General features: G+C 46.2%; 13 protein-coding genes, 2 long non-coding RNA genes, 8 other non-coding genes and 1 pseudogene across 45 annotated transcripts; 13 read left to right on the top strand and 11 right to left on the bottom strand.

Moving 5' to 3' along the window:
• The first annotated feature begins 77,384 nt into the window (after positions 1-77,384).
• On the top strand, positions 77,385-204,574 carry LOC148143011 (uncharacterized). Its single transcript, XM_087975772.1, has 5 exons — positions 77,385-78,972; positions 109,828-109,937; positions 153,691-154,404; positions 173,600-173,827; positions 199,115-204,574. The coding sequence occupies exons 1-5, from the start codon at positions 77,970-77,972 to the stop codon at positions 200,210-200,212; spliced, it is 3,153 nt and encodes a 1,050-aa protein (XP_087831898.1). The 5' UTR covers positions 77,385-77,969; the 3' UTR covers positions 200,213-204,574.
• Positions 84,620-112,208, bottom strand: LOC148143012 (uncharacterized). The gene is made up of 3 exons (XR_015751091.1): positions 111,945-112,208; positions 104,080-104,184; positions 84,620-84,704 (listed from the first exon to the last, which is right to left on the bottom strand). It is a non-coding gene; the product is annotated as an uncharacterized LOC148143012 (long non-coding RNA).
• An 8,969-nt stretch (positions 204,575-213,543) lies between the features above and the next one.
• Positions 213,544-255,049, bottom strand: LOC148143010 (uncharacterized). Of its 4 annotated transcripts, none has more exons than XR_015751077.1 (4): positions 254,925-255,049; positions 223,794-225,157; positions 215,605-215,802; positions 213,544-215,460 (listed from the first exon to the last, which is right to left on the bottom strand). XR_015751077.1 is itself a non-coding variant. In XM_087973935.1 (3 exons), exons 2-3 carry the CDS (start codon positions 224,773-224,775, stop codon positions 215,444-215,446), a joined length of 999 nt encoding a protein of 332 aa, XP_087830061.1. In that variant the 5' UTR covers positions 224,776-225,157; positions 238,393-238,522; the 3' UTR covers positions 213,545-215,443. The 4 variants fall into 4 exon arrangements, 1 of the variants encoding a protein (XP_087830061.1); XR_015751076.1 differs by lacking the exon at positions 254,925-255,049 and adding an exon at positions 254,782-254,912; XR_015751075.1 differs by lacking the exon at positions 254,925-255,049 and adding an exon at positions 238,393-238,522.
• A 5,079-nt stretch (positions 255,050-260,128) lies between these two features.
• On the bottom strand, positions 260,129-276,298 carry LOC148143009 (uncharacterized). Of its 4 annotated transcripts, none has more exons than XM_087973982.1 (3): positions 276,033-276,298; positions 262,978-263,058; positions 260,129-262,293 (listed from the first exon to the last, which is right to left on the bottom strand). In XM_087973982.1, exon 3 carries the CDS (start codon positions 261,917-261,919, stop codon positions 261,287-261,289), a length of 633 nt encoding a protein of 210 aa, XP_087830108.1. In that variant the 5' UTR covers positions 261,920-262,293; positions 262,978-263,058; positions 276,033-276,298; the 3' UTR covers positions 260,129-261,286. The 4 variants fall into 4 exon arrangements, with proteins under 4 accessions (XP_087830108.1, XP_087830111.1, XP_087830109.1 ...); XM_087973985.1 differs by having other exon boundaries at positions 276,176-276,277; XM_087973983.1 differs by lacking the exon at positions 262,978-263,058.
• Positions 276,299-279,903: 3,605 nt separating this feature from the next.
• Positions 279,904-603,615, bottom strand: LOC148143001 (uncharacterized). 5 transcript variants are annotated; one of them, XR_015751072.1, is made up of 3 exons: positions 603,367-603,603; positions 595,375-595,479; positions 572,066-575,816 (listed from the first exon to the last, which is right to left on the bottom strand). XR_015751072.1 is itself a non-coding variant. In XM_087973931.1 (2 exons), exon 2 carries the CDS (start codon positions 281,729-281,731, stop codon positions 280,511-280,513), a length of 1,221 nt encoding a protein of 406 aa, XP_087830057.1. In that variant the 5' UTR covers positions 281,732-282,118; positions 603,367-603,603; the 3' UTR covers positions 279,904-280,510. The 5 variants fall into 5 exon arrangements, 1 of the variants encoding a protein (XP_087830057.1); XR_015751074.1 differs by lacking the exon at positions 572,066-575,816 and adding an exon at positions 592,100-592,525 and having other exon boundaries at positions 603,510-603,615; XR_015751071.1 differs by lacking the exon at positions 572,066-575,816 and adding an exon at positions 592,100-592,525.
• LOC148143008 (uncharacterized) lies at positions 337,934-346,659 on the top strand. Its single transcript, XM_087973979.1, has 2 exons — positions 337,934-338,047; positions 344,035-346,659. Exon 2 carries the CDS (start codon positions 344,444-344,446, stop codon positions 345,077-345,079), a length of 636 nt encoding a protein of 211 aa, XP_087830105.1. The 5' UTR covers positions 337,934-338,047; positions 344,035-344,443; the 3' UTR covers positions 345,080-346,659.
• On the top strand, positions 348,353-359,340 carry LOC148143007 (uncharacterized). Of its 2 annotated transcripts, none has more exons than XR_015751088.1 (3): positions 348,353-348,652; positions 354,260-354,364; positions 357,936-359,340. It is a non-coding gene; the product is annotated as an uncharacterized LOC148143007 (long non-coding RNA). The 2 variants fall into 2 exon arrangements; XR_015751089.1 differs by having other exon boundaries at positions 348,361-348,509.
• LOC148143006 (uncharacterized) lies at positions 372,352-379,011 on the bottom strand. The gene is made up of 2 exons (XM_087973928.1): positions 378,956-379,011; positions 372,352-374,252 (listed from the first exon to the last, which is right to left on the bottom strand). The coding sequence occupies exon 2, from the start codon at positions 373,843-373,845 to the stop codon at positions 372,457-372,459; it is 1,389 nt and encodes a 462-aa protein (XP_087830054.1). The 5' UTR covers positions 373,846-374,252; positions 378,956-379,011; the 3' UTR covers positions 372,352-372,456.
• Positions 410,524-923,460, bottom strand: LOC148142996 (endogenous retrovirus group 3 member 1 Env polyprotein-like). 9 transcript variants are annotated; one of them, XM_087973920.1, is made up of 4 exons: positions 923,189-923,460; positions 889,137-889,241; positions 646,643-646,749; positions 410,524-413,409 (listed from the first exon to the last, which is right to left on the bottom strand). In XM_087973920.1, exon 4 carries the CDS (start codon positions 413,166-413,168, stop codon positions 411,267-411,269), a length of 1,902 nt encoding a protein of 633 aa, XP_087830046.1. In that variant the 5' UTR covers positions 413,169-413,409; positions 646,643-646,749; positions 889,137-889,241; positions 923,189-923,460; the 3' UTR covers positions 410,524-411,266. The 9 variants fall into 9 exon arrangements, 6 of the variants coding, with proteins under 6 accessions (XP_087830046.1, XP_087830044.1, XP_087830045.1 ...); XM_087973918.1 differs by lacking the exon at positions 923,189-923,460 and adding an exon at positions 896,772-897,080; XM_087973919.1 differs by lacking the exon at positions 923,189-923,460 and adding an exon at positions 896,915-897,080.
• trnaw-cca (transfer RNA tryptophan (anticodon CCA)) lies at positions 481,027-481,098 on the bottom strand. Its single transcript has one exon. It is a non-coding gene; the product is annotated as a tRNA-Trp (tRNA).
• LOC148143002 (uncharacterized) lies at positions 485,083-571,611 on the top strand. The gene is made up of 4 exons (XM_087975771.1): positions 485,083-485,311; positions 509,422-510,213; positions 523,831-523,835; positions 568,637-571,611. The coding sequence occupies exons 1-4, from the start codon at positions 485,083-485,085 to the stop codon at positions 570,086-570,088; spliced, it is 2,478 nt and encodes an 825-aa protein (XP_087831897.1). The 3' UTR covers positions 570,089-571,611.
• trnan-auu (transfer RNA asparagine (anticodon AUU)) lies at positions 523,900-523,973 on the top strand. Its single transcript has one exon. It is a non-coding gene; the product is annotated as a tRNA-Asn (tRNA).
• trnae-cuc (transfer RNA glutamic acid (anticodon CUC)) lies at positions 530,562-530,633 on the top strand. The gene has a single exon. It is a non-coding gene; the product is annotated as a tRNA-Glu (tRNA).
• Positions 644,165-653,288, top strand: LOC148143000 (uncharacterized). Its single transcript, XM_087973971.1, has 2 exons — positions 644,165-644,274; positions 651,629-653,288. Exon 2 carries the CDS (start codon positions 652,039-652,041, stop codon positions 652,753-652,755), a length of 717 nt encoding a protein of 238 aa, XP_087830097.1. The 5' UTR covers positions 644,165-644,274; positions 651,629-652,038; the 3' UTR covers positions 652,756-653,288.
• LOC148142999 (uncharacterized) lies at positions 690,374-768,622 on the bottom strand. Its single transcript, XM_087975770.1, has 4 exons — positions 768,606-768,622; positions 766,478-766,534; positions 761,767-763,976; positions 690,374-692,826 (listed from the first exon to the last, which is right to left on the bottom strand). Exons 3-4 carry the CDS (start codon positions 763,567-763,569, stop codon positions 691,036-691,038), a joined length of 3,594 nt encoding a protein of 1,197 aa, XP_087831896.1. The 5' UTR covers positions 763,570-763,976; positions 766,478-766,534; positions 768,606-768,622; the 3' UTR covers positions 690,374-691,035.
• Positions 773,895-843,131, bottom strand: LOC148142998 (uncharacterized; annotated as a pseudogene). Its single transcript, XR_015751078.1, has 2 exons — positions 842,994-843,131; positions 773,895-776,184 (listed from the first exon to the last, which is right to left on the bottom strand). The product of XR_015751078.1 is annotated as an uncharacterized LOC148142998 (transcript).
• On the top strand, positions 862,804-871,750 carry LOC148142997 (uncharacterized). The gene is made up of 2 exons (XM_087973929.1): positions 862,804-862,870; positions 868,354-871,750. Exon 2 carries the CDS (start codon positions 868,753-868,755, stop codon positions 870,055-870,057), a length of 1,305 nt encoding a protein of 434 aa, XP_087830055.1. The 5' UTR covers positions 862,804-862,870; positions 868,354-868,752; the 3' UTR covers positions 870,058-871,750.
• Positions 899,868-1,020,349, bottom strand: LOC148142994 (uncharacterized). Its single transcript, XM_087973924.1, has 4 exons — positions 1,020,136-1,020,349; positions 1,002,962-1,004,379; positions 926,820-927,155; positions 899,868-901,223 (listed from the first exon to the last, which is right to left on the bottom strand). The coding sequence occupies exons 2-4, from the start codon at positions 1,004,002-1,004,004 to the stop codon at positions 900,707-900,709; spliced, it is 1,896 nt and encodes a 631-aa protein (XP_087830050.1). The 5' UTR covers positions 1,004,005-1,004,379; positions 1,020,136-1,020,349; the 3' UTR covers positions 899,868-900,706.
• On the top strand, positions 968,620-999,176 carry LOC148142995 (uncharacterized). 3 transcript variants are annotated; one of them, XM_087973990.1, is made up of 3 exons: positions 968,620-968,743; positions 976,755-976,857; positions 996,708-999,176. In XM_087973990.1, the coding sequence occupies exons 1-3, from the start codon at positions 968,635-968,637 to the stop codon at positions 996,844-996,846; spliced, it is 351 nt and encodes a 116-aa protein (XP_087830116.1). In that variant the 5' UTR covers positions 968,620-968,634; the 3' UTR covers positions 996,847-999,176. The 3 variants fall into 3 exon arrangements, with proteins under 3 accessions (XP_087830116.1, XP_087830118.1, XP_087830117.1); XM_087973992.1 differs by lacking the exon at positions 996,708-999,176 and adding an exon at positions 993,326-994,303; XM_087973991.1 differs by lacking the exon at positions 996,708-999,176 and adding an exon at positions 980,019-980,262.
• Positions 1,020,350-1,076,025: 55,676 nt separating the features above from the next.
• trnaw-cca (transfer RNA tryptophan (anticodon CCA)) lies at positions 1,076,026-1,076,097 on the bottom strand. The gene has a single exon. It is a non-coding gene; the product is annotated as a tRNA-Trp (tRNA).
• A 36,757-nt stretch (positions 1,076,098-1,112,854) lies between these two features.
• trnan-auu (transfer RNA asparagine (anticodon AUU)) lies at positions 1,112,855-1,112,928 on the top strand. The gene has a single exon. It is a non-coding gene; the product is annotated as a tRNA-Asn (tRNA).
• Positions 1,112,929-1,116,224: 3,296 nt separating this feature from the next.
• trnan-guu (transfer RNA asparagine (anticodon GUU)) lies at positions 1,116,225-1,116,298 on the top strand. Its single transcript has one exon. It is a non-coding gene; the product is annotated as a tRNA-Asn (tRNA).
• Positions 1,116,299-1,119,621: 3,323 nt separating this feature from the next.
• trnae-cuc (transfer RNA glutamic acid (anticodon CUC)) lies at positions 1,119,622-1,119,693 on the top strand. Its single transcript has one exon. It is a non-coding gene; the product is annotated as a tRNA-Glu (tRNA).
• A 21,973-nt stretch (positions 1,119,694-1,141,666) lies between these two features.
• trnam-cau (transfer RNA methionine (anticodon CAU)) lies at positions 1,141,667-1,141,738 on the top strand. The gene has a single exon. It is a non-coding gene; the product is annotated as a tRNA-Met (tRNA).
• The last annotated feature ends 10,875 nt before the right edge of the window (positions 1,141,739-1,152,613 follow it).

Raw genomic sequence — 1,152,613 nt, 5'->3', positions numbered from 1 at the left:
TCTGACACCGGAGTGACCAGTGACAAGCATTGCCCTCCTCAACATAGGGTACAGAGAACAGGAGAAGACCCCGCAGACCTCCACGAGTGTATCATCTCAACTGTGCACATTGGGCCAGTATATCAATGTGAAATATTTACGTCGAAGTTTTTTGGGAAGCAGATGAGAAGGCGAGATGCACAACAGTGCGCCGTTATACGGGAAAGCTGCTAAAGACGACATTGAGTGAATAGGAAAGATGGTTTCCCTTCTGGGTTATGCTCCCATCACGCACCGGCAGACATATCGCCGACAAGCAAATATTAACTCTGTCTGAATTGCCACATTCTGTTTTTAAGAACCGTGACTTCACTCAGAAGCACAATTTACCCGCTCCCTCCTGAATATCCTTCCAGGCTCGAACATACCTTCCAGGTGAATCAGCACTTCACCTGCACATTTGCCGCAACCTAGTCTCCTGCATTCGCTGCTCATAGTGTCGTTTCCCCAACAGAACATGAAGTATAAACTGGGTGACTGCTTCGCAGAACATCTCGGTTCTGCCCGCAAATAAAGGTCCTGAGCTTCTGCTTTTCTGCCACTTTAACACGACACCCTGTTCCCTGGCCAACATCTCTGTCTCAGGCTTGTAGCAGTGTTCCAGCAAAGCTCAGCTCCAGATGGAAGAACAACGCCTCATATTCCACTTCAAAACCCTACAGCCCTCCGGTCTTCAAGATCGAGTTGCATGACTTTACGGCCTGAAATCCCCCATGTCCTTGACCCCTACCACACACATACGAGCCCTTGTTATCACATAGTCTGCTACGACACACTACTTATTGTTAGCCACTAACGGTCTCCATTAACAGTTATTCACCCTCCCACACTGATCGTTATTCACTCCTTTGTCCCTCCTATTGTTCTCTCTCTCTGAGTTGGCGGGAAAGAGAGCAATGTACACTGGAGACTCTGAACCAGCTGAAACTTGCTCAGTGTGAAATACATTCCACTTTGCTCCAAGAATTGCAAGCAGCAAAGAGTTTCCAGAACATCTGCTTGTCATTCTGTCCCCGGGATGCGGTTTCTGACATGCGGATCGTCTTGTCATACACGTCGGAACCGGCGTGGTGCACTACTGCAGGGAAGGCACGAAACCACAAGGTATGCGTTTCAACTTTATCAGCTCATTGGCATCTCAGAGAAGTGGGTTTGCGATTCAGTTCATAGGAAACCGACGAAGAACAGGAGAAGACCACTCAGACCTCCAAAAGCACGTTACTTGAACGGTGTGAGTTTCGCGACAGAATCGGTATGATATGGGGCATTCAGACACTCAGGAAGTCTGAATGCCGAACAGAGTGACATCACAAAGGAAAGTCGCTCAAGGAGACAGTGAACAATAGCAGAGGATGGTTTCGATCCATCGACCTCTGGGTTATGGGCCCAGCACGCTCCCGCTGCACCACTCTGTTCCGACGCCAGGCGGCCTCTTCCACAGGTCCTTTCAGCCTTTCGTCGGGCGCGTGGCATGCACGTTCGAGACTGATGTCAAAGATCTCCACTGCTGTCGTCTTATATAGTGTTGCGCAGACGTATGGAGGCTGTGTAAATATAAACTTTTTCTAACTTCCCACATTCTGTTGGTCGAACTGTGATTTCACTCGGAATAGATGCCATGCGGCCCAGCTTCGCTCTGCTGGGTCGACACAGTAAGTGAACGTGGGTCTCTATTCGTATCATTCTCTTGTCTTCTCCATGTAATTCTGCACATTGTTACTTTAAACATGACCACCGAATTCCCGTTTGCGTCTAATGAATCTGCCTCTTTGTCAGTGTCAGTTAGGGATTTACTGACCCCAACCACCACTCCCTGTACGAAAGCATTCTTCCTAATGTCACTTTTGGTTCTTTTCCTCATGACTTTAAAACACTGCCGAATCGTTGCCGATCCTTTCAGGCGTGGGAGCATTTTGACGACATTACTTTCTCTGTCTCGACGTCGCATGACTTGGAAAGCTTCAATCGGGCCAGATTTTGAAACTTCTGTTCTCCGAAGAGAGCTGTCCCAAATTTCCAATCGGCCCTCATCGCTGACAGCCCTCAAATACCGCACCACTGACGTCAACCTATTCAACGGTATCGCCAATCATTTCACTTCGCTGCTTTCTGTCCCATTGGTACACCAGGGAGCACAACCTCGTTTAACGAAGGTGCTTTTTGAGAAAATTAAGCAGCCACTTTTGCACGAGCCACGAAACGCGGGCTCGTCCGGGATTTCTCGCATGTCTACGTCGACGAAGACCCAAAGCGAGAATCATACCCCTAGACCAACGAGCCACACCGCCGGGCTGCCTGCGGCCCCGCTCTACCTCTTGAACCAGCTGAGTCTTGCTCAGAGTGAAGTATAGTTGACATTGAACAGGCTGGAGATGTTTTCTCTGGAACGTCGGAGGCTGAAGGGTGACTTTATGGAGGTTTACAAAATTATGAGGGGCATGGATAGGATAAATAGGCAAAGTCTTTTCCCTGGAGTCGGAGAGTCAAGAACTAAAGGGCATCGATTTCGGGTGAGAGGGAAAAGATATAAAAGAGACCTCAGGGGCAACTTTTTCACGCAGAGGGTGGTGCGTGCATGGAATGAGCTGCCAGAGAACGTGGCGGAGGCTGGTACAATTGCAACATTTAAGAGGCGTTTGGATGGATATATGAATAGGAAGGGTTTGGAGGGATATGGGCCAGGTGCTGGCTGGCGGGACTAGATTGGGGTGGGATATCTGATCGGCATGGATGGGTTGGACCGCAGACGTATGGAGGCTGTGTAAATATAAACTATTTCTAACTTCCCACATTCTGTTCGTCTAACTGTGATTTCACTCTGAATAGACGCCATGCAGCCCACCTTCGCTCTGCTGGCTCGACACCATTTCACTTGCCTGTTTTCTGCCCCATTCGTTCTCCAGGCAGCCCAACCTCGTTTCACGACGGTGCTTTTTGAGAAAATAAATGGGGCATTTTTGCACAAATCAAGTTCAGAGACGCAGCTTTTTTGGGAAGCGGATGAGAAGGCGAGGTGCAGAACAGAGCGCCGTTATACGGGAAAGCTACTCAAGACGACGTTGAATGAATAGGGGAGAATGTTTTTTCTTTTGGGTTATGGTCCCAACACGCACGCGTTGTGTCATTCTCCTGCATTGCTCGGCAGTTTTTCCAGAGAAGTATTCAGCTTTTCATCTGGCGTGTGGCAGGCACGTTTGAGAATGACGTCAAAAGATCTTCACTGCTGTCGTGTCATATGCTGTTGTGCAGACATATCGTCGATGTGCAAAAATAAACTCTGTCTAAATTCCCACATTCTGTTTTTCGAACTGTGATTTCGCTCAGAATCACTAATTTTCAAAACTCGCAATATTCAAACTTTAACAAAGTGCTCATAGAAATGGTTAGTGAACACCTGGAAGAAATTCTTCCAACCTTACCTGGGGAATTTCGCTTTGAGGGGTCTTGAACTTTAAGTGGAAGGAAAGGGAAGTTTGCCTCGAGGCTGCTTAATGTGGAGATGTGTTCTCCATGTAAACTGGTCGTAGTTGACCATCCCAGTGCTTCCCGATGCAGGGCTGCCTGACCCCCAGGGAGGTTTACTTGTAGCAACTGGAGTGAATCCAGAGAGGGAGCAGATTCTGCAAAGATGCTCAAATACTTTCTATCTCTCTTTTAGGTATTTTCCTTGTGTATTCCCTCAGTTTGGCACGTATGCAGTTTGCACCCTGGAAAATGATTGCTTTTTTCCTCATGTTCACAATTAAAAGTGTAGTTTCTCATGGAACTGAGCCGCAATGAAAGGATTGGCATATTGATATATATATGTACACGCATTTAGTTGAAGATTAGATTAGATTCGATTTGAATGAAGTTTTCCTCTAAACACTCCTCAGCCTATCTGGTTGCATGAGGGATTTCAGGTTTCTGTGTGCTGGGTATTATGTGATCAGCAGGCATCTGGCAAACTACGGGAACTGCCACCTATGTTATGTTCGTTCAAGTGTACTGCCAATGATCACTTATTGTGTATTTTTTTTTTGCAGGAAGACGTGCTGAAAGAATTCTGAAAACAAATGATACACCAACTTCTGACAGAGCCATTTGATTCACTGGGACTTGAATATCAGCGTTGAAACTTTATTGCTGGAACAGCACAGCAGGTCAGGCAGCATCCAGGGAACAGGAGATTCGACGTTTCGGGCACAGGACCTTCTTCAGGAATGCATTCCTGAAGAAGGGCCTGTGCCCGAAACGTCGAATCTCCTATTCCCTGGATGCTGCCTGACCTGCTGTGCTGTTCCAGCAATAAAGTTTCAACTTTGATCTCCAGCATCTGCAGACCTCACTTTCTCCTTGAATATCAGCAGCCATTCCAATCAAGAAGACATGGTTGCTTTTGTTTGCTTGAAAGATATTGGACACTGGTGCGGCAGGAAGAATACTGAGACACCGAGTGAGGGAGATTCAGTGCGCTGACTGTGAAAAGTGCTTCACACCATTTACTCAGCTTGGGGGAATCAAAGTCTCATCCCTCACGGTGGGGATAGACTATGTCCCCGTTCTGATTGTAATTTCAAACCCAGACCAACACAAGGACAGCTCCCCCAATGGGGAAACTGGGGAAATGTGGGGACTGAAGGAAAGGATTCCCTTCCCCATCCCTGCTGGAAACCCACAGACGTATTCACAGCGGGAAGACGCCATTCACCTGCTCGGTGTGCAGGAAGGGATTCAGTCGGATCAGCCATCTGGAGACGCACGAGTGGGTCCACAAGGGAGAGACGCCATTCACGTGTCCCATGTACGGGAGGGGGTTCACTCAGTCAGCTGCACTGCTGACCCACCAGTTGGTCCACACCGGAGAGAGGCCGTTCACCTGCTGTCAGTGCCGGAAGGGCTTCACCTGCTCCTCCCATCTGGGGAGGCACCAGCGCGTTCACGTGCCATCACAGGGGGATGGAAGGAGCGATGGCCGAGCGCCGCTAACAACCCCGCTCTGGGGACTCTCAGGTTCGAATCCCGTCGCGGCAGATGGCAGAATTGGGATTCGGTCAGTAGTCTGGACTTCAGAATCTAAGGATGAAACCATTTTCAGAGGGCAAAAACCCATCTGATTCTCTCATGTCCTTTTCAGTGATGGAAACTGCCGTTGCGGGAAAGGATTCACTCAGTCGTCCCAGCTGCATGCTTTACCCGGCTGTACGAAGGATCCAGTTACAAAGGGACAGCTCAACTGACCAATAATAAAGAAAGTGTGGTGGGGGGAGTGGGGGTGAGTGCGTGCACTTTGAGCTTGAGGTGCTTTTTTTAAAGAAAAGCTACTTTTTGTACGCCTTGCGATGTGGAGATCTGAAGCTGTAACAAAGTTGGGTCGCAGTAAAGGTTACCTGAACTTACTGTCAGGCTTAAACTCTCATTGAAAGCTGTGAGATCCAACAGCTTCTCATTTCTTTCAGCCACCAGCACCGAGTTTCCAATGTCGTGTCTCAGAAGGAGCAGTGAATGAGTAGCTAGTATTGTTCGAAATTGTAAATTTTTCAGGACTGCAGGTTTATTGTTTCATTGGCATTGCAAAGTTTACTGGCAACAGTGGGAGGTGTGGGCTGTACTCACTGGAAACAAAGTTTTAAAATGACACAAACACCAGGGTATAGTCCAACAGGTTTATTTAGAAGCACTAGGTTTTGGAGCGCTGTTCCTTCATCAGGTAGCTGTTGAGTAGGATGGTAAGACACAGAATATATAGCAATAAATTATCGTGTCATGCAACATAAATGATATATTGAAGAAACCTGTTAAGTCTTTCATCTTTTAAAATGGGTTGCAGATTTCGGTTCATTAATCTGTAAATCCCAGAACTTCTTTTTAGTAACATTCTCCAGGTAACTTAATGTTTTATAAAGGGAGGTGACGCCTCAGGTCAGATAACGCATGAGAGCTGTGAGGTTAGTCTTTCTGTATCCCAGTCTTGAGTCAGACTGGTTTTATTTCCAAAAATATAATCCTGCAAATGCAATTCACCCCAAAGACTTCTATGTGTGAGTGCATGCATGAGACAGCGCGTCTGTGTGTGTGCGTGTGCATGCTGGGTAAAGTGCGCGTGTGATGGAGTATAATTGTGTGAGAAGGTGTGTGCATGGATGCGAGTGTGAGGAGTGTATCAATGTGTGTCTGAGAGAGAGCCTGTCTATCAGAGAGGGTCTGCACGACCGTGTGAGTGCTTGTGTGTGTGTGTGTATGTGTGTGTGTGTGTGCGTGAGAGAGAGAGAGCGAGAGAGGGTTTGTGTGTGTATTGTGTAGCTGGGTCTCCTGTAGTGAGACATGAATCCAAGGTCTCAGCTGAGGTCATTCTCGTGTGTTCCAAACTTGTTATCAGCCTCTGCTCGGCCACTAGAATTGAATAAGCAGTTAAGCAGTTTCACAACACACACTGGAGAGGGCAAGGTTAAGGGCTTATGTCTGAAACGTTGATTCTCCTGCTCCTTGGATGCTGCCTGACCTGCTGTGCTTTTTCAACACCACACTCTCGACTCTGATCTCTAGCATCTGCAGTTCTTACTTTCTCCTCATGGGCGAGGTGGGACTTGTCTTTTATTCACTCATTCATTCTTACAGCCTGTCCTTGGTTGTGGCCTAACTGTGCATATATCAATGCAAGTTTCGGAAAGATTTCTACAGCTTGTTTTTTTTTAGAAGAACATTCTTCCAGACTTTAACAACGTTTCTGAATATATGATTTTAACTATTCTCAATTTTAAAAATCAGTCAATTCTCGCACACCCTGTTTCCCAGGTAGAATCGTCACCACCTATTCTCTCTCTCTCCTTAAAAGGGCTTGATAAAGCGATCAAAGAGGGCTGAGGCACCAGAAAGGACGGGGAGGGGCGCTGGTGGGGGTGGAGAAGGGAGACAAATGGAGAGGGGGACAGAAGTTGGGAGGTAGAGAAGGACTGGGCTTCAGAGGGTTATGGGGAGAGAATGGGGGAGCAGTGTAAGGAGAGAGAATGGGCAGGGGGCAGTGGGTGGGGAGAAAATGGACGAGGTGGGGGGCAGTGTGTGAAGAGAGAGACAGCACAATCCTACCTTCCACAGAACTGGTATCAGTGTCCCACGGACGAACCCACTCATCCCACAGCAGACTTGGGGCAATCATTTCTCAATATACGCGTGGCTAAGGCAGTGGAATCATATCATCCCTACAGGCCATTCAGACCGACCTTCCCAACAGCATCCCATCCAGACCCACTCGATTGTGCTACAGCTCTGCAATTCCACATAGCTATTTCCTGATGAAGGGGTTTGCCGGAAACGTCGATTCTCCTGCTCCTCGCACGCTGCCTGACCTGCTGTCCTTTTTCAGCACACACTCTCGACCCTAATCTCCAGCATCTGAAAGTCGTCACTTTCGCCCTGTAGGGGGTGAATGTTCTATGCCGAGTCTTTTGAATCTCTTCAAATCTTTCCTCCTCATCCTAAACCTGTACCCTCTAGTTTTGGAATACCTCTACCCTGGCGTAAAGGCAGGAACGTTGAGCAGCCAGACAAAATGCAAAAGGAATAAAACGTCGAGGCACAGGGGTAAAAAAACTTTTCGGTAAAAAAAATGGCGTTGGCATTTTTCTCTCGTAGTCGCATTTGGACACTTGAAATTTGTCATGATCTGGAGGTGCCCGTGTTGGACTGGGGTGTACAAAGTTAAAAATCACACAACACCAGGTTACAGTCCAATCGGCTTGTTTAGAAACACTTTGCTTTCGGAGCGTGGCTCCTTCATCAGGCGGTTGTTGAGTGTAAGATCAGAAGATCATAAATTCTGTGTTACCATGTTATACTCCACAACCACCTGATGAAGGAGCAGCGCTCCAAAAACCCGTGCTTCCAAATAAGCCTGTTGGACTATAACCAGATGTTTTGTGATTTTTAACTCTAAAATTTGTCAGTCATACCAGCATCGTGACAGAGCATACTGAGCATGCTCCACGGTGTCAGTAAGCACTGCGCATGTCTGCCGGTGTCAGCACTGAACTGCGCATACTCCTGGGTGTCCGCAGAAAAGGAGCACGAGCTCCTAACCATGGACCAATGGAGAACCTTGGAGGATCCGAAGGAGGCTGGTCCTCCTGCCAATCAGAGTCGGCCGTTGTCGAAATGCGGAAGTTGGACCGTGAGCTCTGAAGTCGCTGATGGTACTCTTTTGTCACTGAAAGAAGATTAAACCTCACCCCAGACTATAAATTCCTTCCTCTGTCTAAAATTTGTGAGTATAATAGTGTTTTTGTCACCACGTTTTCCATTATCTTTTCATTCTGGGGTTCAATTATTGATTTGTAGCAACTGAAAGGAAAGAGTGAATCGAGGGAGGGGACAGACTCTGGAAAAGTTGATCCAGGTCTGTGTCTCACTTTGCAAACGGAGTGCCACAATGTGAAGGTATTGCCTTTGATGTATGTAAAATAAAAAGCAGAAAGGAGGTGCATTGTTTATGTAGTGATATATTGAGATCTGGCGAAAGTGAGATGCTGGAGAATAGAGTTCAAAAGTGTGGCGCTGGCAAACCACAGCAGGTAAGGCAGCAACTGAGGAGGAGAGTCGACGTTTCGGCACGAGCTCTTCATCGGGAAAGATGTGTGGATGGACAAAGGGGCCTCGGCGTCCTTCGAAACCAGTTACTGCCAGTTGTCAGACAGGTGCAGCAAGCAATGAGCAAAGCAAGTGATATATTAGCAAGAGGAATTGAGTTCAGAAGTGTGGATGTCTTTCAGCAGTTAGGCCGGTCATTGAATGTATTTAAGGCTGAGTTCATTTGACTTTGAACAAAGAAGTGGATGGTTTTGGGGGAAGGCAAGAAAATGGTTTTAAGACCAGTATAGAACAGTTACAGAGTCGTACAGCACAGAAACAGACCCGTCAGTCCAACTTGTCCATGCTGAATATATTCACAAACTAAACTAGTCCCACCTGTCAATGTTTGGCCCATATCCTTCTGAAACTTTTCTATTCGTGCCCTTATTCAAATTTATTTTAAATGTTGTTACTGTACCTGCATTCACTACTTCCTCTGGGCATTCATTTGACACACACTCCACGCTCTTAAACGAAAAATGTGCTCCTCATGTCTTTTTAAAATTTTTCTCCTCTCGCCTGAAAAAGACTGCTCCCTATTCTTGAAACAACAGCTGATATTGACCTCATCTATGCCCCTCGTGATTTTATAAGCCTCAATAAGGTCACCTCTCAACCTCCTAAGTTCCAGTGAAAACGTTCCAGCCTATTCACCTGGATGTAAGGAGATCCATATTCAGTTATGATCTGTTCAATGCTTGTGCAGGCTCGAAAGACCAAATGGCCAACTCCTGCTCCCAATTCTCTCACTGTGGCCAGGACAGCAAGAGACCATAAGACATAGGAGCAGAAATTAGGCCATTCAGCCCATCAGGTCTGTTCATACCATTCAATCGTGGCTGATAGGTTTCTCAACCCCATTCTCCCGCGCTCTCCCTGGAACTCTCCATCCCCATGATACTCAGGAACCTATCTACCTCAGTCTTAAATATCCTCAGTGACCTGGCCTCTACAACCTTCTGTAGAAATGAATTCCACAGATTCACCACTCTTTCACTGAAGAAGTATCTCCTTATCTGCGTTCTAAAACGCCTTCCCTTTTCTCGAAGGCTGTGCCCTCCGGTCCTAGTCTCTCCTACCAATGGAAACATCCTCTGAAAGTCTACTCTGTCCAGGCCATTCAGTATTCTGTATGTTTCCATTAGATCCCCCTCAGTGTGGGCCTATGAATCAGCATGAAACAGACACTTCAGGATGAGGTACAGCAGGGATGAGGTTCAGTAATGAGAGAATGGAGGGAGAGTATGTGGGACAAAGATTTTCAGCTTCGAGGGAATAAGAGAGGAAAGAGAGTTTAGCATAAATTAGAATTGATCGGATGGGCCAAGGAGTGGCAGATGGGGTTTAATTCAGAGAAATGTGAGATGTTGCATTTTGGTTTAGCAATCCAGGCAGGACTGACACAGTTAAGGGGAGTGTCGCAGAACAAAGAGACCGTGGAGTCCAGGTTCATAGTTCCTTGAAGGTGGAGTCTTCATAGATAGTATAGTGAACAAGGTGTTTGGTATGCTTTCCTTTATTGGTCAGAGCATTCAGTATAGGAACTGGGAGATCATTTTCCGGCTGTACAGGACATTGGTTAGGCCACTTTTGGAATACTGCATTCAATTCTGGTCTCTCTGACGTAGGAAAGATGTTATGAAACTTTGAGAGGGGTCAGAAAATATTTAGAAGGCTGTTGCCAGATTTGGAGGGTTTGAGCTGCAGGAAGAGGCTGAAAAGGCCAGGGAGATGTTTTCTTTGGAGCATCAGAGGCTGAGTGGTAATCTTTAAAGACGTTTATAAGGGGCATGGATAGGGTGAATACCCAAGGTCTTTTCTCCATGGTCAGGGAGTCCAGAACTAAAGAGGCAGAAGTTTAAGGTGAGTAGGGAAAGGGACCTGAGGGGCAACATATTTTCAGACAGAGGGTGGAACGTGTATAGAACGAACTGCCAAAGGAAGTGGCAAGGCTGGTACAATGACAACATTTAAAAGCCAGTGGATGGGTACTTGAATAGGAAGGATTTAGAGGGATGAGTCAAATGCTGGCAAATGGGACTAGATTAGTTTGTGATATATAGTTGGCACAGATGAGTTGGGCCAAAGGGTCTGTTTCTGTGGTGTATGACTTTAATCATCTTCAGCGAAAGCAGAAGTGTTGTTGTGAAGACTGGACTTTCAGAGCAGCTCTCAAAAATGTTTTGCCCTTACTCAGAGCTGAAGAAGTTACAATGAAATCTTTCATTTGTGAGACAGCAACTGAGTGAGTGAGTGAGTACATCTGGGATTTGGTGGAAAGTGGGAATTCATTGCACTGTGGGGATGAAACCCTACCCTATCCAGTCATTTCTGCTGGTAGATGAGACTAGGCCCCAAGATTAGGGGAAGTAGATTTAGGACAGAGATGATGAGGAACTGCTTTTCCTGGAGAGTAGTGAAACTATGGAAGTCTCTGCCCAAGGAAGCAGAGAAGGCAGCTTCGTTAAGTATATTCAAGACACAATTAGATGGGTTTCTGCATGATTGGGGAATTAAGGATGGTTGGGACACAGCAGGGAGGAGGAGCTGAGATGATGGATAGATCAGCCATAATCTTAATGAATGGCAGAGCAGGCAGGACAGGCCAAATGGCTGACTCCTGCTTCGATTACTATGAACCTATAACCCTGCATTTCCCAAGGCTAACCCAAATAACCCACACATCCCTGGACACTCTGGGCAATTTAGCCTGGCAAATCCAAATCAAGGCTGGTGAGCAATGTCGTGATGTGGAAATGAGCATCAGGGAATGATAGAAAGGGACAAGAAGAGATCACAAAAACTGAAACTAAAAACTGAATGTGAGCTGCATTGTAATAGAAGTGAATGAAATCACTGAACACATTGAAGAGAATAATTATGATCTGAGACTCCTTACAGGGACATGGCTTCAGGATGGCAAGAACTGGATCCTGAATATTGAAGGGGAAGTCAAATGGGAAGCTCAATAAAGGTAGAGGGTTGGTGCTGTTCATCAAAGCACTGATCACAGGGTAGTCTGGTGTCAGCTTTGATTTCAGGTCCGGATTTCTCTGTCCTCTGTTGATCTCCCTGTTCCCACAGAGTAAGATGTTGGTCTGTTCTCAGCTCTGCTGGATTTCTGCTGAAGCTTGTATGCCCCCTTTTACACGTTCGGGAAAAATAAAATATTTAGTCAATCGAGATCCAATCCATCATCTCCCAGACTGTCAACCAGTCCAAGTAAATCTGAAGTAGGGGTCTCCCAGGATTCTGATAGTGCTCTACCTGAGGAATTCTCTCTCCCTTACATCTAACTATTAATATCCAGCTATGATTTACAACCATACTTGCACCAACAGAAATAAAGCATCTGTTATCAAATAGACATATAGATATACAGCATGGAAACAGGGTTTCTCTATTACACACATAGAACCACACTCTCCATGGGGATGAATTTGTATTTGCAGCATTACATTTGCAGATACATTCTATTTTGCTTAAAAATTCTAAATTGGAGGAAGGACACATTTGACGGTATTAGGCAAGAACTTTGAAAAGCTGATTGTGCGCCAATGTTTGCAGGTAAAGGGACGGCTGGAAAATGGGAAGCCTTCAAGACTGTGATAACTAGAATCCAGAGAAAGTATATTATTGTTAGGGTGAAAGGAAATGCTGGTAGGTATAGGGAATGCTGGATGACTGGAGAAATTGAGGCTTTGGTTCAGAAAATGAAGGAAGCATATGTCAGGTACAGACAGGATAGATCGAGTGAAGCCTTACAGTATAAAGGCATCAGGAGTATACTTAAGAGAGAAATCAAGAGGGAAAAACAGGGGACATGAGATAGCTTTGGCAACTAGAGTTAAGGAGAATCCAAAGGGTTTTTACAAATACATTAAGGACAAAAGAATAAGTAGGGAGAGAATAGGGTCCCTCAAAGATCAGCTAGGTGGCCTTTGTGTGGAACCGCTGGAGATGGGGGAGATACTAAACAGGTATTTTGCATCAGAGTTTACTGTGGAAAAGGACATGGAAGATATAGAATGTACGGAAATAGATAGTGACATCTTGAAAAATGTCCATATTACAGAGGAGCAAGTGCTGGCTGCATTGTAATGAATAGAAGTGGATAAACCCCCAGGACCTGATCAAGTGTACCCTAGAACTCTGTGGGAATCTAGAGAAGTGATTGCTGGGCCTCTTGCTGAGATATTTGTATCATTGATAGTCCCAGGTGAGGTGTCGGAAGACTGGAGGTTGATAAACGTTGTATCACTGTCAAAGAAAGGTGGTAAAGACAAGCCACGGAACTATAGACCAGTGAGCCAGACGTCGGTGTCGTTGGAGGGAATCCAACTGAGGGACAAGATGTACCTATATTGGAAAGGCAAGGACTAATTAGGGATAGTCAACATGGCTTTACGTGTGGGAAATCATGTCTCACAAACGTGAATGAGTTTTTTTGAAGAACTAACGAAGGGAACTGATGAGGGCAGAGAATACATATGATCTATATGGACTTCAGTAAGGTGTTCGACAAGGTTCCCCATGGGAGACTGGTGAGCAAGGTTAGATCTCATGGAATACAGGGAGAACTTGCCATTTGGATACAGAACTGGCTCAAAGATAGAAGGTGGTGGTGGAGGGTTGTTTTTCTGACAGGAGGCCTGTGACCAGTGGAGTGCCACAAGGATCTGTGCTGAGTCCACTACTTTTCATCATTTATATAAATGATTTGGATGTGAGCACAAGAGGTATAGCTATAAGTTTGCTGATGACACTAAAATTGGAGGTGTAGTGGACAGCGAAGAAGGTTACCTCAGATTACAACGAGATCTTGATCAGATGGGCCAATGGGCTGAGAAGTGGCAGATGGAATTTAATACAAATAAATGTGAGGTGCTGCATTTTGGGAAAGCAAATCTTAGCAGTACTTGTACACTTAATGGTAAGGTCCTAGAGAGTGTTGCTGAATAAAGAGGTCTTGGAGTGCAGTTTCATAGCTACTTGAAAGTGGAGTCGCAGGTAGTGAAGAAAAGGATAGTGATTGGATAGTGAAGAAGGCATTTGGTCTGCTTTCCTTTAATGGTCAGAGTATTGAGTACAGGAATTGGGAGGTCATGTTGTGGCTGCACAGGACATTGGTTAGGCCAATGTTGGAATATTACGTGCAATTCTGGTCTCCTTCCTATCGGAAAGATGTTGTGAAACCTGACAGGGTTCAGAAAATATTTACAAGGATGTTGGTAGGATTGGAAGATTTGAGCTATAGGGAGAGGTTGAATAGGCTGGAGCTGTTTTCCCTGGAGCGTCAGAGGCTAAGGGGTGATCTTACAGAGATTTATAAAATCATGAGGGGCTTGGATAGGATAAATGGACAAAGTCTTTCCCCTGGGGTGGGGGAGTCCAGAATTGAGGGCATTGGTTTAGGGTGAAAGGGACCTAACGAGGCAAATTCTTCACTCAGGGGGTGGTATGTGGTATGGAATGAACCGCCAGAGGAAGTGGTGGAGGCTAGTCTGGATGGGCATATGAGTAGGAAGAGTTTGGAGGGATATGGGCAAGTTGCTGGCAGGAGGGACTTGATTGGGTTGGGATATCTGGTCGTCATGGATGAGTTGGACTGAAGGGTCTGTTTCCATGCTGTCCATCTATGACTGTATAACTCTAAATGCACAATGTGCTGGCAGTCAATGCAGGCAGCCAATACATGTAATATTTTGTAAATTCCACTTTGCAAATCGAAGCGGGCTGACTCAAGATTGGGATACAGACAGACTCTGACCTCACTCCTTTCATGCATTATCTGAGCTGAGATGTCACCTTTTCTTATAAAACCTGAAGTTATCTCGAGAAGGAGCCTGACAGGAAGTTCTGGGACTTGCATATTATTGATACATGCAACCCTTTCTAAAAGATGAAAGACTTAACAATCCAGGTTTGTTCAGTATATAATTTCAGTGGCAGGACACTGTAATGTTTTTCCATAAATTCTGTGTCTTATGATCTTGTACTCCACAACCAACTGAATAAGATGCAGCACTCCGAAAGCCGGTGCTTCGAAATAAACTTGTTGGACTATAACCTGGTATTGTGTTATTTGTAACTTTGTCCATGTTGGGGTGGATTTGCCATGTTAAATGACCCATAGTGTTCTGTTTTGGACGGGTTCAGGTGGATTGGCAGTGTTCTGTTCCCCATATCATCGAGGGATGTGCAGGTTAGAGTGGATTGGCTGTGCTAACTTAACCTACACACCCCTGGGCACTATGGGTAAGATGGATACACTGTGGGAAATTCACTCTGTCATTAAGAGAGTGGTGCGTGTAAGGAATGAGCTGCCAGAGGAAATGGTGGATGCTTGTACAATTATGACATTTGAAAGGCATCTGGATGGAAATATAAAATGGAAGGGTTTAGAGGGATGTGGGCCAAATGCTGGCAAATGGGTCTAGATTAATTTAGAATATCTGGTTGGCATCGACGAGTTGGACTGTTTCCATGCTGTATATCTCTGACTCTGGCTTGCCACATCTGTATGTTCAGTTTCTTCCTGGTGTCGGTGTTAATGCCTTTGATGTCTCATTTTGCTCTCTCCTTTCCAGGGATGTTAACCACTTCATGTCTGGTTGTTCCTCAAGAACTTGCATTGCAGGTTCACCCTGAACTGACACTATTTTTTGAGCTTCCCAAAATCAGACCTGCTCACTCTCAGCAGTGGAGTTATCCAAAATTCAGAAAGATGTCAGTCTTGAAGTTTTTGCTGTTCTGCCCCTGTAAGATACTGAATCAACACCTTGAGGAAAATTAGTTAGAGCGGTGTGAGAACAGAGGGGCAGAGAGAGTGGGATGGTGCTTTCAATTTTCAGTGTGGAATAACAAAAGAAAAGAATGTTCTACAGAAAGTAGAATTGCTTGTTCTGAATTTCTACCTTGCACTGACAGTCATGACTTTTGTAATCTCTTTTTACAAAGCATTTGATGATCTGAAGACGGAAGTTTCAAAATCAACAGATGAAGGGCTGATGCCCGAAACATCAACTTTCCTGCTCCTCGGATGCTGCCGGACCTGTTGTACTTTTCCAGCGCTGCACTGTTCAACTCTGACTCTCCAGCTTCTGCTGTCCTCACTTCGACGTCAATGTCCGACAGTCACTCAATCCATCAGGACTGCAACAATTTTTGACTGTGATTCTGTGAGAAGGAGCAAAGCCTTTTGGTTCCTGTTGGAGCACGTCCTCAGCATCAATGGGACTGGATGAGAGACCCTACTGTAGCAGCGCACTGATTGTGGAACCTGAAGTAGTTATACGGCCTGGAAAGAGGAACTCACGGCAGAGAGGGGCTGTACATGTGTTTGTGTGCAGCTGAAGCTTTGGCGATGGAGAAACCCAATGGATCCTGCCCCGTGCAGAAACCGTGGAAGTGTGGCGACTGTGGAAAAGGCTTCCGTGTCCCTTCTATCCTGGAGACTCATCAGCGCAGTCATACTGGGGAGAGGCCATTCACCTGCCCCGAGTGCGGAAAGGGCTTCAGCTATGCCTCCGACCTGGTGAGGCACCAGCGGGTCCACACCAGGGAGAGGCCCTTTAGCTGCCCCGAGTGTGGGAAGGGCGTTAACCAGGCCTCCACCCTGTTGGCTCACAGGCAGGGGCACACCGGAGAGAGGCCGTTCTTCTGCACTGAGTGTGGGAAGACCTTCAGCAATTCCTCCATCCTGCTGGCCCACCGGCAGGTGCACACTGGGGAGAGGCAGTTCACCTGCTCTCAGTGTGAGAAGGGCTTTACCTGCGCTTCCCATCTGCGGAGGCACCAGCGAGTTCATGAGCCATCGCAGGGGGATTAAAGGAGGGATAGCCAACTGCCTGATTGACTGGACCATCAACCCAGTTCCGCGGACTGCCAGGTTTGAATCCCGCCGTGACAGATGGTGGAATTGGATTTTGGTCAGAAATCTGGAGTTCAGAACCTCATGAAGAAATGATTGTTTGGGGGACATCACCCATCTGATTCACTCACATCCCTTTTTAGGGAAGGACACTGCTGTTGTGGGGAAGGATTCACTCAGTTGTCCCAGCCGCATCCTTTACCCGGTCTGGCCTACATGTAACTCCAGACCCACAACAGCATGGTTGACTCTTCATTGCCCACCACTGCCACCGGTCATTGAGTGGGGAAAGACTTACTTGTTTACAGGGTATGGGTTGAAATTGCTGAGTGAGGCAATACTTCCTATAGTTAAGGCTGTACCAAGGATCCAATTACAAACTGACAAGTCGGTGGTGACCATAGTAATGAAGGTGAGGTGGTGTGGGGTGGGGGTGCACGCTTTGACCTTGAGCTATTTAAAAAGCAGCTACTTTTTCTACACCTGTATGCTGGGGAGGGGTCTGCAGTTGTAACAACATTGGGACACAATAAAGGTTACCTGAACGTATCGCCGGGCTCAGACTCTCATTGAAGGCTTTGAGCTCCAAGAGGTTTTTGTTTTAAAGCTGCTCATTTCATTTCAGCCTCCTGCACTAAGTTTCCAATGCCATGTATCAGATGGAGCAGTGAATGAGTAGCTAGTATCGTTAGAAATTGTCAATTTTTCAGAAGTGCAGGTACTGCACCGTTTCATCAGCATTGTATAGTTTACTGGCAGCAGCAGGAGATGTGGGCTGCGTTCACTGGAAACGGTGTGGAGGTGCTGGTGTTGGACTGGGGTAGATAAAGTTAAAAATCACACAACACCAGGTTATAATCCAACAGGTTTGTTTGGAAGCACTAGCTTTCAGAGTGCTGTTCCTTCATCGGGTAGCTGTTGGTCGGGGAATAACACACCGATTGTACAGCAAAAGATCACAGTGTCATGCGACTGATAGGATATATTGAACAAACCTAGATTGTTGTTATGTCCTTCATCTTTTAGAATGGGTTGCAGGTTTTGGTTCATTAATATGTAAATCCCAGAACATCTTTAAAGTCACGTTCTTGAGATGACTTAATGTTTTATTAAAAAGAGTGACATCTCAGCTCAGACAATACATTAAAGATGTGAGGTTCGAGTCTGTCGGTATTCCAATCTTGAATCAGACTGGTTCTATTTCCAAAGTATTTATAAAATATTGCATGGATTGACTGCCTGCAGATTGTATGCTTTTTGAGCAAAATTGAAAGTATCTGCAAAGATAATTTTGCCAATACAGATTCACACCATAGAGTTTTGTGTGTGTGTGTGTGTGTGTGTGTGTGTGTGTTAGAGTGAAGTGTGAGTGTGATGGAGTTTAAGACTGTGAGTGCGTTGTGAGGTGTATGTGTGTGTTTTTGAGAGAGGTATGAATAAAAGTGAGAGGTTGCATTTTGCTAAACAAGGAAGGGCTAGACATAGTGAGTTTTGAGAAGATTTGGAGCTCAGGTTGAGGTTTTGGATGTAGGTTTGCTTGCTGAGCTGCAAGGTTCATTTCCAGACGTTTCGTTACCTACTGGGTAACGTCTTCAGTAAGCTTCAGGCGAGGAATGCAGGAATTTTCAGCATTGCTATGTACAGATAATGGTAGGTCCCTGGGTCGTGTTGTAGAACAGAGACACTTTGGCGGTGGGGGGGAGGGATTTAGAGGGTTCAGGTATATAGTTCTTTGAAAGTTGCATCAATGGTAGACAGGTGGTAAAGAAGGCATTTCGCACCATTCCCTTCACTGTCCACCCCATTGAGTACAGAAGTTGGGACATCACGTTGAGGTTGTACAGGATGTTGGTGAGGCCACTTTCTGGGTACTGAGTACAGTTTTGGTGGCTCTGTGATAGGAAGAATACTATTAGAGAGGGTTCCGTAAAGATTTACCAGGATGTTGCCAGGACTGGAGGGATTGAGTTATAAGGAAAGGTTGGGACTGTCTTCATTGGAGTGTAAGGGGTTGAGGGGTGACCTTACTAAGATTTATAAAATCATTAGGAGTGGAGGTAAAGTCAATAGCAAAGAGCTCTTCCTCAAAACCATAAGACACAGGAGTGGAAGTAAGGTCATAAGTCCACTCCGCCATTTAATCATGGCTGATGGGCATTTCAACTCCACTTATCATACTCTCCGCATAGAGATACCAAGAATTTATCAATCTCTGCCTTGAAGACATTTAATGACCCGGTCTCCACTGCGCTCCATGGCAATGAATTCCACAGACCCACCACTCTCTGGCTGAAGAAATGTCTCCTCATTTCCATTCTAAATTGACCCCCTCTAATTATCAGGCTGTGCCCATGGGTCCTAGTCTCCCTGCCTAATGGAAAAAAACTTACCAGCATCCACGCTTTTTAAGCCATGCACTATCTTGTAAGTTTCTATTATATCTCCCCTCAACTTTCTAAACTCTAATGAATATAATTCAAGGATCCTCAGCTGTTCATCGTCTGTTAGGCCTATGATACCAGCGATCATCGTGTGAATCTCTACTGGACACGCTCCAGTGCCACTATGTCCTTACTGAGGTGTAGGGCCCAAACTTGGACACAGTATTCTAAATGGAGCCTAACCAGAGCTTTATAATGTCTAAGTAGTACATCGCTGCTTTTACATTCCAACTCTCTTGAGATAAATGACAACATTATATTTGCTTTCTTAAGCATGGACTCAACCCGCAAGTCAACCTTTAGAGAATCCTGGACTAGCAGTCCCAGATCCCTTTGTACTTTGGCTTTATGAATGTTCTGACTGTTTAGAAAGTAGTCCATGCCTGTATTCTTTTTTCTGAAGTGCAAGACCTCACATTTGCTTACATTAAATTTCATCAGCCATTTCCTGCACCACACTTCTAAACTGTCCAAATCTTTCTGCAGCCTCCCCACCTCCTCAGAACTACCTGCCTGTCTGCCTAACTTTGTATCATCAGCGAACTTCGTGGGAATGCCCCCAGTCCCTTTATCCAGATCATTAATATATAAAGTGAACAGCTGCAGCCCCAACACTGAGCCCTGTGGGACACCACTTGTCACCAGCTGCCATTCCGAAAAAGAACCTTTTATCCCAACTCTCTGCCTTCTCTCAGGCAGCCTATCCTCAATCCATGCCAGTAGTCAACTCCAATACCATGGACCCTCACTTAACTCAGCAGCCCCCTATGAGGCACCTTATCAAAGGCCTTTTGGAAATCTAGGTAGATAACAGCCTCTGGCTTTCCCCAAGTATAACCTACTTGTTAACTCTTCAAGTTTGTCAGGCACGACCTCCCCTTACTAAATCCATGCTGACTTATTTTAATTCAACCATGCACTTCCAAGAATTTAGAAATCTCATCCTTAACGATAGATTTTAGAATTTTATCTACAATTGAGGTTAGGCTAATCGGCATATAATTTTCCAGCTTTTGTCTTGATCCTTTCTTGAACAAAGGACTTACAACAGTGATTTTCCAATCATCTGGGACTTTCCCTGACTCCAGTGATTTTTGAAAGATTACAACCAACGTCTCCGCTAATTCTTCAACCACCTCCCTCAGAACGCGAGGCTGTAACCATCAGGGCCAGGAGATTTCTCAATTTTTAGACCTATTAACTTTTCTAGCACTTTCTTTTTTGTAATGGCTAGCATACTCAACTCTGCACCTTAACTCTCCTTGTTAGGATATTACTCATGTCTTCCACTGTGAAAACTGACACAAAGTATTTATTAAGTTCTTCAGCTATTTTCTTATCTCCCATCACTAACCTTCCTGCATCAATTTGGAGCAGCCCAATTTCTACTTTTGCCTCTTGTTTGTTTCTTATGTATTGCAAAAAACTTTTACCATCATTTCTAACATTACTGGTCCGCTTACCTTCATATTTGATCCTCTCCTTCCTTATTTCTCTCTTTGTTATCTTCTGTTTGTTTTTGTAGTCTTCCCAAGTTTCTGATTTCCCAATGGTCTTGGCCACTTTATAGGCTCTCTTTTTCGTTGATACATTTCCTGACTTCCTTTGTCAGCCATGGCAGTCTTCTTCCCCCCCACCCTGCCCGATAATCTTTATTTTTTGATGGATGAACCGCTGTACTGTGTCCTCAATTACACCCAGAAATTCCTGCCATTGTTGCTTTACTGTCTTCCCCACTAGGCTCTGCTTCCAGTCAATTTTTGACAGTTCCTCTCTTATTGCCCTTTATTTAACTGTAACACCATTACATCTAATTTTGCCTTGTCTCTTTCAAACTGCACACTGATCTCTACCATATTACAATCGCTGCCTCCTAAGTGTTCATTTGCTTTAAGATTTTTAATAAAGTCTGGCTCATTACATAGCACTAAGAATTGAAATATGCTCATTTAGGCCACAGTTGAGGACAGTGTGTAAGGAGCGAATGGCCTATTCCTAGCCTTTTGAAATTGGTTCTGGCTCTGTGGAAATAGAACCATTGAGTTGAAGAGCACAAAAAACAATCTTTCAGTCTGTGCCGACCAGATAGCCTAAATTAATCTCTTCCCATTTGCCAGCACTTTGTCCATATCCCTCTAAAACTTCCTATTCATGTACCTATTCAGATGCCTTTTAAATGTTGTATTTGTACCAGCCTCCACCATTTTTCCTGGCACACCAACCTATATGTGAAAACGTTGCCCCTTGGGGTCGTTTTAAATCTTTCTCCTCTCACTCAAAAACTAATGCCCTCTTGTACTGGACTCCCCCGCCCCAGGGAACACCTTATCTTTTTCTCATATCCATACCTGTCAAGTTCTTATAAACCTCCATAAGGTCACCCCTCAGCCTCCAATGCTCCAGGGAAAATAGCCCCAGCCAATTCAGCCTCTCCCTGTAGCTCAAACACTCCAACCCGAGCAACATTCTTCTAAATAATTTCTGAACTCTTTTAAGTTTCACAACATCCTTCTTGTTTGGTGAGTAATAGGCTGTGAGCAATCTGTTTTGTTCAGGTTGTAAGAGGGGGCTTTTTCTTGAGGCGAATTAACTTGCACACTTTTTTTAAAATCCTTGGGTTCCTTTTAAATCTTTCCCCTCTCACCCTAAACCTGTGCCCTCTAGTTTGGGATTCCCCCTCCCCTGCGGGAGAGACAGGCAAAAGGAATGAGATGTGAAGTCACAGGGGAAAAAATTTGTGACTCCCGCCTTTTTTATCACAAATTGGCAATTGGACACAAACTTTGTCAGTAACAACCAGCGCCGGTCGCCATTGGCCAGATGGAATAAAGAGCGCTCTGATTGGGCGGGACGTGGATGACGCGCGTCACTGAAGGAGGAGACAGAAAGAAGAGAAAAACAAAGATGGCGGCGCGTGGCTGCGGTTTTCTCATCGACTCAGCGGGCGGTTTCTGACGGAGGGAGGGGGCAGACAGGCATCGTTTACCTCAGAAAATACCTTTAAAATACATTTCAAATTAAAGCCGGAACTTTTCAAACAAAAGTTGTGAAGAAAAGGAGACAGTCCCCGGTGGGGTTTATTGTTTATTTGTGTATAATTCCCGGGGCCCGGGAAGGGGGAGGTGACGGTTACCGGGTGAACGAGAAAACAAATTAAAAATGTCGGCGGTGGAGGAGAGAGAGCCGGCGCCCGCGGCTTCTTCGGCGGCGGGTAAAGTCCGGCGGAACACAAGCTGGAGGAGAGGCTGCACTCGGTGCTGTGCTGGACCGTGAGCCTGGAGCTACCCGCGGCTTCACTCAACCAGGTACCGGGCTGGGCTGAGGGGGAACCCGGGGGATAAGGCGGATCGCCATTAGCCTGGAGCCACAATCACTCCCATTCCTCAAACAAACATAATTTCTATAAGGCAAGGGACATACACACCCCAAATTCAATTAATACACAACATTTATATAATTTGATTTCTTTTGTTTTACATTGCTCCTCCCCTGTTTACATCTTCCACTTCCCTAAGACTGACCCCATTTTAAACCCCTGTTTATCTCTTGCCTTATCCGGCCTTGTCTGTGACAAAATGCTTATTTATGGCCTCACAAGGCCGTTTGACTTCATCCCGCTGTAGGTCATTGTTAGGCATGTTCTTTCTTCACCATTATCTACTCCCTTCATCTGTACCTTCCCCTGATCCTTATGACCCTTTTAATTGGGGTTTGTTCCTGTCTTTCTGTAAAAGTGGGAAACAGATGTTTATACCTACTGTTTTTACAGGCGTATCCAGCTTAACTTTCTCCCCTCACAGCATCTTATCTATTCGCCTGTAATATCTACCATTGTTTTGCAGTCACGTTTCATTCTGGCATACAATTTTAGCTAATACAAAAACAATTATGTATTTCCTCCACATAGTTTCCATTCTTGTTGACTCAGCTCTTGGCCAAAACAATTACACACTGGTGTGAGTTCATTTACTTTGTACAAGTAAATGGAATTGCAGAAGTAACACTATTTTTCCCACATCCCACAGTTTCCCCTTTTTCTTTAATTAACATTTGTTATCTTCTGCAATTTTTCTTTTAAGCATCATCCCCGAAATTCGCAAGCATCTTTCCGGAGATTTCATCCATCTTGGTCTCACTCATCCCCTCATTATTTAGTCGATAAAGTTCCTCTGCCTGAATCCCTTTTAGGGGCATCTGTTTCATCAAGGCTGTTTTTGGGTGAGCCCTTGTATACAGGGTATGATACAACAGCCAATGGCCACCAGTACCCCGACTACTACTATCAAGGAAGTAAGAATAGAAACCACCACCACCTTCCATTTTCCAAACCATGATTCAAGCCATCCCGTGAGAGATGTGTCTCCTCCTGAATTCTCAGCCAGTTCCTCTGCTAAGGTAGTCAATCCCCTTAAGGCCTGAGTAATTGAACCATCAGGTGCAGTGTTATTGGGAATAAAATTACAACAGCTTCCTCCTAACATCACACACACACACATCCTTTTTCTGCTAAAATCATATCAAAGGCCATTCTGTTTTCCCATGCCATCCTACTTGTCGCATCAAGCTGTTCTGATATTCCTTTAACCGCATTTCTTGTATAATTTATAAATCGCTGTTGACTATAGAAAATGTAATTTATCCAATCTACATTTTTATTAATTGTTACCCACCAAAAGAGAGTGACTCAAAGCCTGCTGCAATCTGGTTACGACCCTTGAATTCATCAGGTACTTCCCTAGGGACTCCTACCGAATCGAGATAAATCCTGTCATCGAAAGAAGTGTCGAACAGTAATCTCTTACCCCTTCCCTTTTTCCCCACTATCTTTTCCTTCTCAAATGCCAGGGTAAATGGAATTGCCAATTATACAATTGCACATATCCCTCTCCAATCCGGAGGTAGCGTGGGTCTCACTATTTTGCCTCCACAGTAACACCACAGATCCGCTCAGGGAACCTTTAGTGCTGAGTAGTTCCTTCCCTTCTCCGTTTCGGTAACATTCTTAATCTCTGTACATAATTTCAGCTCCCCCAAATCTCTCGACCGACTTGTACCTCATCTACGCACACACGACGTGTGATTTCCAACTGCGGCGGAAAATGTGGGGGGGACTTTCTTCACCAAGGGAGGGAACATCAGAGATAGGGAGGTACAATTCCTATCATTCCATGCAGTCTCATCCTGATACAGGGCTATCATACATTTCATGTCCTTCCTGTCTCACTTGCACCTGAGCGGAAAGGGAACCACCTGGGCCACTGGCCTACCGGAGGCACATGCATAGCAATTGCTCTTGTTCAGACTCTTACAGTATACTTTACCCATTCAACCCAGGCATTTGCATTCCCATACCCAGTTTCTATTTTGATAGTCTGTTTCAAGTCCTATACCTCTATAATTTATACTACTTTAGGATCATCGGGAGGGGTGAAAGATTGTATCTTATCACCCAGTAGCTCTACCCGTTTTCCCTGTCCTACGCTAATTCCAAAACAACAGCCCAAGAAATCCTTCCCATTTGCTTTCATTTCTATCCCAAATGTTTCATTTAATTGTATCTCATAGGTGCCCCCCCCCCCCCCCCCCCCCCCCCCGCCCCAGAATTGCTTCGTGCCATGTGGTTTTCTTTATTGTTAGGTATATTGGGTTACACTTTTTATCGGGACAATCGCGAGCTGGTCGGAAGGGGGCCCGGTGTACTGTGACGAGACCATTATACCAAGTACCGTCCCCGAGGCCATCCCCACAGGACTTAAGATGTATCTCAGAGCTGCGGTACTGTCTCTGATTATCTACATCCCCACAATTTACTAAGCTGCATGCATCAGCATCTATTACTTGTGGATTATCAGACTCAGGAACCGCTAATAATACATATGAAAACGATATTTGACCAAATCCCAATACTAAGAGGGCTAGCATCATAACTCTAAGCATTCCCAGTATTCTAAGCATCATGCTGAAGCACAAAAAGACTTAATATACAATCTTGCAGAATTAATCCCGCGCTCGCGTCGCCACTGTATAATCAGTTACTCAAAGTCTCTTTAGTCTGAGTTTCAGCGGGTCTTGCGTTGATTCGGCTGTCCAGACTTCTTCCTCAACTGGAGGGTCCACTGGCCCTTTGATCCGAGTGTAATGAGTCCAGCCTTTCTCCGCCGTCCTTATTGCTGTTTCGATAGTCAAAAGAGCCTGGTATGGCTCTTCCCAGTCCGGCTGCAATTTAGTCTCTATCCATGATTTTACTAAGATCCAATCGCTCGGTCGGATGGAATGAACGGTGAATTCAAGGGGTGGAGTCTGTGCCAATAAACCCTGTTACCTGAGGAAAGACAAAGAGGAGGACAAGCCCAGTATATACTTTTTAAAAAACAAATCTTTAGTTTCGGGAATTGGCAATTCTCCATTCATTCCCAGGTAAGGTAATCCAAATAAGATTTCATAGGGGGATAGTCCCAAATCTTTCCTTGGGACTGTTCGTACTCGCAAGAGAGCTATAGGTAAATATTTGGTCCAAGGAGTCTATTATCAATTTAGAGAGCTGTCGTTTGAGTGTTTGGTTCATTCTCTCAACCCTTCCCGATGATGGCGGGTGCCATGGAGTATGGAACTCCCAGGAAATTCCCAACCCTTTCATTACCCCCTGTAACACTTCAGAGGTAAAATGAGTTCCTTGGTCGGAATCTATACGGTTCACTAGCCCATATCGGGGAATTATGTGCTCTAATATTGTTTTAGACACCCCACTCGCAGTGGCAGTAGTTAAGGGGTATGCCTCAACCCAACCGGATAAATGATCTACTATGACCAACTTTTGTCTTCCTACTCTGGGTAGTTCAGTATAATCTACTTGTATACTCTGGAAGGGTCTCAATCCTGGGTCTCTTCCTCCCGGGGTCTGTTTTCTCAAGACTTTCTGATTTACCTTTCTACATATTATACATCCCTCACATATTTGTTTAGCAATTGTATATATTCCTTAACATCCATATTCCCTAAGAACTAAATCACACATTGCTTGTACTCCCCAATGACTGCCTTGGTGTAGGACGGCCATAATCTCTCGCATCATCATTTTGTTTAACATTTCCCTTCCATCAGGTAACCTCCAATGCTCATCTGCTGTTTTTACAGCCCCTAAATCTCTCAATTCTTTTTCTTCGCTTTCAGTAAATATAGGAGCTTCCCTAGGACCTGGGAGAGTAGGTATTAGGGAATGAATCACCACTTCTTGTGGGTTCAGGGCGGCTTCCCTAGCCACTTCATTGGCTAATATATTTCCCCTAACTTCTGGTTCATTTCCTTTCTGATGACCATTTACGTGCACCACTGCTATTTCTCGGGGGAGTAATAGGGATTCCAAGACCCGTTTAATCAATTCTTCATGTACTAATTCCTTCCCCCGGCTATTGATCAGTCCCCTTTCCTGCCATATCTTTCCGAAAGTGTGCACAACACCAAATGCATATTTAGAGTCAGTGTATACTGTTCCCTCTTTATTTTCTAATGCCTCAAGGGCTCTTTCCAATGCATAGAGTTTGCAGGTCTGAGCTGACCACCCATTTGGCAACCTTCCTACCTCCACCACACTACCTTTTGTCCCATCTATGACTGCATACCCATTATGTCTTTTCCCTTCAGTCACCCAGGATGATCTGTCTACAAAAAGTCTAGCCCCTGCATGAAGTGCAATATCTCTCAGGTCCATGCGGACCTTAGTTTGGTATTCTATAATGTCAAGGCAGTCGTGCTCTGGATTCTGAGGAGAACCTCCTTCCCTTTCCAAAGAAAGGCAGCTGGATTTAAACAATTGTCCGTGACCAACACTAGATCATCCTTTTCTATTAATATTGCCTCATATTTCAGAATCCGCGAGTCTGTCAACCATCGCCTAGCTTTTTGGTTTAGGATCATTCTCACTTGGTGTGGGGTGCTTACTATTAGGGCTCCCCCAAATGTAAGATTTCTGCTTTCCTCCACCAACAGTGCAGTGGCAGCCTCAGCCTGCACACACTCAGGCCATCCCCGGGATACTGGGGATGCTACTGGCTACTAGCTGTCTCATTCCTCCCCACCTCTGGGTTAATACTCCCAAAGCCGCTCCCTTATCTACAGTAACAAAGAAGTGGAAAAGTTTATCTAGGGAAGGTAAGGCTAACACGGGGGCATGGATCAGATCTCTTTTGAGTTCCTCAACTAGTTCTTTTTCCTCATCATCCCAACTTAGACATTTTGGTTCCCCCTCTAATAGTTTGAGATATAATTTCTTAGTCTTCTGAGCATAGGAATCAATCCACAATCTGCAATATCCCGTTAGACCCAAAACTTTGCGTAACTCCCATTTAGTGCTGGGCACTGGCATCTCCACTATTCCCTCTATCCGTTCCGGGATTATCTTTCGCTTTCCCTTACTAACTAAATGTCCCAAGTATTTCACTTCTTGCTCCACATATTGTAGTTTGTTTTTAGATACTCGCAGTCCTTGCTGGCCCAGGAAATTCAATAATTTGTTAGTGGCTTCTACTGCTCTTTCTCTTCTTTTTCCTGTTACTAAGAGGTCGTCTACATACTGCAACAGGGTAGTCCCCTTGGGGCTGCTAAATTTCTCCAATATTTGTTCTAACATCTGTCCAAATAAATTCGGGGATTCCGTAAACCCCTGGGGGAAGCACAGTCCACCAGTATTGCTGTTTCCGTCCTGTATTGGGTTCTTCCCATTCAAAGGCGAACAAATTCCTACTTTCCTCAGCCAAGGGACAAGCCCAAAAGGCATCCTTTAAATCTATAACACTAAACCATTTGTGGTCATGGGGGATCTTACTTAATCTCTAATCAGTCCTTCAATTACTGGCTGCAGTCCTCGTTTACCTTCTATGGAAATGGGATATTGTCGCTCACAGACAACGTCCATTTTCCTTTTTAAATTTATTAGAAGGGGAGGGATCTGTAGTTTTCCACGATTCCCTTCTCTAGCCCATAAAATAGGGTCTATCTCTCTCTCCACATCCTCTAACAACATTGCCATTTGTACAACTAATTATTTTTCCTGAATTCCAATCTCCAGTCCTAAGAGGATAATTAAGTCTCTCCCTAATAAGTTACTTCCTCGATCAGGGATATACAGCAGTTCCCCTGTGACCCTATCCTTAGGACCTTCTATTATCATAGGTTCAAATACTGGAACAGTAAATCCTTCCCCTTTTATCCCCGAAACAGTAATTGACCGTGTTGACATTTCTACTTTCTTTGGTTTAAAATTCAGCGATGACCGTGCTGCCCCCTTATCTACTGGGAAGACTACCTCTTCCCTATAGGGTCCCACCTTCAAGTTTATCAAGGGTTCCTGGTGGGCCTCGGAGGGCAGGAACCCCTGACACCCCTATTCTTCATCAAAATTCATAAGCGGAATTGCCCTTTCTTCTCTTTGTAGATCAGGACAGTCTTGCTTAAAATGCCCTATCTTTCCGCAATAATAGCATCATGCCTGTGGAGCCCTCCATCTCTGCCCCTGTCGCTCGAACCCTCTATCAAATGCTCCCCCTTGTCCTCTCCCTCTTCCTCTCTGTCCTACATGCTGCCACCCGCCGCTCCGGTTGCTCACTATTGGTTCCATTTTTTTCTTAACTACCTCATCAACCGTAGCTACCATCATTTTCACCTTCTGTTTTTGTCTCTCATCCTCTCTCTTTACAAACACTTTCTGTGCCTCTCTTAACAATTCATCTAATGGTTTTTCACTCCACCCTTCTATCTTCTGTATCTTTCTCTGTATGTCTGGCCATGCCTTTATCACAAAATGTACTTTCAAAAGACCCTGTGCCACTGGGTCCTCAGGGTTCATTCCAGAAATTTCCACATTGAGTCTCTTAATCTTTGCAAGAAAGCTGAGGGAGTCTCATCTTTCTCCTGTCTAACTTCAAAGACTTTAGTCAAATTCTGTGACTTCAGAACTGCCTCTCTTGTTCCTTTTAGAATCAGATCTTTCAATTCCCTCATTTCTTCTCTATTCTCCGGGTTTTGGTTTTCCCACTGGGGGTCTCTGAGGGGAAACTTCACCTCTCCCTGTCCAGCATCCCCATCTCCAATCGGATGTTCCCTGTCCCATATTTTAATGGCTGCTCCTCGTATAAGTCCCCTTTCTTCCCCAATAAATAGTATATTCAAAGTAGACATTAACTCAGCCCAGGTATAAAGACTGAGCCCCAAAAATTGATCAATTTGTTCAGACAACCCACCGGATCCTCATTTCCTTTTTAAATGTTCTGACCTCCCCACTGGTGAGGGGGGCACTTACAAACCCAATCTCTTTGTCCCCTATTGGTACCTCCCGAAGGGGATAAGTCGTTACGTTCTTCCCTTTTTTTTTGTTTTCCCCCTTAAGCTTTGATTTAGATCCTCCGGAGGCCTCCTCTACATCTACTGTAGATTTCCGTTCTTTTGCTGAGGATTGAGGGTCAGGAACAACAACATCCCCGTCCACCGCCCCTTCGTCCTCCTCTTGTGAGTCATCTGTTCCCTGTCCCTGCCTGCCTGTCTCTCCTCCTCCCCCATGTTCACCTAACCTGAGTTTATGGTACGGGGGTTTGGGGGGGTCAAACAGCCAAGAGGATCCCAGGGACTAGGTGGGGCAGAGGGGGAATCCTTTGTCTTTACTACCATCATTCCCAAACTGCCCTTCCAACAGAACGCATAGTCCATCTCCTCTTGACTAAAAGGTTGTTTTTTTATTCACATACAAATCTAAATACTGACAGACCCAATCCTCGTCCGAACCATACTTTGGCCAAAAGACAGCCGGACGAAGGATTGGGTCTTTGGTCCATACTAAACAACAATATTTAATCATTTTCTTTTTATCTTTTGCCCTTGAACAAATATTGCTTGTCCATTCCCGCAACATCCTCCCCAACGGACTTTCAGGAGGAATGTTACCAGGGACATTTTCTTCTTCCTTTCCTCCGTGACAGCTACTCTGCCTACCCCCCATTTCGCGGGGCCCTCGCCAGTCCCTTCGCGAGTAAATACCCCTTTTCCTGGCCACCAAGGCAATACTTAAAAGTCAGGTTTCTTACCTTGGTCTGTGCACAGAGTTGCCTGGCCCCTTTACGCCGTATTTTCTATCAAGCTCCTATCACTGTCTGATTCAGATGTTTCTCTTGTGAGATCCGTACCAGTCGCCCAAGGGAACGGACCAAACCAGGACGAGACCGCTCCTCAATTGGGAACGGGACGCATCTTCCCAGTGTCCAAGGCCAGCCACTCCCCCCGGCAATAAAGAATATCCCGCACAGCCCCCAATTGTGAGAAACAAAGCTCACACACTTCAATAATTGCAGTCCGAGGCAAAATCTGAATCAGTAGTGTCCTTTATTTTACTCTTGCAAGAGGGTGTGATGTCCAGTGTCTATAAGGCAAGGAACATACACACCCCAAATTCAATTAATACACAACATTTATATAATTTGATTTCTTTTGTTTTACATTGCTCCTCCCCTGTTTACATCTTCCACTTCCCTAAGACCGGCACCCATTACTCCTGTTTATCTCTTGCCTTATCCGGCCTTGTCTGTGACAAAATGCTTATTTATGGCCTCACAAGGCCGTTTGACTTCATCCCGCTGTAGGTCATTGTTAGGCATGTTCTTTCTTCACCATTATCTACTCTCTCCACCTGTACCTTCTCCTGATCCTTATGACCCTTTTAATTGGGGTTTGTTCCTGTGTTTCTGTAAAAGTGGGAAACAGATGTTTATACCTACTGTTTGTACTGGCGTATCCAGCTTAACTTTCTCCCCTCACAGCATCTTATCTATTCGCCTGTAATATTAACCATTGTTTTGCAGTCACGTTTCATTCTGGCATACAATTTTAGCTAATACAAAAACAATTATGTATTTCCTCCACATAGTTTCCATTCTTGTTGACTCAGCTCTTGGCTAAAACAATTACACACTGGTGTGAGTTCATTTACTTTGTATTAGTAAATGGAATTGCAGAAGTAACACTATTTTTCCCACATCCCACATTCATGTTTTATAATTGTGATTTGAGATAATTGCACGTAAAATGGGTAGGATTGTGTGTGTGTGTGTGTGTGTGTGTGTGTGTGTAGGTATGTTATTTCGATCCTGGAGTTTTGTCTTGCCCAGTGATGATTTGGCTGTGGAGGGAGGAGAGTGAGCATACTAATTAATCTTTCTACCAAATCCAGCATTTTGTTGAAGAGCTTCATTTCTTTGCTATTGTCATTTTCCAAAGAATCAACCTACCCAGTATTTAAATGGACATGTGCATATATATAATTGTGTATGAATGCTGGAAATCTCTTTTTAAAAAAAAAATCCTTTAGTATATTTCCTGTTCTCCATGCATGGCGCATTGGACGTGTTTGATTTCTTTTTCTTGCAAGTGCTGTGAAACGTAGTCTGATCATGTAAAAGTGGACCCTAGTTCTTCATAGACAACAGACCAATGTTTGTGAGACAGTATGATGGCCGTCATGTTCCACTCCAGCTTTGCAGTCTGTCGGTCGTTTGGCTCTGTTCCTGTCTTCCAGTCCGTTGTCTGCATGTTCCACTCAGTTTTCAGAATTACCATAATTGTTTATTTTTTTGCTTTATTCATCAGTTGAGCTTCTGCTTATGATACGGTATGAATCTTGACAGGCATGAATTTCAGCCCCTCAAGTAGTATCCAAGTAACAGTCGACCCCCTAAATTTAACCTCAAGTAATAGTCAAATTTTTGACTACTTTTTGAGTATATACGATATAAATGAATTAATGTTCATTGCTTCTTCGCTTTACGCTATTTTGCCTTACGAAAGGTTTCATAGGAACGCTCCACTTTTGGATAGTGGGGAAAATCTGTATCAGTACAATACAACACAGTCACAAGCCCTTCTTATTTGGTTTAGGTACCCCCTTCAAGCCTGTGCAAATTCTTAATCCTCACTTGGACCTGCTATTTATTGCCCATGTGCGGTTTCTATCCTTCAGTTCATCTCGCGTTTGTGTCTATCAAGATACACCTTAAACGTTGCTAAGGTGCCTCCTTCCACCACCCATCACCCCTCTGTATGAAAAACCTTCCCCTCCACATCTCCTGTAGACTGCCCTCCTCTTGCCTTGAACATGTGCCCTTTTGTTGTTGATCTTTTCACCCTGGGGAATAAAAAAACCTCTGAGAAACATAGAATCCCTGGTGTGGAAAAGACCATTCGGCGCAACATGTGCACACTGACCCTCTGAAGAGTAACTGACACAGACTTATTCACCTACTCCTATTACGCAACATTAGCTCTTGACTAAAGCATCCTCTCCCAGAGCATCCACGTCCTTCTGATAGCGTGGTGACCAGAACTGCATACAATATTCCGAATGTGGTTGAAATAAATAGCTGTAACGTAACTTGCTAACTCTTACACCCAGGAAAGGCAAGCGTCCTGTGTGCCTTCTTGACCACCATATCCACCTCTGTTTCCACTTTCAGGGAACTATATGCCCAAATCCCTCTGCATGCCAATGCTCCGAAGAGTTCTGTCATTTATTGTACAGTTCTTGTATTTCTTTCTCCCTTGTGGCTGTATCCAGCTTCCCCTTAATTCTACTCCCCCTTCATCTCTTTGCCCACTCATCACCCCTCCACACCAGCATATCATAAGACCATAGGAGCTGAAATTAGGCCATTCATCCCATTGCGTCTACTCCACCATTCAATAATGGCTGTTAACTTTCTCAAGCCCATTCGTCGCAGAACCCTTGATCCCCTTGATACTCAAGAACATTTCTGTCTCCATCTTAAATATGCTCAATGACCTGGCCTCCACAGCCTTCTGTGGCTGTGAATTCCATAGATACACCACTCTCTGGCTAAAGAAGTTTCTCCTTATTTCCCAACTAAAGGGTCTTCCTTTTCCTCTAAGGCTGTACTCTCGGGTCCTAGTTTGTCCTAACAATGGAAACATCTTCCCAACATCCACTCTGTCCAGGCCGTTCAATATCCTGTAGGTTTCAATTGTAACCTCCCCTCATCCTTCTAAACTCCATATAGTCCCAGAGTCCTCAAAAGTTCCTCATATGTTAAACGTTTCATTCCTGGGACCATTCTCGTGAACCTCCTCTGAACACTCTCCTGGGCCAATACATCCTTGCTAATAGGCAGTCCAAAACTGCGCACAATGCTTCAAATGTGGCCTGACCAGAGCCTTATAGAGTCTCAGAAGTACATCCCTGCTTTTGTATTCAAGTCCTGTCAAAATAAACGCCATCATTGCATTTGCCTTCCTAATTACTGACTCAATCTGCAAGTTTACTTTGAGAAAATCCTGGACTTGAACTCCCAAGTCTCTTTGCATTTCGGATTTCTGTATTTTCTTCCCATAATCCTTCTGTTCCAACAGTGTCAGGGCAGCACTAGTGATTTCCTGACATGTGGATTGTATTTGGGGATACCAAGGGAAATCAGGAACTGCGAGTATCTCAGGAGCAATCGTTATTCCTGGAGGAAGCACGAGGAATGTGGTGTGGTCCTGTAAACTCCAGAACTTTGATAACTTCATGAGTCAGCAATAACGCTTTCTGGACCAAGAAACGAAAGGGCCAATGAGAAACTGCTACAAGGGAGTTAACAACTAACATACATTAACCATCGCTGGGAAGAAGGAGGCAAAACAATGAGCTGTTTATTTGGACAGATGAGATAATGAGATTCCTGATGAAGGGCTTTTTGCCCGAAACGTCGATTTTTCCTGCTCCTTGAATGCTGTCTGAACTGCTGTGCTTTTCCAGCACCACTCTAATCTAGACTCTGGTTTCCAGCATCTGCAGTAATTGTTTTTACCTTGGCGTAAAGGGGTTAATTGTAGGACAGGCTGTTTCAAACAGGTGGAAAACCATCAAGGATAAGAAGGTAAACTACAGACCGGAGGTCTCCAGAAGTGTGGGGAGATGGTGTTAGAATCTAAAGAAACATAGTGACGGAACTCCACCAGAATTCAACTCCAGAAAATTTCAGCTGCAGTGCTTGGAAGAACAACACTGCATCAAACCCCTGTAAACTTCCAGAGATGGGCACTGTTGGTAGAAACAATGTTAAATTCCGCCATCATTTGGGTGATAGCCAAGATTTGGGGGGTGAGGGTGAACTTGCTTACTTGAGGGGTTTTACATTTTGGTTCCTACCTACAATAAAGTGTAAATTATGGTTCAATATTTAGTTGTCTGTGCAGTTTCTGAGTCAGTATTCAAATTAAAGCGATCCACCCACAATCAGAGTGAGAGGCTGGGATTAATAATGACTCCTTTGCATTCAGCAGGACGGCACGTCAATACTGTTATAAAGCGAATGCTGTACGCCCTCCCCTCTGAGATCTTAAACCGAAACACCAAAAGGGGAGCGCGTTGCCCTATAATCTATTAAATTAGTGTGAAAAGTGGTGTCATCTGCTCTAGTTTTAAAAACAAAAATAAATCCCTGACACTTTAAAATCAACAAAAAGCAATTTACGTATCCAACTTGAATGGTGAACAACTGAACTAAACTATTAACAAACCGAATAAATCCCTTCGAACTACTGACAATTCTGGCATAAAACAGGATTTTTGTCATATGCTGTTCCAATAAATACAAGACCCACTAAAACAACAAGAAATAGAATTTAGTCTCTCAGATTACAGCCAGGTTACATGTTTTCCAGTGGTTATTCTAAGCATCCTTCTGTTGAATCTTTTGTCAGGAATGTTTCCTCCAATTCCTGCTCTTCTGTTTTTTTTTGTAAATGATGCTCTCTCATTCACAGATGACTGTAAGGGCTGATGTCTCTCTCTAGTGCTGAGGACTCTTAGCTCTAGCAATGGGGGAGTTAGCACTGGGGCTCTGTCCAACTGTCCCCTTCTTTTATACCCTTGATGCCATATTGAGTTTTTACAATAGGATTGGTCCTCTGTTGTCAAAACCATCAGATTTAAATTTAATAGGTATTGGTAGCCAAAGGACCTGACTTAAATTGATTGGCTAAATTGAAAACTCATTATCTTGGCCTGTTAACTGTACAACCTTGTGATAGAAATGTTTCTGTTTGTGTGCTCTCTGTTGTGATGATGTTACTCCTTTAAGAAGACTGTCGTCTTGATTTTTTTTCCCCAAGAGGGGTTGTAAAAGGCAGAGGGTCCGATTCGACTGGGCTAAGGGACTTCACTAATGGGCAACAGATGTTGGGAAAGGCAACAATCGGAAAAAGGTTTGAGATTTTTTTTTCTGAAACACTTCTACAGCGAAACAGTCTGTAAGGTCACCCCTCAGCCTCTGACCCTCCAGGGAAAATAGCCCCAGTCTATTTCCGCCTCTTGCAACAGCTCAAACCCTCCAACCCTGGCAGTATCTTTGTAAGTCTTTTCAGAACCCTTTCATGTTTCACAACTTGTTACAAACATGTCGACTAATTCAAAGAAGCCTCTCAGTTACAGCTGTAAATAGAGAAAGTGTGTTTAATAATGAGTCATGAATAAAGGCTGTATTAATCTTTTATTGTGAAGTTTTACTCCTTCATCTCCAAACAGAGCATACAAACCTGGTCAGAAGCAGCCTAAGGGATTTAAGACACTATTGGCTGTTTTCCAATGAGGACTGACTTTGCATAGAAACCATAGAATCAGGTAAACTTAAGGGGCACTGAATTGGCTCAGAAATGAGAGATCCTTGACACAGACACAGCTGAAATTATCACTGTGCCATTATTAGCAAATTGGAATTAAGGCTGGGATGTTTTCCCCCTGGAGCAGAGGAGGATGAGAGGCGAAGTTTATAAAACCGTGAGGGTTATAGATAGGGTTAAGGATTGTTGCCTCTTACCTAGGATGTGGGAATTTCAAGACTGGGAACACATTTGTACGGTGAGAGGGGAGAGATTGAAAAAATATGTGGGGCAAAAAATTTGAGTGTGGTTTGTGTATGGAATGAGTTGCCAATGGAAGTGGTTGAGGTAGGTACATTAACAACATTTAAAAGGCATTTGGTCAAACACATGGAGAGGATAGTGGCCAAGTGCAGGGAAATGGGGTTACTGTTGATGGACGTTTTGGTCAGCATGGACCAGTTTGGGCCGATGGGCCTGTCTCCCTGCTGTAGGACTGACTCGTGTTTCTTTGTCGCTCCAACAGTTTGAGTTTTCAGATGAGCATCTCACTTAATCACACTGAATAAAATCCGATCTCATTAGTCAACTCTGATTTGGAAGTGCTGGTGTTGGATTGGGCTGGACAAGGTCAGAAGTCAAATGGCACCAGGTTAGAGTCCAACAGGTTTATTTGAACTCAAGATTTCAGAGCACTGCTCCTTTGTCAGTGAAGTGACGAAGAAGCAGCATTGAAGAAGGAGCAATGCTCCTAAAGCTTGTAATTTCAAATAAACCTGTTGGTCTGTAACCTGGTGTTGTGTGATTTCTGATATCTTCAGCTGTGGGTTTGTGTCGACCTTAATGGGATATTTTGTCCAACTCGGCATTTTTAAACAGTATCACTTGGAGGGATTCATTTGAAACCTTTCAAGAGGTGAGTTCAACAAGACTGAACTATTTAAAGTTACTTGGACTCAATTTTAAAACTTACATCAGGGCAGGTAGACATCGAGATGTGCAGCAGGGGAACAGACCCTTCGGTCCAACTCATCGATGCTGACAAGACATCCTAAATTAATTTGGTCCCATTATCTTTCTGAACCCTTCCTGTTCATGTCTGAAACCAGATGCCTTCTAAGTGGTATAATTGTACCAGCCTCCATTTTCTCTGGAAACCCATTTCATACATGCACTACCCTCTGAATGAAAACATTGCCCCTTACGTCCCTTTTAAATCTCTCACCCAGCCAAATAACCTCTCCCTGCAGCTCAAACCCTCCAACCCCCGGCAACATCCTGGTAAATTGTTTCTGATACAGAAGTCAATGTTTTGGGAAGAACACTTCTTCAGTCCTGAAGGAGGGTTAATACCTGAAATGCTAACTTCACCTCCTAATGCTACCTGGCTTGCTGCGTTCTCCCAGCCTCCTGCTTGCCTACTTTGGATTCCAGCAACCGCAATTATTTTTTGTTTCTAACAAATGGTGGAGCAGACTCAATGGGCTGAATGGCCTCATGTCTGCTCCAGTGGTCTTGGGTTTCTACGGATTGTTTCAGTGGGAACGTGCAGTCCCAGACTCAGTAGTGTCGCCCACTGGAAGCAAAGTTTATGGAATCACAGAATCCCTACAGAATGTAAACAGGCCATTTGGCCCAACAAGGCAACACCAACCCTCCGTACAGTTACCCACCCAGAGCTATTCTCTTAACCCTATTACTTTACATTTACTTGGAGAAAGTGAGAACTGCAGACGCTGGAGATCAGAGTCAAGAGTGTGGTGCTGGAAAAACACAGCAGATCAGGCAGCATCCTAAGAGCAGGAGAATCAATTTTTCAGGCATCATTCCTGATGAAGGACTTATGCCCAAATCATAGATTCTCCTGTGCCTCAGATGCTGCCTGACCTGCTATGCTTTTCCAGCACCACACTTTTGACCAGTCTACATTTACCCCTGACTACTGCACCACACTTGCACATCCCTGAACACTATGGACAATTTAGCTAGGCTAACTCACCCTAACTTGTACATCTTTGTATTGTGGGAGCAAAACCGGAACACCCGAAGGAAACCCATGCAGACACGGGAGAATTCAAATAGTAGAATCAAACCCGGGTCCATGGCTCTGAGGCAGCTGTGCTAACCACTGAGCCACCATGTCGCCCCGAACCACTTTAGAGAGTTCAACTTGGGGGTGTGAGGCAGTGTGCAGTCCAGAAATTTTTTGAAAAGCCCACCAACTTTCCCACTGCACCCATTGTCATAACGGGGCAGAAGATTTAGTCCACAGTAGCGTCACTGGCGGTATCTGATTGTTGGGGGCACTGGTGCCCCCGCTGGTGTCTTCGCAAGTTGCTGGAAAATGTGAATCTCTTGCCACACTCAGGGCAGCTGAATGGCCTCTCCCCAGTGTGGACCCGCCGGTGGATCAGCAGGTTTGAGGAATCGCTAAAGCCCTGTTCGCACTCAGGGCAGCTGAATGGCCTCTCCCCTCCATGGACCCGCCGGTGGGTCAGCAGAGCAGAAGAATTGCTGACGCCCTTCCTGCACTCAGGGCAGGAGAATGGCCACACTCCTGTGTGCACCCGCCAGTGGGTCAGTAGGTGGGAGGATCGGTTAAAGCGTTTCTCGCACTCTGGGCAGGAAAACGGCTTCTCCCCAGTGTGGACCCGCTGGTGCCTCAGCAGGTGGGAGGAATTGCTGAAAGCCTTCCCGCACTCGCAACAGCTGAAGGGCCTCTCCCCCGTGTGGACCCGCTAGTGGGCCACGAGGTTGGAGGAGACCGCAAAGCCCTTCCCGCACACTGAGCAGGAGAATAGCTTCTCCCGGTGTGGACCTGCCGGGGGGTCAGCAGTTAGGAGGGCTGGGTAAAGTCCTTCCCACATTCAGGGCATGCAAACGGCCTCTCCCCAGTGTGGACCCGCTGGTGTGTCAGCAGGGAGGAGGAACTGCTGAAGCCCTTCCCACATTCAGGGCAGGGGAACGGCTTCTTGCCTGTGTGGACCCAATGGTGCCTCAGCAGCGCAGAGGAATCACTAAAGGCCTTCCTGCACTCGGGGCAACAGAATGGCCTCTCCCCCGTGTGGACCCGTTGGTGCTTCAGCAGGTCAGAGGATTTGCTGAAGGCCTTCCCACAATCAGAGCAAGGGAAGGGCCTCTCCCTGGTGTGGACACATTGGTGCGCCAGCAAGTGAGAGGAGTGGGTGAAGCTGTTCCCGCCCTCGGGGCAGGAGAACGGCCTCTCCCTGGTGTGACTGCGCTGATGAATTTCCAGGGCAGATGGGACACTGAAGCCTTTCGCTCAGTCACCACACTTCCACGGTTTCTCCATGGGGCGAGATTCCTCTGGTTTCTCCATGGCCAAAGCTTCAGCTGCACACCAACGCATGTACAACCCCTCCCTGCCGTGAATTCGTCTTTCCAGGCTGTATAATTGTTACAGGCTGCACATTCAATGCGCTGCCACAGTAGCGTCTCTCATCCAGCTCCACTGATGCTGAAAGCGTACTGAATCAGAAACCAAAGAGTTTTGCTCCTTCTCACAGAATCATCGTCGAAAATCGTTGCAGTCCCAATGGAGTGATTGACTGTCTGTCATTGACGTGAAAATGAGGTCTTCAGACACTGGAGAGTCAGTCAAAATGTGTGGTGCTGGAAATACACAACAGGTCAGGCAGCATCCAAGGAGCAGGAGAGTTGCTGTTTCGGCCATAATCCCTTCAACTCCTGAATTTGAAATTTCAGTCTTCAAATCTTCAAATGCACTGGAAAAAAAGATTATGAAAGTCATCACTGTCAGTCAGGGGAGAAATTCAGAACAAGCAATTCTACTTTATGCGGAACATTCTTTTCTTTTGTAATTCCATGAAATTGAAAGCACCATTACCCTACTCTGATTGCTCTACATTTACACCTGATTAATGCCTCTAACCTACACTGTGCAAACTCCACACATACAGTCACCTGAAGCTGGAGTCAAATCCTTGTCCTTGGTGCTGTGAGGCAGCAGTGCTAACCACTGAGCCACGTGCTGCCCGTGTGTGCTGAAAGAGATGCAATGTGGAACTTTATTGACTATACCGCACAGTGGATTGTTGAGTAAGGTCAAGTCTCGAAGGATCTGGAAAGAGGTAGCCAACATTTAGGAGCGCATTGCTACAGATGCTGGAATCCGTCCTGAAAACAACAAATGCTGGAGATCACAGCTGGTCAGGCAGCGTCCACATAGAGAGAGCAAGCTAACATTTCAGGTCTTCTTTGAGATTTATAAAATCTTGCTGGATACAGAGAAGATGAATGTCAGGAGTCATTTCCCTGGAATGAGGGATTTCAAGACTAGCGGACATATTTTTATGCTGAGAACAGAAAGACTTAAAAACAAAATAAGGGGCAACATTTTTACACAGAGTACTTCACGTGTGGAATGAATTTCCAGAGGAAGTGGTAGATGCGCTTACCGTCACAACATTTAAATGACATTTGGAATAGTACATGAATAAGAAATGTTCAGAGGGATATTGGGCCAAGCACATGTAGGTGGGACTAGTTTAGTTTGGGATTATGGTCGACATGGACTGGTTGGACCGAAGGTTCTGTTTCTATGCTGCGTGACTCTGACTGGATACAGTGGATGTGGGGAAGATGTTTCCACCAGTAGGAGAAACGAGGACCAGAGGACACAGGCTCAGGGTGAAGGAATGCCTTCAGAACTGAGATGAGGAGGAATTTCTGCAGTCAGAGGGTGGTGAATCTGTGGATCTCATTGCTGCAGAGGGTTGTGGATGCCAAGTCATTGAGGGCATTTAGATAGGTCTTTGATAAGTAAGGGGATCAAGGGTTACGCGGAGAAGGCAACAGGGTTGAGAAACATATCGGCCATGATCGACTGGTGGAGCAGGCTCAATGGGCCAAATGGCCTCATTCTGCTCCTGTATATTGTAGTCTTAAAACTGGGCAGATTACTGAAGTGGTTTTCATGAACAATTTCAGAGTCCTGAAGTAAAGTCGTAGAGGTGTACAGCACGGAAACAGACCCTTTAGTCCAACTCGTCCATGCCGACCAGTTATCCTAACCTAATCTCGTCCCATTTGCCAGGACTTGGCCACTATCGCTCTAAACCCTTCCTATTCTTATACCCATCCAGATGCCTTTTAAATGCCGTAATTGTACCATCCTCCATCACTTACTCTGACACTCATTCCATACATGCACCACCCTCTGCATGAAACACTTGTCCCTGAGGTCCCTTTTAAAATCTTTCCCCTCTCACTCTAAACCTAGTTCTGGACTCCACAACCCAGGGAAAAGACCTTGTCTGTTTATAAAATCATGAGGATTATGGAGAGAATAAACGTGTGGAAGGTCACCCCCCACCCAAAAGCTTCTGACGCTCCAGGAAAACAGCCCGAGTCTATTCTGCCTCTCCAGATAACTAAAATCCTCCAAACCTGGCAACGTTCTTGGAAATCTTTTTTGAACCCTTTCAAGTTTCACAGCATCCTCCTGTTAGGAAGGAGACCAGAATTGCACACAATATTCGGAAAGTGGCCTGACCAGTGTCCTATACAGCTGCAACGTGACCTCTCAACTTTACTACCCAATGCTCTGACCGATAAAGGAAGGCATACCAAATGCCTTCCTCACTGTTCTATCTACCTGCGACTCTACTGTCAAGAAGCTATGAACCTCACTCCAAGGTCTCTTTGTTCAGCAACACTCCCTCGGACCTTACCCGATTTGCTTTTCCAAATGTAGTACCTCACATTTATCTAAATTAAACTCCATCTGCCATTCCTTAGCCCATTGGCCCGTCCGATCAAGATCCCGTTGTCATCTGAGGTAACCTTATTTGCTGTCCACTACACCTCCAATTTTGGTGTCATCTGCAAAATTACTAACTCTACCTCTTATGCTCACATCCAAATCATTCATATGAATGATGAAAAGTAGTGGGACCAGCACCAATGCTTGTGGCAAAACACTGGTCGCAGGCCTCCAGTCTGAAAATCAACCCTTCACCACCACCCTCTGTCTTCTACCTTCAAGCCAGATCTGTATCCAAATGGTTAGTTCTCCCTGTATTTCTCGAGATCTAACCTTGCTAACTAGTCTCTCATGAGGAACCTTATTGAATTCCTTTCTGAAGTCCATGGAGATCATGTCTACTGCTCTGCCCTAATTTCTGCTCCTATGTCTTATGGTCTCTTGCTGTCCTGGACACAGTGAGAGAAACTTGAGAGCAGGAGTAGGCCATTCGGTCTTTCAAGCCTGCACCAGCATTCAACAGATCATGGCTGGATATGAATCTACCTACAATTAGGTGGATAAACTGGGATTTTTTTTCACTTGAGCCATAGGATGTTGAGTGGTGACTTTACAGAGGATTATAAAATCACGAAGGATAGAGATGTCCTTTCCCTCAGATGTGAGCTTCAAGATTAGGGAGCACAGTTTTAAGGCGAGAGGTGAAAGATTTTAAAAAGACATCAGAAGCACCCTTTTTTAAGAGAGTAGTTTGTGTGTGGAATGAATGTCCAGAGAAAGCCCAGAGGTCAGATCAGTTTTCCTTCGTGTGAATCCAAGGAAAGCGATGGGACCAGACGTAGGACCAGGCCGTGCACTCAGAGCATATGCAGCCCAACTGGCAGAGGTCTTCTCGTACACCTTCAACCTCTCCCTGCAGCAGGCCATTGTCCCTGCCTGTTTCAAGAGGGCCAACATCATCCCTGTGCCTCAGAAGACTCATGCAGCACGTCTCAATGACTACCGCCCAGTTGCCCTAACTTTGATGGTCATGAATTGCTTTGAAAGGCTGGTCATGGCATTAATCAATCGGCAAATTGGTATCCACATCAGATACCATATCATTTGCCCTTCCCTCCTCCCTAGAACATCTTGACACCAAGAAAAGATACGTAAGAATCCTACTTATTGACTACAGTACAGCCTTCAACACTATTATCCCCTCGAGACTGATTACTAAACTTAGTGATCTCGGACTAAGCCCCACTCTCTGCAACTGGATCCTCAGTTTCCTGACCCACAGGCCACAATCAGTGAAGACCGGGGACAATATTTGATCCTCACTAACACTCAACACTGGAGCCCTCCAGGGGTGCATACTCAGCTCCCTACTGTACTCAATGTGTACCCATGACTGCGTCACCAAATACCAGACTAATGCCATTTACAAGTTCACTGGCACCATCACAGTCAGTCAAATCTCAGATGGCAACAAAACAGACTACAGATGGGAGGTGGAAAACCTGGAAAAATGATGCACTGAAAACAAACTAGATCCCAATGCTAGCAAAACCAAGAAACTCGTTATTGACTTTTGGCGGGATGTTACTCATGCACCCATACACATTAACAGCACAGAGGTGGAACGAGAGAAGAGTGTCAAGCTCCTGGGAGTGGTCATCCACAACAAGCTGTCTTGGATTTATCACTACCTGGTATGGCAACTGTACCATTCAAGATTGGAGACGGTTACAGAGAGTGGTGAACTCAGCCCAGACAATCACAAACGCCAACCTCCCAGCTATTGAATCCATCTACCAGGCCTGCTGTCAAGGGAATGCCGCCAGCATTCTTAAAGATCCATCCCACTCTGGCAATGTTTGTCTACAACCTCTACCATCAGGGAGAAGGTACAGAAGTCTGAACACACGCACCAGCCCGTTTTGTAACAGTTTCTACCCTACTATTGTTAGAACACTGAATAGATTCTCAAACTCTCAGCATTTGCCTGAACCTATGTTTCTGTTTTTGCCGCTGTTTACCTATTATTTACTATCTATGCTACTTACTGTGATCTACCTTTTTGATCGCAAGACAACGCTTTTCACTGTGCCTCAGTACATGTGACAATAAATAAATTCAAGTCAGTTCAAGTGGTGGATGTCGGTCCAGTTAAAAGGGTTAAAAGGCATTTGGATCAGCACATGAATAGGAATGGTTCAGAGGGATATTGGCCAAACACTGGCAGGTGCAACTAGTTTAGTTTGAGAACTCAGCCCAGACTAGTCAGCATGGACTAGTTGGACAGAACAGTCTGTTTCTGCACTGTCTGACTGTCTAACTGATCAATACTGGTCTTAAACCCATTTTCTTGCCTCCCCCCATAACCATCCACTTCCTTGTTGTCGAAAACTCAAATGAACGCAGCATTGAATATATTCAGTGACCCCCCCCCCCGCGCCCCCAAACTGCAGGAAGACATCTCCACCTCTGAACTCAATTCCTCTTGCTAATGTACCACTTGCCTTGCTCATTGCTTGCTGGTATAGAAGGACGCTGAGGCCTGTTTGTACATCTGTTAGAATACAGTGATAGTTTCACTTCTTTCATGTGTAAATCACAAAACCCTTTTTTTAAAGTTGTATTCTCAGGTTAGCTGTTAACAATGGTGATAGCTCGACAATATGTTGAAGGTGTTAGCCCCCTGTGTTCTCTGTCTATGACCTGATGTTTAGATTGATTCCAATCTTTTTAGAAAATTGAACCCCAGAATGAAAAAAAATGGAAGAGGGTGAGAAAAGAAAGTGCCGTACTCACAGATGTTGGACAAAGGAAAGAAGTTGCAGTCTGGGGTGAAGCTCAATCTTCATTCAGAGAGGAACAACAGCAGCAGCAGCTTCAGAAGCTCATGGTCAAACTTCCGTATTCAGACAAAAGTGGGGCTCTGATTGACAAAAGAACCAGGCTCCTTCCGGTCATCCAGAGCTCCCCATTGGCCCATCAAAAGAAGGTCGCGGTCCGTAATTGCGGACAGCGAGGAGCATGCGCAATTCTTGTTGACACCGCTGAACATGCGCAGTGTGGTCGGTGGAGATGCCGGTGTGGCTGACAAGATTTTGTACCTGAATGTCAAATGTTAACAGGAGTTTTAAAAAAAGCTGAAGCCACATTTTTTTTTTACCTGTAGCTCGACATTTTATTGCGTTTGCATTTTGTGTGACTCCTCGACTTTTGAATGTCTTTTCCCCAGGGTAGGGGAATCCCAAGCGAGAGGGCAGAGATTTCGGTTGAGAGGGAAAACATTTAAAAGGGACCTCAGGGTCAGAAAAAAAGTTTGAAAGTTAATTCACCTCAACAAATGCCCCCTCTTATGCCCTGAACAAGATAGATTGTTCACAGCCTATTAATCATGAGTAGCAATGATGTTGTGAAACTTAGAAGGGTTCTAAAACGATTTATAAATATGTTGCAAGGGTTGGAGGGGTTCAGCTGCAGGGAGACACTGAATACGCTGGGGCTGTTTTACATACAGCATTGGATGCTGAGGGTTTATAAAGCCTTATAAAATCATGAGGGGCATTGATAGGTTAAATACACAAGGTCTTTTCGCTGGGGTGGGAGAGTCCAGAACTAGAGGGCATTCATTTTGGGTGAGAGGGAAAAGATATAAAAAGGACCTAAGGGGCAAATCTTTCACGCAAAGGGTGGTGGATGTATTGACTTAGCTGCCAGAAGAAGTGGTAGAGGCTGGTACAATTACAAAATTTGAAAGGCATTTGGGTGGGTACATATGGACCAAGATTAATTTAGGATACCTGGTCAGCATGGACCAAAGGGTTTGTTTCCATACTTTACAACTCTACGGTTCTATTTCTGCATAGTCAGAATCAATTTCACAAGACTAGGAATAGGCCATCCTCAACTTATAGCCTGTCCTCAACTGTGGGCTAACTGGACATATTTGAATGCAAGTTTCAGAAAGATGTCTGCAGCTTTTCTATAAAGTTGAACATGCTTTCATGATGTTTCTGAATATATCATTTTACCTAATCTCAATTTTAAAGATCAGTCATTTCTCTTGAAGCCGTGTCTACCAGGAAGAGTCATCAACATCCATTCTCTTTCTCTCTTCCTAGAAGGGTTTGATACAGCGATCAAAGATGGTTTGAGGCATCCACAAGGACAGGGAGTGGGTGGAAGAGAAGGAGAGAGAATGGACAGAGGGGCAGAGTGTCAGGGGGTGAGAGAGATAATTGACAGGGGGACAGAGGGTGGGAGGATGAGAACACTGGGGGGAAACAGAGGGTGATAGGAATGGAGAAGATTGTGGGGACCGATGGTGAGGGAAAGAGAAAGACTGGTGGGCAGAGGTGGGGAAGAAGAGAATGCAGGGCAGAGGGATGAGGGTTGAGAGAGAATGGAAGGGGGACAGTGGGTGGGTAGAGATTGGACAGGGGAGCAGAGGGTGGTGGAGAGAAACTGCCCAAATCCCACTTTCCCTTGGACCGGTGTTGATATCTCATGAACTGGAACCCACTCCTCCCACAGCAGACATGGGTCAATCATTTCTCAATATATACGTGGCGAAGGCAGTAGAATCATATAATTCTGACAGGCCATTCGGCCCATCGAATTCACACCGACCTTCCAAACAGCATCCCACCCAGACCGACCTGCTGACCCTACAGCACTGCAGTTCCTCATGGCTAACCCACTCTAATCTGCACACTTCAGCATGGCCAATCCACCTTAAACTGCAGATCTTTGGACTGTGGGAGGAAACCAGATCACTCGCAGGTAACCCACAGAGACACAAGGAGGAGGACGCACCAAAGTCCACACAGACAGTTGCCCAAGGATGGAATCAAACATGGACCCCTGGCACTGTGAGGCTGTGGTACTAACCACTGAGCCACTGTGCTGTCCAGAGTTAGCTTCTAACTTTTCACGCACCCTCAGCAGAGGCTCTCTCCTGACATTTGTGGACCATGCCTGCTGTAACCTCCCTTTCCCACATCTTCAGCCCTGAGCACATTGGTTCCCAAATCCTGGCATCAGATAGACACCGATGTCATCTGGCCTCTTGCAACCAACTGCGGAGACCGGAGACAATCCCTGTCACTATTCTGTCCCCTACCACCACCTCCCCAATGTTGATCTTACTCCCAGCACCCAGCCAGTTCGCTCCTCCACCCCCTTGCAGCCCTCTCTCAGATCCCCTTTACCTGCCTGATCCACGCTCACACCTCCTGACCCTGTCCACTGACTCAATCAGAAGGGTGTGTCCGGAGAGAAATGACCAACTCCTGGAATAAAATGTATGGTTATCTTTATCCCCAAAGGTCTGCAGCCTGGCTTCCAGCTCCATCTCTCTGAGCCGAATGCCCACCAACATGTGTTTGCCCTGGATCACAGCATCCAGAGCATCCCACCTTCTGCAAATCAAAAGACAAGTCCCACCTTACATGCTCCAAAGTGTGTTGTGTAACTGCTTAATCATTTCTGGTGGCCGAGCAGAGGCCAAGTTCAACTTGGCTATTGATACCCAAGTTTGGAATCCATGAGGATGGCTTCAAATGGACCTTGGGTTGATGTCAGTGACTCCACTACACTATACAGTCTGTCTCTCTGTCTCTCTCTCTGTCTCTCTCTCTCACACACACACACTTATACACACACACATACACGTAAGTCAATAGGGTGAATTTGCGGAATTATATTTGCAGATACATTCTATTTTGCTCAAAAAGTGCACAATCTGCAGGCAGTCAATGCATGTAATATTTTATGAAATTCTACTTTGGAAATAGAACGAGTCTGACTCAAGATGGGATACTGACAGACTCAAACCTCACACCTTCCATACATTGTCTGAGCTGTTGCCTCTTTTTATAAAATAGAGTCATAGAATCTTAGAGATGTACAGCATGGAAACAGACCCTACGGTCCAATCCGTGTATGCCGACCAGACATCCCAACCCAATCTAATCCCACCTGCCAACACCCAGCACATATCCCTCCAAACCCTTCCTATTTACATACCCATCCAAATGCCTCTTAAATGTTACAATTGTACCAGCCTCCACCACATCCTCTGGCAGCTCATTCCATACACGTACCACCCTCTGCATGAAAAAGTTGCCGCTTATGTCTCTTTTATATCTTTCCCCTCTCACCCAAAATGAATGCCCTCTAGTTCTGGACTCCCCAATCCCAGGGAAAAGACTTTGTCTATTTATCCTATCCATGCCCCTCATAATTTTGTAAACTTCGAGAAGGTCACCCCTCAGCCTCCAACGCTCCAGGGAAAACAGCCCATCCTGTTCAGCCTCTCCCTATAGCTCAAATCCTCCAACCTGGCAACATCCTTGTAAAGGAGAAAGTGAGGTCTGCAGATGGTGGAGATCAGAGCTGAAAATGTGTTGCTGGAAAAGCGCAGCAGGTCAGGCAGCATCCAGGGAACAGGAGAATCGACGTTTCGGGCATAGGCCCTTCTTCAGGAATGAGGAAAGTTTGTCCAGCAGGCTAAGATAAAAGGTAGAGAGGAGGGACTTGCGGGAGGGGTGTCGGAAATGCGATAGGTGGAAAGAGGTCAAAGTGAGGGTGATAGGTCAGACTGGGGTGTAGGCGGAGAGGTCAGGAAGAAGATTGCAGGTTAGGAAGGCGGTGCTGAGTTCGATGGATTTGACTGAGACAAGGTGGGGGGAGGGGAAATGAGGAAACTGGTGAAATCCGAGTTCATCCCTTGTGGTTGGAGGGTTCCTAGACGGAAGATGAGGCGCTCTTCCTCCAACCGTCGTGTTGTTGTGGTCTGGCGATGGAGGAGTCCAAAGACCTGCATATCCTTGGTGTTGTGGGAGGGGGAGTTGAAGTGTTGAGCCACAGGGTGGTTGGGTTGGTTGGTCCGGGTGTCCCAGAGGTGTTCTCTGAAACGCTCCGCAAGTAGGCGGCCTGCCTCCCCAATATAGAGGAGGCCACATCGGGTGCAGAGGATGCAATAGATGATATGTGTGCAGGTGCAGGTGAATCTGTGGCGGATATGGAAGTTTCCTTTGGGGCCTTGGAGGGAGGTGAGGGGGGAGGAGTGGGCGCAAGTCTTGCACCTCCGGCGGTTGCAGAGGAAGGTGCCGGGAGTGGAGGTTGGGTTGGTGGGGGGTGTGGATCTGACGAGGGAGTCACGGAGGGAGTGGTCTTTACGGAATGCTGATAGGGGAGGGGAGGGAAATATATCCTTGGTGGTGGGGTCCGTTTGGAGGTGGCGGAAATGATGGCGGATGATGCGCTGTACATGGAGATTGGTGGGGTGGTAGGTGAGGACCAGTGGGGTTCTGTCCTGGTGGCGGGTGGAGGGGCGGGGATCAAGGGCGGAGGAGCGGGAAGTGGAAGAGATGCGGTGGAGGGCATCGTCGACTACGTCGGGGGGGAAGAATTGCGGTCCTTGAAGAAGGAGGCCATCTGGGTTGTACGTTTTTGGAACTGGTCCTCCTGGGAGCAGATGCGGCGGAGACGAAGGAATTGGGAGAATGGGATGGCGTTTTTACAGGGGGCAGGGTGGGAGGAGGTGTAGTCCAGGTAGCTGTGGGAGTCGGTCGGTTTGTAGTAGATGTCCGTGTTGATTCGGTCACCTGAGATAGAAATAGAAAGGTCGAGGAAGGGGAGGGAGGAATCTGAGACTGTCCAGATGAATTTGAGGTCGGGGTGGAAGGTGTTAGTGAAGTGGATGAACTGTTCAACCTCCTCGTGGGAGCACGAGGCAGTGCCGATACAGTCATCGATGTAGCGGAGGAAAAGGGTGGGGGGTGGGGCCAGTGTAGTTGCAGAAGATGGACTGTTCCACATAACCTAAGAAGAGGCAGGCATAGCTGGGGCCCATGCGGGTGCCCATGGCTACTCCTTTCGTTTGGAGGAAGTGGGAGGATTGGAAAGAGAAGTTGTTCAGGGTGAGGAACAGTTCAGTCAGTCGAAGGAGGGTGTCAGTGGAAGGGTACTGGTTGGTACAGCGGGAAAGGAAGAAGCGGAGGGCTTTGAGTCCTTCGTGATGGGGGATGGAGGTGGACAGGGACTGGTTGTCCATGGTGAAGATAAGGCATTGGGGACCGGGGAAGTGAAAATCATGGAGGAGGTGGAGGGCATGGGTGGTGTCCCGAATGTAGGTGGGGAGTTCTTGGACTAAGGGGGACAGGACCGTGTCGAGGTGTGCGGAGACGAGTTCGGAGGGGCAGGAGCAGGCAGACACAATGGGTCGGTCGGGGCAGTCAGGTTTGTGGATTTTGGGCAGGAGGTAGAAGCGGGCGGTGCGGGGTTGTGGGACTCTGAAGTTGGAGGCGGTGGATGGGAGATCCCCCGAGGTGATGAGGTTATGGATGGTCTGGGAGATGATGGTTTGGTGGGGGGGGGTGGGGTCATGGTCAAGGGGGCAGTAGGAGGAGGTATCTGCGAGCTGGCGTTTGGCCTCAGCAGTATAAAGGTTGGTGCGCCAAACTACTACCGCGCCTCCCTTGTCTGCTGGTTTGATAGTGAGGTTGAGGTTGCAACGGAGGGAGTGGAGGGCTGCACGTTCTGAGGGTGAGAGGTTGGAGTGGGTGAGAGGGCTCGGGGAGTTCAGGTGGCGGTTAATATCGCAGCGGCGGTTGGCTATGAAGAGGTTGAGGGCAGGTAGGAGGCCAGCACGGGGTGTCCAGGTGGATGGGGTGTGTTGGAGGCGTGAGAACATACTTGTAAATCTTTTCTGAACCCTTTCAAGTTTCACATCTTTCCGATAGGAAGGACACCAGAATTGCACGCAATATTCCAACAGTGGGCTAACCAATGTCCTGAACAGCTGCAACATGACCTCCTAACTCCTGTACTCAATACTCTGACCAATAAAGGTAAGTATACCAAACGCCTTCTTCACTATCCTATCTACCTTAAATTATCTCGAGGATGTGACTTAAAAGAAGTTCTGGGATTTGCATATTAATGAACCGAAACCTGCAACCCATTATAAAATGTGAAAGACTTAACAGCAATCTTGGTTTGTTCAATATATCATTTCAGTTGCATGACACTAATCTTTTGCTATAAATTCTGTATCTTACGACCCTGCTCCACAGCAGCGCTCTGAAAGCTAGTGCTTCCAAATAAACCTGTTGGACTATATCTTGGTGTTATGTGATTTTTAACGTTGTTTCTCATGAACACAGCCACAACACTTCCGGCTGCTGCCAGTAAACATTAGAATGCTGATGAAACGATGCAGTACCTGCAGAGATGAAAATCTTAACAGTTTCTAACGATACTTGCTACTGATTCACTGCTCCTTCTGATACACGACTTTGGTAACTTAGTGCTGGAAGCTGAGTGAGCAGCTTTAAAACAGAAACCTGTTGGATTTTATATCTTTCAATGTCTGAGTCCTAATTTAGGTAACCTTTATTGCGACCCAACTTTGATACAGCTTCATGATCTCCCCAGCAAAAAAATTACAAAAAGTAGCTTTCCTTTTCTTCAACAGCTGAATTTCAAAGCACACACACACACACCTGACCTCCCCTACCACCCCAGTTGCTTTACTATTGGTAAGCACTGAGGTGTTCCTTTGTAACTGGATCCTTGGTACAGTCTTAATCCGGCGGAAGTAATGCCTCACTCAGCAATTTAAGCCCATATACTGTATCCAAGTAAGTTTCTCCCCACTCATTTTCTGGGGGCAGGAGTGGGGACAGGGGATTTAAACTCGACCACATTACTGAGAGTTTGCAGTCATGTGTAGGCCAGACCGGGTAAAGGATGCATCTGGGACGACTGAGTGAATCCTTTCCCACAACAGCAGTTTCCTTCCCTAAAAAAATCATGAGTGAATCAGATGAGGATGTTTTCCCGGTGAAAATGGTTTCGTCATTAGATTCTGATCTCCAGATTTCTGACCAAATTCCAATCTCCCATCTGCCGCGGTGGTGTTCAATCCTGGGAGTTCTCAGAGTGGAGTCGGTAATCCCATTGATAATACCACTCTGCCATTGCTCCTTCGATCCCAGTGATGGCACATGAACTCATGAACCCCTTCCTGCAGTGACAGTAGGTGAACGGCCTCTCCCCAGTGTGGACCCAAGGATGTTTCAGCAGGCCAGGAGAATTGATGAATGTATTCCTGCACTTGGAGCAAGTGAATGGCTTCTTTCTGGTGTGAACATGCCAGTGCATCAGCTGGTTGCACAGCCAACTGAATCCCTTCCCACACACAGAGCAGGAGAATGGCCTCTCCCCTGGGTGAATGCTTCGATGAGTCTCTAGCACTGATGGGGAAGAGAACCCTTTCCCACAATCCCCACATTTCCAAAGTTTCCCCATGGGGAGAGCTTTCCTTGTGTCGCTCTGGGTTTGAAATTACCAACAGAATGGGTACACAGTCTCTCTCCAGTGTGAGGGGTGAGACTTTGATTCCCCAAACTGAGTAACTGGTTTCAAGGTGACTGCTTACCCAGTCTGCTAAACCTCTCCTCATAAGACAATCCTCTTCATGCCAGGAAGAGTTGAGTGAACCTTCTCTGAACTGCTTCCAATACAGGTACATCCCTCCTGAAGGAAATGACCCAGAAATGCACAGAATATTTGAGCAGTGGTCTCACCAATACCATGAGCAGCTGGAACAAGCCCTCTCATTCTATAAACTCTACCCCACTTACATCTCCTGCAAAGTCAACAAGTTAACCTCAGAATGAGAAAATAAATGGAAAAGGAGCGTGAGAAAGAAGTGTGTGGTACTCACAGATATCATACAGAGGAAGGAAGTAGCAGTCCAGGGTGAAGCTCAATCTTCATTCAGAGAGAGATTCGCAGCAGCAGCACCTTCAGGAACTCATGGTCCAACTTCTGCAATCAGACAATAGGGGGTTCTGATTGACAGGAAGACCTAACAGCCTTCCGGTACTCCAGGAATTCCAATTGGTCAATCTCCAGGCACAGCTCACAATGGTCTTTATGATGCGAGGGCGGTTGACCAATGCGAGACAGGCAGTTTAAAATACATGGACATCACTGGCTGGCACTGCGGCTGCAAGGCCTTCAAATTGCTTCCTCTCCTGGGGTCCCGACAGGTACCCCTCCAGTGACATACTCATTCATTTGGCTGAACTGGTTCTCACCCTCAATAATTTCGCCTTTGAGTCCTCCCACTTTCGCCAGACCAAAGGGGTAGCCACGGGCACAGGCGTGGGCACCAACTATGCCTGTCTCTTCGTCGGGTACACAGAAAAGTCAGTCTTCCGCAGCTACACCGGGACCATTCCCCACCTTTTCATCCGCTACATTGACGACTGTATCAGTGCCACCTCGTCCTCGCACGAGGAGGTTGAACACTTCATCAATTTCAACAACACATTCCACATTTCGGTCAGCTTCAATTAAACTTCGTTACTTTTCGGTTTAAAAAAAAATTCCAATTGCTTAAGATTCGTTTATTTTGGGGTCGCGACATTCAAACTTCGTGACTTTTCGGTTTAAAGAAACTCCGATTGCCTTCGTATATTTTCGGGTTCGCGTCGTTAAACTTCGTTACTTTTCGGGTTTTAAAAGAACTCCGATTGCCTTAACTTCGTTTATTTTCGGATTCGTGTCATTTATACTGAGCAAGTCTCAGGTGGCTCAAGAGGATTGGGACGGGAGGCGAATGCCTGCTCTCTGCCTTGTTGGTCCTAGCGTATGAGAACAGACCCTTGGAGAAAGTTCACAATCAAAGTTGTTCATGTTCGCCCCATTAATGTAACTAACGCCTCTCACCCCAAGGGTTTCAGAGAGAGAGAGAGAGAGAGATAAATAAGTTTATATTTACACAGCCTCCATACGTCTGCGAAACAGTATATTACACCAGTGGAGGTCTTTGACATCAGGCTCGAACGTGCCTGCCGCGTGCCAGACGAAAACCTGAAGTGTTCTGTGGAAGGGGCGCTGTGTGTGGCAGCAGAGTGGCGCAGCGGGAGCGTGCTGGGCCCATAAACCAGAGGTCGATGGATCAAAACCATCCTCTGCTATTGTTCAATGTCGCCTCGTGCTGCTCTCTTCTACAAGCCGCCTTTGCATCTACTTAATGGCATTTAGCATATCGATGCACTCGCCAAATCCACTCAATTCAAGTGGCATGATTTTAGAGGTCTCAATGGTTTTCTGTCCTTCGTCTGTTTCCTCTGAACTGAATCGCAAACCCAGTTCTCTGCGATGCCAATCAGCTGGTAAAGTTGAAACACATGCCTTGCGGTTTCGTCCATTCCTTGCAGTAATTCGCCACCCTGGTCCAGACGAGAATGACAAGTATGTCAGAAACCGCATCACGACTCAGACATAGTCCCCTACTATTAGGACGGATACCACCGATTGTGAATAACCTCAGAGAGAGAGACAAGTGACAGACAGTCGCCGTGGACTCGATGGGCTGAACGGCTTCTGTCTGCGCGAGAATGATGCTACGTGTTTATGCCGTCCCACTGCCTGTCTCTGGGACAGAGAGGCTGAGGGAGCAAAACTGCTTCATTTTTAACCGTCCCTTCCGTGTTGGATGCCTGCAGTCCCTCAGCTCAGGGCCGTGGGGATGACTCTCAGTGAGTGAAGGTTTCACTCGGATTCTCTTCATCTGGGACACTTGGGGCTCAGATGTTAACTGCTGCGCGGTCGCAGCAAAGAAAGCGATGCCCACTTTGCAATAGACTTTCCGTAAGATTGCTGGGTGAAGACGATTTCTGAACACCAAGAAGGCTGCACAATAATGTGAATTTACCTGGGCGAAGAGTTCTCGGGTGTCCATTTCTTTCTGTCCTGCCAGCACAGCATCTTTCTATCTCTCCGATAACAGACCCTTGGACAAAGTTCACAATCAAAGTTGTTCATGTTCCCCGCATTAATGTAACTGACACCTCTCACCCCAAGGGTTTCAGAGAGAGACAGAGAGAGAGCAGAAGATCGAATGGACTCTACCCGCCCCCCACCCTACACCCCGTCCCACCCCCCAGAACAACGTCCAAGTAGAAATAAAATGGTTTAATTATCCACCAGTGGAGGTAGTCCAGTTCCTGGGGATGAGACAAATATCAGCGCCCCGGGGACAGAATGACAAGCAGATGTTCTGGAAACGCTTTGCTGCTTGCAATTCTTGCAGCAACGTGGTATGTACTTCATACTGAGCAAGTTTCAGCTGGCTCAGAGTCTCCGATGTACATTGCTGTGTTTGCCGCCAGCTCAGAGAGAGAACAATAGGAAGGACGTGGGAGTGAATAACGATCCGCGTGAGAGGGCGAATAACTGTTAATGGAGACTGTTAGCGGCTAACAATACGTAGTGTGTCATAGCAGACGAGGTGATAACAAGGAGTCGTTTGTGTGGTAGGGGTCAAGGACATGGGGGAGTTCAGGCCCTAAAGTTATGGAACTCGATATTGAAGACCGGAGGGCTGTAAGGTCTCCAAGTGGAAAATGAGGTGTTGTTCTTTCATCTGGAGCGAGAACACTGCTGCAAGCCTGAGACAGAGATGTTGGCCAGGGAACAGGGTGATGTGTTAAAGTGGCAGGCAACCGCAAGGCCAGGGCCTTTTTCCTGCGGGCAGAACCGGGATGTTCTGCGAAGCAGTCACCCAGTTTATGCTTCATGCTACATTGGGGAAACGACACTGTGAGCAGCGAATGCAGCGGACTAGGTTGTGGCAAAAGTGCTGCTTCACCTGGCAGGTATGTTTGAGCCCTTGGATATTCAGGAGGGAGCAGGTAAATGGGCAGGTGTTACACATTCGGCGGTTGCAGGGGAAAGTGCCTTGGCACTATGGGAGGTGGGTGTGGGGTGTTGCGAGTGAAGGAAGAGTGGAACCGAGGTGGAACCCCTGGCACAACGGGTGCGTGTTGGGACCATAACCCAGCTGAGAACGCATTCTCTCCTATTCATTCAATGTCGTCTTTAGCAGCTTTCCGGTATAACAGCGGTCTGTTCTGCACCTCGCCTTCTCATCTGCTTCCGAAAACAGCTTGGACATAAATATTTCCCAGTGATATACTGGCCCAATGTGCACAGTCGCGTTGATACACTCGTGGAGGTTTGCGTGGTCTTCTCCTGTTCTCTGTATCCTATGTTGAGGAGGGCAATGCTTGTCACTGGCCACTCGGGTGTCAGAGAAAAGTTTCGAAGCAAAATGGTTGAATTATCTGCCAGTGGAGAGAGCCCGGTTCCTGGGGACGGGGCAAACAGCAGCAGGGAGACTGAATGAGAAGCAGCTGTTCGGGAAACTCTTTGCCGCTTGCAATTCTCAGAGCAATCTCAAATGTATTTTATACTGAGCAAGTCTCAGGTCACGCAAGCGGCGTGGCTTGTCAGTAGCGCTCTGGCTCGTTGGTCTAGGCGTATGATTCTCGCTTCGGGTCCTTTCCAGTGCCGAGTTGCGAGAGGTCCCGGGTTCAAATCCCGGACGAGCCCGCGTTTTTTAACTTGACTTGTGCAAAACTGCCTGATTAATTTTCTCAAAAAACGCCTTCGTGAAACGAGGTTGGGCTGTCTGGTGTACGAATGAGGCAGAAGACAGGGAAGTGAAATGGTTGGAGATAGTGTTCAACAGGTTGACGTGAGTGGTGCGGTGTTTGAGGAATGTCAGCAATCAAGGTAGATTGGAAAATTGGGACAGCTCTCCTCGGAGAACCGAACTTTTCCAAGTCATGAGGGGCCTAGAAACAGGAAATAATGTTGTGAAAATGCTCCCACACCTGAAAGGATCCACAACGATTCGGCAGAATTTTAAAGTCACGAGGTAAAGAAGGAAAAGTGACATGAGGAAGAACGTTTTCGTTACAGGGAGTGGTTAGGGTCAGTAAGTCCCTGTCTGACACTGACAAAGAGGAAGATTCAATGGACACAAAAGGGAATTCGGTGGTCACGTTCAGATGTGCAGATTGACGCTGAGAAGGCGAGAGAATGAAACGAATAGAGACACACGTTTACTTAAGTGTAGAACCAGCAGAGCGAAGGTGGGCCGCATGGCCTCCGTCTGCGCTGTGACACATGTTGTGATTCAGTGTGAAATCACAGTTCGACCAACAGAATGTGGGAATTTAGAAATAAGTTTATATTTACACAGCCTCCATACGTCTGCGAAACAGCATATTACACGACAGCAGTGGAGGTCTTTGACATCAGGCTCGAAGGTGCCTGCCGCGTGCCAGACGAAAACCTGAAGTGTTCTGTGGAAGGTGCGCCGCGTGCGGCAGCAGAGTGGCGCAGCGGGAGCGTGCTGGGCCCATAACCCAGAGGTCGATGGATCGAAACCATCCTCGGCTATTGTTCAATGTCGCCTCGTGCTGCTCTCTTCTACAAGCCGCCTTTGCATCTACTTAATGGCATTTAGCATATCGATGCACTCGCCAAATCCACTCAATTCAAGTGGCATGATTTTAGAGGTCTCAATGGTTTTCTGTCCTTCGTCTGTTTCCTCTGAACTGAATCGCAAACCCAGTTCTCTGCGATGCCAATCAGCTGGTAAAGTTGAAACACATGCCTTGCGGTTTTGTCCATTCCTTGCACTAATTCGCCACCCTGGTCCAGACGAGAATGACAAGCATGTCAGAAACCGCATCACGACTCAGACATAGTCCCCTACTATTAGGACGGATACCACCGATTGTGAATAACCTCAGAGAGAGAGACAAGTGACAGACAGTCGCCGTGGACTCGATGGGCTGAACGGCTTCTGTCTGCGCGAGAATGATGCTACGTGTTTATGCCGTCCCACCGCCTGTCTCTGGGACAGAGAGGCTGAGGGAGCAAAACTGCTTCATTTTTAACCGTCCCTTCCGTGTTGGATGCCTGCAGTCCCTCAGCTCAGGGCCGTGGGGATGACTCTCAGTGAGTGAAGGTTTCACTCGGATTCTCTTCATCTGGGACACTTGGGGCTCAGATGTTAACTGCTGCGCGATCGCAGCAAAGAAAGCGATGCCCACTTTGCAATAGACTTTCCGTAAGATTGCTGGGTGAAGACGATTTCTGAACACCAAGAAGGCTGCACAACAATGTGAATTTACCTGGGCGAAGAGTTCTCGGTGTCCATTTCTTTCTGTCCTGCCAGCACAGCATCTTTCTATCTCTCCGATAACAGACCCTTGGACAAAGTTCACAATCAAAGTTGTTCATGTTCTCCGCATTAATGTAACTGACACCTCTCACCCCAAGGGTTTCAGAGAGAGAGAGAGAGAGAGCAGAAGATCGAATGGACTCTACCCGCCCCCACCCTACACCCCGTCCCACCCCCCAGAACAACGTGCAAGTAGAAATAAAATGGTTTAATTATCCACCAGTGGAGGTAGTCCAGTTCCTGGGGATGAGACAAATATCTGCGCCCCGGGGACAGAATGACAAGCAGATATTCTGGAAACGCTTTGCTGCTTGCAATGCTTGGAGCAATGTGGAATGTACTTCACACTGAGTAAGTTTCAGCAGGCTTATAGTCTCGATGTACCTTGCTGTGTTTGCCGCCAGCTCAGAGAGAGGGTTCAAATCCCGGACGAGCCCGCGTTTTTTAACTTGACTTGTGCAAAACTGCCTGATTAATTTTCTCAAAAAACGCCTTCGTGAAACGAGGTTGGGCTGTCTGGAGTACGAATGAGGTGGAAAACAGGGAAGTGTAATGGTTGGATATAGTGTTCAACAGGTTGACGTGTGTGGTGCGGTGTTTGAGGAATGTCAGCAATCAAGGTAGATTGGAAAATTGGGACAGCTCTCCTCGGAGAACCGAACTTTTCCAAGTCATGAGGGGCCTAGAAACAGGAAATAATGTTGTGAAAATGCTCCCACACCTGAAAGGATCCACAACGATTCGGCAAGTGGAAAATGAGGTGTTGTTCTTTCACCTGGAGCTAGAACATTGCTCCAAGCCTGAGACAGAGATGTTGGCCAGGGAACAGGGTGATGTGTTGAAGTGTCAGGCAACCGCAAGGTCAGTGCCTTTTTAGTGAAACTGACACCTCTCAACGAAATGATTCAGAGAGAGGGAGACAGCAGAAGAGCAGGTGATTGGAGACAGCGCTGAACAGGTTGTCGTGAATTGTGCCGTGTATGAGGAATGTCAATAATGAAGGCAGATTGGAAAGTTGGGACAGCTCTCCTTGGAGACAGAAGTTTGAAATCTGGCCCAGTTGACATTTTCCAAGACATGAGGGGTTTAGACAGAGAAAATAATATAGTGAAAATGGTACCACGCCTGAAAGGATCGCTAACAATTAGGCAGAGTCTTGAGGAGAGGAAGTAAAAATAACATTATGAAGAACGTTTTCGTGCAGAGAGTGGTTAGGGTCAGATTTACACAGTTGCGCTGGCACCCTTGTGGAGCTCTGAGTTGTCTCGTCCTGTTCTGTCGGTGTGTTCTGATCTCAAGTGTGAAACCTCTTCCCTCAGATGGTAATGAACTGGTGAAGTTGAAACACATGACTTGCTTTTCTTTGTCCATTTCCTGCGGTAAAGACACAGACGCCCGTGTAACAAAAGACTTTCTGCAGGATTGCTGTGTCAAGGCAAATTCTGAACACCAAACAGGCTGCACAAGAAGGCACTTATATCAATTTACCTGAGGGAAGAGTCTCCGGTGTCCATTTCTGTCTGTCCCGATAGCACATCACCTTGCCATTTCTCCGATAACAGACCTTTGGAACAAGTTCAAAGTTGCCATTTGATGCATTCGTGTCAATGACGGCTCCTACCCCAAGTGATAGTGAGAGAGAGCAGAAGAGCGAATGGGCTCTGCCTTCCACCAGCACAGCTTGCAAGCAGAAACAAAATGGTTCAATTATCCGCTCGTGCAGAGAGCCCGGTCCCTGGGGACAGGACAAACAGCAGTGTTCTGGGAGCAGGAGACAGACTGAGAAGCAGATGTTCTTGAAACTCGTTGCGGCTTGAAATTCTGGGAGCAATGTACAATGTATTTCGTACTGAGCAAGTCTCAGCTGCTTCTGGAGCTGGCTACGCCCACGGAATGTGGCTCGTTGGTCTCAGGGTAGGAACAGGTTGACGTGAATGGTGCCGTGCCTGAGGAGTGTCAGTTCTGAAGGTAGATTGGAAAGTTGGGACAGTTCTCCTTGGAGCTGTAGTTGCTGTGGAGGAGGATCATAAGACACGGAATATAGAATAAAAGATTATAGTGTCATGTAACATAAATGATATATTGAAGAAACCTAGATTGCTGTTGAGTCTTTCATGTTTTAAAACGGGTTGTAGATTTCGGTTCATTAATCTGTAAATCCCAGAACTTTTTAAAAATCACATTCTCCAGGTAACTTAAGGTTCTATAAAAGGAGGTGACACCTCAGGTCAGACAATGCATGAAAGCTGTGAGGGTAGGGTCTATCTGTATCCTAATCTTGAGTGAGACTGGTTCTATTTCCAAGTATATAATTCTGCAAACGCAGATTCACCCCAAAGACTTCTATATGTGAGTGCATGCATGAGAGAGAGCGTGTGTGTGCGTGTGCATGCTGGGTACAGTGTGTGTGTGTGTGATGGAGTATTAGTATGTGAGATGGTGTATGCGTCGGGTTGAGTGTGGGGATGTATTACTGTGTGTCTGAGAGAGAGCATGTCTATCAGAGAGGGTCTGCACGAGCGTGTGAGTATGTAAGAGAGTGTGCTTGTGTGTGTGAGAGTGTATTGTGTAGCTGGGTCTCCTGTAGTGTGATGTGAACCCAGGGTCTCGGCTGAGGCCATTATCATGTGTTCTAAACTTGGCTATCAGCCTCTGCTCGGCCACTAGATCAAAGAGGGCTGAGGCACGAGAAAGGACGGGCGGGGGCACTGGTGGTGGTGAAGAAGGGAGAGAAATGGAGAGGGGACAGAGGTTGGGGAGTAGAGAATGACTGGGGTTCAGAGGGTTGGGGATAGAATCGGGGTGCAGTGTGAAGAAGGGAGAAAGGGCGGGGCAGTGGGTGGGGAGAAAATGGACTAGGGGCAGAATGGGAAGCGAAAGACAGCACAAATCCCACCTTCCCCAGGACTGGTGTCAGTGTCCCACGAACTGGAACCCACTCGTCCCACAGCAGATTTGGGGTAACCATTTCTCAATATAAGCATGGCTAAGGCATATCATCCCTGCAGACCATTCACACTGACCTTCCCAACAGCATCCCACCCAGACCCACTCGATTACGCTACAGCCCTGCAGTTCCCCATGGCTATTTTCTGATGAAGGGTTTTGCCCAAAACGTCGATTCTCCTGCTCCTCAGATGCTGCCTGACCTGCTGTGCTTTTCCAGCACACACTCTCGACCCTAATTTCCAGCATCTGCAGTCCTCACTTTCGCCCTGTAAGGGGTGAATGTTATATTCCGAGTCTTTTAAATCTTTTAAAATCTTTTCCCCTCACCCTAAACCTATACCCTGTAGTTTTGCAATACCTCTACCCTGGGGAAACGACAGAAACGTTGAGCAGCCAGACAAAATGCAAAAGGAATAACATGTCTAGGCACAGGGGAAAACATTTCGACAAAATTTGCTTCGGCATTTTTCTCTCGTCTTCGCATTTGGACACTTAAGATTTGTCATGATGTGGAGGTGCCCGTGTTGGACTGGGGTGTACGAAGTTAAAAATCACACAACACCAGGTTACAGTCCAATCGGCTTGTTTGGAAGCACTAGTTTTCGGAGCGCCGCTCCTTCATCAGGCGGTTGTGGAGTATACGAACATAAATTCTGTGTCTTACGATCTTATACACCATAACCACCTGATGGAGGAGCAGCGCTGTGAAAGCTAGTGCTTCTAAATAAGTCTGTTGGACTATAACCAGGTGTATTGTGATTTTTAACTTTAAAATTTGTAACAAATTCCTGCACACTGAGCATGCTCCGCGGTGTCAGCAAGCACTGCGCACGACCGCCAGTGTCAGCAAAGCACTGCGCATATTCCTTGGTGTCCGCAGAAACTTCGCGTTAGCTCCTTTCCATGGACCAATGAGAACCTTGGAGGACCGGAAGGAGACTGGTCCTCCTGCCAACCAGAGCCGGCCATTGTTGGACCGTGAGCTCTGAAGCTGCTGCTGCTCCTTTCTCTGTGAACTTCACCCCAGACTTTAACTTCCTTCCTTTGTCTAACTTTTGTGAGTACAACAGTCTGTTTCTCACCACTTTTTCCATTTTTTGTTTCATTCTGGGGTTCAATTGTTAACTTGCAGCAACTGAAAGGAAAGAGTGAATCGAGGGAGGGGTCAGACTCCGGAAAAGTTGATCCAGGTCTGTCTCAATTTACAAACACATGGCAAATGCAGTGACACAATCTATAGCCTTTGATGTTAAAAAAAGCGCAGAGAGGAGGCGCATTGTTTAAATGGTGATCTGTTGAGATGTGGTGAAATTGAGATGATGGAGATCAGAGTTGAAAAGTGTGGCGCTGGAAAAGCATAGCAGGTTAGGCAGCAACGGAGGAGGAGAGTTAATGTTTTAGGCACGAACCCTTCATCAGGAATGATGTGTGAATGTACAAAGGGGCCTCAGCGTCCTTCTACACCAGTCACTGCCAGTTGTCAGACAGGAGCAGCAAGCCAAGTGGTATATTAGCAAGAGAAGTTGAGGTCAGAAGTGGGGATGTCTTCCTGCAGTTAGGTCAGTCATTGAATGTATTCAAAGCTGAGTTCATTTGACTTTGAAGAACAAAGAAGTGATGGGTATTGTGGGGAGGGGGGGGGGGCGGGTAAGAAAATGGTTTTAAGACCAGTATAGAACAGTTACAGTCATACAGCACAGAAACAGACCATTAAATCCAACTAGTCCATGCTGACTGTGTTCTGAAACTAAACTAGTCCCACCTGCCAGTATTTGGTCCAGACTCTCTGAACCTTTCCTATTACAATTGCAACATTTAAGAGGCATTTGGATGGGTATATGAATAGGAAGGGTTTGGAGGGATATGGGCCGGGTGCTGGCAGGTGGGATTAGCTTGGGTTGGGATATCTGGTCGGCATGGATGGGTTGGACCGAAGGGTCTGTTTCCATGCTGTACATCTCTATGACTCTATGTACTTATCCAAATGTCTTTTAAACACTGTAACTGTACCTGCATCCACCACCTCCTCTGGACATTGATACCACATGAGAACCATTCTCTGTCTTAAAATAAAAAGGTGCCCCTCATGTCTTTTTAAAATATTTCTCCTCTCATCTTCAAAGTTTGCTCCCGAACCTTGAAACACCCATCCCAGGGAAAGAATACCTGCTGTTCACCTCATCGATACCCCTGAAGATTTTATAATCCTCTCTAAGGTCATCTCTCAACCTCCGATGCTGCAGTGAAAAAAATCCCACCCTGACCACCTAGATGCCGGTATATTTATATCCAGTTATGAACTGTTCAATGCTGGTGCCGACTGGAAAGACCAAATGACCTATTCCTGCTCCCAATTCTCTCACTCTGTGTCCAGGACAGCAAGAGACCATTTGACATAGGTGCAGAAATTAGGCCATTCAGCCCATCAGATCTACTCCACCATTCAATCACAACTGATACGTTTCTCAACCCCATTTTGAAATTTTGATTTTGGAAAGGCAGATCAGGGCAGGATCTGCAAAGTTAATGGGGAGTGTTGTTGACCAAAGATACCTTGGAGTGCCGGTTCATAGTTTCTTGAAAGTGGAGTCGCAGGTAGACAGGACAGTGAAGGAGGTGTTTGGTATGCTTTCCTTTATAGGTCAGTGCATTTCAGTACAGATGTTGGGAGGTCATGTTGCCCCTGTACTGGACATTGATTAGGCTACTTTTGGAATACTGTGTTCAGTTCTGGTTATCCTGCTACAGGAAAAGTGTTGTGAAAGTTTGAAAGGGTTTGGCAAAGATTTACAAGGCTATTGCCAGAGTTGGAGGGTTTGAGCTAAAGGGAGAGGCTGAATAGGCCGGGGCTGTTTTCCCTGGAGCATTGGAGGCTGAGGGGTGACTTTATAGAAGTTCATATGGAGCATGGATAGGGTGAATATCCAAAAACATTTCCACATAGTAGGGGAGTCCAAAACTAGAGGGCATAGATTGGAGGTGAGAGGGGAAAGATTTAAAAGGAACCTTATGGACAACTTTCTCACACAGAGAGTGATGCAAGCATGGAATGAGCTGCCAGAGGAAGTGGTGGAGGCTGGTATAATTACAGCATTTTAAATGGCATCTGGTAACAGGGTGAATTGAGAGGGATATAGGCTAAGTGCTGACAAATGGGACTATGTTAATTTGGGATATCTGGTCAGCACAGACAATTTGGACTGAAGGAAAGCAGAAGTATTGTTGTGAAGACTGGAATTTCAGAGCAGCTTTCAAAGATATTTTGTCCTTACTGGGAGCAGAAGCTACAATGAAATCTTTCATTTGAGAGACAGCAACTGAGTAAGTGAGGACTTCCAGGATTTTGATGGAACGTGGGAATTTGTTGCAATGTGGGGTTGAAGTGTTTTAAGTAAAGTGTCCTGAGTGGGAAGCCTAGAGAAGGGTTTCGGTGGGTTTTTGTTTTAAACTGCTCATTTCTTTCAGCCCCCAACAATGTACTTCCAATGCTGTGCATCAGAAGGAGCGGTGAATCAGTAACTGGTATCATCAGAAGCCTTACGGTTTTCAGTATTGCAGGTATTGCATTGTTGCATCAGCATTGTAAAGGTTATCGGCAGTAATGGGAGGTGTGGGCTGTATTCACTGGAAGCGATGAAGCAATTAGATAACACACATATGAGAGGGCAGGGTGGGACTTGTCTTTCAATTTGCAGAAGTTGGGAGGTCCTGGGAGTCGTGGTTCTGGGCAAACACAACTGCAGTAAATCATATAAGCCCTACAGTGTGGAAGGAGGCCATTCAACCCATCAAGTCCACACTGACCCGTCGAACAGCATGCCACCCAGACCCACCCTATCTCGTCGTTTCTGCTTGTGGGTTAGACTAGGTAACAAGATTATATGGCTAGGTTTAAGGCAGAGGAGGAGGGACTACGTTTCCTGGAGAGTGGTGAATCTATGGAATTCTTTGCCCAAGGAAGCAATAGAAGCAGGCATATTCAAGACACAGTTCGATGGGATTTTGGATGGTAGGTGAATTTAGTGTAGTCAGGATAATGCAGGTAAGTGGAGCTGAGATGATGGATAGATCAGCCATGATCTTAAAGAATGGCGGAGTAGGCTCGATGGGCTAAATGGCCTCTTTCTGCACTGCAGGGATTTTATGATTGCTTCATATGGTGTATATCTGATATTCGCTGTTGTACAAGCTGCATGGCTATGATTTTTCACCTTCTAATATAGTAATGGAATTACATCCTGTATTTCTTGTATTCATTTTTATTTAACAGGTCAGCAGGAAGTCTTTCGGCAACTTTACTGGCTTTCTTTCCTGAAGCAGCCTTGACATTTCATTTTCATATCCTTCATTCAGCTCCATTTCCAGCACCTTTGTAGGAAGGTTGTTCCAGGTCATTGTCACCTAAATGAAGTTTTCCTCTTTATATACTTAATGCTATCTGACTGAATGAGGGTTTTCAGGTTTCTGTGTCATGAATAATATATGATCAGCAGGTATCTGGCAATCTAAGGAATTGTCACCGATGTTATGTTCATTTGACTGTACTGACCGTGACTTATTTCATGGTTTCTTTTGCAGGAAGACATGGGGAAAGAAATCTGAAACCAAAAGATACATCAGCTTCTGACAGAGCCACTTGATTCATTGGGACTTGAATATCAGCAGCCATTCCAGTCGAGAAGAAATGTTTGCTTCTGTCTGCTTGGACACTGGTGTGGCAGGAAGAATACTGATACACCCGAATGAGGGAGATTCATTGCGGTGACTGTGAAAAGTACAGTACTTCACACTATTTACTCAGCTTGGAGGATCAAAGAGGCCGTTCACTTGCTCTCTGTACGGGAAGGGCTTCACCTGCTCCTCCCACCTGCAGAGACATCAGTGAGTTCACCTCCATCGCAGGGGGATTGAAGGAGCTTCGGCCGAGTGCCATTATCGACTGCATTAATAACCCAGTTCTGGGGGCTCCCGGGTTTGAATCTCACCATAGCAGATGGCAGATTTGGAGTTCAGTCAGAAATCTGGAGTTCAGAATCTCATTATGAAACCATTTTCGGGGAACAAACACCCCAATCTGATTCACTCATGCTTTAGGGAAGGAACCTGCCGTTGTGGGAAAGGATTCACTCAGTCGTCCCAGCTGCATCCTTTCCCTGGTCTGGCCTATATGTGACTCCAGACCACAGCAGTGTGGTTGACTCTTGACAGCCCCTCTGCAAATGCGCGGGGGGAATCTTACTTGCATACAGGCTATGGGTTGCAATTGCTGAGTGAAGCAATACTTCCTCCAGGCTGAGGCTGCACCAAGGATCGAATTACAAAGGGACAACTCAGCTGACCAATAGTGAAGAAAGTGGGATGCAGGGAAGTGTGTGTATGTGTGTATGTGTGTGTTTAAAAAAAATCTACTTTTTGTGCACCTTTTTGCTGGGACGATCTGAAGCTGCAACAAAGTTGGGTCCCAACAAAAGTTACCTGAACTTACCATCGGACTCAGACATTGAAGGCTATGAGATCAAGCAGGTTTTTCTTTTAAAGCTGCTAATTTCTTTCAATCTCCGGCGCGAGGTTTCCAATGTCTTATATCAGAAGGACCAGTCAATGTGTAGCTTGTATTATTAGATTTGTACATTTTTCAGGACTGACGGTTCATTGTTTCCTCAGCTTTGTAAAGTTTACTGGCAGCAGTGGGAGGGGTGGGCTGTTTTCACTGGAAATAAAGTTAAAATCCAGTTATAGTCCAACACGTTTATTTGGAAGCACTCGCTTTCGGAGTGTTGCTCCTTCGTGCAGCAGGATCATAAGACACAGAATTTGTAGCAAAATGATATATTGAACAAACCTCGACTGCTTTTAAGTGTTTCATCTTTAGAATGGGTTGCAGGTTTCAGTTCATTAGTATGTAAATCCCAAAACTTATTTTAAGTCACAGTCTCGAGATAACTTCAGGTTTTACAAAGAGGTGCCATCTCAGCTCAGACAATGCATGAAAGATGTGAAGTTCGAGTCTGTCTTGAGTCATACTGGTTCTGTTTCCAAAGTAGGAATTTATAAAATATTACATGGATTGACTGTCTGCAGATTGTGCACTTTTTGAGCAAAATAGAATGAATCTACAAACATAATTCTGCAAATGCAAATTCATCCCATGGTCTTATCTATGTGTGAATGCATGAGAGTGAGTGAGTGTGTGCATACACGTGAGTCTGGCTGAGAGAGTGTGTGTTTGCGTGTGTGCATGCTTGGTAAAGTGAGAGTGTGCAGGAGGATGTGTGTGTGGGTGAGAGTGTGGGTGGGTACATGTGTGTGCATCTGAGAGAGCGCGTATATCTGAGAGAGTGCCTGCCTTAGTATGTGAGAATGTATGGCTGTGTGTGAGAGACAGAGAGACAGAATGTGTACAGTGTAGTGGGGTCACCTGTAATGTAACATGAAACCAAGATCCTAGTGGAGGCCATCTTCATGGGTTCCAAACTTGGCTATCAGTCTCTGCTCGGCCACAAGAAATGATTAAGCAGTTACACAATAGACACTGGAGAGGGCAGGGTGAGACTTGTCTTTTAATTTGCAAAAGGTGGAAGGCTCTGGATGATGTGATCTAGGGCAAACATAACTTGGAGGGCCTTCGGATCAGAGAGGTGGAACTGGAAGCCAGGTTGCTGACATGCTGGGAAGGCAAGGTGGAAAGTTAATCAGATGTTTTTTTTATTCCGGGAGATGGTCTTTCCCTCCGTAGAGAGCCTTCTGATGGGGTCAGTGGACAGGGTCAGGAGGGTGTGAGCCCGGTCAGGCAGGTAAAGGGGATCTGAGAGAGGGCTGCAGGGGGGAGGAGCTAACTGTGGGGTGGTGGGAGTAAGAACAACGTTGGGGAGGGGGAGGTAAGGGACAGAATAGTGACGGGGATTGCCTCCGTTCTCTGCAGTTGGCAGCAGGAGCACAGATGGTATCGGAATCTGGTGCCAAGATTCAGGAACCGATGCGTTCAGGGCTGGAGAAGTGGGAAAGGGAGGTGCAATGGGTGTGGTCCAACGATGTCAGCAGGACACAACCTCTGCTGAGGGCGCATGAGAAGTTAAAAGCTGCAAAGACAAAGCAGAACCTCAAAGCACTGGGTGGGATGGTGGCTCAGTGGTTAGCAATGCTGCTTAATAACGCCAGGAGCCTGGGTTTGATTCCATCCTTGGGTGACTGTCTGTGTGAAGCTTGGCATGTTCTCCCCCTTGTGTCTGTGTTGGTTACCTCTGGGTGTTCTGGCTTCCTCCCACAGTCCAAAGATCTGCACTTTAGGGTGGATCAGCTGTGCTAAAGTGTGCAGGTGAGCTTGCATCTTTTAGGATGACCATGTTAGTTTCGATTTCTTCATTTGTAAATCCCAGAACTTTTTTAAACTTACATTCTCAAGATAGCTTTTAACAATAGGTGTCACCTCAGCTCAGATAATGCATTGAAGGTGAGACATTAAAGTCTGTCTGTGTCCCAATGTTAGGTCAGACTGATTCTACTTCTAAAGTGGGAGCTACAGAATCTTACATGGATTTATGCAGTTTTTGAGTAATTCGGAATAGAATGGACTTCTGCAAGGAAGTGTACAAACAACTGACCAGGAACACAACAGGCAACTACCAGCTGATCTGACCAAAGAGCACAACCGTGAACTGACAGCATTCATCAAGACTTCTGATCCAATCCTTCCAGAAGTTCAGCATCCACGGATTAGTTGCATCCGTGGACATGTCAGTACTCTACACCAGCATTCCTCACGATGATGGCATCACGGTAACAGCCTCAGTACTCAATACCAACAACTGCCAATCTCTGAGCACTGTCCTACAACTCATCCGCTTCATTCTCAACCACAACATTTTCACCTTTGGCAACCAGTTCTTCATCCAGACACATGGAACAGCCATGGGGACCAAACTTCCACCCCAGTATGCCGACATTTTCATGCACAGGTTCGAACAAGGCTTCTTTTCTGCACAGGACCTCCAACCAACACTATACACCAGATATATTGATGACATTTCTTCCTCTGGACCCATGGTGAGGAGTCACTGAAACAACAATACTCTTTAGTATCTGTCTCATTTTTGAACACATGCAGCTCTATCAAGGATGCGTATATCAGCACTTCCCTGGACCGCAAACCCACGGATAACCTGACAGTGCTACACTTCTCTCGTGAAACATATTAAAACAGCCATCCCCTCTGGACAAGCCCTTTGCATACATCGGATCTGTTCAGGTGAGGAGGAACATGGCAGACACTTGGAAGTACACAAGCATGCTCTCATAAGAACGGGGTACAATGTTCAACTCATCAACTGCCAGTTCCAATGTGTCACAGCAAGAAACTGTAATGACTTCCTTTAGGAGACAGACACGAGCTGCAACCAAAATGGTACCCTTTGTTGTCCAATACTTCTCAGGAGCCGAAACACTACGCCATGTTCTTCACAGCCGGCAACACATTATTGATGAGGATGAGCACCTCGCCAAGACCTTCCCCACGCCTCCACTTCTCGCCTTCAAACAACCGCCAAACTTTAAACAGATAATTGTTCTCAGAAAACTGCCTGGCCTTCAGGACAACACGATACAACTCTGTCACGGCAGATGATGAAAAACGTATCAGAATGTTGACACGATTATGACCATTACACGTGAGGACACCACCCACCCTGAGTGCAGCAGGTACTCATGTGACTCAGCCAACATTGTTTATCTCATACGCTGCAGGCAACGATGCTCTGAGTCTTGGTATATTGGTGAGACCAAGCAGAGGCTACAGCAACAGATGAATGGACACTGCACAACAATCAGCAGCCAGGAGTGTTCCCTCCCAGTCGGGGAACACTACAGCGGTCTGGGACATTCAGCCTTGGACCTTCGGGTGACCATCCTCCAAGGTAGACTTCAGGACAGGCAAAAATGCAAATTGGCCAAGCAGGGGCTGATAGCCAAGTTCGGTACCCATGGAAATGGCCTCAACCAGGACCTTGGGTTCATGTCACACTACAGGTGACCCCACTGTACTATGCATTCTCTCTCTCTCTCACACACACACACACACAAGCATGCATTCACACAAATACATGCTCCTCCAAACCAAAACTCACACAGACTCTCTCTCATACACATACGCTCTCTCAAATGCTCTCTCTCTTTCACACACACCCTCTCACAGACTTATACCCCATTACACTCTCTCTCTCTCACTCACACACACATACACACCCTATCACAGACTTATACCCCATTACACTCTCTCACACACACACATGATCACTCGGTTTCTCCTGCACACACACACACACACATAAAAGTTTGTGGGTTGAATTTGTACTTGCAGAATCGCATTTTATTTTGTTCAAAAACCCATACACATAAGATTCTGTAATACCACGATAGAAATAGAATCCGTCTGACCTAACATTGGGACACAGACAGACTTTAACTTAACACCTTCAATGCATGATCTGATTCAGATGACACCTATTGTTAAAAGCTATCTTGAGAACGTAAGTTTTGAAAAGTTCTGGGATTTACATGTGAAGGAATCAAAACTAACATGGTCATTCTAAAAAATGGTAGAGGTAAGCTAAAGTTGATTAATGTTACATCCCATGACACTGCAATCCTGTTGCCATAAAGTCTGTGTGTTATGATTCTGCTCCACAACCAACGATGAAGGAGCAGCGCTTCGAAAACTAGTGATTCTAAATAAACCTGTTGGGCTATAACCTAGCATTGTGTGATTTTTAACTTTGAAAATCTGCAGTAATACCAACATCTCCATACTGCGCATGCTACTCGGTGTCAGCAACGCACTACGCATGTTCCACAGTGTCAGCAAGATATTACGCATGCTCACACAACAAGCGGAAACACTCCGTGACCTTGTTTTGATGGACCAATGAGAAGTTCTGGAGGGCCGGATGGAGACTGGTCCTCCTGCCAATCACAGCAAACCCATCGTCTGGATGCGGAAGTAGGACAATGAACTTTTGAAGTTGTTGCTTCTGCTCCTCTCTCTATGAACGAAGATTGAGCTTCACTCCAGACTGCAACTTCCTTCCTCTTTCCAACATCTGTGAGTACAGCACACTCTTTTCTCACCCCTTTTCCATTCCGGGGTTGAGCTGTTGACTTGCAGGAACTGAAGGGAAACGAAGTGAATCCAGGGAGGGGACAGACTCTGGGACAGTTAGTCCAGGTCTTTTTTCAATGGCAAATACAGGAGAATTGACATTTCAGGCTCGAGCCTTTCATCAGAAATGATGTGTGGATGAACAAAGGGGCCTCTGCGTCCTTCTAATCCAGTCAATGCAAGTTGTCAGACAGGTGCAGCAAGTAGTGAGCAAGGCAAGTGGTATATTAGCAAGAGGAATTGAGTTCAGAAGTGGGGACCCCTTCCTGCAGTTTGGGCGTAATTGAATATATCCAAGGCTGAGTTCATCTGATTTTTGAACAACAAAGATGTGATGGTTATGGGGGAGGCAAGACCAGTACAGATCAGTTACAGAAACAGACCCTTCAGTCCAACTAGTCCATGCTGACTATGTTCTCAAACTAAACTGGACCCACCTGCCTGTGTTTAACCTATATCCCTCTGAACCTTTTATATTGGAGTCATAGAGATGTACAGCACAGAAACAGACCCTTCGGTCCAATTTGTCCATGCCTATCAGTTATCCTAATCTCGTCTGCTTGCCAGCCCTGGGGCCATAATCCCTCGAACCCCTTCTATTATAGACCAATCCAAATGCCTTTTAAATTCTGTAATTATACCAGTCTCCGCCACTTCCTCTGGCTGGTCATTTCATATATGCACTACTCTGTGTGAAAAGGCTCCCCTTAGAGCTCTTTTATGTCTTTCCCCGTTCGCCCAAAACCTTTAGTTCTGCACTCCCCCACCCCAGGGAGAAGACTTTGTTTATTTACCCTATCCTTGCCTCTCATGATTTTATAAACCTCTAAGGTCATCCCTCAGCCTCCGATGCTCCAGTGAAAACAGCCCCAGCCTATTCAGCCTCTCCCGAGAGCTAATTTTTTTCAAACCTGGCAACATGCTGGTAAATCTTTTCTGAACCCTTTCAAGTTTCACACCGTCCTTCTGATGGGCAGGAGACCAGAGTTGCACACAATATTCCAAATGTGGCCTCACCAATGTCCTGTAGAGCTGCAACATCACCTACCTCCCAACTCCTTTACTGTAACCGATAAAGGAAAGCATACCAAATGCTGCCTTCACTATCATATCTACCTGGGACTCTACCTTTAAGGAACTATGAACCTGCACTCCAGGTTTTGATCTGGGATTCCTTACAGAGACATGGCTTCAGGATGACAAGGATTGGATCCTAAATATTGAGGGGAGATGTGGCATTCAAGTCGAATGGGAAGCGAGGTAAAGGTAGAGGGTTGACACTGCTAATCAAAGCACTGATCACAGGGTAGTCTAGTGTCAGCTCGGATTTCAGGTCCTGGTTTCTTTGTCCTCTATTGATCTCCCTGTTCCCACAGTTGTTGTCTGTTCTCAGCTCTGCTTCATTTCTGCTGAAGCTTTAACCTCCTTTGACACCTTCTGGAACAATAAATCATTCAGTCAATCAAAGTCCAATCTACAATCTCCCAGCCTGTAAACCATCCAGACACAGAGTATCATACCAGAAAATATAACAAAATAAGTGAAAAGTTAGAATTAAATAGGTGCTTGTGTCTGTTCATTGGCAAGTAAACTAGAAATAGGGGTCTGCCAGGATTCTTATAGTGCCCTGATTGAAGAATTCTCTCTCCCTTACATCTAAGTATTAGTACCCTGCTATGATTTATAACAATATTTACATCAACAGAAATAAAGCATCTGTTATGCAATAGACATAGAGATATACAGTATGGAACTAGACTTTTTCTCTCTCTCATGTGTGTGCGCACACACACACACCGAGGTCTATGGGGTGAATTTGTATTTGCAGATACCATCTATTTTGCTCAAAAAATGCACAATCTGCAGGCAGACAATACATGGAATATTTTATAAATTCCACTTTGGAAATAGAACCAGTCTGACTCAAAAACTGGGATACAGACAGACTCTGGCCTCACACCTTTAATGCATTGTCTGAGCTGAGTTGTCATCTTTTCTTATAAAACCTTAAGTTATCTTGAGCCTTAGAAGAAGTTCTGGGATTTACATATTAATGACACCAGCAACTCATTCTAAAAGATGAAAGACTTTACAATCCAGGTTTCTTCAATGTATCATTTCAGTGGCATGACTCTGTAATGTTTTGCTGTAAACTCAGTGTCTTATGATCTTATACTCCACAACCACCGAATGAAGGAGCAGTGCTCCGAAAGCTAGTGCTTCCAAATAAACCTGTTGGACTGGCGTCATGTGATTTTTATCTTTGCCCAGGTTAGGGTGGGTTGGCCCTGCTAAATTACCCATAGTGCTCAGGGTTTTGCAGGTGTGGGAGAATTGTTAGAAGCGATTTGATTCTACCTTCTCATGACTGTCTGTGTGAACTTTGGTATGTTTTCCCTCTTCTGTCTGCGCGGGTTACCTCTGGGTGCTCCGGTTTCCTCCCACAGTCCATGGATCTGCAGTTTCGGATGGATCGGCTGTGCTAAAGTGTCCAGGAATGTGCAGGTTAGAGTGGGTTAGCCATGGGGAACTGCAGGGCTGTAGGGTAAGTGGATGAGTCTGGGTGGGATGCTGTGTGGAAGGTCGGTGTGAATTTGATAGGTGAAATGGCCTGCAGGGATTATATAAGTCTTCCGCTTTAGCCATATGTGGATTGAGAAATGACTGCTGTGGGAGGAGTAGGTTCCAGTTGATGGGACACTGCCCCAGTCCTGGGGAAGGTGGGAATTGTGCTGTCCCTCTCCCCACCCACTGCCCCCAACCATTCTCTCTCATCCCGCAACTCTCTGCCCCCATTTTCTCTCTCTCCCCCTCATTCTATTCCTCCACCCTTTGACCCCCAAGTCTTTCCTTTCCGCCCCCACCACCCTCTGTTCCCCCCAGTCTCTCAATGGCCCCACACTCTGTCACCCTGTCCATTCTGTATCTCTTCCAACTCCCACTAAACTTTCTCATGCCTCGAGCTCTCTTTGATCGCTGTATCAAGCTCTTCTCAGAAGAGAGAGAGAAAATGGTTGGTGATGACACTGCCTGGGAGATGGGGGTGCACGAGAAATGGCTGATCTTTCAAAGAGAATAGCTAAAATAATATATTCAGAAATAGCATTAAAGTTTGAACGCATGTTCAATTTTATATTAAGACAAAGCTGCAGCCATCTTTCTCAAACTTGCTTTGAACTATGTGCAGTTGAGGACAGGCTGTTCGGGGTGAATGAGGCTTTTGCCTAAAATGTCAATTTTCCTGCTCCTCGGATGTTGCCTGACCTGCTGTGCTTTTCCAGCACCACATTCTTGACTCTAATCTCCAGCATCTGCAGTACTCACTTTCTCCTGTTAGGGGTGAATGGCCGATTCCTCGTCTTGAAAAATTGGTTCTGTTAGAAGGTGTAGAGGTGTATTCTACCTTCAAGAGAATTGAAAAGCGAGCAGAACCACCTGACAGAGCACCAAACGTTGTGAACAAGGTAACAATTTAACATTTAGTCAAACAGCTCAGTAGCTGGGTTGCCTGGAGACAAAAACATACTCAATTTTGGCCAATCGATTTAAATCTTGCCCCAAAATACTGATTTCCAATCAAATTTGAATTTAGTATTTTGATAATATTGTTAGCACTGCTGCCTCACACCACCAGGGTCAATTCCAGCCTTGGGTGACTGTGTGGAGTTTGCACATTCTCCCCGTGTCTGCGTGGGTTTGCTCTGGGTGCTCCAGTTTCCTCCCACAGTCCAAAGATGTGCAGGTCAGGTGAAGTGGCTATGCTATATTGCCCGTAGTGTTAGGTGCATTCGTCAGAGGGAAATGGGTCTGGGTGAGTTACTCTTCGGAGGCTCGGTGTGGACTGGTTGGGCCGAAGGGCCTGGTTCCGCACTTTAGGGAATTTAATCTAATCTAATATTAACACCAATGAAACGATTTGATGCTTTGGAGTCCAAAATAAAAAAAAAACGTTGAACAGTTACAGGAGAACTGTCAAAAGACCAAAAGGCTGCTAGTGAGAACTCTGAGAGGTACCTGTCCAGAGAAGGAGTCTGCACAGAGAAAAAACATCGACACCGACCTGGAGAGCAAATCTACAGAGGAAGGTACAAAGAGAAGATTTAACAGCTGGCTGGTCTTGAAGTTTGAATCTTTCGGTCAATCTTAATCAGGGGTTTTTATTGGACTGGTATCATACAGGGGAAGGTAGAAGATAGGTTAGAGAAAGGAGTTGTAAATTGTTGTTAATTAATTATTCTCCATTAGACGTTAATAAATAAAGTTGTTAATTTTAACTTTAAATACTGACCTTTGGGAATAGTTTCTTGCTTCTTGAATTTTCACAGATTACCACATGGGTTAAACCTTCTCTATGTTGCTGGTTTAAATTAGGTGGGGGAGGTTGCACCCAGTGTTGTAAAATTTGGGGGCTTTCGTCCGAGATTTGAACTAGTTTAGACAGATTTGAATAGATTTGGCGGTACGAAAAATCCCAGCAGATTTAAACACTTGCAAGTTAGTGTCCTAGATCATTAAATAAAACTTTAAATAGTGACTTTTAGAAACAGTTCCTTACCTCTTGAATTTTCACATTATCACATGGGGTAAATCTTTTTTGGGTTTAAATTAGTGGGGGGTGCAGTCCGTGTCATAACAGTTCTGACTATATAGAAATAGAGTAGTGGAACATGGAAACAAACTGTTTGTTCCGTGCCAGTCGGATATCCTAAATTAACCTTGGCCCATTTGCCAGCTCTTGGCCCATATCCCTCCAAACCTTCCTGTTCATATACCCATCCAGATGCCTTTTGAATATTGTAATTGTACCAGCCTCCACCACTTCCTCTGGGAGCTCATTCAATCCACGCACCACCCGCTGCGTAAAATAGTTGCCCTTTAGGTCCCTTTTTATCCTTTCCCCTCCCACCCTAATATAAATCAATTGCTGCTTTTTCTGAACAGGCTCAGTAGTTAGCACTGCTGCCTTATAGCGCTAGGCACCCGGGTTTGATCCCAGTCTCGGGCAACTGTCTGAGTGGAGTTTGCACCTTCTCCCCATGTCTGCGTGGGATTCCTTTGGTGCTCCGGTTTCTCCCCACAATCCAAAGATGTGCAGGTTTGGAGAGGGCACTTGTGGGGAATTAACTTTCACACTTTTTTTCTACTCCTTCGGTCCCTTTTAAATCTTTCCCCTCTCACCTTCAATCTATGCCCTCCAGTTTGGGAATCCCCTACCCTGAGGAAAAGATGAGTCGTCAAATAAAATGCAAAAGGAATAAAATGTGGAGCCGCAGGATAAATATAAAATGTTGCTCCAGCCTTTCTTGTCTCCGAGTGTCATTTGGGCACAAAACCTGTCGGTAACACCAGCAACGTCACAGAGCATCTTGCGCATGCTCCTCGGTGACAACACACACTGCGCATGTTCGCCGGTGTCAGCAAAACCTGTGCGTGCTCCTGGCTGTCCGCGGAAACTGCGCGTGATCTTCTTTTGTTGGGCCAATAGGAAGCCCTGGAGGACCGGAAGGAGCGTGGTCCTCCTACTAATCAGAGACACCTTTATTGTGTGTGTCTCTCAATCTCAATTTATGGAGGGGACAGATTCTGGAAAAGTTGGGCCAGGTCTGTGTCTCAGTTGGCAAGCTCATGGAAAATGCAGTACCACGATGTGAAGTGATAGCATTCCCGGGGGGGGGGAGCAGAAAGGAGATGCATTGTTTAAATGGTGATATATTGGGATGTGGAGAAAGTGAGGACTGCAAATGTTGGAGATCAGAGTCAAAAAGTGTGGTGCTCGAAAAGCACAGCAGATGAGGCAGCATCCGAGGAGCAGGAGAATCAGCGTTACAGGCACGAGCCCTTCATCAGGAATGTGTATAAAGGGGCCTCAGCGTCCTTCCATACCAGTTAATGACAGTTGTCAGATAGATGCAGCAAGCAATGAGCAAAGCAGGTGTTATCTTAGCAAGAGGAATTGAGTTCAGAAGTGGGGATGTCTTCCTGCAGTTATGGGATCATTGAATATATTCAAGGCTGAGTTCATCTGATTTTGGAACAACAAAGAAGTGGATGTTTATGGGGGAAGGCAAGAAAATGGTTTTCACACCATTGCAGAACAGTTACCGAGTCAAACAGCACAGAAACAGTCCCTTCAGTCCAACTACTCCATGCTATGTTCTGAAACTAATCTAATCCCATCTGCCAGTGTTTGGCCTATATCCCTCTGTCACAAAGCTGGTCCTTTTTTCTAAAAGCTGGTCCTTCTTCTCAAGGATGCTGTGTCCTTGGTTTTTTTTCAGAGGGGTGGTAAAAAGACCCAAGCTCCGAAGCAACTGGTTTAGTACAGAGATGAAAAACGGTATTGGGAGGCATTTTTGGTAATGTGTGAACAGATGAGACTTGAGGCCAAAGCTTTTATGTTTTAGAAGTGACCTGTACAATGAAAGGGGAGTGGTCAGTCCTGAAAGCTGAAGTCTTGTTTGGGTGAGTTAAGCAGTGGGCTGTGTGGAGAAAGGCTGCTAATACTGTCTCCTTCTGCCCTTCTAACTTCAACTGTAAGCCTCTGTTTCAGTTTTACTTTGTTTAAGGGGTTTGTTTTTTTGGTACTGTTGTGTTCAAGCATTGCGAAGAGTGTTAAGAGTTTCTCCACAGCTTGTACTGTACTTAATAAAGTTTGGTTGTTCACAGAAGTTGGCGTATTGCAGTGTAAGAAGCTCAAGCAAAAGAACTTAACAAAGGAACCTAAGGGATAAGTCTTTCATGCAGAAAGTGGCGTGTTTAAGGAAAGAGCTGTCAGAAGAAGTGGTGGGTGCTGGCACAATTATGACATTAAAAGGCATCTGGATGGGTATACGATTAGGAAGGGTTTAGATGATATGGGCCAGATGCTGGCAAATCAGCCGAGATTAGGTTAGGTTATCTAGTTGGCACGGATGAATTAGACCAAAGGGTCTGTTTCTGTGCTACATATCTTTATCACTCTGGCTTGCCACTAACATTTGCCACATCTATATGTACAGTTTCTCTCTGGTGTCAGTGTCAATGCCTTGATGTCTCATTCTTAACCGGACTGGCAGTGATGATTTTTGTAATCTTTTCTTACAGACTATCTGAAGACAGAAGTTTCAAAGTCAACAGATAAAGGGCTCAAGTCCAAAATGTTGATTTTCCTGCTTATCTGATGCTGCTTGCCATGCTGCGCTTTTCCAGCAACGCATTTTTGAATCTGACTCTCCAGCGTCTCCATTCCTCACTTTCACGTCAATGTCTGACAGTCACTCAATCCACCAGGACCGCAACAATTTTCAACTATGATTCTGTGAGAAGGAGCAAAGCTTTCTTTTTGCTTCCTGTTTGAGTACGGGGGGACTGGTTGAAAGACGCTACTGTTGCAGCGCACTGAGTGTGGAGCCTGAAATAACTCTACTGCCTGGAAAGAAGAATTCACGGCGGGTTTGTACACGTGTGTGTGTGTGTGTGTGTGTGCAGCTGAAGCTTCGGCTATGGAGAAACCTGAGGCAACACTCCCCGTTGAGAAACCATGGAAGTGTGGCAACTGCGGGAAGGGCTTCCATGTCCCATCTGTCCTGGCGGCTCATCAGTGCAATCACACCGGGAAGAGGCCGTTCTCCTGCCCCAAGCGGGTGAAGGGCTTTACTTGCTCCTGTGTCCTGCTGGCCCACCAGCATATACAGACTGGTGAGAGGACGTTTTACTGCTCCGTGTGCGGGAAAGGGTTCACTTGTGTGGACAACCTCCAGACCCACCAGCGAATCCATGCAGGAGAGAGGCTTTTCAGTTGCCACGAGTGCGGGAAAGCCTTTGGCAATTCCTCCGACCTGCTGAAGCACCGGCGAGTCCACACGGGGGAGAGGCCATTCAGCTGCCCAGAGTGCGGGAAGGCCTTCAGCGACTCCTCCAACCTGCTGAGGCACCGACGGGTCCACACAGGGGAGAGGCCCTTCAGCTGCCCAGAGTGCAGGAAGGCCTTCAGCAATTCCTCCAACCTGCTGGCCCATCAGCAGGTCCACACGGGGGAGAGGCCCTTCAGCTGCCCAGAGTGCGGGAAGGCCTTCAGTAAATCCTCCAACCTGCTGGCCCATCAGCGGGTCCACACGGGGGAGAGGCCCTTCAGCTGCCCAGAGTGCAGGAAGGCCTTCAGCAATTCCTCCGACCTACTGAGACACCGGAGAATCCACACGGGGGAGAGGCCTTTCGCCTGCTCTGAGTGTGGTAAGGCCTTCAGCAATTCCTCTGACCTGTTGTCCCACCGGCGGGTCCACACCAGGGAAAGGCCATTCAGCTGCCCCGAGTGTGGAAAGGGGTTCACCCGCTCCTCCAAACTGCTGGCCCATCAATGGGTCCACACCGGGGAGAGACCGTTTGCCTGCCCCGACTGCGGGCAGAGGTTCACATTGTCCTGCAACTTGCGGAGGCACCAGCGGGGGCACCAGTGCACCCAACAATCAGATTCCACCAGTGACGCTGCAGTGGGTCACCCCCAAGGCTGAACCTCTTGCCCATTCTGACAGTGGGTGCAGTGGGCTTTTTTTGTTTTGTGCTGGACTCACCATCCCCTCCCCGCCCCCACCCCCCCAAGCCCACCTACGTGGCTCAGGGGTGGTATGGTGACTCAGTGGTTAGTACCACTGCCTCACGATGCTGACCTGGGTTCAATTCCACCCTCGGGATGACAGTCTGTGTGTATCTTTCACGATGTCCCCCCCACATCTCTATGGGTTACTTCTGAGTGCTCCGGTTTCCTTCCCCTGGTCTAAAGGTGTACAGGTTAGGATGGATTGGCCCATCTAAATTGTCCCATAGTGTTCTGGGATGTGTAGGTGTGGTGCATTAGTCAGGGGTAAATGTAGAGGAATAGGAATAGGGGAATGGGTCTGGCTGGGTTACTCTGCGGAGGGCCAGTGTGGACTTGTTGGGCTAAAGGACCTGTTTCCATACTGTTGGGAATCTAATCTTTAAAAAAAAGAATTCCTCCAAGCGATACTGATAAAACATGCCGAGTTGGACAAAGTATCCCGTCAAGTTTGAGACAAACCCAGAGTTGAAGAAGTCGGAAGTCACACAACACCATGTTACAGTGCAATAAGTTTATTTGAAATCACAAACTTTAGGAGCATTGCTCTTTTATGAGTGCTGCTCCTTCATCACTTCATCTGGTGCCATGTGACTTCTGACCTTGTCCACCCCAATTCAATACCAGCACCTCCGCATCAGAGTTGATGAATGAGATTGGAGTTTATTCGGCCTGATTTAGTAAGATGTTCATTTGGAAACTCAAAACTGTCGGACCGACAAAGAGACATGAATCATAGAGTCCCACAGCAGGAGACAGGCCCTTCGGCCCAACATGGTCCATGCCAACCAAACTGTCCATCAACACTAAGCCCATTTCCTTGCACTTGGCCCATTTCCTTCCATACCTTTCCTATCCACTTATTTGTCCAAATGCCTTATAAATATTGTTAATGTACCCACCTCAACCACTTCCGCTGGCATTTCATTCCATATGTGTACCACCGTCTGCATAAAAAAAAAGTACCCCCTCACATTCCCTTTTATTCTTTTTCCTCTAACCTTAAACTGATGCCCTCTAGCTCTCACTTCCCCAACCCCGGGGTAAACGTCTGAGTGCATTCACCCTCTCCATGCCTCTCACGATCACTTCACTTCTCTAAGGGCCCCTGTCAGTCTCTAATGCTCTAAATAAAAATATCTTAGCTTGTCCAACCTCTCCCTTTTACACAGACCCTTGAGTCCTGGCAACATCCTTGTATAGGTCTTCAGCACGCTTCCAAGTTTAAAAACATATTTGTTATAGACACTGCCCTGTCTACCTATTTTGTTGGAAATATAGGACCTAATCCAAACTGGATAATCTGGCTGATGGGGCAGGAAACCACTTCCTTTCTTAAGAGAGAAGTCTCCTGGAGAGAACTGGCTGGCTGACTGATCTACTGACCCTCAGTGTCCCACTGCCCTCAGTTATCTGGAGGGGTGTCCACACATTTGCCTAAGGTGGTGCTTGAAACCTTTATCATCTTTGGGATGGATCCCCATTCATTCCGTGCTATGGAGTCATGCAGCCTGGAAACAGACACTTCAGACCAACCAGTCCATGATCCCTAACTAAACTAGTGCCACCCATCTGCTCCTGGCCTGTATCCAGTTTGTTAATAGTTTTGTTCATTTGTTCACCATGAGAGTTGGATAAATAAATTGCTGATTGTTGATTTTAAAGTGTTGGGGATTTATTTTTCTCACTAGAGCAGGTTACACCACTTTTCATGCTAATTTTATAGATTATTGGGCGACACTCTCCTCTGTTTGAGAAAGGTGGTGCTGTCAGCCTTCGCTTTATAAGAGTATTGACGTGATGTACTGCTGAATGCAATGGAGTCAACATGAATCCCAGCCTCTCACTGTGGTTGTGGGTGAATCGCTTTAATTTGGCTCTTAACTCAGAAACTGCACACAATTAACTGCTGAAACAATGATTTACACTTGATTGTATGCAGCAACCAAAAATAAAACTCAAGTAACCAAGTTCAACCTCACTCACAACTTGGCTATCACCCAATTGATGGCAGAATTTAACTGAGTTTCCACCAACAGTTTGTCTCTGGAAGTATCCAGGGATTCAGTGCAGCATTCTTCTTCCAAGTACTGCTGCTGCATCTTTCTGGAGTTGCATTCTGGTGGAGATTCCTCGCTTTCAAATCTGTGGTGTGATGCTTCTTTAGATTCTAACACCATCTCCCCACACTTCTGGAGATCTCCGGTCTGTAGCTTACCTTCTTATCCTCGAGGGTTAGTGGTTTGTTTGATACAGCCTTTCCTGCAAAAAACCCCTTTACGTCAGTGCCTTCCTTCCACAGACAAACTTAATTGTCCTTTTGTCATGAGGTTATTAAACGCTTAGCTCATCGGTCCCAGGAAACAACTTGTTGTTTTGCGTCCTTCTACCCAGGGATGACTAACTACCAGAAATTAGGCCATTCAGCCCATTGGGTCTGCTCCACTATTCAATCATGGCTGATATGTTTCTCAACCCAATTCTCCCCGTAACCCTTGATACGTAAGAATGATTGAATGGTGGAGCAGACTCAATGAGCTGAATGGCCTCATTTCTGCTTCTGAGGTCTTCTGATGTAGCAGTTTCTCAGTGGCCCTTTTGTTTCTTGGTCCAGAAAGAGTTACTGCTGACTCAGGGAGTTTGGAAAGTTCTGGAGTTTACAGGACCACACCACATTCCTCTCTGCCTCCTCCCGAGATACTGGCAATTCCCAAGATCCCTTGGTATCCCTGAAAACAATCGAGGTATCTGTAAATCTCTGCTGCTACTCAGGAACAGAAAGATTATGGGGACAGACTATGGAATTCTACTCCAGGATTCTCTCAAGGTAAACTTATAGGTTGAGTCAGTGGTTAGGAAGGCAAATGCAATGCAGGCATTTATTTTGATCAGACTTGAATATAAAAGCAGGGATGTACTTCTGAGGCTCCGGTCAGGCCACAATTAGAGTACTGTATGTAGATTTGGGCCCCATATCTCAGGAAGGATGTACTGGACCTGGAACATGTTCAGAGGAGGTTCACAAGAATGGTCCAGGAATGAAAAATTTAACATATGAAGAACATTAGAGGACTCTAGGTTTATACTTCATGGAGTTCAGAAGGATGAGAGGGGATCTAATTGAAACCTACAGAATAATAAACGGCGTGGATGTTGGGAAGGTGTTTCCATTTGTAGGACAGACTAGAACCTGAGTGCTCAGCTTTCGTGTCAAGGGAAGACCCTTTAGAACAGAGGGGAGAGAAACTTCTTCAACCAGAGTGTGGTGAATCTATGGAATTCACTGCCACAGAAGGCTGCGGAGGCCAAGTTAATGAGTATATTTAAGACTGAGATAGATAGGTTCTTGAGTATCAAGGGGGTTAAGGGTTACGGGGAGAATGGGGTTGAGAAACGTATCAGCCATGATTGAATGGCGAAGCAGACTCAATGGGCTGAATGGCCTAATTTCTGCTCCTATGGTCTTATGATATGCTGATGTGTGGAGGGGTGAGGAGGGGGGAAAAAGAGATGAAGAGAGAAAGACAGTTAAAGTGAACCTCGATAGTGATGAAGGAAATATAAGAATTGTATGATAAATGGCAGAACACATAGGAGCACTGGCATACAGAGGGATCTGGGCATATAGATCCGTGGAAGTGGTAATGCAGGTGGGCACGGTGGTCAAGAAGGCACACAGCACGGTTCCTTGAGTGTAAGAGTTACGTTACAGCTGTTTATTCTGACCACATTCGGAATATTGTGTGCAGTTCTGGTCACTGTGCTACTGGAAGGTTGTGGGTGCTCTGGCAGAGGGTACAGACAAGGTTCACCAGGACATTGCCTAGTCTGGAGGGCTCTCATTACGAGCAGAGGAGGCATAAACCTGGATTGTTTTCTTTGGAAAAACAGAGGCTGAGAGGAGACCTCGACAAAATGATGAGACACACAGATTGGCTGGACAGGGGTGGCAAGGTAGCTCAGTGGTTCGCACTGACGCCTCACAGTGCCAGGCACCTGCATTCGATTTTAGTCTCAGGCAACTATCTGTGTGGAGTTGGCACATTGTCCCTGCACCCCACCTCCCGTGTCTGTGTGGGCTTCCTCCGGGTGCTCCGGCTTCCTCCTACAATCCAAACGTGTATAGGTTAGGGTGGATTAGCGAAGCTAAATTACCCATAGTGTCCAGGGAGAGGCAGGTTAAGTTGGATTGTCTGTATGTAAATTGCCCCAATGTTCAGGGATGTGTAAGTTTGGTGCATTAGTCAGGAGTAAATGTAGATAATAGGGGTAAGGGAACGGGTCTCTATGTGTTAATCTTTGGAGGGCCGGTGTTGACTTGTTGGGCTGAATGGTCTGTTTCCACGCTGGAGGGATTCTGTGATAGTCAGAGGCGTTTTTTCCCTCCAGGGTGGAAAAGTCAACTAAAAGAGGGCACAGGTTCAAGGTGAAAGGGGGACTGTTTGGGGGAGAAGTGGTGGGGGTGGGGAATTTACACAGAGGGGTGGTGGGTTTCTGGAACGCACTGCCAGTGGAGGTAGTGGAAGCAGGCATCTTAACAATGTTTAAGGTGTATCTTGATAGACACATGAAGGGGAGGTGAACAGAGGAACAGAAACCACACATGGGCAATAAATAGCAGGTCTAAGTAAGGATTAAGAATTAGCACAGGCTTGAGGGGGTGTGTATGCCTAAACCAAGTGAGAAGAGCCTGTGACTGTGCTGTATTGATACAGCTTTCCCCCACTATTTGAAAGTAGAGTGTTCCTTTCATAAGCTGAAATGGGCCTAAAGCGAAGAAGCAATTACCATGAATTAATTTATATTATGCCTTTCTTTGTAAAAGCGACAATCCTCTTCCGATTTCTTTCGGTTTGTGAGAACAGGTATTAATGTAGGTCTTTTGTAAAAGTGAAGTAGTGTAAAGTGAACTTTCGAAAAGTGGGGGATACCCTTATGCTGATGGAGGGGAGATGGGAGAGCAATGAAGAGGGGTGGATGGAGGCTCATGTGGAGAATAAACACAGAGACCAATTGTGCCTGGCCATGTGCTGGAGACTCAATGGGACAGAGACAAATGTATCTATTTCAGGTATACCTGCAGTATGCTCCATCCAGGATAAAAAAAAATGTCCTTCATCTGCTTCAGCATACAGGGCAGATGAGCAGTTTCTCCACAATGTGGACCAGGAGGTGATGCGACTGAGTGAAGCCTTTCCTGTGCTGAATGCAGGTGATTGGCCGCTGCCCGGTATATAAATGCTGATGAATATCGGGCAGGCGGGGAAGGGAAACCGTTCCTACACTCCCTGCATTTTCATGATTTCTCCATGGTACAGGTGTCCTCGTATTTCTCCAGGTTCAACAATCAGTTGAAACTCGCTCACACTTACAGCATAGGTGTGGTGTTACTGGTGAACTGGTAATTGGAGGACTCTCATTCAGTCTGTAAAGCATGTTCCAGTCACTACTCTGGTGTGTGGGTATGTGAGACTCTGAGTTTCCAGTCACACTGACATTTAAAACCTAACTAAGCAGACAGACCTTCTCCCCTTTGTTTTCAAGGCCATCAATATCCAAGTCCTGGTGAATCAAGCGACTGTCAGACTTCGATGTGATGTTTGGTCTGAGATTTCTGCCTCCAAATTCTTCTCTTGTAATATTCCTGTGGAAAGAGGTTGCAAAGGTCATCGCTGTCAGTCCACAATAGAAAATCAAAACACACAATTCTAGTTTCTGTGGAACATTCTTTCCTCTCTTAATACCCAAGATCTTTGTGCTGATCTTTATGTAAATGTATATAGCAGGGTAATGTGGTGGATTGCATACTCCATGAAGAGTCCACTCAAGTTGCTGAATGGACATCTATCATGCGGTATTGACATTCTTACTGAAGATACACAATATTCTGCTGTACAATATTACGAGCCCAGCAACAACTGCAAATCAGGCTTTGAGAGCTATAAACATTCCATCAAATATGTAACATATACCCCAGACTTATCTGTCTTATATTAACGCACGGTTGTCTTAAATCTGAGTCTTCTGGAAATGTAAGTTTTAAGTGTGACTTTTTGTAAAAGAAGCCATCGTTTTGGACTCCTTCCATGCCATACTGACTCTATTACTGGAAATACATCCATACTACACCAGGATTCATGGATCAATGATGTGAGGCTAATCTTTACCCTCTTATAATTTTCTGTTACATAAATGTTTCGACGAATGCCAACGCTTTTCACCAGTCATACAGTCAGAGACATAAAGCACAGAAACAGATCCTTCAATCTAACTTGTCCATGCCAATCGGATATCCAAAATTAGTCTAGTTCCATTTGCCATCACTTGGTCCATATCCCTCTAAACCCTTCCTTTTCATATATCCATTCAGATGCCTCCACCACTTCCTCTGGCAGCTCATTCCATACACGCATCACCCGCTGCAAAAAATGGTTGACTGCAAGGTCCCTTTTAAATTTTTCCCCTCTCGCCCTAAACCTATGCCCTCTAGTTCTGCACTCCCCCTATCCCAGGGAAAAGACCTTGCCTATTCACCCTATCCACACCCTTCAAGTTTTTATAAACCTCTTTAAAAAACACACACTCAGCCTGAGATGCTCTAGGGAAAACAGCCCCATCCTATTCAGCCTCTCCTTGTGGTTCAAACCCTCCTACTCTGGCAACAGCCTTGTGAATCTTTTCTGAATCCTTTCAAGTATCACAACATCCTTCCTATAGAAGGGAGACCAGAATTGCACACAATATTCCAGAAGAAGCCGACTGAAACTGACTTTTGCAGAGTTTGCTTCCTGCTTGGATTCATACTCTCTGTCTCCCGTTGCTGCAAGTGAACAGTGCTTCCCCCTTTCTCTCTCCCTCCCAGGATAAGGAATGGAAAGGAGGAGACATTGCTTCACTCCCAGATTTTACCCAGAAGAGTCCCCCTATTGTCTGAATGCGCAAGTTGGACCTTGAGCTTCTGAAGCTACTGCTGCTCCTCTCTTTCTCTGAATGAAGATTGAGCTTCACCCCAGACTGCAACTCCCTTCCTCTGTCCAAACATCTGTGAGCACAGCACATTTTTGTTGAAGTAAGGCATCTTTCCTGAATGTTACAATTAAAGGGGTGTCTTCCCCCTGATATTCAAAGGGACGGTAAGTCAGAGACGGGCCACACCTTGTGTTGTGTGGCATGTGTGACAATTGCAACAGGATGTCCCAACTTCAATGCTCAATTCAAAATTTGTGAGAAGGTTTGTAGCTCGGGTGCTCGTTGTGGTTCTGTTCGCCGAGCTGGGAATTTTTGTTGCAGACGTTTCATTCCCTGTCTAGGTGACATCCTTAGTGCTTGGGAGCCTCTTGTGAAGCGCTTCTGTGATGTTTCCTCCAGCATTTATAGTGGTTTGTCTCTGCCGCTTCCGGTTGTCAGTTCCAACTGTCCGCTGCATTGGCCGGTATATTGGGTCCAGGTCAATGTGTTTGTTGATAGAATCTGTGGGTGAGTGCCATGCCAGAGAACAGCCAGGGAATTCCTAAAGGCATGGCCTCTAGGCATTTTTACAGCGCCACATTTTTCAACTCTGGATCTGGGACAAGGTGTGTAGTGTGGGGGTGGGGGTGGGGGGATGGGAAATAAAGAAACTGGTGAAATCTACATTGATCCTATGTAGTTAGTGGGTCCCAAAGCAGAAGATGAGGTGTTCTTCCTACAAGCGGCAGGTAGCTAGAGCTTGGAGGGAGAGGCAGCCGAGGACTTGCATGTCCTTGACGGATTGGGAGGGGGGAGTTAAAGTGTTCAGCCACAAGGTGGTGGGGTCGTTTAGTTTTGGCGTCTCAGAGCTGTTCCCTGAAATGTTCTGCAAGTTGGCGTCCAGTCTCCCCAATATGGCAGAGACCACATCGAGAGCAATGGACTTATAAATAAATCTTATAAACAAATTGTACAAATCTTAGCCTGCTAGAGTTATTTTCTTTAATTAAGTTAAAGAAAATTTTAATTAAATTGGGTGACTACATGAAACGATTTGTTGGTCAGACTCAAATCATCCTCCTCAAATGAGACAATGCCATTAATATCAGTGAACTGTTTTTTTTGTTCGAACCACAAGTTCTTGATTTATTTTCACAACTTATTGGTATTCACATCTGCACATTCAATGTCAAACTCTGACATCAGAAATGACATGACATCATTAATTTTTTCTTACAATAATCCAACAAACAAATTAATAACACAGTGAATACCAAGTCTCATTAATATGAAATGAAATTTGACCAAATAAAATGTAAAATCAAATGGGAGATAACAAATGGGGGAAGGGCAGAAGGCAAGAAATGCAGCATCATAGAAGGTGCTCCTCCAGGGAGTGTATTTTACCAACTACAACTGCTCAATATAAACAAACACTCTGACATGCCCCTCCGGTTTTAATGTAAACCATAGCCCCATACAGTAGGTACCATTTAAATAAGTTAATAGATACAAGCCTTGAGCAAATCCAGCCTCCAGCCGGACCCCCCGCTTCTTGGAGCTCGGACCTTCCTCCAGCTCCGGGGGGTTGTTGAGCTCCTGGGCTCCGGCCGCCGCCGAAGAAGCCGCGGGCGCCGGCTCTCTCTCCTCCAACGCCGACATTTTTAATGTGTTTTCTCGTTCACCCGGTAACCGTCACCTCCCCCTTCCCGGGCCCCGGGAATTATACACAAATAAACAATAAACCCCACCGGGGACTGTCTCCTTTTCTTCACAACTTTTGTTTGAAAAGTTCCGGCTTTAATTTGAAATGTATTTTAAAGGTATTTTCTGAGGTAAACGATGCCTGTCTGCCCCCCTCCCTCCGTCAGAAACCGCCCGCTGAGTCGATGAGAAAACCGCAGCCTCGCGCCGCCATCTTTGTTTTTCTTCTTCTTTCCGTCTCCTCCTTCTGTGACGCGCGTCATCTGCGCCTCCTCCAATCAGAGCGCACCTTACTCCACCTGACCAATGGCAGCTGGCATTCCGTGTCGTGTTGGTCCCACCGTCTGCAATATCTCTCTCCGATTAGTCGGTACCGACCACAAGCTTTGGGATTGGTTGGGAATTTCACAATCACGTCAGTGTATCCGCCCTTTTCATTCCTTCAACAGCAGATGACCCAATTTACTGCAACGGGCTCTGCAGCTATAGCGGTAGTGTCACATATTCAGGGAGAAGATGTGATTTTTAACGTTATCAACCAATTCAACTGTGGCACCTCCACATCCATTCAATCAACTGAAGAGGGCTCAATTAAGTGTAAAGGGCTCTGAGGGTATAATATTTGTATCCCATGTTGAGAAGAAACCTCTCCCCATTCATTCACTAGAAGAGGGCCTATTTGCTGCAGAGGTTTTTTAAGGCGCAGTGGTAGTGTCCCTATCTTCGAGCCCTGAAATCCCACTGCTATGAGGATGCGTAATAACAAATTTTTTAGTCATAAGTCACATGACACCAGGTTATAGTCCAGCAGGTTTGTTTGGAGGGGATCTTACAGAAATATATTACATTATGAAAGAAATAGAAGTAGGATGTTGCATTGGTAGGTGAGACTAGGATAAGAGCACATGGCCTCAAGATTAGAGGAAGCAGGTTTAAAACTGAACTGAGAAGAAACTTCTTCACCCAGAGGGTTGTTAATCTATGGAATTCCTTGCCCAGGAAGTATTTGACATTACTTCAGCAATCACTAGAAGCAGTAGATACGTTTTTGAAAAATAAAAGAATTAAGGATATGGTGAAAACGCAGATAAGTGCAGCATAGTCCACGAAAAGATTAGTCATGATCTTATTGAGTGGTGGAGCAGACTCGAAGGGCCAGAAGGCCGACTCTTGCTCCTAGTTCTTATGCTCTTATGTTGAAATCACAAGCTTTTGGAGTGTAGTCACTTCAGCAGATGAAGTCATGAAAAAACAAGTGCAGGAAAGAGAATTTAGATAAATGAAAGACAGAGCATCTCAACGGTCAATTACTTACTCCCATTCCTATTTCTGATTATCTTACTACATAGCAAGTTGTGTTTTCCAAACATTAATTTTATTTCCATTGTTTAAAATCAAATATTTAAGATGAACAGTTTGTTTTTCCTCACTTGGACACACTGTGACCCACAACACTGTAAATATCATAAACCCGCTCATGAGATATCATAGGAACAATTCAAACTAGATTTGTCACTGAGATACTAGAAAGGAGAAAAATTCCCAGCATGTGCAGGATGCTAACGAAAAGTTAGCAACCTGAAATGGTAACAGGAACAAGTGAACAGCCCCAGTCAGGAAACTCATATTCTGACATCCACTATAGTACCTTGCTTTCCTTTTCAGTTTAATGATCCATAATTGAATCTGACTCCAACACACTCTCTGGCAGACAGTTCCAGAGGTCAAAGTAATTTCAATCATTAACGAAGTAAGTTTTGGATCCATCCCAAAGACATTGAACATGGAAAAATACAGCGCAGTACAGGCCCTATGGTCCTCGATGTTGCGCCGATCCAAGCCCACCTAACCTACACTAGCCCACTATCCTCCATATGCCTATCCAATGCCCGTTTAAATGCCCATAAAGGGGGAGAGTCAGGGCAGGGCATTCCATGAACTCACGACTCGCTGAGTAAAGAGTCTACCCCTAACATCTGTCCTATACCTACCACCCCTTAATCTAAAGCTATGCTCCCTCGTAATAGCTGACTCCATACGTGGAAAAAGGTTCTCATGGTCAACCCTATCTAAACCCCTAATCATCTTGTACACCTCTATCAAGTCACCCCTAAACCTTCTTTTCTCCAATGAAAACAGCCCCAAGTGCCTCAGCCTTTCCTCATACGAACTTCCTACCATACCAGGCAACATCCTGGTAAACCTCCTTTGCACCCGTTCCAGTGCCTCCACATCCTTCCTATAGTATGGCGACCAAAACTGCACACAATACTCCAGATGCGGCCGCACCAGAGTCTTATACATCTGCAACATGACCTCAGGACTCCGGAACTCAATTCCTCTACCAATAAAAGCCAGTACGCCATATGCCTTCTTCACAGCACTATTTACCTGGATGGCAACTTTCAGAGATCTGTGTACATGGACACCAAGATCCCTCTGCTCATCCACACTACCAAGTATCCAACCATTAGCCCAGTACCCCATCTTCTTGTTACTCTTACCAAAGTGAATCACTTCACACTTACCTACATTGAACTCCATTTGCCACTTTTCTTCCCAGCTCTGCAGCTTATCGATATCACGCTGTAACCTGCCACATCCTTCCTCACTGTCAACAACTCCACCGACTTTCGTATCATCCGCAAACTTGCTCACCCAACCTTCTAGCCCCTCCTCCAGGTCATTTATAAAAATGACAAACAGCAATGGTCCCAAAACAGATCCTTGCGGAACACCGCTAGTAACTGCACTCCAAGATGAACCTTTTCCATCAACAACTACCCTCTGTCTTCTTCCAGCCAGCCAATTCCTAATTCAAACCTCCAACTCACCCTCAATGCCATACCTCCGTATTTTTTGCAGTAGCCTAGCATGGGGAACCTTATCAAACGCCTTACTAAAATCCACATACACCACATCTACTGCTTTAGCCTCGTCCACCTCCTTAGTCACCTTCTCAAAGAATTCAATAAGGTTTGTGAGGCACGACCTACCCTTCACAAAACCATGCTGACTATCCTTGATCACATTATTCCTATCCAGATGTTCATAAATCCTATCCCTTACAATTCTCTCTAAGACTTTTGCCCACAACAGAAGTGAGACTCGCCGGCCTATAGTTACTAGGGTTATCCCTACTCCCCTTCTTGAACAAGGGAACCACATTTGCTATCCTCCAGTCTTCTGGCACTATTCCTGTAGACACTGAGGACATAAAAATCAAGGCCAATGGCTCTGCAATCTCGTCCCTTGCTTCCCAGAGAATCCTAGGATAAATGCCATCAGGCCCAGGGGACTTATCTATTTTCACCCTTTCCAGGATTTCCAACACCTCTTCCCTACATACCTCAAAGCCATTCATTCTAATTAATTGTGACTCAGTATTCACATCGGCAATAATGTCCTATTCCTGAGTGAATACTGACGAAAAGTATTCATTCAGTGTCTTCCCCAATCTCTTCAGCCTCCACACGCAACTTCCCACTACTATCCTTGACTGGACCTATTCCTACCCTAGTCATTCTTTTATTCCTGACATACCTATAGAAAGCCTTTGGGTTTTCCCTAATCCTACCAACTAAGAACTTTTCATGTCCCCTCCTTGCTGCTTTTAGCTCTCTCTTCAGATCCTTCCTGGCTACCTTATAACTATCAATTGCCCCAATTGAACCTTCACACCTCATCTTTACATAGGCCGCCCTCTCCCCTTTAACAAGGGATTCCAATTCCTTATTAAACCACGGTTCCCTCACACGACCCTTTCCTCCCTGCCTGACAGGTACATACTTATCAAGAACACTCAATAGTTGCTCCTTGAACAAGCTCCACATATCAATTGCGCCCTTCCCTTGAAGCCTACTTTTCCAAGCCACGCATCCTAAGTCGTGCCTCACCATATCATAATTTCCCTGTCCTCAGCAAGAACTCTTGCCCTGCAGTGCACACTTATCCCTCTCCATCACTAGAGTAAAAGTCACCGAATTGTGGTCACTGTCCCCAAAGTGCTCACCTACCTCCAATTCTAACACCTGGCCTGGTTCGTTACCCAGAACCAAATCCAGTATGGCCTCACCTCTTGTTGGCCTGTCTACATATTGTGTCAGGAAACCCTCCTGCACACATTGGACAAACACTGACCCATCTAACGAACTCGAGCTATAGCTTTCACAGTCAATATCTGGAAAGTTAAAGTCCCCCATAACAACCACCCTATTACTTTCACTCTTCTCCTGAATCAATCCTTTCTTCTACGTCTCTAGGACTATTAGGAGGCCTGTAGAAAACTCCTAACAGGGTGGCCTCACCTTTCCTATTCCTAACCTCAGCCCAAACTACCTCAGATGGCGAGTCTTCATCCATCGTCCTTTCCACTGCTGTAATACTATCTTTGACAAGCAATGCCACACCTCCCCCTCTTTTACCCCCACCTCTGACCCTACTAAAACATTTAAACCCTGGAACCTGCAACAGCCAATCCTGTCCATGTTCTACCCATGTCTCCGTAATAGCCACAACATCGAAATCCCAGGTACCAATCCATGCTGCAAGTTCACCTACCTTATTTCATATACTTCTTGCATTGAAGTATACACACTTCAAGCCACTTTCCTGTTTACAGGCACCCTCCTTTGAGATTGATGCCATGTTCCTAACCTCCCTATACTCCAGGTCCTGCACCCTAAAGCTACAGTCTAGGTTCCCATGTCCCTGTAGAATTAGTTTAAATCCCCCCGAAGAGCACTAGCAAACCTTCCCCCAAGGATACTGGTGCCCCTCAGGTCCAGGTGTAGACCATCCTGTTTCTCGAAGTCCCACCTTCCCCAGAAAGAACCCCAGTTATCCAGATACCGGAATCCCTCCCTCATGCACCATCCCTGTAGCCACGCATTTAACTGTTCTCTCTCCTTATTCCTCGACTCTCTATCACGTGGCATGGGTAACAAACCAGAAACAACAACTCTGTTTGTTCTAACTCTGAGCTTCCAACCGAGCTCCCTGAAAGCCTGCCTAACATCCTCAACCCTCTTCCTACCTATGTCGTTTGTGCCAATGTGGACCACGACTTCAGGCTGCTCCCCTTCCCCCTTAAGGATCCGGAAAACACGATCAGAGACGTCACGTACCCTTGCACCTGGGAGGCAACATACCAAACGTGAGTCTCTCTCGCCCCCACAGAACCTATCTGTGCCCCGAACTATTGCTCTGCTCTTCTCCACCCTTCCCTTCTGAGCAACGGGGACAGGCTCCGTGCCAGAGGCCTGAACCCCATTGCTTACCCCTGGTAAGTCGTCCCCCCCCACAAGTATCCAAAATGGTATACTTGTTCTTGAGGGGAACGGCCGCAGGGGTCCCTGCACTGGCTGCTTCTTCCCAGTCCCCCTCACTGTCACCCATCTATCTGCCATCTTTGGAGTTACTACTTCCCTAAAGCTCCGATCTATGACCCCCTCTGCCTCCCGAATGATCCTAAGTTCATCCAACTCCAGCTCCAGTTCCCTAACATGGTCTTGGAGGAGCTGGAGATGGGTGCACTTCCTGCACGACCATGGCATCCCTCACCTCAAACATGTTGCAAGAGGAACATTGCACTGCCTTCACTGCCATCCCTCTAAAAGTAACCTTTTAAAAACAAACTAGGTCCAAGAATAGAACAAGCAAAATGCAGCACTTACCTACTTACCACAACGGGTCTTATTATTAGGTTAGGCACCTCTGTAGTGCCTCGGGTTCCTCTCCTGCATGCTTTTATAGGGAAAGAAACCTACCCAGGTAAGCTTACGCTACACCACCTTCCAGATCCGCTTCGCGCTTTTTAAAAAAAAACTTTCAAATTTAAACCGTTAAACAAACGTCACCGAGCCTTCAAGCAGCCACTGCCAAACAGCCCTTACTGCTCCGCTGACACTTCTATAAGAGGTGTTGGCTGGACCCAGACACTTCGGCGGGCAGTGTTCATTACTCATGTGTATTCTCTCCCCCACCCGCCTTCAACTAATCACCTGGGTTGTGAGTCGATTGTGCTGGCATTCTGGTGGCCCCAGGCAGTGTCTGTATCTGCTCTGCTGTTTCTCTCCATATTGTGATCCAGCGGCCATCTTGTGTGTCAAGTTGGCCAACTGATGGCTCAGTAGCCATCTTGTGTATCTGTGTGCCTAGTAACACCCTGCCCTTCCCCACCTCTCCGCCATGCCCACTCTCTCTCCCCCACTCAATCTCTCTATCAACCCCACTCATTCTCTCTCTCTACCCCCACCCTCTGACCGCCATTTTCTCTCTCTCTCTGTCCCCCATCCTTTTGGTCTCTATTCTCCCCAGCCCCCACCACACCCGTCCTTTCTCAAGCCTCGAACCATCTTTGACCGCTGTATCAAGCCCTTCAAAGGACAGAGAGAGAGAGAGAGAGAGATAATGGATAGTAATGACTCTACCTGGGAGTTGGGAGGGGTGAGAAATGGCTGATCTTCAAAATTGAGAATACCTAAAATGAATTTTGCAAGGTTTGTAGCTCAGGTTGAGGTTTAGGGTGTAGGTTTGCTCGCTAGGCTGTAGGTTTGATATCCAGACGTTTCATCACCTGGCTAGGTAACATCATCAGTGGCGACCTCCCAGTGAACCGAAGCTGTGTCTCCTGCTTTCTATTTATATCTTTCGCCTGGATGGGGTTCCTGGGGTATGTGGTGATGTCATTTCCTGTTCGTTTTCTGAGGGGTTGATAGATGGCATCTAGATCTATGTATTTGTTTATGGTGTTGTGCTTGGAGTGCCAGGCCTCGTAGCCCTACACATGGATGAAAAAAAAACACCATTTCGACTGGGACAACACATCTATCCTGGGGCAGGCTAAGCAAAGACTTGCCAGAGAATTCCTAGAGGCCTGGCACTCCAACCTCAACGCCATAAACAAACACATAGACTGAGATACCATCTATCAGCCTCTCAGAAAACGAACAGGAAATGACATCACCACAAACCCCAGGAACCCCATCCAGGAGAAAGAAATAAATAGAAAGCAGGAGACAATAGCTTCGCTTCACTTGGCGTCGCCACTGAAGATGTTACCTAGCCAGGTGATGAAACGTCTGGATATCAAACCTACACCCTAAACCTAAAATGATATCTTCAGAAACATCGTTCAAGCCAGAAAGCGTGTTCAAGTTTTTTAAAAGAGCTGCTGAAATCTATCTGATTCTTTCACTGAAATAAACGCAGTCAGGCCACCGCTCAGGACAGGCTGGAAGGGGTGAATGGGCGAAAATGAGCACTGCAGATGCAGGAGATTAGAGTCAAGATTAGAGTGGTGTGGAAAAGCACAGCCGGTCAAGCAGCATTCGAGGCTTTTGCCTGAAACATCGATTTTCCTGCTCCTTGGATGCTGCCTGACCTGCTGTGATTTCCAACACCACTCTGATCTTGAATGTAAGGGGTGAATGGCCTAGTCCTAGTCTTGTGAAGTTGGTTCCAACTATCTAGAAATAGCGTCACAGAGCACAGAAACATACCCTTCGGTCTATGCCGACCAGATATCCTAAATTAATCTAGTGACCCATTTGCCAGCATTTGGCCCCTTATCCCTCTGAATCTGTCCTATTCATATCCCCATCCAGATGCATTTTAAATATTATCATTGTACTGGCCTCCACCACTTCCTCTGGCTGACACGCACCAGCGTTCTGTGCAAAAAGGTTGCCCCTCAGAAATCTTTCCCCTCTCACCCTAAACCCATGCCCTCCAGTTCTGGACTCGCGCAAAGTGGGGAAAAGACATACAAAAGTTGAGCAGCCAGACAGAATGCAAAAACAATACAATGTCGAATCACAGGGAAAAACAAATTGTAGCTCGACCCCTTTTTTGTCGTATTGGCATTTGGACTCTTAAAATCTGACAGGAACACCAGCATCCCTAGTGAGCATACTGCGCATGTTTCCCGGTGTCAGTAACGCAGTGCACATGCCCACCGGTGTCAGCTAAACACTGGGCATGCTCATCGCTTTCCGCAAAAAATGGCGCGCGACCTTCCTTTGATGGTCCAATAGGAAACCGTGGAGGACCAAAACAAAACTGGTCCTCCTGCCAATCAGAGCCACCCCATTGTCTGAATGCAGAAGTTGGACCATGAATTTCTGAAGCTGCTACTCCTGCTCCTCTTTCTGAATCAACATTGAGCTTCACCCAGACTGCAAATTCTTTTCTCTGTCTAAGATCTGTGAGTACAGCACTCTCTTTTCTCGCCCCCTTTGCCATTTCTATTTCTTTCCGGAGTTCAATTGTTGACTTACAGCAACTGAAAGGAAAGGGATTGAACCCAGGGAGGGGACGGACTATGGAAAAGTGATCGAGGTCTGTGTCTCAATTGGCAAAATAGACAGACAGGAGGCTGGAAGGACACAGCAAATCAGGCAGCATCACGAGGTGTAGAAGTCGATATTTCGGGTGTAACCCTTCTTCAGGACTGGGGATGGGTGCCGGGACCGGGGGCTAAAGTGGGGATAGGTGAAGAATCGGTCAGATTAATCATTGGGTGGAAGAAATCAGGTTGGTGGCAGGAAGGAGTGGTAGTGAGGGGCATGGGGCTGAGAAGGGAGTCGGGTGATGGAAAGGGAAGTTATTTGAAATTGGAGAACTCGATGTTGGGTCCTGCAGGCTGTAGTCTGCCCGGGCGGAAGATGGGGTGTTGTTCCCTAATTTGCGGTTTGGTTCGTTGCGGCAATAGAGGAAGCCTATGATGTTCTTGTCAGAACGGGAGTGGGAAGGGGAATTAAAATCGATGGTGACTGGGAGGTCTGGTCAGCCTCTGCGGACCCAGCTGTGATGCTCGCCAATCCGTTCCCCAAGTTTATGCTCAGTCTCCCCGAAGTCGAGAAGACCACAATTTACAAACACGTGGCAAATGCAGTATCTCAATGTGAAGTTATAGCCTTTGCTATGAAGCAAAAAAGCAGGAAGGAGATTATTGTTTAAATGGTGATACTGTGAGATGTGGAGAAAGTGAGAACTGCAGATGTTGGAGATGAGAGTCAAAGTGTGGTGCTGAAAAAGGTGGTAAGTCAGGCAGCATCTGAGGACCAGGAGAGTCGACATTTCGGTCCCGAGCACTTCATCAGGAATGATGTGTGGATGGACAAAGGGTCTGATTCGGTTCTATATAACTCTAATCATCTTCAGTGAGAGCAGAAGTGTGATTGTGAAGGCTGGAGTTTCAGAGCAGCTTTCAAAGATGCTTTGCCCTTAATGTGGATGGACAAAGGGTCTGTTTCTGTGCTGTATGACTCTAATCATCTTCGGTGAGAGCAGAAGTGTTTCTGAGGACTTTTCAAAGATGTTTTGCCCTTAATGGGAGTAGAAGGTACAATGAAATCTTGCATTTGTGAGACAGCAACTGAGTGAGTGAGTAAATCCGAGGTTTTGGTGCAAAGTGGGAATTCATTGCACTGTGAGGATGAAACTCTACTTATTGAGTCATTTCTGCTGGTGAATGAAACCAGGCTCAAGATTAGGAGGAGTAAATTTAGGACAGAGATGAGGAGGAACTGCTTTTCATGGAGTGTAGTGTATCTATGGAATTCTCTGCCCCAGGAAGCAGTAGAGGCAGCTTCATTAAGTATATTCAAGACACAATTGGATGGGTTTTTGCAAAGGTAGGGGAATTAAGGGTAGTTGGGACAATGCAGGGAGGAGGATCTCAGATGGTGAATAGATTAGCCATGATCTTAATTGGATTTTTGAACAAGAGGAAGGCATGAAAATGGTTTCAAGACCAGTTTAGAACAGTTACAGAGCCAGAGAGCACAAACAGACCCTTCAATCCAACTAGACCATGCTGACTGTGTTCACAAACTAAACTAGTCCCACCTGCCCCATTCTCCCCGTAACCTTTGATCCCCTTGATACTCAAGAACCTATCTGTCTCAGTTTTAAATATCCTCAGTGACCTGGCCTACACAGCCTTCTGTGGAAATAGATTCCACAGATTCACCGCTCTCTGGCTGAAGAAGTTTCTCTGTTCTAAAAGGTCTTCCCTTTACTCTAAGGCTGTGCCCTCTGGCCCGAGTCTGTCCTACCAATGGAAACATCTTTGCAATGTCCACTCTGTCCGGGCTTTGAAGATTATGTATGTTTCAATTAGAACCCCCCCCCCCCACCTCCTCCTCCTCCCCCCCTCCTCCTCCTCCTCCTCCCCCCCCTCCTCCTCCTCCTCCTCCCCCCCCTCCTCCCCCCCCTCCTCCCCCCTCCTCCTCCTCCTCCTCCTCCCCCCCCTCCTCCTCCTCCTCCTCCTCCCCCCTCCTCCTCCTCCCCCTCCTCCCCCCTCCTCCTCCTCCTCCTCCTCCTCCCCCCCCTCCTCCTCCTCCTCCTCCTCCCCCCTCCTCCTCCTCCTCCCCCCTCCTCCTCCTCCTCCCCCCCCTCCTCCTCCTCCCCCCCCCCCCGAGTGTGCGCCTGTTAATCAGCATGAACCAGACCCTTCAGGATGAGGTACAGCAGGGATTAGGGTCAGCAAAGTGAGAATGAAGGGAGTGTGTGTGTGGGATGGAGATTTTCAGCTTCTAGGGAATGAGAGAGAAAAGTGAGTTCGCTATAAATTAGAATTGATCGGATGAGCCAAAGAGTGGTAGATGGAATTTAATTTGGAGAAATGTGAGTTGTTGCATTTTGGTCAAGCAATCCAGGCAGGACTGACACAGTTAAGAGGAGTGTTGCAGAACAAAGAGTCCTTGGAGTGCAGGTTCCATAGTTCTCAGGTAGACAGGATAGCCTTTGTTGGTCAGAGCATTGAGTAGATGAGTTGGCTGTCCAGGATGTTGGTTAAGCCACTTTTGGAATACTGCAGTTAGTTCTGGTCTCCCTGCTGTAGGAAAGATGTTATGAAACTTTGAAAGGGGTCAGAAAAGAATAGGCCAGGGGCATTTTCCATGGAGCATCAGAGGCTGAGGGGTAAACTTATAGACCTTTGTAAGGGCCATGGATAGAGGGGAAACCCTAAGGTCTTTTCCCCAGGGTATGGCAGTCCAAAACTAGAAGGCATATGTTTGAGGTGAGAGTGGAATGATTTAAGAGATTGGAGGGGCAACCACTTCAGAGGGTGGTGCATGTATGGAATGAACTGCCAGAGGAAGTGGTGGAGGCTGGCACAATTACAACATTTAAAAGGCACGTGGATGTCTGTCTGTTCTCAGCTCTGCTGGATGTCTGTTGAAGCTCTGAACCCCCCCTTCTACACCTTCTGGGACAAACAAACATTTAGTCAATCAAGCCTCAATCCACAATCTCCCAGCCAGTCAACAATCCAGGCACAGTGTAGTCACAGCAGGGAATCAGCTGCCCTGAGTGCGGGAAGGACTTTATCCAGGCCTCTGCCCTGCTGAGGCACCGGTGGGTCCACACGGGGGAGAGACCCTTCAGCTGCCCCAAGTGCAGAAGGACATTCCGTGAATCCTCCAACCTGTTGAGGCACCAACGGGTCCACACAGATGGTGGAATTCGAATTTGGTCAGAAATCTAGAGTTCAGAATCTAACGGTGAAACCATTGTTGGTGGGGTGGGGGTGGAAGAAAACCCCCATCTGATTCACTCAGTTCTTTTTTAGGGAAGACTTGAGCAGTTATTAGAGCAGTCGTCCCAGCTGCATCCTTTACCCGGTCTGGCCTACACGTGACTGCAGCCCCACAACAGTCTGGTGGACTCTACGCTGCTCATCCAACTTGATTGGAATACAGGTTGAAATTGCTGAGTGAGGCAATACTTCCTCCAGGTTAAGGCTGTACCAAGGATGCAGTTACAAAGGGACGACTCAGTGGTGACCAATAATGAAGAAAGTGAGGGGTTGCACTTTGACCTTGAGCTATTTTTTAAAAATTGCTACTTTTTCTACGCCTTTCTGCTGGGAGATTCTGAAGCTGTAACAAAGTTGGGTCACAATAAAGATTACCTGAACTTCACACTGAGCTCAGACTCTCACTGAGAGCTTTAAACTGCAACAGGTTTTTGTTTTAAAACTGCTCATTTTACATGTGAAAGTGAGAACTGCTGATGCTGGAGATCAGAGTCAAGATTAGAGTGGTGCTGGCAAAGCACTGCAGGTCAGGCAGCGTGCGAGGAGCAGGGAAATTGACATTTCGGGCAAAAGCCCTTCCTCAGGTTTTTGCCAGAAACGTTGATGTTCCTGCACCTCAGATGCTGCCTGACCTGCTGTGCTCATTTCTGACAGTCTCCTGTACTATGTTTCCAATGTTGTGTATCGGTTGCAGCAGTGAATGAGTAGCCAGCATTGTTAGAAATTGTAAAATTTTCAGGAGTGCAATGTCATCAGCATTGTAGTTTCCTGGTAGCACTGAAAAGTGTGTGCTTGGTTCACTAGACATGATGTGGAGGTGCCGGGGTTGGACTGGGGTGGATAAAGTTAAAACTCAACACCAGGTTATCGTCCAACTGGCTTATTTGGAAGCACGAGCTTCTTCATTGGGTGTTTGTGGAACAGGATCATAAGACACAACCACCTGATGAAAGAGCAATGCTCCAAATGCTAGTGCTTACAAATGAGCCTGTTAGAGTATCACCTGGTATTGTGTGAAATTTAACTTCGCACACCCCAGTCCAACACCGGCATCTCCAAATCAGGTACATAGTTCTTTGAAAGTTGCATCATTGGGAGACAGGGTAGTGAAAGAGGCCAGTCAGGAGCCCTGGAGGACCGGAAGGTGACTGGTCCTTCTGTCAATCAGAGCCTTCCTATTGTCTGAATGCAGACGTTGGAACATGAGCTTCGGAAGCTGCTGCTGCTCTCTCCGAATGAAGATTGAGTTTGCTCCAGACTGTAACCTCCTTATTCTGTCAACCATCTGAGTGTATGGTACTCTCTTCACAACTCCTTTTCCATGTTTTTCATTCTGGGCTTCAATTTACGACTTGCAGCAACCGAAAGAAAAGGGAATGAACTCACGGAGTGGACAGAATCAGGAAAAGTTTGTTTATAAACAGAGTGGTTCACGTGTGGAGTGAATGTAAAGAGGAAGTGGTGGATGCACATTCAGATGCAACGTTTAAAAGACATTTGGATAAGTATATGAAGAGGCACGGTGCGGAGGGATATGGGCCAAACACTGGCAAGTGGCACCAGTTTAGTTTGAGAACATAGACAGCATGGAATAGTTGGACTGAAGGGTCCGTTTCTGTGCTGTCTAACGTAACTGTTCTGTAGTGGTCTTAAAACCATTTTCTTGCCTTCCACTTTCAATGTGGATACTGTACCTGCATCCAACACATAAACCATTCAAAATAAAAAAAAACACCTCCTGCGCACAAAGAAATCCACACTTTATTGTTCAAAAATCAGATGAACTCAGCCTTGAATATATTCAATGACCCCCTAACTGCAGGAAGACATCCCCACTTCTAATCTCAGTTCAGCTTGCCAATATACCACTTGCCTTGCTGCACCTGTCTGACAACTGGCATTGACTGATGTAGAAGGATGCTGCTAATCAAAGCACTGGATCACAGGATGGTCTGGTGTCAGCTCGGGTTTGAGGCCCTGATTTCTCTGTCCCGTGTTGATCCTCCTGTTCCCACAGACTAAGATGTCGGTCTGTTCTCAGCTCTGCTGGATTTCTGTTAAAGCTTTGACCCCGCCTTTTATAACTTCTGGAACGATAAAATATTCAATCAAGACCCAACCCACAATCTCCCAGCCTGTCAACCATCCTGATACAAGGTGCAGTCATAGCAGGGAATCATACTTGAGGAATTCTGTCACCCTTACATCTATTAGTACCCAGCTATGAATTACAACAACATTTACACCAACAGAAATAAAGCATCTGTTATCAAATAGACAGAGATATACAGCACGGACATAGACTTTTTCTCTATCTCATGCACACATGATAGATCATCCATGGTGGGAGTTTGTCTTTGTAGCATGATGTTTGCAAATACATTCTACTTTGCTCAAAGACTGCACAGTCTGCAGGCAGTCAATACATGTAATATATTGTAAATTCCACTTTGAAAATAGATAATGGGCCCACTACCTTTTGGATGTGAGCATAAGTGGTATAGTAAGTAAGTTTGCTGATGACACCAAAATTGGAGGTGTAGTGGACAACGAAGGAGGTTACCTCAGATTACAATGGGATCTTGATCAGATGGGCCAATGGGCTGAGAAGTGACAAGTGGAATCTAATTTAGGTAAATGTGAGGTGCTGCATTTTGGGAAAGCAAATCTTAGAAGGACTTGTACACTTAATGGTAAGGTCCGAGGGAGTGTTGCTGAACAAAACGACCTTGCAGTGCAGGTTCACAGCTCTATGAAAGTGGAGTCGCAGGTCAATAGGATAGTGCAGATGGCATTTGGTATGCTTTCCTTTATTGGTTGGGAGTTGGGAGGTCATGTTACAGCTGTACAGTTGGAATATTGCATGCAATTCTGGTTTCCTTCCTATCAGAAAGCCCTATGCAATGTTTGTTTTTGTTTAGTGGGCGGCACCGTGGCTAGCACTGCTGCCTCACAGCTCCAGAGACCTGGGTTCAATTCCCGCCTCAGGCGACTGACTGTGTGGGTTTCCTCCGGGTGCTCTGGTTTCCTCCCACAGTCCAAAGATATGCAGGTCAGGTGAATTGGCCATGCTAAATTGCCCGTAGTGTTAGGTAAAGGGTAAATGTAGGGGGTATGGGTGGGTTGCGCTTCAGCGGGGCGGTGTGGACTTGTTGGACCGAAGGGCCTGTTTCCACACTGTAAGTAATCTAATTAATGATGGCTGCAACCTATTCTAAAATATGAAAGACTTAACAATCCAGGTTTGTTCAATATATCAGTCCAGTGGCAGGGCACTGTAATGTTTTCCTATAAATTCTGTGCCATATGATCTTATTGTCCACAATCACCTGATGAAGAAGCAGTGCTCCGAAGCTCGTGTTTCCAAATAAACTGTCGGACTTAGCCTGGTGTTGTGAGATTTTTAACTTTGTCCAGGTTCAGATAGTGCCCAGGGATGTGCAGGTTAGGTGCATTAGTCAGGGGTAAATGTTGAGCAATAGGGGAATTGTGTGGGTGGGTTACGTTTCGGAGGATCGGTGTGTAGTCTTTGGGCCAGTTGGCCTGCTCCCACACTGTGGGGAGTCTCTGAAGGGGAAGGGATTTTTGTAAACTGTGCAAGGCAATGCAGGCGTAGTGTGGGGGCCTGCTGTTGGCCTTGCCCCGCCCTTTGCTCCTTTCCCCTGTTGTGGAGTTGTCTAAAAAACAGCTACTCTTTCTCTGCCCTTTTTGCAGGGGGGGGGGGGGGGGGGAGATCTGAAGCTGTAACCATGTTGGGACACAAAATAAAAGGTAACCAGAACGTACTGCTGGGCTCAGGCTCTCATCGAAAGCTCCAAGCGGTTTTTGTTTTAAAGCTGCTCATTTCTTGCAGCCTTCTGCACTAAGTTTCCAATGTTGTGTATTAGATGGAGCAGTGAATGAGTAGCTGGTTTCGTTAGATACTATAAATTTTTCAGGAGTGCATCGTTTCATCGGCAGTTTACTGGCAGCACTGGGAAGTATGGGCTGTGTTCACTAGAAATGAGGTGGAGGTGCTGCTGTTGGACTAGGTTGGACACGGTTTAAAAATCACAACACCAGGTTATAGTCCAACAGGTTTATTTGAAAGCACCAGCTTTCGGAGTGCTGCTCCTTCATCGGGTAACTGTGGAGCAGGATCATAAGACACAGAGTTAAGAGCAAAAGATCAATGTCATGCAACTGATGATATATTGACAAACGTAGATTGTTGTTAAATCTTTCATCTTTTAGAATGGGTTGCAGGTTTTAGTTCATTCATGTGTACATCGCAGTACTACTATTAAATCATATTCTCAAGATCACTTAAGGTCTTTTTAAAAAACAGGTGACATCTCAGTCCAGACAATGCATGAAAGGTGTGAGAGTATCCCAATCTTAAATCGGACTGGTTCTATTTCCAAACTAGGAATTTATAAAATATTACATGGATTGACTACCTGCATATTGTGCGTTTTGTGCAAAATTGAATATATCTGCAAATATAATTCTGCAAATGCACCACATTGTTATATGTATGTGTGCAGCATGAGAGTGCGTGTAAGAGAGTATGTGTGCACATGCTTGGTAAAGTGAGTGTGATGGAGGAGAAGCCTGTGAAAGGGTGTGTGTGTTTGGGGGGGGGGGGCGTGTATGTGTGTATGTCTGAGAGAGAACATGTGTATAGATAAAAGGTGAGGGGTTGCATTTTGCCAAAATAAGGAAGGGCCGGGCTTGTACAGAGGGATATGGTGGGGGGCGGGGGGGTTCAGATATATACTTCTTTGAAAGTTGCATCACTGGTTGGAAGGAAGCTTCAGAAGGCATTCAACACACTTACCTTAATTGTTCACACCATTGAATAAAGGAGCTGGGACATAATGTTGAAGTTGTACAGGATGTTGGTGAAGCCACTTGTAGAGTACTGAGAACGCTTCTGGTGGCCCTGTAATAGGAAGAATTCTATTAGAAAGGGTTCAGTAAAGATTTACCAGGATGTTGCCAGGACTGGAGGGTTTGAGTTGTAAGGAGAGGCTGAGACACTCTTCACTGGAGCACAGGAGGTTGAGGGGTGACCTCATTTGAGATTTATAAAATCATGAGGGTGAAAGGGAAGATGAACATCAAACACAGAAAGGAGCATGCGCGGTTATGTCGAGTGACGGGGGAAGAAATTGTGGCATTTGGACACTTTAAATCTGCTAGGAGAGAACACTGCGCATGCCGGAAGACTGGAGGTTGGCTAATGTGGTGCCACTGTTTAAGAAGGGTGGTAAGGACAAGCCAGGGAACGAGAGACCAGTGAGCCTGACATCGGTGGCGGGCACGTTGTTGGAGGGAGTCCTGAGGGACAGGATGTACATGTGTTTGGAAAGGCAAGGACTGATTAGGGATAGTCAACATGGCTTTTTGTGTGGGAAATCATATCTCAAATTTTGAGTTTTTGAGGAAGTGAAGAGGATTGAGGAGGGCAGAGCGGTAGATGTGATCCATTTAGACTTCAGTAAGGCGTTCGACAAGGTTCCCCATGGGAGACTGATTAGCAAGATTAGATCTCATGGAATACAGGGAGAACTAGCCATTTGGATACAGAACTGGCTGAAAGGTAGAAGACAGAGGGTGGTGATGGAGGGTTGTTTTTCAGACTGGAGGCCTGTGACCAGTGGAGTGCCAGAAGGATCGGTGCTGGGCCCTCTACATTTTGTCATTTACATTAATGATTTGGATGTGAGCATAAGAGGTACAGTTAGTAAGTTTGCAGATGATACCAAAATTGGAGGTGCAGTGGACAGTGAAGAGGGTTACCTCAGATTACAACAGGATCTTGACCAGATTGGCCAATGGGCTGAGAAGTGGCAGATGGAGTTTAATTCAGATAAATGTGAGGTGCTGCATTTTGGGAAAGCAAATCTTAGCAGGACTTATACACTTAATGGTAAGGTCCTAGGGAGTGTTGCTGAACGAAGACACCTCAGAGTGCAGGTTCATATCTCCTTGAAACTGGCGTCGCAGATAGATAGAACTGTAAAGGTGGTGTTTGGTATGCTTTCCTTTATTGGTCAGAGGATTGAGTACAGAAGTTGGGAGGTCATGTGGCTGTTGTACAGGACATTGTTTAGGCCACTGTTGCAATATTGTGTGCAATTCTGGTCTCCTTCCTATTGGAAAGATTTTGTGAAACTTGAAAGAGTTCAGAAAAGATTCACAAGGATGTTGCCAGAGTTGGAGGATTTGAGGTATAGGGAGAGGCTAAACAGGTTGGGGCTATTTTCCCTGGAGCGTCGGAAGCTGAGGTTTACAAAAGGGGCATGGATAGGATAGATAGACAAAGTCTTTTCCCTGGGGTGGGGGAGTCCAGAAGTCAAGGGTATAGGTTTAGGGTGAGAGGGGAAAGATATAAAAGAGACCTACTGGGAAACTTTTTCACACAGAAAGTGGTACGTGTATGGAATGAGCTGCCAGAGGAAGTGGTGGAGGCTGGTACAATTGTAACATTTAAGAGGCATTTGGATGGGTACATGAATAGGAAGGGTTTGGAGGGATATGGGCCAAATGCTGGCAGGTGGGACTAGATTGGGATGGGATATCTGGTCGGCATGGACGGGTTGGACCGAAGGGTCTGTTTCCATGCTGGTTCAGCAAAAGCCATTCACGCTCTTTGCTGTCTGCAAAAATGGCGCAAATCCTTCTTCAAATGAACCAATGAGAAGCCAATTGTTGACTTGCAGCAACTGAAGAAAGTGAGTGAATCCAGGGAGGGGACAGAGTCGGGAAACGTTGGTCCAGGTCTGTATCTCAATTGGCAAACACATGGCAAATGCAGTCCCACAGCGTGAAATTATAGCCTCAGTTACGAACAAATAACTGCTGAAAGGAGGTGCGTTGTTTAAATGGTGACATATTGGGATGCGGAGAAAGTGAGGACTGCAGATGCTGGAGATGACAGTTGAAAAGTGTGGCACTGGAAAAGCACAGCAGATCAGACAGCATCCGAGAAGCAGGAGAATCAACGTTTCAGGCATGAGCCCTTCCTCAGGAATGATGTGTGGATGTAAAAAGTGGCCTCAGCATCCTTCCACACCAGTCACTGCCAGTTGTCAGACAGGTGCAGCAAGCAATCAGCAAGGCAAGTGGTATATTAGCAAGAGGAAATGAGTTCAGAAGTCTCTGCAGTTAGGGGGTCATTGAATATATTCAAGGCTGAGTTCGTCTGATTTTAGAACAAGAAAGAAGTGGATGTTTCTGGGGGAAGGCAAGTAAAATGATTTTAAGACCAGTACAGAACAGTTAAAGGGTCATACAGCACAGAAACAGACCCTTCAGCCCAACTAGTCCATGCTGACTATATTCACAAACTAAACTAGTCCCACCTATCTGTATTTGGCCCATATCCCCCTGAACCTTTCCTATTCATGTACTTATCCAAATGTCTTTTAAACGTTGTTACACAACCAGCATCCACTATTTCCTCTGGACATTTATTCCACACACAAACCACTCTGTTTACAAAAAAGGTGCTCCTCATCTCTTATTAAAATCTTTCTCCTCTCACCTTAATTTGCAGCCTAATCTTGAAATGACACATGCCGTTCACCTTATCTATGCCCCTCATGGTTTTGGAAACCTCTATAAAGAGAACAAAGAACCTTACAGCACAGGAACAGGCCCTTCAGCCCTCCAAGGCTATGCTGATCGAGATTCTCTATCTAAACCTGCCGCCTATTTTCTAAGGATCTGTATCCCTTTGCTCCCTGCCGATTCATGTATCTGTCTAGATACATCTTAAATGACGCTATCGATCCCAGCCCTACTGCCTCCACTGCATGAGGCACCCACCACCCTCTGCGTAAAGAACTTTCCATGTAGATCTCCCTCAAACCTTTCCCCTCTCACTTTGAACTCGTGACTCCTAGTAATTAAGTCTTCCCCTATGGGGGAAAAAAAAATTCTTCCTATCCACCCCGGTCTACATGCCTCATGGTTTTATAGGCCTCAATCAAGACCCCTCCTCAACCTCCTTATTTCCAATGAAAATACTCCTAATCTACTCAACCTCTCCTCATAGTTAGCGCTCTCCATAACAGGCAACATCCTGGTGAACCTCCTCTGCACCCTCTCCAAAGCATCCACATCCTTTGGGAAATCTGGCGACCGGAATTGTACAGCAGTATTCCAAATGTGGCCGAACCAAAATCTTATATAACTTCAACATGGCCTGCCAACTCTTGTACTCAATACTCCGTCCGATGATGGAAAGCATGTTGTATGCTGCCTTAACCACTCTACTGACAGACATTGTTCTCTGAAGATGGCAATAGATCTGAACACCCAGATCTCTCTGTACATCAATTTCCCCCCAGGACCTTCCCATTTAATGTATAGTTTGCTCTCGAATTGCACCTTCCAAAATGCATCACCTCGCATTTGTCTGGATTAAACTCCATTTCTCTGGATTAAACTCCATTTCTCTTCCCAACTCTCCAATCTATATTCTGCAGTATCATCTGACAGTCCCCTTCACTATCTGATATTCCATCAATCTGAGTGCCATCTGCAAACTTGCTAACGAGGCACCCGACACCTTCACCTTTCAACCTCCTGTGCTCCAATGAAAAAAGTCCCAGCCTACCCTTCAATCGATGTGAATTCTGTCTGGGTCCCAATGTCGAGTCAACCTGACATTTTGGATAGAAAAGCTCTGCATTTAAATTACGTTCTTGAGAAAGTTACTGAAAACAGGTTCTGGGATTAACATACCAAAGAACAGAACCCCATTCTAAAAGATGGAAGATTTAATCTAAATTGTTTCATGTATCACATCTCCATGACACTGGACTCCTTTGGCTATAAATTCTGTGATCATGATCTTATTCTCCACAACCACCTGATAAAAGAGCAGAACTCCAAAAGCTAGTGCTTTCATGTTATGGCAGTAGCGGGAGGTGTGGGCTGTATTCACTAGAAACAATGAAGCAGTTAGATACCACACCTTTGAGGGGGAAGGGTGTATTACATGACCTCCCAACTCCTATACTGAATGCTCTGAGCAATGAAGGAAAGCAAACCAAATGCCTTCATTATTCTATCCACCTGAGACTCCACTTTCAAGGAACTATGAACCTGCACTCCAAGGTCTCTTTATTTTGCAACATTCCCCTAACTGCATCAGTCCTGCCTGGATTGCTTGACCAAAATGCAAACCTCAGACTTCTCTAAATTAAACTCCAACTGACACTCCTCGGCTCATCAGCCGATCCCAAAAATTCTAATTTATAGTGAACTCTCTTTCCTCTATTATTCCCTAGAAGCGGAAAATCTCCATCCCACACTCTCTCCGTCCGTTTTCACTTTGTTGAAAGTGGAAGAATGGGATTGAGAAACTGATCAGCGATGATTGAATGGAATGAGCAGACCTGGTGGTCTAATTTCTGCTCCTATGTCTTGTGGTCTCTTGCTGTCCTGGACACCGTGAGAGAGAATTGGGACCAGCATTGAACCGATCATGACTGGATATGGATCTACCTGCATCTAGGTGGATGGGCTGGGACTTTTTCACTGGAGCATAGGAGGTGGAGATGTGACCTTATCAAGGTTTATAAAATCATGAGGGGAGAGATGAGGTGAATGACAGGTGTCCTTCCCCTAGGCTGGGGGTTTCAAGATGAGGGAGCAAATTTTGAATGTGAGAGGAGAAAGAGATTTTAAAAAGACTTGAAGGGCACAATATTTTTTCTAAACAGAGTGTGGTTCATGTGTGGACTGAATGTCCAGAGGAAGTGGTGGGTGCAGGTACAGTTACAAGGTTTAAAAGACATTTGGATAATTACATGATTAGGAAATGTTCAGAAGGGTATGGACCAAAACACTGGCAGGTGGGACTGGTTTAGCTGGTGAACATAGTCAGCATGGACTAGTTGGACTGAAGGGTCTGTTTCTGTGCTGTATGGTTCTGTAACTCGGTTCTGTACTTGTCTCAAGATCATTTTCTTGCCTTCCCCATAAACATCCACATAAAAATCAGATGAACTCAACCTTGAATATATTCAATGACCTGAAAATGTGTTGCTGGAACAGCGCAGCAGGTCAGGCAGCATCCTGGGAACAGGAGAATCGACGTTTCGGGCATTAGCCCTTCTTTAGGAATCAAACGTCAATTCTCCTGTTCCCTGGATGCTGCCTGACCTGCTGCGCTGTTCCAGCAACACATTTTCAGCTCTGATCTCCAGCATCGGCAGACCTCACTTTCTCCTCGAATATTCAATGACTCCCCAACTGCAGGAAGACATCCCCGCTTCTGAACTTAATTCCTCTTGCTAATACACCACTTGCCTTGCTCATTGCCTGCTGCACCTGTCTGACAACTGGCACAGAAGGACACTGATGCCCCTCTGAACATCCACGCATCATTCTTGATGAAGGGCTTGCGCCCAAAACCTTGACTGTCCTACTGCTCGGATGCTGCTTGACCTATTGTGCTTTTCCAGCACCACACTTTTTGACTCTAATCTCCAGCATTTCCAGTCCTCACTTTCTCCACATCCCAATATATCACCATTTAAACAATATACCTTTCTACTTTTTTTCACAGCAAAGGCTGTAACTTTACATTGGGGTACTGTATTTGCCAACTGTGGCCTTCTCTACGTCGGGGAGCACGAGCATAAACTTGGGGAACGGTTCGCCGAGCATCGCAGCAAGGTCTGCAGAGGCCGACCGGACCTCCCAGTCACCACCCATTTTCATTCCCCTTCCCACTCCCTTTCTGACATGACCATTTTTGGCCCCATCCATTGCCACAACAAACCACAGTGCAAATTGGAGGAACAACATCTCATCTTCCACCTGAGCAGTCCACAGCCCGAAGGACTCAACAGTGAGTTCTCCAATTTCAAATCACCTCCCTTCCGAGCCCCTGCCCCTCCACCTCCCTGCCACCAACTAGGTTCCTTCCTCACATTCACCAACCAGGTCGTACCCTCTACCTATTTACACCTATCCCCAGTTCATCACCCTGCCCTCAGCATACCCTTGTTCTGCAGCTCTCCCTATACTCACCCTCAGTCCTGAACAAGGGTTACACCCGAAACGTCGACTTCTCCACCTCCTGATACTGCCTGGCTTGCTGCATTCTTACAGACTCCTGCCTGTCTGTATTGCCAATTGAGACACAGGCATGGACTAACTTTTCCAGAGTCTATCCCCTCGGTGGATTCATTCCCATTCCTTTCAGTTGCTCCAAGTCAACAATTGAACCCCAGAATGAAACGTAAATGGAAAAGGGGGTGAGAAAAGAGAGTGCTGTACTCACAGATGTTGGACAGAGGAAGGAAGTTGCAGTCTGAGGTGAAGCTCAATCTTCATTCAGTGTGAGAGGAGGAGCAGGACCTTAAGAAGCTCATGGTCCACCTTCCGCATTCAGACAATAGGGGAGCTCCAATTGGCATGAGGACAACTCTCCTTCTGGTCCTCCAGTGCTCCTTATTTGTCCATCAAAAGTAGGTCTCGCCCCTTTTCTGCCAACAGCAAGGAACATGCCCAATGTTTTGGTGACACCGGCAAACATGTGCCCTGCTTGTTGACACTGAGGAGTGTACACAATATGCTCTGTAGCAATGTTGATGTTATTGACAGATTAAGTGTCCATATGCCTCAGAGAACAAAAAGGATTAGAGCCATAATTTGTTTTACACTATGTGTCTCGATATTTTATTGCTTTTGCATTTGTCTGGCTGCTCAATGTTTTTATGTCTTTTCCTCAGTGTTGGGTTGAAGTTAACAACTAGAGGGCACAGGTTTAGGGCGAGAGCAGAAAGATATAAAAGGTACCTAAGGGGCAACGTTTCCATGCAGAGGGTGGTGCATGTATGGAATGAACTGCCAGAGGAAGTAGTGGAAGCCGGTATAATTACAGCATTTAAAAGGCATCTGGATGGGTCTATGAATAGGAAGGGTTTAGAGGGATATGAGCCAAGTGCTGACAAATGTGACTAGATTAATTTAGGATATTTGGCTGGCATGGACAGGTTGGACCAAATGGGTCTGTTTCCGTGCTGTACATCTCTATGACTTTAAATAATAAAAAGTATATTTTCCAAGTAACAAACTATACCCAGTTAAAAATCACAACACCAGGTTATAGTCCAACAGGTTTAATTGGAAGCACACTAGCTTTCGGAGTGATGCTACTTCATCAGCTGATTAAACCTGTTGGACTATAACCTGGTGTTGTGTGATTTTTAACTTTGTACATCCTTGTCCAACACTGGCATCTCCAAATCATAACTATACCCATATTAACAAGGTTTAGTACACCACACACTTGACCAACCATTCTCAACAGATCCTGCCCCTTCAATGGTGCATAATCTCCTTCACTAGTATTTACACACTACCCTCAGCAATTGCACAAGTAACAGCAAAGGGTAAACAGCACAAGGATTAAACACAGTGAGGGGCAAACAGCACAAGGATTAAACACACAGTGAGGGGCAAACAGCACAAGGATTAAACACACAGTGAGGGGCAAACAGCACAAGGATTAAACACACAGTGAGGGGCAAACAGCACAAGGATTAAACACACAGTGAGGGGGAAACAGCACAAACGCCAGTAAAAGCAGATGGAAAGTGAGTGTAAAATGTCACTATGACAGGACAGGACAGGCCCCACATTCCTTCCCCTCCGTCCCCCCACAACCTGCCTCACCTTTCACCTCCCGGGCCCAGTACCTTCCAGGTGGCCCCATAGTTGACACAGGGGCCGCCCCACGACCAGTAGAACTCCACCACCCAGGCGGCCGACGAGTTCCCAAGCAGGCCCTTAACCCCATCCGCCTCCAGAATGCTCACCGGCTCCTGCCTGCTGTACAGCCGGCCGGTGTGGCCGTGACACAGCAGCTGCACCAGGAAGGCGGCGGTGCCCAGTGACGGGTGTCTGCCCCGGGCCGCACGGCGCCATTTTCCTAACGGCCGCCCTCCCGCCGCTTCCCCGCTCGAGCGACTTCTCCTCCCAACCGCCTTCGCCCCCGCGTGACGTCTGCACGGGGGGATGGGCGGGGCCGGGGGAGCCTCACCGTCACCAAGCAACAGCCACCTCGCGCTACAACTGCTCATTCACAAAAACAAACTCTCCTGTCTCGCTCTGCAGCTGCAGGGGGGACACTGCCACGTTTCCAGGAGCCCTGTCTACATTGGGAAAGCTCACGGCTCAATTTAAACAGATATTCCGACATCTAACGGAACGGCGTCATATCTAAAGGGGGCAATCTGCATTTTAAAGGGACACGGACATTTTAACGGGTATTTCTGCAAATAAAGAGGTTTAAATGGACGAGATTACATTTCAAAGGGATGTGGGCACATTCAAAGGGATACCTTAATATGTAAAGTGACGCAGTTATATCTAAGTGAATCTACATTTCGAAGAGACGTTGCCCTATTTATAAGTAGAGACAATAGGTGTGAATTCTGTCTGTGTCCCAATGTTGAGTCAGACTGACATTTTTCTTAGAAAAGCTCTGCATTTAAATTACATTCTTGAGAAGGTAAGTTATAGATTAGGGTGTAGAGGTTAGGGAGAATTGGCCGTACTAAGTTACCCATAGTGACCAGGGATGTACAGGTTAGGGTGGCTTGGTCATGGGAAATACGCAGTAAGGGGTTGGGTATGGTTGGGGTACTGTTCAGAGGGCCAGAGTGAAACAGATGGGCTGAACGGTCTGCTTCCACATTGTCGGAATTCGATGACCCTGCCCACCAAAGGAGCATTTTATCTGCATCTATCCTGTCAAGCCCCTTTCAGAATTCGACTGGTTTCAATAAAGGTATACAGCACAGAAACAGACACTTCGGTCCAATTCGTCCATGCCGACCAGGATTCCAAACTAAACCAGTCCCACTTGCCTGCATTTGGCCCATATCCCTCTAAACCTTTCTATTCATGTACCCATCCAAATGCTTTTTCAATGTTGTCACTGTACCTGCAGCTACCATATCCTCAGCAAGTTCATTCCACATGCAAATCACCCTCTTTCAAACTTTTGCCCCTCCGGTTCCTTTTAAATCTCTCTCCTCACATTAAAACAAAATGGCCCCTAGTTTTGAGCACGCCGATGCTAAGCAAGAACCCTTTGTTATTCACCTTACCTCCAATCCTCATGATTTTATCAATCTCAATGAGGTCACCCCCCCCCAACGTCCTGTGCTCCAGTGAATACAGACCCAGCCTCTCCTTATAACTCAAACCCTCCAGTCCTTACAACATCCTGGTAAATCTTTATTAAACTCTCTCTAATAGTATTCTTCCTATTACAGGGCCAACAGAACTGTACTGAGTACTCTGAAAGTGGCATCACCAACATCCTGTACAACCTCAACATGATGTCCCAACCCCTTTACTCAATGGTGTGAACAATGAAGGCAATGTTGCGAAATGCCACCTTAACCACCCTGTCTCGCAGTGATGCAACTTCCAAAGAACTATGTACCTGAACACCTCCCCCCCATGTCTGCCTGTTCTATAGCACGACTCATGGCCCGACCATTATTTGTACAACCCCTTGCTTTTATTAAGCCTCTCTCTCTCACACATACTCGATCTCTCAGACACACCCCTCAACACTCTATCACACTCACAGGCTCATACTCCATCACACTCTCACTTTCCCAAGCATGCACACACACACACATGCACAAACTCACATGCACACAGATACACACACACAACTCTTTGGGGTGAAATTGTATTGGCAGAATTATATTTGCAGATACATTCAATTTTGCTCAAAAAGCACACAATCTACAGGCAGTCAATGCATCTAATATTTTACAAATTCCGACTTTGGAAACAGAACCTGTCTGATTCAAGATTGGAATACCAACAGACTCAAATCTCACACCTTTAATTCATTGTATGAGCAGAGGTGTCTTTTTTTAATAAAACCTTCAGTCATCTCAAGAACATTGTTACGTATTACTGAACCAAAGCCCGCACCCATTCTAAGAGATGAAGACTATCTAAGTTTGATCAATATATTCTATCAGTTGCATGACACTGATCTTTTGATATAAGTTCTGTGTCTTATGATGCTGTTCCATGAGGCTTATGTGTTGATGAGGCAAGATGGTACAGATGAGGCGATGGAGAATTACAGATCACCGAGGAAGGATTTAAAGAGAGAGTTAAGAAGAGCAAAGAGAGGACACGAGCAGTCTTTAGCAAATAGAATAAAGGAGAACGCTCAAGCTTTCTATAGGTATGTGAGGAATAAAAGGATGATTAGGTTAGGAATAGGGCCAGTCAAAGACAGAAGTGAGAAGTTGAGCATGGACCCTGTAGAGTTCGGAGAGGTGCGAAATTAACATTTCTTATCGGAGTTCACTCAAGAAAAGAATGAGGTACGAGATATTAGACTCGAAAGGATCGAGGTTAGTTACACACAGGTGTTATCAATTTGAGAAGGAGTGAAAGTAGACAAGTCCCCTGGGCAGGATGGGATTTATCCGAGGATTCTCTGGGAAGCTAGGGAGGAGATAGCAGAGCCTTTGGCTTTGATATTTGAGTCGTCATTGTCTACGGGTTTAATACCCGAGGACTGGAGGATTGCAAATATTGTGCCCTTGTTCAAGTAGGGCAGCAGAGATGACCCAGGTAATTATAGACCAGTGAGCCTTACATCTATTGTAGAAAAGATTTTGGAAAGGATTATAAGAGAAGATTTAAAATCATCTAGTAAGCAACAATTTGATTTCAGATAGTCAACATGGTTTCGTCGAGGGTAGGTCACGTTTCACAAACCTCATTGAGTTCTTTGAGAAGGTGACCAAGCATGCAGATGAGGGTAGGACAGTTGATATGGTATACTTGGACTTCAGTAAAGCCTTTGAAAAGGTTCCACATGGGAGGCTGATGGAGAAAATGCAGAGGCATTGAATTGAGGGTGATTTAGTAGTTTGGATTAGAAACTGGAAGAAGGCAGCGAGTGGTGGTTGATGGAAAATACTCAGCCTGGAGTCCGATTACTAGTTTCGGGACCACTACTGTTAGTCATTTTTATAACTGACTTAGACACAGGCATAGGTGGATGGATTAGTAAATTTGCAGACGACACTAAAGTCGGTGGAGTACTGGACAGTTTGGAAGAATGTTACAGGTTGCAGGGGGATTTGGATAAACTGCAGAATTGGGCTGAGAGGTGGCAAATGGAGTTCAATACAGCTAAATGCGAGGTGAAGCACTTTGGGAAGAATAACAGGATGGCAGAGTACTTGGTCAATGTAAAGATTCTTGGTAGTGTGGATGTGCAGAGGGATCTTGGAGTCCATGTGCGTAGATCCCTGAAAGTTGCCACCCAGGTGGATAGTGCTGTGAAGAAGGCATACAGTGTGTTAGGTTTCATTGGTAGAGGGATCGAGTTCCGGAACCGCAATATCATGCTGCAACTATACAAAACGCTGGTGCAGCCACACTTGGAATATTGTGTACAGTTCTGGTCACCCAATTACAGAAAGGATGTGGAAGCATTGGAAAAGCAGAGGAGATTTACCAGTATGTTGCCTGGTCTGGAGGGAAGGTCTTATGATGAAAGGCTGAGAGACTTGGGCCTTTTCTCATTGGAAAGAAGGTGGCTAAGGGGGGAGGATTTGATAGGGACATACAAGATGATCAGAGGATTAGATAGGGTAGACAGAGAAAGACTTTTTCCTAGGATGATCACGTCAACGTGTACGAGGGGGCATAACTATAAATTGAGGGGTGACAGCTTTAAGACAGATGTCAGAGACAAGTTCTTTACACAGAGTGGTAAGGGAGCGGAATGCCCTACCTGCTAAGGTAGTCAACTCAGCCACATTAGGGAGATTTAAACAATCCTTAGATAAGTGCATGGATGATTTTGGGATAGTATCAGGGAACGAGCTGAGAATAGTTCACAGGTCGACGCAACATCGAGGGCCGAACGGACTGTTCTGCGCTGGATTGTTCTATGTTCTAAACTTAGTGCAGGAGGCTGAAAGAAATGAGCAGCTTTAAAACAAAAACCTCTTGGAGCTCAAAGCTTTCAATGAGAGTCTGAGCCCGGTAGTAAGTTCAAGTAACCTTTATTGCAACACAACTTTGTTACAGCTTCAGATCCCCCCAGCAAAAAGGCAGAGAAAAAGCAGTTGCTTTGTGAGCACCTCAAGGTCAAAGTGCACACACCACACACCCCCTGTCCCACCCCCTTCACTGTCTTTACTGTTGGCCAGCAGCAAGTTGTCCCTTTGTAATCGGATCCTTGGTACAGCCATAACCCGGAGGAAGTATTGCCTCACTCAGCAATTTTAACCCAGACCCTGTCTCCAAGTAAGTTTCTCCCCGCTCATTTGTCAGGAAGGGGCAGTGTCGAGTCAACCAGACTGCTGTGGGTCTGGAGTCATGTGTAGGCCAGACCGGGTAAAGGATGCAGCTGGAACGACTGAGTGAATCCTTTCCCACAATGGCGGTTCTCTTCCCTAACAAGGGAGAGAGTGAATCAGATGGGGACTTTCTCCCCTGCACCACTCCCTCCCTGAAACGGTCTCATCGTTAGATTCCGAACTCCACATTTCTGACCGAATACCAATTCTGCCATCTGTCGTGGTGGAATTCGAACCAGGGAGTCCCTGGAAGTGGGTTGATGGCCCAATTGATATTGGCACTCAGCCGTCACTCCTTCAATCCCCCTGCGATGGCACGTGAACTCGCTGGTGGCTCCGCAGGTGGGAGGAGCGGGAGAAGCCCTTCCCGCACTGAGAGCAGATGAACGGCCTCTCCCCGGTGTGGATCCGCTGGTGTCTCATCAGGGTGGAGACGTCGGTAAAAGCCTTCCCGCACTCGGGGCAGCTGAAGGGCCTCTCCCCCGTGTGGATCCGCTGGTGTCTCATCAGGGAGGAGACGTCGGCAAAGGCCTTCCCGCACTCGGGGCAGCTGAAGGGCCTCTGCCCTGTGTGGACATGCTGGTGTCTCAGCAGGGTGGAGGAATACCTGTAGGCGTTCCCACAATCTGGGCAGCTGAAGGGCCTCTGCCCTGTGTGGACACGCTGGTGTCTCAGCAGATGCGAGGAATGTTTGAAGGCCTTCCCGCAGTCGGTGCAAGGGAATAGCCTCTCCCCGGTGTGACTGCGCCGATGGGTCTCCAGGGCAGACGGGACACAGAAGCCTTTCCCACAGTCGCCACACTTCCACGGTTTCTCCACGGGGTGGGATTCCTCAGGTTTCTCCATGGCCACAGCTTCAGCTGCTCACAAACGCGTGGGGAGCCCCTCCCTGCTGTGAAATCCCCTTTCCAGGCCGTATAACTGTTTCAGGCTCCACACACAGGGCGCTGTCACAATTGGGTCTCTCATCCAGTCCCACTGATGCTGAAAACGTCCTCAAACAGGAACGAAAAAGCGTTGATCCCTCTCACAGAAATCACAGTCAAACAAGGTTGTGGTCCCGATGGATTGAGTGACTGTCAGACATTGACAGCAAAGTAAGGACTGCAGACGCTGGACAGACAGTCGAAAAGCACAGCAGGTCAGGCAGCATCCGGGGAGCAGGAGAGTCAATGTTTTGGGCGTAAGCCCTTCATTCGTTGATTTTGAAACCTCAGTCTTCAGATTTTCAAATACTCTGCAAAAAGGGATTACAAAAGGGATTATCAGTGCAGGGTAGAAATTTAGAACAAGCAATTCTACTTTCTGTGGAATATTCTTTTGTTGTTCCACAAAATTGAAAGTACCATCCCACTTTCTCTCCCCCTCAGCTCTAACTAATTCCCCTGAAGGTGCTGATTCAGGATCTTACAGGGGCAGATGAGCAAAAACATCAAGACTGACATCTCTCTGAATTTTGGATACCTCCACCTGAAAGTTAATATCTTTCACAACACTGGGATCCTGCGGAGAGTGAGCAGATCTGATTTTGGGAAGCAAAAGAAAGTGTGTCAATTCAGGGCGAACCTGCAACGCAGCTTCTTGAGGTAGGACCAGACACAAAATGGTTAACGACCCCGGGAAGGTGGGAGCAAAATGAGACATCAAGGCATTAACACCGACACACTTCAGTAACTATACTCATCTCCATGTACACACCCAGAACGGAACTATTCCCTTGCGCATTTATAGGTCTTTTCTCATTTCAGAATGTGATACTGTCGCCAAGACCATGTGCAATAGAGTTAAGAGTGAGCCTAATGGGAACAGAATTCTGAGGACCATTGTCTACCAGATGTACAGCACAGAAATAGTCCCTTCGGTCCAACTCATCCATGCCGATCAGATATCCTCAATCACTAGTCCCATTTGACAGCACTTGGCCCATATCCCTCTAAACCCTTTCTATTCATATACCCAGCGAGATGCCTTTTAAATGCTGGAATTGTACCAGCCTTCACCACTTCCTCCGGCAGCTCATTCCTTAAATGCACCGCCCTCTGAATATAAGAGTAGCCCCTTAGGGCCCTTTTAAATCTCCCCCCAACCCTAAACCTATTACCCTCTAGTTCTGGATTCCCATTCCAGGGAAACACCTTGTCTATTTATCCTATCTCTGCCCCTCATGATTTTATAGAAATCTGTAGGGTCACCCCTCAGCCTCTGGTACTCAAGGGAAAACAGCCCCATCCTGTTCAGCTCAAACCCTGACAACATCCTTGCCAATCTTTTCTTAACCCTTTCAAGTTTCACAACATCCATGACTCTATGACATCCTTCCTACAGCAGAGAGACCAGTACTGCACACAATATTCCAAATGTGGCCGAACCAATGTCCTGGACAGCTACAACACAATCTCGCAAATCCTGTACCCAGACGATTGGGAAAGTTTTCAAAGCCCACAAAAGACAACCGGGAAAACATTGAGGTATGAACACCGGGCAGGTGGAGGGGGGGGGGGGAGGGATAGAAAGCCAAAAAAGTGCTGGAGCCAAGGCAGAGGAAGAACAGAGGATGCACAGCCGGCTTGAAGCTGCATGTGCTGTAGTTGTTCCTGCTGCATTTACTTGTGGAAATCGGGTGCATTTTGAAAAGGAAAACAGAAAAGGTATCTACTCCTCCCAATCTCTGTCCTCCTCACCTGGTAACTAACTCCCATACCTGAGTTGACAGGGTCTGCTCCCTCCCTGGAATCACTCCCGTTGCTACAAGTGAACAGATTTTCCCGCCCCAGGATTAGCCCAGACGGAGGGATTTTCATTCATTCAGTGTCACTTCCGCGTTGTGACGTCACGAAAGGAGCGGATGGGCGGGGCCAATCGGGCGCACGCACTGCGCCTGCGCTGTCCTGCACCGTTTGTAAATATTCCATCGCTTCAGAGAATCCCCACAGTGTGGGAGCAGGCCACTCGGCCCAACGAGTCCACACCGACCCTCTGAAGGGGAACCCACCCAGACCCATTCCCCTACCGCTCTACATTACCCCGACAAATACACCTAACCTGCACATCCCTGGGCACTATGGCCAATCCCAATCAAGGCCAGTGAGCAATGTAGTGATGTGGGAAATGAACCTCACAGAATGATGGAGACAAGGAGAGTAAATGTACCAGCAATTAAAACTGGATTGCAAAGATCATAAAAAATGTAAACCGAAAACAGTGTGTCTGCATGTGTGCTGCACTGTTACAAAAGTGAATGAACTGACTGCACACATTGAAGAGAATAATTATATTCTGAGACTCCCTACCGAGACATGGCTTCAGGACGACAAGGATTGGATCTTGAATATCGAGGGGATAGTCAAACGGGAAGCTAGGTGAAGGTAGAGGATTGGCATTGCTAATGAAAACACTGATCACAGTAATCCGGTGTCAGGTCGGATTTCAGGTCCTGGTTTCTCTGTCCTCTGTTGATCTCCCTGTTCCCACAGAGGAAGATGTTGATCTGTTCTCAGCTCTGCTGAAGTTTTGATTCCCCAACACTCCCCCCCCCCCCCCCCACACCTTCCAGAACAATACAACATTCAGTCAATCGAAACCCTATCCACTATCTCCCAGCCTGACAACCGACCAGACACAGAGTACAGTCGTACCAGGGAATCAAACAAGAAAAGGTGAAACAAAAAAATAGAAATAAATAGGTGCTCATGCTTAATGTTTGTCAATAGGAAGTAAACCAGAAATAGGGGTCTCCCAGGATTCTGATAGTGCCCTATTTGAGGAATTCTCTTTGCTTTATATCTAACTATTAGTACCCAACTATGACTTACAACAATATTTATGCCAACAGAAATAAAGCATCTGTTACCAAATAGACAAAGATACACAGCACGGAAATAAACTTTTTAGCTGTAAGCACACAAGTCCATGGGGGTGAATTTGCATTTGCAGAATTATATTTTCAGATAAATTCTATTTTGCTCAAAAATGCACAATCTGCAAGCTGTCAGAACGTTGTATTTTATAAATTCCTACTTTAGAAACAGAACTAGTCAGATTCAAGTGGGGATAAAGACAGATTCTGACTTTTAACGCAATGTCTGAGCTGAGATTGGATTCAATTCCCTACAGTACGGAAACAGGCCCAACAGGTCCACACCAACCCTCCAAACAGTAACCCACCAGGCCCCATTCCCCATATTTACCCCTGACCAGTGCATATAACACACTGGGCAATTTAAGCACGGCCAATTCACCTAATCTGCATACTTTTGGATTGTGGGAGGAAACCGGAGCACCTGGAGAAATCTCATGCAGACACGGGGAGAATGTGCAAACTCCACACTGACTGTGGCCAGTGGCTGGAATTGAACCTGGGTCCCAAGCGCTGTGAGGCAGAATTAAGAACCACTGAGCCACCATGCCACCCAGATGTTGTTACCTTTTGTTATAAAACCTTATGTTATCGAGATTTACATATGAATGATAGTTGCAACCCACTGTAAAAGATGAAAGAGGTAACAATCCAGGTTTGTTCAATATATCATTTCAGTGGCAGGACACTTTAATCTTCTTCCATAAATTCTGTGCCTTATGACCTTATACGCCACAACCACCTGATGATGGAGCAGTGCTCCGAAAGCTAGTACTTCCAAATAAACCCATTGGGCTATAATCTGGTGTTGTGATGTTTAACTTTGTCCAGGTTCGGGTGGATTGACCATGTTAAATTACCCAGTGTTCAGTGTTGCGTAATTTCGGTTGGATTGGCTGTGCTAAATTACCCATGGTGTGCAGGTAGGTGCAGGTTAGAGTGGATTCGCTATGCTAAATTACCCACAGTGCTCAGTGATGTGCAGATGAGGTGGGTTAGCTATGGGAAATAGTTTCACAGTAATAAAAGCAGGAGTCAGCCATTTTGCCTATCTAGCCTGCCCCATTCTTCATTGCGATCACGGCCGATCTATCCATCGTCTCAGCTCCTTCTAGCAGCATTGCCCCAACTACCCTTAATTCCCCAACCATGCAAAAACCCATTTTGAATATACTTAATGAAGAGAATTCCATAGATTCACTACACTCCAGGAAAAGCAGTAGTCCTCACTGTCTCCTCCTCATCTCTGTCCTAAATCTACTCCCCCTAGTCTTGAGGTCTGGTCTCACCCACCAGCAGAAGTGACTGGATAGGGTTCGGCTTCATCCCCACAGTGCAATGAATTCCCATTTTTTGCCAAAATCGCAGATGTACTTCCTTTACTCAGTCGCTGTCTCACAAATGCAAGATTTCATTGTTACAACTTCTGCTCCCAGTAAGGACAAAGCATCTTTGAAAGCTGCTCTGAAAGTCCAGTCTTCACAACTACACTTCTGCTTTCACCAAAGATGATTAGTGTCATACAGCACAGAAACAGACCCTTTGGTCCAATTCATCTGATCAGATCTCCAAAACTAATCTAGCCTCATTTGTCTGCATATGGCCCATATCCCTCTGAACCCTTCCCATTCATATTCCCATCCAGATGCTTTTTAAAATGTTGTAATTGTACCAGCCACAACCACTCCCTCTGGCAGCTCATTCCATACATGCATCACTCTCTGCATGAAGTTGCCCCTCAGATCCCTTTGAAATCATTCCCCTCTCACCTCAAACAGGGTAGGACTCCCCTACCCTGGGGAAAAGACCTTGGGTCTTCACCATATCCATGCCTCTTACAAACGTCTATAAGGTCACCCCTCAGACTCTGATGCTTCAGGTGAAGATCGAAAATTTGAATTTAGGTTGTCAGACAACAAGTATATGCAGATTTTTACTAACCACAAAATGTCTTTTCAATTTAAAACAATACAACAAAATGGCTGAGAATAATGATTGAACTCTGAACTTGTCCTGCTGTTTTGCAGAATTAAGCTAAAATCCAAAGATAAGAGGACAATGGAGTCTGCTTAAAATGAATACTGACACATTAATTGACCATTTGAACTAACCTTGAGCTGCTACCATGGCATGATGATTTACATAATTAAGACTCCTTTCCCAGGAAATATCATTGGATTAACCTGCTGTAAATCATGTCACCTTATTATATTTGATTGGTATTTTCTTGTTATTAAGGCTGTACTGTGTCTTAAAAAACTTAAATAAATAATGTGTAATTTTTGAATGTACTTGTACAACTTCACCATGGAACACAGAAGCTTTAACCGCTGTGTTGCTGGACAGAATTGTGTCAAGATGCCTTATTAAACTGATAGCCTTGCTTTGTACAGACCGCATTCCATTGATTCTTTAGACCAATCTCGAACCAAAAGGCCCCTTAAGAGGGGTCTAGATCTTCACTCTGGATAAGTTAGCCTGGCCAATTAACCCTAACCTGCACATTCCTGGGCACTACAGGTAATTTAGCATGACCAATCCATTCCTGGACACGATGTGTAATTTAGCACAGCCAATTCACACAAACCCGCACCTCCCTGGACACAGTGAGCACTTTAGCATGGTCAATCCACCCTAACCTGTACAAAGTTAAAAAAAAATTACACACATCCAGGTTATCGTCCAACAGGTTTATTTGGAAGGACCAGCATTTGGAGTGCTGCTCCTTCATCAGGTGGTTGTGGAGAATAACATCATAAGGCATAGAATTTATAGAAAAACATTAGTGTCCTGCCACTGAAATGATATATTGAACAAACTTGGATCGTTAAGCCTTTCAGCTTTCAGAGTGGTCTGCAGGTATCATTAATATTTAAATCCCAGAACTTCCTGAAAGACACTTTATTGAAATAACTTAAGGTTTTATAACAAAAGGTATCATCTCAGCTCAGACCATGCATTAAAGGTGTGAGATCAGTCTGTCTGTATCCCAATCTGGAATAAGACTGGTTCTATTTCCAAAGCAGGAATTTATAAAATATTACCTGGATTGACTGCCTGCATGAACTGCCGAGTCTCACCCATGAGCTGAAATAACTGGATAGGATTGAGCTTCATCCCACAGTGCAAAGAATTCCCATTTTCCACCAAAATCCCAGATGTACTCCCTTACTCAGTTGCTCTCTCACAAATGCAAGACTTCATTGTATTCTTCTGCTCCCAGTAAGGGCAAAACACTGGGCGCCTCCTAGCAGAGCGCTTTAGGGAACATCTCCGGGACACCCGCACCAATCAACCACACCGCCCCGTGGCCCAACATTTCAACTCCCCCTCCCACTCTGCCGAGGACATGGAGGTCCTGGGCCTCCTCCACCGCCGCTCCCTCACCACCAGACGCCTGGAGGAAGAACGCCTCATCTTCCGCCTCGGAACATTTCAACCCCAGGGCATCAATGTGGACTTCAACAGTTTCCTCATTTCCCCTTCCCCCACCTCACCCTAGTTCCAAACTTCCAGCTCAGCACTGTCTCCATGACTTGTCCGGACTTGTCCTACCTGCCTATCTCTTTTTCCACCTGTCCACTCCGCCCGCTTCTCCCTGACCTATCACCTTCATCCCCTCCCCCACTCACCCACTCACCCATTGTACTCCATGCTACTTTCTCCCCACCCCCACCCACCTCTAGCTTTTCTCTCCATGCTTCAGGCTCTCTGCCTTTATTCCTGAAGAGCTTTTGCCCAAAACGTTGATTTCGCTGCTCCTTGGATGCTGCCTGAACTGCTGTGTTCTTCCAGCACCACTAATCCAGAATCTGGTTTCCAGCATCTGTAGTCATTGTTTTTACATCTTTGAAAGCTGCTCAGAATGTCCAGTCTTCACAGCCACACTTCTGCTTTCACAGCATGGAAACAGACTTTACGGCCCAACTTGTCTGTGCCGACCACATATCTGAAATGAATCTAGTCCCGTTTGCCAGCACGTGACCCACACGACTCCAAACCATCCCGTTTCATGTACCCAGCCAGATGCATTTTAAACATAATCGTACCAGCCTCCACCAGCTCTTCTAGCAGTTCGTTTCATACATGCACAACCGTCTATGTGAAAAAGTTGTCCTTCACGTCTCTTTTAAATCATTCCCCTCTCACCTCAAACATACGCCCTCCAGCTTTGGACTCCCCTAATCTGGGGAAATTCCTGATGAAGGGCTTTTGCCCGAAACGTCGATATTCATGCTCCTCGGATGCTGCCTGACCTGCTGTGCTTTTCCAGTACCATTCTGATCTAAACTCTGGTTTCCAGCATCTGCAGTCCTCACTTTTGCCTAGGTCGAACCCTCTACCTGTCTACCCCTATGCCCACTTCACCACCCAGCACACCCTTTATTTGCATCGCCCCCTACGTTCATCCCCAATCCTGAAAAAGGGTTACACTGGAAACATTGACTTCTCCACCCCCTGACACTGCCTGGCTTGCTGTGTTCTTCCAGCCTCCCGCGGCTGTGCTTTTCCAGCACCACTCTAATCTTGAATCTAATTTCCAGCATCCTCACTTACGCCCATTCACACCTCCCAGCCTCTCCTGAGCTACGGCCTGACTGCGCTTATTTCAGTGAAAGTTTCAGAAAGGTTTCAGCAGCTCTTTTAAAAAACGTCAACGTGCTTTCTGGCGTTAACGATGTTTCCGAAGATATCATTTTCGGTATTCTCAATTTTGAAGATCAGCCATTTCTCACCCCTCCCGACTCCCAAGTAGAGTCATTACTATCCATTATCTTTCTCTCTCTGTCCTTTGAAGGGTTTGATACAGCGGTCAAAGCTGGTTCGAGGCTCGAGAAAGGACGGTGTGGTGGGGGCTGGGGAGAAAAGAGGCAGAATGGATGGGGGACAGAGAGAGAGAAAATGGCGGTCAGAGGGTGGGTGAAGAGACAGAGAATGAGTGGGGTTGATCGAGAGATTGAGCGGGGGAGAGAGAATGGGGTGGCGGAGAAGTGGGAGATGGCACAGGGCAGGGTAACACTAGGCACACAGATACACAAGATGGTCACTGAGCCATCAGTTGGCCAACTTGACATACAAGATGGCCGCCGGATCTCAATACGGGGAGAAACAGCAGAGCTGATACAGACACTGCCTGGGCCACCAGAATGCCAGCACAATGGACTCACAACCCAGTTGATTAGTTTAAGGCGGGTGGGGAGAGCGCCATAGATAAAGAGGAGGGCATTTCCTCCCAACCAGGAAACAACGGACCCCTCGAAGTCCACCCTCCACCCAGTGAGACCCAAGGGGTACCCACTGCCCCAAAACTGCAGGCAACTGAGAGCTTGATCCTCTGACAGTCCCATTGTCAGACACAGAACTGGACGGTGCGGACCCTTGCCTTGGCTCAATGACTCCAGAGCAGGTAAATGACCCCAGTGAGGGCCTGGATAGCTACCTCAGCCCAGCGAGGGTCCAGCAGTTCATGCTCACCATGGGGATGCAGACAGCTACCCCAGAGTCAGGACAGTCAAATGGACAATGGTAACCCCATAAACTGGGGGTTAAAGAAGGTTCATTTACTATCGTATAACAGGGCACCCACTCAGTAGGTGGGTTCTACTGAAGCCACAGCTAAATACCAAGAGACTGGATGGTTAATAAAGGGAACTGTAAATAGGATAACTGTAAATTCGATTAATTCAATCTGTTCTTTGTAATGTTAAGACATGCAATGTATATATCTATGAACGACATGACGAATTGTATAAGTACCAAAGATTTATTTCTATGAATAAAGTATATTTTGAAATAATAAAAAAAGGTGGGGGAGAGAATACACATGAGTAATGAACACTGCCCGCCGAAGTGTCTGGCTCCAGCCAACACCCATTATAGAAGTGCTAACAGCTTGATACAGACTCAATACCAAATGCTAATAGCCAGGGCTGCAGGAATCCCCCTTCTCAGGAAGAGCAATTAGCGCCCATTACTACAACAATGGATTTCCATGCAGACATTGAAATGGACAATGTCTGCACTGAAACTGACAACGACTGTGCGGAAATTAACAAAGGTTGTGTTGGAACTGACAATGATTGTATCAACTATCAACGATTCTGCAAGGATTACCATAAACAAATCATGTTACAAAGACAATAATCTCATCCCTGACCGATTGTATCACAAGATGTATAAAAGTTTCTTGACGTGTGTTCCGGGTAAAGAGAAGTCTCGCAGCTGACACTGTGCTGTTGGTGTCTTTCTCTCCCCGGAGCCGCGGTATTACCTTGTGCAATAAACTCTGTCATTGAACCTCAATTCTGACTCCGAGCCTGGTGTTGTTGCCCACAACAGGGGAGAGAGAATGGGAGTGGGGGGGTGGGGAGAGAGAATGGGAGTGGGGTGTGGGGAGATAGAATGGGTGGGGGGGGGGTGGGGAGAGAGAATGGGGGGGTTGGGGGAGAGAGAATGGGGGGGTTGGGGGAGAGAGAATGGGGGGGTTGGGGGAGAGAGAATGGGGGTTGGGGAGAGAAAATGGGGGGGTTGGGGGAGAGAGAATGGGGGGTTGGGGGAGAGAGAATGGGGGAAAGGGGAGAGAGAATGGGGGAAAGGGGAGGGGGAAAGGAGAGAGAGAATGGGGGAAAGGGGAGAGAGAATGGGGAAAGGGGAGAGAGAATGGGGAGGGGAGAGAGAATGGGATGGGGAGAGAGAATGGGGTGGGGGAGAGAGAATGGGGTGGGGGAGAGAGAATGGGGTGGGGGAGAGAGAATGGGGGTGGGGGAGAGAGAATGGGGTGGGGGAGAGAATGGGGGTGGGGAGAGAATGGGGGTGGGGAGAGAATGGGGTGGGGGAGAGAATGGGGGTGGGGGAGAGAATGGGGTGGGGGAGAGAATGGGGGTGGGGGGAGAGAATGGGGGTGGGGGGGAGAAAATGGGGGTGGGGAGAGAATGGGGGTGGGGGAGAGAGAATGGGGTGGGGGAGAGAGAATGGAGGGAGGGGGAGGGGGAGAGGGATTGGGGAGGGGAGAGAGAATGGGGTGTAGGGGAGGGGAGAGAGAATGGGGTGTGGGGGAGAGAGAATGGGGAGGGGAGAGAGAATGAGGGAAAGGGGAGAGAGATTGGAGGAAGGGGAGAGAGAATGGGGAGGGGAGAGAGAATGGGGAAGGGGAGAGAGAATGGGGAGGGGAGAGAGAATGGGGGAAGTGGAGAGAGAGAATGGGGGAAAGGGGAGAGAGAATGGCGGATGGGAGAGAGAATGGAGGAGGGGAGAGAGAATGGGGAGGGGGAGAGAATGGGGAGGGGGAGAGAATGGGGGAGGGGAGAGAGAATGGGGAGGGGAGAGAATGGGGGAGGGGAGAGAGAATGGGGAGAGGGAGAGAATGGGGAGGGGAGAGAGAATGGGGAGAGAGAGAGAATGGGGAGACAGAGAATGGGGGAGAATGGACATGGGACAGAGGGTGTGGTGAGAGAGAATAGTGGGGGGCAGACGGTGGGGAGAGAATAGATGGAGGGGACAGAGGACGGGGAAAGAAACGTCAGGGATGCAGAGGGTTGCATGAGAGAGAATAGACAGGGTGTCCAGAGGAAAGAGAGAGAATGGACAAGAAGCTGGGACTGGAGAGAGAATGGACAGGGGGCGCTGCACTTGGCAGGGACAATGGACAGTGAGCGCTCAGGGCGGCGGGCAGAATAGACGGGGGCTGTGAGTGCGGTGGAGAATGGATAGGGGGCACTGTGAGTGGCGGGGAGAATGGATAGAGGGTGCTGGAGTGGTGGGGGTGAATGGACAGGGGGCACTTTGAGTGGCGGGGGCTAAAGGACAGGGGGCACTCGGGGTAATGGGGGTAATGGATAGGGGGCGCTTGAGTGGCGGGGGAGAATGGATGGGGGTGCTGTGGGTGGCAGGGGAGAAATGGACAGGAGGTGCTCTGTATGGCCAAGATCAAAGGGGTTAATGACAGTCAACACTTATCAGATTGTTCCTGGAACAGAAAAACTTGCACTGGAGGCTCCCAGAAGAGGGGTGTCTCGTATGTATTCCTTCAATTAGTTTTGAAATATTATTGTGTATCTTAAGTGTGAAGGTATACCTGGCACATAGAGAGATGGCTATGGTTGTTGGAGGTCAGTTATCTCAGTTCTAGGACAACTCTACACGAATTCATAGGGTAGTGTCTTAGGCTCAACCATCTTCATCAGTGACCTTCCTCCATCATAAGGTCAGAGGTGGTGATATTCACCAATAATTGCACAATGTTCAGCACGATTCACAACTCCTCATAAACTGAAGCAGTTCAGTTTGAAATGCAACAAGATATTAACAATATCCAATGGCTGATGAGTGGCAAGTAACATGTATGCCATGCCAATGCCAAACAATGACTCATCCCCAAAAGAGATAATCTGACCACTGCCTCGTGATATTCAATATTGTTACTATCACTAAACACCCCACTATCAACATCATTGCGGTTTACCATTGACCAGAAACTCAACGAGACTAATCACAGACACAATGGCAACAACAGCAGGCAACAGGTCAGGAATACTGTGGCGAGTGACTCACCTTCTGACTCCCCAAACCCTGTCCATCTTCGACAAGGCACAGGTCAGCAGTGTAATGGAATACTCTCCCACCAGCTTGGATGGGTGCAGCTTCAACAACATTCAAAAAGCTTGATACCATCCAGGACAAAGTCGCCTGCTTGATTGGCACCATCTCCACATACATCCACTCCCTCTGCCCACTGTTAAGAAGCAGGAATGTGTGTGGTGTACAAGATGTACCACAGAAATTCACCAAAGATCCTTAGAAAATCACTTCCGTTTAGAAGGACCAGGGCAACAGATACTTGGGAACACAACCTCTTGCAAGTACCCCTCCAATCCACTGCCCATCTTGACTTGGAAACATATTGCTGTTCCTTAAGTGTCCCTGGGTCTAAATCCTGGAATTCCCACCCAAAGGACATTGTGGGTCACCGTACCATTATGGATCACAGAAGTTGAAGAAGGCGGGTCACCATCACTTTCTCAAGGGGAACTAAATGCTGCACATGTACCATGAGTAATTTTTAATAAATAATTGAAACAGAGGGCTGGAACCCGCAAACTAAACAAAAATCGAGGTTCAGTTGGAACGGACATCGGGCTTTGATTCTGTCCTGATGTGAGGACAAATAAAGAGTGATGTACTGACACTGAATTGAAAATAGTGTTTAGAGTTGAATGCCTGCAGTGTTTCACTCAGTGTATCAATCTAATATCGATTAAAGATTAGTTCCTGACGTAAACGTCACCAACATACAAAAAATGACGGTTAAGAAAGCATATGGAACACTGGATTTCATCTCTTTAATGGCTGTTGCAGAACCCACAATCCCATGCGATCAATAAACCGTTCTATCGGCCGTGAGCAGTGCTGATGGTGCGCATGTGTGAAATCGATTTGGGGCCGCCCCTCATCGCTCTGATGGACGGGGAGACGAACCTTTGGGAAACCCTGAAGGACCGGAAGGAGCCTGGTCCTACTGCCAATCAGAGCCCTCCTATTGTCTGAATGCGGATGGTTTTGACCATGAGCTTCTGAAGCTGCTGCTACACCTCTCTCTGAATGAAGGTTGACCTTTATCCCAGGTTGCAACTTCTTTCCTCTGTTTAACATCTGGGAGTACCGCACTCTCTTTTCTCGCCCCTTTCCCATTTCTTTTCACATCCTTGGGTTCAGCTGTTGGTTTGTAGGAGCTGAGGGAAAAAGAAAGTCAATCGAGGTGAAGGAACAGACTCTGGAAAATGTTGGTCTAGATCTGTGCCTGTTAATGTTTGACAGGCTTTGTTTCCTGAGCTTGATACATTTACTTGTCTGGCAAAAAAGGATGGCCCCTTGATCCATGTTGGGGATGGCAGTGGATTATGCTGTGGGTGACTTGTTCGTAGTAGTCCAATAAGTATTGGATAAGTAATCATGACACACAAACCTTGAGTTATTGACTGTTTATTTGGGAGCTCACAGTGAGAGCCAAGACGACCTAATAATCAGAAGTCACTCCGACGACAAACAAAAGTTGTGTGATAATATAGGTTACAATCATTTAACAATTAGCAATCTGTTAATTGCAGGATAATGAGTAAACAGAGGCACTTTACCCAGTCACATAGTGTCTGGACAGTTTTGTTTAGAATCTGATAAGTATACAATAGGTCCTTGCAAAGAGAAGGATATTCCCATGCAAGGAAAGAATTTGTTTATCAGGTAGCAGTACAGCTGCAAGGCCGACTCTCTCTATTGAGCCTGGGAAACACAATGTTAGTCTGGGAAACATAAGCTTTGGCAAGCAGGCACTAAGCTGAGATTGAAAGTGGTTTCCAGGTTTTTAATATGTGGCAAAATGGCTGACCAGAATATATTAATTCTCCCACAATTCCTTTCTTCTTTCCTTTTACCAAATCAGGAGGTCAGTTCAGAGGAACCGGCAAAAGGAGGGATGTAGTGAACCCAGTGGGGTTTGTTGGTGATGGGGGTTTAGAGTCGCCAAGGTAACTGTCATAGTCCAGGTCACCAGGATCAGGAGAGAGAGTGTCAGTGAAACCATCTATTGGTGCAGAAATGTCAGAAATGAGAAGCGGCACAAGTTGGGAAGATGCTGGGATATTCGGCATCAGAAGGCAGCTGAAATGGGCACAGAACTGTTTCTGGAAAATAATGCTATGTGCTCGCAGAACAAAACCAGCAATGAGAAGCACAAGGCCCTGGAAGAGAGCAGAAGCCCAAAAGCCAAGCCAGCCACCCAATGGGGAGTAGTGTTATGGAGGGAGGAGGCCACCTTACCCAATGTGGGCGGTAATGTTAGTAATGTTCTCACTGGAGTCAGGGATGTAGATACAGCAGTCAGAGGCGATAAGGGCACAAGTGCCTCCTTTCTCGGCTAACAGGGAGTCGAGGGCCATGTGACTTTGGAGAGCAATGGTGTGGACAGTGACCATCCCTGCATTGAGCAGATCAAAGGCTGAAGATGTGGCATTGGCAATCTCTTCCATAGTGGTAGCAATTCACTAACCCTCAACCTCAAGGTGCAGGGTAGCATAGGGAGGGAAGAAGGTAGAGAAAAGGTGCTGAAAAGTTGTGAGCACTCTCTTGATGTGTGGTTTGGAATTCTCAAAAGGCAAAGTGTGGGAGTGGTAAAGGAAAGGGACAACATAACCTAAATACCAGCTGCCAGTCCAGGAGGTAGGCAGCCAGGAGTAGGCCGTATGGCCACAAATGAAATCAGAACCGTTGAAGGGCAACAAATTAGGTTCCAATCCAAAAGGTGGGAAGTGAGGAATTGATGGTGGTCTTGTTGGGAACCCTGAGGTTAAGTATGCTCCTGTCTGCAGTGGGCTAGTAAGCAGTTGAAGTAAGGAGTAGGGAGTGCAGACACTTACTGAAACAAGCCTGCCATCCTGAGGGATGCTTATTCTTGATGCAAATACTTCCTAGAGGTGGAGTCGTGGCTGTGAGATTGGTGAGGAACAGGGACGGGGGTGTTCGGGCAGGTTTGTATTTTTTTTCTCTCCTCTACCCCCACACTACCACCTTACTGCAGGAGTGCTTATATTTCCCCCTGCACCTATGTTGTGTGTGCAGGTGTGCGACACAGTGAAAGACAACAAGTGCACAAATCTTTATTCAACTTCCACCACCAGGAAGAAAGGAAACACCTGAGTGGCCAGTGACAAGCAGTGCCCTTCTCAGAGGACAATGCTGCATGATCAAATAGTGAGGGGGAGGGCAGCGATCAAATCAAAATAGAGTTGGAGGGGGAAATAATACACAAAGGTGTTAGTGGGCACCGCGTGCTCCTTCTCCAGAGACACCCCGGCTCTGACATACCTACAGAGGAGGGGCAGGCAGTCGGCCCTAATGATCCCCTCCATGGCCTGCTGCCTGGACCTGTTTATAGCCAGTTTGGCCAGCCCCAGGAGCAGACCCATGAGGAGGTCCTGTGACCTGTCCTCCCTACTTTGCACCGGGTGCCCGAAGATCACAGGAGAGGTAATATTGAGGCTGGAACCAACCCTTGAATGTATCCATTGTATATCCCACTGATTGCCAGTGGAGGTGGGTATTATCCCCGTCAGAGTTTGGGGTGCTCACCCACTTCGGAAACCAGGGGGATGTGAAAAGTTGTGACAGCAGCAGAATGACCCTGATGCAGCCCCCATTCGGCAGGGTCATTGAAAGGTATGGATCTCAGGGGGATCCCTCCCTTGGAGTGGATGGGAATATGGGCACAAACCCAGCAGCTAGAGCGGCTGTGCTTTTCTGCATAAAGGTAATGTCCTGTAAAGAAAAGTATTACACTGTAATTCCTGTTTACTACAGATTATCAGGCTATCCATTGTGTCCCAATCAAACATAGTCAGTGAAAGAAAGATAAGAAAGAGTTCAGTAAAAGGCAGAATGATCAGGCTGAGCCATTCACGGATGAAGGCTGAAGATGTGTTTCTGACGGGACGTCTGGTGTTCCTCCAGGGGGTGGCGCTCGTTTGCATTGTGTTGTGTGTGTCCATGCGGCCTCCCCATGACCTTGACTGCTGACCGGGTAACCCAGCAGGACTAGGAACGGGCCTGTCCATCTCAGCTCCAATATGTCCCGGTCCTAATGCTGAGGCTTGGCATACCCATGAATGTAAACTCTGAAGAGTTTTGGTTAACTGATGCAAATATTTCCCAGTTGTCCAACACTAGACAGTCAGCTGTTTCAGTCATTGGGATGGTTTTGATTCACCTACAAAATACATCTGCTATTATTAGACAATATCGTTAACAATGTACGCGACATAATTCTATGAAAGCAAGTTGTAGACAAGTAAAAAGGCTGACGAGGCAAGGAGGTAGTTAACAACCTCAGGGCATCCCTCTTACAGCATGCATCTTGTTTGTTTACAAATTAAACACGCTTCAGCTCTTTTCCTCGCTGTTTTCTGGAAATCTGGGTGTCACCAAGTTTGTAATAAGTATTACCATTTCCTTCTTGCCCAAGTGTGTACAATAATGCACATAATCAACTGAAGGAAGCAGCAGCAAAGAAGGAACACAAACCAATCCATCAGGGATCACCCACATTTCGGTTTGAGTATCAAACGAGTACCCTATTTGAGGCCATAGTTTGTGCTGTTCAGCAGGGGGCCTCCCCTGTGATTTCAGTCCCATACCCAGGCCTGGCATTCCTATCCCCATATTGTCTCTATCCGGGTTTTGCTGGGGACCCAATGGGACCAGAAGTTTGGGGTGGAAGGCTGCCTGCTCGGCAGCAGCATCCATCTGCTCATTCCTTTGGAGACTGTATCCATTGCCTCAGCGTGAGCTGAATATCTTGATAGCTGCCAGATTGATGGGACAAAATGGCATTACTATTAGTCTGCCCCGTGGGGGTTAAAAATCCTCTATGTTCCCACAAGTCTGTGTAATCATGGGTCACACCAAAAGCACAGTGAGAGTTGAAGACCTCAACCCCCAGGAGGGGGTGTCTCAGTTCCGCGATCGATCAACTGAACTCTAGGAGGTTCAGCAAGGTTTCACACTTTAATTAGTAACAGCCGGGTAAAGATTTGTCCAGCAACACAGATAGTAAAATATTCTGTGTTCCTTGGAGAAATTGCGTGATTAACTTGGAACAAAAAGCAATTTTCATATGTTTCTTAGGAGACAGTACAGCATGAAATTACATAATGGACAACAGGTTAACCCTGGGAAACAATGTTGTTTCACATGCATTATCTCCTCATACTTGTGCTTCAAGGTTAGCTAGGATGGTCAGTAATGTCCTATCTAGCTTAATTAGATCCATACTATGAAGAAGGCATTGTTTGCTTAATCTGTAATTCAGTTAGCTCAGGAATGCAGAAATGCAGCTTTTAGCCATTTTAAACACAGTGTTAATGTGTAGCCTGAAGCCATGTTGTTCTATTACTTTATATTGAGATGCCATTTTGTGTTTAATAAAAGGTCCTGACAACAGCCTAAATCCAGGTATTAGATCCTCATCTGGTGTGGATCCGTCACTCAAAAGAAAACTGGATTTGCAATTTAAAGCCATACGTGCTATTCTGCTAAATTAATCCAGTTGATTTTTTTTGTTTAGAAATGTGGAAACCTCGTGAACAGTTCTTCCAGTCAATCACTGGATATTCAAATTTCTCTTCAAAATTAATGATCATAACAAAACTGGGTGTCATTGTGGGATTTTGAATCTGGAAGATGTGCTTGGTAAAGTTTGGAAGAACAATATTTCAAAGTGAATGTTATCGTGTTAAGTACTAAGACTTTCTGGAGATGAAAAATTTGCCCCTGTTTGTTTTGCAACACTTAACCAAGGTCAGTTCTTTAGAATACGCAGACAGGTTGATGCGAGAGTTGAGAGCTGGGGAAAATTATCAGAAATAATACAGGCAGAAGCACAGCAATTAGAGTTAGAAAGTAAGCCAAAAATATTTTAAAAAAAGATTGGAATGTTTTATCAGCTTTTTTTTTTAAAGTTAACAAAGTAAGTGTTGGTTCTGTAGAAAATGAGTCTGGGGATTCAATAACAGAGGATAAAGAGATGGTCGGAGAATTGAAAAGAGCTTGAATCTGTCTTCAGTAGAGAGGATAAAAGTAACACTTTAGCTGGAAATCAGGAATTGAAAGGGAAGGAGGAACTGAAGACAATTACAATTACCAGGGAAGTCGTACTGAGTAAACTGTTGGAACTATGAGTTCACAAGTCTCAGGTGCCCAAAAGATTTCATCATGGACTCTTAAAGAAAAACTAGCTCGTGAAATAGTTAATGCATTGGTTTTAATTTTCCAAACCTCACTAGTTTCAGGGAAGATTTCTTTAGATTGGAAAACTCCTTTCTTCAAAAAGGGTGACTGAGAACAGGAAACTGCAGACCATTTACCTTAACATATGTCATAGGGAAAATGTTCAAAGCTATGATTAAAGATGTTATGACAGGGCACTTGTATAAGTTCAAGGTAATCAGGCAGCGTGGATGTGTTTTTGTCAATAGGAAATAATGTTTTGAAGAACGGCCTCTCCCCACTGCGACTGAGCTGATGAATCTCATGTACCGATAGGGAATGGAATCCCTTCCCACATTCCCCACTTTTCCACGACTTCTCTGCAGTTCTGGTGTCCTTTTGGCTCCCTGTTTCTGATGAACAATTGAAAGTGTGATCACATTCGGAAAACATGGACAGTCACTCCCTACTGCGAATAGTGTAATGTTTTTTCATCTGTGTAACTGGTTACAGCTCCTTCCCACAGACAGCTCATTGGGGCACACTCTCTCCCAACAAGGAGAAAATACATACAAAAGTTGAGCAGCAGACAAAATGCAAAAGCAATGAAATGTCGACCCACGGGGAAAAAAAATTGTGCCTTTATCTTTTTTCTCCCCTATTGGCATTTGGATTTTTAATTTGTCACTGACACCAACATCCCCAAAGAGCATATTGCACATGTGTGCCGGTGTCAGCAACGCAGCGCGCATGCCCGTCGGTGTCAGCAAAACATTGCGCATGTTCATCCGTCCGCCAGAAAAAGGCGCAAGCCGTTCTCCTGATGGCCCAATAGGGAGACCTGGAGGACCGGAAAGAGATAGGTCCTCCTACCAATCAGAGCTACTCTATTGTCTAAATGCGGAAGTTGGACCATGAGCTTCACCCAGACGGTAAATTCCTTCCTCTGTCCAAGATCTGTGAGTACGGCACTCTTTTTTTTTCTTGCCCCCTTTTCCATTTCTTTTTCACTCTGGTGTTCAATTGTTGACTTGCAGCAACTGAAAGCAAAGGGAGTGAATCCAGGGAGGAGACAGACTCTGGAAACGTTGGTCTGAGTCTGTGTCTCAACTGGCGAAATAGACAGGCAGGAGGCTGGAAGAACACAGCAAGCCAGGCAGCATCAGGAGGTGGAGAAGTCGACGTTTCGGGTATAACCCTTCTGCAGGACTGGGAATGAGTGTAGGGGGAGATGCAGATAAAGGGGGTGCAAGGGGCAGTGTGGTGAAGTGGGGATAGGTGAAGGCAAGCTGAGGGTACGACCTGGTTGGTCAAGGGGAGGAAGGAAACTGGTTGGTGGCAGGGAGGAGTGGAAATGAGGGGTCGGGGCTGGGAAGGGAGTTGGGGATGGGAAGTGAGGTTATTTGAAATTGGAGAACTCAATGTTGAGTTCTCCGAGCCGTAGGCTGCACAGGCGGGAGATGAGGTGTTGTTCCTCCAAGTTGTGGTTTGGTGTGGCATGGCAACGGAGGAGGCCAAAGATGGTCATGTCAGGAATGGAGTGGGAAGGGGAATTAAAATGGATGGTGACTGGGAGGGTCCGGTTGACCTCTGTGGACCCAGCTGCGATGCTCGGCGAACCGTTCCCCAAGTTTATGCTCGGTCTCCCCAATGTAGAGAAGACCACCATTGGTAAACACATGGCAAATGCAGTACCACAATGTGAAGTTAGAGCCTTTCTGTGGCAATAAAAGCAGAAAGGAGGTGTGTTGTTTAAATGGTGATGGATTGGGATGTGAAGAAAGTGAGAACTGCAGATGGTGGAGATCAGAGTCAAAGTGTGGTACTGGAAAAGCACAGTAGGTCAGGTAGCATTCAAGGAGCGGCAGAGTTGACATTTTGGGCACGAGCCCTTTATTAGGAATGATGTGTGAACATCCTAAGGGGCCTCAGCGTCCTCCTACACCAGTCACTGCCAGTTGTCAGACAGGTGCAGCAAGCAATCAGCAAGGCAAGTGTTATATTAGCAAAAGGAATTGAGTTCAGAATTGAGAATGTCTCTCTGTAGTTAGGGGATCATTGAATATGTTCAAGGCTGAGCTCATCTGATTTTAGAACAACAAAGAAGTGGATGTTTATGGAGGAAGGCAAGAAAATGATTTTAAGATCAGTACAGAACAGTTACAGGGTCATACAGCACAGAAACAGACCCTTCAGCCCAACTAGTCCATGCTGACCATATTCGCAAACTAAACTAGTCCCACCTAGATTGGCCCAATTCCGTCTGAACTTTTCCTATTCATGTACTTATCAAAATGTCTTTTAAATATTGTTACTGTACCTGCATCCATCACTTCCTTTGGACATTTATTCCACACACAAACTACTCTGTGTTTGAAAAAAAGGTGCCCCTCCTGCCTTTTTGAAATCTTTCTCCTCTCGCCTTCAAATTTGCTGCCTAATCTTGAACCAATACCTGGCAGTCACCTCATCTATCCCCCTCATGATTTTATAAACCTCTGTATGGTCACCTTTCAACCTCCTGTGGTCCATTGAACAAGTCCCAACCTATTCATCTAGATGTCAGCAGAATCACAACCAATCCATTGAATGTTGGTGCAGGTTTGTAAGACCAGGTGGCCTACTGCTTCCAATTCTCTCTCACTGTCCAGGACAGCAAGAGAACATAAGACATCAGAGCAGAAATTTAGGCCATTCAGCCAATCAGGTCTGCTCCATCATTCAATCGTGACTGATAAGTTTCACCACTCTCTGGCTGAAGAAGTTTCTCCTTACCTCCATTCTGAAAGGTCTTCCCTTTACTCTAAGGCTGTTCCCACTGGTTCTAGTCCCTCCAACCAATGGAAACACATTCCCAACGTCCACTCTGTTCAGGCTGTTCAGTATTCTGTATGTTTCAATTAGACCCTCCCCCCTCCCGAGTATGGGCCTGTTAATCAGCATGAACCAGACCCTTCAGGATGAGGTACAGCAGGGATTAGGATCAGCAAAGTGAGAATAGACGGAGTGTGTGTGGGATGGAGATTTTCAGCATCTAGGGAATAAGAGAGGAAACAAAATTCACTATAAATTAGAATTGACCGGATGGGCTGATGGGCCAATGCATGACAGATGGAGTTGAATTTGGAGAAATGTTAGGTTTGCATTTTGGTCAAGTAATCCAGGCAGGACTGACATAGTTAAGGGAAGTGTTGCAGAACAAAGAGACCTTGGAGTGCAGGTTCATAGTTCCTTGAGAGTGGAGTCACAGGTAGACAGGATAATGAAGAAGGCATTTGGGATGCTTTCTTTTATTGGTCAAAGCATTGAGTAGATGAGTTGGGAGGTTATGTTGCGGCTGTACTGGACATTGTTTGGACCATCTTTAGAATACTGCGTTCAGTTCTGGTCACCCTGCTACAGGAAATGTGTTGTGAAACTTTGAAAAGGATTGGTAAAGATTTGCGAAGTGTTGCCAGAGTAGGAGGGTTTGAGCTACAGGGAGAGTCTGAATAGACCAGGATATATTCTTGGCGCATCGGAGGCTGAGTGGTGACCTAACATGTTTATAAGGGGCATGCATAGGGTGAATACCCAAGGTCTTTTCCCCAGGGTATGGGAGTCCAGAACTAAGAGGGGCATAGGTTTAAGGTGAATGGGGAAAGGGAAGTGAGGGGCAACTTCTTCACACAAAGGGTGGTGAATGTATGGAACAAGCTGCCAGAGGAAGTGGTGGAGGCTGGTGCAGTGACATCATTTAAAAGGCACCTGGCTGGGTCCATGAATAGGAAGGGTTGAGAGGGATGTGGGCCAAATGCTGGCAAATGGGACGCGATTAATTTAGGATATCTGGTCAAGTTGAGATGACTGGTCTGTTTCTGTGCTGTAAGACTCTAATCGTCTTCGGTGAAAGCAGAAATGTGGTTGTGAAGACTGGACTTGCAGAGCAGCTTTCAAGGATATTTTGCCCTTAATGGGATCAGAAGAAGTTAAAATGAAATCTTTCATTTGTGACCCAGCAACTGAGTGAGTGAGGACATCTGGGATTTTGTTGGAAAGTGGGAATTGATTGCACTGTTGGGATGAAGCCCTACCGTATTCAGTCATTTCTGCTGGTGGGTGAGACTAGGCCTCAAGGTTAGGGGGAGTGGATTTCGGACAGAGATGAGAACAAATTGCTTATCCCGGAGAGTAGTGAATCTATGGAATTCTCTGGTCAAGGAAGCAGTAGAGGCAGCTTCATTAAATATATTCAAGACACAGTTGGATGGGTGTTTGCATGGTACGGGAATTAAGGGTAGTTGGGATAATGCAGGGAGGCGGAGCTCAGACAATGGATAGATCAACCATGATCTTAATGAATGGTGGAGCAGGCTGGAAGGGCCAAATGGCCTATTCCTGCTTCTATTACTATGAAACTATAATCCTGCATTTCCCATGGCTAACCCACCTAACCTGCACATCCCTGGACGCTCTGGTCAATTTAGCATGGCCAATCCAAATCAGGCCTGCTGAGCGGTGAGGTGAGGTGGAAAATGAACATTAGAGAATGATAGAAAGGGACAAGGAGAGTAAATATACCAGCGATCAAAACTGGATTTTAAAGATCACAAAAATTGAAACTAAAAACATTGTTTCTCAATGTTTGCTGCATTGTAGCAAAAGTGAATGAATTGACTGCACACATTGAAGGGAATAATTATGACCTGAGACTCCTTACAGAGACATGGCTTCAGGATGGCAAGGATTGGATCCTCAATAGCGAGGGGGTAATCAAATGGGAAGCTAGGTAAAGGTAGAGGGTTGGCCCTGCTAATCCAAACACTAATCATAGGGTAGTCTGGTGTCAGCTCAGGTTTCAGGTCCTGATTTCTCTGTCCTCTGTTGATCTCCCTGTTCCCCCGGAGTGTGATGTCAGTCTGTTCTCAGCTCTGCTGAAGTTTTGACCCCCCTTTTACACCTTCCGGAAGAGTAAAACATTCAGTTTTACCCAACCCACAATCTCCCAGCCTGTCAACTACCCAGACACAGAGTGTAGTCATAGCAGGGAATCAAACAAGAAAAATGAAACAAAATTCAAAATAAATAGGTGCTCGTGTTTAATGTTTGTTCATGAGGAAGTAAACCAGAAATAGGACTCTCCCAGGATTCTTATGGTGCCCTACTTGAGGAATTCTCTCTCCCTTCCATCTAACTATTAGTACCCAGCTAAGATTTACAACAATATTTACATCAACAGAAATAAACCATCTGTTACAAAATAGTTATAGAAATATACAGCACGGAAATAGACTTTTTCTCTCTCTCATGCACAAACGAGTCCATGGGGATGAATTTGTATTTGCAGATTTATATTTGCAAATACATTCTATTTTGCTCAAAAAATGCACAATCTGCAGGCAGTCAATCCATGTAATATTTTGTAAATTCCACTTTGATAATAGAACCAGTCTGACTAAAGATTAGGATACAGACAGACCCTGACCTCACACCTTTAATGCATTGTCTGAGCGGAGATGTCACCTTTTGTTATAAAACTTTTAAGTTCTCTCGAGAAGGTGCCTTACAAGAAGTTCTGGGATTTGCATATTAATGATACCTGCAACCCATTCTGAAAGATGAAAGCCTTAACAAGCCAGGTTAGTTCAATATATCATTTCAGTGGCAGGACATTGTCATGTTTTTCCATAAATTCTGTGTGTTCTGATCTTATACTCCGCAATCACCTGATGATGGAGCAGTGCTCCGAAAGCAAGTACTTGCAAATCAATCTGTTGGACTATAACCTGGTGTTATGTGGTGTTTAACTTTGTCCAGGTTAGGGTGGACTGACCATGCTAAATTACCCATAGTGCCCAGGGATGTGCAGGTTAGGGTGGATTGGCCGTGCTAAATTACCCATAGTGCCCAGGGATGTGCAGGTTAGGGTGGATTGGCCGTGCTAAATTACCCATAGTGCCCAGGAATGTGCAGGTTAGGGTGGATTGGCCGTGCTAAATTACCCATAGTGCCCAGGAATGTGCAGGTAAAGTGCATTACTCAGGGTTAAATGTAGAGCAATAGGGGAATGGGTTTGGGTGGGTTACCCTTCGGAGGATCGGTGTGGACTCGTTGGGCCGAGTGGCCTGCTTCCACACTTTGGGGGATTCTCTGAAGAGAACGGGTTTGTCCAAACTGTACAATGCAGTGCAGCGCAGGCGCAGCGTCGGGCGGGCCTGAGAGCCGGCCGAAGCAGGCGCAGTGTGGTGTGACCTGTTGTCGACTTCGCTCCGCCCCTTCGCACGCCCCCTTGACCCGCTCCGCCCCTTTGCACGCCCCCTTGACCCGCTCCGCCCCTTCGCACGCCTCCTTGACACGCCCCGCCCCTTTGCACGCCCCCGTGACTTGCTCCACCCCCTCGCGCCTTTAACGTCATGACGGGGAAGTGTCCCTGTCAGGTTTGAGTGGAACTCCCTCCCTCTGGGCAGCTCTTCACCCTGAGAGGGATGGGGGAGGGGGGGGAAATCTGTTCACTTGTAGCAACTGGAGTGAATCCAGGGAGGGAGGAGACTCTGCAAACTCAGGTTTGTGTCTTAGTTACTCGGGTGAGGTTGGGGGGGGAAAGATAGAGATTGGGAAATGGGTGGGATAGATATCTTTTATGTTTTACTTTATCTTTTCTTTTCTACCCTGGACTGATAGTGGTGACCTTTAAAATCCCTTTTTACAGGGTATTTGAAGATCTGAAGACTGAAGTTTCAAAATCAACAAATGAAGGGCTTTTGCCCAAAACGTCGACTCTCCTGCTCCTGACCTGCTGTGCTTTACCATCACTGCACGTTCCGACTCTGACTCTCCAGCGTCTGAAGTTCTCACTTTGACGTCAATGTGACAGTCACTCAATCCATCGGGACCGCAACGGTTTTCAACTCTGATTCTGTGAGAAGGAGCAAAGCTTTTTGGTTCCTGTTTGAGTATGTTTTCAGCATCAGTGGGACTGGATGATAGACCCTGTCGTTGCAGTGCACTGAGAGTGGAGCCTGAAACAGTTATACGGCCTGGGAAGAGGAAGTCAGGGTGGGGAGGGGCTCCACATGTTTGTGTGTGGCTGAAGCTTCCACCATGAAGAAACCCGAGGAATCACGCCCCGTAGAAAAACCATGGAAGTGTGGCGACTGCAGGAAAGGCTTCTGTTTCCCATCTGCCCTGGAGACTCATAGGTGCAATCACACCGGGGAGAGGCTGTTCCCCTGCCCTGAGTGTGGGAAGGGCTTCATCAATTCCTCCCACCTGCTGACATAGCAGCAGGTTCACACTGGGGAGAGGCCATTCACCTGCCCCGTATGTGGGAAGCATTCAGTCAGATGGGCAACTTGCGGAAAAACCAGCGGGTCTGCACCAGAGAGAAGCCCTTCAGCTGCCCTGAGTGAGGGAAGAGCTTCACGTGCCATCGCAGGGTGATTGAAGGAACAACGGTTGAGTGCAATATTGGATTGGACTATCAAACCGGTTCCAGGGACTACCGGGTTTGAATCCCGCTGTGGCAGATGGTGGAATTGGAATTCGGTCAGAAATCTGGAATTCAGAATCTAACAATGAAACCACTTTCGGGAGGTGGGGGGTGGAGAAACCCCCATCTGATTCAGTCACGTCCTTTTTTTTGGGAAGGAAACTGTCATTGTGGGAAAGAATTCACTCAGTCGTCCCAGCTGCATCCTTGAGCAGGTCTGGCCCACACATGACTCCAGACCCACAGCAGTCTGGTTGACTCAACACTCCCACCTCCTGGAGAATGAGTGGGGAGAAAATTACTTGGAAACAGGGTATGGGTTGAAATTGGTGAGTGAGGCAGCACTTCCCACAGGTTAAGGCTGTACCAAGGATCCAATTACAAAGGGACAACTTGGTGGTGACTAATAGTAAAGGAGGGAGTGTGTGCACTTTGAGCTTGAGCTGTTTAAAAAATATAACCTACTTTTTCTACACCTTTTTGCTGGGGGGATCTGAAGCTGTAACTTACCGCTGGGCTCAGACTCTTAATGAAAGACTCTTATTGAGCTCCAGGAGGTTTTTGTTTTAAAGCTGCTTACTTCTTATAGCCTCCTGCACTACGTTTCCAGTGTAGTGTATCAGACGGAGCAGTGAATGAGAAGCTATTATTGTTAGAAATGGTAATTTTTTTGTGAGTACAGGTACTGCATTATTTCATTAGCATTGTAAAGTTTCCTGACAGCACCAGGAGGTGTGGGCTGTGTTCACTAGAAACGATGTGGAAGTGCTGGTGTTGGACTGGGGTGAATAAAGTTAAAAATCTTTCAACACCAGGTTATAGTCCAACAGGTTTGTTTGGAAGCACAAGTTTTTCAGAGTGCTGCTCCTTCATTCGGTGGTTGTGGAGAATAAGATCATGATCATAGAATTTATAGTCAAAGCAGTCGAGTGTCATGGAGATGTGATTCATTAAACAATTTTAGATTAAATATTTCATCGTTTAGAATTGGCTTCTGTTCTTTGATATGTTAATCCCAGAATGTAATTTAACTGCAGAGCTTTTCTAACAAGCGTGTCAGTCTGATTCGACATTGGGACCCAGACAGAATTCACACCTATTGTCAGAAAACCTCTGTATTTAAATGACATTCTGAAAGGGCTGATTTTAAACATTTGAGAATAGCTACAATGATATATTCAGAAACATAGTTGAAGTCTGAAAGCATGTTCAATTTTTTTTACAAGAGCTGCTGAAATCTTTCTGAAACTTGAACTAAACAATGTGCAGTGAGGCCACAGCTCAGGACAGGCTGGAAGGGGTGTATGGCTTATTCCTTGTTTTGTGAAATTGGTTCCAACTATGTAAAAATAGTCACAGAGCGGGAAACAAACCCTTCAGTTCATGCCGACCAGATATCCTAAATTAATGTAGTGATGCATTTGCCCCATACCCCATAAATTCTTCTTTTCATATACCCATCCCGATGCCTTTTAAATGTTGTAATTGTACCAGTCATCACCACTTCCTTTGGCAGCTCATTCCATACACACACCACTCTCTGTGTTAAAAGGTTGCCCCTTAGGTCCCTCATAAATCTTTCTGGTCTCACCCTAAATCTATGCCCTCTAGTTCTGAACTCTCCCTACCCTGGGGAAAAGACATACAAAAGTTGAATAGCCATTAAAATGCAAAAAGAATACAATGTTGAACCACAGGGGGAATAAAAAATTGACTTTTGAACTCCTATTGGCATTTGGACACTTAAAATCTGTCAGGAACAGTAGCATCTCCACAGGGAATACTGAGCATGACCTTCGGTGTCAGCAAGCACTGCACGTGCTTGAAAGGGCACGCGACCTTCTTTTGAAGAACCAATAGGATGCCCTGGAGGACCGAAAGGGGGCGGGTCCTCCTGCCAATCAGAGCCGCCGTATTGTCGGAATGCGGAAGTTGGACCTTGAGCTTCTGCTTCTGCTCCTCTCTCTCTCTGAATGAAGATTGAACTTTACTCCCAGACTGCAACATTTTTCCTCCATTCAATATCTGTGAGTATGGCCCTTTTTTCTCGCCCAATGCTTCCATTTCTTTTTCATGCTGGGGTTCAATTGTTGACTTGCAGAAACTGAAAGGAAAGAGCGAATTCAGAGAGGGGATACTTGTGCAATGTTGGTCTGTGTCTCAATTGGCAAACATATGGCAACTGCAGTACCACCGTGTGAAGTTATAGCCTTTGTTGTGATACAAAAAAATGCCCAAAGGAGGTGCATTATTTAAATGGTGATACATTGGAATGTGGAGAAAGTGAGGACTGCAGATCAGTCGAAAAGTGTGGTGCTGGAAAAGCACAGCAGGTCAGGCAGCATCTGAGGAGCAAGAGAGTTGATGTTTCAGGCACGAGCCCTTCTTCAAGAATGATGTGTGGATAGACAAATGGGTCTCAGCGTCCTTCTACACCAGTCACTGCCAGTTGTCAGACGGGTGCAGCAAGCGATCAGCAAGGCAAGTGGTATATTAGGAGGAGAAAGTGAGGTCTGCAGATGCTGGAGATCAGAGCTGGAAATGTGTTGCTGGAAAAGTGCAGCAGGTCAGGCAGCATCCAGGGAACAGGAGAATCGACGTTTCGGGCATAAGCCCTTCTTCAGGAATGAATGAATCGTGGTATATTAGCAAGTGGAATTGAGTTCAGAAGTGGGGATGCCTTCCTGCAGTTAGATTAGATTACTTACAGTGTGGAAACAGGCCCTTCAGCCCAATAAGTCCACACTGACCCGCTGAAGCGCAACCCACCCAGACCCATTCCCCTACATTTACCCCTTCACCTAACACTATGGGCAATTTAGCATAGCCAATTCACCTAACCAGCACATTTTTGGATTGTGGGAGGAAACCCACGCAGACACCGGGAGAACATGCAAACTCCACACAGTCACCTGAGGCGGGAATTGAACCCGGGTCTCTGAAGTGGATGGTTATGGGGGAAGGCAAGAAAATGGTTTTAAGACGAGAACAGAACTGTTCAAGTCAGACAGCACAGGAACACGATTAGAGTGGTGCTGGAAAAGCACAGCAGGTCAAGCAGCATCCGAGGAGCAGGAAAATCGACGCTTTGGGCAGGAGCCCCTCCTGCCCGAAATGTTGATTTTCCTGCTCCTTGGATGCTGCCTGACCTGCTGTGCCTTTCCAGCACCACACTAATCGTGGCTCTGATCTCCAGCATCTGCAGTTCTCACTTTCACCGAGCACAGAAACAGACCCTTCAGCCCAACTAGTCCATGCTGACTATGTTTGCAAACTAAACTAGTCCAACCTGCCTGTGTTTGGCCCGTATCCCTCCAAACCTTTCCTATTCATGTACATCTCCAAATGTATTTTAAATCTTCACCTCACCTATACCCCTCATGATTTTATAAACCTCTGTAAGGTCACCCGTGCTCAAGTGAAAGTAGTCCCAGCCTCTGCACCGCTATGTAGGGAGAACCATATCCATTTATGATCTGTTCAATGCTGGTGCAGGCACGAAAGACCAAATAGTCTACTCCTGCTCCCAATTCTCACTCTGTGTCCAGGACAGCAAGAGACCATCAGATGGAGGAGCAGAAACACAACCTCCCAACTCCTGTACTCCTGGAGGGCAAAAAGACATGGCTTTGGCGACGAGAGTTAAGGAGAATCCAAAGGGTTTTTACAAATACATTAAGGGCAAAACGGTAACTAGGGGGAGAATAGGGCCCCTCCAAGATGAGCAAGGTGGCCTTTCTGTGGATCCGCAGGAGATGGGGGAGATACTAAACAAGTATTTTGCATCAGTGTTTACTGTGGAGAAGGACATGGAAGATATAGAATGTAGTCAAATAGATGGTGACACCTTGAAAAATGTTCATATTACAGAGAATGTGGTGCTGGATGTCTTGAAATGCATAAATCCCCAGGACCTGATCATGTGTTTCCTAGAACTCTGTGGGAAGCGAGTGAAGTTGCTGAGATATTTGTATCATTGATAGTTTTCTGGCACCTCACCTGTGACTGAGGTTGGCTAACGTGGTGCCACTGTTTAAGAAGGGCAGTAAGGACAAGCCATGGAACTATAGACCTGATGTCGGTGGTGGGCAAGTTGTTGGAAGGAATCCTGAGGGACAGTATTTATACATTTGGAAAGGCAAGGACTGATTAGGGATAGTCAACATGGCTTTGCGCATGGGAAATCATGTCTCACAAACTTGATTGAGTTTTTTGAAGAAGTAACAAAGAGGATTGATGAGGATAGAGCAGTGGGCGTGGTTTATGTGGACTTCAGTAAGGTGTTCGAGTTTAGATCTCATGGAACACAAGGAGGACTTGCTCAAAGATAGATGGCGGTGGAAGGTAGATTTTCAGACTTGAGGACTGTGACCAGTGGAGTGCCACAAGGATCGGTGCTGGGTTCACTACTTTTCATAATTTATGTAAATTATTTTGATGTGAACATAGGAGGTATAGTTAGTGAGTTTGCAGATGACACCAAATTGGAGGTGTAGTGGACAGCGAGCAAGGTTACCTCAGATTTACAACGGGATCTTGATCAGATGGGCCAATGGCTGAGGAGTGGCAGATGGAGTTCAATTTAGATAAATGTGAGGGGCTGCATTCTGGAAAAGCAAATCAGAGCAGGATTTATAGATTTAATGGTAAGGTCCAGGGGAGTGTTGCTGAACAAAGAGACCTTGGAGTGCAGGTTCATAGCTCCTTTAAAAGTGGAGTTGCAGGTAGATAGGATAGTGAAGAAGGTATCCTTCCTTTATTGGTCAGAGCATTGAGTACAGGAGTTGGGAGGTCATTTTTCAGCTGTATCACACTTGTGGAATATTGCGTGCAATTCTGGTCTCCTTCCTTTTGGAAGGATGTTGTGAAACATGAAAGGGTTCAGAAAAGATTAACAAGGATGTTGCCAGAGTTGGAGAGTTTGAGTTATAGGGAGAGGCTGAAGAGGATAGAGCTGTCTTCTCTGGAGCATCAGAGGCTAAGGGGTAACTTTGTAGAAGTTTATAAAATCATGGACAGGGTAAATTAGACAAAGTCTTTTCCTGGGGCGGGGGAGTCGAGAACTAGAGGACATTAGTTTAGTGTGAGGGGGCAAAGATGTAAAGTCCCCCACCATAACCACCATATTATTCTTACTGATAACTGAAATCTCCTTACAAATCTGTTTCTCAATTTCCTGCTGCTTCTTGGGAGGGGGGTGATTATCCCTTTCTTATTTCTCAGTTCCACCCAAATAACTTTCCTGGATGTATTCCCAAGAATATCCTACTTAAATACAGCTGTAATACCAACCCTTATCAAAAACCACTCCCCACCTCGCTTGCCCCCTTTTCTATCCTTCCTATAACATTTGTAGTGTGGAACATTAAGCTGCCAGTCCTGTCCATCCCTGAGCCACGTTTCTGTGATTACTATGATATCCCATGCCCTGACTTCATCTGCATTCCATGTTAGGCCTCTTGCATTGAAGTAAATACAATTTAATTTATCAATCCTAACTTGTTCTCTGCTTTGTCCTTGCCTACCCTGACTGCTTGACTCACTCCTTTTCCCAATTGTACCAGTCTCAGATTGATCTCTTTCCTCACTATTCCCACCTTACTAGTTTAAAGCCTCCTGAGCAGCTCTCGCAAATCTCCCTGTCAGTATATTAGTCCCCTTCCAATTTAGGTGCAATCCGTCCTTCTTGTACAGGTCACTTCTACCCCAGAAGAGATTCCAACAATCCAAAAATGTGAGCCCTTCTCCCCTGCACAAGCTCCTCACTCATACATTCATCTTCTCTATCCTCCTATTCCTACCCTCACTAGCTCATAGCACTGAGAGTAACCCAGATATTAAGACCCTCTAGGACCACCTTATTTAAATTCCTGCCTAATTTTCTTTGACCCTTCAGAATCTCATCCTTTTCCCTTCCGCTGTCATTGGTTCCAGTGTGTACAATGACCATCTGCTTGTCCCCCTCCCCTTTCAGAACATTCTCCACCCTCTCTGAGACATCCTTGATCCTGGTACCAGGGAGGCAACACATCATTCTGATTATTCGCTGCTGGCTGCAGAAATGTCTCTCTGTGATGATGTCCCCTGTCACAATCATCGCTTGGACCCCAGCATACCCCTCATTACATTAGACCCTGTCTCAGTACCAGAAACTTGGCTGTTCATGCTACATTCCCCAGTCCATTACCCCCTAAATTTTCCAAAACTGCATATTTGTTTGAAACGGGGATAGCCACAGAAGATTTCTGCACTATCTGTTTACCTCTCCTACCTTTCCTGGTGTTACTTCATCTATCTGACTGTATCTGCAGCTTTTCTCCCTTCCTATAACTATCTATCACTCCCCCTAGCTCTTGTAAATTCCTCATTGCCTCGAACTGTCGCTCCAACAGATCCAGTCGATCTGATAGGATTCGTGACCAAGGACACTTGCTGCAGGCAATCGTCAGTAACGTGGAAATTCTCCCTAATCTCCCATTTCCGACAGGAAGGGCATATCACTATACTAAAGGCCATCTTTACTCATCCAAAATCTACACACCCAGAAGATAACAATGTCTTTTTGCTCTTAAAAAGAAGTGCTCCAGGCTAAGTTAGCATTTATCACTTATACTTTTAAAATTTAATCAAGAGACATTTTAATAAAACATTATAATCAAGAAAGAACCCATTCAGCTCACTTCTGAACATTGAATAAAAAAACTACGTTCGAACCCAAAAGAAACCCAACCTTCAGGGGGCTGGGGCGAGCAAAACTATCGCCCCGCCCCCATTGTTTCCGAATTCGTGGAGGACTCTCCCAACCACGCCCCCTGAACGGAAGATGACATCACTCATCATGTCCCCGCCCCTATACGAGCTGGCGCATGCGCAGTGTAGCTCCCGCAGCGGGACGGCGGCAGTGTTGCTGATGGCGCCAGGGGCCTAAGGGACCAGGACAAAAACCGCTGGGAAAGGCTGAGCAGGTCCAGCAGCGCGTTTCGGCTCCGGGGATCCTTCTTCCGAACACGGACAGGTCTCAGAAACATCCCGGAGGAGGTCGCCAGCCCCGATCGCCAAGACCTGGCACCTGCCCCCGGGGAGAGGAGACAGTGAGACAGGGTAGGATTGGGAACCGCGGGAGGAGGGAGACTGGGAGTTTATAAACTCCTAGGGGGAGGCCTCAGGCCTCCAATAGAAGCCCCGCAGGCTCAGTGCTTACTTCACCGGCGAAGGAGCATTCGGGTTGCCCGGGCAACCGGCGGCCATCTTTGTGAGGGTCAGGCGGAAGTTGTCTTTGGGCCTGGAGCGCCCGGCGGCCATCTTTGTGAAGGTCGGGCGGAGGTTGTCTTTGGGCCGTCATCGCGGGCGGCCATCTTGGTGAAGGCACCGTCCGCTGTCATTTCCGGGAGAGAATTCCAACTTCGGGGCAGCCTTTGTGTCAATTAGAATTTCCTCATTTCACTCTGAGAGACCTGGCCCTGAGCTTGGTCTGTGTGGCCTTAAAACAGGAAAAGGGAATGGGAGAGAGGTCCAGAAAAAAAAACACTTAGATGGGCTGTGAATTTGAGATGAAATAATGTGATAATCTGTGGCACTGGAACAGAATGTGGGTGCTTCCAAGATGGCAGTGACCAGGAAAGCATTGACGTGTTGATGTTAGTTTCAGTTTGTAGACAAGAGAAAAGGGCGAACACCAGGAGTGGAGGAAAGACATGAGGATGGATTTGAACTTCAATGCAGGGGGAGGGATCATGTGTAGGATTCAAACTTAATACATTCAGCGAGTAGATAGGAAAAGTGTTCTGTAGAAAGTCGAACTGTCCCCTAATTTTTTAAAATCTGTGCTCACAGTGATGTCTTTTGTACGTTTCTTTTCAGGATGATGCAAGTTTCAGATGGGAAACTCAAGACAAACATCATAGCATGGAAACAGACCCTTCAGTCCAACTCATCCATGCTGACCAGATATCCCAACCGAATCTAAATCCACTTGCCAGCAGCTAGCCCATATCCCTCTGAACCCTTCCTATTCATATGCCCATCCAGATGCCTTTTACATGTTGCAATTGTACTAGCCTGTACCACTTTCTCTGGCAGCTCATTCCACACACGCACCATCCTTTGAGTGAAAAAGTTGTTCTTTGGGTCTCTTTTATATCTTTCCCCTCTCACCCTAAGCCTATGCCCTTCAGTTCTGGATGTCCCCCAGCCCAGGGAAAAGACTTTTGTCTATTTATCCTATCCATGATTATGATTTTATAAATCTCTATAAGGTCAGCCTCCAACGCTTCAGGGAAAACAGCCCCAGCCTATTCAACTTCTCCCTATAGCTCAAATCCTCCAACCCTGGCAACATCCTTGTAAATCTTTTCTGAACCCTTTCAAGTTTCACAACATCCTTCCGATAGGAAGGAGACCAGAATTGCATGCAATATTCCAAAAGTGGCCTAACCAATGTCCTGTACAGCCACAACATGACGTCCTAACTCCATTAATTAATACTCCGACTAATAAAGGAAAGCATACCAAACACCTTCACTGTCCTATCTACCTGTAACATCACTTTCAACGAGCTATGCACCTGCACTCCAAGGTCACTTTGTTCAGCAACACTCCCTGGGACCTCACCATTAACTGTAAAAGTCCTGCTAAGGTCAGCTCAAGATTTGACAATTGGATGACTTGGGCTGGGGTTTGGATCACCAGGTGCTGGGGATTTGTAAACTTTTAATCCCATCAATTTCCCCAACATCATTTCTACACAACTGCTCATTTCCTTCAGTTCTGTCCTGAATGGACCATGTGTTCCCCAACATTTTGGGGATGTTTCTTGTGTCCTCCTTTGTGAGGATCAAAGCAACGTATGTGGTGAATTGGTCTGCCATCTCTTTTTTCCACATGAGACCTTTGCCTGTTTCTAAGTGTAATTGTTTTCACTAATGCTTTTTTTGCCTCTTCACATACCCCATTTCCCCTTTTCATCAATCCTTTTGTTGAAACCTGAACTGCTCCCAGTCTTCAGATCTGCTGCTTTAGTTTTAGTCAATTTGTACGCCACTTCTTTGGATCCACTGCTATAGAAAGAGGCTGAACAGGCTGGGGCTGTTTTCCGCGGAGAATCGGAGGCTGAAGTGTGACCTTATAGAGGTTTATAAAATCATGAAGAGCATGGATAGGGTAAATAGGCAAGGTCTTTTCCCTGGGGTGGGGAAGTCCAGAATGGGTGGGTAATTGGTTCAGGGTGGGGGAGAGGGGCAGGTGTAAAACTGACCAAAAGGGCAATGTATTCACCCAGAGGATGGTACGTGTAAGGAATTAGCTTCCAGAGGAAGTGGTGGAGGCTGGTACAATTACAACATTTAAAAAGGCATCTGAATGGATATATATGAATAGGAAGGGTTTAAAAGAATATGGGCTAATGCTGGCAAATGGGATTTGATTGGAATATCGACAATAGGTGCAGGAGTAGGCCATTCTGCCCTTCGAGCCTGCACCGCCATTCATTATGATCATTGCTGATCATCCTTAATCAGTATCCTGTTCCTGCCTTATCTCCATAACCCTTGATTCCACTGTCACTGAGAGCTCTATCCAACTCTTACTTAAATGAATCCAGAGACTGGACCTCCACTGCCCTCTGGGGCAGAGCATTCCACACAGCCACCACTCTCTTGGTGAAGAAGTTTCTCCTCATCTCTGTCCTAAATGGTCTACCCGTATTTTTAAGCTGTGTCCTCTGGTTCGGCACTCATCCATCAGCGGAAACATGTTTCCTGCTTCCAGAGTGTCCAATCCTTTAATAATCTTATGTCTCAATCAGATCCCCTCTCAGTCTTCTAAACTCAAGGGTATACAAGCCCAGTCGCTCCAGTCTTTCAGCGTAAGGTAGTCCTGACATTCCAGGAATTGACCTCATGAACCTACGCTGCACGCCCTCAATAGCCAGAATGTCTTTTCTCAAATTTGGAGACCAGAACTGCACACAATACTCCAGGTGTGGTCTCACCAGGGCCCTTTTCAGCTGCAAAAGGACCTCTTTGCGTCTATACTCAATCCCTCTTGTTATGAAGGCCAGCATGCTATTAGCCTTCTTCACTACCTGCTGTACCTGCATGCTTACCTTCATTAGCTGGTGTACAAGAACACCAAGATCTCTTTGTACTGTTTGGTACAAGCGTGTTGGACCAAAGGGTGTTTCTGTGCTGTATGTCTCTATGACCCTGGCTTTCCAACGATGTTTGCCATGTCTGTATGTTCAGTTTTTCTCTGGTGTCGGTGTTAATGCCTCGATGTCTCATTTTGCTCCCCCCTTCCCGGGTCGTTAACCATTTTGCGTCTGGTTCTTCCTCAAGAAGCTGATTGCAGGTTCACCCTGAATTGGCACTTTTCTTTTTTTGCTTCCCAAAATCAGACCTGCTCACTCTCAGCAGGATCCCAGTGTTGTGAAAGCTATTCACTTCCAGGTGGAATTATCCAAAATGCACAGAGATGTCAGTCTTGATGTTTTTCAGCCCCTGGAAGATCCTTCAGGAGAATTAGTTAGAGCGGAGTGAGATGGTGCTTTTAGTTTTATGGAATAAAGAAAAGTATTCCGTAGAAAGTAGAATTCCTTGTTCAGAATTTCCACCCTGGACTGACAGTGATGACCTTTGTAATCTCTTTTTACAGAGTATTTGAAGATCTGAAGACGGAAGTTTCAAGATCAACAGATGAAGGGCTTATGCCCAAAACGTTGACTTTCCTGTACCTCGGATGCTGCCTGACCTGCTGTGCTTTTTCAGCGCCGCACTTCTCGATTCTGACTCTCCAGCGTCTACAGTCTTCACTTTGATGTCAATGTCTGACAGTAACTCAGTCCATCGGGAACGCAACAGTTTTCAACTATGAGTCTATGAGAAGGAGGAAAGCTTTTTGGTTCCCGTTTGAGTACATTTTCAGCATCAGTGGGACTGGATGAGAGACCCAACTGTTGCAGCGCACTGAATGAGGAGCGTGTAGCAGCTATACAGCCTGGAAAGAGGAATTCACGACGTGGAGAGCGTCTACACGTGTTTGTGCGCGACTGAAGCTTCGGCCATGGAGAAAGCCGAGGAATCCTGCCCCGTGGAGAAACCATGGAAGTGTGGTGACTGTAGGAAAGGCTTCCGTGCTCCATCTGCCCTGGAGATTCATCGGCGCAGTCACACCGGAGAGAGGCCGTTCTCCTGCCCTGAGTGCAGGAAGGCCTTCAGCAATTTCTCCGCCCTGCAGGCCCACCAGCAGGTCCACACAGGGGATAGGCCGTTCCCCTGCACTGAGTGCGGGAAGATCTTTAGCAATTCCTCCATCCTGCTGACCCACCGGCGGGTCCACACGGGGGAGAAGCCCTTCAGCTGCCCTGAATGTGGGAAGGCCTTCAGCTATTCCTCGGACCTGCTGAAGCATCAGCGGGTCCACACCGGGGAGAGGCCCTTCAGCTGCCCCGAGTGCGGGAAGGCCTTCAGCAATTCCTCCAACCTGCTGAAGCATCAGCGGGTCCACACCGGGGAGAGGCCCTTCAGCTGCCCCGAGTGTGGGAAGGCCTTCAGCGATCCCTCTGCCCTGGTGAAGCACCGACGAGCCCACAAGGGGGAGAGGCCCTTCAGCTGCCCCGAATGCGCGAAGGGCTTCATCCACTCCTCCCACCTCCTGAGCCACCAGCGAGTTCACGTGCCATCTCAGGGGGAATTGAAGGAGTGACGGCCGAGTGCCATTATCGACTGGACTATCAACGGAGTTGCAGGGAGTCCCGGGTTCATTTCCCTCCGCGACGGATGGTGGAATTTGAATTTGGTCAGAAATCTGGAGTTCAGAATCTAACGGTGAAACCATTTTAGGGGTGTGGGGGTGGAAGAAACCCCCATTTGATTCACTCAGTCGTCCCAGCTGCATCCTTTATCCGGTCTGGCCTGTACGTGACTCCAGACGCACAGCAGTGTGGCTGATTTCCATCCCCCCCCCCCCCCCCCCCCACTCAAAAAGCCCCTGGCAAATGGGTGAGGAGGAACTTACTTGGATACAGAGTATGGGTTGAAATTGCTGAGTGAGGCAATACTCCCTCTGGGTTACGGTTATACCAAGGATCCAATTACAAAGAGACGACTCCGTGCTGACCAATATTAAAGAAGGGGGGCGGGGGGTGTGGTGTCTGTGTGCACTTTGACCTTGAGGTGTTTTTTAAAAAAATCTGCTATGTTTTCTCTGCTTGTTTGCTGGGGAGAATCTGAAGCAGTAACAAAGTTGGGTCACAATAAAGGTTACTTAAACTTACCCCCGGCTCAGACTCTCATTGAAGGCTTTGAGCTCCAAGAGGTTTTTGTTTTAAAGCTGCTCATTTCTTTCAGCCTTCTGCACTAAGTTTCCAATGTTGTGTATCAGATGGAGCAGTGAATGAGTAGCTAGTATCGTTAGAATTTTTTCAGGAGTGCAGAGTGCGCCATGTCATCGGCATTGTAAAGTTTCCTGGCAGCACCAGGAGCTGTGGGCTGTGTTCACTGGAAACGATGTGGAAGTGCCGGTGTTGGACTGGAATGGATAAAGTGAAAAAAATTACAGCACCAGGTTATCATCCAACAGATTTATTTGGAAGCACTAGCTTTCGGAGTGCTGCTCCTTCATCGGGTAGCTATGGAGCAGGAACATATAGCAACCGATCAAAGTGTCATACTACTGATAGGATATATAGAACAAATCAAGATTGTGGTTTAGTCTTTCATCTTCTAGAATGGGATGCGGGTTTTGGTTCATTAATATGTAAAGCTCAGAAGTACTTTTGAGTCGCATTCTTGAGATGACTTAAGGTTTTATAGAAATCAGTGACATCTCAGCTCAGTACATGAAGGATGTGAGGTTTGACTCTGTCTGTATCCCAATCTTGAATCAGACTGGTTCCATTTCCAAAGTAGGAATTTATAAAATATTACATGGATTGACTGCCTGCTGATTGTGTGCTTTTTTGATCAAAATTGAATGTATCTGCAAATGCAAATTCACCCCATAAACCTGTGTGTGTGTGTGCGCGCGCGCGCGTGAGAGTTTGCCTAAGAGTATATGTTTGCCTGTGTGCATGCTTGGTAATGTATGAGTGTGATGGAGTATAAGCCTGTGAGAGTGTTGGGTGGTGTGTATCTGTGTCTGAGACAGAGCGTGTGTACGAGAGAGGTATAGATAAAAGTGAGGAATTGCATTTTGCTTAAAAAATGGGGAGGACTTGTAGCAGTTACTGGCAGGGCCCTGGGTTATGTTGTAGGACAGAGACATGGGGGTGTGGTTCAGGTACATAGGTCTTTGAAATTTGCATCACTGGTAGTCAAAGTGGTTAAGAGTTGTTTAGCCCACTTGCCTTCATTGTTCACACTGTTGAATGTTGGAGTTGGGACATCATTTTGAAATTGTACAGGATGTTGGTGAGGCCACTTTTAGAACATTGAGTACAGTTCTGGTCGCCCTGTTATAGGAAGAATACTATTAGAGAAGGTTCGGTAAAGATTTACCAGGATGTTGTCGGGACTGAAGGGTTTGAGTTATAAGGAGAGGCTGAGACTTTATTCACTGGAGTGGAGGTTGAGGGGTGATCTTATTGAGATTTGTAAAATCATGAGGGGTGTAGGCAAGGTGACTAGCAAAAATAGTGAGGAGCATGTTTGGTTATGTCGAGTCACGGGGAAAAATAAATATTGGCTCAACCGTTTCTTTTTCTCCTATTGGCATTTGGACACTTAAATTTGTCAGTAATCGCAGCATTGCCACAGAGTGTACAGCGCATGCTCCTCGGTGTCCGCTGCAATGGGGTGCGATCTTCTTTAGAAGCTAATGGGGAGCCTTGGAGGACCGGAAGTAGGAAGTCCTCCTGCCAATGAGAACATCCACTATTGTCTGAATGCGGAAGTTGTCCCATGAGCTTCTGAAGCTGATGCTGCACCTCTCTCTCTCTGAATGAAGATTGAGCTTCACTCCATGATGCAACTTCCTTCCTCTGTTTGACATTGTGAGTACGGCACTCTCTTTTCCATTTCTTTATTTCATTGTGGGCTTTAATTGTTGACTCGCAGTAACTGAATGTAAAGACTGAATCCAGGGAGGAGCAGACTCAGGAAATGTTGATCCAGATCGGTGTCTCAATTGGCAAAAACAGTCCCACAGTGTGAAGTTATAGCCTTTGCTGTGGGGGGAAAAAACAGCAGAAAGGAAGTGCATTGTTTAAATGGTGATATATTGGGATGTGGGGAAAGTGAGGACTGCAGGTGTTGAAGATCAGAGTCAAAAAGTATGGCACTGGAAAAGCACAGCAAGTCAGGCAGCTTCCAAGGAGCAGGAGAGTCGAAGCTAGAGGAATTGAGTTCAGAAGTGGGGATGCCTTCCTGCAGTTAGGGGGTCATTGAATATATTCAAGGCTGAGTTCATCTGATTTTTGAACAACAAAGAGGTGGATGTTTCTGGGGGAAGGCAAGAAACAGACCCTTCAGCCCAACTAGTCCGTGCTGACTATGTTCACAAACTAAACTCATTCCACCTGCCTGTGTTTGGCCCATATCTCTTAGAACCTTTCCTATTCATGTCCTTATCCAAACATCTTTTAAACGTTGTTACTGTACCTGCATCCACCATTTCCTCTGGACATTCATTCCACACACAAACCACTCTCTCAAAGGAAAAAGGTGCTCCTCATATCTTTTTTAAAATCTTTCTCCTCGCACCTTAAAAATTTGCTCCTAATCTTGAAACAACACCTGCCATTCACCTCATCTATGCCCCTCATGATTTCATAATTCTCTATAATGTCGCATCTCAACCTCCTGTGTTCCATTGAAAACATCCCAGCCTATCCACCTAGATGTAGGTCGATTAATATCCAGTTATGATCTGTTCAAAGCTGGTGCAGGCTCGAAAGACCAACTGACCTACTCCTGCTCCCAACTCTCACTATGTCCAGGACAGTAAGGGACTATAAGACAGGACACCACATCAGGTCTGCTCATACCATTCAATTGTGGCTGATCAGTTTGTCAACCCCATTCACCTGCTTTCTCCCAATACCTCTTGATCCCCTTGATACTCAAGAACCTATCTATTTCAGTTTTAAATATCCTCAGTGACCTGGCCTCCACAGCCTTCTGTGTCAAGGAATTCCATAGATTCACCACTCTCTGGCTGAAGTTTTTCCTTTTCTCCATTCTAAAAGGTCCTCTGTTCCTAGTCTCTCTCTTACCAATTAAAACATCTTCCCAATGTCCAGGTCGTTCAGTATTATGTATGTTTCAATTAGATCCCCCCCCCCCCCCCCCCCGCCCCGGTGAGTGTGGGCCTGTTAATCAGCATGAACCAGACCTTTAGGATGAGGTACAGCAGGGATTAGGTTCAGCAAACTGAGAATGGAGGGAGAGTGTGTGGGGTGGAGATTTTCAGCTTCTCTGGAATAAGGGAGGAAAGAGATATAAATCAGAATTGATCGGATGGGCTGATCGGCCAAAGAGTGGCAGGTGGAGTTTAATTTAGAGAAATGTGAGGTTTGCATTTTGGTCAAGCAATCCAGACAGGACCTACACAGTTAAGGGGAGTGTTGCAGAACAAAGAGACCTTGGTATGCTTTCCTTTATTGGTCAGAGCATTGAGTACAGGATTTGGCAAGTACTGTTGTGGCTGTGCAGGACATGTGGTTAGTCCACTTTTGGAATACTACATTCAGTTCTGGTCTCCCTGCAATAGGAAAAATGTTGTGAAACTTTGAAAGGGGTGGGAAAACTTTTATAAGGCTTGTTGGCAGAGTTGGAATGTTTGAGGTACAGGGAGAGGCTGATAGGCCAGGGATATTTTCCCTGGAGCATCAGAGGCTGAGGGGTGACCTTATAAAAGGATATAAGGGGCATGGATCAGAGCAAGGTCTTTTCCCCAGGGTAGGGGAGTCCAGAACTAGAAGAACATAGGTTTAAGGTGAATGGGGAAAGGGAAGTGAGTAGAAACTTTTTCACGCAGAGGGTGGTGGATATATGGAACCTGCTGCCAGAGGAAGTCGTGGAGGCTGGAATAATGACACAATATAAAAGGCATCTGGGTATATGAAGAGCAAGGGTTTAGAGGGATTTGGGCCAAATGCTGGCAAATGGAACTACATTAATTTAGGATGTCTGTCTAGGTTAGGGTGGATTAGCCATAGGATGTGCAGGTTAGGTGCATTCGTAAGGGTTAAATGCAGAGCAATGGCGGGGGGGAATGGGTGTGGGTGGGTTACCCTTCGGAGGGTCGGTGTGGACTCCCTGGAGAGAAAATGAGGTCTGCAGATGCTGGAGATCAGAGATGGAAATGTGTTGCTGGAGAAGCGCAGCAGGTCAGGCAGCATCTAGGGAACAGGAGAATCGACGTTTCGGGCATTAGCCCTTCTTCAGGAATTCCCTGGACCGAGTGGCCTGCTTCCACAATATGGAACTTCTCCGAAGGAAAGCTGTTTTGCAAACGGCGCAGGCGCACTGCGGACCAGACGGCCGCCGTCCGGAGCAGGCGCAGTGTGGGGGTCCCCGCTGCCGGCCTCGCTCCGTTGGTGACGTCACAACGCGGAAGTGGCCATGTCAGTTTCAGAGTGCAACTCCTTCCCTAAGGGGAACCCTTCATCAAGGGAGGGAGGGGAATATGTTCACTTGTAGCAACTGGAGTGAATCCAGGAGGGAGCAGACTCTGCAAACTCAAGGTGAGGAGAGACGGATAGATGGGGTGGGGGGGGGGGTGACCTGAAAGACTTTTATAAAATGAAGAGGTGAGGGGAGAGAGGGTAATTAGACAAGATCTTTTCCTTGGGATGGGGGAGTCCAGAACTGGAGGTTAATAAGTTAAGGGTGAGGATGGGGGTGGGGGCGGTGGTGATTTAAGCGACCTAAAGGGGTATTGTTTTCACGCAGAGGGTGGTGCATGTATGGAATGAGCTGCCAGAGGAAGTGGCTCAGGCTGGTACAATTGCAGTATTTTAAAAGTCATCTGGTTGGGGATATGAATAGGAAGGGCTCAGAGGGATATGGGTCAAGTGCTGGCAAATGGGACTAGATTAATTTCGGATATCTGGTCAGCACCAAAGAGTTTGATCCAAGTGTCTGTTTCTATGCTGTATATCTGTGACTCTGGCTTTCCACAAACATTTGCCACATCTTTACGTTCAGTTTCTCTCTGGTGTCTATGTTAATACCTTGATGTCTCACTTTGCTCCCCCGCTTCCCGGGGACGTTAACCATTTTGAGTCTAGTTCTTCTTCAAGAAGCTGCATTGCAGGTTCACACTGAATTGACACTCTTCCCAAATCAGACCTACTCACTCTTAGCAGTATCCCACAGATATTAACTTTCAGGTGGAGGTATCCAAAATTCAGAGAGATGTCGGTTTTGACGTTATTGCTTTTCTGCCCCTGTAAGATCCTGAATCAGTACCTTCAGGAAAATTAGAGTGGAGTGAAAACAGAGGGGGAGGGAGAGTGGGATGGTGCTTTCAATTTTGTGGAATAACAAAAGAAAAGAATATTCCACAGAAAGTAGAATTCCTTGTTCAGAATTTTTAACCTGCACTGACAGTGATGGCTTTTGTAATCTCTTTTTACATTTGAGGATCTGAAGACGGAAGTTTCAAAATCAACAGATGAAGGCCTTATGCCCAAAACGTTGACTCTCCTGCTCCTCGGATGCTGCCTGACCTCCTGCGCTTTTCAACACTGACTCTCCAGTGTCTTCAGTCCTCACTTTGACATCAATGTCTGACAGTCACTCAATCCATCGGGAACGCAACGGTTTTCAACTCTGATTCTGTGAGAAGGAGCAAAGCGTTTTGGTTTCTGTTTGAGTACGTTTTCAGCATCAGTGGGACTGGATGAGAGACCCTACCGTTGCAGTGCACTCAGTGAGGAGAGTGTAATAGCTATACGGCCTGGGAAGAGGAATTCAAGTTGGGGACAGTCTCCACACATGTGCAGCTAAAGCTTCGGCCATGGAGAAACCCAAGGAATCCCGCGCTGTGGAGAAACGGTGGAAGTGTGGCGACTGCGGGAAAAGCTTCCGTGCTCCGTCTGCCCTGGAGGTTCATCGGCACATCCATACGGGGGAGAGGCCGTTCTCCTGCCCCGAATGCGGTAAGGGCTTTAGCCAGGACTCTACCATGCTGACCCACTGGCGTATCCACACAGGGGAGCGGCCCTTCAACTGCCCCGAGTGTGGGAAAGCCTTCAGGAATTCCTCGAACCTGCTCAGGCACCAGCGGCTCCACACTGGGGAAAGGCCCTTCAACTGCCCCGAGTGCGGGAAGGCCTTTGTCCGGGCCTCCCACCTCCTGACCCACCAGCGGGTCCACACGGGGCAGAAGCCCTTCAGCTGTCCTGAGTGTGGGAAGAGATTTACCCAGGCCTCCAACTTGCTGACTCACCAGCGGGTCCACACAGACGAAAGGCCCTTCAGCTGCCCCGAATGCTGGAAAGGCTTCACCTGCTCCTCCCACCTGCGGAGGCACCAGCGAGTTCACGTGCCACCGCAGGGGGATTGAAGGAGTGACGGCCAAGTGCCATTATCGACTGGACTATCAACCCACTTCCGGGGGCTCCCGGGTTTGAATTCCACCGCGACAGATGGTGGAATTGGAATTTGGTCAGAAATCTGGAGTTCAGAATCTAACGGTGAAACCATTTTCGGGGGTTGGGGGTGGTGAAACCCCCATCTGATTCACTCACGTCCTTTTTAGGGAAGGAAACTCGTTGTGGGAGAGGATTCACTCAGTCGTTCCAGCTGTCTCCTTTTACCCGGTCTGGCCTACACGTGACTCCAGACCCACAACAGTCTGGTTGACTCTCCACTGCCCTCCCCTCACTGGCAAATGCGTGGAGAGAAACTTACTTGGAGACCAGATATGGGTTGAAATTGGTGAGTGAGGCAGTATTTCCTATGGGTTACGGCTGTAGCAAGGACCCAATTACAAAGGGACAACTCGGTGCTGACCAATAGTAAAGGAGAGAGGTGGAGGGGGGTGGCAGTGTGTGCGCTTTGACCTTGAGCTGCTTATTTAAAAAAAAACAGCAACTTTTTCGACCCCTTTTTGGTGAGGGGGGTGCGGGGGTGGAATCTGAAGCTGTAACAAAGTTGGGTCACAATAAAGGTTACCTGAACTTACTTACTGCCAGGCTCAGACTCTCATTGAAAGTTTTGAGCTCCAAGAGGTTTTTGTTTTAAAGCAGCCTCCTGCATTTTTTGCAGCCTCCTGCACTGAGTTTCCAATGTCGTGTATCAGATGGAGCAGTGAATGAGGAGCTAGTATCGTTAGAAATTGTAATTTTTTCATGAGTGCAGGTACTGCATCATTTCATCAGCATTGTAAAGTTTACTGGCAGCACCCGGAGGTGTGGGCTGTGTTCACTAGATACGTGTATCTTTACAATTAAGAATACCTAAAATGATATATTCAGAAACATAGTTGAAGTCTGAAAGCATGTTAAATTTTTTAAAAGAGCTGTTGAAACCTTTCTGAAACTTGCACTGAATTATATGCAGTTTAACCACAGCTCAGGACAGGTTGGAAGGGGTGAATGGCCTGTTCATAGTCTTGTGAAATTGGTTCTGAGTATGTAGAAATGAAGTCATAGAGGTGTACAGCATGGAAACAAACCCTTCAGTCCACGCCAACCAGATATTCTAACTTAAACTAGTGACCCATTTGCCAGAATTTGGCCAATGTCCCTCTAAACCCTTCCTATTCATATTCCCCATCCAGATGCCTTTTAAATGCTGTAATTATATCGGCCTTCACCACTTCCTTTGGCAGCTCATTCCATGAACTCCCCACCCTCTGCGTGAAAAGGTTGCCCCTTAGGTCCCTCACAAATCTTCCACTCCCCCCACCCTAAATCTATGCCCTCTAGTTCTGGACTCCCCCCGAACCCCAAACCTGGGGAAAAGAGATACAAAAGTTCATTTACTCCTCCCCACCCCCACCCCACCCCCCCCCACCCCCCCACCCCACCCCACCCCCACCCCACCCCACCCCCACCCCCCCTACCCCCCCCACCCCACCCCACACCCCCCACACCCCCCACACCCCCCACCTTGTCTATTTACCCTATCCATGCCTCTCATGATTTTATAAACGTTTGTAGGGTCACCCTCAGCCTTTGGCGCTCGACAGAAAACAGCTCCACTCTGTTCAGCTCAAACCCTGACAACATCCTTATCAATCTTATCTGAATCCTTTCAGGTTTCACAATATCCTTCCTCCAGCAGAGAGACAAACACTGCACACAATACTCCAAAAGTAGCCAAACAAATGTCCTGGAGAGTGCACAACGTAACCTTCCAGCTCCAATACTCAGAACTGGGAAAGTTTTCAAAACCCACAAAAGACAACCGCGAAAGAATGGAGGTATAAACCGATCTTTTGCGGGTCAGCTTGTACATCAGGGCGGGGGGCGGGGGGGGGGGGGGGGGGGGGGGGGGGGGATGGGAAGGAAGCTGAATGTGCTGGAGCCAAGGTGGAGGAAGAACAGAGGATGCAAAACCGGCTTGAAGCTGCAATGAGGAATATTGAATGTGCTGTACTTGCACCTGCTGCAGTTACTTGTGGGAATTGGGTGCATTTTAAACATCAAAACAGAAAAGATATCTACTCCTCCCGCCTTCCCAACGTTGATCCTTCCGTCCCTCCTCACCCGGGTAACTAAGACGCATACCTGAGTTTGTGGAGTCTCCTCCCTCCCTGCATTCACTCCAGTTGCTACAAGTGAATAGATTTCCCCTCCTCCCATCTCTGTCTCCCTCCCAGGATGAAGAGTTGCCCTGACAGTGAGATTCACTCAAACGGACAGGGCCACTTCCCTGCTGTGACATCAACATATCAAGAGGCGTGTCACAGTTTGCAAAACCCCTTCCCTTCAGAGAATCCTCACAGTGTGGAAGCAGGCCACTGGGCCCAAAGACTCCATACCGACCCTCTGAAGGTTAACCCACCCACACCCATTCCCCTACACCTGTTGCTGTACATTTACCCCGACTAACCTGCACATCCCTGGGCACTAAGTAATTCAGCATGGCCAATCCACCCTAACCTGCACATCCCTGGGCACTGTGGGTAATTTGGCATAGCCAACCCCCCCGCCCCCGAACCTGCACATACAAATTCACCCCCATGGACGTGTGTGTGTGTTTGCATGAAAGAGAAAAAAAAATCTACATCAGTATATCTCTGCCTATTTGATAACAGATGCTTTATTTCTGTTGGTGTAAATATTGTTGTAAATCATAGCTGGGTGCTAATAGTTAGATGGAAGGGAGACAAAATTCCCCAAGTAGGGCGCCATGAGAATCCTGGGAGAGCCCTATTTCTGGTTTACTTCCGAATGAACAAACATGAAGCATAAGCACCTATTTATTTCTAATTTTGTTTCATTTTTCTTGTTTAATTCCCTGTTATGACTACACTCTGTGCCTGGATGGTTGACAGGCTGGGAGATTGTGCGTTGATTACTGAATGTTTTATTGTTCCAGAAGGTGTAATAGGGAACAGGGAGATCAACAGAGGACAGAAGAATCAGGACCTGAAACCCGACCTGACACCAGACTACCCTGTGCTCAGTGCTTTGATTAATAGTGCCAACCCTCTACCTTTACCTCGCTTCCCATCTGACTATCCCCTCGATATTCAGGATCCAATCCCTGTCATCCTGAAGCCATGTCTCTGTAAGGAGTCTCAGATCATAATTATTCTCAGTGTGCAGTCAATTCATTCACTTTTGTTACATTGCAGCACACATTCAGACACACTGTTTTTAGTTTCAATTTTTGTGACCTTTAAAATCCAGTTTTGATTGCTGGTACGTTTACTCCCCTTGTCCCTTTCTATCGTTCTCTGATGTTCATTTTCCACATCACTATACTGCTCACTGGCCTTGATTTGGATTGGCCATGCTAAATTGCCCAGAATGTCCAGGGATGTGCAGGTTAGGTGGGTTAGCCATGGGAAATGAAAGGTTAAAGTTTCATAGTAATAGAAGCAGGAGTCGGCCATTTGGCCCATCCAGCCTGCTCCACCATTCATTAAGATCATGGCTGATCTATCCATCAACTCAGCTCCTCCTCCCTGCATTGTCCCAACTACCCTTCATTCCCCTACCATTGCAAATACCCATTCAACTGTGTATTTGAGTTTAGAGTCATAGCGATGTACAGCATGGAAACAGACCCTTTGGTCCAACCCGTCCCATGCCGACCAGATATCCCAACCCAATCTTGTCCCACCTGCCAGCACCCAAACGATAGTTCTCCAAACCCTTCCTATTCATATACCCATCCAAATGCCTCTTAAATGTTGCAATTGCACCAGTCTCCACAACTTCCTCTGGCAGGTCATTCCATACACACACCAGCCTCTGTGAAAAAGTTGCCCCTTTGGTCTCTTTCATATATTTCCCTTCTCACCCTAAACCTATGCCCTCTAGTTCTGGACTCCCCCACTCCAGGGAGAAGATTTTGTCTATTTATCCTATCCATGTCCCTTTATGATTTTATAAACCACTATACGGTCACCCTTCAGCCTCTGACACTCCAGCGAAAACAGCCCCAGCGTGTTCAGTGTCTCCTTATAGCTCAAATCTTCCAACCCTGGCAACATCCTTGTACATCTTTTCTGAACCCTTTCAAGTTTCACAACATCTTTCCGATATGAAGGAGACCAGAATTGCACGCAATATTCCAACAGTGGTCTAACCAATGTCCTGTGCAGCCACAACATGACTCCTGTACTCAATACTCTGACCAATAAAAGAAAGCATACCAAACGCCATCTTCACTATCCTATCGACCTGTGACTCCACTTTCAAGGAGCTACGAACCTGCACTCCAAGGTCTCTTGAGTGAAAATGTCTCTACTGCTTCTCTGGGCAGAGAATTCCATAGATTCACTACTCTCTGGGAAAAGCAGTTCCTCCTCATCTCGGTCCTAAATCTGCTCCTCCTAATCTTGAGGCCTGGTCTCATCCAGCAGCAGAAATGACTGTATAGGGTAGGGCTTCATCCCCACAGTGCAACAAATTCCCACCTTCCATCAAAATCCCGGATGTAGTTACTCACTCAGTTGCTGTCTCACAAATGCAATACTTCATTGTAACTTCTTCTGCTCCCATTCAGGGCAAAACATCTTTGAAAGCTGCTCTGAAACTCCAGCCTTCACAATCACACTTCTGCTTTCACCGAAGAAGATTCGAGTCATATAGCACGGAAACAGACCCTTTGGTACAACTCGTCCATGCCGACCAGATATCCAAAATTAATCTTGTCCCATCTGCTAACATTTGGCCCACATCCCTCTGCATCGAGATGGGTACATGAATAGGAAGGATTTTAAGGAATATGGGCCACATGCTGGCAAATGGAATAGATTGATTTCGGATATATGGTTGGCATAGACGAGTTGGGCTGAAGGATCTCTTTGTGTGGTGTATGACTCTAACTGTCTTTGGTGAAAACAGAAATGTGGTTGTGAAGACTGGGTTTTCAGAGCAACTTTCAAAGATGTTTTGCCCTTCCTGGGACCGGAAGAAGTTACAATGAAATCTTTCATTTGTGAGACAGCAAGCAACTAAGTGAGTACATCCGGGATTTTGGTGGAAAGTGGGAATTCATTGCACTGAGAGGATGAAGCCCGACCCTATCCAGTCATTTCTGCTGGTGGCTGAGACGAGGCCCCAAGCTTTGGGGGAGTAGGTTTAGGACAGAGATGAGGAGGAGGAAGTGAGGGCTGCTGCTTTTCCCAGAGAGTAGTGTATGTGTGGAACTCTCTGCCCGAGGAAGCAGGCTCCAATATGCCCCGCTCCTAATTCTTCGACTTGACGTATCCGTGACTGTAAATTTTGAAGTGCTTTGGTTAACTGATGCAAATATTTCCCATTTGTCCAACAATCCAGTGTCAGCTGTTTCAGTCATTGAGATGGTTTTGATTCATCTACTAAATACATCTACTCTTATTAGACAATATTCATAACAATGTACACGAGGTGATTCTATATAAGCAAGCTGTAGACAATTAAAAAAGGCCGACCAAGCAAGGAGGTGGTGAACAAACACAGGGCATCCCTCTTCGAGTATGCATCTTGTTTGTTTACAAATTAAACACATTTCAGATCTTTTCCTAGCTGCTTTCTGAAAATCTGGGTGCCACCAGGTTTGTGTGTGTTAACAATAATGTACATCATCAACTGAAATAGGCAGCAGCAAAGAATGAACACAAACCAGTCCAGCAGGGGGCACCCATGTTTTGGTTTGAGTATTGAGGGAGTCCCCTATTTGAGGCCCCTGTGATATCAGTACCATACCCAGGCTAATGTGCATTGAAACCAAATTATGAAGTGTTAACTTTCCTGCAAACTTCTGCCTGTGTGTGTCTCTCTGTAACATTTTCCAACTTTCTTCATATCTCAGTTTGTCAGCTTTTGTTTATTCCTTCCTTCCTTCCAAGGCTAATGAGGCACTCACATTCCAGAGCAGCCCAAGTTAGGGAGTTGAGCCTCATAAATCCTGGCTGTGACACATTGCTGCTTAACCAAGTGTGCAAACTCTAAATCCCTCTCAGCTGTTCCATTTGCAAATCGAACACTGTTTTCAACACAAGTTGTTTGTGTCTCTGCATGAGTCCACAACCCGGGGAAATACAGTGGAGTCTTTAATGGTTGCCCAATGTGTCCTGTATGTCGAATTCACTCAAGTCTGGACATCCTGAAGCGAGCAATTATACTTCAGATTTCTACTCGCCAATTAAAACTATTGTTGGGCACTCAAACAGATCGGGGGCATCTTGAAGCATGCCACGGACCTCAGTGTGTGTCCAGGGCTTATCAAATAGGGTTTCATCTCTCAAAACCTTGGGGTAAGCAAATTCATTATTATTAACTTTGTAAAGCGCAAGTGCTCTCAGCAGTATTACGTCCAGACGCTAGGACCCTGTTGAGTTCTCTCACTAGTATCTTGTGGCTGAGTAGGGAGAATTGTATCAACATTTCTAATAGCACTTTTGTCCCTGGCCAGCATTCCTCTTTATTTTGGATACAACAAAAGCAGCAACCACCCTCTATATTTCATCTCTCAAAGGATATTGGCCGGTGACCTGAGAGGACCAGGGAATTAACTGTCTGACTCGCCAACTGTGGGGGATGGAAATAAAGCCCCATGTCGGGAAAGAATTTGTTTATCGGGAAGCAGTACAGCTGCAAGGCCAACCGTCTCCGCTGAGCCTGGGAAACACAAGCTTTAGCAAGCAGGCACTAAGCTGAGATTCAAAATGGTTTCCAGGCTTTAATATGTGACAAAATGGCTGACCCAAATCTAACAATTCTCCCACATCATCGCAGGGAATAAAACAAGAAAAATGAAACAACATTAGAAATAAATAGGGGATCGTGCTTAATGTTTGTTCATTACGAAGTAAATAAGAAATAGCAGTCTCCCAGGATTCTTATGGTGCCCTACTTGAGGAATTCTGTCCAACAAGTTTAATTGGAAGCAGTAGCTTTCGGAGTGCAGCTCCTTCATCAGGGGATTGTGGAATATAAAATTGTAAGACACAGAATTTATAGCAACAGTTTATAGTGTGATGTAACTGAAATTATATATTGAAAAAGACCTGGATTGTTTGTTAAGTCTCTCATCTGTTCGAATGACCATGATAGTTTCAGTTCTTTCAAATGTAAATCACAAAACCTTTTAAAATAGTTAAATCCTCAAGTGAACTTTACCAATTGGTGTCGCGTCAGCCCAGATAATGTATTGAAGGTGTGAGCTCCCCTGTGTGAGACTGTCTGTGCCACAATGGTTAAAAACTGATTTACAGAATCTTACATGGATTTTTGCAGTTTTTGAGCAAAGTGAGGTAATTCTGCAAGTACAAATTCACCCAACAAACTTGTTTGTGTGTGTGTGTGTGTGTGTGTGGGGGGGGGGGGGGGGGAGGAATGTATATTTACAGATTCATTCTATGTGCATTTTTCAAAGCAAAAATCTGCAGGCAGTCCATACATATCATAGTTTGTAAATTTGACTTTGGAAGTAGAACCAGTCTGACTCAAGTTTGGGATACAGGCAGACTCTGACCTCACACATTTAATGCATTGTCTGAGCTGAGATGTGAGCTTTTGCTATAAAACCTTGTTATCTCAAAGGTGACAACAAGAAATTCTGGGGTTTATGTTGTAATGAGACCTGCAACGTATTGAAAAGGTGGAAGACTTAACAATCCAGGTTTGTTCAATATACCATTTCAGTGGCAGGACGCTGGAATGCTTTGCTCTAAATTGTGCCTTAGCATCTTATCCACAACCACCTGATGAAGAGGCAACACTCCAAAAGTGACTGCTTCCAAAGAAGCTTGTTGGACTACAGCTGGAGTTGTGTGATTCTCGAATCTGGTTTCTAGTATCTGCAGTCCTTGTTTTTACCTAGTTGATTTTAACCCTACTGCGAATCCTCTTGCAAGGATACCTGCCTTGAAGAAGTTTTCCTCCTCTCTCTACAAGAATCTCAGGGAGTCCCTCTCCCACTGCAACTTCCGGGTCATTTCCTCTGCCCTGAAGCTCTTCAACCATGTCCAGAAACAGACTCGCTACCATAGCCACATTTGCTTCCTCAGCGCCTGCCTCTGTAACCAACTCATCCTGCACTGACTCCGGACCACCTTTAACCAAGCAGAGTTCGGATCCGAACAGGCCACTCTACCCTCCTGTCTGACCTATCACCTTCATCCCCACCCCCATTCACCCATTGTACTCTATATTACTTTCCCCCCACACCACCCCCCTCTCATTTATCTCACCACCCTGCAGGCACACTGCCTCTATTGCTGATGAAGGGCTTTTGCCCGAAATATCGATTTTCCTGCTCCTCGGATGCTGCCTGAACTGCTGTGCTTTTCCAGTACCTAATCTAAAGTGGATTGGCCATGCTGAATTACCCACAGTGTCTGGGGATGTGCAGGTTAGGGTGGATTGGCTATGTTAAATTCCCCATCCTGCCCAGGGATGTGCAGGTTAGGGTGGATCGGCCATGCTAAATTAGGCATAACATGCAGGTAAGGTGCATGACTCAGGGATAAATGTAGAGCAATGGGGACAGGGGAATGGGTGTTGGTGGGTGACCCTTAGGAGGGTCGGTGAGGCCGAGTGGCCTGCTTCCATACTGTGGGGATTCTCTGAAAGGAGGGATTTGGAAAGTGAGCTGTCCTCCCCGTCTGCCGCTGGGGCAGCGCATGCGCAGTGAGGCGGCCCGCTGAAAGACTCGCCCCGCCCTCTGTACCGTCACGTTTCCTCGCCCCGTCCCTCGTTCATGTATGACGCCACAACGCGGAAGTGGCCCTGTCAGTTTCAAAGTGAATCTCCCGCCCTCTGGACGACTCTTCATCCTGGGAGGGAGACAGAGATGGGAGGAGGGGAAATTGGTCGCTTGTAGCAACTGGAGTGAATCCAGGGAGGGAGCAGACTCCGCAAACTCAGGTATGTGTCTTAGTTACTCGGGTGAGGAGGGACGGAAGGATAGAGATTGGGAAGGGGGAGGGCTGGATATCTTTTCTGTTTTGATGTTTAAAATGCACCCGATTCTCACCAGGAACTGCAACAGGTACAAGTACAGCACATGCAATATTCCTCATTGCAGCTTCAAACCGGTTTTGCATCCTCTGTTCTTCCTCCACTTTGGCTCCAGCACATTCAGCTTCTTTCCCTCATTCACATTCCCCCCACCCTGATGTTCCAAGCTGACCCTCAAAAGATCGGTTTGTCCCTCCATTTTTTTCCCGGTGGCGCCCATTACTCTTATCTATTTCTTGCCTTATCCGGCCTTGTGCGTGAACAAAGTGTTAGCGTATATCCTCTTTCACTGCCAGCTGCTTCCTTGTTTGCGAAAGCAACATTTCCTCCCATTTTTCGCCGACATTGAGCCTTCTGACCTCCTTGATTGTGTTTTTTTTGTTTTTGCAGAAGCAGGAAACAGATGCTTATAACTGTTTGTACGAGCATATCTAGTTTAACCTACACCCCCTCCCCTCACAGCACCTTATCTGTTTGTCTGTAACATCTACCAGTGTTTGCAGGCACATTTCATGTATGCACATTTTAGCTGTTTCTGTGCTGTACATCTGTGATTCTGGCTTGCCACTAATGTTTGTCACGCCTGTATGTTCAGTTTCTCCCTGGTGTTGGTGTTAATGCCTTGGTGTCTTATTTGTTCCCCACATCCTGGGGACATTAACCATTTCCTGCCTGGCTGTTCGGACTGCTAGTCCGGATCTTCGGATTTCTAGGATTGGTCAATAAACACACCTGGAAATGACTCTTTGTCAATCACACAAGCAATAGTTTATTCTTTGATACAGCCGGGTTGCTAGACTCTGATCAGACCAGAAGGATTAGATTAGATTAGATTCCCAACAGTGTGGAAACGGGCCCTTCGGCCCAACCAGTCCACACCGATCCTCTGAAGAGTAGCCCACCCAGACCCATCTCCCTCTAACTAATGCACCTAACATTATGGGCAGTTTAGCATGGCCAATTCACCAAACCTGCACATCTTTGTGATTGTGGGAGGAAACCCACGCAGACACTGGGAGAATTTGCAAACTCCACACAGACAGCCCCCTGAGGCTGGAATCGAGCCTGGGACCTTGGTGCTGTGAGGCAGCAGTGCTAACCACTGGGCCACTGATGAGTACTCCTAGAGTGCCAAAAGAATCCGCCAACTTATACAGAGTTTGGATAGAACTTATGTACATTGTTTAGAGTCAGACATTGAGCATGATCACATAGTAACAACCAATCAGATCCCGCAAGGTCCTCGTGCATTTTTGACTTAGTCTATCATAATTTCTTGTAGACAACCTGTTCTTGGAATCGTATTTATCTGGATTTACGTCAGTCTGTGGTTTCTTGTTTGCTCTGAGTCACGAGTATCTGCCTGACTCAGTTCCGACCGAGTTAGCCAAGCAGAAGCCATTTTGTCCTACCTCCCATGTTAAAGTGGAGATTTGAGGCGGCCCAGGGAATCCCTCGTGGACTCAGACCTGTAAAGCCTCTCTCTTGGTTTGTCCTGGAGATCGTACTCTTTGGAAACCTGGAATAAAACCCTCTTACAGTTTAGTTTCATTTTAGTCATCCCCTTTATTCACTGATAGCATCACTGTTGCAGCATAACACTGACACCTATAAGCTGAACTAACCAGGTTCTAATAACTCGGAAAATCGAGTACCAGCTCTTCCAGTGCCCCAGCAGGCTACTCTGATGTATTGATACAAAGTGGCTTCCTTCATACAAAAGTTTGCAAAAACATTGCATGTTTTTAATTAGACAGATAACAGGAAAGACAATAATTTGTAAGGAAGAAAAGTTAATTAATAGATCTGTGATCGCTCGTACAGACTTTGAACTATCCATCAGGTGGGAAAAACCTACCCAGCTTGCTAGCAAGATAAACTCCTATCATTAATGAGATACCAGTCTGAGCTAATTGGAGAGTTCATAAAGTAACCTTGCACAACTCGCATGTCTGATATTTTTTATTACAAAAATATACTTTATTCATAAAATAATTTGATGGTCTGTACAGTTGGTCATGCCATACATACGTAACCATTTACATACAGAGATCAGAATTTATAATTTTTATATACAGGTCTGTACATTTATCAATCATATGTCCATATATTTAGCTGAGCCATCAGCAGAGCCCAAATGACTGCGTGGGCCCCCTGTTCTTCTTTAGGCAGGCAGATGTTACATGGTGGTCTTTCCCCACCGCGCCTTGGCGGCAGCTGCCCCAAGCTTCAGTACGTCCCTCAACACGTAGTCCTGGACCTTGGAATGTGCCAGTCTGCAACACTCAGTCGGGGTCAACTCCTTCAGCTGGAAGATCAACAAGTTTTGGACCGCCCAGAGAGCGTCCTTCACCGAGTCGATGATCCTCCAGGCACAGGTGATGTTCGTCTCGGTGTGCGTCCCGGGGAACAGACCGTAGAGCACGGAGTCCCGTGTCACGGCGCTGCTCGGGACGAACCTTGACAAACACCACTGCATTCCTCTCCTGACTTCTTCTGCGTAGGCACATTCCAGAAGGAGGTGTGTGACAGTCTCGCCCCCCACTGCAGCCACTTCGAGGGCAGCGTGTGGTGCGGCTGAGAGTCCGGGCATGCATAAAGGATCTCTCAGGCAGAGGCCTTCTCACCACCAGCCAAGCCATGTCTTGGTGCTTGTTGGAAAGTTCTGGCAATGAGGCATTCTGCCAAATGGCTTTGACAGTCTGCTCAGGGAGCCGCTCGATAGGATCCGCCCTCTCCTTTTCCTGAAGGGTCTCAAGACCACTACGTGCTGATCACTTCCTGATGTACTTGTGGTCAAAGTTGTTTTTCTTCATAAACTTCTCCACGAAGGACAGGTGATCCGGAATGGTCCAACTACTTGGACCGTTCCGCGGCAGCGAGACCAGGCCCATCCTTTGCAACACCGGGGACACATACCTCAGTACGTAGTGACACTTGGTGTTTGCGTACCGGGGATCCACGCACAGCTTGATGCCGCCACACACAGAGGTGGCCATCAGAGTGAGGGTGGCATTGGGTGTATTTTTTCCCCCGTTGCCCAGATCTTTGTACAGCGAGTTCCTTCGGACCCAATCCATCTCTGACCTCCATATAAATTGGAAGATGGCCCGGGTGACTGCAGTGGCGCAGGTTCTGGGAAGAGGCCAGACCTGTGCCACGAATAACAGCGATGACAGTGCCTCACACCTGATGACCAGGTTTTTTCCCGTGATGGAGAGCGACTGGAGCTTCCATCTGCCCAGTTTCTGCCTCACTTTGCTGATACGCTCCTCCCAAGACTTGGCCCATGCCCCCCCCCCCAATACCCAACAACTTCAGGTGGTCAGTTCTGATGGTGAAGGAGACCGAGGATTGGTCTGCCCAGTTCCTGAAGAGCATGGCCTCGCTCTTGCCTCGGTTTCACTTGGCTCCCGAGGCCCGTTCGAACTGGTCACATATGCACATGAGTTTGCGCACGGACAGTGGATCTTAGCAAAAAACGACGATGTCATCCATGTACAGGGAGGCCTTGACATGCAGGCCCCCGCTGGTGTAGCTAAGTATTTGGTCAGTGTTTGTTGGTTTTCTGTATACGCCGGTTTGTAGTTCTCCGTTGTCCTTTCTTTCGACACCAGCAACCATCCCAACACACCCAAACAAAGCTGTATCAGAAGACGATTCCGACGAGCCACCATGAACTTTGGAAAACAGAGGAGAGCCACCTATACAATGTCTTCAAGAAGAACGGATACTCAAATAATACAGTGCACAGATTCCTCAAGAATAAACTACGACAAGCAGACCAAACACAGCCAGAAACCCTCACCACCTTATCATACATCAAAGAAGTTTCAGAAATGACAGCCAGACTACTAAGACCCCTCGGAATCCTCGTAGCACATAAACCCACCAACACTCTGAAACAGAAACTAACAAACTTTAAAAGATCCAGTACAACCCATGGACAAAACCAACATCATCTACAAAATTCCATGCAAGGACTGCCACGAACACTATGTAGAACAAACAGGAAGAAAGTTAGCCACCAGGGTACACGAACACCAGCTAGCCACAAAAAGACACAACCCTCTCTCCCTCGTAGCCCTACACACGGATGAAAACAAAACACCATTTCGACTGGGACAACACATGTATCCTGGGACAGGCTAAGCAAAGACATGCCAGAGAATTCCTAGAGGCCTGGCAAGCCAACCACAATGCCATAAACAAACGCATAGATCGAGATGCCATCTATCAACCCCTCAGAAAACGAACAGGAAATGACATCACCACAAACCCCAGGAACCCCATCCAGGAGAAAGATATAAATAGAAAGCAGGAGACAACAGCTTTGCTTCACTTGGAGGTCACCACTGATGTTGTTACCTAACGAGGTAATGAAACGTCTGGATATCAAACCTGCAGCTCATCGAGCAAACCTACACCCTAAAGTGATATTTCTCTTCGGAGGGTTGGCAGTAGGAAGTCTGATTTAATAGATTGGAATCGGGGACTGGGGACGGGGCAAGTTAGTCATCTACCGATAGAGAGGAGTAACATACTACTCCTACCTCTGGGGTGAAGAGGGTTCTGTGGGCCTGTATAAATAAGTTGTTTGTGGACTGAGGAGTTTCCCCTGTCAGGTTTCCCTTTTCTCGAATAGGCCCATCCTGTAACATTCTTCCAAACTGTCCAGTACTCCATCGACTTTACTGTGGCCCATCCACCTATGCCTGCGTCTCAGTCAGTTATAAAAATGACACAGCAGTGGTCCCAAAACATCCTTGTGGAACACCACTAGTAACTGGACTCCAGACTGAATATTTTCCATCAACCACCACTCACTGCCTTCTTCCAGTTTCTAATCCAAACTACTAAATCACCCTCAATTCCATGCCTCTGCATTTTCTCCACCAGCCTACCATGTGGAACCTTATCGAATGCTTTACTAAAGTCCAAGTATACCACGTCAACTGCCCTACCCTCATCTACATGCTTGGTCACCTTCTCAAAAAACTCAGTGAGGTTTGTGAGACACGACCTGCATTTCACAAAACCCTATTGACTATCTGAAATCAAATTGTTGCTTGCTAGATGATAAATCTTATAATCCTTTCCAAAGTCTTTCCTACAAAAGAAGTAAGGCTCACTGGTCTATAATTACCTGGGTCATCTCTGCTGCCCTACTTGAACAAGGGCACAACATTTGCAATCCTCCAGTCCTCAGGTACTAAACCCGTAGACAATGACGACTCAAAGCCAAAGGCTCGGCTGTCTCCTTCCTAGCTTCCCAGAGAATCCTCGGATAAATCCCATCCTGCCCAGGGGACTTGTCCACTTTCACTCCTCGAATTGATAACACCTGTGTGTAACTAACCTCGATCCTTTCGAGTCTAATATCTCGTACCTCATTCTTTTCCTGAGTGAACACCGATGAGAAATGTTCCTTTAGCTCCTCTCAGATCTCTGCAGGGTCCACACTCCACTTCCCACTTCTGTCTTTGACTGGCTCTATTCCTACCCTAATCATCCTTTATTCCTCACATACCTACAGAAAGCTTTAGGGTTCTCCTTTATTCTATTTGCTAAAGACTGCTCGTGTCCTCTCTTTGTTCTTCTTGACTCCCTCTTTAAATCCTTCCTACGTGATTTGTAATTCTCCATCGCCTCATCTGTACCATCTTGCCTCATCGACACATAAGCCTCATGGAACAGCATCATAAGACACAGAACTTATATCAAAAGATCAGTGTGATGCAACTGATAGAATATATTGAACAAACTTAGATAGTCTTCATCTCTTAGAATGGGTGCGGGCTTTGGTTCATTATTATGTAACAATGTTCTTGAGATGACTTAAAGTTTTATATTAAAAAAAACTCCACTCCGACAATGCATTAAAGGTGTGAGATTTGAATCTGTTGGTATTCCAATCTTGAATCCGACAGGTTCTGTTTCCAAAGTCGAAATTTGTAAAATATTAGATGCATTGACTGCCTGCAGATTGTGTGCTTTTTGAACAAAATTGAATGTATCTGCAAATATAATTCTGCCAATACAATTTCACCCCAAAGAGTAATGTGTGTGCGTGCATGAGAGAGTGAGAGTGTGCACGTGAGTTTGTGCGTGAGAGTGCGCAGAAGTGTGTGTGTGCATGCTTGGAAAAGTGTGTGTGATGGAGTATGAGCCTGCGAGTGTGAGAGTGTGTGTGTGTGTGTGTGAGAGAGAGAGAGAGAGGCTTAATAAAAGAAAGGGGTTGTACAGATGATGGTCGGGCCATGAGTCGTGTTTTAGAAAATAGTTCTTTGGAAGTTGCGTCACTGGGAGACAGGGTGGTTAAGAAGGCATTTCGCAACCTTGCCTTCATTGTTCACACCATTGAGTATAGGGGTTGGGACATCATGTTGAGGTTGTACAGGGTGTTGGTGAGGCCACTTTCAGAGTATGGAGTACAGTTCTGGTGGCCCTGTAATAGGAAGGATACTATTAGAGAGGGATTAATAAAGATTTACCAGGATATTGTAAAGACTGAGACTTTATTCACTGGAGCACAGGAGGTTGGGGGGGGGGGGGGTGACCTCATTGCGATTGATAAAATCATGAGGATTGGAGGTAAGGTGAATAGCAAATGGCTCTTGCTTAGCATAGGGGAACTCAAAACTAGGGGGGCATTTTTTTGTAAATGTAAGGAGAGAGATTTAAAAGGAACCGGAGGGGCATTTTGAAAGAGGGTGATTTGCATGTGGAATGAACTTGCTGAGGATGTGGTAGATGCAGGTACAGTGACAACATTGAAACAGCATTTGGATGGGGACACGAATAGAAAGGTTTAGAGGGATATAGGCCAAATGCAGGCAAGTGGGACTGGTTTAGTTTGGAATCCTGGTCGGCATGGACCGAAGGGTCTGTTTCTGTGCTGTATACCTTTATTGAAACCAGTAGAATTCTGAAAGGGGCTTGACAGGATAGATGCAGATAAAATGCTCCTTTGGTGGGGAGGGTCATCGAATTCCGACAATGTGGAAGCAGACCATTCAGCCCATCTGTTTCACTCTGGCCCTCTGAACAGTATCCCACCCATACCCAACCCCTTACTCCGTATTTCCCATGGCCAAGCCACCCTAACCTGTACATCCCTGGTCACTATGGGTAACTTAGCACGGCCAATTCTCCCTAACCTACACCCGAATCAATAAATTACCTTCTCAAGAATGTAATTTAAATGCAGAGCTTTTCTAAGTAAAATGTCAGTCTGACTCAACATTGGGACACAGACAGAATTCACACCTATTGTCTCTACTTATAAATAGGGCAACATCTCTTCGAAATGTAGATTCATTTAGATACAACTGCGTCACTTTACATATTAAGATATCCCTTTGAATGAACCCACATGCCTTTGAAATATAATCTCGTCCATTTACATCTCTTTATTTGCAGAAATACCCGTTAAAATGTCCATGTTCCTTTAAAATGCAGATTGCCCCCTTAAGATATGACGCCGTTCCGTTAGATGTCGGAATATCTGTTTAAATTGAGCCGTGAGCTTTCCCAATGTAGACAGGGCTCCTGGAAACGTGGCAGTGTCCCCCCTGCAGCTGCAGAGCGAGACAGGAGAGTTTGTTTTTGTGAATGAGCAGTTGTAGCGCGAGGTGGCTGTTGCTTGGTGACGGTGAGGCTCCCCCGGCCCCGCCCATCCCCCGTGCAGACGTCACGTGGGGGCGAAGGCGGTTGGGAGGAGAAGTCGCTCGAGCGGGGAAGCGGCGGGAGGGCGGCCGTTAGGAAAATGGCGCCGTGCGGCCCGGGGCAGACACCCGTCACTGGGCACCGCCGCCTTCCTGGCGCAGCTGCTGTGTCACGGCCACATCGGCCGGCTGTACAGCAGGCAGGAGCCGGTGAGCATTCTGGAGGCGGATGGGGTTAAGGGCCTGCTTGGGAACTCGTCGGCCGCCTGGGTGGTGGAGTTCTACTGGTCGTGGGGCGGCCCCTGTGTCAACTATGGGGCCACCTGGAAGGTACTGGGCCCGGGAGGTGAAAGGTGAGGCAGGTTGTGGGGGTGACGGAGGGGAAGGAATGTGGGGCCTGTCCTGTCATAGTGACATTTTACACTCACTTTCCATCTGCTTTTACTGGCGCTTGTGCTGTTTCCCCCTCACTGTGTGTTTAATCCTTGTGCTGTTTACCCCTCACTGTTTGTTTATTCTTTGTGCTGTTTGCTCTTTGCTGTTACTTGTGCAATTGCTGAGGGTAGTGTGTAAATACTAGTGAAGGATACTATGCACCAGCATGTTTATGTTCCTCAGTCATTCAGAGGGCAGGACCTGTTGAAAATGGTTAGTAAAGCATATGGTGCACTAAGCCTTGTTAACATGGATATAGTTTGTTATTTGGAAAAATATACTTTTTATTTAGAGTCATAGATGTGCAGCACGGAAACGGACCCATTCGGTCCAACCTGTCCATGCCAACCAGATATCCTAAATTAATCTAGTCCCATTTGCCAGCACTTGGCTCATATCCTACTAATCCCTTCCTGTTCATATATCCATTCAGATGTGTTTTAAATGCTGTAATTGTACCAGCCTCCACTACTTCCACTGGCAGTTCATTTCATATGTGCACCATCCTCTGCATGGAAAAGTTGCCCTTTAGGTACCTTTAATATCTTTCTCCTCTCACCCTAAACCTATGCCCTCTTGTTGTGAACCTCATCCCTATACTGATGAAAAGACATTTTTTAAAAAAAAAAGTGAGCAGCCAGACAAAATGCAAAAGCTATAAAATGTTGAACCACATGGGGAAAAAGAACTGTGGCTCTATCCTTTGTTTCTCCTCTTGGCATTTGAACACTTAAAAATCTGTTAATAACACCAGCATCGCCACAGAGCACATTGTGTCTGTTCTGTGGTGTGAACAACAGCGCACCTGCTCGCTGGTGTCACCAACACATTATCCATGCTCCTCACTGTCAGCAGAAAAAGCGACATCGCTTATCTCTGTTCCTAAAGGTCTTCCCTTTATTCTTAAAGCTGTGCCCTGTGGTCCTAGTCTCCTACCAATGGAAACATCTTTCCAATGTCATTGCAATTGGGGATGAAGCCCTACCCTGTCCAGTAATTTCTGCTGATGGGTGAGACTAGGCCTCAAGGTTAGAGGGAGTAGCTTTCAGACAGAGATGAGGAGGAACTGCTTTTCCCAGAGAGTCGTGAATCTATGGAATAGTCTAGATTAGAGTGGTGCTGGAAAAGCACAGCTAGTCAGGCAGCATCCGAGGAGCAGGAAAATAGATGTTTTGGGCAAAAGGCCTTCACCAAAATCTATGGAATACTCTCTGGCCAAGGAAGCAATAGAGGCAGCTTCATTAAGTATATTCAAGACACAGTTAGGTGGGTTTTTGCCTGATAGGGGAATGAAGGGGTTCCTTGTGACAGTGCAGGGAGGAGGAAATGAGACGATGGATAGATCAGCCATGATCTTAATGATTGTGGAGCAGGCTCACTTGTAGCAACTGGAGTGAATCCAGGGAGGGAGCAGACTTTGTGACCTCAGGTATGCGTCTTGGCTACCCGGGTGAGGAGAGACATGAGGACAGACTGGGACTGTTTTCCGTAGCGTGCCAGAGTCTGATGAGTGACCTTATACGCTTTTATATCGTCACGAGGGACATGCATAAGGTAAATAGACATGCATAAGGTAAATAGACATGGTATTTTCCTTTGGATGGGGGAGCCCAGAACTAGAGGGTAATAAGTTTAGGATCAAGAATGTGGTATTGCAGCAAGTCAGGCAGCATCCGCGGAGCAGGAAAATCAACGTTTCGGGGAAAAGCCCTTCATCAGGAAAGTGTGTGTAGTGTGTTTGTGTATAAGACTGTGTGCGTCGGTGAGTGTGTATTTGCATGTGTGCATGCTTGATAAAGTGTGATTGTGATGGAGAATGACCCTGCGCAAGGGTGAGTGTGTTGAGAGGGTGGTGTATGTGTGTGTCTGAGAGAGAGCCTGTGTATGAGAGAGGTATGGATATGTGCGGGGTTGCATTTTGCTAAATTAGAGGGCAAGACTTGTACAGATAATATTAAGGCCTGGGTCGTGTTGTAGAACAGAGACCCGAGGGTGGTCGTTTTCATTGTTCTTGAAAGTTCCATCACTGGTAGACGGGGGTGACTAAGGTGTTTTGCACGCTTGCCTTCATTGTTCACATACTGAGTACAGGAATTGGGACATCATGTTGGAGATGCACACAGAAAGTACTTTACTCATAGGGTGATAGATGTCTGGAATGCATTGCCAGCAGAAGTAGAGGCAGGGACGGTAGATTTATTGAAGGTGCATCTGGGCGGGGAAAATTCAAGATGGCGGCAACCCAGCAAGTCTGAGTCTGTAGTGCTCTGCTGTGGTTCTGTTCGCCGAGCTGGAAGCTTTTGTTGCAAACGTTTCGTCCCCTGTCTAGGTGACATCCTCAGTGCTTGGGAGCCTCCTGTGAAGTGCTTCTGTGGTGTTTCCTCTGGCATTTATAGTGGCCTGTCCCTGCCGCTTCCGGTTGTCAGTTTCAGCTGTCCGCTGAAGTGTATTGGGTCCAGGTCTATGTGTTTGTTGATAGAGTTTGTGGATGAGTGCCAAGCTTCTAGGAATTCTCTGGCTGTTCTTTGTTTCGCTTGCCCTATAATGGTAGTGTTGTCCCAGTCAAATTCATGTTGCTTGTCGTCTGCGTGTGTGGCTACTAGGGATAGCTAGTCGTGTCATTTCGTGGCTAGTTGATGTTCGTGGATGCGGATCGTTAGCTGTCTTCCTGTTTGTCCTATATAGTGTTTTGTGCAGTCCTTGCATGGGATTTTGTACACTACGTTAGTTTTGCTCATGCTGGGTATCGGGTCCTTCGTTTTGGTGAGTTGTCTGAGAGTGGCTGTTGGTTTGTGTGCTGTTATAAGTGTGTATTAACATCACCATATATCTAGGTGTTGGGGTGGGTGGGGAGGAGGGAGGGTACTCACTGTTAACTTTAGCTTGGTCATACACTTCAATTTTATTCACTCTTATGGGGTGCCTGGGTCAAGGGTGGGGCACTGGTCGGGAGAGGATATGATGGGTTTTTGGAAAGGAAGTGATTCCCCTGGAAACCAGGGGGAAAATGTCCGTTTAAATATGTTTTTGGAAAGGAAGTGATTCCCCTGGAAACCAGGGGGAAAATGTCCGTTTAAATATGTTTTTGTTTTTTTTATTTAGAAATAGTTTTTTATTATAATAGTGTGAGTGTAATAAAGAATCACTTTTTGTGAATTTTCTATGGTCTATGCTCGAGGTGTTTTGGATGGTGTTTCTCCTCCCAGGGGGTCTCGGACTTGCCTGGATGGTTATGGTTAGTCATTCGATTAAATGGTGCACCTGGAATATCAAGGGGAGTAATTCTCCAATCAAAAGGAAGAAAATATTATCAAACCTACGAAGAAAATATTATCAAACCTTGAAAGAATGGGTTGATATAGCTCTTCTGCAGGAGACGCATTTATTGAATAAAGAACATTTGAAATTACAACAGGGTGGATTTGATCAGGCCTTCTTTTCTTCCTCCAGCTCAAAGTAGGGGGGGGGTAGTCATTCTTATTTGGAAGAATCTCCCTTTCAAAATCCTAAGTCAGATAAAAGATGAATCTGGACGATATATACCAATTAAAGCCCTTATAAATGGAGAGGAATATGGGATTTTAAACCAGTATTGTCCCCCGGCGCATCCTTTCAAATTTATAACGGAAGCCTTCTCCAAACTGATGGCTCTCGGTGCTCATCATACAATTATAGGGAGAGACTCGAATTGCATTATGGAGCCGGAAATAGACAGGATACCCAAGAGTACTGCGGGTGTATCCCCCAGATCTAGACAATTGGCAGATTTGAATCAAGAATTAGGATTAATAGATGTGTGGAGGTGCCTCCACCCACAAGGCAGAGATTTCTCTTTTTACTCTAATCCACATAAATGTCACACTAGAATTGACATGTTTTTTGCCCCCTCGACTTTTTAAAATTCCATATCATCCTGTAAAATAGATGATATAATTTCTGAACACGCTGTTGTGTACATGGAAATCAAGTCTATGAACAATGAGACATCTCCCCCCCCCCCCCCCACCCCCACCCCCGACATTGGCGTATGGATTCCTTACAAAATATTTTTCTCAAGAATTTAAAGCTTTCTTGGAAATTAATTCAGGTACGGCTAGTAACCCGTCAATGATGTGGGAGACTATTGAAGCTTATGCGAGAGTTGTGATCATTTCATACTCGGTGACCCGGAAAAAATTAAAGGGAAAACAACAGCGTCCACTTGAGTTTCGCTTAAAAGCAGCTGAAACAGCATACGCTGACAGACCTTCTATTGCCAAATTACTAAAGGATTATGACCCTTTGGACAGCTCTGAATACCGCCTTCACCTAACGGCAAAGAGGGAAATATTATTTGCAAAACAAAGATTATATGAATTTGGCGATAAACCTCGTAGATGCTTCGCATTTCTCGCAAGGATAAAATGGGGCCACTCAAGCTATCAGGGAAAGTGCTGGTACTCTGACTCACGATCCTAAAAGGATCAACACAATCTTCAGAAAGTTTTATTCTGATCGCAGGATTGTGAAGATAGAGCCAGGAGGATGCAGTCCTTTTTTAAAAGCCTGGCCTTTCCGGACTTAATCCCAGAACAGGTATCATTCCTGAATGCTCCCCCAACAACGCAGGAAATACTTGACATAATCAGGCAACTTCAGAGCAGTGAGGCACCTGGCCCAGAGGGCTTTCAGGTTGAATTTTACAAAGAGTTCACAGGAGTATTAGCTGGCCCACTTATGGACATGTACAACCACTCATATAAGTCAGGGCTGCCTCCCACCTTCACTGAATGAGGTGAATATCTCCCTTATTCTCAAACAAGGAAAGGATCCAGAAGATTGTGCATCATACAGACCAATATCCTTGCTAACTGTAGATTTTTAAAATTCTCTGTAAATCATTAGCATTGAGGCTAGAGGGGATACTGCCATATATCATAAAAGAGGAGCAGACTGGGTTTATTAAGGGCCGTAGATCATCTGATAATATTAGAAGGGTCTTGAATGTGAATCAAGTCTGTCATCAGGAAAAAATACCAGGAATAGTAGTCTCATTGGATGCGGAGAAGGCATTTGACAGGGTTGAATGGTCATACCTGTTCTATACATTGGAAAGGTTTGGCGTTGGAAACATATTTGCCAAATGGATCTCAACACTGTATAATGATCCCAAAACAGTTGTGATCACCAATGGATTAGGCTTCGATAGCTTCAGTGTGGGTAGGGGCTGCCGTCAGGGATGTCGTCTCTCACCGTTGCTATTCACGCGAATAATTGAGCAAATGGCGGAAGCTATATGGGCTGACTCTAATATAACAGCCCCGAGGGTTGGTACAGGTAAACATATAAAATTACCCTATAAGCAGATGATGATCTCCTTTTTCTTAGTAATCCTCTGATGTCCGTGCCTCGCTTAATCCAAGCTATTAATGCATTTAGTGCATTTTCAGGCTACAAAATTAATTTTTCAAAATCGGAGGCCATGCCGATGGGTGGCCTCACTAGTATGTCCCACTTCCCCTTTCAGTGGTCTCTGAGGGTTTCTTTATACTTAGGCATTTTTATCGCCCCAGTATTTGGCCAGCTATACAAGGCCAATTTTGTGCATCTATTGGAAAGGGTAAGACAGGACCTTCAACGCTGGGGAGACCTTCCAATTTCCTGACTAGGTAGAATAGCCCTAATTAAAATGAATGTCTTGCCCCGTCTCTTATACCCTATGAGAATGCTTCCGGTGATGCTGCCGAGGCTGGCACTGTGCAAATTGTATGGTTGACTGGGTTCTTTCATCTGGAACCATAGACTGCTCCTCATTAAGCTAAGGAAGCTACAAGTTCCACTGGCAAGGGGAGGACTGGATTTTCCAGACTTTAGAAAGTATCAGTTAAGCTACACAGCCGATTGGGTCACGTCAGGCCCGCAATCAATCTGGATGGACATCGAGACTTCTCAAGTACAGTGCCCTCTGATTAACCTCTTATTTTTCGATAAGATGAAAATCATTACGGACCATTATAGAAACCCTATAGTACTAAACACAATTAAAGCTTGGAATATAATGCGGCAAACGAGGGTAATTCACATAAAACATCCTCCTATACTCCTATAGTGGGGGCATGGTGTTTTCAGCCGGGGCTTACAGATGCCACATTCAAATCCTGGAGATCCAGGGGTATCTCCTGTTTAGGGGATCTGTTTGAGAAGGGGGTCCTGATGACTTTTGAACAGCTGCATCAGGAATTTGGATTACCTAATGGAGACCTCTTTCGATAATTCTACATTCGAGACTACATACAGAAGACGACTGCGTTCTTAGATGTTCTCTATAAATCAGATAGAGAACGTAGAGTGTTGTGGCCAGTGGGTGTACCCTCAGTCAGCACTCTTTATCATTTATTACGTGATGAAGCGTCGGAAGATATGGACCGTCTGCTTAGAACATGGGATCAGCATTTGGGGCTGGAAATTTCTACAGAAATGTGGAATTACATCTGGGAAAATGCCAAAAAAATCTCCATTTGTAACAGAACCCAGACCATTCAGTTAATGATACTTCATAGGGCCCATATGGCACCAGAACGATTGGCAAAGTTTAGGGCAGGAGCATCTGCAATGTGTCCCAAATGTAAAACAGAGGTGGGCATTCCTACACACCGCTTATGGACATGCCATAAGATCCTCAAATACTGGACCAAAGTAGTAAACGCCCTGACAGAAATCATGGGAACGGAAATTACAGTAGATCCAGTATCTCCTCTTCTGGGCTTCTCGAGCTTACCTTCTCTGGATGTGCACGGGAGGAAATTATTTTCCATTCTCTCCTTCTATGCAAGGAGAAATATCTTAGTAAACTGGGTGGCTGAGGGCCCTCTAGGACTTCCGAATTGGCACAGATTAATCATGGAATGTATTCCCCTTGACTTCCTTACAAATATGGTGCACCAAAAAACTGAATTATTCTATAAAATATGGCAGCCCTTTTTGAATTACATAGATACAGATATTTCGGCCATTCATTCAAGGGCTTTCATTTAGTTGAGGTAACAGTTCTGGCTCGGGTTTTATTACGACTTGATGTTAACTCATTCCGAGCATGTACTTCACTACTTCATTACTATGTTATCCTTTTTTCTTTTGAATAATGTAAGATATTTGATCATACACTCTGGTTAGTTATAGGTTAGATTAGTAATTGAGTTTTGTCTTTTTCTTCTCTGTATCTCTTCTTTTTGTTTGACAGGTTTTGGCTATTTATTTAAGATTTAATTGTATATTAGTGTTTGTACTTGGTTTTTTTAAATTTGTAAACTTGTAAGAACATGTTAAATTTTCAGTAAAAATATCTACAAAAAGAAAAGGTACATTTGTACAGATGGAGGAGAAAGTGAGGTCTGCAGATGCTGGAGATCAGAGCTGAAAATGTGTTGCTGGAACAGCGCAGCAGGTCAGGCAGCATCCAGGGAACAGGAGAATCGACGTTTCGGGCCTGAAGAAAGGCTTGTGCCCGAAACGTCGATTCTCCTGTTCCCTGGATGCTGCCTGACCTGCTGCGCTGTTCCAACAACACATTTTCAGCGTCTGTACAGATGCATGAGTAGGGGGAGAGCAGAGAGATACAGATTCAGGAATTACGCGATAGGTTTAGACAGGGGATTTGGATCGGCTTAGGCTTGAAGGGCCTGTTCCTGGGTTGTAAATTTTTTTTGTTCTATGTTGAGGTTGTACAGGATGTTGGTGAGGCCATTTTGTTTAGAGTACTGAGTACAGTTCTGGTCATCCTGTAATAGGAAGAATACTATTGGAGAGGGATTTACTTGGACTTTGCCAGGACTGTTGGGTTTGAGTTATAGGGAGAGGCTGGGCCATTTTCACTGGAACGGAGGAGGTTGAGGAATGACCTTATTGAGATTTGAAAAATCATGAGGGGTGAGGGTAAGGAGAAAAGCAAAGAACATGCGCGGTTATGTAGAGCCGGGGCTGGGAAGGTGAAACAAAATTGTGGCTCTACCTTTTTTCCTCCTATTGACATTTGGACAGTTGAATCTGTCAGTTACACCAGCATATCTACAGAGCCTACTGCACGTGCTCCTCGGTGTCAGCAAGCGCTGCGCATGTTCGCCGGTGTCTGCAAAAAACTGCACATGCTTCTATCTGTCTGTAAAAATGGTGCATGACTTACATTTACCGGCCCAATGAGGAGCCTGGTCCTCCTACCATTCAGAACAGCCCTATTGTCTGAATCGGAGACGTCGATTTTCCTGCTCCTCGGATGCTGCCTGACGTGTGCTTTTCCAGCACCACTCTAATCTTGACCCACGAGCTTCTGAAGCTGCTGCTGCTCCTCTCTCTCTCTCTCTCTCTCTCTCTCTCTCTCTCTCTCTCTGAATGAAGATTGAGATTCATCCAAGACTGTAATTCCCTTCCTCTGTCCAACAGCACTCTCTTCTCTCACTCCCTTTTCTATTTCTTTTATTTTCATGCTGGGATCCAATTGTTGACTTGCAGCAACTGAAAAGAAAGGGAGTGAATCCAGAAAGAGGACAGACTCTGGAAAAGCTGGTCCAGGTCTGTGCCTCAAACACATGGTAAATGCAGTACCAGAGGGTTCCTGGGTTGTAACTTTTGCTGTGGGGAAAAAAAAAGCAGAAATGAGGTGTATTGTTTAAATGGTGATATATTGGGAAGTGGAGAAAGTGAGGACTGCAGATGCTGGAGATCAGAGTCAAAATGTGTGGCGCTGGAAAAGCACAGTAGGTCAGACAGCATCCGAGGAGTAGGAAAGTTGACGTTTCTGGTAAGAGCCCTTCATCAGGAATGATGTGTGGATGGACAAAGAGGCCTCAGCGTCCTTCTACACCAGTCACTGCCAGTTGTCAGACAGGTGCAGCAAGCAATCAGCAAGGCAAGTGGGATATGAGCAAGAGGAATTGAGTTTAGAAGTGGGGATGCTTTCCTGCAGTTAGCCTTGAATATATTCCATGATCCCCTGAGTTCATATCATTTTTGAACAACAGAGAAGTGGATGGTTCTTGGGGAAGGCAAGAAAATAGTTTTAAGGCTAGTACAGAACAGTGACAGTCATACAGCGTAGAAACACACCCTTCAGGTCAACTAATCCATGCTGACTATATTCACAAACTAATCCCATCTGCCTGTGTTTGGCCCATAATCCCTCCGAACCTTTCCTATTCACGTACTTATCAAAATGTATTTTAAGCATTGTAACTGTACCTGCATCCACCACTTCCTCTAGACATTCATTCCACACACCAACCACTTTTTTTTAAAAAAAAAACATGTGCTCCTCATGTCTTTAGACTCGTTCTACTCTCGCTTTAAAAGTTTGCTCCCTAATCTTGAAATGACACCTGCCATTCACCTCACCTATACCCCTCATGATTTTTTAACCCTCTCTAAGGACACCTCTTAACCTCCGATGCTCCAGTGAAAAAAGTCCCAGCCTCTGCATCTCAATGTAGGGAGATCCATATCCATTTGTGATCTGTTCAATGCTGGTGCAGACTTAAAAGACCAAATGGCCGACTCCTGCTCCCAATTCTCAGTGTCCTGGACCGCAAGAGGCTATAAGACATCGGAGCAGAAAGTAGGTTATTCAGCCCATCAGGTCTGCTCATACAATTCAATCGTGGCTGATCAGTTTCTGAGCGCCATTTTGCTGCTTTCTCCCTGTCACCCTCGATCCCCTCAATACTCAAGAACCTAGCTATCTAAGTCTAAATATCCTCAGTGACCTGGCCTCTGCAGTCTTCTATGCCAATGTATTCCATAGATTCACCACTCTGACTGAAGAGGTTTCTCCTTATCTCCATTCTAGAATGTCTTCCCTTTACTCTAAAGCTGTGCCCTCGGGTCAATGGAAACATCTTCCCAACAACCACTCTGTCCAGGCCATTCAGTATTCTGTATGTTTCAATTAGATCTCCCCTGAGTATGGCCCTGCTAATCAGCATGAACCAGACCCTTCAGGATGAGGTACAGCAGGGATTAGGTTCAGCAAATTGAAAATTGAGGGAGAATGCGATGGAGATCTTCAGCTTCTAAGGAATAAGAGAGGAAAGAGAGTTCACTATAAATTAGAATTGATTGGATGGGGTGATAGGCTAAGGAGGGGCAGATGGAGTTGAACTTGGAGAAATGTGATGTGTTGCATTTTGGTCAAGCAATGCAGGCAGGATTTACACAGGGGGAGTGTTGCAGAAGAAAGAGACCTTGGCGTGCATGTTCATAGTTCCTTGTAAGTGGAGTCGCAGATAGACAGGATAGTGAAGATGATGTTTGGTATGCTTTTCTCTATTGGTCAGAGCATTGAGTGAAGGAGTTGGGAGGTCATGTTGCGGCTGCACTGGACAATGGTTAGGCCACTTTTGGAATATTGTGTGTAATTCTGGTCTCCATCCTATGGAAGGATGTTGTGAAACTTGAAAGGGTTTGGAAAAGGTTTATAAGGCTGGTGTCAGAGTTGGAGGGTTTGAGCGAGAGGGAGAGGCTGAATAGGCTGAGGCTGTTTTCCCTGTAGTGTCGGAGGCTGAGGGTTGACATTATAGAAGTTTATAAGGGGCATGGATAGGTTGAATAGCCAAGGTCTTTTCCTCTGGGTAGGGGAGTCCAAAATTAGAAGGCAGTGGTTTGAGCTGAGAGGGCAAAGATTTAAAAGGGACCTGAGGGGCCACTTTTTCTCAGAGGGTGCTGCATGTATGGAACGAGCTGACAGGAAGTGGTGGAGGCTGGTACAATTATAACATCTGGATGGGTACATGAATAGGAAGGGTTTTGAGGACTATGGGCCACATGCTGGCAAATGGAATAGATTGATTTTGGATATATGGTTGGCATAGACGTGTGGGCGGAAGGATCTGTTTCTGTGGTGTATGACTAACTGTTTTCGGTGAAAGCAGAAGTGTGGTTGCAAAGACAGGGCTTTCAGAGCAGCTTTCAAAGATGTTTTGCCCTTACTGGGACCGGAAGAAGGTACAATGAAATCTTTCATTTGTGAGACAGCAAGCAATTAAGTGAGTACATCTGGGAATTTGGGAGAAAGTGGGAATTTGTTGCAATTTGCGGATGAAGCCCTACCCTATCCAGTCATTTCTGCAGGTGGATGAGACTAGGCCTCAAGCTTTGGGGGAGTAGGTTTAGGACAGAGTTGAGGAGGAGGAAGTGAGGGCTGCTGGTTTTCCCAGAGAGTAGTGTATCTGCGGAATTCTCTGCCCAAGGAAGCAGGCTGCAAAATGCCCCGGTCCTAATTCTTCAGCTTGCCGTACCCGTGACTGTAAACTTTGAAGAGTTTTGGTTAACTGATGCAAATATTTCCCACTTGTCCAACAATCTAGTGTCAGCTGTTTCAGTCATTGAGATGGTTTTGATTCATCTACTAAATACATCTACTCTTATTAGACAATATTCATGACGAAGTACGCGAGGTGATACTATATACGCCAGTTGTAAACCAGTAAAAAAGGCCGACCAGGCAAGGAAGTGGTTAACAAACAAAGGGCATCCCTCTTCGAGTATGCATCTTGTTTGTTTACAAATTAAACACGCTTCAGATCTTTTCCTAGCTGCTTTCCCAAAATCTGGGTGCCACCAGATTTGTGAGTGTTAACAATAATGTACATTAGCAACTGAAATAGGCAGCAGCAAAGAATGAACACAAACCAGTCCAGCAGGGGTCACCCACATTTTGGTTTGAGTATTGAGGGAGTACCCTTTTTGAGGCCCCTGTGATATCAGTACCATACCCAGGCTAATGTGCATTGAAATCAGATTATGAAGTGTTAACTTTTCTGCAAACTTCTGCCTGTGTGTATCTCTCTGTAACATTTTCCAACTTTCCTCATATCTGTTTGTCAGCTTTTGTTTATTCATTCCTTCCTTCCAAGGCTAACGAAGCACACACTTTCCAGAACAGTCCAAATTAGGGATTTGAGCCTCCTAAATCCTGGCTATGGCATGTAGCTGCTTAACCAAGTGTGCAAACTCTTAATATCTGTCAGCCGTTCCATTTGCAAATCGAACACTTATCAAAGTAAGTTGTTCGTGTCTCTGCATGAGTCCACAACCCGGTGAAATACAACGGATTCTTTAATGGTTGCCCAATGTGTCCTGTGTCAAATTCATTCACGTCTGGATGTCCTGAAGCGAGCAATTATACTTCAGATTTCTACTACCCAATTAAAACTAATGTTGGGCACACTAATGGATCGGGGGCATTTTATATAAATAATTATTCCCTCCGGTGTGGAAACGGGCCCTTCAGCCCAAAAAGTCCACACCGACGCTGGGAAGAGCAACCCACCCAGACCCATTCCCCTACATTCACCCCTGACGAATGCACCTAACACTACGGGGCAATTAAGCATGGCAAATTCACCTAACCTACACATCTTTGGACTGTGGGAGGACACCCGCTCAGACACTGGGAGAATGTGCAAATGCCACACAGACAGTTGTCCGAAGCGGGGATTGACCCAAATCACTCCAAAAGTTACTGCTTCCAAAAATAGACAAAGTCTTTTCCCTGGGGTCGGGGAGTCCAGAACTAGAGGGCATAGGTTTAGGGTGAGAGGGGAAAGATATAAAAGAGACCTAAGGGGCAGCTTTTTCATGCAGAGGGTGGTACGTGTATGGAATGAGCTACCAGAGGAAGTGGCGGAGGCTGGTACAATTGCAACACTTAAAAGGCATTTGGACGAGTATATGAATAGGAAGGGTTTGGAGGGATATGGGCCGGGTGCTGGCAGGTGGGATTGGGTTGGGATATCTGTTCGGCATAGACAGGTTGGACCGAAGGGTCTGTTTCCATGCTTATGTCTCATATCACTCCAAAGGTTACTGCTTCCAGAGAAGCCTGTTGGACTACAACCTGGAGTTGTAATTTTAACCTTTATCCAAGTTCAGGTGGATTGGCTATGCTAAATTCCCCATAGTGCCCAGGGATGTGCAGGTTAGGGTGGATTGGCTATGCTAAATTCCTCATAGTGTGCAGGTAAGGTGCATGACTCAGGGTTAAATGTAGAGCAATGGGGATAGGGGAGTGGGTGTGGATCGGGGGCCTGTGTGGATCACTGCCCCGTGGCCCAGCATTTCAACTCCCCCTCCCACTCTGCTGAGGACATGGAGGCCCTGGGCCTCCTTCACAGCTGCTCCCTCATCACCAGACGCCTGGAGGAAGAACGCCTCCTCTTCCACCTCGGAACACTTCAACCCCAGGGCATCAATGTGGACTTCAACAGTTTCCTCATTTCCCCTTCCCCCACCTCATCCTAGTTCTAAACTTCCAGCTCAGCGCTGTCCCCATTACTTATCCGGACTTGTCCTAGCTGCCTATCTCCTTTTCCACCTATCCACTCCACCCTCTCCTGTCTGACCTATCGCCTTCATCCCCTCCCCCACTCACCCATTGAATTCTATGCTACTTTCTCCCCACCCCCACCCTCCTTTAGCTTATCTCTCCACGCTTCAGGCTCACTGCCTTTATTCCTGATGAAGGGCTTTTGCCTGAAACATCGATTTCGAAGCTCCTTGGATGCTGCCTGAACTGTTGTGCTCTTCCAGCACCACTAATCCAGAATCAGGTTATAGCACTAGCTAGTGCTTCCAATTAAACCTGTTGGGCTGTAACCTGGTGTTGTGATTTTTAACTTTGTACATCCCAGTCCAACACCGGCATCTCCAAATCATTCCGTAGAAAAGGCGCGCAACTTTATTTTGATAGACCAATAGGGAGCCCTGTATCTCGCTCTCTCTCGGGCTCTCTCACTCTCTCTGGCACTGGAAAAGCATACCAGGTTAGGCAGCATCCGAGGAGCAGGAGAGTTGACGTTTCATCTCGAATGATAGTGGATGTAGGAAGGGGTCTCAGCATCTTTCTACACCAGTCACTGCCAGTTGTCAGACAGGTGCAGCAAGCAATCAGCAAGACAAGTGGTATATTAGGAATTGAGCTCAGAAGTGGGGATGCCTTCCTGCAGTTAGGGGGTCATTGAATATATTCAAGGCTGAGTTCATCTGATTTTTGAACAACAATGAAGTGGATGTTTATGGGGGTTGGCATGAAAATGATTTTAAGACCAGTACAGAACAGTTGCAGAGTTATACAGCACATAATAGCATATATGATCTTTTTGAATGCTGATGCAGGCTTGACCAGCCAGATGGCCTACTCCTGCTTCCAATTCTCGCCCCCTCTGTCCAGGATAGCAAGAGACCGTAAGACACAGGAGCAGAAATTAAGGCCATTTAGCCCATCGGGTCTGCTCCGCCATTCAATTATGGCTGATAGGTTTATCAAACCTGTTCTCCCACTTTGTCCCCATAATCCTCGATCCCCTTGATGCTCAAGAACGTCTCTATCTCAGAATGATCAAAGAAAGAGTAGAGTCGATCAGGGATAGCATAGGGAACTTGTGTATAGAGTCAGAGGAGGTAGGGGAAGCCCCAAATGAGTTTTTTGCTTCTGTCTTTACTAAAGGAAAAGACCTTGTAGTGAATGAAACCATTGAGGAGCAGTTAAGCATGCTGGAACAGATAGAGATTGAGGAAGCCGATGTATTGAAAATTTTGACAAACATTAAGATTGACAAGTCGCCAGGGCCAGACCAGATTTGTCCTCTGCCGCTTTGGGAAGCGAGAAATGTGATTGCTTCACCGCTTGCGAAGATCTTTGCATCCTCGCTCTCCACCAGAGTCATACCTGAGGACTGGGGGAGGCAAATGTAATTCCTCTCTTCAAGAAAGGAAATAGGGAAATCCCTGGCAATTACAGACCAGTCAGTCTCCCGTCTGTTGTCTGCAAGGTGTTAGAAAGGATTCTGAGGGATAGGATTTATGACCATCTGGAAGAGCATGGCTTGATTAAAGGCAGTCAGCACGACTTTGTGAGGGGCAGGTCATGCCTCACAAATCTTATTGAGTTCTTTGAGGATGTTACTTGACAAGTTGATGAGGGTCGAGCGGTGGATGTGGTGTATATGGACTTCAGTAAGGCATTTGATAAGGTTCCCCATGGTAGGCTCGTTCAGCAGGTCAGGAGGAATGGGATACTGGGAAATTTAGCTGTCTGGATACAGAATTGGCTGGTCGACAGAAGACAGCGAGTGGTAGCGGAAGGAAAATATTCTACCTTGAAGTCAGTGGTGAGTGGTGTTCCACAGGGCTCTGTTCTTGGGCCTCTACTCTTTGTAATTTTTATTAATGACTTGGATGAGGAGATTGAAGGATGGGTTCGCAAGTTTGCAGACGACACAACGGTTGGAGGTGTCGTTGACAGTATAGAGGACTGTTGTAGGCTGCAGCGTGACATTGACAGGATGCAGAGATGGGCTGAGAGGTGGGAGATGGAGTTCAACCTGGATAAATGCGAAGTGATGCATTTTGGAAGGTCGAACTTGAAAGTTGAGTACAGGATTAAAGACAGGATTCTTGGCAGTGTGGAGGAACAGTGGGATCTTGGTGTGCAGGTACGTAGATCCCTTAAAATTGCCACCCAGGTGGACAGGGTTGTTAAGAAAGCATATGGTGTTTTGGCTCCCATTAACAGGGGGATTGAGTTTAAGAGCCGTGAGATCTTGTTGCAGCTCCATAAAACTTTGGTTGGACAGCACTTGGAATACTGTGTCCAGTTCTGGTCGCCCTATTATAGGAAAGATGTGGATGCTTTGGAGAGGGTTCAGAGGAGGTTTACCAGGATGCTGCCTGGAATGGAGGGCTTATCTTACGAAGAGAGATTGATTGAGCTCGAACCTTTTTCATTGGAAAAAGGAAGGAAGAGAGGGGACCTAATTGAGGTGTACAGGATAATGAGAGGCATAGATCGAGTTGATAGCCAGAAACTTTTTCCCAGGGCATAAATTGTTAACACGAGGGGTCATAGTTTTAAGCTGTTTGGTGGAAAGTATAGAGGGGATGTCTGAGGCGGGTTCTTTATGCAGAGAGTTGAGAGAGCTTGGAATGCATTGCCAGCAGCAGTTGTGGAGGCAAGGTCATTGGGGATATTTAAGAGACTGCTGGACATGCATATGGTCACAGAAATTTGAGGGTTTGTACATTAGGTTTACCTCACATGAGGATCAATGGTCGGCACAACATCGTGGGCTGAAGGGCCTGTTCTGTGCTGTGCTGTACTGTTCTACGTTCTAATTATCCTCAGTGACCTGGCCTCCACAGCGTTCTGTGGCAGTGAATTCCATAGATTCACCACTCTCTGGCTGAAGAAGTTTCTCCTTACCTCCATTCTGAAAGGTCTTCCCTTTACTCTAAGGCTGTGCCCACTGGTTCTAATCCCACCAACCAATGGAAACATCTTCCTAACTTCCACTCTTTCCAGGCCGTTCAGTATTCTTTGTTTCAGTTAGAACCCCCCTGCTTGTGGGCCTATTAACCAGCGTCAACTGCATCCTTCAGGATGAGTTACAGCAGGGATTAGGTTCAGCAAACTGAGAATGGAGGGAGAGTGTGTGGGAAAGAGATTTTCAACTTCTAAAGAATAAGCGAGGAAAGAGAGTTCACTATAAATTAGAACTGATCAGGTGGGCTGATTGGCCAAAGTGTGGTAGATGGAGTTTAATTCAGAGAAATATGTGGTTTGCATTTTGGTCAAGCAATCCAGGCAGGACTGACACCGTTAAGGGGAGTGTTGCAGAACAAAGAGACCTTGGAGTGCAGGTTCATAGTTCCTTGAGAGTGGAGTTACCAGTAGACAGGATAGTGAAGGAGGCATTTCCTTTATTGGTCAGTGCATTGAGTATAGTTGGGAGGTCATGTTATGGCTGTGTAGGACATTTGTTAGTCCACGTTTGGAAGACTGCATTCATTTCTGGTCACCCGTTTACAGGAAAGATGTTGTGAAACTTTGAAAGATGTCGGAAAAGATTTACAAGGCTGCTGTCAGAGTTGGAGGGTTCGAGCTACAGGGAGAGGCTCATTCGGCCGGGGATATTTTCCTGAGAGCATTGGAGGCTGAGGGGTGACCTTATAGGCGTTCATAAGAGGCATGGATAGGGTGAATATCCAAGGTCTTTTCCCCAAGGTAGGAGAGTCCAAAACTAGAAGGCATATGTTTGAGAATTTTTAAAGGCATCTGGATGCGTACATGAATAGGAAGGGTTTAGAGGGATATGGGCCACATGCAGGCAAATTGGACGAGATTAATTTAGGATATTTGTTTGGCCGGGCAAGTTGGACCAAAAGGCCTGTTTCCGTGCTGTATGACTCTAATTTTCTTTGGTGAAAGCAGAAGTGTGATTGTGAAGGCTGGAGTTTCAGAGCAGCTTTCAAAGATGCTTTGCCCTTAATGGGAGCAGAATAAGTTACAATGAAATCCTGCATTTGTGAGACAGCAACTGAGTGAGTGAGTACATCCGGGATTTTGGTGGAAAGTGGGAATTCATTGCACTGTGGAGATGAAGCCCTACCTATTGAGTCATTTCTGCTGGTGAATGAAACCAGGTCTCAAGATTAGGAGGAGTAGATTCAGGACACAGATGAGGAGGAATTGCTTTTCCTGGAGTGTAGTGAATCTATGGAATTCTCTGTCCAAGGAAGCAGTAGAGGCAGCTTTGTTAAGTATGTTCAAGACACAGTTGGATGGGTTTTTGCAATGGTAGGGGAATTAAGGGTAGTTGGGACAATGCAGGGTGGGGAGGATCTGAGACAATGGATAGATCAGCCATGATCTTAATGAATGGCAGAGCAGGCTGGATATGAAACTACAACCCTGCATTTCCCATGGCTAACCCACCTAACCTCGATATTATGGACAATTTAGCATGAACAATCCAAAACAAGGCCAGTGAGCAGTGTAGTGATGTGGGAAATGAACTTTAGAGAATGATAGGGACAAGGAGAGTAAATATGCCAGCAATCAAAACTGGATTCTAAAGATCACAAAAATTGAAACCAGAAACAGTATCCGAATGTGTGCTGCATTGTAACAAAAGTGAATGAGTTGACTGCACACATTGAAGAGAATAATTATGATCGGAGACTCCTTACAGAGACATGGCTTCAGGATGGCAAGGATTGGATCCTGAATATCGAGGGTTTGGTCAAATGGGAAGTGAGGTAAAGGTATAGGGTTGGTGCTGCTAATGAAAGCACTGATCACAGGGTGTCAGCTCGGATTTCAGGTCCTGATTTCTCTGTCCTGTGCTGATCTCCCTGTTCCCACAGCGTAAGATGTCGGTCTGTTCTCTGCTTTGCTGGATTTTTGCTGAAGATTTGCCCCCCCCCCCACCCCCCCGCTGCTTCTTTTTTTCACTTTCCGGAACAATACAGCATTCAGCCAATCAAGCCCCAATCCACAATTTCCCAGCCTGTCAACCATCCACACACATAGTATCATCATAGCAGGGAATCACACGAAAAATGAAATCAAATTTGAAACAAATAGGTGCTCATGTTTAATGTTTGTTCATTCGGAAGTAAACCAGAAATGGGGGTCTCCCAGGATTCTGATTCTGTCCTACTTGAGGAATTCTCTCTCTCTTACATCTATCTATGAGAACCCAGCTATGATTTACAACAATATTTACACCAACAGAAGTAAAGCACCTGTTCTCAAATAGACATTTTATCTCTCATGCGTGCACGCACACAAGTCCACAGGAGTGAATGTATATTTGCAGAGCTGAGCAGAAATGTCACTTTGTTATTAAAATTATATGCACACCCCAGGAAGACTGGGGTGTGCATATTAATGATACCTGCAACCCATTTGAAAAGATGAAAGACTTAACAATCCAGGTTTGTTAAATGTATCATTTCAGTGGCAGGACACTGTCATGTTTTTCTATAAATTCTGTGTCTTATGATCTTATTCTCCACAATCACCTGATGAAGGAACAGCGTTCCAAAAGCTAGAGCTTCTAAATAAACCTGTTGGGCTATAACATGGTATTGTGATTGTTAACTTTGTCTTGGTTAGGGGGGATTGGCTATGCTAAGTTATCCATTGTACCCAGGGACGTGCAGATTAGGTGTGATAGTCAGGGAGTAGAGCAACAGGTCTAGGGGAATCGGTGTGGGTGGGTTACCCTTCGAGGGTTGGTTTGGACTCGTTGGGCTGAGTGGCTTGCTTCCACGCTGTGGGGATTCTGTGAAGGGAAGGGATTCCTGCAAACTGTGCACCTTGCCCTGACCCTTTTGTTTCGTCCCTTCTCCCTCCCCCTCCCTCACCCATTGGCGTCACAACACGGAAATGGCCCTGTCAGTTTGAGTGAAACTCCCTCTCTTTGGGCAACTCTTCATCCTGGGAGGGACAGAGAGGGGAGGGGGGAAATCTATTCACTTGTGGCAATTGGAGTGAATCCAGGGAGGGAGCAGACGCTGCAAACTCAGGTATGTGTCTTAATTACCTGGGTGAGGAGGGATAGAAGGATGGGGAGGGGCTGTTTTCCCCATTGCGCCACAGCCTGAGAGGTGACATTATAGACTTTTATAAAATCATGAGCATGGATAGGATAAATAGTCAAGGTCTTTCCCTTGGGATGGGGGAGTCCCGAACTGGAGGGTCATAGGTTCAGGGTGAGGGCAGTGGGGAGATGTAAAAGAGACCTCAGGGGCAACGTTTTCATGAAGAGGGTGATGTGTATATGGAATGAGCTGCCAGAGAAAGTGGTGGGGGCTGGTACAATTCCTACAGTTAAAAGGCATCTGGATGGGCGGATGAATACAAAGGGTTCAGATGGAGAGCGGCCACGTGGTGGCATATGCAACTGGCGTCATAGAGATGTACAGTACGGAAACAGACCTTTCGATCCAACTCGTCCTTGTCGACCAGACAGCCAACCCAATTTAGTCCCAGCTGCCAGCACCCGGCCCATATAGGGGCCAAGTGATGGCAAATGTGACTAGATTAATTTAGGAAATCTGGTCAGCTCGGACAGGTTGGGCCCAAGGGTCTGTTTCCGTGCTGTGTGACTCTAATCGTCTTCGGTGAAAGCAGAAGTGTGGTTGTGATGACTGGACTTTAAGGATGTTTTGCTCTGACAGGAAGCAGCAGAGCTTGGCTGAAGTGTGTAGGTGTTAATGCCTTGATGTCTCCGTTTGCTCCCACCTTCCTGGGGTCGTTAACCATTTTGTGTCTGGTCCTTCCTCAAGAAGCTGCATTGCAGGTTCACCCTGAATTGACACTTTTTTGTTTGCTTCCCAAAAGCAGACCTGCTCACTCTCAGCAGTATCCCAGTGTTGTGAAAGATATTAACTTTCAGGTGGAATTATCCAAAATTTGGAGAGATGTCAGTCTTGATGTTTTTGCTTTTTCTGCCCCTGTAAGATCCTGAATCAGCACCTTCAGGGGAATTAGTTATATCAGAGTGAGAACAGAGTGGGATGGTGCTTTCAATTTTGTGGAGTAACAAAAGACCAGAATATTCCGCAGAAAGTAGAATTGCTTGTTTTGAATTTTTACCCTGCACTGACAGTGATGACTTTTGTAATCTCTTTTAAACAGTGGATTTGAAGATAGAAGCTTCAAAATCAACGCATGAAGTTCTTATGCCCGAAACATTGACTCTCCTGCTCCTCGGATGCTGCCTGACCTGCTGCGCTTTTCCAGTACCACACATTTCGACACTGACTCTCCAGCGTCTGCAGTCCTCACTTTGATGTCAATGTCTGACAGTCACTCAATCCATCGGGACCGGAAACAATTTTCAACTATGATTCTGTGAGAAGGAGCAAAGCATTTTGGTTCCTGTTTGAGTACGTTTTCAGCATCAGTGGGACTGGATGAGAGACCCTACTGTTGCAGCGCATTGAGTGTGGGGTGTATAGCAGCATCTACAGCCTGGAAAGAGGAATTGACGACAGGGAGGGGCTGGAAGTGTGTGTGTGTGTGTGTGTGTGTGTGTGTGCGCGCGCAGCTGAAGCTTCGGCCATGGAGAACCCTGAGGAATCCCGCCCCGTGGAGAAATGGTGGAAGTGTGGTGATGGCGGAAAAAGCTTCCATTTCCCGTCTGCCCTGGAGACTCATCGGCGCATCCACACAGGGGAGGGGCCGTTCTCCTGCCCAGAGTGTGGGAAGGCCTTCAGCAAATGCTCCGACCTGCTGAGGCACCAGCGGTCCCACACGGAGGAGAGGCCCTTCAACTGCCCCAAGTGCGGGAAGAGATTTACCCGGGCCTCCCACCTGCTGAGGCATCTGCGGGCCCACACAGGGGAGAGGCCGTTCTCCTGCCCTGAGTGTGGGAAGAGATTTGCCCAGGTCTCCAACCTGCTGACCCACCGGCGGACCCACACCGGGGAGAGGCCCTTCAGCTGCCCAGAGTGTGGGAAGGCCTTCAGCAGTTCCCCCAACCTGCTGAGGCACCGGCGGGTGCACACGGGGGAGAGGCCCTTCAGCTGCCCTGAGTGTGGGAAGGCCTTCAGCGATTTCTCTTCCCTGCTGACCCATCGGCGGGTCCACACTGGGGAGAGGCCCTTCAGCTGCCCCGAGTGTGGGAAGGCCTTCAACAATTCCTCTTCTCTGCTGATCCACCAGCGGATCCACACTGGGGAGAGGCCCTTCAGCTGCCCCGAGTGTGGGAAGGCCTTCCGCCATTCCCCCAACCTGCTGAGGCACCGGCGAATCCACAATGGAGAGAAGCCTTTCAGCTGCCCTGAGTGCGGGAAGGCCTTCAGCAATTCCTCCAACCTGCTGACCCACCAGCGGGTCCACACCGGGGAGAGGCCCTTCAGCTGCCCCGAGTGTGGGAAGGCCTTCAGCAATTCCTTCAACCTGCTGACCCACCGGCGGGTCCACACAGGGGAGAGGCCCTTTAGCTGCCCCGAGTGCGGAAAGGACTTCACGCGCTCCTCCCTCCTCCAGAGGCACCAGCGAGTTCACATAGGGTGATTGAAGGAATGACGGCTGGACTATTAACCCAGTTCCAGGGGGTCCCGGGTTTGAATCCCACTGCAGCAGATGGCGCTATACAGGGTATGGGTTGAAATTGCTGAGTGAGTCAATGCTTCCTCCATGTTAAGGCTGTACCGAGGATCCAATTACAAAGGGACATCTTGGTGCCTGACCAATAGTAAAGAAAGTGATGGGGGGGGGTGCGGGGAGTGTGTGCGCTTTGACTTTGAGCTGTTTAAAAAGCAGCTACTTTTTTCTCTGCCATTTTGCTGAGCGGATCTGAAGCTGTAACAAAGTTGGGTCGCAATAAAGGTTATTTGAACTTGCTGCAGGGCTCAGACTGTCATTGAAAGCTTTGAGCTCCAAGAGTTTTTGTTTTAAAGCTGTCATTTCTTTCAGCCTCCTGCACTAACCTTCCAATGTTGCGTATCAGATGGAGTCGTGAATGAGCAGCCAGTATCGTGAGAACTTGTCAATTTTTCAGGAGTGCAGAGTGTGTCATTTCATCGGCGTTATAAAGTTTCCTGGCAGCATCAGGAGGTGTGGGCTGCGTTCGCGAGAAATTATATGGAGGAGCCGATGTTGGACTGGGCTGGATAAAGTTAAAAATCACACAACACCAGGTTATAGTCTAACAGGTTTACTTGGAAGTATGAGCTTTTGGAGCACTGCTCCTTCATCGGTTAACTGTGGAACAGGATCATAAGACACAGATTTTATAGCAAAAGATCACAGTGTCATGCAACTGAAATGACATATTGAACAAACCAAATTGCTGTTAAGTCTTTCACCTTTTAGAATGAGTTGCAGGTTTCAGTTCATTAATCTGTAAATCCCAGAACTACTATTAATTCACATTCTCGAGATGACTTAAGGTTTTTTTTTAAAATAAGTGACATCTCAGCCCAGACAATGCATTAAAAGTGTGCGGTTCGAGTCTGTCTGTATCCCAATCTTGAATCAGACTGGTTCTAGTTCCCAAGTAGGAAATTATAAAATATTACACGGATTGACTGCCTACAGTTTCTGCACTTTTTGAGCAAAGTAGAATGTATCTGCAAACATAATTCTGCCAATACAAGTTTGCCCAAAAAGTGATGTGTGAATGCGTGCATGTGAGTTTGTGCATGAGAGTGCACGTAAAGTGTGTGCATGTTTGGTAAAGTGACTGTGTGATGGAGTATAAGCCTGAGAGAGTGTTGGGGGCGTGTATGTGTGGGTGTCTCAGAGAAAGCGTGTATGAGTGAGCTATTAAAAGCGAGGGCTTGTGTTTTGCTAAAACAAGGAAGGGCAGGACTTGTACAGATAATGCTAGGGCCCTGTGTCGTGCTGTAAAAGAGAGACATGGTGGGGTTCAGGTACATAGTTCTTTGAAAGTTGCATCGTTGCTAGACAGGGTGGTCAAGAAGGCATTTAGCATACTTTGTACTCAATGTAGCATACTCAATGTTCACCCCATTGAGTATAGGGGTTGGGACATCATGTTGAGGTTGTACAGGATGTTGGTGAGGCCACTTGTAGAGTACTAAGTACGATCTGGTGAACCTGTAATATGAAGAATTCTATGAGAGAGGGTTCGGTAAAGATTTACCAGGATGTTGCCAAGACTGGAGGGTTTGAGTTATAAGAAGAGATTGGGACTTTATTTATTGGAGCACAGGAGGTTGAGGAGTGACATTATTGAGATTGATAAAATCATGAGGAGTGGAGGTAAGGTGAATAGCAAAGGGCTCTTCCTTAGCATAGGGGAGCTCAAGACTCAGGGGCATATTTCTTTAAAGTGAGAGGAGAGAAATTTAAAAGGAACGTGAGGGGCAACGTTTTGACAGAGGGTGGTTTGCATGTGGAATTTGGATGAGTACATGCATAGAAAGGTTTAGAGGGATATGGGCCAAACACAGGCAAGTGGGACTAGTTTAGTTTTGGAATCCTGATTGGCATGGATGAATTGAACCAAAGGGCCTGTTTCTGTGCTGTATACCTCTCTGAACCAGAAGTGATCTTATTGAAACCAGTAGAATTCTGAAAGGGGCTTGACAGGTTAGATGCAGACAAAATTCTCCTTTGTTGGGATTCTATGACTCCCCCGACAATGTGGAAGCAGGCCATTCAGCCCATTTATTTTACTCTGGCCCTCCGAAGAGTTTCACCCATATCCATTTCCATCCTCCGTATTTCCCATGGACAATCCACCCTAAATTGCACATCCCTGGTCATTATGGGTAATTCAGCACAGCCAATCCACCCTAACCTCTACACCCTAATCTATAAATTACCTCCTCAAAAATGAAATTTAAATGCAGAGTTTTTCTCTAAGAAAAATGTCACTCTGACTCAATATTCGGATGCAGACAGAATTCACACCTATTGTTAGAAAAGCTCTGCATTTGAATGATATTCTTGAGAAGGTAATTAAAATCAAATTCTGGGATGAACATACCAAAGAACAGAAACCCATTCGAAAGGTGAAAGATTTAATCTAAAATTGTTTGATGTATTACATTTCCATGACACTGGACTCCATTGGCTCTAAATTCCATAATCATGATCTCATTCTCCACAACCACCTGATGAAGGAGCGGCGCTCCGAAAGCTAGTGCTTCCAAACAAACCTGTTGGATTATAACCTGGTGGTGTGTGATGTTTAACTTTGTCCGTGGGAAGCACATGAGTTGTGGGACTGGAAACAGTTCTTATTTTGTGATTTATTCCAAGTGAAATTTCTCCTGTGCGCAGGCACGGGTGAACAGTTTGGCTTTTGTGCTTTGTGCGAGATCGGGCTAGCAGCTTTTAAATCCTTATGTTAAACAGTTCAAGTAAACTGTTGATCAGCAATTGTATTCCAAGAGTAGTGCTTCCAGCTCTGGTAATCCTGTTGCATCAACGGAGAGAGGGAGAGGATGTCACATCTGAAGAGCAGACAGAAAAGTTATTTCGCTTGTTCAGTCAGTTGAGTTGGTTCCGCACTCAGATGAGACTGGATACTGCTTTTAATGGATCATAATTAAATGCTACAATGGAACACCTTAAATTCGAGGAATTTTGAAAGGGCAAATGGAACAGTAACTTTGAAGAGAGATGTTCTTCCATTTCTAACCTTGGGTGAACCATATGAGGCATTTTTATTGATAGCTCCATAATCATCATCCTGCTGGATTTTTTTCAGGGCAAACAATTTCTGGTGGGAGAAATTCTGTATCCTGAGAAGGTGGGGAAATTTTAAAAAAAAAGGCTGTTAAAAGCATTTGAACTGTGGGCCCACAAGCTCTTGTGGGAGCAGTGCATTTGCCAAAAACATTTCGGAGGAATTCTGTCTAACTGTTGGACTGAAAGTAGTTTCCCACTGAACGTTAAACAGGTATTGAGAACGTTGTGCATTATAGAGTGTGTTCCAGAGGACCGGAGGAGGATTGAACTTGCCAACGTGAACAACACTTTGCAGAGAGAGGAAATTTCTCGGGAGGTTGATGGAAGTCAACAATTGTCAGATTATTTCATGAAAATAACAGCTTATATGGGGATCCCAGAAGAGGGGTATCTGTAATGAGCACACAGAAACAAACCCTTCAGTCCAGGCCAGCCAGATATGCTAAATTAATCTAGTAACCCATTTGCCAGCATTTGGCCCATATCCCTCTGAATACTTCCTATTCATGTCCCCATCCAGATGTATGTTTTTCTTCGGAGAATACGTAGGTGAGAGCCTAGATATGCTATTACTCAGCCTTTCCCCACTGAGCTTCACCTTTCCTTCATGCTAATTGTAGGTGGAGAAGCCCGAAAGTTGAAAAGGATTTCCTGGGGGAAAAAAACGTTTATTCAAGATCGGGCTCAGTGATGGATTTTCTAAAGCTTGGCTATTATAGATTTCAATCAGACAAAAAAAAACTTTCAGTTGTTCTTGTCCAAGGCAGAGTAGATATTCTTTTAAGGTATAATTGAGATATCTATATTCTTTACAATGTTTTTCCATCATTACCAGTGATTGTCCATCATTTGGTTTATTGAGCATCATCTTTTTGTGATTCACCAGAGATGATTTGAAGTGAATTCTGTAAGATGCTTTTCTATTTTATTTAACTTTACCTGGCTCTTTAAGGCAACCATTTTCTTTTCATGTGATTGGTATTAAAATATCTGTGTATAATAATGAAGCAGCTCATTTATTCTGAAATTATTTCAATTAGTTGGTCAATTGCCAAATAATTGCTGCACAACTGTTGTCAATATTGATACCCAGGAAAGCTATTTTGTTTATTTTGTTTAATATATTTCCTTTCTAAAGATCTTATCCAAATTATAAAATGATTGTATTTTCATTTGAAATAAAGTTTGCAGTGTCTTATTAAATAGTTGAAAGTAACTTTGTACTTAATTGCTCCGTTTGGGATTAAACATTGTGACTTTGATAAAAGTGATCTTTCACAATTTATGGTGAATCTATTAACAAACGAATGTTGCCATTTGCTCTTGAATTACCACAAATTCAATTTGAAATTCTTGAATGAGTTGAACAAGGGGTAAAAAGTGAATATTTATTGCACTTTTTCTGAAATTCTCTGCACTGCCATTGTATTTGGTTAAATGTATGTAACCCTCTTCATACCTTTGTATTTCTTTGATATTTCATTTGTCAGTGCTACTGCCCAAATAGCCTAAAAAAATGTTTTGGCAGTTGGTGAAGTTGTGAATTTTTAGTCTAGTAACATTGTTTCACAATTGAATAATCTGAAGATTAATTTAGGCACATACAAGAACGTCAAAGAGATTGTGATGATAGAAAGTCAACATGCAGAATTGCCAATGAAATGTAAACTGGCTGCTCTTAATTTGGTACAGACTAAGTAGAAATAATGGCATTGTACACAAACTGTGTGTAGTGTGAGTTCAGAATTGTTCTGATCCTTTTAATTCTGGTACATGCAGTGATAGCAGCACCATAATCTGTTTTATTTGTTCGTGGAATGTGAGCATCACTGGCAGAGCCAGTATTTGACTGCTAAGAACACAGATATGAATATTCGGTGAGGTTGAGTTGCAAGGTTTACTGTGGCATAACAAATTGTACTGGCTTGCACTGTACTCTGACAAGACAGAGACTTTGGGAGGAGAACAAAAATAGGAATTTCTTCTTCAATATTGATGCTCCCATTTATATCTCTCAAAAGGAGATTGTTTGGTCCATCAAATTAATAATGGCTCTTTTGTTGAATTATTTCCCTGCATCCGCATATATCTGGAATCGTTTTCTTTTCAAGAATTTTGCAATTACCTTTGCCATTTACTGGTTACATTACCCCTTCAAGATCATTTCAAATCGTAATAACTTGCTTATTTCCTTAAAAATTAACCATCTCACGGCAACCCCAAACCCCTTTTTCAAAGTGGCTGCACTATTTCCAATATGGTCATGCTTTGTAAATATTACCATATACCATTAATTATGTCCAAGTCTCTTTAGATTTCAATGTATCGTTTTAAATATAAAAATGCCCCGTACTTGTAGCTCAGCCCTTTAAATGTGTTCTGCTCCTCTAAGCGCAATGTATATTTACCCCTTTAGATATGAATATGTCTCTTAAAGGGATATTTCTGCTTACAAATAGGCAACATCTCTTCGAAATGTAGATTCATTTAGATATAACTGCGTCACTTTACATATTAAGATATCCCTTTGAATGTGCCCCATACCTTTGAATGGTAATCTTGTCCATTTAACCCTCTTTATTTGCAGAAATAGCCCGTTAAAATGTTCACGTCCCTTTAAAATGCAGATTGCCCACTTTATATGTGACGCCGTTCCGTTAGATGTCGGAATCTCTGTTTAAATTGAGCCGTGAGCTTTCCCAATGTAGACAGGGCTCCTGGAAACGTGGCAGTGTCCCCCCTGCAGCTGCAGAGTGAGACAGGAGAGTTTGTTTTTGTGAATGAGCAGTTGTAGCGCGAGGTGGCTGTTGCTTGGTGACGGTGAGGCTCCCCCGGCCCCGCCCATTCCCCCCGTGCAGACGTCACGCGGGGGCGAAGGCGGTTGGGAGGAGAAGTCGCTCGAGCGGGGAAGCGGCGGGAGGGCGGCCGTTAGGAAAATGGCGCCGTGCGGCCCGGGGCAGACACCCGTCACTGGGCACCGCCGCCTTCCTGGCGCAGCTGCTGGGTCACGGCCACACCGGCCGGCTGTACAGCAGGCAGGAGCCGGTGAGCATTCTGGAGGCGGATGGGGTTAAGGGCCTGCTTGGGAACTCGTCGGCCGCCTGGGTGGTGGAGTTCTACTGGTCGTGGGGCGGCCCCTGTGTCAACTATGGGGCCACCTTTTTTTTAATTTCAAAAATATACTTTATTCATAAAATAATTTGATGGTCTGTACAGTTGGTCATGCCATTCATATGTAAACATGTACATACAGAGATCACAATTTATCATTTTTATATACAGGTCTGTACATTTTTCAATCATATGCCCATATAATTAGCTGAGGTGTCAGCAGAGCCCAAATGACTGCATGGACCTTGGAATGTGCCAGTCTGCAACACTCAGTCGGGGTCAACTCCTTCAGCTGGAAGATCAGCAGGTTTCGGACCACCCAGAGAGCGTCCTTCACCGAGTTGATGATCCTCCAGGCACAGTTGATGTTTGTCTCGGTGTGCGTCCCGGGGAACAGGCCGTAAAGCACGGAGTCCCGTGTCACAGTGCTGCTCGGGACGAACATCGACAAACCTCTCCAGACTTCCTCTGCATAGGCACATTCCAGAAGGAGGTGTGTGACGGTCTCGTCCCCCCGCAGCCGCTTCGAGGGCAGCGCGCGGTGTGGCTGAGAGTGGGCGTGCATAAAGGATCTCACAGGCAGAGCCCTTTTCACCACCAGCCAAGCCATGTCTTGGTGCTTGTTGGAAAGTTCTGGTGATGAGGCATTCTGCCAAATGGCTTTGACAGTCTGCTCAGGGAACCGCTCGATAGGATCCGCCCTCTCCTTTTCCTGAAGGGTCTCAAGGACACTATGTGCTGACCACTTCCTGATGGACTTGTGGTCAAAGGTGTTTTTCTTCATAAACTTCTCCACGAAGGACAGGTGATACGGAACGGTCCAACTACTCGGAGCGTTCCGCGGCAGCGAGGCCAGGCCCTTCCTTCGCAACACCGGGGACAGGTAGAACCTCAGTACGTAGTGACACTTGGTGTTTGCATACCGGGACGCACAGCTTGATGCAGCCACACACACAGGTGGCCATCAGGGTGAGGGTGGCATTGGGTGTATTTTTTCCCCCATTGCCAAGATCTTTGTACAGCAAGTCCCTTCGGACCCGGTCCATCTTTGACCTCCATATGAACTGGAAGATGGCCCAGGTGCCTGCAGCAGCACAGGTTCTGGGAATAGGCCAGACCTGTGCCACGTATAATAGCAAAGACAGTGCCTCACACCTGATGACCAGGTTTTTTCCCGCGATGGAGAGCGACCGTAGCGTCCATCTGCCCAGTTTCTGCCTCACTTTGCTGATACGCTCCTCCCAAGACTTGGCGCACGCCCTAGCCCCCCCCGAACCAAATACCCAGCACTTTCAGGTGGTCGGTCCTGACGGTGAAGGGGATCGAGGATTGGTCGGCCCAGCTCCCAAAGAGCATGGCCTCACTCTTGCATCGGTTTACTTGGCCCCCGAGACCCGTTCGAACTGGTCACATATGCACATGAGTCTGTGCACGGACAGCGGATCCGAGCAGAAAACGGCGACGTCATCCATGTAGAGGGAGGCCTTAACCTGCAGGCCCCCGCTGCCAGGAATAGTCACCCCTCTCAGACTCGCATCCTTCCTGATGGACTTGGCAAATGGCTCTATGCAGCACACAAACAAGGCAGGAGAGAGAGGGCAGCCCTGCCTGACTCCAGATCTGACTGGGAAGCTATCTGATTCCCACTCATTGATTGAGACTGCACTGACAATGTTGGTGTAGAGCAGTCTGATCCAATTGCAGATTCCCTCCCCAAAGCCCATTTTGGAGAGAACATCTCTCATATACCTGTGTGATATCCTGTCGAAGGCTTTCTCCTGGTCCAGGCTGATCAGGCAGGTGTCCAACCCTCTGTCCTGCACGTAGGCGATCGTATCCCTGAGGAGTGTGAGACTCTCAGCAATCTTCCTGCCCGGCACAGCACAGGTTTGGTCAGGGTGAATCACCGACCCCAGAGCAGACCTGACCCGGTTGGTGATTACCTTTGACAGAATTTTGTAATCCGCATTCAACAGTGAGATTGGTCTCCAATTTTTGAGTTCCTCCCACTCCCCCTTCCGCTTGTAGATGAGGGTGATAATGCCTTTCAGTGCAACACTTAACAATCCAAGTTTTCAAAATATCGTTTCTGTGGCAGGACACTGATACTTTTGTAGAAATTCTGTGCCTTATGATCTTATTCTCCACAATGTGGAGCAATAGGGGTAGTGAAATGGGTGTGGCTTTGGAGGGTCGGTGTAGACTTGTTGGGCTGAGTGGCCTCTTCCATACTGTGGGGATTGTCTGAAGGGAAGGGGTTATTGCAAACTCATTGTTTTTTTTTTTGCTTCCAAAAATCAGACCTGCTCACTCAGCAGTATCTCAATGTTGTGAAAGATATTAACTTTCAGATGGAGGTATCCAAGATGTAGAGAGATGTTTTTGCTTTTCTGCCCTTGTAAGATCCTGAATCAGCACCTTCAGGAGAATTAGTTAGAGTGAAGTAAGAACAGAGGGGGAGAGAGGCTGGGATGGTGCTTCAATTTTGTGAAATAACAAAAGAATATTCCACAGAAAGTAGAATTGCTTGTTCTGAATTCCTACCATGTACTGACAGTGATGACTTTTGTGATCTCTTTTTACTGATTATTTGAAGATCTGAAGATGGAAGTTTCAAAATTAACAGATCGATCTCCTGCTCCTCAGATGCTGCCTGACCTGTGCTTTTCCACCGCCGGACTTTCCTACACTGACTATCCAGTAACCACTGTCCTCACTTTGACGTCAATGTCTGACAGTCACTCAATCCATTGGGACCAGCCCGATTTTTGACTGTGATTCTGTGAGAAGGAGCAAAGCTTTTTGGTTCCTATTTGAGTGCGTTTTCAGCATCAGTGGGATTGGATGAGAGACCCGCCTTTGCAGCCTACTGAGCGTGGAGCCTGAAACAGCTTTATGGCCTGGAAAGAGGAATTCATAGCAGGGAGGGACTCTATATGTGTTTGTGTGCAGCTAAAGGTTTGGCCATGGAGAAACCGGAGGAATTCTGCCCCATGGAGAAACCATGGCAGTATGGCGACTGTGGGAAAGGCTTTTATGCCCCGTCTGACCTTGAGACTCATTGGCAGTCACACCAGGGAGAGGCTCTCCACTGCCCAGAGTGCGGGAAGACCTTTACCCAGGCCTCCCACCTGCTGACCCACTGGCACATCCACACGGGCGAGAGGACCTCCAGCTGCCCCGAGTGCGGGAAGGCCTTCAGTAATTCCTCCGCCCTGCCGATCCACCGGTGGATCCACACAGGCGAAAGGCCCTTCAGCTGCTTCGAGTGAGGGAAGGCCTTCAGTTATTCCTCTGCCCTGCTGAGGTACTGACAGGTTCAGTGCGGGAAGGGCTTTACCCACACCTTCCACCTGCAGAGCCATCGCAAGAGGTTTGAAGGAGCGACGGCCGAGTGCCATTATCGACTGGACTATCAACCCAGTTCCGGGGACTCCCAGGTTTGAATTTCACCACGGCAGATGGTGGAATTGGAAATCAGTCAGAAATCTGGAGTTCAGAATCTAACGATGAAACCATTTTTGGGGAGTGGGGGTGGAGAAATTCCTATCTGATTCACTCACTTCCTTTTTAGGGAAAAGATTCACTCAGTCGTCCCAGCTGCATCCTTTATCCGGTCTGACCTGCACATGACTCCAGACCCACAGCCATGAAAAACTTAGTTGGAGACAGGGTATAGGTTGAAATTGCTGAGTGAGGCAATACTTCCTATGGGTTCAGGCTTTACCAAGGATCCAATTACAAAGGGACAACTCAGTACTGACCAATAGTAAAGAAAGGCAGGGGGATGGGAGTGTGTGGGCTTTGACCTTGAGCTGTTTTTTTAGAAAAGCTACTTTTTGTACACTTGTTTGCTGGGGGGGATCTGAAGTTGTAACAAGGTTGGGTCACAATAAAGGTTACCTGAACTTACCCTGGGCTCAGGCTCTCATTGAAGGCTTTGAGCTTCAAGAGGTTTTTTTTAAAGCTGCTCATTTCTTTCAGCCTTCTGCACTAAGTTTCCAATGTTGTGTATCAGATGGAGCAGTGAATGAGGAGCTAGTATCGTTAGAAATTGTAAATTTTTCACGACTGCAGGTACTGCGTCATTTCATCAGCATTGTAAAGTTTACTGGCAGTTCTGGGAGGTGTGGGCTGTGTTCATGAGAAACTATGTGGAGGTGCTGGTATTGTACTGAGGTTGATAAAGTTAAAGATCACACAACACCAGGTTATAGTCCTACTGGTTTATTTGGAACTACCAACTTTAGTGTCAACTGCAAACTTACCCATCCACCTATGTCTACGTCCAAGTCATCTATAAAAATGACAAATAGCAGTGGTCATAAAACAGATCTTTGTGGCACACCACTAGTAACGGGACTCCAGGCTGATTATTCTCCATAAATCACCACTCACTGTCTTCTTTCAGCAAGCCAGTTTCTGATCCAAACTGCTAAATCACCCCCCGTCCCATGCCTCTGCATTTTCTCCAACACCTACAATGTGGAACCCTATCAAAGGCTTTACTAAGGTCCATGTACACCACGTCAACTGCCATAACCTCATCCACATGCTTGGTCACCTTCTCAAAAAACTCAATGGGGTTTGTGAGAGATGCCCTGCCCTTGATGAAACCATGTTGACTATCTGAAATCAACTTGTTACTTGCTCGATGATTATAAATCCGATCTCTTATACTCCTTTTCAAAAGCTTCCCTGCAACAGACGTAGGGTCACTGGTCTATAATTACCTGGGTCATCTCTACTGCCCTTCTTGAACAAGGGCATAACATTTGTACCCCTCCACTCCTCTGGTACTAAACCTGTAGACAATGATGAATCAAAGATCAAAGCCAAAGGCTCCACCATATCCTCCCTAGCTTCCCAGAGAATCCTCGGATAAATCCCATCCGGCCCAGGGGACTTGTCTACTTTCACTCCTTCTAGAATTGATAGCACCTCCTCCTTACTAACTTTGATCCTTTCTAGTCTAATATCTCGTATCTCATTCTTCTCCCCTACAATAGTCTCCTTTTCCTGAGTGAAGACCGATGAGAAATATTCATTAACAGCTCTTGGATCTCCACAGGGCCCACACACAACTTCCTAATTCTGTCTTTGGCTCTATTCCTACCTTAGTCATCCTTTTATTCCTCATATACCTATAGAAAGCTTTAGGGTTCTCTTTTATTCTACCTGCTAAAGACTGCTCATGTCCTCTGTTTGCTCTTAACTCTCTCTTTAAATCCTTCCTAACTAATCTGTAGCTCTCCATGGCCTCATCTGAACCGTCTCATCTCATTGTCACAAAAGTCTCCTTCTCCTGCTTAACAAGAGATGCAATTTCTGTAGAAAACCATGGTTCCCTTACCTATCACTTCCTCCCTATCTGACAGGGACATACCAACCCAGGACACACAATATGTTTCTTAAACCAGCTCCACATTTCAATTGTCCCCATCCCCTGCATTTTGCTACCTCATTCTATGCATCCTAAGTCTTGCCTCATTGCATTAGAATTGCCCTTGCCCCATCAATAATTCTTGCCCTGCGGCACATTCCTATCCTTTTCCATCGCTAAATGAAACCTAACTGAATTATGGTCACTCTCTCCAAAGTGCTCACCTACCATTAAATCAAACACCTGGCCTGGTTCATTACCAAGTACCAGATCCAGTGTGGCCTTCCTTCTTGTCAGCCTTCGACATACTGTGCCAGAAAACCCTCCTGCACACACTGGACAAAACCGATCCATAAGACGTACCAGAGTGAAAGCATTTCCAGTTAATGTTGGGCAAGTTACAGTCCCCCATAATGATCACCTATAATGACCCCCCCAATGAATCAGACTGGTTCTACTTCCAAAGTAGGAATTCATAAAATATTACATGGATTGACTGCCTGCAGATTGTGCACTTTTTGAGCAAAATTGAATGTATCTGTAAATATAGTTCTGCCAATACAAATTCACCCCATTGACATGTGTGCACGCATGAATGAGAGAGAGGGTGTGCGTAAGTGTGTGTGGGTCTGAAAGAGACCATGTGTATGAGAGAGTATGGATCAAATCGAGGGATTGCATCTTGCTAAAAGAAGGAAGGGCAGGACTTGTACAGTAAATGGTAGGGCCCAGGGTCGTGTTGTAAGACAGAGAGACATGGGGTTTTCAGGGACATAATTCTTTGAAAGTTGCATCATTGGTAGACAGGGTGGTTAAGAGGTGTTTCGCATGCTTGCCTTCATTGTTCACACTGTCATGGATCGGAGTTGGGACATCATGTTGAGATTGTCCAGGATGTTGATGAGGCCACTTTGAGTACTGAGTACATTTCTGGTTGCCCTGTTGTAGGAAGATTATTATTAAAGGGCATTTGGACAAGATTTACCAGGATGTTACCAGGACTGGAGGGTTTGAGATAGGAGAGGCTGGAACATTTTTCACTGGAGCGTAGGAGATTGAGGGGTGACCTTACTGAGATTTATAAAATCATGAGGGGAGGAGGGAAGGTGAATAGCAAAGGGCTCTTCCTTTACGTAGGGGAACACAAAACGAATGGCAATTTCTTTAAGGCGAGAGCAAAGAGATTTAAAGGGAGCCTGAGGGGCAGTGACTCAGAGGGTGGTTTTTTTGGGGAATGAACTTGCTGAGGAAGTGGGAGATGCAGATACAGTTACAATGTTTAAAAGACATTTGGATGGGTTCATGAATAGAAATATTTAGAGGGATATGGGCCAAATGCAGGCAAGTGGGACTGGTTTAGTTTGGGAATCCTGGTCGACATGGACCAGTTGGACTGAAGGGTCTGTTTCTGTGCTGTATGCCTCTATGACTCTAAGAACCAGAAGTGATATTATTGAAACCAGTAACATTTTGAAAGGGGCTTAACGGGGTACACGCAGATAAAATGCTCCGTTGTGGGGGTAAGTTATAGACAATGTGGACGCAGTCCATTGGGCCCATTGAGTCCACCACACCCATACCCACCCCCTACCCTGTCTTTCCCATGGCGAATCCACCTTAACCTGCACGTCCCTGAACACTATGGATAATTTAGCAAATCCAGTCCACCCTATCCTGGACAAAGTTAAAAACCACACAACACCAGGTTATCATCCGACAGGTTTATTTGGATGCATTCATGTTCATAGCACTGCTCCTTCAGCAGTGGTTGTGGCGAATAAGATCACGATCACAAAATGTATAGGCAAACAAGTCCAGTGTCATGGAGATGTCATACATGAAACAATTTTAGATTAAATCTTTTAGAATGGGTTTCTGTTCCTTGGAATGTTAATCCCAGAACTTCTGTTAAATATCAAATCTCAAGAATGTAATTTAAAGGCAGAGCTTTTCTTCATTGTATGAAAAGGTTGCCCCTTGGTATATCTTTCCCCTCTCACCTGAAACGTCTGCCATCTGATTCTGGACTCGCCCCACCCGTCTACCTTAAATAAAAATTGATTTCGCCCTCTCCTCCCTCTCCCTCCCACTTCCCCTCCCCCTCCCAGGATGAAGAGCTGCCCAGAGGGAGGGAGTTCCACTCAAACCTGACAGGGACACTTCCGCCTTGTGACATCATCAGTGGAGTGAGGCCCAAAAACATGCTGCCGCACTGCGCTTACTCCGGACGGCCGCTTGCACACACTGCGCCAGTGCTGCCCTGTACAGTTTCCAAAAATCCTTTCCCTTCAGCGAGGACATTCGGCCTAACGAGTCCACGCCAACTCTCCAAAGGGTAACCCACCCACACCTATTCCCCTACATTTCCCTAGTGCTCTACATTTACCCCCCCTGACTAATACACCTAACCTGCACATCCCTGGGCACTATGGGTCAATCCACCCTAACCTGCACAACCCCTGACCCTACATGAACACACTGGTGCCTCTACAGTTGGGTGCAGTGTGTGAAGCCCTTCCTGAACTGAAAGCGGGTGAATGGCCACTACCCCCACCAGTGGGTCAGCAGCTTTACCGAGCAGGTGAACCCCTTCCCGAAGGGCCTGTCCCTCTCGTGGAGCTGCTCATGCCTCCACAGGTCGCTCAGCTGACTGAACCCCTTCCCACACTGAGCAAGTGAACAGCCTCTCCCCTGTATGGACCCGCTGATGTTGCGGAGGAATCGCTGAAGGCCTTCCTGCACTCGGGGCAGCTGAAGGGTCTCTCCCCTTTAGCAGGGTAGAGGAAGCACTGAAGGCCTTCCAGCAGACTGGGCAAGTGAATGGCCTCTCCCCAGTGTGGATCCGTCAGTGGGTCAGCAGAGTGGAGGCCCAGGTAAATCCCTTCCCGCACTCGGTGCAGCTGAAGGGCCTCTCCCCTGTGTGGACCCGCTGATGCTTCAGCAGGGTGGTGGAATAGCTGAAGGTCTTCCTGCACTCTGGGCAGCTGAAGGGCCTCTTCCCCCGTGTGACCTGCTGGTGGGTCAGTAGGTTGCAGGCCCGGGTAAAGCTCTTCCTGCACTCGGTGCAGGGGAACGGCCTCTCCCCGGTGTGACTGTGCCGATCAGTATCCAGGACAGGCGGGAAACGGAAGCTTTTCCCGCAGTCGCCACACTTCCATGGTTTCTCCACGGGGCGGGAGTCCTTGGGTTTCTCTATGGCTGAAGCTTCAGTTACACACAAACAGGTGTAGAGCCCCTCCCTGCCGTGAATTCCTCTTCCCAGGCCGTATCCCTGTTTCAGGCTCCACACTCAGTGCACTGCAACGGTAGAACCTCTCATCTAGTCCCACTGATGCTGAAAATTTACTCAAACAGGAACCAAAAAGCTTTGCTCCTTGGCACAGAACCATAGTCAAAAATTGTTGTGGTCCTGATGGATCGAGTGACTGTCAGACTTTGATGTCAACGTGAGGACTGCAGACACTGGAGAGTTAGAGACAGAAAGTGTGGCGTTGGAAAAGCACAGCAGGTTAGGCTGCATCCGAGGAGCAGGAGAGTCAATGTTTCAGGCCTAAGCCTTCCATCTGTTGACTTTGATACTTTCGTCTTCACAACTTCAAATATTCTGTGAAAAGAGATTACAAAGGTCATCAGTGTCAGTCCCTGATAGAAAAGAAAAGATAAAGTAAAAACAGAAAAGACATCTATCCCATCCCCTTTAAATCTTTTATCCTTCTGTCCCTCCTCACTGTGTAATTAAGACACATACCTGAGTTTGCAAGTGAAAATCAGACCCCTGGTGGGGTCACTCGGTTCCGCGATCAATGAACCCTCACCATCGGTGTGACTGTTTTAGACTTCACTCTTTATTTCTTCATATGGCTGGATACAGTGTGTCCGGAAACATTTCTGTATTCCTCAGAGGAACTGCACACATGGCTTAATACAGAGGCACTTGTACACTTTTCTTAAAGGAAAACATGGGCCGTGATCGCATTGTATATTCAGACAATTACCAATCAATACATGATATCACTTCATTGACAGATAAGTTGATCCACTGATATTAACTGGTAAATAACTGAGGTCATAACGTTGAGGTCACTTTTATCTTGTGATTCAGTGCCACTTCACCTGCATCGAGAGCCAACAGTGTGGTTAACATTTCCTTATCGTATCAAGCTCCTTCTGTATTCTAGTGGATGCATTAGTTATGCTACTCCCTGTGACCTTATTTCAGGTGCGATCCACGTCTGTAGGTGAGACATGACTGTCTCCAGCTGAGATTCCCTGCAGTTGCCCGCTCCGTACCCCTCGGAACAATTCGGCTCCCTCCTCAGTCCACTTCCACCACATGACCGAAGCAATGATTGGCTAAGTTCTTGCTCTAACTAACGTTGTGCGTGCGGCCTACGGCAATGTTCCCTCCCTTTCAGCCTTGTCATGGATAGAGCCTGGTTCATTGGTGCTCGTTAAGATGGGATGGCTCCTTCTAGGTTTTACTTCCCACCCCTATGGTGGTCAAAGTCGCTGGGCGCACGGTTTGGGTCCACCTGGACCATTGTAAATTGACTGGCCGCACCAATCAAAAGGGGGGAAGAGGAGGAGAAAATACTGGAATCCCAAGACAAGGAGTGGACCCTGTCCATTTGGGTTTTTGAATTTTGCTGTTGTTCTAATGCTATTCTTAGTTCAAGTATCTGTAATAAGAGGAGGGACATGTGGGAGATTGCACATCTACTGACCTGTTTGATCACATACAACATCCTGATGGAGAAAGCCACTAAATATGGATGCGACCAGGAATGATCAGAGATTATCCACCACCCGTGCTGAGGAGATGTCGTCCAGTGCACTGGACCAGACGCCTTTGACGTGTGGAACGTGATGAAGATTGATTATTGCAATGGACTCTTACATCAGAAAGACCAGATGGTCCATCTGGACAGTAGAAATCATGTCGTTACCGAACCTGTCTTTTTGATTTTACCTGCAGACGCAAGCCGAGTGAGGATAAAACTGATCCATTCCGTTATTATGGTAAATATTTTAAGGACGCCTGGGAACACCATCCCTTTTTGCAGGACAGGCCTGCTTGAGAAAAGGGAAGCCTGCTGGGGAAACTCCTAAGTCTACAAACAACTTATTTATACAGGTCCACAGAACGCTGCTCACCCCAGAGGCAGTAGTACGTTACTCTTCTCTATCGGTAGATGACTTTCTTGACCCATCCCCAGTCCTCTGATCCCAATCTATTTGTCAGACTCCCTACTGCCGACTCTCTGAAAGAAATACAGTATCACTTTCCAATACTATATGAGCCCTCCTGCTACCTGTTTACAGACACCTTTTAACTCCACTGTCGTATGAGAATTTCTTTAATGGTACCAGCTATGGGTGTGCAATTGTTCATGTTCCACATAACATCTCCTGCCTAATTGAGACTTGTCTCACCCACTTGCGTAAGGCAAATGAGCCTCAGACCTCCTCACTGTGTACATCAACGGCTTGCGTTCTATTGGCTGGGGGACAACAGGCCTTTTGCGGCATAAGTAACTACACCCATATCCATGTATGGACCCGGAACAGAACCCCTCCCTTGCACATATTTTAGGTCTTTTCTCATTTCAGAATCTGATGCTGTCGCCAAGGCCATGTGCAACAGAGCTAAGCGCCAGCCTAATAGGAACAGAACTCTGAGGACCATTGTCTACCAGCTATACAGCACAGGATTAGTCCCTTCGGTTCAACTCATCCATGCCGATCAGATAACCTTAATCAATCTGGTCCCGTTTGGCAACACTTAGCCCATATCCCTCCACACTTCCTATTCATATACCCATCAAGACGCCTTTTAAATGTGGAATGGAGTGGGGATGGGAAAGGAAGCCAAATGTGCTGGAACCAAGGCAGAGGAATATCAGAGGATGCACAGCCGGCTTGAAACTGCATGTGCTGTACTTATACCTGTTGCAGTTACTTGTGGAAATTGGGTGCATTTCGCAAAGGAAAACAGAAAAGATATCTAACCCTCCATCTTCCCAATCTCTACCCTTCTGCCCCTCCTCACCTGGTAATTAAGTCCCATACCCGAGTTGACAGGGTCTCCTCTCTCCTTGGATTCACTCCCGTTGCTACAAGTGAACAGATTTCCCCGCCCCTCCCACCCCAGGATGAAGAGTTGCCCAGACGGAGAGATTTTCACTCAATCTGTTTGTCACTTCCATGTTGTGACGTCATAAAAGGAACGGGTGGGCGTGGTGAAGCAGCAGGCAGCTGTCCCACACTGCGCCTGCGCTGTCCTGCACCGTTTGCAAACATCCCTTCGCTTCAGAGAATCCCCACAGTGTGGGAGCAGGCCACTCGGCCCGAGTCCTCACCGACCCTCTGAAGGGGAACCCACCCATACCCATTCCCCTACCGCTCTACATTACCCTGACAAATACACCTAACCTGCACATCCCTGGGCACTATGGGTAATTTCTCACGGCCAATCCCAATCAAAGCTGAAAAATGTGTTGCTGGAAAAGTACAGCAGGTCAGGCAGCATCCAAGGAACAGGGGGTGGGGGCAGAGAGGTCAGGAAGAAGATTGCAGGTCAAGAAGAAGGCGGTGCTGAGTCCAGGGTTGGGAATGAGATAAGGTGGGGGGAGGGGGAAAATGAGGAAGCTGAAGAAATCTGTATTCATCCCTAAGCAGAAGATGAGGCGCTTTTCCTCCAGGCGTCGTGTTGCCATGGTCTGGCAATGGAGGCGGGCAAGGACCTGCATGTCCTTGGCGGAGTGGGAGGGGGAGTTAAAGTGTTCCGCTATGGGGCGGGTGTCCCAGAGGTGTTCTCTGAAACGTTCTGCAAGTAGGCGGCCAGTCTCCCCAATGTAGAGGAGGCCACATCGGGTGCAGCGGCTGCAATAAATGATGTGTGTGGAGGTGCAGGTGAATTTGTGACAGATATGGAAGGATCCCTTGGGGCTTTGGAGGGAAGTGAGGGGGGTAGTGTGGGCGCACATTTTGCATTTCTTGCGGTTGCAGGGGAAGATGCCGGTAGCGGAGGTTGGACCTGACGAGGGAGTCACGGAGGGAGTGGTTTTTCCGGAATGCTGATAGGGGAGGGGAGGGAAATATAGCCTTGGTGGTGGGATCTGTTTGGAGGTGGCAGAAATGACGAAGGAAGCTGAAAAATGTGTTGCTGGAGAAGTGCAGCAGGTCAGGCAGCATCCAAGGAACAGGAGAATCGATGTTTCGGGGACAAGCCCTTCTTCAGGAATGAGGAAGGTGTGCCAAGCTGGCTAAGATAAAAGGTAGGGAGGAGGGACTTGAGGGAGGGGCGTTGGGAATGCGATAGGTGGAAGGAGGTTAAGGTGAGGGTGATAGGCCGGAGAGGGGGTGTGGGCAGAGAGGTCAGGAAGAAGATTGCAGGTCAAAAATGCAGTGCTGAGTCCGAGGGTTGGGACTGAGATAAGGTGGGGGGGACCCAATCAAGGCCAGTGAGCAATGTAGTGACATGGGAAATGAACATCAGAGAAACGATGGAGACAAGGAGAGTAAATGTATTTGGATTCAAAACTGGATTTTAACGATCATAAAAATTGAAACTAAAAACAGGGTATCTGCACGTGTGCTGCATTGTTACAAAAGTGAATGAATTGACTGCACACATTGAAGAGAATAATTATGACATGGCTTCAGGATGACAAGGATTGGATCCTGAATATCAAGAGAGTAGTCAAATGGGAAGCTAGGTAAAGTCAGAGGATTGGCACTGCTAATCAAAGCACTGATCACAGGGTCGTCGGTGTCAGCTCGGATTTCAGGTCCTGATTTCTGTCCTCTGTTGATCTCCCTGTTCCTACAGAGTATGATGTTGGTCTGTTCTCGGCTCTGCGGGATTTCTGCTGAAGTTTTGACCCCTCCCCGCTTTACATCTTCCAGAACAATAAAACATCCAGTCAATCGCAACCTAACCCACCATCTCCCAGCCTGACAACCAACCAAACACAAAATGTAATCATACCAGGGAATCAAACAAGAAAAATGAAACAAAAATTAGAAATAAATAGGTGCTGATGCTCAATGTTTGTTCATTAGGAAGTAAACCAGAAATAGGGGTCTCCCAGGATTCTGATAGTGCCATACTTGAGGAATTCTCTTTCCCTTACATGATTTACAACAATAATAAAGCACCTGTTATCAAATAGACAGATATACAGCACGGAAATAGACGTTTTTGTTGTCTCATGCATGTAAGCACACACAAGTCCTTGGGGGTGAATTTGCAATTGCAGAATTATATTTTCAGATACATTGCTCAAAAATGTACAATCTGCAAGCAGTCAGAACATATTGTATTTTATAAATTCCTACTTTAGAAACAGAACTAGTCTGATTCAAGATTGGGATATAGACAAACTCTGACCTCATACTTTTAATGCATTGTTTGAGCCGAGATTAGGTTAGGTTCCTACAGTATCAAAATAGGCCCTTTGGCCCAACAAGTCCACACCGACACTCCGAAGAGTAATCCACCAGGATTCATTCCCTGTATTTACTTCTGACTAATGCATGTAACACAATAGGCAATTTAGCATGGCCAATTTACCTAACCTGCACATTTTTGGATTGTGGGAAGAAACCGGAGCACCCAGAAAAAACCCACGCAGACACGGGGAGAATGTGCAAACTCCACCCAGACTGTCGCCAGAGGCTGGAATCGAACCCAGGTCCTGGGGCTGTGAGGCAGCAGTGCGAACCAGTGAGCCCAGATGTCACCTTTTGTGATAAAACCTTATGTTATCACAATTTGCATACGAATAATAGTTGCAACCCACTGTACAAGATGAGAGAGGTAACAATCCAGGTTTGTTCAATAAATCATTTTAGTGGCAGGACACTGTGCCTTATGATCTTATACTCCACAACCACCAGTGCTCTGAAAGCTAGTAATTCCAAATAAACCTGTTGGGCTATAACCTGGTGTTGTGTGATGTTTAACTTTGTCCAGGTTTGGGTGGATTGACCATGCTAAATTACCCAGTGTTCAGTGTTGTGCGGATTCGGTTGGATTGGCTGTGCTAAATTACCCATGGTGTCCAGGTAGGTGCAGGTTAGAGTGAATTCATCATGTTAATTACCCATAGTGCCCAGTGAAGTGCACATTAAGTAGGTTAGCTATGGGAAATAGTTTCGTAGAAATAAAAGCAGGAGTTGGCCATTTGGCCCTTCTAGCCTGCTCCATTATTCATTGCGATCATGGTCAACCTATCCATCATCTCAGCTCCTCCTACCTGCATTGCCCCAACTAACCTCAGTTCCCCTACCATGCAAAAACCCATTCAACTGTGTCTTGAATATACTTCATGAAGACAATTCCCTAGATTCACTACACTCCAGGAAAAGCATCAGTCCTCACTGTCTCCTCCTCATCTCTGTTCTAAATCTACTCCCCCTAATCTTGAGGCCTGGTCTTACCCACCAGCAGAAATGACTGGATAGGACACGGCTTCATCCCCACAGTGCAATGAATTCCCACTTTCCACCAAAATCCCAGATGTACTCACTCACTCAGTTGTTGTCTCACACATGAAAGACTTCATTGTAACAACTTCTGCTCCCAGTAAGGGCAAAACATCTTTGAAAGCTGCTCTGAAAGTCCCGTCTTCACAACCACACTTCTGCTTTCTCCAAAGACAATTAATGCTAGTGTCATATAGCACGGAATCAGACCCTTGGTCCAATTCGTCCAATCAGATATCCTAAACTAATCTAGTCTCATTTGTCTGCATGTAGCCCATATCCCTCTGAACCCTTCCTATTCATATTCCCATCCAGATGCTTTTTAAAATGTTGTAATTGTACCAGCCACCACCACTCCCTCTGGCAGCTCATTCCATACATGTACCACTCTCTGCCTGAAGTTGCCCCTCAGATCCCTTTGAAATCATTCCCATCTCACCTCAAACAGGGTAGGACTCCCCTACCCTGGGGAAAAGACCTTGGGTATTCACCATATCCATGCCTCTTACAAACGTCTATAAGGTCACCCCTCAGACTCTGATGCTTCAGGTGAGGATCTAAAATTTGAATTTAGGTTATTGTCAGACGCAACAAGTATATGTAGATTTTTACTAACCACAAAATGGCTTTTCAATTTAAAATAATACAACAAAATGGCTGAGAATAATGATTGAACTCTGAACTTGTCCTGCTGTTTTGCAGAATTAAGCTAAAATCCAAAGATAAGAGGACAATGGACTTTTCTTAAAATGAACACTGACATTAATTGACCATTTGAACTAACCTTGAACTCTACCATGGCATGATGATTTACGTACTTATGACCCCTTTCCCAGGAAATATCATTGGATTAACCTGCTGTAAATCATGTCACCTTATTACATTTGATTGGTCTTTTGTAATTAAGACTGTACTGTTTGTTTAAAAAAAACACAAATAAATAATGTGTAATTTTCTAATGTAATTACGCAACATTGCCATGGAACACAGAAGCTTTAATCACTGTGTTGCTGGACAGAATTGCGTCAAGCTGCCTTATTAAACTGATAACCTTGCTTTGTACAGACTGCATTTAATTGATTCTTTTGACCAATCTCCAACCAAAAGGCCCTTTAAGAGAGGTCAAGATCTTCACTATGGGTAACTTAGCCTTGCCAGTTCACCATAACCTGCACACCCCTGAACACTGTAATTTAGCACAGCCAATCCACACAAACCTGCACCTCTTTGGGCACTATGGGTACTTTAGCACGGTCAATCCACCCTAAACTGGACAAAGTTAAAAATCACACAAACCCGGGTTATCGTCCAACAGGTTTATTTGGAAGGACCAGCATTTGGAGTGCTGCTCCTTCATCAGGTGGTTGTGGAGAATAGGCACAGAATTTATAGAAAAAACATTACAGTGTCTTGCCACTGAAATGATATATTGAACAAACCTGGATTGTTAAGCCTTTCAACTTTCAGAATGGGTTGCAGATATTTCTACTTTGCTCAAAAAGTGCACAAACTGCAGGCAGTCAATCAGTGTAATATTTTATAAATTCCTACTTTGAATTAGACTGGTTTTAGTTTCAAGATTGGGATACTGACAGACTCGAACCTCACACTTTTAATGCATTGTCTGGGCTGAGATGTCACTTATTTTAAAAAAAACCTTAAGTCATCTCGAGAACGTGAATTAATAGTAGTTCTGGGATTTACAGATTAATGAACTGAAACCTGTAACTCATTCTAAAAGGTGAAAGACTTAACAGCAATCTTGGTTTGTTCAATATGTCATTTCAGTTGCATGACACTGTGATCTTTTGCTATAAAATCTGTGTCTTATGATCCTGTTCCACAGTTACCCGATGAAGGAGCAGTGCTCCAAAAGCTCATGCTTCCAAATAAACCTGTTGGACTATAACCTGGTGTTGTGTGATTTTTAACTTTATCCAGCCCAGTCCAACATCGGCTCCTCCACATAATTTCTCGTGAACACAGCCCACATCTCCTGATGCTGCCAGGAAACTTTACAACGCCGATAAAATGACACACTCTGCACTCCTGAAAAATTGACAAGTTCTCACGATACTGGCTGCTCATTCACGACTCCATCTGATACGCGACATTGGAAGGTTAGTGCAGGAGGCTGAAAGAAATGACAGCTTTAAAACAAAAACCCCTTGGCGCTCAAAGCTTTCAATGAGAGTCTGAGCCCAGCAGCAAGCTCAGGCAACCTTTATTGCGACCCAACTTTATTACAGCTTCAGATCCCCTCAGCAAAAAGGCCGAGAGAAAGTAGCTTTTTAAACAGCTCAAAGTCAAAGCGCGCACACTCCCCACCCCACCCCCAACCACTTTCTTTACTATTGGTCACCACTGAGTTGTCCCTTTGTAATTGGATCCTTGGTACAGCCTTAACCTGGAGGAAGTATTGACTCACTCAGCAATTTCAACCCATACCCTGTATAGCGCCATCTGCTGCAGTGGGATTCAAACCCGGGATCTCTGGAACTGGGTTGACAGTCCAGTCGATAATGGCACTCGGCCGTCGCTCCTTCAATCCCCCCTGCAATGGTATGTGAACTCGCTGGTGCCTCCGGAGATGGGAGGAGCGAGTAAAGTCCTTTCCGCACTCGGGGCAGTTGAACGGCCTCTCCCCCATGTGGACCCGCCGGTGGGTCAGCAGGTTGGAGGCCTGGGTAAATCTCTTCCCACACTCGAGGCAGGAGAACGGCCTCTCCCCTGTGTGAATCTGCTGGTGGGTCAGCAGGTGGGAGGAATCGCTGAAGGCCTTCCCGCACTCGGGGCAGGGGAATGGTCTCTCCCCAGTGTGGACCCGCCTGTGCTTCAGCAGGGTTGAAGAATTGCTGAAGGCCTTCCCACAGTCGGGGCAGCTGAAGGGCCTCTCCGCCGTGTGGACCTGCTGGTGCCTCAGCAGGCGGTAGGAATTGCTGAAGGCCTTCCCACACTCAGGGCAGCTGAAAGGCCTCTCCCTGGTGTGGACCTGCCGGTGCCTCAGCAGGTTGGAGGAATTGCTGAAGGCCTTCCCACACTTGGGGCAGCTGAAGGGCCTCTCCCCCGTGTGGACCCGCCGGTGGGTCAGCAGGTCGGAGCAATTGCTGAAGGCCTTCCCGCACTCGGGGCAGGGGAACGGTCTCTCCCCTGTGTGGATCCGCTGGTGCCTCCGCAGGTCGGAGCAATTGCTGAAGGCCTTCCCGCACTCGGGACAGGGGAATGGCCTCTCCCCGGTGTGGGCCCGCTGGTGCCTCAGCAGGGCGGAGGCCTGTGCAAAGCCCTTCCCGCACTCTGGGCAGGAGAATGGTCTCTCCCCTGTGTGGATGCGCCGATGAATCTGCAGGGCAGACGGGAAACAGAAGCCTTTCCTGCCATCACTACACTTCCACCGTTTCTCCACGGGGCAGGATTCCTCGGGTTTCTCCATGGCCAAAGCTTCAGCTGCACACAAACACGTTTCCAGTCCCTCCCTGCGTCAATTCCTGCTGCTACACACCCCACACTCAATGCGCTGCAACAGTAGGGTTTCTCATCCAGTCCCACTGATGCTGAAAATGTACTCAAACAGGAACTAAAACGCTTTGCTCCTTCTCACAGACTCAGTTGAAAATTGTTTCCGGTCCCGATGGATTGAGTGACTGTCAGACATTGACGTCAAAGTGAGGACTGCAGACGCTGGAGAGTCAGTGTCGAAATGTGTGGTACTGGAAAAGCGCAGCAGGTCAGGCAGCATCCAAGGAGCAGGAGAGTCAATGTTTCGGGCATAAGGACTTCACGCGTCGATTTTGAAACTTCTATCTTCAAATACACTGTTAAAAAGAGATTACAAAAGTCATCACTGTCAGTGCAGGGTAGAAATTCTGCACAAGCAATTCTACTTTCTGTGGAATATTCTTGTCTTTTGTTATTCCACAAAATTGAAAGCACCATCCCACTCTCCCTTCCCCTCTGTTCTCACTCTGATCTAACTAATTCCCCTGAAGGTGCTGATTCAGGATCTTACAGGGGCAGATGAGCAAAAACATCAAGACTGACATCTCTCTGAATTTTGGATACTCCACCTGAAAGTTAATATCTTTCACAACACTGGGATCCTGCTGAGAGTGAGCAGATCTGATTTTGGGAAGCAAAAAAAGTGTCAATTCAGGGTGAACCTGCAATGCAGCTTCTTGAGGAAGGACCAGACAAAATGGTTATCGACCCCGGGAAGGTGGGAGCAAAATGAGACATCAAGGCATTAACACCGACACACTTCAGTCAAACGCTTCTGCTCCCAGTCAGGGCAAAACATACTCTGAAAGTCCAGCCTTCACAACCACACTTCTGCTTTCACTGAAGACAATTAGAGTCACACAGCACAGAAACAGACTCTTTGGCCCAACCTGCCCAGATATCCTAAATTAATCTAGTCACGTTTGCCATCATTTGGCCCCGATATGGGCCGGGTGCCGGCAGCTGGGACTAAATTGGGTTGGCTATCTTGTCAGCAAGGACGAGTTGGATCGAAGGGTCTGTTTCCGTGCTGTACATCTCTGACTCCAGTCGCATTTGCCACCACTTGGCCACTCTCCATCTGATCCCTATCTATTCATATGCCCATCCAGATGCCTTTTAACTGCAGGAATTGTACCAGCCTCCACCACTTCCTCTGGCAGCTCATTGCATATACGCATCACCCTTTTCATGAAAACGTTGCCCCTGAGGTCTCTTTTACATTTCCCCACTGCCCTCACCCTGAACCCATGACCCTCCAGTTCGGGACTCCCCCATCCCAAGGGAAAGACCTTGACTATTTATCCTATCCATGCTCAAGATTTTATAAAAGTCTATAATGTCACCTCTCAGGCTGTGGCGCAATGGGGAAAACAGCCCCTCCCCATCCTTCTGTCCCTCCTCACCCAGGTAATTAAGACACATACCTGAGTTTGCAGCGTCTGCTCCCTCCCTGGATTCACTCCAATTGCCACAAGTGAATAGATTTCCCCCCTCCCTTCTCTGTCCCTCCCAGGATGAAGAGTTGCCCAAAGAGAGGGAGTTTCACTCAAACTGACAGGGCCACTTCCGTGTTGTGACGCCAATGGGTGAGGGAGGGGGAGGGAGAAGGGACGAAACAAAAGGGTCAGGGCAAGGTGCACAGTTTGCAGGAATCCCTTCCCTTCACAGAATCCCCACAGCGTAGGATAGGATAGGAAGCAGGCCACTCAGCCCAACGAGTCCAAACCAACCCTCAAAGGGTAACCCACCCACACCCATTCCCCTACACCTGATGCTCTACTCACTGACTATCACACCTAATCTGCACGTCCCTGGGTACAATGGATAACTTAGCATAGCCAATCCCCCCGAACCTAGACAAAGTTAAAAATCACAATACCATGTTATAGCCCAACAGGTTTATTTAGAAGCTCTAGCTTTTGGAACGCTGTTCCTTCATCAGGTGATTGTGGAGAATAAGATCATAAGACACAGAATTTTTAGAAAAACAGGACAGTGTCCTACCACTGAAATGATACATTTAACAAACCTGGATTGTTAATCTTTCATCTTTTCAAATGGGTTGCAGGTATCATTAATATGCACACCCCAGTCTTCCTGGAAGGCACCTTCTCCATATAATTTTAATAACAAAGTGACATTTCTGCTCAGCTCTGCAAATATACATTCACTCCTGTGGACTTGTGTGTGTGCACGCATGAGAGATAAAATGTCTATTTGAGAACAGGTGCTTTACTTCTGTTGGTGTAAATATTGTTGTAAATCATAGCTGGGTTCTCATAGATAGATGTAAGAGAGAGAGAATTCCTCAAGTAGGACAGAATCAGAATCCTGGGAGACCCCCATTTCTGAATGAACAAACATTAAACATGAGCACCTATTTGTTTCAAATTTGGTTTCATTTTTCATGTGATTCCCTGCTATGATTACACTATGTGGCTGGATGGTTGACAGGCTGGGAGATTGTGGGTTGAGGCTTGATTGGCTGAATGCTTTATTGTTCCGGAAAGTGAAACAAAAAAGGGGAGGACAAAGCTTCAGCAGAAATCCAGCAAAGCGGAGATCAGAACAATATCTTACTCTGTGGGAACAGGGAGATCAGCACAGGACCAAGAAATCAGGACCTGAAATCCGAGCTGACACCAGACTACCCTGTGATCAGTGCTTTCATTAGCAGCACCAACCCTATACCTTTACCTCGCTTCCCATTTGACCAAACCCTCGATATTCAGGATCCAATCCTTGCCATCCTGAAGCCATGTCTCTGTAAGGAGTCTCGGATCACAATTATTCTCTTCAATGTGTGCAGTCAACTCATTCACTTTTGTTACAATGCAGCACACATTCAAATACCGTTTCTGGTTTCAATTTTTGTGATCTTTAGAATCCAGTTTTGATTGCTGATATATTTACTCTCCTTGTCCCTATCATTCTCTAAAGTTCATTTCCCACATCACTACACTGCTCACTGGCCTTGATTTGGACTGTTCATGCTAAATTGCCCATAATGTCGAGGTTAGGTGGGTTAGCCATGGGAAATGCAGGGTTGTAGTTTCATATCCAGCCTGCTCTGCCATTCATTAAGATCATGGCTGATCTATCCATTGTCTCAGATCCTCCCCTCCCTGCATCGTCCCAACTACCCTTAATTCCCCTATCATTGCAAAAACCCATCCAACTGTGTCTTGAACATACTTAACGAAGCTGCTCTACTGCTTCCTTGGGCAGAGAATTCCAAAGATTCACTAAACTCCAGCAAAAACAGTTCCTCCTCATCTCTGTCCTGAATCTACTCCTAATCTTGAGACTTGGTTTCACTCACCAGCAGAAATGACTCAATAAGTTGAGCTTCATCCCCACCGTGCAATGAATTCCCACTTTCCACCAAAATCCTGGATGTACTCACTCACTCAGTTGCTGTCTCACAAATGCAGGGTTTCATTGTAACTTCTGCTCCCATTAAGGGCAAAACATCTTTGAAAGCTGCTCTGAAACTCCAGCCTTCACAATCACACTTCTGCTTTCACCAAAGAAGATTTGAGTAATACAGTACGGAAACAGACCCTTTGGTCCAACTTGTCCGGCCAAACAGATATCCTAAATTAATCTACTTCCAATTTGCCTGCATGTGGCTCATATCCCTCTAAACCCTTCCTATTCATGTACCCATCCAGATGCCTTTAAAAATTCCCACTCACCTCAAACATATGCCTTCTAGTTTTGGACTCTCCTACCTTGGGGAAAAGACCTTGGATATTCACCCTATCCATGCCTCTTATGAACGTCTATAAGGTCACCCCTCAGCCTCCAATGCTCTCAGGAAAATATCCCCAGCTGAATGAGCCTCTCCCTGTAGCTCGAACCCTCCAATTCTGACAGCAGCCTTGTAAATCTTTTCCGACACCTTTCAAAGTTTCACAACATCTTTCCTGTAAAAGGGTGACCAGAAATGAATGCAGTCTTCCAAACGTGGACTAACCAATGTCCTACACAGCCATAACATGACCTCCCAACTATACTCAATGCACTGACCAATAAAGGAAATGCCTCCTTCACTATCCTGTCTACTGGTAACTCCACTTTCAAGGAACTATGAACCTGCACTCCAAGGTCTCTTTGTTCTGCAACACTCCCCTTAACGGTGTCAGTCCTGTCTGGATTGCTTGACCAAAATGCAAACCACACATTTCTCTGATTTAAACTCCATCTACCAGACTTTGGCCAATCAGCCCACCTGATCAGTTCTAATTTATAGTGAACTCTCTTTCCTTGCTTATTCCTTAGAAGTTGAAAATCTCTATCCCACACACTCTCCCTCCATTCTCAGTTTGCTGAACCTAATCCCTGCTGTAACTCATCCTGAAGGATGCAGTTGACACTGGTTAATCGACCCACAAGCAGCGGGGTTCTAACTGAAACGTAATGAATACTGAATGGCCTGGAAAGAATGGAAGTTGGGAAAAAGTTTCCATTGACTCGAGAGACTAGAACTAGTGGGCACAGCCTCAGAGTAAAGGGAATGGAGGCAAGGAGAAACTTCTGGCATTTTGGAAATAGAACCAGTCTGACTCAAGATTGGGATACACACAGACTCTGACCTCACTCTTTTAATGAATTGTCTGAGTTAAGATGTCACATTTTGTTATAAAGCCTTATGTTTTCTCGAAGGTGCCTTACAGGAAGTTCTGAGATTTACATTAATGATACCTGTAACCCATTCTAAAAGATGAAAGACTCAACAATCCAGGTTTGTCAAGATATCATTTCAGTGGCAGGACTCTATAATATTTTTCCATAAATTCTGTGCCTTATGACCTTATTCTCCACAACCATCTGATGAAGGAGCAGCGCTCCAAATAGGAGCCCTTCCAAATAAACCTGCTTAACTCTAACCCGGTGTTAGTCCAGGTGAAGGGTGTATTGACCATGCTAAATTACCCATAGTACCCCGGGATGTGCAGGTTAGGGTGGATTGGCTGCGCTAAATTACCCATACTGCCCAGTTCGGTGTATTAGTTGGGGGTAAATGTCGAGCAATCGGGATAGGGGAACGGGTGTCGGTGAGTTACCCTTCGGTGAGTCAGTGTGGACCCGTTGGGCAGAGTGACCTGCTTCCACAATGTGAGGATTCTCTGAAGGGAAGGGATTTTTGCAAACTCTGCAAGGCAGCGCGGACCATCCGGCCAGCCATGTGCAGCAGGTGCAGTGTGGGGGCCCAGCTTCAGCTTGGCCCTGCCCCTTCCCCAGCACATTACCCAGACACCTCGCCCCAACCTCTTGCTCCATTGTTGATGTCACTGTGTGGAAATGATCTTCTGAGTTTCAGAGTGAAACCTCCTCCCTCTGGGCAACTCTTCATCTTGGGAGGGAGAGAGGGAAGGTGGGGGTTGGGGGAACCTTATCAAGCAGAGGATGGTGCGTGTATGGAATAAGCTGCCAGAGGAAGTGGAGGAGGCTGGTACAATTACAACATTTAAAAGGCATCTCGATGGGGATATGAATAGGAAGGGTTTAAGAGGGACATGGATCAAATTCTGGCGAATGGGTCACTAGGTTAATTTAGGATATCTGGTCGGCGTGGACTGAAGGGTTTGTTTCCATGCTATACAACGCTATGACTATTTCTGCATCGTCAGAACCAATATCACAAGACTAGGAACAGGCCATTCACCCCTTCCAGCCTATCCTGAGCTGTGGCCTAACTGCACATATTTCAGTGCAAGTTTCAGAAAGATTCCAGCAGCTCTTAAAAAATTGAACATGCTTTCAGACTTTAATAATGTTTCTGAATGTATAATTTTACCTGTTCTCAATTTTAAATATAACCTATTTCTGGCCCCTCCTGTCTCCCAGCATCCATTCTCTCTCTTCATCAGCTCGATACACAGCGATCAAAGAGGGCTGCAGGAGGGCACACAGCAGGGAAAGACAATGGACGGGGGTGAGCTGAGGGAGGGGGACAAGAGAGAGAAAATGGACAAGGGTGCAGAGGGTGGCATGACAGAGAGAATGGAGGTGTTGGGCGAGAGATGGAATGGACACAATGCTGTGGAACATGGAGGGCAGTGGATTGGGGGCACAGTGGGTGGCAGGCGAGAATGCACAGGGGCACCGTGGGTGGTGGTGATATATTTCATTTCAATGCAGAACTTTTCTAACAATAGTTGTGAATTCTGTCTGGGTCCCAATATCGAGTCAGACTTGACATTGTTAGAAAAGCTCTGCATTTAAATTACATTCTTGAGAATGCTATTTAAAACACGTTCTGGGATTAACAAACCAAAGAGCAGAAATCTATTCTAAAAGATTTAAATCTAGAATTGTTTAATGTATCACATCTCTGTGACACTAGACTCCTTTGGATAGAAATTGTGATCATGATCTTATTCTCCACAACCACCTGACGAAGGAGCAGCGCTCCGAAAGCTAGTATTTCCAAATAAACCTGTTGGACTATAACCTTGTATTGCGTGATTTTTAATTTTACCCACCCGAGTCCAACACCGGCTCCTCCACATTATTTCTACTGAACACAGCACACAGCTCCCGGTGCTGCCAGTAAACTTTACAATGCGATGAAATGACAAACTCTGCACTCCTGAAAAATTTACATCTGATACACAACATTCGAAACTTAGTGCAGGAGGCAGAAACAAATGAACAGCTTTAAAATAAAAAGCTTTGCAGCTCAACTGAGAGTCTGAGCCCAGCAGTAAGTACAGGTAACCTTTATTGCGATCCAACTTTGTTACAGCTTCAGATCCCCTCAGCAAAAAGGCAGAGAAAATGTAGCTGCTTTTTAAATAGCTCAAGGTCAAACACTCCTTCTCCACCTCCTTCCCCTCACCGAGTACCGGGGGGCTGGAAGGATCGGCTGGGGTGATAAGTCAAAAGAACCACAATTCCCTCTGTTACAGCCTGACTATTCTCGGGAATAAGACTAAAGAGGCTCTGGAACAGAATAAACTGGGATTATCAGATCTGCATCTTTACTCTATGCAGAATCGGTATGCCTTAGACTATATACTCGCCCAGGAAGGTGCGGTCTGCACCATTGTCCAAGATAAATGCATTATGAGCATTCCTGATCGCACTATTACTAAGACACAAGACGAGATCCAGGTATTCCTTGAAGGTACCAGTTGGGGAAAATGGGGATCGGGCTCTTGGTACAATTGGCTTATCAATTTAGCTACGTATGTCAGAATAATTTTCTTCTGTTTGTCGGTATTGTTAGGTATTTAATTGCTAGGCTTATGAGGTCCCTTAGTGATATAGATTTGCCCCAGAAGATGCTCCTTTTGCAATCCCATGGCTCACCCACATGTTGATGGCCATGATAAATATGACCAGATGAGCTGCAAAGATGGTGGTGCCACTCTACAGGATGTTGATGGCTGGTCCACCTTGAAGGGCATTTAGAGTCACAGATGTACAGCATGGAAACAGACCCTTCGGTCCAACCTGTCCATGCCGACCAGATATCCCAACCCAATCTAGTCCCACCTGCCAGCAGCCGGCCCATATCCCTCCAAACCCTTCCTATTCATGTACCCATCCAAATGCCTCTTAAATGTTGCAATTGCACCAGCCTTCACCACATCCTCTGGCAGCTCATTCCATATACGTACTACCCTCTGCGTGAAAAGGTTGCCCCTTAGGTCTATTTTATATCTTTCCCCTCTCACGCTAAACCTATGCCCTCTAGTTCTGGACTCCCCAACCCCAGGGAAAAGACTTGGTCCATTTATCCTACCCATGCCCCTCAATTTTATAAACCCCTATAAGGTCACCCCTCAGCCTCCGACTCAGCTCCAGGGAAAACAGCCCCAGCCTGTTCAGCCTCTCCCTGCAGCTCAGATCCTCCAACCCTGGCAACATCCTTGTAAATCTTTTCTGAACCCTTTCAAGTTTCACAACATCCTTCCGATAGGAAGGAGACCAGAATTGTATGCAATATTCCAACAGTGGCCTAACCAACATTCTGTACAGCCGCAACATGACCTCCCAACTCCTGTACTCAATACTCTGACCAATAAAGGAAAGCATACCAAACTATCCTATCTACCTGCGACTCCACTTTCAAGGAGCTATGAACCTGCACTCCAAGGTCTCTTTGTTCAGCAGCACTCCCTAGGACCTTACCATTAAGTGTATAAGTCCTGCTAAGATTTGCTTTCCCAAAATGCACACCTTGCATTTATCGGAATTAAACTCCATCTGTCACTTCTCAGCCCATTGGCCCATCTGGTCAAGATCCTGTTGTAATCTGAGGTAACCCTCTTCGCTGTCCATGACACCTCCAATTTTGGTGTCATCTGCAAACTTACTAACTGTACCTCTAATGCTTGCATCCAAATCATTTATGTAAATGACAAAAAGTAGGAGGGCCCAGCACCGATCCTTGTAGCACTCCACTGGTCACAGGCCTCCAGTCTGAAAAACAACCCTCCACCACCACCCACGGTCTTCTACCTTTGAGCCAGTTCTGTATCCAAATGGCTAGTTCTCCCTGTATTCCATGAGATCTAACCTTGCTAAACAGTCTCCCATGGGGAACCTTGTCGAACGCCTTACTGAAGTCCATATACATCACATCTACTGCTCTGCCCTCATCAATCTTCTTTGTTACTTCTTCAAAAAAACTCAATCAAGCTTGTAAGACATGATTTCCCATGCACAAAGCCATGTTGACTATCCATAATCAGTCCTTGCCTTTCCAAATACATGTACATCCTGTCCCTCAGGATTCCCTCCAACAACTTGCCCACCACCGAGCTCAGGCTCACTGGTCTATAGTTCCCTGGTTTATCCTTACCACCCTTCTTAAACAGTGGCACCACGTTTGCCAACCTCCAGTCTTCCGGCACCTCACCTGTGACTATCAATGATACAATTATCTCAGCAAGAGCCCAGCCATCACTTCTCTAGCTTCCCACAGAGTTCTCGGGTACACCTGATCAGATCCTGGGGATTTATCCACCTTTAACCGTTTCAAGACATCCAGCACTTCCTCCTCTGTAACCTGGACATTTTGCAAGATGTCACCATCTATTTTCCTACAATCTATATCTTCCATATCCTTTTCCACAGTAAATACTGATGCAAAATATTCATTTAGTATCTCCCCCATTTTCTGTGGCTCCACACAAAGGCCGCCTTGCTGATCTTCGAGGGGCCCTATTCTCTCCCTAGTTACCCTTTTGTCCTTAATATATTTGCAAAACCCCTTTGGATTCTCCTTAATTCTATTTGCCAAAGCTCTCTCATGTCCCCGTTTTGCCCTCCTGATTTCCCTCTTAAGTATACTCCTACTTTCTTTATACTTTTCTAAGGATTCACTCCATCTATCCTGTCTATACCTGACATATGCTTCCTTCTTTTTCTTAACCAAACCCTCAATTTCTTTAGTCATCCAGCATTCCTTATAGTTACCAGCTTTGCCTTTCACCCTGACAGGAATATACTTTCTCTGGATTTTTGTTATCTCATTTCTGAAGACTTCCCATTTTCCAGCTGTCCCTTTACCTGCGAACATCTGCCTCCAATCAGCTTTTGAAAGGTCTTGCCGAATACCGTCAAAATTGGCCTTTCTCCAATTTAGAACTTCAACTCTTAGATCTGGTCTATCCTTTTCCATCACTATTTTAAAACGAATAGAATAATGGTCACTGGCCCCAAAGTGCTCCCCCACTGACACCTCAGTCACCTACCCTGCCTTATTTCCCAAGAGTAGGTCAAGTTTTGCACCTTCTCTAGTAGGTACATCCACATACTGAATCAGAAAATTGTCTTGTACACACTTAAGAAATTCCTCTCCATCTAAACCTTTAACACTATGGCAGCCCCAGTTGATGTTTGGAAAGTTAAAATCCCCTACCATAACCACCCTATTATTCTTACAGATAGCTGAGATCTCCTTACAAGTTTGTTTCTCAATTTCCCTCTGACTATTGAGGGGGGTCTATAATATAATCACAATAAGGTGATCATCCCTTTCTTATGTCTCAGTTCTACCCAAATAGCTTCCCTGGATATATTTCCAAGAATATCCTCCCTTAGCACAGCTGTAATGCTATCCCTTATCAAAAATGCTATTCCCCCTCCTCTTTTGCCTCCCTTTCTATCCTTCCTGTAGCATTTGTATCCTGGAACATTAAGCTGCCAGTCCCCTGAGCCATGTTTCCGTAATTGCTATGATATCCCAGTCCCATGTTCCTAACCATGCCTTGAGTTCATCTGCCTTCCCTGTTAGGCCCCTTGCATTGCTACGTTCCCCTGAGAATCCATCACCCCCTACATTTTCCAAAACAGCATACCTGTTTGGAGTCTTTTGTGGATATACCCATTTCAAACAGTTTTGCTGCTTTGGAAAATGTAGAGGGTGATGGATTCTCAGGGGACGTAGCACAAACAGCCAAGTTTCTGGTATTGAGACTGGCTCTAATGCAACGAGGGGTACGTCGGCTTCCAAGAGATCAATTGTGTTAGGGGATTCTGTAGTCCGAGGTACAGACAGACGTTTCTGTGGCCAGCAGAGAAAAAGCAGAATGGTGTGTTGCTTCCCTGGTGCCAGGATCAAGGATGTCTCAGAGAGGGTGCAGAATATTCTCACGGGGGAGGGGGGCCAGCAGGAGGTCATTGTCCACATTGGAACCAACGACATTGGAAGGGAAATGGTTGAGACTTTGAAGGGAGATTAGAGAGAGAGTTAGGTAGAATTTTAAAAAGGAGGTCCTCAAGGGTGGTAACATCTGGATTACTCCCAGTGCTACGAGCTAGTGAGGGCAGGAATAGGAGGATAGAGCAGATGAATGCATGGCTGAGGAGCTGGTGTATGGGAGAAGGATTCACATTTTTGGATCATTGGAATCTCTTTTGGGGTAGAAGTGACCTGTACAAGGAGGATGGATTGCACCTAAATTGGAAGGGGACTAATATACTGGCAGGGAAATTTGCTAGAACTGCTTGGGAGGATTTAAACTAGTAAGGTGGAGGGGTGGGACCCAGGGAGATAGTGAGGAAAGAGATCGAACTGAGACGGGTACAGTTGAGAACAGAAGTGAGTCGAACAGTCAGGGCAGGCAGGGACAAGGTAGGACTAATAAATTAAACGCATTTATTTCAATGCAAGGGGCCTAACAGGGAAGGCAGATGAACTCAGGGTATGGTTAGGAACATGGGACTGGGATATCATAGCAATTACTGAAACATGGCTCAGGGATGGCAGCTTAATGTTCCAGGATACAAATGCCATAGGAAGGATAGAAAGGGAGGCAAAAGAGGAGGGGGAGTGGCATTTTTGATAAGGGATAGCATTGCAGCTGTGCTAAGGGAGGATATTCCTGGAAATACATCCAGGGAAGTTATTTGGGTGGAACTGAGAAATAAGAAAGGGATGATCACCTTATTGGGATTGTATTATAGATTTGTTTGGATTAGCCTTCCCTTTCCATTATCGTGGTGCGATCAAAGGGAGGAATGAGGGTGTGGGCATCTGGGAGGTAGGACAAAATGGTTTCTGCTTGGCTAACTCGGTTGGAACTGAGTCAGGCAGATACTCATGACTCAGAACAAATGTGAAACCATAGACTGACGTAAATCCGGTGAAAAAAATTGCAAATGCCGAAGTAACAATGTGAACCTAACCATTAATTGCAGAAGTAACAGCTTAGCCCTAATCACCAGAGAGGACAAATACAATTCCAAGAACAGGTTGTTTACAAGAAATTATGATAGGCTTAGTCAAAAGTGGACAAGGACTTTGTGGGATCTGATTGGTTGTTAATATGTGGTCATGCTGCATGTCTGACTATAAACAATGTACATAAGCTCTCTGCAAACTCTGTAAAAGTCGGCGAATTCTTTTGGCGGTCAAGGAGTACTCATCCTTCTGGGCTGATCAGAGTCTACCGACCTGGCCGTATCAAAGAACAGACAATTGCTTGTGTGATTGACAGAGTCATTTCCAGGTGTACCTATTGACAGGACGTGGGGAGCAAAATGAGACATCATGGTGTGGAAAATAAGAAATGTAGTTTGCTGCAGGCGATATAGAAAGGTAGTTGTTGTAAGAGCTAGTGGAGTGTCATTTCTGTAGATGGGGAGGGGTGGGACATTATACAAACGGTCATGGAATTCTTGTTGCATGTAATATACTTAAGGCTAAGACTTTAATGAATATAGGGGTCTTTTAAAGAAGTAGTTTTAAAGAAAATAGTTTTAAGCTCGGAAATAACTATGGAGTGTTGTAGCTGACCACAAAAAGAAGAAGTAAGGGCATTTTCACAATAAAGCTTATAGTAACAAGACAAAGAATGCAGTCATCCAAGGGCAGCCTGGTACAGAGATAAGGAAAGAGAAAAACAAGTGAAGTAATTATCTTAAGGTTTGTCCAAATAAGGGAATGAAATGAAATAAATGATTATGATAGGGTAAGAATAGGGAAAGGGATGTGAGCCTGCAACACACAAACCGTATAAAAATGATTGCATAACTTTGCACTCTTTGCCAGGCTGGCGGGGTGCCCGGACTTGCAAGTTTGTAATAAATTGTCCTTGTTTCCACGGCTTAGTCTCCGATTTATAAGTGAGTTTTGATTCTAACAATGGCATTTACATTAACAGCAGAGAGAAACTGAGCATACAGATATGGCAAACATTAGTGGCAAGCCAGAATCACAAACGTACAGCACAGACACAGTCACTTCAGTCCAACTTGTTCATGCCGACCAGATATCCTAAATCAATCTAGTCCCATTTGCCAGCACTTGGCCCATGTCCCTCTATCCCTTCCTCTTCAAATAGCCATCCAGATGCCTTTCAAATGTTGTAATTGTACCAACCATCACCACTTCCTCTGGCAGCTCATTCCTTGCACGCACCAACTGCTGAATATAGGAGTTGCCCCTTTTAAATCTCACCCTCACCCTGAACCTATGACCCATCCAGGGAAAAGATCTTGTCTATTTACCCTATCCATGCCCCTCCTGATTTTATAAAAGTTTGTAGGGTCACCCCTCAGCCTCTGGCGCTCGAGAGAAAACAGCCCCAGCCTGTTCAGCTCAAGCCCTGACAACATCCCTGTCAATCTTTTCCGAACACTTTCAAGTTTCACAACATCTTTCCTCTAGCAGAGAGACCAGAACTGCACACAACATTCCAAAAGTGGCCTAACCAATGTCTGGTGCAGCTACAACATAACTTCCCAACTCTTATAATTAGAGGATTGGGAAAGCTTTCAAAACCCACAAAAAAAGAATGGAGACACAAACCGATCTTTTGAGGGTCAGCTTGGAACATCAGGGCGGGGGGATGGGAATGAGGGAAGGAAGCTGAATGTGCTGGAGCCAAGGTGGAGGAAGAACAGAGGATGCCAAACCGGCTTGAAGCTGCAATGAGGAATATTGCATGTGCTGTACTTGTACCTGTTGCAGTTATTGGTGGGAATCGGGTGCATTTTAAACATAAAAACAGAAAAGCTATCTACCCCTCCGCCATCCCAACTCGATTCTTCAGTTCCTCCTCACCCGGGTAACTAAGACACATACCTGAGTTTGCAGAGTCTGCTCCCTCCCTGCATTCACTCCAGTTGCTACAAGTGACCAATTTCCCCTCCTCCCATCTCTCCCTCCCTCCCAGGATGCAGAGTTGCCCAGAGGGAGGGAGACTCACTTTGACAGGGCGACTTCCGCGTTGTGACGTCAATAAAGGAACCAGGGGCCGGGCGAGAATAGTGACGGAAAGAGGACTGGGCGAGACCGTCAGCGGGCCACTGCGCATGCGCTGCGCTGCGCTGCAGCAGGGGAAGGACAACACTTTCCATAAACCCCTCCTTCAGAGAATTCCCAGAGTGTGGAAACAAGCCTCTCGGCCTCACCGACCCGACCCTCCCAAGGGTCACACCCACACCCACTCCCCTATCCCCACTGCTCGACATTTCACCCTGAGTCATGCACATTATGCCTAATTTGCATAGCCAATCCACCCTAACCTGCACATCCCTGGGCACTATGGGGAATTTAGCATGGCTAATCCACTTATTAACCTGGATAAAGGTTAAAATTACACAACTACAGGTTGGAGTCCAACAGGCTTCTTTGGAAGCAGTAACTTTTGGAATGTCAGAGACGTACAGCAAGGAAACAGACCTTTCGGTCCAACCTGTCCATGCCAACCAGATATCCCAACCCAATCCAGTCCCACCTGCCAGCACCCGGCCCATATCCCTGCAAACCCTTCCTATTCATATACCCATCCAAATGCCTCTTAAATGTTGCAATTGTACCAGCCTCCACCACATCCTCTGGCAGCTCATTCCATACATGTACTACCCTCTGCGTGAAAAGGTTGCCCCTTAGGTCTCTTTTATATCTTTCCCCTCTCACCCTAAACCTATGCCCTCTCGTTCTGGACTCCCCGATCCCAGGGAAAATAATTTGTCTATTTTTGGAAGCAGTAACTTTTGGAGTGATTTGGGTCAATTCCCGCTTCGGGCAACTGTCTGTGTGGCATTTGCACATTCTCCCAGTGTCTGAGCGGATTTCCTCCCACAGCCCAAAGATGTGCAGGTGAGGTGAATTTGCTATGCTTAATTGCCCCATAGTGTTAGGTGCATTCGTCAGGGGTGAATGTAGGGGAATGGGTCTGGGTGGGTTGCTCTTCGCAGCATCGGTGTGGACTTTTTGGGCTGAAGGGCCCGTTTCCACACCGGAGGGAATAATTATTTATATAAAATGCCCCCGATCCATTAGAGTGCTCAACATTAGTTTTAATTGGGTCGTAGAAATCTGAAGTATAATTGTTTGCTTCAGGACATCCAGACTTGAATGAATTTGGCACAGGACACATTGGGCAACCATTAAAGACTCCGTTGTATTTCACCGGGTTGTGGACTCATGCAGAGACACGAACAACTTACTTTGAAAAGAGTGTTCGAGTTGCAAATGGAACGGCTTACAGATATTGAGAGTTTGCATACTTGGTTAGGCAGCTATGTGTCATAGCCAGGACTTGTGGGCGGCACGGTGGCACAGTGGTTAGCACTACTGCCTCACAGCGCTAGAGACCCGGGTTCAATTCCCACCTCAAACGACTGACTGTGTGGAGTTTGCACGTTCTCCCCGTATCTGCGTGGGTTTCCTCTGGGTGCTCCGGTTTCCTCCCACAGTCCAAAGATGTGCAGATCAGGTGAATTGGCCATGCTAAATTGCCCGTAGTGTTAGGTAAGGGGTAAATGTAGGGGAATGGGTGGGTTGTGCTTCGGCGGGGCGGTGTGGACTTGTTTGGCCGAAGGGCCTGTTTCCACATTGTAAGTAATCTAATCTTTACGAGGCTCAACTCCCTAATTTGGACTGTTCTGGAAAGCGTGTGCTTCATTAGCCTTGGGAGGAAGGAATAAACAAGAGCTGACAAACTGAGATATGAAGAAAGTTGGAAAATGTTACAGAGAGACACACACAGGCAGAAGTTTGCAGAAAAGTTAACACTTCATAATCTGGTTTCAATGCACATTAGCCTGGGTATGGTACTGATATCACAGGGGCCTCAAAAAGGGTAATCCCTCAATACTCAAACCAAAATGTGGGTGACCCCTGCTGGACTGGTTTGTGTTCATTTTTTGTTGCTGCCTATTTCAGTTGATGATGTACATTATTGTTAACATACTCAAACCTGGTGGCACCCAGATTTTCGGAAAGCAGCTAGGAAAAGATCTGAAGCGTGTTTAATTTGTAAACATACTCGAAGAGGGATGCCCTGTGTTTGTTAACCACTTCCTTGCCTGGTCGGCCTTTTTTACTTGTCTACAGCTTGCATATATAGTATCACCTCGCATACATTGTCATGAATATTGTCTAATAAGAGTATTTAGTAGATGAATCAAAACCATCTCAATGACTGAAACAGCTGATATTGGATTGTTGGACAAGTGGAAAATATTTGTATCAGTTAACCAAAACCCTTTTCTTTTCACAGCAGAAAGCGGCGGGAGCTGGGCGGAAGTTCAGGCGGAGCGCAAAGCCGGTCGGGAAGGTAAGTGATTGCTATTAGAGTGGGTGAGTTCTAAACCCCAGGTCCACAGACTTGCCACAAAAAGAGGGTCTAAGGAAGTTTGGATCGAAGAGTGAGGCTTCAGCTCAGGAATCTTTGACAAGAAGTTTGAGTGAAGTGATTACACCACAGTTGAAGAGGGTGAAGACATGACTGCCCAGCTGGTTCAGTGCACTACGTGCTTGATGTGGGAGGTCAACGACTCTGGTGTGTCTGGCTCGTATATGTGTGGAAAGTGTGTGCACATTCAGCTATTGACCGAGCATATTGCAGCGCTGATGAAAGAACTCGAGGACCTTAGGCTCATCCGAGAGAACGAGATCTTTCTGGATAAGACCTTCAGTGAGGTTATTACACTGACCATACCAGAAGAGAGCAGACGATGAGGAAGGCAGAGAGGAGACAGGTGCAAGAGACCCCGGGAGAAGTACCTGTCAGGAACAAGTTGAAGCTTTTGGAAACATTAGAGACTGATGACACTGCCAGTTCGCAAGGCGGCCAGGTCTGTCAATCAAAAGTTGGCGCAGAGGCAGAGCGGAAGAGTTGGACATCGCACAGAGCCGTGGTAATAGGGGACTCCATCGTGAGAGGAACTGACCGGGATTTTTGTGGCAGCAGATGGGATTTAAGGATTGTGTGTTGCCTTCCTGGTGCCAGGGTGAAAGACATCGTGTACAGAGTGCAGGAAATCCTCAAGGACGAGGGTGAAGAGCCAGAGGTGGTGGTACATGTCGGCACAAATGATGTCGGGAAGAACAGGAGGAACATACTACAGCGGGACTTCGGAGAACTAGGAAGAAGGCTGAAAAGCAGGACGTCCAAAGTGGTTATCTCTGGTTTGCTTCCAGTTCCTCGTGCTGGTGTGGCCAGAAACAGGGAGATAATGGACTTGAACGTGTGGTTGGGGAACTGGTGCAGGAAGCAAGGATTTCAGTTCTTGGATCACTGGGGTATATTTTGTGGTAAACATAAATTCTACAAGAGAGACGGTTTGCACCTTAATAGGTTAGGGACCAGCATTCTGGCAGGCAGGTTTTCTACTGCAGCACCGCTACATTTAAACTAAGTAACGGGGTAGAGGGGACAAACTAGATGGTTAAAAAGGAAATTGAGGGGAAAGTTAGAACAAGAGAAGTCCAGAAAGACAACTGTACCAATGAGGCAGAAAACTCACAAAGGGATCATGCTGTAAGGTTGAGTGAAATAGGGGTTGATGGGAAGGGTGAGAGCAGTAACAAATTAAAAATACTATACATGAATGCACGAAGCATTAGACATAAGATGGATGAGCTTGAGGCTCTTTTGGAAATTGGCAGATACGATATTGTGGGGATAACTGAGACGTGGCTTCAAGTGGACAGGCCCTGGGAAATGAATATTCAAGGCTACATGTGCTATCGTAAGGACAGACCGGCAGGCAGACGGGGTGGGGTGGCCTTGTTAGTAAGGGCGGATATTCAGTCCCTTGTGCGGGGGGACCCAGAGTCAGGGGATGTAGAGTCAGTGTGGATAGAGCTGCGAAATACTAAGGGTAAAAAAACCCTCTTGGGAGTCATCTACAGGCCCCCAAACAGTAGTCTGGATGTCGGATGCAAGTTGAATCAGGAGCTGAAATTGACCTGTCTTAAAGATGTTACTACAGTTGTTATGGGGGATTTTAACATGCAGGTAGACTGGGAGAATCAGGATGGTATTGGACCTCAAGAAAAAGACTTTGTGGAGTGCCTCAGAGATGGATTCTTAGAGCAGCTGGTGCTGGAGCCGACCAGGGAGAAGGCAATTCTGGATCGGGTATTGTGTAACGAACCAGAATTGGTCAGAGACCTCGAAGTGAAGGAGCCATTGGGAAGTAGTGACCATAATACATTAAGCTTCAATCTGCAATTTGAGAGGGAGAGGGTACAGTCGGAAGTGACAGTACTTCTGTTGAATAAAGGGAAATATGGAGCTATGAGGAAGGAGCTGGCCAAAGTTCAATGGTGCAATACCTTAGCAGGGATGGCCGTGGAGGAACAATGGCGGATATTTCTGCATATAATGCAGAAGTTGCAGGATCAGTTCATTCCTAAAAGGAAGAAAGATCCCAGGAGGCGACATGGGTGGCCGTGGCTGACGAGGGAAGTTAAGAAACATATAAAGTTAAAAGAGAAAAAGTATAACATAGCAAAGATAAGTGGGAAAACTGAGGACTGGGAAGCTTTTAAAGAGCAACAGAGGATTACTAAGAAGGAAATATGCAGAGGAAAAATGAGGTACGAAGGTAAATTGGCCAATAATATAAAGGAGGATAGTAAAAGCGTTTTTAGGTATGTGCAAGGCAAAAAATGGTTAGGACTAAAATTGGGCCCTTGAAGACAGAAACAGGGGAATATATTACGGGGAACAAAGATGGCAGAGGAATTAAATGGGTACTTCAGATCTGTGTTCACTGGGGAAGACACAAGCAATCTCCCTGAGGTAACAGTGGCTGAAGGACCTGAACTTAAGGGAATTTATATTTGCCAGGATTTGGTGTTGGAGAGACTGTTAGGTCTGAAGGTTTATAAGTCTCCGGGGCCTGATGGTTTGCATCCCAGGGTACTGATGGAGGTGGCTCGGGAAATCGTGGATGCGTTGGTGATTATTTTCCAGAGTTCGATAGATTCGTGGTCGGTTCCTGAGGATTGGAGGGTGGATAATGTTATACCACTTTTTAAGAAAGGTGGGAGAGAGAAAGCAGGAAATTATAGACCAGTTAGTCTGACCTCAGTGGTTGGAAAGATGCTGGAGTCTATTATAAAGGATGAAATTACGGCACATCTGGATAGTAGTAATAGGATAGGACAGAGTCAGCATGGATTTATGAAGGGAAATCATGCTTGACTAATCATCTTGAATTTTTTGAGGATGTAACTCTGAAGATGGACAAGGGAGATCCAGTAGATGTAGTGTATCAAAAGCTTTCTGAAAGTCCAGATAAAGTCCCACATAGGAGGTTAGTGAGTAAAATTAGGGCACATGGTATTGGGGGCAAAGTACTACATTGGATTGAAAATTGGTTGGCTGATAGGAAACAAAGTGTAGTGATAAACGGCTCCATTTCGGAATGGCAGGCAGTGACCAGTGGGATACCGCAGGGATCCGTGCTGGGACCGCAGCTTTTTACAATATATGTTAATGATATAGAAGATGGTATCAGCAATAACATTAGCAAATTTGCTGATGATACAAAGCTGGGTGGCAGGGTGAAATGTGATGAGGATGTTAGGAGATTACAGGGTGACCTGGACAAGTTAGGTGAGTGGGCAGATGTATGGCAGATGCAGCTTAATGTGGATAAATGTATGGTTATCCACTTTGGTGGCAAGAACAGGAAGGCAGATTACTACCTCAATGGAATCAATTTAGGTAAAGGGGCAGTACAGAGAGATCTGGGTGTTCTTGTACACCAGTCAATGAAGGCCAGCATGCAGGTACAGCAGGTAGTGAAGAAGGCTAATAGCATGCTGGCCTTCATAACAAGAGGAATTGAGTATAGAAGCAAAGAGGTGCTTCTGCAGCTGTACAGGGCCCTGGAGAGACCACACCTGGAGTAATGCATGCAGTTCTGGTCTGCAAATTTGAGGAAAGACATTCTGGCTATTGAGGGAGTGCAGCGTAGATTCACGAGGTCAATTCCTGGAATGGCGGGATTACCTTCCACTGAAAGACTGAAGCGACTGGGCTTGTATGCCCTTGAGTTTAGAAGACTGAGAGGGGATCTGATTGAGACAGCTCAAACCACTGCCTTCTAGTTTTGGACTCCCCTACTCAGAGGAAAAGACCTTGGCTATTCACCCCTATCCATGCCCCTTATAAACTTTTATGATGTCACCCCTCAGCCTCCGACACCAAGGGAAAACAGCCCCAGCCTATTCAGCCTCTCCCTCTCGCTCAAACCCTCCAACTCTGACACCAGCCTTATAAACCTTTTCCAAACGCTTTCAAGTTTCACAACATCCTTCCATAGGATGGAGATCAGAATTACACACAATATTCCAAAAGTGGCCTAACCAATGTCCTGTACAGCCGCAATATATCCTCCCAACTCCTTCACTCAATGCTCTGACCAATAGAGAAAAGCATACCAAACATCATCTTCACTATCCTGTCTATCTGCGACTCCACTTACAAGGAACTATGAACATGCACTCCAAGGTCTCTTTCTTCTGCAACACTCCCCCTGTCTAAGTCCTGCCTGCATTGCTTGACCAAAATGCAACACATCACATTTCTCCAAGTTCAACTCCATCTGCCCCTCCTTAGCCTATCAGCCCATCCAATCAATTCTAATTTATAGTGAACTCTCTTTCCTCTCTTATTCCTTAGAAGCTGAAGATCTCCATCCCACACACTCTCCCTCAATTTTCAATTTGATGAACCTAATCCCCTGCTGTACCTCATCCTGAAGGGTCTGGTTCATGCTGATTAGCAGGGCCAAAGTCAGGGGAGATCTAATTGAAACATACAGAATACTGAACAGCCTAGACAGAGTGGATGTTGGGAAGATGTTTCCATTGATAGGAGAAACTAAGATCCGAGGGCACAGCTTTAGAGTAAAGGGAAGACTTTTTAGAATGGAGATAAGGAGAAACTTCTTCAGAGTGGTGAATCTATGGAATTCATTGGCATAGAAGACTGCAGAGGCCAGGTCACTGAGGATATTTAGACAGCTAGGTTCTTGAGTATTGAGGGGATCGAGGATGACAGGGAGAAAGCAGCAGAATGGTGCTCAGAAACTGATCAGCGACGATTGAATAGTATGAGCAGACCCGATGGGCTGAATAGCCTACTTTCTGCTCCGATGTCTTATAGTCTCTTGCTGTCCAGGACACTGAGAATTGGGAGCAGGAGTCGGCCATTTGGTCTTTTAAGCCTGCACGAGTATTGAACAGATGACAAATGGATATGGATCTCCCTACATCGAGATGCAGAGGCTGGGACTTTTTTCACTGGAGCATCGGAGGTTAAGAGGTGTCCTTAGAGAGGTTTAAAAATGATTTAAAAATCATGAGGGGTATAGGTGACGTGAATGGCAGGTGTCATTTCAAGATTAGGGAGCAAATGTTTAAAGTGAGAGTAGAACAAGTCGAAAGACATGAGGAGCACTTTATTTTTAAAAAAAAATGGTTTGTGTGTGGAATGAATGTCTAGAGGAAGTGGTGGATGCAGGTACAGTTACAATGTTTAAAATACATTTTGATAAGTACATGAACAGGAAAGGTTCGGAAGGATATGGGCCAAACACAGACAGGTGGGATTAGTTTAATTTGTGAATATAGTCAGCATGAATAGAAGGGTGTGTTTCTATGCTGTATGACTGTCACTGTTCTGTACTAGCCTTAAAACTATTTTCTTGCCTTCCCCAAGAACCATCCACTTCTCTGTTGTTCAAAAGTGATATGAACTCAGCCTTGAATATATTCCATGACCCCCTAACTGCAGGAAGACACTCCCACTTCTAAACTCAATTCCTTGCTCATATACCACTTGCCTTGCTGATTGCTTGCTGCACCTGTCTGACAACTGGCAGTGACTGGTGTAGGAGGACGCTGAGGCCCCTTTGCACATCCACACATCATTACTGATGAAGGGCTCGTATCTGAAACGTCAACTTTTCTACTCCTTGGATGCTGTCTGACCTGCTGTGCTTTTCCAAAGCCACACACATTTTTTTTTGATTAGATTAGACAAGATTACTTTACATTACAGTGTGGAAACAGGCCCTTCGGGCCAACAAGTCGACACCGACCCATACCCCTACATTTACCCCTTACCTAACACTACGGGCAATTCAGCATGGCCAATTCACCTGACCTGCACATCTTTGTGACTGTGGGAGGAAACCGGAGCACCCGGAGGAAACCCACGCAGACACAGGGAGAACGTGCAAACTCCACACAGTCAGTCGCCTGAGGCGGGAATTGAACCCGGGTCTCTGACGCTGCGAGGCAGCAGTGCTAACCACTGTGCCACCGTGCCGCCCACAACTGATCTCCAGCATTTGCAGTCCTCACTTTCTCCACTTCCCAATATATCACCATTTAAACAATACACCTCATTTCTGCTTTTTTTTTCCACAGCAAAGGCTATAACTTCACACTGTGGTACTGCATTTGCCATGTGTTTGAGGCACAGACCTAGACCAGCTTTTCCACAGTCTGTCCTCTTTCTGGATTCACTCCCTTTCTTTTCAGTTGCTGCAAGTCAACAATTGGATCCCAGCATGAAAATAAAAGAAATAGAAAAGGCAGTGAGAGAAGAGAGTGCTGTTGGACAGAGGAAGGAAATTACAGTCTTGGATGAATCTCAATCTTCATTCAGAGAGAGAGAGAGAGAGAGAGAGGAGCAGCAGCAGCTTCAGAAGCTCATGGGTCAAGATTAGAGTGGTGTTGGAAAAGCACACGTCAGGCAGCATCCGAGGAGCAGGAAAATCGACGTCTCCGATTCAGACAATAGGGCTGTTCTGAATGGTAGGAGGACCAGGCTCTTTCCGGTGTTCCAGTGCTCCTCATTGGGCCGGCAAATGAAATTCATGCACCATTTTTACAGACAGATAGAAGCATGTGCAATCTTTTGCTGACACCGAGGGGCACGCGCAGTAGGCTCTGTAGATATGCTGGTGTAACTGACAGATTCAACTGGCCAAATGCCAATAGGAGGAAAAAAGGGTAGAGCCACAATTTTGTTTCACTTCCCCACCCCCAGCTCGACATAACCGCGCATGCTCCTCGCTATTCTCCTTACCCTCACCCCTCATGATTTTTCAAATCTCAATAAGGTCATCCCTCAACCTCCTCCACTCCAGTGAAAAAGTCCCAGCCTCTCCCTATAACTCAAACCCTCCATTCCTGGCAACGTAAATCAAAGTAAATCTTTACCGAACCCCCTCTAATACAGGATGACCAGAACTGTACTCAGTACTCTAAACAAAATGGCCTCACCAACATCCTGTACAACCTCAACATAGAACAAAGAAAATTTACAACCCAGGAACAGGCCCTTCAGCCCTTCAAGCCTAAGCCGATCCAAATCCCCTGTCTAAACCTATCGCGCAATTACTGAATCTGTATCCCTCTGCTCTCCACCTACTCATGCATCTGTACAGATGAACCTTTTTCTTTTTATAGATATTTTTATTGAAAATTTAACATGTTTTTACAAGTTTACAAATAAAAAAAACCAAGTACAAACACTAATATACAATTAAATCTTAAATAAATAGCCAAAACCTGTCAAACAAAAAGAAGAGATACAGAGAAGAAAAAGACAAAACTCAACTACTAATCTAACCTATAACTAACCAGAGTGTATGATCAAATATCTTACATTATTCAAAAGAAAAAAGGATAACATAGTAATGAAGTAGTGAAGTACATGCTCGGAATGAATTAACATCAAGTCGTAATAAAACCCGTATTCATGCGGGATTCCTCTCCCAAGGGACCCCGGACCAGCCAGAACTGTTACCTCAACTAAATGAAAGCCCTTGAAAGAATGGCCGAAATATCTGTATCTATGAAATTCAAAAAGGGCTGCCATATTTTATAGAATAATTCAGTTTTTTGGTGCACCATATTTATAAGGAAGTCGAGGGGAATACATTCCATGATTAATCTGTGCCAATTCAGTTTACTAAGATTTTTTCTTGCATAGAAGGAGAGAATGGAAAATAATTTCCTCCCGTGCACATCCAGAGAAGGTAAGCTCGAGTAGCCCAGAAGAGGAGATACTGGATCTACTGTAATTTCCATTCCCAAGATTTCTGTCAGGGCGTTTACTACTTTGGTCCAGTATTTGCAGATCTTATGGCATGTCCATAAGCGGTGTGTAAGAATGCCCACCTCTGCTTTACATTTGGGACACATTGGCAAAATTTAGGGCAGGAGCATCTCCAATCTTTCCGGTGCCATATTGCCCCTATGAAGTATCTTTAACTGAATGGCCTGGGTTCTGCTACAAATGGAGATTTTTTTTGGCATTTTCCCAGATGTCATTCCACATTTCTGTAGAAATTTCCAGCCCCAAATCCTGATCCCATGTTCTAAGCAGATGGTCCATATCTTCCGACACTTTATCATTTATTACGTGATGAAGAGTGCTGACCGAGGGTACACCCATTGGCCACAACAATCTACCTTCTCTATCTGATTTATAGAGAACATCTAATAACGCAGTCATCTTCTGTATGTAGTCTCGAATGTAGAAGTATCGAAAGAGGTCTCCATTAGGTAATCCAAATTCCTGATGCAGCTGTTCAAAAGACATCAGGACACCCTTCTCAAACAGATCCCCTAAACAGGAGATACTGCTGCATCTCCAGGATTTGAATATGGCATCTGTAAGCCCTGGTTGAAAACCCCATGCCCCCACTATAGGAGTATAGGGGGATGTTTTATGTGAATTACCTCATTTTGCCACATTATATTCCAAGCTTTAATTGTGTTTAGTACTGTAGGGTTTCTACAATGGTCCGTAATGATTTTCATCTAATCTAAAAATAAGAGTTTAATAAGAGGGCACTGTACTTGAGAAGCCTCGATGTCCATCTAGATTGATTGCGGGTCAGACGTGACCCAATCGGCTATGTAGCTTAACAAGGAACTTAACTGATACTTCCTAAAGTCTGGAAAGTCCAGCCCTACCTCCTTGCCTGTGGAAGCTGTAGCTTCCTTAACTTAATGAGGGGCCGTCTAGGATTCCAGATGAAAGAACCCAGCCAACCATACAATCTGCGCAGTGCCGGCCTCGGCAGCATCACCGGAAGCATTCTCATAGGGTATAAGAGACGGGGCAAGACATTCATTTTAATTAGGGCTATTCTACCGAGCCAGGAAATTGGAAGGTTTCCCCAGCGTTGAAGGCCCTGTCTTACCCTTTTCAATAGATGCACAAAATTGACCTTGTATAGCTGGCCAAATACTGGGGTGATAAAAACGCCTAAGTATAAGAAATCCTTCGTCCAATAAGTGGACATACTAGTGAGGCATGGCCTCTGATTTTGAAAAATGAATTTTGTAGCCTGAAAATGCACTACATGTATTAATAACTTGGATTAAGTGAGGCACGGACATCAGAGGATTACTAAGAAAAAGGAGGTCATAATCTGCATATAGGGTAACTTTATGTTTAACCTGTACCAACCCTCGGGGCCGTTATATTAGAGTCAGCCTGTATAGCTTCCGCCATTTGCTCAATTATTAGCGCAAATAGCAACGGTGAGAGAGGACATACCTGACGGCAGCCCCTACCCACACTGAAGCTATCCAAACCTAATTCATTGGTGATCACAACTGCTTTGGGATCATTATACAGTGTTGAGACCCATATCTCTCGCCTCAATGCTTATGTTTTAGAGAGAATTTTAAAATCTACAGTTAGCAAGACACACAATCATCTGGATCATTTCCTTTTTTGAGAATAAGGGAGATATTCACCTCTTTCAGTGAAGGCAGGAGGCAGCCCTGACTTATATGAGTAGTTATACATGTCCATAAGTGGGCCAGCTAATAGTCCTGTGAACTCTTTGTAAAATTAAACCTGAAAGCCCTCTGGGCCAGGTGCCTTACTGCTCTGAACTTACCTGATCGCGTCAAGTATTTCCTGGGTTGTTAGGGGAGCATTCAGGACCGATACCTGTTCCGGGGTTAAGTCCGGAAAGGCTTTTAAAAAAGGACTGCATCCTCCTGGCTCTATCTTCACAATCCTGCGATCAGAATAAAACTTTCTGAAGATTGTGTTGATCCTTTTAGGATCGTGAGTCAGAGTACCAGCACTTTCCCTGATAGCCGTGATAGCTTGAGGGGCCCTTTTTTTCCCTTGCGAGAAATGCTAAGCATCTACGAGGTTTATTGCCAAAATCATATAATCTTTGTTTTGCAAATAATATTTCCCTCTTTGCCGTTTGGGTGAGCGCGGTATTCAGAGCTGTCCTAAGGACCGTAATCCTTTGTAATTTGGCAATAGAAGGTCTGTCAGCGTATGCTGTTTCAGCTGCTTTTAAGCGAGCAGCAAGTAGAAGCTGTTGTTCTCCCTTTAATGTTTTCTGGGTCACCGAGTATGAAATGATCAGATCTCGCGCATAAGCTTCAATAGTCTCCCACATCATTGACGGGTTACTAGCCGTACCTAAATTAATTTCCAAGAAAGCTTTAAATTCTTGAGAAAAATATTTTGCAAATTTACTATCCTTCATTAAGAAGGAATCCATACGCCAATGTCAGGGGGATGCCTCATTGTTCCTAGCCTTGATTTCCATGTACACAACAGCGTGATCAGAAATTTTCATATCACCTATTTTACAGGATGATATGGAATTTATAAAAGTCGAGGGGGCAAAAAACATGTCAATTCTCGTGTGACATTTATGTGGATTAGAGTAAAAACAGAAATCTCTGCCTTGCGGGTGGAGGCACCTCCACACATCCATTAATCCTAATTCTTGATTCAAATCCGACAATTGTCTAGATCTGGGGGATACACCCGCAGTACTCTTGGGTATCCTGTCTATTTCCGGCTCCATAATGCAATTCGAGTCTCTCCCTATAATTGTATGACGAGCACCGAGAGCCATCAGTTTGGAGAAGACTTCCGTTATAAATTTGAAAGGATGCGCCAGGGGACAATACTGGTTTAAAATCCCATATTCGTCTCCATTTATAAGGGCTTTAATTAGTATATATCGCCCAGATTCATCTTTTATCTGACTTAGGATTTTGAAAGGGAGATTCTTCCAAATAAGAATGACTACTCCCCTACTTTTTGAGCTGAAGGAAGAATAGAAGGCCTGATCAAATCCACCCTGTTGTAATTTCAAATGTCCTTTATCCAATAAAGGAGTCTCCTGTAGAAGAGCTATATCAACCCTTTCTTTTTTGAGGTTTGGTAATATTTTCTTCCCTTGGATTGGAGAATTACTCCCCTTGATATTCCAGGTGCACCATTTAATCGAATGACTAACCATAATCATCCAGGCAAGTCCGAGACCCCCCGAGGAGAAACACCATCCAAAACACCTCGAGAATAGACCATAGAAAATTCACAAAAATAGAGATTCTTTAATTCATTCACAGTATAATAAAAAACTATTTCTAAATAAAAAAACAAAAACATATTTAAACGGAGATTTTCCCCCTCGTTTCCGGGGGAATCACTTCCTTTCCGAAAACCCATCATATCCTCTCCCGACCAGTGCCCCACCCTCGACCCAGGCACCCCATAATAAAGTGAAGAAAATTCAAGTGTACGACCAAGCTAAAGTTAACAGTAAGTTAACGGATACAATAAATTATATTAGTGGATGTGCAGGTAAAACTTTGATCAATGTGGAAGGCTCCTTTGGGGCCTTGGATGGAGGTGAGGGAGGAGGTGTGGGCGCAGGTTTTGCAGTTCCTGCGGTGGCAGGGGAAGGTGCCAGGATGGGAGGGTGGGTTGTAGGTCGTCACGGAGGGAACGGAAGGTGGAAAGGGGTGGGGAGGGAAATATATCCCTGGTGGTGGGGTCTTTTTGGAGGTGGCGGAAATGTCAGCAGATGATTTGGTTTATGCGAAGGTGGTAGGGTGGAAGGTGAGCACCAGGGGAGTTCTGTCCTTCTTACGGTTGGAGAGGTGGGGTCTGAGGGCAGAGGTGCGTTGGAGGGCATCTTTCACCACGTGGAAAGGGAAATTGCGGTCTCTAAAGGAGGAAGACATCTGGTGTGTTCTGTGGTGGAACTGGTCCTCCTGGGAGCAGATACGGCGGAGGAATTGGGAATACAGAATGGCATTTTTGCAAGAGGTAGGTTTTACCTATGTGAACAATGAAGGCAAGTGTGCGAAACACCTTCTTGACCCCCGTCTACCAGTGATGGAACTTTCAAGAACAATGAACCCGAACACCCCCAGGTCTCTGTTCTACAACACGACCCAGGCCCTAACATTACCTGTACAAGTCCTGCCCTCCTGTATTTTAGTAAACTGCAAACCCTCACTTATATCCATACCTCTCTCATACACACACTCACTCTCAGACGTACACATACACCATCCTCTCATTCTCCATCACAATCACACTTTATCAAGCATGCACACATGCAAATACACACTCACTGACGCACAGTCTTATACACAAACTCACATACACACACACACTTTCCTGATGAAAGGCTTTTCCCCGAAACGTTGATTTTCCTGCTCCTGCGATGCTGCCTGACTTGCTGCAACACCACATTCTTGATCCTAAACTTATTACCCTTTAGTTCTGGGCTCCCCCATCCAAAGGAAAATACCATGTCTAGTTACCCTATCCATGTCTCTCATGACGATATAAAAGCATATAAGGTCACTCCTCAGACTCTGGCAAGCTACGGAAAACAGTCCCAGTCTGTCCTTATGTCTCTCCTCACCCGGGTAGCCAAGACACATACCTGAGGTCGTAAAGTCTGCTCCCTCCCTGGAATCAATCCAGTTGCTACAAGTGAGCCTGCTCCGCAATCATTAAGATCACGGCTGACCTGTCCATCGTCTCATCTCCTCTTCCCTGCACTGTCACAAGGAACCCCTTGATTCCCCTACCAGGCAAAAACCCACCGAACTGTGTCTTGAATATACTTAATGAAGCTGCCTCTATTGCTTCCTTGGCCAGAGAGTATTCCATAGATTTTGATGAAGGCTTTTTGCCCAAAACATCTATTTTCCTGCTCCTCGGATGCTGCCTGACTTGCTGTGCTTTTCCAGCACCACTCTAATCTATACTATTCCATAGATTCATGACCCTCTGGGAAAAGCAGTTCCTCCTCATCTCTGTCTGAAAGCTACTCCCTCTAACCTTGAGGCCTAGTCTCACCTACCAGCAGAAGTTACTGGACAGGGTAGGGCTTCATCCCCACAGTGCAATGACATTAGGAAGATGTTTCCATTGGTAGGAGAGACTAGGACCAGAGGGCACAGCTTTAAGAATAAAGGGAAGACCTTTAGAAACAGAGACAAGCGATGTCGCCTTTTCTGCTGACAGCGAGGAGTATGGACAATGTGTTGGTGACACCAGCGAGCAGGTGCGCTGTTGTTCACACGGAGGAGCAGACACAATGTGCTCTGTGGCGAAGCTGATGTTATTGACAGATGTTAAGTGTTCAAATGCCAAGAGAAGAAATAAAGGGTAGAGCCACAGTTCTTTTTTCCAATGTGGCTCAACATTTTATAGCTTTTGCATTTTGTCTGGTTGCTCAACACTTTTTTTAAGTGTCTTTTCGTCAGTGTAGGGGTGAGGTTCACAACTAGAGTGGATAGGTTTAGGGTGAGAGCAGAAAGATATTAAAGGTACCTAACGGGCAACTTTTCCATGCAGAGGGTGGTGCACATATGAAATGAACTGCCAGAGGAAGTAGAGGAGGCCGGTACAATTACAGCATTTAAAACACATCTGAATGGATATATGAACAGGAAGTGCTGGCAAATGGGACTAGATTAATTTAGGATATCTGGTTGGCATGGACAGGTTGGACCGAATGGGTCTGTGACTTTAAATAATAAAGTCTACTTTTCCAAATAACAAACTATATCCATGTTAACAAGGCTTAGTGCACCACATGATTTACTAACCATTCTCAACAGGTCCTGCCCCTTCAATGACTGAGGAACATATACATGCTGATGCATAATCTCCTTCACTAGTATTTACACACTACCCTCAGCAATTGCACAAGTAACAGCAAAGAGCAAACAGCACAAGGACTAAACAAACAGTGAGGGGTAAACAGCACAAGGATTAAACACACAGTGAGGGGGAAACAGCACAAGCGCCAGTAAAAGCAGATGGAAAGTGAGTGTAAAATGTCACTATGACAGGACAGGCCCCACATTCCTTCCCCTCCGTCCCCCCACAACCTGCCTCACCTTTCACCTCCCGGGCCCAGTACCTTCCAGGTGGCCCCATAGTTGACACAGGAGCCGCCCCACGACCAGTAGAACTCCACCACCCAGGCGGCCGACGAGTTCCCAAGCAGGCCCTTAATCCCATCCGCCTCCAGAATGCTCACCGGCTCCTGCCTGCTGTACAGCCGGCCGGTGTGGCCGTGACCCAGCAGCTGCGCCAGGAAGGCGGCGGTGCCCAGTGACGGGTGTCTGCCCCGGGCCGCACGGCGCCATTTTCCTAACGGCCGCCCTCCCGCCGCTTCCCCGCTCGAGCGACTTCTCCTCCCAACCGCCTTCGCCCCCGCGTGACGTCTGCACGGGGGGATGGGCGGGGCCGGGAGCCTCACCGTCACCAAGCAACAGCCACCTCGCGCTACAACTGCTCATTCACAAAAAACAAACTCTCCTGTCTCGCTCTGCAGCTGCTGGGGGGACACTGCCACGTTTCCAGGAGCCCTGTCTACATTGGGAAAGCTGACGGCTCAATTTAAACAGATATTCCGACAACTAACGGAACGGTGTCATATGTAAAGGGGCAATCTGCATTTTAAAGTGACGTGGACATTTTAACGGGCTATTTTTGCAAATAAACAGATTTAAATGGAGAAGATTATATTTCAAAGGGATATCTTAATATGTAAAGTGACGCAGTTATATCTAAATGATTCTACATTTCAAAGAGACGTTGCCCTATTTCTAAGCAGAAATATCCCTTTAAGAGACATATTCATATCTAAAGGGGTAAATATACATTATCGAGGGGCAAGATTGCGCTGAGAGGAACATAACACATTTAAAGGGCTGAGCTACATGTAAAGGGGCATTTTTATGTTTAAAAGATACGTTGAAATCTGAAGACTTGTTCATAAAAAGAAGTCCATGGTAATATTTAGAAAGCATAACCATATTGGAAATAGTGCAGCCATTTTTAAAAAGGGGGTGGGGGTGGCCGTGAGATGGTTTAATTTTTAAGAAAATAAGCAAGTTGTTACGATTTGGAATGGTCTTGAAGGGGTGATGGAACCAGTAAATGGCAAAGGTAATTGCAAAATTCTTGAAAATAAACCGATTCCAGATATATGTGGATGCAGAGAAATAATTCAACAAAAGAGCCATTGCAGAATTGATGGACCAAACAATCTCCTTCTGAGAGATCTAAATGGGAGCATCAATATTTAAGTAGAAATTCCTATTTTGTTCTCCTCCCAAAGTCTCTGTCTTGTCAGGGTACAGTGGAAGCCAGTACAATTTGTTACGCTACAGTAGACCTTGCAACTCAACCTCATCTTATCCTCACCCAATATTCATATCTGTGTTCCTTGCAGTCAAATACTGGCTCTGCAAGTGATGCTCACATTCCATAAACAAACAAAACAGATCATGGTGTTGCCGTCACTGCATGTGTCGGAATTAAATGATCAGAAAAATTCTGACCTCACGCTACATACAGTTTGTGCACAGTGCCATTACTGCTATTTATTCTTACCATTTCAATTGATATTCAGTCTGCACCAAATTAAGAGCAGCCAGTTTACATTTCACATTTCATTGGTAATTCTACATGTTGATGTTCATATATGTATTTAATTTAATCATCAGATTGTTTCACAATTGAATGATGTTGCCCGACTGAAAACTCACAACTTCGCCAAATGCCAAAAATGTTTTAAGGCTATTTGGGCAATACCACTGATAAATAAAATATCAAAGAAACAAGATATCTTTGGTTAAACAAGATATGTGTCAAACATCTTGGTTAAACAAGACACATATCTTGTTTAACCAAATACAATGGCAGTGCAGAGAATTTCTGAAAAGTGCAATAAATATTTACTTTTTACCCCTAATTCAACTCAGTCAAGAATTTCAAATTGAATTTGTGGTAATTCAAAAGCAAATGGCAACATTCGTTTGTTAATAGATTCACCATAAATTGTGAAAGATCACTTTTATCAAAGTCACAATGTTTAATCCCAAACAGAGCAATTAAGTGCAAAGTTATTTTCAACCATTTAATAAAACACTGCAAATTTTATTTCAAATGAAAATACAATCATTTTATAATTTGGATAAGACAAAGGAAATATACTAAACAAAATAGCTTTCCTGGGTATCAATTTTGACAACAGTTATGCAGCTATTTTGCAATTGACCAACGAATTGAAATAATTTCAGAATAACTGAGCTGTTTCATTATTATACATTGAAACATTTTAATACCAATGACATGAAAAGTAAATCTTTAAGGCAAAGAACCAAGTAAAGTTAAATAAAATACAAAAGCATCTTACAGAATTCACTCAAGTCATATCTGTTGAATCACAAAAAGATGATGCTCAATATACCAAATGATGGACAATCACTGGTAATGATAGAAAAACACTAAAGAATGTAGATACCTCAAATTATACCTTAAAAGAATATCTGCTCTGCCTTGGACAACAACAACTGAAAGTTTTTTCTGTCAGCTTGAAAACTGCAATAGCCAAGCTGACAGAAAATCCATCACTGAGCCCAATCTTGAATTAACCTTTTTTTTTCAGGAAATCCTTTTCAGATTTCAGGCGTCTCCAGCTACAATTAGCATGAAGGAAAGGTTTTGCACAGTGGGGAAAGGCTGAGTAATAGCATATCTTGTCTCTCACCCAAGTATTCTGCGAAGAAAAAAAATTCATCTGGATGGGGACATGAATAGGAAGGATTCAGAGGGATATGGGCCAAATGCTGGCAAATGGGTCACTAGATTAATTTAGGATATCTGGCTGGCCTGAACTGAAAGGTTTGTTTCTGTGTGCTCATTACAGACGCCCCTCTTCTGGGATCCCCATACCAGCTGTTATTTTCATGAAATAATCTGACAATTGTGGACTTCCATCAACCTCTTTCATCCGGAGAAATTTCCTCTCTCTGCAAAGTGTGGTTCACGTTGGCAAGTTCAATCCTCCTCCAGTCCTCAAGAATACAATCTATACTGCGCAACGTTCTCAATACCTGTTTAAAGTTCAGTGAGGAAACTATTTTCAGTGTTAACTGTTAACAGAATTCCTCCGAAATGTTTTTGGCAAATGCACTGCTCCCATGAGAGCTCATCGGCCCACAATTCAAATGCTTTTAACAGCCCGTTTGTATTTTTATTTCCCTGCCTTCCCAGGATACAGAATTTCTTTCACCAGAAATTGTTTGCCCCGAAAAAAAATCCAGCAGGAAGATGATTATGGAGCTCTCAATAAAAATGCCTCATATGGGTCAACTAAGGTTAGAAATGAAAGAACATCTCTATTCAAAGTTACTATTCATTTGCCCTTTCAAAATTCCTTGAATTTAAGGTGTTCCATTGTAGCATTTAATTATGATCCATTATAAGCAGTATCCAGTCTCATCGGAGTGCAGAACCGACTCAACAAGCAAAATAACTTTTTTGTCTGTTCATTAGATATGACATCCTGTTGATGCAACAGGATTACCAGAGCTGGAAGTACCACTCTCGGAATACAATTGCTGTTCGACAGTTTGTTTCTGCTGCTTGACATAAGATTTAAAAGCTGCTAGCCTGATCTCGCACAAAGCACAAAAACAAACTGTTCACCCGTGCCTGCGCAGAGGAGAAATTTCACTTGGAATAGATCACAAAATAAGAACTGTTACCGGTCCCACAACTCATGTGTTTCCCATGGATAAAATTAAAAATCACACAACACCAGGTTATAATCCAGCAGGTTTGTTTGGAAGCACTAGCTTTCGGAGCGCTGCTGCTTCATCAGGTGGTTGTGGAGAATGAGATCATGATGACAATTTATATCCAATGGAGTCCAGTGTCATGGAAATGTGACACATCAAACAATTTTAGATTAAATCCTTCATCTTTTAGAATAGGTTTCTGCTCTTTGGTTTGTTAATCCCAGAACTTCTTTTTTGTTACCTTCTCAAGAATGTCATTCAAATGCAGAGCTTTTCTAACAATAATTGAGAATTCTGTCTGTGCCCGAATGTGGAGTCAGACAAACATTTTTCTTAGAGAAAAACTCTACATTTAAATTACATTTTTGAGAAGGTAATTTACAGATTAGGGTGTAGAGGTTGGGGTGGATAGGCTGTGCTAAATTACCCATAGTGACCAGGGATGTGGAACTTAGGGTGGATTGGCCATGGGAAATATGGAGTAAGGGGGTGGGTATGGGTGGGATGCTGTTCAGAGGGCCAGTGTGGAATAGATGGGCTGAATGGCCTGTTTCCACATTGTCAGGATTCTATGACTCCCACCACAAAGGAGCATTTTATCTGCATCTATCCTGTCAAGCCCCTTTCAGAATTCTACTGGTTTCAATAAGATCACTTCTGGTTCAGAGAGGGAAACTGCACAGAAACAGACCCTTCGGTCTAACTCATCCATGGCAACCAGAGTTCCCAAACTAAGTTAGTCCCACTTGCCTGCGTTTGGCCCATATCCCTCTAAACCTTTCTATTCATGTACCCATCCAAATGTTATTTAAACTTTTTAAATATACCTGCATCTACCACACCCTCAGCAAGTTCATTCCACACACAAAGCACCCTGCCAAAACCTTGACCCTCAGGTTCCTTTTAAATCTCTCTCCTCTCACTTTAAAGAAGTATGCCCCCGAGTCTTGAGCTCCCCTACGCTAAGGAAGAGCCCTTTGCTATTCACCTTACCTCCACTCCTCATGATTTTATCAATCTCAATGATGTCACCCCTCAATTTCCTGTGCTCCAGTGAAAAAAGTCCCAGCCTCTCATTATAACTCAAACCCTCCAATCCTGGCAACATCCTGGTAAATCTTTACCAAACCCTCTCTAATAGTTTCCTTCCTATTACAGGGCACCAGAACCATACTCAGTACTCTGAAAGTGGCCTCACCAACATCCCTGTACAACCTCAACATGATGCCCCAACTCCTACACGCAGTGGGGGGAACAATGAAGGAGGAGAAAGTGAGGTCTGCAGATGCTGGAGATCAGAGCTGGAAATGTGTTGCTGGAAAAGCGCAGCAGGTCAGGCAGCATCCAGGGAACAGGAGAATCGAAGTTTCGGGCATAAGCCCTTCTTCAGGATAATGAAGGCAAGTATGCTAAATGCCTTCTTGACCACCCTGTCTAGCAGCGATGCAACTTTCAAAGAACTGTTTACCTGAACCCCACCATGTCTCTCTTTTACAGCATGACACAGGGCCCTACCATTAACTGTACAAATCCCGCCCTTCCTTGTTTTAGCAAAACGCAAGCCCTCACTTTTATTCATACCTCACTCATACACACGTGTTCTCTCAGACACCTACACATACGCCCCCCAACACACTCACAGGCATATACTCCATCATACACTCTTACGTGCACTCTCAAGCACAAACTCACATTCACAAATCACTTTTTGGGCAAATTTGTATTGGCAGAATTATGTTTGCAGATACATTCAATTTAGCTCAAAAAGTGCACAGTCTGCAGACAGTCAATCCATGTAATATTTTATAAATTCCTACTTTGGAAATAGTACCAGTTTGATTCAAAATTGGGACATTGACAGACTTGAACCTCACACCTTTATCGAGGCTGAGTTGTCACTTTTTTTTAAAAAAGCTTAAGTCATCTTGAGTACGTGAATTATAAGATGTACTGGGATTTACATATTAATGAACTGAAACCTGCAACACATTCTAAAAGGTGAAAGACTTAACAGCAATCTTGGTTCGTTCAATACATCCTATCAGTTGCATGACACTGTGATTTTCTGCTATAAAATCTGTGTCTTATGATCATGCTCCACAGCTACCCGATGAAGGAGCAGTGCTCTGAAAGCTAGTGCTTCCAAATAAACCTGTTGAACTATAACCTGGTGTTGTGCGATTTTTAACTTCATACAGGCCAGTCCACCACCAGCTCCTCCACATCATTTCTAGTGAACACAGCCCACACCTCCCGATGCTGCCAGTAAACTTTACAATGCTAATGAAATGACACACTCTGCACTCCTGAAAAATTCACAATTTCTAACAAAACAGGCTGCTCATTCACCACTCCACCTGATACACGACATTGGAAGCTTAGTGCAGGAGGCTGAAAGAAATGAGCAGCATTTAAAGAAAAACCTCTTGGAGCTCAAAGCTTTCAATAAGAGTCTGAGCCAAGGGGTAAATTCAGGTAACCTTTATTGAGATCCAACTTTGTTACAGCTTCAAACCCCCTCAGCAAAAAGGCAGAGAAAACGTAGCTGCTTTTTAAACAGCTCAAGGTCAAAACGCACACGCTACCCCACCACACCCCAACCCACCTCACTTTCTTTACTATTGGTCACCACCAAGTTGTCCATTTGTAATTGGATCCTTGGTACAACCTTAACCTGGAGGAAGTACTGCCTCACTCGGCAATTTCAACCCATACCCCGTATCCCATCTGCTGCAGTGGGATTCAAACCCGGGAGCCCCCGGAACTGGGTTGACAGTCCAGTTGATAACGGCACTCAGCCGTCGCTCCTTCAATCCCCCTGCGATGGTATGTGAACTCGCTGGTGCCTCCGGAGGTTGGTAGAGCGTGTGAAGCCCTTCCCGCACAGGGGGCAGCTGAAGGGCCTCTCCCCCGTGTGGCTCCGCAGATGGGTCAGCAAGTTGGAGGCCTGGGTAAATCTCTTCCCACATTCGGGACAGCTGAAGGGCCTCTCCCCCGTGTGGACCCGCTGGTGCCTCAGCAGGGTGGAGGAATCGCTGAAGGCCTTCCTGCACACTGAGCAGCTGAAGGGCCTCTCCCCAGTGTGGACCCGCTGGTGTTTCAGCCTGTTGGAGGAATTGCTGAAGGCCTTCCCACACTTGGGGCAGCTGAAGGGCCTCTCTCCCATGTGGATCCACTGGTGGGTTAGCAGGACAGAGGCCTGGGTAAAAGAATTCCCACACTCGGGGCAGCTGAAGGGCCTCTCCCCCGTGTGGATCCGCTGGTGGGTTAGCAGAGTGGAGGAAGTGCTGAAGCCCTTCCCGCAGACGGGACAGGGGAACGGGCTCTCCCCAGTGTGACTGCGCCGATGAGTCTCTAGGACAGATGGGACACGGAAGCTTTTCCCACAGTCGCCACACTTCCATGGATTCTCCACAGGGTGGGATTCCTCTGGTTTCTCCATGGCCGAAGCTTCAGTTACACACAAATACGTGTGGAGCCCCTCCCCACCCTGAATTCCTCTTCCCAGGCCGTATAACTTTCAGGCTCCACACTCAGTGCGCTGCAACAGTAGGGTCTCTCATCCAGTCCCACTGATGCTGAAAACGTACTCAAACAGGAACCAAAAAGCTTTGCTCCTTCTCACAGAATCATAGTTGAAAACTGTTGCAGTCCCGATGGATTGACTGACTGTCAGACATTGACGTCAAAGTGAGAACTGTAGATGCTGGACAGTCAGAGTCGAAAAGTGTGGCGCTGGAAAAGCACAACAGGTCAGGCAGCATCCGAGGAGCAGGAGAGTCAACGTTAGCTTCAGTCTTCAGATCTTCAAATACACTGTTAAAAACAAATTACAAAGGTCATCACTGTCAGTGCAGGGTAGAAATTCAGAAGAAGCAATTCTACTTTGTGGAATATTCCTTTCTTTTGTTGTTGCACAAAATTGAAAGCACCATCTCTCCCTCTCCTCGACTAATTCTCCTGAAGGTGCTGATTCAGGACCTTACAGGGGCAGAAAAGCAAAAACATCAAGACCGACATCTCTCTGAATTTTGGATAACTCCACCTGAAAGTTAATATCTTTCCTAACACTGGGATACTGCTGAGAGTGAGCAGGTCTGATTTTGTAAAGCAAAAAAAAGTGTGTTTGCAAAAATCTCCTCCCTTCAGACAATCCCCACAGTGTGGAAGCAGGCCACTCGGCCCAACAAGTCCAAACCGATCCTCTGAAGGGTAACCCACCCACAGCCATTCCCTTACCCCTATTGCTCTACATTTAACCCTGACTACTACACCTAACCTGCACATCCCTCGGCACCGTGGGTAATTTAGCATGGTCCATCCACCCACATCTGGTCAAAGTTGAAAAAACACACACCACCAGGTTATAGTCCAACACATTTATTTGGAAGGACTAGCTTTCGGAGCACTGATCCTTCATCAGGTGGTTGCGGAAAATAAAATCATAAGACACATATAGAAAAAAAGTGCCCTGCCACTGAAATGATATATTGAACAAACCTGGATTGTCAAGTCTTTCATCTTCTAGAATGGGTTGCAGCCATCATTAACATGTAAATCCCAGAACTTCCTGCAAGGCACCTTATCAAGATAACAAGGATTTATAACAAGAGGTGACATCTCAGCTCAGACAATGCATTAAAGGTGTGAGGTCAGAGTCTGTCTGTACCCCAATCTTGAGTCAGACTGGTTCTATTTCCAAACAGGAATTTACAATATATTACATGGGTTGACTGCCTGCAGATTGTGTATTTTTTGAGCAAAATAGAATGTATCTGCAAATATCATTCTGCAAATATAAATTCACCCCCATGGACATGTGCGTGCGTGTGTGCATGAGAGAGAGAAAAACTCTATTTCCGTGCTGTACATCACTGCCAATTTGATAACAGATGCTTTAGTCCTGTTGATGTAACTATTGTTGTAAATCAGAGCTGCATACTAACAGTTCGATGTAAGAGAGAAAGAATTCCTCAAATAGGGGACCACACGAATCCTGGGAGAGCCCTATTTCTGGTTTATTTCCTAATGAATAAACATTAAACACGAGCACCAATTTATTTCTAATGTTGTTTCATTTTTCTTGTTCGATTCCCTGCTGTGACTACACAGTCCCTGGATGGTTGACAGGCTGGGAGATTGTGGGTTGGGTGTAGATTGACTGAATGTTTTATTGTCCCAGAAGGTGTAAAAGGGGGGGGGGGGTTAAAGCTTCAACAGAAATTCAGCAGAGCTGAGAACAGACAGATGTCCACATGCCTCTTAAATGTTGTAATTGTGCCAATCTCCACCACTTCCTCTGGCAGTTCGTGCCATACATGCACCACCCTCTGTGTGAACAGGTTGCCCCTCAGACCCCTGTTAAATCATTCTGCTCTCACCTCAAACATATGCCTTCTAGTTTTCTTGAACTCCCCTACCCTGGGGGAAAAGACCTTAGGTTTTCCCTCCTCTCCATGCCCATTACAAAGGTCTATATGTTTACCCCTCAGCCTCTGATGCTCCATGGAAAATGTCCCTGGACTATTCAGCCTCTCCCTATAGCTCATATTTTCTGACCCCTTTCAAAGTTTCATAACGTCTTTCCTGCAGAAGGGAGATCAGAACTGAATGCAGTATTCCAAAATTGGCTGAACCAACATCCTGAACAGCCACAACATGACCTCCCAACTCATCTACTCAATGCTCTGACCAATAAAGGCCATCCTACCAAATGCCTCATTCACTATCTTGTCTACCTGAGACTCCACTTTCAAGGAACTATGGAACCTGCACTCCAAGGTCTCTTTGTTCTGCAACACTCCTCTTAACTGTGTCAGTCCTGCCTGGATTGCTTGACCAAAATGCAACAACTCACATTTCTCCAAATTAAATTCCATCTACCACTCTTTGGCCCATCCGATCAATTCTAATTTATAGCGAACTCACTTTTCTCTCTCATTCCCTAGAAGCTGAAAATCTCCATCCCACACACACTCCCTCCATTCTCACTTTGCTGACCCTAATCCCTGCTGTACCTCATCCTGAAGGGTCTGGTTCATGCTGATTAACAGGCCTACACTCAGTGGGGGATGTCTAATTGAAACATACATAATCTTGAACAGCCCGGACAGAGTGGACATTGCGAAGATGGTTCCATTGGTAGGACAGACTCGGGCCAGAGGACACAGCCTTAGAGTAAAGGGAAGACCTTTTAGAATGGACAAACTTCTTCAGCCAGAGAGCGGTGAATCTGTGGAATCTATTTCCACAGTAGGCTGTGCAGGCCAGGTCACTGAGGATATTTAAAACGGAGACAGATAGGTTCTTGAGTCTCAAGGGGAACGAGGGTTACAGGGAGAATGGGGTCGAGAAACCTAGCAGCCACGATTGAATGGGGTGATTAGACCGGATGGGCTGAATGGCCTAATTTCTGCTCCTATGACTTAGGGCCTCTTGCTGTCCTGGACAGAGTGAGAGAGTTGGGAGCAGGACTAGGCCATTCAGTCTTTCGAGTCTGCACCAGCATTGAACAATTCATAACTGGATATGATTATACCTACATCTAAGTGGATAGGCTGGGACTTTTTTCACTGGAACACATGAGGTTGACAGGTGACCTTAAAAGAGGTTCATAAAATCATGAGGAGGGTAGATGAGGTGAACCGCAGGTGTCCTTTTCCTAGGGTGGGGATTTCAAGATTAGGGAGCAAATGAGGAAGATGAGTGGAGAAAGATTTTCAAAAGACTGGAGTAGCACCTTTGTTTTTGAGAGTAGTTTGTGCGTGGAATCAATGTCCAGACACGGTGGTGGATGCAGGTACAGTAACAAGGTTTAAAAGTACATGAATAGGAAAGGTTCAGAGGGATATGGGCCAAACACACACAGGTGGGACTAGTTTTGTTTGTGAACACAGTCAGCATGGTGGAGTTGGACTGAAGGGTCTGTTTCTGTGTTGTCTGACTCTGGAACTGTTCTAAACTGGTCTTAAAACCATTTTCTTGCCTTCCTCCATAAACGCCCACTTCTTTCTTGTTCAAATATCAGATTAACTCAGCCTTGAATTTATTCAATGACCCCCTAACTGCAGGAAGACATCCCCACTTCTGAATTCAATTCCTTTTGCTAACACACCACTTGCCTTGCTCATTGCCTGCTGCACCTGTCTGACAACTGGCACAGAAGGATGCTGATGCCCCTCTGAACATCCACGCATCATTCCTGAAGGGCTCATGCCCGAAACTTTGACTGTCCTACTGCTCGGATGCTGCTTGACCTGCTGTGCTTTTCATTGCCAGACTTTCCGACTCTGATCTCCAGTTCTCACTTTCTCCACATTCCAATACATCACCATTTAAACAACACACCTTTCTGCTTTTTTTTCCCCACAGCAAAGGCTATAACTTCATATTATGGCACTGCACTTGCCATGTGTTTGCCAATTGTGGTCTTCTCTACATCGTGGAGACCGAGTGTAAACTTGGGAAATGGTTCGCTGAGCATCACAGCCGGGTCTGCAGAGGCCGACTGGACCTCCCAGTCACCATCCATTTTAATTTCCTTTCCCACGCCCTTTCTGATGTGACCATCTTAGGCCTTCACCATTACCACAATGAAGCAAACCGCAAATTGGAGGAACACCACCTCATCTTCTGCCTGGGTAGCCTACAGCTCAGAGGACTCAACATTGAGTTCTCCAATTTCAAGTAACCTCCCTTCCCGTCCCCCAATTCCTGTCCCAGCTCCTCCCCCTCCCTTCCACTCCTCCCTGCCAACCAGATTCCTTCCTCCCATTGATCAACTAGGTCCTACCCTCTACCTGTCTTCACCTATCCCCACTTCACTATCCTGCCCCAGCACCCCCTTAGGGAGAGCCCTTGACCCCAACATTAAAAATAAGTGGAAAACGGTGGTGGGAAAAGAGAGTGCCGCACAGAGGAAAGAAGTTGCAGTCCGGCGTGAAGGTGAATCTTCATTCAGAGGCAGAGAATCAGCAGCAGGTTCTGAAATTCATGGCGCACCTTCCGCATTCAGACAACATGGGGGCTCTGATTGGCAGGAGTACCGGTCTTCTTCCGGTCCTCCTTGGCATTCTATTGGTTCATCAAAGTAGGTCGCGCGCCTTTTCGGCGGACAGCAAAGAACATGTGCTGTGATTTGCTGACATCGGCAAATATGTGTTGCGCCTTACTGACACCGATGAGCATGCGCAGTATGCTCTGGGGCGATGCCGTTATTACTGACCGCTTTTAAGGGTCCAAATGCAAATCGAAAAAAAAAGGGTAGAATCACATTTTTTCCTGTGGCTTCAGATTTTATTCCTTTTGCATTCTGGCTGGCTATTCAACTTTTTTATGCCTTTTCCCCAGGGTAGTGGGAGCGAGTCCAGAACTTGAGGGCATAGATTTAGGATGAGTGGGAAAAGATTTATTAGGGAGCTAAGGGGCAACTTTTTCACAGAGGGTGGTGTGTGTTTGGAATGAGGATTCCTGAAGAAGGGCTTATGCCCGAACGTCGATTCTCCTGTTCCTTTGATGCTGCCTGACCTGCTGCGCTTTTCCAGCAACACATTTTTAAGCTCTGATCTCCAGCATATGAAAAGGAAGGGTTTAGAAGGATATGGGCCAAATGCTTGCAAATGGGTCACTAGATTAAATTAGGATATCTGGTCAGCCTGGACTGAAAGTCTTTGTGTACGTGCTCGACAACTCTATTTCTACATTGTTGGAACCAATTTCACGAGACTAAGTATAGGCCATTCAACCCTTATAGGGGCTGTAGCCTAATTGCGCAGACTTCAACAAAAGTTTCAGAAAGATTTCAGCAGCTCTTTTTAAAAAAAGTAGTATGTGCTTTCAGATGTTTCTAAATATGGTTTAAAATCACACAACACCAGGTTATAGTCCATGGGAGAATGGACGGGGGTACGGTGGGTGGCGGGGGGAATGGACAGGGGGCACTGAGGCTGTCGGGATGAATGGACAAGGGGTGCTCTGGGTGGCAGGGGGAATGGATGGGGTGAAGCTGTGGATGATGGAGGGAAATGGACAGGGGGTACTATGGGTGGCAGTGTGGGTTTGACAGCCAGTGCTGTGGGTGGCGAGGGGGACTGGGCAGGGCGTGCAGTGTGTGGCGGGGAGAATGGACAGGGGTACTGTGGATGGGGGGGGGTGGAAAGGAGTGGACGGGGCACTGTGGGTGGCCGGTGTGGAATGCAGAGGGAGCACTGCGGGTGGCCAGAGGAAATTGACAACAGACACTGCAGGTGGTGGTGGTGGGGGGGGGGGAAGAATGGATAGGGGGTTCTGTGGCTGGTTGGAGGAATGGACAGGGGCTGATGTGGGTGATGAAGGGGATGGACAAGGGGTGCTGTTGGTGTCAGGGGCCACTGTGGGTGGTGGGGGGAATGGACAGGGGGCAAAGTGCATGGTCAGGGGGAATGGACAGGGGGCACTGTGGGTGGCCGGAGGAAATGGACAAGAGACACTGAGGGTCGCAGGGGGAAATGGACAGGGGGCATTGAGGCTGGTTGGAGGAATGGACAGGGGCTGATGGAGGGGATTGGACAGGAGAAAAGAGAGAATGTTGGGGGGGGGGGGGGAGGGAGAGAGAGAGTGAAAGTGAGAGAGAAAATGGACAAGGGGCAGAGGGTGTGGGGTAGAGAAAGACTGGCGGAACAGGGACAGAATGTGATGGGGGCCAGGGGGAGAGAATGGGGGTATAGTGTGTTGTGGAGGAGTGAGTGAGAATGGGGTGGGGTCCAGAGTATGAGCAGAGACCGAATGGGGGAACTGCAGAGTGTGGGGAGAGAGAGAGAATGGATGGGGGCAATTGGTGGGAAGAGAAAGGACAAGAAGCAGAAGGTGGGGGGGGTGGTGGGGGTGAGAGAGAGAATGAATGGCGAGAGGGTGGGGTGATGAACTGGACAGGGGTCAGAGGTGGGGTGGCGAGAGAGAGAGAATGGACATTCTTCATCCCCACAGTGCAACAAATTCCCAGTTTCCACCAACATCTCAGATGTACTCACTTTGATCCTTGCTGTCTCCCAAATGAAAGATTTCATTGTAACTTCTTCCGGTCCCAGTAAGGGCAAAACATTTTTGAAAGCTGCTCTGAAAGTCCCATCTTCACAACCACTCTTCTGCTTTCACCGAAGACAACTAGAGTCAGACACCACAGAAACAGACCCTTCCGCCCAACTTGTCCATGCAAACCATATATCCGAAATTAATCTATTTCCATTTGCCAGCATTTGGCCCATATCCCTCGAAACGCTGCCTCTTCATGTACCCATCCAGATGCTTGTTAAATATTGTAATGGTACCAGGCTCCACCACTTCCTCTGGCAGCTCGTTCCATACATGCAAAACGCTCTACGTGAAAAAGTGGCCCCTCAGGTCCCTTTTAAATCTTTGCCCTCTCACTTCAAACATCTGCCCTCTCGATTTGGACTCCCCTACCCTAAGGAAAAGACCTTGGCTATTCACCCCTATCCATGCCCCTTATAAAATGTCACCCCACAGCCTCCGACACGACAGGGAAAACAGCCCCAGCCTATTCAGTATCTCCCTCAAACCCTTCAACTCTGGCACCAGCTTTATAAACCTTTTCCAAACCCTTTCAAGTTTCACAACATCCTTCCATAGGATGGAGACCAGAATTACACACAATATTCCAAAAGTGGCCTAACCAAGGTCCTGTGCAGCCGCAACATGACCTCCCAACTCGTTCACTCAATGCTCTGACCAATAGAGGAAAGCATACCAAACATCATCTTCACTATCCTGTCTACCTGCGTCTCCACTTACCTGTACTTCAAGGTCTCTTTGTTCTGCAACACTCCCCTTCACTGTGTTAAGTCCTGCCTGCATTTCTTGACCAAAATACAACACATCACATTTCTGCAAATTCAACTCTATCTGCCACTGCTTAGCCCTTCAGCCCATCCGATCAATTCTAATTTAATTCCTCTCTCATTCTCTAGAAACTGAATATCTCCATCCCACACGCTCTCCCTCCATTTTCAATTTGCTGAACCTAATCCTTGCTGTACCTCATCCTGAAGGGTCTGGCTTATGCTGATTAATAGGCCCACACACAGGAGAGATCTAAACATACATAATACTGAACAGCCTGGACAGAGTGGATGTTGGGTAGATGTTTCCATTGGTAGGAGAAACTAAAACCTGAGGGCACAGCTTTAGAGTAAAGGGATGACCTTTCAGAATGGAGATAAGGAGAAACCTCTTCAGTCAGAGAGTGGTGAATCTATGGAATTCATTGGCACAGAAGGCTGCGAAGGCCAGGTCACGGAGGATATCTAAGACCGAGATAGTTAGGTTCTTGAGTATCAAGGGTTACATGGAGAAAGTAGCAAAATGAGGCTCAGAAACTTATCAGCCACGATTGAATTGTATGAGCAGACCTGATAGCCTACTTTCTGCTCCTACATCTTATGTCCAGGACAGAGAATTGGGAACAGGAGTCGACCATTTGGTCTTTTAAGCCTGCACCACCATTAAACAGATCACAAATGGATATGGATCTCCCGACATCGAGCAGAGGCTGGGACTTTGTTCACTGGAGCATTGGACGTTAAAAGGTGACCTTAGAGAGGTTTAAAAGATCATGAGGGGTATAGGGGAGGTGAATGGCAGGTGTCATTTCAAGATTGGGGAGCAAACGTTTAAGGAGAGAGTAGAACGATTTTAAAGACCTGAGGAGCACATTTTCTTTTAAAAAAAAAGAGTGGTTTGTGTGTGGAATGAATGTCTAGAGAAGTGATAGATGCAGGTACAGTAACATTTAAAAGATGTTTGGATAAGTACATGAATAGGAAAGGTACGGAGGGATGTGGGCCAAACACAGACAGGTGGGATTACTTTAATTTGTGAATATAGTCAGCATGGATAGAAGGGTGTGTTTCTATGCTGTATGACTGTCACTGTTCTGTACTGGCCTTAAAACTATTTTGCCTTCCCCAAGAACCATCCACTTCTCTGTTGTTCAAAAATGATATGAACTCAGCCTTGAATATATTCCATGACCCCGAACTGCAGGAAGACACCCCCACTTCTAAATTCAATTCCTCTTGCTCATATACCACTTGCCTTGCTGATCGCTTGCTGCACCTGTCTGACAACTGTCATTGACTGGTGTAGGAGGACGCTGATGCTCCTTTGTCCATCCATACATCGTTCCTGATGAAGGGCTCTTACCCGAAACGTCAACTATCCTACTCCTCGGATGCTGTCTGACCTGCTGTGCTTTTCCAGCACCACACATTTTGACTCTGATCTCCAGCATTTGCAGTCTTCACTTTCTCCACTTCCCAATATATCACCATTTAAACAATACACCTCATTTCTGCTTTGTTTTTTCCACAGCAAAGGCGATAACTTCACACGGTGGTACTTCAGTTTTGAGGTGTTTGAGGCACAGACCTGGACCAGTTTTTCCCGAGTCTGTCCTCTTTCTGGATTCACTCCGTTTCTTTTCAGTTGCTGCAAGTCAACAATTGGATCCCAGCATGAAAATAAAAGAAATAGAAAAGGGAGTGAGAGAAGAGAGTGCTGTTGGACAGAGGAAGGAAATTACAGTCTTGGATGAATCTCAATCTTCATACAGAGAGACAGAGAGACAGAGAGACAGAGAGACAGAGAGACAGAGAGACAGAGAGACAGAGAGACAGAGAGACAGAGAGACAGAGAGACAGAGAGACAGAGAGACAGAGAGACAGAGAGACAGAGAGACAGAGAGACAGAGAGACAGAGAGACAGAGAGACAGAGAGACAGAGAGACAGAGAGACAGAGAGACAGAGAGACAGAGAGACAGAGAGACAGAGAGACAGAGAGACAGAGAGACAGAGAGACAGAGAGACAGAGAGACAGAGAGACAGAGAGACAGAGAGACAGAGAGACAGAGAGACAGAGAGACAGAGAGACAGAGAGACAGAGAGACAGACAGACAGACAGACAGACAGACAGACAGACAGACAGACAGACAGACAGACAGACAGACAGACAGACAGACAGACAGACAGACAGACAGACAGACAGACACAGACAGAGAGAGACAGAGAGAGACAGAGAGAGACAGAGAGAGAGAGAGGCAGCAGCAGCTTCAGAAGCTCATGGGTCAAGATTAGAGTGGTGCTAGAAAAGCACAGCAGGTCAGGCAGCATCCGAGGAGCAGGAAAATCGAAGTCTCGGATTCAGACAATAGGGCTGTTCTGAATGGCAGGAGGACCAGGCTCCTCCTTCCGGTGTTCCAGTGCTCCTCATTGGGCTGGCAAATGAAATTCATGTATCATTTGTACTGACAGATAGAAACGTGCAGTTTTTTGCAGACACCGGCGAACATGCGCACTGCTTGCTGACACCGAGGAGCACGTGCAGTAGGCTCTGTAGATATGCTGGCGTAACTGACAGATTCAACTGTCCAAATGTCAATAGAAGGAAAAAAGGGTAGAGCCACAATTTTGTTTCACCTCCCCATCCCTGGCTCGACATAACCACACATGCTCCTCGCTATTCTCCTCACCCCTTATGATTTTTCAAATCTCAATAAGGTCATCCCTCAACCTCCTCCATTCCAGTGAAAAAGTCCCAGCCTCTCTCTATAACTCAAACCCTCCAGTCCTGGCAACATCCAGGTAAATCTTTGCTGAACCCTCTCCAATAGTATTCTTCCTATTACAGGGGGAACAGAACTGTACGCAGTACTCCAAAATCAAAATGGCCTCAACAACATCCTGTACAACCTCAACATAGAACAAAGAAAATTTACAACCCAGGAACAGGCCCTTCGGCTCTTCAAGCCTAAGTTGATCCAATTAGTTTAATTTGTGAATATAGTCAGCATGGACGAGTTGGACTGAAGGATCTGTTTCTATGCTGTATGACTGTCACTGTTCTATACTGGTGTTAAAACTATTTTCTTGCCTTCCCCACTAACCATCCACTTCTCTGTTGGTCAAAACTCAGATGAACTCAGCCTTGAATATATTCAATGACCCCCGAACTGAAGGCATTTGCCTTGCTGATTGCTTGCTGCACCTGTCTGACAACTGGCAGTGACTGGTGTAGGAAGACACTGAGGCCCCTTTGGACATCCACACAGAGTCTTCGAGTCATAGAGATGTACAGCATGGAAACAGACCCTTCAGTCCAACCCGTCCATGTCGACTAGATATCCCAACCCAATCTAGTCCCACCTGCCACCACCCGGCCCATATCCCTCCAAACCCTTCCTATTCATATACCCATCCAAATGCCTCTTAAATGTTGCAATTGTACCAGCCTCCACCACTTCCTCTGGCAGCTCCCTCTGCATGAAAAGGTTGCCCCTTAGGTCTCTTTTATATCTTTCCCCTCTCACCCTAAACCACATCATTCCAGATGAAGGGCTTGTGCCCGATACGTCAACTTTCCTACTCCTTGGATGCTGCCTGACTTGCTGTGCTTTTCCAGCACGGCACTTTTTGACTCTGATCTCCAGCATTTGCAGTCCTCGCTTTCTCTACTTCCCAATATATCACCATTTAAACAATACACCTCATTTCTGCTTTGTTTTTCACAGCAAAGACAATAACTTCACACTGTGATATTGCACTTGCCATGTGTTTGAGGCACAGACCTGGACTAGCTTTTCCACAGTCTGTCCTCTTTCTGGATTCACTCCGTTTCTTTTCAGTTGCTGCAAGTCAACAATTGGATCCCAGCATGAAAATAAAAGAAATAGAAAAGGGAGTGAGAGAAGAGAGTGCTGTTGAACAGAGGAAGGAAATTACAGTCTTGGATGAATCTCAATCTTCATTCAGAGAGAGAGAGAGGAGTAGCAGCTTCAGAAGTTCATGGGTCAAGATTAGAAAAGCACAGCAGGTCAGGCAGCATCCGAGGAGCAGGAAAATCGATGTCTCGGATTCAGACAATAGGGCTGCTCTCAATGGCAGGAGGACCAGACTCGTTCCGGAGTTCCAGTGCTCCTCATTGGTCCGGCCTCTAATAGTCTTCTTCCTATTACAGGGCGACCAGAACTGTACTCAGTACTCCAGAAAAATGGCCTCACCAACATCCTGTACAACCTCAAATGTAGAACAAAGAAAATTTACAACCCAGGAACAGGCCCGACAGTCCTCCAAGTCTAAGCTGATCCAAATCCCCTGTCTAAACCTAATCGCCCAACTCCTGAATCTGTATCCCTCAGTTCTCCAACGACACATGCATCTGTCCAGGTGCACTTTAAATGAATCTACCGTCCCTGCCTCTACTGGTAATGTGTTCCAGGCACCTATCACCCTCTGAGTAACGTACTTTCTGTGTGCATCTCCAACATGATGTCCCAACTCCTGTACTTAGCAAGTGAACAATGAAGGCAAGTGTGCGAAACACCTTCTTCACTCCCCTATTTACCAGTGATGTAGTTTTCAAGAACAATGAACCTGAACACCACCAGGTCTCTGTTCTACAACACGACCCAGGGCCCTACCATTACCTGTTCAAGTCTTGCTGCCCTCTATTTTAGCAAAATGCAAACCCTCACTTATATCCATACCTCTCTCAGACATATGCATACACCACCCCCTCAAAACTCTCACCCTCTCGCAGGCTCATACTCCATCACAATCACACTTTATCAAGCAGGCACTCATGCAAATACACACTCTCCTACGTGCAGTCTTACACACAAACTCTCACACACACTTCTCTGATGAAGGGCCTTTCCCTGAAACGTCGATGTTCCTGCTCCTCGAATGCTGTCTGACTTGCTGCAGCACCACATTCTCGATCCTAAACCTATTACCCTCTAGTTCTGGACTGCCCCATCCAAAGGAAAATACCATGTCTATTTATCCTATCCATGCCCCTCATGATGATATAAAAGTGTATAAGGTCACTCCTCAGACTCTGGCAAGCTATGGAAAACAGTCGCAACCAGAACTTGTGTCTTTCCTCACCAAGACACATACCTGAGGTCGTAAAGTCTGCTCCCTCTCTGGATTCACTCCAGTTGCTACAAATGAGCCTGTTCCGTCATTCATTAAGATCATGGCTGATCTATCCATTGTCTCATCTCCTCCTCCCTGCACGGTCACAAGCAACCCCTTAATTCCCCAATCAGGCCAAATCCCACCTAACTGTGTCTTGAATATACTTAATGAAGTTGCCTCTATTGCTTCCTTGGCCAGAGTATTCCACAGATTTTCATGATTGGCTTTTGCCCGAAACATCGATTTTCCTGCTCTCCGGATGCTGCCTGACCTGCTGTGCTTTTCCAGCACCACTCTAATCTAGACTATTCCATACATTCACGACCCTCTGGGAAAAGCAGTTCCTCCTCATCTCGGTCTAAAAGCTACTTCCTCTAACCTTGAGGCCTCGTCTCACCGACCACCAGAAATGACCGGATAGGGTAGGGCTTCATCCCCACTGTGCAATGACATTGGGAAGATGTTTCCATTGGTAGGAGAGACTAGGACCAGAGGACATAGCTTTAAGAATAAAGGGAAGACCTTTAGGAACAGAGATAAGCGATGTCTCCTTTTCTACCGACAGTGAGGAGCATGGACAATGTGTTGGTGACACCAGTGAGCAGGCGCGCTGTTGTTCACACCGAGGAGCATACACAATATGCTCTGTGGCGATGCTGGTGTTATTGACAGATGTTAAGTGTTCAAATGCCAAGAGAAGAAATATGGGGTTGAGCCACATTTTTCCCCCTCCCCCCATGAGGCTCAACATTTTATAGCTTTCGCATTTTGTCTGGTTGCTCAACTTTTTTTTTTAAGTGTCTTTTCCCCAGAATAGGGGTGAGGTTCTCAACAAGAGGGCATAGGTTTAGGGTGAGAGCAGAAAGATATAAAAGGTACCGAAGGGGCAACGTTTCCATGCAGAGGGTGGTGCACGTATGGAATGAGCTGCGAGAGGAAGTAGTGGAGGCTGGTATAATTACAGCATTTAAAAGGCATCTGGATGGGAATATGAATAGGAAGGGTTTAGTGGGATATGAACCAAGTGCTGACAAATGGGACTAGATTAATTTAGGATATCTAGTTGGCATTGACAGGTTGGACGAATGGGTCTGTTTCCGTGCTGTACATCTCTATGACTCCAAATAATAAAAAGTATATTTTTCCAAATAACAAACTATCTCCATGTTAACAAGGCTTAGTGCACCACATACTTTACTAACCATTCTCAACAGGTCCTGCCCCTTCAGTGAGGGGCAAACAGCACAAGGATTAAACACACAGTGAGGGGCAAACAGCACAAGGATTAAACACACAGTGAGGGGCAAACAGCACAAGGATTAAACACACAGTGAGGGGCAAACAGCACAAGGATTAAACACACAGTGAGGGGGAAACAGCACAAGGATTAAACACACAGTGAGGGGGAAACAGCACAAGGATTAAACACACAGTGAGGGGTAAACAGCACAAGGATTAAACACACAGTGAGGGGTAAACAGCACAAGCGCCAGTAAAAGCAGATGGAAAGTGAGTGTAAAATGTCACTATGACAGGACAGGCCCCACATTCCTTCCCCTCCGTCCCCCCACAACCTGCCTCACCTTTCACCTCCCGGGCCCAGTACCTTCCAGGTGGCCCCATAGTTGACACAGGGGCCGCCCCACGACCAGTAGAACTCCACCACCCAGGCGGCCGACGAGTTCCCAAGCAGGCCCTTAACCCCATCCGCCTCCAGAATGCTCACCGGCTCCTGGCTGCTGTACAGCCGGCCGGTGTGGCCGTGACACAGCAGCTGCACCAGGAAGGCGGCGGTGCCCAGTGACGGGTGTCTGCCCCGGGCCGCACGGCGCCATTTTCCTAACGGCCGCCCTCCCGCCGCTTCCCCGCTCGAGCGACTTCTCCTCCCAACCGCCTTCGCCCCCGCGTGACGTCTGCACGGGGGGGATGGGCGGGGCCGGGGGAGCCTCACCGTCACCAAGCAACAGCCACCTCGCGCTACAACTGCTCATTCACAAAAACAAACTCTCCTGTCTCGCTCTGCAGCTGCAGGGGGGACACTGCCACGTTTCCAGGAGCCCTGTCTACATTGGGAAAGCTCACGGCTCAATTTAAACAGATATTCCCACATCTAACGGAACGGCGTCATATCTAAAGGGGGCAATCTGCATTTTAAAGGGACACGGACATTTTAACGGGTATTTCTGCAAATAAAGAGGTTTAAATGGACGAGATTACATTTCAAAGGGATGTGGGCACATTCAAAGGGATATCTTCATATGTAAAATGACGCAGTTATATCTAAATGAATCTACATTTCGAAGAGACATTGCCCTATTTATAAGTAGAGACAATAAGTGTGAATTCTGTCTGTGTCCCAATGTTGAGTCAGACTGACATTTTTCTTAGAAAAGCTCTGCATTTAAATTACATTCTTGAGAAGGTAAGTTATAGATTCGGGTGTAGGTTAGGGAGGATTGGCCGTGCTAAGTTACCCATAGTGACCAGGGATGTACAGGTTAGGGTGGCTTGGTCATGGGAAATACGCAGTAAGGGGTTGGGTATGGTTGGGGTACTGTTCAGAGGGCCAGAGTGAAACAGATGGGCTGAACGGTCTGCTTCCACATTGTCGGAATTCGATGACCCTCCCCACCAAAGGAGCATTTTATCTGCATCTACCCTGTCAAGCCCCTTTCAGAATTCTACTGGTTGCAATAAAGGTATACAGCACAGAAACAGACACTTCGGTCCAATTCGTCCATGCCGACCAGGATTCCAAACTAAACCAGTCCCACTTGCCTGCATTTGGCCCATATCCCTCTAAACCTTTCTATTCATGTACCCATCCAAATGCTTCTTCAATGTTGTCACTGTACCTGCATCTACCACATCCTCAGCAAGTTCATTCCACATGCAAATCACCCTCTTTCAAACTTTTGCCCCTCCGGTTCATTTTAAATCTCTCTCCTCACATTAAAACAAAATGGCCCCTAGTTTTGAGCACGCCGATGCTAAGCAAGAGCCCTTTGTTATTCACCTTACCTCCACTCCTCATGATTTTATCAATCTCAATGAGGTCACCCCCCCAACGTCCTGTGCTCCAGTGAACAAAGACCCAGCCTCTCCTAACGCAAACCCTCCAGTCCTTACAACATCCTGGTAAATCTTTATTAAACCCTCTCTAATAGTATTCTTCCTATCACAGGGCCAACAGAACTGTACTGAGTACTCTGAAAGTGGCCTCACCAGCATCCCTGTACAACCTCAACATGATGTCCCAACCCCGATACTCGATGGTGTGAACAATGAAGGCAATGTTGCGAAATGCCGCCTTAACCACCCTGTCTAGCAGTGATGCAACTTCCAAAGAACTATGTACCTGAACACCGCGCCCCCCCCCCCCCCCCCCATGTCTGCCTGTTCTATAGCACGACTCATGGCCTGACCATCATTTGTACAACCCCTTGCTTTTATTAAGCCTCTCTCTCACACACACATACTCTATCTCTCAGACAGACAGATACACACCCCTCAACACTCTCTCACACTCACAGGCTCATACTCTCACTTTCCCAACCATGCACACACACACATGCACAAACTCACATGCACCCAGATACACACACACTACTCTTTGGGGTGAAATTGTATTGGCAGATTTATATTTGCAGATACATTCAATTTTGTTCAAAAAGCACACAATCTGCAGGCAGTCAATGCATCTAATATTTTACAAATTCCGACTTTGGAAACAGAACCTGTCTGATTCAAGATTGGAATACCAACAGACTCAAATCTCACACCTTTAATTCATTGTCTGAGCGGAGATGTCTTTTTTTAAAAAAACCTTAAGTCATCTCAAGAACATTGTTACACATTAATGAACCAAAGCCCGCACCCATTCTAAGAGATGAAGACTATCTAAGTTTGTTCAATATATTCTATCAGTTGCATGACACTGATCTTTTGATACAAGTTCTGTGTCTTATGATGCTGTTCCATGAGGCTTTTGTGTTGATGAGGCAAGATGGTACAGATGAGGTGATAGAGAATTACAGATCACCTCGGAAGGATTTAAAGAGAGAGTTAAGAAGAGCAAAGAGAGGACACGAGCAGTCTTTAGCAAATAGAATAAAGGAGAACGCTCAAGCTTTCTATCGATATGTGAGGAATAAAAGGATGATTAGGGTAGGAATAGGGCCAGTCAAAGGCAGAAGTGAGAAGTTGAGCATGCACCCTGTAGAGTTTGGAGAGGGGCGGCATGGTGGCACAGTGGTTAGCACTGCTGCCTCACAGCGCCTGAGACCCGGGTTCAATTCCCGCCTCAGGCGACTGACTGTGTGGAGTTTGCACGTTCTCCCCGTGTCTGCGTGGGTTTCCTCCGGGTGCTCCGGTTTCCTCCCACAGTCCAAAAGATGTGCAGGGTCAGGTGAATTGGCCATGCTAAATTGCCCGTAGCGTTAGGTAAGGGGTAAATGTAGGGGTATGGGTGGGTTTCGCTTCGGCGGGTCGGTGTGGACTTGTTGGGCCGAAGGGTCTGTTTCCACACTGTAATGTAATCTAATGTAATCTAAATGAACATTTCTTATCGGAGTTAACTCAGGAAAAGAATGAGGTACGAGATATTAGACTCGAAAGGATCGAGTTAGTTACACACAGGTGTTATCAATTTGAGAAGGAGTGAAAGTAGACAAGTCCCCTGGACTGGATGGGATTTATCTGAGAATTATCTGGGAAGCTAGGGAGGAGATAGCAGAACCTTTGGCTTGGATCTTTGAGTCGTCATTGTCTACAGGTTTAGTACCAGAGGACTGGAGGATTGCAAATATTGTGCCCTTGTTCAAGTAGGGCAGCAGAGATGACCCAGGTAATTATAGACCAGTGAGCCTTACATCTATTGTGGAAGCATTGGAAAAGCAGAGGAGATTTACCAGGATGTTGCCTGGTCTGGAGGGAAGGTCTTATGACGAAAGGCTGAGAGACTTGGGCCTTTTCTCATTGGAAAGAAGGCGGCTAAGTGGGGGGGATTTGATAGAGACATAAAAGATGATCAGAGGATTAGATAGGGTAGACAGAGAAAGACGTTTTCCTAGGATGATCACGTCAGCGTGTACAAGGGGGCAAACTACAAATTGAGGGGTGATAGCTTTAAGACAGATGTCAGAGACAAGTTCTTTACACAGAGTGGTAAGGGAGCGGAATGCCCTACCTGCTAAGGTAGTCAACTCAGCCACATTAGGGAGATTTAAACAATCCTTACATAAGTGCATGGATGATTTTGGGATAGTGTAGGGGGACGAGAATAGTTCACAGGTCGACGCAACATTGAGGGCCGAAGGGCCTGTTCTGCGCTCAATTGTTCTATGTTCTTTGTTCTAAACTTAGTGCAGGTGGCTGAAAGAAATGAGCAGCTTTAAAACAAAAACTTCTTGGAGCTCAAAGCTTTCAATGAGAGTCTGAGCCCGGTGGTAAGTTCAGGTAACCTTTATTGCAACCCAACTTTGTTACAGCTTCAGATCCCCCCAGCAAAAAGGCAGAGAAAAAAGTAGTTGCTTTTTGAACAGCTCAAGGTCAAAGTGCACACACCACACCTCCCCTTGTCCGACCCCCCTCTCACTGTCTTTACTATTGGCCAGCACCAAGTTGTCCCTTTGTAATTGGATCCTTGGTAAAGCCGTAACCTGGAGGAAGTATTGCCTCACTCAGCAATTTCAACCCATACCTTGTCTCCAAGTAAGTTTCCCCCCACTCCTTTGCCAGGAAGGGACAGTGTAGAGTCAACCAGACTGCTGTGGGTCTGGAGTCACGTGTAGGCCAGACCGGGTAAAGGATGCAGCTGGAACGACTGAGTGAATCCTTTCCCACAATGGCGGTTCCCTTCCATAACAAGGGAGAGTGTGAATCAGATGGGGGCTTTCTCCCTCGCACCACCCCCTCCCTGAAACACTCTCATCGTTAGATTCCCAACTCCACATTTCTGACCGAATACCAATTCTGCCATCTGACGTGGGGGGATTCAAACCCGGAGTCCCTGGAACTGGGTTGATGGTCCAATCGATAATAGCACTCGGCTGTTAATCCCTCAATCCCCCTGCGATGGCACGTGAACTCGCTGGTGGCTCCGCAGGTGGGAGGAGCGGATGAAGCCATTCCCGCACTGAGAGCAGATGAACGGCCTCTCCCCGGTGTGGATCCGCTGGTGGGTCAGCAGGTTGGAGGAATCGCTAAAGGCCTTCCCACACTCGGGGCAGCTGAAGGGTCTCTCCCCCGTGTGGATCCGCTGGTGGCTCCGCAGGTTGGAGGAGCAGGTGAAGCCCTTCCCGCACTGAGAGCAGGTGAACGGCCTCTCCCCCATGTGGACACGCTGGTGGGTCAGCAGGGAGGAGGAATTGCTGAAGGCCTTCCCACACTCGGGGCAGCTGAAGGGCCTCTCCCCTGTGTGGATCCGCTGGTGCCTCATCAGGGAGGATACGTGGGTAAAGGCCTTCCCGCACTCGGGGCAGCTAAAGGGCCTCTCCCCCGTGTGGGCCCGCTGGTGCCTCATCAGGGAGGAGATGTCGGTAAAGGCCTTCCCACACTCGGGGCAGCTAAAGGGCCTCTCCCCGGTGTGGACACGCTGGTGCCTCAGCAGGGCGGAGGAGCAGGTGAAGCCCTTCCCACACTGAGAGCAGGTGAACGGCCTCTCCCCAGTGTGGACACGCTGGTGGGTCAGCAGGGAGGAGGAATTGCTGAAGGCCTTCCCACACTCGGGGCAGCTGAAGGGCCTCTCCCCTGTGTGGATCCGCTGGTGCCTCATCAGGGAGGATACGTGGGTAAAGGCCTTCCCGCACTCGGGGCAGCTAAAGGGCCTCTCCCCCGTGTGGGCCCGCTGGTGCCTCATCAGGGAGGAGATGTCGGTAAAGGCCTTCCCACACTCGGGGCAGCTAAAGGGCCTCTCCCCGGTGTGGACACGCCGGTGGCTCCGCAGGGCAGAGACGTGGGTAAAGGCCTTCCCACACTCAGGGCAGCTGAAGGGCCTCTCCCCTGTGTGGATCCGCTGGTGGCTCAGCAGGGTGGAAGAATACCTGAAGGCCTTCCCACAATCTGGGCAGCTGAAGGGCCTCTCCCCTGTGTGGTCCTGCTGGTGGGCCAACAGGTGGGAGTAATGTCTGAAGGCCTTCCCGCAGTCGGTGCAAGGGAATGGCCTCTCCCCGGTGTGACTGCGCCGATGAGTCTCCAGGGCAGACGGGAAACAGAAGCCTTTCCCACAGTCGCCACACTTCCACGGTTTCTCCACGGGGTGGGATTCCTCAGGTTTCTCCATGGCCACAGCTTCAGCTGCACACAAACACGTGAGGAGCCCCTCCCTGCTGTGAAATCCCCTTTTCAGGCCGTATAACTGTTTCAGGCTCCACACACAGTGCGCTGCAACAGTTGGGTCTCTCGTCCAGTACCACTGATGCTGAAAATGTCCTCAAACAGGAACCAAAAAGCATTGATCCCTCTCACAGAAATCACAGTCAAAAATAGTTGCTGTCCCGATGGATTGAATGACTGTCAGACATTGACATCAAAGTAAGGACTGCAGACGCTGGACAGTCAGTCGAAAAGCACAGCAGGTCAGCATCCGGGGAGCAGGAGAGTCAATGTTTCGGGCGTAAGCCCTTCATTCATTGATTTTGAAACTTCAGTCTTCAGATTTTCAAATACTCTGCAAAAAGGGATAACAAAAGGGATCATCAGTACACGGTAGAAATTCAGAACAAGCAATTCTACTTTCTGTGGAATATTCTTTTCTTTTATTATTCCACAAAATTGAAAGCACCATCCCACTCTCTCTCCCCCTCTGTTCTCACTCCGCTCTAACTAATTCCCCTGAAGGTGCTAATTCAGGATCTTACAGGGGCAGAAAAAGCAAAAACATCAAGACTGAAATCTCTCTGAATTTTGGATACCTCCACCTGAAAGTTAATATCTTTCATAACACTGGGATCCTGCTGAGAGTGAGCAGGTCTGATTTTGGGAAGCAAAAAAAAAGTGTGTCAATTCAGGGTGAACCTGCAATGCAGCTTCTCGAGGAAGGACCAGATACAAAATGGTTAATGACCCCAGGAAGGTGCGAGCAAAATGAGACATCAAGGCATTAACACTGACACACTTCAGTCAAACTCTTCTCCTGCTTCCAGTCAGGAAAAAGTGAGGACTGCAGATGCTGGAGATCAGAGCTGAAAATGTGTTGCTGGAAAAGCGCAGAAGGGCTCAAGCCCGAAACGTCGATTCTCCTGCTCCTTGGATGCTGCCTGACCTGCTGCGCTTTTCCAACAACACATTTTCAGCTGCTTCCAGTCAGAGCAAAACATGCTCTGAAAGTCCAGCCTTCACAACCACACTTCTGCGTTCAGTGAAGACAATTAGAGTTACACAGCACAGAAACAGACCCATGGCCCAATCTGTCCGAGTTGGCTATCTGGTCAGCAAGGACGAGTTGGACCGAAGGGTCTGTTTCTGTGCTGTACATCTCTGTGACTCCAGTCACATTTGCCATCACTTGGCCCTGACCCATCTGAACCCTTCATATTCAGATGCCCGTCCAGGAGCCTTTTAACTTGTCATCGTACCAGCACCCACCACTTTCTCTGGCAGCTCACGCCATCGCTCAAGCGACTCCACGTTGAAAGCGTCGGGTCTGGTGCACCAGATGACATCAGGATAATCTCAGATCATTCCAGATCGCATCGATACTCAGTCAGTGGCTTTCCCGATCAGGATGTTGTACGTGGTCAAACAGGTTAGTGGGTAGGCGATCCCCCACCTGTTAGTTCAAGTATCTCTACGAGAACTCCCTTGCTGGAGGGTCCCTTGGAGACACTTCAACTGGACTTCATTGAGTTGGAGAAATGTGTTGAGTTATTATAAATATGTTTTGCTTATTGTTGATGTCTTTCCTTAGTGGATTGAAGCCTACCCTCCTCCTAACACTACTGCTGAGACTGTGGTGAAGATTTTGTTTAAGGAAATAATTCCCCACTTCAGTGTACCTGCGTACATTAGCTCGGACAATGGACCACACTTTGTAGGTAATATTAACGGAGAACTCTGTTCCCAGCTTTGTATTTGTCGGCAACCGCATGGTGCTTATCCTCAGGCGGCCGGCCTTGTTGAATGTTTTAACCAGACTCAAACCTAAACTTGCCAAATTAATGGCCAAGTCTGGCCTCTCCTGGTTATGCTAATCCCTGTGGCCTTATTCCAGATGTGATCCATGTCTGCAGGCAAGATGCTACTGTCTCCAGCTGAGAGTCTCTCTGGTCACCCCCTCCGTACCCCTTGGAATGATTCAGCTCCCTTCTCAGTCCACTTCCAGCACATGACCGAAGCAATGATTGGTTATGTTCTTGCTCTAACTAGTGTTATGCGTGCCTTTCACTCCCAGGAGCGTGCAGCCTACAGCAATGTTCCCTCCCTTTCAGCCTTGTCACAGGTAGAGCCTGGTTCGTTGGTGCTCATCAAGAACTGGACTGGCAAAGGTCTCCAACCTCGTTGGAATGGCCGCTTCCAGGTTTTACTTCCCACCCCTACGGCGGTCCCAGTCGCTGGGCGCTCAGCTTGGGTCCAACTGCACCGTTGTAAATTGATTGACCGCACCAATCAAAAGGGGGGGGGCGAAGAGGAGGAGAGAATCCTGGAATCCCAACAAAAGGAGTGGACCCTGTCCAGTTGGGTTTTTGAATTTTGCTGTTGTTCTAATGTTAATCTTATTACAGATACTTGAACTAAGAGGAGGGACATGTGGGGGATCGCTATCTCCTCACCTTTCTGGTCACGTACAACATCCTGATGGGGAACGCCACTAAGCATCGATGTGATCAGGAATGATCAGAGATTATCCACCACCCATGCTGAGGAGATGTCGTCCAGTGCACCGGACCAGACGCCTTTGACGTGTGGAACGTGATGAAGATTGATTATTGCAATGGACTCTTACATCAGAAAGACCAGATGGTCCATCTGGACAGTAGAAATCATATCGTAACCGAACCTGTTTATTTGATTTTACCTGCAGACGCAAGCCTAGTGAGGATAAAACTGATCCATTCCGTTATTATGGTAAATATTTTAAGGCCGCCCAGGAACACCATCCCTTTTTGCAGGACGGACCGACTCGAGAAAAGGGAAGCCTGATAAGGGAAACTCTTCAATCCACAAACAACTTATGTATACAGGCCCACAGAACACTCTTCACCCCAGAGGCAGTAGTATGTTACTCCTCTCTATCGGGAGATGACTTACTTGCCCCGTCCCCAGTCCCCGATTCCATTCTATTCATCAGACTCCCTACTGCCGACCCTCCGCAGAGAAATACAGTATCACTTTCCAACACCATATGAGCCTCCTGTTACCTGTTTGCTGACATCTTTTCACTCTACTGCATGGTTGTATGAGAATTACTTTAATGGAACCGGCTATGGGTGTGCAATTGTTCATGTTCCACATAACATCACCTGCCTACTTGAGACCTGTCACGCCCACTCGTGTAAGACAAAAGGAGCCTTATACCTCCTGCCCATGTACAAAGATGGCTTGCATTCCACCGGCTGGGGAACAACAGGCCTTATGCGTCATAAGTAACTATACCCATCTCCATGTACACACCCAGAACGGAACTCTTCCCTTGCGCATTTATAGGTCTTTTGTCATTTCAGAATGTGATACTGTCACCACGACCATGTGCAATAGAGTTAAGAGTGAGCCTAATGGGAACAGAATTCTGAGGACCATTGTCTACCAGATGTACAGCACAGAAATAGTCCCTTCGGTCCAACTCATCCATGCCGATCAGATATCCTCAATCACGAGTCCCATTTGACAGCACTTGGCCCATATCCCTCTCAACACTTTCTATTCATATACCCAGCGAGATGCCTTTCAAAAGGCATCCACCACTTCCTCTGGCAGCTCATTCCTTACATGCACCGCCCTCTGAATACAAGAGTAGTCCCTTAGGGCCCTTTTAAATCTCCCCCCAACCCTAAACCTATTACCCTCTAGTTCTCGACTCCCCCATTCCAGGGAAACACCTTGTCTATTTATCCTATCCATGCCACTCATGATTTTATAGAAATCTGTAGGGTCACCCCTCAGCCTCTGGTACTCAAGGGAAAACAGCCCCATCCTGATCAGCTCAAACCCTGACAACATCCTTGCCAATCTTTTCTTAACCCTTTCAAGTTTCACAACATCCATGACTCTATGACATCCTTCCTAAAGCAGAGAGACCAGTACGGCACACAGTATTCCAAATGTGGCCTAACCAATGTCCTGTACAGCTGCAACATAATCTCCCAAATCCTGTACTCAGACGATTGGGAAAGTTTTCAAAGCCCACAAAAGACAACCGGAAAAACATTGAGGTATCAACACCCGGCGGGGAGGGGGGGTGGAGAAGGCAAAGGAAGCCAAAAGTGCTGGAGCCAAGGCAGAGGAAGAACAGAGGATGCACAGCCGGCTTGAAGCTGCATGTGCTGTACTTATACCTGTTGCATTTACTTGTGGAAATCGGGTGCATTTTGAAAAGGAAAACAGAAAAGATATCTACTCCTCCCAATCTCTGTCCTCCTTACCTGGTAACTAACTCCCATACCTGAGTTGACAGGGTCTGCTCCCTCCCTGGATTCACTCCCGTTGCTACAAGTGAACAGATTTTCCCGCCCCAGGATGAGCCCAGACGGAGGGATTTTCATTCATTCAGTGTCACTTCAGCGTTGTGACGTCACGAAAGGAGCGGATGGGCGGGGCCAAGCCGGGCGCACGCACTGCGCCTGCGCTGTCCTGCGCCATTTGCAAATATCCCTTCGCTTCAGAGAATCCCCACAGTGTGGGAGCAGGCCACTCGGCCCAACGAGTCCACACCGACCCTCTGAAGGGGAACCCACCCAGACCCATTCCCCTACCGCTCTACATTACCCTGACAAATACACCTAACCTGCACATCCCTGGGCACTATGGCCAATCCCAATCAAGGCCAGTGAGCAATGTAGTGATGTGGGAAATGAACATCACAGAATGATGGAGACAGGGAGAGGAAATGGACCAGCAATTAAAACTGGATTGCAAAGATCAGAAAAATGTAAACCGAAAACAGTGTGTCTGCATGTGTGCTGCTCTGTTACAAAAGTGAATGAATTGACTGCACACATTGAAGAGAATAATTATGATCTGAGACTCCCTACAGAGACATGGCTTCAGGATGACAAGGATTGGATCTTGAATATCGAGGGGGTAGTCAAACGGGAAGCTAGGTGAAGGTAGAGGGTTGGCATTGCTAATGAAAACACTGATCACAGTAATCCGGTGTCAGGTCGGATTTCAGGTCCTGGTTTCTCTGTCCTCTGTTGATCTCCCTGTTCCCACAGAGTAAGATGTTGGTCTGTTCTCAGCTCTGCTGAAGTTTTGATTCTCCAACACCCCACCCCCACCCCCTTTACACCTTCCAGAACAATACAACATTCAGTCAATCGAAACCCAATCCACTATCTCCCAGCCTGACAACCGACCAGACACAGAGTGTAGTCGTACCAGGGAATCAGACAAGAAAAGTGAAACAAAAAAAAGAAATAAATAGGTGCTCATGCTTAATGTTTGTCAATAGGAAGTAAACCAGAAATAGGGGTCTCCCAGGATTCTGATAGTGCCCTACTTGAGGAATTCTCTTTGCTTTATATCTTACTATTAGTACCCAGCTATGACTTACAACAATAGTTATGCCAACAGAAATAAAGCATCTGTTACCAAATAGACAGAGATACACAGCACGGAAATAAACTTTTTAGCTGTAAGCACACACAAGTCCATGGGGGTGAATTTGCATTTGCAGAATTATATTTTCAAATAAATTCTATTTTGCTCAAAAATACACAATCTGCAAGCTGTCAGAACATGTTGTATTTTATAAATTCCTACTTTAGAAACAGAACTAGTCAGATTCAAGGTGGGGATAAAGACAGACTCTGACTTTTAACGCAATGTCTGAGCTGAGATTGGATTCAATTCCCTACAGGAGAAAGTGAGGTCTGCAGATGCTGGAGATCAGAGATGGAAATGTGTTGCTGGAAAAGCGTACAGGTCAGGCAGCATCTAGGGAACAGGAGAATCGACGTTTCGGGCATTAGCCCTTCTTCAGGAATGAGGAAGGGCTAATGCCCGAAACGTCGATTCTCCTGTTCCCTAGATGCTGCCTGACCTGCTGCGCTTTTCCAGCAACACATTTCCATCTTCAATTCCCTACAGTACAGAAACAGGCCCAACAGGTCCACACCAACCCTCCAAAGAGTAACCCACCAGGCCCCATTCCCCATATTTACCCCTGACCAGTGCATGTAACACACTGGGCAATTTAAGCATGGCCAATTCACCTAACCTGCATACTTTTGGATTGTGGGAGGAAACCGGAGCACCTGGAGAAATCTCATGCAGACACGGGGAGTATGTGCAAACTCCACACAGACTGTGGCCAGTGGCTGGAATTGAACCTGGGTCCCAAGCGCTGTGAGGCAGAATTAAGAACCTCTGAGCCACCATGCCACCCAGATGTTGTTACCTTTTGTGATAAAACCTTATGTTATCGAGATTTACATATGAATGATAGTTGCAACCCACTGTACAAGATGAGAGGTGTAACCATCCAGGTTTGTTCAATATATCAATTCCGTGGCAGGACACTTTAATCTTCTTCCATAAATTCTGTGCCTTATGATCTTGTACTCCACAACCACCTGATGATGGAGCAGTGCTCCGAAAGCTAGTACTTCTTGGTGTTGTGTGATGTTTAACTTTGTCCAGGTTCGGGTGGATTGACCATGCTAAATTACCCAGTGTTCAGTGTTGTGCGGATTCGGTTGGATTGGCTGTGCTAAATTACCCATGGTGTCCAGGTAGGGTGCAGGTTAGAGTGGATTCGCTATGTTAAACTACCCATAGTGCCCAGTGATGGGTTAGCTGTGGGAAATAGTTTCACAGTAATAAAAGCAGGAGGAGAGAGTGAGGTCTGCAGATGCCGGAGATCAGAGCCGAAAATGTGTTGCTGGAACAGCGCAGCAGGTCAGGAGAATCGACGTTTCGGGCATAAGCCCTTCTTCAGGAATAAAAGCAGGAGTCAGCCATTTTGCCCATCTAGCCTGCCCTGTTCTTCATTGCGATCATGGCCGGTCTATCCATCGTCTCAGCTCCTCCTAGCAGCATTGCCCCAACTACCCTTAATTCCCCAACCATGCAAAAACCCATTTTGAATATACTTAATGAAGAGCATTCCATAGATTCACTACACTCCAGGAAAAGCAGTAGTCCTCACTTTCTCCTCCTCATCTCTGTCCTAAATCTACTCCCCCTAGTCTTGAGGTCTGGTCTCACCCACCAGCAGAAGTGACTGGATAGGGTTCGGCTTCATCCCCACAGTGCAATGAATTCCCATTTTTTGCCAAAATCGCAGATGTACTCCCTTTACTCAGTCGCTGTCTCACAAATGCAAGATTTCATTGGAACTTCTTCTGCTCCCAGGAAGGACAAAACATCTTTGAAAGCTGCTCTGAAAGCCCAGTCTTCACAACTACACTTCTGCTTTCTCCAAAGACGATTAGTGTCATACAGCACTGAAACAAACCCTTGGTCCAATTCATCTGATCAGATATCCAAAACTAATCTCGTCTCATTTGTCTGCATGTGGCCCATATCCCTCTGAACCCTTCCTATTCATATCCCCATCCAGATGCTTTTCAAATGTTGTAATTTTACCAGCCGCCACCACTCCCTCTGGCAGCTCGTTCCATACATGCACCACTCTCTGCGTGAAGTTGCCCCTCAGGTCCCTTTGAAATCATTCCCCTCTCACCTCAAACAGGGTAGGACTCCCTTACCCTGGGCAAAAGACCTTGGGTATTCACCATATCCATGCCTCTTACAAACATCTATAAGGTCACCCTTCAGACTCTGATCCTTCAGGTGAGGATCTAAAATTTGAATTTAGGTTATTGTCACATGCAACAAGTATATGTAGATTTTTACTAACCACAAAATGGCTTTTCAATTTAAAATAATAGAACAAAATGGCCGAGAATAATGATTGAACTCTGTGAACTTGTCCTGCTGTTTTGCAGAATTAAGCTAAAATCCAAAGATAAGAGGACAATGGAGTTTGTTTAAAATGAACACTGACACATTAATTGACCAATTGAACTAACCTTGAGCTGCTACCATGGCATGATGATTTACGTAATTAAGACTCCTTTCCCAGGAAATATCATTGGATTAACCTGCTGTGAATCATGTCACCTTATTATATTTGATTGGTATTTTCTTGAAATTAAGGCTGTACTGTCTCTTAAAAAAACTTAAATAAATAATGTGTAATTTTCAAATGTAATTGCACAACTTCACCATGGAACACATTAGCTTTAACCGCTGTGTTGCTGGACAGAATTGTGTCAAGATGCCTTATTAAACTGATATTCTTGCTTTGTACAGACTGCATTCCATTGATTCTTTAGATCAATCGTGAACCAAAAGGCCCCTTAAGAGGGGTTTAGATCTTCACTCTGGATAAGTTAGTCTGGCCAATTAACCCTAACTTGCACATTCCTGGGTACTACAGGTAATTTAGCATGACTAATCCGTTCCTGGACACGATGTGTAATTTAGCACAGCCAATTCACACAAACCTGCACCTCCCTGGTCACAGTGAGCACTTTAGCATGGTCAATCCACCCTAACCTGTACAAAGTTAAAAAAAATCTCACACACCCAGGTTACCGTCCAAAAGGTTTATTTGGAAGGACCAGCATTTGGAGTGCTACTCCTTCATCAGGTGGTTGTGGAGAATAACATCATAAGGCACAGAATTTATAGAAAAACATTAGTGTCCTGCCACTGAAATGATATATTGAACAAACTTGGATCGTTAAGCCTTTCAGCTTTCAGAGTGGTCTGCAGGTATCATTAATATGTAAATCCCAGAACTTCCTGAAAGACATTTTATTGAAATAACTTAAGGTTTTATAACAAAAGATATCATCTCAGCTCAGACCATGCATTAAAGGTGTGAGATCAGAGGTTGTCTGTATCCCAATCTGGAATCAGACTGGTTCTATTTCCAAAGCAGGAATTTATAAAATATTACCTGGATTGACTGCCTGCATGAACTGCCGAGTCTCACCCACGAGCTGAAATAACTGGATAGGGTTGAGCTTCATCCCACAGTGCATAGAATTCCCATTTTCCACCAAAATCCCAGATGTACTCCCTTACTCAGTTGCTCTCTCACAAATGCAAGACTTCATTGTATTCTTCTGCTCCCAGTAAGGGCAAAACACTGGGCGCCTCCTAGCAGAGCGCTTGAGGGAACATCTCCGGGACACCCGCACCAATCAACCACACCGCCCCGTGGCCCAACATTTTAACTCCCCCTCCCACTCTGCTGTGGACATGGAGGTCCTGGGCCTCCTTCACCGCCGCTCCCTCACCACCAGACGCCTGGAGGAAGAACGCCTCATCTTCCGCCTCGGAACACTTCAACCCCAGGGCATCAATGTGGACTTCAACAGCTTCCTCATTTCCCCTTCCCCCAGCTCATCTTAGTTTCAAACTTCCAGTCCCCTTGACTTGTCCGGACATGTCCGACCTGCCTCGCTCCTTTTCCACCTATCCACTCCACCCTCTCCTCCCTGACCTATCACCTTCATCTCCTCCCCCATTGACCTATTGTACTCTATGCTACTCTCTCCCCACCCCCACCCTCCCCTAGCTTATCTCTCCACTCTTCAGGCTCTCTGCCTTTATTCCTGATGAAGGGCTTTTGCCCGAAATGTCGATTTTGCTGAAGCTCCTCAGATGCTGCCTGAACTGCTGTGCTCTTCCAGCACCATTGATCCAGGAAAAGGAGATAGGCAGGTCGGACAAGTCATGGGGACAGTGCTGAGCTGGAAGTTTGAAACGAGGATGAGATTCATCAGCTCAGTCGCCGTGCGGAGAGGCAGTTCTTCAAAACATTATTACCACATTATTTCCCAATGACAAAAACAGATTCACGCTGCCTGAACTTATACAAGTGCCCTGTCATCACATCTTTAATCATAGCTCTGAACATTTTCCCTCTGACATATGTTAAGGTAAATGGTGTGCAGTTTCCATTTCTCGGTCTGCCTTTTTGAAGGAAGGAGTTTTCCAATCTAAAGAAACCTTCCCTGAAACTAATAAGGTTTGGAAAATTAAAACCAATGCATTAACTATTTCACTATCTAGTTTTTCTTTAAGGGTCTAGAATGAAATCCTTTGGGCACCTGGGACTTGAGCTTGTAGTTCCAACAGTTTACTCAATACTACTTCCCTGGTAATTGTAATTGTCTTTAGTTCCTCCTTCCCATTCAGTTCCTGATTTCCAGCTAGTTCTAGGGTGTTACTTGTATCCTCTCTAGTGAAGACAGATTCAAGCTCTTTTCAATTCATCTACCATCTCTTTATCCTCTGTTATTGAATTCCCAGACTCATTTTCTACAGAACCAACACTTTCTTTTCTTAACTTTTTTTAAGAAAAGCTGATGAAACTTTCCTTCCTGTTTTTATATTTTTGGCTAACTTTCTAACTCTAATTGCTGTGCTCCTGCCTCCATGATTTCTGATGTTTGCCCCAGCTCTTAACTCTCGGATCAACCTGTATGCATATTCTATAGAACTGACCTTGGTTAAGTGTTGCAAAACACACAAGGGCAAATTTTTCATCTCCAGAAAGTCTTAGTACTGAACACGATAACATTCACTTTGAAATATTGTTCATTCAAGCTTCACAAGCACACCCTCCAGGTTCAAAATCCCACAATAACACCCAGTTCTGTTATGATCTTTAATTTGAAGAGAAATTTGAATATCCAGTGATTAACTGGAAGAACTGTTCACGAGATTTTCACGTTTTTAAACAAAAACAAATCAACTGGATTAATTTAGCAGAATAGCACGTATGGCTTTAAATTGTAAATCTAGTTTTCTTTTGAGTGACGGAGCAAGTCTACACCAGATGAGGATCGAATACCTGGATTTAGGCTGTTGTCAGGAGCTTTTATTAACCACAAAATAGCATCTCAATATAAAGTAATAGAACAACATGGCTTCAGGCTACACATTAACACTGTGTTTAAAATGGCTAAAAGCTGCATTTCTGCATTCCTGAGCTAACTGAATCACAGATTAAGCAAACAATGCCTTCTTCATAGTATGGATCTAATTCAGCTAGATAGGATATTACTGACCATCCTAGCTAACCTTGAAGCACAAGTATGAGGAGATAATGCGTGTGAAAAAACATTGTTTCCCAGGAAATATCATTGGGTTAACCTGTTGTCCATTATGTAATTTTATTGGATTTACTCTGTAATTAAGACTGTACTGTCTCTTAAGAAACATATGAAAATTGATATTTTATTCCAAGTTAATCATGCAGTTTCTCCAAGGAACACAGAATCTTTTAATATCTGTGTTGCTGGACAAATCTTTGCCCGGCCGTTACAAATTAAAGTGTGAAACCTTGCTGAAGCAAACCATAATCCTAGTGTTCTTTTGACCGATCTTGGAACTGAGAGACCCCTCCCAGTGTTGAGATCTTCAACTCTCACTGTGCTTTTGGTGTGTCCCATGATTACAGAGACTTGTGGGAACATAGAGGATTTGTAACCCCCAGGGGGCAGATCAATAGTAATGCTGTTTGTCCAAGCAATCTGGCAGCTATCAAGATGTTCAGCTCAGGCTGAGGCAATGGATACAGTCTCCAAAGGAATGAGCAGATGGATGCTGCTGCCAAGCAGGCAGCCTGACACCCCAAACTTCTGGTCCCATTGGGTCCCCAGCAAAACCCAGATAGAGACAATATGGGGACAGGTACGCCAGGCCTGGGTATGGGACTGAAATCACAGGGGAGGCCCCCTGCTGAGCAGCACAAACTATGGCCTCAAATAGGATTCTCCCTCAATTCTCAAACCGAAATGTGGGTGACCCCTGATGGACTACTTTGTGTTCCTTCTTTGCTGCTGCCTTTTTCAATTGATTATGTGCATTATGTGCAAGGAGGGAATGGTTAGTACTGTATTACAAACCTGGTGTCACCCAGATTTCCAGAAAGCAGATAGGAAAAGAGCTGGAGCATGTTTAATTTGTAAACAAACAGGATGCATGGTTTAAGAGGGATGCCCTGAGGTTGTTAATCACCTCCTTGCCTGGTCAGCCTTTTTTACTTGTCAACAAATTGCTTTTAGAGTCATAGAGATGTACAGCATGGAAACAGACCCTTTGGTCCAACCTGTCCATGCCGACCAGATATCCCAATCCAATCAAGTCCCACCTGCCAGCACCTAGCCCATATCCTTCCTATTCATATACCCATCTAAATGCCTCTTAAATGTTGCAATTGTACCAGCCTCCACCACATTCTCTGGCAGCTCATTTCATACACGTACCACCCTCTGCATGAAAATATTGCCCCTTAGGTCTATTTTATATCTTTCCCCTCTCACCATAAACCTATGCCCTCTAGTTCTGGACTCCCCGACCCCAGGGAAAAGACTTGGTCTATTTATACTATCCATGCCCCTCATAATTTTGTAAACCTCTATAAGGTCACCCTTCAGCCTCCGACGCTCCAGGGAAAACAGCCCCAGCCTGTTCAGCCTCTCCCTATAACTCAAATCCTCCAACCCTGGCAACATCCTAGTAAATCTTTTCTGAACCCTTTCAAGTTTCACAACATCTTTCTGATAGGAAGGAGACCAGAATTGCATGCAATATTCCAACAGTGGCCCAACCAATGTCCTGTACAGCCGCAACATGACCTCCCAACTTCTGTACTCAATACTCTGACCAATAAAGGAAAGCATACCAAACACTTTCTTCACTATCCTATCTACCTACAACTCCACTTTCAAGGAGCTATGAACCTGCACTCCAAGGTCTCTTTGTTCAGCAACACTCCCTAGGACCTTACTATTAAGTAAATAAATCCTGCTAAGATTTGCTTTCCCAAAATGCAGCACCTCGCATTTATCTGAATTAAACTTCATTTGTCATTTCTCAGCCCATCGGGTCCAGATCCTGTTGTAATCTGAAGTAACCCTCTTCACTGTCCACTACACCTCCAATTTTGGTGTCATCTGCAAACTTACTAACTGTACCTCTTATGCTCACATCCAAATCATTTATGTAAATGACAAAAAGTAGAGGGCCCAGTACCGATCCTTGTGGCACTCCACTGGTCACAGGCCTCCAGTCCGAAAAACAACCCTCCACCACCACCCTCTGTCTTCTACCTTTGAGCCCGTTCTGTATCCAAATGGCTAGTTCTCCCTGTATTCTGTGAAATCTAACCTTGCTAATCAGTGTCCCATGGGGAACTTTGTTGAATGCCTTACTGAAGTCCATATAGATCACATCTACTGCTCTGCCCTCATCTATCCTCTTTGTTACTTCTTCAGAAAAACTCAATCAAGTTTGTGAGACATGATTTCCCATGCACAAAGTCATGTTGACTATCCCTAATCAGTCCTTGCCTTTCCAAATACATGTACATCCTGTCCCTCAGGACTCCCTCCAACAACTTGCCCACCAATGACATCAGGCTTACTGGTCTACCACCCTTCTTAAACAGTAGAACCATGTTAGCCAAGCTCCAGTCTTCCGGCACCTCACCTGTGACTATTGATGATAATATCTCAGCAACAGGCCCAGCAATCACTTCTCTAGCTTCCCACGGAGTTCTAGGCTACAGCGGATCAGGTCCTGGGGATTTATCCACCTTTATGTTTCAAGACATCCAACACTTCCTCTTCTGTATTTTAGGGTGTAGGTTAGGGTGGATTAGCCATGGGAAATATGGAGAAAGGGGTTAGGTATGGGTGGGATGCTCTTCAGAGGGCCAGTGTGTAATAGATGGGCTGAATGGCCTGCTTCCACATTGTTGGCATTCTATGACCCTCCCCACAAAGGAGCATTTTATTGGCATCTATCCTGTCAAGCCCCTTTCAGAATTCTACTGGTTTCAATAAGATCACTTCTGGTTCATAGAGGTAGACAGCACAGAAACAGACCCTTCGGTCCAACCCGTCCATGCCGACCAGGATTCCCAAAATAACTAGTCCCACTTACTTACATTTGGCCCATATCCCTCTAAACCTTTCTATTCATGTACCCATCTGAATTTCGCTTAAATGTTGTAACTGTACCTGCATCTACCACTTCCTCAGCAAGTTCATTCCATATGCAAACCACCCTGTACCAAAACGTTGTCCCTCAGGCTCCTTTTAAATTTCTCTCCCCTCACTTTTAAAAATATGCCTCCTAGTTTTGAGCACCTCTACACTAAGGAAGAGCCCTTTGCTATTCACCTTACCTCCACTCCTCATGGTTTTATAAATCTCAATGACATCACCACTCAACCTCTTGCACTTCAGTGAAAAATGTCCCAGTCTCTCCTTATAACTCAAACTCTCCAGTCCTTACAACCTTCTGGTAAATCTTTATTAAACCCTCTCTAATAGTATTCTTCCTATTACAGGGCCACCAGAACTGTACTGAGCACTCTGAAAGTGGCCTCACCAACATCCTGTACAACCTCAACATGATGTCCCAACCCCAATACTCAATGGTGTGAACAATGAAGGCAAGTGTGCTAAACACCTTCTTAACCACCCTGTCTCCCAGTGATGCAGCTATGCACCTGAATCCTCCCATGTCTCTGTTCTCCAACAAGGCTCAAGGCCCTACCATCACCTGTATAGGTCCATCCTTCCTTGTTTCAGCAAAATGCAACCCCCTGCTTTTATTCATACTTCTCTCATACATATACACACACACATACACCCCCCAACACTCTCACAGGCTTATACTCTATACCAAGCATGCACACAAACTCACATGCACACACACAAATAACTCCAAGAAGTGAATTTGAATTGGCAGAATTATTTGCAGGTACATTCTACTTTGCTCAAAAAAGTGCAGAAACTGCAGGCAGTCAATCCATGTAATATTTTATAAATTCCTACTTTGGAACTAGAACCAGTCTGATCCAAGATTGGGGTGTGACAGGCTCGAACCTCACACCTTTAATGCATTGTCTGAGCTGTAAGCATTTTTAAAAATAAAACCTTAAGTCATCTCAAGAACGGAACTTAAAAGATGTTCTGGGATTTACAGATTAATGAACCAAAACCCGCAATCCATTCTCAAAGATGGAAGACTGAACAGCAATCTAGGTTTGTTCAGTATATCCTATTAGTTGCATGACACTGTGAGCTTTTGCTATCAATTCTGTGTCTTTTGATCCGGCTCCACAGCTACCCGGTGAAGGAGCAGTGCTCCGAAAGCTAGTGCTTCCAAATAAACCTGTTGGACTATAACCTGGTGTTGTGCGATGTTTCACTTTACCCAGGCCAGTCCACCACCGGCTCCTCCACATTGTTTCCACTGAACACAGCCCACACCTCCCGATGCTGCCAGTAAACTTTACAATGCCGATGAAATGATGCACTCTACAATCCTGAAAAACTTACAATTTCTAATGATACTGGCACCTCATTCACTGCTCCATTTGATAGACAACATTGGAAGCTTAGTGCAGGAGGCTGAAAGAAATGAGCAGCTTTAAAACAAAACCTCTTGGAGATCAAAGCTTTCAATGAGAGTCTGAGCCAGGGGGTTAGTTCAGGTAACTTTTATTGCAACCCAACTTTGTTACAGCTTCAGATCCCCCTGCAAAAAGGCAGAGAAAAAGTTGCTGCTTTTTAAACAGCTCAAGGTCAAAGTACATACATTCCCCCCCCCCCCCACCACCTCACATTCTTTACTATTGGTTAGCACCCAGTCGTCCCTTTGTAATTGGATCCTTGGTACAGCTGTAACCCAGAGGAAGTGTTGCCTCACTCAATAATTTCAACCCATATTCTGTCTCCAAGTAAGTTTCTCCCCTCTCATTTGCCGAGTGAGGAGGGGTGGGGCAGTGTAGAGTCAACCACACTGCTGTGAACCTGGAGTCATGTGTAGGCCAGACCAGGTAAAGGATGCAACTTGGCCATCACTGTTTCAATTCCCCTACAGGTGAACTCGCTGGTGCCTCCGCAGGGCGGAGGAGCAGGTGTAAGCCTTCCTGCACTGACAGCAGGTGAATGGCCTCTCACCTGTGTGGACCCGCCGGTGGGTCAGCAGGGTGGACGAATTGTTGAAGGCCTTCCCACACTTGGGGAAGGGAACGGCCTCTCCCCGGTGTGGCTGCGCCGATGAGAGTCCACGGTAGATGGGAAACAGAAGCTTTTCCCGCAGTCATCACACTTCCATCGTTTCTCCAAAAGGTGGGATTCCTCGGGTTTCTCTATGGCCGACGCTTCAGTTACACACAAACACGCATACAAGCCCCTCCCTGGCATCAATTCCTCTTTCCAGGCTGTATAGCAGTTACACGCTCCACACTCAGTGCGCTGTAGGGTCTCTCATCCAGTCCCACTGATGCTGAAAACGTACCCAAACAGGAACCAAAAAGCTTTGCTCCTTCTCGCAGTATTACAGTTGAAAATTGTTGTGGTCCGAATGTCTGTCAGACATTGATGTCAAAGTGAGGACTGCAGATGCTGGAGAGTCAGTGTCGAAATGTGTGGCATTGGAAAATCACAGCAGGTCAGGCAGCATCCAAGGAGCAGGAGAGTCAATGTTTCAGGCATAAGCCCTTCATCTGTTGACTTTGAATCTTCTGACTTCAGATTTTCAAATACTCTGCAAAAAGAGATTACAAAAGTCATCACCATCAGTACAGGGTAGAAATTCAGAACAAGCAATTCTACTTTCTGTGGAATATTCTTTTGTTATTCCACAAAATTGAAAGCACCATCCCACTCTCCCTTCCCCTCTGTTCTCACTCAGCTCTAACTAATTCCCCTGAAGGTGCTGATTCAGGATCTTACATGGGCAGAAAAAGCAAAAACATCAAGACTGACATCTCTCTGAATTTTGGATACCTCCACCTGAAAGTTAATATCTTTCACAACACTGGGATCCTGCTGAGAGTGAGCAGGTCTGATTTTGGGAAGTAAACAAAAAGTGTCAATTCAGGGTGAACCTGCAATGCAGCTTCTTGAGGAAGGACCAGATACAAAATGGTCAATGACCCCGAGAAGGTGGGAGCAAACGGAGACATCAAGGCATTAACACTGACACACTTCAGTCAAACTCTTCTGCTCCCAGTCAGGGCAAAACATGCTCTGAAAGTCCAGCCTTCACAACCACAATTCTGCTTTCACCGAGGACAATTAGAGTCACACAGCACGGAAACAGACTCATTGGCCCAATCTGCCCGAGCTGCCCAGATTTCCTAAATTAATCTAGTCACGTTTGCCATCACTTGGCCCCTATATGGGCCGGGTGCTGACAGCTGGGACTAAATTGAGTTGGCTATCTTGTCAGCAAGGACGAGTTGGACCGAAGGGTCTGTTTCTGTGCTGTACATCTCTATGACTCCAGTCACATTTGCCATCACTTGGCCCCGATCCACTGAACACTTTGTATTCATACACCCATCCAGATGCCTTTTAACTGTTGGAATTCGAGCAGTCCCCACAACTTCCTCTGGCAGCTCATTCCATAAAAGCACCACCCTTTTCATGAAAAAGTTGCCACTGAGGTCTCTTTTACATTTCCCCACTGCCCTCACCCTGAACCTATGACCCTCCAGTTTGGGACTTTCCCATCCCAAGGGAAAGACCTTGTCTATTTACCCTATCCATACCCCTCATGATTTTATAAAAGTCTCAGACTCTGGCGCGATGGGGAAAACAGCCCCACCCCATCCTTCTGTCCCTCCTCGCCTGGGTAATTAAGACACATACCTGAGTTTGCAGAGTCTGCTGCCTCCAGTTGCCACACGTGAACAGATTCCCCCCCACACACTCCCAGGATGAAGAATTGCCGAGATGGAGGGAGTTTCATGCAAACTGACAGGGCCACTTCCGCGTTGTGACGCCTTCAATGGGTCAGGGGTGGGGTAGGAAATGGGAAAAGGGACGAGAGGAAGGGGTGGGTCGCGGCCGACCGGCTGGCTAGCCCGCACTGCCCTGCATAGTTTGCAGGAATTCCTTCCCTTCACAGAATCCCCACAGTGTGGAAGCAGGCCACTCGGCCCGACGAGTCCACACCGACCCACCCACATCCCTGCACCTGTTGCTCTACTCCCTGACCTGCACATCCCTGGGCACTATGGATAATTTAGCATAGCAATTCCCCCCTAACCTGGACAAAGTTAAAAATCACACAACACCAGGTTATAGTCCAACAGGTTTATTTAGAAGCACTAGCTTTTGGAGCGCTGTTCCTTCATCAAGTGGTTGTGGAGAATAAAATAATAAGACACAGAATTTATAGAAAAACATGACAGTGTCCTGCCACTGAAATGATACATTGAACAAACCTGGATTGTTAAGTCTTTCATCTTTTCAAAAGGGTTGCAGGTATCATTAATATGCAAATCCCAGAACTTCCTGGAAAGCACCTTATCAAGCGAACTTAAAGTTTTAGAACAAAAAGTGACATTTGAGCTCAGCTCTGCAAATGTGCATTTATTCCCGTGAACTTGTGTGTGTGTGTGCGCGTGCATGAGAGAGAAAATGTCTATTTCCATCCTGTATGTCTCTGTCTATTTGAGAACAGGTGCCTTACTTCTGTTGGTGTAAATATTGTTGTAAATCATAGCTGGGTTCTCATACTTAGATGTAAGGGAGAGAGAATTCCTCAAGTAGGATAGTATAAGAATCCTGGGAGAGCCCCATTTGTGGTCCACTTTCTCATGAACAAACATTAAACACGAGCACCTAGTCATTTCTAATTTGGTTTCATTTTTCTTGTGAGATCCCCTGCTGTGATTACACTGTGCCTGGATGGTTGACAGGCTGGGAGATTGTAGGTTGGGGCTCGGTTGACTGAATGCTTTATTGTTCCAGAAGGTGAAAAAGGGGACAAAGCTTCAGCAGAAATCCAGCAGAGCTGAGCACAGACCGACATACTCCTTGGGAACAGGGAGATCAACAGTGGACAGACAAACCAGGCCCTGAAACCCGAGCTGACATCAGACTACCATGCGATCAGTGCTTTGATTAGCAGTGCCAACCCTCTACCTTTACCAAGCTTCCCATTAGACAACACCCTCAATATACAGAATCTAATCCTTGCCATCCTAAAGCCATGTCTCTGTAAGGAGTCTCAGACCATAATTATTCACTTCAATGTGTGCAGTCAATTCATTCAATTTTGTTACAATGCAGCACACGTTGAGACTCACCGTTTCAATTTTTGTGATCTTTAGAATCCTGGTACGTTTTGCTGGTACATTTACTCTCCTTGTCCCTTTCTCTAATGTTCATTTCCCACATCACCTTGATTTGATTTGAATTGGCCATGCTAAATTGCCTATAATGATGACGGATGTGCAGGTTAGGTGGGTTAGCCATGGGAAATGCAGGGTTACACAGTTACCTAGTAATAGAAGCAGGAGAAGGCCATTTGGCCCATCCAACCTGCTCCGCCATTCATTAAGATCATGGCTGATCTATTCATCATCTGAGATCCCAACTACCCTTAATTCCCCTACCATTGCAAAAATCCATCCAACTGTGTCTTGAACATACTTAATGAAGCTGTCTCTACTGCTTCCTGGGGCAGAGAATTCCATAGATTCACTACACTCCAGGAAAAGCAGTTCCTCCTCAACTCTGTCCTAAATCTACTCCTCCTAATCTTGAGCCTGGTTTCATTCACCAGTAGAAATGACTGATTAAGTAGAGCTTCATCCTCACAGTGCAATGAATTCCCACTTTGCACCAAAACCTCGGATTTACTCACTCACTCAGTTGCTGTCTCACAAATGCAAGATTTCATTGTAACTTCTTCTGCTCCCATTAAGGGCAAACATCTTTGAAAGCTCCTCTTAAACTCCAGCCTTCACAATCACACTTCTGCTATCACCGAAGATGATTAGAGTCATACAGCACCGAATCAGACCCTTTGTCCATTCACACATCATTCCTGATGAAGTGCGCGGGACCGAAATGTCGACTCTCATGGTCCTCAGATGCTGCCTGACCTACTGCCTTTTTCTAGCACCACACTTTGCCTCTGATCTCCAGCATCTGCAGTTCTCACTTTCTCCACATCCCAAAGTATCACCATTTAAATAATACACTGTCTTTCTGCTTTTTTTTCCATAGCAAAAGCTATAACTTCACATTGTGGGACTGCATTTGCCACGTGTTTGCAAATTGTGGTCTTCTCTACTTCGGGGAGACCGAGCGTAAACTTGGGGAACGGATTGGCGAGCATCACAGCTGGGTCCGCAGAGGCTGACCAGACCTCCCAGTCACCATCGATTTTAATTCCCCTTCCCACTCCCTTTCTGACAAGAACATCTTAGGCTTCCTCTATTGCCACAACGAACCAAACCGCAAATTAGGGAACAACACCCCATCTTCCGCCCAGGCAGCCTACAGCCTGCAGGACCCAACATCGAGTTCTCCAATTTCAAATAACCTCCCTTTCCATCCCCCGACTCCCTTCTCAGCCCCGTGCCCCTCACTACCACTCCTTCCTGCCACCAACCTGATTTCTTCCACCCAATGACTAATCAGGCTGTACCCTCTCCCTATTTTCACCTATCCCCACTTTAGCTTTAGCCTTAGCCCCAGCCCCAGCCCCAGCCCCAGCCCCATCCCCAGTCCTGAGGAAGGGTTACACCCGAAACATCGACTTCTCCACCTCCTGATGCTGCCTGGTTTGCTGTGTTCTTCCAGCCTCCTGCCTGTCTATTTTGCCAATTGAGACACAGACCTGGACCACGTTTCCAGAGTCTGTTCCCTCCCTGGGTTCACCCCCTTTCCTTTCAGTTGCTGCAAGCCAACAATTGAACTCCGGAAAGAAATAGAAATGGAAAAGGAGGCGAGAAAAAAAAGTGCCGTACTCACAGATCTCAGACAGAGGAAGGAGTTTGCAGTCTGGGTGAAGCTCAATGTTGATTCGGAAAGAGAGGAGCAGGAGTAGCAGCTTCAGAAACTCATGGTCCAACTTCCGCATTCAGACAATGGGGTGGCTCTGATTGGCAGGAGGACCAGTTTTGTTTTGGTCCTCCACGGTTCCCTATTGGACCATCAAAGGAAGGTCGCGCACCATTTTTTGCGGAAAGCGATGAGGATGCCCAGTGTTTAGCTAACACCGGTGGGTATGTGCACTGCGTTACTGACACCGGAAAACATGCGCAGTATGTTCACTGGGGATGCTGGTGTTTCTTGGAGAAAGTGAGGACTGCAGGTGCTGGAGACCAGAGTTGAAAAGTGTGGTGCTGGAAAAAGACAGCAGGCCAGGCAGCATCCGAGGAGCAGGAGAATCGACGTTTCGGGCATAAGATTCCTGAAGAAGGGCTTATGCCCGAAACGTTGATTCTCCTGCTCCTCGGATGCTGCCTGGTCTGCTGTGTTTTTCCAGCACCACACTTTTCAATGCTGGTGTTTCGGTCAGATGTTAAGAGTCCAAATGCCAATAGGAAAAAAGGGGTAGAGCCACAATTTGTTTTTCCCTGTGATTCGACATTGTATTACTTTTGCATTCTGTCTGGCTGCTCAACTTTGGTATGTCTTTTCCCCAGGTTTACCCCGAGTCCAGAAGTGGAGGGCATCGGTTTAGGGTGAGAGGGGAAAGATTTCTGAGGGGTAACCTTTTTGCACAGACGCTGGTGGGGATCAGCCAGAGGAAGTGGTGGAGGCCAGTACAATGATAATATTTAAAATGCATCTGGATGGGGATATGAATAGGACAGATTCAGAGGGATAAGGGGCCAAATACTGGCAAATGGGTCACTAGATTAATTTAGGATATCTGGTCGGCATAGACCGAAGGGTATGTTTCTGTGCTCTGTTTCGCTATTTCTAGATAGTTGGAACCAACTTCACAAGACGAGGACTAGGCCATTCACCCCTTACAGTCAAGATCAGAGTGGTGCTGGAAATGCACAGCAGGTCAGGCAGCATCCAAGGAGCAGGAACATCAACGTTTCAGGCAAAAGCCTCAAATGCTGCCTGACCGGCTGTGCTTTTCCAGCACCACTCTAATCTTGACTCTAATCTCCAGCATCCGCAATGCTCACCTTCGCCCATTCACCCCTTCCAGCCTCTCCTGAGCAGTGGCCTGACTGCGCTTATTTCAGTGAAAGTTTCAGAAAGATTTCAGCAGCTCTTTTAAAAAACTTGAACGTGCTTTCTCACTTTAATGATGTTTCTGAATATATTTTAGGTATTCTCAATTTTGAAGATCAGCCATTTCTCACCCCTCCCGACTCCCAGGCAGAGTCATTACTATCCATTATCTCCCTCGCTCTGTCCTTTGAAGGGTTTGATACAGTGGTCAAAGATGGTTCGAGGCTCGAGAAAGGACGGGTATGGTGGGGGCTGGGGAGAAAAGAGACCGAATGGATGGGGGACAGAGAGAGAGAAAATGGACGGGGGGCAGAGGGTGGGGGTAGAGAGAGACTAGGGGGTACAGAGAGAGAATGAGTGGGGTTGATAGAGAGATTGGGCGGGGGAGAAAGAATGGGCGTGGCGGAGAAGTGGGAGATGGCACAGGGCAGGGTGACACTAGGCACACGGATACACAAGATGATCACTGAGCCATCAGTTGGCCAACTTGACACACAAGATGGCCGCCGGATCACAATATGGAGAGAAACACAGAGCTGATACAACACTGCCTGGGGCCACCAGAATACCAGCACAATGGACTCACAACCCAGGTGATTAGTTTAAGGTGGGTTGGGGAGAGAATACACATGAGTAACGAACACTGCCCGCCGAAGTGTCTGGGTCCAGCCAACACCTCTTATAGAAGTGCTAACAGCATGATACAGACTCAATACCAAATGCTAATAGCCAGGGCTGCAGGAATCCCCCTTCTCAGGAAGAGCAATTAGCGCCCATTACTACAACAATGGATTTCCATGCAGACATTGAAATGGACAATGTCTGCACTGAAACTGACAACGACGGTGCGGAAATTAACAAAGGCTGTGCTGGAACTGACAAAGACTGTACCGAAACGGTCAACGATTCTAGAATGATTACCATAAACAAATCATGTTACAAAGACAATAATCTCATCCCTGACCGATTGTATCATAAGATGTATAAAGGTTTCTTGACGTGTGCTCTGGGTTGAGAGAAGTCTCGCAGCTGACACTGTGCTGTTGGTGTGTTTCTCTCCCCTCACCCTGATGGCCACCTTTGTGTGTGGCTGCATCAAGCTGTGCGTGGATCCCCGGTACGCAAACACCAAGTGTCACTACGTACTGAGGTTCTACCTGTCCCCGGTGTTGCGAAGGATGGTCCTGGCCTCGCTGCCACGGAACACTCCGAGTAGTTGGACCGTTCCGTATCACCTGTCCTTCGTGGAGAAGTTTGTGAAGAAAAACACCTTTGACCACAAGTCCATCAGGAAGTGGTCAGCACGTAGTGTCCTTGAGACCCTTTGGGAAAAGGAGAGGGCGGATTCTATCGAGCGGTTCCCTGAGCAGACTGTCAAAGCCATTTGGCAGAATGCCTCATCGCCAGAACTTTCCAACAAGCACCAGGACATGGCTTGGCTGGTGGTGAGAAGGGCTCTGCCTGTGAGATCCTTTATGCACGCCCAGACTCTCAGCCACACCGCACGCTGCCCTCAAAGCGGCTGCGGGGGGGACGAGACTGTCACACACCTCCTTCTGGAATGTGCCTATGCAGAAGAAGTCTGGAGAGGAATGCAGTGGTGTTTGTCGAGGTTCGTCCCGAGCAGCGCCATGACGCGGGATTCCGTGCTGTACGGCCTGTTCCCAGGGACACACACCGAGACGAACATCAACTGTGCCTGGAGGATCATCAACTCGGTGAAGGACGCTCTCTGGGCGGTCCGAAACCTGTTGATCTTCCAGCTGAAGGAGTTGACCCTGTCTGAGTGTTGCAGACTGGCACATTCCAAGGTCCAGGAATATGTGTTGAGGGACGCGCTGAAGCTTGGGGCAGCTGCCGCCAAGGCGCAGTGGGGAAAGACCACCGTGTAACATCTGCCTGCCTAAAGAAGAACAGGGGGCCCATGCAGTCATTTGGGCTCTGCTGACGCCTCAGCTAAAAATGTAATCGTACAGACCTGTAAACAGGAATGATTACTCTGTTTTCGGAATGCAAACAAATGGAATGTTTACATATGTATGGCATGTCCAGTTGTACAGATCACCAAAGTATTTTATGAACAAAGTATATTTTTGAAATAAAAAAAAATTCTGTTCTTAACAGGGCACCCACTCAGTAGGTGGGTCCTGCTGAAGCCACAGCTAAATAATAAGAGACTGGATGGTTAATAAAGGGAACTGTAAATAGGATAACTGTAAATTCGATTAATTTAATCTGTTCTTTGTAATGTGAAGACATGCAATGTATATATCTATGAACGACAAGACAAATTGTACAAGTACCAAAGATTTATTTCTATGAATAAAGTATATTTTGAAATTAAAAAAAGTGTTTCTCTCCCCGGAGCCCCGGTATTTCCTTGTGCAATAAACTCTGTCATTGAACCCCAATTCTGACTCCGAGCCTGGTGTATTTCAGGGGAGAGAGAATGGGTGGGGTGGCAGATGGTGGGGGGAGCGAGAGAGCGAGAATGGATGGTGGGGGCTGGAAGAATGGACATGGACAGAGGGTGGGATGAGAGAGAATAGATGGGTGTAGAAGGTGGGGAGATGGACTGGACAGGGGCTGAGGAATGAAACGACAGGGGTACAGAGAGTTGCATGAGAGAGAATGGACAGGGTGTTTGTAGTATAGAGGGAGAATGGGCAAGAACCTGGGGATGGAGAGAGAATGGACAAGGGGCGCTGTGGTTGGCAGTGGGAATGGACAGGGGGAGCTGTGGGTGGTGGGAGGAAAGAACGGGGGTGCTGTGAGTGGTGAGGGAGAATGGATAGGGGGCGCTGGAGTGGCGGGGAAGAAATGGACAGGGAGCGCTGTGTGTGGCGGGGGCGAATGGACAGGGGGCGCTGTGTGTGGCCAAGATCAAAAAGGTTGATGACAGTCAACACTTATCAGATTGTTTCCCGAACAAAAAAACTTGCACTGGAGACTCCCAGAAGAGGGGTGTTGCATCTGTATTCCTTCAATTAGTTTTGAAATATTGTTGTGTATCTGAATTGTTCAGGGATACCTGGTACATAGAGAGATGGCTTTGGTTGTTGGAGGTCAGTCATCTCAGTTCCAGAACGTCTCTGCAGGAATTCATAGGGTAGTGTCTTCTTAGGCTCAACCATCTTCATCAATGACCGTCCTCCATCATAAGGTCAGAGGTGGAGATATTCGCCAATAATTGCACAATGTTCAGCACGATTCACAACTCCTCACAAACTGAAGCAGTTCAGTTTGAAATGCAACAAGATCTTAACAATATCCAATGGGCTCAGGAGTGGCAAGTAACATGTATGCCATGCCAATGCCAAACAATGACTCATCCCCAAAAGAGAGAATCTGACAACTGCCCCGTGATATTCAACAGTGTTACTGTCACTAAACACCCCACTATCAACATCCTTGGGGTTTACCATTGACCAGAAACTCAACTAGACTAATCACAGACACAATGACAACAAGAGCAGGCAACAGGTCAGGCATACCGTGACTCCCCAAACCCTGCCCATCTTCTACAAATCACAAGTCTGCAGTGTAATAGACTACTCTCCCACCAGCTTGGATGGGTGCAGCTTCAACAAAATTCAAAAAGCTTGATACCATCCAGGACAAATGCTTGATTGGCACCATCTCCACATACATCCACTCCCTCTGCCCCACTGTTCAGAAGCAGGAGTGTGTACGATCTACAAGACACAACACTGAAATTCACTAAAGATCCTTAGAAAATGCCTTCCAAACCAACAACCACTTCCTCTAGAACGACCAGGGCAACAGATACTTGGGAACACAAGCTCTTGCAAGTACCCCTCCAAGCCACTCACCATCTTGACTTGGAAATATATTGCTGCTCCTTCAGTGTTTCTGGGTCTAAATCCTGGAATACCCTCCATAAGGACATTATGGGTCACCGTACAGCGTGTGGACCACAGCAGTTGAAGAAGGCAGGTCACCATTACCTTTTCAAGCGGAACTAAATGCTGGCCAGCCAGCAATGCTCATGTACCACGAGTAACTTTTAATAAATGATTGAAACGGAGGATTGGAAACTGCAAACTAAAAAAAACAACCTTCAGCTGGAGCAGACGTCGGGCTTTGATTCGGTCCTTATTTGAGGACAGATAAAGAGTGTTATACTGACACTGAACTGGAAATAGAGAGTTAAACACCTGCAGTGTTTCACTCAGTGTATCAATCGAAAATCGATTAAAGATTAGCTCTTGACGTGTTCGTCATTAACACATAAAAAAGGACGGTTAAGAAGGCATATGGGACTCTTGATTTTATCTCTTTAATGGCTGTTGTAGGACCCACAATCCCATGCGATCAAGAAACCGCACTTTGGGCCGTGAGGAGTGTTCATGGTGCGCATGTGTGAGATCGAAATGGGGCCCCGCCCCTCGTCGTTCTGATGGACGGGGAGACCAATCTTTGGGAAACCCTATAGGACCGGAAGGGGCCTGGTCCTCCTGCCAATCAGAACCCCCGCCACTGTCTGAATGCGGAAGTTCGACCATGAGCTTCTGAAGTTGTTGTTGCTCCTCTCTCTCTGAATGAAGATTGAGCTTCAGCCCAGACTGGAACTTCCTTCCTCTGTTTAACATCTGGGAGTACCGCACTCTCTTTTCTCGCCCTCTTTCCCATTTCTTTTCTCATCCTTGGGTTCAGCTGTTGGTTTGTAGGAGCTGCGGGTAAAAGAAAGTCAATCAAGGTGAAGGGACAGACTCTGGAAAAGGTTGGTTTCGATCTGTGTCTATTAATGTTTGACAGGCTTTGTTTCCTGAGCTTGACACATTCACTTGTCTGGCAAAAAAGGATGGCGTCTTGATCCATGTTGGGGATGGAAGTGGATTATGCTGTGGGTGACTTACTCGTAGTAGACCAATAAGTATTAGATAAGTAATCATGACACAAACCTTGGGTTATTGACTGTCTATTTGGGAGCTCACAAGTCACTCCGACGAGTAACAGAGAGTTGTATGATTATATAGGTTACAATCATTTAACAATTAGCAAACTGTTAATTGCAGGATATTGAGCAACCTAAGTCACTTTGCCCAGCGACACAGTGTCTGGATAGTGTTGGTTAGTAGCTGATAAGTGTACAATAGGTCCTTGCAAAGAGAAGGATATTCCCACGCAAGGAAATAATTTGTTTATCAGGTAGCAGTACAGCTGCAAGGCTTAGTGTCTCTGTTAAGTCAGGGAATTAAGGGTAGTTGGGACAATGCAGGGAAAAGGAGCTTAGACAATGGATGCATCAGCCCTGATCTTAATGTAGGCTGGAAGGGCAAAATGGCCTACTCCTGCTTCTATTACTATGAAACTATAACCCTGCATTTCCCATGGTTAACCCATTAACCGGCATATCCCTGGGCACTGTGGGCAATTTAGCATGGCCAATCCAAATCAAGGCCGGTGAGTAATGTAGTGATGTGGGAAATGAATATCAGAGAACAATAGAAAGGGACAAGGAGAGTAAATATACCAGCAATGAAAACTGGATACTAATGTCACAAAAACTGAAATGATACATGTTGAGTCTGAACGTGTGCCACATTGTAACAAAAGTGATTGAATTAATTGCACTCATTGAAATGAATAATTATGGTCTGAGACTCCTTACAGACACATGGCTTCAGGATGGCAAGGATTGGATCCTGAAAATTGAGGGGGGAGTCAGATGGGAAGCTAGGTAAAGGCATAGGGTTGGCACTGCTCACCAAAGCACTGAGCATACGGTAGTCTGGTGTCAGCTCGGGTTTCACGACCTGATTTCTCTGTCCTCTGATCTCCCTGTTCCCACTGAGTAAGTCCACTCTTGGCTGAAACAATTATACCCTGGCGTTAGTTCATTTACCTTGCAGAAGCAATTATGGTTGCAGAAGTAACACTGCTTTACCTATATCCCACAGGGGTGACCCTACAGCTTTGTATAAAATAATGTGGGGCATGGCGAGGGTAAATAGACAAGATCTTTGATCTGGGATTGCTCAAAGGTTTAGGGTGAGGCTGAGATTTAAAAGAAACCTCAGGGGCAACTCCTATATACAGAGGGTGGTGTGTGTAAAGAATGAGCTGCCAGAGGAAGTGGTGACTGCTGGTACAATTACAACCTTTAAAAGGTATCTGGATGGGCATATGTTGGGAAACATTTAGAGGGACATGGGCCAAGTGCTGACAAATGGGACTAGATTGATTTAGGATATCTGGTCAGCATGGACTGAAGGGACTGTTTGTGCTGTACATCTGTGATTCTGGCTAGCCACAAATGTTTGTCACGTCTGTATGTTCAGTTTCTCCCTGGTGTTGGTGTTAATGCCTTGGTGTCTTATTTTGCTCCCCACATTCTGGGGACATTAACCGTTTCCTATCTGGTTGTTCTGATGATCTGGACTGCTGTCCGGATCTTCGGATTTCTGGGATTCGTCGATAAACACACCTGGAAATGACTCTTTTGTCAATCATGCAAGCAATAGTTTATTCTTTGATACAGCCGGGTCAGTAGACTCTGATCAGCCCAGAAGGATTAGATTAGATTCCCAACAGTGTGGAAACAGGCCCAAGGCCCAACCAGTCCACACCGACCTCTGAAGAGTAGCTCACCAGACCCATCTCCCTCTAACTAATGTACCTAACATTATGGGCAATTTAGCATGGCCAATTCACCAAACTGTACATCTTTGGATTGTGGGAGGAAACCAGAGCACCTGGAGGAAACCCATGCAGACATGGGGAGAATGTGCAAACTCCACACAGCCAGCCCCCGGAGGCTGGAATTGAACCTGGGACCCCTGGTGCTATGAGGCAGCAGTGCTAACCACTGGGCCACCGATGAGTACTCCTAGAGTGCCAAAAGAATCCGCCAACCTTTGCAGAGTTTGTATAGAACTTATGTACATTGTGTCGAGTCAGACATTGAGCATGATCACATAGATTAGATTAGATATAGTGTGGAAACAGGTCCTTCGGCCCAACAAGTCCACACCGACCCGCCGAAGCGTAACCCACCCATTCCCGTACATTTACCCCTTTACCTAACACTACGGGCAATTTTAGCATGGCCAATTCACCTGACGTGCATATCTTTGGACTGTGGGAGGAAACCGGAGCACCCGGAGGAAACCCACGCAGACACGGGGAGAACGTGCAAACTCCACACAGTCAGTCACCTGAGGTGGGAATTGAACCCGGATCTCTGGCGCTGTGAGGCAGCAGTGCTAACCACTGTGCCACCATGCCGCCCAAACATAGTAACAACCAATCAGATCCCGCAAGGTCCTCGTGCATTTTTGACTTGGCCTAGGGCGGCACGGTGGCTCAGTGGTTAGCACTGCTGCCTCACAGCCCCAGGGTCCCAGGTTCGATTCCAGCGTTGGGTGACCATCTGTGTGGAGTTTGCACGTTCTCCCCGTGTCTGCGTGGGTTTCCTCCGGGTGCTCCGGTTTCCTCCCACAGTCCAAAGATGTGCAGGTCAGGTGGATTGGCCATGCTAAATTGCCCATGGTGTTAGGTGCATTAGTCAGACGAAAAATGGTTCTGGGTGGATTACTCTTCAGAGGGTCAGTGTGGACTGGTTGGGCCAAAGGGCCTGTTTCCAAACTGTAGAGAATATAATCTAATCTATCATAATTTCTTGTAGACAACCTGTTCTTGGAATTGTATTTGTCCTGTCTGGTGGTTAGGATTAAACCGTTACTTCTGCGATTGATGGTTAGGTTCACATTTGTTACTTCTGCATTTGCAGTTTTTTTCACTGGATTGACATCAGTCTGTGGTTTCTTGTTTGTTCTGAGTCATGAGTATCTGCCTGACTCAGTCCCACTGAGTTAGCCAAGCAGAAGCCATTTTGTCCTACCTCCCATGTTAAAGTGGAGATTTGAGGTGGCCCAGGGAATCCTTTGAGAATTCAGACCTGTAAAGCCTCTCTCTTGGTTTGCCCTGGAGATCATACTCTTTGGAAACCTGGAATAAAAACCTCTCATCATAAAGTCCCAAAATGCAATTCAATTCAATCCATAACAGAAAAGCACTAAGAGTTAATTTTCTATGGGATTCAACAGCCTCAGCAATAAAATGGTCTCTCTCTCTCTCTCTCGTGTCCTTTTGAACTCTCAAGACAGCGAAGATTTATTTTGTGAATGCCCCACTTGCAAAGGGTCGTAAGAATCCATTATAATGGACAAGCTCCACCCATTAATTACAAAGCTATGGATAGTACCGAGTCTTGTTTCAGGGTCAGATTCAAAGACTATCATTAACTTCACAAGGGAACGGCTGTGAATGTTATCACTTGGTGTCCTGTTCACACAGATTCACCGATGCTGAGGCAAACGTTCTTAATTGCCTCACAGCATCCTGTTATCACTTGGTGAGCCCAGGTGTCCCTATCTTTAAGTTCTCTCCTCTTTCTGAGCCTTCCTGCCTGTTTATTTTCTAGTGCAGTAAATGTATTCAATAATTCAGCATTACATTTTAGTCTGAATGTTTAAAGACAAGTTTTAAGGCTATAGACTTTCTCACCCAGATGCCCACACCCTCATTCCTCCCTTTGATTGCACTGCGATCACTGAAAGAGAAGGCTAGTCCAAACGAATGCCCTTCAAGGTGGTCCAGCCATCAACATCCTGCAGAGCGGCACCACCATCTTCGCAGCTCATCTGGTCATATTTATCATCACCATCGACACGTGTGGGTGAGCCATCGGATCGCAAAAGGAGCATCTTCTGGGGCAAATCTATATCACTAAGGGACCTCATAAGCCTAGCAATTAAATACCTAACAATACCAATACCGACAAACAGACATAGCTAAATTGATAAGCCAATTGTACCATGAGCCCGATCTGCAGTTTTCCCCAACTGGTCCCTTCAGTCATTCTGTCAAGGAATGCCTGGATCTCTTCTTGTATCTTAGTTAAAATTGCCAGTGAGATTGGGAATGGCCATAGTGCATTTATCTTGGACAATGGTGCAGACCTCACCCTCCTGGGCAAGTATATAGTCTAAGGCTTACCGATTCTGCACAGAGTAAAGACACAGGTCTGATAATCCCAGTTTACTCTGTTTCAGAGCCTCTTTAGTCTTATTTCCTCAAAAGGTCAGGCCGCAAAAGAGGGAATTGCAGTTCTGTTGACTTGTCACCCCTGCTGATCCTTCCAACCTCAGGGTACTCTGGATTCTCCAGGCTATCGGGTGCCCTGTATTGTCACCCAGTCCCTTGGGATCCTTCCAGTTGGAGCAAGGTTGGCTGAGACTGACCTCTGCATCCTCCTCAGATGTAGGTTTCATCAACTTGTCCACTGGCCAGGACAAGGCACTGTTGTGGGAACAAGGGCTCCGATAGTGACCTTATGAGGGACATCTTTGCCATCCAGGACAAGGAAATTGGTAGCTTTACCTTAGCTGAAGAAATAATAGTCTGGTTTGGTGTATATTAGGGAGAGTTTGTCAAAATAGGTTACTGAAATGTTACAGCAGGGCGTCTAGTCAGGTCGACAGGAGGAAAGGGTCGACTTTTTGCAAGAGGAGTTGCTTGAGCTCTGTAAAAAAACAAATGGGCCAAGTGACTCGAGCACTCGCACTGTATGGGAGACAATGGTCCTCAGAATGCTGTTCCCATTGGGCTCTCCCTTAGCTCTGTTGTACATGGTCTTGGTGACAGTATCAGATTCTGAAAAGAGAAAAGGCCTATAAATGTGCAAGGGAAGGGTTCCGTTCCAGGTCCATGTGCCGCATAAGGCCTGCTGTACCCCAGCCAGTGTTACACCGACGGTTTGTATACACAGACCGGAGGTATTGGAAAGTGATATTTCTCTTCGCAGGGTCGGCAGGAGGAAGTCTGATGAATAGAATGGAATCGGGGACTGGAGACGGGGCAAGTAAGTCATCTCCCGATAGAGAGGAGTAACATACTACTGCCTCTGGGGTGAAGAGCGTTCTGTGGGTCTGTATAAATAAGTTGTTTGGATTGAGGAGTTTCCCCTATCAGGCTTCCCTTTTCTCAAGTTGGCCCGACCTGCAAAAAGGGATGGTGTTCCTGAGTTGATCATTTTTATCCTCACTAGGCAGGTAAAATCAAAAAAAAAAGTTAACGACATGGTAACTCCCGCTGATTTCTACTGTCCAGATGGACCATCTGGTCTTTCTGATGTAAGAGTCCATTGCAATAATCAATCTTCATCATGTTCCACACGTCAAAGGCGTCTGGTCCGCACTGGATGACATCTCCTCAGCATGGGTGGTGGATAATCTCTGATCATTCCTGGTTGCATCCATACTTAGTGGCGTTCCCCGTCAGGATGTTGTATGTGATCAGAAAGGTGAGGAGATAAGCGATCCCCCACATGTCCCTCCTCTTAGTTCAAGTATCTGTAATAAGATTAACATTAGAACAACAGCAAGATTCAAAAACCCAACTGGACAGGGTCCACTCCTTTTGTTGGGATTCCAGGATTCTCTCCTCCTCTTCCCCCCCCTTTTTGATTGGTGCGGTCAATCAATTTACAATGGTGTAGTTGGATCCAAGCTGAGCGCCCAGCGACTGGGACCACTGTAGGGGTGGGAAGTAAAACCTGGAAGGGGCCATCCCAACGAGGTTGGAGACCTTTGCCAGTCCAGTTCTTGACGAGCACCAACGAACCAGGTTCTAACCGTGATGAGGCTGAAAGGGAGGGAACATCGCTGTAGGCCGCACGCTCCTGGGAGTGAAAGGCACGCATAACATTAGTTAGAGCAAGAACATAACCAATCATTGCTTCGGTCATGTGGTGGACATGGACTGAGAAGGGAGTCGAATCGTTCCAAGGTGTACGGAGGCGGTGACCAGAGAGACACTCAGCTGGAGTCAGTCGTGTCTTGCCTGCAGATATGGATCGCATCTGGAATAAGGCCACAGGGATTAGCATAACCAGAACCAGCACAGATACAGACCCTTCGGTCCAACTCATCCATGCCGACCAGATATTCCAATCCAATCTAATTCCCCCTGGCAGCACCCAGGCCATATCCCTCCAAAACCTTCCTATTCATATACCCAACCAAATGCCTCTTAAACATTGCAATTGTACCCACCTCCACCACTTCCTCTGGCAGTTCATTCCATACATGCACAACCCTCTGCATGAAAAGTTGTCCCTTAGGTCCCTTTCAAATCTTTCCCTTCTCACCTTAAACCGATGCCTTCTAGTTTTCGACTCCCCCACCCTGGGGGGAAAAGACCTAGGCTATTTGCCCTATCTATGCCCCTCATGATTTTATAACCCTCTCTACGGTCAACCCTCAGGCTCTGATGCTCCAGGGGTAAAATAAATGCCCCAGCCCCTCTCTGTCTGTGTAACTGGTTAAAGCTCCTTCCCATTGTCAGTTCACTGGGACACATACACTCATTCTGTGTTACCAGTTAAAGCTCAGTTCACTGTTAGTTCCTCTTTGAAGCAGGTCGAATGGATTTCTCTTTCCAGATTCAACCCCCCAATGATATTGAGTGACCCTGTCAGATCTTGTTATGGAATTTCTTCCAAGATTTCTGTCTGCAGATCCTCCCCTTCTGATACCCTGTTAGCAAGTTGAAATAAATCATCACTGTCTCTACCGAGTAGAAACTCTGATTATATTGACTGTGTCTGTGTTTTTAAAGTACTAACCCAGGAACATACAAATGGTATTTTTGATTTAAAATACATAGGAGACATGAGGAAGGAGATGTCAGGACCTGGCACTCTCTGAACCCTAACAGGATGTTCCAAGTGGTAGTGCAAACATTTCAAAATGAAGTGGATGGCCATAGAGCTGTACAGCACAGAAACAATCCATCTCGTCCATGCTGACTAGATATCTGAAATTAATCTATCTTATTTACCAGCACTTGGCCCATATCCCTTTAAACCCTACCTATTCACATACCCATCCAGCTGCCTTCCTCATTCCCCGTTTTACTTGTACTGATACCTTTGGGGATCTCTGAACTTGGACAGTAAGGTCCCTTTTTTCCTCAGCACTCTGTAGGGGTCTATTATTTATTGCTTACTTCCTTCTCTATTAAAATGTTGTCCCTCCAGTTTGCGGTTTGATTCGTTGTGGCAATAGAGGAGGCCAAAGATGGTAATGTCAGAAAGGGGTGGCAAGGAGAATTGAAATGGGTGGTGACTGGGAACGCTGGTCGGCTCTGTGGACCCAGATATGATGCTCAGTGAACCATTCCCCAAGTTTGCGCTCGCTCTCCCTGATATAGAGAAGACCACAACTGGCAAACACATGGCAAATGCAGTACCACAATATGAAGTTATAGCCTTTGCTGTGGGAAACAAAAAGTAGAAAGGAAGTGCATTGTTTAAATGGAGATGTAATTGGATGTGGAGAAAGTGAGAACTGCAGATGCTGGAGATCAGGGTCAAAAAGTGTGGGACTGGAAGAGCAGTAGGTTAGGCAGCATCTGAGGAGCAGGACAGTTGGCTTTTTGGGCACGAGCCCTTCATCAGGAATGATGTGTGGATGGACAAAGGAGCCCCAGCGTCCTCCTACACCAGTCACTGCCAGTTGTCAGACAGATGCAGCAGCAGCAATCAGCAAGGCAAGTGGTATATGAGCAAGAGGAATTGAGTTCAGAAGTAGGGATGCCTTTCTGCAATTAGGGGGTCATTGAATATATTCAAGGCTGAGTTCATCTGATTTTTGAACAACAAAGAAATGAATGTTTGTGGGGGAAGGCAAGAACATGATTTTAAGACCAGTACAGAACAGTTCCAGAGTCATACAGCACAGAAACAGACCCTTAAGTCCAACTAGTCATGGAGATATACAGCATGGAAACAGACCCTTCGGTCCAACTTGTCCATGCCGACCAGATATCCCATCGCAATCTAGTCCCATCTGCCAGCACCTAGCCCATATTCCTCCAAACTCTTCCCATTCATATATACCCATCCAGATGCCTTTTAAATGTTGCAATTGTACCAGCCTCCACCACTTTCTTCTGCAGCTCATTCTATACATTTACTACCCTCTGTGTGAAAAGGTTGCCCCTCAGATCTCTTTTGTTTCTTTCCCCCCTCACCTTAAACCTCTGCCCTCTTGTTCTGGACCTCCCCTTCCCCCCACCGCAGGGAAAAGATTTTGCCTATTTATCCTATCCATGCCCTTCATGATTTTATAAACCTTTAAAAGGTCACCCTTTAGCCTCCAACGCTCCAGGGAAAACAGCCCTAGCCTCCCTTTAGCTCAAATCCTCCAACCCTGGCAATATCCTTGTAAATGTTTCTGAGCCCTTTCAAGTTTCACAACATCTTACTGATAGGAAGGAAACCAGAATTGTGCACAATGTTCCAAATGTGGCCTAACCAAAGTCCTGTACTGCGACAACATAACTTCCCAAATCCTATACTCAGAGGATTGGGAAAGTTTTCAAAACTGACAAAAGACAACCGGGAAAGAATGGAGGGAAAAACCAAACCTTTGAAGGTCAGCTTGGAGGCATCAAGGTCTCAGGACAGGGGGGTGGGGATGACCCCAGCTATGGGCCACATGTGAGCAAACGGTTCCAGATTGATTTACGATATCTGGTCGGTACAGATGAGTTGGACCGAAGGGTCTGTTTCTGTACTGTATACCTCTATGACTCTGGCTTTCCACTAATGTTTGCCGTGTCAGTATATTCAATTTCTCTCTGGTGTCAGTGTTAAGACCTTGATGTCTCATTTTGCTTCCCCTTCCCAGGGATGTTAACCATTTTGTGTCTGGTTGTTCCTCAAGAAGCTGCGTGGCAAGTTCACCCTGAATTGACACACATTGTATTTGCTTCCCAAAATCAGACCTGCTCACTCTCAGCAGGATCCCAATGTTGTGAAAGATATTAACTTTCAGGTGGTGGTATCAAAATTCAGAGTGATGTCAGTCTTGATGTTTTTGCTTTTTCTGCCCCTGTAAGATCCTGAATCAGCGCCTGCAGGGGAATTAGTTAGAGCGGAGTGAGAACAGAGGGGGAGAGAGCGTGGGATGGTGCTTTCAATTTTGTGGAATAATAAAAGAAAAGAATATTCCACAGAAAGTAGAATTGCTTGTTCAGAATTTCTACCCTGCACTGACAGTGATGGCTTTTGTAATCTCTTTTTACAGCGTATTTGAAGATCTGATGGCGGAAGTTTCTCAATCAACAGATGAAGGGCTTATGCCCAAAACATTGACCCTCCTGCTCCTCGGATGCTGTCTGACATCCCTGTGCTTTTCCAGTGCCACATTTTTCGACTGACTCTCCAGCATTTGCGATCCTCACTTCGCCGTCAATGTCTGACAGTCACTCAGTCCACCAGGACCGCAACGATTTTCGACTGATTTCTCTGAGAGGGATTAAAGCTTTTTGGTTCCTGACTGAGTGAGTATGTTTTCAGCATCACTGGGACTGGACAAGAGACCCCACTGTTGCAGCGCACTGTGCGTGGAGCGTGTAGCAGCTATACGACCTGGAAAGAGGAATTTACGATAGGAAGGGGCTGGAAGTTCGATTGTGTGTGGCTGAAGCTTCATCCATGGAGAAACCTGAGGAATCCCGCCCCGTGGAGAAACCGTGGAAGTTGATACGAAAGTCGGAGGAGTATGATACGAAACTCGGAGGAGTTGTTGACAGTGAGGAAGGATGTGGCAGGTTACAGCAGGATATAGAGAAGCTGCAGAGCTGGGCAGAAAGGTGGCAAATGGAATTCAATGTAGCTAAGTGTGAGGTGATTCACTTTGGGAAGAATAACAAAAAGATGGGGTACTGGGCTAATGGTCGGATACTTGGTAGTGTGGATGAGCAGAGGGATCTTGGTGTCCATGTACACAGATCTCTGAAAGTTGCCACCCAGGTAAATAGTGCGGTGAGGAAGGCATATGGCGTACTGGCTTTTATTGGTAGAGGAATTGAGTTCCGGAGTCCTGAGGTCATGATGCAGTTGTATAAGACTCTGGTGCGGCCGAATCTGGAATATTGTGTGCAGTTTTGGTCGCCATACTATAGGAAGGATGTGGAGGCACTGGAACGGGTGCAGAGGAGGTTTACCAGGATGTTGCCTGGTATGGAAGGAAGATTGTATGAGGAAAGACTGAGACACTTGGGGCTGTTTTCATTAGAGAAAAGAAGGTTTAGGGGTGACTTGATTGAGGTGTACAAGATGATTAGGGGGTTAGATAGGGTTGACAGTGTGAACCTTTTCCCGCGTATGGAGTCGGGTATTACAAGGGGGCATAGCTTTAAATTAAGGGGGGGTAGATATAGGACTGAAGTTAGGGGTAGGTTCTTCACTCAGCGAGTCATAAGTTCATGGAATGCCCTGCCAGTAGCAGTGGTGGACTCTCCCTCTTTATGGGCATTTAAGCGGGCATTGGATAGGTATATGGAGGATAGTGGGTTAGTATAGGTTAGGTGGGCTTGGATCGGCGCAACATCGAGGGCCAAAGGGCCTGTACTGCGCTGTATTCTTCTATGTTCTATGTTCTAAGTGTGGCGACTGTGGGAAAGGCTTCCGTTTCCCGTCTGCCCTGGAGACTCATCGGCGCAGTCACACCGGGGAGAGGCCATTCCCCTGCACCGACTGCGGGAAGGCCTTCAGACATTACTCCCACCTGCTGGCCCACCAGCGGGACCACACTGGGGAAAGGCCCTTCAGCTGCCCAGACTGTGGGAAGGGCTTCATGTTTTTCTCTGCCCTGTTGGCCCACCGGCGGGTCCACACGGGGGAGAGGCCGTTCATCTGCCCTGAGTGCGGGAAGGCCTTCAGCACTTCCTCCACACTGCTGATCCACCAGCGCATCCACACGAGGGAGAGGCCATTCACCTGCTCTCAGTGCGGGAAGGGCTTCATCTGCTCCTCCCACCTGCGGAGCCACGAGCGGGTCCACACGGGGGAGAGGCCCTTCAGCTGCCCCGAGTGCGGGAAGGCCTTCAGCATATCTTTCACCCTGTTGGCTCACCAGCGGGTCCACACGGGGGAGAGGCCCTTCAGCTGCCCCGAGTGTGGGAAGGCCTTCAGCACATCTTTCACCCTGCTGAGGCACCAGCGGATCCACACCGGGGAGAGGCCGTTCACCTGCTCTCAGTGCGGGAAGGGCTTCGCCCGCTCCTCCCACCTGCGGAAGCACCAGCGAGTTCACGTGCCATCGCAGGGGGATTGAAGCAGTGACGGTCAAGTGCCATTATTGATTGACTATCAATCCGGTTCCGGGGACTCCCGGATTTGAATCCCACCACGACAGATGGCAGAGGGAGTGGGTGGTGCGGGGGAGAAAGCCCCCATCTGATTCACTCTCTCCCTTGTTAGGAAAGGGAACCGCCATTGTGGGAGAGTATTCATTCAGTCGTTCCATCTGCATCCTTCACTCGGTCTGGCCTACACATGACTCCAGACCCACAGCAGTCTGGTTGACTCTACACTACCCTCTCCCCACTGGCAAATGAGCAGGGAGAAACTTACCAGGATACAGGGTATGGGTTGAAATTGCTGAGTGAGGCAATACTTCCTCCGGATTACGGCTGTAACAAGGATCCAATTACAACCTGGTGCTGCCCAATAGTAAAGACAGTGGGGTGTGTGTGGGCTTTGATCTTGAGCTGTTTAAAAAGCAGCTACTTTGTCTATGCCTTTTTGCAGGGGGGAATCTGAAGATGTAACTAAGTTGAGTCACAATAAAGGTTACATGAACTTACCGCCGGGCTCAGACTCTCATTGAAAGCTTTGAGCTCCAAGAGGTTTTTAGTTTAAAGCTGCTCCTTCGTTTCAGCCTCCTGCACTGAGTTTCCAATGTCATGTATCAGATGGAGCAGTGAATGAGAAGCTAGTATCGTGAGAAATTGTAAATCTTTCAGGTACTGCGTTGTTTCATCAGCATTGTAAAGTTTACTGACAGCACCAGGAGGTGTAGGTTGTGTTCACTAGAAATGATGTGGAGGTGTCGCTATTAGTCTGGGTTGATAAAGTTAAAAAGAAATCACCCAATACCAGGTTGTTGTCCAACAGGTTTATTTGGAAGCACTAGCTTTCTGAGTGCTGCTCCTTCATCGGGTAGCTGTGGAGCCGCATTGTAAGACACAGAATGTATATCAAAAGATCAGTATCATGCAACTGATGGAATATATTGAACAAGCCCAGATTGCTGTCAAGTCTTTCATCTCTTCGAATGGGTGTAGGTTTTGGTTCATTAATGTGTAACTGCCAGAACATCTTTTAAGTCACATTCTTGAGATGACTTAAGGTTTTATAAAAAAGATGACATCTCAGCTCAGACAATGCATTTAAAGGTGTGAGAATTGAGTCTGAAAATGTGTTGCTGGAAAAGCACAGCAGGTCAGGCAGCATCCAAGGAGCAGGAGAATCGATGTTTCGGGCATGAGCCCTTCTTCAGGAAAGGGCTGAAGAAGGGCTCATGCCCGAAACGTCGATTCTACTGCTACTTGGATGCTGTCTGACCTGCTGTGCTTTTCCAGCAACACCTTTTCAACTCTGATCTCCAGCATCTGCAGTCCTCACTTTCTTCCTGAGAATTGAATCTGACAGTATTCCAATCTTGAGTCAGACTGGTTCTATTTCCAAATTCATAAAATATTACATGGATTGACTGCCTGGAAATTGTGTGCTGTTTGAGCAAAATTGAATACATCTGCAAATATAATTCTGCCAATACAAATTCACCCCATAGAATTGTGTGTGGGTGCATGTGAGTTTGTGCGTGAGAGTGTGTACATGCTTGGTAAAGTGTGAGTGTGATGGAGTATAAGCCTGAGAGAGTATTGGGGGGTATACGTGTGTGTGTGTGTGTGTGTCTGAGGGGGTGCATGTGTGAGAGAGGTATTAATACAAGCAAGGGGTTGCATTTTGCTAAAACACGAAAGGGCAGGACTTATACAGATAATGGTAGGGCCCTGGGTCATGTTATAGAACAGACAGACATGGGGGAGTGGTGTTCAGGTACATAGTTCGTTAGAAGTTGCATCACTGATAGACAGGGTAGTTAAGAAGGCATTTAGCAGTATAGCATTCATTGTTCACACCATTGAGTACAGGGGTTGGGACATCATGTTGAGGTTGTATGGGATGTTGGTGAGGCCACTTTCAGAGTACTGAGTACAGTTCTGATGGCCCTGTAATCGGAAGTATTCTTATCACAGAGGGTTCGGTAAAGATTTACCAGGAAGTTGCCAGGACTGGAGGGTTTGAGTTATAAGGAGAGGCTGGGCCTTTATTCACTGGAGGAGAGGAGTTGAGGGGGTGACATCATTGAGATTGATAAAATGAGGAGTGGAGGTAAGCTGAATAGCAAAGGGCTCTTGCTTAGCATCGGGGAGCTCAAAACTTGAGGGCATATTACTTAAGGTGAGGAGAGAGATTTAAAAGGAACCGGAGGGGCAACATTTTGAAAGAGGGTGGCTTTGTATGTGGAATGAAGTTACTGACGATGTGGTAGTTGCCGGTACATTTACAACGTTTAAACAGCATTTGATGGGTACATGAATAGAAAGGTTTAGAGGGATATGGGCCAAATGCAGGCAAGTGGGACTGGTTTAGTTTGGAATCCTGGTCGGCATGGACGAATTGGACCGAAGTGTCTGTTTCTGTGCTGCATACGTTGACTGAAACCAGTAGAATTCTGAAAGGGGCTTGACAGGATAGATGTAGATAAAATGGATACTTTATGGGGAGTGTCATACAAGCCCAACAATGTGGATGCAGGCCATTCAGCCCATCTATTCCTCTCTGGCCCTCTGAACAGTATCCCAGCCATACCCAACCCCTTACTGCGTATTTCCCATGGCCAAGCCACCCTAACCTGTACATCCCTGGTCACTATGGGTAATTTAGCACGGCCAATTTTCCCTAACCTACACCCGAATCTATAAGTTACCTTCTCAAGATTGTAATTTAAATGCAGAGCTTTTCTAAAAAAAAGTCAGTCTGACTCAACATTGGGACACAGACAGAATTCACACCTATTGTCTCTACTTATAAATAGGGCAACGTCTCTTCGAAATGTAGATTCATTTAGATATAACTGCGTCACTTTACATATGAAGATATCCCTTTGAATGTGCCACATCCCTTTGAAATGTAATCTCGTCCACCTACATCTCTTCATTTTAACGGGGTATTTCCGCAAATATTCATGTCCCTTTAAAATGCAGATTTCCCCCTTTGGATATGTTGTCGGAATATCTGTTTAAATTGAGCCGTGAGCTTTCCCAATGTAGACAGGGCTCCTGGAAACGTGGCAGTGTCCCCCCTGCAGCTGCAGAGCGAGACAGGAGAGTTTGTTTTTGTGAATGAGCAGTTGTAGCGCGAGGTGGCTGTTGCTTGGTGACGGTGAGGCTCCCCGGCCCCGCCCATCCCCCCCGTGCAGACGTCACGCGGGGGCGAAGGCGGTTGGGAGGAGAAGTCGCTCGAGCAGGGAAGCGGCGGGAGGCGGCCGTTAGGAAAATGGCGCCATGCGGCCCGGGGCAGACACCCGTCACTGGGCACCGCCGCCTTCCTGGTGCAGCTGCTGTGTCACGGCCACACCGGCCGGCTGTACAGCAGGCAGGAGCCGGTGAGCATTCTGGAGGCGGATGGGGTTAAGGGCCTGCTTGGGAACTCGTCGGCCGCCTGGGTGGTGGAGTTCTACTGGTCGTGGGGCGACCCCTGTGTCAACTATGGGGCCACCTGGAAGGTACTGGGCCCGGGAGGTGAAAGGTGAGGCAGGTTGTGGGGGGACGGAGGGGACGGAATGTGGGGCCTGTCCTGTCATAGTGACATTTTACACTTACTTTCCATCCGCTTTTACTGGCGCTTGTGCTGTTTCCCCCTCACTGTCTGTTTAATCCTTGTGCTGTTTCCCCCTCACTGTCTGTTTAATCCTTGTGCTGTTTCCCCCTCACTGTGTGTTTAATCCTTGTGCTGTTTCCCCCTCACTGTCTGTTTAATCCTTGTGCTGTTTCCCCCTCACTGTCTGTTTAATCCTTGTGCTGTTTCCCCCTCACTGTCTGTTTAATCCTTGTGCTGTTTCCCCCTCACTGTCTGTTTAATCCTTGTGCTGTTTCCCCCTCACTGTCTGTTTAATCCTTGTGCTGTTTCCCCCTCACTGTCTGTTTGGTTTAATCCTTTTGCTGTTTGCCCTTTACTGTTACTTGTGCAATTGCTGAGGTTAGTGTGTAAATACTAGTGAAGGAGATTATACACCAGCATGTATATGTTCCTCAGTCATAGACGGGGCAGGACCTGTTGAGAATGGTTCGTAAAGCATGTTGTGCACTAAGCCTTGTTAACATGGATATAGTTTGTTAGTTGGAAAAGTAGACTTTATTATTTAAAGTCACAGATGTACAGCACGAAACAGACCCATTCGGTCCAACCTGTCCATGCCAACCAGATATCCTAAATTGATCTAGTCCCATTTGCCAACACTTGGCTCATATCCCTCTAAATCCTTCCTATTCATATACCCATCCAGATGTGTTTTAAGTGCTGTAATTATACCGGCTCCCACTACTTCCTCTGGCAGTTCATTCCATACGTGCACCACCCTCTGCATGGAAAAGTTGCAACTTGGATACCTTTAATATCGTTCTGCTCTCACCCTATAACCTATGCCCGCTTGTTGTGAACCTCAACCCTACACTGACGAAAAGACATTTAAAAAATAGTTGAGCAGACAGACAAAATGCAAAAGCTATAAAGTGTTGAACCACATGAGGAAAAAGAACTGTGGCTCTACTCTTTATTTCTCCCCTTGGCATTTGAACACTTAAAATCTGTCAATAACACCAGCATCGCCACAGAGCATATTGTGTCTGCTCCTCGGTGTGAACAACAGCACGCATGCCCGCTGGTGTCCATGCTCCTCGCTGTTGGCAGAAAAGGCGACATCGCTTATCTCTGTTCCTAAAGGTCTTCCCTTTATTCTTAAAGCTATGCCTTCTGGTCCTAGTCTCTCCTACATCTTCCCAATGCCATTGCACTACCCTGTCCGGTCATTTCTGCTGGTGGGTGAGACTAGGCCTCCAGGTTAGAGGGAGTAGCTTTCAGACAGAGATGCGGAGGAACTGCTTTTCCCCGAGGGTCATGAATCTATGGAACAGTCTAGATTAGAGTGGTAATGGAAAAGCACAGCAAGTCAGGCAGCATCCGAGGAGCAGGAAAATCTCCTCGGGGCAAAAGGTCTTCCATCAAAATCTATGGAATACTCTGGCCAAGGAAGCAATAGAGGCAGCTTCATTAAGTATATTCAAGACACAGTTAGGTGGGTTTTTGCCTGGTAGGGGAATTAAGGGGTTCCTTGTGACTGCAGGGAGGAGGAGATGAGACGATGGACAGATCAGCCGTGATCTTAATGATTGTGGAGCAGGCTCACTTGTGGCAACTGGAGTGAATCCAGGGAGGGAGCAGACTTTACGACCTCAGGTATGTGTCATGGTTACCCGGGTGAGGAGAGACATAAGGATAGGCTGGGACTGTTTTCCGTAGTGTGCCAGAGTCTGAGGAGTGACCTTATACACTTTTATATCATCATGAGGGACATGGATAGGGTAAATAGACATGGTATTTTCCTTTGGATGGGGGAGCCCAGAACTAAAGGGTAATAAGTTTAGGATCAAGAATGTGGTGTTGTAGCAAGTCAGGCAGCATCCGAGGAGCAGGAAAATCAACGTTTCGGGGAAAAGACTTTCATCAGGAAAGTGTGTTTGTATGTGAGTTTGTGTATAAGACTGTGCATCAGTGAGTGTGTCTTTGCATGTGTGCATGCTTGATAAAGTGTGATTGTGATGGAGAATGAGCTTGCGAGAGGGTGAGTGTGTTGAGAGGGTGGTGTATGTGTGTGTCTGAGAGAGAGCGTGTGTATGAGAGAGGTATGGATATAAGTGAGGGTTTGCATTTTACTAAAATAAAGGAGGGCAGGACTTGTACAGGTAATATTAGGGCCTGGGTCGTGTTGTAGAACAGAGACCTGGGGGTGTTCGGGTTCATTGTTCTTGAAAGTTACATCACTGGTAGACGGGGGTGAAGAAGGTGTTTTGCACACTTGCCTTCATTGTTCACATGCTGAGTACAGGAGTTGGGATATCATGTTGGAGATGCACACAGAAAGTACTTTACTCAGAGGGTGATAGATGTCTGGAATGCATTGCCAGCAGAAGTAGGGGCAGGGACGGTAGATTCATTTAAGGTGCATCTGGGTGGAGGAAATCCAAGATGGCGGCGACCCAGCAAGTCTGAGTCTGTAGTGCTCTGCCCAAGACTCAGGCAAAGTAGGCTGCCTGCCTCCACCACACCTTCCAAATCATTTAAATAGGTTTTATTTAAATACAGCTAGTTATTTTGCACCAAACTTGAGCAGTTTAGTGCCCCGTTAAAATGACTAAAGGAAAGAATGCCCGCAGCTCGCAGCACATAGGAACCCCTCCCCAGCTGCAGCAGAGGCGTCCACAGCTGCCCCAGGGTACTTAACTATGGTAGCGAGCCTTGTTGCAGTGATTTCTAAGCTTGAAGAGAAGATCGCCACCTTCATAGAAGAGTCCAGGAGCAGGTGGGAGTTGCTCTCGGTCGCGCTGCAGAAGCACGACCAAGATATTGAAAGAATCGAACATCGAGTCGGAGGGGCGGAGCTAAAGGCTGCGACCTCCGAGGCTGCTGCAGAATCAGCCGTGGGTCGGGTCTGGACTCTCGACCAGCGAGTCCGGGCCTTGGAAGATCACATTAACGACCTCAAAAATCAAGGTCGTCGAAAATATTTGTTTGCTGGGCCTTCCCGAATGGGAAGAGGAAGGCCAGTTTACAACGTTTCTGGAGCAGTGGCTTCCACAGTTATTGAATCTGGAGGCTGGATCAGGCCAGGTCTGGGTAGAATGGGCCCACCGGGTTGCAATACACAGGCCCGGCTTGGACCAGCGCCCCCACCCAGTCCTGTTCCGGCTGCAGTGCTTTTAGGAGAAGCAGATGCTCCTGGAAGCTTCCAGAAATCTTGGGAAAGATCCCCAAGCCATGATTTACAAAGGATCCAAGATTATGCTGATTGAGGACTTTTCCATATCTCTGGTCCAAAAGAGGAGGGCGTTTCAGGGATTTAAACATTCAGTACTCCCTGCGCTACCCAGCGACGTTACGTTTTAGCCACGAAGGGTCAGTGTATGACTTCGGATCGCCGGAGAAGGCCACGGAATTTTTGGCCTCTTGGATAAATCGTAAGAGTTAACTCGTGTGGTGAATGATGTTGTTCTGCCCTCCCCCTTCTCTGGTTCACCCTTTTTTTTTCTCTTATTACTTTATTGCTTAATATTATCTCCGGGGAGTAGGGAGAGGGGGCTTATTTGTTCTTCACTCTGCGATTTTCCCCTTTTTTTTGTAAATATATATATATTTATATATATTATATTATATATAGGCTGGGTGGCCTAGTAGATTTAGGTGAGGAGGGGTCTCTGCTTTTTCTTATTTTTTCTGTTTCTTTTAAAGCTGGGTTGTTTTCCCCCTGTTATTTTGTATTATCATAATTAATTATTATCTGCTGAGACTGTAATTTTATAGTTTTATATGTTTATACGTGGTATTAACATCACCAAATATATCTAAGTGTTGGTGTGGGCGGGTAGGGAGGGTACTCATTGTTAACTTTAGCTTGGGCATACACTTGAATTTTCTTCACTTTATTATGGGGTTCCTGGGTCGAGGGTGGGGCACTGGTTGGGAGAGGATATGTGGGTTTTCGGAAAGGAAATGAGAGGGAAAATCTCCATTTAAATATGTTTTTGTTTTTTTTATTTAGAAATAGTTTTTTATTATGTTAGTGTGAGTGTAATAAAGAATCTCTTTGTGAATTTTCTATGGTCTATGCTCGTGGTGTTTTGGATGGTGTTTCTCCTCCCGGGGGGTCTCGGACCTTCCTGGACGATTATGGTGAATCATTCAATTAAATGTTGCACCTGGAATGTCAAGGGGAGTAATTCTCCAATCAAAAAGAAGAAAATATTATCAAACGTCAAAAAAGAAAGGGTTGATATAGCTCTCCTACAGGAGACCCATTTATTGGATAAAGAACACTTGAAATTACAACAGGGTGGATTTGATCAGGCCTTCTTTCCTTCCTTCAGCTCAAAAAGTAGGGGAGTAGTTATTCTTATTTGGAAGAATCTCCCTTTCAAAATCCTAAGTCAGATAAAAGATGAATCTGGGCGATATATACTAATTAAAGCCCTTATAAATGGAGAGGAATATGGGATTTTAAAGCAGTATTGTCCCCCGGCGCATCCTTTCAAATTTATAAAGGAAGCCTTCTCCAAATTGATGGCACTCTGTGCTCGTCATACAATTATAGGGGGAGACTCTAATTGCATTATGGAGCCGGAAATAGGCAGCTGACCCAAGAGTACTGCGGGTGTATCCCCCAGATCTAGACAATTGGCGGATTTGAATCAAGAATTAGGATTAGTAGATGTGTGGAGGTGCCTCCACCCGCAAGGCAGAGATTTCTCTTTTTACTCTAATCCACATAAATGTCACACGAGAATTGACATGTTTTTTGACCCCTCGAGTTTTTTAAATTCCATATCATCCTGTAAAATAGGTGATATGATAATTTCTGATCACGCTGTTGTGTATATGGAAATCAAGGCTAGGAACAATGAGGCATCCCCCTGACATTGGCGTATGGGTTCCTTCTTAATGAAGGATAGTAAATTTGCAAAATATTTTTCTCAAGAATTTAAAGCTTTCTTGGAAATTAATTCAGGTACGGCCAGTAACCCGTCAATGATGTGGGAGACTATTGAAGCTTATGCACGAGGTCTGATCATTTCATACTTGGTGACCCAGAAAAAATTAAAGGGAAACCAACAGCGTCTACTTGAGACTCGCTGAATAGCAGCTGAAACAGCATACGCTGACAGACCTTCTATTGCCAAATTACAAAGGATTACGGCCCTTAGGACAGCTCTGAATACCGTTTTCACCCTAACGGCAAAGAAGGAAATATTATTTGCAAAACAAAGATTATATGAATTTAGTGATAAACCTGGTATTTTTCTTGCAAGTAAAAAAAAGGGCCTCTCAAGCTATCACAGCTATCAGGGAAAATGCTGGTACTCTGACTCACAATCCTACAAGGATCAACGCAATCTTCAGAAAGTTTTATTCTGATCGCAGGATTGTGAAGGTAGAGCCAGGAGGATGCAGTCCTTTTTTAAAAGCCTGGCATTTCCGGACTTAACCCCGAAACAGGTATCGGTCCTGAATGCTTCCCTAACAACCCAGGAAATACTTGATGCAATTAGGCAATTTCAGAGCGGTAAGGCACCTGGCCCAGAGGGCTTTCAGGTTGGATTTTACAAAGAGTTCACAGGAGTATTAGCTGGCCCACTTATGAACATGTAAAACTACAGAAATCGTCAGGGCTGCCTCCTGCCTTCACTGAATGAGGTGAATATCTCCCTTATTCTCAAAAAAGGAAAAGATCCAGAAGATTGTGCATGATACAGACCGATATCCTTGCTAACTGTAGATTTTAACATTCTCTCTAAAACATGAGCATTGAGGCTGGAGAGGGTACTGCCATATATCATAAAAGAGGAGCAGACTTGGTTTATTAAGGGCCATAGATAATTTAATGATATTAGAAGGGTCTTGAATGTGAATCAAGTCTGTCATCAGGAAAAAATACCAGGAATAGTAGTCTCTTTGGACGCGGAGAAGGCATTTAACAGGGTTGAATGGTCATATCTGTTCTATACATTAGAAAGGTTTGGTGTTGGAAACGTATTTGCCAAATGAGTCTCAACACTGTATAATGATCCCAAAGCAGTTGTGATCACCAATGGATTAGGCTCAGGTAGCTTCCGTGTGGGTAGGGGCTGCTGTCAGGGATGTCCTCTCTCACCGTTGCTATTCATGCTAATAATTGAGCCACTGGTGGAAGCGATACGGGCCGACTCTAATATAACGGCCCTGAGGGTTGGGATAGGTAAACATAAAATTACCCTTTCTGCAGATGATGATCTCCTTTTTCTTAGTAATCCTCTGATGTCCGTGCGTCCCTTAATCCAAATTATTAATACATTTAGTGCATTTTCAGGCTACAAAATTAATTTTTCAAAATCGGAGGCCACGCCTCACTAGTATGTCCCACTTATTGGACCGATCCCACTTCCCCTTTCGGTGGTCTCTGGAGGGTTTCCTATACTTAGGCATTTTTATGGACCGTCTGCTTAGAACATGGAATGACATCTGGGAAAATGCCAAAAAAATCTCCATTTGTAACAGAACTCAGGCCATTCAGTTAAAGATACTTCATAGGGCCCATATGGCACCGGAAAGATTGGCAACATTTAGGGCAGGAGTATCTCCAATGTGTCCCAAATTAAAACAGAGGTGGGCACTCTTACACACCGCTTATGGACATGCCATAAGATCCACAAATACTGGACCGAAGTAGTAAACGCCCTGACAGACATCTTGGGAACGGAAATTACAATAGATCCAGTATCTCCTCTTCTGGGCTTCTCGAGCTTACCTTCTCTGGATGTGCATGGGAGGAAATTATTTTCCATTCTCTCCTTCTATGCAAGGAAAAATATCTTAGTAAACTAGGTGGCTGAGGGCCCTCTAGGACTTCAGAATTGGCACAGATTAATCATGGAATATGTTCCCCTTGACTTCCTTACAAATATGTGCACCGAAAAACTGAATTATTCTATAAAATATGGCAGCCCTTTTTGAATTACATGGATACAGATATTTCGCCATTCATTCAAGGGCTTTCATCTAGTTGAGGTAACGGTTCTGGCTGGTCCGGTGCCCCTTGGGAGAGGAATCCCACATGAATACGGGTTTTATTACAACTTGATGTTAACTCATTACGAGTGTGTACTTCACTACTTAATTACTATGTTATCCTGTTTTCTTTTGAATAATGTAAGATATTTGATCATACACTCTGGTTAGTTATCGGTTAGATCTGGTTTCCAGCATCTGCAGTTATTGTTTTTACCTTAGTTATAGGTTAGATTAGTAGCTAGATGAGTTTTGTCTTTTTCTTTTTCTTCTCTGTATCTCTTTTTGTTTGACAGGTTTTGGCTATTTATTTAAAATTTAATTGTATATTAATGTTTGTACTTGTCTTTTTTTAATTTGTAAACTTGTAAAAATGTTAAATTTTCAATAAAAATATCTATAAAAAGAAAAGGTACATCTGTACAGATGCATGAGTAGGGGGAGAGCAGAGGGATACAGATTCAGGAATTGCGCGATAGGTTTAGACAGGGGATTTGGATCGGCTTCGGCTTGAAGGGCTGAAGGGTCTGTTCCTGGGTTGTAAATTTTCTTTGTTCTGTGTTGAGGTTGTACAGGATGTTGGTGAGGCCATTTTGTTTAGAGTACTGAGTACAGTTCTGGTCACCCTGTAATAGGAAGAATATTATTAGAGGGGGTTCGGTAAAGATTTACTTGGACGTTGCCAGGACTGGAGGGTTTGAGTTATCGGGAGAGGCTGGGACTTTTTCACTGGAACGGAGGAGGTTGAGGGATGACCTTATTGAGATTTGAAAAATCATGAGGGGTGAGGGTAAGGAGAAAAGCGAGGAACATGTGCGGTTATGTAGAGCCAGAGGTGGGAAGGTGAAACAAAATTGTGGCTCTACCCTTTTTTCCTCCTATTGACATTTGGCCAGTTGAATCTGGCAGTTACACCAACATATCTACAGAGCCTACTGCACGTGCTCCTCGGTGTCAGCAAGCGCTGCGCATGTTCGCCGGTGTCTGCAAAAAACTGCACATGCTTCTATCTGTCTAAAAATGGTGCATGAATTTCTTTTGCCGTTCCCCTGCTCCTCGGATGCTGCCTGACCTGTTGTGCTTTTCCAGCACCACTCTAATCTTGACCCATGAGCTTCTGAAGCTGTTGCTGCTCCTCTCTCTCTGAATGAAGATTGAGATTCATCCAAGACTGTAATTTCCTTCCTCTGTCCAACAGCACACTCTTCTCTCACTGCCTTTTCTATTTCTTTTATTTTCATGCTGGGATCCAATTGTTGAATTGCAGCAACTGAGAAGAACGGGAGTGAATCCAGAAAGAGGACAGACTCTGGAAAAACTGGTCCAGGTCTGTGCCTCAAACACCTGGCAAGTGCAATACCACAGGGTGAAGTTATAGTCTTTGCTGTGGAAAAAACAAAGCAGAAATGAGATGTATTGTTTAAATGGTGATATATTGGGAAGTGGAGAAAGTGAGGACTGCAATGCTGGAGATCAAAGTCAAAATGTGTGGCGCTGGAAAAGCACAGCAGGTCAGACAGCATCCAAGGAGTAGGAAAGTTGACGTTTCGGGTAAGAGCCCTTCATCAGGAATGATGTGTGGATGGACAAAGGAGCCTCAGCGTCCTCCTACACCGGTCAATTCCAGTTGTCAGACAGGTGCAGCAAGCATTCAGCAAGGCAAGTGGTATATGAGCAAGAGGAATTGAGTTCAGAAGTGGGGGTGCCTTCCTGCAGTTAGGGAGTCATTGAATATATTCAAGGCTGAGTTCATATCATTTTTGAACAACAGAGAAGTAGATGGTTATTGGGGAAGGCAAGAAAATAGTTTTAAGGCCAGTACAGAACAGTGACAGTCATACAGCATAGAAACACACCCTTCAGGTCAACTAATCCATGCTGACTATATTCACAAACTAATCCCATCTGCCTGTGTTTGGCCCATATCCCTCCGAACCTTTCCTATTCACGTACTTATCAAAATGTATTTTAAACATTGTAACTGTACTTGCATCCACCACTTCCTCTAGACATTCATTCCACAAACAACCACACTCTTTCTTTAAAAAAAAAGTGCTCCTCATGTCTTTAGACTCGTTCTACTCTCACTTTAAAAGTTTGCTCCCTAATCTTGAAATGACACCTGCCATTCATCTCACCTATACCCCTCATGATTTTTTAACCCTCTCTAAGGACACCTCTTAACCTCTGCTCCAGTGAAAAAAGTTCCAGCCTCTGCATCTCGATATAGGGAGGTCCATATCCATTTGTGATCTGTTCAATGCTGGTGCAGGCTTAAAAGACCAAATGGCCGACTCCTGCTCCCAATTCTCAGTGTCCTGGACAGCAAGAGACAATAAGGCAAAGGAGTAGAAAGTAGGCTATTCAGCCCATCAGGTCTGCTCATACCATTCAATTGTGGCTGATCAGTTTCTGAGCGCCATTCTGCTGCTTTCTCCCTGTCACCTTCGATCCCCTCAATACTCAAGAACCTAGCTATCTCAGTCCAAATATCCTCAGTGACCTGGCCTCTGCAGTCTTCTGTACCAATGAATTCCATAGATTCGCCACTCTCTGGCTGAAGAAGTTTCTCCTTAGCTCAATTCTAAAAAGTCTTCCCTTTCCTCTAAAGCTGTGCCCTTAGGTCTTAGTTTCTCCTATCAAGGGGAACATCTTCCCAACAACCACTCTGTCCAGACTGTTCAGTATTCTGTATGCTTCAATTAGATCTCCCCTGAGTATGGCCCTGTTAATCAGCATGAACCAGACCCTTCAGGATGAGGTACAGCAGGGATTAGGTTCAGCAAATTGGAAATGGAGGGAGAATGTGTGGGATGGAGATCTTCAGCTTCTAAGGAATAAGAGAGGAAAGAGAGTTCACGATAAATTAGAATTGATTGGATGGGCTGATAGGCTAAGGAGGGGCAGATGGAGTTGAACTTGGAGAAATGTGATGTGTTGCATTTTGGTCAAGCAATGCAGGCAGGACTTAGACAGGGGGAGTGTTGCAGAAGAAAGAGACCTTGGAGTGCATGCTCATAGTTCCTTGTAAGTGGAGTCGCAGGTAGACAGGATAGTGAAGATGATGTTTGGAATGCTTTTCTCTATTGGTCAAAGTATTGAGTGAAGGAGTTGGGAGGACATATTGCGGCTGTAGAGGACATTGGTTAGGCCACTTTTGGAATATTGTGTGTAATTCTGATCTCCATCCTATGGAAGGATGTTGTGAAACTTGAAAGGGTTTGGAAAAGGTTTATAAGGCTGGTGTCAGAGTTGGAGGGTTTGAGCGAGAGGGAGAGGCTGAATAGGCTGGGGCTGTTTTCCCTTCGTGTCGGAGGCTCAGGGGTGACATTATAGAAGTTTATAAGGGGCATGGATAGGGGTAAATAGCCAAGGTCTTTTCCTCCGGGTCGGGGAGTGCAAAATTAGAAGGCAGAGGTTTGAGCTCAGATGGCAAAGATTTAAAAGGGACCCAAGGGGCCACTTTTTCTCAGAGGGTTTTGCATTTATGGAACGAGCTGACAGGAAGTGGTGGAGGCTGGTACAATTACAACAATTAAGAAGCATCTGGATGGGTACATGAAGAGGAAGGTTTTTGAGGAATATGGGCCACATGCTGGCAAATGGAATAGATTGATTTTGGATATATGGTTGACATGGACTAGTTGGGTGGAAGGATCTGTTTCTGTGGTGTATGACTCTTACTGTCTTCGGTGAAAGCAGGAGTGTGGTTGTGAAGACAGGGCTTTCAGAGCAGCTTTCAAAGATGTTTTGCCCTACTGGGACCGGAAGAAGTTAAAACAAAATCTTTCATTTGTGAGACAGCAAGCAACTCCGGGATTTTGCTGGAAAGTGGGAATTCTTTGCAGTGAGAGGATGAAGCCCTACCCTATCCAGTCATTTCTGCTGGTGGCTGAGACTAGGCCCCTAGCTTTGGGGGAGTAGGTTTAGGACAGAGATGAAGAGGAGGAAGTGAGGGCTGCTGGTTTTCCTAGAGAGTAGTGTATCTGCGGAATTCTCTGCCCAAGGAAGCAGGCTCCAATATGCCCCGCTCCTAATTCTTCAGCTTGACGTACCTGTGACTGTAAACTTTGAAGAGTTTTCATTAACTGATGCAAATATTTCCCATTTGACCAACAATGCAGTGTCAGCTGTTTCAGTCATTGAGATGGTTTTGATTCATCTACTAAATACATCTACTCATAATAGACAATATTCATGGCAATGTTCGCGAGGTGATTCTATATACACAAGTTGTAAACCAGTAAAGGCTGACCAGGCAAGGAAGTGGTTAACAAACACAGGGCATCCCTTAGAGTATGCATCTTGTTTGTTTACAAATTAAATATGCTTCAGATCTTTTCCTAGCTGCTTTCCGAAAATCTGGGTGCCACAATAATGGACATCATCAACTGAAATAGGCAGCAGCAAAGAATGAACACAAACCAGTCCAGCAGGGGGCACCCATGTTTTGGTTTGAGTATTGAGGGAGTCCCCTATTTGAGGCCCCTGTGATATCAGTACCATACCCAGGCTAATGTGCATTGAAACCAGATTATGAAGTGTTAACTTTCCTGCAAACTTCTGCCTGTGTGTGTCTCTCTGTAACATTTTCCAACTTTCTTCATATCTCAGTTTGTCAGCTTTTGTTTATTCCTTCCTTCCTTCCAAGGCTAATGAGGCACTCACATTCCAGAACAGCCCAAGTTAGGGAGTTGAGCCTCATAAATCCTGGCTGTGACACATTGCTGCTTAACCAAGTGTGCAAACTCTAAATACCTCTCAGCTGTTCCATTTGCAAATCAAACACTGTTTTCAACACAAGTTGTTTGTGTCTCTGCATGAGTCCATAACCCAGGGAAATACAACAGAGTCTTTAATGGTTGCCCAATGTTTCCTGTATGCCAAATTCATTCAAGTCTGGACATCCTGAAGTGAGCAATTATACTTCAGATTTCTACTCGCCAATTAAAACTAATGTTGGGCACTCGAACAGATTGAGGGCATCTTGAAGCATGCCACGGACCTCAGTGTGGGTCCAGGGCTTATCAAATAGGGTTTCACCTCTCATAACCCTGCAGTACGCAAATTATTTATGACTAATTTTGTAAAGCACAAGTGCTCTCAGCAGTATTATGTCCAGATGCTAGGACCCTGTTTAGTTCTCTCACTAGTATCTTGTGGCTGAGTAGGGAGAATTGTATCAATATTTCTATCAGCACTTTTGTCCCTGGCCAGCTTTCCTCTTTATTTTGGACACAACAAAAGCAGCAACCAGATATTTCATCTCTCAAAGGATATCGGCTGGTGACCTGGCAGGACCAGGGTATCTCCTGCCTGACTCACCAACTGTGGGGGATGGAAATAAAGCCCCATGTCAGGAAAGAATTTGTTTATCAGAAGCAGTACAGCTGCAAGGCCAACCGTCTCCACTGAGCCTGGGAAACACAAACTTTAACAAGCAGGCACTAAGCTGAGATTCAAAATGGTTTCCAGGCTTTAATATGTGACCAAATGGCTGACCCAAATCTAACAATTCTCCCACATCATCGAAGAGAATTAAATAAGAAAAATGAAACAAAATTAGAAATAAATTGGCGACCGTGCTTAATGTTTGTTCATTATGAAGTAAACAAGAAATAACAGTCTCCCAGGATTCGTATGGTGCCCTACTTGAGAAATTCTGTCCAACAAGTTTAATTGGAAGCAGTAGCTTTCGGAGTGCAGCTCCTTCATCAGGGGATTGTGGAATATAAAATTGTAAGACACAGAATTTATAGCAACAGTTTATAGTGTGATGTAACTGAAACTATATATTGAAAAAGACCAGGATTGTTTAAGTCTCTCATCTGTTCGAATGACCATGATAGTTTCAGTTCTTTCAAATGTAAATCAGAAAACCTTTTAAAATAGTTAAATCCTCAAGTGAACTTTACCAATTGGTGTCGCGTCAGCCCAGATAATGTATTGAAGGTGTGAGCTCCCCTGTGTGAGACTCTGTGCCACAATGGTTAAACTAACCAACAGAATCTTACATGGATTCATGCAGTTTTTGAGCAAAGTAAGACATAATTCTGCAAGTACGAATTCACCCAACAAACTTGTGCGTGTGTGTGTGTGTGTGGGGGGGGGATGTATATTTGCAGATACATTCTATGTGCATTTTTTAAGGAAAAATCTGCAGGCAGTCAATACATGTAATAGTTTGTAAATTCGACTTTGGAAACAGAACCAGTCTGACTCAAGATTGGGATACAGGCAGACTCTGACCTCTCACCTTTAATGCATTGTCTGGGCTGAGATGTGAGCTTTTGCTACAAAGCCTTGTTATCTCGAGAAGGTGACAACAAGAAGTTCTGGGATTTACATTGTAATGAGACCTACAACCTATTTGAAAAGGTGGAAGACTTAACAATCCAGGTTTGTTCAATATACCATTTCAGTGGCAGGACGCTGGAATGTTTTGCTCTAAATTGTGTCTTAGGATCTTATCCTCCACAACCACCTGATGAAGAGGCAGAACTCCAAAAGTTACTGCTTCCAAAGAAGCTTGTTGGACTACAGCCTGGAGTTGTGTGATTCGAGAATCTGGTTTCTAGTATCTGCAGTCCTTGTTTTTACCTAGTTGATTTTAACCCTACAGTGAATCCTCTTGCAAGGATGCCTGCATTGAAGAAGTTTTCCTCCTCTCTCTACAAGAATCTCAAGGAATCCCTCTCCCACTGCAACTCCCAGGTCATTTCCTCTGCCCTGAAGCTTTTCAACCATGTCCTGAAACAGACTCGCTACCACAGCCACATTTGCTTCCTCATTACCTGCCTCCGTAACCAACTCATCCTACACTGACTCCGGACCACCTTTAAACCAGCAGAGTTCAGATCCAAACAGGCCACTCCACCCTCCTGTCTGACCTATCCCCTCCATCCCCACCCCCATTCACCTATTGTACTCAATGCTACTTTCTCCCCACCCCCACGTCCTCTCATTTATCTCTCCACCCTGCAGCCTCTATTCCTGGTGAAGGGCTTTTGCCCGAAACGTCAATTTTCCTGCTCCTCGGATGCTGTCTGAACTGCTGTGCTTTTCCAGTACCACTCTAATCTAAAGTGGATTGGCCATGCTGAAATACCCATAGTGCCCAGGGATATGCAGGTGAGGGTGAATTGGCCATGCTAACTTACCCATAGTGCCCAGGGATGTGCAGGTAGGGGTAAATTGGCTATGCGAAATTAGGCATAATGTGCAGGTAAGGTGCATTACTCAGGGTTAAATGTAGGAGATTCGGTGTAGGTGGGTGACCCTTGGGAGGTTCGGTGAGGCCGAGTGGCCTGCTTCCACACTGGGGATTCTCTGAAGGGAGGGTTTTTTTGGAAAGTGTTTTCTCGTCCGCATCTGCTGCAGGCGCAGCGCACGCGCAGTGCGGCGTCCCGCAGTTGGCCATGCCCCGCCCCCTCAACCGTCACTTTTCCGCGGCCCGCCCCTAGTTCCTTTGTGACGTCACAAGGCGGAAGTGGCTCTGTCAGTTTCAAAGTGAATCTCCCGCCCTCTGGGCAACTCTTCATCCCGGGAGGGAGACAGAGATGGGAGGAGGGGAAATTGTTCACTTGTAGCAACTGGAGTGAATGCAGGGACGGAGCAGACTCTGCAAACTCAGGTATGTGTCTTAGTTAGCCAGGTGAGGAGGGACTGAAGGATAGAGATTGGGAAGGGGGAGGGCTGGATATCTTTTCTGTTTTTATTTTTAAAATGCACCCGATTCCCACCATTAACTGCCACAGGTACAAGTACAGCACATGCAATATTCCTCATTGCAGCTTCAAGCCGGTTTTGCATCCTCTGTTCTTCCTCCACTTTGGCTCCAGCACATTCAGCTTCTTTCCCTCATTCACATTCCTCCGCCCCCGCCCTGATGTTCCAAGCTGATCCTCAAAAGATCGGTTTGTCCCTCCATTCTTTCCCGGTGGCGTCCATTACTCTTGTCTATTTCTTGCCTTATCCGGCCTTGTGCGTGAACAAAGTGTTAGCGTATATCCTCTTTCACTGCCAGCTACTTCCTTGTTTGCGAAAGCAACATTTCCTCCCATTTTTCGCCGACACTGAGCCTTCTGACCTCCTTGATTGTGTTTTTTTTGTTTTTGCAGAAGCAGGAAACAGATGCTTATAACTGTTTGTACGAGCATATCTAGCTTAACCTACACCCCCTCCCCTCACAGCATCTTATCTGTTTGTCTGTAACATCTACCATTGTTTGCAGGCACATTTCATGTATGCACATTTTAGCCAATACAAAAGCAATTATATATTTCCTTCACATAGCTTTCATTCTTAACTCCACTCTTGGCTGAAACAATTATACCCTGGCGTTAGTTCATTTACCTTGCAGAAGCAATTATGGTTGCAGAAGTAACACTGCTTTACCTATATCCCACAGGGGTGACCCTACAACCTTGTATAAAATAATGTGGGGCATGGCGAGGGTAAATAGACAAGATCTTTGATCTGGGATTGCTCATAGGTTTAGGGTAAGATTTAAAAGAAACCTAAGGGGAAACTCCTATATACAGAGGGTGGTGTGTGTAAAGAATGAGCTGCCAGAGGAAGTGGTGGCTGCTAGTACAATTACAACCTTTAAAAGGTATCTGGATGGGTATATATTGGGAAGCATTTAGAGGGACATGGGCCAAGTGCTGGCAAATGGGACTGGATTGATTAAGGATATCTGGTCAGCGTGGACTGAAGGGACTGTTTCTGTGCTGTACATCTGTGATTCTGGCTTGCTACGAATGTTTGTTACGTCTCTATGTTCAGTTTTTCCCTGGTGTTGGTGTTAACGCCTTGGTGTCTTATTTTGCTCCCCACATCGTGGGGACATTAACCATTTCCTATCTGGTTGTTCTGATCTGGACTGCTGTCTGGATCGGATTTCTGGGATTGGTCAATAAACATACCTGGAAGTGACTTTGTCAATCACACAAGCAATAGTTTATTCTTTGATATGGCCGGGTCGGTAGACTTTGATCAGCCCAGAAGGATTAGATTAGATTCCCAACAATGTGGAAACAGGCCCTTTGGCCCAACCAGTCCACACCTATCCTCTGAAGAGTAGCCCAACCAGACCCATCTCCCTCTGACTAATGCACTAACATTATGGGCAGTTTAGCATGGCCAATTCACCAAACCTGCACATCTTTGGATTGTGGGAGGAAACCCACGCAGACATGGGGAGAATGTGCAAAGTCCACACAGCCAGCCCCCGGAGGCAGGAATCGAACCTGGGACCCCTGGTGCTGTGAGGCAGCAGTGCTAACCACTGGGCCATCGATGAGTACTCCCAGAGTGCTAAAAGAATCCGCCAACTTTTACAGAGTGTGGATAGAACTTATGTACATTGTTTAGAGTCAGACATTGAGCAAGATCACATAGTAACAACCAATCAGATCCCGCGAGGTCCTCATGCATTTTTGACTTAGCCTAGGGTGGTATGGTGGCTCAGTGGTTAGCACTGCTGCCTCACAACACCAGGGTCCCAGGTTCGATTCCAGCCTTGGGTGACCGTCTGTGTGGAGTTGGCACATTTTCCCCGTGTCTGCGTGGGTTTCCTCCGGGTGCTCCGGTTTCCTCCCAGAGTCCAAAGATGTGCAGGTCAGGTGTATTGGCCATGCTAAATTGCCCGTAGTGTTAGGTACATTAGTCAGAGGGAAAATGGTTCTGGGTGGGTTACTCTTTGGAGGGTCAGTGTGGACTGGAAGGGCCTGTTTCCAAACTGTAGGGAATATAATCTAATCTATCATAATTTCTTGTAGACAACCTGTTCTTGGAATCGTATTTGTCCTGTCTGGTGGTTAGGATTAAACCGTTACTACTGCGATTGATGGTTAGGTTCACATTTGTTACTTCTGCATTTGCAGTTTTTTCACTGGATTTATATCAGTCTGTGGTTTCTTGTTTGTTCTGAGTTGTGAGTATCTGCCTGACTCAGTCCCACCGAGTTAGCCAAGCAGAAGCCATTTTGTCCTACCTCCCATGTTAAAGTGGAGATTTGAGGTGGCCCAGGGAATCCTTTGAGAACTCAGACCTGTAAAGCCCCTCTCTTGGTTTGTCCTGGAGATCATACTCTTTGGAAGCCTGGAATAAAAACCTTTCATCATAAAGTCCCAAAATGCAATTCAATTCAATCCATAGCAGATAAGCACTAAGAGTTAATTCTCTACGGGATTCAACAGCCTCTGCAATAAAATGGTCTCTCTCTCGCGTGTCCTTTTGAACTCTCAAGACAGCAAAGATTTATTTTGTGAATGCCCCGCTTGCAAGGGGGAGTAAGAATCCATTATAATGGACAAGATCCAACCATTAATTACAAAGCTATGGATAGTACCGAGTCTTGTTTCAGGGTCAGATTCAAAGACTATCATTCATTTCACAAGGGAACGGCTGTGAATGTTATCACTTGGTGTCCTGTTCACACAGATTCACCGATGATAAAGTAAACGTTCTTAATTGCCTTACAGCATCCTGTTAGCACTTGGTGAGCCCAGGTGTCACTATCTTTAAGTTCTCTCCTCTTTCTGAGCCTTCCTGCCTGTTTATTTTCTAGTGCAGTAAATGTATTCAATAATTCAGCATTACATTTTAGTCTGAATGTTTAAAGACAAGTTTTAAGGCTATAGACGTTCTCACCCAGATGCCCATACCCTCATTCCTCCCTTTGATTGCACCGCGATCACTGAAAGAGAAGGCTAGTCCAAACGAATGCCCTTCAAGGTGGTCCAGCCATCAACATCCTGCAGAGCGGCACCACCATCTTCGCAGCTCATCTGGTCATATTTATCATCGCCATCGACATGTGTGGGTGAGCCATTGGATCGCAAAAGGAGCATCTTCTGGGGCAAATCTATATCACTAAGGGACCTCAAGCCTAGCAATTAAATACCTAACAATACCAATACCGACAAACAGACATAGCTAAATTGATAAGCCAATTGTACCATCAGCCCGATCTGCAGTTTCTCCAACTGGTCCCTTCAGTCATTCTGTCAAGGAATGCCTGGATCTCTTCTTGTATCTTAGTTAATATTGCCAGTGAGATTGGGAATGGCCATAGTGCATTTATCTTGGACAATGGTGCCGACCTCACCCTCCTGGGCAGGTATATAGTCTAAGGCATACCGATTCTGCATAGAGTAAAGACACAGGTCTGATAATCCCCGTTTACTCTGTTTCAGAGCCTCTTTAGTCTTATTTCCTCGAATGGTCAGGCTGTAAAAGAGGGAATTGCGGTTCTGTTGACTTGTCACCCCTGCCGATCCTTCCAACCTCAGGGTATTCTTGATTCCCCAGCCTATCGGGTGTCCTGTATTGTCACCCAGTCCCTTGGGATCCTTCCAGTTGGAGCAAGGTTGGCTGAGACCGACCGCTGCATCCTCCTCAGATGGAGGTTCCATCGACCTGTCCACTGGCCAGGACAAGGTACTGTTGTGGGAACAAGGGCTCCGATGGTGACCTTATGAGGGACATCTTTGCCATCCAGGACAAGGAAATTGGTAGCTTTACCTTAGCTGAAGAAATAATAGTCTGGTTTGGTTTATATTCGGGAGAGTTTGTCAAAATCGGTTACTGAAATGTTACAGCAGGGGGTCTGGTCAGGTCTACAGGAGTAAAGGGTTGGCGTTTTGCAAGAGGAGTCGCTTGAGCGCTGTAAAAAATGGGCCAAGTGACTCGAGTACTCGCCCTGTATGGGAGACAATGGTCTTCAGAATGCTATTCCCATTGAGCTCTCCCTTAGCTCTATTGTACATGGTCTTGGTGACAGTATCAGATTCTGAAAAGAGAAAAGGCCTATAAATGTGCAAGGAAAGGGTTCCATTCCAGGTCCATGTGCAGCATAAGGCCTACTGTACGCCAGCCAGTGTTACACCAGCTGTTTGTATACACAGACCGGAGCTATTGGAAAGTGATATTTCTCTTCACAGGGTCGGCAGTAGGAATTCTGACGAATAGAATGGAATCGGGGACTGGGCACGTAAGTCATCTCCCGATAGAGAGGAGTAACCTACTACTGCCTCTGGGGTGAAGAGCGTTTGTGGGCCTGTATAAATAAGTTGTTTGTGGATTGAGGAGTTTCCCCTATCAGGCTTCCCCTTTTTCTCGAGTAAGCCTGTCCTGCAAAAAGGGATGGTGTTCCTGGGCGTCCATAAAATATTTACCATAATAACGGGGTTGATCATTTTTATCCTCACTAGGCATGCGTCTGCAGGTAAAATCAAAAAAACATGGTAACGACATGATAACTCCCACTGATTTCTACTGTCCAGATGGACCATCTGGTCTTTCTGATGTAAGAGTCCATTGCAATAATCAATCTTCATCACGTTCCACACGTCAAAGGCGTCTGGTCCGGTGCACTGGACGACATCTCCTCAGCATGGGTGGTGGATAATCTCTGATCATTCCTGGTCGCATCCATAGTTAGTGGCTTTCCCCATCAGGATGTTGTACGTGATCAGAAAGGTGAGGAGATAAGCGATCCCCCACATGTCCCTCCTCTTAGTTCAAGTATCTGTAATAAGATTAACATTAGAACAACAGCAAGATTCAAAACCCAACTGGACAGGGTCCACTCCTTTTGTTGAGATTCCAGGATTCTCTCCTCCTCTTCCCCCCCTTTTGATTGGTGCGGTCAATCAATTTACTATGGTGCAGTTGGACCCAAGCTGAGCGCCCAGCGACTGGGACCGCCGTAGGGGTGGGAAGTAAAACCTGGAAGGGGCCATCCCAACGAGGTTGGAGATCATTGCCAGTCCAGTTCTTGACGAGCACCAACGAACCAGGTTCTGCCCGTGACAAGGCTGAAAGGGAGGGAACATCGCTGTAGGCTGCACGCTCCTGGGAGTGAAAGGCACGCATAACATTGGTTAGAGCAAGAACATAACCAATAATTGCTTCGGTCATGTGGTGGAAGTGGACTCAGAAGGGAGCCGAATCGTTCCAAGGGGTACGGAGAGGGTGACCAGAGAGAATCTCAGCTGGAGACAGTCGTGTCTTGCCGGGAGACATGGATCGCATCTGGAATAAGGCCACAGGGATTAGCATAACCAGGAGAGGCCGGACTCTGCCACTAATTTGGCAAGTTTAGTCTTGAGTCTGGTTAAAACATTCAACAAGGCCGGCCGCCTTAGGATAAGCTCCATGCAGTTGCCGACAAATACAAAGCTGGGAACAGAGTTCTCCGTTAATATTACCTACAAAGTTGGTCCATTGTCCGAGCTAATGCACGCAGGTATACTGAAGCAGGGAATTATTTCCTTAAACAAAATCTTCACCACAGTCTCAGCAGTAGCGTTAGGAGGAGGGTAGGCTTCAATCCACTTCAAAAAGACATCAACAATAAGCAAAACATATTTATAGCAACTCAACTCATTTCTTCAACTCAATGAAGTCCATTTGAAGTGTCTCCAAGGGACCCTCCAGCAAGGGAGTTCTTGTAGTTAGAATGGAGTGAGAACAGAGGGGGGTGGGAAGAGTGGGATGATGCTTTCAATTTTGTGGAACAACAAAAGAATATTCCACAGAAAGTAGAATTACTTGTTCTCAGTTTCTACCCTGCACTGATACTGATGGCTTTTGTAATCTCTTTTTTTGCAGAGTATTTGAAGATCTGAAGACTGAAGTTTCAAAATCAACAGACGAAGGGCTTATGCCCGAAACATTGACTCTCCTGCTTCTCGGATGCTGCCTGACTCCCCTGTGCTTTTACAGCGCCACATTTTTTGACTGACTCTCCAGCGTCTGCAGTCCTTACTTTGATGTCAATGTCTGACAGTCATTCAATCCATCGGGACAGCAACTATTTTTGACTGTGATTTCTGTGAGAGGGATCAACGCTTTTTGGTTCCTGTTTGCGGATGTTTTCAGCATCAGTTGGGACTGGACGAGAGACCCCACTGTTGCAGCGCACTGTGTGTGGTGCCTGAAACAGTTATACGGCCTGGGAAGGGGATTTCACGGCAGGGAGGGGCTCCCCACGCGTTTGTGTGCAGCTGACGCTGTGGCCATGGAGAAACCCGAGGAATCCCACCCTGTGAAGAAACTGTGGAAGTGTGGCGACTGTGGGAAAGGCTTCCGTTTCCCGTCTGCCCTGGAGTCTCATCGGCACTGTCACACCGGGGAGAGGCCATTCCCCTGCACCGACTGCGGGAAGGCCTTCAGACATTCCTCCCACCTGCTGAGGCACCAGCGGGTCCACACGGGGGAGAGGCCCTTCAGCTGCCGTGAGTGCGGGAAAGCCTTCAGCAATTCTTCCACCCTGCTGACCCACCAGCGGGTCCACACGGGCGAGAGACCCTTCAGCTGCCGCGAGTGCGGGAAAGCCTTCATCACTTCTTCCACCCTGCTGAGGCACCAGCGTGTCCACACCGGGGAGAGGCCCTTCAGCTGCCGCGAGTGTGGGAAGGCCTTCAGCAATTCCTCCTCCCTGCTGACCCACCAGCGGGTCCACACGGGGGAGAGGCCATTCACCTGCTCTCAGTGCGGGAAGGGCTTCACCTACTCCTCCAACCTGCTGAGGCACCAGCGGATCCACACGGGGGAGAGACCCTTCAGCTGCCCCGAGTGCGGGAAGGCTTTCAGCACATCCTACACCCTGCTGAGGCACCAGCGGATCCACACGGGGGAGAGGCCGTTCACCTGATCTCAGTGCGGGAAGGGCTTCAGGTATTCCTCCCACCTGCACAAGCACCAGCGGGTCCACATGGGGGAAAGACCCTTCAGCTGCCCTGAGTGCAGGAAGGCCTTCAGCAATTCTTGCAAACTGCTGACCCACCAGCATGTCCACACAGGGGAGAGGCCGTTCACCTGATCTCAGTGCGGGGAGGACTTCACCTACTCCTCCCACCTGCGGAGGCACCAGCGAGTTCACGTACCATTGCAGGGGGATTGAAGGAGTGACGGCCGAGTGCCATTATCGATTGGACTATCAACCCGGTTCCGGGGACTCCTGGGTTCGAATCCTGCCACGACAGATGGCAGAATTGGTATTCGGTCAGAAATGTGGAGTTCGGAATCTAACGATGAGACCGTTTCAGGGAGGGGGTGGTACGGGGGAGAAAGACCCCATCTGATTCACTCTCTCCCTTGTTAGAGAATGGAACCGCCATTGTGGGAAAGGATTCACTCAGTCGTTCCAGCTGCATTCTTTACCCGGACTGGCCTACATGTGACCCCAGACCCACAGCAGTCTGGTTGACTCTCCACTGCCCTTCCCCCACTGGCAAATGAGCAGGGAGAAACTTACCAGGATACAGGGTATGGGTTGAAATTGCTGAGTGAGGCAATACTTCCTCCGGGTTACGGCTGTGCCAAGGATCTAATTACAACCTGGTGCTGCCCAATGGTAAAGACAGTGGGGTTTGTGTGGGCTTTGATCTTGAGCTGTTTAAAAAGCAGCTACTTTGTCTATACCTTTTTGCAGGGGGGGGGGAGTCTGAGCTGTAACAAAGTTGGATCACAATAAAGGTTACCTGAACTTTGCACCAGGCTCAGACTCTCAATGAAAGCTTTGAGCTCCAAGAGGTTTTTTGTTTAAAGCTGCTCCTCTCTTTCAGCCTCCTGCATTGAGTTTCCAATGTCGTGTATCAGATGGAGCAGCTAGTGTCATTAGAAATTGTAAATCTTTCAGGTACTGTGTTGTTTCATCAGCGTTGTAAAGTTTACTGGCAGCACCAGGAGGTGTGGGTTGTGTTCACTGGAAATGATGTGGAGGTGTCGGTATTAAACTGGGTTGATAAAGTTAAAAAGAAATCACCCAATACCAGGTTATTGTCCAACAGGTTTATTTGGAAGCACTAGCTTTGAGTGCTGCTCCTTCATCGGGTCGCTGTGGAGCAGCATCGTAAGACACAGAATGTATATCAAAAGGTCAGTATCATGCAACTGATGGAATATATTGAACAAGTCTAGATTGCTGTCAAGTCTTTCATCTCTTCGAATGGGTGTAGGTGTTGGTTCATTAATGTGTAACTGCCAGAACATCTCTTAAGTCACATTCTTGAGATGACTTAAGGTTTTATAAAAAAGATAACATCTCAGCTCAGACAATGCATTAAAGGTGTGAGATTTGAGTCTGTCAGGATTTCAATCTTGAATCAGACTGGTTCTATTTCCAAAGGAGGAATTCATAAAATATTACATGGATTGACTGTCTGGAAATTGTATGCTTTTTGAGCAAAATTGAATGTATCTGCAAATATAATTCTGCCAATACAAATTCACTCCAAAGAATTGTGGGTGCGTGCATGTGAGTTTGTGCGTGAGAGTGTGTACATGCTTGGTAAAGTGAGTGTGTGATGGAGTATAAGCCTGTGAGAGCATTGGGGAGGGAAATGTTTGTGTGTGTGAGAGGTATTAATACAAGCAAGGGGTTGCATTTTGCTAAAACAAGGAAGGGCAGCACTTGTCCAGATAATGGTAAGGCCCTGGGTCATGTTATAGAACAGACAGGGAGGGGGGGTGTTCAGGTACATAGTTCTTTGGAAGTTGCATCACAGGTAGACAGGGCGGTTAAGAAGGCATTTAGCAGCATAGCATTCACTGTTCACACCATTGAGTATAGGGGTTGGGACATCATGTTGAGGTTGTACAGGGTGTTGGTGAGGCCACTTTCAGAGTACTGAGTACCGTTCTGGTGGCCCTGTTATAGGAAGAATACTATTAGAGAGGGTTTGGTAAAGATTTACCAGGATGTTGCCAGGACTGGAAGGGGGTTTGAGTTATAAGGAGAAACTGGGACTTTATTCATTCGAGTGCAGGAGATTGATAAAATCATGAGGAATGGAGGTAAGGTGAATAGCAAAGGGCTCTTGCTTAGCGTCGGGGAGCTCAAAACTTGGGGGCATATTGCTTGGAGTAGAAAGATTTAAAAGGAACCTGAGGAGCAACATTTTGAAAGAGGGTGGCTTTGTATGTGGAATGAACTTGCTGAGGATGTGGTCGATGCAGGTACAGTTACAACATTGAAACAGCATTTGGATGGGTACATGAATAGAAAGGTTGCGAGGGATTATGGGCCAAATGCAGGCAAGTGGGACTGGTTTAGTTTGGAATCCTGGTCGGCATGGACGAATTGGACCGAAGGGTCTGTTTCTGTGCTGCATATCTTTATTGAAACCAGTAGAATTCTGAAAGGGGCTTGACAGGATAGATGCAGATAAAATGCTCCTTTGTGGGGAGGGTCATCGAATTCCGACAATGTGGAAGCAGACCATTCAGCCTATCTGTTTCACTCTGGCCCTACTGAACACTATCCCACTCATACCCAACCCCTTACTGCGTATTTCCCATGGCCAAGCCACCCTAACCTGTACATCCCTGGTCACTATGGGTAACTTAGCACGGCCAATTCTCCCTAACCTACACCCGAATCTATAAATTACCTTCTCAAGAATGTAATTTAAATGCAGAGCTTTTCTAAGAAAAATGTCAGTCTGACTCAACATTGGGAAACAGACAGAATTCACACCTATTGTCTCTACTTATAAATAGGGCAACGTCTCTTCGAAATGTAGATTCATTTAGATATAACTGCGTCACTTTACATATGAAGATATCCCTTTGAATGTGCCACATCCCTTTGAAATGTAATCTTGTCCATTTAAACCTCTTTATTTGCAGAAATACCCGTTAAAATGTCCACGTCCCTTTAAAATGCAGATTGCCCCCTTTAGATAGGACGCCGTTCCGTTAGTTGTCGGAATATCTGTTTAAATTGAGCCGTGAGCTTTCCCAATGTAGACAGGGCTCCTGGAAACGTGGCAGTGTCCCCCCTGCAGCTGCAGAGCGAGACAGGAGAGTTTGTTTTTGTGAATGAGCAGTTGGAGCGCGAGGTGGCTGTTGCTTGCTGACGGTGAGGCCCGGCCCCGCCCATCCCCCCGTGCAGACGTCACGCGGGGGCGAAGGCGGTTGGGAGGAGAAGTCGCTCGAGCGGGGAAGCGGCGGGAGGGCGGCCGTTAGGAAAATGGCGCCGTGCGGCCCGGGGCAGACACCCGTCACTGGGCACCGCCGCCTTCCTGGCGCAGCTGCTGTGTCACGGCCACACCGGCCGGCTGTACAGCAGGCAGGAGCCGGTGAGCATTCTGGAGGCGGATGGGGTTAAGGGCCTGCTTGGGAACTCGTCGGCCGCCTGGGTGGTGGAGTTCTACTGGTCGTGGGGCGGCCCCTGTGTCAACTATGGGGCCACCTGGAAGGTACTGGGCCCGGGAGGTGAAAGGTGAGGCAGGTTGGGGGGGACGGAGGGGAAGGAATGTGGGGCCTGTCCTGTCCTGTCATAGTGACATTTTACACTCACTTTCCATCGGCTTTTACTGGCGCTTGTGCTGTTTACCCCTCACTGTTTGTTTAATCCTTGTGCTGTTTACCCCTCACTGTTTGTTTAATCCTTGTGCTGTTTCCCCCTCACTGTTTGTTTAATCCTTGTGCTGTTTCCCCCTCACTGTTTGTTTAATCCTTGTGCTGTTTCCCCCTCACTGTTTGTTTAATCCTTGTGCTGTTTCCCCCTCACTGTTTGGTTTAATCCTTGTGCTGTTTGCCCTCAACCACACTGCTGTGGGTCTGGAGAACTCAGTGTTGAGTCCTCCGGGCTGTTGACTGCTCAGACAGAAGATGAGGTTTTGTTCCTCCAATTTGTGGTTTGGTTTGTTGTGGTAATGGAGGAAGCCAAAGATAGTCATGTCAGAAGGGGAGTGGGAAGGGGCATTAAAATGGGAAGTCTGCTCAGCCTCTGCGGACCCAGCTGGGATGCTCAGTTCCCCAAGTTTACGCTCGCTTTCCCCGATGTAGAGAAGACCACAATTGGCAAAGCACAGCAGGTCAAGCAGCATCCGAGCAGTAGGACAGTCGAAGTTTTGGGCACGAGCCCTTCATCAGGAATGATGCGTGGATGTTCAGAGGGGCATCAGTGTCCTTCTGTGCCAGTTGTCAGACAGGTGCAGCAGGCAATGAGCAAGGCAAGTGGTGTATTAGCAAGAGGAATTAAGTTCAGAAGTGGGGATTTCTTCCTTCAGTTAGGGGGTCATTGAATATATTCAAGGCTGAGTTCATCTGATTTTTATGTGAATGTTTATGGGGAAGGCAAGAAAATGGTTTTAAGACTAGTATAGGACCGAGTTACAGATCCTTCAGTCCAACTAGTCCATGCTGACTATGTTCTCAAACTAAACCAGTCCCACCTGCCAGTGTTTTGGCCCATATCCCTCCAAACCTTTCATATTCATGAACTTATCCAAATGTCTTTTAAACGTCGTTACTGTACCTGCATCCATCACTTCCTCTAGACATTTAGTCCGCATGTGCACCACTTTGTATAAAACAAATTGTGCCCTTCAAGTCTTTTTAAAATCTTTCTCCTGTCACCATCAAAATTTGCTCCCTAATCTTGAAACCCCAACCCTAGGGGAAGGACACCCGTCGTTCACCTCATCTCTCCCCTCATGATTTTATAAACCTTGATAAGGTCACATCTCCACCTCCTATGCGCCAGTGAAAAAGTTCCAGCCCATCCACCTAGATGCAGGTAGATCCATATCCAGTCATGATCGGTTCAATGCTGGTCCCAATTCTCTCGGTGTCCAGGACAGCAAGAGACCACAAGACATAGGAGCAGAAATTAGGCCACCAGGTCTGCTCATTCCATTCAATCGTGGCTGATAAGTTTCTCAGTTACATTCTTCTGCTATAAGCAAAGTGAAAATGGAGGGAGTGAGTGTGGGATGGAGATTTTTAGCTTCCAGGGAATAAGAGAGGAAAGAGTTCACTATAAATTGGAATTTATGGAATCGGCTGATGAACCGAGGAGTGTCAGTTGGAGTTTAATTTAGAGAAATCAGAGATTTGCATTTTGGTCAAGCGATCCAGGCAGGACTGACACAGTTAAGGGGAATGTTGCAGAATAAAGAGACCTTGGAGTGCTGGAGTCTCAGGTGGACAGAGTAGTGAAGGCGGCATTTGGTTTGCTTTCCTTCATTGCTCATAGCATTGAGTATAGGAGTTGTGAGATCATGTTATACACACTTCCCACTCGAACGTGTTATCTAACTGCTTAACTGTTTTTAGTGAATATAATGCACACCTCCCGCCGCTGCCATAACGTGGTTTGTTTGGAAGCCCTAGCTTTCGGAGCGATTAGATTTATTTTAGATTTTATTACTTAGTGTGGAAACAGGCCCTTCAGCCCAAACCGACCCTTCGAAGAGCAACCCACCCAGACCCATTCCCCAACATTTACCCCTTCACCTAACACTACAGGCAAATTAGCGTGGCCACGTCACCTAACCTGCACATCTTTGGACTGTGGGAGGAAACCCACGCAGACACTGGGAAAATGTGCAAACTCCACACTGACAGTTGCCCGAGGTGGGAATTGAACCTGGATCTCTGGCACTCTGAAGTGCTGCTGCTGCTGCTTCAGGTGGTTGTGGGGAATAAGATCATGATTAGACTATTTATAGCCAATAGAGTCCAGTTCATGGAGATGTGATACATTAAACAATTTAGATTAAATCTTTCATCTTTTAGAATGGGGTTCTGTTCTTTGGTATGTTAATCCCAGAACCTGTTTTCAGTAACTTTCTCAAGAACGTAATTTAAATGCAGAGCTTTTCTATCAAAAAATGTCAGGCTGACTCGACATTGGGACCCAGACAGAATTCACACCTATTGGTGGGTAGGCTGGGACTTTTTTCACTGGAGCACAGGAGGTTGAAAGGTGAAGGTATTGGGTGCCTCATTAGCAAGTTTGCAGATGACATTCAGATTGATGGAATATGAGATAGTGAAGGGGACTGTCAGACGATACAGCAGAATGTAGATTGGAGTATTGGGAAGAGAAATGGCAGATGGAGTTCAATCCAGACAAATGCAAGGTGATGCATTTTGGAAGATGCAATTCAAGAGCGAGCTGTACAGTAAATGGAAAGGTCCTAGGGGAAATTGATGTACAGAGAGATCTGTGTGTTCAGGTCTATTGTTCTCTGAAGTGGCAACGCATGTCAGTAGAGTGGTCAAGGCAGTATACAACACGTGTTCCATCATCGGACGGATTGAGTAAAAGAGCTGGCAGGTCATGTTAAAGTTATATAAGATTTTGGTTTGCGCATTTGGAATACTGCGTACAATTCCGGTCGCCAGATTTCCAAAAGGATGTGGATACTTTTGAAGAGAGTGCAGAGGAGGTTCACCAGGATGCTGCCTGTTATGGAGAGCGCGAGCTATAAGGAGAGATTGAGTAGATTAGGATTATTTTCATTGGAAATAAGGAGGTTGATGGGGGGGTCATGATTGAGGCCTAAAAACCATGAGGGGTGTAAACAGGTGTGGATAGTAAGAATTATTTTCCCAGAGGGGAAGATTTAATTACTCAGGGTCACGAGTTCAAAGTGAGGGGGGAAAGGTTTGAGGGAGATATAAATGGAAAGTTCTTTACACAGGGTGGTGGGCGCCTCGAATGCATCGCCAGTGGAGGCAGTAGGGGTGGGATCCTACTGTCCAGAGGAAATAGTGGATGCTGGTTGTGTAACAACGTTTAAAAGACATTTGGATAAGTACACGAATAGGAAAGGTTCAGAGGAATATGGGCCAAACACAGGCAGGTGGGACTAGTTTAGTTTGTGAATATAGTCAGCATGGACTAGTTGGGCTAAAGGGTCTGTTCTGTGCTGTATGACTCTAACTGTTCTGTACTGGTCTTAAAACCATTTTACTTGCCTTCCCCCATAAACATCCACTTCATGGTTGTTCCAAAATCAGATGAACTCAGCCTTGAATATATTCAATGACCCCCTAACTGCAGGAAGACATCCCTACTTCTGAAATCAATTCCTCTTGCTAATATACCTCTTGCCTTGCTGATTGCTTGCTGCATCCGTCTGACAACTGGCAGTGACTGGTGTGGAAGGATGCTGAGGCCACTTTTTACATCCACACATCATTCCTGAGGAAGGGCTCGTGCCTGAAATGTCGATTCTCCTGCTCCTCGGATGCTGTCTGACCTCCTGTGCTTTTCCAGTGCCACACTTTTCGACTCTCATCTCCAGCATCTGCAGTCCTCACTTTCTCCACATCCCAATATGTCACCATTTGAACAACGTACCTCCTTTTGGCAGTTATTTTTTCATAACCGAGGTTATAACTTCACACTGTGGGACTGCATTTGCTGTGTGTTTGCCAATTGAGACACAGACCTGGACCAACGTTTCCCGACTCTGTCCCCTCCCTGGATTCACTCGCTTTCTTTTCAGTTGCTGCAAGTCAACAATTTAACCCCAGAATGAAAAAATGAAATGGTAAAGACAGTGCCGTACTCACAGATGGCGGATAGAGGAAGGAAGTTGCAGTCTGAGGTGAAGCTCGATCTTCATTTGGAGAGAAGCAGCAGCTTCAGAACCTGATGGTCCATCTTCCGCATTCAGACAATTGGGGAGTTCTGATTGGCAGGAGGACCAGGCTCCTTGTCTGGCTTCTCATTGGTCCATTTGAAGAAGGGTTTGCACTGTTTCTGCAGACAGAGCATGCGTGGCTTTTGCTGAACCAGCAAAGAGTCAGAAGTGTACAGCATGGAAACAGACCCTTCGGTCCAACCCGTCCATGCTGACCAGATATCCCAACCCAATCTAGTCCCGCCCCTCAACACCTGGCCCACATCCCTCCAAACCTTTCCTATTCATATACCCATTCAAATGCCTCTTAATTGTTGCATTCGTACCAGCCTCCACCACTTCCTCTGGCAGCTCATTGCATACACGTACCACCCTCTGTGTGAAAACATTGCCCTGTAGGTCTCTTTTATATCTTTCCCCTCTCACCCTAAACCTATGCCCTCTAGTTCTGGACTCCCCAACCCAAGGGAAAAAACTTTGTCTATTTATCTTGTCCATGCCCCTCATAATTTTGTAAATCTTTATAAGGTCACCCCTCAGCCTCTGACACTCCAGGGAAAACAGCCCCAGCCTGTTCAGCCTCTCCCTCTAACTGTACCTCTTATGCTCGCATCCAAATCATTTATGTAAATGACAAAAATAGAGGACCGAGCACCGATCCTTGTGGCACTCCACTGGTCGCAGACCTCCAGTCTGAAAAACAACCCTCCACCACCACCCTCTGTCTTCTACCTTTGAGCCAGTTCTGTATCCAAATGGCTAGTGTTCTCTGTATTCCTTGAGATCTCACCTTGCTAATCAGTTTCCCATGGGGAACCATGTCAAACGCCTTACTGAAGTCCATATAGATCACATTACTGCTCTGCCTTCCTCAATCCTCTTTGTTACTTCCTCAAAAAACTCAATCAAGTTTGTGAGACATGATTTCCCACACAAAAAGCCATGTTGACTATCCCTAATCAGTCCTTGCCTTTTCAAATACATGTACATCCTGTCCCTCAGGATTCCCTCCAACAATGTGCCCACCACTGATGTCAGGCTCACTGGTCTAACGTTCCCTGGCTTGTCCTTACCACCCTTCTTAAACAGTGGCACCACATTAGCCAACCTCCAGTCTTCTGGCACCTCACCTGACATGCACAGTATGCTCTATGGAGATGCTGTTCCTGATGGATTTAAAATGTCCAAATGCCACAATTTCAACCCCCCCCCCCCCCCCCCCCCCCCAGTCACTTAACATAACCGTGCAGGGTCCTCGCTATTTTTGATGCTCATGTTACCTAGAACCCTCATGATTAGATCAATCTCAATGAGGTCACCCCTCAACCTCCTGTGCTCCAGTGAAGAGAGTCTCAGCCTCTCCTTATAACTCAAACCCTCCAGTCCTGGCAACATCCTGGTAAATCTTTACAGAACCCTCTGTAATAGTATTCTTCCTATTACAGGGCCACCGGAAGCATTCTCAGTACTCTACAAGTGGCTTCACCAACATACTGTATAACTTCTAAATGATGTCCCAACTCCTTTATTCAATGGTGTGAACAAATAAGGTAAGTGGGCTGAATGCCTTGTGAAGCACCCTTCCAACCAGTGATGCAACTTTCAATGAAGTATGTACCTGAACCCCTCCCTCTCTTTCCCCCCCCCCCCCCCCCCATCCCTCTGTACAAGTCCTGCCCTTATTTTAGGGAAATGCAACCCCTCACTTTTATCTATACCTCTCTCATACGTACGCTCTCTCTCAGATGTGTACACACCCTCTCACAGGCTTCTCCTCCATCACACTCCATTTACAAAGCATGTGCACACACACACATATAACGATGGGGTGCATTTGCAGAATAATATTTACAGATATATTCAATTTTGCACAAAAAGCGCACAACATGCAGGTAGTCAGTCCATATAATATTTTATAAATTCCTAGTTTGGAAATAGAACCAGTCTGATTTAAGATTGGGATACTGACTCACCTTTCATGCATTGTCTGGGCTGAGCTGTCACCTGTTTTTAAAAAAAACCTTAAGTGATCTTGAGAATACGACTTAATAATAGTTCTGCGATGTACACATTAATGAAATAAAACCTGCAACCCATTCTAAAAGATGATGAAAGACTTAACAGCAATCTACATTTGTCAATATATCATATCAGTTGCATGACACTGATCTTTTGCTCTTAACTCTGTGTCTTATGATCCTGCTCCACAGCTACCCAATGAAGGAGCAGCACTCCGAAAGCTAGTGCTTCCAAATAAACCTGTTGGACTATAACCCGGTGTTGTGATTTTTAAACCTTGTCCCACCTAGTCTAACAGCAGCATCTCCACCTCCTTTCTAATGAACACAACCCATACTTCCCAGTGCTGCCAGTAAACTGCCGATGAAACGATGCAGTGCCTGCACTCCCGAAAAATTTAAACTTCTAACGAAACCAGCTACTCAGTCACTGCTCCATCTGATACACAACATTGGAAACTTAGTACAGGAGGCTGCAAGAAATGAGCAGCTTTAAAACAAAAACCACTTGGAGCTCTAAGCTTTCAATGAGAGTCTGAGTCAGGCAGAACGTTCAGGTAACCTTTATTGTGTCCCAACATTGTTACAGCTTCAGATGCCCCCAGCAAAGATCACTTTTATCTAAGTCACAATGTTTAAACCCAAATGGAGCAATTAAGTGCAAAGTTACTTTCAACCATTGAATAAAACACTGCAAATTTTATTTCATATGAAAATACATTCATTTTATAATTTGGATAAGATCTTTACAAAGGAAATATACTAAACAAAATAGCTTTCCTGGGTATCAATATTGACGACAGTTATGCAGCTATTATTTGGCAATTGACCAACTAATTGAAATAATTTCAGAATAAATGAGCTGCTTCATTATTATACATTGAGATATTGCATATCTTGACTCTCACCCAAGTATTCTCTGAAGAAAAAAATGCATCTGGATGGGGACATGAATAGGAAGAATTCAGAGGGATATGGGCCAAATGCTGGCAAATGGGTCACTAGATTAATTTAGGATATCTGGTTGGCCTGGACTGAAGGGTTTGTTTCTGTGTGCTCATTACAGACGCCCCTCTTCTGGGATCCCCATACCAGCTGTTATTTTCATGAAATAATCTGACAATTGTTGACTTCCATCAACCTATTCCATCCAGAGAAATTTCCTCTCCCTGCAAAGTGTGGTTCACGTTGGCAAGTTCAATCCTCCTCCAGTCCTCAGGAACACACTCTATAATGCACAATGTTCTCAATACCTGTTTAACGTTCAGTGGGGAAACTATTTTCAGTCCAACAGGTAAACAGAATTCCTCCGAAATGTTTTTGGCAAATGCACTGCTCCCACGAGAGCTCATGGGCCCACAGTTCAAAGCTTTCAACAGCTTTTTTTCTCATTTCCCCGCCTTCCCAGGATGCAGAATTTCTCCCACCAGAAATTGTTTGCCCTGAAAAGAATCCAGCAGGAACATGATTATGGAGCTATCAGTAAAAATGCTTCATTTGGCTCACCAAGGTTGGAAATGGAAGAACATTTCTGTTCAAAGTTACTGTTCGTTTGCCCTTTCAAAATTCCTTGAATTTAAGGTGTTCCATTGTAGCATTTATTTATGATCCAATAAAAGCAGTATCCAGTCTCATCTGAGTGAGGAACCGACTCAACAAGCGAAATAACTTTTCTGTCTGCTCTTTAGATGTGACATCCTCTCCCTCTCTGTTGATGCAACAGGATTACCAGAGCTGGAAGTACCACTCTTGGAATATAATTGCTGATTGACAGTTTACTTGAACTGTTTAACATAAGGATTTAAAAGCTGCTAGCCCGATCTCGCACAAAGCACTAAAACAAACTGTTCACCCGTGCCTGTGCAGAGGAGAAATTTCACTTGGAATAGATCACAAAATAAGAACTCTTACCAGACCCACAACTCATGTGTTTCCCACGGACAAAGTTAAACATCACACAACACCAGGTTATAATCCAGCAGGTTTGTTTGGAAGCACTAGCTTTTGGAGCGCCGCTCCTTCATTAGGTAATTGTGGAGAATGAGATCATGATCATAATTTATATCCAAAGGAGTCTAGGGTCATGGAAATGTGACACATCAAACAATTTTAGATTAAATCCTTCATCTTTTAGAATAGGTTTCTGCTCTTTGGTTTGTTAATCCCAGAACTTCTTTTTTGTTACCTTCTCAAGAATGTCATTCAAATGCAGAGCTTTTCTAACAATAAGTGTGAATTCTGTCTGCACCCGAATGTTGTCAGACTAACATTTTTCTTAGAGAAAAACTCTACATTTAAATTACATTTTTGAGAAGTTAATTTATAGATTAGGGTGTAGAGGTCAGGGTGGATAGGCTGTGCTAAATTACCCATAGTGACCAGGGATGTGAAACTGAGGGTGGATTGGCCATGGGAAATATGGAGTAAGGGGGTGGGTATGTGTGGGATGCTGTTCAGAGGGCCAGTGTGGAATAGATGGGCTGAATGGCCTGTTTCCACATTGTTGGGATTCTATGACTCCCACCACAAAGGAGTGTTTTATCTGCATCTATCCTGTCAAGCCCCTTTCAGAATTCTACTGGTTTCAATAAGATCACTTCTGGTTCAGAGAGGTAGACAGCACAGAAATAGACCCTTTGGTCCAACTCATCCATGGCGACCAGGGTTCCCAAACTAAACTAGCCTCACTTGCCTGCGTTTGGCCCAAATCCCTCTAAACCTTTCTTTTCATGTACCCATCCAAATGTCGTTTAGACTTTGTAAACGTACCTGCATTGACCACATCCTCAACAAGTTCATTCCACGTGTAAACCGCCCTCTGTCAAAACGTTGCCCCTCGGGTTCCTTTTAAATCTCTCTCCTCTCACTTTAAAGAAATATCCCCCCTAGTCTTGAGCTCCCCAACGCTAAGGAAGAGCCTTTGCTATTCACCTTACCTCCACTCCTCATGATTTTATCAATCTCAATAATGTCACCCCCCCCAACCTCCTGTGCTCCAGTGAAAAAAGTCCCAGCCTCTCATTTTTACTCAAACCCTCCAGTCCTGGCAACATCCTGGTAAATCTTTACCGAACCCTCTCTAATAGTATTCTTCCTATTACAGGGACACGAGAACCATACTCAGTACTCTGAAAGTGGCCTCACCAACATCCTGTACAACCTCAACATGATGTCCCAACTCCTTTACTCAATGTGGTGAACAATGAAGGCAAGTATGCCAAATGCCTTCTTAACCACCCTGTCTCGCAGTGAAGCAACTTTGAAAGAACTGTGTACCTGAACCCCACCATGTCTCTCTCTTACAGCATGACACAGGGCCCTACCATTAACTGTACAAGTCCTGACTGTCCTTGCTTTAGCAAAATGCAAGCCCTTGCTTTTATTCATACCTCACTCATACACACGTGCTCTCTCAGACACCCACACATACACTCCCAACACACTCACAGGCATATACTCCATCACACTCTTATGTGCACTCATGCATAAACTCACATATCACTTTTTGGGCAAATTTGTATTGGCAGAATTATGTTTGCAGATACATTCAATTTTGCTCAAAAAGTGCACAGTCTGCAGGCAGTCAATCCATGTAATATTTTATAAATTCCTACTTTGGAAATAGAACCAGTCTGATTCAAAATTGGGACATTGACAGACTCGAACCTCACACCTTTATCGGGGCTGTCTGGGCTGAGTTGTCACTTTTTTTTTAAAAAAAACTTCAGTCATCTTGAGAATGTGAATCAAAAGATGTTCTGGGATTTACATATTAATGAACTGAAACCTGCAACGCATTCTAAAAGGTGAAAGACTTAACAGGATATATTGAACAAACCAAGATTGCTATCAGTTGCATGACACTGTGATCTTTTGCTATAAAATCTGTGTCTTATGATCCTCCTCTACAGCTACCCGATGAAGCAGCAGTGCTCCAAAAGCTCACATTTCCAAATAAACCTGTTGGACTATAACCTGGTGTTGTGTGATTTTTAACTTCATCCAGGCGAGTCCACCACCGGCTCCTCCACATCATTTCTAGTGAGCACAGCCCACACCTCCCAATGCTGCCAGTAAACTTTACAACGCCGATGAAATGACACACTATGCACTCCTGAAAAATTCACAATTTCTAACGAAACTGGCTGCTCATTCACTGATCCATCTGATACGCCACATTGGAAGCTTAGTGCAGGAAGCTGAAAGAAATGAGCAGCTTTAAAACAAAAACCTTGGAGCTCAAAACTTTCAATGAGAGTCTGAGCCGGGGGTAATTTCAGGTAACTTTTATTGAGATCCAACTTTGTTACAGCTTCAAACCCCCTCAGCAAAAAGGCAGAGAAAAAGTAGCTGCTTTTTAAACAGTTCAAGGTCAAAACGCACACGCTACCCCACCACCCCCCTACCTCACTTCTTTACTATTGGTCACCACCAAGTTGTCCCTTTGTAATTGGATCCTTGGTACAGCCTTAACCTGGAGGAAGTGTTGTCTCACTCGGCAATTTCAACCCATACCCTGTATCGCACCATCTGCTGCAGTGGGATTCAAACCCGGGAGCCCCTGGAACTGGGTTAGTAGTCCAGTCGATACTGGCACTCAACCATCGTGCCTTCAATCCCCCTGCGATGGTACATGAACTCCCTGGTGCCTCTGGAGGTTGGTAGAGCTGGTGAAGCCCTTCCCGCACCCAGGGCAACTGAAGGGCCTCTCCCCCGTGTGGACCCGCTGGTGCCTCAGCAGGGTGGAGGAATCGCTGAAGGCCTTCCTGCACACTGGGCAGCTGAAGGGCGTCTCCCCAGTGTGGATCCGCTGGTGGGTTAGCAGGGTGGAGGAAGTGCTGAAGCCCTTCCCGCAGATGGGACAGGGGAACGGGCTCTCCCTGGTGTGGCTGCACCGATGAGTCTCCAGGACAGATGGGACACAGAAGCTTTTCCTGCAGTCGCCACACTTCCATCGTTTCTCCACAGGGCTGGATTCCTCGGGTTTCTCCATGGCCGAAGCTTCAGTTACACACAAATGCCTGTGGAGCCCCTCCCCACCGTGAATTCCTCTTCCCAGGCCGTATAACTGTTTCAGGCTCAACACTCAGTGCGCTGCAACAGTAGGGTCTCTCATTCAGTCCCACTGATGCTGAAAACGTACTCAAACAGGAAACAAAACGCTTTGCTCCTTCTCACAGAATCATAGTTGAAAATCAGTGCGGTCCTGATGGATTGAGTGACTGTCAGACATTGACGTCAAAGTGAGGACTGCAGATGCTGGAGAGTCAGTGTCGAAAAGTGTGCCGCTGGAAAAGCACAACAGGTCAGGCAGCATCTGAGGAGCAGGAGAGTCAATGTTTCGGGCATCAGCCCTTCATCTGTTGATTTTGAAGCTTCAGTCTTCAGATCTTCAAATACACTGTTAAAAACAGATTACAAAAGTCATCACTATCAGTGCAGGGTAGAAATTCAGAACAAGCAATTCTATTTTGTGGAATATTCTTTTCTTTTGTTGTTCCACAAAATTGAAAGCACTCCCACACCCTCTTCCCCCTCTGTTCTCACTCTGCTCTATCTAATTCTCCTGAAGGTGCTGATTCAGGATCTTACAGGGGCAGAAAAGCAAAAACGTCAAGACTGACATCTCTCTGAATTTTGGATACCTCCACCTGAAAGTTAATATCTTTCACAACACTGGGATCCTGCTGAGAGTGAGCAGGTCTGATTGAGGGAAGCAAAAAAAAAGTGTCAATTCAGGGTGAACCTGCAACGCAGCTTCTTGAGGAAGGACCAGACACAAAATGGTTAACGACCCTGGGAAGGTGGGAGTAAAATGAGACATCAAGGCATTAACACCGACACACTTCAGTCAAACTCTTATGCTCCCAGTCAGGGCAAAACATGCTCTGAAAGTCCAGCCTTCACAACCACACTTCTGCTTCCACTGAAGACAATTAGAGTCACACAGCACGGAAACTGACCCTTTGGCCCAACCTGCCCAGATATCCTAAATTAATCTAGTTACGTTTGCCATCACTTGGCACCTATATGGGCCGGGTGCTGGCAGCTGGGACTAAATTGGGTTGGCTATCATGTCAGCAAGGACGGGTTGGACCGAAGGGTCTGTTTCTGTGCTGTACATCTCTATGACTCCAGTCGCATTTGCCATCACTTGGCCCTGACCCAACTGAACCCTTCATATTCATATGCCCATCCAGGGGCCTTTTAACTTGTCATCGTACCAGCACCCACCACTTCCTCTGGCAGCTCACGCCATCGCTCAAGCGACTCCATGTTGAAAGCGTCTGATCTGGTGCACCAAATGACACCAGGATAATCTCAGATCATTCCAGATCGCATCGATACTCAGTCAGTGGCTTTCCCGATCAGGATGTTGTACGTGATCAAACAGGTCCATGGGTAGACGATCCCCCACCTCTTAGTTCAAGTATCTCTACGAGACCTCCCTTGCTGGAGGTCCCTTGGAGACACTTCAACTGGACTTCATTGAGTTGGAGAAATGAGTTGAGTTGCTATAAATGTGTTTTACTTATTGTTGATGTCTTTTGTAAGTGGATTGAAACCTTCCCTCCTCTTCATGCTACTGCTGAGACTGTGGTGAAGATTTTGTTGAAGGAAATAATTCCCTGCTTCAGTGTACCTGCGTACATTAGCTCGGACAATGGACCACACTTTGTAGGTAATATTAACGGAGAACTCTGTTCCAGCTTTGTATTTGTCAGCAACTGCATGGAGCTTATCATCCTCAGGCTGCCGGCCTTGTTGAATGTTTTAACCAGACTCAAGACTAAACTTGCCAAATTAATGGCCGAGTCTGGCCTCTCCTGGTTATGCTAATCCCTGTGGCCTTATTCCAGATGCGATCCATATCTGCGGGCAAGACATGACTGTCTCCAGCTGACAGTCTCTCTGGTCACCGCCTCCGTACCCTTGGAACGATTCGGCTCCCTTCTCAGTCCACTTCCACCACATGACCGAAGCAATGATTGGTTATGTTTTTGCTCTAACTAATGTTATGCGTGCCTTTCACTCCCAGGAGCGTGCGGCCTACAGCGATGTTCCCTCCCTTTCAGCCTTGTCACGGGTAGAACCTGGTTCGTTGGTGCTCGTCAAGAACTGGACTGGCAAAGGTCTCCAACCTCGTTGATGGCCCCTTCCATGTTTTACTTTCCACCCCTACGGCGGTCACAGTCGCTGGGCGCTCAGCTTGGGTCCAACTGCACCATTGTAAATTGATTGACCGCACCAATCAAAAGGGGGGAAGAGGAGGAGAGAATCCTGGATCTCAACAAAAGGAGTGGACCCTGTCCAGTTGGGTTTTGAATTTTGCTGTTGTTCTAATGTTAATCTTATTACAGATACTTGAACTAAGAGGAGGGACATTTGGGGATCGCTTATCTCCTCACCTTTCTGATCACGCACAACATCCTGATGGGGAAAGCCACTAACTATGGATGCGACCAGGAATGATCAGAGATTATCCACCACCCATGCTGAGGAGATGTCGTCCAGTGCACCGGACCAGACGCCCTTGACGTGTGGAACGTGATGAAGATTGATTATTGCAATGGACTCTTACATCAGAAAGACCAGATGGTCCATCTGGACAGTAGAAATCAGTGGGAGTTATCATGTCGTTACCATGTTTTTTTAATTTTACCTGCAGACGCAAGCCTCATGAAGATAAAAATGATCAACCCTGTTATTATGGTAAATATGGCCAGGAACATTATCCCTTTTTGTAGGACGGGCCGACTCGAGAAAAGGGAAGCCTGATAGGGGAAACTCCTCAATCCACAAACAACTTATTTATACAGGCCCACAGAACGCTCTTCACCCCAGAGGCAGTAGTATGTTACTCCTCTCTATCGGGAGATGACTTACTTGACCCGTCCCCAGTCCCCGATTCCAATCTATTCATCAGACTTCCTACTGTCGACCCCGTGAAGAGAAATATCACTTTCCAATACCTCGGGTCTGTGTATACAAACAGCTGGTCTAACACTGGCTGGGGTACAGCAGGCCTTATGCGGCACATGGACCTGGAACGGAACCCTTCCCTTGTGCATTTATAGGCCTTTTCTCTTTTCAGAATCTGATACTGTCACCAAGACCATGTACAATAGAGCTAAGGGAGAGCCCAATGTGAACAGCATTCTGAAGACCATTGTCTCCCATACAGTGCGAGTGCTCGAATCCCTTGGCCCATTTTTACAACGCTCAAGCGACTCCTCTGTGCCACCGTGGGCGGCACGGTGGCACGGTGGTTAGCACTGCTGCCTCACAGCGCCAGAGACCCGGGTTCAATTTCCGCCTCAGGCGACTGACTGTGTGGAGTTTGCACATTCTCCCCGTGTCTGCGTGGGTTTCCTCCCACGGTCCAAAGAAGTGCAGGTCAGGTGAAGTGGCCATGGTAAATTGCCCATAGTGTTCGGTAAGGGGTAGATGTGTAGGGGTATGGGTGGGTTGCGCTTCGGCAGGGTGGTGTGGACTGATAGGGGAAACTCCTCAATCCACAAACAACGTATTTATACAGGCCCACAGAACGCTATTCACCCCAGAGGCAGTAGTATGTTACTCCTCTCTATCGGGAGATGACTTACTTGCCTGTCCCCAGTCTCCAATTCCAATCTATTCATCACTGTTTCCACACTGTAAGTAATCTAATCTAATCTAATCTAAAACGTCGACCCTTTACTCCTGTAGATCTGACCAGACCCCCTGCTGTAACATTTCAGTAACCTACTTTGACAAACTCTCCCTAATATACACCAAACCAGACTATTATTTCTTAAGGAGAAAGTGAGGTCTGCAGATGCTGGAGATCAGAGCTGGAAATGTGTTGCTGGAAAAGCGCAGCAGGTCAGGCAGCATCCAGGGAACAGGAGAATCAACGTTTCGGGCATTCCTGAAGAAGGGCTTATGCCCGAAACGTCGATTCTCCTGTTCCCTGGATGCTGCCTGACCTGCTGCGCTTTTCCAGCAACACATTTCCAGCTATTATTTCTTAAGGTAAAGGTAAAGCTACCAATTTCCTTGTCCTGGATGGCAAAGATGTTCCTCATAAGGTCACCATCGGAGCCCTTGTTCCCACAACAGTACCTTTTCCTGGCCAGTGGACAAGTCGATAGAACCTCCATCTGAGGAGGATGCAGCGGTCGGTCTCAGCCAACCTTGCTCCAACTGGAAGCATCCCAAGGGACTGGGTGACAATACAGGACACCCAATAGGCTGGGGAATCCAGAGTACCCTGAGGTTGGAAGGATCGGCAGGAGTGACAAGTTAAAAGAACCGCAATTCCCTCTTTTGCGGCCTGACCATTCGCGGAAATCAGACTAAAGAGGCTCTGGAACAGAGTAAACTGGGATTATCAGACCTGTGTCTTTACTCTGTGCAGAATCGGTATGCCTTAGACTATATACTCGCCCGGGAGGGTGAGGTCTGCACCATTGTCCAAGATAAATGCACTATGGGCATTCCCGATCTCACTGGCAATATTCCTCAGATACAAGAAGAGATCCAGGCATTCCTTGACAGAATGACTGAAGGGACCAGTTGGGGAAACTGCAGATTGGGCTCATGGTACAATTGGCTTATCAATTTAGCTACGTTTGTTTGTCGGTATTGGTATTGTTAGGTATTTAATTGCTAGGCTTATGAGGTCCCTTAGTGATATAGATTTGCCCCAGAAGATGCTCCTTTTGCGATCCGATGGCTCACCCACACGTGTCGATGACAATGATAAATATGACCAGATGAGCTGCGAAGATGGTGGTGTTGCTCTACAGGATGTTGATGGCTGGACCACCTTGAAGGGCATTCGTTTGGATTAGCCTTCTCTTTCAGTGATCGCAGTGCAATCAAAGGGAGGAATGAGGGTGTGGGCATCTGGGTGAGAAAGTATATAGTCTTAAAACTTGCCTTTAAACATTCAGACTAAAATGTAATGCTGAATTGTTGAATACATTTACTGCACTAGAAAATAAACAGGCAGGAAGGCTCAGAAAGAGGAGAGAACTTAAAGATAGGGACACCTGGGCTCACCAAGTGATAACAGGATGCTGTGAGGCAATTAAGAACGTTTGTCTCAGCATCGGTGAATCTGTGTGAACAGGACACGAAGTGATAATATTCACAGCCGTTCCCTTGTGAGACCATTTTAGTGCTGAGGCTGTTGGAAAATTAACTGTTAGTGCTTATCTGCTATGGATTGAAATGAATTGCATTTTGGGACTTTATGATGATATTGAGTAGCCATTACTGGTTATTAAATACAAACTCTGTAAAAAGAAATATTGATAAAGCTTTACCTTACTTGCTGCAGCCGAAGCTCCAGCGGAGGAAACAGGCCGCGGGCACACTTCCGGCTTCGGGATGGCCACGCCCCCTGGCCCTGGTCCCGCCCCCTCCTCCGCCAAGGCGACGCGTAAGCCCCGCCCCTTCAGAACGCAGATCGTAAACCCCGCCCACCCAGGTGTATTTGGAAGCACTGGCTTCTGGAGCGCTGCTTCTTCTGCCGGTAGCTGTGCTGCAGGATCATAAGACACAGAATTAATACCAAAACATCACAGTGTCATGCAACCAATGCAATATTTGGAACAAACCTGGACCGCTGCTTTGCTTTTAGAATGGGTTGCAGGTTTCAGTTCCTCAATATATAAATTCCAGAACTTTAGATCAGATTCCCTCCAGTGTGGAAACAGGCCCTTCGGGCCAACAAATCCACACTGTCCCGCCGAAGAGCAAAACACCCAGCCCCATTCCCCGTCACCAAACACTACGGTGCAATTTAGCTTGGCCAATTCACCTTAACCTGCACGTCTTTGAACTATGGGAGGAAACCCACGCAGACGCGGCACGGGGGGGGGGGGGGGGGGGTAGGGAATTGAACCGGGGACTCTGGTGCTGTGAGGCAGCAGTGCTAACCACAAAAAAATGAGGAATAGGGATGCAAGGCAGGATTTCAGGGAGCTAGGGTGGAAGCTGAGGGCTAGAACAAACAGAGTGGTTATCTCTGGTTTGTTGCCTCCTTTCCCAGGTATCTGACCCTTGTCTTTCGTGTCCTCCCGTACCCTTCCTGTTAGCCCTTGACCCCAGTCTCCTTTTTGTTATTTCTTCTACTGCCTCCACCATCATTTTGGCTTTCTGTTTCTGCTTCTCGTCTTCCCTTTTCACATACACTTTCTGTGCCTCACGTAACAGCTCTTCCATCTGTCTTTCACTCCATCCATCTAATTTCTGTAATTTCTTTTGTATGTCCGGCCATGATTTCGTTACAAACTGGACCTTTAAGAGTCCCTGTGCTATCTGATTATCGGGATCCATTCCCAAACACTTCCTTGTGGCCTCCTTGAGCCTTTTAAGAAATGCAGAAGTGGTTCCATCCTTGGTGCCACCTCTTTAATTCCTAATATTCCCATTTCTCATAGATCCCGCATTGACTCCCTATCTTCTCTGTCATTATTTTCCAAATGAGGGTCAACATTTGGGAATTTCTGTTCTGCTGGGGCCCCTTCTTCCCCAACTGGGTGCCTCTTTTCCCATTCCTATAAAGCTGCTCTCCTAATCATACCTCGTTCTTCCCCTGAAAATAATGTTCCTAAAATTGCCATCAGTTCTCCCCAGGTATATAAATTAGGCCCTAGGAATTGCTCTAATTATTCGGCTCGTCCAACCGGATCCTCTATTAAACTTTTCATTTCCTTTGTAAAGACCCTAACTTCACTGCTTGTTAGGGGAGCGTTTACATATCCGATTGTACCTTCCCCAATCGGAACCTCTCGTAAGGGACATAATTTTACATTTTCCAATATCTCTGCCCCTCCTTTACATGTGGTGGCTCGAGTGACTCTGCCCCCCCCCCCCCCAGGTTCTGCATCTTTTAGTTCAGAGTCCGTTCCCATTTCTGTGTCTGGACACGGTTCTACTTCGGGAGCTGGAGGCTCGTTCCGGGGAGTAGTATATGGGGGCGGCAAACACATCAACGGATCCCATTGTGGCTTCCCTTGTTCATTCTTTTTCTGTTCTTTCCCTGATTTCTCCCTATTCATGGGACATAATTTTACTCCCGCGCTCCCTATCCAACAAACCGCATAATCGGACTCTTTTTGACTGTACGCTTCTTTCTGATTGACATATATATTAAGATCTTGACACAGCCAATCCTCATCGGACCCATATTTGGGCCAAAAAATACCAGGCGCCTTAATATTTTATCTAGTCCAGACAAAACAACAATAGTTTACCATTGTAGCCTTATCTTTCCCCCACGTCCGGGAGTTGTGTTCCCAATTTCCCAACATTCTCCCCAAAGGACTGTCGGGTGAAATATATTCCCCTTTAACGTTATTTACAGATCGATCGTTACCCAGCCAACTCCCCGTGCCTCCCATTGTTGCTAATTTAATTAATCTTAACGAGGTCCGGTGTCACCTTCTTCCACACCCCCTTCAGGGTCCTGACTAGACACCTTACTCGTCCAATTAATCTGACCAACTATATGCTTTTTGAGACTTCAACTGTTCTCCATAAATCACTTTTATGTAAGGATAAAAGAGATTAGTTAGAAACTGATAGTAAGGCAGTCAAGACCTGTAAAAAGAACAGGAGTTAACACTTTATTTCATTATCTGTAAAATCCTTAACGTTAAGAGAAATCATGTTAAAATTTCCATAGTAGAAATCAGATTCAAAACAGTCCCGGATCTCAAGCTCCAGGGAACAAAGCAGAAACATTCAATCACCAACAAACAAATGTGCATTCAAACCAAATCACACCGGGTTAAACTTTCTAGTTGCTGTACAGCTCTTTCTCTCTCACACACACACACACAGACACCGTGTCTCACAGACACTTTGAGCTTTCCGCAACGACTCCTCTAGCTTTTGAATATTCATCTGGACGTCTGGTCATAAGTTAGTTATGAAGGGCATCCTCAGTAGCCCTTCAACTACTAGCCATTCTGACACTGGCTGTCTTCCATTGACATATGCTTAATTTTATATATCGCCAATTCCCCATACTTTTATATGTCCTGACCACCAAGGCAAGACATAAAAGGTCTCTCTTCTGACCTTGGTCTGTGCACAGAGTTACCTGGTCATTTCGGTGTGCCCCGTCCCGCAGCAATTCTTGCAGCAAATACCGCTGCCCCCGGTCACCCGGATATATCCTTTAAGACCTTTCCCGACCCGGGTCCTGTGCACAAGAGCTGCCCGACCTAACCCGCCTTGTTTCCAGGGTCTCCCAGTCTGGATCGTACTCGCCCAAACCGCGAACGACAAGCAAGGGAGTCGGGAGATCACCGAAATCGGCGAGGTGCACCTCCACGGTCATCCCAAGAGTGTCGAGTGGTCTGAGTCCTGGATCCCGGAACGAGGCCCCCAATTGTGAGAAACAGAACTCACTCACAAATCAATCAGCCTGAGACAAAGCCTTGGAAACAAGAACAATTTATTACAGTCTTCTAAGTACTGGACGCTTCTGCAATCAAGCAGAAATGCGCGCCAAAACAGAGCATGTTAGCTTTCTTATTCAGTTTACAAATTGCGGAATCACTTTATTGCGGAATCAGTATACTTCAGCTTTATTGTGAAATACCCCTGCTGCTTCTTTTTGTGGTCCACTACAACACTTTAAAGTTATTCCCTAGCTTAAAACTATTTTCTTTAAAAGACCCTCTATAATCATTAAAGTCGTAGCCTTATGTATGCTACATGCTACAAGAATTCCGCTTCCCTTCCCCCTACTACACCCCCTCACCCATCTGCAAAAACAACATTTCTAATCTCCCACAGAAAGAGGGATAGGGATGTAAGGCAGGATTTCAGGGAGCTAGGGTGGAAGCTGAGGGCTAGAACAAACAGAGTGGTTATCTCTGGTTTGTTACCCATGCCACGTGATAGCAAGGCAAGGAATAGGGAGATATATCAGCTGAACACATGGCTGCAAGGATGGTGCAGGAGGGAGGGTTTCAGGTTTTTGGATAATTGGGGCTCATTCTGGGGAAGGTGGGACTTGTACAAACAGGACAGTCTTCACTTGAACCAGAGGGGTACTAATATCCTGGGTGGGAAATTTGCTGGTGCTATTCGGGTGGGTTTAAACTAGCTCAGCAGGGGGATGGGAACCGGGGGGTGTAGCTGCAATGCACAGGAGGATGAGAGTAGGAAGGACAGGGACTGGATTTCAGGGTCACAGGAATGTGCTGGCAGACAGTGAAGTGATTTGAAGTGTGTGTCCTTCAACGCCAGAGTATCCGCAATAAGGTAGGTGAGCTTGCAGCACGGATAGGTACCTGGGACTTGGATGTTGTGGCCATTTCGGAGACATGGAGAGCAGGGTGAGGAATGGATGTTGCAGGTTCCAGGGTTTTGATCTTTCATTAAGAACAGGCAAGGCGGTAAAAGAGGGAGAGGCGTGGCCTTGTTAGTCAAGGATAGTATAACGGTGGCTGACAGAACTTTTGATGAGGACTCATCTACTCAGGTAATGTGGGCTGAGGTTAGAAACAGGAGAGGAGAGGTCACACTGCTTGGAGTTTTTTTATAGGCCTCCGCAGAGTTCCAGGGAGGTGGAAGAGGGGATTAGCAAAATTATTCTGGGTAGGAGTGAAAGAAACAGGGTGGTCATTATGGGGGACTTTAACTTCCCCAACATTGACTGGAAATGCTTTCACTCTAGTACGTCGTATGGATCAGTTTTTGTCCAGTGTGCTCAGGAGGGCTTTCTGACACAGTATGTCGAAGGCCGACAAGAGGGGAGGTCACTCTGGATCTGGTGCTTGGCAAATGAACCAGGCCAGATGTTTGATTTAGTGGAAGGTGAACACTTTGGAGAGAGTGACCATAATTCAGTTAGGTTTCATTTAGCGATGTAAAGGGATAGGAACATGCCGCAGGTCAAGAGTTATCGATGGGGCAAGGGCAATTATAATGCAATTAGGCAAGACTTAGAATGCATAGAATAGGGTAGCAAAATGCAGGGAATGGGAACAATTGAAATGTGGAGCTGGTTTAAGGAACAGATATAGGTATGTCCCTGTCAGGCAGGGAGGAAGTGATAAGGTAAGGGGACCGTGGTTTACAACAGAAATTGCATCTCTTGTTACAAAGAAGAAGGAGGCTTATGTGTTGATGAGGCAAGATGGTTCAGATGAGGCGATGGAGAGTCACAGATTAGCTAGGAAGGATTTCAAGAGAGAGTTAAGAGCAATGAGAGGACATGAGCAGTCCTTAACAAATAGAATAAAGGAGAACCCTAAAGCTTTCTATAGGTATGTGAGGAATAAAAGGATGATTAGGATAGGAATAGGGCTAATCAAAGACAGAAGTGGGAAGTTGAATGTGGGCCCTGTGGAGATTGGAGAGGTGTTAATGAATATCTCTCATCGGTCTTCACTCAGGAAAAGGAGAATATTGTAGAGGAGAAGAATGAGGTACGAGATATTAGACTCGAAAGGATCAAGGTTAGTTGCACACAGGTGTTATCAATTCTAGAAGGAGTGAAAGTAGACAAGTGCCCTGAGCCCAATGGGATTTATCCGAGGTTTCTCTGGGAAGCAAGGGAAGAGATAGCAGAGCCTTTGGCTTTGATATTTGAGTTGTTATTGTCTACAGGCTTAGTACCAGAGTGGAGGATTGCAAATGTTGTGCCCTTGTTCAAGAAGGGCAGCAGAGATGACCCAGGTAATTATAGACCAGTTAGCCTTACTTCTGTTGAAGGAAAGCTTTTGGAAAGGAATATTAGAGATCGGATTTATAATCATCTAGCAAGCAACAATTTGATTTCAGATAGTCAACATGGTTTCATCAAGGGCAGATCGTGGCTCACAAACCTTATTGAGTTTTTTGAGAAGGTGACCAAGCATGTAGATGAGGATAGGGCAGTTGACGTGGTGTACATGGACCTCCGTAAAGGTTCCACATGGTAGGATGTTGGAGAAAATGCAGAGGCATGGGATTGAGGGTGATTTAGCAGTTTGGATTAGAAACTGGCATTCTGAAAGAAGGCAGCGAGTGGTGGTTTATGGAAAATATTCAGCCTGGAGTCCGGTTACTAGTGGTGTGCCACAAGGATCTGTTTTGGGACTACTGCGGTTTGTCATTTTTAAAATTACTTAGGTGCAGGCAGAGGTGGATGGATTAGCAGAATTGGGCTGAGAGGTGGCAAATGGAGTTCAATGCAGCTAAATGTGAGGTGATTCACTTTGGGAAGAATAACAGGAAGCCAGTGATCTTGGAGTCCATGTGCATAGATCCCTGAAAGTTGCCACTCAGGTGGATAGTGCTGTGAAGAAGGCATACAGTGTGTTAGGTTTCGTTCGTAGAGGGATTGAGTTCCGGGGAACCGCAATATCACGCTGCAACTATACAAAACGCTTGGAATATTGTGTATAGTTCTGGCCCCCATATTTCAGGAAGGATGCGGGAAGCATTGGAAACGGTGCAGAAGAGATTTACCAGGTTGTTGCCTGGTCTGGAGGGAGGGTCTTATGAGGAAAGGCTGAGAGACTTGGGTCCGTTCTCATTGGAAAGAAGGAGGCTAAGAGGTGATTTGATAGAGACATATAAGATGATCAGAGGATTAGATAGGGTAGACAGTGAAAGACTCTTTCCTAGGATAGTGACGTCAGCTTGTACGAGGGGGCATAACTACAAATTGAAGGGTGATAGATTTAAGACAGATGTCAGAGGCAAGTTCTTTATGCAGAGAGTGGTAAGGGTGTGGAATGCCCTACCTGCTAAGGTAGTCAACTCAGCCACATTAGGGAGATTTAAACAATCCTTAGGTAAGCGCATGGTTGATTTTGGGATAGTGTCAGGGAACGAGCTGAGAATAGTTCACAGGTCGCGTAACATCGAGGGCGGAAGGGCCTGTTCTGCGCTGTATTGTTCTATGTTCTTTGTTCTATGTTCTAAACTTAGTGCAGGAGGCTGAAAGAAATGAGCAGCTTTAAAACAAAAACCTCTTGGAGCTCAAAACTTTCAATGAGAGTCTGAGCCCAGTGGTAAGTTCATGTAACCTTTATTGCAACCCAACTTTGTTACAGCTTCAGATCCCCCCAGCAAAAAGGCAGAGAAAAAGCAGTTGCTTTTTGAGCACCTCAAGGTCAAAGTGCACACACCACACCTCCCCTGTCCCACCCCCCCCTCACTGTCTTTACTATTGGCCAGCACCAAGTTGTCCCTTTGTAATCGGATCCTTGGTACAGCCGTAACCCGGAGGAAGTATTGCCTCATCAGCAATTTCAACCCATACCCCGTCTCCAAGTAAGTTTCTCCCCGCTCATTTGCCAGGAAGGGGCAGTGTAGTGTCAACCAGACTGCTGTGGGTCTGGAGTCACGTGTAGGCCAGACCGGGTAAAGGATGCAGGTGGAACGACTGAGTGAATCCTTTCCCACAATGGCGGTTCCCTTCCCTAACAAGGGAGAGAGTGAATCAGATGGGGGCTTTCTCCCCCGCACCACCCCCTCCCTGAAACAGTCTCATCGTTAGATTCCGAACTCCACATTTCTGACCGAATGCCAATTCTGCCATCTGTCGTGGCGGGATTCGAACCCGGGAGTCCCCAGAACCGGGTTGATAGTCCAATCGATAATGGCTCTCGGCCGTCACTTCTTCAATCCCCCTGCGATGGCACGTGAACTCGCTGGTGTTTCCGCAGGTTGGAGGAGTAGGTGAAGCCCTTCCCGCACTGAGAGCAAGTGAACGGCCTCTCTCCGGTGTGGATCCGCTGGTGCCTCAGCAGGGTGGAGACCTGGGTAAAGGCCTTCCCGCACTCTGGGCAGCTGAAGGGCCTCTCCCCCGTGTGGACCCGCCGGTGGGTCAGCAGGTGGGAGGAATACCTGAAGGCCTTCCCGCACTCGGGGCAGCTGAAGGGCCTCTCCCCCGTGTGGACCCGCTGGTGGGCCAGCAGGGTGGAGGAATTCCTGAAGGCCTTCCCGCACTCGGGGCAGCTGAAGGGCCTCTCCCCCGTGTGGACCCGCTGGTGCCTCAGCAGGGTGGAGACCTGGGTAAAGGCCTTCCCGCACTCTGGGCAGTTAAAGGGCCTCTCCCCCGTGTGGACCCGCTGGTGGGTCTGGAGGTTGAAGGAGCAGGTGAAGCCCTTCCCGCATTGAGAGCAGGTGAATGGCCTCTCCCCCGTGTGGATACGCTGGTGGGTCATAAGGGAGGAGACGTGGGTAAAGGCCTTCCCACACTGAGAGCAGCTGAAGGGTCTCTCCCCTGTGTGGATCCGCTGGTGGCTCTGCAGGGTGGAGGAGCAGGTGAAGCCCTTCCCGCACCGAGAGCAGGTGAACGGCCCCTCCCCGGTGTGGACATGCTGGTGCCTCAACAGGGCGCAGGAATTGCTGAAGGCCTTCCCGCACTTGGGGCAGCTGAAGGGCCTCTCCCCCGTGTGGATACGCTGGTGGCTCCGCAGATTGGAGGAGCAGGTGAAGCCCTTCCCACACTGAGAGCAGGTGAACGGCATCTCCCCCGTGTGGACATGCCGGTGACTCCGCAGGGTGGAGGAATCGCTGAAGGCCTTCCCGCATTCAGGGCAACTGAAGGGCCTTTCCCCCGTGTGGACACGCTGGTGCCTCAGCAGGTTGGACACCTGGGTAAAGGCCATCCTGCATTCAGGGCAACTGAAGGGCCTCTCCCCCGTGTGTACATGCTGGTGGGTCAACAGGGTGGACGAATTGCTGAAGGCCTTCCCGCACTCGGGGCAGCTGAAAGGCCTTTCCCCCGTGTGGACCCGCTTGTGCCTCAGCAGGGTGGAGGCCTGGGTAAAGGCCTTCCCACACTCTGGACAGCTGAAGGGCCTCTCCCCCGTGTGGACCCGCTGGTGGGCCAACAGGTGGGAGGAATGTCTGAAGGCTTTCCCGCAGTCGGTGCAAGGGAATGGCCTCTCCCCGGTGTGACTGCGCCGATGAGTCTCCAGGGCAGACGGGACACGGAAGCCATTCCCACAGTCGTCACACTTCCACGGTTCCTCTACAGGGCGGGATTCCTCAGGTTTCTCCATGGCCACAGCTTCAGCTGCACACAAACACGTGTAGAGCCCCTTCGTGCCATGAAATCCCCTTTTCAGGCCGCATAACTGTTTCAGGCTCCACACACAGTGCGCTGCAACAGTGGGGGCTCTCGTCCAGTCCCACTGATGCTGAAAACGTCCTCAAACAGGAACCAAAAAGCGTTGGTCCCTCTCACAGAAATCACAGTCAAAAATCGTTGCGGTCCCGATGGATTGAGTGACTGTCAGACATTGACATTAAAGTGAGGACTGCAGACGCTGGAGAGTCAGTCAAAAAATGTAGCGCTGGAAAAGCACAGCAGGTCAGGCAGCATCTGAGGAGCAGGAGAGTCAATGGTTCAGGTGTAAGCCCTTCATCTGTTGATTTTGAAACTTCAGTCTTCAGATTTTCAAATACTCTGTAAAAAGAGATTACAAAAGCCATCACTATCAGTGCAGGGTAGAAATTCAGAACAAGCAATTCTACTTTCTGTGGAATATTCTTTTGTTGTTCCACAAAATTGAAAGCACCATCCCACTCTCTCTCCCCCTCTGTTCTCACTCCGCTCTAACTAATTCCCCTGAAGGTGCTGATTCAGGATCTTACAGGGGCAGAAAAAGCAAAAACATCAAGACTGACATCTCTCTGAATTTTGGATACCTCCAACTGAAAGTTAATATCTTTCACAACACTGGGATCCTGCAGAGAGTGAGCAGGTCTGATTTTGGGAAGCAAAAAGAAAGTGTCAATTCAGGGTAAACCTGCAACGCAGCTTCTTGAGGAAGGACCAGACACAAAATGGTTATCAACCCCGGGAAGGTGGGAGCAAAATGAGACATCCAGACATTAACACCAACACACTTCAGTCAAACTCTTCTGCTTCCAGTCAGGGCAAAACATGCTCTGAAAATCCAGCCTTCATAACCACACTTCTGCTTTCACTGAAGACAATTAGAGTCACACAGCACGGAAACAGACCGTTTGGCCCAATCTGCCCAGATATCCTAAATCAATCTAGTCACGTTTGCCATCACTTGGCCTCTATCTGGGCCGGATGCTGGCAGCTGGGACTAAATTGGGTTGGCTATCTTGTCAGCAAGGACGGGTTGGACCGAAGGGTCTGTTTCTGTGACGTACATCTCTATGACTCCAGTTGCATTTGCCATCACTTGGCCCTGACCCATCTGAACCCTTCATATTCAGATGCCCGTCCAGGAGCCTTTTAACTTGTCATCGTACCAGCACCCACCACTTCCTCTGGCAGCTCACGCCATCGTTCAAGCGACTTCACGTTGAAAGCGTCTGGTCTGGTGCACCAGATGACATCAGGATAATCTCAGATCATTCCAGATCACATCGATACTCAGTCAGTGGCTTTCCCGATCAGGATGCTGTACGTGATCAAACAGGTTAGTGGGTAGGCGATCCCCAACCTCTTAGTTCAAGTATCTCTACGAGAACTCCCTTGCTGGAGGGTCCCTTGGAGGCACTTCAACTGGACTTCATTGAGTTGTAGAAATGAGTTGAGTTGCTATGAATGTGTTTTGCTTATTGTTGATGTCTTTTCGAAGTGGATTGAAGCCTAACCTCCTCCTAATGCTACTGCTGAGACTGTGGTGAAGATTTTGTTTAAGGAAATAATTCCCTGCTTCAGTATACCTGCGTGCATTAGCTCGGACAATGGACCACACTTTGTCGGTAATATTAACGGGGAACTCTGTTCCCAGCTTTGTATTTGTCGGCAACTGCATGGTGCTTATCATCCTCAGGAGGCCGGCCTTGTTGAATGTTTTAACCAGACTCAAGACTAAACTTGCCAAATTAGTGGCAGAGTGTGGCCTCTCCTGGTTATGCTAATCCCTGTGGCCTTATTCCAGATGCGATTCATGTCTGCGGGCAAGACACGACTGTCTCCAGCTGAGAGTCTCTCTGGTCACCCCCTCCGTACCCCTTGCAACGATTCGGCTCCCTTCTCAGTCCACTTCCACCACATGACCGAAGAAATCATTGGTTGTGTTCTTGCTCTAACTAGTGTTACGCGTGCCTTTCACTCCCAGGAGCATGCGGCCTACAGTGATGTTCCCTCCCTTTCAGCCTTGTCACGGGTAGACCCTGGTTCGTTGGTGCTCGTCAAGAACTGGACTGGCAAAGATCTCCAACCTCGTTGGGATGGCCCCTTCCAGGTTTTACTTCCCACCCCTACAGCGGTCACAGTCGCTGGGCGCTCAGCTTGGGTCCACCTGCACCACTGGAAATTGATTGACCGCACCAATCAAAAGGGGGGGGGAAGAGGAGGAGAGAATCCTGGAATCCCAACAAAAGGAGTGGACCCTGTCCAGTTGGGTTTTGAATCTTGCTGTTGTTCTAATGTTAATCTTATTACAGATACTTGAACTAAGAGGAGGGACATGTGGGGGATCGCCTATCTCCTCACCTTTCTGATCACGTACAACATCCTGATGGGGAAAGCCACTAAGTATGGATGCGACCAGGAATGATCAGAGATTATCCACCACCCATGCTGAGGAGATGTCATCCAGTGCAGACCAGACGCCTTTGACATGTGGAACGTTGTAGATTGATTATTGCAATGGACTCTTACATCAGAAAGACCAAATGGTCCATCTGGACAGTAGAAATCAGTGGGAGTTATCATGTTTTTTTGATTTTACCTGCAGACGCAAGCCTCGTGCGGATAAAAATGATCAACCCCGTTATTATGGTAAATATTTTAAGGACGCCCAGGAACACCATCCCATTTTGCAGGTCGGGCCAACTCGAGAAAACGGAAGCCTGATAGGGGAATCTCCTCAATCCACAAACAACTTATTTATACAGGCCCACAGAACGCTCTTCACCCCAGAGGCAGTAGTATGTTACTCCTCTCTTTCGGGAGATGACTTACTTGACACGTCCCCAGTCCCCGATTCCATTCTATTCATCAGACTTCCTACTGCCGAAGTGAAGAGAAATATCACTTTCCAATACCTTCGGTCTGTGTATACAAACAGCTGGTGTAACACTGGTACAGCAGGCCTTATGCGGCACATGGACCTGGAATGGAACCCTTCCCTTGCGCATTTATAGGCCTTTTCTCTTTTCAGAACCTGATACTGTCACCAAGACCATGTACAATAGAGCTAAGGGAGAGCCCAATGGGAACAGCATTCTGAGGACCATTGTCTCCCATACAGTGCAAGTGCTCGAGTCACTTGGCCCATTTTTTACAGCGCTCAAGCAACTCCTCTTGCAAAACATCAACCCTTTACTCGTGTAGACCTGACCAGACCCCTTGCTGTAACATTTTAGCAGGAGAAAGTGAGGTCTGCAGACGCTGGAGATCAAAGCTGAAACTTTATTGCTGGAACAGCACAGCAGGTCAGGCAGCATCTAGGGAACAGAAGATTCGACGTTTCGGGCACATGCCCTTCGAAGGGCATGTGCCCGAAACGTCGAATCTTCTGTTCCCTAGATGCTGCCTGACCTGCTGTGCTGTTCCAGCAATAAAGTTTCAGTAACATTTTAGCAACCTATTTTGACAAACTCTCCCTAATATACACCAAACCAGATTATTATTTCTTCAGCTAAGGTAAAGCTACCAATTTCCTTGTCCTGGATGGCAAAGATGTCCCTCATAAGGTCACCATCGGAGCCCTTGTTCCCACAACAGTACCTTGTCCTGGCCAGTGGACAAGTCGATGGAACCTCCATCTGAGGAGGATGCAGTGGTCGGTCTCAGCCAACCTTGCTCCAACTGGAAGGATCCCAAGTGACTGGGTGACAATACAGGACACCCGATAGGCTGGGGAATCCAGAGTACCCTGGGGTTGGAAGGATCGGCAGGGGTGACAAGTCAACAGAACCGCAATTCCCTCTTTTGCGGCCTGACCATTCGAGGAAATAAGACTAAAGAGGCTCTGAAACAGAGTAAACTGAGATTATCAGACCTGTGTCTTTACTCTGTGCAGAATCGGTGTGCCTTCGACTATATACTTGCCGAGGAGGGTGAGGTCTGCACCATTGTCCAAGATAAATGCACTATGGCCATTCCCGATCTCACTGGCAATATTACTAAGATACAAGAAGAGATCCAGGCATTCCTTGACAGAATGACTGAAGGGATGGAAATGTGTTGCTGGAAAAGCGCAGCAGGTCAGGCAGCATCTAGGGAACAGTAGAATCGACGTTTCGGGCATTAGCCCTTCTTCCTGAAGAAGGGCTAATGCCCGAAACGTCGATTCTACTGTTCCCTAGATGCTGCCTGACCTGCTGCGCTTTTCCAGCAACACATTTCCATCTCTGATCTCCAGCATCTGCAGACCTCACTTTCTCCTCAAAGAATGACTGAAGGGACCAGTTGGGGAAACTGCAGATCGGGCTCATGGTACAATTGGCTTATCAATTTAGCTATGTTTGTTTGTCAGTATTGGTATTGTTAGGCATTTAATTGCTAGGCTTATGAGCTCCCTTAGTGATATAGATTTGCCCCAGAAGATGCTCCTTTTGCGATCCGATGGCTCACCCACACGTGTCGATGGCGATGATAAATATGACCAGATGAGCTGCGAAGATGGTGGTGCCACTCTGTAGGATGTTGATTGCTGGACCACCTTGAAGGGCATTCGTTTGGACTAGCCTTCTCTTTCAGTGATCGCGGTGCAATCAAAGGGAGGAATGAGGGTATGGGCATCTGGGTGAGAAAGTCTATAGCCTTAAAACTAGCCTTTAAACATTCAGACTAAAATGTAATGCTGAATTATTGAATACATTTACTGCACTAGAAAATAAACCGGCAGGAAGGCTCAGAAAGAGGAGAGAACTTAAAGATAGGGACACCTGGTTTCACCAAGTGATAACAGGATGCTGTGAGGCAATTAAGAACGTTTACCTCAGCATCGGTGAATCTGTGTGAACAGGACACCAAGTGATAACATTCACAGCCGTTCCCTTGTGAGACCATTTTAGTGCTGAGGCTGTTGAATCCCGTAGAAAATTAACTCTTAGTGCTTATCTGCTATGGATTGAAAAGAATTGCATTTTGGGACTTTATGATGATATTGAGTAGCCATTACTGGTTATTAAATACCAACTCTGTAAAAGGAAATATTGATAAAGCTTTACCTTACTTGCTGCAGCCGAGGCTCCAGCAGAGGAAACGGGCCACGGGCACACTTCCGGCTTCGGGATGGGCACGCCCCCTCCTCCGCCAAAGCGGCACATAAACCCCGCCCCTTCCAAACGCAGATCGTAAACCCCGCCCCTTCCGGACGCAGCTCGTAAACCCCGCCCCTTCCGAACGAAGCTCGTAAACCCCGCCACTTCCGAACGCAGTTCGTTCACTCCGCGGACCCCGCGCGAGTCAAACCACGCCCCCTGCCTTCACGCGCAACCGTCCACAGAGCCGCGCGCCTCCAGGATAGCCGCCTTGCCCCGCCTACTAGCCCGCGACTCTTTCACGAGACACGCCCCGCCCATGTGCTCCGCCCGCCCTCCAATCTAAACCACTCACCTTCTGGTAAACCCCGCCCACCCAGGTGTATTTGGAAGCACTGGCTTCTCTAGCGCCGCTCCTTCTGCGGGTAGCTGTGCTGCAGGATCATAAGACACATATTAATTGCAAAACATCACAGTGTCGTGCAACCGATGCAATATTTGGAACAAACCTGGACCACTGCTGAGTCCTTCATCTTTTAGAATGGGTTGCAGGTTTCAGTTCATCAATATATAAATTCCAGAACTTTAGATCAGATTCCCTCCAGTGTGGAAACAGGCCCTTCGGGCCAACAAGTCCACACCGACCCGCCGAAGAGCAAAACACCCAGCCCCATTCCTCGTCACCTAACACTACGGGGCAATTTAGCTTGGCCAATTCACCTTAACCTGCACGTCTTTGGACTATGGGAGGATATCCGCGCAGACGTGGGAGGGGGGGGAGGGGAATTGAACCCGGGGCTCTGGCGCTGTGAGGCAGCAGTGCTAACCACAAAACAAAGAGGTATAGGGATGCCAGGCAGGCTTTCAGGGAGCTAGGGTGGAAGCTGAGGGCTAAAACAAACAGAGTGGTTATCTCTGGTTTGTTGCCTCCTTTCCCAGGTATCTGACCCTTGTCTTTCGTGTCCTCCCCTACCCTTCCTGTTATCCATTGATCCCAGTTTCCTTTTTGTTATTTCTTCTACTGCCTCCACCATCATTTTTGCTTTCTGTTTCCGCTTCTCATCTTCCCTTTTCACGTACACTTTCTGTGCCTCTCGTAACACCACTTCCATCTGTCTTTCACTCCATCCATCTAATTTGTGTAATTTCTTTTGTATGTCCGGCCATGATTTAGTTACAAACTGGACCTTTAAGAGTCCCTGTGCTGTCCTATTATTGGGATCCATTCCCAAACACTTCCTTGTAGCCTCCTTGAGCCTTTTAAGAAATGCAGAAGTGGTTCCATCCTTCTCTTGTCGTACTTCAAAGGCCTTAACAAAGTTTTATGATCTTGGTGACGCCTCTTTAATTCCTAATATTCTCATTTCTCATAGATCCCGCATTGACTCACTATCTTCTCTGTCATTATTTTCCAAATGAGGGTCAACATTTGGGAATTTCTGTTTTGCTGGGGCTCCTTCTTCCCCAACTGGGTGCCTTTTTTCCCATTCTTATAAAGCCGCTCTCAGAATCATACCTCGTTCTTCCCCTGAAAATAACGTTCCTAAAATTGCCATCAGTTCTCCCAGGTATATAAATTAGGCCCTAGGAATTGCTCTAATTCTTCGGCTAGTCCAACCGAATCCTCTATTAAACTTTTCATTTCCTTTGTAAAGACCTGACCTACACTGCTAGTTAAGGGAGTGTTTACATATCCGATTGTACCTTCCCCAATCGGAACCTCTCCTAAGGGACATAATTTTACATTTTCCATTATCTCTGCCCCTCCTTTACGTGTGGTGGCTCAAGTGACTCTGCCCCACTTGTTAGTTATTTTCTTATCTGGCCATCCTGCTGTCCTTGTCTGCATTCTTTGTTCCTTGTTTGTTCCAGCTTGTTCTTTTATCCAGTTTCTCTTCTCATACTATAAGCTTTATTGTGAAATGCCCCTGCTGCTTCTTCTTGTGGTCCACTACAACACTTTAAAGTTATTTCCTAGCTTAAAACTATTTTCTTGAAAAGACCCTCTATATTCATTAAAGTTGTAGCCTTATGTTTGCTACATGCTACAAGAATTTCACTTCCCTTCCCCCCACTACCCCACCTCACCCATCTGCAAAAACAACATTTCTAATCTCCCACAGAAAGAGGGATAGGGATATAAGGCAGGATTTCAGGGAGCTCGGGTGGAAGCTGAGGGCTAGAACAAACAGAGTGGTTATCTCTGGTTTGTTACCCGTGCCATGTGATAGCAAGGCAAGGAATAGGGAGAGATATCAGCTGAACACGTGGCTGCAAGGATGGTGCAGGAGGGAGGGTTTCAGGTTTTTGGATAATTGGGGCTCATTCTGGGGAAGGTGGGACTTGTACAAACAGGACAGTCTTCACTTGAACCAGAGGGGTACTAATATCCTGGGTGGGAAATTTGCTGGAGCTATTCGAGTGGGTTTAAACTAGCTCAGCGGGGGATGGGAACCGGGGGTGTAGCTGCAATGCACAGGAGGATGAGAGTAGGAAGGACAGGGACAGGATTTCAGGGTCACAGGAATGTGCTTGCAGACAGCGAACTGGTTTGAAGTGTGTCTCCTTCAACGCCAGAGTATCCGCAATAAGGTAGGTGAGCTTGCAGCACAGATAGGTACCCGGGACTTGGATGTTGTGGCCATTTCGGAGACATGGACAGAGCAGGGTGAGGAATGGATGTTGCAGGTTCCAGGGTTTTGATCTTTCATTAAGAACAGCCAAGGCGGTAAAAGAGGGAGAGGTGTGGCCTTGTTAGTTAAGGATAGTACAACGGTGGCTAGAAACAGGAGACGAGAGGTCACACTCGATGGAGAGTTACAGATCAGCTAGGAAGGATTTAAAGAGAGAGTTAAAAGCAAAGAGAGGATATGAACAGTCTTTACCAAATAGAATAAAGGAGAACCTAAAGCTTTCTATAGGTATGTGAGGAATAAAAGGATGATTAGGGTAGGAATAGGGCCAATCAAAGACAGAAGTGGGAAGTTGAATGTGGGCCCTGTGGAGATTGGAGAGGTGTTAATGAACATCTCTCATCAGTCTTCACTCAGGAAAAGGAGAATATTGTAGAGGAGAAGAATGATGCATGAGATATTAGACTCGAAAGGATCAAGGTTAGTTGCACACAGGTGTTATCAATTCTAGAAGGAGTGAAAGTAGACAAGTGCCCTCGGCCAGATGAGATTTATCCGAGGTTTCTCTGGGAAGCAAGGGAGGAGATCACAGAACCTTTGGCTTTGATATTTGAGTCGTCATTGTCTACAGGTTTAGTACCAGAGTGGAGGATTGCAAATGTTGTGCCCTTGTTCAAGAAGATGACCCAGGTAATTATAGACCAGTGAGCCTTACTTCTGTTGAAGGAAAGCTTTTGGAAAGGAATATTAGAGATCGAATTTATAATCATCTAGCAATCAACAATTTGATTTCAGAGAGTCACCATAGTTTCATCAAGGGCAGATCGTGTCTCACAAACCTCATTGGGTCTTTTGAGAAGGTGACCAAGCATGTAGATGAGGATAGGGCAGTTGACGTGGTGGACATGGACCTCCGTAAAGGTTCTACATGGTAGGTTGTTGGAGAAAATGCAGAGGCATGGGATTGAGGGTGATTTAGCAGTTTGGATTAGAAAGTGACTTTCTGAAAGAAGGCAGCGATTGGTGGTTTATGCAAAATATTCAGCCTGGAGTCCGGTTACTAGTGGTGTGCCACAAGGATCTGTATTGGGACTATTACGGTTTGTCACTTTTATAAATGACTTAGACGCAGGCATAGGTGGATGGATTAGTAAATTTGCAGATGACACTAAAGTCGGTGGAGTACTGGACAGTTTGGAAGAATGTTATAGGTTGCAGGGGGACTTGGATAAACTGCAAAATTGGGCTGAGAGGTAGCAAATGGAGTTCAATGCAGCTAAATGTGAGGTGATTCACTTTGGGAAGAATAACAGGAAGGCAGTGATCTTGGAGTCCATGTACAAAGATTCCTGAAAGTTGCCACGCAGGTGGACAGTGCTGTTAAGAAAGCATACGGTGTGTTAGGTTTCGTTCAGAGAGGGATTGAGTTCCGGAACTGCAATATCACGCTGCAACTATACAAAACGCTGGTGCGGCCACACTTGGAATATTGTGTATAGTTCTGGTCCCCATATTTCAGGAAGGATGTGGGAAGCATTGGAAACGGTGCAGAGGAGATTTACCAGGTTGTTGTCTGGTCTGGAGGGAGGGTCTTATGAGGAAAGGCTGAGAGACTTGGGTCTGTTCTCATTGGAAAGAAGAAGGCTAAGAGGGGATTTGATAGAGACATATAAGATGATCAGAGGATTGGATAGGGTAGACAGTGAAAGACTCTTTCCTAGGATAGTGACGTCAGCTTGTACGAGGGGGCATAACTACAAATTGAAGGGTGATAGATTTAAGACAGATGTCAGAGGCAGGTTCTTTATGCAGAGAGTGGTAAGGGCGTGGAATGCCCTACCTGCTAAGGTAGTCAACTCAGCCACATTAGGGAGATTGAAACATTCCTTAGATAAGCACATGGTTGATTTTGGGATAGTGTAGGGGGACGAATTGAGAATAGTTCACAGGTCAGCGCAACATCGAGGGCCTGTTCTGCGCTGAATTGTTCTATGTTCTAAACTTAGTGCAGGAGGCTGAAAGAAATGAGCAGCTTTAAAACAAAAACCTCTTGGAGCTCAAAGCTTTCAATGAGAATCTGAGCCCAGTGGTAAGTTCAGGTAACCTTTATTGCAACCCAACTTTGTTACAGCTTCAGATCCCCCCAGCAAAAAGGCAGAGAAAAAGCAGTTGCTTTTTGAACAGCTCAAGGTGAAAGTGCACACACCACACCTCCCCTGTCCCACCCCCCTCACTGTCTTTACTATTGGCCAGCACCCAGTTGTCCCTTTGTAATCGGATCCTTGGTACAGCCGTAACCCGGAGGAAGTATTGCCTCACTCAGCAATTTAAACCCATACCCTGTCTCCAAGTAAGTTTCTCCCTGCTCATTTGCCAGGAAGGGGCAGTGTAGAGTCAACCAGACTGCTGTGGGTCTGGAGTCACGTGTAGCCACACCGGGTAAAGGATGCAGGTGGAACGACTGAGTGAATTCTTTCCCACAATGGCGGTTCCCTTCCCTAACAATCGATAATGGCACTCAGCCGTCACTCCTTCAATCCCCCTGCGATGGCACGTGAACTCGCTGGTGATTCCACAGGTGGGAGGAGTAGGTGAAGCCCTTCCCGCACTGAAAGCAGGTGAACGGCCTCTCTCCAGTGTGGATCCATTGATGCGTCAGCAGGGTGGAAGATGTGCTGAAGCCCTTTCTGCACTTGGGGCGGCTGAAGGCCCTCTCTCCCGTGTGGACCTGCTGGCAGGTCAGCAGGTGGGAGGAGTAGGTGAAGCCCTTCCCGCACTGAGAGCAGGTGAACGGCCTCTCCCTGGTGTGGACCCGCTGGTGGCTCCACAGGCTGGAGGGGCAGGTGAAGCCCTTCCCGCACTTGTGGCAGCTGAACGGCCTCTCCCCCGTGTGGACATGCTGGTGGGCGAATAGGGTAGAGGAATTGCTGAAGGCATTCCCGCACTTGGGGCAGCTGAAGGGCCTCTCCTCAGGGTGTACACGCTGGTGGGTCAGCAGGTGGGAGGATGTGCTGAAGGCCTTCCCGCAGTCGGTGCAAGGGAATGGCCTCTCCCCGGTGTGACTGCGCCGATGAGTCTCCAGGGCAGAAGGGACACGGAAGCCTTTCCCACAGTCGCCACACTTCCACGGTTCCTCTACAGGGCGGGATTCCTCAGGTTTCTCCGTGGCCACAGCTTCAGCTGCACACAAACACGTGTAGAGCCCTCCGTGCCATGAAATCCCCTTTCCAGGCCGTATAACTGTTTCAGGCTCCACGCACAGTGTGCTGCAACAGTGGGGTCTCTCGTCCAGTCCCACTGATGCTGAAAACGTCCTCAAACAGGAACCAAAAAGCGTTGGTCCCTCTCACAGAAATCACAGTCAAAAATCGTTGCGGTCCCAATGGATTGAGTGACTGTCAGACATTGACATCAAAGTGAGGACTGCAGATGCTGGAGAGTCAGTCAAAAAATGTAGCGCTGGAAAAGCACAGCAGGTCAGGCAGCATCTGAGGAGCAGGAGAGTCAATGTTTCGGGCATAAGCCCTTCATCCATTGATTTTGAAACTTACCTCTTCAGATTTTCAAAAACTCTGCAAAAAGAGATTACAAAAGTCATCACTATCAGTGCAGGGTAGAAATTCAGAACAAGTAATTCTACTTTCTGTGGAATATTCTTTTGTTGTTCCACAAAATTGAAAGCACCATCCCACTCTCTCTCCCCCTCTGTTCTCACTCAGCTCTAACTAATTCCCCTGAAGGAGCTGATTCAGGATCTTACAGGGGCAGAAAAAGCAAAAACATCAAGACTGACATCTCTCTGAATTTTGGATACCTCCACCTGAAAGTTAATATCTTTCACAACACTGGGATCCTGCTGAGAGTGAGTAGGTCTGATTGAGGGAAGCAAAAAAAAAAGTGTCAATTCAGGGTGAACCTGCAATGCAGCTTCTTGAGGAAGGACCAGACACAAAATGGTTAACGACCCTGGGAAGGTGGGAGTAAAATGAGACATCAAGGCATTAACACCGACACACTTCAGTCAAACTCTTCTGCTTCCAGTCAGGCAGAACATGCTCTGAAAGTCCAGTCTTCACAACCACACTTCTGCTTTCACTGAAGACAATTACAGTCACACAGCACGGAAACAGACCCTTTGGCCCAACCTGCCCAGATATCCTAAATTAATCTAGTCATGTTTGCCATCACTTGGCCCCTATATGGGCCGGGAGCTGGCAGCTGGGACTAAATTGGGTTGGCTATCTTGTCAGCAAGGACGAGTTGGACCGAAGGGTCTGTTTCTGTGACGTACATCTCTATGACTCCAGTTGCATTTGCCATCACTTGGCCCTGACCCAACTGAACCCTTCATATTCAGATGCCCGTCCAGGAGCCTTTTAACTTGTCATTGTAACAGCACCCACCACTTCCTCTGGCAGCTCATGCCATCGCTCAAGCGACTTCACGTTGAAAGTGTCTGGTCTGGTGCACCAGATGACATCAGGATAATCTCAGATAATTCCAGATCGCATCGATACTCTGTCAGTGGCTTTCCCGATCAGGATGTTGTACGTGATCAAACAGGTCAGTGGGTAGGCGATCCGCCACCTCTTAGTTCAAGTATCTCTACGAGAACTCACTTGCTGGAGGGTCCCTTGGAGACACTTCAACTGGACTTCATTGAGTTTGAGAAATGAGTTGAGTTACTATAAATGTGTTATGCTTATTGCTGATGTCTTTTCAAAGTGGATTGAAGCCTTCCCTCCTCCTAATGCTACTGCTGAGACTGTGGTGAAGATTTTGTTTAAATAATTCCCTGCTTCAGTATACCTGCGTACATTAGCTCGGACAATGGACCACACTTTGTCGGTAATATTAACGGAGAACTCTGTTCCCAGCTTTGTATTTGTCGGCAACTGCATGGAGCTTATCCTCAGGCGTCCGGCCTTGTTGAATGTTTTAACCAGACTCAAGACTAAACTTGCCAAATTAGTGGCAGAGTGTGGCCTCTCCTGGTTATGCTAATCCCTGTGGCCTTATTCCAGATGTGATCCATGTCTCCGGGCAAGACACGACAGTCTCCAGCTGAGAGTCTCTCTGGTCACCGCCTCCGTACCCCTTGGAACGATTCAACTCCCTTCCCAGTCCACTTCCACCACATGACCGAAGCAATGATTCGTTATGTTCTTGCTCTAACTAGTGTTATGCGTGCCTTTTACTCCCAGGAGCGTGCGGCCTACAGTGATGTTCCCACCCTTTCAGCCTCGTCACGGGTAGAGCCTGGTTCGTTCGTGCTCGTCAAGAACTGGACTGGCAAAGGTCTCCAACCTCGTTGGGATGGCCCCTTCCAGGTTTTACTTCACACCCCTACGGTGGTCACAGTCACTGGGCGCTCAGCTTGGGTCCAACTGCACCATTGTCGATGGGTTTTTGAATCTTGCTGTTGTTCTAATGTTAATCTTATTACAGGTACTTGAACTAAGAGGAGGGACATGCGGGGGATCGCTTATCTCCTCACATTTCTGATCACGTACAACGTCCTGATGGGAAAAGCCACTAAGTATGGATGCAACCAGGACTGATCAGAGATTATCCACCACCCATGCTGAGGAGATGTCGTCCAGTGCACCGGACCAGACGCCTTTGACTTGAGGAACGTGATGAAGATTGATTATTGCAATGGACTCTTACATGAGAAAGACCAGATGGTCCATCTGGACAGTAGAAATCAGTGAGAGTTATCATGTTTTTTTGATTTTACCTGCAGACGCAAGCCTAGTGAGGATAAAAATGATCAACCCCATTATTATGGTAAATATTTTAAGGACGCCCAGGAACACCATCCCATTTTGCAGGACGGGCCGACTCGAGAAAAGGGAAGCCTGATAGGGGAAACTCCTCAATCCACAAACAACTTATTTATACAGGCCCACAGAACGCTCTTCACCCCAGAGGCAGTAGTATGTTACTCCTCTCTATCGGGAGATGACTTACTTGCCCCGTCCCCAGTCCCCGATTCCATTCTATTCGTCAGAATTCCTACTGCCGACCCTGTGAAGAGAAATATCACTTTCCAATAGCTCCGGTCTGTGTATACAAACAGATGGTGTAACACTGGCTGGGGTACAGTAGGCCTTATGCGGCACATGGACCTGGAACGGAACCCTTCCCTTGTGCATTTATAGGCCTTTTCTCTTTTCAGAACCTGATACTGTCACCAAGACCATGTACAATAGAGCTAAGGGAGAGTCCAATGGGAACAGCATTCTGAGGACCATTGTCTCCCATACAGTGCGAGTGCTCGAGTCACTTGGCCCATTTTTTACAGCGCTCAAGCAACTCCTCTTGCAAAACGTCGACCCTTTACTCCTGTAGACCTGACCAGACCCCCTGCTGTAACATTTCAGTAACCTATTTTGACAAACTCTCCCTAATATACACCAAACCAGATTTCTTCAGCTAAGGTAAAGCTACCAATTTCCTTGTCCTGGATGGCAAAGATGTCCTTCATAAGGTCACGATCGGAGCCCTTGTTCCCACAACAGTACCTTGTCCTGGCCAGTGGACAAGTCGATGGAACCTCCATCTGAGGAGGATGCAGCGGTCGGTCTCAGCCAACCTTGCTCCAACTGGAAGGATCCCAAGGGACTGGGTGACAATACAGGATACCCGATAGGCTGGGGAATCCAGAGTACCCTGGGGTTGGAAGGATCCGCAGGGGTGACAAGTCAACAGAACCGCAATTCCCCCTTTTGCAGCCTGACCATTCGAGGAAATAAGACTAAAGAGGCTCTGAAACCGAGTAAACTGGGATTATCAGACCTGTGTCTTTACTCTGTGCAGAATTGGTATGCCTTAGACCTGCCCAGGAGGGTGAGGTCTGCACCATTGTCCAAGATAAATGCACTATGGCCATCCCCGATCTCACTGGCAATATTACTAAGATACAAAAAGAGATCCAGGCATTCCTTGACAGAATGACTGAAGGGACTAGTTGGGTAAACTGCAGATCGGGCTCATGATACAATTGGCTTATCAATTTAGCTATGTCTGTTTGTCGGTATTGCTATTGTTAGGTGTTTAATTGCTAAGCTTGTGAGGTCCCTTAGTGATATAGATTTGCCTCAGAAGATGCTCCTTTTGCGATCCGATGGCTCACCCACACGTGTCGATGGCGATGATAAATATCACCAGACGAGCTGCGAAGATGGTGGTGCCGCTCTGCAGGATGTTGATGGCTGGACCACCTTGAAGGGCATTCGTTTGGACTAGCCTTCTCTTTCAGTGATCTCGGTGCAATCAAAGAGAGGAATGAGGGTGTGGGCATCTGGGTGATAAAGTCTATAGCCTTAAAACTTGCCTTTAAACATTCAGACTAAAATGTAATGCTGAATTATTGAATACATTTACTGCACTAGAAAATAAACCGGCAGGAAGGCTCAGAAAGAGGAGAGAACTTAAAGATAGGGACACCTGGGCTCACCAAGCGATAACAGGATGCTGTGAGGCAATTAAGAACGTTTGCCTCAGCATCGGTGAATCTGTGTGAACAGGACACCAAGTGGCAACATTCACAGCCGTTCCCTTGTGAAATTAATGATAGTCTGTTAGAAATGGGGTAAAGTGTTGTTTTTGCAGATATAGAAAAAGCATACAGAAAAGGGGTACAGCAAGAGAACTATTAACCCTACAGGTATTTAGGGAAGAGTATCTTTACTTTTCAGCGTATAATTGTGGTTAATTAAACACTAACTTTAGTGTGTAATTATTATCACAAAAAGTTATTTTTAAAAAAATTATGCTTTCAGCAAAAAGCTGCGATAATCAAAATGCTTAAGGTATACAAAACGATACAAGTTAATGAAATGTCCGAGGAGGGAATGTACCAGCAGAATTGATACAAAATGTTCAACCAGATCTTGATGTACTGTCGACAAAATAAATGTGTGTCAGCACTCAAAGAGGAAGGTTGCCAACCTGGGGAAGGGGCAAGTAATAAGGGTGGAGTGCAGCTGGGCAGTGGTCTGGCACAGTAAGAGAGATTGGGTAATTAGGAGTCTGGAGAGATGACCTCACTCAGCTCAAAGGGTATAACTGTACACTAACCTGAGTTCTAATTTGCCCATTTGCTTATGCAATTGAAGCCCTTACTTGCAAGTTCGCAATAAATTGTCTTGTTTCCAGTTTTGGTGGTCTCGTCTAAATTTTATTGAATTTTGTTTCTAACAGATTTGGGGGCTCGTTCTGGGATCCCAAGCTCCGGTCGCTCGGCATTCTTGGAGAAACGGAGAAGGTGCACCTCGCTGATTTCGGGATCTCTAGTTTCCCCTTGTTGCCGCGGCGGCTTTGGGAGAGCGTGATCCGGACTGAGAGACCCTGGAAACAAGACGGGCAGACGCGGCAGGTTCGGTCGGGTGACTCTTCTGTGCACAAGACCTGGGTAAGAAAGGTCTTAAAAGATTTATGCAGGCGACCGGGGTAGGCAGCGGTAGTTGCTGCCAGTCGGATATATCCGGGGAACCGGAGTGCTGGTGACTGGAATAGGCGAACCTGGTCAGCCAGGGTGGATGGCTGTTGGTACTGTTGCCAGGTGGATATATCCGGGTGGCCGGCAGCGGCAGTTGTTGCCAGTCAGATATATCTGGGTATCCAGGGAACCGGGGTTCTGGGCGACCGGGTTAGGCGAACCCAATCTATCAGGTTAGGTAGCAGTTGTTACCGTTGCCAGGTGGATGTATACGGGTGGCTGGCAGCGGTAATTGCTGCCAGTTGGATATGTCCAGGGAACTGGGGGTCTGGGCGACCGGGTTAGGCAAACCCGATCAAGCAGGGTAGGTAGCAGTTGTCACTGTTGCCAGGTGGATATATCCAGGGAATTGCTGCGGGACAGGGTGCACAAACACGCGGCGGGAAGTTCGGTCGGTAAGCGACCGGGATAGTCAACGGTAGTGGTTGCCAGGTATTGCCGCGGGATAAGGGCCTGCGGATTTGACCAGGTAACTCTTGTGCACAGACTAAGGTAAGAAAAGGGATCTTTAAGTATTGCCTTGGTGGTCGGGGATGTACGGGACGTACGAGAAGTATGGGAAATTGGCAACTTTTAAAATAAAGTGTTTAATTGGCTAGATTAATCTGATGAGTAAGGTGTCTACCTGATTCGATCACCCAGCCTTAGACCGGTTGTTAAGAGGGGAAATCCCCCACGCGAAGGTCAGGACCCTGAAGTGGGTGTGGAAGAAGGTGACCACCGGACCTCAGTAAGGTTAACTAAATTACATAAAGAAACGGCCGAGTATTAAAATGGGAAACAAGAATAGTTGTTTAAGTGTCGAAGGGGACATGAGAGGGACGTCCGAGGACCACATTCCAATAGACAGTCCTTTAGGAAAAATGTTAAGAGATTGGAAGTACAATCCTGGACGCGAGGAAAGGATAAAAAAAAAGATAAAATGTCAATGAAAAACAGCCTTAAAGTCAAGAGGAATCAGATTATGCTTCGTGTCAGAAGGGCTAGTAGCTGAAGGGCTTCTGAGGGTGCACTTCGTAACTAACTTATGGCCAGACGTCCAGAAAAAATATTCAAAAGCTAGAGGAGTCATTGCGGGAAACTCAAAAAGTGTCTGTGGGAGTGTGGGAGTGTGGGAGTGTGGGAGTGTGGGAGTGTGGGAGCGTGGGAGCGTGGGAGCGTGGGAGCGTGGGAGCGTGGGAGCGTGGGAGAGAGGGAGAGAGGGAGAGAGGGAGAGAGGGAGAGAGGGAGAGAGGGAGAGAGGGAGAGAGGGAGAGAGGGAGAGAGGGAGAGAGGGAGAGTGGGAGTGTGGGAGTGTGGGAGTGTGGGAGTGTGGGAGAGAAAAGAGCTGTACAGCTAGTAGAAAGTTTATCCCTTTGTCATTCAGTGTGAACGCACATTTGTTTGTTGGTGATTGAATGTTCCCTGGAGCTTGAGATCCGGGACTGTTTTGAATCTGATTTCTATTATGGAAATTTTAACATGATTTCTTTTAAGGTTAAGGATTTTGCAAGATTATGAAATAAACTGTTCTTTTTACAGGTCATAACTGCTTTACTATCAGTTTCTAACTAATCTCTTTTATCCTTACATAAAAGCGATTTATGGAGGACAGTTGAAGTTTTAACTTGAATAGACAAATCCTTTTAAGGCAGCTCTGGTTATTTCATGACCTATAGCATTGCAATTGAGCAATGACTGATCAGGACTACTTGGGAGGACTAGTTTTGGATTTGAATCAGGGGACCGGAACCGGGTGATTGTGGTGGATTTCAGAGTTGGGGACTATGTGCATTTTGCATTTTGAACATTAAACACTGAATAAGTGAATTTATAATATAGAAATATATATTTACAAGTAAGATTCCAAAATGTATAGTTAGGAACAGGCTTTAAAGAAAAGCAAGCATCAATTGATAAATTGTATTTGAGATTACAGGGAGCAAGAAATATTGCAATATTTCTTGAAAAGAATCAAGGTCTAAACAAAACATTGGGTGATGAGGAATGGCCATGAGGTGGCCCTAAAGCTGTTCAGTTGGTTTAATCAGCTCAGTAATTAATCTGGCAACGTAACATGAGAAGCAGAAACAGAAGACAAAAATAATGATAAGCCACGGTTAATGAGGTCATAAAGAAAAGGACAAAACTAAAAGGAGAAGGAAACCGGAATGGTGGCGGGCAGCATGTTGAAAATAAAGTGAGGAGAAAGGATCAGGGAGGAGATGTTAAGGGGGCTGGTAGCAGGAACAAGGATCAAAGTGGAAATCCCCACAGGCGGGATGTTATTACTGTGGAAAGACGGGTCACTTTAAGAGAGAGTGTCCAGATCCGAAAAAGGAAGTAAAGGCAGTGCCGTTGATGAACCTTGATGAAAAATAGGGGTGTTAGGAATTCCTGCCCCCGGGGACCCACCAGGAACCCTTGATAAATTTAAAGGTGGGACCTTACAAAGAGGACGTAGTTTTCCTAGTTGAGACGGGGGCAGCAAGGTCATCCTTAAATTTTAAGCCCAAGGGAGTGGGAACGAAAATAAAAGTTAATTGGATTATGGTGACAGTTTTGTGATGAGAGGCACGAAGAATCAGTTTTGCGTTCATGACGAGATATTGCCACCAAATTGGGGATCGAATTAACTGCAAAAGGTGCTATTGAATCTGTTGAGGTTCTTAAAAGTGAATGTGCTCGAGCAAAACAATGACAGAAACAGAACGAGAAGTCACAAGTGACTGGTAAACAAACAGAACTGCGCGATTACAGTTTTAAAAATGTTTTAATCACTTGGTTGTGTTTCCATCCTGAATTATATAATATATATAATTGATAATTAATATTTATAATAATTCAATTGTGTTAGCCTGAATCAATATTAATTGGCAGGATTCCTTCATACATTCTCAGTGACCTGTCATATTGATTCATGGTTAATTTAAAACATGACTGCATTAATTCATTGTTAATTAAAGAATGGAAAGCTACATTACTGGCCAGAGTGTGTGCAGGCAGTGGTAGCAATAGCCTTATTGGTAGAGGAGAGTCGGAAACTTACCTTTAGGGGAGCTTTAGTAGTCAGCACCCCACATCAGGTACGGTCAGGAGAAGAAAGGGGCATGATCAGAAGAGCTGCTCTGAGGGAATGGAAAAGAGACATCCGGTGGGTGAGGGAGTGATACCAGCCAAAACCAAATTCCCCAATGTAGACCCCCATTGGAAGGGTATGGATGAACACGATAGAGGAAAAATGAGGGACTTTCGAGAGATGGTCATTTTGGGTATTAAAGAAGCAGCACCTAAATCTCAGAATTCTTTTAAAGCTTTTGAAGTAAGACAGGAAAAGGAGGAAGCCCCATCAGCCTTTTTACAGGGATGAAAAGAAGCCTGTAGAAAATATTCGGGAATGAATCCCGATGATCCGGTAGCACAGGGACTTTTAAAGGTCCAATTTGTGACTAAATCATGGCCGGACATACAAAAGAAATTACAGAAATTAGAAGGCTGGAGTGAAAAACAGATAGAAGATCTGTTATATGAGGCACAGAAAGTGTGTGTGAGAAGGGAAGTGGAGAAACAAAAACAAAAAGCTAAAATAATGGTTGCAGCAGTTGAAGAAATTACGACGAGAAAGTTAGAATCAGAGAACAGAGGAGGACAAGAGAGACAGAGAGCAGATGGTAGGGGAAGGAAGCAACTGGCAGGATGTTATTACTGCGGAAAAACAGGACATTTTAAAAGACAATGTCCAAGGTTAGGACAACAAAGAGAAGTGGTATCATTGATGATTTTTGATGAAGATTAGGGGAGTCGGGGGTTCCCTCCTCCTGACACTCACCGGGAACCCTTGATAAATTTAAAGGTGGGACCTGAAGGAGAGGAAACAGTGTTTTTAGTGGATACGGGAGCAGCACGATCATCCCTACGCTTTAGACCGAGCGGTGTTAAATTAACTAACAAAGGTCTCAAAGTTTCTGGAGTAAAAGGCAAAGAATTCTTAAATCAGAATACGGGACAATGGCTCACAGACTCTAGGATCTTGAAATATGAGACAATCTTAATAGAACAGGATGACCTTGTGTTAGTCGCAGACAGTTGCTTGAATCCAGCTGCATTTCTGTGGCGGAGAGAGGGGGGTGGCCCCTGTCAATCCAGAACATGACAGCCTTGATATTACTGAATATCAGACTAAAGTGCGAATGAACTTAAGAGACGTACCGTTGCATGCGAGAGCTCGGTTGTTTATCGACGGGTCCTCCCGGATGATTGAGGGTAAAAAGCACAATGAATATACTGTAGTAGACGGGATAGAGGGAAGCATTATTGAGGCTGAAAGACTGCCTAACGGCTGGTCAGAGTTCAATGATAAGTTTTTAAAGAACTATACTGTGGCGCTCGGCTCTTCTTTGTCTATTCTTAGGAATAAAGGCCTGTTGGTACAGACACTGCCACTCGAGTTTGCAGTACATCGAATACAACCGGGTGATTGGGTCCTGATCATGACCTGGAAAGATACCAAACTGCACCCGAGCTGGGAGGGACCATTCCTAACCCTCCTGACTAGTGAAACAGCTATTCGGACTGCTGAGAAAGGGTGGAGTCATCACACTCGCGTTAAAGGTCCTGTGAACGCCCCAAAGGTGGAGTGGCACGCTCATCCTCTAGACAACCCTCTGAAAGTTAAGAAAGAAAGAATGAACGGAGACAAAAGACTCTTTTAACGTTTGCTGATTATATATATATATATATATATATATATATATATATATATATATATATATATTGTTATTGATTGTAAGGGCTGTGTGACACCTAAAATGTTAAGACAGGATGGTAGGCAGAGTTCAGAGATGGGTAGATACTGGTATAGTATTGAGGAGAAAGTGAGGTCTGCAGATGCTGGAGATCAGAGCTGAAAATGTGTTGCTGGAAAAGCGCAGCAGGTCAGCAGCATCCAGGGAGCAGTATATACTGGTATAGTATTGTAACGTTAGTAGTACTAACTATTCAAGGAAGTGGGAAAAATCACTTCACTACACTGTGCCAGAATTATGCTAAACAAGAGGGACTTGCTGACTGTTGGGTCTGTGCAGAGGTCCCACACCATGGCGAATCTGGAATCCCCACCTCGGTAATATCGCTCACTAAAAAAGAAGTGTACGATGCACAATAATTTGATGTGGGTTCAAATAATACAAAGTGGAGATTTGAAAGGAGCAAATATAGCTTTGCGGGATGGTTCCCAAGGCCAGCCCTGAAAAATCAGGGCGCTATTGATAGTCTTAGAATTTCCCCACCAAAGGAGCAGTAAATACCACCGGTTTCTGTAATCAGAATGATCCTGCACCTTTCCAACTGGGAAAATCATCTTGTGTCCACACCAGTCAAGCCACTGCCACGACCACTCCCCAAATATTAAACGGAACATATTGGGTATGCGGTCTGAAGGCCTATCCATTTATTCCCGGGGAAAAATATGTTTGTGTGATCAAATGTGTCATGTTATGAAGTTGACGAAACACTTCCCCAAAACCAGAAAGGTTGGAGTGGCTGCTGTTACCTCGCTTATATAGGCCCTCACCTCCGAATAGAAAAGCATGAGCCCAACCTGAGAAAGGAGGAGGGGATAAGACGCAAGACCAGAGAGGTCTCAGAAGGAGACCGTCTACTGTGGACACTACTCCCAAACTACGGCACTACAAGGGCAGGGGTGGAAATACAGAAATAGCAGCTGCCCTTGAAAATTTAATTAATGATACCACCGGCGCGATGGGAGAAACTCAATCCCAAATATCGGCCATAACCACTGAAATGATTGCCACAAGACTGACAGCTTTACAGAATCGAATGGCTTTAGACTATCTTTTGGCCGAAAAAGGGGGAACCTGTGCTCTGATTGGTAAAGAATGCTGCACCTTCATCCCAGACACCTCTTCCATAGTGGAAGATAAGGTGGAAATAGTAAAGGAAAAGGTAAGCAATATAAGAGAAATTGAAGATGAATTCCGAAAAGATGAAGGATGGGGATGGGGATGGGGTAACTGGAGATTGATCGGGTGGGAAAAGCTTAGTGAATTTAGGCATTTATGTGCTACTAATAATTGTAGGTTTACTGATAGGGTTTAATGTGTTAAAATGGATAATGACTAAGCTGGTAATGTCTTTGGGAGGACAACAACCAATAATGGTACAAACTTAGAAGGACAGAAATGACTAGATTGTGAACCTCGACACCATAGGGTGAAAAGAGGGCAAAACATAAGATTGCAAAAACAACAAATGGTGAAGAAAAGAAATGGGGGAATTGTTAGAAATGGGTAAAGTATGTTTTTGCAGATATAGAAAAAGCATACAGAAAAGGGGTACAGCAAGAGAACTATTAACCCTGCAGGTATTTAGGGACCTTTCAGTGTATAATTGTGGTTAATTAAATGCTAACTTTGGTGTGTAATTACTATAACAAAAAAGTTCTTTTTGTAAAGTTATGCTTTCAGCAAAAAGCTGAGATAACCGAAATGTTTGAGCTATACAAAATGATACAAGTTAATGAAATGTCCGAGGATGGAATGTACCAGCAGAATTGATACAAAATGTTAAACCAGATCTTGACAAAATAAATGTATGTGTCAGCATTTACAGAAAGGAAGGTTGCCAACCTGGGGAAGGGGGAAGTAATAAGGGTGGAGTGCAGCTGGGCAGTGGTCTGGTACAGTAAGAGAGATTGGGTTATTAGGAGTCTGGAGAGATGCCCTCACTCAGCTCAAAGGGTATAACTGCACATTAACCTAAGTTCTAATTTGCTCATTTGCTTCTGCATTTGATGCCCTTTCTTGCAAGATCGTAGAATAAATTATCTTGTTTCCAGTTTTGGTGGTCTCGTCTAAATTTTATTAAACTTGTTTCTAACAATATTAACGCTCCTGACTAATGCACCTAACCTGCACATCCCTGGGCACTATGGGTAATTTAGAACTGCCAATCCACCCTAACCTGCACATCCCTACACACTATGGATAATTTTGTATTGCAAATCCCCCCCTAACATGGATAAAGTTAAAAATCACAACACCAGGTTGGAGACCAACAGGTGTGTTTGGAAGCACTAGCATTTGGAGCGCTGCTCCTTCATTAGGTGGTTGTCGAGAATAAGGTCATAAGACATAGAATTTATGGAAAAACATGACAATGTCCATGTCATTGAAATGACATGTTGAACAAACCTGGATTGTTCAGTCTTTCATCTTTTCGATTGGGTTGCAGGCATCATTAACATGCAAATCCCAGAACTACCTGTAAGGCACCTTCTCAAGAGAACTTTAAGTTTTATAACAAAAAATGACATTTTAGCCCAGCTCTGCAAGTGAAGTGTAGTGCGGTGCGGTCATGAGAGAGAGAAAATATCTATTTCCATCCTGTATGTCTCTACCTATTTGAGAACAGATGCCTTACTTCTGTTGGTGTAAGTATTGTTGTAAATCATAGCTGGGTACTAATAGTTAGATATAAGGGGGAAGAGAATTCCTCAAAAAGGGCAGTATAAGAATCCTGGGAGAGTCCTATTTCTGGTTTACTTGCTAATGAACAAACATTAAACACAAGCACCTATTTATTTCAAATTTGGTTTCATTTTTCTTGTGTGATTCTCTGCTGTGCCTGGATGGTTGATAGGCTGGGAGATTGTGGGTTGGGGTTTGATTGACTGAATGTTTTATTGTTCCAGAAGGTGTAGAAGGGAACAGGGAGATCAACAGAGGACAGAGAAATCAGGACCTGAAATCTGAGCTGACACCAGACTACCCTGTGGTCAGTGCTTTGATTAGCAGTGCCAACCCTCCACCTTTACCTAACTTCCCATTTGAGGACACCCTCAATATTCAGGATCCAATCCTTGTCATCCTGAAGCCATGTCTCTGTAGGAGTGTCAGATTGCAATTATTCACTTCAATGTATGTAGTCAATTCATTCACTTTTGTTACAATGCAGCACACATTCAGACACACCATTTTTAGTTTCAATTTTGTGATCTTTAGAATCTGGTTTTGATTGCTGGTACATTTACTCTCCTTGTCCCTTTCAATTGTTCTCTGATGTTCATTTTCCACATCACTACATTACTCACTGGCCTTGATTTGGATTGGCCATAATGTCCAGGGACGTGCATGTTAGGTGGGTTAGCCATGGGAAATGCAGGGTTATAGTTTCGGAGTAATAGAAGCAGGAATAGGCCATTTGGCCCATCCAGCCGCTCCGCCATTCATTAAGATCATGGCTGATCTATCCATTCTCTCAGCTCCTCCTCCATGCAACTACCCTTAATTCCCCTACCATTGCAAAAACCACCTCCAACTGTGACTTGAATATACTTAATGAAGCTGCCTCCACTGGTTCTTTGGGCAGAGAATTCCAAAGATTCACTACTCTCCAGGAAAAGCAGTTCCTCCTCATCTCTGTCCTAAATTTACTCCTCCTAATCTTGAGGCCTGGTTTCATTCACCAGCAGAAATTACTCAATAGGTAGAGCTTCATCCCCACAGTGCAATGAATTCCCACTTTCCACCAAAATCCTGGATGCAACTCATTCAGTTGCTGTCTCACAAATGCAAGATTTCATTGTAACTTCTTCTGTTCTCATTAAGGGCAAAACATCTTTGAAAGCTGCTCTGAAACTCCAGCCTTCACAATCACACTTCTGCTTTCACCAAAGATTAGAGTCATACAGCACGGAAACAGCCCATTTGGTCCAACTTGTCCAGCCAAACAGATATCCTAAATCAACCTAATCCAATTTGCCTGCATGTGGCTCATATCCCTCAAAACCCTTCCTTTTCATGTACCCATCCAAATGCCTTTTAAAATTCTCCCTCACCTCAAACATATACTTTCTAGTTTTGGACCTTTCTACTTTGGCAAAAGTAACTTGGTTATTCACCCTATCCATGCCCCTTACGAACGTCTATAAGGTCACCCTTCAGCCTCCAGTGCTCTAGGGAAAATATCCCCAGCCATTTGAGTCTCTCCCTGTAGCTCGAACCCTCCAACTCTGACAGGAGCCTTAAAAATCTTTTCCGACCCCTTTCAAAGTTTCACAACATTTTTTCTATAACAGGGAGACCAGAAATGAATGCAGTCTTCCAAATGTGGACTTACACAGCTGCAACATGACCTCCCAATTCCTGTACTCTCTGCTCTGACCAATAATGGAAAGCATACCAAATGCCTCCTTCACTATCCTGTCTACCGGTGACTCCACTTTCAAGGAACTATGAACCTGCACTCCAAGGTCTCTTTGTTCTGCAACACTCCCCTTAACGGTGTCAGTCCTGCCTGGATTGCTTGACCAAAATGCAAACTACACACCTCTTAAACTAAACTGCCACTTCTTGGCCCATCAGCTCACCTGATCGATTCTCATTCATAGTGAACTCTGTTTCCTCTCTTATTCCTTTGAAGTTGAAAATCTCCACCCCACACACCCTCTCTCCATTCTCAGTTTGCTGAACCTAATCCCTGCTGGACCTCATCCTGAAGGGTCTGCTTCATGCTAATTAACAGGCCCACACTCAGGGTGGAGAGGGGGGTGGGGACCTAATTGAAACAAGGAATACTGAACAGCCTGGACAGAGTGGAATTTGGAAAGGTGTTTCCATTGGTTGGAGGGATTAGAACCAGTGGGCACAGCCTTAGAGTAAAGGGAAGACCTTTCAGCATGGAGATATGGAGAAACTTCTTCAGCCAGAGAGCGGTGAATCTATGGAATTCACTGCCACAGAAGGCTGTGCAGGCCAGGTCACTGAGGATATTCAAGATTGAGATGGAGACGTTCTTGAGTCTCAAGGTGATGGAAGGTTACGGAGATGAAGTGGGAGAATGTGGCTGAGGAACCTATCAGCCATGATTGAATGGCAGAGCAAACCTTGAATGGTCCAATTTCTGCTCCGATGCCTTATGTTCTCTTGCTGTTCTGGACACACAGAGTGCATTGGAAGCAGGAGAAGGCTGTTTGGTCTTTTAAGCCTGCACCAACATTCAACAGATTATCGGCAGATTCACAACCATCGAGATGAATAGGTTGGGACTTGTTCACTGGATCACAGGAGGTTTAGATTAGATTAGATTACAGTGTGGAAACAGGCCCTTCGGCCCAACAAGTCCACACCGACCCGCCGAAGCGAAACCCACCCATACCCCTACATTTACCCCTTACCGAACACTACAGGCAATTTAGCATGGCCAATTCACCTGACCCTGCACATCTTTGGATGGTGGGAGGAAACCGGAGCACCCGGAGGAAACCCACGCAGACACGGGGAGAACGTGCAAACTCCACACAGTCAGTCACCTGAGGCGGGAATTGAACCCGGGTCTCTGGCGCTGTGAGGCAGCAGTGCTAACCACTGTGCCACCGTGCCGCCCAAACAGAGGTTTAGAGGTGACCTAACAGAGGTTTATAAAATCACGAGGGGCAGAGATGAGGTGACCGCTGGTATCCTTTCCCTAAGGTGGGGGTTTCAAGATTAGGCAGCAAATTTGAAGGTGCGAGGAGAAAGGATTTTACAAAGGTGGGGGGGAGGCACTTTTCTTTTTACACAGAGTGGTTTGTATGTGGAATGAATGTGGATGCAGGTTGAGTAATAACATTTAAAAGACATTTGGATAAGTATATGAATAGGAAAGGTTCGGAGGAATATGTGCCAATCACAGGTAGATGGAATTAGTTTAGTTTGTGAATATAGTTGGCCTTAGACTAGTTTGACTAAAGGGTCTGGTTTTGTTGGTGTCTGACTCTGTAACTGTTCTATACTGGTGTTAAATCATTTACTTGCCTTCCCCCAGAAACATCCACTTCTTTGGTGTTCAAAAATCAGATGAACTCAGCCTTGAATAATATTCAATGACCCCCTAACGCAGGAAGACATCCCCACTTCTGAACGCAATTCCTCTTGTTAATATACCCCTTGCCTTGCTGATTGCTTGCTGCACCTGTCCAGGCAAAAGTGAGGACTGTAGATGCTGGAAATCAGAGTCGAGATTAGAGTGATGCTGGAAAAGCACAGCCAGTCAGCCAGCATCTGAGGAACAGGAAAAATCGACATTTCAGGCAAAAGCTCTTCACCTGCACCTGTCTGACAACTGGCAGTGACTGGTGAAGAAGGATGCTGAGGCCCCTTTACACATCCACACATCATTCCTGATGAAGCGCTCGGGAACGAAATGTCAACTTTCCTGGTCCTCGGATGCTGCCTGACCTACTGCCTTTTTCGAGCCCCACACTTTGACTCTAATCTCCAGCATCTGCAGTTCTCACTTTCTCCACATCCCAATATATCGCCATTTAAACAATACATCCCCTTTCTGCTTTTTTTTTCACAGCAATGGCTATAACTTCACATTGTGGGACTGCATTTGTCACGTGTTTGTAAATTGTGGTCTTATCTACATTGGGAAGACCCAGTGTAAACTTGGGGAACAGTTTGGCGAGCATCACAGCTGGGTCTGCAGAGGCTGACCAGACCTCCCAATCACCACTCATTTTAATTCCCCTTCCCACTCCCTTTCTGACAAGAACATCTTAGCCTTCCTCTATTGCCACAACGAACCAAACCGCAAATTGGGGGAACAACACCCCATCTTCCGCCCGGGCAGCCTACAGCCTGTAGGACTCAACATCAAGTTCTCCAATTTCAAATAACCTCCCTTTCCATCCCCCGACTCCCTTCTCAGCCCCGTGCCCCTCATTTCCACTTCTCCCTTTCATTAACCTGATTTCTTTCACCCATTGACTCATCAGGCCGTAACCTCTCCCTGTCTTCACCTATCCCCACTTTAGTCCCCTGCCCCAGCACCCATCCCCAGTCCTGAAGAAGAGTTACACCCAAAACATCAACTTCTCCACTTCCTGATGCTTCCTGGTTTGCTGTGTCGTTCCAGCCTCCTGCCTGTCTATTTTGCCAATTGAGACACAGACCTCGACCACGTTTCCAGAGTCTGTCTCCTCCCTGGGTTCACTCCCTTTCCTTTCAGTTCCTGCAAATCATCAATTGAATCCCAGAATGAAAACGAAACGGAAAAGGGGGCGAGAAAAGAGAGTGCTGTACTCACAGATCTTAGACTGAGGAAGGAGTTTGCAGTCTGGGTGAAGCTCAATGTTGATTCAGAAAGAGAGGAGCAGGAGTAGCAGCTTCAGAAACTCATGGTCCAACTTCCGCATTCAGACAATGGGCTGGCTCTGATTGGCAGGAGGACCAGTCTCCTTCCGGTCCTCCCTGGTTCCCTACTGGGCCATCAAAGGAAGGTCGCGAGCCTTTTTTTTGCGGAACGCGATGAGCATGCCCAGAGTTTTGCTGATACCGGTGGGCATGCGCACTGCGTTGCTGACACCGGGTAACATGCGCAGTATGCTCACTGGGGATGCTGGTGTTCCTGTCAGATTTTAAGAGGCCAAATGCCAATGGGTAAATAAGGGGTTGAGGCACAATTTGTTTTTTCGCTGTGGTTCGATACTTCATTGCTTTTGCATTCTGTCTGGATGCTCAACTTTTGTATGTCTTTTCACCACGTTGGGGGGCGAGTCCAGAACTGGAGGGCATGGATTTAGGGTGAGAGGGGAAAGGTTTCTGAGGGGTAACCTTTTTGCACAGACGGTGGTGCGTGTCAGCCAGAGGAATTGGTGGAGGCTAGTACGTATGATAATATTTAAAATGCATCTGCATGGGGATATGAATAGGACAGATTCGGAGGGATAAGGGGCCAAATACTGGCAAATGAGTCACTAGATTAATTCAGGATATCTGGTCGGCATAGACCGAAGGGTATGTTTCTGTGCTCTGTGATGCTATTTCTAGATAGTTGGAACAACTTCATTAGGCCATTCACCCCTTACAGTCAAGATCAGAGTGGTGCTGGAAATGTACAGCAGATCAGGCAACATCCAAGGGAGCAGGAAAATCGACGTTTCAGACAAAAGCCTTAAATGCTGCCTGACCTGCTGTGCTTTTCCAGCAACACATTTTCAGCTCTGATCTCCAGCATCTGCAGTCCTCACTTTCTCCATTTTTCACCCCACCCGACTCCCAGGTAGAGTCATCACCATCCATTTTCTGTGTGTGTGTGTGTCCTTTGAAGGGCTTGATACAGCGGTCAAAGCTGGTTCGAGGCATGAGAAAAGAAGGGTGTGGTTGGGGCTGGGGAGAAAAGAGACAGAATGGATGGGGGACAGAGAGAAACTGTGGGGGGGTGGGGGGGGGGGGGGGAACAGAGAGAAACTGTGGGGGGGGGGGGGAACAGAGAGAGAGAATAAGGGGGGTTGATAGAGAGATTGGACGGGGGAGAAAGAATAGGCGTGGCGGAGAAGTGGGAGATGGCACAGGGCAGGGTGACACTAGACACACAGATACACAAGATGATCACTGAGCCATCAGTTGGCCAACTTGACACACAAGATGGCCGCCAGATGACAATACGGAGAGAAACAGCAGAGCTGATACAGATACTGCCTGGGGCCACCAGAATGCCAGCACAATGGACTCACAACCCAGGTGATTAGTTTAAGGCGGGTGGGGGAGAGAATACACATGAGTAATGAACACTGTCCGCCGAATTGTCTGGGTCCAGCCAACACCCATTATAGAAGTGCTAACAGCTTGATACAGACTCAATACCAAATGCTAATAGCCAGGGCTGCAGGAATCCCCCTTCTCAGGAAGAGCAATTAGCGCCCATTACTACAACAATGGATTTCCATGCAGACATTGAAATGGACAATGTCTGCACTGAAACTGACAACGACTGTGCGGAAATTAACAAAGGCTGTGCCTGAACTGACAAAGACTGTAAACTATCAACAATTCTACAAGGATTACCATAAACAAATCATGTTACAAAGACAATAATCTCATCCCTGACCGATTGTATCACAAGATGTATAAAAGTTTCTTGACGTGTGCTCCAGGTCGAGAGAAGTCTCGCAGCTGACACTGTTCGGTTGGTGCCTTTCTCTTCCCGGAGCCCCGGTGTTTCCTCGTGCAATAAACTCTGTCATTGAAAATCAATTCTGAATCCGAGCCTAGTGTTTTTCCCCACAACAGGGGAGAGAGAATGGGCGGGGATGGCAGATGGTGGGGGGAGGGAGGGAGAGAGAGAGAATGGATAGAGAGGAGATGGTGGAGGCCTGGAAGAATAGAAATGGGACAGAGGGTGTGGTGAGAGAATAGATGGGGGCAGAAGGTGTGGTGGAGAGAGAATAGATGGGGCAGAGGGTGTGTAAAAGGACTGGTCAGAAGGCAGAGGGTGAGGAATGAAATGACAGGGTTGCAGACGGTTGCGTGAGAGAGAATGGACAGGCTGTTTGAAGTATAGAGGGAGAATGGACAAGAAGCTGGGGATGGAAAGAGAATGGACAAGGGGCGCTGTGGATGGCGGGGGAGAATAGACTGTGGGATCTGTGGGTGATGGGGGGAATGGACAGGGGAAGCTGTAGCTGGCCAAGATCAAAAAAGTTGATGACAGTAAACATTTATCAGATTGTTTCTGGAACAGAAAAAGTTGCACTGGCATCTCCCAGAAGAGGGGTGTCTCGTATGTATTCCTTCAATTTGTTTTAAAATAATTGTTACGTATCTTAATTGTTAAGGTGTACCTGGCACCCAGAGAGATGGCTGTGGTTGTTGGAGGTCAGTCACCTCAGTTCCAGGACCGTCTCTGCAGGAATTCATGGGGTAGTGTCTTAGGCTCAACCATCTTCATCAATGACCTTCCTCCATCATAAGGTCAGAGGTGGTGATATTCACCAATAATTGCACAATGTTCACAATTCCTCACAAACTGAAGCAGTTCAGTTTGAAATACAACAAGATCTTAACAATATCCAATGGGCTGATGAGTGACAAATAACATTTATGCCACGCCAATGCCAAACAATGACTCATCCCCAAAAGTGATAATCTGACCACTGCCCCGTGATATTCAACAGTGTTACTGTCACTAAACACCCCACTATCAACATCCTTGGGGTTTACCATTGACCAGAAACTCAACTAGACTAACAACAGACACAATGGCAACAAGAGCAGGCAACAGGTCAGGAATATTGTGGCTAGAAACTCCCCAAATCCTGCCCATCTTCTACAAGGCAGAAGTCAACAGTATAACGGAATACTCTCCCACCATCTTGGATGGGTGCGGCTTCAACAACATTCAAAAAGCTTGATACCATCCAGGACAAAGTCGCCTGCTTGATTGGCACCATCTCCACATACATCCACTCCCTCTGCCCGACTGTTCAGAAGCAGGAGTGCATATGATCTACAAGACACAACACTGAAATTCACCAAAGATCCTTAGAAAATACCTTCCAAACCAACAACCACTTCCATCTAGAAGGATCAGGCAACAGATACTTAGGAACACAACTTCTTGCAAGTACCCCTCCAAGCCACTCACCATCTTGACTTGGAAATATATTGCTGTTCCTTCAGTGTTGCTGGGTCTAAATCCTGGAATACCCTCCGTAAGGACATTATGGGTCACCGTACAGGGTGTGGACCACAGCAGTTGAAGAAGGCAGGTCACCATTACCTTTTCAAGCGGAACTAAATGCTGGCCAGCCAGCAATGCTCATGTACCATGAATAACTTTTAATAAATGGTTGGAATCTGCAAACTAAAAAAAAATCAGTGTTCAGGTGGAATAGACGTCGGGCTTTGATTTGGTTCTGGATTAGTGGTGCTGGAAGAGCACAGCAGTTCAGGCAGCATCCAAGGAGCTTTGAAATCGACGTTTCAGGCAAAAGCCCTTCATCAGGAATAAAGACAGTGAGCCTGAAGCGTGAAGAGATAAGCGAGGGGAGGGTGGGGGTGGGGAGAGAGTAGCATAGAGTACAATGGGTGAGTGGGGGAGGAGACGAAGGTGATAGGTCAGGGAGGAGAGGGTGGAGTGGATAGGTGGAAAAGGAGCTAGGCAGGTCGGACACGTCCGAACAAGTCATGGGGACAGTGCTGAGCTGGAAGTTTGAAGAGCTTCAGGGCAGAGGAAAAGACCTGGGAGTTGCAGTGGGAGAGGGTCTCCCTGAGATTCTTGTAGAGAGAGGAGGAAAACTTCTTCAAGGCAGGCATGATTTGGTCCTTATTTGAGGACGGACAAAGAGCGATATACTGACACTGAATTGGAAATAGAGTTTCGAGTTAAACATCTGTAGTGTTTCACTCAGTGGATCAATTGAAAATCGATTAAAGATTGTCTCCTGGCCTGTACGTCATGAACACATGAAAAAGGACCGTTAAGAAGGCATATGGGACTCTTTATTTCATCTCGTTCATGGCTGATGTCCTACTCACAATCCCATGCGACCCAGATACTGCTCCCTCGGCTGTGAGCAATGTTCATGGTGCGCATGTGTGAGATCGGAATGGGGCTCCGCCCCTCGTCGTTCTGATGGACGGTGCGACCAACCTTTGGGAATCCCAGGAGGACCGGAAGGAGTCTGGTCCTCCTGCCAATTAAAACCCCCGCCATTGTCTGAATGCGATGTTTGACCATGAACTTCTGAAGTTCTGTTGCTCCTCTCTCGCTGAATGAAGACTGAGCTTCAGTACATACTGCATCTTCCTTTCTCTGTTTAACATCTGGAGTACCGCACTCTCTTTTCTCGCCCCCTTTCCCATTTCTTTTCTTATCCTTGGGTTCAGCTGTTGGTTTGTAGGAGCTGAGGCAAAAAGGAAGTCAATCGAGGGAAAGGGGCAGATTCTGGAAAAGGTTGGTTTAGATCTGTGCCTGTTAATGTTTGACAGGCTTTGTTTCCTGAGCTTGATACATTCACTTGTCTGGCAAAAAAGGATGGCCTCTTGATCCATGTTCGGGATGGAAGTGGATTATGCTGTGGGTGACTTGCTCGTAGTCGTCCAATAAGTATTGGATAAGTAATCATGACACACAAACCTTGAGTTATTGACTGTTTATTCGAGAGCTCACGGGGAGAGCCAAGTCGACCTAATAGTCACAAGTCACTCTGACGAGAAACAGAGAGTTACGTGATTATATAGGTTACAGTCATTTAACAATTAGCAAACTGTTAATTGCAGGATATTGAGTAACTAAGTCACATTGCCCAGCGACGTAGTGTCTGGACGGTGTTGGTTAGTAGCTGATAAGTGTGCAATAGGTCCTTGCAAAGAGACGGATATTCCCATGGAAGGAAAGAATTTGTTTATCAGGTAGCAGTACATCTGCAAGGCTGAGTATCTCTGTTGAGTCTGGGAATTAAGGGTAGTTGGGACAATGCAGGGAGGAGGAGCTCAGACAATGGATAGATCAGCCATGATCTTAAGGAATGGCGGAGCTGGCTGGAAGGGCCAAATGGCCTATTCCTGCTTCTATTACTATGAAACTATAACCCTGTATTTCCTATGGCTAACCCACCTAACCTGCACATCCCTGGAAACTGTGGCCAATTTAGCATGGCCAATCCAAATCGAAGCCGGTGAGCAATGTAGTGATGTGGAAAATGAACATCAGAGAACAATAGAAAGGGACAAGGAGAGTAAATGTATCAGCGATCAAGACTGAATACTAATGTCACAAAAATTGAAATGAAACATGGTGAGTCTGAATATGTGCTGCATTGTAACAAAAGTGAATGAATTGACTGCACACATTGAAGTGAATAATTATGATCTGAGACTCCTTACAGAGACATGGCTTCAGGATGGCAAGGATTGGATCCTGGATATTGAGGTGTAGTCAGATGGGAAGCGAGGTACAGGCAGAGGGTTGGCACTGCTCACCAAAGCACTGAGCACACGGTAGTCTGTTGTCAGTTCGGGTTTCAGGGCCTGATTTCTCTGTCCTCTGATCTCCCTGTTCCCACAGAGTAAGATGTCGGTCTGTTCTCAGCTTTGCTGGACGTCTGCTGAAGCTTTCACGCCTCTTTTACAGCTTCCAGAACAAGAAAACATTCAGTCAATCGAAAGCAAACCCACAATCTCAGCCTGTCACCCATCCAGACACAGAGTGTAGTCAGAGCAGGGAATCAAACAAGAAAAATGAAACAAACTCAGAAATAAATAAATGCTTAATGTTTGTTCATTAGGAAGTAAACCAGAAATAGGAGCCTCCCAGGACCTTGAGAGTGCCCTATTTGAGGAATTCTCTCTCCCTAGATGTAACTATTCGTATTGTTGGGGCAAAGTAACTCGTGTGTCAAATCATTTAAAGCAAAGTAGTCAGGAGAGGAGACCTTGAGCAATTGACTAGCTTTATTCATTGCCATGGGGAATACCTCTTAGTTCAAAACAAAATCCGACGTATTCCAATAAAATACAGAATGTTACAAGTTTTGTGTAAAACACAAGCCCCACTCTCCATTAGTTATGCAACTGAGGGGCAGTTGTAAGGTTCACATACATTGTCCAGACCTACACTTCCTAATGCCTGCAAAACTGAATGTTTTCTTATACTGCAGGTTCAGCTAGGCTCGAATTACTAATAAGGGACAGAGATAACCAATCCATCATTCTATGAAGCAGCACAGTATGATGGCCTGAGGAACAGAGACAGCCTGCAGCTACAAGGTCAGGCTATCAAAACAGAATTCCTTAGCCAGGGCTCAGACAGCATTATGTTAACAGTCTACATGTTCCTCTAAACATTGCTTTGTGATAAAATGGCTTCCACGCAGTTTTGTGTCAATTTTGATCAAATTCTCCCACAATCCCTCCTTTTTTATTAAAAAGAGGAGATTGGGGGTGTCAGCAAAAGGGGGATTATACCCAGAGCCAGGGGGATTGTCAGGAGGTAGTGTTTGGAGATCGGACTGTTAGCCCTCGGGTTCAGTCAGGACAGGGGCAGAGGCTCCAGGGATTGGGAATCATCATCAGGGGTTTCATCAGGAAGAGGAAATCTCGGCAACTGGGAGATCACTGGAGAGGAGGGCCACAACAGTGAACTGAGCCGAGCACAGGATTGTCTGCGGGGTGACTTTGATTTCCAATCGAGCAGTTCCAAAGGCAGGGGGAAAGAAAGCTTCAAGTCGCTCAAATTACATAAGGGCTCGCTTGGTACGAGTTCGGGATTGATGGGGATATGGGCACATAGCCAGCAGCTAGAGTGGTTGACCTTCTGTGCATAAAGAAAAGTATTAAACTGTAATTTCTGTTTACTAGAGGTTATCAGGCCCAATCAAACATAGTTCGTGAAAGAAAGATAAGGAAGAGTGCAGTGAAAGGCAGAATGATCAGGCTGAGCCATTCACGGATGAAGGCTGAAGATGTGTCTCTGACGGGGTCTTCTGTGTTCCTCCAGGAGGTGGCGCTCGTTTGCATTGTGTTGTGTGTGCGGCCTCCCCTTGGCCCTGACTGCTGACCGGGTAACCCAGCAGGACTAGGAATGGGCCTTTCCATCTCAGCTCCAATATGTCCCGGTCCTAATGCTGAGGCTTGGCGTACCCATGAATGTGAACTCTGAAGAGTTTTGGTTAACTGATGCAAATATTTCCCACTTGTCCAACACTAGAGTGTCAGCTGTTTCAGCCATTGGGATGGTTTTGATTCATCGACTAAATACATCTACTCTTATTAGACAATATTCATAACAATGTACGCGAGGTGATTCTATAAAAGCAAATTGTAGACAGGGAAAAAGGCTGACCAGGCAAGGAGGTGGTTCACAAATACACTCTCTGTCTGCCTGCCAGCCTGCACCTCTCTCTCAACCTGCCTGCACCACTCTCTCCCTCCCCCTTTCTCTCTCTCTCTCTGTTCTCTCTTTCTCTTTTTCTCTCTATTTATCTGCCTCCCCCAGGCTCATACGCACACATAGAAGTCCATGGCAGTGAATGTGTATCTGCAGAATTAAACTTGCAGATACATTCTATTTTGCTCAAAAAATGCACAATCTGCAGGCAGTCAATACATGCAATATTTTGTGAATTTTGCTTTGGAAATAGAATCAGTCTGACTCAAGACTGGGACGCAGAAGACTCTGACCTCACACCTTTAATGCATTGTCTGAGCTGAGATGTCACATTTTGCTATAAAACCTTGAGTTATCTTGAGAAGGTGACAGACAGAAGATGTGGAATTTACACAGTAATGATACCTGCAACCCATTTGAAAAGATGAAAAACTTAACAATTCAGGTTTGTTCAATATATCATTTCAGTGGCAGGACACTAGAATGTTTTGCTATAAATTCTGTGTTTGATGATATTATTATCCACAACCACCTGATGGAGGAGCAGCACTCCGAAAGCTGCTGGTTCCAAAGAAACCTGTTGGACAAAACCTGGTGTTGTGTGGTTTTTAATTTTGTCCAGATTAGGGTGGGTTGACCCTGCTAAATTACCCATAGTGCCCAGGTATGTGCAGGTTAGGGTGGATTGGTTATGTGTTAGAAACGAAAATCGCTTCTCAATAATCGCTCTAGACAAGTTCAGGAAAACAAAGTTTTATTAACAAGTCAAGTCTGCAGAGTCGGGCACCCTTGAAGAAAAGGCGCGCTGAGGCTTACAAAGTCTCCCATTATATACAGCACAAGTCCCTCCTCTCCTTGGCTCCAACAAGCCATGAGGTTCACATTCTTAAAAACATCATTATTTTTATCACAAAGTCTGCAACAAAAGGCTCCAGAGTCTCCAAAGTTTGTTGTTTTTCTCACCCTGTAGTCTTATCAGTCAAAGGCTTTAATCTGAAACAGATGTCTCTCAAGTCGTTCCCCCATCCTGGAGTCTTATCAGTCAAGGACTCATCCTTCCCTCCTGTGTCAATGGTTTCATCAATCAAGGGCCTGTTTGTTTTTACTCTGCTCACAAATTGTCAGCATTCTGCACAATTTAAACTAGCCTGTTTGTTTTTACTCTGCTCACAAATTGTCAGCATTCTGCACAATTTAAACTAGCCTGTTTGTTTTTACTCTGCTCACAAATTGTCAGCATTCTGCACAATTTAAACTAGCCTGTTTGTTTTTACTCTGCTCACAAATTGTCAGCATTCTGCACAATTTAAACTATTCTACTTTTGAGTATATAAAATGTTCTAGAAAAGAAACAAAAGTTTTGTCTTTTATTATAGACCAGTCCGTGGTCCAGGCACATCTTAAAGTTTAAACCGAAATTACCTCTCACAATTCCACCCTTTTCTTTCTTTAAGATGTGCCTGACCAAGATAAGCCCCCCCCTCCCTCAAGGGCCCGGGAAATCCTTGGTCTTTCGCAGCAACATCACTTTAAGTTCCCGCGTCCCATGTTGTGGAACCACCACTGCCTGGAGTCGGGAAATATTTTTCTGAATTAAAAACTGAATACAGGGAGTTAGGCAGGGTAATACGAGAAGAAGAATCATGCCTCCCCCAACCACCAGCAACGCCGTGCGCCACCAGCTACCACCTAGGAGACCATCCCACCATCCGATGCCACTAAGAGGACGCCAAGATTGTACTGGCACATGGGCCAATCTCCGAATTTCATCGGAAATTTTCACAACCGCTTTACCATTATCGTCAATTTCTAGACAGCAGTTTGTCAGGTTAAATTTCCCGCACACACCCCCCTCCGAGGCCAACAGATAATCCAAGGCAAGTCGGTTTTGATATATAGCAGCTCTCATCTGATCCTGCTGCTGAGCCAACAACTCTAGGGCCAGGGCAGTCTGGTTAGTAATGACCTCTACGACTGCTTGGAGCCTGATAATTCGATTTAGCATATAGATAGGAGTACGATATCCCCATGATCCGTCCTGTGCCCATGTAGCCGGCCCGTAGTATTCAATAATCCGGGCCGGTGGCCACTCATCCCCCCAATCACCGACTTGGATATCCCTTGGCGACCTACGCAGGGAGTCAAAGAGTTTAACTCCCAAATCATCGCCTTCCTCCCGGGGTAATAGGAAGAATTCAGGTCTTATTAGACCCAGGAAGCATACTCCAGCCCATCCCATGGGCAGTTTGGAATATGCCTGATTACCGCATATCCAAAATAGGCCATCTGGAGCAGGCCCTCCCTGCCTCACAACGTCATCCCACAACTCCTTTACCCCAGGGACACCCTCATAAGGACCAGGACCACTGCAATTCCAGTATTCGGATTGTTGACCCCGTGGCAGAGTCTGGACAGGATTATTCCAGCATTGATTCCCCTGACAACCACCGCTCCACACTCTTTTCATGCCATCGGAAGGGTCAGCACTTAGCTCGTAAGAGGAGGAATCAGAACGTAACCGAATGCAATTTTGATGATCTCGGTGTGCAATGTACCAAGCAATATTCTCAGGCCACCATACTCGCGTGGTTGCATCCAATATATTCTGACAGGGGCTAATCCCTACCTTCACGGTCCCCTTGCCTTCAATACAGAACTGGCCCTCAGGGCTGTTTGTCAGTCTCCACCCCTGGCTTTTTCTGTCGTTGTCATGAGTCCAAGTGGTTTGCAGCAATTCCCCTATGTCTAAGCTTTGACCAGTCCACGGCCATTGTTCCGACATATGCGGCCCCCCACAGACCCAGCAATTGCTAACATTTAAAACAGTGGCTATTCTAGAGGTGAGATCAATAAACAGGTTTTGTGTAACATCAGGGAGTTCAATCTGTCCTTCTACCTCTTCGTATACAGATGGCACTTTAGGGAGCACGACCGTTCTCTGACGGTCTTGCTCTTTCCCCAACCCCCGATCAGGGATCTGTATCTTGGTCTCCTTGACTCTGTCAACCTGCTCCCTGAGCAACACGGAGGATAGGTCCCACCTCCCAGTTTTGCTAATACACACCCAGCGGTCATTTATAGGGCATCCATGGATTTTGCCACCGTATCCTTTATTATATATCTGATAATAGGGTCTCCCATCCTCCCAACATTCATGGCGTGCACTCACATCGTAACACCTATCGTCCACATAGGAATGGGACACAAATGATCCCGAATAGATTCGAATCCCAAGTCTTACTGTAGTTCGACATTTGTCACATCTCCCCTCACCCTCCCCCACATACAGGAGTAAACTGATCAATATCCCCACCAATACAGTCCAAGTAGAGTTCATTATTGCTGTCTTTTCAGTTTTACCGACAACGGCTTGTCCCCTTGCTCGCATGTCCAGGTGCTTTCTTCTTCAGGCGGAACAGGCCCCTTTATCCTTGATGCGTGGACCCACCCTTTTTCTTTCGTCCGAACAGCTGCTTCAGTTGTTAACAGAACCAGGAACGGTCCTTCCCACCGCGGCTGGAGCTTTTCGGCCTTCCAGGTCTTAACAAGTATCCAATCTCCGGGCTCCACCTTATGCAGGAGGAAGTCAAGCGGCGGAGTCTGAGCCAGGAGACCTTTCCTCCGGAGTTCTGCAAAAGAACGGGATAAGGGCAGTAACTAGGTTCGGATAAATACATCCCCCCCTTGTAGAGTGGGACATCCATCAACCTTATTCCAATACGGTAATCCGAACAGCATTTCATAGGGGGAAACCCCGACATCTCGGCGAGGTGCCGTACGTATCCGCAATAGGGCAATGGGCAGGCACTTGGGCCAGGGTAACTTAGTTTCTAACATCAGCTTAGTCAATTGGGTCTTAAGCGTGCCATTCATTCTCTCAACTCGACCCGAACTCTGAGGATGCCAGGGTGCGTGGAATTTCCATTGGATACCCAGGGTAGTACAGATCAAATGGTGTAGCTTAGAAATAAAATGCGTCCCGCAGTCGGAGTCGATAGATTCCATTATGCCATATCTCGGGATTATGTTCTCTAACAACAGTCGGGCCACGGTTGGTGCATCGTCTTTGGCAGTTGGGAAAGCCTCTACCCAGTGAGTGAAATGGTCTACTATTACTAGCAGATATTTCCATCTCTGTACTGGGGGTAATTCTGTAAAGTCGACTTGGATCCTCTGAAATGGCCTAATCGCTAGGGGCTGACCACCGGCTGGCCTTCCGATTAATACGCCGGCAAGTGGGGCATCCGACTACCTCTTGTTGGGCTAATGTGTATATCCCCCTGCATACATAGTCTCTCAGGATTGTGTCACACATGGCTTGCACCCCCCAGTGGGTCTGATGGTGTAATCGGTGCAGAATACCCCGGGTGATCTGTTTGTTCAGTACTTGTCTCCCATCAGGATCCGTCCACTTCCCGTTAGTATCTAGCCGGGCACCAAATTGATCCATTTTATCAATCTCCCCCTGGGTGAAGACGGGTTGTTTAGCGAGCCCTTCCCGCAACGGTATTAACGTTAACAATTGGACGGATTTTTCGACCGCTGCCCGCTTGGCTTCCTCGTCTGCCAGCCGGTTTCCCACCGCTTCCGGTGTCAACCCCTTCTGGTGACCGGGTACATGGACTACTGCAAGTTCCGTAGGTAACGCCAGGGCTTCCAATGTTAGGCTGATCATTTGTTCGTGAGCTAATTCTTTTCCCCGGGAAGTTATCAATCCTCGCTCTTTCCAGATTTTCCCGAAAGTATGAACGACTCCGTATGCATACTTTGAGTCAGTATATATAGTTCCCACTTTCCCTTCCAACAACTTCAGGGCCCTCTGGAGGGTGTACAACTCACAGGATTGGGCTGACCACTTCCCGGGCAGTCGTCCGGACTCAATCGCCCGTTTCGTTGCACCATCTATGACAGCATAGCCACTGTATCGCACTCCACTGATGCACCGGGAGGACCCGTCGATATACAGTTCCTGTCCCTCACCCAGCGGGGCTTCTTGCAGGTCCTCTCGGCTCTTGGTCTGCAAGTCCACAAATTCCACACAATCATGCTCCTGTTCCCCGTCTGCAGGACGTCCGTACAGAAACTGGGCTGGGTTGCAACTGAGATCTTTTGCAAAATTGAGATCGTTCCCGGTCATCAAAATCGTCTCATACTTCAGGATGCGAGAGTCTGTTAACCAGCGGTGAGCCTTTTGAGCCAGTATGGCACGAACCGAATGTGGGGAGTATACTGTGATCCTTCCTCCAAAGGTAAGTTTTCGGGCCTCTTCTACTAACATTGCCGTAGCTGCCACTGCCTGTATACAGGTCGGCCATCCACATGACACAGGGTCTAACATTTTTGACAAAAATGCAACCGGCTGACGTTTCCCTGCCCGCAGCTGAGTAAGCACACCCTGGGCAATTCCGCCGGCGCTATTGACATATAACTGGAACGGTTCCTTCAGGGTGGGTAAAGCCAATACCGGAGCTCGAATCAGTTTATTTTTAATAATATTAAATCGCTGCTCCTCCTCATCTGACCAGTCCACCTTTTGTCCTTCTTGTCCCAGTTTGTCGTACAAAAATTTTACTAAAGTGGTGTAACTTTCAATCCATATCCGGCAATACCCTACTAGTCCCAGGAATTGTCTGACTTCCTTCTTCGTCCTGGGTATTGGCATACCCGTAATTCCTGATATTCGTTCTGGCGTGATACGGCGGTGCCCCTTACTGACTTGATGGCCCAGATATCTTACTTCTCGCTCCACAAACTGGAGTTTTGACCCTGTTTCCCCAGGAAGTTCAACAGGGCAACGGTGTCTGCTCGTACCTCCTCTTCTCTTGGTCCTGAGAGTAAGAGATCATCGACATATTGGAGCAATTGATTCTCCGCGTTACACTAAAATCCTCCTAAGATCTGCTCCAGTATTTGTCCAAACAAATTGGGTGACTCCGTGAATCCCTGCGGCAAGACCGTCCATCTTAACTGTCGCTTTCGTCCTGAGAAGGGATTCTCCCATTCAAAGGCAAAAAGGTTCCGACTTTCTTCGTCAAGGGGGCAACTCCAGAAAGCATCCTTCAGATCTATTACGCTGAACCATTCATGTTCGGGGGGAATTTTACTCATTAACGTGTAGGGATTAGGTACCACCGGGTATCTAGCCTGGACTACTTCATTCAACCCCCGCAAGTCTTGCACCAGCCTATATGTCCCGTCCGGCTTCCTCACAGGGAGTATTGGAGTATTGAAAGGGAACATGCATTCATCCAGTAGTCCATCTGTGATTAATCTTTCTATCACAGGTTGTAACCCCTCCCGTCCTTCCATAGCAATCGGGTATTGTTTCCTTCTTACCGGGCCTCTTCCTGGTGACATGGTGATTTGGAGAGGTTTGATGTTTAGACCCCCTCTGTTCCCCTCTCGGTACCATACGTCCGGGTCTATTTGTTGATCATCTTCTTCGGTGAGGGCGAACAACCTTACCACCATTTCCCCGTTATTTGGTACCGTTCCGATCCCTAGTTTGACCTGCAAGTCTCTTCCTAACAAATTAAACCCCGCCGATGGCAGTAGAAGGAGGTCTCGTTTAGTAGTTCTGTTTTCATACCCAATTTCCACATCCTCCACCACTGGGACTTGTAATTTCTGTCCTCCAATTCCAGATACCCCCATAACTTTTCCTCCTGCTCGGGTGCCGGGGGGTATTTGGATTATACTCAATCTTTCGGCTCCCGAGTCCACCATAAATGTGATCTCCGATCCTTGGGGCCCTACTTTCAAGTTTACCAGGGGTTCCTGTCGATAGTCCTTTTGCCCCAAGGGTAGGAACCCCCGACCTCCCTAATCTTCCTCCATCAGGGCGTACGACCTCACCTCCCGCTTGTAGCGGGAGCACTCCCGTTTAAAATGTCCCTCTTCATTACAATAGTAACATCTGAGTGTCCTCTTCGTTTCCCTGTCACGGTCTCGCGTTCCTCCACCCTTCCTTTGTTCCGGCCATGGTTCTCTTTTCCTCTGCTCCTGCCACGACTCTCCCCTTTCCTGTTTCTGCCACGGCTCTCCCTTTTCCTTTCTTCCAGCTGTCATTTGTTGCACCGTTTGCATCATTATCTTTGTCGCCTTCCTTTGCTTCTCATCGTCCCTTCTCACAAACACCTTTTGCGCCTCCCGTAGTAGTTCACTTAAAGATTTACTATCCCAATCATCCATTTTCTCTAATTTCTTTCGTATGTCCGGCCAGGCTTTTGATACAAACTCTACCCATATGAGTTGTTGCCCCACGTCCGTCTCAGGGTCCACCCCAGCAAACTGCTGCAAATTCTTCCTAATCCTGTCTAGGAAGTCCGTAGGGGTTTCCTCCGGGTTTTGATGATTACCAAAGGCCTTGGTAAAATTGTGCCCCTTCGGGGCTGCGTGTCTTATTCCTTTTATCCAATATTCCCGCATGTCTCTCATGTTGCGCCGTCCTCCCTCCGTGTTCTTATCCCACTCAGGGTCGGTGAGGGGAAACTTCTGTTCCCCTCCTTCTCCCCCCTCTCTCTCCCAGACCAAGAGCGCAGCTTGTCGTATCATCTGACGCTCCTGGCTAGAGAACAATGTTTTCATGATGGAACACATCTCTTCCCACGTGTAAGTATTCGGACCCAGGAACTGATCCAATTGTTCAGCAAGTCCCATGGGGTCCTCTAGTAGACCCTTCATCTCCCTCCTGAAATTCCGTACTTCAGTACTCGTTAAGGGAACGTTCACATATCCCGTCCTTCCCTCCTCGCCCCCCATGGGCACTTCCCGGAGTGGATTCATTCTTGCAATCGAGACAGGGTTTTGTCTGTGACCCTTTTCAGCTTGAGATCTGGTCTGTACCCCTGAGGTAGTTTGTGATTCTTCCCCATTTTCTTCCCCTTCCCCTGAATCGTCGTCACCCGAAGGAACATTCTGTGGGGCAGACGGGGTCACGTAGGGCGGCGGTAAGTGATCTAAAGGGTCCCATTCTTTCTGCCCTTTCGAATTTTTATTAGTCACCTGCATTTGGCAAGATATCGTAACCGGCAGCCAACAAAGGGCATAATCACTTTCTTCCAGATTAACATCAGGTTTTGAATTGACATATAAAATGAGGGCTTGCCGGACCCAGTCTTCGTCAGTACCGAATCTAGGCCACCACACTGAGTCGCCCTGAATAGGTTTCTGGGACCACTTTTGACAGTATTTTACCATCTTCCTTTTAGATTTTCCCTTTCTTCCACCCTGATCCCAATTATTTAGCATTCTCCCTAACGGACTATCGTCAGGTACCCCGGGGTATGTGTCATTGTCCCTGTTTAAGCCTACCTTTCCCTTAATCGCCTTAGATCCCTTATTTCCCATTTCCGAGGACTTCGTATTTTTCCCGTGATAATCTATCACAATGTAGCCAATTCCCGGACCTTCAGTCCCGTGATCGCCCAGGTTCCTTTGCAGGCACCCCCGGTCTTTGGATTCCTGTGTCCTACGTCTCTGTGACACAAATCACAGGCACCCCGTAGGTACACGTTCCTCCTCAAACACGGTCTCTGCAAAATCCCTCACAGGCGAGCCCCGGTCTCTAGATTCCTGAGTCCCACGTCTCTGTAGAAAAAAAAAATCCACAGGCACCCCGTAGGTACCCAGTCCTCCGGAAACACGGTCCCCGCAAGTTTTTTCTTACCTGGGTTCGGTGCACCGAAATTACTCGATCGTTAACCGTCCCCACTGCCTCGGGTACACCCCTCCTTTGTTTTCCTGAGCCTCCCGGATATCACTCGCTCAAGCCGAGTGGGGCGACAAGCAAGGAATCAGGGACTGCCGAACTCGGCAGGGTGCACCTTCTCCGATATCCTTCCTCAACTCCCCTTGCGGCCGGAGTGTTGATCCCGGATGACGAGCCCCCAAGTTGTTAGAAACGAAAATCGCTTCTCAATAATCGCTCTAGACAAATTCAGGAAAACAAAGTTTTATTAACAAGTCAAGTCTGCAGAGTCGGGCACCCTTGAAGAAAAGGCGCGCTGAGGCTTACAAAGTCTCCCATTATATACAGCACAAGTCCCTCCTCTCCTTGGCTCCAACAAGCCATGAGGTTCACATTCTTAAAAACATCATTATTTTTATCACAAAGTCTGCAACAAAAGGCTCCAGAGTCTCCAAAGTTTGTTGTTTTTCTCACCCTGTAGTCTTATCAGTCAAAGGCTTTAATCTGAAACAGATGTCTCTCAAGTCGTTCCCCCATCCTGGAGTCTTATCAGTCAAGGACTCATCCTTCCCTCCTGTGTCAATGGTTTCATCAATCAAGGGCCTGTTTGTTTTTACTCTGCTCACAAATTGTCAGCATTCTGCACAATTTAAACTAGCCTGTTTGTTTTTACTCTGCTCACAAATTGTCAGCATTCTGCACAATTTAAACTATTCTACTTTTGAGTATATAAAATGTTCTAGAAAAGAAACAAAAGTTTTGTCTTTTATTATAGACCAGTCCGTGGTCCAGGCACATCTTAAAGTTTAAACCGAAATTACCTCTCACAATTGCTGCTGGTTCCAAAGAAACCTGTTGGACAAAACCTGGTGTTGTGTGGTTTTTAACTTTGTCCAGATTAGGGTGGGTTGACCCTGCTAAACTACCCATAGTGCCCAGGTATGTGCAGGTTAGGGTGGATTGGTTATGCCAAATTCCGCATAATATCCAGGGATGTGCAGGTTCGGTGTATTACTCAGGGTTAAATGTAGAGCGGTGGGGGAATGGGTATGGGTGGGTTACCCTTGGGAGGGTCAGTGTGGACTCGTGGGTCAGAGTAGCCTGCTTCCACACTGTGGGGATTCCCTGAAGGGAAGGGGTTCTCCTCCCCTTCTGCTGCAGGGCCCCGCAGGTGCAGTGAGGTGGCCCGCTGTCCACCTCGCCCCGCCCCTTTACCGTCACCTTTCCCCGCCCCTTTAATGACGTCACAAGACAGAAGTGGCCCTGTCAGTTTGAGTGACACTCCCTCCCTCTGGGCAACTCCTCAACCTGGGAGGGCCGGAGAGACGGGAGGCGGGGAAGTCTGTTCCCTTGTTAGAACTGGAGTGAATTCAGGGAGGGAGCAGTCTCCGCAAACTCAGGTAGGTTTCTTAATTACTCCAGTGAAGAGGGACGGAAGAATGGAGATTGGAAAGGGGGAGGGGTGGACATTTTTTCTGTTTTGATGTTTAAAATGCACCCGATTCCCACCAGTAACAAGTACAGCACATGCAATATTCCTCATTGCAGCTTCAAGCCGGTTTTGCACCCTCTGTTCTTCCTCCACCTTGGCTCCAGCACATTCAGCTTCCTTCACTCATTCCCATCCCCCCGCCCTGATGTCCAAGCTGACCCGCAAAAGTTCCTCCAGTTTCTTCTGTGGGTTTTGAAAACTTGTTCAATCCTTTAATTGAGTAGATGAGTTGGGAAGTTATGTTGTAGCTGCACCAGGTTAGGCCACTTTTGGAATGTTGTGTGCAGTTCTGGTCTCTCTGCTAGAGGAAGGATGTTGTGAAACCTGAAAGGATTCAGAAAAGATTGACAAGAATGTTGTCAGGGTTTGAGCTGAACAGGGTTGGGCTGTTTTTCCTTCGAGCGCCAGAGGCTGAAGGGTGACCCTACAGATTTCTATAAAGTCATGAGGGGCATGGATAGGATAAATAGACAAGATGTTTTCCCTGGGATGGGGGAGTCCAGAACTACAGGATAATAGGTTTAGGGTGAGGGTGTGGGGAAGATTTAAAAGAGACCTTTGGGGCAATGCCTATGTTGAGGGTAGTGCATGTAAGGAATGAGCTGCCAGAGGAAGTGGTGGAGGCTGGTACAATCACAACATTTAAAAGGCATCTGGATGTGTAAATGAATAGGAATAGTTCATTTTTTTTAAATTGGCAGCTCTCAGAATGAACAGGATGTCTGTCACTCCTGTGTATTTTTTTTAAAAAAATTTTTCCTTTTAACCCCCATGCTACTGCCTAACTGCGGTAGTGCTTATTTTTTCCCCAGAACCCATGTTGTGTGTGTGCAGGTGTGAGATACAGTGAGAGACACAAGGTGTATGAATCTTTATTTAATTTCCACCACCAGGAAGAAATGAAACACCTGAGTGGCCAATGACAAGCAGTGCCCTTCACAAATAGGAAGGGTTTACAGGGATATGGGCCAAGTGCTGGTAAATGGGACCAGATTGATTTAGGATATCTGATCAGCATAGATGAGTTGGACTGAAGGGCCTGTTTCTATGCTGTGCATCTGGTAGATAGTGGTCCTCAGAATTCTGTTCCCATTAGGCTCTCCCTTAACTCTCTTGCAAATGGTCTTGGTGACAGTATGAGATTCTGACAAGAAACAGGACCCATAAATGCACAAGGGAAGGATTCCGTACATGGAGATGGGTATAGTTACTTATGCCACATAAGGCCTGCTGTATCCCAGCCAGTGGAACGCAAGCTGTTTGTCTATACGGGCAGGAGGTATATGGCCCCTTTGTCTTACAGGAGTGGGTGAGACAAGTCTCAAATAGGTAAGAGATGTTATGTGGAACATGCACACCCATAGCTGGTTCCATTAAAGCAATTCTCATACGACCCTGCAGTAGAGTTAAAAGACATCAGCAAACAGGTGGCAGGAGGGCTCATACAGTATTGGAAAACTTATCCTTAAACATTTTGACTAAAATGTTTAATTTTGAATTATACAACACATTTGCTGCACAATAGAAAATAGGCAGGGAGAGTAAGACAATTAAGAACGTTTGCCTGAACATCAGTGAATCTGTATAAACAGGACACCAAGTGATAACATTCATGGCTGTTCCTTTGTGAAATTAATAACAATGTTTGATTCTGACCTCAAAATGAAACTCGCTCCAAATTGACTTCTCCCTTGAATTATTGTCCTTCACTATTATCTGTCTAGTTCAGAACATGCAGTGCTTTTGTTAACTTTTTGTGTTTGTGACAGTATAGCCTTTGTAAACTTGTGTATAAAGGTAGTCTTCTAGGAGAAAGTGAGAACTGGAGATCAAGCTGAAAATGAGTTGCTGGAAAAGCGCAGGAGGTCAGGCAGCATTCAAGGAGCAGGAGCTCATGCCCGAAACGTCGATTCTCCTGCTCCTTGGATGCTGCCTGACCTGCTGCGCTTTTCCAGCAACACGTTTTCAGCTATAAAGGTAGTCTGTTTGTGATAGTACAACAGAGTAGCCTGCCAGGGCTCTTGAAGGAAGAACAATGTCCTACTCTCCTGTGTTATTAGAATCCAGTTAGCCTGGCTTATAGGTATCAGTGTTATGTTGTAACAGTGATGCTATTAGTAAATTAAAGGGATGATTAAAATTAAACTAAAACTGTCTGCAAGAGTTTTTGTGAAATTCCAGACTACCAAAGGTACGGTCTCCGGGATGAACCAAGAGAGGCTTGCAAGTTGAGTTCATAAGGAATTCCTTGGGCCGTCTCAAATCTGCACTTTATCAAGAGTTCTTCATTACTATTACCAACAAAGTGCGATCCATTGTCCAAGCTCATGCACGCAGGTATACTGGAGCAGGGAATAATTTCCTTCAGCAAAATCTTCACAGTCTCAGCAGCAGTGTTAGGGGAAGGGTAGGCTTCAATCCACTTAGAAAAAACATCAACAATAAGCTAAACATATTTGTAGCACTGACATTTCTGCAACTCAATGAAGTCCAGTTGAAGTGTCTCAAAGGGACCCTCCGGCAAGGGAGTTCTACCCGGAGTGCAAGGCAAGCCTTTTCCGGGGTTATGTTCCTGACAAATAAGACACCGGCCGCTAACCCTTTGAGCTCGTTGTTGGAGGCGGGGATGCCACCAAGCCGTCAGGAGAAAGAGGGTGACCGAACGGGCACCACCGTGAGTTGCATAATGTACACAGTCAATAACCCATAGAGCAAGATCATCAGACATACAAGTTTAACCCACGGGAGTAGTCCAGAGTTGGAATTGTCCTCCTGCCTATCAGAGCCCCCCCCATTGTCTAAATGCAGAAGTTGGACCATGAGCTTCTGAAGCTGCTTTTGCTCCCCTCTCTCTCTCTGAATGAAAATTGAGCTTCACCCCAGACTACAATGCTCTTCCCCTGTCCAACATCTCTGAGCACGGTACTCTCTTTTCTCACCACCTTTTTCCAGAGTGGTGAAGGGAGGTGATTTGAAATTGGAGAACTCAATGTTGATCCTCAGGGATGCAGGCTGCCCAGGCACAAGATGAGGTGTTGTTCCTCCAATTTGCAGTTTGCTTTGTTGTGGCAATGGAAGAGGCCAAAGATGGTCATATTGGGAAGGGGAATTAAAATGAGTGGAGACTGGGAGGTCCAGTCAGCTTCTGTGGACCCAGCTGCGATGCTCGGTGAACCATTCCCCAAGTTTATGCTCAGTCTCCATGATGTAGAGAAGACCACAGTTGGCAAACACATGGCAAATGGAGTGCCACAATGTAAAGTTACAGCCTTTGCTGTGGAAAAAAAAAGCAGAAAGGAGGTGAATTTCCAATGCTGGAGATCAGAGTCGAAAAGTGTGGTGCTGGAAAAGCACAGCAGGTCAGACAGCATCCGAGGAGCAGGAGAGTTGATGTTTCAGGCACCAGCCCTTCATCAGGAATGATGTGTGGATGTGCAAAGGGGCCTCAGCGTCCTCCTACACCAGTCACTGCCAGTTGTCAGACAGGTGCAGCAAGCAATCAGCAAGGCAAGTGGTATATTAGCAAGAGGAATTGAGTTCAGAAGTGGGAATGTCTCCCTGCAGTTAGAGGGTCATTGAATATATTCAAGGCTGAACTCATCTGATTTTGGAACAACGAAGAAGTGGATGTTTGTGGGGGAAGGCAAGAAAATGGTTTCAAGACCAGTCCAGAATAGTCAGTCAGACAGCACAGAAACAGACCCTTCAGTTCAACTAGTCCATGCTGACTATATTCAGAAACTAAGCTAGTCCCACCTAGATTGGGCCATATCCCTCAGAACCTTTCCTATTCATGTACTTATACAAATGTTAAGTTGTAGAACGAAGAGACCTTGGAGTGCAGGTTCATAGTTCCTTGAGAGTGATAGTGAAGAAAGTGTTTGGGATGCTTTTCTTTATTAGTCAGAGCATTGAGTATGGGGTTGGGAGGTCATGTTGCAGCTGTACAGGACATTGGTGAGATCACTTTTGGAATACTGCATTCAGTTCTGGTCTCTCTGCTAGAGGGAAGATGTTGTGAAACTTTGACAGGAGTTGGAAAAGATTTACAAGGCTGTGGCCTGGGTTGGAGGGTTTGAGCTACAGGGAGAGGCTGAATAGGCCAGGGATATTTTCCCTGGAGCATGAGAGGCTGATGTTTAGCGGTAAGGATAAATTATACAAGAGGGACGGGTTGCACCTTAATAGGTGGGGGACCAGCATTCTGGCAGGTAGGTTTGCCACTGCAACACAGCTGCGTTTAAATTAAATAGCAGGGGGGCGGGGTGCGTAGAGGGGGCGTAGAGGGGACAAACTGGAAGTTTAAGAAGAAAGTTAGAACAAGAGAAGTCAAGAAAGACAATGGAATCAATGGAGCAGAAAACTCAAAAGAAAAGGATCATGCCGTAAGGTCAAGTGCAATAGGGATTGATAGGAAGGATGAGGGGAGTAACAAATTAAAAATATTAAATATGAATGCACGAAGCATTAGAAATAAAGTGGATGAGCTTGAGGCTCATTTGGAAATTGGCAGTTACGATGATGTGGGGATAACTGAGAAAAGGCTTCAAGTGGACAGAGCCTGGGAAATGAATATTCAAGGGTATACGTGCTATCATAAGAACAGACTAACTGGCAGAGGGGTGGGGTAGCCCTGTTGGTAAGGAATGATATTCAGTCCCTTGCACGGGGGGACCTAGAATCAGGGGATGTAGAGTCAGTATGGCAAGAACTGAGAAATTCTAAGGGTAGAAAGATCCTAATGGGAGTTATCTACAGGCTCCCAAACAGTACCCTGGATGTAGTGTGTAAGTTGAATAAGGGGCTGAAATTGGCCTGTCGCAAAGATATTAGTACAGTTGTTATGGGGGATTTCAACATGCAGGTAGACTGGGAGAAATCGTGGATGCATTGGTGATCATTTTCCAATGTTCTATAAATTCAGGATCAGTTCCTGCAGATTGGAGGGTGGCTAATGTTGTCCCACTTTTTAAGAAGGGAGGGAGAGAGAAAACAGAATTATAGACCAGTTAGTCTGACCTCAGTGGTGGGTAAAATGCTGGAGTCAATTATAAAGGATGAAATTACAACACATCTGGATAGCAGTGACAGGATAGGTCAGAGTTGGCGTGGATTTATGAAGGAGAAATCATGCTTGACTAATCTTCTGGAATTTTTTGAGGATGAAACTCTGAAGACGGAAAAGGGAGATCCAGTGGATGTAGTATACCTGGACTTTCAGAAAGTCTTTGACAAAGTCCCACATAGGAGGTTAGTGAGCAAGATTAGGGCACATGGTATTAAGGGCAAAATACTGACATGGATTGAAAATTGGTTGGCTGACAGGAAACAAAGAATAGTGATAATGAAAGTAAGAATAATGGCAGGCAGTGACCAATGGTGTGCCGCAGGGATCAGTGCTGGGACTGCAGCTTTTTACAATGTACATTAATGATATAGATGAAGATATTAAAAATAATATTAGCAAATTTGATGATGACACAAAGCTGGGTGGCAGGGTGAAATGTGGGGAGGATGTTAGGAGAATACAGGGTGACCTGGATAGGCTAGGTGGGTGGACGGATGCATGGCAGATGGTGTTTAATGTGGATAAATGTGTGGTTATCCACTGTGGTGGCAAGAACAGGAAGGCAGATTACTACCTAAATGGAGTCAAGTTAGGTAAAGGAGATCTAGGTGTTCTTGTACATCAGTCAATGAAAGTAAGCATGCAGGTACAGCAGGCAGTGAAGTCAGCTAATAGCATGCTGGCCTTCATAACAAGAGGAATTGAGTATAGAAACAAAGAGGTCCTTCTGCAGTTGTACAGGGCCCTGGTGAGACTGCACCTGGAATATTGTGCGCAGTTTTGGTCTCCAAATTTGAGGAAAGACATTCCGGCTATTGAGGGAATGCAGCATAGGTTCACGAGGTCAATTCCCAGAATGGCGGGAATATCTTATGCTGAAAGATTGGAGCAACTGGGCTTGTGTACACTTGAGTTTGGAAGGCTGAGAGGGGATCTGATTGAGATGTACAGGATTATTAAAGGATTGGACACTCTGGAGACAGGAAGCATGTTTCCACTGATGGGTGAGTCCTGAACCAGAGGACACAATTTAAAAACAAGAGGTAGGCCACTTAGAACGGAGTTGAAGAGAAACTTCTTCACCCAGAGAGTGGTGGGTGTATGGAATGCTCTGCCCCAGAAGGCTGTGGAGGCCAAGTCTCTGGATACTTTCAAGAAAGAGTTGGATAGAGCTCTTAAGGATAGTGGAATCCAAGGTTATGGGGATAAGGCAGGAACAGGATACTGATTGCGGATGATCAGCCATAATGGTGCTGGCTCGAAGGGCAGAATGGCCTACTCCTGCACCTATTGTTTATTGTCTGATGGATGTTCATAAGGGGCATGGATTGGGTGAATATCCAAGGTCTTTTCCCCTGGGTTTGGGAGTCTAGAACTAGAGGGCATATATTTGAGCTGAGAGGGGAATGATTTAATAGGGACCTGAGGGGCAGACCTGCTCGCTCTCAGCAGTATCCCAGTGTTGTGAAAGATATTCACTTTCAGGTGGATTTATCTTGACATTAGTCTTGACATTTTTGCTTTTCTGCCCCTGTAAGATCCTGAATCAGCATCTTCAGGGGAATTAGTTCGAGCAGAGTGAGAACAGACGGGGAGAGAGAGAGTGGGATGGTGCTTTCAATTTTGTGGAATAACAAAAGAAAAGAATATTCCACAGAAAGTAGAATTCCTTGTTCTGAATTTCTACCCTGCACTGACAATGATGACTTTTGTAATCTCTTTTTAACAGAGTATTGGACGATCTGAAGACAGAAGTTTCAAAATCAACAGATGAAGGGCTCTCCATTGTCTGCAGTCCTCACTTTGACATCAATGTCTGACAGTCACTCACTCCATCGGGACGACAACAATTTTCCAACTATGATTCTGTGAGAAGGAGCAAAGCTTTTTGGTTCCGGTTTGAGTACGTCTTCAGCATTAGTGGGACTGGATGAGAGACCCTACTGTTGCAGTGCACTGAGTGTGGAGCCTGAAGCAGTTATACAGCCTGGAAAAAGAAATTCACGGTGGGGAGCGGCTCCACACGCGTTTGTGTGTGGCTGAAGCGTTGGCCATGGAGAAGCCCGAGGAATCCTGCCTCGTAGAGAAACCGTGGAAGTGTGGCAACTGTGGGAAAGGTTTCCATGTCCCGTCTGTCCTGGAGACTCATCGGCGCAGCCACACTGGGGAGAAGCCGTTCTTCTGCTATGTCTGCGGAAAAGGCTTCAGCGATTCCTCCAACCTGCTGACCCACCAGCGAGTCCACACGGGTGAGAGGCCCTTCAGCTGCCCCGATTGCGGGAAGGCTTTTCGTGATTCCTCCGCCCTGCTGACCCACCGGCGGATCCACACAGGGGAGAGGCCCTTCATCTGCCCTCTGTGCAGGAAGGCTTTTCGTGATTCCTCAGCCCTGCTGACCCACCGACGGATCCACACAGGGGAGAGGCCCTTCAGCTGCCCCGTGTGTGGGAAGGCTTTTCGTGATTCCTCAGCCCTGCTGACCCACCGGCGGGTCCACACGGGGGAGAGGCCCTTCAGCTGCTCAGAGTGTGGGAAGGCCTTCAGTAATTCCTCCAACCTACTGACCCACCTGCAGGTCCACATGGGGGAGAGGCCGTTCAGCTGCCCCCAGTGCAGGAAGGCCTTTACCCAGGCCTCCACCCTGCTGAGGCACGGGCGGATCCACTTGGGGGAGAGGCCGTTCCCCTGCACAGAGTGCGGGAAGGCCTTTAGCAATTCCTCCAACCTACTGACGCACCGGCGAGTCCACACGGGGGAGAGGCCATTCAGCTGCCCCCAGTGCAAGAAGGCCTTTACCCAGGCCTCTGCCCTGCTGAGGCACCGGAGGATCCACATGGGGGAGAGGCCCTTCAGCTGCCCCGAGTGCGGGAAGACCTTTACCCAGGTCTCCACCCTGCTGACCCATCGGCGGATCCACACGGGGGAGAGGCCTTTCAGCTGCTCAGAGTGTGGGGAGGGGTTGTCAGGTGAGCCACCTGCAGAGGCACTAGCGACTCCACTAGGGGGAAGAGGCCCTTCAGGGGCCCCGAGTGCAGGACGGGGTTCACCTGCTCGATTTAAGCTGCTGACCCACCAGTGTCTCCACACCAGGGAGAGGCCGTTCACCTGCTCCTCCCAACTGTGGACGCACTGAAGCGGCGACGGCCGAGTGACATTTATCGACTGGACTGTCAACCCAGTTTTGGGGCTGCTGGGTTCGAATCCGACCGCGGTAGATGGCGGAATTGGAATTTGGTCAGAAACTGGAGTTCAGAATCTAACGATGAAACCATTTTTTGTTGGGGTGGGGGTGGGTGGAGAAAACCCCCATCCGATTCACTCACATCCTTTTTAGGGGAGGAAACTGCCGTTGTGGGAAAGGATTCACTCAGCTGCATTCTTTACCCAGGCTGGCCTACACGTGACTCCAGACCCACAGTAGTGTGGTTGACTCGACACTGCCCATCCAATTTACTTGGAATACAGGATACGGGTTGAAATTACTGAGTGAGGCAATACTTCCCACAGGTTAAGGCTGTACCAAGGATCCAATTACAAAGGGACAACTTGGTGGTGACCAATAGTAAGGAAAGTGTGGTTGTGAGGGAATGTGTGCGCACTTCGGTCTTGAGCTGTTTGAAAAGTAGCTACTTTTTCTCTGCCTTTCTGCTGGGGGGATCTGAAGCTGTAACAAAGCTGGATCGCAATAAAGGTTACCTGAACTTACTGAGTTTCCAATGTTGTGTTTCAGATCGAGCAGTGAATGAGTAGCTAGTATCGTTAGAAATCGTAAATTTTTCACGAGTGCAGGCATTGCGTCATTTCATCAGCATTGTAAAGTTTCCTGGCAGCACTGGGACGTTTGGGCTGTGTTCACTAGATGTGGAGGTGCCAGTTTTGGACTGGGGTGGATAAAATTTAAAAACTCACAAAACACCAGATTTATTTGAAAGCACCAGCTTTTGGAGTGCTGCTCCTTCATTGGATAGCTGTGAAGCAGGATCAAAGACATTACATTTTATAGCAAAAGATCACCGTGTCATGCAACTGATAGGATATATTGAACAAACCTAGATTGCTGTGATTGTGTGCATGTGAGTTTGTGCGTGAGTGTGCATGTAAGAGTGTGTGCATGCTTGGTAAAGTGAAAGTGTGTTGGAGTATAAGTCTGTGAGAGTGTGGGAGTATGTGTGCTTTACGTTTTACTAAAACAAGAAAGGGCAGGATGTGTACAGTTAATTGTAGGACCCTGGGTCATGTTGTAAAAGAGAGAGACATAGAGTCATAGAGATATACAGCATGGAAACAGACCCTTCGGTCCAACCTATCCACGCCGACCAGATATCCCAACCCAATCTAGTCCCACCTGCCAGCACCCGGCCCGTATCTCTCCAAACCCGAGATATGGGGAGGTGGGGTTTAGGTACGTAGTTCTTTGAAAGTTGTATCACTGGTAGACAGGGTGGTTTAGAGTACTGGATACAGTTCGGGTGGCCCTGTAATACGAAGAAGACTATTAGAGTGGGTTCGGTAAAGATTTACTAGGACATTGCCAGGACTGGAAGGTTTGAGTTATAAGGAGAGGCCGGGACATCTTTCACTAAGCACAAGGAGGTTGAGGGGTGACCTCATCGAGATTTATAAAATCATGAGGAGTGAAGTTCGGTGAATAGCAAAGGGCTCTCCCTTCATGCAGGGGAGCTCAAAACTAGGGGGCATATTCTTTCAAGGTGAGAGGAGAGAGATTTAAAAGGAACCAGAGGGGCACTGTTTTGACAGAGGGTGGTTTGTGTGTGGAATGAACTTGCTGAGGAAGTGGTAGATGCAGGTACAGTTACAACGTTTAAACGACATTCAGATGGGTACATTAATAGAAACGTTTAGAGGAATATGGGCCAAATGCAGGCAAGTGGGACTGGTTTAGTTTGGGAATCCTGGTCGGCATGGACATGTTGGACCGAAGGGTCTGTTTCTGTGCTGTATACCTCTATGAACTGGAGGTGATCTTATTGAAACCAATAGAATTCTGAAAAGGGCTTGATAAGATAGATGCCGATAAAATGCTCCTTTTTGGGGAGAGTCAATACAATTCCAACAATGTGGAAACAGGCCATTTGGCCTATCTATTCCACACTGGCCCTCTGAAGAGTGTCCCACCCATATCCATCCCCTCACTCTGTATTTCCCCTTCCCCCACCTCACCCCAGCTTCAAACTTCCAGCTCAGCACTGTCCCCATGACTTGTCCTACCTGCCTATCTTCCTTTCCACCTATCCACTCCACCCTTCTCTCTGACCTATCACCTTCATCCCCACCCCCATTCACCCATCATACTCTTTGCTACCTTCCCCCCACCCTCCTCCCTGACCTATCCCCTTCATCCCCACCCCCATTCACCTTGTACTGTATGCTACTTTCTCCCCACCCTCACCCTCACCCTCACCTCAATTGTCTTTCCACCCTGCAGACACTCTGCCTCTATTCCTGATGAAGGGCATTTGCCTGAAACGTCCATTTTCCTGCTCCTTGGATGCTGCCTGTACTGCTGTGCTTTTCCAGCACCACTCTAATCAAGAATCTGGTTTCCAGCATCTGCAGTCCTTGTTTTTACCCTGTATTTCCCATGGCTCATCCACCACAACCTGCCCATCCCGGGGCACTATGGGGAATTTAGCATGACCAATCCACCATAACCTACACCTTAATCTATAAATTAGATTAGTCTGCAAGGGTGAAAAAATCAGTGACGGTAAAAAGCACAAGTACAAGGTTAGTGACAGGTGTCTGCCCCGGGCCGCCCGGCGCCATTTTCCTAACGGCCGCCCTCCCGCCGCTTCCCCGCTCGAGCGACTTCTCCTCCCAACCGCCTTCGCCCCCGCGTGACATCTGCACGGGGGGATGGGCGGGGCCGGGGGAGCCTCACCGTCACCAAGCAACAGCGGCACCATTGGACCAACAATCGAAACTGGATACTAATGTCACAAAAACACCGCATCTCTTCCACTTCCCGATCCTCTGCCCTTGAACCCCGCCCCTCCAACCGCCACCAGGACAGAACCCCATTGGTCCTCACCTACCACCCCACTAACCTCCATGTACAGCGCATCATCCGCCGTCATTTCCGCCACCTCCAAACGGACCCCACCACCAAGGATATATTTCCCTCCCCTCCCCTATCAGCATTCCGTAAAGACCACTCCCTCCGTGACTCCCTCGTCAGATCCACACCCCCCACCAACCCAACCCCCACTCCCGGCACCTTCCCCTGCAACCGCAGGAGGTGCAAGACTTGCGCCCACACCTCCCCTCTCACCTCCCTCCAAGGCCCCAAAGGAAACTTCCATATCCGCCACAGATTCACCTGTACCTCCACACATATCATCTATTGCATCCTCTGTACCCGATGTGGCCTCCTCTATATTGGGGAGACAGGCCGCCTACTTGCGGAGCGTTTCAGAGAACACCTCTGGGACACCCGGTCCAACCAACCCAACCACCCTGTAGCTCAACATTTCAATTCCCCCTCCCACTCCACCAAGGATATGTAGGTCTTTGGACTCCTCCATCGTCAGACCACAGCGAAACGACGGTTGGAGGAAGAACGCCTCATCTTCCGGCTAGGAACCCTCCAACCACAAGGGATGAACTCGGATTTCACCAGTTTCCTCATTTCCCCTCCCCCCAGCCTGTCTCAGTCAAATCCATCAAATTCAGCACCGCCTCCCTAACCTGCAATCTTCTTCCCGACCTCTCCGCCCCCACCCCAATCTGTCCTATCACCCTCACCTTGACCTTTTTCCACCTATCACATTTCCGACGCCCCTCCCCCAAGTCCCTCCTCCCTATCTTTTATCTTAGCCTGCTGGACAAACTTTCCTCATTCCTGAAGAAGGGCTAATGCCCGAAACGTCGATTCTCCTGTTCCCTTGATGCTGCCTGACCTGCTGCGCTTCTCCAGCAACACATTTCCATCTCTGATCTCCAGCATCTGCAGACCTCATTTTCTCTTAATAAATGGTGGAGCAGATTCAATGGGGTGAATGGATTATTTTGGCCAAAGGGCTTATAAACATCCTGTGGGACCTTGACAGGGGAGATATGGATAAAATGCTTCAACTTATGTATGATATTCAGACCTAGGGTTCCACAGGATCTGTCAGTCAACATTTTTCAGCATTTTTAGGAGAACGGGAGTGAGGGTGATAATAGCCACAGTAGAGTAAGAATGGAGGGAAACTGTAGCATTGCGATTCACATTTTTGAGGGAAGGAGAAAAGAAAGAATGTTCCACAGAAACCAGAATTGTCTGTTTTGAATTTCTATACTGTGTAGACAGCAATGTCTTCTGTAATCTCCTTTTACAGGATATGAGAAAGGGAGGATTTACAGCCAGAAATCTCAAAACAAGATCTGATAGAGACAATCAATTCATTGGCACGGGAATATCATCGGCCTATGAATCTAGTAGAATTTTTTTATTTCTCTCCTGTCCTGTCTGCTTCACAAGGTTTCAAACATCAGTGAGACTGAGGTATGCATACCTGAGTGAGCATGTTCCAATGAACTGACCGTGGGAAGAGCTTTAAGCGGGTACACAGCCTGAAATAGCAACACCCCATTCGCAGCAGCAATAGATGGAACACGTTCCACACATGAGTGGTCTTTCAACCGATTGTTAAAGCTGGAGAGAGACAAGGATTCCCACATCATGGAGAAATCGTGGGAGCAAAGCAATATCTTCGCCCTTTCTATTCCTCATCCTGGGAGGGAGAGAGAGAGGGAGGAAACACTAATCACTTGTAGCAACTGAAGTGAATCCAGGGAAGGAGCAGACTCTGCACAGGTGTCAGATGCTCTCTGTCCTTCTTAACGGTATATTAATTTTTTTCCCCTCAGTTTGATACGTTTATTTATCTACAATTTGCATTGTGGAAAAAGATCACTTCTTTCCTCATGTTCAGAATTAAAAGGGTAGTTACTCATGGGATGAAGCAGAATCTAAGGGATTGGCACGTTGATATAAAATGTAGACATATGTTGCTTCATATGGTGTATATCTGATATTATTCGCTGTTATAAAAGCCTTGTGGCCATTATTTTTCACATTCTAATCTAGCACTGAAGTTATATTCTGTATTTCTTGTCATCTTTTTTATTGAATAGGACAGCAGAAAGTCATTCAGCAACTTTACTGGTTTGTTTTTCTCAAGTAGCCTTGACATTTCATTTTCATTGTCCTTGATTCAGTTCCATTTCCAGTGTCTTTGTCGGCAGCTTGTTCCAGGTTATTGTCACCGAAATGAAGATTTCCTCCATACACACTTAAGGCTATCTGGCTGCATGAGGGTTTTCTGGTTTCTGTGTCCTGGATAATATGTGATCAGGCATCTGGCAAACTACAGGAATTGTCACCTATGTTATGTTCATTTAACAATATTGACTGTGATCACATATTTTGTGAATTTATTTTTGCAGGAAGACATGTAGAAAGAAATCTGAAAGCAAATGATACATCAACTTCTGACAGAGCCACTTGATTCATTGGGACTTGAATATCAGCAACCATTCCAATTGAGAAGAAATGTTTGCTTTTGTCTGCTTAAGAGATTTTGGACACTTTGGCAGGAAGAATACGGAGACACCCAAGTGAGGGAGATTCAGTGCACTGACTGTGAAAAGTGCTTGAAACCAGTTACTCAGTTTGGGGAATCAAAGTCTCACCCCTCACGGTGGAGAGAGACTGTGTACCCATTCTGTTGGTAATTTCAAACCCAGAGCGACACAAGGAAAGCTCTCCCCATGGGGAAACTGTGGAAATGTGGGGACTGTGGGAAAGGGTTCCCTTCCCCGTCAAGTGCTGGAGACTCATAGAAGCATTCACAAAGGGGAGAGGCCATTCTCCTGCTCTGTGTGTGGGAAGGGATTCAGTTGGCTGTGCAACCAGCTGATGCACTGGCATGTTCACACTGGGGAGAAGCCATTCACTTGCTCCAAGTACAGGAATACATTCGTCAATTCTCCTGGCCTGCTGAAACATCCTTGCGTCCGCACTGGGGAGAGGCCGTTCACCTACTGTCACTGAAGGAAGAGGTTCATGAGTTCATCTACCCTGCAGACATATCAGTGGGTCCACACTGGGAGAGGCTGTTCTCCTGCCCTGAGTGCAGGAAGGGATTTGGTTGGGTGGACAACTTCCAGAGGCATTAGTGAGTTCATGTGCCATCACTGGGATCGAAGGAGCAATGGCCGAGTGGTATTATCAACTGGATTACTACCTCAGCTCTGGGAATTCCCGGTTTTGAATCCCGCCATGGCAGATTGGAATTTGGTCAGAAATCTGGAGTTCAGAATCTAATGGTGAAACCATTTTCAGGGGGAAAACATCCTCATCTGATTCACTCATGATTTTTTTAGGGAAGGAACCTGCTGTTGTGGGAAAGGATTCACTCAGTCATCCCAGATGCATCCTTTACCCGGTCTGGCCTACACATGACTCCAGACTCTCAGCAATATGGTCGACTTTAAACCCCTGTCCCCACCCCTGCCCCCGGAAAATGAGTGGGGAGAAACTTACTTGGATACAGTATATGGGTTGAAATTGTTGAGTGAGGCATTACTTCCTCCGGGTTAAGACTGTATGAAGGATTCAGTTACAAAGGGACACCTCAGTGCTTACCAATAATAAAGCAACTGGGGTGTCAGGGGAGGTCAGGGGTGTGTGTGTGTGTGTGTGTGCTTTGAGCTTCAGCTGTTGAAGAAAAGGAAAGCTACTTTTTGTAATTTTTTTGCTGGGGAGATCATGAAGCTGCAACAAAGTTGGGTCGCAATAATGGTTACCTAAATTCGGACTCAGACATTGAAAGATTTAAAATCCAACAGTTTCTGTTTTAAAGCTGCTCACTCAGCTTCCAGCACTACGTTACCAAAGTCGTGTATCAGAAGGAGCAGTGAATCAGTAGCAAGTATCGTTAGAAACTGTTAAGATTTTCATCTCTGCAGGTACTGCATCGTTTCATCAGCATTGTAATGTTTCCTGGCAGCAGCAGGAAGTGTTGTGGCTGTGTTCATGAGAAACAACGTTAAAAATCACATAACACCAGGATATAGTCCAACAGGTTTATTTGGGAGCACTACCTTTCGGAGCGATGCTCCTTCATCAGGTAGCTGTGGAGCAGGATCATAAGACACAGAATTTATAGCAAAAGATCAGGGTCATGCAACTGAAATGATATATTGAACAAACCAAGATTGCTGTTAAGTCTTTCATCTTTTAGAATGGGTTGCAGGTTTCAGTTCATTAATATGCAAATCCTAGAACTTTTAAGTCATATCCTCGAGATAACTTAAGGTAGATAGGATAGTGAAGAAGGCGTTTGGTATGCTTTCCTTTATTGGTCAGAGTATTGAGTACAGGAATTGGGAGGTCATGCTGCAGCTGTTCAGGGCATTGGTTAGGCCACTGTTGGAATATTGCATGCAATTCTGGTCTCCTTCCTATCGGAAAGATTACAGATTATATTACAGTGTAGAAACAGGCCCTTCGGCCCAACAAATCCAAACCGACCCACCGAAGCACAACCCACCCATACCCCTACATTTACCCCTTACCTAACACTACGGGCAATTTAGCATAGCCAATTCACCTGACCTGCACATCTTTGGACTGTGGGAGGAAACCAGAGCACCCGGAGGAAACCCACGCAGACACAGGGAGAACGTGCAAACTCCACACAGTCAGTCGCCTGAGACGGGAATTGAACCCGGGTGTCTGGCACTGTGAGGCAGCAGTGCTAACCACTGTGCCACCGTGCCGCCCATAAGATGTTGTGAAACTTGAAAGGGTTCAGAAAAGATTTACAAGGATGTTTCCAGGGTTGGAGGATTTGAGTTATAGGGAGAGGCTGAACAGGCTGGGGCTGTTTTCCCTGGAGCGTCGGAGGCTGAGGGGTGACCTTATAGAGGTTTACAAAATTATGAGGGGCATGGATACGATAAATAGACAAAGTCTTTCCCCTGGGATCGGGGAGTCCAGAACTAGAGGGCATTCCTTTTGGGTGAGAGGGGAAAGATATAAAAGAGACCTGAGGGGCAACTTTTTCACGCAGAGGGTGGTACATGTATGGAATGAGCTGCCAGAGGATGTAGTGGAGGCTGGTACAATTGTAACATTTAAGAGGCATTTGGATGGGTATATGAATAGGAAGGGTTTGGAGGGATATGGGCTGGGTGCTGGCAAGTGGGATTAGATTGGGTTGGGATGTCTGGTCGGTGTAGACGGATTGGACCGAAGGGTCTGTTTCCATGCTGTACATTTCTAAGACTCTATGACTCTATTTTATAAAAAGAAGTGACAGCTCAGACAATGCATGGAAGGTGTGAGGTTCAAGTCTGTCAGTATCCCAATCTTGAGTCAGACTGGTTCTATTTCCAAAGTAGGAATTTATAAAATTATTACATGCATTGACTGCCTGCAGATTGTGCACTTTTTGAGCAAAATACAATGTATTTGCAAATATAATTCCGCAAATTCACCCTATTGACTTACATGCATGTGTGTGTGTGTGTGTGTGTGTGAGACAGAGAGAGAGACTGTATAGTGTAGTGGAGTCACATGTAGTGTGACATCAACCCAAGGTCCATTTGAAGCCATCCTCATGGCTATTGATACCCAAGTTTGGAATCCAAGTTGAACTTAGCCTCTGCTCGGCCACCAGAAATGATTAAGCAGTTACACAACACACATTGGAGAGTGTAGGGTGGGACTTGTCTTTTGATTTGCAGAAGGTGGGAGGCTCTGGATGCTGTGATCCAGGGCAAACACATGCTGGTGGACATTTGGCTCAGAGAGATGGAGCTGAAAGCCAGGCTGCAGACCTTTGATGAAAAAGATAACCAGTCATTTTATTCCAGGAGTTGGTCATTCCTCTCCGGACAGACCCTTCTGATTGAGTCAGTGGACAGGGTCAGGAAGTGTGAGTGTGGATCAGGCAGGTAAAGGGGATCTGAGAGAAGGCTGCAAGGGAGTGGAGGAGCGAACTGGCTGGGTGCTGGGAGTATGAACAACATTGGGGAGGTGGTGGTAAGGGACAGAATAGTGACAGGGATTGTCTCCGGTCTCCGCAGTTGTTAGCAGGAGGCCAGATGACATCGGTGTCTATCTGGTGCCAGGATTCGGGACCAATGTGCTCAGGGCTGAAGATGTGGGAAATGGAGGTTACAGCAGGTGTGGTCCACAAATGTCAGGAGAGAGCCTCTGCTGAGGCTGCGTGAAAAGTTAGAAGCTAACTCTGGACGGCACAGTGGCTCAGTGGTTAGTACCACTGCCTCACAGTGCCAGGGGATCATGTTTGATTCCATCCTTGGGCAACTGTCTGTGTGGACTTTGGCACGTCCTCCTCCTTGTGTCTGTGTAGGTTACCTGCAAGTGCTCTGGTTTCCTCCCACAGTCCAAAGATCTGCAGTTTCGGGTGGATTGGCCATTCTGAAGTGTGCAGATTAGAGTGGGTTAGCCATGAGGAACTGCAGGGCTGTAGGGTCAGTGGATGGGTCTGGATGGGATGCTATTTGGAATGTCAGTGTGAATTTGATGGGCCGAATGGCCTGTCAGAATTATGATTCTACTGCTTTCGCCACGTATATATTGAGAAATGATTGACACAAGTCTGCTGTGGGAAGAGTGGGAGGAGTGGGTTCCAGTTCGTGAGATATCAACACCGGTCCTGGGGAAGGTGGGATTTGGGCAGTCTCTCCCCCCCCACCCTCTGCCCCCCTGTCCAATCTCTCCCCACCCCCTGTCCCCGTCCATTCTCTCTCAACCCCCACCCTCTGCCCTGCATTCTCTTCCTCCCCACCTCTGCCCACCAGTCTTTCTCTTTCCCTCACCATCGGTCCCCACAATCTTCTCCATTCCCATCACCCTCTGTTCCCCCCAGTGTTCTCATCCTCCCACCCTCTGTCCCCCTGTCAATTATCTCTTTCACCCCCTGCACTCTGCCCCTCCGTCCATTCTCTCTCCTTCTCTTCCACCCACTCCCTGTCCTTGCGGATGCCTCAAACCCTCTTCGATCGCTGTGTCAAACCCTTCTAGGAAGAGAGAAAGAGAATGGATGTTGATGACTCTACCTGGTAGACACGGCTGCACGAGAAATGACTGATCTTTAAAATTGAGAATAGCTAAAATGATATATTCAGAAATATCATGAAAGCATGTTCAACTTTCTCGAAAAGCTGCAGACATCTTTCTGAAACTTGCATTCAAATATGTCCAGTTAGTCCACAGTTGAGGACAGGGTGTAATTTGTGGACGGCCCATTCCTAGTCTTGTGAAATTGATTCTGACTATGCAGAAATAGAACCATAGAGTTGTACAAACCCGTCGGTCCATGCTGACCAGGTATCCTTAATTAATCTTGGCCCATATACCCATCGAAATGTCTTTTAAATTTTGTAATTGTACCAGCCTCCACCACTTCTTCTGGCAGCTAATTCAATACATGCACCACCCTTTGCATGAAAAAATTGCCCCTCAGGTCCTTTTTATATCTTTCCCCTCTCACCCAAAATGAATGCCCTCTAGTTCTGGACTCTCCCACCCCAGCGAAAAGATCTTGTTTATTTAACCTATCAAAGCCCCTCATGATTTTATAAATCTCTATAAGGTTTTATAAACCCTCAGCATCCAACGCTGTATGAAAAACAGCCCCAGCCTATTCAGCTTCTCCCTGCAGCTGAACCCCTCCAACCTTTGCAACATATTTGTAAATCGTGTTTGATCCCTTCTCAGTTTCACAACATCATTGCTACTCATGATTAATAGGCTGTGAACAATCTATCTTATTCAGGGCATAAGATGGGGCATTTGTTGAGGGGAATTAACTTTCAAACTGTTGTTTTCTGACCTGAGGTCCCTTTAAATCTTTTCCCTCTCAACCGAAATCTATGCCCTCTAGTTTGGGACTCCCCTACCCTGGGGAAAAGACATTCAAAAGTTGAGGAGTCACACAAAATGCAAACGCAATAAAATGTCGAGCTACAGGTTTAAAAAAATGTGGCTTCAGCTTTTTTTAAACTCCTGTTGACATTTGACATTCGGGTACAAAATCTTGTCAACAACACCAGCATCGCCACAGACCACACTGCGCATACTCCTCGGTGTCAGTAAGTACTGCGCATGTTCAGCGGCGTTAACAAGAACTGCGCATACCCCACGCTGTCCGCAATTACGGACCGCGACCTTCTTTTGATGGGCCAATGGGGAGCTTGGGATGACCGGAAGGAGCCTGGTTCCTTTGTCAATCAGAGCCTTGCTATTGTCTGAATACGGAAGGAGAAAGTGAGGGCTGCAGATGCTGGAGATCAGAGCTGGAAATGTGTTGCTGGAAAAGCGCAGGTCAGGCAGCATCCAGGGAACAGGAGAATCGACGTTTCGGGCATAAGCCCTTCTTCAGGAAAGCCCTTCTTCTGAATACGGAAGTTTGACCATGAGCTTCTGAAGCTGCTACTGCTGTTGTTCCTCTCTGAATGAAGATTGAGCTTCACCCCAGACTGCAACTTCTTTCCTCTGTCCAACATCTGTGAGTACGGCACTTTCTTTTCTCACCCCCTTTTCCATTTGTTTTCATTCTGGGGTTCAATTTTTGTTTTGCAGTAATTGAAAGGAAAGGGAGTGAATCCCGGCGAGGGGAGAGAGTCTGGAAAAGTTGGTCCAAGATTGTGTCTCAGTTAGCAAACACACGGCAAATGTAGCACAATGTGAAGTTATCGCATTTGCTGTTTTAAAAAAAAGCAGAAAGGAGACGCATTCCTTAAATAGTGATATATTGGAATGTGAAGAAAGTGAGGACTGCATATGCTGGAGATCAGAGTCAAAAAGTGTAGGGCTGGAAAAGCATAGCAGGTTCAGGCAGCATCTGAGAAGGAGATTCGATATTTCAGGCACGAGGCCTTCATCAGGAATGATGTGTTGATGTACAAACAGGCCTCAGCGTCCTTCTATATCAGCAAGCAATGAGCAAGGCAAGTGGTACATTAGCAAGAGGAATTGAGTTCAGAGGTGGCGATGTCTTCCTGCAGTTGGGGGTGGGGTTCATTGAATATATTCAAGGCTGAGTTCATTTGAATTTTCGACAACAAGGAAGTGGATGGTTATGGGGGGAGGCAAGAAAATGGGTTTAAGACCAGTACAGAACAGTTAGACAGTGCAGAAACAGACTGTTCTGTCCAACTAGTCCATGCTGACTATGTTCTCAAACTAAACTAGTTGCACCTGCCAGTGTTTGGCCCATATCCCTCTGAACCATTCCTATTCATGTGCTGATCCAAATGCTTTTTAACCCTTTTAACTGGACTACATCCACCACTTGAACTGAGTTGAATTTATTTATTGTCACATGTACTGAGGCACAGTGAAAAGCGTTGTCTTGCGATCACATAGTTAAGTCGCACAGTAAATAATAGGTAAACAGTGGCAAAAACAAAAACAAAGGTTCAGACACATCCTGAGAGTTTGAGAGTCCATTCAGTGTTCTAACAATAGTAGGGTAGAAACTGTTACAAAACTGGCTGGTGCGTTTGTTCAGGCTTCTGTACCTTCTCCTCGATGGTAGAGGTTGTAGACAAACATGCCAGAGTGGGATGGATCTTTAAGAATGCTGGCGGCTTCCCTTGACAGCAGGTCTGGTAGATGGATTCTATAGATGGGAGGTTGGCCTTTGTGATTGTCCGGGCTGAGTTCACCACTCTCTGTAACCGTCTCCAATCTTGAATGGTACAGTTGCCATACCAGGTAGTGATACATCCAAGACAGCTTGTTGTGGATGACCACTCCCAGGAGCTTGACACTCTCCTCTCATTCCACCTCTGTGCTGTTAATGTGTATGGGTGCATGAGTAACATCCCACCAAAAGTCAATAACGAGTTTCTTGGTTTTGCTAGCATTGAGATCTAGTTTGTTTTCAGTGCATCATTTTTCCAGGTCTTCCACCTCCCGTCTGCAGTCTGTTTTGTTGCCATCTGAGATTTGACGGACTATAGTGGTGACAGTGAACTGGTAAATGGCATTGGTCTTGTATTTGGTGACGCAGTCATGGGTATACAGTGAGTACAGTAGGGGGCTGAGTATGCACCCCTGGAGGGGTCCAGCGTTGAGTGTTAGTGAGGATCAAATATTGTCCCCAGTCTTCACTGATTGTGGCCTGTGGGTCAGGAAACTGAGGATCCAGTTGCAGAGAGTGGGGCTTAGTCCGAGATCACTATGTTTAGTAATCAGTGTCGAGGGGATAATAGTGTTAAAGGCTGAACTGTAGTCAAGTAGGATTCTTACGTACCTGTTCTTGGTGTCAAGATGTTCCAGGGAGGAGGGAAGGGCAAATGATATGGCATCTGACGTGGATCCCAATTTGCCGATGGGCAAATTGGAGTGGGGCAAGAGTAGTGGGAAGGCTGGAGTTGATTAATGCCATGACCAGCTTTTCAAAGCAATTCATGACCACCGAAGTTAGGGCAACTGGGCGATAGTCATTGAGACGTGCTGCATGAGTCTTCTGAGGCACAGGGATGATGTTGGCCCTCTTGAAACAGGCAGGGACAGTGGCCTGCTGCAGGGAGAGGTTGAAGGTGTACGGGAAGACCTCTGCCAGTTGGTCTGCACATGCTCTGAGTGCACAGCCTGGTCCTACGTCTGATCCCATCGCTTTCCTTGGATTCACACGAAGGAAAACTGATCTGACCTCTGGACTTTCTCTGGACATTCATTCCACACACAAACTACTCTCTTAAAAAAGGGTGCTTCTGATGTGTTTTTAAAATCTTTCTCCTCTCGCCTTAAAAATGTGCTCCCTAATCTTGAAGCTCACATCTGAGCGAAAGGACATCTCTATCCTTCGTGATTTTATAATCCTCTGTGAGGTCACCTCTATGCTCCAGTGAAAAAAAATCCCAGTTTATCGACCTAGATGTAGGTAGATTAATATCCAGTCATGATCTGTTGAATGCTGGTGCAGGCTTGAAAGACCAAATGGCCTACTCCTGCTCCCAAGTTTCTCTCACTGTGTCCAGAACAGCAAGAGCCTATAAGACACAGGAGCAGAAATTAGGCCAATCAGCCCACTGGGTCTGCTCCACCATTCAATCATGGCTGATAAATTTCTCAACCCCATTCTCCAGCTTTCTCCCCTTGATACTCAAGAACCTATCATCTGTTTCAGTCTTACATGTACTCAGTGACTTGGCTACCGCAGCTTTCTGTGGCAGTAAATTTCATAGATTCGCCACTGTCTGGCTGAAGAAGTTTCTCCTTATCTCCGTTCGAAAAGATCTTCCGTTTACTCGAAGGCTGTGCCCTCAAGTCCCCATCTCTCCTACCACTGAAAACATCTCCCCCAACATGCACTCTGTCCAAGCCATTCAGCATTCTTATGTTTCGATTAAATCCCCCCTGAGTGTAGGCCTGTTAATCAGCATGAACCTTTTCAGGATGAGGCAGAGCAGGGATTAGGTTCAGTAAAATGAGAATAAAAGGAGTGTGTGTGGGATGGAGATTTTCAGCTTTTAGGGAATAAGAGAGGAAAGAGAATTTGCTATAAATTATAATCGATTGGATGGGATAATGGACCGAGGATTGGCAGATGGAGTTTAATTTAGACGAACGTGAGATGTTGCATTTTAGGAAAGCAATCCAGGACTTAACCAGTTAATGGGGAATGTTGCTAGTGAGGGTGAGAATAGGTGGACAGGGCAGATGAATGCGTGGCTGAGGAACTGGTGCATGGGAGAAAGGATCCAAAAATGTGACTATTGGAATCTCTTCTGGGGTAGAAAAGACCTGTACAAGAAGGATGGATTGCACCCGAATTGGAAGGGGACTAATATATTGCTGGGAGATTTGCGAGAGCTGTTCAGGAGGATTTAAACTAGTAAGGTAGGGGTGGGTGGGGGGCAGGGATTGCTGGGACCCAGAGAAATAGTGAGGAAAGAGATCAGTCTGTGACTGGTCCAGTTGGGAAAAGGACTGAGTTAAACAATCAGAGCAGGAAGTAACAAAGCAGAGAACAAGGTAGGACTGGTAAATTAAACTGCATTTATTTCAATTGCAAGAGGCCAAACAGGGAAGGCAGATGATGGTTAGGAACTTGGGACTGAGATATTATGGCAGTTACAGAAACATGGCTCAAGGATGGACAGCACTGGCAGCTTAATGTTCTAGAACACACATGGTATTGGAAGGATAGAAAGGGGGGCAGGAGAGGAGGGAGAGTGGCTTTTTTGATAAGGGATATATTACTGTGCTTAGGGAGGATATTCCTGGGAATACATGCAGGAAGCTTATTTGGGTGGAACTGAGAAATAAGAAAAGGGATGATCACCTTATTGGGATTTTATTACAGACTCCCTAATAGTCAGAGGGAAATTGAGAAAAAAATTGTAAGGAGATTTCAGTTATCTGTAATAATAATAGGGTGGTTATGGTCAGGGATTTTAACTTTCCCAACATAGACTGGGACTGCCATAGTGTTTAAAGGCAGTACAAAGGCAGTTGGAGTACACTTAAGAGTAAACTCAGGAGGGCAAAAAGGGAACATGAGATAGCTTCGACAAGTAGAGTTAAGAAGGAATTTAAATGTGCACAAGAAAATTTTCTGATTCAGTAAGTGGATGTTCTGACTAGTGAAGGTGCAAACCGTGACCTACTCTTGGGAAATAAGGCAGGGCAGGTGACTGAGCTGTCAGTGGAGGAGCACTTTGGGGACAGTGACCATAATTCTATGAGCTATAAAAGAGTGAAGATAAAGTATAGACCAGATCTAAATTGGAGGATGGCTAACTTGGTATTAGGCAAGATCTTCCAAAAGCTAACTGGGAGCAGATGGTCGCAGGTAAAGGGATGGCTAGAAAATGGGAAGCCTTCAAAAATAAGAAACTGAGAGTCCAGAGACAGTATATTCCTGTTAGGGTGAAAGGGGAAAAACTAGGTAAAAACAAGGACTGCAGATGCTGGAAACCAGATTCTAGATTAGATGAAGGGCTTTTGCCCTAAACATCGATTTTCCTGCTCCTCGGATGCTGCCTGAACTGCTGTTTTTTCAGCACCACTCTCATCTAGAACCTAGGGTGAAAGGGGAGGCTGGTAGGTGTAGTGAATGCTGAATGACGAGAGGAATTGAGCTTTTGGTTCAGAAAAAGAAGGAAGCATATGACAAGTAAAGACAGGAGAGATCGAGTGAATCCTGACAGTATAAAGGCAGTTGGAGTATACTTAACAGTAAACTCAGGAGGGCAAAAAGGGAACATGAGATAGCTTCGACAAGTCGAGTTAAGGAAAATCCAAAGGGTTTTTATAAATACATTAAGGAGAAAAGGGAACTAGGGAGAGAACAGGGCCCCTCAAAGATCAGCAAGACAGTCTATGTGTGGAGCTGCAGGAGTTGGGGGAAATAATAAACAAGTATTTTGCATCAGTGTTTACTGTAGAGAAGGACATGGAAGAAATAGAATATGTGGAAACAGATGATGATATCTTGAAAAATGTAAAAATGTCCATACTACAAAGGAGGTGGTGCTGGATGTCTTGAAATGCATGCAAGTGGATAAATCCCCAGAACCTGATCAGTTGTACCCTAGAACTCTGTGGGAAGCTAGAGAAGTGATTGCTGGGTCCCTTGCTGAGGTATTTGTACCATCGATAGTCACAAGTGAGGTGATGAAAGACTGGAGGTTGTCTAATGTGGTACCAATATTTAAGAAAGATTGCAAGGAAAAGCCAGGGAACTATCAACCAGTGAGCCTGACATTGCCGGAGGGCAAGTTGTTGGAGGGAATCCTGAGGGACAGGATTTACATGTATTTGGAAAGGCAAGGACTGATTTAGGGATAGTCAGCATGGCTTTGTGCGTCAGAAATCATGTCTCACGAACTTGATTGAATTTTTTGAAGAAGCAACAAGGGATTGACGAGGGCAGTGCAGTCGACATGATCTCCATGAACTTCAGAAAGGCATTCAACAAGGTTTCTCATGAGAGACTGGTTAGCAAGGTTAGATCTCGAGAAATACAGGGAGAACTAGCCATTTGGATACAGATCTGGCTTGAAGGTAGAAGACAGAGGGTGGTGGTGAAGGGTTGATTTTTAGACTGGAGGCCTGTGACCAGTGTTGTGCCACAAGGATTGGTGCTGGTTCAACTACTTTTCATCATTCATATGAATGATTTGGATGTGAGCATAAGAGGTACAGTTTGTAAGTTTGCAGATGACACCAAAATTGGAGGTGTAGTGAACAGCAAATAAGGTTACCTCAGATGACAATGGGAACTTGATCTGATGGGCCAATGGGCTAAGGAATGGCAGATGGAGTTTAATTTAGATAAATGTGAGGTACTACATTTGGAAAAGCAAATCAGGTAAGGTCCGAAGGAGTGTTGCTGATCAAAGAAACCTTGGAGTGCAGGTTCATAGCTTCTTGACAGTAGAGTCGCAGGTAGATAGAACAGTGAGGAAGCTTTTGTGGGGGGGGTGTGACCTTCCACACGTTTATTCTATCCATAATCCTCATGATTTTATAAACAGACAAGGTCTTTTCCCTGGGTTGTGGAGTCCAGAACTAGAGGGCATAGGTTTAGAGTGAGAGCGGAAAGATTTTAAAAGGGACCTCAGGGACAAGTGTTTCATGCAGAGATTGGTGCATGTATGGAACGAGTGTCAGAGTAAGTGATGGAGGATGGTACAATTACGGTATTTAAAAGGCATCTGGATGGGTATATGAATAGGAAGGGTTTAGAGCGATAGTGGCCAAGTCCTGGCAAATGGGACGAGATTAGGTTAGGATAACTGGTCGGCATGGACGAGTTGGACTAAAGGGTCTGTTTCCGTGCTGTACACCTCTACGACTTTACTTCAGGACTCTGAAATTGTTCATGAAAACCACTTCAGTAATCTGCCCAGTTTTAAGACTACAATATACAGGAGCAGAATGAGGCCATTTGGCCCATTGAGTCTGCTCCACCAGTCGATCATGGCCGATATGTTTCTCAACCCCATTCTGTTGCCTTCTCCTCGTAACCCTTGATCCCCTTACTTATCAAAGACCTATCTATCCCTGTCTTAAATGCCCTCAATGACTTGGCCTCCACAGCGCTCTGCAGCAATGAGATCCACAGATTCACCATCCTCTGGCTGCAGAAATTCCTCCTCATCCCAGTTCTGAAGGGCATTCCTTCACCCTGAGCCTGTGTCCTCTGGTCCTCGTTTCTCCTACTGGTGGAAACATCTTTCCCACATCCACTGTATCCAGTCAGATTCACACAGCACGGAAACAGATCCTTCGGTCCAACCAGTCCATGTTGACCATAATCCCATACTAAACTAGTCCCACCTACATGTGTTTGGCCCAATATCCCTCTGAATATTTCTTATTCATGTACTTATCCAAATGTCATTTAAATGTTGTGACTGTAAGCACATCTACCACTTCCTCTGGAAATTCATTCCACACGTGAAGCACTCTGTGTAAAAATGTTGCCCCTTATTTTGTTTTTAAATCTTTCTGTTCTCACCTTAAAAATATGTCCGCTAGTCTTGAAATCCCTCATTCCAGGGAAATGACTCCTGACATTCACCTTCTCTGTATCCAGCAAGATTTTATAAATCTCAAAGAAGACCTGAAATGTTAGCTTGCTCTCTCTATGTGGACGCTGCCTGACCAGCTGTGATCTACAGCATTTGTTGTTTTCAGGAATGATTCCAGCATCTGTCGCAATGCGCTCCTAAATGTTGGCTACCTCTTTCCAGATCCTTTGAGACTCAACCTTACTCAACAATCCACTGTGCGGTACAGTCAATAAAGTTCCACATTGCATCTCTTTCAGCACACACGGGCAGCATGTGGCTCAGTGGTTAGCACTGCTGCCTCACAGCACCAGGGACAAGGATTTGACTCCAGCTTCAGGTGACTGTGCAAACTCCACACAGACATTGTCCTCCCCGTGGCTGTGTGGGTTTCATCGAGATGCTCCGGTTTCCTCCCACAGTCCAAAGATGTACAGGTTAGGATGAATTGGCCATGCTAAATTGCCCCATAGTGTTCAGGGATGTGTGGGTTAGGTATATTAGTCGGAAGTAAATGGAGAGTTGTTGGGCCAAATGGCCTCATTCCGCACTGTAGGGATTCGATGTGGCAACCCCCCAGCTGTTTGCATTTCCTGTCGGGGAAGTGGGGACGGGCCGAAAGTTCAGTGTGTGAGAAGCGAAAATTAAACGTAGTGCTTTGCTTGAGCTCAAGCTGAGTGACTTGGTGGCGGACTGGAAAAGGAAGGTACGGTGTCTGTGGTTAGTGATGCTGCCTCACGGCACCAGAGAGCCAGATACAATTCCAGCCTCAGAGCCGTTGTCTGTGTGGATATTGCACATTCTCCGACTGGTGTTTGTGGCGGATTTCTTCCAGTGCACCTGTTTCTTCCCACTATCCAAAGATGTGCAGGTTTGGGTGAATTAGCCATGTTAAATTGTCCATAGTGTCCAGGATGTGTAGGTTAGATGCATTAATCAGGTGTAAATGTAGAGCAAACAGAGTAGGGTAATGGTGCTTTCAATTTCATGGAATTACAAAAGAAAAAAATGTTCCGCATAAAGTAGAATTGCTTGTTCTGAATTTCTACCCTGACTGACAGTGATGACTTTCATAATCTGTTTTTTCCAGTGCATTTGAAGATTTGAAGACTGAAGTTTCAAATTCAGTAGTTGAAGGGCTTATGCCCGAAACTCTCCTGCTCCTTGGATGCTGCCTGACCTGCTGTGTATTTCCAGCACCACACATTTTGACTGACTCTCCAGCGTCTGCAGTCCTCATTTTCATGTCAATGACAGACAGTCAATCAATCCATTGGGACTGTAACGATTTTTGACTATGATTCTGTGAGAAGGAGCAAAATTCTTTGGTTTCTGTTTCAGTACGCTTTCAGCATCAGTGGAGCTGGATGAGAGATGCTACTGTGGCAGCGCATTGCATGTGCAGCCTGTCACAATTATACAGCCTGGAAAGAGGAATTCACGGCAGGGAGGGTTTGTACATGCGTTTGTGTGCAGCTGAAGCTTTGGCCATGGAGAAACCAGAGGAATCTCGCCCCATGGAGAAACCGTGGAAGTGTGGTGACTGCGGGAAAGGCTTCAGTGTCCCATCTGCCCTGGAAATTCATCAGCGCAGTCACACCAGGGAGAGGCCGTTCTCCTGCCCAGAGTGTGGGAAGGGATTTATCCGCTCTTCCCACCTGCTGGACCACCGCCGAGTCCATACTGGGGAGAGACCATTCACCTGCCCTGAGTGCGGGAACAGCTTCACCCACTCCTCCCACTTGCTGGCGCATCAGCGTGTCCACACCGGGGAGAGGCCCTTCCCCTGCTCTGATTGTGGGAAGGCCTTCAGCAAATCCTCTGACCTGCTGAAGCACCAGCGGGTCCACACGGGGGAGCGGCCATTCAGTTGCCCCGAGTGCGGGAAGGCCTTTAGCGATTCCTCTGCCCTGCTGAGGCACCAGTGGGTCCACACAGGCAAGAAGCCGTTCCCCTGCCCTGAATGTGGGAAGGGCTTCAGCAGTTCCTCCTCCCTGCTGACACACCAGCGGGTCCACACTGGGGAGAGGCCATTTGCCTGCCCTGAGTGTGGGAAGAATTTTCCCCAGCCCTCCCAACTGCTGACCCACCGGCGGGTCCATACCGGGGAGAAGCCATTCTCCTGCTCAGTGTGCAGGAAGGGCTTTGCGGTCTCCTCTAACCTCGTGGCCCACCGGCGGGTCCACACGGGGGAAAGGCCCTTCAGCTGTCACGAGTGCGGGAAGGCTTTCAGCAATTCCTCCCACCTGCTGAGGCATCAGCGGGTCCACACAGGGGAGAAGCCGTTCTCCTGCCCAGAGTGCGAGAAACGCTTTAACCGGTCCTCCCACCTACTGACCCACCAGCGGGTCCACATGGGAGAGTGGCCGTTCTACTGTCCTGAGTGCAGGAAGGGCTTCAGCAATTCTTCTGCTCTGCTGACCCACCAGCGGGTCCATAGAGGGGAGAGGCCATTCAGCTGCCCTGAGTGTGGCAAGAGGTTCACATTTTCCAGAAACTTGCGAAGACACCAGCGGGGGCACCAGTGCTCCCAACAATCAGATACTGCCAGTGACGCTACTGTGGATTAAACCTTGTGCCCCACTCTGACAATGGGTGCAGTGGGAAAGTTGGTGGGCTTTTAAAAAAATTTCTGGACTGCACACTGCCTCGCACATCCAAGTGCAACTCTAAAGTGGCTCGGGGCGGCATGGTGGCTCAGTGGTTAGCACAGCTGCCTCATAGAGCCATGGATTCGGGTTTGAATCTACTGTTTGATTCTCCCATGTCTGCATGGGTTTCCTCCGGGTGTTCCGCTTTTGCTCCCACAATACAAAGATGTACAAGTTAGGGTGAGTTAGCCGAGCTAAATTGTCCATAGTGTTCAGGGATGTGTAAGTGTGGTGCAGTAGTCAGGGGTAAATGTAGACTGGTCAAAAGTGTGGTGCTGGAAAAGCATAGCAGGTCAGGCAGCATCTGAGGCGCAGGAGAATCGACGTTTTGGGCATAAGTCCTTTATCAGGATTCTCCTGGACTTCGGATGCTGCCTGATCAGCTGTGCTTTTCCAGCACCACATTCTTGACTCTGATCTCCAGCATCTGCAGTCCTCACTTTCTCCAAGTAAATGTAAAGTAATAGGGTTAAGAGAATAGGTCTGGGTGGGTAACTGTACGGAGGGTTGGTGTTGCCTTGTTGGTCCAAAAGGCCTGTTTACATTCTGTAGGGATTCTGTGATTCCATAAACTTTGCTTCCAGTGGGCGACATTACTCGGAGTCTGGGACTGCACGTTCCTAAGAATCCGCAGAAACCTAAGACCACAAGACCACTGGAGCAGACATGAGGTCATTCAGCCCATTGAGTCTGCTCCACCATTTGTTAGAAACAAAAAATAATTGCGGTTGCTGGAATCCAAAGTAGGCAAGCAGGAGGCTGGGAGAACGCAGCAAGCCAGGTAGCATCAGGAGGTGAAGTTAGCATTTCGGGTATTAACCCTCCTTCAGGACTGAAGAAGGGTTCTTCCCAAAACATTGACTTCTGTATCAGAAACAATTTACCAGGATGTTGCCGGGGGTTGGAGGGTTTGAGCTGCAGGGAGAGGCTATTTGGCTGGGTGAGAGATTTAAAAGGGGCAATGTTTTCACGCAGAGGGTAGTGCATGTATGGAATGAGTTTCCAGAGGCTGGTACAAGGTTTCGGACATGAACAGGAAGGGTTCAGAAAGATAATGGGCCAAATACTGACAAATGGAACCAAATTAATTTAGGATGTCTTGTCAGCGTCGATGAGTTGGACCGAAGGGTCTGTTTCTGTGCTGTACATCTCTCTGTCTACTGGTCCTGATGTAAGTTTTAAAATTGAGTCCAAGTAACTTTGAATAGTTCAGTCTTGTTGAACTCACCTCTTGAAAGGTTTCAAGTGAATCCCTCCAAGTGATACTGTTTAAAAATGCCGAGTTGGACAAAATATCCCATTAAGGTCGACACAAACCCACAGCAGAAGATATCAGAAATCACACAACACCAGTTTAGAGACCAACAGGTTTATTTGAAATTACAAGCTTTAGGAGCATTGCTCCTTCTTCAATGCTGCTGCTTCATCACTTCACCGACAAAGGAGCAGTGCTCTGAAATCTTGAGTTCAAATAAACCTGTTGGACTCTAACCTGGTACCATTTGACTTCTGACCTTGTCCAGCCCAATCCAACACCAGCACTTCCACATCAGAGTTGACTAATGAGATCGGATTTTATTCTGTGTGACTAAGTGAGATGCTCATCTGAAAATTCAAAACTGTTGGAGAGACAAAGAGACACGAGTCAGAGTGCTACAGCACGGAGACAGGCCCATCGGCCCAAACTGGTCCATGCCGACCAAAATGTCCATCAACAGTAACCCCATTTCCCTGCACATGGCCACTATCCTTCTAAGCCTTTCCTACCCATGTGTTTGACCAAATGTCTTTTAAATGTTGTTCATGTACCTACTTCAACCACTTCCACTGGCAGCTCATTCCATACACAAGCCACACTCTAAAATTTTTGCCCCACATATTTTTTCAATCACTCCCTTCTGACCAGGTTTGTATGCTCTGTTTGGAGATGTAGGAGTAAAACTTCACAATAAAAGATTAATACAGCCTTTATTCATGACTCATGATTAAACACACTTTCTCTATTTACAGCTGTAATTGAGAGGCTTCTCTGAATTAGTCGACATGTTTGTAACAAGTTGTGAAACATGAAAGGATTCTGAAAAGATTTACAAAGATACTGCCAGGGTTGGAGGGTTTGAGCTGTTGCAAGAGGCTGAAATAGCCCCAGTCTATTTTCCCTGGAGGGTCAGAGGCTGGGGGGTGACCTTACAGACTGTTTCGCTGTAGAAGTGTTTCAGAAAAAAAAATCTCAAACCTTTTTCCGATTGTTGCCTTTGCCAATATCTGTTGGCCATTGGTGAAGTCCCTTAGCCCAGTCGAATCGGACCCTCTGCCTTTTACAACCCCTCTTGGGGAAAAAAATCAAGATGACATAATCTTCTTAAAGGAGTAACATCATCACAACAGAGAGCACACAAACAGAAACATTTCTATCACAAGGTTGTACAGTTAACAGGCCAAGATAATGACTTTTCAATTTAGCCAATCAATTTAAATCCGGTCCTTTGGATACCAATATCTATTAAATTTAAATCTGATGGTTTTGATAACAGAGGACCAATCCGATTGTAAAAACTCAATATGGCATCAAGGGTACAAAAGAAGGGGACAGTTGGGCAGAACCCCAGAGCTAACTCCCCATTGCGAGAGCTAAGAGTCCTCAGCACTAGAGAGAGACATCAGCTCTGACCGTCAGCTGTGAATGAGACAGCATCATTTACAAAAAAACCAGAAGAGCAGGAATTGCAGGAGGCATTCCTGACAAAATATTCAATAGAAGGATGCTTAGAATATTCTGGAAGATGTAATCTGAGAGACTAAATTCTATTTCTTGTTGTTTTAGTGGGTCTTGTATTTACTGGAACAGCATATGACAAAAATCCTGTTTTATGCCAGAATCGTCAGTAGTTCGAAGGGATTTATTAGGTTTGTTAATAGTTTAGTTCAGTTGTTCACCATTCAAGTTGGATATGTAAATTGCTTTTTGTTGATTTTTAAATTCTCAGGGATTTATTTTTGTTTTTAAGACGAGAGCAGATGACACTACTTTTCACACTAATTTTCTGATTATAGGGCAATTCTGATTAAAGGGTTCTGGGACGAATGGGCTTGAGAAAGTTAACAGCCACGATTGAATGGTGGAGTTGACTCAATGGGATGAATGACCTAATTTCAGCTCCTATGGTCTTATGATGTGCTGATGTGTGGAGGGGTGATGAGTGGGCAAAGAGATGAAGAGGGAGTAGAATTAAGGGGAAGCTGGATACAGCCACAAGGGAGAAAGAAATACAAGAACTGTACAATAAATGACAGAACTCTTAGGAGCACTGGCATGCAGAGGGATCTGGAAGTGGAAACAGATGTGGGTATGGTGGTCAAGAAGGCACATAGGACGCTTGCCTTTCCTGGGTGTGAGAGTTGGCAAGTTACATTACAGCTATTTATTTCAACCACATTCGGAATATTGTATGCAGTTCTGGTCACCACGCTATCAGAAGGACGTGGATGCTCCGGGAGAGGGTGCTTTAGTCAAGGGCTAATGTTGCGTAATAGGAGTAGGTGAATAAGTCTGTGTCAGTTACTCTTCAGAGGGTCAGTGTGCACATGTTGCGCCGAATGGTCTTTTCCACACTAGGGATTCTATGTTACTCAGAGGTTTTTTTATTCCCCAGAGTGAAAAGAACAACAACAAAAGGGCACAGGTTCAAGGCAAGAGGAGGGCAGTCTGCAGGAGAAGTGGAAGGGAAGGTTTTTCACACAGGGGGTGATGGGTGGTGGAAGGAGGCATCTTAGCAACGTTTAAGGTGTATCTTGATAGACACATGAACGCGAGATGAACAGAAGGATAGAAACTGCACATGGGCAATAAATAGCAGGTCCAAGTGAGAATTAAGAATTGGCACAGGCTTGACAGGGGTGCCTAAACCAAATAAGAATGGCTTGTGACTGTGTTGTACTGATACAGGTTTTCCCCACTATCCAAAAGTGGAGTGTTCCTATGAAACCTTTCATAAGGCAAAATAGCGTAAAGCGAAGAAGCAATGAACATTAATTCATTTATATCGTATATACTCAAGTAATAGTCAAATTTTTGACTACTTTTTAAGGTTAAATTTAGGGAGTCGACTGTTTCTTGGATACTACTTGAGGGGCTGAAATTCATGCTTGTCAAGATTCATTCCGTATCATAAGCAGAAGCTCAACTGATGAATAAAGCAAAAAAAATTATGGTAATTCTGAAAACTGAGTGGAGCATACAGACAACGGACTGGAAGACAGGAACAGAGCCGAACAACCGACAGACTGCAGAGCTGGAGTGGAACATGACGGCCATCACACTGTCTCACAAACATGGGTCTGTTGTCTATGAAGAACTCGGGTCGACTTTTACATGATCAGACTACTTTTCACAACACTTGCAAGAAAAAGAAATCAAACACGTCCAATTCGCCATGCATGGAGAACAGGAAATAAAGTAAATAATTTTTTTTTAAAAAAAGAGATTTCCAGCATTCATACACAACTATACATGTGCACATGTCCATTTAAATACTGGGTAGGTTGATTCTTTGGAAGATGACAATCGCAAAGAAATGAAACTCTTCAACAAAATGCTGGATTTGGTAGAATGATTAATTAGTACCCCCACTCCCCTCCCTCCACAGCCGAATCATCACTGGACAAGACAAAACCCCAGGATCTAAATAACATACCTACACACACACACACACAATCCTACCCATTTTACGTGCAATTACCTCAAATCACATTTATAAAACATAACCATAGACGTTTACACAGACTCTCGTACACAATATTGCCTGTGACCTTCTACAGCGCTGTGAAATGCTGCAAATCCCATGATGACAGTATTTCATAACCAATGTGTTAAATAACATTGTATATTTTATAAAAAAAGATATCTATACATTATACACAATTGAATATCGGAACAGTTCAGTCAGACGGTACAGCCTGCCCTCCTACATGGATTATAGAAGGTGTATGGAGGATTAGATAGTGATTCTAATAGAAATTATGTTTGTTTTAGGAATGGGAGTGATTGTGGCTCCAGGCTAATGGCGATCCGCCTTATCCCCCGGGTTCCCCCTCAGCCCAGCCCGGTACCTGGTAGAGTGAAGCCGCGGGTAGCTCCAGGCTCACGGTCCAGCACAGCACCGAGTGCAGCCTCTCCTCCAGCTTGTGCTCCGCCGGACTTTACCCCCCACCGCCGCTCCTCCACCTCCCGCCGCCGAAGAAGCCGCGGGCGCCGGCTCTCTCTCCTCCACCGCCGACATTTTAATTTGTTTTCTCGTTCACCCGGTAACCGTCACCTCCCCCTTCCCGGGCCCCGGGAATTATACACAAATAAACAATAAACCCCACCGGGGACTGTCTCCTTTTCTTCACAACTTTTGTTTGAAAAGTTCCGACTTTAATTTGAAATGTATTTTAAAGGTATTTTCTGAGGTAAACGGTGCATGTCTGCCCCCTCCCTCCGTCAGAAACCGCCCGCTGAGTCGATGAGAAAACCACAGCCTCGCGCCGCCATCTTTGTTTTTCTTCTTTCCGTCTTCTCCTTCTGTGACGCGCGTCATCCACGCTCCGCCCAATCAGAGCGCATCTTACTCCACCTGACCAATGGCGACCGGCGCCGGTTGTTACTGACAGAGTTTGTGTCCAATTGCCAATTTGGGATAAAAAAGGCGGGAGTCACAATTTTTTCCCCTGTGACTGCACATCTCATTCCTTTTGCCTGTCTCTTCCGCAGGGGAGGGGGAATCCCAAACTAGAGGGCACAGGTTTAGGGTGAGAGGGGAAAGATTTAAAAGGAACCCAAGGATTAAAAAAAAAGTGTGAAAGTTAATTCGCCTCAAGAAAAGCCCCCTCTTACGACCTGAACAAAATAGATTGTTCACAGCCTATTACTCACTAAACAAGAAGGATGTTGTGAAACTTAAAAGAGTTCAGAAATTATTTATAAGAATGTTGCTAGGGTTGGAGGGTTTGAGCTACAGGGAGAGGCTGAATTGTGAACTGAATGAGCTGCCAGGAAAAATGGTGGAGGCTGGTACAAATACAACATTTAAAAGGCATCTGGATAGGTACATGAATAGGAAGTTTTAGAGGGATATGGACAAAGTGCTGGCAAATGGGATGAGATTAATTTAGGCTATCTGGTTGGCACATACCGAAGGATTGTTTTTTGTGCTCTACAACTCAATGGTTCTATTTCCACAGAGCCAGAACCAATTGCAAAAGGCTAGGAATAGGCCATTCGCCCCTAACACACTGTCCTCAATTGTGGCCTAAGTGAGCATATTTCAATTCTTAGTGCTATGTAATGAGCCAGACTTTATTAAAAATCTTAAAGCAAATGAACACTTAGGAGTCAGCGATTATAATATGGTAGAGATCAGTGTGCAGTTTGAAAGAGAGAAGGCAAAATTAGATGTAATGGTGTTACAGTTAAATAAAGGGCAATAAGGGAGGAACTGTCAAAAATTGACTGGAAGCAGAGCCGAGTGGGGAAGACAGTAGAGCAACAATGGCAGGAATTTCTGGGTGTAATTGAGGACACAGTACAGCGGTTCATCCCCCCAAAAATAAAGATTATCGGGCAGCGTGGGGAGGGAGGGGGGAAGAAGACTGCCATGGCTGACAAAGGAAGTCAGGAAATGTATCAACGAAAAAGAGAGCCTATAAAGTGGCCAAGACCACTGGGAAATCAGAAGCTTGGGAAGACTACAAAAACAAACAGAAGATAACAAAGAGAGAAATAAGGCAGGAGAGGATCAAATATGAAGGTAAGTGGACCAGTTATGTTAGAAATGATAGTAAAAGTTTTTTTGCAATACATAAGAAACAAACCAGAGGCAAAAGTAGAAATTGGGCTGCTCCAAATTGGTGCAGGAAGGTTAGTGATGGGAGATAAGAAAATAGCTGAAGAACTTAATAAATACTTTGTGTCAGTTTTCACAGTTGAAGACATGAGTAATATCCTAACAATTAAGGAGAGTTAAGGGGCAGAGTTGAGTATGATAGCCATTACAAAAAAGAAAGTGCTAGAAAAGCTAATAGGTCTAAAAATTGGGAAATCTCCTGGCCCTCCTGGCTACAGCCTAGCGTTCTGAGGGAGGTGGTTGAAGAATTAGCAGAGATGTTGGTTGTAATCTTTCAAAAATCACTGGAGTCAGGCAAAGTCCCAGATGATTGGAAAATCACTGTTGTAAGTCCTTTGTTTAAGAAAGGATCAAGACAAAAGCTGGAAAATTATACGCCGATTAGCCTCAATTGTAGATAAAATTCTAAAATCTATCGTTAAGAATGAGATTTCTAAATTCTTGGAAGTGCATGGCCGGATTAAAATAAGTCAGCATGGATTTAGCAAGGGGAGGTCGTGCCTGACAAACTTGAAGAGTTAACAAGTAGGTTAGACTTGGGAAACCCAGAGGATGTTATCTACCTAGATTTCCAAAAGGCCTTTGATAAGGTGCCTCATAGGAGGCTGCTGAGTAAAGTGAGGGTCCATGGTATTCGAGTTGAGCTACTGGCATGGATTGAGGATAGGCTGCCTGAGAGAAGGCAGAGAGTTGGGATAAAAGGTTCTTTTTCGGAATGGCAGCTGGTGACAAGTGGTGTCCCGCAGGGCTCAGTGTTGGGGCTGCAGCTGTTCACTTTATATATTAATGATCTGGATAAAAAAGACTGGGGGCATTCCCACGATGTTCGCTGACGATACATAGTTAGGCAGACAGGCAGGTAGTTCTGAGGAGGTGGGGAGGCTGCAGAAAGATTTGGACAGTTTAGGAGAGTGGTCCAGGAAATGGCTGATGAAATTCAATGTAAGCAAATCTAAGGTCTTGCACTTCGGAAAAATAGAATACAGCATGGACTATTTTCTAAACAGTGAGAAAATTCATAAAGCCAAAGTACAAAGAGATCTGGGACTGCTAGTCCAGGATTCTCTAAAGGTTGACTTGCGGGTTGAGTCCATGCGTAAGAAAGCAAATATAAATGTTGTCATTTATCTCAAGCGAGTTGGAATGTAAAAGCAGCGATGTGCTACTGAGACTTTATAAAGCTCTGGTTAGGCTCCATTTAGAATACTGTGTCCAATTTTGGCCCCCACACCTCAGTAAGGACATAGTGGCACTGGAGCGTGTCCAGCGGAGATTCACACGATGATCGCTGGTATCATAGGCCTAACAGACGATGAACAGCTGAGGATCCTGGATTTATATTCATTAGAGTTTAGAAGGTTGAGGGGAAATCTAACAGAAACTTACAAGATAGTGCATGGCTTAAAAAGCGTGGATGCTGGTAATTTTTTTTCCATTAGGCAGGGAGACTAGGACCCATGGGCACAGCCTGATAATTAGAGGGGGTCAATTTAGAATGGAAATGAGGAGACATTTCTTCAGCCAGAGAGTGGTGGGCCTGTGGAATTCATTGCCATGGAGCGCAGTGGAGACCGGGACATTAAATGTCTTCAAAGCAGAGATTGATAAATTCTTGGTATCGCAAGGAATCTTGGTATCTCTATGGGGAGAGTATGATAAGTGGAGTTGAAATGCCCGTCAGCCATGATTAAATGGCGGAGTGGACTTATGACCTTACTTCCACTCCTGTGTCTTATGGTCTTAAGGAAGAGCTCTTTGCTATTCACTGTACCTCCACTCCTAATGATTTTATAAATCTTAGTAAGGTCACCCCTCAACGCGCTACACTCCAATGAAGACAGTCCCAACCTTTCCTTATAACTCAAACCCTCCAGTCCTGGCAACATCCTGGTAAATCTTTACGGAACTCTCTCTAATAGTATTCTTCCTATTACAGAGCCACCAAAACTGTACTCAGTACCCAGAAAGTGGCCTCACCAACATCCTGTACATCCTCAATGTGATGTCCCAACTTCGATACTCAATGGGGTGGACAGTGAAGGCAATGGTGCGAAATGCCTTCTTTACCACCTGTCTACCAGTGATGCAACTTTCAAAGAACTATATACCTGAACCCCCTAACTCCACCCCCCCTCCCCCCGCCACCACTGCCAAAGTGTCTCTGTTCTACAATACAACCCAGAGACCTACCATTAACTATACATAGCAAAGCTGAAAATTCTTCGCCTGAAGCCCACTGAAGACGTTACCCAGTAGGTAACGAAACATCTGGAAATGAACCTTGCAGCTCAGCAAGCAAACCTACATCCAAAACCTCAACCTGAGCTACAAATCTTCTCAAAACTCACTATGTCCAGCCCTTCCTTGTTTAGCAAAATGCAACCTCTCACATTTATTCATACCTCTCTCATAGGTGCACACACACATACACCCCACAACACACTCACAGGCTTAAACTCCATCACACTCACACTTCACTCTTATGCACGCACTCAAACACAAACTCTCACACACACACACAAACACACACACACACCCACCCACACACACACACACACACACACACACACACAAAACTCTATGGAGTGAATTTGTATTGGCAGAATTATATTTGCAGATACTTTCAATTTTGCTCAAAAAGCCCACAATCTGCAGGCAGTCAATCCATGCAATATTTTATAAATTCCTACTTTGGAAATAGAACCAGTCTGATTCAAGATTGGAATACTGACAGACTCGAATCTCACATCTTTAATGCATTGTCTGAACTGAGATGTCACTTTTTTTGATAAAACATTAAGTCATCTCAAGAACGTGACTTTAAAGATGTTCTGGGATTTACATATTAATGAATCAAAACCTGCAACCCATTCTAAAAGATGAAGGACATAACAATCTAGGTTTGTTCAATATATCCTATCAGTCACATGACACTGTGATCTTTTGCTATACAATCGGTGTATTATTCCCCGGCCAACAGCTACCCGATGAAGGAGCAGCACTCTGAAAGCTAGTGCTTCCAAATAAACCTGTTGGATTATAACCTGGTGTTGTGTGATTTTTAACTTTATCTACCCCAGTCCAACACCGGCAGCTCCACACCGTTTCCAGTGAACGCAGCCCACATCTCCCGCTGCTGCCAGTAAACTATACAATGCTGATGAAACGGTGCAGTACCTGCACTTCTGAAAAATTTACAACTTCTAACGATACGAGCTACTCATTCACTGCTCCATCTGATACATGACATTGGAAACTTAGTGCAGGAGGCTGAAATGAAATGAGCAACTTTAAACCAAAAACCTCTTGGAGCTCAAAGCCTTCAATGAGAGTCTGAGCCTGGCGATAAGTTCAGGTAACCTTTATTGTGACCCAACGTTGTTACAGCATCAGATCCCCCCCAGCATAAAGGTGTAGAAAAAGTAGCTGCTTTTTAAATAGCTCAAGGTCAAAGCGTGCACCCCCACCCCACACCACCTTACCTTCTTTACTATGGTTACCACCGAGTTGTCAGTTTGTAATTGGATCCTTGGTACAGCCTTAACTGTAGGAAGTATTGCCTCACTCAGCAATTTCAACCCATACCCTGTAAACAAGTAAGTGTTTACCCACTCAATGACCGGTGGCAGTGGTGGGCAATGAAGAGTCAATCATGCTATTGTGGGTCTGGAGTTACGTGTAGGCCAGACCGGGTAAAGGATGCAGCTGGGACAACTGAGTGAATCCTTCCCTACAACAGCAGTTTCCTTCCCTAAAAAGGGATGTGAGTGAATCAGATGGGTGATGTCCCCCAAACAATCATTTCTTCATGAAGTTCTGAACACCAGATTTCTGACCGAAATCCAATTCCACCATCTGCCACGGCAGGATTCAAACCTGGCAGTCCCTGGAACTGGGTTGATAGTCCAGTCAATAAGGCAATTGGCTATCCCTCCTTTAATCCCCCTGCGATGGCACATGAACTCGCTGGTGCGTCCGCAGATGGGAAGCGCGGGTAAAGCCCTTCTCACACTGAGAGCAGGTGAACTGCCTCTCCCCAGTGTGCACCTGCCAGTGGGCCAGCAGGATGGAGGAATTGCTGAAGGCCTTCCCACACTCAGTGCAGAAGAACGGCCTCTCTCCGGTGTGCCCCTGCCTGTGGGCCAGCAGGGTGGAGGCCTGGGTATAGCCCTTCCCACACTCGGGGCAGCTGAAGGGCCTCTCCCCTGTGTGGACCCGCTGGTACCTCACCAGGTCAGAGGAATTGCTGAAGGCCTTCCCGCATTCGGGGCAGCTGAAGGGCCTCTCCCCAGTATGACTGCGCTGATGAGTCTCTAGGATAGAAGGGACACAGAAGCCTTTTCCGCAGGCGCCACACTTCCACGGTTTCTGCACGGGGCGGGATCCATTGGGTTTCTCCATGGCCGAAGCTTCAGCTGCACACAAACGCATGTACAGCCCCTCCCTGCCGTGAATTCCTCTTTCCAGGCCGTATAACTGCTTCAGGTTCCACAATCAGTGCGCTGCAACAGTAGGGTCTCTCATCCAGTCCCATTGATGCTGAAGACGTGCTCTAACAGGAACCAAAAGGCTTTGCTCCTTCTCACAGAATCACAGTCAAAAATTGTTGCAGTCCTGATGGACTGAGTGACTGTCGGACATTGACGTCGAAGTGAGGACTGCAGAAGCTGGAGAGTCAGAGTTGAACAGTGCGGCGCTGAAAAAGTACAACAGGTCCGGCAGCATCCGAGGAGCAGGAAAGTTGATGTTTCGGGCATTAGCCGTTTATCTGTTGATTTTGAAACTTCCATCTTCAGATCATCAAATGCTTTGTAAAAAGAGATTACAAAAGTCATGACTGTCAGTGCAAGGTAGAAATTCAGAACAAGCAATTCTACTTTCTGTAGAACATTCTTTTCTTTTGTTATTCCACACTGAAAATTGAAAGCACCATCGCACTCTCTCTCTCCCCCTCTGTTCTCACACTGCTCTAACTAATTCTCCTGAAGGTGCTGATTCAGGATCTTACAGGGACAGAACAGCAAAAACTTCAAGACTGACATCTCTCTGAATTTTGGATAACTCCACTGTTGAGAGTGAGCAGGTATGATTATGGGAAGCTGAAAAAATAGTGTCAGTTTAGGGTGAACCTGCAATGCAAGTTCTTGAGGAACAACCAGACATGAAGTGGTTAACATCCCTGGAAAGGAGAGAGCAAAATGAGACATCAAAGGCATTAACACCGACACCAGGGAGAAACTGTACGTACAGATGTGGCAAGCCAGAGTCAGAGATATACAGCATGGAAACAGTCCAACTCGTCGATGCCAACCAGATATTCTAAATTAATCTAGACCCATTTGCCAGCATTTGGCCCATATCCCTCTCAACCCTTCCATTTTATATTTCCATCCAGATACCTTTCAAATGTCATAATTGTACAAGCATCCACCATTTCCTCTGGCAGCTCATTCCTTACACGCACCACTCTCTTAATGAAAGAGTGAATTTAGCACAGTGAATCCATCTTACCCATAGTGCCCAGGGGTGTGTAGGTTAAGTTAGCACGGCCAATCCATGCTAACCTGCACATCCCTGGGCACTATGGGTAAAGTAGCACAGCCAATCCACCCTAACCTGCACATCCCTCGACAATATGGGTAACTGAACACTGCCAATCCACCTGAACCCATCCAAATCAGAACACTATGGGTCATTTAACATGGCGAATCCACCCCAACCTGGACAAAGTTACATATAACACAATACCAGGTTACAGTCCAACAAGTTATTTCGAAGCACCGGCTTTCGGAGTACTGCATCTTATTCATTTGGTTGTGGAGTACAAGATCATAAGACACAGAATTTATGGAAAAACATTATAGTGTCCTGCCACTGAAATTATATAGTGAACAAACCTGGATTGTTAAGTCTTTCATCGTTTAGAATGGGTTGCAGGTATCAATAATATGCAAGTCCCAGAACTTCCTGTCAGGCTCCTTCTCGAGATAACTTAAGGTTTTATAAGAAAAGGTGACATCTCAGCTCAGATAATGCATGAAAGGAGTGAGGTCAGAGTCTGTCTGTATCCCAATCTTGAGTCAGCCCGCTTCGATTTGCAAAGTGGAATTTACAAAATATTACATGTATTGACTGGCAGCACATTGTGCATTTAGAGTTATACAGTCATAGATGGACAGCATGGAAACAGACCCTTCAGTCCAACTCATCCATGACGACCAGTTATCCCAACCCAATCAAGTCCCACCTGCCAGCAACTTGCCCATATCCCTCCAAACTCTTCCTATTCACATGCCCATCCAGACTAGCCTCCACCACTTCCTCTGGCAGCTCATTCCATACACATACCACTCCCTGAGTGAAGAAGTAGCCTCTGAGGTCTCTTTCACCCTAAACCTATGCCCTCTAGTTCTGGACTCCCCCACCCCAGGGGAAAGACTTTGTCCATTTATCCTATCCATGCCCCTCATGATTTAATTAAATCTCTGCAAGGTCACCCCTTAGCCTCTGACGGTCCAGGGAAAACAGCCCTTGCCTATTCAACCTCACTATATAGCTCAAATCCTCCAATCCTAGCAACATCCTTGTAAATCTTTTCTGAACCTTTTCAAGTTTCACAACATCTTTCTGATAGGAAGGAGACCAGAATTGCATGTAATATTCCAACAGTAGCCTAACCAATGTCCCGTGCAGCCGCAACATGACCTCCCAATTCCTGTACTCAATACTCTGACTATTAAAGGAAAGCAGACCAAATGCCTTCTTCACTATCCAATCACTATACTATTCTTCACTACCTGTAACTCCACTTTCAAGGAGCTATGAAACTGCACTCCAAGGTCTCTTTGTTCAGCAACACTCTCTAGGACCTTACCATTAAGTGTATAAGTACTGCTAAGATTTGCTTTCCCAAAATGCAGCACCTCACATTTATCTGAATTAAACTCCATCTGCCACTTCTCAGCCCATTGGCCCATCTGATCAAGATCTCGTTGTAATCTGAGGTAACCTTCTTCGCTGTCCACTACACCTCCAATTTTAGTGTCATCAGCAAACTTCTAGCTATACCTCATATGCTCACATCCAAATCATTTATATAAATGATGAAAAGTAGTGGACTCAGCACAGATCCTTGCGGCACTCTACTGGTCACAGGCCTCCTGTCTGAAAAAACAACCCTCCACTACCACCTTCTACCTTTGAGCCAGTTCTGTATCCAAATGGCAAGTTCTCCCTGTATTCCATGAGATCTAACCTTGCTCACCAGTGTCCCATGGGGAACCTTCTCGAACACCTTACTGAAGTCCATATAGATCACATGTATTCTCTGCCCTCATCAGTTCCCTTCGTTAGTTCTTCAAAAAAACTCATTCAAGTTTGTGAGACATGATTTCCCCACACGGAAAGCTATGTTGACTATCCCTAATCAGTCCTTGCCTTTCCAGTACATGTACATCTTGTCCCTCAGTTGGATTCCCTCCAACAACACCGACGTCTGGCTCACTGGTCTATAGTTCCGTGGCTTGTCTTTACCACCTTTCTTTAACAGTGGCACAACGTTAATCAACCTCCAGTCTTCCGACACCTCACCTGTGACTATCAATGATACAAATATCTCAGCAAGAGCCCCAGCAATCACTTCTCTAGATTCCCACAAAGTTCTAGGGTACACTTGATCAGGTCCTGGGAATTTATACACTTTTATTCATTTCAAGGCATCCAGCACTTGCTCCTCCGTAATATGGACATTTTTCAAGATGTCACCATCTATTTCCCATCTATCTTCCATATCCTTTTCCACAGTAAACTCTGATGCAAAATACCCATTTAGTATCTCCCCCACCTCCAGCGGTTCCACACAAAGACCACCTTACTGATCTTTGAGGGGCCCTATTCTCTCCCTACTTATTCTTTTGTCCTTAATGTATTTGTACAAATCCTTTGGATTCTCCTTAACTCTAGTTGCCAAAGCTATCTCATGTCCCCTGTTTTCCCCTCCTGATTTCTCTCTTAAGTATACTCCTACTCCCTTTATACTGTAAGGCTTCACTCAATCTGTCCTGTCTATACCTGACATATGCTTCCTTCATTTTCTGAACTAAATCCTCAATTTCTCCAGTCATCCAGCATTCCCTTTCCCTACCAGCCTTTCCTTTCACCCTAACAAGAATATATTTTCTCTTGACTCTAGTTATCACAGTTCTGAAGGCTTCCCATTTTCCAGCCGTCCGTTTACCTGCAAACATTGGCACACTATCAGCTTTTCAAAGTTCTTGTCTAACACCGTCAAATTTGTCCTTCCTCCAATTTAGAATTTTTGAGCAAAATAGAATGTATCTGCAAATGTAATGCTGCAAATTCAAATTCATCTCCATGGAGAGTGTGGTTCTATGTGTGTAATAGAGAAACCCTGTTTCCATGCTGCATATCCATATGTCTATTTGATAACAGATGCTTTATTTTTGTTGGTGCAAGTATTGTTGTAAATCATAGCTGGGTACTAATAGTTATATGTAAGGGAGAGAGAATTCCTCAGGTAGAGCACTATCAGAATCCTGGGAGACCCCTACTTCAGATTTACTTGGACTAGTTGACAGTCTGGGAGATTATGGATTGGGTCTCAATTGACTAAATGTTTTATTTTTCCCGAACGTGTAAAAGGGGGCGTTAAAGCTTCAGCAGAAATCCAGCAGAGCTGAGAACAGACCAACATCTGTGGGAACAGGGAGATCAACAGAGGACAGAGAAATCCGGACCTGAAATCCAAGCTGACACCAGACTACCCTGTGATCAGTGCTTTGATGAGCAGCACCAACCCTCTCCCTTTACTGAGCTTCCCATTTGACTACCCCCTCGATATTCAGGATCCAGTCCTTGCCATCCTGAAGCCATGTCCCTGTAAGGAGTCTCAGATCATAATTATTCTCTTCAATGTGTTCAGTCAATTCATTCACTTCTGTTACAATGCAGCTTACATTCAGTTTTTAGTTTCAGTTTTTGTGATCTTCTGAATCTAGTTTTGATTGCTGGTATATTTACTCTCCTTGTCCCTTTCTATCATTCTCTGATGTTCATTTCCTCATCACGACATTGCTCAAAAGCCTTGATTTGGATTGGCCAGGCTAAATTGCCCATAGTGTTCAGGGATGTGCAGGTTAGTTGGGTTAGCCATGGGAAATGCAGGGTTATAGGTTCATTGTAATAGAAGCAGGAGTCAGCCATTTGGCCCGTCCTGCCTGCTCTGCAATTCATTAAGATTATGGCTGATCTATCCATCAACTCAGCTCCTCCTCCCTGCAGGGTCCCAACTATCCTTAATTCCCCAATTATGCAGAAACCCATCTAATTGTGTCTTGAATATACTTAACGAAGCTGCCTTCTCTGCTTCCTTGGGCAGAGACTTCCATAGTTTCACTACTCTCCAGGAAAAACAGTTCCTCCTCATCTCTGTCCTAAATCTACTTCCCCTAATCTTGGGGCCGAGTCTCATCTACCAGCAGAAATGACTGGATAGGGTAGGGTTTCATCCCCACAGTGCAATGAATTCCCACTTTCCACCAAATCCCAGATGTACTCACTCAGTTTCTGTCTCACAAATGAAAGATTTCATTGTAACTTCTTCTGCTCTGAGTAAGGGCAAAACATTTTTGAAAGCTGCTTTGAAAGTCCGGTCTTCACAACAACACTTCTGCTTTCACTGAAGATGATTAAAGTCATACAGCACAGAAACAGACCCTTTGGCCCAACTCATCCGTGCCAACTATATATCACAATCTAATCTAGTCCCATTTGCCAGCATTTACTCATCCCTCTAAATCCTTCCTGTTCAAGTACCCATCCAGTGGCTTTTAAATATTGTCATTGTATCAGCCTCCCCACTTCCTATGGCAGTTCATTCCATGCACGTTTCACCTTGTCTGAAAATATGTTGTCCCTCAGGTCCCTTTCCCTACTCACCTTAAACTTCTGCCCCTTTAGTTCTGGACTCCCCTACCATGGAGAAAAGACCTTGGGTATTCACCCTATCCATGCCCCTTATAAACTTCTTTAAAGGTTACCACTCAGCCTCTGATGCTCCAAAGGAAAATATCTCCCTGGCCTGTTCAGCCCCTTCCTGCAGCTCAAACCCTCCAAATCTGGCAACAGCCTTCTAAGTATTTTCTGACCCCTCTCAAAAGTTTCATAACATCTTTCCTACATCAGAGAGACCAGAATTGAATGCAGTATTCCAAAAATGGCCTAAGCAATGTACTGTACAGCCGCAAAATGATCTTCCAGCTCCTATACTGAATGCTCTGGCCAATAAAGGAAAGCATACCAAACATCTTGTTCACTATACTGTCTATGTAAGACTCCACTTTCAAGGAACTATGAACCTGCACTCTAAGGTCTCTTTGTTCTGCAACACTCCCCTTAACTGTGTCAGTCATGCCTGGATTGCTGGACCAAAATGCAACATCTCACATTTCTCTGAGTTAAACCCCGTCTGCTACTCCTTGGCCCATCCAATCAATTCTAATTTATGCTAAACTCTCTTTCCTCTCTTATTCCCTAGAAGCTGAAAATCTCTGTCCCACATACTCTCCCTCCATTCTCTCATTGCTGAACCTAATCCCTGCTGTACCTCATCCTGAAGGGTCTGTTTCATGCTGATTAACTGGCCCACACTCAGGGGGATCTAATGGAAACATACAGAATACTGAATGGCCTGGACAGAGTAGACTTTCAGAGGATGTTTCCATTGGTAGGAGAGACTAGGACCCGAGGGCACAACCTTCGAGTAAAGGGAAGGCGTTTTAGAACGCAGATAAGGAGATACTTCTTCAGTGAAAGAGTGGTGAATCTATGGAATTCATTTCTACAGAAGGTTGTAGAGGCCAGGTCACTGAGGATATTTAAGACTGAGGTAGATAGGTTCCTGAGTATCATGGGAATGGAGAGTTCCAGGGAGAGCGTGGGAGAATGGGGTTGAGAAAACTATCAGCCACGATTGAATGATATGAACAGACCTGATGGGCTGAATGGCCTAATTTCTGCTCCTATGTCTTATGGTCTCTTGCTGTCCTGGCCACAGTGAGAGAATTGGGAGCAGGAGTTGGCCATTTGGTCTTTCGAGCCTGCACAAGCATTGAACAGATCATAATTGAATATGGATCTACTTACATCTAGATGAATAGGCTGGAACTTTTTCACTGGAACATAGGAGGTTGAGAGGTGACCTTATTGAGGTTTATAAAATCATGAGGGGCATAGAGGAGGTCAATATCAGCTGAAGTTTCAAGAATAGGGAGCAATCTTTTTAAGGTGAGAGGAGAAAAATTTTAAAAAGACATGAGGAGCACACTTTTCGTTTAAGAGCGTGGAGTGTGTGGCAAATGAATATCCAGAGGAAGTAGTGAATGCAGGTACAGTAACAACATTTAAAATAAATTTGAATAAGTGCACAAATAGAAAAGTTTCAGAAGGATATGGGCCAAATATTGGCAGGTGGGACTAGTTTAATTTGTGAATATAGTCAGCATGGACTAGTTGGACTGAAGGGTCTGTTACTGTGCTGTATGACTCTGTAACTGTTCTATACTGGTCTTAAAACCATTTTCTTGCCTTCCCCCAAAACCATCCACTTCTTTGTTCATCAAAGGCAAATGAACTTAGCCTTGAATACATTCAATGACGGGCCTAACTGCTGAAAGACATCCACACCTCTGAACTCAATTCCTCTTGCTAATATATCACTTTGCTCATTGCTTGCTGCACCTGTCTGACAACTGGCAGTAACTGGTTTCGAAGGACGCTGAGGCCCCTTTGTCCATCCACACATCTTTCCTGACGAAGAGCTCGTGCCCGAAACGTCGACTCTCCTCCTCAGTTGCTGCCTTACCTGCTGTGGTTTGCCAGCGCTACACTTTTCAACTCTGATCTCCAGCATCTCACTTTCGCCACATCTCAACATATCACTACATAAACAATGCACCTCCTTTCTGCTTTTTTTTTTACATACATCAAAGGCTATACCTTTACATTGTGGCACTGCGTTTGCAAAGAGAGACACAGATCTGGATCAACTTTTCCAGAGGTAAAAACAATGACTGCAGATGCTGGAAACCAGATTCTGGATCAGTGGTGCTGGAAGAGCACAGCAATTCAGGCAGCATCCAAAAAGCTTTCTACAAACCCACCGACTCCCACAGCTACCTGGATTACACCTCTTCCCACCCTACCTCTTGCAAAAATGCTATCCCGTATTCTCAATTCCTCCGCCTCCGCCGTATCTGCTCCCAGGAGGAGCAGTTCCACCATAGAACACACCAAATGGCCTCCTTCTTTAGAGACCGCAATTTCCGTTCCCACGTGGTTAAAGATGCCCTCCAACGCATCTCATCCACATCCCGCACCTCCGCCCTCAGACCCAACCCCTCCAACCGCAACAAGGACAGAATGCCCCTGGTGCTCACCTTCCACCCTACCAACCTTCGCATAAACCAAATCATCCGCCGACATTTCTGCCACCTTCAAACAGACCCCACCACCAGGGATATATTTCCCTCCCCACCCCTCTCAGCCTTCCATAAAGACCGTTCCCTCCATGACTACCTGGTCAGGTCCACGCCCCCTACGACCTACCCTCCCATCCTGGCACTTTCCCCTGCCACCGCAGGAACTGTAAAACCTGTGCCCACACCTCCTCCCTCACCTCCATCCAAGGCCCTAAAGGAGCCTTCCACATCCATCAAAGTTTTACCTGCACATCCACTCATATCATTTATTGTATCCGTTGCTCCCGATGCGGTCTCCTCTACATTGGGGAGACTGGGCGCCTCCTAGCAGAGCGCTTTAGGGAACATCTCCGAGACACCCGCACCAATCAACCAAACCGCCCCGTGGCTCAACATTTCAACTCCCCCTCCCACTCTGCCGAGGATATGGAGGTGCTGGGCCTCCTCCACCGCTGCTCCCTCACCACCAGACGCATGGAAGAAGAACGCCTCATCTTCCGCCTCGGAACACTTCAACCCCAGGGCATCAATGTGGACTTCAACAGCTTCCTCATTTCCCCTTCCCCCACCTCATCCTAGTTTCTAACCTCCAGCAACATGAACCCCTTGACTTGTCTGGACTTGTCCGACCTGCCCAGCTCCTTTTCCACCTATCCACTCCACTCTCTCCTCCCTGACCTGTCACCTTCATCTCCTCCCCCACTGACCTATTGTACTCTCTGCTACTCTATCCCCATCCCCACCCTCCTCTAGTTTATCTCTCCACGCTTCAGGCTCTCTGCCTTTATTCCTGATGAAGGGCTTTTGCCCGAAACGTCGATTTCGAAACTTTTCGGATGCTGCCTGAATTGCTGTGCTCTTCCAGCACCACTGATCCAGAATCAACTTTTCCAGAGTCTGTCCCCTCCCTCGATTCACTCTTTCCTTTCATTTGCTACAAATCAATAACTGAACCCCAGAATGAAAAGAAAATGGAAAACGTGTTGACAAAAACACTATTATACTCACAAATTTTAGACAGAGGAAGGAATTTATAGTCTGGGGTGAGGTTTAGTCTTCATTCAGTGACAAAAGAGCAGCATCAGCGGCTTCAGAGCTCACGGTCCAACTTCCGCATTTCGACAACGGCCGACTCTGATTGGCAGGAGGACCAGACTCCTTCGGGTCCTCCAAGATTCTCCATTGGTCAATGGAAAGGAGCTCGTGCGCCTTTTCGGCGGACACCCAGGAGTATGCGCAGTACTTTGCTGACACCGGCAGACTTGCACAGTGCTTGCTGACACCGGCAGACATGCGCAGTGCTTACTGACACCGCGGAGTATGCTCTGTCACGATGCTGGTGTTCCTGACAAAGTTTAGAGTTAAAATCACAAAACATCTGGTTATAGTCCAACAGGCTTATTTGGAAGCACGGGCTTTTGGAGCGCTGCTCCTTCATCAGGCGGTTGTGGAGTATAACATGGTAACACAGAATTTATGATCTTCTGATCTTGCACTCCACAACCGCCTGATGAAGGAGCAGCGCTCCGAAAGCTAAGTGTTTCTAAACAAGCCGTTTGGACTGTAACCTGGTGTTGTGTGATTTTTAACTTTGTACACGCCAGCCCAACACGGGCACCTCCAGATCATGACAAATTTTAAGTGTCCAAATGCGAATACAAGAGAAAAATGCCAACGCCATTTTGTTTTGCCGAAATGCTTTTTTTCCCTGTGCCTCTGCGGTTTATTCCTTTTGTATTTTGTCTGGCTGCTCAACGTTCCTGTCTTTACCCCAGGGTAGAGATATTCCAATACTAGAGGGTACAGGTTTAGGGTGAGGAGGAAAGATTTGAAGAGATTCAAAAGACTCGGCATAGAACATTCACCCCCTACAGGGCGAAAGTGACGACTACAGATGCTGGAGATTAGGGTCGGGAGTGTGTGCTGGAAAAGCACAGCAGGTCAGGCAGTGTGCGAGGAGCAGGAGAATCGACGTTTCCGGCAAAACCCTTCATCAGGAAATAGCTATGTGGAATTGCAGAGCTGTAGCATAATCGAGTGGGTCTGGATGGGATGCTATTGGGAAGGTCGGTGTGAATGGCCTGTAGGGATGATATGATTCCACTGCCTTAGCCACGCGTATATTGAGAAATGATTGCCCCAAGTCTGCTGTGGGAGGAGTGGGTTCGTTCGTGGGACACTGATACCAGTTCTGGGGAAGGTAGGATTGTGCTGTCTCTCTCTCCACACTCTGCACCCCCCGTCCATTTTCTCCCCCCCCCCCCCCCCCCGCAAATTCTCTCTCCTCACACTGCATCTCCAGTCTCTCCCCATAACCCTCTGAACCCCAGTCCTTCTCTACCCCCCAACCCCTGTCCCCCTCTCCATTTCTCTCCCTTCTCCACCCCCACCAGCGACCGGCCCCGTCCTTTCTGGTGCCTGAGCCCTCTTTGATCGCTGTATCAAGCCCTTTTAAGGAGAAAGAGAGAATGGGTGGTGACGATTCTACCTGGGAAACAGGGTGTGAGAGAAATGACTGATTTTTAAAATTGAGAATAGCTAAAATCATATATTCAGTTAAAGTCTGGAAGAATGTTCTTTTTTTAAAAACACAACCTGTAGAAATCTTTCTGAAACTTGTATTGATATGTGCACAGTTAGGCCACAACCAAGGACAGGCCGTAAGAGTGAATGAGTGAATAAAAGACAAGTTCCACCTCGCCCATGAGGAGAAAGTGAGAACTGCAGATGCTGGAGGTCAGAGTCGAGAATGTGATTCTTAAAAATTACAACAGGTCAGGCAGCATCCAAGGAGCAGGAGAATCAACGTTTCAGACATAAGCCCTTGCCCTCTCCAGTGTGTGTTGTGAAGCTGCTTAACTGCTTAATCATATCTAGTAGCCGAGCAGAGGCTGATAACAAGTTTGGAACACACGAGAGTGACCTTAGCTGAGACCGTGGGTCCATGTCTCACTACAGGACACAATACAGACAGGACACAGCTACACAATACACACGCAAACTCTCTCTCTCTCTCACACACACACACACACACACACAGACACACACTCAAGTACTCACACGGTCATGCAGACCCACTCTGAAAGACAGGCTCTCTCTCAGACACACATTGAGACACCCCTCACACTCACATCCATGCACACACCTTCTCACACAATTATAGTCCATCACACGCACACTTTACCCAGCATGCACACACACACACACACAGACGCTCTGTCTCATGCATGCACTCGCACATAGAAGTCTTTGGGGTGAATTGCATTTGCAGGATTATATATTTGGAAATAGAACCAGTCTGACTCGAGACTGGGATACAGACAGACTCTAACCTCACAGCTCTCATGCGTTGTCTGACCTGAGGTGTCACCTCCCTTTATAAAACATTAAGTTACCTGGAGAATGTTACTAAAAAGAAGTTCTGGGATTTGCAGATGAATGAACCGAAATCTGCAACCCATTTTAAAAGATGAAAGACTTAACAGGTTTCTTCAATATATCATTTATGTTGCATGACACTATAATCTTTTGCTATATATTCTGTGTCTTACCATCCTACTCAACAGCTACCTGATGAAGGAACAGCGTTCCAAAACCCAGTGCTTCCAAATAAGCCTGTTGGATTATACCCTGGTGTTTGTGTCATTTTAAAACTATGTTTCCAGTGAATACAGCCCACACCTCCCACTGTTGCCAGTAAACTTTGCAATGCCAATGAAACAATAAACCTGCAGTCCTGAAAAATTTACAATTTCGAACAGTACTATCTACTCATTCACTGCTCCTTCTGAGACCGACACTGGAAACTCGGTGCTGGTGGCAGAAAGAAATGGGAAGCTGTTGGATCTCACAGCTTTCAATGAGAGTTTAAGCCTGACAGTAAGTTCAGGTAATCTTTACTGTGACCCAACTTTGTTACACCTTCAGATCTCCACATCACAAGGGGTACAAAAAGTAGCTTTTCTTTAAAAAAAGCACCTCAAGCTCAAAGTGCACACACTCCCCCCCCACTCCACCCACCACACTTTCTTTATTATTGGTCAGTTGAGTTGTCCCTTTGTAATTGGATCCTTCGTACAGCCGGGTAAAGCATGCAGCTGGGACGACTGAGTGAATCCTTTCCCGCAACGGCAGTTTCCATCACTGAAAAGGACATGAGTGAATCAGATGGGTTTTTGCCCTCTGAAAATGGTTTCATCCTTAGATTCTGAAGTCCAGACTACTGACCGAATCCCAATTCTGCCATCTGCCGCGACAGGATTCGAACCTGAGAGTCCCCAGAGCTGGGTTGTTAGCTGCGCTCGGCCATCGCTCCTTCACTCCCCCTGCGATGGCACGTGAACGCGTTGGTGCCTCCCCAGGTGGGAGGAGCAGGTGAAGCCCTTCCGGCACTGACAGCAGGTGAACGGCCTCTCTCCGGTGTGGACCCACTGGTGGGTCAGCAGTGCAGCTGACTGAGTGAACCCCCTCCCGTACATGGGACACGTGAATGGCTTCTCTCACTTGTGCGTCTCCAGATGGCTGATCCGACTGAAGCCCTTCCTGCACACTGAACAGGTCAATGGCCTCTCCCCGCTGTGAATACGTCTGTGGGTTTCCAGCAGGGATGGGGAAGGGAATCCTTTCCCTCGGTCCCCACATTTCCCCAGTTTCCCCATTGGGGGAGCTTTCCTTGTGTTGGTCTGGGTTTGAAATTACGATCAGAACTGGGACATGGTCTATCCCCACCATGAGGGATGAGACTTTGATTCCCCCAAGCTGAGTAAATGGTGTGAAGCACTTTTCACAGTCAGCGCACTGAATCTCCCTCACTCGGTGTCTCAGTATTCTTCCTGCCGCACCAGTTTCCAAAATCTTTCAAGCAAACAAAAGCAACCATGTCTTCTTGATTGGAATGGCTGCTGATATTCAAGTCCCAATGAATCAAGTGGCTCTGTCAGAAGTTGATGTATCATTTGTTTTCAGATTTCTTTCGGCACGTCTTCCTGCAAAAAAAAATCACAAAATAAGTGATCGTTGGCGGGACACTTAAACGAACATAACATAGGTGGCAGTTCCCGTAGTTTGCCAGATTCCTGCTGATCACATAATACCCAGCACACAGAAACCTGAAATCCCTCATGCAGCAGATAGACTTAGGTGTGTTTAGAGGAAAACTTCATTCAAATCTAATCTAATCTAATCTAATCTTCAACTAAATGCGTGTACACATATATATCAATATGCCAATCCTTTCAATGCGGCTCAGTTCCATGAGAAACTACACTTTTAATTGTGAACATGAGGAAAAAAGCATTTTCCAGCGTGCAAACTGCATACGTGCAAAACTGAGGGAATACACAAGGAAAATACCTAAAAGAGAGATAGAAAGTATTTGAGCACATTTGCAGAATCTGCTCCCTCTCTGGATTCACTCCAGTTGCTACAAGTAAATCGCCCTGGGGGTCAGGCAGCCCCGCATCGGGAAGCACTGGGATGGTCCACTACGACCAGTTTACATGGAGAACACATCTCCACATTAAACAGCCTCGAGGCAAATTTCCCTTCCTTCCACTTAAAGTTCAAGACCCGTCAAAGCGAAATTCCCCAGGTAAGGTTGGAACAATTTCTTCCAGGTGTTCACTAATCATTTCTATGAGCACTTTGTTAAAGTTTGAATATTGCGAGTTTTGATAATTAGTGATTCTGAGCGAAATCACAGTTCGAAAAACAGAATTTAAAAATTTAGAAAGAGTTTATTTTTGCACATCAACGATATGTCTGTACAACAGCATATGACACGACAGCAGTGAAGATCTTTTGACCTCATTCTCAAACGTGCCTGCCACACGCCAGATGAAAAGCTGAATACTTCTCTGGAAAAACTGCCGAGCAATGCAGGAGAATGGCACAACGCGTGCGCGTTGGGACCAAAACCCAAAAGAAAAACCATTCTCCCCTATTCATTCAACGTCGTCTTTAGCAGCTTTCCCGTATAACGGCGCTCTGTTCTGCACCTTGCCTTCTCATCCGCTTCCCAAAAAAATCAAGTCTCTGAACTTGATTTGTGCAAAAATGGCCCATTTATTTTCTCAAAAAGCACCGTCGTGAAACGATGTTGGGCTGCCTGGAGAACGAATGGGGCAGAAAACAGGCAAGTGAAATGGTGTCGACCCAGCAGAGCGAAGGTGGGCCGCATGGCGTCTATTCAGAGTGAAATCACAGTTCGACCAACAGAATGTGGGAAGTTAGAAAAAGTTTATATTTACACAGCCTCCATACATCTGCGCAACACCATATAAGGACGACAGCAGTGGAGATCTTTGACAACAGTCTTGTCAGACGAAAGCCTGAAGGGACCTGTGGAAAACAGCGCTGTGGGTAAAAGCAGAGTGGCGCAGCGGGAGCGTGCTGGGCCTGTCACCCAGAGGTCGATGGATCGAAACCATCTTCTGCTATTGTTCAGTGTCTCCTTGAGCGACTGTCCTTTGCGATGGGACTCCGTTCGCATCTTGCCTTTCAAAAGACTTCCTGACTGTCTGAATGCCCCGTATCATACCTATAGTGTGGCGAAACTCACACCGTTCAAGTGACGGGCTTTTGGAGGTCTGAGTAGTCTTCTCCTGTTCTTCGTTGGTTTCCTATGAACTGAACCGCGAAACCACTTCTCTGAGATGCCAATGAGCTGATAAAGTTGAAAACGCATAGCCTTGTGGTTTTGTGCCTTCCCTGCAGTAATTCGCCACGCCGGTTCCGACGTGAATGACAAGCAGATGTTCTGGAAACTCTTTGCTGCTTGCAATTCTTGGAGCAAAGTGGAATGTATTTCAAGTTTCAGCTGGCTCAGAGTCTCCAGTGTACATTGCTCTCTTTCCCGCCAGCTCAGAGAGAGAACAATAGGAGGGACAAAGGAGTGAATAACGATCAGTGTGGGAGGGTGAATAACTGTTAATGGAGAGGGTTCGTGGCTAACAATAAGTAGTGTGTCGTAGCAGACTATGTGATAACAAGGTGCTCGTATGTGTGTGGTAGGGGTCAAAGATATGGGGGATTTCAGGCCCTAAAGTCGTGCAACTCGATCTTGAAGACCGGAGGGCTGTAGGGTTTTGAAGTGGAATATGAGGCGTTGTTCTTCCATCTGGAGCTGAGCTTTGCTGGAGCACTGCTGCAAGCCTGAGACAGAGATTTTGGCCAGGGAACAGGGTGGCATGTTAAAGTGGCAGGAAAGCAGAAGCTCGGGGCCGTTTTTTGCGGGCAGAACCGAGATGTTCTGCGAAGCAGTCACCCAGTTTATACTTCATGCTCCGTTGGGGAAACGACACTATGAGCAGCGAATGCAGGAGACTAGGTTGCGGCAAATGTGCAGGTAAAGTGCTGCTTCACCTGGAAGATATGTTCGAGCCTGGAAGGATATTCAGGAGGGAGCAGGTAAATTGTGCTTCTGAGTGAAATCACGGTTCGTAAAAACAGAATGTGGCAATTTAGACAGAGTTAATATTTGCTTGCCGGCGATATGTCTGCCGGTGCGTGATGGGAGCATAACCCAGAAGGGAAACCATCTTTCCTATTCACTCAATGTCGACTTTAGCAGCTTGTTGTGCACCTCGCCTTCTCATCTGCTTCCCAAAAAACTTCGACGTAAATATTTCACATTAATTTCACTCAATGTGCACAGTTGAGATGACACACTCGTGGAGGTCTGCGGGGTCTTCTCCTGTTCTCTGTACCCTATGTTGAGGAGGGCAATGCTTGTCACTGGTCACTCCGGTGTCAGAGAAAAGTTTAGAAAGAAAATGGTTTAATTTTCTGCCAGTAGAGAGGGCCCGGTTCCTGGGGACGGGCAAACGGCAGCTGAGAGACAGAATGAGAAGCAGCTGTTCATAGAGTCATAGAGATGTACAGCATGGAAACAGACCCTTCGGTCCAACCCGTCCATGCCGACCAGATATCCCACCCCAATCTAGTCCCACCTGCCAGCACCCGGCCCATATACCTCCAAACCCTTCCTATTATTATATATATCCATCCAAACGCCACTTAAATGTTGCAATTGTACCAGCCTCCGCTACTTTCTCTGGCAGCTCATTCCATGCACGCACCACCCTCTGCGTGAAAAAGTTGCCCCTTAGGTCTCTTTTATATCTTTTCCCTCTCACCCTAAATCTATGCCCTCTAGTTCTTGACTCCCCGACCCTAGGGAATAGACTTTGCTTATTTATCCTATCCATGCCCCTCATAATTTTGTAAACCTCCATAAAGTCACCCTTCAGCCTCCGACGTTCCAGAGAAAACAGCCCCAGCCAGTTCAATGTCAAATATACTTCACTCTGAGCAAGACTCAGCTGGTTCAAGAGGTAGAGTGGGGGCGCAGGTGCACCTGCTGTGTGGCTCGTTGGTCTAGGGGTATGTTTCTCGCTTTGGGTCTTCGTCGACGCAGACGTGCGCGAGATCCCGGGTTCAAATCCCGGACGAGCCTACGTTTCATGACTTGTGCCAACGTGCCTGCTTAATTTTCTCAAAAAGCACCTTCGTTTAACGAGGTTGGGCTCCCTGGCGTACCAATGGGACAGAAAGCAGCGAAGTGAAATGATTGGCGATACCGTTGAATAGGTTGATGTGAGTGGTGCGGTGTTTGAGGGCTGTCAGCGATGAGGGTCGATTGGAAATTTGGGACAGCTCTCTTCAGAGAACAGAAGTTTGAAATCTGGCCCGATTGAAGCTTGCGAAGTCTAGACAGAGAAAGTGATGTAGTCAAAATGCTCCCACGCCTGAAAGGATCGGCAACGATTCGGCAGAGTTTTAAAGTCATGAGGAAAAGAACCAAAAGTGACAATAGGTAGAACGCTTTCGTACAGGGAGTGACACTGACAAAGAGGCAGATTCATTAGACGCAAACGGGAATCCGGTGGTCATGTTGAAAGTAACAATGTGCAGAATTACATGGAGAAGACAAGAGAATGATACGAATAGAGACCCACGTTCACTTACTGTATCGCCCCAGCAGAGCGAAGGTGGGCCGCATGGCGTCTATTCAGAGTGAAATCACAGTTCGACCAACAGAATGTGGGAAGTTAGAAAACGTTTATATTTACACAGCCTCCATACGTCTGCGCAACACCATATAAGACGACAGCAGTGGAGATCTTTGACATCAGTCTCGAACGTGCATGCCACGCGCCCGACGAAAGGCTGCAGGGACCTGTGGAATACGATGCTGGGCGTAGGAGCAGAGTGGCGCAGCGGGAGCGTGCTAGACCCAGAGGTCGATGGATCGAAACCATCCCCTGCTGTTGTTCAATGTCTCCTTGAGCGATTTTCCTTTGCGATGGTATTCTGTTCAGCATCTTGCCTTTCAAACGACTTCCTGAGTGTCGAAATGTCCCCTATCATGCCGATACTGTCGCGAAACTCACACCGTTCAAGTGACGTGCTTTTGGAGGTCTGAGTGGTCTTCTCCTGTTCTTCGTCGGTTTCCTATGAACTGAATCGCAAAACCACTTCTCTGAGATGCCAATGAGCTGATAATGCGGTGAAGTTGAAACACATGACTTGCTGTTTTAGTCCATTTCCTGCAGTAAAGAAACCAACAGCCATGTAAAAAAGACTTTCTGCGGGATTGCTGTCAAGACAAGTTCTGAACACCAAGCAGGCTGCACAAAAATGCACTCATATCAATTTACCTGAGGGAAGAGTCTCCGGTGTCCATTTCTCTCTGTCCCGACAGCACAGCATTTTTCTATCTCTCCGTTAACAAGACCTTTGTAACAAGTTCAAAGTTGCCCATTTCCTACGCATGACTGTAACTGACTTCTTTATTGCTGGAACAGCACAGCAGGTCAGGCAGCATCCAGGGAACAGGAGATTCGACGTTTCGGGCACAAGCCCTTCTTCAGGAATGAGCAGAGAGTGTTCAGCAGGAGAAGATAAAAGGTAGGGAGGAGGGACTTGGAGGAGGGGAGTTGGAAATGTGATAGGTGGAAACCTATCACCTATCACATTTCCAACTCCCCTCCTCCAAGTCCCTCCTCCCTACCTTTTATCTTCTCCTGCTGAACACTCTCTGCTCATTCCTGAAGAAGGGCCTGTGCCCGAAACGTCGAATCTCCTGTTCCCTGGATGCTGCCTGACCTGCTGTGCTGTTCCAGCAATAAAGTTTCAACTTTGATCTCCAGCATCTGCAGACCTCACTTTCTCCTGTAACTGACTTCTCCTGCCTCACGTAATAGTGTGAGAGAGCAGAAGAGTGAATGGGCTCTGCCTTCCACCAGCACAGCTTGCAAGTAGAAACGAAATGGTTCAATTATCCACCAGTGGAGAGAGCCCGGTCCCTGGGGACGGGACAAACAGCAGCGTCCTGGGAGCAGGGACACAGATTGAGAAGCAGATGTCCTTGAAACTCTTCTCTTCTTGCAATTCTGGGAGCAATGTACAATGTATTTCGTACTGAGCAAGTCTCAGCTGCTTCAGGGGGTGGCTGCACCCATGGCTGGTGGCTCGTTAGTCTGGGATATGATTCTAGCTTTGGGTCTTCTAGCGAATGCAGACGTGTGAGAGTTCCGGGGTTCCAATCCCAGGCGAACCATCATTCCTTAAATTGACCTGAGCAAAAATGCCCGATCAATTTTCTCAAAAAGCCGCTTTGTTAAATAAGATCGGACTGCCTGAATTAGGGACGGCGCAGAGCTGCCATTGCAGTGAACACGGCGAAGGGAAACACGTGTTCAAAGTGAAAACAAGTATTGCAGATTTTTCGCCCGCGCAATCCGAGTCTGAATGAATCCTCTACCTGTATTACGCTCAATTCTGAGGGTGACACTTCAGGAAGCGGGGAAGTGAAGTGATTGCAGACAGCGCTGAACAGGTTAACGTGAATAGTGCCGTCCTGAGGAATGTCAGCAATGAAGGGAATTGGAAAGTTTGGGGCAGCTGTCTTTGGTGAACAGAAGACTGAAAGCTGGTCTGATTGAAGTTTTCCACGTCATGAGGGTTTTAGACAGAGGAAATAATGCAGTGAAAATGCTCCCAGGCCTGAAAGGATCGAGAACGATTTGGCCGGGATTTAAAGTCATCAGGAAAATAAGTAAAAGTGACATTAGGAAGACCGTTTTCACACAGGGAGTGGGGTCAGTAAGTCGCTGTCTGACAGTGACAAAGAGGTAGATTCAATGGACACAAAAGGGAATTCGGTGGTCACGTTCAATGTAACAATGTGCAGATTTACAGGGAGAAGGCGACAGAATGAGACACTTATTTACATATTGTGTTGAACCAGCAGAGCTAAGGTGGGCTGCGTAGCCTCAGTCTGCGCTGTCCCACATTTCGTGATTCTGAGTTGGACCAACAGAACTTCGGAAATTTGACAACGGATATATTCTGCCCACCAGGATACTCCATCACAGCAATGAAGGTATTTTGACATCATTCTCGAAGGTACATGACACAATGCAGATTCAAAACCGAGTATTCCTTTGAATCACTGAGTAATTTGTTAACAGTTATTCAGTTGAGGTGAGCGGAGTTGCGCATTGGGAGCCACTCCAGTTGATAGGTCGAAGCCGTTTTCTCCTGTGTGATAGTCCCACCAGCACTCCAATTTGCTGTGCTTCCGGTCAGAAGATGCAGCTCACTATCCTATACTGACACACGGGCCACGATGACCCAGCTGTGGTGACAAGCTTGTGAAAGTCTGAGTGCTCTTCTCCTGTCCTCTGTCTGGCTGCTATGATCCGAATCATCAAACCTCTCTTCTCCGAGATAGGAATAAACTGGTGAAGGTGAAACACATCAGTTGCGGTGTGTCCCATGCGCAGGAGGCCCTGCAGTAATTCCCCACGCTGTTTCACACAGCAGCATCCTCTCGGTGAATTACTCTTGGCAAAAAAATCGATTGAACCAAATCAGTGTCCGCCACTGGATTTTACTGACACCGTTTATAAAATTCAGGCTCACCGTTAATGTGGAGAGGGGCCGTCAGACTAGAGTTTCCGCTCCTTCTGTTGAATAAAGATAATTTTAACTGTGTCCAGTGAGAGGAAAGGATTTGCTGTTGGTGGGAAACATTTCTATCTGAACTCGCTGTCACTCTCATGATAGATTGAAACATAAAGCTTGGAATCTTTGGATTATGTTGTAAAAATATTGGTATTAAGTTACTCACACCGCGCTGTCACCAATGCGCGAAGCGGCTGCCCAGGGGGAGGCGGCTGTGTTTCAATCCCGTGATGAACTGGGGGAGTTGCGCATTTACCCAGAAAATGGGCACACCACCCCCCTGACACAGGGTTCACAAATCAAACAGATTGCAAAGCTTCACGTGTGATCGAAAGTTTCCGCAATGAATATTTGTCTCAACAGATATACGGAGTGAACCTACTCCTTTCTTGATTTGAAATGCAAGAAGTTGACGTTAGTGAGCCTGACGTGATTCGAACACGCAACCTTCTGATCTGGAGTCAGACGCGCTACCGTTGCGCCACAAGCTCGGGCAGGGAATCTCTATTCATGCTTAAGGGAAGTGATCGCACTGCAATGATTTTACGTTATGAGGAACAACGGAGATCAACAGTTCATGTCTGTTCTGTCTCCCCCCCCCCCCCCCCCAACCCCCCACCCCCCGCACACCTTCTGTCTCTCGAAACAATTTACACCTCTACCTCAATAAAAAGGTGAAAGAACTGTGGATTCTGTATATCAGAAACAAAAAACAGGAGTTGCCGGTGACCCTTCCACAGAACTGATGGTGACTGGGAAAACGTTGGTTTATATGCAGGAGATATTGTGGGAGGAAGGCGGATGCAGTTAATGATAGATCAGGACAGAGCCCAAAGCGAGGGAAGAACTGTTGGACAGGAAAAGGAGTTGATAACGATTTGCGTGGGAGGGTGAATGGAGACTGTTCATGGCTAAGAATAGGTAGTGTGTAATGACAGACTATGTGATAACAAGGCTTGGTGTGTGTGGAAGGGACGAGGATACTATGGATTTCAGGCCCTAGAATTATTGAATTCGATATTGGGACCGGAGGGATGTATGGTCCCCAAGTGTAATATTCGGTGCTCTTCGTTCTGCTGGTGCTGAGCTTCGCTGGAACACTACAGCAAACCTGAGACAGAGATGTTGGCCAGGGAACAGGGTGGGGTGTGGAATTGGCAGGCAACTGGAAGCTCAGGGTCTTTTTTGCAGGCAGAACGTAGATGTTCTGTGCAGCAGTCACCCAGTTTATGCTTCGTTTTCCCCAATGTAGATGAGGCCACGTTGTGAGCAGCAAATGCAATAGACTGGGTTGTGGGAAGTGCAGGTAAAGTGCTGCTTCATCTGGAAGGTAAGTTTGGGCCCTTGGATAGTGAGGAGGGAGCAGATAAATGGGCTGGTCTCACACATTCGGCAGTTGCAGGGGAAAGTGCCGTTGGACTATTGGGGTGGGAATGGGGTTAGGGTTGATGGGAATGAAGGAAGAGTGGACCCAAGGTATAACTCCTGCCTATTTACCTATCTGCCAAAGAGTGGAATTTGCTAAGTGTGTACAAGGACATTTTCTAATTCACAATGTGGATGTACATACTGGCGAGGGTGCAAAACCTAAGGGCCAGCAACCATAATTCTATTAACATTAGAATAGTGATTGAAAATAATATATCAGATCTAAAAGTTGAAGTTCTAAATTGGAGAAAGACTCAGGTATTAGGCAAGATCTTTCAAAAGCTGATTGGGGCAGATGTTCGCAGGTTAAAGGACTGCTGGAAAATGGGAAGCCTTCAAATATGAGACAACAAGAGTCCAGACACAGTATATTCCTGTTGGGGTGAAAGGAATGGCTGGTAGGTTTAGATTAGATTAGATTAGATTACAGTGTGGAAACAGGCCCTTCGGCCCAACAAGTCCACACCGACCCGCCGAAGCGCAACCCACCCAGGTTGGGGAATGCTGGATGACTAGAGAAGATGAGATACAGAAGGATGCATATATCAGGTATCGACAGAGAGATTGAGTGAATCCTTACCGTATAAAGGCAGTACGAGCATACTTAAGAGGGAAATCATGAGGGCAAAAAGGGGACATGAGATAGCTTTGGCAAATAGAATCATGGATAACCCAAAGGGTTTTTATAAATACATTAAGGACCAAAGGATAACAAGGGAGAGAATAGGGCCCCTCAAAGATCAGCAAGGCGGCCTTTGTGTGGAGCTGCAGTAGATGGGGGGGGGGGGGGGGTTGCGGGATACTGAACGGATATTGTGCATCAGTGTTTACTGTGGAGAAGGGCATGGAAGATATAGAATGTGAGAAAGTAGATGGTGACATGTTGAAAAAATGCCCATATTACAGATGAGAAATTGCTGGATATCTTGATATGCATAAAAGTGGATAAATCCCAAGGACCTGATCAGGAGTACCCTAGAACTCTATGGGAAACTGGGGAAGTGATTGCTGGGCCTCTTACTGAGATATTTGTATCATCAATAGTCACAGGTGAGGTGCCGGAAGGCTAGAAGGTGGCTAATGTGGTGCCACTATTTAAGAAAGGTGGTAAGGAAAAGCCAGGGAACTATAGACCAGTGAACCTGACATCCGTGATGGGCAAGTTTTTGGAGAGAATCCTAAGAGACAGGATTTACATGTATTTGGAAAGGCAAGAATTGATTAGGGATAGTTAGCATGGCTTTATGCTTTGGAAATCATGTCTCATGAACATGATTGAGTTTTTTGAAGAAGTAACAAAGTGGATTGATTAGGGCAGAGCGATGGACGTGATCTCTCTGGACTTCAGGAAGGCGTTCATCAAGGTTCCTCATGGGAGACTGGTGAGCAAAGTTTAATCTCATGGCATGCAGGGTCAACTAGCCATTTGGATACAGAACTGGCTAGAAGGCAGAAGACAGAGGGTGGTGAAGGAGGGTTGCTTTTCAGACTGAAGGCCTGTGACCAATGGTGTATCACAAGGATTGATGCTGGGTCCGCTACTTTTTGTCATTTATATAAATGATTTGTATGTAAACGGAGGAGGTATAGTTAACACGTTTGTAGATAACACCAAAATTGGAGGTGTAGTGGACAGCAAAGAAGGTTACCTCAGATCACAACGGGACCTTGATCAGATGGGCCAATGGGCTGAGGAGTGGCAGATGGAGGTTAATGTAGATAAATATGAGGTGCTGCATTTTGGAAAAACAAATCAGAGCAGGACTTTTACACTTAATGGTAAGTTCCTTGGAAGTGTTGCTGAACAAAGAGACCTTGGAGTTCAGGTTGACAGTTACTTAAAAGTAGAAACGCAGGCAGATTGGATAGTAAAGAAGGCGTTTGGTGTGCTTTCCTTCGTTGGTCAGAGCATCGAGGATAGATATTGGGAGCTCATGTTGCCACTGTACAGAACATTGGTCAGGCCACGTTTGGAATATTGCATGTAATTTTGGTCTGCTTCCTATCGGAAAGATGTTGTGAAACTAGAAAAGGTGCAGAAAAGATTTACAAGGATGTTGCCAGGGTTGGAGGTTGGAGGGTAGGAAGGTTTTATGGGGATTTGGGCCAAGTGCTGGCAAATGAGACTAGATTAGGTTAGGATATCTGGGCTGCATGGATGAGTTGGACCGAAGGGTCTGTTTCCATGCTGTACATCTGTGTCACTCTGTGAGACTCCATGGGATTCTCTGCCCAAGAGAGCAGTTGAGACAGCTTCATGAAGTTTATTGAAGACACAGTTGGATGGGTTTTTGCATGGTAGGGGAATTAAGGGTAGTCGGGATAGTGCAGGTTGGTGGAGCTGTGATCTTAATGAATGACGGAGTTGACCAAATGGTCTACTCCTGCTTCTGTTATTATGAATCTTTAACACTGCATTTCCCGCGGCCGGAGTTTTCCCACGGCACAAAGGAGGTTTTCTAAAGTATATTTAAACCCCTTGCTTTACTTGAACTCAAACTGCATTGACTTGGAGGAGAGTGGGATTTGCAAAGTGTCCTCCCCTCCACACGTGCCTCAACTGCAGGACAGCTGTCCGGCCCGCCCTCCATTGTTGACGTCACAATGCGGATGCAGCCCTGTCAGTTTCAGAGTGAAACTCCCTCCCTCTGGGCAACATCTGGGAGTAAAGCAATGTCTCCCCCTTTCCATATACCATCCTCCAGCAGCGAGGGGGAAGGGGAGGTCGGGGTGGGTGAAACACTGTTCACTTGTAGCAACCGGAGTGAATCCAGGGACGGAGCAGACACTCCAAAGGTGCTCAAATACTTTCCATCTCTCTTAAAGCTATTTTGCTTGCGTATTCCCTCAGTTTGGCACGTATACAGTTTGCACCCTAGAAAAGGATTGCTCCTTTCCTCATGTTCACAACTAAAAGATTAGATTCTCAAGGAACTGAGCAGCATTTAAGGGATTGGCACATTGCTCAAAAAATGTAGAATGCCTGCGGCCTGTGAGTCGTTGGTGTAGGGGTGTCATTCTCGCTTTGGGCCTTTTAGTGCGTGGGCATGCGAGAGATCCCGGGTTCAAACCTCAGGCGAGCCTTGTGCCTTGTGCAAAAACGGCCAGTCGATACTCTCAAAAAGCAGCTTCGTTTAACGAGATGGGGATGGGGCAGAGTTCCCGTTACAATGAACGCGGCAAGGGCAGAACTTACTCAAAGTGAAAATGCGTTTTACTTCATACAGAGGGTGGTGGGCGTTTGGAACGCGTTGCCATCAGGGGTGGAAGAGGCAGGCACGGTCGATTCATGAAAGATGCGTCTGGATAAATGCATGAGTGGGTGAGGAGTAGAGGGATACAGATGCTTAGGAATTGACCGACAGGTTCAGACAGTACATTTAGATCGGCTCAGGCTTGAATGGCCTGTTCCTGGGCTGTAAACTTTCTTTGTTCTTTGTTCTATATGGTGTATGTCTGATATTGTTAGCTGTGGTAAAAGTTTCTGTTGTAATTATTATTCACCTTCTAATGTAGTAATGGAGTTACGTTCTTTTTTTGTCATAATTTTTTATTTAATAGGTCAGCAGGAAGTCATTCAGCAATTTTACTGCCTTTCTTTTCTCAAGCAGCCTTAACATTTCATTTTCATATCCTTGATTCAGCTCCATTTCCAGCATCTTTGTCGGCAGTTTGTTCCATGTTATTGTGACTGAAATGAAGTTTTCCTCCATGCACAGCGAAGCCGATCTGGCTGCATGAGGGTTTTCAGGTTTCTGTGGCCTGGATAATATGTGATCAGCAGACATCTCGCAATCTACAGGAATTGCCACCAATGTTATGTTCATTAACTGTACTGACAGTGATCACTTATTTTGTGATTTTTCTTTGTAGGAAGATGTGCAGAAAGAAATCTTATAGCAAATGATACATCAACTTCTGACAGAGCCACTTGATTCATTGGGACTTGAATATCAGCAGCCATTCCAATCAAGAAGGCATGTTTGCTTTTGTTTGTTTGAGAGATTTTGGACAGTCCTGTGGCAGGAAGAATACTGAGACACCGAGTGAGGGAGATTCAGTGCGTTGACTGTGAAAAGTGCTTCAAACCATTTACTCAGCTTGGAGGAATCAAAGTCTCACCCCTCAAGGTGGGAAAGGCTAAGTACCCGTTCTGTTTGTAATTTCAATCCCAGAGCAACACAAGGAAAGCTCCCTCCAAAGGGGAAACCTTGGAAATGTGGGGTCTGTCCCTTCCCCATCCCTGCTGGAAACCCACAGACGCATTCACACCGGGAGAGGCCATTCACCTGCTCAGTGTGTAGGAAGGGCTTCAGTCGGATCAGCCATCTGCAGACGCATGAGTGAGTCCACAAGGGAGAGAAGCCATTCACGTGCCCCATGTGCGGGAGGGGTTTCACTCAGTCAGCTGCACTGCTGACCCACCAGCGGGTCCACCTGGAGAGAGGTCGTTCACCTGCTGTAAGTGCCGGAAGGGATTCACCTGCTCCTCCCACCTGCGGAGGCACCAGTGAGTTCACGCGCCATCACAGGGGGATTGAAGGAGCGATGGCCGAGTGCCAAGTGCTTATGCACAAAACATTGATTCTCCTGCTCCTTGGATGCTGCCGGACCTGTGCTTTTCCAACACCACACTCTCGACTCTGATCTCCAGCATCTGCATTTTCCACCTTCTCCTCGAGAGCAAGGTTGGACTTGTCTTTTATTCACTCATTCACTCCTTACAGCCTGTCCTTTGTTGTGGCCTAACTGCACATACCTCAATGCAAGTTTCAGAAAGATTTGTGCAGCTTTTTTTTTGAAAAAAAATAACATTCTTCCCGAATTTAACGAAGTTTCTGAATATATGGTTTTAGTTATTCTCAATTTTAAAAATCAGCTATTTCTCACATGCCGTGTTTCCCAGGTAAAGTCATCACCATCCATTCTCTCTCTTCCCTGAGAAAGACTTCATACAGCGATCAAAGAGGGCTGAGGCACGAGAAAGGATGATTGTGGGGGTCGGGGGGGGTGCGGTGAGGGGGTCGCTGATGGTGGTGGAGAAGGGAGGGAAATGGACAGGGGTTCAGAGGGTTGGGGGAGAGAATAGAGGGTGCAGTGTGAGGAGAGAGAATGGGCAGGGGGCAGTGGATGGGGAGAAAATGGACAGGGGGCAGAATGTAAAGAGAGAGACAGCACAAATGCCACCTTCTCCAGGACTCGTGTCAATGTCCCACGAACTGGAACCCACTCTTCCCACATTTCTCAAAATACGCGTGGCTAAGGCAGTGGAACCATATCATCCCTACAGGCCATTCACACCGACCTTCCCAACAGCAGGAGAAAGTGAGGTCTGCAGATGCTGGAGATCAGAGCTGAAAATGTGTTGCTGGAAAAGCGCAGCAGGTCAGGCAGCATCCAGGGAACAGGAGAATCGACGTTTCGGGCATAAGCCCTTCTTCAGCCCTTCCCAACAGCATCCCACTATGACTCACTCGTTTACGCTACAGCCCTGCAGTTCCCCATGGCTATTTCCTGACGAAGGGTTTTGCCCGAAACGTCGAGTCTCCTGCTCCTCGGATGCTGCCTGACCTGCTGTGCTTTTCCAGCTCCACAATCTCGACCCTAATCTCCAGCATCTGCAGTCCTCACTTTCCCCCAGTAAGGGGTGAATGTTCTCTTCCTAGTCTTTTAGATCTTTTAAAATCTTTCCCCACACCCTAAACCTTTACCCTCTAGTTTTGGAATACCTCTATCCAGGGGAAAAGACAGAAACGTTGAGCAGCCAAACAAAATGCAAAAGAAATAAAATGTCGAGGCACAGGGAAAAAAAATCAGCAAAATAAATTAGCTTCGGCATTTTTCTCTCGTATTCGCATTTGGACGCTTATTATTTGTCATGATCGGGAGGTGCCCGTGTTGGACTAATGTGTACGAAGTTAAAAATCACACAACACCAGGTTACAGTCCAATCGGCTTGTTTGGAAGCACTAGCTTTCGGAGCGCTGCTACTTTATCAGGTGGTTGTGGAATATAAGATCGTAAGATCATAAATTCTGTGTCTTACGATGTTATACTCCACAATCAGCCGATGAAGGAGCAGGGCTCCGAAAGATAGTGCTTCCAAATAAGTCTGTTGGACTATCACCAGGTGCTTTGTGATTTTTAACTTTAAAATTTGTAACAAATTCCTGCACACTGAGCATGCTCCGCGGTGTCAGCAAGCACTGCGCATGACCGCCAGTGTCAGCAAGCACTGCGTATACTCTTGGGTGTCCGCAGAAACGGCACGCGAGCGCCTTTCCGTGGAGCAGTGGACAATCTTGGAGGACCGGAAGGAGTCTGGTCCTCCTGCCAATCAGAGCAGGCCATTGTGGAAATGCGGAGGTTGGCCCATGAGCTCTGAAGCTGCTGTTGGTCTTTTCTCTCTGCATAAGGTTAAACTTCACCCCAGACTGTAACTTCCTTCCTCTGTCTAACATTTGTGAGTACAACAGTGTTTTTCTCACCACCTTTTCATTCTGGGGTTCAAGAGTGAACCGAGGGAGGGGCCAGACTCTGGAAAAGTTGATCCAGGTCTGTGTGTCAACTTGCAAACACATGGAAAATGCAGTACCACAATGTGAAGTTCTAGCCTTTGCAGTATAAAAAAAAGCTGAAAGGAGGTGCATTGTTTGAATGGTGATCTGTTGAGATGTGGCGAAAGTGAGATGCTGGAGATCAGAGTTGAATATTGTGGCGCTGGAAAATCACAGTAGGTCAGGCAGCAACTGAGGAGGAGGAGAGTCGACGTTTCGGGCACGAGCCCTTCATCAGGAGTGATGTGTGGATAGACCAAGGGGCCTCAGTGTCCTTCTACACCAGTCACTGCCAGTTGTCAGAAAGTGCAGCAAGCAATGAGCAAAGCAAGTGGTATATCAGCAAGATGAATTGAGTTCAGAAGTGGGGATATCTTCCTGCAGTTAGGTCGGTTAGTGAATGTATTCAAGGCTGAGTTCATGTGACTTTGAAGAACAAAGAGGTTATGGGAGAAGGCAAGAAAATGGTTTTAAAACCAGTACAGAACAGTTACAAAGTCATACAGCACAGAAACAGACCATTTAGTTGAACTAGTCCATGCTGGCGGTGTTCTGAAACTAAACTAGTCCCACCTGCCAATGATTGGCCTATACCCCTCCGAACCTTTCCTATTCATGTACTTATCCAAATGTCTTTTAAACATTGTAACTGTACCTGCATCCAGCAACTCCTCTGGACATTGATTCCTCAAACGAACTACTCTTTATCTTTTTAAAAAAAGGTGCCCCTCATGTCTTTATAAAATATTTCTTTCTTCACCTTCAAAATTTGCTCCCTCATCTTGAACCACCCACACTAGGGAAAGAATACCTGCCGTTCACCTCATCTATACCTCTCATGATTTTATAATCCTCTCTAAGGTCACCTCTCAACCTCTGATGCTCCAGTGAAAAAATTCCTAGCCTATCCATCTAGGTATATTTATATCCAGTTATGAACTGTTCAATACTGGCGAAAGCTGGAAAGACAAATGACGTATTCCTGCTTCCAATTCTCTCACTGTGTCCAGGACAGCAAGAGACCATACGACATAGGCACAGAAATTAAGCCATTTAGTCCATCAGATCTGCTCCACCATTCAATCACGGCTTATACGTTTCTCGACCCCATTTTGAAATATGGATTTTGGAAAGGCAGATCAGGGCAGGATCTACACATTTAATGAGGAGTGTTGTTGAATAAACATACCATGGAGTGCTGGTTCATAGTGGAGTCGCAGGTCGACAGGGGAGCAAAGAAGGTGTTTGGTATATTTGCTTTAATAGGTCAATGCATTTTAATACAGATGTTGGGAGGTCATGTTGCGGCTGTACAGGACATTGATTAGGCCACTTTTGGAATACTGTATTTGGTTCTGGTTTCCCTGCTACAGGAAAAGTGTTACGAACCTTTGTAAGGATTTGGAAAAGATTTACAAGGCGATTGCCAGAGTTGGAGGGTTTGATGTATATGGAGAGGCTGAATAGACTGGGCTGTTTTCTCTGGATCATTGGGGGCTGAGGGTTGACTTTATAGAAGTTCATAAGGAGCATGGATAGGGTGAATAGCCAAAAGTTTTTCCCCAGAGTAGGGGAGTCCAAAACTAGAGGTCATAGGTCTGAGGTGAGAGGGGAAATATTTAAAAGGAACTTTGCAGGCACCTTTCTCACGCAGAGGGTGTTGTGTGTATAGAATGAGCTGCCGGAGGAAGTGGTGGAGGCTGGTATAATTAAAGCATTTCAAAAGGCATCTAGTAATAGGGAGAATTGAGAGGGGTATGGGTTATGTGCTGACAAATGAGATTATGTTAATTTGGGATATCTGGTCAGCACGGACAATTTGGACTGAAGGAAAGCAGAAGTGTCATTGTGAAGACTGGACTTTCAGAGCAGCTTTCAAAGATGTTTTGTCCTGACTGGGAGCAGAAGCTACAATGAAATCTTTCATTTGTGAGACAGCAACTGAGTGAGTGAGGACATTCAGGATATTGGTGGAAAGTGGGAATTTGTTGCAATGTGGAGTTGAAGTGATTTAAGTAAAGTGTGCTGAGCAGGGAGCCTAGTGTAGGGTTATGTGAGTTTTTGTTTAAACTGCTCATTTCTTTCAGCCTCCAACATTGTATTTCCAATGCTGTCCATCAGTGGGAGTGGTGAATCAGCAACTGGTATCGTTAGAAGCCTTATGATTTTCAGTATTGCAGGTATAGCATTGTCTCATCAGCTTTGTAAAGATTGCTGGCAGCAGCGGGAGGCGTGGTCTGGATTCACCAGAAATGATTAAGCAGTTAGATAACACATGTACAAGAGGGCAGGGTGGGACTTGTCTTTCGATTTGCAGAAGGTGGGAGGTTCTGGTGCTGTGGTCCATGGCAAACACAACTGCGGTAAATCATAGAATCACTACAGCGTGGAAGCAGGCCATTCATTCCATCAAGTCCACACTGACCCATCCGACGAGCATGCCACCCAGACCCACCCTATCTAGTTGTTTCTATGGTGAGTGAGACTAGGTCACAAGATTAGGGGGAGTAGGTTTAAGTCAGAGGAGAAGGAACTGCTTTTCCCGGAGAGTGGTGAATCATTGGAATTCTCTGCCCAAAGAAGCAGTAGAAGCAGCCATATTCAAGACATAGTTCAATGGGATTTTGTATGGTAGGTGAATTTAGGATAGTCAGGATAATGCAGGTAAGAGGAGCTGAGACGATGGATAGATGAGCCATGATCTTAATGAATGGTGGAGTAGCTTGATGGACCAAATGGCCTACTCCTGCTTCTATTACTGGGAATGTATGAACATGCATTTTTTATGGCCAATCCGTATCAAGGCAGGTGAGCAATGTAGTGATGTGGAAATGAACATCAGAGAATGATAGAAAGGGACACGGAAAGTAAATGTCCCAGTCCAAAGATGTGCAGGTCAGGTCAAATGACCATGCTAAATTGTCCATAGTGTGAGGTTCATTAATCAGAAAGAAATGGGTCTGGGAGGGTTACTCTTCAGGGTGTCGGTGTGGACATGTTGGGCCGAAGGGCCTGTTTCCACACTGTAGGGAATCTAATCTAATCAATCAAAACTGGATTCTACAGAACACAAGAATTGAAACTGAAGACTGTATGGCTGAATGTGTGCTGCAATGTCACAAAACTGAATGAATTGACTGCACACATTGAAGAGAATAATTATGATCTGAGACTCCTTACAGGGACATGGCTTCAGGATGACAAGGATTGGATCTGAATATTGAGGGGGTACGTGGCATTCAAGTTGAATAGGAAGCGAGGTAAAGGTCGAGGGTTGGCACTGCTAATCAAAACACTAATAACATGGTACTCTGGTGTCGGCTCGGATTTCAGGTTCTGATTTCTCTGTCCTCTTCTCCCTGTTCCCAGAGAAAGATGTTGTCTGTTCTCAGCTCAGCTGGCTTGCTGCTGAAACTTTGAGCCCCTTTTACACCTTCCAGAGCAATAAAACATTCAGTCGATCAAGGCCCAATCCACAATATTCTCAGCCTGAGAACCATCCAGACTGAGAGGGTCATTGGAGCAGGGAATAAAACAAGAAAAATGAAACAAAATGAGACATAAATGCACATTTGGTGCTTAAAGTGTGTTCATTAGATCGTAAACCAGAATTGGGGGTCTCCCAGGATTCTTATCGTCCCCTACTAGAGGAATTCTCTTTCCCTAACAATATTTACATCAACAGAAATAAAGCATCTGTCATCAAATAAACATAGAGATATACAACACGGAAATAGACTTTTTGATCCAACACATCCATGCTGACAAGATGTCCTATTTAAATCTACTGTCCCATTTGCCAGCATTTGGCCCATATCCCTCCAAACCTTTCCTATTCACACACCCATCCAGATGCCTTTTAAATGTTGTAATTGTACCAGCCTCCACCACTTCCTCTAGCCTATTTACTCTATCCGTGCCCCTCATGATTTTATAAATGTCCATAAGATCACCCCACAGCCTCTGACACTCCAGGGAAGCAGCCCCATCCTATTCAGGCTCTCCTTATACCACAAACCCTCCAACCCTGGCGACATCCTTATCAATCTTTTCTGCACACTTTCAAGTTTCACAACATCGTTCCTATCCTACAGTAGGGAGACCAGAATCGAATGCAAGAATCGAAAAGTGGGTGAACCAATGTCTTGTACAGCTACAACATGACCTCCCAAATCCTGTACTCAATGCATTCAACGAGTCAAATGGCCTCTTTCTGCACTGGAGCGATTTAATGATTTGATTTTGTATCAGAGTCAATTTCAGTCACTAGCTCTGGTTTATGGTGTGTCAGGGTGGGATCGGTGGTACCAGAATTGCTTGCAATACTCCAAGCGTAGCCTAACCAATGTCTTCTACAGTCGCAACATGACCTCCCGACTCCTGCACTCAGTGCACTGACCAATAAAGGCAGGCATATCAAACACCTTCTTCACTATTCTGTCTATGTGCGACTCCCCTTTCAAGGAACTATGAACTTACCATCGAGTCATACAGCATGGTCATGGACCTTTGGTCCAACCAGTCCATGCCAACCATAATCCCAAACTAAATCAGTCTCTCCTGCCTGCTGTTGGCCTGTATCCCTCCAAATTTTTCCTGTTCATGTACTAAAACAAATGTCTTTTTATTGTACCCGCATCCACCGCTTCCTGAGGAGGTTCATTCCACACATCAACCACCCTCTGTGTAAAATTAGTATTTGAATGGCAAGCATGAGGTTGAAATGAAATGGTTCATTAAAATAAACAGCTTCTACCAAACCCCCTACAGCAGGTATGGTAGCAACTCCAACTCTGGAATCTCTCAAATCGATATTTCCATGGAGTGGAGGGGGGAGTAAAGTGTTGGATTCACAGAGGTGGGGTTTTTCTGAGAGTGTAAAGCTAAAATTATACCCGGTGCTTTGCTTGAACTCAAACTGCATTGACGTGGAGGAGAGCGAAAGGAGTTTGCAAAGTGTCCTCCCCTCCCAATGTGCCCTCTCTCCCCCATTGTGGACGTCTCAACGTGGAGGTAGCCCTGTCAATTTCAGAGTGAAACTCCCTCCCTCTGGGCAACATCTGGGAGCATAGCAACGTCTCCCCCTTTCTATTCTTCATCCTGGGAGGGGGAGAGAGAGAGGCGTGGGTGGGGGGTTGTGTTGGGTGGAGACTGTTCACATGTAGCAACTGGAGTGACTCCATGGAGGGAGCAGGCTCTCCAAAGGTGCTCAGATGCTCTCTGTCCTTCTCAAAGACATTTTCCTTGTGTATTCCCTCGGTTTGGCACGTATAGAGTTTGCACCCTGGAAAAGGTTTACTTCTTTCCTCATGTTCAAAATTATAAGGGTCGTTTCTCATGGAACTGAGCAGTATTTAAGGGATTGGCACATTGATTTCAAATGTAGACATCTGTTGCTTCATATGGTGTATATCTGATATTGTTGGCTGTTATAAAAACTTTGTGGCTATGATTTTTCACCTTCTAATGCAGAAATAGAGTTACGTTCTATATCTCTTGTCTCTTTTGTATTTACTAGGACAGCAGGAAGTCATTCAGTAACTTCACTGGCTTTCTTTTCCCAAGCAGTCTTGACATTTCATTATCATATTCGTGATTCAGCTCCATTTCCAGCACCTTTGTCGACAGCTTGTTCAAGGTTATTGCGATCTAAATTAAGTTTTCCTCCAAACACACTGAAGGCTATCTTGTTGCATGAGGGTTTTCTGCGTCCTGCATAATATATGGTCAGCACTCATCTGGCAATATACAGGAATTGCCACTGATGTTATGTTCATTTAACAGTACTGACAGTGATCACTCAATTTGTGATTTTTTTTGGAGGAAGACATGCAGAAAGAAATCTGAAAACAAATGGTACGTCATCTTCTGACAGAGCCACTTGAATCATTGGGGCTTGAATATCAGCAGCCATTCAATTCAAGAAGAAATGTTTGCTTTTGTCTGTGTGAGAGATTTTGAACACTGGTATGGCAGGAATAATACTGAGACATCCGAGTGAGGGAGATTCAGTACGCTGTCTGTGAAAAATGCGTCAAAAAATTTACTCAGCTTGGGGGATCAAAATCTCAACCCTCACAGTGGGGAGAGACTATGTATCCATTCTGTTTTGAATTTCAAACCCAGCGCGACACAAAGAATGCTCCCCTCATGGGGAAACCATGGAAATGTGGGGACTGTGGGAAAGGGTTCCCTTCCTCATTGGGGCTAGACACTCACAGACGCGTTCTCACTGGGGAGACGCTGTTCTCCTGCTCAGTATGTGGGAAGGGATTCAGTTGGCTGTGCAGCCTGCAGACACACCAGCGAGTTCACACCAGGGAGAGGCCATTCATCTGCCACCATTGTGGGAGATGGTTCATTCAGTTGTCCCACCTGCAGACACACCAGCAGGTTCACAGTAGGGAGAGGTGGTTCTCCTGCTCTCTGTGTGGGCAGCGATTCATCGATGCATCCCACGTCCTGAAACACCAGCGGGTTCACCTGGGGAAGAGGCCGTTCACCTGCTCTGAGTGCAGGAAAGGATTTGTCGATTCTTACACCCTGCTGACCCATCAGCAGGTCCACAGCAAAGAGGCGCCGTTCACCTGCCCTAAGTGCGAGAAGAGCTTCAGTCATGTGGGCAACTTGTGGAGGCACCTGCCGATCCACACCAGGGAGAGGCCGTTCACATGCTCTGTGTGCGGGAAGGCGTTCACTCAGACATCTACACTGTAATCTACCAAAGGGTCCATATCATGGAGAGGGCGTTCATCTGCTCTCAGTGTGGAAATGGCTTCACCCGCTCCTCCCAACTGCGGAGCCACCAGCGAGTTCTGGAATTTTTTGAGGATGTAACTCTGAAGATGGACAAGGGAGATCCAGTGGATGTAGTGTACCTGGACTTTCAGAAAGCCTTTGATAAAGTCCCACATAGGAGGTTAGTGAGCAAAATTAGGGCGCATAGTATTGGGGGCAAACTACTGACTTGGATTGAAAATTGGTTGGCTGACAGGAAACAAAGACTAGTGATAAATGTCTCCCTTACAGAATGGCAGGCGGTGACCAGTGGGCTACTGCAGGGATCAGTGCTGTGTCCGCAGCTTTTTACAATATATATTAATGATATGGAAGATGGTATTAATAGTCACATTAGCAAATTTGCTGATGATACAAAGCTGGGTGGCAGGGTGAAATATGAGGAGGATGTTAGGAGATTACAAGGTGGCCTTGACAGGTGAGGTGAGTGGACAGATGCATGGCAGATGCAGTTTAATGTATGGTTATCCACTTTGGTGGCAAGAACAGGAAGGCAGATTACTACCTAAATGGAGTCAAGTTAGGTAAAGGGGCAGTACAAAGAAATCTGGGTGTTCTTGTACACCAGTCAATGAAGGCAAGCATGCAGGTACAGCAGGTAGTGAAGAAAGCTAATAGCATGCTGGCCTTCATTACAAGAGGGATTGAGTATAGAAGCAAAAAGTTTCTTCTGCAGCTGTACAGGGCCCTGGTGAGACGGCACCGGGAATATTGTGTGCAGTTCTGGTCTCCAAATTTGAGGAAAGACATTCTGCCTATTGAGGGAGTGCAGCGTAGGTTCACGAGGTCAATTCCTGGAATGGCAGGACTATCTTATGTTGAAATATTGGAGCGACTGGGCTTGTATATCCTTGAGTTTAGAAGACTGAGAGGGGATCTGATTGAGACGTATAAGATTATTAAAGGATTGGACACTCTGGAGGCAGGAAAAATGTTTCCGCTGATGGGTGAGTCCCGAACCAGAGGACGCAGCTTAAAAATAAGGGGTAAGCCATTTAGGACAGAGATGAGGAGAAACGTCTTCACCGAGAGAGTGGTGGCTGTGTGGCCTACTCCTGCACATATTGTCTATTGAGTTCATGTGCCATTGCAGGGGGATTGAAGGAGCGACGGCTGAGTGACATTGTCGACTGGACTATCAACCCAGTTCCGGGGATTCCCGGGGTTTGAATCCCGCCGAGGCAGATGGTGAGATTGGAATTCGGTCAGAAATTTGGAGTTCTGAATCTAATAATGAATCCATTTTTGGGGGGAGAAACTGCCATCTAATTCACTTATGTCCCTTTTAGGAAAGGAAACTGCCATTGTGGGAAAGGATTCACTCAGTCATCTCAACTGCATCCTTTACCCGGTCTGACCTACACCTGACTCCAGACCCACAGCAGCATGGTTGACTCTTGACTGCCCCCACCCCCACCCCATGGCAAATGAGTGGGAGTAACTTAAATGAATACAGTGTGCGGGTTTAAATTGCTGAGTGAGGCAATACTTCCTTTAGCTTAAGGCTGTACCAAGGATCCAATTATAAAGGGACAACTCGGCGCTGACCAACAGTAAAGGAAGTGGAGTTGGGAGGAGTGTGTGAGCTTTGAGATGTTTAAAAAAAAAGCTTCTTTTCATATACTTTTTTTTTGCTGGGGAGATCTGAAGCTGTAACAAAGTTGGGTGGCAATAAAGGTTACTTGAACTTAACCCTGGTCTCAGACTGTCAATGAAAGCTATGAGATCCAATAGGTTTTTGTTTTAAAGCTGCTCACTCTTTTCAACCTCTTGCACTAAGTTTCCAATGTCATGTATCAGAAGGAGCAGTGAATGAGTAGCTAATATCGTTAGAAATTGTAAATTTTTCATCTCTGCAGGTATTGCCTCATTTCATCGACATTGTAACGTTTACTGGCAGCACCGGGAAGTGTGGGATGTATTCATGAGAAACAAAGTTAAAAATCATACAACACCAGGTTATAGTCCAACATGTTTATTTGGAAGCACTAACTTTCGGAACACTGCTCCTTCATCAGGTGTTTGTGGCGCAGGATCACAGGAGAATTTATAGCAAAAGATCGCAGTTTCATGCAACAGAAATGATATAGAACAAACTTAGATTGTTGTGAAGTCTTTCATCTTTTAGAATAGGTTGCAGGTTTTGTTTCATTAATATGTAAATCCCAGAACTTGTTTGAAGACACATTCTCGAGACAACTTAAGGTCTCTATCCCAATCTTGAGTGAGACTGGTTCTATTTTCAAAGTAGGAATTTATAAAATCTCACATGGATTGACTGCCTGTAGATTGTATTTTGCTCAAAAAGCGCACAATGTATCTGCAAATATAATTCTGCAAATTCAAAATCACACAAAAGCCTTATATGTAAGTGTGCATGCATGAGAGGATGTGTGTGTGTGCTTGATAAAGTGTGTGAGTGATAGAGTATCAGCCTGAGAGAGGGTGTATATGTGTGTGTGTGTCTGAGAGAGTGATCTGTGTGAATGTGAGCGTGTGTGAGAGTGTATGCTTTGTGTGGGTGTGAGAGAGCGTGACAGTGAAGTGGGGTTACCTGTCATGTGACATGAACCCAAGGTCCTGGTTGAGGCCATCCTCATGTGTTCTGAACTTGGCTTCCAGCCTCTGCTGGGCCACTAAACCTGAATAAGCAGTTACTTTGCACACATTGGAGAGGGCAGGGTGGGATTTGTCTTTCGATTTGCAGAAGGTGGGAGGTTCTGGGTGCTGGAAACTAGGGAAAACATGCTGGAGGACCTTCGGCTCAAAGAGATGCAGCTGGAAGCCAGGCTGCAGACACGATGGGGGAATCATCAAACCCCCACACTGTGGAAACAGGCCCTTTGGCCCAACAATCCACACTGACCCCCGTTAGAGCATCCCACCTAATAACCTCCACAGCTAATCCCTGAATTTAGAATGCCCAATCCACTCTAAGCTGCACATTTTGGGACCTTGGGAGGAAACCAGAGCACCCACAGATGGGAGGGGGGAGGGTAGAAAAGTGCAAACTCTACACAATCACCATGAGGGTGGGATCGAACTCAAGTCCCTGGCACTGTGAGGCAGCGGTGCTAACCACTGAGCTACTGCCGCGCCGCCCACAGTCTTGGATTGAAGGAATCGATTGACTTCATTCCAGGATTGAAGGAATCGATTGGCTTCATGCCAGTCCTGGTGACACTCCAGCCCGTTTGGGGAATTGAATTTGCTTCCACAGAGTTTCCACGGTGCAGGGGTCATTGCGTCTCAGCAGCTTCAACGATCCAAAGAAGGGCTCGTCTACAGCGAGAACACTAGTCCACATTTCGCTACAAAGTTAAAGTTTTTTGCACAGTCAGAACCCTGGAACACTCCCACGCAGGCTGTGTGGAATCACGGGGCTTCTCAAGTCACGTTGATGTTTGAAGTAACTTCCCCTCCTCGATTCAAACGCTGCTGATATTCAGGCCCTGAGTAAATTTTTTGTGCACGCCTGAACAGCAAATCCTCCTCTGCTAATACCTTGAGAAAACAGATCATTGCTGTCAGTGCAGGGCAGGAAATAGGATAAGAAAATTCTAGTTTGTACCGAGCAGCCTTCCCTATCTCCTACCCGAAATCTCTGTCTCCCATTTCCTCCACCTTTCAATGGATTCCAACTCGAATTCATCCTTCCATCCTCCTGTTTTTGCCCAGCTCCCCTCACCGGAAAGCGCTGACTCTCGGTTCAGTTTCTTAGTCACTTCTTGCCATTCCCAGTATATTGCCCACATCTTTATTTAGTTTTTAAAACAGAAAGGCAGTGGTTTGCTGATGCCAGGATCTGAGGGGAATTGCGCTCACGCTCCAGATTCTCTCTCGCATCATTCACAATAATCTGCACTGCACATGTGCAAAGAAGGGGATGCTGGGAGTGGGTGGGACGCATTCACCAACTCCCCATTCAATCAAGATCCAATCATGCCCACAGCGCCCCCTGTCTATTCTCTCTCGCTATCTCGCTTCCCCCCTCTCACACACATGCCATCCTCTCCGTCCATTCTATCTCCATACCCTCTTCCCCCTGTCTAGTCCAGTCTCTCGTCCACCCTCTGCCTTCCTCCATCCAGTCCCTCTCCCCACACTCATTCTCTCTCTCCTCCCACTCTCTGCTCCCCTCCATTCTCTCTCTTTCCCCACCCTCTGCTCTCCATCCATTCCCTCTCTCTTCTCTCACCCACTCCTAACATTCATTGTTGCTCTCTTTCTCCCCCACCCTCTGCCCCCTTGCATTCTTTCCCCACGCACTGACCCACATCCATTCTCTCTCCCCACACTCTACACACCCATTCTCTCTCTCTCTGTCAAACGCTCTGCCCCCACCCTGTGCACCCCCAGTGTTTCTCTAACTCCAATGTTCTGTCCCCGGGTCGATTTCTCTCTCTCTCTACGCCCAGCCTCTGTTTCCCGTCCAATTTCTCTACCTGCACCCCCATTCTCATCCTTTCTTGTGCGTCGAGCCCTCTTTGATCACTGTATCAGCCCTTCTAAGGATAGAGAGAGCGTGGATGGTGATGACTCTACCTGCGAGATGGGAGGGTGTGGTGTGAGAAATGGCTGATCTTTAACATTGAGAATCGCTAAAATGATACTTTCAAAACCATAAGTAAAGTTTGAAAGCAAATTAAATGTTTTTTAAAAGCTGCATTTTTCTGAAACTTGCATTGAAATCTGTGCAATTAGGCCACAGTTGAGGACAAGCTGTAAGGATGGAATGGTCAATTCCTCGTCTTGCGAAGTTGGTTCAGATTAATTAGAAATAGAGTCATAGAGTTGCAGAGCAGGGAAACAAACTTTTCGGTGCATGCCAACCACATATTCTAAATTAATCTGGTAATCCATTTGCCACCATTTGGCCCATATCTCTCTCAACCCTTCCTATTCATATACCCATCCAGATGCCTTTTAAATGTTGTAATTGTTCCAGCCTCGACCATTGTCTCTGGCAGCTCATTCCATACATATACCACGCTCTGCATGAAAACGTTACGAGTTCGGTCCCATTTAAACCCCCTCTCACCCTAAACCTATGCCCCTCCAGTTTTGGCTTTCCTCTACCCTGGGGAAAAGACATTCAAAAATTGAGCAGCCACACAAAATGCAAAAGGAATAAACTGTTGAGCCTCAGGGAAACAAACAAGTCTGACTCCAGCTTTTTTTTCTCTCTGATTGGCAGTTGGACCAGCATCTCCACTGGGCATACTGCGCATGCTTCTCGATGTCAGGAAGCATTGCACATGTACGCTGGTGTCAGCAAAATACTACGCATGCTCTTTGCTGTCAGCGGAAACGGCACGCAACATTCTTGATCGACCAATGGGAAGCCCTGAAGGACGGGAAGGAGTGTGGTCCTCCTGCCATTGAGAGCCTCCCCTCTAATGTCGGAATGCGGAAGTTAGACCATGCGCTTGTGAAGGTGTTGCTGCTCCTCTCTCTATGAATGAAGATTGAACTTCATCCCAGACTGCAACTTCTTTCCTCTGTCCAACATCTGTGAGTACAACACACTCTTCTCACCCCCTTTTCCATTTTATTTTTTCACTCTGGTGTTCAGTTCTTGACTTGCAGCAAAGTTGGTTCAGGTATGTGTCTTAATTGGCAAACACATGGTAAATGTAGTAACGCAGTGTGAAGTGATAGCCTTTCCGATGAAATAAAAACAGGAAGGAGGTACATTGTTTAAATGGTGATATATTGGGATGTGGAGAAAGTGAGGACTGCAGATAACGGAAATCAGAGTCGAAAAATGTGGCGCTGGAAAAGCACAGCTGGTCAGACAGCATCCGAGGTGCAGAACAGTTAACGTTTTGGGCAAAAGCCCTTCACCAGGAATGATGTGTGGATGTACAAACGTGCCTCAGCTACCTTCTGCTCAGGCTTTCTACTCCAGTCAATGCCAGTTGTCACATAGGTGCAGCAAGCAATCAGCAAGGCAAGTGGTATATTAGCAAGAGGACTTCAGTTCAAAGTGGGGATGCCTTCCTGTAGTTAGGGAGATATTGAATATATTCAAAGCTGAGTTCATCTGACTTTTGAATGTCAAAAATAGTTATGGGGGAAGGCAAGAAATTTTAAAAAATATATACTTTTATTAGAAACTTTTTCAAATCTCTCACAACACCTCCATATACAAAAAAGAACAATGCCAAAATACAGAAACAAAGCAGTACAACAATGTCATATTATGATACTATTAATAATGAGCTACCTATTATTCTACTGGAACAAGCTTAGCTTAAACTAAACTACAATCAAATTGAATAAAAATAAAATTAAACATAATTTAAGTTAATTTGAATTCTATCACATTACTTTATTCTATTTCACTCACCACACCTCCATTAAGGCTCCCATCCATGGGAGCACCAGTTATTGCACCCGTATTCTTTTCACACAGCCTTGCCCTCCCAGGGCCCCATGAGCGCCCAGACTGATTCCCACAGCTATACCACGGCTCTAATTAATATTGCTGATCAGTCTGCATCAATATAATTTAGAAAGGGCTGCCACGTCTTGTAAAACTACTGTTTTGTGGTGCACCATATTTGTGAGGTCATCTTGGGGGTGATGCTCCATCAACAGCATGTGCCACCCCATAAGCCCTGGGGGTTTTCCAACGTCCAATTAATTAAAATGTTCTTCCTTGCACAGTGCATAAGAATGTTACAGTCTGTTCCTGTGTTCTCCGAGAGAAGGCAAATTTGGCAACCCCAGAAGAAGAAATACCGGATTCACTTTAACTTTAATCCCCCAGGATGCCCTTCAGCTCCCTCACTCCAGTATCTCTGGATCTTACAACATGACCAATAGCAGTGTGTGAGTGCCTATACTAATTTTACATTTGGGACACCCTGGTGATGTGCCTATCTTGAACTTAGCTAGCCTCTCTGGCACCACATAAGCCCTATGTAAAATCTTCAATTGCATGCCCTGTGCTTTGTTACATATTGAAATTTTCCTTACATTTTCCCATATATCTTGCCATACTTCTAATGAAATATCCTATCCTAGCTCCCGATTCCACATCCTAGAGTGTCCCTCCACATCCCCTAAGGTACGTCCCTTCTGTAAATGATACAACGTACTAACTGAAAGAGCACCTGAACACCAGAGTACTCTTTATTCCACATTTGACCTGTAATGCTGAGCCAGGAGAGTGGTATTCCTCTGTATATAATCCGTTGGCTGAAAGTACCGGAAAAGGTCCCTATTAGACAATGCATATTTCTGACTTAGCTGGCTAAATGACATCAAGACCTAACCCTGGAATAAATCTCCCAGACAGAAGATTCCTTTATTCTCCCATGACTTAAAGCCAGAGTCCATTGCCCCAGGTTTAAATCCTTGGGCTGCCACCAGTGGGGTAATCAGTGAGGTCTTCAGCCAATTGCCCTTGTCTTGCCTCATTATCCTCCAGGCTTTCACTGGATTTAAAATGATTGTACTCTTACACTGCTCAGTCTCGGATTTCATCTTGATCAATGAATAATAGATTAACTAGGGGACATCTCGACTGCAATGCTTCAACGTCAAGCAAAATCGACCCGAGTCCCCTCGTGCCCAGTCACACACATATGCTAAGAAAGCGCTTATTTGATATCTCTTCAAGTCCAAAAGGTCCACTCCTCCTCACCCTGTGAGAACTGCAATTTGGTAAACTTAATTAGGGGGCGGCTGCGACACCAAATAAAAGAACCTAGCCAACCATTGAGCCTCAGTAATACTCATCTGGGTAGCAACAACAGGAGCATTCTCATGGGGTACAACAGGCGAGGAAGAACAGTCATTTTAATCAGAGCTATTCGGCCTAACCATGATAACGGTAATCCGTCCCACCGCTGCAAATCCTGCTTTATCCTCTCGAGTAATTGTACATAGTTAACTTTATACAGCTGGTGGAAGGCAGGGGTAATAAAAATTCCCAAATACAAAAACCCTTTTGACGACCATCTAAACAGGAACTGCATTCCGTCCTTCAGATCAGGCACCTCCACTAATTCTTCCCCTCCCCCATCCGCATAGCTTCTGATTTTGTAAATTTGATCTTGCAGCCCGAAAATCTGCCAAATAAATTAATTGTTTGAATCAATCGAGGAACGGACTCCTCCAGATTGGCCAAGAACAAAAGGACATCATCAGCATATAGGGTAATCTTATGTTCCCCCATTCCCACTCCTGGCGCCATTATTTCAGGGTCCCTCCTGATCGCCTCAGCTCATGGCTCAATTGCCAAGGTAAATAGCAGCGGTGAAAGAGGACAGCCTTGGCGACTACCTCTCCCAGGCTTTAATTTATCTGACTTATTGCCGTTTGTGATGACTGCTGCCTTCGGATCATTTTACAACATCACCACCCATCTAGCAAAGGTTGTCCCCAGACCAAAGCGCTTGAGGACCCCAAACAGGTATAGCCATTCTATCTGGTCAAATGCCTTTTCTGCATCTAGGGAGGCCGCTGAACCCAGGATCAACCTTTGCTGGCATACCTGCACCATGTTCAGTACCCTCCTGATATTGTTGGAGGAGCTACGGCCCTTTACAAAACCCATCTGATCTTCTTTCACAATACAGAACAACACCTTTTCCAACCTCAGGGCCAGCGTCTTGGTTAGAATTTTAAATTCTACATTCAACAGTGAAATGGGTCTGTATGAAGCACATTCTTCGGGCTCTTTCTCCTTCTTTAAAATGAGGGAGATATTAGCCTTCCTAAGAGAGGGCGGAAGATAATCCTGTGCATATGAATAGCTATACATCCTCAGAGGTGGCTCCACCAACACATTTATTAATTCCTTATAGAATTTACTTGGGAATCCATCTGACCCCAGTGCTTTGCCACCTTGGAGATGCTTTATTGCTTCCTGCACCTCCTGTATTGTCATAGGCCCATTCAACAGGAAACCTGTTCCACGTTTATACTAGGGAGGTGCAGGATCTCAAAAAAGGCCTGCATTCTCGCTGCACTGTGTTCATCTCCCTCCGACCGATATAACTCTGCAAAGTATTCACTAAATCTAACATTAATCTTCGTTAACTCACGGGTAACTGTGCCAACCTTCTCTCTAACAGACATAATAGCTTGGGGAGCATTTTTCTTTCTAGCCAGATATCTACGTGGCTCATCTCCAAATTCAAACAATCTTTGTTGAGCAAAGCAGACGTTTTTTTCCCAGTGTGTGCAATGAGTTGGGAGCAGTCCGGAGAGCTGCAGCTTGACCAGTGAAGGCCGATTATAATATACTTCCTCAGCTATCTGCAGACGGGTCTCCAACATCTGTTACTCCTTCCTCTGCGTCCTTCTAGTCGTTGAATAAAAAATAATCAGGCCTCATAAATATGCCTTAGTGGCCTCCTCCAGTATTTCCGGATTACTGGCCGTACCCGAGTTGATATCCCAGATGGCTCTGAACTCTTGTGATGTACTCAACAAATTTGCTATCCCTTAACAGGAATGGGTCCATGCACCAGTGCTGTGCATCCATTCCACCACTCTTGATTTTACCATATAAATACACTGGCACATGGTCCGAGACAGCTATATTGCCAATTTCACAAGCCAATGCTCTGTCCAAGCAATCCAATGGCATTAAAAAGTGTCAGTTCCCATGTGGTACTTGTGTGGGTTGGGAGAGAAAGTAAAGTCTCTTCCATTAGGGTGGAGATGCCTCCACACATCCACTAATCCCAACTCCTCGCACATGCCCACCAACTGCTTAGGTTGCGCGGGTGTACCTGCCTGGCCCCTTGGCACCCTGTCTCCCTCGGGATCTATTAGGCGATTAAAATCCTTTCCAATGACCATGTGGCGTACCCCAAGACTCATTAATTTAGCAACTGCATCAATTAGAAATTTAAGAGGGTGCACCGGGGGGACAATACACATTCAGGACGCCATACTCTTCTCCATGTATTAGAGCTTTAAGAATGACGGACAGTCCATGTTTGTCCTTAATTTGCTCTATTACCTGCAAACGGAGGTTCCTTCTTACCAGTATAGCCACTCCTCTACACTTGGAGCTAAAGGAGGAGAAGAATACCCTATCATAACCTCCTTGCTGCAGTTTCAGATGTTCCTTATCAGTTAAATGTGTCCCCTGCAGCAGGGCGATGTCCACCTTTTCCTTCCTGAGGTTTGACAGCACCGTCTTTCTTTTTAACGGGGGAATGGCTCCCTTTTACATTCCAGGTGTACCACCTGAACGAATCAGTAGCCATGGTCATCCAGGGCAGCCCGTGGTTTCCCAAGAGGAGGAAGCTTATCCGAGGTGCAGTGAGCAACAAAGATATTAACTCTATAAAGTCTAAAAACTGCTCCTATTAAAAACTACAATAAATAAAAATCTAACCACCACATATAACTTAAGCAAACGCTCAAATAACCCTCAATTATGTAGAGATCTCTTATCCCCACCCTCCCCAAACCCCACCATTGCCACCATCCTGGCTCCTTTCCACTGAGGCTGTGCCCCAATTCACAGATTGTAAAAAACATGTTATTTACATTCTGAGAGTTAACAATGGTTACCCATCTCCCCACACCCCTTCTCCATACATCTTAAGCACAGGTATAGCCACCCCCAATCCAAAAACAAAAGGACAGCAGTCAAAGAAAAGGCCCCACACAATACGTAACTGACCGATACACTAAATAATTCCAGTTTTTTGTCAAGGCAGTTCGTATAAAGCCAATAACCACAAAAAAGGGGCAAAAACGTAGCGTTGTCTGAAATGATGTCCCTCCCGCCTTCACCCCGACTCGATTTCTTTAATTCAGAGAATTCGCAAAGTCCTTTGCCTTTACTGCTGAATCAAAATTATACACCGTCCCTCCATGAGTGAAAAGCAATACGGTCAGGGACCTCAAGGAATATTGTTTTCTTAATTTTCTCCTTAATTTTCTCTTAACTTCATCAAATGCCCTTTTCTTAATCCAGGCTCCTGAGAAGTCCTGAAAATATATTATTCTTGAGTCTTTGTGCATTAAAGCCTGTGGATCTCTTCCCAGTCTTCTTGCTGTTTCAATCACTAACTGTATTTCTTTATAATGCTGGAGGCACACTAGGACCACGCGGGGCTGCAGGTCCGATCCGGACCTGCGCATTTCGATCCGGTGGGCCCGCTCCACACTCAACAGGCCCGACTCCAACTCCAGCCCCAGGAATCCAACGAGGTCTTCGCCTTCCTCGTATTCCAGAAGATCCACGAGCTGTAACATATTTCTTCTACTTTAGTTTTCCAGGTCGTCCGCTTGCTCCTGAAGGACCTGAACCTGGTCTTCCAGCGTTTGGATCCTTCCTCCTGAGACCTCCGCCATGGTCTCCGATGCCACGGTCCTCTCCTCCACTGCCTATTCTCTTCGGGCCAACATTTGAATTTCCTGACTAAGCTTTTCCAGCGTGGCAGATAGTGGTTTCACCGCTGCTTCAATCTTTTCTCAGAGTTTGGCAAACTCCGAGAGTAACTGCTGCCCCATTAAACCCAAAGGGGCTGCCCTGGGAGTTTGAGCAATGGCTCCAGGCGCCCCCGATGCAGTAGGGGAGTGCCCTGCCTGCTGCACCCCTGTCGGCCCCTTTCCTTCATTTGCCTTCATTCTGGTCCTAAAGCTGTCAAACCACAATTATAGCAGCTCCAGACGTTCAGTAAGTTTATATTAGCAATTGTTTTCTCCTACGGATGGTTAATGAGGTGGGGGGAGGTGTAAATATCCGGGGGTATGGCACAGAGCCCAACACAGCAGACCACTTAAACCACCGCCATCTTGGGTTTCCAAGAAAATGGTTTTAAGACCAGTACAGAACAGCTACAGGGTCATACAGCACAGAAACAGACCCTTCGGTCCAACTGGTCTACGCTGACTATGTTCTCAAACCCAACTAGTCCCATCTGCCAGTGATTGGCCCATATCCCTCTGGACCTTTCCTATTCATGTCCATTTCCAAATGTCATTTAAACATTGTCACTGTACAAGCATCCACTACTTCCTCTGGACACACATTCCACACACAAACCACTCTCTGTGTGAAAACAATGGAGCTCTTCATGTCTTTTTAAAATCTTTCTCCTCTCCCCTTCAAAATTTGCTCCCTAATTTTGAAAGCCCCACCCTAGGGAAAGGACACCTGCCTTTCACCTCATCTGTACCCTTCATGATATTATAATCCTCTATAAGGTCACCACTCAATCTCCTCTGCTCCAGTGAAAGAAAACCCAATCTATCCACCTGACTGTAGGTATATTCATATTCAGTTATGATGTGTTCAATGTTGGTGCAGGCTCAAATGGCCAACACCTGCTCCCAATTCTCTCACTCTGTGTCCAGGACAGCATTAGTAGATTGTGAAAGGGGAGGGATAGATATCTTGTTTGTTTTTATTTTTAAAATGCACTTGATTCCCACAAATAAAATCAACAGGTACAAGTACAGCACATGCAGTATTCCTCATTGCAGCTTCAAGGTTTTGAGTCCTCTTCTTCCGCGTTGGCTCCAGCACATTCGGCTTCCTTTCCCCACCCCGCCTCCCCATCCCCGCCCTGAGCCGTTGATGGTTCCATTGTTTATAAAATCAAGAGCGGGATGGATAGGGTAAATAGACAAGGTCTTTTCTCTGGGAGTGTAGAACTATAGAGTAATAGGTTAAGGGTGAGGGGGCGAGGAATTTAAAAGGAACCTAAGGGGCAATTCATGCAGAAGATTGCACGTGTAAGGAAAGAGCTGCTAGAGGAAGTAGTAGATGCTGGTATAATTATGACACATTTAAAAGGCATCTGGATCGGTTTATGAATAGGAAGGGTTTAGAGGGATATGGGCCAAATGCTGGCAAATGAGACCAGATTCAGCGAGGATATCTGGTCAGCATAGACCAGTGGACCAAAGGACCTGTTTCTGTGCTGTATATCTAGATGACTCTGGTTTGCCACGCCAGTCTGTTCAATTTCTCTCTGGTGTCATAGCCTTGATGTTTCATTCTAAAACTCCTGTGGGGGCACGTTAACCATTTTGTGTCTGATTGATTGCCAAGAAGTTGCATTGCAGGTTCATCCTGAATTTACACACTACACACAAGGGCGGCACGGTAGCACAGTGGTTAGCACTGCTGCCTCACACCGCCAGAGACCTCGGTTCAATTCCCGCCTCAGGCGACTGACTGTGTGGAGTTTGCACGTTCTCCCCGTGTCTGCGTGGGTTTTCTCCGGGTGCTCCGATTTCCTCCCACAATCCAAAAATATGCAGTTTAGGTGAATTGGCCATGCTAAATTTCCCGCAGTGTTAGGTTAGGGGTATGGGTGGGTTGCGCTTCGGCGGGGCCGTGTGGACTTGTTGGCCCAAAGGGCCTGTTTCCACAATGTAACGCACTCTAATTTTTACTACCAAAAATCAGACCTGCTCACTCTCAACAGGATCCCAATGTCGTGGAAGATATTAATTTTCAGGTGGAGGGATCCAACATTCAGAAAGATGTCAGTTGTGACTGTTCTGCTCTTCTGTCCCTGTCAGATCCTGAATCAGCACTTTCAGGAGAATTAGAATGGAGTGAGAAGAGAGGGAGAGAGAGAGAAGGATGGTGCTTTCAGTTTTGTGGAATAACAAAAGAAAAGAATGTTCTGCAGAAAGTAGAATTGCTTGTTCTGAATTTCTACCCTGGACTGACAGTGATGACTTTTGTAATCTCTTTTCAGGGTATTTGATATGAAGATGAAGTTTCAAAATCAACAGATGAAAGGCATATGCCTGAACCATTGACTCTCCTGCTCCTCAGATGCTGCCTGACCTGCAGTTTTCGACTCTGATTCTCCAGCATTTGTGAGTCACTCAATCCATCAGGACTGCAACAATTTTCAACTGTGATCCAATTGGTTCCTGTTTCAGTACGTTTTCAGCATCAGTGGGACTGGAAGAGAGCCCCTACTGTTGCAGCAACGCACTGAGTGTCGAGCCTGAAACAGTTATCTAGCCTGAAAAGAGGAATTCAAGGCAGGGAGGGGACATACACGCGTTTGTGTGCAACTGTAGCTTCGGCCATTGAGAAACCATGGAAGTGTGGCGACTGCGGGAAAGGCTTCCGTGTCCCGTCTGCCCTGGAGACACATCGGCGCAGTCACACCAGGGAGAAGCCATTCTCGTGTCCTGAGTGTGGGAAGGCCTTCAGTGATTCCTCCGCCCTGCTGAGGCACCGGCGGGTGCACACAGCGGAGAGGCCCTTCAGCTGCCCTGAGTGCAGGAAGAGCTTCAGCGATTCCTCCACCCGGCTGAGGCACTTGCGGGTTCACACAGGGGAGAGGCCCTTCAGCTGCCTCAAGTGTGGGAAGGCATTCAACGATTCCTCCGCCCTGATGAGGCACCAGTGGGTGCACACAGGGGAGAGGCCCTTCCGCTGCCCCGATTGTGGGAAGGTGTTCACTCGCTTCTCCCACCTCGTGATTCACCGGCGGGTCCACACCGGTGAGAAGCCCTTCCCCTGCCCCAAATGTGGGAAGGCCTTCAGCGATTCCTCTGACCTGCTGACCCACCAGCGGGTCCACACCGGCGAGAGGCCATTCACCTGCTCTGTCTGCGGGAAGTGCTTTACACGCTCTTCCGACCTGCTGAAGCACCAGCGGGTCCACACTGGGGAAAGGCCCTTCAGCTGCTCTGTGTGCGGGAAGGGCTTTACCCAACCCTCCCACCTGCTGACACACCGGTGTGTCCACACTGGAGAGAGGCCTTTCACCTGCCTCGAGTGCGAGAAGGGCTTTGCTGTCTCCTCCACGCTACTGACGCACCAGCGGGTCCACACTGGGGAGAGGCCGTTTGCCTGCCCCGAGTGTGGGCAGAGGTTCACAATGTCCTGCAGCTTGAACAAGCACCAGCGGAGGCACCAATGCTCCTAACAATCAGATTCTGCCGGTAACGCTGCTGAGGGTCACCCCCAGGACAGAACCTCCTGCCCTTTCTGACAGTGAGGGTAGTGGGAGAGTTGGTAGGCTTTTTTGTTTTCTACTGGGGGAGTGGGGGTGGTGGCTCAGTGGTTAGCACTGCTGCCTCATAGCGCCAGGGACCCAGATTTAATTCCATCCTCAGGGTGACTGTCTGTGTGGCGTTTGCATGTAATTCCCCGCTGTGTCTGCGTGGGTTTCCTCTGCATGTTGCAGTGTCTTCCCAAAGTCCAAACGTGCGCATGTTTGGGCGAATTGGCCAAGCTAAATAGTCCCATAGTGTTGATGAATGTGTAGGTGTGGTGCCTTAGTTAGGGGTAGTGCAGAGTCATAGGGTAGGAGAATGTGTCTGGGTGAGTTACTCTTCAAAGGGTCGCTCTGAACTTGTTGGGCAGAAGGACCTGTTTCCTCACTGTAGTGATGCTATGATTCTGTGAACGTTGCTTCCAGTGGGCGCTGCTGCTCATTGAGCCCAGGACCCGCACAAACCTACGACCACAAGACTATTGGAGCAGAAGTTAGGATATTTTGACCCATCGAATCTGCTCCACCATCTGTTAGAGACAAAATAAAAAACTGCAGTTGCTGGAATCTAAAATAGACAAACAGGAGGCTGGGCACAACAAGGCAGGCAGCACCAGGAGGTGGAGAAGTTAGCATTTCAGGTATGATCCCTCAGGACTGAAGAAGGGTTCTACCCGAAACGTTGACAACTCCATCAGAAATGATTTATCAGGATGTTGTTAGGACTAGAGGGAATGGGTTTAGAGTGAAAGGGGAAAGATTTAAAAGGGACCGAAAGGGAAAACTTTTCATGCAGTGTGGTGCGTGTATGGAACAAGCTGCCAGAGGAAGTGGAGGAAGCTGGTAGAATTTAAAAGACATTTGGTTGGGGACATGAATAGAAAGGGTTAGAGGGATTTGGGCCAAGTGCTGGCAAATGGGACTAGATTAATTTAGAATATCTGGTCAGCGTGGACGAGTCGGACTGAAGGATCTGTTTCCGCGCTGTACCTCTCTATGACTACCGGTCCTGATGTAAGTTTAGAATTGAGTAACTTTGAATAATTCAATCTTGTTGAATTCGCCTCCTGAAAGGTTTCAAATGAACCCCTCCAAGCGATATGAGTTAACTACGCCGAGTTGGATAATGTATCCCATCAAGTTCAACATGAATGCGCAGTTGAAGAAGTTGAAGTCAGAAGTCACACAACACGAGGTTACAGTCCAACAGGTCTATTTGAAATCCCAAGCTTTGGGAGCATTGCTCCTTCATCAGTGCTGCTCCTTCATCACTTCACCTGAAAGCTCATGAGTTCAAATCAATCTATTGGGATTCTCACCTGGTGTTGTGTGACTTCTGACCTGTCTACCCCCAGCACCTCCACATCAGAGTTGACGAATGAGATCAGATTTTATTCAGCATGATTTAGTGAGATATTCATCTGGCTGCCCTTATGCCTGAAACATCGATTCTCCTGCTACTCGGGTGCTGCCTGACCTGCTGTGCTTTTCCAGCACCACACTCTCAACTCTGATCTCCAGCATTTGCAGTCCTCAATTTTTCCTGGTTCATGTGAAAACTCAACATTGTCAGAGTTACGAAGAGACGCCAGTCACAGAGTACTCTTGCACAGAGACAGGCCCTTCAGCTCAAACTGGTCCATGCTGACCAAAATGTTTGTCAACACTAACCTCATTTCCCTGCACTTGGCCCATATCCTTCTCAAGCTTTCCTACCCATGTATTTGTTGAAACGCCTTTTCAATATTGTTAATGTACCTGTTTCAACCACTTCCACTGGCAGCTGTTTCCCCAGGCGAACTACACTCTGTAAATATTTTGCCCCACATTTCTTCTTCCATCTTTCTCCTCTCGCCATAAAAACGCGTCCTTGGACTTGAAATCCTCCCCCTAGGGAAGAGACAGCTACCATTAACCCAAATCTACCCCTCATGGTTTGAAAATATTGCCTCTCAACTTCCTCTGCTCCAGTGGAAAAGCATCCCAGCCTATCCAGCCTAAATTCTAATTTGATAATAATGGCAGTGATGATTTTGGCTGTGTGTGTGTCAAGGATCTCTCATTTCTAAGCCAATGCTGTGCCTCTTAAGTTCACCTGATCTTAAAACGAATGGCACCCCATTCATTTAAAATGTCCATGTTTTCTGTGTAAAGTCGGTCCTGGTCAGGAAATAGGCATTGGTGTCTTATATTCCCGTAGACTTCTTGTGACCGGGTTCATATGCTCTGTTTTGAGATGTATGAGTAAATCTTCAGAACAAAAGATTAATGCAGCCCTTTATTCATGTCTCATTATTAAAAACACTTTCTCCATTTACAGATGTGATTGAGAAGCTTCTCCCAATGAATCTTTGACTGATAACCGCATTTGTCAGGCTTTTGAAAGTCACTGCAGCTCTGTCACAGCACAGGGGAGGGCTCTTTCAGACACAACGCGTCATGCAGAAAATTCTCCCACATTAGTCGAGCAAAGTAGACGTCTTTTTAAGACATTGTGAAAATTGAAAGGGTTCAGAAAAGGTTTGGAAGGATGTTGCCCGGGTTGCAAGGTTAGAGCAACAGGGAGAGGCTGAATACGCTGGTACTATTTTCCCTGAAGCTTTAGAGTCAGCCAGAAACATCTGTTGAATCAGGAAACATCTCTTCCTGCAGCAGCTTCAGACAGACTGCTTGCTAAAACCAAAAGCAGGGGAAAAGAATGGGACAACTGCCCTTTCATTGTAGAAGAGTTTTAGAAAAAAAAGTGTCAAACCCTTTTCCCGGATTGTTGCCTTAGCCAGTATCTGTTAACCATTAGCGAAAACGTTAAACCTGGATGAATGGGAAGCCATTTACAACCCCTCCTGAAAATAAACCAACAACGTAATCTTAAAGGAGCAACATGATCACAACAAAAAGCACCTGAACTGAAACATTTGTATCAAAGGGCTGTACAGTTAGCAGGACAAGAAAACACATTTGCAATTTCACCAATCAATTTAAATCAGCCCCATTGGCTACCAAAAACTTATTAAATTTAAATCCTAAAGTTTTGACAACAGGACCAATCCTATCATAAAGAATTGGTGCTCTCAGTCATCTGTGTATGAGAGAAAGCATCATTTAGAAAAATAGAGAAGGGCATTCCTGATAGAGGAATCGGAGGAGGCATCCCCGACAGAAGATGGCACAGAATATTCCGGAAGACACATAACCTGGTTGTAATCTGAGAGATTAAATTCTATTATGTGTTATCTGAGTGGGACATGTATTGATTGGAACAGCATACCAGAAGAATCTTGATTTATTCCAGAATACTCAGTAGTTAGGAAGGATTTATTCAGTTTGTTAGTAGTTTTGTTCATTTGTTCACCGTGAGAGTTGGTTAAATAAATTGCTGATTGTCGGTTGTAAAGTGTCAGGGATTTACTTTTAACACTACAGCAGGTTACACCACTTATCACACTGACTTTACAGATTAAAGGGCAACGTGCCACTCTTTGGACGTTTCGGTTTGAGATCTTGGAGAGTGGTGGGGCGGGGTTCAGCCTTCGCTTTGTAACAGTATTGATGACATTCTCTTGAATGCAATGGAGTCAATATTAATCCCAGCCTCTTGGTGTGGTTGTGGGTGAATCACCTTAATTTGGCTCCTGACTCAGAAACCGCACAGACAATCAAATGCTGAAACAATTATTTGCACTTTATTGCACGTAGCAACCAGAAATAAAACCTCTCAAGTTCATTCAGCTTCACCAACCCCCCCCCCCCCCCCCCCCCAAACCTGGCTATCACCCAGTTGATGGCTGAATTTAACTGGGTTTCCACCGACAGTGCCCATCTCTGGAAGTGTCCAGGGGTTTGATGCAGTATTATTCTTTTAAGTACTGCTGCTGCTTTATCATTCTGGAGTTGAATTTTGGTGGCGTTTCCTCAATTTCAAATCTGTGGTGTGACTTTTTTTTAAGACTCTAACATCACCTCACATTGCTGGAGACCTCAGGTCTGTAGTTTACCTTCTTATCCTTGAGGGTTAGCTGTCTGTTTGAAACAGCCTGCCCTGCAATTAACCCCTCTATGTCAGGGCTTTCCTTCCACAGGCAGAATTAATTGTCCTTTTGTCACACCATTGTAAAATAACATTATCTTACCTGTCCCAAGAAACAACTTATTGTGTTGCCTCCTTCTTCCCAGGGATGGTTAACAAGCCATTTATCGTATTGAATCTGCTTTGCTATTCAATCATGGCTGATATGTTTCTTAACCCCATTCTCCCGTAACGTTTGAGCCCCTTGATACTCAAGAATGAGTGAATGGTGGAGCAGACTCAATGGGCTGAATGGCCTAATTTCACTTCCTGTGGTGTCACAGTTTCTCGTCAGCCCTTTCATTTCTTGCTCCAGAAAGCGTTATTGTTGAGTCGTGAAGTTTGGGAAGTTCTGGAGTTTACAAGTGCACACCACGCTCCTCTATGCCTCCTCCTCAGCCTTAAAGTAAAGGGAAGACGTTTTAGAACAGAAATAAGGAAAACTTCAGACAGAGAGTGGTAATCGATGGAATTCACTGCCCCGGAAGGCTGTGGAGGTAAGATCATTGAATATATTTTCTTGAGTATCAAGAGGATCAAAGGTTATAGGGAGAACGGGGTTGAGAAACTTATCAGCCATGACTGAATGGTGGAGCAGACTCGATGGGCTGAATGGCATAATTTCTGCTCCTATAGTCTAATGATATGCTGATGTGTGGAGGGGTGAGGATGGGGGAAAAGAGCTAAAGAGGGGAATACAATTAAGGTGAAGCTGGATACAGATACATAGGAAATACAAGAATTGTACGATAAATTTCAGACCACATAGAAGCACTGGCAGGGCTTACTGAAGATCTACAATATGCTGCAGTTCGATATTACAAGCCCATAAACAACTGCAAATCAGACAAGGTATTTTCAGAAGTTGGACCATGAACGCCTGAAGCTGCTGCTGCTCTTTCTCTCTCTCTCTCTCTCTCTCTCTCTCTCTCTCTCACGCAATGAAGATTGATCTTCACCCAGACTAGAACTTCTTTCCTCTGTCCAAATATTTGTGAACGCAGACCTTATTTTGAAGGATGGCATGTTGTCTGATCATCACAATTAAAGGGGTGTCTTCCCCCTGATATGCAAAGGGACAGTCAGTCAGGGGAGGGCAGGGTCACGTCTTGTGTTGTTGTGTGGAATCTGTGACAGCTGCAACAATTCATCCCAACTCCTGTACTCAGTGCTCTGACTGATGAAAGCAAGCATGCCGAAAGTCTTCTTCACCGACCTGTCTACCCATGACTCCACTTTCTAGGAGCTATGAACCTTGGTTTGAATTACTGCATATGAAACAGATTTGGTGCTTATCTCAAATCTAATTCGGTATTTTATACTGAATGCCATGACTGATGAAGGCCAGTGTGCCAAACAATTTCTACCTGTGACTCCATTTTCAGAGAACTGTGAACCTGTACTCCAAGATCCCTCTGTTCCACTACACTCCTTAAGGTCCTACCATTCACCATGAAATTCCTACCTTGATTTGACTATACAAAATGTAAGACCTCACACTTATCTATATTAAACTCCATTTGCCATTAACTTTAAACCTATGCCCTCTAATTTTGGACTTCCCCACCCCAAGGGAGAAGACCTTGCCTATTTACCTTACCCATGTCCCTCATGATTTTATAAATGTCTTTAATGTCACCCCTCAGCCTCCAAAGCTCCAGGGAACATAGCTCCAATCTATTCAACCTCTTCCTGTAGCTCAAACCCTCCAACCCTGGCAGCATCCTTGTAAATATTTTCTGAACCCTTTCAAGTTTCACAACACCCTTCCTGTAGCAGAAAGCACAGAAATTGCATGCAGCATTGCAACAATGATGGAACCAATGTCCTCTCTGAAGAGGATTTTAAAACAATATTTATAACTACAAGCAAATCAGGTTAGTTGGGCATGACTTTCCCAAAGCAGTTTGTTTTGGTTGTCCTTCATTAACCTATGCTTTAAAATATATAAGAAAATATTTTGAGGGATGGGATTGTTGCTAGCACGTCCAACATTTGCTCCCCATCCCTCATGGCCTTTGGACTGAGCGATTGGCTTCCTGCGAAAAGGCAGTTGAGAGTCAACCACATTGTAGTAGGTCTGGAGTCACATGATGTGAGCGTGTGCACGCGTGTGAAGAGTTGTCAGTGGTAGATTTCCCTCCCTAAAAGAACACTTTCACAACACTCTGTCATGACTGGACAAAAACAACAGTTCTGGCAGCATCTATGAGGAGACGACAGTGTTACTGTTTTGAGTCCGGTGGCCTTTCAAAATTAGGCTGGATTCAAAACATTAACTGTTTTCTTTCCACAGATGCTGCCAGACCTGCTGCATTTCCCCAGCAATTGTGCCTTTTGTTGCTGATCTCCAACAGCTGCAATTCATTGTCTTAGCCAATAATGGTTTCCTGGTTGCCAGTGCAGAGATAAACTCTCATTTCCAGATCTTTTTATTCGTTGAAAATAAAGTCCACTAGCATCCATGATGGGATTTTAATTTTTGTTCTCAGAAGACCGAGATCTTTGGGCTACTTAACCAGTATCACTAGATCGCAATCTTCCCTTCACTGACAGTGACATTGACAATCTTGTCCTGAATATTTTTCATTATTCATTCATGGAACGTGACACTTGGTCTCCCAAAAAATAACCAAGTGCCAATTCAGAGGGCAGTTAAGAGTCAACCACATGACTTTGGATCAAGAGTGACACATTCACCAAACTGGGAAAGGACTGAAGATTTCCTTCCTTAAAAAAAGGTTATTAGTGAACAAGATAGGTACTTATGATAATTGATAAGATCACTAAAGCAGCGATAAGTTTATATTCCAGATACATAAATTGATTTCAAATTGCATCGGGGCCATAGCAGCATCAATTTGAAACTCCAGATGTTAAATCCAGTAACAATGCCCAAATGCCACCAACTCCCTACAATCTCTAGGCTTCCAACACTGACTGGTCTGTAATTGACAGTTGCATCCTTTTCCTCCTTACTATTTACTCAAAGTTTGTGCGAAGATTTGTCGCTCGGGTGCTCGTTGTTGTGTGACCCCTAGGACTCATAACGGTACACAAACCAACAGCCACGCTCAGACAACAACTCACCAGAACGAAGGACCCGATACCCAACATGAGCAAGACGGATGTAGTGTACAAAATACCATGCAAGGACTGCACTCAACACAATATAGGACAAACAGGAAGACAGCTAACAATCCGCATACATGAACATCAACTAGCCACGAAACGACACGGCCAGCTATCCTTCGTAGCCACACACGCAGACAACAAGCAACATGAATTCGACTGGGACAACACTACTATCATCGGGCAAGACAGACAGAGAACAGCCAGGGAATTCCGAGAGGCATGGCATTCATCCACAAACTCCATCAACAAACACATCGACCTGGACCCAATATACCAACCACTACAGCGGACAGCTGAAACTGACAACCGGAAGCGGCAGGGTCAGACCACTATAAACACCGGAGGAAACATCAAAGAAGCGCTTCGCAGGAGGCTCCCAAGCACTGATGATGTCGCCTAGCCAGGGGACGAAATGTTTGCAACAAAAACTTCCAGCTCGGTGAACAGAATTACTATTTACTATTCAATTCAGCCCATTGAGTTGACTCTGCCATTTGTTCAGATCACGATTATTCTGGGAAACATTTACTCCATTTTGCTGCCATTTCCCCATAATCCTCAATTCGCTTACTGATTTAAAAAAAATCTATCTCAGCCTTGAATGCACGTAACAACCCAGGCTCAACAGCCCTCTGTAGTATCAAGTTCCACAGATTTACTGCCCTCAGGAGAAATTCCTATCTGTCCTAAACATGCAATCTCTTATTTGGAGGTTACTTCCTCTGGTTCCAGACTCGCCCACTTTTCCACGTCGAGCCTGTCTAGTCTCCTCAGAATCTTGTACGTGACAATAAGGTTACCTCTAATTCTCCAACTTCTAATAAGCACAGGCCCAAACTATTCAGTTCTCCTCATAAGACGTTCTTTCCATCCCTGGTATCATCATGGTCAACCTTCTCTGGACTGCCTCCAATGCCAATATATCTTTCCTACAGGTAAAGGGCTCTAAACTGTTCACAGTATTCAGTTGTGGCCTGACTAATGCCTTACATAGGTTCACTATAACCTCCCTACATTTCTACTCTATTGAAAAGGCCAACCTCCCATTTGCCTCCCTATTACTCACTGAAATTGGATGAAGAGATTCGTGGACGTGATTCCAAATCCCTCTATTCTAAAACTTTCTCCATTAATATTCATTTCTTCACCTCCTGACAAACTGTATTACCTCATTTTCCCATCTGCCAAGCTTTCGCTCATTTGCTTAACCTGTCTATATCCCTCTCCAGATATCTAATGTCATCCTCACCACCTGCTTTCACATCAACTGTCTCTTCTACAAATTTAGCAATAGTACCTTCACTTTACTTATCCAAGTAATTCGTATATATATTGTAAATAATGTTGGCCCCAGCGCTGATCCCTGTGGTACACCACGAGTTACAAGTTGTCATCCTGAACATGCCCCTTACCACAACTGTGGTAGTTAGCCAATCCTCTATCCATGCTAACATACAGCCTCCCAACACTGTGGGCTCTTTGCTTACTATTTCATGAGATGTGAATGTCATTGGCTGTGCCAACAACTCTTCCCAAACACACCTTGAAAAGGTGGTGCTCAACTGCCTCTTAAATTGCTTCACAAATATGATGTGGACTGCAACAACGTTCAGGAGTGAGTTCCAGCATTTTGGTCAATAACAAAGAAACAATGCGATATATCTTGCAGTCGGAAGCCTGTGTTCACACTTGTCTGTTCTTGGTGGTTGAGGTCATGACTTGGAAGGTGCTTTTGAACCACCACCACTCATGCAATCAAGCCAGACTGATAGATTGGGGCCCGAGACTCTGCCATTTTGACTTCCCTCATCAATCTACATTCTTTCCAGCGAAGTTTCAGTCTCAAACCGCCATGTCTTCTGTTACGGCTTAAAAGATAAGAATACACATGATTACCAACCGTATTTTGGGTTGTATAAATCTTTGCCTGCCAGAATTATTTTCCAAAAGACTTTAATTAAACTGGGTGACTGCATGAAATGGTTTGTTGGTCAGACTATAATCATCATCCTCAAAGGAGACAATGCCAGTAATACCATTGAACTCGTCTTTTTGTTTAAAAAGCACAAGTTCTTGATTTGTTTTTACAACTTACTGGCATTACACCATTGATTTTGTTTTACAACAATCCAACAGATTAATTAATAATACACAGTGAATACCAAGGCTGATTAATGTGAAATTAAATTTGACTGAAAATGTAAAATCGAGATGAGAGATAACAAATGGGGGAAGGGCAGAAGGCAGGAAATGCAGCATCACAGAAGGTGCTCCTCCAGGGAGTGTATTTTACCAACTACAACTGCGAAATATAAACAAACACTCTGACATGATCCTCCGGTTTTAATGTAAACCATACTCCCATACAATAGGTACCATTTAAATAAATTAATAGATACAAGCCTTGAGCAAATCCAGCCTCCAGCCGGGCCCCCCGCTTCTTGGAGCTCGGAGAGGGGTTCCCACTCATTCATTCAACAGGAGGCGGCTCAATTTATTGTAATGGGCACGGAGGGTACACTGGTCGTGTCTCATGTTGAGGAGGAAGCTGTTTCCTCTCATTCAACTCAAGAGGACCTATTTACTGGAGGTTTTTTTTTGTGGTGCAGCTGTAGTCACCCATAGAGCCCTGAGGCTCAGGTTCAAATCCCACTGCTCCAGTGTGTGTAATAACATTACTTCCCAAGTCACGTGCCAATTGGCACAGGGAGAAGAAAATTAGGGAAGTAAACACGTCAACCTGTTCAATGCTATCTCCAATCATTTCACTTCCTGTCCCATTCGTACTCCAGGGAGCCCAGCCTCGTTTCACGAAGGTTCTTTTTGAGAAGTTTAATCGGGCATTTTTGCACAAGTCAAGTTAAGAAAGCTGGGATCTCTCGCCAGACTGCGCGGGAGACAACAACAGTAATTCTCGGCGGGGAGGCTGAATTATGAATTCACTAATAGCCTCCCCTAAGCGATGGCACAGCGGATGCCAACGCCTGTCTCTGTGGCGCATTTGTTCAGCGCGTTCGGCCGTCAACCGAAAGGTTGGTGGTTCAAGCCCAACTAGGGTGGCAGTGTTTGCTGTTCTTCCTTGGCTTCGAAGCTGCACGCTTTTAATGGGGTCAGGAAAGTGTTCCCCAAACGGAAATCCTCTCCCCAAAGGGGTTTCTGAATTGAATTAATGTCTAACGTAAGGGACTGCGGATGCTGAGAAGCCGAGACAAAAAGACAAACTCGGCAGGTTTGACAGTACCTGTCGGAGAAAACAGAATTTTGAAATGTTGTCTCTGATTCTCTTTCCACAGATGTTGCCTGACCTGCTGAGTTCCTCCTGCAATTTCTAGTTTTGTTTTTAACGGAAATTTCACCTTTTGGGATGAAACATCTCGACTCGCCATGTGCAGATATTTAATCCTTTCGAATCACTGTGAAGTGATTGGATTCAAACAAACTCTGCGATGATTTACTCTTTCTCAGCTCCACAGGCAGGCAGACCTGGGAAGTGAAGTTGTCAGTGTGGTTCTGTATTCGTGGGCCGAGTGGTTCATGCGATGGACTTGAAATCCATTGCGGTTTCCCCACGCAGGTGTGAACCCTGCCGACTACAAAATGAGAAATGTCGTCGAAAAGAAGGGGAGCTTGCTCCCCGGTTTCTTCTTTAAGATTCAAATCAGTGGAGGGGGAAAAGTATTTCACTCACATTGGGACTGGTGGGAATCTGCAACCCACTGCCTGTTCGGGTGGAACAAGCAGATACCCGCAGAGATTTGTTTGAGGCTGTGAAGAAAGTGTTTGGAAATGAGATTAGAACAGGGACGGGCATGAAATCGTGATCGAAATGAAGCAGGCACCTGAGGACAAGGGTGTTTCCTTTGCCAGTGAAAGATGCTGCTTCACAAAGTTGGGCCTGTGGAAGGGAATCAGTGACGGTGATTATCTTTGGTTGTTCACCTTGTGAAGGTTCCCATTGCTGCGCATGTCCGTGTTAACGTCAGAACTCTGCAGCGTGGTGGCGTTAGATACGCACAGGGCCCGGGCGCAATGGATGACGCATCTGCTCCACCTACCTGTTTGAAATGCAGCTCACAGCTTCTTCACACACCCCAATTAATCTTTCTCATTGTCCTGAAGCCGGCATACGGTTTGAATTCCCGATCTGCGAGAATGGGAATCTTTTCACTGTCTCGCGTCAGTCAATGTCCCTGAGAACATCGGAGTCAAGTCACAGCGCTGTCAGAGGAGGGGAAGCTGAAATAGCCCCACACGCTGCTCACGGGCATATTTTATTTTCCCCAACTCACCGCCTCAACCACTGCTGCTCCTGGGAGTGGAAAGGAACAATCACCAAACCCCAGTCTTAGCTTTGTGAATCTTCAGAAAATCCGCACACGTTCATCCCTTCGGATTTTCTATCCTGGGCTGAGAGGGATTTGTATTGTCACTCTTTTGTAGGACATTGCAAGTGGATGTTTTGCAGAAAAGCACCACAATGCAATCTGATTAATCAGGACCTGGATGTTTTCGGTCTTTGAATGTAAGTGTTGTGCTCAACAACTTTGTTGTTCACAGTTTATAATACTTATCTTCCCAGTCCACTGTATCACTTGTTGAAAATGTTTAATTTGCGTCTTGTAATCCTTTCACTGTCTGCTAATGAGGATCGCGTTTCCGTGTTTTACCTAAATTATCTTGACCTTGCATACCTCAAGCCTCAAGCTAATTTCACGAGAAACCTTCTCCAGTTCAAAAGCCAACTGTTAATGATGGCTCTGTTTCTTGTCACGTATCCAATTTCAGATCGATGTTGTTAATGTCCCTTTTATTCCTTCAGATCCAAGTTTCGCTCTCAGGGCTAGAACAGAACTGTCACCAAATACATTTACCAATCTACGTTCATCCTACCGATTGTATTAGCATCATCAACACTTCTCATCAAAATAACTCGAGAGACTTTTATCACAATTTTCTGTGAACAGTTCTACATTAGCTTTGCTGAATGAACCCCAAATTTCTTGAAGTGGCTCCTTATTTTCGGCCCTGATTATTAATCTCTCTATGCATGGGAATGGATCCTTCCCACCCGCTCTATCACTCATCCATGTGTGTAGTTCAATTCGATCTCCCATCAGCCTCCTTTGTCCTGATCAAATCCAGGGGAACAGGATACGTTGGGGCTATGGCGCGGACAGGACAAGCCCAATACTCACCTTTCCTGTTAGAACCATTCCATGAGAAATTTTAGACCACAACTTTGGGCGTGCAGTTGTGGCCGAACACTTAAGGTGTTGGCGTAGAGATCCTTTGGGGCTCCCCCGCCCAAGGTGGTAACCTGCTGACTATGCTTTCTTCGCTGGCGATTTTAAATGACTTCCTGTTGGTTGCATTATCGCTCAAACTTCACTAAACCCGTCTCAATAAAGTCCCGCTTTCTCATGTCTGGGAATTGATTGCCATGCAGGTAACTCTGGTTCTGAACAAACAACGTACCAGCCTCATAACGCCAGCTCTGTTTACCTTTCCACAGATGCTGCTCGACCTTTTGGCTTTCTGCAGTATTCTCTGTGTTTATTAGGCACAAGTGCTGCTTTTCATTCAAGAACTTCAATCCCTGTCCTCTGGTAACTGACTCTGGTCAGTGGCAATTGGTTCTTCTGATCATTAATCTGCCCATTCCCACCGCTTCTTCTCCCATCATTACCAACAGCCCCAGGAAATCTCCAGTTAACCTTCTTTGCTCCAAAGCGAACATTCCCAACGTTGAGAATGTCTCTCCAAAATGGAAATTCCTCATCCCTGGACATGACGCAAGGGGTACAATTGGGAAGAGATTTTGGCAAAATATTGTCAGTTAGGAAATGGAAAAATGTTCATGAAGCAAAACAGAAATCCCAGTCTCCAGCTTTGTGAATCTTTAGAAACTCTTTGGGAAGCGGATTTAGAGGAGAATGAAAGATGAACTGTCCGATTGAGTAGAGACTGTCCTGACACCGTCCCCTTGTTGAAGAGGCCGGGAGATTGACTCTGATGTTCACGGGACATGAACTGATCTGAGACATTGAAAGAATTGTCGTTCCTGCACATCAGGAATTCAAACCCCTTCTCGTCTCCGAGCCAATGAGAGAACTCGGGAACAGGCAAAACACGGAAAGGCTCGAAGGGCGACGGCCCCGGAGTAAGAAAGCTAGTTCCTCCTGACGTGGATGAGTCTCCAGCCTGTCCCCGGTGTCTCCACAATAAATCTCCCAGGCTTTATAATGGAAAAGTAAAACTGATAGACGCCAAATGTAATTCTAGGCGGGGTGGCTGAATTATGAATTCGCTAATAGCCTCCCCTAAGCGATGGCGCAACCCTCGTGGTCCCCTGTCTCTGTGGCGCAATTGGTCAGCGCGTTCGGCTATTAACCGAAAGGTTGGTGGTTCGAGCCCACTCAGGGGCGGTGTGTTCGTTGTTATTCCTTGGTTTCAAAGCTGTGTGCTTTTGATGGGGTCAGGAAAATGTTCCCCAAACGGAAATCTTCTCCACAAAGGGGTTTCTGAATTGAATTAATTTCGAACGTCAGGGACTGCGGATGCGGAGAAGCCGAGACAAAAAGAGAAACTCGGCAGGTTTGACAGTACCTGTCGGAGAAAACAGAATCCTGAAATGGTGCCTCTGATTCTCTTTCCACGGATGCTGCCTGACCTGCTGATTTCCTCCTGCAATTTCTAGTTTTGTTTTTAACTGAAAGTTCATTTCATCTTTTGGGATGAAACACCTAAATATCTGCAAACACCGTGTGCAGATATTTAACTCTTTCGAAACACTGTGAAGTGATTGGATTCAAACAAACTCTGCGATGATTCACTCTTTCTCAGCTCCAAAGGCACACAGACCTGGGAAGTGAAGTTGTCAGTGTGGTTCTGTATTCGTGGGCCGACTGGTTAATGCGATGGACTTGAAATCCATTGCGATTTCCCCACGCAGGTGTGAACCCTGCCGAGTACAAAATGAGAAATGTCGTCGAAAAGAAAGGGAGCTTGCTCCCCGGCTTCTTCTTTCAGATTCAAATCAGTGGAGGGGGAAAAATATTTCACTCACATTGGGGCTGGTCGGGAATCTGCAACCCACTGCCTGTTCGGGTGGAACAAGCAGATACCCGCAGAGCTTCGTTTGAGGCTGTGAGCAAAGTGTTTGGAAATGAGATTAGAACAGGGACGGGCATGAAATCGTGATCGAAATGAAGCAGGCACCTGTGGACAAGGGCGTTTCCTTTGCCAGTGAAAGATACTGCTTCACAAAGTTGGGCCTGTGGAAGGGAATCAGTGACGGTGATTATCTTTGGTTGTTCACCTTGTGAATGTTCCCATTGCTGCGCATGTCCGTGTTAACGTCAGAACTCTGCAGCATGGCGGCGTGAGGTACGCACAGGGCCCGGGCGCAATGGATGACGCATCTACTCCACCTACATGTTTGAAATGCAGCTCACAGCTTCTTCACACACCCCAATTAATCTTTCTCATTGTCCTGAAGCCGGCATACGGTTTGAAGTCCCGATCTGCGAGAATGGGAATCTTTTCACTGTCTCGCGTCAGTCAATGTCCCTGAGAACATCGGAGTCGTCACAGCGCTGTCAGATGAGGGGAAGCTGAAATAGCCCCACACGCTGCTCACGGCCACATTTTATTTTCCCCAACTCACCGCCTCAACCACTGCGGCTCCTGGGAGTGGAAAGAAAACAATCACCAAAACCCAGTCTTAGCTTTGTGAATCTTCAGAAAATCAGCAAACGTTCATCCCTTCGGATTTTCTATCCTGGGCTGACAGGGATGGGTTTTGTCACTCTTTTGTAGGATATTGCAAGTGGATGTTTTGCAGAAAAGCACCACAATGCAATCTGATTAATCAGGACCTGGATGTTTTCGGTCTTTGAATGTAAGTGTTGTGCTCCAGAACTTTGTTGTTCACAGTTTATAATACTTATCTTCCCAGTCCACTGTATCACTTATCGAAAATGTTTAATTTGCGTCTTGTAATCCTTTCACTGTCTGCTAATGAGGAAAGCGTTTCCGTGTTTTACCTAAATTATCTTGACCTTGCATACCTCAAGCCTCAAGCTAATTTCACGAGAAACCTTCTCCAGTTCAAAAGCCAACTGTTAATGATGGCTCTGTTTCTTGTCACGTATCCAATTTCAGATCGATGTTGTTAATGTCCCTTTTATTCCTTCAGATCCAGGTTTCGCTCACAGGGCGAGAACAGAACTGTCACCAAATACATTTACCAATCTACGTTCATCCTACCGATTGTATTAGCATCATCAACACTTCTCATCAAAATAATTCGAGAGACTTTCATCACAATTTTCTGTGAACAGTTCTACATTAGCTTTGCTGAATGAACCCCAAATTTCTTGAAGTGGCTCCTTATTTTAGGCCCTGATTATTAATCTCTCTACGCATGGGAATGGATCCTTCCCACCCGCTCTATCCCTCATCAATGTGTGTAGTTCAGTTCGATCTCCCATCAGCCTCCTCTGTCCTGATCAAATCCAGGGAAACAGGATACGTTGGGGCTATGGCGCGGACAGGACAAGCCCAATACTCACCTTTCCTGTTAGAACCATTCCATGAGAAATTTTAGACCACAACTTTGGGCGCTTAGCTGTGGCCGAACACGTAAGGTGTTGGCGTAGAGATGCTTTGGGGCTCCCCTGCCCAGGCTGGTAACCTGCTGACTATGCTTTCTTCGCTGGCGATTTTAAATGACTTCCTGTTGGTTGCACTATCGCTCAAACTTCACAAAACCGTGCTCAATAAAGCCACGTTTTCTTATGACTGGGAATTGATTGCCATGCAGGAACCTCGGTTTCTGAACAAACAACGTACCAGCCTCACAACGTCATCTCTGTTTACCTTTCCGCAGATGCTGCTCGACCTGTTGGCTTTCTGCAGTATTCTCTGTGTTTATTCGGCACAAGTGCTGCTTTTCATTCAAGAACTTCAATCCCTGTCCTCTGGTAACTGACTCTGGTCAGTGGCAATTGGTTCTTCTGATCATTAATCTGCCCATTCCCACCGCTTCTTCTCCCATCATTACCAACAGCCCCAGGAAATCTCCAGTTAACCTTCTTTGCTCCAAAGCGAACATTCCCAACCTTGGGAATGTCTCTCCAAAATGGAAATTCCTCATCCCTGGACATGACGCAAGGTGTATAATTGGGAAGAGATTTTGGCAAAATATTGTCAGTTAGGAAATGGAAAAATGTTCATGAAGCAAAACAGAAATCCCAGTCTCCAGCTTTGTGAATCTTTAGAAACTCTTTGGGAAGCGGATTTAGAGGAGAATGAAAGATGAACTGTCCGACTGAGTAGAGACAGTCCAGACAGCGTCCCCTTGTGGAAGAGGCCGGGAGATTGACTCTGATGTTCACGGGACATGAACTGATCTGAGACATTGAAAGAATTGTCATTCCTGCACATCAGGAATTCAAACCCCTTCTCGTCTCCGAGCCAATGAGAGAACTCGGGAACAGGCAAAACACTGAAAGGCTCGAAGGGCGACGGCCCCGGAGTAAGAAAGCTAGTTCCTCCTGACATGGATGTGTCTGCAGACTGTCCCCGGTGTCTCCACAATAAATCTCCCAGGCTTTATTATGGAAAAGTAAAACTGATAGATGACAATTGTAATTCTAGGCGTGGAGGCTGAATTATGAATTCACTAATAGCCTCCCCTAAGCGATGGCGCAGCCCATGTCATCGCCTGTCTCTGTGGCGCAATTGGTCAGCGCGTTCGGCTGTTAACCGAAAAGTTGGTGGTTTGAGCCCACCCAGAGGCGATGAGCTTCTGGTTGCCTGTCACTTTAACACGCCACCCTGTTCCCTGGCCCACATCTCTGTCTCAGGCATGCAGCAGTGTTCCAGCAAAGCTCCGCTCCAGATGGAAGACCAGCGCCTCATATTCCGTTTGGAATCCTCCAGTCTTCAAGATCGAGTTCAATATTATTTGGACCCGAACTCCCGCATGCTCTTGATCCCTACCACACCCACACGAGGCCTTGTTATCACATCGTCTGCTGTTACACACGACTTATTGTTAGCCAGGAATAGTCTCCATGAACAGTTAGTCACCCTCCGACACAGATCGTTATTCTCTCCTTTGTCCCTCCAATGTTCTCCCTCTGAACTCGTGGCAAAGAGAGCAATGTGGACTGATATCCCTGAGCCAGCTCTTTGTCCCATCTCCAGGAACCGGGTTCTCTCCACTGGCGGATAATTAAACCACTTTGTTGTTGCGTTGACGTGAGGAGATTGTATAAATATAAACTTTTCTAAATCCCCACCTTCCGTTGATTGAACTGTGAGTTCACTCTGATTCACAACACGTGTCACAGCGCAATTTGAGGCCCACATTAGCTCTGCTGGTTCTACACAGCAAGTAAACGAGAGTCTCTATTCGTATCATTCTCTTGCCTTCGCCCTGTAAATCTCCACATTGTTACTTTGGACATGACCACCGAATTCCCTTTTGTGTTCTTGAATCTGCCTCCTTGTCACGGTCAGACAGGGACAAGAAAGTGTTCTTCCTAATGTCACTTTTACTTTTTTTTCCAAATGCCTTGAAATCTCTGCCAATTTTTTGGGAAATTCTCATTCCTGCACATGAGGCTGAATTGATTTAATTTCTAACGTAAAGGACTGCGGATGCTGAGAATCAGAGACACAAAGAGGAGCTGCTGGAGGAACTCAGCCGGTTTGGCAGTACCTGTGGGAGAAAACAGAGTTCTGAAATATTGTCTCTGATTCTCTTTCCACCGATGGTGCCTGACCTGCTGAGTTGCTCCTGCAATTTCTGTTTTTGCTTTTAACTGAAAGTTTATTGCATCTTTCGTGATGAAACAACCAGACTCGCCATGTGCAGATATGTAACCCTTTCGAAACCTGTGAAGTGATTGTATTCAAACAAATCCAGCAATAACTCACTCTTTCTCAGCTCCACAGGCAGGGAGACCTGGAAAATGAAGCTGTCAGTGTGGTTCTTTATTCGTGGGTCGAGTGGTTAATACGATGGATTTGAGATCGATTGCGGTTTCCCCACGCAGGTGTGAACCTTGCCGACTACAGTTGAGAAATGTCGTCAAAAAGAAAGGAAGACTGTTCCCCGGTTTCTTCTTTAAGATTCACATCAGTGGAGGGGTTGGAAATCTGCAACCCATTGCCTGTCAGGGTGGAACAAGCAGATACCCACAGAGCTACTTTTGAGGCTATGAGCCAAGTGTTTGGAAATGAGACGAGAACAGTGAGGGGCGTGAAGTCGTGATCGAAATGAAGCAGGCACCTGAGGACGAATGTGTTTTATTTGCCAGTGAAAGATACTGCTTCACCAAGTTGGGACAATGGAAGGGAAGCAGTGACGGTGATTATCTTTGGCTGTTCCTCTTGTGAATGTTCCCATTGCTGCGCATGTCCGTGTTAACGTCAGAACTCTGCAGCATGGTGGCGTCAGGTACGCTCAGTGCCAGGGGCGCAATGGATGACGCATCTGACTCCACCTACCTGTTTGAAATGCAGCTCACAGCTTCTTCACACACCCCAATTAATCTTTCTCATTGTCCTGAAGCCGGCATACGGTTTGAATTCCTGATTTGCGGGAATGGGAATCTTTTCACTGTCTTGCGTCAGTAAGTGTCCCTGAGAACATCAGAGTCACGTCACAGCGCTGTCAGAGGAGGGGAAGCTGAAATCGCCCCACACGCTGCTCATGGACATACTTCACTTTCTCCAACTCACCTCGCCAACCACTGCGGCTCCTGGGAGTGGAAAGGGAACAAACACCAAAACCCAGTCTCAGCTTTGTAAATCTTCAGGAAATAAGAAATCTGTTCATCCTGTTGGATCTTCCATCCTGGCCTGACAGCGTTGATTTTAAATGGCTGTCCAGTCAGTGCCGATTCGTTTTGGCTGAAAAAAATCTTCCTTATCTCATCCCAGCATTTCTTGCCACAGAGAACTGTGCAGCAGAGTTCATGTATATATTTCCTTGTATGGTATTTTGTAAATAACATTCGTTTGCGGGTTGTTTGTATAGGCTATTCCAGGTTCATTAGCCGCTGTTTAAGTGTGTTGGTAGGTTTGTGGGCTACCATGATGCTGAGAGTGTTGAGTTGTCTGGACATCATTTCCCAGATGTCTTTTATGTAAAGTAATGTGGCTAGGGTTTCTGCACACGTTATGTCTGCTTGTGTCAGTTTGTTGATGTGAAATCGACACACTGGGTTTATTGGGCAGGCAAAAGTGCGGATTGCAGATGCTGGAAACCAGAGTTTAGATCAGAGTGGTGCTGGAAAAGCACAGCAGGTCAGACAGCTTCCGAGGAGCAGGAAAATCGACTTTTCGGGCAAAAGCCCTTCATCCTGAATGGAAGCAGGACGCCTCCAGGGCGGAGAGATAAATTGGGGGGTGGGGGTGTGCTGGGCCGAAGGTAGCAAAGAGTACAATAGGTGAGTGGGGGTGGGGATGGAGGTGACAGGTCAGAGAGGAGGGTGGAGCGGATAGGTGGGAAGGGAGATTGGCAGGTAGGACAGGTCATGAGGATAGCACTGTGCTGGAAGTTTGGAACTGAAGTAAGGTGTGGGGAGGGGAAATGAGGAAACTGGTGAAGTCTACATTAATGTTCTGGGTTTGAATTTATCTGAGGCGGAAGATGGGGCGTTCTTCCTCCAGGCATCGGGTGGGGAGGGAGCGGCGATGGAGGAGGCCCAGGACTTACATGTCCTCGGCAGAGTGGGAGGGGGTGTTGAAATGTTGGGCCAGAGGGCGATGGGGTTGATTGTTGCGGTTGTCCTGGAAATATCCCCTCAAGCGCCGTGACTGGACTCTGCGAGGAGTCTCCAGCCTCCCCAATGTGGAGGAGACCGCATCGGGAGCAATGGATACAAGAAATGACATTGTTGGATGCACAGGTGAAAGCTTGCTGACGACCGCGGCCCAGGTTCGATTTCCGGGCAGGAAAGTAATTTTTAGGAGAGCTGACACGCGGAATCCGCATTTCCCTGGTGGTCTAGTGGTTAGGATTTGGCGCTCTCACTGCCGCGGCCCGGGTTCGATTCCCGGTCAGGGAAACCATTTTCAGGGGTGCAGGCTACCCATTCTTCTTAAATGCGCTGTGTAATTATTTATAGTCGTTCCTGGGTGCTGCAGTGTGTCGTGGCTCGTTGAAATAGTGTCCTGATTCAGATTTGTTTGTATGTGGAGGGATGATTGCTTCTGTAGTTAAGTACTTGGTTCGTGTGCGTTGTTTTCCTGTAGAGGCTGTTTTGAATTTACCATTGACTGTTTGCTCTACTGTGACATCCAGAAATGGCACTTTGTTGTTGTTCTCCTCTTTTGTGAATTTTATGTCAGCGAGGATATTGTTGATGGTGTTGTAGGTTTCCTCTAATTTGTTTTAGTTTTTGATGACAAAAGTGTCATCACTGTAGTGGACCCAAAGTTTGGGTGGATCGTTGGAAGGGCTGTTTGTTCGAGTCTCTGCATTATTGCTTCTGCTCGGAATCCTGATACTGGTGGTTTCATGGGTATTTCGTTGATTTGTTTGGAGGGCTTGTTGCTGAATACGAAGTGGGTGGTAAGACACAGTTCTACGAGGTTGACAGTACTATCTTTGCTGATGAAGTTGGTGCTGTGTTTGTGTCTCTGGTTCTTCGAGTAGTGTCTTCAGTTTTCTTTGGCCAAGTTGATGTTAATGGATGTGAACAGGGCTGTTATGTCAAAGGACAGCATTATTCCATACTCTTCTATCTTAGTGTCTTTGGTGTTCAGGAATTCTTGGATGGAGTAAATGGAGTGGCGTGAATCTTCGACTTGGTGTTTTCAGTGGAGGCCTTTGACTCGTCTGTACACTGGTGTTCCAAATGGTGAGGCTTTGGGCCTGAGGGGGGCTCCTGGTTTGAAGAGGAGAACAACAACAAAGTACCATTCTTAGATGTCACAGTAGAGCGAACAGCAAACGGGGAACTTCAAACTAGCGTCTACAGAAAAACAACACACACAAACCAAATACATAACCACAGAAACAATCATCCCAACACCCACAAACGTTGCTGCAGCAGGACATTACTTCAACGAGCCACTACACACTGCAGCACAGAGAAACTACGAAGAGCAGAAGAGGAATACGTATATAGTGTATTTAAGGAGAACGGGTCCCCAATAAACCCAGTCCGCCGATTTCTCATTGATGCTTCCAAGCTGACTTTCAAAAATTCGGTTTGTCCCTCCATTCTTTCCTGTTTGTTTTTTGTGGGTTTTGAAAGCTTTCGCAATCCTCTGACTGAGTATTGGAGTTGGGAAGTTATGTTGTGGCTGTACAGGACATTGGTTAGACCACTTTTGGAATATTGTGTGCAATTCTGGTCTCCTATCAGAAGGATACTGTGAAATTTGAAAGGGTTCTGAAGCACCAGTGGGTCTACAGAGGGGAAGAGGCCCTTCTGCTGCCCTGAGTGTAGGAAGGCCTTCAGTGATTCCTCTGCCTGCTGCCGCACCAGTTGGTCCACGCCGGGGAAGGCTGTTCTCCGGCCCCAAGTGCGAGATGGCCCTCAGCAGTTCTTCCCACCTACTGAGACACCAGTGGGTCCACACTGAGGAGAGGCCGTTCTTCTGCCCCGAGTGCAGGAAGGGCTTTGCTCTTTCCTCCGACCTGCTGGCCCATTGGTGAGTCCACATGGGGGAGTGGTCGTTCAGTTGCCCTAAGTGCAGGAAGTCCTTCAGCAATTCCTCAGCCCTGCTGAGGCACCAGTCCATCCACACCTGGGAGAAGCCGTTCTCCTGCCCCGAGTGTGGGAAGGGCTTTATCCGCTCCTCCACACTGCGGAAGCACCAGCTGGTCCACACGGGGGCGGGGGGGGGGGGGGGGGGGGTGGAGGCCATTCTGCTGACCTGAGTGCGGGAAGGCCTTCATCAATTCCTCCACCCTGCTGAAACACCTGTGTGTCCTTCAGCAGTGGGAGGCCCTTCAGCTGGCCCGAGTGTGGGAAGAGGTTCATGTTTGCTTGCAACTTGCGGAAGCACCAGCGGGGGCACTGCTGCTCATTGAGCCAGGGACTGCACATCGTCAATGAAATGATCCAAATAAACCTCAGACCGCAAGACCATCGGAGCAGAAGTTAGGCCATTGGGCCCGTCGAGTCGACTCTGCCATTCGTTAGAGACAAGAATAGTGCAGATGAGATTAGCTACAGGAAATAGCCATTTGTCCCAACAAGTCCACACAAACCCTCCGAAGAGTAACCCATCCACACCCATTTCCCTCTAACTAATGTACCTAACTCTATGGGCAATTAAGCATGGCCAATCAACATGACCTGCACATCTTTGGTTTATGTAAGAAGACAGGATCGCCCAGAGAAAACCCATGCAGACACTGGGAGATTGTGCAAACTCCTCACAGACAGCTATCCAAGGCTGGAATCAAACCGTGCGCTGTCAGGCTGCAGTGGTAACCACTGAGCCACTACATATTGCAACCCGAAGTTGCAAGCAGGAGGTTGGGAGAATACAGCCTCAGAATGTGGAGTAGTCAGCGTTTTGAGTATTAACCCTTCTTCAGGACTGAAACGTTAACTTCTCCATGAGAAACGATTTATGGGAATGATGCTGGGGGTTGTAGGGTTTGAGCTCCAGGGAGAGGCTGAATAGGCTGGAGCTGTTTTACCTGAAGCATCGGAGGCAGAGGAGTGACCTAATAGAAGTTACAAAATCATGAGGGGTATGGACAGGGTAATAGACAAGGTCTTTTCTCAGGAGTGGGGGAGTCCAGAACTAGAGGGCATAGGTTTAGGGTGAGAGGCGAAATATATTAAAGAGCCAACGTCTTCATGCAGGGGCTGGTACATATATGAAATGAGCTGCCAGAATATATGGGTCAGGTGCTGTCAAATGGGACTAGATTAATTTAGGATATCAGGTCAGCATGGACAAGTTGGACTGAAGGGTCTGTTTCCATGCTGTACGTGTCTCTGACTACTGGTCCTGATGTAATTTTAAAATAGGGTCCAAGTAACTTTGAATAGTTCAATCTTATTGAGCTCACTTCCTGAAAAGTTTCAAATGAATCATCTGAGCGATACTGTTTAAACATGCAAAGTTGGACAAAGTATCCCATCAAGTTCAACACAAACCCAGAGTTGAAGAAGTCAGAAGTCAGAACACCAAGGGGACCAAACTGATCACAATATTCCAGGTGCAACCTTATCAACGTCCTGTATAACTACAACATAACTTGCCAACATCTATACTCAATTCCCTAATTGATGAAGGCCAGTGTGCTGAAACCTTTCTTCACTGCCTTGTGTACCAATGTAATCAGAGATATAGGACCTACTTTAAACTGATCCACAATCCAGCTACTGGGAGCCCAGAAACAGAGTAGTGCTGCGTGAGTGTGCTGGGCACATAACCCAGAGGTCGATGGGTAAAAACCATGTGATGCTATTGTCCAATGTCTCCGTAAGCTGCTTTCATTTACAATGGTGCTCTGTTCTGTATGTTGCCTTTGCATCTGCTTCCCAAAGCTTCTTCAGTGGAGGAGTGGCAACTGGAGCCCAGGAGTTCAACGACCCGCCGGAGCTTGAGGAAGGTCCAAGCTCCAAGAAGCGGGGGGTAAGGCTGGAGGCTGGATTTGCTCAAGGCTTGTATTTTTAACTCATTTAAATGATACCTACTGTATGGGGCTATGGTTTACATTAAAACCGGAGGATCATATCAGAGTGTTTATATTGAGCAGCGGTAGTTGGTAAAATACACTCCCTGGAGGAGCACCTTCTATGATGCTGCATTTCTTGCTTTGTGCCCTTCCCCCATTTCTTATCTCCCAGCTTGGTTTTATGTTTTTTTGGTTAAATTTAATTTCATATTAATCAGACTGGGTATTGACTGTGTGCTATTAATTTGCTTCTTCGAATATTGAAAGTCAAAATTAATGGTGTAATTTCATTTCTGATGTCAGAGTTTGACATTGAATGTGCAGATGTGAATACCAGTAAGTTGTGAAAATACATCAAGAACTTGTGGTTTTTAACAAAAAGAGCAGTTCACTGATATTCATGGCATTGTCTTATTTGGGAGTGATGATTCAAATCTGACCAGCAAACCGTTTCATGCAGTCACCCAATTTAGTTAAAATTTTCATTAATTTAATTAAAGAAAAGAACTCTGGCAGGCTAAGATTTATGCAATCTATTTATAAGATGATGTCCATTGCTTGCAATATGGTCTCATCCACATTGGGGAAACTGGACGCCAACTCGCGGAACGTTTCAGGGAACAGCTCTGGGACACTAAAACTAAACGACCGACGCCCTGTGGCTGAACGCTTTAACTCGCTCTCCCATTCCGCCAAGGACATGCAAGTCCTGGGCTGCCTCCACTGCCAAACTCTTGCTAACCAACGCTTGTAAGAAAAACACCTCACCTTCTGACTTGGGACCCTCCAACCACATGGTATCAATGTAGATTTCATCAGTTTCCTCATTTCCTCTCCCCCACCTTGTCCCAGATCCAACCTTCCAATTCGACACCAACCTCTTGACCTGTCATACCTGTCCACCTTGCTTCTCACCTATTTGCTCCACCCTCATCTCTGACCTATTACCATCAATCCCTACCTCCATCTACCTATTGCATTCCCAGCTGCCATTCATCCAGCCCCACTTCCTTCCCATTTACCTCTCAGCCCCCTTGGGCCACCCTTTATTCCTGATGAAGAGCTTATGCTCTAAACCAAGACTGTTATGAAACAACATTCTCAACAAATAGGAAATAGTTCCCAAGTCAGATTTCATTCCCTCTTCTGTTTCCCAGTTCTTTCAGAAATAAGAAATATCTTTTTCTTCCACTAGAAAGTGATCTTCCACTTTGCGCTGTCTGAAGTGTTATGCCACATTATTACTTCAGCCACCTTTTAAGAATCGTTTCAACCTGTTTTTCTAACAATTGTGGAGGTGACCAAAAGAAAACATTTCACTCCTCCTCAATGCCCCATTTCTCCTCCTATGAGCCACTTTGTCATGTTGTCTATGTTACAAGCAGCCGAGTGCACTTGGTTTCTGAATTGAAATTTGGCCATTGAAGTGATCAGAATTAATATTTATCGATGGATAGCTGTGTCTGCACTAACTGTAATTATCCACCAATACGATGTCGTTTGTTCCACCAAAACTGGAAACAATGATCTGTGTTTATATTGCAGTCGGATGTAGAAAATCATCCCAGCGATCTTCACGTTATTATAGTTTACTGTGGCCATAACAGCATTGCGTGGCAGTTTGTTGTGACTAAAACTTGGATGGAAAGAATGTAGATTGGTGAGAAGGCAAAATGGCAGTGTCTCTGGCCACAATCGATCAGTCTGGCTTGATTATATGAGTGGCGGCTGTTCAAGAGCAACTTCCACTCCATCACTTCAACCAGCAAGAGGAGATAAGTGTGAACACAACATTCCAACTGTGACATATACGCATTGCTTCGATGTTATTGATCAAAATCCTGGAACTCGCTCCTGAACCTTTATTATAGACCACATCATATTTGTGAAGTAATTTAAGAGGTAGCTCACCACCACTTTTTCAAGGACGGTTTGGGAAGACTTGCTGGCAGAGCCAATGATATGCACATGATATTGGAAACAGTCTAATCGTATGGATAGATGATTGGCTAACCAATGATACAGGAGGGATAAGGTGCATGCTCAGGATCGCAACTTACAACTAGCAACGTTCCACAGGGATCAGTGCAGGGGCACAAAATTATTTACTATATTTATATGAATTACTTGGATAAGTAAAGTGAAAGTACTATTGCCAGGACTGCAGTTGATTAGAATGCAGGTGGTAAGGATGACATGAACTCTTCATCCAAGTTCAGTGAGTAATAGGGAAGGCAAAAGGGAGATTGGCCTTTAAATGGAGTACAAAAGTAGGGAGGTTATCGTGAACCTCCGCCTGGAGGTTTTGATTGAAAGTGCAGTGAAGATTCAACCAGCTGACAGTGGATCTGAATCACATGTAGATCAGACCAGGTTTGGACAGCAGGAAACCAGATAAGTTTTTACAACAAACCACAACGATTTCATCATTTGACTCTTAATTCCAGATTTATATTGAATTCAGATTCCAACATCTGCCGTGGCAGGTTTTGAACCCAAGTCCCGTGAACATTACCTGGGTGAATGGTCTGGTGACAATAAAGTGGCCATCGCCTGCCCTGAACACATTGGCATATTGTGTTCAGAGGTAACAAAGGAGCAAGAGGTTTCAGCAGCTGCTAAGTTGTTGATATTACACAAGGGAACATCAGCACTCTCAGTAATGGCACATACTGAAGCCAGGGCCCTGTATCAGAGGTAAGGGCTCGGGATCCACAAGAAATAGGAACAGCAATACGCCATTCAGCCTCTTGAGCCTGCTCCTCCATTCAGTAGGATCGTGGATGATCTGGCATTCCCCACATCCACTTTCCTGCCCTTTCCCTTGAACTGTTCATCCTCCGACTGATCACGAATCTATCGATCCTAGTTTTAAATGTGACAAGAAGGATGTCAACAGAGTTACTGGGGTTGGGGGAGGGGCGGGGGGTGCTCAGGTCGAACTTGGGGACTAAAACAATGGCTTCACACTTCACAATATTTAACTAAGGGAATGTTTATGGTTATCCAATGCTGGAAATTGGGCAGGCATTCAGATGAAATTATTGGTAAATTATGAATGACAGAGGAGTCGGGAGAGAAGTGGTGTTCAGGCACAGTTGGATATCATCAGTATAGATGCCAACACCAGCAGCTACGGTTAAATAAATAAGAACGGAAGACGCTAAAAGCAGACCCTCCCAGAGGATACAGCGATGTTGGAGAGGGTCAGTACTGTCATTAACCCTGATCAAGGCTGTCCGCAGGTCGACGAGGGAATGTTCATTCCTGTCACCGTTACAAAGGATGTCAAATATGACCTTGATAAGAACTGTTTCAGGGGTAGAAACCAGACTCGAGGGCTTTAAATATAGAATTCTGGAAAAGATGGGAATGGCTAATTCAATAATGTTACATCCAAACCAACACTTCCATTGGTGCGATAATTATAGAAGTGTTTTGGTTTTTATTTAGATGATTCTCAGCAATACTGAGTAAGAAGCAACAAAATTAACACAAGAAATATTGCAATTGCTACAATATGCCTGCTCCCAATAGGAGACCATCTGGTGTTCACTTAACTGTCTGCAAGGCGCAATATTGGAAAGGAATTATCCAGTTCATAGCTATAAGAGGGGAGACACAGACTGCTTGATACAAAGGGCGGGAGTAGGCCACTCGGCCCTACGAGCCTGCTGCAACATTCAATAAGATCATGGCTGATCTGAATACAACCTCAGCTCTACATTCCTCCACATTCCCGACAATCTGTCACCCACTTGGTTAGCAAGAACCTATCTACCTCTGCCTTAAAGATTTTGAATTCACTGCCTTTTGAGGAAGACACACAACCATGAGAAAGAAAAAAAATCATCCTCATTTTTGTCTTCTACTTTTAAAATATGACCCTCTATTTTCAGATATTAAGATAGGAATACAAGCTGCATTCAAATAATACCTGTGGTACAGTTAACTATCTCAAAGTGCTTCACGTGAACATAATGAGAATTCCTTTAAAAATCACAAGAGTGGAGCACAGATTAGGACAGGTGACCAAAGACTTGGTCAAAGGGGCAGGTTTAGGGCAATATTTTAAACAGGTTCACTTTCCCAAACATCTGAGGACAAAGACGTAAAGAGCAAACACAAAATAGCAAAAGATGGGAAACAACAGTGTGGACATAATGTCACAGGATGAGTAATCCAGGGAACATGAGTTCAAATCCCACCACAGCAAGAGGTGAGATGTGAATAATTCAAATCATAAATGGGGAACACAAAATTAGTCTCAGTATGGTATCGATGGCACTGACGTCAATAGTCATAAAAGCCCATGTTCACCAATGTCCTTTCAGGAGGGAAACTGCCATGCTTACCTGGTCTGGCTTACATGTGACTCCAGAAACACAGCAATGTGGTTGACTCTTAAATTGCTCTCTGAATTGACATAAGCAAGACACCTTGCAATTCGGGATGGATAACAAACATCAACCTTGTGAAAGTGTCAGAACAGAAAGTGCTGGAGAAACTCAGCCAGTCTGGCAACACCGGTGGAGAGACAGAGAAAGAAACAGAGTCAATATCCTGACATGCGCCCAGAACACTTGTGAAGAAGGGTCACAGCACTTGAAATGCTAACTCTGCTTCTCTCTCCACTTGTGCTTCCAGTCCTATTGAGTTTCTCCAGCAATTGGTGCATTTTTGTGTTTCAGATCTCCAGCATTGCAGTTCTTTATTACACTGACTTAGGGAAGCTCAAATCCGATAATAGAATAAAACAGAAGGGCTGGAATTACTCAGCAAGTCTGGCAGCAGCTATGGAGATAAAAACAGTTAGTTCTTCGGGTCATTGAATGATCTTACATCGGGGACAAACTTTTGGCAAGCTGCAAGAGTAAAAGGCACTGGTGTAACTTCAACATCTGGGAGAACTCTCTCAGCCATGGAGGTCAGACTGACTCAGCATTCTGGTCCTGCTCATTACCTGTTAACTTCTTCATTTGTTGTTCTTGTTATATTTCTACATGGTTGACACATTCCTATGTTTTAAAATGATATTCCAAACTGACAGGAATTTTCCATGTAAGTAATCATACATTAGAGGGTTTGAAACGTGAATGTAACTTTTAAACAAAAAGTATTTATTCATGCATGGTGTGTGGGCATCGCTGGCAATGCTTGCATTTATACCATCCTTAACCACCCTGTGGTTGGTTGGAAAAGTGAATGAAGGTGTCTGAGAGTGTCTTGATCAGCACAGCAATCTCAAAGATGGGTGTGCTCAGGTAGAAGTACCCTCCACTCCCACAGCAAGTCTGCATTCACTTCAATTACAGATGCCATCTCACACTCCCAGGAAAAGGACAGCATGGGATTACAATCAGAATAAAGCTTCCTCTACTCTTAAATTGAAAGTGAAGCTACCTCAACACTGTCCCCAACAAACACTGTCAAGACAGAGAGAGCATTGGGTTAGATACAGAGAAAAACTCCCTCTACACTTCCCCATTCATTCAGTCCCAGGACAATGACAGCAAAGGGTTAAATAAACAGTACAGCTTCTTCCATTATGACTGACACTTAGTACGTTCTACACCAATCCTCAAGGAAAATTCAGAACTGAGCCTATTATCTGGTACTGAATTCACACACCCAAAGGGAATTACAGCAACAGAAAATCAGGTAAAACACACACAATGTACAACAAAACTAGACCGTTATTGGGATCTAAGATATTTAAATGAGAGGAGATATGATCCCTGCAATGATCTGAATGTGAGCTGAACAACTTTCTCACTTGAACAATATTCTCTGGGAATGCAATGTCCACCTCACTGCTGTCTATTCAGTTCCTCTGCTCTCGTTCAGGGCTGAGTTGCGGCTGACCACATGGTGGCGTGGGCGTCAAGAGGTTAGACAATTAAGGTCAACTTGGATTGAGGGCATCCTGTGTCAATCCAGTGAGGTCGAGGGTCGCTGATTTACTCAACTTATAATCGGGGACAAGGAGATGTCAGGCTGGGCTTGTATCAATTTGCGTTTAGAAGAAACAGATGATCTGATGAAGCAGTATAACATCTGGAGAGGACTGAATGTAAATGTAATGTCCACTCATTTCTAGCCAGAGACTAGCCTCTCATTTAAGATAGGAGAGTTTTGTTTTTCTCTCAAGTGTTCCCAAGTCTTTGAAATTCACTTCTTTAGAAAGCAGCATGTGGTGGTGTCACGGTGGGTAGCACTGCTGCCTCACGGCATCAGTGATCTGAGTTTGAACCCACCCTTTGTGAGGAGTTTGCACATTCTCCCCTTGTGTCTGCGTTGGTTTCCTCTGGTGCTCTGGCCTCCTACCACAGTCCAAAGGATGTGCAGGTGACTGCAGATTGACCATGGGAGATGCAGTGTTACAGAGATAGAGTAACGAACTGGTTTTGGGTGGGACGGTCAGTCAATGTTGACTCGATGGGCTGAATGGCCTACTTGCACGCAATTGACCTATATCAAGCAACAGTATACTCTTGCTTTATGGTTACCGGCATCAAATTACATTCGTGGTTTTGGTTATTTCATCGCTTACGTCATCATATTCAACCAACTGCAGCATCTCGAAACTTGCTTAATTACAATATCCAATATCAGCAGAGTACTTTTTCTTTTTGTCACGACCATTATCTTGAAATCTGACGTGTGACCTCTTCATTGCTGTCAAAGTTCCTTATTTGTCCCTACATTGTCATGGTTTTACTTTGTCGAATGACTTCCTGGCTTTTGCAGTTAAGACCCTATATTCTGCCCTCGTCAACACTTTCCCTTCCAATTCTGTACTAAAGATTTCATGAAAAACCTCAGAGTGTGGTGAGACTGTGGAACTCACTCCTATAGTGAATAGTTGGGGTGAAAGACATTACAACTAAGGGTAAGCAACCAAATACAAATGAATGTCACTCTCACCAGATTCACAACACAGTGAAATTAAAACATGCAATGTCCCTCAATTTCTCAACTGTTCCTAACCAGACTTGATGAAGAACAGATCTTGCACATCAACATTATAATTTAAACAAAAACCAACAATTATAAATACGGCAACTTTTCTAGGCCAAAGTTAAGGAGATAATCTAATTAATAGCAATGAATTAAACCCTTTGATCAAGTCCCCCATCATCTCAGAAATAGAAATTTCAGCGGCAAATTAAGAAAGAATTTTTTTAAAAAACTTACCAATTCAAACAAACAGTTTCCAACAATGTATTGCCAAGCCTTTGTGCAATACTTGGACTATGAGTGTTTCACAGACACGTAACTGTAAATCCAATTTAAAAGTCACTGCTGAATGTGAATAGACACCCCAAAGTATTCAGCTATTTCTTACAGGCTGGGACTCATTCCCAGAAAGTGCCAACAATTCTTTAAATGGACAGTAGAATCTAGAGAGAACAGCTCCTGGGCTCAACAAGCAGCAACGCCCAATGGAAGCAAAGTTGGCGGCGGGACAGGGCGGGGCAAGGGCATAAAACAAAAAAGCCCACTGACTCTCCCACTGCACACACACTGTCAGAATGCACAGGGACTCAGTCCTGGGAGTGACCCACAGCAGTTTCATCAAGAGGACCACACTTGATGAACAGATCTTGCACACCAGAATTATAATTTAAACAAGAACAAACAATTATGAATACCGCAAAGTTACTAGGGCAAAGTTAAACAAAATAATCCAGTTAATAGCGATGATTTAAGCCTTATGATCAAGTCCTCCACCATCCCATAGACAAAATTAAGGGGTAAATTAAGGAAGAGAATTTTTTAAATTATCAATTGAAGCAATCAATTCCCAACAATGGATTGCCAACCCGTTGGGCAATTCTTCGATGCTGAGTTGTTCACAGGCACATAACCGTAAATTTAATTCCAAAGTCACTGCTGAATGTGAATGGACACCCTGAAGTATTCAGCTATGTCTTACAGACTGGGGCTCGTTCCCAGACAGAGCCAATAATTCTTTAGCTGGACAGAAAACACTAGAGAGAACAGCTCCTGGTCTCAACGAGCAGCAGTGCCCACTGGAAGCAAAGTTGCGGGGGTGGGGAGCACGACTGCATAAAACAAAAAAATCCGACCGACTCTCCCGCTGTAAGCACTGTCAGAATGGGCAGGGGTTCAGTCCTGGCAGTGACCCACAGCAGTTTCACCAGCAGAATCAGATTTTTGGGAGCACTGGTGTGCCCGCTGGTGCTTCTGCAAGGTGCAGAATGATGAGAACCTCCGCCTGCACTCGGGGCAGGTGAACGGCCTCTCCCGGTATGGTCCCCGCCTGTGCCTCAGCAGGTGGGAGGAATTGCTGAAGGCCTGCCCGCACTCTGGGCAGGGGAAGGGCCTCTCCCCCGTATGGACCCGAAGGTGGGATGCCTGGTTAAAGCCCTTCCCGCACTTGAGGCAGGAGAACGGGCTCTCCCCGGTGTGGACCCGCTGGTGCCTCAGCAGGGCAGAGGTATCGTTGAAGGCCTTCCCGCATTTGGAGCAGCTGAAGGGCTTGTCCAATATGTGGACCCGGCAGTGGGTCAGCAGGACGGAGGAACAGCTGAAGGCCTTCCTGCATTCGGGGCAGGAGAATGGTCTCTCGCTTGTGTGACCCGCTGGTACCTCTGCAGGACAGAGGAAATGCTGAAGGTCTTCCCGCACTCAGGGCAGCTGAAGGGTCTCTCCCTAATGTGGACCCGCTGATGGCTCAGCAGGCGGGAGGAATTGTTGAAGCCCTTTCCGCACTCAGAGCAGGAGAACAGTCTCTCCCCGGTGTGACTGCGCCCATGAGTCTCCAGGTCAGATGGGAAACGGAAGCCTTTCCCACAGTCGCCACACTTCCATGGTTTCTCCACGGGACGGGATTCCTTAGGTTTCTCCATGACCGAAGCTTCACCTGCACACAAACGCGTGTACAGTACCTCTCTGCCGTGAATTCCTCTTCCCAGTCTGTATAACATTTACTGGATCCACAATCAGAGTGCTGCAACAGTAGGGTCTCTCTTCCAGTCTCACTGATGCTGAAAACGTACTGAAACAGGAACTAAAACGCTTGGTTCCTTCTCACAGAATCATGGTCGAAAATTGTTATAGTCCCGATGGATTCAGTGACTGTCAGACATTGACGTGAAATTGAGGACAGCAAATGCTGGAGAGTCAGAGTCAAAGTGCAATGCTGGAAAATCACAACAGATCAGGCAGCATCTGAGGAGCAGTCGAGTCAATGTTTCAGGCAAAGCCCTTCAGCTATTGATATTGAAACTTCCATCTTCAGATCTTCAAATAATCTGTAAAAAGAGATTACAAAAATCATCACTGTCAGTCCAGGTTAGAAATTCCAAACAAGCAATTCTACTTTACGCAGAACATTCTTTTCTTTTTCCACAAAATTGAAAGCACCATCCCACCCCCTCTCACCCCTCTATTCTCACTCCGCTCAAACTAATTCTCCCCATGGTACTGATTCAGGATCTTACAGAGACCGAAAAGTGAAAACATCAAGACAGACACCTCTGAATTTTGGATACATCCACCTGAAAGTTAGTATCTTTCACGATATGTAGGAGTGAGTAAGTCTGATTTTGGGAAGCAAAAAAAGTACCAATTCAGGATGAACCTTCAATGCAGCTTCTTGAGAAACAACCAGACACGGAATGGTTAACATCTGGGGAGGTGGAGGAAATGAGATATCAAGGCATTGGCACCGACACCAGACAGAAACTGAACATACAGGCATGGCAAACATTACGGGCAAGCCAGAGTCATTGAAATACACAGCACAAAAACAGGTCCTTCAGTCCAACTCATCCGTGCCGACCAGATAGCCTAAATTAATCTCGTCTCATTTACCAGCACTTGGCCCATATCCCTCTGAACTCTTCCTATTCATATATCCATCCAGACGCCTTTTAAATGCTATAATTGGACCTACATCCACTACTTCCTCCGGCAGATCATGCCTTACACTTGCCTCCCTCACGCCAAACATACTACCCTCCTGTTCTGGACTTCTCCCATCCCTGAGAAATGACTTTGTCTATTTAACCTATCCATACCTCGCATGACTCTATAAACGTCTGTAAGGTCACCCCTCAGCCTCTGGTATACCTGGGAAAACAGCTCAAGTAATGCACTGCGTTTACTTTTAGCTTCACACTCGCTGAACCTCCCTCCCGTGTAAAACATTGTTTCCCTCCCCAACACTGTCCATGGGAAAAGCCAAGAGTGCTGAGACTCTGGAGTTGGGGGAATGCCACGTAGAATTCCTACAATGTGGAAACACGCCATTCAGCCAAACACGTCCACGCAGACCATCCAAAGTGTAACCCATGCATACAATTTCCCCTATCCCATTACACTACACTACACTACACTTACTGCACACTCTGGGCCCATTTAGTATGGTCACTTCTCCCGAAACCGCACATCGTTAGACTTTGGGAGGAAACCAGAGCAGCCGGAGGAAACCCACGCAGACACGGCAGGGAGAATGTGCAAACTCCACACAGACAGTCGCCCCAAGGCTGGAATCGAACGCTGGTGCTTGGTGCAGTAACGCAGCAGTGCTTACCACTGATTGTGCTACTTACGTGTGCAAAAGGAGGTGGGGCCTGGGAACTTTGTTAATTGTACCACACAGTGGATTGTTGAGTCAGGTTAAATCTCACGGGATCCAGGGAGAGCTAATCAACTGGGTACAAAATTTAGAAGCGTGTTGTTGTAGATGCTGGAATCCTTCCTGAAAACAACAAATGCTGAAGATCACAGTGGGTCAGGCAGCGCTGTGCCACTCTATGACCGGATAGTGTGGATGTGGAGATGATGTTTCCACTAGGAGAAGGGTTGAGGATGCCAAGTCATTGAGGGCATTTAAGACAGAGATAGGTTCTTGATTAGTAAGGGGTCAAGGGTTATGAGGATAGGGCAGCAGAATGGGATGGAGAAATATATCAGCCATGATCGACTGGTGGAGTAGACTCGATGGGCCAAATGGCCTCATCCTGCTCCTGTGTATTATTGTCGTAAAGCGGAGCAGTAGTCTTAAGAGGTTCTCACAAACTATTTCAGAATCCTGAAGAGGAGTTGTTGGACTGGAAACCTTAACTCTGCTTTTTCTCCACATATGCTTCCAGTCCTGCTGAGTTTTTCCAGTGTTGTCAGTTTTTGTTTCAGTTTTCCAGCATTCACAGTTCTTTGTCTTATTTATCACAGTCATTTCTTGCCTTTCCCAAGTGTCTGGAACTTCATCTCCCTGATCTACAAACTGTTCAGTTACCCTAGAAATGACCGCTATCTCCTTATCAGAGTAGACCCCTTTGTTGCAAAATGATTGTTCAATTCTGTGACCAAAATAATTGCATTCGTAATTACTTACACCAGGGACTCTCAATATCTCAGGCAAGAACACAGCCAGATTTTTTCAGACAGTACATTTATGTGATTTGATACAAATCCCTATTCCCTACTTTACCAGCGTGCTGCTGGGAATGGAGGGTTTGAGTTAAGAAGAAGCTGGGACATTTTTCCAACGAAGCCTAGCAAGTTGACAGATAACTTTATAGAGATTTTTAAAATCAGGAGGGGGAAAAAATAAGGTGTCATTTCCTGGAGGCTCAGAATATTTTATTGCTCCAGAAGGTGTAAAAGGGGGTCAAAGATTCAGCAGAAATCGAGTAGAGCTGAGAACAGACAACATTTTACTCTGTGGGAACAGGGGGACCAGAGGACAGAGACATCAGGACCTGAAATCGAGCTGACACCAGACTACCATGTTATCAGTGCTTTGACAATGGCACTTCTGTGCGGGGCAGGTTGAATTATGAATTGAATAGTAACTTCCTCAAGGAGACTGTGCAGGAAGGGCCGGGCCTGTCTCTGTGGCGCAACTGGTCAGCGCGTTCGGCTGTTAACCGGAAGGTTGGTGGTTGGAGACCACCCCGAGACGGCGCGTTTGTTGTTCACGCTCAAACCGCTTTCTTGGCTGCAAAGATGCGCGTTTTTAATGGTGTCTGGAAAATGTTTCCCAAACGGAAATCTTTTCCACTGAGGAAGCACAAAGGGGTTTCTGAATTGATAGATTTTCTAACGTAAAGGACTGCGGATGCTTACAGTCCGAGACAGAAAGCGAAACTGCTGGAGCAACTCAGTACCTGGATGAGGAAAAAAAAGTTCTGAAATGTTGTCTCTGATTCTCTTTCTACAGATGCTGCCTGACCTGCTGAGTTGCTCCTGCAATTTCTGGTTTTGTTTTTAACTGAACGCCCATTTCATCTTTCGGGATGAAACACCCAGAATCGCCATTTGCAGATATTTAACCCTTTCGAAACCTGTGAAGTGATTGGATTCAAACAAACTCTGCAATGATTCACTCTTTCTCAGCTCCACAGGCAGAGAGACCTGGGAAATGAAGCTGTCAGTGTGGTTCTGTATTGGTGGGCCGAGTGGTGAATGCGATGGACATGAAATCCATTGCGGTTTCCCCACGCAGGTGTGAACCCTGCCGACTACAGTTGAGAACTGTCGTCAAAAAGAAAGGGAGATTGCTCCACGGTTTTTTTAAAGATGCAAATCAGTGGAGGGGTTGAAATATTTCAATCACATTGGGACTGGTCGGGAATCTGCAACCCACTGCCTGTCAGGGTGGGACAAGCAGATACCCACAGAGCTGCTTTTGAGGATATGAGCCAAGTGTTTGGAAATGAGACGAGAACAGTGAGGGGCGTGAAGTCGTGGTCGAAATGAGGCAGGCACCTGAGGACAAAAGTGTTTTATTTGCCAGTGAAAGATACTGCTTCACAAATTTGGTACAATGGAAGGGAAGCAGTGACGGTGATTATCTTTGGCTGTTCACCTTGTGAATGTTCCCATTGCTGCCCATGTCCGTATAACGTCAGAACTCTGCAGCATGGCGGCGTCAGGTCCGCACAGTGCCAGGGGCGCAATGGATGACGCATCTGACTCCACCGACCTCTTTGAAATGCAGCTCACAGCTTCTTCACACACCCCAATTAATCTTTCTCATTGTCCTGAAGCCGGCATACGGTTTGAATTCCTGATCTGCAGGAACGAGACTCTTTTCACTGTCTCGCGTCAGGAAGTGTCCCTGAGAACATCAAAGTCACGTCACAGCGCTGTCAGAGGAGGGGAAGCTGAAAGAGCCCCACACGCTGCTCACGGGCACATTTCACTTTCTCCAACTCACCGCCCCAACCACTGCGGCTTCTGGGAGTGGAAAGGGAACAAACACCAAAACCCAGTCTCAGCTTTGTAAATCTTCAGGAAATAAGAAAACTAATTGTCCCTTCCAATCTTCCATCCTGGCCTGACAGCGTTGATTTTAAATGGCTGTCCAGTTAGTGCCGATTCGTTTTGGCCGAAAAAAATCTTCCTTATCTCATCCCAGCATTTCTTGCCACAGAAAACTGTGCGGCAGAGTTCATGTATAAATTTCCTTGTATGGTATTTTGTAAATAACATTCGTTCGCAGGTTGTTTGTATTTAAGGTTCACTATCTGTTGTTTAATGCTGAGAGAGTTGAGTTGTCTGGACATCATTTCACAGATGTCTTTAATGTAAAGTAATGTGGCTAGGGTTTCTGCAGACGTTGTGTCTGCTAGTGTCAGTTTGTTGATGTGAAATCGTCACACTGGGTTTATTGGGTAGGCAAAAGTGAGGACTGCAGATGCTGGAAACCAAAGGTTTGATCAGAGTGGTGCTGGAAAAGCACAGCAGGTCAGACAGCTTCCGAGGAGCAGGAAAACCGACGTTTCGGGCAAAAGCCCTTCCTCAGGAATAGAGGCAGGACGCTTCCAGGGATGACGAGATAAATTGGGGGGGGAGGGGGGGGGGGGGGGCTAGGCCGAAGGTAGCAAAGAGTACAATAGGTGAATGGGGGTGGGGATGGAGGTGACAGGTCAGAGAGGAGGGTGGAGTGGACAGTTGAGAAGGGAGATTGGCAGGGAGGACAGGTCATGAGGACAGCGCTGAGCTGGAAGGTTGGAACTGAGGTAAGGTGGGGGGAGGGGAAATGAGGGAACTGGTGAAGTCCACATTGATGTCCTGGGGTTGAATTTATCCGAGGTGAAAGATGGGGCGTTCTTCCTTCAGGCATCGGGTGGGGACTGAGCGGCGATGGAGGAGGCCCAGGACCTGCATGTCCTCGGCCGAGTGGGAGAGGGAGTTGAGAGGGTGATGGGGTTGATTGGTGCGGGTGTCCTGGAGATGTTCCCTCAAGCGCTGTGACTTGACTCTGCGAGGAGTCTCCAGTCTCCCCAATGTAGAGGAGACCGCATCGGGAGCAATGGATACAAGCAATGACATTGGTGGAAGCCTTCTCACGATCGTGGCCCAGGTTCGATTTCCGGGCAGGGAAGCAATTTACATTAGAGCTGTGAGGGAGCACTGCTGTCTCCCTGGTGGTCTGGTGGTTAGGATTCGGTGCTTTCACCGCTGCGGCCCGGGTTGGATTCCCGGTCAGGGCAGTATTTCTCAGTGGATCTTTTGCCTACCCATTCTCCTTAAATGCGCTGCACAGTTCCTTATTGGTCTTCGTCGTTACTGGCTACTGCAGTGTGTATTGCCTCGTTGAAATAGTGTCCTGATTCAGGCTTGTTTGTATGTGTAGGGATCATTGCTTCTGTAGCTAAGTACTTGGTTCGTGTGTGTTGTTTTCCTGTAGACGCTGTTTTGAATTTACCATTGACTGTTCGCTCTACTGTGACATCTCGAAATGGCACTTTGTTGTTGTTCTCCTCTTTTGTGAATTTTATGCCAGTAAGGATATTGTTGATGGTGTTGTAGGTTTCCTCTAATTTACTTCATTTTTTGATGACAAAAGTGTCATCACTGTGGCGGACAACAAAGTTTGGGTTGGATCGTTGGAAGGGCTGTTGGTTTGAGACTCTGCATTATTGCTTCTGCTAGGAATCCTGATACTGGTGGTTTCATGGGTGTTTCGTTGATTTGTTTGAGGCTTGTTACTGAATATGAAGTGGGTGGTTAAGGCACACTTCCACGAGGTGGATAGTGCTATCTTTGCTGATGAAGTTAGTGCTGTATTTGTGTCTTTGGTTCTTCGAGTAGTGTCTTCAGTTTTCTTTGGCCACGTTGATGTTAATGGATGTGAACAGGGCTGTTATGTCAAAGGACATCATTATTCCATCCTCTTCTAACTTAGTGTCTTTGGTGTTCAGGAATTCTTGGATGGAATAAATGGAGTGGCGTGAATCTTCAACTTGGTGTTTTAGTCTTCAGTGGAGGCCTTTGACTAGTCTGTATATTGGTGTTCCAAGTAGTGAGCCTATGGCCTGAGGGGGGCTCCTGGTTTGAAGAGGAGGTGAACAACAACAAAGTGCCATTCTTAGATATCACAGTAGAGCGAACAGTCAATAGGGAACTTCACACTAGCGTCTACAGAAAAACAACACACGCAAACCAAGTGCTTAACCACAGAAGCAATCATCCCAACACCCACAAACGAAGCTGCATCAGGACATTATTTCAATGAGCCACTACACACTGCATATAGAGGATTATAAAATCATGAGGGATACGGATGAGGTGAACAACAGGTGTCCTTTCCCTCAGCTGGGGGTTTCAGGATCAGGGAGCAAATATTTTGAGGTGAGTAGAGAAAGATTTTATAAAGACAGAACAAGGATCGTTTTTAAGAGAGTGGTCTGAGTGCAGAATGAACGTCCAGAAGAAGTCATAGAGTCACAGAGATGTACAGCACAGAAACAGACTGTTTGATCCAACTTGTCCATGCCGACCAACTATCCCAACCCAATCTCGTCCCACCTGACAGCACACGGCCCCATATCCCTCCAAACCCTTCCTATTCATATACCTAACCAAATGCCTTTTAAATGTTGCAATCGTACTAGACTTCACCACTTACTCTGGCAGTTCATTCAATAAACGTACAATCCTCTGCGTGAAAACGTTGCCCCTTAGATCTCTTTTGTATCTTTCCCCTCTTATGCTAAACCCATGCCCTCTCGTTCTGGACTCCCCCACCCCTGGGAAAAGACTTTGTCTATTTATCCTATCCATACCCCTCATGATTTTATACACGTACAGTTACAACGTTTAAAAGACATTTGGATAAGTACATGAATATGAAAGGTTCGAAGGTTTATGGGCCAAACACTGGTAGGTGGGACGAGTTTAGTTTGAGAACATACTCAGCATGGACGAGTTGGATGAAGGGTCTGTTCAGTGCTGTCATACTCTGTGACCGACCTGTACTGGTCTTAAAACCATTTTCTTACCTCCACCCCATAACCATCCACTTCTTTGTTCTTCAAAACTCAGATGAATTTAGCCTTGAATATGTTTAATGACCCCACTTCTGAACTGAATTCCTCTTCGTAATATACCACTTGCCTCGCTCATTGTCTGCTGCATCTGCCCGACAACTGGCATTGACTGGTGTGGGGGGACTCTGAGACCCCTTTGTACATCAATACATCATTCCTGATGAAGGGCTTGTGTCCGAAACGTTCACTGTCCTGCTCCTCAGATGCTACCTGACCTGTTCTGCTTTTCCAGTGCCACATTTTTCGACTTTCACCTCTAGTCCTCACTTTCTCCACATTCCAATATATCACCATTTAAACAATGCACTGCTTTTTTTTTAAAAAAGCCAAGGCGATAACTTCACATTGCGGCACTGCACTTGCCATGTGTTTGCCAATTGAGACACAGACCTGGACCAACTTCGGGAAGAGGCAAAACACTGAGTTCTGAACAAAAACCGTAACACACTCAAAACGTCGGCTCTGTTTACCTTTCCACAGATGCAGCTCGACCCGTTGGCTTTCTGCAGTATTCGCTGTGTTTGAACTGATAGAAGACAAAGGTAATTCTGGGCGGGGCAGGTTGAATTATGAATTGAATAGTAGCTTCCTCAACGAGACTGTGCTCGTAATGCTCGGACCTGTCTCTGTGGCGCAATTGGTCAGCGCGTACGGCTCGTAACGGATGGTTCATGGTTCGAGACTACGCAGGGCCGGCGTGTTTTTTGTTCACGCTCCTGCTGCTTTCTTGACCGCAAAGTTGCGCGTTTTAATGGTGTCAGGAAAATGTTTCCCAAACGGAAATCTTTTCCACTGAGGAAGCACAAAGGGGTTTCTGAATTGATTGAATTTCTAACGTAAAGGAATGCGGATGCTGACAGTCCGAGACAGAAAGCGAAACTGCTGGAGCAACTCAGTAGGTTTGGCTGTACCTGGATGAGGAAAAAAAAAGTTCTGAAATGTTGTCTCTGATTCTCTTTCTACAGATGCTGCTTGACATGCTGAGTTGCTCCTGCAATTTCTGTATTTCTTTTTAACTGAACGTCCATTTCATCTTTCAGACTCGCCATGTGCAGATATTTAACCGTTTCGAAACCTGTGAAATGATTGGATTCAAACAAACTCTGCAATGATTCACTCTTTTTCAGCTCCACAGGCAGAGAGACCTGGGAAATGAAGCTGTCAGTGTGGTTCTGTATTGGTGGGCTGAGAGGTGAATGCGATGGACATGAAATCCATTGCGGGTTCCCCACGCAGGTGTGAACCCTGCCGACTACAGTTGAGAACTGTCGTCAAAAGGAAAGGGAGATTGTTCCACGGCTTTTTTAAAGATGCAAGCCAGTGGAGGGGTTGAAATATTTCAATCACATTGGGACTGGTCGGGAATCTGCAACCCACTGCCTGTCAGGGTGGAACAAGCAGATATCCGCAGAGCTGCTTTTGAGGATATGAGCCAAGTGTTTGGAAATGAGACGAGAACAGTGAGGGGCATGAAGTCGTGGTCGAAATGAGGCAGGCACCTGAGGACAAAGGTGTTTTATTCGCCAGTGAAAGATACTGTTTCACAAAGTTGGATCGATGGAAGGAAAGCAGTGACGGTGATTATCTTTGGCTGTTTACCTCTACCTCAAAAATTCGGCAGAATTTTAAAGTCACAATGAAAAGAAGTAAAAGTGACATTAGGAAGAACGTTTTCGTACAGGGAGTGGTAGGGTCAGTAAGTCCCTGTCTGTCATTGACAAAGAGGAAGATTCAATAGACACAAAAGGGAATTCGGTGGTCACGTTCAGATGTGCAGATTTACGCTGAGAAGGCGAGAGAATGAAACGAATAGAGACACACGTTTACTTAAGTGTAGAACCAGCAGAGCGAAGGTGGGCCGCATGGCCTCCGTCTGCGCTGTGACACATGTTGTGATTCAGTGTGAAATCACAGTTCGACCAACAGAATGTGGGAATTTAGAAATAAGTTTATATTTACACAGCCTCCATACGTCCGCGAAACAGCATATTACACGACAGCAGTGGAGGTCTTTGACATCAGGCTCGAACGTGCCTGCCGCGTGCCAGACGGAAACATGAAGTGTTCTGTGGAAGGGGCGGCGCGTGCAGCAGCAGAGTGGCGCAGCGGGAGCGTGCTGGGCCCATAACCCAGAGGTCGATGGATCGAAAGCATCCTCTGCTATTGTTTAATGTCACCTCGAGCTGTTTTCCTTTGGATCGGTGCTCTCTTCTGCAAGCTGCCTTTGCGTCTACTTTCCGAGTGTCCAAATGTCGCATATCGATGCACTCACCAAATCCACTCAATTCAAGTGGCATGATTTTAGAGGTCTCAGTGGTATTTTGTACTTCGTCTGTTTCCTCTGAACTGAATCGCAAACCCAGTTCTCTGCGATGCCAATCAGCTGGTAAAGGTGAAACACATGCCTTGCGGTTTCGTCCATTCCTTGCAGTAATTCACCACCCTGGTCCAGACGAGAATGACAAGCATGTCAGAAACCGCATCACGACTCAGACATAGTCCCCTACTATTAGGACGGATACCACCGATTGTGAATAACCTCAGAGAGAGAGACAAGTGACAGACAGTCGCCGTGGATTCGATGGGCTGAACGGCTTCTGTCTGCGCGAGAATGATGCTACGTGTTTATGCCATTCCACTGCCTGTCTCTGGGACAGAGAGGCTGAGGGGGCAAAACTGGTTCATTTTTAACCGTCCCTTCCGTGTTGGACTGCCTGCAGTCCCTCAGCTCAGAGCCGTGGGGATGACTCTCAGTGAGTGAAGGTTTCACTCGGATTCTCTTCATCTGGGACACTTGGGGCTCAGATGTTAACTGCTGCGCGGTCGCAGCAAAGAAAGCGATGCCCACTTTGCAATAGACTTTCCGTAAGATTGCTGCGTGAAGACGATTTCTGAACACCAAGAAGGCTGCACAACAATGTGAATTTACGTGGGTGAAGAGTCCTCGGTGTCCATTTCTTTCTGTCCTGCCAGCACAGCATCTTTCTATCTCTCCGATAACAGACCCTTGGAGAAAGTTCACAATCAAAGTTGTTCATGTTCCCCGCATTAACGTAACTGAGACCTCTCACCCCAAGGGTTTCAGAGAGAGAGAGAGAGAGCAGAAGAGCGAATGGACTCTACCCGCCCCCCGCCCTACACCCCGTCCCATCCCCCAAAACAACGTGCAAGTAGAAATGAAATGGTTTAATTATCCACCAGTGGAGGTAGTCCAGTTCCTGGGGATGAGACAAATATCAGCGCCCCGGGGACAGAATGACAAGCAGATGTTCTGGAAACGCTTTGCTGCTTGCAATTCTTGCAGCAATGTGGAATGTACTTCACACTGAGCAAGTTTCAGCTGGCTCGGTGTCTCCGATGTACATTGCTGTGTTTGCCGCCAGCTCACAGAGAGAACAATAGGAAGGACGTAGGAGTGAATAACGATCCGCGTGAGAGGGCGAATAACTGTTAATGGAGACTGTTAGCGGCTAACAATACGTAGTGTGTCATAGCAGACGAGGTGATAACAAGGAGTCGTTTGTGTGGTAGGGGTCAAGGACATGGGGGAGTTCGGGCCCTAAAGTGATGGAACTCGATATTGAAGACCGGAGGGCTGTAAGGTCTCCAAGTGGAAAATGAGGTGTTGTTCTTTCATCTGGAGCGAGAACACTGCTGCAAGCCTGAGACAGAGATGTTGGCCAGGGAACAGGGTGATGGGTTAAAGTGGCAGGCAACCGCAAGGCCAGGGCCTTTTTCCTGCGGGCAGAACCGGGATGTTCTCCGAAGCAGTCACCCAGTTTATGCTTCATGCTACATTGGGGAAATGACACTGTGAGCAGCGGACTAGGTTGTCGCAAAAGTGCTGCTTCACCTGGCAGGTATGTTTGAGCCCTTGGATATTCAGGAGGGAGCAGGTAAATGGGCAGGTGTTACACATTCGGCGGTTGCAGGGGAAAGTGCCTTGGCACTATGGGAGGTGGGTGTGGGGTGTTGCGAGTGAAGCAAGAGTGGAACCGAGGTGGAACCCCTGGCACAACGGGTGCGTGTTGGGACCATAACCCAGCTGAGAAAGCATTCTCTCCTATTCACTCAATGTCGTCTTTAGCAGCTTTCCGGTATAACAGCGCTCTGTTCTGTACCTCGCCTTCTCATCTGCTGCCGAAAATAGCTTGGACATAAATATTTCCCAGTGATATACTGGCCCAATGTGCACAGTCGCGTTGACACACTCGTGGAGGTTTGCGTGGTCTTCTCCTGTTCTCTGTATCCTATGTTGAGGAGGGCAATGCTTGTCACTGGCCACTCGGGTGTCAGAGAAAAGTTTCGAAGCAAAATGGTTGAATTATCTGCCAGTGGAGAGAGCCCGGTTCCCGGGGACGGGACAAACAGCAGCAGGGAGACTGAATGAGAAGGAGCTGTTCGGGAAACTCTTTGCCGCTTGCAATTCTCAGAGCAATCTCAAATGTATTTTATACTGAGCAAGTCTCAGGTCGCGCAAGCGGTGTGGGCGGTTCGCTGTGTGCTGGCTCTCTGGTTCGTTGGTCTAGGCGTATGATTCTCGCTTAGGGTCCTTTCCAGTGCCGAGTTGCGAGAGGTCCCGGACGAGCCCGCGTTTTTTAACTTGACTTGTGCAAAACTGCCTGATTAAGTTTCTCAAAAAACGCCTTCGTAAAACGAGGTTGGGCTGTCTGGAGTACGAATGAGGCAGAAAACAGGGAAGTGAAATAGTTGGAGATGGTGTTCAACAAGTTGACGTGAGTGGTGCGGTGTTTGAGGAATGTCAACAATCAAGGGAGATTGGAAAATTGGAACAGCTCTCCTCGGAGAACCGAACTTTTCCAAGTCATGAGGGACCAAGAAACAGGAAATAATGTTGTGAAAATGCTCCCACACCTGAAAGGATCCACAACGATTCGGCAGAATTTTAAAGTCACGAGGAAAAGAAGTAAAAGTGACATTAGGAAGAACGTTTACGTACAGGGAGTGGTTAGGGTCAGTAAGTCCCTGTCTGTCATTGACAAAGAGGAAGATTCAGTGGACACAAAAGGGAATTCGGTGGTCACGTTCAGATGTGCAGATTTACGCTGAGAAGGCGAGAGAATGAAACGAATAGAGACACACGTTTACTTAAGTGCAGAACCAGCAGAGCGAAGGTGGGCCGCATGGCCTCCGTCTGCGCTGTGACACATGTTGTGATTCAGTGTGAAATCACAGTTCGACCAACAGAATGTGGGAATTTAGAAATAAGTTTATATTTACACAGCCTCCATACGTCCGCGAAACAGCATATTACACGACAGCAGTGGAGGTCTTTGACATCAGGCTCGAACGTGCCTGCCGCGTGCCAGACGGAAACCTGAAGTGTTCTGTGGAAGGGACGCCGCGTGCGGCAGCAGAGTGGCGCAGCGGGAGCGTGCTGGGCCCATAACCCAGAGGTCGATGGATCGAAAGCATCCTCTGCTATTGTTCAATGTCACCTCGAGCTGTTTTCCTTTGGATCGGTGCTCTCTTCTGCAAGTTGTGGAGGAGGATCATAAGACACAAAATATATAAGAAAAGATTATAGTGTCATGTAACATAAATGTTATATTGAAGAAACCTAGATTGCTGTTGAGCCTTTCATCTTTTAAAACGGGTTGTAGATTTCGGTTCATTAATCTGTAAATCCCAGAACATTTAAATGTCACATTCTCCAGGTAACTTTAGGTTCTATAAAAGGAGGTGACACCTCAGGTCAGACAATGCATGAACGCTGTGAGGGTAGGGTCTATCTGTATCCTAATCTTGAGTGAGACTGGTTCTATTTCCAAATATATAATCCTGCAAACGCAGATTCACCCCAAAGACTTCGATATGTGAGCGCATGCATGAGAGAGAGCGTGTGTGTGCGTGTGCGTGTGCATGCTGGGTACTGTGTGTGTTTGTGTGTGTGTGTGTGTGTGTGTGTGATGGAGTATAAGCATGAGAGATGGTGTGTGCGTAGGTTTGAGTGTGGGGATGTATTACTGTGTGTCTGAGAGAGAGCATGTCTATCAGAGAAGGTCTGCATGAGCGTGTGAGTACGTAAGAGAGTGTGCTTGTGTGTGAGAGAGTGTATTGTGTAGCCTGGTCTCCTGTAGTGTGCCATGAACCCAGGGTCTCGGCTGAGGTCATTCTCATGTGTTCTAAACTTGGCTATCAACCTCTGCTCGGCCACTAGATCAAAGACGGCTGAGGCACGAGAAAGGACGGGCGGGGACACTGGTGGTGGTGGATAAGGGAGAGAAATGGAGAGGGGACAGAGGTTGGGGAGTAGAGAATGACTGGGGTTCAGAGGGTTGGGGAGAGAATCGGGGTGCAGTGTGAAGAGGGGAGAAAGGGCGGGGGCAGTGGGTGGGGAGAAAATGGACAAGGGGCAGAATGGGAAGCGAGAGACAGCACAAATCCCACCTTCCCCAGGACTGGTGTCAGTGTCCTACGAACTGGAACCCACTCGTCCCACAGCAGATTTGGGGCAACCATTTCTCAATATAAGCATGGCTAAGGCATATCATCCCTGCAGGCCATTCACACCGACCTTCCCAACAGCATCCCACCCAGACCCACTCGATTACGCTACAGCCCTGCAGTTCCCCTTGGCTATTTCCTGATGAAGGGTTTTGCCCAAAACGTCGATTCTCCTGCTCCTCAGATGCTGCCTGACCTGCTGTGCTTTTCCAGCACCACACTCTCGACCCTAATTTACAGCATCTGCAGTCCTCACTTTCGCCCTGTAAGGGGTGAATGTTCTATGCCTAGTCTTTTAAATCTTTTAAAATCTTTTCCCCTCACCCTAAACCTATACCCTCTAGTTTTGGAATATCTCTACCCTGGGCAAAAGACAAAATGCCAAAGGAATAACATGTCTAGGCACAGGGAAAAAAAAACATTTCGACAAAAAATTGCTTTGGTATTTTTCTCTCGTATTCGCATTTGGACACTTAAAATTTGTGGAGGTGCCCGTGTTGGACTGGGGTGTACGAAGTTAAAAATCATACAACACCAGGTTACAGTCCAATCGGCTTGTTTGGCAGCACTAGCTTTCGGAGCGCTGCTCCTTCATCAGGCGGTTGTGGAGTATAAGATCATATATTCTGTGTCTTACGATCTTATCCTCCACAACCGCCTGATGAAGGAGCAGCGCTGTGAAAGCTAGTGCTTCTAAATAAGTCTGTTGGACTACAACCAGGTGTTTTGTGATTTTTGACTTTAAAATTTGTAATAAATTCCTGCACACTGAGCATGCTCCGCGGTGTCAGCAAGCACTGCGCATGACCGCCATGGTCAGCAAAGCACTGCGCATATTCCTTGGTGCCCGCAGAAACTGCGCGTCAGCTCCTTTCCATGGACCAATGGATAACCTTGGAGGACCGGAAGGAGACTGGTCCTCCAGCCAATCAGAGCCGGCCATTGTCGAAATATGTCGGTTGGACCGTGAGCTCTGAAGCTGCTGCTGCACCTTTCTCTGTGAACTTCACCCCAGATTGTAACTTCCTTCCTCTGTCTAACTTTTGTGAGTACAACAGTCTGTTTCTCACCACTTTTTCCATTTTTTGTTTCATTCTGGGGTTCAATTGTTAACTTGCAGCAACTGAAAGGAAAGAGTGAATCGAGGGAGGGGACAGACTCTGAAAAAGTTGATCCAGGTCTGTCTCAATTTACAAACACATGGCAAATGCAGTGACACAATCTATAGCCTTTGATGTTAAAAAAAAAGCGCAGAGTGGAGGCGCATTGTTTAAATGGTGATATGTTGAGATGTGATGAAAGTGAGATGATGGAGATCAGAGTTGAAAAGTGTGGCACTGGAAAACCACAGCAGGTTAGGCAGCAACTGAGGAGGAGGAGAGTCAATGTTTTGGGCAGGAACCCTTCATCAGGAATGATGTGTGGATGGACAAAGGGGCCTCAGCGTCCTTCTACACCAGTCGATGCCAGTTGTCAGACAGGAGCAGCAAGCAATCAGCAAGGCAAGTGGTTTATGAGCAAGAGGAATTGAGTTCAGAAGTGGGGATGTCTTCCTGCAGTTAGGTCAGTCATTGAATGTATTCAAGGCTGAGTTCATTTGACTTTGAAGAACAAAGAAGTGATGGGTATTTGGGGGAGGTAAGAAAATGGTTTTAAGACCAGGATAGAACAGTTACAGAGTCATACCGCACAGAAACAAACCATTAAATCCAACTAGTCCATGCTGACTGTGTTCTGAAACTAAACTAGTCCCACCTGCCAGTGTTTGGCCCAGACTCTCTGAACCTTTCCTATTACAATTGCAACATTTAAGAGGCATTTGGATGGTTATATGAATAGGAAGGGTTTGGAGGGATATGGGCCGGGTGCTGGCAGGTGGGATTAGATTGGGTTGGGATATCTAGTCGGCATGGATGGGTTGGACCGAAGGGTCTGTTTCCATGCTGTACATCTCTATGAATCTATGTACTTATCCAATGTCTTTTAAACACTGTAACTGTACCTGCATCCACCACCTGCTCTGGACATTGATACCACATGAGAACCATTCTCTGTCTTAAAATAAAAAGGTGCCCCTCATGTCTTTCTAAAATATTTCTCCTCTCATCTTCAACGTTTGCTCCCTAACCTTGAAACACCCATCCCAGGGAAAGAATACCTGCTGTTCCCATCTTTGATATCCCTGAAGATTTTATAATCCTCTCTAAGGTCATCTCTCAACCTCCGATGCTGCAGTGAAAAAAATCCCACCCTGACCACCTAGATGCCGGTATACTTATATCCAGTTATGAACTGTTCAATGCTGGTGCCGACTGGAAAGACCAAATGACCTATTCCTGCTCCCAATTCTCATACTCTGTGTCCAGGACAGCAAGCGACCATATGACATAGGTGCAGAAATTCGGTCATTCAGCCCATCAGATCTACTCCACCATTCAATCACAACTGATATGTTTCTCAACCCCATTTTGAAATTTTGATTTTGGAAAGGCAGATCAGGGAAGGATCTGCAAAGTTAATGGGGAGTGTTGTTGACCAAAGATACCTTGGAGTGCTGGTTCATAGTTTCTTGAAAGTGGAGTCGCAGGTCGACAGGATAGTGAAGGAGGTGTTTGGTATGCTTTCCTTTATAGGTCAGTGCATTTCAGTACAGATGTTGGGAGGTCATGTTGCCCCCGTACTGGACATTGATTAGGCGACTTTTGGAATACTGCGTTCAGTTCTGGTTACCCTGCTACAGGAAAAGTGTTGTGAACCTTTGAAAGGGTTTGGCAAAGATTTACAAGGCTATTGCCAGAGTTGGAGGGTTTGAGTTATAGGGAGAGGCTGAATAGGCCGGGGCTGTTTTCCCTGGAGCATTGGAGGCTGAGGGGTGACTTTACAGAAGTTCATATGGAGCATGGATAGGGTGAATAGCCAAAAACATTTCCACATAGTAGGGAAGTCCAAAACTAGAGGGCATAGATTTGAGGTGAGAGGGGAAAGATTTAAAAGGAACCTTATGGACAACTTTCTCACACAGAGAGTGATGCAAGCATGGACTGAGCTGCCAGAGGAAGTGGTGGAGGCTGGTATAATTACAGCATTTTAAATGGCATCTGGTAACAGGGTGAATTGAGAGGGATATAGGCTAAGTGCTGACAAATGTGACTATGTTAATTTGGGATATCTGGTCAGCACAGACAATTTGGACTGAAGGAAAGCAGAAGTATTGTTGTGAAGACTGGAATTTCAGAGCAGCTTTCAAAGATATTTTGTCCTTACTGGGAGCAGAAGCTACAATGAAATCTTTCATTTGAGAGACAGCAACTGAGTAAGTGAGGACATCCAGGATTTTGATGGAATGTGGAACTTGTTGCAATGTGGGGTTGAAGTGTTTTAAGTAAAGTATCCTGAACAGGAATCCTAGTGAAGGGTTAGGTGGGTTTTTGTTTTAAACTGCTCATTTCTTTCAGCCCCCAAAAATGTACTTCCAATGCTGTGCATCAGAAGGAGCGGTGAATCAGTAACTGGTATCATCAGAAGCCTTACGGTTTTCAGTATTGCAGGTATTGCTTGTTGCATCAACATTGTAAAGGTTACTGGCAGCAGTGGGAGGTGTGGGCTGTATTCACTGGAAGCGATGAAGCAGTTAGATAACACACGTATAAGAGGGCAGGGTGGGACTTGTCTTTCAATTTGCAGAAGTTGGGAGGTTCTGGGAGCTGTGGTTCTGGGCAAACACAACTGCAGTAAATCATAGAAACCCTACAGTGTGGAAGGAGGCCATTCAACCCATCAAGTCCACATTGACCCATCGAACAACTTGCCACCCAGACCCACCCTATCTCGTCGTTTCTGCTGGTGGGTTAGACTAGGTAACAAGACTATAGGGATAGATTTAAGGCAGAGGCGGAGGGACTACGTCTCCTGGAGAGTGGTGAATCTATGGAATTCTTTGCCCAAGGAAGCAATAGAAGCAGGCATATTAAAGACACAGTTCGATGGGATTTTGGATGGTAGGTGAATTTAGGGTAGTCAGGATAATGCAGGTAAGTGGAGCTGAGATAATGGATAGATCAGCCATGATCTTAAAGAATGGAGCAGGCTCGATGGGCCAAATGGCCTCTTTCTGCACTGCAGGGATTTTATGATTGCTTCATATGGTGTATATCAGATATTCGCTGTTGTACAAGCTGCATGGCTATGATTTTTCACCTTCTAATATAGCAATGGAATTACATCCCGTATTTCTTGTATTCATTTTTATTTTAACAGGTCAGCAGGACGTCTTTCAGCAACTTTACTGGCTTTCTTTCCTGAAGCAGCCTTGACATTTCACTTTCATATCCTTCATTCAGCTCCATTTCCAGCACCTTTGTAGGAAGGTTGTTCCAGGTCATTGTCACCTAAATGAAGTTTTCCTCTTTATATACTTAATGCTATCTGGCTGAATGAGGGTTTTCAGGTTTCTGTGTCATGGATAATATATGATCAGCAGGTATCTGGCAATCTAAGGAATTGTCACCGAAGTTATGTTCATTTGACTGTACTGACCGTGACTTATTTCATGGTTTCTTTTGCAGGAAGACATGGGGAAAGAAATCTGAAACCAAAAGATACATCAGCTTCTGACAGAGTCACTTGATTCATTGGGACTTGAATATCAGCAGCCATTCCAGGCGAGAAGAAATGTTTGCTTCTGTCTGCTTGGACACTGGTGTGGCAGGAAGAATATTGATACACCCGAATGAGGGAGATTCAGTGCGGTGACTGTGAAAAGTACAGGACTTCACACCATTTACTCAGCTTGGAGGATCAAAGAGGCCGTTCACTTGCTCTCTGTGTGGGAAGGGCTTCACCTGCTCCTCCCACCTGCAGAGACATCAGTGAGGTCACCTCCCATCGCAGGGGGATTGAAGGAGCTTCGGCCGAGTGCCATTCTCGACTGCATTAATAACCCAGTTCTGGGGACTCCCGGGTTTGAATCTCACCATAGCAGATGGCGGATTTGGAGTTCAGTCAGAAATCTGGAGTTCAGAATCTCATTATGAAACCATTTTCGGGGAACAAACACCCCAATCTGATTCACTTATGCTTTAGGGGAGGAAACTGCCGTTGTGGGAAAGGATTCACTCAGTCGTCCCAGCTGCATCCTTTCCCTGGCCTATATGTGACTCCAGACCCACAGCAGTGTGGTTGATTCTTGACAGCCCATCTGCAAATGCGCGGGGGGAATCTTACTTGCATACAGGTTATGAGTTGCAATTGCTGAGTGAAGCAATACTTCCTCCAGGCTAAGGCTGCACCAAGGGTCGAATTACAAAGGAACAACTCAGCTGACCAATAATGAAAGAAGTGGGATGCAGGAGAGTGTGTGTGTGTGTATGTGTATGTGTGAGTTTCAATAAAAAGTTACTTTTTGTGCACTTTTTTGCTGGGACGATCTGAAGCTGCAACAAAGTTGGGTCCCAACAAAAGTTACCTGAACTTACCGTCGGACTCAAACATTGAAGGCTATGAGATCCAACAGGTTTTTCTTTTAAAGCTGCTAATTTCTTTCAATCTCCGGCGCGAGGTTTCCAATGTCTTATATCAGAAGGAGCAGTCAATGTGTAGCTCGTATTATTAGAATTGTACATTTTTCAGGACTGATGGTTCATTGTTTCCTCAGCATTGTAAAGTTTACTGGCAGCAATGGGAGGGGTGGGCTGTTTTCACTGGAAACAAAGTTAAAATCCAGTTACAGTCCAACAGGTTTATTTGGAAGTACTAGCTTTCGGAGTGTTGCTCCTTCGTCAGGTAACTGTACAGCAGGATCATAAGACACCGAATTTGTAGCAAAATGATATATTGAACAAACCTCGACTGCTTTTAAGTGTTTCATCTTTAGAATGGGTTGCAGGTTTCAGTTCATTAGTATGTAAATCCCAAAACTTCTTTTAAGTCACAGTCTCGAGATAACTTCAGGATTTACGAAGAGGTGCCATCTCAGCTCAGACAATGCATGAAAGATGTGAGGTTCGAGTCTGTCTTGAGTCAGACTGATTCTGTTTCCAAAGTAGGAATTTATAAAATATTACATGGATTGACTGTCTGCAGATTGTGCACTCATGGGTTCCAAACTTGGCTATCAGTCTCGCCCGGCCACTAAAAATGATTAAGCAGTTACACAATAGACACGGGAGAGGGCAGGGTGAGACTTGTCTTTCGATTTGCAAGAGGTGGAAGGCTCTGGATGATGTGATCCAGGGCCACCACAACTTGGAGGACCTTCGGCTCAGAGAGGTGGAGCTGGAAGCCAGTTTGCTGACATGCTGGGAGGGCAAGGCGGAAAGTTAATCAGATGTTTTTTATTCTGGGAGATGGTCTTTCCCTCCATACAGAGTCTTCTGATGGGGTCAGTGGACAGGGTCAGGAGGGTGTGAGTCCAGGTCAGGCAGGCAAAGGGGATCTGGGAGAGGGCTGCATGGGGGAGGAGCTAACTGTGGGGTGGTGGGAGTAAGAACAACGTTAGGGAGGGGGAGGTAAGGGACAGAATAGTGACGGGGATTGCCTCCGTTCTCTGCAGTTGGCAGCAGGAGCACAGATGGTATCGGAATCTGGTGCCAGGATTCAGGAACTGATGCGTTCAGGGCTGGAGAAGTGGGAAAGGGAGGTGCAATGGGTGTGGTCCAACGATGTCAGCAGGACACAGCCTCTGCTGAGGGCGCATGAGAAGTTAAAAGCTGCAAAGACAAAGCAGAACCTCAAAGCACTGGGTGGGATGGTGGCTCAGTGGTTAGCAATGCTGCTTAATAACGCCAGGAGCCTGGGTTTGATTCCATCCTTGGGTGACTGTCTGTGTGAAGTTTGGCATGTTCTCCCCCTTGTGTCTGTGTTGGTCACCTCTGGGTGTTCTGGCTTCCTCCCACAGTCCAAAGATCTGCACTTTAGGGTGGATCCGGTGTGCTAAAGTGTGCAGGTGAGTTTGCATCGTTTAGGATGACCATGTTAGTTTCGGTTCCTTCATTTGTAAATCCCAGAACTTTTTTTAAACTTACTTTCTCAAGATAGCTTTTAACAATAGGTGTCATCTCAGCTCAGATAATGCATTGAAGGTGAGACATTAAAGTCTGTCTGTATCCCAATGTTAGGTCAGACTGATTCTATTTCTAAAGTGGGAGTTACAGAATCTTACATGGATTTATGCAGTTTTTGAGTAATTCGGAATAGAATGGACTTCTGCAAGGAAGTGTATAAACAACTGACCAGGAACACGACAGGCAACTACCAGCTGATCTAGGGCCTTGGAGGGAGGTGAGGGGTAAAGCCCCAAAGGAAACTTGCATATTTGCCACAGATTCTTCTGCACCTCCACACACATCATCTATTGCATCCTCTGCACCCGATGTGGCCTCCTCTATATTGGGAAGACAGGCCGCCTACTTGCGGAGCGTTTCAGAGAACATCTCTGGGACATACGGACCAACCAATCCAACCACCCTGTGGCTCAACACTTCAACTCCCCCTCCCACTCCAGCAAGGATATGCAGGTCTTTGGACTCCTCCATCGCCAGACCACAACAACACGACGGTTGGAGGAAGAGCGCCTCATCTTCCGCCTAGGAACCCTCCAACCACAAGGGATGAACTTGGATTTCACCAGTTTCCACATTTCCCCTCCCCCCACCTTGTCTCAGTCAAATCCATCGAACTCAGCACCGCCTTCCTAACCTGCAATCTTCTTCCTGACCTCTCCACCCCCACCCCAGTCTGACCTATCACCCTCACCTTGACCTCTTTCCACCTATCGCATTTCCGACGCCCCTCCCCCAAGTCCCTCCTCTCTACCTTTTATCTTAGCCTGCTGGACAAACTTTCCTCATTCCTGAAGAAGGGCTTATGCCCGAAACGTCGATTCTCCTGTTCCCTGGATGCTGGCTGACCTGCTGCGCTTTTCCAGCAACACATTTTCAGCTCTGATCTCCAGCATCTGCAGACATCACTTTCTCCTCAAATGATTTGATGCTTTGGAGTACAAAATCAAAAAAAAAATGTTGAACAGTTACAGGAGAACTGCCAAAAGACCAACAAATGTAGGCTGCTAGTGAGAACTCAGAGGCACCTGTCCAGAGAAGGAGTCTGCACAGAGAAAAAACATCGACACCGACCTGGAGAGCAAATCTACAGAGGAAGATACAAAGAGAAGATTTAACAGCTTGCTGGTTTTGAAGTTTGAGTCTTTCGGTAAATCTTAATCAAGGGTTTTTATTGGACTGGTATCATACAGGGGAAGGTAGAAGATAGGTTAGAGACAGGAGTTGTAAATAGTTGTTAATTAATTATTCTCCGTTAGACTTTAATAAATAAAGTTGTTAATTTTAACTTTAAATACTGACCTTTGGGAATAGTTTCTTGGTTCTTGAATTTTCACAGATTACCACATGGGTTAAACCTTCTGTATGTTGCTGGTTTAAATTAGGTGGGGGAGGTTGCACCCAGTGTTGTAAAATTTGGGGGCTTTCGTCCAAGATTTGAACTGGTTCAGACAGATTTGAATAGATTTGGCGGTACGAAAAATCCCAGCAGATTTAAACACTTGCAAGTGTCCTAGATCATTAAATAAAACTTTAAATAGTGACTTTTAGAAACAGTTCCTTACCTCTTGAATTTTCACATTACCACCTGGGGTAAATCTTTTTTGGGTTTAAATTAGTGGGGGGTGCAGTCTGTGTCATAACAGTTCTGACGATGTAGAAATAGAGTAGTGGAGCATGGAAACAATTTGTTTGTTCCGTGCCAATCATATATCCTAAATTAATCTAGGCCCATTTGCCAGCTCTTGGCCCATATCCCTCCAAACCTTCCTGTTCATAAACCCATCCAGATGCCTTTTGAATATTGTAATTGTACCAGCTTCCACCACTTCCTCTGGGAGCTCATTCAATCCACGCACCACCCGCTGCCTGAAATAGTTGCCCTTTAGATCCCTTTTAATCCTTTCCCCTCTCACCCTAATATAAATCAATTGCTGCTTTTTCTGAACAGGCTCAGTGGTTAGCACTGCTGCCTTATAGCGCTAGGCACCCGGGTTTGATCCCGGTGTCGGGCAACTGTCTGAGTGGAGTTTGCACCTTCTCTGCATGGGATTCCTTTGGTGCTCCGGTTTCTTCCCACAATCCAAAGATGTGCAGGTTTGGAGAGGGCACTTGAGGGGAATTAACTTTCACACTTTTTTTCTACTCCTTAGGTCCCTTTTAAATCTTTCCCATCTCACCCTCAACCTATACCCTCCAGTTTGGGAGTCCCCTACCCTGAGGAAAAGATGAGTAGTCAAATAAAATGCAAAAGGAATAAAATGTGGAGCCGCAGGATAAATATAAAATGTCGCTCCAGCCTTTCTTGACTCCGAGTGTCATTTGGGCACAAAATCTGTCAGTCACACCAGCAACTTCACAGAGCATCTTGCGCATGCTCCTCGGTGACAACACACACTGCGCATGTTCGCCAGTGTCAGCAAAACCTGCGCGTGCTCCTGGTTGTCCGCGGAATCTGCGCGTGATCTTCTTTTGTTGGGCCAATAGGAAGCCCTGGAGGACCGGAAGGAGCGTGGTCCTCCTGCTAATCAGAGACAAGCCGATTGTGTTTCTCTCTCTCGCCTTCAATCTCAATTTATGGAGGGGGCAGATTCTGGAAAAATTGGGCCAGGTCTGTGTCTCAGTTGGCAAACTCATGGAAAATGCAGTACCACGATGTGAAGTGATAGCATTCCCTGTGGGGGGTGGGGAGGGAAAGCAGAAAGGAGATGCATTGTTTTAATGTTGACATATTGGGATGTGGAGAAAGTGAGGACTGCAAATGTTGGAGATCAGAGTCAAAAAGTGTGGTGCTCGAAAAGCACAGCAGATGAGGCAGCATCCGAGGAGCAGGAGAGTCAGCGTTACTGACACGAGCCCTTCATCAGGAATGTGTATAAAGGGGCCTCAGCGTCCTTCCATACCAGTTAATGCCAGTTGTGAGATAGGTGCAGCAAGCAATGAGCAAAGCAGGTGTTATCTTAGCAAGAGGAATTGAGTCCAGAAGTGGGGATGTCTTCCTGCAGTTATGGGATCATTGAATATATTCAAGGCTGAGTTCATCTGATTTGGAACAACAAAGAAGTGGATGTTTATGGAGGAAGGCAAGAAAATGGTTTTCAGACCATTGCAGAACAGTTACCGAGTCAAACAGCACAGAAACAATCCCTTCAGTCCAACTACTCCATGCTATGTTCTCAAACTAATCTAATCCCACCTGCCAGTGTTTGGCCTATATCCCTCTGTAACAAAGCTGGTCCTTTTACTAAAAGCTGGTCCTTCTTCTCAAGGATGCTGTGTCCTTGTTTTTTTCCAGAAGGGTGGTTAAAAAAACCTGGGCTCTGAAGCAACTCGTTTAGTACAGAGACGAAAAATGGTATTGGGAGGCATTTTTGGTTATATGTGAACAGATGAGACTTGAGGCCAAAGCTTTTATGTTTTAGAAGTGACCTGTACAATGAAAGGGGAGTGGTCAGTCCTGAAAGCTGAAGTCTCGTTTGGGTGAGTTAAGCAGTGGACTATGTGGAGAAAGGCTGCTAACACTGTCTCCTTCTGCCCTTCTAACTTCAATTGTAAGCCTCTGTTTCAGTTTTACTTTGTTTAAGGGGTTTGTTTTTTTGGTACTGTTGTGTTCAAGCATTGCGAAGAGTGTTAAGAGTTTCTCCACAGCTTGTACTGTACTTAATAAAGTTTGGTTGTTCACAGAAGTTGGCGTATTGCAGTGTAAGAAGCTCAAGCAAAAGAACTTAACAAAGGAACCTAAGGGATAAGTCTTTCATGCAGAAAGTGGCGTGTTTAAGGAAAGAGCTGTCAGAGGAAGTGGTGGGTGCTGGTACAGTGGCATCTGGATGGGTATACGATTAGGAAGGGTTTAGACAATATGGGCAAAAATGCTGGCAAATCGGCCGAGATTACGTTAGGTTATCTGGAAGGGTGCTACATATCTCTATCACTCTGGCTAGCCACTAACATTTGCCACATCTATATGTACAGTTTCTCTCTGGTGTCAGTGTCAATGCCTTGATATTCTTAATCGGACTGGCAGTGATGACTTTTATAATCTTTTCTTACAGACTATCTGAAGACAGAAGTTTCAAGTTAACAGATAAAGGGCTTATGTCCAAAATGTTGATTCTCCTGCTTCTCTGATGCTGCTTGCCATGCTGCGCTTTTCCAGTGACGCAGTTTTTGACTCTGACTCTCCAGTGTCTCCAGTCCTCACTTTCATGTCAATGTCTGACAGTTACTCAATCCATCAGGACCGCAACAATTTTCAACTATGATTCTGTGAGAAGGAGCAAAGCTTTCTTTTTGGTTTCTGTTTGAGTACGGGGGCACTGGTTGAAAGACCCTACTGTTGCAGCGCACTGAGTGTGGAGCCTGAAACAACTCTACTGCCTGGAAAGAAGAATTCATGGCAGGGTTGTACACATGTGTGTGCAGCTGAAGCTTCGGCCATGGAGAAACCCGAGGAAACACGCCCTGTTGAGAAACCATGGAATTGTGGCGACTGCGGGAAGAGCTTCCGTGTCCCATCTGTCCTGGCGGCTCATCAGTGCAATCACACTGGGAAGAGGCCGTTCTCCTGCCCCGAGCGGGAGAAGGGCTTTACTAGCTCCTGTGTCTTGCTGGCCCACCAGCATATACACACTGGTGAGAGGCTCTTCAGTTGCCACGAATGCGGGAAAGCCTTCAGCAATTCCTCCAACCTGCTGAAGCACTGGCGAGTCCACACGGGGGAGAGGCCATTCAGCTGCCCCGAATGCGGGAAGGCCTTCAGCGACGACTCCAAACTGCTGAGGCACCGTCGGGTCCACACGGGGGAGAGGCCCTTCAGCTGCCCAGAGTGCGGGAAGGCCTTCAGCAATTCCTCCAACCTGCTGGCCCATCAGTGGGTCCACACGGGGGAGAGGCCCTTCAGCTGCCCAGAGTGCGGGAAGGCCTTCAGCAATTCCTCCGACCTGCTGAGACACCAGCAAATCCACACGGGGGAGAGACCCTTCAGCTGCCCAGAGTGTGGGAAGGCCTTCACTAAATCCTCCGACCTGCTGGCTCATCAGCGGGTCCACACGGGGGAGAGGCCCTTCAGCTGCCCAGAGTGTGAGAAGGCCTTCATCAATTCCTCCAACCTGCTGAAGCACCGGCGAGTCCACACGGGGGAGAGGCCATTCAGCTGCCCCGAATGCGGGAAGGCTTTCAGTGACGACTCCAACCTGCTGAAGCACCGGCGGGTCCACACGGGGGAGAGGCCCTTCAGCTGCCCAGAGTGTGGGAAGGCCTTCAGCAATTCCTCCAACGTGCTGACCCATCAGCGGGTCCACACGGGGGAGAGGCCCTTCAGCTGCCTAGAGTGCGGGAAGGCCTTCAGCAATTCCTCCGACCTGCTGAGTCACCAGCGAATCCACACGGGGGAGAGGCCCTTCAGCTGCCCAGAGTGTGGGAAGGCCTTCAGTAAATCGTCCGACCTGCTGGCCCATCAGCGGGTCCACACGGGGGAGAGGCCCTTCAGCTGCCCAGAGTGTGGGAGGTCCTTCAGTAAGTCCTCCAACCTGCTGGCCCATCAGCAGGTCCATACGGGGGAGAGGCCCTTCAGCTGCACAGAGTGTGGGAAGGCCTTCAGTAAGTCCTCCAACCTGCTGGCCCATCAGCGGGTCCACACGGGGGAGAGGCCCTTCAGCTGCCCAGAGTGCAGGAAGGCCTTCAGCAAGTCCTTCAACCTGCTGAGACACTGGCAAATCCACATGGGGGAGAGGCCTTTCGCCTGCTCTGAGTGTGCTAATGCCTTCAGCAATTCCTCTGACCTGTTGTCCCACCAGCGGGTCCACACCAGGGAAAGGCCATTCAGCTGCCCCGAGTGTGGGAAGGGGTTCACCTGCTCCTCCAAACTGCTGGCCCACCAATGGGTCCACACCGGGGAGAGGCCGTTTGCCTGCCCTGACTGCGGGCGGAAGTTCACATCGTCCTGCAACTTGCGGAGGCACCAGCGGGGGCAACAGTGCATCCAACAATCAGATTCCACCAGTGACACTGCAATGGGTCACCCCCAGGGCTGAACCTCCTGCCCATTCTGACAGTGGGTGCAGTGAGCTTTTTTTGTTTTGTGCTGGACTTACCTCCCCCCCACCCACACAAGCCCACCTACGTGGCTCAGGGGTGGCATGGTGACTCAGTGGTTAGTACCACTGCCTCACGATGCTGACCTGGGTTCAATTCCACCCTCGGGATGACAGTCTGTGTGTAGCTTTCACGATGCCCCCTCCTCCCCCACGTCTGTATGGGTTTCCTCTGAGTGCTCTGGTTCCTTCCCCTAGTCTAAAGGTGTGCAGGTTAGGATGGATTGGCCCATCTAAATTGTCCCATAGTGTTCAGGGATGTGTAGGTGTGGTGCATTAGTTGGGGTAAATGTAGAGGAATAGGGATAGGGGAATGGGTCTGGCTGGGTTACTCTGCGGAGGGCCAGTGTGGACTTGTTGGGCCAAAGGACCTGTTTCCATACTGTAGGGAATCTAATCTTAAAAAAAATTCCTTCAAGCAATATTGATAAAATATGCCGAGTTGGACAAAGTACCCCGTCAAGTTTGAGACAAACCCAGAGTTAAAGAAGTCGGAAGTCACATGACACCATGTTACAGTGCAACAAGTTTATTTGAAATCACAAGCTTTAGGAGCATTGCTCTTTCATGAGTGCTGCTCCTTCATCACTTCATCTGGTGCCGTGTGACTTCTGACTTTGTCCACCCCAATTCAACACCAGCACCTCCGCATCAGAGTTGACAAATGAGATTGGATTTTATTCGGCCTGATTGTGAGATGTTCATTTGGAAACTCAAAACTGTCGTACCGATAAAGAGATGCGAATCATAGAGTCCTACAGCAGGAGACAGGCCCGTCGGCCCAACATGGTCCACACCGACCAAACTGTCCATCAACACTAAGCCCATTTCCCTGCACTTGGTCCATTTCCTTCCATACCTTTCCTATCCACGTATTTCTCCAAATGCCTTTTAAATGTTGTTAATCGACCCACCTCAACCACTTCCGCTGGCATTTCATTCCATATGTGTACCACCGTCTGCGTAAAAAGAAACATTGCCCCTCACATTCCCTTTTATTCTTTTTCCTCTAACCTTAAACTGATGCCCTCTCGCCCTCACTTCCCCAACCCCAGGGTAAACGTCTGAGTGCATTCACCCTCTACGATCTCTTCACTTCTGTAAGGGCCTCTCTCAGTCTCTAATGCTCTAAATAAAAATATCTTAGCTTGTCCAACCTCTCCCTTTTACACAGACCCTTGAATCCTGGTAACATCCTTGTATATGTCTTCAGCACTCTTCCAAGTTTAATAACATATTTGTTATAGACACTGCCCCGTTGACCTATTTTGTTGGAAATATAGGACCTAATCCAACTGGATAATCTGGCTGATGGGGCAGGAAACCACTTCCTTACTTGAGAGACAAGTCTCCTGTAGAGAACTGGCTGGCTGACTGATCTACTGACCCTCACAGTGCCCCACTGCCTTCAGTTATCTGGAGGGAGTCTACAGATGGTGCTTGAAGCCTTTATCATCTTTGGGATGGATCCCCATTCATTACGTGCTATGGAGTCATGCTGCCTGGAAACAGACCCTTCAGACCAACCAGTCCATGATCCCCAACTAAACTAGTGCCACCCATCTGCTCCTGGCCTGTATCCAGTTTGTTAATAGTTTTGTTCATTTGTTCACCGTGAGAGTTGGATAAATAAATTGCTGATTGTTGATTTTAAAGCATTGGGGATTTATTCTTCTCACTAGAGCAGGTTACACCACTTTTAATGCTAATTTTACAGATTATTGGGCGACACAGTCCTCTGGGTGTTTCTGTTTGAGAAAGGTGGTGCTGTCAGCCTTCGCTTTATAAGAGTATTGACGTGATGTACTGCTGAATGCAATGCAGTCAACATGAATCCCAGCCTCTCACTGTGGTTGTGGGTGAATCGCCTTAATTTGGCTCTTAACTCAGAAACTGCACACAATTAACTGCTGAAACAATGATTAACACTTTATTGTATGTAGCAACCAAACATAAAACTCAAGTAACCAAGTTCAACCTCACTCACAACTTGGCTATCACCCAATTGATGACAGAATTTAACTGAGTTTCCCCCAACAGTATCTGTCTCTGGAAGTGTCCAGGGATTCAGTGCAGCATTCTTCTTCCAAGTACTGCTGCTGCATCTTTCTGAGGTTGAATTCTGGTGGAGATTCCTCGCTTTCAAATCTGTGGTGTGATGCTTCTTTAGATTCTAACACCACATCTCCACACTTCTGGAGATCTCCGGTCTGTAGCTTACCTTCTTATCCTTGAGGTTTCGTGGTTTGTTTGGTACAGCCTTTCCTGCAAAAAACCCCTTTACGTCAGGGCCTTCCTTCCACAGACAAACTTAATTGTCCTTTTGTCATGAGCTTATTAAACACTTAGCTCATCTGTCCCAGGAAACAGCTTGTTGTTTTGCGTCCTTCTTCCCAGGGATGGTTAACTAGCAGAAATTAGGCCATTCAGCCCATTGAGTCTGCTCCACTATTTAATCATGGCTGATACGTTTCTCAACCCAATTCTCCCTGTAACCCTTGATACTTAAGAATGATTGAGTCTGCTCCACCATTCAATGGGCTGAATGGCCTAATTTCTGCCTCCTGATGTAGCAGTTTCTCAGTGGCCCTTTTGTTTCTTGGTCCAGAAAGAATTCCTGCGGACTCAGGGAATTTGGAAAGTTCTGCAGTTTACAGGACCACACCACATTCCCCTCTGCCTCCTCCTGAGATACTGGCAATTCCCAGTATCCTTTGGTATCCCTGAAAACAATCGAGGTGTCTGGAAATCTCTGATGCTTCTCTGGAACAGAAGAATTATGGGGAGAAAATTCAGAAATCTGATGTGCAAAGAGACTATGGAGTTCTACTCCAGGATTCTCTCAAGGTAAACTTGCGGGTTGAGTCAGTAGTTGGGGAGGCAAATCCAATGAAGGCATTTATTTTGATCAGACTTGAATACAAAAGCAGGGATGTATTTCTGAGGCTCTGTAAGGCTCCGGTCAGGCCACAATTGGAGTACTGTATGTAGATTTGGTCCCCATATCTCAGGAAGGATGTACTGGCCCTGGAACATGTTCAGAGGAGGTTCACAAGAATGATCCAGGAATGAAAAATTTTACATATGAAGAACATTAGAGGATTCTAGGTTTATACATCATGTAGTTCAGAAGGATGAGAGGGGATCTAATTGAAACCTACAGAATAATGAACGGCGTGGATGTTGGGAAGATGTTTCCATTCGGAGGAGAGATGAGAACCTGAGGGCTCAGCCTTCACGTCAAGGGAAGACCCTTTAGAACAGAGGGAAGAGAAACTTCTTAAGCCAGAGTGTAGTGAGTCTATGGAATTCACCGCCACAGAAGGCTACAGAGGCCAAGTTACTGAATATATTTAAGACTGAGATAGATAGGTTCTTGAGTATCAAGGGATTCAAGGGTTACAGGGAGAATGGGGTTGAGAAACGTATCAGCCATGATTGAATGGCGAAGCTGACTCAATGGGCTGAATGGCCTAATTTCTACTCCTATGGTCTTATGATATGCTGATGTGTGGAAGGGTGAGGAGGGGGGAAAAAAAGAGATGAAGAGAGAAAGACAGTCAAGGCGAAGCTCGATAGAGACAAAGGAAATATAAGAATTGTATGATAAATGGCAGAACACATAGGAGCACTGGCATACAGAGGGATCTGGGCATATAGATCTGTGGAAGTAGTAATGCAGGTGGGCACGGTGATCAAGAAGGCACACAGCACGCTTCCTTGAGTGTAAGAGTTACGTTACAGCTGTTTATTCTGGCCACATTCGGAATATTGTGTGCAGTTCTGGTCACGGTGCTACTGGAAGGATGTGGGTGCTCTGGTAGAGGGTACAGGCAAGGTTCACCAGGAAAGTGCCTAGTCTGGAGGGCTCTCGTTATGAGCAGAGGAGGCATAAACCTGGATTGTTTTCTTTGGAAAAACAGAGGCTGAGAGGAGACCTCGACAAAATGCTGAGATACACAGATTGGCTGGACAGGGGTGGCAGGATAGCTCAGTGGTTCGCACTGACGCCTCACAGTGCCAGAGACCTGCGTTCGATTTTAGTCTCAGGCAACTATCTGTGTGGAGTTGGCACATTGTCCCTGCAACCCATCTCCCGTGTCTGTGTGGGCTTCCTCCGGGTGCTCGGGCTTCCTCCTACAATCCAAACTTGTATAGGTTAGGGTGGATTAGCGATGCTAAATTACCCATAGCGTCCAGGGAGAGGCAGGATAAGTTGGATTGTCTGAGTGTAAATTGCCCAATGTTCAGGGATGTGTAAGTTCGGTGCATTAGTCTAAATGTAGATAATGGGGGTAAGAAAACGAGTCTCGATGTGTTAATCTTTCGAGGGCCAGTGTTGACTTGTTGGGCTAAATGGTTTGTTTCCATGCTGGAGGGATTCTATGATAGTCAGAGGCGTTTTTTTCCCTCCAAAGTAGAAAGGTCAACTAAAAGAGGTTCAAGGACTGTTTGGGGGAAAAGTGGTGGGGGTGGGGAATTTACACAGAGGGGTGGTGGGTTTCTGGAACGCACTGCCAGTGGAGGTAATGGAAGCAGGCACCTTAACAACGTTTAAGGTGTATCTTGATAGACGCATGAAGGGGAGGTGAATAGAGGAACAGAAGCCACACATGGGCAATAAATAGCAGGTCTAAGTAAGAATTAAGAAATAGCACAGGCTTGAGGGGGTCTGTGTGCCTAAAGCAAGTGAGAAGGGCCTGTGACTGTGCTGTATTGTATTGATACAGCTTTCCCCCACTATTTGAAAGTAGAGTGTTCCTTTCATAAGCCGAAATGGCCTAAAGCGAAGAAGCAATTACCATGAATTAATTTATATTATGCCTTTCTTTGTAAAAGCGACAATCCTCTTCAGATTTCTTTCGGTTTGTGAGAACAGGTATTAATGTAGGTCTTTTGTTAAAGTGAAGTAGTGTAAAGTGAACTTTCGAAAAGTGGGGGATATCTTTATGCTGATGGAGGGGAGATGGGGGAGCAATGAAGAGGGGTGGATGTAGGCTCAGGTGCAGAATAATAAACACTGAGACACTAATTGAGCAGCCCAGACTGGCCCTGTGCTGGAGACTCAATGGGATAGAGACAAATGTATCTATTTCAGGTATACCTGCAGTATGCTCCATCCAGGATAAAAAAAAAATGTCCTTCATCTGCTTCAGCATACAGGGCAGATGAGCAGTTTCTCCCCAATGTGGACGAGGAGGTGATGCGACTGAGTGAAGCCTTTCCTGTTCTGAATGCAGGTGAATGGCCGCTGCCCGGTATATAAATGCTGATGAATATCGGGCAGGCGGGGAAGGGAAACCGTTCCTACACTCCCTGCATTTTCATGATTTCTCCATGGTGCAGGTGTCCTCGTATTTCTCCAGGTTCAACAATCAGTTGAAACTCGCTCACACTTACAGCATAGGTGTGGTGTTACTGGTGAACCCTCTGATAATTGGAGAACTCTGTAAAACATGTTCCAGTCACTACTCTGGTGTGTGGGTATGTAAGACTCTGTGAGTTTCCAGTCACACTGATATTTAAAACCTAACAAAGCAGACAGACCTTCTCCCCTTTGTTTTCAAGGCCATCTATATCCAAGTCCTGGTGAATCAAGCGATTGTCAGACTTCGATGTGATGTTTGGTCTGAGATTTCTGCCTCCAAATTCTTCTCTTGTAATATTCCTGTGGAAAGAGATTGCGAAGGTCATCGCTGTCAGTCCACAATAGAAAATCAGAACACACATTTCTAGTTTCTGTGGATCATTCTTTCCTCTCTTAATACCCAAGATCTTTGTGCTGATCTATACGTAAATGTATACAGCAGGGTAATGTGGTGGATTGCATACTCCAGGAAGAGTTCACTCAAATTGCTGAATGGACATCTATCATGTGGTATTGACGTTCTTACTGAAGATATACAATATGCTGCAGTGCAATATTATGAGCCCAGAAACCACTGCAAATCAGGCTTTTAGAGCCATAAACATTCCATTAAATATGGAACATATACCCCAGACTTATCTGTCTTATATTAACGCATGGTTGTCTTACATTTCCAGAAGACTCAGATTTAAGTTTTAAGTGTGACTTTTTGTAAAAGAAGCCGTCGTTTTGGACTCCTTCCATGCCATACTGACTCTATTACTGGAAATACATCCATACTACACCGGGATTCATGGATCAATGACGTGAGGCTTATCTTTACCCTCTTATAATTTTCTGTTGCATAAATGTTTCGACGAATGCCAACGCTTTTCACCAGTCATACAGTCAGAGACATAAAGCACAGAAACAGATCCTTCAATCTAACTTGTCCATGCCGACCGGATATCCAAAATTAGTCTAGTTCCATTTGCCATCACTTGGTCCATATCCCTCTGAACCCTTCCTTTGCTTATAACCATCCAGATGCCTCCACCACTTCCTCCGCAGCTCATTCCATACACGCTTCACCCTCTGCAAAAAAAAGGTTGACTGCAAGGTTCCTTTTAAATTTTCCCCCTCTCGCCCTAAACCTATGCCCTCTAGTTCCGCACTCCCCCTATCCCAGGGAAAAGACCTTGTCTATTCACCCCATCCACACTCAAGTTTTTATAAACCTCTTTAAAAACACACACTCAGCCTGCGATGCTCGAGGGAAAACAGCCCCATCTTATTCAGCCTCTCCTTGTGGTTCAAACCCTCCTACCCTGGCAACAGCCTTGTGACTCTTCTCTGAATCCTTTCAAGTTTCACAACATCCTGCCTACAGGAGGGAGACCAGGATTGCACACAATATTTCAGAAGAAGCCGACTGAAACTGACTTTTGCAGAGTCTGCTCCCTGCTTGTATTCATACTGCCTCCCGTTGTTGCAAGTGAACAGTGCTTCCCCCTTTCTCTCTCCCTCCCAGGATAAGGAATGGAAAGGGGGAGACATTGCTTCATTCCCAGATTTTGCCCAGAAGAGCCCCCCTATTGGCTGAATGCGCAAGTTGGACGGTGAGCTTCTGAAGCTACTGCTGCTCCTCTCTTTCTGAATGAAGGTTGAGCTTCACTCCAGACTGCAACTCCCTTTCTCTGTCCAAACATCTGTGAGCACAGCACATTTTTGTTGAAATAAGGCATATTTCCTGAATGTTACAATTAAAGGGGTGTCTTCCCCCGGATATTGCAAGGGATGGTAAGTCAGAGAAGGACCACGCCTTGTGTTGTGTGGCTCGTGTGACAGTTGCAACAGGATGTCCCAACTCCTATGCTCAATTCAAAGTTTGAGAGAAGATTTGTAGCTCAGGTGCTCATTGTTGTGGTTCTGTTCGCCGAGCTGGGAATTTTTGTTGCAGACGTTTCATCTCCTGTCCAGGTGATATCCTCAGTGCTTGGGAGCCTCTTGTGAAGCGCTTCTGTGATGTTTCCTCCAGCATTTATAGTGGTTTGTCTCTGCTGCTTCCGGTTGTCAGTTCCAACTGTCTGCTGCAGTGGCCGGTATATTGGGTCCAGGTCAATGTGTTTGTTGATAGAATCTGTGGATGAGTGCCATGCCAGAGAACAGCCAGGGAATTCCTAGAGGCATGGCCTCGAGGCATTTTTCCAGCACCACATTTTTCAACTCTGGATCTGGGACAAGGTGTGTGGTGTGGGGGGAGGGGAGGGGAAATAAGGAAACTGGTGAAATCTACATTGATCCTATGTAGTTGGTGGGTCCCAAGGCAGAAGACAAGATGTTCTTCCTCCAAGCGTCAGGTAGCTAGAGCTTGGAGAGGAAGGCACCAGAGTACTTGCGTGTCCTTGACGGATTGGGAGGGGGAGTTAAAGCGTTCAGCCACAAGGCGGTGGGGTCGTTTCGATTTGGCGTCCCAGAGCTGTTCCCTGAAATGTTCTGCAAGTTGGCGTCCAGTCTCCCCACTGTGGCAGAGACCACATCGAGAGCAAGGGACATATAAATAAATCTTATAAACAAATTGTACAAATTTTAGCCTGCCAGGGTTATTTTCTTTAATTAAGTTAAAGAAAATTTTAATTAAATTGGGTGACTACATGAAACGGTTTGTTGGTCAGACTCAAATCATCATCCTCAAATGAGACAATGCCATTAATATCAGTGAACTGCTTTTTTTGTTAGAACCACAAGTTCTTGATTTATTTTCACAACTTATTGGTATTCACATCTGCACATTCAATGTCAAACTCTGACATCAGAAATGACATGACACCATTAATTTTTTTCTTACAGTAATTCAACAAACCAGTTAATAACACACAGTGAACACCAAGTCTCATTAATATGAAATTAAATTTGACCAAAAAAAAAAGTAAAATCAAGATAAGAGATAACAAATGGGGGAAGAGCAGAAGGTAAGAAATGCAACATCATAGAAGGTGCTCCTCCAGGGAGTGTATTTTACCAACTACAACTGCTCAATATAAACAAACACTCTGACATGATCCTCCGGTTTTAATGTAAACCATAGCCCCATACAGTAGGTACCATTTAAATAATTTAATAGATACAAGCCTTGAGCAAATCCAGCCTCCAGCCGGACCCCCCGCTTCTTGGAGCTCGGACCTTCCTCCAGCTCCGGGGGGTTGTTGAGCTCCTGGGCTCCGGCCGCCGCCGAAGAAGCCGCGGGCGCTGGCTCTCTCTCTTCCACCACCGACATTTTTAATTTGTTTTCTCGTTCACCCGGTAACCGTCACCTCCCCCTTCCCGGGCCCCGGGAATTATACACAAATAAACAATAAACCCCACCGGGGACTGTCTCCTTTTCTTCACAACTTTTGTTTGAAATGTTCTGGCTTTAATTTGAAATGTATTTTAAAGGTATTTTCTGAGGTAAACGGTGCCTGTCTGCCCCCCTCCCTCCGTCAGAAACCGCCCGCTGAGTCGATGACAAAACCGCAGCCTCGCGCCGCCATCTTTGTTTTTCTTCTTCATTCCGTCTCCTCCTTCAGTGACGCGCGTCATTCGCGTCCCCTCCAATCAGAGCGCACCTTACTCCACCTGACCAATGGCGGCTGGCTTTGTGCGTCGTGTTGGTCCCACCCTCTGCAATATCTCTCTCCGATTAGTCGGTACCAACCACAAGCTTTGGGATTGGTGGAGAATTTCACAATCACGTCAGTGTATCCACCCTTTTCATTCCCGTTCATTCATTCAACAGCAGATGACCCAATTTACTGCAACGGGCTGTGGGGCTATAGCGGTAGTGTCACATATTCAGGGGGAAGATGTGATTTTTAACGTTATCAACCAATTCAACTGTGGCACCTCCACATCCATTCATTCAACTGAAGAGGGCTCAATTTAGTATAAAGGGCTCTGAGGGTATAATATTTGTATCCCATGTTGAGAAGAAACCTCTCCCCATTCATTCACTAGAAGAGGGCCTATTTGCTGCAGAGGTTTTTTTTAAGGCGCAGTGGTAGTGTCCCTATCTTCGAGCCCTGAAATCCCACTGCTATGAGGATGCGTAATAACAAATTTTTTAGTCATAAGTCACATGACACCAGGTTATAGTCCAGCAGGTTTGTTTGGAGGGGATCTTACAGAAATATATTACATTATGAAAGAAATAGAAGTAGGATGTTGCATTGGTAGGTGAGACTAGGATAAGAGCGCATGGCCTCAAGATTAGAGGAAGCAGGTTTAAAACTGAACTGAGAAGAAACTTCTTCACCCAGAGGGTTGTTAATCTATGGAATTCCTTGCCCAGGGAAGTATTTGACATTACTTCAGCAATCACTAGAAGCAGTAGATAAGTTTTTGAAAAATAAAATAATTAAGGGATATGGTGAAAACGCAGGTAAGTGCAGCATAGTCCACGAAAAGATTAGTCATGATCTTATTGAGTGGTGGAGCAGACTCGAAGGGCCGGAAGGCTGACTCTTGCTCCTAGTTCTTATGCTCTTATGTTGAAATCACAAGCTTTTGGAGTGTAGTCACTTCAGCAGATGAAGTCATGAAAAAACAAGTGCAGGAAAGAGAATTTAGATAAATGAAAGACAGAGCATCTCAACGGTCAATTACTTACTCCCATTCCTATTTCTGATGATCTTACTACACAGCAAGTTGTGTTTACCAAACATTAATTTTATTTCCATTGTTTAAAATCAAATATTTAAGATGAACAGGTTGTTTTTCCTCACTTGGACACACTGTGACCCACAACACTGTGAATATCATAAACCCGCTCATGAGATATCATAGGAACAATTCATAAACTAGATTTGTCACTGAGATACTAGAAAGGATAAAAATTCCCAACATATGCAGGATGCTAACGAAAAGTTAGCAACCTGAAATGGTAAAAGGAGCAAGTGAACAGTCCCAATCAGGAAACTCATATTCTGACATCCACTACAGTAGCTTGCTTTCCTTTTCAGTTTAATGATCCATAATTGAATCTGACTCCAACACACTCTCTGGCAGACAGTTCCAGAGGTCAAAGTATTTTCAATCATTAACGAAGTAAGTTTTGGATCCATCCCAAAGACATTGAACATAGAAAAATACAGCGCAGTATAGGCCCTTTGGCCCTCGATGTTGCGCCGATCCAAGCCCACCTAACCTACACTAGCCCATTATCCTCCATATGCCTATCCAATGCCTGTTTAAATGCCCATAAAGAGGGAGAGTCCACCACTGCTCCTGGCAGGGCATTCCATGAACTCACGACTCGCTGAGTAAAGAGTCTACCCCTAACATCTGTCCTATACCTACCACCCCTTAATTTAAAGCTATGCCCCCTCGTAACAGCTGACTCTATACGTGGAAAAAGGTTCTCATGGTCAACCCTATCTAAACCCCTAATTATCTTGTACACCTCTATCAAGTCACTCCTAAACCTGCTTTTCTCCAATGAAAACAGCCCCAAGTGCCTCAGCCTTTCCTCATACGAACTTCCTACCATACCAGGCAACATCCTGGTAAACCTCCTTTGCACCCGTTCCAGTGCCTCCACATCCTTCCTATAGTATGGCGACCAAAACTGCACACAATACTCCAGATGCGGCCGCACCAGAGTCTTATACATCTGCAACATGTATAAGACTCCGGAACTCAATTCCTCTACCAATAAAAGCCAGTACGCCATATGCCTTCTTCACAGCACTATTTACCTGGATGGCAACTTTCAGAGATCTGTGTACATGGACACCAAGATCCCTCTGCTCATCCACATTACCAAGTATCCAACCATTAGCCCAGTACCCCATCTTCTTGTTACTCTTACCAAAGTGAATCACTTCACACTTACCTACATTGAACTCCATTTGCCACTTTTCTTCCCAGCTCTGCAGCTTATCGATATCCCGCTGTAACCTGCCACATCCTTCCTCACTGTCAACAACTCCACCGACTTTCGTATCATCCGCAAACTTGCTCACCCAACCTTCTAGCCCCTCCTCCAGGTCATTTATAAAAATGACAAACAGCAATGGTCCCAAAACAGATCCTTGCGGAACACCGCTAGTAACTGCACTCCAAGATGAACCTTTTCCATCAACTACTACCCTCTGTCTTCTTCCAGCCAGCCACTTCCTAATCCAAACCTCCAACTCACCCTCAATGCCATACCTCCGTATTTTTTGCAGTAGCCTAGCATGGGGCACCTTATCAAACGCCTTACTAAAATCCATATACACCACATCTACCGCTTTCGCCTCGTCCACCTCCTTATTCACCTTCTCAAAGAATTCAATAAGGTTTGTGAGGCACGACCTACCCTTCACAAAACCATGCTGACTATCCTTGATCACGTTATTCCTATCCAGATGTTCATAAATCCTATCCCTTACAATTCTCTCTAAGACTTTTGCCCACAACAGAAGTGAGACTCGCCGGCCTATAGTTACTAGGGTTATCCCTACTCCCCTTCTTGAACAAGGGAACCACATTTGCTATCCTCCAGTCTTCTGGCACTATTCCTGTAGACACTGAGGACATAAAAATCAAGGCCAACGGCTCTGCAATCTCCTCCCTTGCTTCCCAGAGAATCCTAGGATAAATGCCATCAGGCCCAGGGGACTTATCTATTTTCACCCTTTCCAGGATTTCCAACACCTCTTTCCTACATACCTCAAAGCCATCCATGCTAATAAATTGTGACTCAGTATTCACATCGGCAATAATGTCCTGTTCCTAAGTGAATACTGACGAAAAGTATTCATTCAGTGTCTTCCCCAATCTCTTCAGCCTCCACACGCAACATCCCACTACTATCCTTGACTGGACCTATTCCTACTCTAGTCATTCTTTTATTCCTGACATACCTATAGAAAGCCTTTGGGTTTTCCGTAATCCTACCAACTAAGAACTTTTCATGTCCCCTCCTTGCTGCTTTTAGCTCTCTCTTCAGATCCTTCCTGGCTACCTTATAACTATCAATCGCCCCAATTGAACCTTCACACCTCATCTTTACATAGGCCGCCCTCTTCCCTTTAACAAGGGATTCCAATTCCTTATTAAACCACGGTTCCCTCACACGACCCTTTCCTCTCTGCCTGACAGGTACATACTTATCAAGAACACTCAATAGTTGCTCCTTGAACAAGCTCCACATATCAATTGCGCCCTTCCCTTGAAGCCTACTTTTCCAAGCCACGCATCCTAAGTCGTGCCTCACCATATCATAATTTCTCTGCCCTCAGCTATAACTCTTGCCCTGCAGTGCACACTTATCCCTCTCCATCACTAGAGTAAAAGTCACCGAATTGTGGTCACTGTCCCCAAAGTGCTCACCTACCTCCAATTCTAACACCTGGCCTGGTTCGTTACCCAGAACCAAATCCAGTATGGCCTCACCTCTTGTTGGCCTGTCTACATATTGTGTCAGGAAACCCTCCTGCACACATTGGACAAACACCGACCCATCTAACGAACTCGAGCTATAGCTTTCCCAGTCAATATCTGGAAAGTTAAAGTCCCCCATAACAACCACCCTATTACTTTCACTCTTCTCCTGAATCAATCCTTTCTTCTACGTCTCTAGGACTATTAGGAGGTCTGTAGAAAACTCCTAACAGGGTGACCTCACCTTTCCTATTCCTAACCTCAGCCCAAACTACCTCAGATGGCGAGTCTTCATCCATCGTCCTTTCCACCGCTGTAATACTATCTTTGACAAGCAATGCCACACCTCCCCCTCTTTTACCCCACCTCTGACCCTACTAAAACATTTAAACCCTGGAACCTGCAACAGCCAATCCTGTCCCTGTTCTACCCATGTCTCCGTAATAGCCACAACATCGAAATCCCAGGTACCAATCCATGCTGCAAGTTCACCTACCTTATTTCATATACTTCTTGCATTGAAGTATACACACTTCAAGCCACTTTCCTGTTTACAGGCACCCTCCTTTGAGATTGATGCCATGTTCCTAACCTCCCTACACTCCAGGTCCTGCACCCTAAAGCTACAGTCTAGGTTCCCATGCCCCTGTAGAATTAGTTTAAACCCCCCTGAAGAGCACTAGCAAACCTTCCCCCAAGGATACTGGTGCCCCTCAGGTTCAGGTGTAGACCATCCTGTTTATAGAGGTCCCACCTTCCCCAGAAAGAACCCCAGTTATCCAGATACCGGAATCCCTCCCTCCTGCACCATCCCTGTAGCCACGCATTTAACTGTTCTCTCTCCTTATTCCTCGACTCTCTATCACGTGGCACGGGTAACAAACCAGAGACAACAACTCTGTTTGTTCTAACTCTGAGCTTCCAACCGAGCTCCCTGAAAGCCTGCCTAACATCCTCAACCCTCTTCCTACCTATGTCGTTTGTGCCAATGTGGACCACGACTTCAGGCTGCTCCCCCTCCCCCTTAAGGATCCGGAAAACACGATCAGAGACGTCATGTACCCTTGCACCTGGGAGGCAACATACCAAACGTGAGTCTCTCTCGCCCCCACAGAACCGCCTATCTGTGCCCCGAACTATTGCTCTGCTCTTCTCCACCCTTCCCTTCTGAGCAACGGGGACAGGCTCCATGCCAGAGGCCTGAACCCCACCCTGGTAAGTCATCCCCCCCACAAGTATCCAAAATGGTATACTTGTTCTTGAGGGTAACGGCCGCAGGGGTCCCTGCACTGGCTGCTTCTTCCCAGTCCCCCTCACTGTCACCCATCTGTTTGCAATCTTTGGAGTTACTACTTCCCTAAAGCTCCGATCTATGACCCCCTCTGCCTCCCGAATGATCCGAAGTTCATCCAACTCCAGCTCCAGTTCCCTAACATGGTCTTGGAGGAGCTGGAGATGGGTGTACTTCCTGCAAGAGTAATCAGCAGGGACGACCATGGCATCCCTCACCTCAAACATGTTGCAAGAGGAACATTGCACTGCCTTCACTGCCATCCCTCTAAAAGTAACCTTTTAAAAACAAACTAGGTCCAAGAATAGAACAAGCAAAATGCAGCACTTACCTACTTACCACAATGGTTCTTATTAATAGGTTAGGCACCTCTGTAGTGCCTCGGGTTCCTCTCCTGCATGCTTTTATAGGGAAAGAAACCTACCCAGGTAAGCTTACGCTACACCAACTTCCAGATCCGCTTCGCGCTTTTTAAAAAAAAACTTTCAAATTTAAACCGTTAAACAAACGTCACCGAGCCTTCAAGCAGCCCCTGCCAAACAGCCCTTACCTGCTCCGCTGACACTTCTATAAGAGGTGTTGGCTGGACCCAGATACTTCAGCGGGCAGTGTTCATTACTCATGTGTATTCTCTCCCCCACCCGCCTTAAACTAATCACCTGGGTTGTGAGTCGATTGTGCTGGCATTCTGGTGGCCCCAGGCAGTGTCTGTATCTGCTCTGCTGTTTCTCTCCATATTGTGATCCAGCGGCCATCTTGTGTGTCAAGTTGGCCAACTGATGGCTCAGTAGCCATCTTGTGTATCTGTGTGCCTAGTAACACCCTGCCCTTCCCCACCTCTCCGCCACGCCCACTCTCTCTTCCCCACTCAATCTCTCTATCAACCCCACTCATTCTCTCTCTCTACCCCCACCCTCTGACCGCCATTTTCTCTCTCTCTCTGTCCCCCATCCTTTTGGTCACTATTCTCCCCAGCCCCCACCACACCCGTCCTTTCTCAAGCCTCGAACCATCTTTGACCGCTGTATCAAGCCCTTCAAAGAACAGAGAGAGAGAGAGAGAGAGAGATAATGGATAGTAATGACTCTACCTGGGAGTTGGGAGGGGTGATAAATGGCTGATCTTCAAAATTGAGAATACCTAAAATGATTTTTGCAAGGTTTGTAGCTCAGGTTGAGGTTTAGGGTGTAGGTTTGCTCGCTGGGCTGTAGGTTTGATATCCAGACATTTCATCACCTGGCGAGGTAACATCATCAGTGGCGACCTCCAAGTGAAGCGAAGCTGTGTCTCCTGCTTTCTATTTATATCTTTCTCCTGGATGGGGTTCCTGGGGTATGTGGTGATGTCATTTCCTGTTCGTTTTCTGAGGGGTTGATAGATGGCATGTAGATCTATGTGTTTGTTTATGGTGTTGTGCTTGGAGTGCCAGGCCTCGTAGCCCTACACATGGATGAAAAAAAACATCATTTCGACTGGGACAACACATCTATCCTGGGGCAGGCTAAGCAAAGACTTGCCAGAGAATTCCTAGAGGCCTGGCACTCCAACCTCAACGCCATAAACAAACACATAGACTGAGATACCATCTATCAGCCTCTCAGAAAACGAACAGGAAATGACATCACCACAAACCCCAGGAACCCCATCCAGGAGAAAGATATAAATAGAAAGCAGGAGACAATAGCTTCGCTTCACTTGGCGTCGCCACTGAAGATGTTACCTAGCCAGGTGATGAAACGTCTGGATATCAAACCTACACCCTAAACCTAAAATGATATCTTCAGAAACATCGTTAAAGCCAGAAAGCGTGTTCAAGTTTTTTAAAAGAGCTGCTGAAATCTGTCTGATTCTTTCACTGAAATAAACGCAGTCAGGCCACCGCTCAGGACAGGCTGGAAGGGGTGAATGGGCGAAAATGAGCACTGCAGATGCAGGAGATTAGAGTCAAGATTAGAGTGGTGCTGGAAAAGCACAGCCGGTCAAGCAGCATTCGAGGCTTTTGCCTGAAACATCGATTTTCTGCTCCTTGGATGCTGCCTGACCTGCTGTGATTTCCAACACCACTCTGATCTTGACTGTAAAGGGTGAATGGCCTAGTCCTAGTCTTGTGAAGTTGGTTCCAACTATCTAGAAATAGCGTCACAGAGCACAGAAACATACCCTTCGGTCTATGCCGACCAGATATCCTAAATTAATCTAGTGACCCATTTGCCAGCATTTGGCCCCTTATCCCTCTGAATCTGTCCTATTCATATCCCCATCCAGATGCATTTTAAATATTATCATTGTACTGGCCTCCACCACTTCCTCTGGCTGACCCCCACCAGCGTTCTGTGCAAAAAGGTTGCCCCTCAGAAATCTTTCCCCTCTCACCCTAAACCCATGCCCTCCAGTTCTGGACTCGCGCAACGTGGGGAAAAGACATACCAAAGTTGAGCAGCCAGACAGAATGCAAAAACAATACAATGTCGAATCACAGGGAAAAACAAATTGTAGCTCGACCCCTTTTTTGTCGTATTGGCATTTGGACTCTTAAAATCTGACAGGAACACCAGCATCCCTAGTGAGCATACTGCGCATGTTTCCCGGTGTCAGTAACGCAGTGCACATGCCCACCGGTGTCAGCTAAACACTGGGCATGCTCATCGCTTTCCGCAAAAAATGGCGCGCGACCTTCCTTTGATGGTCCAATAGGGAACCGTGGAGGACCAAAACAAAACTGGTCCTCCTGCCAATCAGAGCCACCCCATTGTCTGAATGCGGAAGTTGGACCATGAATTTCTGAAGCTGCTACTCCTGCTCCTCTTTCTGAATCAACATTGAGCTTCACCCAGACTGCAAATTCTTTCCTCTGTCTAAGATCTGTGAGTACAGCACTCTCTTTTCTCGCCCCCTTTGCCATTTCTATTTCTTTCTGGAGTTCAATTGTTCACTTACAGCAACTGAAAGGAAAGGGATTGAACCCAGGGAGGGGACGGACTATGGAAAAGTGATCGAGGTCTGTGTCTCAATTGGCAAAATAGACAGACAGGAGGCTGGAAGGGCACAGCAAATCAGGCAGCATCATGAGGTGTAGAAGTCGATATTTCGGGTGTAACCCTTCGTCAGGACTGGGGATGGGTGCCAGGACCGGGGCTAAAGTGGGGATAGGTGAAGAATCAGTCAGATAAATCATTGGGTGGAAGAAATCAGGTTGGTGGCAGGAAAGAGTGGTAGTGAGGGGCAATGGGCTGAGAAGGGAGTCGGGTGATGGAAAGGGAGGTTATTTGAAATTGGAGTACTCGATGTTGGGTCCTGCAGGCTGTAGTCTGCCCGGGCGGAAGATGGGGTGTTGTTCCCTAATTTGCGGTTTGGTTCGTTGCGGCAATAGAGGAAGCCTATGATGTTCTTGTCAGAAAGGGAGTGGGAAGGGGAATTAAAATCGATGGTGACTGGGAGGTCTGGTCAGCCTCTGCGGACCCAGCTGTGATGCTCGCCAATCCGTTCCCCAAGTTTATGCTCAGTCTCCCGGAAGTCGAGAAGACCACAATTTACAAACACGTGGCAAATGCAGTATCTCAATGTGAAGTTATAGTCTTTGCTATGAAACAAAAAAGCAGGAAGGAGATGTATTGTTTAAATGGTGATACTTTGGGATGTGGAGAAAGTGAGAACCGCAGATGTTGGAGATGAGAGTCAAAGTGTGGTGCTGAAAAAGGTGGTAAGTCAGGCAGCATCTGAGGACCAGGAGAGTCGACATTTCGGTCCCGAGCACTTCATCAGGAATGATGTGTGGATGGACAAAGGGTCTGATTCGGTTCTATATAACTCCAATCATCTTCAGTGAGAGCAGAAGTGTGATTGTGAAGGCTGGAGTTTCAGAGCAGCTTTCAAAGATGCTTTGCCCTTAATGTGGATGGACAAAGGGTCTGTTTCTGTGCTGTATGACTCTAATCATCTTCGGTGAGAGCAGAAGTGCTTCTGAGGACTTTTCAAAGATGTTTTGCCCTTAATGGGAGTAGAAGGTACAATGAAATCTTGCATTTGTGAGACAGCAACTGAGTGAGTGAGTAAATCCGAGGTTTTGGTGCAAAGTGGGAATTCATTGCACTGTGAGGATGAAACTCTACTTATTGAGTCATTTCTGCTGGTGAATGAAACCAGGCTCAAGATTAGGAGGAGTAAATTTAGGACAGAGATGAGGAGGAACTGCTTTTCCTGGAGTGTAGTGTATCTATGGAATTCTCTGCCCCAGGAAGCAGTAGAGGCAGCTTCATTAAGTATATTCAAGACACAATTGGATGGGTTTTTGCAATGGTGGGGGAATTAAGGGTAGTTGGGACAATGCAGGGAGGAGGATCTCAGATGGTGAATAGATTAGCCATGATCTTAATTGGATTTTTGAACAAGAGGAAGGCATCAAAATGGTTTCAAGACCAGTTTAGAACAGTTACAGAGCCAGAGAGCACAAACAGACCCTTCAATCCAACTAGACCATGCTGACTGTGTTCACAAACTAAACTAGTCCCACCTGCCCCATTCTCCCCGTAACCTTTGATCCCCTTGATACTCAAGAACCTATCTGTCTCAGTTTTAAATATCCTCAGTGACCTAGCCTGCACAGCCTTCTGTGGAAATAGAAGTTTCTCCGTTCTAAAAGGTCTTCCATTTACTCTAAGGCTGTGCCCTCTGGCCCGAGTCTGTCCTACCAATGGAAACATCTTCGCAATGTCCACTCTGTCTGAGCTTTGAAGATTATGTATGTTTCAATTAGACACACCCCCCCCCCTCCCCCCGAGTGCGGGCCTGTTAATCAGCATGAACCAGACCCTTCAGGATGAGGTACAGCAGGGATTAGGGTCAGCAAAGTGAGAATGGAGGGAGTGTGTGTGGGATGGAGATTTTCAGCTTCGAGGGAATGAGAGAGAAAAGTGAGTTCGCTATAAATTAGAATTGATCGGATGGGCCAAAGAGTGGTAAATGGAATTTAATTTGGAGAAATGTGAGTTGTTGCATTTTGGTCAAGCAATCCAGGCAGGACTGACACAGTTAGGGGGAATGTTGCAGAACAAAGAGTCCTTGGAGTGCAGGTTCCATAGTTCTCAGGTAGACAGGATAGCCTTTGTTGGTCAGAGCATGGAGTAGATGAGTTGGGAGGTCATGTTGTGGCTGTCCAGGATGTTGGTTAAGCCACTTTTGGAATCCTGCAGTTAGTTCTGGTCTCCCTGCTGTAGGAAAGATGTTATGAAACTTTGAAAGGGGTCAGAAAAGAATAGGCCAGGGGCATTTTCCATGGAGCATCCGAGGCTGAGGGGTAAACTTATAGACCTTTGTAAGGGCCATGGATAGAGGGGAAACCCTAAGGTCTTTTCCCCAGGGTATGGCAGTCCAAAATTAGAAGGCATATGTTTGAGGTGAGAGTGGAATGATTTAAGAGATTGGAGGGGCAACCACTTCAGAGGGTGGTGCATGTATGGAACGAACTGCCAGAGGAAGTGGTAGAGGCTGGCACAATTACAACATTTAAAAGGCATGTGGATGTCTGTCTGTTCTCAGCTCTGCTGGATGTCTGTTGAAGCTCTGAACCCCCCCTTCTACACCTTCTGGGTTAAACAAACATTCAGTCAATCAAGCCTCAATCCACAATCTCCCAGCCAGTCAACAATCCAGGCACAGTGTAGTCACAGCAGGGAATCAGCTGCCCTGAGTGCGGGAAGGCCTTTACCCAGGCCTCTGCCCTGCTGAGGCACCGGTGGGTCCACACGGGGGAGAGGCCCTTCAGCTGCCCCGAGTGCAGAAAGACATTCCGTGAATCCTCCAACCTGTTGAGGCACCAACGGGTCCACGCAGGGGAAGAGGCCCTTCAGCTGCCCAAAGTGCGGGTAGGCCTTTACCCAGGCTTCCTTCTTGCTGATCCACCAGTGGGTCCACACGGGGGAAGAGGCCGTTCCCCTACACAGTGTGGGGTTGGCCTTTTTCCAGGCCTCTGCCCTGCTGAGGCACCGTGAGTCCACGCAGGGGAGAGGCCTTCAACTGCTCCTCCCAGCTGCGGAGCCACCAGCGGGATCATGTGGCATTGCAGGGGATTGAAAGAATGACGGCCGAGTGCGTTTATTAACTGGACTATCAACCCAGTTCCAGTGGCTCCCGAGTTCGATTCCCACCGCGACAGATGGTGGAATTCGAATTTGGTCAGAAATCTGGAGTTCAGAATCTAACGGTGAAACCATTGTCGGTGGGGTGGGGGTGGAAGAAAACCCCCATCTGATTCACTCAGTTCTTTTTTAGGGAAGACTTGAGCAGTTATTAGAGCAGTCGTCCAAGCTGCATCCTTTACCCGGTCTGGCCTACACGTGACTCCAGCCCCACAACAGTCTGGTGGACTCTACGCTGCTCATCCAACTTGATTGGAATACAGGTTGAAATTGCTGAGTGAGGCAATACTTCCTCCAGGTTAAGGCTGTACCAAGGATGCAGTTACAAAGGGACGACTCAGTGGTGACCAATAATGAAGAAAGTGAGGGGTTGCACTTTGACCTTGAGCGATTTTTTAAAAATTGCTACTTTTTCTACGCCTTTCTGCTGGGAGATTCTGAAGCTGTAACAAAGTTGGGTCACAATAAAGATTACCTGAACTTCACACTGAGCTCAGACTCTCACTGAGAGCTTTAAACTGCAACAGGTTTTTGTTTTAAAACTGCTCATTTTACATGTGAAAGTGAGAACTGCTGATGCTGGAGATCAGAGTCAAGATTAGAGTGGTGCTGGCAAAGCACTGCAGGTCAGGCAGCATGCGAGGACCAGGGAAATTGACATTTCGGGCAAAAGCCCTTCCTCAGGTTTTTGCCAGAAACGTTGATGTTCCTGCTCCTCAGATGCTGCCTGACCTGCTGTGCTCATTTCTGACAGTCTCCTGTACTATGTTTCCAATGTTGTGTATCAGTTGCAGCAGTGAATGAGTAGCCAGCATTGTTATAAATTGTAAAATTTTCAGGAGTGCAATGTCATCAGCATTGTAGTTTCCTGGCAGCACTGAGAAGTGTGTGCTTGGTTCACTAGACATGATGTGGAGGTGACATGATGTGGAGGTGCCGGTGTTGGACTGGGGTGGATAAAGTTAAAACTCAACACCAGGTTATCGTCCAACTGGCTTATTTGGAAGCACGAGCTTCTTCATTGGGTGTTTGTGGAACAGGATCATAAGACACAACCACCTGATGAAAGAGCAGTGCTCCAAATGCTAGTGCTTACAAATAAGCTTGTTAGAGTATCACCTGGTATTGTGTGAAATTTAACTTCGCACACCCCAGTCCAACAGCGGCATCTCCAAATCAGGTACATAGTTCTTTGAAAGTTGCATCATTGGGACACAGGGTAGTGAAAGAGGCCAGTCAGGAGCCCTGGAGGACCGGAAGGTGACTGGTCCTCCTGCCAATCAGAGCCTTCCTATTGTCTGAATGCAGACGTTGGAACATGAGCTTCGGAAGCTGCTGCTGCTCCCTCTGAATGAAGATTGAGTTTGCTCCAGACTGTAACCTCCTTATTCTGTCAACTATCTGAGTGTATGGTACTCTCTTCACAACTCCTTTTCCATGTTTTTCATTCTGGGCTTCAATTTACGACTTGCAGCAACCGAAAGGAAAGGGAATGAATTCACGGAGCGGACAGAATCAGGAAAAGTTTGTTTATAAACAGAGTGTTTCACGTGTGGAGTGAATGTAAAGAGGAAGTGGTGGATGCACATTCAGATGCAACGTTTAAAAGACATTTGGATAAGTATATGAAGAGGCACGGTGCGGAGGGATATGGGCCAAACACTGGCAAGTGGCACTAGTTTAGTTGGAGAACATAGACAGCATGGAATAGTTGGACTGAAGGGTCCGTTTCTGTGCTGTCTAACGTAACTGTTCTGTCGTGGTCTTAAAACCATTTTCTTGCCTTCCACCTTCAACGTGGATACTGTACCTGCATCCAACACATAAACCATTCAAAATAAAAAAAACCCTCTTGCGCACAAAGAAATCCACACTTTATTGGTCAAAAATCAGATGAACTCAGCCTTGAATATATTCAATGACCCCCTAACTGCAGGAAGACATCCCCACTTCTAATCTCAGTTCAGCTTGTTAATATACCACTTGCCTTGCTGCACCTGTCTGACAACTGGCATTGACTGATGTAGAAGGATGCTGCTAATCAAAGCACTGATCACACGGTGGTCTGGTGTCAGCTCAGATTTCAGGCCCTGATTTCTGTCCTGTGTTGATCCTCCTGTTCCCACAGACTAAGATGTCGGTCTGTTCTCAGCTCTGCTGGATTTCTGTTAAAGCTTTGACCCCGCCTTTTATAACTTCTGGAACGATAAAATATTCAATCAAGACCCAACCCACAATCTCCCAACCTGTCAACCATCCTGATACAAGGTGCAGTCATAGCAGGGAATCAAACAAGAAAAAATGAAACAAAAATCATAAATAGGCGCACGTGCTTAATGTTTGTTCATGAGAAAGTAAACCAGGAATAGGGGTCTCCCAGGAATCTTACAGTGCCCTACTTGAGGAATTCTGTCACCCTTACATCTATTAGTACCCAGCTATGAATTACAACAACATTTACACCAACAGGAATAAAGCATCTGTTATCAAATAGACAGAGATATACAGCACGGACATGGACTTTTTCTCTATCTCATGCACACATGATAGATCATCCATGGTGGGAGTTTGTCTTTGTAGCATGATGTTTGCAAATACATTCTACTTTGCTCAAAGACTGCACAATCTGCAGGCAGTCAATACATGTAATATATTGTAAATTCCACTTTGAAAATAGATAATGGGCCCACTACCTTTTGGATGTGAGCATAAGTGGTATAGTAAGTAAGTTTGCTGATGACACCAAAATTGGAGGTGTTGTGGACAACGAAGGAGGTTACCTCAGATTACAATGGGATCTTGATCAGATGGGCCAATGGGCTGAGAAGTGGCAAGTGGAATCTAATTTAGGTAAATGTGAGGTGCTGCATTTTGGGAAAGCAAATCTTAGAAGGACTTGTACACTTAATGGTAAGGTCCGAGGGAGTGTTGCTGAACAGAGACCTTGGAGTGCAGGTTCACAGCTCTATGAAAGTCGCAGGTCAATAGGATAGTGCAGATGGCATTTGGTATGCTTTCCTTTATTGGTCAGAGTATTGAGTACAGGAGGTCATGTTACAGCTGTACAGTTGGAATATTGCATGCAATTCTGGTTTCCTTCCTATCAGAAAGCCCTATGCAATGTTTGTTTTTGTTTAGTGGGCGGCACAGTGGTTAGCACTGCTGCCTCACAGCTCCAGAGACCTGGGTTCAATTCCCGCCTCAGGCGACTGACTGTGTGGAGTTTGCACGTTCTCCCCGTGTCTGCGTGGGTTTCCTCCGGGTGCTCTGGTTTCCTCCCACAGTCCAAAGATGTGCAGGTCAGGTGAATTGGCCATGCTAAATTGCCCGTAGTGTTAGGTAAAGGGTAAATGTAGGGGGTATGGGTGGGTTGCGCTTCGGCGGGGCGGTGTGGACTTGTTGGACCGAAGGGTCTGTTTCCACATTGTAAGTAATCTAATTAATGATTGCTGCAACCTATTCTAAAATATGAAAGACTTAACAATCCAGGTTTGTTCAATATATCAGTTCAGTGGCAGGGCACGGTAATGTTTTCCTATCAATTCTGTGCCATATGATCTTATTGTCCACAATCACCTGATGAAGAAGCAGTGCTCCGAAGCTCGTGTTTCCAAATAAACTGTCGGACTTAGCCTGGTGTTGTGAGATTTTTAACTTTGTCCAGGTTCAGATAGTGCCCAGGGATGTGCAGGTTAGGTGCATTAGTCAGGGGTAAATGTTGAGCAATAGGGGAATTGTGTGGGTGGGTTACCTTTCAGAGGATCGGTGTGTAGTCTTTGGGCCAGTTGGCCTGCTCCCACACTGTGGGGAGTCTCTGAAGGGGAAGGGATTTTTGTAAACTGTGCAAGGCAATGCAGGCGTAGTGTGGGGGCCTGCTGTTGGCCTTGCCCCGCCCTTTGCTCCTCTCCCCTGTTGTGGAGTTGTCCAAAAAACAGCTACTCTTTCTCTGCCCTTTTTGCTGGGGGAGGGGTGGGGGATCTGAAGCTGTAACCATGTTGGGACACAAAATAAAGGTAACCAGAACGTACTGCTGGGCTCAGGCTCTCATCGAAAGCTCCAAGCGGTTTTTGTTTGAAAGCTGCTCATTTCTTGCAGCCTTCTGCACTAAGTTTCCAATGTTGTGTATTAGATGGAGCAGTGAATGAGTAGCTGGTTTCGTTAGATACTATAAATTTTTCAGGAGTGCATCGTTTCATCGGCAGTTTACTGGCAGCACTGGGAAGTATGGGCTGTGTTCACTAGAAACGAGGTGGAGGTGCTGCTGTTGGACTAGGTTGGACACGGTTTAAAAATCACAACACCAGGTTATAGTCCAACAGGTTTATTTGGAAGCACCAGCTTTCGGAGTGCTGCTCCTTCATCGGGTAACTGTGGAGCAGGATCATAAGACACAGAGTTAAGAGCAAAAGATCAGTGTCATGCAACTGATGATATATTGACAAACGTAGATTGCTGTTAAATCTTTCATCTTTTAGAATGGGTTGCAGGTTTTAGTTCATTAATGTGTACATCGCAGTACTACTATTAAGTCATATTCTCAAGATCACTTAAGGTCTTTTTAAAAAACAGGTGATATCTCAGTCCAGACAATGCATGAAAGGTGTGAGAGTATCCCAATCTTAAATCGGACTGGTTCTATTTCCAAACTAGGAATTTATAAAATATTACGTGGATTGACTACCTGCATATTGTGCGTTTGAATATATCTGCAAATATAATTCTGCAAATGCACCACATTGTTATATGTATGTGTGCAGCATGAGAGTGTGTGTAAGAGAGTATGTGCGCACATGCTTGGTAAAGTGAGTGTGATGGAGGAGAAGCCTGTGAAAGGGTGTGTGTGTTGGGGGGGGCGTGTATGTGTGTATGTCTGAGAGAGAACATGTGTATAGATAAAAGGTGAGGGGTTGCATTTTGCCAAAATAAGGAAGGGCAGGGCTTGTACAGAGGGATATGGTGGGGGGCGGGGGGGGGTTCAGATATATACTTCTTTGAAAGTTGCATCACTGGTTGGAAGGAAGCTTCAGAAGGCATTCAGCACACTTACCTTAATTGTTCACACCATTGAATAAAGGAGCTGGGACATAATGTTGAAGTTGTACAGGATGTTGGTGAAGCCACTTGTAGAGTACTGAGAACGCTTCTGGTGGCCCTGTAATAGGAAGAATTCTATTAGAAAGGGTTCAGTAAAGATTTACCAGGATGTTGCCAGGACTGGAGGGTTTGAGTTGTAAGGAGAGGCTGAGACACTCTTCACTGGAGCACAGGAGGTTGAGGGGTGACCTCATTTGAGATTTATAAAATCATGAGGGTTATAGGGAAGATGAACATCAAACACAGCGAGCAGCATGCGCGGTTATGTCGAGTGACAGGGGAAGAAATTGTGGCATTTGGACACTTTAAATCCATCAGGAACAGCATCTCCATAGAGCACACTGCGCATGTCAGGTGAGGTGCCAGAAGACTGGAGGTTGGCTAACGTGGTGCCACTGTTTAAGAAGGGTGGTAAGGACAAGCCAGGGAACTATAGACTAGTGAGCCTGACATCGGTGGCGGGCACGTTGTTGGAGAGAGTCCTGAGGGACAGGTGGTACATGTGTTTGGAAAGGCAAGGACTGATTAGGGATAGTCAACATGGCTTTTTGTGTGGGAAATCATGTCTCAAATTTTGAGTTTTTTGAGGAAGTAAAGAGGATTGAGGGGGGCAGAGCGGTAGATGTGATCCATATAGACTTCAGTAAGGCGTTCGACAAGGTTCCCCATGGGAGACTGATGAGCAAGATTAGATCTCATGGAATACAGGGAGAACTAGCCATTTGGATACAGAACTGGCTGAAAGGTAGAAGACAGAGGGTGGTGATGGAGGGTTGTTTTTCAGACTGGAGGCCTGTGACCAGTGGAGTGCCAGAAGGATCGGTGCTGGGCCCTCTACATTTTGTGATTTACATTAATGATTTGGATGCGAGCATCAGAGGTACAGTTAGTAAGTTTGCAGATGATACCAAAATTGGAGGTGCAGTGGACAGTGAAGAGGGTTACCTCAGATTACAACAGGATCTTGACCAGATTGGCCAATGGGCTGAGAAGTGGCAGATGGAGTTTAATTCAGATAAATGTGAAGTGCTGCATTTTGGGAAAGCAAATCTTAGCAGGACTTATACACTTAATGGTAAGGTCCTAGGGAGTGTTGCTGAACGAAGACACCTCAGAGTGCAGGTTCATATCTCCTTGAAACTGGCGTCGCAGATAGATAGAACTGTAAAGGTGGTGTTTGGTATGCTTTCCTTTATTGGTCAGAGTATTGAGTACAGAAGTTGGGAGGTCATGTGGCGGTTTTACAGGACATTGGTTAGGCCACTGTTGCAATATTGTGTGCAATTCTGGTCTCCTTCCTATTGCAAAGATTTTGTGAAACTTGAAAGAGTTCAGAAAAGATTCACAAGGATGTTGCCAGGGTTGGAGGATTTGAGGTATAGGGAGAGGCTAAACAGGTTGGGGCTATTTTCCCTGGAGGGTCGGAAGCTGAGGTCTACAAAGGGGCATGGATAGGATAGATAGACAAAGTCTTTTCCCTGGGGTGGGGGAGTCCAGAAGTCAAGGGTATAGGTTTAGGGTGAGAGGGGAAAGATATAAGAGACCTACTGGGAAACTTTTTCACAAAGAAAGTGGTACATGTATGGAATGAGCTGCCAGAGGAAGTGGTGGAGGCTGGTACAATTGTAACATTTAAGAGGCATTTGGATGGGTACATGAATTGGAAGGGTTTGGAGGGATATGGGCCAAATGCTGGCAGGTGGGACTAGATTGGGATGGGATATCTGGTCGGCATGGACGGGTTGGACCGAAGGGTCTGTTTCCATGCTGGTTCAACAAAAGCCATTCATGCTCTTCGCTGTCTGCAAAAATGGCGCAAATCCTTCTTCAAATGGACCAATGAGAAGCCAATTGTTGACTTGCAGCAACTGAAGAAAGTGAGTGAATCCAGGGAGGGGACAGAGTCGGGAAACGTTGGTCCAGGTCTGTATCTCAATTGGCAAACACATGGCAAATGCAGTCCCACAGTGTGAAGTTATAGCCTCAGTTACGAACAAATAACCGCTGAAAGGAGGTGCGTTGTTTAAATGGTGACATATTGGGATGTGGAGAAAGTGAGGACTGCAGATGCTGGAGATGACAGTTGAAAAGTGTGGCACTGGAAAAGCACAGCAGATCAGACAGCATCCGAGAAGCAGGAGAATCAACGTTTCAGGCATGAGCCCTTCCTCAGGAATGATGTGTGGATGTAAAAAGTGGCCTCAGCATCCTTCCACACCAGTCACTGCCAGTTGTCAGACAGGTGCAGCAAGCAATCAGCAAGGCAAGTGGTATATTAGCAAGAGGAAATGAGTTCAGAAGTCTCTCCAGTTAGGGGGTCATTGAATATATTCAAGGCTGAGTTCGTCTGATTTTAGAACAAGAAAGAAGTGGATGTTTCTGGGGGAAGGCAAGTAAAATGATTTTAAGACCAGTACAGAACAGTTAAAGGGTCATACAGCACAGAAACAGACCCTTCAGCCCAACTAGTCCATGCTGACTATATTCATAAACTAAACTAGTCCCACCTACCTGTGTTTGGCCCATATCCCCCTGAACCTTTCCTATTCATGTACTTATCCAAATGTCTTTTAAATGTTGTTACACAACCAGCATCCACTATTTCCTCTGGACATTTATTCCACACACAAACCACTCTGTTTACAAAAAAGGTGCTCCTCATCTCTTATTAAAATCTTTCTCCTCTCACCTTAATTTGAGGCCTAATCTTGAAATGACACATGCCGTTCACCTTATCTATGCCCCTCATGGTTTTGGAAACCTCTATAAAGAGAACAAAGAACCCTACAGCACAGGAACAGGCCCTTCAGCCCTCCAAGGCTATGCTGATCGAGATTCTCTATCTAAACCTGCCGCCTATTTTCTAAGGATCTGTATCCCTTTGCTCCCTGCCGATTCATGTATCTGTCTAGATACATCTTAAATGACGCTATCGATCCCAGCCCTACTGCCTCCACTGCATGAGGCACCCACCACCCTCTGCGTAAAGAATTTTCCATGTAGATCTCCCTCAAACCTTTCCCCTCTCACTTTGAACTCGTGACTCCTAGTAATTAAGTCTTCCCCTATGGGGGAAAAAAAAATTCTTCCTATCCACCCCGGTCTACATGCCTCATGGTTTTATAGGCCTCAATCAACACCCCTCCTCAACCTCCTTATTTCCAATGAAAATACTCCTCATCTACTCAACCTCTCCTCATAGTTAGCGCTCTCCATAACAGGCAACATCCTGGTGAACCTCCTCTGCACCCTCTCCAAAGCAACCTTTGGGAAATCTGGCAACCGGAATTGTACAGCAGTATTCCAAATGTGGCCGAACCAAAATCTTATATAACTTTAACATGACCTGCCAGCTCTTGTACTCAATACTCCGTCCGATGATGGAAAGCATGTTGTATGCTGCCTTAACCACTCTACTGACAGACATTGCCATCTTCAGAGAACAATAGATCTGAACACCCAGATCTCTCTGTACATCAATTTCCCCCAGGACCTTCCCATTTAATGTATAGTTTGCTCTCGAATTGCACCTTCCAAAATGCATCACCTCGCATTTGTCTGGATTAAACTCCATTTCTCTTCCCAACTCTCCAATCTATATTCTGCAGTATCATCTGACAGTCCCCTTCACTATCTGATATTCCATCAATCTGAATGTCATCTGCAAACTTGCTAATGAGGCACCCGACACCTTCACCTTTCAACCTCCTGTGCTCCAGTGAAAAAAGTCCCAGCCTAACCTTCAATAGGTGTGAATTCTGTCTGGGTCCCAATGTCGAGTCAGCCTGACATTTTGGATAGAAAAGCTCTGCATTTAAATTACGTTCTTGAGAAAGTTACTGAAAACAGGTTCTGGGATTAACATACCAAAGAACAGAACCCCATTCTAAAAGATGGAAGATTTAATCTAAATTGTTTAATGTATCAAAACTCCATGACACTGGACTCCTTTGGCTATAAATTTTGTGATCATGATCTTATTCTCCACAACCACCTGATAAAAGAGCAGAACTCCAAAAGCTAGTGCTTTCATGTTATGGCAGTAGCGGGAGGTGTGGGCTGTATTCACGAGAAACAATGAAGCAGTTGGATACCACACATTTGAGGGGGAAGGGTGTATTACATGACCTCCCAATTCCTATACTGAATGCTCTGAGCAATGAAGGAAAGCAAACCAAACACCTTCTTCACAATTCTATTCACCTGAGACTCCACTTTCAAGGAACTATGAACCTGCACTCCAAGGTCTCTTTATTTTGCAACATTCCCCTAACTGCATCAGTCCTGCCTGGATTGCTTGACCAAAATGCAAACCTCAGACTTCTCCAAATTAAACTCCAACTGACACTCCTCGGCTCATCAGCCGATCCCAAAAATTCTAATTTATAGGGAACTCTCTTTCCTCTATTATTCCCTAGAAGCGGAAAATCTCCATCCCACACTCTCTCCGTCCGTTTTCACTTTGTTGAAAGTGGAAGAATGGGATTGAGAAACTGATCAGCGATGATTGAATGGAATGAGCAGACCTGGTGGTCTAATTTCTGCTCCTATGTCTTGTGGTCTCTTGCTGTCCTGGACACCGTGAGAGAGAATTGGGACCAGCATTGAACCGATCATGACTGGATATGGATCTACCTGCATCTAGGTGGATGGGCTGGGACTTTTTTCACTGGAGCATAGGAGGTGGAGATGTGACCTTATCAAGGTTTATAAAATCATGAGGGGAGAGATGAGGTGAATGACAGGTGTCCTTCCCCGAGGCTGGGGGTTTCAAGATGAGGGAGCAATTTTTGAATGTGAGAGGAGAAAGAGATTTTAAAAAGACTTGAAGGGCACAATATTTTTTATATACAGAGTGTGGTTCACGTGTGGACTGAATATCCAGAGGAAGTGGTGGGTGCAGGTACAGTTACAAGGTTTAAAAGACATTTGGATAATTACATGATTAGGAAATGTTCAGAAGGGTATGGGACAAAACACTGGCAGGTGGGACTGGTTTAGTTGGTGAACATAGTCAGCATGGACTAGTTGGACTGAAGGGTCTGTTTCTATGCTTGTATGGTTCTGTAACTCGGTTCTGTACTTGTCTCAAGACCATTTTCTTGCCTTCCCCATAAACATCCACATAAAAATCAGATGAACTCAGCCTTGAATATATTCAATGACCTGAAAATGTGTTGCTGGAACAGCGCAGCAGGTCAGGCAGCATCCAGGGAACAGGAGAATCGACGTTTCAGGCATAAGCCCTTCTTTAGGAATCAAACGTCAATTCTCCTGTTCCCTGGATGCTGCCTGACCTGCTGCGCTGTTCCAGCAGCACATTTTCAGCTCTGATCTCCAGCATCGGCAGACCTCACTATCTCCTCGAATATTCAATGACCCCCCAACTGCAGGAAGACATCCCCGCTTCTGAACTTAATTCTTCTTGCTAATACACCACTTGCCTTGCTCATTGCCTGCTGCACCTGTCTGACAACTGGCACAGATGGACACTGATGCCCCCTGAACATCCACGCATCACTCTTGATGAAGGGCTTGCGCCCAAAACCTCGACTGTCCTACTGCTCGGATGCTGCTTGACCTACTGCGCTTTTCCAGCACCACACTTTTTGACTCTAATCTCCAGCATTTCCAGTCCTCACTTTCTCCACATCCCAATATATCACCATTTAAACAATATACCTTTCTACTTTATTTCACAGCAAAGGCTGTAACTTTACGTTGGGGTACTGTATTTGCCAACTGTGGCCTTCTCTACGTCGGGGAGCACGAGCATAAACTTGGGGAACGGTTCGCCGAGCATCGCAGCAAGGTCTGCAGAGGCCGACCAGACCTCCCAGTCACCATCCATTTTCATTCCCCTTCCCACTCCCTTTCTGACATGACCATTTTTGGCCCCATCCATTGGCACAACAAACCAAAGTGCAAATTGGAGGAACAACATCTCATCTTCCACCTGAGCAGTCCACAGCCCGAAGGACTCAACAGTGAGTTCTCCAATTTCAAATAACCTCCCTTCCGAGCCCCTGCCCCTCCACCTCCCTGCCACCAACTAGGTTCCTTCCTCACATTCACCAACCAGGTCGTACCCTCTACCTATTTACACCTATCCCCACTTCATCACCCTGCCCTCAGCATACCCTTGTTCTGCAGCTCTCCCTATACTCACCCCCAGTCCTGAACAAGGGTTACACTCGAAACGTCGACTTCTCCACCTCCTGATACTGCCTGGCTTGCTGCATTCTTCCAGACTCCTGCTTGTCTGTTTTGCCAATTGAGACACAGGCATGGACTAACTTTTCCAGAGTCTATCCCCTCGCTGGATTCATTCCCATTCCTTTCAGTTGCTCCAAGTCAACAATTGAACCCCAGAATGAAACTTAAATGGAAAAGGGGGTGAGAAAAGAGAGTGCTGTACTCACAGATGTTGGACAGAGGAAGGAAATTGCAGTCTGAGGTGAAGCTCAATCTTCATTCAGTGTGAGAGGAGGAGCAGGACCTTAAGAAGCTCATGGTCCACCTTCCGCATTCAGACAATAGGGGAGCTCCAATTGGCATGAGGACAACTCTCCTTCTGGTCCTCCAGTGCTCCTTATTTGTACATCAAAAGTAGGTCTCGCCCCTTTTCTGCCGACAGCGAGGAACATGCCCAATGTTTTGGTGACACCGGCAAACATGTGCCCTGCTTGTTGACACTGAGGAGTGTACACAATATGCTCTGTAGCAATGCTGACGTTATTGACAAATTTTAAGTGTCCATATGCCTCAGAGAACAAAAAGGATTAGAGCCATAATTTGTTTTACACTATTTGCCTCGATATTTTATTGCTTTTGCATTTGTCTGGCTGCTCAATGTTTTTATGTCTTTTCCTCAGTGTTGGGGTGAAGTTCACAACTAGAGGGCATAGGTTTAGGGCGAGAGCAGAAAGATATAAAAGGTACCTAAGGGGCAATGTTTCCATGCAGAGGGTGGTGCATGTATGGAATGAATTGCCAGAGGAAGTAGTGGAAGCCGGTATAATTACAGCATTTAAAAGGCATCTGGATGGGTCTATGAATAGGAAGGGTTTAGAGGGATATGAGCCAAGTGCTGACAAATGTGACTAGATTAATTTAGGATATTTGGCTGGCATGGACAGGTTGGACCAAATGGGTCTGTTTCCGTGCTGTACATCTCTAGGACTCTAAATAATAAAAAGTATATTTTCCAAGTAACAAACCAGTTAATTGGTTTAATTGGAAGCACACTAGCTTTCGGAGCGATGCTACTTCATCAGCTGATTAAACCTGTTGGACTATAACCTGGTGTTGTGTGATTTTTAACTTTGTACATCCCTGTCTAACACTAGCATCTCCAAATCATAACAATACCCATATTAACAAGGTTTAGTACACCACACACTTGACCAACCATTCTCAACAGATCCTGCCCCTTCAATGCCTGAGGAACATATACATGCTGGTGCATAATCTCCTTCACTAGTATTTACACACTACCCTCAGCAATTGCACAAGTAACAGCAAAGGGCAAACAGCACAAGGATTAAACACACAGTGAGGGGCAAACAGCACAAGGATTAAACACACAGTGAGGGGCAAACAGCACAAGGATTAAACACACAGTGAGGGGCAAACAGCACAAGGATTAAACACACAGCGAGGGGGAAACAGCACAAGGATTAAAACAAACAGTGAGGGGCAAACAGCACAAGGATTAAATACACAGTGAGGGGGAAACAGCACAAGGATTAAACACACAGTGAGGGGCAAACAGCACAAGGATTAAACACACAGTGAGGGGCAAACAGCACAAGGATTAAATACACAGTGAGGGGGAAACAGCACAAGCGCCAGTAAAAGCAGATGGAAAGTGAGTGTAAAATGTCACTATGACAGGACAGGCCCCACATTCCTTCCCCTCCATCCCCTCCCCAACCTGCCTCACCTTTCACCTCCCGGGCCCAGTACCTTCCAGGTGGCCCCATAGTTGACACAGGGGCCGCCCCACGACCAGTAGAACTCCACCACCCAGGCGGCCGACGAGTTCCCAAGCAGGCCCTTAACCCCATCCGCCTCCAGAATGCTCACCGGCTCCTGCCTGCTGTACAGCCGGCCGGTGTGGCCGTGACACAGCAGCTGCGCCAGGAAGGCGGCGGTGCCCAGTGACGGGTGTCTGCCTCGGGCCGCACGGCGCCATTTTCCTAACGGCCGCCCTCCCGCCGCCTCCCCGCTCGAGCGACTTCTCCTCCCAACCGCCTTCGCCCCCGCGTGACGTCTGCACGGGGGGATGGGCGGGGCCGGGGGAGCCTCACCGTCACCAAGCAACAGCCACCTCGCGCTACAACTGCTCATTCACAAAAACAAACTCTCCTGTCTCGCTCTGCAGCTGCAGGGGGGACACTGCCACGTTTCCAGGAGCCCTGTCTACATTGGGAAAGCTCACGGCTCAATTTAAACAGAGATTCCCACATCTAACGGAACGGCGTCATATCTAAAGGGGGAAATCTGCATTTTAAAGGAACATGGACATTTTAACGGGTATTTCTGCAAATAAAGAGGTTTAAATGGACGAGATTACATTTCAAAGGGATGTGGGCACATTCAAAGGGATATCTTCATATGTAAAGTGACGCAGTTATATCTAAATGAATCTACATTTCGAAGAGACGTTGCCCTATTTATAAGTAGAGACAATAGGTGCGAATTCTGTCTGTGTCCCAATGTTGAGTCAGACTGACATTTTTTTTAGAAAAGCTCTGCATTTAAATTACATTCTTGAGAAGGTAATTTATAGATTCGGGTGTAGGTTAGGGAGGATTGGCCGTGCTAAGTTACCCATAGTGACCAGGGATGTACAGGTTAGGGTGGCTTGGCCATGGGAAATACGCAGTAAGGGGTTGGGTATGGGTGGGATACTCTTCAGCGGGCCAGAGAGGAATCAATGGGCTGAATGGCCCGCTTCCACATTGTCGGAATTCGATGACCCTCCCCACCAAAGGAGCATTTTGTCTGCATCTATCCTGTCAAGCCCCTTTCAGAATTCTACCAGTTTCAATAAAAGTATACAGCACAGAAACAGACACTTCGGTCCAATTCGTCCATGCGACCAGGATTCCAAACTAAACCAGTCCCACTTGCCTGCATTTGGCCCATATCCCTCTAACCTTTCCATTCACGTACCCATCCAAATGCTGTTTCAATGTTGTCACTGTACCTGCATCTACCACATCCTCAGCAAGTTCATTCCACGTACAAATCACCCTCTTTCAAAATGTTGCCCCTCCGGTTCCTTTTAAATCTCTCTCTTCACATTAAAAAAATATGCCCCCTAGTTTTGAGCTCGCCGACGCTAAGCAAGAGCCCTTTGTTATTCACCTTACCTCCAATCCTCATGATTTTATCAATCTCAATGAGGTCACCCCCCCCCCCCAACTTCCTGTGCTCCAGTGAATAAAGTCCCAGCCTCTCCTTATAACCTCAAACCCTCCAGTCCTTACAACATCCTGGTAAATCTTTATTAAACCCTCTCTAATAGTATTCTTCCTATTACAGGGCCAACAGAACTGTACTGAGTACTCTAAAAGTGTTACATATTAATGAACCAAAGCCCACACCCATTCTAAGAGATGAAGACTATCTAAGTTTGTTCAATATATTCTATCAGTTGCATGACACTGATGTTTTGATATAAGTTCTGTGTCTTATGATGCTGTTCCATGAGGCTTATGTGTTGATGAGGCAAGATGGAACAGATGAGGCGATGGAGAATTACAAATCACGTAGGAAGGATTTAAAGAGAGAGTTAAGAAGAGCAAAGAGAGGACAGGAGCAGCCATTAGCAAATAGAATACAGGAAATCGCTCAAGCTTTCTATAGATATGTGAGGAATAAAAGGATGATTAGGGTAGGAATAGGGCCAGTCAAAGACAGAAGTGAGAAGTTGAGCATGGACCCTGTATCGGTGTTCACTCAGGAAAAGAATGAGGTACGAGATATTAGACTCGAAAGGATCGAGGTCAGTTACACACAGGTGTTATCAATTTGAGAAGGAGTGAAAGTAGACAAGTCCCCTGGGCTGGATGGGATTTATCCGAGGATTCTCTGGGAAGCTAGGGAGGAGATAGCAGAGCCTTTGGCTTTGATATTTGAGTCGTCATTGTCTACGGGTTTAGTACCCGAGGACTGGAGGATTGCAAATATTGTGTCCTTGTTCAAGTAGGGCAGCAGAGATGACCCAGGTAATTATAGACCAGTGAGCCTTACATCTATTGTAGAAAAGATTTTGGAAAGGATTATAAGAGAAGATTTAAAATCATCTTGTAAGCAACTATTTGATTTCAGACAGTCAACATGGTTTCGTGGAGGGCAGGTCGCGTCTCACAAACCTCATTGAGTTCTTTGAGAAGGTAGATGTAGATGAGGGTAGGGCAGTTGATGTGGTATACTTGGACTTCAGTAAAGCCTTTGATAAGGTTCCACATGGTAGGCTGATGGAGAAAATGCACAGGCATTGAATTGAGGGTGATATACCAGTTTGGATTAGAAACTGGAAGAAGGCAGCGAGTGGTGGTTGATGGAAAATATTAAGTCTGGAGTCCAATTACTAGTTTCGGGACCACTGCTGTTTGTCATTTTTATAACTGACTTAGGCACAGGCATAGGTGGATGGATTCGTAAATTTGTAGACGACACTAAAGTCGGTGGACAGTTTGGAAGAATGTTACAGGTTGCAGGGGGAAATTTGGATAAACTGCAGAATTGGGCCGAGAGGTGGCAAATGGAGTTCAATGCAGCTAAATGCAAGGTGATGCACTTTGGGAAGAATAACAGGATGGCAGAGTAGTTGGTCAATGTAAAGATTCTTGGTAGTGTGGATGTGCAGAGGGATCTTGGAGTCCATGTGCGTAGATCCCTGAAAGTTGCCACCCAGGTGGATAGTGCTGTGAAGAAGGCATACGGTGTGTTAGGTTTCATTGGTAGAGGGATCGAGTTCCGGAACCGCAATATCATGCTGCAACTATACAAAACGCTGGTGCAGCCACACTTGGAATATTGTGTACAGTTCTGGTCACCCAATTACAGAAAGGATGTGGAAGCATTGGAAAAGCAGAGGAGATTTACCAGGATGTTGTCTGGTCTGGAGGGAAGGTCTTATGAGGAAAGGCTGAGAGACTTGGGCCTTTTCTCATTGGAAAGGCGGCGGCTAAGGGGGGATTTGATAGAGACATACAAGATGATCAGAGGATTAGATAGAGTAGACAGAGAAAGACGTTTTCCTAGGATGATCACGTCAGCGTGTACGAGGGGGCATAACTACAAATTGAGGGGGATAGCTTTAAGACAGATGTCAGAGACAAGTTCTTTACACAGAGTGGTAAGGGAGCGGAATGCCCTACCTGCTAAGTAGTCAACTCAGCCACATTAGGGAGATTTAAACAATCCTTACATAAGTGCATGGATGATTTTGGAATAGTATAGGGGGACGAGAATAGTTCACAGGTCGACGCAACATCGAGGGCCGAAGGGCCTGTTCTGTGCTGGATTGTTCTATGTTCTTTGTTCTAAACTTAGTGCAGGAGGCTGAAAGAAATGAGCAGCTTTAAAACAAAAACTTCTTGGAGCTCAAAGCTTTCAATGAGAGTCTGAGCCCGGTGGTAAGTTCAGGTAACCTTTATTGCAACCCAACTTTGCTACAGCTTCAGATCCCCCCAGCAAAAAGACAGAGAAAAAAGTAGTTGCTTTTTGAACAGCTCAAGATCAAAGTGCACACATCACACCTCCCCTTATCCCACCCCCCTCACTGTCTTTACTATTGGCCAGCAGCAAGTTGTCCCTTTGTAATTGGATCCTTGGTACAGCCGTAACCCGGAGGATGTATTGCCTCACTCAGCAATTTCAACCCATACCCTGTCTCCAAGTAAGTTTCTCCCCGCTCCTTTGCCAGGAAGGGGCAGTGTAGTGTCAACCAGACTGCTGTGGGTCTGGAGTCACGTGTAGGGCAGACCGGGTAAAGGATGCAGCTGGAACGACTGAGTGAATCCTTTCCCACAATGGCAGTTCCCTTCCCTAACAAGGGAGAGAGTGAATCAGATGGGGGCTTTCTCCCCCGCACCACCCCCTCCCTGAAACACTCTCATCGTTAGATTCCCAACTCCACATTTCTGACCGAATACCAATTCTGCCATCTGTCGTGGCGGGATTCGAACCCGGGAGTCCCCGGAACTGGGTTGATGGTCCAATCGATAATGGCACTCGGCTGTCACTCCTTCAATCCCCCTGTGATGGCACCTGAACTCGCTGGTGGCTCCGCAGGTGGGAGGAGCGGGTGAAGCCCTTGCCGCACTGAGAGCAGATGAACGGCCTCTCTCCTGTATGGATCCGCTGGTGGGTCAGCAGGGTGGAGGAATCGCTAAAGGCCTTCCCGCACTCGGGGAAGCTGAAGGGCCTCTCCCCCATGTGGACCCGCTGGTGGGTCAGCAGGGTGGAGGAATCGCTAAAGGCCTTCCCACACTCAGGACAGCTGAAGGGCCTTTCCCCTGTGTGGACCCGCTGGTGGGCCAGCAGGTGGGAGGAATGTCTGAAGGCCTTCCCGCAGTCAGTGCAAGGGAATGGCCTCTCCCCGGTGTGACTGCGCCGATGAGTCTCCAGGGCAGACGGGACACGGAAGCCATTCCCACAGTCGCCACACTTCCACGGTTTCTCCACGGGATGGGATTCCTCAGGTTTCTCCATGGCCACAGCTTCAGCTGCACACAAACACGTGTAGAGCCCCTCCGTGCCGTGAAATCCCTTTTCCAGGCCGTATAACTGTTTCAGGCTCCACACGCAGTGCGCTGCAACAGTTGGGTCTCTCGTCCAGTCCCACTGATGCTGAAAATGTCCTCAAACAGGAACCAAAAAGCATTGATCCCTCTCACAGAAATCACAGTCAAAAATAGTTGCTGTCCCGATGGATTGAATGACTGTCAGACATTGACATCAAAGTAAGGACTGCAGACGCTGGACAGTCAGTCGAAAAGCACAGCAGGTCAGCATCCGGGGAGCAGGAGAGTCAATGTTTCGGGCGTAAACCCTTCATTCATTGATTTTGAAACTTCAGTCTTCAGATTTTCAAATACTCTGCTAAAAGGGATTACAAAAGGGATCATCAGTGCAGGGTAGAAATTCAGAAAAACCAATTCTACTTTGTGGAATATTCTTTTGTTGTTCCACAAAATTGAAAGCACCATCCCACTCTCTCTCCCCCTCTGTTCTCACTCAGCTCTAACTAATTCCCCTGAAGGTGCTGATTCAGGATCTTACAGGGGCAGAAAAAGCAAAAACATCAAGACTGAAATCTCTCTGAATTTTGGATACCTCCACCTGAAAGTTAATATCTTTCATAACACTGGGATCCTGCTGAGAGTGAGCAGGTCTGATTTTGGGAAGCAAAAAAAAAGTGTGTCAATTCAGGGTGAACCTGCAATGCAGCTTCTTGAGGAAGGACCAGATACAAAATGGTTAATGACCCCAGGAAGGTGGGAACAAAATGAGACATTAACACCGACACACTTCAGTCAAACTCTTCTCCTGCTTCCAGTCAGGAAAAAGTGAGGACTGCAGATGTTGGAGATCAGAGCTGAAAATGTGTTGCCGGAAAAGCGCAGAAGGGCTCATGCCCGAAACGTCGATTCTCCTGCTCCTTGGATGCTGCCTGACCTGCTGCGCTTTTCCAACAACACATTTTCAGCTGCTTCCAGTCAGGGCAAAACATGCTCTGAAAGTCCAGCCATCACAACCACACGTCTGCGTTCACTGAAGACAATTAGAGTTACACAGCACAGAAACAGACCCATGGTCCAATCTGTCCGAGTTGGCCATCTGGTCAGCAAGGACGAGTTGGACCGAAGGGTCTGTTTCTGTGCTGTACATCTCTGTGACTCCAGTCACATTTGCCATCACTTGGCCCTGACCCATCTGAACCCTTCATATTCAGATGCCCGTCCAGGAGCCTTTTAACTTGTCATCGTACCAGCACCCACCACTTTCTCTGGCAGCTCATGCCATCGCTCAAGCGACTCCGCGTTGAAAGCGTCAGGTCTGGTGCACCAGATGACATCAGGATAATCTTAGATCATTCCAGATCGCTTCGATACTCAAGTCAGTGGCTTTTCCGATCAGGATGTTGTACGTGGTCAAACAGGTCAGTGGGTAGGCGATCCCCCACCTCTTAGTTCAAGTATCTCTACGGGAAACCCACTTGCTGGAGGGTCCCTTGGAGACACTTCAACTGGACTTCATTGAGTTGGAGAAATGAGTTGAGTTGCTATCAATATGTTTTGCTTATTGTTGATGTCTTTTCTAAGTGGATTGAAGCCTACCCTCCTCCTAACACTACTGCTGAGACTGTGGTGAAGATTTTGTTTAAGGAAATAATTCCCCACTTCAGTGTACCTGCGTACATTAGCTCGGACAATGGACCACACTTTGTAGGTAATATTAACGGAGAACTCTGTTCCTAGCTTTGTATTTGTCGGCAACCGCATGGTGCTTATCCTCAGGCGGCCGGCCTTGTTGAATGTTTTAACCAGACTCAAATCTAAACTTGCCAAATTAATGGCCAAGTCTGGCCTCTCCTGGTTATGCTAATCCCTGTGGCCTTATTCCAGATGCAAACCATGTCTGCAGGCAAGATGCTACTGTCTCCAGCTGAGAGTCTCTCTGGTCACCCCCTCCGTACCCCTTGGAATGATTCAGCTCCCTTCTCAGTCCACGTCCACCACATGACCAAAGCAATGATTGGTTATGTTCTTGCTCGAACTAGTGTTATGCGTGCCTTTCACTCCCAGGAGCGTGCGGCCTACGGCGATGTTCCCTCCCTTTCAGCCTCGTCACAGGTAGAGCCTGGTTCATTGGTGCTCATCAAGAACTGGACTGGCAAAGGTCTCCAACCTCGTTGGAATGGCCCCTTCGAGGTTTTACTTTCCACCCCTACAGCGATCACAGTCGCTGGGCGCTCAGCTTGGGTCCAACTGCACCATTGTAAATTAATTGACCGCACCAATCAAAAAAGGGGGGGGGGGGGGAAAGAGGAGGAGAGAACCCTGGAATCCCAACAAAAGGAGTGGACCCTGTCCAGTTGGGTTTTTGAATTTTGCTGTTGTTCTAATGTTAATCTTATTACAGATACTTGAACTAAGAGGAGGGACATGTGGGGGATCGCTATCTCCTCACCTTTCTGATCACGTACAACATCCTGATGGGGAAAGCCACTAAGTATGGATGTGATCAGGAATGATCAGAGATTATCCACCACCCATGCTGAGGAGATGTCGTCCAGTGCACCGGACCAGACGCCTTTGACGTGTGGAACGTGATGAAGATTGATTATTGCAATGGACTCTTACATCAGAAAGACCAGATGGTCCATCTGGACAGTAGAAATCAGTGAGAGTTACCATGTTTTTTTGATTTTACCTGCAGACGCAAGCCTAGTGAGGATAAAACTGATCCATTCCGTTATTATGGTAAATATTTTAAGGGCGCCCAGGAACACCATCCCTTTTTGCAGGACGGACCGACTCGAGAAAACGGAAGCCTGATAGGCGAAACTCCTCAATCCACAAACAACTTATTTATACAGGCCCACAGAACGCTCTTCACCCCAGAGGCAGTAGTATGTTACTCCTCTCTATCGGGAGATGACTTACTTGCCCCGTCCCCAGTCCCCGATTCCATTCTATTCATCAGACTCCCTACTGCCGACCCTCCGCTGAGAAATACAGTATCACTTTCCAACACCACATGAGCCTCCTGCTACCTGTTTGCTGACATCTTTTCACTCTACTGCATGGTCATATGAGAATTGCTTTAATGGAACCGGCTATGGGTGTGCAATTGTTTATGTTCCACATAACATCACCTGCCTACTTGAGACCTGTCACGCCCACTCGTGCAAGACAAAAGGAGTCTTATACCTCCTGCCCATGTACAAAGATGGCTTGCGTTCCACCGGCTGGGGAACAACAGGCCTTATGCATCATAAGTAACTATACCCATCTCCATGTACACACCTGGAACGGAACTCTTCCCTTGCGCATTTATAGGTCTTTTCTCATTTCAGAATGTGATACTGTCACCACGACCATGTGCAATAGAGTTAAGGGTGAGCCTAATGGGAACAGAATTCTGAGGACCATTGTCTACCAGATGTACAGCACAGAAATAGTCCCTTCGGTCCAACTCATCCATGCCGATCAGATATCCACAATCACTAGACTCATTTGACAGCACTTGGCCCATATCCCTCTAAACACTTTCTGTTCATATACCCAGCGAGATGCCTTTTAAATGCTGGAATTGTACCAGCCTCCACCACTTCCTCTGGCAGCTCATTCCTTACATGCACCGCCCTCTGAATACAAGAGTAGGGCCCTTTTAAATCTCCCCCCAACCCTAAACCTATTACCCTCTAGTTCTGGACTCCCCCATTCCAGGGAAACACCTTGTCTATTTATCCTATCCATGCCACTCATGATTTTATAGAAATCTGTAGGGTCACCCCTCGGCCTCTGGTACTCAAGGGAAAACAGCCCCATCCTGATCAGCTCAAACCCTGACAACATCCTTGCCAATCTTTTCTGAACCCTTTCAAGTTTCACAACATCCATGACTCTATGACATCCTTCCTAAAGCAGAGAGGCCAGTACTGCACACAATGTCTTGTACAGCTGCAACATAATCTCCCAAATCCTGTACTCAGACGATTGGGAAAGTTTTCAAAGCCCACAAAAGACAACCAGGAAAACATTGAGGTATCAACACCGGGGGGGGGGGGGGGGGGGTAGTGGAGAAGGGAAAGCAAGCCAAAAGTGCTGGAGCCAAGGCAGAGGAAGAACAGAGGATGCACAGCCGGCTTGAAGCTGCATGTGCTGTATTTATACCTGTTGCATTTACTTGTGGAAATCGGGTGCATTTTGAAAAGGAAAACAGAAAAGATATCTACTCCTCCCAATCTCTGTCCTCCTCACCTGGTAATTAACTCCCATACCTGAGTTGACAGGGTCTGCTCTCTCCCTGGAATCACTCCCGTTGCTACAAGTGAACAGATTTTCCCGCCCCAGGATTAGCCCAGACGGAGGGATTTTCATTCAATCAGTGTCACTTCCGCGTTGTGACGTCACGAAAGGAGCGGATGGGCGGGGCCAGGCCGGGGGCACGACCTGCGCCTGCGCTGTCCTGCACCGGTTGCAAATATCCCTTCGCTTCAGAGAGTCCCCACAGTGTGGGAGCAGGCCACTCGGCCCAACGAGTCCACACCGACCCTCTGAAGGGGAACCCACCCAGACCCATTCTCCTACCGCTCTACATTACCCTGACAAATACACCTAACCTGCACATCCCTGGGCACTATGGCCAATCCCAATCAAGGCCAGTGAGCAATGTCGTGATGTGGGAAATGAACATCACAGAATGATGGAGACAAGGAGAGTAAATGTACCAGCAATTAAAACTGGATTGCAAAGATCAGAAAAATGTAAACCGAAAACAGTGTGTCTGCATGTGTGCTGCTCTGTTACAAAAGTGAATGAATTGACTGCACACATTGAAGAGAATAATTATAATCTGAGACTCCCTACAGAGACATGGCTTCAGGACGACAAGGATTGGATCTTGAATATCGAGGGGGTAGTCAAACGGGAAGCTAGGTGAAGGTAGAGGGTTGGCATTGCTAATGGAAACACTGATCACAGTAATCCGGTGTCAGGTCGGATTTCAGGTCCTGGTTTCTCTGTCCTCTGTTGATCTCCTGTTCCCACAGAGTAAGATGTTGGTCTGTTCTCAGCTCTGCTGAAGTTTTGATTCTCCAACACCCCACCCCCCAACCCTTTACACCTTCCAGAACAATACAACATACAGTCAATCGAAACCCAATCCACTATCTCCCAGCCTGACAACCGACAAGACACAGAGTGTCGTCATACCAGGGAATCAAACAAGAAAAGTGAAACAAAAAAATAGAAATAAATAGGTGCTCATGCTTAATGTTTGTCAATAGGAAGTAAACCAGAAATAGGGGTCTCCCAGGATAGTGCCCTACTTGAGGAATTCGCTTTGCTTTATATCTTACTATTAGTACCCAGCCATGACTTACAACAATAGTTATGCCAACAGAAATAAAGCATCTGTTACCAAATAGACAGAGATACACAGCACGGACATAAACGTTTTAGCTGTAAGCACACACAAGTCCATGGGGTGAATTTGCATTTGCAGAATTATATTTTCAAATAAATTCTATTTTGCTCAAAAATACATAATCTGCAAGCTGTCAGAACATGTTGTATTTTATAAATTCCTACTTTAGAAACAGAACTAGTCAGATTCAAGGTGGGGATAAAGACAGACTCTGACTTTTAACGCATTGTCTGAGCTGAGATTGGATTAGATTCCCTACAGTACGGAAACAGGCCCTTTGGCCCAACAGGTCCACACCAACCCTCCAAAGAGTAACCCACCAGGCCCCATTCCCCATATTTACCCCTGACCAATGCATGTAACAGAATGGGCAATTTAAGCATGGCCAATTCACCTAACTTGCATGTTTTTGGATTGTGGGAGGAAACCGGAGCACCTGGAGAAATCTCATGCAGACACGGGGAGAATGTGCAAACTCCACACAGACTGTGGCCAGTGGCTGGAATTGAACCTGGGTCCCAAGCGCTGTGAGGCAGAATTAAGAACCACTGAGCCACCATGCCACCCAGATGTTGTTACCTTTTGTGATAAAACCTTATGTTATCGAGATTTACATATGAATGATAGTTGCAACCCACTGTACAAGATGAGAGGTGTAACAATCCAGGTTTGTTCAATATATCATTTCAGTGGCAGGACACTTTAATCTTCTTCCATAAATTCTGTGCCTTATGATCTTGTACTCCACAACCACCTGATGATGGAGCAGTGCTCCGAAAGCTAGTACTTCTTGGTGTTGTGTAATGTTTAACTTTGTCCAGGTTCGGGTGGATTGACCATGCTAAATTACCCAGTGTTCAGTGTTGTGCGGATTCGGTTGGATTGGCTGTGCTAAATTACCCATGGTGTCCAGGTAGGGTGCAGGTTAGAGTAAATTACCCATAGTGCCCAGTGATGGGTTAGCTGTGGGAAATAGTTTCACAGTAATAAAAGCAGGAGGAGAGAGTGAGGTCTGCAGATGCCGGAGATCAGAGCCGAAAATGTGTTGCTGGAACAGCGCAGCAGGTCAGGCAGCATCCAGGGATCAGGAGAATCGATGTTTCGGGCATAAGCCCTTCTTCAGGAATAAAAGCAGGAGTCAGCCATTTTGCCCATCTAGCCTGCCCCGTTCTTCATTGCGATCACGGCCGATCTATCCATCGTCTCAGCTCCTCCTCGCAGCATTGCCCCAACTACCCTTAATTCCCCAACCATGCAAAAACCCATTTTGAACATATTTAATGAAGAGAATTCCATAGATTCACCAGGAAAAGCAGTAGTCCTCACTTTCTCCTCCTCATCTCTGTCCTAAATCTACTCCCCCTAGTCTTGAGGTCTGGTCTCACCCACCAGCAGAAGTGACTGGATAGGGTTCGGCTTCATCCCCACAGTGCAATGAATTCCCATTTTTTGCCAAAATTGCAGATGTACTCCCTTTACCCAGTCGCTGTCTCACAAATGCAAGATTTCATTGTAACTTCTTCTGCTCCCAGGAAGGACAAAACATCTTTGAAAGCTGCTCTGAAAGTCCAGTCTTCACAACCACACTTCTGCTTTCTCCAAAGACGATTAGTGTCATACAGCACTGAAACAAACCCTTTGGTCCAATTCATCTGATCAGATATCCAAAACTAATCTAGTCTCATTTGTCTGCATGTGGCCCATATCCCTCTGAACCCTTCCTATTCATATCCCCATCCAGATGCTTTTCAAATGTTGTAATTTTATCAGCCGCCACCACTCCCTCTGGCAGCCCGTTCCATACATGCACCAATCTCTGCGTGAAGTTGCCCCTCAGGTCCCTTTGAAATCATTCCCCTCTCACCTCAAACATATGGCCTCAAGCTTTGGACTCCCTTACCCTGGCCAAAAGACCTTGGGTCTTCACCATATCCATGCCTCTTACAAACATCTATAAGGTCACCCCTCAGACTCTGATCCTTCAGGTGAGGATCTAAAATTTGAATTTAGGTTATTGTCACATGCAACAAGTACATGTAGATTTTTACTAACCACAAAATGGCTTTTCAATTTAAAATAATACAACAAAATGGCCGAGAATAATGATCGAACTCTGTGAACGTGTCCTGCTGTTTTGCAGAATTAAGCTAAAATCCAAAGATAAGAGGACAATGGAGTTTGTTTAAAATGAACACTGACACATTAATTGACCAATTGAACTAACCTTGAGCTGCTACCATGCATGATGATTTACGTAATTAAGACTCCTTTCCCAGGAAATATCATTGGATTAACCTGCTGTGAATCATGTCACCTTATTATATTTGATTGATATTTTCTTGAAATTAAGGCTGTACTGTGTCTTAAAAAAAACTTAAATAAATCATGTGTAATTTTTGAATGTACTTGCACAACTTCACCATGGAACACAGAAGCTTTAACCGCTGTGTTGCTGGACAGAATTGTGTCAAGATGCCTTATTAAACTGATAACCTTGCTTTGTACAGACGCATTCCATTGATTCTTTAGACCAATCGCGAACCAAAAGGCTCCTTCACTCTGGATAAGTTAGTCTGGCCAATTAACCCTAACCTGCACATTCCTAGGCACTATAGGTAATTTAGCATGACCAATCCATTCCTGGACACGATGTGTAATTTAGCACAGCCAATTCACACAAACCTGCACCTCCCTGGACACAGTGAGCACTTTAGCATGGTCAATCCACCCTAACCTGTACAAAGTTAAAAAACATCTCACACACCCAGGTTATCGTCCAACAGGTTTATTTGGAAGGACCAGCATTTGGAGTGCTGCTCCTTCATCAGGTGGTTGTGGAGAATAACATCATAAGGCACAGAATTTATAGAAAAACAGTAGTGTCCTGCCACTGAAATGATATATTGAACAAACCTGGATTGTTAAGCCTTTCATATTTCAGAATGGGTTGCAGGTATCATTAATATGTAAATCCCAGAACTTCCTGTAAGACACTTTCTTGAGATAACTTAAGGTTTTATAACAAAAGGTGTCATCTCAACTTAGACAATGCATTAAAGGTGTGAGGTTTGAGTCTGTCTGTATCCCAATCTTGAATCAGACAGGTGGTATTTCCAAAGTGGAATTTACAAAATATGACGGGATTGACTGCCTGCATGAACTGCCGAGTCTCATCCACCAGCTGAAATAACTGGATAGGGTAGGGCTTCATCCCCATAGTGCAATGAATTCCCATTTTTTGCCAAAATCACAGATGTACTCCCTTTACTCAGTTGCTATCTCACAAATGCAAGATTTCATTGTATTCTTCTGCTCCCAGTAAGGGCAAAACATCTTCGAAAACTGCTCTGAAAGTCTAGTCTTCACAACCACACTTCTGCTTTCATCAAAGACGATTAAGAGCCATACAGCATGGAAACAGACCCTTAGGCCCAACTTGTCCATGATGACCAGATATCCAAAATTAATCTAGTCCCGTTTGCCAGCATGTGACCCACACGGTTTCAAACCGTCCCGATTCATGTACCCAGCCAGATGCATTTTAAATATAATTGTACGAGCCTCCACCAATTCCTCTGGCAGCTCATTCCACGCATGCACAACTGTCTATGTGAAAAAGTTGTCCTTCACGTCTCTTTTAAATCATTCCCCTCTCACCTCAAACATATGTCCTCTAGCTTTGGAGTCCCCTACTCTAGGGAAATTCCTGATGAAGGGCTTTTGCCTGAAACGTCGATTTTCCTGCTTCTCAGATGCTGCCTGACTTGCTGTGCTTTTCCAGCACCACTCTGATCTAAACTCTGGTTTCCAGCATCTGCAGTCCTCCATTTTGCCTAGGTCGAACCCTTTACCTGTCTACATCTATCCCCACTTCACCAACCAGCACACCCTTTATCTGCATCGCCCCCTGAACCCATCCCCAATCCTGAAGAAGGGTTACACCTGAAACGTTGACTTCTCCACCTCCTGATACTGCCTGGCTTGCTGTGTTCTTCCAGCCACCTACCTGTGTATTTTGCCAATTGAGACACAAACCTGGCGCAACGTTTCCAGAGTCTGTCCGCATCCCGACTCACTCTCTTTCCTTTTAGTTGCTGCAAGTCAACAATTGAATCCCAGAATGAAAAAATAAATGGAAAAGGTGGCAAGAGAAGAGTGCCGTACTCATAGATAATGGACAGAGGAAGGAATGTGCAGTTTGGGATGAAGCTCAATGTTCATTCAGACACGAGCAGCAACAGCTTCAGAACCTCATGGTCCAACTTCTGCATTCAGACAATGGGGTGCCTCTCATTGGCAGGAGGACAAATGTCCTTCCGGTCCTCCTGTGCTCTCTATTGGTCAATCAAAAGAAGGTCCCGCGCCTCTTTTGCCAATAGTGATTAGCATGCGCACTATTATTTGCTGACACCAGCGAGCATGCGTACTGCGTTGCTGACACTGGCAAACATGCGCAGTATGCTCTTTGAGGCTGCTGCTGTTATTGACAGATTTTAAGTGTCCAAATGCCAACAGGGAAAAAAGGGGTGGAGCCACAATTTTTTTTCCCTGTGGTTCGACATTTTATTGCTTCTGCATTTTGTCTGGTTACTCCACTTTTGTATGTCTTTTGCCCTTGTTGAGAGAGAGTGTGCCCCAGTGAGCTGTCTATGGGATGGAGCTGTAACCAGTTACACAGACTGAAGTAATATTATAGTATTCGCAGCAGGGAGTAACTGCACACATTTCCTGAGTGTGATCACAGTTTCAATTGTTCATCAAAATCCGGGAGCCAAAAGGACACCAGAACGACAGAGAAGTCGTGGAAATGCGGGGAGTGTGCTAACGGATTCCATTCCCTGTCGGTACATGAGATTTATCAGCTCAGTCGCAGTTGGGAGAGGCAGTTCTTCAAAACATTATTACAACATTATTTCCCGTTGACAAAAACACATTCACGCTGCCTGAACTTATACAAGTGCCCTGTCATCACATCTTTAATCATAGCTTTGAACATTTTCCCTATGGCATATGTTAAGGTAAATTGTCTGCAGTTTCCTGTTCTCGGTCTGCCTTTTTGAAGAAAGGAGTTTTCCAATCTACAGAAACCTTCCCAGATACTAATAAGGTTTGGAAAATTAAAACCAATGCATTAACTATATCACTAGCTAATTTTTCTTTAAGGGTCTAGAATGAAGTCCTTTGGACCCCTGGGACTTGTGAGCTTGTAGTTCCAACAGTTTACTCAGTACTACTTCCCTGGTAATTGTAATTGTCTTCAGTTCCTCCTTCCCTTTCAGTTCCTGATTTCCAGCTAGTTCTAGGGTGTTACTTGTATCCTCTCTACTGAAGACAGATTCAAGCTCTTTTCAATTCATCTGCCATCTCTTTATCCTCCGTTATTGAATCCCCAGACTCATTTTTTACAGAACCAACACTTAGCTTTTCTTTAAAAAGTTAACTAAGTGACAAAACTTTCCTTCCTGTTTTTATACTTTTGGCTAACTTTCTAACTCTAATTGCTGTGCTCCTGTCTCCATTATTTCTGATGTTTGTACCAGCTCTTAACCAAGGTCAGTTCCATAGAATATGCAGTCAGGTTGATGCGAGAGTTAAGTGTTGCAAAATACACAAGGGCAAATTTTTCATCTCCAGAAAGTCTTAGTACTGAACACGATAACATTCACTTTGAAATATTGTTCATTCAAGCTTCACAAGCACACCCTCTAGATTCAAAATCCCACAATGACACCAAGTTTTGTTATGACCTTTAATTTTGAAGAGAAATTTGAATATTCAGTGATTAACTGGAAGAACTGTTCATGAAATTTTCACATTTTTAAGCAAAAAAAATCAACTGAATTAATTTAGCAGAATAGCATGTATGACCTTAAATTGTAAATCTAGTTTTGTTTTGAGTGACGGAGCAGATCCACACCAGATGAGGATCTAATACCTAGGTTTAGGCTGTTGTCAGGAGCTTTTATTAAACACAAAATGGCATCTCAATATAAAGTAATATAAAACATGTCTTCAGGCTGCAAATTAACACTGTGTTTAAAATGGCTAAAAGCTGCATTTCTGCATTCCTGAGCTAACTGAATCACAGATTAAGCAAACAATGCCTTCTTCATAGTATGGATCTAATTAAGCTAGATAGGACATTACTGACCATCCTAGCTAACCTTGAAGCACAGGTATGAGGAGATAATGCGTGTGAAACAACATTATTTCCCAGGAAATATCATTGGGTTAATCTGTTGTCTATTATGTAATTTTATTACATTTTATTGGATTACTCTGTAATTAAGGCTGTACTGTCACCTAAGAAACATATGAAAATTGATATTTTATTCCAAGTTAATCTCACAGTTTCTCCAAGGAACACAGAATCTTTTAATATCTGTCTTGCTGGACAAATCTTTGCCCGGCTGTTACAAATTAAAGCGTGAAACCTTGCTGAAGCTTGCTGTTGATTTGACCAATCACAGAACTGAGAGAGCCCTGCTGGGGGTTGAGATCATCAACTCTCACTGTGCTTTTGGTGTGACCCATGATTACAGAGACTTGTGGGAACATAGAGGATTTGTAACCCCCACGGGGCAGATGAATAGTAATGCTGTTTTGTCCAATCAATCTGGCAGCTATCAAGATGTTCAGCTCATGCTGAGGCAATGGATACAGTCTCCAAAGGAATGAGCAGATGGATGCTGCTGCCAAGCAGGCAGCCTGACACCCCAAACCTTTGGTCCCATTGGGTCCCCAGCAAAACCCGGATAGAGACAATATGGGGACAGGTATGCCAGGCCTGGGTAAGGGACTGAAATCACAGAGGAAGCCCCCTCCTGAGCAGCACAAACTATGGCCTCAAATAGGGTACTCCCTCGATACTCAAACCGAAATGTGGGTGAACCCTGATAGACTGGTTTGTGTTCCTTCTTTGCTGCTGCCTTTTTCAATTGATTATGTGCATTATTGTGTACACATGGGCAAGGAGGGAATGGTTAATACTGTATTACAAACCTGGTGTCACCCAGATTTCCAGAAAGCAGCTAGGAAAAGAGCTGAAGCCTGTTTAATTTGTAAACAAACAAGATGCATAGTTTAAGAGGGATGCCCTGAGGTTGTTAACCACCTCCTTGCCTGGTCAGCCTTTTTACTTGTCTACAACTTGTTTTTAGAGTCATAGAGATGTACAGCATGGAAACAGACCCTTTGGTCCAACCCGTCCATGCCGACCAGATATCCCAATCCAATCTAGTCCCACCTGCCAGCACCTGGCCCATATCCTTCCAAACCCTTCCTATTCATATACCCATTCAGATGCCTTTTAAATGTTGCAATTGTACCAGCCTCCACCATATTCTCTGGCAGCTCTTTTCATACACATACCACTCTCTGCATGAAAATGTTGCCCCTTGGGTCTCTTTTATATCTTGCCTCTCTCAGCCTAAACCTATGCCCTCGAGTTCTGGACTCCCGACCCCAGGGAAAAGACTTGGTCTATTTATACTATCCATGCCCCTCATAATTTTGTAAACCATTATAAGGTCACCCCTCAGCCTCCGACGCTCCAGGGAAAACAGCCCCAGCCTGTTCAGTCTCTCCATGTAGCTCAGATCCTCCAACCCTGGCAACATCCTTGTAAATCTTTTCTGAACCCTTTCAAGTTTCACAATATCTTTCTGATAGGAAGGAGACCAGAATTGCACGTAATATTCCAACAGTGGCCTGACCAATGTCCTGTGCAGCCGCAACATGACCTCCCAACTCCTGTACTCAATACTCTGACCATTAAAGGAAAGCAGACCAAATGCCTTCTTCACTTCCAATCACGATCCTATTCTTCACTACCTGCGACTCCACTTTCAAGGAGCTATGAACCTGCACTCCAAGGTCTCTTTGTTCAGCAAGACTCCCTAGGACCTTACCATTAAGTAAATAAGTCCTGTTAAGGTTTGCTTTCCCAAAATGCAGCACTTCACATTTATCTGAATTAAACTTCATCTGTCACTTCTCAGCCCATCGGGTCCAGACCCTGTTGTAATCTGAGGTAACCCTCTTCGCTGTCCACTACACCTCCAATTTTGGTGGCATCTGCAAATTTACTAACTGTACCTCTTATGCTCGCATCCAAATCATTTATGTAAATGACAAAACGTAGAGGGCCCAGTACCGATCCTTGCGGCACTCCACTGGTCACAGGCCTCCAGTCTGAAAAATAACCCTCCACTGCCACCCTCTGTCTTCTACCTTTGAGCCCGTTCTGTAACCAAATGGCTAGTTCTCCCTGTATTCCGTGAGATCTACCCTTGCTAATCAGTCACCCATGGGGAACCTTGTTGAATGCCTTACTGAAGTCCATATAGATCACATCTACTGCTCTGCCCTCATCTATCCTCTTTGTTACTTCTTCAGAAAAACTCAATCAAGTTTGTGAGACATGATTTCCCATGCACAAAGTCATGTTGACTATCCCTAATCGTCCTTGCCTTTCCAAATACATGTACATCCTGTCCCTCAGGACTCCCTCCAACAACTTGCCCACCAATGACATCAGGCTTACTGGTCTACCACCCTTCTTAAACAGTAGAACCATGTTAGCCAAGCTCCAGTCTTCCGGCACCTCACCTGTGACTATTGATGATAATATCTCAGCAACAGGCCCAGCAATCACTTCTCTAGCTTCCCAAGGAGTTCTAGGCTACAGCAGATCAGGTCCTTGGGATTGATCCACCTTTATGTTTCAAGACATCCAACACTTCCTCTTCTGTATTTTAGGGTGTAGGTTAGGGTGGATTAGCCATGGGAAATATGGAGAAAGGGGTTAGGTATGGGTGGGATGCTCTTCAGAGGGCCAGTTTGTAATAGATGGGCTGAATGGCCTGCTTCCACATTGTTGGGATTCTATGACCCTCCCCACAAAGGAGCATTTTATTGGCATCTATCCTGTCAAGCCCCTTTCAGAATTCTACTGGTTTCAATAAGATCACTTCTGGTTCATAGAGGTAGACAGCACAGAAACAGACCCTTCGGTCCAACCCGTCCATGCCGACCAGGATTCCCAAAATAACTAGTCCCACTTACTTACATTTGGCCCATATCCCTCTAAACCTTTCTATTCATGTACCCATCTGAATTTCGCTTAAATGTTGTAACTGTACCTGCATCTACCACTTCCTCAGCAAGTTCATTCCATATGCAAACCACCCTGTACCAAAACGTTGTCCCTCAGGCTCCTTTTAAATTTCTCTCCCCTCACTTTTAAAAATATGCCTCCTAGTTTTGAGCACCTCTACACTAAGGAAGAGCCCTTTGCTATTCACCTTACCTCCACTCCTCATGGTTTTATAAATCTCAATGACATCACCACTCAACCTCTTGCACTTCAGTGAAAAGTGTCCCAGTCTCTCCTTATAACTCAAACTCTCCAGTCCTTACAACCTCCTGGTAAATCTTTATTAAACCCTCTCTAATAGTATTCTTCCTATTACAGGGCCACCAGAACTGTACTGAGTACTCTGAAAGTGGCCTCACCAACATCCTGTACAACCTCAACATGATGCCCCAACCCCTATACTCAATGGGGTGAACAATGAAGGCAAGTGTGCTAAACACCTTCTTAACCACCCTGTCTCCCAGTGATGCAGCTATGCACCTGAATCCTCCCATGTCTCTGTTCTCCAACAAGGCTCAAGGCCCTACCATCACCTGTATAGGTCCACCCTTCCTTGTTTCAGCAAAATGCAACCCCCTGCTTTTATTCATACTTCACTCATACATTTACACACACATACACCCCCCAACACTCTCACAGGCTTATACTCTATACCAAGCATGCACACAAACTCACATGCACACACACTCAAATAACTCCAAGAAGTGAATTTGAATTGGCAGAATTATTTGCAGGTACATTCTACTTTGCTCAAAAAAGTGCAGAAACTGCAGGCAGTCAATCCATGTAATATTTTATAAATTCCTACTTTGGAACTAGAACCAGTCTGATCCAAGATTGGGGTGTGACAGGCTCGAACCTCACACCTTTAATGCATTGTCTGAGCTGTAAGCATTTTTAAAAATAAAACCTTAAGTCATCTCAAGAACGTAACTGAAAAGATGTTCTGGGGTTTACAGATTAATGAACCAAAACCCGCAATCCATTCTCAAAGATGGAAGACTGAACAGCAATCTAGGTTTGTTCAGTATATCCTATCAGTTGCATGACACTGTGAGCTTTTGCTATCAATTCTGTGCCTTTGGATCCGGTTCCACAGCTACCCGATGAAGCAGCAGCGCTCCGAAAGCTAGTGCTTCCAAATAAACCTGTTGGACTATAACCTGGTGTTGTGCGATTTTTCACTTTACCCAGGCCAGTCCACCACCAGCTCCTCCACATTGTTTCCACTGAACACAGCCCACACCTCCCGATGCTGCCAGTAAACTTTACAATGCCGATGAAATGATCCTGAAAAACTTACAATTTCTAATGATACTGGCTCCTCATTCATTGCTCCATCTGATAGACAACATTGGAAGCTTAGTGCAGGAGGTTGAAAGAAATGAGCAGCTTTAAAACAAAACCTCTTGGAGCTCAAAGCTTTCAATGAGAGTCTGAGCCCGGCGGTAAGTTCAGGTAACTTTTATTGCAACCCAACTTTGTTACAGCTTCAGATCCCCCTGCAAAAAGGCAGAGAAAAAGTTGCTGCTTTTTAAACAGCTCAAGGTCAAAGTACATACATTTCCCCCCCCCCCCACCACCTCACATTCTTTACTATTGGTTAGCACCCAGTCGTCCCTTTGTAATTGGATCCTTGGTACAGCTGTAACCCGGAGGAAGTGTTGCCTCACTCAATAATTTCAATCCATACTCTGTCTCCAAGTAAGTTTCTCCCCTCTCATTTGCCGAGTGAGGAGGGGTGGGGCAGTGTAGAGTCAACCACACTGCTGTGAACCTGGAGTCATGTGTAGGCCAGACCAGGTAAAGGATGCAACTTGGCCATCACTGTTTCAATTCCCCTTCAGGTGAACTCACTGGTGCCTCTGCAGGGCGGAGTAGCAGGTGTAAGCCTTCTTGCACTGACAGCAGGTGAATGGCCTCTCACCTGTGTGGACCCGCCGGTGGGTCAGCAGGGTGGAGGAATTGCTGAAGGCCTTCCCACACTCGGGGAAGGGAATGGCCTCTCCCCGGTGTGGCTGCGCCGATGAGAGTCCACGGTAGATGGGAAACAGAAGCTTTTCCCGCAGTCATCAGACTCCCATCGTTTCTCCAAAAGGTGGGATTCCTCGGGTTTCTCCATGGCCAACGCTTCAGTTACACACAAACACGCATACAAGCCCCTCCCTGGCATCAATTCCTCTTTCCAGGCTGTATAGCGGTTACACGCTCCACACTCAGTGCGCTGTAGGGTCTCTCATCCAGTCCCACTGATGCTGAAAACGTACCCAAACAGGAACCAAAAAGCTTTGCTCCTTCTCGCAGTATTACAGTTGAAAATTGTTGCGGTCCGAATGTCTGTCAGACATTGATGTCAAAGTGAGGACTGCAGACGCTGGAGAGTCAGTGTCAAAATGTGTGGCATTGGAAAATGACAGCAGGTCAGGCAGCATCCGAGGAGCAGGAGAGTCAATGTTTCAGGCATAAGCCCTTCATCTGTTGACTTTGAATCTTCTGACTTCAGATTTTCAAATACTCTGCAAAAAGAGATTACAAAAGTCATCACCATCAGTACAGGGTAGAAATTCAGAACAAGTAATTCTACTTTCTGTGGAATATTCTTTTGTTATTTCACAAAATTGAAAGCACCATCCCACTCTCTCTCCCCCTCTGTTCTCACTCCGCTCTAACTAATTCCCCTGAAGGTGCTGATTCAGGATCTTACAGGGGCAGATGAGCAAAAACATCAAGACTGACATCTCTCTGAATTTTGGATACCTCCACCTGAAAGTTAATATCTTTCACAACACTGGGATCCTGCTGAGAGTGAGCAGGTCTGATTTTGGGAAGTAAACAAAAAGTGTCAATTCAGGGTGAACCTGCAATGCAGCTTCTTGAGGAAGGACCAGACGCAAAATGGTCAATGACCCCGGGAAGGTGGGAGCAAACGGAGACATCAAGGCATTAACACTGACACACTTCAGTCAAACTCTTCTGCTCCCAGTCAGGGCAAAACATGCTCTGAAAGTCCAGCCTTCACAACCACAATTCTGCTTTCACTGAGGACATTTAGAGTCACACAGCACGGAAACAGACTCATTGGCCCAATCTGCCCGAGCTGCCCAGATTTCCTAAATTAATCTAGTCACGTTTGCCATCACTTGGCCCCTATATGGGCCGGGTGCTGACAGCTGGGACTAAATTGGGTTGGCTATCTTGTCAGCAAGGACGAGTTGGACCGAAGGGTCTGTTTCTGTGCTGTACATCTCTATGACTCCAGTCACATTTGCCATCACTTGGCCCCGATCCACTGAACCCTTTGTATTCATACACCCATCCAGATGCCTTTTAACTGTTGGAATTCTAGCAGTCCCCACAACTTCCTCTGGCAGCTCATTCCATAAAAGCACCAACCTTTTCATGAAAAAGTTGCCACTGAGGTCTCTTTTACATCTCCCCACTGCCCTCACCCTGAACCTATGACCCTCCAGTTTGGGACTTTCCCATCCCAAGGGAAAGACCTTGTCTATTTACCCTATCCATACCCCTCATGATTTTATAAAAGTCTCAGACTCTGGCGCGATGGGGAAAACAGCCCCACCCCATCCTTCTGTCCCTCCTCGCCCGGGTAATTAAGACACATACCTGAGTTTGCAGAGTCTGCTGCCTCCTTGGATTCACTCCAGTTTCCACAAGTGAACAGATTCCTCCCCACACACTCCCAGGATGAAGAATTGCCGAGAGGGAGGGAGTTTCATGCAAACTGACAGGGCCACTTCCGCGTTGTGACGCCTTCAATGGGTCAGGGGTGGGGTAGGGAATGGGAAAAGGGACGAGAGGAAGGGGTGGGTCGCGGCCGACCGGCTGGCTAGCCCGCACTGCCCTGCATAGTTTGCAGGAATTCCTTCCCTTCACAGAATCCCCACAGTGTGGAAGGAGGCCAATCGGCCCGACGAGTCCACACCGACCCACCCACATCCCTGCACCTGTTGCTCTACTCCCTGACTATCACACCTAACCTGCACATCCCTGGGCACTATGGGTAATTTAGCATAGCAATTCCCCCCTAACCTGGACAAAGTTAAAAATCACACAACACCAGGTTATAGTCCAACAGGTTTATTTAGAAGCACTAGCTTTTGGAGCGCTGTTCCTTCATCAAGTGGTTGTGGAGAATAAAATAATAAGACACAGAATTTATAGAAAAACATGACAGTGTCCTGCCACTGAAATGATACATTGAACAAACCTGGATTGTTAAGTCTTTCATCTTTTCAAAAGGGTTGCAGGTATCATTAATATGCAAATCCCAGAACTTCCTGGAAAGCACCTTATCAAGCGAACTTAAAGTTTTAGAACAAAAAGTGACATTTGAGCTCAGCTCTGCAAATGTGCATTTATTCCCGTGAACTTGTGTGTGTGTGTGCGCGCGCATGAGAGAGAAAATGTCTATTTCCATCCTGTATGTCTCTGTCTATTTGAGAACAGGTGCCTTACTTCTGTTGGTGAAAATATTGTTGTAAATCATAGCTGGGTTCTCATAGTTAGATGTAAGGGAGAGAGAATTCCTCAAGTAGGATAGTATAAGAATCCTGGGAGAGCCCCATTTGTGGTCCACTTTCTCATGAACAAACATTAAACACGAGCACCTAGTCATTTCTACTTTGGTTTCATTTTTCTTGTGAGATCCCCTGCTGTGATTACACTGTGCCTGGATGGCTGACAGGCTGGGAGATTGTAGGTTGGGGCTTGATTGACTGAATGCTTTATTGTTCCAGAAGGTGAAAAAGGGGACAAAGCTTCAGCAGAAATCCAGCAGAGCTGAGCACAGACCGACATACTCCTTGGGAACAGGGAGATCAACAGTGGACAGACAAACCAGGCCCTGAAACCCGAGCTGACATCAGACTACCATGCGATCAGTGCTTTGATTAGCAGTGCCAACCCTCTACCTTTACCAAGCTTCCCATTAGACAACACCCTCAATATACAGAATCTAATCCTTGCCATCCTAAAGCCATGTGTCTGTAAGGAGTCTCAGACCATAATTATTCACTTCAATGTGTGCAGTCAATTAATTCAATTTTGTTACAATGCGGCACACGTTCAGACTCACCGTTTCAATTTTTGTGATCTTTAGAATCCTGGTACATTTTGCTGGTACATTTACTCTCCTTGTCCCTTTCTCTAATGTTCATTTCCCACATCACCTTGATTTGATTTGAATTGGCCATGCTAAATTGCCTATAATGATGACGGATGTGCAGGTTAGGTGGGTTAGCCATGGGAAATGCAGGGTTACACAGTTACCTAGTAATAGAAGCAGGAGAAGGCCATTTGGCCCGTCAAACCTGCTCCGCCATTCATTAAGATCAGGGCTGATCTATTCATCATCTGAGATCCTCCTCCTTGCATTGTCCCAACTACCCTTAATTCCCCTACCATTGCAAAAACCCATCCAACTGTGTCTTGAACATACTTAATGAAGCTGCCTCTACTGTTTCCTGGGGCAGAGAATTCCATAGATTCACTACACTCCAGGAAAAGCAGTTCCTCCTCATCTCTGTCCTGAATCTACTCCTCCTAATCTTGAGCCTGGTTTCATTCACCAGCAGAAATGACTCAATAAGTAGAGCTTCATCCTCACAGAGCAATGAATTCCCACTTTGCACCAAAACCTTGGATTTACTCACTCACTCAGTTGCTGTCTCACAAACGCAAGATTTCATTGTAACTTCTTCTGCTCCCATTAAGGGCAAACATCTTTGAAAGCTCCTCTTAAACTCCAGCCTTCACAATCACACTTCTGCTCTCACCAAAGATGATTAGAGTCATACAGCACAGAATCAGACCCTTTGTCCATTCACATATCATTCCTGATGAAGTGCTCGGGACCGAAATGTCGACTCTCCTGGTCCTCAGATGCTGCCTGACCTACTGCCTTTTTCGAGCACCACACTTTGCCTCTGATCTCCAGCATCTGCAGTTCTCACTTTCTCCACATCCCAAAGTATCACCATTTAAACAATACACTGTCTTTCTGCTTTTTTTTCCATAGCAATGGCTATAACTTCACATTGTGGGACTGCATTTGCCACGTGTTTGCAAATTGTGGTCTTCTCTACTTCGGGGAGACTGAGCGTAAACTTGGGGAACGGATTGGCGAGCATCACAGCTGGGTCCGCAGAGGCTGACAAGACCACCCAGTCACCATCGATTTTAATTCCCCTTCCCACTCCCTTTCTGACAAGAACATCTTAGCCTTCCTCTATTGCCACAACGAACCAAAGTGCAAATTAGGGAACAACACCCCATCGTCCGCCCGGGCAGCCTACATCGAGTTCTCCAATTTCAAATAACCTCCCTTTCCATCCCCCGACTCCCTTCTCAGCCCCTTGCCCCTCACTACCACTCCTTCCTGCCACCAACCTGATTTCTTCCACCCACTGACTAATCAGGCCATACCCTCTCCCTATCTTCACCTATCCCCACTTTAGCCTTAGCCCCAGCCCCAGCCCCAGCCCCAGCCCCATCCCCAGTCCTGAGGAAGGGTTACACCCGAAACATCGACTTCTCCACCTCCTGATGCTGCCTGATTTGCTGTGTCCTTCCAGCCTCCTGCCTGTCTATTTTGCCAATTGAGACACAGACCTGGACCACGTTTCCAGAGTCTGTTCCCTCCCTGGGTTCACCCCCTTTCCTTTCAGTTGCTGCAAGCCAACAATTGAACTCCGGAACAAATAGAAATGGAAAAGGAGGCGAGAAAAAAAAGTGCCGTACTCACAGATCTCAGACAGAGGAAGGAGTTTGCAGTCTGGGTGAAGCTCAATGTTGATTCAGAAAGAGAGGAGAAGGAGTAGCAGCTTCAGAAACTCATGGTCCAACTTCCGCATTCAGACAATGGGGTGGCTCTGATTGGCAGGAGGACCAGTTTTGTTTTGGTCCTCCACGGTTCCCTATTGGACCATCAAAGGAAGGTCGCGCACCATTTTTTGCGGAAAGCGATGAGGATGCCCAGTGTTTAGCTGACACCGGTGGGTATGTGCACTGCGTTACTGACACCGGAAAACATGCGCAGTATGTTCACTGGGGATGCTGGTGTTTCTTGGAGAAAGTGAGGACTGCAGGTGCTGGAGACCAGAGTTGAAAAGTGTGGTGCTGGAAAAAGACAGCAGGCCAGGCAGCATCCGAGGAGCAGGAGAATCGACGTTTCGGGCATAAGATTCCTGAAGAAGGGCTTATGCCCGAAACGTCGATTCTCCTGCTCCTCGGATGCTGCCTGGTCTGCTGTGTTTTTCCAGCACCACACTTTTCAATGCTGGTGTTTCTGTCAGATGTTAAGAGTCCAAATGCCAATAGGAAAAAAGGGGTAGAGCCACAATTTGTTTTTCCCTGTGATTCGACATTGTATTACTTTTGCATTCTGTCTGGCTGCTCAACTTTGGTATGTCTTTTCCCCAGGTTTACCCCGAGTCCAGAAGTGGAGGGCATGGGTTTAGGGTGAGAGGGGAAAGATTTCTGAGGGGTAACCTTTTTGCACAGAACGCTGGTGCGTGTCAGCCAGAGGAAGTGGTGGAGGCTAGTACAATGATAATATTTAAAATGCATCTGGATGGGGATATGAATAGGACAGATTCAGAGGGATAAGGGGCCAAATGCTGGCAAATGGGTTACTAGATTAATTTAGGATATCTGGTCGGCATAGACCGAAGGGTATGTTTCTGTGCTCTGTGACGCTATTTCTAGATAGTTGGAACCAACTTCACAAGACGAGGACTAGGCCATTCACCCCTTACAGTCAAGATCAGAGTGGTGCTGGAAATGCACAGCAGGTCAGGCAGCATCCAAGGAGCAGGAACATCAATGTTTCAGGCAAAAGCCTCAAATGCTGCCTGACCGGCTGTGCTTTTCCAGCACCACTCTAATCTTGACTCTAATCTCCAGCATCCGCAATGCTCACCTTCGCCCATTCACCCCTTCCAGCCTCTCCTGAGCAGTGGCCTGACTGCGCTTATTTCAGTGAAAGTTTCAGAAAGATTTCAGCAGCTCTTTTAAAAAACTTGAACGTGCTTTCTCACTTTAATGATGTTTCTGAATATATTTTAGGTATTCTCAATTTTGAAGATCAGCCATTTCTCACCCCTCCTGACTCCCAGGCAGAGTCATTACTATCCATTATCTCCCTCGCTCTGTCCTTTGAAAGGTTTGATACAGTGGTCAAAGATGGTTCGAGGCTCGAGAAAGGACGGGTGTGGTGGGGGCTGGGGAGAAAAGCGACTGAATGGATGGGGGACAGAGAGAGAGAAAATGGACGGGGGGCAGAGGGTGGGGGTAGAGAGAGACTAGAGGGTACAGAGAGAGAGAATGAGTGGGGTTGATAGAGAAATTGGGTGGGGGAGAAAGAGTGGGCGTGGCGGAGAAGTGGGAGATGGCACAGGGCAGGGTGACACTAGGCACACAGATACACAAGGTGGCCACTGAGCCATCAGTTGGCCAACTTGACACACAAGATGGCCGCCGGATCACAATATGGAGAGAAACACAGAGCTGATACAACACTGCCTGGGGCCACCAGAATACCAGCACAATGGACTCACAACCCAGGTGATTAGTTTAAGGCGGGTGGGGGAGAGAATACACATGAGTAATGAACACTGCCCGCCGAAGTGTCTGGGTCCAGCCAACACCTCTTATACAAGTGCTAACAGCATGATACAGACTCAATACCAAATGCTAATAGCCAGGGCTGCAGGAATCCCCCTTCTCAGGAAGAGCAATTAGCGCCCATTACTACAACAATGGATTTCCATGCAGACATTGAAATGGACAATGTCTGCACTGAAACTGACGACTGTGCGGAAATTAACAAAGGCTGTGCTGGAACTGACAAAGACTGTACCGAAACTATCAACGATTCTACAATGATTACCATAAACAAATCATGTTACAAAGACAATAATCTCATCCCTGACCGATTGTATCATAAGATGTATAAAGGTTTCTTGACGTGTGCTCTGGATCGAGAGAAGTCTCGCAGCTGACACTGTGCTGTTGGTGTCTTTCTCTCCCCTCAGCCTGATGGCCACCTTTGTGTGTGGCTGCATCAAGCTGTGAGTGGATCCCCGGTACGCAAACACCAAGTGTCACTACGTATTGAGGTTCTACCTGTCCCCGGTGTTGCGAAAGTTGGGCCTCGCTGCCACGGAACACTCCGAGTAGTTGGACCGTTCCGTATCACCTGTCCTTCGTGGAGAAGTTTGTGAAGAAAAACACCTTTGACCACAAGTCCATCAGGAAGTGGTCAGCACGTAGTGTCCTTGAGACCCTTTGGGAAAAGGAGAGGGCGGATTCTATCGAGCGGTTCCCTGAGCAGACTGTCAAAGCCATTTGGCAGAATGCCTCATCACCAGAACTTCCAACAAGCACCAAGACATGGCTTGGCTGGTGGTGAGAAGGGCTCTGCCTGTGAGATCCTTTATGCATGCCCAGACTCTCAGCCGCACCGCATGCTGCCCTCGAAGCGGCTGCGGGGGGGGGGGGGGAACGAGACTGTCACACACCTCCTTCTGGAATGTGCCTATGCAGAAGAAGTCTGGAGAGGAATGCAGTGGTGTTTGTTGAGGTTCGTCCCGAGCAGTGCCATGACGCGGGATTCCGTGCTCTATGGCCTGTTCCCAGGGACACACATCAACTGTGCCTGGAGGATCATCAACTCAGTGAAGGACGCTCTCTGGGCGGTCCGAAACCTGTTGATCTTCCAGCTGAAGGAGTTGACCCTGTCTGAGTGTTGCAGACTGGCACATTCCAAGGTCCAGGAATATGTGTTGAGGGACGCACTGAAGCTTGGGGCAGCTGCCACCAAGGCGCAGTGGGGAAAGACCACCGTGTAACATCTGCCTGCCTAAAGAAGAACAGGGGGCCCACGCAGTCATTTGGGCCCTGCTGATGCCTCAGCTAAAAATGTAATCGTACCGACCTGTAAACAGGAATGATTACTCTGTTTTCGGAATGCAAACAAATGGAATGTTTACATATGTATGGCATGTCCAGTTGTACAGATCACCAAAGTATTTTATGAACAAAGTATATTTTTGAAATAAAAAAAGATTCTGTTCTTAACAGGGCACCCACTCAGTAGGTGGATCTTGATGAAGCCACAGCTAAATAATAAGAGACTGGATGGTTAATAAAGGGAACTGTAAATAGGATTTCTGTAAATTCAATTAATTTAATCTGTTCTTTGTAATGTGAAGACATGCAATGTATATATCTATGAACGACATGACAAATTGTACAAGTACCAAAGATTTATTTCTATGAATAAAGTATATTTTGAAATAAAAAAAAGTGCTTCTCTCCCCAGAGCCCCGGTATTTCCTTGTGCAATAAACTCTGTCATTGAACCCCAATTCTGACTCCGAGCCTGGTGTATTTCAGGGGAGAGAGAATGGGTGGGGTGGCAGATGGTGGGGGGAGCGAGAGAGAGAGAATGGATGGTGGGGGCTGGAAGAATGGACATGGACAGAGGGTGGGATGAGAGAGAATAGATGGGTGTAGAAGGTGGGGAGATGGACTAGACAGGGGCTGAGGAATGAAACGACAGGGGTACAGAGAGTTGCATGAGAGAGAATGGACAGGGTGTTTGTAGTATAGAGGGAGAATGGGCAAGAACCTGGGGATGGAGAGAGAATGGACAAGGGGCGCTGTGGTTGGTGGTGGGAATGGACAGGGGGAGCTGTGGGTGGTGGGAGGAAAGAACGGGGGTGCTGTGAGTGGTGAGGGAGAATGGCTAGGGGGCGCTGGAGTGGCGGGGAAGAAATGGACAGGGAGCGCTGTGTGTGGCGGGGGCGAATGGACAGGGGGCGGTGTGTGTGGCCAAGATCAAAAAGGTTGATGACAGTCAACACTTATCAGATTGTTTCCCGAACAAAAAAACTTGCACTGGAGACTCCCAGAAGAGGGGTGTTGCATCTGTATTCCTTCAATTAGTTTTGAAATATTGTTGTGTATCTGAATTGTTCAGGGATACCTGGTACATAGAGAGATGGCTTTGGTTGTTGGAGGTCAGTCATCTCAGTTCCAGAACGTCTCTGCAGGAATTCATAGGGTAGTGTCTTCTTAGGCTCAACCATCTTCATCAATGACCTTCCTCCATCATAAGGTCAGAGGTGGAGATATTCGCCAATAATTGCACAATGTTCAGCACGATTCACAACTCCTCACAAACTGAAGCAGTTCAGTTTGAAATGCAACAAGATCTTCACAATATCCAATGGGCTCAGGAGTGGCAAGTAACATTTATGCCACGCCAATGCCAAACAATGACTCATCCCCAAAAGAGAGAATCTGACAACTGCCCCGTGATATTCAACAGTGTTACTGTCACTAAACACCCCACTATCAACATCCTTGGGGTTTACCATTGACCAGAAACTCAACTAGACTAATCACAGACACAATGGCAACAAGAGCAGGCAACAGGTCAGGCATACTGTGACTCCCCAAACCCTGCCCATCTTCTACAAATCACAAGTCTGCAGTGTAATAGACTACTCTCCCACCAGCTTGGATGGGTGCAGCTTCAACAACATTCAAAAAGCTTGATACCATCCAGGAAAAAGTCGCCTGCTTGATTGGCACCATCTCCACATACATCCACTCCCTCTGCCCCACTGTTCAGAAGCAGGAGTGTGTACGATCTACAAGACACAACACTGAAATTCACCAAAGATCCTTAGAAAATGCCTTCCAAACCAACAACCACTTCCTCTAGAACGACCAGGGCAACAGATACTTGGGAACACAACCTCTTGCAAGTACCCCTCCAAGCCACTCACCATCTTGACTTGGAAATATATTGCTGCTCCTTCAGTGTTTCTGGGTCTAAATCCTGGAATACCCTCCGTAAGGACATGATGGGTCACCGGACAGCGTGTGGACCACAGCAGTTGAAGAAGGCAGGTCACCATCAACTTCTCAAGGGGAACTAAATGCTGGCCAGCCAGCAATGCTCATGTACCACGAGTAACTTTTAATAAATGATTGAAACGGAGGATTGGAAACTGCAAACTAAAAAAAAACAACCTTCAGGTGGAGCAGACGTCGGGCTTTGATTCGGTCCTTATTTGAGGACAGATAAAGAGTGTTATACTGACACTGAACTGGAAATAGAGAGTTAAACACCTGTAGTGTTTCACTCAGTGTATCAATCGAAAATCGATTAAAGATTAGGTCTTGACGTGTTCATCATTAACACATAAAAAAGGACGGTTAAGACAGCATATGGGACTCTTGATTTCACGTCTTTAATGGCTGTTGTAGGACCCACAATCCCATGCGATCCAGAAACCGCTCTTTGGGCCGTGAGCAGTGTTCATGGTGCGCATGTGTGAGCTCGGAATGGGGCCCCGCCCCTCGTCGTTCGGATGGACGGGGAGACCAATCTTTGGGAAACCCGAAAGGACCGGAAGGGGCCTGGTCCTCCTGCCAATCAGAGTCCCCCCCCCCCCGCCATTGTCTGAATGCGGAAGTTCGACCATGAGCTTCTGAAGTTGCTGTTGCTCCTCTCTCTCTGAATGAAGATTGAGCTTCAGTCCAGACTGTAACTTCCTTCCTCTGTTTAACATCTGGGAGTACCGCACTCTCTTTTCTCGCCCTCTTTCCCATTTCTTTTCTCATCCTTGGGTTCAGCTGTTGGTTTGTAGGAGCTGCGGGTAAAAGAAAGTCAATCAAGGTGAAGGGACAGACTCTGGAAAAGGTTGGTCTAGATCTGTGTCTATTAATGTTTAACAGGCTTTGTTTCGTGAGCTTGATACATTCACTTGTCTGGCAAAAAAGGATGGCGTCTTGATCCATGTTGGGGATGGAAGTGGATTATGCTGTGGGTGACTTACTCGTAGTAGACCAATAAGTATTAGATAAGTAATCATGACACACAAACCTTGGGTTATTGACTGTCTATTTGGGAGCTCACAAGTCACTCTGACGAGTAACAGAGAGTTGTATGATTATATAGGTTACAATCATTTAACAATTAACAAACTGTTAATTGCAGGAATTTGAGGAACCTAAGTCACTTTGCCCAGCGACACAGTGTCTGGATAGTGTTGGTTAGTAGCTGATAAGTATACAATAGGTCCTTGCAAAGAGAAGGATATTCCCACGCAAGGAAATAATTTGGTTATCAGGTAGCAGTACAACTGCAAGGCTTAGTGTCTCTGTTAAGTCAGGGAATTAAAGGTAGTTGGGACAATGCAGGGAAGAGGAGCTTAGACAATGGATGCATCAGCCCTGATCTTAATGTAGGCTGGAAGGGCCAAATGGCCTACTCCTGCTTCTATTACTATGAAACTATAACCCTGCATTTCCCATGGTTAACCCACTTAACCTGCATATCCCTGGGCACTGTGGGCAATTTAGCATGGCCAATCCAAATCAAGACCGGTGAGTAATGTCGTGATGTGGAGCCAGAGGGTGGGTAGGCCACCCTGATGCCAGTCGCCCTGAGAGCTAGACGGTGGGTAGGCTGTTCTGAGCACTGTCATCCTGATAAGGGGTAATCAGGATGGGCTATCCTAGAGGTGGTCGGAAGGTGTCAGAGCAGAGAGCCAGAAAGCACGTAGGGGCGGGCTGAGATCCGGAAGGCTTGTGGGCTACCCTACACGCTGTCGTCCCAGGGAAGGGGACGGGCTGTCCTAGAGGTGGCCGAAAGGTGTGCCAGGATAGCCCACTGGTCAGAGGTGCAACAGGGTGGGTGAGAGCCCAATGGTACGTAGGGGCAGACCGAGAGCCAGAAGGCGGGTAGCCATCCTCAGCGCTGTCACCCCGGGCAGGTACCGGGGCAGGCTGCCCCAGAGGTAGTCAGAAGGTGCTGAGGGTGGTTTGTGAAGCTGGAAGGTGGGTAGGCTGTCCTGACCGCTGTCACCCTGGGCGGGTACCGGGGCGGGCTGTCCTAGAGGTGGTCGAAAGGTGTGTCAGGGCGGACCGAGAACTGGAAGGGGCATGGGGTGGACCGAGAACCGGAAGGTGGGTAGGGGCGGGCTGCCTTAGAGTGGTCGGAAGGTGGGAGGGATGGGGGCTTGCTGGGTCTGTATTGTCTGCACTTTTGTATGTAACAGGATTGTCTAATGTATAACTGTCACTGCTGTTGTCTCTTTATATCTTTGTGAAACTGGGATTTGAGGTTTGTCCTCATGTCCCTGAAAAATGTATGGTAGGGTTTGGGGCCTGGCTTTGCTGCTCCTCTCCCTTGTAAAATTGCTGTCTCTTGTATGCAGCTGTAAATGTAACTGTTTGTTGTAAACTGTTTTTGTAATTTGTTTAATAAAATAATATGTAGTGATGTGGAAAATGAATATCAGAGAACAATAGAAAGGGACAAGGAGAGTAAATATACCAGCAATGAAAACTGGATACTAATGTCACAAAAACTGAAATGATACATGGTGAGTCTGAACGTGTGCCACATTGTAACAAAAGTGAATGAATTAACTGCACTCATTGAAATGAATAATTATGGTCTGAGACTCCTTACAGACACATGGCTTCAGGATGGCAAGGATTGGATCCTGAATATTGAGGGGGGAGTCAGATGGGAAGCTAGGTAAAGGCAGAGGGTTGGCACTGCTCATCAAAGCACTGAGCACACAGTAGTCTGGTGTCAGCTCGGGTTTCACGGCCTGATTTCTCTGTCCTCTGATCTCCCTGTTCCCACTGAGTAAGATGTTGGTCTGTTCTCAGCTTTGCTGGACTTCTGCTGAAGCTTTCACACCTCTTTTACAGCTTCCAGAACAAGAAAACATTCAGAGCTGAAAATGTGTTGCTGGAACAGCGCAGCAGGTCAGGCAGCATCCAGGGAACAGGAGAATCGATGTTTCGGGCATAAGCCCTTCTTCAATAAAACATTCAGTCAATCGAAAGCCAACCCACAATCTCAGCCTGTCACCCATCCAGACACAGAGTGTAGTCACAGCAGGGAATCAAACAAGAAAAATGAAACAAAATCAGAAATAAATAAAGGCTTAATGTTTGTTCATTAGGAAGTAAACCAGAAATAGGGCTCTCCCAGGATTCTGATAGTGCCCTACTTGAGGAATTCTCTCTCCATTCGATGTAACTATTAGTACTGGTGGGACAAAGTAACTCGTGTGCCAAATCATTTAAAGCAAGGTAGTCAGGAGAGGAGACCTTGAGCAATTAACTAGCTTTATTCGTTGCCATTGGGGAATACCTCTTAGTTCAAAATAAAGTCCGACGTATTCCAATAAAATACAGAATGTTACAAGTTTTATGGTAAAGCACAAGCCCCACTCTCCAATAATAATGCAACTGAGGGGCAGTCGTAAGGTTCACATACATTGTCCAGACCTACGTTTCTTAATTTCTACAAAACTGAATGTTATCTTATACCGCAGGTTCAGCTCAGCTCGAATTACTAATAAGGGACAGAGAGAACCAATCCATCATTCTATGAAGCAGCACAGTCTAATGGCCTGAGGAGCAGAGACAGCCTGCAGCTGCAAGGTCAGGCTATCAAAACAGAATTCCTTAGCCAGGGCTCAGACAGCATTATGTTAACAGGCTACATTTTACTGCAAACATTGCTTTGTGACAAAATGGCTTCCATGCAGTTTTGTCAATTTTGATCACATTCTCCCACAATCCCTCCTTTTTTATTAAAAAGAGGAGATTGGGGGTGTCAGCAAAAGGGGGAGTATACCCAGAGCCAGGGGTTGGTGCTTGGAGATCGGACTGATAGTCCTCGGGTTCAGTAAGGACGGGGGCAGAAGGCTCCAGGGATTGGGAATCATCATCAGAGGTTTATCAGGAATGGAAAATCTCGGCATCTGGGAGATCGCTGGAGGGGAGGGCCACAACAGTGAACTGAGCCGAGCACAGGATTGTCTGCGGGGTGACTTTGATTTCCAATCGAGCAGTTCCAAAGGCAGGGGGAAAGAAAGCTGCAAGTTGCTCAAACTCCATAAGGGCTCGCTTGGTACGAGTTCAGGATGGATGGGGATATGGGCACATACCTAGCAGCTAGAGTGGTTGACCTTCTGTCCATAAAAAAAAGTATTAAACTGTAATTCCTGTTTACTAGAGGTTATCAGGCCCAATCAAACATAGTTAGTGAAAGAAAGATAAGAAAGAGTGCAGTGAAAGGCAGAATGATCAGGCTGAGCCACTCACGGATGAAGGCTGAAGATGTGTCTCTGACGGGGTCTTCTGGTGTTCCTCCAGGAGGTGGCGCTCGTTTGCATTGTGTTGTGTGTGTCCATGCGGCCTCCCCTTGACCCTGACTGCTGACCGGGAAACCCAGCAGGAGTAGGGACGGGCCTTTCCATCTCAGCTCCAATATGCCCCGGTCCTAATGCTGAGGCTTGGCGTACCCGTGAATGTAAACTCTAAAGAGTTTTGGTTAACTGATGCAAATATTTCCCACTTGTCCAACACTAGAGTGTCAGCTGTTTCAGCCATTGGGATGGTTTTGATTCATCTACTAAATACATCTACTCTTATTCGACAATGTTCATAACAATGTACGCGAGGTGATTCTATAAAAGCAAGTTGTAGACAGGGAAAAAGGCCGACCAGGCAAGGAGGTGGTTAACAAACACTCTCTCTGGATCAATGATGCTGGAAGAGCACAGCAGTTCAGGCAGCATCCGAGGAGCAGCAGCAAAATCGACGTTTCGGGCAAAAGCCCTTCATCAGGAATAAAGCTCTCTCTGCCTGCCTGCACCTCTCTCTCTCTGCCTGCCTGCACCTCTCTCTCTCTCTCTCTGCCTGCCTGCACCTCTCTCTCTCATTGCCTGCTTGCGCCCCCCCCTCTCTCTCTCTCTGCCTGCCTGCACCTCTCTCTCTCTCTCTCTGCCTGCCTGCACCTCTCTCTCTCTCTGCCTGTCTGCACCTCTCTCTCATTGCCTGCTTGCGCCCCCTCTCTCTGCCCGCTTAAGCCCCCCTCTGCCTGCGCGCCTCTCTCTCTCTCTCTCTCTGTAACACTCTTCAACTTTCTACATGTCTCAGTTAATAGTTGCCCAATGTGTCCTGTGTGCCAAATTCATTCAAGTCTGGACGTCCTGAAGCGAGCAATTATACTTCAGATTTCTACTCGTCAATTAAAACTAATGTTGGGCTCTCAAACAGATGGGGGGCACCTTGAAGCATGCCACGGACCTCAGTGTGGGTCCAGGGCTTATCAAGTAGGGTTTCACCTCTCGTAATCCTGGGGTAAGCAAATTCATTATTACTAACTTTGTAAATACTAGTGCTCTCGGCAACATTACGTCCAGACGCTAGGACCCTGTTGAGTTCTCTCACTAGTATCTTGTGGCTGAGTAGGAGAATTGTATCAATATTTCTAACAGCACTTTTGTCCCTGGCCAGCTTTCCCCTTTATTTTGGACCCAACAAAATCAGCAACCACCCTCTATATTTCATCTCTCAAAGGATATCGGCCGGTGACCTGGCAGGACCAGGGTATCTCCTGCCTGACTCACCAACTGTGGGGGATGGAAATAAAGCCCCATGTCAGGAAAGAATTTGTTTATCAGGAAGCAGTACAGCTGCAAGGCCAACCGTCTCCGCTGAGCCTGGGAAACATGAGCTTTAGCAAGCAGGCTCTAAGCTGAGATTCAAAATGGTTTCCAGGCTTTAATATGTGACCAAATGGCTGGCCCAAATCTAACAATTCTTCCACATCATCGCAGGGAATAAAATAGGAAAAATGAGATAAAATTAGAAATAAATAGGGGATCGTGCTTAATGTTTGTTCATTACGAAGTAAACAAGAAATAGCAGTCTCCCAGGACTCGTATGGTGCCCTACTTGAGAAATTCTGTCCAACAAGTTTAATTGGAAGCAGTAGCTTTCGGAGTGCAGCTCCTTCATCAGGGGATTGTGGAATATAAAATTGTAAGACACAGAATTTATAGCAACAGTTTATAGTGTGATGTAACTGAAACTATATATTGAAAAAGACCCGGATTGTTTGTTAAGTCTCTCATCTTTTCGAATGACCATGATAGTTTCAGTTCTTTCAAATGTAAATCACAAAACCTTTTAAAATAGTTAAATCCTCAAGTGAACTTTACCAATTGGTGTTGCGTCAGTCCAGATAATGTATTGAAGGTGTGAGTTCCCCTGTGTGAGACTGTCTGTGCCACAATGGTTAAACCAATTTACAGAATCTTACATGGATTCTTCCAGTTTTTGAGCAAAGTAAGACATAATTCTGCAAGTACGAATTCACCCAACAAACTTGTGCGTATGTATGTGTGTGTGTGTGTGTGGGGGGGGAGATGTATATTTGCAGATACATTCTATGTGCATATTTTTAAGGAAAAATCTGCAGGCAGTCAATACATGTAATAGTTTGTAAATTCGACTTTGGAAACAGAACCAGTCTGACTCAAGATTAGGATACAGGCAGATTCTGACCTCACACCTTTAATTCATTGTCTGAGCTGAGATGTGAGCTTTTGCTATAAAACCTTGTTATCTCGAGAAGGTGACAACAAGAAATTCTGGGATTTACATTGTAATGAGACCTGCAACCTATTTGAAAAGGTGGAAGACTTAACAATCCAGGTTTGTTCAACATACCATTTCAGTGGCAGGACACTGGAATGTTTTGCTCTAAATTGCATCTTAGGATCTTATCCTCCACAACCACCTGATGAAGAGGCAGCACTCCAAATGTTACTGCTTCCAAAGAAGCCTGTTGGACTACAGCCTGGAGTTGTGTGATTCTAGAATCTGGGTTCTAGTATCTGCAGTCCTTGTTTTTACCGAGTTGATTTTAACCCTACAGTGAATCCTCTCGCAAGGATGCCTGCCTTGAAGAAGTTTTCCTCCTCTCTCTACAAGAATCTCAAGGAATCCCTCTCCCACTGCAACTCCCAGGTCATTTCCTCTGCCCTGAAGCTCTTCAATCATGTCCTGAAACAGACTCACTACCACAGCCACATTTGCTTCCTCAGTGCCGCCTCCGTAACCAACTCATCCTACACGGACTCCGGACCACCTTTACGCAAGCAGAGTTCGATCTGAACAGGCCATTCCACCCTCCTGTCTGACCTATCACCTTCATTCCCACCCCCATTCACCCATTGTACTCTTTGCTACCTTCCCCCACCCTACTCCCTGACCTATCCCCTCCATCCCCACCCCCATTCACCTATTGTACTCTATGCTACTTTCTCCCCACCCCCACCCTCCTCTCATTTATCTCTCCACCCTGCAGGCTCTATTCCTGATAAAGGGCTTTTGCCCGAAACGTCGATTTTCCTGCTCCTCGGATGCTGCCTGAACTGCTGTGCTTTTCCAGCACCACTCTAATCAAAAGTGGATTGGCCATGTTGGCCATGTTGAATTACCCATAGTGCCCAGGGATGTGCATGTTAGGGTGGATTGGCTATGCTAAATAGTGCTGTGAGAAACAAATCAATTTAATCAATAATTTTCAGTCCGAGTCAAAGAGTTCTGAAGCAGCACATTTATTCGAACATCTTGCAAGATGGGTGGCTGTATGAAGAGAGACATACCCGACAGTAAAATACAGAGCTTTTTATACTTTTCTGAGGGCTCTCTCAACACCCTACACTGAGCAATAAACCTATCATAAGTGTCTATTTCATTCTTTTTTTTTCCCATGGTGTGTGTGTGCAGGTGTGAGACACAGTGAAAGACACAAAGTGCACAAATCTTTATTCAATTTCCACCACCTGGAAGATAGGAAAACACCTGGGTAACCAGTGACAAACACTGCCCTTCACATCAAAGGGCAGTGCTGTGTGATCAAAACAGTGAAGGGGAGGGTAGGGACTAAATCAAAATAGAGTTGGAGGGAGAAATGATGCACTCCACTCCCTGCGGCGCCCACCTCTCCCTGAACAACTCCAGGGTGTTGGTGGACACTGCGTACTCCTTCTCCAAGGACACCCGGACCCTCACGTATCTCTTTCATTCTATCCCTTCATTTGGTAATTCCCTGCACCCAAGCCTAAGCCTATCATACTTATTAATTACTTCACCTGCTTTTCTTTAAATCTGCCTTATTTGGCTGTCCTTGTTCGTTACAGCCTTCCTGTTGATTTGTCCAGTTCCTCTTATCTTATCTAACCTTCTGACTTCTGAGATCATCCTTTAATATCTTGATAGTCCAAAACGCAGACCTACAAACTATGAGCTTATTGCGAAATGCCCCTGCTGCCCTTTTATTTGTGGTCAGCTACAAGTAATTTCCTTGCTTAAAACTATTTATTAAAAGACCCTTTATATTCTTTAAAATCAACGTACAACTGACAACCTGAAATTTATCTCTATCAATCCCTACCCTCATTCACCCATCGTACTCTTTGCTACCTTCCCCCACCCTCTTCCCTGACCTATCCCCTCCAACCCCTTCCCCATTTACCCATTGTACTCTATGCTATTTTCTCCCACCCCCACCCCACCCCACCCCACCCCACCCCCTCTCAGTTATCTCACCACCCTGCAGGCAACCTGCCTCTATTCCTGATGAAGGGCTTTTGCGCGAAGCGTCGATTTTCCTGCTCCTCGGATGCTGCCTGAACTGCTGTGCTTTTCCAGTACCACTCTAATCTAAAGTGGATTGGCCATGCTGAAGTACCCATAGTGCCTAGTGATGTGCAGGTTAGGGTGGATTGGCCATGCTGAAATACCCATCGTGCCCAGGAATATGCAGGTTAGGGTGGATTGGCCGTGCTAAATTACCCATGGTGCCTAGGGATGTACAGGTGAGGGTGGATTGGCCATGCTAAATTACCCATAGTCCCCAGGGATGTGCAGGTTAGGGTGGATTGGCTATGCTAAATTACCCATAGTGCCCAAGGATGTGCAGGTTAGGGTGGACTGGCGATGCTAAATTACCCATAGTGCCCAGGGATGTGCAGGTGAGGGTGGATTGGCCATGTTAAATTACCCATAATGCCCAGGGATGTGCAGGTTAGGGTGGATTGGCTATGCTTTATTCCTGATGTTGGGCTTTTGCCCGAAACGTCGATTTTGCTGCTCCTCGGATGCTGCCTGAACTGCTGTGCTCTTCCAGCACCACAAATCCAAAATCTGCTTTCCAGCATCTGCAGTCATTGTTTTTACCCATGCTAAATTAGGCATAATATGCAGGCAAGGTGCATGACTCAGGGATAAATGAAGAGCAATGGGGCAGGGGAATGGGTGTGGGTGGGTGACCCTTGGGAGGGTCGGTGAGGCCGAGTGGCCTGCTTCCACACTGTGGGGATTCTCTGAAGGGAGGGGTTTTTGGAAAGTGTGTTCTCCCCCCCGTCTGCTGCAGGGGCAGCGCATGCGCAGTGCGGCGTCCCGCTGTTGGTTTCGTCCCGCTCCTCGGTCCTTTATGGACGTCACAACGCGGAAGTGGCCCTGTCAGTTTCAAAGTGAATCTCCCGCCCTCAGGACGACTCTTCATCCCGGGAGGGAGACAGAGATGGGAGGAGGGGAAATTGGTCACTTGTAGCAACTGGAGTGAATGCAGGGAGGGAGCAGACTCCGCAAACTCAGGTATGTGTCTTAGTTACCCGGGTGAGGAGGAACTGAAGGATAGAGATTGGGAAGGGGGAGGGCTGGATATCTTTTCTGTTTTGATGTTTAAAATGCACCCGATTCCCACCATTAACAGCCACAGGTACAAGTACAGCACATGCAATATTCCTCATTGCAACTTCAAGCCGGTTTTGCATCCTCTGTTCTTCCACCTTGCTCCAGCACATTCAGCTTCTTTCCCTCATTCCCATTCCCCCCTGTCCTGATGTTCCAAGCTGACCCGCAAAAGATCGGTTTGTCCCTCCATTCTTTCCCGGTGGCGTCCATTACTCTTGTCTATTTCTTGCCTTATCCGGCCTTGTGCGTGAACAAAGTGTTAGCGTATATCCTCTTTCATTGCAAGCTGCTTCCTTGTTTGCGAAAGCAACATTTCCTCCCATTTTTCGCCGACACTGAGCCTTCTGACCTCCTTGATTGTGTGTTTTTTTTTGTTTTTGCAGAAGCAGGAAACAGATGGTTATAACTGTACGAGCATATCTAGCTTAACCTACACCCCCTCCCCTCACAGCACCTTTATCTGTTTGTCTGTAACATCCACCATTGTTTACAGGCACATTTCATGTATGCACATTTTAGCTAATACAAAAGCAATTATATATTTCCTTTCATTCTTAACTCCACTCTTGGCTGAAACAATTATACCCTGGCGTTAGTTCATTTACCTTGCAGAAGCAATTATGGTTGCAGAAGTAACATTGCTTTACCTATATCCCACAGGGGAGACCCTACAACCTTGTATAAAATAATGTGAGGCATGGCGAGGGGAAATAGACAAGATCTTTGATCTGGGATTGCTCATAGGTTTAGGGTGAGGCTGAGATTTAAAAGAAACCTCAGGGGCAACTCCTATATCCAGAGGGTGGTGTGTGTAAAGAATGAGCTGCCAGAGGAAGTGGTGGCTGCTGGTACAATTACAACCTTTAAAAGGTATCTGGATGGGTATATGTTGGGAAACATTTAGAGGGACATGGGCCAAGTGCTGGCAAATGGGACTAGATTGATTTAGGATATCTGGTCAGCATGGACTGAAGGGACTGTTTCTGTGCTGTACATCTGTGATTCTGGCTTGCCACAAATGTTTGTCACGTCTGTATGTTCAGTTTCTCCCTGGTGTTGGTGTTAATGCCTTGGTGTCTTATTTTGCTCCCCACATCCTGGGGACATTAACCGTTTCCTATCTGGTTGTTCTGATGATCTGGACTGCTGTCCAGATCTTCGGATTTCTGGGATTGGTCAATAAACACACCTGGAAATGACTCTTTTGTCAATCATACAAGCAATAGTTTATTCTTTGATACAGCCAGGTCAGTAGACTCTGATCAGCCCAGAAGGATTAGATTCCAACAGTGTGGAAACAGGCCCATCGGCCCAACCAGTCCACACCTATCCTCTGAAGAGTAGCTCACCCAGACCCATCTCCCTATAACTAATGCACCTAACATTATGGGCAATTTAGCATGGCCAATTCACCAAACTGTACATCTTTGGATTGTGGGAGGAAACCAGAGCACCTGGAGGAAACCCATGCAGACATGGGGAGAATGTGCAAACTCCACACAGCCAGCCCCCGGAGGCTGGAATCGAACCTGGGACACCTGGTGCTGTGAGGCAGCAGTGCTAACCACTGGGCCACCGATGAGTACTCCTAGAGTGCCAAAAGAATCCACCAACTTTTACAGAGTTTGTATAGAACTTATGTACATTGTTTAGAGTCAGACATTGGTTGTTACTATGTGATCATGCTCAATCAGATCCCGCGAGGTCCTCATGCATTTTTGACTTAGTCTAGGGCGGCACGGTGGCTCAATGGTTAGCACTGCTGCCTCACAGCCCCAGGGTCCCAGGTTCGATTCCAGCCTTGGGTGACCGTCTGTGTGGAGTTTGCACATTCTCCCCGTGTCTGCGTGGGTTTCCTCCGGGTGCTCCGGTTTCCTCCCAGAGTCCAAAAATGTGCAGGTCAGGTGGATTGGCCATGCTAAATTGCCCATGGTGTTAGGTGCAATAGTCAGAGGGAAAATGGTTCTGGGTGGGTTACTCTTTGGAGGGTCAGTGTGGACTGGTTGGGCCGAAGGGCCTGTTTCCAAACTGTAGGGAATATAATCTAATCTATCATAATTTCTTGTAGACAACCTGTTCTTGGAATCGTATTTGTCCTGTCTGGCGGTTAGGATTAAACCGTTACTTCTGCGATTGATGGTTAGGTTCACATTTGCAGTTTTTTTCACTGGATTGACATCAGTCTGTGGTATCTTGTTTGTTCTGAGTCGTGAGTATCTGCCTGACTCAGTCCCACCGAGTTAGCCAAGCAGAAGCCATTTTGTCCTACCTCCCATGTTAAAGTGGAGATTTGAGGTGGCCCAGGGAATCCTTTGAGAACTCAGACCTGTAAAGCCTCTCTCTTGGTTTGTCCTGGAGATCATACTCTTTGGAATCCTTCCAGTTGGAGCAAGGTTGGCTGAGACTGACCTCTGCATCCTCCTCAGATGTAGGTTTCATCAACTTGTCCACTGGCCAGGACAAGGTACTGTTGTGGGAACAAGGGCTCCGACAGTGACCTTCTGAGGGACATCTTTGCAATCCAGGACAAGGAAATTGGTAGCTTTACCTTAGCTGAAGAAATAATAGTCTGGTTTGGTGTATATTACGGAGAGTTTGTCAAAATAGGTTACTGAAATGTTACAGCAGGGGGTCTGGTCAGGTCGACAGGAGGAAAGGGTTGACGTTTTGCAAGAGGGGTTGCTTGAGCTCTGTTTTAAAAAAAAATGGGCCAAATGACTCGAGCACTCGCACTGTATGGGAGACAATGGTCCTCAGAATGCTGTTCCCATTGGGCTCTCCCTTATCTCTATTGTACATGGTCTTGGTGACAGTATCAGATTCTGAAAAGAGAAAAGGCCTTTCAATGCGCAAGGGAAGGGTTCCTTTCCAGGTCCATGTGCCACATAAGGCCTGCTGTACCCCAGCCAGTGTTACACCAGCTGTTTGTATACACAGACCGGAGCTATTGGAAAGTGATATTTCTCTTCACAGGGTTGGCAGTAGGAATTCTGACGAATAGAATGGAATCGGGGACTGGGGATGGGTCAAGTAAGTCACCTCCTGATAGAGAGGAGTAACATACTACTGCCTCTGAGGTGAATAGCGTTCTGTGCACCTGTATAAATAAGTTGTTTGTGGATTGAGGAGTTTCTCCTATCAGGCTTCCCTTTTCTCAAGTTGGCCCGACCTGCAAAAAGGGATGGTGTTCCTGAGTTGATCATTTTTATCCTCACTAGGCTTGCGTCTGCAGGTAAAATAAAAAAAAATGGTAACGACATGGTAACTCCCACTGATTTCTACTGTCCAGATGGACCATCTGGTCTTTCTGATGTAAGGGTCCATTGCAATAGTCAATCTTCATCACATTCCACACGTCAAAGGCGTCTGGTCCGGTGCACTGGACGACATCTCCTCAGCATGGGCGGTGGATAATCTCTGATCATTCCTGGTTGCATCCATACTTAGTGGCGTTCCCCATCAGGATGTTGTATGTGATCAGAAAGGTGAGGAGATAAGCGATTCCCCCACATGTCCCTCCTCTTAGTTCAAGTATCTGTAATAAGATTAACATTAGAACAACAGCAAAATTCAAAAACCCAACTGGACAGGGTGCACTCCTTTTGTTGAGATTCCAGGATTCTCTCCTCCTCTTCCCCACTTTTGATTGGTGTGGTCAATCAATTTACAATGGTGCAGTTGGACCCAAGCTGAGCGCCCAGCGACTGTGACCGCCGTAGGGGTGGGAGGTAAAACCTGGAAAGGGCCATCGCAACGAGGTTGGAGACCTTTGCCAGTCCAGTTCTTGATGAGCACCAACAAACCAGGCTCTACCCGTGACAAGGCTGAAAGGGAGGGAACATCGCTGTAGGCCGCACGCTCCTGGGAGTGAAAGGCACGCATAACATTAGTTAGAGCAAGAACACAACCAATCATTGCTTCGGTCATGTGGTGGAAGTGGACTGAGAAGGGAGCCGAATCGTTCCAAGGGGTACGGAGGCGGTGACCAGAGAGACTCTCAGTTGGAGTCAGTCGTATCTTGCCTGCAGATATGGATCGCATCTGGAATAAGGCCACAGGGATTAGCATAACCAGCACAGAAACAGACCCTTCGGTCCAACTCATCCATGCCGACCAGATATTCCAATCCAATCTAATTCCCCCTGGCAGCACCCAGGCCATATCCCTCCAAACCCTTCCTATTCATATACCCAACCAAATGCCTCTTAAACATTGCAATTGTACCCACCTCCACCACTTCCTCTGGCAGTTCATTCCATACATGCACAACCCTCTGCATGAAAAGTTGTCCCTTAGGTCCCTTTCAAATCTTTCCCTTCTCACCTTAAACCTATGCCTTCTAGTTTTCGACTCCCCCACCCTGGGCGGAAAAGACCTAGGCTATTTGCCCTATCTATGCCCCTCATGATTTTATAAACCTCTCTACGGTCACCCCTCAGGCTCTGATGCTCCAGGGGTAAAATAAATGCCCCAGCCCCTCTGTCTGTGTAACTGGTTAAAGCTCCTTCCCATTGTCAGTTCACTGGGACACACACACTTATTCTGTGTAACCAGTTAAAGCTCAGTTCACTGGTAGTTCCTCTTTGAAGCAGGTCGAATGGATTTCTCTTTCCAGATTCAACCCCCCAATGATATTGAGTGACCCTGTCAGATCTTGTTATGGAATTTCTTCCAAGATTTCTGTCTGCAGATCCTCCCCTTCTGATACCTGTTAGCAAAGTTGAAACAAATCATCACTGTCTGTACCGAGTAGAAACTCTGATTATATTGTATGTGTCTGTGTATTTAAAGTACTAACCCAGGAACATACAAATGGTATTTTTGATTTAAAATACATAGGAGACATGAGGAAGGAGATGTCAGGACCTGGCAATCTCTAAACCCTAACAGGATGTTCCAAGTGGTAGTGCAAACATTTCAAAATGAAGTGGATGGCCATAGAGCTGTACAGCACAGAAACAGTCCATCTCATTCATGCTGACTAGATATCTGAAATTAATCTATCTTATTTATCAGCACTTGGCCCATATCCCTTTAAACCCCACCTATTCACATACCCATCCAGCTGTCTTCCTCATTCCCCGTTTTACTTGTACTGATACCTTTGGGGATCTCTGAACTTGGACAGTAAGGTCCCTTTTTTCCTCAGCACTCTTGTCGGGGTCTATTATTTATTGCTTACTTCCTTCTCTATTAAGATGAGAGTTGTCCCTCCAGTTTGCTGTTTGATTCGTTGTGGCAATAGAGGAGGCCAAAGATGGTAATGTCAGAAAGGGGGTGGGAAGGGGAATTGAAATGGGTGGTGACTGGGAACGCTGGTCAGCTCTGTGGACCCAGATATGATGCTCAGTGAACCATTCCCCAAGTTTGCGCTCGCTCTCCCCGATATAGAGAAGACCACAACTGGCAAACACATGGCAAATGCAGTACCACAATATGAAGTTATAGCCTTTGCTGTGGGGAAAAAAAAAGTAGAAAGGAAGTGCATTGTTTAAATGGAGATGTAATTGGATGTGGAGAAAGTGAGAACTGCAGATGCTGGAGATCAGGGTCAAAAAGTGTGGTACTGGAAGAGCACGGTAGGTTAGGCAGCATCTGAGGAGCAGGAGAGTTGGCTTTTTGGGCACGAGCCCTTCATCAGGAATGATGTGTGGATGGACAAAGGAGCCCCAGCGTCCTCCTACACCAGTCACTGCCAGTTGTCAGACAGGTGCAGCAAGCAATCAGCAAGGCAAGTGGTATATGAGCAAGAGGAATTGAGTTCAGAAGTGGGGATGCCTTCCTGCAGTTAGGGTGTCATTGAATATATTCAAGGCTGAGTTCATCTGATTTTTGAACAACAAAGAAATGAATGTTTGTGGGGGAAGGCAAGAACATGATTTTAAGACCAGTACAGAACAGCTCCAGAGTCATACAGCACAGAAACAGACCCTTAAGTCCAACTAGTCATAGAGATATACAGCATGGAAACAGACCCTTCGGTCCAACTTGTCCATGCCGACCAGATATCCCATCGCAATCTAGTCCCATCTGCCAGCACCTAGCCCATATCCCTCCAAACTCTTCCCATTCATATATACCCATCCAGATGCCTTTTAAATGTTGCAATTGTACCAGTCTCCACCACTTTCTCCTGCAGCTCATTCTATACATTTACTACCCTCTGTGAAAAGGTTGCCCCTCAGATCTCTTTTGTTTCTTTCCCCCCTCACCTTAAACCTATGCCCTCTTGTTCTGGACCTCCCCTTCCCCCCACCGCAGGGAAAAGATTTTGCCTATTTATCCTATCCATGCCCTTCATGATTTTATAAACCTCTATAAGGTCACCCCTTAGCCTCCAACGCTCCAGGGAAAACAGCCCTAGCCTCCCTTTAGCTCAAATCCTCCAACCCTGGCAATATCCTTGTAAATGTTTCTGAGCCCTTTCAAGTTTCACAACATCTTACTGATAGGAAGGAAACCAGAATTGTGCGCAATGTTCCAAATGTGGCCTAACCAATGTCCTGTACTGCGACAACACAACTGCCCAAATCCTATACTCGGAGGATTGGGAAAGTTTTCAAAACTTACAAAAGACAACTGGGAAAGAATGGAGGGAAAAACTGAACCTTTGAAGGTCAGCTTGGAGGCATCAAGGTCTCAGGACAGGGGGGGTAGGGATGACCCCAGCTATGGGCCACGTGTGAGCAAACGGTTCCAGATTGATTTACGATATCTGGTCGGTACAGACGAGTTGGACCGAAGGGTCTGTTTCTGTACTGTATACCTCTATGACTCTGGCTTTCCACTAATGTTTGCCGTGTCAGTATATTCAATTTCTCTCTGGTGTCGGTGTTAAGACGTTGATGTCTCATTTTGCTTCCCCTTCCCAGGGATGTTAACCATTTTGTGTCTGGTTGTTCCTCAAGAAGCTGCGTGGCAGGTTCACCCTGAATTGACACACATTGTATTTGCTTCCCAAAATCAGACCTGCTCACTCTCAGCAGGATCCCAATGTTGTGAAAGATATTAACTTTCAGGTGGTGGTATCAAAATTCAGAGTGATGTCAGTCTTGATGTTTTTGCTTTTTCTGCCCCTGTAAGATCCTGAATCAGCGCCTGCAGGGGAATTAGTTAGAGGGGGAGAGAGAGTGGGATGGTGCTTTCCATTTTGTGGAATAATAAAAGAAAAGAATATTCCACAGAAAGTAGAAATGCTTGTTCAGAATTTCTACCCTGCACTGACAGTGATGGCTTTTGTAATCTCTTTTTACAGCGTATTTGAAGATCTGATGGCGGAAGTTTCTCAATCAACAGATGAAGGGCTTATGCCCAAAACATTGACCCTCCTGCTCCTCGGATGCTGTCTGACATCCCTGTGCTTTTCCAGTGCCACATTTTTCGACTGACTCTCCAGCATTTGCGATCCTCACTTCGCTGTCAATGTCTGACAGTCACTCAGTCCACCAGGACCGCAACGATTTTCGACTGATTTCTCTGAGAGGGATCAAAGCTTTTTGGTTCCTGACTGAGTGAGTATGTTTTCAGCATCACTGGGACTGGACGAGAGACCCCACTGTTGCAGCGCACTGTGCGTGGAGCGTGTAGCAGCTATACGACCTGGAAAGAGGAATTCACGACAGGAAGGGGCTGGAAGTTCGATTGTGTGTGGCTGAAGCTTCATCCATGGAGAAACCTGAGGAATCCCGCCCCGTGGAGAAACCGTGGAAGTGTGGCGACTGTGGGAAAGGCTTCCGTTTCCCGTCTGCCCTGGAGATTCATCGGCGCAGTCACACCGGGGAGAGGCCATTCCCCTGCACCGACTGCGGGAAGGCCTTCAGACATTACTCCCACCTGCTGGCCCACCAGCGGGACCACACAGGGGAAAGGCCCTTCAGCTGCCCAGATTGTGGGAAGGCCTTCATGTTTTTCTCTGCCCTGTTGGCCCACCGGCGGGTCCACACAGGGGAGAGGCCGTTCACCTGCCCTGAGTGCGGGAAGGCCTTCAGCACTTCCTCCACCCTGCTGATCCACCAGCGCATCCACACGAGGGAGAGGCCATTCACCTGCTCTCAGTGCGGGAAGGGCTTCATCTGCTCCTCCCACCTGCGGAGCCACGAGCGGGTCCACACGGGGGAGAGGCCCTTCAGCTGCCCCAAGTGCGGGAAGGCCTTCAACACTTCTTTCACCCTGTTGGCCCACCAGCGGGTCCACACGGGGGAGAGGCCCTTCAGCTGCCCCGAGTGTGGGAAGGCCTTCAGCACATCTTTCACCCTGCTGAGGCACCAGCGGATCCACACCGGGGAGAGGCCGTTCACCTGCTCTCAGTGCGGGAAGCGCTTCGCCCGCTCCTCCCACCTGCGGAAGCACCAGCGAGTTCACGTGCCATCGCAGGGGGATTGAAGGAGTGACGGTCGAGTGCCATTATCGATTGGACTATCAATCCGGTTCCGGGGACTCCCGGGTTTGAATCCCACCACGACGGATGGCAGAGGGAGTGGGTGGTGCGGGGGAGAAAGCCCCCATCTGATTCACTCTCTCCCTTGTTAGGAAAGGGAACCGCCATTGTGGGAGAGTATTCATTCAGTCGTTCCATCTGCATCCTTCACTCGGTCTGGCCTACACATGACTCCAGACCCACAGCAGTCTGGTTGACTCTACACTGCCCTCTCCCCACTGGCAAATGAGCAGGGAGAAACTTACCAGGATACAGGGTATGGGTTGAAATTGCTGAGTGAGGCAATACTTCCTCCGGATTACGGCTGTAACAAGGATCCAATTACAACCTGGTGCTGCCCAATAGTAAAGACAGTGGGGTGTGTGTGGGCTTTGATCTTGAGCTGTTTAAAAAGCAGCTACTTTGTCTATGCCTTTTTGCAGGGGGGAATCTGAAGATGTAACTAAGTTGAGTCACAATAAAGGTTACCTGAACTTACCGCCGGGCTCAGACTCTCATTGAAAGCTTTGAGCTGGAAGACGTTTTTAGTTTAAAGCTGCTCCTTCGTTTCAGCCTCCTGCACTGAGTTTCCAATGTCATGTATCAGATGGAGCAGTGAATGAGAAGCGAGTATCGTGAGAAATTGTAAATCTTTCAGGTACTGCGTTGTTTCATCAGCATTGTAAAGTTTACTGACAGCACCAGGAGGTGTGGGCTGTGTTCACTAGAAATGATGTGGAGGTGTCGGTATTAGTCTGGGTTGATAAAAAGAAATCACCCAATACCAGGTTGTTGTCCAACAGGTTTATTTGGAAGCACTAGCTTTGAGTGCTGCTCCTTCATCGGGTAGCTGTGGAGCCGCATTGTAAGACACAGAATGTATATCAAAAGATCAGTATCATGCAACTGATGGAATATATTGAACAAGCCTAGATTGCTGTCAAGTCTTTCATCTCTTCGAATGGGTGCAGGTTTTGGTTAATTAATGTGTAACTGCCAGTACATCTTTTAAGTCACATTCTTGAGATGACTTTAGGTTTTATAAATAAGATGACATCTCAGCTCAGACAATGCATTTAAAGATGTGAGAATTGAGGCTGAAAATGTGTTGCTGGAAAAGCACAGCAGGTCAGGCAGCATCCAAGGAGCAGGAGAATCGACGTTTCGGGCATGAGCCCTTCTTCAGGAAAGGGCTGAAGAAGGGCTCATGCCCGAAACGTCGATTCTACTGCTACTTGGATGCTGCTTGACCTGCTGCGCTTTTCCAGCAACACCTTTTCAGCTCTGATCTCCAGCATCTTCAGTCCTCACTTTCTTCCTGAGAATTGAGTCTGACAGTATTCCAATCTTGAGTCAGACTGGTTCTATTTCCAAATTCATAAAATATTACATGGATTGACTGCCTGGAAATTGTGTGCTTTTTGACCAAAATTGAATACATCTGCAAATATAATTCTGCCAATACAAATTCACCCCATAGAATTGTGTGTGGGTGCATGTGAGTTTGTGCGTGAGAGTGTGTACATGCTTGGTAAAGTGAGTGTGATGGGTCATATTATAGAACAGACAGACATGGGGGAGTGGTGTTCAGGTACATAGTTCGTTAGAAGTTGCATCACTGATTGACAGGGCAGTTAAGAAGGCATTTAGCAGCATAGCATTCATTGTTCACACCATTGAGTACAGGGGTTAGGACATCATGTTGAGGTTGTATAGGATGTTGGTGAGGCCACTTTCAGAGTACTGTGTACAGTTCTGATGGCCCTGTAATCAGAAGTATTCTTATCACAGAGGGTTCGGTAAAGATTTACCAGGAAGTTGCCAGGACTGGAGGGTTTGAGTTATAAGGAGAGGCTGGGACTTTATTCACTGGAGGAGAGGAGGTGAGGGGGTGACATCATTGAGATTGATAAAATGAGGAGTGGAGGTAAGCTGAATAGCAAAGGGCTCTTGCTTAGCATCGGGGAGCTCAAAACTTGGGGGCATATTACTTAAGGTGAGGAGAGAGATTTAAAAGGAAGCGGAGGGGCAACATTTTGAAAGAGGGTGGCTTTGTATGTGGAATGAACTTACTGATGATGTGGTAGTTGCTGGTACATTTACAACGTTTAAACAGCATTTGGATGGGTACATGAATGGAAAGGTTTAGAGGGATATGGGCCAAATGCAGGCAAGTGGGACTGGTTTAGTTTGGAATCCTGGTCGGCATGGACCAATTGGACCGAAGGGTCTGTTTCTGTGCTGCATACCTTTACTGAAACCAGTAGAATTCTGAAAGGGGCTTGACAGGATAGATGTAGATAAAATGGACACTTTATGGGGAGGGTCATACAATCCCAACAATGTGGAAGCAGACCATTCAGCCCATCTATTCCTCTCTGGCCCTCTGAACAGTATCCCAGCCATATCCAACCCCTTACTCCATATTTCCATGGCCAAGCCACCCTAACCTGTACATCTCTGGTCACTATGGGTAACTTAGCACGGCCAATTCTCCCTAACCTACACCCGAATCTATAAATTACCTTCTCAAGAATGTAATTTAAATGCAGAGCTTTTCTAAGAAAAATGTCAGTCTGACTCAACATTGGGACACAGACAGAATTCACACCTATTGTCTCTACTTATAAATAGGGCAACGTCTCTTCGAAATGTAGATTCATTTAGATATAACTGCGTGACTTTACATATGAAGATATCCCTTTGAATGTGCCACATCCCTTTGAAATGTAATCTTGTCCATTTAAACCTCTTTATTTGCAAAAGTCGCCCGTTAAAATGTCCATGTCCCTTTAAAATGCAGATTGCCCCCTTTAGATATGAAGCCGTTCCGTTAGATGTCGGAATATCTGTTTAAATTGAGCCGTGAGCTTTCCCAATGTAGACAGGGCTCCTGGAAACGTGGCAGTGTCCCCCCTGCAGCTGCAGAGCGAGACAGGAGAGTTTGTTTTTGTGAATGAGCAGTTGTAGCGCGAGGTGGCTGTTGCTTGGTGACGGTGAGGCTCCCCCGGCCCCGCCCATCCCCCCGTGCAGACGTCACGCGGGGGCGAAGGCGGTTGGGAGGAGAAGTCGCTCGAGCGGGGAAGCGGCGGGAGGGCGGCCGTTAGGAAAATGGCGCCGTGCGGCCCGGGGCAGACACCCGTCACTGGGCACCGCCGCCTTCCTGGTGCAGCTGCTGTGTCACGGCCACACCGGCCGGCTGTACAGCAGGCAGGAGCCGGTGAGCATTCTGGAGGCGGATGGGGTTAAGGGCCTGCTTGGGAACTCGTCGGCCGCCTGGGTGGTGGAGTTCTACTGGTCGTGGGGCGGCCCCTGTGTCAACTATGGGGCCACCTGGAAGGTACTGGGCCCGGGAGGTGAAAGGTGAGGCAGGTTGTGGGGGGGACGGAGGGGAAGGAATGTGGGGCCTGTCCTGTCATAGTGACATTTTACACTCACTTTCCATCTGCTTTTACTGGGGCTTGTGCTGTTTCCCCCTCACTGTTTGTTTAATCCTTGTGCTGTTTACCCTCACTGTGTGTTTAATCCTTGTGCTGTTTACCCTCAACCACACTGCTGTGGGTCTGGAGAACTCAGTGTTGAGTCCTCCGGGCTGTTGACTGCTCAGACAGAAGATGGAGGTTTTGTTCCTCCAATTTGTGGTTTGGTTTGTTGTGGTAATGGAGGAAGCCAAAGATAGTCATGTCAGAAGGGGAGTGGGAAGGGGCATTAAAATGGGAAGTCCGCTCAGCCTCTGCGGACCCAGCTGGAATGCTCAGCAAACCGTTTCCCAAGTTTACGCTCGCTTTCCCCGATGTAGAGAAGACCACAATTGGCAAAGCACAGCAGGTCAAGCAGCATCCGAGCAGTAGGACAGTCGAAGTTTTGGGCACGAGCCCTTCATCAGGAATGATGCGTGGATGTTCAGAGGGGCATCAGTGTCCTTCTGTGCCAGTTGTCAGACAGGTGCAGCAGGCAATGAGCAAGGCAAGTGGTGTCTTAGCAAGAGGTTAAGTTCAGAAATGGGGATGTCTTCCTGCAGTTAGGGGGTCATTGAATATATTCAAGGCTGAGTTCATCTGATTTTTATGTGAATGTTTATGGGGAAGGCAAGAAAATGGTTTTAAGACTAGTATAGGACCGAGTTACAGAGCCATGCAGCACAGAAACAGACCCTTCAGTCCAACTAGCCCATGCTGACTATGTTCTCAAACTAAACCAGTCCCACCTGCCAGTGTTTGGCCCATATCCCTCCAAACCTTTCCTATTCATGAACTTATCCAAATGTCTTTTAAACGTCGTTACTGTACCTGCATCCACCACTTCCTTGAGACATTTAGTCCGCATGTGAACCACTCTGTATAAAAAAATTGTGCCCTTCAAGTCTTTTAAAAATCTCTTTCTCCTGTTACCATCAAAATTTGCTCCCTAATCTTGAAACCCCAACCCTAGGGGAAGAGCACCTGTCGTTCACCTCATCTCTCCCCTCATGATTTTATAAATCTTGATAAGGTCACATCTCCTCCTCCTATGCGCCAGTGAAAAAGTCCCAGCCCATCTACCTAGATGCAGGTAGATCCATATCCAGTCATGATCGGTTCAATGCTGGTCCCAATTCTCTCTCTCGGTGTCCAGGACAGCAAGAGACCACAAGACATAGGAGCAGAAATTAGGCCACCAGGTCTGCTCATTCCATTCAATCGTGGCTGATAAGTTTCTCAGTTACATTCTTCCGTTATAACCAAAGTGAAAATGGAGGGAGTGAGTGTGGGATGGAGATTTTCAGCTTCCAGGGAATAAAAGAGGAAAGAGTTTACTATAAATTAGAATTTATGGGATCGACTGATGAGCCGAGGAGTGTCAGTTGGGGTTTAATTTAGAGAAATCAGAGGTTTGCATTTTGGTCAAGCAATCCAGGCAGGACTGACACAGTTAAGGGGAGTGTTGCAGAATAAAGAGACCTTGGAGTGCTGGAGTCTCAGGTGGACAGAGTAGTGAAGGCGGCGTTTGGTTTGCTTTCGCACCTATTGGTGGGTAGGCCGGGACTTTTTTCACTGAAGCACAGGAGGTTGAAAGGTGAAGGTATCGGGTGCCTCATTAGCAAGTTGGAATATCAGATAGTGAAGGGGACTGTCAGACAATACAGCAGAATATAGATTGGAGAGTTGGGAAGAGAAATGGCAGATGGAGTTCAATCCAGACAAATGTGAGGTGATACATTTTGGAAGATGCAATTCAAGAGCGAGCTATACGTAAATGGAAAGGTCCTAGGGGAAATTGATGTACAGAGAGATCTGGGTGTTCAGGTCTATTGTTCTCTGAAGGTGGCAACGCATGTCAGTAGAGTGGTCAAGGCAGCTTACAACACGCGTTCCATCATCGGACGGATTGAGTAAAAGAGCTGGCAGGTCATGTTAAAGTTATACAAGATTTTGGTTCGACCGCATTTGGAATACTGCGTAAAATTCCGGTCGCCAGATTTCCAAAAGGATGTGGATACTTTTGGAGAGAGTGCAGAGGAGGTTCACCAGGATGTTGCCTGTTATGGAGAGCGCTAGCTATGAGGAGAGGTTGAGTAGATTAGGATTATTTTCATTGGAAATAAGGAGGTTGAGGGGGGGTTCTGATTGAGGCCTAAAAACCATGAGGGGTGTAAACAGGGGTGGATAGGAAGAATTATTTTCCCAGAGGGGAAGACTTAATTAGGGGAGAAAGTGAGGACTGCAGATGCTGGAGATCAGAGCTAGTTGGGCTGAAGGGTCTGTTCTGTGCTGTATGACTCTGTAACTGTTCTGTACTGGTCTTAAAACCATTTTACTTGCCTTCCCCCATAAACATCCACTTCATGGTTGTTCTAAAATCAGATGAACTCAGCCTTGAATATATTCAATGACCCCCTAACTGCAGGAAGACATCCCTACTTCTGAAATCAATTCCTCTTGCTAATATACCTCTTGCCTTGCTAATTGCTTGCTGCATCCGTCTGACAACTGGCAGTGACTGGTGTGGAAGGACGCTGATGCCACTTTTTACATGCACACATCATTCCTGAGGAAGGGCTCGTGCCTGAAATGTCGATTCTCCTGCTCCTCGGATGCTGTCTGATCTCCTGTGCTTTTCCAGTGCCACACGTTTTGACTCTCATCTCCAGGATCTGCAGTCCTGACTTTCTTCACATCCCAATATATCACCATTTAAACAACGCACCTCCTTTCAGCAGTTATTTTTGGGCGGCGCGATGGCACAGTGGTTAGCACTGCTGCCTCACAGCGCCAGAGACACGGGTTCAACTCCCACTTCAGGCGACTGACTGTGTGGATTTTGCATGTTCTCCCCGTGTCTGCGTGGGTTTCCTCCCACAGTCCAAAGATGTGCAGGTCAGGTGAATTGGCCATGCTAAATTGCCCGTAGTGTTCGGTAAGGGGTAAATGTAGGGGTATGGGTGGGTTGCGCTTCGGCGGGTCGGTGTGGACTTGTTGGGCTGAAGGGCCTGTTTCCACACTGTAATGTAATCTAATCTAATAACCGAGGCTATAACCGGGAATTGAATCGCCCGGGTTCAGTTCCCGCCTCAGGCGACTGAGTATGTGGAGTTTGCACGTTCTCTCCGGGTGCTCCGGTTTCCTCCCACAGTCCAAAGATGTGCAGGTCAGGTGAATTGGCCATGCTAAATTGACTGTAGTGTTAGGTAAGGGGTAAATGTAGGGGTATGGGTGGGTTGCGCTTCGGCGGGGCGGTGTGGACTTGTTGGGCCGAAGGGCCTGTTTCCACACTGTAATGTAATCTAATCTAAACTTCACACTGTGGAACTGCATTTGCCGTGTGTTTGCCAATTGAGACACAGACCTGGACCAACATTTCCCGACTCTGTCCCCTCCCTGGATTCACTTGCTTTCTTTTCAGTTGCTGCAAGTCAACAATTTAACCCCAGAATGAAAAAATGAAGTTGCAGTCTGAGGTGAAGCTCTATCTGTATTTGCAGGGGAGGAGTAGCAGCAGCTTCAGAACCTGATGGTCCATCTTCCGCATTCCCCGTCACATAACACTACGGGGCAATTTAGCTTGGTCAATTCACCCTAACCCGCACGTCTTTGGACTGTGGGAGGATATCCACGCAGACGTGGGTGGGGAATTGGAACCCGGGGCTCTGGCGCTGAGGCAGCAGTGCTAACCACAACAAAAAAGGGGTAGGGATGTAAGGCAGGATTTCAGGGAGCTAGGGTGGAAGCTGAGGGCTAGAACAAACAGAGTGGGTGGCACGGTGGCACAGTGGTTAGCACTGCTGCCTCACAGCGCCAGAGACCCGGGTTCAATTCCCGCCTCAGGCGACTGACTGTGTGGAGTTTGCACGTTCTCCCCGTGTCTGCGTGGGTTTCCTCCGGGTGCTCCGGTTTCCTCCCACAGTCCAAAGATGTGCAGGGTCATGTGAATTGGCCATACTAAATTGCCCGTAGTGTTAGGTAAGGGGTAAATGTAGGGGTATGGGTGGGTTTCGCTTCGGCGGGTCGGTGTGACTTGTTGGGCCGAAGGGCCTGTTTCCACACTGTAATCTAATCTAATCTAAACAAACAGAGTGGTTATCTCTGGTTTGTTACCCTTGCCACGTGATAGCAAGGAATAGGGAGAGATATCAGCTAAACACGTGGCTGCAAGGATGGTGCAGGAGGAAGGGTTTCAGGCTTTTGGATAATTGGGGCTCATCCTGGGGAAGGTGGGACTTGTACAAACAGGACAGTCTTCACTTTAACCAGAGGGGTACTAATATCCTGGGTGGGAAATTTGCTGGAGCTATTCGAGTGGGTTTAAACTAGCTCAGCAGGGGGATGGGAATAGGGGGTATAGCTGTAGTGCACAGGAGGATGAGAGTAGGAAGGACAAGGACAGGATTTCAGGGTCACAGGAATGTGCTGGCAGACAGTGAAGTGGTTTGAAGTGTGTCTACTTCAACGCCAGAGTATCCGCAACAAGGTCGGTGAGCTTGCAGCACGGCTAGGTACCTGGGACTTGGATGTTGTGGCCATTTTGGAGACATGGATAGAGCAGGGTGAGGAATGGATGTTGCAGGTTCCAGGGTTTTGATCTTTCATTAAGAACAGGCAAGGCGGTAAAAGAGGGAGAGGCGTGGCCTTGTTAGTCAAGGATAGTATAACGGTGGCTGACAGAACTTTTGATGAGGACTCGTCTACTGAGGTAATGTGGGCTGAGGTTAGAAACAGGTGAGGAGAGGTCACACTGCTTGGAGTTTTTTTTATAGGCTTCCGCAGAGTTCCAGGGAGGTGGAAGAGAGGATTAGCAAAATTATTCTGGGTAGGACTTTAACTTCCCCAACATTGACTGGAAATGCTTTCACTCTAGTACGTCATATGGATCAGTTTTTGTCCAGTGTGCGCAGGAGGGCTTTCTGACACAGTATGTCGAAGGCCGACAAGAAGGGAGGTCACACTGGATCTGGTGCTTGGTAATGAACCAGGCCAGGTGTTTGATTTAGTGGAAGGTGAAAACTTTGGAGAGAGTGACCATAATTCAGTTAGGTTTCATATAGCAATTTAAAGGGATAGGAACATGCCACAGGTCAAGAGTTATTGATGGGGCAAGGGCAATTATAATGCAATTAGGCAAGACTTAGGATGCATAGAATAGGGTAGCAAAATGCAGGGGATGGGGACAATTGAAATGTGGAGCTGGTTTAAGGAAAAGTTATTGTGTGTCCTTGATAGGTATGTCCCTGTCAGGCACGAAGTGATAAGGTAAGGGAACTGTGGTTTACAACAGAAATTGCATCTCTTGTTACAAAGAAGAAGGAGGCTTATGTATTGATGAGGCAAGATGGTTCAGATGAGGCGATGGAGAGTTACAGATCAGCTAGGAAGGATTTAAAGAGAGAGTTAAGAGCAAAGAGAGGACATGAGCAGTCTTTAACACATAAAGGAGAACCCTAAAGCTTTCTATAGGTATGTGAGGAATAAAAGGATGATTAGGGTAGGAATAGGGCCAATCAAAGACAGAAGTGGGAAGTTGAGTGTGGGCCCTGTGGAGATTGGAGAGGTGTTAATGAATATCTCTCATCGGTCTTCACTCAGGAAAAGGAGAATATTGTAGAGGAGAAGAATGATGTACGAGATATTAGACTCGAAAGGATCAAGGTTAGTTGCACACAGGTGTTATCAATTCTAGAAAAGGAGTGAAATAGACAAGTACCTTGGGCCGGATTGGATTTATCCAAGGATTCTCTGGAAAGCTAGGGAGGAGAGAGCAGAGCCTTTGGCTTTGATATTTGAGTTGTCATTGTCTACAGATTTAGTACCAGAGTGGAGGATTGCAAATGTTGTGCCCTTATTCAAGAAGGGCAGCAGAGATGACCCAGGTAGTTATAGACCAATGAGCCTTACTTCTGTTGAAGGAAAGCTTTTGGAAAGGAATATTAGAAAGGATTTATAATCATCTAGCAAGCAACAATTTGATTTCAGATAGTCAACACTGTTTCATCAAGGGCAGATCGTGTCTCACAAACCTCATTGGGTTTTTTGAGAAGGTGACCAAGCATGGAGATGAGGGTAGGGCAGTTGACGTGGTGTACATGGACCTCAGTAAAGCCTTTGATAAAGTTCCACGTGGTAGGTTATTGGAGAAAATGCAGAGGCATGGGTTTGAGGGTGATTTAGCAGTTTGGATTACAAACTAGCTTTCTGAAAGAAGGCAGCGAGTGGTAGTTTATGAAAATATTCAGCCTGGAGTCCGGTTACTAGTGGTGTGCCACAAGGATCAGTTTTCGGACTACTGCGGTTTGTCATTTTTTAAATGACTTAGACACAGGCATAGTTGGATGGATTAGTAAATTTGCAGTCGACACTAAAGTCGGTGGAGTAGTGGACAGTTTGGAAGAATGTTATAGGTTGCAGGGGGACTTGGATAAACTGCAGAATTGGGCTGAGAGGTGGCAAATGGAGTTCAATGCAGCTAAATGTAAGGTGATGCACTTTGGGAAGAATAACAGGAAGGCAGTGATCTTGGAGTCCATGTGCGTAGATCCCTGAAAGTTGCCACTCAGGTGGATAGTGCTGTTAAGAAGGCATACGGTGTGTTAGGTTTCATTCGTAGAGGGATTGAGTTCCGGAACCGCAATATCATGCTGCAACTATACAAAATGCTGGTGCAGCCACACTTGGAATATTGTGTATAGTTCTGGTCCCCATATTTCAGGAAGGATGTGGGAAGCATTGGAAAAGGAGCAGAGGAGATTTACCAGGATGTTGCCTGGTCTGGAGGGTGGGTCTTATGAGGAAAGGCTGAGAGACTTGGGTCTGTTCTCATTGGAAAGAAGGCGGCTAAGGGGGGATTTGATAGAGGCATATAAGATGATCAGAGGATTAGATAGGGTAGACAGTGAAAGAATTTTTCCTGGGATGGTGAAGTCAGCTTTTATTAGGGGGCATAACTACAAATTGAGGGGTGATAGATTAAAGACAGGTGTCAGAGGCAAGTTCTTTATGCAGAGAGTGGTAAGGGTGTGGAATGCCATACCTGCTAAGGTAGTCAACTCAGCCACATTAGGGAGATTTAAACAATCCTTAGATAAGCACATGGTTGATGTTGGGATAGTGTCAGGGAATGAGCTGAGAATAGTTCACAGGTCGGCGCAACATCAAGGACCGAAGGGCCTGTTCTGCGTTGTATTGTTCTATGTTCTAAACTTAGTGCAGGAGGCAGAAAGAAATGAGCAGCTTTTTTTTTATAGATATTTTTATTAGAAATTTAACATTTTTACAAGTTTACAAAAATAAACAAAACTCTCAGATATAAACATTGTATATTTGAGTTAATTGTATATCAATAGCCAAAATTTAACAAGAAAGAAAAGAAAAAACACCCAAAAAAGAAAAAGAAACAAAACTCAACTGTCTACTAATCTGACCTACAACTAACCAGAGTGTATATTTAAGTCTCTTACATGCTCGGAATGTGTTAACATCAGGTGTAATAAAACCCGTATTCGTGCGGGATTCCTCTCCCGAGGGGCCCCGGACCAGCCAGGTTTGTAATCTCAATTAAATAAAAGCCCTTGTTAGGATAGCTGAAATATCTGTATTTATGTAACTCAAGAAGGGCTGCCATATTTTATAAAATAATTCGGTCTTTCGGTGCACCATATTTGTGAGGAAGTCAAGGGAAATACATTCCATAATTAATCTGTGCCAATTTGAAAGTCCAGGGGGGCCCCTCAGCCACCCAGTTCACCAAAATATTTTTCCTTGCACAGAAAGAAAGAATAGAAAATAGTCTCTTCCAGTACATGTCCAGGGAGGGAAAGTTCGAAAAGCCCAAAAGGAGAGATACAGGGTCCACTTTAATTTCCGTTCCTAAAACTTCTGTCAGGGTACTTGCTACTTTAGTCCAATATCTACGGATCTTATGACAGGTCCATAGGCAATGTATAAGAGTGCCCACCTCTATTTTGCATTTAGGACACATTGGAGATGCTCCTGCCTTAAATTTTGCCAGTCGAAACGGTGCTATATGGGCCCTATGAAGTATCTTCAGCTGGATAGCCTGGGTTCTGTTACAAATAGTAATTCTTCTAGCATTTTCCCAAATATCATTCCATGTTTCTATAGAGATTTCTAGTCCCAAATCCTGATCCCATGTTTTAAGCAGATTATCCATATCTCCCGATACTTCATCATGTAGCAAATGATAAATATTACTGACGGAAGATACCCCCACTGGTCGTAGGACACTACATTCTCTATCGGATTTATAAAGACTATCTAATAACGTAGTCTTCTTCTGTATAAAATCTCGAAGTTGGAAGTATCGAAAGAGGTCTCCATTGGGTAATCCGAATTTCTGACGCAGCTGTCCGAAAGACATCAGGACCCCATCTTTAAATAAATCCCCGAGACATGAGATACCCCTGGATCTCCAGAGTTGAAAAGTGGCATCTGTAAACTCCGGTTGGAATCCCCATGCTCCCACTATCGGTGCATAGGGGGATGTTTTATGTGAGTTGCCCTCATTTTGCCGCATTATATTCCAAGCCTTAATTGTGTTTAGTATTATAGGGTTTTTACAGTGATCTGTAATGATTTTCCTCTTGTCTGAAAATAAAAGGTTAATAAGTGGGTATTTTACTTGAGAGGCCTCGATGTCCAACCAGATTGATTGTGGATCAGACAAGACCCAATCAGCTATGTAACTTAATAGGGAACTTAACTGATATTTCCTAAAGTCTGGGAAGTCCAATCCTCCCCTTGTCTGTGGAAGCTGTAGCTTCTTCAGCTTAATGAGGGGCCGTCTATGATTCCAGCCAGCCATATAATTTACATAGAGCCATCCTCGGCAGCATCACCAGAAACATTCTCATAGGACATTCATTTTGATTAGTGCTATTCTACCCAACCAGGAAATTGGAAGGTCTCCCCATCGCTGGAGGTCCTGCCTTATCCTTTCCAGTAAATGCACAAAATTAGCCTTATACAACTGACCAAATACTGGAGTAATAAAATGCCTAAATATAAGAAGCCCTCCAGGGACCAACGAAAGGGAAAAAGGGATCCGTCCACTAAGTGGGGCGTCATAGCAAGACCACCCTTTGGCATAGCCTCCGATTTTGAAAAATTAATTTTATAGCCTGAGAATGCGCTAAATGTATTAATAACTTGGATTAGGCGAGGTACGGACATCAGAGGATTACTGAGGAATAGAAGAACATCATCTGCATAAAGGGTAATTTTATGTTTACCTGTACCAATCCTCGGGGCCGTTATATTAGGATCAGCTCGTATAGCTTCTGCTAGTGGTTCAATTATTAGTGTAAATAACAATGGCGAGAGGGGACATCCCTGACGGCAGCCCCTACCCACACTGAAGCTATCTGAACCTAATCCATTGGTAACCACAACTGCTTTGGGATCACTATACAATGTTGAGACCCATTTGGTAAACACCTGACCAACGCCAAACCTTTCCAATGTGTAAAACAAATATGACCATTCAACCCTATCAAATGCCTTTTCCGCATCTAATGAAACCACTACTCCTGGTATCTTTCCCTGATGACAGGCTTGAATCATATTCAAAACCCTTCTAATATTATTGGATGATCTATGGCCCTTAATAAACCCCCGTCTGATCCTCCTTTATAATATGTGGCAGTACCCTTTCTAGTCTCAGTGCTAACGTTTTAGAAAGGATTTTAAAATCTACATTTAGCAAGGATATTGGCCTATATGATGTACAATCTTCTGGATCCTTTCCTTTTTTAAGGATGAGAGAGATATTTGCCTCTTTCAGCGAAGGCGGGAGACAGCCCTGATTACATGCATAGTTATACATGTCCATAAGTGGACCAGCCAATATTTCTATAAATTCTTTATAGAATTCAGCTTGAAAACCATCTGGGCCCGGTGCCTTACCACTCTGAAGTTGCCTAATTACATCAAGTATTTCTTGGACTGTAAGAGGAGCATTTAGGACCGATACTTGTTTCGGAGTTAGGCCTGGAAAGGTCAAATTTTTAAAAAATGACTGCATCCTCCTCGTCCTATCTTCACAATCCTGCGATTTATATAACTCAGAATAAAATTCTCTAAAGATCGCATTAATCTTTTTATGATCATGAGTTAAAATACCCGTACTTTCCTTGATAGACGTAATAGTCTGAGGGGCCTTTTTTTTCTTTGCAAGAAATGCTAAGTATCTCCCTGGTTTGTCGCCATATTCATATAACCTTTGTTTTTCAAATAATATTTCCCTCTTAGCCGTTTGAGTAAGCGTAGTGTTTAGAGCTGTCCTAAGAGCCGTAATCCTTTGCAATTTAATAATAGAAGGTCTATCAGTGTATGCTGTTTCAGCTGCTTTTAGCGAGCTTCAAGCAGACGCTGTTGTTCTCCCTTCAATTTCTTCTGGGTCGCTGAATAGGAGATGATCAAACCTCGTGTGTAAGTTTTGATGGTCTCCCCCATCATTGATGGGTTGCTAGCTGTACCTGAATTAATATCTAAAAAAGTTTTAAATTCTTGAGAGAAGTACTTTACAAATTTACTATCTTTCATTAGGAAGGGGTCCATACGCCAATGCTGAGGGGATGTCCCATTGTTCCTCGCCTTAGTTTCCACATATACAGCAGCGTGATCGGAAATTGCTATACTACCTACTTTACAGGATGATATGGAATTTTAAAAAATCGAGGGGGGCGAAAAACATATCAATTCTGGTATGACATTTATGTGGATTGGAGTAAAAAGAAAAATCTCTGCCCTGTGGATGAAGACATCTCCATACATCTACTAATCCTAATTCTTTGTTCAGATCCATCAATTGTCTAGATCTGGGAGATACTCCTGCAGTACTCTTGGGAATCCTATCTATTTCCGGATCCATAATACAATTAAAGTCTCCCCCTATAATTATATGATAGGCACCAAAAGCCATCAATTTTGAAAAGGCTTCCGTTATAAATTTAAAGGGGTGTGCCGGAGGGCAGTACAAATTTAAAATCCCATATTCCTCTCCATTTATGAGGGCTTTAATCAAAATATATCGTCCAGATTCGTCTTTTATCTGCTTTAGGATTTTGAAAGGGAAACTCTTTCGGACAAGAATAACAACTCCCCTGCTTTTTGAGCTAAAAGAAGAAAAAAAGGCCTGATCAAATTCACCCTGTCGTAATTTCAAGTGTTCTTTATCCGACAGGTGTGTCTCCTGTAGGAGAGCTATATCAACTCTTTCCTTCTTAAGATTTGATAATATTTTCTTCCTTTTGACTGGCGAATTACTCCCCTTGACATTTCAGGTGCACCACTTAACCGACTGATCAACCATAATCATCTGGGCCAATCCGAGATCCCTCGGGAGGGGGAACCCTATCCAGAACATCCCGAGCGTAGAGCATATAAAATTTACAACAATAAAGCCTCTCTAATACACCCACAACAATACAATAAAAAACTATTTCTAAATAAAAAAAATATAAAACATATCTAAGTGGAGATTTTCCCCCTTGTTCCCAGGGAGTGTCACTTCCTTTCCAAAAGTCCATCATATCCTCTCCCAACCAATGCCCCACCCTTGAACCAGGCGCTCCTCAATAAAATGAGAATTCAAATATAATACAAAGCTAGAGTTAACAGTGAGCACCCTACCCCCACCCACACCAACACCCGGATATATTTGGTAACGTTAATACCATATATAAACATATAACTATAAAAATTACCACCTGAACAAATAATAATTAAATATAATAGTACAAAATAACAAGGGAAAACAACCCCGCTCCTAGAGACAGAGGTAAAATTGAATAAGGTAACCACCTCCCCCTGCCAACACCAACCCCAAGGGGAGGGAGAAAATCAAATCCCTCTCCTCATGATAATATTAAACAGTAAAGTAAGAGAAAGAAGAAAAAAGGGGGGGATATAAACCAAAGCGGGGGGAAAGGCAAACCAACATCCATTATGTCTTACAGTTTATCTAAGAGAGTCTAAGAATTCCTTAGCCTTTTCTGGTGATCCAAAGTTATATACGGATCTTTCATGGTTAAAGTGTAGCGTCGCTGGGTAGCGTAAGGAGTACTGAATATTTAAGTCCCTTAAATGCTTATTCGCCTCGTCGAATGCCTTCCTCTTTCGACCCAGAGCCGGGGAAAAGTCCTGGAATAACGTGATCTTGGATCCTTTATAGATCATAGCTTGGGGGTCTTTTCCGAGATTTCTAGAGGCTTCTAGAAGTATCTGCCTCTCCTTGTAGCTCTGCAGCCGAAACAGGACCAGGCGGGGACGCTGGTCCGAGCCGGGCCCGCGTATTACGACCCGGTAGGCCCATTCCACCCTTACCTGGCCTGATCCAGCTTCCAGATTTAAAAGCTGTGACAGCCACTGCTCCAGGAATACTGTAAGCTGGCCTTCCTCTTCCCGTTCGGAAAGGCCCAGCAAACGAATATTTTTTTCGACCACCTCGATTATCGAGGTCGTCAGTGTGATTCTCTAAGGTCTGGACTCGCTGTTCGAGAGTCCGGACCTGATCCACGGCCAATTGTGCTGCAGTTTCGGAGGTCGCGGCCTTTAGCTCCGCCCCTCCGACTCGGCGCTCGATTTCTTTAATGTCTCGGTCGTGCTTCTGCAGCGCGGCTGAGAGTGAGTCCCATCGACTTCGGGACTACTCGATAAACGCGTCGATCTTCGCATCCAGCTTGGAGATCATCTCCACAAGGCTTGCCCCTATAGGTAAGTCCCCTGGGGCGGCTGTGGACGCCTCTGCTGCAGCTGGAGAGGATGGGGGAGGGGGTCCTGCTTGTTGAGAGCTGCGGGCTCCCTTCCCTTTAGTCATTTTAACTAAAGATTAGATTGTTTAAGTTTAATATTAAACAACTAATTAAATTAAACAACTATTATAAATGATTTGGTGAGTGTGGTGGGGGTGGGTGACCCACTTTACCCAAGTCTTGGGAGGAGCACTGTAGACTCAGACTTGCTGGGTCGCCGCCATCTTGGATCTCCCTCAGAAATGAGCAGCTTTAAAACAAAAACTGGTAATGTATGAGTGTGATGGAGTATAAGCCTGTGAGCGTGTTGGGTGGTGTGTGTCTGTGTCCGAGAGAGAGCGTGTACACGTGAGAGGTATAGATAAAAGTGAGGAATTGCATTTTGCTTTTAAAAAAAAAAGGGAGGACTTGTAGCAGTTACTGGCAGGGCCCTGGGTTATGTTGTAGAACAGAGACATGGGGGTGTGGTTCAGGTACATAGTTCTTTGAAAATTGCATCACTGGTAGACAGAGTGGTTAAGAGTTGATTAGCCCACTTGCCTTCATTGTTCACACCTTCATTAGATTATATTACTTACAATGTGGAAACAGACCGTTCGGCCCAACAAGTCCACACCGCCCTGCCGAAGCGCAACCCACCCATACCCTTACATTTACCCCTTACCTAACACTACGGGCAATTTAGCATAGCCAATTCACCTGATCTGCACATCTTTGGACTGTGGGAGGAAACCGGAGCACCCGGAGAAAACCAACGCAGACACGGGGAGAACGTGCAAACTCCACACAGTCAGTCGCCTGAGGCGGGAATTGAACCCGGGTCTCTGGCGCTGTGAGGCAGCAGTGCTAACCACTGTGCCACCGTGCTGCCCACACCGTTGAATATTGAGTTGGGACATCATTTTGAAATTATACAGGATGTTGGTGAGGCCACTTTTAGAACACTGAGTACAGTTCTGGTCGCCCTGTTATCGGAAGGATACTATTAGAGAAGGTTCGGTAAAGATGTACCAGGATGTTGTCAGGACTGAAGGGTTTGAGTTATAAGGAGAGGCTGAGACTTTATTCACTGGAGTGGAGGAGGTTGAGGGGTGAACTTATTGAGATTTGTAAAATCATGAGGGGTGTCGGCAAGGTGAATAGCAAAACTAGTGAGGAGCATGTTTGGTTATGTCGAGTCATAAATAAATATTGACTCTACTGTTTCTTTTTCTCCTATTGGCATTTGGAGACTTAAATTTGTCAGTAATCGCAGCATTGCCACAGAGTGTACAGCGCATACTCCTCGGTGTCAGCAAGAACGGCGCATGCTCCTAGCTGTCCGCTGCAACGGGGCGCGATCTTCTATAGAAGCTAACGGGGAGCCTTGGAGGACCGGAAGTAGGGTAGTCCTCCTGCCAATGAGAACATCCACTATTGTCTGAATGCCGAAGTTGTTCCATGAATTCCACCGCGACAGATGGTGGAATTGGAATTTGGTCAGAAATCTGGAGTTCAGAATCTAACGGTGAAACCATTTTCGGGGGTTGGGGGTGGTGAAACCCCCATCTGATTCACTCACGTCCTTTTTAGGGAAGGAAACTGTCGTTGTGGGAGACGATTCACTCAGTCGTTCCAGCTATCTCCTTTTACCCGGTCTGGCCTACACGTGACTCCAGACCCACAACAGTCTGGTTGACTCTCCACTGCCCTTCCCCCCCCCCCCCACTGGCAAATGCGTGGAGAGAAACTTACTTGGAGACAAGGTATGGGTTGAAATTGGTGAGTGAGGCAGTATTTCCTATGGGTTACGGCTGTAGCAAGGACCCAATTACAAAGGGACAACTCGGTGCTGACCAATAGTAAAGGAGAGAGGTGGAGGGGGGTGGCGGTGTGTGCGCTTTGACCTTGAGCTGCTTATTTTAAAAAAAACAGCAACTTTTTCTACGCCTTTTTGGTGGAATCTGAAGCTGTAACAAAGTTGGGTCACAATAAAGGTTACCTCACTCCTGGTGAGGGCGAGGGACTTCAGTGCCCCTCCCTCGTCCTCCCTGTAAATATATACACGGGCTTGTTAATTGTACCGGTGGTGGTTGCACAAAGCTTCTGACATGGAGACGACTATAGCCAGCCTCAACATCAACGGCAGCAGGGAGTTGCAGCGCAGATTCCAGACCCCCTCGGTCCTTCGGGACGGGAGGTATGCGGTGTGCTTCCTGCAAGAAACCCACACTACCCCGGGAGACGAAGCCACCTGGCTCCTGGAGTGGCGAGGGGGGGTCTACATGAGTCACCTCACCCGCAGATCTGGCGGGGTGGCTATCCTGTTGGCCCCGCATTTTCAGCCGGAGATCTTGGGGGTCAGGGAGCCAGTGCCAGGCCGTTTGCTTCACCTGACGGTTCGGCTGGGGGGCGCGGTGCTTCACTTGGTGAACGTCTACGCTCCCCTGGCCGGGCCGAGGCAAGCGAGCTTCTTCGAAGAAGTGTCCGCTCATCTCGCTTCCATCGACGAGAACCTGTGCGTCGTCCTCGGGGGAGATTTTAACTGCGTCCTCGAGGGCAGGGACCACGGCGGTGCCCGCACTGGCTGCGCGTCGGGGAAGAGGTTGGGGGACTTGGTCAAGTCCTTCGACCTGGTGGACGTCTGGCGGAGTCTCCATCCCGACTCCATCGCCTTCACCTTCGTGAGGCCTGGGGTCGGAGCGTCCAGAATCGACCGCCTGTACGTTTCGCGGGCGTACGCCTCCTGTTTTCCGAAGGCCTCCACGCGGCAGGTGTCGTGCACGGACCACCACCTGGTGTGGGCGGAACTCCTTCCGTTCGGCGCCAGGCTGGGCTCCGCGTACTGGCACTTTAACAACCTGCTGCTGGAGGACGAGCGGTTCCGGGACTCGTTTCGTCGTTTCTGGGCCGGCTGGAGAAGGAAGCGGGGAAGCTTCCCCTCCCTGAGGCTATGGTGGGACGTGGGCAAGGCTCACGTCCGCATCTTCTGTCAGGAGTACGCGAGGGGGTCGACGAAGAGGCAGAAATCCAGGATCCGGGAGTTGGAGAGGGAGTTGCTCGACCTGGAGTCACGCCTTGGTCAGCCCGACGCGGACCCGGCCCTGCGCGGGGCGTACGAAGAGAAGAAGGCCGCGCTCCGGGACCTGCAGCTCGTCGGGGCTCGGGGCGCGTACGTGAGGTCGCGGATCCAGCTCCTCCAGGACCTGGACCGCGGCTCCCCCTTCTTCTACTCGCTGGAAAAAAGGCGTGGCACTCGTCAGCAGCTCCTTGTGCTGCTGGCCGACGACGGGTCCCTCGTCTCGGATCCGGAAGGCGTCAGGGCCCACGTCCGAAACTATTACACGGCCCTGTTCTCTCCGGACCCGTCCAGCGAGGATGCTCGCAGAGTTCTGTGGGAGGACCTGCCGCAGCTCAGCCCGGAGGACGCCGGAAGGCTCGACGCTCCTGTCACCTTAGAGGAGCTGACCGGCGCCCTCGACCGGCTCTCGAGGGGCAAAACCCCGGGGCTGGACGGGCTGACTGTGGAGTTCTTCAGGGCATTCTGGGACGTCCTGGGGAGTGACTACGCACAGGTCCTGGGGGAGTGTCTAAATGCCGGACTGCTGCCCCTTTCTTGGCGCAGGGCAGTCATCGTCCTGCTGCCAAAGAAGGGGGACCTTCGTTCTTTGAAGAACTGGCGTCCGGTCTCCCTCCTCAGCACGGATTACAAAATCTTTGCCAGGGTGATGTCTTCTCGCCTGGCCTCCGTGCTGGCCCACATGATTCGCCCGGACCAGTCCTACACGGTCCCGGGCCGGAGGAGACACGATAACGTCCACCTGGTCCGGGACCTGATCCATTTCTGTCGACGGGCTGGTCTGCCGAGCGCCTTCCTGTCTCTCGACCAGGAGAAGGCGTTCGACAGGGTCGATCACGAGTACCTGCTCGGGACTCTGCGGGCATTCGGGTTCGGGACGCAGTTCGTCGCCCGGATCCGACTTTTGTACGCCGCCGCAGAGTGTCTGGTTAAAGTTAACGGGTCCCAGACGGCACCCCTTCGCTTCGGGAGAGGAGTGCGTCAAGGCTGCCCCCTGTCCGGCCAGCTGTATTCCCTGTGCGTGGAGCCTTTCCTGCGCCTCTTGCGGAGGAGGTTGTCGGGGCTGGTTCTGCGCGGCGCGGGCACGGGGGTGGTCCTCTCGGCCTACGCCGACGACGTGCTCCTCACTTGCACCGACCCGGCTGACCTGGGGAGGATGCGCGAGTGCCAGGCCGTGTACTCGGAGGCGTCTTCCGCCAGGATCAACTGGGCCAAATGTTCCGGACTACTGGTCGGCCCGTGACAGGTGGACTCTCTGCCGGAGGAGTTACGGGGGTTCAGCTGGAGTACCACCCATCTCCTCTACCTGGGGGTCTACCTCGGCCCGGCTGAGGAATCCTGGCCGGCCAACTGGCAGGAGCTGGAGGCCAAAGTCTCGGCTCGCCTAGGCCGCTGGACAGGACTGCTCCGAGTGCTATCTTACAGGAGTCGAGTGCTGGTCATAAACCAGCTGGTGGCCGCCATGCTGTGGTACCGGCTGGTCACTTTGGTCCCTCCTCCTGGCTTTGTCGCTGACATCCAGAGAACGTTGGTCGATTTCTTCTGGGACAAAAAGATGCACTGGGTCGCCGCGCAGGTTCTGAGTCTCCCTATTGAGGAGGGTGGTCAGTCGCTGGTGTGCGTCCGCACCCAGGTCGCGACGTTCCGCCTTCAGACCTTGCGGCGATACCTTTACGTCGAGCCTCCTCCTAGGTGGTGCGCCCTGGCGACGTATTTTTTCCGCCAGGTGCGTAACCTCAACTACGACACGCAGCTCCTGTTCGTCGACCGTGACGGTTTGGAGGTCGCCCTCAAGACGCTGCCTGTCTTTTACCAGGACCTGATCACCGTCTGGAACATGGTCGAATCGCGTCGCGCCTACCCTCCGGCTGGAGTAGCGGCTGTCGTCAGGGAGCCGTTGCTCAGGAATCCGCACCTCCGTACTCACGGGTTCGAGTGGCTGTCGGAGGGGAGGGCCGCGGCGGCGAGGGTGACCAGGGTCGGGGACGTGCCGGGGGCCTGGGCTGGACGCTGCCGCAGGACATAGCAGGCAGGGCAGCGGTAGACGTCCAGTACGTGGCCACCGCCATCTGACGCCTTAAAACGGCGGTGCTCGGACCCGACGTAGTGCACCAGTTGGAGGACGCTCAGGTGTGCGGTGGGATCCCGTCCGCGCTCACCCCAGCCCGGACGGAATTTCACATTGGCCCCAAGGTCCCGTACTTCCCGCGGGAGCCTGTGCCCCACAACCTGAGCCGCCTCCGAGACTTTAATTTTGTTTTGTTTAGGGAGGTGAAAAGGAGAGCCCTGTACCGACTGCTGCTGCACACCATCCACCTCTTCTCCCTCATCCACCGTCCGGACACGCCTTGGCGTGCCCATTTGCCACCGGGCGGTGGGGATCCCCAGTGGAGGGCTCTCTACGCGGGAGTCCTCCCCCTTTCTCTCGGGGATCTGGGGTGGAGGGTGCTGCACGCAGCAGTCCCCTGCAACCGCAGGTTGCGGTGGTTCACGGACTCCCAGCCCAACTGCTTGTTCTGTGGCGCTGTGGAGTCCGTGGACCACGTGTATATTGGGTGTGGGCGTTTGCACTCCCTTTTTGATTTCCTTAAAAACCTTCTCCTCTGTTTTTGGCTGCACTTCAGTCCCACGCTTCTGATCTTTGGGCACCCGGTACGGAGGAAGGAGGGCAGGTCTGAAGATCTCCTCGTGGGTCTGCTCCTGGGCCTGGCCAAACTGGCCATCAACAGGTCCAGGCAGCGGGCCGTGGAGGGGGTCGTTAGGGCCGACTGCCTGCCCCTCTTCCGCGGTTACGTTAGGGCCCGGGTGTCCTTGGAGAAGGAGCACGCGGTGTCGACCAACACCCTGGAGTTGTTCAGGGAGAGGTGGGCGCCGCAGGGAGTGGAGTGCATCATTTCTCCCTCCAATTCTATTTTGATTTATTCCCTACCCTCCCCTTCACTGTTTTGATCACACAGCACTGCCCTTTGAGAAGGGCAGTGTTTGTCACTGGCCACTCGGGTGTTTTCCTATCTTCCTGGTGGTGGAAATTGAATAAAGATTGGTGCACTTTGTGTCTTTCACTGTGTCTCACACCTGCACACACACACCATGGGTGCTGGGGATAAAATAAGCACTACCACACTTAGGTGGTAGTGTGGGGTTTAAAATAAAAAGAAACAAAAAAGAAAAAGAAAAAGAAAACAAGAGAAAAAAAAAAATAAAGGTTACCTGAACTTACTTACTGCCAGGCTCAGACTCTCATTGAAAGTTTTGAGCTCCAAGAGGTTTTTGTTTTAAAGCAGCCTCCTGCATTTTTTTTGCAGCCTCCTGCACTGAGTTTCCAATGTCATGTATCAGATGGAGCAGTGAATGAGGAGCTAGTATCGTTAGAAATTGTAAATTTTTCGTGAGTGCAGGTACTGCATCATTTCATCAGCATTGTAAAGTTTACTGGCAGCACCCGGCGGTGTGGGTCGTGTTCACTAGGTACGCGTATCTTTGCAATTAAGAATACCTAAAATGATATATTCAGAAACATAGTTGAAGTCTGAAAGCATGTTAAATTTTTTAAAAGAGCTGTTGAAACCTTTCTGAAACTTGCACTGAATTATATGCAGTTTAACCACAGCTCAGGACAGGTTGGAAGGGGTGAATGGCCTGTTCATAGTCTTGTGAAATTGGTTCTGACTGTGTAGAAATAAAGTCATAGAGTTGTACAGCATGGAAACAAACCCTTCAGTCCATGCCGACCAGATATTCTAACTTAACCTAGTGACCCATTTGCCAGAATTTGGCCAATGTCCCTCTAAACCCTTCTTATTCATATCCCCATCCAGATGCCTTTTAAATGCTGTAATTATATCGGCCTTCACCACTTCCTTTGGCAGCTCATTCCATAAACTCAGCACCCTCTGCGTGAAAAGGTTGCCCCTTAGGTCCCTCACAAATCTTCCACTCCCCCCACCCTAAATCTATGCCGTCTAGTTCTGGACTCCCCCCTACCCCCAAACTCATCTGATCTAAAAATAAGAGGTTAATAAGAGGGCACTGTACTTGAGAAGCCTCGATGTCCATCCAGATTGATTGTGGGTCAGACGTGACCCAATCGGCTATGTAGCTTAACAAGGAACTTAACTGAGACTTCCTAAAGTCTGGAAAGTCCAGCCCTCCCCCCTTGCCTGTGGAAGCTGTAGCTTCCTTAACTTAATGAGGGGCCGTCTAGGATTCCAGATGAAAGAACCCAACCAACCATACAATCTGCGCAGTGCCGGCCTCGGCAGTATCACCGGAAGCATTCTCATAGGGTATAAGAGACGGGGCAAGACATTCATTTTAATTAGGGCTATTCTACCGAGCCAGGAAATTGGAAGGTTTCCCCAACGATGAAGGCCCTGTCTTACCCTTTCCAATAGATGCACAAAATTGACCTTGTATAGCTGGCTAAATACTGGGGTGATAAAAATGCCTAAGTATAATAAACCCTCCATCCAATAAGTGGGACATACTAGTGAGGCATGGCCTCTGATTTGAAAAATTAATTTTGTAGCCTGAAAATGCACTAAATGCATTAATAACTTGGATTAAGTGAGGCTCGGACATCAGAGGATTACTAAGAAAAAGGAGATCATCATCTGCATATAGGGTAATTTTATGTTTATCTGTACCAACCCTCGGGGCCGTTATATTAGAGTCAGCCCGTATAGCTTCCACCATTTGCTTAATTATTAGCGCGAATAGCAATGGTGAGAGAGGACATCCCTGACGGCAGCCCCTACCCACACTGAAGCTATCCAAACCTAATTCATTGGTGATCACAACTGCTTTGGGATCATTATACAGTGTTGAGACCCATTTGGCAAATACGTTTCCAACGCCAAACCTTTCCAATGTATAGAACAGGTATGACCATTCAACCCTCTCGAATGCCTTCTCCACGTCCAATGAGACTACTATTCCCAGTATTTTTTCCTGATGACAGACTTGATTCACATTCAAGACCCTTCTAATATTATCAGATGATCTACGGCCTTTAATAAACCCAGTCTGCTCCTCTTTTATGATATATGGCAGTACCCTCTCTAGCCTCAATGCTAATGTTTTAGAGATAATTTTAAAATCTACAGTTAGCAAGGATATTGGTCTGTATGATGCACAATCTTCTGGATCCTTTCCTTTTTTGAGAATAAGGGAGATATTCACCTCTTTCAGTGAAGGCAGGAGGCAGCCCTGACTTATATGAGTAGTTATACATGTCCATAAGTGGGCCAGCTAATACTCCTGTGAACTCTTTGTAAAATTCAACCTGAAAGCCCTCTGGGCCAGGTGCCTTACCGCTCTGAAATTGCCTGATCGCGTCAAGTATTTCCTGGGTTGTTAGGGGAGCATTCAGGACCGATACCTGTTCCGGGGTTAAGTCCGGAAAGGCCAGGCTTTTAAAAAAGGACTGCATCCTCCTGGCTCTATCTTCACAATCCTGCGATCAGAATAAAACTTTCTGAAGATTGTGTTGATCCTTTTAGGATCATGAGTCAGAGTACCAGCACTTTCCCTGATAGCCGTGATAGCTTGAGGGGCCCTTTATTTCCTTGCGAGAAATGCTAAGCATCTACCAGGTTTATTGCCAAATTCATATAATCTTTGTTTTGCAAATAATATTTCCCTCTTTGCCATTTGGGTGAGCGCGGTATTCAGAGCTGTCCTAAAGACCGTAATCCTTTGTAATTTGGCAATAGAAGGTCTGTCAGCGTATGCTGTTTCAGCTGCTTTTAAGCGAGCAGCAAGTAGACGCTGTTGTTTTCCCTTTAATTTTTTCTGGGTCACCGAGTATGAAATGATCTCGCATAAGCTTCAATAGTCTCCCACATCATTGACGGGTTACTAGCCGTACCTGAATTAATTTCCAAGAAAGCTTTAAACTCGAGAAAAATATTTTGCAAATTTACTATCCTTCATTAAGAAGGAATCCATACGCCAATGTCAGGGGGATGCCTCATTGTTCCTAGCCTTGATTTCCATGTACACAACAGCGTGATCAGAAATTATCATATCACCTATTTTACAGGATGATATGGAATTTAAAAAAGTCGAGGGAGCAAAAAACATGTCAATTCTAGTGTGACATTTATGTGGATTAGAGTAAAAAGAGAAATCTCTGCCTTGCGGGTGGAGACACCTCCACACATCTATTAATCTTAATTCTTGATTCAAATCCGCCAATTGTCTAGATCTGGGGGATACACCCGCAGTACTCTTGGGTATCCTGTCTGTTTCCGGCTCCATAATGTATAATTGTATGACGAGCACCGAGAGCCATCAGTTTGGAGAAGGCTTCCTTTATAAATTTGAAAGGATGTGCCGGGGGACAATACTGGTTTAAAATCCCATATTCCTCTCCATTTATAAGGGCTTTAATTAGTATATATCGTCCAGATTCATCTTTTATCTGACTTAGGATTTTGAAAGGGAGATTCTTCCAGATAAGAATGACTACTCCTCTACTTTTTGAGCTGAAGGAAGAAAAGAAGGCCTGATCAAATCCACCCTGTTGTAATTTCAAATGTCCATTAACCAATAAATGGGTCTCCTGTAGGAGAGCTATATGAACCCTTTCTTTTTTGAGGTTTGATAATATTTTCTTCCCTTGGATTGGAGAATTATTCCCCTTGACATTCCAAGTGCACCATTTAATCGAATGACTAACCATAATCATCCAGGCAAGTCCGAGACCTCCCAGGAGGAGAAACACCATCCAAAACACCTCGAGCATAGACCATATAAAATTCACAAAAATAGAGATTCTTTAATACACTCTCAATATAATAAAAAACTATTTGTAAATATAAAAACAAAAACATATTTAAACGGAGATTTTCCCCCTCGTTTCCAGGTTCCCTCGTTCCACTTCCTTTCCGAAAACCCATCATATCCTCTCCTGCCCAATGCCCCACCCTCGACCCAGGCACCCCATAATAAAGTGAAGAAAATTCAAGTGTACTACCAAGCTAAAGTTAACAGTGAGTACCCTACCCTCCTCCCCCTCCCCACCCACCCCAACACCTAGATATATTTGGTGATGTTACCACGTATAAACATATAAAACTATACAAAATTACAGTCTCAACAGGTAATAATTATGGTAATAACAGGTAATAACAGGTAACAAAATAAAATGGGGGGAAAACAACCCCGCTTTAAGAGAAAAAATAAGACAAAGCAGAGACCCCTCCTCACCTAAATCTACTAGACCACCCAGCATATATATATTTACAAAAAAGGGGAAAATCGCAGAGTGGAGTACAAATAAGCCGCCCCTCCCTACTCCCCAGAGATAACATTAAGCAATAAAGTAATAAAAGAGAAAAAAGGTTGAACAGGAGAAGGGGGAGGGCAGAACAACATCATTCACCACACGAGTTAACTCTTACAATTTATCTAAGAGAGTCCAAAAATTCCTTGGCGTTCTCCGGCAATCCAAAGTTATACATTGATCCTTCGTGGCTAAAATGTAGCGTTGCTGGGTAGCGCAGGGAGTACTGAATGTTTAAATCCCTTAAACGCCCTCCTCTTTTGGACCAGAGCTGGGGAAAAGTCCTGAAACAGCATAATCTTGGATCCTTTGTAAATCATGGCTTGGGGATCTTTCCCAAGATTTCTGGAAGCTTCCAGGAGCATCTGCTTCTCATAACAGCACTGCAGCCGGAACAGGACCGGGTGGGGGCGCTGGTCCAAGCCGGGCCTGTGTATTGCAACCCGGTGGGCCCATTCTACCCTGATCTGGCCTGATCCAGCCTCCAGATTCAATAACTGTGGAAGCCACTGCTCCAGAAACATTGTAAGCTGGCCTTCCTCTTCCCCTTCGGGAAGGCCCAGCAAACAAATATTTTTTCGACGACCTCGATTTGAGGTTGGTGATGTGATCTTCCAAGGCCCGGACTCGCTGTTCGAGAGTCCAGACCCGACCCACGGCTGATTCTGCAGCAGCCTCGGAGGTCGCGGCCTTTAGCTCCGCCCCTCCGACTCGATGTTCGATTCTTTCAATATCTCGGTCATGCTTCTGCAGCGCGACCGAGAGCGACTCCCACCTGCTCCTGGACTCTTCTATGAAGGTGTCGATCTTCTCTTCAAGCTTAGAAATCACTGCAACAAGGCTCACCACCATAGTTAAGTCCCCTGGGGCAACTGCAGACGCCTCTGCTGCAGCTGGGGAGGGGTTCCTGCGTGCTGCAAGCTGCGGGCATTCTTTCCTTTAGTCATTTTAATGGGGCAATAAACTGCTCAAGCTTGGTGCAAAATAACTAGTGTATTTAAATAAAAGCTATTGAAGTGATTTTGAAGTGGTGGAGACAGGCAGCCCACTTTGCCTGAGTCTTCGGCAGAACACTACAGACTCAAGACTTGCTGAGTCGCCGCCATCTTGGATCTCCCCCGCCCAGATGCACCTTAAATGAATCTACTGTCCCTGCCTCTACTTCTCCTGATAATGCATTCCAGACATCTATCACCCTCTGAGTAAAGTACTTTCTGTGTGCATCTCCAACATGATGTCCCAACTCCTGTACTCAGCATGTGAACAATGAATTCTGGATTAGTGGTGCTGAAAGAGCACAGCAGTTCAGGCAGCATCCAAGGAGCAGTAAAATCGACGTTTCGGGCAAAAGCTCTTCATCAGGAATAAAGGCAGAGAGCCTGAAGCATGGAGAGATAAGCTAGAGGAGGGTGGGGGTGGGGAGAAAGTAGCATAGAGTACAATAGGTGAGTGGGGGAGGGGATGAAGCTGATAGTTCGGGGGGAGGGTGGAGTGGATAGGTGGAAAAGAAGATAGGCAGGTAGGACAAGTCATGGAGACAGTGCTGAGCTGGAAGTTTGGAACTCGGGTGAGGTGGGGGAAGGGGAAATGAGGAAACTGTTGAAGTCCACATTGATGCCCTGGGGTTGAAGTGTTCCGAGGCAGAAGATGAGGCATTCTTCCTCCAGGCGTCTGGTCGTGAGGAAGCGGCGGTGAAAGAGGCCCAGGACCTTCATGTCCTCGGCAGAGTGGGAGGGGGAGTTGAAATGTTGAGCCACGGGGTGGTGTGGTTGATTGGTACGGGTGTCCCGGAGATGTTCCCAAAAGCACTCTGCTAGGAGGCGTCCAGTCTCCCTAATGTAGAGGAGACTGCATCGGGAGCAACGGATACAATAAATGATGATAGTGGACGTGCAGGTAAAACTTTGGATGTGGAAGGCTCCTTTAGGGCCTTGAATGGAGGTGAGGGAGGTGGTGTGGGCACAGGTTTTGCAGTTCCTCCGGTGACAGGAGAAGGTGCCAGGATGGGAGGGTGGGTTGGAGGGGGCGCGTGGACCTGACCAGGCAGTCACGGAGGGAACGATCTTTGCGGAAGGCCGAAAGGGGAGGGAAATATATCCCTGGTGGTGGGGTCTTTTTGGAGGTGGCAGAAATGTCGGCGGATGATTTGGTTTATGTAAAGGTTGGTAGGATGGAAGGTGAGCACCAGGGGCGTTCTGTCCTTGTTACGGTTGGAGGGGTAGGGGCGGAAGCGCGGGATGTGGACGAGATGCGTTGGAGGGCTCTAAAGAAGGAGGCCATCTGGTATGTTCTGTGGTGGAACTGGTCCTCCTGGGAGCAGATACGGCGGAGGTGGAGGAATTGGGAATAAGGGATGGCATTTTTGCAAGAGGTAGGTTTTACCTATGTGAACAATGAAGGCAAGTGTGCGGAACACCTTCTTCACCCCCGTCTACCAGTGATGGAACTTTCAAGAACAATGAACCCAAACACCCCCGGGTCTCTGTTCTACAACACGACCCAGGCCCTAACATTACCTGTACAAATCTTGCCCTCCTTTATTTTAGTAAAATGCCACCCCTCACTTATATCCATACCTCTCTCATACACACGCTCTCTCTCAGACATACACATACACCACCCTCTCAACACACTCACCCTCTCGCAGGCTCATTCTCCATCACAATCACACTTTATCAAGCATGCACACATGCAAATACACACTCACTGATGCACAGTCTTATACACAAACTCACATACAAAGGCATTTTGCCCAAAACATCGATTTTCCTGCTCCTCAGATGCTGCCTGACTTGCTGTGCTTTTCCAGCACCACTCTAATCTAGACTATTCCATAGATTCACAACCCTCTGGGAAAAGCACTTCCTCCTCATCTGTCTGAAAGCTCCTCCCTCTAAATTTAAGGCCTAGTCTCTCACACCAGCAGAAATTACCGCACAGGGTAGGGCTTCATCCCCACAGTGCAATGACATTGGGAAGATGTTTCCATTGTGGGAGAGACTAGGACCAGAGGACACAGCTTTAAAAATAAAAGGAAGACCTTTAGGAACAGAGATAAGCGATGTCACCTTTTCTGCCGACAGCGAGGAGCATGGACAAGGTTTTGGGTGACACCAGCGAGCAGGTGCGCGGTACAGACACAATATGCTGTGGCGATGCTGGTGTTATTGACAGATTTTAAGTATTCAAATGCCAAGAGGAGAACTAAAGGGTAGAGCCACAGTTCTCTTTCCCCATGTGGCTCTTATAGCTATTGCATTTTCTCTGGCTGCTCAACTTTTTTTTAAATGTCTTTTCGTCAGTGTAGGGGTGAGGTTCACAACTAGAGGGCATAGGTTTAGGTTTAGGTTTAGGGTGAGAGCAGAAAGATATTAAAGGTACCTGAGGGGCAACTTTTCCATGCAGAGGGTGGTGCATGTATGGAATGAACTGCCGGAGGAAGTAGTGGAAGCCGGTATAATTACAGCATTTAAAACACATCTAGATGGGTATATGAATAGGAAGGGATTAGAGGGATATGAGCAAAGTGCTGGCAAATAGATTAATTTAGGATATCTGGTTGGCATGGACAGGTTGGACCGAATGGGTCTTTTTCCGTGCTGTACATCTCTGTGACTCTAAATAATAAATTCTACTTCTCCAAATAACAAACTATATCCATGTTAACCAGGCTTAGTGCACCACATGCTTTACTAACCATTCGCAGAGACCCCTCCTCATCTAAATCTACTAGACCACCAGGCCTATATATATTTACAAAAAAGGGAAAAAAAATCGCAGAGTGGAGAACAAATAAGCAGCCCCCCCCTCCCTACTCCCCAGAGATAATATTAAGCAATAAAGTCGTAAAAGAGAAAAAAAGAGTGAACAGGAGAAGGGGGAGGGCAGAACAACATCATTCACCACACGAGTTAACTCTTACAATTTATCTAAGAGAGTCCAAACATTCCTTGGCCTTCTCCGGCAATCCAAAGTTATACACGGACCCTTCGTGGCTAAAACGTAGCGCTGCTGGGTAGCACTGAATGTTTAAATCCCTTAAATGCCCTCCTCTTTTGGACCAGAGCTGGGGGAAAGTCCTGAAACAGCATAATCTTGGATCCTTTGTAAATCATGGCTTGGGGATCTTTCCCAAGATTTCAGGAAGCTTCCAGGAGCATCTGCTTCTCCTAAAAGCACTGCAGCCAGAACAGGACCGGGTGGGGGCGCTGGTCCAAGCCAGGCCTGTGTATTGCAACCCGGTGGGCCCATTTTACCCTGACCTGGCCTGATCCAGCCTCCAGATTCAATAACTGCGGAAGCCACTGCTCCAGAAACATTGCAAGCTGGCCTTCCTCTTCCCATTCGGGAAGGCCCAGCAAACGAATATTTTCTCGACGACCTCGATTTTTGAGGTTGTTGATGTGATCTTCCAAGGCCCGGATTCACTGTTCGAGAGTCCAGACCCGACCCATGGCTGATTCTGCAGCAGCCTCGGAGGTCGCGGCCTTTAGCTCCGCCCCTCCGACTCGATGTTCGATTCTTTCAATATCTCGGTTGTGCTTCTGCAGCACTGCACCAAGGCTCACCACCATAGTTAAGTACCCTGGGGCAGTTGCGGACGCCTCTGCTGCAGCTGGGGTGGGGTTCCTATGTGCTGCGAGCTGCGGGTATTCTTTAGTCATTTTAATGGGGCACTAAATTGCTCAAGTTTGGTGCAAAATAACTAGCTGTATTTAAATAAAAGCTATTTAAATGATTTGGCAGGTGTGGTGGAGGCAGGCAGCCCACTTTGCCTGAGTCTTGGGCAGAGCACTACAGACTCAGACTTGCTGGGTCGCCGCCATCTTTGATCTTCCCCGCCCAGATGCACCTTAAATGAATCTACCGTCCCTGCCTCTACTTCTGCTGTCAAAGCATTCCAGACATCTATCACCCTCTGAGTAAAGTACTTTCTGTGTGCATCTCCAACATGATGTCCCAACTCCTGTACTTAGCATGTGAACAATGAAGGCAAGTGTGCGAAACACCTTCTTCACCCCCGTCTACCAGTGATGGAACTTTCAAGAACAATGAACCTGAACACCCCCGGGTCTCTGTTCTACAACATAACCCAGGCCCTGACATTACCTGTACAAGTCCTGCCCTCCTTTATTTTAGTAAAATGCAACCCCTCACTTATATCCATACCTCTCTCAGACATACACATACACCATCCTCTCAACACACACATTCTCCATCACAATCACACTTTATCAAGCATGCACACATGCAAATACACACTCACTGATGCACAGTCTTATACACAAACTCACATACAAACACACTTTCCTGATGAAAGGCTTTTCCCCCGAAACGTTGATTTTCCTGCTCCTCGGATGCTGCCTGACTTGCTGCAACACCACACTCTCGAACCTAAACTCATTACCCTTTAGTTCTGGGCTCCCCCATCCAAAGGAAAATACCATGTCTAGTTACCCTATCCATGTCCCTCATGATGATATAAAAGCATATAAGGTCACTCCTCAGACTCTGGCAAGCTACGGAAAACAGTCCCAGCCTATCCTTATGTCTCTCCTCACCCAGGTAACCAAGACACATACCTGAGGTCGTAAAGTCTGCTCCCTCCCTGGATTCACTCCAGTTGCTACAAGTGAGCCTGCTCCGCAATCATTAAGATCATGGCTGATCTATCCATCGTCTCATCTCCTCCTCCCTGCACTGTCACAAGGAACCTTTTAATTCCCCTACCAGGCAAAAACCCACCTAACTGTGTCTTGAATATACTTAATGAAGCTGCCTCTATTGCTTCCTTGGCCAGAGAGTATTCCATAGATTTTGATGAAGGCCTTTTGCCCAAAACATCGATTTTCCTGCTCCTCGGATGCTGCCTGACTTGCTGTGCTTTTCCAGCACCACTCTAATCTACACTATTCCATAGATTCATGACCCTCTGGGAAAAGCAGTTCCTCCTCATCTGTCTGAAAGCTCCTCCCCTGTCTGAAAGCTCCTCCCTCTAACCTTGAGGCCTAGTCTCACCCACCAGCAGAAATTACCAGGCAGGATAGGGCTTCATCCCCACAGTGCAATGACATTGGAAAGATGTTTCCATTGGTAGGAGAGACTAGGACCAGAGGGCATAGCTTTAAGAATAAAAGGAAGACCTTTAGGAACAGAGATAAGCGATGTCACCCTTTCTGCCAACAGCGAGGAGCATGGACAATGTGTTAGTGACACCAGCGAGCAGGTGCACTGCTGTTCACACCGAGGAGCAGACACAATATGCTCTGTGGCGATGCTGGTGTTATAGACAGATGTTAAGTGTTCAAATGCCAATAGGAGAAATAAAGGGTAGAGCCACAGTTCTTTTTCCCCATGTGGCTCAACATTTTATAGCTTTTGCATTTTGTCTGGCTGCTCAACTATTTTTTAAATGTCTTTTCGTCAGTGTAGGGGTGAGGCTTACAACTAGAGGGCATAGGTTTAGGGTGAAGTAGAAAGATAGTAAAGGTACCTAAGGGGCAACTTTTCCATGCAGAGGGTGGTGCATGTATAGAATGAACTGCCAGAGGAAGTAGTGGAGGCCGGTATAATTACAGCATTTAAAACATATCTGAATGGGTATATGAACAGGAAGGGATTAGAAGGACATGAGCCAAGTGTTGGCAAATGGGACTAGATTAATTTAGGATATCCGGTTGGCATGGACAGGTTGGACCGAATGGGTCTGTTTCCGTGCTGTACATCTCTGTGACTCTACTTTTCCAAATAACAAACTATATCCATGTTAACAAGGCTTAGTGCACCACATCCTTTACTAACCATTCTCAACAGGTCCTTTCCCTTCAATGACTGAGGAACATAGACATGCTGGTGCATAGTGTCCTTGACTGGACTGGACGGGACGGGACGCTAGTGAAGGAGATTATGCACCAGAATGCTCACCGGCTCCTGCCTGCTGTACAGCCGGCCGGTGTGGCCGTGACACAGCAGCTGCGCCAGGAAGGCGGCGGTGCCCAGTGACGGGTGTCTGCCCCGGGCCGCACGGCGCCATTTTCCTAACGGCCGCCCTCCCGCCGCTTCCCCGCTCGAGCGACTTCTCCTCCCAACCGCCTTCGCCCCCGCGTGACGTCTGCACGGGGGGATGGGCGGGGCCGGGAGAGCCTCACCGTCACCAAGCAACAGCCACCTCGCGCTACAACTGCTCATTCACAAAAACAAACTCTCCTGTCTCGCTCTGCAGCTGCAGGGGGGACACTGCCACGTTTCCAGGAGCCCTGTCTACATTGGGAAAGCTCACGGCTCAATTTAAACAGATATTCCGACATCTAACGGAACGGTGTCATATCTAAAGGGGCAATCTGCATTTTAAAGGGACATGGACATTTTAACTGGTATTTCTGCAAATAAAGAGATGTAAATAAAGAGATTATATTTCAAAGGTATGTGGACACACTCAAAGGGATATCTTAATATGTAAAGTGACGCAGTTATATCTAAATGAATCTACATTTCGAAGAGACATTGCCCTATTTATAAGCAGAAATATCCCTTTAAGAGACAATAGGTGTGAATTCTGTCCGTGTCCGAATGTTGAGTCAGACTGACATTTTTCTTAGAAAAGCTGTGCATTTAAATTACATTTTTGAGAAGGTAAGTTATAGATTTGGGTGTAGGTTAGGGAGAATTGGCCGTGCTAAGTTACCCATAGTGACCAGGGATGTACAGGTTAGGGTGGCTTGGCCATGGGAAATACGGAGTAAGGGTTTGGGTATGGGTGGGATACTGTTCAGAGGGACAGAGTGAAATAGATGGGCTGAATGGCCTTGCCTGCATTTGGCCCATATCCCTCTAAACCTTTCTATTCAGATACCCATCCAAATGCTGTTTAAATGTTGTAAATGTACCTGCACCTACCACATCCTCAGCAAGTTCATTCCACATGCAACTCACTCTCTTTCAAAATCCCCTCCGGTTCCTTTTAAATCTCTCTCCTTACATTTAAAAAAAATGCCCCCCCTAGTTTCGAGCTCCCCGACGCTAAGCAAGAGCATTTGCTATTCATGTTACCTCCACTCCTCATGATTTTATCAATCTCAATGAGGTCGCTCCCCAACCTCCTGTGCTCCAGTGAATAAAGTCCCAGCCTCTCCTTACAAACTCAAACCCTGCAGTCCTTACAACATCCTGGTAAATCTTTATTAAACCCTCTCTAATAGTATTCTTCCAATTACAGGGCCACCAGAACTATACTCAGTACTCTGAAAGTGGCCTCACCAACACCTTGTACAACCTCAACATGATGTCCCAACCCCTATACTCAATGGTGTGAACAATGAAGGCAATGTTGTGAAATGCCACCTTAACCACCCTGTCTAGCAGTGATGCAACTTCCAAAGAACTATGTACCTGAACACCTCCCGCCCATGTCTGTCTGTTCTATAACACGACTCATGGTCCGACCATTAACTGTACAACCCCTTGCTTTTATTAAGCCTCTCTCTCCCACACACATACTCTACCTCTCAGACAGACAGACACACACCCCTCAACACTCTGTCACACTCACAGCCTCATACTCCATCACACTCTCACTTTCCCAAGCATATACACACACACACTTCTGCACACTCTCACACGCACACACACACTACTCTTTGGGGTGAAATTGTATTGGCAGAATTATATTTGCAGATAGATTCAATTTTGTTCAAAAAGCACACAATCTGCAGGCAGTCAATGCATGTAATATTTTACAAATTCTGACTTTGGAAACAGAACCAGTCTGATTCAAGATTGGAATACTGACAGACTCAAATCTCACACCTTTAATGCATTGACTGCGGAGATGTCTTTTTTTCATAAAACCTTAAGTCATCTCAAGAACATTGTTACATATTAATGAACGAAAGCCCGCACCCATTCTAAGAGGTGAAGACTATCTAAGTTTGTTCAATATTTTCTATCAGTCTCATGACACTGATCTTTTGATATACGTTCTGTGTCTTATGATGCTGTTCCATGAGGCTTATGTGTCGATGAGGCAAGATGGTACAGATGAAGCGATAGAGAATTACAGATCACCGAGGAAGGATTTAAAGAGAGAGTTAAGAAGAGAAAAGAGAGGGCACGAGCAGTCTTTAGCAAATAGAATAAAGGAGAACCCTAAAGCTTTCTATAGGTATGTGAGGAATAAAAGGATGATTAGGGTAGGAATAGAGCCAAAGACAGAAGTGGGAAGTTGAGTGTGGACATTGTAGAGATCGGAGAGGTGCTAAATGAACATTTCTCATCAGTGTTCACTCTGGAAAAGAATGAGGTACGAGATATTAGACTTGAAAGGATCGAGGTTAGTTACACACAGGTGTTATCAATTCGAGAAGGAGTGAAAGTAGACAAGTCCCCTGGGCTGGATGGGATTTATCCGAGGATTCTCTGGGAAGCAGGGAAGGAGATAGCAGAGGCTTTGGCTTTGATATTTGAGTCATCGTTATCTACGGGTTTAGTACCCGAGGACTGGAGGATTGCAAATATTATGCCCTTGTTCAAGTAGGGCAGCAGAGATGACCCAGGTAATTATAGACCAGTGAGCCTTACATCTATTGTAGAAAAGATTTTGGAAAGGATTATAAGAGAAGATTTAAAATCATCTAGTAAGCAACAATTTGATTTCAGATAGTCAACATGGTTTCGTCGAGGGTAGGTCACGTTTCACAAACCTCATTGATTTCTTTGAGAAGGTGACCAAGCATGTAGATGAGGGTAGGGCAGTTGGTGTGGTATACTTGGACTTCAGTAAAACCTTTGATAAGGTTCCACATGGTAGGCTGATGGAGAAAATGCAGAGGCATGAAATTGAGGGTGATTTAGCAGTTTGGATTAGAAACTGGAAGAAGGCAGCGAGTGGTGGTTGATGGAAAATATTCAGTCTGGAGTCCGGTTACTAGTTTCAGGACCACTGCTGTTTGTAATTTTTATAACTGACTTAGACACAGGCATAGGTGGACGGATTAGTAAATTTGCAGACGACACTAAAGTCGGTGGAGTCCTGGACAGTTTGGAAGAATGTTACAGGTTGCAGGGGGAAATTTGGATAAACTGCAGAATTGGGCTGAGAGGTGGCAAATGGAGTTCAATGCAGCTAAATGCGAGGTGATGCACTTTGGGAAGAATAACAGGATGGCAGAGTACTTGGTCAATGTAAAGATTCTTGGTAGTGTGGATGTGCAGAGGGATCTTGGAGTCCATGTGCGTAGATCCCTGAAAGTTGCCACCCAGGTGGATAGTGCTGTGAAGAAGGCATACGGTGTGTTAGGTTTCATTGGTAGAGGGATTGAGTTCCGGAACCGCAATATCATGCTGCAACTATACAAAACGCTGATGCGGCCACCCTTGGAATATTGTGTACAGTTCTGGTCACCCAATTACAGAAAGGATGTGGAAGCATTGGAAAAGCAGAGGAGATTTACCAGGATGTTGCCTGGTCTGGAGGGAAGGTTTTATGAGGAAAGGCTGAGAGACTTGGGCCTTTTCTCATTGGAAAGAAGGCGGCTAAGGGGGGGATTTGATAGGGACATACAAGATGATCAGAGGATTAGATAGGGTAGACAGAGAAAGACTTTTTCCGAGGATGATCACGTCAGCGTGTACGAGGGGGCATAACTACAAATTGAGGGGTGACAGCTTTAAGACAGATGTCAGAGACAAGTTCTTTACACGGAGAGTGGTAAGGGAGGGGAATGCCCTACCTGCTAAGGTCGTCAACTCAGCCACATTAGGGAGATTTAAACAATCCTTACATAAGTGCATGGATGATTTTGGGATAGTGTAGGGGAACGAGCTGAGAATAGTTCGCAGGTCGACGCAACATCGAGGGCCGAAGGGCCTGTTCTGTGTTGGATTGTTCTATGTTCTTTGTTCTATGTTCTAAACTTAGTGCAGGAGGCTGAAAGAAATGAGCAGCTTTAAAACAAAAACCTCTTGGAGCTCAAAGCTTTCAATGAGAGTCTGAGCCCGGTGGTAAGTTCAGGTAACCTTTATTGCAACCCAACTTTGTTACAGCTTGAGATCCCCCCAGCAAAAAGGCAGAGAAAAAGTAGTTTTTGAACAGCTCAAGGTGAAAGTGCACACACCACACCTCCCCTCCTCCCCCGACACCACACTTCCCCTCCTACTCACCCACCACCCCGCCCCCACCCCAACCCCACCACCACACTGTCTTTGCTATTGGCCAGCACCAAGTTGTCCCTTTGTAATTGGATCCTTGGTAAAGCCATAACCCGGAGGAAGTATTGCCTCACTCAGCAATTTCAACCCATACCCTCTCAACAAGTAAGTTTCTCCCTGCTCATTTGCCAGGAAGGGGCAGTGTAGAGTCAACCAGACTGCTGTGGGTCTGGGGTCACGTGTAGGCCAGACCGGGTAAAGGGTGCAGCTGGAACGACCGAGTGAATCCTTTCCCACAATGGCGGTTCCCTTCCCTAACAAGGGAGAGAGTGAATCAGATGGGGGCTTTCTCCCCCGCACCACCCCCTCCCTGAAACGGTCTCATCGTTAGATTCCGAACTCCACATTTCTGACCGAATACCAATTCAGCCATCTGTCGTGGCAGGATTCGAACTCGGGAGTCCCCGGAACCGGGTTGATAGTCCAATCGATAATGGCACTCGGCCGTCACTCCTTCAATCCCCCTGCGATGGCACGTGAACTCGCTGGTGCTTCCGCAGGTTGGAGGAGTAGGTGAAGCCCTTCCCGCACTGAGAGCAGGTGAACGGCCTCTCCCCAGTGTGGACCCGCTGGTGGGTCAGCAGGGTGGAGGCCTGGGTAAAGGCCTTCCCACACTCGGGGCAGCTGAAGGGCCTCTCCCCGGTGTGGACCCGCTGGTGGGTCTGGAGGTTGGAGGAGAAGGTGAAGCCCTTCCCGCACTGAGGGCAGGTGAACGGTCTCTCCCCTGTGTGGACATGCTGGTGGGTCAGCAGGTTGGAGGAAGTGCTGAAGGCTTTCCCACACTCGGTGCAGCTGAAGGGCCTCTCCCGCGTGTGGACACGCTGGTGCCTCAGCAGTGTGGAGACCTGGGTAAAGGCCTTCCCGCACTCTGGGCAGCTGAAGGGCTTCTCCCCTGTGTGGATCTGCTGGTGCCTCATCAGGGAGAAGACATGGGTAAAGGCCTTCCCGCACTCTGGGCAGCTGAACGGCCTCTCCCCCGTGTGGACCCGCTGGTGGGTCTGGAGGATGGAGGAGCAGGTGAAGCCCTTCCCACACTCGGGGCAGCTGAAGGGCCTCTCCCCTGTATGGACATGCTGGTGGCTCTGCAGGGTGGAGGAGCAAGTGAAGCCCTTCCCGCATTGAGAGCAGATGAACGGCCTCTCCTCCGTGTGGACACGCTGGTGGGTCTGGAGGTTGGAGGAGCAAGTGAAGCCCTTCCCACACTCGGGGCAGCTGAAGGGCCTCTCGCCCGTGTGGACCCGCCGGTGGCCCTGCAGGTTTGAGGAGCAGGTGAAGCCCTTCCCGCACTGAGAGCAGGTGAACGGCCTCTCCCCCGTGTGGACACGCTGGTGGATCAGCAGGTTGGAGGAAGTGCTGAAGGCCTTCCCGCACTCGGGGCAGCTGAAGGGCCTCTCGCCCGTGTGGACCCGTTGGTGGCTCTGCAGGTTGGAGGAGCAAGTGAAGCCCTTCCCGCACTGAGAGCAGGTGAACGGCCTCTCCCCCGTGTGGACATGCTGGTGGGTCAGCAGGGTGGAGGAAGTGCTGAAGGCCTTCCCGCACTCGAGACAGCTGAAGGGGCTCTCCCCCGTGTGGACCCGCTGGTGGCTCCGCAGGTTGGAGGAGCAGGTGAAGCCCTTCCCGCACTGAGAGCAGGTGAACGGCCTCTCCCCTAAGTGGACGCGCTGGTGGGTCAGCAGGTTGGAGGAATTGCTGAAGGCCTTCCCGCAGTCGGAGCAGCTGAAGGGCCTTTCCCCCGTGTGGACACGCTGGTGCCTCAGCAGGGTGGAGGCCTGGGTAAAGCCCTTCCCGCACTCTGGGCAGTTGAATGGCCTCTCCCCCGTGTGGACACGCTGGTGGGTCAGCAGGGTGGAGGCCTGGGTAAAGGCCTTCCCGCACTCTGGGCAGCTGAAGGGCCTCACCCCCGTGTGGTCCTGCTGGTGGGCCACCAGGTGGGAGGAATGTCTGAAGGCCTTCCCGTAGTCGGTGCAGGGGAATGGCCTCTCTCCGGTGTGACTGCGCCGATGGGTCTCCAGGGCAGACGGGACACGGAAGCCTTTCCCACAGTCACCACACTTCCATGGTTTCTCCACAGGGCGGGATTCCTCAGGTTTCTCCATGGCCACAGCTTCAGCTGCACACAAACACGTGTAGAGCTCCTCCCTGCCGTGAAATCCCCTTTCAGGCTCCACAAACAGTGCGCTGCAACAGTGGGGTCTCTTGTCCAGTCCCACTGATGCTGAAAACGTCCTCAAACAGGAACCAAAAAGCGTTGATCCCTCTCACAGAAATCACATTCAAAACTTGTTGCGGTCCCGATGGATTGTGTGACTGTCAGACATTGACATCAAAGTGAGGACTGCAGACACTGGACGTTCAGTCGAAAAATGTGGCGTTGGAAAAGCACAGCAGGTCAGGCAGCATCCGAGGAGCAGGAGAGTCAATGTTTCAGGCATAAGCCCCTCATCCGTTAATTTTGAAACTTCAGTCTTCAGATTTTCAAATACTCTGCAAAAAGAGATTACAAAAGTCATCACTATCAGTGCAGGGTAGAAATTCAGAACAAGCAATTCTACTTTCTGTGGAATATTCTTTTGTTGTTCCACAAAATTGAAAGCACCATCCCACTCTCTCTCCTCCTCTGTTCTCACTCAGCTCTAACTAATTCCCCTTAAGGTGCTGATTCAGGATCTTACAGGGGCAGAAAAAGCAAAAACATCAAGACTGACATCTCTCTGAATTTTGGATACCTCCACCTGAAAGTTAATATCTTTCACAACGCTGGGATCCTGCTGAGAGTGAGCAGGTCTGATTTTGGGAAACAAAAAAAAAAGTGTCAATTCAGGGTGAACCTGCAATGCAGCTTCTTGAGGAAGGACCAGACACAAAATGGTTAATGACCCCGGGAAGGTGGGAGTAAAATGAGACATCAAGGCATTAACAGGGACACACTTCAGTCAAACTCTTCTGCTCCCAGTCAGAGCAAAACATGCTATGAAAGTCCAGCCTTCACAACCACACTTCTGCTTTCACTGAATACAATTAGAGTCACACAGCACGGAAACAGACCCTTTGGCCCAACCTGCCCAGATATCCTAAATTAATCTAGTCACGTTTGCCATCACTTGGCCCCTATATGGGCCGGGTGCTGGCAACTGGGACTAAATTGGATTGGCTATCTTGTCAGCAAGGACGAGTTGGACCGAAGGGTCTGTTTCTGTGCTGTACGTCTCTATGACTCCAGTTTACCATCACTTGTCCTCGACCCATCTGAACCCTTCATATTCAGATGCCCATCCAGAAGCCTATTAACTTGTCATCGTACCTGCACCCACCACTTCCTCTGGCAGCTCATGCCATCGCTCAAGCGACTCCACATTGAAAGCATCTGGTCTAGTGCACCAGATGACATCAGGATAATCTCAGATCATTCCAGATCGCATCGATACTCAGTCAGTGGCTTTCCCGATCAGGATGTTGTACGTGATCAAACAGGTTAGTGGGTAGGCGATCCCCCACCTCAAGTATCTCTACGAGAACTCTCTTGCTGGAGGGTCCCTTGGAGACACTTCAACTGGACTTCATTGAGTTGGAGAAATGAGTTGAGTTGCTAGAAATATATGTTTTGCTTATTGTTGATGTCTTTTCGAAGTGGATTGAAGCCTACCCTCCTCCTAACGCTACTGCTGAGAATGTGGTGTAGATTTTGTTTAAGAAAATAATTCCCCGCTTCAGTATACCTGCGTACATTAGCTCGGACAATGGACCACACTTTGTAGGTAATATTAACGGAGAACTCTGTTCCCAGCTTTGTATTTGTCGGCAACTGCATGGAGCTTATCATCCTCAGGCGGCCGGCCTTGTTGAATGTTTTAACCAGACTCATGACTAAACTTGCCAAATTAATGGCAGAGTCTGGCCCCTCCCGGTTATGCTAATCCCTGTGGCCTTATTCCAGATGCAATCCATGTCTGCGGGCAAGACGCGACTGTCTCCAGCTGAGTGTCTCTCTGGTCACCGCCTCCGTACCCCTTGGAACGATTCGGCTCCCTTCTCAGTCCACTTCCACCACATGACCAGAGCAATGATTGGTTATGTTCTTGCTCTAACTAGTGTTATGCGTGCCTTTCACTCCCAGGAGGCCTACAGCGATGTACCCTCCCTTTCAGCCTCGTCACGGGTAGAGCCTGGTTCGTTGGTGCTCGTCAAGAACTGGACTGGCAAAGGTCTCCAACCTCATTGGGATGGCCCCTTCCAGGTTTTACTTCCCACCCCTACAGCGGTCACAGTCGCTGAGCGCTCAGCTTGGGTCCACCTGCACCATTGTAAATTGATTGGCCGCACCAATCAAAAGGGGGGAAGAGGTGGAGAGAATCCTGGAATCTCAACAAAAGGAGTGCACCCTGTCCAGTTGGGTTTTTGAATCTTGCTGTTGTTCTAATGTTAATCTTATTACAGATACTTGAACAGAAAGACCAGATGGTCCATCTGGACAGTAGAAATCAGTGGGAGTTACCATGTCGTTACCATGTTTTTTTGATTTTACCTGCAGACGCAAGCCTAGTGAGGATAAAAAATGATCAACCCCATTATTATGGTAAATATTTTAAGGACGCCGAGGTACACCATCCCTTTTTGCAGGACGGGCCGACTCGAGAAAAGGGAAGCCTGATAAGGGAAACTCCTCAATCCACAAACAACTTATTTATACAGGCCCACAGAACGCTCTTCACCCCAGAGGCAGTAGTATGTTACTCCTCTCTATTGGGAGATGACTTACTTGCCCCGTCCCCAGTCCCCGATTCCATTCTATTCGTCAGACTTCCTACTGCCGACCCTGCGAAGAGAAATATCACTTTCCAATACCTCCAGTCTGTGTATACAAACAGCTGGTGTAACACTGGCTGGGGTACAGCAGGCCTTATGCGGTACATGGACCTGGAAAGGAACCCTTCCCTTGTGCATTTATAGGCCTTTTCTCTTTTCAGAATCTGATACTGTCACCAAGATCATGTACAATAGAGCTAAGGGAGAGCCCAATGGGAACAGCATTCTGAGGACTATTGTCTCCCATATGGTGCAAGTGCTTGAGTCACTTGGCCCATTTTTTTTACAGCGCTCAAGCGACTCCTCTTGCAAAACCTCGACCCTTTACTCCTGTAGACCTGTGCAGACCCCCTGCTGTAACATTTCAGGAACCTATTTTGGCAAACTCTCCCTAATATACACCAAACCAGACTATTATTTCTTCAGCTAAGGTAAAGCTACCAATTTCCTCATCCTGGATGGCAAAGATATCCCTCATACGGTCAGTATCGGAGCCTTTGTTCCCACAACAGTACCTTGTCCTGGCCAGTGGACAAGTCGATGGAACTTCCATCTGAGGAGGATGCAGCGGTCGCTCTCAGCCAACCTTGCTCCAATTGGAAGGATCCCAAGGGACTGGGTGACAATACAGGACACCCGATAGGCTGGGGAATCCAGAGTCGCCTGAGGTTGGAAGGGTCAGCAGGGGTGAAAAGTCAACAGAACCGCAATTCCCTCTTTTGCGGCCTGACCATTCAAGGAAATAAGACTAAAGAGGCTCTGGAACAGAGTAAACCGGGATTCTCAGACCTGTGTCTTTACTCTATGCAGAATCGGTATGCCTTAGACTATATACTTGACCGGGAGGGTGAGGTCTGCACCATTGTCCAAGATAAATGCACTATGGGCATTCCCAATCTCACTGGCAATATTAACTAAGATACAAGAAGAGATACAGAATGACTGAAGGGACCAGTTGGGGAAACTGCAGATCGGGCTCATGGTACAATTGGCTTATCAATTTAGCTATGTCTGTTTGTCGGTATTGGTATTATTAGGTGTTTAATTGCTAGGCTTATGAGGTCCCTTAGTGATATAGATTTGCCCCAGAACTTGTTCCTTTTGTGATCCGATGGCTCATCCACACGTGTCGATGGCGATGATAAATATGACCAGATGAGGTGCCGCTCTGCAGGATGTTGATCGTTGAACCACCTTGAAGGGCATTTGTTTAGACTAGCCTTCTCTTTCAGTGATCGCGGTGCAATCAGAGGGAGGAATGAGGGTGTGGGCATCTGGGTGATAAAGTCTGTAGCCTTAAAACTTGTCTTTAAACATTCAGACTAAAATGTAATGCTGAATTATTGAATACATTTACTGCACTAGAAAATAAACAGGCAGGAAGGTTCAGAAAGAGGAGAGAACTTAAAGATAGGGACACCTGGGCTCACCAAGTGATAACAGGATGCTGTAAGGCAATTAAGAACATTTGCCTCAGCATCGGTGAATCTGTGTGAACAGGACACCAAGTGGCAACATTCACAGCCGTTCCCTTGTGAAATGAATGATAGTCTTTGAATCTGACCCTGAAACAAGACTCGGTACTATCCATAACTTTGTAATTAATGGTTGGATCTTGTCCATTATAATGCATTCTTACTACCCCTTGCAAGCAGGGCATTCACAAATAAATCTTTGCTGTGTTGAGAGTTCAAAAGGACACGAGAGAGAGAGAGAGACCATTTTATTGCTGAGGCTGTTGAATCCCGTAGAGAATTAACTCTTAGTGCTTATCTACTATGGATTGAATTGAATTGCATTTTGGGACTTTATGATGAGAGGTTTTTATTCCAGGCTTCCAAAGAGTATGATCTCCAGGACAAACCAAGAGAGAGGCTTTACAGGTCTGAATTCTCAAAAGGATTCCCTGGGCCACCTCAAATCTCCACTTTAACATGGGAGGTAGGACAAAATGGCTTCTGCTTGGCTAACTCGGTGGGACTGAGTCAGGCAGATACTCACGACTCAGAACAAACAAGAAACCACAGACTGATATAAATCCAGTGAAAAAAACTGCAAATGCTGAAGTAACAAATGTGAACCTAACCATCAATCGCAGAAGTAACGGTTTAATCCTAACCACCAGACAGGACAAATACGATTCCAAGAACAAGTTGTCTACAAGAAATTATGATAGATTAGATTATATTCCCTACAGTTTGGAAATAGGCCCTTCGGCCCAACCAGTCCACACTGACCCTCCGAAGAGTAACCCAGCCAGAACCATTTTCCCTCTGACTAATGTACCTAACACCATGGGCGATTTAGCATGGCCAATCCACCTGACCTGCACATCTTTGGACTCTGGGAGGAAACCGGAGGACCCGGAGGAAACCCACGCAGACACAGGGAGAATGTGCAAACTCCACACAGACGGTCACCCAAGGCTGGAATCGAACCTGGGACCCTGATGCTGTGAGGCAGCTGTGCTAACCATTGAGCTGCCGTGCCGCCCTCGGCTAAGTCAAAACTGCACGAGGACCTTGCAGGATCTGATTGGTTGTTACTATGTGATCATGCTCAATGTCTGACTCTAAACAATGTACATAAGTTCTATCCAAACTCTGCAAAAGTCGGCAGATTCTTCTGGCACTCTGGGAGTACTCATCGGTGGCCCAGTGGTTAGCACTGCTGCCTCACTGCACCAGGGTCCCAGGTTCGATTCCAGCCTCGGGGGGCTGGCTTGTGGAGTTTGCACATTCTCCCCATGTCTGCATGGGTTTCCTCCAGGTGCTCTGGTTTCCTCCCACAATCCAAAGATGTACAGTTTGGTGAATTGGCCATGCTAAACTGCCCATAATGTTAGGTGCATTAGTTAGAGGGAGGTGTGTCTGGGTGGGCTACTCTTCAGAGGATCAGTGTGGACTGGTTGGGCCGAAGGGCCTGTTTCCACACTGTTGGGAATCTAATCTAATCCTTCTGGCTGATCAGAATCTACAGACCCAGACGAATCAAAGAATAAACTATTGCTTGTGTGATTGACAAAGAGTCATTTCCAGGTGTGTTTATTGACCAATCCCAGAAATCTGAAGATCCGGACAGCAGTCCAGATCAGAACAACCAGATAGGAAACGGTTAATGTCTCCAGGATGTGGGGAGCAAAATAAGACACCAAGGCGTTAACACCAACACCAGGGAGAAACTGAACATACAGGCGTGACAAACATTTGTGGCAAGCCAGAATCACAGATGTACAGCACAGAAACAATCCCTTCAGTCCATGCTGACCAGATATCCTAAATCAATCCAGTCCCATTTGCCAGCACTTGGCCCATATCCCTCTAAATGCTTCCCAACATATACCCATCCAGATACCTTTTAAAGGTTGTAATTGTACCAGCAGCCACCACTTCCTCTGGCAGCTCATTCTTTACACACACCACCCTTTGTATATAGGAGTTGCCCCTTAGGTTTCTTTTAAATCTCACCCTAAACCTATGAGCAATCCCAGATCAAAGATCTTGTCTATTTACCCTCGCCATGCCCCACATTATTTTATACAAGGTTGTAGGGTCACCCCTGTGGGATATAGGTAAAGCAGTGTTACTTCTGCAACCATAATTGCTTCTGCAAGGTAAATGAACTAACGCCAGTGTATAATTGTTTCAGCCAAGAGTGGAGTTAACAAGAATGAAAACTATGTGAAGGAAATACATAATTGCTTTTGTATTAGCTAAAGTGTGCATACATGAAATGTGCCTGCAAACAATGGTGGATGTTACAGACAAACAGATAAGGTGCTTTGAGGGGAGGGGGTGTAGGGTTAAGCTAGATATGCTCGTACAAACGGTTATAAGCACCTGTTTCCTGCTTCTGCAAAAACAAAAAAAAAACACAATCAAGGAGGTCAGAAGGCTCAGTGTCGGCGAAAATGGGAGGAAACGTTGCTTTCGCAAACAAGGAAGCAGCTGGCAGTGAAAGAGGATATACGCCAAACACTTTGTTCACGCACAAGGCCGGATAAGGCAAGAAATAGACAAGAGTAATGGGCGCCACCGGGAAAGAATGGAGGGACAAACCGATCTTTTGAGGGTCAGCTTGGAACATGGGGGGGGGGAGAGGAATGTGACTGAGGGAAAAAGCTGAATGTGCTGGAGCCAAAGTGGAGGAAGAACAGAGGATGCAAAACCGGCTTAAAGCTGCAATGAGGAATATTGCATGTGCTGTACTTGCACCTGTTGCAGTTACTGGTGGGAATCGGATGCATTTTAAACATCAAAACAGAAAAGATATCCAGCCCTTCCCATTCCCCCTTCCCAATCTCTATCCTTCCGTCCCTCCTCACCCGGCTAACTAAGTCACATACCTGAGTTTGCGGAGGCTGCTCCCTCCCTGCATTCACTCCAGTTGCTACAAGTGACCAATTTCCCCTCCTCCCATCTCTGTCTCCCTCCCAGGATGAAGAGTTCCCCAGAGGGCGGGACATTCACTTTGAAACTGACAGGGCCACTTCCGCGTTGTGACGTCACAAAGGAACTAGGGGCGGGTCGAGGAAAAGTGACGGTTTAGGGTCCGGGCATGACCCACATCGGGACGACGCACTGCGCATGCGCTACGCCTGCAGCAGACGAGAACGAGAAAACACTTTCCAAAAAAACCCCTTCCTTCAGAGAATTCCCACAGTGTGGAAGCAGGCCACTCGGCCTCACCGAACCTCCCAAGGGTCACCCACCCACACCGAATCCCCTACATTTAACCCTGAATCATGCACCTTACCTGCAGAATTTGGCGTGGCCAATCCACCCTAACCTGCATATCCCAGAGCACTATGGGTAATTTAGCACGGCCAATCCACCCTAACCTGCACATCCCTGGGCACTATGGATAAATTTAGCATGACCAATCCACCCTAACATGCACATCCCTGGGCCCACTATGGATAATTTAGCATGGCCAATCCACCCTAACCTGCACATCCCTGGGTACTATGGGTAATTTAGCATGGCCAATCCACTCTAACCTGCACATCCCTGGGCACTATGGGTAATTTAGCATGGCCAATCCACTCTAACCTGCATATCCCTGGGCACTATGGGTAATTTAGCATTGCCAATCCACCCTAACCTGCACATCCCTGGGCACTATGGGTAATTTAGCATAACCAATCCACCCTAACATGCACATCCCTGGGCACTATGGGTAATTTAGCATGGCCAATCCACTCTAACCTGCACATCCCTGGGCACTATGGGTAATTTAGCATGGCCAATCCACTCTAACCTGCATATCCCTGGGCACTATGGGTAATTTAGCATGGCCAATCCACCCTAACCTGCACATCCCTGGGCACTATAGGTAATTTAGCATGGCCAATCCACCCTAACCTGCACATCCCTGGGCACTATGGGTAATTTAGCATAACCAATCCACCCTAACCTGCACATCCCTGGGCACTATGGGTAATTTAGCATGACCAATCCACCCTACCCTGCACATCCCTGGGCACTATGGGTAATTTAGCATAGCCAATCCACCCTAACCTGCACATCCCTGGGCACTATGGGTAATTTAGCATAACCAATCCACCCTAACCTGCACATCCCTGGGCACTATGGGTAATTTAGCATGACCAATCCACCCTACCCTGCACATCCCTGGGCACTATGGGTAATTTAGCATGGCCAATCCATCCTAACCTGCACATCCCTGGGCACTATGGGTAATATAACATAGCCAATCCACTTTTAGATTAAAGTGGTACTGGAAAAGCACAGCAGTTCAGGCAGCATCCGAGGAGCAGGAAAATCGACGTTTCGCACAAAAGTCCTTCATCAGGAATAGAGGCAGATTGCCAGTAGGGTGGTGAGATAAATTAGAGTGAGAGTGAGAGGGGGAGGGGATTGAGAGAGATAAATTTCAGGTTGTCAGTTGTATGTTGATTTTAAAGAATATAAAGGGTCTTTTAAGAAATAGTTTTAAGCTAAGAAATTACTTGTTGCTGACCACAAAAAAGGGCAGCAGGGGCATTTTGCAATAAGTTCATAGTTTGTAGGTCCGCGTTTTGGACTATCAAGATAGTAAAGGATGATCTCAGAAGTCAGACGGTTAGATAAGATAAGAGGAACTGGACAAAATAACTGGAAGGCTGTAACGAACAAGGACAGCCAAATAAGGCAGATTTAAAGAAAAACAAGCGAGGTAATTAATAAGTATGATAGGCTCAGGCTTGGGTGCAGGAATTACCAAATAAAGGAATAATGGGCGCAAGTAATAACCAAATAAAGGGATAGAATGAAATAGACACTTATGATAGGTTTATTGCTCAGTGTAGGGATGTCGAGAGACCCCTCAGAAAAGTATAAAAAACTCTTTATTTTACTGTCGGGTGTGTCTCTCTTCATACAGCCACCCATCTTGCAAGATGTTCGAATAAATGTGCTGCTTCAGAACTCTTTGACTCGGACTGAAAATTATTGATTAAGTGGGGTTCGTTTCTCACAGCACTATGGGTAATTTAGCATAGCCAATCCACCACAACCTGCACATCCCTGGGCACTATGGGTAATTTAACATGGCCAATCCACTTTAGATTAGAGTGGTGCTGGAAAAGCACAGCAGTTCAGGCAGCATCCGAGGAGCAGGAAAATCAACGTTTTGGGCAAAAGCCCTTCATCAGGAATAGAGCCTGCAGGGTGGAGAGATAAATGAGAGGAGGGTGAGGGTGAGGGTGAGGGTGAGGGTGAGGGTGAGGGTGGGGGTGAGGAGAAAGTAGCATAGAGTACAATAGGTGAATGGGGGTGGGTTTGGAGGGGAGGTCAGGGAGGAGGGTGGGGGAAGGTAGCAAAGAGTACAATGGGTGAATGGGGGTGGGAATGAAGGTGATAGGTCAGACAGGAGGGTGGAGTGGCCTGTTCGGATCTGAACTCTGCTGGTTTAAAGGTGGTCCGGAATCCGTGTAGGATGAGTTGCTTACGGAGGCAGGCACTGAGGAAGCAAATGTGGCTGTGGTAGCGAGTCTGTTTCAGGACATGGTTGAAGAGCTGCAGGGCAGAGGAAATGACCTGGGAGTTGCAGTGGGAGAGGGATTCCTTGAGATTCTTGTAGAGAGAGGAGGAAAACTTCTTCAATGCAGGCATCCTTGCAAGAGGATTCACAGTAGGGTTAAAATCAACTAGGTAAAAACAAGGACTGCAGATGATGGAACCCAGATTCTAGAATCACATAACTCCAGGCTGTAGTCCAACAGGCTTCTTTGGAAGCAGTAACTTTTGAAGTGCTGCCTCTTCATCAGGTGGTTGTGGAGGATAAGATCCTAAGACACAATTTAGAGCAAAACATTCCAGTGTCCTGCCACTGAAATGGTATATTGATCAAACCTGGATTGTTAAGTCTTCCACCTTTTCAAATAGGTTGCAGGTCTCATTACAATGTAAATCCCAGAATTTCTTGTTGTCACCTTCTCGAGATAACAAGGTTTTATAGCAAAAGCTCACATCTCAGCTCAGACAATGCATTAAAGGTGTGAGGTCAGAGTCTGCCTGTATCCCAATCTTGAGTCAGACTGGTTCTGTTTCCAAAGTCGAATTTACAAACTATTACATGCATACAGACTGCCTACAGATTTTTCCTTAAAAAAGTGGATCGAATGTATCTGCAAATATACATCCCCCCTCCCACACACACACACGCACAAGTTTGTTGGGTGAATTTGTACTTGCAGAATTACGTCTTACTTTGCTCAAAAACTGCATGAATCCATGTAAGATTCTGTAAGTCAATTTAACCATTGTGGCACAGACAGTCTCACACAGGGGAACTCACACCTTCAATACATTATCTGGGCTGACACGACACCAATTGGTAAAGTTCACTTGAGGATTTAACTATTTTAAAAGGTTTTGTGATTTACATTTGAAAGAACTGAAACGATCATGGTCATTCGAACAGATGAGAGACTTAACAAACAATCCAGGTCTTTTTCAATGTATAGTTTCAGTTACATCACACTATAAACTGTTGCTATAAATTCTGTGTCTTACAATTTTATATTCCACAATCCCCTGATGAAGGAGCTGCACTCCGAAAGCTACTGTTTCCAATTAAACTTGTTGGACAGAATTCCTCAAGTAGGGCACCATTCGAGTCCTGGGAGACTGCTATTTCTTGTTTACTTCGTAATGAACAAACATTAAGCACGATCCCCTTTTTATTTCTAATTATGTTTCATTTTTCTTGTTTTATTCCCTGCGATGATGTGGGAGAATTGTTAGATTTGGGTCAGCCATTTGGTCACATATTAAAGCCTGGAAACCATTTTGAATCTCAGCTTAGAGCCTGCTTGCTAAAACTTGTGTTTCCCAGGCTCAGCGGAAACGGTTGGCCTTGCAGCTGTACTGCTTCCTGATAAACAAATTCTTTCCTGACATGGGGCTTTATTTCCATCCCCACAGTTGGCGAGTCAGGCAGGGGATACCCGGGTCCTGCCAGGTCACCGCCAATATCCTTTGAGAGATGAAATATAGAGGGTGGTTGCTGCTTTAGTTGTGTCCAAAATAAAGGGGAAAGCTGGCCAGGGACAAAAATGCTGTTAGAAATGTTGATACAATTCTCCCTACTCAGCCACAAGATACTAGTGAGAGAACTCAACAGGGTCCTAGTGTCCTGACGTAAAGTTGCTGACAGCACCTGTGCTTTACAAAGTTAGTAATAATGAATTTGCTTACCCCAGGGTTACGAGAGGTGAAACCCTATTTGATAAGCCCTGGACCCACACTGAGGTCCGTGGCATTCTTCAAGATGCCCCCGATCTGTTTGAGTGCCCAACATTAGTTTTAATTGGCGAGTAGAAATCTGAAGTATAATTGCTCGCTTCAGGACATCCAGACTTGAATGAATTTGGCATACAGGACACATTGGGCAACTATTAACTGAGACATGTAGAAAGTTGACGAGTGTTAGAGAGAGAGAGGCGCGCAGGCAGACAGAGAGAGAGAGGTGTGCAGGCAGAGGGGGAATAAGCGGGCAGAGAGAGAGAGGGACGCAGGCAGGCAGAGAGAGAGAAAGAGAGAGGGGGGCGCAGGCAGGCAGAGAGAGAAAGAGAGAGAGGGGCGCAGGCAGGCAGAGAGAGAGAGAGAGGGGCGCAGGCAGAGAGAGTAAGAGAGGTGCAGGCAGACAGAGAGTGAGAGAGATGCAGGCAGGCAGAGAGTGAGAGAGACGCAGGCAGGCAGAGAGTGAGAGAGACGCAGGCAGAGAGTGAGAGAGACGCAGGCAGGCAGAGAGTGAGAGAGGTGCAGGCAGAGGGGGGCATAGGCAGGCAGAGAGAGAGCGAGACAGGGGCGCAGGCAGGCAGAGAGAGAGGGGGGGCGCAGTTAGCGGGAGAGAGGTGCAGGCAGGCAGAGAGAGAGAGAGGCGCAGGCAGAGAGAGAGGCGCAGGCAGAGAGAGAGGCGCAGGCAGGCAGGCAGAGAGAGAGGCGCAGGCAGGCAAATAGAGAGAGGGAAAAAAAAGAGAGAGAAAAAAAAAGAGAGAGCGAGAGCCGCAGGCAGGCAGGCAGAGAGTGTGTGTTTGTTAACCACCTCCTTGCCTGGTCGGCCTTTTTCCCTGTCTACAACTTGCTTTTATAGAATCACCTCGCGTACATTGTTATGAATATTGTCGAATAAGAGTAGATGTATTTAGTAGATGAATCAAAACCATCCCAATGACTGAAACAGCTGACACTCTAGTGTTGGACAAGTGGGAAATATTTGCATCAGTTAACCAAAACTCTTCAGAGTTTACATTCATGGGTACGCCAACCCTCAGCATTAGGACCGGGACATATTGGAGCTGAGATGGAAAGGCCCGTTCCTAGTCCTGCTGGGTTACCCGGTCAGCAGTCAGGGTCAAGGGGAGGCCACATGGACACACACAACACAATGCAAACGAGCGCCACCTCCTGGAGGAACACCAGAAGACCCCGTCAGAGACACATCTTCAGCCTTCATCCGTCAATGGCTCGGCCTGATCATTCTGCCTTTCACTGCACTATTCCTTATCTTTCTTTCACTAACTATGTTTGATTGGGCCTGATAACCTCTAGTAACAGGAATTACAGTTGATTACTTTTTTTTATGCACAGTAGGTCAACCACTCTAGCTGCTAGGTATGTGCCCATATCCCCATCCGTCCTGAACTCGTATCAAGCGAGCCCTTATAGAGTTTGAGCAACTTGCAGCTTTCTTTTCCCCTGCCTTTGGAACTGGATACCAAAGTCACCCCGCAGACAATCCTGTGCTCTGCTCAGTTCACTGTTGTGGCCCTCCTCTCCAGCGATCTCCCAGATGCCGAGATTTGCCATTCCTGATGAAACCCCTGATGATGATTCCCAATCCCTGGAGCCTTCTGTTCCTGTCCTTACTGAACCCGAGGACTATCAGTCTGATCTCCAAGCACCAACCCCTGGCTCTGGGTATAATTCCTCCTTTTGCTGACATCCACAATCTCTTCTTTTTAATAAAAAGGAGGGATTGTGGGAGAATTTGATCAAAATTGACAAAACTGCATGGAAGCCATTTTGTCACAAAGCAATGTTTGCAGGAAAATGTAGCCTGTTAACATAATGCTGTCTGAGCCCTGGCTAAGGAATTCTGTTTTGATAGACTGACCTTGCAGCTGCAGGCTGTCTCTGCTCTTCAGGCAATTAGACTGTGCTGCTTCATAGAATGATGGATTCGTTCTCTCTGTCCCTTATCGGTAATTCGAGCTGAGCTGAACCTGCAGTATAAGATAACATTCAGTTTTGTAGACATTAAGAAATGTAGGTCTCAACAATGTATGTGAACCTTACGACTGCCCCTCAGTTGCATAATTAATGGAGAGTGGGACTTGTGATTTACCATAAAACTTGTAACATTCTGTACTACATTAGAATACGTCAGACTTTGTTTTAAACTAAGAGGTATTCCCCAATGGCAATGAATAAAGCTAGTTAATTGCTCAAGGTCTCCTTTCCTGACTACTTTGCTTTAAACGATTTGACACACGAGTTACTTTGCCCCAATACTAATAGTTACATTGAAGGGAGAGAGAATTCCTCAAGTAGGGCTCTATCAGAATCCTGGGAGAGCCCTATTTCTGGTAGATTGTGGTTTGACTTTCGATTGACTGAATGTTTTCTTGTTCTGGAAGCTGTAAAAGAGGCGTGAAAGCTTCTGCAGAAGTCCAGCAAAGCTGAGAACGGACCGACATCTTACTCTGTGGGAACAGGGGAATCAGAGGACAGGGAAATCAGGCCCTGAAACCCGAGCTGACACCAGACTACCGTGTGCTCAGTGCTTTGATTAGCAGTGCCAACCCTCTGCCTTTACCTCGCTTCCTATCTGACTCCCCCGTCAATATTCAGGATCCAATCCTTGCCATCCTGAAGCCATGTCTCTGTGATGACTCTCAGACCATAATTATTCACTTCAGTGTGTGCAGTTAATTCATTCACTTTTGTTACAATGCAGCACACATCCAGACTCACCATGTATCGTTTCAGTTTTTGTGATCTTTATAATCCAGGTTTGATTGCTGGTATATTTACTCTCCTTGTCCCTTTCTATTGTTCTCTGATGTTCATTTTCCAAATCACTACATTACTCACCGGCCTCGATTTGGATTGGCCATGCTAAATTGGCCAGTGTCCAGGGATGTGCAGGTTAGGTGGGTTAGCCAATGGGAAATGCGGGGTTATAGTTTCAGAGCAATAGAAGCAGGAGTAGGCCATTTGACCAATCTAGCCTGCTCTGCCATCCATTGTCTCAGCTCCTCCTCCCTGCATTGTCCCAGCTACCCTTAATTCTCAGACTCAACAGAGACAGTCTGCCTTACAGCTGTACTGCTACCTGATAAACAAATTCTTTCCTTGCATGGCAATATCTTTCTCTTTGCAAGGACCTACTGTACACATCCAACACTGTCCAGACACTACGTGACTGGGTAAAGTGCCTCAGTTTGCTCAATTTCCTGCAATTAACAGTTTGCTAATTGTTAAATGATTGTAACCTATAGAATCACACAACTCTGTTTCTCGTCGGAGTGACTTGTGACTATTAGGTCGACTTGGCTCTCCCCGTGAGCTCCGAATAAACAGTCAATAACTCAAGGCTTGTGTGTCATGATTACTTATCCAATGCTTATTGGACTACTACCAGCAAGTCACCCACAGCATAATCCACTTCCATCCCCAACATGGATTAAGAGGCCATCCTTTTTTGCAGACAAGTAAATGTGTCAAGCTCAGGAAACAAAGCCTGTCAAACATTAACAGGCACAGATCTAGACCAACCTTTTCCAGAGTCTGTCCCTTCACCTCGATTGACTTTCTTTTTCCCTCAGCTCCTACAAACCAACAGCTGAACCAAAGGATGAGAAAAGAAATGGGAAAGAGGGCGAGAAAAGAGAGTGGGGTACTCCCAGATGTTAAACAGAGGAAGGAAGTTACAGTCTGGGCTGAAGCTCAATCTTCATTCAGAGAGAGAGGAGCAACAGTAACTTCAGAAGCTCATGGTCGAACTTCCGCATTCAGACAGTGGCGGGGGTTCTGATTGGCAGGAGGACCAGGCCCCTTCCGGTCCTATCGGGTTTCCCAAAGATTGGTCTCCCCGTCCATCAGAACGACGAGGGGCGGGGCCCCATTTCGATCTCACACATGCGCACCATGAACACTCCTCACGGCCGATAGAGCAGTATGTCGATCGCATGGGATTGTGGGTCCTACATCATCCATTAAAGAGATGAAAGCAAGAGTCCCGTACGTCTCCTTAACTGTCCTTTTTTATGTGTTGGAGACGGACACGTCAAGAGCTAATCTTTAATCGATTTTCAATTGATACACTGAGTGAAACACTACAGGTGTTCAACTCTAAACTCTATTTCCAGTTCAGTGTCAGTATATCGCTCTTTATCTGTCCTCAAATAAGGACCGAATCAAAGCCCAACGTCTGTTCCACCTGAACGTCAATTTTTTTTTAGTTTGAAGGTTCCAACCCTCCGTTTCAATCATTTATTAAAAGTTATTCATGTTACATGGGCACCGGTGGCTGGCCAGCATTTAGTTCCCCTTGAGAAGGTGCCTTCTTCAACTGCTGTGGTCCACACGCTGTACGGTGACCCACAATGTCCTGAGGGAGAGAATTACAGGATTTGGACCCAGCAACATTGAAGGAACAGCAATGTGTTTCCAAGTTAAGAGGTTGTGTTCCCAAGCATCTGTTGCCCTGATCCTTCTAGATGGAAGTGGTTCTTGGTTTGGAAGGTATTTTCTAAGTATCTTTGGTGAATTTCTGTGTTGCATCTTGTAGATCGTACACACTACTGCTTCTGAACAGTGGGACAGAGGGAGTGGATGGATGTGGAGATGGTGCCAATCAAGTAGGCGACTTTGTCCTAGATGGTATCAAGCTTTTTGGATGCCCCAAGAACGTTGATAGTGGGGTGTTTAGTGACAGTAACACTGTTGAATATCACGGGGCAGTGGTCAGATTATCTCTTTTGGGGATGAGTCATTGTTTGGCATTGGAATGGCATATATGTTACTTGCCATTCATCAGCCCATTGGATATTGTTAAGATTTGTTGCATTTCAAGCTGAACTGCTTCAGTTTGTGAGCAGTTGTGAATCGTGCTGAACATTGTGCAATTATTGGCGAATATCACCACCCCTGACCTTATGATAGTTGAAGGTCACTGATGAAGATGGTTGAGCCTAAGACACTACCCTATGAATTCCTGCAGAGATGTCCTGGAACTGAGATGATTGACTTCCAACAACCATAGCCATCTCTCTATATGCCAGGTATACCTTAACAATTATGACACACAAACAATATTTCAAAACTAATTGAAGGAATACATATGAGACACCCCTCTTTTTGATTAGATGATTAGATTCCCTATAGTGTGGAAACAGGCTTTTCAGCCCACCCAGTCCACACCGACCCTCTGAAAAGTAACCCACCCAGACCCATTTACCCCTGACTAATGCACCTAACACTATGGGCAATTTAGCATGGCCAATTCACCTGACCTGCACATCTTTGGACTGTGGGAGGAAACTGCAGCACCCAGAGGAAACCCATGCAGACACAGGGAGAATGTGCAAACTCCACATAGACAATCGCCCGAGGCTGGAATCAAAACTGGCAGCCTGATGCTGTGGGACAGCAGTGCTAACCACGCAGCTCCCCCTTGTCCATTCCCCCTGACACCCACAGCTCCCCCTGTTCATTCCACCCACTGTCCATTCCCTCGCCATCTACAGCGTCCCATGTAATTTCTCTCTTCACCCCCAACTTCTTGTCCATTCTCCCTCTATAATCCGAACACCCTGTCCATTCTTTCTCACGCAACCCTCTGCACCCCTGTCGTTTGTTTCCCCACCCTCTGCCTCCTGACTAGTCCTTCTATCAACCCTCTGCCCCGCCATCTATTCTCTCTCCATCCCACCCTCTGCCCCCATCTATTCTCTCTCACCCCACCCTCTGTCCCATATCCATTCTACCAGCCCCCATCATCCATTCTCTCTCGCTCCCCCTACTATCTGCCACCCCCCGCATCATTCTCTCTCCCCTGTTGTGGGGAAAAACACCAGGCTTAGAGTCAGAATTGGGGTTCAATGACAGAGTTCATCATGACAGGGCTCCGGGGAGAGAAAGACACCAACAGCACAGTGTCAGCTGCGAGACGTCTCTCGACCTGGAGAACACGTCAAGAAACTTTTATACATTTTGTGATACAATCGATCAGGGATGAGATTATTGTCTTTGTAACATGATTTGTTTATGGTAATCCTTGCAGAATCGTTGATAGTTGATACAATCATTGTCAGTTCCAACACAACCTTTGTTAATTTCCAACAGGCGTTGTCAGTTTCAGTGCAGACATTGTCCATTTCAATGTCTGCATGGAAATCCATTTTTGTAGTAATGGGCGCTAATTGCTCTTCCTGAGAAGGAGGATTCCTGCAGCCCTGGCTATTAGCATTTGGTATTGAGTCTGTATCAAGCTGTAAGCACTTCTATAGGAGGTGTTGTCTGGACCCAGACATTTCAGCGGGCAATGTTCATTACTCATGTGTATTCTCTCCCCCACCCACCTTAAACTAATTACCTGGGTTGTGAGTCCATTGTGCTGGTATTCTGGTGACCCAGGCAGTGTCTGTATCTGCTCTGCTGTTTCTCTCCATATTGTGATCCAGAGCCCATCTTGTGTGTCAAGATGACCAACTGATGGCTCAGTGGCCATCTTGTGTATATATGTTGAACATCTGTTGCTAGAAAAGCGCAGCAGGTCAGGCAGCATCCAAGGAACAGGAGAATCGACGTTTCGGGCATAACCCTTCTTCAGCTCTGATCTCCAGCACTTTCTTCTTGTGTATCTATGTGCCTAGTGTCACCCTGTCCTGTGCCATCTCCCACTTCTCCGCAACACCCACTCTCTCTTCCCCGCTCAATCTCTTTCTCTCTACCCCCACACTCTGACCGCCATTTGCTCTCTCGCTGTCCCCCATCCTTTCGTCTCTTTTCTCGCCAGCCCCCACCACACCCGTCCTTTCTCAAGCCTCGAACCATCTTTGACCGCTGTATCAAGCCCTTCAAAGGACAGAGAGAGAGAGATAATGGATAGTAATGACTCTACCTGGGAGTTGGGGGGGGGGGGGTGAGAAATGGCTGATCTTCAAAATTGAGAATACCTAAAATGATGTTTGCAAGGTTTGTAGCTCAGGTTGAGGTTTAGGGTGTAGGTTTGCTCGCTGGGCTGTAGGTTTGATATCCAGGTGTTTAATTACCTGGCTAGGTAACATCATCAGTGGCGACCTCCAAGTGAAGCGAAGCTGTTGTCTCCTGCTTTCTATTTATATCTTTCTCCTGGATGGGGTTCCTGGGGTTTGTGGTGATGTCATTTCCTGTTCATTTTCTGTGGGGTTGATAGATGGCATCAAGATCTATGTGTTTGTTTATGGCGTTGTGGTTGGAGTGCCAGGCCTTGTAGCCCCACACACAAAGGAAAAAAAAACACCATTTCAACTGGGACAACACATCTATCCCAGGGCAGGCTAAGCAAAGACTTGCCAGAGAATTCCTAGAGGCCTGGCACTCCAACCTCAACGCCATAAACAAACACATAGACCGAGATACCATCTATCAACCTCTCAGAAAACGAACAGGAAATGACATCACCACAAACCCCAGGAACCCCATCCAGGAGAAAGATATAAATAGAAAGCAGGAGACAACAGCTTCACTTCACTTGGAGGTCGCCACTGATGATGTTACCGAGCCAGGTGATGAAACGTGTGGATATCAAACCTACACCCTAAACCTAAAATGATATCTTCAGAAACATCATTAAAGCCAGAAAGCGTATTCAAGTTTTTTAAAAGAGCTGCTGAAATCTATCTAATTCTTTCACTGAAATAAACGCAGTCAGACCACCGCTCAGGACAGGCTGGAAGGGGTGAATGGGCGAAAGTGAGCACTGCAGATGCAGGAGATTAGAGTCAAGATTAGAGTGGTGCCAGAAAAGCACAGCCGGTCAGGCAGCATTCGAGGCTTTTGCCTGAAACGTCGATTTTCCTGCTCCTTGGATGCTGCCTGACCTGCTGTGATTTCCAATACCATTCTGATCTTGAATGTAAGGGGTGAATGGCCTAGTTCTAGTCTTGTGAAGTTGGTTCCAACTATCCAGAAATAGCGTCACAGAGCACAGAAACAAACCCTTCGGTCTATGCCGACCAGATATCCTAAATTAATCTAGTGACCCATTTGCCAGCATTTGGCCCCTTATCCCTCTGAATCTGTCCTATTCATATCCCCATGCAGATGCATTTTAAATATTATCATTGTACTAGCCTCCACCACTTCATCTGGCTGACACGCACCACCGTCTGTGCAAAAAGGTTACCCCTCCGAAACCTTTCCCCTCTCACCCTAAACCAATGCCCTCCAGTTCTGGACTCGCGCAACGTGGGGAAAAGACATACAAAAGTTGAGCAGCCAGACAGAATGCAAAAACAATACAATGTCGAATCACAGGGAAAAATAAATTGTAGCTCGACCCCTTTTTTGTCCTATTGGCATTTGGACTCAAAATCTGATAGGAACACCAGCATCCTTAGTGAGCATACTGCGCATGTTTCCCGGTGTCAGTAACGCAGTGCACATGCCCACCGGTGTCAGCTAAACACTGGGCATGCTCATCACTCCCCGCAAAAAATGGCGCGCGATCTTCCTTTGATGGTCCAATAGGGAACCATGGAGGACCAAAACAAAATTGGTCCTCCTGCCAATCAGAGCAACCCCATTGTCTGAATGTGGAAGTTGGACCATGAGTTTCTGAAGCTGCTACTCCTGCTCCTCTCTTTCTGAATCAACATTGAGCTTCACCCAGACTGCAAATTCTTTCCTCTGTCTAAGATTTGTGAGTACAGCACTCTCTTTTCTCGCCCCCTTTGCCATTTCTATTTCTTTCCGGAGTTCAATTGTTGACTTACAGCAACTGAAAGGAAAGGGATTGAAGCCAGGGAGGGGACAGACTATGGAAAAGTGATCGAGGTCTGTGTCTCAATTGGCAAAATAGACAGACAGGAGGCTGGAAGGACACAGCAAATCAGGCAGCATCACGAGGTGTAGAAGTCGATATTTTGGGTGTAACCTTTCCTCAGGACTGGGGATGGGTGCCGGGTTCAGGGGCTAAAGTGGGGATAGGTGAAGACAGGGAGAGGATACAGTCTGATTAATCATTGGGTGGAAGAAATCAGGTTGGTGGCAGGAAGGAGTGGTAGTGAGGGGCACGGGGCTGAGAAGGGAGTCGGGTGATGGAAAGGGAGGTTATTTGAAATTGGAGAACTCGATGTTGGGTCCTGCAGGCTGTAGGCTGCTCGGGCGGAAGATGGGGGTTGTTCCCTAATTTGCAGTTTGGTTCGTTGTGGCAATAGAGGAAGCCTAAGATGTTCTTGTCAGAAAGGGAGTGGGAAGGGGAATTAAAATCGATGGTGACTGGGAGGTCTGGTCAGCCTCTGCGGACCCAGCTGTGATGCTCGCCAATCCGTTCCCCAAGTTTATGCTCAGTCTCCCCGAAGTCGAGAAGACCACAATTTGCAAACACGTGGCAAATGCAGTATCTCAATGTGAAGTTATAGTCTTTGCTATGGAAAAAAAGCAGAAAGGAGATGTATTGTTTAAATGGTGATACTTTGGGATGTGGAGAAAGTGAGAACTGCAGATGTTGGAGATTAGAGTCAAAGTGTGGCGTTGAAAATGGTGGTAGGTCAGGCAGCATCTGAGGACCAGGAGAGTCGACATTTCGGTCCCGAGCACTTCATCAGGAATGATGTGTGGATGGACAAAGGGTCTGATTCGGTTCTATATAACTCTAATCATCTTCAGTGAGAGCAGAAGTGTGATTGTGAAGGCTGGAGTTTCAGAGCAGCTTTCAAAGATGCTTTGCCCTTAATGTGGATGGACAAAGGGTCTGTTTCTGTGCTGTATGACTCCAATCATCTTCGGTGAGAGCAGAAGTGTTTCTGAGGAGTTTTCAAAGATGTTTTGCCCTTAATGGGAGTAGAAGGTACAATGAAATCTTGCATTTGTGAGACAGCAACTGAGTGAGTGAGTAAATCCGAGGTTTTGGTGCAAAGTGGGAATTCATTGCCCTGTGAGGATGAAACTCTACTTATTGAGTCATTTATGCTGGTGAATGAAACCAGGCTCAAGATTAGGAGGAGTAAATTTAGGACAGAGATGAGGAGGAACTGCTTTTCCTGGAGTGTAGTGTATCTGTGGAATTCTCTGCCCAAGGAAGCAGTAGAGGCAGTTTCATTAAGTATATTCAAGACATAATTGGATGGGTGTTTGCAATGATAGGGGAATTAAGGGTAGTTGGGACAATGCAGGGAGGAGGATCTCAGATGGTGAATAGATTAGCCATGATCTTAATTGGATTTTTGAACAAGAGGAAGGCATGAAAATGGTTTCAAGACCAGTTTAGAACAGTTACAGAGCCAGAGAGCACAAACAGACCCTTCAATCCAACTAGACCATGCTGACTGTGTTCACAAACTAAACTAGTCCCACCTGCCCCATTCTCCCACTTTCTCCCCGTAACCTTTGATCCCCCTGATACTCAAGAACCTATCTGTCTCAGTTTTAAATATCCTCAGTGACCTGGCCTGCACAGCCTTCTGTGGAAATAGATTCCACAGATTCACCACTCTCTGGCTGAAGAAGTTTCTCCGTTCTAAAAGGTCTTCCCTTTACTCTCAGGCTGTGCCCTCTGGCCCAAGTCTGTCCTACCAATGGAAACATCTTTGCAATGTCCACTCTGTCCGGGCTGTGAAGATTATGTATGTTTCAATTAGACCCCCCCCCCTCCCTCCCCCCGAGTGTGGGCCTGTTAATCAGCATGAACCAGACCCTTCAGGATGAGGTACAGCAGAGATTAGAGTCAGCAAAGTGAGAATGGAGGGAGTGTGTGTGGGATGGAGATTTTCAGCTTCTAGGGAATGAGAGAGAAAAGTGAGTTCGCTATAAATTAGAATTGATCGGAGGGGCCAAAGAGTGGTAGATGGAATTTAATTTGGACAAATGTGAGTTGTTGCATTTTGGTCAAGCAATCCAGGCAGGACTGACACAGTTAAGAGGAGTGTTGCAGAACAAAGAGTCCTTGGAGTGCAAGTTCCATAGTTCTCAGGTAGACAGGATAGCCTTTGTTGGTCAGAGCATTGAGTAGATTTGGGAGGTCATGTTGTGGCTGTCCAGGATGTTGGTTAAGCCACTTTTGGAATACTGCATTTAGTTCTGGTCTCCCTGCTGTAGGAAAGATGTTATGAAACTTGGAAAGGGGTCAGAAAAGAATAGGCCAGGGGCATTTTCCATGGAGCATCAGAGGCTGAGGGGTAAAATTATAGACCTTTGTAAGGGATAGAGGGGAAACCCTAAGGTCTTTTCCCCAGGGTAGGGCAGTCCAAAACTAGAAGGCATATGTTTGAGGTGAGAGTGGAATGATTTAAGAGATTGCAGGGGCAACCACTTCAGAGGGTGGTGCATATATGGAATGAACTGCCAGAGGAAGTGAGGGAGGCTGGCACAATTACAACATTTAAAAGGCATGTGGATGTCTGTCTGTTCTCAGCTCTGCTGGATGTCTGTTGAAGTTCTGAAGCCCCCCCTCTACACCTTCTAGGACAAACAAACATTCAGTCAATCAAGCCCCAATCCACAATCTCCCAGCCAGTCAACAATCCAGGCACAGTGTAGTCACAGCAGGGAATCAGCTGCCCTGAGTGCGGGAAGGCCTTTACCCAGGCCTCTGCCCTGCTGAGGCATCGGTGGGTCCACACGGGGGAAGAGGCCCTTCAGCTGCCCCGAGTGCAGAAAGACATTCCGTGAATCCTCCAACCTGTTGAGGCACCAACGGGTCCACACAGGGGAAGAGGCCCTTCAGCTGCCCCGAGTACGGGAAGGCCTTTACCCAGGCTTCCTCCTTGCTGATCCACCAGCGGGTCCACACGGGGGAAGAGGCCGTTCCCCTACACAGTGTGAGGGCCTTTATCCAGGCCTCTGCCCTGCTGAGTCCACGCAGGGGAGAGGCCTTCAACTGCTTCTCCCACCTGCGGAGTCACCAGCAGGATCATGTGGCATTGCAGGGGGATTGAAAGAATGACGGCCGAGTGCCTTTATTAACTGGACTATCAACCCAGTTCCAGTGGCTCCCGAGTTCGATTCCCACCGCGACAGATGGTGGAATTCGAATTTGGTCAGAAATCTGGATTTCAGAATCTAACGGTGAAACCATTGTCGGTGGGGTGGGGGTGGAAGAAAACCCCCATCTGATTCACTCAGTTCTTTTTTAGGGAAGACTTGAGCAGTTATTAGAGCAGTCGTCCCAGCTGCATCCTTTACCTGGTCTGCCCTACACGTGACTCCAGCCCACAACAGTCTGGTGGACTCTACGCTGCTCATCCAACTTGATTGGAATACAGGTTGAAATTGCTGAGTGAGGCAATACTTCCTCCAGGTTAAGGCTGTACCGAGGATCCAGTTACAAAGGGACGACTCAGTGGTGACCAATAATGAAGAAAGTGAGGGGTTGCACATTGACCTTGAGCTATTTTTTAAAAATTGCTACTTTTTCTACGCCTTTCTGCTGGGAGATTCTGAAGCTGTAACAAAGTTGGGTCACAATAAAGATTACCTGAACTTCACACTGAGCTCAGACTCTCGCTGAGAGCTTTAAACTGCAACAGGTTTTTGTTTTAAAACTGCTCATTTTACATGTGAAAGTGAGAACTGCTGATGCTGGAGATCAGAGTCAAGATTAGAGTGGTGCTGGCAAAGCACTGCAGGTCAGGCAGCGTGCAAGGACCAGGGAAATTGCCAGAAACGTTGATGTTCCTCAGATGCTGCCTGACCTGCTGTGCTCATTTCTGACAGTCTCCTGTACTATGTTTCCAATGTTGTGTATCGGTTGCAGCAGTGAATGAGTAGCCAGTATTGTTAGAAATTGTAAAATTTTTAGGAGTGCAATGTCATCAGCATTGTAGTTTCCTGGCAGCACTGAGAAGTGTGTGCTTGGTTCACTAGACATGATGTGGAGGTGCCGGTTTTAGATTAGATTACATTACATTACAGTGTGGAAACAGGCCCTTCGGCCCAACAAGTCCACACCGACCCGCCGAAGCGCAACCCACCCATATCCCTACATTTACCCCTTACATAACACTAGGTAAGGAGTAATTCCCCTTACCGCCTGAGGCAGGAATTGAACCCGGGTCTCTGGCGCTGTGAGGCAGCAGTGCTAACCACTGTGCCACCGTGCCGCCCACGGTGCCGGTGTTGGACTGGGGTGGAAAAAGTTAAAACTCAACACCAGGTTATCGTCCAACTGGCTTATTTGGAAGCACGAGCTTCTTCATTGGGTGTTTGTGGAACAGGATCATAAGACACAACCACCTGATGAAAGAGCAGTGCTCCAAATGCTAGTGCTTACAAATGAGCCTGTTAGAGTATCACCTGGTATTGTGTGAAATTTAACTTCGCACACCTCAGTCCAACAGCAGCATCTCCAAATCAGGTACATAGTTCTTTGAAAGTTGCATCATTGGGACACAGGGTAGTGAAAGAGGCCAGTCAGGAGCCCTGGAGGACCGGAAGGTGACTGGTCCTCCTGCCAATCAGTGTCTGAATGCAGACGTTGGAACATGAGCTTCGGAAGCTGCTGCTGCTCTCTCTGAATGAAGATTGAGTTTGCTCCAGACTGCAACTTCCTTATTCTGTCAACCATCTGAGTGTATGGTACTCTCTTCACAACTCCTTTTCCATGTTTTTCATTCTGGGCTTCAATTTACGACTTGCAGCAACCGAAAGGAAAGGGAATGAACTGACGGAGTGGACAGAATCAGGAAAAGTTTGTTTATAAACAGAGTGGTTCACGTGTGGAGTGAATGTAAAGAGGAAGTGGTGGATGCACATTCAGATGCAACGTTTAAAAGACATTTGGATAAGTATATGAAGACGCACGGTGCGGAGGGATATGGGCCAAACACTGGCAAGTGGCACTAGTTTAGTTGGAGAACATAGGCAGCATGGAATAGTTGGACTGAAGGGTCCGTTTCTGTGCTGTCTAACGTAACTATTCTGTCATGATCTTAAAACCATTTTCTTACCTTCAACGTGGATACTGTACCTGCATCCAACACATAAATTATACAAAATAAAAAAAAACACCTCCTGCGTACAAAGAAATCCACACTTTATTGTTCAAAAATCAGATGAACTCAGCCTTGAATATATTCAATGACCCCCTAACTGCAGGAAGACATCCCCACTTCTAATCTCAGTTCAGCTTGTTAATATACCACTTGCCTTGCTGCACCTGTCTGACAACTGGCATTGACTGATGTAGAAGGATGCTGCTAATCAAAGCACTGATCACACGGTGGTCTGGTGTCAGCTCAGATTTCAGGCCCTGATTTCTCTGTCCTGTGTTGATGCTCCTGTTCCCACAGACTAAGATGTCGGTCTGTTCTCAGCTCTGCTGGATTTCTGTTAAAGCTTTGACCCCGCCTTTTATAACTTCTGGAACGATAAAATATTCAATCAAGACCCAACCCACAATCTCCCAGCCTGTAAACCATCCTGATACAAGGTGCAGTCATAGCAGGGAATCAAACAAGAAAAAATGAAACAAAAATCATAAATAGGTGCATGTGCTTAATGTTTGTTCATGAGGAAGTAAACCAGGAATAGGGGTCTCCCAGGAATCTTACAGTGCCCTACTTGAGGAATTCTGTCACCCTTACATCTATTAGTACCCAGCTATGAATTACAACAACATTTACACCAACAGGAATAAAGCATCTGTTATCAAATAGACAGAGATATACAGCACGGACATGGACTTTTTCTCTATCTCATGCACACATGATAGATCATCCATGGTGGGAGTTTGTCTTTGTAGCATGATGTTTGCAAATACATTCTACTTTGCTCAAAGACTGCACAATCTGCAGGCAGTCAATACATGTAATATATTGTCAATTCCACTTTGAAAATAGATAATGGGCCCACTTCCTTTTGGATGTGAGCATAAGTGGTATAGTAAGTAAGTTTGCTGATGACACCAAAATTGGAGGTGTAGTGGACAACGAAGGAGGTTACCTCAGATTACAATGGGATCTTGATCAGATGGGCCAATGGGCTGAGAAGTGGCAAGTGGAATCTAATTTAGGTAAATGTGAGGTGCTGCATTTTGGGAAAGCAAATCTTAGAAGGACTTGTACACTTAATGGTAAGGTCCGAGGGAGTGTTGCTGAACAAAAAGACCTTGGAGTGCAGGTTCACAGCTCTATGAAAGTGGAGTCGCAGGTCAATAGGATAGTGCAGATGGCATTTGGTATGCTTTCCTTTATTGGTCAGAGTATTGAGTACAGGAATTGGGAGGTCATGTTACAGCTGTACAGTTGGAATATTGCATGCAATTCTGGTTTCCTTCCCATCAGAAAGCCCTATGCAATGTTTGTTTTTGTTTAGTGGGCGGCACGGTGGCACAGTGGTTAGCACTGCTGCCTCACAGCTCCAGAGACCTGGGTTCAATTCCCGCCTCAGGCGACTGACTGTGTGGAGTTTGCACGTTCTCCCCGTGTCTGCGTGGGTTTCCTCCGGGTGCTCTGGTTTCCTCCCACAGTCACAAAGATGTGCAGGTCAGGTGAATTGGCCATGCTAAATTGCCCGTAGTGTTAGGTAAAGGGTAAATGTAGGGGGTATGGGTGGGTTGCGCTTCGGCGGGGCGGTGTGGACTTGTTGGACCGAAGGGTCTGTTTCCACATTGTAAGTAATCTAATTAATGATTGCTGCAACCTATTCTAAAATATGAAAGACTTAACAATCCAGGTTTGTTCAATATATCAGTTCAGTGGCAGGGCACTAATGTTTTCCTATCAGTTCTGTGCCATATGATCTTATTGTCCACAATCACCTGAAGAAGCAGTGCTCCGAAGCTCGTGTTTCCAAATAAACTGTCGGACTTAGCCTGGTGTTGTGAGATTTTTAACTTTGTCCAGGTTCAGATAGTGCCCAGGGATGTGCAGGTTAGGTGCATTAGTCAGGGGTAAATGTTGAGCAATAGGGGAATTGTGTGGGTGGGTTACCTTTCGGAGGATCGGTGTGTAGTCTTTGGGCCAGTTGGCCTGCTCCCACACTGTGGGGAGTCTCTGAAGGGGAAGGGATTTTTGTAAACTGTGCAAGGCAATGCAGGCGTAGTGTGGGGGCCTGCTGTTGGCCTTGCCACGCCCTTTGCTCCTCTCCCCTGTTGTGGAGTTGTCTAAAAAACAGCTACTCTTTCTCTGCCCTTTTTGCTGGGGGAGGGGTGGGGGATCTGAAGCTGTAACCATGTTGGGACACAAAATAAAAGGTAACCAGAACGTACTGCTGGGCTCAGGCTCTCATCGAAAGCTCCAAGCGGTTTTTGTTTTAAAGCTGCTAATTTCTTGCAGCCTTCTGCACTAAGTTTCCAATATTGTGTATTAGATGGAGCAGTGAATGAGTAGCTGGTTTCGTTAGATACTATAAATTTTTCAGGAGTGCATCGTTTCATCGGCAGTTTACTGACAGCACTGGGAAGTATGGGCTGTGTTCACTAGAAACGAGGTGGAGGTGCTGCTGTTGGACTAGGTTGGACACGGTTTAAAAATCACAACACCAGGTTATAGTCCAACAGGTTTATTTGGAAGCACCAGCTTCCGGAGTGCTGCTCCTTCATCGGGTAACTGTGGAGCAGGATCATAAGACACAGAGTTAAGAGCAAAAGATCAGTGTCATGCAACTGATGATATATTGACAAACGTAGATTGCTGTTAAATCTTTCATCTTTTAGAATGGGTTGCAGGTTTTAGTTCATTAATGTGTACATCGCAGTACTACTATTAAGTCATATTCTCAAGATCACTTTAAAAAACAGGTGACATCTCAGTCCAGACAATGCATGAAAGGTGTGAGAGTATCCCAATCTTAAATTGGACTGGTTCTATTTCCAAACTAGGAATTTATAAAATATTACATGGATTGACTACCTGCATATTGTGCGTTTTGTGCAAAATTGAATATATCTGCAAATATAATTCTGCAAATGCACCACATTGTCATATGTATGTGTGCAGCATGAGAGTGTGTGTAAGAGAGTATGTGTGCACATGCTTGGTAAAGTGAGTGTGATGGAGGAGAAGCCTGTGAAAGGGTGTGTGTGTTGGGGGGGCGTGTATGTGTGTATGTCTGAGAGAGAACATGTGTATAGATAAAAGGTGAGGGGTTGCATTTTGCCAAAATAAGGAAGGGCAGGGCTTGTACAGAGGGATATGGTGGGGGGCGGGGGGGGGGGGGTTCAGATATATACTTCTTTGAAAGTTGCATCACTGGTTGGAAGGAAGCTTCAGAAGGCATTCAGCACACTTACCTTAATTGTTCACACCATTGAATAAAGGAGCTGGGACATAATGTTGAAGTTGTACAGGATGTTGGTGAAGCCACTTGTAGAGTACTGAGAACGCTTCTGGTGGCCCTGTAATAGGAAGAATTCTATTAGAAAGGGTTCAGTAAAGATTTACCAGGATGTTGCCAGGACTGGAGGGTTTGAGTTGTAAGGAGAGGCTGAGACACTCTTCACTGGAGCACAGGAGGTTGAGGGGTGACCTCATTTGAGATTTATAAAATCATGATGGTTATAGGGAAGATGAACAGCAAACACAGCGAGCAGCGTGCGCGGTTATGTCGAGTGACAGGGGAAGAAATTGTGGAATTTGGACACTTTAAATCCATCAGGAACAGCATCTCCATAGAGCACACTGCGCATGTCAGGTGAGGTGCCGGAAGACTGGAGGTTAGCTAACGTGGTGCAACTGTTTAAGAAGGGTGGTAAGGACAAGCCAGGGAACTTTCGACCAGTGAGCCTGACATCGGTGGCGGGCACGTTGTTGGAGGGAGTCCTGAGGGACAGGTGGTACATGTGTTTGGAAAGGCAAGGACTGATTAGGGATAGTCAACATGGCTTTTTGTGTGGGAAATCATGTCTCAAATTTTGAGTTTTTTGAGGAAGTAAAGAGGATTGAGGAGGGCAGAGCAGTAGATGTGATCCATATAGACTTCAGTAAGGCGTTCAACAAGGTTCCCCATGGGAGACTGATTAGCAAGATTAGATCTCATGGAATACAGGGAGAACTAGACATTTGGATACAGAACTGGCTGAAAGGTAGAAGACAGAGGGTGGTGATGGAGGGTTGTTTTTCAGACTGGAGGCCTGTGACCAGTGGAGTGCCAGAAGGATCGGTGCTGGGCCCTCTACATTTTGTCATTTACATTAATGATTTGGATGCGAGCATAAGAGGTACAGTTAGTAAGTTTGCAGATGATACCAAAATTGGAGGTGCAGTGGACAGTGAAGAGGGTTACCTCAGATTACAACAGGATCTTGACCAGATTGGCCAATGGGCTGAGAAGTGGCAGATGGAGTTTAATTCAGATAAATGTGAAGTGCTGCATTTTGGGAAAGCAAATCTTAGCAGGACTTATACACTTAATGGTAAGGTCCTAGGGAGTGTTGCTGAACGAAGACACCTCACAGTGCAGGTTCATATCTCCTTGAAACTGGCGTCACAGATAGATAGAACTGTAAAGGTGGTGTTTGGTATGCTTTCCTTTATTGGTCAGAGTATTGAGTACAGAAGTTGGGAGGTCATGTGGCGGTTGTACAGGACATTGGTTAGGCCACTGTTGCAATATTGTGTGCAATTCTGGTCTCCTTCCTATTGGAAAGATTTTGTGAAACTTGAAAGAGTTCAGAAAAGATTCACAAGGATGTTTCCAGGGTTGGAGGATTTGAGGGAAAAGGGAGAGGCTAAACAGGTTGGGGCTATTTTCCCTGGAGCGTCGGAAGCTGAGGTCTGCAAAGGGGCATGGATAGGATAGATAGACAAAGTCTTTTCCCTGGGGTGGGGGAGTCCAGAAGTCATGGGTATAGATTTAGGGTGAGAGGGGAAAGATATAAAAGAGACCTACTGGGAAACTTTTTCACACAGAAAGTGGTACGTGTATGGAATGAGCTGCCAGAGGAAGTGGTGGAGGCTGGTACAATTGTAACATTTAAGAGGCATTTGGATGGGTACATGAATAGGAAGGGTTTGGAGGGATATGGGCCAAATGCTGGCAGGTGGGACTAGATTTGGATGGGATATCTGGTCGGCATGGACGGGTTGGACCGAAGGGTCTGTTTCCATGCTGGTTCAACAAAAGGCATTCATGCTCTTCGCTGTCTGCAAAAATGGCGCAAATCCTTCTTCAAATGGACCAATGAGAAGCCAATTGTTGACTTGCAGCAACTGAAGAAAGTGAGTGAATCCAGGGAGGGGACAGAGTCGGGAAACGTTGGTCCAGGTCTGTATCTCAATTGGCAAACACATGGCAAATGCAGTCCCACAGTGTGAAGTTAGAGCCTCAGTTATGAACAAATAACTGCTGAAAGGAGGTGCGTTGTTTAAATGGTGACATATTGGGATGTGGAGAAAGTGAGGACTGCAGATGCTGGAGATGACAGTTGAAAAGTGTGGCACTGGAAAAGCACAGCAGATCAGACAGCATCCGAGAAGCAGGAGAATCAACGTTTCAGGCATGAGCCCTTCCTCAGGAATGATGTGTGAATGTAAAAAGTGGCCTCAGCGTCCTTCCACACCAGTCACTGCCAGTTGTCAGACAGGTGTAGCAAGCAATCAGCAAGGCAAGTGGTATATTAGCAAGAGGAAATGAGTTCAGAAGTCTCTGCAGTTAGGGGGTCATTGAATATATTCAAGGCTGAGTTCGTCTGATTTTAGAACAAGAAAGAAGTGGATGTTTCTGGGGGAAGGCAAGTAAAATGATTTTAAGACCAGTACAGAACAGTTAAAGGGTCATACAGCACAGAAACAGACCCTTCAGCCCAACTAGTCCATACTGACTATATTCACAAACTAAACTAGTCCCACCTACCTGTGTTTGGCCCATATCCCCCTGAACCTTTCCTATTCATGTACTTATCCAAATGTCTTTTAAATGTTGTTACACAACCAGCATCCACTATTTCCTCTGGACATTTATTCCACACACAAACCACTCTGTTTACAAAAAAGGTGCTCATCTCTTATTAAAATCTTTCTCCTCTCACCTTAATTTGCGGCCTAATCTTGAAATGACACATGCCGTTCATCTTATCTATGCCCCTCATGGTTTTGGAAACCTCTATAAAGAGAACAAAGAACCCTACAGCACAGGAACAGGCCCTTCAGCCCTCCAAGGCTATGCTGATCGAGATTCTCTATCTAAACCTGCCGCCTATTTTCTAAGGATCTGTATCCCTTTGCTCCCTGCCGATTCATGTATCTGTCTAGATACATCTTAAATGACGCTATCGATCCCAGCCCTACTGCCTCCACTGCATGAGGCACCCACCACCCTCTGCGTAAAGAACTTTCCATGTAGATCTCCCTCAAACCTTTCCCCTCTCACTTTGAACTCGTGACTCCTAGTAATTAAGTCTTCCCCTATGGGGGGAAAAAAAAATCTTCCTATCCACCCCTGTCTACGTGCCTGATGGTTTTATAGGCCTCAATCAAGACCCCTCCTCAACCTCCTTATTTCCAATGAAAATACTCCTAATCTACTCAACCTCTCCTCATAGTTAGCGCCCTCCATAACAGGCAACATCCTAGTGAACCTCCTCTGCACCCTCTCCAAAGCATCCACATCCTTTGGGAAATCTGGCGACCGGAATTGTACAGCAGTATTCCAAATGTGGCCGAACCAAAATCTTATATAACTTTAACATGACCTGCCAGCTCTTGTACTCAATACTCCGTCCGATGATGGAAAGCATGTTGTATGCTGCCTTAACCACACTACTGACAGACATTGCCATCTTCAGAGAACAATAGATCTGAACACCCAGATCTCTCTGTACATCACTTTCCCCCAGGACCTTCCCATTTAATGTATAGTTTGCTCTCGAATTGCACCTTCCAAAATGCATCACCTCACATTTGTCTGGATTAAACTCCATTTCTCTTCCCAACTCTCCAATCTATATTCTGCAGTATCATCTGACAGTCCCCTTCACTATCTGATATTCCATCAATCTGAATGTCATCTGCAAACTTGCTAATGAGGCACCCGACACCTTCACCTTTCAACCTCCTGTGCTCCAGTGAAAAAAGTCCCAGCCTAACCTTCAATCGGTGTGAATTCTGTCTGGGTCCCAATGTCGAGTCAGCCTGACATTTTGGATAGAAAAGCTCTGCATTTAAATTACATTCTTGAGAAAGTTACTGAAAACAGGTTCTGGGATTAACATACCAAAGAACAGAACCCCATTCTAAAAGATGGAAGATTTAATCTAAATTGTTTAATGTATCACATCTCCATGACACTGGACTCCTTTGGCTATAAATTCTATGATCATGATCTTATTCTCCACAACCACCTGATAAAAGAGCAGAACTCCAAAAGCTAGTGCTTTCATGTTATGGCAGTAGCGGGAGGTGTGGGCTGTATTCACGAGAAACAATGAAGCAGTTGGATACCACACCTTTGAGGGGGAAGGGTGTATTACATGACCTCCCAACTCCTATACTGAATGCTCTGAGCAATGAAGGAAAGCAAACCAAACGCCTTCTTCACTATTCTATTCACCTGAGACTCCACTTTCAAGGAACTATGAACCTGCACTCCAAGGTCTCTTTATTTTGCAACATTCCCCTAACTGCATCAGTCCTGCCTGGATTGCTTGACCAAAATGCAAACCTCAGACTTCTCTAAATTAAACTCCAACTGACACTCCTCGGCTCATCAGCCGATCCCAAAAATTCTAATTTATAGTGAACTCTCTTTCCTCTATTATTCCCTAGAAGCGGAAAATCTCCATCCCACACTCTCTCCGTCCGTTTTCACTTTGTTGAAAGTGGAAGAATGGGATTGAGAAACTGATCAGCGATGACTGAATGGAATGAGCAGACCTGGTGGTCTAATTTCTGCTCCTATGTCTTGTGGTCTCTTGCTGTCCTGGACACCGTGAGAGAGAATTGGGACCAGCATTGAACCGATCATGACTGGATATGGATCTACCTGCATCTAGGTGGATGGGCTGGGACTTTTTTCACTGGAGCATAGGAGGTGGAGATGTGACCTTATCAAGGTTTATAAAATCATGAGGGGAGAGATGAGGTGAATGACAGGTGTCCTTCCCCGAGGCTGGGGGTTTCAAGATGAGGGAGCAAATTTTGAATGTGAGAGGAGAAAGAGATTTTTAAAAGACTTGAAGGGCACAATATTTTTTATATACAGAGTGTGGTTCAGAGGAAGTGGTGGGTGCAGGTACAGTTACAAGGTTTAAAAGACATTTGGATAATTACATGATTAGGAAATGTTCAGAAGGGTATGGGACAAAACACTGGCAGGTGGGACTGGTTTAGCTGGTGAACATAGTCAGCATGGACTAGTTGGACTGAAGGGTCTGTTTCTGTGCTTGTATGGTTCTGTAACTCGGTTCTGTACTTGTCTCAAGACCATTTTCTTGCCTTCCCCATAAACATCCACATAAAAATCAGATGAACTCAGCCTTGAATATATTCAATGACCTGAAAATGTGTTGCTGGAACAGCGCAGCAGGTCAGGCAGCATCCAGGGAACAGGAGAATCGACGTTTCAGGCATAAGCCCTTCTTTAGGAATCAAACGTCAATTCTCCTGTTCCCTGGATGCTGCCTGACCTGCTGCGCTGTTCCAGCAACACATTTTCAGCTCTGATCTCCAGCATCGGCAGACCTCACTATCTCCTCGAATATTCAATGACCCCCCAACTGCAGGAAGACATCCCCGCTTCTGAACTTAATTCCTCTTGCTAATACACCACTTGCCTTGCTCATTGCCTGCTGCACCTGTCTGACAACTGGCACAGAAGGACACTGATGCCCCTCTGAACATCCACGCATCACTCTTGATGAAAGGCTTGCGCCCAAAACCTCGACTGTCCTACTGCTCGGATGCTGCTTGATCTACTGCGCTTTTCCAGCACCACACTTTTTGACTCTAATCTCCAGCATTTCCAGTCCTCACTTTCTCCACATCCCAATATATCACCACTTAAACAATATACCTTTCTACTTTTTTTCACAGCAAAGGCTGTAACTTTACGTTGGGGTACTGTATTTGCCAACTGTGGCCTTCTCTACGTCGGGGAGCACGAGCATAAACTTGGGGAACGGTTCGCCGAGCATCGCAGCAAGGTCTGCAGAGGCCGACCGGACCTCCCAGTCACCACCCATTTTCATTCCCCTTCCCACTCCCTTTCTGACATGACCATTTTTGGCCCCATCCATTGCCGCAACAAACCAAAGTGCAAATTGGAGGAACAACATCTCATCTTCCACCTGAGCAGTCCACAGCCCGAAGGACTCAACAGTGAGTTCTCCAATTTCAAATAACCTCCCTTCCGAGCCCCTGCCCCTCCACCTCCATGCCACCAACTAGGTTCCTTCCTCACATTCACCAACCAGGTCGTACCCTCTACCTATTTACACCTATCCCCACTTCATCACCCTGCCCTCAGCATACCCTTGTTCTGCAGCTCTCCCTATACTCACCCCCAGTCCTGAACAAGGGTTACACTCGAAACGTCGACTTCTCCACCTCCTGATACTGCCTGGCTTGCTGCATTCTTCCAGACTCCTGCTTGTCTGTTTTGCCAATTGAGACACAGGCATGGACTAACTTTTCCAGAGTCTATCCCCTCGCTGGATTCATTCCCATTCCTTTCAGTTGCTCCAAGTCAACAATTGAACCCCAGAATGAAACGTAAATGGAAAAGAGGGTGAGAAAAGAGAGTGCTGTACTCACAGATGTTGGACAGAGGAAGGAAGTTGCAGTCTGAGGTGAAGCTCAATCTTCATTCAGTGTGAGAGGAGGAGCAGGACCTTAAGAAGCTCATGGTCCACCTTCCGCATTCAGACAATAGGGGAGCTCCAATTGGCATGAGGACAACTCTCCTTCTGGTCCTCCAGTGCTCCTTATTTGTCCATCAAAAGTAAGTCTCGCCCCTTTTCTGCCGACAGCGAGGAACATGCCCAATGTTTTGGTGACACCGGCAAACATGTGCCCTGCTTGTTGACACTGAGGAGTGTACACAATATGCTCTGTAGCAATACTGGTGTCATTGACAAATTTTAAGTGTCCATATGCCTCAGAGAACAAAAAGGATTAGAGCCATAATTTGTTTTACACTATGTGCCTCGATATTTTATTGCTTTTGCATTTGTCTGGCTGCTCAATGTTTTTATGTCTTTTCCTCAGTGTTGGGGTGAAGTTCACAACTAGAGGGCATAGGTTTAGGGCGAGAGCAGAAAGATATAAAAGGTACCTAAGGGGCAACGTTTCCATGCAGAGGGTGGTGCTTGTATGGAATGAACTGCCAGAGGAAGTAGTGGAAGCCGGTATAATTACAGCATTTAAAAGGCATCTGGATGGGTCGATGAATAGGAAGGGTTTAGAGGGATATGAGCCAAGTGCTGACAAATGTGACTAGATTAATTTAGGATTTTTGGCTGGCATGGACAGGTTGGACCAAATGGGGTGTTTCCGTGCTGTACATCTCTATGACTCTAAATAATAAAAAGTATATTTTCCAAGTAACAAACTATACCCAGTTAAAAATCACACAACGCCAGGTTATAGTCCAACAGGTTTAATTGGAAGCACACTAGCTTTCGGAGCGATGCTACTTCATCAGCTGATTAAACCTGTTGGACTATAACCTGGTGTTGTGTGATTTCTAACTTTGCACATCCCTGTCCAACACTGGCATCTCCAAATCATAACTATACCCATATTAACAAGGTTTAGTACACCACACACTTGACCAACCATTCTCAACAGATCCTGCCCCTTCAATGCCTGAGGAACATATACATGCTGGTGCATAATCTCCTTCACTAGTATTTACACACTACCCTCAGCAATTGCACAAGTAACAGCAAAGGGCAAACAGCACAAGGATTAAACACACAGCGAGGGGCAAACAGCACAAGGATTAAACACACAGTGAGGGGCAAACAGCACAAGGATTAAACAAACAGTGAGGGGGAAACAGCACAAGCGCCAGTAAAAGCAGATGGAAAGTGAGTGTAAAATGTCACTATGACAGGACAGGCCCCACATTCCTTCCCCTCCGTCCCCCCCCACAACCTGCCTCACCTTTCACCTCCCGGGCCCAGTACCTTCCAGGTGGCCCCATAGTTGACACAGGGGCCGCCCCACGACCAGGAGAACTCCACCACCCAGGCGGCCGACGAGTTCCCAAGCAGGCCCTTAACCCCATCCGCCTCCAGAATGCTCACCGGCTCCTGCCTGCTGTACAGCCGGCCGGTGTGGCCGTGACACAGCAGCTGCGCCAGGAAGGCGGCGGTGCCCAGTGACGGGTGTCTGCCCCGGGCCGCACGGCGCCATTTTCCTAACGGCCGCCCTCCCGCCGCTTCCCCGCTCGAGCGACTTCTCCTCCCAACCGCCTTCGCCCCCGCGTGACGTCTGCACGGGGGGATGGGCGGGGCCGGGGGAGCCTCACCGTCACCAAGCAACAGCCACCTCGCGCTACAACTGCTCATTCACAAAAACAAACTCTCCTGTCTCGCTCTGCAGCTGCAGGGGGGACACTGCCACGTTTCCAGGAGCCCTGTCTACATTGGGAAAGCTCACGGCTCAATTTAAACAGAGATTCCCACATCTAACGGAACGGCGTCATATCTAAAGGGGGCAATCTGCATTTTAAAAGGGACATGGACATTTTAACGGGTATTTCTGCAAATAAAGAGGTTTAAATGGACGAGATTACATTTCAAAGCGGTGTGGCACATTCAAAGGGATATCTTCATATGTAAAATGACGCAGTTATATCTAAATGAATCTACATTTCGAAGAGACGTTGCCCTATTTATAAGTAGAGACAATAGGTGTGAATTCTGTCTGTGTCCCAATGTTGAGTCAGACTGACATTTTTTTTAGAAAAGCTCTGCATTTAAATTACATTCTTGAGAAGGTAAGTTATAGATTCGGGTGGTAGGTTAGGGAGGATTGGTCGTGCTAAGTTACCCATAGTGACCAGGGATGTACAGGTTAGGGTGGCTTGGCCATGGGAAATACACAGTAAGGGGTTGGGTATGGGTGGGATACTGTTCAGAGGGCCAGAGCGGAATCGATGGGCTGAATGGCCCGCTTCCACATTGTCGGAATTCGATGACCCTCCCCACCAAAGGAGCATTTTATCTGCATCTATCCTGTCAAGCCCCTTTCAGAATTCTACCAGTTTCAATAAAGGTATACAGCACAGAAACAGACACTTCGGTCCAATTCGTCCATGCCGACCAGGATTCCAAACTAAACCAGTCCCACTTGCCTGCATTTCGCCCATATCCCTCTAACCTTTCCATTCACGTACCCATCCAAATGCTGTTTCAATGTTGTCACTGTACCTGCATCTACCACATCCTCAGCAAGTTAATTCCACGTGGAAATCACCCTCTTTCAAAATGTTGCCCCTCCGGTTCCTTTTAAATCTCTCTCCTCACATTAAAAAAAAATGCCCCCTAGTTTTGAGCTCACCGACGCTAAGCAAGAGCCCTTTGTTATTCACCTTACCTCCAATCCTCATGATTTTATCAATCTCAATGAGGTCACCCCCCCCCCCAACTTCCTGTGCTCCAGTGAATAAAGTCCCAGCCTCTCCTTATAACCTCAAACCCTCCAGTCCTTACAACATCCTGGTAAATCTTTATTAAACCCTCTCTAATAGTATTCTTCCTACTACAGGGCCAACAGAACTGTACTGAGTACTCTAAAAGTGTTACATATTAATGAACCAAAGCCCACACCCATTCTAAGAGATGAAGACTATCTAAGTTTGTTCAATATATTCTATCAGTTGCATGACACTGATGTTTTGATATAAGTTCTGTGTCTTATGATGCTGTTCCATGAGGCTTATGTGTTGATGAAGCAAGATGGAACAGATGAGGCGATGGAGAATTACAAATCACGTAGGAAGGATTTAAAGAGAGAGTTAAGAAGAGCAAAGAGAGGACAGGAGCAGCCTTTAGCAAATAGAATACAGGAAATCGCTCAAGCTTTCTATAGATATGTGAGGAATAATAGGATGATTAGGGTAGGAATAGGGCCAGTCAAAGCCAGAAGTGAGAAGTTGAGCATGGACCCTGTATCGGTGTTCACTCAGGAAAAGAATGAGGTACGAGATATTAGACTCGAAAGGATCGAGGTTAGTTACACACAGGTGTTATCAATTTGAGAAGGAGTGAAAGTAGACAAGTCCCCTGGGCTGGATGGGATTTATCCGAGGATTCTCTGGGAAGCTAGGGAGGAGATAGCAGAGCCTTTGGCTTTGATATTTGAGTCGGTTATTGTCTATGGGTTTAGTACCCGAGGACTGGAGGATTGCAAATATTGTGCCCTTGTTCAAGTAGGGCAGCAGAGATGACCCAGGTAATTATAGACCAGTGAGCCTTACATCTATTGTAGAAAAGATTTTGGAAAGGATTATAAGAGAAGATTTAAAATCATCTAGTAAGCAACAATTTGATTTCAGATAGTCAACATGGTTTCGTGGAGGGCAGGTCGCGTCTCACAAATCTGATTGAGTTCTTTGAGGAGGTGACCAAGCATGTAGATGAGGGTCGGGCAGTTGATGTGGTATACTTGGACTTCAGTAAAGCCTTTGATAAGGTTCCACATGGTAGGCTGATGGAGAAAATGCAGAGGCATTGAATTGAGGGTGATTTAGCAGTTTGGATTAGAAACTGGAAGAAGGCAGCGAGTGGTAGTTGATGGAAAATATTAAGTCTGGAATCCAATTACTAGTTTCGGGACCACTGCTGTTTGTCATTTTTATAACTGACTTAGACACAGGCATAGGTGGATGGATTAGTAAATTTGCAGACGACACTAAAGTCGGTGGAGTACTGGACAGTTTGGAAGAATGTTACAGGTTGCAGGGGGAAATTTGGATAAACTGCAGAATTGGGCCGAGGTGTGGCAAATGGAGTTCAATGCAGCTAAATGTGAGGTGATGCATTTTGGGAAGAATAACAGGATGGCAGAGTACTTGGTCAATGTAAAGATTCTTGGTAGTGTGGATGTGCAGAGGGATCTTGGAGTCCATGTGCGTAGATCCCTGAAAGTTGCCACCCAGGTGGATAGTGCTGTGAAGAAGGCATACGGTGTGTTAGGTTTCATTGGTAGAGGGATCGAGTTCCGGAACCGCAATATCATGCTGCAACAATACAAAACGCTGGTGCAGCCACACTTGGAATATTGTGTACAGTTCTGGTCACCCAATTACAGAAAGGATGTGGAAGCATTGGAAAAGCAGAGGAGATTTACCAGGATGTTGCCTGGTCTGGAGGGAAGGTCTTATGAGGAAAGGCTGAGAGACTTGGGCCTTTTCTCATTGGAAAGACGGCGGCTAAGGGGGGATTTGATAGAGACATACAAGATGATCAGAGGATTAGATAGGGTAGACAGAGAAAGACGTTTTCTTAGGATGATCACGTCAGCGTGTACGAGGGGGCATAACTACAAATTGAGGGGGGATAGCTTTAAGACAGATGTCAGAGACAAGTTCTTTACACAGAGTGGTAAGGGAGCGGAATGCCCTACCTGCTAAGGTAGTCAACTCAGCCACATTAGGGAGATTTAAACAATCCTTACATAAGTGCATGAATAATTTTGGGATAGTACAGGGGGACGAGAATAGTTCACAGGTCGACGCAACATCGAGGGCTGAAGGGCCTGTTCTGCGCTGGATTGTTCTATGTTTTTTGTTCTAAACTTAGTGCAGGAGGCTGAAAGAAATGAGCAGCTTTAAAACAAAAACTTCTTGGAGCTCAAAGCTTTCAATGGGAGTCTGAGCCCGGTGGTAAGTTCAGGTAATCTTTATTGCAACCCAACTTTGTTACAGCTTCAGATCCCCCCAGCAAAAAGACAGAGAAAAAAGTAGTTGCTTTTTGAACAGCTCAAGGTCAAAGTGCACACACCACACCTCCCCTTGTCCCACCCCCCCTCACTGTCTTTACTATTGGCCAGCAGCAAGTTGTCCCTTTGTAATTGGATCCTTGGTTCAGCCGTAACCTGGAGGAAGTATTGCCTCACTCAGCAATTTCAACCCATACCCTGTCTCCAAGTAAGTTTCTCCCCGCTCCTTTGCCAGGAAGGGGCAGTGTAGAGTCAACCAGACTGCTGTGGGTCTGGAGTCACGTGTAGGGCAGATCGGGTAAAGGATGCAGCTGGAACGACTGAGTGAATCCTTTCCCACAATGGCGGTTCCCTTCCCTAACAAGGGAGAGAGTGAATCAGATGGGGGCTTTCTCCCCCGCACCACCCCCTCCCTGAAACACTCTCATCGTTAGATTCCCAACTCCACATTTCTGACCGAATACCAATTCTGCCATCTGTCATGGGGGGATTCGAACCCGGGAGTCCCCGGAACTGGGTTGATGGTCCAATCGATAATGGCACTCAGCTGTCACTCCTTCAATCCCCCTGCGATGGCACGTGAACTCGCTGGTGGCTCCGCAGGTGGGAGGAGCGGGTGAAGCCCTTGCCGCACTGAGAGCAGATGAATGGCCTCTCTCCTGTATGGATCCGCTGGTGGGTCAGCAGGTTGGAGGAATCGCTAAAGGCCTTCCCGCACTCGGGGCAGCTGAAGGGCCTCTCCCCCGTGTGGACCCGCTGGTGGATCAGCAGGGTGGAGGAATAACTGAAGGCCTTCCCACACTCAGGGCAGCTGAAGGGCCTCTCCCCTGTGTGGACCCGCTGGTGCCTCATCAAGGAGGAGACGTGGGTAAAGGCCTTCCCGCACTCGGGGCAGCTAAAGGGCCTCTCCCCCGTGTGGACACGCCGGTGGCTCCGCAGGGTGGAGGAATAACTGAAGGCCTTCCCACACTCAAGGCAGCTGAAGGGCCTCTCCCCTGTGTGGACCCGCTGGTGGGTCAGCAGGTGGGAGGATGTGCTGAAGGCCTTCCCGCACTCTGGGCAGCTGAAGGGCCTCGCCCCCGTATGGTCCCGCTGGTGGGCCAGCAGGTGAGAGGAATGTCTGAAGGCCTTCCCGCAGTCGGTGCAAGGGAATGGCCTCTCCTCGGTGTGACTGCGCCGATGAGTCTCCAGGGCAGACGGGACATGGAAGCCTTTCCCACAGTGGCCACACTTCCACGGTTTCTCCACGGGATGGGATTCCTCAGATTTCTCCATGGCCACAGCTTCAGCTGCACACAAACACGTGTAGAACTCATCCCTGCCGTGAATTCCCCTTTCAGGCTCCACAAATAGTGCGCTGCAACAGTGGGGTCTCTCGTCCAGTCCCACTGATGCTGAAAACGTCCTCAAACAGGAACCAAAAAGCGTTGATCCCTCTCACAGAAATCACAGTCAAAAATAGTTGCTGTTCCGATGGATTGAATGACTGTCAGAGATTGACATCAAAGTAAGGACTGCAGACACTGGAGAGTCAGTTGAAAAGCACAGCAGGTCAGGCAGCATCTGGGGAGCAGGAGAGTCAATGTTTCGGGCGTAAGCCCTTCATTCATTGATTTTGAAACTTCAGTCTTCAGATTTTCAAATACTGTGCAAAAAGGGATTACAAAAGGGATCATCAGTGCAGGGTAGAAATTCAGAAAAACCAATTCTACTTTCTGAGGAATATTCTTTTGTTGTTCCACAAAATTGAAAGCACCATCCCACTCTCTCTCCCCCTCTGTTCTCACTCCACTCTAACTAATTCCCCTGAAGGTGCTGATTCAGGATCTTACAGGGGCAGAAAAAGCAAAAACATCAAGACTGACATCTCTCTGAATTTTGGATAACTCCACCCGAAAGTTAATATCTTTCACTACGCTGGGATCCTGCTGAGAGTGAGCAGGTCTGATTTTGGGAAGCAAAAACAAAAGTGTCAATTCAGGGTGAACCTGCAATGCAGCTTCTTGAGGAAGGACCAGACACGAAATGGTTAATGACCCCGGGAAGGTGGGAGCAAAATGAGACATCAAGGTATCAACACTGACACACTTCAGTCAAACTCTTCTCCTGCTTCCAGTCAGGAGAAAGTGAGGACTGCAGATGCTGGAGATCAGAGCTGAAAATGTGTTGCTGGAAAAACGCAGAAGGGCTCATGCCCAAAATGTCGATTCTCCTGCTCCTTGGATTCTGCCTGACCTGCTGCACTTTTCCAACAACACATTTTCAGCTGCTTCCAGTCAGGGCAAAACATGCTCTGAAAGTCCAGCCTTCACAACCACACTTCTGCGTTCACTGAAGACAATTAAAGTCACACAGCACAGAAATAGACCCATGGCCCAATCTGTCCGAGTTGGCTATCTGGTCAGCAAGGACGAGTTGGACCGAAGGGTCTGTTTCTGTGCTGTACATCTCTATGACTCCAGTTTACCATCACTGGGCCCTGACCCATCTGAACCCTTCATATTCAGATGCCTGTCCAGGAGCCTTTTAACTTGTCATCGTACCAGCACCCACCACTTTCTCTGGCAGCTCACGCCATCGCTCAAGTGACTCCACGTTGAAAGCGCCAGGTCTGGTGCACCAGATGACATCAGGATAATCTTAGATCATTCCAGATCGCATCGATACTCAAGTCAGTGGCTTTCCCGATCAGGATGTTGTACGTGGTCAAACAGGTCAGTGGGTAGGTGATCCCCCAACCTCTTAGTTCAAGTATCTCTACGAGAACTCCCTTGCTGGAGGGTCCCTTGGAGACACTTCAACTGGACTTCATTGAGTTGGAGAAATGAGTTGAGTTGCTATAAATGTGTTTTGCTTATTATTGATGTCTTTTGTAAGTCTTTTCCTAACACTACTGCTGAGACTGTGGTGAAGATTTTGTTTAAGGAAATAATTCCCTGCTTCAGTATACCTGCGTACATTAGCTCGGACAATGGACCACACTTTGTAGGTAATATTAACGGAGAACTCTGTTCCTAGCTTTGTATTTGTCGGCATCTGCATGGTGCTTATCATCCTCAGGCAGCTGGCATTGTTGAATGTTTTAACCAGACTCAAAACTAAACTTGCCAAATTAATGGCAGAGTCTGGCCTCTCCTGGTTATGCTAATCCCTGTGGTCTTATTCCAGATGCGATCCATGTCTGCGGGCAAGATGCTACTGTCTCCAGCTGAGAGTCTCTCTGGTCACCCCCTCCGTACCCCTTGGAATGATTCAGCTCCCTTCTCAGTCCACGTCCACATGACCGAAGCAATCATTGGTTATGTTCTTGCTCGAACTAGTGTTATGTGTGCCTTTCACTCCCAAGACCGTGCGGCCTACAGCGATGTTCCCTCCCTTTCAGCCTCGTCACGGGTAGAGCCTGGTTCGTTGGTGCTCGTCAAGAACTGGACTGGCAAAGGTCTCCAACCTCGTTGGAATGGCCCCTTCCAGGTTTTACTTCCCACCCCTACAGTGGTCCCAGTCACTGGGCGCTCAGCTTGGGTCGAACTGCACCATTGTAAATTGATTGACCGCACCAATCAAAAGGGGGGGGGGAACGAGGAGGAGAGAATCCTGGAATCCCAACAAAAGGAGTGGACCCTGTCCATTTGGGTTTTTGAATTTTGCTGTTGTTCTAATGTTAATCTTATTACAGATACTTGAACTAAGAGGAGGGACATGTGGGGAATGCTTATCTCCTCACCTTTCTGATCACGTACAGCATCCTGATGGGGAAAGCCACTAAGTATGGATGCGACCAGGAATGATCAGAGATTATCCACCACCCATGCTGAGGAGATGTCATCCAGTGCACCGGACCAGACGCCGTTGACGTGAGGAACATGATGAAGATTGATTATTGCAATGGACTCTTACATCAGAAAGACCAGATGGTCCATCTGGACAGTAGAAATCAGTGGGAGTTATGTCTTTTTGATTTTACCTGCAGACGAAAGCCTAGTGAGGATAAAAGTGATCAACCCCATTATTATGGTAAATATTTTAAGGGCGCCCAGAAACACCATCCCTTTTTGCAGGATGGGCCGACTCGAGAAAAGGGAAACCTGATAGGGGAAACTCCTCAATCCACAAACAACTTATTTATACAGGCCCACAGAACACTCTTCACCCCAGAGGCAATAGTATGTTACTCCTCTCTATCGGGAGATGACTTACTTGCCCCGTCCCCAGTCCCCGATTCCATTCTATTCATCAGACTCCCTACTGCCGATCCTCCGCAGAGAAATACAGTATCACTTTCCAACACCATATGAGCCTCCTGTTACCTGTTTGCTGACATCTTTTCACTCTACTGCATGGTCGTATGAGAATTGCTTTAATGGAACCGGCTAAGGGTGTGCAATTGTTCATGTTCCACATAACATCACCTGCCTACTTGAGACCTGTCACGCCCACTCATGTAAGACAAAAGGAGCCTTATACCTCCTGCCCATGTACAAAGATGGCTTGCGTTCCACCGGCTGGGGAACAACAGGCCTTATGCGTCCTAAGTAACTATCCCCATCTCTATGTACACTCCCGGAACGGAACTATTCCCTTGCGCATTTATAGGTCTTTTCTCATTTCAGAATGTGATACTGTCACCAAGACCATGTGCAATAGAGTTAAGGGTGAGCCTAATGGGAACAGAATTCTGAGGACCATTGTCTACCAGATGTACAGCACAGAAATAGTCCCTTCGGTCCAACTCATCCATGCCGATCAGATATCCTAAATCACTAGTCCCATTTGACAGCACTTGGCCCATATCCCTCTAAACCCTTTCTATTCATATACCCAGTGAGATGCCTTTTAAATGCTGTAATTGTACCAGCCTCCACCACTTCCTCTGGCAGCTCATTCCTTACATGCACCACCCTCTGAATATAAGAGTAGCCCCTTAGGGCCCTTTTAAATCTCCCCCCAACCCTTAACCTATTACCCTCTAGTTCTACTCCTTTCCAGGGAAACACCTTGTCTATTCATCTTATCCATGCCCCTCATGATTTTATAGAAATCTGTAGGGTCACCCCTCAGCCTCTGGTACTCAAGGGAAAACAGCCCCATCCTGATCAGCTCAAACCCTGACAACATCCTTGCCAATCTTTTCTGAACCCTTTCAAGTTTCACAACATCCATGACTCTATGACATCCTTCCTACAGCAGAGAGACCAGTACTGCACACAATATTCCAAATGTGGCCTAACCAATGTCCTGTACAGCTGCAACATAATCTCCCAAATCCTGTACTCAGACGATTGGGAAAGTTTTCAAAGCCCACAAAAGACAACCGGGAAAACATTGAGGTATGAACACCGGGCAGGTGGGGGGAAAGAAAGCCAAAAAAGTGCTGGAGCCAAGGCAGAGGAAGAACAGAGGATGCACAGCCGGCTTGAAGCTGCATGTGCTGTACTTATACCTGTTGCATTTACTTGTGTAAATCGGGTGCATTTTGAAAAGGAAAACAGAAAAGATATCTACTCCTCCCAATCTCTGTCCTCCTCACCTGGTAACTAACTCCCATACCTGAGTTGACAGGGTCTGCTCCGCCCTGGATTCACTCCCGTTGCTACAAGTGAACAGATTTTCCCGCCCCAGGATTAGCCCAGACGGAGGGATTTTCATTCATTCAGTGTCACTTCCGCGTTGTGACGTCACGAAAGGAGCGGATGGGCGGGGCCAAGTCGGGCGCACGCACTGCGCCTGCGCTGTCCTGCAACGTTTGTAAATATCCCTTCGCTTCAGAGAATCCCCACAGTGTGGGAGCAGGCCACTCGGCCCAACGAGTCCACACCGACCCTCTGAAGGGGAACCCACCCAGACCCATTCTCCTACCGCTCTACATTACCCTGACAAATACACCTAACCTGCACATCCCTGGGCACTATGGCCAATCCCAATCAAGGCCAGTGAGCAATGTAGTGATGTGGGAAATGAACATCACAGAATGATGGAGACAAGGAGAGTAAATGTACCAGCAATTAAAACTGGATTGCAAAGATCATAAAAATGTAAACCGAAAACAGTGTGTCTGCATGTGTGCTGCACTGTTACAAAAGTGAATGAATTGACTGCACACATTGAAGAGAATAATTATGATCTGAGACTCCCTGCAGAGACATGGCTTCAGGACGACAAGGATTGGATCTTGAATATCGAGGGGGTAGTCAAACGGGAAGCTAGGTGAAGGTAGAGGGTTGGCATTGCTAATGAAAACACTGATCACAGTAATCAGGTGTCAGGTCGGATTTCAGGTCCTGGTTTCTCTGTCCTCTGTTGATCTCCCTGTTCCCACAGAGTAAGATGTTGGTCTGTTCTCAGCTCTGCTGAAGTTTTGATTCTCCAACACCCCACCCCCCACCCCTTTACACCTTCCAGAACAATACAACATTCAGTCAATCGAAACCCAATCCACTATCTCCCAGCCTGACAACCGACCAGACACAGAGTGTAGTCGTACCAGGGAATCAGACAAGAAAAGTGAAACAAAAAAATAGAAATAAATAGGTGCTCATGCTTAATGTTTGTCAATAGGAAGTAAACCAGAAATAGGGGTCTCCCAGGATTCTGATAGTGCCCTACTTGAGGAATTCTCTTTGCTTTATATCTAACTATTAGTACCCAGCTATGACTTACAACAATAGTTATGCCAACAGAAATAAAGCATCTGTTACCAAATAGACAGAGATACACAGCACGGAAATAAACTTTTTAGCTGTAAGCACACACAAGTCCATGGGGGTGAATTTGCATTTGCACAATTATATTTTCACATAAATTCTATTTTGCTCAAAAATACACAATCTGCAAGCTGTCAGAACATGTTGTATTTTATAAATTCCTACTTTAGAAACAGAACTTGTCAGATTCAAGGTGGGGATAGACAGACTCTGACTTTTAACGCAATGTCTGAGCTGAGATTGGATTCAATTCCCTACAGTACAGAAACAGGCCCAACAGGTCCACACCAACCCTCCAAAGAGTAACCCACCAGGCCCCATTCCCCATATTTACCCCTGACCAGTGCATGTAACACACTGGGCAATTTAAGCATGGCCAATTCACCTAACCTGCATACTTTTGGATTGTGGGAGGAAACCGGAGCACCTGGAGAAATCTCATGCAGACACGGGGAGTATGTGCAAACTCCACACAGTCTGTGGCCAGTGGCTGGAATTGAACCTGGGTCCCAAGCGCTGTGAGTCAGAATTAAGAACCTCTGAGCCACCATGCCACCCAGATGTTGTTACCTTTTGTGATAAAACCTTATGTTATCGAGATTTACAGATGAATGATAGTTGCAACCCACTGTACAAGATGAGAGGTGTAACCATCCAGGTTTGTTCAATATATCAATTCCGTGGCAGGACACTTTAATCTTCTTCCATAAATTCTGTGCCTTATGATCTTGTGCTCCACAACCACCTGATGATGGAGCAGTGCTCCGAAAGCTAGTACTTCTTGGTGTTGTGTGATGTTTAACTTTGTCCAGGTTCGGGTGGATTGACCATGCTAAATTACCCAGTGTTCAGTGTTGTGCGGATTCGGTTGGATTGGCTGTGCTAAATTACCCATGGTGTCCAGGTAGGGTGCAGATTAGAGTGGATTCGCTATGTTAAACTACCCATAGTGCCCAGTGATGGGTTAGCTGTGGGAAATAGTTTCACAGTAATAAAAGTAGGAGGAGAAAGTGAGGTCTGCAGATGCCGGAGATCAGAGCCGAAAATGTGTTGCTGGAACAGCGCAGCAGGTCAGGCAGCATCCAGGGATCAGGAGAATCGACGTTTTGGGCATAAGCCCTTCTTCAGGAATAAAAGCAGGAGTCAGCCATTTTGCCCATCTAGCCTGCCCCGTTCTTCATTGCGATCATGGCCGATCTATCCATCGTCTCAGCTCCTCCTAGCAGCATTGCCCCAACTACCCTTAATTCCCCAACCATGCAAAAACCCATTTTGAATATACTTAATGAAGAGAATTCCATAGATTCACTACACTCCAGGAAAAGCAGTAGTCCTCACTTTCTCCTCCTCATCTCTGTCCTAAATCTACTCCCCCTAGTCTTGAGGTCTGGTCTCACCCACCAGCAGAAGTGACTGGATAGGGTTCGGCTTCATCCCCACAGTGCAATGAATTCCCATTTTTCGCCAAAATCGCAGATGCACTCCCTTTACTCAGTCGCTGTCTCACAAATGCAAGATTTCATTGGAACTTCTTCTGCTCCCAGGAAGGACAAAACATCTTTGAAAGCTGCTCTGAAAGCCCAGTCTTCACAACCACACTTCTGCTTTCTCCAAAGACGATTAGTGTCATACAGCACTGAAACAAACCCTTTGGTCCAATTCATCTGATCAGATATCCAAAACTAATCTCGTCTCATTTGTCTGCATGTGGCCCATATCCCTCTGAACCCTTCCTATTCATATCCCCATCCAGATGCTTTTCAAATGTTGTAATTTTACCAGCCGCCACCACTCCCTCTGGCAGCTCGTTCCATACATGCTCCACTCTCTGCGTGAAGTTGCCCCTCAGGTCCCTTTGAAATCATTCCCCTCTCACCTCAAACAGGGTAGGACTCCCTTACCCTGGGGAAAAGACCTTGGGTATTCACCATATCCATGCCTCTTACAAACATCTATAAGGTCACCCTTCAGACTCTGATCCTTCAGGTGAGGATCTAAAATTTGAATTTAGGTTATTGTCACATGCAACAAGTATATGTAGATTTTTACTAACCACAAAATGGCTTTTCAATTTAAAATAATAGAACAAAATGGCCGAGAATAATGATTGAACTCTGTGAACTTGTCCTGCTGTTTTGCAGAATTAAGCTAAAATCCGAAGATAAGAGGACAATGGAGTCTGTTTAAAATGAACACTGACACATTAATTGACCAATTGAACTAACCTTGAGCTGCTACCATGCATGATGATTTATGTAATTAAGACTCCTTTCCCAGGAAATATCATTGGATTAACCTGCTGTGAATCATGTCACCTTATTATATTTGATTGGTATTTTCTTGAAATTAAGGCTGTACTGTCTCTTAAAAAAACTTAAATAAATAATGTGTAATTTTCAAATGTAATTGCACAACTTCACCATGGAACACAGAAGCTTTAACCACTGTGTTGCTGGACAGAATTGTGTCAAGATGCCTTATTAAACTGATAACCTTGCTTTGTACAGACTGCATTCCATTGATTCTTTAGACCAATCGCGAACCAAAAGGCCCCTTAAGAGGGGTTTAGATCTTCACTCTGGATAAGTTAGTCTGGCCAATTAACCCTAACCTGCACATTCCTGGGCACTACAGGTAATTTAGCATGACCAATCCGTTCCTGGACACGATGTATAATTTAGCACAGCCAATTCACACAAACCTGCACCTCCCTGGTCACAGTGAGCACTTTAGCATGGTCAATCCACCCTAACCTGTCCAAAGTTAAAAAAAAATCTCACACACCCAGGTTACCGTCCAAAAGGTTTATTTGGAAGGACCAGCATTTGGAGTGCTACTCCTTCATCAGGTGGTTGTGGAGAATAACATCATAAGGCACAGAATTTATAGAAAAACATTAGTGTCCTGCCACTGAAATGATATATTGAACAAACTTGGATCGTTAAGCCTTTCAGCTTTCAGAGTGGTCTGCAGGTATCATTCATCTGTAAATCCCAGAACTTCCTGAAAGACACTTTATTGAAATAACTTAAGGTTTTATAACAAAAGATATCATCTCAGCTCAGACCATGCATTAAAGGTGTGAGATCAGAGTCTGTCTGTATCCCAATCTGGAATCAGACTGGTTCTATTTCCAAAGCAGGAATTTATAAAATATTACCTGGATTGACTGCCTGCATGAACTGCCGAGTCTCACCCACGAGCTGAAATAACTGGATAGGGTTGAGCTTCATCCCACAGTGCAAAGAATTCCCATTTTCCACCAAAATCCCAGATGTACCCCCTTACTCAGTTGCTCTCTCACAAATGCAAGACTTCATTGTATTCTTCTGCTCCCAGTAAGGGCAAAACACTGGGCGCCTTCTAGCAGAGCGCTTTAGGGAACATCTCCGGGACACCCACACCAATCAACCACACCTCCCCTTGTCCAACATTTCAACTCTTCCTCCCACTCTGCTGAGGACATGGAGGTCCTGGGCCTCCTTCACCGTCGCTCCCTCACCGCCAGACGCCTGGAGGAAGAACGCCTCATCTTCCGCCTCGGAACACTTCAACCCCAGGGCATCAATGTGGACTTCAACAGCTTCCAAATTTCCCCTTCCCCCACCTCATCCTAGTTTCAAACTTCCAGTCCCCTTGACTTGTCCGGACATGTCCGACCTGCCTAGCTCCTTTTCCACCTATCCACTCCACCCTCTCCTCCCTGACCTATCACCTTCATCCCCTCCCCCACTCACCTATTGTACTCTATGCTACTCTCTCCCCACCCCCACCCTCCTCTAGCTTATCTCTCCACGCTTCAGGCTCTCTGCCTTTATTCCTGATGAAGGGCTTTTGCCCGAAACGTCGATTTGGCTGAAGCTCCTCGGATGCTGCCTGAACTGCTGTGCTCTTCCAGCACCATTGATCCAGGAAAAGGAGATAGGCAGGTCGGACAAGTCCGGACAAGTCATGGGGACAGTGCTGAGCTGGAAGTTTGAAACTAGGATGAGATTTATCAGCTCAGTCGCAGTGCGGAGAGGCAGTTCTTCAAAACATCATTACAACATTATTTCCCAATGACAAAAACAGATTCACGCTGCCTGAACTTATACAAGTGCCCTGTCATCACATCTTTAATCATAGCTTTGAACATTTTCCCTATGGCATATGTTAAGGTAAATGGTGTGCAGTTTCCTGTTCTGGGTCTGCCTTTTTGAAGAAAGGTGTTTTCCAATCTAAAGAAACCTCCCCTGAAACTAATGACATTTGGAAAATTAAAACCAATGCATTAACTATTTCACTAGCTAGTTTTTCTTTAAGGGTCTAGAATGAAATACTTTGGCCAACTGGGACTTGTGAACTCGTAGTTCCAACAGTTTACTCAGTACGACTTCCCTGGTAATTGTAATTGTCTTCAGTTCCTCCTTCCCTTTCAATTCCTGATTTCCAGCTAGTTCTGGGCTGTTACTTGTGTCCTCTCCAGTAAAGACAGATTCAAGCTCTTTTCAATTCATCTACCATCTCTTTATCCTCTGTTATTGAATCCCCAGACTCATTTTCTACAGAACCAACACTTTCTTAACTTTTTTTAAGAAAAGCTGATGAAACTTTCCTTCCTGTTTTTATATTTTTGGCTAACTTTCTAACTCTAATTGCTGTGCTCCTGCCTCCATTATTTCTGATGTTTGCCCCAGCTCTTAACTCTCGCATCAACATGACTGCATATTCTATGGAACTGACCTTGGTTAAGTGTTGCAAAACACACAAGGGCAAATTTTTCATCTCCAGAAAGTCTTAGTACTGAACACGATAACATTCACTTTGAAATATTGTTGATTCAACCTTCACAAGCACACCCTCCAGATTCAAAATCCCACAATGACACCCAGTTCTGTTATGACCTTTAATTTGAAGAGAAATTTGAATATCCAGTGATTAACTGGAAGAACTGTTCATGAGGTTTTCACATTTTTAAACAAAAACAAATCAACTGGATTAATTTAGCAGAATAGCATGTATGGCTTTAAATTGTAAATCTAGTTTTCTTTTGAGTGACAGAGCAGGTCGACACCAGATGAGGATCTAATACCTGGATTTAGGCTGTTGTCAGGAGCTTTTATTAACCACAAAATAGCATCTCAATATAAAGTAATATAACAACATGGCTTCAGGCTACACATTAACACTGTGTTTAAAATGGCTAAAAGCTGCATTTCTGCATTCCTGAGCTAACTGAATCACAGATTAAGCAAACAATGCCTTCTTCATAGTATGGATCTAATTAAGCTAGATAGGACATTACTGACCATCCCAGCTAACCTTGAAGCACAGGTATGAGGAGATAATGCGTGTGAAACAACATTATTTCCCAGGAAATATCATTGGGTTAACCTGTTGTCCATTATGTAATTTTATTGGATTTACTCTGTAATTAAGACTGTACTGTCTCTTAAGAAACATATGAAAATTGATATTTTATTCCAAGTTAATCACGCAGTTTCTCCAAGGAACACAGAATCTTTTAATATCTGTGTTGCTGGACAAATCTTTGCCCGGCCCTTACAAATTAAAGTGTGAAACCTTGCTGAAGCAAACCATAATCCTAGTGTTCTTTTGACCGATCTTGGAACTGAGAGACCCCTCGGGGGGTTGAGATCTTCAACTCTCACTGTGCTTTTGGTGTGACCCATGATTACAGAGACTTGTGGGAACATAGAGGATTTGTAACCCCCACGGGGCAGACGAATAGTAATGCTGTTTTGTCCAAGCAATCTGGCAGCTATCAAGATGTTCAGCTCATGCTGAGGCAATGGATACAGTCTCCAAAGGAATGAGCAGATGGATGCTGCTGCCAAGCAGGCAGCCTTACACCCCAAACTTCTGGTCCCATTGGGTCCCCAGCAAAACCCAGATAGAGACAATATGGGGACAGGTACGCCAGGCCTGGGTATGGGACTGAAATCACAGGGGAGGCCCCCTGCTGAGCAGCACAAACTATGGCCTCAAATAGGATTCTCCCTCAATTCTCAAACCGAAATGTGGGTGATCCCTGATGGACTACTTTGTGTTCCTTCTTTGCTGCTGCCTTTTTCAATTGATTATGTGCATTATTGTACACACATGGGCAAGGAGGGAATGGTTAGTACTGTATTACAAACCTGGTGTCACCCAGATTTCCAGAAAGCAGATAGGAAAAGAGCTGGAGCATGTTTAATTTGTAAACAAACAGGATGCATGGTTTAAGAGGGATGCCCTGAGGTTGTTAATCACCTCCTTGCCTGGTCAGCCTTTTTTACTTGTCGACAAATTGCTTTTAGAGTCATAGAGATGTACAGCATGGAAACAGACCCTTTGGTCCAACCTGTCCATGCCGACCAGATATCCCAATCCAATCAAGTCCCACCTGCCAGCACCTAGCCCATATCCTTCCTATTCATATACCCATCTAAATGCCTCTTAAATGTTGCAATTGTACCAGCCTCCACCACATTCTCTGGCAGCTCATTTCATACACGTACCACCCTCTGCATGAAAATATTGCCCCTTAGGTCTATTTTATATCTTTCCCCTCTCACCCTAAACCTATGCCCTCTAGTTCTGGACTCCCCGACCCCAGGGAAAAGACTTGGTCTATTTATACTATCCATGCCCATCATAATTTTGTAAACCTCTATAAGGTCACCCTTCAGCCTCCGACGCTCCAGGGAAAACAGCCCCAGCCTGTTCAGCCTCTCCCTATAACTCAAATCCTCCAACCCTGGCAACATCCTAGTAAATCTTTTCTGAACCCTTTCAAGTTTCACAACATCTTTCTGATAGGAAGGAGACCAGAATTGCATGCAATATTCCAACAGTGGCCTAACCAATGTCCTGTACAGCCGCAACATGACCTCCCAACTTCTGTACTCAATACTCTGACCAATAAAGGAAAGCATACCAAACACCTTCTTCACTATCCTATCTACCTACAACTCCACTTTCAAGGAGCTATGAACCTGCACTCCAAGGTCTCTTTGTTCAGCAACACTCCCTAGGACCTTACTATTAAGTAAATAAATCCTGCTAAGATTTGCTTTCCCAAAATGCAGCACCTCGCATTTATCTGAATTAAACTTCATTTGTCATTTCTCAGCCCATCGGGTCCAGATCCTGTTGTAATCTGAGGTAACCCTCTTCACTGTCCACTACACCTCCAATTTTGGTGTCATCTGCAAACTTACTAACTGTACCTCTTATGCTCACATCCAAATCATTTATGTAAATGACAAAAAGTAGAGGGCCCAGTACCGATCCTTGTGGCACTCCACTGGTCACAGGCCTCCAGTCCGAAAAACAACCCTCCACCACCACCCTCTGTCTTCTACCTTTGAGCCCGTTCTGTATCCAAATGGCTAGTTCTCCCTGTATTCTGTGAGATCTAACCTTGCTAATCAGTGTCCCATGGGGAACCTTGTTGAATGCCTTACTGAAGTCCATATAAATCACATCTACTGCTCTGCCCTCATCTATCCTCTCTGTTACTTCTTCAGAAAAACTAAATCAAGTTTGTGAGACATGATTTCCCACGCACAATGTCATTTGACTATCCCGAATCAGTCCTCGCCTTTCCAAATATATGTACATCCTGTACCTCAGGACTCCCTCCAACAACTTGCCCACCAATGACATCAGGCTTACTGGTCTACCACCCTTCTTAAACAGTAGAACCATGTTAGCCAAGCTCCAGTCTTCTGGCACCTCACCTGTGACTATTGATGATAATATCTCAGCAACAGGCCCAGCAATCACTTCTCTAGCTTCCCATGGAGCTCTAGGCTATACCTGATCAGGTCCTGGGGATTTATCCACCTTTATGTTTCAAGACATCCAATACTTCCTCCTCTGTATTTTAGGGTGTAGGTTAGGGTGGATTAGCCATGCGAAATATGGAAAAAGGGGTTAGGTATGGGTGGGATGCTCTTCAGAGGGCCAGTGTGATTCTATGACTCCCACCACAAAGGAGCATTTGATCAGCATCTATTCTGTCAAGCCCCTTTCAGAATTCTACTGGTTTCAATAAGATCACTTCTGGTTCATAGAGGCAGACAACACAGAAATAGACCCTTGGGTCCAACTCGTCCAATTCCCAAAATAACTAGTCCCACTTACTTACATTTGGCCCATATCCCTCTAAACCTTTCTATTCATGTACCCATCCGAATGTCATTTAAATGTTGTAAATGTCCCCGCATCTACCACTTCCTCAGCAAGTTCATTCCATATGCAAACCACCCAGTACCAAAACGTTGTCCCTCAGGCTCCTTTTAAATCTCTCTCCCCTCACTTTTAAAACTATGCCTCCTAGTTTTGAGCACTTCTTCACTAAGGAAGAGCCTTTTGCTATTCACCTTACCTCCACTCCTCATGATTTTATAAATCTCAATGACATCACCACTCAACCTCTTGCACTTCAGTGAAAAGTGTCCCAGTCTCTCCTTATAACTCAAACCCTCCAGTCCTGGCAATGTCTTGGTAAATCTTTACCAAACCCTCTCTAATAGTATTCTTCCTATTACAGGGCCACCAGAACTGTACTTAGTACTCTAAAAGTGGCCTCACCAACATCCTGTACAACCTCAACATGATGCCCCAACTCCTATACTCAATGGTGTGAACAATGAAGGCAAGTGTGCTAAACACCTTCTTAACCACCCTGTCTCCCAGTGATGCAGCTATGCACCTGAATCCTCCCATGTCTCTGTTCTCCAACAAGGCTCAAGGCCCTACCATTACCTGTATCGGTCCGCCCTTCCTTGTTTCAGCAAAATGCAACCCCTTGCTTTTATTCATACTTCTCTCATACATATATACACACATACACCCCCCAACACTCTCACAGGCTTATACTCTTTACCAAGCATGCACACAAACTCACATGCACACACACACAAATAACTCCACAAAGTTAATTTGAATTGGCAGAATTATTTGCAGATACATTCTACTTTGCTCAAAAAGTGCAGAAACTGCAGGCAGCCAATCCATGTAATATTTTATAAATTCCTACTTTGGAAATAGAACCAGTCTGATCCAAGATTGGGGTATGACAGACTCGAACGTCACATCTTTAATGCATTGTCTGAACTGTTAGCCTTTTTAAAAATAAAACCTTAAGTCATCTCAAGAACGTAACTTAAAAGATGTTCTGGGATTTACAGATTAATAAAACCAAAACCTGCAATCCATTCTCAAAGATGGAAGACTTAACAGCAATCTCGGTTTGTTCAGTATATCCTATCAGTTGCATGACACTGTGAGCTTTTGCTATAAATTCTGTGTCTTTTGAACCTGCTCCACAGCTACCCGATGAAGGAGCAGCGCTCCGAAAGCTAGTGCTTCCAAATAAACCTGTTGGACTATAACCTGGTGTTGTGTGATTTTTCACTTTACCCAGGCCAAGTCCACCACCGGCTCCTCCACATCGTTTCCACTGAACACAGCCCACACCTCCCGATGCTGCCAGTAAACTTTACAATGCCGATGAAATGATGCACTCTACAATCCTGAAAAATTCACAATTTCTAATGATACTGGCTCCTCATTCACCTGATAGACAACATTGGAAGCTTAGTGCAGGAGGCTGAAAGAACTGATCAGCTTTAAAACAAAAACCTCTTGGAGGTCAAAGCTTTCAATGAGAATCTGAGCCCGGCGGTAAGTTCAGGTAACCTTTATTGTGACCCAACTTTGTTACAGCTTCAGATCCCACCCTGCAAAAAGGCAGAGAAAAAGTAGCTGCGTTTTAAACAGCTCAAGGTCAAAGCACATACACTTCCCCCACCTCACATTCTTTACTAATGGTTAGCACCCAGTCGTCCCTTTGTAATTGGATCCTTGGTACAGCTGTAACCCGGAAGAAGTATTGCCTCACTCAGCAATTTCAATCCAAGGATGCAACTTGGCCATCACTGTTTCAATTCCCCTACAGGTGAACTTGCTGGTGCCTCCGCAGGGCAGAGGAGCAGGTGTAAGCCTTCCTGCACTGACAGCAGGTGAACGGCCTCTTCCTGGTGTGAACCTGCCGGTGGGTCAGCACGGTGGAGACCTGGGTAAAGCACTTCCCACACTCTGGGCAGCTGAAGGGCCCCTCACCTGTGTGAACCCATTGGTGGGTCAGCAGGGTAGAGGAATTGCTGAAGGCCTTCCCACACTCGGGGCAGGGGAATGGCCTCTCCCCAGTGTGGCTGTGCCAATGAGAGTCCAGGGTAACAGAAACTTTTCCCGCAGTCACCACACTTCCATTGTTTCTCCAAAAGGTGCGATTCCTCTGTTTTCTCCATGGCTGAAGCTTCAGTTACACACAAACACGCATACAGCCCCTCCCTGCCGTCAATTCCTCTTTCCCAGCTGTATAACTGCTTCAGGCTCCACACTCAGTGCGCTGCAACAGTAGGGTGTCTCATCCAGTCCCACTGATACTGAAAACATACTCAAACAGGAACCAAAAAGCTTTGCTCCTTCTCACAGAATCATAGTTGAAAATTATTGCGGTCCCGATGGATTGAGTGACTGTCAGACATTGACGTCAAAGTGAGAACTGCAGACGCTGGACAGTCAGAGTCGAAATGTGTGGTGCTGGAAAAGCACAACAGGTCAGGCAGCATCCCAGGAGCAGGAGAGTCAACGTTTCGGGCATAAGCCCTTCATCTGTTGATTTTGAATCTTTCGACTTCAGATCTTCAAATACTGTGCAAAAAGGGATTATAAAAATTATCACTATCAGACCAGGGTAGAAATTCTCAACAAGCAATTCTACTTTCTGTGGAATATTCTTGTCTTTTGTTATTCCACAAAATTGAAAGCACCATCCCACTCTCTCTCCCCCTCTGTTCTCACTCCGCGCTAACAAGGACGGGTTGGACCGAAGGGTCTGTTTCTGTGCTGTACATCTCTATGACTCCAGTCGCATTTGCCATCACTTGGCCCTGACCCATCTGAACCCTTCATATTCATATGACCATCCAGGAGCCTTTTAACTTGTCATCGTATCAGCACCCACCACTTCCTCTGGCAGCTCACGCCATCGCTCAAGCGACTCCATGTTGAAAGCGTCTGATCTGGTCCACCAAATGACACCAGGAAATTCTCAGATCATTCCAGATCGCAGCGATACTCAGTCAGTGGCTTTCCCGATCAGGATATTGTACGTGATCAAACAGGTCAGTGGGTAGGTGATCCCCCACCTCTTAGTTCAAGTATCTCTACGAGAACTCCCTTGCTGGAGCGTCCCTTGGAGACACTTCAACTGGACTTCATTGAGTTGGAGAAATGAGTTGAGTTACTATAAATATGTTTTGCTTATTGTTGATGTCTTTTGTAAGTGGATTGAAGCCTAACCTCCTCCTAACGCGACTGGTTAGACTGTGGTGAAGATTTTGTTGAAGGAAATAATTCCCCACTTCAGTATACCTGCGTGCATTTGCTCGTACAATGGACCACACTTTGTAGGTAATATTAACGGAGAACTCTGTTCCCAGCTTTGTATTTGTCGGCAACTGCATGGTGCTCATCATCCTCAGACGGCCGGCATTGTTGAATGTTTTAACCAGATGCAAGACTAAACTTGCCAAATTAATGGCAGAGAGTGGCCTCTCCTGGTTATGATAATCCCTGTGGCCTTATTCCAGATGCGATCCATGTCTGTGGGCAAGACACGACTGTCTCCAGCTGAGAGTTTCTCTGGTCACTGCCTCCGTACCCCTTGGAATGATTCGGCTCCCTTCTGAGTCCACTTCCACCACATGACCAAAGCAATCATTGGTTATGTTCTTGCTCTAACCAATGTTTTGCGTGCCTTTCACTCCCTGGAGCGTGCGGCCTACAGCGATGCTCCCTCCCTTTCAGCCTCGTCACGGGTAGAGCCTGGTTCATTGGTGCTCATCAAGAACTGGACTGGCAAAGGTCTCCAACCTCGTTGGGATGGCCCCTTCCAGGTTTTACTTCCCACCCCCACGGCGGTCCCAGTCGCTGGGTGCTCAGCTTGGGTCCAACTGCACCGTTGTAAATTGATTGACCGCACCAATCAAAAGGGGGGAAGAGGAGGAGAGAATCCTGGGATCTCAAAAAAAGGAGTGGACCCTGTCCAGTTGGGTTTTGAATTTTGCTGTTGTTCTAAAGTTAATCTTATTACAGATACTTGAACTAAGAGGAGGGACATGTGGGGGATCGCTTATCTCCTCACCTTTCTGATCACGTACAACATCCTGATGGGGAAAGCCACTAAGTATGGATGCGACCAGGAATGATCAGAGATTATCCACCACCTATGCAGAGGAGATGTCGTCCAGTGCACCGGACCAGACGCCTTTGACGTGTGGAACGTGATGAAGATTGATTATTGCAATGGACTCTTACATCAGAAAGACCAGATGTTCCATCTGGACAGTAGAAATCAGTGGGAGTTACCATGTCGTTACCATGTTTTTTTGATTTTACCTGCAGACGCAAGCCTAGTGAGGATAAAAATGATCAACCCCGTTATTATGGTACATATGCCCAGGAACATAGTCCCTTTTTGTAGGACGGGCCGACTCGAGAAAAGAGAAGCCTGATAGGGGAAACTCCTCAATCCACAAACAACTTATTTATACAGGCCCACAGAACGCTCTTCACCCCAGAGGCAGTAGTATGTTCCTCCTCTCTATCGGGATATGACTTACTTGCCCCGTCCCCAGTCCCCGATTCCAATCTATTCATCAGACTTCCTACTGTCGACCCTGCGAAGAGAAATATCACTTTCCAATACCTCGGGTCTGTGTATACAAACAGCTGGTGTAACACTGGCTGGGGTACAGCAGGCCATATGCGGCACATGGACCTGGAACGGAACCCTTCCCTTGTGCATTTATAGGCCTTTTCTCTTTTCAGAACATGATACTGTCACCAAGACCATGTACAATAGAGCTAAGGGAGAGCCCAATGGGAACAGCATTCTGAGGACCGTGGGCGGTACGGTGGCACAGTGCTTAGCACTGCTGCCACACAGCTCCAGAGACCCGGGTTCAATTCCTGCCTCAGGCGACTGACTGCGTGGAGTTTGCACATTCGCCACGTGTCTGCGTGGGTTTCCTCCGGGTGCTCCAGTTTCCTCCCACAGTCCAAAGATGTGCAGGTCAGGTGAATTGGCCATGGTAAATTGCCCGTAGTGTTAGCTAAGGGGTAGATGTGTAGGGGTATGGGTGCGTTGCGCTTCGGCGGGGCGGTGTGGACTAATTGGGGAAACTCCTCAATCCACAAATAACATATTTATACAGGCCCACAGAACGCTATTCACCCCAGAGGCAGTAGTATGTTACTCCTCTCTATCGGAAGATGACTTACTTGCCCCGTCCGCAGTCTCCGATTCCAATCTATCCATCATTGTTTCCACACTGTAAGTAACCTAATCTAATCTAATCTAAAACGTCGACCCTTTACTCCTGTAAATCTGACCAGACCCCCTGCTGTAACATTTCAGTAACCTATTTTGACAAACTCTCCCTAATATACACCAAACCAGACTATTATTTCTTAAGGTAAAGGTAAAGCTACCAATTTCCTTGTCCTGGATGGCAAAGATGTCCCTCATAAGGTCACCATCGGAGCCCTTGTTCCCACAACAGTACCTTGTCCTGGCCAGTGGACAGGTCGATGGAACCTCCATCTGAGGAGGATGCAGCGGTCGGTCTCAGCCAACCTTGCTCCAATTGGAAAGATCCCAAGGGACTGCGGGACAATACAGGACACCCGATAGGCTGGGGAATCCAGAGTACCCTGGGGTTGGAAGGATCGGCAGGAGTGACAAGTTAAAAGAACCGCAATTCCCTCTTTTGCGGCCTGACCATTCGAGGAAATAAGACTAAAGAGGCTCTGGAACAGAGTAAACTGGGATTATCAGACCTGTCTTTACTCTATGCAGAATCAGTATGCCTGAGACTATATACTCGCCCGGGAGGGTGAGATCTGCACCATTGTCCAAGATAAATGCACTATGGGCATTCCCGATCTCACTGGCAATATTAACTAAGACACAAGCAGAGATCCAGAATGACTGAAGGGACCAGTTGGGGAAACTGCAGATCAGGCTCATGGTACAATTGGCTTATCAATTTAGCTATGTCTGTTTGTCGGTATTGGTATTGTTAGGTATTTAATTGCTAAGATTATGCGGTCCCTTAGTGATATAGATTTGCCCCAGAAGATGCTCCTTTTGCGATCCGATGGCTCACCTACACGTGTCGATGGCGATGATAAATATGACCAGATGAGCTGCGAAGATGGTGGTGCCGCTCTGCAGGATGTTGATGGCTGGACCACCTTGAAGGGCATTCGTTTGGACTAGCCTTCTCTTTCAGTGATCTCGGTGCAATCAAAGAGAGGAATGAGGGTGTGGGCATCTGGGTGAGAAAGTCTATAGCCTTAAAACTAGCCTTTAAACATTCAGACTAAAATGTAATGCTGAATTATTGAATACATTTACTGCACTAGAAAATAAACAGGCAGGAAGGCTCAGAAAGAGGAGAGAACTTAAAGATAGGGACACCTGGGCTCACCAAGCGATAACAGGATGCTGTGAGGCAATTAAGAACGTTTGCCTCAGCATCAGTGAATCTGTGTGAACAGGACCCCAAGTGATAACATTCACAGCCGTTCCCTTGTGAGACCATTTTAGTGCCGAGGCTGTTGGAAAATTAACTCTTAGTGCTTATCTGCTATGGGTTGAAATGAATTGCATTTTGGGACTTTATGATGATATTGAGTAGCCATTACTGGTTATTAAATACAAACTCTGTAAAAGGAAATATTGATAAAGCTTTACCATACTTGCTGCAGCCGAGACTCCAGTGGAGAAAACAGGCCGCGGGCATACTTCCAGCTTTGGGATGGCCACGCCCCCTTGTCCTTGTCCCGGCCCTCCTCCGCCAAAGCGACGCGTAAGTTCCGTCCCTTCTGAACGCAGATTGTAAACCCCGCCCCTCTTGGTAATGCCCGCCCACCCAGGTGTATTTGGAAGCACTAGCTTCTGCAGCGCTGCTCCTTCTGTGGGTAGCTGTGCTGCAGGATCATAAGACACAGAATTAATAGCAAAACATGACAGTGTTATGCAACCGATGCAATATTTGGAACAAACCTGGACCGCTGCTGAGTCCTTCATCTTTTAGAATGGGTTGCAGGTTTCAGTTCATCAATATATAAATTCCGGAACTTTAGATCAGATTCCCTCCAGTGTGGAAACAGGCCCTTCGGGCCAACAAGTCCACACCGACCCGCCGAAGAGCAAAACACCCAGCCCCATTCCCCGTCACCTAACACTACGGGGCAATTTAGCTTGGCCAATTCACCCTAACCCACACGTCTTTGGACTGTGGGAGGAAACCCACACAGACGCGGTGGGGGGGGAGGGAATTGAACCGGGGGCTCTGGTGCTGTGAGGCAGCAGTGCTAACCACAAAAAAATGAGGAATAGGGTTGCAAGGCAGGATTTCAGGGAGCTAGGGTGGAAGCTGAGGGTGAGAACAAACAGAGTGGTTATCTCTGGTTTGTTGCCTCCTTTCCCAGGTATCTGACCCTTGTCTTTCGTGTCCTCCCCTACTCTTCCTGTTATCCCTTGATCCCAGTCTCCTTTTTGTTATTTCTTCTACTGCCTCCACCATCATTTTGGCTTTCTGTTTCTGATTCTCGTCTTCCCTTTTCACATACACTTTCTGTGCCTCACGTAACAGCTCTTCCATCTGTCTTTCACTCCATCCATCTAATTTCTGTAATTTCTTTTGTATGTCCGGCCATGATTTAGTTACAAACTGGACCTTTAAGAGTCCCTGTGCTGTCTGATTATCGGGATCCATTCCCAAACACTTCCTTGTGGCCTCCTTGAGCCTTTTAAGAAATGCCAAGTGGTTTCATCCTTCTCTTGTCGTACTTCAAAGTCCTTAACAAAGTTTTATGATGTTGGTGCCGCCTCTTTAATTCCTAATATTCCCATTTCTCATAGATCCCGCATTGACTCCCTATCTTCTCTGTCATTATTTTCCCAATGAGGGTCAACATTTGGGAATTTCTGTTCTGCTGGGGCCCCTTCTTCCCCAACTGGGTGCCTCTTTTCCCATTCCTATAAAGCTGCTTTCCTAATCATACCTCGTTCTTCCCCTGAAAATAATGTTCCTAAAATTGCCATCAGTTCTCCCCAGGTATATAAATTTGGCCCTAGGAATTGCTCTAATTGTTCGGCTCGTCCAACCGGATCCTCTATTAAACTTTTCATTTCCTTTGTAAAGACCCTAACTTCACTGCTAGTTAGGGGAGCGTTTACATATCTGATTGTACCTTCCCCAATCGGAACCTCTCGTAAGGGACATAATTTTACATTTTCCATTATCTCTGCCCCTCCTTTAAGTGTGGTGGCTCGAGTGACTCTGCCCCCCCCCCCTCCCCAGGTTCTGCATCTTTTAGTTCAGAGTCCGTTCCCATTTCTGTGTCTGGACTCAGTTCTACTTTGGGAGCTGGAGGCTCGTTCCGGGGAGTAGTATATGGGGGCTGCAAACACGTTAAGGGATCCCATTGTGGCTTCCCTTGTTCATTCTTTTTCTGTTCTTTCCCTGATTCCTCCCTATTCATGGGACATAATTTTACTCCCGCACTCCCTATCCAACAAGCCGCATAATCGGACTCTTTTTGACTACACTTCTTTCTGATTGACATATATATTAAGACCTTGACACAGCCAATCCTCATCGGACCCAAATATGGGCCAAAAAATACCAGGCGCCTTAATACTTTATCTAGTCCAGACAAAACAACAATAGTAGTTTACCATTATAGCCTTATCTTTCCCCCGTGTCGGGGAGTTGTGTTCCCAATTTCCCAACATTCTCCCCAAAGGACTGTTGGGTGAAATATATTCCCCTTTAACGTTATTTACAGATCGATCGTTACCCAGCCAACTCCCCGTGCCTCCCATTGTTGCTAATTTAATTAATCTGAACGAGGTCCGGTGTCACCTTCTTCCACACCCCCTTCAGGGTCCTGACTAGACACCTTACTCGTCCAATTAATCTGATTAACTATATGCTTTTTGAGACTTCAACTGTTCTCCATAAATCACTTTTATGGAAGGATAAAAGAGATTAGTTAGAAACTGATAGTAAGGCAGTAATGACCTGTAAAAAGAACAGGAGTTAATATTTTATTTCATTATCTGTAAAATCCTTAACCTGAAAAGAAATCATGTGAAAATTTCCATAGTAGAAATCAGATTCAAAACAGTCCCGGATCTCAAGCTCCAGGGAACAAAGCAAAAACATTCAATCACCAACAAACAAATGTGCATTCAAACCAAATCACAACGGGTTCAACTTTCTAGTTGCTGTACAGCTCTTTCTCTCTCTCACACACACACACACAGACACCGTGTCTCACAGACACTTTGAGCTTTCCGCAACAACTCCTCCAGCTTTTGAATATTCATCTGGACGTCTGGTCATAAGTTAGTTATGAAGGGCATCCTCAGTAGCCCTTCAACTACTAGCCCTTCTGACACTGGCTGTTTTCCATTGACATATGCTTAATTTTATATATTGCCAATTCCCCATACTTTTATATGTCCCGACCACCAAGGCAAGACATAAAAGGTCTCTCTTCTGACCTTGGTCTGTGCACAGAGTTACCTGGTCATTTCGGTGCGCCCCGTCCCGCAGCAATTCTTGCAGTAAATACCGCTGCCCCCAGTCGCCCGGATATATCCTTGAAGACCTTTCCCTACCTGGTTCCTGTGCACAAGAGCTGCCCGACCTAACCCGCCGCGTCTGCCCGCCTTGTTTCCAGGGTCTCCCAGTCCGGATCGTACTCGCCCAAACCGCGAGCGACAAGCAAGGGAGTCGAAGATCACAGAAATCGGCGAGGTGCACCTCCCCGGTCATCCCAAGAGTGTCGAGCGGTCTGAGTCTTGGACCCCGGAACGAGGCCCCCAATTGTGAGAAACAGAACTCACTCACAAATCAATCAGCCTGAGACAAAGCCTTGGAAACAAGAACAATTTATTACAGTCTTCTAAGTACTGGACGCTTCTGCAATCAAGCAGAAATGCGTGCCAAAACAGAGCCTGTTCGCTTTCTTATTCAGTTTACAAGTTGCGGAATCACTTTATTGCGGAATCACTTTACTTCAGCTTTATTGTGAAATGCCCCCGCTGCTTCTTCTTGTGGTCCACTACAACACTTTAAAGTTATTCCCTAGCTTAAATCTATTTTCTTTAAAAGACCCTCTATATTCATTAAAGTCTTAGCCTTAAGTATGCTACATGGTACAAGAATTCCTCGACCGTTTGTATAATGTTCCCCTTCCCTTCCCCCCACTACACCCCCTCACCCATCTGCAAAAACATTTCTAATCTCCCACAGAAAGAGGGATAGGGATGTAAGGCAGGATTTCAGGGAGCAGGGTGAAAGCTGAGGGCTAGAACAAACAGAGTGGTTATCTCTGGTTTGTTACCCGTGCCACGTGATAGCAAGGCAAGGAATAGGGAGATATATCAGCTGAACACCTGGCTGCAAGGATGGTGCAGGAGGGAGGGTTTCAGGTTTTTGGATAATTGGGGAAGGTGGGACTTGTACAAACAGGACAGTCTTCACTTGAACCAGAGGGGTACTAATATCCTGGGTGGGAAATTTGCTGGTGCTATTCGGGTGGGTTTAAACTAGCTCAGCAGGGGGATGGGAACCGGGGGGGTGTAGCTGCAATGCACAGGAGGATGAGAGTAGGAAGGACAGGGACAGGATTTCAGGGTCACAGGAATGTGCTGGCAGACAGTGAAGTGATTTGAAGTGTGTCTACTTCAACGCCAGAGTATCCGCAATAAGGTCGGTGAGCTTGCAGCACGGATAGGTACCTGGGACTTGGATGTTGTGGCCATTTCGGAGACATGGAGAGAGCAGGGTGAGGAATGGATGTTGCAGGTTCCAGGGTTTTTATCTTTCATTAAGAACAGCCAAGGCGGTAAAAGAGGGAAAGGCGTGGCCTTGTTAGTCAAGGATAGTATAACGGTGGCTGACAGAACTTTTGATGAGGACTGTTCTACTGAGGTAATGTGGGCTGAGGTTAGAAACAGGAGAGGAGAGGTCACACTGCTTGCAGTTTTTTTATAGGCCTCCGCAGAGTTCCAGGGAGATGGAAGAGGGGATTAGCAAAATTATTCTGGGTAGGAGTGAAAGGAACAGGCTGGTCATTATGGGGGACTTTAACTTCCCCAACATTGACTGGAAATGCTTTCACTCTAGTACGTCGTATGGATCAGTTTTTGTCCAGTGTGTGCAGGAGGGCTTTCTGACACAGTATGTCGAAGGGCCGACAAGAAGGGAGGTCACACTGGATCTGGTGCTTGGTAACGAACCAGGCCAGGTGTTTGATTTAGTGGAAGGTGAGCACTTTGGAGAGAGTGACCATAATTCAGTTAGGTTTCATTTAGCGATGTAAAGGGATAGGAACATGCCACAGGTCAAGAGTTATTGATGGGGCAAGGGCAATTATAATGCAATTATGCAAGACTTAGGTTGCATAGAATAGGGTAGCAAAATGCAGGGGATGGGAACAATTGAAATGTGGAGCTGGTTTAAGGAACAGATATAGTGTGTCCTTGATAGGTATGTCCCTGTCAGGCAGGAAGTGATAAGGTAAGGGAACCGTGGTTTACAACAGAAATTGCATCTCTTGTTACAAAGAAGAAGGAGGCTTACGTGTTGATGAGGCAAGATGGTTCAGATGAGGTGATGGAGAGTTACAGATCAGCTAGGAAGGATTTAAAGAGAGAGTTAAGAGCAAAGAGAGGACATGAGCAGTCGTTACCAAATAGAGTAAAGGAGAACCTAAAGCTTTCTATAGGTATGTGAGGAATAAAAGGATGATTAGGGTAGGAATAGGGCTAATCAAAGACAGAAGTGGGAAGTTGAGTGTGGGCCCTGTGGAGATTGGAGAGGTGTTAATGAATATCTCTCATCGGTCTTCACTCAGGAAAAGGAGAATATTGTAGAGGAGAAGAATGAGGTACGAGATATTAGACTCAAAAGGATCAAGGTTAGTTGCACACAGGTGTTATCAATTCTAGAAGGAGTGAAAGTAGACAAGTGCCCTGGGCCCGATGGGATTTATCCAAGGATTCTCTGGGAAGCGAGGGAGGAGATAGCAGAGCCTTTGGTTTTAATATTTCAGTCGTCATTGTCTACAGGTTTAGTGAGCCTTACTTCTGTTGAAGGAAAGCTTTTGGAAAGGAATATTAGAGATAGGATTTATAATCATCTAGCAAGCAACAATTTGATTTCAGATAGTCAACATGGTTTCATCAAGGGCAGATCGTGTCTCACAAACCTTATTGAGTTTTTTGAGAAGGTGACCAAGCATGTAGATGAGGATAGGGCAGTTGACGTGGTGTACATGGACCTCAGTAAAGGTTCCACATGGTAGGCTGTTGGAGAAAATGCAGAGGCATGGGATTGAGGGTGATTTAGCAGTTTGGATTAGAAACTGGCATTCTGAAAGAAGGCAGCGAGTGGTGGTTTATGGAAAATATTCAGCCTGGAGTCCGGTTACTAGTGGTGTGCCACAAGGATCTGTTTTGAGACTACTGCAGTTTGTCATTTTTAAAATGACTTAGGTGCAGGCATAGGTGGATGGATTAGCAGAATTGGGCTGAGAGGTGGCAAATGGAGTTCAATGCAGCTAAATGTGAGGTGATTCACTTTGGGAAGAATAACAGGAAGGCAGTGATCTTGGAGTCCATGTGCATAGATCCCTGAAAGTTGCCACTCAGGTGGATAGTGCTGTGAAGAAGGCATACAGTGTGTTAGGTTTCGTTCGTAGAGGGATTGAGTTCCGGGGAACCGCAATATCACGCTGCAACTATACAAAACGCTAGTGCGGCCACACTTGGAATATTGTGTATAGTTCTGGTCCCCATATTTCAGAAAGGATGTGGGAAGCATTGGAAACGGTGCAGAAGAGATTTACCAGGTTGTTGCCTGGTCTGGAGGGAGGGTCTTATGAGGAAAGGCTGAGAGACTTGGGTCCGTTCTCATTGCAAAGAAGAAGGCTAAGAGGGGATTTGATAGAGACATATAAGATGATCAGAGGATTAGATAGGGTAGACAGTGAAAGACTCTTTCCTAGGATGGTGACATCAGCTTGTACGAGGGGGCATAACTAGAAATTGAAGGGTGATAGATTTAAGACAGATGTCAGAGGCAAGTTCTTTATGCAGAGTGTGGTAAGGGTGTGGAATTCCCTACCTGCTAAGGTAGTCAACTCAGCCACATTATGGAGATTTAAACAATCCTTAGATAAGCGCATGGATGATTTTGGGATAATGTCAGGGAACGAGCTGAGAATAGTTCACAGGTCGCGTAACATCAAGGGCTGAAGGGCCTGTTGTGCACTGTATTGTTCTATATTCTTTGTTCTATGTTCTAAACTTAGTGCAGGAGGCTGAAAGAAATGCACAGCTTTAAAACAAAAACCTCTTGGAGCTCAAAGCTTTCAATGAGAGTCTGAGCCCAGTGGTAAGTTCAGGTAACCTTTATTGCAACCAAACTTTGTTACAGCTTCAGATCCCCCCAGCAAAAAGGCAGAGAAAAAGCAGTTGCTTTTTGAGCACCTCAAGGTCAAAGTGCACACACCACCCCCCTCACTGTCTTTACTATTGGCCAGCACCAAGTTGTCCCTTTGTAATCGAATCCTTGGTACAGCCGTAACCCGGAGGAAGTATTGCCTCACTCAGCAATTTCAACCCATATCCTGTCTCCAAGTAAGTTTCTCCCCGCTCATTTGCCAGGAAAGGGCAGTGTAGTGTCAACCAGACTGCTGTGGGTATGGAGTCACGTGTAGGGCAGACCGGGTAAAGGATGCAGCTGGAACGACAGAGTGAATCCTTTCCCACAATGGCGGTTCCCTTCCCTAACAAGGGAGAGAGTGAATCAGATGGGGGCTTTCTCCCCCACACCACCCCCTCCCTGAAACGGTCTCATCGTTAGATTCCGAACTCCACATTTCTGACCGAATACCAATTCTGCCATCTGTCGTGGCGGGATTCGAACCCAGGAGTCCCAGAACCGGGTTGATAGTCCAATCGATAATGGCACTCGGCCGTCACTCCTTCAATCCCCCTGCGATGGCACGTGAACACGCTGGTGCTCCTGCAGGTGGGAGGAGCGGGTGAAGCGCTTCCCGCACTGAGAGCAGGTGAACGGCCTCTCCCCGGTGTGGATCCATTGATGCCTCAGCAGGGTGGAAGATGTGCTGAAGCCCTTTCCACACTTGGGACAGCTGAAGGGCCTCTCTCCCGTGTGGACCCGCTGGTGAGTCAGCAGGTGGGACGAATACCTGAAGGCCTTCCTGCACTCGGGGCAGCTGAAGGGCCTCTCCCCCGTGTGGACCCGCCAGTGGGTCAGCAGATGGGAGGAATGCCTGAAGCCCTTCCCGCACTGAGAGCAGGTGAAGGGCCTCTCTCCCATGTGGACCCGCTGGTGGGTCAGCAGGTGGGAGGAGCAGGTGAAGCCCTTCCTGCACTGAGAGCAACTGAACTGCCTCTCCTCCATGTGGACACGCTGGTGCCTCAGCATGGTGGAGGCCTGTGTAAAAGCCTTCCCACACTCGGGGCAGCTGAAGGGCCTCTCCCCTGTGTGGACCCGCTGGTGCCTCAGCAGGGCGGAGGAGCAGGTGAAGCCCTTCCCGCACTGAGAGCAGGTGAACGGTCTCTCCCCCGTGTGGATATGCTGGTGGGTCAGCAGGGAGGAGGAATTGCTGAAGGCCTTCCCACACTCGGGGCAGCTGAAGGGCCTCTCCCCCGTGTGGACCCGCCGGTGGGTCAGCAGGTGGGAGGAATCGCTGAAGGCCATCCCGCACTGAGAGCAGGTGAACGGCCTCTCCCCCGTGTGGACACGCTGGTGCCTCCGCAGGGAGGAGGAATCGCTGAAGGCCTTCCCACACTTGGGGCAGCTGAAGGGCCTTTCCCCCGTGTGGACCCGCCGGTGGGTCAGCAGGTGGGAGGAATTGCTGAAGGCCTTCCCACACTCTGGGCAGCTGAAGGGCCTCTCCCCCGTGTGGACCCGCTGGTGGGCCAGCAGGTTGGAGGAGCAGGTGAAGCCCTTCCCGCACTGAGAGCAGCTGAACGGCCTCTCCCCCGTATGGACATGCTGGTGGGCCAACAGGGTAGAGGAATTGCTGAAGGCCTTCCCGCACTCGGGGCAGCTGAATGGCCTCTCCCCTGTGTGGACACGCTGGTGCCTCAGCAGGTGGGAGGAATACCTGAAGCCCTTCCCGCACTGAGCGCAAATGAAGGGCCTCTCCTCCGTATGGACCTGCTGGTGGGTCAGCAGGTGGGAGGAGCAGGTGAAGCCCTTCCCACACTGAGAACAGGTGAACGGCCTCTCCCCCGTGTGGACCCGCCGGTGCCTCAGCAGGGTGGAGGAATTGCTGAAGGCCTTCCCACACTCTCGGCAGGTAAAGGGCCTTTCCCCCGTGTGGACACGCTGGTGCCTCAGCAGGGTGGAGGCCTGGGTAAAGGCCTTCCCGCATTCTGGGCAGCTGAAGGGCCTCTCCCCCGTGTGGACCCGCTGGTGGGTCAGCAGGGTGGAGGCCTGGGAAAAGGCCTTCCCGCAGTCTTGGCAGCTGAAGGGCCTCTCCCCTGTGTGGACCCGCTGGTGGGTCAGCAGGTGGGAGGATGTGCTGAAGGCCTTCCCGCACTCTGGGCAGCTGAAGGGCCTCGTCCCCGTGTGTTTCTGCTGGTGGGCCAACAAGTGGGAGGAATGTCTGAAGGCCTTCCCGCAGTCGGTGCAGGGGAATGGCCTCTCCCCGGTGTGACTGCGCCGATGAGTCTCCAGGGCAGACGGGACACGGAAACCTTTTCCACAGTCGCCACACTTCCATGGTTCTTCTACAGGGCGGGATTCCTCAGGTTTCTCCATGGCCACAGCTTCAGCTGCACACAAACACGTGTAGAGCTCCTCCCTGCCGTGAAATCCCCTTCCCAGGCAGTATAACTGTTTCAGGCTCCACACACAGTGCGCTGCAACAGTGGGGGCTCTCGTCCAGTCCCACTGATGCTGAAAACGTCCTCAAACAGGAACCAAAAAGCGTTGATCCCTCTCACAGAAATCACAGTCAAAAATCGTTGCGGTCCCGATGGATTGTGTGACTGTCAGACATTGACATCAAAGTGAGGACTGCAGACGCTGGAGAGTCAGTCAAAAAATGTGGCGCTGGAAAAGCACAGCAGGTCAGGCAGCATCTGAGGAGCAGGAGAGTCAATGTTTCGGGCATAAGCCCTTCATCCGTTGATTTTGAAATTTCCCTCTTCAGATTTTCAACTACTCTGCAAAAGGAGATTACAAAAGTCATCACTATCAGTGCAGGGTAGAAATTCAGTACAAGTAATTCTACTTTCTGTGGAATATTCTTTTGTTGTTCCACAAAATTGAAAGCACCATCCCACTCTCTCTCCCCCTCTGTTCTCACTCCGCTCTAACTAATTCCCCTTAAGGTGCTGATTCAGGATCTTACAGGGGCAGAAAAAGCAAAAACATCAAGACTAACATCTCTCTGAATTTTGGATACCTCCACCTGAAAGTTAATATCTTTCACAACACTGGGATCCTGCTGAGAGTGAGCAGGTCTGATTTTGGGAAGCAAAAAAAAAGTGTCAATTCAGGGTAAACCTGCAACGCAGCTTCTTGAGGAAGGACCAGACACAAAATGGTTATCGACCCCGGGAAGGTGGGAGCAAAATGAGATGTCAAGGCATTAACACCGACACACTTCAGTCAAACTCTTCTGCTCGCAGACAGGGCAAAACATACTCTGAAAGTCCAGCCTTCACAACCACACTTCTGCTTTCACTGAAGACAATTAGAATCATACAGCACGGAAACAGACCCTTTGGCCCAACCTGCCCAGATATCCTAAATTAATCTAGTCACTTTTGCCATCACTTGGCCTCTATATGGGCTGGGTGCTGGCAGCTGGGACTAAATTGGGTTGGCTATCTTGTCAGCAAGGACGGGTTGGACCGAAGGGTCTGTTTCTGTGCTGTACATCTCTATGACTCCAGTTGCATTTGCCATCACTTGGCCCTGACCCATCTGAACCCTTCATATTCAGATGCCCGTCCAGGAGCCTTTTAACTTGTCATCGTACCAGCACCCACCACTTCCTCTGGCAGCTCACGCCATCGTTCAAGCGACTCCACGTTGAAAGCGTCTGGTCTGGTGCACCAGATGACATCAGGATAATCTTAGATCATTCCAGATCGCATCGATACTCAGTCAGTGGCTTTCCCGATCAGGATGTTGTACGTGATCAAACAGGTTAGTGGGTAGGCGATCCCCCACCTCTTAGTTCAAGTATCTCTCCGAGAACTCCCTTGCTGGAGGGTCCCTTGGAGACACTTCAACTGGACTTCATTGAGTTGGAGAAATGAGTTGAGTTGCTGTAAATATGTTTTGCTTATTGCTGATGTCTTTTATGAGTGGATTGAAGCCTAACCTCCTCCTAACGCTACTGGTTAGACTGTGGTGAAGATTTTGTTTCAGGAAATAATTCCCCACTTCAGTATACCTGCGTGCATTAGTTCGGACAATGGACCACACTTTGTTGGTAATATTAACGGAGAACTCTGTTCCCAGCTTTGTATTTGTCGGCAACTGCATGGTGCTTATCATCCTCAGGCGGCTGGCATTGTTGAATGTTTTAACCAAACTCAAGACTAAACTTGCCAAATTAATGGCCGAGTCTGGCCTCTCCTGGTTATGCTAATCCCTGTGGCCTCATTTCAGATGCGATCCATATCTGCGGGCAAGACACGACTGTCTCCAGCTGAGAGTCTCTCTGGTCACCGCCTCCATACTCTGGGAACGATTCGACTCCCTTCTGAGTCCACTTCCACCAAATGACCGAAACAATAATTGGTTATGTTCTTCCTCTAACTAGTGTTATGCGTGCCTTTCACTCCCAGGAGCGTGCGGCCTACAGCGATGTTCCCTCACTTTCAGCCTCGTCACGGGTAGAGCCTGGTTCATTGGTGCTCGTCAAGAACTGGACTGGCAAAGGTCTCCAACCTCGTTGGGATGGCCCCTTCCAGGTTTTACTTCCCACCCCTACGGCGGTCAAAGTTACTGGGCACTCAGCTTGGGTCCAACTGCACCGTTGTAAATTGATTGACCACACCAATCAAAAGGGGGGAAAGAGGAGGAGAGAATCCTGGAATCCCAACAAAAGGAGTAGACCCTGTCCAGTTGGGTTTTTGAATCTTGCTGTTGTTCTCATGTTAATCTTATTGCAGATACTTGAACTAAGAGGAGGGACATGTGGGGGATCGCCTATCTCCTCACCTTTCTGATCACATACAACATCCTGATGGGGAAAGCCACTAACTATGGATGCGACCAGGAATGATCAGAGATTATCCACCACCCATGCTGAGGAGATGTCGTCCAGTGCACCGGACCAGACGCCTTTGACGTGTGGAACGTGATGAAGATTGATTATTGCAATGGACTCTTACATCAGAAAGACCAGATGGTCCATCTGGACAGTAGAAATCAGTGGGAGTTATCATGTCGTTACCATGTTTTTTTGATTTTACCTGCAGACACAAGCCTAGTGAGGATAAAAATGATCAACCCCGTTATTATGGTAAATATTTTAAGGACGTCCAGGAACACCATCCCATTTTGCAGGTCGGGCCGACTCGAGAAAAGGGAAGCCTGATAGGGGAAACTCCTCAATCCACAAAGAACTTATTTATACAGGCCCACAGAACGCTCTTCACCACAGAGGCAGTAGTATGTTACTCCTCTCTATCGGGAGATGACTTACTTGCCCCGTCCCCAGTCCCCGATTCCATTCCATTCGTCAGACTTCCTACTGCCGACCCTGCGAAGAGAAATATCACTTTCCAATAGCTCTGCTCTGTGTATACAAACAGTTGGTGTAACACCGGCTGGGGTACAGCAGCCTTATGCGGCACATGGACCTGGAACGGAACCCTTCCCTTGCGCATTTATAGGCCTTTTCTCTTTTCAGAACCTGATACTGTCACCAAGACCATGTACAATAGAGCTAAGGGAGAGCCCAATGGGAACAGCATTCTGAGGACCATTGTCTCCCATACAGTGCGAGTGCTCAAGTCACTTGGCCCATTTTTTACAGCGCTCAAGCGACTCCTCTTGCAAAACGTCGACCCTTTACTCTTTATGGGCGGCACGGAACCCTTTATGGGCGGCACGGTGGCACAGTGGTTAGCACTGCTGCCTCGCAGCGCCAGAGACCCGGGTTCGATTCCCGCCTCAGGCAACTGACTGTGTGGAGTTTGCACGTTCTCCCCGTGTCTGCGTGGGTTTCCTCCGGGGGCTCCGGTTTCCTCCCACAGTCCAAAGATGTGCAAGTCAGGTGAATTGGCCATGCTAAATTGCCCGTAGTGTTAGGTAAAGGGGTAAATGTAGGGGTATGGGTGGGTTACGCTTCGGCGGGTCGGTGTGGACTTGTTGGGCCGAAGGGCCTGTTTCCACACTGTAAGTAATCTGTAAGTAATCTAATCTTTACTCCTGTAGACCTGACCAGACCCCCTGCTGTAACATTTCAGTAACCTATTTTGACAAACTCTCCCTAATATACACCAAACCAGACTATTATTTCTTCAGCTAAGGTAAAGCTACCAATTTCCTTGTCCTGGATGGCAAAGATGTCCCTCATATGGTCACTATCGGAGCCCTTGTTCCCACAACAGTACCTTGTCCTGGCCAGTGGACAAGTCGATGGAACCTCCATCTGAGGAGGATGCAGCGGTCGGTCTCAGCCAACCTTGCTCCAACTGGAAGGATCCCAAGGGACTGGGTGACAATATAGGACACCCGATAGGCTGGGGAATCCAGAGTACCCTGAGGTTGGAAGGATCGGCAGGAGTGACAAGTCAACAGAACCGCAACTCCCTCTTTGAAGGCCTGACCTTTCGAGGAAATAAGACTAAAGAGGCTCTGGAACATAGTAAACTGGGATTATCAGACCTGTGTCTTTACTCTGTGCAGAATCAGTATGCCTTAGACTATATACTTGCCGAGGAGGATGAGGTCTGCACCATTGTCCAAGATAAATGCACTATGGCCATTCCCGATCTCACTGGCAATATTACTAAGATACAAGAAGAGATCGAGGCATTCCTTGACGGAATGACTGAAGGGACCAGTTGGGGAAACTGCAGATCGGCTGATGGTACAATTGGCTTATCAATTTAGCTATGTTTGTTTGTCGATATTGGTATTGTTAGGTATTTAATTGCTACGCTTATGAGGTCCCTTAGTGATATAGATTTGCCCCAGAAGATGCTGCTTTCGCGATCTGATGGCTCACCCACACGTGTCGAAGGCGATGATAAATATGACAAATGAGCTGCGATGATGGTGGTGCCGCTCTGCAGGATGTTGATGGCTAGACCACCTTGAAGGGCATTTGTTTAGACTAGCCTTCGCTTTCAGTGATCGCGGTGCAATCAAAGGGAGGAATGAGGGTGTGGGCATCTGGGTGAGAAAGTCTATAGCCTTAAAACTTGTCTTTAAACATTCAGACTAAAATGTAATGCTGAATTATTGAATACATTTACTGCACAAGAAAATAAACAGGCAGGAAGGCTCAGAAAAAGGAGAGAACTTAAAGATAGGGACACCTGGGCTCACCAAGCGATAACAGGATGCTGTGAGGCAATTAAGAACGTTTGCCTCAGCATCAGTGAATCTGTGTGAACAGGACACCAAGTGATAACATTCACAGCCGTTCCCTTGTGAGACCATTTTAGTGCTGAGGCTGTTGAATCCCGTAGAAAATTAACTCTTAGTGCTTATCTGCTATGGATTGAAATGAATTGCATTTTGGGACTATATGATGATATTGAGTAGCCATTACTGGTTATTAAATACAAACTCTGTAAAAGGAAATATTGATAAAGCTTTACCTTACTTACTGCAGCTGAGGCTCCAGCGGAGGAAACAGGCCTCGGGCACACTTCCGGCTTCGAGATGGCCACGCCCCCTGGTCCTGGTCCCGCCCCCTCCTCGTCCAAGGCGACGCGTAAGCCCCGCCCCTTCCGAACGTAGATCGTAAACCCCGCCCCCACACTAATCCCCGCCCCTCCTGGTAAACCGCGCCCACCCAGGTGTATTTGGAAGCACTAGCTTCTGCAGCGCTGCTCCTTCTGTGGGTAGCTGTGCTGCAGGATCATAAGACACAGAATTAATAGCAAAACATCACAGTGTCATGCAACCGATGCAATATTTGGAACAAACCTGGACTGCTGCTAAGTCCTTCATCTTTTAGAATGGGTTGCAGGTTTCAGTTCATCAATATATAAATTCCAGAACTTTAGATCAGATTCCCTCCAGTGTGGAAACAGGCCCTTCGGGCCAACAAGTCCACACCGACCCACCGAAGAGCAAAACACCCAGCCCCATTCCCCGTCACCTAACACTACGGAGCAATTTAGCTTGGCCAATTCACCCTAACCCGCACGTCTTTGGACTGTGGGAGGATAACCGCGCAGACGTTGGGGGGGGAATTGAACCTGGGGCTCTGGCGCTGTGAGGCAGCAGTGCTAACCACATAAAAAGGTGACATTTTCTGTTTTTCAGCGGCAGCTGCAACCCAGGAGTGGGGAGTCACTGATTTGAGGTTTTAAATTTGAAGTCAGAGAACAGAGATTCCTGGGAGAGGAGGGATGACTTATTTGTATTTCCTTCTTGCTGTATAAGTCAGTGGGTACTGTTGAGGGGGGATAACGACCTACCAGGGGTATGCACTGGGGCCCAGGTCTCTGGCACAGAGCCTGTCCCTGTTGCACCAGAAGGGAAGGAAGGAAATGAGGAGAGTGTTAGTCATTGGGGACTCAATAGTTAGAGGGTCAGATAGAAGGTTTGTTGGGAATGAACAAGACTCGCGGTTAGTGTGTTGCCTCCCAGGTGCCAGGGTGCGTGATGTCTCGGATCGTATCTTTGGGGTCCTGAAGGGAGAGGGTTTCCAACCCCAAGTCATGGTCCATATAGGTACCAACAACATAGGTAGAAATGTGAGAAACAGAACTCACTCACAAATCAATCAGCCTGAGACAAAGCCTTGGAAACAAGAACAATTTATTACAGTCTTGCAAGTACTGGACGCTTGTACAATCAAGCAGAAATGCACACCAAAACAGAGACTGTTAGCTTTCTTATTCAGTTTACAAGTTGCGGGATCACGCCTCCCTTTTTCCATCCTATCATAAGCCGATTACCTCACTTGTCAGTTATTTTCTCATCTGGCCATCTGCTGTCCTTGTCTGTATTGTTTGTTCCTTGTTTGTTACAGTTTGTTCTTTTATCCAGTTTCTCTTATCATACTATAAGCTTTATTGTGAAATGCCCCTGTTGCTTCTTTTTGTGGTCAACTACAACACTTTAAAGTTATTCCCTAGCTTAAAACTATTTTCTTTAAAAGACCCTCTATATTCATTAAAGTCTTAGCCTTAAGTATGCTACATGGTACAAGAATTCCTCGACCGTTTGTATAATGTTCCCCTTCCCTTCCCCCCCACTACACCCCCTCACCCATCTGCAAAAACATTTCTAATCTCCCACAGAAAGAGGGATAGGGATGTAAGGCAGGATTTCAGGGAGCTAGGGTGGAAGCTGAGGGCTAGAACAAACCGAGTGGTTATCTCTAGTTTGTTACCCATGCCACGTGATAGCAATGCAAGGAATAGGGAGATATATCAGCTGAACACCTGGCTGCAAGGATGGTGCAGGAGGGAGGGTTTCAGGTTTTTGGATAATTGGGGCTCATTCTGGGGAAGGTGGGACTTGTACAAACAGGACAGTCTTCACTTGAACCAGAGGGGTACTAATATCCTGGGTGGGAAATTTGCTGGTGCTATTCGGGTTGGTTTAAACTAGCTCAGCAAGGGGATGGGAACCGGGGGGTGTAGCTGCAATGCACAGGAGGATGAGAGTAGGAAGGACAGGGACAGGATTTCAGGGTCACAGGAATGTGCTGGCAGACAGCGAACTGGTTTGAAGTGTGTCTACTTCAACGCCAGAGTATTCGCAATACGTTGGTGAGCTTGCAGCATGGATAGGTACCCAGGATTTGGATGTTGTGGCCATTTCGGAGACATGGAGAGAGCAGGGTGAGGAATGGATGTTGCAGGTTGCAGGGTTTTGATCTTTCATTAAGAACAGCCAAAGCGGTAAAAGAGGGAGAGGCGTGGCCTTGTTAGTCAAGGATAGTATAACGGTGGCTGACAGAACTTTTGATGAGAACTCGTCCACTCAAGTAATGTGGGCTGAGGTTAGAAACAGGAGAGGAGAGGTCACACTGCTTGGAGTTTTTTTTACAGGCCTCTGCAGAGTTCCAGGGAGGTGGAAGAGAGGATTTGCAAAATTATTCTGGGTAGGAGTGAAAGGAACAGAGTGGTCATTATGGGGGACTTTAACTTCGCCAACATTGACTGGAAATGCTTTCACTCTAGATTCTGGATCAGTGGTGCTGGAAGAGCACAGCAATTCAGGCAGCATCTCGGATGCTGCCTGAATTGCTGTGCTCTTCCAGCACCACTGATCCAGAATCTGGTTTCCAGCATCTGCAGTCATTGTTTTTACCTCATGCTTTCACTCTAGTATGTCGTATGGATCAGTTTTTGTCCAGTGTGTGCAAGATGGTTTTCTGACACAGCATGTCGAAGGGCCGACAAGGGGGGACGTCACTCTGGATCTGGTACTTGGTAATGAACCAGGCCAGATGTTTGATTTAGTGGAAGGTGAGCACTTTGGAGAGAGTGACCATAATTCAGTTAGGTTTCATTTAGCGATGTAAAGGGATAGGAACATGCCACAGGTCAAGAGTTATTGATGGGGCAAGGGCAATTATAATGCAATTATGCAAGACTTAGGATGCATAGAATAGGGTAGCAAAATGCAGGGGATGGGAACAATTGAAATGTGGAGCTGGTTTAAGGAACAGATATTGTGTGCCCTTGATAGGTATGTCCCTGTCAGGCAGGAAGTGATAAGGTAAGGGAACCGTGGTTTACAACAGAAATTGCATCTCTTGTTACAAAGGAGAAGGAGGCTTACGTGTTGATGAGGCAAGATGGTTCAGATGAGGTGATGGAGAGTTACAGATCAGCTAGGAAGGATTTAAAGAGAGAGTTAAGAGCAAAGAGAGGACATGAGCAGTCTTTAACACATAAAGGAGAACCCTAAAGCTTTCTATAGGTATGTGAGGAATAAAAGGATGATTAGGGTAGGAATAGGGCCAGTCAAAGATAGAAGTGGGAAGTTGAGTGTGGGCCCTGTGGAGATTGGAGAGGTGTTAATGAATATCTCTCATCTGTCTTCACTCAGGAAAAGGAGAATATTGTAGAGGAGAAGAATGAGGTACGAGATATTAGACTCGAAAGGATCGAGGTTAGTTGCACACAGGTGTTATCAATTCTAGAAGGAGTGAAAGTAGACAAGTGCCCTGGGCCCGATGGGATTTATCCGAGGTTTCTCTGGCAAGCGAGGGAGGAGATAGCAGAGCCTTTGGTTTTGATATTTGAGTTGTTATTGTCTACAGGCTTAGTACCAGAGTGGAGGATTGCTCATGTTGTGCCCTTGTTCAAGAAGGGCAGCAGAGATGACCCAGGTAATTATAGACCACTGAGCCTTACTTCTGTTGAAGGAAAGCTTTTGGGAAGGAATATTAGAGATAGGATTTATAATCATCTTGCAAGCAACAATTTGATTTCAGATAGTCAACATGGTTTCATCAAGACAGATCGTGTCTCACAAACCTCATTGCATTTTTTGAGGTGACCAAGTATGAAAATGAGGGTAGGGCAGTTGACGTGGTGTACATGGACCTCAGTAAAGCCTGTGATAAGGTTCCACATGGCAGGCTGTTGGAGAAATAGCAGAGGCATGGGTTGTTGTGGTTGTGTTCGCCGAGCTGGGAATTTGTGTTGCAAACGTTTTGTCCCCTCTCTAGGTGACATCCTCAGTGCTTGGGAGTCTCCTGTGAAGCGCTTCTGTGATGTTTCCTCCAGCATTTATCGTGATGGTGTCACCGAGACAGGGGACGAAACGTCTGCAACACAAATTCCCAGCTCGGCGAACAGAACCACAACAACGAGCACCCGAGCTACAAATCTTCTCCCAAACTTTGAAGAGACGTGGGATTGAGGGTGATTTAGCAGTTTGGATTAGAAACTAGCTTTCTGAAAGAAGGCAGCGAGTGATGATTTATGGAAAATATTCAGCTTGGTGTCCGGTTACTCGTGGTGTGCCACAAGGATCTGTTTTGGGACCACTGCGGTTTGTCGTTTTTATAAATGACTTGGATGCAGGCATAGGTGGATGGATTCGCAGAATTGGACTGAGAGGTGGCAAATGGAGTTCAATGCAGCTAAATGTGAGGTGATTCACTTTGGGAAGAATATCAGGAAGGCAGTGATCTTGGAGTCCATGTACATAGATCCCTGAAAGTTGCCACCCAGGTAGATAGTGCTGTGAAGAAGGCATACAGTGTGTTAGGTTTCATTCGTAGAGGGATTGAGTTCCAGAACCGCAACATCATGCTGCAACTATACAAAACACTGGTGCAGCCACATTTGGAATATTGTGTATAGTTCTGGCCCCCATATTTCAGGAAGGATGTGGGAAGCATTGGAAAAGGTGCAGAGGAGATTTATCAGGTTGTTGCCTGGTCTGGAGGGAGGGTCTTATGAGGAAAGGCTGAGAGACTTGGGTATGTTCTCATTGGAAAGAAGAAGGCTAAGAGGGGATTTGAAAGAGTCATCTTGGATGATCAGAGGATTAGATAGGGTAGACAGTGAAAGAATTTTTCCTAGGATGGTGAAGTCAGCTTGTATGAGGGGGCATAACTACAAATTGAGGGGTGATAGATTTAAGACAGGTGTCAGAGGCAAGTTCTTTATGCAGAGAGTGGTAAGGGCGTGGAATGCCCTACCTGCTAAGGTAGTCAACTCAGCCACATTAGGGAGATTTAAACAATCCTTAGATAAGCGCATGGATGATTTTGGGATAATGTCAGGGAATGAGCCGAGAATACTTCACAGGTCGGCGCAACATCGTGGGCCAAAGGGCCTGTTGTGCGCTGTATTGTTCTATGTTCTTTGTTCTAAACTTAGTGCAGGAGGCTGAAAGAAATGAGCAGCTTTAAAACAAAAACCTCTTGGAGCTCAAAGCTTTCAATGAGAGTCTGAGCCCGGTGGTAAGTTCAGGTAACCTTTATTGCAACCAAACTTTGTTACAGCTTCAGATCCCCCCAGCAAAAAGGCAGAGAAAAAGCAGTTGCTTTTTGAGCACCTCAAGGTGAAAGCGCACACACGACACCTCCCCTGTCCTACCCCTCTCACTGTCTTTACTATTGGCCAGCACCAAGTTGTCCCTTTGTAATTGGATCATTGGTAAAGCCCTAACCCGGAGGAAGTATTGCCTCACTCAGCAATTTCAACCCATATCCTGTCTCCAAGTAAGTTTCTCCCCGCTCATTTGCCAGGAAGGGGCAGTGTAGTGTCAACCAGACTGCTGTGGGTCTGGAGTCACGTGTAGGCCAGACCGGGTAAATGATGCAGCTGGAACGACTGAGTGAATCCTTTCCCACAATGGCGGTTCCCTTCCCTAACAAGGGAGAGAGTGAATCAGATGGGGGCTTTCTCCCCCGCACCACCCCCTCCCTGAAACGGTCTCATCGTTAGATTCCGAACTCCACATTTCTGACCGAATACCAATTCTGCCATCTGTCGTGGCGGGATTCGAACCCGGGAGTCCCCGGAACCGGGTTGATCGTCCAATCGATAATGGCACTCGGCCATCACTCCTTCAATCCCCCTGCGATGGCACGTGAACTCGCTGGTGTTTCTGCAGGTTGGAGGAGTAGGTGAAGCCCTTCCCGGACTGAGAGCAAGTGAACGGCTCTCTCCGGTGTGGATCCGCTGGTGCCTCAGCAGGGTGGAGACCTGGGTAAAGGCCTTCCTGCACTCTGGGCAGCTGAAGGGCCTCTCCCCCGTGTGGACCCGCCGGTGGGTCAGCAGGTGGGAGGAATACCTGAAGCCCTTCCTGCACTGAGAGCAGGTGAATGGCCTCTCCCCGGGTGGACCCGCTGGTGGGTCAGCAGGGTGGAGGAATTCCTGAAGGCCTTCCTGCACTCGGGGCAGCTGAAGGGCCTCTCCCCCGTGTGGACCCGCTGGTGCCTCAGCAGGGTGGAGACCTGGGTAAAGGCCTTCCCGCACTCTGGGCAGCTAAAGGGCCTCTCCCCGGTGTGGACCGCTGGTGGGTCTGGAGGTTGAAGGAGCAGGTGAAGCCCTTCCCGCACCGAGAGCAGGTGAACGGCCTCTCCCCCGTGTGGATACGCTGGTGGGTCATCAGGGAGGAGACGTGGGTAAAGGCCTTCCCGCACTGAGAGCAGCTGAAGGGTCTCTCCCCTGTGTGGATCCGCTGGTGGCTCTGCAGGGTGGAGGAGCAGGTGAAGCCCTTCCGGCACCGAGAGCAGGTGAACGGCCCCTCCCCGGTGTGGACATGCTGGTGCCTCAACAGGGCGCAGGAATTGCTGAAGGCCTTCCCGCACTTGGTGCAGCTGAAGGGCCTCTCCCCCGTGTGGATACGCTGGTGGCTCCGCAGATTGGAGGAGCAGGTGAAGCCCTTCCCACACTGAGAGCAGGTGAACGGCATCTCCCCTGTGTGGACATGCCGGTGACTCCGCAGATTGGAGGAGCAGGTGAAGCCCTTCCCACACTGAGAGCAGGTGAACGGCATCTCCCCTGTGTGGACATGCCGGTTACTCCGCAGGGTGGAGGAATCGCTGAAGGCCTTCCCGCATTCAGGGCAACTGAAGGGCCTCTCCCCCGTGTGGACATGCTGGTGGGTCAGCAGGGTGGAGGAATTGCTGAAGGCCTTCCGCACTCGGGGCAGCTGAAGGGCCTCTCCCCTGTGTGGACCCGCTGGTGGGCCAATAGGTGGGAGGAATGTCTGAAGGCCTTCCCTGGTGTGACTGGGCCGATGAGTCTCCAGGGCAGACAGGACACGGAAGCCTTTCCCACAGTCGCCACACTTCCACGGTTCCTCTACAGGGCGGGATTCCTCAGGTTTCTCCATGGCCACAGCTTCAGCTGCACACAAACACGTGTAGAGACCCTCCGTGCCGTGAAATCCCCTTTCCAGGCCGTAGAATTGTTTCAGGCTCCACGCACAGTGCGCTGCAACAGTGGGGGCTCTCGTTCAGTCCCATTGATGCTGAAAACGTCCTCAAACAGGAACCAAAAAGCGTTGATCCCTCTCACAGAAATCATAGTCAAAAATCGTTGCGGTCCCGATGGATTGTGTAACTGTCAGACATTGACATCAAAGTGAAGACTGAAGACGTTGGAGAGTCAGTCAAAAAAATGTGGCGCTAGAAAAGCACAGCAGGTCAGGCAGTATCCGAGGAACAGGAGAGTCAATGTTTCGGGCATGAGCCCTTCATCTGTTGATTTTGAAACTTCAATCTTCAGATATTCAAATACTCTGCAAAAAGAGATTACAAAAGTCATCACTATCAGTGCAGGGTAGAAATTCAGAACAAGCAATTCTACTTTCTGTGGAATATTCTTTTGTTGTTCCACAAAATTGAAAGCACCATCCCACTCTCTCTCCCCCTCTGTTCTCACTCCGCTCTAACTAATTCTCCTGAAGGTGCTGATTCAGGATCTTACAGGGGCAGAAAAAGCAAAAACAACATCAAGACTGACATCTCTCTGAATTTTGGATACCTCCACCTGAAAGTTAATATCTTTCACAACACTGGGATCCTGCTGAGAGTGAGCAGGTCTGATTTTGGGAAGCAAAAAAAAGGTGACAATTCAGGGTAAACCTGCAATGCAGCTTCTTGAGGAAGGACCAGACACAAAATGGTTAATGACCCCGAGAAGGTGAGAGCAAAATGAGACATCAAGGCATTAACACCAATACACTTCAGTCAAACTCTTCTGCTCCCAGTCAGGGCAAATCATGCTCTGAAAGTCCAGCCTTCATAACCACACTTCTGCTTTCACTGAAGACAATTAGAGTCACATAGCACGGAAACAGACCCTTTGGCCCAACCTGCCCAGATATCCTAAATTAATCTAGTCACGTTTGCCATCACTTGGCCTCTATCTGGGCCGGATGCTGACAGCTGGGACTAAATTGGGTTGACTATCTTGTCAGCAAGGACCAAAGGGTCTGTTTCTGTGCTGTACATCTCTATGACTCCAGTTGCATTTGCCATCACTTGGCCCTGACCCATCTGAACCCTTCATATTCAGATGCCCGTCCAGGAGCCTTTTAACTTGTCATCGTACCAGCACCCACCACTTCCTCTGGCAGCTCACGCCATCGTTCAAGCGACTCCACGTTGAAAGCGTCTGGTCTAGTGCACCAGATGACATCAGGATAATCTCAGATCGTTCCAGATCGCATCGATACTCAGTCAGTGGCTTTCCCGATCAGGATGTTGTACGTGATCAAACAGGTCAGTGGGTAGGCGATCCGCCACCTCTTAGTTCAAGTATCTCTACGAGAACTCCCTTGCTGGAGGGTCCCTTGGAGACACTTACGATAAAACCATAAGACATAGGAGTGGAAGTAAGGCCATTCAGCCCATCGAGTACACTCCGCCATTCAATCATGGCTGATGCGCATTTCAGCTCCACTTACCAGCGTTCTCCCCGTAGCCCTTAATTCCTCTAGACAACAAGAATCTATCAATCTCGGCCTTCAACTGGACTTCATTGAGTTGTAGAAATGAGTTGAGTTGCTATAAATGTGTTTTTCTTATTGCTGATGTCTTTTCGAAGTGGATTGAAGCCTACCCTCCTCCTAACGCTACTGCTGAGACTGTGGTGAAGATTTTGTTTAAGGAAATAATTCCCTGCTTCAGTATACCTGCATGCATTAACTCGGACAATGGACCACACTTTGTAGGTAATATTAATGGAGAACTCTGTTCCCAGCTTTGCATTTGTCAGCAACTGCATGGTGCTTATCATCCTCAGGTGGCCGACCTTGTTGAATGTTTTAACCAGACTCAAGACTAAACTTGCCAAATTAGTGGCAGAGTGTGGCCTCTCCTGGTTATGCTAATCCCTGTGGCCTTATTCCAATTGCGATCCATGTCTCCAGGCAAGACACGACTGTCTCCAGCTGAGAGTCTCTGGTCACCGCCTCCGTACCCCTTGGAACGATTCAACTCCCTTCTCAGTCCACTTCCACCACATGACTGAAGCAATGATTAGTTATGTTCTTGCTCTAACTAGTGTTATGCGTGCCTTTTACTCCCAGGAGCGTGCGGCCTACAGCGATGTACCCTCCCTTTCAGCCTCGTCACGGGTAGAGCCTGGTTCATTCGTGCTCGTCAAGAACTGGACTGGCAAAGGTCTCCAACCTTGTTGGGATGGTCCCTTCCAGATTTTACTTCACACCCCTACCGTGGTCACAATCACTGGGCGCTCATCTTGGGTCCAACTGCACAATTGTAGATGGGTTTTGAATTTTGCTGTTGTTGTTCTAATGTTAATCTTATTACAGATACTTGAACTAAGAGGAGGGACATGTGGGGGATCGCTTATCTCCTCACCTTTCTGATCACGTATAACGTCCTGATGGGGAAAGCCACTAAGTATGGATGCGACCAGGAATGATCAGAGATTATCCACCACCGATGCTGAGGAGATGTCGTCCAGTGCACCGGACCAGATGCTTTTGACGTGTGGAACGTGATGAAGATTGATTATTGCAATGGACTCTTACATCAGAAAGACCAGATGGTCCATCTGGACAGTAGAAATCAGTGGGAGTTATCATGTCGTTACCATGTTTTTTTGATTTTACCTGCAGACACAAGCCTAGTGAGGATAAAAATGATCAACCCCGTTATTATGGTAAATATTTTAAGGACGCCGAGGTACACCATCCCATTTTGCAGGACGGGCCGACTCGAGAAAAGAGAAGCCTGATAAGGGAAACTCCTCAATCCACAAACAACTTATTTATACAGGCCCACAGAACGCTCTTCACCCCAGAGGCAGTAATATGTTACTCCTCTCTATCGGGAGATGACTTACTTGCCCCGTCCCCAGTCCCCGATTCCAATCTATTCATCAGACTTCCTACTGTCGACCCTGCGAAGAGAAATATCACTTTCCAATACCTCGGGTCTGTGTATACAAACAGCTGGTGTAACACTGGCTGGGGTACAGCAGGCCTTATGTGGCACATGGACCTGGAACGGAACCCTTCCCTTGCGCATTTATAGGCCTTTTCTCTTTTCAGAACCTGATACTGTCACCAAGACCATGTACAATAGAGCTAAGGGAGAGCCCAATGGGAACAGCATTCTGAAGACCATTGTCTCCCATACAGTGCGAGTGCTCGAGTCACTTGGCCCATTTTTTACAGCGCTCAAGCAACTCCTCTTGCAAAACGTCGACCCTTTACTCCTGTAGACCTGACCAGACCCCCTGCTGTAACATTTCAGTAACCTATTTTGACAAATTCTCCCTAATATACACCAAACCAGACTATTATTTCTTCAGCTAAGATAAAGCTACCAATTTCCTGGTCCTGGATGGCAAAGATGTCCCTCATAAGGTCACTATCGGAGCCCTTGTTCCCACAACAGTACCTTGTCCTGGCCAGTGGACAAGTCGATGGAACCTCCATCTGAGGAGGATGCAGCGGTCGGTCTCAGCCAACCTTGCTCCAACTGGAAGGATCCCAAGGGACTGGGTGACAATACAGGACACCCGATAGGCTGGGGAATCCAGAGTACCCTGGGGTTGGAAGGATCGGCAGGGGTGACAAGTCAACAGAACCGCAACTCTCTCTTTGAAGTCCTGACCTTTCGAGGAAATAAGACTAAAGAGGCTCTGAAACCGAGTAAACTGGGATTATCAGACCTGTGTCTTTACTCTGTGCAGAATTGGTATGCCTTAGACTATATACTCCCCCAGGAGGGTGAGGTCTGCACCATTGTCCAAGATAAATGCACTATGGGCATTCCCAATCTCACTGGCAATATTACTAAGATACAAGCAGAGATCCAGGCATTCCTTGACAGAATGACTGAAGGGACTAGTTGGGGAGACTGCAGATCGGGCTCATAGTACAATTGGCTTATCAATTTAGCTATGTCTGCTTATCAGTATTGGTATTGTTAGGTGTTTAATTGCTAGGCTTATGAGGTCCCTTAGTGATATAGATTTGCCCCAGAAGATGCTCCTTTTGCGATCCAATGGCTCACCCACACGTGTCGATGGCGATGATAAATATGACCAGATGAGCTGCGAAGATGGTGGTGCCGCTCTGCAGGATGTTGATGGCTGGACCACCTTGAAGGGCATTCGTTTGGACTCGCCTTCTCTTTCAGTGATCGCGGTGCAATCAAAGGGAGGAATAGGGTGTGGGCATCTGGGTGAGAAAGTCTATAGCCTTAAAACTTGTCTTTAAACATTCAGACTAAAATGTAATGCTGAATTATTGAATACATTTACTGCACTAGAAAATAAACAGGCCGGAAGGCTCAGAAAGAGGAGAGAACTGAAAGATAGGGACACCTGGGCTCACCAAGTGATAACAGGATGCTGTGAGGCAATTAAGAACGTTTACCTCAGCATCAGTGAATCTGTGTGAACAGGACACCAAGTGATAACACTCACAGCCGTTCCCTTGTGAAGTTAATGATAGTCTGTTAGAAATGGGGTAAAGTGTTGTTTTTGCAGATATAGAAAAAGCATACAGAAAAGGGTACAGCAAGAGAACTATTAACCCTGCAGGTATTTAGGGAAGAGTATCTTTACTTTTCAGTGTATAATTGTGGTTAATTAAACACTAACTTTGGTGTGTAATTATTATCACAAAAAGTTATTTTTAAAAAATTATGCTTTCAGCAAAAAGCTGAGATAATCAAAATGCTTAAGGAACACAAAACGATACAAGTCAATGAAATGTCCGAGGATGGAATGTACCAGCAGAATTGATACAAAATGTTAAACCAGATCTTGATGTACTGTCGACAAAATAAATGTGTGTCAGCACTTAAAGAGGAAGGTTGCCAACCTGGGGAAGGGGGAAGTAATAAGGGTGGAGTGCAGCTGGGCAGTGGTCTGGTACAGTAAGAGAGATTGGGTAATTAGGAGTCTGGAGAGATGACCTCACTCAGCTCAAAGGGTATAACTGTACACTAACCTGAGTTCTAATTTGCCCATTTGCTTATGCAATTGAAGCCCTTACTTGCAAGTTCGCAATAAATTGTCTTGTTTCCAGTTTTGGTGGTCTCGTCTAAATTTTATTGAATCTTGTTTCTAACAGATTTGGGGGCTCGTTCTGGGATCCCAAGCTCCGGTCGCTCGGCATTCTTGGAGAAACGGAAAAGATGCACCTCGCTGATTTAAGGATCTCTAGTTTCCCCTTGTTGCCGCGGCGGCTTTGGGAGAGCGTGATCTGGACTGAGAGACCCTGGAAACAAGACGGGCAGACGCAGCAGGTTTGGTCGGGTGACTCTTCTGTGCACAAGACCCGGGTAAGAAAGGTCTTAAAAGATTTATCTGGGCGACCGGGGTAGGCAGCAGTAGTTGCTGCCAGTCGGATATATCCGGGGAACCGGAGTGCTGGTGACTGGAATAGGTGAACCTGGTCAGCCAGGGTGGATGGCCGTTGGTACTGTTGCCAGGTGGATATATCCGGGTGGCCGGCAGCGGCAGTTGTTGCCAGTCAGATATATCTGGGTATCCAGGGAACCGGGGTTCTGGGCGACCGGGTTAGGCGAACCCAATCAACCAGGTTAGGTAGCAGTTGTTACCGTTGCCAGGTGGATGTATCCGGGTGGCTGGCAGCGGTAATTGCTGCCAGTTGGATATGTCCAGGGAACTGCGGTTCTGAGCGACCGGGTTAGGCAAACCCGATCAACCAGGGTAGGTAGCAGTTGTCACTGTTGCCAGGTGGATATATCCGGGGAATTGCTGCGGGACAGGGTGCACAAACACGCGGCGGGAAGTTCAGTCGGTAAGCGACCGGGATAGTCAACGGTAGTGGTTGCCAGGTATTGCCGCGGGATAAGGGCGCGCGGATTCGACCAGGTAACTCTTGTGCACAGACCAAGGTAAGAAAAGGGATCTTTAAGTATTGCCTTGGTGGTCGGGGATGTACGAGAAGTACGGGACGTACGAGAAGTATGGGAAATTGGCAACTTTTAAAATAAAGTGTTTAATTGGCTAGATTAATCTGATGAGTAAGGTGTCTACCTGATTCGATCACCCAGCCTTAGACCGGTTGTTAAGAGGGAAAATCCCCCACGCGAAGGTTAGGACCCTGAAATGGATGTGGAAGAAGGTGACCACCGGACCTCAGTAAGGTTAACTAAATTACATAAAGAAACGGCCGAGTATTAAAATGGGAAACAAGAATAGTTGTTTAAGTGTCGAAGGGGACATGAGAGGGACGTCCGAGGACCACATTCCAATGGACAGTCCTTTACGAAAAATGTTAAGAGATTGGAAGTACAATCCTGGACGCGAGGAAAGGATAAAAAAAAATGATAAAATGTCAATGAAAAACAGCCTTAAAGTCAAGAGGAATCAGATTATGCTTCGTGTCAGAAAGGCTAGTAGCTGAAGGGCTTCTGAGGGTGCACTTCGTAACTAACTTATGGCCAGACGTCCAGAAAAAATATTCAAAAGCTAGAGGAGTCGTTGCGGGAAACTCAAAAAGTGTCTGTGTGAGAGAGTGTGTGTGTGAGTGTGTGTGAGTGTGAGTGAGTGTGAGTGAGTGTGAGTGAGTGTGAGTGAGTGTGAGTGAGTGTGAGTGAGTGTGTGTGTGTGAGTGTGAGGGAGTGTGTGGGAGTGTGTGTGAGAGTGTGTGAGAGTGTGTGAGAGTGTGTGAGAGTGTGTGAGAGTGTGAGTGAGTGTGAGTGAGTGTGAGTGAGTGTGAGTGAGTGTGAGTGAGTGAGTGTGAGTGAGTGAGTGTGAGTGAGTGAGTGTGAGTGTGTGTGTGTGAGTGAGTGAGAGTGTGTGAGTGAGAGTGTGTGAGTGAGAGTGTGTGAGTGAGAGTGTGTGAGTGAGAGTGTGTGAGTGAGAGTGTGTGAGTGAGAGTGTGTGAGTGAGAGTGTGAGAGAGAGAGTGTGAGAGAGAGAGTGTGAGAGAGAGAGAGTGTGTGAGTGAGAGTGTGAGAGAGAGAGTGTGAGAGAGAGAGTGTGAGAGAGAGAGTGTGAGAGAGAGAGTGTGAGAGAGAGAGTGTGAGAGAGAGAGTGTGAGAGAGAGAGTGTGAGAGAGAGAGTGTGAGAGAGAGAGTGTGAGAGAGAGAGTGTGAGAGAGAGAGTGTGAGAGAGAGAGTGTGAGAGAGAGAGTGAGTGAGAAAAGAGCTGTACAGCTAGTAGAAAGTTTATCCCTTTGTGATTCAGTGTGAATGCACATTTGTTTGTTGGTGATTGAATGTTCCCTGGAGCTTGAGATCCGGAATTTTTTTGAATCTGATTTCTATTATGGAAATTTTAACATGATTTCTTTTAAGGTTAAGGATTTTGCAAGATTATGAAATAAACTGTTCTTTTTACAGGTCATAACTGCTTTACTATCAGTTTCTAACTAATCTCTTTTATCCTTACATAAAAGCGATTTATGGAGGACAGTTGAAGTTTTAACTTGAATAGACAAATCCTTTTAAGGCAGCTCTGGTTATTTCACGACCTATAGCATTGTAATTGAGCAATGACTGATCAGGACTACTTGGGAGGACTAGTTTTGGATTTGAATCAGGGGACTGGAACCGGGTGATTGTGGTGGATTTCAGAGTTGGGAACTGTGTGCATTTTGCATTTTGAACATTAAACACTGAATAAGTGAATTTATAATATATAAATATATATTTACAAGTAAGATTCCAAAATGTATAGTTAGGAACAGGCTTTAAAGAAAAGCAAGCATCAATTGATAAACTGTATTTGAGATTACAGGGAGCAAGAAAAATTGCAATATTTCTTGAAAAGAATCAAGGCCTAAACAAAACATTGGGTGATGAGGAATGGCCATGAGGTGGCCCTAAAGCTGTTCAGTTGGTTAAATCGGCTCAGTAATTAATCTGGCAACGTAACATGAGAAGCAGAAACAGAAGGCAAAAATAATGATAAGCCACAGTTAATGAGGTAATAAAGAAAAGGACAAAACTAAAAGGAGAAGGAAACCGGAATGGTGGCGGGCAGCATGTTGAAAATAAAGTGAGGAGAAAGGATCGGGGAGGAGATGTTAAGGGGTCTGGTAGACAGGAACAAGGATCAAAGTGGAAATCCCCACAGGCGGGATGTTATTACTGTGGAAAGACAGGTCACTTTAAGAGAGTGTGTCCAGAGCCGAAAAAGGAAGTAAAGGCAGTGTCGTTGATGAACCTTGATGAAAAATAGGGGTGTCAGGAATTCCTGCCCCCGGGGACCCAACAGGAACCCTTGATAAGTTTAAAGGTGGGACCTTACAAAGAGGATGTAGTTTTCCTAGTCGAGACGGGGGCTGCAAGGTCATCCTTAAATTTTAAGCCCAAGGGAGTGGGAACGAAAACAAAAGTTAATTGGATTATGGCAACAGTTTTGTGATGAGAGGCATGAAGAATCAGTTTTGCGTTCATGACGAGATATTGCCACCAAATTGGGGATCGAATTAACTGCAAAAGGTGCTATGGAATCTGTTGAGGTTCTTAAAAATGAATGTGCTCGAGCAAAACAATTACAGAAACAGAATGAGAAGTCACAAGTGACTGGTAAACAAACAGAACTGCGCGATTACAGTTTTAAAAATGTTTTAATCACTTGATTGTGTTTCCATCCTGAATTATATAATATATATAATTAATAATTAATATTTATAATAATTCAATTGTGTTAGCCTGAATCAATATTAATTGGCAGGATTCCTTCATACATTCTCAGTGACCTGTCATATTGATTCATGGTTAATTTAAAACATGACTGCATTAATTCATTGTTAATTAAAGAATGGAAAGCTACATTACTGGCCAGTGTGTGTGCAGGCAGTGGTAGCAATAGCCTTATTGGTAGAGGAGAGTCAGAAACTTACCTTTAGGGGAGCCTTAGTAGTCAGCACCCCACATCAGGTACGGTCAGGAGAAGAAAGGGGCATGATTAGAAGAGCTGCTCTGAGGGAATGGAAAAGAGAGATCCGGTGGGTGAGGGAGTGATACCAGCCAAAACCAAATTCCCCAATGTGGACCCCCATTGGAAGGGTATGGATGAACACGATAGAGGAAAAATGAGGGACTTTCGAGAAATGGTCATTTTGGGTATTAAAGAAGCAGCACCTAAATCTCAGAATTCTTTTAAAGCTTTTGAAGTAAGACAGGAAAAGGAGGAAGCCCCATCAGCCTTTTTACAGGGATTAAAAGAAGTTTGTAGAAAATATTCGGGAATGAATCCCGATGATCCGGTAGCACAGGGACTTTTAAAGGTCCAATTTGTAACTAAATCATGGCCGGACATACAAAAGAAATTACAGAAATTAGAAGGCTGGAGTGAAAAACAGATAGAAGATCTGTTATATGAGGCACAGAAAGTGTGTGTGAGAAGGGAAGTGGAGAAACAAAAACAAAAAGCTAAAATAATGGTTGTAGCAGTTGAAGAAATTACGATGAGAAAGTTAGAATCAGAGAACAGAGGAGGACAAGAGAGACAGAGAGCAGATGGTAGGGGAAGGAAGCAACTGGCAGGATGTTATTACTGCGGAAAAACAGGACATTTTAAAAGACAATGTCCAAGGTTCGGACGACAAAGAGAAGTGGTATCATTGATGATTTTCGATGAAGATTAGGGGAGTCAGGGGTTCCCTCCTCCTGTGACCCACCAGGAACCCTTGATAAATTTAAAGGTGGGACCTGAAGGAGAGGAAACAGTGTTTTTAGTGGATACGGGAGCAGCACGATCATCCCTAAGCTTTAGACTTAGCGGTGTTAAATTAACTAACAAAGTTCTCAAGGTTTCTGGAGTAAAAGGCAAAGAATTCTTAAATCAGAATGCAGGACAATGGCTCACAGACTCTAGGATCTTGAAATATGAGACAATCCTAGTAGAACAGGATGACCTTGTGTTAGTCACAGACAGTTGCTTGAATCCAGCTGCATTTCTGTGGCGGAGAGAGGGGGGTGGCCCCTGTCAATCCAGAACATGACAGCTTTGATATTACTGAATATCAGACTAAAGTGCGAATGAACTTAAGAGACATACCGTTGCATGCGAGAGCTTGGTTGTTTATCGACGGGTCCTCCCGGATGATTGAGGGTAAAAAGCACAATGAATATACTGTAGTAGACGGGATAGAGGGAAGCATTATCGAGGCTGAAAGACTGCCTAACGGCTGGTCAGGGTTCAATGATAAGTTTTTAACGAACTATATTGTGGCGCTCGGCTCTTCTTTGTCTATTCTTAGGAATAAAGGCCTGTTGGTACAGACACCGCCACTCCAGTTTGCAGGACATCGAATATAACCGGGTGATTGGGTCCTGATCATGACCTGGAAAGATATCAAACTGCACCCGAGCTGGGAGGGACCATTCCTAACCCTCCTGACTAGTGAAACTGCTATTCGGACTGCTGAGAAAGGGTGGAGTCATCACACTCGCGTTAAAGGTCCTGTGAACGCCCCAAAGGCGGAGTGGCATGCTCATCCTACAGACAACCCTCTGAAAGTTAAGGAAGAAAGAATGAACGGAGACAAAAGACTCTTCTAACGTTTGCTTATAGGCAGGGTTCAGAGATGGGTAGATACTGGTATAGTATTGTAACGTTAGTAGTACTAACTATTCAAGGAAATGCGAAAAATCACTTCACTACGCTGTGCCAGAATTATGCTAAACAAGAGGGACTTGCCGACTGTTGGGTCTGTGCAGAGGTCCCACACCATGGCGAATCTGGAATCCCCCCCTCAGTAATATTGCTCACTAAAAAAAGTGTACGATGTACAATAATTTGATGTGGGTTCAAATAATACAAAGTGGAGATCTGAAAGGAGCAAATATAACTTTGCGGGATGGTTCCCAAGGCCAGCACCGAAAAATCAGGGCGCTATTGATAGTCTTAGAATTTCCCCACCAAAAGGAGCAGTAAATACCACCTGTTTCTGTAATCAGAATGATGCTGCACCTTTCCAACTGGGAAAATCATCTTGTGTCCACACCAGTCAAGCCACTGCCACGACCACTCCCCAAATATTAAACGGAACATATTGGGTATGCGGTCTGAAGGCCTATCCATTTATTCCCGGGGAAAAATATGTTCGTGTGATCAAATGTGTCATGTTATGAAGTTGACGAAACACTTCCCCAAAACCAGAAAGGTTGGAGTGGCTGCTGTTACCTCGCTTATATAGTCCCTCACCTCCGAATAGAAAAGCATGAGCCCAACCTGAGAAAGGAAGGGGGGATAAGACGCAAGACCAGAGAGGTCTCAGAAGGAGACCGTCTACTGTGGACACTACTCCCAATACGGCACTACAAGGGCAGAGGTGGAAATACAGAAATAGCAGCTGCCTTGAAAATTTAATTAATGATACCACCGGCGCGATGGGAGAAACTCAATCCCAAATATCAGCCATAACCACTGAAATGATTGCCACAAGACTGACAGCTTTACAGAATTGAATGGCTTTAGACTATCTTTTGGCCGAAAAAGGGGGAACTTGTGCTCTGATTGGTAAAGAATGCTGCACCTTCATCCCAGACACCTCTTCCATAGTGGAAGATAAGGCAGAAATAGTAAAGAAAAAGATAAGCAATATAAGAGAAATTGAAAATGAATTCCGAAAAGATGAAGGATGGGGATGGGGATGGGGTAACTGGAGATTGACTGGGTGGGAAAACGGTTAGTGAATTTAGGCATTTATGTGCTACTAGTAATTGTAGGTTTACTGATTGGGTTTAATGTGTTAAAATGGATAATGACTAAGCTGGTAATGTCTTTGGGAGGACAACAACCAATAATGGTACAAACGTAGAAGGTCAGAAATGACTAGATTGTGAACCTCGACACCATAGGGTGAAAAGAGGGCAGAAAATAAGATTGCAAAAACAACAAATGGTTAAGAACAGAAATGGGGGAATTGTTAGAAATGGGTAAAGTATGTTTTTGCAGATATAGAAAAAGCATACAGAAAAGGGGTACAGCAAGAGAACTATTAACTCTGCAGGTATTTAGGGACTTTTCAGTGTATAATTGTGGTTAATTAAATGCTAACTTTGGTGTGTAATTACTATAACAAAAAGTTCTTTTTGTAAAGTTATGCTTTCAGCAAAAAGCTGAGATAACCGAAATGTTTGAGCTATACAAAACGAGACAAGTTAATGAAATGTCCAAGGATGGAATGTACCAGCAGAATTGATACAAAATGTTAAACCTGATCTTGACAAAATAAATGTATGTGTCAGCATTTACAGAAAGGAAGGTTGCCAACCTGGGGAAGGGGGAAGTAATAAGGGTGGAGTGCAGCTGGGCAGTGGTCTGGTACAGTAAGAGAGATTGGGTAATTAGGAGTCTGGAGAGATGCCCTCACTCAGCTCAAAGGGTATAACTGTACATTAACCTAAGTTCTAATTTGCTCATTTGCTTCTGCATTTGATGTCCTTTCTTGCAAGATTGTAGAATAAATTGTCTTGTTTCCAGTTTTGGTGGTCTCATCTAAATTTTATTAAACTTGTTTCTAACAATATTAACGCTCCTGACTAATGCACCTAACCTGCACATCCCTGGGCACTATGGGTAATTTAGAACTGCCAATCCATCCTAACCTGCACATCCCTACACACTATGGATAATTTTGTATTGCAAATCCCCCCCTAAAATAGATAAAGTTAAAAATCACAACACCAGGTTGGAGACTAACAGGTTTGTTTGGAAGCACTAGCATTTGGAGCGCTGCTCCTTCATTAGGTGGTTGTCAAGAATAAGGTCATAAGACATAGAATTTATGGAAAAACATGACAGTGTCCATGTCATTGAAATGACATGTTGAACAAACCTGGATTGTTCAGTCTTTCATCTTTTTGATTGGGTTGCAGGCATCATTAACATGCAAATCCCAGAACTACCTGTAAGGCACCTTCTCAAGAGAACTTAAAGTTTTATAACAAAAAGTGACATTTTAGACCAGCTCTACAAGTGAAGTGTAGTGCGGTGCGGTGGGGTCATGAGAGAGAAAAATGTCTATTTCCATCCTGTATGTCTCTACCTATTTGAGAACACATGCCTTACTTCTGTTGGTGTAAGTATTGTTGTAAATCATAGCTGGGTACTAATAGTTAGATATAAGGGGGAAGAGAATTCCTCAAATAGGGCAGTATAAGAATCCTGGGAGAGCTCTATTTCTGGTTTACTTGCCTGGATGTTGACAGGCTGGGAGATTGTGGGTTGGGGCTTGATTGATTGAATGTTTTATTGTTCCAGAAGGTGTAGAAGGGAACAGGGAGATCAACAGAGGACAGAGAAATCAGGACCTGAAATCTGAGCTGACACCAGACTACCCTGTGATCAGTGCTTTGATTAGCAGTGCCAACCCTCCACCTTTACCTAACTTCCCATTTGAGGATACCCTCAATATTCAGGATCCAATCCTTGTCACCCTGAAGCCATGTCTCTGTAGGAGTGTCAGATTGCAATTATTCACTTCAATGTATGTAGTCAATTCATTCACTTTTGTTACAATGCACACACATTCAGACACACCATTTTTAGTTTCAATTTTTGTGATCTTTAGAATCTAGTTTTGATTGCTGGTACATTTACTCTTCTTGTCCCTTTCAATTGTTCTCTGATGTTCATTTTCCACATCACTACATTACTCACTGGCCTTGATTAGGATTAGCCATAATGTCCAGGGACGTGCATGTTAGGTGGGTTAGCCATGGGAAATGCAGGGTTATAGTTTCGGAGTAATAGAAGCAGGAGTAGGCCATTTGGCCCATCCAGCCGTTCCGCCATTCATTAAGATCATGGCTGATCTATCCATTGTCTTAGCTCCTCCTCCCTGCATTGTCCCAACTACCCTTAATTCCCCTACCATTGCAAAAACCCATCCAACTGTGTCTTGAATATACTTAATGAAGCTGCCTCGATTGCTTCTTTGGGGAGAGAATTCCAAAGATTCACTACTCTCCAGGAAAAGCAGTTCCTCCTCATCTCTGTCCTAAATTTAGTACTCCTAATCTTGAGGCCTGGTTTCATTCACCAGCGTGAATTAATCAATAGGTAGAGCTTCATCCCCACAGTGCAATGAATTCCCACTTTCCACCAAAATCCTGGATGTACTCACTCATTCAGTTGCTGTCTCACAAATGCAAGATTTCATTGTAACTTCTTCTGTTCCCATTAAGGGCAAAACATCTTTGAAAGCTGCTCTGAAACTCCAGCCTTCACAATCACACTTCTGCTTTCACCAAAGATTAGAGTCATACAGCACGGAAACAGCCCAGTTGGTCCAACTTGTCCGGCCAAACAGATATCCTAAATCAACCTAATCCAATTTGCCTGCATGTGGCTCATATCCCTCAAAACCCTTCCTTTTCATGTACCCATCCAAATGCCTTTTAAAATTCTCCCTCACCTCAAACATATACTTTCCAGTTTTGGAGCTTTCTACTTTGGCAAAAGTAACTTGGGTATTCACCCTATCCATGCCCCTTACGAACGTCTATAAGGTCACCCTTCAGCCTCCAGTGCTCTAGGGAAAATATCCCCAGCCATTTGAGTCTCTCCCTGTAGCTCGAACCCTCCAACTCTGACAGGAGCCTTAAAAATCTTTTCCGACCCCTTTCAAAGTTTCACAACATCTTTTCTATAACAGGGAGACCAGAAATGAATGCAGTCTTCCAAATGTGGACCTACACAGCTGCAACATGACCCCCCAATTCCTGTACTCTCTGCTCTGACCAATAAAGGAAAGCATACCAAACACCTTCTTCACTATCCTGTCTACCGGTGACTCCACTTTCAAGGAACTATGAACTTGCACTCCAAGGTCTCTTTGTTCTGCAACATCCCCCTTAACGGTGTCAGTCCTACCTGGATTGCTTGACCAAAATGCAAACTACACACCTCTTAAACTAAACTGCCACTTCTTGGCCCATCAGCTCACCTGATCAATTCTCATTCATAGTGAACTCTGTTTCCTCTCTTATTCCTTTGAAGTTGAAAATCTCCACCCCACACACTCTCTCTCCATTCTCAGTTTGCTGAACCTAATCCCTGCTGGACCTCATCCTGAAGGGTCTGCTTCATGCTAATTAACAGGCCCACACTCAGGGTGGAGACCTAATTGAAACAAGTAATACTGAACAGCCTGGACAGAGTGGAATTTGGAAAGGTGTTTCCATTGGTTGAAGGGATTAGAACCAGTGGGCACAGTCTTAGAGTAAAGGGAAGACCTTTCAGAATGGAGATAAGGAGAAACTTCTTCAGCCAGAGAGTGGTGAATCTATGGAATTCACTGCCACAGAAGGCTGTGCAGGCCAGGTCACCGAGGATATTTAAGATTGAGATGGAGACGTTCTTGAGTCTCAAGGTGATGGAGGGTTACGGAGATGAAGTGGGAGAATGTGGCTGAGGAACCTATCAGCCATGATTGAATGGCAGAGCAAACCTTGAATGGTCCAATTTCTGCTCCGATGCCTTATGTTCTCTTGCTGTCCTGGACACACAGAGTGCATTGGAAGCAGGAGTAGGCTGTTTGGTCTTTCAAGCCTGCACCAACATTCAACAGATTATCGGCAGAAGCACAACCATCGAGATGAATAGGTTGGGACTTGTTCACTGGATCACAGGAGGTTTAGAGGTGACCTGACAGAGGTTTATAAAATCACGAGGGGCAGAGATGAGGTGACCGCTGGTATCCTTTCCCTAAGGTGGGGGTTTCAAGATTAGGCAGCAAACTGGAAGGTGCGAGGAGAAAGGATTTTAAAAAGGCAGGGGGGGCACATTTCTTTTTACACAGAGTGGTTTGTATGTGGAATGAATGTGGATGCAGGTTGAGTAACAACATTTAAAAGACATTTGGATAAGTATATGAATAGGAAAGGTTCGGAGGAATATGCACCAATCACAGGTAGGTGGAATTAGTTTAGTTTGTGAATATAGTCCGCCTTAGACTAGTTTGACTAAAGGGTCTGGTTCTGTTGGTGTCTGACTCTGTAACTGTTCTATACTGGTGTTAAATCATTTACTTGCCTTCCCCGAGAAACATCCATTTCTTTGGTGTTCAAAAATCAGATGAACTCAGCCTTGAATAATGTTCAATGACCCCCTAACACAGGAAGACATCCCACTTCTGAACTCAATTCCTCTTGTTAATATACCCTTTGCCTTGCTGATTGCTTGCTGCACCTGTCCAGGCAAAAGTGAGGACTATAGATGCTGGAAATCAGAGTCGAGATTAGAGTGATGCTGAAAAAGCACAGCCGGTCAGGCAGCATCTGAGGAACAGGAAAAAAAAAATCGACATTTCAGGGAAAAGCTCTTCACCTGCACCTGTCTGACAATTGGCAGTGACTGGTGTAGAAGGATGTTGAGGCCCCTTTGCACATCCACACATCATTCCTGATGAAATGCTTGGAACGAAATGTCCACTTTCCTGATCCTCGGATGCTACCTGACCTACTACCTTTTTCCAGCCCCACACCTTGACTCTAATCTCCAGCATCTGCAGTTCTCACTTGCTCCACATCCCAATATATCACCATTTAAACAATACATCTCCTTTCTGCTTTTTTTTCACAGCAATGGGCTATAACTTCACATTGAGATACTGCATTTATCACGTGTTTGTAAATTGTGGTCTTCTCTACATCGGGAAGACCGAGTGTAACTTGGGGAACAGTTTGGCGAGCATCACAGCTGGGTCCGCAGAGGCTGACCAGACCTCCCAATCACCACTCATTTTAATTCCCCTTCCCACTCCCTTTCTGACAAGAACATCATAGGCTTCCTCTATTGCCACAACGAACCAAACCGTAAATTGGGGAAACAACACCCCATCTTCTGCCCAGGCAGCCTACAGCCTGTAGGACTCAACATCAAGTTCTCCAATTTCAAATAACCTCCCTTTCCATCCCCCGACTCCCTTCTCAGCCCCGTGCCCCTCATTTCCACTTTTCCCTTTCACTAACCTGATTTCTTCCACCCATTGACTCATCAGGCCGTACCCTCTCCCTGTCTTCACTTATCCCCACTTTAGCCCACTGCCCCAGCACCCATCCCCAGTCCTGAAGAAGAGTTACACCCGAAACATCAACTTCTCCACTTCCTGATGCTTCCTGGTTTGCTGTGTCCTTCCAACCTCCTGCCTGTCTATTTTGCCAATTGAGACACAGACCTCGTCCACGTTTCCAGAGTCTGTCCCTTCCCTGGGTTCACTCTCTTTCCTTTCAGTTGCTGCAAATCAACAATTGAATCCCAGAATGAAAACGAAACGGAAAAGAGGGCGAGAAAAGAGAGTGCCGTACTCACAGATCTTAGACAGAGGAAGGAATCTGCAGTCTGGGTGAAGCTCAATGTTGATTCAGAAAGAGAGGAGCAGGAGTAGCAGCTTCAGAAACTCATGGTCCAACTTCCGCATTCAGACAATGGGGTGGCTCTGATTGGCAGGAGGACCAGTCTCCTTCCGGTCCTCCAGGGTTCCCTACTGGGCCATCAAAGGAAGGTCGCGGGCCTTTTTTTGCGGAACGCGATGAGCATGGCCAGAGTTTTGCTGACACCGGTGGACATGCGCACTGCGTTGCTGACACCGGATAACATGCGCAGTATGCTCACTGGGGATGCTGGTGTTCCTGTCAGATTTTAAGAGTCCAAATGGTAAATAAGGGGTAGAGGCACAATTTGTTTTTTCGCTGTGGTTCGACACTTCATTGCTTTTGCATTCTGTCTGGATGTCTTTTCACCACGTTTGGGGGGCGAGTCCAGAACTGGAGGGCACGGGTTTAGGGTGAGAGGGGAAAGGTTTCTGAGGGGTAACCTTTTTGCTCAGACGGGGGTGCGTGTCAGCCAAAGAAATTGGTGGAGGCTAGTACGTATGATAATATTTAAAATGCATCTGCATGGGGATATGAATAGGACAGATTCAGAGGGATAAGGGGCCAAATACTGGCAAATGGGTGACTAGATTAATTCAGGATATCTGGTAGGCATAGACCGAAGGGCATGTTTCTGTGCTCTGTGACGCTATTTCTAGATAGTTGGAACAACTTCATTAGGCCATTCACCCCTTACAGTCAAGATCAGAGTGGTGCTGGAAATGCACAGCAGGTCAGGCAGCATCCAAGGGAGCAGGAAAATCGACGTTTCAGACAAAAGCCTTAAATGCTGCCTGACCTGCTGTGCTTTTCCAGCACCACTCTAATCTCCAGCACCTACAGTCCTCACTTTCGCCCATTCACACCTCCCAGCCTCTCCTGGGCTGTGGCCTGACTGAGCTTATTTCAGTGAAAGTTTCAGAAAGATTTCAGCAGCTCTTTGAAAAACTTGAATGTGCTTTCTGACTTTAACGATGTTTCTGAAGATATCATTTTAGGTATTCTCAATTTTGAAGATCAGCATCCAAGGAACAGGAGAATTCCTGAAGAAGGGCTTATGCCCGAAACGTCGATTCTCCTGTTCCTTGGATGCTGCCTGACCTGCTGCGCTTTTTCAGCAACACATTTTCAGCTCTGATCTCCAGCATCTGCAGTCCTCACTTTCTCCATTTCTCACCCTTCCCGACTCCCAGGTAGGGTCATCACCATCCATTTTCTCGGTGTGTGTGTGTGTGTGTCCTTTGAAGGGCTTGATACAGCAGTCAAAGCTGGTTCGAGGCATGAGAAAGGACGGGTGTGGTGGGGGCTGGGGAGAAAAGAGACAGAATGGATGGGGGACAGAGAGGGAGAAAATGGAGGGGATAGAGAGAAACTGTGGGGGGGGGGGAACAGAGAGAATAAGTGGGGTTGACAGAGAGATTGGGCGGGGGAGAGAGAGTGGGAGTGGCGGAGAAGTGGGAGATGGCACAGGGCAGGGTGATACTAGGCACACAGATACACAAGATGATCACTGAGCCATCAGTTAGCCAACTTGACACACAAGATGGCCGCTGGATCACAATATGGAGAGAAACAGCAGAGCTGATACAGACACTGCCTGGGGCCACCAGAATGCCAGCACAATGGACTCACAACCCAGTTGATTAGTTTAAGGCGGGTGGGGGAGAGAATACACATGAGTAATGAACACTGCCCGCCGAAGTGTCTGGCTCCAGCCAACACCCATTATAGAAGTGCTAACAGCTTGATACAGACTCAATACCAAATGCTAATAGCCAGGGCTGCAGGAATCCTCCTTTTCAGGAAGAGCAATTAGCGCCCATTACTACAACAATGGATTTCCATGCAGACATTGAAATGGACAATGTCTGCACTGAAACTGACAACGACTGTGCGGAAATTAACAAAGGCTGTGCCTGAACTGACAAAGACTGTACCGAAACTATCAACGATTCTATAATGATTACCATAAACAAATCATGTTACAAAGACAATATTCCCATCCCTGACCGATTGTATCACAAGATGTATAAAAGTTTCTTGACGTGTTCTCCAGGTCGAGAGAAGTCTCGCAGCTGACACTGCTGTTGGTGTCTTTCTCTCCCCGGTGCCCCGGTATTTCCTCGTGCAATAAACTCTGTCATTGAACCTCAATTCTGAATCCGAGCCTGGTGTTTTTTCCCCACAACAGGGGAGAAAGAATGGGCGGGGGTGGCAGATGGTGGGGGGAGGGAGAGAGAGAATGGATAGAGAGGAGATGGTGGAGGCTTGGAAGAATAGAAATGGGACAGAGGGTGTGGTGAGAGAGAATAGATGGGGGCAGCGGGTGGGGTGGAGAGAGAATAGATGGGGCAGAGGGTGTGTAGAAGGACTGGTCAGAAGGCAGAGGGTGAGGAATGAAATGACAGGGTTGCAAAGGGTTGCGTGAGAGAGAATGGTCAGGCTGTTTGAAGTATAGAGGGAGAATGGACAAGAAGCTGGGAATGGAAAGAATGGATAAAGGGCGCTGTGGATGGCGGGGGAGAATAGACGGTGGGAGCTGTTGGTGATGGGGGGAATGGACGGGGGAGCTGTGGCTGGCCAAGATCAAAAAAGTTGATGACAGTCAACATTTATCAGATTGTTTCTGGAACAGAAAAACTTGCACTGGCGTCTCCCAGAAGAGGGGTGTCTCGTATGTATTCCTTCAATTTGTTTTAAAATAATTGTTGTGTATCTTAATTGTTAAGGTATACCTGGCACATAGAGAAATGGCTGTGGTTGTTGGAGGTCAGTCATCTCAGTTCCAGGACCGTCTCTGCAGGAATTCATAGGGTAGTGTCTTAGGCTCAACCATCTTCATCAATGACCTTCTTCCATCATAAGGTCAGAGGTGGTGATATTCACCAATAATTGCACAATGTTCACAACTCCTCACAAACTGAAGCAATTCAGTTTGAAATGCAACAAGATCTTAACAATATCCAATGGGCTGATGAGTGGCAAGTAACATGAATGCCACGCCAATGCCAAACAACGACTCATCCCCAAAAGAGATAATCTGACCACTGCCCCGTGATATTCAACAGTGTTACTGTCACTAAACACCCCACTATCAACATCCTTGGGGTTTACCATTGGTCAGAAACTCAACTAGACTAACAACAGACACAATGGCAACAAGAGCAGACAACAGGTCAGGAATATTGTGGCAAGAAACTGCCCAAACCCTGCCCATCTTCTACAAGGCACAAGTCAACTGTGTAATGGAATACTCTCCCACCAGCTTGGATGGGTGCAGCTTCAAAAACATTCAAAAAGCTTGATACCATCCAGGACAAAGTCGCCTGCTTGATTGGCACCATCTCCACATACATGCACTCCCTCTGCCCGACTGTTCAGAAGCAGGAGTGCATATGATCTACAAGACACAACACAGAAATTCACCAAAGATCCTTAGAAAATACCTTGCAAACCAACAACCGCTTCCGTCTGGAAGGATCAAGCTAAAGATACTTGGGAACACAACTTCTTGCAAGTACCCCTCCAAGCCACTCACCATCTTGACTTGGAAATATATTGCTGTTCCTCCAGTGTTGCTGGGTCTGAATCCTGGAATACCCTCCATAAGGACATTATGTGTCACCGTACAGCGTGTGGACCACAGCAGTTGAAGAAGGCAGGTCACCATTACCTTTTCAAGCGGAACTAAATGCTGGCCAGCCAGCAATGCTCATGTACCGTGAATAACTTTTAATAAAAGGTTGGAATCTGCAAACTAAAACAAAAATCAACGTTCAGGTAGAACAGACGTCGGGCTTCGATTTGGTCATTATTTGAGGACGGTCAAAGAGCGATATACTGACACTGAATTGGAAATAGAGTTTCGAGTTAAACACCTGTAGTGTTTCACTCAGTGTATCAATTGAAAATCGATTAAAGATTGGCTCCTGGCGTGTACGTCATGAACACATGAAAAAGGATGGTTCAGAAGGCATATGGGACTCTTGATTTTATCTCTTTCATGGCTGATGTCCTACCCAAAATCCCATGCGAGCCAGATACTCCTCTATCGGCTGTGAGCAATGTTCATGGTGCGCATGTGTGAGATCGGAACGGGGCCCCGCCTTTCGTCGTTCTGATGGACGGTGCGACCAACCTTTGGGAATCCCAGGAGGACCGGAAGGAGTCTGGTCCTCCTGCCAATTAAAACCCCCGCCATTGGCTGAATGCGGAAGTTCGACCATGAGCTTTTGAAGCTCTTCTCTCGCTGAATGAAGATTGAGCTTCAGTATATACTGCATCTTCCTTTCCCTGTTTAACATCTGGGAGTACCGCACTCTCTTTTCTCGCCCCTTTCCCATTTCTTTTCTCATCCTTGGGTTCAGCTGTTGGTTTGTAGGAGCTGAGGGAAAAAGAAAGTCAATCGAGGTGAAGGGACAGACTCTGGAAAAGGTTGGTCTAGATCTGTGCCTGTTAATGTTTGACAGGCTTTGTTTCCTGAGCTTGATACATTCACTTGTCTGGCAAAAAAGGATGGCGTCTTGATCCATGTTGGGGATGGAAATGGATTATGCTGTGGGTGACTTGTTCGTAGTAGTCCAATAAGTATTGGATAAGTAATCATGACACACAAACCTTGAGTTATTGACTGTTTATTCGGGAGCTCACGGGGAGAGCCAAGTCGACCTAATAGTCACAAGTCACTCCGACGAGAAACAGAGAGTTATGTGATTATATAGGTTACAGTCATTTAACAATTAGCAAACTGTTAATTGTAGGATATTGAGCAACTAAGTCAATTTGCCCAGTGACGTAGTGTCTGGACGATGTTGGTTCGTAGCTGATAAGTGTGCAATAGGTCCTTGCTAAGAGAAGGATATTCCCATGGAAGGAAAGAAGTTGTTTATCAGGTATCAGTACATCTGCAAGACTGAGTGTCTCTGTTGAGTATGGGAATTAAGGGTAGTTGGGACAATGCAGGGAGGAGGAGCACAGACAATGGATAGATCAGCCATGATCTTAATGAATGGTGGAGCAGGGTGGAAGGGCCAAATGGCCGATTCCTGCTTCTATTACTATGAAACTATAACCCTGCATTTCCCATGGCTAACCCACCTAACCTGCACATCCCTGGACACTGTGTGGCCAATTTAGCGTGGCCAATCCAAATCATGGCTGGTGAGCAATGTAGTGATGTGGAAAATGAACATCAGAGAACAATAGAAAGGGACAAGGAAAGGAAATGTATCAGCAATCAAGACTGAATACTAATGTCACAAAAATTGAAATGATACATGGTGAGTCTGAATGTGTGCTGCATTGTAACAAAAGTGAATGAATTAACTGCACACATTGGAAGTGAATAATTATGGTCTGAGACTCCTTACAGAGACATGGCTTCAGGATGGCAAGAATTGGATCCTGGATATTGAGGTGTCGTCAGATGGGAAGCGAGGTAAAGGCAGAGGGTTGGCACTGCTCACCAAAGCACTGAGCACACAGCAGTCTGGTGTCAGCTTGGGTTTCAGGTCCTGATTTCTCTGTCCTCTGATCTCCCTGTTCCCACAGAGTAAGATGTCGGTCTGTCCTCAGCTTTGCTGGACTTCTGCTGAAGCTTTCACGCCTCTTTTACAGCTTCCAGACTAAGAAAACATTCAGTCAATCGAAAGCCAACCCACAATCTCAGCCTGTCACCCATCCAGAACTCAGAGTGTAGTCACAGCAGGGAATCAAACAAGAAAAATGAAACAAAATGAGAAATAAATAAATGCTTAATGTTTGTTCATTAGAAAGTAAACCAGAAATAGGGGTCTCCCAGGACCCTGAGAGTGCCCTACTTGAGGAATTCTCTCTCCCTAGATGTAACTATTAGTATTGTTGGGGCAAAGTAACTTGTGTGTCAAAACGTTTAAAGCAAAGTAGTCAGGAGAGGAGACCTTGACTAGCTTTATTCATTGCCATGGGGAATACCTCTTAGTTCAAAACAAAGTCCGACGTATTCCAATACAATACAGAATGTTACAAGTTTTATGTAAAACACAAGCCCCACTCTCCATTAATTATGCAACTGAGGGGCAGTTGTAAGGTTCACATACATTGTCCAGACCTACACTTCCTAATGCCTGCAAAACTGAATGTTTTCTTATACAGCATGTTCAGCTAGGCTCGAATTACTAATAAGGGACACAGAGAACCAATCCATCATTCTATGAAGCAGCACAGTCTAATGGTCTGAGGAGCAGAGACAGCCTGCAGCTGCAAGGTCAGGCTATCAAAACAGAATTCCTTAGCCAGGGCTCAGACAGCATTCTGTTAAAAGGCTACATTTTCCTCCAAACATTGCTTTGTGATAAAATGGCTTCCACACAGTTTTGTGTCAATTTTGATCAAATTCTCCCACAATCCCTCCTTTTTTATTAAAAAGAGGAGATTGGGGGTGTAAGCAAAAGGGGGAGTATACCCAGAGCCAGGGGGATTGTCAGGAGGTAGTGTTTGGAGATCGAACTGTTATCCTCGGGTTCAGTAAGGACAGGGGCAGAAGGCTCCAGGGATTGGGAATCATCATCAGGGATTTAATCAGGAAGGGGAAATCTCGGCAACTGGGAGATCACTGGAGAGGAGGGCCACAACAGTGAACTGAGCCGAGCACAGGATTGTCTGCGGGGTGACTTTGATTTCCAATTGAGCAGTTCCAAAGGCAGGGGGAAAGAAAGCTTCAAGTCGCTCAAACTCCATAAGGGCTCGCTTGGTATGAGTTCGGGATGGATGGGGATATGGGCACATAGCCAGCAGCCAGAGTGGTTGACCTTCTGTGCATAAAGAAAAGTATTAAACTGTAATGTCTGTTTACTAGAGGTTATCAGGCCCAATCAAACATAGTTCGTGAAAGAAAGATAAGGAATAGTGCAGTGAAAGGCAGAATGATCAGGCTGAGCCATTCACGGATGAAGGCTGAAGATGTGTCTCTGACGGGGTCTTCTGGTGTTCCTCCAGGAGGTGGCGCTCGTTTGCATTGTGTTGTGTGTGTCCATGCGGCCTCCCCTTGACCTTGACTTCTGACCGGGTAACCCAGCAGGACTAGGAACGGGCCTTTCCATCTCAGCGCCAATATGTTCCAGTCCTAATGCTGAGGCTTGGCATACCCATGAATGTAAATTCTGAAGAGTTTTGGGGAACTGATGCAAATATTTCTCACTTGTCCAACATTAGAGTGTCAGCTGTTTCAGCCATTGGGATGGTTTTGATTCATCGACTAAATACATCTACTCTTATTAGACAATATTCATAACAATGTACGCGAGGTGATTCTATAAAAGCAAGTTGTAGACAGGGAAAAAGGCTGACCAGGCAAGGAGGTTGTTAGCAAACACACTCTCTGTCTGCCTGCACCACTCTCTCTCCCCCTTTCTCTCTCTCTCTCTCTCTTTTTCACTCTATCTATCTGCCTCGCTCATGCGCATACGCACACATAGAAGTCCATGGCAGTGAATGTGTATCTGCAGAATTAAACTTGCAGATACATTCTATTTTGCTCAAAAAATGCACAATCTGCAGGCAGTCAATACATGTAATATTTTGTGAATTTTGTTTTGGAAATAGAATCAGACTGACTCAAGATTGGGACTCAGAAGACTCTGACCTCACACCTTTAATGCATTGTCTGAGCTGAGATGTCACATTTTGCATTAAAACCTTGAGTTATCTTGAGAAGGTGACAGACAGAAGATGTGGGATTTACACAGTAATGATACCTGCAACCCATTTGAAAAGATGTAAAATTTAACAATCCAGGTTTGTTCAATATATCATTTCAGTGGCAGGACACTGAAATGTTTTGCTATAAATTCTGTGTTTGTGATATTATTCTCCACAACCACCTGATGGAGGAGCAGCACTCCGAAAGCTGCTGGTTCCAAAGAAACCTGTTGGACAAAACGTGGTGTTGCGTGATATTTAACTTCGTCCAGATTAGGGTGGGTTGACCCTGCTAAATTACCCATAGTGCCCAGGGATGTGCAAGTTAGGGTGGATTGGTCATGCCAAATCACTCATAGTTGGTCATGCTAAATTACCCATAATGCCCAGGGATGTGCAGGTTAGGGTGAATTAATCATGCTAAGTTACCCATAGTGCCCAGGTATGCGTAGGTTAGGGTGGATTGATTGCTAAATTACCCATAGTGCTCAGGGATGTGCAGGCTGGGGATGATTGGTCATGCTAAATTACCCATAGTGCCCAAGGATTTGCAGGTTAGGGTGGATTGGTAATGCTAAATTACCAATAGTGCCCAGGGATGTGCAGGTTAGGGTGGATTGGTCATGCTAAATTACCCATAGTGCCCAGGGATGTGCAGGTTAGGGTGGATTGGTCATGCTAAATTACCCATAGTGCCCAGGTATGTGTAGGTTAGGGTGTATTGGTTATGCTAAATTACCCATAGTGCCCAGGGATGTGCAGGTTAGGGTGGATTGGTCATGCTAAATTACCCATAGTGCCCAGGTATGTGTAGGTTAGGGTGTATTGGTTATGCTAAATTACCCATAGTGCACAGGGATGTGCAGGTTAGGGTGGATTGGTGATGCTAAATTACCCATAGTACCCAGGGATGTGCACGTTAGGGTGGATTGGCTATGCCAAATTCCGCATAATATCCAGGGGTGTGCAGGTTAGGTGTATTACTCAGGGTGAAATGTAGAGCGGTGGGGGAATGGGTGTGGGTGGGTTACCCTTGGGAAGGTCAGTGTGGACTCGTGGGTCAGAGTAGCCTGCTTCCACACTGTGGGAATTCCCTGAAGGGAGGGGATTCTCCTCCCCTTCTGCTGCAGGGCCCCGCAGGTGCAGTGAGGTGGCCTGCTGTCCACCTCGCCCCGCCCCTTTAATGGCGTCACAAGACAGAAGTGGCCCTGGCAGTTTGAGTGACACTCCCTCCCTCTGGGCAACTCCTCATCCTGGGAGGGCCGGAGAGACGAGAGGCGGAGAAGTCTCTTCTTTTGTTGCAACTGGAGTGAATTCAGGGAGGGAGCAGTCTCCGCAAACTCAGGTAGGTTTCTTAATTACACCAGTGAAGAGGGATTGAAGGATAGAGATTGGAAAGGGGGTGGACATTTTTTCTGTTTTTATGTTTAAAATGCACCCGATTCCCACCAGTAACTGCAACAGGTACAAGTACAGCACATGCAATATTCCTCATTGCAGCTTCAAGCCGGTTATGCATCCTCTGTTCTTCCTCCACCTTGGCTCCAGCACATTCAGCTTCCTTCCCTCATTCCCATCCCCCCGCCCTGATGTCCAAGCTGACCCGCAAAAGTTCCTCCATTCTTTCTCCAGTGTCTTTTGTGGGTTTTGAAAACTTTCTCCATCCTTTAATTGAGTAGATGAGATCGGAAGTTATGTTGCGCAAGGGAAGGATTCCGTACATGGAGATGGGTATGGTTACTTATGCCGCATAAGGCCTGCTGTATCCCAGCCAGTGGAACGCAAGCTGTTTGTCTATACGGGCAGGAGGTATATGGCCCCTTTGTCTTACAGGAGTGGGTGAGACAAGTCTCAAATGGGCAGGAGATGTTATGTGGAACATACACACCCATAGCTGGTTCCATTGAAGCAATTCTCATACGATCCTGCAGTAGAGTTAAAAGACATCAGCAAACAGGTGGAAGGAGGGCTCATACAGTACTGTAGGAGGGCTCATTGTCCTTTAGCATTTTGACTAAAATGTTTAATTTTGAATTATACAACACATTTGCTGCACAATAGAAAATAGGCAGGGAGAGTAAGACAATGAAGAACGTTTGCCTGAACATCAGTAAATCTGTATAAACAGGACACCGAGTGATAACATTCATGGCTGTTCCTTTGTGAAATTAATAACAATGTTTGATTCTGACCTCAAAATGAAACTCGCTACAAATTGACTTCTCCCTTGAATTATTGTCCTTCACTATTATATGTCTAGTTCAGAACATGCAGTGCTTTTGTTAACTTTTTGTGTTTGTGACAGTATAGCTTTTGTAAACTTGTGTATAAAGGTAGTCTTCTAGGAGAAAGTAAGGACTGGAGATCAGAGCTGAAAATGTGTTGCTGGAAAAGCGCAGGACGTCAGGCAGCATCCAAGGAGCAGGAGCTCATGCCCGAAACGTCGATTCTCCTGCTCCTTGGATGCTGCCTGACCTGCTGCACTTTTCCAGCAACACGTTTTCAGCTATAAAGGTAGTCTGTTTGTGATAGTACAACAGAGTAGCCTGCCAGGGCTCTTGAAGGAAGAACAATGTCCTACTCTCCTGGGTTATTAGAATCCAGTTAGCCTGGCTTATAGGTATCAGGGTTATGTTGTAACAGTGATGCTATTAGTAAAGGAAAGGGATGATTAAAATTAAACTAAAACTGTCTGCAAGAGTTTTTGTAAAATTCCAGACTACCAAAGGTACGGTCTCCGGGATGAACCAAGAGAGGCTTGCAAGTTGAGTTCATAAGGAATTCCTTGGGCCGTCTCAAATCTGTACTTCATCAAGAGTTCTTCATTACTATTACCAACAAAGTGCGATCCATTGTCCAAGCTAATGCACGCAGGTATACCGAAGCAGGGAATAATTTCCGTAAGCAAAATCTTCACAGTCTCAGCAGCAGTGTTAGGGGAAGGGTAGGCTTCAATCCACTTAGAAAAAACATCAACAATAAGCTAAACATATTTGTAGCACTGACATTTCTGCAACTCAATGAAGTCCAGTTGAAGTGTCTCAAAGGGACCCTCCGGCAAGGGAGTTCTACCCGGAGTGCAAGGCAAGCCTTTTCCGGGGTTATGTTCCTGACAAATAAGACACTGGCCGCTAACCCTTTGAGCTCGTTGTTGGAGGCGGGGATGCCACCAAGCCGTCAGGAGAAAGAGGGCGACCGAACGGGCACCACCGTGAGTTGCATAATGTACACAGTCAATAACCCATAGAGCAAGATCATCAGACATACAAGTTTAACCCACGGGAGGAGTCCAGAGTTCGAATTGTCCTCCTGCCTATCAGAGCCCCCCCATTTTCTAAATGCAGAAGTTGGACCATGAGCTTCTGAAGCTGCTATTGCTCTCCTCTCTCTCTCTCTGAATGAAGATTGAGCTTCACCCCAGACTGCAATGTCCTTCCCCTGTCCAACATCTCTGAGCACGGTACTCTCTTTTCTCACCACCTTTTTCCAGAGTGGTGAAGGGAGGTGATTTGAAATTGGAGAACTCAATGTTGATCCTCAGGGATGCAGGCTGCCCAGGCACAAGATGAGGTGGTGTTCCTCCAATTTGCAGTTTGCTTTGTTGTGGCAATGGAAGAGGCCAAAGATGGTCATATTGGGAAGGGGAATTAAAATGGGTGGTGACTGGGAGGTTCAGTCGGCTTCTGCGGACCCAGCTGCGATGCTCGGCGAACCATTCTCCAAGTTTATGTTCAGTCTCCACGATGTAGAGAAGACCACAGTTGGCAAACACATGGCAAATGGAGTGCCACAATGTAAAGTTACAGCCTTTGTTGTGGAAAAAAAAGCAGAAAGGAGGTGAATTTCCGATGCTGGAGATCAGAGTCGAAAAGTGTGGTGCTGGAAAAGCACAGCAGGTCAGACAGCATCCGAGGAGCAGGAGAGTTGATGTTTCAGGCACCAGCCCTTCATCAGGAATGATGTGTGGATGTGCAAAGGGGCCTCAGCATCCTCCTACACCAGTCACTGCCAGTTGTCAGACAGGTGCAGCAAGCAATCAGCAAGGCAAGTGGTATATTAGCAAGAGGAATTGAGTTCAGAAGTGGGGATGTCTCCCTGCAGTTAGAGGATCATTGAATATATTCAAGGCTGAACTCATCTGATTTTGGAACAACGAAGAAGTGGATGTTTGTGGGAAAAGGCAAGAAAATGCTTTCAAGACCAGTACAGAATAGTTAGTCAGACAGCACAGAAACAGACCCTTCAGTCCAACTAGTCCATGCTGACTATATTCAGAAACTAAGCTAGTCCCAACTAGATTGGGCCATATCCCTCCGAACCTTTCCTATTCATGTACTTATACAAATGTTAAGTTGTAGAACGAAGAGACCTTGGAGTGCAGGTTCATAGTTTCTTGAGAGCGGAGTCTCAGGAACATAGTGAAGAAAGCGTTTGGGATGCTTTCCTTTATTGGTCAGAGCATTGAGTATGGGGTTGGGAGGTCATGTTGCAGCTGTACAGGACACTGGTGAGACCATTTTCGGAATACTGCATTCAGTCCTGGTCTCTCTGCTACAGGAAAGATGTTGTGAAACTTTGACAGGAGTTGGAAAAGATTTACAAGGCTGTTGCCAGGGTTGGAGGGTTTGAGCTACAGAGGGAGGCTCAATAGGCCAGAGATATTTTCCCTCGAGCATGAGAGGCTGATGTTTAGCGGTAAGGATAAATTATACAAGAGGGACGGGTTGCGCATTAATAGGTAGGGGACCAGCATTCTGGCAGGTAGGTTTGCCACTGCAACACAGCTGCGTTTAAATTAAATAGTAGGGTGGGGGGGGGGGGGGCGGTAGAGGGGACAAACTGGAAGTTTAAGAAGAAAGTTAGAACAAGAGAAGTCAAGAAAGACAATGGAATCAATGGAGCAGAAAACTCAAAAGAAAAGGATCATGCCGTAAGGTCAAGTGAAATAGGGATTGATAGGAAGGGTGAGGGGAGTAACAAATTAAAAATATTAAATATGAATGCACGAAGCATTAGAAATAAAGTGGATGAGCTTGAGGCTCATTTGGAAATTGGCAGTTACGATGATGTGGTGATAACTGAGATGTAGCTTCAAGTGGACAGAGCCTGGGAAATGAATATTCGAGGGTATACGTGCTATCATAAGGACAGACTAACTGACAGAGGGGGTGGGGTAGCCCTGTTGGTAAGGAATGATATTCAGTCCCTTGCACGGGGGGACCTAGAATCAGGGGATGTAGAGTCAGTATGGCAAGAACTGAGAAATTCTAAGGGTAGAAAGACCCCAACGGGAGTTATCTACAGGCCCCCAAACAGTAGCCTGGATGTAGTGTGTAAGTTGAATAAGGAGCTGAAATTGGCATGTCGCAAAGATATTAGTACAGTTGTTATGGGGGATTTCAACATGCAGGTAGATTGGGAAAAATCGTGGATGCATTGGTGATCATTTTCCAATATTCTATAAATTCAGGATCAGTTCCTGCAGATTGGAGGGTGGCTAATGTTGTCCCACTTTTTAAGAAGGGACGGAGAGAGAAAACAGAATTATAGACCAGTTAGTCTGACCTCAGTGGTGGGAAAAATGCTGGAGTCAATTATAAAGGATGAAATTACAACACATCTGGATAGCAGTAACAGGATAGGTCAGAGTTGGCGTGGATTTATGAAGGAGAAATCATGCTTGACTAATCTTCTGGAATTTGTTGAAGACGGACAAGGGAGATCCAGTGCATGTAGTATATCTGGACTTTCAGAAAGTCTTTGACAAAGTCCCACATAGGAGGTTAGTGAGCAAAATTAGGGCATATGGTATTTAGGGCAAAATACTGACATGGATTGAAAATTGGTTGGCTGACAGGAAACAAAGAATAGTGATAATGAAAGTAAGAATAATAGCAGGCAGTGACCAGTGGTGTGCCGCAGGGATCAGTGCTGGGACTGCAGCTTTTTACAATGTACATTAATGATATAGATGAAGGTATTAAAAGTAATATTAGCAAATTTGCTGATGACACAAAGCTGGGTGGCAGGGTGAAATGTGAGGAGGATGTTAGGAGAATACAGGGTGACCTGGATAGGCTAGGTGGGTGGACAGATGCATGGCAGATGCTGTTGAATGTGGATAAATGTGTGGTTATCCCCTTTGGTGGCAAGAACAGGAAGGCAGATTACTACCTAAATGGAGTCAAGTTAGGTAAAGGAGATCTAGGTGTTCTTGTACATCAGTCAATGAAAGTAAGCATGCAGGTGCAGCAGGCAGTAAAGTAAGCGAATAGCATGCTGGCCTTCATAACAAGAGGAATTGAGTAGAGAAGCAAAGAGGTCCTTCTGCAGCTGTGTAGGGCCCTTGTGAGACTGCACCTGGAATATTGTGCGCAGTTTTGGTCTCCAAATTTGAGGAAAGACATTCTGGCTATTGAGGGAATGCAGCATAGGTTCACAAGGTCAATTCCCAGAATGGCGGGACTATCTTACGCTGAAAGATTGGAGCGACTGGGCTTGCGTACGCTTGAGTTTGGAAGGCTGAGAGGGGATCTGATTGAGATGTACAAGATTATTAAAGGATTGGACACTCTGAAGGCAGGAAGCATGTTTCCGCTGATGGGCGAGTCCTGAATCAGAGGACACAGTTTAACAACAAGGGTTAGGCCACTTAGAACGGAGTTGAAGAGAAACCTCTTCATCCAGAGGGTGGTGGGTGTACGGAATGCTCTGCCCCTGAAGGCTGTGGAGGCCAAGTCTCTGGATACTTTCAAGAAAGAATTGGATAGAGCTCTTAAGGATAGTGGAATCCAAGGTTATGGGGATAAGGCAGGAACAGGATACTGATTGCGGATGATCAGCCATGATGGTGCTGGCTCAAAGGGCAGAATGGCCTACTCCTGCACCTATTGCCTATTGTCTGATGGATGTTCATAAGGGGCATGGATTGGGGGAATATCCAAGGTCTTTTCCCCTGGGTATGGGAGTCCAGAACTAGAGGGCATATATTTGAGCTGAGAGGGGAATAATTTAATAGGGACCTGAGGGGCAGATCTTCTCGCTCTCAGCAGTACCCCAGTGTTGTGAAAGATATTCACTTTCAGGTGGATTTGCCTTGACATTTTTTCTTTTCTGCCCCTGTAAGATCCTGAATCAGCATCTTCAGGGGAGTTAGTTCGAGCGGAGTGAGAACAGACGGGAAGAGAGAGAGTGGGATGGTGCTTTCAATTTTGTGGAATAACAAAAGAAAAGAATATTCCACAGAAAGTAGAATTCCTTGTTCTGAATTTCTACCCTGCACTGACAATGATCACTTTTGTAATCTCTTTTTAACAGAGTATTGGACGATCTGAAGACAGAAGTTTCAAAATCAACAGATGAAGGGCTCTCCAATGTCTGCAGTCCTCACTTTGACATCAATGTCTGACAGTCACTGACTCCATCGGGACGACAACAATTTTCCAACTATGATTCTGTGAGAAGGAGCAAAGCTTTTTGGTTCCGGTTTGAGTACGTTTTCAGCATCAGTGGGACTGGATGAGAGACCCTACTGTTGCAGTTCACTGAGTGTGGAGCCTGAAGCATTTATATGGCCTGGAAAAAGAAACTGGGCGGATTCACACGGGGGAGAGGCCCTTCAGCTGCCCTGTGTGCGGGAAGGCTTTTCGTGATTCCTCAGCCCTGCTTACCCACCGGCGGATCCACACGGGGGAGAGGCGGCACGGTGGCATAATGGTTAGCACTGCTGCCTCACAGCGCCAGAGACCAGGGTTCATTTCCCGACTCTGGCGGCTGACCGTGTGGAGTTTGCACATTCTCCCCGTGTCTGCGTGGGTTTCCTCCGGGTCCTCCGGTTTCCTCCCACAGTCCAAAGATGTGCAGGTCAGGTGAACTAGCCATGCTAAATTGCCCGTAGTGTTAGGTAAAGGGGTAAATGTAGGGGAATGGGTGGGTTGCGCTTCGGTGGGTTGGTGTGGACTTGTTGGGCCGAAGGGCCTGTTTCCACACTGCAACTAATCTAATCTAAAAATAAAATTCACGGTGTTTGTGTGTGGCTGAAGCGATGGCCATGGAGAAACCCGAGGAATCCTGCCTCGTAGAGAAACCGTGGAAGTGTGGCGAGTGTGGGAAAGGTTTCCATGTCCCGTCTGTACTGGAGACTCATCGGCGCAGCCACACCAGGGAGAAGCCGTTCTTCTGCTATGTCTGCGGGAAAGGCTTCAGCGATTCCTCCAACCTGCTGACCCACCAGAGAGTCCACACAGGGAGAGAGGCCCTTCAGCTGCCCCGATTGCGGGAAGGTTTTTCGTGATTCCTCCGCACTGCTGACCCACCGGGATCCACACAGGGGAGAGGCCCTTCAGCTGCCCCGAGTGCAGGAAGGCCTTCAGTAATTCCTCCACCCTGCTGAGGCACCGGCGGATCCACACGGGGGAGAGGCCCTTCAGCTGCCCTGTGTGCGGGAAGGCCTTCAGCAATTCCTCCAACCTTCAGACTCACCGGCGGAGTCACACGGGGGAGAGGCCCTTCAGCTGCCCCGTGTGCGGGAAGGCTTTTCGTGATTCCTCAGCCCTGCTGACCCACCAGCGGGTCCACACGGGGTGAGGCCCTTCAGCTGCCCCGAGTGCAGGAAGGCCCTCAGTAATTCCTCCAATCGACTGACCCACCAGCAGGTCCACACAGGGGAGAGGCCCTTCAGCTGCCCCGAGTGCGGGAAGGCCTTCAGCAATTCCTCCAACCTACTGACGCACCGGCGAGTCCACACGGGAGAGAGGCCGTTCAGCTGCCCCCAGTGCAGGAAGGCCTTTACCCAGGCCTCTGCCCTGCTGAGGCACCGGAGGATCCACTTGGGGGAGAGGCCATTCCCCTGCACAGAGTGCGGGAAGGCCTTTAGCAATTCCTCCAACCTACTGACGCACCGGCGAGTCCACACAGGGAGAGGCCCTTCAGCTGCCCCCAATGCAGGAAGGCCTTTACCCAGGCCTCCACCCTGCTGACCCACTGGCAGATCCACACGGGGGAGAGGCCTTTCAGCTGTTCAGAGTTTGGGGAGGGTTCAGTCAGGTGAGCCACCTGCAGAGGCACTAGCGGCTCCACAAGGGGGAGAGGCTCTTCAGGGGCCCCAAGTGCAGGACGGGGTTCACCTGCTCGATTTAAGCTGCTGACCCACCAGTGTCTCCACACCAGGGAGAGGCCGTTCACCTGCTCCTCCCAACTGTGGACGCACTGAAGTGGCGACGGCCGAGTGCCATTATCGACTGGACTGTCAACCCAGTTTCGGGGCTGCTGGTTCGAATTCAGCCGCGGCAGATGGCGGAATTGGAATTTGGTCAGAAACTGGAGTTCAGAATCTAATGATGAAACCATTTTTTGTTGGGGGGGGTGGGTGGAGAAAACCCCCATCTGATTCACTCACATCCTTTTTAGGGGAGGAAACTGCCGTTGTGGAAAAGGATTCACTCAGTCGTTCCAGCTGCATTCTTTACCCAGGCTGGCCTACACGTGACTCCAGACCCACAGCAGTGTGGTTGACTCGACACTGCCCATCCAACTTACTTGGATACAGGTTGAAATTACTAAGTGAGGCAATACTTCCACAGGTTAAGGCTGTACCAAGGATCCAACTACAAAGGGACAACTCGGTGGTGACCAATACTAAGGAAAGTGTGGTTGTGGGGGGATGTGCGTGACTTTGGTCTTGAGCTGTTTGAAAAGTAGCTACTTTTTCTCTGCTTTTTTGCTGGGGGGGATCTGAAGCTGTAACAAAGCTGGATTGCAATTAAGGTTACCTGAACTTACTGCTAGGCTCAGACTCTCAATGAAAGTTTTGAGCTCCAAGAGGTTTTTGTTTTAAAGCTGCTCATTTCTTTCAGCCTCCTGCACTGAGTTTCCAATGTTGTGTTTCAGATCGAGCAGTGAATGAGTAGCTAGTATCGTTAGAAATTGTAAATTTTTCAGGAGTGCAGGTACTACGTCATTTCATCAGCATTGTAAAGTTTCCTGGCAGCGCTGGGACTGTGTTCACTAGATGTGGAGGTGCCAGTTTTGGACTAGGGTGGATAAAATTTAAAAACTCACACAACACCAGGTTTATTTGAAAGCACCAGCTTTTGGAGTGCTGCTCCTTCATTGGGTAGCTGTGAAGCAGGATCAAAGACATTACATTTTATAGCAAAAGATCACCGTGTCATGCAACTGATAGGATATATTGAACAAACCGAGATTGCTGTGATTGTGTGCATGTGAGTTTGTGCGTGAGTGTGCATGTAAGAGTGTGTGCATGCTTGGTAAAGTGAAAGTGTGTTGGAGTATAAGTCTGTGAGAGTGTGGGAGTATGTGTGTATGAGACAGGTATGAACGCAAGGCTTTATGTTTTACTAAAACAAGAAAGGGCAGGATGTGTACAGTTAATTGTAGGACCCTGGGTCATGTTGTAAAAGAGAGAGACATAGAGTCATAGAGATATACAGCATGGAAACAGACCCTTTGGTCCAACCTATCCACGCCGACCAGATATCCCAACCCAATCTAGTCCCACCTGCCAGCACCCGGCCCGTATCTCTCCAAACCCGAGACATGGGGAGGTGGGGTTTAGGTACGTAGTTCTTTGAAAGTTGTATCACTGGTAGACAGGGTGGTTTAGAGTACTGGGCACAGTTCGGGTGGCCCTGTAATACGAAGAAGACTATTAGAGAGGGTTTGGTAAAGATTTACTAGGACATTGCCAGGACTGGAAGGTTTGAGTTATAAGGAGAGGCCGGGACATCTTTCACTGAGCACAAGGAGGTTGAGGGGTGACCTCATCGAGATTTATAAAATCATAAGGAGTGACGTTTGGTAAATAGCAAAGGGCTCTTCCTTCGTGTAGGGGAGCTCAAAACTAGGGGGCATATTCTTTCAAGGTGAGAGGAGAGAGATTTAAAAGGAACCGGAGGGGCACTGTTTTGACAGAGGGTGGTTTGTGTGTGGAATGAATTTGCTGAGGAAGTGGTAGATGCAGGTACAGTTACAACATTTAAACGACATTCGGATGGGTACATGAATAGAAACGTTTAGAGGAATATGGGACAATTGCAGGCAAGTGGGACTGGTTTAGTTTGGAAATCCTGGTCGCCATGGACAAGTTGGACCGAAGGGTCTGTTTCTGTGCTGTATACCTCTATGATCTTATTGAAACCAATAGAATTCTGAAAAGGGCTTGATAAGATAGATGCCGATAAAATGCTCCTTTTTGGGGAGAGTCAATAGAATCCCAACAATGTGGAAGCAGGCCATTCGGCCTATCTATTCCACACTGCCCCTCTGAAGAGTGTCCCACTCATATCCATCCCCTCACTCTGTATTTCCCCTTCCCCCACCTCACCCCAGCTCCAAACTTCCAGCTCAGCACTGTCCCCATGACATGTCTTACTTGCCTATCTTCCTTTCCACCCATCCACTCCCCCCTTCTCTCTGATCTATCACCTTCATCCCCACCCCCAATCACCCATCGTACTCTTTGCTATCTTCCCCCCACCCTCCTCCCTGTCCTATCCCCTCCATCCCCACCCCCATTCACCTATTGGACTCTATGCTACTTTCCCACCACCCCCATCCCCATCCCCACCCTCACCCTCACCCTCCTCTCAATTGTCTCTCCACCCTGCAGACACTCTGCCTCTATTCCTGATGAAGGGCTTTTACCTGAAACGTCCATTTTCCTGCTCCTCGGATGCTGCCTGCACTGCTGTGCTTTTCCAGCACCACTCTAATCAAGAATCTGGTTTCCAGCATCTGCAGTCCTTGTTTTTACCCTGTATTTCCCATGGTCATCCACCCTAACCTGCACATCCCAGGGCACTATGGGTAATTTAGCATGGCTAATCCAACATAACCTACACCTTAATCTATAAATTAGATTAGTCCGCAAGGGTGAAAAGTACAAGGATTTAAAAAAAATCAGTGACGATAAAAAGTACAAGTACAAGGTTAGTGACAGGTGTCTGCCCCGGGCCGCGCAGCGCCATTTTCCTAACGGCCGCCCTCCCGCCGCTTCCTCGCTCGAGCAACTTCTCCTCCCAACCGCCTTCGCCCCCGCGTGACGTCTGCACGGAGAGATGGGCGGGGCCGGGGGAGCCTCACTGTCACCAAGCAACAGCGTCACCAATGGATCAACAATCGAAACCGGATACTAATGTCACAAAAACTGAAACGATACATGGTGTGTCTGAATGTGTGCCGCATTGTAACAAAAGTGAATGAATTAACTGAAATTTAAAATGAACCGAAGAGGCAACTCCTATATTCAGAGGATGATGCGTGTAAGGAATGAGCTGCCAGAGGAAGTGATGGTGGCTGGTACAATTACAGCATTTAAAAGGTACCCAGCTGGTGTAATGGAAAATTAACATTTATTGTGAAATCTATAAAAGCACAGGGAAACAAAGAAATAAGGGCCTGACTTTGGAGACAGGCAGAAAAAAAAATGTAAAGTTAAACCGACCTAACAGCAGACTTACAAGGCCAGTAAACTACCATATCAACAGTCAAGGAATAAGAAAAACAACTCCATACATGAAAAGGACCTCAAATGTTCCAGGCTCCTGGCCTTGAGCTGTTGATAAGGAGAAGTGAATCCAGCCAGGACTGACACAGTTAAGGCGAGTGTTGTAGAACAAAGAGACCTTGGACTGCAGGTTCATAGTTCCTTGAAATTGGAGTCGCAGGTAGGCAGGATAGTGAAGAAAGCGTTTGGTATGCTGGCCTTTATTGGTCAGAGCAGAGAGCACAGGAGTTGGGAGGTTAAGTTGTGGATGTGCAGGGCATTGGTCAGACGACTTTTGGAATACTGTGTTCAGTTCTGGTCTCCCTGCTGTAGGAAACATGTGTGATACTTCGAAAGATTGACAAGGCTGTTGCCAGATTTTGAGGGTTTGAGCTACATGGAGAGGCTGAATAGGCTGAGAATATTTACCCTGGAGCATCAGAGGCTGCATGGTGATCTTATAGACGTTTGTGAAGGGCATGGATAGGGTGAGTACTTAAAGTCTTTTCCCCAGGGTAGGGGAGTCTGTGGCACAGCAAGGAACCGTAATGACCTCCTCAGGAGACAGACATATGCTGCAACTGACAGGGTACCCTTCGTTGTTCTGTACTTCCCAGGGGCTGAAAAATTATGCCATGTTCTTCGTGACCTGCAACACATTATCAATGAGGATGAGCACCTCACCAAGACCTTCCCCATACCTCCATTACTTGCCTTTAAACAACCGCTAAACCTCAAACAGATCATTGTTCGTAGCAAACTGCCCGGCTCGCAGGACAACTCCATGCAACCCTGTCACGGTGGACGCTGCAAGACGTGTCAGATTGTGGACATAGATACCACTATTATGCGTTGGAACACCTCCCACCTTGTACATGGCAGGTACTCATGTGACTCAGCCAACGTTGTCTATCTTATACGTTGCAGGCAAGGATGCCTGGAGGCATGGTACATTGGGGAAACCGAGCAAAGGCTACGACAACGGATGAATGGGCACCGCACAACGATCAACAGACAGGAGGGTTCCCTCCCAGTTGGGGAACACTTCAGTGGTCCAGGACATTCAGCCTCGGACCTTAGGGTGACCATCCTCCAAAGTGGACTTCGGGACAGGCAGCAGAGGAAAGTGGCCGAGCAGAGGCTGATAGCTGAGTTCGGTACCCATAGGGAGGGCCTCAACCGGGACCTTGGGTTCATGTCACATTACAGGTGATCACCATTGCACTACACACACACACACATATATTCCCACACAAACACACATGGGCACAGGTACACACAGACGCGCACACAGGCGCCCACACACACCCTTATAGACACACACACTCACACATGCACCCCCTCACAGTCTTAAGACACTCTGCACTCACTCCATGCACACACACACATACACACACATTCTCACACTCACAACTCCCAACCCCGACAGACACACACACACAGACAAAGACCCACATGCACATATATATTTTGTGTGGTGAATTTGTACTTGCAGAGTTACATTGCACTTTGCTCAAAAACTGCATACATTCATGTAGAACTCTGAGCTCAAAAACTGTATGAATTTATGTAAAACTCTGTTATATCACTTTTTAGATTAGAATCAATCTAAACATCAGGTCATAGACAGAGAACACAGGGGGCTAACTCCTTCAAAATATTATCAAGCTATCGCCACTGTTAACAGCTAACCCGAGAATGCAACTTTAAAAAAAGGGTTTTGTGATTTACACATGAAAGAAGTGAAACTATCACTGTATTCTGACAGATGAAAGGCTTAACAGACAATCAATTTTTCAATGTATAATTTCAGTTACATCACACTGCAAATTGTTGCTATACATTCTGTGTTACGATCGAGCACTCCACTATCACCTGATGAAGGAGCGTCGCTCCGAAAGCTAGTGTGCTTCCAATTAAACCTGTTGGACTATAACCTGGCGTTGTGTGATTTTTAACTTTGTACACCCCAGTCCGACAGCGGCATCTCTAAATCAAGGCAATCGGAGTTTTTTTAAAACCCGAAAAGTGACGAAGTTTAACGACGCGAACCCGAAAATAAACGAAGCTACAACCCGAAAAATAACGAAGTTCAAATGAAACGAACCCGAAAATAAACGAAGTTTAGGCAACCGGAGTTTTTTTTAAACCGAAAACTAACAAAGTTAACACAACCCGAACCGAAAATAAATGAATTTTAAGCGATCGATTTTTTTCCTATTAAAAAGATAACACCAGAAAATAACCAATCTCTGGAGATTGATTTTGTTTTACTTCTGAAAGCAACGAAGCTCGGGAGAAAGAATTTTTTTTAAAAAACCAAAAATTAACAAAGCTTAGGAATTCAGATTTCAACCCTCCCCTCAGAGTTCAGCAATTTTCGAAGACCACTGTCCGTAAGTACCAAAGCACCCTCAACTTCAATTAATCTCTCCCCCCTTTTTAAACATTTAACAAGTCCCCCAGACTCAACCATTGCAAAGACCGATCCTTTCGGGCTGGACTGGTCACGTTAGACACCACTTGACTGACAGGAAAACCAAACCTTCTAAAAATAATCACGTCTGGCAGGCCGAATTCCTCAACACTCAATAGTGAAGGACATTTAACTCGTACACTGCTGTTCACAATGTGTCCGAGCCGAAACGTGTCACGGCACCAAAATGAAGATCTGCGTCTCCTCAAGAGGAGCCTCTTGGTTCGAGATCGGTTAAAGGAATCGACAAATGCGGTGTATTCGAAAAGCAAGGTTCATTAGTTTATTGAATTAAGGTATCTTAACACAATTCTATCCAGCAACACAGAGATTGAAGCTTCTGTGTTCCGTGATGAAGTTGCGCAATTACATTTGAAAATTGCACATGATTTATATGTTTTTTAAGAAATTGTAGTCTTAATTACGAGAAAGACCAATCACATATAATAAGGTGACATGATTTACAGCAAGTTAATCCAATGATATTTTCTTTAAGAAGGATATCTAATTTACATAAAGTGTCATGCCATGTATTAGTTCAAGGTTAGTTCAAATGGTCAAATAATGTGTCAGTATTCATCTTATGAAAATTCTATTGCCCTCTTATCTTTGAACTGCAAGTTAATTCTGCGAATCAGCAGTATGGTTCACAGGCCATTTTGTAGTATTCTTTTAAATCGAGAAGCCATTTTGTTGAAATAAAAATGTACATATTTTGTTGCCTAAATTCCAACTTTAGATCCTCACACCCACCTCCCAATTCAATCTATCACGCCCAGACTAGGCAACAGTTTCTTCCCCCAAGCCATCAGGCTCCTTACCACTACATGATTGGACTCTTTTCCATCTGACTATTTTTGCACATTTTCGAATTTCTGCTAGAAAAATGTCTATTATTTATCATTCTTTTATTATGCTGTAACTTGCGTGTTTTGCACTCTGGTCCCTCGAAGTAGAGGAGATGACAGAAACATTGGAAGCTGGTGAGAGAGCGTTCACAAAATTAATCCCGGGAATTGACGTGTTTGCTCATGATGCAATGTTGAGTAGCTTAGCTGAGCATTCGTTCGAGTTTGGAAGAATGAGAGGAGATCTGAATGAATAAATATCAGAATTTTAGTGGGCCTCAAAGGTTAGTTGCCAAAAAGGTAGTGTTCATTTGTGGGAGAGTCTCAGACCAGAAGGAATAGCCTCTAATCTTAAGTGTTTGCATATTTATGATGGAGATGAGGTGGATATCTTCTCTCAGAGGGTAATGAATGACAGGGCTATTGAAGTTCAATCACTAAGTATAGTCAAGGCAGATGTTGGGCAGAATTTTAATCAATAGGGGAATCAATAATAAGGCATGAATGTGGATGTTTGGATTATAATATTAATCATTATGGTAATAAATGGTGGAGCAGATTCGATGGGGTGAATGGATTATTTTGGCCGAAGAGCTGATAAACATCCTGTGGGACCTTGACAGGGGAGATATGGATAAAATGCTTCAACTTATGTATGATATTCAGACCTAGGGTTCCACAGGATCTGTCAGTCAACATTTTTCAGCATTTTTAGGAGAACGGGAATGAGGGTGATAATAGCCACAGTAGAGTAAGAATGGAGGGAGACTGTAGCATTACGATTCACATTTTTGAGGGAAGGAGAAAAGAAAGAATGTTCCACAGAAACCAGAATTGTCTGTTTTGAATTTCTATACTGTGTAGGCAGCAATGTCTTCTGTAATCTCCTTTTACAGGATATGAGAAAGGGAGGATTACAGCCAGACATCTCAAAACAAGATCTGATAGAGACAATCAATTCATTGGCACGGGAATATCATCGGCCTTTGAATCTCGTAGAATTTTTTTATTTCTCTCCTGTCCTGTCTGCTTCACAAGGTTTCAAACATCAGTGAGACTGAGGTATGCATACCTGAGTGAGAATGTTCCAATGAAATGACTGTGGGAAGAGCTTTAAGCGGGTACACAGCCTGAAATAGCAACACCCATTCGCAGCAGCAATAGACGGAGCACGTTCCATACATGAGTGGTCTTTCAACCGATTGTCAAAGCTGGAGAGAGACAAGGATTCCCACATCATGGAGAAATCATGGGAGCAAAGCAATATCTTCGCCCTTTCCATTCCTCATCCTGGGAGGGAGAGAGAGAGGGAGGAAACACTAATCACTTGTAGCAACTGAAGTGAATCCAGGGAGGGAGCAGACTCTGCACAGGTGTCAGATGCTCTCTGTCCTTCTTAACGGTATATTAATTTTTGATACGTTTATTTATATACAATTTGCATTGTGGAAAAAGATCGCTTCTTTCCTCATGTTCAGAATTAAAAGAGTAGTTACTCATGGGATGGAGCAGAATCTAAGGTATTGGCACGTTGATATAAAATGTAGACATATGTTGCTTCATATGGTGTATATCTGATATTATTCGCTGTTATAAAAGCCTTGTGGCTATTATTTTTCACATTCTAATCTAGCACTGAAGTTATATTCTGTATTTCTTGTCATCTTTTTTATTGAATAGGACAGCAGAAAGTCATTCAGCAACTTTACTGGTTTGTTTTTCTCAAGTAGCCTTGACATTTCATTTTCATTGTCCTTGATTCAGCTCCATTTCCAGTGCCTTTGTCGGCAGCTTGTTCCAGGTTATTGTCACCGAAATGAAGATTTCCTCCATACACACTTAAGGCTATCTGGCTGCATGAGGGTTTTCAGGTTTTTGTGTCCTGGATAATATGTGATCAGGCATCTGGCAAACTACAGGAATTGTCACCTATGTTATGTTCATTTAACAGTATTGACTGTGATCACGTATTTTGTGAATTTATTTTTGCAGGAAGACACGTAGAAAGAAATCTGAAAGCAAATGATACATCAACTTCTGACAGAGCCACTTGATTCATTGGGACTTGAATATCAGCAACCATTCCAATTGAGAAGAAATGTTTGCTTTTGTCTGCTTGAGAGATTTTGAACACTTTGGCAGGAAAAATACGGAGACACCCAAGTGAGGGAGATTCAGTGCACTGACTGTGAAAGGTGCTTGAAACCAGTTACTCAGTTTGGGGAATCAAAGTCTCACCCCTTACGGTGGAGAGAGACTGTGTACCCATTCTGTTGGTAATTTCAAACCCAGAGCGACACAAGGAAAGCTCTCCCCATGGGGAAACTGTCGAAATGTGGGGACTGTGGGAAAGGGTTCCCTTCCCCGTCAAGTGCTGGAGACTCATAGAAGCATTCACAAAGGGGAGAGGCCATTCTCCTGCTCTGTGTGTGGGAAGGGATTCAGTTGGCTGTGCAACCAGCTGATGCACTGGCATGTTCACACCGGGGAGAAGTCATTCACTTGCTCCAAGTACAGGAATACATTCGTCAATTCTTCTGGCCTGCTGAAACATCCTTGGGTCCGCACTGGGGAGAGGCCATTCACCTACTGTCACTGCAGGAAGAGGTTCATGAGTTCATCCACCCTGCAGACATACCAGTGGGTCCACACTGGGAGAGGCTGTTCTCCTGCCCTGAGTGCAGGAAGGGATTTGGTTGGGTGGACAACTTCCGGAGGCACTAGTGAGTTCATGTGCCATCACTGGGATCGAAGGAGCAATGGCCGAGTGGTATTATCAACTGGATTACTACCTCAACTCTGGGAACTCCCGAGTTTGAATCCCGCCATGGCAGATTGGAATTTGGTCAGAAATCTGGAGTTCAGAATCTAATGATGAAACCATTTTTAGGGGGAAAACATCCTCATCTGATTCACTCATGACTTTTTTAGGGAAGGAAACTGCTGTTGTGGGAAAGGATTCACTCAGTCGTCCCAGATGCATCCTTTACCCGGTCTGGCCTACACATGACTCCAGACTCTCAGCAATACGGTCGACTTTAAATCCCTGTCCCCACCCCTGCCCCGGGAAATGAGTGGGGAGAAACTTACTTGGATACAGTATATGGGTTGAAATTGCTGAGTGAGGCATTACTTCCTCCGGGTTAAGACTGTATCAAGGATTCAGTTACAAAGGGACACCTCAGTGCTTACCAATAATAAAGCAACTGGGGTGTCAGGGGAGGTCAGGGGTGTGTGTGTGTGTGCTTTGAGCTTCAGCTGTTGAAGAAAAGGAAAGCTACTTTTTGTAATTTTTTTGCTGGGGAGATCATGAAACTGTAACAAAGTTGGGTCGCAATAAAGGTTACCTACATTCGGACTCAGACATTGAAAGATTTAAAATCCAACAGTTTCTGTTTTAAAGCTGCTCACTCAGCTTCCAGCACTACGTTACCAAAGTCGTGTATCAGAAGGAGCAGTGAATCAGTAGCAAGTATCGTTAGAAACTGTTAAGATTTTCATCTCTGCAGGTACTGCATCGTTTCATCAGCATTGTAATGTTTACTGGCAGTAGCAGGAAGTGTTGTGGCTGTGTTCATGAGAAACAACGTTAAAAATCACATAACACCAGGATATAGTCCAACAGGTTTATTTGGGAGCACTAGCTTTCGGACCGCTGCTCCTTCATCAGGTAGCTGTGGAGCAGGATCATAAGACACAGAATTTATAGCAAAAGACCAGTGTCATGCAACTGAAATGATATATTGAACAAACCAAGATTGCTGTTAAGTCTTTCATCTTTTAGAATGGCTTGCAGGTTTCAGTTCATTAATATGCAAATCCTAGAACTTCTTTTAAGGCATATCCTCGAGATAACTTAAGGTAGATAGGATAGTGAAGAAGGCGTTTGGTATGCTTTCCTTTATTGGTCAGAGTATTGAGTCCAGGAATTGGGAGATCATGCTGCAGCTGTTCAGGACATTGGTTAGGCCACTGTTGGAATATTGCATGCAATTCTGGTCTCCTTCCTATCAGAAGGATTACAGATTATATTACAGTGTGGAAACAGGCCCTTCGGCCCGCCGAAGCACAACCCACCCATACCCCCTACATTTACCCCTTACCTAACACTACGGGCAATTTAGCATGGCCAATTCACCTGACCTGCACATCTTTGGACTGTGGGAGGAAACTGGAGCACCCGGAGGAAACCCACGCAGACACGGGGAGAACGTGCAAACTCCACACAGTCAGTCGCCTGAGGCGGGAATTGAACCCGGGTCTCTGGCGCTGTGAGGCAGCAGTGCTAACCACTGTGCCACCGTGCCACCCATAAGATGTTGTGAAACTTGAAAGGGTTCAGAAAAGATTTACAAGGATGTTGCCAGGGTTGGAGGATTTGAGTTATAGGGAGAGGCTGATCAGGCTGGGGCTGTTTTCCCTGGAGCGTCGGAGGCTGGGGGGTGACCTTATAGAGGTTTATAAAATTATGAGGAGCATGGATACGATAAATAGACAAAGTATTTTCCCTGGGATCGGGGAGTCCAGAACTAGAGGGCATTCCTTTTGGGTGAGAGGGGAAAGATATAAAAGAGACCTAAGGGGCAACTTTTTCACGCAGAGGGTGTTACGTGTATGGAATGAGCTGCCAGAAGATGTTGTGGAGGCTGGTACAATTGTAACATTTAAGAGGCATTTGGATGGGTATATGAATAGGAAGGGTTTGGAGGGATATGGGCTGGGTGCTGGCAGGTGGGATTAGATTGGGTTGGGATGTCTGGTCAGCGTAGACGGATTGGACCGAAGGGTCTGTTTCCATGCTGTACATCTATAAGACTCTATGACTCTATTTTATTAAAAGAAGTGACAGCTCAGACAATGCATGGAAGGTGTGAGGTTCAAGTCTGTCAGTATCCCAATCTTGAGTCAGACTGGTTCTATTTCCAAAGTAGGAATTTATAAAATTATTACATGCATTGACTGCCTGCAGATTGTGCACTTTTTGAGCAAAATACAATGTATTTGCAAATATAATTCCGCAAATTCACCCTATTGACTTACATGCATGTGTGTGTGTGTGTGAGAGAGAGAGAGACTGTATAGTGTAGTGGAGTCACATGTAGTATGACATCAACCCAAGATCCATTTGAAGCCATCCTCATGGCTATTGATACCCAAGTTTGGAATCCAAGTTGAACTTAGCCTCTGCTCGGCCACCAGAAATGATTACGCAGTTACACAACACACATTGGAGAGTGTAAGGTGGGACTTGTCTTTTGATTTGCAGAAGGTGGGAGGCTCTGGATGCTGTGATCCAGGGCAAACACATGCTGGTGGACATTCGGCTCAGAGAGATGGAGCTGAAAGCCAAGCTGCAGACCTTTGATGAAAAAGATAACCAGACATTTTATTCCAGGAGTTGGTCATTCCTCTCCAGACAGACCCTTCTGATTGAGTCAGTGGACAGGGTCAGGAGGTGTGAGCGTGGATCAGGCAGGTAAAGGGGATCTGAGAGAGGGCTACAAGGGCGTGGAGGAGCGAACTGACTGGGTGCTGGGATTACGATCAACATTGGGGAGGTGGTGGTAAGGGACAGAATAGTGACAGGGATTGTCTCCGGTCTCCACAGTTGGTAGCAGGAGGCCAGATGACATCGGTGTCTATCTGGTGCCAGGATTCGGGAGCCAATGTGCTCAGGGCTGAAGATGTGGGAAAGGGAGGTTACAGCAGGTGTGGTCCACAAATGTCAGGAGAAAGCCTCTGCTGAGGCTGCGTGAAAAGTTAGAAGCTAACTCTGGACGGCACAGTGGTTAGTACCGCTGCCTCACAGGACCAGGGGTCCATATTTGATTCCATCCTTGGGCAACTGTCTGTGTGGACTTTGGCACGTCCTCCTGCTTGTGTCTGTGTAGGTTACCTGCGAGTGCTCTGGTTTCCTTCCACGGTCCAAAGATCTGCAGTTTAGGATGGATTGGCCATGCTGAAGTGTGCAGATTAGAGTGGGTTAGCCATGAGGAACTGCAAGGCTGTAGGGTCAGCAGATGGGTCTGGATGGGATGCTATTTGGAATGTCAGTGTGAATTCGATGGGCCGAATGGCCTGTCAGAATTATGATTCTACTGCTTTCACCACGTATATATTGAGAAATGATTGACACAAGTCTGCTGTGGGAGGAGTGGGTTCCAGTTCGTGAGATATCAACACCGATCCTGGGGAAGGTGGGATTTGCGCTGTCTCTCCCCCCCCACCCTCTGCCCCCCCCGTCCAATCTCTCCCCACCCACTGTCCCCATCCATTCTCTCTCAACCCCCACCCCTCTGCCCTGCATTCTCTTCCTCCCCACGTCTGCCCACCAGTCTTTCTCTTTCCCTCACCATCGGTCCCCACAATCTTCTCCATTCCCATCACCCTCTGTTCCCCCCAGTGTTCTCATCCTCCCACCCTCTGTCCCCCTGTCAATTATCTCTCTCTCACCCCCTGACACTCTGCCCCTCCATCCATTCTCTCTCCTTCTCTTCCACCCACTCCCTGTCCTTGCGGATGCTTCAAATCCTCTTCGATCGCTGTGTCAAACCGTTCTCGGAAGAGAGAAAGAAAATGGATGTTGATGACTCTACCTGGTAGACACGGCTGCACGAGAAATGACTGACCGTTAAAATTGAGAATAGCTAAAATGATATATTCAGAAATATCATGAAAGCATGTTCAACTTTATAGAAAAGCTGCAGACATCTTTCTGAAACTTGCATTCAAATATGTCCAGTTAGTCCACAGTTGAGGACAGGGTGTAATTTGTGGACGGCCCATTCCTAGTCTTGTGAAATTGATTCTGACTATGCAGAAATAGAACCATAGAGTTGTACAAACCCGTCGGTCCATGCTGACCAGGTATCTTAAGTTAATTTTGGCCCATATACCCATCCAAATGTCTTTTAAATTTTGTAATTGTACCAGCCTCCACCACTTCTTCTGGCAGCTAATTCAATACATGCACCACCCTTTGCGTGAAAAATTTACCCCTTAGGTCCTTTTTATATCTTTCCCCTCTCACCCAAAATGAATGCCCTCTAGTTCTGGACTCTCCCACCCCAGCGAAAAGACCTTGTTTATTTAAACTATCAATGCCCCTCATGATTTTATCAATCTCTATAAGGTTTTATAAACCCTCAGCATCCAACGCTGTATGAAAAACAGCCCCAGCCTATTCAGCCTCTTCCTGCAGCTGAACCCCTCCAAACTTTGCAACATATTCGTAAATCGTTTTTGAACCCTTCTAAGTTTCACAACATCATTGCTACTCATGATTAATAGGTTGTGAACAATCTATCTTGTTCAGGGCATAAGAGGGGGCATTTGTTGAGGGGAATTAACTTTCAAACTTTTTTTCTGACCCTGAGGTCCCTTTTTTTCTTTTCCCTCTCAACCGAAATCTATGCCCTCTAGTTTGGGACTCCCCCACCCTGGGGAAAAGACATTCAAAAGTTGAGGAGTCACACAAAATGCCAACGCAATAAAATGTCGAGCTACAGGTTTAAAAAAATGTGGCTTCAGCTTTTTTTTTAAACTCCTGTTGACATTTGACATTCGGGGACAAAATCTGGTCAACAACACCAGCATCGCCACAGACCACACTGCGCATACTCCTCGGTGTCAGTAAGTACTGCGCCTGTTCAGTACTTAACAAGAACTGCGCATGCCCCACGTTGCCCCAATTATGGACCGCGACCTTCTTTTGATGGGCCAATGGGGAGCTCGGGATGACCGGCAGGAGCCTGATTCCTTTGTCAATCAGAGCCTTGCTATTGTCTGAATACGGAAGTTTGACCATGAGCTTCTGAAGCTGCTACTGCTGTTGTTCTTCTCTGAATGAAGATTGAGCTTCACCCCAGACTGCAACTTCCTTCCTCTGTCCAACATCTGTGAGTACGGCACTTTCTTTTCTCACCCCCTTTTCCATTTTTTTTTCATTCTGGGGTTCAATTTTTGTTTTGCAGTAATTGAAAGGAAAGGGAGTGAATCCCGGCGAGGGGAGAGAGTCTGGAAAAGTTGGTCCAAGATTGTGTCTCAGTTAGCAAACACATGGCAAATGTAGTAGCACAATGTGAAGTTATCGCATTTGCTGTTTTTAAAAAAAAGCAGAAAGGAGACGCATTGCTTAAATAGTGATATATTGGGATGTGAAGAAAGTGAGGACTGCATATGCTGGAGATCAGAGTCGAAAAGTGTTGGGCTGGAAAAGCATAGCAGGTTCAGGCAGCATCTGAGAAGCAGGAGATTCGACATTTCAGGCACGAGCCCTTCATCAGGAATGATGTGTTGATGTACAAACAGGCCTCAGCGTCCTTCTATATCAGCAAGCAATGAGCAAGGCAAGTGGTACATTAGCAAGAGGAATTGAGTTCAGAGGTGGTGATGTCTTCCTGCAGTTGGGAGAGGGGGGGGGAGGGGTTCATTGAATATATTCAATGCTGAGTTCATTTGAATTTTCGACAACAAGGAAGTGGATGGTTATGGGGGGAGGCAAGAAAATGGGTTTAAGACCAGTATAGAACAGTTAGACAGGCAGACAGTGCAGAAACAGACTGTTCTGTCCAACTAGTCCATGCTGACTATGTTCTCAAACTAAACTAGTTGCACCTGCCAGTGTTTGGCCCATATCCCTCTGAACCATTCCTATTCATGTACTGATCCAAATGCTTTTTAACCCTTTTTAACTGGACTACATCCACCACTTGAACTGAATTGAATTTATTTATTGTCACATGTACTGAGGCACAGTGAAAAGCGTTGTCTTGCGATCACATAGTTAAGTAGCATACTAAATAATAGGTAAACAGCGGCAAAAACAAAAACAAAGGTTCAGGCAAATCCTGTGTTCTAACAATAGTAGGGTAGAAACTGTAACAAAACTGACTGGTGCGTTTGTTCAGGCTTCTGTACCTTCTCCCCGATGGTAGAGGTTGTAGACAAACATTGCCAGAGTGGGATGGATCTTTAAGAATGCTGGCGGTTTCCCTTGACAGCAGGCCTGGTAGATGGATTCTATAGATGGGAGGTTGGCCTTTATGATTGTCCGGGCTGAGTTCACCACTCTCTGTAACCGTCTCGAATCTTGAATGGTACAGTTGCCATAGCAGGTAATGATACATCCAAGACAGCTTGTTGTGGATGACCACTCCCAGGAGCTTGACACTCTCCTCTCATTCCACCTCTGTGCTGTTAATGTGTATGGGGGCATGAGTAACATCCCGCCAAAAGTCAAATAACGTGTTTCTTGGTTTTGCGATCATTGAGATCTAGTTTGTTTTCAGTGCATCATTTTTCCAGGTCTTCCATCTCCCGTCTGCAGTCTGTTTTGTTGCCATCTGAGATTTGACTGACTATAGTGGTGCCAGTGAACTTGTAAATGGCATTAGTCTTGTATTTGGTGACGCAGTCATGGGTATACAGTGAGTACTGTAGGGAGCTGAGTATGCACCCCTGGAGGGCTCCAGTGTTGAGTGTTAGTGAGGATCACATATTGTCCCCAGTCTTCACTGATTGTGGCCTGTGGGTCAGGAAACTGAGGATCCAGTTGCAGAGAGTGGGGCTTAGTCCGAGATCATGAAGTTTAGTAATCAGTCTCGAGGGGATAACAGTGTTGAAGGCTGAACTGTAGTCAAGTTGGATTCTTACGTACTGTTCTTGGTGTCAAGATGTTCTAGGGAGGAGGGAAGGGCAAATGATATGGCATCTGACGTGGATCCCAATTTGCCGATAGGCAAATTAGAGTGGGGCAAGAGTAGTGGGAAGGCTGGAGTTGATTAATGCCATGACCAGCTTTTCAAAGCAATTCATGACCACCAAAGTTAGGGCAACTGGGCGGTAGTCATTGAGACATGCTACATGAGTCTTCTGAGGCACAGGGATGATTTTGGCCCTCTTGAAACAGGCAGGGACAATGGCCTGCTGCTGGAAGAGGCTGAAGGTGTGCGAGAAGACCTCTGCCAGTTGATCTGCACATGCTCTGAGTGCACGGCCTGGTCCTACGTCTGATCCCATCGCTTTCCTTGGATTCACACGAAGGAAAACTGATCTGACCTCTGGGCTTTCTCTGGACATTCATTCCACACACAAACTACTCTCTTAAAAAAGGGTGCTTCTGATGTCTTTTTAAAATCTTTCTCCTCTCGCCTTAAAAATGTGCTCCCTAATCTTGAAGCTCACATCTGAGCGAAAGGACATCTCTATCCTTTGTGATTTTATAATCCTCTGTGAGGTCACCTCTATGCGCCAGTGAAAAAAAATCCCAGTGTATCCACCTAGATGTAGGTAGATTAATATCCAGTCATGATCTGTTGAATGCTGGTGCAGGCTTGAAAGACCAAATAGCCTACTCCTGCTCCCAAGTTTCTCTCACTGTGTCCAGAACAGCAAGAGACCATAAGACACAGGAGCAGAAATTAGGCCAATCAGCTCACTGGGTCTGCTCCACCATTCAATCATGGCTGATAAGTTTCTCAACCCCATTCTCCAGCTTTCTCCCCTTGAGACTCAAGAACCTATCATCTGTTTCAGTCTTAAATATACTCAGTGACTTGGCTACCGCAGCTTTCTGTGGCAGTAAATTTCATAGATTCACCACTGTCTGGCTGAAGAAGTTTCTCCTTATCTCCATTCGAAAAGATCTTCCGTTTACTCGAAGGCTGTGCCCTCGAGTCCCCATCTCTCCTACCAGTGGAAACATCTCCCCCAACATGCACTCTGTCCAAGCCATTCAGCATTCTTATGTTTCAATTAAATCCCCCCTGAGTGTAGGCCTGTTAATCAGCATGAACCAGACTTTTCAGGATGAGGCAGAGCAGGGATTAGGTTCAGTAAAATGAGAATGAAAGGAGAGTGTGTGGGATGGAGATTTTCAGCTTTTAGGGAATAAGGGAGGAAAGAGAGTTTGCTATAAATTATAATCGATCGGATGGAATAATGGACCGAGGATTGGCAGATGGAGTTTAATTTCGATGAACGTGAGGTGTTGCATTTTAGGAAAGCAATCCAGGACTTAACCAGTTAATGGGGAATGTTGCTAGTGAGGGTGAGAATAGGTGGACAGGGCAGATGAATGCGTGGCTGAGGAACTGGTGCATGGGAGAAAGGATCCAAAAATGTGAATATTGGAATCTCTTCTGGGGTAGAAAAGACCTGTACAAGAAGGATGGATCGCACCCGAATTAGAAGGGGACTAATATATTGCTGGAAGATTTGTGAGAGCTGCTCAGGAGGATTTAAACTAGTAAGGTAGGGGTGGGTGGGGGGCAGGGATTGCTGGGACCCAGAGAAATAGTGAGGAAAGAGATCAGTCTGTGACTGGTCCAGTTGGAAAAGGGACTGAGTTAAACAATCAGAGCAGGAAGTAACAAAGCAGAGAACAAGGTAGGACTGGTAAATTAAACTGCATTTATTTCAATTGCAAGAGGCCGAACAGGGAAGGCAGATGATGGATAGGAACTTGGGACTGAGATATCATGGCAGTTACAGAAACATGGCTCAAGGATGGACAGCACTGACAGCTTAATGTTCTAGAACACACATGGTATTGGATGGATAGAAAGGGGGACAGGAGAGGAGGGAGAGTGACTTTTTTGATAAGGGATATATTACTGTGCTTAGGGAGGATATTCCTGGGAATACATGCAGGAAGCTTATTTGGGTGGAACTGAGAAATAAAAAAAGGGATGATCACCTTATTGGGATTTTATTACAGACTCCCTAATAGTCAGAGGGAAATTGAGAAAAAAATTGTAAGGAAATTTCAGTTATCTGTAATAATAATAGGGTGGTTATGGTCAGGGATTTTAACTTTCCAAACATAGACTGGGACTGCCATAGTGTTTAAAGGCAGTACAAAGGTAGTTGGAGTATACTTAAGAGTAAACTCAGGAGGGCAAAAAGGGAACATGAGGTAGCTTCGACAAGTAGAGTTAAGGAGGAATTTAAATGTGTACAAGAAAATTTTCTGATTCAGTAAGTGGATGTTCTGACTAGTGAAGGTGCAAACCGTGACCTACTCTTGGGAAATAATGCAGGGCAGGTGACTGAGCTGTCAGTGGAGGAGCACTTTGGGGCCAGTGACCATAATTCTATGAGCTATAAAAGAGTGATGATAAAGTATAGACCAGATCTAAATTGGAGGATGGCTAACTTGGTATTCGGCAAGATCTTTCAAAAGCTAACTGGGAGCAGATGTTCACAGGTAAAAGGATGGTTAGAAAATGGGAAGCCTTCAAAAATAAGAAACTGAGAGTCCAGAGACAGTATATTCCTGTTAGGGTGAAAGGGGAAAAACTAGGTAAAAACAAGGACTGCAGATGCTGGAAACCAGATTCTAGATTAGATGAAGGGCTTTTGCCCAAAACATCGATTTTCCTGCTCCTCGGATGCTGCCTGAACTGCTGTGTTTTTCCAGCACCACTCTCATCCAGAACCCAGAGTGAAAGGGGAGGCTGGTAGGTGTAGTGAATGCTGAATGACTAGAGGAATTGAGCTTTTGGTTCAGAAAAAGAAGGAAGCGTATGACAAGTACAGACAGAAGAGATCGAGTGGATCCTGACAGTACAAAGGCAGTTGGAGTATACTTAAGAGTAAACTCAGGAGGGGAAAAAGGGAACATGAGATCGCTTCGACAAGTAGAGTTAAGGAGAATCCAAAGGGTTTTTATCAATACATTGAGGAGAAAAGGGTAACTAGGGAGAGAACAGGGCCCCTCAAAGATCAGCAAGACAGCCTATGTGTGGAGCTGCAGGAGTTGGGGGAGATAATAAACAAATATTTTGCATCAGTGTTTACTGTAGGGAAGGACATGGAAGAAGTAGAATGTGTGGAAACAGATGATGATATCTTGAAAAATGTAAAAATGTCCATACTACAAAGGAGGTGGTGCTGGATGTCTTGAAATGCATGCAAGTGGATAAATCCCCAGAACCTGATCAGTTGTACCCTAGAACTCTGTGGGAAGCTAGAGAAGTGATTGCTGGGTCCCTTGCTGAGGTATTTGTACCATTGATAGTCACAAGTGAGGTGATGAAAGACTGGAGGTTGTCTAACGTGGTACCAATATTTCAGAAAGATTGCAAGGAAAAGCCAGGGAACTATCAACCAGTGAGCCTGAAATTGCCGGAGGGCAAGTGGTTGGAGGTAATCCTGAGGGACAGGATTTACATGTATTTGGAAAGGCAAGGACTGATTAGGGATAGTCAGCATGGCTTTGTGCGTGAGAAATCATGCCTCACGAACTTGATTGAATTTTTTGAAGAAGCAACAAGGGATTGACGAGGGCAGAGCAGTCGACATGATCTCCATGAACTTCAGAAAGGCATTCAACAAGGTTCCTCATGAGAGACTGGTTAGCAAGGTTAGATCTCGAGAAATACAGGGAGAACTAGCCATTTGGATACAGATCTGGCTTGAAGGTAGAAGACCGAGGGTGGTGGTGAAGGGTTGATTTTCAGACTGGAGGCCTGCGACCAGTGTTGTGCCACATGGATTGGTGCTGGTCCCACTACTTTTCATCATTCATATGAATGATTTGGATGTGAGCATAAGAGGTATAGTTAGTAAGTTTGCAGATGACACCAAAATTGGAGGTGTAGTGGACAGCAAATAAGGTTACCTCAGATGACAATGGGATCTTGATCCGATGGGCCAATGGGCTAAGGAATGGCAGATGGAGTTTAATTTAGATAAATGTGAGGTACTACATTTGGAAAAGCAAATCAGGTAAGGTCCGAGGGAGTGTTGCTGATCAAAGAAACCTTGTGCTGCAGGTTCATAGCTTCTTGACAGTAGAGTCGCAGGTAGATAGAACAGTGAGGAAGGCATTTGGTATGCCTTCCTTTATCGGTCAGAGCATTGGGTAGGAAAGTTGAGAGGTCACGTTGCAGCTGTATAGGACACTGGTTAGGCCACTTTCGGAATATTGTGTGCAATTCTGGTCTCCTTCCTAACAGGAGGATGCTGTGAAACTTGAAAGGGTTCAGAAAAGATTTACAAGAATGTTGCCGGGTTTGGAGGATTTTAGCTATCTGGAGAGGCAGAATAGACTCGGGCTGTTTTCCTGGAGCATCAGAATCTTTTGTTGGGGGTGGGGGGGGGGGGGGGGAGGGGTGACCTTCCACACGTTTATTCTATCCATATTTCTCATGATTTTATAAACAGACAAGGTCTTTTCCCTGGGTTGTGGAGTCCAGAACTAGAGGGAATAGGTTTAGAGTGAGAGGGGAAAGATTTTAAAAGGGACCTCAGGGACAAGTGTTTCATGCAGAGGGTGGTGCATGTATGGAATGAGTGTCAGAGTAAGTGATGGAGGATGGTACAACTAAGGCATTTAAAAGGCATCTGGATGGGTATATGAATAGGAAAGGTTTAGAGCGATAGTGGCCAAGTCCTGGCAAATGGGACGAGATTAGGTTAGGATAACTGGTCGGCATGGACGAGTTGGACTAAAGGGTCTGTTTCCGTGCTGTACACCTCTACGGCTTTACTGCAGGACTCTGAAATTGTTCATGAAAACCACTTCAGTAATCTGCCCAGTTTTAAGACTACAATACACAGGAGCAGAATGAGGCCATTTGGCCCATTGAGTCTGCTCCACCAGTCGATCATGGCCAATATGTTTCTCAACCCCATTCTGTTGCCTTCTCCTCGTAACCCTTGATCCCCTTACTTATCAAAGACCTATCTATCCCTGTCTTAAATGCCCTCAACGACTTGGCCTCCACAGCGCTCTCCAGCAATGAGATCCACAGATTCACCATCCTCTGGCTGCAGAAATTCCTCCTCATCTCAGTTCTGAAGGCATTCCTTCACCCTGAGCCTGTGTCCTCTGGTCCTCATTTCTCCTACTGGTGGAAACATCTTCCCCACATCCACTGTATCCAGTCAAAGTCACGCAGCACGGAAACAGATCCTTCGGTCCAACCAGTCCATGTTGACCATAATCCCAAAGTAAACTAGTCCCACCTACATGTGCTTGGCACAATATCCCTCTGAACATTTCTTATTCATGTACTTATCCAAATGTCATTTAAATGTTGTGACTGTAAGCGCATCTACCACTTCCTCTGGAAATTCATTCCACACGTGAAGCACTCTGTGTAAAAATGTTGCCCCTTGTTTTGTTTTTAAATCTTTCTGTTCTCACCTTAAAAATATATCCGCTAGTCTTGAAATCCCTCATTCCAGGGAAATGACTCCTGGCATTCATCTTCTCTGTATCCAGCAAGATTTTATAAATCTCAAAGAAGACCTGAAATGTTAGCTTGTTCTCTCTATGTGGACGCTGCCTGACCAGCTGTGATCTCCAGCATTTGTTGTTTTCAGGATGGATTCCAGCATCTGTCGCAATGCGCTCCTAAATGTTGGCTACCTCTTTCCAGATCCTTTGAGACTCAACCTTACTCAACAATCCACTGTGCGGTACAGTCAATAAAGTTCCACATTGCATCTCTTTCAGCACACACGGGCAGCACGTGGCTCAGTGGTTAGCACTGCTGCCTCACAGCACCAGGGACAAGGATTTGACTTCAGCTTCAGGTGACTGTGCAAACTCCACACAGACATTGTCCCCCCGTGACTGTGTGGGTTTCATCCAGATGCTCCAGTTTCCTCCCACAGTCCAAAGATGTACAGTTTAGAATGAATTGGCCATGCTAAATTGCCCCATAGTGTTCAGGGATGTGTGGGTTAGGTATATTAGTCGGAGGTAAATGGAGAGTTGTTGGGCCAAATGGCCTCATTCCGCACTGTAGGGATTCGATGTGGCAACCCCCCAGCTGTTTGCATTTCCTGTAGGGGAAGTGGGTTCGGGCCGAAAGTTCAGTGTGTGTGAAGCGAAAATTAAACGTAGTGCTTTGCTTGAGCTCAAGCTGAGTGACTTGGTGGCGGGATTGGAAAAGGAAGGTACGGTGTCTGTGGTTAGTGATGCTGCCTCATGGCACCAGAGAGCCAGATACAATTCCAGCCTCGGGGCCGTTGTCTGTGTGGATATTGCACATTCTCCGTCTGGTGTTTGCGGCGGATTTCTTCCAGAGCACCTGTTTCTTCCCACTATCCAAAGATGTGCAGGTTTGGGTGAATTAGCCATGTTAAATTGTCCATAATGTCCAGGATGTGTAGGTTAGATGCATTAATCAGGTGTAAATGTAGAGCAATCAGAGTAGGGTAATGGTGCTTTCAATTTCATGGAATTACAAAAGAAAAGAATGTTCCGCATAAAGTCGAATTGCTTGTTCTGAATTTCTACCCTGACTGACAGTGATAACTTTCATAATCTGTTTTTTCCAGTGCATTTGAAGATTTGAAGACTGAAGTTTCAAATTCAGTAGTTGAAGGGCTTATGCCCGAAACAGCAACTCTCCTGCTCCTTGGATGCTGCCTGACCTGCTGTGTATTTCCAGCACCACACATTTTGACTGACTCTCCAGCGTCTGCAGTCTTCATTTTCACGTCAATGACAGACAGTCAATCAATCCATTGGGACTGTAAAGATTTTTGACTATGATTCTGTGAGAAGGAGCAAAACTCTTTGGTTTCTGTTTCAGTACGCTTTCAGCATCAGTGGAGCTGGATGAGAGACGCTACTGTGGCAGCGCATTGAATGTGCAGCCTGTAACAATTATACAGCCTGGAAAGAGGAATTCACGGCAGGGAGGGTTTGTACATGCGTTTGTGTGCAGCTGAAGCTTTGGCCATGGAGAAACCAGAGGAATCTCGCCCCATGGAGAAACCATGGAAGTGTGGTGACTGCGGGAAAGGCTTCAGTGTCCCATCTGCCCTGGAAATTCATCAGCGCAGTCACACCAGGGAGAGGCCGTTCTCCTGCCCAGAGTGTGGGAAGGGATTTATCCGCTCTTCCCACCTGCTGGACCACCGCCGAGTCCACACTGGGGAGAGGCCCTTCCCCTGCTCTGATTGTGGGAAGGCCTTCAGCAAATCCTCTGACCTGCTGAAGCACCAGCGGGTCCACACGGGGGAGAGGCCATTCAGTTGCCCCGAGTGCGGGAAGGCCTTTAGCGATTCCTCTGCCCTGCTGAGGCACCATTGGGTCCACACAGGCAAGAAACCATTCCCTGCCCTGAATGTGGGAAGGGCTTCAGCAGTTCCTCCTCCCTGCTGACACACCAGCGGGTCCACACTGGGGAGAGGCCGTTTGCCTGCCCTGAGTGTGGGAAGAATTTTCCCCAGTTCTCCCAACTGCTGACCCACCAGCGGGTCCACACGGGGGAGAGTCCATTCTCCTGCTCAGTGTGCGGGAAGGGCTTTGCGGTCTCCTCCAACCTCGTGGCCCACCGACGGGTCCACACGGGGGAAGAGGCCCTTCAGCTGTCGCGAGTGCGGGAGGGGTCTCAGCAATTCCTCCCACCTGCTGAGGCATCAGCAGGTCCACACTGGGGAGAAGCCGTTCTCCTGCCCAGAGTGGAAGAAACGCTTTAACCGCTCCTCCCACCTACTGACCCACCAGCGGGTCCACATGGGAGAGTGGCCGTTCTACTGTCCTGAGTGCAGGAAGGGCTTCAGCAAATCTTCTGCTCTGCTGACCCACCAGCGGGTCCATAGAGGGGAGAGGCCATTCAGCTGCCCAGAGTGCGAACAGGGCTTCAGCGATTCCTCAGACCTGCTGACCCACCGGCGGATCCACTCAGGGAGAGGCCATTCAGCTGCCCTGAGTGTGGCAAGAGGTTCACATTTTCCAGAAACTTGCGAAGACACCAGTGGGGGCACCAGTGCTCCCAACAATCGGATACTGCCAGTAACGCTACTGTGGACTAAACCTTGTGCCCCACTCTGACAATGGGTGCAGTGGGAAAGTTGGTGGGCTTTTAAAAGAATTTCTGGACTGCACACTGCCTCGCACCCCCAAGTGCAACTCTAAAGTGGCTCGGGGCGACATGGTGGCTCAGTGGTTAGCACAGCTGCCTCATAGAGCCATGGACTCGGGTTTGAATCTACTGTTTGATTCTCCCGTGTCTGCATGGGTTTCCTCCGGGTGTTCTGGTTTTGCTCCCACAATACAAAGATGTACAAGTTAGGATGAGTTGGACTAGCTAAATTGTTCATAGTGTTCAGGGATGTGTAAGTGTGGTGCAGTGGTCAGGGGTAAATGTCGACTGGTCAAAAGTGTGGTGCTGGAAAAGCATAGCAGGTCAGGCAGCATCTGAGGCGCAGGAGAATCGACGTTTTGGGCATAAGTCCTTCATCAGGATTCTCCTACTCTTCGGATGCTGCCTGATCTGCTGTGCTTTTCCAGCACCACATTCTTGACTCTGATCTCCAGTATCTGCAGTCCTCACTTTCTCCAAGTAAATGTAAAGTAATAGGGTTAAGAGAATAGGTCTGGGTGAGTAACTCTACGGAGGGTTGGTGTTGCCTTGTTGGTCCAAAAGGCCTGTTTACATTCTGTAGGGATTCTGTGATTCCATAAACTTTGCTTCCAATGGGCAACACTATTCGGAGTCTGGGACTGCACGTTCCTAAGAATCCGCAGAAACCTAAGACCACAAGAGCAGTGGAGCAGACATTAGGCCATTCAGCCCATTGAGTCTGCTCCACCATTTGTTAGAAACAAAAAATAATTGCAGTTGCTGGAATCCAAAGTAGGCAAGCAGGAGGCTGGGAGAACGCAGCAAGCCAGGTAGCATTAGGAGGTGAAGTTAGCATTTCGGGTATTAACCCTTCTTCAGGACTGAAGAAGGGTTCTTCCCAAAACATTGACTTCTGTATCAGAAACAATTTACCAGGATGTTGCCGGGGGTTGGAGGGTTTGAGCTGCAGGGAGAGGCTATTTGGCTGGGTGAGAGATTTAAAAGGGACGTAAGGGGCAATGTTTTCACGCAGAGGGTAGTGCATGTATGGAATGGGTTTCCAGAGAAAGTGGAGGCTGGTACAATTATACCACTGAGAAGGCATCTGGTTTCGGACATGAACAGGAAGGGTTCAGAAAGATAATGGGCCAAATACTGACAAATGGAACCAAATTAATTTAGGATGTCTTGTCAGCATCGATGAGTTGGACCGAAGGGTCTGTTTCCGTGCTGTACATCCCTCCAAGTGATACTGTTTAAAAATGCCGAGTTGAACAAAATATCCCATTAAGTTCGACACAAACCCACAGCTGAAGACATCAGAAGTCACACAACACCAGCTTACAGACCAACAGGTTTATTTGAAATTACAAGCTTTAGGAGCATTGCTCCATCTTCAATGCTGCTGCTTCATCACTTCACCGACAAAGGAGCTCTGAAATCTCGTGAGTTTAAATAAACCTGTTGGATTCTAACCTGGTGCCGTTTGACTTCTGACCTTGTCCAGCCCAATCCAACACCAGCACTTCCACATCAGAGTTGACTAATGAGGTTGGATTTTATTCAGTGTGATTAAGTGAGATGCTCATCTGAAAACTCAAAACTGTTGGAGAGACAAAGAGACACGAGTCAGTGCTACAGCACGGAGACAGGCCCATCGGCCCAAACTGGTCCATGCCGACCAAAATGTCCATCAACAGTAACCCCATTTCCCTGCACTTGGCCACTATCCTTCTCAGCCTTTCCTCTCCATGTGTTTGACCAAATGTCTTTTAAATGTTGTTAATGTACCTACCTCAACCACTTCCACTGGCAGCTCATTCCATACACAAACCACACTCTAAAATCTTTGCCCCACATATGTTTTCAATCACTCCCCTCTAACCAGGTTTGTATGCTCTGTTTGGAGATGTAGGAGTAAAACTTCACAATAAAAGATTAATACAGCCTTTATTCATGACTCATGATTAAACACACTTTCTCTATTTACAGCTGTAATTGAGAGGCTTCTCTGAATTAGTCGACATGTTTGTAACAAGTTGTGAAACATGAAAGGGTTCTGAAAAGATTTACAAAGATACTGCCAGGGTTGGAGGGTTTGAGCTGTTGCAAGAGGCTGAAATAGACTGGGGCTATTTTCCCTGGAGGGTCAGAGGCTGAGGGGTGACCTTACAGACTGTTTCGCTGTAGAAGTGTTTCAGAAAAAACAAATCTCAAACCTTTTTCCGATTGTTGCCTTTGCCAACATCTGTTGGCCATGAGTGAAGTCCCTTAGCCCAGTCGAATCGGACCCTCTGCCTTTTACAACCCCTCTTGGGGAAAAAAAATCAAGATGACAATCTTCTTAAAGGAGTAACATCATCACAACAGAGAGCACACAAACAGAAACATTTCTATCACAAGGTTGTACAGTTAACAGGCCAAGATAATGACTTTTCAACTTAGCCAATCAATTTAAATCCGGTCCTTTGGCTACCAATATCTATTAAATTTAAATGTGATGGTTTTGACAACAGAGGACCAATCCTATTGTAAAAACTCAATATGGCATCAAGGGTATAAAAGAAGGGGACAGTTGGGACAGAACTCCAGAGCTAACTCCCCATTGCTAGAGCTAAGAGTCCTCAGCACTAGAGAGAGACATCAGCTCTGACAGTCAGCTGTGAATGAGACAGCATAATTTACAAAAAAAACAGAAGAGCAGGAATTGTAGGAGGCATTCCTGACAAAAGATTCAATAGAAGGATGCTTAGAATATTCTGGAAGATGTAATCTGAGAGACTAATTTCTATTTCTTGTTGTTTTAGTGGGTCTTGTATTTATTGGAACAGCATATGACAAAAATCCTGTTTTATGCCAGAATCGTCAGTAGTTCGAAGGGATTTATTAGGCTTGTTAATAGTTTAGTTCAGTTGTTCACCATTCAAGTTGGATATGTAAATTGCTTTTTGTTGATTTTTAAAGTGTCAGGGATTTATTTTTGTTTTTAAGACTAGAGCAGATGACACCACTTTTCACACTAATTTTCCGATTATAGGGCAATGCGCTCCTCTTTTGGTGTTTCGGTTTGAGATCTCAGAGAGGGGAGGGGATTCAGCATTCGCTTTATAACAGTATTGATGTGCCATCCTGCTGAATGCAAAGGAGTCATTATTAATCCCAGCCTCTCACTCTGATTGTGGTTGAATCGCTTTAATTTGAATACTGACTCAGAAACTGTACAGACAACCAACTGTTGAACCATAATTTACACTTTATTGTAGGTAGGAACCCAAATATAAAACCCCTCAAGTAAGCAAGTTCACCCTCACCCCCCAAATCTTGGCCATCACCCAAGTGATGGCGGAATTTAACAGTTTCTACCAACAGTGCCCATCTCTGGAAGTTTACAGGGGTTTGATGCAGTGTTGTTCTTCCAAGCACTGCAGCTGAAACGTTCTGGAGTTGAATTCTGGTGGAGTTCCGTCACTTTCAGATTTGTGGTGTAACGTTTCTTTAGATTCTAACACCATCTCCCCACACTTCTGGAGACCTCAGGTCTGTAGCTTACCTTCCTATCCTTGAGGGTTTTCCACCTGTTTGAAACAGCCTGTCCTGCAATTAACCCCTTTACGCCAAGGTAAAAACAATGACTGCAGATGCTGGAAACCAGAGTTGAGATTAGAGTGGTGCTGGAAAAGCACAGCAGTTCAGACAGCATTAAAGGAGCAGGAAAAATCGATATTTCAGGCAAAAGCCCTTCATCAGGAATACAGGATTCCTGATGAAGGGCTTTTGCCTGAAATATCGATTTTCCTGCTTCCTGTATGCCCTTTACACCAAGGCCTTCCTTCTACAAGCAGAATTAATTGTCCTTTTGTCACACAGTTATTAAACACCATTATCTTATCTGTCCAAAGAAACAGCTCATTGTTTTGCCTCCTTCTTCCCAGCGATGGTTAATGTATGTTATTTGTTAACTCCCTTGTAGCAGTTTCTCATTGGCCCTTTCGTTTCTTGGTCCAGAAAGCGTTATTGCTGACTCATGAAGTTATCAAAGTTCTGGAGTTTCCAGGACCACACCACATTCCTCTCTGCCTCCCCCAGGAATAACGATTGCTCCTGAGATACTCGCAGTTCCTGACATTCCTTGGTATCCCCAAATACAATCCACATGTCAGGAAATCACTCGTGCTGCCCTGACACCAGACAGTCACTGTTGGAACAGAAGGATTATGGGAAGAAAATACAGAAATCCGAAGTGCAAAGAGACTTGGGAGTTCAAGTCCAGGATTTTCTCAAAGTAAACTTGCAGGTTGAGTCAGTAGTTAGGAAGGCAAATGCAATGATGGCATTTATTTTGACAGGACTTGAATACAAAAGCAGGGATGTACTTCTGAGACTCTATAAGACTCTGGTCAGGCCACATTTGCAGCATTGTGAGCAGTTTTGGGCCTCCTATTAGCAAGGATGTGTTGGCCCAGGAGGGTGTTCAGAGGAGGTTCACGAGAATGGTCCCAGGAATGAAACGTTTAACATATGAGAAACTTTTGAGGACTCTGGGACTATATGGAGTTTAGAAGGATGAGGGGGGTTACAATTGAAACCTACAAGATATTGAACGGCCTGGACAGAGTGGATGTTGGAAAGATGTTTCCATTGTTAGGACAAAGTAGGACCCGAGAGTACAGCCTTAAGAGGAAAAGGAAGACCCTTTAGTTGGGAGATAAGGAAAACCTTCTTCAGTCAGAGAGTGGTGTTTCTATGGTATTCACAGCCACAGAAGTGCTGTGGAGGCCAGGTCATTGAGCATATTTAAGATGGAGACAGCAATGTTCTTGAGTATCAAGGGGATCAAGGGTTCCGGGATGAATGGGCTTGAGAAAGTTAACAGCCACGATTGAATGGTGGAGTCGACTCAATGGGATGAATGGCCTAATTTCAGCTCCTATGGTCTTATGATATGTTGATGTGTGGAGGGGTGATGAGTGGGCAAAGAGATGAAGAGGGGAGTAGAATTAAGGGGAAGCTGGATACAGCCACAAGGGAGAAAGAAATACAAGAACTGTACAATAAATGACAGAACTCTTAGGAGCACTGGCATGCAAAGGGATCTGGAAGTGGAAACAGAGGTGGGTATGGTGGTCAAGAAGGCACATAGGACACTTGCCTTTCCTGTGTGTGAGAGTTGGCAAGTTACGTTACAGCTATTTATTTCAACCACATTTGGAATATTGTATGCAGTTCTGGTCACCACGCTATCAGAAGGACGTGGATGCTCTGGGAGAGGGTGCTTTCGTCAAGGGCTAATGTTGCGTAATAGGAGTAGGTGAATAAGTCTGTGTCAGTTACTCTTCAGCGGGTCAGTGTGCACATGTTGCGCCGAATGGTCTTTTCCACACTAGGGATTCTATGTTACTCAGAGGTTTTTTTATTCTCCAGGGTGAAAAGATCAACAACAAAAGGGCACAGGTTCAAGGCAAGAGGAGGGCAGTCTACAGGAGAAGTGGAGTGGAAGGTTTTTCACACAGAGGGGTGATGGGTGGTGGAAGGAGGCATCTTAGTAACGTTTAAGGTGTATCTTGATAGACACATGAACGCGAGATGAACAGAAGGATAGAAACTGCACATGGGCAATAAATAGCAGGTCCAAGTGAGAATTAAGAATTGGCACAGGCTTGACAGGGGTACCTAAACCAAATAAGAAGGGCTTGTGACTGTGTTGTATTGTACTGATACAGGTTTTCCGCACTATCCAAAAGTGGAGCGTTCATATGAAACCTTTCATAAGGCAAAATAGAGTAAAGCGAAGAAGCAATGAACATTAATTCATTTATATCGTATATACTCAAGTAATAGTCAAATTTTTGACTACTTTTTAAGGTTAAATTTAGGGGGTCGACGGTTACTTGGATACTACTTGAGGGGCTGAAATTCATGCCTGTCAAGATTCATACCGTGGAGAAAGTGAGGTCTGCAGATGCTGGAGATCAAAGTTGAAACTTTATTGCTGGAACAGCACAGCAGGTCAGGCAGCATCCAGGGAACAGGAGATTCGACGTTTCGGGCCCAGGCCCTTCTTCAGGAAGAAGAAGGGCCTGGCCCGAAACGTCGAATCTCCTGTTCCCTGGATGCTGCCTGACCTGCTGTGCTGTTCCAGCAATAAAGATTCATACCATATCATAAGCAGAAGCACAACTGATGAATAAAGCAAAAAAAAATTATGGTAATTCTGAAAACGGAGTGGAACATACAGACAACGGACTGGAAGTCAGGAACAGAGCCGAACAACCGACAGACTGCAGAGCTGGAGTGGAACATGACGGCCATCACACTGTCTCACAAACATGGGTCTGTTGTCTATGAAGAACTAGGCCGAAAATGTGTTGCTGGAACAGCGCAGCAGGTCAGGCAGCATCCAGGGAACAGGAGAATCGACGTTTCGGGCATAAGACCTTCTTCAGGAATGAGGAAAGTGTGTCCAGCAGGCTAAGATAAAAGGTAGGGAGGAGGGACTTGGGGGAGGGGCGTTGGAAATGCGATAGGTGGAAAGAGGTCAAGGTGAGGGTGATAGGTCAGGACGAAGATTGCAGGTTAGGAAGGTGGTGCTGAGTTCGATGGATTTGACTGAGACAAGGTGGGGGGAGGGGAAATGAGGAAACTGGTGAAATCCGAGTTCATCCCTTGTGGTTGGAGGGTTCCTAGGCGGAAGATGAGGCGCTCTTCCTCCAACCGTCGTGTTGTTGTGGTCTGGCGATGGAGGAGTCCAAAGATCTGCATATCCTTGGTGGAGTGGGAGGGGGAGTTGAAATGTTGAGCCACAGGGTGGTTGGGTTGGTTGGTCCGGGTGTCCCAGAGGTGTTCTCTGAAACGCTCCGCAAGTGGGCGGCCTGTCTCCCCAATACAGAGGAGGCCACATCAGGTGCAGAGGATGCAATAGATGATGTGTGTGGAGGTGCAGTTGAATTTGTGGCGGATATGGAAGTTTCCTTTGGGGCCTTGGAGGGAGGTGAGGGGTGAGGTGTGGGCGCAAGTCTTGCACCTCCTGCGGTTGCAGGGGAAGGTGCCAGGAGTGGAGGTTGGGTTGGTGGGGGGTGTGGATCTGACGAGGGAGGCACGGAGGGAGATGTCTTTACGGAATGCTGATAGGGGAGGGGAGGGGAATATATCCTTGGTAGTGGGGTTCGTTTGGAGGTGGCGGAAATGACGGCGGATGATACGCTATACATGGAGATTGGTGGGGTGGTAGGTGAGGACCAGTGGGGTTCTGTCCTAGTGGCGGTTGGAGGGGCGGGGCTCAAGGGCGGAGGAGCAGGAAGTGGAAGAGATGCGGTGGAGGGCATCGTCGACTACGTCTGGTGGGAAATTGTGGTCCTTGAAGAAAGTGGCCATCTGGGTTGTACGTTTTTGGAACTGGTCCTCCTGGGAGCAGATGCAGCGGAGACGAAGGAATTGGGAGAATGGGATGGCATTTTTACAGGGGGTAGGGTGGGAGGAGATGTAGTCCAGGTAGCTGTGGGAGTCGGTCGGTTTGTAGTAGATGTCCGTGTTGATTCGGTCGCCTGAGATAGAAATAGAAAGGTGGAGGAAGGGGAGGGAGGAATCTGAGACTGTACAGGTGAATTTGAGGTCGGGGTGGAAGGTGTTGGTGAAGTGGATGAACTGTTCAACCTCCTCATGGAGGTTCTCCTATGAAGAACTAGGGTCGACTTTTACATGATCAGACTATTTTTCACAACACTTGCAAGAAAAAGAAATCAAACACGTCCAATTCGCCATGCATGGAGAACAGGAAATATACTAAAGGATTTTTAAAAAAAAAAGATTTCCAGCATTCATACACAACTATACATATGCACATGTCCATTTAAATACTGGGTAGGTTGATTCTTTGGAAGATGACAATCGCAAAGAAATGAAGCTCTTCAACAAAATGCTGGATTTGGTAGAAAGATTAATTAGTACCCCCACTCCCCTCCCTCCACAGCCGAATCATCACTGGGCAAGACAAAACCCCAGGATCTAAATAACATACCTACATACACACACACACACACACAATCCTACCCATTTTACGTGCAATTACCTCAAATCACATTTATAAAACATAACCATAGAGGTTTACACAGACTCTCGTACACAATATTGCCGGTGACATTCTACAGCGCTGTGAAGTGCTGCAAATCCCATGATGACAGTATTTCATTTCCAATGTGTTAAATAACATTGTATATTTTATAAAAAAAGATATCTATACATTATACACAATTTAATATCGGAACAGTTCAGTCAGATGGTACAGCCTGCCCTCCTACATGGATTATAGAAGGTGTATGGAGGATTAGATAGTGATTCTAATAGAAATTATGTTTGTTTGAGGAATGGGAGTGATTGTGGCTCCAGGCTAATGGCGATCCGCCTTATCCCCCGGGTTCCCCCTCAGCCCAGCCCGGTACCTGGTAGAGTGAAGCCGCGGGTAGCTCCAGGCTCACGGTCCAGCACAGCACCGAGTGCAGCCTCTCCTCCAGCTTGTGTTCCGCCGGACTTTACCCCCCGCCGCCGCTCCTCCACCTCCCGCCGCCGAAGAAGCCGCGGGCGCCGGCTCTCTCTCCTCCACCGCCGACATTTTTAATTTGTTTTCTCGTTCACCCGGTAACTGTCACCTCCCCCTTCCCGGGCCCCGGGAATTATACACAAATAAACAATAAACCCCACCGGGGACTGTCTCCTTTTCTTCACAACTTTTGTTTGAAAAGTTCCGACTTTAATTTGAAATGTATTTTAAAGGTATTTTCTGAGGGAAACGGTGCCTGTCTGCCCCCCTCCCTCCGTCAGAAACCGCCCGCTGAGTCGATGAGAAAACCGCAGCCTCGCGCCGCCATCTTTGTTTTTCTTCTTTCCGTCTCCTCCTTCTCTGACGCGCGTCATCCACGCTCCGCCCAATCAGAGCGCACCTTACTCCACCTGACCAATGACGACCGGCGCCGGTTGTTACTGACAGAGCTTGTGTCCAATTGCCAATTTGGGAGAAAAAAGGCGGGAGTCACAATTTTCTTTTCCCTGTGACTGCACATCTCATTCCTTTTGCCTGTCTCTGCCGCAGGGGAGGGAGAATCCCAAACGAGAGGGCACAGGTTTAGGGTGAGAGGGGAAAGATTTAAAAGGAACCCAAGGATTTTAAAAACAAAGTGTGGAAGTTAATTCGCCTCAAGAAAAGCCCCCTCTTCCGATCTGAACAAAATGGATTGTTCACAGCCTATTACTCACGAAACAAGAAGGATGTTGTGAAACTTAAAAGAGTTCAGAAATTATTTAGAAGAATGTTGCTCGGGTTGGAGGGTTTGAGCTACAGGGAGAGACTGAATTGGCTGGGGCTATTTTCCCTGGAGCATTGGAGGCTGAGGGGTGACCTTATGGAGGTTTCTGAGATCTTGACAGGTATGGATATGAGAAAAAGATAAGGTGTTCCCTGGGGCGGGGGAGTCCAGTACAAGAGGGCATTAGTTTTTGGGTGAAAGGGGAAAGATTTAAAACGGCCCCATGGGACAACTTTTTCACATATAGGTTGGTGTGTGAACTGAATGAGCTGCCAGGAAAAATGGTGGAGGCTGGTACAAATACAAAATTTAAAAGGCATCTGGATAGGTACATGAATAGGACGTTTTAGAGGGATATGGACAAAGTGCTGGCAAATGGGACGAGATTAATTTAGGCTATCTGGTCGGCACATACCGAAAGATTGTTTTTTGTGCTCTACAACTCAATGGTTCTATTTCCACAGAGCCAGAACCAATTTCAAAAGGCTAGGAATAGGCCATTCGCCCCTTACACACTGTCCTCAACTGTGGCCTAACTGAGCATATTTCAATTCTTAGTGCTATGTAATGAGACAGACTTTATTAAAAATCTTAAAGCAAATGAGCACTTAGGAGGCAGCGATTATAATATGGTAGAGATCAGTGTGCAGTTTGAAAGAGAGAAGGCAAAATTAGATGTAATGGTGTTACAGTTAAATAAAGGGCAATAAGAGAGGAACTGTCAAAAATTGACTGGAAGCAGAGCCTAGTGGGGAAGACAGAAGAGCAACAATGGCAGGAATTTCTGGGTGTAATTGAGGACATAGTACAGAGGTTCATCCCCCCAAAAAAGAAAGATTATCGGGCAGGGTGGGGGGGGAAGAAGCCTGCCATGGCTGACAAAGGAAGTCAGGAAATGTATCAACGAAAAAGAGAGCCTATAAAGTGGCCAAGACCACTGTGAAATCAGAAGCTTGGGAAGACTACAAAAACAAACAGAAGATAACAAAGAGAGAAATAAGGAAGGAGAGGATCAAATATGAAGGTAAGCAGACCAGTAATGTTAGAAATGATAGTAAAAGGTTTTTGCAATACACAAGAAACAAACAAGAGGCAAAAGTAGAAATTGGGCTGCTCCAAATTGATGCAGGAAGGTTAGTGATGGGAGATAAGAAAATAGCTGAAGAACTTAATAAATACTTTGTGTCAGTTTTCACAGTGGAAGACATGAGTAATAGCCTAACAAGTAAGGAGAGTTAAGGGGCAGAGTTCAGTATGGTAGCCATTACAAAAAAGAAAGTGCTAGAAAAGCTAATAGGTCTAAAAATTGAGAAATCTCCTGGCCCTGATGGGTACAGCCTACCGTTCTGAGGGAGGTGGTTGAAGAATTAGCAGAGATGTTGGTTGTAATCTTTCAAAGATCACTGGAGTCAGGGAAAGTCCTAGATGATTGGAAAATCACTGTTGTAAGTCCTTTGTTCAAGAAAGGATCAAGACAAAAGCTGGAAAATTATAGGCCGATTAGCCTAACCTCAATTGTAGATAAAATTCTAAAATCTCTCTTTAAGGATGAGATTTCTAAATTCTTGGAAGTGCATGGTTGGATTAAAATAAGTCAGCATGGATTTAGTAAGGGGAGGTCGTGCCTGACAAACTTGAAGAGTTAACAAGTGTAGGTGAGACTTGGGAAACCCAGAGGATGTTATCTACCTAGATTTCCAAAAGGCCTTTGATAAGGTGCCTCATAGGAGGCTGCTGAGTAAAGTGAGGGTCCATGGTATTCGAGTTGAGCTACTGGCATGGATTGAGGATAGGTTGCCTGAGAGAAGGCAGAGAGTTGGGATAAAAGGTTCTTTTTTGGAATGGCAGCTGGTGACAAGTAGTGTCCCGCAGGGCTCAGTGTTGGGGCTACAGCTGTTCACTTTAGATGTTAATGATCTGGATAAAGGGACTGGGGGCATTCCCACGAAGTTCGCTGATGATACAAAGTTAGGCAGACAGGCAGGTATTCTGAGGAGGTGGGGAGGCTGCAGAAAGATTTGGACAGTTTAGGAGTGTGGTCCAGGAAATGGCTGTTGAAATTCAATGTAAGCAAATGTGAGGTCTTGCACTTCGGAAAAAAGAATACAGCATGGACTATTTTCTAAACAGTGAGAAAATTCGTAAAGCCAAAGTACAAAGGGATCTGGGATTGCTAGTCCAGGATTCTCTAAAGGTTGACTTGCAGGTAGAGTCCGTGCTAAAGAAAGCAAATATAATGTTGTAATTTATCTCAAGAGAGTTGGAATGTAAAAGCAGCGATGTACTACTGAGACTTTATAAAGCTCTGGTTAGGCTCCATTTAGAATACTGTGTCCAATTTTGGGCCCTACACCTCAGTAAGGACATAGTGGCACTGGAGTGTGTCCAGCAGAGATTCACGCGATGATCGCTGGTATCATAGGCCTAACAGACGATGAATTATATTCATTAGAGTTTAGAAGGTTGAGGGGAGATCTAATAGAAACTTACAAGATAGTGCATGGCTTAAAAAGCGTGGATGCTGGTAAGTTTTTTTCCATTAGGCAGGGAGACTAGGACCCATGGGCACAGCCTGATAATTAGAGGGGGTCAATTTAGAATGGAAATGAGGAGACATTTCTTCAGCCAGAGAGTGGTGGGTCTGTGGAATTCATTGCCATGGAGCGCAGTGGAGACTGGGACATTAAATGTCTTCAAGGCAGAGATTGATAAATTCTTGGTATCGCAAGGAATCTTGGTATCTCTATGGGGAGAGTATGGTAAGTGGAGTTGAAATGCCCGTCAGCCATGATTAAATGGCGGAGTGGACTTATGACCTTACTTCCACTCCTGTGTCTTATGGTCCTAAGGAAGAGCTCTTTGCTATTCACTTTACCACCACTCCTAATGATTTTATAGATCTTAGTAAGGTCACCCCTCAACCCCCTACACTCCAATGAAGACAGTCCCAACCTTTCCTTATAACTCAAAACCTCCAGTCCTGGCAACATCCTGGTAAATCTTTACGGAATCCTCTAATAGTATTCTTCCTATCACAGAGCCACCAAAACTGTACTCAGTACCCAGAAAGTGGCCTCACCAACATCCTGTACAACGTCAATGTGATGTCCCAACTTCTATACTCAATGGGGTGGACAGTGAAGGGAATGGTGCGAAATGCCTTCTTTACCACCTGTCTACCAGTGATGCAACTTTCAAAGAACTATATACCTGAACCCCCTAACTCCTCCCCCACCCCCGTTGCCACCGCCAAAGTGTCTCTGTTCTGCAACACGACCCAGAGACCTACCATTATATGTACATAGCAATGCTGAAAATTCCTGCATTCTTCGCCTGAAGCCCACTGAAGACGTTACCCAGTAGATAACAAAACGTCTGGAAATGAACCTTGCAGCTCAGCAAGCAAACCTACATCCAAAACCTCAACCTGAGCTACAAATCTTCTCAAAACTAACTATGTCCAGCCCTTCCTTGTTTTGCAAAATGCAACCTCTCACTTTTATTCATACATCTCTCATAGACACACACACACACACACACACACACACATACACCCCACAACACACTCAGGCTTAAACTCCATCACACACACACTTCACTCTTACGCACGCACTCAAACACAAACTCACATATACACACACACACACAAAACTCTATGGAGTGAATTTGTATTGGCAGAATTATATTTGCAGATACTTTCAATTTTGCTCAAAAAGCACACAATCTGCAAGCAGTCAATCCATGCAATATTTTATAAATTCCTACTTTGGAAATAGAACCAGTCTGATTCAAGATTGGAATACTGACAGACTCGAACCTCACATCTTTAATGCATTGTCTGAGCTGAGATGTCACTTTTTTTTTTTTACAAAACATTAAATCATCTCAAGAACTTTAAAGATGTTCTGGGATTTACATATTAATGAACCAAAACCTGCAACCCATTCTAAAAGATGAAAGACATAACAACAATCTAGGTTTGTTTAATATATCCTATCAGTCGCATGACACTGTGATCTTTTGCTATACAATCGGTGTATTATTCCCCGGCCAACAGCTATCTGATGAAGGAGCAGCACTCTGAAAGCTAGTGCTTCCAAATAAACCTGTTGGATTATAACCTGGTGTTGTGTGATTTTTAACTTTATCTACCCCAGTCCAACACCGGCACCTCCACACCGTTTCCAGTGAACACAGCCCACATCTCCCACTGCTGCCAGTAAACTATACAATGCTGATGAAACGGTGCAGTACCTGCACTTCTGAAAAATTTACAACTTCTAACGATACTAGCTACTCATTCAATGCTCCATCTGATACATGACGTTGGAAACTTAGTGCAGGAGGCTGAAATGAAATGAGCAGCTTTAAAACAAAAATCTCTTGGAGCTCAAAGCCTTCAATGAGAGTCTGAGCCCGGTGATAAGTTCAGGTAACCTTTATTGTGACCCAACATTGTTACAGCTTCAGATCCCCCCCAGCAAAAAGGTGTAGAAAAAGTAGCTGCTTTTTAAATAGCTTAAGGTCAAAGCGTGCACCCCCACCCCACACCACCTCACCTTCTTTACTATGGTCACCACCGAGTTGTCAGTTTGTAATTGGATCCTTGGTACAGCCTTAACTGTAGGAAGTATTGCCTCATTCAGCAATTTCAACCCATACCCTGTAAACAAGTAAGTCTTTCCCCACTCAATGACCGGTGGCAGTGGTGGGCAATGAAGAGTCAACCATGCTGTTATGGGTCTGGAGTTACATGTAGGCCAGACCGGGTAAAGGATGCAGCTGGGACGACTGAGTGAATCCTTCCCCACAACAGCAGTTTCCTTTCCTAAAAAGGGATGTGAGTGAATCAGATGGGAGATGTCCCCCAAACAATCATTTCTTCATGAGGTTCTGAACTCCAGATTTCTGACCAAAATCCAATTCCACCATCTGCCACGGCGGGATTCAAACCTGGCAGTCCCTGGAACTGGGTTGATAGTCCAGTCAATAAGGCAATTGGCTATCCCTCCTTTATTCCCTCTGCGATGGCACATGAACTCGCTGGTGCCTCCGCAGATGGGAAGCATTTGTAAAGCCCTTCTCACACTGAGAGCAGGTGAACTGCCTCTCCCCAGTGTGCACCTGCCGGTGGGCCAGCAGGATGGAGGAATTGCTGAAGGCCTTCCCACACTCAGTACAGAAGAACGGCCTCTCTCCGGTGTGCCCCTGCCTGTGGGCCAGCAGGGTGGAGGCCTGGGTAAAGCCCTTCCCACACTCAACACAGCTGAAGGGCCTCTCCCCTGTGTGGACCCGCTGGTGCCTCACCAGGTCAGAGGAATTGCTGAAGGCCTTCCCACATTCGGGGCAGCTGAAGGGTCTCTCCCTCGTGTGGACCCGCTGGTGCCTCACCAGGTCAGAGGCATAGCTGAAGCCTTTTCCGCACTCGGGGCAGGTGAATGGCCTCTCCCCAGTATGACTGCGCTGATGAGTCTCCAGGATAGAAGGGACACGGAAGCCTTTTCCGCAGTCGCCTCACTTCCACGGTTTCTGCACGGGGCGGGATCCATTGGGTTTCTCCATGGCTGAAGTTTCAGCTGCACACAAACACATGTACAGTCCCTCCCTGCCGTGAATTCCTCTTTCTAGGCCGTATAACTGCTTCAGGTTCCACAAACAGTGCGCTGCAACAGTAGGGTCTCTCATCCAGTCCCATTGATGCTGAAGATGTGCTCCAACAGGAACCAAAAGGCTTTGCTCCTTCTCAGAATCACAGTCAAAAATTGTTGCAGTCCTGATGGATTGAGTGACTGTCGGACATTGATGTCGAAGTGAGGACTGCAGAAGCTGGAGAGTCAGAGTTGAACAGTGCGGCGCTGGAAAAGTACAACAGGTCAGGCAGCATCCGAGGAGCAGGAAAGTTGATGTTTCGGGCATCAGCCCTTCATCTGTTGATTTTGAAACTTCCGTCTTCAGATCATCAAATGCTTTGTAAAAAGAAAGAGATTACAAAAGTCATGACTGTCAGTGCAAGGTAGAAATTCAGAACAAGCAATTCTACTTTCTGCAGAACATTCTTTTCTTTTGTTATTCCACACTGAAAATTGAAAGCACCATCCCACTCTCTCTCTCTCCCCCTCTGTTCTCACACCGCTCTAACTAATTCAGGATCTTACAGGGGCAGAACAGCAAAAACTTCAAGCCTGACATCTCTCTGAATTTTGGATAACTCCACTGCTGAGAGTGAGCAGGTCTGATTTTGGGAAGCTCAAAAAATAGTGTCAGTTCAGGGTGAACCTGCAATGCAAGTTCTTGAGGAACAACCAGACATGAAGTGGTTAACATCCCTGGAAAGGAGAGCGCAAAATGAGACCTCAAAGGCGTTAACACCGACACCAGGGAGAAACTGAACATACAGATGTGGCAAGCCAGAATCAGAGATATACTGCATGGAAACAGTCCAACTCGTCGATGCCAACCAGATATTCTAAATTAATCTAGACCCATTTGGCCCATATCCCTCTAAACCCTTCCATTTTATATTTCCATCCAGATGCCTTTCAAATGTCATAATTGTACAAGCATCCACCATTTCCTCTGGCAGCTCATTCCTTATACGCACCACTCTCTTAATGAAAGAGTGAATTTAGCACAGTGAATCCATCTTACCCATAGTGCCCAGGGGTGTGTAGGTTAAGTTAGCACGGCCAATCCATGCTAACATGCACATCTCTGGGCACTATGGATAAGTTAGCACAGCCAATCCACCCTAACCTGCACATCCCTCGACGATATGGGTAACTGAATACTGATATGGAAATGTGTTGCTGGAGAAGCGCAGCAGGTCAGGCAGCATCTCGGGAACAGGAGAATCGACGTTTCGGGCATTAGCCCTTCTTCAGGATACTGAATACTGCCAATCCACCTGAACCCATCCAAAACAGAACACTATGGGTCATTTAACTTGGTGAATCCACCCCAACCTGGACAAAGTTACATATAACACAATACCAGGTTACAGTCCAACAAGTTTATTTCGAAGCACCAGCTTTCGAAGTGCTGCGTTCAGTTGGTTGTGGAGTACAAGATCATAAGACACAGAATTTATGAAAAAACATTCCAGTGTCCTGCCACTGAAATTATATACTGAACAAACCTGGATTGTTAAGTCTTTCATCTTTTAGAATGGGTTGCAGGTATCAATAATATGCAAGTCCCAGAACTTCCTGTCAGGCTCCTTCTCGAGATAACTTAAGGTTTTATAAGAAAAGGTGACATCTCAGCTCAGATAATGCATGAAAGGAATGAGGTCAGAGTCTGTCTGTATCCCAATCTTGAGTCAGCCCGCTTCGATTTGCAAAGTGAAATTTACAAAATATTACATGTATTGGCTGCCTGCATTGACTGCCAGCACATTGTGCATTTAGAGTTATACAGTCATAGATGGACAGCATGGAAACAGACCCTTCAGTCCAACTCATCCATGACGACCAGATATCCCAACCCAATCAAGTCCCACCTGCCAGCAACTTGCCCATATCCCTCCAAACTCTTCCTATTCATATGCCCATCCAGACCAGCCTCCACCACTTCCTCTGGCGGCTCATTCCATACACATACCACCCCCTGAGTGAAGAAGTTGCCTCTTCACTCTAAAGAGAGGGCATAGGTTTAGGGTCCCTTTCACCCTAAACCTATGCCCTCTAGTTTTGGACTTCCCCACCCCAGGGGAAAGACTTTCTCCATTTATCCTATCCAAGCCCCTCATGATTTTATAAATCTCTGTAAGATCACCCCTTAGCCTCTGATGCTCCAGGGAAAACAGCCCAAGCCTATTCAACCTCTCCCTATAGCTCAAATCTTCCAATCCGAGCAACATCCTTGTAAATCATTTCTGAACCCTTTCAAGTTTCACAATATCTTTCCGATAGGAAGGAGACCAGAATTGCACGTAATATTCCAACAGTGGCCTAACCAATGTCCTGTGCAGCCGCAACATGACCTCCCAATTCCTGTACTCAATACTCTGACAATTAAAGGAAAGCAGACCAAATGCCTTCTTCACTATCCAATCACTATCCTATTCTTCACTACCTGCGACTCCACTTTCAAGGAGCTATGAAACTGCACTCCAAGACCTCTTTGTTCAGCAAAACTCTCTAGGACCTTACCATTAAGTGTATAAGTACTGCTAAGATTTGCTTTCCCAAAATGCAGCACCTCACATTTATCTGAATTAAACTCCATCTGCCACTTCTCAGCCCATTGGCCATCTGATCAAGATCTCATTGTAATCTGAGGTAACCTTCTTCGCTGTCCACTATACCTCCAATTTTAGTGTCATCAGCAAACTTATAACTATACCTCTTATGCTCACATCCAAATCATTTATATAATGATGAAAAGTAGTGGACCCAGCACAGATCCTTGTGGCACTCCACTGGTCACAGGCCTCCTGTCTGAAAAACAACCCTCCACCACCACCACCACCTTCTACCTTTGAGCCAGTTCTGTATCCAAGTGGCAAGTTCTCCCTGTATTCCATGAGATCTAACCTTGCTCACCAGTCTCCCATGAGGGACCTTGTCGAACACCTTACTGAAGTCCATATAGATCACATCTATTCTCTGCTCTCATCAGTTCCCTTCATTAGTTCTTCAAAAAAACTCATTCAAGTTTGTGAGACATGATTTCCCACACGTAAAGCCACGTTGACTATTCATAATCAGTCCTTGCCTTTCCAATACATGTACATCTTGTCCCTCAGTTGGATTCCCTCCAACAACACCGACGTCTGGCTCACTGGTCTATAGTTCCGTGGCTTGTCTTTACCACCTTTCTTTAACAGTGGCACAACGTTAATCAACCTCCAGTCTTCCGACACCTCACCTGTGACTATCAATGATACAAATATCTCAGCAAGAGCCCCAGCAATCACTTCTCTAGATTCTCACAGAGTTCTAGGTTATACTTGATCAGGTCCTGGGGATTTATCCACTTCTATTCATTTCATGGCATCCAGCACTTGCTCCTCTGTAATATGGACATTTTTCAAGATGTCACCATCTATTTCCCTACATTCTATATCTTCCATGTCCTTTTCCACAGTAAACTCTGATGCAAAATACCCGTTTAGTATCTCCCCCATCTCCAGCGGTTTCACACAAAGACCACCTTGCTGATCTTTGAGGGGCCCTATTCTCTCCCTACTTATTCTTTTGTCCTTAATGTATTTGTAAAAACCCTTTGGATTCTCCTTAACTCTAGTTGCCAAAGCTATCTCATGTCCCCTGTTTTCCCCTCAGATTTCTCTCTTAAGTATACTCCTACTGCCTTTATACTGTCAGGCTTGACTCGATCTATCCTGTCTATACCTGACATATGCTTCCTTCATTTTCTGAACCAAACCCTCAATTTCTCCAGTCATCCAGCATTCCCTATACCTACCAGCCTTTCCTTTCACCCTAACAAGAATATACTTTCTCTGGACTCGAGTTATCACAGTTCTGAAGGCTTCCCATTTTCCAGCCGTCCCTTTACCTGCAAACATTGGTGCGCAATCAGCTTTTGAAAGTTCTTGCCTAATACCGTCAAATTTGTCCTTCCTCCAATTTAGAATTTTTGAGCAAAATAGAATGTATCTGCAAATGTAATGATGCAAATACAAATTCATCCCCATGGAGAGTGTGGTTCTATGTGTGTAATAGAGAAACCCTGTTTCCATGCTGTATATCTATATGTCTATTTGATAACAGATGCTTTATTTCTGTTGGTGCAAGTATGGTTGTAAATCAGAGCTGGATATTAATAGTTAGATGTAAGGGAGAGAGAATTCCTCAGGTAGAGCACTATCAGAATCCTGGGAGACCCCTACTTCAGATTTACTTGGACTGGTTGACAGTCTGGGAGGTTATGGATTGGGTCTCGATTGACTAAATGTTTTATTTTTCCCAAACATGTAAAAGGGGGTGTTAAAGCTTCAGCAGAGCTGAGAACAGACCAACATCTTACTCTGTGGGAACAGGAAGATCAACGAGGACAGAGAAATCCGGACACGAAATCCAAGCTGACACCAGACTACCCTGTGATCAGTGCTTTGATGAGCAGCACCAACCCTCTACCTTTACTGACCTTCCCATTTGACTACCCCCTCGATATTCAGGATCCAGTCCTTGCCATCCTGAAGCCATGTCCCTGTAAGGAGTCTCAGATCATAATTATTCTCTTCAATGTGTTCAGTCAATTCATTCACTTCTGTTACAATGCAGCTCACATTCAGTTTTTAGTTTCAGTTTTTGTGATCTTCTGAATCCAGTTTTCATTGCTGGTATATTTACTCTCCTTGTCCCTATCATTCTCTGATGTTCATTTCCGCATCAATGACATTGCTCACCAGCCTTGATTTGGATTGGCCAGGCTAAATTGCCCATAGTGTCCAGGGATGTGCAGGTTAGTTAGGTTAGCCATGGGAAATGCAGGGTTATAGGTTCATAGTAATAGAAGCAGGAGTCAGCCATTTGGCCCGTCCTGCCTACTCTGCCATTCATTAAGATTATGGCTGATCTATCCATCATCTCAGCTCCTCCTCCCTGCAGTGTCCCAACTATACTTAATTCCCCAATTATGCAGAAGCCTATCTAATTGTGTCTTGAATATACTTAACGAAGCTGCCTTCTCTGCTTCCTTGGGCAGAGACTTCCATAGTTTCACTACTCTCCAGGAAACGCAGTTCCTCCTCCTCTCTGTCCTAAATCTACTTCCCCTAATCTTGGGACCTAGTCTCATCTGAGGAGAATGTGAGGTCTGCAGATGCTGGAGATCAGAGCTGAAAATGTGTTGCTGGAAAAGCGCAGCAGGTCAGGCAACATCCAGGGAACAGGAGAATCGACGTTTCGGGCATAAGCCCTTCTTCAGGAAGGTTCCTGAAGGTTCCTGAAGAAGGGCTTATGCCCGAAACGTCGATTCTCCTGTTCCCTGGATGCTGCCTGACCTGCTGCGCTTTTCCAGCAACACATTTTCAGCCTAGTCTCATCTACCAGCAGAAATGACTGGATAGGGTAGGGCTTCATCCCCACAGTGCAATGAATTCCCACTTTTCACCAAATCCCAGATGTACTTACTCACTCACTCATTCAGTTGCTGTCTCACAAATGAAAGATTTCATTGTAACTTCTTCTGCTCTGAGTAAGGGCAAAACATTTTTGAAAGCTGCTTTGAAAGTCCAGTCTTCACAACAACACTTCTGCTTTCACTGAAGATGATTAAAGTCATACAGCACAGAAACAGACCCTTTGACCCAACTCATCCATGCCAACTATATATCACAAACTAATCTAGTCCCATTTGCTAGCATTTGACTCATCCCTCTGAATCCTTCCTGTTCAAGTACCCATCCAGTAGCTTTTAAATGTTGTCATTGTACCAGCCTCCCCACTTCCTCTGGCAGTTCATTCCATACACGTTCCACCCTCTGTCTGAAAATATGTTGCCCCTCAGGTCACTTTCCCTACTCACCTTTAGTTCTGGACTCCCCTACCATGGAGAAAAGACCTTGGGTATTCACCCTATCCATGCCCCTTATAAACTTCTTTCAAGGTTACCACTCAGCCTCCGATGCTCCAAAGAAAATATCTCCCTGGCCGATTCAGCCTCTTCCTGCAGCTCAAACCCTCCAAATCTGGCAACAGCCTTCTAAATATTTTCTGACCCCTCTCAAAGTTTCATAACATCTTTCCTACATCAGAGAGACCAGAATTCCAAAAGTGGCCTAACCAATGTCCTGTACAGCTGCAAAATGATCTCCCAGTTCCTATACTGAATGCTCTGGCCAATAAAGGAAAGCATACCAAACACCTTGTTCACTATACTGTCTGTGTAAGACTCCACGTTCAAGGGACTATGAACCTGCACTCCAAGGTCTCTTTGTTCTGCGACATACCCCTTAACTGTGTCAGTCCTGCCTGGATTGCTGGACCAAAATGCAACATCTCATATTTCTCTGAATTAAACCCCATCTGCTACTCCTTGGCCCATCCAATCACTTCTAATTTATGCTAAACTCTCTTTCCTCTGTTATTCCCTAGAAGCTGAAAATCTCTGTCCCACATACTCTCCCTCCATTCTCTCATTGCTGAACCTAATCCCTGCTGTACCTCATCCTGAAGGGTGTGTTTCATGCTGATTAACAGGCCCACACTCAGGGGATCTAATGGAAACATACAGAATACTGAATGGCCTGGACAGAGTAGACTTTCAGAGGATGTTTCCATTGGTTGGAGAGACTAGGACCTGAGGCACAGCCTTCGAGTAAAGGGAAGGCATTTTAGAACGCAGATAAGGAGATACTTCTTCAGTGAAAAAGAGTGGTGGATCGATGGAATTCATTTCTACAGAAGGTTGTAGAGGCCAGGTCACTGAGGATATTTAAGACTGAGGTAGATAGGTTCCTGAGTATCATGGGGATGGAGAGTTCCAGGGAGAGCGCGGGAGAATGGGGTTGAGAAACCTATCAGCCACGATTGAATGGTATGAACAGACCTGATGGGCTGAGTGGCCTAATCTCTGCTCCAATGTCTTATGGTCTCTTGCTGTCCTGGCCACAGTGAGAGAATTGGGAGCAGGAGTTGGCCATTTGGTCTTTCGAGCCTGCACAAGCATTGAACAGATCATAACTGAATATGGATCGACTTACATCTAGGTGAATAGGCTGGAACTTTTTCACTGGAACATAGGAGGTTGAGAGGTGACCTTACTGAGGTTTATAAAATCACGAGGGGCATAGAGGAGGTCAATATCAGCTGCTGTTTCAAAAATAGGGAGCAATCTTTTTAAGGTGAGAGGAGAAAAAATTTAAAAAGACATGAGGAGCACATTTTTCATTTCAGAGAGTGGAGTGTGTGGCAAATGAATGTCGTAGTGAATGCAGGTACAGTAACAACATTTAAAATAAATTTGAATAAGTGCACAAATAGAAAAGTTTCAGAAGGATATGGGCCAAACATTGGCAGGTGGGACTAGTTTAGTTTGTGAATATAGTCAGCATGGACTAGTTGGACTGAAGGGTCTGTTTCTGTGCTGTATGACTCTGTAACTGTTCTATACTGGTCTTAAAACCATTTTCTTGCCTTCCCCCAAAACCATCCACTTCTTTGTTCATCAAAGTCAAATGAACTCAGCCTTAAATACATTCAATGACCTGCCTAACTGCTGAAAGACATCCACACTTCTGAACTCAATTCCTCTTGCTAATATACCACTTGCTTTGCTCATTGCTTGCTGCACCTGTCTGACAACTGGCAGTAACTGGTTTCGAAGGACGCTGAGGCCCCTTTGTCCATCCACACATCTTTCCTGATGAAGAGCTCGTGCCCGAAACGTCGACTCTCCTCCTCAGTTGCTGCCTTACCTGCTGTGGTTTGCCAGCGCCACACTTTTGAACTCTATTCTCCAGCATCTCACTTTCGCCACATCTCAATATATCACTACATAAACAATGCACCTCCTTTCTGCTTTTTATTTTACATGCATCAAATGCTATACCTTCACATTGTGGCACTGCGTTTGCAAAGTGAGACACAGACCTGGATCAACTGTCCCCTCCCTCGATTCACTCTTTCCTTTCAGTTGCTACAAATCAATAATTGAACCCCAGAATGAAAAGAAAATGGAAAACGTGTTGACAAAAACACTATTATACTCACAAATTTTAGACAGAGGAAGGAATTTATAGTCTGGGGTGAGGTTTAATCTTCATTCAGTGACAAAAGAGCAGCATCAGCGGCTTCAGAGCTCACGGTCCAACTTCCGCATTTCGACAACGGCCGACTCTGATTGGCAGGAGGACCAAACTCCTTCGGATCCTCCAAGATTCTCCATTGGTTCATGAAAAGGAGCTCGTGCGCCTTTTCTGCGGACACCCAGGAGTATGCGCAGTACTTTGCTGACACCGGCAGCCATGCGCAGTGCTTACTGACACCGTGGAGCATGCTCAGTATGCTCTGTCACGATGCTGGAGTTACTGACAATTTTTAGAGTTAAAAATCACAAAACATCTGGTTATAGTCCAACAGGCTTATTTGGAAGCACGGTTTTTCGAGCGCTGCACCTTCATCAGGCGGTTGTGGAGTATAACATGGTAACAAAAAATTTATGATCTGATCTTATACTCCGCAACCGCCTGATGAAGGAGCCACGCTCCGAAAGTTGAATGTTTCTAAAGAAGCCGATTGGACTGTAATCTGGTGTTGTGTGATTTTTAGCTTTGTACACCCCAGTCCAACACGGGCACCTCCAGATCATGACAACTTTTAAGTGTCCAAATGCGAATATGAGAGAAAAATGCCAACGCCATTTTTTTTTTGCCGAAATGTTTTTTTTCCCCTATGCCTCGACATTTTATTCCTTTTGCATTTTGTCTGGCTGCTCAACGTTCCTGTCTTTACCCCAGGGTAGAGGTATTCCAAAACTAGAGGGTATAGGTTTCGGGTGAGGAGGAAAGATTTGAAGAGATTCAAAATAATCGGCATAGAACATTCACCCCCTACAGGGCGAAAGTGACCACTGCAGATGCTGGAGATTAGGGTCCAGAGTGTGTGCTGAAAAAGCACAGCAGGTCAGGCAGCGTGCGAGGAGCAGGAGAATCGACGTTTCCGGCAAAACCCTTCATCAGGAAATAGCTACCTGGAATTGCAGAGCTGTAGCATAATTAGATTATATTACAGTGTGGAAACAGGCCCTTCGGCCCAACAAGTCCACACCGACCCGCCGAAGCGAAACCCACCCATACCCCTACATTTACCCCTTACCTTACACTACGGGCAATTTAGTATGGCCAATTCACCTGACCTGCACATCTTTGGACTGTGGGAGGAAACCGGAGCACCCGGAGGAAATCCTCGCAGACACGGGGAGAACGTGCAAACTCCACACAGTCAGTCGCCTGAGGCGGGAATTGAACCCAGGTCTGGCGCTGTGAGTCGAGTGGGTCTGCATGGGATGCTGTTGGGAAGGTCGGTGTGAATGGCCTGTAGGGATGATATGATTCCACTGCCTTAGCCACGCGTATATTGAGAAATGATTGCCCCTAATCTGCTGTGGGAGGACTGGGTTCGTTCGTGGTACACTGATACGAGTTCTGGGGAAGATAGGATTGTGCTGTCTCTCTCTTCACACTCTGACCCCCCGTCCATTTTCTCCCCACCCACTGCTCCCTGCCCATTCTCTCTCCTCACACTGCACCCCCATTCTCTCCCCATAACCCTCTGAACCCCAGTCCTTCTCTACCCCCCAACTTCTGTCCCTCTCTCCATTTCTCTCCCTTCTCCACCCCCACCAGCGCCACTCCCCGTCCTTTCTGGTGCCTCAGCCCTCTTTGATCGCTGTATCAAGTCCTTTTCAGGAGAGAGAGATAATGGGTGGTGACGATTCTACCTGGGAAACAGGGTGTGCGAGAAATGACTAATTTTTAAAATTGAGAATAGCTAAAATCATATATTCAGAAACGTTGTTAAAGTCTGGAAGAATGTTCTTTTTAAAAAAAAAACAAGCTGTAGAAATCTTTCTGAAACTTGCATTAATATATGCACAGTTAGGCCACAACCAAGGACAGGCTGTAAGAGTGAATGAGTGAATAAAAGACAAGTCCCACCTCGCCCATGAGGAGAAAGTGAGAACTGCAGATGCTGGAGATCAGAGTCGAGAGTGTGGTGTTGAAAAAGCACAGCAGGTCAGGCAGCATCCAAGTAGCAGGAGAATCAATGTTTCAGACCTTGCCCTCTCCGGTGTGTGTTGTGAAACTGTTTAACTGTTTAATCATTTCTAGTGGCCGAGCAGAGGCTGATAACAAGTTTGGAACACACGAGAATGACCTCAGCTGAGACCTTGGGTCCATGTCTCACTACAGGAGACACAGCTACACAATACACACACAAACTCTCTCTCTCTCACACACACACACACACACTCAAGTACTCACACGGTCGTGCAGACCCTCTCTGATATACAGGCTCTCTCTCAGACACACATTGATACACCCCTCACGCTCACATTTATGCACACACCTTCTCACACAATTATACTCCATCACACGCACACTTTACCCAGCATGCACACGCACACACACAGACGCTCTGTCTCATGCATGCACTCACACATAGAGGTCTTTGGGGTGAATTGCATTTGCAGGATTATGTATTTGGAAATAGAACCAGTCTGATTCAAGACTGGGATACAGAAAGACTCTAACCTCACAGCTCTCATGCATTGTCTGACCTGAGGTGTCACCTCCCTTTATAAAACATTAAGTTACCTGGAGAATGTTACTAAAAAGAAGTTCTGGGATTTACAGATTAATGAACCGAAATCTGCAACCCATTTTAAAAAATGAAAGACTTAACAGGTTTCTTCAATATATCATTTATGTTGCATGACACTATAATCTTTTGCTATATATTCTGTGTCTTACCATCCTACTCAACAGCTACCTGATGAAGGAACAGCGCTCCAAAATCTAGTGCTTCCAAATAAGTCTGTTGGACTATACCCTGGTGTTTGTGTCATTTTAAAACTTTGTTTCCAGTGAATACAGCCCACACCTCCCACTGTTGCCAGTAAACTTTGCAATGCCAATGAAACAATAAACCTGCAGTCCTGAAAAATTTACAATTTCGAACAATACTAGCTACTCATTCACTGCTCCTTCTGAGACCAACACTGGAAACTCGGTGCTGGTGGCTGAAAGAAATGAGAAGCTGTTGGATCTCACAGCTTTCAATGAGAGTTTAAGCCTGACGGTGAGTTCAGGTAACCTTTACTGCGACCCAACTTTGTTGCAGCTTCAGATCTCCACATCACAAGGCGTACACACTCACTCCCACTCCCCCCACCACACTTTCTTTATTATTGGTCAGTTGAGTTGTCCCTTTGTAACTGGATCCTTCGTACAGCCGGGTAAAGCATGCAGCTGGGACGACTGAGTGAATCCTTTCCCGCAATGGCAGTTTCCATCACTGAAAAGGACATGAGAGAATCAGATGGGTTTTTGCCCTCTGAAAATGGTTTCATCCTTAGATTCTGAAGTTCAGATTACTGACCGAATCCCAATTCTGCCATCTGCCGCGACGGGATTCGAACCTGAGAGTCCCCAGAGTGGGGTTATTAGCGGCGCTCGGCCATCGCCCCTTCCATCCCCCCTGCGATGGCACGTGAACACGCTGGTGCCTCCCCAGGTGGGAGGAGCAGTGAAGCCCTCCCCGCACTGACAGCAGGTGAACGGCCTCTCTCCGGTGTGGACCCACTGGTGGGTCAGCAGTGCAGCTGATTGAGTGAACTCCCTCCCGTACATGGGGCACGTGAATGGCTTCTCTCCCTTGTGGACCCACTCGTGCGTCTCCAGATGGCTGATCCGACTGAAGTCCTTCCTGCACACCGAGCAGGTGAATGGCCTCTCCCCGCTGTGAATACGTCTGTGGGTTTCCAGCACGGATGGGGAAGGGAATCTTTTCCCTCAGCCCCCACATTTCCATGGTTTCCCCATTGGGGGAGCTTTCCTTGTGTTGGTCTGGGTTTGAAATTACAATCAGAACGGGGACATAGTCTATCCCCACCGTAAGGGATGAGACTTTGATTCCCCCAAGCTGAGTAAATGGTGTGAAGCACTTTTCACAGTCAGCACACTGAATCTCCCTCACTCGGTGTCTCAGTATTCTTCCTGCCGCACCAGTTTCCAAAATCTTTCAAGCAATCAAAAGCAACCATGTCTTCTTGATTGGAATGGCTGCTGATATTCAAGTCCCAATGAATCAAGTGGCTCTGTCAGATGTTGATGTATCATTTGTTTTCAGATTTCTTTCGGCACGTCTTCCTGCAAAAAAAATCACAAAATAAGTGATCATTGGCGGGACACTTAAACGAACATAACATAGGTGGGGGATACTGTAGTTTACCAGATGCCTGCTGATCACATAATACCCAGCACACAGAAACCTGAAATCCCTCATGCAGCCAGATAGGTTTAGGTGTGTTTAGAGGAAAACTTCATTCAAATCTAATCTAATCTAATCTTAAACTAAATACGTGTACATATATATATATATATATATCAATATGCCAATCCTTTCAATGTGGCTCAGTTCCATGAGAAACTACACTTTTAATTGTGAACATGAGGAAAAAAATAATTTTTCAGGGGGCAAACTGCATACGTGCCAAACTGAGGGAATACACAAGGAAAATACCCAAAAGAGAGATAGAAAGTATTTGAGCACCTTTGCAGAATCTGCTCCCTGTCTGGATTCACTCCAGTTGCTACAAGTAAACCACCTGATGAAGGAGCAGTGCTCCAAAAGCTAATGCTTGCAAATGAGCCTGTTGCAGTATCACCTGGTGTGGTGTGAATTTTAACTTCGTACACCCCAGTCCAACACCGGCATCTCCAAACCGGGGACATAGTTCTTTGAAAGTTGCATCATTGGTAGACAGGGTGGTGAAAGAGGCGTTTAGCACACTTTCCTTCATTGTTCACACCATTCAGTGTAGGAGTTGGGAAATCACGTTGTGGTTGTGCAGGATATTGGTGAGACCACGTGGAGAGGACTGAGTACACTTCTGGTCGCCCCATTGACGACCACAAGTTGTCGGGTGACCTTATTTCTATTTATAAAGTCGTGGGGTGTGTAGGAAAGGTAAATATCACAGGGGGAAGAAAGGGGGGCTCTCCCCTTTTTAACTTCTCTTGGCATTCAGATACTGAAATCCTGTCAGTAACAGCATCGCCAGAGAGCATACTGCGCATGCTCGTCGGTACAAGGATGAAACAGCGCATGCTCCTCACTGCACGCAAAGCACACGACGCGACTTTCTTTTGGTGGGCCAATCAGGAGTCTTGGAGGACCGGAAGGTGAGTGGTCCTCCTGCTAATCAGTGCCTTCCTATTATCTGAATGCAGAAGTTGGAACACGAGCTTCGGAAGCTGCTGCTCTGTCTCTGAATGAAGAGTGAGTTTGTTCCAGACTGCAACCTCCCTACTCTGTCAACCATCTGTGAGTATGGCACTCTCTTCTCAACTCCTTTTCCTTTTTTTTCATTCTTGGATTTAATCTTTGACTTCCCTTTCCTTTCGGTTGCTGCTAATGAATGCACGCCGTGGACCGATTCGGGAAAAGGTTTTCATAAACAGAGAGTGGTTCATGTATGGAATGAATGTCCAGAGGTAGTGGTGGATGCACGTACAGATGCAACGTTTAACAGACATTTGGATAAGTACCTGAGTAGGCACGGTGCGGAGGGATGTGGGTCAAACACTGGCAAGTGGCACTAGTTTAGTTTGAGAACATAGTCAGCATGGAATAGTTGGGCTGAAGGGTCCGTTTCGGTGCTGTCTAACGTAACTGTTCTGTCGTGGTCTTAAAACCATTGTCTTGCCTTCCATTTTAAACGTGCATCCAACACACAAAGTACTCAAAAAAAACACCTCAACCACACAAATTAAATATCCACACTTTGTTCAAAAATCAGGCGAACTCAACCCAGGCATCAATGTGGACTTCAATAGTTTCCTCATTTCCCCTTCCCCCACCTCACCCTAGTTCCAAACTTCCAACTCAGCATTGTCCCCATGACTTGTCCGGACTTGTCCTACCTGCCTATCTCCTTTTCCACCTATCAACTCCATCCTCTCCTCCCTGACCTATCACCTCATCCCCTCCCCCACTCACCTATTGTACTCTATGCAACTTTCTCCCCACCCCCACTCTCCTCTAGCTTATCTCTCCAAGCTTCAGGCTCTCTGCCTTCCTTCCTGATGAAGGGCTTTTGGCCGAAACGTCAATTTCAAAGCTCCTTGGATGCTGCCTGAACTGCTGTGCTCTTCCAGCACCATTAATCCAGAATCTGGTTTCCAGCATCTGCAGTCATTGTTTTTACCCTTATCCTATCCAGTCATTTCTGCTGGTGGATGAGACCAGGCCTCAAGTTAAGGGGAGTAGATTTTAAATTATATTAGATTACTTAATGTGGGAACAGGCCCTTCACCCCCAACAAGACCTCCCCAACCCCCTGAAGAACAACCTACCCAGACCTATTCCCCTACATTTACCCCTTAACCTGACACTACAGGCAATTTAGCATGGCCAATTCACCTAACCCACACATCTTTGTGACTGTGGGAGGAAACCAGAGCACCCGGAGGAAACCCACACAGACAGTTGCCCGAGGCAGGAATTGAACCCGGGTCTCTGGCGCTGTGAGGCAGCAGTGCTACTCACTGTGCCATTTAGGACAGATGAGGAACTGCTTTTCCTGGAGAGTAGTCAATCTTTGGAATTCTCTGCCCAAGGAAGCAGTAGAGGCATCTTCATTAAGTATATTCAAGACACAATTGGATGGGTTTTCATGGTCAGGGAATTAAGGGTAGTTGGGATAATGCAGGGAGGAAGAGCTGAGCCAATGGATATATCAGCCACGATCAGCTCGGATTTCAGTTTCCCACAGAGTAAGATATTGGTCTGTTCTCTGCTCTGCTAGATTTCTGCTGAAGCCTTGACCCCCACCCCTACATCTTCTGGAACAATAAAACATTCAGTTATTCAAGACTCAAGCCACAATCTCTCTACCTGTCAACCATCCAGACACAGAGTGTAGTCCTAGCTGGGAATCAAACAAGAGAAACAGAACAAAATTATAAATAAATAAATGCTCATGCTTAATGTTTGTTCATGAGGAAGTAAACCAGAAATAGGGCTCTCCCAGGATTCTTATAGTGCCCCTCTTGAGGCATTCTCTCTCCCTAACATCTAACTATTCATACCCCGCTATGATTTACAACAATATTTACACCAACAGAAATACAACACAACACAAAATAGACTTTTCTCTGTCTCATTCACACACACATACATCCATGGGGATGAATTTGTATTTGCAGAATTATATTTGCAGAGACATTCTATTTTTCTCAAAAATGCACAATATACAGGCTGTTCAATCCATGTAATATTTTGTAAATTCCTCTTTGGAAATAGAACCAGTCTGACTCAAGATTGGGATACAGACAGACTCTGAATTCACACCTTTAATGCATTGTCAGAACTGAGATGTCACATTTTGTTATAAAACCTTATTATCTCAAGAAGATGTCTTTCAGGAAATTCCGCAATTTTCAAATGAATGATATGAGCAGCTCATACTAAAAAATGAAAAACTTAACAATCCAGGGTTTTTCAATATATCATTTCAGTGCACTGTAATGATTTTCCAACCATTTTCTGTCTTATGATTTTATACTCCACAATCACCTGATGAAGGAGCCACGCTCCGAATGCTCATCATAGTCATAAAGGTGTACAGCACGGAAACAGACCCTTCGGTCCAACTCATCCATGCCGACCAGATATTCCAATCCAATCTAATTCCCCCTGGCAGCACCCAGGCCATATCCCTCCAAACCCTTCCTATTCATATACCCAACCAAATGCCTCTTAAACATTGCAATTGTACCCACCTCCACCACTTCCTCTGGCAGTTCATTCCATACATGCACAACCCTCTGCATGAAAAGTTGTCCCTTAGGTCCCTTTCAAATCTTTCCCTTCTCACCCTAAACCTATGCCTTCTAGTTTTCGACTCTCCAACCCTGAGGGGAAAAGACCTAGGCTATTTGCCCTATCTATGCCCCTCATGATTTTATAAACCTCTCTACAGTCAACCCTCAGGCTCTGATGCTCCAGGGGTAAAATAAATGCCCCAGCCCCCCTCTGTCTGTGTAACTGGTTAAAGCTCTTTCCCATTGTCAGTTCACTGGGACACATACACTCATTCTGTGTAACCAGTAAAAGCTCAGTTCACTGGTGGTTCCTCTCTGAGTGCTTCTCTGCTCACATTAATGTCCAGTACCTTTTTGAAGCAGGTCGAATGGATTTCTCTTTCCAGATTCAACCCCCCAGTGATATTGAGTGACCCTGTCAGTTCTTGTTATGGAATTTCTTCCAAGATTTCTGTCTGCAGATCCTCCCCTTCTGATACCCTGTTAGCAAACTTGAAACAAATCAGCACTGTCTCTACCGAGTAGAAACTCTGATTATATTGTATGTGTCTGTGTGTTTAAAGTACTAACCCAGGAACATACAAATGGTAGTATTGATTTAAAATACATAGGAGACATGAGGGAGGAGATGTCAGGACCTGGCACACTCTGAACCCTAACAGGATGTTCCAAGTGGTAGTGCAAACATTTCAAAATGAAGTGGATGGCCATAGAGCTGTACAGTACAGAAACAGTCCATCTCGTCCATGCTGACTAGATATCTGAAATTAATCTATCTTATTTACCAGCACTTGGCCCATATCCCTCTAAACCCCACCTATTCACATACCCATCCATCTGCCTTCCTCATTCCCTGTTTTACTTGTACTGATACCTTTGGGGATCTCTGAACTTGGACAGTAAGGTCCCTTTTTTCCTCAGCACTCTGTAGGGATCTATTCTATATAGCTTACTTCCTTCTCTATTAAGATGAGGTGTTGTCCCTCCAATTTGCGGTTTGATTCGTTGTGGCAATAGAGGCGGCCAAAGATGGTCATGTCAGAAAGGGGGTGGGAAGGGGAATTGAAATGGGTGGTGACTGGAAACGCTAGTCGGCTCTGTGGACCCAGATATGATGCTCAGTGAACCATTCCCCAAGTTTGCGCTCGCTCTCCCCGATATAGAGAAGACCACAACTGGCAAACACATGGCAAATGCAGTACCACAATATGAAGTTATAGCCTTTGCTGTGGAAAAAAAGTAGAAAGGAAGTGCATTGTTTAAATGGAGATGTAATTGGATGTGGAGAAAGTGAGAACTGCAGATGCTGGAGATCAGGGTCAAACAGTGTGGGACTGGAAGAGCACGGTAGGTTAGGCAGCATCCGAGGAGCAGGACAGTTGGCTTTTTGGGCACGAGCCCTTCATCAGGAGTGATGTGTGGATGGACAAAGGAGCCTCAGCGTCCTTCTACACCAGTCGCTGCCAGTTGTCAGACATGTGCAGCAAGCAATCAGCAAGGCAAGTAGTATATTAGCAAGAGGAATTGAGTTCAGAAGTCGGGGTGTCTTCCTGCAGTTAGGGGGTCATTGAATATATTCAAGGCTGAGTTCATCTGATTTTTGAACAACAAAGAAGTGAATGTTTGTGGGGGAAGGCAAGAACATGATTTTAAGACCAGTACAGAACAGTTCCAGAGTCATACAGCACAGAAACAGACCCTTTGGTCCAACTTGTCCATGCCGACCAGATATCCCATCGCAATCTAGTCCCATCTGCCAGCACCTAGCCCATATCCCTCCAAACTCTTCCCATTCATATACCCATCCAGATGCCTTTTAAATGTTGCAATTGTACCAGCCTCCACCACTTCCTCCTGCAGCTCATTCTATACATTTACTACCCTCTGTGTGAAAAGGTTACCCCTCAGATCTCTTTTGTTTCTTTCCCCCCTTACCTTAAACCTATGCCCTCTTGTTCTGGGCCTCCCCTTCTCCCCACCGCAGGGAAAAGATTTTGCCTATTTATCCTATCCATGCCCTTCATGATTTTATAAACCTCTATAAGGTCACCCCTTAGCCTCCAACGCTCCAGAGAAAACAGCCCTAGCCTCCCTTTAGCTCAAATCTTCCAACCCTGGCAATATCCTTGTAAATGTTTCTGAGCCCTTTCAAGTTTCGCCAACATGTTACTGATAGGAAGGAAACCAGAATTGTGCACAATGTTTCAAATGTGGCCTAACCAATGTCCTGTACTGCGACAATACAACTTCCCAAATCCGATACTCAGAGGATTGGGAAAGTTTTCAAAACTTACAAAAGACAACCGGGAAAGAATGGAGGGAAAAACCGAACCTTTGAAGGTCAGCTTGGAGGCATCAAGGTCTCAGGACAGGGGGATGGGGATGACCCCAGCTATGGGCCACGTGTGAGCAAACGGTTCCAGATTGATTTACGATATCTGGTCGGTACAGACGAGTTGGACCGAAGGGTCTGTTTCTGTACTGTATACCTCTATGACTCTGGCTTTCCACTAATGTTTGCCATGTCAGTATATTCAATTTCTCTCTGGTGTCAGTGTTAAGACCTTGATGTCTCATTTTGCTTCCCCTTCTCAGGGATGTTAACCATTTTATTTCTGGTTGTTCCGAAAGAAGCTGTGTGGCAGGTTCATCCTGAATTGACACACAATGTATTTGCTTCCCAAAATCAGACCTGCTCACTCTCAGCAGGATCCCAATGTTGTGAAAGATATTAACTTTCAGGTGGAGGTATCCAAAATTCAGAGAGATGTCAGTCTTGATGTTTTTGCTTTTCTGCCCCTGTAAGATCCTGAATCAGCACCTTCCGGGGAATTGGTTAGAGCGGAGTGAGAACAGAGGGGGAGAGAGAGTGGGATGGTGCTTTCAATTTTGTGAAATAGTAAAATAAAAGAATATTCTGCAGAAAGTAGAATTCCTTTTTTAGAATTTCTACCCTGCACTGGCAGTGATGACTTTTTACAGCGTATTTGAAGATCTGATGGCGGAAGTTTCTCAATCAACTTATGCCCAAAACATTGACCCTCCTGCTCCTCAGATGCTGTCTGACAAATCTGTGCTTTTCCAGTGCCACATTTTTCGACTGACTCTCAAGCATTTGTGATCCTCACTTCGCTGTCAATGTCTGACAGTCACTCAGTCCACCAGGACCGCAACGATTTTCGACTGATTTCTGTGAGAGGGATCAAAGCTTTTTGGTTCCTGACTGACTGAGTATGTTTTCAGCATCAGTGGGACTGGACAAGAGACCCTACTGTTGCAGAGCACTAATTGTGGAGCGTGTAGCAGCTATACGACCTGGAAAGAGGAATTCACGACAGGAAAGGGCTGGAAATTCGATTGTGTGCTGCTGAAGCTTCATCCATGGAGAAACCCGAGGAATCCCGTCCCGTGGAGAAACCGTGGAAGTGTGGCGACTGTGGGAAAGGCTTCCGTTTCCCGTCTGCCCTGGAGACTCATCGGCGCAGTCACACCGGGGAGAGGCCATTCCCCTGCCCTGTCTGTGGGAAGGCCTTCAGACATTCCTCCCACCTGCTGGCCCACCAGCGGGACCACACAGGGGAAAGGCCCTTCAGCTGCCCAGATTGTGAGAAGGTCTTCATGTTTTTCTCTGGCCTGTTGGCCCACCGGCGGGTCCACACAGGAGAGAGGCCCTTCAGCTGCTCTGAGTGTGGGAAGGCCTTCTACTATCCCTCCGACCTGCTGAGGCACCAGCAGTTCCACACAGGAGAGAGGCCCTTCAGCTGCTCTGAGTGCGGGAAGGCCTTCAGCAATTACTCCAACCTCCAGACCCACCTGCGGGTCCACACGGGAGAGAGGCCCTTCAGCTGCCCTGTGTGCGAAAAGGCCTTTACCCGGGCCTCCTCCCTGATGAGGCACCGGCAGATCCACATGGGGGAGAGGCCCTTCAGCTGTCCTGAGTGTGGGAAGGCCTTCAGCAGTTCCTCCACCCTGCTGACCCACCAGCATGTCCACACCGGGGAGAAGCCGTTCACCTGCTCTCAGTGCGGGAAGGGCTTCACCTGCTCCTCCAATCTGAGGAGCCACCAGCATGTCCACACGGGGGAAAGGCACTTCAGCTGCCCGGAGTGCGGGAAGACCTTCAGCACGTCCTCCTCCCTGCTGACACACCAGCGGATCCACACAGGGGAGAGGCCCTTCAGCTGCCCCGAGTGCGGGAAGGCCTTTACCCAAGTCTCCAACCTGCTGAGGCACCAACGGACCCACACGGGGGAGAGGCCCTTCAGCTGCCCCGAGTGTGGGAAGGCCTTTACCCACGTCTCCTCCCTGACGAGGCACCAGCGGGTCCACACAGGGGAGAGGCCGTTCAGCTGCCCGGAGTGCGGGAATGCCTTTCCCCACGCCTCCTCCCTGCTGACCCACCAGCGGATCCACACAGGGGAGAGGCCCTTCAGCTGCCCCGAGTGCGGGAAGGCCTTTACCCAAGTCTCCAACCTGCTGAGGCACCAACGGATCCACACAGGGGAGAGGCCGTTCAGCTGCCCGGAGTGCGGGAATGCCTTTCCCCAGGCCTCCACCCTGCTGAGGCACAGGCGGGTCCACACGGGGGAAAGGCCGTTCACCTGCTCTCAGTGCGGGAAGGGCTTCCCCTGCTCCTCCCACCTGCAGGAGCACCAGCGAGTTCACGTGCCATCGCAGGGGGATTGAAGGAGTGACGGCCGAGTGTCATTATCGATTGGACTATCAACCAGGTTCCGGGGACTCCCGGGTTCGAATCCCACCACAACAGATGGCAGAATTGGCATTCGGTCAGAAATGTGGAGTTCGGAATCTAACTATGAGACCGTTTCAGGGAGGGGGAGGTGGGGGGGAGAAAGCCCCCATCTGATTCACTCTCTCCCTTGTTAGGGAAGGGAACTGGCATTGTGGGAAAGGATTTACCCAGTCTGGCCTACACGTGACTCCAGACCCACAGCAGTCTGGTTGACTCTACACTGCCCCTTCCTGGCAAATGAGCGGGGAGAAACTTACTTGGAGACAGGGTATGGGTTGAAATTGCTGAGTGAGGCAATACTTCCTCTGGGTTACGGTTTTACCAAGGATCCAATTACAAAGGGACAACTTGGTGCTGGCCAATAGTAAAGACAGTGAGGGGGGGTGGGACAGGGGAGGTGTAGTGTGTGCGCTTTCACCTTGAGCTGTTCAAAAAGCAACTGCTTTTTCTCTGCCTTTTTGCTGGGGGATCTGAAGCTGTAACAAAGTTGGGTTGCAATAAAGGTTACCTGAACTTACCACCGGGCTCAGACTCTCATTGAAAGCTTTGAGCTCCAAGAGGTTTTTGTTTTAAAGCTGCTCATTTCTTTCAGCCTCCTGCACTAAGTTTAGAACTTGGAACAAAAAACATAGAACAATACAGCGCAGAACAGGCCCTTCGGCCCTCAATGCTGCGCCGACCTGTGAACTATTCTCAGCTCGTTCCCCTACACTATCCCCAAATCATCCATGCGCTTATCTAAGGATTGTTTAAATCTCCATAATGTGGCTGAGTTGACTACCTTAGCAGGTAGGGCATTCCATGCCCTTCCCACTCTCTGCATAAAGAACTTGCTTCTGACATCTGTCTTAAATCTATCACCCCTCAATTTGTAGTTATGCCCCCCTCGTACAAGCTGACGTCACCATCCTAGGAAAGAGTCTTTCACTGTCTACCCTATCTAATCCTCTGATCATCTTATATGTCTCTATCAAATCCCCCCTTAGCCTTCTTCTTTGCAATGAGAACGGACCCAAGTCTCTCAGCCTTTCCTCATAAGACCCTCCCTCCAGACCAGGCAACAACCTGGTAAATCTCTTCTGCACCGTTTCCAATGCTTCCCACATCCTTCCTGAAATATGGGGACCAGAACTATACACAATATTCCAAGTGTGGCTGCACCAGCGTATCGTATAGTTGCAGCGTAATATTGCGGTTCCCTGGAACTCAATCCCTCTACGAACGAAACATAACACACTGTATGGCCTCTTCACAGCACTATCCACCTGAGTGGCAACTTTCAGGGATCTATGCACATGGACTCCAAGATCACTGCCTTCCTGTTATTCTTCCCAAAGTGAATCACCTCACATTTAGCTGCATTGAACTCCATTTGCCACCTCTCAGCCCAATTCTGCTAATCCATCCACCTATGCCTGCACCTAAGTAATTTTAAAAATGTCAAACCGCAGTAGTCCCAAAACAGATCCTTGTGGCACACCACTAGTAACCGGACTCCAGGCTGAATATTTTCCATAAACCACCACTCGCTGCCTTCTTTCAGAATGCCAGTTTCTAATCCAAACTGCTAAATCACCCTCAATCCCATGCCTCTGCATTTTCTCCAACAGCCTACCATGTGGAACCTTTACTGAGGTCCATGTACACCACGTCAACTGCCCTATCCTCATCTACATGCTTGGTCACCTTCTCAAAAAACTCAATAAGGTTTGTGAGACACGATCTGCCCTTGATGAAACCATGTTGACTATCTGAAATAAAATTGTTGCTTGCTGAATGATTATAAATCCTATCTCTAATATTCCTTTCCAAAAGCTTTCCTTCAACAGAAGTAAGGCTCACTGGTCTATAATTACCTGGGTCATCTCTGCTGCCCTTCTTGAACAAGGGCACAACATTTGCAATCCTCCACTCTGGTACGAAACCTGTCGACAATGACAACTCAAATATCAAAGCCAAAGGCTCTGCTATCTCCTCCCTCGCTTCCCAGAGAAACCTCGGATAAATCCCATTGGGCTCAGGGCACTTGTCTACTTTCACTCCTTCTAGAATTGATAACACCTGTGTACAACTAACCTGGATCCTTTCGAGTCTAATATCTCGTACCTCATTTTTCTCCTCTACAATATTCTCCTTTCCCTGAGTGAAGACCGATGAGAGATATTCATTAACACCTCTCCAATCTCCACAGGGCCCGCACTCAACTTCCCACTCATGTCTTTGATTGGCCCTATTCCTACCCTAATCATCCTTTTATTCCTCACATACCTATAGAAAGCTTTAGGGTTCTCCTTTATTCTATTTGTTAAAGACTGTTCATGTCCTCTCTATGCTCTTAACTCTCTCTTTAAATCCTTCCTAGCTAATCTGTAACTCTCCATCGCCTCATCTGAACCATCTTGCCTCATCAACACATAAGTCTCCTTCTTCTTTGTATCAAGAGATGCAATTTCTGTTGTAAACCCCGGTCCCCTTACCTTATCACTTCCTCCCTTCCTGACAGGGACATACCTATCAAGGACACACTATATCTGTTCCTTAAACCAGCTCCACATTTCAATTGTTCCCATCCCCTGCATTTTGCTACCCTATTCTATGCAACCTAAGTCTTGCCTAATTGCATTATAATTGCCCTTGCCCCATCGATAACTCTTGACCTGTGGCATGTTCCTATCCCTTTACATCGCTAAATGAAACCTAACTGAATTATGGTCACTCTCTCCAAAGTGCTCACCTTCCACTAAATCAAACACCTGGCCTGGTTCATTACCAATCACCAGATCCAGAGTGACCTCCCCCCTGTCGGTCCTTCGACATACTGTGTCAGAAAGCCCTCCTGCACACACACTGGACAAAAACAGATCCATACGACGTACTAGAATAAAAGCATTTCCAGTCAATGTTGGGGAAATTAAAGTCCACCATACTGACCACCCTGTTCCTTTCACTCCTACCCAGAATAATTTTGCTAATTCCCTCTTCCACCTCCCTGGAACTCTGCGGAGGCCTATAAAAAAAACTCCAAGCAGTGTGACCTCTCCTCTCCTGTTTCTAACCTCAGCCCACATTACCTGAGTAGACGAGTCCTCATCAAAAGTTCTGTCAGCCACCGTTATACTATCCTTGACTAACAAGGCCACGCCTCTCCCTCTTTTACCGCCTTGCCTGTTCTTAATGAAAGATCAAAACCCTGGAACCTGCAACATCCATTCCTCACCCTGCGCTCTCCATGTCTCCGAAATGGCCACAACATCCAAGTCCCAGGTACCTAGCCGTGCTGCAAGCTCACCGACCTTATTGCGGAAACTCTGGCGTTGAAGTAGACACACTTCAAATCACTTCACTGTCTGCCAGCACATTCCTGTGACCCTGAAATCCTGTCCCTGTCCTTCCTACTCTCATCCTCCTGTGCATTGCAGCTACACCCCCCGGTTCCCATCCCCCTGCTGAGCTAGTTTAAACCCACCCGAATAGCACCAGCAAATTTCCTACCCAGGATATTAGTACCCCTCTGGTTCAAGCGAAGACTGTCCTGTTTGTACAAGTCCCACCTTCCCCAGAATGAGCCCCAATTATCCAAAAACCTGACACCCTCCCTCCTGCACCATCCTTGCAGCCAGGTGTTCAGCTGATATCTCTCCCTATTCCTTGCCTTGCTATCACGTGGCATGGGTAACAAACCAGAGATAACCACTCTGTTTGTTCTAGCCCTCAGCTTCCACCCGAGCTCCCTGAAATCCTGCCTTACATCCCTATCCCTCTTTCTGTGGGAGATTAGAAATGTTGTTTTTGTGGATGGGTGAGGGGATGTAGTAGGGGGAAGGGAAGCGGAATTCTTGTAGCATGTAGCATACATAAGGCTACGACTTTAATGAATATAGAGGGTCTTTTAAAGAAAATAGTTTTAAGCTAGGAAATAACTTTAAAGTGTTGTAGTTGACCACAAAAAGAAGCAGCAGGGGTATTTCACAATAAAGCTGAAGTAAAGTGATTCCGCAATAAAGTGATTCCGCAACTTGTAAACTGAATAAGAAAGCGAACAGGCTCTGTTTTGGCGCGCATTTCTGCTTGATTGCAGAAGCGTCCAGTACTTAGAAGACTGTAATAAATTGTTCTTGTTTCCAAGGCTTTGTCTCAGGCTGATTGATTTGTGAGTGAGTTCTGTTTCTCACAATTGGGGGCCTCGTTACGGGATCCAGGACTCAGACCACTCGACACTCTTGGGATGACCGGGGAGGTGCACCTCGCCGATTTCGGTGATCTCCGACTCCCTTGCTTGTCGTTCGCGGTTTGGGCGAGTACGATCCGGACTGGGAGACCCTGGAAACAAGGCGGGTTAGGTCGGGCAGCTCTTGTGCGCAGGACCCGGGTCGGGAAAGGTCTTAAAGGATATATCCGGGTGACCGGGGGCAGCGGTATTTGCTGCAAGAATTGCTGCGGGATGGGGCGCACCGAAATGACCAGGTAACTCTGTGCACAGACCAAGGTCAGAAGAGAGACCTTTTATGTCTTGCCTTGGTGGTCGGGACATATAAAAGTATGGGGAATTGGCGATATATAAAATTAAGCATATGTCAATGGAAAACAGCCAGTGTCAGAAGGGCTAGTAGTTGAAGGGCTACTGAGGATGCCCTTCATAACTAACTTATGACCAGACGTCCAGATGAATATTCAAAAGCTAGAGGAGTCGTTGCGGAAGGCTCAAAGTGTCTGTGAGACACGGTGTCTGTGTGTGTGTGTGTGTGAGAGAGAGAAAGAGCTGTACAGCAACTAGAAAGTTTAACCCGTTGTGATTTGGTTTGAATGCACATTTGTTTGTTGGTGATTGAATGTTTCTGCTTTGTACCCTGGAGCTCGAGATCCGGGACTGTTTTGAATCTGATTTCTACTATGGAAATTTTAACATGATTTCTTTTAAGGTTAAGGATTTTACAGATAATGAAATAAAGTGTTAACTCCTGTTCTTTTTACAGGTCATTACTGCCTTACTATCAGTTTCTAACTAATCTCTTTTATCCTTCCATAAAAGTGATTTATGGAGAACAGTTGAAGTCTCAAAAAGCATATAGTTAGTCAGATTAATCGGACGAGTAATGTGTCTAGTCAGGACCCTGAAGGGGGTGTGGAAGAAGGTGACACCGGACCTCGTTAAGATTAATTAAATTAGCAACAATGGGAGGCACGGGAAGTTGCCTGGGTAACGATCGATCTGTAAATAACGTTAAAGGGGAATATATTTCACCCGACAGTCCTTTGGGGAGAATGTTGGGAAATTGGGAACATAACTCCCGGACGCGGGGGAAACATAAGGCTACAATGGTAAACTATTGTTGTTTTGTCTGGACTAGAGAAAGTATTAAGGCGCCTGGTATTTTTTGGCCCAAATATGGGTCCGATGAGGATTAGCTGTGTCAAGATCTTAATATATATGTTAATCGGAAAGAAGCGGACAGTCAAAAAGAGTCCGGTTATGCGGTTTGTTGGATAGGGAGCGCGGGAGTAAAATTATGTCCCATGAATAGGGAGGAATCAGGGAATGAACAAGGGAAGCCACAATGGGATCCTTTAACGTGTTTGCCGCCCCCATATACTACTCCCCGGAACGAGCCTCCAGCTCCCGAAGTAGAACTGAGTCCAGACACAGAAATGGGAATGGACTCTGAACTAAAAGATGTAGAACCTGGGGGGGGGGGCAGAGTCACTCGAGCCACCACACGTAAAGGAGGGGCAGAGATAATGGAAAATGTAAAATTATGTCCCTTATGAGAGGTTCTGATTGGGGAAGGTACAATCGGATATATAAACGCTCCCTTAACGAGCAGTGAAGTTCGGGTCTTTACAAAGGAAATGAAAAGTTTAATAGAGGATCTGGTTGGATTAGCCGAACAATTAGAGCAATTCCTAGGGCCTAATTTATATACCTGGGGAGAACTAATGGCAATGTTAGGAACGTTATTTTCAGGGGAAGAACGAGGTATGATTAGGAGAGCAGCTTTATAGGAATGGGAAAAGAGGCACCCAGTTGGGGAAGAAGGGGCCCCAGCAGAACCGAAATTCCCAAATGTTGACCCTCAGTTGGAAAAGTGTTTGGGAATGGATCTCGATAATCATTTAGCACAGGGACTCTTAAAGATCCAGTTTGTCACGAAATCATGGCCAGACATACAAAAGAAATTACAGAAATTAGATGGATGGAGTGAAAGACAGATGGAAGAGCTGTTACGTGAGGCACAGAAAGTGTATGTGAAAAGGGAAGACGAGAAGCAGAAACAGAAAGCCAAAATGATTGGAGGCAGTAGAAGAAATAACAAAAAGGAGACTGGGGTCAAGGGATAACAGCAAGGGTAGGGGAGGACACGAAAGACAAGGGTCAGATACCTGGGAAAGGCGGCAACAAACCAGAGATAACCACTCTGTTTGTTCTAGCCCTCAGCTTCCACCCTAGCTCCCTGAAATCCTGCCTTGCATCCCTATTCCTCATTTTTTTGTGTGGTTAGCATTGCTGCCTCACAGCGCCAGAGCCCCAGGTTCAATTCCCCCCCCCCGCCGCGCCTGCGTGGGTTTCCTCCCACAGTCCAAAGACGTGCGGGTCAGGGTGAATTGGCCAAGCTAAATTGCTCTGTCGTGTTTGGTGACGGGGAATGGGGCTGGGTGTTTTGCTCTTCGGCGGGTCGGTGTGGACTTGTTGGCCCGAAGGGCCTGTTTCCACACTGTAGGGAATCTGATCTAAAGTTCTGGAATTTATATATTGATGAACTGAAACCTGCAACCCATTCTAAAAGATGAAGGACTCAGCAGCGGTCCAGGTTTGTTCCAAATATTGCATCGGTTGCATGACACTGTGATGTTTTGCTATTAATTCTGTGTCTTATGATCCTGCAGCACAGCTACCCGCAGAAGGAGCAGCGCTGCAGAAGCCAGTGATTCCAAATACACCTGACTGGGCGGGGTTTACCAGGAGGGGCGGGCTTTAGTCTGGTGGAGGGGTTTACGATCTGCGTTCGGAAGGGGCGGGGCTTACGCGTCGCTTGGTGGAGGAGGGGGCGAGGCCAGGACCAGGGGGCGTGGCCATCCCAAAGCAGGAAGTGTGCCCGCGGCCCGTTTCCTCCGCTGGAGCCTCGGCTGTAGCAAGTAATGTAAACCTTTATCAATATTTCCTTTTACAGTTTGTATCTAATAACCAGTAATGGCTACTCAATATCATCATAAAGTCCCAAAATGCAATTCATGTCAATCCATAGCAGATAAGCACAAAGAGTTAATTTTCTACGGGATTCAACAGCCTCAGCACTAAAATGGTCTCACAAGGGAACGGCTGTGAATGTTATCACTTGGTGTCCTGTTCACACAGATTCACCGATGCTGAGGCAAACGTTCTTAATTGCCTCACAGCATCCTGTTATCACTTGGTGAGCCCAGGTGTCCCTATCTTTAAGTTCTCTCCTCTTTCTGAGCCTACCTGCCGGTTTATTTTCTAGTGCAGTAAATGTATTCAATAATTCAGCATTACATTTTAATCTGAATGTTTAAAGACAAGTTTTAAGGCTATAGACTTTCTCACCCAGATGCCCACACCCTCATTCCTCCCTTTGATTGCACCGCGATCACTGAAAGAGAAGGCTAGTCCAAACGAATGCCCTTCAAGGTGGTCCAGCCATCAACATCCTGCAGAGCGGCACCACCATCTTCGCAGCTCATCTGGTCATATTTATCATCGCCATCGACACGTGTGGGTGAGCCATCAGATCGCAAAAGGAGCATCTTCTGGGGCAAATCTATATCACTAAGGGACCTCATAAGCATAGCAATTAAATACCTAACAATACCAATACCGACAAACAGACATAGCTAAATTGATAAACCAATTGTAACAACAGCCCGATCTGCAGTTTCCCCAACTGGTCCCTTCAGTCATTCTGGATCTCTGCTTGAATCTTAGTAATATTGCCAGTGAGATCGGGAATGCACATAGTGCATTTATCTTGGACAATGGTGCAGACCTCATCCTCCCGGGCGAGTATATAGTCTAAGGCAAACCGATTCTGCATAGAGTAAAGACACAGGTCTTATAATCCCAGTTTACTCTGTTCCAGAGCCTCTTTAGTCTTATTTCCTCGAATGGTCAGGCCGCAAAAGAGGGAATTGCGGTTCTTTTAACTTGTCACTCCTGCTGATCCTTCCAACCTCAGGGTACTCTGGATTCCCCAGCCTATCGGGTGTCCTGTATTGTCACGCAGCCCCTTGGGAGCCTTCCAGTTGGAGCAAGGTTGGCTGAGACCGACCGCTGCATCCTCCTCAGATGGAGGTTCCATCGACTTGTCCACTGGCCAGGACAAGGTACTGTTGTGGGAACAAGGGCTCCGATGGTGACCTTATGAGGGACATCTTTGCCATCCAGGACAAGGAAATTGGTAGCTTTACCTTTACCCTAAGAAATAATAGTCTGGTTTGGTGTATATTAGGGAGAGTTTGTCAAAATAGGTTACTGAAATGTTACAGCAGGGGGTCTGGTCAGATTTACAGGAGTAAAGGGTTGACGTTTTAGATTAGATTACTTACAGTGTGGAAACAGTGATGAATAGATTGGAATCGGAGACAGGGGACAGGCAAGTAAGTCATCTCCCGATAGAGAGGAGTAACATACTACTGCCTCTGGGGTGAATAGCGTTCTGTGGGCCTGTATAAATACGTTGTTTGTGGATTGAAGAGTTTCCCCTATCAGTCCACACTGCCCCACCGAAGCGCAACCCACCCATACCTCTACACATCTACCCCTTACCTAACACTATGGGCAATTTACCATGGCCAATTCACCTGACCTGCACATCGTTGGACTGTGGGAGGAAACCGGAGCACCTGGAGGAAACCCACGCAGACACGGGGAGAATGTGCAAACTCCACACAGTGAGTCGCCTGAGGCGGGAATTGAACCCGGGTCTCTGGCGCTGTGAGGCAGCAGTGCTAACTGCTGTGCCACCGTGCCGCCCACGGTGGCAGAGAGGAGTCACTTGAGCGCTGTAAAAATGGGTCAAGGGATTCGAGCACTCGCACTGTATGGGAGACGATGGTCCTCAGAATGCTGTTCCCATTGGGCTCTCCCTTAGCTCTATTGTACATGGTCTTGGTGACAGTATCAGATTCTGAAAAGAGAAAAGGCCTATAAATGCGCAAGCGAAGGGTTCTGTTCCAGGTCCATGTGCCGCATAAGGCCTGCTGTACCCCAGCCAGTGTTACACCAGCTGTTTGTATACACAGACCCGAGGTACTGGAAAGTGATATTTCTCTTCACGGGGTCGACAGCAGGAAGTCTGATGAATAGATTGGAATCGGGGACTGGAGACGGGGCAAGTCAGTCATCTCCCGATAGAGAGGAGTAACATACTACTGCCTCTGGGGTGAAGAGCGTTCTGTGGGCCTGTATAAATAAGTTGTTTGTGGATTGAGGAGTTTCCCCTATCAGGCTTCCCTTTTCTCGAGTCGGCCCGTCCTACAAAAAGGGATGATGTTCCTGGGCATATTTACCATAATAACAGGGTTGATCATTTTTATCTTCACTCAGCTTGCGTCTGCAGGTAAAATCAAAAAAACATGGTAACGACATGATAACTCTCACTGATTTCTACTGTTCAGATGGACCATCTGGTCTTTCTGATGTAAGAGTCCATTGCAATAATCAATCTTCATCACGTTGCACACGTCAAAGGCGTCTGGTCCGGTGCACTGGACGACATCTCCTCAGCATGGGTGGTGGATAATCTCTGATCATTCCTGGTCGCATCCATAGTTAGTGGCTTTCCCCATCAGGATGTTGTATGTGGTCAGAAAGGTGAGGAGATAAGTGATTCCCCACATGTCCCTCCTCTTAGTTCAAGTATCTGTAATAAGATTAACATTAGAACAACAGCAAGATTCAAAACCCAACTGGACAGGGTCCACTCCTTTTGTTGAGATTCCAGGATTCTCTCCTCCTCTTCCCCCCTTTTGATTGGTGCGTTCAATCAATTTACAACAGTGCAGTTGGACCCAAGCTGAGCGCCCAGCAACTGGGACCGCCGTAGGGGTGGGAAGTAAAACCTGGAAGGGGCCATCCCAACGAGGTTGGAGACCTTTGCCAGTCCAGTTCTTGACGAGCACCAACGAACCAGGCTCTACCCGTGACGAGGCTGAAAGGGAGGGAACATCGCTGTAAGCCGCACGCTCCTGGGAGTGAAAGGCACGCATAACATTGGTTAGAGCAAGAACATAACTAATGATTGCTTTGGTCATGTGATGGAAGTGGACTGTGAAGGGAGCCGAATCGTTCCAAGGGGTACGGAGGCAGTGACCAGAGAAACTCTCAGCTGGAGACAGTTCTGTCTTGCCCACAGACATGGATCGCATCTGGAATAAGGCCACGGGGATTAGCATAACCGGGAGAGGGCAAGTTTAGTCTTGCATCTGGTTAAAACATTCAACAACGCCGGCCACCTGAGGATGATAAGCACCATGCAGTTGCCGACAAATACAAAGCTGGGAACAGAGTTCTCCGTTAATATTACCGACAAAGTGTGGTCCATTGTCCGAGCAAATGCAGGCAGGTTTACTGAAGCAGGGAATTATTTCCTTAAACAAAATCTTCACCACAGTCTCAGCAGTAGCATTAGGAGGAGGGTAAACTTCAATCCACTTACAAAAGACATCAGCAATAAGCAAAACACATTTATAGCAACTCAACTCATTTCTCCAACTCAATGAAGTCCAGTTGAAGTGTCTCCAAGGGACCCTCCAGCAAGGGAGTTCTCATAGAGATACTTGAATTAAGCTGTGGGGGATCGCCTACCCATGGACCTGTTTGATCACGTACAACATCCTGATCGGGAAAGCCACTGACTGAGTATCAATGCAATCTGGAATGATCTGAGATTATCCTGGTGTCATTTGGTGCACCAGATCAGACGCTTTCAACATGGAGTCGCTTGAGCGATGGCGTGAGCTGCCAGAGGAAGTGGTGGGTGCTGGTACGATGACAAGTTAAAAGGTTCTTGGATGGGCATATGAATATGAAGGGTTCAGTTGGGTCAGGGCCAAGTGATGGCAAATGCGACTGAAGTCATAGAGATGTACAGCACAGAAACAGACCCTTCGGTCCACTCCGTCCTTGCTGACAAGATAGCCAACCCAATTTAGTCCCAGCTGCCAGCACCCGGCCCATATAGGGGCCAAGTGATGGCAAACGTGACTAGATTAATTTAGGATATCTGGGCAGGTTGGGCCAAAGGGTCAGTTTCCGTGCTGTGTGACTCTAATTGTCTTCAGTGGAAGCAGAAGTGTGGTTGTGAAGGCTGGACTTTCAGAGCATGTTTTGCCCTGACTGGGAGCAGAAGAGTTTGACTGAAGTGTGTCGGTGTTGATGCCTTGATGTCTCATTTTACTCCCACCTTCCTGGGGTCGTTAACCATTTTGTGTCTGGTCCTTCCTCAAGAAGCTGCATTGCAGGTTCACCCTGAATTGACACTTTTTTTTTGCTTCCCAAAATCAGACATGCTCACTCTCAGCAGGATCCCAGTGTTGTGAAAGATATTAACTTTCAGGTGGAGGTATCCAAAATTCAGAGAGATGTCAGTCTTGACATTTTTGCTTTTTCTGCCCCTGTAAGATCCTGAATCAGCACCTTCAGGAGAATTAGATAGAGCAGAGTGAGAACAGAGGGGGAAGACGGTGTGGGAGTGCTTTCAATTTTGTGGAAAACCAAAAGAAAAGAATATTCCACAAAATAGAATTGCTTGTTCTGAATTTCTACCCTGCATTGATTGTGATGACTTTTGTAATCTGTTTTTAACAGTGTATTTGAAGATCTAAAGACTGAAGCTTCAAAATCAACAGATGAAGGGCTTATGCCCGAAACATTGACTCTCCTGCTCCTCAGATGCTGCCTGACCTGTTGTGCTTTTCCAGCGGCACACTTTTCGACACTGACTCTCCAGCGTCTGCAGTCCTCACTTTGACATCAATGTCTAACAGTCACTCAATCCATTGGGACCGCAATGATTTTCAACTATGATTCTGTGAGAAGGAGCAAAGCGTTTTGGTTCCTGTTTGAGTACGTTTTCAGCATCAGTGGGACTGGATGAGAGACCCTACTGTTGCAGCGCACTGAGTGTTGAGCCTGAAACAGTTATACGGCCTGGGAAGAGGAATTTACGGTGGGGAGGGGCTCCACACGCATTTGTGTGTAACTGAAGCTTCGGCCATGGAGAAACCCGAGGAATCCAGTCCCGTGGAGAAACAGTGGAAGTGTGGCGATTGCAGGAAAAGCTTCTGTGTCCCGTCTGTCCTGGAGACTCATCAGCGAAGCCACATTAGGGAGAGCCCGTTCCCCTGTCCTGTCTGCGGGAAGGGCTTCAGCACTTCCTCCACCCTGCTAACCCACCAGCGGATCCACACTGGGGAGACGCCCTTCAGCTGCCCCGAGTGTGCAGGAAGGCCTTCAGCGATTCCTCCATCCTGCTGAGGCACCAACAGGTCCACACAGGGGAGAGGCCCCTCAGTTGCCCCGGGTGCGGGAAGAGATTTACCCAGACCTCCAACCTGCTGACCCTCCAGTGGATCCACACAGGAGAGAGGCCCTTCAGCTTCCCCCTGTGCGGGAAGGGCTTCACCAGCTCTACAAACCTCCAGAGGCACCAGGGAGTTCATGTACCATTGCAGGGGGATTGAAGGCACGATGGCTGAATGCCAGTATCGACTGGACTACCAACCCAGTTCCAGCGGCCCCGGGTTTGAATCCCACTGCAACAGAAGGTGCGATACAGGGTATGGGTTGAAATTGCCGAGTGAGGCAACACTTCCTCCAGTTAAGGCTGTACCAAGGATCCGATTACAAAGGGACAACTTGGTGATGACCAATAGTAAAGAAGTGAGGTGGGTGGGGGGGGTGTAGGTAGCGTGTGCGTTTTGACCTTGAACTGTTTAAAAAGCAGCTACTTTTTCTCTGTCTTTTTGCTGAGGGGGTTTGAAGCTGTAACAAAGTTGGATTTCAATAAAAGTTACCTGAAATTACCCCCGGCTCAGACTCTCATTGAAAGCTTTGAGCTCCAAGGTTTTTGTTTTAAAGCTGCTCATTTCTTTCAGCTTCCTGCACTAAGCTTCCAATGTGGCGTATCAGATGGATCAGTGAATGAGCAGCCAGTTTCGTTAGAAATTGTGAATTTTTCAGGAGTGCATAGTGTGTCATTTCATCGGCGTTGTAAAGTTTACTGGCAGCATTGGGAGGTGTGGGCTGTGCTCACTAGAAATGATGTGGAGGAGCCAGTGGTGGACTCGCCTGGATGAAGTTAAAAATCACACACCAGGTTATAGTCCAACAGGTTTATTTGGAAGTGTGAGCTTTTGGAGCACTGCTGCTTCATCAGGTGGCTGTGGAGCAGGATCATAAGACACAGATTTTATAGCAAAAGATCAGTGTCATGCAACTGATAGGATATATTGAACAAACCAAGATTGCTGTTAAGTCTTTCACCTTTTACAATGCGTTGCAGGTTTCAGTTCATTAATATGTAAATCCCAGAACATCTTTTGATTCACATTCTCAAGATGACTTAAGTTTTTTTTTAAAAAAAAGTGACAACTCAGCCCAGTCAGCCCCGATAAAGGTGTGAGGTTCGAGTCTGTCAATGTCCCAATTTTGAATCAGACTGGTTCTATTTCCAAAGTAGGAATGAATAAAATATTACATGGATTGACTGCCTGCAGACTGTGCTCTTTTTGAGCAAAATTGAATGTATCTGCAAACATAATTCTGCCAATACAAATTTGCCCAAAAAGTGATATGTGAGTTTATGCATGAGTGCACATAAGAGTGTGATGGAGTATATGCCTGTGAGTGTGTTAGGGGTGTATGTGTGCGTGTCTGAGAGAGCACGTGTGTATGAGAGAGGGTTCGGTAAAGATTTACCAGGATGTTGCCAGGACTGGAGGGTTTGAGTTATAATGCGAGGCTGGGACTTTTTTCACTGGAGCACAGGAGGTTGGGGAGGTGACATTATTGAGATTGATAAAATCATGAGGAGTGGAGGTAAGGTGAATAGCAAATGGCTCTTCCTTAGCATTGGGGAGCTCAAGATAGGGGGCATATTTCTTGAAAGTGAGAGGAGAGAGATTTAAAAGGAACCCGAGGGGCAACGTTTTGACAGAGGGCGGTTTACACGTGGAATGAACTTGCTGAGGATGTGGTCAATGCAGGTACGTTTACAAAGTCTAAACGACATTTGGATGGGTACATGAATAGAAAGGTTTAGAGGGATTTGGGCCAATCGCAGGCAAGTGAGGCTAGTTTAGTTTGGGAACCCTGGTCGCCATGGATGAGTTGAACCAAAGGGTCTATTTCTATGCCCTTCTGAACCAGAAGTGATCTTATTGAAACCAGTAGAATTCTGAAAGGGGCTTGACAGGATAGATGCAGATAAAATGCTCCTTTTGGTGGGAGTCATAGAATCCCAATAATGTGGAAACAGGCCATTCAGCCCATCTATTCCACACTGGCCCTCTGAACAGCATCCCACACATACCCACCCCTTTACTCCGTATTTCCCATGGCCAATCCACCCTAAGTTTCACATCCCTGGTCACTATGGGTAATTTAGCACAGCCTATCCACCCTAACCTCTACACCCTAATCGGTAAATTACCTTCTCAAAAATGTAATTTAAATGTAGAGCTTTTCTCTAAGAAAAATGTTAGTCGAACACAACATTCGGGCGCAGACAGAATTCACACTTATTGTTAGAAAAGCTCTGCATTTGAATGACATTCTTGAGAAGGTAACAAAAAAGAAGTTCTGGGATTAACAAACCAAAGAGCAGAAACCTATTCTAAAAGATAAAGGATTTAATCTAAAATTGTTTGATGTGTCACATTTCCATGACCCTAGACTCCTTTGGATATAAATTGTGATCATGATCTCATTCTCCACAACTACCTGATGAAGGAGCGGCGCTCCGAAAGCTAGTGCTTCCAAACAAACCTGCTGGATTATAACGTGTTGTGTGATGTTTAATTTTGTCCATGGGAAACACATGAGTTGTGGGACTGGTAAGAGTTCTTATTTTGTGATCTTTTCCAAGTGAAATTTCTCCTCTGTGCAGGCACGGGTGAACAGTTTGTTTTTGTGCTTTGTGCGAGATCGGGCTAGCAGCTTTTAAATCCTTATGTTAAGCAGTTCAAGTAAACTGTCAATCAGCAATTATATTCCGAGAGTGGTACTTCCAGCTCTGGTAATCCTGTTGCATTAACAGAGAGGGAGAGGTTGTCACATCTAAAGAGCAGACAGAAAGGTTATTTCGCTTGTTGAGTCGGTACCTCACTCAGATGAGACTGGATACTGCTTTTAATGGATTATAATTAAATGCTACAATGGAACACCTTAAATTCAAGGAATTTTGAAAGGGCAAAGGAACAGTAACTTTGAACAGAGATGTTCTTCCATTTCCAACCTTGGTTGAGCCAAATGAAGCATTTTTACTGATGGCTCCATAATCATGTTCCTGCTGGATTTTTTTCAGGGCAAACAATTTCTGGTGGGAGAAATTCTGCATCCTGGGAAGGTGGGGAATTGAAAAAAAAAGCTGTTGAAAGCTTTGAACTGTGGGCTCATGAGCTCTCGTGGGAGCAGTGCATTTGCCAAAAACATTTCGGAGGAATTCGGTTTACCTGTTGGACTGAAAATAGTTTCCCCACTGAACGTTAAACAGGTATTGAGAACGTTGCGCATTATAGATTGTGTTCCTGAGGACCGGAGGAGGATTGAATTTGCCAACGTGAACCACACTTTGCAGAGAGAGGAAATTTCTCTGGATGGAATAGGTTGATGGAAGTCAACAATTGTCAGATTATTTCATGAAAATAACAGCTGGTATGGGGATCCCAGAAGAGGGGCGTCTGTAATGAGCACACAGAAACAAACCCTTCAGGCCAGGCCAACCAGATATCCTAAATTAATCTAGTGACCCATTTGCCAGCATTTGGCCCATATCCCTCTGAATTCTTCCTATTCATGTCCCCATCCAGATGCATTTTTTTCTTCGGAGAATACTTGGGTGAGAGCCAAGATATGCAATATCTCAATGTATAATAATAAAGCAGCTCATTTATTCTGAAATTATTTCAATTATGTCAATTGCCAAATAATAGCTGCATAACTGTTGTCAATATTGATACCCAGGAAAGCTATTTTGTTTAGTATATTTCCTTTGTGAAGATCTTATCCAAATTATAAAATGAATGTATTTTCATATGAAATAAAATTTGCAGTATTTTATTAAATGGTTGAAAGTAACTTTGCACTTAATTGCTCCATTTGGGATTAAACATTGTGACTTAGATAAAAGTGATCTTTCATAATTTATGGCGAGTCTATTAACAAACGAATGTTGCTATTTGCTCTCAAGTTAGCTCAGATTCAATTTGAAATTCTTAAATTAGTTGAATAAGTGGTAAAAAGTAAATATTTATTGCACTTTTCTGAAATCCTCTGCACTGCCATTGTATTTGGTTAAACAAAATATGTATCTCTCTTCATAACTTTGATATCACCACAAATCCTAGGAACCCCATCCAGGACAAACATATAAATAGAAAGTAGGAGACAACAGCTTCGCTTCACTTGGAAGTCACCACTGATGATATTACCTAGCCAGGTAATGAAATGTCTGGATATCAAACCTACAGCTCAGCGAGCAAACCTGCACCCTAAACATTCTACTTTGCTGAAAGACTGCACAATCTGCAGGCAGTCAATACATGTAATATATTATCAATTCCACTTTGAAAATAGATAATGGGCCCACTACCTTTTGGATGTGAGCATAAGTGGTATAGTAAGTAAGTTTGCTGATGACACCAAAATTGGAGGTGTAGTGGACAACGAAGGAGGTTACCTCAGATTACAATGGGATCTTGATCAGATGGGCCAATGGGCTGAGAAGTGGCAAATGGAATTTAATTTAGATAAATGTGAGGTGCTGCATTTTGGGAAAGCAAATCTTAGCAGGACTTATACACTTAATGGAAAGGTCCTCGGGGGTGTTGCTGAACAAAGAGACCTTGGAGTGCAAGTTCATAGCTCCTTGAAAGTGGAGTCGCATGTTGATAGGATAGTGAAGATGGCGTTTTGCATGCTTTCCTTTATTTGGTCAGAATATGGAGTACAGGAGTTGGGAGGTCATGTTACTGCTGTACAGTTGGAATATTGTGTGCAATTCTGATTTCCTTCCTATCAGAAAGATGTTGTGAAACTTAAGGGTTCAGAAAAGATTTACAAGGATGTTGCCAAGACTGGAAGATTTGAGCTATAGGGAGAGACAGAACAGGCTGGGGCTGTTTTCCCTGGAGCGTCAGAGGCTGGGGGCTGACCTTATAGAGGTTTATGAAATCATGAGGATCATGGATAGGATAGATAAGACAAAGTCTTTTCCCTGGGGTGGAAGAGTCCAGAACTAGAGGGCATAGGTTTACAGTGAGAGGGGAAAGATATGAAAGAGACCCAAGAGGCAACCTTTTAATTTAGAGGGTGGTACGTGTATGGAATAAGCTGCCAGAGGAAGTGGTGGAGGCTGGTACAATTACAACACTTAAAAGGCAACTGGAGGGATATGGGCCCCATGCTGGCAGGTAGGACGAGATTAGGTTGGGATATCGTGCACAGGGATGTGCAGGTTAGGTGCATTAGTCAGGGGTAAATGTTGAGCAATAGGGGTAGGGGAATTGTGTGGGTGGGTTACCCTTCGGAGGATCGGTGTGTAGTCTTTGGGCCGAGTGGCTGAAGGGGAAGGGATTTTTGTAAACTGTGCAAGGTAACGCAGGTGTCGTGCGGGGGCCTGCTGTTGGCCTTGCTCTGCCCCTTGCTCCTCCCCCTGTTGTTGAGCTGTCTAACAAACAGCTACTCTTTCTCTGCCTTTTTGCTGGGGGGCATCTGAAGCTGTAACAATGTTGGGACACAATAAAGGTTACCTGAACGTTCTGCCGGACTCAGACTCTCATTGAAAGCTTAGAGCTCCAAGCGGTTTTTGTTTTAGTACAGGAGGCTCATTTCTTGCAGCCTCCTGTACTAAGTTTCCAATGTTCTATATCAGATGGAGCAGTGACTGAGTAGCTGGTTTCGTTAGAAGTTTAAATTTTTCGGGAGTGCAGGCACTGCATCGTTTCATCGGCAGTTTACTGGCAGCACTGGGAAGTATCGGTTGTGTTCATTAGAAAGGAGGTGGAGGTGCTGCTGTTGGACTAGGTGGGACAACGTTTAAAAATCACAACACCGGGTTATAGTCCAACAGGTTTATTTGGAAGCACTAGCTTTCAGAGTGCTGCTCCTTCATCGGGTAGCTGTGGAGCAGGATCATAAGACACAGAGTTAAGAGCAAAAGATAAGTGTCATGCAACTGATATGATATATTGACAAATGTAGATTGCTGTTAAGTCTTTCATCTTTTAGAATGGGTTGCAGATTTTATTTCATTAATGTGTACATCGCAGAACTATTATTAAGTCGTATTCTCAAGATCACTTAAGGTTTTTTTTAGAAACAGGTGACAGCTCAGCCCAGACAATGCATGAAAGGTGTGTCAGTATCCCAATCTTAAATCAGACTGGTTCTATTTCCAAACTAGGAATTTATAAAATATTAAATGGACTGACTACCTGCATGTTGTGCGCTTTTTGTGAAAAATGGAATATATCTGTAAATATTATTCTGCAAATGCACCCCATTGTTATATGTGTGTGCACGCGTGTGTGTGCACATGCTTTGTAAAGGGAGTGTGACGGAGGAGAAGCCTGTGAGAGGGTGTGTGTACATCTGAGAGAGAGCGTACATATGAGAGAGGTATAGATAAAAGTGAGGGGTTGCATTTTCCTAAAATAAGGGCAGGACTTGTACAGAGGGATATTGGGGGGAGGGGGGGGGAGGTGTTCAGGTACATACTTCATTGAAAGTTGCATCACTGGTTGGAAGGGTGCTTCACAAGGCATTCAGCCCACTTACCTTATTTGTTCACACCATTGAATAAAGGAGTTGGGACATCATTTAGAAGTTGTACAGTATGTTGGTGAAGCCACTTGTAGAGTACTGAGAACACTTCTGGTGGCCCTGAAATAGGAAGAATACTATTACAGAGGGTTCAGTAAAGATTTACCAGGATGTTGCCAGGACTGGAGGGTTTGAGTTATAAGGAGAGGCTGAGACTCTTCACTGGAGCACAGGGGGTTGAGGGGTGACCTCATTGAGATTGATATAATCATGAGGGTTCCAGGTAACATGAGCATCAAAAATAGCGAGGACCCTGCACGGTTATGTCAAGTGACTGGTGGGGGGTAGAAATTGTGGCATTTGGACACTTTAAATCCATCAGGAACAGCATCTCCATACAGCATACTGCGCATGTCAGGTGAGGTGCCAGAAGACTGGAGGTTGGCTAATGTGGTGCCACTGTTTAAGAAGGGTGGTAAGGACAAGCCAGGGAACTTTAGACCAGTGAGCCTGACGTCAGTGGTGGGCACATTGTTGGAGGGAATCCTGAGGGACAGGATGTGCATGTATTTGAAAAGGCAAGGACTGATTAGGGATAGTCAACATGGCTTTTTGTGTGGGAAATCATGTCTCACAAACTTGATTGAGTTTTTTGAGGAAGCAACAAAGATGATTGAGGAAGGCAGAGCAGTAATGTGATCTATATGGACTTCAGTAAGGCGTTTGACAAGGTTCCCCATTGGAAACTGATTAGCAAGGTGAGATCTCAAGGAATACAGAGAGAACTAGCCATTTGGATACAGAACTGGCTCAAAGGTAGAAGACAGAGGGTGGTGGTGGAAGGTTGTTTTTCAGACTGGAGGTCTGCGACTAGTGGAGTGCCACAAGGATCGGTGCTCAGTCCTCTACTTTTTGTCATTTACATAAATGATTTGGATGCGAGCATAAGAGGTACAGTTAGAGGGAGAGGCTGAACAGGCTGGGGCTATTTTCCCTGGAGTGTCAGAGGCTGAGGGGTGACCTTATAAAGGTTTACAAAATTATGAGGGGCATGGACAAGATAAATAGACAACGTTTTTTCCCTTGGGTTGGGGAGTCCAGAACTAGAGGGCACAGGTTTAGGGTGAGAGGGGAAAGATATAAAAGAGACCTACGGGGCAATTTTTTCACACAGAGGGTGGTACGTGTATGCAATGAGCTGCCAGAGGAAGTGGTGGAGGCTGATACGAATGCAACATTTAAGAGGCATTTGAATGGGTATATGAATAGGAAAGGTTTGGAGGGATGTGGGCCAGGTGTTGAGGGGCGGGACTAGATTGGGTTGAGATATCTGGTCGGCATGGACGGGTTGGACCGAAAGGTCTGTTTCTATGCTGTACACTTCTGACTCTATGCTGGTTCAGCAAAAGCCGCGCATGCTCTGTCTGCAGAAACAGTGCAAACCCTTCTTCAGATGGACCAATGAGAAGCCAGACAAGGAGCCTGGTCCTCCTGGAACTCCCCAATTGTCTGAATGCGGAAGATGGACCATCAGGTTCTGAAGCTGCTGCTTCTCTCCAAATGAAGAACGAGCTTCACCGCAGACTGCAACTTCCTTCCTCTATCCGCCATCTGAGAGTACGGCACTGTCTTTACCATTTCATTTTTTCATTCTGGGGTTAAATTGTTGACTTGCAGCAACTGAAAAGAAAGCGAGTGAATCCAGGGAGGGGACAGTCGGGAAACGTTGGTCCAGGTCTGTGTCTCAATTGGCAAACGCACAGCAAATGCAGTCCCACAGTGTGAAGTTATAACCTCGGTTATGCAAAAATAACTGCCAAAAAGAGGTATGTTGTTTAAATGGTGACATATCGGGATGTGGAGAAAGTGAGGACTGCAGATGAGAGTCGAAAAGTGTGGCACTGGAAAAGCACAGGAGGTCAGACAGCATCCGAGGAGCAGGAGAATCGACGTTTCAGGCACGAGCCCTTCCTCAGGAATGATGTGTGGATGTAAAAAGTGGCCTCAGCGTCCTTCCACACCAGTCACTGCCAGTTGTCAGACGGATGCAGCAAGCAATCAGCAAGGCAAGAGGTATATTAGCAAGAGGAATTGATTTCAGAAGTAGGGATGTCTTCCTGCAGTTAGGGGGTCATTGAATATATTCAAGGCTGAGTTCATCTGATTTTGGAACAACCATGAAGTGGATGTTTATGGGGGAAAGGCAAGTAAAATGGTTTTAAGACCAGTACAGAACAGTTCGAGTCATACAGCACAGAACAGACCCTTTAGCCCAACTAGTCCATGCTGACTATATTCACAAACTAAACTAGTCCCACCTGCCTGTGTTTGTCCCATATACCTCTGAACCTTTCCTATTCATGTACTTATCCAAATGTCTTTTAAACGTTGTTACTCAACCTGCATCCACCATTTTCTCTGGACATTCATTCCACACAAACCACTGTTTAAAAAAAAAAGGTGCTCCTCATGTGTTTTTTAAATCTTTCTCCTCTCCCCTTAATTTGCAGCCTTATCTTGAAACGACACATGCCAATCACCTTATCTACGCCCCTCATGGTTTTGTAAACCTCTATGAAGAGAGCAACGAACCTTACAGCACAGGAACAGGCCCTTCAGCCCTCCAAGGCTATGCTGATCGAGATACTCTATCTAAACCTGCCGCCTATTTTCTAAGGATCTGTATCCCTCTGCTCCTTGCCCATTCATGTCTCTGTCTAGATACATCTTAAATGACGCTATCGATCCCACCCCTCCTGCCTCGACTGGCGATGCATTCGAGGCGCCCACCACCCTCTGTGTAAAGAACTTTCCATGTATATCTCCCTCAAACCTTTCCCCCCTCACTTTGAACTTGTGACCCTGAGTAATTAAGTCTTCCCCTCTGGGAAAATAATTCTTACTATCCACCCCTGTTTACACCCCTCATGGTTTTTAGGCCTCAATCAGGACACAACCCCCCCCAACCTCCTCATTTCCAATGAAAATAATCCTAATCTACTCAATCTCTCCTTATAGCTCGCGCTCTCCATAACAGGCAACATCCTGGTGAACCTCTTCTGCACTCTCTCCAAAAGTATCCACATCCTTTTGGAAATCTGGCGACCGGAATTGTACGCAGTATTCCAAATGCGCCAAACCAAAATCTTATATTACTTTAACATGACCTGCCAGCTCTTTTACTCAATCCGTCCGATGATGGAACGCGTGTTGTATGCCGCCTTGACCACTCTACTGACATGCGTTGCCACCTTCAGAGAACAATAGACCTGAACACCCAGATCTCTCTGCACATCAATTTCCCCTCGGTCCTTTCCATTTACTGTATAGCTCGCTCTTGAATTGCATCTTCCAAAATGCATCACCTCGCATTTGTCTGGATTGAACTCCATCTGCCATTTCTCTTCCCAACTCTCCAATCTACATTCTGCTGTATCGTCTGACAGCCCCCTTCACTATCTGATATTCCATCAATCTGAGTGCCATCTGCAAACTTGCTAATGAGGCACCCGATACCTTCACCTTTCAACCTCCTGTGCTCCAGTGAAAAAAGTCCCAGCCTACCCACCAGTAGGTGTGAATTCTGTCTGGGTCCCAATGTCGAGTCAGCCTGACATTTTTGATAGAAAAGCTCTGCATTTAAATTACGTTCTTGAGAAAGTTACTGAAAACAGGTTCTGGGATTAACATACCAAAGAACAGAACCCCATTCTAAAAGATGAAAGATTTAATCTAAATTGTTTAATGTATCACATCTCCATGAACTGGACTCTGTTGGCTATAAATAGTCTAATCATGATCTTATTCCCCACAACCACCTGAAGCAGCAGCAGCAGCACTTCAGAGATCCAAGTTCAATTCCCACCTCGGGCAACTGTCAGTGTGGAGTTTGCACATTCTCCCAGTGTATGCGTGGGTTTCCTCCCACAGTCCAAAGATGTGCAGGTTAGGTGACGTGGCCACGCTAATTTGCCTGTAGTGTTAGGTGAAGGGATAAATGTTGGGGAATGGGTCTGGATGGGTTGCTCTTCGAAGGGTCGGTTTGGGCTGAAGGGCCTGTTTCCACACTAAGTAATAAAATCTAAAATAAATCTAATCACTCCGAAAGCTAGGGCTTCCAAACAAACCACGTTATGGCAGCGGCGGGAGGTGTGGATTATATTCACTAAAAACAGTTAAGCAGTTAGATAACACGTTCGAGTGGGAAGTGTGTATAACATGATCTCACAACTCCTATACTCAATGCTATGAGCAATGAAGGAAAGCAAACCAAACGCCACCTTCACTACTTTGTCCACCTGAGACTCCAGCACTCCAAGGTCTCTTTATTCAGCAACACTCCCCTTAACTGTGTCAGTCCTGCCTGGATCGCTTGACCAAAATGCAAATCTCTGATTTCTCTAAATTAAACTCCAACTGACACTCCTCGGTTCATCAGCCGATCCCATAAATTCCAATTTATAGTGAACTCTTTCCTCTTTTATTCCCTGGAAGCTGAAAATCTCCATCCCACACTCTCTCCCTCCATTTTCACTTTGCTTATAGCAGAAGAATGTAACTGAGAAACTTATCAGCCACGATTGAATGGAATGAGCAGACCTGATGGCCTAATTTCTGCTCCTATGTCTTGTGGTCTCTTGCTGTCCTGGACACCGAGAGAATTGGGACCAGCATTGAACCGATCATGACTGGATATGGATCTACCTGCATCTAGGTGGATGGGCTGGGACTTTTTCACTGGCGCATAGGAGGAGGAGATGTGACCTTATCAAGGTTTATAAAATCATGAGGGGAGAGATGAGGTGAACGACGGGTGTCCTTCCCCTAGGGTTGGGGTTTCAAGATTAGGGAGCAAATTTTGATGGTGACAGGAGAAAGAGATTTTAAAAAGACTTGAAGGGCACAATTTGTTTTATACAGAGTGGTTCACATGCGGACTAAATGTCTCAAGGAAGTGGTGGATGCAGGTACAGTAACGACGATTAAAAGACATTTGGATAAGTTCATGAATAGGAAAGGTTTGGAGGGATATGGGCCAAAACACTGGCAGGTGGGACTGGTTTAGTTTGAGAACATAGTCAGCATGGACTAGTTGGACTGAAGGGTCTGTTTCTGTGCTGTATGGCTCTGTAACTCGGTCCTATACTAGTCTTAAAACCATTTTCTTGCCTTCCCCATAAACATTCACATAAAAATCAGATGAACTCAGCCTTGAATATATTCAATGACCCCCTAACTGCAGGAAGACATCCCCACTTCTGAACTTAATTCCTCTTGCTAATACACCACTTGCCTTGCTCCTTGCCTGCTGCACCTGTCTGACAACTGGCACAGAAGGATACTGACGCCCCTCTGAACATCCACGCATCATTCTTGATGAAGGGCTTGTGCCCAAAACGTCGACGTCCTACTTCTCGGATGCTGCTTGACCTGCTGTGCTTTGCCAATTGTGGTCTTCTCTACATCGGGGAGACCGAGCGTAAACTTGGGGAACGGTTTGCTGAGCATCACAGCCGGGTCCGTAGAGGCTGAGCGGACTTCCCAATCTCCACCCATTTTAATGCCCCTTCCCACTCCCCTTCCACAACAAACCAAACCACAAATTGGAGGAACAAAACCTCATCTTCTGTCTGAGCAGTCAACAGCCCGGAGGATTCAACACTGAGTTCTCCAATTTCAAATAATCTCCCATCCCATCCCCCAAGTCACTTCCCAGCCCCTTCCATTCTTCCCTGCCAACTAGATTCCTTCCTCCGATTCTCCAACCAGGTCGTACCAGGTTATGGGGATAAGGCAGGAACAGGATATTGATTGAGGATGATCAGCCATTATCACAATGAATGGTGGTGCTGGCTCAAAGGGCAGAATAGCCTACTCCTGCACCTATTGTCTATTGTACCCTCTACCTGTCTCCACCTATCCCCACTTCAATACCCTGCCCCCAGCACACCCTTGTTCCACAGCTCTCCCTATACCCACCCCCAGTCCTGAACAAGGGTTACACCAGATACCTCGACTTCTCCATCTCCTGATACTGCCTGGCTTGCTGCGTTCTTTCAGTCTCTTGCCTGTCTATTTTGCCAGTTGAGAACAAAGGCCTGGACTAACTTTCCCAGAGCCTGTCCCCTCGCTGGATTCACTCCCATTCCTTTCAGTTGCTCCAAGTCAACAACTGAACCTCAAAATGAAACATAAATGGAAATGGGGGTGAGAAAAGAGAGTGCCGTACTCTCAGATGTTGGACAGAGGAAAGAAGTTGCAGTCTGAGGTGAAGCTCAATCTTCATTCAGAAAGAGGATGAGCAGGAGCTTCAGAACCTCATGGTCCAACTTCCACATTCACCAATAGGGGAGTTCCGAATGGCAGGAGGACAATTCTCCCTCCGGTCCTCCAGTGCTCCTTATTTCTCCATCAAACGTAGGTCTCGCCCCTTTTCTGCCAACAGCGAGGAACATGCCCAATGTTTTGGTGACACCGGCAAACGTGTGCCCTGCTTGTTGACACTGAGGAGTGTACACAATATGCACTGTAGCAATGGTGTCATTGACAGATGTTAAGTGTCCAAATTCCTATGGGAGAACAAAAAGGGTAGAGCCATAATTTTTTTTTCCCATGTGGCTCAATATTTGATTGCTTTTGCATTTGTCTGGCTGCTCAATGTTTTTATGTCTTTTCCTCAGTGTTGGGGTGAGATTCACAACTAGAGGGCATAGGTTTAGGGTGAGACCACAAAGGTACCTCAGGGGCATCGTTTCCGTGCAGAGGGTGGTGCACGTATGGAATGAACTGCCAGAAGAAGTAGTGGAAGCCGGTATAATTACAGCACTTAAAACACATCTGGATGGGGATATGAATAGGGAGGGATTAGTGGGATATGAGCCAAGTGTTGGCAAATGGGACTAGATCAATTTAGGATATCTGGTTGGCATGGACAGGTTGGATCGGACAGGTTTCGATTAGATTAGATTACTTACAGTGTGGAAACAGGCCCTTCGGCCCAACAAGTCCACACCGACCCGCCGAAGCGTAACCCACCCATTCCCGTACATTTACCCCTTTACCTAACACTACAGGCAATTTAGCATGGCCAATTCACCTGACCTGGTTGGATCAAACGGGTCTGTTTCCGTGCTGTACATCTGTGACTTTAAATAATAAAGTCTATTTTTCCAAATAAACTATATCCATGTTAACAAGGCTTAGTGCACAACATGCTTTACTAACCATTCTCAACAGGTCCTGCCCCTTCAATGACTGAGGAACATATACATGCTGGTGCATAATCTCCTTCACTAGTATTTACACACTACCCTCAACAATTGCACAAGTAACAGCAAAGAGCAAACAGCACAAGGATTAAACAAACAGTGAGGGCAAACAGCACAAGGATTAAAACAAACAGTGAGGGCAAACAGCACAAGGATTAAACAAACAGTGAGGGTAAACAGCACAAGGATTAAACAAACAGTGAGGGGTAAACAGCACAAGGATTAAACAAACAGTGAGAGGGAAACAGCACAAGGATTAAACAAACAGTGAGGGTAAACAGCACAAGCGCCAGTAAAAGCAGATGGAAAGTGAGTGTAAAATGTCACTATGACAGGACAGGCCCCACATTCCTTCCCCTCCGTCCCCCCCAACCTGCCTCACCTTTCACCTCCCGGGCCCAGTACCTTCCAGGTGGCCCCATAGTTGACACAGGGGCCGCCCCACGACCAGTAGAACTCCACCACCCAGGCGGCCGACGAGTTCCCAAGCAGGCCCTTAACCCCATCCGCCTCCAGAATGCTCACCGGCTCCTGGCTGCTGTACAGCCGGCCGGTGTGGCCGTGACACAGCAGCTGCGCCAGGAAGGCGGCGGTGCCCAGTGACGGGTGTCTGCCCCGGGCCGCACGGCGCCATTTTCCTAACGGCCGCCCTCCCGCCGCTTCCCCGCTCGAGCGACTTCTCCTCCCAACCGCCTTCGCCCCCGCGTGACGTCTGCACGGGGGATGGGCGGGGCCGGGGGAGCCTCACCGTCACCAAGCAACAGCCACCTCGCGCTACAACTGCTCATTCACAAAAACAAACTCTCCTGTCTCGCTCTGCAGCCTCGGGGGGGACACTGCCACGTTTCCAGGAGCCCTGTCTACATTGGGAAAGCTCACGGCTCAATTTAAACAGAGATTCCGACATCTAACGGAACGGCTTCATATCTAAAGGGGGCAATCTGCATTTTAAACGGACGTGGACATTTTAACGGGTATTTCTGCAAATAAAGAGGTTTAAATGGACGAGATTAAATTTCAAAGGGATGTGCCACATTCAAAGGGATATCTTCATATGTAAAGTGACGCAGTTATATCTAAATGAATCTACATTTCGAAGAGACGTTGCCCTATTTATAAGTAGAGACAATAGGTGTGAATTCTGTCTATGTCGCAATGTTGAGTCAGACTGACATTTTTCTTAGAAAAGCTCTGCATTTAAATTACATTCTTGAGAAGGTAATTTATAGATTCGGGTGTAGGTTAGGGAGGATTGGCCGTGCTAAGTTACCCATAGTGACCAGGGATGTACAGGTGAGGGTGGCTTGGCCATGGGAAATACGGAGTAAGGGGTTGGGTATGAGTGGGATACTGTTCAGGAGGGCCAGAGAGGAAGAGATGGGCTGAATGACCTGCTTCCACATTGTCGGAATTCGATGACCCTCCCCACAAAGGAGCATTTTTAGATTAGATTAGATTACTTTAGTGTGTGGAAACAGGCCCTTCGGCCCAACAAGTCCACACCGACCCGCCGAAGCGCAACCCACCCATACCCCTACATTTACCCCTTACCTAACACTACGGACAATTTAACATGGCCAATTCATCTGACCTGCACATCTTTGGACTGTGGGAGGAAACCGGAGCACCCGGAGGAAACCCACGCAGACACGGGGAGAATGTGCAAACTCCACACAGTCAGTCGCCTGAGGCGGGAATTGAACCCGGGTCTCTGGCGCTGCGAGGCAGCAGTGCTAACCACTGTGCCACCGTGCCACCCACATCTGCATCTATCCTGTCAAGCCCCTTTCAGAATTCTACTGGTTTCAATAAAGATATGCAGCACAGAAACAGACCCTTCGGTCCAATTCGTCCATGCTGACCAGGATTCCAAACTAAACCAGTCCCACTTGCCTGCATTTGGCCCATAATCCCTCTCAACCTTACTATTCATGTACCCATCCAAATGCTGTTTCAATGTTGTAACTGTACCTGCATCTACCACATCCTCAGCAAGTTCATTCCACATACAAAGCCACCCTCTTTCAAAATGTTGCTCCTCAGGTTCCTTTTAAATCTTTCTACTCCAAGCAATATGCCCCCAAGTTTTGAGCTCCCCGACACTAAGCAAGAGCCCTTTGCTATTCACCTTACCTCCATTCCTCATGATTTTGTCAATCTCCTGCACTCAAATGAATCAAGTCCCAGTCTCTCCTTATAACTCAAACCCTCCAGTCCTGGCAATATTCTGGTAAATCTTTACCAAACCCTCTCTAATAGTATTCTTCCTATTACAGGGCCACCAGAACCGTACTCAGTACTCTGAAAGTGGCCTCACCAACACCCTATACAACCTCAACATGATGTCCCAACCCCTATACTCAATGGTGTGAACAATGAATGCTATGCTGCTAAATGCCTTCTTAACCGCCCCGTCTACCTGTGATGCAACTTCCAAAGAACTATGTACCTGAACACCCCCCCCCCCCCGCCATGTCTGTCTGTTCTATAACATGACCCAGGGCCTTACCATTATCTGGACAAGTGCTGCCCTTCCTTGTTTTAGCAAAATGCAACCCCTTGCTTGTATTAATACCTCTCACACACATGCTCCCCCTCAGACACACACAAACATTTCCCCCCCCCCAATGCTCTCACAGACTTATACTCCAACACACTCACACTTTACCAAGCATGTACACACTCTCACGCACAAACTCACATGCACGCACCCACAATTCTTTGGAGTGAATTTGTATTGGCAGAATTATATTTGCAGATACATTCAATTTTGCTCAAAAAGCATACAATTTCCAGGCAATCAATCCATGTAATATTTTATGAATTCCTCCTTTGGAAATAGAACCAGTCTGATTCAAGATTGAAATACTAACAGACTCAAATCTCACACCTTTAATGCATTGTCTGAGCTGAGATGTTATCTTTTTTATAAAACCTTAAGTCATCTCAAAAATGTGACTTAAGAGATGTTCTGGCAGTTACACATTAATGAACCAAAACCTACACCCATTCGAAGAGATGAAAGACTTGACAGCAATCTAGGCTTGTTCAATATATTCCATCAGTTGCATGATACTGACCTTTTGATATACGTTCTGTGTCTTACGATGCTGCTCCACAGCTACCCGATGAAGGAGCAGCACTCAGAAAACTAGTGCTTCCAAATAAACCTGTTGGACAATAACCTGGTATTGTGTGATTTTTTAAACTTTATCAACCCAGTCTAATACCGACACCTCCACATCATTTCTAGTGAACACAGCCCACACCTCCTGGTGCTGCCAGTAAACTTTACAATGCTGATGAAACAACACAGTACCTGAAAGATTTACAATTTCTAATGACACTAGCTACTCATTCACTGCTCCATCTGATACACGACATTGGAAATTCAGTGCAGGAAGCTGAAAGAGAGGACCAGCTTTAAACAAAAAACCTCTTGGAGCTCAAAGCTTTCATTGAGAGTCTGAGCCCGGCGGTAAGTTCAGGTAACCTTTATTGTGACCCGACTTTTTTTACAGCTTCAGATACCCCCCCTGCAAAAAGGCATAGACAAAGTAGCTGCTTTTTAAACAGCTCAAGATCAAAGCCCACACAAACCCCACTGTCTTTACTATTGGGCAGCACCAGGTTGTAATTGGATCCTTGTTACAGCCGTAACCCGGAGGAAGTATTGCCTCACTCAGCAATTTCAACCCATTCCCTCTCTCCTAGTAAGTTTCTCCCCGCTCATTTGCCAGTGGGGGAAGGGCAGTGTAGAGTCAACCAGACTGCTGAGGGTCTGGGGTCACATGTAGGCCAGTCCGGGTAAAGGATGCAGCTGGAACGACTGAGTGAATCCTTTCCCACAATGGCTGTTCCATTCTCTAACAAGGGAGAGTGTGAATCAGATGGGGGCTTTCTCCCCTGTACCACCCCCCGCCCTGAAACGGTCTCATCGTTAGATTCCGAACTCCACATTTCTGACCGAATACCAATTCTGCCATCTGTCGTGGCGGGATTCGAACCCGGGAGTCCCCAGAACCAGGTTGATAGTCCAATCGATAATGGCACTCGGCCGTCACTCCTTCAATCCCCCTGCGATGGCACGTGAACTCGCGGGTGCTTCTGCAGGTTGCAGGAGTAGGTGAAGCCCTTCCCGCACTGAGATCAGGTGAACGGCCTCTCCCTTGTGTGGACATGCTGGTGGGTCAGCAGTTTGCAAGAATTGCTGAAGGCCTTCCTGCACTCGGGGCAGCTGAAGGGACTCTGCCCCGTGTGGACCCGCTGGTGCTTGTGCAGGTGGGAGGAATACTTGAAGCCCTGCCCGCACTGAGATCATGTGAACGGCCTCTCCCCTGTGTGGATCCGCTGGTGCCTCAGCAGGGTGTAGGATGTGCTGAAGGTCTTCCCGCACTCGGGGCAGCTAAACGGTCTTTCCCCCGTGTGGATCCGCTGGTGCCTCAGCAGGTTGGAGGAGTAAGTGAAGCCCTTCCCGCACTGAGAGCAGGTGAACGGCCTTTCCCCCGTGTGGACCTGCTGGTGGGTCAGCAGGGAGGAGGAATTGCTGAAGGCCTTCCCACACTCGCGGCAGCTGAAGGGCCTCTCCCCGGTGTGGACACGCTGGTGCCTCAGCAGGGTGGAAGAAGTGCTGAAGGCCTTCCCGCACTCGCGGCAGCTGAAGGGTCTCTCGCCCGTGTGGACCCGCTGGTGGGTCAGCAGGGTGGAAGAATTACTGAAGGCTTTCCCGCACTCGCGGCAGCTGAAGGGTCTCTCGCCCGTGTGGACCCGCTGGTGCCTCAGCAGGTGGGAGGAATGTCTGAAGGCCTTCCTGCAGTCGGTGCAGGGGAATGGCCTCTCCCCGGTGTGACAGTGCCGATGAGACTCCAAGACAGACGGGAAACGGAAGCCTTTCCCACAGTCGCCACACTTCCACAATTTCTCCACGGGGTGGGATTCCTCGGGTTTCTCCATGGCCACAGCTTCAGCTGCACACAAACGCGTCGGGAGCCCCTCCCTGCCGTGAAATCCCCTTCCCAGGCCGTATAACTGTTTCAGGCTCCACACACAGTGCGCTGCAACAGTGGGGTCTCTCGGCCAGTCCCACTGATGCTGAAAACATCCTCAAACAGGAACCAAAAAGCGTTGATCCCTCTCACAGAAATCACAGTCAAACATAGTTGCTGTCCCGATGGATTGAATGACTGTCAGACATTGACATCAAAGTGAGGACTGCAGACGCTGGAGAGTCAGTCAAAAAATGTGGCGCTGCAAAAGCACAGGAGAGTCAGGCAGCATCCGAGGAGCAGGAGAGTCAATGTTTCGGGCATAAGCCCTTCATCTGTTGATTTTGAAACTTCAGTCTTCAGGTCTTCAAATACTCTGCAAAAAAAGAGATTACAAAAGTCATCAGTATCAGTGCAGGGTAGAAATTGAGAACAAGTAATTCTACTTTCTGTGGAATATTCTTTTGTTGTTCCACAAAATTGAAATTACCATCCCACTCTTCCCACCCCCCTCTGTTCTCACTCCATTCTAACTACGAGAACTCCCTTGCTGGAGGGTCCCTTGGAGACACTTCAACTGGACTTCATTGAGTTGGAGAAATGAGTTGAGTTGCTATAAATATGTTTTGCTTATTGCTGATGTCTTTTCAAAGTGGATTGAAGCCTACCCTCCTCCTAACGCGACTGCTGAGACTGTGGTGAAGATTTTGTTTAAGAAAATAATTCCCTGCTTCTGTATACCTGCGTGCATTAGCTCGGACAATGGACCACACTTTGTAGGTAATATTAACGGAGAACTCTGTTCCCAGCTTTGTATTTGTCGGCAACTGCATGGTGCTTATCATCCTCAGGCGGCCGGCATTGTTGAATGTTTTAACCAAACTCAAGACTAAGCTTGCCAAATTAATGGCAGAGTCTGGCCTCTCCTGGTTATGCTAATCCCTGTGGCCTTATTCCAGATGCGATCCATACCTGCGATCAAGACACAACTGTCTCCAGCTGAGTGTCTCTCTGGTCACCCCCTCCGTACTCCTTGGAACGATTCTGCTCCCTTCACAGTCCACTTCCACCACATGACCGAAGCAATGATTGGTTGTGTTCTTGCTCTAACGAGTGTTACGCGTGCCTTTCACTCCCAGGAGCGTGCGGCCTACAGCAATGTCCCCTCCCTTTCAGCCTCGTCACGGGTAGAGCCTGGTTCGTTGGTGCTCGTCAAGAACTGGACTGGCAAAGATCTCCAACCTCATTGGGATGGCCCCTTCCAGGTTTTACTTCCCACCCCTACGGCGGTCACAGTCGCTGGGCGCTCAGCTTGGGTCCAACTGCACCATTGTAAATTGATTGGCCGCACTAATCAAAAGGTTTGGGGGAAGAGGAGGAAAGAATCCTGGAATCCCAACAAAAGGAGTGGACCCTGTCCAGTTGGGTTTTTGAATTTTGCTGTTGTTCTAATGTTGATCTTATTGCAGATACTTGAACTAAGAGGAGGGACATGTGGGGGATCGCCTATCTCCTCACCTTTCTGATCACGTACAACATCCTGATGGGGAAAGCCACTAAGTATGGATGCGACCAGGAATGATCAGAGATTATCCACCACCCATGCTGAGGAGATGTCGTCCAGTGGACCGGACCAGACGCCTTTGACGTGCGGAACGTGATGACGATTGATTATTGCAATGGACTCTTACATCAGAAAGACCAGATGGTCCATCTGGACAGTAGAAATCAGTGAGAGTTACCATGTCGTTACCATGTTTTTTTTATTTTAACTGCAGACGCAAGCCTAGTGAGGATAAAAGTTATCAACCCCGTTATTATGGTAAATATTTTAAGGACGCCCAGGAACATCATCCCTTTTTGCAGGACGGGCTTCCTCGAGAAAAAGGGGAAGCCTGATAGGGGAATCTCCTCAATCCACAAACAACTTGTGTATACAGGCCCACAGAACGCTCTTCACTCCAGAGGCAGTAGTATGTTACTCCTCTCTATCGGGAGATGACTTACGTGCCCTGTCCCCAGTCCCCGATTCCATTCTGTTCGCCAGAATTCCTACTGCCGACCCTGTGAAGAGAAATATCACTTTCCAATAGCTCCGGTCTGTGTATACAAACAGCTGGTGAAACACCGGCTGGGGTACAGTAGGCCTTATGCGGCACATGGACCTGGAACGGAACCCTTTCCATGCGCATTTATAGGCCTTTTCTCTTTTCAGAATCTGATACTGTCACCAAGACCATGTACAATAGAGCCAAGGGAGAGCCCAATGGGAACAGCATTCTGAGGACCATCGTCTCCCATACAGTCTGAGTGCTCGAGTCACTTGGCCCATTTTTTTACAGCGCTCAAGCGACTCCTCTTGCAAAACATCGACCCTTTACTCCTGTGGACCTGACCAGACTTCCTGCTGTAACATTTCAGTAACCGATTTTGACAAACTCTCCCAAATATAAACCAAACCAGACTATTATTTCTTCAGTTAAGGTAAAGCTACCAATTTCCTTGTCCTGGATGGCAAAGATATCCCTCATAAGGTCACTATCGCAGCTCTTGTTCCCACAACAGTACCTTGTCCTGGCCGGTGGACAAGTCGATGGAACCTCCATCGGAGGAGGATGCAGCGGTCGGTCTCAGCCAACCTTGCTCCAACTAGAAGGATCCCAAGGGACTGGGTGACAATACAGGACACCCGATCGGCTGGGGAATCCAGAGTACGCTGAGGTTGGAAGGATCGGCAGGGGTGACAAGTCAACAGAACCGCAATTCCCTCTTTTACAGCCTGACCATTCGAGGAAATAAGAGTAAAGAGGCTCTGAAACAGAGTAAACTGGGATGATCAGAACTGTGTCTTTACTCTGTGCAGAATCAGTATGCCTTAGACTACATACCTGCCCAGGAGGGTGAGGTCTGCTCCATTGTCCAAGATAAATGCACTATGGCCATTCCCAATCTCACTGGCAATTTTAACTAAGACACAAGAAGAGATCCAGGTATTCCTTGACAGAATGACTGAAGGTGTGTTGCTGGAAAAGCGCAGCAGGTCAGACAGCATCCAGGGAACAGGAGAATCGATGTTTCGGGCATAAGCCCTTCCTGAAGAAGGGCTTATGCCCGAACCGTCGATTCTCCTGTTCCCTGGATGCTGCCTGACCTGCTGCGCTTTTCCAGCAACACATTTTCAGCTCTGATCTCCAGCATCTGCAGACCTCACTTTCTCCTCCAGAATGACTGAAGGGACCAGTTGGGGAAATTGCAAATCGGGCTCATGATACAATTGGCTTATCAATTTAGCTATGTCTGTTTGTCGGTATTGGTATTGTTAGGTATTTAATTGCTAGGCTTATGAGGTCCCTTAGTGATATAGATTTGCCTCAGAAGATGCTCCTTTTGCGATCCGATGGTTCACCCACACGTGTCGATGGCGATGATAAATATGACCAGATGAGCTGCGAAGATGGTGGTGCCGCTCTGCAGGATGTTGATGGCTGGACCACCTTGAAGGGCATTCGTTTGGACTAGCCTTCTCTTTCAGTGATCGCGGTGCAATCAAAGAGAGGAATGAGGGTGTGGGCATCTGGGTGAGAAAGTCTATAGCCTTAAAACTTGTCTTTAAACATTTAGATTAAAATGTAATGCTCAATTATTGAATACATTTACTGCACTAGAAAATAAACAGGCAGGAAGGCTCTGAAAGAGGAGAGAACTTAAAGATAGGGACACCTGGGCTCACCAAGTGATAACAGGATGCTGTGAGGCAATTAAGAACGTTTACCTCAACAATCGGTGAATCTGTGTGAACAGGACACCAAGTGATAACATTCACAGCCGTTCCCTTGTGAAATTAATGATAGTACCGAGTCTTGTTTCAGGGTCAGATTCAAAGACTATCTATAGCTTTGTAATTAATGGTTGGATCTTGTCCATTATGATGGATTCTTACTACCCCTTGCAAGCGGGGCATTCAGAAAATAAATCTTTGCTGTCTTGAGAGTTCAAAAGGACACAAGAGAGAGAGAGAGACCATTTTATTGCTGAGGCTGTTGAATCCCGTAGAAAATTATGGATTGAATTGAATTGCATTTTGGGACTTTATGATGAGAGGTTTTTATTCCAGGCCTCAAAGAGTATGATCTCCAGGACAAACCAAGAGAGAGGCTTTACGGATCTGAGTTCTCAAAGGATTCCCTGGGCCACCTCAAATCTCCACTTTAACATGGGAGGTAGGACAAAATGGCTTCTGCTTGGCTAACTCGGTGGGACTGAGTCAGGCAGATACTCACGACTCAGAACAAACAAGAAACCACAGCCTGATATAAATCCAGTGAAAAAAACTGCAAATGCAGAAGTAACAAATGTGAACCTAACCATCAATCGCAGAAGTAACGGTTTAATCCTAACCACCAGACAGGACAAATACGATTCCAAGAACAGGTTGTCGACAAGAAATTATGATAGATTAGATTATATTGGAAACAGGCCCTTCGGCCCAACCAGTCCACACTAACCCTCCAAAGAGTAACCCACCCCGAACCATGTTCCCTCTGACTAATGCACCTAACATTATGGGCAATTTAGCATGGCCAATCCACCTGACCTGCACATCTTTGGACTCTGGGAGGAAACCGGAGCACCCGGTGGAAACCCACGCAGACACGGGGAAAATGTGCAAACTCCACACAGACGGGCACCCAAAGCTGGAATCGAACCTGGGACCCTGGTGTTGTGAGGCAGCAGTGCTAACCACTGAACCACCATGCCACCCGAGGCTAAGTCAAAAATGCATGAGGACCTTGCGGGATCTGATTGGTTGTTACGATGTGATCATGCTCAATGTCTGACTCTAAACAATGTACATAAGTTCTATCCACACTCTGTAAAAGTCGGCGGATTCTTTTGGCACTCTCGGAGTACTCATCGGTGGCCCAGTGGTTAGCACTGCTGCCTCACAGCACCAGGGGTCCCAGGTTCGATTCCAGCCTCGGGGGGCTGTCTGTGTGGAGTTTGCACATTCTCCCCGTGTCTGCGTGGGTTTCCTCCCACAATCCAAAGATGTGCAGGTTTGGTGAATTGGCCATGCTAAACTGCCCATAATGTTAGGTGCATTAGTCAGAGGGAGATGGGTCTGGGTGGGCTACTCTTCAGAGGATCGGTGTGGACTGGTTGGGCCAAAGGGCCTGTTTCCACATTGTTGGGAATCTAATCTAATCTAATCCTTCTGGGCTGATCAGAGTCTACCGACCGGGCCATATCAAAGAATAAACTATTGCTTGTGCGATTGACAAAGTCACTTCCAGGTGTGTTTATTGACCAATCCCAGAAATCCGATCCAGACAGCAGTCCAGATCAGAACAACCAGATAGGAAATGGTTAATGTCCCCAGGATGTGGGGAGCAAAATAAGTCACCAAGGCGTTAACACCAACACCAGAGAAAAACTGAACATACAGACGTAACAAACATTCGTGGCAAGCCAGAATCACAGATGTACAGCACAGAAACAGTCCCTTCAGTCCATGCTGACCAGATATCCTAAATCAATCTAGTCCCATTTGCCAGCACTTGGCCCATGTCCCTCTAAATGCTTCCCAATATATGCCCATCCAGATACCTTTTAAAGGTTATAATTGTACCAGCAGTCACCACTTCCTCTGGCAGCTCATTCTTTACACACACCACCCTCTGTATATAGGAGTTTCCCCTTAGGTTTCTTTTAAATCTCACCCTAAATCTATGAGCAATCCCAGATCAAAGATCTTGTCTATTTACCCTCACCATGCCCCACATTATTTATACAAAGTTGTAGGGTCACCCCTGTGGGATATAGGTAAAGCAGTGTTACTTCTGCAACCATAATTGCTTCTGCAAGGTAAATGAACCTTGCAGGGTATAATTGTTTCAGGGCCAGGGTATAATTGTTTCAGCCAAGAGTGGAGTTAACAAGCATGAAAGCTATGTGAAAGAAATATATAATTGCTTTTGTATTAGCTAAAATGTGCACACATGAAATGTGCCTGCAAACAATGGTAGATGTTACAGACAAACAGATAAGGTGCTGTGAAGGGAGGGGGTGTAGGTTAAGCTAGATATGCTCGTACAAACAGTTATAAGCATCTGTTTCCTGCTTCTGCAAAAACAAAAAAAACACAATCAAGGAGGTCAGAAGGCTCAGTGTCGGCGAAAAATGGGAGGAAATGTTGCTTTCGCATACAAGGAAGCAGCTGGCAGTGAAAGAGGATATACGCTAACACTTTGTTCACGCTCAAGGCCGGATAAGGCAAGAAATAGACAAGAGTAATAGACGCCACCGGGAAAGAATGGAGGGACAAACCGATCTTTTGAGGATCAGCTTGGAACATCAGGGCGGGGGTGGAGGAATGTGAATGCGGGAAAGAAGCTGAATGTGCTGGAGCCGAAGTGGAGGAAGAACAGAGGATGCAAAACCGGCTTGAAGCTGCAATGAGGAATATTGCATGTGCTGTACTTGTACCTGTGGCTGTTAATGGTGGGAATCGGGTGCATTTTAAAAATAAAAACTGAAAAGATATCCAGCCCTCCCCCTTCCCAATCTCTATCCTTCAGTTCCTCCTCACCCGGCTAACTAAGACACATACCTGAGTTTGCAGAGTCTGCTCCCTCCCTGCATTCACTCCAGTTGCGACAAGTGACCAATTTCCCCTCCTCCCATCTCTGTCTCCCTCCCAGGATGAAGAGTTGCCCAGAGGGCGGGAGATTCACTTTGAAACTGACAGAGCTACTTCCGCCTTGTGACGTCACAAATGGACTAGGGGCGGGCCAAGGAAAAGTGACGGTTGAGGGGGTGGGGCATGGTCAACAGCGGGACGCCGCACTGCGCATGCAGCAGACGAGGACGAGAAAACACTTTCCAAAAAAACCCCTCCCTTCAGAGAATCCCCAGAGTGTGGAAGCAGGCCACTCGGCCTCACCGAACCTCCCAAAGGTCACCCACCCACACCCATTCCCCTACATTTAACCCTGAGTAATGCACCTTACCTGCACATTATGCCTAATTTCGCATAGCCAATTCACCCCTACCTGCACATCCCTGGGCACTATGGGTAGTTTAGCATGGCCAATTCACCCTCACCTGCATATCCCTGGGCACTATGGGCATTTCAGCATGGCCAATCCACTTTAGATTAGAGTGGTACTGGAAAAGCACAGCAGTTCAGGCAGCATCCGAGGAGCAGGAAAATTGACGTTTCGGGCAAAAGCCCTTCATCAGGAATAGAGGCTGCAGGGTGGAGAGATAAATGACAGGAGGGTGGGGGTGGGGGTGGGGAGAAAGTAGCATTGATTACAATAGGTGAATGGGGGTGGGGGTGGGGGTGGGGGTGGGGGTGGGGGGATAGGTCAGACAGGAGGGTGGAGTGACCTGTTCGGATCCGAACTCTGCTGGTTTAAAGGTGGCCCGGAGTCCGTGGAGGATTATTTGGTAACGGAGGCAGGTAATGAGGAAGCAAATGTGGCTGTGGTAGCGAGTCTGTTTCAGGACATGGTTGAAAAGCTTCAGGGCAGAGGAAATGAACTGGAAGTTGCAGTGGGAGAGGGATTCCTTGAGATTCTTGGAGAGAGGAGGAAAACTTCTTCAATGCAGGCATCCTTGCAAGAGGATTCACTGTAGGGTTAAAATCAACTAGGTAAAAACAAGGACTGCAGATACTAGAAACCAGATTCTCGAATCACACAACTCCAGGCTGTAGTCCAACAAGCTTCTTTGGAAGCAGTAACTTTTGGAGTTCTGCCTCTTCATCAGGTGGTTGTGGAGGATAAGATCCCAAGATGCAATTTAGAGCAAAACATTCCAGTGTCCTGCCACTGAAATGGTATATTGAACAAACCTGGATTGAACAAGTCTTCCACCGTTTCAAATAGGTTGTAGGTGTCATTACAATGTAAATCCCAGAACTTCTTGTTGTCACCTTCTCAAGATAACAAGGCTTTATTGCAAAAGCTCACATCTCAGCCCGGACAATGCATTAAAGGTGCGAGGTCAGAGTCTGTCTGTATCCCAATCTTGAGTCAGACTGGGTCCGTTTCCAAAGTCGAATTTACAAACTATTACATGTATGGACTGCCTGCAGATTTTTCCTTAAAAAAATGCACATAGAATGTATCTGCAAATATACATCCCCCCCACACACACACATGCACAAGTTTGTTGGGTGAATTCGTACTTGCAGAATTATGTCTTACTTTGCTCAAAAACTGCATGAATCCATGTAAGATTCTGTAAATCAGTTTAACCATTGTGGCACAGAGTCTCAGACAGGGGAGCTCACACCTTCAATACATTATCTGGCTGACGCGACACCAATTGGTAAAGTTCACTTGAGGATTTAACTATTTTAAAAGTTTTTCTGATTTACATTTGAAAGAACTGAAACTATCATGGTCATTCGAACAAATGAAAGACTTAAACAATCCAGGTCTTTTTCAATATATAGTTTCAGTTACATCACACTATAAACTGTTGCTATAAATTCTGTGTCTTACAATTTTATATTCCACAATCCCCTGTTGAAGGAGCTGCACTCCGAAAGCTACTGCTTCCAATTAAACTTGTTGGACAGAATTTCTCAAGTTGGGCACCATTCGAGTCCTGGGAGACTGCTATTTCTTGTTTACTTCGTAATGAACAAACATTAAGCACGGTCGCCAATTTATTTCTAATTTGGTTTCATTTTTCTTGTTTAATTCCCTGCGATGATGTGGGAGAATTGTTAGATTTGGGCCAGCCATTTGGTCACATATTAAAGCCTGGAATTTTGAATCTCAGCTTAGTGCCTGCTTGCTAAAGCTCATGTTTCCCAGGCTCAGCAGAAACGGTTGGCCTTGCAGCTGTACTGCTTCCTGATAAACAAATTCTTTCCTGACATGGGGCTTTATTTCCATCCCCCACAGTTGGCGAGTCAGGCAGGAGATACCCGGGTCCTGCCAGGTCACCGGCCGATATCCTTTGAGAGATGAAATATCTGGTTGCTGCTTTTGTTGTGTCCAAAATAAAGAGGAAAGCTGGCCAGGGACAAAAGTGCTGTTAGAAATATTGATACAATTCTCCCTACTCAGCCACAAGATACTAGTGAGAGAATTCAACAGGGTCCTAGCATCTGGACATAATACTGCTGAGAACACTTGTGGTTTACAAAATTAGTAATAAATAATTTGCTTACCGCAGGGTTATGAGAGGTGAAACCCTATTTGATAAGCCCTGGACCCACACTGAGGTCCATGGCATGCTTCAAGATGCCCTCAATCTGTTCGAGTGCCCAACATTAGTTTTAATTGGCGAGTAGAAATCTGAAGTATAATTGCTCACTTCAGGATGTCCAGACTTGAATGAATTTGGCATACAGGACACATTGGGCAACCATTAAAGACTCTGTTGTATTTCCCTGGGTTATGGACTCATGCAGAGACACAAACAACTTGTGTTGAAAACAGTGTTCGATTTGCAAATGAAACAGCTGAGAGGTATTTAGAGTTTGCACACTTGGTTAAGCAGCAATGTGTCACAGCCAGGATTTATGAGGCTCAACTCCCTAACTTGGGCTGTTCTGGAATGTGAGTGCCTCATTAGCCTCGGAAGGAAGGAAGGAAGGAATAAACAAAAGCTGACAAACTGAGATATGAAGCAAGTTAGAAAATGTTACAGAGAGACACACACAGGCAGAAGTTTGCAGGAAAGTTAACACTTCATAATCTGGTTTCAATGCACATTAGCCTGGGTATGGTTCTGATAGCGCAGGGGCCTCAAATAGGGGATTCCCTCAATACTCAAACCAAAACATGGGTGCCCCCTGCTGGACTGGTTTGTGTTCATTCTTTGCTGCTGCCTATTTCAGTTGATCATGTCCATTATTGTGGCACCCAGATTTTCAGAAAGCAGCTCGGAAAAGATCTGAAGCTTGTTTAATTTGTAAACAAACAAGATGCATACTCTAAGAGGGATGCCCTGTGTTTGTTAACCACTTCCTTGCCTGGTCAGCCTTTTTTACTGGTTTACAATTTGCGTATATAGAATCACCTCGCGTACATTGTCATGAATATTGTCTAATATGAGTAGATGTATTTAGTAGATGAATCAAAACCATCTCAATGATTGAAACAGCTGACACTGCATTGTTGGACAAATGGGAAATATTTGCATCAGTTAACGAAAACTCTTCAAAGTTTACAGTCACGGGTACGTCAAGCTGAAGAATTAGGAGCGGGGCATATTGGAGCCTGCTTCCTCGGGCAGAGAATTCCGCAGATACATTACTCTCTGGGAAAACCAGCAGCCCTCACTTCCTCCTCCTCATCCCTGTCCTAAACCTACTCCCCCAAAGCTTGGGGCCTAGTCTCAGCCACCAGCAGAAATGACTGGATAGGGTAGGGCTTCATCCTCTCAGTGCAAAGAATTCCCACTTTCCAGCAAAATCCCGGATGTACTCACTTAGTTGCTTGCTGTCTCACAAATGAAAGGTTTCGTTCTAACTTCTTCCGGTCCCAGTAGGGCAAAACATCTTTGAAAGCTGCTCTGAAAGCCCTGTCTTCACAACCACACTTCTGCTTTCACCGAAGACAGTAAGAGTCATACACCACAGAAACAGATCCTTCCACCCAACTAGTCTATGCCAACCATGTATCCAAAATCAATCTATTCCATTTGTCAGCATGTGGCCCATATTCCTCAAAAACCTTCCTCTTCATGTACCCATCCAGATGCTTCTTAATTGTTGTAATTGTACCAGCCTCCACCACTTCCTGTCAGCTCGTTCCATAAATGCAAAACCCTCTGAGAAAAAGTGGCCCCTTGGGTCCCTTTTAAATCTTTGCCCTCTGAGCTCAAACCTCTGCCTTCTAATTTTGCACTCCCCTACCCGGAGGAAAAGACTTTGGCTATTTACCCCATCCATGCCCCTTATAAACTTCTATAATGTCACCCCGGAGCCTCTGACACGAAGGGAAAACAGTCCCAGCCTATTCAGACTCTCGCTCAAACCCTCCAACTCTGACACCAGCCTTATAAACCTTTTCCAAACCCTTTCAAATTTCACAACATCCTTCCATAGGATGGAGATCAGAATTACACACAATATTCCAAAAGTGGCCTAACCAATGTCCTGTACAGCCACAATATGACCTCCCAACTCCTTCACTCAATGCTTTGACCAATAGAGGAAAGCATTCCAAACATCATCTTCACTATCCTGTCTACCTGGGACTCCACTTACAAGGAACTATGAACATGCACTCCAAGGTCTCTTTCTTCTGCAACACTCCCCCTGTAAGTCCTGCCTGCATTGCTTGACCAAAATGCAACACATCACATTTCTCCAACTTCAACTCCATCTGCCCCTCCGTAGCTTATCAGCTCATCCAATCAATTCTGATTTATTGTGAACTCTCTTTCCTCTCTTATTCCTTAGAAGCTGAAGATCTCCATCCCACACACTCTCCCTCCATTTCCAACTTGCTGAACCTCATCCCTGCTGTACCTCATCCTGAAGGTCTGGTTCATGCTGATTAGCAGGGCCATACTCAGGGGAGATCTAATTGAAACATACAGAATACTGAACAGCCTGGACAGAGTGGATGTTGGGAAGATGTTCCCCTTGATAGGAGGAACTAAGACCCGAGGGCACAGCTTTAGAGTAAAGGGAAAACTTTTTAGAATGGAGCTAAGGAGAAACTTCTTCAGCCAGAGAGTGGCGAATCTATGGAATTCATTGGCACAGAAGACTGCAGAGGCCAGGTCACTGAGGATATTTAGACTGAGATAGGTTGGGTCTTGAGTATTGAGGGGATCAAAGGTGACAGGGAGAAAGCAGCAGAATGGCACTCAGAAACTGAACAGCCACGATTGAATGGTATGAGCAGACCTGATGGGCTGAATAGCCTACTTTCTACTCCTTTGCCTTATCGTCTCTTCCTGTCCAGGACACAGAATTGGGAGGAGTCGGCCATTTGGTCTTTTACGCCGGCACCAGCATTGAACAGATCACAAATGGATATGGACCTCCCTACATCGAGATGCAGAGGCTGGAACTTTTTTCACTGGAGCAGAGGTTAAGAGGTGTCCTTAGAGAGGGTTAAAAAATCATGAGGGGTATAGGTGAGGTGAATGGCAGGTGTCACTTCAAGATTAGGGAGCAAACTTTTAAAGTGAGAGCAGAACAAGTCTAAAGACATGAGGAGCACTTTTTTTTTAAAAAGAAAGAGTGTGGTTGTTTGTGGAATGAATGTCTAGAGGAAGTGGTGGATGCAAGTACAGTTACAATGTTTAAAATACATTTTGATAAGTACGTGAATAGGAAAGGTTCGGAGGGATATGGGCCAAACACAGGCAGATGGGATTAGTTTGTGAATATAGTCAGCATGGATTAGTTGACCTGAAGGGTGTGTTTCTATGCTGTATGACTGTCACTGTTCTGTACTAGCCTTAAAACTATTTTCTTGCCTTCCCCAATAACCATCCACTTTTCTGTTGTTCAAAAATGATATGAACTCAGCCTTGAATATATTCAATGACCCCCGAACTGCAGGAAGACATCCCCACTTCTAAACTCAATTCCTCTTGCTCATATACCACTTGCCTTGCTGAATGCTTGCTGCACCTGTCTGACATCTGGCATTGACTGGTGTAGGAGGGCGCTGAGGCTCCTTTGTCCATCCACATATCATTCCTGATGAAGGGCTCTTACCCGAAACGTCAACTTTCCTACTCCTTGGATGCTGTCTGACCTGCTGTGCTTTTCCAGCGCCACACATTTTGACTCTGATCTCCAGCATTGCAGTCCTCACTTTCTCCACTTCCCAATATATCACCATTTAAACAATACATCTCATTTCTGCTTTGTTTTTTCCACAGCAAAGACTATAACTTCACCCTGTGGTACTGCACTTGCCAGGTGTTTGAGGCACAGACACCTGGCAAGTGCAGTACCACAGAGTCTGTCCTCTTTCTGGATTCACTCCCTTTCTTCTCAGTTGCTGCAATTCAACAATTGGATCCCAGCATGAAAATAAAAGAAATAGAAAAGGCAGTGAGAGAAGAGTGTGCTGTTGGACAGAGGAAGGAAATTACAGTCTTGGATGAATCTCAATCTTCATTCAGAGAGAGAGGAGCAGCAACAGCTTCAGAAGCTCATGGGTCCAGATTAGAGTGGTGCTGGAAAAGCACAACAGGTCAGGCAGCATCCGAGGAGCAGGGAAACAGCAAAAGAAATTCATGCACCATTTTTAGACAGATAGAAGCATGTGCAGTTTTTTGCAGACACCGGCGAACATGCGCAGCGCTTGCTGACACCGAGGAGCACGTGCAGTAGGCTCTGTAGATATGCTGGTGTAACTGCCAGATTCAACTGGCCAAATGTGAATAGGAGGAAAAAAGGTCGAGCCACAATTTTGTTTCACCTTCCCACCTCTGGCTCTTCATAACCGCGCATGTTCCTCGCTTTTCTCCTTACCCTCACCCCTCATGATTTTTCAAATCTCAATAAGGTCATCCCTCAACCTCCTCCGTTCCAGTGAAAAAGTCCCAACCTCTCCCTATAACTCAAACCCTCCAGTCCTGGCAACGTCCAAGTAAATCTTTACCGAACCCCCTCTAATAATATTCTTCCTATTACAGGGTGACCAGAACTGTACTCCGTACTCTAAACAAAATGGCCTCACCAACATCCTGTACAACCTCAACATAGAACAAAGAAAATTTACAACCCAGGAACAGACCCTTCAGCCCTTCAAGCCGATCCAAATCCCCTGTCTAAACCTATCGCGCAATTCCTGAATCTGTATCCCTCTGCTCTCTCCCTACTCATGCATCTGTACAGATGTACCTTTTCTTTTTATAGATATTTTTATTGAAAATTTAACATTTTTACAAGTTTACAAATTAAAAAAAGACAAGTACAAACATTAATATACAATTAAATTTGAAATAAATAGCCAAAACCTGTCAAACAAAAAGAGATACAGAGATGAAAAAGGAAAAGACAAAACTCATCTAGCTACTAATCTAACCTAACCTATAACTAAGGTAAAAACAATAACTGCAGATGCTGGAAACCAGATCTAACCTATAACTAACCAGAGTGTATGATCAAATATCTTACATTATTCAAAAGAAAACAGGATAACATAGTAATTAAGTAGTTTAGTACACACTCGTAAAGAGTTAACATCAAGTTGTAATAAAACCCGTATTCATGTGGGATTCCTCTCCCAAGGGGCCCCGGACCAGCCAGAACTGTTACCTCAACTAGATGAAAGCCCTTGAAAGAATGGCCGAAATATCTGTATCCATGTCATTCAAAAAGGGCTGCCATATTTTATAGAATAATTCAGTTTTTTGGTGCACTATATTTGTAAGGAAGTCAAGGGGAACACATTCCATGATTAATCTGTGCCAATTCTGAAGTCCTAGAGGGCCCTCAGCCACCCAGTTTACTAAGATATTTTTCCTTGCATAGAAGGAGAGAATGGAAAATAATTTCCTCCCGTGCACATCCAGAGAAGGTAAGCTCGAGAAGCCCAGAAGAGGAGATACTGGATCTACTGTAATTTCCGTTCCCAAGATTTCTGTCAGGGGGTTTGCTACTTTGGTCCAGTATTTGTGGATCTTATGGCATGTCCATAAGCGGTGTGTAAGAATGCCCACCTCTGCTTTACATTTGGGACACATTGGAGATACTCCTGCCCTAAATGTTGCCAATCTTTCCGGTGCCATATGGGCCCTATGAAGTATTTTTAACTGAATGGCCCGAGTTCTGTTAAAAATGGAGATTTTTTTGGCATTTTCCCAGATGTCAGTCCACATTTCTGTAGAAATTTCCAGCCGCAAATCCTGATCCCATGTTCTAAGCGGACGGTCCATATCTTCCGACACTTCATCACGTAATAAATGATAAAGAGTGCTGACCGAGGGTACGCCCATTGGCCACAACACTCTTCGTTCCCTATCTGATTTAGAGAGACTATTTAATAACGTAGTCGTCTTCTGTATGTAATCCCGTATTTAGAAGTATCGAAAGAGGTCTCCATTAGGTAATCCAAATTTCTGATGCAGCTGTTCAAAAGACATTAGGACCCCCTTCTCAAACAGATCCCCTAAACAGGAGATACCCCTGGATCTCCAGGATTTGAATGTGGTATCTGTAAGCCCCGGTTGAAAACCCCATGCCCCCACTATAGGAATATAGGGGGATGTTTTATGTGAATTACCCTTGTTTTGCCGCATTATATTCCAAGCTTTAATTGTGTTTAGTACTATAGGGTTTCTACAGTGGTCCGTAATGATTTTCATCTAATCTAAAAATAAGAGATTAATAAGAGAGCACTGTACTTGAGAAGCCTTGATGTCCATCCAGATTGATTGCGGGTCAGACGTGACCCAATCGGCTATGCAGCTTAACAAGAAACTTAACTGATACTTCCTAAAGTCTGGAAAATCCAGCCCTCCCCCCTTGCCTGTGGAAGCTGTAGCTTCCTTAACTTAATGAGGGGCTGTCTAGGATTCCAGATGAACGAACCCAGCCAACCATACAATTTGTACAGTGCCAGCCTCAGCAGCATCACCGGAAGCATTCTCATAGGCTAGAAGAGACGGGGCAAGACATTCATTTTAATTAGGGCTATTCTACCTCGCCAGGAAATTGGAAGGTCTCCCCAGCGTGAAGGTCCTGCCTTTCCAATAGATGCACAAAATTGGCCTTTTATAACTGGCCAAATACCGGGGTGATAAAAATGCCTAAGTATAAGAAATCCTCCAGAGACCACCGAAAGGGAAAGTGGGATCGGTCCAATAAGTGGGACATACTAGTGAGGCGTGGCCTCTGATTTTAAAAAATTAATTTTGTAGCCTGAAAATGCACTAAATATATTAATAACTTGGATTAAGGGACGCACGGACATCAGAGGATTACTAAGAAAAAGGAGATCATCATCTGCATATAGGGTAATATTATGTTTACCTGTACCAACCCCCTCGGGGCCGTTATATTAGAGTCAGCCCGTATCGCTTCCGCCAGTGGCTCAATTATTAGCGTGAATAGCAACGGTGAGAGAGGACATCCCTGACAGCAGCCTCTACCCACACGGAAGCTGTCTGAGCCTAATCCATTGGTGATCACAACTGCTTTGGGATCATTATACAGTGTTGAGACCCATTTGGCAAATACGTTTCCAACACCAAACCTTTCTAATGTATAGAACAGGTATGACCATTCAACCCTGTTAAATGTCTTCTCCGCGTCCAAAGAAACTACTATTCCTGGTATTTTTTCCTGATGACAGACTTGATTCACATTCAAGACCCTTCTAATATCATTAAATGATCTACGGCCCTTAATAAACCAAGTCTGCTCCTCTTTTATGATATATGGCAGTACCCTCTCCAGCCTCAATGCTAATGTTTTAGAGAGAATGTTAAAATCTACAGTTAGCAAGGATATCGGTCTGTGTGATGCACAATCTTCTGGATCTTTTCCTTTTTTGAGAATAAGGGAGATAGTCACCTCATTCAGTGAAGGCAGGAGGCAGCCCTGAATATTTTTGTAGTTTTACATGTTCATAAGTGGGCCAGCTAATACTCCTGTGAACTCTTTGTAAAATTCAACCTGAAAGCCCTCTGGGCCAGGTGCCTTACCGCTCTGAAATTGCCTGATTGTGTCAAGTATTTCCTGGGTTGTTAGGGGAGCATTCAGGAAGCATACCTGTTTCGGGGTTAAGTCCGGAAATGCCAGGCTTTTAAAAAAGGACTGTATCCTCCTGGCTCTATCTTCACAATCCTGCGATCAGAATAAAACTTTCTGAAGATTGCGTTGATCCTTTTAGGATCGTGAGTCAGAGTACCAGCATTTTCCCTGATAGCTGTGATAGCTTGAGAGGCCCTTTTTTTTCCTTGCAAGAAATGCTAAGCATTTACCAGGTTTATCACTAAATTCATATAATCTTTGTTTTGCAAATAATATTTCCTTCTTTGCCGTTATGGTGAAGGCGGTATTCAGAGCTGTCCTAAGGGCTGTAATCCTTAGTAATTTGGCAATAGAAGGTCTGTCAGCGTATGCCGTTTCAGCTGCTATTAAGCGAGCCTCAAGTAGACGCTGTTGGTTTCCCTTTAATTTTTTCTGGGTCACCAAGTATGAAATGATCAGAACTCGTGCATAAGCTTCAATAGTCTCCCACATCATTGACGGGTTACTGGCCGTACCTGAATTAATTTCCAAGAAAGCTTTAAATTCTTGAGAAAAATATTTTGCAAATTTACTATCCTTCGTTAAGAAGGAACCCATACACCAATGTCAGGGGGATGCCTCATTGTTCCTAGCCTTGATTTCCATATACACAACAGCGTGATCAGAAATTATCATATCACCTATTTTACCGGATGATATGGAATTTAAAAAACTCGAGGGGGCAAAAACATGTCAATTCTAGTGTGACATTGATGTGGATGAGAGTAAAAAGAGAAATCTCTGCCTTGCGGGTGGAGGCACCTCCACACATCTATTAATCTTACTTCTTGATTCAAATCCGCCAATTGTCTAGATCTGGGGGATACACCCGCAGTACTCTTGGGTATGCTGCCTATTTCCGGCTCCATAATGCAATTAGAGTCTCCCCCTATAATTGTATGACGAGCACCGAGTGCCATCAATTTGGAGAAGGTTTCCTTTATAAATTTGAAAGGATGCGCCGGGGGACAATACTGCTTTAAAATCCCATATTCCTCTCCATTTATAAGGGCTTTAATTAGTATATATCGCCCAGATTCATCTTTTATCTGACTTAGGATTTTGAAAGGGAGATACTTCCAAATAACTACTCCCCTACTTTTTGAGCTGAAGGAAGGAAAGAAGGCCTGATCAAATCCACCCTGTTGTAATTTCAAGTGTTCTTTATCCAATAAATGGGCCTCCTGTCGGAGAGCGAAATCAACCCTTTCTTTTTTGACGTTTGATAATATTTTCTTCCTTTTGATTGGAGAATTACTCCCCTTGACATTCCAGGTGCACCATTTAATTGAATGACTCACCATAATCGTCTAGGCAAGTCCGAGACCCCCCGGGAGGAGAAACACCATCCAAAACACCACGAGCATAGACCATAGAAACTTCACAAAGAGATTCTTTATTACACTCACACTAACATAATAAAAAACTATTTCTAAATAAAAAAAAACATATTTAAATGGAGATTTTCCCTCTCATTACCTTTCCGAAAACCCATCATATCCTCTCCTGACCAGTGCCCCACCCTCGACCCAGGAACCCCATAATAAAGTGAAGAAAATTCAAGTGTATGCCCAAGCTAAAGTTAACAATGAGTACCCTCCCTACCCGCCCACACCAACACTTAGATATATTTGGTGATGTTAGTACCACGTATAAACATATAAAACTATAAAATTACAGTCTCAGCAGATAATAATTAATTATGATAATACAAAATAACAGGGGGAAAACAACCCAGCTTTAAAAGAAACAGAAAAAATAAGAAAACAGAGACCCCTCCTCACCTAAATCTACTAGGCCAACATCATTCACCACACGAGTTAACTCTTACGATTTATCCAAGAGGCCAAAAATTCCGTGGCCTTCTCCGGCGACCCGAAGTCATACACTGACCCTTCGTGGCTAAAACGTAGCATCGCTGGGTAGCGCAGGGGGTACTGTATGTTTAAATCCTTTAAACGCCCTCCTCTTTTGGACCAGAGATAAGGAAAAGTCCTCAATCAGCATAATCTTGGATCCTTTGTAAATCATGGCTTGGGGATCTTTCCCAAGATTTCTGGAAGCTTCCAGGAGCATCTGCTTCTCCTAAAAGCACTGCAGCCGGAACAGGACCGGGTGGGGGCGCTGGTCCAAGCCGGGCCTGTGTATTGCAACCCGGTGGGCCCATTCTCCCCAGACCTGGCCTGATCCAGCCTCCAGATTCAATAACTGTGGAAGCCACTGCTCCAGAAACGTTGTAAACTGGCCTTCCTCTTCCCATTCGGGAAGGCCCAGCAAACAAATATTTTCGACGACCTTGATTTTTGAGGTAGTTAATGTGATCTTCCAAGGTCCAGACTCGCTGGTCGAGAGGTTCCAGACCCGACCCACGGCTGATTCTGCAGCAGCCTCGGAGGTCGCAGCCTTTAGCTCCGCCCCTCTGACTCAATGTTCGATTCTTTCAATATCTCGGTTGTGCTTCTGCAGCGCGACCGAGAGCAACTCCCACCTGCTCCTGGACTCTTCTATGAAGGTGGCGATCTTCTCTTCAAGCTTAGAAATCACTGCAACAAGGCTCGCTACCATAGTTAAGTACCCTGGGGCAGCTGCAGACGCCTCTGCTGCAGCTGGGGAGGGGTTCCTATGTGCTGCGAGCTGCGGGCATTCTTTCCTTTAGTCATTTTAACGGGGCACTAAACTGCTCAAGTTTGGTGCAAAATAACTAGCTGTATTTAAATAAAACCTATTTAAATGATTTGGAAGGTGTGGTGGAGGCAGGCAGCCTACTTTGCCTGAGTCTTGGGCAGAGCACAACAGACTCAGACTTGCTGGGTCGCCGCCATCTTGGATTTCCTCCACCCAGATGCACCTTAAATGAATCTACTGTCCCTGCCTCTACTTCTGCTGGCAATGCATTCCAGACATCTAACACCCTCCGAGTAAAGTACTTTCTGTGTGCATCTCCAACATGATGTCCCAACTCCTGTACTCAGCATGTGAACAATGAAGGCAAGTATGCGAAACACCTTCTTCACCCCCATCTACCAGTGATGGAACTTTCAAGAACAATGAACCCGAACACCCCCAGGTCTCTGTTCTACAACACGACCCAGGCCCTAATATTACCTGTACAAGTCCTGCCCTCCTTTATTTTAGTAAAATGCAAACCCTCACTTATATCCATACCTCTCTCATACACACGCTCTCTCTCAGACATACACATACACCATCCTCTCAACACACTCACCCTCTCGCAAGCTCATTCTCCATCACAATCACACTTTATCAAGCATGCACACATGCAAAGACACACTCACTGATGCACAGTCTTATACACAAACTCACATACAAACACACTTTCCTGATGAAAGGCTTTTCCCCCGAAACGTTGATTTTTCTGCTCCTCGGATGCTGCCTGACTTGCTGCAACACCACATTCTTGATCCTAAACTGATTACCCTTTAGTTCTGGGCTCCCCCATCCAAAGGAAAATACCATGTCTATTTACCCTATCCATGTCCCTCATGATGATATAAAAGTGTATAAGGTCACTCCTCAGACTCTGGCACACTACGGAAAACAGTCCCAGCCTATCCTTATGTCTCTCCTCACCCGGGTAACCATGACACATACCTGAGGTCGTAAAGTCTGCTCCCTCCCTGGATTCACTCCAGTTGCCACAAGTGAGCCTGCTCCACAATCATTAAGATCACAGCTGACCTGTCCATCATCTCATCTCCTCCTCCCTGCAGTCACAAGGAACCCCTTAATTCCCCTACCAGGCAAAAACCCACCTAACTGTGTATTGAATATACTTAATGAAGCTGCCTCTATTGCTTCCTTGGCCAGAGTATTCCATAGATTTTGATGGAAGCCCTTTTGCCCAAAACATCGATTTTCCTGCTCCTCGGATGCTGCCTGACTTGCTGTGCTTTTCCAGTACCACTCTAATCTAGACTGTTCCATAGATTCATGGCCCTCGGGGAAAAGCAGTTCCTCTGCATCTCTGTCTGAAAGCTACTCCCTCTAACCTTGAGGCCTAGTCTCACCCACCAGCAGAAATGACCGGACAGAGTAGTGCAATGGCATTGGGAAGATGTTTCCACTGGTAGGAGAGACAAGGGCCAGAAGGCACAGCTTTAAGAATAAAGGGAAGACCTTTAGGAACAGAGATAAGCGATGTCGCCTTTTCTGCCGACAGCGAGGAGCATGGACACCAGCGGGCATGCATGCTGTTGTTCACACCAAGGAGCAGACACAATATGCTCTGTGGCGATGGTGTTATTGACAGATTTTAAGTGTTCAAATGCCAAGGGGAGAAATAAAGAGTAGAGTCCCAGTTCTTTTTCCTCATGTGGTTCAACATTTCATAGCTTTTGCATTTTGTCTGGCTGCTCAACTATTTTTTTAATGCCTTTTCGTCAGTGTAGGGTTGAGGTTCACAACAAGAGGTTATAGGGTGAGGACAGAACGATATTAAAGGTATCTAAGTCGCCACTTTTCCATGCAGAGGGTGGTGCACGTATGGAATGAACTGCCAGAGGAAGTAGTGGAAGCCGATATAATTACAGCACTTAAAACACATCTGGATGGGTATATGAATAGGAAGGATTTAGAGGGATATGAGCCAAGTGTTGGCAAATGGGACTAGATCAATTTAGGATATCTGGTTGGCATGGACAGGTTGGACCGAATGGGTGTTTCCGTGCTGTGCATCCATGACTTTAAATAATAAAGTCTACTTTTCCAAATAACAAACTATATCCATGTTAACAAGGCTTAGTGCACAACATGCTTTACTAACCATTCTCAACAGGTCCTGCCCCTTCTATAACTGAGGAACATATACATGCTCGTGCATAATCTCCTTCACTAGTATTTACACACTACCCTCAGCAATTGCACAAGTAACAGCAAAGAGCAAACAGCACAAAGATTAAACAAACAGTGAGGGGGAAACAGCACAAGGATTAAACAAACAGTGAGGGGTAAACAGCACAAGTGCCAGTAAAAGCAGATGGAAAGTGAGTGTAAAATGTCACTATGACAGGACAGGCCCCACATTCCTTCCCCTCCGTCCCCCCCAACCTGCCTCACCTTTCACCTCCCGGGCCCAGTACCTTCCAGGTGGCTCCATAGTTGACACAGGGGCCGCCCCACGACCAGTAGAACTCCACCACCCAGGCGGCCGACGAGTTCCCAAGCAGGCCCTTAACCCCATCCGCCTCCAGAATGCTCACCGGCTCCTGGCTGCTGTACAGCCGGCCGGTGTGGCCATGACACAGCAGCTGCGCCAGGAAGGCGGCGGTGCCCAGTGACGGGTGTCTGCCCCGGGCCGCACGGCGCCATTTTCCTAACGGCCGCCCTCCCGCCGCTTCCCCGCTCGAGCGACTTCTCCTCCCAACCGCCGTCGCCCCCGCGTGACGTCTGCACGGGGGGATGGGCGGGGCCGGGGGAGCCTCACCGTCACCAAGCAACAGCCACCTCGCGCTACAACTGCTCATTCACAAAAACAAACTCTCCTGTCTCGCTCTGCAGCTGCAGGGGGACACTGCCACGTTTCCAGGAGCCCTGTCTACATTGGGAAAGCTCACGGCTCAATTTAAACAGATATTCCGACAACATATCCAAAGGGGTAAATCTGCATTTTAAAGGGACATGAATATTTGCGGAAATACCCCGTTAAAATGAAGAGATGTAGGTGGACGAGATTACATTTCAAAGGGATGTGGGCACATTCAAAGGGATATCTTCATATGTAAAGTGACGCAGTTATATCTAAATGAATCTACATTTCGAAGAGACGTTGCCCTATTTATAAGTAGAGACAATAGGTGTGAATTCTGTCTGTGTCCCAATGTTGAGTCAGACTGACATTTTTTTTAGAAAAGCTCTGCATTTAAATTACATTCTTGAGAAGGTAATTGATAGATTCGGGTGTAGTTTAGGGAGAATTGGCCGTGCTAAGTTACCCATAGTGACCAGGGATGTACAGGTTAGGGTGGCTTGGCCATGGGAAATACGCAGTAAGGGGTTGGGTATGGCTGGGATACTGTTCAGAGGGCCATAGAGGAATAGATGGGCTGAATGGCCTGCATCCACATTGTTGGGATTGTATGACCCTCCCCATAAAGTATCCATTTTATCTACATCTATCCTGTCAAGCCCCTTTCAGAATTCTACTGGTTTCAGTAAACGTATGCAGCACAGAAACAGACCCTTCGGTCCAATTCATCCATGCCGACCAGGATTCCAAACTAAAGCAGTCCCACTTGCCTGCATTTGGCCCATAATCCCTCTCACCCTTTCTATTCATGTACCCATCCAAATGCTGTTTAACGTTGTAAATGTGCCGGCAACTACCACATCCTCAATAAGTTCATTCCACATACAAAGCCACCCTCTTTCAAAATGTTGCCCCTCCGGTTCCTTTTAAATCTCTCTCCTCACCTTAAGTAATATGCCCCCAAGTTTTGAGCTCCCTGATGCTAAGCAAGAGCCCTTTGCTATTCAGCCCCCCTCCACTCCTCATTTTATCAATCTTAATGATGTCACCCCCCCACCTCCTCTCCTTCAGTGAATAAAGTCCCAGCCTCTCCTTATAACTCAAACCCTCCAGTCCTGGCAACGTCCCGGTAAATCTTTACCGAACCCTCTGTGATAAGAATACTTCCAATTACAGGGCCATCAGAACTGCACTGAGTACTCTGAAAGTGGCCTCACCAATATCCTATACAACTTCAACATGATGTCCCAACCCCTGTACTCAATGGTGTGAACAATGAATGCTATGCTGCTAAATGCCTTCTTAACTACCCTGTCTATCAGTGATGCAACTTCTCACGAACTATGTACCTGAACACCACTCCCCCATGTCTGTCTGTTCTATAACATGACCCAGGGCCCTACCATTATCTGGACAAGTCCTGCCCTTGCTTGTTTTAGCAAAATGCAATCCCTTCCTTGTATTAATAACTCTCTCACAAATGCTCCCCCTCAGACACACACACACACACCCAATACTCTCTCAGGCTTATACTCCATCACACTCACACTTTACCAAGCATGTACACACTCTCACGCACAAACTCACATGCACCCACACACAATTCTATGGGGTGAATTTGTATTGGCAGAATTATATTTGCAGATGTATTCAATTTTGCTCAAAAAGCACACAATTTCCAGGCAGTCAATCCATGTAATATTTTATGAATTTGGAAATAGAACCAGTCTGACTCAAGATTGGAATACTGTCAGACTCAATTCTCAGGAAGAAAGTGAGGACTGCAGATGCTGGAGATCAGAGCTGAAAAGGTGTTGCTGGAAAAGCGCAGCAGGTCAGACAGCATCCAAGTAGCAGTAGAAACGACGTTTCGGACATGAGCCCTTCTTCAGCCCTTTCCTGAAGAAGGGCTCATTCCCGAAACATCGATTCTCCTGCTCCTTGGATGCTGCCTGACCTGCATTGCTTTTCCAGCAACACATTTTCAGACTCAATTCTCACACCTTTAAATGCATTGTCTGAGCTGAGATGTCATCTTTTTTATAAAACCTAAAGTCATCTCAAGAATGTGACTTAAAAGATGTTCTGGCAGTTACACATTAATGAACCAAAACCTACACCCATTCGAAGAGATGAAAGACTTGACAGCAATCTAGGCTTGTTCAATATATTCCATCAGTTGCATGATACTGATCTTTTGATATACATTCTGTGTCTTACAATGCGGCTCCACAGCTACCCGATGAAGGAGCAGCACTCAGGAAGCTCGTGCTTCCAAATAAACCTGTTGGACAATAACCTGGTATTGGGTGATTTCTTTTTAACTTTATCAACCCAGACTAATACCGACACCTCCACATCATTTCTAGTGAACACAGCCCACACCTCCTGGTGCTGTCAGTAAACTTTACAATGCTGATGAAACAACACAGTACCTGAAAGGTTTACATTTTCTCACGATACTAGCTTCTCATTCACTGCTCCATCTGATACATGACATTGGAAACTCAGTGCAGGAGGCTGAAACGAAGGAGCAGCTTTAAACTAAAAACCTCTTGGAGCTCAAAGCTTTCAATGAGAGTCTGAGTCCGGCGGTAAGTTCATGTAACCTTTATTGTGACTCAACTTAGTTACATCTTCAGATTCCCCCCCTGCAAAAAGGCATAGACAAAGTAGCTGCTTTTTAAACAGCTCAAGATCAAAGCCCACACACACCTCACTGTCTTTACTATTGGGCAGCACCAGGTTGGAATTGGATCCTTGTTACAGCCGTAATCCGGAGGAAGTATTGCTTCACTCAGCAATTTCAACCCATACCCTGTATCCTGGTAAGTTTCTCCCTGCTCATTTGCCAGTGGGGAGAGGGCAGTGTAGAGTCAACCAGACTGCTGTGGGTCTGGAGTCATGTGTAGGCCAGACCGAGTGAAGGATGCAGATGGAACGACTGAATGAATACTCTCCCACAATGTCGGTTCCCATTCCTAACAAGGGAGAGAGTGAATCAGATGGGGGCTTTCTCCCCCACACCACCCACTCCCTCTGCCATCTGTCGTGGTGGGATTCAAACCCGGGAGTCCCCGGAACCGGATTGATAGTCCAATAGATAATGGCACTTGACCGTCACTCCTTCAATCCCCCTGCGATGGCACGTGAACTCGCTGGTGCTTCCGCAGGTGGGAGGAGCGGATGGAGCCCTTCCCGCACTGAGAGCAGGTGAACGGCCTCTCCCCGGTGTGGATCCGCTGGTGCCTCAGCAGGGTGGAAGATGTGCTGAAGGCCTTCCCGCACTCGGGGCAGCTGAAGGGCCTCTCCCCCGTGTGGACCCGCTCGTGGCTCCGCAGGTGGGAGGAGCAGATGAAACCCTTCCTGCACTGAGAGCAGGTGAATGGCCTCTCCCTCGTGTGGATGCGCTGGTGGATCAGCAAGGTGGAGGAAGCACTGAAGGCCTTCCCGCACTCAGGGCAGGTGAACGGCCTCTCCCCTGTGTGGACCCGCCGGTGGGCCAACAGGGCAGAGAAAAACATGAAGGCCTTCCCACAATCTTGGCAGCTGAAGGGCCTTTCCCCTGTGTGGTCCCGCTGGTGGGCCAGCAGGTGGGAGTAATGTCTGAAGGCCTTCCCGCAGTCAGTGCAGGGGAATGGCCTCTCCCCGGTGTGACTGCGCCGATGAGTCTCCAGGGCAGACGGGAAACGGAAGCCTTTCCCACAGTCGCCACACTTCCACGGTTTCTCCACGGGGCGGGATTCCTCAGGTTTCTCCATGGATGAAGCTTCAGCCGCACACAATCGAATTTCCAGCCCCTTTCTGTCGTGAATTCCTCTTTCCAGGTCGTATAGCTGCTACACGCTCCACAATTAGTGCTCTGCAACAGTAGGGTCTCTTGTCCAGTCCCACTGATGCTGAAAACATACTCAGTCAGTCAGGAACCAAAAAGCTTTGATCCCTCTCACAGAAATCAGTCGAAAATCGTTGCGGTCCTGGTGGACTGAGTGACTGTCAGACATTGACAGCGAAGTGAGGATCACAAATGCTTGAGAGTCAGTCGAAAAATGTGGCACTGGAAAAGCACAGATTTGTCAGACAGCATCTGAGGAGCAGGAGGGTCAATGTTTTGGGCATAAGCCCTTCATCTGTTGATTGAGAAACTTCCGCCATCAGATCTTCAAATACGCTGTAAAAAGAGATTACAAAAGCCATCACTGTCAGTGCAGGGTAGAAATTCTGAACAAGCAATTCTACTTTCTGTGGAATATTCTTTTCTTTTATTATTCCACAAAATTGAAAGCACCATCCCACTCTCTCTCCCCCTCTGTTCTCACTCAGCTCTAACTAATTCCCCTGCAGGCGCTGATTCAGGATCTTACAGGGGCAGAAAAAGCAAAAACATCAAGACTGACATCTCTCTGAATTTTGGATACCACCACCTGAAAGTTAATATCTTTCACAACACCTGCTGATCCTGCTGAGAGTGAGCAGGTCTGATTTTGGGAAGCAAATACAATGTGTGTCAATTCAGGATGAAGCTGCCACGCAGCTTCTTGAGGAACAACCAGACACAAAATGGTTAACATCCCCGGGAAGGGGAAGCAAAATGAGACATCAAGGTCTTAACACTGACACCAGAGAGAAATTGAATATACTGACATGGCAAACATTAGTGGAAAGCCAGAGTCATAGAGGTAGACAGTACAGAAACAGACCCTTCGGTCCAACTCGTCTGTAATGACCAGATATCGTAAATCAATCTGGAACCGTTTGCTCACACATGGCCCATAGCTGGGGTCATCCCCACCCCCCTGTCCTGAGACCTTGATGCCTCCAAGCTGACCTTCAAAGGTTCGGTTTTTCCCTCCATTCTTTCCCGGTTGTCTTTTGTAAGTTTTGAAAACTTTCCCAATCCTCTGAGTATCGGATTTGGGAAGTTGTGTTGTCGCAGTACAGGACATTGGTTAGGCCACATTTGGAACATTGCGCACAATTCTGGTTTCCTTCCTATCAGTAAGTGGTTGTGAAACTTGAAAGGGCTCAAACATTTACAAGGATATTGCCAGGGTTGGAGGATTTGAGCTAAAGGGAGGCTCGGGCTGTTTTCCCTGGAGCGTTGGAGGCTAAGGGGTGACCTTACAGAGGTTTATAAAATCATGAAGGGCATGGATAGGATAAATAGGCAAAATCTTTTCCCTGCGGTGGGGGGAAGGGGAGGTCCAGAACAAGAGGGCATAGGTTTAAGGTGAGGGGGGAAAGAAACAAAAAAGAGATCTGAGGGGCAATCTTTTCACACAGAGGGTAATAAATGTATAGAATGAGCTGCAGGAGGAAAGGTGGAGCTGGTACAATTGCAACATTTAAAAGGCATCTGGATGGGTAGATGAATGGGAAGAGTTTGGAGGGATATGGGCTAGGTGCTGGCAGATGGGACTAGATTGCGATGGGATATCTGGTCGGCATGGACAAGTTGGAACGAAGGGTCTGTTTCTGTGCTGTATGACTCTGGAACTGTTCTGTACTGGTCTTAAAATCATGTTCTTGCCTTCCCCCACAAACATTCACTTCTTTGTTGTTCAAAAATCAGATGAGTTCAGCCTTGAATATATTCAATGACACCCTAACTGCAGGAAGGCATCCCTACTTCTGCACTCAATTCCTCTTGCTCATATACCACTTGCCTTGCTGATTGCTTGCTGCACCTGTCTGACAACTGGCAGTGACTGGTGTAGGAGGACGCTGGGGCTCCATTGTCCATCCACACATCATTCCAGACGAAGGGCCCGTGACCAAAAAGCCAACTGTCCTGCTCCTCAGATGCTGCCTCACCTACCATGCTCTTCCAGTACCACATTGTTTGACCCTGATCTCCAGCATCTGCAGTTCTCACTTTCTCCACATCCAATTACATCTCCATTTAAACAATGCATTTCCTTTCTACTTTTTTTCCCCCACAGCAATGGCTCTAACTTCATATTGTGGTACTGCATTTGCCAGTTGTGGTCTTCTCTATATCGGGGAGAGCGAGCGCAAACTTGGGGAATGGTTCACTGAGCATCATACCTGGGTCCACAGAGCCGACCAGAGTTCCCAGTCACCACCCATTTCAATTCCCCTTCCCACCCCCTTTCTGACATTAGAATCTTTGGCCTCCTCTATTGCCACAACGAATCAAACCGCAAACTGGAGGGACAACACCTCATCTTAATAGAGAAGGAAGTAAGCAATAAATAATAGACCCCTACAGAGTGCTGAGGAACAAAAGGGACCTTACTGTCCAAGTTCAGAGATCCCCAAAGGTATCAGTACAAGTAAAACGGGGAATGAGGAAGGCAGCTGGATGGGTATGTGAATAGGTGGGGTTTAAAGGGATATGGGCCAAGTGCTGATAAATAAGATAGATTAATTTCAGATATCTAGTCAGCATGGACGAGATGGACTGTTTCTGTGCTGTACAGCTCTATGGCCATCCACTTCATTTTGAAATGTTTGCACTACCACTTGGAACATCCTGTTAGGGTTCAGAGAGTGCCAGGTCCTGACATCTCCTTCCTCATGTCTCCTATGTATTTTAAATCAAAAATACCATTTTTATGTTCCTGTGTTAGTACTTTAAATACACAGACACATACAATATAATCAGAGTTTCTACTCGGTAGAGACAGTGATGATTTATTTCAACTTGCTAACAGGTATCAGAAGGGGAGGATCTGCAGGCAGAAATCTTGGAAGAAATTCCATAACAAGATCTGACAGGGTCACTCAATATCATTGGGGGGTTGAATCTGGAAAGAGAAATCCATTCGACCTGCTTCAAAGAGGAACTACCAGTGAACTGAGCTTTAACTGGTTACACAGAATGAGTGTATGTGTCCCAGTGAACTGACAATGGGAAGGAGCTTTAACCAGTTGCACAGACAGAGAGGGGCTGGGGCATTTATTTTATTCCTGGAGCATCAGAGCCTGAGGGGTGACCGTAGAGAGGTTTATAAAATCATGAGGGGCATAGATAGGGCAAATAGCCTAGGTCTTTTCCCCCCAGGGTGGGGGAGTCGAAAACTAGAAGGCATAGGTTTAAGGTGAGAATGGAAAGATTTGAAAGGGACCTAAGGGACAACTTTTCACGCAGAGGGTTGTGCATGTATGGAATGAACTGCCAGAGGAAGTGGTGGAGGTGGGTACAATTGCAATGTTTAAGAGGCATTTGGTTGGGTATATGAATAGGAAGGGTTTGGAGGGATATGGCCTGGGTGCTGCCAGGGGAAATTAGATTGGATTGGAATATCTGGTCGGCATGGATGAGTTGGGCCGAAGGGTCTGTTTCTGTGCTGGTTCTGGTTATGCTAATCCCTGTGGCCTTATTCCAGATGCGATCCATATCTGCAGGCAAGACACAACTGACTCCAGTTGAGAGTCTCTCTGGTCACCGCCTCAGTACCCCTTGGAACGATTCGGCTCCCTTCTCAGTCCACTTCCACCACATGACCGAAGCAATGATTGGTTATGTTCTTGCTCTAACTAATGTTATGCGTGCCTTTCACTCCCAGGAGCGTGGGGCCTACAGCGATGTTCCCTCCCTTTCAGCCTCGTCACGGGTAGAGCCTGGTTCGTTGGTGCTCGTCAAGAACTGGACTGGCAAAGGTCTCCAACCTTGTTGGGATGGCCCCTTCCAGGTTTTACTTCCCACCCCTACAGTGGTCACAGTCACTGGGCACTCAGCTTGGGTCCAACTGCACCGTTGTCAATTGATTGACCACACCAATCAAAAGGGGGGAAAGAGGAGGAGAGAATCCTGGAATCCCAACAAAAGGAGTGGACCCTGTTCATTTGGGTTTTTGAATTTTGCTGTTGTTCTAATGTTAATCTTATTACAGATACTTGAACTAAGAGGAGGGACTTGTGGGGGATCACTTATCTCCTCACCTTTCTGATCACATGCAACATCCTGATGGGGAACGCCACTAAGTATGGATGCGACCAGGAATGATCAGAGATTATCCACCACCCATGCTGAGGAGATGTCGTCCAGTGCACCGGACCAGATGCCTTTGACGTGTGGAACGTGATGAAGATTGATTATTGCAATGGACTCTTACATCAGAAAGACCAGATGGTCCATCAGGACAGTAGAAATCAGTGGGAGTTATCATGTCGTTACCATGTTTTTTTGATTTTACCTGCAGACGCAAGCCTAGTCAGGATAAAAATGATCAACTCAGGAACACCATCCCTTTTTGCAGGTCGGGCCAACTTGAGAAAAGGGAAGCCTGATAAGGGAAACTCCTCAATCCACAAACAACTTATTTATACAGGCGCACAGAACGCTATTCACCCCAGAGGCAGTAGTATGTTACTCCTCTCTATCGGGAGATGACTTACTTGCCCCATCTCCAGTCCCCGATTCCATTCTATTCATCAGACTTCCTCCTGCCGATCCTGCGAAGAGAAATATCACTTTCCAATACCTCCGGTCTGTGTATACAAACAGCTGGTGTAACACTGGCTGGGGTACAGCAGACCTTATGCGGCACATGGACCTTTTCTCTTTTCAGAATCTGATACTGTCACCAAGACCATGTACAATAGAGCTAAGGGAGAGCCCAATGGGAACAGCATTCTGAGGACCATTGTCTCCCATACAGTGCGAGTGCTCGAATCACTTGGCCCATTTTTTTTTTTTACAGAGCTCAAGCAACCCCTCTTGCAAAACGTCGACACGACCAGACCCCCTGCTGTAACATTTCAGTAACCTATTTTGACAAACTCTCCCGAATATACACCAAACCAGACTATTATTTCTTCAGCTAAGGTAAAGCTACCAATTTCCTTGTCCTGGATGGCAAAGATGTCCCTCATAAGGTCACCATCGGAGCCCTTGTTCCCACAACAGTACCTTGTCCTGGCCAGTGGACAAGTCGATGGAACCTCCATCTGAGGAGGATGCAGCGGTCGGTGTCAGCCAACCTTGCTCCAACTGGAAGGATCCCAAGGGACTGCGTGACAATACAGGACACCCGATAGCCTGGGGAATCCAGAGTACCCTGGGGTTGGAAGGATCGGCAGGGGTGACAAGTCAACAGAACCGCAATTCCCTCTTTTACGGCCTGACCATTTGAGGAAATAAGACTAAAGAGGCTCTTAAACAGAGTAAACTGGGATTATCAGACCTGTGTCTTTACTCTGTGCAGAATCGCTATGCCTTAGACTATATACTCCACCGGGAGAGTGAGGTCTGCACCATTGTCCAAGATAAATGCACTATGGGCATTCCCGATCTCACTGGCAATATTAACTAAGATACAAGAAGAGATCCAGATATTCCTTGACAGAATGACTGAAGGGACCAGTTGGGGAAACTGCAGATCGGGCTGATGGTACAATTGGCTTATCAATTTAGCTATGTCTGTTTGTCGGTATTGGTATTGTTAGGTATTTAATTGCTAGGCTTTATGAGGTCCCTTAGTGATATAGATTTGCCCCAGAAGATGCTCCTTTTGCGATCCGATGGCTCACCCACACGTGTCGATGGCGATGATAAATATGACCAGATGAGCTGCGAAGATGGTGGTGCCGCTCTGCAGGATGTTGATGGCTGGACCACCTTGAAGGGCATTCGTTTTGACTAGCCTTCTCTTTCCGTGATCACGGTGCAATCAAAGGGAGGAATGAGGGTGTGGGCATCTGGGTGATAAAGTCTATAGCCTTAAAACTTGTCTTTAAACATTCAGACTAAAATGTAATGCTGAATTATTGAATACATTTACTGCACTAGAAAATAAACAGGCAGGAAGGCTCAGAAAGAGGAGAGAACTTAAAGATAGGGACACCTGGGCTCACCAAGTGATAACAGGATGTTGTGAGGCAATTAAGAACGTTTACCTCAGCATCAGTGAATCTGTGTGAACAGGACACCAAGTGATAACATTCACAGCCGTTCCCTTGTGAAATGAATGATAGTCTTTGAATCTGACCCTGAAACAAGACTCGGTACTATCCATAGCTGTGTAATTAATGGGTGGAGCTTGTCCATTATAATGGATTCTTACTGCCCCTTGCAAGCGGGGCATTCACAAAATAAATCTTTGCTGTCTTGAGAGTTCAAAAGGACACGAGAGAGAGAGACCATTTTATTGCAGAGGCTGTTGAATCCCGTAGAGAATTAACTCTTAGTGCTTATCTGCTATGGATCGAATTGAATTGCATTTTGCGACTTTATGATGAGAGGTTTTTATTCCAGGTTTCCAAAGAGCATGATCTCCAGGACAAACCAAGAGAGAGGCTTTACAGGTCTGAGTTCTCAAAGAATTCCCCGGGCCACCTCAAATCTCCACTTTAACATGGGAGGTAGGACAAAATGGCTTCTGCTTGGCTAACTCAGTGGGACTGAGTCAGGCAGATACTCACGACTCAAAACAAACAAGAAACCACAGACTGATGTCAATCCAGTGAAAAAAACTGCAAATGCAGAAGTAACAAATGTGAACCTAACCATCAATCGCAGAAGTAACGGTTTAATCCTAACCGCCAGACAGGACAAATTCCAAGAACAGGTTGTCTACAAGAAATTATGATAGATTAGATTATATTCTCTACAGTTTGGAAACAGGCCCTTCGGCCCAACCAGTCCACACTGACCCTCTGAAGAGTAACCCACCCAGAACCATTTTTCGTCTGACTAATGCACCTAACACCATGGGCAATTTAGCATGGCCAATCCCAGGTTCAATTCCAGCCTCGGGGGCTGGCTGTGTGGAGTTTGCACATTCTCCCTATGTCTGCATGGGTTTCCTCCAGGTGCTCTGGTTTCCTCCCACAATCCAAAGATGTACAGTCTGGTGAATTGGCTGTGCTAAATTGCCCATAATGTTAGGTGCATTAGTTAGAGGGAGATGGGTCTGGGTGAGCTACTCTTCAAAGGGTCGGTGTGGACTGGTTGGGCCTTGGGCCTGTTTCCACACTGTTGGGAATCTAATCTAATCCTTCTGGGCTGATCAGAGTCTACTGACCCGGCTGTATCAAAGAATAAACTATTGCTTGCATGATTGACAAAAGAGTCATTTCCAGGTGTGTTTATTGACCAATCCCAGAAATCCGAAGATCCGGACAGCAGTTCAGAACAACCAGATAGGAAACGGTTAATGTCCCCAGAATGTGGGGAGCAAAATAAGACACCAAGGCATTAACACCAATACCAGGGAGAAACTGAACATACAGACGTGACAAACATTTGTGGCAAGCCAGAATCACAGATGTACAGCACAAACAGTCCCTTCAGTCCATGCTGACCAGATATCCTAAATCAATCTAGTCCCATTTGCCAGCACTTGGCCCATGTCCCTCTAAATGTTTCCCAACATATGCCCATCCAGATACCTTTTAAAGGTTGTAATTGTACCAGCAGTCACCACTTCCTCTGGCAGCTCATTCTTTACACACACCACCCTCTGTATATAGGAGTTGCCCCTAAGGTTTCTTTTAAATCTCAGCCTCACCCTAAACCTATGAGCAATCCCAGATCAAAGATCTTGTCTATTTACCCTCGCCATGCCCCACATTATTTTATACAAGGTTGTAGGGTCACCCCTGTGGGATATAGGTAAAGCAGTGTTACTTCTGCAACCATAATTGCTTCTGCAAGGTAAATGAACTAACGCCAGGGTATAATTGTTTCAGCCAAGAGTGGACTTACTCAGTGGGAACAGGGAGATCAGAGGACAGAGAAATCAGGTCGTGAAACCCGAGCTGACACCAGACTACCGTATGCTCAGTGCTTTGGTGAGCAGTGCCAACCCTCTGCCTTTACCTAGCTTCCCATCTGACTCCCCCCTCAATATTCAGGATCCAATCCTTGCCATCCTGAAGCCATGTGTCTGTAAGGAGTCTCAGACCATAATTATTCATTTTAATGAGTGCAATTAATGCATTCACTTTTGTTACAATGTGGCACACGTTCAGACTCACCATGTATCATTTCAGTTTTTGTGACATTAGTATCCAGTTTTCATTGCTGGTATATTTACTCTCCTTGTCCCTTTCTATTGTTCTCTGATATTCATTTTCCACATCACTACATTACTCACCGGCCTTGATTTGGATTGGCCATGCTAAATTGCCCACAGTGCCCAGGGATATGCAGGTTAATGGGTTAACCATGGGAAATGCAGGGTTATAGTTTCATAGTAATAGAAGCAGGAGTAGGCCATTTGGCCCTTCCAGCCTACATTAAGATCAGGGCTGATGCATCCATTGTCTAAGCTCCTCTTCCCTGCATTGTCCCAACTACCTTTAATTCCCTGACTTAACAGAGACACTAAGCCTTGCAGCTGTACTGCTACCTGATAAACAAATTATTTCCTTGCGTGGGAATATCCTTCTCTTTGCAAGGACCTATTGTACACTTATCAGCTACTAACCAACACTATCCAGACACTGTGTCGCTGGGCAAAGTGACTTAGGTTGCTCAATATCCTGCAATTAACAGTTTGCTAATTGTTAAATGATTGTAACCTATATAATCATACAACTCTCTGTTACTCGTCGGAGTGACTTGTGAGCTCGCAAATAGACAGCCAATAACCCAAGGTTTGTGTGTCATGTTTACTTATCTAATACTTATTGGTCTACTACGAGTAAGTCACCCGCAGCATAATCCACTTCCATCCCCAACATGGATCAAGACGCCATCCTTTTTTGCCAGACAAGTAAATGTGTCATGCTCAGGAAACAAAGCCTGTCAAACATTAACAGGCACAGATCTAGACCAACCTTTTCCAGAGTCTGTCCCTTCACCTCAATTGACTTGCTTTTTCCCTCAGCTCCTACAAATCAACAGCTGAACCCAAGGATGAGAAAAGAAATGGGAAAGAGGGCGAGAAAAGAGAGTGCGGTACTCCCAGATGTTAAACAGAGGAAGGAAGATGCAGTCTGGACTGAAGCTCAATCTTCATTCAGAGAGAGAGGAGCAACAGCAACTTCAGAAGCTCATGGTCGAACTTCCGCATTCAAACAATGGCGGGGGGGACTCTGATGAGCAGGAGGACCAGGCCCCTTCCGGTCCTTTCGGGTTTCCCAAAGATTGGTCTCCCCGTCCATCAGAACGACGAGGGGCGGGGCCCCATTCCGAGCTCACACATGCGCACTATGAACACTGCTCACGGCCCAAAGAGCGGTTTCTGGATCGCATGGGATTGTGGGTCCTACAACAGCCATTAAAGAGATAAAATCAAGAGTCCCATATGCTGTCTTAACCGTCCTTTTTAATGTGTTAATGACGAACACGTCAAGAGCTAATCTTTAATCGATTTTCGATTGATACACTGAGTGAAACACTACAGGTGTTTAACTCTCTATTTCCAGTTCAGTGTCAGTATAACACTCTTTATCTGTCCTCAAATAAGGACCGAATCAAAGCCCGACGTCTGCTCCACCTGAAGGTTGTTTTTTTTTAGTTTGCAGTTTCCAATCCTCCGTTTCAATCATTTATTAAAAGTTACTCGTGGTACATGAGCATTGCTGGCTGGCCAGCATTTAGTTCCCCTTGAGAAGTTGATGGTGACCTGCCTTCTTCAACTGCTGTGGTCCACACGCTGTACGGTGACCCATAATGTCCTTACGGAGGGTATTCCAGGATTTAGACCCAGCAACACTGAAGGAGCAGCAATATATTTCCAAGTCAAGATGGTGAGTGGCTTGGAGGGGTACTTGCAAGAGGTTGTGTTCCCAAGTATCTGTTGCCCTGGTCGTTCTAGAGGAAGTGGTTGTTGGTTTGGAAGGCATTTTCTAAGGATCTTTGGTGAATTTCAGTGTTGTGTCTTGTAGATCGTACACACTCCTGCTTCTGAACAGTGGGACAGAGGGAGTGGATGTATGTGGAGATGGTGCCAATCAAGCATTTGTCCTGGATGGTATCAAGCTTTTTGAATGTTGTTGAAGCTGCACCCATCCAAGCTGATGGGAGAGTATTCCATTACACTGCAGACTTGTGATTTGTAGAAGATGGGCAGGGTTTGGGGAGTCACAGTATGCCTGACCTGTTGCCTGCTCGTGTTGTCATTGTGTCTGTGATTAGTCTAGTTGAGTTTCTGGTCAATGGTAAACCCCAAGGATGTTGATAGTGGGGTGTTTAGTGACAGTAACACTGTTGAATATCACGGGGCAGTGGTCAGATTCTCTCTTTTGGGGATGAGTCATTGTTTGGCATTGGCATGCATACATGTTACCATAAGACCATAAGACATAGGAGTGGAAGTAAGGCCATTCGGCCCATCGAGTCCACTCCGCCATTCAATCATGGCTGATGCGCATTTCAGCTCCACTTACCAGCATTCTCCCCGTAGCCCTTAATTCCTCTAGACAACAAGAATCTATCAATCTCGGCCTTGAAGACATTTAGCGTCCCGGCTTCCACTGCACTCCGTGACAATGAATTCCACAGGCCCACCACTCTCTGGCTGAAGAAATGTCTCCGCATTTCTGTTCTGAAATGACCCCCTCTAATTCTAAGGCTGTGTCCACGGGTCCTAGTCTCCTCGTTTAACTGAAACAATTTCCTAGCATCCACCTTTTCCAAGCCATGTATTATTTTGTACGTCTCTATTAAGTCTCCCCTTAATCTTCTAAACTCCAACGAATACAATCCCAGTATCCTCAGCCGTTCCTCATATGTTAGACCTGTCATTCCAGGGATCATCTGTGTGAATCTCCGCTGGACACGTTCCAGTGCCAGTATGTCCTTCCTGAGGTGTGGGGACCAAAACTGGACACAGTACTCCAAATGGGGCCTAACCAGAGCTTTATAAAGTCTTAGTAGTACATCTCTGCTTTTATATTCCAACCCTCTTGAGATAAGAGACAACATTGCATTCGCTTTCTTAATCACGGACTCAACCTGCATGTTTACCTTTAGAGAATCCTCGACTAGCACTCCCAGATCCCTTTGTGCTTTGGCTTTATTAATTTTCTCACCATTTAGAAAGTAGTCTATGCTTTTATTCTTTTTGCCAAAGTGCAAGACCTCGCACTTGCTCACGTTAAATTCCATCAGCCATTTCCTGGACCACTCTCCCAACCTGTCTAGATCCTTCTGTAGCCTCCCCACTTCCTCAGTACTACCTACCTGTCCACCTAACTTCGTATCATCGGCAAACTTCGCTAGAATGCCCCCGGTTCCCTCATCCAAATCATTAATATATAATGCGAACAGCTGTGGCCCCAGCACCGAACCCTGCGGGACACCGCTCGTCACCGGCTGCCATTCTGAAAAAGAACCTTTTATCCCAACTCTCTGCCTTCTGTTAGACAGCCAATCCTCAATCCATCCCAGCAGCTCACCTCGAACACCATGGGCCCTCACCTTGCTCAGCAGCCTCCCGTGTGGCACCTTATCAAAGGCCTTTTGAAAGTCTAGGTAGACCACATCCACTGGGTTTTCCTGGTCTAACCTACTTGTTACCTCTTCAAAAAATTCCAACAGGTCTGTCAGGCATGACCTCCCTTTACTAAATCAATGTTACTTGCCACTCCTGAGCCCATTGGATATTGTTAAGATCTTGTTGCATTTCAAACTGAACTGCTTCAGTTTGTGAGGAGTTGTGAATCGTGCTGAACATTGTGCGAATATCTCCACCTCTGACCTTATGATGGAGGACGGTCATTGATGAAGATGGTTGAGCCTAAGAAGACACTACCTTATGAATTCCTGCAGAGACGTTCTGGAACTGAGATGACTGACCTCCAACAACCAAAGCCATCTCTCTATGTACCAGGTATCCCTGAACAATTCAGATACACAACAATATTTCAAAACTAATTGAAGGAATACAGATGGAACACCCCTCTTCTGGGAGTCTCCAGTGCAAGTTTTTCTGTTCGGGAAACAATTTGATAAATGTTGCCTGTCATCAACCTTTTTGATCTTGGCCACACACACCGCCCCCGTCCATTAGCCCCCGCCACACACAGCGCTCCCTGTCCATTTCTTCCCTGCCACTCCAGCGTCCCCTATCCATTCTCCCTCACCACTCACAGCACCCCCGTTCTTTCCTCCCACCACCCACAGCTCCCCCTGTCCATTCCCACCGCCAACCACAGCGCCCCTTGTCCATTCTCTCTCCATCCCCAGGTTCTTGCCCATTCTCCCTCTATACTACAAACACCCTGTCCATTCTCTCTCGCGCAACTCTCTGTACCCCTGTCGTTTCATTCCTCAGCCCCTGTCCAGTCCATCTCCCCACCTTCTACACCCATCTATTCTCTCTCATCCCACCCTCTGTCCATGTCCATTCTTCCAGCCCCCACCATCCATTCTCTCTCTCTTGCTCCCCCCACCATCTGCCACCCCACCCATTCTCTCTCCCCTGAAATACACCAGGCTCGGAGTCAGAATTGGCGTTCAATGACAGAGTTTATTGCACAAGGAAATACCAGGGCTCCGGGGAGAGAAACACTTTTTTTTATTTCAAAATATACTTTATTCATAGAAATAAATCTTTGGTACTTGTACAATTTGTCATGTCGTTCATATATATATATATACATTGCATGTCTTCACATTACAAAGAACAGATTAAATTAATCGAATTTACAGTTATCCTATTTACAGTTCCCTTTATTAACCATCCAGTCTCTTATTATTTAGCTGTGGCTTCAGCAGGACCCACCTACTGAGTGGGTGCCCTGTTAAGAACAGAATTTATTTTTATTTCAAAAATATACTTTGTTCATAAAATACTTTGGTGATCTGTACAACTGGACATGCCATACATATGTAAACATTCCATTTGTTTGCATTCCAAAAACAGAGTAATCATTCCTGTTTACAGGTCTGTACGATTACATTTTTAGCTGAGGCGTCAGCAGAGCCCAAATGACTGCGTGGGCTCCCTGTTCTTCTTTAGGCAGGCAGATGTTACACGGTGGTCTTTCCCCACCGCGCCTTGGCAGCAGCTGTCCCAAGCTTCAGCGCGTCCCTCAACACATATTCCTGGACCTTGGAATGTGCCAGTCTGCAACACTCAGACAGGGTCAAATCCTTCAGCTGGAAGATCAACAGGTTTCGGACCGCCCAGAGTGCGTCCTTCACCGAGTTGATGATCCTCCAGGCACAGTTGATGTTCGTCTTGGTGTGTGTCCCTGGGAACAGGCCATAGAGCACGGAATCCCGCGTCATGGCGCTGCTCGGGACGAACCTCGACAAACACCACTGCATTCCTCTCCAGACTTCTTCTGCGTAGACACATTCCAAAAGGAGGTGTGTGACAGTCTCGTCCCCCCCGCAGCCACTTCGAGGGCAGCGTGTGGTGTGGCTGAGAGTCTGGGCATGCATAAAGGATCTCACAGGCAGAGCCCTTCTCACCACCAGCCAAGCCATGTCTTGGTGCTTGTTGGAAAGTTCTGGCGATGAGGCATTCTGCCAAATGGCTTTGACAGTCTGCTCAGGGAACCGCTCGATAGAATCCGCCCTCTCCTTTTCCCAAAGGGTGCTGACCACTTCCTGATGGACTTGTGGTCAAAGGTGTTTTTCTTCACAAACTTCTCCAGGACAGGTGATACGGAACGGTCCAACTACTCGGAGTGTTCCGTGGCAGCGAGGCCAGGCCCATCCTTCGCAACACCGGGGACAGGTAGAACCTCAATACGTAGTGACACTTGGTGTTTGCATACCAGGGATCCACGCACAGCTTGATGCAGCCACACACAAAGGTGGCCATCAGCGTGAGGGGAGAGAAAGACACCAACAGCACAGTGTCAGCTGCGAGACTTCTCTCGACCCAGAGCACACGTCAAGAAACCTTTATACATCTTATGATACAATCGGTCAGGGATGAGATTATTGTCTTTGTAACATGATTTGTTTATGGTAATCATTGTAGAATCGTTGATAGTTTCGGTACAGTCTTTGTCAGTTCCAGCACAGCCTTTGTTAATTTCCGCACCGTCGTTGTCAGTTTCAGTGCAGACATTGTCCATTTCAATGTCTGCATGGAAATCCATTGTTGTAGTAATGGGCGCTAATTACTCTTCCTGAGAAGGGGGATTTCTGCAGCCCTGGCTATTAGCATTTGGTATTGAGTCTGTATCATGCTGTTAGCACTTCTATAAGAGGTGCTGGCTGGACCCAGACACTTCGGCAGGCAGTGTTCATTACTCATGTGTATTCTCTCCCCCACCCGCCTTAAACTAATCACCTGGGTTGTGAGTCCATTGTGCTGGTATTCTGGTGGCCCCAGGCAGTGTCTGTATCTGCTCTGCTGTTTCTCTCCATATTGTGATCCGGCGGCCATCTTGTGTGTCAAGTTGGCCAACTGATGGCTCAGTGGTCATCTTGTGTATCTGTGTGCCTAGTATCACCCTGCCCTGTGCCATCTCCCACTTCTCCGCCACGCCCACTCTCTCTCCCCCGCCCAATTTCTCTATCAACCCCACTCATTCTCTCTCTCTGTATCCCCTAGTCTCTCTCTACCCCCACCCTCTGCCCCCAGTCCATTCTCTCTCTCTCTGTACCCCCTAGTCTCTCTCTACCCCCACCCTCTGCCCCCCGTCCATTTTCTCTCTCTCTGTCCCCCATCCATTCGGTCTCTTTTCTCCCCAGCCCCCACCACACCCGTCCTTTCTCGAGCCTCGAACCATCTTTGACCACTGTATCAAACCTTTCAAAGGACAGAGCGAGGGAGATAATGGATAGTAATGACTCTGCCTGGGAGTCGGGAGGGATGAGAAATGGTTGATCTTCAAAATTGAGAATACCTAAAATATATTCAGAAACATCATTAAAGTGAGAAAGCACGTTCAAGTTTTTTAAAAGAGCTGCTGAAATCTTTCTGAAACTTTCACTGAAATAATCGCAGTCAGGCCACTGCTCAGGAGAGGCTGGAAGGGGTGAATGGGCGAAGGTGAGCATTGCGGATGCTGGAGATTAGAGTCAAGATTAGAGTGGTGCTGGAAAAGCACAGCCGGTCAGGCAGCATTTGAGGCTTTTGCCTGAAACGTTGTTGTTCCTGCTCCTTGGATGCTGCCTGACCTGCTGTGCATTTCCAGCACCACTCTGATCTTGACTGTAAGGGGTGAATGGCCTAGTCCTCGTCTTGTGAAGTTGGTTCCAACTATCTAGAAATAGCGAAACAGAGCACAGAAACATACCCTTCGGTCTATGCCGACCAGATATCCTAAATTAATCTAGTGGCCCATTTGCCAGTATTTGGCCCCTTATCCCTCTGAATCTGTCCTATTCATATCCCCATCCAGATGCATTTTAAATATTATCATTGTACTGGCCTCCACCACTTCCTCTGGCTGACACGCACCAGCGTCTGTGCAAAAAGGTTACCCCTCAGAAATCTTTCCCCTCTCACCCTAAACCCATGCCCTCCACTTCTGGACTCGGGGTAAACCTGGGGAAAAGGCATACCAAAGTTGAGCAGCCAAACAGAATGCAAAAGTAATACAATGTCGAATCACAGGGAAAAACAAATTGTGGCTCTACCCCTTTTTCCTATTGGCATTTGGACTCTTAACATCTGACAGAAACACCAGCATTGAAAAGTGTGGTGCTGGAAAAACACAGCAGACCAGGCAGCATCCGAGGAGCAGGAGAATCGACGTTTCGGGCATAAGCCCTTCTTCAGGAATCTTATGCCCGAAACGTCGATTCTCCTGCTCCTCGGATGCTGCCTGGCCTGCTGTCTTTTTCCAGCACCACACTTTTCAACTCTGGTCTCCAGCATCTGCAGTCCTCACTTTCTCCAAGAAACACCAGCATCCCCAGTGAACATACTGCGCATGTTTTCCGGTGTCAGCAACGCAGTGCACATACCCACCGGTGTCAGCTAAACACTTTCTGAATCAACATTGAGCTTCACCCAGACTGCAAACTCCTTCCTCTGTCTGAGATCTGTGAGTACGGCACTTTTTTTTCTCGCCTCCTTTTCCATTTCTATTTCTTTCCGGAGTTCAATTGTTGACTTGCAGCAACTGAAAGGAAAGGGGGTGAACCCAGGGAGGGAACAGACTCTGGAAACGTGGTCCAGGTCTGTGTCTCAATTGGCAAAATAGACAGGCAGGAGGCTGGAAGGACACAGCAAACCAGGCGGCATCAGGAGGTGGAGAAGTCGATGTTTCGGGTGTAACCCTTCCTCAGGACTGGGGATGGGGCTGGGGCTGGGGCTGGGGCTAAGACTAAAGTGGGGATAGGTGAAGACAGGGAGAGGGTACGGCCTGATTAGTCATTGGGTGGAAGAAATCAGGTTGGTGGCAGGAAGGAGTGGTAGTGAGGGGCACGGGGCTGAGAAGGGAGTCGGGGGATGGAAATGGAGGTTATTTGAAATTGGAGTACTCGATGTTGGGTCCTGCAGGCTGTAGTCTGCCCGGGCGGAAGATGGGGTGTTGTTCCCTAATTTGCGGTTTGGTTCGTTGTGGCAATAGAGGAAGCCTATGATGTTCTTGTCAGAAAGGGAGTGGGAAGGGGAATTAAAATCGATGGTGACTGGGAGGTCTGGTCAGCCTCTGCGGACCCAGCTGTGATGCTCGCCAATCCGTTCCCCAAGTTTACGCTCGGTCTCCCCGAAGTAGAGAAGACCACAATTTGCAAACACGTGGCAAATGCAGTCCCACAATGTGAAGTTATAGCCTTTGCTATGGAAAAGAAAGCAGAAAGACAGTGTATTGTTTAAATGGTGATACTTTGGGATGTGGAGAAAGTGAGAACTGCAGATGCTGGAGATCAGAGGCAAAGTGTGGTGCTAGAAAAAGGCAGTAGGTCAGGCAGCATCTGAGGACCATGAGAGTCGACATTTCGGTCCCGAGCACTTCATCAGGAATGATGTGTGAATGGACAAAGGGTCTGATTCGGTGCTGTATGACTCTAATCATCTTCGGTGAGAGCAGAAGTGTGATTGTGAAGGCTGGAGTTTAAGAGGAGCTTTCAAAGATGTTTGCCCTTAATGGGAGCAGAAGAAGTTACAATGAAATCTTGCATTTGTGAGACAGCAACTGAGTGAGTGAGTAAATCCGAGGTTTTGGTGCAAAGTGGGAATTCATTGCACTGTGAGGATGAAGCTCTACTTAATGAGTCATTTCTACTGGTGAATGAAACCAGGCTCAAGATTAGGAGGAGTAGATTTAGGACAGAGTTGAGGAGGAACTGCTTTTCCTGGAGTGTAGTGAATCTATGGAATTCTCTGCCCCAGGAAGCAGTAGAGACAGCTTCATTAAGTATGTTCAAGACACAGTTGGATGGATTTTTGCAATGGTAGGGGAATTAAGGGTAGTTGGGATCTCAGATGATGAATAGATCAGCCATGATCTTAATGAATGGCGGAGCAGGTTGGATGGGCCAAATGGCCTTCTCCTGCTTCTATTACTATGTAACTGTGTAACCCTGCATTTCCCATGTCAAACCCACCTAACCTGCACATCCGTCATCATTATAGGCAATTTAGCATGGCCAATTCAAATCAAATCAAGGTGATGTGGGAAATGAACATTAGAGAAAGGGACAAGGAGAGTAAATGTACCAGCAAAATGTACCAGGATTCTAAAGATCACAAAAATTGAAACGGTGAGTCTGAACATGTGCCGCATTGTAACAAAATTGAATTAATTGACTGCACACATTGAAGTGAATAATTATGGTCTGAGACTCCTTACAGAGACATGGCTTTAGGATGGCAAGGATTAGATTCTGTATATTGAGGGTGTTGTCTAATGAGAAGCTTGGTAAAGGTAGAGGGTTGGCACTGCTAATCAAAGCACTGATCGCATGGTAGTCTGATGTCAGCTCGGGTTTCAGGGCCTGGTGTGTCTGTCCACTGTTGATCTCCCTGTTCCCAAGGAGTATGTCGGTCTGTGCTCAGCTCTGCTGGATTTCTGCTGAAGCTTTGTCCCCTTTTTCACCTTCTGGAACAATAAATCATTCAGTCAATCAAGCCCCAACCTACAATCTCCCAGCCTGTCAGCCATCCAGGCACAGTGCAATCACAGCAGGGGATCTCACAAGATAAAATGAAACCAAATTAGAAATGACTAGGTGCTCGTGTTTAATGTTTGTTCATGAGAAAGTGGACCACAAATGGGGTTCTCCCAGGATTCTTGTACTATCCTACTTGAGGAATTCTCTCTCCCTTACATCTAACTATGAGAACCCAGCTATGATTTACAACAATATTTACACCAACAGAAGTAAGGCACCTGTTCTCAAATAGACAGAGAGATATATACAGGATGGAAATAGATATTTTCTCTCTCATGCGCGCGCACACACACACACAAGTTCACGGGAATAAATGCACATTTGCAGAGCTGAGCTCAAATGTCACTTTTTGTCCTAAAACTTTAAGTTCGCTTGATAAGGTGCTTTCCAGGAAGTTCTGGGATTTGCATATTAATGATACCTGCAACCCTTTTGAAAAGATGAAAGACTTAACCAAACAACCAGGTTTGTTCAATGTATCATTTCAGTGGCAGGACACTGTCATGTTTTTCTATAAATTCTGTGTCTTATTATTTTATTCTCCACAACCACTTGATGAAGGAACAGCGCTCCAAAAGCTAGTGCTTCTAAATAAACCTGTTGGACTATAACCTGATGTTGTGTGATTTTTAACTTTTGTCCAGGTTAGGGGGGAATTGCTATGCTAAATTACCCATAGTGCCCAGGGATGTGCAGGTTAGGTGTGATAGTCAGGGAGTAGAGCAACAGGTGCAGGGATGTGGGTGGGTCGGTGTGGACTCGTCGGGCTGAGTGGCCTGCTTCCACACTGTGGGGATTCTGTGAAGGGAAGGAATTCCTGCAAACTATGCAGGGCAGTGCGGGCTAGCCAGCCGGTCGGCCGCGACCCACCCCTTCCTCTCGTCCCTTTTCCCATTCCTTACCCCACCCCTGACCCATTGAAGGCATCACAACGCGGAAGTGGCCCTGTCAGTTTGCATGAAACTCCCTCCCTCTCGGCAATTCTTCGTCCTGGGGGGGCGGAATCTGTTCACTTGTGGCAACTGGAGTGAATCCAAGGAGGCAGCAGACTCTGCAAACTCAGGTATGTGTCTTAATTGCCCGGGTGAGGAGGGACAGAAGGATGGGGTGGGGCTGTTTTCCCCATCGCGCCAGAGTCTGAAACTTTTATAAAATCATGAGGGGTATGGATAGGGTAAATAGACAAGGTCTTTCCCTTGGGATGGGAAAGTCCCAAACTGGAGGGTCATAGGTTCAGGGTGAGGGCAGTGGGGAAATGGAAAAGAGACCTCAGTGGCAACTTTTTCATGAAAAGGGTGGTGCTTTTATGGAATGAGCTGCCAGAGGAAGTTGTGGGGACTGCTAGAATTCCAACAGTTAAAAGGCATCTGGATGGGTGTATGAATACAAAGGGTTCAGTGGATCGGGGCCAAGTGATGGCAAATGTGACTGGAGTCATAGAGATGTACAGCACAGAAACAGACCCTTCAGTCCAACTCGTCCTTGCTGACAAGATAGCCAACCCAATTTAGTCCCAGCTGTCAGCACCCGGCCCATATAGGGGCCAAGTGATGGCAAACGTGACTAGATTAATTTAGGAAATCTGGGCAGCTCGGGCAGATTGGGCCAATGAGTCTGTTTCCGTGCTGTGTGACTCTAAATGTCCTTGGTGAAAGCAGAAGTGTGGTTGTGAAGGCTGGACTTTCAGAGCATGTTTTGCCCTGACTGGGAGCAGAAGAGTTTGACTGAAGTGTGTCGGTGTTAATGCCTTGATGTCTCCGTTTGCTCCCACCTTCCCGGGGTCATTGACCATTTTGCGTCTGGTCCTTCCTCAAGAAGCTGCGTTGCAGGTTCACCCTGAATTGACACTTTTTGTTTACTTCCCAAAATCAGACCTGCTCACTCTCAGCAGGATCCCAGTGTTGTGAAAGATATTAACTTTCGGGTGGAGTTATCCAAAATTCAGAGAGATGTCAGTCTTGATGTTTTTGCTTTTCTGCCCCTGTAAGATCCTGAATCAGCACCTTCGGGGAATTAGTTAGAGCGGAGTGAGAACAGAGGGGGAGAGAGAGTGGGTGGTGCTTTCAATTTTGTGGAACAACAAAAGAATATTCCACAGAAAGTAGAATTGCTTGTTCTGAATTTCTACCCTGCACTGATAGTGATGGCTTTTGTAATCTCTTTTTGCAGAGTATTTGAAAATCTGAAGTCAGAAGATTCAAAGTCAACAGCTGAAGGGTTTATGCCTGAAACATTGACTCTCCTGCTCCTCGGATGCTGCCTGACTTGCTGTGAGTTTCCAATGCCACACATTTCGACACTGACTCTCCAGCGTCTGCAGTCCTCACTTTGACATCAATGTCTGACAGACATTCGGACCACAACAATTTTCAACTGTAATACTGCGAGAAGGAGCAAAGCTTTTTGGTTCCTGTTTGGGTACGTTTTCAGCATCAGTGGGACTGGATGAGAGACCCTACAGCGCACTGAGTGTGGAGCGTGTAACCGCTATACAGCCTGGAAAGAGGAATTGACGGCATGGAGGGGCTGTATGCATGTTTGCGTGTAACTGATGCGTCGGCCATGGAGAAACGCGAGGAATCCCACCTTTTGGAGAAACTATGGAAGTGTGATGACTGCGGGAAAAGCTTCTGTTTCCCATCTACCGTGGACTCTCATCGGCGCAGCCACACCGGGGAGAGGCCGTTCCCTTCCCCGTGTGTGGGAAGGCCTTCAACAATTCCTCCACCCTGCTGACCCACCGGCGGGTCCACACAGGTGAGAGGCCATTCACCTGCTGTCAGTGCAGGAAGGCTTACACCTGCTCCTCCGCCCTGCGGAGGCACCAGCGAGTTCACCTGTAGGGGAATTGAAACAGTGATGGCCAAGTTGCATCCTTTACCTGGTCTGGCCTACACATGACTCCAGGTTCACAGCAGTGTGGTTGACTCTACACTGCCCCACCCCTCCTCACTTGGCAAATGAGAGGGGAGAAACTTACTTGGAGACAGAGTATGGATTGAAATTATTGAGTGAGGCAACACTTCCTCCGGGTTACAGCTGTACCAAGGATCCAATTACAAAGGGACGACTGGGTGCTAACCAATAATAAAGAATGTGAGGTGGTGGGGGGGGGAAATGTATGTACTTTGACCTTGAGCTGTTTAAAAAGCAGCAACTTTTTCTCTGCCTTTTTGCAGGGGGATCTGAAGCTGTAACAAAGTTGGGTTGCAATAAAAGTTATCTGAACTTACCGCCGGGCTCAGACTCTCATTGAAAGCTTTGAGCTCCAAGAGGTTTTGTTTTAAAGCTGCTCATTTCTTTCAGCCTCCTGCACTAAGCTTCCAATGTTGTCTATCAGATGGAGCAGTGAATGAGGAGCCAGTATCATTAGAAATTGTAAGTTTTTCAGGATTGTAGAGTGCATCATTTCATTGGCATTGTAAAGTTTACTGGCAGCATCGGGAGGTGTGGGCTGTGTTCAGTGGAAACGATGTGGAGGAGCCGGTGGTGGACTTGGCCTGGGTAAAGTGAAAAATCGCACAACACCAGGTTATAGTCCAACAGGTTTATTTGGAAGCACTAGCTTTCGGAGCGCTGCTGCTTCATCGGGTAGCTGTGGAGCCGGATCAAAAGACACAGAATTGATAGCAAAAGCTCACAGTGTCATGCAACTGATAGGATATACTGAACAAACCTAGATTGCTGTTCAGTCTTCCATCTTTGAGAATGGGTTGCGGGTTTTGGTTCATTAATCTGTAAATCCCAGAACATCTTTTAAGTTACGTTCTTGAGATGACTTAAGGTTTTATTTTAAAAAATGCTTACAGCTCAGACAATGCATTAAAGGTGTGAGGTTCGAGCCTGTCACACCCCAATCTTGGATCAGACTGGTTCTAGTTCCAAAGTAGGAATTTATAAAATATTACATGGATTGACTGCCTGCAGTTTCTGCACTTCTTTGAGCAAAATAGAATGTACCTGCAAATAATTCTGCCAATTCAAATTCACTTCTTGGAGTTATTTGTGTGTGTGCATGTGAGTTTGTGTGCATGCTTGGTATAAGTATAATATGAGTATAAGCCTGTGAGAGTGTTGGGGGGTGTATGTGTGTGTATATGTATGAGAGAAGTATGAATAAAAGCAGGGGGTTGCATTTTGCTGAAACAAGGAAGGGTGGACCTATACAGGTGATGGTAGGGCCTTGAGCCTTGTTGGAGAACACAGACATGGGAGGATTCAGGTGCATAGCTGCATCACTGGGAGACAGGGTGGTTAAGAAGGCGTTTAGCACACTTGCCTTCATTGTTCACACCATTGAGTATAGGGGTTGGGACATCATGTTGAGGTTGTACAGGATGTTGGTGAGGCCACTTTCAGAGTACTGAGTACAGTTCTGGTGGCCCTGTAATAGGAAGAATACTATTAGAGAGGGTTTAATAAAGATTTACCAGATGTTGTAAGGACTGGAGAGTTTGAGTTATAAGGAGAGACTGGGACACTTTTCACTGAAGTGCAAGAGGTTGAGTGATGATGTCATTGAGATTTATAAAACCATGAGGAGTGGAGGTAAGGTGAATAGCAAAGGGCTCTTCCTTAGTGTAGAGGTGCTCAAAACTAGGAGGCATCTTTTTAAAAGTGAGGGGAGAGAAATTTAAAAGGAGCCTGAGGGACAATGTTTTGGTTCAGGGTGGTTTGCATATGGAATGAACTTGCTGAGGAAGTGGTAGATGCAGGTACAGTTACAACATTTAAGCGAAATTCAGATGGGTACATGAATAGAAAGGTTTAGAGGGATATGGGCCAAATGTAAGTAAGTGGGACTAGTTATTTTGGGAATCCTGGTCGGCATGGACGGGTTGGACCGAAGGGTCTGTTTCTGTGCTGTCTACCTCTATGAACCAGAAATGATCTTATTGAAACCAGTAGAATGCCAATAAAATGCTCCTTTGTGGGGAGGGTCATAGAATCCCAACAATGTGGAAGCAGGCCATTCAGCCCATTTATTACACACTGGCCCTCTGAAGAGCATCCCACCCATACCTAACACCTATCTCCATATTTCCCATGGCTAATCCACCCTAACCTACACCCTAAAATACAGAAGAGGAAGTGTTGGATGTCTTGAAACGAAAAGGTGGATAAATCCCCAGGACCTGATCCGCTGTAGCCTAGAACTCCGTGGGAAGCTAGAGAAGTGATTGCTGGGCCTGTTGCTGAGATATTATCATCAATAGTCACAGGTGAGGTGCCGGAAGACTGGAGCTTGGCTAACATGGTTCTATTGTTTAAGAAGGGTGATAGACCAGTAAGCCTGATGTCATTGGTGGGCAAGTTGTTGGAGGGAGTCCTGAGGGACAGGATGTACATGTATTTGGAAAGGCAAGGACTGATTAGGGATAGTCAACATGACTTTGTGCATGGGAAATCATGTCTCACAAACTTGATTGAGTTTTTCTGAAGAAGTAACAAAGAGGATAGATGAGGGCAGAGCAGTAGATGTGATCTATATAGACTTCAGTAAGGCATTAAACAAAGGTTCCCCATGGGACACTGATTAGCAAGGTTAGATCTCACGGAATACAGGTAGAACTAGCCATTTGGTTACAGAACGGGCTCAAAGGTAGAAGACAGAGGGTGGTGGTGGAGGGTTATTTTTCAGACTGGAGGCCTGTGACCAGTGGAGTGCCGCAAGGATCGGTACTGGGCCCTCTACGTTTTGTCATTTACATAAATGATTTGGATGCGAGCATAAGAGGTACAGTTAGTAAATTTGCAGATGCCACCAAAATTGGAGATGTAGTGGACAGCAAAGAGGGTTACCTCAGATTACAACAGGGTCTGGACCCGATGGGCTGAGAAAGGACAGATGAAGTTTAATTCAGATAAATGTGAAGTGCTGCATTTTGGGAAAGCAACCTTAACAGGACTTATTTACTTAATAGTAAGGTCCTAGGGAGTCTTGCTGAACAAAGAGACCTTGGAGTGCAGGTTCATAGCTCCTTGAAAGTGGAGTTGTAGGTAGATAGGATAGTGAAGAAGGCATTTGGTATGCTTTTCTTTATTGGTCAGAGTATTGAGTACAGAAGTTGGGAGGTCATGTTACGGCTGTACAGGACATTGGTTAGGCCACTGTTGGAATATTGCGTGCAATTCTGGTCTCCTTCCTATCAGAAAGATATTGTGAAACTTGAAAGGGTTCAGAAAAGATTTACAAGGATGTTGCCAGGGTTGGAGGATCTGAGGTACAGGGAGACACTGAACAGACTGGGGCTGTTTTCCCTGGAGCGTCAGAGGCTGAGGGGTGACCTTATAATGGTTTACAAAATTATGAGGGGCATGGATAGTATAAATAGACCAAGTCTTTTCCCTGGGGTCGGGGAGTCCAGAACTCGAGGGCATAGGTTTAGGGTGAGAGGGGAAAGATATAAAAGAGACCCAAGGGGCAACATTTTCATGCAGAGAGTGGTACGTGTATGAAAAGAGCTGCCAGAGAATATGGTGGAGGCTGGTACAATTGCAACATTTAAGAGGCATTTGGATGGGTATATGAATAGGAAGGGTTTGGAAGGATATGGGCCAGGTGCTGGCAGGTGGGACTAGATTGGATTGGGATATCTGGTCGGCATGGACGGGTTGGACCAAAGGGTCTGTTTCCATGCTGTACATCTCTATGACTCTAAAAACAAGTTGTAGACAAGTAAAAAGGCTGACCAGGCAAGGAGGTGGTTAACAACCTCAGGGCATCCCTCTTAAACCATGCATCTTGTTTGTTTACAAATTAAACATGCTTCAGCTCTTTTCCTAGCTGCTTTCTGGAAATCTGGGTGACACCAGGTTTGTAATACAGTATTAACCATTCCCTCCTTGCCCACATGTGTACAATAATGCACATAATCAATTGAAAAAGGCAGCAGCAAAGAAGGAACACAAACCAATCCATCAGAGGTCACCCACATTTCGGTTTGAGTATCGAGGGAGTACCCTATTTGAGGCCATAGTTTGTGCTGCTCAGTAGGGGGCCTCCCCTGTGATTTCAGTCCCTTACCCAGGCCTGGCATACCTGTCTCCATATTGTCTCTATTCGGGTTTTGCTGGGGACCCAATGGGACCAAAGGTTTGGGGTGTCAGGGTGCCTGCTTGGCAGCAGCATCCATCTGCTCATTCCTTTGGAGACTGTATCCATTGCCTCAGCATGAGCTGAACATCTTGATAGCTGCCATATTGATTGGACAAAACAGCATTACTATTCATCTGCCCCGTGGGGGTTACAAATCCTCTATGTTCCCACAAGTCTCTGTAATCATGGGTCACACCAAAAGCACAGTGAGAGTTGAAGATCTCAACCCCCAGCAGGGCTCTCTCAGTTCTGAGATTGGTCAAATCAACAGCAAGCTTCAGCAAGGTTTCACGCTTTAATTTGTAATGGCCGGGCAAAGATTTGTCCAGCAAGACAGATATTAAAAGATTCTGTGTTCCTTGGAGAAACTGCGTGATTAAGTTGGAATAAAATATCAATTTTCATATGTTTCTTAAGAGACAGTACAGTCTTAATTACAGAGTAAATCCAATAAAATTACATAATGGACAACAGATTAACCCAATGATATTTCCTGGGAAACAATGTTGTTTCACATGCATTATCTCCTCATACCTGTGCTTCAAGGTTAGCTAGGATGGTCAGTAATGTCCTATCTAGCTTAATTAGATCCATACTATGAAGAAGGCATTGTTTGCTTAATCTGTGATTCAGTTAGCTCAGGAATGCAGAAATGCAGCTTTTAGCCATTTTAAACACAGTGTTAATTTGCAGTCTGAAGACATGTTTTATATTACTTTATATTGAGATGCCATTTTGTGTTTAATAAAAGCTCCTGACAACAGCCTAAATCTACGTATTAGATCCTCATCTGGTGTGGATCTGCTCCGTCACTCAAAACAAAACTAGATTTACAATTTAAGGTCATACATGCTGTTCTGCTAAATTAATCCAGTTGATTTTTTTTGTTTAAAAATGTGAAAATTTCGTGAACAGTTCTTCCGGTTAAACACTGAATATTCAAATTTCTCTTCAAAATTAAAGATCATAACAGAACTGGGTGTCATTGTGGGATTTTGAATCTGGAGGGTGTGCTTGTGAAGCTTGAACGAACAATATTTCAAAGTGAATGTTATCGTGTTCAGTACTAAGACTTTCTGGAGATGAAAAATTTGCCCTTGTGTGTTTTGCAACACTTAACCAAGGTCAGTTCTATAGAATATGCAGTCAGGTTGATGCGAGAGGTAAGAGCTGGGGCAAATATCAGAAATAATGGAGGCAGGAGCACAGCAATTAGAGTTAGAAAGTTAGCCAAAAATATAAAAACAGGAAGGAAAGTTTTGTCACTTTGTTAACTTTTTAAAGAAAAGCTAAGTGTTGGTTCTGTAAAAAATGAGTCTGGGGATTCAATAACGGAGGATAAAGAGATGGCAGATGAATTGAAAAGAGCTTGAATCTGTCTTCAGTAGAGAGGATACAAGTAACACCCTAGAACTAGCTGGAAATCAGGAACTGAAAGGGAAGGAGGAACTGAAGACAATTACAATTACCAGGGAAGTTGTACTGAGTAAACTGTTGGAACTACAAGCTCACAAGTCCCAGGGGTCCAAAGGATTTCATTCTAGACCCTTAAAGAAAAATTAGCTAGTGATATAGTTAATGCATTGGTTTTAATTTTCCAAACCTTATTAGTTTCAGGGAAGGTTTCTGTAGATTGGAAAACTCCTTTCTTCAAAAAGGCAGACCGAGAACAGGAAACTGCAGACAATTTACCTTAACATATGCCATAGGGAAAATGTTCAAAGCTATGATTAAAGATGTGATGACGGGGCACTTGTATAAGTTCAGGCAGCGTGAATGTGTTTTTGTCAATGGGAAATAATGTTGTAATAATGTTTTGAAGAACTGCCTCTCCCAACTGCGACTGAGCTGATAAATCTCATGTACCGACAGGGAATGGAATCCGTTCGCACACTCCCCGCATTTCCACGACTTCTCTGTCGTTCTGGTGTCCTTTTGGCTCCCGGATTCTGATGAACAATTGAAACTGTGATCACACTCAGGAAATGTGTGCAGTTACTCCCTGCTGCGAATACTATAATGTTACTTCAGTCTGTGTAACTGGTTACAGCTCCATCCCATAGACAGCTCACTGGGGCACACTCTCTCTCAACAAGGGCAAAAGACATACAAAAGTGGAGTAACCAGACAAAATGCAGAAGCAATAAAATGTCGAACCACAGGGGAAAGAAATTGAGGCTCCACCCCTTTTATCCCTGTTGGCATTTGGACATTTAAAATCTGTCAATAAGAGCAGCAGCCACAAAGAGCATACTGCGCATGTTTGCCAGTGTCAGCAACGCACTACGCATGCTCGCTGTTGTCAGCAAAAAATAGTGCTCATGCTAATCACTATTGGCAAAAGAGGCGCGGGACCTTCTTTTGATTGACCAATCGGGAGCACAGGAGGACCGGAAGGACATTTGTCCTCCTGCCAATGAGAGGCACCCCATTGTCTGAATGCAGAAGTTGGACCATGAGGTTCTGAAGCTGCTGCTCGTGTCTGAATGAACATTGAGCTTCATCCCAGACTGCACATTCCTTCCTCTGTCCATTATCTATGAGTACGGCACTCTTCTCTTGCCACCTTTTCCATTTATTTTTTCATTCTGGGATTCAGTTGTTGACTTGCAGCAACTAAAAGGAAAGAGAGTGAGTCGGGATGCGGACAGACTCTGGAAACGTTGCGCCAGGTCTGTGTCTCTATTGGCAAAATACACAGGTAGGTGGCTGGAAGAACACAGCAAGCCAGGCAGTATCAGGAGGTGGAGAAGTCAACGTTTCAGGTGTAACCCTTCTTCAGGATTGGGGATGGGTTTAGGGGGCGATGCAGGGGGATGGGTTTAGGGGGCGATGCAGATAAAGGGTGTGCTGGTTGGTGAAGTGGGGATAGATGTAGACAGGTAGAGGGTTCGACCTAGGCAAAATGGAGGACTGCAGATGCTGGAAACCAGAGGTTAGATCAGAGTCGTGCTGGAAAAGCACAGCAGGTCAGGCAGCATCCAAGAAGCAGGAAAATCGACGTTTCGGGCAAAAGCCCTTCATCAGGAATTTCCCTAGAGTAGGGGACTCCAAAGCTAGAGGACATATGTTTGAGGTGAGAGGGGAATGATTTAAAAGAGACGTGAAGGACAACTTTTTCACATAGACAGTTGTGCATGCGTGGAACGAGCTGCCAGAGGAATTGGTGGAGGCTGGTACAATTATATTTAAAATGCATCTGGCTGGGTACATGAATTCGGACGGTTTGAAACTGTGTGGGTCACATGCTGGCAAACAGGACTAGATTAATTTTGGATATCTGGTCATCATGGACAAGTTGGGCCTCAGGGTCTGTTTCCATGCTGTATGGCTCTTAATCGTCTTTGATGAAAGCAGAAGTGTGGTTGTGAAGACTAGACTTTCAGAGCAGCTTTCGAAGATGTTTTGCCCTTACTGGGAGCAGAAGAATACAATGAAATCTTGCATTTGTGAGATAGCAATTGAGTAAAGGGAGTACATCTGCGATTTTGGCAAAAAATGGGAATTCATTGCACTATGGGGATGAAGCCCTACCTTATCCAGTTATTTCAGCTGGTGGATGAGACTCGGCAGTTCACGCAGGCAGTCAATCCAGTAATATTTTGTAAATTCCACTTTAGGAAATACAACCAGTCTGATTCAAGATTGGGATACAGACAGACTCAAACCTCACACCTTTAATGCATTGTCTAAGTTGAGATGACACCTTTTGTTATAAAACCTTAAGTTATCTCAAGAAAGTGTCTTACAGGAAGTTCTGGGATTTACATATTAATGATACCTGCAACCCATTCTGAAATATGAAAGGCTTAACAATCCAGGTTTGTTCAATATATCATTTCAGTGGCAGGACACTACTGTTTTTCTATAAATTCTATGCCTTATGATGTTATTCTCCACAACCACCTGATGAAGGAGCAGCACTCCAAATGCTGGTCATTCCAAATAAACCTGTTGGACGATAACCTGGGTGTGTGTTTTTTTTTAACTTTGTACAGGTTAGGGTGGATTGACCATGCTAAAGTGCTCACTGTGTCTAGGGAGGGGCAGGTTTGTGTGAATTGGTTGTGCTAAATTACACATAGTGTCCAGGAATGGATTGGTCATGCTAAATTACCTCTAGTGCCCAGGAATGTGCAGGTTAGGGTTAATTGGCCAGACTAACTTATCCAGAGTGAAGATCTAGACCCCTCTTAAGGAGCCTTTTGGTTCGAGATCAGTCTAAAGAATCAATGGAATGCGTCTGTACAAAGCAAGGTTATCAGTTTAATAAGGCATCTTGACACAATTCTGTCCAGCAACACAGCGGTTAAAGCTGTGTTCCATGGTGAAGTTGTGCAAGTACATTCAAAAATTACACATTATTTATTTAAGTTTTTTTAAGACACAGTACAGCCTTAATTACAAGAAAATACCAATCAAATATAATAAGGTGACATGATTTACAGCAGGCTAATCCAATGATATTTCCTGGGAAAGGAGTCTTAATTACGTAAATCATCATGCATGGTAGCAGCTCAAGGTTTGTTCGAATGGTCAATTAATGTGTCAGTGTTCATTTTAAGTAGACTCCATTGTCCTCTTATCTTTGGATTTTAGCTTAATTCTGCAAAACAACAGGCCAAGTTCAGAGTTCAATCATTATTCTCAGCGATTTTGTTGTATTGTTTTAAATTGAAAAGCCATTTTGTGGTTAGTAAAAATCTGCATATACTTGTTGCGTCTGACAATAACCTAAATTCAAATTTTAGATCTTCACCTGAAGCATCAGAATCTGAGGGGTGACCTCATAGACGTTTGTAAGAGGCATGGATATGGTGAAGACCCAAGGTGTTTTCCCCAGGGTAGGGGAGTCCTACCCTGTTTGAGGTGAGAGGGGAATGATTTCAAAGGGATCTGAGGGGCAACTTCACGCAGAGAGTGATGCATGTATGGAACGAGCTGCCAGAGGGAGTGGTTGTGGCTGGTACAATTACAACATTTTAAAAAGCATCTGGATGGGAATATGAATAGGAAGGGTTCAGAGGGATATGGGCCATATGCAGACAAATGAGACTAGATTAGTTTTGGAAATCTGATCAGATGAATTGGACCAAAGGGTCTGTTTCTGTGCTGTATGACACTAATCATCTTTGGCGAAAGCAGAAGTGTGGTTGTGAAGACTGGACTTTCAGAGCAGCTTTCAAAGATGTTTTGTCCTTACTGGGAGCAGAAGAAGTTACAATGAAATCTTGCATTTGTGAGATAGCGACTAAGTGAGTGAGTACATCCCGGATTTTGGTGGAAAGTGGGAATTCATTGCACTGTGGGGATGAAGCCGTACCCTATCCAGTCATTGCTGCTGGTGGGTGAGACCAGACCTCAAGACTAAGGGGAGTAGATTTAGGACAGAGATGAGGGGAAAGTGAGGACTACTGCTTTTCCTGGAGTGTAGTGAATCTATGGAATTCTCTTCATTAAGTATATTCAAAATGGGTTTTCGCATGGTTGGGGAATTAAGGGTATTTGGGGCAATGCTGCGAGGAGGAGCTGAGACGATGGATAGATCGGCCATGATCCCAATGAAGAATGGGGCAGGCTAGATGGGCAAAATGGCTGACTCCTGCTTTTATTACTGTGAAACTATTTCCCATAGCTAACCCACCTCATCTGCACATCACTGAGCACTGTGGCTAATTTAGCATAGCGAATCCACTCTAACCTGCACCTACCTGGACACCATGGGTAATTTAGCACAGCCAATCCAACCGAAATTACGCAACACTGAACACTGGGTAATTTAACATGGTCAATCCACCCTAACCTGGACAAAGTTAAACATCACAACACCAGATTATAGCCCAATGGGTTTATTTGGAAGTACTAGCTTTCGGAGCACTGCTCCATCGTCAGGTGGTTGTGGAGTATAAGGTCATAAGGCAGAGAATTTATGGAAGAAGATTAAAGTGTCCTGCCACTGAAATGATATATTGAACAAACCTGGATTGTTACCTCTTTCATCTTTTACAGTGGGTTGCAACTATCATTCATAAGTAAATCTCGATAACACAAGGTTTTATAACAAAAGGTAACAACATCTGGGCGGCATTGTGGCTCAGTGGTTCTTAATTCTGCCTCACAGCACTTGGGACCCAGGTTCAATTCCAGCCACTGGCCACAGTCTGTGTGGAGTTTGCACATTCTCCCCGTGTCTGCATGAGATTTCTCCAGGTGCTCTGGTTTCCTCCCACAATCCAAAAATATGCAGGTTAGGTGAATTGGCCATGCTTAAATTGCCCAGTGTGTTACATGCATTGGTCAGGGGTAAATATGGGGAATGGGGCCTGGTGGGTTATTGTTTGGAGGGTTGGTGTGGACCTGTTGGGCCTGTTTCCGTACTGTAGGGAATTGAATCCAATCTCAGCTCAGACAATGCGTTAAAAGTCAGAGTCTGTCTTTATCCCCACCTTGAATCTGACTAGTTCTGTTTCTAAAGTAGGAATTTATAAAATACAACGTTCTGACAGCTTGCAGATTGTGCATTTTTGAGCAAAATAGAATTTATCTGAAAATGTAATTCTGCAAATGCAAATTCACCCCCATGGACTTGTGTGTGCTTACAGCTAAAAAGTTTATTTCCGTGCTGTGTATCTCTGTCTATTTGGTAACAGATGCTTTATTTCTGTTGGCATAAATATTGTTGTAAGTCATAGCTGGGTACTAATAGTTAGATATAAAGCAAAGAGAATTCCTCAAATAGGGCACTATCAGAATCCTGGGAGACCCCTATTTCTGGTTTACTTCCTATTGACAAACATTAAGCATGAGCACCTATTTATTTTTATTTTTTTGTTTCACTTTTCTTGTTTGATTCCCTGGTACGCTCTGTGTCTGGTCGGTTGTCAGGCTGGGAGATAGTGGATTGGGTTTCGATTGACTGAATGTTGTATTGTTCTGGAAGGTGTAAAGGGGTTGGGGGGGGGAGTGTTGGGGAATCAAAACTTCAGCAGAGCTGAGAACAGATCAACATCTTACTCTGTGGGAACAGGGAGATCAACAGAGGACAGAGAAACCAGGACCTGAAATCCAACCTGACACCGGATTACTGTGATCAGTGTTTTGATTTGCAATGCCAACCCTCTACCTTCACCTAGCTTCCCGTTTGACTACCCCGTCGATATTCAAGATCCAATCCTTGTCATCCTGAAGCTATGTCTCTGTAAGGAGTCTCAGATCATAATTATCCTCTTCAATGTGTGCAGTCAATTCATTCACTTTTGTAACAGTGCAGCACACATGCAGACACACTGTTTTCGGTTTACATTTTTTATGATCTTTGCAATCCAGTTTTAATTGCTGGTACATTTACTCTCCTTGTCTCCATCATTCTGTGATGTTCATTTCCCACATCACTACATTGCTCACTGGCCTTGATTGGGATTGGCCATAGTGCCCAGGGATGTGCAGGTTAGGTGTATTTGTCAGGGTAATGTAGAGCGGTAGGGGAATGGGTCTGGGTGGGTTCCCCTTCAGAGGGTCGGTGTGGACTCGTTGGGCCGAGTGGCCTGCTCCCACACTGTGGGGATTCTCTGAAGCGAAGGGATATTTGCAAACGGTGCAGGACAGCGCAGGCGCAGTGCGTACGCCCGGCGTGGCCCCGCCCATCCGCTGCTTTCTTGACGTCACAACGCGGAAGTGACACTGAATGAATGAAAATCCCTCCGTCTGGGCTAATCCTGGGGCGGGAAAATCTGTTCACTTGTAGCAACGGGAGTGAATCCAGGGCGGGAGCAGACCCTGTCAACTCAGGTATGGGAGTTAGTTACCAGGTGAGGAGGACAGAGATTGGGAGGAGTAGATATCTTTTCTGTTTTCCTTTTCAAAATGCACCCGATTTCCACAAGTAAATGCAACAGGTATAAGTACAGCAAATGCAGCTTCAAGCCGGCTGTGCATCCTCTGTTCTTCCTCTGCCTTGGCTCCAGCACTTTTGGCTTCCTTTCCCTTCTCCACTCCCCCCCCCCCCCCGCCGGGTGTTAATACCTCAATGTTTTTCCGGTTGTCTTTTGTGGCTTTGAAAACTTTCCCAATCGTCTGAGTACAGGATTTGGGAGATTATGTTGCAGCTGTACAGGACATTGGTTAGGCCACATTTGGAATATTGTGTGCAGTACTGGTCTCTCTGCTGTAGGAAGGATGTCATAGAGTCATGGATGTTGTGAAACTTGAAAGGGTTAAGAAAAGATTGGCAAGGATGTTGTCAGGGTTTGAGCTGATCAGGATGGGGCTGTTTTCCCTTGAGTACCAAAGGCTGAGGGGAGACCCTACAGATTTCTATAAAATCATGAGTGGCATGGACAGGATAAATAGACAAGGTGTTTCCCTGGAATGGGGGAGTCCAGAACTAGAGGGTAATAGGTTTAGGGTTGGGGGGAGATTTAAAAGGGCCCTAAGGGGCTACTCTTGTATTCAGAGGGCGGCGCATGTAAGGAATGAGCTGCCAGAGGAAGTGGTGGAGGCTGGTACAATTCCAGCATTTAAAAGGCATCTCGCTGGGTATATGAATAGAAAGGGTTTAGAGGGATATGGGCCAAGTGCTGTCAAATGGGACTAGTGATTGAGGATATCTGATCGGCATGGATGAGTTGGACCGAAGGGACTATTTCTGTGCTGTACATCTGGTAGACAATGGTCCTCAGAATTCTGTTCCCATTATGCTCACCCTTAACTCTATTGCACATGGTCGTGGTGACAGTATCACATTCTGAAATGAGAAAAGACCTATAAATGCACAAGGGAATTGTTCCGTTCTGGGTGTGTACATGGAGATGGGTATAGTTACTTATGACGCATAAGGCCTGTTGTTCCCCAGCCGGTGGAACGCAAGCCATCTTTGTATATGGGCAGGAGGTATAAGGCTCCTTTTGTCTTGCACGAGTGGGCGTGACAGGTCTCAAGTAGGCAGGTGATGTTATGTGGAACATGAACAATTGCACACCCATAGCCGGTTCCATTAAAGCAATTCTCATATGACCATGCAGTAGAGTGAAAAGATGTCAGCAAACAGGTAGCACGAGGCTCATATGGTGTTGGAAAGTGATACTGTATTTCTCTGCGGAGGGTCGGCAGTAGGGAGTCTGATGAATAGAATGGAATCGGGGACTGGCGACGGGGCAAGTAAGTCATCTCCCGATAGAGAGGAGTAACATACTATTGCCTCTGGGGTGAAGAGCGTTCTGTGGGCCTGTATAAATAAGTTGTTTGTGGATTGAGGAGTTTCGCCTATCAGGCTTCCCTTTTCTCGAGTCGGTCCGTCCTACAAAAAGTGATGGTGTTCCTGGGTGCCCTTAAAATATTTACCATAATAACGGGGTTGATCACTTTTATCCTCACTAGGCTTTCATCTGCAGGTAAAATCAAAAAGACATAACTCCCACTGATTTCTACTGTCCAGATGGACCATCTAGTCTTTCTGATGTAAGAGTCCATTGCAATAATCAATCTTCATCACGTTCCACACGTCAAAGGCGTCTGGTCCGGTGCACTGGACGACATCTCCTCGGCATAGGTGGTGGATAATCTCTGATCATTCCTAATCACATCAATGCTTAGTGGCTTTCCCCATCAGGATGTTGTACGTGATCAGAAAGGTGAGAAGATAGCGATCCCCCACATGTCCCTCCTCATAGTTCAAGTATCTGTAATAAGATTAACATTTGAACAACAGCAAGATTCAAAAACCCAACTGGACAGGGTCCACTCCTTTTGTTGGGATTCCAGGATTCTCTCCTCCTTTTCCCCCACTTTTGATTGGTGCGGTCAATCAATTGACAATGGTGCAGTTGGACCCAAGCTGAGCGCCCTGCGACTGTGACCACCATATGGGTGGGAAGTAAAACCTGGAAGGGGCCATTCCAAGGCTGAACTTTCAGAGCATGTTTTGCCCTGACTGGAAGCAGCTGAAAATGTGTTGTTGGAAAAGCGCAGCAGGTCAGGCAGCATCCAAGGAGCAGGAGAATTGACGTTTCGGGCATGAGCCCTTCTGCGCTTTTCCAGCAACACATTTTCAGCTCTGATCTCCAGCATCTGCAGTCCTCACTTTCTCCTGACTGGAAGCAGGAGAAGAGTTTGACTGAAGTGTGTCGGTGTTAATGCCTTGATGTCTCATTTTGCTCCCACCTTCCTGGGGTCGTTAACCATTTCGTGTCTGGTCCTTCCTCAAGAAGCTGCATTGCAGGTTTACCCTGAATTGACACTTTTTTTTGCTTCCCAAAATCAGACCTGCTCACTCTCAGCAGGATCCCAGTGTTGTGAAAGATATTAACTTTCAGGTGGAGGTATCCAAAATTCAGAGAGATGTCAGTCTTGATGTTTTTGCTTTTTCTGCCCCTGTAAGATCCTGAATCAGCACCTTCAGGGGAATTAGTTAGAGCAGAGGGAGAGAGAGAGTGGGATGGTGCTTTCAATTTTGTGGAATAACAAAAGAATATTCCACAGAAAGTAGAATTGCTTTTTCTGAATTTCTACCCTGCACTGATGATCCCTTTTGTAATCCCTTTTTGCAGAGTATTTGAAAATCTGAAGACTGAAGTTTCAAAATCAACAAATGAAGGGCTTACGCTCGAAACATTGACGCTCCTGCTCCTCGAATGCTGCCTGACCTCCTCTGCTTTTCGACTGACTGTCCAGCGTCTGCAGTCCTCACTTTGATGTCAATGTCTGACAGTCACTCAATCCATCGGGACCGCAACGATTTTTGACTGTGATTTCTGTGAGAGGGATCAACGCTTTTTGGTTCCTGTTTGAGGACGTTTTCAGCATCAGTGGGACTGGACGAGAGACCCCACTGTTGCCGCACACTGTGTGTGGAGCCTGAAACTGTTATACGGCCTGGAAAGGGGATTTCACGGCACGGAGCGGCTCTACACGTGTTTGTGTGCAGCTGAAGCTGTGGCCATGGAGAAACCTGAGGAATCCCACCCCATGGAGAAACCGTGGAAGTGTGGCGACTGTGGAAAAGGTTTCCGTGTCCCGTCTGCCCTGGAGACTCATCGGCGCAGTCACACCGGGGAGAGGCCATTCCCTTGCACCGACTGCGGGAAGGCCTTCAGACATTCCTCCCACCTGTTGGCCCACCAGTAGGATCACACTGGGGAAAGGCCCTTCAGCTGCCCAGAGTGTGGGAAGGGCTTCAGGTATTCCTCCACCCTGCTGAGCCACCAGCATGTCCACACAGGAGAGAGGCCCTTCAGCTGCCCTGAGTGCGGGAAGGCCTTTACCGACGTCTCCGCCCTGCTGAGGCACCAGCGGATCCACACAGGGGAGAGGCCCTTCAGCTGCCCAGAGTGTGGGAAGGCCTTCACCGATGTCTCCTCCCTGATGAGGCACCAGCAGATCCACACAGGGGAAAGGCCCTTCAGCTGCCCTGAGTGTGGGAAGGCCTTCAGTTATTCCTCCACCCTGCGGAGCCACCGGCGCGTCCACACGGGGGAGAGGCCCTTCAGCTGCCCTGAATGCGGGAAGGCCTATACCGACATCTCCTCCCTGATGAGGCACCAGCGGATCCACACTGAGGAGAGGCCCTTTGCCTGCTCTGTGCCGGAAGGTATTCAGCAATTCCTCCACTCTGCTGATCCACCAGCGTCTCCACACGGGGGAGAGGCCGTTCACCTGCTCTCAGTGCGGGAAGGGCTTCACCTGCTCCTCCAACCTGCGGAGCCACCAGCGGATCCACACCGGGGAGAGACCCTTCAGCTGCCCCGAGTGTGGCAAGGCCTTTAGTGATTCCTCCAACCTGGTGACCCACCAGCGGATCCACACCGGGGAGAGGCCGTTCACTTGCTCTCAGTGCGGCAAGGGCTTCACCCGCTCCTCCCACCTGCGGAGCCACCAGCGAGTTCACGTGCCATCGCAGGGGGATTGAAGGAGTGATGGCTGAGTGCCATTATCGATTGGACTATCAACCCAGTTCCAGGGACTTCGGGTTTGAATCCCCCCCCGACAGATGGCAGAATTGGTATTCGGTCAGAAATGTGGAGTTGGGAATCTAACGATGAGACCGTTTCAGGGAGGGGGTGGTGCGGGGGAGAAAGCCCCCATCTGATTCACACTCTCCCTTGTTAGGGAAGGGAACCGCCATTGTGGGAAAGGATTCACTCAGTCGTTCCAGCTGCATCCTTTACCCGGTCTGGCCTACACGTGACTCCAGACCCACAGCAGTCTGGTTGACTCTACACTGCCCCTTCCTGGCAAAGGAGTGGGGAGAAACTTACTTGGAGACAAGGTATGGGTTGAAATTGCTGAGTGAGGCAATACTTCCTCCAGGTTACGGCTTTACCAAGGATCCAATTACAAAGGGACAACTTGCTGCTGGCCAATAGTAAAGACAGTGAGGGGGGGGGTCGGACAAGGGGAGGTGTGGTGTGTGCACTTTGACCTTGAGCTGGTCAAAAACAACTACTTTTTTCTCTGCCTTTTTGCTGGGGGGATCTGAAGCTGTAACAAAGTTGGGTTGCAATAAAGTTTACCTGAACTTACCACCGGGCTCAGACTCTCATTGAAAGCTTTGAGCTCCAAGAACTTTTTGTTTTAAAACTGCTCATTTCTTTCAGCCTCCTGCACTAAGTTTAGAACAAAGAACATAGAACAATCCAGCACAGAACAGGCCCTTCGGCCCTCGATGTTGCGTCGACCTGTGAACTATTCTCGTCCCCCTACACTATCCCAAAATCATCCATGCACTTATGTAAGGATTGTTTAAATCTCCCTAATGTGGCTGAGTTGACTACCTTAGCAGGTAGGGCATTCCGCTCCCTTACCACTCTGTGTAAAGAACTTGTCTCTGACATCTGTCTTAAAGCTATCCCCCCTCAATTTGTAGTTATGCCCCCTCGTACACGCTGACGTGATCATCCTAGGAAAACTTCTTTCTCTGTCTACCCTATCTAATCCTCTGATCATCTTGTATGTCTCTATCAAATCCCCCCTTAGCCGCTGCCTTTCCAATGAGAAAAGGCCCAAGTCTCTCAGCCTTTCCTCATACCACCTTCCCTCCAGACCAGGCAACATCCTGGTAAATCTCCTCTGCACCGTATCCAATGCTTCCCACATCCTTCCTGAAATATGGGGACCAGAACTATACACAATATTCCAAGTGTGGCCGCACCAGCGTTTTGTATAGTTGCAGCATGATATTGCGGTTCCGGAACTCAATCCCTCTACCAATGAAACCTAACACACCGTATGCCTTCTTCACAGCACTATCCACCTGGGTGGCAACTTTCAGGGATCTACGCACATGGACTCCAAGATCCCTCTGCACATCCACACTACCAAGAATCTTTACATTGACCAAGTTCTCTGCCATCCTATTATTCTTCCCAAAGTGCATCACCTCGCATTTAGCTGCATTGAACTCCATTTGCCACCTCTCGGCCCAATTCTGCAGTTTATCCAAATTTCCCCCTGCAACCTGTAACATTCTTCCAAACTGTCCAGTACTCCACCGACTTTAGTGTCGTCTGCAAATTTACTAATCCATCCACCTATGCCTGTGTCTAAGTCAGTTATAAAAATGACAAACAGCAGTGGTCCCAAAACTAGTAATCTGACTCCAGACTGAATATTTTCCATCAACCACCACTCGCTGCCTTCTTCCAGTTTCTAATCCAAACTGCTAAATCACCCTCAATTCAATGCCTCTGCATTTTCTCCATCAGCCTACCATGTGGAACCTTATCAAAGGCTTTACTGAAGTCCAAGTATACCACATCAACTGCCCTACCCTCATCTACATGCTTGGTCACCTTCTCAAAGAACTCAATGAGATTTGTGAGACGTGACCTGCCCTCCACGAAACCATGTTGATTATCTGAAATCAAATTGTTGCTTACTAGATGATTTTAAATCTTCTCTTATAATCCTTTCCAAAATCTTTTCTACAATAGATGTAAGGCTCACTGGTCTATAATTACCTGGGTCATCTCTGCTGCCCTACTTGAACAAGGGCACAATATTTGCAATCCTCCAGTCCTCGGGTACTAAACCCGTAGACAATAACGACTCAAATATCAAAGCCAAAGGCTCTGCTATCTCCTCCCTAGCTTCCCAGAGAATCCTCGGATAAATCCCATCCAGCCCAGGGGACTTGTCTACTTTCACTCCTTCTCAAATTGATAACACCTGTGTGTAACTAACCTCGATCCTTTCGAGTCTAATATCTCGTAACTCATTCTTTTCCTGAGTGAACACCGATACAGGGTCCATGCTCAACTTCTCACTTCTGTCTTTGACTGGCCCTATTCCTACCCTAATCATCCTTTTATTCCTCACATATCTATAGAAAGCTTGAGCGATTTCCTGTATTCTATTTGCTAAAGGCTGCTCCTGTCCTCTTTGCTCTTCTTAACTCTCTCTTTAAATCCTTCCTACGTGATTTGTAATTCTCCATCGCCTCATCTGTTCCATCTTGCTTCATCAACACATAAGCCTCATGGAACAGCATCATAAGACACAGAACTTATATCAAAACATCAGTGTCATGCAACTGATAGAATATATTGAACAAACTTAGATAGTCTTCATCTCTTAGAATGGGTGTGGGCTTTGGTTCATTAATATGTAACACTTTTTGAGTACTCAGTACAGTTCTGTTGGCCCTGTAATAGGAAGAATACTATTAGAGAGGGTTTAATAAAGATTTACCAGGATGTTGTAAGGACTGGAGGGTTTGAGGTTATAAGGAGAGGCTGGGACTTTATTCACTGGAGCACAGGAAGTTGGGGGGGGGGTGACCTCATTGAGATTGATAAAATCATGAGGATTGGAGGTAAGGTGAATAACAAAGGGCTCTTGCTTAGCGTCGGCGAGCTCAAAACTAGGGGGCATTTTTTTTAATGTGAGGAGAGAGATTTAAAAGGAACCGGAGGGGCAACATTTTGAAAGAGGGTGATTTCCACGTGGAATTAACTTGCTGAGGATGTGGTAGATGCAGGTACAGTGACAACATTGAAACAGCATTTGGATGGGTACGTGAATGGAAAGGTTAGAGGGATATGGGCCAAATGCAGGCAAGTGGGACTGGTTTAGTTTGGAATCCTGGTCGGCATGGACGAATTGGACCGAAGTGTCTGTTTCTGTGCTGTATACCTTTATTGAAACCGGTAGAATTCTGAAAGGGGCTTGACAGGATAGATGCAGATAAAATGCTCCTTTGGTGGGGAGGGTCATCGAATTCCGACAATGTGGAAGCGGGCCATTCAGCCCATCGATTCCTCTCTGGCCCTCTGAACAGTATCCCACCTATACTCAACCCCTTACTGCGTATTTCCCATGGCCAAGCCACCCTAACCTGTACATCCCTGGTCACTATGGGTAACTTAGCACGGCCAATCCTCCCTAACCTACCACCCGAATCTATAAATTACCTTCTCAAGAATGTAATTTAAATGCAGAGCTTTTCTAAGAAAAATGTCAGTCTGACTCAACATTGGGACACAGACAGAATGCACACCTATTGTCTCTACTTATAAATAGGGCAACGTCTCTTCGAAATGTAGATTCATTTAGATATAACTGCGTCACTTTACATATGAAGATATCCCTTTGAATGTGGCACATCCCTTTGAAATGTAATCTCGTCCATTTAAACCTCTTTATTTGCAGAAATACCCGTTAAAATATCCGTGTCCCTTTAAAATGCAGATTTCCCCCTTTAGATATAACGCCGTTCCGTTAGATGTGGGAATATCTGTTTAAATTGAGCCGTGAGCTTTCCCAATGCAGACAGGGCTCCTGGAAACGTGGCAGTGTCCCCCCTGCAGCTGCAGAGCGAGACAGGAGAGTTTGTTTTTGTGAATGAGCAGTTGTAGCGCGAGGTGGCTGTTGCTTGGTGACGGTGAGGCTCCCCTGGCCCCGCCCATCCCCCCGTGCAGACGTCACGCGGGGGCGAAGGCGGTTGGGAGGAGAAGTCGCTCGAGCGGGGAAGCGGCGGGAGGGCGGCCGTTAGGAAAATGGCGCCGTGCGGCCCGGGGCAGACACCCGTCACTGGGCACCGCCGCCTTCCTGGCGCAGCTGCTGTGTCACGGCCACACCGGCCGGCTGTACAGCAGGCAGGAGCCGGTGAGCATTCTGGAGGCGGATGGGGTTAAGGGCCTGCTTGGGAACTCGTCGGCCGCCTGGGTGGTGGAGTTCTACTGGTCGTGGGGCGGCCCCTGTGTCAACTATGGGGCCACCTGGAAGGTACTGGGCCCGGGAGGTGAAAGGTGAGGCGGCGGGGGGGCGGAGGGGAAGGAATGTGGGGCCTGTCCTGTCCTGTCATAGTGACATTTTACACTCACTTTCCATCTGCTTTTACTGGCGTTTTAGCTGTTTGCCCCTCACTGTTTGTTTAATCCTTGTGCTGTTTTCCCCTCACTGTGTGTTTAATCCTTGTGCTGTTTGCCCCTCACTGTTTGTTTAATCCTTGTGCTGTTTGCCCCTCACTGTGTGTTTAATCCTTGTGCTGTTTGCCCCTCACTGTGTGTTTAATCCTTGTGCTGTTTGCCCCTCACTGTGTTTAATCCTTGTGCTGTTTGCCCCTCACTGTGTGTTTAATCCTTGTGCTGTTTACCCTTTGCTGTTACTTGTGCAATTGCTGAGGGTAGTGTGTAAATACTAGTGAAGGAGATTATGCACCAGCATGTATATGTTCCTCAGGCATTGAAGGGGCAGGATCTGTTGAGAATGGTTGGTCAAGTGTGTGGTGTAGTAAACCTTGTGAATATGGGTATAGTTATGATTTGGAGATGCCAGTGTTGGACAGGGATGTACAAAGTTAAAAATCACACAACACCAGGTTATAGTCCAACAGGTTTAATCAGCTGATGAAGTAGCATCGCTCCGAAAGCTAGTGTGCTTCCAGTTAAACGTGTTGGACGATAACCTGGTGTTGTGTGATTTTTAACTGGGTATAGTTTGATACTTGGAAAATATACTTTTTATTATTTAGTCATAGAGATGTACAGCACGGAAACAGACCCATTTGGTCTAACCTGTCCATGCCAGCCAAATATCCTAAATTAATCTAGTCACATTTGTCAGCACTTGGCTCATATCCCTCGAAACCCTTCCTATTCATAGACCCATCCAGATGCCTTTTAAATGCTGTAATTATACCGGCTTCCACTACTTCCTCTGGCAGTTCATTCCATACATGCACCACCCTCTGCATGGAAACGTTGCCCCTTAGGTACCTTTTATATCTTTCTGCTCCCACCCTAAACCTATGCCCTCCAGTTGTGAACTTCACCCCAACACTGAGGAAAAGACATAAAAACATTGAGCAGCCAGACAAATGCAAAAGCAATCAAATATCGAGACACATAGTGTAAAACAAATTATGGCTCTAACCCTTTTTGTTCTCTGAGGCATATGGACACTTAAAATCTGTCAATAACATCAGCATTGCTACAGAGCATATTGTGTACACTCCTCAGTGTCAACAAGCAGGGCACATGTTTGCCGGTGTCACCAAAACATTGGGCATGTTCCTCGCTGTCGGCAGAAAAGGGGCGAGACCTACTTTTGATGGACAAATAAGGAGCACTGGAGGACCAGAAGGAGACTTGTCCTCATGCCAATTGGAGCTCCCCTATTGTCTGAATACGGAAGGTGGACCATGAGCTTCTTAAGGTCCTGCTCCTCCTCTCACACTGAATGAAGATTGAGCTTCACCTCAGACTGCAACGTCCTTCCTCTGTCCATCATCTGTGAGTACAGCACTCTCTTTTCTCACCCCCTTTTCCATTTACGTTTCATTCTGGGGTTCAATTGTTGACTTGGAGCAACTGAAAGCAATGGGAATGAATCCAGCAAGGGGATAGACTCTGGAAAAGCTAGTCCATGCCTGTGTCTCAATTGGCAAAACAGACAGACAGGAGTCTGGCAGAATGCAGCAAGCCAGGCAGTATCAGGAGGTGGAGAAGTCGACGTTTCGGGTGTAACCCTTGTTCAGGACTGGGGGTGAGTATAGGGAGAGCTGCAGAACAAGGGTATGCTGAGGGCAGGGTGATGAAGTGGGGATAGGTGTAGATAGGTAGAGGGTACGACCTGCTTGGTGAATGCGAGGAAGGAACCTAGTTGGTGGCAGGGAGGTGGAGGGGCAGGGGCTTGGAAGGGAGTTTGGGATGGGAAGGGAGGTTATTTGAAATTGGAGAACTCACTGTTGAGTCCTTCGGGCTGTGGACTGCTCAGGTGGAAGATGAGGTGTTGTTCCTCCAATTTGCACTTTGGTTTGTTGTGGCAATGGATGGGGCCAAAAATGGTCATGTCAGAAAGGGAGTGGGAAGGGGAATGAAAATGGGTGGTGACTGGGAGGTCCGATCGGCCTCTGCAGACCTGGCTGCGATGCTCGGCAAACCGTTCCCCAAGTTTACGCTCAGGCTCCCCGACGTAGAGAAGGCCACAATTGGCAAATACAGTACCCCAATGTAAAGTTACAGCCTTTGCTGTGAAAAAAAGTAGAAAGGTATATTGTTTAAATGGTGATATATTGGGATGTGGAGAAAGTGAGGACTGGAGATGCTGGAGATTAGAGTCAAAAAGTGTGGTGCTGGAAAAGCACAATAGGTCAAGCAGCATCCGAGCAGTAGGACAGTCAAGGTTTTGGGCGCAAGCCCTTCATCAAGAATGATGCGTGGATGTTCAGAGGGGCATCAGTGTCCATCTGTGCCAGTTGTCAGACAGGTGCAGCAGGCAATGAGCAAGGCAAGTGGTGTATTAGCAAGAGGAATTGAGTTCAGAAGCGGGGATGTCTTCCTGCAGTTAGGGGGTCATTGAATATACGAGGAGAAAGTGAGGTCTGCCGATGCTGGAGATCAGAGCTGAAAATATGTTGCTGGAACAGCGCAGCAGGTCAGGCAGCATCCAGGGAACAGGAGAATCGACGTTTGATTCCTAAAGAAGAGCTTATGCCCGAAACGTCGATTCTCCTGTTCCCAGGATGCTGCCTGACCTGCTGCACTGTTCCAGCAACACATTTTCAAGTCATTGAATATATTCAAGACTGAGTTCATCTGATTTTTATGTGGATGTTTATGGGGAAGACAAGAAAATGGTCTTGAGACAAGTACAGAACCGAGTTACAGAACCATACAGCACAGAAACAGACCCTTCAGTCCAACTAGTCCATGCTGACTATGTTCACCAGCTAAACCAGTCCCACATGCCAGTGTTTTGGTCCATACCCTTCTGAACATTTCCTAATCATGTAATTATCCAAATGTCTTTTAAACCTTGTAACTGTACCTGCAAACACCACTTCCTCTGGACATTCAGTCCACACGTGAACCACACTCTGTATATAAAAAAAATTGTGCCCTTCAAGTCTTTTTAAAAATCTCTTTCTCCTCTCTCATTCAAAATTTGCTCCGTCATCTTGAAACCCCCACCTAGGGGAAGGACACCTGTCATTCACCTCATCTCTCCCCTCATGATTTTATAAACCTTGATAAGGTCACATCTCCACCTCCTATGCTCCAGTGAAAAAGTCCCAGCCCATCCACCTAGATGCAGGTAGATCCATATCCAGTCATGATCGGTTCAATGCTGGTCCCAATTCTCTGTGTCCAGGACAGCAAGAGACCACAAGACATAGGAGCAGAAATTAGACCACCAGGTCTGCTCATTCCATTCAATCATCGCTGATCAGTTTCTCAATCCCATTCTTCCACTTTCAACAAAGTGAAAATGGACGGAGAGAGTGTGGGATGGAGATTTTCCGCTTCTAGGGAATAATAGAGGAAAGAGAGTTCACTATAAATTAGAATTTTTGGGAGTTTAATTTAGAGAAGTCTGAGGTTTGCATTTTGGTCAAGCAATCCAGGCAGGACTGATACAGTTAGGGGAATGTTGCAGAATAAAGAGACCTTGGAGTGCAGGTTCATAGTTCCTTGAAAGTGGAGTCTTGGGTGGATAGAATAGTGAAGAAGGCATTTGGTTTGCTTTCCTTCATTGCTCAGAGCATTCAGTTTTGGAGTTGAGAGGTCATGTAATACACCCTTCCCCCTCAAATGTGTGGTATCTAACTGCTTCATTGTTTCTAGTGAATACAGCCCACACCTCCCGCTACTGCCATAACATGAAAGCACTAGCTTTTGGAGTTCTGCTCTTTCATCAGATGGTTGTGGAGAATAAGATCATGATCACAGAATTTATAGCCAAAGGAGTCCAGTGTCATGGAGATGTGATACATTAAACAACTTAGATTAAATCTTCCATCTTTTTAGAATGGGGTTCTGTAGTTTGGTATGTTGATCCCAGAACCTGTTTTCAGTAACTTTCTCAAGAATGTAATTTAAATGCAGAGCTTTTCTATCCAAAATGTCAGGCTGACTCGACATTGGGACCCAGACAGAATTCACACCAACTGGTGGGTAGGCTGGGACTTTTTTCACTGGAGCATAGGAGGTTGAAAGGTGAAGGTGTCGGGTGCCTCATTAGCAAGTTTGCAGATGACATTCAGATTGATGGAATATCAGATAGTGAAGGGGACTGTCAGATGATACAGTAGAATATAGATTGGAGAGTTGGGAAGAGAAATGGAGTTTAATCCAGACAAATGCGAGGTGATGCATTTTGGAAGGTGCAATTCGAGAGCAAACTATACATTAAATGGGAAGGTCCTGGGGGGAATTGATGTACAGAGAGATCTGGGTGTTCAGATCTATTGTTCTCTGAAGATGGCAATGCCTGTCAGTAGAGTGGTTAAGGCAGCATACAACATGCTTTCCATCATCGGAAGGTGTATTGAGTACAAGAGCTGGCAGGTCATGTTAAAGTTATATAAGATTTTGGTTCGGCCACATTTGGAATACTGCTGTACAATTCCGGTCGCCAGATTTCCCAAAGGATGTGGATGCTTTGGAGAGGGTGCAGAGGAGGTTCACCAGGATGTTGCCTGTTATGGAGAGCGCTAACTATGAGGAGAGGTTGAGTAGATTAGGAGTATTTTCATTGGAAATAAGGAGGTTGAGGAGGGGTCTTGATTGAGGCCTATAAAACCATGAGGCATGTAGACAGGGGTGGATAGGAAGAATTTTTTTTCCCCATAGGGGAAGACTTAATTGCTAGGAGTCACTAGTTCAAAATGAGAGGGGAAAGGTTTGAGGGAGATCTACATGGAAAATTCTTTACGCAGAGGGTAGTGGGTGCCTCAAATGCAGTGGAGGCAGTAGGGCTGGGATCGATAACGTCATCTAGACAGATACATGAATCGGCAGGGAGCAAAGGGATACAGATCCTTAGAAAATAGGCGGCAGGTTTAGATAGAGAATCTCGATCAGCATAGCCTTGGAGGGCTGAAGGGCCTGTTCCTGTGCTGTAAGGTTCTTTGTTCTCTTTATAGAGGTTTCCAAAACCATGAGGGGCGTAGATAAGGTGAACGGCATGTGTCATTTCAAGATTAGGCTGCAAATTAAGGTGAGAGGAGAAAGATTTTAATAAGAGATGAGGAGCACCTTTTTTGTAAACAATGGTTTGTGTGTGGCATAAATGTCTAGAGGAAATAGTGGATGCTGGTTGTATAACAACGTTTAATAGACATTTGGATAAGTACATGAATAGGAAAAGTTCAGGGGGATATGGGCCAAACACAGGTAGGTGGGACTAGTTTAGTTTGTGAATATAATCAGCATGGACTAGTTGGGCTGAAGGGTCTGTTTCTGTTCTGTATGACCTTTTAACTGTTCTGTACTGGTCTTAAAATAATTTTACTTGCATTCCCCCAGAAACATCCACTTCTTTCTTGTTCTAAAATCAGACGAACTCAGCCTTGAATATATTCAATGACCCCCTAACTGCAGAGACTTCTGAACTCATTTCCTCTTGCTAATATACCACTTGCCTTGCTGATTGCTTGCTGCACCCGTCTGACAACTGGCAGTGACTGGTGTGGAAGGATGCTGAGGCCACATTTTACATCCACACATCATTCCTGAGGAAGGGCTCATGCCTGAAACGTTGATTCTCCTGCTTCTCGGGTGCTGTCTGATCTGCTGTGCTTTTCCAGTGCCACACTTTTCAACTGTCATCTCCAGCATCTGCAGTCCTCACTTTCTCCACATCCCAATATATCACCATTTAAACAACGCACCTCCTTTCAGCAGTTATTTGTTCGTAACTGAGGCTATAACTTCACACTGTGGGACTGCATTTGCCATGTGTTTGACAATTGAGATACAGACTTGGACCAACGTTTCCCGACTCTGTCCCCTCCCTGGATTCACTCACTTTCTTCAGTTGCTGCAAGTCAACAATTGGCTTCTCATTGGTACATTTGAAGAAGGATTTGCACCGTTTTTGCAGACAGCGAAGAGCATGAATGGCTTTTGCTGAACCAGCATGGAAACAGACCCTTCGGTCCATGCCGACCAGATATCCCATCCCAATCTAGTCCCACATGCCAGCATTTGGCCCATATCCCTCCAAACCCTTCCTATTCGTGTACCCATCCAAATGCCTCTTAAATGTTACAATTGTACCAGCCTCCACCACTTCCTCTGGCAGCTCATTCCATACACGTACCACTTTTTGTGTGAAAAAGTTGCCCAGTAGGTCTCTTTTATATCTTTCCCCTCTCACCCTAAACCTATACCCTTGACTTCTGGACTCCCCCACCCTCGGGAAAAGACTTTGTCTATCTATCCTATCCATGCCCCTTTGTAAACCTCATCTTCCGATGCTCCAGGGAAAATAGCCCCAACCTGTTTAGCCTCTCCCTATACCTCAAATCCTCCAACCCTGGCAACATCCTTGTGAATCTTTTCTGAACTCTTTCAAGTTTCACAAAATCTTTCCAATAGGAAGGAGACCAGAATTACACACAATATTGCAACAGTGGCCTAACCAATGTCCTGTACAACATCTTTCTGCTAGGAAGGGAACCAGAATTGCATGCAATATTCCAACTGTACAGCTGTAACATGACCTCCCAACTTCTGTACTCAATACTCTGACCAATAAAGGAAAGCATACCAAACACCACCTTTACTATTCTATCTATCTGCGACGCCAGTTTCAAGGAGATATGAACCTGCACTCTGAGGTGTCTTCGTTCAGCAACACTCCCTCGGACCTTACCATTAAGTGTATAAGTCCTGCTAAGATTTGCTTTCCCAAAATGCAGCACCTCACATTTATCTGAATTCAACTCCATCTGCCACTTCTCAGCCCATTGGCCATTCTGGTCAAGAGACTGTTGTAATCTGAGGTAACCCTCTTCACTGTCCACTGCACCTCCAATTTTGGTGTCATCTGCAAACTTACTAACTGTACCTCTTATACTCGCATCCAAATCATTAATGTAAATGACAAAATGTAGAGGGCCCAGCACGATCCTTCTGGCACTCCACTGGTCACAGGCCTCCAGTCTGAAAAACAACCCTCCATCACCACCCTCTATCTTTTACCTTTCAGTCAGCTGTATCCAAATGGCTAGTTCTCCCTGTATTCCATGAGATCTAATCTTGCTAATCAGTCTCCCATGGGGAACCTTGTCGAACGCCTTACTGAAGTCTATATGTATCACATCTATTGTTCTGCCCTCCTCAATCCTCTTTACTTCCTGAAAAAACTCCAAATTTGAGACATGATTTCCCACACACAAAGCCATGTTGACTATCCCTAATCAGTCCTTGCCTTTCCAAACACATGTACCACCTGTCCCTCAGGACTCCCTCCAACAACGTGCCCGCCACCGATGTCAGGCTCACTGGTCTATAGTTCCCTGGCTTGTTCCTTATCACCCTTCTTAAACAGTGGCACCACATTAGCTAACCTCCAGTCTTCCGGCACCTCACCTGACATGCGCAGTGTGCTCTATGGAGATGCTGTTCCTGATGGATTTAAAGTGTCCAAATGCCACAATTTCTTCCCCTGTCACTCGACATAACCACGCACGCTGCTCGCTGTGTTTGATGTTCATCTTCCCTATAACCCTCATGATTTTATAAATCTCAAATGAGGTCACCCCTCAACCTCCTGTGCTCCAGTGAAGAGTGTCTCAGCCTCTCCTTACAACTCAAACCCTCCAGTCCTGGCAACATCCTGGTAAATCTTTACTGAACCCTTTCTAATAGAATTCTTCCTATCACAGGGCCACCAGAAGCATTCTCAGTACTCTACAAGTGGCTTCAGCAACATCCTGTACAACTTCAACATTGTCCCAGCTCCTTTATTCAATGGTGTGAACAATTAAGGTAAGTGTGCTGAATGCCTTCTGAAGCTTCCTTCCAACTAGTGATGCAACTTTCAAAGAAGTATATATCTGAACCCCCCGCCCCCCACCATATCCCTCTGTACAAGCCCTGCCCTTCCTTATTTTGGCAAAATGCAACCCCTCACCTTTTATCTGTACACATGTTCTCTCTCACACACACACACATACACGCCCCCCCCAACACACACCCTTTCACAGGCTTCTCCTCCATCACACTCACTTTACCAAGCATGTGCACACATACTCTCTTACACGCACTCTCATGCTGCACACATACATATAAGAATGTGGTGCATTTGCAGAATTATATTTGCAGATATATTCAATTTTGCACAAAACGCACAATATGCAGGTAGTCAATCCATGTAATACTTTATAAATTCCTAGTTTGGAAATAGAACCAGTCCGATTTAAGATTGGGATATTCTCACACCTTTCATGCATTGTCTGGACTGCGAAGTCACCTGTTTTTAAAAAGACCTTAAGTGATCTTGAGAATACGACTTAATAATAGTTCTGCGATGTACACTTTAATGAACTAAAATATGCAACCCATTCTAAAAGATGAAAGACTTAACAGCAATCTACATTTGTCAATCTATCATATCAGTTGCATGACACTGATCTTTTGCTCTTAACTCTGTCTTATGATCCTGCTCCACAGTTACCCGATGAAGGAGCAGCACTCCGAAAGCTAGTGCTTCCAAATAAACCTGTTGGACTATAACCTGGTGTTGTGATTTTTAAACCGTGTCCAACCTAGTCCAACAGCAGCACCTCCACCTCGTTTCTAGTGAACACAGCCCATACTTCCCAGTGCTGCCAGTAAACTGCCGATGAAACGATGCACTCCTGAAAAATTTATAGTTTCTAACGAAACCAGCTACTCATTCACTGCTCCATCTAATACACAACATTGGAAACTTAGTGCAGAAGGCTGCAAGAAATGAGCAGCTTTAAAACAAAAACTGCTTGGAGCTTTCAATGAGAGCCTGAGCCCAGCAGTACGTTCTGGTTACCTTTATTTTGTGTCGCAACATGGTTACAGCTTCAGATCCTCCCCTCCCCTCCCCTCCCCCAGCAAAAAGGGCAGAGAAAGAGTAGCTGTTTTTTAGACCGCTCCACAACAGGGGGGAGGAGCAAAGGGCGGGGCAAGGCCAACAGCAGGCCCCCATACTACGCCTGCATTGCCTTGCACAGTTTACAAAAATCCCTTCCCCTTCAGAGACTCCCCACAGTGTGGAAGCAGGCCACTCGGCCCAAAGACTACACACCGATCCTCCGAAGGTAACCCACTACCACAATTCCCCTATTGCTCAACATTTACCCCTGACTAATGAACCTAACCTACACATCCCTGCGCATTATCTGAACCTGGACAAACTTAAAAATCTCACAACATCAGGCTCAGTCTGACAGTTTATTTGGAAACACGAGCTTCGGAGCACTGCTTCTTCAGGTGATTGTGGACAATAAGATCATATGGCACAGAATTTATAGGAAAACATTACAGTGCCCTGCCACTGAACTGATATATTGAACAAACCTGGATTGTTAAGTCTTTCATATTTTAGAATAGGTTGCAGCAATCATTAATATGTCAATCCCAGAACTTCCAGTAAGGCACCTTCAAGATAGCTTAAGGCTTTCAGAACAAAAGGTGACATCTCTGTTCAGACAATGCATTAAAGGTGTGTGGTCAGAGTCTGTCTGTTTTCAAGTCTTAAGGCAGACTGGTTATAGAGTCGTGGAGATGTACAGCACGGAAACAGACCCTTCAGTCCAACTCGTATATGCCGACCAGATATCCCAACCCAATCTCGTCCCACCTGCCAGCACCCGGCCCATATCCCTCCAGTTGCCTTTTAAATGTTGCAATGTACCAGACTCCACCACTTCCTCTGGCAGCTCATTTCATACATGTACCACCCTCTGAGTGAAAACGTTGTCCCTTAGGTCTCTTTCATATCTTTCCCCTCTCACTGTAAACTTATGCCCTCTAGTTCTGGACTCCCCACCCCAGGGAAAAGACTTTGTCTATCTATCCTATCCATGCCCTTCATGATTTTATAAACCTCTATAAGGTCACCCCCCAGCCTCTGACGCTCCAGGGAAAACAGCCCCAGCCTATTCAGTCTCTCCCGAAAGCACAAATCTTCCAGTCTTGGCAACATCCTTGTAAATCTTTTCTGAACCCTTAAGTTTCACAACATCTTTCTGCTAGGAAGGGAACCAGAATTGCATGCAATATTCCAACTGTACAGCTGTAACATGACCTCCCAACTCCTGTACTCAATACTCTGACCAATAAAGGAAAGCATACCAAATGCCATCTGCACTATCCTATTGACCTGTGACTCCACTTTCATAGAGCTGTGAACCTGCACTCCAAGGTCTCTTTGTTCAGCAACACTCCCTCGGACCTTAACATTAAGTGTACAAGTCCTTCTAAGATTTGCTTTCCCAAAATGCAGCACCTCATATTTACCTAAATTAGATTCTACTTGCCACTTCTCAGCCCATTGGCCCATCTGATCAAGATTCCATTGTAATCTGAGGTAACCTCCTTCATTGTCCACTACACCTCCAATTTTGGTGTCATCAGCAAACTGACTTCCTTTACCACTTATGCTCACATCCAAAAAGTAGTGGGCCCATTATCTATTTTCAAAGTGGAATTTACAATATCTTACATGTATTGACTGCCTGCAGATTGTGCAGTCTTTGAGCAAAGTAGAATGTATTTGCAAACATCATGCTACAAAGACAAACTCCCACCATGGATGATCTATCTCATGTGTGCATGAGATAGAGAAAAAGTCTATGTCCGTGCTGTATATCTCTGTCTATTTGATAACAGATGCTTTATTTCTGTTGGTGTAAATGTTGTTGTAATTCATAGCTGGGTACTAATAGATGTAAGGGTGACAGAATTCCTCAAGTAGAGCACTGTAAGATTCCTGGGAGACCCCTATTCCTGGTTTACTTCCTCATGAACAAACATTAAGCACGTGCGCCTATTTATGATTTTTGTTTCACTTTTCTTGTTTGATTCCCTGCTATGACTGCACCTTGTATCAGGATGGTTGACAGGCTGGGAGATTGTGGGTTGGGTCTTGATTGAATATTTTATCGTTCCAGAAGTTATAAAAGGCGGGGTCAAAGCTTTAACAGAAATCCAGCAGAGCTGAGAACAGACCGACATCTTAGTCTGTGGGAACAGGAGGATCAACACAGGACAGAGAAATCAGGGCCTGAAATCTGAGCTGACACCAGACCACCGTGTGATCAGTGCTTTGATTTGCAGCATCCTTCTACATCAGTCAATGCCAGTTGTCAGACAGGTGCAGCAAGGCAAGTGATATATTAGCAAGCTGAACTGAGATTAGAAGTGGGGATGTCTTCCTGCAGTTAGGGGGTCATTGAATATATTCAAGGCTGAGTTCGTCTGATTTTTGAACAATAAAGTGTGGATTTCTTTGTGCGCAGGAGGTGTTTTTTTTTTATTTTGAATGGTTTATGTGTTGGATGCAGGTACAGTATCCACGTTGAAGGTGGAAGGCAAGAAAATGGTTTTAAGACCATGACAGAACAGTTACGTTAGACAGCACAGAAACGGACCCTTCAGTCCAACTATTCCATGCTGTCTACGTTCTCAAACTAAACTGGTGCCACTTGCCAGTGTTTGGCCCATATCCCTCCGCACCGTACCTCTTCATATACTTATCCAAATGTCTTTTAAACATTGCATCTGAATGTGCATCCACCACTTCCTCTTTACATTCACTCCACACGTGAAACACACTGTTTATAAACAAACTTTTCCTGATTCTGTCCACTCCGTGAATTCATTCCCTTTCCTTTCGGTTGCTGCAAGTCGTAAATTGAAGCCCAGAATGAAAAACATGGAAAAGGAGTTGTGAAGAGAGTACCATACACTCAGATGGTTGACAGAATAAGGAGGTTACAGTCTGGAGCAAACTCAATCTTCATTCAGAGAGAGCAGCAGCAGCTTCCGAAGCTCATGTTCCAACGTCGGCATTCAGACAATAGGAAGGCTCTGATTGGCAGGAGGACCAGTCACCTTCCGGTCCTCCAGGGCTCCTGACTGGCCTCTTTCACTACCCTGTGTCCCAATGATGCAACTTTCAAAGAACTATGTACCTGATTTGGAGATGCCGCTGTTGGACTGGGGTGTGCGAAGTTAAATTTCACACAATACCAGGTGATACTCTAACAGGCTCATTTGTAAGCACTAGCATTTGGAGCACTGCTCTTTCATCAGGTGGTTGTGTCTTATGATCCTGTTCCACAAACACCCAATGAAGAAGCTCGTGCTTCCAAATAAGCCAGTTGGACGATAACCTGGTGTTGAGTTTTAACTTTATCCACCCCAGTCCAACACCGGCACCTCCACATCATGTCTAGTGAACCAAGCACACACTTCTCCGTGCTGCCAGGAAACTACAATGCTGATGACATTGCACCCCTGAAAATTTTACAATTTCTAACAATGCTGGCTACTCATTCACTGCTGCAACCGATACACAACATTGGAAACATAGTACAGGAGACTGTCAGAAATGAGCACAGCAGGTCAGGCAGCATCTGAGGAGCAGGAACATCAATGTTTCTGGCAAAAACCTGAGGAAGGGCTTTTGCCCGAAATGTCAATTTCCCTGGTCCTCGCACGCTGCCTGACCTGCAGTGCTTTGCTAGCACCACTCTAATCTTGACTCTGATCTCCAGCATCAGCAGTTCTCACTTTCACATGTAAAATGAGCAGTTTTAAAACAAAAACCTGTTGCAGTTTAAAGCTCTCAGTGAGAGTCTGAGCTCAGTGTGAAGTTCAGGTAATCTTTATTGTGACCCAACTTTGTTACAGCTTCAGAATCTCCCAGTAGAAAGGCGTAGAAAAAGTAGCAATTTTTAAAAAATCGCTCCAGGTCAAAGTGCAACCCCTCACTTTCTTCATTATTGGTCACCACTGAGTCGTCCCTTTGTAACTGCATCCTTGGTACAGCCTTAACCTGGAGGAAGTATTGCCTCACTCAGCAATTTCAACCTGTATTCCAATCAAGTTGGATGAGCAGCGTAGAGTCCACCAGACTGTTGTGGGGCTGGAGTCACGTGTAGGCCAGACCGGGTAAAGGATGTAGCTGGGACGACTGCTCTAATAACTGCTCAAGTCTTCCCTAAAAAAGAACTGAGTGAATCAGATGGGGGTTTTCTTCCACCCCCACTCCACCGACAATGGTTTCACCGTTAGATTCTGAACTCCAGATTTCTGACCAAATTCGAATTCCACCATCTGTCGCGGTGGGAATCGAACTCGGGAGCCACTGGAACTGGGTTGATAGTCCAGTTAATAAAGGCACTCAGCCGTCATTCTTTCAATCCCCTGCAATGCCACATGATCCCGCTGGTGGCTCCGCAGGTGGGAGGAGCAGTTGAAGGCCTCTCCCCTGCGTGGACTCACGGTGCCTCAGCAGGGCAGAGGCCTGGAAAAAGGCCTACCCCCACACTGTGTAGGGGAACGGCCTCTTCCCCCTTGTGGACCCACTGGTGGATCAGCAAGAAGGAAGCCTGGGTAAAGGCCTACCCGCACTCTGGGCAGCTGAAGGGCCTCTTCCCCTGTGTGGACCCGTTGGTGCCTCAACAGGTTGGAGGATTCACGGAATGTCTTTCTGCACTCGGGGCAGCTGAAGGGCCTCTCCCCCATGTGGACCCACCGGTGCCTCAGCAGGGCAGAGGCCTGGGTAAAGGCCTTCCCGCACTCAGGGCAGCTGATTCCCTGCTGTGACTACACTGTGCCTGGATTGTTGACTGGCTGGGAGATTGTGGATTGAGGCTTGATTGACTGAATGTTTGTTTAACCCAGAAGGTGTAGAAGGGGGGGGTTCAAAGCTTCAACAGACATCCAGCAGAGCTGAGAACAGACAGACATCCACATGCCTTTTAAATGTTGTAATTGTGCCAGCCTCTACCACTTCCTCTGGCAGTTCGTTCCATACATGCACCACCCTCTGTAGTGGTTGCCCCTCCAATCTCTTAAATCATTCCACTCTCACTTCAAACATATGCCTTCTAGTTTTGGACTGCCATACCCTGGGGAAAAGACCTTAGGGTTTCCCCTCTATCCATGGCCCTTACAAAGGTCTATAAGTTTACCCCTCAGCCTCGGATGCTCCATGGAAAATGCCCCTGGCCTATTCTTTTCTGACCCCTTTCAAAGTTTCATAACATCTTTCCTACAGCAGGGAGACCAGAACTAACTGCAGTATTCCAAAAGTGGCTTAACCAACATCCTGGACAGCCACAACATGACCTCCCAACTCATCTACTCAATGCTCTGACCAACAAAGGCTATCCTGTCTACCTGAGAACTATGGAACCTGCACTCCAAGGACTCTTTGTTCTGCAAAATTCCCCTTAACTGTGTCAGTCCTGCCTGGATTGCTTGACCAAAATGCAACAACTCACATTTCTCCAAATTAAATTCCATCTCCCACTCTTTGGCCCCTCCGATCAATTCTAATTTATAGCGAACTCACTTTTCTCTCTCATTCCCTAGAAGCTGAAAATCTCCATCCCACACACACTCTCTCCATTCTCACTTTGCTGACCCTAATCCCTGCTGTACCTCATCCTGAAGGGTCTGGTTCATGCTGATTAACAGGCCCGCACTCGGGGGCGGGGGGAGGGTGTCTAATTGAAACATACATAATCTTCAAAGCCTGGACAGTGTGGATATTGCGAAGATGTTTCCATTGGTAGGACAGACTTGGGCCAGAGGGCACAGCCTTAGAGTAAATGGAAGACCTTTTAGAACGGAGAAACTTCTTCAGCCAGAGAGCGGTGAATCTGTGGAATCTATTTCCACAGAAGGCTGTGCAGGCCAGGTCACTGAGGATATTTAAAACTGAGACAGATAGGTTCTTGAGTATCAAGGGGATCAAAGGTTACGGGGAGAATGGGGCAGGTGGGACTAGTTTAGTTTGTGAACACAGTCAGCATGGTCTAGTTGGATTGAAGGGTCTGTTTGTGCTCTCTGGCTCTGTAACTGTTCTAAACTGGTCTTGAAACCATTTTCATGCCTTCCTCTTGTTCAAAAATCCAATTACGATCATGGCTAATCTATTCACCATCTGAGATCCTCCTCCCTGCATTGTCCCAACTACCCTTAATTCCCCTGCCATTGCAAAAGCCCATCAAATTGTGTCTTGAATATACTTAATGAAGCTGCCTCTACTGCTTCCTGGGGCAGAGAATTCCATAGATACACTACACTCCAGGAAAAGCAGTTCCTCCTCATCTCTGTCCTAAATTTACTCCTCCTAATCTTGAGCCTGGTTTCATTCACCAGCAGAAATGACTCAATAAGTAGAGTTTCATCCTCACAGTGCAATGAATTCCCACTTTGCACCAAAACCTCGGATTTACTCACTCACTCAGTTGCTGTCTCACAAATGCAAGATTTCATTGTACCTTCTACTCCCATTAAGGGCAAAACATCTTTGAAAAGTCCTCAGAAACACTTCTGCTCTCACCGAAGATGATTAGAGTCATACAGCACAGAAACAGACCCTTTGTCCATCCACATTAAGGGCAAAGCATCTTTGAAAGCTGCTCTGAAACTCCAGCCTTCACAATCACACTTCTGCTCTCACTGAAGATGATTAGAGTTAACAAGAACCGAATCAGACCCTTTGTCCATCCACACATCATTCCTGATGAAGTGCTCGGGACCGAAATGTCGACTCTCCTGGTCCTCAGATGCTGCCTGACTTACCACCTTTTTCAGCACCACACTTTGACTCTAATCTCCAACATCTGCAGTTCTCACTTTCTCCACATCCCAAAGTATCACCATTTAAACAATACATCTCCTTCCTGCTTTTTTGTTTCATAGCAAAGACTATAACTTCACATTGAGATACTGCATTTGCCACGTGTTTGTAAATTGTGGTCTTCCCTACTTCGGGGAGACTGAGCATAAACTTGGGGAACGGATTGGCGAGCATCACAGCTGGGTCCGCAGAGGCTGACCAGACCTCCCAGTCACCATCGATTTTAATTCCCCTTCCCACTCCCTTTCTGACAAGAACATCATAGGCTTCCTCTATTGCCACAACGAACCAAACCGCAAATTAGGGAACAACACCCCATCTTCCGCCCGGGCAGACTACAGCCTGCAGGACCCAACATCGAGTTCTCCAATTTCAAATAACCTCCCTTTCCATCACCCGACTCCCTTCTCAGCCCCATGCCCCTCACTAGCACTCCTTCCTGCCACCAACCTGATTTCTTCCACCCAATGATTAATCTGACCGATTCTTCACCTATCCCCACTTTAGCCCCCGACCCCGGCACCCATCCCCAGTCCTGACGAAGGGTTACACCCGAAATATCGACTTCTACACCTCGTGATGCTGCCTGATTTGTTGTGCCCTTCCAGCCTCCTGTCTGTCTGTTTTGCCAATTGAGACACAGACCTCGATCACTTTTCCATAGTCCGTCCCCTCCCTGGGTTCAATCCCTTTCCTTTCAGTTGCTGTAAGTGAACAATTGAACTCCGGAAAGAAATAGAAATGGCAAAGGGGGCGAGAAAAGAGAGTGCTGTACTCACAGATCTTAGACAGAGGAAAGGATTTGCAGTCTGGGTGAAGCTCAATGTTGATTCAGGAAGAGGAGCAGGAGTAGCAGCTTCAGGAATTCATGGTCCAACTTCCACATTCAGACAATGGGGTGGCTCTGATTGGCAGGAGGACCAGTTTTGTTTTGGTCCTCCACGGTTCCCTATTGGACCATCAAAGGTAGGTCGCGCGCCATTTTTTGCGGAAAGCGATGAGCATGCCCAGTGTTTAGCTGACACCGGTGGGCATGTGCACTGCGTTACTGACACCGGGAAACATGCGCAGTATGCTCACTAGGGATGCTGGTGTTCCTGTCAGATTTTAAGAGTCCAAATGCCAATACGACAAAAAAGGGGTCGAGCTACAATTTGTTTTTCCCTGTGATTCGACATTGTATTGTTTTTGCATTCTGTCTGGCTGCTCAACTTTTGTATGTCTTTTCCCCACGTTGCGCGAGTCCAGAACTGGAGGGCATGGGTTTAGGGTGAGAGGGGAAAGATTTCTGAGGGGCAACCTTTTTGCACAGAACGCTGGTGGGGGTCAGCCAGAGGAAGTGGTGGAGGCCAGTACAATGATAATATTTAAAATGCATCTGGATGGGGATATGAATAGGACAGATTCAGAGGGATAAGGGGCCAAATGCTGGCAAATGGGTCACTAGATTAATTTAGGATATCTGGTCGGCATAGACCGAAGGGTATGTTTCTGTGCTCTGTGACGCTATTTCTAGATAGTTGGAACCAACTTCACAAGACTAGGACTAGGCCATTCACCCCTTACAGTCAAGATCAGAGTGGTGTTGGAAATCACAGCAGGTCAGGCAGCATCCAAGGAGCAGGAAAATCGATGTTTCAGGCAAAAGCCTCGAATGCTGCTTGACCGGCTGTGCTTTTCCAGCACCACTCTAATCTTGACTCTAATCTCCTGCATCTGCAGTGCTCATTTTCGCCCATTCACCCCTTCCAGCCTGTCCTGAGCGGTGGCCTGACTGTGTTTATTTCAGTGAAAGAATCAGACAGATTTCAGCAGCTCTTTTAAAAAACTTGAACACGCTTTCTGGCTTTAACGATGTTTCTGAAGATATCATTTTAGGTTTAGGGTGTAGGTTTGATATCCAGACGTTTCATCACCTGGCTAGGTAACATCTTCAGTGGCGACGCCAAGTGAAGCGAAGCTGTTGTCTCCTGCTTTCTATTTATTTCTTTCTCCTGGATGGGGTTCCTGGGGTTTGTGGTGATGTCATTTCCTGTTCGTTTTCTGAGAGGCTGATAGATGGTATCTCAGTCTATGTGTTTGTTTATGGCGTTGAGGTTGGAGTGCCAGGCCTCTAGGAATTCTCTGGCAAGTCTTTGCTTAGCCTGCCCCAGGATAGATGTGTTGTCCCAGTCGAAATGATGTTTTTTTTCATCCATGTGTAGGGCTACGAGGCCTGGCACTCCAAGCACAACACCATAAACAAACACATAGATCTACATGCCATCTATCAACCCCTCAGAAAATGAACAGGAAATGACATCACCACATACCCCAGGAACCCCATCCAGGTGAAAGATATAAATAGAAAGCAGGAGACACAGCTTCGCTTCACTTGGAGGTCGCCACTGATGATGTTACCTAGCCAGGTGATGAAACATCTGGATATCAAACCTACAGCCCAGCGAGCAAACCTCCACCCTAAACCTCAACCTGAGCTACAAACCTTGCAAAAATCATTTTAAGTATTCTCAATTTTGAAGATCAGCCATTTATCACCCCTCCCAACTCCCAGGTAGAGTCATTACTATCCATTATCTCTCTCTCTCTGTTCTTTGAAGGGCTTGATACAGCGGTCAAAGATGGTTCGAGGCTTGAGAAAGGACGGGTGTGGTGGGGGCTGGGGAGAATAGAGACCAAAAGGATGGGGGACAGAGAGAGAGAGAAAATGGCGGTCAGAGGGTGGGTGTAGAGAGAGAGAATGAGTGGGGTTGATAGAGAGATTGAGTGGGGAAGAGAGAGTGGGCGTGGCGGAGAGGTGGGGAAGGGCAGGGTGTTACTAGGCACACAGATACACAAGATGGCTACTGAGCCATCAGTTGGCCAACTTGACACACAAGATGGCCGCTGGATCACAATATGGAGAGAAACAGCAGAGCAGATACAGACACTGCCTGGGGCCACCAGAATGCCAGCACAATCGACTCACAACCCAGGTGATTAGTTTAAGGCGGGTGGGGGAGAGAATACACATGAGTAATGACCACTGCCCGCTGAAGTGTCTGGGTCCAGCCAACACCTCTTATAGAAGTGTCAGCGGAGCAGGTAAGGGCTGTTTGGCAGGGGCTGCTTGAAGGCTCGGTGACGTTTGTTTAACGGTTTAAATTTGAAAGTTTTTTTTTAAAAAGCGCGAAGCGGATCTGGAAGTTGGTGTAGCGTAAGCTTATCTGGGTAGGTTTCTTTCCCTATAAAAGCACGCAGGAGAGGAACCCGAGGCACTGCAGAGGTGCCTAACCTAATAATAAGAACCGTTGTGGTAAGTAGGTAAGTGCTGCATTTTGCTTGTTCTATTCTTGGACCTAGTTTGTTTTTAAAAGGTTACTTTTAGAGGGATGGCAGTGAAGGCAGTGCAATGTTCCTCTTGCAACATGTTTGAGGTGAGGGATGCCATGGTCATCCCTGCTGATTACTCTTGCAGGAAGTGCACCCATCTCCAGCTCCTCCAAGACCATGTTAGGGAACTGGAGCTGGAGTTGGATGAACTTAGGATCATTCGGGAGGCAGAGGGGGTCATAGATCGGAGCTTTAGGGAAGTAGTAACTCCAAAGATTGCAAACAGATGGATGACAGTGAGGGGGACTGGGAAGAAGCAGCCAGTGCAGGGACCCCTGCGGCCGTTACCCTCAAGAACAAGTATACCATTTTGGATACTTGTGGGGGGGACGACTTACCAGGGGTAAGCAATGGGGTTCAGGCCTCTGGCATGGAGCCTGTCCCCGTTGCTCAGAAGGAAAGGGTGGAGAAGAGCAGAGCAATAGTTCAGGGCACAGATAGGCGGTTCTGTGGGGGCGAGAGAGACTCACGTTTGGTATGTTGCCTCCCAGGTGCAAGGGTACGTGACGTCTCTGATCGTGTTTTCCGGGTCCTTCAGGGGGAGGGGGAGCAGCCTGAAGTCGTGGTCCACATTGGCACAAACGACATAGGTAGGAAGAGGGTTGAGGATGTTAGGCAGGCTTTCAGGGAGCTAGGTTGGAAGCTCAGAGTTAGAACAAACAGAGTTGTTGTCTCTGGTTTGTTACCCGTGCCACGTGATAGAGAGTCGAGGAATAAGGAGAGAGAACAGTTAAATGCGTGGCTACAGGGATGGTGCAGGAGGGAGGGATTCGGGTATCTGGATAACTGGGGTTCTTTCTTGGGAAGGTGGGACCTCTATAAACAGGATGGTCTACACCTGAACCTGAGGGGCACCAGTATCCTTGGGGGAAGGTTTGCTAGTGCTCTTCAGGGGGGTTTAAACTAATTCTACAGGGGCATGGGAACCTAGACTGTAGCTTTAGGGTGCAGGACCTGGAGTGTAGGGAGGTTAGGAACATGGCATCAATCTCAAAGGAGGGTGCCTGTTAACAGGAAAGTGGCTTGAAGTGTGTCTCCTTCAATGCAAGAAGTATATGAAATAAAGTAGGTGAACTTGCAGCATGGATTGGTATCTGGGATTTCGATGTTGTGGCTATTACGGAGACATGGGTAGAACAGGGACAGGATTGGCTGTTGCAGGTTCCAGGGTTTAAATGTTTTAGTAGGGTCAGAGGTGGGGGTAAAAGAGGGGGAGGTGTGGCATTGCTTGTCAAAGATAGTATTACAGCGGTGGAAAGGACGATGGATGAAGACTCGCCATCTGAGGTAGTTTGGGCTGAGGTTAGGAATAGGAAAGGTGAGGTCACCCTGTTAGGAGTTTTCTACAGGCCTCCTAATAGTCCTAGAGACATAGAAGAAAGGATTGATTCAGGAGAAGAGTGAAAGTAATAGGGTGATTGTTATGGGGGACTTTAACTTTCCAGATATTGACTGGGAAAGCTATAGCTCGAGTTCGTTAGATGGGTCGGTGTTTGTCCAATGTGTGCAGGAGGGTTTCCTGACACAATATGTAGACAGGCCAACAAGAGGTGAGGCCATACTGGATTTGGTTCTGGGTAACGAACCAGGCCAGGTGTTAGAATTGGAGGTAGGTGAGCACTTTGGGGACAGTGACCACAATTCGGTGACTTTTACTCTAGTGATGGAGAGGGATAAGTATGCACTGCAGGGCAAGAGTTATAGCTGAGGGCAGAGAAATTATGATATGGTGAGGCACGACTTAGGATGCGTGGCTTGGAAAAGTAGGCTTCAAGGGAAGGGCGCAATTGATATGTGGAGCTTGTTCAAGGAGCAACTATTGAGTGTTCTTGATAAGTATGTACCTGTCAGGCAGAGAGGAAAGGGTCGTGTGAGGGAACCGTGGTTTAATAAGGAATTGGAATCCCTTGTTAAAGGGAAGAGGGCAGCCTATGTAAAGATGAGGTGTGAAGGTTCAATTGGGGCGATTGATAGTTATAAGGTAGCCAGGAAGGATCTGAAGAGAGAGCTAAAAGCAGCAAGGAGGTGACATGAAAAGTTCTTAGTTGGTAGGATTAGGGAAAACCCAAAGGCTTTCTATAGGTATGTCAGGAATAAAAGAATGACTAGGGTAGGAATAGGTCCAGTCAAGGATAGTAGTGGGAAGTTGCGTGTGGAGGCTGAAGAGATTGGGGAAGACACTGAATGAATACTTTTCGTCAGTATTCACTCAGGAACAGGACATTATTGCCGATGTGAATACTGCGTCACAATTTATTAGAATGGATGGCTTTGAGGTATGTAGGAAAGAGGTGTTGGAAATCCTGGAAAGGGTGAAAATAGATAAGTCCCCTGGGCCTGATGGCATTTATCCTAGGATTCTCTGGGAAGCAAGGGAGGAGATTGCAGAGCCATTGGCCTTGATTTTTATGTCCTCAGTGTCTACAGGAATAGTGCCAGAAGACTGGAGGATAGCAAATGTGGTTCCCTTGTTCAAGAAGGGGAGTAGGGATAACCCTAGTAACTATAGGCCGGCGAGTCTCACTTCTGTTGTGGGCAAAAGTCTTAGAGAGAATTGTAAGGGATAGGATTTATGAACATCTGGAAGGGTAGGTCGTGCCTCACAAACCTTATTGAATTCTTTGAGAAGGTGAATAAGGAGGTGGACGAGGCTAAAGCGGTAGATGTGGTGTATATGGATTTTAGTAAGGGATTTGATAAGGTTCCCCATGGTGGGCTACTGCAAAAAATACAGAGGTATGGCATTGAGGGTGAGTTGGAGGTTTGGATTAGGAATTGGTTGGCTGGAAGAAGACAGAGGGTAGTAGTTGATGGAAAAGGTTCATCTTGGAGTGCAGTTACTAGCGGTGTTCCGCAAGGATCTGTTTTGGGACCATTGCTGTTTGTCATTTTTATAAAAGACCTGGAGGAGGGGCTAGAAGGTTGGGTGAGCAAGTTTGCGGATGATACGAAAGTCGGTGGAGTTGTTGACAGTGAGGAAGGATGTGGCAGGTTACAGCGGGATATCGATAAGCTGCAGAGCTGGGAAGAAAAGTGGCAAATGGAGTTCAATGTAGGTAAGTGTGAAGTGATTCACTTTGGTAAGAGTAACAAGAAGATGGGGTACTGGGCTAATGGTTGGATACTTGGTAGTGTGGATGAGCAGAGGGATCTTGGTGTCCATGTACACAGATCTCTGAAAGTTGCCATCCAGGTAAATAGTGCTGTGAAGAAGACATATGGCGTACTGGCTTTTATTGGTAGAGGAATTGAGTTCCGGAGTCCTGAGGTCATGTTGCAGATGTATAAGACTCTGGTGCGGCCGCATCTGGAGTATTGTGTGCAGTTTTGGTCCCCATACTAGAGGAAGGCTGTGGAGGCACTGGAATGGGTGCAAAGGAGGTTTACCAGGATGTTGCCTGGTATGGTAGGAAGTTCGTATGAGGAAAGGCCGAGGCACTTGGGGCTGTTTTCATTGGAGAAAAGAAGGTTTAGGAGTGACTTGATAGAGGTGTACAAGATGACTAGGGGTTTAGATAGGGTTGACCATGAGAACCTTTTTCCACGTATGGAGTCAGCTATTACGAGGGGGCATAGCTTTAAATTAAGGGGTGGTAGGTATAGGACAGATGTTAGGGGTAGACTCTTTACTCAGCGAGTCGTGAGTTCATGGAATGCCCTGCCAGTAGCAGTGGTGGACTCTCCCTCTTTATGGGCATTTAAACGGGCATTGGATAGGCATATGGAGGATAGTGGGCTAGTGTAGGTTAGGTGGGCTTGGATCGGCGCAACATCGAGGGCCAAAGGGCCTGTACTGCACTGTATTTTTCTATGTTCAATGTCTTTGGGATGGATCCAAAACTTACTTCGTTAATGATTGAAAATACTTTGACCTCTGGAACTGCCTGCCAGAGAGTGTGTTGGAGTCAGATTCAATTATGGATCATTAAACTGAAAAGGAAAGCAAGGTACTGTAGTGGATGTCAGAATATGAGTTTCCTGATTGGGACTGTTCACTTGCTCCTGTTACCATTTCAGGTTGCTAACTTTTCGTTAGCATCCTGCACATGTTGGGAATTCTTCTCCTTTCTAGTATCTCAGTGACAAATCAAGTTTATGAATTGTTCCTATGATATCTCATGAGCGGGTTTATGATATTCACAGTGTTGTGGGTCACAGTGTGTCCAAGTGAGGAAAAACAAACTGTTCATCTTAAATATTTGATTTTAAACAATGGAAATAAAATTAATGTTTGGTAAACACAACTTGCTGTGTAGTAAGATCATCAGAAATAGGAATGGGAGTAAGTAATTGACCGTTGAGATGCTCTGTCTTTCATTTATCTAAATTCTCTTTCCTGCACTTGTTTTTTCATGACTTCATCTGCTGAAGTGACTACACTCCAAAAGCTTGTGATTTCAACATAAGAGCATAAGAACTAGGAGCAAGAGTCAGCCTTCCGGCCCTTCGAGTCTGCTCCACCACTCAATAAGATCATGACTAATCTTTTTGTGGACTATGCTGCACTTACCTGCGTTTTCACCATATCCTTAATTCTTTTATTTTTCAAAAACATATCTCCTGCTTCTCGTGATTGCTGAAGTAATGTCAAATCCTTCCCTGGGCAAGGAATTCCATAGATTAACAACCCTCTCGGTGAAGAAGTTTCTTCTCAGTTCAGTTTTAAACCTGCTTCCTCTAATCTTGAGGCCATGTGCTCTTATCCTAGTCTAACCTACCAATGCAACATCATACTTCTATTTCTTTCATAATTTAATATATTTCTGTAAGATCCCCTCCAAACAAACCTGCTGGACTATAACCTGGTGTCATGTGACTTATGACTAAAAAATTTGTTATTACGCATCCTCATAGCAGTGGGATTTCAGGGCTCGAAGATAGGGACACTACCACTACGCCTGAAAAAAAACCTCTGCAGCAAATAGGCCCTCTTCTATTGAATGAATGGGGAGAGGTTTCTTCTCAACATGGGATACAAATATTATACCCTCAGAGCCCTTTACACTAAATTGAGCCCTCTTCAGTTGAATGAATGGATGTGGAGGTGCCACAGTTGAATTGGTTGATAACGTTAAAAATCACATCTTCCCCCTGAATATGTGACATTACCGCAATAGCCCCACAGCCCGTTGCAGTAAATTGGGTCATCTGCTGTTGAATGAATGAACGGAAATGAAAAGGGTGGATACACTGACGTGATTGTGAAATTCTCCACCAATCCCAAAGCTTGTGGTCGGTACCGACTAATCGGAGAGAGATATTGCAGAGGGTGGGACCAACACGACGCACAAAGCCAGCCGCCATTGGTCAGGTGGAGTAAGGTGCGCTCTGATTGGAGGGGCCGCGAATGACGCGCGTCACTGAAGGAGGAGACGGAATGAAGAAGAAAAACAAAGATGGCGGCACGAGGCTGCGGTTTTCTCATCGACTCAGCGGGCGGTTTCTGACGGAGGGAGGGGGGCAGACAGGCATCGTTTACCTCAGAAAATACCTTTCAAATACATTTCAAATTAAAGCCAGAACTTTTCAAACAAAAGTTGTGAAGAAAAGGAGACAGTCCCCGGTGGGGTTTATTGTTTATTTTTGTATAATTCCCGGGGCCCGGGAAAGGGGAGGTGACAGTTATCGGGTGAACGAGAAAACAAATTAAAAATGTCGGCGGTGGAGGAGAGAGAGCCGGCGCCCGCGGCTTCTTCGGCGGCGGCCGGAGCCCAGGAGCTCAACAACCCCCCGGAGCTGGAGGAAGGTCCGAGCTCCAAGAAGCGGGGGGTCCGGCTGGAGGCTGGATTTGCTCAAGGCTTGTATCTATTAACTTATTTAAATGGTACCTACTGTATGGGGCTATGGTTTACATTAAAACCGGAGGGTCATGTCAGAGTGTTTGTTTATATTGAGCAGTTGTAGTTGGTAAAATACACTCCCTGGAGGAGCACCTTCTATGATGCTGCATTTCTTGCCTTCTGCCCTTCCCCCATTTGTTATCTTTCATCTTGATTTTACTTTTTTTTTGGTCAAATTTAATTTCATATTAATGAGACTTGGTGTTCACTGTGTGTTATTAATTTGTTTGTTGAATTACTGTAAGAAAAAAATTAATGGTGTCATGTCATTTCTGATGTCAGAGTTTGACATTGAATGTGCAGATGTGAATACCAATAAGTTGTGCAAATAAATCAAGAACTTGTGGTTCTAAAAAAAAAAGCAGTTCACTGATATTAATGGCATTGTCTCATTTGAGGATGATGATTTGAGTCTGACCAACAAACCGTTTCATGTAGTCACCCAATTTAATTAAAATTTTCTTTAACTTAATTAAAGAAAATAACCCTGGCAGGCTAAAATTTGTACAATTTGTTTATAAGATTTATTTATATGTCCCTTGCGCTCGATGTGGTCTCTGCCACATTGGGGAGACTGGACGCCAACTTGCAGAACATTTCAGGGAACAGCTCTGGGACGCCAAAACGAAACGACCCCACCGCCTTGTGGCTGAACGCTTTAACTCCCCCTCCCAATCCGTCAAGGACACGCAAGTACTCTGGTGCCTTCCCCTCCAAGCTCTAGCTACCTGACGCTTGGAGGAAGAACATCTTGTCTTCTGCCTTGGGACCCACCAACTACATAGGATCAATGTAGATTTCACCAGTTTCCTTATTTCCCCTCCCCTCCCCCCACACCACACACCTTGTCCCAGATCCAGAGTTGAAAAATGTGGTGCTGGAAAAATGCCTCGAGGCCATGCCTCTAGGAATTCCCTGGCTGTTCTCTGGCATGGCACTCATCCACAGATTCTATCAACAAACACATTGACCTGGACCCAATATACCGGCCACTGCAGCAGACAGTTGCAACTGACAACCGGAAGCGGCAGAGACAAACCACTATAAATGCTGGAGGAAACATCACAGAAGCGCTTCACAAGAGGCTCCCAAGCACTGAGGATATCACCTGGACAGGAGATGAAACGTCTGCAACAAAAATTCCCAGCTCGGCGAACAGAACCACAACAATGAGCACCCGAGCTACAAATCTTCTCTCAAACTTTGAATTGAGCATAGGAGTTGGGACATCCTGTTGCAACTGTCACACGAGCCACACAACACTAGGCGTGGTCCTTCTCTGACTTACCATCCCTTGAAATATCGGGGGGAAGACACCCCTTTAATTGTAACATTCAGGAAATATGCCTTATTTCAACAAAAATGTGCTGTGCTCACAGATGTTTGGACAGAGAAAGGGAGTTGCAGTCTGGAGTGAAGCTCAACCTTCATTCAGAAAGAGAGGAGCAGCAGTAGCTTCAGAAGCTCACCGTCCAACTTGCGCATTCAGACAATAGGGGGGCTCTTCTGGGCAAAATCTGGGAATGAAGCAATGTCTCCCCCTTTCCATTCCTTATCCTGGGAGGGAGAGAGAAAGGGGGAAGCACTGTTCACTTGCAACAACGGGAGGCAGTATGAATACAAGCAGGGAGCAGACTCTGCAAAAGTCAGTTTCAGTCGGCTTCTTCTGAAATATTGTGTGCAATCCTGGTCTCCCTCCTATAGGCAGGATGTGGTGAAACTTGAAAGGATTCAGAGAAGAGTCACAAGGCTGTTGCCAGGGTAGGAGGGTTTGAACCACAAGGAGAGGCTGAATAAGATGGGGCTGTTTTCCCTCAAGCATCGCAGGCTGAATGTGTGTTTTTTAAAGAGGTTTATAAAAACGTGAGTGTGGATGGGGTGAATAATCAAGGTCTTTTCCCTGGGATAGGGGGAGTGCGGAACTAGAGGGCATAGGTTAAGGGCGAGAGGGGGAAAATTTAAAAGGGACCTTGCAGTCAACCTTTTTTTTGCAGAGGGTGAAGCGTGTATGGAATGAGCTGCGGAGGAAGTGGTGGAGGCATCTGGATGGTTATATGCAAAGGAAGGGTTTAGAGGGATATGGACCAAGTGATGGCAAATGGAACTAGACTAATTTTGGATATCCGGTCGGCATGGACAAGTTAGATTGAAGGATCTGTTTCTGTGCTTTATGTCTCTGACTGTATGACTGGTGAAAAGCGTTGGCATTCGTCGAAACATTTATGCAACAGAAAATTATAAGAAGGTAAAGATAAACCTCACGTCATCGATCAATGAATCCTGGTGTAGTATGGACGTATTTCCAGTAATAGAGTCAGTATGGCATGGAAGGAGTCCAAAACGACGGCTTCTTTTACAAAAAGTCATACTTAAAACTTAAATCTGAGTCTTCTGGAATTGTAAGACAACCGTGCGTTAATATAAGACAGATAAGTCTGGGGTATATGTTACATATTTGATGGAATGTTTATGGCTCTAAAAGCCTGATTTGCAGTTGTTTCTGGGCTCATAATATTGCACTGCAGCATATTGTATATCTTCAGTAAGAACGTCAATACCGCATGATAGATGTCCATTCAGCAACTTGAGTGAACTCTTCCTGGAGTATGCAATCCACCACATTACCCTGCTGTATACATTTACGTATAGATCAGCACAAAGATCTTGGGTATTAAGAGAGGAAACAATGATCCACAGAAACTAGAGATGTGTGTTCTGATTTTCTATTGTGGACTGACAGCGATGACCTTTGCAATCTCTTTCCACAGGAATATTACAAGAGAAGAATTTGGAGGCATAAATCTCAGACCAAACATCACATCGAAGTCTGACAATCGCTTGATTCACCAGGACTTGGATATTGATGGCCTTGAAAACAAAGGGGAGAAGGTCTGTCTGCTTTGTTAGGTTTTAAATGTCAGTGTGACTGGAAACTCACAGAGTCTTACATACCCACACACCAGAGTAGTGACTGGAACATGTTTTACAGAGTTCTCCAATTATCAGAGGGTTCACCAGTAACACCACACCTATGCTGTAAGTGTGAGCGAGTTTCAACTGATTGTTGAACCTGGAGAAATACGAGGACACCTGCACCATGGAGAAATCATGAAAATGCAGGGAGTGTCGGAACGGTTTCCCTTCCCCGCCTGCCCGATATTCATCAGCATTTATATACCGGGCAGCGGCCATTCACCTGCATTCAGCACAGGAAAGGCTTCACTCAGTCGCATCACCTCCTGGTCCACATTGGGGAGAAACTGCTCATCTGCCCTGTATGCTGAAGCAGATGAAGGACATTTTTTTTTTATCCTGGATGGAGCATACTGCAGGTATACCTGAAATAGATACATTTGTCTCTATCCCATTGAGTCTCCAGCACAGGGCCAGTCTGGGCTGCTCAATTGGTGTCTCAGTGTTTATTATTCTGCACCTGAGCCTCCATCCACCCCTCTTCATTGCTCCCCCATCTCCCCTCCATCAGCATAAAGATATCCCCCACTTTTCGAAAGTTCACTTTGCACTACTTCACTTTAACAAAAGACCTACATTAATACCTTTCTCACAAACCGAAAGAAATCCGAAGAGGATTGTCGCTTTTACAAAGAAAGGCATAATATAAATTAATTCATGGTAATTACTCTTCGCTTTAGGCCATTTCGGCTTATGAAAGGAACACTCTACTTTCAAATAGTGGGGGAAAGCTGTATCAATACAATACAGCACAGTCACAGGCCCTTCTCAGTTGCTTTAGGCACACACACCCCCTCAAGCCTGTGCTACTTCTTAATTCTTACTTAGACCTGCTATTTATTGCCCATGTGTGGCTTCTGTTCCTCTATTCACCTCCCCTTCATGCATCTATCAAGATACACCTTAAACGTTGTTAAGGTGCCTGCTTCCATTACCTCCACTGGCAGTGCGTTCCAGAAACCCACCACCCCTCTGTGTAAATTCCCCACCCCCACCACTTTCCTCCCAAACAGTCCTTGAACCTCTTTTAGTTGAACTTTCTACTTTGGTGGGAAAAAAACGCCTCTGACTATCATAGAATCCCTCCAGCGTGGAAACAGACCATTTAGCCCAACAAGTCAACACTGGCCCTCTAAAGATTAACACATAGAGACTCGTTTTCTTACCCCCATTATCTACATTTACTCCTGACTAATGCACCGAACTTACACATCCCTGAACATTGGGGCAATTTACACACAGACAATCCAACTTATCCTGCCTCTCCCTGGATGCTATGGGTAATGTAGCATCGCTAATCCACCCTAACCTATACAAGTTTGGATTGTAGGAGGAAGCCAGAGCACCCGGAGGAAGCCCACACAGACACGGGAGGTGGGGTGCAGGGACAATGTGCCAACTCCACACAGATAGTTGCCTGAGACTAAAATCGAACGCAGGTCTCTGGCACTGTGAGGCGTCAGTGCGAACCACTGAGCTACCATGCCACCCCTGTCCAGCCAATCTGTGTATCTCAGCATTTTGTCGAGGTCTCCTCTCAGCCTCTGTTTTTCCAAAGAAAATAATCCAGGTTTATGCCTCCTCTGCTCATAACGAGAGCCCTCCAGACTAGGCAATGTCCTGGTGAACCTTGCCTGTACCCTCTACCAGAGCACCCACATCCTTCCAGTAGCACCGTGACCAGAACTACACACTATATTCTGAATGTGGCCATAATAAACAGCTGTAACGTAACTCTTACACTCAAGGAAGTGTGCTGTGTGCTTTCTTGACCACGGTGCCCACCTGCATTACCACTTCCACGGATCTATATGCCCAGATCTCTCTGTATGCCAGTGCTCCTATGTGTTCTGCCATTTATCATACAATTCTTATATTTCCTTCATCTCTATCGAGCTTCACCTTAACTGTCTTTCTCTCTTCATCTCTTTTTCCCCCCTTCTCATCCCTCCACACATCAGCATATCATAAGACCATAGGAGCAGAAATTAGGCCATTCAGCCCATTGAGTCTGCTTCGCCACTCAACCCCATTCTCTCCCTTAACCCTTGATCCTCACGAACCTATCTATCTCCGTCTTAAATATATTCAGTAACCTGGCCTCCGCAGCCTTCTGTGGCAGTGAATTCCACAGACTCACCACACTCTGGCTGAAGGAGCCTCTCTTCCCTCTGTTCTAAAGGGTCTTCCCTTGACGCGAAGGCTGAGCCCTCAGGTTCTAGTCTGTCCTACCAATGGAAACACCTTCCCAACATCCATACCGTTCATTATTTTGTAGGTTTCAATTAGATCCCCTCTCATCCTTCTGAACTCCATGAAGTATAAACCTAGAGTCCTCTAATGTTCTTCATATGTTAAATTTTTCATTCCTGGACCATTCTTGTGAACCTCCTCTGAACATGTTCTAGGGCCAGTACATCCTTCCTGAGATATGGGGCCCACATCTACATACAGTACTCTAATTGTGGGCTGACCGGAGCCTTACAGAGCCTCAGAAGTACATCCCTGCATTTATATTCAAGTCTGATCAAAATAAATGCCATCATTGCATTTGCCTCCCCAACTACTGACTCAACCTGTAAGTTTACCTTGAGAGAATCCTGGAGTAGAACTCCATAGTCCCTTTTCACATCAGATTTCTAAATTTTCTCCCCATAATCCTTCTGTTCCAGAGTAGCAGCAGAGATTTCCAGACACCTCGATTGTTTTCAGGGATACCAAGGGATCTTTGGAATTGCCAGTATCTCAGGAGGAGGCAGAGGGGAATGTGGTGTGGTCCTGTAAACTGCAGAACTTTGCAACTCCCTGAATCAGCAGGAACTCTTTCTGGACCAAGAAACAAAAGGGCCACTGAGAAACTGCTATATCAGGAGGCAGAAATTAGGCCATTCAGCCCATTGAATGGTGGAGCAGACTCAATCATTCTTTAGTATCAAGGGTTACAGGGAGAATTGGGTTGAGAAACGTATCAGCCACGATTGAATAGTGGAGCAGACTCAATAGGCTGAATGGCCTAATTTCTGGTAGTTAACCATCCCTGGGAAGAAGGACGCAAAACAACAAGATGTTTCCTGGGACAGATGAGCGAAGTGTTTAATAAGCTCATGATAAAAGGACAATTAAGTTTGTCTGTGGAAGGAAGGCCCTGACGTAAAGGGTTTTTTTGCAGGAAACGCTGTATCAAACAAACCACTAAACCTCGAGGATAAGAAGGTAAGCTACAGACCGGAGATCTCCAGAAGTATGGGGAGGTGGTGTTAGAATCTAAAGAAGCATCACATCACAGATTTGAAAGCGAGGAATCTCCACCAGAATTCAACCAGAATGATGTAGCAGCAGTACTTGGAAGAAGAATGCTGCACTGAATCCCTGGACACTTCCAGAGACAGATACTGTTGGGGGAAACTCAGTTAAATTCTGCCATCAATTGGGTGATAGCCAAGTTGTGAGTGAGGTTGAACTTGGTTACATAGAAGAATACAGCGCAGTACAGGCCCTTTGGCCCTCGATGTTGTGCCGATCCAAGCCCACCTAACCTACACTAATCCACTATCCTCCATATGCCTATCCAATGCCTGCTTAAATGCCCATAAAGAGGGAGCGTCCACCATTGCTACTGGCAGGGCATTCCATGAACTCACTACTCGCTGAGTAAAGAATCTACCCCTAACATCTGTCCTATACCGACCACCCCTTAATTTAAAGCTATGCCCCCTTGTAATAGCTGACTCCATACGTGGAAAAAGGTTCTCATGGTCAACCCTATCTAAACCTCTAATCATCTTGTACACCTCTATCAAGTCACCCCTAAACCTTCTTTTCTCCAATGAAAACTTGAGGAGTTTTATTTTTGGTTGCTCCATACAATAAAGTGTTAATCATTGTTTCAGCAGTTAATTGTGTGCAGTTTCTGAGTTAAGAGCCAAATTAAGACGATTCACCCACAACCACAGTGAGAGGCTGGGATTCATGTTGACTCCATTGCATTCAGCACTACATTACGTCAATACTTTTATAAAGCAAAGGCTGACAGCCACACCTATCTCAAAGAGAAATACCCAGAGGAGCGTGTCGCCCAATAATCTGTAAAATTAGCATGAAAAGTGGTGTAACCTGCTCTAGTGATAAGAATAAATCCCCAACACTTTAAAATCAACAATCAGCAATTTATTTATCCAACTCTCACGGTGAACAAATGAACAAAAGTATTAACATACTGGATACAGGCCAGGAGCAGATGGGTGGCACTAGTTTAGTTGGGGATCATGGACTGGTTGGTCTGAAGGGTCTGTTTCCAGGCTGCATGACTCCATAGCACGGAATGAATGGGGATCCATCCCAAAGATGATAAAGGTTTCAAGCACCACCTTAGGCAAATGTGTGCACACCCCTCCAGATAACTGAGGGCAGTGGGACACTGAGGGTCAGTAGATCAGTCAGCCAGCCAGTTCTCTCCAGGAGACTTCTCTCTCAAGAAAGGAAGTGGTTTCCTGCCCCATCAGCCAGATTACCCAGTTTGGATTAGGTCCTATAATTCCAACAAAATAGGTAGACAGGGCAGTGTCTATAACAAATATGTTATTAAACTTGGAAGCATGCTGAAGACATATACAAGGATGTTACCAGGATTCAAGGGTCTGTGTAAAAGGGAGAGGTTGGACAAGCTAAGATATTTTTATTTAGAGCATTAAGAGTCTGAGAGAGGCCCTTCGAGAAGTGAAGAGATCGTGAGAGGGTGAATGCACTCAGACTTTTATCCCGGGGTTGGGGAAGTGAGGGCTAGAGGGCATCAGTTTAAAGTTAGAGGAAAAAGAATAAAAGGAAATGTGAGGGGCAACGTTTCTTTTCACGCAGACGGTGGTACACATATGGAATGAGATGCCAGCGGAAGTGGTTGAGGTGGGTACATTAACAACATTTAAAAGGCATTGGGGCAAATACGTGGATAGGAAAGGTATGGAAGGAAATGGGCCAAGTGCAGGGAAATGGGCTTAGTGTTGATGGACAGTTTGGTCGGTGTGGACCATGTTGGGCCGAAGGGCCTGTCTCCTGCTGTAGGACTCTATGATTTGCATCTCTTTGTTGGTCAGACAGTTTTGAGTTTCCAAATGGAACATCTCACAATCAGGCCGAATAAAATCCAATCTCATTCGTCAACTCTGATGCGGAGGTGCAGGTGTTGAATTGGGGTGGACAAGGTCAGAAGTCACATGGCACCAGATGAAGTGATGAGGGGGCAGTACTCATGAAAGAGCAATGCTCCTAAAGCTTGTGATTTCAAATAAACTTGTTGCACTATAACATGGTGTCGTGTGACTTCAGACTTCTTCAACTCAAACCTGATGGGATACTTTGTCCAACTCGGCATATTTTATCAAGATTGCTTGGAGGAATTCTTTTTTTTAAAGATTAGATTCCCTACAGTATGGAAACAGGTCCTTTGGCCCAACAAGTCCACACTGGCCCTCCGCAGAGTAACCCAGCCATTCCCCTATCCCTATTCCTCTACATTTACCCCAACTAATGCACCACACTGACACATCCCTGAACACTATGGGACAATTTAGATGGGCCAATTCATCCTAACCTGCACACCTTTAGACCAGGGGAAGGAAACCAGAGCACTCAGAGGTAACCCATACAGACGTGGGGCGTGCAACGTGAAAGCTACACACAGACTGTCTCCCCAAGGGTGGAATTGAAACCAGGTCAGCATCGTGAGGCAGTGATACTAACCACTGAGTCACCATGCCACCCCTGAGCCATGTAGGTGGGCTTGGTGGGGGTGAGTCCAGCACAAAACACAAAAGCTCACTGCACCCACTGTCAGAATGGGCAGGAGGTTCAGCCCTGGGGGTGACCCACTGCAGTGTCACTGGTGGAATCTGATTGTTGGATGCACTGGTGCCTCCGCAAGTTGCAGGACAATGAGAACCTCCGCCTGCAGTCAGGGCAGGCAAACGGCCTCCCCCCGGTGTGGACCCATTGATGGGCCAGCAGTTTGGAGGAGTGGGTGAACCCCTTCCCGCACTCGGGGCAGCTGAATGGCTTTTCCCTGGTGTGGACCTGCTGGTGGGACAGCAGGTCAGAGGAATTGCTGAAGGCCTTACCACACTCAGAGCAAGCGAAAGGCCTCTCCCTCATGTGGATTTGCCGGTGTCTCAGCAGGTCCGAGGAATTGCTGAAGGCCTTCCCGCACTCTGGGCAGCTGAAGGGCCTCTCCCCCGTGTGGACCCGCTGATGGGCCAGCAGGTTGGAGGATTTACTGAAGGCCTTCCCACATTCTGGGCAGCTGAAGGGCCTCTCCCCCGTGTGGATCCGCTGATGGGCCAGCAGGTTGGAGGAATTGCTGAAGGCCTTCCCACACTCTAGGCAGCTGAAGGGCCTCTCCCCCGTGTGGACCCGCTGGTGGCTCCGCAGGTGGGAGGTTTTGCTGAAGGCCTTCCCACACTCTGGGCAGCTGAAGGGCCTCTCCCCCGTGTGGATTCGCCGGTGGGTCAGCAGAGAGGAGGAATTGCTGAAGGCCTTCCCGCACTCTGGGCAGCTAAAGGGCCGCTCCCCCGTGTGGACCCGCTGATGGACCAGCAGGGAGGAGGAATTGCTGAAGGCCTTCCCGCACTCTGGGCAGCTGAAGGGCCTCACCCCCGTGTGGACCCGCCGGTGCCTCAGCAGGTTGGAGGAATCGCTGAAGGCCTTCCCGCATTCGGGGCAGCTGAATGGCCTCTCCCCCGTGTGGACCCGCCGGTGCGTCAGCAGGTTGGAGGAATTGCTGAAGGCTTTCCCGCACTCGTGGCAACTGAAGAGCCTCTCCCCTGCATGGATTCGCTGGTGGGTCTGGAGGTTGTCCACCCAAGTGAATCCTTTCTCGCACATGGAGCAGTAATACTTCCTCTCACCAGTGTGTATATGCTGGTGGGGCAGCAGGACACAGGAGCAAGTAAAGCCCTTTGCCCGCTCGGGGCAGGAGAACGGCCTCTTCCCAGTGTGATTGCACTGATGAGCCGCCAGGACAGGTGGGACATGGAAGCCCTTCCCGCAGTCGCCACAATTCCATGGTTTCTCAACAGGGCGTGTTTCCTCAGGTTTCTCCATGGCCCAAGCTTCAGCTGCACACACACGTGTACAACCCTGCCATGAATTCTTCTTTCCAGGCAGTAGAGTTGTTTCAGGCTCCACACTCAGTGCGCTGCAACAGTAGGGTCTTTCAACCGTACTCAAACTGGAACCAAAAAGAACGCTTTGCTCCTTCTCACAGAATCATAGTTGAAAATTGTTGCGGTCCTGATGGATTGAGTAACTATCAGACATTGATGTGAAAGTGAGGACTGGAGACGCTGGAGAGTCAGAGTCAAAAACTGCATCGCTGGAAAAGCGCAGCACAGCAAGCAGCATCAGAGAAGCAGGAGAATCAACATTTTTGACATAAGCCCTTTATCTGTTAACTTGAAACTTCTGTCTTCAGATAGTCTGTAAGAAAAGATTACAAAAGTCATCACTGCCAATCCAGTTTTTTTTATAGATAGTTTTATTAGAAATTTAACATTTTAACAAGTTTACAAAAATAAACAAAACTCTCAGATATAAACATTGATATACAATTAACTCAAATATACAATAGCCAAAATTTAACAAAAAACAGAAAAAAACGAAAAAGAAAAAAATCAAACAAAACTCAACTATCTACTAATCTAACCTACAACTAACCAGAGTGTATATTTAAGTCTCTTACATGCTCGGGATATAATAAAACCCGTATTCGTGCGGGATTCGTCCCCCGAGGGGCCCCGGACCAGCCAGGTTTGTAATCTCAATTAAATAAAAGCCTTTGTTAGGATAGCCGAAATATCTGTATTTATGTAATTCAAGAAGGGCTGCCATATTTTATAAAATAATTCGGTCTTTCGGTGCACCATATTTGTAAGGAAGTCAAGGGGAATACATTCCATAATTAATCTGTGCCAATTTGAAAGTCCAGGGTGGCCCTCAGCCAAAATATTTTTCCTTGCACGAAAGAAAGAATAGAAAATAGTCTCTTCCCGTACGTGTCCAGGGAGGGAAGGTTTGAAAAGCCCAAGAGGAGAGAAACAGGGTCCACTTTAATTTCCGTTCCTAAAATTTCTGTCAGGGTACTTGCTACTTTAGTCCAATATCTACGGATCTTATGACAGGTCTATAGGCAATGTACATGAGTGCCCACTTCTATTTTGCATTTAGGACACATTGGAGATGCTCCTGCCTTAAATTTTGCCAGTCGAACCGGTGCTATATGGGCCCTATGAAGTATCTTCAGCTGGATAGCCTGGGTTCTGTTACAGATAGTAATTCTTCTAGCATTTTCCCAAATATCATTCCACGTTTCTATAGATTTCTAGTCCCAAATCCTGATCCCATGTTTTAAGCAGATTATCCATATCTCCCGATACTTTATCATGTAGTAAATGATAAATAGTACTGACGGAAGATACCCCCACTGGTCGTAGGACACTACATTCTCTATCTGATTTATAAAGACTATCTGATAACGTGGTCTTCTTCTGTATATAATCTCGAATTTGGAAGTATCGAAAGAGGTCTCCATTAGGTAATCCGAATTTCTGACGCAGCTGTTCAAAAGACATCAGGACCCCATCTTTAAATAGATCCCCTAAACATGAGATACCCCTGGATCTCCAGAGTTTAAAAGTGGCATCTGTAAACCCCGGTTGGAATCCCCATTCTCCCACTATCGGTGCATAGGGGGATGTTTTATGTGAATTGCCCTCATTTTGCCGCATTATATTCCAAGCACTGCCAGTCCAGTTAAGAATGAGATATCAAGGCATTGACACTGACACCAGACAGAAACTGTACATATAGATGTGGCAAATGTTAGTGGCAAGCCAGACTGATAGAGATCTGTTGCACAGAAACAGACCCTTCGGTCTAATTCATGCGTGCCAACGAGATAACCTAACCTAATCTCGGCCAATTTGCCAGCATTTGGCCCATATCGTCTAAACCCTTCCTAATCGTATACCCATCCAGATGCCTTTTAATGTCATAATTGTACCAGCACCCACCACTTCCTCTGACAGCTCTTTCCTTAAACATGCCACTTTCTGCATGAAAGACTTATCCCTTAGGTTCCTTTGTTAAGTTCTTTTGCTTGAGCTTCTTACACTGCAATACGCCAAATTCTGTGAACAACCAAACTTTATTAAGTACAGTACAAGCTGTGGAGAAACTCTTAACACTCTTCACAATGCTGGTACACAACAGTACCAAAAAAACAAACCCCTTAAACAAAGTAAAACTGAAACAGAGGCTTACAGTTGAAGTTCGAAGGGCAGAAGGAGACAGTGTTAGCAGCCTTTCTCCACATAGTCCACTGCTTAACTCACCCAAACGAGACTTCAGCTTTCAGGACTGACCACTCCCCTTTCATTGTACAGGTCACTTCTAAAACATAAAAGCTTTGGCCTCAAGTCTCATCTGTTCACATATAACCAAAAATGCCTCCCAATACCGTTTTTCATCTCTGTACTAAACCAGTCACTTCGGAGCCCAGGTTATTTTACCACCCCTCTGAAAAAAAAACCAAGGACACAGCATCCTTGAGAAGAATGACCAGCTTTTAGTAAAAGGACCAGCTATTAGTAAAAAGGACCAGCTTTGTGACTGAGGGATATAGGCCAAACACTGGCAGATGGGATTAGATTAGTTTGAGAACATAGCATGGAGTAGTTGGACTGAAGGGACTATTTCTGTGCTGTTTGACTCGGTAATTGTTCTGCAATGGTCTGAAAACCATTTTCTTGCCTTCCCCCATAAACATCCACTTCTTTGTTGTTCCAAAATCAGACGAACTCAGCCTTGAATATATTCAATGATCCCATAACTGCAGGAAGACATCCCCACTTCTGATCTCAATTCCTCTTGCTAAGATAACACCTGCTTTGCTCATTGCTTGCTGCACCTACCTCACAACTGGCATTAACTGGTATGGAAGGACGCTGAGGCCCCTTTATACACATTCCTGATGAAGAGCTCGTGCCTGGAAGGCTGACTCTCCTGCTCCTTGGATGCTGCCTCATCTGCTGTGCTTTTCGAGCACCACACTTTTTGACTCTGATATCCAACATTTGCGGTCCTCACTTTCTCCACATCCCAATATATCACCATTTAAACAATGCATCTCCTTTCTGCTTCCCCGCCCACAGGGAATGCTATCACTTCACATCGTGGTACTGCATTTTCCATGAGTTTGCCAACTGAGACACAGACCTGGCCCAACTTTTCCAGAATCTCTCCCCTCCATAAATTGAGATTGAGAGACACACACAATAGGGGTGTCTCTGATTAGGAGGACCACGCTCCTTCCGGTCCTCCAGGGCTTCCTATTGGCCCAACAAAAGAAGATCACGCGCAGTTTCCGCGGACAACCAGGAGCATGCGCAGGTTTTGCTGACACCGGCGAACATGCGTAGTGTGTTGTCACCGAGGAGCATGCGCAAGATGCTCTGTGACGTTGCTGGTGTTACCGACAGGTTTTGTGCCCAAATGACACTCGGAGACAAGAAAGGCTGGAGCGACATTTTATATTTATCCTGCAGCTCCACATTTTATTTGACGACTCATCTTTTCCTCAGGGTAGGGGACTCCCAAACTGGAGGGCATAGGTTGAGGGTGAGAGGGGAAAGATTTAAAAGGGACCTAAGGAGTAGAAAAAAAGTGTGAAAGTTAATTCCCCACAAGTGCCCTCTCCAAACCTGCACATCTTTGGATTGTGGGGAGAAACCGGAGCACCAAAGGAATCCCATGCAGACATGGGGAGAAGGTGTAAACTCCACTCAGACAGTTGCCCGAGACTGGGATCAAACCTGGGTCCCCAGCGCTATAAGGCAGCAATGCCAGCCACTGAGCCTGTTCAGAAAAAGCAGCAATTGATTTATATGAGGGTGAGGGGGGAAAGGACTAAAAGGGACCTAAAGGGCAACTATTTTACACAGCGGGTGGTGCATGGATTGAATGAGCTCCCAGAGGAAGTGGTGGAGGCTGGTACAATTACAATATTCAAAAGGCATCTGGATGGGTATATGAACAGGAAGGTTTGGAGGGATATGGGCCAGGAGCTGGCAAATGGGCCTAGATTAATTTAGGATATCCGATTGGCACGGAACAAACAGTTTGTTTCCACACTCCACTACTGTTTCTATATAGTCAGAATTGTTATGACACGGACTGCACCCCCCCCCCGCCAACTAATTTAAACCCAAAAAAGATTTACCCCATGTGGTAATGTGAAAATTCAAGAGGGAAGGAACTGTTTCTAAAAGTCACTATTTCAAGTTTTATTTAATGATCTAGGACACTAACTTGCAAGTGTTTAAATCTGCTGGGATTTTTCGTACCGCCAAATCTATTCAAATCTGTCTAAACCAGTTCAAATCTCGGACGAAAGCCCTCAAATTTTAAAACATTGTGTGCAACCTCCCCCACCTAATTTAAACCAGCAACATAGAGAAGGTTTAACCCATGCAGTAATCTGTGAAAATTCAAGAACCAAGAAACTATTCCCAAAGGTCAGTATTTAAAGTAAAAATTAACAACTTTATTTATTAAAGTCTAACAGAGAATAATTAATTAACAACTATTTACAACTCCTGTCTCTAACCTATCTTCTACCTTCCCCTATACGATACCAGTCCAATAAAAACCCCTGATTAAGATTTACCGAAAGATTCAAACTTCAAAACCAGCCAGCTGTTAAATCTTCTCTTTGTATCTTCCTCTGTAGATTTGCTCTCCAGGTCGGTGTCGATGTTTTTTCTCTGTGCAGACTCCTTCTCTGGACAGGTACTCTTAGAGTTCTCACTAGCAGCCTACATTTGTTGGTCTTTTGGCAGTTCTCCTGTAACTGTTCAACTTTTTGTTTTGATTTTGTACTCCAAAGCATCAAATCGTTTCATTGGTGTTAATATTAGATTGGATTAAATTCCCTACAGTGCGGAACCAGGCCCTTCGGTCCAACCAGTCCACACTGACACTCCAAACAGTAACCCACCCAGATCCATTTCCCTCTGACGAATGCACCTAACACTACGGGCAATATAGCATAGTCACTTCACCTGACCTGCACATCTTTGGACTGTGGGAGGAAACTGGAGCACCCAGAGCAAACCCACGCAGACACGGGGAGAATGTGCAAACTCCACACAGTCAGTCACCCAAGGCTGGAATCGACCCTGGTGGTGTGAGGCAGCAGTGCTAACCAATATTCTCAAAATACTAAATTCAAACTTGATTGGAATTCAGTATTTTGGGGCAAGATTTAAATCGATTGGCCAAAATTGAGTATGTTTTTGTCTCCAGGCAACCCAGCTACTGAGCTGTTTGACCAAATGTTAAATTGTTACCTTGTTCACAATGTTTGGTGCTATGTCAGGTGGTTCTGCTCGCTTTTCAACTCTCTTGAAGGTAGAATACACCTCTACACCTTCTAATAGAACCAATTTTTCAAGACTAGGGTTCGGCCATTCACCCCTAACAGGAGAAAGTGAGTACTGCAGATGCTGGAGATTAGATCAAGAATGTGGTGCTGGAAAAGCACAGCAGGTCAGGCAACATCCGAGGAGCAGGAAAATTGACATTTCGGGAAAATTGACATTTCGAGCAAAAGCCTCATTCACCCCGAACAGCCTGTCCTCAACTGCACATAGTTCAAAGCAAGTTTGAGAAAGATGGCTGCAGCTTTGTATTAATATAAAATTGAACATGCGTTCAAACTTTACTGCTATTTCTGAATATATTATTTTAGCTATTCTCAATTTGAAAGATCAGCCATTTCTCGTGCACCCCCATCTCCCAGGCAGTTTCATCATCAACCATTCTCTCTCTCTCTCTCTCTCTCTCTCTTCTAAGAGCTTGATACAGCGATCAAAGAGAGCTTGAGGCATGAGAAAGTTCAGTGGGAGTTGGAAGAGAGACAGAATGGACAGGGTGACAGAGTGTGGGGGCCATTGAGAGACTGGGGGGAACAGAGGGTGGTGGGGGCGGAAAGGAAAGACTCGGGGGTCAAAGGGTGGAGGAAGAGAATGAGGGGGAAAGAGAGAAAATGGGGGGCAGAGAGTTGCGGGGTGAGAGAGAATGGATGGGGGCAGTGGATGGGGAGAGAGACAGCACAATTCCCACCTTCCCCAGGACTGGGGCAGTGTCCCATGAACTGGAGCCTACTCCTCCCACAGCAGGTCATTTCTCAATCCATATATGGCTAAAGGAGAAGAATTATGTAATCCCTGCACGCCATTTCACCTATCAAATTCACACCGACCTTCCACACAGCATCCCACCCAGACTCATCCACTTACCCTACAGCCCTGCAGTTCCCCATGGCTAACCCACTCTAACCTGCACATCCCTGGACACTTTAGCACAGCCGATCCATCCAAAACTGCAGATCCTTGGACTGTGGAAGGAAACCGGAGCACCCAGAGGTAACCTGCGCAGACAGAAGGGGGAGAACATACCAAAGTTCACACAGACAGTCACGAGAAGATGGAATCAAATCGCTTCTAACAATTCTCCCATACCTGCAAAACCCTGAGCACCATGGGTAATTTAGCAGAGCCAATCCACTCTAACCTGGGCAAAGCTAAAAATCACATGACGCCAGTCCAACAGGTTTATTTGGAAGCACTAGCTTTCGGAGCACTGCTCCTTCATCAGGTGGTTGTGGAGTCTAAGATCATAAGACACTGAGTCTACAGCAAAACATTACAGAGTCATGCCACTGAGATGATATATTGAAGAAGCCTGGATTGTAAAGTCTTTCATCTTTAGAATGAGTTGCTGGTGTCATTAATATGTAAACCCCAGAACTTCTTATAAGACACCTACTCAAGATAACAAGGTTTTATAAGAAAAGATTACAACTTAGCTCAGACAATGCATTAAACGTGTGAGGCCAGAGTCTGTCTGCATCCCAGTTTTTGAGTCAGACTAGTTCTGTTTCCAAAGTGGAATTTATAAAATATTCCATGTATTATCTGCCTGCAGATTGTGCATTTTTTGAGTAAAATAGATGGTATCTGCAAATACAAATTCACCCCATAGACCTCGGTGTGTGCACGAGGGAGAGTAAAAGTCTAGTTCCATACTGTATATCTCTATGTCTATTGCATAACAGATGCTTTATTTCTGTTGATGTAAATATTGTTATAAATCGTAGCTGGGTACTAATACTTAGATGTAAGGGAGAGACAATCTTTCAATTAGGGCACTATAAGAATCCTGGCAGACCCCTATTTCGAGGTTACTTGCCAATGAACAGACACAAGCACCTATTTAATTCTAACTTTTCGCCTTTTTTGTTATATTTTCTGGTATGATACTCTGTGTCTGGATGGTTGACAGGCTGGGAGATTGTGGGCTGGACTTTGATTGACTTTTATTGTTCCGGAAGGTGTCAAAGGAGGTTAAAGCTTCAGCAGAAATGAAGCAGAGCTGAGAACGGACAACAACTGTGTGGGAACAGGGAGATCAATAGAGGACAAAGAAACCAGGACCTGAAATCCGAGCTGACACCAGACTACCTTGTGATCAGTGCTTTGATTAGCAGTGTCAACCCTCTACCTTTACCTAGCTTCTCATTCGACTTGAATGCCACATCTCCCCTCAATATTTAGGATCCAATCCTTGTCATCCTGAAGCTATGTCTCTGTAAGGAGTCCCAGATCATAATTATTCTCTTCAATGTGTGCAGTCAATTCATTCACTTTTGTTACGTTGCAGCACTATTACGACACAGAGTAACCCCCTCTGCTAAATTAAACCAGAAACACAGAAATGATTCACCCCACGCAGTAATATGTAAAAGTTTGAGAGGCAAAGTACTATCCCAGAGGTAAATATTTAAAGTAAGAATTAACAACTTTACTCTTTATGTCCAACACAGAGTATTAAAACTCACAAAAATACCTGGTTTTATAATCCAAAACATCGGATCATTTTATTGGTATCAATATTATCAAAATACATAATTCAAACTTGATTGGACTTTGGTATTTTGGGGCAAACTTTAAACTGATTGGCCAAATTTGAATTTGTTTGTGCCTCATGGCAACCCAGTTGCTCTATTTGTGTTGACCAAATATTACATTCTCATCTTGTTTAGAACACTTTGTTCTGCTCAGCTTTTTAACTCCCTTCAAGGTACAGTACCTCTACCCCTTCAAGGTACAGTACCTCTACCCCTTCAAGGTACAGTACCTCTACCCCTTCAAGGTACAGTGCCTCTACCCCTTCAAGGTACAGTGCCTCTACCCCTTCAAGGTACAGTACCTCTACCCCTTCAAGGTACAGTATCTCTACCCCTTCAAGGTACAGTACCTCTACCCCTTCAAGGTACAGTACCTCTACCCCTTCAAGGTACAGTATCTCTACCCCTTCAAGGTACAGTACCTCTACCCCTTCAAGGTACAGTACCTCTACCCCTTCATAACAAGCATTAATTCAGATACTGAGCTTTTAGTTTTATTGTTTGTAATCTTTTGAATCCAGTATTAATTGCTGGTACGTTTATTCTCCTTGTTCCTTTCTATTTTTCTCTGACGTCCATTATCCACATCACTACATTGCTTACCAACCTTGATTTGGATTGGCCATGCTAAATTGCCCATAGTGCCCAGGGATGTACAGGTTAGGTGGGTTAGCCAATGGGAAATGCAGGGTTATTGTTTCATAGTAATAGAAGTAGGAGTAGGCCGTTTGGCCTGTTGAGCCTGCTTCACCATTTATTAAGATCGTGGCTGATCTATCCATCATCTCAGCTCTTCTTACTTGTGTTATCTCAAACTCTTGATTCCCTAAGGGGTGGGGGCGCGAGGGGTGTATGAGCAGGATGGTCTTCGGAGGGGTCAGAATGGACTTGATGGGCTGAATAGCCAGCTTCCACACTGTAGGGCTTCTATGATTTACCGCAGTTGTGTTTGCCTCAGATCACAGCTCCCAGAATCTCCCACCTTCTGCAAATCGAAAGACAAATCCCACCCTGACCTCTCGTATGTACGTTATCTAAATGCTTAATTGTTTCTAGTAAATACAGCCCACACCTCCCTCTGCTGCCAGTAACGTTTACAATGCTGATGAAACAATGCCATTCCTGCAGTACTGAAAATCGTAAGGCTTCTAACAATACCAGTTACTGATTCACCGCTCCTCCTGATGGACAACATTGGAAATACAATGTTGGAGGCTGGCAGAAATGAGCAGTTTAACTCAAAATTCCACCTAACCCTTCACTGGGCACCCCAATCAGCACACTGTCCTTACTGCTGGTAAGCCTTAAAGCACTTCACCCCCACAGTGCAATGAATTCCTACTTTCCACCAAAATCCTAGACGTACTCACGTACTCAGTTGCTGTCTCACCAATGAAATATTTCATTGTCACTTCTTCTGCTTCCAGTAAAGGCAAAACATCTTTGAAAGCTGCTCTGAAAGTCCAATCTTCACAACAACACTTCTGCTTTCACACAAGATGATTAAAGTCATACAGCACAGAAACAGAGCCTTCGGTCCAACTCATCCATGCCGACCAGATATCCTAAACTCATCTAATCCCATTTGCCAGCATTTGGCCTGTATCCCTCTAAATCCTTCTTATTCACATACCCATCCAGATGCCTTTTAAATGTTGTAATTGTAGCAGCCTCCACCATTTCCTCTGGCAGCTCATTCCAAACATGCACTACCCTCTGTGTGAAAAAGTTGCCCCTCAGGTCCGTTTTAAATCTTTCCCTTTTCACATGAATCCTATGCCCTCTAGGTTTGAAGTTGCCTACCATGGGGAAAGGATTTTGTCTATCCAACCTATCCATACCCCTTATAAACTTCTGTAAGGTCACCCATCAGCCTCTAATGCTACAGGGAAATTATCCCTGGCGTATTCAGCTTCTTCCTATCGCTCAAACCCTCCAAACCCTACATCTTTGTAAATCTTTTCTGAACCATTTTAAGTTTCACAACGTTCTTCCAGAGGAGGGCAACTGGAATTGCACACAGTTTTCCAAAAGTGGCCTAACATGACCTCCCAACCCCTGTACTCAATGCTCTGACCAATAAAGGAAAGCGTACCAAATGCCTTCTTCACAATCCTGTCTCCCTGCAATTCCACTTTCAAGGAATTATGAACCTGCAAGGACACTGTTTAGCAACACTCCCCATTAACTATGTAAGTCGTGCCCTGATTTGCCTTTCAAAATGTAACACCTCACATTTATCTAAATTAAATTCATGTTGCCATTCCTCAGCCCATCAGCCCATCCGATCAATTCTAATTTATATTGAACTTTATTTCCTCTCTCATCCCCTAAAAGCTGAGAATCTCCATCCCACACACACTCCCCCCCCGTTCTGACTTTGCTGAACCTAATTCCTGCTGTAACTCATCCTGAAGGGTGTGGTTCATGCTGATTAACAGACCCACACTCGGGGGAGGTGGAGATCTAATTGAAACAGCCAGAATTCTGAATGGCCTGGACAAAGTGCACATGGGGAAGATGTTCCTATTGGTAGGAGAGTCTAGGACCCGAGGGCACAGTATCAGAGTAAAAGGAATATCTTTTAGAACAAAGAGAAGGCGAAACATTTTCAGCCGGTGAGTGGTGAATATGTGGAATTCATTGCTACAGAAGGCTGTGGAGGCCAGGTCACTGAGTAGATTTAAGATGGAGATAAATAGGTTCTTGAGTATCAAAGGGATCGAGGGTTACAGGGAGAAAGTGGGAGAATGGGATTGAGAAACTTATCAGCCAGAACTTAATAGTGCAGCACCCCTGATGGGCTCAGAGGCCTAATTTCTGCTCCTGTGTTTTATGGTCTCTTGCTATTCTGGACTAGGAGTGTGCAAATTGGGAGCAGGAATAGGGCATTTAGCCTGTCGAGCTTGCACCAGCATTGAACAGATCATAAGTAGATCTGAGTATACCGACGTAAAAGGCTAAAACAAGGACTGCAGACGCTGGAAACCAGAGTCTAGATTAGAGTGGTGCTGGAAAAGCACAGCAGATCAGGTAGCTCCTCGGATGCTGCCTGACCTGCCATGAATATACCTACATTCAGGTTAATAAGCTGGAAATTTTTCCACTGGAGCAGAGGAGGATTATAACATCGTGAGAGGTATAGATCAGGTGAACGGCCAAAATCCTCTCTCTAGGCTGGGGGTCAAGATTACGGAGCAAATTTTGAAAGAGAGAGAGGAGAAAGATTTTAAAAGGACATGAGGGTCGCCATTTTCTTCCCCCCAGAGAGTGGTTTGTGTGTGGAATGAATTTCCAGACAAAGGGGTGGATGCAGATACAGTTAGAACATTTAAAAGACATTTGGATTAGTATATGAATGATGAAGTTTAATTTAAATAAATGTGAAGTGCTGGATTTTGGGAAAGCAAATCAAAGTAGGACTTAGCATAAAGTGTATAAGGTCCTGGGGAGTGTTGCTGAATAAAGAGACCTTGGAGTGCAGGTTCATAGTTCCTTGAAGGTCGAGTCCCAGGTAGAGAGGATAGTGAAGGCAGCATTTGGCATGCTTTCCTTTATCGGGTACAGCACTGAGTAAAGGAGTTGGGAGGTAGTGATGTTGAAGCTCTACAGGACATTGGTGAGACCACATTTGGAATATTGCGTGCTTGGAATATTGCATGCAACTCTGGTCTCCTGCCCATCAGAAGGACGGTGTGAAACTTGAAAGGGTTCAGAAAAGATTTACCAGCATGTTGCCAGATTTGAAACAAAATAGCTCTCGGGAGAGTCTGAATAGGCTGCAGCTGTTTCCCTGGAGCGTCGGAGGCTGAGGGATGACCTTAGAGATTTATAAACTCATGAGAGGCATGGATAGGGTAAATAGACAAAGTCTTCTCCCTGGGGTGGGGTAGTGCAGAACTAAAGGTTTTGGGCGAACGGGGAAAGACATAAAAGAGCTCAAAGGGGAGCCTTTTCACACAGTAGTGCATATATGAAATGACCAGCCAGAGGAAGTGGTGGAGACTGGTATAATTACAGAATTTAAGAGGCATTTGGATTTGTCTATAATAGAAGGGGTTCGAGGGATATGGCCCAGGGCTGGCAAATAGACTAGATTAGGATAACTGATAGGCATGGACAAATTGGACCAAAGGGTCAGTTTCTGTGCTGTACATCTCTATGACTCCAATATAAAAGGTTCAGAGGGATATAGGTTAAACACAGGCAGTTGGGTCCAGTTTAGTTTGAGAACATAGTCAGCATAGTAAGTGATCTGCACTGGTCTTGCCTCCCCCATAATCATCACTTCTTTGTTGTTCAAAAATCAGATGAACTCAGCCTTGGATATATTCAATTACGCCCAAACTGCAGGAAGGCGTCCCCACTCCTGATCTCAATTCCTTTGCTAATATACCACTTGCCTTGCTCACTACTTGCTGCACCTGTCTGACAACTTGCATTGACTGGATTAGAAGGACGCAGAGGCCCCTTTGTTCATCCAACATCATTGCTGATGAAAGGCTCGAGCCTGAAATGTCAATTCTCCTGTATTTGCCATTGAAAAAAAGACCTGGACTAACTTTCCCAGATTCTGTCCCCTCCCTGGATTCACTCCGTTTCCCTTCAGTTCCTGCAAGTCAACAGCTCAACCCCGGAACGGAACAGGGGTGAGAAAAGAGTGTGTTGAACTCACAGATGTTGGAGAGAGGAAGGAAGTTGCAGTCTGGGGTGAAGCTCAATCTTCATTCAGAGAGAGAGGAGCAGCAACAACCACCTCAGAAGCACATGGTCCTACTTCCGCATCCAGACGATGGTTTTGCTGTGATTGGCAGGAGGACCAGTCTACATCCGGTCCTCCAGAGCTTCTCATTGGTCCATCAAAACAAGGTCACGGAGTGTTTCCGCTTGTTGCGTGAGCATGCGTAATAGTTTGCTGACACCATGGAACATGCGCAGTGCGTTGCTGACACCGAGTCGCATGCGCAGGATGGAGATGTTGGCATTACTGCAGATTTTCAAAGTTAAAAATCACACAATGCCAGGTTATAGCCCGACAGGTTTATTTGGAATCACTAGTTTTCGAAGCGCTGCTCCTTCATCGTTGGTTGTGGAGCAGAATCATAACACACAGACTTTATAGCACCAGGATTGCAGTGACATGGGATGGAATATTAAACAACTTTAGCTTACCTCGACCATTTTTTAGAATGACCATGTTAGTTTCGATTCCTTCACATGTAAATCCTAAAACTTTTCAAAAGTTACGTTGTCAAGCTAGCTTTTAACAATACGTGTCATCTCAATCAGATGATGCATTGAAGGTGTTAAGTTAAAGTCTGTCTGTGTCCCAATGTTAGGTCAGACGGATTCTATTTCTATCGTTGTATTACAGAATCTTACGTGTATGAGTTTTTGAGCAAAATAAAATGCGATTCTGCAAGTACAAATTCAACCCACAAACTTTTATGTAAGTGTGTGTGTGTGTGTGTGTGCAGGAGAAACCAAGTGATCATGTGTGTGTGAGAGAGTGTAATGGGGAATAAGTCTGAGAAGGTGTGGGTGTGTGTGTGTGAGAGAGAGTGTATAATGGAGTATAAGTCTGCGAGAGGGTGTGTGTGAATGCATGCGCGCACGTGTGTATGAGAGAGAGAGAGAATGTATCGTGTAGTGTGACATGAACCCAAGGTCCCGGTTGAGGCCGTCTCAAAGGGTATTGAACTTGGCTATCAACCTCTGCCCAGCCACTTTCCGTTGTTGCCCGTCCTGAAGTCTACTTTGAAGGATAGTCACCCGAAGGTCCAAGGCTGAATGTCCCAGACTGCTGTACTGTTCCCTGACTGGGAGGAAAAACTCCTGGCTGGTGATTGTTGTGCAGTGTCCATTCATCTGTTGCTGTAGCCTCTGCTCGGTCTCACCAATATACCAAGACTCAGGGCATCATTGCCTGCAGCATATGAGATAAACAATGTTGGCTGAGTCACATGAGTACCTGCTGCACTCATGGTGGGTGGTGTCCCCACGTGTAATAGTGGTAATCGTGTCAACATTCTGATACGTCTTTCATTATCTGCCGTGACAGAGTTGTATCATGTTGTCCTGAAGGCCAGGCAGTTTACTGCGAACAATTATCTGTTGAAAGTTTGGCGGTTGTTTGAAGGGGGTAAGTGGAGGCGTGGGGAAGGTCTTGGTGAGGTGCTCATCCTCATCAATAATGTGCTGCAGGCTGTGAAGAACATTGCGTAGTGTTCCTCCTCACCTGAACAGATCCTATGTATGCGAAGGGCTTGTCCAGAGGGGGTGTCTGGATGAAGAACTGGTTGCAGATCTTTGGACTGTGGGAGGAAGCCAGAACACCCAGAGGTAACCAACACAGACACAAGGGGGAGAGAACATGCCAACTTCACACAGTCACCCAAGGGTGGAATCAAACCCAGGCTCCTGGCATTATTAAGCAGCATTGCTAACCACTGAGCCACCACCCCACCCAGTGCTTTGAGGTTCTGCTTTGTCTTTGCAGCTTTTAACTTCTCATGCGCCCTCAGCAGAGGCTGTGTCCTGCTGACATCGTTGGACCACACCCATTGCACCTCCCTTTCCCACTTCTCCAGCCCAGAGCACAGCGGTTCCTGAATCCTGGCACCAGATTCTGATGCCATCTGTGCTTCTGCTGCCAACTGCAGAGAACGGAGGCAATCCGCATCACTATTCTGTTCCTTATCTCCCCCTCCCTAACGTTGTTCTTACTCCCACCACCCCACAATTCGTTCCCCCCACCCAGCCCTCTCTCAGATCCCCTTTACCTACCTGACCCGGGCTCACACCCTCCTGACCCTGTCCACTGACCCCATCGGAAGGCTCTCTACGGAGGGAAAGACCATCTCCCGGAATAAAAAACATCTGATTAACTTTCCGCCTTGCCTTCCCAGCGTGTCAGCAGCCTGGCTTCCAGCTCCACCTCTGAGGCGAAGGTCCTCCAAGTTGTGGTTGCCCTAGATCACATCATCCAGAACCTTCCACCTTATGCAAATTGAAAGACAAGTCTCACCCTGCCCTCTCCAGTGTCTATTGTGTAACTGCTTAATCATTTCTCGTGGCCGGACAGAGACTGATAGCCAAGTTTGGAACCCATGAGGATGGCCTTCACCAGGATCTTGGGTTCATGTTACATTACATGTGACCTCACTCCACTGTACACATTCTGTCTCTCTGTCTCTCACACACAGCCATACATTCTCAAATACTCACGCAGCCACTCTCTCAGATATACGCGCTCTCTCAGATGCACACACATGTACCCACCCACACTCTCACCCTCTCACAGACTTATACTCCTGCACACTCTCACTTTACCAAGCATGCACACACGCAAACACACATTCTCTCACCAGACTCACGTATATGCACACACTCACTCACTCTCATGCATGCACACATAGATAAGACTATGGGGTGAATTTGCATTTGCAGAATTATGTTTGTAGATACATTTTATTTTGCTCAAAAAGTGCACAATCTGCAGATAGTCAATCCATGTAATATTTTATAAATTCCTACTTTGACTCAAGACAGACTCGAACCTCACATCTTTCATGCATTGTCTGAGCTGAGATGGCACCTCTTTGTAAAACCTTAAGTTATCTCGAGAATGTGACTTAAAAGAAGTTTTGGGATTTACATACTAATGAACTGAAACCTGCAACCCATTCTAAAGATGAAACACTTAAAAGCAGTCGAGATTTGTTCAATGTATTAATTTGCTACAAATTCTGTGTCTTATGATCCTGCTGTACAGTTACCTGACGAAGGAGCAACACTCCGAAAGCGAGTGCTTCCAAATAAACCTGTTGAACTATAACTGGATTTTTACCTATGTTTCCAGTGAAAACAGCCCACCCCTCCCACTGCTGCCAGTAAACTTTACAATGCTGAGGAAACAATGAACCATCAGTCCTGAAAAATGTACAATTCTAATAATACGAGCTACACATTGACTGCTCCTTCTGATATAAGACATTGGAAACCTTGCGCCGGAGATTGAAAGAAATTAGCAGCTTTAAAAGAAAAACCTGTTGGATCTCATAGCCTTCAATGTCTGAGTCCTACGGTAAGTTCAGGTAACTTTTGTTGGGACCCAACTTTGTTGCAGCTTCAGATACACAAAAGTAGCGTTTTTTTTTAAACACACACACACACACACACACACATACACACACTTCCCTGCATACCACTTCCTTCACTATTGGTCAGCTGAGTTGTCCCTTTGTAATTCGATCCTTGGTGCAGCCTTAGCCTGGAGGAAGTATTGCTTCACTCAGCAATTGCAACCCATAGCCTGTCTGCAAGTAAGAATCCCCCCGCGCATTTGCAGATGGGCTGTCAAGAGTCAACCACACTGTTGTGGTCTCGAGTCACATATAGGCCAGACCAGGGAAAGGATGCAGCTGGGACGACTGAGTGAATCCTTTCCCACAATGGCAGGTTCCTCCCCTAAAGCATGAGTGAATCAGATTGGGGTGTTTGTTCCCCGAAAATGGTTTCATAATGAGATTCTGAACTCCAGATTTCTGACTGAACTCCAAATCCGCCATCTGCTATGGTGAGATTCAAACCCGGGAGTCCCCAGACCTGGGTTATTAATGCAGTCGATAATGGCACTTGGCCGAAGCTCCTTCAATCCCCCTGCGATGGGAGGTGAACTCACTGATGTCTCTGCAGGTGGGAGGAGCGGGTGAAGCCCTTCCCGCACAGAGAGCAAGTGAACGGTCTCTTTGATCCTCCAAGCTGAGTAAATGGTGTGAAGTCCTGTCCTTTTCACAGTCACCGCACTGAATCTCCCTCATTCGGGTGTATCAGTATTCTTCCTGCCACACCAGTGTCCAAGCAGACAGAAGCAAACATTTCTTCTCGACTGGAATGGCTGCTGATATTCAAGTCCCAATGAATCAAGTGACTCTGTCAGAAGCTGATGTATCTTTTGGTTTCAGATTTCTTTCCCCATGTCTTCCTGCAAATAAAATCATGAAATAAGTCACGGTCAGTACAGTCAAATGAACATAACATCGGTGACAATTCCTTAGATTGCCAGATACCTGCTGATCATATATTATCCATGACACAGAAACCTAAAAACCCTCATTCAGCCAGATAGCATTAAGTATATAAAGAGGAAAACTTCATTTAGGTGACAATGACCTGGAACAAACTTCCCACAAAGGTGCTGGAAATGGAGCTGAATGAAGGATATGAAAATGAAATGTCAAGGCTGCTTCAGGAAAGAAAGCCAGTAAAGTTGCTGAAAGACGTCCTGCTGACCTGTTAAATAAAAATGAATACAAGAAATACAGGATGTAATTCCATTACTATATTAGAAGGTGAAAAATCATAGCCATGCAGCTTGTACAACAGCGAATATCAGATATTCACCATATGAAGCAATCATAAAATCCCTGCAGTGCAGAAAGAGGCCATTTGGCCCATCGAGCCTACTCCGCCATTCTTTAAGATCATGGCTGATCTATCCATCATCTCAGCTCCACTTAGCTGCATTATCCTGACTACCCTAAATTCACCTACCATCCAAAATCCCATCGTACTGTGTCTTGAATATGCCTGCTTCTGTTGCTTCCTTGGACAAAGAATTCCATAGATTCACCACTCTCCAGGAAACGTAGTCCCTCCGCCTCTGCCTTAAACCTACCCCTAATCTTGTTACCTAGTCTAACCCACCAGCAGAAACGACGAGATAGGATGGATCTGGGTGGCATGCTGTTCGATGGGTCAATGTGGACTTGATGGGTTGAATGGCCTCCTTCCACACTGTAGGGCTTCTATGATTTACTGCAGTTGTGTTTGCCCAGAACCTCAACTCCCAGAACCTCCCAACTTCTGCAAATTGAAAGACAAGAGCCACCCTGCCCTCTCATATGTGTGTTATCAAACTGCTTCATCGCTTCCAGTGAATACAGCCCACACCTCCCACTGCTGCCAGTAACCTTTACAATGCTGATGCAACAATGCAATACCTGCAGTACTGAAAACCGTAAGGCTTCTGATGATACCAGTTACTGATTCACCACTCCTTCTGATGCACAGCATTGGAAGTACATCTTTGTGGGCTGAAAGAAATGAGCAGTTTAAAACAAAAACCCACCTAACCCTTCACTGGGCTTCCTGCTCAGGACACTTTACTTAAAACACTTCAAGGAGGAGAAAGTGAGGTCTGCAGATGCTGGAGATCAGAGCTGGAAATGTGTTGCTGGAAAAGCGCAGCAGGTCAGGCAGCATCCAGGGAACAGGAGAATCGACGTTTCGGGCATAAGCCCTTCTTCAGGAAATCTTTTCCAGCTTAAAACACTTCAACCCCACATTGCAACAAGTTCCACATTCCATCAAAATCCTGGATGTCCTCACTTACTCAGTTGCTGTCTCTGAAATGAAAGATTTCGTTGTAGCTTCTGCTCCCACTAAGGACAAAATATCTTTGAAAGCTGCTCTGAAATTCCAGTCTTCACAACAATACTTCTGCTTTCCTTCAGTCCAAATTGTCTGTGCTGACCAGATATCCCAAATTAACATAGTCCCATTTGTCAGCACTTAGCCTATATCCCTCTCAATTCACCCCGTTACCAGATGCCATTTAAAATGCTGTAATTATACCAGCCTCCACCACGTCCTCTGGCAGCTCATTCCATGCTTGCATCACTCTCTGTGTGAGACAGTTGTCCATAAGGTTCCTTTTAAATCTTTCCCCTCTCACCTCAAATCTATGCCCTCTAGTTTTGGACTCCCCTACTATGTGGAAATGTTTTTGGATATTCACCCTATCCATGTTCCATATGAACTTCTATAAAGTCACCCCTCAGCCTTCAATGCTCCAGGGAAAACAGCCCCGGCCTATTCAGCCTCTCCCTATAGCTCAAACCCTCCAACTCTGGCAATAGCCTTGTAAATCTTTGCCAAACCCTTTCAAAAGTTCACAACACTTTTCCTGTAGCAGGGTAACCAGAACTGAACACAGTATTCCAAAAGTGGCCTAATCAATGTCCAGTACAGGGGCAACATGACCTCCCAACATCTGTACTGAAATGCACTGACCTATAAAGGCAAGCATACCAAACACCTCCTTCACTATCTTATCTACCTGCGACTCCACTTTCAAGAAACTATGAACCAGCATTCAAAGCTATCTTTATTCAACAACACTCCTCATTAACTTCGCAGATCCTGCCCTGATCTGCCTTTCTAAAATCAAAATTTCAAAATGGGGTTGAGAAACGTATCAGTTGTGATTGAATGGTGGAGTAGATCTGATGGGCTGAATGGCCTCATTTCTGCACCTATGTCATATGGTCTCTTGCTGTCCTGGACACAAAGTGTGAGAATTGGGAACAGGAATAGGTCATTTGGTCTTTCCAGTCGGCACCAGCATTGAACAGTTCATAACTGGATATCTATATACCGGCATCTAGGTGGACAGGGTGGGATTTTTTTCACTGCAGCATTGGAGGTTGAGAGATGACCTTAGAGAGGATTATAAAATCTTCAGGGGTATCGATGAGGTGAAAATCAGGTATTCTTTCCCTGGGATGGGTGTTTCAAGGTTAGGGAGCAAACTTTGAAGATGAGAGGAGAAATATTTTAAAAAGACATGAGGGGCACCTTTTTATTTTAAGATAGAGAATGGTTCTCATGTGGTATTAATGTCCAGAGGAGGTTATGGATGCAGGTACAGTTACAGTGTTTAAAAGACATTTGGATAAGTACATAGAGTCATAGAGATGTACAGCATGGAAACAGATCCTTCGGTCCAACGCATCCATGCCGACCAGATATCCCAACCCAATCTAATCCCACCTGCCAGCACCCAGCCCATATCCCTCCAAACCCTTCCTATTCATATACCCATCCAAATGCCTCTTAAATGTTCCAATTGTAATAGGAAAGGTTCAAAGAGTCTGGGCCAAACACTGGCAGATGGGACTAGTTTAGTTTCAGAACACAGTCAGCATGGACTAGTTGGACTTAATGGTTTGTTTCTGTGCTGTATGACTGTAACTGTTCTATACTGGTCTTAAAACCATTTTCTTACCTCCCACAATACCCATCACTTCTTTGTTCTTCAAAGTCAAATGAACTCAGCCTTGAATACATTCAATGACTGACCTAACTGCAGGAAGACATCCCCACTTCTGAACTCAATTCCTCTTGCTAATATACCACTTGCCTTGCTGATTGCTTGCTGCGCCTGTCTGACAACTGGTGTAGAAGGACGCTGAGGCCCCTTTGTCCATCCACACATCATTCCTGATGAAGGGCTCGTGCCCAAAACATTGACTCTCCTCCTCCTCAGTTGCTGCCTAACCTGCTGTGCTTTTCCAGCGCCACACTTTTCAACTCTGACCTCCATCATCTCACTTTCACCACATCTCAACATATCACCATTTAAACAATACGTCTCCTCTCTGCGCTTTTCTTTAACATCAAAGGCTATAGATTGTGTCACTGCATTTGCCATGTGTTTGTAATTTGAGACAGACCTGGATCAACTTTTCCAGAGTCTGTCCCCCCGCCGCCCCCCGATTCACTCTTTCCTTTCAGTTGCTGCAAGTTAACAATTGAACCCCAGAATGAAACAAAAAATGGAAAAAGTGGTGAGAAACAGACTGTTGTACTCACAAAAGTTAGACGGAGGAAGGAAGTTAGTCTGGGGTGAAGTTCACAGAGAAAGGAGCAGCAGCACCTTCAGAGCTCACGGTCCAACCTCCACATTTCGACTGGTCCTCCTGGATGGCAGGAGGACCAGTCTCCTTCCGGTCCTCCAAGGTTCTTCATTGGTCCATGCAAAGGAGCTGACGTGCAGTTTCTGCGGACACCAAGGAATATGCGCAGTGCTTTGCTGACACTGGCGGTCATGCGCATTGCTTGCTGACACCGCGGAGCATGCTCAGTGTGCAGGAATTTGTTACAAATTTTAAAGTTAATAATCACAAAACACCTGGTTATAGTCCAACAGACTTATTTAGAAGCACTAGCTTTCACAGCGCTGCTCCTCCATCAGGTGATTATGGAGTATAAGATCGTAAGACACAGAATTTATGATCGTATACTCCACAACCGCCTGATGAAGGAGCGGCGCTCCGAAAACTAGTGCTTCCAAACAAGCCTATTGGACTGTAACCTGGTGTTGTGTGATTTTTAACTTTGTACACCCCAGTCCAACACGGGCACTTCCAGATCATGACAAATTTTAAGTGTCCAAATGCGAATATGAGAGAAAAATACCAAAGCAATTTTTTTGTCGAAATGTTTTTTACCCTGTGCCTCGACATGTTATTCCTTTAGCATTTTGTCTTTTGCCCAGGGTAGAGGTATTCCAAAACTAGAGGGTATAGGTTTAGGGTGAGGGGAAAAGATTTTAAAAGATTTAAAAGACTAGGCATAGAACATTCACCCCTTACAGGGCGAAAGTGAGGACTGCAGATACTGGAAATTAGGGTCGAGAGTGTGGTGCTGGAAAAGCACAGCAGGTCAGACAGCATCTGAAGAGCAGGAGAATCGACGTTTCGGGCAAAACCCTTCATCAGGAAATAGCCATGGGGAACTGCAGGGCTGTAGCGTAATCGAGTGGGTCTGGGTGGGATGCTGTTGGGAAGGTCGGTGTGAATGGCCTGCAGGGATGATATGCCTTAGCCATGCTTATATTGAGAAATGGTTGCCCCAAATCTGCTGTGGGACGAGTGGGTTCCAGTTCGTGGGACATTGACACCAGTCCTGGGGAAGGTGGGATTTGTGCTGTCTCTCGCTTCCCATTCTTCCCCTTGTCCATTTTCTCCCCACCCACTGCCCCCGCCCTTTCTCCTCTCTTCACACTGCACCCCGATTCTCTCCCCAACCCTCTGAACCCCAGTCATTCTCTACTCCCCAACCTCTGTCTCCTCTCCATTTCTCTCCCTTCTTCACCACCACCAGTGCCCCCGCCCGTCCTTTCTCGTGCGTCAGCCCTCTTTGATCTAGTGGCCGAGCAGAGGCTGATAGCCAAGTTTAGAACACATGAGGATGGCCTCAGCCGAGACCCTGGGTTCATGTCACACTACAGGAGACCCAGCTACATAATACACTCTCTCACACACAAGCACACTCTCTTACATACTCACACGCTCGTGCAGACCTTCTCTGATAGACATGCTCTCTCTCAGACACACAGTAATACATCCCCACACTCAAACCTACGCACACACCATCTCACATGCTTATACTCCATCACACACACACAGTACCCAGCATGCACACGCACACAACACGCTCTCTCTCATGCATGCACTCACATATCGAAGTCTTTGGGGTGAATCTGCGTTTGCAGAATTATATATTTGGAAATAGAACCAGTCTCACTCAAGATTAGGATACAGATAGACCCTACCCTCACAGCTTTCATGCATTGTCTGACCTGAGGTGTCACCTCCTTTTATAGAACCTTAAGTTACCTGGAGAATGTGACTTTTAAAAGGTTCTGGGATATACAGATTAATGAACCGAAATCTACAACCCGTTTTAAAAGATGAAAGACTCAACAGCAATCTAGGTTTCTTCAATATATCATTTATGTTACATATTCTTATATATTCTGTGTCTTATGATCCTCCTGCACAGCTTGCAGAAGAGAGCACCGATCCAAAGGGAAGCAGCTTGAGGTGACACCGAACAATAGCAGAGGATGATTTCGATCCATCGACCTCTGGGTTATGGGCCCAGCACGCTCCCGCTGCGCCACTCTGCTGCCGCACGCGGCGTCCCTTCCACAGAACACTTCAGGTTTCCGTCTGGCACGCGGCAGGCACCTTCGAGCCTGATGTCAAAGACCTCCACTGCTGTCGTGTAATATGCTGTTTCGCAGACGTATGGAGGCTGTGTAAATATAAACTTATTTCTAAATTCCCACATTCTGTTGGTCGAACTGTGATTTCACACTGAATCACAACATGTGTCACAGCGCAGACGGTGGCCATGCGGCCCACCTTTGCTCTGCTGGTTCTACACTTAAATAAAATTCCACTTAACTTTCTCCAAAGGTCTGTTATCATACGCTTAGACCAACAAGGCAGAGAGCAGACATTCGCCTCCCGCCCCACTCCTCTTGAGCCACCTGAGACTTACTGAGTATAAATGACACGAATCCGAAAACAAACGAAGTTCGTTTGTTCGGAGTTCTTTTAAAACCCGAAAAATTACGAAGTTTAACGACGCGAACCCGAAAATAAACGAAGGCAATCGGAGTTTCTTCAAACCGAAAAGTCACGAAGTTTAAATGACGCGACCCCAAAATAAACGAAGCTAAAGCAATCGGAATTTTTTATAAACCGAAATGTAACGAAGTTTAATTGAAGCGACCAAAAGGTGGAATGTGTTGGTGAAATTGATGAAGTGTTCAACTTCCTCGTGGGAGCACGAGGTGGCACCGATACAGTCATCAATGTAGCGGAGGAAAAGGTGGGGAATGGTCCCGGTGTAGCTGCAGAAGACTGACCTTTCTATGTACCCGACGTTGAGATAGGCATAGCTGGTGCCCACGCCTGTGCCCATGGCTACCCCTTTGGTCTGGCGAAAGTGGGAGGATTCAAAGGAGAAATTATTGAGGGTGAGAACCAGTTCAGCCAAATGAATGAGTGTGTCATTGGAGGGGGACCAATGGGGACCCCAGGAGAGGAAGAAATTTGAAGGCCTTGCAGCCGCAGTGCCAGCCAGTGATGTCCATGTGTTTTAAACTGCCTGTCTCGCATTGGTCAACCGCCCTCGCATCATAAAGACCATTGTGAGCTGTGCCTGGAGATTGACCAATTGGAATTCCTGGAGGACCGGAAGGCTGTTAGGTCTTCCTGTCAATCAGAACCCCCTATTGTCTGATTGCAGAAGTTGGACCATCAGTCCCTGAAGTTCCTGCTGCTGCACCTCTCTCTCTGAATGAAGATTGAGCTTCACCCCAGACTGCTACTTCCTTCCTCTGTATGATATCTGTGAGTTACCACACACTCACTCCTGTTACAGCTGTATAGGACTTTGGTTAAGCCACATTTGGAGTACTGTGTGCAGTTCTGGTCGCCTCACTTTAGGAAAGATGTGGAAGCTTTGGAGAGGGTGCAGAGAAGATTTACCAGGATGTTGCCTGGAATGGAGAATAGGTGTATGAGGATAGGTTGAGCGTGCTAGGCCTTTTCTCATTGGAACGGAGAAGGATGAGGGATGACTTGATAGAGGTATATAAGATGATCAGGGGAATAGATAGAGTAGACAATCAGAAACTTTTCCCCCGGGTACAACAGAGTGTTACAAGGGTACATAAATTTAAGGTGAAGGGTGGAAGGTATAGGGGAGATGTCAGGGGTAGGTTCTTTACCCAGAGAGTGGTGGGGGCATGGAATGCGCTACCTGTGGGAGTGGCAGAGTCAGAATCATTGGCGAACTTTAAGTGGCAATTGGATAGGTACATGGATGGGTGCTTAAGCTAGGACAAATATTCGGCGCAACATCGTGGGCCGAAGAGCCTGTTCTGTGCTGTATTGTTCTATGTTCTATGTTCTGCTCTTTTCTCACCCCCCTTTTCCATTTATTTTCTCATTCTGAGGTTAACTTGTTGACTTTGCAGGAGATGAAAGTGGGGTCGAGTTTATAGGATGAGAGGGCTTGTTCCAGCTGCTCATGGTATTGGTGAGACCACAGCTCAAATATTCTGTGCATTTCTGGGTCATTTCCTTAAGGAGGGATGTACTTGTATTGGAAGCAGTTCAGAGAAGTTTCACTCAACTGATTCCTGGCATGAAGAGGATTGTCTTATGATGAGAGGTTGAGCAGATTGGGTAAGCAGTCACTTGAAACCAGTTACTCAGTTTGGGGAATCAAAGTCTCACCCCTCACGCTGGAGAGAGACTGTGTATCCATTCTGTTGGTAATTTCAAACCCAGAGCGACAAAAGGGAAGCTCTCCCCATGGGGAAACTGTGGAAGTGTGGGGACTGTGGGAAAGGGTTCCCTTCCCCATCAGTGCTGGTGACTCATAGAAGCATTCACACAGGGGAGAGGCCATTCTCCTGCTCTGTGTGTGGGAAGGGATTCAGTTGGCTGTGCAACCAGCTGATGCACTAGCATGTTCACACCGGGGAGAAGCCGTTCACTTGCTCCAAGTACTGGAATACATTCGTCAATTCTCCTGGCCTGCTGAAACATCCTTGGGTCCACACTGGGGAGAGACCGTTCACCTACTGTCACTGCAGGAAGGGGTTCATGAGTTCATCCACCTTGCAAACATAACAGTGGGTCCGCACTGGGAGAGGCTGTGACGCTGCTACAGCTCCTTTATTTTCCATGATACAGGAGGAAGCAGTGTCGCTGCTCCAGCTCCTTTATTTTCTACAATACAGGAGGAAGCATTGACGCTGCTCCAGCTCCTTTATTTTCTGTACTTCATGAGGAATCAGTGACGCTGCTCCAGCTCCTTTATTTTCCATGATACAGGAGGAAGCAGAGTCGCTGCTCCAGCTCCTTTATTTTCTATAATACAGGAGGAAGCAAAGATGCTGCTCCAGCTCCTTTATTTTCCATGATACAGGAGGAAGCAGAGTCGCTGCTCCAGCTCCTTTATTTTCTTTAATACAGGAGGAAGCAAAGATGCTGCTCCAGCTCCTTTATTTTCCATGATACAGGAGGAAGCAGTGTCGCTGCTCCAGCTCCTTTATTTTCTACAATACAGGAGGGAGCAGTGACGCTGCTCCAGCTCCTTTATTTTCCATAATAGAGGAGGAAGCATTGACGCTGCTCCAGCTCCTTTATTTTCTATAATACAGGAGGAAGCAGTGACGCTGCTCCAGCTCCGTTATTTTCCATGATACAGGAGGAAGTAGTGTCGCTGCTCCAGCTCCTTTATTTTCTACAAGACAGGAGGAAGCAGTGACGCTGCTTCAGCTCCTTTATTTTATATAATACAGGAGGAAGCAGAGACGCTGCTCCAGCTCCTTTATTTTCTACAATACAGGAGGAAGCAGAGACGCTGCTCCAGCTCCTTTATTTTCTATAATACAGGAGGAAGCAGAGACGCTGCTCCAGCTCCTTTATTTTCTACAATACAGGAGGAAGCAGAGACGCTGCTCCAGCTCCTTTATTTTCTACAATACAGGATTAAACAGAGACGCTGCTCCAGCTCCTTTATTTTCTATAATACAGGAGGAAGCAGAGACGCTCCTCCAGCTCCTTTATTTTCTATAATACACGAGGAAGCAGAGACGCTGCTCCAGCTCCTTTATTTTCTATAATACAGGTGGAAGCAGAGACGCTGCTCCACCTCCTTTATTTTCTATAATTCAGGAGGAAGCAGAGACGCGGCTCCAGCTACTTTATTTTCTATAATACAGGAGGAAGCAGAGATTATACTCCAGCTCCTTTATTTTTTATAATACAGGGGGAAGCAGAGACGCTGCTCCAGCTCCTTTATTTTCTATAATTCAGGAGGAAGCAGAGACGCTGCCCAAGCTCCTTTATTTTCTATAATACAGGAGGAAGCAGAGACGCTGTTCCAGCTCCTTCATTTTCTATAATACAGGAGGAAGCAGAGACTCTGCTCCAGCTCCTTTATTTTCTATAATTCAGGAGGAAGCAGAGACGCTGCTCCAGCTCCTTCATTTTCTATAATACAGGAGGAAGCAGAGACGCTGTTCCAGCTCCTTCATTTTCTATAATACAGGAGGAAGCAGAGATGCTGCTCCAGCTCCTTTATTTTCTATAATACAGAATAAAGCATTGACGCTGCACCAGCTCCTTTATTTTCTATAATACAGGGGGAAGCAGTGACGCTGCTCCAGCTCCTATATTTTCTATAATACAGAAGGAAGCAGAGACTCTGCTCCAGCTCCTTTATTTTCTATAATTCAGGAGGAAGCAGAGACGCTGCTCCAGCTCCTTCATTTTCTATAATACAGGAGGAAGCAGAGACGCTGCTCCAGCTCCTTCATTTTCTATAATACAGGAGGAAGCAGAGATGCTGCTCCAGCTCCTTCATTTTCTATAATACAGGAGGAAGCAGAGACGCTGCTCCAGCTCCTTCATTTTCTATAATACAGGAGGAAGCAAAGACCCTGCTCCAGCTCCTTTATTTTCTATAATACAGAAGGAAGCAGAGACGCTGCTCCAGCTCCTTTATTTTCTATAATACAGGAGGAAGCAGAGACGCTGCTCCAGCTCCTTTATTTTCTATAATACAGGAGTAAGCAGTGACGCTGCTCCACCTCCTTTATTTTCTATACTACAGGACGCAGCAGTGACGCTGCCCCAGCTCCGTTATTTTTTATAATTCAGGAGGAAGCAGAGACGCTGCTTCAGCTCCTTTATTTTCTATAATGCAGGAGGAAGCAGTGACGCTGCTCCAGCTCCTTTATTTTCTATAATACAGGAGGAAGCAGTGACGCTGCTCCAGCTCCTTTATTTTCTATAATACAGGAGGAAGCAGTGACGCTGCTCCTGCTCCTTTATTTTCTATAATACAGGAGGAAGCAGTGTCGCTGCTCCAGCTCCTTTATTTTCTATACTACAGGACGCAGCAGTGACGCTGCTCCAGCTCTTATTTTTTATAATACAGGAGGAAGCAGTGACGTTATTCCAGCTCCTTTAATTTCTATAATACAGGAGGAAGCAGAGACGCTGCTCCAGCTCCTTTATTTTCTATACTACAGGACGCAGCAGTGACGCTGCTGCAGCTCCTTTATTTTCTATAATACAGGAGGAACCAGTGATGCTGCTGCAGCTCCTTTATTTTCTATAATACAGGTGGAAGCAGTGACACTGCTCCAGCTCCTTTATTTTCTATAATTCTGGTTAAGCAGTGACGCTGCTCCAGCTCCTTTATTTTCTATAATACAGGAGGAAGCAGAGACGCTGCTCCATCTCTTTTATTTTCTATAATACAGGTGGAAGCAGTGACACTGCTCCAGCTCCTTTATTTTCTATAATTCTGGTTAAGCAGTGACGCTGCTCCAGCTCCTTTATTTTCTATAATACAGGTGGAAGCAGAGACACTGCTCCATCTCTTTTATTTTCTATAATACAGGTGGAAGCAGTGACACTGCTCCAGCTCCTTTATTTTCTATAATTCTGGTTAAGCAGTGACGCTGCTCCAGCTCCTTTATTTTCTATAATACAGGAGGAAGCAGAGACGCTGCTCCAGCTCCTTTATTTTCTATAATACAGGAGGAAGCAGAGACGCTGCTCCAGCTCCTTTATTTTCTATAATACAGGAGGAAGCAGAGACACTGCTCTAGCTCCTTCATTTTCAATCATCCAGGTGCAAGCAGAGACTCTGCTCCAGCTCCTTTATTTTCTATAATACAGGGGGAAGAAGTGACGCTGCTCCAGCTCCTATATTTTCTATCATACAGGAGGAAGCAGTGACGCTGCTCCAGCTCATTTATTTTCTATAATACAGGACGAAGCAGTGACGCTGCTCCAGCTCCTTTATTTTCTATAATTCTGGATAAGCAGTGACGCTGCTCCAGCTCCTTTATTTTCTATAATACAGGTGAAAGCAGAGACACTGCTCCATCTCTTTTATTTTCTATAATACAGGTGGAAGCAGTGACACTGCTCCAGCTGCTTTATTTTCTATAATACAGGAGGAAGCAGAGACACTGCTCCATCTCCTTTATTTTCTATAATACAGGTGGAAGCAGTGACACTGCTCCATCTCCTTTATTTTCTATAATACAGGTGGAAGCAGTGACACTGCTCCAGCTGCTTTATTTTCTATAATACAGGAGGAAGCAGTGACACTGCTACAGCTCCTTTATTTTCTATAATACAGGTGGAAGCAGTGACACTGCTCCAGCTGCTTTATTTTCTATAATACAGGTGGAAGCAGTGACGCTGCTCCAGCTGCTTTATTTTCTATAATACAGGTGGAAGCAGTGACGCTGCTCCAGCTCCTTTATTTTCTTTCATAAAGGAGGAAGCAGAGACGCTGCTCCACCTCCTTTATTTTCTATCATACAGGAGGAAGTAGAGACACTGCTCCAGCTCCTTTATTTTCCATAATAGAGGAGGAAGCAGAGACGCTGCTCCAGCTCCTTTATTTTCTATAATACAGGAGGAAGCAGAGACACTGCTCCAGCTCCTTTATTTTCCATAATACTGGAGGAAGCAGAGACGCTGCTCCAGCTCCTTTATTTTCTGTAATACAGGGGGAAGCAGTGACGCTGCTCCACCTCCTATATTTTCTATCATACAGGAGGAAGCAGTGACGCTGATCCAGCTCCTTTATTTTCTATAATCCAGGAGGAAGCAGAGACGATGCTCCAGCTCCTTTATTTTCTATAATACAGCAGCAAGCAGTGACGCTGCTCCACCTCCTTTATTTTCTATAATACAGGAGGAAGCAGTGACGCTGCTCCAGCTCCTTTATTTTCTATAATACAGGAGGAAGCAGTGACGCTGCTCCAACTCCTTTATTTTCTATAATACAGGACGAAGCAGAGACGCTGCTCCAGCTCCTTTATTTTCTATAATACAGGAGGAAGCAGTGACGCTGCTCCAGCTCCTTGCCCTGAGTGCAGGAAGGAATTTGGTTGGGTGGACAACTTCCGGAGGCACTAGTGAGTTCATGTGCCATCATTGGGATCGAAGGAGCAATGGCCGAGTAGTATTATCAACGGGATTACCGACTCAACTCTGTGAACTCCCAGGTTTGAACCCCGCCACGGCAAATGGGAGATTAGAATTTGGTCAGATATCTGGAGTTCAGAATCTAATGATGCAACCATTTTCACCGGCAAAACATCCTCATCTGATTCACTCATGATTTTTTTCGGGAAGGAAACTACTGTTGTGGGAAAGGATTCACTCAGTCGTCCCAGATGCATCCTTTACCCGGTCTGGCCTGCACATGACTCCAAACCCTCAGCAATGTGGTTGACTTTAAATCCCCTGTCCCCACTCCTGCCCCCAGAAAATGATTGGGGAGAAACTTACTTGGATACAGTATATGGGTTGAAATTGCTGAGTGAGGCATTACTTCCTCCGGGTTAAGACTGTACCAAGGATCCAGTTACAAAGGGACACCTCAGTGCTTACCAATAGTAAATCAACTGGGGTGGTAGGGAAGGTCAGGGGTGTGTGTGTGTGCTTTGAGATTCAGCTGTTGAAGAAAACGAAAGCTACTTTTTGTAATTTTTTTGCTGGGGAGATCATGAAGCTGTAACAAAGTTGGGCCGCCATAAAGGTAACCTAAATTAGGACTCAGACATTGAAAGATATAAAATCCAACAGGTTTCTGTTTTAAAGCTGCTCATTCAGCTTCCAGCACTAAGTTGCCAAAGTCATGTATCAGAAGGAGCAGTGAATCAGTAGCGAGTATCGTTAGAAACTGTTAAGATTGTCATCTTTGCAGGTTACTGCATCGTTTCATCAGCATTCTAATGTTTACTGGCAGCAGCAGGAAGTGTTGTGGTTGTGTTCATGAGAAACAACTTTAAAAATCACACAACACCAGGATATAGTCCAACAGGTTTATTTGGAAGCACTAGCTTTCAGAGCGCTGCTCCTTCAGCAGGTAGCTGTGGAGCAGGATCATAAGATACAAAATTTATAGCAAAAGATTAGTGTCATGCAACTGAAATGATATATTGAACAAACCAAGATTGCTGTTAAGTCTTTCACATTTTATAATGGGTTGCAGGTTTCGGTTCATTAATATGCAAATCCCAGAATAGGATAGGGTAAATAGACAAAGTCTTTTCCCTGGGATATGGGAGTCCAGAACTAGAAGGCATTCATTTTGGGTGAGAGGGGAAAGATATAACAGAGACATAAGCGGCAACTTTTTCACGCAGAGGGTGGTACGTGTATGGAATGAGCTGCCATAGGATGTGCTGGAGGCTGGTACAATTGTAACATTTAAGAGGCATTTGGATGGGGATGTAAAAAGGAAGGGTTTGGAGGGGTATGGGCCGGGTGCTGGCAGGTGGAATTAGATTGGGTTGGGATGTCTGGTCGGCGTAGACGGATTGGACCGTAGAGTCTGTTTCCATGCTGTACATCTCTAAGATTCTATGACTCTATTTTATTAAAAGAAGCAACAGCTCAGACAATGCATGGAAGGTGTGAGGTTTGAGTCTGTCAGTATCCTAATCTTGAGTCAGACTCGTTCTATTTCCAAAGTAGGAATTTATAAAATATTCCTTGCATTGACTGCCTGCAGATTGTGCACTTTTTGAGCAAAATAGAATGTATCTGCAAATATAATTCCACAAATTCACCCTATTGACTTACGTGTATGTGTGTGTGTATAAGTGTGTATGTGTGTGTGTGAGAGAGAGAGCGAGAGAGAGAGAGACTGTATAGTGTAGTGGAGTCACCTGTAGTGTGACATCAACCCAAGGTCCATTTGAAGCCATCCTCATGGATTCTAAATTTGGGTATCAATAGCCAAGTTGAACTTGGCCTCTGCTCGACCACCAGAAACGATTAAGCAGGTACATAACACACATTGGAGAGTGTAATGTGGGACTTGTCTTTTGATTTGCAGATGGTGGGAGACTCTGGATGCTGAGATCCAGGGCAAACATATGCTGGTGGACATTCGGCTCAGAGAGATGGAGCTGGAAGCCAGGCTGCAGACCTTTGGGGATAAAGATAACCAGACATTTTATTCCATTTCTCTCCGGACAGACCCTTCTGATTGAGTCAGTGGACAGGGTCAGGAGGTGTGAGCGTGGATCAGGTAGGTAAAGGGGATCTGAGAGAGGGCTGCAAGGGGGTGGAGGAGCGAACTGGCTGGGTGCTAGGATTACGATCAACATTGGGGAGGTGGTGGTAAGGGACAGAATAGTGACAGGGATTGTCACCGGTCTCCGCAGTGGGTAGCAAGAGGCCAGATGACATTGGTGTCTATCTGGTGCCAAGATTTGGGAACCAATGTGCTCAGGGAAAGGGAGGTTACAGCAGGTGTGGTCCACAAATGTCAGGAGAGAGCCTCTGCTGAGGGTGCGTGAAACGTTAGAAGCTAACTCTGGACGGCACAGTGGCTCAGTGGTTAGTACCACAGCCTCACAGTCCCAGGGGTCCATGTTTGATTCCATCCTTGGGCAACTGACTGTGTGGACTTTGGTGCGTCCTCCTCCTTGTGTCTCTGTGGGTTACCTGTGAGTGATCTGGTTTCCTCCCACAGTCCAAAGATTTGCAGTTTAGGGTGGATCGGCCATGCTGAAGTGTGCAGATTAGAGTGGGTTAGCCATGAGGAACTGCAGTGCTGTAGGGTCAGCAGGTGGGTCTGGATTGGATGCTTTTTGGAAGGTTGGTGTGAATTTGATGGGCCGAATGGCCTGTCAGAATTATATGATTCTACTGCCTTCGCCACGTATATATTGAGAAATGATTGACCCAAGTCTGCTGTGGGAGGAGTGAGTTCCAGTTCATGAGATATCAACACCGGTCCAAGGGAAGGTGGGATTTGGGCAGTCTCTCTCCACAACCCTCTGCTCCCCTGTCCAATCTCTCCCCACCCACTGTCCCCCTTCCATTCTCTCTCAGCCCCCACCCCTCTGCCCTGCATTCTCTTCTTCCCCACCTCTGCACACCAGTCTTTCTCTTTCCCTCACCATCGGTCCCCACAATCTTCTCCATTCCGATCACCCTCTGTTTCACCCCACAGCCTTTTTCATCCCCCCACCCTCTGTCCCCCTGTCAATTATCTCTCTCACCCCCTGACACTCTGCCCCTCCGTCCATTCTCTCTCCTTCTCTTCCACCCACTCCCTGTTCTTGCGGATGCCTCAAACCCTCTTTGATCGCTGTATCAAACCCTTCTAGGAAGAGAGAAATAGAATGGATGTTGATGACTCTACCTGGTAGACACGGCTTCATGAGAAATGACTGATCTTTAAAATTGAGAATAGGTAAAATGATATATTCAGAAACATCATGAAAGCATGTCCAACTTTATAGAAAAGCTGCAGACGTCTTTCTGAAACATGCATTCAAATGTGTCCAGTTAGTCCAAAGTTGAGAACAGGCTATAAGTTGTGGATGGCCTATTCCAAGTCTTGTGAAATTGATTCTGACTATGCAGAAATAGAACCGTAGAGTTGTTAAGTATGGAAACAAACCCTTTGGTCCATGCTGACCACAGATCATAAATTAGTCTTGATCCGTATATACCCATCCAAATGCCTTTCAAATTTTGTGATTGTACCAGCCTCCACCACATCTTCTGGCAGCTAATTCAATACATGCACCACCCTTTGCGTGAAACATTTGCCCCTTAGGTCCTTTTTATATCTTTCCCCTCTCACCCAAAATGAATGCCCTCTAGTTCTGGACTCTCCCACCCCAGCGAAAAGACCTTGTGTATTTAACCTATCAATGCCCCTCATGATTTTATAAGGCTTTATAAACCCTCAGCATCCAATGCTGTATGGAAAGCAGCCCCAGCGTATTGAGCCTCTCCCTGCAGCTGAACCCCTCCAACCCTTGCAACATATTTATAAATCGTTTTTGAACCCTTCTAAGTTTCACAACATCATTGCTACTATGATTAATAGGTTGTGAACAATCTATCTTGTTCAGGGCATAAGAGGGGGCATTTGTTGAGGCGAATTAACTTTCAAACTTTTTTTCTGACCCTGAGGTCCCTTTTAAATCTTTTCCCTATAAACCGAAATCTATGCCCTGTAGCTTGGGATTCCCCTACCCTGGGGAAAAGACATTCAAAAGTTGAGGAGTCACACAAAATGCAAACGCAATAAAATGTCGAGCTACAGGTAAAAAAAAATGTGGCTTCAGCTTTTTTTTTAAACTCTTGTTGACATTTGACATTCAGGTACAAAATCTTGTCAGCCACACCGGCATCTCCACCGACCACACTGCTCATGTTCAACGGTGTCAACAAGAACTGCGCATGCCCCACGCTGTCCGCAATTACGGACCGCGACCTTCTTTTGATGGGCCAATGGGGAGCTCTGGATGACCGGAAGGAGCCTGGTTCTTTTGTCCATCAGAGCCTTGCTATTGTCTGAATACGGAAGTTTGACCATGAGCTTCTGAAGCTGCTACTGCTGTTGTTCCTCTCTGAATGAAGATTGAGCTTCACCCGAGACTGCAACTTCTTTCCTCTGTCCAACATCTGTGAGTACGGCACTTTCTTTTCTCACCCTCTTTTCCATTTTTTTTTCATTCTGGGGTTCAATTTTTGTTTTGCAGTAATTGAAAGGAAAGGGAGTGAATCCCGGCGAGGGGAGAGAGTCTGGAAAAGTTGGTCCAAGACTCTGTCTCAATTAGCAAACACATGGCAAATGTAGGAGCACAATGTGAAGTTATCGCATTTGCTGTTTAAAAAAAAGCAGAAAGGAGACGCATTCCTTAAATAGTGATATATTTGGATGTGAAGAAAGTGAGGTCTGCATATGCTGGAGATCAGAGTCGAAAACTGTAGAGCTGAAAAGCACAGCAGGTTCAGGTAGCATCTGAGGAGCAGGAGATTCGACATTTCAGGCTCGAGCCCTTCATCAGGAATGATGTGTTGATGTACAAACAGGCCTCAGCGTCCTTCTGTACTAGCAAGCAATGAGCAAGGCAAGTGGTACATTAGCAAGAGGAATTGAGTTCAGAGGTGGAGATGTATTCCTGCAGTTGGGGGGGAGGGGTGTCACTGAATATATTCAAGGCTGAGTTCATTTGAGTTTTCGACAACAAGGAAGTGGATGGTTATGGGGGGAGGCAAGAAAATGTGTTTAAGACCAGTATAGAACAGTTAGACAGTCAGACAGTGCAGAAACAGACTGTTCTGTCCAACTAGTCCATGCTGACTATGTTCTCAAATTAAACTAGTTGCACCTGCCAGTGTTTGGCCCAAATCCCTCTGAACCATTCCTATTCATGTGCTGATGCAAATGCCTTTTAACTGGACCTACATCCACCACTTGAACTGAAATTATTGTGGTTTGAATCTGCCGCTTCCGGTTGTCAGTTCCAGCTGTCCGTTGCAGTGGTCGGTATATTGGGTCCAGGTCAATGTGCTTCTTGATTGAATCTGTGGATGAGTGCCATGCCTCTAGAAATTCCCTGTCTGTTCTCTGTTTCGCTTGTCCTGGGACTGCACTACTATTATAGGACAAGCCAAATAGAGAACAGACAGGGAATTCCTAGAGGCATGGCACTCATCCACAGATTCAATCAATAAGCACATCGACCTGGACCTAATATACCGACCACTGCAGCGGACAGCTGGAACTGACAACCGGAAGCGGCAGATTCAAACCACAATAAATGCCGGAGGAAAGATCATAGAAGTGCTTCACAGGAGGCTCCCAAGCACTGAAGATGTCACCTAGACAGGGGACGAAACACAAATTCCCAGCTCGGCGAACAGAACCACAACGTACATGCAGGAAGCTTATTTAGGTGGAACTGAGAAATAAGAAAGGGATGATCACCTTATTGGGATTTTATTATAGACTCCCTAATAGTCAGAGGGAAATTGACAAAAAATTTGTAAGGAGATTTCAGTTATCTGTAATAATAATAGGGTGGTTATGGTCAGGGATTTTAACTTTCCAAACATAGACTGGGACTGCCATAGCGTTAAGGGTTTTGATGAAGAGGAATTTAAATATGTACAAGAAAATTTTCTGATTCAGTAAATGGATGTTCTGACTAGTGAAGGTGCAAAACGTGACCTACTCTTGGGAAATAAGGCAGAGCAGGTGACTGAGCTGTCAGTGGAGGAGCACTTTGGGGCCAGTGACCAGAATTCTATGAGCTATAAAAGAGTGATGATAAAGTATAGACCAGATCTAAATTGGAGGATGACTAACTTGGTATTAGGCAAGATCTTTCAAGAGCTAACTGGGAGCAGATGTTCGCAGGTAAAGGGATGGCTGGAAAATGGGAAGCCTTCAAACATAAGAAACTGAGAGTCCAGAGACAGTATATTCCTGTTAGGGTGAAAGGGGAAAAACTCAGTAAAAACAAGGACTGCAAATGCTGGAAACCAGATTCTAGATTAGATGGGCTTTTGCCCAAAATGTCGATTTTCCTGCCCCTCGGATGCTGCCTGAACTGCTGTGTTTTTCCATCACTCTAACCTAGAACCTAGGATGAAAGGGGAGGCTGGTAGGTGTAGTGAATGCTGGATGACACGAGGAATTGAGCTTTTGGTTCAGAAAAAGAAGGAAGCATATGACAAGTATAGACAGGAGATATCGAGTGAATCCTGACAGTAAAAAGGCAGTTGGTGTATACTTAAGAGTAAACTCAGGAGAGCAAAAAGGGAACATGAGATAGCTTCGACAAGTAGAGTTAAGGACAATCCAAAGGGTTTTTATAAATACATTGAGAAAAGGGTAACTAGGGAGAGAACAGGGCCCCTCAAAGATCAGCCAGACAGCCTATGTGTGGAGCTGCAGGAGTTGGGAGAGATAATAAACAAGTATTTTGCATCAGTGTTTACTGTAGGGAAGGACATGGAAGAAATAGAATGTGTGGAAACAGATGATGATATCTTGAAAAATGTTAAAATGTCCATACTACAAAGGAGGTGGTGCTGGACGTCTTGAAATGCATGCAAGTGGATAAATCCCCAGAACCTGATCAGTTGTACCCTAGAACTCTGTGGGAAGCTAGAGAAGTGATTGTTGGGTCCCTTGCTGAGGTATTTGTACCATTGATAGTCACAAGTGAGGTGATGAAAGACTGGAGGTTGTCTAACGTGGTACCAATATTGAAGAAAGATTGCAAGGAAAAGCCAGGGAACTATCAACCAGTGAGCCTGACATTGCCGGAGGGCAAGTTGTTGGAGGTAATCCTGAGGGACAGGATTTACGTGTATTTGGAAAGGCAAGGACTGATTTAGGGATAGTCAGCATGGCTTTGTGCGTGAGAAATCATGTCTCACGAACTTGATTGAATTATTTGAAGAAGTAACAAGCTATTGACGAGGGCAGAGCAGTAGACATGATCTCCATAGACTTCAGAAAGGCATTCAACAAGGTTCATGAGAGACTGGTTAGCAAGGTTAGATCTCGAGAAATACAGGGAGAAATAGCCATTTGGATACAGATCTGGCTTGAAGGTAGAAGGTGGTGGTGAAGGGTTGATTTTCAGACTGGAGGCCTGTGACCAGTGTTGTGCCACAAGGATTGGTGCTGGTCCCACTACTTTTCATCATTCGTATGAATGATTTGGATGTGAGCATAAGAGGTATAGTTAGTAAGTTTGCAGATGTCACCCAGAGTGGAGGTGTAGTGGACAGCTAATAAGGTTACCTCAGATGACAACGGGATCTTGATCCAATGGGCTAAGGACTGGCAGATGGAGTTTTATTTAGATAAATGTGAGGTACTACATTTGGAAAAGCAAATCAGGTAAGGTCCGCGGGAGTGTTGCTGAACAAAGAGACCTTGGAGTGCAGGTTCATAGCTTCTTGACAATAGAGTCGCAGGTAGATAGAACAGTGAGGAAGGCATTTGGTATGCCTTCCTTTATCGGTCAGAGCATTGGGTAGTAATTTTGAGAGGTCACGTTGCAGCTGTATAGGACACTGGTTAGGCCACTTTCGGAATATTGTGTGCAATTCTGGTCTCCTTCCTATCAGGAGGAAGCTGTGAAACTTGAAAGGGTTCAGAAAAGATTTACAAGGATGTTGCCGGGTTTGGACGATTTTAGCTATCTGGAGAGGCAGAATAGACTCGGGCTGTTTTCCTCGAGCGTCAGAAGCTTTTGTGGGGAGGGGGTGTGACCTTCCACACGTTTATTGTATCCATAATCCTCCTGATTTTATAAACAGGCAAGGTCTTTTCCCTGGGTTGTGGAGTCCAGAACTAGAGGGCATAGGTTTAGAGTGAGAGGGGAAAGATTTTAAAAGGGACCTCAGGGACAAGTGTTTCATGCAGAGGGTGGTGCATGTATGGAATGAGTGTCAGAGGAAGTGATGGAGGATGGTACAATTACGGCATTTAAAAGGCATCTGGATGGGCATATGAATAGGAAGGGTTTAGAGCGATAGTGGCCAAGTCCTGGCAAATGGGACGAGATTAGGTTAGGATAACTGGTCGGCATGGACGAGTTGGGCTAAAGGGTCTGTTTCCGTGCTGTACACCTCTACGGCTTTACTTCAGAACTCTGAAATTGTTCATGAAAACCACTTCAGTAATCTGCCCAGTTTTAACACTACAATGCACAGGGGCAGAATGAGGCCATTTGGCCCATTGAGTCTGCTCCACCAGTCGATCATGGCCGATATCTTTCTCAACCCCATTCTGTTGCCTTCTCCTCGTAACCCTTGATCCCCTTACTTATCAAAGACCTATCTATCCCTGTCTTAAATGCCCTCAATGACTTGGCCTCCACAGCGCTATGCAGCAATGAGATCCACAGATTCACCATCCTCTGGCTGCAGAAATTCCTCCTCATCTCAGTTCTGAAGGGCATTTCTTCACCCTGAGCCTGTGTCCTCTGGTCCTCGTTTCTCCTACTGGTGGAAACATCTTCCCCACATCCACTGTATCCAGTCAGAGTCACGCAGCACGGAAACAGATCCTTTGGTCCAACCAGTCCATGTCGACCATAATCCCCAACTAAACTAGTCCCACCTACATGTGCTTGGCCCAATATCCCTCTGAACATTTCTTATTCATGTACTATTCCAAATGTCATTTAAATGTTGTGACTGTAAGCGCATCTACCACTTCCTCTGGAAATTCATTCCACACGTGAAGCACTCTGTGTAAAAATGGTGCCCCTTATTTTGTTTTTAAATCTTTCTGTTCTCACCTTAAACATATGTCTGCTGGTCTTGAAATCCCTCATTCCAGGGAAATGACTCCTGACAGTCATCTTCTCTGTATCCAGCAAGATTTTATAAATCTCTAAGAAGACCTGAGATGTTAGCTTGCTCTCTCTCTGTGGACGCTGCCTGACCAGCTGTGATCTCCAGCATTTGTTGTTTTCAGGAAGAATTCCAGCGTCTGTCGCAATGCGCTCCTAAATGTTGGCTACCTCTTTCCAGATCCTTCGAGACTCGACCTTACTCAACAATCCACTGTGCAGTACAGTCAATAAAGTTCCACATTCATCTCTTTCAGCACACATGGGCGGCACGGTGGCTCAGTGGTTAGCACTGCTGCCTCACAGCACCAGGGACAAGGATTTGATTCCAGCTTCAGGTGACTGTCTGTGTGGAGTTTGCACATTGTCTGTCTCCCCCCCCCCCCCCCCCCCCGTAGCTGTGTGGGTTTCATCCAGGTGCTCCGGTTTCCTCCCACAGTCCAAAGATGTGCTGGACAGGGTGAATTGGCTATGCTAAATTGCCCCCATAGTGTTCAGGGATGAGTGGGTTAGGTATATTAGTCAGAGGTAAATGGAGAGTTGTTGGGCCAAATGGCCTCATTCCGCACTGTAGGGATTCGATGTGGCAACCCCCCAGCTGTTTGCATTTCCTGTAGAGGAAGTGGGGACGGGCCGAAAGTTCAGTGAGTGTGAAGCGAAAATTAAACATAGTGCTTTGCTTGAGCTCAAGCTGAGTGACTTGGTGGCGGGACTGGAAAAGGTATGGTGTCTGTGGTTAGTGATGCTGCCTCACGGTACCAGAGAGCCAGATACAATTCCAGCCTCGGGGCCGTTGTCTGTGTGGATATTGCACATTCTCCGTCTGGTGTTTGCGGCGGATTTCTTCCAGAGCACCTGTTTCTTCCCACTATCCAAAGATGTGCAGGTTTGGGTGAATTAGCCATGTTAAATTGTCCATAGTGTCCAGGATGTGTAGGTTAGATGCATTAATCAGGTGTAAATTTAGACCAATCAGAGTAGGGCAATGGTGCTTTCAATTTCATGGAATTACAAAAGAAAAGAATGTTCCGCATAAAGTAGAATTGCTTGTTCTGAATTTCTACCCTGACTGACAGTGATGACTTTCATAATTTTTTTTCCAGTGCATTTGAAGATTTGAAGACTGAAGTTTCAAATTCAGTAGTTGAAGGGCTTATGCCCGAAACAGCAACTCTCCTGCTCCTTGGATGCTGCCTGACCTGCTGTGTATTTCCAGCACCACACATTTTGACTGACTCTCCGGCGTCTGCAGTCCTCATTTTCACGTCAATGACAGACAGTCAATCAATTCATTGGGACTGTAACGATTTTCGACTATGATTCTGTGAGGAGGAGCAAAACTCTTTGGTTTCTGTTTCAGTACGCTTTCAGCATCAGTGGAGCTGGATGAGAGACGCTACTGTGGCAGCGCATTGAATGTGCAGCCTGTAACAATTATACAGCCTGGAAAGAGGAATTCACAGCAGAGAGGGATTGTACATGCGTTTGTGTGCAGCTAAAGCTTTGGCCACGGAGAAACCAGAGGAATCTCGCCCCATGGAGAAACCGTGGAAGTGTGCTGACTGCGGGAAAGGCTTCAGTGTCCCATCTGCCCTGGAAATTCATCAGCGCAGTCACACCAGGGAGAGGCCGTTCTCCAGCCCAGAGTGTGGGAAGGGATTTATCCGCTCTTCCCACCTGCTGGACCACCGCCGAGTCCACACTGGGGAGAGACCATTCACCTGCCCAGAGTGCGGGAACAGCTTCACCCACTCCTCCCATTTGCTGGCGCACCAACGTGTCCAAACCGGGGAGAGGCCCTTCCCCTGCTCTGATTGTGGGAAGGCCTTCAGCAAATCCTCTGACCTGTTGAAGCACCAGCGGGTCCACACGGGGGAGAGGCCATTCAGTTGCCCCGAGTGCGGGAAGGCCTTTAGCAATTCCTCTGCCCTGCTGAGGCACCAGTGGGTCCACACAGGCAAGAAGCCGTTCCCCTGCCCCGAATGCAGGAAGGGCTTCAGCAGTTCCTCCTCCCTGCTGACACACCAGCAGGTCCACATTTGCCTGCCATGAGTGTGGGAAGGGCTTTACCCAGCCCTCCCAACTGCTGACCCACCGGCGGGTCGACACGGGGGAGAAGCCGTTCTCCTGCTCAGTGTGCAGGAAGGGCATTGCGGTCTCCTCCAATCTCGTGGCCCACCAGCGGGTCCACACGGGGGAGAGGTCCTTCAGCTGTCCCGAGTGCGGGAAGGCCTTCAGCAATTCCTCCCACCTGCTGAGGCATCAATGGATCCACACTGGGGAGAAGCCGTTTTCCTGCCCAGAGTACGAGAAACGCTTTAACCGCTCCTCCCACCTACTGACCCACCGGCGGGTCCATAGAGGGGAGAGGCCATTCAGCTGCCCTGAATGTGGCAAGACGTTCACATTTTCCAGCAACTTGCGAAGACACCAGCAGGGGCACCAGTGCTCCCAACAATCTGATTCCGCCAGTGACGCTACTGTGGACTAAACCTTCTGCCCCGTTCCGACAATGGGTGCTGTGGGAAAATTGATGGGCTTTTTAAAAAAAAATTCTGGACTTCACACCACCTCGCACCCCCAACTGCAACCCCACAGTGGCTCAGGGCGGCATGGTGGCTCAGTGCTAAGCACAGCTGCCTCAGAGCCATGGACTCGGGTTTGAATCTACTGTTTGATTCTCCCGTGTCTGCGTGGGTTTCCTCAGGGTGTTCCGGTTTGTTCCCACAATACAAAGATGTACAAGTTAGGGTGAGTTAGCCTAGCTAAATTGTCCGTCGTGTTCAGGAATGTGTAAGTGTGGTACATTAGTCAGGGGTAAATGTAGACTGGTCAAGTGTGTGGTGCTGGAAAAGCACAGCAGGTCAGGCAGCATCTGAGGCGCAGGAGGATCAATGTTTTGGGCATAAGTCCTTCCTCAGCAATGATGCCTGAAACATTGATTCTCCTGTTCTTCGGCTGCTGCCTGATCTGCTGTGCTTTTCCAGCACCACACTCTCGACTGTGATCTCCAGCATCAGCAGTCCTCACTTTCTCCAAGTAAATGTAAAGTAATAGGGTTAAGAGAATGGTCTGGGTGGGTAACTGTACGGAGGGTTGGTGTTGCCTTGTTGGGCCAAAGGGCCTGTTTACATTCTGTAGGGATTCTGTGATTCCATAAACTTTGCTTCCAGTGGGTGACACTACTCGGAGTCTGGGACTGCACGTTCCCACTGAAACAATCCGCAGAAAGCTAAGACCACTGGAGCAGACATTAGGCCATTCAGCCAACTGAGTCTGTTCCGCCATTTGTTAGAAACAAAAAAATATTGTGGTTGCTGGAATCCAAAGTAGGCAAGCAGGATGCTGGGAGAACGCAGCAAGCCAGGTAGCATTAGGAGGTGAAGTTAGTGTTTCAGGACTGAAGAAGGGTTCTTCCCGAAACATTGACTTCTGTATCAGAAACAATTTCCCAGATTGTTGCCAGGGGTTGGAGGGTTTGAGCCGCAGGGAGAGCTATTTGGCTAGGTGAGAGATTTAAAAGGGACGTAAGGGGCAATGTTTTCAGGCAGAGGGTAGTGCATGTATGGAATGAGTTTCCAGAGAGAGTGGAGGCTGGTACAATTATACCACATAGAAGGCATCTGGTTTCGGACCTGAACAGGAAGGGTTTAGAAGGACAATGGGCCAAATACTGACAAATGGGACCAAATTAATTTCGGAGGTCTTGTCAGCATCGATGAGTTGGACTGAAGGGTCTGTTTCCGTGCTATACATCTCTATGTCGACCGGTCCTGATGTAAGTTTTAAAATGGAGTCCAAGTAACTTTGAATAGTTCAGTCTTGTTGAACTCATCTCTTGAAAGGTTTCAAATGAATCCCTCCAAGTGATACTGTTTAAAAATACCGTGTTGTACAAAATATCCCATTAAGTTCGGCGCAAACTCACAGCTGAAGATATCAGAAATCACACAACACCAGCTTACAGACCAACAGGTTTATTTGAAATCACAAGCTTTAGGAGCATTGCTCCTTCTTCGTCACTTCACTGACAAAGGAGCAGTCCTCCAAAATCTCGTGAGTTCAAATAAACCTGTTGGACTCTAACCTGGTGCCATTTGACTTCTGCCCTTGTCCAGCCCAATCTAACACCAGCACTTCCAAATCAGAGTTGACTAATGAGATCGGATTTTATTCAGTGTGATTAAGTGAGATGCTCATCTGAAAATTCAAAACTGTTGGAGCGACAAAGAGACACGAGTCAGTGCTACAGCACGGAGACAGGCCCATCGGCCCAAAATGGTCCATGCCGACCAATATGTCCATCAACAGTAACCCTATTTCCCTGCACTTGGCCACTATCCTTCTAAACCTTTCCTCTCCATGTATTTGACCAAATGTATTTTAAATGTTGTTCATGTACCTACCTCAACCACTTCCACTGGCAGCTCAGTCCATACAGAAACCACACTGAAAAAATATGTGGGGCAAAAATTTTACAATCTCTCCCCTCTCACCATACAAATGTGTCCCTAGTCTTGAAATTCCCCCATACTTGGGAAAAGACAACAATCCTTAACCCTATCTATAACCCTCATGGTTTTATAAACTTCGCCTCTCATCCTCCTCTGCTCGAGGGGGAAAACATTCCAGCCTTAATTCCAATTTGTTAATAATGGTGCAGTGATGATTTCAGCTGTGTGTGTGTGTCAAGGATCTCTCATTTCTAAGCCAATGCAGTGCCACTTAAGTTTACCTGACCTTAAAACGAATGGTACCCCATTCATTTAAAATATCTATGGTTTCTGTGCAAAGTCAGTCCTCATTGGAAAACAACCAATAGTGTGTTAAATCATATAGGCTGCTTCTGACCAGGTTTGTATGCTCTGTTTTGAGATGTAGGAGTAAAACTTCACGGTAAAAGATTAATGCAGCCTTTATTCATGACTCATTATTAAACACACTTTCTCCATTTACAGCTGTAATTGAGAGGCTTCTCTGAATTAGTCGACATGTTTGTAACAAGTTGTGAAACATGAAAGGGTTCTGAAAAGACTTACAAAGATACTGCCAGGGTTGGAGGGTTTCAGCTGCTGCAAGAGAAAATAGACTGGGGCTATGTTTCCTGGAGAGTCAGAGGCTGAGAGGTGACCTTACAGACGGTTTTGCGGTAGAAGCGTTTTAGGGAAAAAAAAATCTCAAACCTTTGTTGCCTTTGCCAATATCTGTTGGCCATTAGTGAAGTCCCTTAGCCCAAACGAATCAGACCCTCTGCCTTTACAACCCCTGTTGGGGAAAGAAAATCAAGAACAACATAATCTTCTTAAAGGAGTAACATCATCACAACAGAGAGCACACAAGCTGAAACATTTCTATCAAAAGGTCGTACAGTTAGCAGGCCGAGATAATGACTTTTCAATTTAGCCAATTAATTTAATTAGGACTCTCCATGTATTTTAAATATTGTTAATGTACCTACCTCAACCACTTCCACTGGCAGCTCAGTCCATACGCAAACCACACTCTGAAAAACTATGTGGGACAAAAAGTTTACAATCTCTCCCCTCTCACCATACAAATGTGTCCCCAGTCTTGAAAGGCTTAGCAGGATAGAGGCCAAGTGCAAGGAAATGGAGTTACTGTTGATGGACATTTTGGTCGGCATGGACCAGTTTGGGCCGATGGGCCTGTTTCCATGCTGTAGCACTGACTCGTGTTTCTTTGTCGCTACCAACACCTATTAAATTTAAATCTGACAACAGAGGACCAATCCTATTGTAAAAACTCAATATAGCATCAAGGGTAGAAAAGAAGGGGACAGTTGGACAGAGCCCCAGTGCTTAGAGTCCTCAGCACGAGAGAGAGAAATCAGCCCTGACAGTCTGTGAATGAGAGAGCATCATTTACAAAAAAACCAGAAGAGCAGGAATTGGAGGAGACATTCCTGACAAAAGATTCAATAAAAGGATGCATAGAATATTCTGGAAGACATGTAACCTGGCTGTAATCAGAGACACTAAATTCTATTTCTTGTTATATTAGTGGATCTTGTATTTATTGGAACAGCATATGACAAGAATCCTGTTTTATGCCAGAATTGTCAGTAGTTCAAAGGGATTTATTCGGTTTGTTAATAAATTAGTTCAGTTGTTCACCATTCAAGTTGGATACGTAAATTGCTTTTTGTTGATTTTTAAAGTGTCAGGGATTTATTTTTGTTTTTAAGACTAGAGCAGATGACACCACTTTTCAGACTAATTTTATAGATTATAGGGCAATGCGCTCCTCTTTTGGTGTTTCGGTTTGAGATCTCAGAGGGGAGGGGATTCAGCATTCGCTTTATAACAGTATTGATGTGCCGTCCTGCTGAATGCAAAGGAGTCATTATTAATCCCAACCTCTCACTCTGATTGTGAGTGAATCGCTTTAATTTGAATACTGACGCAGAAACTGCACAGACAACCAACTGTTGAAACAATGATTTACACTTTATTGTAGGTAGCAACCAAAAAAATAAAACCCCTCAAGTAAGCAAGTTCAGTCTCCCTTCCCCCGCCCAAATCTTGGCCATCACCCAAGTGATGGTGGAATTTAACATTTTTTCCACCAACAGTGCCCATCTCTGGAAGTTTACAGGGGTTTGATGCAGTGTTGTTCTTCCAAGTACCGTTCCAAATCATTCTGGAGTTGAATTCTGGTGGAGTACCCTCACTTTCAGATTTGTGGTGTAACGTTTCTTTAGATTCTGACACCACTTCCCCACCCTTCTGGAGACCTCAGGTCTGTAGCTTACCTTATCCTTGAGGGCTTTCCACCTGTTTGAAACAGCCTGTCCTGCAATTAACCCCTTTACGCCAAGGCCTGCCTTCTACAGGCAGAATTAATTGTCCTTTTGTCACACAGTCATTAAACACCATTATCTCATCTCTCCAAAGAAACAGCTCATTGTTTTGCCTCCTCCTTCCCAGCGATGTATGTTATTTGTTAACTCCCTTGTAGCAGTTTCTCATTGGCCCTTTCGTTTCTTGGTCCAGAAAGAGTTATTGCTGACTCATGAAGTTATCAAAGTTCTGGAGTTTACAGGACCACACCACATTCCTCTCTGCCTCCCCCAGGAATAACGATCATTCATGAGATACTCGCAGTTCCTGACATTCCTTGGTATCCCCAAATACAATCCATATGTCAGGAAATCACTGGTGCTGCCCTGACACCAGATAGTCACTGTTGGAATAGAAGGATTATGGGGAGAAAATGCAGAAATCCGAAGTGCAAAGAGACTTGGGAGTTCAAGTCCAGGATTTTCTCAAAGCAAACTTGCAGGTTGAGTCAGTAGTTAGGAAGGCAAATGCAATGATGGTGTTTATTTTGACAGGACTTGAATACAAAAGCAGGGATGTACTTCTGAGACTCTAGCTCTGGTCAGGCCACATTTGAAGCATTGTGCGCAGTTTTGGGCCTCCTATTTAGCAAGGATGTGTTGGCCCAGGAGGGTGTTCAGAGGAGGTTCACGAGAATGGTCCCAGGAATGAAAAGTTAATGGGGGACTTTTGAGGGCTTTGGTACTATATGGAGTTTAGAAGGATGAGGGGGGTTGCAATTGAAACCTACTGGATACTGAACAGCCTGGAGAGAGTGGATGTTGGGAAGATGTTTCCATTGTTAGGACAAACTAGGACCCGAGGGTACAGCCTTAGAGGAAAAGGAAGACCCTTTAGTTGGGAGACAAGGAGAAACTTCTTCAGCCAGAGAGTGGTGTATCTGTGGAATTCACAGCCACAGAAGGCTGTGGAGGCCAGGTCATTGAGCATATTTAAGATGGAGACAGAAATGTTTTTAAGTATTAAGAGGATCAAGGGTTCCAGGACGAATGGGCTTGAGAAAGTTAACAGCCACGATTGAATGGTGGAGTGGACTCAATGGGGTGAATGGCCTAATTTCAGTTCCTATGGTCTTATGATATGCTGATGTGTGGAGGGGTGATGAGTGGGCAAAGAGATGAAGTGGGGAGTAGCGTTAAGGGGAAGCTGGATTCCGACACAAGGGAGAAAGAAATACAAGAACTGTACAATAAATTTCAGAACTCTTAGTAGCACTGGCATGCAAAGGGATCTGGGCATATAGATCCCTGAAAGTGGAAACAGATGTGGGTGTGGTGGTCAAGAAGGCCAATTCCCTGAGTGTAAGAATTGGCAAGTTATGTTACAGCTATTTATTTCAACCACATTCGGAATATTGTATGCAGTTCTGGTCACTACTCTATCAGAAGGACGTGGATGCTCTGGAAGAGGGTGCTTTAGTCAAGGGCTAATGTTGCGTAATAGGAGTAGGTGAATAAGTCTGTGTCAGTTACTCTTCAGAGGGTCAGTGTGCACATGTTGCGCTGAATGGTCTTTTCCACACTAGGGATTGTATGTTACTCAGAGGTTTTTTTTAATTCCCCAGGGTGAAAAGGTCAACCACAAAAGGGCACAGGTTCAAGGCAAGAGGAGGGCAGTCTACGGGAGAAGTGGAGGGGAAAGTTTTTCACACAGAGGGTTGATGGGTGGTGGAAGCAAGCACCTGAGCAACTTTTAAGGTGTATCTTGATAGACACACGAACGCGAGATGAACAGAAGGATAGAAACCACACATGGGCAATAAATAGCAGGTCCAAGTGAGAATTAAGAATTGGCACAGGCTTGACAGGGGTGCCTAAACCAAATAAGAAGGGCTTGTGACTATGCTGTATTGTACTGATACAAGTTTTCCCCACTATCCAAAAGTGGACTGTTCATATGAAACCTTTCATAAGGCAAAATAGAGTAAAGCGAAGAAGCAATGAACATTAATTCATTTATATCGTATATACTCAAATAATAGTCAAATTTTTGACTACTTTTCAAGGTTAAATTTAGGGGGTCAGCTGTTACTTGGATACTACTTGAGGGGTTGAAATTCATGCCTGGCAAGATTCATACCATATCATAAGCAGAAGCTCAACTGATGAATAAAGCCAAAAAAAAATTATGGTAATTCTGAAAACTGAGTGGAACATACTGACAACGGACTGGAAGACAGGAATAGAGCCGAACAACCGACAGACTGCAGAGCTGGAGTGGAACATGACGGCCATCACACTGACTCACAAACATTGGTCTGTTGTCTATGAAGAACTGGGGTCGACTTTTACATGATCAGATTACTTTTCACAGCACTTGCAAGAAAAAAAATCAAACACGTCCAATTGCCATGCATGGTGCACAGGAAAGAAACTCAAGGTGTTTTTAAAAAAAGGTTTCCAGCATTCAGGCACAACGATACATATACACATGTCCATTTAAATACTGGGTAGGTTGATGCTTTGGAAGATGACAATCGCAAAGAAGTGAAGCTCTTCAACAAGATGCTGGATTTGGTAGAATGATTAATTAGTATGCCCACTCCCCTCCCTCCATCACATCATTGGGCAAGACAAAACCGCAGGATCAAAATACCGACATACACACACACAATCCTACCCAATGACTGCATCTGACCACATTTTACGTGCAATTACCTCAAATCACATTTATAAAACATAACCAGAGAGGTTTACACAGGCTCTCGTACACAATATTGCCTGTGACCTTCTACAGCGCAGTGAAGTGCTGCAAATCCCATGATGACAGTATTTCATATCCAATGTATTAAATAACATTGTATATTTTATATAAAAAAAGATATCTATACATTATACACAATTGAATATCGGAACAGTTCAGTCAGACGGTACAGCCTGCCCTCCTACATGGATTATAGAAGGTGTATGGAGGATTAGATGGTGATTCTAATAGAAATTATGTTTGTTTTAGGAATGGGAGTGATTGTGGCTCCAGGCTAATGGCGATCCGCCTTATCCCCCGGGTTCCCCCTCAGCCCAGCCCGGTACCTGGTAGAGTGAAGCCGCGGGTAGCTCCAGGCTCACGGTCCAGCACAGCACCGAGTGCAGCCTCTCCTCCAGCTTGTGCTCCGCCGGACTTTACCTCCCGCCGCCGCTCCTCCACCTCCCGCCGCCGAAGAAGCCGAGGGCGCAGGCTCTCTCTCCTCCACCGCCGACATTTTTAATTTGTTTTCTCGTTCACCCGGTAACCGTCACCTCCCCCTTCCCGGGCCCCGGGAATTATACACAAATAAACAATAAACCCCACCGGGGACTGTCTCCTTTTCTTCACAACTTTTGTTTGAAAAGTTCCGGCTTTAATTTGAAATGTATTTTAAAGGTATTTTCTGAGGTAAACGGTGCATGTCTGCCCCCTCCCTCCGTCAGAAACCGCCCGCTGAGTCGATGAAAAAACCGCAACCTCGCGCCGCCATCTTTGTTTTTCTTCTTTCCGTCTCCTCCTTCTGTGACGCGCGTCATCCACGCTCCGCCCAATCAGAGCGCACCTTACTCCACATGACCAATGGCTACCGGCGCCGGTTGTTACTGACAGAGATTGTGTCCAATTGCCAATTTGGGATTAAAAAAGGCGGGAGCCACAATTCTTTTCCCCTGTGACTGCGCATCTCATTCCTTTTGCCTGTCTCTCCCGTAGGGGAGGGGGAATCCCAAACGAGAGGGCACAGGTTTAGGGTGAGAGGGGAAAAATTTAAAAGGAACCCAAGGATTAAAAAAAAAGTGAAAGTTAATTCGCCTCAAGAAAAGCCCCCTCTTACGACCTGAACAAAATAGATTGTTCACAGCCTATTACTCACTAAACAAGAAGGATGTTGTGAAACATAAAAGAGTTCAGAAATTATTTATAAGAATGTTGCTAGGGTTGGAGGGTTTGAGCTACAGGGAGAGGCTGAATTGGCTGGGGCTATTTTCCCTGGAGCATTGGAGGCTGAGGGGTGACCTTATGGAGGTTTATAAGATCTTGACAGGTATGGATATGAGAAAAAGATAAGGTTTTCCCTGGGGCGGGGGAGTCCAGTACAAGAGGGCATTAGTTTTTGGGTGAAAGGGGAAAGATTTAAAACGGCCCCAAGGGGCAACTTTTTCAAATATAGGTTGGTGTGTGAACTGAATGAGCTGCCAGGAAAAATGGTGGAGGCTGGTACAAATACAACATTTAAAAGGCATCTGGATAGGTACATGAATAGGAAGTTTTAGAGGGAAATGGACAAAGTGCTGGCAAATGGGATGAGATTAGTTTAGGATATATGGTTGGCACATACCGAAGGATTGATTTTTTTGTGCTCTACAACTCAATGGTTCTATTTCCACAGAGCCAGAACCAATTTCAAAAGGCTAGGATTGGCCATTCGCCCCTTACACACTGTCCTCAATTGTGGCCTAACTGAGCATATTTCAATTCTTACTGCTATGTAATGAGCCAGACTTTATTAAAAATCTTAAAGCAAATGAACACTTAGGAGGCAGCGATTATAATATGGTAGAGATCAGTGTGCAGTTTGAAAGAGAGAAGGCAAAATTAGATGTAATGGTGTTACAGTTAAATAAAGGGCAATAAGGGAGGAACTGTCAAAAATTGACTGGAAGCAGAGCCTAGTGGGGAAGACAGTAGAGCAACAATGGCAGGAATTTCTGGGTGTAATTGAGGACACAGTACAGCGGTTCATCCCCCAAAAAATAAAGATTATCAGGCAGCGTGGGGTGGAAGAAGACTGCCATGGCTGACAAAGGAAGTCAGGAAATGTATCAACGAAAAAGAGAGCCTATAAAGTGGCCAAGACCACTGGGAAATCAGAAGCTTGGGAAGACTACAAAAACAAACAGAAGATAACAAATAGAGAAATAAGGAAGGAGAGGATCAAATCTGAAGGTAAGCGGACCAGTAATGTTAGAAATGATAGTAAAAGTTGTTTCTTATGTATTGCAAAAAAAACAAGAGGCAAAAGTAGAAATTGGGCTACCCCAAATTAATGCAGGAAGGTTAGTGATGGGAGATAAGAAAATAGCTGAATAACTTAATAAATACTTTGTGTCAGTTTTCACAGTGGAAGACACAGTGGAGTAATATCCTAACAATTAAGGAGAGTTAAGGGGCAGAGTTGAGTATGGTAGCCATTACAAAAAAGAAAGTGCTAGAAAAGCTAATAGGTCTAAAAATTGAGAACTCTCCTAGCCCTGATGGCTACAGCCTAGCGTTCTGATGGAGGTGGTTGAAGAATTAGCAGAGATGTTGGTTGTAATCTTTCAAAAATCACTGGAGTCAGGGAAAGTCCCAGATGATTGGAAAATCACTGTTGTAAGTCGTTTGTTCAAGAAAGGATCAAGACAAAAGCTGGAAAATTATACACTGATTAGCCTAATCTCAATTGTAGATAAAATTCTAAAATCTATCGTTAAGGATGAGATTTCTAAATTCTTGGAAGTGCATGGTTAGATTAAAATAAGTCAGCATGGATTTAGCAAAGGGAGGTTGTGCCTGACAAACTTGAAGAGTTAACAAGTAGGTTAAACTTGGGAAACCCAGAGGATGTTATCTACCTAGATTTCCAAAAGGCCTTTGATAAGGTGCCTCATAGGAGGCTGCTGAGTAAAGTGAGGGTCCATGGTATTCGAGTTGAGCTACTGGCATGGATTGAGGATAGGCTGCCTGAGAGAAGGCAGAGAGTTGGCATAAAAGGTTCTTTTTCGGAATAGCAGCTGGTGACAAGTGGTGTCCCGCAGGGCTCAGTGTTGGGGCTGCAGCTGTTCACTTTATATATTAATGATCTGGATAAAGGGACTGGGGGCATTCCCATGAAGTTCGCTGATGATACAAAGTTAGGCAGACAGGCAGGTAGTTCTGAGGAGGTGGGGAGGTTGCAGAAAGATTTGGACAATTTAGGAGTGCGCTCCAGGAAATAGCTGATGAAATTCAATGTAAGCAAATGTGAGGTCTTGCACTTCGGAAAAAAAGAATACAGCATGGACTATTTTCTAAACAGTGAGAAAATTCATAAAGCCAAAGTACAAAGGGATCTGGGACTGCTAGTCCAGGATTCTCCAAAGGTTGACTTGCGGGTTGAGTCCGTGCTTAAGAAAGCAAATATAATGTTGTCATTTATCTCAAGCGAGTTGGAATGTAAAAGCAGCGATGTGCTACTGAGACTTTATAAACCTCTGGTTAGGCTCTATTTAGAATACGGTGTCCAATTTTGGGCCCCACACCTCAGTAAGGACATAGTGGCACTGGAGCATGTCTAGCAGAGATTCACAAGATGATCGCTGGTATCATAGGCCTAACAGACGATGAACAGCTGAGCATCCTAGAATTATATTCATTAGAGTTTAGAAGGTTGAAGGGAGATCTAATAGAAACTTACAAGATAGTGCATGGCTTAAAAAGTGTGGATGCTGGTAAGTTTTTTTACATTAGGCAGGGAAACTAGGACCCAGGGGCACAGCCTTATAATTAGAGGGGGTCAATTTAGAATGGAAATGAGGAGACATTTCTTCAGCCAGAGAGTGGTGGGTCTGTGGAATTCATTGCCATGGAGCGCAGTGGAGACTGGGACATTAAATGTCTTCAAGGCAGAGATTGATAAATTCTTGGTATCGCAAGGAATCTTGGTATCTCTATGGGGAGAGTATGGTAAGTGGATTTGAAATGCCCGTCAGCCATGATTAAATGGCGGAGTGGACTTATGAACTTACTTCCACTCCTGTGTCTTATGGTCTTAAGGAAGACCTCTTTGCTATTCACTTTACCTCCACTGCTCAACCCCCGACACTCCAATGAAGACAGTCCCAACCTTTCCTTATAACTCAATCCCTCCAGTCCTGGCAACATCCTGGTAAATCTTTACGGAACCCTCTCTAATAGTATTCTTCCTATCACAGAGCCACTAAAACTGTACTCAGTACCCAGAAAGTGGCCTCACCAACATCCTGTACAACCTCAACGTGATGTCCCAACTTCTATACTCAATGGGGTGGACAGTGAAGGCAATGGTGCGAAATGCCTTCTTTACCACCTGTCTACCAGTGATGCAACTTTCAAAGAACTATATACCTGAACCCCCTAACTCCACCCCCCCTCCCCCGCCGCCACCGCCAAAGTGTCTCTGTTCTACAACACAACCCAGGGACCTACCATTAACTATACATAGCAAAGCTGAAAATTCTTCGCTTGAAGCCCACTGAAGACGTTACCCAGTAGGTCACAAAATGTTTGGAAATGAACCTTGCAGCTCAGCAAGCAAACCTACATGCAAAAACTCAACCTGAGCTACAAATCTTCTCAAAACTCACGATGTCCAGCCCTTCCTTGTTTAGCAAAATGCAACCTCTCACTTTTATTCATACCTCTCTCATAGACACACACACCCCACGCACACTCACAGGCTTAAACTCCATCACACTCACACTTCACTCGGATGCATGCACTCAAACTCAAACACAAACACACACACACCTCTATGGAGTGAATTTGTATTGGCAGAATTATATTTGCAGATACTTTCAATTTTGCTCAAAAAGCCCACAATCTGCAGGCAGTTAATCCATGCAATATTTTATAAATTCCTACTTGGGAAATAGAACCAGTCTGATTCGAGATTGGAATACTGACAGACTCGAACCTCACATCTTTAATGCATTGTCTGAGCTGAGATGTCACTTTTTTTTTTATAAAACATTAAGTCATCTCAAGAACGTGACTTTAAAGATGTTCTGGGATTTACATATTAATGAACCAAAACCTGCAACCCATTCGAAAAGATGAAAGACATAACAACAATCTAGGTTTGTTCAATATATCCTATCAGTCGCATGACACTGTGATCTTTCGCTATACAATCGGTGTATTATTCCCCGGCCAACAGCTACCCGATGAAGGAGCAGCACTCTGAAAGCTAGTGCTTCAAAATAAACCTGTTGGATTATAACCTGGTGTTGTGTGATTTTTAACTTTATCTACCCCAGTCCAACACCGGCACCTCCACACCGTTTTCAGTGAATGCAGCCCACATCTCCCGCTGCTGCCAGTAAACTATACAATGCTGATGAAACGGTGCAGTACCTGCACTTCTGAAAAATTTGCAACTTCTAATGATACTAGCTACTCATTCACTGCTCCATCTGATACATGACATTGGAAACTTAGTGCAGGAGGCTAAAATGAAATGAGCAACTTTAAACCAAAAACCTCTTGGAGCTCAAAGCCTTCAATGAGAGTCTGAGCCCGGCGATAAGTTCAGGTAACCTTTATTGTGACCCAACGTTGTTACAGCTTCAGATCCCCACCAGCATAAAGGTGTAGAAAAAGTAGCTGCTTTTTAAATAGCTCAACGTCAAAGCGTGCACCCCCACCCCACACCACCTCACCTTCTTTACTATGGTCATCACCGAGTTGTCAGTTTGTAATTGGATCCTTGGTACAGCCTTAACTGTCGGAAGTATTGCCTCACTCAGCAATTTCAAACAAGTAAGTGTTTACCCACTCAATGACCGGTGGCAGTGGTGGGCAATGAAGAGTCAACCATGCTATTGTGGGTCTGGAGTTATGTGTAGGCCAGACCGGGTAAAGGATGCAGCTGGGACAACTGAGTGAATCCTTCCCTACAACAGCAGTTTCCTTCCCTAAAAAGGGATGTGAGTGAATCAGATGGGTGATGTCCCCCAAACAATCATTTCTTCATGAGGTTCTGAACTCCAGATTTCTGACCAAAATCCAATTCCACCATCTGCCTTGGCAGGATTCAAACCTGGCAGTCCCTGGAACTGGGTTGATAGTCCAGTTAATAAGGCAATTGGCTATCCCTCCTTTAATCCCCCTGCGATGGAACATGAATTCGCTGGTGCCTCCGCAGATGGGAAGCGCGGGTAAAGCCCTTCTCACACTGAGAGCAGGTGAACTGCCTCTCCCCAGTGTGTACCTGCCAGTTGGCCAGCAGGATGGAGGCCTGGTTAAAGCATTTCCCACACTCAGGGCAGCTGGTGCCTCACCAGGTCAGAGGAATTGCTGAAGGCCTTCCCGCATTCGGGGCAGCTGAAGGGCCTCTCCCCAGTATGACTGCGCTGATGAGTCTCCAGGATAGAAGGGACACAGAAGCCTTTTCCGCAGACGCCACACTTCCACGGATTCTGCACGGGGCGGGATCCATTGGGTTTCTCCATGGCTGAAGTTTCAGCTGCACACAAACGCATGTACAGCCCCTCCCTGCCGTGAATTCCTCTTTCCAGACCGTATAATTGCTTCAGGTTCCACAATCAGTGCGCAGCAACAGTAGGGTCTCTCATCCAGTCCCATTGATGCTGAAGACGTGCTCCAACAGGAAGCAAAAGGCTTTGCTCCTTCTCACAGAATCACAGTCAAAAATTGTTGCAGTCCTGATGGATTGAGTGACTGTCAGACATTGACGTCGAAGTGAGGACTGCAGAAGCTGGAGAGTCAGAGTTGAACAGTGCGGCGCTGGATAAGTACAACAGGTCCGGCAGCATCCGAGGAGCAGGAAAGTTGATATTTCAGGCATCAGCCCTTCATCTGTTGATTTTGAAACTTCCATCTTCAGATCATCAAATGCTTTGTAAAAAGAGATTACAAAAGTCATGACTGTCAGTGCAAGGTAGAAATTCAGAACAAGCAATTCTACTTTCTGCAGAACATTCTTTTCTTTTGTTTTTCCACACTGAAAATTGAAAGCACCATCCCACTCTCTCTCCCCCTCTGTTCTCACACCGCTCTAGCTAATTCTCCTGAAGGTGTTGATTCAGGATCTTACAGGGGCAGAACAGCAAAACCTTCAAGACTGACATCTCTCTGAATTTTGGATAACTCCACTGCTGAGAGTGAGCAGGTCTGATTTTGGGAAGCTCAAAAAATAGTGTCAGTTCAGGGTGAACCTGCAATGCAAGTTCTTGAGGAACAACCAGACATGAAGTGGTTAACATCCCTGGAAAGGAGAGAGCAAAATGAGACATCAAAGGCATTAACACCGACACCAGGGAGAAACTGAACGTACAGATGTGGCAAGCCAGAGTCAGAGATATACAGCATGGAAACAGTCCAACTCGTCAGTGCCAACCAGGTATTCTAAATTAATCAAGACCCATTTGCCAGCATTTGGCCCATATCCCTCTCAACCCTTCCATTTTATAGTTCCATCCAGATGCCTTTCAAATGTCATAATTGTACAAGCATCCACCATTTCCTCTGGCAGCTCATTCCTTCCATGCACCACTCTCTTAATGAAAGAGTGAATTTAGCACAGTGAATCCATCTTACCCATAGTGCCCAGGGGTGTGTAGGTTAAGTGAGCACGGCCAATCCATGCTAACCTGCACATCCCTGGGCACTATGGGTAAATTAGCACAGCCAATCCACCCTAACCTGCACATCCCTCGACGATATGGGTAACTGAACACTGCCAATCCACCTGAACCCATCCAAAACAGAACACTATGGGTCATTTAACATGGCGAATCCACCCCAACCTGGACAAAGTTACATATAACATAATAAAAGGTCACAGTCCAACAAGTTTATTTAAAAGCACCGGCTTTCGGAGTGCTGCTTCTTATTCAGTTGGTTGTGGAGTACAAGATCATAAGACACAGAATTTATGGAAAAACATTTGTGTCCTGCCACTGAAATTATATACTGAACAAACCTGGATTGTTAAGTCTTTCATCTTTTAGAATGGGTTGCAGGTATCAATAATATGCAAGTCCCAGAACTTCCTGGAGAAAGTGAGGTCTGCAGATGCTGGAGATCAAAGTTGAAACTTTATTGCTGGAACAGCACAGCAGGTCAGGCAGCATCCAGGCTGTCAGGCTCCTTCTCAAGATAACTTAAGGTTTTATAAGAAAAGGTGACATCTCAGCTCACATAATGCATGAAAGGAGTGAGGTCAGAGTCTGTCTGTATCCGAATCTTGAGTCAGCCCGCTGACTCAAGATTCGGAAATTTACAAAATATTACATGTATTGGCTGCCTGCATTGACTGCCAGCACATTGTGCATTTAGAGTTATACAGTCATAGATGGACAGCATGGAAACAGACCCTTCAGTCCAACTCATCCATGCCGACCAGATATCCCAACCCAATCAAGTCCCACCTGCCAGCAACTTGCCCATATCCCTCCAAATTCTTTCTATTCATATGCCCATCCAGACTAGCCTCCACCACTTCCTCTGGCAGCTCATTCCATACACATACCACTCCCTGAGTGAAGAAGTTGCCTCTGAGGTCTCTTTCACCCTACACCTATGCCCTCTAGTTCTGGACTCCCCCAGCCCAGGGGAAAGACTTTGTCCATTTATCCTATCCAAGCCCCTCATGATTTTATCAATATCTGCAAGATCACCCCTTAGCCTCTGACACTCCAGGGAAAACAGCCTTAGCCTATTCAACCTCTCCCTATAGCTCAAATCTTCCAATCCTAGCAACATCCTTGTAAATATTTTCTGAACCCTTTCAAGTTTCACAACATCTTTCTGATAGGAAGGAGACCAGAATTGCATGTAATATTCCAACAGTAGCCTAACCAATGTCCTGTGCAGCTGCAACATGACCTCCCAATTCCTGTACTCAATACTCTGACTATTAAAGGAAAGCAGACCAAATGCCTTCTTCACTATCCAATCACTATCCTATTCTTCACTACCTGCGACTCCACTTTCAAGGAGCTATGAAACTGCACTCCAAGGCCTCTTTGTTCAGCAACACTCTCTAGGACCTTACCATTAAGTGTATAAGTACTGCTAAGATTTGCTTTCCCAAAATGCAGCACCTCACATTTATCTGAATTAACCTCCATCTACCACTTCTCAGCCCATTAGCCCATCTGATCAAGATCTCGTTGTAATCTGAGGTAACCTTCTTTGCTGTCCACTACACCTCCAATTTTAGTGTCATCAGCAAACTTATAGCTATACCTCTTATGCTCACATCCAAATCATTTATATAAATGATATAAAGTAGTGGACCCAGCACAGATCCTTGTGGCACTCTACTGGTCACAGGCCTCCTGTCTGAAAAAACAACCCTCCACCACCACCTTCTACCTTAGAGCCAGTTCTGTATCCAAATGGCATATTCTCCCTGTATTCCATGAGATCTAACCTTGCTCACCAGTCTCCCATGGGGAATCTTGTCGAACACTTTACTGAAGTCCATATAGATCACATCTATTCTCTGCCCGCATCAGTTCCCTTCGTTAGTTCTTCAAAAAAAACTCATTCAAGTTTGTGAGACATGATTTCCCACACGTAAAGCCATATTGACTATCCCTAATCAGTCCTTGCCTTTCCAATACATGTACATCTTGTCCCTCAGTTGGATTCCCTCCAACAACACCGACGTCTGGCTCACTGGTCTATAGTTCCGTGGCTTGTCTTTACCACCTTTCTTTAACAGTGGCACAACGTTAATCAGCCTCCAGTCTTCCGACACCTCAGCTGTGACTATCAATGATACAAATATCTCAGCAAGAGCCCCAGCAATCACTTCTCTAGATTCCCACAGAGTTCTCGGGTACACTTGATCAGGTCCTGGGAATTTATCCACTTTTATTCATTTCAAGGCATCCAGCACTTGGTCCTCTGTAATATGGACATTTTTCAAGATGTCACCATCTATTTCCCTACATTCTATATCTTCCATGTTCTTTTCCACAGTAAACTCTGATGCAAAATACCCATTTAGTATCACCCCCACCTCCAGCGGTTCCACACAAAGACCACCTTACTGATCTTTGAGGGGCCCTATTCTCTCCCTACTTATTCTTTTGTCCTTAATGTATTTGTAAAAATCCTTTGAATTCTCCTTAACTCTAGTTGCCAAAGCTATCTCATGTCCCCTGTTTTCCCCCCCTGATTTCTCTCTTAAGTATACTCCTACTCCCTTTATACTGTAAGGCTTCACTCGATCTGTCCTGTCTATACCTGACATATGCTTCCTTCATTTTCTGAACCAAACCCTCAATTTCTCCAGTCAGCCAGCATTTCCTATACCTACCAGCCTTTCCTTTCACCCTAACAAGAATATACTTTCTCTGGACTCGAGTTATCACAGTTCTGAAGGCTTCCCATTTTCCAGCCGTCCCTTTACCTGTAAACATTGGCGCACAATCAGCTTTTGAAAGTTCTTGCCTAACATCGTCAAATTTAGAATTTTTGAGCAAAATAGAATGTATCTGCAAATGTAATGCTGCAAATTCAAATTCATCCCCATGGAGAGTGTGGTTCTGTGTGTGTAATAGAGAAACCCTGTTTCCATGCTGTATATCCATATGTCTATTTGATAACAGATGCTTTATTTTTGTTGGTGCAAGTATGATTGTAAATCATAGCTGGATATTAATAGTTAGATGTAAGGGAGAGAGAGAGAATTCCTCAGGTAGAGCACTATCAGAATCCTGGGAGACCCCTACTTCAGATTTACTTGGACTGGTTGACAGTCTGGGAGATTATGGATTGGGTCTCGATTGAATAAATGTTTTATTTTTCCCGAACGTGTAAAAGGGGGCATTAAAGCTTCAGCAGAAATCCAGCAGAGCTGAGAACAGACCAACATCTTACTCTGTGGGAACAGGGAGATCAACAGAGGACAGAGAAATCCGGACCTGAAATCCAAGCTGACACCAGACTACCCTGTGATCAGTGCTTTGATGAGCAGCACCAATCCTCTCCCTTTACTGAGCTTCCCATTTGACTACCCCCTCGATATTCAGGATCCAGTCCTTGCCATCCTGAAGTCATGTCCCTGTAAGGAGTCTCAGATCATAATTATTCTCTTCAATGTGTTCAGTCAATTCATTCACTTCTGTTACAATGCAGCTCACATTCAGTTTTTAGTTTCAGTTTTTGTGATCTTCGGAATCCAGTTTTGATTGCTGGTGTATTTACTCTCCTTGTCCCTTTCTATCATTCTCTGATGTTCATTTCCACATCACGACATTGCTCACCAGCCTTGATTTGGATTGGCCAGGCTAAATTGCCCATAGTGTTCAGGGATGTGCAGGTTAGTTGGGTTAGCCATGGGAAATGCAGAGTTATAGGTTCATTGTAATAGAAGCAGGAGTCAGCCATTTGGCCCGTCCTGCCTGCTCTGCCATTCATTAAGATTATGGCTGATCTATCCATCATCTCAGCTCCTCCTCCCTGCAATGTCCCAACTATCCTTAATTCCCCAATTATGCAGAAACCCATCTAATTGTGTCTTGAATATACTTGACAAAGCTGCCTTCTCTGCTTCCTTGGGCTGAGACTTCCATAGTTTCACTACTCTCCAGGAAAAGCAGTTCCTCCTCATCTCTGTCCTAAATCTACCTCCCTAATCTTGGGGCCTAGTCTTATCTACCAGCAGAAATGACCTGATAGGGTAGGGTTTCATCCTCACAGTGCAATGAATTCCCACTTTCCACCAAATCCCAGTTGTACTCACTCAGTTGCTGTCTCACAAATGAAAGATTTCATTATAACTTCTTCTGCTCTGAGTAAGGGCAAAACATTTTTGAAAGCTTCTCTGAAAGTCCAGTCTTTACAACAACACTTCTGCTTTCACTGAAGATGATTAAAGTCATACAGAACAGAAACAGACCCTTTGGCCCAACTCATCCGTGCCAACTATATATCACAAACTAATCTAGTCCCATTTGCCAGCATTTGACTCATCCCTCTAAATCCTTCCTATTCAAGTACCCATCCAGTGGCTTTTAAATGTTGTCATTGTACCAGCCTCCCCACTTACTCTGGCAGTTCGTTCCATACACGTTCCACCCTCTGTCTGAAAGTATGTTGCCCCTCAGGTCCCTTTCCCTACTCACCTTAAACTTCTGCCCCTTTAGTTCTGGACTCCCCTACCATGGAGAAAAGACCTTGGGTATTCACCCTATCCATGCCCCTTATAAACTTCTTTAAAGGTTACCACTCAGCCTCTGATGCTCCAAAGAAAATATCTCCCTGGCGTGTTCAGCCTCTTCCTGCAGCTCAAACCCTCCAAATCTGGCAACAGCCTTCTCAATATTTTCTGACCCCTCTCAAAGTTTCATAACATCTTTCCGACATCAGAGAGACCAGAATTGAATGCAGTATTCCAAAAGTGGCCTATCCAATGTCCTGTACAGCGGCAGAATGATCTCCCAGTTCCTATACTGAATGCTCTGGCCAATAAAGGAAAGCATACCAAACACCTTGTTCACTATTCTGTCTAAGTAAGACTCCACCTTCAAGGAACTATGAACCTGCACTCTAAGGTCTCTTTGTTCTGCAACACTCCCCTTAACTGTGTCAATCCTGCCTGGATTGCTGGACCAAAATGCAACATCTCACATTTCTCTGAATTAAACCCCATCTGCTACTCCTTGGCCCATCCAATCAATTCTAATTTATGCTAAACTCTCTTTCCTCTGTTATTCCCTAGAAGCTGAAAATCTCTGTCCCACATACCTCCCTCCATTCTCTCATTGCTGAACCTAATCCCTGCTGTACCTCATCCTGAAGGGTCTGTTTCATGCTGATTAACAGGCCCACACTCAGAGGGATCTAATGGAAACATACAGAATACTGAATGGCCTGGACAGAGTAGACTTTCAGAGGATGTTTCCATTGGTAGGAGAGACTAGGACCTGAGGGCACAACCTTTGAGTAAAGGGAAGGCGTTTTAGAACACAGATAAGGAGATACTTCTTCAGTGAAAGAGTGGTGAATCTGTGGAATTCATTTCTACAGAAGGTTGTAGAGGCCAGGTCACTGAGGATATTTAAGACTGAGGTAGATAGGTTCCTGAGTATCATGGGGATGGAGAGTTCCAGGGAGAGCGCAGGAGAATGGGGTTGAGAAACCTATCAGCCACGATTGAATGGTATGAACAGACCTGATGGGCTGAATGGCCTAATTTCTGCTCCTATGTCTTATGGTCTCTTGCTGTCCTGGCCACAGTGAGAGAATTGGGAGCAGGAGTTGGCCATTTGGTCTTTCAAGCCTGCACAAGCATTGAACAGATCATAACTGAATATGGATCGACTTACATCTAGGTGAATAGGCTGGAACTTTTTCACTGGAACATCGGAGGTTGAGAGGTGACCTTATTGAGGTTTATAAAATCACGAGGGGCATAGATGAGGTCAATATCAGCTGTTGTTTCAAGAACAGGGAGCAATCTTTTTAAGGTGAGAAGAGAAAATTTTTAAAAAGACAGGAGGAGCACATTTTTCGTTTCAGAGAGTGGAGTGTGTGTCAAATGAATGTCCAGAAGAAGTAGTGAATGCAGGTACAGTAACAACATTTAAAATAAATTTGAATAAGTGCACAAATAGAAAAGTTTCAGAAGGATATGGGCCAAACATTGGCAGGTGGGACTAGTTTAGTTTGTGAATATCGTCAGCATGGACTAGTTGGACTGAAGGGTCTGTTTCTGTGCTGTATGACTCTGTAACTGTTCTAGGAGAAAGTGAGGTCTGCAGATGCTGGAGATCAGAGATGGAAATGTGTTGCTGGAAAAGCGCAGCAGGTCAGGCAGCATCTAGGGAACAGGAAAATCGACGTTTCGGCCATTCCTGGAGAAGGGCTAATGCCCGAAACGTCGATTCTCCTGTTCCCTAGATGCTGCCTGACCTGCTGCGCTTTTCCAGCAACACATTTCCATCTCTGTAACTGTTCTATACTGGTCTTAAAACCATTTTCTTGCCTTCCCCCAAAACCATCCACTTCTTTGTTCATCAAAGTCAAATGAACTCAGCCTTGAATACATTCAATGACCGGCCTAACTGCTGAAAGACATCCACACTTCTGAACTCAATTCCTCTTGCTAATATATCACTTGCTTTGCTCATTGCTTGCTGCACTTGTCTGACAACTGGCAGTAACTGGTTTCGAAGGACGCCGAGGCCCCTTTGTCCATCCACACATCTTTCCTGATGAAGAGCTCATGCCCGAAACGTCGACTCTCCTCCTCAGTTGCTGCCTTACCTGCTGTGGTTTGCCAGCGCCACACTTTTCAACTCTGATCTCCAGCATCTCACTTTCGCCACATCTCAACATATCACTACATAAACAATGCACCTCCTTTCTGCTTTTTTTTTTACGTACATCAAAGGCTATACCTTTACATTGTGGCACTGCGTTTGAAAAGTGAGACACAGAGTCTGTCCCCTCCCTCGATTCACTCTTTCATTTGCTACAAATCAATAATTGAACCCCAGAATGAAAATAAAATGAAAAACGTGTTGACAAAAACACTATTATACTCACAAATTTTAGACAGAGGAAGGAATTTATAGTCTGGGGTGAGGTTTAATCTTCATTCAGTGACAAAAGATCAGCGGCTTCAGAGCTCACGGTCCAACTTCCGCATTTCGACAACGGCCGACTCTGATTGGCAGGAGGACCAGACTCCCCCGGGTCCTCCAAGGTTCTCCATTGGTCCATGGAAAGGAGCTCGTGCGCCTTTTCTGCGGACACCCAGGAGTGTTCGCAGTACTTTGATGACACCGACAGACATGCGCAGTGCTCACTGACACCGCGTAGCATGCTCAGTATGCTCTGTCACGATGCTGGTGTTACTGACAAATTTTAGAGTTAAAAATAACAAAACATCTGGTTATAGTCCAACAGGCTTATTTGGAAGCACGGGTTTTTGGAGCGCTGCTCCTTCATCAGGTAGTTGTGGAGAATAACATGATAACACTGAATTTATGATCTTCTGATCTTACACTCCACAACCGCCTGATGAAGGAGCCACGCTCCGAAAGTTAAGTGTTTCTAAACAAGCCGATTGGACTGTAACCTGGTGTTGTGTGATTTTTAACTTTGTACACCCCAGTCCAACACGGGCACCTCCAGATCATGACAAATTTTAAGTCTCCAAATGCGAATACGAGAGAAAAATGCCAACGCCAATGTTTTTTTTCCCCTGTGCCTCGACGTTTTATTCCTTTTGCATTTTGTCTGACTGCTCAACGTTCCTGCCTTTACCCAAGGGTAGAGGTATTCCAAAACTAGAGGGTACAGGTTTAGGGTGAGGAGGAAAGATTTGAAGAGATTCAAAAGACTCGGCAAAGAACATTCACCCCCTACAGGGCGAAAGTGACGACTGCAGATGCTGGAGATTAGGGTCGAGAGTGTGTGCTGGAAAAGCACAGCAGGTCAGGCAGCGTGCGAGGAGTAGGAGAATCGACGTTTCCGGCAAAACCCTTCGTCAGGAAATAGCTATGTGGAATTGCAGAGCTGCAGCATAATCGAGTGGGTCTGCATGGGATGCTGCTGGGAAGGTCGGTGTGAATGGCCTGTAGGGATGATATGATTCCACTGCCTTAGCCACGCGTATATTGAGAAATGATTGCCCCAAGTCTGCTGTGGGAGGAGTGGGTTCGTTCGTTGGACACTGATACCAGTTCTGGGGAAGGTAGGATTGTGCTGTCTCTCTCTTCACACACTGCCCCCCGTCCATTTTATCCCCACCCACTGCCCCCTGCCCATTCTCTCTCCTCACACTGCACCCCCATTCTCTCCCCATAACCCTCTGAACACCAGTCCTTCTCTACCCCCCAACTTCTGTCCCCCTCTCCATTTCTCTCCCTTCTCCACCCCCACCAGCGCCCCTCCCCCTCGTTTCTGGTGCCTGAGCCCTCTTTGATCACTGTATCAAGCCCTTTTAAGGAGAGAGAGAGAATGGGTGGTGACGATTCTACCTGGGAAACAGGGTGTGCGAGAAATGACTGATTTTTAAAATTGAGAATAGCTAAAATCATATATTCAGAAACGTTGTTAAAGTCTGGAAGAATGTTCTTTTAAAAAAAAAACAACAAGCTTAGAAACCTTTCTGAAACTTGCATTGATATATGCACAGTTAGGCCACAACCAAGGACAGGCTGTAGGAGTGAATGAGTGAATAAAAGACAAGTCCCACCTTGCCCATGAGGAGAAAGTGAGAACTGCAGATGCTGGAGATCAGAGTCGAGAGTGTGGTGTTGAAAAAGCACAGCAGGTCAGGCAGCATCCAAGGAGCAGGAGAATCAACGTTTCAGACATAAGCCCTTCACCTTGCCCTCTCCAGTGTGTGTTGTGAAACTGCTTAACTGCTTAATCATTTCTAGTGGCCGAGCAGAGGCTGATAACAAGTTTGGAACACACGAGAATGACCTCAGCTGAGACCTTGGATTCATGTCTCACTGCAGGAGACCCAGCTACACAATACACACACAAACTCTCTCTCTCTCACACACTCAAGTACTCACACGGTCGTGCAGACCCTCTCTGATAGACAGGCTCTCTCTCAGACACACATTGATACACCCCTCACACTCACATCCATGCACACACCTTCTCACACAATTATACTCCATCACACGCACACTTTACCCAGCATGCACACGCACACACACAGACGCTCTGTCTCATGCATGCACTCGCACATAGAAGTCTTTGGGGTGAATTGCATTTGCAGGATTATATATTTGGAAATAGAACCAGTCTGACTCAAGACTGGGATACAGAAAGACTCTAACCTCACAGCTCTCATGCGTTGTCTGACCTGAGGTGTCACCTCCCTTTATAAAACATTAAGTTACCTGGAGAATATGACTAAAAAGAAGTTCTGGCATTTACAGATTAATGAACCGAAATCTGCAACCCATTTTAAAAGATGAAAGACTTAACAGGTTTCTTCAATATATCATTTATGTTGCATGACACTATAATCTTTTGCTATATATTCTGTGTCTTACCATCCTACTCAACAGCTACCTGATGAAGGAACAGCGCTCCAAAACCTAATGCTTCCAAATAAACCTGTTGGACTATATCCTGGTGTTTGTGTCATTTTAAAACTTTGTTTCCAGTGAATACAGCCCACACCTCCCACTGTTGCCAGTAAACTTTGCAATGCCAATGAAACAATAAACCTGCAGTCCTGAAAAATTTACAATTTCGAACAATACTAGCTACTCATTCACTGCTCCTTCTGAGACACGACATTGGAAACTCGGTGCTAGTGGCTGAAAGAAATGAGAAGCTGTTGGATCTCACAGCTTTCAATGAGAGTTTGAGCCTGGCGGTAAGTTCAGGTAACCTTTACTGCGACCCAACTTTGTTACAGCTTCAGATCTCCACATCACAAGGCGTATAAAAAGTAGCTTTTCTTTTAAAAAAAAAGCACCTCAAACTCAAAGTGCACACACTCACCCCCACTCCCCCCACCACACTTTCTTTATTATTGGTCAGTTGAGTTGTACCTTTGTAACTGGATCCTTTGTACAGCCGGGTAAAGCATGCAGCTGGGACGACTGAGTGTATCCTTTCCCGCAACGGCAGTTTCCATCACTGAAAAGGACATGAGTGAATCAGGTGGGTTTTTGCCCTCTGAAAATGATTTCATCCTGAGATTCTGAAGTTCAGATTACTGACCGAATCCCAATTCTGCCATCTGCCGCGACGGGATTCGGACCTGAGAGTCCCCAGAGCGGGGTTGTTAGTGGCGCTCGGCCATCGCTCCTTCCATCCCCCTGCGATGGCACGTGAACGCGCTGGTGAAGCCCTTCCGGCACTGACAGCAGATTTTGATTCCCAAGCTGAGTAAATGGTTTGAAGCACTTTTCACAGTCAGCGCACTGAATCTCCCTTATTCGGTGTCTCAGTATTCTTCCTGCCGCACCAGTGTCCAAAATCTTTCAAGAAAACAAAAGCAAACATGCCTTCTTGATTGGAATGGCTGCTGATATTCAAGTCCCAATGAATCAAGTGGCTCTGTCAGAAGTTGATGTATCATTTCTTTTCAGATTTCTTTCGGCACGTCTTCCTGCAAAAAACAATCACAAAATAAGTGATCACTGTCAGTACAGTTAATGAACATAACATTGGTGGCAGTTCCTGTCGTTTGCCAGATGCCTGCTGATCACATAATACCCAGCACACAGAAACCTGAAATCCCTCATGCAGCCAGATAGGCTTAGGTGTGTTTAGAGTAAAACGTCATTCTATTCTAATCTAATCTAATCTTAAACTAAATACGTGTACATATATATATATATCAATATGCCAATCCTTTCAATGCGGCTCAGTTCCATGAGAAACGACACTTTTAATTGTGAACATGTGCAAAAAAGCAATCATTTTCCAGGGTGCAAACTGCATACGTGCCAAACTGAGGGTATACATAAGGAAAATACCTAAAAGAGAGATAGAAAGTATTTGAGCACCTTTGCAGAAACTGCTCCCTCTCTGGACTCACTCCAGTTGCTACAAGTAAACCTCCCTGTGGGCCAGACAGCCCTGCATCGGGAAGCACTGGGATGGTCAACTACGACCAGTTTACATGGAGAACACATCTCCACATTAAACAGCCTCGAGGCAAACTTCCCTTCCTTCCACTTAAAGTTCAAGACCCCTCAAAGCGAAATTCCCCAGGTAAGTTTGGAAGAATTTCTTCCAGGTGTTCACTAATCATTTCTATGAGCACTTTGTTAAAGTTTGAATATTGCGAGTTTTGAAAATTAGTGATTCTGAGCGAAATCACAGTTTGAAAAACAGAATGTGGGAATTTAGACACAGTTTATTTTTGCACATCGACGATATGTCTGTACAACAGCATATGCCACGACAGCAGTGAAGATCTTTTGACCTCATTCTCAAACGTGCCTGCCACACGCCAGATGAAAAGCTGAATACTTCTCTGGAAAAACTGCCCAGCAATGCGGGAGAATGGCACAACGCGTGCGTGTTGGGACCATAACCCAAAAGAGAAACCATTCTCTCCTATTCATTCAACGTCGTCTTTAGCAGCTTTCCCGTATCACGGCGCACTGTTGTGCACCTCGCCTTCTCATCTGCTTCCCAAAAAACTTCGACGTAAATATTTCACATTGATACACTTGCCCAATGTGCACAGTTGAGATGACACACTCGTGGAGGTCTGCGGGGTTCTCTGTACCCTATGTTGAGGAGGGCAATGCTTGTCACTGGTCACTCCGGTGTCAGAGAAAAGTTTAGAAAGCAAACGGTTTAATTTTCTGCCATTAGAGAGGGCCCGGTTCCTCGGGACGGGCAAACAGCAGCAAAGAGACAGAATGAGAAGCAGCTGTTCATAGAGTCATAGAGATGTACAGCATGGAAACAGACCCTTCGGTCCAACCCGTCCATGCCGACCAGATATCCCACCCCAATCTAGTCCCACCTGCCAGCACCGGGCCCATATCACTCCAAACCCTTCCTATTCATGTATCAATCCAAACGCCTCTTAAATGTTGCAATTGTACCAGCCTCCGCCACTTTCTCTGGCAGCTCATTCCATACACGCACCACCCTCTGCGTGAAAAAGTTGCCCCTTAGGTCTATTTTATATCTTTCCCCTCTCACCCTAAATCTATGCCCTCTAGTTCTTGACTCCCCGACCCCAGGGAAAAGACTTTGCCTATTTATCCTATCCATGCCCCTCATAATTTTGTAAACCTCCATAAAGTCACCCTTCAGCCTCCGACATTCCAGAGAAAACAGCCCCAGCCTGTTCAATGTCAACGATACTTCACTCTGAGCAAGCCTCAGCTGGTTCAAGAGGGAGAGCGGGGGCGCAGGTGTGTCTTCGGTGTGGTTCGTTGGTCTAGGGGTATGATTCTCGCTTTGGGTCTTCGTCAACGCAGATTTGCGAGAGATCCCCGGTTCAAATCCCGGACGAGCCCGCGTTTCATGACTTGTACCTATTTAATTTTCTCAAAAGGCACCTTCGTTAAACGAGGTTGGGCTCCCTGGAGTAAGTGAGGTCTGCAGATGCTGGAGATCAGAGATGGAAATGTGTTGCTGGAAAAGCGCAGCAGGTCAGGCAGCATCGAGGGAACAGGAGAATCGACGTTTCGGGCATTAGCCCTTCTTCAGGAAATGAAGAAGGTCCTCCCTGGCGTATCAATGGGACAGAAAGCAGCGAAGTGAAATGATTGGAGATAGCGTTGAATAGGTTGACGTGAGTGGTGCGGTGTTTGAGGGATGTCAGCGATGAGGGTCGATTGGAAATTTGGGACAGCTCTCTTCGGAGAACAGAAGTTTGAAATCTGGCCCGATTGAAGCTTTCCAAGTCATGCGAAGTCTAGACAGAGAAAGTAATGTAGTCAAAATGCTCCCACCCCTGAAAGGATCGGCAACGATTCGGCAGAGTTTTAAAGTCATGAGGAAAAGAACCAAAAGTGACATTAGGGAGAACGCTTTCGTACAGGGAGTGGTTGGGGTCAGTAAATCCCTAACTGACACTGACAAAGAGGCAGATTCATTAGACGCAAACGGGAATCCGGTGGTCATGTTTAAAGTAACAATGTGCAGAATTACATGGAGAAGGCAAGAGAATGATACGAATAGAGACCCACGTTCACTTACTGTGTCGACCCAGCAGAGCGAAGGTGGGCCGCATGGCGTCTGTCTGCGCTATGGCACATGATTCAGAGTGAAATCACAGTTCGACCAACAGAATGTGGGAAGTTAGAAAGAGTTGATATTTACACAGCCTCCATACGTCTGCGCAACAGCCTATAAGACGACAGCAGTGGAGAGGTTGACATCAGTCTCGAACGTGCATGCCACGCGCCAGACGAAAGGCTGAAGGGACCCGTGGGAAGCGCCGCAGTGCGTCGGAGCTGCGTGGCGCAACCGGAGCGTGTTGGCCCCTAACCCAGAGATTGATGAATCGAAACCCTCCTCTGTTATTGTTCAGTGTCTCCTTGAGCGACTTTCCTTTGCGATGGTACTTCGTTCAGCATCTTGCTTTTCAAACGACTTCCTGAGTGTCTAAATATCGATATCGGCGCTCTGTTCTGTTCATTGCCATGTCATTTGCTTCCCAAAACTTCGGGTATCTGATCTCAACATATCGCATCGATACACAAGTCAAATTTACACAGTTGCGCTGGCACCCTTGTGGAGCTCTGAGTTGTCTTGTCCTGTTCTCTGTCGGTGTGTCCTGATCTCGTTTGAAACCTCTTCTCTCAGGTGGCAATGAACCGGTGAAGTTGAAACACATGACTTGCTGTTTTAGTCCATTTCCTGCAGTAAAGAAACCAACAGCCGTGTAATAAAAGACTTTCTGCAGGATTGCTGTGTCAAGACAAATTCTGAACACCAAGCAGGCTGCACAAAAATGCACTCATATCAATTTACCTGAGGGAAGAGTCTCCAGTGTCCATTTCTCTCTGTCCCGGCAGCACAGCATCTTTCTATCTCTCCGTTAACAAGACTTTTGGAACAAGTTCAAAGTTGCCCATTTCCTACGCATGACTGTAACTGACTTATCCTGCCTCACGTAATAGTGTGAGACAGCAGAAGAGTGAATGGGCTCTGCCTTCCACCAGCACAGCTTGCAAGTAGAAACGAAATGGTTCAATTATCCACCAGTGGAGACAACCCGGTCCCTGGGGACGGGACAAACAGCAGCGTCTTGGGAGCAGGGAGACTGATTGAGAAGCAGATGTTCTTGAAACACTTCCCTACTTGCAATTCTGGGAGCAATGCACAATGTATTTCGTACTGAGCAGGTCTCACCTGCTTCCGGAGGTGGCTGCACCCATGGCTGGTGGCTCGTTAGTCTGGGGTAAGAATCTAGCTTTGGGTCTTCGAGCATATGCAAAAATGGCCGATGAATTTTCTCAAAAAGCCGCCTTATTAAATAAGATCGGACTGCCTGAATTCGGGACGGCGCAGAGCTGCCATTGCAGTGAACACGGCGAAGGGAAACACTTGTTCAAAGTGAGAACAAGTATTGCAGATTTTTCGCCCGCGCAATCCGAGTCTGAATGAATCCTCCACCTGTATTACGCTCAATTCTGAGGGTGATACTTCAGGAAGCGCTGAACAGGTTAACGTGAATGGTACCGTCCTGAGGAATGTCAGCAATGAAGGGAGATTGGAAAATTTGGGGCAGCTCTCTTTGGAGAACAGAGGGCTGAAAGCTGGTCTGATTGAAGTTTTCCACGTCATGAGGGTTTTAGACAGAGGAAATAATGCAGTGAAAATGCTCCCAGGCCTGAAAAGATGGAGAACGATTTGGCAGAGATTTAAAGTCATCAGGAAAATAAGTAAAAGTGACATTAGGAAGAACGTTTTCGCACAGGGAGTGGGGTCAGTAAGTCGCTGTCTGACAGTGACAAAGAGGTAGATTCAATGGACACAAACGGGAGTTCGGTGGGGCATGTTCAATATAACAATGTGCAGATTTACAGGGAGAAGGCGACAGAATGAGACACTTATTTACATATTGTGTTGAACCAGCAGAGCTAAGGTGGGCTGCGTAGCCTCAGTCTGCGCTGTCCCACATTTCGTGGTTCTGAGTAAAATCGGAGTTGGACCAACAGAACGTAGGAAATTTGACAACGGGTATATTCTGCCCACCAGGATACTCCATCACAGCAATGAAGGTGTTTTTACATCATTCTCGAAGGTACATGACACAATGCAGATTCAAAACCGAGTATTCCTTTGAATCACTGAGTAGTTTGTTTACAGTTATTCAGTTGAGGTGAGCGGAGTTGCGCATTGGGAGCCACTCCAGTTGATAGGTCGAAGCCGTTTTCTCCTGTGTGATAGTCCCACCAGCACTCCAATTTGCTGTGCTTCCAGTCAGTAGATGCAGATTACTATCCCATACTGACACACGGGCCACGATGACCCAGCTATGGTGACAAGCTTGTGAAGGGCTGTGTGCTCTTCTCCTGTTCTCTGTCTGGCTGCTATGATCCGAATCATCAAACCTCTCTTCTCCGAGATAGGAATAAACTGGTGAAGGTGAAACACATCAGTTGCGGTGTGCTCCATGCGCAGGAGGCCCTGCAGTAATTCCCCACGCTGTTTCACACAGCAGCATCCTCTCGGTGAATTACGCTTGGCAAAAAAATCGATTGAACCAAATCAGTGTCCGCCACTGGATTTTACTGACACCGTTTATAAAATTCAGGCTCACCGTTAATGTGGAGAGAGGCCGTCAGACTGTAGTTTCCGCTCCTTCTGTTGAATAAAGATAATTTTAACTGTGTCCAGTGAGAGGAAAGGATTTGCTGTTGGTGGGAAACATTTCTATCTGAACTCGCTATCACTCTCCTGATAGATTGAAACATAAAGCTGGGAGTCTCTGGATAATGTTGTAAAAATATCGGTATTACGTTAATTCACACCTCGCTGTAACCAACTAAACGAAGCGGCTGCCCAGAGGGAGACGGCTGTGTTTAAATCCGGTGATGAACTGGGGGAGCTGAGCATTTACCCAGACAATGGGCACACCACCTCCCTGACACAGTGTTCACAAATCAAACAGACAGCAAAGCTTCACGTGTGATCGAAAATTTCCGTGAAGAAGATTTGGCTCAACAGATATCCGGAGTGAACGTTCTCCTTTCTTGATTTGAAATGTAAGAAGTTGACGACAGTGAGCCTGACGTGATTCGAACACGCAACCTTCTGATCTGGAGTCAGACGCGCTACCGTTGCGCCACAAACTCACGGATTACCCGGGACCTCTCTTCATGCTTAAGGGAAGTGATCGCACTGCAATGATTTTACGTTATGAGTAACAACGGAGATCAACAGTTCATGTGTGTTTTGTCTCTGCCCCCTCTCCTTCTGTCTCTCGAAGTAATTTCCAACTCTACCTCAATAAAAAAGGTTAAAGAACTGTGGATGCTGTATATCTGAAACAAAAAACAGGAGTTGCCGGAGACCCTTCCACAGAACTGATGGTGATTGGGAAAACGTTGGTTTATATGCAGAAGATATTGTGGGAGGAAGGCGGATGCAGTAAATGATAGATCAGGACAGAGCCCAAAGCGAGGGAAGAACTGTGGACAGGAAAGGGAGTTGATAACGATCTGCGTGGGAGGGTGAATGGAGACTGTTCGTGGCTAAGAATAGGTAGTGTGTAATGACAGACTATGTGATAACAAGACTTGGTGTGTGTGGAAGGGACGAGGATACTATGGATTTCAGGCCCGAGAATTATTGAATTCGATATTGGGATCAGAGGGATGTATGCTCGCCAAGTGTAATATTCGGTGCTCTTCGTTCTGCTGGTGCTGAGCTTCGCTGGAACACTACAGCAAACCTGAGACAGAGATGTTGGCCAGGGAACAGGGTGGGGTGTGGAATTGGCAGGCAACTGGAAGCTCAGGGTCTTTTTTGCAGGTAGAACGTAGATGTTCTGTGCAGCAGTCGCCCAGCTTATGCTGCGTTTTCCCCAATGTAGATGAGACCACATTATGAGCAGCAACTGCAGTCGACTGGGTTGTGGGAAGTGCAGGTAAAGTGCTGCTTCATCTGGAAGGTAAGTTTGGACCCTTGGATAGAGACGAGGGAGCAGGTAAATGGGCTGGTGTCACACATTCGGCAGTTGCAGGGGAAAGTGCCGTTGGACTATTGGGGTGGGAATGGGGTTAGGCTTGGTGGGAATGAAGGAAGAGTGGACCCAAGGTATAACTCCTGCCCATTTACCTATCTGCCAAATAGAGGAATTTGTTAAGTGTGTACAAGGACATTTTCTAATTCACAATGTGGATGTACATACTGGCGAGGGTGCAAAACCTAAGGGCCAGCAACCATAATTCTATTAACTTTAGAACAGTGATTGAAAATAATATATCAGATCTAAAAGTTGAAGTTCTAAATTGGAGGAAGACTCAGGTATTAGGCAAGATCTTTCAAAAGCTGATTGGGGGCAGATGTTCGCAGGTTAAAGGACTGCTGGAAAATGGGAAGCATTCAAATATGAGATAACAAGAGTCCAGACACAGTATATTCCTGATTCGGAGGTGCCGGTGTTGGACTGGGGAGTACAAAGTTAAAAAATCACACCACACCAGGTTATAGTCCAACAGGTTTACTTGGAAGCACACTAGCTATCGGAGCGACGCTCCTTCATCAGGTGACTGTCTGACATAGAGTATATTCCTGTTCGGGTGAAAGGAAAGGCAGGTAGGTTGGGGAATGCTGGATGACTAGAGAAAATGAGATTTTGGTTAAGATAAAGAAGGATGTATATATCAGGTATCGGCAGAGAGATCGAGTGAATCCTCAGAGTATAAGGGCAGTACGAGCATACTTAAGAGGGAAATCATGAGGGCAAAAAAGGGGACATGAGATAGCTTTGGCAAATGGAGTCATGGATAACCCAAAGGGTTTTTATAAATACATTAAGGACAAAAGGATAACAAGGGAGAGAATAGGGCCCCTCAAAAATCTGCAAGGCGGCCTTTGTGTGGAGCTGCAGTAGATGGGGGGCGGGGGTTGGGGGTGGGGTGGGGGGGGGGGGAGTCGAGATACTGAACGGATATTGTGCATCAGTGTTTACTGTGGAGAAGGGCATGGAAGATATAGAATGTGAGAAAGTAGATGGTGACATGTTGAAAAAAATATTACAGATGAGAAATTGCTGGATATCTTGATATGCATAAAAGTGGATAAATCCCAAGGACCTGATCAGGCATACCCTAGAACTCTGTGGGAAACTGGGGAAGTGATTGCTGGGCCTCTTACTGAGATATTTGTATCATCAATAGTCACAGGTGAGGTGCCGGAAGGCTAGAGAGTGGCTAATGTGGTGCCACTATTTAAGAAAGGTGGTAAGGAAAAGCCAGGGAACTATAGACCAGTGAACCTGACATCCGTGATGGGCAAGGTTTTGGAGAGAATCCTAAGAGACAGGATTTACATGTATTTGGAAAGGCAAGAATTGATTAAGGATAGTCAGCATGGCTTTATGCCTGGGAAATCATGTCTTATGAACATGATTGGGTTTTTTGAAGAAGTAACAAAGTGGATTGATGAGGGCAGAGCGATGGACGTGATCTATATGGACTTCAGGAAGGCGATCATCAAGGTTCCTCATGGGAGACTGGTGAGCAAGTTTTAATCTCACGGCATGCAGGGACAACTAGCCATTTGGCTACAGAACTGGCTAGAAGGTGGAGGGTTGCTTTTCAGACTGAAGGCCTGTGACCAATGGTGTGTCACAAGGATTGATGCTGGGTCCGCTACTTTTTGTCATTTATATAAATGATTTGTATGTAAATGGAGGAGGTATAGTTAGCAAGTTTGTAGATGACACCAAAATTGGAGGTGTAGTGGACAGTAAAGAAGGTTACCTCAGATCACAACGGGACATTGATCAGATGGGCCAATGGGCTGAGGAATGGCAGTTGGAGGTTAATGTAGATAAATATGAGGTGCTGCATTTTGGAAAATCAAATCAGAGCATGACTTTTACACTTAATGGTAAGTTCCTTGGAAGTGTTGCTGAACAAAGAGACCTTGGAGTTCAGGTTGATAGTTCCTCAAAAGTAGAGACGCAGGCAGATTGGATAGTAAAGAAGGCGTTTGGTGTGCTTTCCTTTGTTGGTCAGAGCATCGAGGATAGATGTTGGGAGCTCATGTTGCCACTGTACAGAACATTGGTCAGGCCACGTTTGGAATATTGCATGTAATTTTGGTCTGCTTCCTATCGGAAAGATGTTGTGAAACTAGAAAAGGTGCAGAAAAGATTTACAGGGATGTTGCCAGGGTTGGAGGTTGGAGGGTAGGAAGGTTTTTTGGGGATTTGGGCCAAGTGCTGGCAAATGGGACTAGATTAGGTTAGGATATCTGGGCTGCATGGATGAGCTGGACCGAAGGGTCTGTTTCCGTGTTGTACATCTGTGTCACTCTGTGAGACTCCATGGGATTCTCTGCCCAAGAGAGCAGTTGAGACAGCTTCATGAAGTTTATTGAAGACGCAGTTGGATCGGTTTTTGCATGGTAGGGGAATTAAGGGTAGTCGGGATAATCCAGGTTGGTGGAGCTGTGATCTTAATGAATGACGGAGCAGGCTTGACCAAATGGTCTACTCCTGCTTCTGTTACTTTAAATCTGTAACACTGCGGCCGGAGACTTCCCACGGCACAAAGGAGGTTTTCTATAGTATATTTAAACCCCTTGCTTTGCTTGAACTCAAACTGCATAGACTTGGAGGAGAGTGGGATTTGCAAAGTGCCCTCCCCTCCACACGTGCCTTAACTGCAGGACAGCTGTCCGGCCCGCCCTCCATTGTTGACGTCACAATGCGGATGCAGCCCTGTCAGTTTCAGAGTGAAACTCCCTCCCTCTGGGCAACATCTGGGAGTAAAGCAATGTCTCCCCCTTTCCATATACCATCCTCCAGCAGCGAGGGGGAAGGGGAGGTAGGTGTGGGTGAAACACTGTTCACTTGTAGCAACTGGAGTGAATCCAGGGAGGGAGCAGACACTCCAAAGGTGCTCAAATACTTTCTATCTCTCTTAAAGCTATTTTCCTTGTGTATTCCCTCAGTTTGGCACGTATACAGTTTGCACCCTAGAAAAGGATTGCTCCTTTCCTCATGTTCACATCGAAAAGGTGAGATTCTCAAGGAACTGAGCAGCATTTAAGGGATTGGCACATTGCTCAAAAAATGGAGGTCGCCCTGGGCCTGTGGCTCGTTGGTCTAGGGGTATGATTCTCGCTTCGGGCCTTCTGGTGCGTGGGCATGCAAGAGATCCCGGGTTCAAATCCCGGATGAGCCCTTGTTTCTTACTCTGCCTTGTGCGCAAACGGCCAGTCAAGCCTCTCAAAAAGCAGTTTATGAACGCGGCAAGGGCAGCACTTATTCAAAGAGAATACGTGCTTTACTTCACACAGAGGGTGGTGGGCGTTTGGAACGCGTTGCCAGCAGATGTAGGAGAGGCAGGCATGGTAGATTCATTTAAAATGCGTCTGGGTAAATGCATGAGTGGGTGGGGAGTCGAGGGATTGACCGACAGATTTCGACAGTACATTTGGATCGGCTCAAGCTTGAAGGGCCTGTTCCTGGGCTGTAAACTTTCTTTGTTCTATATGGTGTATATCTGATATTGTTGACTGTTGTAAAAGTTTCTTTGTAATTATTATTCACCTTCTCATGTAGTAATGGAGTTACGTCCTTTTTTTGTCATAATTTTTTATTTAATAGGTTAGCAGGAAGTCATTCAGCAATTTTACTGCCTTCCTTTTCTCAAGCAGCCTTAACATTTCATTTTCATATCCTTGATTCAGCTCCATTTCCAGCATCTTTGTAGGCAGTTTGTTCCATGTTATTGTCACTGAAATGAAGTTTTCCTCCATGCACAGCTAAGCCGATCTGGCTGCATGAGGGTTTTCAGGTTTCTGTGGCCTGGATAATATGTGATCAGCAGACATCTCGCAATCTACAGGAATTGACACCAATGTTACGTTCATTAACTGTACTGACAGTGATCACTTATTTTGTGATTTTTCTTTGCAAGAAGACGTGCAGAAAGAAATCTTACAGCAAATGATACATCAACTTCTGACAGAGCCACTTGATTCATTGGGACTTGAATATCAGCAGCCATTTCAATCAAGAAGGCATGTTTGCTTTTGTTTGTTTGAGAGATTTTGGACAGTCCTGTGGCAGGAAGAATACTGAGACACCGAGTGAGGGAGATTCAGTGCGCTGACTGTGAAAAGTGCTTCAAACCATTTACTCAGCTTGGAGGAATCAAAGTTTCACGCCTCAAGGTGAGAAAGACTATGTACCCGTTCTATTTGTAATTTCAATCCCAGAGCAACACAAGGAAAGCTCCCTCCAAAGGGGAAACGTTGGAAATGTGGGGTCTGTGGGAATGGATTCCCTTTCCCATCCTTGCTGGAAACCCACAGACGCATTCACAGCGGGTGAGGCCATTCACCTGCTCAGTGTGTAGGAAGGGCTTCAGTCGGATCTGCCATCTGCAGACGCATGAGTGAGTCCACAAGGGAGAGAAGCCATTCACGTGCCCCATGTGCGGGAGGGGTTTCACTCAGTCAGCTGCACTGCTGACCCACCAGCGGGTCCACCCTGGAGGCCATTCACCTGCTGTAAGTGCCGGAAGGGATTCACCTGCTCCTCCCACCTGCGGAGGCACCAGTGAGTTCACGCGCCATCACAGGGGGATTGAAGGAGCGATGGCCGAGTGCCAAGTGCTTATGCACGAAACGTCGATTCTCCTGCTCCTTGGATGCTGCCTGACCTGCTGTGCTTTTCCAACACCACACTCTCGACTCTGATCGCCAGCATCAGCAGTTTTCACTTTCTCCTCGAGGGCAAGGTTGGACTTGTCTTTTATTCACTCATTCACTCCTTACAGCCTGTCCTTTGTTGTGGCCTAACTGCACATACATCAATGCAAGTTTCAGAAAGATTTGTGCAGCTTTTTTTTGAAAAAAAATAACATTCTTCCCGACTGTAACGAAGTTTCTGAATATTTGGTTTTAGTTATTCTCAATTTTAAAAATCAGCTATTTCTCACATGCCGTGTTTCCCAGATAAAGTCATCACCATCCATTCTCTCTCTTCCCTGAGAAAAACTTCATACAGCGATCAAAGAGGACTGAGGCACGAGAAAGGATGATTGTGGGGGTGGGGGGTGGGTGAAGGGGTCGCTGGTGGTGGCGGAGAAGGGAGGAAAATGGACAGGGGAACAGACTGGGGTTCAGAGGTTTGGGGGAGAGAATAGAGGGTGCAGTATGAGGAGAGAGAATAGGCAGGGGGCAGTGGATGGGGAGAAAATGGACAGGGGGGCAGAATGTGAAGAAAGAGACAGCACAAATGCCACCTTCTCCAGGACTCGTGTCAGTGTCCCACGAACTGGAACCCACTCCTCCCACATTTCTCAAAATACGCGTGGCTAAGGCAGTGGAACCATATCATCTCTACAGGCCATTCACACCGACCTTCCCAACAGCATCCCACTGAGACTCACTCGTTTCGGCTACAGCCCTGCAGTTCCCCATGGCTATTTCCTGACGAAGGGTTTTGCCCGAAACGTCGAGTCTACTGCTCCTCGGATGCTCCCTGACCTGCTGTGCTTTTCCAGCACCACACTCTCGACCCTAATCTCCAGCATCTGCAGTCCTCACTTTCGCCCAGTAAGGGGTGAATGTTCTATTCCTAGTCTTTTAGATCTTTTAAAATCTTTCCCCCACGCCCTAAACCTTTACCCTCTAGTTTTGGAATACCTCTTACCTAGGGAAAAGACAGAAACGTTGAGCAACCAGACAAAATGCAAAAGAAATAAAATCCTAATTTTCCAGCATTTGGACGCTTAATATTTGTCATGATCGGGAGGTGCCCGTGTTGGACTAAGGAGTACGAAGTTAAAAACCACACGACACCAGGTTACAGTCCAATAGGCTTGTTTGGAAGCACTAGTTTTCGGAGCGCTGCTACTTCATCAGGTGGTTGTGGAATATAAGATCGTAAGATCATAAATTCTGTGTCTTACGATGTTATACTCCACAATCAGCTGATGAAGGAGCAGGGCTCCGAAAGCTAGTTCTTCCAAATAAGTCTGTTGGACTATCACCTGGTGCTTTGTGATTTTTAACTTTAAAATTTGTAACAAATTCCTGCACACTGAGCATGCTCCATGGTGTCAGCAAGCACTGCGCATACTCTTGGGTGTCCACAGAAACGGCGAGCGAGCTCCTTTCCATGGAGCAATGGAGAACCTTGGAGGACCGGAAGGAGTCTGGTCCTCCTGCCAATCAGAGCCGGCCATTGTGGAAATGCAGAGGTTGGACCATGAACTGTGAAGCTGCTGCTGTTCTTTTCTCTCTGCTTAAGGTTAAACTTCACCCCAGACTGTAACTTCCTTCCTCTGTCTAACATTTGTGAGTACAACAGTGTTTCTCTCACCACTTTTTCATTCTGGGGTTCAAGAGTGAACCGAGGGAGGGGCCAGACTCTGGAAAAGTTGATCCAGGTCTGTGTGTCAACTTGCAAACACATGGAAAATGCAATATCACAATGTGAAGTTATAGCCTTTGTAGTGTGAAAAAATAGCAGAAAGGAGGTGCATTGTTTAAATGGTGATATGTTGAGATGTGGCGAAAGTGAGATGCTGGAGTTCAGAGTTGAATATTGTGGCGCTGGAAAACCACAGTCGGTCAGGCAGCAACTGAGGAGGAGGAGAGTCGACGTTTCGGGCACAAGCCCTTCATCAGGAGTGATGTGTGGATAGACAAAGGGGCCTTACTGTCCTTCTACACCAGTCATTGCCAATTGTCAGAAAGTGCAGCAAGCAATGAGCAAAGCAAGTGGTATATCAGCAAGAGGAATTGAGTTCAGAAGTGGGGATGTCTTCCTGCAGTTCGGTCGGTTATTGAATGTATTCAAGGCTGAGTTCATGTGACTTTGAAGAACAAAGAAGTTATGGGAGAAGGCAAGAAAATGGTTTTAAGACCAGTACAGAACAGTTACAGAGTCATACAGCACAGAAACAGACCACTCAGTCGAACTAGTCCATTCTGGCGGCGTTCTGAAACTAAACTAGTCCCACCTGCCAATGATTGGCCTATACCCCTCCGACCCTTTCCTATTCATGTACTTATCCAAATGTCTTTTAAACATTGTAACTGTACCTGTATCCAGCAACTCCTCTGGACATTGATTCCTTACACGAACTACTCTTTATCTTTTTAAAAAAAGGTGCCCCTCATTTCTTTTTAAAATATTTCTTTCTTCACCTTCAAAATTTGCTCCCTAATCTTGAAACACCCACACCAGAGAAAGAATACCTGCCGTTCACCTCATCTATACCTCTCATGATTTTATAATCCTCTCTACGGTCACCTCTCAACCTCTGATGCTCCAGTGAAAAAAGACCCAGCCTTTCCATCTAGATGCAGGTATATTTATATCCAGTTATGAACTGTTCAATACTGGTGCCAGCTGGAAAGACAAATGACCTATTCCTGCTTCCAATTCTCTCACTGTGTCCAGGACAGCAAGAGACCATATGACATTGGTGCAGAAATTAAGCCATTTAGCCCATCAGATCTGCTCCACCATTCAATCACGGCTTATACGTTTCTCAACCCCATTTTGAAATATGGATTTTGGAAAGGCAGATCAGGGCAGGATCTACACATTTAATGGGGAGTGTTGTTGAATAAACATACCTTGGATTGTTGGTTCATAGTGGAGTCGCAGGTAGGCAGGATAGCAAAGAAGGTTTTTGGTATATTTGCTTTTATAGGTCAGTGCATTTCAATACAGATGTTGGGAGGTCATGTTGCGGCTGTACAGGACATTGATTAGGCCACTTTTGGAATACTGTGTTCGGTTCTGGTTTCTCTGCTACAGGAAAAGTGTTACGAACCTTTGCAAGGATTTGGAAAAGATTTACAAGGCTCTTGCAAGAGTTGGAGGGTTTGATCTATATGGAGAGGCTGAATAGGCCGGGGCTGTTTACTCTGGATCATTGGGGGCTGAGGGATGACTTTATAGAAGTTCATAAGGAGCATGGATAGGGTGAACAGCCAAAATCTTTTCCCCAGAGTGGGGAGTCCAAAACTAGAGGGCATAGGTGTGATGTAAGAGGGGAAATATTTAAAAGGAACTTTACAGGCACCTTTCTCACACAGAGGGTGTTGTGTGTATGGAATGAGCTGCCAGAGGAAGTGGTGGAGGCTGGTTAATTAAAGCATGTTAAAAGGCATCTGGTAATAGGGAGAATTGAGAGGGATATGGGTTATGTGCTGACAAATGAGCACCATGTTAATTTGGGATATCTGTTCAGCACGGACAATTTGGACTGAAGGAAAGCAGAAGTGTCATTGTGAAAACTGGACTTTCAAAGCAGCTTTCAAAGATGTTTTGTCCTTACTGGGAGCAGAAGCTACAATGAAATCTTTCATTTGTGAGACAGCAACTGAGTGAGTGAGGACATTCAGGATATTGGTGGAAAGTGGGAATTTGTTGCAATGTGGAGTTGAAGTGATTTAAGTAAAGTGTGCTGAGCAAGAAGCCTAATGAAGGGTTAGGTGAGTTTTTGTTTTAAACTGCTCATTCCTTTCAGCCTCCAACATTGTATTTCCAATGCTGTCCATCAGTGGGAGTGGTGAATCAGTAACTGGTATCGTTAGAAGCCTTATGATTTTCAGTACTGCAGGTATAGCATTGTCTCATCAGCTTTGTAAAGGCTACTGGCAGCAGCGGGAGGCGTGGGCTTGATTCACTGGAAATTATTAAGCAGTTTGATAACCTACGTACAAGAGGGCAGGGTGGGACTTGTCTTTCGATTTGCAGAAGGTGGGAAGTTCTGGTGCTGCGGTCCATGGCAAACACAACTGCGGTAAATCATAGAATCACTACAGCGTGGAAGCAGGCCATTCATCCCATCAAGTCCACACTGACCCATCCGACGAGCATGCCACCCAGACCCACCCTATCTAGTTGTTTCTGCTGGTGAGTGAGACTAGGTCACAAGATTAGGGGGAGTAGGTTTAAGACAGAGGAGAAGGAACTGCTTTTCCCGGAGAGTGGTGAACTATTGGAATTCTCTGCCCAAAGAAGCAGTAGAAGCAGCCATATTCAAGACATAGTTCGATGGGACTTTGTATGGTAGGTGAATTTAGGATAGTCAGGATAATGCAGGTAAGAGGAGCTGAGACGATGGATAGATCAGCCATGATCTTAATGAATGGTGGAGTAGTTCGATGGACCAAATGACCTACTCTTGCTTCTGTTACTGTAAATGTATAAACATGCATTTTTCATGGCCAATCCGTATCAAGGCAGGTGAGCAATGTGGTGATGTGGAAATGAACATCAGAGAATGATAGAAAGGGACACGGAAAGTAAATGTCCCAGTCCAAAGATGTGCAGGTCAGGTCAAATGACCATGCTAAATTTTCCCTAGTGTTAGGTTCATTAATCAGAAAGAAATGGGTCTGGATGGGTTACTCTTCAGGGTGTCGGTGTGGACTTGTTGGGCCGAAGGGCCTGTTTCCACACTGTAGGGAATCGAATCTAATCAATCAAAACTGGATTCTACAGAACACAAGAATTGAAACTGAAGACTGTATGGCTGAATGTGTGCTGCAATGTAACAAAACTGAATGAATTGACTGCACACATTGAAGAGAATAATTATGATCTGAGACTCCTTACAGGGACGTGGCTTCAGGATGACAAGGATTGGATCTGAATATTGAGGGGGTACGTGGCATTCAAGTTGAATAGGAAGCGAGGTAAAGGTAGAGGGTTGGCACTGTTAATCAAAGCACTAATAACATGGTACTCTGGTGTCAGCTCGGATTTCAGGTCCTGATTTCTCTGTCCTCTTCTCCCTGTTCCCACAGAGTAAGATGTTGTTTGTTCTCAGCTCAGCTGGCTTTCTGCTGAAACTTTGAGCCCCTTTTAAACCTTCCAGAGCAATAAAACATTCAGTCGATCAAGGCCCAATCCACAATGTTCTCAGCCTGACAACCATCCAGAGAGTCATCGGAGCAGGGAATAAAACAAGAAAAATGAAACAAAATGAGACATAAATGCACATTTGGCGCTTAAAGTGTGTTCATTAGATAGTAAATCAGAATTAGGGGTCTCCCAGGATTCTTATCATCCCCTACTTGAGGAATTCTCTCTCCCTAACAATATTTACATCAACAGAAATAAAGCATCTGTTATCAAATAGACATAGAGATATACAGCACGGAAATAGACTTTTTGATGCAACACATCCATGCTGACAAGATGTCCTATATAAATCTAGTGTCCCATTTGCCAGCATTTGGCCCATATCCCTCCAAACCTTTCCTATTCACACACCCATCCAGATGCCTTTTAAATGTTGTAATTGTACCAGCCTCCACCACTTCCTCTAGCCTATTCACCCTATCCATGCCCCTCATGATTTTATAAATGTCCATAAGATCACCCCTCAGCCTCCGACACTCCAGGGAAGCAGCCCCATCCTATTCAGGCTCTCCTTTTCCCACAAACTCTCCAACCATGGCGACATCCTTATCAATCTTTTCTGCACACTTTCAAGTTTCACAACATCGTTCCTATCCTACAGTAGGGAGACCAGAATCGAATGCAAGAATCGAAAAGTGGCCGAACCAATGTCCTGTACAGCTACAACATGACCTCCCAACGCCTGTACACAATGCATTCAATGGGCCAAATGGCCTCTTTCTGCACTGCAGCGATCTAATGATTTGATTTTGTATCAGAGTCAATTTCAGTCACTATCTCTGGTTTATGGTGTGTCAGGGTGGGATCACTGGTACCAGAATTGCATGCAATACTCCAAACGTGGCCTAACCAATGTCTTCTACAGTCGCAACATGACCTCCCGACTCCTGCACTCAATGCACTGACCAATAAAGGCAAGCATATCAAACACCTTCTTCACTATGCTGTCTATGTGCGAACTATGAACTTACCATCGAGTCATACAGCATGATCATGGACCTTTGGTCCAACCAGTCCATGCCAACCATAATCCCAAACTAAATCAGTCTCTCCTGCCTGCTGTTGGCCTGTATCCCTCCAAACCTTTCCTATTCATGTACTAAAACAAATGTCTTTTTATTGTACCCGCATCCACAGCTTCCTGAGGTGGTTCATTCCACACATCAACCACCCTCTGTGTAAAATTAGTATTTGAATGGCAAGGATGAAGTTGAATTGAAATGGTTCATTAAAATAAACAGCTTCTACCAAACCCCTTACAGCAGGTATGGTAACAACTCCAACTCTAGAGTCTCTCAAATCGGTATTTCCATGGAGTGGAGTGGGGAGTAAAGTGTTGGATTCACAGAGTGTTGGATTCTGAGAGTGTAAAGCTAAAATTAAACCCCGTGCTTTGCTTGAACTCAAACCGCATTGACGTGGAGGAGATCGAAAGGAGTTTGCAAAGTGTCCTCCCCTCCCCATGTGCCTCAGCTGCAGGGCAGCCCATTGTGGACGTCTCAACGTGGAGGTAGCCCTGTCAATTTCAGAGTGAAACTCTCTCCCTCTGGGCAACATCTGGGAGCAAAGCAATGTCTCCCCCTTTCCATTCCTCAACCTGGGAGGGGGAGAGAGAGAGACAGGCGTGGGGGGGGGGGGGGGGGGGGGGGTGGTGCGTGTGTGGGGTGGGGGTGGAGACTGTTCACTTGTAGCAACTGGAGTGACTCTATGGATTGCTCAGATGCTCTCTGTCCCTCTCAAAGGTATTTTCCTTGTGTATTCCCTCAGTTTGGCACGTATAGAGTTTGCACCCTGGAAAAGGTTTCCTTCTTTCCTCATGTTCAGAATTATAAGGGTAGTTTCTCATGGAACTGAGCAGTATTTAAGGGATTGGCACATTGATTTCAGAGGAAGACATATGTTGATTCATATGGTATATATCTGATATTGTTGGCTGTTATAAAAACTTTGTGGCTATGATTTTTCACCTTCTAATGCAGTAATGGAGTTACGTTCTATATTTCTTGTCTTTTTTTAATTTACTAGGACAGCAGGAAGTCATTCAGTAACTTCACTGGCTTTCTTTTCCCAAGCAGCCTTGACATTTCATTATCATATTCTTGATTCAGCTCCATTTCCAACACCTTTGTCGACAGCTTGTTCCAGGTTATTGCGATCTAAATTACGTTTTCCTCCATACACACTTAAGGCTATCTTGTTGCAGTAGGGTTTTCTGCGTCCTGCATAATATATGGTCAGCACTCATCTAGCAATCTACAGGAATTGCCACCGATGTTATGTTCATTTAACAGTACTGACAGTGATCACTCAATTTGTGATTCTTTTTGCAGGAAGACATGCAGAAAGAAATCTGAAAACAAATGAAACGTCATCATCTGACAGAGCCACTTGAATCAATGGGGCTTGATATCAGCAGCCATTCAATTCGAGAAGAAATGTTTGCTTTTGTCTGTGTGAGAGAATGTGTGAGCGCGACACAAAGAATGCTCCCCTCATGGGGAAATCATGGAAATGTGGGGACTGTGGGATAGGGTTCCCTTCCCCATTGGGGCTAGACACCCACAGATGCGTTCTCACTGGGGAGACGCCGTTCTCCTGCTTAGTTTGCGGGAAGGGATTCAGTTGGCTGTGCAGCCTGCAGACACACCAGCGTGTTGACATCAGGGAGCGGCTATTCATCTGCCACCATTGTGGGAAAGGATTCATTCAGTCGTCCCACCTGTAGACACACCAGCAGGTTCACAGCAGGCCGTTCTCCTGCTCTCTGTGTGGGCAGCGATTCATCGATGCATCCCAGCTCCCGAAACGCCAGTGGGTTCACCTGGGGGAGAGGCCGTTCACCTGCTCTGAGTGCAGGAAGGGATTTGTCGATTCCTACACCCTGCAGACCCACCAGCAGGTCCACATCGGAGAAGCGCAGTTTAGCTGCCCTAAGTGCGAGAAGAGCTTCAGTCATATGGGCAACTTGTGGAGGCACCAGCCGATCCACACCAGAGAGGGGCCGTTCACATGCTCTGTGTGCGGGAAGGGGTTCACTCAGACATCTACACTGTAATCTACCAAAGGGTCCATATCATGGTAAGGGCGTTCATCTGCTTTCAGTGTGGAAAGGGCTTCACCCGCTCCTCCCACCTGCGGAGCCACCAGCGAGTTCTGGAATCTTTTGAGGATGTAACTCTGAAGATGGGCAAGGGAGATCCAGTGGATGTAGTGTACCTGGACTTTAAGAAAGCCTTTAATAAGATCCCACATAGGACGTTAGTGAGCAAACTAAGGGCGCATGGTACTGGGGGCAAAGTACTGACTTGGATTGAAAATTTGTTGGCTGACAGGAAACAAGAGTAGTGATCAATGGCGCCTTTCCGGAATGGCAGGTGGAGACCAGTGGGGTACCGCAGGGATCAGTGCTGGGTCCCCAGCTTTTTACAATATATATTAATGATATAGAAGATGGTATTAATAGTAATATTAGCAAATTTGCTGATGATACAGAGCTGGGTGGCAGGGTGAAATGTGAGGAGGATGTTAGGAGATTACAGGGTGACCTGGACAGGTTAGGTGAGTGGACAGATGCATGGCAGATGCAGTTTAATGTGGATAAATGTATGGTTATCCACATTGGTGGCAAGAACAGGAAGGCAGATTACTACCTAAATGGAGTCAAGTTCGGTAAAGGGGCAGTACAAAGAGATCTGGGTGTTCTTGTACACCAGTCAATGAAGGTAAGCATGCAGGTACAGCAGGTAGTGAAGAAAGATAATAGCATGCTGGCCTGGAATATTGTGTGCAGTTCTGGTCTCCAAATTTGAGGAAAGACATTCTGGCTATTGAGGGAGTGCAGCGTAGGTTCACGAGGTCAATTCTTTGAATAGAGGGACTATCTTATGCTGAAAGATTGGAGCGACTGGGCTTGTATACCCTTGAGTTTAGAAGACTGAGAGGGGATCTGATTGAGACGTATAAGATTATTAAAGGATTGGACACTCTGGAGGCAGGAAATATGTTTCCGCTGATGGGTGAGTCCCGAACCAGAGGACACAGCTTAAAAATAAGGGGTAGGCCATTTAGGACAGAGATGAGGAGAAACTTCTTCACCCAGAGAGTGGTGGCTGTGTGGAATGCTCTGCCCCAGAAGGCAGTGGAGGCCCAGACTCTGGATTCGTTTAAGAAAGAGTTGGATATTGCTCTCAAAGATAGTGGAATCAAGGGTTATGGAGATAAGGCAGGAACCGGATACTGATTGAGGATGATCAGCCATGATCATAATGAATGGTGGTGCAGGCTCGAAGGGCAGAATGGCCTACTCCTGCACCTATTGTCTATTGAGTTCACGTGTCATTGCAGGGGGATTGAAGGAGCGACGACCGAGTGCCATTATTGACTGGACTATCAACCCAGTTCCGGGGATTCCCGGGGTTTGAATCCAGCCGAGGCAGATAGTGGGATTGGAATTCGTTCAGAAATTTGGAGTTCTGAATCTAATAATGAAACCATTTTTGGGGGTAGAAAGTGCCATCTAATTCACTCGTGTCCCATTTAGGAAAGGAAACTGCCATTGTGGGAAAGGATTCACTCAGTCATCTCAACTGCATCCTTCATCGGTCTGGCATCCACCTGACTCCAGACCCACAGCAGCATGGTTGACCATTGACTGCCCCCTCCCCCCCATGTCAAATGAGTGGGAGTAACTTAAATGGATACAGTGTGTGGGTTGAAATTGCTGACTGAGGCAATACTTCCTTCAGCTTAAGGCTGTACCAAGGATCCAATTATAAAGGGACAACTCGGTGCTGACCAACAGTAAAGGAAGTGGAGTTGGGAGGAGTGTGTGAGCTTTGAGCTGTTTAAAAAAACGCTTCTTTTCATGCACTTTTTTTGCTGGGGAGATCTGAAGCTGTAACAAAGTTGGGTGGCAAGAAAGGTTACTTGAACTTAACCCCAGTCTCAGACTGTCAATGAAAGCTATGAGATCCAATAGGTTTTTGTTTTAAAACTGCTCATTTCTTTCAACCTCTTGCACTAAGTTTCCAATATCGTGTATCAGAAGGAGCAGTGAATGAGTAGCTTATATCATTAGAAGTTGTAAATTTTTCATCCCTGCAGGTATTGCATCGTTTCATCGACATTGTAAGGTTTACTGGCAGCACCTGGAGGTGTGGGATGTATTCACAAGAAACAAAGTTAAAAATCATACAACACCAGGTGAAAGTCCAACATGTTTATTTGGAAGCACTAACTTTCGGAACACTGCTCCTTCATCAGGTGTTTGTGGAACAGGATCGTAGGAGAATTTATAACAAAAGATCGCAGTTTCATGCAACAGAAATGATATAGACCAAATTTAGATTGTTGTGAAGTCTTTCATCTTTTAGAATGGGTTGCAGGTTTTGGTTCATTAATATGTAAATCCCAGAACTTGTTTGAAGACACATTCGAGACAACTGAAGGTCTGTATCCCAATCTTGAGTGAGACTGGTTCTATTTCCAAAGTAGGAATTTATAAAATCTCACATGGATTAACTGCCTGTAGATTGTATTTGGCTCAAAAAGCGCACAATGTATTTGCAAATATAAAATCACACTAAAGCCTTATATGTAAGTGCGCATGCATGAGAGTATGGGTGAGTGTGTGCGTGCTTGATAAAGTGTGTGAGTGATAGAGTATCAGCCTGTGAGAGGGTGTATTTGTGTGTGTGTCTGAGGGAGGGATCTGTGTGAATGTGAGAGTGTGTGCTTTGTGTGGGTGTGAGAGCGCGTAACAGTGAAGTGGGGTTACCTGTCATGTGACATGAATCCAAGGTCCTGGTTGATGCCATCCTCATGTGTTCCGAACTTGGCTACCAGCCTCTGCTGGGCCACTAAAACTGAATAAGCAGTTACATAGCACACATTGGAGAGGGCAGGGTGGGATTTATCTTTCGATTTGCAGATGTTGGGAGGTTCTGGGTGCTGGAAACTAGGGAACACACATGCTGGAGGACCTTCGCCTCAGAGAGATGCAGCTGGAAGCCAGGCTGCAGACACGTTGGGGGAATCATCAAACCCCCTACACTGTGAAAACAGGCCCTTTGGCCCAACAACGCACACTGGCCCCCGCCCCGCCCCGCCCCGCCCCGCCCCGCCTTAGAGCATCCCACTCAATAACCTCCACAGCGAATCCCTGAATTTCGAACACCCAATCCACTCTAAGCTGCGCATCTTGGGAGGAAACCAGAGCACCCAGAGATTGGGGGGTGGTAGGAAAGTGCAAACTCCACACAGACAAACACCCTGAGGGTGGGATCGAACTCAACTCCCTGGCACTGTGAGGCAGCGGTGCTAACCACTGAGCTGCTGCCACGCCGCCCACAGTCTTGGATTGAAGGAATCGATTAACTTCATTCCAGGATTGAAGGAATCGATTGGCTTCATGCCAGTCCTGGTGACACTCCAACCCGTTTGGGAAATTGAATTTGCTTCCACAGAGTTTCCACGGTACAGGGGTCATTGCGTCTCAGCAGCTTCAACGATCAAAAGAAGGGCTCGTCTTCAGCGAAAACACTCGTCCACATTTCGCTACAGAGTTAAAGTTCTCTGCACAGTTAGAACCCTGGAACACTCCCACGCAGGCTGCGTGGAATCGCGGGGCTTCTCAAGTCACGTTGATGTTTGAAATAACTTCCCCTCCTGGATTTAAACGCTGCTGATATTCAGGCCCTGAGTAAATTTCTTGTGCACGCCTGCATAGCAAATCCTCCTCTGCTGATACCTTGAGAAAACAGATCATTGCTGTCAGTGCAGGGCAGGAAAAGATAATTCTAGTTTGTACCGAACAGCCTTCCCTATCTCCTACCCGAAATCTCTGTCTCCCATTTCCTCCACCTTTCAATGGATTCCAACTCGAATTCATCCTTCCATCCTCCTGTTTTTGCCCAGCTCCCCTCACCAGAAAGCGCTTACTCTCGGTTCAGTTTCTTACTCACTTCTTGCCATTCCCAGTATATTGCCCACATCTTTATTTAGTTTTTAAAACAGAAAGGCAGTGGTTTGCTGATGCCAGGATCTGAGGGGAATTGCGCTCACGCTCCAGATTCTCTCTCGCGTCATTCACAATAATCTGCACTGCACATGTGCAAAGAAGGGGATGCTGGGAGTGGGTGGGACGCATTCACCAATTCCCCATTCAATCAAGACCCAATCATGCCCACAGCGCCCCCTGTCTATTCTCTCTCGCTATCCCTAGCTTCACCCCTCTCACACACATGCCACCCACTGCACCTCCGTCCATTCTATCGCCATACCCGGTGCCCCCTGACCAGTCCAGTCTCTCGTCCACCCTCTGCCTTCCTCCATCCAGTCCCTCTCCCTACACTCATTCTCTCTCCTCCCACTCTCTGCCCCCTCCATTCTCTCTCTTCCCCCACCCTCTGCTCTCCATCTATTCCCTCTCTCTCCCCCGACTCTCTCCGAACATTCATTGTAGCTCTCTTTCTCCTCCACCCTCTGCCCCTTCCATTCTCTCCCCACTCACTGAAACACGTCCATTCTCTCTCCCCACACTCTGCAACCCCATTCTCTCTCTCTCTGACAAACGCTCTGCCCCCCACCCTGTGCACCCCCAGGGTTTCTCTAACTCCAATGCTCTGTCCCCGTATCCATTTCTCTCTCTCTCTTCCCCCTAGCCTCTGTTTCCTGTTCAATTTCTCTACCCGCACCCCCACCCTGATCCTTTCTTGTGCCTCGAGCGCTCTTTGATCACTGTATCAGCCCTTCTAAGGATAGAGAGAGAGCGGTTGTTGATCACTCTACCTGGGAAATGGGAGGGTGTGGTGTGAGAAAGGCTGATCTTTAACATTGAGAACTGCTAAAATGATATTTACAAAAACATCAGTAAAGTTTGAAAGCAAATTCAATTATTTTTAAAAAACGCTGCAGACATTTTTCTGAAACTTGCATTGAAATCTGTGCAATTAGGCCACAGTTGAGGGCCGGCTGTACGGATGGAATGGCCAATTACTCGTCTTGTGAAGTTGGTTCAGATTAAGTAGAAATAGAGTCATAGAGTTGCAGAGCAGGGAAACAAACCTTTCGGTGCATGCCAACCACATATTCTAAATTAATCTGGTGATCCATTTGCCACCATTTGGCCCATATCTCTCTCAACCCTTCCTATTCATATACCCGTTCAGATGCCTCTTAAATGTTGTAATTGTTCCAGACTCGACCACTGTCTCTGGCAGCTCATTCCATACATATACCACGCTCTGCATGAAAATGTTACCAGTTCTGTCTCATTTAAACCTTTCCCCTCTCAACCTAAACCTATGCCCCTCCAGTTTTGGATTCCCTCTACCCTGGGGAAAAGACATTCAAAACTTGAGCAGCCAGACAAAATGCAAAAGGAATAAACTGTTGAGCTCCAGGAAAACAAAAGAAGTGGGCTCCAGCCTTTTCTTCTCTCCGATTGGCAGTTGGACCAGCATCTCCACTGGGCATACTGCGCATGCTTCTCGATGTCAGGAAGCATTGCGCATGTACGCTGGTGTCAGCAAAATACTGCGCATGCTCTTTGCTGTCAGCGGAAATGGCACTCAATATTCTTCTGATCGACCCTGAAGGACCTCCTGCCAGAGCCTCCTCACTATTGTCGGAATGCGGAAGTTGGACCATGCGCTTGTGAAGGTGTTGCTGCTCCTCTCTCTATGAATGAAGATTGAACTTCATCCCAGACTGCAACTTCTTTCCTCTGTCCAACATCTGTGAGTTCAACACACTGTTCTCACCCCTTTTTCCATTTTATTTTTTCACTCTGGTGTTCAGTTCTTGACTTGCAGCAAAGCTGGTTCAGGTATGTGTCTTAATTGGCAAACACATGGTAAATGTAGTAACGCAGTGTGAAATTATAGCCTTTCCCATGAAATAAAAACAGAAAGGAGGTACATTGTTTAAATTGTGATATATAGGGATGTGGAGAAAGTGAGGACTGCAGATACCGGAAATCAGAGTCGAAAATTGTGGCGCTGGAAAAGCACAGCTGGTCTGACAGCATCCGAGGTGCAGAACAGTCAACGTTTTGGGCAAAAGCCCTTCATCAGGAATGATGTGTGGATGTACAAACGTGCCTCAGCTACCTTCTGCTCAGGCTTTCTACTCCAGTCAATGCCAGTTGTCACATTGGTGCAGCAAGCAATCAGCAAGGCAAGTGGTATATTAGCAAGAGGAACTGAGTTCAAAGTGGGGATGCCTTCCTGTAGTTAGGGAGATATTGAATATATTCAAAGCTGAGTTCATCTGACTTTTGAATGTCAAAAATAGTTATGGGGGAAGGTGAAAATTTTTTTTAAAATATTTTTATTCGAAACTTTTTCAAATCTCTCACAAGACCTCTATATACAAAAAAGAACAATACCAAAATACAGAAAAATAGCAGTACAACAATGTCATATTATGATACTATTAATAATGAGTTAACTATTATTCTACAAGAACAAACTTAGCTTAAACTGAGCTACAATCAAACTGAAAACAAATAAAATTAAACATAATTTAAGTTAATTTGAATTCTATCACATTACTTTATTCTATTTCACTCACCACACCTCCATTAAGGCTCCAATCCATGGGAGTACCAGTTATTGCACCTGTATTCCTTTCACCCAGCCTTGCCCTCCCAGGGCCCCATGAGCGCCCAGACTGATTCCCACAGTTATACCACGGCTCTAATCAATACTGCTGATCAGTCTGCATCAATATAATTTGGAAAGGGCCGCCACGTCTTGTAAAACTACTATTTTGTGGTGCACCATATTTGTGAGGTCATCTTGGGGGGGATGCTCCATCATCAGCATATGCCACCCCATAAGCCCTGAGGGGTTTTCCAACATCCAATTCATTAAAATGTTCTTCCTTACACAGTCTGTTCCTGTGTTCTCTGAGAGAAGGCAAATTTAGCAACCCCAGAAGAAGAAATACCGGATTCACTTTAACTTCAATCCCCCAGGATGTCCTTCAGCTCCCTTACTATAGCACTCCAGTATCTCTGGATCTTACAACATGACCAATAGCAGTGTGTGAGTGCCTATACTAATTTTACATTTGGGACACCCTGGTGATGCTCCTCTCTGGCACCACATAAGCCCTGTGTAAAATCTTCAATTGCATGCCCTGTGCTTTGTTACATATTGAAATTTTCCTTTCATTTCCCATATATCTTGCCATGCTTCTAATGAAATATCCTATCCTAGCTCCCGATTCCACATCCTGGAGAGTCCCTCCACATCCCCTAAGGTACGTCCCTTCTGTAAATGATACAACGTACTAACTGAAAGAGCGCCTGTACACCAGAGTACTCTTTACTCCACATTTGTCCTGTAGTGCTGAGCCAGGAGCGTGGTCTTCCTCTGTATATAATCCCTTAGCCGAAAGTGCCGGAAAAGGTCCCTATTAGACAATGCACATTTCTGACTTAGCTGGCTAAATTAAATCAAGACCTAACCCTCGAATAAATCTTCCCTACAGGAGATTCCCTTATTCTCCCATGACTTAAAGCCGGAGTCCCTTGCCCCAGGTTTAAATCCTTGGGCTGCCACCAGTGGGGTAATCAGCGAGGTCATCAGCCAATTGCCCTTGTCTTGCCTCATTATCCTCCAGGCTTTCACTGTATTTAAAATGATTGTACTCTTACACTGCTCAGTCTCAGATTTCATCTTATCAACGAATAATAGATTAACTAGGGGACATCTCGACTGCAATGCTTCAACGTCAAGCAAAATCGACCCCGAGTCCCCCCGTACCCAGTCACCCACATATGCTAAGAAAGCGCTTATTTGATATCTCTTCAATCCAAAAGATCCACACCTCCTCACCCTATGAGAGCTTCAATTTGGTAAATTTAATTAGGGGGCGGCTGCGACACCAAATAAAAGAACCTAGCCAACCATTGAGCCTCAGTAATACTCATCTGGGTAGCAACAACAGGAGCATTCTCATGGGGTACAGTAGACGAGGAAGAACATTCATTTAAATCAGAGCTATTCGGCCTAACCATGATAACGGTAATCCGTCCCATCGCTGCAAATCCTGCTTTATCCTCTCCAGTAATTGTACATAGTTAGCTTTATACAGCTGGTGGAAGGCAGTGGTAATATAAATTCCCAAATACAAAAACCCTTTTGACGACCATCTAAACAGGAACTGCATTCCATCCCTCAGATCAGGCACCTCCACTAATTCTCCCACCCCCCCCCCCCCCCACCCACCATCGGCATGGCTTCTGATTTTGTACAGTTGATCCTGCAGCCTGAAAAACTGCCAAATAAATTAATTGTTTGAATCAATCGAGGAACGGACTCCTCCAGATTGGCCAAGAACAAAAGGATGTCATCAGCATATGGGGTAATCTTATGTTCCCCCATTCCCACTCCTGGCGCCACTATTTCAGGATCCCTCCTGATAGCCTCAGCTAATGGCTCAATTGCCAAGGTAAATAGCAGCGGTGAAAGAGGACATCCCTGTCGACTACCTCTCCCAGTATTAAAGTTATCTGACTTAGTGCCATTTGTGATGACTGCTGCCTTAGGATCATTATACAACACCACCACCCATCTCGCAAAGGTTGCCCCCAGACCAAAGCGCTTGAGGACCACAAACAGGTACAGCCATTCTATCTGGCCAAATGCCTTTTCTGCATCTAGGGAGGCCACTGAACCCAGGATCAACCTTTGCTGGCATACCTGCACTATGTTCAGTACCCTCCTGATATTGTTGGAGGAGCTACGGCCCTTAACAAAACCCATCTGATCTTCTTTCACAATACAGAACAACACCTTTTCCAACCTCAGGGCCAGCGTCTTGGGTAGAATTTTAAAATCTACATTCAACAGTGAAATGGGTCTGTATGAAGCACATTCTTCGGGCTCTTTCTCCTTCTTTAAAATGAGGGAGATACTAGCCTCCCTAATCCTGTGCATATGAATAGCTATACATCCCCAGAGGTGGCACCACCAACACATTTATGAATTCCTTATAGAATTCACTTGGGAATCCATCTGACCGCGGTGCTTTGCCACCTTGGAGATGCTTTATTGCATCCTGCACCTCATGTATCGTCAAAGGCGTATTCAAAAGGAAACCTGTTCCGCGTTTTTACTAGGGAGGTGCAGGATCTAAAAAATGGCCTGCATTCTCGCTGCACTGTGTTCATCTCCCTCCGACCGATATAACCCTGCAAAGTATTCCCTAAATCTAACATTAATCTTCTTTAACTCACGGGTAACTGTGCCAACCTTCTCTCTAACAGACATAATAGATTGGGAAGCATTTTCTTTCTCGTCATATATCTACCTGGCTTATCTCCAAATTCAAACAATCTTTGTTGAGCAAAGCATACATTTTTTTTCCCAGTGTGTGCAATGAGTTGGGAGCAGCCCGGAGAGCTGCAGCTTGACCAGTGAAGGCCTATTATATTATACTTCCTCAGCTATCTGCAGACGGGTCTCCAACATCTGTTGTTGCTCCTTCCTCTGCGTCCTTCTAGTCGTTGAATAAAAAATAATCAGGCCTCATAAATATGCCTTAGTGGCCTCCTCCAGTATTTCCGGATTACTGGCCGTACCCGAGTTGATATCCCAGAAGGCTCTGAACTCTTGTGATGTACTCAACAAATTTGCTATCCCTTAACAGGAATGGGTCCATGCACCAGTGCTGTGCATCCGTTCCACCACTCTTGATTTTACCATCTAATTACACTGGAACATGGTCTGAGACAGCTATATTGCCAATTTCACCAGCCAATGTTCTGTCCAAGCAATCCAATGGCATTAAAAATTGTCAGTTCCCATGTGGTACTTACATGGGTTGGAAGCTGCCCCGATTGTGGGAAGGTGTTCACTCGCTCCTCCCACCTCGTGATTCACCGGCGGGTCCAGAACCGCCCCAAATGTGGGAAGGCCTTCAGCGATTCCTCTGGTCTGCTGGCCCACTGGCGGGTCCACACCGGCGAGAGGCCATTCACCTGCTCTGTCTGCGGGAAGTACTTTACACGCTTTCCGACCTGCTGAAGCACCAGTGGGTCCACACTGGGGAAAGGCCCTTCAGCTGCTCTGTGTGCGGGAAGGGCTTTACCCAGGCCTCCCACCTGCTGACACACCGGTGGGTCCACACTGTAGAGAGGCCGTTCACCTGCCTCGAGTGCGAGAAGGGCTTTGCTGTCTCCTTCACTCTACTGACGCACCAGCGGGTCCACACTGGGGGGAGGCCGTTTGCCTGGCCCGAGTGTGGACAGAGGTTCACAATTTCCTGCAGCTTGAACAAGCACCAGCGGAGGCACCAATGCTCCCAACAATCAGATTCTGCCGGTAACGCTGCTGAGGGTCACTCCCAGGACTGAACCTCCTGCCCTTTCTGACAGTGGGGGTAGTGGGAGAGTTGGTAGGGTTTTTTGTTTTCTACTGGGGGAGTGGAGGGGGAAGGGGGGGGTGGTGTCTCCGTGGTTAGCACTGCTGCCTCATAGTGCCAGGGACCCAGATTTGATTCCATCCTCAGGGTGACTGTCTGTGTGCAGTTTGCATGTAATTCCCCCCCTGTGTCTGCGTGGGTTTCCTCTGCGTGTTGCAGTGTCTTCCCAAAGTCCAAACGTGCGCATGTTTGGGTGAATTGGCCAAGCGAAATAGTCCCATAGTGTTCAGGAATGTGTAAGTGTGGTGCATTAGTTAGGTGTAAGTGCAGAGTGATGGGGTAGGAGAATGTATCTGGGTGAGTTACTCTTCAAAGGTCGCTCTGAACTTGTTGGTCAGAAGGGCTTGTTTCCACACTGTCGTGATTCTATGGTTCTGTGAATATTGCTTCCAGTGGGCGCTGCTGCTCATTGAGCCCAGGGCCAGCACAAACCTAAGACCACAAGACCATTGGAGCCGAAGTTAGGATATTTTGACCCATCGACTCTGCTCCACCATTTGTTAGAGACAAAATAAAAAACTGCAGATGCTGGAATCTAATATAGATAAGCAGGAGGCTGGGCACAACAAGGCAGGCAGACCAGGAGGTGGAGAAGGCAGCATTTCAGGTATTACCCCTCAGGACTGAAGAAGGGTTCTACCCGAAACGTTGACATCTCCATCAGAAGTGATTTAACAGTTTGAACGAGAGGGCATAGGTTTAGAGTTAGAGGGGAAAGATTTAAAAGGGACCTAAAGGGAAAACGTTTCAATCAGTGTGGTGCGTGTATGGAACAAGCTGCCAGAGGAAGTGGAGGAGGCTGGTAGAATTTAAAAGACATTTGGTTGGGGACATGAATAGAAAGGGTTAGAGGGATTTGGGCCAAGTGCTGGCAAATGGGACTAGATTAATTTAGAATATCTGGTCAGCGTGGACGAGTTGGACTGAAGGATCTGTTTCCGCGCTGTACTTCTATGACTACTGGTCCTGAGGTAAGTTTAGAATTGAGTAACTTTGAATAATTCAATCTTGTTGAATTCACCTCCTGGAAGGTTTCAAATGAACCCCTCCAAGCGATATGATTTAACTATACCGAGTTGGATAAAGTATCCCATTAAGTACAACATGAATGCGTAGTTGAAGAAGTTGAAGTCAGAAGTCACACAACACCAGGTTACAGTCCAACAGGTTTATTTGAAATCCCAAGCTTTGGGAGCATTGCTCCTTCATCAGTGCTGCTCCTTCATCACTTCACCTGATGAAGGAACAGTGCTTCGAAAGCTCATGAGTTCAAATCAATCTATTGGGATTGTCACCTGGTGTTGTGTGACTTCTGACCTGTCCACCCCCAGCACCTCCACATCAGAGTTGACGAATGAGATCAGATTTGATTCAGCATGATTTAGTGAGATATTCATCTGGATGTCCTTATGCCTGAAACATCGATTCTCCTGCGCCTCGGGTGCTGCCTGACCTGCAGTGCTTTTCCAGCACCACACTCTCAACTCTGATCTCCAGCATTTGCAGTCCTCACTTTTTCCTGGTTCATGTGGAAACTCAACACTGTCAGAGTTACAAAGAGACGCCAGTCATCGAGTACTATAGCACAGAGACAGGTCCTTCAGCCCAAACCGATCAATGCTGACCAAAATGTTTGTCAACACTAACCTCATTTCCCTGCACTTGGCCCATATCCTTCTAAAGCTTTGCTATCCATGTATTTGTTGAAACGCCTTTTCAATGTTGTTAATGTACCTGCTTCAACCACTTCCACTGGCAACTGTTTCCCCAGGCGAACAACACTCTGTAAATATTTTGCCCCACATCTTTTCTTCCATCTTTCTCCTCTCACCATAAAAACGTGTCCTTGCTCTTGAAATCCTCCCCCGAGGGAAGAGACAGCTACCGTTAACCCAACTCTACCCCTCATGGTTTGGAAATATTGCCTCTCAACTTCCTCTGCTCCAGTGGAAAAACATCCCAGCCTATCCAGCCTAAATTCTAATTTGATAATAATGGCAGTGATGATTTTGGCTGTGTGTGTGTCAAGGATCTCTCATTTCTAAGCCAATGCTGTGCCTCTTAAGTTCACCTGATCTTAAAACGAATGGCACCCCATTCATTTAAAATGTCCATGTTTTCTGTGCAAAGTCGGTCCTGGTCAGGAAATAGGCAGTGGTGTCTTATATTCCCGTAGACTTCTTGTGACCGGGTTCATATGCTCTGTTTTGTGATGTATGAGTAAATCTTCAGAACAAATGATTAATGCAGACCTTTATTCATGTCTCATTATTAAAAACACTTTCTCCATTTACAGATGTGATTGAGAAGCTTCTCCCAATGAATCTTTGACTGATAACAGCATTTGTCAGGCTTTTGAAAGTCACTGCAGCTCTGTCACAGCACAGGGGAGGGCTCTTTCAGACAGAACGCGTCATGCAGAAAATTCTCCCACATTAGTCGAGCAAAGTTGACGTCTTTTTAAGACATTGTGAAACTTGAAAGGGTTGAGAAAAGGTTTGGAAGGATGTTGCCAGGGCTGCAAGGTTTGAGCTACAGGGAGAGGCTGAATACGCTGGTACTATTTTCCCTGAAGCTTTAGAGTCAGCCAGAAACATCTGTTGAATCAGAAAACATCTCTTCCTGCAGCAGCTTCAGACAGACTGCTTGCTAAAATCAAAAGCAGGGGAAAAGAATGGGACAAATGCCCTTTCATCGTAGAAGTGTTTTAGAAGAAAAAATGTCAAACCCTTTTCCCGGATTATTGCCTTAGCCAGTATCTGTTAACCATTAGCAAAAACCTTAATCCTAGATGAATGGGAAGCCTTTTACAACCCCTCCTGAAAATAAACCAACAACGTAATCTTAAAGTAGCAACATGATCACAACAAAAAGCACTTGAACTGAAACATTTGTTACAAAAGGCTGTACAGTTAGCAGGACAAGAAAACGGTTTTCAATTTCACCAATCAATTTAAATCAGCCGCATTGGCTACCAAAAATTTACTAAATTTAAATCCTAAAGTTTTGACAACAGGACAATCCTATCATAAAGAATTGGCGCTCTCAGTCATCTGTATATTAGAGAAAGCATCATTTAGAAAAACAGAGAAGGGCATTCCTGACAGAGGAATCGGAGGAGGCATCCCCGACAGAAGATGGCACAGAATATTCCAGAAGACACATAACCTGGTTGTAATCTGAGAGATTAAATTCTTTTTTGCGTTATCTGAGTGGGACATGTATTGATTGGAACAGCATACCAGAAGAATCTTGATTTATTCCAGAATACCCAATAGTTCGGACGGATTTATTCAGTTTGTTAGTAGTTTTGTTCATTTGTTCACCGTGAGAGTTGGCTAAATAAATTGCTGATTGTCGATTTTAAAGTGTCAGGGATTTACTTTTAACACTACAGCAGGTTACACCACTTATCACACTGACTTTACAGATTAAAGGGCAACGTGCCACTCTTTGGACGTTTCAGTTTGAGCTCTTGGTGAGTGGGGTGGGTGGGTTCAGCCTTCGCTTTGTAACTGTATTGATGACATTCTCTTGAATGCAATGGAGTCAATATTAATCCCAGCATCTTGGTGTGGTTTTGGGTGAATCACCTTAATTTGGCTCCTGACTCAGAAACCGCACAGAGAATCAACTGCTGAGACAATGATTTGCACTTTATTGCATGTAGCAACCACAAATAAAACCCCTCAAGTTCATTCAGCTTCACCCCCCACCAAACGTGGCTATCACCCAGTTGATGGCTGAATTTATCTGGGTTTCCACCGACAGTGCCCATCTCTGGAAGTGTCCAGGGGTTTGATGCAGTCTTATTCTTCTAAGTACTGCTGCTACTGCATCATTCTGGAGTTGAATTTTGGTGGCGTTTCCTCAATTTCAAATCTGTGGTGTGAGTTTTTTTTAAAGACTCTAACATCACCTCACATTGCTGGAGACCTCAGGTCTGCAGCTTACCTTCTTATCCTTGAGGGTCAGCTATCTGTTTGAAACAGCCTGCCCTGCAATTAACCCCTCTATGTCAGGGCTTTCCTTCGACAGGCAGAATTAATTGTCCTTTTGTCACACCATTATTAAACAACATTATCTTGCCTGTCCCAAGAAACAACTTATTGTGTTGCCTCCTTCTTTCCATGGATGTTAACTAGCAGAAATTAAGCCATTTATTGTATTGAATCTGCTCTGCCATTCAATCATGGCTGATATCTTTCTTAACCCCATTTTCCCTATCACCTTTGAGACTCAATGGGCTGAATGGCCTAATTTCACTTCCTGTGGTGTCACAGTTTCTCGTCCGCCCTTTCGTTTCTTGGTCCAGAATGAGTTATTGTTGACTCGTTAAGTTTGGGAAGCTCTGGAGTTTACAGGTGCACACCACGCTCCTCTCTGCCTCCTCCCAGAATAACGATTCCTCCTGAGATACTGGCAGTTCTTGAGATCCCTGGATATCCCGGAATACAAATCAGTGTGTCTGGAGGTCTCTGCTGCTACCCTGGAACAGAAGGATTATGGGGAGAAAATTCAGAAATCCAAAGAGCAAAGAGACTTGGGACTTCTAGCCCAGGATTCTCTCAAGGTAAACTTACAGGTTGAGTCAGTAGTTAGGAAGGCAAATGCAACAATGGCATTTATTTTGACAGGACTTGAATATAAAAGCAGGGAAACACTTCTGAGGATCTGTCAGGTTCCAGTCAGGCCACAATTGGAGTACTGTACACAGTTTTGGGCTCCATATCTCAGGAAGGATATACTGACCCTGGAACATGTTCAGAGGAGGTTGATGAGAAAGGTCCCAGGATTGAAAAGCTTAACATATGAAGAACATTTGAGGATTCCGGGTCTATACTCAATGGAGTTTAGAAGATGACAAGGGAACTAATTGAAACCTACAGCATACTGAACAGCTTAGACAGAGTGGATGTTGGGAAAATATTTCCATGGGTAGGAGAAACGAGGAGCCAGGGGCTCAGCCTTCAAGTAAAGGGAAGACCTTTTGGAACGGAGATAAGGAGAACTTCTTCAGACAGAGAGTGGTGTATCTATGGAATTCACTGCCCCAGAAGGCTGTGGAGGCCAGATCGTTGAATATATTTAAGATGGGGATAACGAGGTTCTTGAATATCAAGAGGATCGAATGTTACGGGGAGAAAGGGGTTGAGAAACTCATCAGCCATAATTGAATGGTGGAGCAGACTCAATGGGTTGAATGGCATAATGTCTGCTCCTATAATCTTATGATATGCTGATGTGTGGAGGGGGTGAGAATGGGGGAAAAGCGATAAAAAGGGGAACACAATTAAGGTGAAGCTGGATACAGATACATAGGAAATACAAGAATTGTACGATAAATTTCAGACCACATAGAAGCACTGGCATACAGAGGGATCTGGCCATATAGATCTCCAAAAGTGGCAATACAGGCGGGTAACGAGATCAAGAAGGCACATAGCCTTGAGTGTAAGAGTTGGCAAGTTATGTTACAGCTATTTATTCCGGTCACACTCAGAATATTGCGTGCAGTTCTGGTCCCCACAATACTAGAAGGACATGGATGCTCTGGGAGAGGGTATAGAGAAGGTTCACTCGGACATTGCCTGGTCTGGAGGTCTCATTATGAGAAGAGATGGGATAAACCTGGATTATATTCACTGTAAAGATGGAAGCAGAGGGATGGCCACAACAAAATGATGAGACACACAGATTGACTGGACGGGGCGGCATGGTGGCTCAATCATTTGCACTGATGCCTCACAGCGCCAGGGACATTGGTTCAATTTCAGTCCCAGGTGACTGTCTGTGTGGAGTTTGCACATTCTCCCTGTGTCGATATGGTTTTCCTCCGGTTTCGTCTCACAATCCAAATGTGTAGGTTAGGGTGGAGTGGCTATGCTAAATTACCCCAATGCCCAGGGATTGGCAGGTTAAATTGGATTGTCCGTGCTTAAATTGCCCCACAGTGTTCAGGAATGTGAAAGTTAGGTAAATGTCGAGTAATAGGGGTAGGGAAATGGGTCTGTGTGGATTATTCTTTGGATGTTTGGTGTTGGGCCAGATAGTCTGTTAGATAGTCAGATGCTCCCCCCCTCCCGCCCCACCAGGGTGGAAAGGTCAACGACAAGAGGGCACAAGTTCAAGGCGAGAGGGGTACAGTCTGCGGGAGAATTGAAAGGGAAGATTTTTCACACAGTTGGATGGTGGATGCCTGGAATCCATTGCCAATGGATGTAGTGGTAAGAGGCACCTTAGCAACACTTAAGGTGTATCTGGATAGACACATGAATGGGAGAAACCACGCAACGGCAATAAATAGCAGGTCTAAGTTAGGATTAAGAATTGGCACAGGCTTGGGTGGGGAGGGGCTAGGGGGTAAAGTGAACTTTCAGGGGATACCTGTATGCTGATGAAGGGGTGGGTGGAGGCTCAGGTGGAGCATAAACACTGACAGAGGCCAATTGGATCGACTGTGCTGGAGACTCAATGGGACAGAGACAAATGTATCGATTTCAGATCTACCTGCACTTCAGCCGCTTCTGTGGACTGTTTCCGTAGGGAAGGTGCAATCCCAGGCTCAGAGAGCGTCAGCCCCCACTGGAAGTAAAATGGGTGACAGAGCGGCCATTCAGCATAAAGGAACCCCTTACCCCTCCCACCTCACCCACTAAACAGGGTTCAAGATGTGACTCTCAGCAGCGGTAACAGCAGAGTCCAACCTGAATCCCTGCGCCATCTCACTTGTGAAGTTGCTGGTGTCTCCACAAGTTGTACGACTGGATGAAGCCCTTCCCACACACTGGACAGGTGGACGGCCGCTCCTTGGTGTGGATGCGCTGGTGTTTGCGCAGGGTGAAGGAATCACATAAGATATTGCTCCACACGGGACAGGTGAACGGCTTCTCCCCAGTGTGGACGCAGAAACTGAGCAGCAGGTGATACGACTGGGTGCAGCCCTTCCCGTACACGGAGCAGGAAAACGGTTTCTCCCCGGTGTGCATCCGCTGGTGCGGCAGCAGGTGGTGTGACTGAGTGAAGCCCTGCCCACACACGGGACAGATGAACGGGTTCTTGCTGGTGTGGACCCACTGGTGGGCCAGGAGGTGGTGTAACTGAGTGCAGGTGAACAGCCGCTGCCCGGTGTGCAAACGCCAATAATCTCCAGCGCAAATGGCGAAGGGAAACCATTCCCACACTCCCCACATTTCCACGGTTTCTCCATGATGCAGGTGCCCTCGTCTGTCTCAGACCTTAACAATCTGTTGAAAACTTGCTCACGCTTACAGCATGTGTGTGGTGTTACTGGTGAACCCCCTGATAATTGGAACACTCTCATTCAGTCTGTAAAGCTTGTTCCAGTCACTACTCGGGTGTGTGGGTATGTGAGACTCTGAGTTTCCAGTCACACTGACGTTTAAAACCTAACTAAGCAGACAGACCTTCTCCCCTTTCTTTTCAAGGCCATCAATATCCACGTCCTCGTGAATCAAGTGACTGTCAGACTTTGATGTGATGTTTGGTCTGAGATTTCTACCGCCAAATTCTTCTCTTGTAATATTCCTGTGAAGTGATTGCAAAGGTCATCACAGTCAGTCCATGATAGAAAGTCTGAACGTAATTCTCGTTACTGTGGAACATTCTTTCCTCTCAATCCCAAAGATCTTTGCTCGATCTTTATGTAACCGTAAACCAACAGGGTTATGTGGCAGACTGCATACCTCCACGAAGAGTTCACATGGACTCAAGTTGCAAATGGACCTCTGTAGTGCAGTATTGACACTCTTACTGAAGATCTACAATATGCTGCAGTACGATATTACAAGTCCAGGAACAACTGCAAATCAGATAAAATCTTTTCAGAAGTTGGACCATGAACTTCTGAAGCTGCTGCTGCTCTTCCTCTCCCTCTCTGAATGAAGATTGATCTTCACCCAGACTGCAACTTCCTTCCTCTGTCCAAATATTTGTGAACACATCCCTTTTTTTGAAGGATGGCATGTTTTCTGATCATCACAATTAAAGGGGTGTCTTCCCCCAGATATGCAAAGGGGCAGTCAGTCAGGGGAGGGCAGGGTCACGTCTTGTGTTGTGTGGAATCTGTGACAGCTGCAACAATTCATCCCAACTCCTGTACTCAGTGCTCTGACTGATGAAAGCAAGCATGCCGAAAGTCTTCTTCACTGCCCTGTCTACCCATGACTCCACTTTCTAGGAGCTATGAACCTGCACCCTTACATCTCGTGGTTTGAAATACTGCATAGGAAACATATTTGGTGCTTGTTGGTATGTATTATTATTTGGTGCTTATCTCGACTCTAATTCGGTATTTTATACTGAATGCCATGATTGATGAAGGTCAGTGTGCCCAAATTTTCTACCTGTGACTCCACTTTCAGAGAACTGTGAACATGTACTCCAAGATCCCTCTGTTCCACTACACTCCTTAAGGTCCTACCATTCACCATGAAATTCCTACCTTGATTTGACTATACAAAATGTAAGACCTCACACTTATCTATATTAAACTCCATTTGCCATTAACCTTAAACCTATGCCATCTAATTTTGGACTCCCCCACCCCAAGAGAAAAGACCTTGCCTATTTACCCTATCCATATCCCTCATGATTTTAAAAATGCCTTTAATGTCACCTCTCAGCTTCCAAAGCTCCAGAGAAAATAGCTCCAGTCTATTCAATCTCTTCCTGTAGCTCAAACCCTCCAACCCTGGCAGCATCCTTGTAAATGTTTTCTGACCCTTTCAAGTTTCACAACACCCTTCCTGCAGCAGAAAGCACAGAATGGCATGCAGTTTTGCAACAATGATGGAACCAATGTCCTCTCTGAAGAGGATTTTAAAACAATATTTATAACTACAAGCAAATCAGGTTAGTTGGGCATGACTTTCCCATAGTTTCGGTTGTCCTTCATTAACCTATGCTTTATAATATATATGAAAATATTTTGAGGGATGGAATTGTTGCTAGCACGTCCAACATTTGCTCCCCATCCCTCATGGCCTTTGGACTGAGCAATAGGCTACATGCTAGAAGGCAGTTGAGAGTCAACCACATTGTAGTAGGTCTGGAGTCACATGATGTGAGCGTGTGCACGCGTGTGTAGAGTTGTGAGTGGTAGATTTCCCTCCCTAAAAGAACACTTTCACAACACTCTGTAATGATTGGACAAAAACAACAGTTCTGGCAGCATCTATGAGGAGACGACAGTGTTACTGTTTTGAGCCCGGTTGCCCTTCAAAATTAGGCTGGATTCAAAACATTAACTGCTTTCTTTCCACAGATCCTGCCAGACCTGCTGCATTTCCTCAGCAACTGTGCCTTTTGTTTCTGATCTCCAACAGCTGCAATTCATTGTCTTAGCCAATAATGGTTTCCTGGTTGCCAGTACAGAGACAAATTCTCATTTCCAGATCTTTTTATTCGTTGAAAATAAAGTCCACTAGCATCCATGATGGGATTTTAATTTTTGTTCTCAGAAGGCCGAGATCTCTGGGCTACTTAACCAGTATCACGAGATCACAATCTTCCCTTCACTGACAGTGACATTGATAATCTTGTCCTGAATATTTTTCATTATTCATTCATGGAACGTGACACTTGGTCTCCCAAAAAATAACCAAGTGCCAATTCAGAGGGCAGTTAAGAGTCAACCACATGACTTTGGATCAAGAGTGACACATTCACCAAACTGGGAAAGGACTGAAGATTTCCTTCCTTAAAAAAGGTTATTAGTGAAAGAGAGGTACTTATGACAATTGATAAGATCACCAAAGCAGCGATAAGTTAATATTCCAGATACATAAATTGATTTCAAATTGCATCGGGGCCATAGCAGCATCAATTTGAAACTCCAGATGTTAAATCCAGTAACAATGCCCAAATGCTACCAAAAACCCTACAATCTCTAGGCTTCTCAACACTGACTGGTCTGTAATTGCCAGTTGCATCCTTTTCCTCCTTACTATTTACTATTCAATTCAGCCCATTGAGTTGACTCTGCCATTTATTCAGATCACGATTATTCTGGGAAACATTTACTCCATTTTGCTGCCATTTCCCTATAATCCTCAATTTGCTTAATGATTAAAAAAAATATATCTCAACCTTGAATGCACGTAACAACCCAGGCTCAACAGCCCTCTGTAGTATCAAGTTCCACAGATTTACTGCCCTCAGGAGAAATTCCTATCTGTCCTAAACATGCAATCTCCTATTTGGAGATTACTTCCTCTGGTCCCAGACTCACCCACTTTTCCACGTCTAGCCTGGCAAGCCTCCTCAGAATCTTGTACGTGACAATAAGGTTACCTCTAATTCTTCTAACTTCTAATAAGCACAGGTCCAACCTATTCAGTTCTCCTCATAAGACATTCTTTCCATCCCTGGTATCATCATGGTCAACCTTCTCTGGCCTGCCTCCAATGCCAATATATCTTTCCTCAGGTAAAGGCCCCTAAACTGTTCACAGTATTCAGTTGTGGCCTGACGAATGCCTTACATAGGTTCACTATAACCTTCCTACATTTCTACTCTATTGAAAAGGCCAACCTCCCATTTGTCTCCCTTTTCCTCACTGAAATTGGATGAAGAGATTCGTGGACGTGATTCCAAATCCCTCTATTCTAAAGCTTTCTCCATTTAATATTCAGTTCTTCACCTCCTAACAAACTGTATTACCTCATTTTCCCATCTGTCAAGCTTTCGCTCATTTGCTTAACCTGTCTCTCTCCCTCTCCAGATATCTAATGTCATCCTCAGCACCTGCTTTCACATCAACTGTCTCTTCTGCAAATTTAGCAATAGTACCTTCACTTTACTTATCCAAGTAATTCGTGTATATATTGTAAATAATGTTGCCCCCAGCGCTGATCCCTGTGGTACACCACTAGTTACAAGTTGTCATCCTGAACATGCCACTTACCACAACTGTGGTAGTTAGCCAATCATCTATCCATGCTAACATAAAGCCTCCCAACACCGTGGGCTCTTTGCTTACTATTTCATGAGATGTGAATATCATTGGCTGTGCCAACAACTCTTCCCAAACTGACCTTGAAAAGGTGGTGCTGATCTGCTTCTTAAATTGCTTCACAAATATGGTGTGGACTGTAACAATGGTGAGGAGTGAGTTCCAGCATTTTGGTCAATAACAAAGAAACAATGCGATATATCTTGCAGTCGGAATCCTGTGTTCACACTTGTCTGTTCTTGGTGGTTGAGGTCATGACTTGGAAGGTGCTTTTGAAGAACCACCACTCATGCAATCAAGCCAGACTGATAGATTGTGGCCCGAGACTCTGCCATTTTGACTTCCCTCATCAATCTACATTCTTTCCAGCGAAGTTTCAGTCTCAAACCGCCACGCAATGCCATCTGTTATGGCTTAAAAGATAAGAATACACATGATTACCAACCATATTTTGGGTTGTATAAATCTTTGCCTGCCAGAATTATTTTCCAAAAAACTTTAATTAAACTGGGTGACTGCATGAAATGGTTTGTTGGTCAGATTATAATCATCATCCTCAAAGGAGACAACGCCAGTAATACCATTTAACTCGTCTTTTTGTTTAAAAAGCACAAGTTCTTGATTTATTTTTATAACTTACTGGCATTCACACCTGCACATTCAATGTCAAACTCAGACAACATAAATGAAATTACACCATTACAACAATCCAACAGATTAATTAATAATACACAGTGAATACAAGGCTGATTAATGTGAAATTAAATTTGACTGAAAATGTAAAATCGAGATGAGAGATAACAAATGGGGAAAGGGCAGAAGGCAAGAAATGCAGCAGCATAGAATGTGCTCCTCCAGGGAGTGTATTTTACCAACTACAACTGCTAAATATAAACAAACACTCTGACATGATCCTCCGGTTTTAATGTAAATCATACTCCCATACAGTAGGAACCATATAAATAAGTTAATAGATACAAGCCTTGAGCAAATCCAGCCTCCAGCCGGGCCCCCCGCTTCTTGGAGCTCAGAGAGGGGTTCCCACTCATTCATTCAACAGGAGAAGGCTCAATTTATTGTAATGGGCACGGAGGGTACAGTGGTCGTGTCTCATGTTGAGGAGGAAGCTGTTTCCTCTCATTCAACAGAAGTGGACCTATTTACTAGAGTTCTTTTTTGTGGTGCAGCTGTAGTCTCCCATAGAGCCCTGAGGCTCAGGTTCAAATCCCACTGCTCCAGTGTGTGTAATAACATTACTGCCCAAGTCACGTGCCAATTGGCATAGGGATAAGAAAATTAGGGAAGTAAACACGTCAACCTGTTCAATGCTATCTGCAATCATTTCACTTCCTGTCCCATTCGTAATCCATGGAGCCCAGCCTCGTTTACCGAAGGTTCTTTTTGAGAAGTTTAATCGGGCATTTTTGCACAAGTCAAGTTAAGAAAGCCGGGATCTCTCGCAAGACTGCGCGGTGGACAACAATTGTAATTCTCGGCGGGGAGGCTGAATTATGAATTCACTAATAGCCTCCCCTAAGCGATGGTGCAGTCCACGCCAATGCCGGTCTCTGTGGCGCAATTGGTCAGCGCGTTCGGCTATTAACCGAACGGTTGGTGGTTCGAGCCCACCCAGGGGCGCTGTGTTCGCTTTTCTTCCTTGGCTTCGAAGCTCAACGCTTTTAATGGGGTCAGGAAAATGTTCCCCAAACGGAAATCCTCTCCACAAAGGGGTTTCTGAATTGAATTAATGTCTATCGTAAGGGACTGTGGATTCTGAGAAGCCGAGACAAAAAGAGAAACTCGGCAGGTTTGACAGTACCTGTTGGAGAAAACAGAATTTTGAAATTTTGTCTCTGATTCTCTTTCCACAGATGTTGCCTGACCTGCTGAGTTCCTCCTGCAATTTCTCGTTTTGTTTTTAACGGAAATTTCATTTCACCTTTTGGGATGAAACACCTCGACTCGCCATGTGCAGATATTTCACCCTTTCGAATCACTGTGAAGTGATTGGATTCAAACAAACTCTGCGATGATTCACTCTTTCTCAGCTCCACAGGCAGACAGACCTGGGAAGTGAAGCTGTCAGTGTGGTTCTGTATTCGTGGGCCGAGTGGTTAATGCGATGGACTTGAAATCCATTGCGGTTTCCCCACGCAGGTGTGAAACCTGCCGACTGCAAAATGAGAAATGTCGTCGAAAAGAAAGGGAGCTTGCTCCCCGGCTTCTTCTTTAAGATTCAAATCAGTGGAGGGGGAAAAATATTTCACTCACATTGGGACTGGTGGGAATCTGCAACCCACTGCCTGTTCGGGTGGAACAAACAGATACCCACAGAGCTTCGTTTGAGGCTGTGAGCAAAGTGTTTGGAAATGAGACTAGAACAGTGAGGGGCATGAAATCGTGATCGAAATGAAGCAGGCACCTGAGGACAAGGATGTTTCATTTGCCAGTGAAAGATACTGCTTCACAAAGTTGGGCCTGTGGAAGGGAAGCAGTGACGGTGATTATCTTTGGTTGTTCACCTTGTGAAGGTTCCCATTGCTGCGCATGTCTGTATAACGTCAGAACTCTGCAGCATGGCGGCGTCAGGTCCGCACAGGGGCGGGGCGCAATGGATGACGCATCTGACCCCACCTACCTGTTTGAAATGCAGCTCACAGCTTCTTCACACACCCCAATTAATCTTTCTCATTGTCCTGAAGCCGGCATACGGTTTGAAATCCCGATCTGCGGGCATGAGAATCTTTTCACTGTCTCGCGTCAGTAAGTGTCCCCGAGAACATCAGAGTCACGTCACAGCGCTGTCAGATGAGGGGAAGCTGAAATAGCCCCACACGCTGCTCACGGGCACATTTTACTTTCCCCAATTCACCGCCCCAACCACTGCGGCTCCTGGGAGTGGAAAGGAAACAATCACCAAAACCCAGTCTTAGCTTTGTGAATCTTCAGAAAATCAGCAAACGTTCATCCCTTCGGATTTTCTATCCTGGGCTGACAGGGATGGGTTTTGTCACTCTTTTGTAGGACATTGTAAGTGGATGTTTTGCAGAAAAGCACCACAATGCGATCTGATTAATCAGGTCCTGGATGTTTTCGGTCTTTGAATGAAAGTGTTGTGCTCCAGAACTTTGTTGTTCACAGTTTATAATACTTATCTTCCTAGACCCCTGTATCACTTATCGAACATGTTTAATTTGCGTCTTGTAATCCTTTCACTGTCTGCTAATGAGGATAGCGTTTCCGTGTTTTACCTAAATTATCTTGACCTTGCATACCTCAACCCTCAAGCTAATTTCACGAGAAACCTTCTCCAGTTCAAAAGCCAACTGTTAATGATGGCTCTGCTTCTTGTCACGTATCCAATTTCAGATCGATGCTGTTAATTCCCCTTTTATTCCTTCAGATCCAGGTTTCGCTCACGGGGCTAGAACAGAACTGTCACCAAATACATTTACCAATCTACGTTCATCTATCGATTGTATTAGCATCATCAACACTTCTCATCAAAATAATTCGAGAGACTTTCATCACAATTTTCTGTGAACAGTTCTACATTAGCTTTGCTGAATGAACCCCAAATTTCTTGAAGTGGCTCCTTATTTTCGGCCCTGATTATTAATCTCTCTACGCATAGGAATGGATCCTTCCCACCCGTTCTATCACTCATCAATGTGTGTAGTTCAGTTCGATCTCCCATCAGCCTCCTCTGTCCTGATCAAATCCAGGGGAACAGGATACGTTGGGGCTATGGCGCGGACAGGACAAGCCCAATACTCACCTTTCCTGTTATAACCATTCCATGAGAAATTTTACACCACAACTTTGGGCGCTTAGCTGTGGCCGAACACTTAAGGTGTTGGCGTAGAGATCCTTTGGGGTTCCCCCGCCCAGTGTGGTAACCTGCTGACTATGCTTTCTTCGCTGGCGATTTTAAATGACTTCCTTTTGGTTGCATTATCGCTCAAACTTCACAAAACCCGTCTCAATAAAGTCCCGTTTTCTCATGTCTGGGAATTGATTGCCATGCAGGAAACTCCGTTTCTGAACAAACAACGTACCAGCCTCACAACGTCAGCTCTGTTTACCTTTCCACAGATGCTTCTCGACCTGTTGGCTTTCTGCAGTATTCTCTGTGTTTATTAGGCACAAGTGTTGCTTTTCATTCAAGAACTTCAATCCCTGTCCTCTGGTAACTGACTCTGGTCAGTGGCAATTGATTCTTCTGATCATTAATCTGCCCATTCCCACCGCGTCTTCTCCTATCATTACCAACAGCCCCAGGAAATCTCCAGTTAACCTTCTTTGCTCCAAAGCGAACATTCCCAACCTTGGGAATGTCTCTCCAAAATGGAAATTCCTCATCCCTGGACATGACGCAAGGTGTATAATTGGGAAGAGATTTTGGCAAAATATTGTCAGTTAGGAAATGGAAAAATGTTCATGAAGCAAAACAGAAATCCCAGTCTCCAGCTTTGTGAATCTTCAGAAACTCTTTGGGAAGCGGATTGAGAGGAGAATGAAAGATGAACTGTCCCACTGAGCAGAGACAGTGCAGACACCGTCCCCTTGTGGAAGAGGCCGGGAGATTGACTCTGATGTTCTCGGGACATGAACTGATCTGAGACATTGAAAGAATTGTCGTTCCTGCACATCAGGAATTCAAATCCCTTCTCGCCTCCGAGCCAATGAGAGAACTCGGGAACAGGCAAAACACTGAAAGGCTCGAAGGGCGACGGCCCCGGAGTAAGAAAGCTAGTTCCTCCTGACATGGATGTGTCTCCAGCCTGTCCCCGGTGTCTCCACAATGAATGTCCCAGGCTTTATTATGGAAAAGTAAAACTGATAGACGACAACTGGAATTCAAGGCCGGGAGACTGAATTATGAATTCACTAATAGCCTCCCCTAAGCGATGGCGCAGCCCATGTCATCGCCTGTCTCTGTGGCGCAATTGGTCAGCGCGTTCGGCTGTTAACCGAAAGGTTGGTGGTTCGAGCCCACCCAGAGGCGATGAGCTTCTGGTTGCCTGTCACTTTAACACGCCACCCTGTTCCCTGGCCCACATCTCTGTCTCCGGCATGCAGCAGTGTTCCAGCAAAGCTCTGCTCCAGATGGAAGACCAGCGCCTCATTTACCGCTTGGAGTCCTCCAGTCTTCAAGATCGAGTTCAATATTATTTGGACCCGAACTCCCCCATGCCCTTGATCCCTACCACACCCACACGAGGCCGTGTTATCACATCGTCTGCTGTTACACACGACTTATTGTTAGCCAGGAATAGTCTCCATTAACAGTTAGTCACCCTCCTACACAGATCGTTATTCTCTCCTTTGTCCCTCCAATGTTCTCCCTCTGAACTCGTGGCAAAGAGAGCAATGTGGATTGACATCCCTGAGCCCGCTCTTTGTCCCATCTCCAGGAACCGGGTTCTCTCCACTGGCGGATAATTATACCACTTTGTTGTTGCGTTGACGTGAGGAGATTGTATAAATATAAACTTTTCTAAATCCCCACCTTCCGTTGATTGAACTGAGAGTTCACTCTGAATCACAACACGTGTCACAGCGCAATTTGAGGCCCACATTAGCTCTGCTGGTTCTCCACAGCAAGTAAATGAGAGTCTCTATTCGTATCATTCTCTTGCCTTCGCCCTGTAAATCGCCACATGGTTACTTTGGACATGACCACCGAATTCCCTTTTGTGTTCTTGAATCTGCCTCCTTGTCACGGTCAGACAGGGACAAGAAAGTGTTCTTCCTAATGTCACTTTTACTTTTTTTTTCCAAATGCCTTGAAATCTCTGCCAATTTTTGGGAAATTGAAAAGATTCTCATTCCTGCACATGAGGCTGAATTGATTTAATTTCTAACGTAAAGGACTGCGGATGCTGAGAATCAGAGACACAAAGAGGAGCTGCTGGAGAAACTCAGCCGGTTTGGCAGTACCTGTGGGAGAAAACAGAGTTCTGAAATATTGTCTCTGATTCTCATTCCACCGATGGTGCCTGACCTGCTGAGTTGCTCCTGCAATTTCTGTTTTTGCTTTTAACTGAAAGTTTATTTCATCTTTCGTGATGAAACAACCAGACTCGCCATGTGCAGATTTGTAAACCTTTCGAAACCTGTGAAGTGATTGTATTCAAACAAACCCAGCAATAACTCATTATTTCTCAGCTCCACAGGCAGAGGAGACCTGGGAAATGAAGCTGTCAGTGTGGTTCTTTATTCGTGGGTCGAGTGGTTAATACGATGGATTTGAGATCGATTGCGGTTTCCTCACGCAGGCGTGAACCTTGCCGACTACAGTTGAGAAATGTCGTCAAAAAGAAAGGAAGACTGTTCCCCGGTTTCTTCTTTAAGATTCACATCAGTGGAGGGATTGGAAATCTGCAACCCACTGCCTGTCAGGGTGGAACAAGCAGATACCCACAGACCTACTTTTGAGGCTATGAGCCAAGTGTTTGGAAATGAGACGAGAACAGTGAGGGGCGTGAAGTCGTGATCGAAATGAAGCAGGCACCTGAGGACGAATGTGTTTTATTTGCCAGTGAAAGATACTGCTTCACCAAGTTGGGACAATGGAAGGGAAGCAGTGACGGTGATTATCTTTGGCTGTTCCTCTTGTGAATGTTCCCATTGCTGCGCATGTCCGTGTTAACGTCAGAACTCTGCAGCATGGTGGCGTCAGGTACGCACAGTGCCAGGGGCGCAATGGATGACGCATCTGACTCCACCTACCTCTTTGAAATGCAGCTCACAGCTTCTTCACACACCCCAATTAATCTTTCTCATTGTCCTGAAGCCGGCATACGGTTTGAATTCCTGATTTGCGGGAATGGGAATCTTTTCACTGTCTCGCGTCAGTAAGTGTCCCTGAGAACATCAAAGGCACGTCACAGCGCTGTCAGAGGAGGGGAAGCTGAAATAGCCCCACACGCTGCTCATGGACATATTTCACTTTCTCCAACTCACCGCCCCAACCACTGCGGCTCCTGGGAGTGGAAAGGGAACAAACACCAAAACCCAGTCTCAGCTTTGTAAATCTTCAGGAAATAAGAAATCTGTTCATCCTGTTGGATCTTGCATCCTGGCCTGACAGCGTAGATTTTAAATGGCTGTCCATTCAGTGCCGATTCGTTTTGGCTGAAAAAAATCTTCCTTATCTCATCCCAGCATTTCTTGCCACAGAGAACTGTGCGGCAGAGTTCTTGTATATATTTCCTTGTATGGTATTTTGTAAATAACATTCGTTTGCTGGTTGTTTGTATCGGGTATCTCAGGTTCATTAGCCGCTGTTTAAGTGTGTTGGTAGGTTTGTGGGCTACCATGATGCTGAGAGCGTTGAGTTGTCTGGACATCATTTCCCAGATGTCTTTTATGTAAAGTAATGTGGCTAGGGTTTCTGCACACGTTGTGTCTGCTTGTGTCAGTTTGTTGATGTGAAATCGACACACTGGGTTTATTGGGTCGGCAAAAGTGCGGATTGCAGATGCTGGAAACCAGAGTTTAGATCAGAGTGGTGCTGGAAAAGCACAGCAGGTCAGACAACTTCCGAGGAGTAGGAAAATCGACTTTTCGGGCAAAAGCGCTTCATCAGGAATGGAAGCAGGACGCCTCCAGGGCGGAGAGATAAATTGGGGGGTTGAGGTGTGCTGGGCCGAAGGTAGCAAAGAGTACAATAGGTGAATGGGGGTGGGGATGGAGGTGAAAGGTCAGAGAGGAGGGTAGAGCGGATAGGTGGGAAGGGAGATTGGCAGGTAGGACAGGTCATGCGGATAGCACTGTGCTGGAAGTTTGGAACTGAAGTAAGGTGTGGGGAGGGGAAATGAGGAAACTGGTGAAGTCTACATTAATGTTCTGGGTTTGAATTTATCCGAGGCGGAAGATGGGGCGTTCTTCCTCCAGGCATCGGGTGGGGAGGGAGCGGCGATGGAGGAGGCCCAGGACCTGCATGTCCTCGGCAGAGTGGGAGGGGGTGTTGAAATGTTGGGCCAGAGGGCGATGGGGTTGATTGTTGCGGGTGTCCTGGAAATATCCCCTCAAGCGCCGTGACTGGACTCTGCGAGGAGTCTCCAGCCTCCCCAATGTAGAGGAGACCGCATCGGGAGCAATGGATACAAGAAATGACATTGTTGGATGCACAGGTGAAAGCTTGCTGGAGAAAGTGAGGTCTGCAGATGCTGGAGATCAAAGTTGAAACTTTATTGCTGGAACAGCACAGCAGGTCAGGCAGCATCCAGGGAACAGGAGATTCGACGTTTCGGGCACAGGCCCTTCTTCAGGAACCGGGCAGGAAAGTAATTTTTAGGAGAGCTGACAAGCGGAATCCGCATCTCCCTGGTGGTCTAGTGGTTAAGATTTGGCGCTCTCACCGCCGCGGCCCGGGTTCGATTCCCGGTCAGGGAAACCATTTTCAGGGGTGCAGGCTACCCATTCTTCTTAAATGCGCTGTGTCATTATTTAAAGTCGTTCCTAGGTGCTGCAGTGTGTCGTGGCTCGTTGAAATAGTGTCCTGATTCAGATTTGTTTGTATGTGGAGGGATGATTGCTTCTGTAGTTCAGTACTTGGTTCGTGTGCGTTGTTTTCCTGTAGACGCTGTTTTGAATTTACCATTGACTGTTCGCTCTACTGTGACATCTAGAAATGGCACTTTGTTGTTGTTCTCCTCTTTTGTGAATTTTATGTCAGCGAGGATATTGTTGATGGTTTTGTAGGTTTCCTCTAATTTGTTTCATTTTCTAATGACAAAAGTGTCATCACTGTAGTGGACCCAAAGTTTGGGTGGATCGTTGGAAGGGCTGTTTGTTCGAGTCTCTGCATTATTGCTTCTGCGAGGAATCCTGATACTGGTGGTTTCATGGGTATTTCGTTGATTTGTTTGGAGGGCTTGTTGCTGAATATGAAGTGGGTGGTAAGACACAGTTCTACGAGGTTGACAGTGCTATCTTTGCTGATGAAGTTGGTGCTGTGTTTGTGTCTCTGGTTCTTCGAGTAGTGTCTTCAGTTTTCTTTGGCCAAGTTGATGTTAATGGATTTGAACAGGGCTGTTATGTCAAAGGACAGCATTATTCCATCCTCTTCTATCTTAGTGTCTTTGGTGTTCAGGAATTCTTGGATGGAGTAAATGGAGTGGCGTGAATCTTCGACTTGGTGTTTTCAGTGGAGGCCTTTGACTAGTCTGTATATTGGTGTTCCAAATTGTGAGGCTTTGGGCCTGAGGGGGGCTCCTGGTTTGAAGAGGAGAACAACAACAAAGTACCATTCTTAGATGTCACAGTAGAGCGAACAGTCAATGGGGAACTTCAAACTAGCATCTACAGAAAAACAACACACACAAACCAAATTTATAAACTCAGAAACAATCATCCCAACACCCACAAACGTTGCTGCATCAGGACATTATTTCAACGAGCCACTACACACTGCAGCACAGAGAAACTACGAAGAGCAGAAGAGAAATACGTATATAGTGTATTTAAGGAGAACGGGTACCCAATAGACCCAGTCCGCCGATTTCTCATTGATGCTTCCAAGCTGACTTTCAAAAATTCGTTTGGCCGTCCATTCTTTCCTGTTTGTTTTTTGTGGGTTTTGAAAGCTTTCCCAATCCTCTGACTGAGTATTTGAGTTGGGAAGTTATGTTGTGGCTGTACAGGACATTGGTTAGACCAGTTTTGGAATATTGTGTGCAATTCTGGTCTCCTATCAGAAGGACACTGTGAAATTTGAAAGGGTTCTGAAGCACCAGTGGGTCCACAGAGGGGAAGAGGCCCTTCTGCTGCCCTGAGTGTGGGAAGGACTTCAGTGATTCCTCTGCCTGCTGCCGCAACAGTTGGTCCACACCGGGGAAGGCTGTTCTCCGGCCCCAAGTGCGAGATGGCCTTCAGCAGTTCTTCCCACCTGCTGAGACACCAATGGGTCCACACTGAGGAGAGGTCGTTCTTCTGCCCCGAGTGTAGGAAGGGCTTTGCTCTTTCCTCCGACCTGCTGGCCCATTGGTGAGTCCACATGGGTGAGTGGTCGTTCAGTTGCCCTAAGTGCAGGAAGTCCTTCAGCAATTCCTCAGCCCTGCTGAGGCACCAGTCCGTCCACACCGGGGAGAAGCCGTTCTCCTGCCCCGAGTGTGGGAAGGGCTTTATCCGCTCCTCCACACTGCGGAAGCATCAGCTGGTCCACACGGGGGCGGGGGGGGGGGGGTGGGGGGGTGAGGCCATTCTGCTGACCTGAGTGCGGGAAGGCCTTCAGCAATTCCTCCACCCTGCTGAAACACCTGTGTGTCCTTCAGCAGTGGGAGGCCCTTCAGCTGGCCCGAGTGTGGGAAGAGGTTCATGTTTGCTTGCAACTTGCGGAAGCACCAGCGGGGGCACTGCTGCTCATTGAGCCAGGGACTGCACATTGCCAATGAAATGATCCAAATAAACCTCAGACCGCAAGACCATCGGAGCAGAAGTTAGGCCATTGGGCCCGTCGAATCTACTCTGCCATTCGTTAGAGACAAAATTAGTGCAGATGAGATTAGCTACAGGAAATAGGCCATTTGTCCCAAAAAGTCCACACAAACCCTCCGAAGAGTAACCCATCCACACCCATTTCCCTCTAACTAATGTACCTAACACTATGGGCAATTAAGCATGGCCAATCAACATGACCTGCACATCTTTGGTTTATGTAAGAAGACAGGATCACCCAGAGAAAACCCATGCAGACACTGGGAGATTGTGCAAACTCCTCACAGACAGCGATCCAAGGTTGGAATCAAACCTGGGTCCCGTGCGCTGTGAGGCTGCAGTGGTAACCACTGAGCCACTACATATTGCAACCCGAAGTTGCAAGCAGGAGGTTGGGAGAATACAGCCTCAGAATGTGGAGTAGTCAGCGTTTTGGTATTAACCCTTCTTCAGGACTGAAACGTTAACTTCTCCATGAGAAACGATTTATGGGAATGATGCTGGGGGTTGTAGGGTTTGAGCTCCAGGGAGAGGCTGAATAGGCTGGAGCTGTTTTACCTGGAGCATCGGAGGCAGAGGAGTGACCTAATAGAGGTTACAAAATCATGAGGGGCATGGACAGGGTAATAGACAAGGTCTTTTCTCAGGGGTGGGGGAGTCCAGAACTAGAGGGCATAGGTTTAGGGTGAGAGGCGAAATATATTAAAGGGACAACGTCTTCATGCAGGGGGTGGTACATATATGAAATGAGCTGCCAGAATATATGGGTCAGGTGCTGTCAAATGGGACTAGATTAATTTAGGATATCAGGTCAGCATGGACAAGTTGGACCGAAGGGTCTGTTTCCATGCTGTACGTGTCTTTGACTACTGGTACTGATGTAATTTTAAAATAGGGTCCAAGTAACTTTGAATAGTTCAATCTTATTGAGCTCACTTCCTGAAAAGTTTCAAATCAATCATCTGAGCGATACTGTTTAAACATGCTAAGTTGGACAAAGTATCCCATCAAGTTCAACACAAACCCAGAGTTGAAGAAGTCAGAACACCAAGGGGACCAAAACTGATCACAATATTCCAGGTGCAACCTCATCAACGTCCTGTATAACTACAACATAACTTGCCAACATCTATACTCAATTCCCTAATTGATGAAGGCCAGTGTGCTGAAACCTTTCTTCACTGCCTTGTGTACCGATGTTGTCAGAGATATAGGACCTACTTTAAACTGATCCACAATCCAGCTACTGGGAGCCCAGAAGCAGAGTAGTGCTGCGTGAGTGTGCTGGGCACATAACCCAGAGGTCGATGGGTAAAAACCATGTGATGCTATTGCCCAATGTCTTCGTAAGCTGCTTTCATTTACAATGGTGCTCTGTTCTGTATCTTGCCTTTGCATCTGCTTCCCACAGCTTCTTCAGTGGAGGAGTGGCAGCTGGAGCCCAGGAGTTCAACGACCCGCCGGTGCTTGAGGAAGTTCCAAGCTCCAAGAAGATGGGGGTAAGGCTGGAGGCTGGATTTGCTCAAGGCTTGTATTTTTAACTCATTTAATGGTTCCTACTGTATGGGGCTATGGTTTACATTAAAACCGGAGGATCATATCAGAGTGTTTATATTTAGCAGCGGTAGTTGGTAAAATACACTCCCTGGAGGAGCACCTTCTATGATGCTGCATTTCTTGCTTTATGCCCTTCCCCCATTTCTTATCTTCCAGCTTGGTTTTATGTATTTTTGGTTAAATTTAATTTCATATTATTCAGACTGGGTATTGACTGTGTGCTATTAATTTGATTCTTCGAATATTGAAAGTCAAAATTAATGGTGTAATTTCATTTCTGATGTCAGAGTTTGACATTGAATGTGCAGATGTGAATACCAGTAAGTTGTGAAAATACATCAAGAACTTGTGGTTTTTAACAAAAAGAGCAGTTCACTGTAATTCATGGCATTGTCTCATTTGGGAGTGATGATTCAAATCTGACCAACAAACCGTTTCATGCAGTCACCCAATTTAGTTAAAATTTTCTTTAATTTAATTAAAGAAAAGAGCTCTGGCAGGCTAAGATTTATGCAATCTATTTATAAGATTATGTCCATTGCTTGCAATATGGTCTCATCCACATTGGGGAAACTGGACGCCAACTCGCGGAACGTTTCAGGGAACAACTCTGGGACACTAAAACTAAACGACCGACGCCCTGTGGCTGAACACTTTAACTCGCCCTCCCATTCCGCCAAGGACATGCAAGTCCTGGGCCGCCTCCACTGCCAAACTCTTGCTACCCGACGCTTGTAAGAAAAACACCTCACCTTCTGACTTGGGACCCTCCAACCACATGGTATCAATGTAGATTTCATCAGTTTCCTCATTTCCTCTCCCCCACCTTGTCCCAGATCCAACCTTCCAATTCGACACCAACCTCTTGACCTGTCATACCTGTCCACCTTGCTTCTCACCTATTTGCTCCACCCTCATCTCTGACCTATTATCATCAATCCCTACCTCCATCTACCTATTGCATTCCCAGCTGCCATTCATCCAGCCCCACTTCCTTCCCATTTACCTCTCAGCCCCCTTGGGCCACCCTTTATTCCTGATGGAGAGCTTATGCTCTAAACCAAGACTGTGATGAAACAACATTCTCAACAATTAGGAAATAGCTCCCAAGTCAGATTTCATTCCCTCTTCTGTTTCCCAGTTCTTTCAGAAATAAGATATGTCTTTTTCTTCCACTAGAAAGTGATCTTCCACTTTGCGCTGTCTGAAGTGTTATGCCACATTATTACTTCAGCCACCTTTTAAGAATCCTTTCAACCTGTTTTTCTAACAATTGTGGAGGTGACCAAAAGCAAACATTACACTCCTCTTGAATGTCCCATTTCTCCTCCTATGAGCCATTTTGTCATGTTGTCTGTGTTACAAGCAGCCGAGTGCACTTGGTTTCTGAATTGAAATTTGGCCATTGAAGTGATCAGAATTACTATATATCGATGGATAGCTATGTTTGCACTAACTGTAATTATCCACCAATACGATGTCGTTTGTTCCACCAAAACTGGAAACAATGATTTGTGATTATATTGCAGTCGGATGTAGAAAATCATCCCAGCGATCTTCACGTTATTATAGTTTACTGTGGCCATACAGCATTGCGAGGCAGTTTGATGTGACTAAAACTTGGATGGAAAGAATGTAGATTGATGAGAAGTCAAAATGGCAGTGTCTCTGGCCACAATTGATCTGTCTGGCTTGATTATATGAGTGGCGGCTCTTCAAGAGCAACTTCCACTCCATCACTTCAACCAGCAAGAGGAGATAAGTGTGAACACCACATTCCGACTGTGACATATACGCATTGCTTCGATGTTTTTGATCAAAATCCTGGAACTCGCTCCTGAACCTTTATTATAGACCACATCATATTTGTGAAGTAATTTAAGAGGCAGCTCACCACCACTTTTTCAAGGACAGTTTGGGAAGACTTGCTGGCAGAGCCAATGATATGCACATGACATTGGAAACAGTCTAATCGCATGGATAGATGATTGGCTAACCAATGATACAGGAGGGATAAGGGGCATGCTCAGGATCGCAACTTATAACTAGCAACGTTCCACAGGGATCAGTGCTGGGGCACAAAATTATTTACCATATTTATATGAATTACTTGGATAAGCAAAGTGAATGTACTATTGCCAGGACTGCAGCAGAGACAGTTGATTAGAATGCAGGTGGTGAGGATGACATGAACTCTTCATCCAAGTTCAGTGAGTAATCGGGAAGGCAAAAGGGAGATTGGCCTTTCAATGGAATATAAAAGTAGGGAGGTTATCGTGAACCTCCGGCTGGAGGTTTTGATTGAAAGTGCAGTGAAGATTCAACCAGCTGACAGTGGATCTGAATCACATGTAGATCAGACCAGGTTTGGACAGCAGGAAACCAGATAAGTTTTTACAACAAACCACAACGATTTCATCATTTGACTCTTAATTCCAGATTTATATTGAATTCAGATTCCACCATCTGCCGTGGCAGGTTTTGAACCCAAGTCCCGTGAACATTACCTGGGTGAATGGTCTGGTGACAATAAAGTGGCCATCGCCTCCCCTGAACACATTGGCATATTGTGTTCAGAGGTAACAAAGGAGCAAGAGGTTTCAGCAGCTGCTAAGTTGTTGATATTACACAAGGGAACATCAGCACTCTCAGTAATGGCACAAACTGAAGTCAGTGTCCTGTATCAGAGGTCAGGGCTCGGGATCCACAAGAAATAGGAACAGCAATACGCCATTCAACCTCTTGAGCCTGCTCCTCCATTCAGTAGGATCGTGGCTGATCTGGCATTCCCCACATCCACTTTCCTGCCCTTTTCCTGTAACTGTTCATCCCCCGACTGATCACGAATCTATCGATCCTAGTTTTAAATGTGACAAGAAGGATGTCAACAGAGTTACTGGGGTTGGGGGAGGGGCGGGGGGTGCTCAGGTCGAACTTGGGGACTAAAACAATGGCTTCACACTTCACAATATTTAACTAAGGGAATGTTTATTGTTATCCAATGCTGGAAATTGGGCAGGCATTCAGATAAAATTATTGGTAAATTATGAATGACAGAGGAGTCGGGAGAGAAGTGGTGTTCAGGCACAGTTGGATGTCATCAGTATAGATGCCAACACCAGCAGCTACGGTTAAATAAATAAGAACGGAAGACGCTAAAAGCAGACCCTCCCAGAGGATACAGCGATGTTGGAGAGGGTCAGTACTGTCATTAACCCTGATCAAGGCTGTCCGCAGGTCGACGAGGGAATGTTCATCCCTGTCACCGTTACAAAGGATGTCAAATATGACCTTGATAAGAACTGTTTCAGGGGTAGAAACCAGACTCGAGGGCTTTAAATATAGAATTCTGGAAAAGATGGGAATGGCTAATTCAATAATGTTACATCCAAACCAACACTTCCATTGGTGCGATAATTATAGAAGTGTTTTGATTTTTATTTAGATGATTCTCAGCAATACTGAGTAAGAAGCAACAAAATTAACACAAGAAATATTGCAATTGCTACAATATGCCTGCTCCCAATAGGAGACCATCTGGTGTTCACTTAACTGTCTGCAAGGCGCAATATTGGAAAGGAATGATCCAGTTCATAGCTATAAGAGGGGAGACACAGACTGCTTGATACAAAGGGCGGGAGTAGGCCACTAGGCCCTACGAGCCTGCTGCAACATTAAATAAGATCATGGCTGATCTGAATACAACCTCAGCTCTACATTCCTCCACATCCCCGACAATCTGTCACCCACTTGGTTAGCAAGAACCTATCTACCTCTGCCTTAAAGATTTTGAATTCACTGCCTTTTGAGGAAGACACACAACCATGAGAAAGAAAAAAAATCATCCTCATTTTTGTCTTCTACTTTTAAAATATGACCCTCTATTTTCAGATATTAAGATAGGGATACAAGCTGCATTCAAATAATACCTGTGGTACAGTGAACTATCTCAAAGTGCTTCACGTGAACATAATGGGAATTCCTTTAAAAATCACAAGAGTGGAGCACAGATTAGGACAGGTGACCAAAGACTTGGTCAAAGGGGCAGGTTTAGGGCAATCTTTAAAACAGGTTCAATTTCCCAAACATCTGAGGACAAAGACGTAAAGAGCAAACACAAAATAGCAAAAGATGGGAAACAACAGTGTGGACATAATGTCACAGGATGAGTAATCCAGGGAACATGAGTTCAAATCCCACCACAGCAAGAGGTGAGATGTGAATAATTCAAATAAAAAATGGGGAACACAAAATTAGTCTCAGTATGGTATCGATGGCACTGACGTCAATTGTCATAAAAGCCCATGTTCACCAATGTCCTTTCAGGAGGGAAACTGCCATGCTTACCTGGTCTGGCTTACATGTGACTCCAGACACACAGCAATGTGGTTGACTCTTAAATTGCCCTCTGAATTGGCATAAGCAAGACACCTTGCACTTAAGGATGGATACCAAACATCAACCTTGTTAAAGTGTCAGAACAGAAAGTGCTGGAGAAACTCAGCCAGTCTGGCAACACCGGTGGAGAGAGAGAGAAAGAAACAGAGTAAATATCCTGGCCTGAGTCCAGAACAGTTGTGAAGAAGGGTCACAGCACTTGAAATGCTAACCCTGCTTCTCTCTCCACTTGTGCTTCCAGTTCTATTGAGTTTCTCCAGCAATTGGTGCATTTTTGTGTTTCAGATCTCCAGCATTGCAGTTCTTTATTACACTGACTTAGGGAAGCTCAAATCCGATAAAAGAATAAAGCAGAAGGGCTGGAATTACTCAGCAAGTCTGGCAGCAGCTATGGAGATAAAAACAGTCAGTTCTTCGGGTCATTGAATGATCTTACATCGGGGACAAACTTTGGGCAAGCTGCAAGAGTAAAAGGCACTGGTGTAACTTCAACATCTGGGAGAACTCTCTCAGCCATGGAGGTCAGACTGACTCAGCATTCTGGTCCTGCTCATTACCTGTTTACTTCTCCATTTGTTGTTCTTGTTATATTTCTACATGGTTGACACATTCCTATGTTTTAAAATGATATTCCAAACTGACAGGAATTCTCCATGTAAGTAATCATACATTAGAGGGTTTGAAACGTGAATGTAACTTTTAAACAAAAAGTATTTATTCATGCATGGTGTGTGGGCATCGCTGGCAATGCTTGCATTTATACCATCCTTAACCACCCTGTGGTTGGTTGGAAAAGTGAATGAAGGTGTCTGAGATTGTCTTGATCAGCACAGCAATCTCAAAGATGGGTGTGCTCAGGTAGAAGTACCCTCCACTCCCACAGCAAGTCTGCATTCACTTCAATTACAGATGCCATCTCACACTCCCAGGACAAGGACAGCATGGGATTACAATCAGAATAAAGCTTCCTCTACTCTTAAATTGAAAGTGAGGCTACCTCAACACTGTCCCCAACAAACACTGTCAAGACAGAGACAGCATTGGGTTAGATACAGAGTAAAACTTCCTCTACACTTCCCCATTCATTCAGTCCCTGGACAATGACAGCAAAGGGTTAAATAAACAGTACAGCTTCTTCCATTATGACTGACACTTAGTACGTTCTACACCAATCCTCAAGGATAATTCAGAACTGAGCCTATTATCTGGCACTGAATTCACACACCCTAATGGGAATGACAGCAACAGAAAATCAGGTAAAACACACACAATGTACAACAAAACTAGACCGTTATTGGGATCTAAGATATTTAAATGAGAAGAGATATGATCCCTGCAATGATCTGAATGTGAGCTGAACAACTTTCTCACTTGAACAATATTCTCCGGGAATGCAATGTCCACTTCACTGCTGTCTATTCAGTTCCTCTGCTCTGGTTCAGGGCTGAGTTGCGGCTGACCACATGGTGGCGTGGGCGTCAAGAGGTTAGACAATTAAGGTCAACTTGGATTGAGGGCATCCTGTGTCATGCCAGTGAGGTCGAGGGTCGCTGATTTACTCAACTTATAATCGGGGACAAGGAGATGTCAGGCTGGGCTTGTATCAATTTGCGTTTAGAAGAAACAGATGATCTGATGAAGCTGTATAACATCTGGAGAGGACTGAATGTAAATGTAATGTCCACTCATTTCTAGCCAGAGACTAGCCTCTCATTTAAGATAGGAGAGTTTTGTTTTTCTCTCAAGTGTTCCCAAGTCTTTGAAATTCACTTCTTTAGAAAGCAGCATGTGGTGGTGGCACGGTGGGTAGCACTGCTGCCTCACGGCATCAGTGATCTGAGTTTGAACCCACCCTTTGTGAGGAGTTTGCACATTCTCCCCTTGTGTCTGCGTTGGTTTCCTCTGGTGCTCTGGCCTCCTCCCACAGTCCAAAGGATGTGAAGGTGACTGTAGATTGACCATGGGAGATGCAGTGTTACAGAGATAGAGTAACGAACTGGTTTTGGGTGGGACGGTCAGTCAATGTTGACTCGATGGGCTGAATGGCCTACTTGCACGCAATTGACCTATATCAAGCAACAGTATACTCTTGCTTTATGGTTACCGACATCAAATTACATTCGTGGTTTTGGTTATTTCATCGCTTACGTCATCATATTCAACCAACTGCAGCATCTCGAAACTTGCTTAATTACAATATCCAATATCAGCAGAGTACTTTTTCTTTTTGTCACGACCATTATCTTGAAATCTGACGTGTGACCTCTTCATTGCTGTCAAAGTTCCTTATTTGTCCCTACATTGTCATGGTTTTACTTTGTCGAATGACTTCCTGGCTTTTGCATTTAAGACCCTATATTCTGCCCTCGTCAACACTTTCCCTTCCAATTCTGTACTAAAGATTTCATGAAAAACCTCAGAGTGTGGTGAGACTGTGGAACTCACTCCCATAGTGAATAGTTGGGGTGAAAGACATTACAACTAAGGGTAAGCAACCAAATACAAATGAATGTCACTCTCACCAGATTCACAACACAGTGAAATTAAAACATGCAATGTCCCTCAATTTCTCAACTGTTCCTAACCAGACTTGATGAAGAACAGATCTTGCACATCAACATTATAATTTAAACAAAATCCAACAATTATAAATACGGCAACTTTTCTAGGCCAAAGTTAAGTAGATAATCTAATTAATAGCAATGAATTAAACCCTTTGATCAAGTCCCCCATCATCTCAGAAATAGAAATTTCAGCGGCAAATTAACAAAGAAATTTTTTTAAAAACTTACCAATTCAAACAAACAGTTTCCAACAATGTATTGCCAAGCCTTTGTGCAATACTTGGACTATGAGTGTTTCACAGACACGTAACTGTAAATCCAATTTAAAAGTCACTGCTGAATGTGAATAGACACCCCAAAGTATTCAGCTATTTCTTACAGGCTGGGACTCATTCCCAGAAAGTGCCAACAATTCTTTAAATGGACAATAGAATCTCGAGAGAACAGCTCCTGGGCTCAACAAGCAGCAACGCCCAATGGAAGCAAAGTTGGCGGCGGGACAGGGCGGGGCAAGGGCATAAAACAAAAAAGCCCACTGACTCTCCCACTGCACACACACTGTCAGAATGCACAGGGGCTCAGTCCTGGGAGTGACCCACAGCAGTTTCATCAAGAGGGCCACACTTGATGAACAGATCTTGCACACCAGAATTATAATTTAAACAAGAACAAACAATTATGAATACCGCAAATCTACTAGGGCAAAGTTAAACAAGATAATCCAGTTAATAGCGATGATTTAAGCCTTATGATCAAGTCCTCCACCATCCCATAGACACAAAATTAAGGGGTAAGTTAAGGAAGAGAATTTTTAAAATTATCAATTGAAGCAATCAATTCCCAACAATGGATTGCCAAGCCGTTGGGCAATTCTTCGATGATGAGTTGTTCACAGGCACATAACCGTAAATTTAATTTCAAAGTCACTGCTGAATGTGAATGGATACCCTGAAGTATTCAGCTATTTCTTACAGACTGGGGCTCGTTCCCAGACAGAACCAATAATTTTTTAACTGGGCAGAAAACACTAGAGAGAACAGCTCCTGGTCTCAACGAGCATCAGTGCCCACTGGAAGCAAAGTTGCGGGGGTGGGGGAGCACGACGGCATAAAACAAAAAAATCCGACCGACTCTCCCGCTATAAGCACTGTCAGAATGGGCAGGAGTTCAGTCCTCGCAGTGACCCACAGCAGTTTCACCAGCAGAATCAGATTGTTGGGAGCACTGGTGTGCCCACTGGTGCTTCTGCAAGGTGCAGAATGATGAGAACCTCCGCCTGCACTCGGGGCAGGTGAACTGTCTCTCCCCGGTATGGTCCCGCCTGTGCCTCAGCAGGTGGGAGGAATTGCTGAAGGCCTGCCCGCACTCTGGGCAGGGGAAGGGCCTCTCTCCCGTATGGATCCGAAGGTGGGATGCCTGGTTAAAGCCCTTCCCTCTTGAGGCAGGAGAACGGGCTCTCCCTGGTGTGGACCCGCTGGTGCCTCAGCAGGGCAGAGGTATCGTTGAAGGCCTTCCCGCACTTGGAGCAGCTGAAGGGCTTCTCCAATATGTGGACCCGGCAGTGGGTCAGCAGGACGGAGGAATAGCTGAAGGCCTTCCCGCATTCGGGGCAGGAGAATGGCCTCTCGCTTGTGTGACCCGCTGGTACCTCTGCAGGACAGAGGAAATGCTGAAGGTCTTCCCGCACTCAGGGCAGCTGAAGGGTCTCTCCCTAATGTGGACCCGCTGATGGCTCAGCAGGCGGGTGGAATTGCTGAAGCCCTTTCCGCACTCAGAGCAGGAGAACAGTCTCTCCCCGGTGTGACTGCGCCCATGAGTCTCCAGGTCAGATGGGAAACGGAAGCCTTTCCCACAGTCGCCACACTTCCACGGTTTCTCCACGGGACGGGATTCCTTAGGTTTCTCCATGACCGAAGCTTCACCTGCACACAAACGCGTGTACAGTACCTCTCTGCCGTGAATTCCTCTTCCCAGTCTGTATAACATTTACTGGCTCCACAATCAAAGTGCTGCAATAGTAGGGTCTCTCTTCCAGTCTCACTGATGCTGAAAACGTACTGAAACAGGAACTAAAACGCTTGGTTCCTTCTCACAGAATCATGGTCGAAAATTGTTATAGTCCCGATGGATTCAGTGACTGTCAGACATTGACGTGAAATTGAGGACAGCAAATGCTGGAGAGTCAGAGTCAAAGTGCAATGCTGGAAAATCACAACAGATCAGGCAGCATCCGAGGAGCAGTCGAGTCAATGTTTCAGGCAAAGCCCTTCAGATATTGATATTGAAACTTCCGTCTTCAGATCTTCAAATAATCTGTAAAAAGAGATTACAAAAATCATCACTGTCAGTCCAGGTTAGAAATTCCAAACAAGCAATTCTACTTTACGCAGAACATTCTTTTCTTTTTCCACAAAATTGAAAGCACCATCCCACCCCCTCTCACCCCTCTATTCTCACTCCGCTCAAACTAATTCTCCCGATGGTACTGATTCAGGATCTTACAGAGACCGAAAAGTGAAAACATCAAGACAGGCACCTCTGAATTTTGGATTACTCCACCTGAAAGTTAGTATCTTTCACGATATGTAGGAGTGAGTAAGTCTGATTTTGGGAAGCAAAAAAAGTACCAATTCAGGATGAACCTTCAATGCAGCTTCTTGAGAAACATCCAGACACGGAATGGTTAACATCTGGGGAGGTGGAGGAAATGAGATATCAAGGCATTGCCACCGACACCAGACAGAAACTGAACATACAGGCATGGCAAACATTATGGGCAAGCCAGAGTCATTGAGATACACAGCACAAAAACAGGTCCTTCAGTCCAACTCATCCGTGCCGACCAGATAGCCTAAATTAATCTCGTCTCATTTACCAGCACTTGACCCATATCCCTCTGAACTCTTCCTATTCATATATCCATCCAGACGCCTTTTAAATGTTATAATTGGACCTACATCCACTACTTCCTCCGGCAGATCATGCCTTACACTTGCCTCTCTCACGCCAAACATACTACCCTCCTGTTCTGGACTTCTCCCATCCCTGGGAAATGACCTTGTCTATTTAACCTATCCATGCCTCGCATGACTCTATAAACGTCTGTTAGGTCACCCCTCAGCCTCTGGTATACCGGGGAAAACAGCTCAAGTAATGCACTGCGTGTACTTTTAGCTTCACACTCGCTGAACCTCCCTCCCGTGTAAAACATTGTTTCCCTCCCCAACACTGTCCATGGGAAAAGCCAAGAGTGCTGAGACTCTGGAGTTGGGGGAATGCCACGTAGAATTCCTACAATGTGGAAACACGCCATTCAGCCAAACAAGTCCACACAGACCATCCAAAGTGGAACCCACGCATACAATTTCCCCTATCCCATTATACTACACTGACTGCACACTCTGGGCCCATTTAGTATGGTCACTTCTCCCGAAACCGCACATCGTTAGACTTTGGGAGGAAACCAGAGCAGCCGGAGAAAACCCACGCAGACACGGCAGGGAGAATGTGCAAACTCCACACAGATAGTCGCCCCAAGTTTGGAATCGAACACGGGTCCGTGGTGCGGGAAGGCAGCAGTGCTCACCACTGATCCATCGTGCGACTTACGTGTGCAAAAGGAGGTGGGGCCTGGGAACTTTGTTAATTGTACCGCACAGTGGATTGTTGAGCCAGGTTAAATCTCACAGGATCCAGGGAGAGCTAACCAACTGGGTACAAAATTTAGAAGCGCGTTGTTGTAGGTGCTGGAATCCTTCCTGAAAACAACAAATGCTGAAGATCACAGTGGGTCAGGCAGCGCTGTGCTACTCTATGACCGGATAGTGTGGATGTGGAGATGATGTTTCCACTAGGAGAAGGGTTGAGGATGCCAAGTCATTGAGGGCATTTAAGACAGAGATAGGTTCTTGATTAGTAAGGGGTCAAGGGTTATGAGGAGAGGGCAGCAGAATGGGATGGAGAAATATATCAGCCATGATCGACTGGTGGAGTAGACTCGATGGGCCAAATGGCCTCATCCTGCTCCTGTGTATTATGGTCTTAAAGCGGAGCAGTAGTCTTAAGAGGTTCTCACAAATTATTTCAGAATCCTGAAGAGGAGTTGTTGGATTGGAAACCTTAACTCTGCTTTTTCTCCACATATGATTCCAGTCCTGCTGGGTTTTTCCAGTGTTGTCAGTTTTTGTTTCAGTATTCCAGCATCCACAGTTCTTTGTCTTATTTATCACAGTCATTTCTTGCCTTTCCCAAGTGTCTGGAACTTCATCTCCCTGATCTACAAACTGTTCAGTTACCCTAGAAATGACCACTACCTCCTTATCAGAGTAGACCCCTTTGTTGCAAAATGATTGTTCAATTCTGTGACCAAAATAATTGCATTCGTAATTACTTACACCAGGGACTCTCAATATCTCAGGCAAGAACACAGCCAGATTGTTTCAGACAGTACATTTATGTGATTTGATACAAATCCCTATTCCCTACTTTACCAGCGTGCTGCTGGGAATGGAGGGTTTGAGTTAAGAAGAAGCTGGGACATTTTTCCAACGAAGCCTAGCAAGTTGACAGATAACTTTATAGAGATTTTTAAAATCAGAAGGGGGACAACATAAGGTGTCATTTCCTGGAGGCTCAGAATATTTTATTGCTCCAGAAGGTGTAAAAGGGGGTCAAAGATTCAGCAGAAATCGAGTAGAGCTGAGAACAGACAACATTTTACTCTGTGGGAACAGGGGGACCAGAGGACAGAGAAATCAGGACCTGAAATCGAGCTGACACCAGACTACCATGTTATCAGTGCTTTGACAATGGCACTTCTGTGCGGGGCAGGTTGAATTATGAATTGAATAGTAACTTCCTCAAGGAGACTGTGCAGGAAGGGCCGGGCTTGTCTCTGTGGCGCAACTGGTCAGCGCGTTCGGCTGTCTAACCGGGAGGTTGTTGGTTCGAGACCACCCCGAGGCGGCGCGTTTGTTGTTCACGCTCCAACCGCTTTCTTGGCTGCAAAGATGCGCGTTTTTAATGGTGTCAGGAAAATGTTTCCCAAACGGAAATCTTTTCCACTGAGGAAGCACAAAGGGGTTTCTGAATTGATTGAATTTCTAACGTAAAGGAATGCGGATGCTTACAGTCCGAGACAGAAAGCGAAACTGCTGGAGCAACTCAGTACCTGGATGAGGAAAAAAAAGTTCTGAAATGTTGTCTCTGATTCTCTTTCTACAGATGCTGCCTGACCTGCTGAGTTGCTCCTGCAATTTCTGGTTTTGTTTTTAACTGAACGTCCATTTCATCTTTCGGGATGAAACACCCAGACCCGCCATTTGCAGATATTTAACCCTTTCGAAACCTGTGAAGTGATTGGATTCAAACAAACTCTGCAATGATTCACTCTTTCTCAGCTCCACAGGCAGAGAGACCTGGGAAATGAAGCTGTCAGTGTGCTTCTGTATTGGTGGGCCGAGAGATGAATGCGATAGACATGAAATCCATTGCGAGTTCCCCATGCAGGTGTGAACCCTGCCGACTACAAAGAAAGGGAGATTGCTCCACGTTTTTTTTAAAGATGCAAACCAGTGGAGGGGTTGAAATATTTCAATCACATTGGGACTGGTCGGGAATCTGCAGCCCACTGCCTGTCAGGGTGGAACAAGCAGATACCCGCAGAGCTGCTTTTGAGGCAGTGTTTGGAAATGAGACGAGAACAGTGAGGGGCGTGAAGTCGTGGTCGAAATGAGGCAGGCACCTGAGGACAAAGGTGTTTTATTTGCCAGTGAAAGATACTGCTTCACAAATTTGGTACAATGGAAGGGAAGCAGTGACGGTGATGATCTTTGGCTGTTCACCTTGTGAATGTTCCCATTGCTGCGCATGTCCGTATAACGTCAGAACTCTGCAGCATGGCGGCGTCAGGTCCGCACAGTGCCAGGGGCGCAATGGATGACGCATCTGACTCCACCTCCATGTTTTAAATGCAGCTCACAGCTTCTTCACACACCCCAATTAATCTTTCTCATTGTCCGGAAGCCGGTATACGGTTTGTATTCCTGATCTGCAGGAACGAGACTCTTTTCACAGTCTCGCGTCAGTAAGTGTCCCTGAGAACATCAGAGTCACGTCACAGCGCTGTCAGAGGAGGGGAAGCTGAAAGAGCCCCACACGCTGCTCACGGGCACATTTCACTTTCCCCAACTCACCGCCCCAACCACTGCGGCTTCTGGGAGTGGAAAGGGAACAAACACCAAAACCCAGTCTCAGCTTTGTAAATCTTCAGGAAATAAGAAAACTGATTATCCCTTCCGGTCTTCCATCCTGGCCTGACAGCGTTGATTTTAAATGGCTGTCCAGTTAGTGCCGATTCGTTTTGGCTGAAAAAAATCTTCCTTATCTCATCCCAGCATTTCTTGCCACAGAGAACTGTGCGGCAGAGTTCATGTATATATTTCCTTGTATGGTATTTTGTAAATAACATTCGTTCGCGGGTTGTTTGTATAGGGTATTTAAGGTTCACTAGCCGTTGTTTAATGCTGAGAGGGTTGAGTTATCTGGAAATCATTTCACAGATGTCTTTAATGTAAAGTAATGTGGCTAGGGTTTCTGCAGACGTTGTGTCTGCTAGTGTCAGTTTGTTGATGTGAAATCGTCACACTGGGTTTATTGGGAAGCAAAAGTGAGGACTGCAAATGCTGGAAACCAAAGTTTTGATCAGAGTGGTGCTGGAAAAGCACAGCAGGTCAGACAGCTTCCGAGGAGCAGGAAAACCGACGTTTTGGACAAAAGCCCTTCATCAGGAATAGAGGCAGGACGCTTCCAGGGATGACGAGATAAATTGGGGGGGGGGGGGGGGGGGGCTGGGCCGAAGGTCGCAAAGAGTACAATAGGTGAATGGGGGTGGGGATGGAGGTGACAGGTCAGAGAGGAGGGTGGAGCGGACAATTGAGAAGGGAGATTGGCAGGGAGGACAGGTCATGAGGACAGCGCTGAGCTGGAAGGTTGGAACTGAGGTAAGGTGGGGGGAGGGGAAATGAGGAAACTGGTGAAGTCCACATTGATGTCCTGGGGTTGAATTTATCCGAGGTGAAAGATGGGGCGTTCTTCCTTCAGGCATCGGGTGGGGAGTGAGCGGCGATGGAGGAGGCCCAGGACCTGCATGTTCTCGGCAGCGTGGGAGGGGGAGTTGAAATGTTGGGCCAGAGGGTGATGGGGTTGATTGCTGCGGGTGTCCTGGAGATGTTCCCTCAAGCGCTGTGACTCGACTCTGCGAGGAGTCTCCAGTCTCCCCAATGTCGAGGAGACCGCATCGGGAGCAATGGATACAAGCAATGACATTGGTGGAAGCCTTCTAACGATCGTGGCCCAGGTTCGATTTCCGGGCAGGAAAGCAATATACAATAGGACTGTGAGGGAGCGCTTCTGTCTTCCTGGTGGTCTAGTGGTTAGGATTCGGCGCTTTCACCGCTGCGGCCCGGGTTCGATTCCCGATCAGGGAAGTATTTCTCTGTGAATCTTTTGCCTACCCATTCTCCTTAAAAGCGCTGTACAGTTCCTTCTTGGTCTTCGTCGTTCCTGGCTCCTGCAGTGTGTCGTGCCTCGTTGAAATAGTATCCTGATTCAGGCTTGTTTGTATGTGTAGGGATCATTGCTTCTGTAGCTAAGTACTTGGTTCGTGTGCGTTGTTTTCCTGTAGACGCTGTTTTGAATTTACCATTGACTGTTCGCTCTACTGTGACATCTAGAAATGGCACTTTGTTGTTGTTCTCCTCTTTTGTGAATTTTATGCCAGTAAGGATATTGTTGATGGTGTTGTAGGTTTCCTCTAATTTACTTCATTTTTTGATGACAAAAGTGTCATCACTGTGGCGGACACAAAGTTTGGTTTGGATCGTTGGAAGGGCTGTTGGTTTGAGACTCTGCATTATTGCTTCTGCTAGGAATCCTGATACTGGTGGTTTCATGGGTGTTTCGTTGCTTTGTTTGAGGCTTGTTACAGAATATGAAGTGGGTGGTTAAGGCACAGTTCCACGAGGTGGATAGTGCTATCTTTGCTGATGAAGTTGGTGCTGTATTTGTGTCTTTGGTTCTTCGAGTAGTGTGTCCAGTTTTCCTTGGCCACGTTGATGTTAATGGATGTGAACAGGGCTGTTATGTCAAAGGACATCATTATTCCATCCTCTTCTAACTTCGTATCTTTGGTGTTCAGGAATTCTTGGATGGAATAAATGGAGTGGCGTGAATCTTCGACTTGGTGTTTTAGTCTTCAGTGGAGGCCTTTGACTAGTCTGTGTATTGGTGTTCCAAGTAGTGAGACTATGGCCTGAGGGGGGCTCCTGGTTTGAAGAGGAGGAGAACAACAACAAAGTGCCATTCTTAGATGTCACAGTAGAGCGAACAGTCAATAGGGAACTTCACACTAGCGTCTACAGAAAAACAACACACGCAAACCAAGTGCTTAACTATAGAAGCAATCATCCCAACACCCACAAACGAAGCTGCATCAGGACATTATTTCAATGAGCCACTACACACTGCATATAGAGGATTATAAAATCATGAGGGATACGGATGAGGTGAACAGCAGGTGTCCTTTCCCTCAGCTGGGGGTTTCAGGATCAGGGAGCAAATATTTTGAGGTGAGTAGAGAAAGATTTTATAAAGACAGAACAAGGATCGTTTTTAAGAGAGTGGTCTGAGTGCAGAATGAATGTCCAGAAGAAGTCATAGAGTCACAGAGATGTACAGCACAGAAACAGACTGTTTGGTCCAACTTGTCCATGCTGACCAACTATCCCAACCCAATCTCGTCCCACCTGACAGCACACGGCCCCATATCCCTCCAAACCCTTCCTATTCATATACCTAACCAAATGCCTTTTAAATGTTGCAATCGTACTAGACTTCACCACTTCCTCTGGCAGTTCATTCAATAAACGTACAATCCTCTGCGTGAAAACGTTGCCCCTTAGATCTCTTTTGTATCTTTCCCCTCTAATGCTAAACCCATGCCCTCTCGTTCTGGACTCCCCACTCCTGGGAAAAGACTTTGTCTATTTATCCTATCCATACCCCTCATGATTTTATACACGTACAGTTACAACGTTTAAAAGACATTTGGATAAGTACATGAATATGAAAGGTTCGAAGGTTTATGGGCCAAACACTGGTAGGTGGGACGAGTTTAGTTTGAGAACATACTCAGCATGGACGAGTTGGATGAAGGGTCTGTTCAGTGCTGTCTGACTCTGTGACTGACCTGTACTGGTCTTAAAACCATTTTCTTACCTCCATAACCATCCACTTCTTTGTTGTTCAAAACTCAGATGAATTTAGCCTTGAATATGTTCAATGACCCCACTTCTGAACTGAATTCCTCTTCGTAATATACCACTTGCCTCGCTCATTGCCTGCTGCATCTGCCCGACAACTGGCATTGACTGGTGTGGAGGGACTCTGAGACCCCTTTGTACATCCATACATCATTCCTGATGAAGGGCTTGTGTCCGAAACGTTCACTGTCCTGCTCCTCAGATGCTACCTGACCTGTTCTGCTTTTCCAGTGCCACATTTTTCGACTTTCACCTCTAGTCCTCACTTTCTCCACATTCCAATATATCACCATTTAAACAATGCACTGCTTTTTTTTTTAAACAGCCAAGGCGATAACTTCACATTGCGGCACTGCACTTGCCATGTGTTTGCCAATTGAGACACAGACCTGGACCAACTTCGGGAAGAGGCAAAACACTGAGTTCTGAACAAAAACCGTAACACACTCAAAACGTCGGCTCTGTTTACCTTTCCACAGATGCAGCTCGACCCGTTGGCTTTCTGCAGTATTCGCTGTGTTTGAACTGATAGAGGACAATGGTAATTGGGGCGGGGCAGGTTGAATTATGAATTGAATAGTAGCTTCCTCAACGAGACTGTGCTCGTGATGCTCGGGCCTGTCTCTGTTGCGCAATTGGTCAGCGCGTTCGGCTCGTAAACGGATGGTTCATGATTCGAGACTACGCAGGGTCGGCGTGTTTTTTGTTCACGCTCCTGCTGCTTTCTTGGCTGCAAAGTTGCGCGTTTTTAATGGTGTCAGGAAAATGTTTCCCAAACGGAAATCTTTTCCACTGAGGAAGCACAAAGGGGTTTCTGAATTGATTGAATTTCTAAAGTAAATGACTGCGGATGCTAACAGTCCGAGACAGAAAGCGAAACTACTGGAGCAACTCAGTGGGTTTGGCTGCACCTGGATGAGGAAAAAAAAAGTTCTGAAATATTGTCTCTGATTCTCTTTCTACAGATGCTGCCTGACCTGCTAAGTTGCTCCTGCAATTTCTGTATTTCTTTTTAAGTGAACGTCCATTTCATCTTTCAGACTCGCCATGTGCAGATATTTAACCCTTTCGAAACCTGTGAAATGATTGGATTCAAACAAACTCTGCAATGATTCACTCTTTCTCAGCTCCACAGGCAGAGAGACCTGGGAAATGAAGCTGTCAGTGTGGTTCTGTATTGGTGGGCCGAGAGGTGAATGCGATAGACATGAAATCCATTGCGGTTTCCCCACGCAGGTGTGAACCCTGCCGACTACAGTTGAGAACTACCGTCAAAAGGAAAGGGAGATTGTTCCACGGCTTTTTTAAAGATGCAAACTAGTGGAGGGGTTGAAATATTTCAATCACATTGGGACTGGACGGGAATCTGCCACCCACTGCCTGTCAGGGTGGAACAAGAGATACCCGCAGAGCTGCTTTTGAGGCGATGAGCCAAGTGTTTGGAAATGAGACTCGAACAGTGAGGGGCGTGAAGTCGTGGTCAAAATGAAGCAGGCACCTGAGGACAACGGTGTTTTATTTGCCAGTGAAAGATACTGTTTCACAAAGTTGAGTCGATAGAAGGGAAGCAGTGACGGTGATTATCTTTGGCTGTTTACCTCTACCTCAAAAATTCGGCAGAATTTTAAAGTCACGAGGAAAAGAAGTAAAAGTGACATTAGGAAGAACGTTTTCGTACAGGGAGTGGTTAGGGTCAGTAAGTCCCTGTCTGTCATTGACAAAGAGTAAGATTCAATGGGCACAAAAGGGAATTCGGTGGTCACGTTCAGATGTGCAGATTTACGCTGAGAAGGCGAGAGAATGAAACGAATCGAGACACACGTTTACTTAAGTGTAGAACCAGCAGAGCGAAGGTGGGCCGCATGGCCTCCGTCTGCGCTGTGACACATGTTGTGATTCAGTGTGAAATCACAGTTCGACCAACAGAATGTGGGAATTTAGAAATAAGTTTATATTTACACAGCCTCCATACGTCCGCGAAACAGCATATTACACGGCAGCAGTGGAGGTCTTTGACATCAGGCTCGAAGGTGCCTGCCGCGTGCCAGACCAAAACCTGAAGTGTTCTGTGGAAGGTGCGCCGCGTGCGGCAGCAGAGTGGCGCAGCGGGAGCGTGCTGGGCCCATAACCCAGAGGTCGATGGATCGAAACCATCCTCTGCTATTGTTATACGTCACCTCGAGTAAGATCACCTTAAGATCGGTGCTCTTTTCTGCAAGTTGCATTCACTTACCAAATGTCGCATATCGATGCACTCGTCAAATCAAGTGTCCTGATTTTAGAGGTCTCAGTGGTATTCTGGTATTCGTCTGTTTCCTCTGAACTGAATCGCAAACCCAGTTCTCTGCGATGCCAATCAGCTGGTAAAGTTGAAACACATGCCTTGTGGTTTCGTCCATTCCTTGCAGTAATTCGCCACCCTGGTTCAGACGAGAATGACAAGCATGTCAGAAACCGCATCACGACTCAGACATAGCCCCCTACTATTAGGACGGATACCACCGATTGTGAATAACCTCAGAGAGAGAGAAGTGACAGACAGTCGCCGTGAACGCGATGGGCTGAACGGCTTCTGTCTGCGCGAGAATGATGCTACGTGTTTATGCCGTCCCACTGCCTGTCTCTGGGACAGAGAGGCTGAGGGAGCAAAACTGCTTCATTTTTAACCGTCCCTTCCATGTTGGACTGCCTGCAGTCCCTCAGCTCAGGGCCGTGGGGATGACTCTCAGTGAGTGAAGGTTTCACTCGGAATTCTCTTCATCTGGGACACTTGGGGCTCAGATGTTAACTGCTGCGCGGTCGCAGCAAAGAAAGCGATGCCCACTTTGCAATAGACTTTCCGTAAGATTACTGTGTGAAGACGATTTCTGAACACCAAGAAGGCTGCACAACAATGTGAATTTACCTGAGCGAAGAGTCCTCGGTGTCCATTTCTTTCTGTCCTGCCAGCACAGCATCGTTCTATCTCTCCGATAACAGACCCTTGGAGAAAGTTCACAATCAAAGTTGTTCATGTTCCCCGCATTAATGTAACTGACACCTCTCACCCCAAGGGTTTCAGAGAGAGAGAGAGAGAGAGAGCAGAAGAGCGAATGGACTCTACCCGCCCCCCACCCTACACCCCGTCCCACCCCCCAGAACAACGTGCAAGTAGAAATAAAATGGTTTAATTATCCACCAGTGGAGATAGTCCAGTTCCTGGGGATGAGACAAAGTGGCCATTCTGCCCCGGGGACAGAATGACAAGCAGATGTTCTGGAAACGCTTTGCTGCTTGCAATTCTTGGAGCAATGTGGAATGTACTTCACACTGAGCAAGTTTCAGCTGGCTCAGAGTCTCCGATGTACATTGCTATGTTTGCCGCCAGCTCAGAGAGAGAACAATAGGAAGGACGTAGGAGTGAATAACGATCCGCGTGAGAGGGCGAATAACTGTAAATGGAGACTGTTGGCGGCTAACAATACGTAGTGTGTCATAGCAGACGAGGTGATAACAAGGAGTCGTTTGTGTGGTAGGGGTCAAGGACATGGGGGAGTTCAGGCCCTAAAGTGATGGAACTCGATATTGAAGACCGGAGGGCTGTACGGTCACCAAGTGGAACATGAGGTGTTGTTCTTTCATCTGGAGCTAGAACACTGCTGCAAGCCTGAGACAGAGATGTTGGCCAGGGCACAGGGTGATGTGTTAAAGTGGCAGGCAACCGCAAGGTCAGGGCCTTTTTTCCGCGGGCAGAACCGGGATGTTCTGCGAAGCAGTCACCCAGTTTATGCTTCATGCTACATTGGGGAAACGACACTGTGAGCAGCGAATGCAGTGGACTAGGTTGTGGCAAAAGTGCTGCTTCACCTGGCAGGTATGTTTGAGCCCTTGGATATTCAGGAGGGAGCAGGTAAATGGGTAGGTGTTACACATTCGGCGGTTGCAGGGGAAAGTGCCTTGGCACCACGGGAGGTGGGTGTGGGGTGTTGCGAGTGAAGGAAGAGTGGAACCGAGGTGGAACCCCTGGCACAACGGGTGCGTGTTGGGACCATAACCCAGCTGAGAAAGCATTCTCTCCTATTCACTCAATGTCGTCTTTAGCAGCTTTCCGGTATAACAGCGCTCTGTTCTGCACCTCGCCTTCTAATATGCTTCCGAAAAAAGCTTGGACATAAATATTTCCCAGTGATATACTGGCCCAATGTTGAATTATCTGCCAGTGGAGAGAGCCCGGTTCCTGGGGACGGGACAAACAGCAGCAGGGAGACTGAATGAGAAGCAGTTGTTCAGGAAACTCTTTGCCGCTTGCAATTCTCAGAGCAATCTCAAATGTATTTCATACTGAGCAAGTCTCAGGTCGCGCAAGCGGTGTGGGGCACTAGCAGCGTGCCGGCTCTCTGGCTCGTTGGTCTAGGCGTATGTTTCTCGCTTAGGGTCCTTTACTATGCCGAATTGCGAGAGGTCCCGGGTTCAAATCGCGGGCGAGTCCGCGTTTTTTAACTTGACTTGTGCAAAACTGCCTGATTAATTTTCTCAAAAAACGCCTTCGTGAAACGAGGTTGGGCTGTCTGGAGTACGAATGAGGCGGAAAACAGGGAAGTGAAATGGTTCGAGATAGTGTTCAACAGGTTGACGTGAGTGGTGCAGTGTTTGAGGAATGTCAGCAATCAAGGTAGATTGGAAAATTGGGACAGCTCTCCTCGGAGAACCGAACTTTTCCAAGTCATGAGGGACCCAGAAACAGGAAATAATGTTGTGAAAATGCTCCCACACCTGAAAGGATCCTCAACGATTCGGCAAGTGGAAAATGAGGTGTTGTTCTTTCATCTGGAGCTCGAACACTGCTCCAAGCCTGAAACAGAGATGTTGGCCAGGGAACAGGGTGATGTATAAAAGTGTCAGGCAACCGCATGGTCAGGGCCTTTTTAGTGAAACTGACACCTCTTACCCAAGTGATTCAGAGAGAGGGAGACAGCAGAAGAGCAGGTGATTGGATTCAGCGCTGAACAGGTTGTCGTGAATTGTGCCGTGTATGAGGAATGTCAATAATGAAGGCAGATTGGAAAGTTGGGACAGCTCTCCTTGGAGACAGAAGTTTGAAATCTGGCCCAGTTGACGTTTTACAAGACATGAGGGGTTTAGACAGAGAAAATAATATAGTGAAAATGGTACCACGCCTGAAAGGATCGCTAACAATTAGGCAGTGTCTCGAGGAGAGGAAGTAAAAATAACATTATGAAGAACGTTTTCGTGCAGAGAGTGGTTAGGGTCAGATTTACACAGTTGCGCTGGCACCATTGTGGAGCTCTGAGTTGTCTTGTCCTGTTCTGTCGGTGTGTTCTGATCTCAAGTGTGAAACCTCTTCCCTCAGATGGTGAAGTTGAAACACATGACTTGCTTTTCTTCGTCCATTTCCTGTGGTAAAGAAACAGACGCCCGTGTAACAAAAGACTTTCTGCAGGATTGCTGTGACAAGACAAATTCTGAACACCAAACAGGCTGCACAAGCAGGCACTCATATCAATTTACCTGAGGGAAGAGTCTCCGGTGTCCATTTCTGTCTGTCCCAATAGCACATCACCTTGCCATTTCTCCGATAACAGACCTTTGGAACAAGTTCAAAGTTGCCATTTGATGCATTCGTGTCAATGACGTCTCCTACCCCAAGTGATAGTGAGAGAGAGCAGAAGAGCGAATGGGCTCTGCCTTCCACCAGCACAGCTTGCAAGTAGAAACAAAATGGTTCAATTATCCGCTACTGGAGAGAGCCCGGTCCCTGGGGACGGGACAAACAGCAGGGTCCTGGGAGCAGGAGACAGACTGAGAAGCAGATGTTCTTGAAACTCGTTGCGGCTTGAAGTTCTGGGAGCAATGTACAATGTATTTCGTACTGAGCAAGTCTCAGCTGCTTCTGGAGCTGACTGCGTCCATTGCATGTGGCTCGTTGGGCTCAGGGTATCAACAGATTGACGTGAATGGTGCCGTGCCTGAGGAGTGTCAGTTCTGAAGGTAGATTGGAAAGTTGGGACAGATCTCCTTGGACCTGTAGTTGCTGTGGAGGAGGATCATAAGACACAGAATATAGAATAAAAGATTATAGTGTCATGTAACATAAATGATATATTGAAGAAACCTAGATTGCTGTTGAGTCTTTCATGTTTTAAAACGGGTTGTAGATTTCGGTTCATTAATCTGTAAATCCCAGAACTTTTTAAAAATCACATTCTCCAGGTAACTTAAGGTTCTATAAAAGGAGGTGACACCTCAGGTCAGACAATGCATGAAAGCTGTGAGGGTAGGGTCTATCTGTATCCTAATCTTGAGTGAGACTGGTTCTATTTCCAAATATATAATTCTGCAAACGCAGATTCACCCCAAAGACTTCTATATGTGAGTGCATGCATGAGAGAGAGCGTGTGTGTGCGTGTGCATGCTGGGTACAGTGTATGTGTGTGTGTGTGTGTGATGGAGTATAAGTATGTGAGATGGTGTATGCGTAAGGTTGAGTGTGGGGATGTATTACTGTGTGTCTGAGAGAGAGCATGTCTATCAGAGAGGGTCTGCACGAGCGTGTGAGTATGTTAGAGAGTGTGCTTGTGTGTGTGAGAGTGTATTGTGTAGCTGGGTCTCCTGTAGTGTGATGTGAACCCAGGGTCTCGGCTGAGGCCATTATCATGTGTTCTAAACTTGGCTATCAGCCTCTGCTCGGCCACTAGATCAAAGAGGGCTGACGCACGAGAAAGGACGGGCGGGGGCACTGGTGGTGGTGAAGAAGGGAGAGAAATGGAGAGGAGACAGAGGTTGGGGAGTAGAGAATGACTGGGGTTCAGAGGGTTGGGGAGAGAATCGGGTTGCAGTGTGAAGAAGGGAGAAAGGGCGGGGCAGTGGGTGGGGAGAAAATGGACAAGGGGCAGAATAGGAAGCGAAAGACAGCACAAATCCCACCTTCCCCAGGACTGGTGTCAGTGTCCCACGAACTGGAACCCACTCGTCCCACAGCAGATTTGGGGCAACCATTTCTCAATATACGCATGGCTAAGGCATATCATCCCTGCAGGTCATTCACACCAACCTTCCCAACAGCATCCCACCCAGACACACTCGATTACGCTACAGCCCTGCAGTTCCCCATGGCTATTTTCTGATGAAGGGTTTTGCCCAAAACGTCGATTCTCCTGCTCCTCAGATGCTGCCTGACCTGCTGTGCTTTTCCAGCACACACTCTCGACCCTAATTTCCAGCATCTGCAGTCCTCACTTTCGCCCTGTAAGGGGTGAATGTTATATTCCGAGTCTTTTAAATCTTTTAAAATCTTTTCCCCTCACCCTAAACCTATACCCTGTAGTTTTGCAATACCTCTACCCTGGGGAAACGACAGAAACGTTGAGCAGACAGTCAAAATGCAAAAGTAATACCATGTCTAGGCACAGGGGAAAAAGATTTCGACAAAATTTGCTTTGGTATTTTTCTCTCGTATTCGCATTTGGACACTTAAAATTTGTCATGATGTGGAGGTGCCCGTGTTGGACTGGGGTGTACGAAGTTAAAAATCACACAACACCAGGTTACAGTCCAACAGGTTTGTTTGGAAGCACTAACTTTCGGAGCGCCGCTCCTTCATCAGGCGGTTGTGGAGTATAAGATCATAAATTCTGTGTCTTACGATCTTATACTCCACAACCACCTGATGGAGGAGCAGCGCTCTGAAAGCTAGTGCTTCCAAACAAGCAGATTGGACTGTAACCTGGTGTTTTGTGATTTTTAACTTTAAAATTTGTAACAAATTCCTGCACACTGAGCATGCTCCGCGGTGTCAGCAAGCACTGCGCATGACCGCCAGTGTCAGCAAAGCACTGCGCATATTCCTTGGTGCCCGCAGAAACTGCGCGTCAGCTCCTTTCCATGGACCAATGGAGAACCTTGGAGGACCGGAAGGAGACTGGTCCTCCTGCCAACCAGAACCGGCCATTGTCGAAATGTGGAGGTTGGACCGTGAGCTCTGAAGGTGCTGCTGCTCCTTTCTCTGTGAACTTCACCCCAGACTGTAACTTCCTTCCTCCGTCTAACTTTTGTGAGTACAACAGTCTGTTTCTCACCACTTTTTCCATTTTTTGTTTCATTCTGGGGTTCAATTGTTAACTTGCAGCAACTGAAAGGAAAGAGTGAATCGGGGGGCGGCGGGGGGACAGACTCTGGAAAAGTTGATCCAGGTCTGTCTCAAATTACAAACACATGGCAAATGCAGTGACACAATCTATAGCCTTTGATGTTAAAGAAAAGCGCAGAGAGGAGACGTATTGTTTAAATGGTATATGTTGAGATGTGGTGAAAGTGAGATGATGGAGGTCAGAGTTGAAAAGTGTGGCGCTGGAAAAGCACAGCAGGTTAGGCAGCAACTGAGGAGGAGGAGAGTCAATGTTTTGGGCACGAGCCCTTCATCAGGAATGATGTGTGGATGGACAAAGGGGCCTCAGCGTCCTTCTACACCAGTTGTCAGACAGGCGCAGCAAGCAATCAGCAAGGCAAGTGGTATATTAGCAAGAGGAATTGAGTTCAGAAGTGGGGATGTCTTCCTGCAGTTAGGTCAGTCATTGAATGTATTCAAGGCTGAGTTCATTTGACTTTGAAGAACAAAGAAGTGATGGGTATTGTGGGAGGTAAGAAAATGGTTTTAAGACCAGTATAGAACAGTTACAGTCATACAGCACAGAAACAAACCATTAAGTCCAACTAGTCCATGCTGACTGTGTTCTGAAACTAAACTAGTCCCATCTGCCAGTGTTTGGCCCAGACTCTTTGAACCTTTCCTATTACAATTGGAACATTTAAGAGGCATTTGGATGGGTATATGAATAGGAAGGGTTTGGAGGGATATGGGCTGGGTGCTGGCAGGTGGGATTAGATTGGGTTGGGATATCTGGTCAGCATGGATGCGTTGGACCGAAGGATCTGTTTCCATGCTGTACATCTCTATGACTCTATGTACTTATCCAAATGTCTTTTAAACACTGTAACTGTACCTGCATCCATCACCTCCTCTGGACATTAATACCACATGAGAACCATTCTCTATCTTAAAATAAAAAGGTGCCCCTCATGTCTTTTTAAAATATTTCTCCTCTCATCTTCAAAGTTTGCTCCCTAACCTTGAAACATCCATCCCAGGGAAAGAATACCTGATTTTCACCTCATCGATACCCCTGAAGATTTTATAATCCTCTCTAAGGTCATCTCTCAACCTCCAATGCTGCAGTGAAAAAAATCCCACCCTGTCCACCTAGATGCCGGTATATAGATATCCAGTTATGAACTGTTCAATGCTGGTGCCGACTGGAAAGACCAAATGACCTATTCCTGTTCCCAATTCTCACACTTTGTGTCCAGGACAGCAAGAGACCATATGACATAGGTGCAGAAATGAGGCCATTCAGCCCATTAGATCTACTCCACCATTCAATCACAACTGATACGTTTCTCAACCCCATTTTGAAATTTTGATTTTAGAAAGGCAGATCAGGGCAGGATCTGCAAAGTTAATGGGGAGTGTTGTTGAATAAAGATAGCTTTGAATGCTGGTTCATAGTTTCTTGAAAGTGGAGTCGCAGGTAGACAAGATAGTGAAGGAGGTGTTTGGTATGCTTGCCTTTATAGGTCAGTGCATTTCAGTACAGATGTTGGGAGGTCATGTTGCCCTTGTACTGGACATTGATTAGGCCACTTTTGGAATACTGTGTTCAGTTCTGGTTACCCTGCTACAGGAAAAGTGTTGTGAACTTTTGAAAGGGTTTGGCAAAGATTTACAAGGCTATTGCCAGAGTTGGAGGGTTTGAGCTATAGGGAGAGGCTGAATAAGCCGGGGCTGTTTTCCCTGGAGCATTGAAGGCTGAGGGGTGACTTTATAGAAGTTCATATGGAGCATGGATAGGGTGAATATCCGAAAACATTTCCACATAGTAGGGGAGTCCAAAACTAGAGGGCATCGATTTGAGGTGAGAGGGGAAAGATTTAAAAGGAACCTTATGGACAACTTTCTCACACAGAGAGTGATGCAAGCATGGAATGAGCTGCCAGAGGAAGTGGTGGAGGCTGGTATAATTACAGCATTTTAAATGGCATCTGGTAACAGGGTGAATTGAGAGGATACAGGCTAAGTGCTGACAAATGGGACTATGTTAATTTGGGATATCTGGTCAGCACAGACAATTTGGACTGAAGGAAAGCAGAAGTATTGTTGTGAAGACTGGAATTTCAGAGCAGCTTTCAAAGATATTTTGTCCTTACTGGGAGCAGAAGCTACAATGAAATCTTTCATTTCAGAGACAGCAACTGAGTAAGTGAGGACATCCAGGATTTTGATGGAATGTGGAACTTGTTGCAATGTGGGGTTGAAGTGTTTTAAGCTGGAAATGTGTTGCTGGAAAAGCGCAGCAGGTCAGGCAGCATCCAGGGAACAGGAGAATCGACGTTTCAGGCATAAGCCCTTCTTCAGGAAATCTTTCCTGAAGAAGGGCTTATGCCCGAAACGTCGATTCTCCTGTTCCCTGGATGCTGCCTGACCTGCTGCGCTTTTCCAGCAACACATTTCCAGCTCTGATCTCCAGCATCTGCAGACCTCACTTTCTCCTCCTTGAAGTGTTTTAAGTAAAGTGTCCTGAGCAGGAAGCCCAGTGAAGGGTTAGGTGGGTTTTTGTTTTAAACTGCTCATTTCTTTCAGCCCCCAAAGATGTACTTCCAATGCTGTGCATCAGAAGGAGCGGTGAATCAGTAACTGGTATCATCAGAAGCCTTACGGTTTTCAGTACTGCAGGTATTGCATTGTTGCATCAGCATTGTAAAGGTTATCGGCAGCAGTGGGAGGTGTGGGCTGTATTCACTGGAAGCGATGAAGCAGTTTGATAACACACATATGAGAGGGCAGGGTGGGACTTGTCTTTCAATTTGCAGAAGTTGGGAGGTTCTGGGAGTTGAGGTTCTGGGCAAACACAACTGCAGTAAATCATAGAAGCCCTACAGTGTGGAAGGAGGCCATTCAACCCATCAAGTCCACATTGACCCATCGAACAGCATGCCACCCAGATCCATCCTATCTCGTCGTTTCTGCTGGTGGGTTAGACTAGGTAACAAGATTAGGGGTAGGTTTAAGGCAGAGGCGGAGGGACTACGTTTCTTGGAGAGTGGTGAATCTATGGAATTCTTTGCCCAAGGAAGCAACAGAAGCAGGCATATTCAAGACACAGTACGATGGGATTTTGGATGGTAGGTGAATTTAGGGTAGTCAGGATAATGCAGCTAAGAGGAGCTGAGATGATGGATAGATCAGCCATGATCTTAAAGAATGGCGGAGTAGGCTCGATGGGCCAAATGGCCTCTTTCTGCACTGCAGGGATTTTATGATTGCTTCATATGGTGTATATCTGATATTCGCTGTTGTACAAGCTGCATGGCTATGATTTTTCACCTTCTAATATAGTAATGGAATTACATCCTGTATTTCTTGTATTCATTTTTATTTAACAGGTCAGCAGGACGTCTTTCAGCAACTTTACTGGCTTTCTCTCCTGAAGCAGCCTTGACATTTCATTTTCATATCCTTCATTCAGCTCCATTTCCAGCACCTTTGTGGGAAGTTTGTTCCAGGTCATTGTCACCTAAATGAAGTTTTCCTCTTTATATACTTAATGCTATCTGGCTGAATGAGGGTTTTTAGGTTTCTGTGTCATGGATAATATATGATCAGCAGGTATCTGGCAATCTAAGGAATTGTCACCGATGTTATCTTCATTTGACTGTACTGACCGTGACTTATTTCGTGATTTTATTTGCAGGAAGACATGGGGAAAGAAATCTGAAACCAAAAGATACATCAGCTTCTGACAGAGCCACTTGATTCATTGGGACTTGAATATCAGCAGCCATTCCAGTCGAGAAGAAATGTTTGCTTCTGTCTGCTTGGACACTGGTGTGGCAGGAAGAATACTGATACACCCGAATGAGGGAGATTCAGTGCGGTGACTGTGAAAAGGACAGGACTTCACACCATTTACTCAGCTTGGAGGATCAAAGAGACCGTTCACTTGCTCTCTGTGCGGGAAGGGCTTCACCCGCTCCTCCCACCTGCAGAGACATCAGTGAGTTCACCTCCCATCGCAGGGGGATTGAAGGAGCTTCGGCCGAGTGCCATTATCGACTGCATTAATAACCCAGGTCTGGGGACTCCCGGGTTTGAATCTCACCATAGCAGATGGCGGATTTGGAGTTCAGTCAGAAATCTGGAGTTCAGAATCTCATTATGAAACCATTTTCGGGGAACAAACACCCCAATCTGATTCACTCATGCTTTAGGGGAGGAACCTGCCTTTGTGGGAAAGGATTCACTCAGTCGTCCCAGCTGCATCCTTTCCCTGGTCTGGCCTATATGTGACTCTAGACCACAACAGTGTGGTTGACTCTTGACAGCCCATCTGCAAATGCGCGGGGGGATTCTTACTTGCAGACAGGCTATGGGTTGCAATTGCTGAGTGAAGCAATACTTCCTCCAGGCTAAGGCTGCACCAAGGATCGAATTACAAAGGGACAACTCAGCTGACCAATAGTGAAGGAAGTGGGATGCAGGGGAGTGTTTGTGTGTGCGTGTGTGTGTGTTTAAAAAAAAACGCTACTTTTGTGCATCTGAAGCTGCAACAAAGTTGGGTCCCAACAAAAGTTACCTGAACTTACCGTAGGACTCAGACATTGAAGGCTATGAGATCCAACAGGTTTTTCTTTTAAAGCTGCTAATTTCTTTCAATCTCCGGCGCAAGGTTTCCAATGTCTTATATCAGAAGGAGCAGTCAATGTGTAGCTCGTATTATTAGAATTGTACATTTTTCAGGACTGATGGTTCATTGTTTCATCAGGATTGTAAAGTTTACTGGCAGCAGTGGGAGGGGTGGGCTGTTTTCACTGGAAACATAGTTAAAAATCCAGTTATAGTCCAACAGGTTTATTTGGAAGCACTAGCTTTCGGAGTGTTGCTCCTTCGTCAGGTAACTGTACAGCAGGATCATAAGACACAGAATT

The sequence above is a fragment of the Chiloscyllium plagiosum genome, unplaced genomic scaffold, assembly GCF_037043375.1.
Source record: "Chiloscyllium plagiosum isolate Xiang-an unplaced genomic scaffold, Cpla_swu_hap1 HiC_scaffold_27, whole genome shotgun sequence".
Taxonomy (NCBI): Eukaryota; Metazoa; Chordata; class Chondrichthyes; order Orectolobiformes; family Hemiscylliidae; genus Chiloscyllium; species Chiloscyllium plagiosum.
This window is presented reverse-complemented; position numbering and strand designations above follow the sequence as displayed.

What these genes read in the sequence shown, in the direction of transcription:
- LOC148143011 (XM_087975772.1), top strand. Translation starts at nt 77,970, where the DNA reads ATGGAGAAACCTGAGGCAACACTCCCCGTTGAGAAACCATGGAAGTGT. An exon ending in CTCAGGGGGAATTGAAGGAG is followed by an intron (nt 154,405 to 173,599) that starts TGACGGCCGAGT and finishes CAACAACTTCAG; the next exon opens with GTGGTCAGTTCTGATGGTGA. An exon ending in CTGGTGTAGCTAAGTATTTG is followed by an intron (nt 173,828 to 199,114) that starts GTCAGTGTTTGT and finishes ACTGGATGAGAG; the next exon opens with ACCCTACTGTTGCAGCGCAT.
- LOC148143010 (XM_087973935.1), bottom strand. Translation starts at nt 224,775, where the DNA reads ATGGAGAAACCCGAGGAATCCTGCCCCGTGGAGAAACGGTGGAAGTGT.
- LOC148143009 (XM_087973982.1), bottom strand. Translation starts at nt 261,919, where the DNA reads ATGGAGAAACCAGAGGAATCCCACCCTGTGGAGAATCCATGGAAGTGT.
- LOC148143001 (XM_087973931.1), bottom strand. Translation starts at nt 281,731, where the DNA reads ATGGAGAAACCTGAGGAATCCCACCCCGTGGAGAAACCGTGGAAGTGT.
- LOC148143008 (XM_087973979.1), top strand. Translation starts at nt 344,444, where the DNA reads ATGGAGAAACCCGAGGAATCCCACCCTGTGAAGAAACTGTGGAAGTGT.
- LOC148143006 (XM_087973928.1), bottom strand. Translation starts at nt 373,845, where the DNA reads ATGGAGAAACCTGAGGAATCCCGCCCTGTAGAGGAACCGTGGAAGTGT.
- LOC148142996 (XM_087973920.1), bottom strand. Translation starts at nt 413,168, where the DNA reads ATGCGAGCAAGGGGACAAGCCGTTGTCGGTAAAACTGAAAAGACAGCA.
- LOC148143002 (XM_087975771.1), top strand. Translation starts at nt 485,083, where the DNA reads ATGCGAGAGATCCCGGGTTCAAACCTCAGGCGAGCCTTGTGCCTTGTG. An exon ending in ATCAGGGGTGGAAGAGGCAG is followed by an intron (nt 485,312 to 509,421) that starts GCACGGTCGATT and finishes GTGCAACTGTAG; the next exon opens with CTTCGGCCATTGAGAAACCA.
- LOC148143000 (XM_087973971.1), top strand. Translation starts at nt 652,039, where the DNA reads ATGGAGAAACCTGAGGAATCCCGCCCCGTGGAGAAACCGTGGAAGTGT.
- LOC148142999 (XM_087975770.1), bottom strand. Translation starts at nt 763,569, where the DNA reads ATGGAGAAACCTGAGGAATCCCGCCCTGTAGAAGAACCATGGAAGTGT. An exon ending in TTCACGTGCCATCGCAGGGG is followed by an intron (nt 692,827 to 761,766) that starts GATTGAAGGAGT and finishes GAGGGATCAACG; the next exon opens with CTTTTTGGTTCCTGTTTGAG.
- LOC148142997 (XM_087973929.1), top strand. Translation starts at nt 868,753, where the DNA reads ATGGAGAAACCCGAGGAATCCCGTCCCGTGGAGAAACCGTGGAAGTGT.
- LOC148142995 (XM_087973990.1), top strand. Translation starts at nt 968,635, where the DNA reads ATGGCGCCGTGCGGCCCGGGGCAGACACCCGTCACTGGGCACCGCCGC. An exon ending in TGTACAGCAGGCAGGAGCCG is followed by an intron (nt 968,744 to 976,754) that starts GTGAGCATTCTG and finishes TTCCTATCACAG; the next exon opens with GGCCACCAGAAGCATTCTCA. An exon ending in CAATGGTGTGAACAATTAAG is followed by an intron (nt 976,858 to 996,707) that starts GTAAGTGTGCTG and finishes CTCTTTCCACAG; the next exon opens with GAATATTACAAGAGAAGAAT.
- LOC148142994 (XM_087973924.1), bottom strand. Translation starts at nt 1,004,004, where the DNA reads ATGGAGAAACCTGAGGAAACACGCCCTGTTGAGAAACCATGGAATTGT. An exon ending in CAGGTCCACACCAGGGAAAA is followed by an intron (nt 927,156 to 1,002,961) that starts GCCATTCAGCTG and finishes CACAGGGGAAAG; the next exon opens with GCCCTTCAGCTGCCAAGATT. An exon ending in CGGATCCACACCGGGGAGAG is followed by an intron (nt 901,224 to 926,819) that starts GCCGTTCACCTG and finishes CACCGGGGAGAG; the next exon opens with GCCATTCCCCTGCACCGACT.